Source organism: Sarcophilus harrisii, chromosome 1, assembly GCF_902635505.1.
Source record: "Sarcophilus harrisii chromosome 1, mSarHar1.11, whole genome shotgun sequence".
Lineage (NCBI taxonomy): Eukaryota > Metazoa > Chordata > Mammalia > Dasyuromorphia > Dasyuridae > Sarcophilus > Sarcophilus harrisii.
Window position 1 is genome coordinate 563,299,883 of NC_045426.1, and position 1,153,433 is coordinate 564,453,315.

Below are 1,153,433 nucleotides of genomic sequence, written 5' to 3' on the forward strand. Positions count from 1 at the left end.
AGGACAGTAGAATAAGAATGGACCAATACCATCTTATCATCAGAAAAACATCTCAAAATTGTTTCAGTGAGTCTACATGGAAGACATCACATACAAAATATTATTTTCATGAGGTTGGTTATAAGAACCAAGCTAAAAAGGACTAAAATCAGTCCAATGGCACATGAAACTGTGCCAATATCACTAGAGACTGATTTGTAAATGCCAAAATGGGCTATTTTCAATATGTGATTGCCACCCATTAGGTGTGCTATGTAGCAGACATTAATCACCATTTCAGCAAATTTCAGCACAAAGGCTTCATGTGTTTTCTGACTCTTGTGTTGATATTGGAGTTCTAGTTAAGATACTCTAAGAGATTAAGTGCTCCCCTTAGTGTCAGCAATTTAAAAAGCATAGAGCTATTTCCTCTTTCCCAAATATGAGAGGATGCAACTGCCAAAATAAATACAAAGAAACATAGTCAGGTACAAATACTTGGACATGGCTGAGACAGGCCCTTAATAGATGTATTAAGTGCAGGCAGGCTTTGGCTGAATTATGGAGGAAAATATCAAACGAGGCCCAACATACACTCATAATCTGTGGCTTAGAGAAAAGGCTAATTACAATTTAATTTGTAGGAATTTTGTAACAGATGTCTATGAAATTAGGATTGTAAACCCCATTCAGTAGGACAGCCATTTACATTCTGCTCCGGAAGGCAAAATGATTTCTAGATGCTAACACAGTTTCCTTGTTTTTGGTTTCAAATGTCTGTTTTCCCATTTTGATTGTGGTAGGGATATACCAGTTGGTATGTCAGGTAAATTTCCATAGACTTCATTTCTCCAAGATGAAGGGGCTTGTCATTATATACCTCATGACTGTTTCTATAACTGTAGATTTCACAGTTTCTTCTATATACACTTGATGATAGTTTTGTTCATGTTCCCCCCAAAAATCAAAAAACATTATATTGTGGCATACTGAGTTTAAAATCACGAAGATGTAGGTACAAAATCCCTCTTCTAAGGCTCACTAAGTGGGTAATCTTGGACTAGTTATTTCACCTTTACATGCCCTAGAATTTATTTACTAATTCACCTACAGTTGCTTCTGTCCTAGTGGAGGGGATTGATACATACAGAGAAATCACAGATTCCCCTTATATTCCAAAATAATTTATTTTTAAGTCATAATCTAATATCAGCTGATTGATTAAAATAACAGACATTGACCTTTTCTCAAATGTTCTGTTCCAGCATGTAGTTCTTCCTCTCCACCCTCCCCTTTTAGTCTCTCACCTTTCTCTTCTTTGAAGCTGAATAAGGTCTCTTTAACCATGAGTAATTTTGCATTTTTTAATTTTATGATTTCTAGAATATGTTTGAAAATCACTTTTTACTGAAAGAACAATTAAAGGGCCTAAAGTGTTGTTTTTGACTTGGGATGGGTCTATTTCTCTATCTGAAGAGAATAAGATAAATATCCCTATCAGAGAAGGACTTTCATTTTTTGCGGTTATGTGTCACTTTACACTGGTGAAGAGACAAATGTGATCTTTGGGGATGGGAGTCAGGCTATTTGAAATAAAAAAAAGCTGGGACACTTTTATTTAAATTTATTTTGAACCCAGAGGTTCCAAGTCAAAAATGAAATGGAAAGACTATTTTTATGTGGTTTTAAAGGCAAATAATATCGCAAAAATTACTTTTGCTTCTTAATCCCCAGCACCACTAAGTTCTCCAAACTTTCATGAAAGTCTTTCTCAGATCACTGGTTTACATGTTTTAGTCTCTTTGATCTTTGTCCCCATCTTTCACCATAATGTAATTGGAGTGTGTGTGGATATACCTCTAAGCCTGGGCTCCAAACTTAACTCACTGCCAAATGCATGCCTCAAAATTTGTTTTGTAAATTACATTTTAAGCCCTAAAGTATGTAAAGAAAGCACCTGGAAATGAGCTGGTTTCAGCAGCTTAAAAAAGATCCTTCAAATGGACTTTATTCCTGAGCTGAGATTTTATATAGCAATTTTTATCTTAGAAAATATTTATTCTAATAATCCAGATCACCAAGGAAATGCTTATTAAATCAATTTATCAAATATTTTCTTGTGATCCACAGAAACCTTAGTGAACAGGAGCCCAGCTAGCTGAGACTCTCAATTAACCTGATTTTTTTTTCTGTCAGTCAGTCAATAAATATTTATTAAGTACCTACTATGTATGAAACACTGCTAAGCACTGGTGATAAGAAAAAAAGTAAAATACAGTCTCTGCCTCTTACAGTCAGTTGACATTCTATTTTTAGGAAGAAGATATGATCAGAAGAAAATTAGTTGGGGATTTGGTAAGACTAATGATGATGAGGAAGATGGCAGCAATGCTAGCAATACTGATCGGGACTTTTTGAAGTCAGTCTCCATTCAGCCGAATCCCTACCATCCTCTACATCCATGTCAATAGAAGCTAGCAGAATATCCCAGCATGAGCATAGTATAATGGTGACTTGCATACAATACTTGCTTAATAAGTTTTCTGAATGTTTTGAATTTACAATATTATGAACAGATTTAGGTTCAACATAGAATAATAACCAATCCAAAATCAAACCCTGGATGTGTGTTTTCCCACTCTACAACAATGAGGAGCATTGATTTTGGAAGGACAGAACACCTGAATTCAAATGTCAGTTATCCTACTTCTTTACCTATCTTAGACAATTTATTTCATACCTCTGAGCCTCAGTTTCCTCATCTAAAGATGGGACTTGGCCAGATGATCTGCATGGTTCCTTCCAGTTTCAATTCCTCTGGCCCATGATTCAGATATTCAAAAAGATTTTCAATATAAAAGACTGAAACAAAATAGAATCTCTTCTGTAATTTAGTAGATCAGTAAATTCCTTTAACCACAATGCCCCATTCCCTCAACATTCCAGATGGTTTTGTTGTAGAGTAAATGATGCTCTATATTTGGATTAGTTCAATCACATGTCTGTTTCCTGTTTTGTGTTCACTTGAAATTAGGGGAAAGAAAAAGCAAACAGTATATTAACAAGTTCTCTTTTTTTTCTCAAAAGATTGTAAATCCATAATGAAGGAAGGAAAGATAGCTCCGTCTAAACCTCATTTTCATTTCTCCCAGACAAGATCTCTTCTTTCAATTTCAGTTGTGTCTGGGGATTTTCTTGGCAAGGATATTGGAATGGTTTGCCATTTCCTTTATTAGATGATTTTACAGATGAGGAAACTGAGGTAAACAAGGTAAAGTAACTAATATAAAGTGACACAGCCAGTAAGGGTCTAAGGTCAGATTTGAACTCACCATATGTAAGTCTTTCTGATTCAAGTTGGGTGCTCTATCCATTGCCATCTAGCTATCCCTATTTCTTTCTGCTAAGCCAGCAATAAAGAAAGGTAGTTCTCTTGGGAGGCAGTTTAATCAAAAACCCATTCTCAAATCATCATCAGCCCTCCTTATATAGTCAAATGAATGGCAGTATTTATGGACTTCTTCCAAATTTGGGGAGAGAATGAAGTACTTATGCTCCTCACTTTAAACAAATCCATGTATTATCTCATTTGGTTTTCAACAGTTATCCTGTAAAGAAGGAATTAATATCATTCCCATTTTCAAATGAAGAAATTGAGACAAATAGAAGTGACTTACACAGGGTCACACAGCTTTTAAGTGTCTGGACTCTAGAACCAGTACTCTATATCAAAGCTTCTTAAACTGTGGGAGTTGCAAAAAATTTGATAACAGTAAAAAGTATCAAATATTCCACCAAGATTTTATTCTTTATATAAAAATAGATAAACATATCTTTTCCATTAGTATGCAAATTTACTTTCATCTTTAATAAATGATAAAATTATGTGTATCAAAGAATTATTTTAAAGTAAATTTCTTTATGATTTGTTATCAGCAAATGTTTCATTTACATACCTATTTTACATACCTATATATCCAGGGTCCTGTAAAAATTTCTTGACTGAAAAAGGGTCACAATCCATATGACCTGCTCTATATCCACTATGCCATAAAGTTCCCCTAATTTGCAGATGAATCCGTGCAATTCAATGCAATACAGTTCAACAAAAACTTATTAAATGCAAACTATGGATAAAGTATCCTGCTATGTGTTTTATTTACAAAGATGAAAGACCAAAAGTGTTCAGCCCTAGAGTTGCTTACAAGCTGTAGTGAGACTCTGGCCTCCTTTTCCAAAGAAAGGCTAGCTCTGTATCTTTCTCAGAGAGTTAAGGTACCCTGAGAGTTTGGGGATATCTCCTCTGCAATATTATTGGCTCCAACCCCCCCCCCAATCCAGTATGATTTCCAAACTGTTAGACATCAGTGATTAGTGCCTCACATTCACACCAATTAGTTTACATAAAAAAAAATATTTATTTTGAAGGATAGTTAGCAAGAACAGAAGTTATAAACATTTCCCCAAAAAACCTGCATATATATCCTTCTCAGTATTTATTTGATTTCTGAGGAGATAAGTTCAAACATAAAGGAAATTTTACCTAGTTATTACCTCACTAAGTACACCTTCAAATTTAGCTTAGGTGCTGTGGAGATAGAATCAATGTGGCTTTGCAGATGATCAGATAAGGAAGAAGGCTGCACAGGAGAAGAGAACTGCAAATGATATTAAAATTTTGAGCCTACAGTTCCAATGATAATATGATGAAGAGAGCCAACTACATCTAGAGAGAAGACTGTGGGAACTGAGTATGGATCACAATAGTATTTTCACTCTTTTTGTTGTTGGTTGCTTGCATTTTGTTTTCTTTCTTATTTTTTTTCCTTTTTAATTTCACTTTTCTTGTGCAGCAAAATTATTTTTTTTTTTTTTATTTAATAGCCTTTAATTTACAGGATATATACATGGGTAACTTTACAGCATTAACAATTGCCAAACCTCTTGTTCCAATTTTCACCTCTTACCCCACCTCCCTAAATGGTAGGATGACTCAGTGATGTTAAATATATTAAATATAACTTAGATACACAATAAGTATACATGACCAAAACATTATTTCAGCAAAATTATTATATAAATAGGTAAAAATATATTTGATTTAACGTATATATTTTTTATTTATTTATTTTATTATTATAGCTTTTTATTTACAAGATATATGCATGGGTAATTTTTCAGCACTGACAATTGCAAAACTTTTTGTTCCAATGTTTCCCCTCCTTCCTCCCACACCTTCCCCAAGATGGCAGGTTGACCAAATGATTGGATTTAACATATAGTTTAACATGTTTAACATATATTGGATTACTTGCCTTTCCAGGAAGGTGGGGGAGGGGAACATTTGGAACATAAAGTTTTGTAAAGCTCACTGTTGAAAAATTATCCATTTTTGAAAATAAAAAGCTTTAATTTTAAAAAAATACAAAAAAAAATTTTGAGCCTAGGGGCCTGGAAGAATGGTAGTACCTTCAACCAAAATAGGAAAGCTGGGAGAAGGGGAAGGTTTTGGAGCAGAAGACAATTAATTTTGGACATGTTGAGGGAGTTACTGGAGGTATTTGGGATGTATTCAAAGAGAGTGGGTGACATTATCAAAAGAAATAAGAGGAAAAAAGAGAACTGAAGATTCCTTTACTTAGGAGTCCGGAGGTAAAGAAGACTTAGAAGGTGCCATTGATCAGTTGGGGAAAAACTAAAGAAAGCAATTTCACAGAGACCAAAGAGAAATCAGTAAGAAAGGTGGTGGGCAAAATGATATAAAATTTTGCACAAATATCAAGGGGAAAAAAGTCAGAAAGAGGACATTTGATTTGGCAAGTAAAAGATAGAATAAAAGAAAGAGAATAGTTTCATGAAGGCAGTATATATTTAAGGGAGTAGGAAATGGTTGTAAAGGAAGTGACAAATATAGATGGTTTTATAGAAGTTTGCACTGGAATGGAGAAATATAGATTGATACTTTAAGGAGGCAGAGTTGAGAAGGATTGGGGGGGGGGGCTTATTTTGTTTTTAATATAGTGGGGACATGATCGTGTGTGTGTGTGTGTGTGTGTGTGTGTATGAGAGAGAGAGAGAGACAGAAAGAGAGAGAGAGAGAGAGAGAGAAATTGAAAGAGCAAAAATAAAGGCGAAATTATTTGATATAGCAAGGTTCCAGAGAAGATTGAAGGTAGAAGATTTAGTTTGTTAGAGAGAAAAAGTTCTCCATTGTCTGATATTGGAAGGAAGGAGATGAGGATCTGTGAAAATTCAGAGAAGTTTTAAGGAATCAAAAGGGAAAATGAAGGAGCTCATGTAGCATGACTTCAATATGAATAGGAGGCAAAATAATCCCATGAGAAGGGACTATGGGAATAGGAGGCTTGTGGAAAGATTGGATTGTTTAGAATCACTACTATAGAGAATATAATAGATATTCGATCTGTTGAATGAAAGGCTTCTAGTATGGCCATGGAGTGCAGTTTTGGAATCAGGAAGAGTGATATACTCCATCAGGTTCATGACTAAAGAGTAAAAGAATGATGACTCTTTTAGCAAAAAAGGACTTCAGGAGAATGAGAAAAGTGATATAAAGAAAAAAGGGTCCCCTAAAACCAAAGGAATAAAAAGGAACAATCTCAATCTAAATGGTGGAGGAGCTCTCTGAAAAGCATTTCTATTTGGAAAGAGATATATGCCTGCGATGGGAGATAGGAACTTCATTATGGGTTTATTCTTTTTTTTTTTTTTAATTATAGCTTTTTATATATAAAACATATGTATGGGTAATTTTTCAACATTGATCCTTGCAAAAACTTCTGTTTCAACTTTTTCCCTTCTTCCCTCCACCCCCTCTCCTAGATGGCAGATAATCCCATACATGTTAAACATGTTAAAGTATATTTTAAATACAATATATGTATACATATTTATACAGTTGTCTTGTTGCACAAGAAAGATCGGATTTAGAAAGAAGATAAAAATAACCTGAGAAGAAAAAAACAAAAATGCAAGCAAACAATAACAGAAAGAGTGGAAATGTTATGTTGTAGTCCATACTCATTTCCCAGTGTTCTTTCTCTGGGTGTAGCTGGTTCTATTCATTACAGATCAATTGGAACTGATTTGGATCCTTTCATTGTTGAAGAGAGCCACAGCCATTAGAATTAATCATCATGTAATATTGTTGTTGAAGTGTATAATGATCTCCTGATTTTGCTCATTTCACTTAGCATCAGTTCGTGTATGTCTCTCTAAGTCTCTCTGTGTTCATCCTGCTGGTCATTTCTTACAGAATAATAATATTCCATAACATTCATATACCACAATTTATTCAGCTATTCTCCAATTTGTGGGCATCCCTTAAATTTTCAGTTTCTAGCCACTACAAAAAGGGCTGTCACAAACATTTTTGCATCTATGGGTCCCTTTCCCTTCTTTAAGATCTCTTTGGGATATAAGCCCATAGTAGCACTGCTGAATCAAAGGGTATGCACAGTTTGATAACTTTTTGAATATAGTTCCAAATTGCTCTCCAGAATGGTTGGATCCCTTCACAGCTCCACCAACAATGCATCAGTGTCTCAGTTTTCCCACATCCCCTCCAACATTCATCATTATTTTTTCCTGTCATCTTAGCCAATCTGACAGGTATGTAGTGGTACTTCAGAGTTGTCTTAATTTGCATTTCTCTGATCAACAATGATTTGGAACACCTTTTCATATGACTAGAAATAGTTTCAATTTCTTCATTCAAAAATTGTCTGTTCATATCCTTTAACCATTTATCAATCGGAGAATGACTTAATTTCTTAAAAATTAGAGTCAATTCTTTATATATTTTGGAGATAAGGCCTTTATCAAAACCTTTAGATGTAAAAAATGTTTTCCCAGTTTATTGCTTTCCTTCTAATTCTGTCCTCATTAGTTTTATTTGTACAAAAACTTTTTAACTTAATATAATCGAAATTTTCTATTTTGTGATCAATAATGATCTCTAGTTCTTCTTTGGTCACAAATTCCTTCTTCCTCCACAGGTCTGAGAGGTAAATGATCCTATGTTCTTCTAATTTATTTATAATCTCATTCTTCATACCTAAATCATGAACCCATTTTGATCTTATCTTGGTGTACGGTGTTAAACATGGGTCAATGCCTAGTTTCTGTCAGACTAATTTCCAATTTTCCCAGCAATTTTTGTCAAATAATGAATTCTTATCCCAAAGGCTGGGGTCTTTGGGTTTGTCAAACACTAGATTTCTATAGTTATTGATTATTTTGTCCTGTGAACCTAACCTATTCCACTGATCAACTAGTCTATTTCTTAGCCAATACCAAATGGTTTTGGTGACCATTGCTTTATAATATAGTTTTAGATCAGGTATATCTAGGCCACCTTCACTTGATTTTTTTTTCCATTAGTTCCCTTGAAATTCTTAACCTTTTGTTCTTCCAGATGAATTTTGTTGTTATTTTTTCTAGGTCATTAAAATAGTTTCTTGGGATTCTGATTGGTATAGCACTAAATAAATAAATTAGTTTAGGGAGTATTGTCATCTTTATTAAATTTGCTCAACCTATCCAGGAGCACTTAATATTTTTCCAATTGTTTAGATCTGACATTATTTGTGTGGAAACTGTTTTGTAGTTTTGCTTATATAGTTCCTGACTTTCCCTTGACAGATAGATTCCCAAATATTTTATACTATTGACAGTTATTTTAAGTGGAATTTCTCTATGTATCTCTTGCTGTTGGATTTTGTTAGTGATGTATAAAAATGCTGCTGATTTATGTGGATTTATTTTGTATCCTGCAACTTTGCTAAAGTTGTGGGTTATTTCTAATAGCTTTTTTAGTAGAATGGCTGGGGTTCTCTAAGTATACCATCATATCATCTGCAAAGAGAGATAATTTTGGTTTCCTCATTATCTACTCTAATTCCTTTCATTTTTTTTTTCATCTCTTATTGTATCATGGGTTTATTCTAAGGTGAAATGGTGCATCAACTTCTCTGAGTCTCCATGAAAAACATCATGGCCCAGGAAAAGTGTTATGTGAACTCCTTGGAGTAATGGACAACCAAAAGTTTGGGGAGACAAACCTAGAGATGAAATAGCAAGGAAGGAGAATTACTATTTAAAAGGTAAGGTATAGAATTGAATCACGCAATTTAAGCTATGGGTTATTTTTGTCATAAAGCACTGCTTCAACTCACATTACATTTCTCAGGAATTGACTCCAATTGGGAAAGAGCAAAAACAGTTATAGTATACAAATGTGATATATACATTTGTATATGATGAAATACTATTGTTTTATGAAAAACAACAAAGGGATCATTTCAGAGAAGACTTGTACAAACTGATGCACAGTAAACAGAAATAGTAAAACAATATAATTGCAACTATTGTATAGATGAGCAACTTTGAAAGACTTGGGAATTCTAATCAGTGTAATGTCCACCCATGATTCCAAAAAACTAATGATGCTACCCATCTTCTGATAGAAATATGAAAGGCTTGGGATGCAGGAGACATATTCTTTTGAATAGGACCAATGCAGAAATTTATTTCACTTGAATATGTGTGTTTGTAACAGTTTTATTTTTCTTTTATTCTCAATTGGAGTGAAAGAGGAAGAAGACAAATTTTTGATTGAAAAAATAAGATATAACTTAAAAGATTGCTTAAAAATAAAGTTTGTGATGGTCAAAACAAACAAAAATGGAAAACAAATAAATCTCTAGTTTTGCTATGTGATACATGTGACTTTAGGCAATTTATCTCCTTGAATTTTCTGGGCCAATTTTATATAGTTATATTTTAAATTATTATTTATGTAATGTAACATATTATACATGTTATATATTATTTATATTATATTATATTTATAATATGAGGGGGAGCTAAGGAGAAGTAGAAAGAATGCCAGGCCTGAAGTCGGGAAAATTCATCTTCCTGAGTTCAAATCTGACCTCAGATACTTATTAGCTATGTGACTCTGGGCAAGTCATTTAATACTGTTGTTCTCTATCTGATAAATGAGAAGGAAATGGCAAACCACTCCATTACCTTTGTAACAAAAACACAAAACAAAACAGAAGGCAACTGGGGTCACAAAGAGCTGGACATGACTAAAAAATGATGGTGAACAACAAAATTTGAGAGAATTGGATTCAATGACTTCTAAAGTTCCTTCTAGTTCTAAATCTATCATAATTCCCCTTTAATTCCACAAAGCTCCCTTGACTGCTTCTGTCATACCTGGAGCATATAGCCATACAGTCTTGACTCTTTCTAATGTGGAAACAGGAAACAGGAAACATCTATATCTGTAACAAGTGATGGGGAGAAGTCTTTGTTCCTTCTGGGTGCCCTATGTTTTGCTTCTCTTAATAAGAGCTTCTCCTCCCCCTTTTTCAGTCATCTCTAGAGTTAGAGAAATGAAACCCATAGGTCACTTCTGATTACTTATAAGTACATCCAAATGCACTTATAAAAATCATGTATCCCACTAGTGTGGGAATAAACAGCGTCCAGGAGCTATAAACAAATGGTTTTCATTAAGAAAGAAGCCTCACATAATAAACAGGGAACCAACATTTCAGTGATCCAGGAAGCTCCCTAAGTCTATCAGTTGCAAATCAGATGCTGATCTGCATTAGGGAAGGGAGTTTCCTATAGTAAAATCAGAAGTCAATTCCAAAAAAAGGAAGAGGAAAATGAGAAAAGGAAGGAGAAAAAAGGAAGAGGAGGAGAAATGGAGGAGACATGGAAAAGAAGGAGGACAAATGGAGGAGAGGAGAAGAAAAAAAGGAGGAGGAGGAGAAAGAGAATGAAGAAAAGTAGGAAACAATTTCTATTAGTTCAAATATCAGCCACAATTTGCTTTCCTAGTTTAATCATGAAAAAGAAATGAGATATAGGAGATATGGTAGCAAGATAATATAATCAAGAAAAAAAAATTTTAAGTTGAGGGAGAGAGACACAGTTATATTCAATACTCTAGACAACTTTCTAAGATCAACTTGTATTGTGAAAATTTTCTTACTTTATAGGAAATGCTGTTAATGTTAATGAAATCACAAGTCCAGTTTTCATGCTATAGTTTATATCCTTATATGTATACATCTTCTTTCCCTCTGATAAAAATGTAAGGTCTTTCAGGGTAAAGACTATTTCTTTTTTTTTTTTTTTTTTTTTTTTGGTCTTTGCATCTCTAGGGCCTAAGCATAGTGCTTGGTATTATAGCCTAGATTTAAAAATTTGTTGATTAATTGACTACAATTATGTTACAAATTAGAATGTATGTAAAATGTAAAATGATGTCTAATGTTCCTGTAAAAATATGTAAAATGTAATGTAAAAATATGTAAAATATTTTTTATATGTAAAATAAAAGATCCAGTCACACACACACACACACACACACACACACACACACACATATACACACACAAAATCCCCAACAATCTGAGAGCAGCCTGATTTTTCCAGTCTAATAGGAATCCATTAAATATCAGACAATATGCTAGATCCTAGGGATATGAATACAAAGAATGAAATTATCCCAGTTCTCAAAAAGTTAATATTTTGTCAAGTGTACACACACACACACATTTATTAAGTATTTACATACATATATAATCACATATTCTATTACATATATGTGAGATATATACACATATATATATATATATTTCCTTTCATAGAGATTTCACATTAGATTAGTTTGTGCCTTGAGAAATTAAACTGCTGTAACAGTGACCTGGCTATAGAGGAAAAGAGGCTGATTTAGAGCGGAAACAAGGCAGCTGTGGTATGAGCTTCTGCTTATAAGTGAGGGAGAGTAAAACTTGATGGGCTTTCATAGATGCAGTTTCTGTGAATTCATGGACACTATGTATTTAGGCAATGAGTACTGAGGGCAAAGAAAAGCTTAGAGGCAGTTGGCATTTACTGACAGGTTTCAGATGAAAGGTTTGTTTTATCATATAGTTTGTGAGGAATCTTAGTTGAACTGTTCTTTTAAAAACTCTAAGAATGGGCTAACATCTGGTGGCCTCCTTCTACAATGGTGTCATCTTCACTTACATCTGTGGAAAAAAAATAAAGAGGCGGGGATTCAATAGAATAATGGGTCTCTAGAGGACATGGTTTCTTTGAGTAGCCCTCAGAGCCTTTCATCTCCTCCTATATTCATCCATTGAGTGCCCATTCAGTTTTACCATCGCTCCAATAAGAACAGAGCTTGTTTCTATCTTTGTGGTCAGACTCCTGGACTCAGCCTTGCTTTGAGTCACTATTATAGCAATCTAATCTTTCAAGACTAACCAAAGCTTGTAAGAGTTTTAGACTTCTTCCCAAACTTCCTACCACAGTTACATCTATATTGCCTCTGCCTTCCATTGTCTCAGTTCTGGCCCCATTCCCAGAGTAATTCTTGACATCAAGAGCTAGGTCTTCAGTCTCCCAGGCAGAGTCTTCTGAATCACACAGAGAAGGGACTGGAGTAGGCTCACAGCAGACTACATGTAACTATGACTTCCTTTCAAATAACTCATCCAAGACCCCAAATAACCTAAGCCTTCCCAAGCTGTAGCTTTTTAGAAATTCACACCTCTCTAGACAATAAAGGAAATTATGAGTGAAAGGAGGCTTCTGGGAAACCTTTAATTTCCATCAAAATTTATGGCAATTCAAAAAGAACTCTTCTGAGTTACCCCAATGAAATTTTCATAGACATTTCCAAGGCTGATCTTATCAGAAGGCTTTGTCAGCATAAATCCTCCTGGATTTATATGCTGAACTCAAAGGGGATAACCACATGATCTGAAAAAAGAAGCTGGACTTTAGCCCCCTTTTTTGGTAAGCAGATTGATATCCAATATCCTTTAGATCCTTGTTTTCCAGCTTAAACTGTATATTCCCTGAGTCCCCTACTGAATAAATAAATTCAATTAGAGGTGGGGGTGGGAGATGTTGGGTTATGTTGGCTTAGCTATGTGTAATTCTATCCAGCTTTGTCTCAAACTCAGAGCAGTTGTTCTTGTTGGGTAATAATGGTCTGATTCTCACATTAAACTTATGAGTTTGATAAAAGGCCAAAAAGGGCAGCTTTGAGAGAATTGAAAATGACCTGTTTTCTTGAGCAAATGCCCAGCAGGACCAATCATTTCTCCATGAGATAGAAAAAGGCCTTACAATACAATTTCTATTTTTGTGCTTTCCCCAAGGAATAAGTCTTTCTTTTATGTGTACTTTGATGTAAGAATAACAAGACATTTACATATCATTTGTACTTTCATAATGAGAAGTTTATAGGGAATATCAACTTAGTTCTTCCCATGCTTTTGGAATCCTTGGAAACAAAGTCTAAACTAGCGTAACATAGATCAGGCAGTTTACATACATAGAGGATGTCCAGGTCACCTTCCCCTTCTACTTTTACCTACTTTGGTGGGCCAGGGTCTCTATGACTGTCTGGGCCCAGAGTTTATGAAAGAACCACCATTCCACACATTACATAAACTTTTGTGTTGCAATTTTAGACCAGAAGATAAATCTCCAAAGATCAATGCATAATATATCTTATTCTCCTGAGAAATGTTTAAGTAAAAGGGACCTAGACAGAATTTTCTTGAAAAGCTAAACAGACATCTTTAATGAGAAGTAGAAATCTGAGTTCTCTCTCATCCTTTTTAATGAATTCAGAAGAAAGGATGTGGAGAGGATCAGAAATTGCCACTAGGAAGAAAGTGTTCCTTCATTTGCAAGCATGGTAGAATGGAAGCAATATGATAGAATGAAAAGAGTTCTGGATCTGTATTTGTAATTCTGAGTTCAAATACTCCTTCAGATAAGTAGTGTGTCATCCTTGACAATTTATTTAACTTCAGTCTTAGTTTTTTTCCATTGTAAAATGGGGATAATATTACCATGTATCTCATGGAGTTCTGGTGAATATCAAATGAAATAGTGTCAAGAAAGCACTTTCATCCAAGATGGTGGAGAGAAACCAGGAAGTTGTCTGAGCTCTCCTCAGTTTCCCTCAAAAATGACCTTAAATCAAGCCTCTCAAAGAATTCTGAAGTAACAGCACTACAAAAAGATGGAATAAAACATTTTTCTAACCCAAGAAAACTTTAGAAATATTTCAAGAAAGATCTCTCACTTGGCTAAAAGGAGAGCATAGCTTAATGCAGGCAATCTCTGAGCAAGCCAGAAGGAAGCTCATAGACACAGCACAAATAAGCAACTGAGACTCCACAGTCCTGGCTCAACAGGTCAATGGCACAGTGGGCCAACTCTGAGGTCTCAAGCAACCTCAGAAGTCAGGAACAACAGGTACCCTAAGCTGGACCACTCTAGAGCAATGGGAAAACTGCCAACAATTTCCTGATACAGAAAAACTAGTGACCAGACCCCATGCAAGAAACTTGGAACAATGCCCTCTGTATCCCAGGGGCAATGTTCACTTTTTTAAAATGAGCAAAACTATTCACCTTTTGATCTAATTTGTCTTGCATAATATGATGAATATGGAAATATGTTTAGAAGAATTGCATATATTTTACCTATATCGTATTGCTTGCTGTTTATGGGAGAAGGTGGAAGGGAAGGAGGGAGAAAAATTTGCAATAAGGTTTTGTAAAAGTGAATGTTGAAAATTATCTTTGCATATATTTGAAAAAAAATAAAAAGCCATTAAAAAAAAGAAAGAAAAAATGAGCAAAAAGCAAAAAAAGAGCCTTGACCATAGAGAGTTGCTATGGTTACAGGGAAGATCAAAACACAAACTCAGAAGAGGACAACAATACCAAAATGCCTACATATGAAGCCTCAAAAGGGAATATGAATTGGTCTCAGATCCAGAGAGTACTCTGGAAGAGCTCAAAAAGGATTTCAAAATATCAGGTAAAAGAAATAGAAGAAAAATTGTGAAAAGAAATGAGAGTTATGCAAGATAATTATGAAAAAAAAAAGAGTCAACAACTTGGTAAAGGAAATATAAAAAAATGAACAAAACAAAACAAAAAACTTCTTAAAAAATAGAATTGACCAAATGTAGAAAAAAATCCATTGAAGACAAAAACTCCTTTAAAAGTAAGATTGGCTAAAGGGAGAAGGAAATAAAAACACTAACTGAAGAAAATAATTCCTCAAAAACTTGAATTGGGCAAATAAAAGTTAACAACTCTATGAGACATCAAGAATCAGTCAAACAAATTAGAATGAAAACAATAGAAGAAAATGTAAAATACTGCATCAGAAAAATTTGACCTGGAAAATAGATCCAGGAGCGATAATCAGAAACAAAACATTGATTAGAAGGAACAATGTGAAAGGAGAAAGAATGAGAGAAAAAAAAGTTAAAATGCAGAGGAAATGGGATGGAAGGAAACACAAATTAATAATCATAATTGTAAATGTGAGTGGGATGTACCCGCCCATAAAATGGAAGCAGATAGCAGAGTGAATTAAAAACAAGAATCCTACAAAATGTTTTCAAAAAACACATTTGAAACAGAGACACTGAAAATAAGTCATGCTTTAACTGACGTAAAAGGGGAAAAAATCAGATAGCAATCCTGATCTTAGAAAAAGCAAAAGCAAAAATACATCTAATTAAAAGGGACAAGGAAGGAAACTAATCTTGCTAAAAATAAAAAAGTTACTATAAACAATAAAGTAATATCAATATTAAACATAAATTCACCAAGTAGTATATCATTTAAATTTTTAGAAAAGAAATTAAGTGAATTACAGGAAGAAATAGGTAGCAAAACTTCTTGCTCCCCCTCTCAGAACTAGATAAATCTAACCACAACATAAATAAGAAAGAAGTTAAGGAGGTGATAAGAATTTTAGAAAAAGACCTCTGGAGAAAATTGAATGGAGATAGAAAGTAATTTATCTTTTTCTTAGCAGTAGATGGCATTTGCATACACATAAAATGGCCACATGTTAAGGCATAAAAAGCTCACAATCAAATGCAGAAAGGTGGAAAACATTAAGTGCATTTTTTCAGATTTTCATGCAATAAAAATTATATATAATAAATGGCTATGAAAAAAATAGATTAAAATTAACTAGAAACTAAATAACCTAATCCTAAAGAATTAGTAGGTTAAATAACAAATCATAGAAATAATCAACAATTTCATCAAAAAGAATGACAATAATGAAATAACATACCAAAATTTATGGGATTCAGCCAAAGCATTAATTAATGTCCCAATTAAGGGAGATTTTATATCTCTAAATGCTTATAGGAATAAAATAGAGCAAGAGCAGATGAATGAATTGGACATGCAACTAAAAAAACTAGAAAAAGAGCACATTTAAAATTCTGAAAATCAAAGGAGAGATTAATAAAATTGAAAGTAAAAAAACTATTGAACTAAATAAATAAAACAAAGAGCTGATTTTATGGGAAAGGGGAAAGGACAATAAAACAAACCTTTGATTAATTTGATTATTTTTTTAAAAAAAGAAAACCAAATTGCCAGTATCAAAAATGAAAAGGGTAAATTCACTGCCAATCAAGAATTTAAATTAAGAATTAGGAACTATTTGACACTCATAAATATGTCAATAAATCTCATAATCCAAGTGATATGAATGAATATTTACATAAATATAAATTGCTCATGTTAACAGAAGAGGAAATAAAACTCTCTAAAAAAATCTCCAGAGTCAAATGAATTTACAAGTGAATTTTACCAAACATTTAAAGAACAATTAATTCCAATATTACATAAGCTATTTGGAAAAACAAAGGAGTCCTACTAAATTATTTTTATGACACAAATATGGTGCCAATACCTAAACCAGAAAGGACTAAAACAGAGAAAAAAAATTATAGACCAGTTTCCCTAATGAATATCAATGCAAAATTTAAAAATAAAATATCATCAAAGAAATTATAACAATTTATCAAGAGAATAATACACCATGACCAGGTAGGATTTATAACAGGCATATAGGGCTGCTTTAATATTAGGAAAACTATCAGCATAATTAATCATATTAATGACAAAACAACAAGAATCATGATTATCTCAATAGATGCAGAAAAAGCTTTTGACAAAATTACAGCACCCATTCCTATTAAAAACACTAAAGAACATATGAATAAATGGAGTTTTCTTTAAAATGATAAGTAGTATCTTTCCGAAAGCAAGTATTATATGTAAAAGGGATAAGCTAGAATTCCCAATAAAATCAGGAGTGAAATAAGAATGCCTATTATCAATGCTAGAAATGTTAGTTTTAGCAATAAAAGAAGAAAAAGAAATTGAAGGAATTAGAAAGCAATGAGGAAACAAAACAATCACTCTTTGCAGATGATGTGATGAAAGATTTAGAGAATCCTAGAGAAACATCTACAAAATTACTTAAAACAACTAGCAGCTTTAACAAAGTTTCAGGATATAAATTAATCCACATAAATCATCAGAATGTTTATATATTGCCAATAAAGTTCAGCAATGAGATAGAGAAATTTTACTTAAAATAATTGTAGACAATATAAAAATAAAAATAAAGAAAATTGAGAGTCTATTTGCCAAAACAAACCTAGAAACTATACGAGCACAATTATGAGATACTTTTCACATAAATTAAGTCAGATCTAGATGACTGGAAAAATATCAATTGATCATGAGTAGGCCAAGCTAATATAATAAAAATGACAATTATACTTAAATTAATTTACTTATTCAGTGCCATGCCAATAAAATTACCAACAATTGTTTTATAGAACTAGAAAAAATAATGACAAAGTGTGATGACTGCGTATTTTAAAATCAGCCTGAGTCAGGAATTCAGGTTAAGGGAAAATCTTCGATCTTTATTCTCTGTGGAGGGGAAGGGAGATTAGCAATGTGAGCAGCCCGCGACAGGAAACCAGCCAGCAGTCTCTCTCCGCCTCTCTTCCTGCCCCTCTGCCTCCACCCACCAAAATCGTCCCTATGTCATTTCCTATACAACACATCAGTACTTGCACAAAGACTGGGCAGGGGCCATTCTTTCTCCAAGCATATATATATATATATTAATAGAGTATGGTCCAATTACTATTTAGCCTCACGTGCTTGGGACCTCAGTGCATCAACACACACACACACACACACACACACACACACACGGGGGGGGGATTGGGAGTGGGAAGAAAATTTAAAACTAAAAACTTACAAAAATCTTTACATATAATTGGGAAAAAATAAAATACTACCTAGTGAAAAATTAAAAAGGGAAAAGGAGCCACATGTACAAAAATATTTATAGCAGCTCTTTTTGTTGAAGCAAAGAATTGGAAATTGAAGGAATACACATCAATTGAGGAATGGTTGAACAAGTTGTGGTATATGAATGTAATGGCATTCTTTTGTGCTATAAGAATGATGAGCTGGCAAATTTCAGAAAAAACTTGGAAAGATTTATTAACTGATTACTGATTACTGAACCAACAGAACATTGTACACAGCAATACAATGATTCAAAACAATTTCAAAAGACTCATTGCTGAAAATGCTATTCACATCTGGAAACAGAACTATGAAGTTTGAGGCTTATTATTTTCACTTTTTTATCGTTTTTTGTTTTTAGTGGTTTTTCCCTTTAGTTCTATCTCTTCTTTCATAACACAACAAATATGGAAATATGTTGACAAGATTGCACATTTATAGCTTATATCAGATTCTTTGCTATCTTGGGGAGGAAGGAAAGCGAGGAGGAAGGGAGGAAAAAAATTGGAACTCAAAATCCTTAAAAAAGGAATGTTGAAAACTAACTTTACATGTAATTGAAAAAAATAAAATAGTACTTATGAAAAAAAAATACTTTCCAAACCTTAGAAGACTAAATAAAATATGAGCTATTATTCCACCTCACATTTAGACTGAATTATACTGTTAGACGAAAATCTACTTGATTGTATGCTGGGTTTTTTAAATCTAGTCTCAAACGTTTCCATGTGAAATGTATGTCTAAGTGAAAAGTCCAGAAGTATTATCTGTCAGGATCCAAGACTACTCCTATCTTTTTATTCTTCTCTTTTTACTATTAGGAGACACCCTGTTTTCCAGAGCTCAGGCCCAGGAAACAAGCTATGTCCTGAGTTTAACATAACAATTCTTTGCACTCACCCTGCTGCAACTAAATCACAGAACTGAAGGTCCTTGAGCTCTAGCACCTAGAAGCTCAGAAACAAAGTCCTACTATGAATGGACTTTTTGTCACTAAGAAACTTTGCTATTGCTATTGCTGTTGCCTCTATTGCTACACTCACTGTTTGAATTTTTATCTAGTACAAATGTATAAATCAAGGTTTAGCCCCACTGCCTCAGGTCTCCTATTAGAAGAGGCCCCAACACATGTGTCTAATTTTCCTCCCCCAAAAGAATAAAGTTTTTTGTTTATAAACTGTGTGAGCTCTTGGGTATTTTGGGAGTTAACAGCAAATGCAAAACCTCTGTGACTCCTTTGGTCATTTGTTACCAGAGTTGACATATCTTTTTAAAAAATAAAATAGAAACCATTGAAGCAGTTGAGCTTAAAAAAAAAAAAAAGGCCCAAATTGAAATTGATTTGGTGCCCTCCCATTGGTGACCATAAATCCTCTCAAAGGATTTATAAAACCATATTGAAAGGGCTAGTGCTTTTCCTGATATGTTTAGGTCCTGGGGCCAAAGGGAATGTTGGGGGTTGGGGGAGGAGAGGGAGGCTGGGAACTGGAGACAAAAGTAATGCTCTTTAGAATAAAATGGAATTAGATCTGTTTTTCCATTGGTATAAGAACATCTGAGAAAGAAGCACCACTATCAGTGCCGAAACTAGCCCTTGTTCTGTAATTTGTATTCTTAGAGAGTCCCCTGGGACATTGAGAAGTGACTTATTCAGGATCACAGAATCACCAGGAGACAGAGGCTACACATGAACTAATATATCTTTCTTCCTAACTCTAGGGTCGTCTCCATCCACTAGATCAAAAATGCTTACCCTAGGTTCTGTGAACTTATGTTTGCAATAAATGATAGATAGATAGATCAACAGAAAAATAAATTATTGACAGAAAGAATGCATATTCCAATGCATTTTTTTCTCATTTACAAAACATCATTCTAAGAAGGGATCCATAGATATCACCAGAATGCCAAAAGGATCCCCAAAACACAAAGAGCATGAGAACTCATCCACTAAAAGATGCTGCCTCTCAATAATGATAACAGTTCACATTTACATAGAGGTTTTCTTTTTGCTTTCCTCACAACAACCTATAGGTTAAATTTGAGCCAGGAAAGAGCTGTAGCCTTGTAGAAGATAGTGTGGGAAAAAGGAAACGTTTGAAAATGGCAAAGCAAGGTGGTTCAATGCATAAGTTTTGGGCCTGGAGTCAGGAAAACTCATATTCCTGAGTTTAAATCTGATCTCAGACATTTTACTAGCTATGTGACCCTGGGCAAGGTACTTTACTCTGTTTGCCTTGGTTTCCTCATCTGTAAAATGAACAGGAGAAGAAAATGGCAACTCATTCCAGTATCTTTGCCAAGAAAACTCTAAATGGGGTCAGGAAGAGTTGAACATGACTGAAAAACAATTGAACAATTAAACAAGGTGAATAGATAAAGGGATTTCATTTGGAAGAGACTTCCAAAATTGAAAATGATGTAGTTATTGAGCTCTCAATTGAGCCTTTAAAAGGTAGGCAGAGAGAAACTATATAGCTCACAGATCTATAAAATACCTCTGGGAGGTAGATTGTGCAAGTATTATTCCCATTTTATAGATAAATGAAATACTGCAATGTTAAATGATCTGCCCTGTCTGTGCTAGGATTAGGATCAGGATTAAGATTAGGATGGGATTAGGACTTCCCCCTTTGGAAAATCTAGGATTCTTTCCACCCCCTCTCTTAAAAATATAAATCTCACGAGGATAGGCACTGAATCATTTTTCTCTTCAAATGCTTAATTGGCATATAATAAATACTTACTAAATGCTTGTTGACTGACTGATTCCTGTTTCAGCCCAGTTATTGTTTATGTTTTTTTCAACAAATGAACAATAAACTTCATGAAAAACTGGATGAGACAGACATGTCAATGAGGCAACTTCTGAGAAGTGCCAGATTTATCTGTTCCTGAATATTTCAGTGTCCAGGCTAAAGAGAATCCTCCCCCAAAAGAAGTAGAACTGGACTCTTGCCTAACTTCAGGCGCCATGGACCATGAGCCTAGATGATACTCAGAGTCATGGCTATTCTCTTGTCCCAACTGGGATTCTATTCCCAGCATCTTATTGCTTCTGTGGTAAAAACAGAAACTAGATCTCAGATTCTGTCCAAGTGAAACTCTGATTAAGAGGGAAACCAGTAATTGATGATGCAAGAGTCATGATTAATAGTGGTCAAAATAGACAGCCACTAATACAATACCCATGGAGGCACAATGAAATACATCTTGAAAAAGTAATTTTGCCTAAATGTATGTGTTTAATGTTCCCAAATTCCACTCTTAAAAAATACATGTGAGCATTTTAAAAATTCTGGCCTCAAAAAACACCAAATAGAATGAATATTTTCTACATAATAGAATTGAGAAAGAGGATTTTACATGAAACTACAGAACTCTGTTGCCTACAGCTTGCTTTTCTTTTTAACTAAAAATATAAATAGTATCTGTCTCTTTAAAAAAAAAGTAATTGATAACATTAACAAAACAAAAAGCAATTGAAATATTTTAAGTATATAATAAACTCAACAATTGGTAGAGCAATTAGGTGGAAAAGTAGGGTAGAGTGCTGGATCTGGAGTCAGGAAGACTCATTTTCTTGAGTCCTCACATACTTACTAGCTATGTGGCCCTGGAAAAATTATTTAATCCTATATACCTCAGTTTTTTCATTTGTAAATGAGTTAGAGAAGGAAATGGCAAACCACTCTGATATCTTTGCCAAGAAAATGCAATCACAAAGAGATGGATACAACTGAACTGGACAACAAAATTCAAGAAATAGCTTACTTCTTTCTGACCTTCTATTCTTTTTATTAAAAAAAAAAAAAAAAAGCCCTCATTTATTCTCTTTTCTTTCTTTCATATCTTTTTTTTTTTTTTGCTATCCTATCTCTATCTCCCATCATTTTTCCATTCACTTACCACTTGAGAGAAAAAAAGAAAAGAAAAATAATTTCCTCAGATATCTTGTAACAAATATGCATAATCAAGCAAAACAAATTCTCCATATTAGCTGTGTCTGAAAATGTGCATCGTATTTTACATCTTGAGTCTATCACTTTCATCAATATATAGGAAAATTTGGAATTATGGTGAGTCATAACTGGTCAATGAATTTTCCTTTTTTGTCATCTTTGCCGGTCTGGTAGGCATGAGTTACAACTTCAGAGGGGACAATAAACCCTAACAATGGAGATGACATGGAGTAGTAAATATAAGGGCCAACCTTGGATTCAGGAAGACCAGGACTCAAGTTCTCCCTGACTCATACTAATTATGTGAACATAAACAAAAAACTTAACCTCTCAGTTTCCATAGATTAGCCAAGATTTCATAGTACAATCAGGCAGATAGGTGAACTAGTAGATAGTGCTGGATTTGAAATCAGAAAGACTCATCTTCTAATAACAAATGTTGGAGGAGATGTGGGAAAACTGAGACACTGATACATTGTTGGTGGAGTTGCGAACAAATCCAACCATTCTGGAGAGCAATCTGGAACTATGCTCAAAAAGTTATCAAACTGTGCATACCCTTTGATCCAGATTTCTACCAGACTTATATCCCAAAGAGATCTTAAAGGAGTGAAAGGGTCCCACATGTGCAAGAATGTTTGTGGCAGCCCTTTTTGTAGTGGCAAGAAACTGGAAACTGAATGGATGCTCATCAACTGGAGAATGGCTGAATAAATCATGGCATATTAATGTTATAGAATATTATTGTTCTATGAGAAATGACCAGCAGGATAATTTCAGAGAGGCCTGGAGAGACTTACATGAACTGATGCTTAGTGAAATGAGCAGAACCAGGAGATCATTATACATGGCAACAACAAGACTATATGACAATCAATTCTGATGGACGTGGCTCTCTTCAACAATGACATGATTCAAATCAGTTCCACTTGTGCAGTGACAAAGAGAGCCATCTACACCCAGAGAGAGAACATAGGAACAGAGTGTGGAACACAACATAGCATTCTTACTCTCTCTGTTGTTATTTGCTTGCAGTTTGTTTTCTTTCACAGTTTTTTTTTTCCTTCCTTCTTGATCTGATTTTTCTTGTACAGCAAGATAACTGTATAAATATGTATACATATATTGAATTTAACATATATTTTAACATACTTAATGTATTGGACTACTTGCCATCTAGGGGAAGGGGGAGGGGAGAAGTTAGGGGAAAATTTGGAACAGAAGGTTTTGCAAGGGTCAATGTTGAAAAATTACCCATGCATATGTTTTGTTAAAATAAAATAAAAAAAAAAAAAGAAAGACTTCTTCAAATCTGGCCTCAGACACAAGTCACTTCACCCTGTTTACTTCAGTTTACTCATCTGTAAAATGAGCTGAAGAAGGAAATGGAAAACCACTCCAATGTCTGTGTCAAGAAAACCCCAAAAGGATCATAAAGAATTGGACACAATTGAAAAATGACTGAACCAGCAACAGTAAAATCAAATAAATATTAGGTAGGAGTTCTTCACTCTGATAAAATCATAGACATGAACTATAAAAAAATAAAATAAAAAGCCAAGTCACATACCTCACAGGGAGGCTCAAATCTCCAATTAATAAGGCACAGAGAGCATACTTTTCAAATATTATATAGAACATATAAATGCTTTCTCCTGGCTATATCTTTTTCCCCCATCTATGAGCTTTGCACTTACTTTGCTGATCAAATCCTGATCCTGATCAAGTCTGCTTGCACTTCTAGCTCTGGTTCCCAGAGTTTAATTATATCATCCCCTCAGGATTTTAAGGGTCTACAGTGATTATAGGATTCTACTGATGGCTTGGGCTTCCATTCTAGTGTATTTAAATCACCCAAAATCAGGTACTGTTTTCCCATTATCACTGATACCAGTAATAGTGAAACTCGCATATCAATTTAACCAGTTGACATGACCTCAATATTGATAACCAATTAATACCAATTAGATTATTTTATGTGAAAAATTTTTACTATGACAAACATCATACAATTTTTATGATCTTGGTCTTTCCTTCTTAACTTTGTACAAGCCAAAAAAGAAACATTTGCAACTTTTACAATCTTGAAGCAGACTCCAGGAATACCATCAACAGCATGACCTTTTCAACCAAATCCGTCAACCAAAACTTCATCATTTTCCTCAATAAAATTCAAGCAGCCATCATTGGGAACAAAGGCAGTGAATTTTTTTTTTAATCTTTATTTTTTTGTTATTCTTAATTAGCTGGACTCATAACATCCTGATGGCAGAACTGGGCTGCTTGGCTTCCACACCAACTTTTTTTAAGACAATCCTTTTGCCCCTCCAAATGGGTTGGCCTTCAAGGCAGTGCCCAAATGATCTTTCTTGTATTCTTTGTCATGCTACTTCTTATTTCTTCTGTGGTTGCAGAGCTTTCTAGCTGTATGAAAACCACAGCACTTATTACCCATGCTGCCACCGATTCCAAGTTCAGAGAGAGAACAAATTAGATTTTTAAAGGGATATTTATTGAAAAGATATGGTAAGAAACAAAACACAAAAAGTCCCCTTAAACCATACTTTCCACTCTACATTTTGATCTTTAGGGAGACTTAATGTAGTAGTTATATTCTTCTCACCACTGAGTTACTGTCTAGATCTGGTATAGCTAGTGAACTCCTTTATTTGCTTTCCAATGCTAACTAGGTTGGGTCAAACATTTAGCTTCTAAGGGCTTGCTCATCTTTAGGGATCCCTCTATTGGAACGGCCTATGAGCACAAGGCCTCTTAGGCAAGACTGTGCCCGACCATGTGCTCACAGTCAAAAGACCAAGATACTCTGATGGAAAACAGGAAGGATGGAGACAGGAAACAATCACAGAATATCTGTGCAGACTCTAACTAGGGGATATCATCTTGCAAATCCAGAAACAGACTCACCAAACCCCCTATATGGATTGAGACCAGGAAGGCAGAATGTTCTGCACATGATCTTAAGACTGGGTTCTTCTCCTTGGTCACATCAATGAGAAGAATTGTCACCTAGAAAACTCACATGGAGGGATATACACACAGGAAAAACATATGGCCATTGTGAACCTATGGAGCGATAGTTCATATCCACATATGCTACGTGTGTGAAGAAGTGAGTAACTCATGCACCCCAAACTGTAGAGCTTCAATGGCTTTCTTCCAGTTATGTCATCACTGTTCCCATTAGCTCTACTCCCTGCTGGTCTCAGTCTCCATAGCATATTATTCTACCAGATGCTGCTTGGCTGGACACTGCTTACCTACTGGCCTCCAGTTTCTGTCTCAGCTAAAATCCTGGTCTACGTCTTCCTCAAAAAAAAAAAAAAAATGAATGTTATCGTGCTCTATTCTTTTAATGCCCATAAGCTTTATACCAGCTCTTTTAGAAAACTGGAAACCTAGCCAAGGAGCTAGCAAACTGCTGTCCACCACTACCTCTCCTTCCCTCAAGGTTTTGGTTCAGAAGTTTCTCATCTTCCCAGCAGAAGATTCTTAACTACAGGTACCTGAGTCCTTTGGAACAAAGAACAGGTTTCTCCAAGCTACCTAATATCTTAAGGCTTAGTCATTCCTTTGGATTCCTCTCCCTACTCCAAGAACTTAGATCTCCCAATCAAGACTTTACTATACTTCTATAAATGTTCCCTTTTTCAGTATCTGAAAGGTAGCCTATAAAATGGACAATGCTTTTTTCCCAATAACTACCAGGCAGTTCTAAGGTTGGGGGTTCCTTGATTTTTAAACTTCAAATCTCTTCTGTTCTCTCACATTGACCAATGGATTGGGGACAGGGTATATGGAAAGATAAAGTAAGCCCAGGAATATAAGGACAAGGTGTCTTCTACCAATCGCACAGTATTCCTGGCCTTTCCATCTGCAGATATAATTAATCCAACACTCAAAGCACCAATGATGACCCTTACATCTGGATGTGAAAAGATGAAGAAATTGAATTAGGTCCAGAGAGTTTAAAGTAGCCTGATAAAGTGGAAAGAGCACTTGATCTGAGAGTCAGAAAAATGTTTCTATTCCAGCTCTCTCTCTCTCTCTCTCTCTCTCTCTCTCTCTCTCTCTCTCTCTCTCTCTTTCTCCTATGTATGTGAACTTAAATAAATCACTTCGTTTTTGTGATCTTCAATTTTCTCAACTGCAAAATGGGGATAATAATATTCACTCTACCTTCCTTGAAAGAATATCATTGGTATTTAATAAGATCATATAAAGTGTTTTGTAACTGAAAAGTTTCTTACAACTGTATTTTATTATTGATTGATTCATCCAAGCTTTATTAATGAAAGAAGAGATTCCTTGATGCCATGGCAAGCAGTATATTTCAATCAAATGAATGATGAATTTGTAGTCAGTAGATCTGTGTTCAAATCCTAGTTCTGCTACTAACTATTTATGTGACTTTGAAAAACTGACTTCATCTCTCTGGGGCTGTCCCTTGATGGGTGAAATATGAGGGCTGAGCTACTTAGTCTCTAAGTCTCTTCCAGTTCTCTTGCTATTCAGTTGTGTCCAACATTTTGTGACCCAACTTGGGGTTTTCTTGGCAAAGCTATTGGGGTGATCTGCTATTTCCTTCTCCAGCTCATTTTACAGATGAAGTAAATAAGAGAAATAGAACTAAATGGCTTGTGCAAGGACACATAGCTAGTAAGTGTCTGAGGCCAGATTTGAACTCAAGAAATATGAGTTTCTCTGACTTCAGGTCCAGCACTCTATCCACTTTGCCACCTACCAGTTCTAGCTCCAGATGCATGAAATATTCCGTATTTGGGTCTTATCCCATTTCTTTTCTTCACACTGACTCCCTTTGTAGCTTTATACAAGTCAGTCCACTCCAATGCCTCAGTTTCACCATCCATACAATAGCTATACCAATAATTTGCTTCCTATGACTGGTAAGAAAGTGACAATCCCTACAGCTCCAATGATTAACAATAGGTCAAACAAATTGTAGCACTGAAGTCACACATGCAATTTAAATTAGTTTTCTGTTGTACCATAGTGGGTTCAAAAATAAAACCAGACCATTCCGTCAGGATGCTGCTAGGGGAAAGCAGAGCCCCATAAGAACTTTTCTAACCACCAGTATAAATTACTCTCCGGTGGGCCTGATTTAAACAGTTGTGTTGTTCCACTGGGCACAATTCCTGCCTGCTAGAAGCATGAGCAAACAAGCATTCAGTGTTCCATTAATGAACTCATATTTTACTGGGGTTCTGCAAATCCTTGGCATTAATGAGATTAATACCATACTAAGGGGAGAAGGGAGGGTGGTGCTGTGACTTTTCACCTCTGGAGAATCTGGATTCAAATCCCAGGCCCCCAATCCCTAAATTAAAGGTGGCCCTTCACAACTCAAAATGAAGTTGGCAGCCTTACTCTAGGCCTGGCTTGTATAGAGCAGGAAAACCACGGGCAAGTCGGTACAGTTGGCCTGGCCTGCTGGAAGAGACCCAAGACCCAGATTGCAGGGGGTGTTATAGATTAGGCATGAGGCACTTTGGCAGGAACTTGGTTAAGAATCTTTCACTGGAACCGAACCTCAAACCAGGACTTGCAATTTCCCTCTCCAATAGAACTTATTCTTCCCCACATTTGTTTTTCTATTTTACCTTTAAAAAAATTTTTTTTAAACTATGAATGTCCACTTCTGAGTACCTGCATACTCATTCTGCTGTGTTCCAGTTATGAATCAATATCCCTCCCTACAAAGCAATGGTCTTCCCCCTTTCACTTTGCCTAGCTTGTTAAGGAGAAAGAAGCCTGTTATTTAATCACTGTGGTACAGGAGCAAGAACACTAAGTTTGGAGTAAGTAGAGTGCATTCAGAATCTTGCTTTTTTCTTTGCTACCTGTGTAAACTTAGTTGAGTCACCTTATGTCTAGTGCTCGTTTTCACTATCTGTAAAGTGAAAGAGCTGGGGTGGTACCTTCCAGTTCTAGAGTGATTATTCTAGGAGCCACTGACCATTTTTCCATTTCAAGTCTCTTCTTCCTCTGGACAAAGAGGTATTCTCACCATGAGGCCTTTGGGAACTTAACTGAGATCTGTTTCAGCATTTAGATTATAACCTCAGTGCCAGTCACCATCACTTGTTACTTTCAGAGAGAGGAGTTTTCAAATGTGAGACCCTTTTGTCTCCTAGAATCTAAGTCACTTCCAAATATGCTAACTCCATCCTGCTAGGAAATTGGAACTCATTGTGACTTCTTGGGCTCACAACTAAGATGGCAGCAGAAACTTGTCTCTCTATTGTACAGGGAGAGAACTTCTCAAATAGATAAATCAGCATGGCCAAATTCTCTTGCTAGATTATTATGCTGAGTTTTTGAGCAAGGTTTGGGGAACTTTGGTGGTAGGACATAGGTATCTATGGTTCCCTACTTACAAACTCTTTCTGGAAAATATAAAAGTTTTAATTCATCTGCCTGGCATTCAAGGTCCTCCAAAGTCACCTTACCTTTTTCAATCTCATCATATATTATACTTCTCCAGCTTCTGGTAAAGCTGATTAGAGGTAGGTGACTCAGTAGATAGAGCATTGGAACTGAAATTAAGACGAGTTTAAATCTAGCTTCTCTGAAGCTGGACAAGACTTCCATCTGCCTCAGTTTCTTCAACTGTAAAATAGCACCTACCTCCCAGGGTTATTGTAAAGATCAAATGAGATGATATCTGTAAAGCAATTAGCACAGTAGCTGGCACAAAGTTTGTGTGTAATACCTGTTTTTTTTTTTTTCTTCTTTTCTTCTGCTAGGCTGGACAACTGTTCTGATCTCACTCCTCCCAAACATTCACCATTTCCTATATTGAATGCACTCCTCCCTCTTTGTCTTTTAACCTCATATTCGTCCTTTAAAATTCATTCAAATTGTCTCTTCCAAGAAGATTCTTAGAATCTCTCAACTGTAAATTATCTTCTCCACTCATGTCCAATACAGGGCTCTGATTTGCACCAGTCTACTGTACTTATTATATAACATTGTACATTATAGCTGTCTATGGCGATGACATCCTTAATTAGTTATTTAAGGGCAGGGACCACCATGTTTTCTATAAAGTAATCTCTCTCAATGCCTAATTCAAACTCTGCATATTGTAGGTGATTAATGTTTGTTGAGTTTTGTTTGCTATATATAAATGATACTTTATTCTCTATTTGGAAGATTAAATTTGATTCAAGGTCAAAGTTCTCACATTTGGACTCAAGGCCCAAAATAAAATCCTTGGATTATCTGCCATTTGGGGTGCTTGCCCAACAGGAAGTCAAGCCAAAGTCAAACCACGACTACAATTTGGCCACACTTAGACCCTGATGAAGAAAAATTTGGGAATAACAATATGAGCCAAACCACCAGACTTGCTTCCTTCCACTCCAGCCTCTACAGTCATCATCACTGAGGAGAGAAATCATTGAGAAGAAAGGTAACCTTACTCAAATGCAAGAGTAACAAATTCTAGTGGCAACACTTGCTCTCACTACCCCCAAGCCTGTCTCTATCCCAGTTTTCACAATCTTTGTCCAGAAAAGCAACTTCTGTAGAGCATGGGCCAGATACTCTCATTAACCACAGGCAGAACAGGAAAGCCAGCCTAACTGAAAAAGAGAGGCACCTGGAGGGAGAAACAGGAGGCAGCATGTGACAGGGAAAGAAGGAAGAGAAGGAGGAAGAGGAGGAGGAGGAAGAGGGGAAGAGGAGGAGGAAGAGGGAGAAGAGGAAAGGAGAAAGGAGAGGGGAGAGGAAGGGGAGAAGGAGGAGGAGGAGGAGAAGAGGAAAAGAGGAGAGAAACAGGAGGAGATAAAAGAAGAGGAGGAAGAGGTGGAAGAAGAAAAGGGGGAGGGGAGGAGCAGGAGGAGGAATAAGAGGAGGAGGAAGAGGAGATGGAGGAGGAATAACATTTATATAGCACTTACAATATGCCAGGCACTGTGCTAAATACTTTAAAAATGTTTTATCTCATTTGATCTTTGCTATAGTCCTGGGAGATAGATGGTATTACTATCCCCATTTTACAGACAAGGAAACTGAAACAAATGGGTTCAATTACTTGCCCAGGGTCATACATCTAGTGTCTAAGGCTGAATTTGAAAGTTCTTCCTGGCTCCAGGTCCATCACTTTGTGCATTGTATCACCACCTTGACTACCATTTCCCCTCAGGCCCTGAAGGAGGCAACCTAGGTCCCTAAACTCAAGAGCCTTGGAAATAGCAATGCTTGCAGCGCAACAATCCAGGAAGCAGCCCCTGTGGAGATGCAAGCTAGCCGCTACTCCTGTGGGTGCTCCAGCCACAGCTATTAAAGACGCAGAAAAAATTTTTTTTTGCCTTGGCACAGTCAGTTGTTTCAAAATCAGAAAGTGATGTAATTTTATCCATGGAAAGAACATTAGAAGAGATTTTTAACATCTGCTTTGCTGCTGTACCCGAAAAACCAGCAGGCTTTTCCATTTAACTTGCAGCTAAAACCTTCCATGTATGTCCACCCCAATACAATGTGAGCTTTTTGAGAGTAAAGACTTTTATTTTGCCTTTTGTACCAATATAACCCAATAAACATTTATTATGTATCTACTCTGTGTATACTATGCTAAATGCTAGGAATACAATTTTTTTAAAATAGTCCCTGCCTTCAAGTTTACAATCTGTGAGGGGAGACAATACACAAAAGGGGGCAGCAAAGAGAGAATAGTGACTACAGGATACCACAGTGGGGATTGGGGGATATTATGGAAACCTGTTACAGAGTTACATGAGGCACCAAATTTCATGGAGGGAAAAAAACCAAGAAAAGCAACAGTTGCAGAGTAGAGTTAGTCCAAAAAGTCCAGTTTCTGCCCTCTCTAAAGGAAAGCTTTGGGAGGAGTTTTGTATTCTATCCTCTAGCCCTTTAATCAGATGAGAGAGGAGTCTGGAGTGATATCAGTCAAGTCTTGAATTAACAGCATGGTGGTGAGTTTGGAAGTGATGACTTTATCCTAGGAAGGGCATCTTATATTCCAGTGCTCTATACGTAGTAAGCCCCTAATAAATGCTTTGTTCATTCATTCAATAGAATAGATAATTGAGAGCTAATTATATTTCACTTAACTGTCAGGCACATTGAAAGAGATTTTTAAATATTAGCCAATTAGCCAAAACCTCTGTGTTTCTGTTCCCCTATTCAAACCACCTAATAAAATAGGTCAGTGAAGGGGCATAGTTAATAGAGAGCCAGGCCTAGAGTCAGGAAGATTTATCTTGCTGAGTTCAAATCAGGACATTTACTAGCTATAGAGTATATACTACATAGAAAGATAGCTATAGAGAGATATATAGATATATTCATCTATGGATATATGTGTATATATGTATACATTTATATACTAATTTAAGTCAACTAACCCATCTGCCTCAGTTTCTTCATCTGCAAAATGAAGTGAAGAATGAAATAGCAAACTATTCCAGTATTTTTTGCCAAGAAAACCTCAAAAGGAACTGAACAACAACACTCAGCTCACAAAAGGTATTAATCAAATCTTGAATATTGTTTGAGAAATGTCCACAGACTCAGAATCTCATAGTAAAGGGTAGTTAGATGGAACAGTTGATAGAACATTTATTAAGCACCTACTATATGCCAGGCACTATACTAAGGACTGGGGATACAAAAATAAGTCAAAAAAAGCTCCTTCTCTTTGAACACAAGTACAGGATTTTATATTAGATCCTGGAGATTATAGGGAGCCAGTGATGTTTATGGAGGAAGGAGTTGACATAGCCCTGTGCTTTAGGAAAATCACTTTGACAGTAAAATGGAGGATGAAGTGGAGTGGAGATTTGCTTGTAGCAGGTAAAACCAGCAGGTTATTACAATAATACAGGCATGAGGAGATGAGGGCCTGAATCAAGGTGGTAGCAGTATCAGAGAAGTGGAGTATATGCAAGCAATGCTATAAAGATGAAATCAATAGGTCTCGGCAACCAATTAGATATTATGAGATAGTAAAGTGCAGAAAATACAGTTAGGTCATCGGGCTGGTGGTGGTACCTTTTATAACAGGGAAGTTTGGAAGAGGGAGAGTTCTGGGCAAAATATAAGTTCATTTGGGACATGTTGACTTTAAGATGTCTAATAGACATCTAACGTATGAGAGTTGAGGTCGATAGATAGGTTAGGAAAAGAGAGGTAGATTTGAGAACCATCATCATAGAGAAGATAACTAAAACCATAAGAGCTGATGAAATCACCAAGTAAAATAGTATAAAGGGAGAAGAGAAGAGGATTCAGGACAGAGTCCTGTGGAATACCTATTATTAGATGATTATCCAACAAAGGAATCTGGGGGACAGTCAGATAGATGGGAGGAGAACCAGTAGAAAGTAATATCCCAAAAACCTAGAGAGAAGAGAATATCAAGAGGAAGAAGGTGATCTACAATGCTAAAGGTTATAGAGAAGTCAAGAAGAATGGGGAATGAGAAAAGGCCATTATATTTGAAAATAAAAAGGTTATTAATAATTTTGTAAAGAGGAATGATGAGGTAGGAAGCCAGATTGTAGAGAATGAATTAAGAAGAGAGAGGGGAGAAAGTAGAAGTACCTTTTTTTTTCCCTGAGGCAATTGGGGTTAAGTGACTTGCCCAGGGTCACATAGCTAGGAAGTGTTAAGTGTCTGAGATATGATTTGAACTCAGGTCCTCCTGACTTCAGGGGTAGTGCTCTAACCAGTGCATCACCTACCTGCCCCAAAAGTAGAAGTACCTAATACAGATATCTTCTCAAGAATGAAGAAAGAAGGAGAGATATGGCATGATAGTTATGAGGAATGGATGGATTAAGTGAGGGATTTTGGAGGATGGGGACACAAAGGCATGTTTGCAAACAATAAAGAGGCAGCCAGTAAACAGAGAGGTTTAAGATATGTGAGAGAATAGAATGATAGAGAAGGCACTTTTTTGGAGAAGATTGTACATGTGTGTCTTTTTTCCCTTTTTATGATCTCTTTGGGATACAAACCTAGTAGTGAGATTGCTAGAACAAAGGTTATGCACAGTTTGATAGTCCTTTGGGCATAGTTCCAAATAAAATAATTACATCAGTTCACAACTTCACCAACAATTATAGTCCCAGTTTTCCCTCCAATATTTACCATTACCTTTTCCTGTCATTTTAGCAAATCTGAGAGGTGTATAGTAGCATCTCAGAGTTGTCTTAATTTGCATTTCTTTGATCAATAGTGATTTAAAGCATTTTTCATATGACTAGAAATGGTTTAAATTTCAACTAAAACTTGTCTGTTCATATCCTTTGACTATTTATCAATTGGAGAATGACTTGCATTCTTATAAATTTTTATAAAGTCTTATAAATTCTTTATTTTAGAAATAAGGCCTTTATCAGAACTCTTGGATGTAAAAAAAAAAAAAAAAATTCCCCATTTTCAGCTTCCCTTCTAATCTTGGTTGCATTGGTTTTGGTACAAAACCTTTTTAATTTAATAAAATCAGAAATATTCATTTTGCATTTCATAATGTTCTCTAATGTTCTAATGTTCATAATGTTCTTTGGCCATAAATTCCTTCCTTCGCCCAATTTGCTTATAGTATCATCCTTTATGTCTAAATCATGAACTCATTTTGACCTTATCTTGGTATGAGGTGTTGGGTGTTGGTCCATGCCTAATTTCTATCATACTATTTTCTGATTCCCCAGCAATTTTTATCAAATAGTGAGTTCTTATCCTATGAGCTGGAGTCTTTGGATTTATCAAACACTATATTTACTATTGTGTCTTGTGAACCTAACCTATTCCACTCATCAACTAATCTACTTTCTTGGAGAAGATTGGATTAAATAGGACCACTTATGAATGTAGAGGGGTTAGCCTTGGCAAGGAGAAGGCCACCTCTCTGTGTGAGACAGGGGTAAAGGAAGAGATAGTGGAAGAAAGAGTACATGATATGAGGTGAAGAAGAAAGTAGAAAATACTCTTGAAGAATATCCTCGATTTTTCGATAAAATATGAGTCAAGGTTATGAAATGAGAGGAAGGGGAGGCACTGAAGGAAGAGAGAGAAGAAATAAGCATTCATTAAGTGTCTACAATGTACCAGGATCTGTGCTAAGGGATTTACAGTATCATTTCATTTGTTCTTTACAATAGTTCTGATGTAGGTACTATTGTTTCATTCCCATTTTACAGTTGGTAAAACTGAGATTAAGGAACTTGTTGAAAGTCATGCAGCTAATCAGTGTCTACAGTTAGATTTGAACTCAGGTTTTCTTGACTCTGGGTCTACTGCTCCAGTGAGCCACCTAGCTGCTTCTAGAGTTTTGAGGAAAGATGAAAGGGGTTAGAAAAGCTGGTGTGGTAAGTAGAATAGTGAGTTAAAGAGTTGTTGAAGTATTGCCTTGTAGCAGTGAGAGCCCAGATGAGGTTCTTAAATTTAAATCTGCAGTGTATCTAGTCAGCTTAGTTTCATGATTTTCTCTAGTTTCATTCATCAGCACATAAATTCAAATAAGGATATCAGATGTTGGGGATGGTGATCTAAGGCTCAAGCTTAGCAGGAAATAATTAGGGACATGATTACAAGAGAAGGCACTCAAAAGACAAAGACAGTGTCGAACTGAACTGGTTTACCAAGGAGTCAAGATGGCAAAAAGAAGAAAGGGTGGTGAGTTCAAGGGATATGGCTTGGGAGAGAATTGAGGAATTGAGAAATTGGAAATCTTAATGTGGAGAAGAATTGGGTTTGGTATTAAAAGACAGAGGAAGAAGTGGAAAGCCAATAAATTGTGATCACAGAGAATTTCAGAGTTCTTGAATATGGAAATAGTATATTTGTGGGTGATAGCAAGATCAAAGGTATGATCATCTTGGAATGTAGTTGCAATGGGATGAAGGATGAGTTAAGATGAAGGTAGGGTGTTTGAGAAAATATCAGAATGTATGCTAAAGTACCCTACTACTTGGGAAAGAGAAAAAAAGATTATGAGCTAGGTAGTAAACTTACTGAGGGAAAGAGGGAAACATCTGGGAGATCTATAGACATTTACCAGAACTCTGGGTAGTAGATATGGATTAATGAACCTCAAAGGAGGAAAGCCTTAATGAATAGAAGTGGCAATAGGGATCTTGGAGTATTCCAACACCCGCATCTTGACCAATCATTCAGGGGGAAATCAATAAAAAATAGTACTAGAAAGGATAGCTAGGGAGGCAAGAAGGAAGCAGAGTCCAGAAAGTCAGAAATTGATAGAAGTGGGAAAAAAAGAAAATGTTAAAGTAAAAGCAAGTCTGTTTATGGATGAGATACTCAGAGTGCCCAAGTGAAAGGAATAGATAGTTTTAGGGTAGGACTTTAGTGGAAAGGGTTGAGAGAAAGTGAATAAGGAATCTGGCAGTAGGGTACAAAAATGCATTTGGGTGATGACTTTTGGGGTTAAAAATCATTGGGTTGGGTAAGGCATCACTGAGGAAAGTTTTTTAATCATTAAAGTAAAATTTAAAAAGTTTTCATTGTTAATAGTGTTTTGATCTCAGAGTGAAAACCTTTCAAAGCTTTGAGCAGTTCAGAGGAAAAACTTGGAATCTAAGGGATGGTGCCATGTTCCTTCTCCCAATTTAGGAGATCAGGCTGGAAAATCTGATGGAATGTCACCTTCCCCCCTAACTTCAGTGGTGAGGGACAGGTATGGTATAATGACATTTTTCCTCTTCCTACAAGAGGCTAGAGGCTAGGCAAGAGAATATCAAGAAAGGCACCCTCTTATCCTTTTCCTGAGGTAGACTCGAGACTAAGTAGGAAAATTGTGAAGTCAGGAAGAAAATACATGGTAGAATACCCTAGTCTTCTTTTCCAAGTAAGAATGGAGATGTGGTAACTCTTAACAGAATTGGTGAAATGGAAGCCATTGGATTTGCATTCAGGAAGATCTGAGTTCATGCCTTGCTTCAGATAGTAATTAAATTCATGAGTCCCTAGACAAGTCCCATAGCTTCATTTTCTTCACCTATAAAATGAGGAGTTTTAAGAGCAGTTAATGGTCTCTAAGGTCCCTTTCAGCTAAAATACTAGATTCAATGAAAGAACCTTAGATGTTATCGAATCAAACCTGAGCAAGTTTATTATTTATTATCTACAGCATCCTTATCAATCTTTGTTGGTATTTTAAGATGGGGAGAGAAAGGAAGATTAAAAGGGAAGAGGGCCCAGAAGGCAATTATATATTTACTCAATGGTTTAATTTTCCACATTTCCCAAAGAGAGCTAGGAGTGTAGGGCCTTTGCCCACCAACTCTACTCCACAACTCCTGGGCAAAAAACTCCACCTAAATATCTGAAATAATGGGGAATTTGGTCAAGCCTCTTCCTGGGGCTACTAGATGGTGCAGTGGTTAAAGTGCTGCACATGGAGTAAGGATGACATCTTCCTGAGTTCAGATCTGGCCTCAGACATTTAACTAGTTATGACTCTGGGAAAGTCTCTTAATCCACTTCCCTATCTGTAAAAATGAGCTGGAGAAGGATCTAAGGATCTAAAACACTCCAGTTTCTTTGCCAAGAAAATCTCAAACGAGGACACAAAGAATCAAACACAACTGAAGAACAAAATCCCTCCCTGCACACTATATTCCTATCCCTAAAAGGACAGAAAATTCCCTTTGTGGTAGCAACAATCATCTTGGTCTTGTTTTTCCCTGAAAAGCAAAGAAGCATCCCTGCAACTTGATTGAACCAGGGAACTAAGTCTCAAACATTTGACTCAATTCCCAAGTCATCGAAGACATAAAAGGACCAAAATGGAGGAGCTATTTAGATTAGATTAAGTGGCACAGCTATCTCTCCCAGTATAACCTAAAAAATAGGTGAAATGGCAATTAAATGGTAGGGGAGGAGGAGAAGGAGAGACACTCTGTTTATCTGAAAAACTGCTGGATTCTTTCCATAATAGCTATTTTAATTAAATATCTACATGATCCATGAGTATCTCATTTCATTGTAGGTCTCAGTTAGGACCACTATGAATCAAGTCTAGCCCACAACACCTCACCCACAGTGTTAACTCTGAATCTTAACTAGAGTTCCTCTAGGAAGGAACAGGAGGTAGAAAGTTAGCCTGGCTGGTACTTTTGTTTCTCTACAGCACTGCCTTAAGTTGATTTTTTTTTAATCTTAAATTTTTTGGACCTGGACCCATGAAATGTATGGTTAGCAAGCCTAACTTCATCAGAAAGACCCATATTCACACCCTACTTCCAACATAACTAGTAGCTTGATGGCTATAGGTGAGTTACTCAATGCTCCAAACAACCTTCTAAGACCCATGGCAGACTGGGAGCTGATCTGCCTTGGGAGAGGATCTTTCTCCAATAAAAGTTCCTTATATCAATTAAATCATAGATAATTCATTCTTTGTAAAATAATAATATTAGCTACATCTCACAAAAATCATGTGTCTTATAAGCATATCCCAAAGGTAAATAATGTACTCAATGATAAATAATAGATAACATGGGGGCAGGTAGGTGACTCAGTGCATATAGCACCATACCTGGAGTCAGGAGGACCTGGATTCAAATACAGCCTCAGATATTTAATGTGTGTTCCAAGACAAGTTGCTTCACCCTGATTGCCTCCCTCCCCCCCAAAAAATAGTAATAGATAACAAAAATCTCATAGAAAGTCACAGAGTCATATAAATCATAAATAGTTAAACCTCTTCTTCCCTGGGTCCTAAAATCTAGCTTCATCATTCAATTAAACATGTTGGTAATTGGTACAATTGTGAAAGAAGTTTCCTTCTGATTTGATAAAAATGTCTTGGTTTAATACATTTGCCCAAGTGCTTAGATTCTGTGGTAATAAACAAAATGGAAACACAACTAACTTAGTGATCTGACAAGAGCTGAGTTTAGTAGTAGCTAGGTATTTTTTCAATAAGAGTTTAATAAATAGGGCATTGCCAAAGTTTCCATATCCAACTGAGATATAGTTTCATTTTTAATTTGTTCAGAAAATCTTTTGATTCTTTTTCATCTTCAGTATTCATTCAGGTATGTGCAACTAGGCAACACATCATACTGGATAGAATGCCAGACCTAGAGTCAGGGGGACTCATCTTCCATAATTCAAATATAGCCTTAGATATATACTGTAGTGACTCTGGGCAAGTCACTTAACACTGTTTGCCTCCGTTTTTTATGAGTAAAATGAACTAGAGAAGGAAATGGCAAACCACTCTAGTCTCTCTGCCAAAACAAAACAAAACAAAACAAAACCCAAGTGGGATCATAAAGAGTCATAAAGCTGAATAACAACAACAACAGAAGGTTATACTAGAAAATGATTAGTTCCATACATACAAAGTTTTTCTTCAAAGCTATCATGTTGTTCATGTCAAATACTAACACAGTAGGAGACTCAACAACATTCATTCAGACATCAAGACAAAACGTCATGGGTGATCTCCCTTTACCAAGTCATCCAGCCTAGCCTCAAAAGTCAAGGAGGAAAAATTGTGTTTGAGTGCTGCTCCTGACAGATACTCGTGTGTGTGACCTTGGCCATGTTACTTAAGTCTCTTTACCCTCAGGAAATTCTCTATGACTCTCATGACAGACAAATTAGAGATCTTGGATCTGTGAAGGGAATTTCCACCCTGATGAAATAAGTGGTTTGTGATAAAAGAAAAAAAAAAAAAAAAAAGAACAGGTACAATCTAACAATGTCATTATTTATGTGCACTGAAGCAAGTTTTTAACCTCCAGTGCCCCAGATATAATATACTCTATGATAATAAGTTGCTGAACTGTTGTTGACCTGAATTAGTGTAGGGAATTTCCTATACCAAAGGAAATCACAGGTGGGAACCAAAACCATAATGACAATAATAATTAATCATTATCTCATTATGATGGTCTTTTAATTTGTAGGGAGTATTGTGATTGTGGGAAAAGGACAAATATAGCTAGCTCCCTCAATTCTATCTGGAAATTTTCAGTCTTACCCCCCCAGATAGATCCATATGACATCCAGGGACAGGTTTGAAAATAATTTCTTCACTCCAGCTCCGTCTTTTTTGCATTTTTCTAAATGGACTCTACAGGAATAACTTGGAAAGAAAACTAAGTGGTATCCCCAGTGCAATAACAGGAATCACGTGATGTTTTAAATAATATCCCAAATAACAGCAGCAAAAAGAATTCAAAAAATTAGATTTCAAAATGCCTGAGGACTTCTTTAGCTAGCTCATTCAAGTACTCTGCTTAGAGTTCTCATCACAAAAGAGCTAAATGTGATACCTAAGACTAGATAAAAGCACTGGCAGACCCTTCTCTCTATGGGGTAAGAGACTGCAGAGAAGCCAAAACAAGCAGCAGGTGCAATACCCTTAGAGAGGAAGATTAATAAAAATGAAGACATCCAATGGAAAGGAGCTAAGGAAAGCACCCTACAACATAATAGAGAGAAAAGAAAAGCAAATCCCAGCTCAGTGGAAAAAACAATTGACTCAGTGATGTGTAGCATTGGTGGGATGAGTTATATCTGTCATATCTGTCCCATGTGTTCCCTATGGTGATTCTCAAAATATAATCTAGGGTGCCCCTGAGGATTCTGGAACAAGATCAAAACTCTTTTCAGTACTAGATCATTTATATTTTCAGTATGGTAAGTATTAATAGCTATAACCCACATAAACAAAACTCATTGGAGGGGGGAATCCTCAAGAATTAAAGGGTACTGAGATCAAAAAGTTTGAGAAACACTGTCCCACATATGTGCTTCTCCATGCATATTCCCTGGTTACATATGTTCCTGTGTGTATACTCTGTGTATTCTCTCTTAATGGTTAAGTGGTTATCTACAGGAGAGTATAATTTTAATTATAAGATTGATTTTCTTGTCATTTGTCTTACCGTGGTGGCTCCATAGATAGAATTCTGGGTCTACAAGCAAGAAGACCTGAGTTAAAATCCAACCTCAGATATTTATTAGCTGTGTGACCTTGGGTATGTATGTCATTTAACTTTTGTTTGTCTAAGTTCCCTCATCTATAAAATAGGTATAATAACAATACCTACCTCCCATGGGTGTTGTAAGGCTCAAATGAGATAAAAATTGTAAAGTACTTAGCACAGTGTCTGGCATGTACTAAGTATTATATAAATATTAACTTTTATTATTATTATTATCATTAACAAATGTCTTTTGTTCTAAATTAACATTGTTGCCATTATTCAGTTGTTTGAGTCATGTCTGACTCTGAGATTTTCTTGGCAAAGATACTGGAGTAATTTGCCGTTTCCTTCTCCACGAAATTGAGGCAGAATTAAATGGCTTGTCCAAGGCCACACACCTAGTGTCTGAGGCCAGATTTGAAGTCAGTAAAATCAGTTTTCTGACTCTAGACCCAATACTCTATCCATAACTCTACCTAGCTGTCCTATTAATATACCCTCTGACTAACTGGTCACACTGTGAACTTGACTCATCTCAACAATGTAGTGATTCAAGGCAATTCCAATGGACTTGTGACAGAAAGTGTCATCTGCATCCAGAGAAAGAAATATGGAGAATGTGGATCAAAGCATAGTATTTTCACTTTGTTGTTGATGTTGCTGTTTGTTTGCTTGGGTTTTTTCCCCTTTTGATCTGTTTTTTTCTTGGAGAAGAAGGAAGGGTAGTAAGAGGGAGAAAATTTTGGAACATAAATTTTGCAAAGGTGAACGTTGAAAACTATCTTTGCATATACTTGGGGAAATAAAATATCATAAATAAATAAAAAGAAACACACTAATAGGGAAATATAAACCATGGTTCCAGGTATGCCCCAAACTTCTTGATAATGCTTAAAGGGGCATACCTGAAAGAGACCTTCAGGGATATAAATAATACTAAGTTGAATCCTATAAATTTTTCCTTATAGAACATTTGGAATGACACTCTTAAAATTTTAGTTAAATAATTAAAAGTCCAGATTCAAAATGTATAATTGTTACATGCTCCTAACATGGGAAATACTACTCAACCACACTGATGTAAATGAACAAGTTTGTCTTTTATGGAAATAAACAGAGGATAAAGAATTGAATTGAAATTATGAGAAGGGTGGTAGCCTAGAAAGCCTGGAGATGCGAATTCTCTTTGATTGTCACTGATTTGTTACTGATTTATGACACTAGCCAAGTCATGCAATCTTTTGTACCTTACTTTGTCCAACTGTAAAATGGAGATTAAAAATCCCTTCTCTCACCTAGCTACCAATGAAGATCATCAGAAAAAATAAGAAAATAGAGTTGACAGTACTCTGAGTTTTCAGGTAGAAAAGTGCTTAATTATTAATAGTTAATGGGCAGCTAGGTGACACAGTGAATAGAGCAAGGGTATGCAGTTAGGAAGACTTGTTTTCCTTAGTCCAAATCTGGTCTCATTTATTTGTTCTGTGACCCTGCTTAAGTAGCTTAATCTTGTTTGCCTCAGTTTTCTCATCTGTAAAATGAGCTGGAAAAAGAAATGGCAGAATACTCTAGTAAATCTTTGCTGGGAAAATCCAAAATAGGGTCACAAAAGTCAGACATGACTGAAAAATGACTAAGCAACAATAACAATAATAATAGAATGATCCTAGTTACTGCCATTGCACAAGGAAATACAAATGTTTCTTATAGTCAAAAGATTAAAGTCTCTCTATACAAAAAGATATTTCTGGAAAATTTTGAATCAGAATCTCAGTACAAGGAAGATCTGGATTTGAATCTCATCCCCATCACTATCTATGTGATCTTAGGGAAGACCTCTCCTAACCTCCATTTCTCACCTAAAAAATCAGAGTGTTGGACTGCACAGTCTTTGAGGTCCATTTTAGCTCTCAATCTATATGATCCTCTCTGGTCTCGGCTCTTCATCTGTAAAATTAAGAGTATGGAGAAGTCCCATTCAGCTTTGGGTATTGAACCATGTGATCTATGATTCAGAAGACAATTAACTGAAAAAATAGATTCCCCTCATCCTCCAAAATGGAGTTTTTGTACTCTTTGAGGGCATGGAGAAATTCTTCTATATTAGTATTTTGTATATGGCAGGAAAATTAATACATTTCTGATATTAGATAATCTCCCAAACTAGGGGGAAAAAAATCTCATCTTGATACTAACAGTTATAAGAATTCTCTAAATGGCTGCTAGAAGATAAGCAACAGGGGAAAATAATTTTACAGAAAGAGTTTTACAGGCTACTGAGAGAATTTACTTCCAGGAGAAATGCAATAATCTCATTGACGACTCCAAGTGTCTGGCAGTCAATTTATTTCAATATTTATTAAGCATCTAATATGTGCAAGGCATCCTCCTTAGCACTGAGGACACAGGAATAAAAATAAACAGTGATTTGTGCCCTCGAGGAGTTTACCTGCTAGTGAGGAATCCAAACAAATAGATAGAGTGAATATAAAATGGAAAACTGAAAATAGAAGTAAATAGGATACCAGAAAAGGCTTCCAGGCGAAGGGAACATCTGATTCACCTTGCAGGAAGCTAAGGATTGAGAACAGTGGAGTTGAGAAAGAACCTCCAGGTTCCCCCAAGGCCTGGGGGAAAGTCTGAACAGAGGCGGAGATGGAATGCCAAACTGAGTTCTGAGAAGAGCCAAGTGCGTCAGTTGTTGTTATTGCTATTATTCAATAGATCAGTGATAACTCATAGGCAAAAATTGATCCACCTACAAATTCACAGATAAGCCCTACCCAAATGAAGAAAAACTTCATTCAGTGTTTAACTGACATTTAACTTTGAAAACACTACCTTTGAATCAATCAAAGTATTAAAATGAATAAAAAGAATAATATAGAGATTGAAAGCAACTAATTATATTGATAGATGTTTTAATTTGGAGGTTTCCAACTTATTAGAAGTGTTCTAAATTAAATATTCTTTAAACACTGAACTATTTTTTCTCATTGAATTTGAGAAAGTCATATCTGCACATTTGGAAATAATTCGATTTCTGTAATCATTTACTAGCTTTGTAGCCCTGGCCATCTCAAAAAATTGTTCAGTCTCAGTTTCCCCATCTGTAAAAAAAAAAAAAAAAAAAAAGACAATGAAAACAGTTACTTGAGATAATGTGGGTACTTTACAAACTATATAAATATGATCTGTGATTATTATTAACATATATATGTTAAAATTAGTATATTGGAATGTATCTGCTTGCTGTGCTTAGCAAGTATGTATATGCTTGCTAAACCATATGCAATGCAACATTCCCAGTATTCCGTGTGAGTTGATTTCAGTAACATACATATACAAACAGCCTCCAGAGTCTTACCTAAGAGCTTGCTGATATGCTGATAGTGCCCTCAGAATTAAGTAATAATTAGAAGTGCCCTCAGAAGTTATTTTGTCCAATATGAATGAGAATCCTTTCTAATATCCTTAAAAAATAACTTGTACTTGAGGGCCCTTTTGATCTGAGTTTCTGTGATTTTTAAATCTACTTCCCTTCTTAGCTTTGCATCTTCCACTCCTTGCTCCCAGCTTTGTGCCCTGGGACCAGAAGGTAGAACAAACCTCCCTCAATCTCCATAAATCAGATTTTGACATATAAGGACAGTCATCTTATTCTCCCTTTCCCCAGTCTTCTCTCCAGAATGCCAACTAAGTTTCTCTGTTTCATTTCTTGTAATAAGATCTAATGTAAGACTGCACATGTCTCTGACCAGTTAAGATCTTTCAAAATACAGTGACACTTAAGATGGTTCTGAATGCTTCTTTTACTATAATATACCGAACTTAAAGCGGATCAGCCTATTTCCCATAGGTACCTATGCGTATCTACAAAGGATCAGTTTTCCCCTATGGAATAATTACATGATTAAAAGTGTCTCGCTGCTTATTTTCTAAAGTTCACTGAAATATGTTTATTTATTTCCTTTTTTAACTTGCTACCGATTAACTTAAAAGGCACTGACTGGATTGCCTCCCCCAATTCCTGCTCTCCTCTCTGCATGTGGTGATGGTTTAGGCAATGGAAGTCTGATTAAATCTTCACAAAACAATTATTCTATTCTCCCAATATGTACTGCAAAAATCATTGGAAGTCACTGAAAAAAAAAATTGCTGGAAATTTGGCCCTGAAAGGCTACCCTGGACAGACCATCGTGTCTGCGCCCCTACTTAGAACTTTGAGGCTAACCACAATAGTAGCAACAGTGAAGAAAAAACACAATGTAAACACAGAAAATCTCAAAATAAAATCGGCTAAACTCTCCCCCCCCCCAACATTTTAATCTCATCCCCCTTTGTATGAATGCATTTAGTGCATGCATAATCTGGTTCTAAATTTAAGATCCTTTCCCTGAAAATGCGTATCAGGACAAAGAATACTTGGCCCTAATGGGCCTTATACATAGACTGCTGCAGCAAAGCCGAATTCCAGATCTTTATTTAACAAGCATAGTTCTATTTAACAAGCATAGACCCATCTATCTAGAGGCCGAGGGGCTCAAGAAAACCACCAGCCCTATGTCTATCCAGATCAAAAACTCCCGTCGCAGGGAAATGAATCGTGAGACCGAGGCTACAAATGGGAAGATTCACAATGCTGCATTTGCGGGAGAGCTTTCCCTCTGGATCCTGCCGTGTTGATGGATTGTGGCAGTGATATATCGGCATGTCCAAGCCCGAAATTAAGGGCGCCTCAGGGGAGGATATCAACTGACCTGTAAACTGGAACATGTGGTTTTCTTTACAAGGCTTTCACCCCACCCTGCCCCACCCCCATCTGCAAGCTCCCCACTTAACAGAAAGCGTCCTTGGTGCACAATACAAGAGGGACGCACGGGGTGGGCTAATCCTACCACTTTCCTAAACCCTGAGTTTGTTTTTCACGTCCTCAGCGAGAATTGTAATTGAGCATCGCCTTTGGTAATACTTGAGAGCTTAAAGTTTTTTGTTTTTTTTTTTCCCTTCCTTTCCAGACTTCTTCATGCAGCCAGACTCCCAAAGGATGTTTTCACAGTCCGGGGGGAGGGGAGAAGAGAGGGAAGAGAAAAAGAAGGAGAAAAGACACAATAACTCGAACCTTACGAGAAAATTTGCAATCTCCCAATAATGATGAAAACACCAAAGTGCACAGTTCTGATTATGCCTGACAGGTTTGTCAGTAATATCAAGCTGGTATTAAAACCGAGCTAGATTTTTAGGAGATAGGAGAAAGGATATTCCTTTTTATTAACAACAGAAGTTTGGTTTTGTTTTCCTTCCTAAGAATTCACACTTATTATCAGCCGGAAAGAACCGAGGATGTATTGTGCTCTCACATTTTGTCTTTAAAATGCCAGATCTTACTTTAAGACTAAAAACCGGTTAACTCTGTGACAGCAGAGGGCGATGTTGCTACACTTACATTAGGGATGCGAAGCCACAAGGGGGTGATGGGGGAGGGAGGAGCTGAAGGTCTGCACTCCCGGCAAAGTGTCGATTACGGCCCTCGCAGAGGACTCTTCTGCCACTAGATAGACCCCGTCAATCTGAGGCACTTTTATCCTTGGCTCCCACTGCATAGCAATAATCACCGCAAGTCCTCGGGGCAGGAAACGGGGTTAGATGACCTATTCCAAGAGGGCCTGGGGAGTTTCCTTCTGCCAGGCCACAGGGTGGGACACAGCAGGGGAAATGACCACTTCTGCCTTATCAAATTTTAAAGCTGTTTTTTGAATAGATAAAAAAAAAAGGGTGGGGGGAAGAGAATGGGAAAGGCTTAGAGAAGCTGGGGCTCATTATTCATTTGGAGGTCTGAGTGCACACACCGGGACGTTAGACTTCGGAGACTGAAGGGGTACAGAGCGGGGCCCACATCTCAAAACACCACCCTCAAGCTCTGATGCATTCTTTGGCTCGGGAAAGCTTTTGGATCTGGAATCCCCTATTAAAATGCAAATCTCCCTGAAGATAACACCTCCAGTCCTTATCAGCTAATGCTGTAGTTATCAGCCCACGTCCCAGTAAGGATTAGCAGGAATGGGGAAACCGGACAATCTACACTGGGAGGGTGAGAGTGGGAAGGAAGAGAAGGGGGAGGAGGGAGGAGGGAGCAGAAGTAAAGGGGAATACTTAAAGGGAAAACGCAGGGGAGACAAAACCAAACATTTTCTCAAGATGGGTAGAGGTAAGGGGTTTGCCCTGTTTTCAAAAGCCAAATAATCCACATTGGCTATTTGAGCTACATGAAGTGGAATCACAAAATCCTCAGACTTCTGAGCCTAAAGAATGTAGTCTACTTATGGAATAATTGTGTGGTGAGAAATGATGAGCTCAATGATTTTAGAAAAACATGGAAAAACTTTCATGAAGTGAAATGAGTAGAACCAAGACAACACCAGGTACAATAACAACATACTGTTTTAAGAACAACTTTGAGTGAATAAAATTATTTTGACCATCATCAATACCTAAATTAATCATAAAGGACATAAGAACAAGGACACTATCTGCATCCAGGGAAAGAAGTGATAAATAGAAGAACATATAGAATAATTTTACACATATATATTCCTAGTTGTATCTAATGATAACCATTTCTAGGATAGTGTGGGAGGGGATAAGAAAAAAAAAAGGAAAAAAGAAATTTACATAATTTTATTGTATTTGAAAGGAATAGCAAATTGTGCTTAGTAGATTTGCAGTTTCATGTACAATCATCTTTTTTATTGTACTGTTAAGAAAATGCTTGTTTTATTCCATAAAAAATGAATTAATGTAAATAAAGAAAAAAAAAAAAAAAAAGAATACAGCTTGTGTCATTTCTCAAATGAGAACACAGATCCATACAGATACTATAATTTCCCAGAGTCACATGGTTAAAAGTAAGAAGACAGGATTCAAACTTAGGTTTCCAGCACAAATGGACTCTCCAAAATATTCACAAACTCTGGGTCAGACACCAAGTGACTTTTAAGTCACATCTCTAGGTCACCACTTCAGGAAATGATGGGCAATCTGTCTGCTGTGTGGGGGCAGGGAGGTGATGAAGGCCCTTCTCTTCTATGGAAACTTTTACTACTTCCCTGTGACAAATCTACTCTGCAGCTGCAGCTAATACTGTTCCAGTAACTTTCATTGGAGGCCAACCATACATTCCCAATGTGTCCCTATCACATCCTTTTGGGGTTATGCCATGGGCGCTGTAGCCCTGAGGGACAAAGCTCACAGTAAATAAGAGTTCTTGTCTAAAGTGTCCACCATTATCCTACTGTAGCAAACTGTGAAGAAAATGGATAGGATACCACTGTGCCTCTAAATTCTATGGAATGGGGAGAATCAGGACCAGTATACTGTCTGACCCAGAGCTAACACATTTTTTAAAAATGTAAATAATCTGTACTTTCTCAGGAAGGAAGGAAGGAAGGAAGGAGGAAAGAAAGAAAGAAAGAAAGAAAGAAAGAAAGAAAGAAAGAAAGAAAGAAAGAAAGAAAGAAAGAAAGAAAGAAAGAAAGAAAGAAAGAAAGAAAGGGAAGGAAGGAAGGAAGGAAGGAAGGAAGGAAGGAAGGAAGGAAGGAAGGAAGAAAGAAAGAAAGAAAGAAAGAGAGAGAGAGAGAGAAAGAGAGAGGGGGAGAGAGGGAGAGAGGGAGGGAGGAAGGAAGGAAGGAAGGAAGGAAGGAAGGAAGGAAGGAAGGAAGGAAGGAAGGAAAGGAAAGAAAGGAAGGAAGGAAAAGAAAGGAAGGAAGGAAAAGAAAGGAAAGGAAGGAAGGAAGGAAAGAAGGAAGGAAGGAAGGAAGGAAGGAAGGAAGGAAGGAAGGAAGGAAGGAAGGAAGAAAGGGAGGGAGGAAAAAAGGAAGGGAGGAAGGAAGAGAGGGAGGGAGGAAAGAAAGAGCTCAGCCTTTGCTTTAAAAGCTTCCAAGAAGGGAAAACCTTTTGAGGTGCCCTAATCCAGCTTTTGACATTTTTAGTTTTTGTAAATTTTTCCTGAAATCAAACTTAAATTGGTTTCTTTACAACTTTCAACTTCCACCTAAAGATTCTGGTTCTGTCATTTGGAACCCAACAAATCATTTTAATCTCTATTCTATATATAGCCTCACAAATATTTCAAAAGAACTATCAGGTCTTTTGTAGTCTTCTCTTCTCCAGGATAAACATGCCCAGTTCTCATCACCTATAAGCATTTCTTCGTCATTTAATTTTATAGGAATTGTTTTTGTGTGCTTCTCAAACTCACATTTGTACTATTTTAAATTTTTTTTTTATTTTTAATTTTTTTTTATTTAATAGCCTTTTATTTACAGGTTATATGTATGGGTAACTTTACAGCATTAACAATTGCCAAACCTCTTGTTCCAGTTTTTCACCTCTTACCCCCCACCCCCTCCCCCAGATGGCAGGATGACCAGTAGATGTTAAATATATTAAAATATAAATTAGATACACAATAAGTATACATGATCAAACTGTTATTTTGCTGTACAAAAAGAATCAGACGCTGAAATATTGTACAATTAGCTTGTGAAGTAAATAAAAAATGCAGGTGGGCAAAAATATAGGGATTGGGAATTCAATGGAGTGGTTTTTAGTCATCTCCCAGAGTTTTTTCTCTGGGAGTAGCTGGTTCAGTTCATTACTGCTCCATTGGAAATGATTTGGTTGATCCCATTGCTGAGGATGGCCAGGTCTTATCAGAACTGGTCATCATATAGTATTGTTGTTGAAGTATATAATGATCTCCTGGTCCTGCTCGTTTCATTCAGCATCAGTTCGTGTAAGTCTCTCCAGGCCTTTCTGAAATCATCCTGTTAGTCATTTCTTACAGAACAATAATATTCCATAATATTCATATGCCACAATTTATTCAGCCATTCTCCAACTGATGGGCATCCCCTCAGTTTCCAGTTTCTAGCCACTACAAAGAGGGCTGCCATAGACATTCGTGCACATACAGGTCCCTTTCTCTTCTTTATGATCTTTTTGGGATATAAGCCCAGTAGTAACACTGCTGGATCAAAGGGTATGCACAGTTTGATAACTTTTTGAGCATAGTTCCAAATTGCTCTCCAGAATGGTTGGATTCATTCACAACTCCACCAACAATGCATCAGTGTCTCAGTTTTCCCGCATCCCCTCCAACAATCATCATTATTTTTTCCTGTCATCTTAGCCAATCTGACAGGTGTATTTTTGTACTATTTTTTAATCTGTGTATATTTCCATAGGTATCCACTACAGATTGCTAATTTCTTGAATGCAAGAACCTAGTCCATTTCAATCTTTGTATGTTATCCTGGACTAACACAGTTCAGCACTCATAGCAGCTTCTTAATAAATATCTGTCAAATAAAGAATCAAATCAATAAATTTCTAGTTGATCATTATAGCATTTTAAGATAGTAAGATAGTTGGGGAGATGTCTTTAAGTAGTCTTAGAAGATCTGATATGTTTAAAAAATGAGTGTTAAAAATAAATAAATGAAAGAAAGAAGAGAAATAAATCCAATGTCATGTACCTATTGATAGCTTTTACTGTTACTGAGTAAAGGGATGTCTTTTCAAAAACTGTTTCTGTTAATTTTTTAACCTTTTTTATCATAGGTTTTGAGAATATCAATCTTCTTCCTCTTTTTTAAAAAAGAAATGTCATAGGCTTGTGAACCCCAGTTAATTATGCTGAAAGGTATTGTAAAAGTATACATTAAAACTGGTGTTCCATAGGTGTTATTTGCTTTAGATGTGTTCTTTCTATTAAGTTTCACTAATTTGGGGAGGCTATTCAGTCTTGTAATATGCCTCAGCTTTCTCCTTGAATGACTTATGATCAGCAAGTCTTGCCAGAAGAGAACCAAAGTATTTGTAACCACATCTTTTGTCCATTGGTTCAGTTTGACCTCTGAATTCAAGCTCATTGGTCTCTATTCTTTCTGGACATAGTTTAAGAATATTGTACTTGCCAAATGACATTTTCACATCATTGGAGAAAAATTCCATGAGTTGTTTAATGTGCTTTTTACTGGAATCATTTAACTTGATATCATCCATGTTTCAAGTGAAAAATGCAATTCTTTGATATAACTCTATTTTTTTAAACTTGGAAACAATATTCATTTCTGTTTAAGAGTGATGATACTGAATTTATGACTATAATTTATGTAAACTGTTTCCCTGGCAAATGCATATTTTAAACAGTTATTGAGCCCACTATGCTAGTGGAATATTTTGAATAGATGTTTCATATATCTGCAGTAAATGACAAAGATATGATTATGGTAAGGATATTTGATAATTGATAAGGGTGCCTGAAACATAGTATGTACTTAATAAATGCTCATTTATTGATTGGTGTAAATGTGTTTTTGGTGGTTTGTTTAATAATGACTGACTAGACAATGAGTTGTCTTTTTCCTTTGGGGGATTTTGTTCTCTTCTTTGGGAACTCTTTTTGTTCTGTAACTAATATATTGTTTTCTTGTAAATGATTACAAATTTTTTGAGTGAAACAAGTGAGGCATATTATATATAAAGAACAAGAAAACACACATGATCTATATTTAGAGGAGTCATCAACATTCTCACTTTTTGATAATAAATAATGATGTTCTGTTGTTAAAATGTTGAGAAAGATAGAATCAAATTTGATGTTATGACATTAAGAAAGATAGAATCAAATTTGCATCAGAGAAGAAGCTGGGAATTTTTTTTTTTTGCTAGTAATTTATGTGCCACTTAAGTATTTGAGTTAACATTTATGGATCCTATCTGTATTCTGTTTTCCAATTTTGAAGAAAAGCTTCAGTAACCTCCCTTGGTGTGACTGTTATATAGCTTATTATATTAAAGTTGTGCATTTTCTGAGAAGAAAAAGAAGAAGAAGAAGAAAGGAGAAGAAGAAAGAAGCAGCAGCAGCAGCAGCAGCAGCAGCAGCAGCAGCAGCAGCAGCAGCAGAAGAAGAAGAAGAAGAAGAAGAAGAAGAAGAAGAAGAAGAAGAAGAAGAAGAAGAAGAAGAAGAAGAAGAAAAGAAAAAAGAAGAAAAAGAAGTCTAAAGTGATGTACATGTTTTCTCTGATCATATTTTGACTACAAAATTTAACAGTTTTCTTGTTAATCCATATGACTCTTATGTACCAATGTTATTTTACTTCTATGACCATCTTTAATGATCATATGGCTCACTTCTTTCACTGTGATTTTTTTGCTCTTTTCTAATCAAGTAATATTTACTATAATTGGGATCATTCAGATAGAAAGGACTATAATTCCCTTGGGGACAGGACCAGAGTAGACTAAGTTGATGGAAGTTCCCAGGAGATGTGCACCTAGGCAAAGGAAATTTTATCATGGAAAGAAATAGACATTTTATCCAAGATTATCAGAGGAAGGGGTTTGAGCACTGTGGACTAATATTATAGCAGTATTGATGTGTTTCAAGCTGCCAAGTACAGAGGGACAAACTGGAGAATTGGTTTGCTGACTAGTGATGAAGTGCTAGCTATCTGCACTGGGTTCCTGCTCCAGAACCTGGAGAATTTCAGAACCCAAGAATTTTATTCCACATGAAGGAGCAAGTATCATCCAATATTGGAGCAAATCATCTCCCACCATGACTTCTTAAAAGCAACAAAGAAGTGCTGCAGGAATCAATCTTTATAACTTTTAGAAAGTCTCTCTGAAGAACTTTAATATTGATTATGACACAGGGGAGATGCTAAGCTCAGCATGATATGTCCAAATCAAAAATATCTCAGTAGCACAAAGGACATGTGAGCTAGATACCTACAGACATCTCTATCCCAAATGTTTTTACAGATCACTTATACCCAGTCTGTGGTAGAACCTTTCAAACTGATCAGCCATAGTCCAACACAATGTACCTTGACCCCAACACTGTATTGTCATTGTCATTTTTTATTATGAAAATTCATATTCCTTATTCTGGTTTCCTACTGTCTATGATTGAGTTTCAATGATTTTGGAGGTTCTCAATTTATATGTAATTGAGACTCAAGCAAATTAACTTTTTCTTATCATCCATATTATCTCTACATTGAATCCAGTAATCTTCAGAGAATTCAGAATGAGTGGAAAACAGATGTCATTCTATGAACCAGTGACTGAATTATCTAATAATATCAGTCTGAAAAACTATTGAATTTATTATTAAAACTACATAGGAAAAAGCTACAGCTTCTTCCAGGTCAACCTATTCTTTATCCTACTGATAAAATCAGAGTAATCTTAATTTTTCACTCTAAAATTATTTCCTTGTTCAATAAACTTCCCCTAACTATTTAGTGAAGTACAACATTTTTAGCCTAATATTATGGATGGAAAAAAAGAACTTCAACAATCTGGTTTCACACTGTCTTTCTGAGCTCACTTCATACTACTGTCTTATAGTTGATGTTCCATCTAAAGCGGAGCACACATTAACTTCCATTTAATTTCTGTCCTGTCTTCTTCTTTTCTTCATTTCTTCTTTTCTGTCATCTTAATTTCTTCATGTCTTTGCTCATGTTATATATACCCACACCTGAAATGGACTCTTTCCATTGTTCTATCCCTACCTGTTAAATTCTTTTCTGCCTTTAAAAATGAACTCAGCTCCCACTTCCTCCATGAAACTTGCCTTACCTGATTTCCTAGCTGGAACTAATTTCCCTCTTCAGATCTCTTCTACTACTTTGTATGTCTCTCCTGTTTGCTTTTGTTTTCTAATTCATATCAATTATATGTGTTTATTCGTTGTCTCCCCTTAACGAGTACTGGATTTGAGGTCCTGAGTTTAAATTTGATCCCTGACACTTAGAAGTTATATATATAAGCAATTAAGTCATTTGTATTATCTTCTGTAAAATGCATTATAATAATGTTTGCACTATCTAGTTCACAAATTTGGCATGAGAAAAAAAAAACTTCAATAACTTCAGACTACTGTATAAATGGATGTTATCCTCATTGTTATATTATTAATAATGAGAAATTATAAATTCTTTGAGGACAGTGTCTGTATAGTTTTTCATTTTCTGTACCCTCAGGACCTAACATAATACCAGATGCATGGGGAGTATTTGACAAATGCTTGTCGGATTGATCTAAATTATTTTTAATACAAATATTTAGGCTCCTAGATTTTGCCCAAATTTACCAAGAGACAAATTAGAATTAAGGCCATTCTATTAGCAACTTCTAAAAAACTGCTAAATAGAAATTTCTAAAAAACTGCTGAATTGGAGCTTTACCCTTGATGGAAGGCGACATCCTGGACTTTCTTTTTTTAATATCTTCTCCATTTGTAAAAACTCTGAGCATACAAGCTTCATGCTAAGGCACATGAAAGCTGCTTTCTGATGAGGCAGGAGGGGGCTTTTTAATACTTTATAAATGTTTTCCATTATCCGAAAGGGATTGCTTTGTCAGCTCTGCTTAGAATGATCCCTCTTCAGCAATCTCCTGGTCTGTACCACTCCTCATGGCACAAATATGACAGAGTACATTTATAGGCTCAGGTCTGGGCCTTTGCCGGGAAGCAGAGATTGCCAATTGTACTGCATCATACTTAATTAAGTAGTAGTTTTATGAGGTGGACGGCAATACACTAGGGGCTGACACAAGGCTGGGAGATTTATTGAGCTCTAACTGCAAACAGACAGTCCAGCAGTGTGTGTGCACACACACACAAATGGCATTACAAGAAAGTTAAAGATGTGAGAGTGTTCTGTAAAAGCAAAGCTGAGTAGCCAAGCCCTAATCCAGCAGAGTTGAAGGAGGTTCCCTACATTTCACTCTAACAGGTCAACTTAGAGCTCTGGATGGACAACTTCTGCATGGCATAAAGGAATGGTCGATAGCAGCAGAGAGAAGGTATAGAATATGCCCTGCCTCTCTTAGGAGTGAGGAAGGCAGAAACTATTAAGCATTTAGAAAACTCTTAAATTGTTGAAACTTTGAATGGATTCCATCAAGTCTTTGCTTTCACTAAGATAATAGAATATATTATATTCATCCTATGGTACAGATTCTTATTAAACCTTTGAAGTGCAATATTATCAGCTTTGCTGTCTCCTGTCATTCAATTAACTCTCAGTTATTCAGGTGTTCTTTGACTCTGATATTTAATAACTGTGTGACCATAGGTATATCAATTTATATCTTTGAGGCTATTTGTCATATAAAATTGGGATAATAGTAACTTGACTACCTATCTACCTCAAAGGGCTATTGAGTTTTGTAAATAAAGTGCTTTGTAAAATTCATGAAATCACATGGAAACATAGTTACTATTATTATTATTATTATTATAAAAAATCATCTTTTCATTCAAGGGAGTTAGTTCTGAAGCAAGTCACTATCATCATCATTATTTACTGTAGAAGTCATATACATGATTAATTCAGAAAACTTCTCAATCAAAAAGCTATCCATTTTTGTGTTAAGATACATTTTTATATGCTATTTTAATTTTATAATATCTGACTGTGGAAAATTTGCAATACTTCAGAAAAAAATAATAAAACAAGTTGTGAAGACATAACTTATGAAGAACTGGAAAGCTGTCCAATTTCCCCATCCTGTTTCCCTGCTCAGCCTCTTCCCCCAGAGAAAAGACAAGATATCTATGTACAAGGATTAAAAATTTTCATGTCCCCTTGCCTTTCATGTTTGAAAGTTGAATCCTTTTTGTGTTACTGTTCACTAGGGCTTTAAGTCTTTGGTATAACATATGTAATTCAACTGGTTACAAAATTAATTTTCAAAATTTAAACAATTTTCTGATATCAAAAATATACAAATCTTTAAATATTTGAGTCTCTTATCCTACTCTCTTCTACCCTCATACATACTGTGTCCAAGTAGAATCTTACTCTACCTACCCCTTGTTCTAGCTTTGGTCTCCTACAACTTTATATACTGTGACAAGACAGTTCCCTTTAGATTCATTCAAAGTCTGATCAGAGTTGTGCTCTCTTTCACTACTTCATATATCCCTGGATGGATAGAAGACAACAAATAGAAAAAAGGACTTGGGTTTATTTTTTTGGAAGTCTTTTTCTGGTGTATAAGTCAGGGTACAAGAAAAGAATGAAGCTCCCATTGCTAACCTAGCACGTAACAGGTACTTACTTCCATTTACTGCCAAACAAATAGATGGTGCAGTGTACAGAATGTTGGTTCTGGAATCTAATCTGACTTCAGACATTTCCTAGCTGAACTCCAGCAAGTCACTTAACTCTGCCTCAGTTCCTTATTTGTAAAGTGAGCTGGAGAAGGAAATGGCAAGCCACTTCAGTATCTTTACCAAGAAAACCCAAAGAATCAGACACAACTTAACAGCCACTTATTGGCAATAAGAGATAGATGACACTACTTAGAAGATAATTATGTAAAGACAGATCTTGTGCTATTTGAAGATAACCAATAAGTAATAAATATCTGTTAATTGGTTGACATTGATACTTCCTTCCTTCCCTTTCAGCTCCTGTTATCTTCTGTGGACAAATCAACAAATGAGATAAGAATGAAAACAGAACTTACTGCAATTACCCTACATTCTTCAGATGATAAAGAATGGAGTATGTCATTGATTGGCTCTCACTTCTAATCTAAAAGTCCTTTCATTGAAACAACCAATATTATTCTATTTGGAGGTGTGTGTTGTTGGTGTTGGTATTGTTTTAAGTTGCCAAATGGCTGGAAACAAAATATGTTTCATGATATCAGTTCATCCACTGTCTATTTATTTTCCTTTCAGCTGGAGAGTTAAGTCCTGGATAGAGTAGGGAAAAGTATTAAAGGATGAGCATTCAATTTTCAATTGAATTCAATTCAATTTTCTTCTTTTATCGTCCCCATCTCATGTGGTAATGACATCATCATCAACTTCCAACCTATCCTGTGAACTGATTCTCTCATTGAAGCCCCTCCTACCTCCGGGGCATTCTGATTACTCTGTACAGATAGGTATGTCAGATCAATGTTGTGGTATTTAAAGATAATTTTTATTTATCATAGCTTACCATACCCTTCAGTAGAAGATAAAATGTGAAGACTTTTTTTATCTTGTTTCTGCTTTATGCTAATGATTTTTGGTTTCCTCCCTTGACACATTTCAGCCTAGAAAGCCAAGGACCTGAAGTTCAGTTGGCCCATAAAACAAAAATTGCCCAGAGAACATCATTTTCACAGAGCCTTTATCTGATGATGCACTTTGTTTGGGTGGAGTTGGGGGAGGGAGGAGTTGAAGAAAAAAAAAAAAAGAAGAAATAAGCTCTAAACTACACAAATGTACAACTAGCTGTCTGAGATCTCAAGTGCTTTCTTAACCAATTCAAGATCTTTCTATTGCTCCATATGTAGCTGACACTAAATCTGCTTTAGTCATTCACACAAATGATTGATCTGTGGAGATTAAGGTTCATTAGTAAATAGCTGTTAAAAAAAAAACAACTTATTAGGGGCAAAAGAAAATGTCATTTTATGGCCATGTGTTTAAAAAGTATTCCTCTATGGGAGATCTATGGTGACAGGATTCTAGGAACACTAATCTTCTCTTTATCTTCCTCTTCAAGCCATATCTGAGTCTTCAAATAGAAACTGGGCCAGTGGGCACAGCTTGTAGTCAGAAGATTCCTATAAAGGGGTTATTTTAGCTCTCCAAAAGAGAGTTAGAGACATCCCTGGGAACTTACTAGAAGCTTGGGTTTTGAAAAAGAGGATATAGACAAATCTTGGTTATTGATGGAATTAGTATGACACAGGCAGGCTCCAAACATGATGGCAATGGCTATTAAAGCACAATGGCTGCTAAAAGAACATAGTCCAGAGAGCCAAACTACAGGGAAAGACTGTTTTGTTTACCAGTATTGTTTACCAACTGCCTAATGAGCATATTTTTGGGAAATGGATAGAGACAGAAAGAAATAGTTTGTAAGTAAAAGAAGAATTTCCAGAGGCCCAGAGTCATAGTAGTCACTAGAAAAGATAAAGAATATGACCATAAGGCCAATCTTCAAATAAGGTTGAGGTTAGGGTTGAGTACATGTCTTGGGTGGAATTCTTTTATATAACATTAATTCTGACTCAAAACTTGAAGGTTCATTTAAATAACTGCTTCACAGGCAGAGGTACAAGTGAATATAGCTTTCTTCAGTTTTCCACAAAGACTAGAGCTCACTGACTCCCCACTTCCTATGGTCCAGATAAAAGCAACTCCAGGGAAAGTTCTGTGGGGGTCTGAGAGCTCCCAGTCCAATAAGGAGGTTGGTGTTTATGAACAATCTCACTCCCAAGGATTCACTCTTTGTTTCAAGTGAATGAGAAGGATAAGGAATTCAAGTAGTCTAGCCTGTATCAAGGCATCCTGAACTCCAACAGTGCCCTATAAACCTTATGAGCTGTGTCTCAAAGCCAATCTGTGGCCACTCTTATCTTAGGATGAGAATTCTATGCTCTATAAAGCTGTTCATTTAATAATAGTTCTTATTCTACACAGTGTCTATAGCTATATAAATAGAAATAATAACCATTACAAAACAATTAAAACTGAATATTGCAAAATTATGAAGAATAAGCTTGTCCTGAAGGCAGAGATATGAAAAGATATTCTCCCCTTACCCTTTCCAGAAGTGTAAAACATTGTATATAACATCAGATTTTTTTTTGATATGTTGATTAGCTGATGGATTTTTTTTTTATCTTTTCTTCCACCTTTTTCCTTAAAAAAAAAAAAAAAAAAAAAAAAAAAAAAAAAAAAAAAAAAAAAAACCTTCATTATAAAGGAGGTTTCTTTGGGAGCAAAGAGAGGAAATAATACAGGAAGAAATCTAGAAAATGATAAAAAAAAAAACAAGTAAAATATATCAATAAAATCTATTTGATTAAAAAAAGTAGCTTACATTTATATAGTGTGATACAGTTTTGCATGCACCCTAACCACCTTATTTACCCCTAACTCCAGTTTTGCCTTCTCCCACTCTGTAGGTGGAGAGACAGTATTACTGTTGAGATTGATACAAAGTCCCAAGCTTACCATGATTATTTTCTCTCCACTTCTTATCTGGCCCCTACTTTAACTGCTTTGTTGTGTATATTGAGTAATGAACACTGAGAGTACCTAGATTTTTTCTTAAAAGTCTTTTTCTGGTGGTTTAGTCAATGTGCAAGCAAAGTTCTCTTTATCATTATCAGTTACTAAATTAGGACATAATAAATATTTACTACTATATAATGCATTATACCTCTCAAACAACTGTTAAAAAAGAGGGTAAGCATCGTGATACAAAAGGGGTACATAAGTTTAAAAAGGGGAAAGAGGGTTGGGGGAGGCAAGAATAAGTAAAGCATAATCTGGGGTTATTAGGATGGTAGGAAATACAGATTTAGTAGTTCTAACCGTAAATGTGAATGGGATGAACTCCCCCATAAAGAGGAGGCAGATAGCAGACTGGATCAAAAGTCAGAACCCTACAATATGTTGTTTACAAGAAACACATTTAAAGCAGGGAGATACATATAGAGTAAAGGTAAAAGGCTGGAGCAAAATCTATTATGCTTCAGGTGAAGTCAAAAAAGCAGGGGTAGCCATCCTTATCTCAGATCAAGCAAAAGTAAAAATTGATCTAATTAAAAGAGATAAGGAAGGAAACTACATCCTGCTAAAGGGTAGCATAAACAACGAAGCAATATCAATATTAAACATATATGCACCAAGTGGTATGGCACTCAACTTCCTAAAGGAGAAGTTAAGAGAGTTGCAAGAAGAAATAGACAACAAAACTGTAATAGTAGGAGATCTCAACCTTGCACTCTCAGAATTAGACAAATCAAACCACAAAACAAATAAGAAAGAAATTAAAGAAGTAAATAGAATATTAGAAAAATTAGGTATGTTGGATCTTTGGAGAAAATTGAATGGAGATAGAAGGGAATATACTTTCTTCTCAGCAGTTCATGGAACCTATTCAAAAATTGACCATATATTAGGACATAAAGACCTCAAAATTAAATGCAAGAAAGCAGAAATAGTAAATGCTTTCTTTTCAGATCATGATGCAATAAAAACTACATTCAACAAAAAGTTAGGGGGAAATAGACCAAAAAGTAATTGGAAACTAAACAATCTCATCTTAAAGAATGATTGGGTGAAGCAGCAAATTATAGATACAATTAATAATTTCACTCAAGATAATGACAATGATGAGACATCATACCAAAATTTGTGGGATGCAGCCAAAGCGGTAATAAGAGGGAATTTTATATCCTTAGAGGCTTACTTGAATAAAACAGAGAAAGAAAAGATTAATGAATTGGGCTTGCAACTAAAAAAACTAAAAAAAGACCAAATTAAAAACCCCCAATCAAATACTAAATTGGAAATTCTAAAATTAAAAGGAGAAATTAAAAATATTGAAAGTAAAAAAACTATTGAACTAATTAATAAAACTAAGAGTTGGTTCTATGAAAAAGCCAATAAAATAGATAAGCCTTTGGTAAATCTGATTAGAAAAAGGAGGGAGGAAAATGAAATTAGTAGTCTTAAAAATGAAAAGGGAGAACTTTCCACCAATGAAGAGGAAATTAGAGAAATAATAAGGAGTTATTTTGCTCAACTTTATGCCAATAAATTTGATAACCTAAGTGAAATGGATGACTACCTCCAAAAATATAGACTTCCCAGACTAACAGAGGAGGAAGTAAATTGCTTGAATAGTCCCATTTCAGAAAAAGAAATAGAACAGGCAATTAAACAACTCCCTAAGAAAAAATCCCCAGGACCAGATGGATTTACATGTGAATTTTACCAAACATTTAAAGAACAATTGGCCCCAATGCTATATAAATTATTTGATAAAATAGGGAATGAAGGAGTCCTACCAAATTCCTTCTATGACACAGACATGGTACTGATACCTAAACCAGGTAGGCTGAAAACAGAGAAAGAAAATTATAGACCAATCTCCCTAATGAATATTGATGCTAAAATCTTAAATAAGATATTAGCAAAAAGACTACAGAAAATCATCTCCAAGATAATACACTATGATCAAGTAGGATTTATACCAGGAATGCAGGGCTGGTTCAATATTAGGAAAACTATCAATATAATTGGCCATGTTAATAACCAAATTAACAAAAACCATATGATCATCTCAATAGATGCAGAAAAAGCATTTGATAAAATCCAACATCCATTCCTATTAAAAACACTTGAGAGTATAGGAATAAATGGACTTTTCCTTAAAATAATCAGCAGCATCTATTTAAAACCATCAGTAAGCATCATATGTAATGGAGACAAACTGCAACCATTCCCAATAAGATCTGGAGTGAAACAAGGTTGCCCACTATCACCGTTACTATTTAATATTGTATTAGAAACGCTAGCTATAGCAATAAGAGCTGAGAAAGAGATTAAAGGAATAAGAATAGGCAATGAGGAAGCCAAATTATCACTCTTTGCCGATGACATGATGGTATACTTAGAGAACCCCAGAGATTCTGCTAAAAAGTTATTAGAAATAATCCACAACTTTAGCAAAGTTGCTGGTTATAAAATAAACCCACATAAGTCATCAGCATTCTTATATATCACTAACAAAATCCAACAGTCAGAGTTACAAAGAGAAATTCCATTTAAAGTAACTACTGATAATATAAAATATTTAGGAATCTATCTGCCAAGGGAAAATCAGAAACTTTATGAGCAAAATTACAGACCACTTTTCACACAAATTAAGTCTGATCTAACCAATTGGAAAAATATTAAATGCTCTTGGATAGGGCGAGCAAATATAATAAAGATGACAATATTACCTAAACTAATCTATTTATTTAGCGCTATACCAATCAGACTCCCAAAAAACTATTTTAATGACCTAGAAAAAATAACAACAAAGTTCATATGGAAAAACAAAAGGTCAAGAATTTCAAGGGAATTAATGAAAAAAAAATCAAATGATGGTGGCTTAGCTGTACCAGATCTAAAATTATATTATAGAGCAGCAGTTACCAAAACTATTTGGTATTGGCTAAGGAATAGATTAGTTGATCAGTGGAATAGATTAGGTTCAAGGGATAAAACAGTCAACAAATATAGCAACCTAGTCTTTGACAAACCCAAAGATCCCAGCTTTTGGGATAAGAACTTACTGTTTGATAAAAATTGCTGGGAAAATTGGAAACTAATATGGCAGAAACTAGGCATTGATCCATACTTAACGCCGTACACCAAGATAAGGTCAAAATGGGTTCATGACCTAGGCATAAAGAATGAAATTATTAATAAATTAGAGGAACATAGGATAGTTTACCTCTCAGACCTGTGGAAGGGGAAGGTCTTTATGACCAAAGCAGAACTAGAGATCATTACTGATCACAAAATAGAAAATTTCGATTATACCAAACTGAAAAGTTTTTGTACAAACAAAACTAATGCAGACAAGATTAGAAGGGAAGCAATAAACTGGGAAAATATTTTTACAGTCAAAGGTTCTGATAAAGGCCTCATTTCCAAAATATATAGAGAATTAACTCTAATTTATAAAAAATCAAGCCATTCTCCAATTGAAAAATGGTCAAAGGATATGAACAGACAATTCTCAGATGAAGAAATTGAAACTATCTCTAGTCATATGAAAAGATGCTCCAAGTCATTATTAATCAGAGAAATGCAAATTAAGACAACTCTAAGATACCACTACACACCTGTCAGATTGGCTAAGATGACAGGAAAAAATAATGATGATTGTTGGAGGGGATGCGGGAAAACTGGGACATTGATGCATTGTTGGTGGAGTTGTGAACGAATCCAACCATTTTGGAGAGTAGTTTGGAACTATGCTCAAAAAGTTATCAAACTGTGCATACCCTTTGATCCAGCAGTGTTACTACTGGGATTATATCCCAAAGAGATTATAAAGAAGGGAAAGGGACCTGTATGTGCACGAATTTTTGTGGCAGCCCTTTCTGTAGTGGCTAGAAACTGGAAACTGAATGGATGTCCATCATTTGGACAATGGCTGAATAAATTGTGGTATATGAAAATTATGGAATATTACTGTTCTGTAAGAAATGACCAACAGGATGATTTCAGAAAGGCCTGGAGAGACTTACACGAACTGATGCTGAGTGAAATGAGCAGGACCAGGAGATCATTATATACTTCAACAACAATACTAGATGATGACCAGTTCTGATGGATCAGGCCATCCTCAGCAACGAGATCAACCAAATCATTTCTAATGGAGCAGTAATGAACTGAACTAGCTATACCCAGAAAAAGAACTCTGGGAGATGACTAAAAACCATTACATTGAATTCCCAATCCCTATATTTATGCACACCTGCATTTTTGATTTCCTTCACAAGCTAATTGTACAATAATTCAGAGTCTGATTCTTTTTGTACAGCAAAATAATGTTTTGGTCATGTATACTTATTGTGTATCTAAGTTATATTTTAATATATTTAACATCTACTGGTCATCCTGCCATCTAGGGGAGGGGGTGGGGGGGTAAGAGGTGAAAAATTGGAACAAGAGGTTTGGCAATTGTTAATGCTGTAAAGTTACCCATGCATATATCCTGTAAATAAAAGGCTATTAAATAAAAAAAAAAAAACACTTTTCTCACTACATCCCTATAATATGAATGATATCTCATTCATTCATTCAATAAGCAGATAAATCTTATATTATGTGCTAGAGAAACAATACAAAAAATTAAGATGTCTGCTCTCAAGGTGTTTATATTATACTGGGAAGAAACAACATGAAAATAGATAAGCAAATTCAAAACATAAACAAAGTATATACATGTGCTTAAGTGCCTATGTATGAGATCATAGGATATAAAGCTGGAAGAGACCTTAGAGAACCTCTAGCTAAATCCTCAAAGTATATAGAGGAGAAGCCAATCAGTTGCTCAAAGCTACCGAGTTAGGAAGTAAGAGTCAGGATTTGAATCAAGATTCACTAATTCTCAACACAATCCTCTTTCCACTACATTATTCTGCTGTGATATGATAAATCCAATTCACAAGGATTGTGACATCATTGGTCTTCTTCAAAAATGGCCAACAACAACCATCACAAATCCCCCCTCCCCCCCTTTTTTTTTTTACCATGACAATATTAACTTAAAACTTTGACTTAGTGGGTAGATGTAGCAATGCTGGTTATTAGTTGCTAGAATGTGTCAACTTCTTGGCCATACTCCCTTCCATTCTTCCCTCTTCCTTTACCTTTCAGACCAACCTGGGAGAGGTTCTTCAGTTTCTGCCATCAAGATGGGGAAAAGGGCACCTAGATTCTATCAGTACACAGCCCACCTCAGAAAAGAATAACCTTTTATCTCCTTCAATTCAAATTTTCGTATTTTTCTTGTGACTCCACTATAACATAAGTCCTGCCTCTGAATCTTCTATGGAGAAAACTGGACCTGGGGTCTGAAAAGATTTTAATTCAAATTCTGATTCAAATATATATACTAGTGATGTGCTCAAAGATTTTAGGCACTTAATAAATGCTTGTTTCTTTCCTCCCTTCCCCCCACCCTCTCTCATTTCTTTTTTTCCTTTCCTATTCTCCTTTCCTTCCTTCCTTTTGAATTTTCTAACTGGCAACCAGTTCACTCCCTCTTCTCAGAACCTTGGATCCAAGTTGGCCCCTGGTAATTGATTAATTATAGTTTTCCTGTTACCCTTCAGCCCCTCCTCCCACCTCTCTCTCCCTGAAACATACCTGAAGTTTTATTCCTAATTACTGGTATATGTCAGTCCTTGTTTTTTCCTCTTCCCTTAGGTCACCTCCCTCTTGGCTGAGGGCATTTCATTGCACAAGAGAGCATCTCCTCTGGAGGACTGTGTGTGTGTGAAGATGATTAACAGTAAATTCCAAATCTATTTCAAAAAGAAGTAAGTTCCAGCCCAAACTGCAACATGGTCTTCATGATTTGTTGCTCATTTAGCATGGTCATCTGTTTACAACCTAAAAGAACTGGAGGGCTCATTAGGGAAAGAAAAAGAAATATTGATTCATTTCCCCACTGGGTCTTTTCTCTTCTTCCCCTACCCACTCTATACTCAGCAAACTGCCAGTTTTCCTATAGAAGCTTTCCTTTAGAGAAGTTAACCCCATGCATAATACCAACTTTCAGGCTTCCCAACTTTGTTTCCTGAGAAGCATGGCCACTCAGAAGCAGAATAAACCACATAGTTCCTAGGTAATAGCTTTCTTTTTCTTTCTTACTTTTTTCTTTCTTCCTTCCCTCCCTCCCTCCCTCCTTTCTTTTTCTTTCTTCCTTTCTTTCTCTTTCTTTCTTCTTTCCTTACTTCCTTTCTTCCTTTCCTCCCTCCCTCTTTTCTTCCTTTTCTCTTACTTTCTTTCTTTCTTTCTTCTTTCCTTCCCTCCCTCCCTCTCTCTTTTCTTTCTTCCTTCCTTTCTCTCTCTCTTTTTCTTTCCTTCTTTCTTCCTTCCTTTCTTTTTTCTTTCCTTTCTTTCTTTCCTTCTTTCCTCCTTTCTTTTTCTTCTTTCCTTCCTTCCTTCTTTCTTTCTCTTTCTTTCTTTCCTTCCTTCCTTTCCTCCTTCCTTCCTTCCTTCCTTCATTCCTTCTTTCTTTCTTTTTTCTTTTTTTCTTTCTTTCTTACCTTTCTTTCTTCCTTTCCTCCCTCTTTCCCTCCCTCCCTCCCTTCTTTCTTTTTTTCTTTTTCTTTCTATTTCTTTCTTTTTGGAGAGCAAAACCACAGCAATAGTGGAGGGCAGAATAAAAGATCCAGACCTTGCCACCACCACCACAACCCTCCAACTATTACAATTCAAATTCAGTAGTAAAGGAATTTATTTGTTCAACCATTCTCAAAACATATGCTTACTTTCCAAGTAATTATGTATAAGGAGAAAGGAATCTCTGTAGGACCATATGGTAGAGAGACTCTTCACAATGGCAACCTCGAGCTCAATATCTTTCCAAAAAGGGATTATTAATTTCCCTGAATTCCTCAAGAACTATACAGTTTTTGTGGAGTGAAATAAAGGTTATCCCATATCCCATATCCCTTGAGGGTATGTGCAGAAACTGGGAAGTCATTTACTCACATTTGGGAAAACTTAGACATGAGACATGCTTAAGCTTTATTCTGGAGATTTCCCCAGGATAAACTCTGGGGTCAAGGCACAATGAGCAAAGAGAAAGAGGATATGACCCTTTGGATAGCTGCTCTCAACATAAGAACTATACTGTGTGAGCCCAGAGCTTTGGGAATGAAAGGAAAGAGTTGTGTGTCCGGGTAGGTTAAATTTGAAAAAAAAAAATATTAATGAGCAACTATTTGAAATGCTCATGTATTGAACTTTAAAAAAAATTTTAAACCAAACAATTAAGTCCCTACTATGTGCCAGGCACTATACTAAGTAAGCTCTTGACAAATATCGTTTCATTTGATCCTGGCAACAACATTAGGAGGTAGGTGCTCATTTTACACTTGAGGAAACTGAGGTAGACAGTAGGTAAATGAATCCAATATATGGCGCCTCTGTGTATTGAATGCCTAACAGATGGGCAATTAATGCTGGAAAATCAATTATTGCATATTAGAACATCCTTCATTCCCCAGGAAGAGAAATCTTATAACCAAGATTCCATACTAACTTTCATCCTAAATAAGACTATGAATGCTTAACAATTCCATGGCCAAGAAAAAATTGTCATAAGATCCAGCCCTGCTGCAAAAGTTCAGAAACAGGGTTCCCCCCTGAAATGAGAAGCAGGAATTCCCAAGACCAGCCACAGCCTCCCAGCTGGCCATCAATCATCAGCCTCAACCTTCCCCTGGATTGCTTGCATGCTCCCATCAGGTACAGTAGCAGGTAGGTTTTCCCAGCTTTGGGATTGGGGGTGGGGGAAGTTAGGAGATGACAGAGAAGCCTTAGTTCCCAGCCCCAAAGAATTCCTTTGTTAATTGATAACAGATCTCAGTCCTCTTTGGTTGGGGGATCCAGCAGAACAGGAAAAGGAAGAATATTCTTTAAACTTTATCTCTTGCTTTGCTTTGGCTTCAGCGATGATACGCTTATTATCTCAGATTCTCCTCAGTGCTTTCCTTTCTCACCAGGATCCCATAGCCTTTGAGGTAATAAATTGGTCCATTCCAACATCTTACCAAAAAACCTTGAGAATCCCTCTCTTTAGAAAGGCCAGGGGACTTATATCTACCATACTTTATGGAATATGAGAGACCGAACCCAGCATATTTGACCCTTAACGGATTCCTCTGTACATCTGGATGATAAACCCAGAGAGTCTTTTCTTTTATTGTCATTAGGAAGACCTCCTGGTTTCCTGAAAGGGCTTATTTATGGCAGGCTAGGCTGTGTCTAGTAGAGCCAGATCCTTCTTGTCTCCACTGTTGTGTAGAGTTGCCACCCACCACATTAAATAACCTACTAACTCCATGGTTCTGTTTGAGAGGCATTTCTTTTTCCAATTACTTTCTCATTTTCTCCTCACTGAAGTGTTTTGAGTGGAAAAATGTCAATTTATCCTTCCAGGATGAAGGAGGTCCTTTGTTCAGGTTGACCACCCTCATGCCTAAAATGCTCTCACCTTGATTTCTTGGATCCCTCTGCTGTCTTCAACGTTCTGTTCATGTACCACTTCCTACAAGAAGTCTTTCCTGATTCCCTCAGTTGCTATTCCCATTCTTTTATTTTAGATTTCTTAAGATCATAGATTTAGAATTAGATAGGACCTTAGAGATCTTTAAGTCCAATCTCCTCATTTTACAGATAAAGACACAAGTATTGAGATACTTGTCTAGAATCACACAGCTAGCAAGTACCCAAATTGGGATATATGAGTCCATGTCTTCCTAATTCCAAGTCCAGTGATCTATGTACTCCACTATATTGCCTCTCATTTATGTTACATATTCTTTACGATTCCCTTATTTGTGTATATATTAATGCAGTCCAATAGAATGCAAATTCTTTCAGGATAGTAACTTTCAAAATTCTCAGCACCTAACACCTGATACTTAATAAACTAATTAAATGAAATTGAATTCTAACTCTTCAATAGCTTACATGTATGTATGCTTTCTTCCAATAAGGACAGATAGGTAGCACGTGGACAGAGCGCTGGGTCTGGAGTCAGCAAGACTTGAGTTTAACTCTGGCCTCAGACACTTACTAGCTATGTGATACTGGGCAAGTGAATTAAACTTGTTTGCTTCCATTTTCTAATCTGCAAAATGAATTTGAGATGGAAATGGCAAACCACTCTAGTGTCCTTTCCAAGAAAATCCCATTTGGGTTCATGAAGAATTAGATACGACTGAACAATAACAACAACTTTCTTTTCTCCCCTTTTTATTATTTTCTTTTTTTCTGGTTATATATGTACATTAATTTTTAAAAATACACATTTCCTCGTGAATCACACTGAAAGAGAAAAATCAGAGCAAAAGGGAAAAACCATGAGAGAAAAAAAACAAACAGAAGAAACTGGTGGGAAAAAGAGAACATAGCATGTGTTGATTTACATTCAATCTCTATAGTTCTCTTTCTGGATGCAGATGGTGTTTTCTATCTAAAGTTTATTGAAATTGCCTTGGGTCATTGAAGCACTGAGAAGAACCAAATCTTTCATAGTTGATCATTGCATAATCTTTTTTTTAAATTTTTTTTCTGGTTATACATGCATATTAACTTTTTAAATACACATTTCTTTATGAATCATGTTGGAAGAAGAAAATCAGAACAAAAAAGAAAAACCACAACAGAAGAGAGAAAAAAAAAAATAGGAAAAAACCAAACAATCAAGTGAACATGTTGATTTACATTCAGTCTCCACAATTCTCTTTTTGAATGTAGATGGTGTTTTCTATCCAAAGTTTATTGGAATTTTCTTGGATCATTGAATCACTGAGAAGAACAACATCTTTCATAGTCTATCATTGCATAGTCTTGAACATCTTGCATAGTTAATGTGTTCCTGGTTCTATTTGTTTTACTCATCATCAGCATCAGTACTAGACTTTTCTAAAATCAGCTTGTTCATCATTTTTTATAGAACAAAAATATTCTATTACTTTCATATACCATAACTTATTCAGCTATTCTCTAAGAGTATCTACTCATTTTCCAGTTCTTTGCCACCCCAAAAAGAGCTGCTATAAACATTTTTTGCACGTGTGGGTCCTTTCCCCTACTTTATAATTTCCTTGGGATATAGTCCCAATAGTAATACTGCTGGATCAAAGGGTATTCACAGTTTTATAGCCCTTTGGACATAGTTCAAAATTGTTCTCCAGAATGGTTAGATCATTTCACAATTCCACCAACAATGCATTAGTATCCCAGTTTTCCCACATCTCTTCCAACATTTATCATTATCTTTTCTTGCCATCTTAGCTAATCTTAGAGGTGTGAGGTGGTACCTCACAGTTAACAACAACTTCCTATTTATTGACAATCTGGCTACCCCCTTCTGAACTTTATTTTGAGGATTTAGCCCATTAAGGTCCCTTTTTTTTTTTTTTTACAATCATAGCATTTTAGAGTCAGAATTATTAGAGATTATCTAGTTTAACCTTTATAATTTATAGAGAAGAAAAAAGCCCCAGAGAAATGAAGTGCCTTGTGCAAAGCCACATAGACTGAAAAAAATACTGAACAACATCAGTTAACTGTAAGTTATTGATTTTCTACTGAATGATACAGACAAATACTACACAAGTTTAGAAGTAAACAAGATTCCTGGGAATTAGAATATTCAGGGGTGGTTTGTTTCTAGGAGACAGGACTTAAACCAGACCAAGGCTTGTCTATTTTTACTCTATGATCCATCCACTTCTTTCTACTCACATGGACACCAGCCTTGTTCAGGTACTCCTTACCTCTGGCACAGGCTCTTGCTTTTGTTATTGTTTAAGGTTGCTGCTTCTCTTGGTGGAGGTAAGGTTTTCAACAGGTGTTGCTTTTGAGGGCAACTATTTTAGGCATGGGTAATGGTATGCATAGGCTTGAAAAAAATAAAGGATGAGAAAGAAGATATTCATTAAGCAATCCAAAAACAAATAAATATCTGAGTAAGTACTCCGTATTAGCAGCTATATTTTACAAAATAGAACCATTATGGACCCTGCCCTCAAAATGTTAATAGTGTAGTTGGGGGAAAGTCATAGTAGAAGATTCAGGCAAATAACTCATGTCCTTCAAATCATGTCCTTGACTTTACTACTTTTCCTTTGTGTTGTTGTTCCGACTTTGTTTTTCTTAGCATCTGGGTATTTCCACTGATTTTTGAACTATCTTTTAGGGATACCTGATATAATACATCCCCCACACACATTTTAGTGTAGGTGCAATAGACTAGAAATCTGGGAATATAGTAAAGGGTGTGATTCCTATCTCCCAAGTTTCTTTTTCCTGTCAATCTTAAAATATAAGTGTAACAAAGTGCAACAATGGCTCAATGGTCCTTTCTTTTCATTGGTGGAAATTGATTACTCAATACCCTGTGCCTGTGAAGGGCAGGTAGAATTGGTCAGGCTAGAGAGAAGAAAAATCTATTGTTTTGGAACTTCGAGATCTTACAGAGAAGACACAAAGTTTAAACTTTTCTTCAAGTTCCTAAAGGGAGAGGAAGACTCTTAGAAAAGGCTGACAAATACAGGAGCTGACAATTTCTGTCATGTGTCAATCTCTAGCTTATAATATCAGAAACTTTGGGGAATTTACCTTTCAGTGGGATCTGAGATTCTCTAAATTGAGTTGAATTATCACAACCCTGAATTATCAACTTAATTTATTTAATTTATATGCAAATGCCAGGCTAAAAAAATTAAAAGCCAGAATTAAGGTTTCTGGAAAGAAAAATCAATAATATCAGATATACAACTAATACCACTTTGATGACAGAAAGTGAAGAATTAAGAAGCTTCTTCATGAGGATGAAAGAGGAATATGCAAAAGCTAGCCTGAAGCTTAACATCAAAAAAGCTAAGATCTTAGCAACTGGTCTCATCACTTCCTGGTGAATAGAGGGAGAAATAATGAAAGCAGTGTCAGATTTTATATTTTGGGGCTTAAAGATCACTGCAAACAGCAATTGCAACCATGCAATTAAAAGATGCTTGCTCCTTGGAAGGAAAGCTATGACAAATCTGAACATCATATTCAAAAAACAGAGACATTACCTTGTCAATAAAGGTCTGTGTAGTCAAAGTTATGGTTTTTCCAGTAGCAATGCATGACTGTGAGAGTTCAACTATAAAAATTGAGCACTGCAAAACTGATGCTTTCCAGTTGTGGTGCTGGAGATGACTTTTGAGAGTCCCTTGAGTAGGAAAGAGACCAAATCAGTCAATACTTAAATAAATTAATTCAGACTATTCACTGGAAGGTCAAATAGTGAACCTAAAACTTAAGTACTTTGGTTACATAATGAGAAGATGGGACTCATTAGAAAAGAAAAGATCCTGATCTGGGGAAAGATTGAAAGCAAAAGGAAAGGGGGATGGCAGAGGATGAGATGGATAGATAATATCATCGAAATAATGAATATGAACTTGGACAGACTTTGAAAGATAGTGGAGGATAGAAGGACTTGATCCATGGATCACAAAGAGTAGGACATGACTAAATGGGTGAACAACAATAACTTATTTCATGTTTTATTTTTATTTTAGACAATTAGTAATAATTAACATTTTTATTTACTTCAATAAAATTGTATTTTTTCAATATTATACTCACTAAAAAATATACTGCAGTGTATTTCTGATCTCCTTATTGTGGGATGAGGAGATGTGGGAATTCAATCCACTAATTGAATAAGTATGTTATAACTCCTACCAAACTTTTTCATTCTGATTAACCTTGTCCATGAATTTTCTACTGGGATTCTGTTCAACATATTGGGTGATCTCTTGACATAGCATTGGCCTTAATGGAGCACATGGACTGGCCATTCCTCATTCTCAATATATTTCTAGTTATCCTTTTCCTTATAAATATTTTGTTCATCACTTCTACTCTGCAATGTGTCATTAGTAATACACTGTAGCCTTCTCACACCCATTTCCGTCTCTTCATTGCCTTTTAGCTGATCTGTAACTGTTGGAGACTGTGGTTTTCCATGCTCTGTAACTATATAACATCACTAAAAGAATATTAGTGTTAAAAAGAGGGGTCTTTGTTTCAGGGAGAAGCTTGGAGTTATTAAAAGACCTATATGATTGTCCAAATAAAATCCAGCTTTTTTCTTTTTATTTATTCATTTCTGAACCAAATTAATTGTCCAAGTCTGTCCAAGATATATGTACTGATGGACCAATTCTGTCCATCCAATTCTTTTGAGTGATTATGTGTCTTATTCAGGGGATTTTACAAAATTCATGGTCTTGGTACACAAAATTATATTTCTATGGAAAAATATAATTGAGTAGGAAAAGATGCTACTCTTTCTCTGTTAACTACCCTAGAGGAACCCTGCCCAATGACCCTAAAAAGAATTCTCTAAAATTCTACAATTTTATGATTCACCTACTGTCAGTGTATTCCAATTGCAGGCATAGAGCCTAAAAAGAAATACATATAACCTTTTGAGGGCTGGTGCTAAAAACTCCAAAATGAGAAATGATGAGGAATATTGCACCTACTTTTAGAGATCTTTTTGCAGGTAAATTATGGTTTCTCTTGGGAGCCTGTTCCAATAGTATGCCTTTATTCCATTTACAAATAATTGTGGCCTAATGATCCTTCCACTACTTACTAAAGAAGGAACCTTATACAGGCAGTAATGTTTTAAAGGATCAGCTTAAGGTCAGGCATATTAGAAAATATTTTTCTAACATACTGAATCTTACCTTATGAAAACCAAGGGAAAAAATAAAAACTATACTTGATTATAAATCTCAGAAAAGAATGTAAAAATCCCTAACCTCAGTAGTTCTTTCCTTTCACCCGTACAGGGCCCAAAGTCTCCTTCCTGAGTGAATAAATTGAAAGAGAAACCACAAAATAATCTATTTCTGTGCTAACCTAAGGGCAAAAACACAGTCAAGACCAGTTCAGGAAGCCATGAACTTGAGCTCAGTAAAGGGCTGTTTGTCATGCTAGCACCACAAGAGGGAGCCAGGATAAAGCAATTATTCTTCATCAAGTTGGGGGCACTAGTTGGAAGTAAAGAAATATCCCCTTCAAACAAGTTTGAAAGCAAATTAAGCAATGATTAATTTTCCATTTTTTAGCTTTCCTTTTTTTCCATTTTAGGAAAATCGCAACCATAAGTAAAACGTTCAGATTTTCTAAACCTTCCTTTTGTTCTTTCTGCCCTCGAAGGATAGCCCATCATCCTTGCTGCAATCCATACCAGGCAACTCCAGAGGTTCCATGGAGTCCCATTGCTTCTCTTGTCTGTTGTTTTTTCCCCTGGATTCTTCACAAGTAAACTTATGCTGGGAACTATGTGAGCAGTCATTCAAAAAACCAAATAGATGGCAAAATGGGAAAGTTGTAGTAGTATCTGTTTCCTGAATGAAATCTCACAGAACTTTTCTTTTTCTTAATCTTGACACACAATAAATGTTCTTTGTATGGAAGAACATCAAGGGACCTATGAAAATTTTTTTCTCTTCTTAAATTATTGTTCAAAATAGCTTTGGGAAGAAACCTGGAAAAATAATTACTACAGAATAAATATGGAAATGAGAAAGAGAGGGGAAATAGCTTGAAAAGTGAGACATGAAGAGAAAAATTGCATTAAAACAACAACAACAAAAAAAGCCAATAAGTAAATTAATGACAGCAACAACAATACAATTAGCATTTCACAGGAATATTTTACCACTTAGAAAATATCTTCCACACAATTCAGTGAGTGACAATGGTGTTATTCCCATTTTATAGATGAGTAAACTGAGGCCATATGAGGCTAACTCTTTTGTTCAAGGTCACACAGGTAGTAAGCAAAAGGGCCAAGAGTCAAGTCCACATCCCTGAATGCAAATCCAGTGTTCTTATCCCACACTGCCTAGCAACTTTATTACTTCCATTTAGTTTTTTGGATTTAAAAGCACTGACTACCAAAGGCCTGCAGTTATACACTAGACAAGAAAAACCAGAGGTATGATTATGCACATTTATTCCTCTTATTCCTCGGATGCTCCTGAGCCTGAGCTAGAAAGGACTCTTTCCTTTCTATATCCTACAGAGTAGGATGACAAATCCTACTCTGTGGCATATTAATGAGAATATGACTTTAAGGTGGTTTGCTTTGTATTAGGAGTGAACAAGAGTCTATCCATCTACCTACCCATCCATCTATCTACCTAGCTATCTACCTATCTCCCTACCCAACTATCTATCTACCTACCTATCTCTCTCTCTATCTATCCATCTATCTATCTATCTATCTGTCTATCTACCTGCCTATCTTTGTGGTTATTCAGTCATTTTTCCATTGTGACTCTTTATGACCTCATTTTGGGACATTTTCTTGGTGGAGATATTGGAGTGGTTTGCCATTTCCTTATCCAGCTCATTTTACAGGTGAGGAAACTAAGGCAAATAAGGTTAAGTGACTTGTACAGGGTCACACAGCTAGGGTTTGAGACTGGATTTGAACTCAGATTTTCTTGACTCTAAGTTCAGTGCTCTATCTACTAGACCACCTTATCCTACAGGCTATATAAGTGTCTGAAATCACTATCAGAGTTGGCAGATCTTATTTTTACTACCAAAAAAAAAAAAACTAGAAATTTGTATCAAAATCCTAGCCCTGGTCTGAATCCCTCTGGACAACCCTCTGGACCTCAGTTTCCTTATCTATTAAATGAAGAGATTGGTCTAGATGGCCTCTGGCATAGAGTAAAGGAACCCTGTACCTGGAGTCAAGAAGACGAGTTCAAATCCAGCTTCAGACATGAGCTGTGTGACCTGCTTGCCTCAGTTTCTTCATCTGTAATATGGAGATACTTCTAGCACCCACCTCCCAGGGTAGCTATGAGGATAAAACATGATTGTAAAGCTCTTGGCACAGTATCTGGCACATAGTAAGCATGATGTAAATGAACTATCATGATTACATCTATGGTCCTATCAAATGCTGACCTGGTGGCCTTCCTGCCTCCACTCTGACCCAGAGGATCCAGCATCAAGTTTTCTTTCTCCATTCCAGGACTGGACAGAGCAAGACAAAGCTGAGCCTGCTATTGGTACTGTACTGCACTTAATTAAGTAGTAGTTTTATGAGGTGGATGGCAATCCCCCCGGGGCTGATGGGAGACCACTGGATTTATGAAGCTTTTACTCCAGATTGACAGACAAGCCTTCCTGCTCCTCTCCTGAGCCACATGCACCTGGGTCTTTCCCAGGGCTATGTTCCTACCTGGCCATCCCCATTTTCCAAAGCTCTGCGGTACAAGACAGGACCAAGCAACAGAAGATTAACAGTTGAGGCAGGAAGAAGGAGAGGGCATGTAAGAGCACCAGAAAAATCAGTCTTAAGCTCACTACTTTGGTGAGAAACCCCAGGGTCCTAATTTGTCATGTCATTTTATTCATTGTGAAATGAACCCGGCCCCTTTACCCCCACCCCCACCCCTAAGCCAGGATCTCAAAATCAAAAGTCATTCTGCTTTAAAGCTCCAATGACCAAGGAGTTGTTGGAAATTTAGCTTAGCCCTGTTTCTAAAATAACAATGGCAGTGTTCATTCTCTTAGGGGATCACAAAGGTAATTAATTTTCTCAGAAACTGCCTGCCATGGCCCTACTCAGAACCAATCCAAGCAGCCATTCCAGCAGTAGGCTGGAATTTGTATATTCCCTTTGACTATCTGGACTGAGCATTTCCCATTCAACATGTATTTATTAAGCAATTAATAGGTGTCAGTCACTGTGCTAAGTGATGGGGATACAGAGGTAGAAATGAAACAATCCCTGCCCTCAAGGGGCTTGTGTTCTGTTGGAGGTGGGGAGGAACAATATATGTGCAGGAAAGGGTAAATAAATGCAAAATATATGCAAGGTAATTTGGGGCCAAGGGAAGGGCACTAAAAACTGGAGGCATCAGGAAAGCCTTCTCCTAAAAGGTAGCCCCTAATTTGAGGTAGAGTTGAGACAAGAGTATATTATAGAGTGGGGGAGAGAAGGGAGTGACAATCTATGCAAAGGCCTGCCAGATGTAATGTCTAAGCAATGGAAATACAGCAAGTTGGCCAGTTTAGCTGATAGTTTGGCCAGAAGTGCTGATATGATACATGATGTATATTAATACACATATATGTAATTTACATTATAAATACATGATACACATATTGGAACTATATATATATCTATATCTCAATCTTTATATTAGACACAAATTAAGGTGTAAATATAATAAGCCTACACATTATTCGTAGAAGCAAATCATATATGTATACATACATAAATACGTATATAAGCATGCCCACTCCTGTGGACATTTGTCTCTTTACACATTCGGTTTGAGAACGGGACTGGCTCTCTCCTTACTTGGGGGATGGAAAAACGATCACATTTATTATCTGCACTTGTGCAGTATTTAAAATACAGCTTTGAATCTGTGCAGATTTTTTAACATTATTGGACCACTCGGGTTTTTAAAACCTGACTGACTCTCAGCCAGATTGCATCTGTTTGCATTGAAAGGGACCATTCTTTCACCCCTTCCCCACACACCCCTCCTTCAAGTGAAACTGGAGCTTTTCCCTTCCTGTAACTCTGGGCCTGCCAAGCCTTTCGGAGGTGCCTGAGCTCTTGGCTCCGAGGCCAAGCCCTGGGGCTATGGAGGGACCACGTGATGCTGGAGCAGCCACAGGACCCGGGTCCCAAGGTGGGAAACCGTTTGTCAACAGCTCCAATATTTACGACCATAAGGTTGGGCTGGTTTCACAGTGTAAAGCTATTGTTCAGACTACTAAACGTTTCAAGGAGTTACTTGTTTCTCTCCCTAAAGACTTCTCTTTTGCTCTTAGAGAAAAGTTTTTTTGTTTTTTTTTTTCCTCCAGGAAGTAACCAGTCTGATAGCCATTTTGATTGGGAGATCAGGGAAGAGTGACTTGAATTTTTTTCCCCTAAAAACCATTTCTCCCCCATCTCTCTGTCTTTCTCTCTGTCTCTCTGTCTCTCCCTCTCTCCCTTCCTCCCTTTCTCCTTCTCTCTCTCTCTCTCTCTCTCTCTCTCTCTCTCTCTCTCTCTCTCTCTCTCTCCGTCTTTCTTTCTCTCCCTTTATTTACCCCTCTTTCCCTCCCTCTCTTTCTCTCCGTCCCTCCCTTTCTCCCTTTCTTCCTTTTCCTTCCTTCCCTCTCTCCCTTCTTCCCTTTCTTCTTCCCTCTCCCTTTCTCCCTCTCCCTCTCTGTGTCTCTGTCTCTGTCTCTCTCTTTTTCTCTTTCTTTTAAGGGAAGGAGCACTCAGAGGACCTGAGTTCAAATTCTGACTCTACCATTTGGATATATAGGTATCCACAGAGGTATATTTGGACAAATCAGTGTGTAAATTGAAATCTTCTGATCTGCCAAATGAGGGGTTAGAACATCTATGAACCCTAACCTTCATCCCCATTTCTAACTATGATGCTATATTCTGAACTAGACTTGTCTCCTTAATGAATTTCTACTTCTTCTCTTTCTGCACTTCTATGTTGTTGAACATCATATACTGTGTGTGTTTTTTCTTTAATCTAAGCTTACCTATAGTCAATCTTCTTAAAGCTGCTGCTTTAAGCAAAATACATCTAATCTTTCTGTGATCCTGAGCCTATAAATGATAAATTTGAGATCCTAATTGCTTGCCTGATAGATTTTCTTTCTGGTAAATATAAAGATCCGGGCACCTAGGAGGCACGGTAAATAGAGAGCCCAGCCAGAGGAGGATCCAAGTTCAAATATGACCTCAGATACTTATTAGCTGTGTGATCCTGGGCAAGTCACTTTCCCTGTTTTGCTTGTTTCCTCATCTGTAAAATGAGCTAAAGAAAGAAATGGCAAACCATTCCAGTGCCTCTGCCAAGAAAAAAATGGGGGGTCACAAAGAGTTGGACATGCCTGAAAAATAATAACAGCCAATCCTTATAAACAATCTGATTACCCTCCTAGATTTGAGGATCTAGCACAGGAGAGTCCCTTTTTACAATTATAGGATTTTAACTTTAGAAAGGGCTTTAGAGATTATCTAATCTAACTTTTACAATTTATGGATAATAAAAATTAGCCTCAGAGAAATGAAGTGCTTTGGCCAAGGCCACACTGAGAGGAAATGGTAGAATAGGGATTCAAACAGAAATCTAGTACTTTTAACAAAATACTATACCATGCTGCCATAATGCTAGAAGCAAAGTTAAAACCCAACTTTTTTGTTGTTGTTTAGAAGTTTGAGTGGTGTCTGGCTCTTTGTGACCCTAGTAGAATTTTCTTGGCAAAGATATTGGAGCAGTTTGCCATTTCCTTCTCCAGATCATTTTACAAATAAGGAAACTAAGGCATACAGGGTTAAAGGACACATAGGTTCACACAACTAGTAAGTCTTTGAGGCCATATTTGAATTCAGTTCTTCCTGACTCCAGGTCCAGCACTCTCTCCATTGCACTACCTAACTGCCCTGTAAACCCAATTTTTAGGTTAAGCCTATTATATAACTATCTGTCTATCTGTCTATATTTATGCATATTTACATGCAATTAGATGATATAATAAAACAATAAATTTGAAATCAAGACGATCCGAGTTTAAACTGTGCCTTAGATTTTTACTGTGTGACCCTGAGCAAATCCATTAACCTCTTAAGGACTCAGTTTCCTCATCTATAAAATGAGAGAATTGGATTTAATAATCTCCCATTTTCCTTGTAGCACTAAATCAATGACCTCAGATCCTTTTATCAATGTAATTGCTTTTGCAGGAACAAAATTTGACCGTGAGCACATCTAAAATTCTAAGAGTGTTGGATAGAATATGGTGCCTAAGATCTTGGTCTGGAGACAACACTGATGACTTCCCAGTATCCCAGGTAGTTCAGGACCTGGCCAGTTAGCACTGTTTCCTGGATTCCCACTATTATCCCCTTCTTCTGATACCTGGATTCTTTGTTCCAGATGACTAAAGATGCAACTGTTTCCTTTGCATTATTATTTCTCCCCTCACTCTCTGAAAACAACACCCTGTCCTCTTTGATGTATTCAAAGAAGACTAAATACAAAGTATCACAGAAAAAGCCACAACAGGTCAGAAAAGAGATTTACAAACTATAGTTCTCATTGTGGACTGCTTTTTTTTTTTTTTTTTTTTTTTTTTTTTTTTGAGATTCCCTCCTACCTACCTTCCAATCTTCTAAATCTTTTCCTTAATCCCTTCTCCTTAATCCATTATTATTATTATTATTATTTGCTATAGATTTGCCTGGCAAGGTTTTCTTGAATTGGCTTTTTCCCACTTCCCAATTTGTCAATAAAGATTTCAGACTTTTGACTGGCAACCTATAACCTGCCATCTTTTCCATTTGGTCATCCATGGATATTTCACTTGAGAAAAATAGTAGTTGACCTGTGGATATCTTTACTTCCTCTCTTATCTCTTTTCTTTTTCTTATCTGAAACTCAAAGCTCTCTTCTCTTTCAAATCTCAGGTCTCAGGCCTCTGCTTCCCATCCCATCTAGCGGTTTGCCATCTGCTTAGATACCAACTGATTCTGTACTAGCATCTTCTGAGCCAGACCTCCAGAAATCAAGCTCCTGATCCTTGAGATAGTTAATTCAATCAGTTTTTGGAATTCCTGCCCTAGGGCTGAGCTGCCCTGATGGATGAGTGAGTGATAACTCATCCAACCACTCCAGCCATCCTCAGATCAGACATAATCAGCTCTCCACATGAGCTATCTTACCATTTCATCTTCTTCCTCCATCCCCTTACTGTGCTCTGGGCACAGTAATCAACCTTGGATCAATGTGCTGTCCTGTGGTTTTACTCTCTAGCCCTTCTCTGCTGTATTTGACACTGCTGACTACTCTCTCTACTGATATTCTCTCTCCTCTACTGAAATATTACTCTTTTCTGATTCTCCTGTTACTTATTTTAACTATTTCATCTATATCTCCTCTCCTTAGGATTCTGTCCTAGGCCCTTTTGTTCTTGCCCTTTTTTGTATTATTTTGTATTCTCAATCTGATGAAGTTTTTGGAGCCCTTCTCAGAATATTTTTAAATGTATAAAATAAAATACACAGAATTACAAAGGAAATTGGAAGAGAGTTATCAAAATATTTAAAAGCATTTTCATGGACCTCAGATTAAGAATTCTAACACTCTTTTTCTCTTCCCCTTCATCAGCTCCCAGCTCTGTATGGGTATCTCTGTCTCACATTTTCCTCTCCCTCCTTTCTTCCCTCTGTCTCTGTCTTTCACATTCTCTCTCCCTTCCTTCCTCCCTCCCTCCCTCTCTGTCTCTATATCTGTGTACCTGTGTGTGTTTCTGTCTCTCTCTTTCCCAAAAACCTCACTAACTTTCATGAGTTTAACTATCATTTCTATAAAGATAACTTAGATCTCTATAACCAGTTGCACCTTTTCCCCTGAGCCAACCACTGTCCACCAACACTGTCTTGAATTCAACGTGTTGAAAATTGCTTATTTTCCCCTTAAACTCTCCCACCTTCCTAACTTCTTAATTATGTTAAAGGCACTACCATCCTTCTGGTCTCAGATTCATCCTGATCCTCGGCATCCAATCAGTTGCCAAATCTTATCTCTCACATCTGACCCCCTTCTCTTCACTCACACAGCTACCATCACCTCTCGCCTAGGTTATTGCAACAGCCTCTTAATTGGTCTCACTGCTTCGAGTTTCTCAGCACTGTAGTTCATCCCTCAAGTTGCTGCCAAAGTAATTTTCCTTAAGTGCCGATGTGACCATGTGATTCTCCTATTCACCCAATTCTAGTGGCTCCCTATTGCCTTTAGAATAAAGGATAAGTTCTGTTTAGTTTTTAAAGCCTTCACAAGTAGACCCCAATTTATCTTCTCAGACTTTTTGGAGATTATTGCCCCCATCTTATACTCTACAATTCAGTCCAAATGACCTTCTCTCTCTGCTTCAGAGTGACCCTTCAGCTCCCAACTCTATTCCTTTGCTGTGTCTGATCTTTTGTGCCTTTATAGACTTCTTTTTAGCTATAGTCCTATCTCCTATATGAAGCCTTTCCTGATTTCCACAAATGCTGGTGCCCTCCCTCTTGTATTTAACTATTGTTTATAAACATGTATATGTATAAATAGATATAGATATGTATTTATTGTTCCCCCCCCATTAGAATTTGAGTTCTTTACCAAGTAGGAATTTTTTTCATCCTTTGTATTTATAATCCAATACCTAACAACAATATCTGGTAAACAATAGGCAGTTAATAAATGCTTGTTAAATGATTGAATTGTTGATCATTGTGATACTCCAGACCAAATTCCCCCTCCCCATGTGTATTATCTGCTATATTGGAATAGAGGTCCTGAAGGGCCTAGTTCACTTTTGTATTTGCATTCATAGTATTTAATACAATGCCAAGCACTTAACTAGCTTTTTTTCCCTTTCTATTTTTTCTGTTACCACTTATTTGTTGGCATCTATCATCTGGTCCTCAAGAAGCTGGTCTCTTTCCTTTTGCTTTGTTTTCTCTATTCTGGTTGGTCTTGCTGAAACAAATTCTATTAGTCACATATTCCTTAACTGGCTTAGACATTGACAATGAAATAACTTTTTCAGTTCTACCCTCTGTATGCTCAAAGACTAATATTTCAGGGTTCTAAATCTATTTCTCATATTATGGTACTTTCTAAGCTAAACTTCTTTTTCATTTAGAACTTCCTCTAACTCCTCATTTATTAATTACTCAGAGAAAACAGATGCACCATAGATCTAATGACTCTACCACATACTTCCTGGTCCTCAGCTATTCGGTCTAATAACTTTCTTATCTTAGGATGATGTTAGTGCACATCTTCTCTCTTTTTCACATGGAAAAGATCCTATAGATTATGTATTTTAATTACAATTACAAAAAAGAATGCATGTAACCCCCAAAAAATCATATTCTCATTTTCTTTCTGTCTCTAACTCCCAGTTTGTTAGGGTTATCAAACAAAATGATTTTTTTTTATTTTAGGATGATCAATCAGTGTACATCTTCTCTCTTTTCACATGGAAGAGATACTATAGACCATGTATTTTAATTATAATTACAAAAAAGAACGTGTGTAACCAAAAAAAAAAATCAACATATTCTTCCTCTTCTTTCTCTCTCTCACTCACTTCCAGTTAGTTAGGGTTATCAAACTATGAATGCTCTTACTAGCCTGTAGGCTCCATCAAGACAGAGTAATATGTTTTTAAAACACACATACACACAATCACACACTTATCAGTATGTGTGTATGTGTATATATATGTATAATATATAAAAATAAGTACATATAATAGTATATATACACATACCATTTATGTACATACATATATACATACATGATATATATTTATATTCTATATATATTTCCCCTATCAGCACAAATGTCTGCACACAGTAGGTACTTAATAAATGTTCATTGAACTGAATGTTCGCAGGAAGTTGTAGTAGCTTTTAGATACTATTCGATTCCATTAATTGTCCATATGGTTAGAGTTTTCTGTTTTACCCTTCTATAAATTCTGCCCTTTGGTCTTAGTAAGAAAAAAAAAAACAAAAAACACTACTTTTCACCTTGTTTTAAAGCCTGACCCTCTAATGACTGAATAATAAAATTCATTGGAAAAACCAATATACAACCAGGAAATTGTCACAAGGCATTTTCCTCCTCTGATTCAGCTCATATGTGTTTCCTTCATATTGTTCAAAACTACCTGTAACTACCTTCCCTTTTTGTCCACAAGTACTCACACTCTGGTGGAGTCTAGTTGCATATGCTCCCATCCTGATGCCTTTTTTTTAAGCTGTTAAATAGGTGGGTACTAGATCTGAAATTTATGGCATTTAACATTCCACTGCTTCTCCCATGCACATAAATAACTGACAAATTAGCACACCCAAGCTGGAGTCCTGGTTTTTAGAAGAATCAGCCTCCTTCCCCTCAAAACATAGCATGTGTGAGCCATAAGGCTCTGCTCAGACCCATATTTCCTGCATCTGCTTTTATTACACAGTTATAGACCATGGTCCCCGAAGACATCTCAAATCAGTTCTATGGTGTGTTGTTATGGGAATAGCAATCACAGGAGAAAGTCCTGGGACCACACTTCTGACTTGGAGAGCTCCAACTTTCAACACAGGGGAAAACTAACCTGTATGAAGCCCACTAATTTCCTTAAAAATAAACCAACCAATGCAACACAAATAGTGCCAAATAATTTTCTTTCTTCCTTTCTTTCTTTCTGAAAGGACCTGTGATTTCATCAGCGGTAGGAGCTCCCCTGTGGGGGAGCACCTTTTGCTAATGCCGACTGGCAGCTGTTCTGTAATTTAAGAATCTTAGAAAACTGCCTGGGGCACTGAGAAGTTACATAAGAATGAAAAAAAAAAAATCTAGTATTTCTATAGTGCTTAAAGGTTTGCAAAGGTCTTTGCAAATATTATCTCATTTTTTCCTCACCACAACCCTGGGAGGTAGGTGCCATAAAATATTCATTTTATAGATGAGGAGACTGGGATAGACAATAGTTGAGTGACTTGCCCAGGATTGTTAGGAAGATAAAATGAGTTAATATTTGCAAAGCACTTTATAAACCTTAAAACACTATGTTCTACCAGTTCTGGAGTCAGGAGGACCTGAATTCAAATCTGACCAAACGCTTAACACTAACTGTGTGACCCTGGGTAGCCACTTAATCTTAGTTGCCCTTACACAAAAAACAAAAATGAAAACAAAAACCAAACACCATAGAAAAGTTGTTGTTGTTGATGCTGTTACTTTGAAGTCAGGTCAGGATTCTATCCTCCGAAATGGCTTGCTCAGGATCACACATCTAACGTGTCAAAGGCAAGACCTGAAATCACATTTTCTTGATTCTGAATATAGTTTTCTCCCTATCTACTATACTAAATTGCCAAATAAATAGCCCTGTTAAACTAGCTATATAATAGCTTGCCTGAAATAGGAATGAATTCATTAACATAGCTATCTTCTGAGTGTTAAATGTACCATTTAGAAAAAGTGCTGTGGTCCCAAAATTTTTGTAAGTTAATGTCATTATGGGTCTCAAAAGCACACTATAGGAAGACTGCTGGTCGGTTTTATATTGAATTAAAGCAATGAAAACAAAACTAAGGGGAGGTATAGGATGGGATCTCTGCATGACTCAATAGATTATCACCAAGAATCAAAGGAAAACAACAAGGTACATTGAAATACGTTACTTCAGTTTCTTTGTGACTCTATTTGGCAAAGATACTGGAGTTGTTTGCCATCTCTCTAATTTTAGATTTTACAGATGAGGAAATGGACACAAACAGGATTAAGTGTCTCACTTGGCACCATACAGCTAGGAAGTATCTGAGGTAGATTTGAATTCAGTACACGAGTCTTGCTGATTTCAAGCCTACTGATCTATTCACTTCACCACCTAGCTGCCCCAATCAACTTGGTAGCAGTAAAAGTAAAGAAATCCACTGAGAATTGATAAGAAAGGAATGTGGCAACTTCAAGATGCCACTGTACCCTGATTTTCCACCCTTGTCTACTTTGCTGTTCCCCTGATCCTTCCCTGACTAATCTCAGACACTTAGGACATTTGTCAAGAGCCTTCTAATCCTTCCTCTCAAAAGGTCAGTCACATTGCTTTTGGATCAAATAGAAAAGGTCCTTCAAAATCAAATGGTTTTGATTTTGGTTTTAAATGATGTGTTAGTCAGGACCTGAATTTTAAGAAGCTCTATTTTTTTTTTTTTTACCAAAGTGTGCTTATTTTTAAAATGTATTTATTAATTTTCAACATTAATTTTTATAATATTTTGATTTCTATTTTTTCTCCTTCCCTCTCTGCCTCCCTCCCCAAGATGCCAAATCTAAAAAAGGTTATACATATACAATCTTATTAAACATTTTTCTACATTAGTCATATTGTGAAAGAAGAATCAAAACAAAAGGAAAAAAAAATCACAAGAAAGAAAAGCAAAAAAGTAAAAATAATATGCTTCTATCTGCATTCAGACTCCATAGTTCTTTCTCTGGATGTGGATAGCATTTTCCATCATGAACCTTTTTGAATTTTCTTAGATGATTGTATTGCTGAGAAGAACAAAGCCTATCAAAGTCGATCATTCACACAATATTGCTGTTATTGTGTGCAATGTTGTCCTGGGAACCACTATTTCTTAAAAAAAAAAAAAAAAAAAAAAGGCAGCCATATCCACCTTAAAAAACCAACCACATCATTTATTTAATATTATTTAATAATTTTATCTAGCATTATTTAATTTATATCCATATTATTTAATTTTTAATTATTATCCATTTAATTTTATATTTGATTCTATATCCATATAATCCATTTAACAATTAATTATATTAATATTACTTAAAATTATACAAACAACATGACCATAGTTACTCATGCAGGAGGGCTGCTACAAGATGATGACTGTATTCAAAAGGTTGGCTTTATCTAGACCATAATAGCCCGATCACAAGACGGTTTACATATCTTAAGTGCTATGTATTTGTATACTCTAAGTTGGCTAAAATGGGGTGGGAGTGGGAGTCTTGGGTTTTTTTTTTTACAAATGGACCAACCTAGGGTAAGTAGGGAGACACTAATGTGAAGAAAAATTCCTTTGGTGTCAAGGGCTGCACTTGAGATATTCCTCAGTTACTATAATTGTTTCTAAATTCAAATCTCTCCTCTCCCCCCTTCCCATCCTCAAGAAGCCCTAACTCAAGGCTTCTTAAACTTTTTCCACCTGCAACCCCTTTCCACCGGAGAAATTTTTACAGGATCATGTGTAAATAGGTATAGAAAATGTACATACAAATCAAACATTTACTGATAATAAATCATAATTTCACGACCCCCATATTCAGTTACTCCACCACATATAGATAGTCACAATTCACAATTTAAGAAAAGCTGAATCCACAGCGATTGTTAACAATAAGTTTTAGATGTAACAGAATGAATCCTGGAACTTTCTGAGACTCAATTTCTTTTTCTATAAAATGGGAATAATAAAATTTGCACTGTCTGCTGAAAAGGAGATTGATAAAAGAAAAATGCTTTGTTAACCTTAAAGAGCCATGTTATTATTGTTTGTTCTTCTTATTCCACTATTTTCTATTCTTTCAAAAGACTGAAGTTCTAAATTGTTCTCCAGACCAGTCATTTGTGACCCAGTAAAAGCTTCAGGCTGCCCTCCAATCTTCCCTTTTTCCTCTCCATATTTCTCTAGCCCTTTCTCGGCCAAAGATTCTTTTGCTCTAAACAACCTTCCTTTCTCATCAGGAGGCGCTTCCCAAGTTTCTCCACTATGCCCCAGAAAGCTCTTTGGCCTGGAAGATTACCTCAATTCTGGAATTCATCCCTCTGCCTTTGGAACCCTTCTCTCTGATTGGATGGCTTCCTCCCCGAATGTCCTTTTAAGGAGAGCGCTCAGACCATCCATGTCTTCATTTCTCACCAGACTGCACTCCAAATTTCTCCCTTTGCCCTCTCCCTCACCTTCCTCATACTCCATCCCATTCCAGCCTCCTTTTATATGTTGTCCTTCCTCATTAGACTGTAATCTTCTTAAGGGCAGGAATGCTTTTCTTTTTGCTTGTTTTATATTCTCAAGTTTAGCTTGGGACATAATAAGTATTTAATAAATCCATGTTAACTGATTGACCTAGGTAAATTATACTGAGTCAATCAAAAGGGGGAGAGGGGAAGAAGGGGAGCCTAATTCAATGTGTTTTAAACTTTAAAGAATGACATTATTGAATTTTAAAAGTCTGTGAAAGCCTAGATGGAGACTTGGGAAAGTCCAGAATGTCCGAATAGAAATATTCAGTGACCCTGATAAGAATTCTCATATCTGGAGACGCCAACCTCAGAGGACGCTCTAGTTCCATATCACAGAACTAAAGAACTAGAAGAGTTCCTCCTATTTTCCTACAAAGCCACATGCTCTGCTGTCCCTAGGCCAATCAGTGGGCCAAGAAATTTTTTCTTAGGTGTGATATATAGAGTCCCAAGCAGCCCATCTAACGTCTCCACTCCCTGGCTGCTGTCAAGCGAAGCCAGAAAGAATGTCAGAGTTAAGAGCTTGGCCTGGTCAATAGAGAAAGCAGGTTTGCTTTTGTTTCAGTCATTCCCCAATGCTGAAACCATCTGGGCTCCAAAGAGAAATGCAGGTTTGAAGTTCTTCCAGTCATTTCAATAAAGCACTGTTTCCTCCTTACAGCACATGCACTTGCACAAATACAGCAAGGATCTCCTGATGCGCTTCAACCTAATACGTGGCCACAGCTGCCACAAAGGGAAAAGTAATATTGTCTCTGTTCTTAAGATCTTTTAGTAAGAAGCAGGAGCTAAAAAACTGATATGTCTGAGTTCTATTCCGTGCTGTCTTTATTGCTATATGACCCAGGGAAAACTCACTTAACTTCTCTGTGTCTGGATTTACACAACATCAAAACACTCCAGTGTTCCAAATATAAGTTACGTCTACACAATGACAAACAGTGGGATTCTTGCAATATATGGGTGGTTTTTGGCATCCTATGGTCACAACTTCTCTCTCATGTCCCTTAAGAAATGAACTATAAATGTAGCCATTATGAAATGAATGAAATGGGATTTTCCTACCTTCCAGCCATTCACCGTTCCTATAATTAGTGGGCTAGGGCATTCCACTGGGAATTGGAATGTATTTGCTCTTTCATCACATCAACTATTTCCTGCCAATATTTAGCAAAGCAAACCTTCCCAAAGGGGCCTTCATGAGAGCAGGGTTAGAAATGCCATATATAATGACCATAATTAGTATGTGGATTTGGGGATCTAAGAAAGATGGACTAAGAGCATAGATGGTTGGCTTTTCAGCTCATGTCATATCAGGAGTCGGTTTTTCTACTCCCTTCTGGGTCATATTTTACCCTACTCTTCTCATTTAAAGACCATGTACCCAGTTTTCCCGATTTGGGGTTTAACTGATCATTAAAGAGAAGACTGGCTGCCTAAGTTTTCCAAATGAGACAACATCATATATCAGATGCAGTATGATCCATTTTCTGAATTAGGAAACTGAGAGTTAAATGGATTTAACTTTGTCAAGGTCATGTGTCTATGAAGCAGCAAAGCTACAACTCAAACTCAGGGCATAGGACCAGAGATTCATGGATTTAGAATGGAAAGGAACTTAAAGGTCATCCAATGCAAACCCTTCCTTTGACATACTCCTAAATCCAAATTGCCTCCAGGATGAAATATGAACTCCTCAGCTTGGCATGTAAAGCCTTTCACAGTCTGGCTCCTGCCTACCTTTGTAGACTTATTTCACATTGCTCTCTGTCACGTACTTTCTGTCTGAGCCAAGCTGGACTGCTTGTAATTTCCCAAACTCAGCATTTTGCCCTCTGTCTCTGTGCCTCAGAACAAGCTGTCTGTCATCCCTAGAATGCACTCCCACTTTCTCTACCTCTCCTTAGAATCTTCATAAAAGGGCGGGAGACTTATTGAATCAATTGACCCATCCCATTTAAATCTAATCCAAATCCAACAAATATTTATTAATTGCCAACTACATGCCAGGTACTATTCTAACCTTTGTGGATGCATAAAAGAGTTATTTTAAAAGGATAAAGAGACTGACTGCCCTCAAGGAAGTCACAATCTAATTTTTGCTGTTATTAAGTTGTTGTTTCAGTCATATTGACTCTCCATGACCCTATCTGGAGTTTTCTAGGGTGGTTTGCCATTTCCTTCACCAATTCATTTTTCGCAGATGAAGAAAGTTAAGTGACTTATGCAGAGTCACATAGGTAGTAAATAATTGAAGATGGATTTGAACTCAGGGAAATGAGTCTTCTTGACTCCACCTGGAACATTATCTCCTTCACTTAGCTGCTCCATCTCTGAGGGGAGACAAAGGGAGGAAAAAAAGGGGGAAGGGACATGGGGGAATTTTATTCCATTGAATTGAAACCAGACAGAGTAGCAGGTACAAAGTGAAATGAGCAGAGTTCAGTTTCTACCTTCTATAAAGGAAGGTATTGGGAGGAACCTGATCTCTAGATCAAGGCTCTCTAGATCTCTTATCAGAGTGGAAAGGAGGCTAAGGAAGGTAGCATAAGGCTTGAACTAACAACATGATGGTAAGTTTAGAAATGATGAACCTATCTTGGGAGGAGCATCTTATTCTGTGGAGTTGTAACCTGGCAGAGCACCAAATACAAAGTGGAACAAAGTGGCTAACAAGATGCTATAATTCTAGTACTTTTATCAGGTGAGAATACCCATAATGAATCAATCAAGCACATGCAGGAAACTAAATAAGGAAATCTTTAATCAATTTGGAAGGAAGAGCCCTTAATGAAATTACATGATGCTATACTTCCAATGAAGTAATTGGAATTAATTGCAGAGATTTCATCATGCCCTATGGATCTTGAATTAAAGGCCAGTTTAGAATCTGACATTTGAATAACAGGCTAGACCATTGGTGGAAACAGTTCCAATTAAGCTTCCAAAGGGAAATCATTTGAGTTCAGAGAAGGAGGAGAGGAGAGGAAGAGAGTCAATATTTCCTTCTCTCGTCCCCTTAAGCAGAGGATGACTTTGTGAAATTCAAAAGGCAGGAAATTGTGGACATCCCCTGGGCATTGCAGCAGTGAATTGCAGCAAGAATAATTGGTGGCAATGTCTGCATGGGGAACTGAGGACAAATTAGACACACTCAGGGAAAGGCCTTCAGGAGTCTATAAGAAACCCAATAGAAAGTTATACCATGCCTAAGGGGGACCTCATAAAGACCCCACTACAGAGAGAAGAGGACAGCCAGTGATTAGGAGCATGAGTAGCCACTTTGCCATACAAGTTTTCTAAGCTTAAACTTACTTCCCCTTGGCTCCATATGCACTTGTAGGACAGTGAGACATTTCCTTTGAGCACTGTAAATACCAAATGGAGTTTAGAGGGCTCCTGTCAAGAGCAAGATTTCACTTTTTCCTTTTTCTGTCTGTATCAGTATCATTCATTGATGCTTTGATATTATCTAATACTGCTTATTTTTTAATAAAAAAATAACCTGCAAGAAATATTCCAAAACACAAGATGACTAATGTTTTTTAGGGTGATAACATGATTTTTTTTCTAGTTATATTTTTCAAAAAAAAAAAATTAACTCATCCCACAAAAAGGGAAATTTAAAAAATAATATTCTAGCAATCCTTTCATCCTAGTATTGGGTCCTTTTCCAAAAGTTTTAAAGTCACTCATGGCAATTAGCAGGAAAAAAATCATGAAAGCCTTCATTTTCCCCCTTTACCAAAAAATAGTATTATAGTATTGAATTAGATAATGGAAGTAGTAATATTAGTGTGGATTTTATCTATCTTTAGTATTTTCATAAAAATACTTGATTGTACACAATCATTCCACTCAGACTGATCTATCAATTGAGCAGTCTAGAATCTGGTTGATTAGGGATAGCAGTGGCTGCTGGTACCACAGGCACTTCCATTGCTAGAGATAGCCTTAGCAAGAGGCATTCAAACTCACAAATGTTATCCTGTATAAGAATTTCATTGATTATAATAAGTGGATCATATAATTGTAGCATATTTTAGTTTACAAATGCCTTCTCTGCAACAACCCTATGAGACAAGCAATCCAAATGTTATTATTTTCCTATTGCAGATGAGAAAATTTAGTTCATGAAGTGACATATATGTTTAGTCACATAGTTTATAGTTTAGTGTCAGAGATAGGATATGAAGCCAAGACTTCCAGGTTTCTAATCTTAACATTACCTTGGATTCCTCATTTTCCCTCAACACAAATCTAATCAGCTGCCAAATTTTGCCTTTTCTACCTTCCCATCACCTTTCAGAATGAATCCCTTCCATCTATTTACATAATTAACACCATAGATTGACAGTGAGGTGGGGTAATTGATAGGATACTGGAATTGGAATCAGAAGGATTCTTCTTTATGAGTTTGAATTCAGACATTTAATAACTCTGTAATCTGGGGCAAGTCACTTAACTTTTGCTGCCTCAGCTCCTCATATATGAAAGGAGTTCAAGAAGGAAATGGAAAATCACTCTTGTATCTCTTTCAAGAAAACCTAAAATGGGGAGCACTGAGTTATTTGAGAAAGGGAACTATCAGCCTAAATCAAGAGTTCATCAGCTCTTATTTAGCTCATTGCAATTGTTATCCCTGTCTCAAATCTCTCACTACTTCAGTCTATCCAACATACTGCTGCTAAATTAGTTTTCCTTCAGGACAGAATTTATCATGTTACTCCCTTTTTTCAACCAACTCTGATGGCTTCCTATTGTCTCTACAATCAATTATTAACTTCTTGGTTTAGCTTTTAAAGCCCTTCACAAGCTGGCCTTAACCTATCTTTCCAGATTTATTGGATTTGTCTCCCTTCTAACATTCTCCATTTCATCCACATTGACCTTCTCTCTGTTCCTCACCCTATCTTCCATCTCAGTGCCCTTAAAATGACCCTATTTCCATGTCTGCAATACATCCCTTCTTTATCTCTGCTTCAAAGTCCCTCTTTCTTACTCAACTCAAGCATCATCTTCTGAATGAAACTTTTTCTGATCTCTCCTGCTTCCCAAACTACCTTGTATTCAACTACTTTAAATAGATTTGTGTTTTTGTCCTATTTTTGTATTTGTCCTATATAGATTTTTATTATCTCCACCATTAGAATGTAAGCTCTTAATGAGGAGGGCAGTATTTCCTTCTTTCTTATATTCTGATGCTTAAAACAGTATCTGATACAGTGCCTGGCACATAGGAGAGACTTAAGTATTTGTTGATTGATCAGTTCCTGATGTGAATCTAATACTCTATACTGTACTGCCTTACTGACAATCTTTATATTTCAACTTCAAACTCAGGATTTTATGGAAATTTTTAAAAAAAATGTATGTCTTCCCCACCAAATACTTAAGATGGTTTGATCTACTTGATATATAGTCAGGAAGAGAGACTACAGATGGATGAATACTGAATCAGGAGCTGATGGACCTGAGTTCAAACCCTGATTCTGTTATTTTACAAGCTGTGTGATGCTGGGGAAGTCACTTTGGTTCTTTGGTCCTCAATTGACTCATTTGTCAAATGAAGGGGTTTAATGAAAATGATTTTTAAGTTCCCTCAGAACTTTAAACTTGGGATTCACAAAAATATCCCTACTACATTTTAACTTAAGAGTTCTTGTGAAAAAATAAATTTTTAAAAATTAAATTAAATATTAAAAAAGAGTTTCTTATGCTATGGACCTCTTTATCATCAGGTAAAACCTGTGTCCCTTCTCAGAATAATGCTTTTAAATAAATCAAATAACAGATTTAGAACTATAAAGGAAATCAATTCTATTAATTAAAATAAGTTTACAGATCCTTGGCTAAAAATTTCTGTATCTAGATATAGCCTAATAGACTCTTTGCACATGGGTCTTGCTGAAAGCTACCTCAATTTCATGGCACACTTTGGCAGCATTCACTCAAAACCATAGGACACACGCTTTTATTGATATTCCTTTTTCTCAGATCAAGCAGAGGATACATTAATTCAAAGCAAAAGATACCTAATTAAGCAGCATAAGAAAATATTAATAAGAAAAATCTCCTATACACACAATTTACATGAAGAAAACATATGTGTTCAAGGAACATGCATATAAATGGCACATGCATGAGGAATCTATATGGTCTAGGTATCATAGGTAGACAAGTATTCTCATATCACATACATTCCTAGGGTGATCCACACTGCCAAACAGAAACCCTTCTGCAACCATTTTTTCTATCTCCAATATTGCTGCTGACTTTTCCCTACTGAGAAACCATTGTTATAACTGGCTCTTTGATAATGTCATTGTTGTACTATATTTCTGGACTGCACTTCTGGGCTGTTCTCTCCACTGGTCAGGGGGCAATTCTTCATGGCTGAGATGTTCTCTGCAAATCTTCTATTGAACTCTGATGCCAAAATGCCACTCTTATGTTACTGTTGTTTTCCTCATTCCTATAAAGGATGGGGTTTTCTTCGTTCTTATCACATAGCCCCAGCTTTATCCCAGCTTGTGGTTTAAACCCCAAAGCTACAGCCACATAGTCATCAGAATTCTATCTTAGATCAAAACTGCCTTTTGAACTCTATCCATTAAGACACTATTGGAATGCCTTATTTTCCTAGAGTGAGAGAATTTTTTTCAATTCCTTTCTTCACCCATGTTGCATGTAAATCACAATCCAAGCTACTACAGTTAGCAATATTAGAAGAAATAATTAGCAATTTTGTCCCCTCGTTCCCATTATAATGCCATAAAAACCCATTGAATCATTATTAAATCACTCATTTATTACATGTATACATTGTTCACATAATTTCCCCAACATTGTTTTCATTCATACCAATTTTTCTCAAAACTACTGAACTATACCAGTGAAATTGTTTGGTTTCTTAATAATGTGATATTGAGCACAACATGTCCGCATATCTATCTAAACATGGACAAGGAACTGTGTCTTATTTGATAAACTCAGCATTTATACAACTAATCCAGTATTATGTATGCTATGAGTATTTCACTCCTTCACTGAATATTTACTGAGCACTGACTGTTGCTCAGCACCATTAGAAGTACTAGAGAGGATGCAAAGAATTGAGAAATGTCATCCATGGTCTCAAGAAGCTTACAATCATGTTGTTTCAAGGAACATTTGTTAGCAATGATTAGAATGCCAATGAGAAATTCTCCATACTTCCCCAGTATTTTATACTCAATAGTTGCCATTGACTATACAAACAAAAGATTACTTGAGTGAATTCCTTGCTCTCTGTTGCAGAAGACTAGCCAACTTCCCAATAAGCCCCTGCCCTCCCTACCTCCAGCCGTCTCAAATGGAGCATAATCTATTACCTGACTACCAAATGCAAACTTCCACTTTATCTAGGGACTCTTTCTCCATCCTCATTCTCCAAGAACTTTAGCCTGTGGACCTTCATACTCCCTATAGAACAGGATTTATGTTTTCCTTACCACAGTCCCGATGTAGTCATATAGCAAGAGCTATCCCTGATCTTTGCTTCTTACAATATCCATTTCCCATGGAAAGCTCATTCCCACTTACTTATGTGGGGCCCTTTTCTGGATAGGGCTTCTCACCCCAAGGTTGCCATGTCATTCAGTTATGATATTTTTCCCAGGTTCCATTCTATTCTTCTCCATCTGTCAGGAATTGAGTTTCCAGTAAGAGGAAGTTTCTTTTTGATTCAGTAAATTGATGTAAGAAGATTTAACAGCCTCAGGAGCAAAACTATTTTGATTAGAATATTTCTGCTCAGATTCCTTTTCCAGCTGTCTGACCCTCAATTCAAATCTCCTTATTTAATTCTCTTCATTTGCAAAACCAAAAGAAAGCATAACCCTTCTCAGAGACATAAGGTTTCCTCTTACAAACATGCTGTTTTACTACCATGTAAGGCCTACAGTGGGGAGAAAAGCATTCTCTTCTTCTTTGTAAGCTTCAAAGAAGTCCTTTACCTAAAATCTTAAATTAAACTGAAAATGTACTATCTCACTTAATTGGTTTTTGCCTTTATTGTCATTAAAATTTTTATTTCTTTTCTTTTTTAAAAAATAAATTAATTAGAACCATAAAATTTGAGAACTGTGAAAGGGAATTTCCAAATCATATCTTTTTATTTTATAAATTATATAATTTTATATATATATATTTGGTCCTTTGGTCCTATATAATTATATAATATAATCAATCTATTTTATAGATGACAAATTTTGAGGACAGAAAGGATGCCACCTGACATACAGGCTAGTGAATGAAAGTCAAGAATAGAAGCCAAGTCTTTTGGTCTCAGACCAGCCCGCAGTGACTTTCAGTTCGGTCCTGGCAAAGATGGTAGAAGATGGAAAAGTTAAATGTTGGTAGGGCTATTGGAAAAGAGACACCCAGACATAACTAGGGTAGCTATGGCTACTACCACAACTTGATTCAGAAGTTTAGGAAACAACAGAGAATTACTCAAGACAAGTTACAAAACCGTTCCTACACTCTTACCCAAGCATTCTTCTATTGATGTTATAAAGCAAGAGAGTTGATAATGTGAAAAAAAATTACTTGTACAAAAATTTACACTATTGCATAATCTAGATCAGCATAATCTTAGAAACAAACTTTACCCAGTGATCAGGGAATGACACAACACATTGTGGTACAAGATTGTGTTCTGGAATTTTATTGGGCTATAAGAAAAATATAAAGAATTTAAAGAAATGTGGAGATAATGGTATAAAGAATAAAAAAATGAGAACCAAAAAAATTACACACACACACACACACACACACACACACACACACAGTTGTGCTCAGCATAACATTACTAAAGCTAAACAAAATCTTATGTATATATGTATATGTCCATGTCTATATATTAATACATAGATGGTATATAATGACTACTATTATGTGAATGAAGACAATTTTAAGTAGTAGCAAACCTATCAACTCATTTAAAGTAGAGCACATACTATTCTTTTCTTTCAACAAATTACAAATTATTAATGGGTGTGGTCTCGCTATCATTCAGTCATTCTTTTAACCTGCCTTGCTTAAGGTTTTCATGTATTATTATGATTCTATTATGGGAGATTTAACTTGAGTCTGTTGGGGACTACATAATGGATCAAAAAAATTTATTCATCATAGATTTAGAGTTATATGGAAACTCCAAGTACATCTAGCCTAAATATTTCCATTTAAAAATAAAAAATAAAAAACAGACAAAGCAAATTTAAATGATGTTAAGATCATATAGGCAACAAGCATCAGAGGTAGATTTGAATAATAATTTTCATTTGACTACAGAGTCTATCACTATATCATGCTGTCTTTAATAATCAATCAATTTTTTTTAAAAAGTTTTTTAAAGGAATGGGTAATGCTGGCAGGGTAAACAAAGCTTTTTTCCCCCTCTCCTGAAATTCTTGGCTGATGTAGGAGTAATAGTCAATCAGTTAGTTGATCTAAAAACATTTATTGAATCATATTATCTATACTCCTCCATTTCTGTTGCTCTGACACATGCCAACTCTATCTCCCACTTCTGCCCTCTAGGTCAAGATAAGAAAGGGCTTTTACATAAATCTATGCTGTAGATAAAAGGAACCCAATATCCAAACTAAAATAGAAAATAGACTTTTCTGAATCTTAGATAACTTTATCTTGTTTTAATCTCAGTTTCCTTATTTTGTAAAAATCTTATCAGGAAGACAATGATAAAACTAGGAGTAACTACCATGTCTTTTTGATAGTAACTTACGCCCTCTACCAGGCTACTGCATATAGGGAATATAAGACCCATAGGTTATTTTGCCAATCCATGTTACATATCTTGTGGATCTCACTGAGTTCCTTCTTCTCTTGGCCCAAACTCAGCAATGCTTAGTCATTGTTCACCAGATCTCTCCTTACAGATTCTTTTCCACCAGTCTCCCCTCTTCCAATCTATCCACAAGAATGACTTTTCTCAAGCAATGATTCAGTTATCTTGTTCCCCTTCTCAGAACTCAGAAAGCCTCAGGATTGTCTTTCATGGTCAAAACTCCTAAATGGGAAATACAAAGACTTTTGCTCTCACCTCATCCTCACCCTCCACTGGTCATTATCCCTTTGGCCTTTATCCCTTTACCATTTTGGGGAATGAGTAGCTGTGAAGGTGTAATTTCATTGTTATAGGAAAATTCAGTTTAGGCAATTTACAGCCTTAAAGAGTAGTGTGAGACCACTGGGAGGTTAAGTAATTTGCCCAGGATCATTCAGCTAATTTGTGTCAGAGGCAGAACCTTTACCTAGCCCCTTCCATCCAATATGCCAAAGCTTTCTTTCTCTCAATCCATTACAAGAATTGTAACATCATCCATTAAAACCATGAAAATTTACTTACTATCCCTTCATAACTTCTTTTTTTTTTTTTTTTTTTTTACCTCTAAGTCACCACACAAAGCTCCTGGAATGGCTTCCCCATTCCCTTCTGCCAAACCACATCCTTCCCTTCTTTCTAAATCTAGTTCAAGGCTTATATGAAGCCATTTTCAAACTGGCTCTAAAAGACCCATTTTAGACCACCACCACCATCTCCCCCCCACTCCTTCCCCTTTATCCCATAGACTCCCACACACATTTTAAAAATCTGATTTGGAACAGAACCCATGACTGTCAGCAGATGCTCCACTGGGACTCTAAGAACATCAATCCATTTCATAGCTGGAGGCAGAGTGCTTTCTCTGGGAAACATTTTTCACATAAAGCAGAAAGTGTTTTGTCCTCACCAAGGCAGATAAATTACAGGTTGAAGTTGGGGGTAGGGATTAAGATGAAGTATGTTAACTCTCATTCCTCTAACCTTCCTCATCTGCTGCCTCCCTCCCTACCCTATTTCATTGGACCACAAGAGTAGTTGACAGTGACTATGGCCACTGACAGTAGTAGCCAATTAGAGGGCCTTGCCCTCCATAGCAATCTGGTACTTTTGATTCCTTAGGAAGCTGAGCTTGAACAGCTACCTACCTCATTCTTCTGTCCTAAATCAGAAGTGTTCAAATCTCAGACTTAAAACTTAAAAAAATACTTTGAAATAATAATTTCACAGAATTGCTGTATAACAGAATTTGAGAGTTGGAAGGGACTTTATACACCATCTAGATCCCATACTCCAAAAGAATGCCTCTTATAATCTCGCCAAGAAGTGATCACCTAGTCTTTCCTTAAAGACATCCAATGAGAGGGAACCACCTGTTATAGAAGGTCATTCCATTTTTGGACAACTCTAATTGCTAGGAAGTTTTCTCTTTTCTTTAACATCAAGCCTAAATTTTCTTCTTTTCAACTTCCATCTATTGCTCCTGATACAGGTCTTTGAGACCAAACAGAGCACCCATTCTACAAGAGACTCCCTCAGTCACTTGAAAGCAGATGCCTTGTCTCCTGAGTCTACTCTTCAGAAAAAATGTGCCAAATTCTTTCAATGGTTGGTCCTTATATAGGGCCTGGAACAGTGTAAGAGCTCAATAAACCTTTGATAACTGACTGGTTGAGAGGACTCAACTACACACTATCATCATGGTGGCCCTTCTCTGCACCTTCTACTGTTTATCAACTTCCTTTTTAAACTGTGGTGCTTAGAACAAAACACAGTAATCTAAATGAAATCTGATGAGGGCAAAGTACTATGGGAGTATCACCAGGAAGCTATCTCCTTTTTATGGCAACACAAAATCATATTCTCTTTTTGGCAAATATATCACACTTGTGTGTGATGCAAATTCCCTATTGCATATGCAATTAACTAAAAAAAAAAAAAAACCTGACTTTTTTCAGAAAAAGTATTGTCAGTAGGGTCAAAAAAAATTAATATACACAATGACTACAACAATGTAAATGGAAAATTAAAAACACATACACAGGACACACACATACACACACACACACACACACATACACACGAAAGTTGTAAAATTACAAAGAACAAGCATGATTCCATGGCATCTAGAAGTGATTTGCCCAGAAGGATATAGCCCGTCTAGGAGCTGCAATGTTCACTAGTTGAGAAAGTTTAAGGTATATTTGAAGGAGTAAGAGACACACATAAGTACAGACATGTCAGACAAACATAGGTTCAGAAAAGCAGTCATTCAAGGGACAAAGAAGTTTTGGAGGAAAAAAATAGGCTTGCAATTGAGAGTTCTACTGTGGAGAGTGATTCTGGGAACCTTGTAGAGTAGCTTGTAGAGACATTACATATAAAGAAAACTGCATAAAAAAACCTTAGAGTGATAGAAAAGACTTCCAGACCCTGAAGCATCCGGAATTGTGAATTTTTTTTGCCACATGTTTATTTTACTTGTGTTCCTCATTATCATTTTAATTTGAATCTACTCTTTTCATGAACTTTTTGATGACTTTAGAAAGAATAGGATTATGAGAGGAGTTTTGTAGATATTGCTTTCATTATGCCATCTTAGTAAATGCCTTTGCTAAAAATTAATTGTGTTTACTGACTGATTGTTAATAGTAAACACAATAGTAAACACAGAGTACCATACAACAAGGTACCCAGGGGATCAACTTGAAAATCTACAAATACTATCATGGAGAAGAAGTCCCAAATAATCCTTTGGTATGTACATCGCAGAAGAGGAAATAAAGAGCACATTATGGTCCTTATAGTTATCAAAGATTCTGGGACATATAAAGGCAAGGACATGAGCCCTTTTCATAATTACTAAAGAACAGGCTCTGGGCCCCAAACTAAGTCAATCTCTAGTAAATTATCTGGTTAGAAAGACACACTAACTGCCTCAAATGTTATATTTATAAATGTATATCCATTTTTTCAATTTCACTATTTTTTTCCAGCCTGCAAAGAAAAAAAGACATTTACTACTTTATAGAAGCATTAACTTGGAGGTTAGAAATCATTATGGGACACCACCTCCCTGAAGTCATAGTTCTATTTGAGAACAAAGGACAAACAACAACAGCAATCATTTTGAATAAGATACACCCTTACTGGAATATTCTATGCATTAATCACACACTACAAAGTTTTGATTATAACTATGAAATTGAATTTATTTCAAAAGACCCTTATGAAGCATCTAGCATGTACAGGGCACCATGTTAAATAATGGTGGTAGATCTCTAAGTCACTTTTTTATTTCCAATATTGTTCATTTGTTAAATGACACGCAGGAAGAAAAACCATTTATTTATTATTTTCAAGATGCCATATATGGTGCTACATATTTTATATATATTATCTTTTTTGATCATCACAAAACTCCTGGGAGGTAAGTACAATTATAATCCCCATTTTACAGCTGAGGAAACTGAGCTTTAAGTGACATGCTTAGATGTAGGGCATATAGATAGTAAATGCCTAAAGCTGGACTTGAACAATTGCTCTTAGTCTCATTACCTCCTTTCCTCATAGAGATCATCTTTGGATATTACTGGGTCTTTCCAATAACATATTTCTTCCTATGCTGTCTGTTATTCTCTATAATAGTCTGTTTAACAGATATATGAAGGAAGTTTGTTGTTGTTGTTTTTACTTGTTTTTCATTTTCATTTTGCATATCTCTTGCTTAACAAATCTTTGCACAAATACATATTTTCCCCAGCCCCATTATGGGTATTCCATTCCTGGCCTATAGCATATTTTTTCTGCAGCTTAGCCTATAGAGCCAAATTTCCAAAACCGAGATACCTAGCACCTTTCAGCCCTATGACAGAGTTCAGCACTCTCCTTCCCTTCTCCCCTAACTTCTATTATCAAATTTTAAATCAACACCCCACCTGCACCATGCATATCAACATCTGGATCATTTCAATCACCCTGGATATGTCCAATGTTGCCATTTATCCAAAAGTTCAAGAAAGGGCTAGATTGAGAATTGGGCCTTAAAGTCAAATGTGTGCCAGCTTCAATATTAGGCATTTTTGGTTGCCCCCGTCTCCTAACAAATGAAAAAATCGAGGTCCTTAACATGTAAAAGTGGCTTTCTCAAAGTTTCATTGAACTATAAAACTCACAGTCCCTGGATTCCCAGGTTGTTGTTAAGCCACGCCACCTCACTGCCTAATGTAGCACACACCCTATAATCCCATGGGTAATTTTTAAAAGTCTGAGTCTGGTTTTTTTGTAAACATGAGAAACTGACAGTTCTTCCAGAGTTTACCTCAGGAAGCAACAGAAGAGAGAGAGGAAGGAAGGAAAGAAAGAAAGAAAGAAAGAAAGAAAGAAAGAAAGAAAGAAAGAAAGAAAGAAAGAAAGAAAGAAAGAAAGAAAGAAAGAAAGAAAGAAATACCAAGAACATTCTTAGAGGAAATGTTATTTTTATCTGAGAAACAGAAAATATGTATGCACAATGATTTTGTTCCAGAAGGAAACAAATACAGATTCTAAAGGACTGTTTAAAATCCCACTTTGCAAGAGAATCTTATTTTGGGGAGTCAGGATCTGTTCTTCCCAAGTGGTAGATAATTCCTTGGATCTCTGTGCTCTATACAAAAATGGCTGCAAATTCACCCTTCACCAGTTCAAATCAACTCAAGTTATTAAGTGCTTACTTTGAGTTTTGCTAATTTAAATCCCTGCCCTCAAGGGGCTAACATTATATCCAACAACTTGTCTACATAGTTGCCCTTCTCTGATTCTTCTGTTCTTACTCTTAGCATCCTATTCCTACCTATTTAGCTCATTTTGAGTCATTCATTCTATCTGTTCCTATAGATTTGGTGTTCCAATTCTCTCCCCACTCCCCATTGAAGTGTTTGGCATCAGGACACACCAGCCTTGACTGGTTGATAGATATTACATTCTCATTCCCACTAAACCCTGTTAAGGGTCCAACTTTGACTGCTCTGAAAGGATCCAGATTCTGCTGATTAGTCTCCATCTGCTCTCATTTTAATGAAGTGATATTCTTTGTTTTTGTGATGTCTCATAGCAAAAAGTGGTAATCTTTAAAAGAATTGATAATTATCCAAAAAACAATTCAAATGTTCTATTTCTAAACAATTCTTTAGACTTCTAGGATTTAGCCAATGGAGAAAACAGTAAAAGTGTCAATAATAAAATTCTCTTTCCTGGACATCTCCCAGCACTTATTATGGGATTTTGTACAAGGTAGGTGTTGAAGCAACAAACATTTATTAAACACCTTACATACCAGATAATGGGCTAAATGCTAGAAATTTTAAAAACCCACACACAAAGGAAAGAGTTTAAATGTACTAAAGTGTCAAATCATATCATATATTATCAAATATAATCAATATATTGATATGGTTTGCTTCTTCTACACATATTTATTAAAAAGGAGGGCTTCTACTTGGGGGAGGGAAAGTTGTAGATGGATTATTAAATAGTGATAGACATAGTGAAAATAATCATTACTAAAACATTTTTAAATGCAAAAAAAAAGGAAAATGAGAATAGATAGATATTAAAAGTAAAACAAATAAACTGGATTAGACCGGGGTATAAATGCCAATAGAAATGGATTTCAATGGACTGCATATTAATTTAGAAAACCTCAAACTAACATTATAAATGCTGTATTGTATTTTGTCAAACATTTCCCATTCACATTTTAATCTGGTTCAGGTGCACATGGAAAGTTGAGCTGCTAGGATTTTGATATTTCTGGACTAGATGATCTTCAAGATTCTGGGTAGTTCAAATACCCTGAGTATGATTCTGAAATATGTGATCCTAAGTCAGAGAATGATCCATATAATCTAAAAGTCCATTTCTGCCAGGAAATACAGGAATTCCATATGGAAAGGCTTAATTGTGCTCCAACTCTCCCTTAATAATATGTATGGATCTTACATTCATTAATATAACAAAACTTTTTTTAAAAAATCTTTTCATGTTTTAAACTTGTGCCACTTCTTGAAGGGTGGGAAGAGGGAGGTTTTAAATTCCATAATTATCCATTGCACTGTTATGTCCATATCTTCATCCTAAAACAATTTACTTCTCTCAGGTTTCATGGGATATACCTTCCTATAACATCCTGGAATTCAATGAGCAAACCCATCTTCATTTTATCAATATGCCAATTTTATAATTATTTTCCCTTCACTACATAGGTTGTCAGTCATTTTTTCAGTCATGTCAGATTCTGTGACCCTATCTGAGATTTTCTTGGCAATGGTACTAGAGTGGTTTGCCACTTCCTTCTCTAGCTTATTTTTACAGATGAGAAACTGAGGCAAACAGAGTTAAGTGACTTGCCCAGGATAACATAGCCAGTGTCTGAGGCTAGATTTGAATTAAGGAAGATGAGTTTTCCTGGAATCAGGAAGATTCCACACCCAACACTCCATCCAGTGTGCCACTTAGATCATAGGTAAGTTATTATGAGGAACAAAAGAAATCATGCAAGGAAAAGCATTTTAAAAAGTGAACTGCCATACAAATACAAGTGTTAAAAAAAAACACTTCTTCTAGCAAATCCAGGGCCACTGACTTTGGGTTTCAGCAGACATATGATAAGAAGTGGCAGCTATGAATAAATGAATGAACTTTTTTTTAAAAAATGGAATCTTTCACATAAACTTAAAAAAACAAGAATTTCTCAGAGAAATTAAGTAATACATAAACATTTGTTTAGCTAATATGTAGCAGGGTTAGAACCCCCTCTTTCAACTTCAATGCCAGCCCTCTATGAGATTAGCCCAACTCCCTGGATCTTCTCTTTCTTCATTATATACCTCTCGAGGTTATAGTAGCCAGGCTTGCATATGTTATTTTTATACAATATTAAGAAAAGTTTTTTTTTTGTTTACTTCCATTATTCTTCTCAGTAATGCAAAGTATAGGCACTGCCTTTTGGGTACAACAAAACATTAAAATAAAATTGTTTTTAGGAAGCATTCTATAAGTATTCTTGCATCCTTTTCCTATGTTGTAACTAAGACTTTGCAAGTCATTGTATCATAAATATCAGAGCTTCTTAAACTTTTTCCACTCATCACCCCTTTTTGCCCAAGAAATTTTACCTGACCTCTGATGTATAGGTATGTAAAATAGGTATACAAATCAAACATTTACTGATAATAAATCATAATTTCACAACTGTCACATTCAGTTACATGACCCCATATGGGGTCACAAACCACAGTTTAAGAATTTTTAATATATATATTTTGATATATACATATATATAGTATATATGTAGAAGGAGAGAGAGGGATACATTTACCTATAACTATTACTTTCTCCCACTGAAGTACCTCTCACCTATCCAAACTGAAACCCATTCACAATAACATAAGACTCTTAGCCAGTCTCTTCTAATGTCTTAGAATGTCACTATGCAGAAGAAGTAGCCCGAGATAGCCTGAAATAGTGGAAAGGACTCTAGGCCGTAAATCAGGAGACCTAAAATCTACTCTTAATTTTTCACTGTTGTTTAGCCTCCCCGGGCCTCAGATTTTTCATCTACAAAATGATGTTTATATTAAATGTTTTCTAAAGTCCCTTCCAATTCTGACATGATTACATCAGACTATAAAAATCAGAGGTTACTCAAAGGGATCAATAACAGAAACAAAGGTCTTATAGATACCAAAATGTTTGTAGCATCAGTGTTTGTAAGGAAAAGATTTGAAAACAAAATATGCTGTCACAAGCATTTTGGTATCTATAGTGCTTTCTATGGGACAGGGACTGTTAAGCACTGGAATAAAGAAAAAAGGTCAAGACTCACATGTGCAAAAATGATTGTAGCAGCCCTTTTTGGAGTAGCAAGGAACTGGAAACTGAGTGGATGCCCATCAATTGGAGAGTGGCTGAATAAGTTATGGTATATGAATATTATAGAATATTGTTATTCTATAAGAAATGATCAGCAGAATATGCCTGGAGAGAACTACATGAACTGATACTAAGTGAAATGAGCAGAACCAGGAGATCATTGTACACGGCAACAAGAAATGTGATGATCATTTCTGATGAGCTTGGCTCTTTTCAACAATGAAGTGATTCAGGCCAATTCTAATAGACGTGTGATGGAGAAAGTCATCTGCATCCAGAAAGAGGGGTGTAGGGTCTGAGTGTGGATCGCAACATAATATTTTCACCTTTTTGTTGTTGTTTTCTTGCTTTTTTATTTCTCTCTTTTTTTCTTTTTGATCTGATTTTTCTTGTGCAGCATGATAAATGTAGAAATATGTATAGAAGAATTCCATATGTCTGATATATATTGGATTACTTGCTGTCTAGGGAAAGGGGAGGTGGGAAGGGAGAAAAGAAATTGTGAATACAAGGTTTTGCAAGAGTGAATATTGAAAACTATTTTTGCATATATTTTGAAAATAAAAAATAATTATTTGAAAAAATAAAAAGGTCAAAAAAGAGTTTATCAAAAAAATCCCATTCTAATGATGGAGATAGCATGTAAATAAATAACTAGGTACATACAATTTACGTGCAACATAGATGGAAGGTAGATGAGCTGGAAAAGGTTCCTGCAGAAGGTGGGATTTGAGCCAAATCTTGAATGAAGCAAGAAAGGCTAAGAGGAGAGGAGGGATGGTGTACAGCCAATGCAATGGCATGAAGACGAGGGGTGGAGGTTTGAGGACTGTCCAAAAAAACCCAAAGGCAGATGTATAGAATGGAATATTCTTGTACAGTAAGAAATAATATATGAGAGGAATTCAGAGAAACGTGAAAATATGTATGAAATAGTGCAGAGAGAAATAAGTGGAACCAAGAAAATCACTAAAAGAGGTAAATCACTGAGTAATTGAAAACCACTAATGGTCCTAGAGAACAGTTAATGAAACAGATCTCGCGTCCCTTAACAGAGAGCATATCATGTACCTTCAGTCTTATTCTATCAGTTATTTTTGTTTAAGTGTTTTGTTACAATGGTCAGGTATATTTCTAGGGCTAGGAAGTGGCAGTATGATTTAAAAGCAAAAAAAATAAATAAAGATTATTCAAGGTAAAAAAAAAAAAAAAAAAAAAAAAACTACCCTCAGAGAGTAAACTTGTTGATTTTCAGTCACTTCAGTCATCTCCAACTCTTTGTGACTCCTTTTTGGAGATTTTCTTGGCAAAGGGAGTAGTTTGTCATTTCCTTCTCCAACTCATTTTATAGATGAGGAACTGAAGCAAATAGAGTTAAGTGACTTGCCCAGGACCACCTACTATCTGGGGCCCAATTTGATCCCAGGAAAAGACTTCCTGATTCCAAGCCAGGTGCTTTATCCACTGCACTACTTAGTTACCCCATTAGACTAAATGATCTCAAATGTAAAACTATAACTTGGATAAAAGTTTTTCTTCAGGATACAGACTCTAAATGATGTCAAATTTAAAAAGTTCATATCAAAAATCAATACCTTGGAAAAGTAACTATGGATCCTATGTATATATGACTAACAATGGAAAGACAAGACCTCCAACACAACCTCCCCATATAGGTGTGACTGACCATGGTAATTCCCCCACACCCTGTGTGTGAACACTACTGATACAACTGGTTCAACTGATGCAGTGAATCTAATTTGCCCAACAAGGATGGCATGCCTTCTGCAGGTCCCCACTGCCCTTCTACCAGACTTGGGAAATAAAAGCCAGGGCTTTTCTCAGAAACTAGTGTAGTTCCAATACCATTAATACTTCCTACATAAATCAAGAAAATGGCAAAAGGAGTCCAAAGTTGCAGAGGAAATGGGATTGTCTGCTTTCCAAATCTTTAAATTTCTGTGCTAAGATGTTATCACCACATGGACATGGGGGTGTAGCATTTAGTGCTACCATTGAAGGGAAATCTTAAGCTCAAGACTTTGGTCACTAATAGCTGTAACTAGTCAACCCCTGGCCTGGACCCGTACTTCTGTGCTAAGTTAAAAAGTAGCTTAGACCAGGTAGGATGGAGACAGACAAGATAGTGTAAGACATGACCTCCAGTCTCACTTGCCACAGGGTAATATGGAGGAAGCATCCAATACCCATCTCCTAATGTCCTTTTCTTCGTATGGTCAGATTTCCCCTCCAGAGTGGGAAGGCACTAGAACTAGGTAAGAAAGTCTAAGAGCCATGTGTCTATCTCACATTACAGAAACTATATCTGATCCATCAACAACTGAATCCTTTATGTCACACCCTCTCTGTACAAATTTTAGGGACAAAACCTTGGGATTGTGTGTTCAAGCACCTAGAGTTAATGATATTGCAGTAATCTTACAATCCCATAATCTTCAGACATTGGCAGAATGTCCTGGCTTTTACGCTTTCCTGTTTGGATCTAGGTCTCACCTTTCATAGCTTTAGGAAGAGGCAATGACTTCCCAGAAGTTGGGGTGGAGGAAAGAAGCAGGTAGGTAAAAGATGGTGTTGGTCCTTTCCCAAAGAAACACTTATAATCCCAATCATGGATGATCTAACTAGCACCTAGTTAACAAGAATAATTAGTTTTGAAATGAAGGTTCCCTCCCAACCCCATTTTGCTCTCTTTTGAAGTCTTCCAACAATATCTGTTTCCATCCCATAGAGTAGTAAGTCCTCCTCATCTCCCTCTTCAACTGAGGGCATTCCTAGTAATGGTCCCTTTCAGATCTGTAGCCCTTGAGCTTACAGCATGCTGAACTGGAAGGCATAGAACCAGGGTTCAAATCTATTTTTTGCCCCTTAGCCTCATTTTCCTAGTTTATAAATGAAGGGGTTAAACTACATGGCTTCTAAATCAGCAAGAGATTTATGATCCTAGGCTTTGAACAAGTTCTCCAGCACCTAACACTGTGTCTGGCACAAAAAATATTTTATTGATTAATTAATTAAAATCCCTTCTCTCTGGATCTCAGTTTCCTCATCTATAAATTAAGAACATGAATAATATGACTCCTCCAGCTTAAAATTTTGTGGTTATAAGTTCAAGCCTGGTGAGCTCAGCACTAGTCCTACCACCAAACCAAAGAGTGGGAAATATTATTAGTCATCATTTAAGGAAATTAGAGTGGATTCCTTCCAGGTAAAAGAAACCACTCCAGACTCTTTCACTGACAGAAAAAAAAGTTGATGCTGTGGAGAGGATCATTGATTTAGAAGAAATCATTGATTTAGTAGAAATCTCAGAGGGAAGAGTATAGTTGTAAATGTTTAACAACTGCCCCTCAAAAAAAGGTACACACAAAACATTTGTTTAATCTGCATTTTAAATATTTTTCTATCTATTTTTAAAAATCTATACAACCACAAAACAATAAGCCAACCTCTGATTTATAGCATTTGCTAATTTCTGAGATGTAAATGCTCACACTGAAAATTTAACAATCTCTCACAAGTTGGTATAAGCTGGCCCCAGCATATTCCGACTTAGAGGCCAGTTACTCCAACCTCCTCACATTTACAGATGAAGAAATTGAGACCTAAAGAACTGAAATGATTTATTCAAGGTCACATGTTGAAGAAGAAGGATTTGAATTTAGATCCCTTGATTTCAAACCCAAGACTCTTTCCAAATTATAGCAGAATGAATGGAAAACCCTCTTGCCAATTCAATGAGACCAGTTAAAACCTACAGTTTTACTACTGTTACTTGCAGTAACAGCAAGATGAGGTGATGATCAATTATAGTAGACTTGGCTCTTCTCAGAATACATTGATCCAAGACAGTTCCCATAAACTTGAAATAGAACAATGTCAAACACATCCAGAGAGAGAGCTATGAGAACTAAATGTCAATTGAAGCATAGTATTTTCATCTTTTATGTTTTGTTTTGTTTTTTGTTTGATTTTTCTTTCTCACTTCTTTCATATTCTGATTTTTCTTTCACAAAATTACTAATATGGAAATATGTTTAAAATGATTGTACATATAAAACCTATATCCAATTGATTTCTTAGAGAGGGAAGAAGTAAGAAAGGGAGGGAGAAAAAAAAATTGGAACTCAAAATCTTAAAAAAAATGAATATTGTAAACTATCTTCAAATGTAATTGAAAAAATAAAATATTATTAAATTCAAAAATGAAATAAAATTGGGGCAATAAAGCATGCATTTCTTAGTCTACAAGCTAAGAAAATCCCCCTGAAATCTGAATTTTAGGATGCATTTCAATATTCTAAGCAAAAGAGCTTTTAAATCCACCCCCATCTGTGTTCATCAGACTGACCTGATAAGATGTGATTCCTTGGAATGCTGCCTTTCAGGCAAACTTATGAACAAAATACATAGAAGGACTTATACTTTGATACTTAAGAGTGACTTCCACAGGAAAGAACACTCCTAATTCTTAGTACTTATAAGTCCCTGATATCTGTTATAATGTTCTTGAGATTACCCTTCCATTATATGCTCCTGCTGAATGATTACTTCTGACTTCCATTATTTGTAAAATACCTAGTAGACCAAAGAGCTACCTGCTCCTGACCCAACACAGGCCACCACTCCATCTGGGTTGTGGGATCATTGGACTATCATGTGGTTCTCAGTTTTCCATGCTTATCCCTTCCTCCAGAGAATGACTGCTTCATATGAGTGTATAGCCATCATGGAAGATATTTGTGATGTGGAAAGTTATTCTCTGGAAACTCAACTGAGATCATTCTCTCCCTTTAGACCTATGAAACATGGTTAATTATTGCATGGCCAAGAGGACAGCAACTGACTCACCAGGACTTCAAGAATCACAAAATGTTAGCACTGGAAGGTTAGAACCTCTGAACACACTAGTCAAACCTCTTCATTTTCCAAATGATAAAACAGAAGAACAGAGATGGAAAGGAAGGTCATAAATTTAAACATCAAAAGAACCTCAGAAGCGATCTAATCTAACACCTTCATTTTAATAAATGAGGAAACAGAATCAGAGAACAAATCATGCTCCAAAGGTGACACAGGAAGTAATTAGCATTGCTAGTATTTGAACCCAGGTCCCCTTACTCTATTCTGCCCTTCTTTCTATTACTGTAACTTGTTCAAAGTCATACAGCCAGATAGTGGCAGAGCCAAGATTAGTTAAATTCCCAGTAGTCAGGCACCAAGTCTGATGCGCTAAGGCAAAAACACACAATCCAAGATCAGTGTGTTCAATTTAGCATTTTTCACTCATTCCAAGTAGGGTCAGCCTACGAAAAGAGCTAGGGATACTTAAAAAGTCCTAAATGAGAAAAAGCAAATTTAAAAAAAAAAAAAAAAAAAAAAAAAAAAAAAAAAAAAAAAAAAAAAAGGTGGGGAGGAGCTTTGAGATCCAAATGCTTATAAAATCGAGTTTTACTGCCCAAAAGAAATAGAGACAGCAGGCTCAAAAATCTGACCTAAGTTTTTGAATCGTGGCCTTGAAAGTTTAAGGAATGCCATGTCAGAAAGGACAAAGAGAATGTTGGGAGACCATTTGTAGCCAGATGTCTCTGAAAACAAAGCAACGGTGAATCCCAAGAGCAAACCCATAAACAAATACAGAAAGGTTTTTTTCTGCCACAGAGGACCCCTACTTCCTCTCACCTACAAGATACACAAGTTGCAATACTAATTCAGAACTCACAAGGGTGGGGTCAGCAAGCAGGCACAATTTGGCTCTTAGAAGCCATGATGTTTCCTTTTGGATTTCTACTCACTTATTAAGTATCATGAAAACATGACTTTTAAAAGTTCAAAAATGGGTTACAGAAATTGCATGGAAAAGACAAGGCAGACAAGGGAAGGCGGTGAGGGACTGGACAGGGAGTGAGGAAAAGGGCATGACATCTAGAATCTGCCAGCGGAAAACTACCATTCTGTTTGCTGAATTTTTTCTCTGTACTCTTAATCATCCAAGTATAACTGATAATTGATAACTATCATCTTGCCAAGAAAAATAATACCCAACGTCCAAAATTCCACTATTGCAAAAATCTATTCTTCAACAACTTGCAAATCTCTCTTCTATGGTAACCACTTCATACCAAATAAATCCTGCTGCTTGTCCCAGCCATGGTTCTTTCCATTGCTGGTGGAGGCTTTGAACAGACTATAAATTCATGGATGTCAGATTTAGACCTCAGTCCTCTGCAAACAGACCATGCTGGCTATGTTGAAAACAAACCTAGCAGTCAGATAAAGAGAGTAATTAGGCGCAAATCTTATTATTTTGGAAAATGGGTTTGGGTTAAGTGTCAATTGATTTATCATGTATGTGCTACTGTTGACTATTTTGTTGTTGTTTTAGAAGGCAATTGGGGATAGGTAGTGGGGACAAGGAGAGGCAGTGTTTGTTTTTTACATCATTCCTTGGTTATATGGTGATATGAAAAAAATACATTTGACTGATTCTGGGCCTGGCACATAGATCTAAAGTAGACCAAGGATATGAACAGACAGTTTTTAGAAGAACTAATTAAAACCATTACTAGTTGAAAAAATGCTCTAAATCACTATTGACAAGAGAAATGCAGGTTAAGACAACTCTGAGGAACCACTACACACTTCTCAGGTTGGTTAAGATGACAGGAAAAAGATAATGATGAAGGTTGGAGAGGATGTGGGAAAACTGGGACATTAATACATTATTGGTAGAGTTGTGAAGTGATCCAATCATTCTGGAGAGCGATTTGGAACTATGTTCAAATGGTTTCAAATTGTGCATACTCTTTGATCTAGCAGTGTCTCTGTTAGGTCTTTATCCTAAAGAGATCATAAAGGAAGGAAAGGGACTCACATGTGCCAAAAATGTCTGTGGCAGTTTTTTGTAGTGGCAAAGAACTGGAAACTGAGTGAATGCCCATCAGTTGGGGAATGACTGAATAAGTTATAGTATATTAATATAATGGAATATTATTGTTCTATAAGAAACAATCAGCAGGATGATTTCAGAAAGACCTGGAGAGACTTACATGAAGTGATGCTAAGTAAAGTGAGTAGAACCAAGAGAACACTGTATACAACACAATTATGCAATGATCAATTCTGATGGACCTGGCTCTTTTCAACAATGAGGTGATTCAGACCAGTTCCAATGAATTTGTGATACAAAGAGCCATCTGCACCCGGAGAGAGGACTATGGGGACCGACTGTGGATCACAATATAGTATTTTCACCTTTTTATTATTGTTTTTTGCATTTTGTTTTCTTTCTCATTTTTTTTCTTTTTTGATCTGATTTTTCTTGTGTAACATGAAAACTGGAAATATGTTTAGAAGAATTGTACATGTTTAACATATCTTGGATTACTTGCCATCTAAGGGAGGTGGAGTGGGAAGAAAAGGAGAAAAAAATTGGAACCCAAGATTTTGCAAGGGTGAATGTTGAAAATTATATATGCATATGTTTTGAAAATAAAAAGGCTTTAATTAAAAAGAAAAAATATGTATGCATGTATTTCGAAACTAAAAAGCCAAAAATAAATAAAGTAGAAGCAGCTCAGAGGCTATGTTACTCCAACTCCATCACTTTACAGATACAAAAAACAGAAGCCCAGTAGGTCCAGTCACTTGCCCAAAGATAAGTATTGAGGATCAAGGGCAAAGTTTTACCCTGGTCCTATGAATGAAGAGACATAGAACTAGACTAAAGGGAGGGGTGCCAGAGTGGAAGTAAATGTTCTCCAAAGCCCAGTCCTGCTCTGAATTTCTATAATTCTAACAATTCAATTTGTAATTGACACAAAGGCAAAATCATAGGATGGAGAAAAAATTCAGAAAAAGATGAAGGGAAAGAAATGAATTGGAGAAGTTGATAAGAGAGACAGAACACATTTGCCATGCTCACAAATAGCCCTCACCCAAAGGAAGCCCTCCTCAGCAGCTGGGAGATTAGGCCTAGATATCTTCTTTCCAGAGACTTCTGACTGAGCAAGTTCAGGATCCTTTGAGGACAACATGAGGTTGGCCTAGAATCCATGATCTTCCCAGGCCTTCAAGGGATCCCTCTCTAGACATAAGTCCCAACCCCACATCACCACATAAAAGGCACTCCATCAAAGGAGACAGCCCACATCAATATCAATTATTACATGTCCAATGGCAAATATAAAATAACAATTTTATTGTTTTTGGGTAGATAATGTCTGGAAAGCAGTGATTCCAGGAAAGGCCTAGGTGTGTCAGTGGCTAGCAAATGTATGATGTAATAGGATTACCAAAAAAAAAAAATCTTCATGATACATTGGGCACATACAAAGACAAAACATGGTGTAGTTGAGAGGTAACAAGGACTTCTTTATACTATAGAACCCAACCCTTGGTTCAGCCCCTTAGGAAGACCGCAGACAGTTTGGAGCACCCCAAGTTCAGAGAAGCATTGAGAAATTGGAAGACATCCAGAAAAAAGAGCACAAAGCTGAGTTACAAGCTGGGAAGGATTGAGTAATGAGGGAAGGTTAGGCATATTAAACACTGAGAATGTGTGTGTGTGTGTGTGTGTGTGTGTGTGTGTGTGTGTGTAAGTTATAAATCAACCAGGAAAGAACCATCTCAAAATAACTAGACCTCAATAGTGAAGATTTCCACATTCCCAAGCTGCCCAGACCAATGCTGTGGAACACATTCAGACTTTCAATCAAATCTCCAAGAATAAGCTTTCTTTGAGTGGGAGCTATTTGTGGGCATGGCAAATGTGTTCTCTCTTGTAATCAATCTCTCTGGTTCATTTTTTTCCCTTTATTTTTTTTTTAATTTTCTCTCGATCCTATAACTTTGTATCAACTATAAATTGAATTGTTAGAATTATGGAAATCCAAAGCAGATCAGGGCTTTGGAGAATATCTACTTCTTCCCTAGCACCCCTTCCTATTAATATAGTTCTATTACCATTCATTCAGAGCATCAGAGTTAAACTTTGCTCTTGACACTTAATACTTAAATTTATAATAAACTTAGGATCATTGGCTTCAAAATGATCATTGGAACTTAGCTTGTAGGGACAGTGACTACTGAATTATATAGGTTGGTATTTTCAAAAGCAACTAAGAGAGATGCAGTTTCACCTAGAGAGATGAGAACTTTAAGCAGCCATAGCACTGGGAGGAATGGTGAAGGTAAGACACACCTTAGGATGATCTCATCTCTCTACTTGGAAGCAAGCACACGTGCAGCAAGTAAATGTCTCCTTTAAGCCAGGCATTGTGTTAAGTGATGAGTCAAACAAAAGCCAGAACAATTTCTTCCTTCAAGGAGCTCACAATCGAACAATGATGACATCATACAACTACATATGAATAAGATATATACAAGATATATACAGGATAAGTTGGAGATAATTTCATCAGGCTGGCACTTAGGTTAAGGAGGGCTGGGAAGGACTTCTTTTAAAAGGTGGGGTGTAGTTTGAAAAAAGCTAGAGAAGCCAGACTGCACAGGAGAGAGAATGAATGGGGGGATATGACATGCTTTAGAAAAATCAATTTCACGTGAAGAGGATAAACTGGAGTAAAGAAAGGCAAAAGGCAAGGACATCAACCAACAAGCTATTACAGTATTTCATGTGTGAGGTGATGAGAGCTAGTATCAGGATGGTGGCAGGGTCAGAAGAGAGAAAGGGGCATGAATGAGAAATACAGAAGTGAAGATAATAGGAGTCTGTAATTGATAGGTGCTAAGAAGTGAGAGAAAGGAACCCAAGATGTCCTTTAGGTTTCAAGGGTGACTGGAAGAATGGCTGTGCTTTTGGCACCATGGGAAGATCAGGAAGAGAAGAAATATTGAGGCAAAGTTTTTTGAAGAGAAGTTTAGGGCTGGGAAAGTAAAACTTAGAATCATCTGCATCAAGATGATCATTGAATTCATTGGGGCTGAAGACAGCACCAGATCAAATAATATGAGGGAAGAAGAGAAAGAAGGTCCTGGACAGATCTTTGGGGGATACCCACAGTTAGTGAGCACAACTTAGATAATGATCCAATGAATATTATTGTTCTATAAGAAATAATCAGCAGAATGATTTCAGAAAATTCTGGAGAGACTTACATGAACTGATGCTAAATAAAACGAATAGAACCAGAAGAACCTTGTACATGGCAACAGCAAGATTAAATGATAATGGGCGTGGCTCTCTTCAACAATGAGATGATTCAGGCCAGTTTCAATGGTTTTGTGATAAAGCCATCTACAACTAGAGAAAGGATTGTGGGAACTGAGGGTGGATCACAAAATAGCATTTTCGCTCTTTTTGTTCTTGTTTGCTTGCATTTTGTTTTCTTTCTCATTTTTTTCCATTTTGACCTGATTTTTCTTGGGCAGCATAACATTTATGATATGTATAGATAATATGTATATTATATATGTATATATCTATACATAATATGTATATTATGATATGTATAGAAGAATTGCATGTGTTTATATTAGATTACTTGCTGTCAAGGGGAAGGAGTAGAGGAGAAGGAAGAGAAAAAATTTGGAGTACAAGGTTTTGCAAGGGTGAATGTTGACAATTATCCATGCATATGTTTTGAAAATGAAAAGCTTTAATAAAGAAAAAAAAAAAAGATGTGGTGGTTAAGAAATCATTAGTAATTTGGAGAGAACAGTTTCGGTGGAATGACAGTGTCAAAAGCCGCCACTCACCCTGGTATCAGATTCTTTAATGATTTACCTCTCAAAATTGAGGTGTATCTGACAAACTCATCCACAAGTAGCTTACCTGATGAAGTGAATGTTCTGCAGATGAACTGAAGGTTAACACCATAATATTTAGAGTTGAAAACTTTCTGATATAGTAGACCATTTTTCTACCTTAGGAAGTATAGAGAATGTCTATATTTGAATGGTGATATTTGAAAACCACTTTAAAGCTTCAAATCCATCAACTGGGAATGGTGTGGATACAGAAAGTATGGGAAACTTGGGTGGGTACAAACAATGCATGCTCTAGAACCTAGTTTTTGCAACAAATCTCTGAGAGTTTTACTTCCCCTCCAGTTACTGTAGCTGCTCTTACTCTATCTAAGTTATCCTACTGGTTACCCTAAAATTAATTTATATTGCCTTGTACTATACTGTATTATAGTATATTATATTGCAATTTAGTGTAATACATTATATGTTGTATTTTAGGATGCTGTGGTGTAGCATATTATATTGTAGTATAGTGTATCTTATTGTAATTTAATATATTATAGTGTTGTAAAATCAGAGTAGCTAGATGGTATAGTGGATAGAGCACTGGGCTTTGAATCAGAAAGATATGTTAATGAGTTCAAATCTGGCCTCCAGTACTAGTTATGTATAACCCTGGGCAAATCACTTTACTCTGTCTCAGTTTCTTTAACTATAAAATGAACTGTAGAAAAATGGCAAATCACTCCAGTATCTTTGCCAAGAAAACCCCAAATATAGTCACATAGAATTTGAAATGACTCAACAACAAAGTTTATTATAACATATTGTATTTTAATAGTATTTTATTTTTCCAAATCACATGCAAATATAGTTTTCAATATTCACCTTTTCAAAACCTTGTGTTCCAAATTTTTCTCCTTCTCTCCCTGCCTTCTACCTTCCTAAAACAGTAAGCAATCTGATATAGATTAAACATGTGCAATTATTTGAAACATATTTCCGTATTTATCATACTGCACAAGAAAAATCAGATCAAAAGGCAAAAAAAAAAGAAAAAAAAAAACAAGCAAACAAGAAAAACAAAAAGGCGAAAATGCTATGCTTTGATCCACATTCAGTCTCCATATCTCTCCTTGGCTGTGGATGGCACTTTCCATTACAAATCTGTTAAAAATTAGCATAATGTATTATAACATATTGTTTTATACTGGAATATAGTATAATATGATATTACATTATATTATATTGCAGTATATTATAGTGTATTATTTTATATTGCAATGTATTTTATTGTAGAGTAATATAATATAGTATAATGTGATATGCTGTTTATTGTATTGTATTGTAGTACAGTATAATATATTGTATTGCATTTTAGGATATTGTAGCATATTGTATTTAGTCTATTGTAGTGTCATATATCTTATCATATTGTACTGTTGTATAATTCTTTGTAGCACAATATTTTGTAGTGTAGCATATTGCTCTTTACTGTGTTGTATTATATTGTAGTAAAGTGCATTATCACATATTATATATAATATACTGTTTTGAGGTATAGTATATCTCATAATGTAACATAGTATAGTCTATGATAGTATGCTATATTGTTGTATAGTGTAGTATAGTATAGTTTACAATAGCATGTTGTATCATAATATAGTATTTCATATTGTAGTATAATATAGTTTATTGTAGCATGTTATATTGTAGTGTGGTATATTGTTTTATATTGTGCTGTGATATAATGTAACATAATGTATTGTGCTATATCATAGTATATTGTAGTATACTGTGTTGTGTTGTGTTGGATTGGATTGGATTGGACTGGATTGTCTCCACAGCCTACCTCTCTTATTTCTCACCAGTGCCTTCATTTTTCTTTCTTCCCACTGACCTTGGTCTTTGGAGTTGATAGGACTCTGCTTTTGTCACTTTTCAGATAGTTTGAAGATCATTTGCAGCCTCTTCCTAAGCTTCATAAAACTTCAGTTTTCCTCAGAAGCACCACCTCTCCCTGACTTTCATCCTGAATAAATTATGTGAAAGTAAATATATGCAGTTAGGCCTGGTCAATATGCTGGTTAATTTTGCTCAATTTTATTTCTTTTTTTAAAAGAGAGTCCAATTGGGAGGAATGTATTAGGAAATAATAGTAATGTTTTGTTTTATTTTGGTTTTAAAAGGTCTGTAAAACATTTTTTAAAAATAAAAATGGCCAGTTACTCAGGGGTTACCAGGAAATAACGAAATGAAATGTATGATTCCTCTAAAGGAACTCAATATTTATGAAACATTGTGCTAAACACTAAGGACACAAGTTTAACAGGTATTTCACACATCTGGAATCACAAGCCATACTCAGTTTCAATGGGGGAGAGAGAGGACTTGACAAACAGAACTTCAGCTCCATCCAGGGTCTCATCTACTGAGGAGGAATCACAAATAGCAGAATATATACTGAGCAGAATAATGAAATAAATAACAGGAGAAATCATACATTAGGGTTATTCTCAGTCACCATACACAAATAAGTACAATCTCCCACAGAATTCCTTGCTGGTGGGAAAGAGAACAAATCTCTAGGAAAAACTAATACCCTGAGTGAGAAAGGATTTTGGCTTTAATGCTATCTGCATTATATCATTGTTGGGAAAAATCTTTCTGACCTGATTTCTCATTGCTCTGCCTCTGTATAATGAGGTGTATCTCACTGCTATTGTCAGTTCTCTATATCTTGCTGTATTTTTCGCTCTTGAAACAGCTATGTCCAAAACAGAATCGAGAGAAAAAGATCCTCTAGGTACAAAAATTTTATTATTATTATTTATTATTATTTTTATTATTTATTTTATTATTCTTCAGGCCCCATTTGGGATTTCGTTGACAAAGATACTGAGTGATTTGCCATTTCCTTTTCCAGCTCATTTTACAGAGAAGGAAACTGAGGCAAACAGGGTGAAGTGATTTGCCTAGGATCACACAGCTAGTAAGCGTTTGAGGTTGAACTTCAACTTGGTTCTCCTTAATTCCAAACCTAGCACTCCATCCACTGCCCACAAAAATACTTGTAGTCACTCTTTTGTGGTAGCAAAAAAACAAAAACAAAAACAAAAACAAAAACAAAAAAACAACCAAAAACTGGAAACTAATGGGATGTCCAACAATTGAGAATGGTGGGACAAATTACGGTTTATGAATATGATGATGTACCATTGTGCTGAAAGAAAAGAGAAACAGATGATTTTTAAAAGACATGGAAAGACATAAGTGAACTGAACAATAACATCTATGTTATGAAAACTAACAATTTGGGGAATTTTTACAAAATGATAAAGAACAGATTTGAGCAGAGCCAAGAGAACAATCCACACAATGACAACAGCATTGTAAAATGCAAACAACTTTAAAAGCTGCATGACCTATGATCAATAAAATGACCATTCATGATTCCAGAGGACCAATAAAACTTGCTATTCATTACGCATCAACAACAAAATAAATTCCTTCAATGGCTAGAATATAGTCTATAGTCTATAACCTGTGGATCCCATTATCTCTGGATCATTGTAAACATAAGATTTAAACATGGAGTCTTTTAATGGTAATTGACCTATGTTGACTTGCTTGCCTGCCACAATTCCACTTCAAAACTGGGAAATGGAAATTTTAAAATTAATTCAGGTCTAGATATTCAATTGTTTCTTCTGCTAAAGGCATGAAATATCACTGAAATAGTAGGCAGTTGAACCCAGGCAGAAATAAAAAATTAAGGCGATGTGAACAATATCAATATACATTCCTGAATTAAAACAACATCCTTCCATTTTCTTCCAGAATGGTTTGGGAAATGGATTCTTCCCAAAGGTTTGAGGCTTAAATAAGGATGAATTCCTCCATACATACAAGGCAGTGGAAAGGGGAGGGAAGGTAAAAGAGGAGAGAAATTCAAGATGGACAGCTTAGCATTGCTACTTGAAACTTGTCTCTGCCAGTCTCTATTGCCTTCTATTCTTCACTCATCTGGCTGCTCCCAGTATTCAGGGGTGCCCCTAGCTTGGCTTGCTTTGGGCAGTGTCACTCCCTTCCAGTTATGGTTCTTTTCATATTGCTAATCTGGGTCTTCTCTCTCCTTTATGTGGTTATAACTCAAGTAATTTTTGGGGGGTAGACAAAGTCTAATTCATCATACCTGGGCAGGCGGCAAATTCTGTTAAGTCATGCCAAAGGGAGTAAGATGATCATTCTCCAAAAGCTTTGAGATCTTGCCCAACCTTAGCAAAATGTGACACTCTCCTTTGCAAACCACATCACACACTGAGTTGTCTTTGCTTCCACTTTTCTTCAGTGACCTTCCCCCACAATGATACATGTTACCCAATTGACTGATCTTAGTAAGGGTGAAATATGGTTTTCCTAAGCCCCACAATCTGTGCCAGTTCAGTTTCCCAGAGAGCTCATCTCCCCTAGGTCTGCTAAATGGCACATACGAAGGGATAATATTCTGTTCATGGACAGAAAGAATATGGTCTAATTGGTCAGCTCTATCTTTTTATCATTTTCCCTCGGAGATGCTTTCTCTATTCACTAGTTTAAAAAAAAAAACCCTCTGCTTTGGCCAGCTTTGTCTTTTCATTGTGATGGATTGAATTGTTTTGGGGATGATCCCTTAGTGTATAGAAAATGTCTATACTCCTTGGTGATTGTTTATCTTATACAGGATGGAGCCTTTTCATACATATAAGTCAGAAATATTTCCAAACAGATGTATACACATATTTATTTTGCTGACTCACTGAAGAGAGTGAGAAATGTAGGTTGGAGTGGAAGAAATTCACAGAATTTTCCTCAAGTGGAAATTTGACTGGAGTCAAAGGACATGGTTCAAGTCCCACCATTAGTGGGACTACTTGTATGACCTTGAGTAAACCACTTATCAACTATTGTCATTTATTCCTTCATCTGTAAAAGGGATTGGACTAGATGTCCTCTGAATGATAAAATGGAAAAAAAAAAATCTGAGTATTTCCTTCCACTATACTTAGAAGCATATTGGTGAGATGCACATTTGTATTGAACGGGAAGAGGAATTCTGAACATTGAGTGAAAAGGGAATACAAAGCACACTTATTAGATGTACATAAAACACATGCTGCTAGCATGGAAAGAGCCTTGGATTCAGAGTTAGGAGGCTTGGATTCAAATTCTGGTTCTGACACTTACTGACACTGATACTGGGCCAGTCTTTTAATCCCTCCAACCTTTGATTTCCTCACCTGTAAAAAGGGCTTTAATAATGTTTCACTGACTCCCTCTTAAACCTATTATTAAACCTTGAATTACTATATAAGTCATCAAAATTATAATTTTCCTTCTATCAATTTAAAGATGCATGTGAGATATAAGAAATTGTTGTCAAAAACTATTTTTAATAAACTTTTTTTTACTTGAATGCTTAGCTAAAATCATCAAAGCCAAACAATTGAATTTACATATTAATTCAATTTAACAAATATTTATGGAACATTGACAATGTATGGATAAGGTTTTCTTTGTGATTACCTTAGAAATATGAGAGAAAACTAAAAAAAATATGCATTTTAATGCATATGCTATATTAATGTTAATTAGCTGTAAGTTAGAAGGACTTCTCATGTAAATTTAGCTGGTATTAACCATAACAGTGACAAATACACAGAAATAACTCCACATGTACTAAATATATTTAATCTAAGCTTCTTGGCTGAATTGACAAGGGTTGGGGCAGGTAAAGATGTTACCATAGGTCCAATTGATGTTCTCAGGCAAATCCTCACTCTCAGGTAAAAGTTAGTGAGGACAGGAAGAAATATTGCCAGTAAAAAAAAAAAAAAAATCCTAAGGGGGCCTATGTTTAAGGATGCCCAATAATAAATCCCCTTTTTCAGATCCTTGCCTACTCATACATCAAGGCCTTCTCTTTCTTATGTCTAGGGTTGTTAATTAACTTTAGATTATTAACATCTCTCTGGTTAAAAGCATCTTCTTTTTTTTTTCTAAACATGAACTGGCATCTCAATGTATGTCCAATATGATTCTAACTTGAGAAGGGAGGTTCTATCTTTTTTACCTCTCTTAGGACCTCAAGTTAAGCAGTAAGTCCCTTTGCTTCTGTGTAAGCCCAAATATCTACCTAAGTAATTAACAAGTATTTAATGACAACCTCAAGGTTTTTTATATATAAAAGGGGGGAATGAAATGATAGCAATGAACAGAGAGAGAACAAAGGACAGGAATAAAGTTTGTAGGATATTTGCAGAAACTTTAAAAAAAAATAACCCTTTCCCTTGTCAAGGGAAGAAGATCATACAACTCATAGGAATGGTTTCCTTTCTCACTTGAGAGGCTAGGCAGGAAAGAATTGTCTCAGGGGGAATATTGGGTTACATCAATACTCATTATTCTTATTCTCATTAGTGTCTCGGCCCCAACCCAGTTCAGTATCATCTGATCTATGGTAACAGAGCAATGGTATCAGTAGTGGCAGAGCTCAGTCTCTCAGAAGACGGGTAAAACTAAGAATCCAAATACCTGAACATTTAGTATCTGATCAGCCCACACCTGGTTACATGGATCCAATATGGAGGACCAACTCCATGACCTCTCCAATTCTGCATTTCAAACTTCAATTGAAACTCAAACTCTTTCTTGGCTTCTCTCTCTTAGAAATTCTTACAAAACACTCTCTGATTACCAACTGATGGGTTCAGGGAGTGTTTGTTTGTTTGAGTATCTCTCATTTTCATGCCAGCACAAGTGTTCAAACACACTGAAGTCATTCATCTTGCATTCTATAACTAAATCAATGCAATTCAGCCAACCAAATGCCTACTGTGTGCAGAAATTATACTAAGTGCTGGGAGAAATATAAAGTTTAAATAAAAAACAGTCTTCTTGGGATGAATTCAGAGTAGGAGAAGTAAAAGCAGGAGAACAATGCTTATAATCATATTAAGGAAAAAGCTCTAAAAGAAAAAAAAAAAGACAAATACTGAGTAATTGTAATGACTAATTCTAGTCCTAGAGAGAAGATGAATAGTACCTTCCTCGTGTCAGTTTAATGTTTACCCACAAAAATGAACACACAATATACTTTTACATTTAATATGCATTACTAAAAATATGCATTTTTCCATCACTTTCTTAAGTCTAGAAAATTGTTTTGTTGATTTGTAACATTTGCTGATTTCTGGAGTGTAAATGCTTACACTGAAAAGGTAACCCTTAGATTTTGAACAAACAATACTATGCAAATTGACTCTAACCCAATGCTTTTTAAGACAAATTCTAACCTCAAGGAACCTACATTCTAGTCAGGGCATTTTACACACACACACACACACACACACACACACACACACATATACACACACACACACATAACTATAATACAAAATAATACATGCCAAGTACATAAAAGATCAGCAAAATTAATATCTTCCATAAGATCCAAGGGATAAACAGTTGGGAGAAGGGGATGGGAAGGAATGAAGGAAAGTTTCCTGGAGGAGGTAGAATTTTAATGTGATACTATAAAGAATCAATAGGCATTCAACAAATAGTGAAGGGTAGGAAAGAAAAACCTAAAGGCAAGAAATCATAGGGCATATGTGGTGATAACAGATAGCTCAATCTGGGAGAAGCATGAAAAGTGACTGGTAAGGAAATCCTAGTGGAACACAAAGAAATTTCAATTTTATTCAATAGGACATTAATGAAGCATTGACAGCATTTGAGTATAACATTGTCAGATTTATGTATAAGAAAGGTAAGAATTGTAGGAATATGAAGGATAGACTGATGAAAGGGTAGATGGGAGAGGATGGAGGAAAGATGGCCTTTTAGGAAATGGATACAATTATCTAGGTGAGTGATTGAGAGAATATGTACTATGTCAGTGGCAAAGGAAGTGTTCTTGTTTGTCCTTCACTTTCAAAGAGGAAGAACCAATAATATCACAAGGTGATGTCCTGACTTGTGCATGAATTAAAAGCAGAACAAAAGTCAAGACAATGATGTCCAGGACACAGTGGATGCCCTTGGTGTCCTAGCTCTAAAGGTTCCAGAGTTCTGCTTCAGCCGCCTTCATGGCTGTTGGAACAAATAGTTCCATCCACCCACTATACCAGGGAAAATTTTCACATGCTTGGGGTAGACACCCCCTAATTCACTGATGGGTTTGAGCCTTGTGGGTAACCCTCAACCTGGTTTAGCCTGTCTGCTGAGATGATTTTACTGGGGTGTGGCCGATGTGCCTGCTACAGCTTCTTGGAATCACAGACCAGTGTTGGGTGAAGATGGACACAAAAGGGGGATAAACAGCCCTGAAAAATGCTCAGGCAGCCCCTATCCTAGAGGGGCTGGTCTTCCTTGAACATGCCATATGTCCCTCAAAAATAAATAGAGAGGAAGGGACAGAAGAGAGATATTGCAGAGTTTGAATTAATAGGCTTTGACATCTAGTTGGGTATAATGAGATCATAAATTTATAATCAGAAAAGATCTCAGTGATAAGGCCAAATCCCCTCATTTTACAGATAAGGAAAATAAACCCCAGAGATGTTAAGTGATTTGACTGAGAAGTAAGTAACAGCTGGGATATGAATCTAATCCCTCTAACTCCAAATCTAAGACTAGCTCAGAGATTAGATTTAGTGTGGGTTAAATCTAAGACAAATTCTTTCCATTATACCATAGGTATAGAAAAAGATTTAAAAATAAAACTAATCTTTTGAACAGGAGAGCCTGTTTATTGTTGCTGGAAGAAATAATAAAGAACAATTTTTGGACAAAAAGATACTAAGGTTTATATGGTTTGTACTAAATTTGAGTTGCCAATGGTCCAATCAGTTGACAATATTCTGGAAGTAGTGGTTGTAAAAGACTTTAGATGGTTTTGAAATTTAAGAAAGAGTTCATTTGAAGATACGGACTTGGAAGTTCATCAGCAAAGAAAGGACTGTTGAACTGAATTGACAAAATTGAGTAAATTGATTCAATTGTCAAGGCAGAGAATATAGACAGAGAAAAGAAAAAAAGGGAAAAGACAGAATTTTGAGGAATACTCTGTAAAGAATTGAGAAGAAGAGCTAACATTAAAGCCAAAGAAGAAATAATTAGAGAGGTTTGGAAGAGAAGTGAGAAAGTAAGATCTGAAGCCAAGGTAGAAGTGAAAGAGAGAGTTCTGGCATCAGATAGCATCAAATGATTACAGGAGGTCAAAAAAGATGAAGACTCTTTTGGGAAGAAATAACAGCAACCTTTGAACTTAGTTGAATTAGAAACCTTGAGAAGCAGTCCTAGTTGCATGGTGGGAATGAAAACCAGATTACAAATGGTCGTGGAGAAAAGCCAAATAGTGAAGAACTTGAGCCTCGAAGGGGGCCAATCAATGATATGACTCAGTCAGAGGATCTTGATTTATGTCCTGACTATGAGACTTACAAGGCACCAATTAATTAAATCTCTCGGCTTCAGTTTCTTTTCCTATAAAATTAAGAGATTGGACTAAATGTCCTCTGAAATTCCTTGCCACACTGAATCTATGATCTATGACCCATGATCCTTAACTAATTGAGACTAATAACTTTTTTGATTGGGTAGGTATGGTCCAGATCTGTGAATTTCATCTGGGTAGAAAACTCTTTATGATGAAACCATCTTACCAGTTTGACTCAGTAACTATTCTGCAACTTACTGTCTTAGAGAGTTTTTTGGGTCACTGAAAAGTTAAGTGACTTGTCCAGGATCAGTCAGACAGACACACAGTCTGTCAAGGGAAGGACTTGAATATGTCTTCCTGTCACTGAAACCAATTGTCTAACCACTACCCCATGCTACCTCTCCCCAACATTTTTAACATTAATTCACTTCCTTTTTAAATTTTTTTTTATTTAATTAGCAAGGCAATTGGGGTTCAACATATAGTAAGTGTTAAATATCTGAAGCTGTGTATCCCAAAGAGATCATAAAAAAGGTTAAAGGACCCACGTATGCAAAAATGTTTGTGGCAGCCCTTTTTGTACTGGCAAAGAACTGGAAACTGAATGGATGCTCATCAACTGGAGGGAGAATGGCTGAACAAGTTATGGTATATGAATGTTATGGAATATTCTTGTTCTGTAAGAAATGACCATCAGGATGATTTCAGAGAGGCCTGGAGAGACTTACATGAACAGATGCTAAGTGAAGTGAGTAGAACCGAGAGAACATTGTACACAACAATAATATTATGCAATGATCAATTCTGATGGATAGGGCTCATTTTACAAATGAGGAACTGAGACAAACAGGATTAAGGGACTTGCCCATGGTCAAGAGTTAGTAAATGTCTGAAGCCAGATTTGAACTCAGGAAAATGAATCTTCCTGGTTTTATGGTCTACTGTGCCACCTAGTTGCCCAATAATAATTATAGCTGTCATTTATTTAGCACTTTGTGTGCCAGGATTTTACAATTTATAATTATCTCCTTCCATCCTCACAACAATCCCAAGAGCTAAGAGCTATTTTATCCCCATTTTATAGATGAGCAGACTAAGGCAAACAGAAGTTAAGTGCATTGCCAGGATCATACAATGTATAAGTTTCTGAGACTGGATTTGAACTCAGATTTCTCTGAATCCAGGCCTGTGATGACAAAGCACAAAGCACTTTCTTCACAACAGCCCTATGAGATAAGTAGCATAGATATTATCTTTCTTATTTCACAAATTAACAGAGTGAGGTTCTGCAATGCTATGGAGTCACACAACTAGAAAAAATGTCCAAGTTTTGAACCTACATTTTCCTCATTCCAAATAAGTCCAGTATTCTTTCCACCACGGCATAGTATATAGACTAGAAGTCTAGACTTCTAGATTCAAAGCTTAATATTTGCTTTAAATGAATATAGGTAGCGTATCTAAATAATTCTAGTCTAAAAGGAATTTATCTTTTCTTCCATAATTGGAGGTGGGGTGCGGGTCAGATTCTGAAATATCCAGATAATTTCCTCAACTCTCCACGTAATTTTGCTTGGTAGGTCTTGGCTCAGATATTATCAAGTGCCTCTGGGTTCTAGCTGGCTTAGTAGACTTATGAAATTACCTTTCCTCTCCATATTCATAAACAAACATGCAGGTGAGAAAACTAGGGTTGGCTGTTATTCAATAAGGGTGGGGATGAGCATTGCTCCACATGGGCTAATCCAAAAAAACACACACACACACACACACACACACACACACGCACACACACACATCCACACCCTTCCAAGCCACCCAGATGTCAGAAGGCCACACAGGCTGGCTCTATCACATCTGTTAGAGGATTGATTGAGAGGAAAATATGCTCTTTTTTGGTCACTCAACACCATTTATCAAAGACCCCCCTCTGCAGAGGGCCTCAAAGCTGACAATAAAACCCACCATGCTGATTAAAAGTCTAGTTTCATGGTAAGAGAGTTCAATAGTTTCCTAGGGTATGGCTGTCTATCTAAGTTACCTTTCTGATCGAAAAGCCAGAGCCTGGACTGGATGAAGGAGGGGATCGTTGTAGAGAGAAAGATGGTGGCAGACAATTTCACATCCATCCACTCCCATGAATGTTTTCATACTGTTGCGATCTAAATAGGATGGGTCTTTAAGACAATCTTAAATAGGAAAGGAGACCGCAAACGGGAAACACAAAGAAGCCTGGGATAAGTGGGTAGGATTTAATATAAACTCTTTCTGGCATTTGGAGCTCTTCACAACATGGTCCCTTCCTTCCTTACTGATCTTCTCGCACATTACTTCCTTCCATACACTCTCTGATCCAGCCATTCCAGACTACTTGGTGGTCCTCACATATAACAACCCCCTAACTCACCAACAGCTACTGTCATTACCCTCAAACTGATTTAGCTCATCTGCCAAAAGAGTTTATCAAGGTATGGCCACTGCCCTTACCACAGTGTCTTGAAGCTATAAGTGAGAGAGTTGGGTGAATCAGGAGGAAACCAAAGGTAAATTAGCAGCCCTGAAAAAGGCTTAGCAAGTCTTCCCTTCGTAGAACTCTTTGCTGAACATCCCTCTCCTAAAGCTGGCTTATATCAACTTTGCAAGGATCTTGTAAGTTCCTTGAGGGCAAGTACTGTTCACATTTATTTTTGTATCTTCAGCACCTCCCACAGTACTTGACACACAGATGTTATTATTGTGGATTGGTTGAAAATATGGGGCTTTTCCTTAGTGACCAGAAGGTTTATGTGCTGATTGTGTGTGTAAATTAGCCTCAAGCATTTTTAGAGGACTAGATTCCTTCTAGTCCATAGGTTCTTCCCTGAGTTCGTTTTAAGCAGATCATTCAATATTTGTACTTAATGATTAAAAATGAACCAGCTGGAACATACCCCATGTGACACAGAGGAACAAAGGACTAATCCAAAGAACCCAATTTTTATTAAAATATTAGAGAAATTCAACTGTTGCTGTTTGTTCAAGTTTATTTTTCATTTCCGGTTGCCCCTTCGTGAGTGCCCCAGTGGAGCCATAGCTCACATTCCTAACACAGGCTCCCTAGTCATAAACAGACCTTCATCTACGAAGATAAAGGCAGGCCTGCTCACCAGCCTAGAAAAGACTGGTTAGCAAGGAAGAGTTGGCTGGCTTGCCTTTCATTTTTATATGTGAACAAACTGAAAATGCCATTTTAAAGTCAGGAATTATATTGTATAGAACCATGATCTGGTCTTAGTTTCTATCACTCACTTTAAACTTTATAGGGATTTAGGAATGAATTTGTATAAGAGATTATGTTAACTGGCATCGTAATAAAGTGCTGAACCTGGAATTAAGAAAACCTTATTTCCACTGTTACTTAATCTCAGCCTCAGTTTCCTCATCTGTAAAAAAGAGGATAATTATAGAACTTCCCTTTTTGTAATAATCATATGAAACAACACATGTAAAGTATTTTGCAAACCTCAAAACACTATGTAAAGGTTAGCTATTAAGATTCATTATTTAGTATATTTTGGATTACTAGAGAAGTGAACTTTAAAAATCCAGTAAACATATTTTTTTCTTCTAGGGGGACTTATAATTCAAGGAAAAGCCTAACAGCTCCAATCCCAACCTTCCAGAAAAATGTACCTTTGGGCTGATGTGGCAAAACACCAGAGAAGAAAAGTTTTAGACCCAAGAGAGAATTTAGCACAAAGTTATTAGCAAGTGAATAAAGAGCTTTCTAAATGAGACTTCATATTCACTATAACTAAACTGTTTGTTCCTGTTAGCACTAGGAAGGGGCTGATTCTACAGTCTTCAGTCCGGCAGCATTTCCAACAAATTGAGAACTCGGATTACTTGACCTGAAGACCTGAGTTTCACATGAATGTGTATAAATAGAAATATTATAGAACCTTTACATACATACAATATATAGATAGGTATATTCAACTACAAATACATCCTCGTGATCCATAGATCTCTCCTACTTATTTAAGTTTTTATGACAGTAATTAACCAAGATCATTTAAAATGCACAGGAACTGCTTTTAATCTATGACCGACAATCTCATATTTCATAATACAGTTGGAAGAATGTTGCATCTGGATGAGGATTTGAAATCAAGCAGCATTTTTTTAAGAATCTTTATAGGATATCAAGTACTGTGCTAAACACTTAATGCAAAGAAAGTTGAAAATATGGTCCCTGCCCTCAAAGAGCTTTCAAGGTAACAGTTTTAAATACAGTCTCTACCATTTTGTAACCTTGGAGAAGTAATTTAACAGCATCTAATCTTAATTTCCCTATCTATGAGCCACTCAAAACATTTTCATTCAAAAGAAAAAAAACCAGCATATTTAAAGAACCTACTATGTGGCAAACATTATGCAGTGTCAAATACTTCGCATCTACAAGAATCAAAGCAAGAATATATTTCTATTTTGGATCATTTAGTTAAACTGTTCAGTTCGTTGCAGTTTTCCAAATTGTTACTATGGAATTTATAGGGTCTACTAAAAACCCAGGTTAGGAGAGGGCCTTCCCTTCCATTAGACTACAAAGATTCTTGTCACTTCTTTCTTTCTTTCTTTTACTGTCTTTATATTTTATTTTTTTATTATAGCTTTATATTTAGAAGACATATGCATGGGTAATTTTTCAGCATTGACCCTTGCAAAACCCTCTTTTTCAACTTTTTCCCTCCTTCCCCCCACCCCCTCCCCTAGATGGCAGGCAGACCCATACATGTTAAATATGTTAAAGTATATGTTAAATACAATATATGTATACATATCCATACAGTTATTTTGCTGCACAAGAAAAATCGGACTTAGAAATAAGATAAAAATAACCTGAGAAGAAAATTAAAAATGCAAGAGGACAAAAACAGAGGGATTAGAAATGCTATGTTATGGTTCATATTAATTTCCGATAGTCCTTTCACTGGGTATAGCTGCTTCTCTTCATTGTTGAACAAATCTCATTGTTAAAGAGAACCATGTCATCAGAATTGATCATCATAAAGTATTGTTGTTTGTCACTTATTTCTTAAAGTTACTGGCATTTGCAGGGAATCATGGGAAAGAACATTTGTCTTAGAGCTTATTTCACTCTCAAAGCCAAAATAAAACTTCCAAAGCCTCCAGGGTCTCCATTGCCAGCAAAGAAGATTTTAAGGGCCATTGTTCAAAGGTGATGTGGGATTTCCAACTCCCATAGATGTTAGTACACTAATTGTATGTGCAGAGATTACCAAGCCTATTTACACATGGAAAATGACTAAAGGCACTGAAGTAGTTATACAGATACTCAGTTCTTTTTCCTCTCTACCTGTCCTCTTCCCTCCAATCAATTCATTTGGTTGTAAAAGTGAGTATGAGTAAAGCATCCTGAAGCTTTCTTAAAGTCCTCTACCTCTGTTTATTTGGGTAGCCATCACCTAAGTTAGAAATACAAAAGGAGGCATAAAGAGCAGAAGTATGTCAACACTAGAGCAATTATGGGACTGGTATCAGTTCCATGTGGGTGTTTAATATAATTCAAAAAGAGTAATAGTCTGGAGAAGAGCCAACTGAACAACTCGTATTTGGTAACTGAGATTGAGATAATTATTAATGGCTTATAACATTAAAAAAAAAATCAAAGAGAAGTTACCAAGACTCTTTCTCTTTATTTCTGGCAACATGGCCTCATTAGGGAAACCCTAATAAATTCATCCAGAGTCAGAGGTCTGTCCATCTGCTTTTGTTCCCAAAGAGTGAGGGAACATTCAGTCAATTTTGCATAATCCCAAGAAGGCAGGAGGACACAACTCCATGTCTTTTGGAAGGCTGGAGATGTTTCTTTCCCTTTGGTAGGCACAACCAGCTGCTTCCAATTCTGAGTGGCAACAGAACCTGCTGTCTCTGGGCAGGTGGCAAGAGTCCTGAATTTCTGGAAGGATTTGCAAATACTGCACTAGATTCATTCCCTATAGAGGTATGGCTTCAATAATTCACTCTTGAAAGGTTCACTAACTCCTTCAGTACACAACAATATAATTTAGAGCTCTGAAAAAGGTCATTTACTACAAATAATTTTTTTTCAATACAGCAAAAACACCTCCCCAAATGGAGTAATTTACTCTCTTCCAACACACAGTGACAATACCTTTATAATCAATGCTTCAACACAGATGAAAGTCTGTTTTTTTAGGAGACCCTTAAATTCTGCTATTCTTGACTTTGGTATGTGGGGTTCAGAGAGGGGCAAGTTATACCAGAAATATGGGGGTTGTGTGATTGATACATTTTCTGGTAGGTGTGGAAAGAAAAGGCCAAAGAAAGATGTCAACAAATGTCAAGAGGTGAGAAAGTTAAAATAGCTATTTTCAGAGCTTTCTATGGTATGTGGACTTGTTAACTCAATGTTAACATAGTTCAAGGGAGTTTTAAAATTTTCTAGCTTATATCCTTTGCCTTGAAAAAGGGAGAAAAATCAGAAGAACCTTTAAGGACAACTAACCAGTCTTATTTTCCATGTAAGGAAACTGACCCAGTAAGATAAAGTAGCCCAAAAAAGCTCTCCTAGGAAGTGGCAAAGCCAGCATCTAAATCCAAGTCTTCTGTTTCCAAGGACAGTGTTTTTCATATTATCTCTAAGTCCTGATTGGTATGAATAATTAATTTCATGAAGTGGTCAAGTTTCTTAATATTTCTAAGTTATTAGAAATCACTATGTATATTCACATTGTGATAGAACCAATGACCACATTTTATATAATTATAACAATATATAGTATATTTGAACACATGCCACCAATTCATAAGATTCATTATTTCCACTAATTCAGACTTTGTTGTGCAACATAATAGTTAACTATTAGTCTGTAGCAATTGGAAGATTAAAAACATAAATCACACTTTTCTGAATAATGAATTATGTTTAGCTAGACACAAATAAGGTATTTTCTGAAGTAAACTACTTATTGATTGAACAGAACAATCTCAAAAAAAAAAAAAAAAAAATAACAAACTGCCAGTAAGGTTGATTCTATGCATAAGATGCTGAAACATGTGGATTGAACAATTCAGCAAATCATCCAGGTATTTCTTCCATAGATTTTTCTGAACTATGCAAACTGAAAGTTGGTCCCTTGGTTGGTTCTTGATGCCTTATGTGTCACCAGAGCATCTCATTTTTTAAAAATTTATTTTCTAGCTTTAAATTCTTTAGGCCAAATCTTTAGTAACTGTTCTTAAAATCTTCTACAACCAACAAGGCAAACTAAGTCTCTCTCTGAAATCTGCCCGCCCAATCAGTCATTAGTAACTTTCCTTTAAATAATGTGGGAGCAACTTCTTTAATGAGGACTGAGATAACACAGTATTTGCTCTTGTCTTCCAAATTCTGACACCCACCATCTGCATTGCCTGGCCTTACACAGAAGTTCCATTGACTTCAAAGAGAGATTCCTACAGGAAGGCAAGAATAAAACACATGGAAAAACTCCACCATCAACTTCTGCCATCTTAGAATGAGACATAGTGCCTGAGTTTTATTTCAGTTTTCAAAAATTTTAAACATTTAAAACACATGCTTCTGCCTCCTCCGTCCATGATACAAAAATAGCTCGAGGGATTTTGTTCAGATTTTTCAAAAAAGTTCACTTTAAGACAAAATCCAAAAATAAAAACTTCATCCTGAAATGTACAATGTGTGAGGCTGATTTGGGGCATTGTAGTAAGGGGTTATTTAAGAAGAACATGAAGCAGAAAATATACCTCCTGAGCATTTGTCACCACAAATGTTTTACACATACACACACACACACACACACACACACACACTCTTCAGGGTACCAGTGCATATTATACGTTGTGATAATTTTACAGCCAGGAAGATATGTTCAGGAACTAAAATAGTACATTTTTCCTTTGAACTGACAAAAAGAACCTTGGGCAATTTTGAAAGCTGTGCTGGGTGCTTGTTAGAAGTGAGTGATTCACAAAATTTTCTGTAAGACTTGTACAAACACAGTGTGCATGAGATTGCAAAGGATCTGAAACACAGACCCAAACCCTGAGCTCCTGGTCTGAAGCGGTGAGCCTCCTTGTACAGCTGTCTCAGAGTCCTCTGGAATCTCCAATATGACTGCTCCCACATGGATGCAGACATGCTATGGACCCCAAGCTTCCAGTTACCAGCACTGTCTGAATATGTGGTATTGCTATCAGTGCTTGTGCCAAAAAAACAAAGAATCCTTACCTTTCTGAAGCGAGAGAAAGAGAGAGAGAGAGAACTCAAAGCAGTTGGATTCCAGAGCTTCTTGGTGACCCCTGGTTATTGCAAAGGATCTGAGGTTGAGGTAGGTACCTACAAGGAATTCCTGTACATCCCAACTACTTCTATCCATGCTTACTTACAAAGAAGGGGGAGTTGGAGAGGGAGAGGAGGAAGGATTCCTTCTCAGAAAGAAGAGTACAAAGTAGTCAGTAAGCCTTTCCTTTTAGGAAAGAAAAAAGAAGAGGGGACATTGAGGGATTTTCTTTGGGGATTTGGAGCATTAACAAAAGCAGATTCCTGGGTTCTAGTTGCATAGGAAAAAAAAATCTTTTCCTGCTTTTATGATTTGTTTTCATTACTTCCTTACTTGAATTCTCAAGTAAGGGTCACTGCCATAGATAGCTAAGATGTATGTGTATGTCATCTAAACCTGTATGTTTCTTGATATAAAATAAGTAAATCTATAGAAGTACATGTATAATAAAGGAATATTGCTTTATTTTTTAAATCCTTTAAGAAAGAGAGACAGCCAGACAAAGGCACCAAAAAAAAATAGACTGTCTGGCCAAGAAAGAAATTGCTGGCAAGAATAGATGAACCTAGCTATTAGCTTTCCTGCAGCTGCTTAACCTACGTCCAGTGCAAGGAGATCCCACTGCTGCCCTGAAGTGTGAGCTCCCTGGGCTTCTCCAGAGGAAGATTTTGGCCTAACTGGACTTGGGCTTTCCCCTTTGGGTTTAGAGGTCATCAAGACAAAAAAAAAAAAAAAAAAAAAAGGAAAAGGAAAAGGTATTAAGAAATTATCTTCATTAAAAATAAAAAAAAAAATTTTTTTAATGGCCTACACCAAAAAAAAAAAAAAAAAAAAAGTATGCTCCGTATAAACTTCAAGTATATTTTTTTTCATTTCCCAAAGAGAAAGGTAAAGATCTGGTCAGGCACTTGTTTGCAACAAATCTATAAATGTTTTTTAAATAGAAAAGAGACCCTTGTTTTCTTTCCTACTCAAGGAAGTACTCTTTCTCTCCTCCCCAAACAAATGGGAAATTCTGTAGAAGTGTACCCAGTGGTAGATACTCAGAGCAGACAGGCTGAGCTCTAGGCAGCCCACAGCTGAGAGGAACAATGAACTTTATGTTCCTCTAGTACAAATCACACACTTTCCCGTTGCTAATAAAGACTTTTTATATAACTGCAGTCAGGCAGGAACTCCAGAGGGTGTGGCACTTGTGAGATAATCACATCCCCAGGGTGGCAGATGAATTTGGCTATGGGTACATAATCTTTCCACAATACGGGGGAAATATCTCAAGATAACGTAGCCACTCCTGTCAGGCCTAATCAATCCAGCCTTGTCACTTAGAAAGTCTCACTTGCTGTCACCTCAGCTGCTCCTTTCCTATCAAAAGTTCAGCTCTGAGCCTGTGCCAATCATATTTTTTCCAAATATCCACCTAACATTTGTCTAAGGGTGGAATTGTCAAACATGAGAGTAAAAAAGTCTTCCCTATGACCAACCACAAGGTCAGACAAAGCTCGACCTTGCAAATGGGCAGAGAAGAACTTTGGGTTTCTGTTAGATATCTGACAAAAAACAAGTCCCAAGACACATATTTCATTTGGGGGGGAGTTTGACTTGGTCATGTGAGGAGGGAAGCTTCATGGGGCACTATTAAGTGACTTGTCCAGAATATATAATGATAATAAAAACAATAAGAACAATAACCACCACAATAATAATTGCATTTGTATAGCATTTTAAAGCTTTAAAAAGCATTCTACATGGATCCTTCAATGATTCTGTTATATGGGAGCTCTTGTTATTCTCTTTTTTCAAATAAGGAAATTGAGAGGGAGGTGTCATTTGGCTTGACAAGTATTTGAAAAGCAACTGATAGATAATACAGTAGATAGAGCTTGAAGTTAAGAAGACCTGAATTCAAATATGACCTCTGTCATTTATTAGCTGTGTGATCCTGGGCAAGTCACTCAATCCTGTTTGCCTCAGTTTCCTCATCTATAAAATAAACTAGAGAAGGAAATGGCAAACCACCCCAGTATCTTTGCCAAAAAAACCTCAAATGGGGTCATGAAGACTCAGACATGACTGAACAACAACCCCCCTCCCCAGCCCTCAATCCTTTCAAAGTGAGAATCAAAAGATATAACATACATTATGTTTATATAGCACTATGTAAGTGTGAGTCATTATCGTCATCCAACTTATTTCTGTGAAAATACCTTTTAACATCTTTAAAGTTAGCCTTGTTCAAATGGCTTTCTTTTGTTTCCTCCAATCTCCAGACACCCCCTACCATAACTTCACTTTAATTCAGAAAATCAATACTTTGATTTATCAAGTTGAAATCCATCACTCCCCATCCGTACCAATCCCTCTACCCCACATCTTTCTATTATTCACCATGGCAGCATGACATGGTTCTACCAAGGTATCAGGAAATCTGCTTCATCTCTGCTTCTAGTCTTAATTACTCTCAACTCTGCTTCTAACCATATGATCTTGAGCAAGTCATTCTGGGCCTTTTAGCCTCAGTTTCTTCATCTGTCAATAAGTACTCAATGAACCCTCAAGTTCCTTTCTACCCTAAAATTCTATAATTTTTTTGTGAGGAAGACATAAGTCCTTAGAGCAAGTTTACATAATTGTTCATATGAGTACCCAAGAAACACTGGAAAGGAGAAGAAATCGGGCAATCATGAATTTAGAGATAAAAGGAACCTGAGAGGCCATTTTGTCTAATTATCTTATTTTACTGAGTATGAAACTGAGGACCAAAGAGGGAGAATGCTATACTAGGATGACATAGTTATCAGGGAACAGACAGCATTTGAACCCAGGTCTTCTGAGTCCAGACCCATGTGCCATACTGCCTCTGCATCTATAACTTTTTTATCCAGTAAGGATGCAGATGGGCTATGAAGTGAGTTTATTTCCATATTACAAATCATGATTGCATATTCTTGTCCAAGGTGTTAAGTTGATGTGGACTGCCCATCAGTGTCTAGCTGTAAAACCACTGGGGGCACATCTGCTGTGGATGCTCCCACAAGAGTTCTCAGTTTGCAAAGATTTAAGTCAAATGAACTTATATCATCCACAAGGCAAAACAATTCAGCCAGATTACTGGAAGTCGGCTTTTAAAGACTTTCTTTTCCAGGGAATTCATTCACTGGGAGACGTAAGTAGAGTTTCCTGATTTTGTCCACTAGATGGGGGCACAGCTCCATCTCAGTCTGCAGATAGACAAGTGGAGTGAGAGAAACAAAAAGACAGTGAGGGGGGAGGGAAGAAGGGGGAGAGAGACAGACAGACAGAGAGAGACAGAGAGAGATAGAGAGAGAGACAGAGACAGAGAGACAGAAACACAGAGACAAAGAGAGAAGGAAGGGAGGGAGAGAGGATAAGACAGGAAAGAAAAGAAAGAGAAACAAACTCAGAGACACATCCACAGGGGCAGAGAGACAGAAGATACACAGAGGAGCCAGAGAGACAAAGATTCTAAGAGACTGAGACATAGGAACAGATAGAAACAGAAAGACAGAAGACACAGAGAGACAGACAAAATCAGTGATAGAAAAAACAAGGGGGACAGACAGCAGACAGACATAGAGACAGAGAGACAGATTCAGTTATAGAGAAACGGGGGAGGAGGGCAAAAAAGAAACAGACAGAGACAGAGAGACAGAGACAATGATAGAGAAATCGAAGGGAAAAGAGAAAAAAAGGACAAAAAAAAACAGAGACAGAGACAGAGAGACAGAGAGACACAGAGGGAGACAGAGACAGAGACAGAGAGACAGAGAGAGACAGAGAGAGTTTTTTTTTGTTTGACCAGGAACTAGAGGCATAAAGAAATACTAGTCCACTTTTCCAAACTGGAGGCTCAATTCCATTGAATTCAGTATATCACGGGAAACATACAGCATCAATTTCTATGAAAATGAAACAATGGACTTATCACCACTAATGATCAAATCTGGAAGCTGCCTGTTACTTGGATTCTAGTGGATGCTAGAAGGAAATACAGATGATCTCATTTAGCATGCCCCTCAAATAAGCAGTTACAAATCATTAATTATTTTAATTTGTGATTTTTCCTATACATTCTTAGTAATCATTTACCAAAATAGGAAAGGATGACAGTGGTGGAAATCTCAAAAAATGTTTTCTTGGCTGTTTTTACATATAACAAACGTATTGATTCTTTCTACCATCTCTTATCTTGGAAGGGTTATTCTGTTCCAAGTTTGACATGCTGTAAGGACTCTGTATGGGCTATTCCTCTCTCCTGGTAACCACACACATAATTGGACTCCAAGAGCCAGTTTGCCAAAAGGCAAGCCCTGATGAAAATCACTCTTTTTAGTACAGCCAGAGCCATTTGCCCTAGAGGTGTGCTCTCAAGTACGGAAACACACACACACACACACACACACACACACACACACACACACTGGAAAAACCAGATGAACAACCCACAAACATGATCATCCTTCTTCCTTCCCAACCCCCCTGCTTTCCCCTTCTGTGGCCTCTCTGATCTTCCCTGCCCCCTCTACAGCCCCAGTGGGCCCTAGCCATTCCCCCTGGTTATTTTCCTCTTATCCTAACAAGATTCAAACATAGGAGGCAAGCCATTCAAGCCCAAGCAAAGAGACCCAGGAAATAAATTCCATATAAGGTGTAAATCCAGGCCAATTACTTAGGAGTTATCTCCATTTCATGAATCAGCATATGACATATAAACTATTTATCATAAAATAAAAGATACCATCAACAAAAAAGTCGATAAAGGGTTTTGAATGAATTTCTGTGTTTTAAATGGATTTAAATTATCAGAGATATTGGTTCTTTATTTTCAATGGGATTTAAGTTTTCTTGCTTACCTTTTGCTCCACCCAAGTAACCCCAGGCCACTTAAAATCCTTACTTTTTCTGAATCAAATATTCATTCCTTCTCCTTTTTCCTTTCAACACTAATAAGAGGCAACTTGCCCACTTCACTCTTGCTCATTTGGGGAATTTCCCATCAAGGATCTTTATCTTAAAGGCCTGTTCTGGGTGTTCTGATTGGTTGCAACTGATGAACCTAGTATTTCTTTTTAAAGCTCAAAGTTTTTTATTTTTAAGATCCTACTTAGACCAGGTTATAAATAAGCACTTTCCCTCACATTTCTACACTTTTGTTAATACCAATTAATATAGAAATGTTTAAATACATATATAAACACATATATGTATGTATTTATCGTGTGCTTTGATGCTTAGGGGGTAACTTTTCTTCCTGAACTTCATTACTCTCCATCTAACACTGTAATTAATACTATCTATCTCTCCAGCATGGATGAATGACTTATACAAAAACCACGATAAAAAAATAAGACAGAGCAGGTGCAATGCCAATAAATGTTTTTGTTGGCTCCTCCAATCTGATTCTGCCTATAGACTTGATCCAATCCCTTTGCTCTCAGTCACACCCTACCTTCCACTACCACCCACCATTCTTTCCTGAGCCAAATGAACACACAACTCCCATCAATGCCTGTGAGGGTAGAATTTTGCAATTATAGTTTAATAAAATTCACTTCATTAAACTTTAAAGTTCTAGCAAACTTTTGTAGACTATTTTATAATCATCATTTTTAATTTCCTGTATTTGTATAGGTTCTTTCCATTCTGAGTGTTCTCTGTTGTTGCACCAAAAGATATTATAGAATCAGTTTCAAGTAGACAGGCGGCAAATATATAACTATCCCTCTTAGAGAAGAAGAAATAGGGCATAGATGGACATCTGGTCCTAGACTTCTAGTGTAAGTTACTAGTGTAGCTAAGAGTTGATCACATGTCATCCTTATGTTACAGTCACCCTTTAGCTAATAAGGAGAGTCATTTCTCTAACATGTGCTTCAGTTTTTCCTAAGATAAATTAAGTAGGAGACAGTTTCACATCCCTGTCAAATCTTTCCTGGAGGGGCTAACCATTGATTAATTCCATTGAAATAATTTGAAAACGTTTAACCCTCCCTCTTCCCCAAGGCATTTTCCCTGGACTTCATCGTGTGTATCATTTTTGAGATGAAAAAAAAATGAATTTTTGTGGTGTACACTGAACATAGGCAAAGTTTAGATTAAGTAGCCATGCAACTAATTTTCTGTAGAAATGGAAAACAACCATGGAGAACACCCACACTCAATACAGAAAGAGATCAAGGTTAGAAAAAATATTGACACAAGACCTTTTAAAACAAATAGTTGTAACCCCACTAAATGGAATGACCAAAACGATTATGGCTGAAGGAAGCATCAAAGCAGATAGTACCAACTAATATTGACTATCACTTGTCACAATCTTTTTCTCCTCTTACCATCCATCTTGCCAGCTTCTATTCTTCTCCTCCCTCTGCTACTAAATGGATCCTATTTTTAAGAATGAAAGATGGGAAGCGGGTCAGACAAAGGGCCACATGAAGAAAATACCCCAGAAGGCCAGGAAAAGGTTACATTGAAAAACCTTCAGATCCCTTTCCCAAAAGGTTTCTTCCTGTTTTCTCTCACGTTTTCACTGCCACTAACCCCAACAAACCTTGAACACAATGGGATTTGTATCCATACCTTACAGTCAGATAAACTCTCCATTTATTAATTCAACTGAGGCCAGTTCAAAGTTTAAAAGCCTCATTGTGATTGTTATTTTACAATCAGATCAGTAATTTCATTGATATAAGGAATTCTCATAGAAGAAACATCTTCAACCAATACCTGTAGCCTTGAAAAGTTAAGTGACTTACCTGGGGTCACACAGTTAGTAGTATATGTCAGCCACAGAACTTGAAACTAGGTTTTTCTAACTGAAGTTGGCTCTCTAGCCATTATATCCCGACTGTATCATTCTCTGTCTTTCAAAATCTTTCTAGGAAATCAAAAGTTAAAAATAAATAAATAAATAAATAAACTTCAGGTATAAAGTTGCCAATTTTATAGAGACAAAAGCGAGTCTAACCTGGTCTGATTCTATCACAGATCATCAATTTAGAGCTAGAAAAGATCTATAATGCACACACACACAGAGAATTTTACTCTGAAGGTTTTTCCCCCCCTTGGGCTTGTAGTTTGATATAGCAGAAAGAATATATAACTTGGAATTAGATAATGAGTCCAAGCTTATTTGGTTCTAATACTCAATAACTAATCACTTGGACAAATCATTTAACTTTCCTAAACCTCATCTGTAAAATGAGGATCACTTCTAACCTCAGGGACTTGTAGTAAGAAAAGCACTTTGTAAACCATAAAGCACTATATGAATAGAAACTAGTTTATGCCCAGATCCATAACCTGAAATGTATTAACTAGTCATGGTTAAGACCCATTCTTTTCATAAGGCCTGATTAATTTCTTTGTCTCTTATCCTAATTAGTTCCTAGGCCTACCCTGGCCACATGGATCTTTATGGCTATCCACTCTCAAACCCCTAGACCTTCCCTATAGGTAGTTCTCTTCTCCAGTGTTTGATTCCCTTGATGTCATTTCATATCCCCTTGACACAATGTCTACAAAATACTTAACTGGCTTCCAGTTTTCCATTTGTTGGCAGGATCTGAATAATAGCTACATTCCATGATCAATAAACACTTATTTCCCACTTTTCAATTTCATTTACTTTCCTGTGACCTCACATTGATTATTCATGTGTGTTCCCAAGAAAGGGGCTCACTCTTCAGATCTTACCTTAGAAATGGACAATATTTCAACATTTTAAGCGCCTTGTGTATACTTTTTTTTTAACTGAGAAGTATAGACGGCTTCCACCCACAATAAGAGAAGGATTGTTTTAACACAGGTTGATTATAGGCTATTGCTTCCCCCATTCTACAGTGGCAATTGGACAAGTTTATTTTGTAAACAGATGATTTCGTTCCTCTACTGAGGATTATATTTCACACATCCATTGTTTGTGCTTTGGCTGCTGTATGTAGTAAGAAGGCCCAGTGAAGTTGACTAAACATTTGTATAATCTTACTTACAAATACTCCTTTCTGCCAGATGTAAATATTTGCTGTGTGTGTGTGTGTGTGTTTTCTGCATGGCAGCACAGTAAATAGACCTCTTTCCCCTCAGATTCTCTTCTTTTACAAGGTTCTGTTTTACATGTGGTAATCATACAACGTGATGACTGTAGGATTTTCAGAACAGTCAATTTCAAGAAAGAAAAGCATTCCTTTAACAAAGCTTTGTCAGGCCACGTGCCCCATATTTTAGTTCAGAGAATTACTGTACAGCTATTTGATTACAAATCCCTACTGGGAAGGGATTGCTAAGGATAAGTTGCTTCCTACTTAGAAACTAAAAAATAGTATGACTGTCAAGGCTGAGCTCAGTCATCTCTTATTTTTAATAATATATAAATTTAGTTCTTCCAGGTTTCACAATTCATAGGAATTTGAACTGAAATGGACTTTAAAGACCATCTAATATTAACTCCTTCATTTTACAGTTAAGGAAACTGAGACACAGAAATATAAATACTCTCTGACCATATTGGTGAAGACAAATTTAAACTCAGGTTTTCTGACTGCAAAAAATTATTCTTTTCACTGTATGTTATGAAGCAAAATTGTTGGACATATCCAAAAACTGGGATGGCTCTAGGGGAAAAGGTCAATTAGGGAAAGTTAACTCTAGCTCTCCATACATACGTCCCAACTTTTTTTTTTTTTTTTTTTTTTTTTTTGCCCTTTCTCAATAAATAATTTGGTCCATAAGTATATATTAAGTAATTATTATATACTGGTACTGGGATAGATAGTGAGAATACAATGACTGAAATGAAAGTCCCTGCCTCAAGGAGATTGCATCCTATCAGGATGGAAGCTATCATATTGCAGTGTCCTCTCCCTCTACCAGTCCCTCCTCAAAGAGGAGGAGGGGGTTATTCAGAGCTTTCCTGCTGCTACATAATAAAATCTGTTCATATTAGTAATTTTACATAATACCCTTTCCTAGAGATTTTTGCACTTGAAAAAAGGAACTTGGGAGCAAATAATGATCACTGTCAGTTGAAATTTAGTTATCATCACCAATCAGCAAGGATGAATATGGTACATTTAGTTTGGACAGTTTGGGGCGGGGGGGGGGGGGGGGGGTGTAGAATAGGTTTAAAGTCTTTAATGTACCTTTGAAATCACATTATCTACTCTGGAACAAAGTAGACAGGTGGAATGACAGAGTCAGGTTCCCCAAAGATAGTCTAGAATGACAGGGCAAATTTAATAATATGAACTTTAATGGTCCTGTGTTATAATTTTTAAAAATCCATTTTTGTAAGTTATAGGAATGGGTGAGGAATAGCTAGACTACTGTTCCTATGAAAAAGAACCAATGGATTTAATGGACTGAAATCTTCAAGTGATTCATCAGTAGGGTATGGTTCCCTCCCTACCCCCAAAGCTAAAAAGGACCTTGGGCTGCATAAATAGATAACAAGATATCAAGAACAAAGGAGAGCATTGTCTTACCCTTCTCTGCCCTGGCCAGACCACATCTGTGTTCATTTCTAAGTACCATATTTTAGAAAGGACAGTGAAAACCTGAAGTTTTTCCAAAGGAGGATCAACAGTATGGTTAGAGATCTAGAGATCATGCCATACAATGAACATCTCAACGAAATGGGGCTGTTTAATTTGAAAAAGTGAAGACTTAAAAAGAATATGACCATATTCAAGTATTAGAAAGCCATGAAAGGGGGATGACACTTGTTTTGCTTGAGTCAAAGACAGAACTGAGAAGAGATTGAATAAATCTCTTCAGAATGATAAGAAGGAAAAACTAAACATTTGGAACTTCCCACAAGTTGAACAGGTTTCCATGGTAGATGCTGTGTTATCTATCACTAGACATCTTCAGGTGGAATCTGGAAGACCACTTGTCAGGCATATTGTGTTGGAGATTTCATATTTAAGTATGCCCTTGAAGATCCCTTTCTATTCTAATTATTTATTGATTCTGTTGGAGTAGACATATCCAGTTCTCCTTTTTGGCTTGCTTGCTCCCATTTAAGCTTCTTTTTTCATTATACTTTCTAAGGAAAAAGTGGTATTGAACCCATTGTGCTGTTTTCTCATTGTATCAGGCTTTATCTTTAGCGGGAATGTCTCTTCTTGATATCAAAACATATGTAAATAATACAAAATAATCAAACTAGGAGTGGAAATAAGTTGATCCAAGCTAATCCAAATGTGCCAGATATTATAATATATGGTTTAATCTCCAGTTACAACTATTCCTAAAAAATTCAAAGAGTACAAGATATGCATATGTCATTTTATTTTTTTATATAAATGCAGGCATTCTAGTATTTGTTTGTCTGGTGAATAAAACTAAAAGTCATGTTACTAGCTAGCTAGCCCATCTAGGGATATCAGAGAAATTTGTTTTTAAAGGGACACTGCCAATAATTTGAATCCAACACAACCTATCTTTAATATTAATATAATCTGCTAGAGAAAGTTCTCTGAGTTTTAAAAATCTACTTGGAAAATTTCTGGTTGAGTGAGAGAAAAATTAAAATTTAAAATTCAGTTTTTATGACATCAAAAGCAAACTGTCAACACCATATGTTGACTGAACTCCATACAATTAGTAAGGATATATAAATATCAACAGGAAAGTTGGTGTACAGACTAAAGAAAAAAAGAAACTGGTTATTTTGATACAGTAAAAAATATATATATAATTGGAAGGAGAGAGAGAATCTAGATTTGCCAATACTGAGGAGGCATGAAATTGAATAGAAAAGAAATTTAATTTTTTTTCATTCAAAAGACACAAGATTGATAGAAAAGAAATTTGATTTTTCAAACTTCAGCTTCTTTAAAGGAGGAAATGTTATTTTTAATGTATTAACATTGACTTTTAAAGTATTCTGATGGATCAAATCAATCTTGCAGGAATGAGTCTGAGTTTGTTCCAGAAAAAACAGTATTCATCTCTGACAGTGATGTTTACTAGAAAACTAACCTACTTCCACAGACTGTAGACAATGTGACTGATACTAAACAAAATATATGTGTGTGTTTGCCTTGATGTTAGCTGGGAGGAGCCCCATTTGTTTTCCTATTATGTAAAAATCTACAGGTCTCTTGCCAAAACACTTTCCCAGTGACACGTCTGTCTGCCTTTGGGCTCCTTCTTCACTAAAACAACTACACCTAACAAATAATCTTTGATAGCAAATATTCATCAAGGCAAACAAAGAAAACACCTTAGATGCATCTTTTAAGATGGCATCAGGACTAAGTTTATAAAATTATATCACATAAGGAAATCAGTTCAGTGCTCCTCCTAGTAGCAAAGTTCCCAGAAAACCGACATTTCTAGCTACCTACTCCTTTCTAAAAGAAAGGATTTTTTTTCATATACTCAGTTAACTGTCCTCTCTGAAGCAGTTCAGTATGTATATATATACACACATATATCCACATATGTAAATATATACATATATGTGGACACATGTATATTTAGAATAAGTTGAATATTTTATAAGAGAAGGAATCTATAAAGGCCAAATCTTATTATATATAAGTACATACCCTTACAAAACAGATACTACTTCTGAAGATATTGACTCCTCATAAAAATGCAATTTAACCCACTCTAATCCTTGGAATAATTCATGGTAGCGGTACCTCAGTCTTGAAGTTACAATTAAAAGGGGAGGACATAGGCTGGGGGGGCTGATGAGGAAAGTCTTTGACCATTTCAATGGGAATAGTTGCTTCCAGAATAATGGTGGGGGAAAGTTAGCAAGGTAGGAGAAAGAGCTGATCCTGGGTGATAGACCACTGTGAATGCAAAAATGGTTAGTGAAATCGTTTCCTTTTCCCATCTGTTCAGGAAGGACGTCAGAAAAGTAGACTAAACACCAGCCTGGGTTTCAGAATTACATGGGGTTGTATGTCTGTCTGTGTGTGCGAATGAACGCAACTTTACAGTAGCAGCGGTTAACACTTGAAAGGGCCTTCCTCCACATGTTCCGCAGTGCTGTGATGAAAGATAAAGGGTCAGGGGAAAGGGAAGCAGCAGAGAGCTGGCTTTATAGGTCAAATGAGCTATTCATAAAGAGAAGCACAATGGTTGTGTAGACTCAGAAAAGTCCCAGGCTGTAAGCCAGAGGAGGTTCTGGGCAAATAGTTGAGGCTCAATGTTTAGGGGCTATACCCTGCTAGCATCCCCATCTAGCTTTCCTAGTAGCTCTCTAGAGGAGGTCATGAGGAATTCCCAGTAGGGAAAAAAAGTCCCTTAACACATTCTAATCACTGATAATCCTTCCATCTTGCCCTGCCCCTTCTTCTTTCTCCCAAGAACAAGGATTAGAACCATTGCCAATTTTTCCACTCCTTCCTTCTCCTTGTCTACTACTCTCTTTATTCCTTTTTTCCCTCTCCTCCTCTCTCCTTTCTTTTTCCTTGGAAGTACACAGGATTTGACCATTTACTAGCTGTGTGAATCTTACACAGGTCACTTTTCTTTTCTAGACCTCAGTTTCTTTATCTGTAAAATTAGACTTTTAAACAGAGTCTTTCCCACCTTTCTCTCTAAGATCTTATGAGCCTTCTCTTTCCCTCTCCCTCTTTTCTTCTTTTCTCCATTTCAAGGAAAAATTCCAAGTGTGCCTGCAGGCCCTGAAGAAGGGTGGGGGAAGCCCTACTCTTACCCTAGTCCAAAAGGTTTAGTATACGATGGCCCATGAAGCCCCCACCCTTGACAGGAAATCCAGTGACTGGAGAGGTAAAAGCCTCCAGATGACAATTTCCTTTTCTTTCCCAGTAGACAGAACTGTCTGAATCCTGTATAACCCCTATGCTCAAGACAGAGGCTAAGGCTGGCCTTATGCGAATTGTTTCTTCCTTATTCTATGTACCTCTTTATTCCAGATCTGAGAAAGAAATAATATAAGAAATGGGTTGAGGAAAAGGGGTCCTCATGACCTCTTGAGAACACAGTCCATAGAATTCCTTAGACCTGAGTACATTTAATCCAATCCTCTTACTTTATAAGGAAATTGAGACCCAGAGAATTTACGTGACTTGAAAGAGATCATACAATGAAGTGGCAGAACAGGGATTACATGGAACCTTTGACACTCAATTCTAAATCCAGAGTACAATACAAACCTTTAGGTTTGGTGCCTTAAAAGTCACTAGGCACACAAGAATTTCCAAGATTATGGGGAATCCCAACCTTTTGCTGAACCCATATTACTCCAAATACCATTCCTGCTGGAGCGCTATGCTCATGCATCACACACAATCCTAGAATCACATTGTGATTTCAGAGAGTTCACTGAAACAAATCAACAACCCTTTTAACTCTCCCTGTTACAAGGTCCTCAAGAATAGACTTTCTTTTTGCCTTTCTTTGTACCCTCCCAGCATTTAGCACAGTGCCTTTAACACTTTATACCAGTGGTTCTCAAACTTTTGTTTTCAGTATCTTTATCCTATTAAAAATTATTGAGGCTCTCTCCACAGCGTTTTTGTTTATCTGGGTTATATTTATAGACATTTACCATATTGGAAATAAAAACTATTTTTGAATTTGTATACTCTCTAAAAGGGTTTCAGAGATCCCCAGGATTCTCTAAACCAGTGGTTCTCAAACCTTTGTTCTCAGTATCTTGATATTGTTAACAAAAACTATCGAGAATCTGTTCAAAGAGTTTTTGTTCACATGAGTTATATTTATAGCTATTTACTGTATTAGAAATAAAAAATAATTTTGAATTTGTAGACCCTCTGAAAGGGTTTCAGAGACCCCAACAATTCTTTGGACTACACTTTGAGGACCACTACTCTAGACCATACTTTGAGAACCATTGCTTTATATTTTAAGCTTTATACTTATTGACTGACTTCCACTCTACTCATTCCCTAGGAAACAGACTAGAATTGAACATAGAAGGTTTTCAAAAATCCTATCTTGCTTCTAACAATCTAAATGATATGAAGTAAGTCAATTGATATTTCTGGTCTTAGATGTAAAATTAAGGCTTGATTAAAACAATTTATAACGTTTCTTTGAATCCTAAAACTCTCTGAGTGTCTAAAAACTCCTTAGTTCTATCCATTAGTTCTATCAAGACCTATACTGCTGAGTAACAGGTTTGCTTCTACTACCCTGTCTTTGGAATCTTCTTCATCTCAAGTTTAATGAATAGTACTAAGACTAAAGATTCCACTGCTACTTTTCTCCTCACTACAAATTCACCTTTGTAGTGCAGTCCTGTCCTAGGTGGATTTTGACCTCTTTCTTCAAAAGAGGAGAATATGAGGTAGCAAAACATGAAGGAAAGGAAGCAGAAAGATGTTGGAAGCTTATAGGGTATTTCTGTTGCTTGAGGGCAATGTGAAAAGAGTTACCCTTTGAATTATGAAGGTGTCCTATGCAATTATTCCCCTAATGCTAAAAAGTTTCATCCTTTTTTTTTTTTCCACACACAAAAAAGAAGAAAAACATTTCTAGTATATTAGACTTAAATCTCATCTTTCAGTGCTAGGAACAATTTCTGTCTTCCATCTTTAAACTAACAGGAAAGAGCAAGTATGGATTGGATAATTTTATAGTGATATAACCTAGATAGATACTCCCAATGTCCCTTTACAGCCTGGAGAGTTTTCTTTAGGGAAATTAAATAAGTGAAACTTCTGGGAAAGGGAGTCTGAAATAGCCTTCAAGAACAACTATTTTCAAACATGAATATTCCTGAGGGTCTACTAGAGATGCTGTACACAGCATGGGCTGCTTTTGTGACTTCATATATGTAGAAAATGCAATTTCCTAAGAACACAGCATGTTTTCATGGGTGTATATACTGTCTCTTCCTCACATACATGAAGAAAGGCTTGTAGGTATGCAGAAAACTTGGCAAGTATGAATGTCTTTAATTCTATTATTATTTATACACTCAAGAGACATGTTTTATCTAGATAAGGATTCTCTAGTGCTTTTCAGAACTGTTAGAATGTATTTCTATGTGTGAACATGGCTCAATGTGGCATAATATAATATATAACACATATGATAATGTGTGTTGAAAATTAAGGTAATTTAGTAAATAAACTTATGGTTTATTAGTCCTCTATTTGGAGCTTTGGGAATAAAGATGCGCCATGATGCTTTAAAATAAGCAAAAAATATTTTGTAATCCCATCTGGGCCCTGGATTTGTTTTGCAGCATAAAGACCTCAGTGACCTTAATTGTAAGTACTGTTTCTTGGTTAAAATGTGCTCTTAATTCTTTTCTGAATCCTGATCAACTTTGGGCCTCAAACAATCCTGGAGCTCTGAGTAGTGTGGAGTATTAGTTACATGCTGCCAAACAAGTGCTTCCTTTCCTAGCTTAAAAATTTGCTCCTACTTACTTTTGTTGAGTGCCTCTTGCTCTAGTTTATTTTCTGGGGAAAGGAGGGAGGCCCCCAGTTGGCCTTCCCACTGCCATAAGTAAATAGTTTATCTTTTCTCATATCTTCTCTTCCAAACTAAATAGTGTTAATCCAAATGCATACCTCCGTATGTGCCAGTGTCTAGCTTTTTGTATGTGTCTATGATGTATGTAAATATTGACAGGAGTCTCTTGGTGTGTAAATATGTAGGTGTGCAGAAGTCTGTGTTTGCATATATGGGACTCTGAAGGTGTGTAATTGTGTGGGGGTGTGAGACCGCCACTAGAAACACTAATCATTGCCACTCATTAGACTCGTTTTGTAGAATTTCTACAGTTTGGGTGTAATTAAGAGGAAAGAGTGGTTCAGAAACAGAAGTAAAATTTCCTGAAAACCAGCACTCCGCATCTGTAACTTTTATTGGCAGACCTGGCAGCCAATAAATGCATTCCCTGGCATCTTCCAGAATGGCAGTTCTTTTGATGAAGTTGCTTTGCTCTTAAGGTACAGATCCAGTGACGGGGCGGGGATGAAACCGCCCCGAACCCACTATCCTTTCGGGCCGAATGGAAGAGGGATGGAAAGCTGGGACAGGGTAGCGTTGTGCTCCCCAAGACGGCTCTACTCCCCAGTCAGCTTCTGCCTACGAAACAGGGCAGTTCTTGCTTTGTGACTACCGAGACCCAGTCTGCATCCCTATTCTTGGGGAAGAAAGCAGGGGAAGGTGGGATTTGTAGGTGTCGAGGACGAGGGGTAGGAGGTGGGAGCTCCTTTGGGATCATTCGCAGCCCAAAAAATCCTTGGAAGAGACCTTAGAAATCTCTGGGAAGGCAGGATGCTCTAGGAAGGCAGTAGTGGAGCACTCTGTCCAGGAGGGGGAGCTCGAAGCACACGGAGAGCTGGCTGCTGAGGCTCTGGAAATACCCACGGCTCGGAAAAGAACAGCGCGGGAGGCCCCGGTAAATCCTCCGGGCCTGCGCTCCCCCACCCAGTCCACCAAACCCTAGCTTTGACCCCAAGAAGAGCCTTTTAGGTCATGTGGGGAGAGGAGAACGCTCTTCTCCGCCTCGCTTCTGTCTCCTCGAGGACGGGTGTGAAGAGAGCGAGGGGCCCCCGGGATGCTCCCGCTGGCTCCGGGAGACGCGCATCTTCCAGCCGGGGCACGAGGCGGATTCCGAGAATCCCTGCCACTAACGATGGAAAGGGATAGGAGAATCAGGTTCTCCACGGAATAAGAGGAGAGGGGCAAGGTCGTCCCGGGGGCAGACATCGATCTTCACCGACTCTCCTTCTCCAAGGGCTTCTGTGAGCCCCGAGAAGCGGCCCTGCACAGCTCCTGGCACAGAGTAGATGCTTAATGAACACTCGGTGACCGACTGCCCCGTGCCATTGGGGGATAAGGAAGGAAGCTCTCCTCACTTCCAGAGAATCTGTTCCATTCTTATCTCAGCCTCTAGTAGGAAAGAGAAGGGAGGATGTAGCCAGGTTAAGAAATAGTATTCGTGGAAAAACAAGCTTAATGTCCCGCCATGGCCCTGAGGTACAAGGGATGTTTCTTAACTTAGAAATTAGGCTCAAAGGAGAATTCCTTCACCTCCAGCGGTGGCTTTCTTTTGCAAAGGACGCAGGGGGATGTGCAGTGAAGAGATGAGCAATAATCACCAAGAACTAAATCCGAGTTTGGTTACCGGACCAAAGACTTGTCCCGAGAGTTCTGGGACTACATGTAGGTTGGATATAATGCCTCTTTAAACACCAACTGTTTTTGGACTTAACGGCTAGGAACCAGATTCGTTCTAACGTCAAGAAGACACATCCAAATAGCCCTCTGAACAGCCCCCCCCTTACTACTATTCTCATTACCACCACCTTCCTTTCACAACTACACCTCCCTCTTCCCAGTATCCCTAGGTCTTTGGAATGATGTGATGGAGATACCTCCGTATTTGATATTGACCCTCTCTGGCCTTCACTTTTTCTAACACTGGGTCTGGTTAGAGGCAAAATAATGAGAGGGAAAAGAGGTCAGTCGCATAAAATGGATAGAGAACAATTTCCAAGAGAAGGAAATATAGAGTCCTAATCAATCAGATTCTTTCCCTTCTTCCTTTTAGTTGTCTTAAAGCATTAAAAAAAAAAAAAAAAAAAAAAAAGCCAATTTCTGGTTTCCATACCTTCCGCCTTCATTTGTTGCCAAATGTAAAGGTTAGGGGAAAAAAAAAAAAGATTCAGTTCAGTTATTTCCAGAGACCACTCCTCACCTCCCTTTGAGTCCGGCTCTTTCGAGCTTCTCCCAATAATTCGCAGGAATCAGGTACCCGTCCTGGAAAGGTCGGGGTATGGAGGAGGATTAAGGAGTAAAGGATCGGGCTTCGAGATCCAGAACGCAGCCAGCAGGTGAGATGGCAGAAACCCCAGTGATAGCAACGTAAAATCGGGAGAGGAGGGAGAGAGGGAGGAAGGAAAAGTCCCACATTCCCCGTGACTATTTGTTGGCCCTCTCCTTTGCAAGGAATTAGTGGAACCCTAACATCTTGGGAATTGAGAGGATGAAATTAAATCATTTTTTCTAATGGATAGTTAAGCGGGAAGTTATCCGATTAATTCGAAGATGTAGACAGCCATTCCGGTTCTTTCATTACCTGAACAAACAAACAAAGCTTTCCCTCCTAGTTCACAAAGAATTTGAGGGGGGAAGGGGGAGGACTTAAATTATTTAGATAATAGGGTCAAATTTTCAGCGCTATGTGCAAACAGACTCAATTCGGAAAGCTACCCCATTAATAGATGAGAAAGAAGTCAATCCAATTTAATTTACAGAACTGTTACTGTCTTACAACCTTTCCCATTTACAAGCTCAGCACAAATGCCTTTTTCCAAATCATGAAAAATATGAAACTATCTGTTAAACTGATGATTAAATAACGAAAGGAATCACGGGGAGGGACCAAAATAAAATAGTTAAGTGGGAGGACAGCTTTCCCTACCCTTTAGGTTCTTGTATTTAAATGTAAAAATTAATGAAAAACTGACATTAATAATCCCGATAATTAAAGCCCAAAAATCACTTTTGTAATTCAACAATCTATTTATTTTCAAGCTGACAGTGGTCATTTAAATTTTACCCGGATAATTATCTTAATTCTTTATTTTGTTTCTCTACTTTTCCTTGCTTGTGCAAATGCGCTTTCACAGACATCATGCCATTTTTATGTGATATCACCAACCCAAGGTCACAATGCATTAAAAAAGAAAAGCTCGTTTCCATTCTCTCTTAAACTTGCTTTTCTTGTTTCTCCGACTACAATTGAACCCGTGCACAACTTTTGAATGCCCCCTGCAAAAGCTCCAGACAGTGAGATTTTCGAAGAGGACAGGCAGCAGAACCTACCCCTTTGGCAAAAACTGACAGATCTAAGAAATAACGAGTGCTTGGACTGCTCTTTGAGAACCGGAGGGAGATGGATGAAAAGCTACAGGTGGAAGAAGGAGAAGGTGGGGGTGGGATGGAAGGGAAAATCGAGGAATTAAAAGGAGAGTTTGGACTGCTTGGATGTTGGAAGAATGGGAAGAGTTATAAATTCTACATCTCTGAGAAAGAAGAAAAATCTATTGTACATTGAGTGAAACCCTCAGGTAGGATTTAATCAATTCAGTAGTTGTTGCACTCTGCAAATCCTCTAACTCCATTCCTAACTTCCTGACCTTGACTTTAGAGAGACCTCCTTCTTCCCTCTCCCTCCTATTCGCAAGATATCATGCTGATATCACAGCATGAGTTTTCAAACCTGATAATTTCCTAGAATGCAATTTCCATGTGCTTTTCTGTGTAATTCTTGTTGTATTCCATAAGCTTTATTCCCAAGCTAAGGGGGGATTCTTCAGAAGGCCTTGTTTTTTAAAATGGGCGTGATCTCACCATCTCACCAAGTCCTCTTCTGCTCCCTGCTTCTTTCTAGATCTGATACTTGTTTTGGCTTCTCTTCTACTTGCCTGAAGGGGAGAAAGGGAGGGGAATAGGACATTTCATTTCTGTGCAAGACAGAGTTGCAGCCTATTGAGCAAAGATCCTTGATGTAGATCTGGAAGGAACCTTGGGGACCAAACCCTCTCATTTTACAAATGAGGAAATTGAGGCCCATGGAGGTTCCAGAGAAAGTTCAGAAATAGCCTGGTAACTTATGTTTGGGCTTAAAAGATTTTCCTCACATCTGTGAAGTATCAGAAAAGAAGCTGAAATGTTGTTTCCTGCAAGGCGATTTTTGCCAGTCCAGAACAATGTGTTCAATGGGGGTGGGGGTAATGTTAAGAAATGAGTCTGAGCAGCTCAGTAAGGCAGTATACCATACAGAATACCATTAAAACTAGCTTTTCACTCTGGGAATATTGCCTCTGACTCAATATTCATAATAGATAATAAATAAATATAAATAAATCAATGAACAAGCAAAAAGTCTGAAATACAATCAAGTCATTTTACTGGCACATGTTTCTGAATAAGCATATAAAACACAAATACAAATTACTTTTCCTGGAGGGGATCCAGAGCTAAACCAGTGGAAAGTTGATCTTGGTAAAAGTCGTTTCTCTATCCCCACTCCCCTTCTCTTTCCTCCCCTCCCCAAAAATCTAACCTTGTTTGGATGCCAGTTAATTTCACAATGGCAACTTTTATACCTGAACTAGAGAAACAAGAATGACTCTCCTTTGAGATATACAGTCTAGATCACATGCATTATGAACTGTCAATTTAGGGAACAAGGAGGAATGGCGAAGGAGGAAAGGGGAGACAGAGAGAGAGAGAGAGACAGAGAGACACAGAGATAGAGACACAAAGAGACAGACAGAGAAACACAGAGAGAGACAGACACAAAAAGATAGAGATAGAGGCAGAGAACAATACTGTATTGCAAAATCAAGGGACCTCTCTGCGTTTCCCCCATTAACAAAAACAAAAGAATCTCTATCAGGGCACTGTACTTAATGCCGCTTGCACTGGATGCAGTTTAAAGCTATACTCCACCAAAGGTAGGAGTTCAATGGACATTTACTTGGTTGTCAGAAAAACTGAAAGAAGAGATATGCAAATAAAAAGCAATGTAAAAAATAATAGAATTAAATGAGCACATGGAGTAGGACAGCTATGAGATTTGAACACAAAATAGCCTAAGAATACGGATATCTTAGCTCAGCAAAACTTTTAATTCCTGAGAACCAGGAGATATTAAGTCCATTAATTTTGACTCCATTATTTCTCCCAACTTATCTATAAAATGTCCATCAAGAGACTACAAGTCCCAGGGAACATCAAGTGAGACAATAGTTTTTCAACACTTTGATTCCCAAGCTAGGAATACTTAAAAAAAAAAAAAAATCTCCTCCCCTCCCCAATTCTTGGAGTATTTTTTTTTTTTTGTTATCGGGGATTATTAAATATTTTCATCTGAAATGGGATGAATTTTTTTGTCCTTTAAAATATATGTTAAACAACAAGCCATCTTCCTCTTTCTTCTTCCTTGAATAACCAAGAATACATACATTCAGTTTGCCCACTGAAGCTTTAGCAAAGATTTCAGTACCGAGTGAGAAAGTGAGAGAGTAGTAAAGCCAAAAGGCTCTACCAACACATCTGGTGTCAAAGCTGGTCAGAAATTCAGAGATGGAAAGAAGTGAAGTGTGAAATGCATCACACACTTTTCCTTCACAAGTTCTCAAATTTTGTCACTATCCCTTAGTAAAGCAAAACAAAAGGTATTGTTTAATTTCCACAGACATTTGTGTTGTTGAAATTCAAAATCATATGGTGAGCTTAGCTTTGCAGATTCTTTTTCCTTCTCCTCCTTACTCCTCCTTTTTCTTCCTCCTCCTCCTCTTCTTCTTCTCCTTCCCTTTCTTCCTCATTTATCTGTTTCACTCTTGCTCAAACGTTCTCATTCCTTTTAGCTTTCTTTCCTTGATATTTTTTCTTTCCGTGTTTAAAAGATAATGTATGTTGCCCCAAATACCAAAATCCAAGTAGCTTTCCCAGTGTGACTTCACCATACTTACAAATTTTTCCAAAAGGAAAAAATACTTCACAACTTATTCTGGTCCTGTATCATCTAGTTATTTAATCACTGTGGAAGTATTGTTCTAAATATTCCACTAAAAGAAACTATTGTTTCTGAAACTCCAGCAGGGCAGGCACGTGTGGAAATGAAAATTGTTCAGAAGAACCGTTAAATACTTTTGGACATATTTATTTGCTTGTCATCACACCTGCTAATACCACCGAGACATCATTTGAAGAAAAATGTTCCCTTTGGGGGAAAGGGAAAGAGATAGAAATAGATGAGCTTGGAATGACTGGATAAAGATGAGAGAGAGTTAAGCAAGCCAGTAAAACTTACCTGAACAAGCAAGTTAAAGGCTAATACAAAGAAAACAGTATTATTGTATTTATAAACAGCTCAGCTACCTGACACAATCTGACAGACTAACAAAGGAAAGCCATAGTAGCTGATTCGTAAAGGTGGGGGGCGGGGGCGGAGAAGGAAGACTTGTCAAAAGCTTTGTGAAAAAGGACGAATGGAATCCCTTTAAGAAACTTTTGGTTATGCAGCAGCTTTCCCAGTTCAACATACCTTTTACGCCCTTCCCATTTTATTTACCCCTTTAATACTGACCAGAGTGAAGAGCTGAGGGGTGGAGGGATTAAAAGATGGAGGGAGTAATAACTCTTTCCTTTCCGTTGAGGACACGGATTTATCTACGATTGTGTCCTTTGCTTTCAAGTAGCTTGTTACCAAGTTCAGGATAATTTGAAGCCGTGTGAGTGTAGTATATAGATATCTATTGAACGTACAAAGTAGAACGTGGGAGGAGAGGAAGGAAGGGAGAATGGACTGAGAGTGTGCATGTGTAAACTGAAAATCCATTTACGTGTAAACAGGTATGAGAATCACAGTACATGTGTAGGGGACAGGAAGGGATGCATTTAAAGATACATGAGCATTGCAAGACAGAAGATATGAGTACAAATAAAACAATGGAAAGGAAGTTTCCATTGAGGATGTTTGAAAAAGTAGACTGGGGAAAATATTTGCGTGGGGACAGAAAGGGGCCCTGCGTGAAATGCACAATTGAATACTGTGGATAAGTAAGGATGGGCATGTGTTTATAGGGATATGTGCGTGACTTTGTAGGGCAGAACAGAGACTAAAGAAATATATATCTGGAAAGGAAGCGTAAAAAGTTAGTGTGTTGTTTTTGCCTATGAATATGTGGCATGGATGTATGTGCACAGGACTAGGATTGTGAGGGGAAGAAAGTAAGTGGATGAGTGTGTGTGGTCAGTCTCAGCGCAGTAATTCTTGCTCCCGCTAACACCGCCTCTGAATATTGTGTGTATGTATGTGTGTGTGTGCGCGCGCGCGCGTGCTAACTCCTCTTGCCCCCTCCCTTCTCATTCAGAGGCGGTTCTTACCTTCCATTGGTTGGCCGGTCCAGGGCTGGGCGGAGCTCCTCTGCACAGGGGGAAAAAAGTAAGTGCGTAAAAAAGTCCTTGCCTGGGTGACGGATGCTCAAAAGTTCAGAAGTTTTCCCAATGCTTCCTTAAGCGGCCCGCGCGCGCGCTCGAGAGAAGGAGAGAGAGAGAGAGAAAGAGAAAGAGAGGGAGAGAAAGAGGGAGAGGGAGAAGAGACCGGGGGAAAAAAGTTGACGCTGGGACATCGAGAAGGTGGATTTTTCTCTCCTCCCCCTCCCCCAGCGCCAAGCCATCCCCTTGGTTATTTTTCCTCCCTTGCAGGCCACTTGTTGCAGATTCCCGTGAAAGGCGCTGGGAGTGTGACAGACGCTTTGGCGAGAAGTGGTGCTTTCCTTTTTCTACTTCTGTTTTTTTTTTTTTTAATTTTTTTTTTCCATTTGCCCTGGGAAGCTGCTTCACGAGTTTGTCCTGGGCCGTTTTCTTCTTCCTTGTCTGGACTCGCTCTTTTTTCATCACCACCCCCTGCACCGTCCCCTCGTCTCCTGTGTCCCCGCCACGCCTGCCTCGTCCCAGGCGAAGAAGAGAAGAGGCTCTACTCAAGGAGAAGGGTGTTTGTGGCCGAAGGAGGCGAAAGGGGGCGGGTGGGCCTGGGGTAGTGTGGTGCCGAAAAGATTGGAGAGGAGAGTGCCAAAGGGAAGGAGTGAGTCCAAGAGTGAAGGACTGAGACACACGGGTCGAGTGAAAGCACTCGAGCCCAAGGACTTGGACTTGGCGGCTCCGCTCGGCTCAGCTCGATTCGGCTCGGCCGGAGGGCCGGAGGAAGGGTGGGGGGGAGGCGGGCGAAGGGGGGGCGGGGGGCGAACGGCGAGCGAAGCAGCACCGGGCTGAGGCCATGCAGGCGCGCTACTCCGTGTCCAGCCCCAACTCCCTGGGAGTGGTGCCTTATCTCGGCGGGGAGCAGAGCTACTACCGGGCGGCCGCGGCCGCTGCCGGGGGCGGCTACACAGCCATGCCGGCCCCCATGAGTATGTATTCCCATCCGGCCCACGAGCAGTATCCCGGCAGCATGGCCCGCGCCTATGGGCCTTACACCCCGCAGCCTCAACCCAAGGACATGGTGAAACCCCCTTACAGCTATATCGCTCTCATTACCATGGCCATACAGAACGCCCCAGACAAAAAGATTACTCTGAACGGCATCTATCAGTTCATTATGGACCGCTTCCCTTTCTACCGGGACAATAAGCAGGGCTGGCAGAACAGCATCCGGCACAACCTCTCGCTCAACGAGTGCTTCGTCAAGGTGCCCCGGGACGACAAGAAACCCGGCAAAGGCAGCTACTGGACCCTCGACCCGGACTCTTACAACATGTTCGAGAACGGCAGTTTTCTTCGGCGGCGGCGGCGCTTTAAGAAGAAAGATGCGGTCAAAGACAAGGAGGAGAAGGACCGTCTACACCTCAAGGAGCAATCCCAGCAGCAATCCCACCACCAGCCCCCTCCCCGGCAGCAGCAGCAGCAGCAGCAACAACAACAACAGCAGCAATCAGAGCAAGCCGAAAGCGGCTCGGCAGGGGGCTCGGGCAGTGGAAGTTCACAGCAGCAGCAGCAGCAGCCGGTGAGAATTCAGGATATTAAGACAGAGAATGGTACGTGCTCCTCACCACCTCAGCCACTATCTCCAGCCGCGGCTGCTCTCGGTGGCAACAGCAGTGCTGCGGTCCCTAAAATCGAGAGCCCCGATAGTAGCAGCAGCAGCCTGTCCAGCGGCAGCAGCCCCCACGGCAGTATCCCTTCGAACAGGTCCCTGAGCTTAGACGCGGGAGAGCACACACCGCAGCCGCAGTCGCAGCCGCCGCATACGCAGCAGCAGCAACATAGCCAAGGCTTCAGCGTGGACAACATCATGACCTCGTTGCGGGGCTCGCCGCAGGGCTCGTCCTCGGAGCTTAGTTCCAGTCTTCTGGCCTCCTCCGCTGCCACTTCATCTAGGACGGGCATTCCTCCCTCCCTCTCACTCAGCGGCTTCTCCCCAGGACAGAGTTCCATCTACAGCTCCCCATGCAGCCAAAGCACCAACGCCAGCAGCGCTAGCGGCGGAGGTGGCGGCAGTGCTGGCGGAGGAGGCGGCGGAGGCGGCGGCGGCGGTGGTGGTACTGGGGGAGCCGGGACCTACCACTGCAACATGCAAGCCATGAGCCTGTACGCTGCTGGAGAAAGGGCAGGTCACTTACAAGGCGGGCCCGGGAGCACGGGCAACTCAGCAGTGGACGATCCCTTGCCCGATTATTCTCTGCCCCCTGTCACCAGTAGCAGCACGTCTTCCCTGAGTCACGCCGGCCAGGAGCCGAGCCATCACCCGGCAGCCCACCAAGGGCGCCTGACCTCTTGGTACCTGAATCAGGCGGCCGGAGACCTGGGCCACTTGGCCAGTGCGGCCGCGGCAGCCGCAGCAGCGGGATATCCCGCACAACAGCAGAACTTCCACTCTGTGAGGGAGATGTTTGAGTCGCAGAGGATTGGCTTGAACAACTCTCCGGTGAATGGGAATAGCAGCTGTCAAATGGCCTTTCCTTCCAGCCAGTCGCTCTACCGCACGTCAGGGGCTTTTGTCTATGACTGCAGCAAGTTTTGACCAAAACAAAGCAGCAAAACAGCCCCCTCCCCCGAAAAAAATTCAGATCCAAAACCGAAACCAAAAAAATTAAAATCCCCAATTAAAAAACCTAAACTTTTAAACTTCACTTACAAGCCAGCAGAATGTCTCCCAAAATAAAGCCTACCAAAAAAAGCACAAAGAAAACTGTATTTTCTTAATTAATTTGAGAGCCATTTTGCTCTCCCTAAGTAAACCAAACTGTAAAGTATTTTGTACAGAGACAGCAAAATCTTGGTTTGTTAAAGGACAGTGTTACTCCAGATAACACGTAAGTTTCTTCTTGCTTTTCAGAGATCGTTTTCCTTCCCCTTTAACGTCTTTCCTTCAACCCTCAACCTCCATCCTTAAGATATTATTTTATCCTATGTTTAAAGGGAGGGGAGGGAATTCCCATATACTGCAGTTGCTTTCTCCTCGTCCCCCCATGGACTTGTTTTAAAATGTAAATTGCAATATAGTAATTTATTTTTAATGTGTAGTGGGATGTTGTGGACCAAACGCCAGAAAGTGTTTCCAAAAACTGACGTTAAATTGCCTGAAACTTTGAATTGTTTTTTTTTTTTCATTATAAAAGGGAAACTGTATTAATCTTATTCTATCAATCATTTTTTTCTTTTTGTTGAACATATTCTGAAGGTATTGCATTGTTTGTTTATTAATAAATTTACCATTCAATTTGAATGAGACTTTAGAGTCTGGATATTTTAATACATCTTTAATTAGTTTAAGGAAAAGAGATTTAATGGTAGAAGGCTCGAATTTCCTAACTCTCTGAGAAGAAAAAAAATTCCAGTGTCAAACCTCAAATCCAAAAAAGTGCCCAATCTCCTGCAATATGTTCCGTGCAGTAAATTTGCTTTATGACTAGGAAAAAGAAATACTTTCCTGAGCAGATATAACCTGGCAAATAAACAAACATGTTTTCTCAGTGATGAAGTAACACAATCTGGAAATATTAAGTACATGAAGGAGCAACAATATTGCCGTATGTATTGGTATATGTCTAGAGAGGAAAGGTATCTGTAGAGACTTCCAGTCATATTGAAGTGAATACATGACTCATTTTGTCTAGAATATACAATGGTAATGTATATTACATATCCTTGTGGGAAGAAAGTGCTCAATAGTTCTTTTTTTTTCTATGAAATCTAGTCCTAAATGAGGAAATTTATATATGGGGAAGGGGGAGGGAGAGGGAGAGGGGAAAAAAGAGGGAGGGAAGGAAGAAAGGAGAGAGAGAGACCTAGATTTGCAGTCCTTCGTGCCTTAACATAGATGAATTTTTTAAAATTCCTACTATTTTATTGAAAAGGAATAATTAATCTTTTATGGGAAACTGTTTTAGAAGATCTGTTTGAAGAACAGTTAATTATTGTTAAAACATGAAAAAACAACAGAATTTATAAATGTGTAGATTAAGGACTAAGGCAAAAAAAAAAAAAAAGCCACCCCTTTGGGGAAGATGGTTTCTTCTCCTAGTAATTGTTCTTGCTAATTTACTGGGAGATCCTAGGGGCAATCTTAACTGTACCTCCTCCTTTGTAAATAACCTAGGAAATGTAATAAATTCATTATCTTAGAATGATCCACCCTGTCAATCAGACTTTGGGGAGATGTCTATTTGATTACAGATATTTAGGGCCTTTAAGTTTGCTTTCAAGATAATACAGTTTCCTATCTGCCGCTCTTATCTTAAGGCAACACTTAGCAGTAATTGCTGTTGTTTGTTGTCAACATTTGATCATTGTTAAAGGTTTGCTGCAAATAAATACAAACTAATTTCAGTCAAAACCGTATTTTGTGGCTTCTGATTCAGTCCTGTCACCTTTGCTTCCCTCCCCCATACCCTCAAGGTAATCCAATAGTCCAGGAAAACAGCAGAGTTTATGCTGAAGTTTCTCCTTTAGGTCAAACCTATTTAGATCTATATTATTGGGTCATGCATTTTTCTCCATTGCCTCGGACTATTTTCTGAAATTAATTTAGTTTACTGGAAATGTCAATGCTGTCTAGTGGGGAGAAAATAAAAACAAAATCGGTCATGTTTCTTGTAAACATTTCTGTAGCATTTCTGGCCCACTGGGCAGCTCCTTTAGACTTAGTGGGGGAACAGATGCTTATGTGACTAAAAGGCCGTTTTGTTCACAGTGTTTTCTTACCTGTGCCTGGTTCGAGGTTGTTTTTAGTTAAGGCCGGCAAAGAAAGGCAAGCAGGTGTCGGACTCCATCCAGGTTGACTGTTCATTCAGATATTTCTACAATCAAATACTCACTTCAGAAGAAACTACAGTGTTTAACTTATCCAATGCACACAGCCCCCAAAATCCAGTTCTTGAGTTTAGGGCGGGGAATAGTGGGTAGTTCCTTTACTTTTATGCAGTTTCTGTTTTTAAGATAACAGTTGAGAGTTAGAAGCAATTGGGATGTCTACCCAATTTGTAGGTTCTGGCATCTTTTCAAAGTCAGACGTCCAAAGTTTGGGGACGCTTTCTTTCCGAGCTTCTTCTTTTGCCTGATAATGCCTTTCCTTTAATTAGCTTTAATTATACATTACTGCGGAGGTGACTTCGTCTTAATTGTTTGTATTTTTTCTTTTTCCTTCCTCTATCCTCTAGCTTCACCTTCCTCGACTTTTGCCCCTCTCCCTTTACCGGGTTCCCAGAGTTGTCTCCAGCGGGTTCTGGGAGCGAGTTGCTTGGGGAGAAAATAAATAGAATCAAAGAGGACCTTTGTTAACTCTGATGGTTTAATCACCGGGTGGATTTGTGAATGCCAGAGGCCGAGAGGAGGAGAGAAGGGGAGGTAGGCGGAGAAGGGGTGTGTGTCTGAGACATATGTCGAAAGTGTGTGAGTGTGTGTGTGTGTGTGTGTGTGTGTGAGAGAGAGAGAGAGAGAGGAGGGGGGGGGTGTTGCCGCGAGCGAGATTTGAACTGCTGTATTATAATTATTCTTTCTACCTAAGCTGCTTGAGCTTTAGCCCCTGTCTGTTGTCCAGGTCTAAAAGCAAACACCCTGCCGCCTGTCTCTTTTTTTCCACCCCCTTTTCCTATATCCTCTCTGTCCTTTTTCCTCTTTCCCTTCTCATTCCCTCTTTCCCTCCTCACCCTGATCCAGAGTATTATTATTAACTATTTATTCATCACTCGCCGCCTTTTGTTTTGAAGACACACGTGTATTTAGGAACACATCTCGGGGTGGAAAGGTCAGAGAAATTTCATTATTCACGTGTGACAGAATTGGACTTTACTTTGTTGGGGGAGGGGGAAAGGGAAGCCGCTGCAATGCTAGTAATAGTAATGGGGATCAGCCAACCAAGTAGAGAGTTTAAGAACCAAAATAAAAGTCACCACTATTAGGTTGCTTGCATTTTCAAGCGTTACTTTATGCTGGGAGTTTTCGGGATAGACTAGTGCAATCGCGGCCGCAGCCTCGGAATGAGGGATCACTTTTCCTGAAGCCGTCCAAAGCTGAGGAGATTTTGCGGCCGGCCTTCCTCTAGGAGACAGTGCAAGCTAGTGCAGCTCAGAAAAGGCATGTCGCGTCCTGCATTAGGGCCAGCACTGCTTTCTGGATTCCCTCGGGCTGAATCCCGTACATGTGGGAGTAGAATCCTAATATATCTGCCCTCTGCCCCGCAGTTTTCGTGGCGTCCGCTTGCGTTTTAATTTAGTTCAGATGCTATCGGTGCTGGTAGGATGCTTATTTTATTTTTTTTAAACCTAATTCAAAGAGGGAAGAGATCCTTCGCAAAGTGAGAGTAGTTTGACCGTGCTAGAGATAGACTAACAGATTTTAAGTGAGTGCCTTTAAGGAATTAAGCCTATCACCTCAGCATGGCCACATTAAATATACATATGTATGTGCGCGCGAACGCACACATATGTAATATGTCTGGGAATGCCTTGGTTCCGTTGTAGGTCCGATTTCTTACTTCAAGTTTAAAATACCATGAGGATGAGGCTATGATTGGTTTTGGGCTTTGGAGACCTTAGAAATTTTCTGAGTGTGTACACTTTGAAAGGAGCTACTGAATTTGGCCGTCTTCCTTTTCAACTGAACCAAGGATTTGATGGGAGACCGGGGATAGGGGTGGTGGGAGGGGAGGAGGAGGAAGGTGAGGAGATGTTACTACAGCTCCAAGAGAGAAAGTCTTCGGCCTCTTCACTCAGTTTGCAACTGCTTCTTGGGGGAAAGGGAAGGGTGTCTGAATGAAAAAAGTTAATTGGTCGATCCATTTCTGAATTATCAACCTAACCCAAAGAGAAGTTGCGCAGAGCTGGCGGAAAAAATAACTCTTCTATAAGAAATTTGAGATTTCAGACTAGTATCAGAAAAGACTCCATAAGGACCTAGCTCCTTCCTCTTTAAGTTTAAAGGAAACAAGAGTAGGGAAGAAGTATTTGAACTCATTGGGTTGCAAGAATCTAGGAAATTGTCCCTGGATCTAAAATCTGATGGTTCTTTTTTTTACACCCGGTCAGCGAACTGTATTTCACTAATTATTGCTGCTTACTTCATTTCGAATTTTTTAAGTAAAGAACTTTAAGATTACACATAGGCTGACACGTTCAGTATAGCTTTATCTACACAAGATGGCTCTATCACAATTTAAAAGCAAAATGTCTTAGGTTCCTGAATTAAAAGTCAGAAGTCCTGCATAGACCTGTATTTAAAACCCCTTGTCTTTTCGTGATTCTATTTCTCACTAGCCGTGAATTTATCTTTACTCCCTAATCCCTTCACCAATTTAAGAAAAATCCAACAGAAAATTTCTTCATTTTAAATGAATATTAGGGAAACATGCTTATTGCTTTGATCATTTTTGAAATTCTGGTTTGTATCTTTTTAGCAATGAGAGTTAGATGTCTTTAAATTAGGCTGCATGAGGTGAAATAAGGTTATTGGAAATTATGAGTATTTGAAGGTACGGAAAGTGTTGGAATTAGATATACTGCAGGAAGTTTTTAATGTATTTAAAAGTGTATGTAGCAAGAAATATATTTTTAAACACGTTGAGAACTAATAAGGTGGCTTATATAGTTGGTTATATATATATATATATATATATATATATATATATATATATAATAAGTTGGTTGTAATCCTAGGTTACATAGTATTTTTTTTTAGCACTTTGCCCGACTCTTTAATTAAGAGATGCACCATTCCACAATTATTTATCAACATGTATAGCTTAATTAATAATTGAACTTTTAGGAGAACTAATTCTCTATTTTTCTGAAGTAATCAGATTTGAGTTATTGTTTTCTTGAGCACTTTTAAATGAAGAATACCAAGACCCCTGTTAGAGATTAATTGGAAAGGGGGAGACATTTCTTTTTATTTTAAAGGAATAAAATCCTTTTTTAAAATTTTATTGGCGGTGTTCTCTAAAGAACACTCGAATCCTGAATTATTCATGCGATGGAGGGGGAAAGTGGGAAGCAAATCAGGCAGTTAGAAATATCCCCAGAATTCTCCTTCTTTCTTATGTTGATAAAGTGACTTTAAGGAAAAGTCTGGGTGACGATTTTCTCCCCTGACATCTGTTGAGCACCCCCCTCACACACACACACACACACACACATAAACACGCAATGTTGGGACGTGCTGTGATCTGAGATAGAAAAAGGTTAGGGGGAAATGATGGGGGATCCCCAAAATCTTGAACCTCAGAGTGGAAAACTTTTCATTCTGCCCAATGCCATTTGTGTGCACTTATTATCAGGAAGGAACAATTTTCCTCTCTCCTGCTTTTCCTTCTCTCAGTTTAATTATGATCTGGTTTATGAAGCCATTCATTCGTTTCTTTCCAGAGTCATAAACAAAACGTCGCGTTAGAGTTGAGATTGATGGTGTCCAAGTAATAAAAGCAAGCCAGGTCAGGAAGGAATAAAATTCAATCAGAGCTCTGCTGAATCATTTTTCAAGAGAACAGAAAGACATAGAAGGAGACAAGAGGGTCAAGAAAAGATGTCACAATCTTTAGCACACTATTTGGCAGCCTGGAAAGTGAAGTGGGGGTGGGTGTAAGAAGAAGGAAATAATGGGGAGGGGAGTAGGATGGAGGAGGGGAAGGAGACAAGGAGCTAATGAGATTTTTTTTTAATCAAATGAAGTCTAATTTAATGAGACAATAGCCAAATCAGCAGGGGGGGCGGGGAGGGAGGGAACATCCAAAATTTGGCCGTAAGGCCGCAGACATAAACTTTAAAAATCCCTGTTCTCTGATAGCTCTCATTTCGATTATAACTAGGAGATAGTTTAGCCACAAAGAGTTTTTATTAATTGCGTTTTCACTCAAACCTATGTAAACAAAAAACCTGAGCCCTTAGGACAAATATCCACATAATCTTCCTATGATGAGACTAGCTTTTTTCTTTGCACAGCACTAACAAAAAAAGAACTTCTGAAAAACGAATTGTTCTCTTTTTCCTGCTCCCTCTATTCCTTCTTTTGGTTCTAATTCTTTTCCCTTTGGTGTTTTTGTCTCTTCCTCCCTTAATTTGTTCTCGTTTGCTTCATCTCTTTCCGTCCCCCCCAATTTCTTTTTCCTTCCCCATCTTCCAAGTCCAAACAGACTCTGAAGTTAAAATGTCCTAGCTTGATCTCGACTCCCCTAAATCGGCAATTTGCTGCTGCCCCAGAGAAGATCTTGTTTTACAGATATTGTTTTTCTGCTAGGGTTAAAATTTTCGGAACGGTTCCTGGGATTAGGTTTGGGAGAGGAGAATAGGAAGACTGAAGTTTGGACTTCAATCTATTCCCTTCTCTTCTCCCCGAGGGAATCCCAGTTTTTGCTTTAGGAGAGACTTAGAGAATTCTATTCAGTCCAGGCTTAGTATATCCCCCCCCTCACCCCCCCTCCCTCCCCCGTACAGACTGAGGTCAGTTCGTCTCTCTAGGACCGGTGAGGGAAATGGAGCCACGCATAATAAAGAAAAGCATTCCAATTCCAGCAGTTGGCTAGAAGAAGGGCTTCGGAAGGACTACGTTAGGCAACGTGATTAGTACTGGAAAATTGAAGAAAATGTACCATATCTGCCTCATTGGAAGCTCTTAGAAAGGTGTATAGGAACATAAGGCTCAGCTTAGCTTTGCTGTACTACTTTCCAAGCTTACTCTGGCTCCGAGAGAACCCTCTGTTTTACATTATTTTTGTTTGTTTTGTTTACTTGATTTTTTCCCTGACTGATTTTAAATTTGCAGCATATTGAGCATATTATACTAGATTCAGTAGGAACTGGAGTTTCCATGTCTTTCTATCTCAGCGACCCTGCGTGAGTGACTGACTGACTTCAGGAAGTAGAATATGGGCATTCAGGCACAACAATGGGGGGAAGAGGGGTTAATGTGCGAGAGAGACGCCGAAAGGGACGTTTTGACTTTAAAAAACTCTGCAAATTCTTTCAGTGCCCGGTAAATGCCTTCTAATGAGAGAGATCCATAATTTATTTTAGCGTTCGAGTGTACCAGTTTTGGTGAGAAACGTGCTCTGATATACTCAGAGGGTCTCGAGGGAGGGGAATGTTAGAATGACCCTTTCCCCCCTCCTACCCTCACTCCCCCTACTGCAAAGGCATGATCTAGGTTCCAGGCCCGGAACCGACCTACGGAGGTTCCCTTTGGGAATTCTATTGGTCAGGGTCCTTAAAGCTTCTTGGCATTAAATTGTGTCACCTTGATGCCAGGGTGAAACTCCCATAGCCAAGAGCTCAGCGCTTTCTCTTCCCATTTCTTTAAGGGTAGTCCAATACTTCCAACTCTTAGGTCACTCGAAAAGAAAGACTAAATCTTTTCCACCCTTTTCTATTCACTGTTCTCAGAGCAGTACTCTTAGTTATCCTTTCGAGGCCCTTCGGAGCTCTTGCAGCACTACTGCTGAAGATGCCCATCCATCCAGAGCAAAGATCAGTCCCAGGTCTTCTCTTCGATGGTAATTGGCCGTCAGTTTTGCCCCCTAAGTAAACACAGCTTGGAGCGACTTGGGTGGGCAGGAGAGAACAATTTGTGAGTTAGGGAAGCAAGCTCGAGGGCCAGCGGCTAGAGACATACCTGGTGGAGACTTTCACCTGACCTTTCACAGTTAGGGGACTGCGGGATGAAGAAGGGGTGTGTGTGTGTGTGTGTGTGTGTGTGTGTGTGTGTGTGTGTGTGTGTGTGTGTGTGTGTGTAGGGGGAGACATAGGTCTTTGGGGCAAGGATAAAGGGGAGGAATAAGATGGAAACGAAGCAAAGAGGACCGAAATCTTAGTGTTGAGGACAGAGGATAATATATGACTTTCGGTGTAATTTAGCTTTATACAGATTTTGGCCAAAATAATAAAACGACAGAAGTCTCCTTCCACTCCTCCCTCTCACCACCCCTTACTGTCTCTGGGGAAAAAGCAGGAAAACCAACACATTTAGAGTCATTAACTCTTAAGACAGACGAATTTCCTCCGACATAAAAGCAGGCCGTGGCCCTGCTCGTGATGTGCACAGGGCATATTAACATTGTAAATGTGCAAGCTGGATGCGAGACTCAAATTTAAGAAGCCATCAGATGTTTATAAGTTTGGCGGGGGAAAAAGGTTTTTTAAAAAATTAATAGAACAAAGCAATAATCCAGGCAACTAGGTAAGGTCAAATTTATTATTAAAGGCGAGATGTGGTATGGAGGATTTTTTTTTTAAGTTTGTGTTCTAAAGCGATTGAAGATACATACTAGGAGTTAGATTATTTATTGTGGTTATGAATTTAGTGGAAGTTGCAAAGAATAAAGACGCTTTACCTTACACCTGACGATTACTGGGCAGTGGACAAGCAGGCTCTTGGGGGGCGGGAGGCGGTGCCACAGGATCAAGAATCAAGGTCTCAGGATCTTCAAGTCGAACTAAATGCACAGTCCCTAAGGTTAATGACCAGGTTACCTCAGTCTAGCCGGAACGTGAGGGATAGGACAGCAGTCCTTGGAGAGGGGGAGGGGCACTGCTTGAAGGTTCTCGATGATTATTTTTTTCTGCCACTATGCATGAAGGACACACACGGCCACTGCAGTCCCACCAGCCTGAAGTTTTCGCCTAGGCAGGGAATGCGGGGCTTGCAGTCTGGTGCCGAGATCTGCAGAGTCCACGCCAGTGCCTGCGTGCCGCGGGCCTCCTGGGGCAGGGGAGGCACAGAAACACCGCCACTGCGGACAGCAAAGTTTTTCACGCTTTAACTCAGAGGAACGCCTGCAGCCTGGCATTCCCAGAAAGAATGGCGAAAGGACGAAACTTCTGGATCACCTTATCTCCACCTCTAAATTAGAGAAAGGCTGAATGGAAGAGTATTTACGAATATGTGGATGGGGAATGGTAGAAAAAGATCCCGACGAAAACCAAAATCAAGTATTGCTTTCTCTTCCGCCAGAGACTGCCCTGCCTCCCCCAGTTTTCCTGATCTTCCCCAGTGCAGGCTTTCCAGGGATGGATGGATGGATGGGCTGGGTCCGACGGATGCTGCTGTTCTAGGCTTCGGGAACGTCCACTTTAGCTCTGGGCACCTCCTCTCTCGGGCCCATCTCATCCTGAGTTACTTTTGAGCATTTTAGGGATCGATTTGAGAAAGATCTGTCTAATTCGCTCAGCGACTCAAGAGATAAAATATCCCAAAGGACTTGACCCGTTGGCCATACCTTCCCTCCCTCTCTCTGGCCACCTCCCCTCCCCTTCCCCCAACAATCTGGGAGTCTAATCCAAAGGGCTCGTCTGTTTCCATTCTGGGTTAGGCTCTCCTTTAACATCCAACAAAAGTTTTAGGAGGCGATAGTGGGGAGAGAGTATGGGATAGTGGTGAGAAGAAAGGAGATAATCTCTCTAGTCCTTATCTTCGAGATCTTAACTCACTACCCTCCTCCCTCCCCGGTTTATCAATCGATCCGACTCAGTCGGTCATGGCCCCGGACTTCAGAATCGTTTCTAATCACTTATTAGTTTCAGTGCGGGACGCATATCACGTATCCTCCTACGGGGTTGGGAGGGAGTGGTGAGGGCTGGGGAAAAGCCGTCGGGGTCGGGGGGGGGGGGGGGGGGGATGGGGAGCATTTCCGTGGATGTGGTCGTCAGAAATTTGGGTTTAAATTTCATTAAGCATCAGTTCCTTAGGCCATCCTTCTGGATTCTGCGTAGCGGTGAGAGTGAGGGGTGGCGGAGAGATAATTCAGGCTCATCTTTAGAAATAAGAAAGGTGAGTTTGTAAGCAACTGCCACCTGCTCTCTCCCCATCACCCAGATGGGCATTGCATGCAAGCTGCAAGCATGTTAAGCAATGCACCTATATAGTCACACATAAACCTTAGCGGGAAATATGGTCGGGGATGCACTTTTGGGCATACTGCATTTTAGAGTTAGAAGTTACTTCAGAGATCACTTGGGCCAATCTCCACATTTTACAGATTTATTGATTTCCAGTAAAGTTAAATGGCTTGCCCAAGGTCACTCAGCTACTAGCTGAAGGTCATAAAGTCACACACAATGGTAGGGCTGTGCATAGAGATCGCTGCAAGACGTTTCAAGACACCAGAAGGGTCAGTGTGCATGTATTGATATGTAGAGTATACCTATATAGTGACTACATATTTACACTGATAGAGAAAGTCTGCAGTTAGGATATTTACCATTTGGAAGGTCTGATTAGAGGAAAAATAGAGAACCTATATAACAGGATAGGAGACCAGATAGAACTTCTGGAGTAGGTTGGTCAAGTTCTTTTCCCTCTGAGAGATTTTCCCCTCCCCAGAGACTTGTCACAATTCCTTTCCAAGGCAGAAAGGTTGGCCCAAAGGACCCACAAAAGAGGGAGCCATCTTGTACTCCGTAGATCCAATTGGCCCAAATAGGATCTCTTTTGGGAACAGGGAAGAGAAAGAGGAGTGTGTTACTGGGGAGCAGGAAGCGGTCAGGCATTCCTCTGCTGCCCCTCTTCAAGGCCACTGGAGCTGTAAGCTGGGGAGGCGGCACAAGGCGCCGCCAGGAAGAGGCCAGCAGAGTTTTAATCCAAGGCTGTTACTGTTTCAGGATTTGAGTCCCTCGGCACAGGCTCTCTTGTACTGACAAGCTAAAAGAAAGGGGAAAAGGAGGGGGAAGGTATGGGAAAAGTTGAAATGGCCTGAAGATATAGCCACTAGTAATAATTCTCAGTGTTAGACATTCAAAACTTTTGCAAAGTACAACTCCTACATGACTTCTGAATGGGAAATTCTGGTCTGGGCCTAGAAAAAAAGAAAAAGATAAAGTTCATTATACTGGCTCTCAGGATAGGATTGGTGGTGATAAAAAAAAAATAGCAATATACAGATATGTGACTATGTGCATACTTGTATGCCAGGGTTCCCCCTCCACCAACCCCTTCCTCTTATGCACAGGATTGGGAGGGAGAATGTTGGAGAGAAGGTGGTGCTCTCCACCTTCTTTGACACACAAAACTGGCTTGTTAAGAAAGGTTCAGGAAGAAGGGAGTGGGATGATCTGTTGTAACACCTTTCTCCACCTCCCTTTTTAAAATGTCTTTCTAATATTGTATTTTCTAGTAGTGCCAGGACCAGGTAGAGTCTGAAGCTCATTTAGGTTGGAGAAGGGGAATTATTAGTGGAAAAACTTATGTCTAGTCCTTCCTAAAGATGTGATCTAATTTAAAGATTACTCAAGGCACCAAAGGATGTGGGAATGCAGTCCATTCTCTTTCCCTTTCATTTTATTCTTAATTTAGCTTCAGGAGCAGCAGTATGACTCTCCCCCACCCCCATTTTGCTTTGCTCTCCTCCTAGTCCTATCTAAAAATCCTAGGACCTCATTGTGTAACAGCAGCTTCCTGCCAGTTTTGATACCCCCAAAGAAATCGAGTTTTCAGTCCTTACCTCTTATTTATTTGCTATAGAAACAATCTTGGGACTGTAATAGTTGAGGGAAAGTTGGAGTAAAGGCTAAGGAGTTCAATTGCTTTAGCTAACTTAGTCCTGAAAAATGTTTTGTTTTTAAATCATCACATCAGTTTCCATTAAAAAAAATTCCAAAATACCAATATTTAAAACCTTTGAAATGGGGGCAGAAAGTCATATTTATTTGAACATGCACCCAAAATATGAAAACATGAATACTCATGCACAAACACAAATGCAAATAAATATATGAAAAATTTTACACACATAAGTAAAATTCTTTTGTTAAAATAAGTATGAACTTTCCATTCAGAATAGTTACTTATGTGCACTAAACAATTCTTTTCTTCTATGCTTGATATGAAGGAATATGGTCTACTTTGTGAGGAAAAATAATGTGACAAGTTGAAGAAAATATATTAAGTGTGAACTTCCATTAATGGAGACTGAATTGTCTAAGTAGGAATAAGCAGTTGAAACTTATAAATAAAAATAAAGCATCTTAGTGTAATTTCTCAGGACAAGAAAACTTGTCAACAGTATATTTAAGGACAGATGACTACTAACTTTCCAAGTATTTTATGGTGCCTATGCCACCAATAACTGAAGGTATACAACAACTCAAGTCACTAAAGGTTACTAACTCAGAACTGATGCTGTCTTGTGCCTTGGCAGTTCGTGTTTAAAGAAAATAAAAGTACAGCTTTGTTCAAAACAATCTTTGCATAGGTTTAAGAAGCTTTCCTTTTTGTAAGAGATGAATTTCATTATGGTCTGTTTTTCCAAAATACTTTGCTATTTTGCTTAGAGCTCCCAATTAGACTATACATACATACATAAATACACATATAATACATGAAAAAATATATATATATAATATACACACATCTATTAGATATATCATGTGTATATGTATGTGTATGTACACATACACTTTTTTTTTGGCCACCAAATAGCTGCAAAGAGTTTATTATTATGATGATAGGCTTATCATTCTTATGACCATTGGGTCATAATTATTTAAAAGCAAAGTCCCTTTAAGTACCTGGGTCCTTATACTTCTTGGAACTGAAAAATGATCCCAGCAATCACAGAATCCAGGAGCCTCATCATCATGGGTTGGTCAAAGGGAAGGCAAGACTGAAAGATCCCAAAGGAAAAAGATGCTCCTAGCCCATTCTATTTCCTTCTTGGCCTCTAAGAGTTGAAAAGTCAGTTAACACTGTGCTCATCACCTTCATAGTCTATAATAAAAATTGAGGAATACAAGCTATTTTAAAGGGTTTTCCAAGAAAAAGGTTTGATAACTCCCCAAGTTGATTTCTCTCTTAATTTAGCATTAAAGAAATCTCCTACTAGTAGTTTTCTTGTGGAGGTTATCCAAATTAATTTTGCTCTTAGACAAAAAAAAAAATAGAAATATGGAAGATCTTTTTTATAAATCCTCGCCTCTCCCTCTGCCCCCACCCTGGGAGGCTATAAAACCAAAACAGCCCCATAGGACCACCAGGATTGAGACCAAAGGAAAGCACAGAAGGTCGTATCCGAAAATACTTTTCTGATATCCATCTTGTGTAAACTATTTTTTCCCTTCAAAAACTGATGTTATAGTCCATTTTAAGAACTATAATTTAAAATTATGGCTTTGCTACTGTTGCATTAAGAATTTGCTTTGTATTTCATCTCTTCTTCGATGAGGAAGCTTATTATGGCTTTGGGATTGTTCTAAAAAGCCACAATATATTGCCTCTATTCTACACCCCCACTTGGGATTAAATAGGGCCACTGGAAAGCCAGGCAATTTCTTATTCATGTGTGTAGAAGACAGAAAGTATGCATATCGATGGTGACAGAGGATAGGTAAAGAGAGAAAACTATGGGGCATTAAAATAAAATGGGAACTTGCATCCCTGTGTGGGATAATAATATAATAGTAATACATATCGATTGATGTATATATTGTGTCAAAAATGAGAGGAGAGAGAAGGGGGTTGAAAATGTGAGTAAAAGAGGAGGGGGAGAGAGGGAGAGAAGAGAGGGAAAGAGAAGAGAGGAGAAAGAGAGAGAGAGAGAGACAGAGAGAGACAGAGACAGAGAGAGAAGAGAGAGAGGGAGAAAGAGAGAAAAAGAGAGAGACAGAGACAGAGAGACAGAGTGAGACAGAGAGAGGGAGAGAGGAGAGAGGAGAGAGAGAGAGAGGGAGAGAGAGAGGCAGAGAGGGGGGGCAGGAAGAAAGTTAGGGGGGAGGGACAGAGAAAGAATGGGACATATACAGAGACACACTGAGAGAATAAGAGGCACACAGAGAGGGTTCTCTAAGGTCTGTCCTGTAGCACCAGTCTTCAAGAAACCATCTGTTTCTAATTAGCAACCATCGAGCTTCTGCACAGGATGGAGAGAAGCGCAGTGTTCCCCAGCCTTGCTTCTGAAAGCCCAGTTCTGCACAGCTCGGCCCCAGTTCTGCTCCATCTAACCCTGAAACCACCTCATTGCAAAGCACACACTTTTTCCATTGCACCTCTGGAGACTGCCTGCTGCCTTTCACGAAGGCACACAAAGAACCCTCTTTCTCCAGCAGCCTGGTTACTCACGGACTGTTAAAAGCTCAGTTCAGTCACTCTCCCCACCCACTTCCATTACCACCCCTCCCTCTACGTATCATAAAGTTGCCCCTGAATATATTCAGAAATAGTTTTGTCTCATACACAAATGCTTATATTAAAATACTTTAATTTACTTTAAAGTTTAATATTATTTTATTGGATGGATGTTGAGAGTTTTTAGTTTTTGGTCTTTGTTTTTCATAAAGTAATTGATGTATCATAGTTCTAGAAATACAAGATATTACTTTTGTACCTATATATACTTAAGATATACATACCTGTTTTGTAGAAGTATACATGAGTAGGCATCCATCCATTTTACACGAATGTGTTTGTTTCATATACATATACTTCAATAATTCATTGACTTCTACATTGATATATGATTCTGATGATAATATTTTAATATTTCCATGTTTTCCTGTGTACATATATGTGTATATGTACTGTAGGCATGCATGTCACATCCACTGTACATAACATATCTAAAACCCAGAAAGCTACATAAACAGTGCATACTGTCTATGAACTTAAACAATGAAACTAGGAGCCAGTGTAATAAACTATGATTTCAGGCAATGTCCAGATCTTGTCATTGAGACTGATAAACTAGACTTACACCCCCCCTCCCTTTTTTTATTTGAAGGAGGAAAGACTACAATGATGAGAAAAAGGATGAAAATAATAAGTGGGTAAAAAATCCTAGACCAAAGGGAAATGTATCGCCTTCACGACCTCTGGATAACCTGGGTACTTTGGCACAAAATGTTCCAACAACATTTACTTACCTTTAAGCTTTTCTTTTTCTTTCTCCCTCTCCCTCCCCTTCAAATTTTTCTTTTCCTAACCATCTTTTTGAGATGGTTCAAACTCTCTTATGAGATCTAATTATAGTAAGCAGAAACAGGATGGAATGTGAATGGTTCACTTCTGCAGGAACTAGGTTCTTACTGTGGCTGGATAGAGGAGCTTATTGTCACTAGGGAAAAAAAAATCCATAGAAGCTCTGCCTTTCGTTTGAAGCTTTCCCTGGCTTTCCAACGGCTCAGGACTCAGTTAGCCAGGTCAGGAAATGCCTTTTTGTACTTTTTGAGTTATAGTAACAAATGACTGATATTAAAAGAGTTAGGAGTAGAAGGAGTCTATCCAAGGGAAGAGCTTAAAGGATGAAGAACTGGGGAAAGTGTGACTCTATACAAATTAAGAATATGAAATTGAAGAGATAATGGTAGGGGGATTCAGATGAAGAAAACAAAATGGAGGGCTGTGTGAATAGGATTCGGTTTTGTTGATTTTCACTCTGGAGTTGGAGAAAACAATGATACTCTCTTGATCCTGGTTTGTAGAAAGACCAATTTAATAAGAAAAAAGACAATTTAAAGGCCCCACAATTTCTGTTGTCTTACAACATAATTTTACATAAAATGAATTGTGATTAAAACCATCTTATAGATTACATAAAATCCTTCAGATGAAGTAAATGAAATAATGTGAAACCAAGCATTGGAGTGGTCACAGTTTTGATTTTATAGTCTTTCTGGGAGTGAAAGATTCTTCTTTTTCCAGACAATCATGGCATCGGAGTATTGGGGGAAAAAATCAGTGTTGGATGTGAATAAATCTTCCTTTCCTCCACCACATCAATTGCCAGTCCCCCCCTTCTGCAGTCAGGTGCCCTCCACCCGATTGATTACAAGGGGAAAATGAACCCTCCAGAAGATTAGCTAGGGTGACCATATCTCTTCAGGAGATCAGCTGCCCGGATGGGTACCAGAAGTCAGCTTAGGCATTGGGGTTGTGCTTCATGAGAGCCACATCAGCCTCCACCATCTCTTTCACCAGTTCCTGCAGGTGGAAAAGAAAAAGGCGATGTGCTTACCTTCTGTTTCAACACTTCCGCCCATCCCAATCCCTGACATCAGCTGGACTGTCCCTACAATATGTGTTTCAGCTTTGTCCCAAGTCCCTTCTCTTAGGTAGGCCCTTTCCTTATTTCACCAATGTTTATCCTCCCCGAACCCTGACTTCTTGGGGATTATTCGATAGTGTCTGGAAGAGACTTGGAGAAACATTTCCTTTACCAGGACTAGGTGGAAATAATACTATTTGCAAAAAATATTGCTACAATGTATAGGAGGAAGGAATCGGCAGCTACAAGGCCAGGGCTTCAGGAAGAAAAAAACAGAGGAAAATGCTTTCCTTATTGAAAGGAACACAGAAAAAGCTAGCTCATCTTGTGTCTTGTTGATGAGCTCCCCGAAACTGACAGTCTCAGATTAAGGCTGAGGCATTTTATAGTCGCGTCCCTCTTTTCTTTCGAAAAGATCATTTTGAATTCTCTACCGTTGTTTGCATACGCTGCAAAACTTAACGAAGACACAGGCTACTACTACTATGCCTTTAATGCTCAGAAAATGAGCCCTCACCTCTCAAAATATCACCAACCGCCTAAAAATCATACCTAAGTCAATTTTATATGCTGATTTTGTCTCCCGTCTCCTCCCCAGTCTTTGCCTTTTCTCTCTCTCCCCCTCCCTCCCCTCAGCTCGATGAAAAAGATCATTTCATTACAAAACAGAAACTTACATCAAAAGCGACCCGGGGCTTCCAGTTTAGTTTTTGTTTTGCTTTGGTACAGTCTCCTTGCAGAAAATCCTGTGCAAAAAGAAATGGGAAAGAGAAACTTCTGGGTTCGGGTGCTGTGCATCTGTCCTTGCTGCAGTGCGCGGTGCAGGCTACTGCCCGCCTGGCTTCTAATCTAAAGCATCTTGGTCCTTCCCCTCCCCCACCCCCAGACTCCCCGCTCGCCCTCCCAGTAGTCCCTACAATTTGCTGGCTAACGAGCCTCTGAGATCTCCAGCCTGGCCCCCTAACAGGTTGCAGTTTAGGGGGAGAGAGAGGGAGGAGGAAAAGTGAAGTTTCCGCAAGATGACAGACATCCAGCCTGCCACTGCTTTTCCAAACTCCTCTCTGTCCAAACGTCCACACATCTCTGGGCTGCAACAGAATTTTTTCATGGCGCTGTCTACAAGCGCAGACCCAGTTCAGCTTCCCTTTTTCCTCCTCTTCCCCCCTCCATTTTTTGTTCCTGTGGTGCAATTTCAGTTGAGACTCTTGGATCTATAAATCATCTGGAAGTTGCATTTAAGAATACACTGCACAGGCCATTTAAAAACCATAAAAAGCAATCAATCCCCTCGCTCTCCCTCCCCCAACCTCTTTTCCACTCTCCCTTGCCTCTCCTCCCCGATGCCCCCATCAACTCCTATTGACGCTTTAATGGTGATTTTTTTTTTTGTACATTAAGTTGTCATGGACGCTACTGTGAGAACTGTTTCAAATTATTGAACCTTTCTAGCAAAATAGAAATAAATCAACAATTCTTCCCCTTGGTCCCCCGCCCCCCTCTCACACCACCTCTCTCTCTATATATATATGTGTACATGTATATGTACATATATATGTATATATATATATATATATATAATCAGAAGCGAGCACGTCCTGAGCATGAGCTTGGTGAGCATTTGCAGTCTCGTGTCCTGCTGGCAGTGACAAAACTTAAGCTTTTGACGCGAGAATGTTTTTATTTTTAACTAAAGTCAACATCCATGCAAGTGGGACAAGTAATTCGAGATGCACTGCCATGTGTCTAAATGAGCGTTTAATTAGGCTAGCTGGGGTCAGGGATGGGAAGCCCGAGTTATCTTTGCTCACTGTATCTCTCTAAAGCGTCACAGAACAAACAAACAAGACACCAAACTCGCACTAACTTCAGTCTTTACTGAATTAACATTTATTTTGAACTATTGATGGGTTCAGGTTTCAAAATCATTTCGTCTCAATTCTCTTACATTTTTACAGCCGTAAATTACAATTCCGTATGCGCAGCGTGGAAAAGATACTTTTACGTAAAAAAGGAAAGGCTACTTTCTTAGTTGTGGTAAACTCACTCGATTAACTTGTACTTTGTTTCTTTCTCTTCTGCCCTTGTTCAACAGCAGTCCGGTCCCTGAAAGCCAAGTCGATGGGATTTTTCTAAAGGTGCATTAGCAACACTTTTCAGATACTATCTTCTCCTCGGTTCGCTCCTTCCCAGCCTATATGTTCCTCATGATGCAGGAAAGTGATAACGATCAAGTGTGCTTCTGGGCAGTAAGGGGCCAGGCAATGAGCAGATTCAAGCCGAGCCACAAAGATTACTGGACAGTTCCTTATTAAAGTGTGTGAGTGTATGTGGGGGAAGTTTAAGTGTGAAAAGAAAAAAGCATAAACATATAAAGTCCGCCAGAGGACACACACACACACACACACACACACACACACACATACACAGGAGAGCTATTCTGAAGGTTTCACGATATTAAATGCAACGCTTTCATTTAATTGGTGGACATAATTAAATAGCTCTATTCTGGAATAAACTAAAATTTAAAAAAAGAAAAATTAACCTTAAATTTCAACTGTTCTACCACTTCCTTGAAAACAAGATTGCAGTTTTCTAAAACTAGACTGTAATTGAGATAATCATCTGAAATCTAGTCTTGGATCTCTGAGGCAACTAAATTTAGCTTATCAGTAGAGCCAATGTACCTATCCACTTTAGGTAAAATAGACTTTCTGACTGTAAGGAAATGCAAAAACAGCTGGATTTTTATAAATACTCAAGAAAAGCCAATACAAACATGCTTTAAGCTCTTAATGCTTTAAAGGTATTTAGAAACTTGAAATAATTATTTCAAGTGAAAATGACAAATAACTAAGTCCTAATGTATTGCCAAACAATTTTTATCTTCTGCTTATTTCCATAAAACTTGGCATGTATAGGGTATGTGATATAAATCAAAATTGCCCTCTGTAATGTTTTGTAATGCATAGTGAGCATAATTTTTACATCTAAGTTTGTAATACATGCTGTTTTTTGAGTTCCACTTCTATATCATTTAGAAACTGTCTTGCAACTTTTAGATAAAGTAATCTTGATTTAAAAAATAAGCTATTACTAGACTTATCATTCTCAATAGCTTGTTAAATGGTTTATCTGCCAGGTTTTTTACTTATCAACTCAATACCCATTAAATTGTACAGATTTATTCCATTATTAAAACCCTTTTACCCCCCAAGTGCAAGTACTAATAAAACAGCTAGAGAACTGCCCTAGAGGTATAATCTAGCAAACTGAATAATGGATACTGTATCCTTAGGAAAAGTTGACACTATTGGGAGAAAATGCTAACATAATAAAATAATTTTTAAAAGGAAAAAGACAAACAAAATACTTTTCAGCGCTACCTCCTCTAAAATAAGTTCATTTCTCAGCAGTTAATTTGAAGTAAGTTGCACAATAAAATATAGATGATGTTATGTTTTTTTTTTCCCCAGAGGGTGCTGTGACATTTAGAATCATGGTTGAGGGGCAGAGGGGAATCATTCCTTTCCCCCAATTCCAGGGGAGTTGCATGGATTGAAGAAACATGGTTATTGTTTAATCACATAACACTTGCTGTAAATCAACCAACATTGCATACATATAATTCATGGTTTTGAATTTATAGTTAGCAAAAACCTGAAACCAGATTGGCTTCAAATGATCTCAGTGGCCTCAGACAAGGGAGATTTGTATTGTAACTTTGTTTCCTGTATTTTTCTACAAGTAGCTCAAAATATAAAAACAACCAGGGAACTACAATTAAGGAGAAAGAAAAATGGTTTTGAAAAGCCTAGAAACAGACATTGCTAGCATATGCTGCAAAAGTATTTCATTGAAACCAGAGGTGCACCCATTTAAATTTCCAAATTTAGTTTTGAGCTAACTCCTTACCAGTCTAGAGGCTTATTGCTACTTGCTGCCAAAGCTCTACTGTTTTGAAGCATCATTAGACTGAATTTATGAAGGAAGAAGATGAAGTCCCATTAAACTAAGACTGTAGTTTTTTAAGTCAGTTGCTACTGAACTAAAGTACAAAACAACCAGTATTCTTGTTATTGACGATTTTTTCAGGCTAAGATTAGGTGTATCTCAGGGTCTTTTTAAAACTTAATCTTCCCTAACGGCTTCTTCCTTGTTCTTAGTCCATTATTTATAGGAACGAATAGCTCATATTTTAGTTTTCATAATTCTAGTTAGTCAAAAACCTAGTTTAGGAGGGAAGAATTATAAGAAAGGGAAGAGGTTAAATCTCTTTACTATTTAATGTGACTCAAAGGAAATTAGAAAAAAAGATTTTTCAAGTAACAAATATCAATATGCAAATAAAACATATTATATAGATGATATTTTAAAATGCAGGTTTTCTCAGATACATTACAGTTCTGCCCATGAGCAGAAGTTGAGGGAGTGATGAAGGCAATAGCCTACATGCCTGCTTATATTTTGTACTACTTGAAAACCTTTTGACATTATAAAATTTCACCTAGTGATGTGATCTTCCCTTGAAGACAAGGGGAAGGGATGAGTTTATCTGATATATAACTGATCACTATTATATGTTAAAAGCAGATTTTTGATTAATAGTAGCACATGCCTAGACTGTTAAAAGAAATTATCCTCCATGGGTTTCATTTTATAGTGCAGACACATACACATTCATGAATTAGGACAAAAGGAGTTCTTATGCTAGGTGACCTGGAACTTGAAAAAAGATGATTATAAACCTCTGAGGAAAAAAAAAAGCCTTTTAAAGGTAAACACTATGCTTCTAAAACTCTGGTTCTAGATGTCATCATTTCTTTCATTTCTACTCATTAGAAAAATGATATGATTTCAATGGGTAATTTATTATTGTCCAATTCAATTAGGCTTAATTGAGCATTTTATGGTAACAAAACAGCATGAAGAAAAAGGGAATGAAAATTAAACACCCAAATGCTTTAAACCAATATTTCTCTATCATAGATAACTACATCAGTCAGCATCATAGCCACATACTAGTAGTTCCATTCATCAGTAGTAGTCAGAGTAGCAAATTTGACAACAATTTTTTTTTATGCTGTTCTGCTTTATGTTACTGTAATAATAAACTGATAAAGAGCCAGAACAAGTCCTGGAAAAGTCATTAAGTGAGTTACTGAATCTGGAGTAGTTAACCTGAAATCCTAAAAAGGGATGACTATATCATGCTTTTTATCTTCTATCCTTACATATTTCCTGTCTCTCAAATATCTTTGACACCTTTTAATTTACATCAAGATAACCACAAAATAAATCTTTGAGTTACATTAGTGATCACCATCCTAACCTTCCTCCTCCTTTCGACAATTTCATTTTTATTCAACTCTAATAACCAAATCCATTTGATAGTTTTCCCTCCACTCTTCTTAGACTCTTTTGGGGGAAAACATCTTTCATTAAATGTATGGACTCACAGAGTGTGAATGAATTGCCTAAAGCTTCATTCTGCCTGTCTGCACTAGTCCCAGGTTGTTTTGTTATTAATATTGAATTAGTTGTTGGATATTACATTTTGTCAATAGGCCCAATTCTGAGGCTTGTAGAGAATGTCTAGGGCAAAGGGAAATTACTTAAAAGATTTTTTATTACATTTTTTGTTAAATTTATTTACTCCAGTACTATCAATAAGGATATAAAGAAAGATTCCATGTAATTAAAAAACATTTACTGAGTGTATGTAAGTGCAAGATAACTACTTGAGCCAATACAAAGTAAGGAAAATCAAGAGCTAGGAAAACATCATGTTAAATATGTTTAGGAATTTCAGAAAGGGAGCCATACAGAGCCCTCAGTTTTCATTTTTCCTTCCACTGTTCTTAGAAAAGCAAAGTGGTGGAATAATTCAGGTACCAAGGGAATGAAAGAATGCCAATGAATTTGGTTCTTGATCTAAATTTGTATTAATGCAGTGTGGGCAGGAAAGTTTTATTCTTGGGTCAGGACTCCATTTTATAAAGACAGAGCAAAAAAAAAAAAAAAAAAAAGGGGGAAAAAAAACTTTAATCAGTCAGCCAAGACTAGATATTTGTAAATCAACTCTTATGTTAAAAAAAAAAAAAAAAATCAGACCTGTAGTTTATTTGAGAAAATTTGCATTTATCTTGTCTGTGAAAAGTTAACTCCTGTATCCTCTGGATTTTTATTATTCAATTTAGTCTTTCCCCAAAGAAGAGATGAAACTCACAGCAACAACTGTGTTAAATATAATGGTGTTAAAAACAGTAATGGATATTTTCCCCACTCACTCCCCCTAGATTGCTTTATATTAGCACAAACTGAGCAGATAAACGCAGGCTTCTTTTTTAATGACAAAGGGTGATAAGAGACAAGAAGAAAACAGCATACTGTCTGGTCTACCCAGGAAGTGGGGAATCAGTGGTATTGTCCATCAGCTGGGGCTAACAGAATGTTGCCAGTTCTCAAACAATACTTCAGCTCAACTTAGGGAAAATGAGTCAGTCATCACTGATTCTGACAAGTACACTGATACTAGAGATAAAATGGCAAATGGAGCAAAATGGAGGGAGTGAGTTCCTGAATTTTGTCTGATCTTTAAAAAAGTCATTTTGATAGAAGAAGCAATGTACAAGTTAACACAGGGACACATCACATTCTGTATATTCGTTGGGTGAATATGCTGGAACAGTTACATATATTGCTACCATTATTAACATTTGAACAAAAGTCAAACTTAGGGAAAGGCACAGCAAATTAACTTAATTTTACTAGACATGGATCTGATTTCTAAGTCCCTTGATTCTCAGTAGTTTCCCTTCCACAGAATTAAGAAGAATGAATATATATTAAAGTTGGTGGCTATCTTTTAAAACTATGTAATCTCTTAGCTATTCTTCTGAATCAGTCAATAAATATTCCCAAATGCATCAAATGTTATTTAAAACTAGCAGCTATTAGGAAACAAGAATAATGGGACAAGAATCTTCTTTTTAAAAATGAAAATCTTTAATTTTTATGGCACTATAGACACTAAAGAGAGAGTTAAGCTTTGATGTTTGATCCTCTTTATAAACTGAAAGAATTTTTTTTCATTTACTTTATATGTAACTGTTACTAGGTAAAGCATAAATCCTCTCTTTAAAAGAATATTTCCAATAACTTTATGTGTATCTGTTAAGTAAAACATGTCTTCTTTTTAAAAAAAAATATTTCCTTTGTTATGAGACAGTATACATTTATTTGTGCATGGTATTTCTTGTATAGAAACCTCTCTTTTTATATTATATCAAGGATGATCAACATAAAAGGAAAAAAAAAACCTGATTAGGCAGAGGATTAAAAATTCACAAGGATTGACAGTTATCCAGAAAACCTAATTAAAAAAAAAATTTAAAGGTAGCTTAGAAAGCTTGTCAATATTCAGGTAGTCACTGGGAGATGCGTAGATAATTTGATTCATTCACATCCCATGGCTACGTTTGCCATTTAGCACACAAATGCACCCACTGACTCTGTGATACATTGCACATAAAGGATGCTGTTTCTCTGCTCATACATGATTCAGTGGTTAAGATTTCAAATTCTGCTTTTCCCCAGTAGCCATTAGAATTGATTCTGAGGGGATAGAGGCAGGGTGTTCTCAGTGGAGGGTCTTTCGCTCTGGAACTCATTCCCTGGCAGGTCTGTACAGCCAGAGTTAGTTGACCTTTGGAGTCTCTCCTGTTTATCCAGGCTTTGGCCTGAGGGGGGTTTGCTAAGGAAAGAATTTCCCAGACATGGTATGCAGTAGCTTTTTGGGGAATGTCTAGTCTTAGGTAGTTTTTTTTTTTCAGAAAGAAAGAAAGAAGGAAGGAAAGAAACAAAGAGAGAAAAAGAGAAAGAAAGAAAGAAAGAAAGAAAGAAAGAAAGAAAGAAAGAAAGAAAGAAAGAAAGAAAGAAAGAAAAAAAGAAAGAGGAAGAAAAAGAAAAAGAGAAAGAAGGAAAACCACACAAATGATTGCAAAAATTTCATGATGTCATTTTACTTTACCAAGCCTTTGGAGCAAAAGGACAATGTTAAACACAAAGGATCCACACCCACATGTCCCAGTTGTAAAGATTTACTATAGATCTTTCATGATCACTTTCTGATCAGATTGATCCCAAATCCTCAAAACAGCATCTTAAAAAAAATACACATAAAAGTGAGACTAATTGTCAATAAGTAGAATTCTCCCAACTCTAATAACTTAACTGCTCATCATTTTTACCATCCTTTATCAAGGGATGTGACTCAGAATGGGAATCTATGGGGGCAATTTCATGAAAGGGAGATAAACACTGTTTGTAATCTTAACATTCCTGTCTTCAAAGCCTGGGCCATCTTCATAGGAAATTAATGGTTGCTGTTAATAACTGGACCTAGTGTATAATGAACTATCTGTGGCAGTAGGAGGTGACAATAACCCTGCGGAATGGAGATAAAACAACTTGAAAAGAACAATTAAAGATCAGCTGGGACATAATTGGGCCACAGCATTCCTGAGCTTTGGAAGCACACAGTCTTTTCTCTTGCTACTTGGTATCTTCACCCTAAAAACACTTAACAAGCATTAGCTAATTAAACCTCCAGACAATCACATCCAAAATGCAACTCAAGAGGTTTTGCATCTGTTCCAGGTGCCACCTTTTCCTTAAGATAAAAGTACAGTACAAAGTATCTTTGTAAGTAAAATCCAAACCACTTTAATTCTGCCTTATCTTTAGATTACAGAGACAAAATCACCACTCCTGATCCCTGGGAAACTGTGCTCATGCCACTACTGATCTTTAATTGTAGTGAATTTAATTTTTCTTAAATTTGTTTCCTGTTAGGCTTTTTAAGAATTAATTCCATTTAATAGAAATGACTATCTTTCTGGTCGTCTAAGCTAGAAAAGCCATTTATTTCATTTAGAAACAAATACCATTCCTTTTTAAATAATTTTTAGATTAATTGTCCTTTATGTCTTTCCTCAGTTCCCTCTCCTTTCCCCCACTTTTTGGCAGCACAATAGATCATTCCACATCAAAAAAGCTCATCATTAATGAAATAAACACAACACACACACTCACCCTGAACCCAGAGGCACACACACATATAATGGGATCCCTTTCAAATAGTTACACATCTACAGACTTATTACCTACTTGGCTTCAACTAAGAAAGTCTTGATTTGCTGTCCATGCATGCCAATTCAGGACATCTGGCTGATATATAGAAAGCAAGCCCATTTCCTCATTGGGGGAGAATGGTAAAATAGATAGAATGCTGCACTGAAGTCCGGGTGTGGACAGGATAGATTCTAGACCTGGTTTTCATGATCACCCAGATACTTACTTGTTCTCTTTACCACTCTGGGCCTCATCTGTCAAATGAGGTTGAACTAGGTAGCCTCTAAAGTTCCCTTCTATAGCTATAATCCTATGATTCCATGAATATGAAAGGAAGCCTGGCAGTTTGCCTTCTCAGTCCACCTCAGTTCAAATCACAAGAGGGTTAAAAATCAAACATATCATGTCCACTTTCTTCACTGAATATGGTCCACATTTATCCTTCAGGTTGAATGAAGGAGAAAGAAGTCCAAGAAGTGGCCTTTCACATGGCATCATAAAAAAACTAATTTATCGCCCGCCACCACACATCTAGAAAATCATAACATCCTTTCAGGAAGACCATGTGGAAAAGAATCAGATTTACTTTTATGAAAGCTTTAGTGGGGGATCCAAGTCTCCCACTCTGAACAGTAACCCTTTGCAGGTGCTTTTAAAGAGATAGCATTTGTTGAAAAGGACCAGTGTTCAAAGGCTCAAGGTTGCCCATGTGTGAAGTTGAATTTAATTTCCTCTAATAAACATCTCCCCCTTATACAGAATAAAAAATGTTATTTTTTGATTTTTTTTGAATGACAAAAACAAAACAAAACAAAAAACCGCCAAAACAAACCAAACCCCAAAACAGTGCTGCTAAAAAAAAATCCTCACCCATATATACACGCCATCAAACAAAGGGTAAAGTTCATTTAGTTAAGTTTATTTCAGTTTATCATACATTTCTTAAGTATGAATGGAACACTGTATTTGGAGTCAGAAGACTTGGGTTCTATATAAATAAGCTTGGACAAGTTACTTCTCTGGGCCTGAATTTTTCATCTTTAAAAAGATGAGATTGGATAAAAGGCCCTTACTGCCCCACTTCTAACATTTCATGATTCTTCTGATATTTTCAATGGTCTATACTTACAGGACCCTTCCATCTAGGCCTTGGGGAACCTACATGGACCTTCTGTCTCATCAATATTTATATCACTCAATTTGGAAGCTACACCAGCAATTATGTTTTGGATATGATTTGGGATTCAGAGAGGTATTGAAAGTCTTGTTGCTAATCTTAAACTTGACGTTTTGCTGCAAAGCATGAAGGTGACTGGAATGACTCAGGATAGTGTCTACCAGATTAAAGAAAGTGAATTCTTTTAAGATCAAGTAAATGAGCATTGTCTACAATGTTCTAGGAAATGTGCCAAATGCTGGGGATGCAAAAGAAGGCAAGAAATAATCTCTGTGTATAAGGAGTCCCAGTCTAATAGGAAAGACAACCATGTACAAATAAGATATATAAAGATAATTTAGGAAAACAATAGAAGGAAGCAAGTACCATTACAGGAAGTCTAAAAGGGCTTCTTGTAGATTATGAAAATTTAGCTGGGATTTGAAGGAAGTTAAAAGATGGAGATGAGAAGGAAGTCAATTCCAGGCATGGGGACAACCAGTGAAAATGCAGAGTTGGAAGATGAAGTATCTTGTCTGAGAAATAGTAAGAAGGCTATGTTATTAGAGCACGAAGTCTATGGAAGAGAATAAGGTGAAAGAAAGCTGGAAGGGACCAGGTTATAAAAAGATTTTTAAAAACCAGAGGATTTTATATTTGAACCTGAAGATAATAGGGAGCTACTGGAATTTAATGAATAGGAGGAGATTATATAGTTAGGCTTGCATTTTTGGAAACTTTTTTTGGTAGCTGCATGGAGGATGGATTGGAATGGGGAAAGATTTGAAGCAGAGAGAGCAATAAAAAGACTATTGAAATAGGACAAGTATGAATTGATGAAGACCTGCATGAGGATGGTGGCAGTGTTGGAGTAGAGAAGGGAGAATATATACAAGATATTACAAAACTAGAATAGCCACGACTTGGTAACTGATTAGGGATAGGGGAGTATGGGAATGAGGAATTGTGAACGCCATCACAACCAACTGTGAACCTAGTGAGCTTGGGTGATTATAAGGATGATGGCACCCTTGACAGCAACAGAAAAGTTAGGAAGAGACGAGAGCTTGGAAGGGAGGAGAAATTTTTTGACATAGCTAATTTGAGAGGTCAAACAATTGATTAGAGATATGAAACTAAAAATTGGGGTGAAGTTTGGGTTGAATAAGTAGATATAGAAACCTAAGCACACAGATGTTCATTGAATGTTTGAGAGCTAATAAGATCATTAAAGGAAATAGTTTATAGAGAGAAGAGGGACCAGGACAAAGTTTGTGGGTATGACCTGGACAAAGATCTAGCAAAGGAGACTGAGAAGAAATGGTCAGAAAGTTGTATGAGAACCAAAAGAGAAGAGGGTCATGAAACCCTGGAGAGGAGAAAATCCAGAAGATGGTGATCAGCAGCGACCAAAATAGCAAGGTCAGGGAGGTGTGAGAACTGAGAAAAGACCGGTGGCTTTAACAACTGACAGATCACTGGTAAATTTGGAGAGAGTAGTTTTAACTGAACATGAGGTCAAAAGCCTGCCTACAGAGAGTTCAGAAGAGAGTTAGAAGAAAGGAAATAGAGCCACTATTGTGGACAATCTATTGAAAAAGTTTAACCACACAAGGGAGGAAGATAAGGGATCTAGTGGGGATGGTCAGGTCAAGGGAAGGTTTTTTTTTCATGATGAAGATGGCATGAGTATATATAGGCAGTAAAGAAGCATTTAGGAGACAAGAAAAGATTTAAGATTAGAGAGAGAGTAGGGATGATAGAAGGGACATTCTGCTGAAGAATATGGGATAGAATGGGATCACCAGGTAGTATTTGCCCCTAGCTTTTCTCCTTTTTAGTTCAGTTTTTATAGGATCCCTGTGATTCTTTTTTGTGTATAGTTTTATAGATTATAAACATGTCTCAGCTGACCCTCCCCCCCAAAATATGGTAAAAATTATTTTTCATGACTGTTTTTCTTCTCCTGTGTTCCAAGTGTGAAGATGAAATTAAGTCATATGTAAAGAGCTTTGCAAATCTTAAAGCCTAGGTAAATGTTTGTTATTATTATTATTACCACCTGAAAAGGGAGCTGGGTCATTTCTTTAACGATTCATTTGTAAATGCCAGATTTATTTTAAAAAATTAAATCCAGCCGTAAATGCCATTCCTACTTAAGCTTCAGACTATTTGTTCTTTTTCAACATTCTGGTAAGTAAGTGACTGGCTTGAGTATTGCCACCTCTTGCCTTACTAAGTAGGGAAGGGCATAAATGAAGAACTTGAAACAAGCCTATAAGGATATGGAAGGGTTAAAAGAAGGAACAGTTGTACTTCATTTCCTTGAACTTTTAAAAAGTATTTTGCTGTGTGGGAATAATTGATCAGCAGTGAACAAGGTGAGTAACAAATAACAAAATAGAGAACAAAATCAATTTACATTGTAACAAAAAGGAAGAGACTTGTTTTTGATGTGAGAAGTTATTCCTGAGCCAGATTTATATGTATTTAACTACAAATGAGATCAGAATCAGTAACAAGAACAATAATGAGAAAAAGATAAATTGTATAATCAAACTAACTTAAACCCAAACTATTTAAACTAGTAATTAAACTTAAAAATGGTAAATGGATAACAGAAGAGACATCAACACTAATTATCTTAATTTTATCCAGAAGTGAAACCAATTTAAATTGCCACAGCAAGAACAAAACAACCAGAAAGCTCCATAGTCAGCTAACACCTGATTTACTTGGGAAATTGATGGCAGTCAAAAGTAATAGAAAGTTAGACTTTTTATTATTAAAAGTAATAGAAAGTCTTTTGTAAAATCATAGTAAGAAAGGAAATGGACTGTTATGAATAGCATTATCACATAAAACATAAAGAAGCAGTTCTAGAGGGGAAAACCAAAATGAAGAAATCTTAGTAAGTTTTGTCAGTAAAAAAGTAATCATCTGTATGACCCTGTGCATATCATTTAGGCCTGAAAGCCTCCTCTTCCAAACAACAACAAAAGAAGAAATCATGACATCACACAAGTATTAAAATGAAAGGATTAAAGATAAAATAAAAAGGAACAAGATATACAAATGTAATTAAAACAAACTTTTCCCATCAAGAAAAGCAGAAGTATTATAGCACTTGGACCCTAACATCACTGTCTGTGTTAAACTTATAAAAAAGAGAACAAGAAAAAAAGACATCCAGTGATCCAAGACAATTCCAAAGGACTCAGGATGGAAAACACTATTTACATCCAGATAAAAAATTGATAAAGTCTGAATGAAGGTCAAAATATACTATTTACATTTTCTCTAACTTTTTTGTGTGCTTTTTTTCCCTTTTGGTTTATTTGGTTTGTTTCTTCTTTTGCAACATGACTAATATAGAAATATGTTTTAAATGACTACATTATTATAACCTATTTAAAATTCTTTCCTTTTTAGGGAGAGAAGAGTAGCAAGGGAGAAAGGAAATCTGGAACAAAAAAAAAAACCTGAATGTTAGAAATCATCTCTGTAATTATAAAAAATAAAATGCTATTTAAAAAACAAAGAACACCTCTGAATTTAAAAAGAAAAAAAAAATAAGAAAAGCAGTCCAAGTCCATGTATAGACATTGTATTGGAGGTAACATAATTTTAAGGATGTTGAGGGTCAAAAATACAAAGAATCTGAAAGAGGGGGAAGATCCAACTTTATTAATATTAATAAAAAGAAAGAATTTATATAAATGTTCATATATTCCTGATTATATGCCCCATTTATAACATTTCTCCATTTGTGATTAAGCAGCATTTACCAAATGAGTCTGCCAGTTTACTTACTGATAATTGGGCTTCCCTCAAAATATGACTCTCAGTTTTCAGGATTCCCAAGACTGATCCTTAGTATATTTCTTTGCTGATGTTGGGACAGAAGTAGGCTGAAGCCTTCAGGGTTGGTATGGGACATGCAAATATTAACTTAGGTGAATGTCAACTCTTTCTTTGTAGGTATTCTACTTACTTAAATGTATATGAATTATGATTTTAAAAAATATAGTTGGCTGTATGATCCTGGGCAAGTCACTTAATCCCAACTATCTCAGCATATATATATATATATATATATATATATATATATATATATATATATGAATATCAAATTATGAAGAATTAAAAGAAATGACCCAATAATTACACTTGCTATTGTTACAGTTCTTTAAGATTTACAAAGTATCTTATCTAATTCCATTTTATTCTGACAACCCATTAGATATATTATTATTATTCCTACTGTTAGAGAGTGGGATACTGAGACTCAAAAATTTAAAATCACTTATTTAGGGTCTCCTAGTGATAGCATATATAAGATGGGGATTTAAACCCAGGTTTTCTTTTAACTTCTGGGCAAATGCTATATCTATTACCTCCATTCAACTAGTAGTTCCAGAGGCATTTAATGACAATGGGACATATAAACTGGTAAAGAAAAATTTGATAAAGTTCTAGACCTTTCCTTCCACTTTCTCATAAGAAGTATTAAGTATAGGTTACTTAAGTACTATAAGTGGGGGAAAAAAAGGGATGGGGGATAGAATCCAGGATTCAAGGAGAGAAATAAGATTTGTTAGAAAATATACACATTCTGTCTTTCCATATGAGTATAGAAAAACACATTTTAGACAGGTTGCTTCTACAGCACAAAGCATTTAGATTTGAAATCTGTAGGAGGATCCATGGCATTCTGCAAAAAGCCCTGTATTTTGGATCAGAAAACCTGGTTTTAAGTTCTTAAACTAGTTTCATCTTTGGACTTATTTTCCTCATTTGTAAATTGAGGGAGTTGCACTATATGATCTAACATTCTATGAGTTTATATAGGCTTAGGATAAGAGGCTGAGAATGTATACTCTGCAATGAACATAGAGACAGTTCAACACTATAGCTTGCAAAAATGAGTGGAATGGCCCTATATTCAGGAAGAAGAGCTTCTATGGAGGGCTGTTATTTATAGAAATCAATACATAGGATATGTGCATGGCAAATCACCTACTCAAGAGGAAACAGATCTTTCATAATACCTATCTATTTGAATGTCAACCTACAAAGTTCTGCTAATGAAGTTCTCTGTCTGTCCAATAGGTTTTAGGTGAGATGCTTCCAGGAACTGCTGTTTTCTAGGTCAGTATAAGCTAAAGACTTTATACCCAAAGTGTGCTACTCTGGTAGGCTTCCAAAGAATCTTTGATTTCTATAGAACAATCTGTTCTATATTTATTTAAATCATTAAATATTAAATCATTTATTAAAAAAAAATGCAGATCCCAGAGCCAAAAACAAGACTGTCTTATGCATTACAAATTGCCAGGGTGTGCAAGGAGAGAGGAGTAGCAAAAACCAAAGGCAATTTCTAAGGTAAGTAAACCTCAAAAAAGAATTAACAAACTAAATCTACATGTTGAAATAGAAGACACAGCAATTTATATATGTCCCTCTGGCTATATGCATTCTGTCTCTGCTGAAGCTGTCAAGTATGGCACATGATAGCCATGTTGTCTAAGACTGACAGTACTATAGTAAATCTAGAGGGACTCCCTCCCAGGGTTGTTGTGTGGATCAAATGAGAGAATATTTGTAAAGCATTCAGTACAGTGCCTGGCACACAGTAGATGCTACATAAATCATCATCACCTTCTTCTTTCTTCTTTGCCTTTTCTTCTTCTTCTTTTCTTCTTCCTTCATCATCATCATTATTGTAACTTGAGAAAAATTAATCAGCACATATCTTATGCCAAGCACTATGCTAAGTGTTGGGGAAAACAAAGACAAAAGTGAAACCATTGAGAAATTGAAAGTCCAGCAAAGGAAATCAACTGTACACACACAAAGAGATTTGGGAGGGAGAAGCCGAGGAGGGGAATCAAAACAAGCTTCAAGTAGAAGGAGCTGAGTTTTTAAGCAAGCTAAGAATTTTGTGAGGTGGAGATGAGGAGGGAGTGAAGAGGAGAGGAGGAAAAAAAAGATAGCCACAGCACACGCTTTCAGGCAAGAGTTGAAGATCTGTGAATGTGATTGAAGGCCAATTGATTGAACCAGAATGTGCCTAAGAGGGATTAATGAACATTTAATAAGGCTGGAAAGAGATATAGGATTAGGCTTTGGAGGCTTAAAAAGCCAAATAGAGGAGTTTGTAAGAAACAGTGATTTAACTAAGCAGTGGCAACTAGGGAACAAAAAGAGAACTTTGTTCATGAACACCTCTGTCTCTAAGAGCCAGGAGAATAACAGTGCCACTGGCCCTGCCTCAAGTTAAGCCCCTCCAACATCATTTAAGTTGCAAACCCTGTGGCAATTGCATAACCAAGAATTGAGTCCTCCTAGCTCCCTAGCAGCCAGAACCAAAGATTCTTGTAATCAAAGTCTCAAATGATTCATTGTCAGAAATGAAGATGGCTTTAGGACATATTGCCATTTGTCTTGCTACTGCATCCTAAGATCCACTGGAACTGAATTCTCTTCTGCTGGGAGGTGAGCTCCTCAGGCAACTGGCAGTATAGCAGACAGAATGTTGAGCCTGGAGCCAGGAAGATCTGAGTTCAAGCTTTACCTCAGGTATTTATTAGTTGTGTGACTCTGGACAAATTACTTAATCTCTGGGGCCTTAGTTTTCTCATCTGTAAAAGGGAGAATAATTATAGTATTTATTTCCCAGGGTTATGGTGAAGAGCAAATGAGATGACATGTCAAGCATGTTGTGAACTATAACATGTTATATGTGGTTCACATAATATATGAACCATAATATATAGCTTCAGTTATTTCCTCCCTGCCCTCATTTCATTCAGATATAGTACAGTCATTCAATTATAGATTAATGAATGTTCAAGAAGATGGCTGATCAGACTATTATCACCCTAGCAAAAATTTGACAAGAATAAAATATATAAAATGTAGATCCATGACCCAACTGACTTTTGGATAACTGTTCCTTCCTTTGCACTCTTCCTTGCCCTTTAGTACTTTAGTGTTGCTAATTGCTTTATATAATTTCTTTATTTCTTTTTCTTTTTTCCTTTTGGAGATAATTGGGGTTAAGTAATTTGGCCAGGGTCACACAGCTAATGTCTGAGGCCAGATTTGAACTTGGGTTCTCTTGGTTGCAGGACCACTCTATTCTACTCATTGTACCATCTAGCTGTCCCTAATCTTCCTTCTTCATGCATAGTTTTTATCATGTTATTGTAATGTTAAATTTTTTTCTGTTGCTTTCTATTGCCTACTGAATAAAGTTCAAACTTTTAAAAAATGAGGACTTTACAAATTTGCTGCCAATCTACCTATACTGCTCTCATACTATTCCGCTCCACATACTTTACACTCCAACCAAATTGAACTTGTCTTTCGTGAACCTATCCTGTATTTTTTCACCTCTGCAATTAACTCCCTTTGCAATTCAGATTGTCAATATCCCATGGATGCTTTCACAGTCATATCAGATGAAGCTTTTTTAGGATTCTGTGAGCTGGAAACATTCTTTCCTTGGAATGATCATTACATTTTATACCTCTTTTATGTACTTATTTATATACTTCAGTGAGTGCATGCTCTCTTCAATATGGGTATACTCTGTTGTAGAGCAATCCATCAATCTTATTCTTATCCTCTGTAATTTTTATCCTCACCATTCCACAAATCCTTTACCGAAATTCTACTTAAAGTGCTGAAATTCTTCTTCTATGTCTCTTAACATTTCACAAGAACCAGTGCAACATACAGCCTCTGCATTTATTCTCCCCCTTTCTTATTTCATAACCAATCAATATTCTTTGTTGATCACACATTTTTTGATGTCATTTCTGCTCAAGTCATTATTAGCATATGTGGTACTTTGTGTATGCTACCATGCTTCTCTCTATTGTCCTATGAATTATCTAGAATTTGATTCTTTGGAGATGGTGGTTTTCTGTGATTTGTAGCCATGTACCATCATCAAGAGATCCAATAGTATTTCAAAAATGGTTTTATGTGCCAATGAGATATTTGGAACTACTGAAAGTACTGTAAAGTTTCCCACATACAATCTGATCTGCTTCTTTTTGTCTCCCTTCTTTAATACCAGGCTCAGCATATTGTCCATCTGCCATTGCAGTCTAAAATAGACTTTCCATTCTATTTGCATGTCGTAATCTGAGAAGATAGGCATTCTTTATACATTTTGTATTTTCTATGTGAATGGTTAGGCTAATTTCTTTTAAGACCTCTTCAGGAACATCCATAACCAATGGTTATGGATGTTCCTGAAGAGGTCTTATAGTACTCTGTAAATTGATATGATTAGCAGAATGTCATCTGCAAATAGAAATAGTGGATTTACTTTTAATTTAATTTAATTTTTTTTTTTTTTTTGGTAAAGAACATCTTTTATATCCTCTTGATGATTACACATCTCCCTGTTATGTTTTACTTGATATTAATGGTCAGAATGTTGTTATGTATGATTATATATATCTATTAAGGAATCTTTCATGATCTTAACATGTATATAGGAGACATTTTACTAGAGGAGATTCTACAAGGCTGCCTTTTACCCTGAGTCAAATGCTTTAGAAAATAATCAACAAAGAGGTCCTTGTATTCTCTATGCTTTTAGTTGATTCCTGTTTAGTTGATTCTCTTATTTCTCTTCATACCTTTTATGTATAATCTTAATATTCCTTTTCATATTTCCACTGATATTCACAAAGTACAAAGTACAAAAAGGTCCTTAATAAATTTTTGTTGTTTCTAGCACTCATTTGACATTCAGATGCTATCTTGAATTATTTAACATTTTATGCCTTTAAAATAGCTAGTATTTATATAGCTCTTTAAAGTCTGCCGAAGAATTTTATAAACATTAACTTTCTTTAGCCTAACAAAATCTTGGGAACTGGAAATATTATTATTCCCATTTTATGGATGAAGAAACTGAGAATGGCAGGTTAAGTACCACATAGCTTCAGCAAGGATCTGAGGCCACATTTGAACTGACTCCAGATTTAATCCTCTCTTCATTGTGTCACCTAATTGCAATCTTTTAAATGCTAATGGTCTCTAACTATATAATAAGGCCTTTGAGGATAGAGACAGCATTTTCCTTGTATTTCTACAGCACAGTAATCAGTCAGACATTAAGAATAAAGATACCTTTTGTGAACTTTGGGAGTACCTTGTACATCCAACTAAATTATTCTGATTTTGAGGTGATGAGGGTTACCTGTTTACCTTTTTTCCTTCTATTTAACTTGGATTTCCTTATTTGTCCTGGGCTGGAAGTGGGGTGAAAATAAAAACATAATTAACAGATTATATAGTACTATAGAGCAACCATCCTAGGACCACTATCATCACCATTGCCATATATCATTTTAAGATTTAAAAACGATTTCACGTACAGTATCTTATTTGATCTTTTCAATAATTCTGTGGACCAGAGTCCTATTACTGTACCCACTTTACAGATGAGAAAACTGAATTTCAGAGAGATTAAGGAACTTATCCTGGAATATAGTCATCGGTGTGTAGAGTTGGCAGTGTTATAGAAAAGAAAGAAGAGCTAGAAATTCAGAAGTATCTTGAAATGGTGGCAGCGAAGAGGAGTAATTACATCTAAATTGCAGTTTTGTGTCTCCCTATTTTGCCCAAGCTAGAAGTGTGGCAGTCACTCATAAATCCCATGTCATTGGTAATTATTAGCAAAAAATCTTAGATCTGATTTGTTTCCAAACTGAGCCAGTTCACTCCACCTTAAGCAGCCTAGTGTCACCCCATTCCAGGAGGCTCACTATATTCATTCTTGATTTACTTGCAGATGAATTATTGGTTTCAGCCCTTCTAAAACTCAGAACTCTAGAGCTCAGGCAATCTACCATGATACTCTTGCCTAGTTGAAGAAATAACAGGTGTGTTTCACCTGATGACATTAGCTAAAGTGGTTCATGAGCCAGGATGATTCAGGAGGAGCAGAATTCCAAAATCTGGGAAGTTTAGTAAGGAATTTGATTTGATGAAAGAGTCCTGTAGTTGAATTCCTAGAAAACTGACTTTAGGTTAAAGGCCTAATAACTAAGGTTTGAGCCTTGGCAATATTTACTTTAGGCAATAAATATATGATGCATTGATTGCTGCTTATGTACTCTGAAACTTTAGGCTGGTTAGTATAATCTGGATCAGAGAGCTTGTATAGACAATGGTTATTGGGGCCATCTGTTCTGAGATCTGAACTAATTTGGAAAGCTGAAAGGTGAGGGAAATTGATTTAGAAATCTCTTTGATGGTTATGATGCATCCTGGGGGATCTAGATCAAATGTAGTTTCTTCAAGATATTCTGAGACTAAATTGGGAGCCCCAGGTAAGCCCTGGAATATCAAACTTTCCTAGACTGGGAACTAGTAAAAGAATGGAATCTCTAGGCCCTACTCTGGGCCTATGAAACAACTTTAGTAATTCTGGTTGTGTCAGCAGAGATAAATGGATAGAAATATGTTCTGCCAATGAATGGCATGCAGAAACTGCCTAGGGGAAGTTCGTTCTTTAAGGAGAAGGAATTTATCTTCTTCAAGTCAAAGAAGGGAAATAACTTGCTGGACTTTGGGGGCAGTACAAAGTGCAGCAAGTACTCAACTGAGACTGTGCCTGTGGCAAAACCTGAACTACCACTTTGATCTTTATCAAGTGACTCAACTGTTTCTTGCACCACCTTCTCTATGACTGGATCACTGGGAAAGGGTGGGGTATCAAAGGTGTTATAGAAATTAGAGACAGAAAAGATATATTAGGTCATTTAGTCTTGGGACTAGATGCTAGGACTAGGATTAGTTTCTTAAGGGAGCTTCATGGTTTTAGAAGTTACTTGGGGATCCAATTCAATGGAAAGGTTTTGAGACTTCCTTGGCTGCCTTTTCTAAGGGCTATACAAAACTAGCGGCCTAGTTCATATCCAAGGAATCTGGGATGATTCTAAATAATGAATTTGGAACCAGAGTGGGACCCAGAGATTCCATTAAAAACTTTTAGTGGTTCCCAATCCACGGAGATTTTATATTCTAAAGGTTAGGATCTAAAGATTCTTCTATTGTCTTAGGACATCTGAAAAAATTCCATTTGATCTAGATTTGCCTAGGAGTGCAATGGGAACCTTCTAGAGAGTCCTCTCGACTATTTCCCTGCCCCAGATTTCTTCAAACTTTTCAAATCTTCTTATGGAGGTCCCTGAGGAGATTGGCAACTTTTTGTAAAAATCTTCAGTTCTGAAATTATGTCCAGCTAGTCTAATATTTCAAGGTATACAAGCAATCAATATATAAATGATTTATTGCCTATGGTGAAAGTTGCCAAGGCTACAGCCCTGTGCTTTAGATTTCATTGATTTGAAGGCTGCAACTTCCTGGGCACCAGCTGGTATCCTTTGATCTAGACTAGAGGGAGGTGACAGGAGAGGATGATTTCTTACAATGTCTTTTGACTCTTTTTATCCCCCCAGTAATGTTATATAAATGTTAACTAATATCGATAATTTAGTTCATCAATTTAATTCAGTGATCACAATCTTTTATCATCTTTGGAAGTCATGAAATACTTCACCAATCTTTTGGGGAAACTTTTCCTTCATTTGCTTGCGAAGTATAAAATTTCTGTGCTTCAGAACATACACCCTTTCTCATATTTTCTTTCTATAGCTTCCTTTCACCATCAGAAAGAAGTCCCTTCTCTATGACAATCACATTCTTCAGATGTTTGATTACACATATACTCTTCTAAAATGGTGTCTTTCTTTATGAACTAATTTCTTCAAATCCTTTAATGGTAATTTTGGTTCTTTTGTGAACTCTCATTTTTTTTTTATCATCTTTTTGGCAGTATGGAGAATATAAAGATCTGCAACTTATTCTTGGTGTGTTTTCAAAGTCTTACACTATAATCTATTATTTTATTGATTCTCATTCAAACTTCTCAATAATTTTTTGGTCCTGAAATTATTTGACTTGTGCATTTCATGGAGGTAAAAGGCAGTAGCCACATCATGAAGAATCAAACAGCCATAAAATGTTAGATAAATCTAAATGGGAACTTAGAAATCATGTGGTCCAAATCTTATTTTGTAGATAAAACAATTAAGGGCCAGAAAGGTAGGCCCTACATTCCGGAGCTCTTGACTCCCAAATTAATTCTCTTTCCCCCCAAATAATAATATTCTATGAAGAAAAATTTATTATTGCTTAAGTAGGGAGTGACTAATTTCTTATTATGTGAACTTTTAGGATATTTTCTTTCATGGTTTATACTAGCCTGGCTTTGGCTTTTAGACTATAGAATTAGACTGAAAAATAACCAAAGCTTTGCCATTCACTTTGTAACATTTGTTTTCTTTTCATTTCATTTATTTTTTAAATCACAAGGCTATCTTTTCTCTCCTTCCCATCCCCTTATTAAAAAAAAAAAGCAACAACCCTATATAAAGCCAAATTTTCACACTGCCCATATTCAGAAATATATATCTTATTCTGCATCTTGAAAATTGTCTGTTCATGTCCTTGCCATTTATTAGCTGTGGAATAGCTCTGCTTATATATTCACAGTGTAATATTTTCCACACATGAATTTTGCTTTCATTATCATTTGAACATTTTTATGAAAAATGTAGGCAGCACATTTTAAAAACCCTATTTTATAGATGAAGAAAACAGGGCAATTTAAAATTAAATTACTTATCTGAGTAAATCAGTGAATCAGTGGCAGGTCAGGATTTAAACTCAGGTCTCTTCTAATCCTCTAGCGACACACTAGTCAGAGAGTATAGAAGTCCATATACCAGAATTATTTCCATGCTTCTGCTATTACATATTTCCTCTGTGTTTTCGAGAAAAAATTTTTTAAAAGCCTTCTCAGTGTTTCTGGCTTATATTTTTCCCTTCCTTTCCTCTGAAATGGAAACTATAGCTACCTGGAAAGTCTTCAGAGATCTTTGCATGTGCAGCAACTTAGAGCAAACAGATGGGTGCTTGCCATTGGTTAGAATTGAAGGAGGAAAGGACAAGTTAGCAGTTTTTCAATTCTTGCCCAACTACCTTTCTCCTGATTTCCTCCTTGTCTTTGCTTCTCTCCAAATTGCATGAGTTGGGACTGAATTGGCAATGAGGATAAATGTCTGATGTTCCAAATGATGTTCTACAGTGGCTCAGTGAGTCAAGGTGCAATATGTACCTGGCTCTCTTGCCTTTTGACAATATGAAACCCTACAGGGAAAGATTATTTTGAATAAGAAAATCAACCTTTCAGTCACTTCACAAATCTTTTCAAATTCTGGCTTAATCTTCTTCCCACTGACCCAAGGATATCTTTATACATGCATCTTGGTAAATCCCACTCCTCATTTGCAAAACCAGTCTTTCCATCTGTATTCTTGATTCCTACTTCTTGTCTCCTGTGAGGCCTGGTCTCTGAGTGATAACATCAATTTTCCTCCTCTTCAAAAAAACCCCTCACTTTTATAGAGTACTTTAAGATTTTACAAAGTGCTTTCTTCACAAATATTCCAAGCAACTATTATTATTTCCATGTCACAATGAAGGAACTGAAGCCTGCCTCAAAACATGAAGGGATTTACCCCATGGTCTGTTTTGACTCTGTGAGCAGAGTTTTTTCTTTGTGTCTCATGGTCTCTCTTGTCTCTCTAACCTCTCCTTAACATACCTGGGATGAAGGTGTTGAAATAATTCTTTCTGAATTCTCTAAATATTCTAGAGAGAAAATGTATGAGGAAAGGACGGGCAAGAATTCCATAATTATGACAACCAGTCCAATTTGTCATCCCTGTTCCTAACCTCTTTTCAGGATACTCTCTTCAGAAAAAATAATTTCTTTCTCTCAAATTGATGATATTCATGGTATAGTTACTCAGATGGACAAATATTAAGATAATTTGGATAACCTATGAAGAGAAAATTAAAGCAGAGCTATTTTGCCCAATTTTATGCCAATAAATCTGATAACCTAAGTGAAATGGACAAATACTTACAAAAATGTAGATTGCTCAGATTAACAGAGGAGGAAATATATTGCTTAAATAGTCCCATTTTAGAAAAAGAAATTGAATAAGCTATTAATGAACTCCCTAAGAAAAAATCTCTAGGGCCAGATGAATTCTACCAAACATTTAAAGAACTAATTCTAATACTGTACAAACTATTTGGAAAAATAGAGGATGAAGGAGTCCTATCAAATTCCTTTTATGAAACAGACATGGTAATGATATCTAAACCAAGAAGGGTCAAAACAGAAAAAGAAAATTATAGACCAGTTTGATACATGAATCAATTATATTGATACAGTGAATATTGCTAATGAATATTGATGCAAAAGTCTCAAAATATTAGCAAAGATACTTTGGGTAGAACTATGTATTTTATGTGTCAGAACATTTAATCAAATGCTCCCACCTGAGGTGGGGGGAACAGAGTCTTTCTGCTATTTTCCATTGTTCTAGGTGGCTACTTATGTGAAATTGCTATATTTGGTAAGGCAATATATTCTGATAGGCCATTTTTATATTATAATTAAGGCATAAGAGACAAATTAGTGGAGGGTAGATAGAAAACTATCCTGAAGATGATAGGTTATAATACCATCTCTGACAATCTGAGTAAGTCAGCCATTCTCTAAAACTCTAAAATAATAGAGAAGGTGCTAACATTGGTTAAGAGAATTTTTCTTTTTACTTAAGAATCCTCCGTACCACTGAAATCATAAGTCTTATTCAAGTTTGCTATATGGCTAGATTAATTTCATGATTGGTTCTATAATGCTCCTATCACCAATGTGAAACAGAAAAACCGCATGGGAAGTAGAAGGTTAATCATGAAGGCAGGAAAACCTGACTAGGTTCAAGTCTCATCTCTGATACATATTAGCTGTGGAATCCTGGAAAAATCACTTCTTAATTTAGGTAGCTGTAAGTTTCAGAAAAATTGCTGACCTGACTTGGTAGAAGGATTTTCCTCATCTAGGAGATTCCTACATCAGTGAAATCACAAATTCATTCCCTCTCCACCCCATGCCCATAACCCATGGAAACAAAGCATACTACAATCAACTGTTCTGTTAACCCCCTATTCTGAGATTTGTTCTAATTTCTGCATTAAAACTTTAAAACAGTTTCCAAGTATATAATATTTTCCCTCCAAACCAGGAAAGCCTATATAGGCCTCTTCCCCCTTTTTTGCATGCCTTGTAAAAGTAAATCATCATTTTACATGCAGAGAACTATTAGAACTGTTTCATAACACTTACCTAAAATTTAATCTACAAACAAAACCACAAGTCAACTGTTACACCCAAATCTATCAGCACTGCATACACTGGCAATCTTAAATTAAGTCATTTGGTAAAATAAGTACATTTTATTACTTAACTGGATATAATAATAGTGTAGTTATCCCTGGCTTCCTGCCTTGGTGTTTATAATTTTTTTGCTAGCCACTGAAGAAGCCTTGCTGATGAGTGACTTAGAAAAATAAATTGGCTTCCCCTTGGATGTTTCCTTTATGTTTTATTATTCTAAGTTTTCAGAGATAATGGTTGTAAAGCCAACTACTGTACAATATCATACACAAGAAGAACAGTTTTAGATGCCTGAGTCTCTCTAAAGCAAAACTTTCTGGTTAATGTGCATTTGAAAGAACCTACCTGCAATTATTATAAGTAATAAAATGTTTTCACAGTAATGTTCATAAGACAGTTTACTGGCAATGCCCAAATCAATCATACCCTAGTAAGGCAAATAAATCTCATTAGGAACATATTATCTCTTGCAGTTTAGTATGAGGTATTAAAGAATGACTTAGAGATTGAGAAGAGATTTGTGTGACTGTTTTAAAAGGCAATTATCATTAATTCCATTTAACAAAAAGGAAATTAAAGGAGAGGCCAACCCAAAATGGTCAGTGACAAAGTTTCTATACTTCAAAAGCTAGGTACAAGTTCTAAAAAATCCTGATGTCTTATTTTTTAACAACAGCCTTACAAATAACATTTTCAAGGAACAAAACTCTCCCTTTGTTATTCCTCTTTGTAATATGAAAGTATGTTATGCAAGATTGAAATATAATAGTTCAAAATGTTCTTGCCCTACTTACTAAATCCCTTCTGCATCCAGGCCAAAGGTCATTAAGTAGGCTGCTTTCCAGTTTGGTTCCAGACAAATGGCAATTTCTCACAGGTAACTCTAAAAATTTTTTTTCTTTCCTGGAAGAATATTTTAATTAGCTTTCTAATGATAAACATCATGTCTATACTTTAATAATATTCCCAGATTTCATGATCATAACTGTTCTAAGAGACATCAATTATAAGTGGTCAAGTTTTTTTAGGTATCTGAATTGTTTCTGATTCCACATAATTTTCTAAAGTAATATTATTCAGAACAATAATTTTTCTTTTTTAAAGAATGGCATCTCTTCAGATGTTTCTGTAGTTAAGGACTCATTATCTTGTTTTCTAAAAAAAAAAGTTAAGAGTATGAATAAATAATCATCAGATTGTATCACTCACAAATTAGATGATCTTGATCAAGTGACTTAAGCTTTTGGGGTTTCAAGTTTTTCTCTGGAGAAATGAGGGAGTCTAGATAGCTTTAGCTTAATTTTTTTTTTAACCATACTTTCCCTTTATTTATTTATTTAACTGACTCTGGGCTCAAGGACTTCAGTATTATCACAGAAAGTTTTAATTTAAATAAGGCAGGAATCTGTAAATCTGGCAAAGGTCATGAGTATTAATTTTTATTATAATTTTAACATTTCATCTGAAGTATTCCAGAAAAACCAGTAAAATAAAAATTGATAATTATTACTCAATTTATTTCTTTAACACCTAGAAGAAGCTTCTTTTGATGTAGTGAGATCTTTTCAAAAATGTCCCAATAAGAGGGGTTATTAGAACAAGATACACCTAAAATCCAAACATAAAAAAACTCATAGCCCATGGGAACCTAATGGAACTAGAATTTCCAAACCAATAGTTTCCTATAAACTTTTAATTCCTTTAAAATCAATCAAACAAAAAGTATGTATTAACTATCTACCTTCTGCCTGACAAGTGGATAGCGCTTAACAATAGCTTACATTCACACAATATTTTACACTTTGTGAAGTGCTTTGCTTTTAACCAGCGAGGTAGGCAGTAGAATGAGTATTATTTTCATTTTATGGCAGATAATAATTTAAGTGTCTTGTGCAAGGAAGTGCTTTGCTTTTAACCAGAGAGGTAGGCAGTAGAATGAGTATTATTCTCATTTTATGGCAGATAATAATTTAAGTGTCTTGTGCAAGGACATATAATGATGAAAGAGGACTCAAACTCAATTTTCTGATTTGAAATATAGTCCTATGCCATGTTGCAAGCAGCAAGAAAGGGGAAGGGGGGAACCTCTGAACTGTATTCAAATTAATATAGTATTCAAATTAAATTTTTTAAAAATGTCCACCCATTAAGATTGAAAAAACAGATAGATGAAGGGAAAAAAAAAGACTCTGTCAGCACCACTGCTTCCATTATTAGTCTAACTGAAAGAACCTCATGGAACCTGGAAGAATGTATACAGAAGTATCATCCTGGGGACTAGAGATCTTATTCAGATCTCTAAGAAGAAGCTTAGCATTAAAATGGATTACTTATCTAAATAATTATAGGCATCCTGTGTTTCACTAACATATCACACGCATACATATACAGTCACATGCTAGAAGCCCAGAAATAATCAAGCACTGAACCACTTTTCAGTTCTGTAGCCCTTGTGCCTGCTCTAGTACAAAGGTAGGAATCGACACTGTGGACATTTCCGTGGTTCATTCTCACCACTCCTTTATCTGTCACATAGGTTACAAAAACATTTTTCAACCAACAAAGCAGGATGGAGTCAAAGGGGATGATTTGGAGTTCCTCCCAAACTCACACTAGATTTCTGCTTCCCTTTTCTACAGGTAACTTTTCCTCTACATGTATACTTGCAAGTTGTTTCAGGTTAAAAAGAAGAGAGGAAAGAGGAGAAAAAGAATTATATCTGAAATACTAAGGATAAAGGTAGTGATTTCAATTTCTATGAGCCACTATTGTTGGCTCCTGAGTCATTGTGAAGCCTATTTATCTGACCTGTTTAATAAAAAAAAGGTATGAGCTCCCAAGAGAAAAAAAAAAAGAAAGAAAGAAAAAGAAAACATTTTGAAGGCACTAAGTTTGTGGTAAGAACTAGAAAAGAAGTAATTACTTTTTCTCAAGAGATCTGGAGGTATTCATCCAGTTCTCAGTAGAGTTTTAAGTATTCTGATTTTTTCTGCTTCATATCAATATTTATCTCTTATTTCAACTCAAGGACAGATTTGGACCTCCATCTATCCATCTGACCTACAAGAACTGTTTTTTGGTCACTTTCTTTCTACTTATACAGTTGTACTTGCAGTTAATATCAGAAGACTCTAGGGTTTTTTTTTTTGTTTTGTTTTGTTTTGTTTTTTGTATTTCTAAGATAAGAAATAGGTACGCCATTTAAAAGTACAATATAAACAATTGTCTTAAAATATGATTAGAAAAACACATGAGATTTTTATCAATATAACATATGTTTGATTGAAGCATAATATATTACTTATACTTAAAATGCCTGTTGTTCCATATTCCATTCTGCTCTATCTTGTAGATTCCTGTTCAAGTTACTATATTTATTGTTAGATATCAACTATTCCCTCCCTTTAAACCTTTCATTATTTAGCTTCTTTTTACAAAATTTCTAAATCATTCCTGTTCCTTAAGTTTCTTACTTTTGTCCCTTTGCTAATTCCATTTCCCTCCTCTCTCTGCTTATTGAAATTCTACCCATCATTTAACGTTTCATATTCCAGCTGGAGGTGATCTTGCCCTTTTCTGAATTCCTGTCATTCTTATTGTTTGTATCACATATTATTTTATATTGTAGCTATCTATGCAATCGGTCAGTGGATCAATTACTTGATAGACTTTTTAAAGATAAGTACCTTGCTTTATACTTCATATTTTTTTTACTATTCACTCAACATTCACCTATAATAGGTCTTTGGTTTTTTCTTCTTTGGAATAAGAGCTAAAGAACAAGGCATTTATTGGATGAATGAATGAATGATGTTTTCCTTTCTTGAATTCTTAGTGTGAGTAACCTTTTTTATAATTAAATATGCTCCAATCAATACTTGATAGAAATATATTATTTAAACCTATTGTCTCTTTTATACAAGTTCTTTAGAGTTAGGAACCTTGTCTTTTATCTCATGTATCTTCATATTATATAACATCCAATAAACAAGTAACTTGAATTGAATCTCTTGAATCTCACTATTTAGACAGGTTAACTGAAACAAAAAGGCGGGGGGAGAGAAAGAAAAATAAATGTTTTTAAGGTTTCATGGCTTTCTTTTCATTTTTCTATGGTCCTGAAAATATTACTAATATAAACCTCCACATATTTGGTTTTTCTTGTAGATTTGTGCCTTAACCAAAAACTGTGTTAGAGCCTATATTAGAGCCTATATAGCCAGAGTACAATGAATCTACATGTCTATATAAACTCAGAAACAAGTAATTACTTCCAAAATGAATCCAGATTTATCTATTTTTAGATAGCCTATGAAGAATCTTCTCAGTTAGAATAGATTTTTCATGTTATTTTTTCCCCCTTGAGCCACTCTTACTGTTTCAGACATTCTCGATCATAACTTGTATGTGGTAAAACAATATGCAAACGAAAGGTAAACTGAAATTCACAATAGTAGTAGCGAATATGAATTTAAGACAAATATTTAAAGGAAAGAAATATGTAAATCTTAAAGTTGATTGTAGAAAATAAGTTTAATCATCACCCCATTATCATCTTCTTCATTACACAATATATTTGCAAAAGGCTTGCAGACTTCCAAAGGAGCTCTTTCAAAGGAAACCATTGTTATATTTTTCCTACCTTACAAGTGGTGAAACCAAAGTATTTCAGTCTCTTAAAATATAAGCAGAATTATAGAACAGATTTAACAAGAGAATTTTCTTTGTCCATTGAAAAATGTTACTTTTTAGCCATTCATATTAACTGAAGTCAATTTTATAAGCCATATTTAAAATGTGAATCTGAGAGAAAAAAAATGTTTGTTTTTGTTGATTAAGAGATCCTGTTGTTTTACAACTTGGCCTAATTCCTATTGATATGAAGAGCTTGATCCCAAAGGCTTCTGAATCATAATAGTTCTGGGTTGTGGCACTGTGGTAATGTGAACTAGTCCTTCAAATGCTGCTTTTTTGAAGGGAAAGACATTCACCTGGAGGTAGCTCATAAAAAGAGATGTTAATCATAGATCCAGAGCAATGATCCTCCAGTGACATGGGACACCTGAGAGTATTTGTTTTACCATATAAGTGGCATTAATTTCTGGAAGCTTAATTTCAACAACCAATTCATGGATGGTCTGACAAGGGGCCACTTGAACCAGTATCTTTGATGACAGCAGATGCCTGAGGAAAATGCATTCACCAAAAATATGCCTTCATGGACATGCTGGGGACTACATTTCATGGATGATTTTCCACATATGAAACTACTCAAAAGATATGGAAGGGAGGATGTGAAGTGTGTATAGGCAAATAAATTGGCAAGTCTGAATATCAGAATGGAAAGAGAAGCAGGTCTGCAGATAGCTTCTATTTGTTCTAGTCCTGTAAAAAGTACTTATATACTTAGGCAGGTGCTGAAATGAGAGATGCTGAGCTTGGGAAAGACTAATCTAGCCCTGATATGACAGCTACATTTCTCATTGTGGATCATAAAAATCAGATGATTCACTAAGATAGCTACTATATGGCAACACATGTCACAATAAAAATGTCAGTTTTCTGTATTATTTTACAACATTGGCTAAGTTAGGAATGCTTTCAAGCATGATACCAATATTCTCCATTGCTAAAAAAAAAAAAAAAAAAAAAAATCCAAACCTAGGCATTTATTAACTGGGATTCACAGTTATTTCTCTATCCAAGTTTGTTAGTCAACACCAGATTTTCTAAATCAAGTATTCCTTTAGGAGCAACAACTACTTTAATGCCATGAAACATTTCTATCACTGTTGACAGCAAAGATCAAGAACACTATAGTAATTTTTTTCTTTTTCCCCCAGTTATTAATGTCTAATCTTTTTTCTTCTCTCCCTTTCCCTTCCCCCCAACTTTTCTCTCTTTCTTTACCCTGATCTTTATGTTGAATTCAATTTTACTAACTTGATGCTTCAGTCATTAAAAATTCTCATAGTTTAAAAGTCGAAGAATAATGAAGAGAATTTGGATGAATGAATGTAAGAGGTGAAACCGAAATGGTACTATTACACGAATTTAATAAAGATTGCCCCATCAAATAAAAGTCATGGATTGTGCTTTCCTAACACAAGTCATAGCACAGAATTGCTACAGAAATGGGGGAGGTTGAGTATTTAAAATGTCTAAATATCTGCTAGAAGTCAGTTTTCTCAAACAAACAAACAAACAAACCCAAACTTAACAACAGCAGCCAAAAAACAGAAAACCATGGCATCAGATAAATTATTGACTTGTATTTCTGACAATATTATCTTGGTTGGGAGAGAAGGGAGAGAAGTAAATAGAACTTAGATTTTGAATTTAATTCTAACATACAAAAACTGGTAGTTGATGTGGAAATTATGGAACTTTGGAAGAAATTGTCTATGTTATCTGGGAATTTATAAAAGTCAATATGCCGAGCACAGATTCAGTTACTCTACACTTTAAGAAAAATGTATATTAAAAAGTTCAAATGGAAAAAGGATTTCCTATTGATAAATTATGCAGAGTACACTGGATTCCAGAACATTATGGGCTTTCTCAATGAGATAAAGAATCATTTAACACATAATGATATTGGGGCAGCTAGGTGGCACAGTGAATAGAGCATCAGTCTTGAAGTCAGGAGGACCTGAGTTCAAATCTGATCTCAGACACTTGACACTTTCTAGCTGTGGGACCTTGGGCAAGTCACTTAAACCCCAATTGCCTCAGAAATAAAGAGGGGAAAAAAAGACATAATGATTTAATCATCCAAGTAAGAAAAACAAACTGGATGATGAATATATATTGTTCAAATTAAGAAATGCAGTTGGACAAGCAACATATTGAGTTAATTCATCAATGTGTCTATTGTGAACAACAAACTGTGTATAAAACTGAATAGGAGGAAGAGACAAGACTATGATATTTCTTAAATTAAATGTTTTCGCTGATTCTAAACTGTGTACTTCCACAAAAGCCCACATCCATATACTCTCTATGATGCCAAGTAGTTGTGAATTTCAGAAGAGTCACCACAATCTCAGAAAATAACAATTTCAACTAACCCAAAAGATAATGGAAAGATGAATGGAGGATGTAAATGGTTTCAGCGTATTCCTAACAATGATTGCATTCAAGAAATGATTATGTAACAAGAGAGAACATTTGTATAAACAGCAATATTGTTTAATGATTAAGCTATTCTGAAATATATGAATAGTCACATCAATTATAAAAGACTTAAGAAGGAAAATGCTATTCAAAGAACTGATATATATATATATGTATGTATATATATATATATATATATGCATAGATATCTGTGTAAACTGTTGGCCTCTTCTAGTGTGGGGTTGGGAAGGAGGGAAACAGTGTAGAATTCAAATGTAACCAAAAATAAAATGTTAAAAAAAATAGATTATGTACTATCAACTATGTAAAATTGGTTAAATCCAAGAAAAACCATCACTATAAGAAATCATGTTAACAATAGTTATAATAACATGATTATATCAATAGGTTAGAAAAAGGGTTTTGGAAAAATTTGGCACTTATTTCTATTAAAAATTTAGAAATCATTTGAATAAATGAATCTTTCCTTATTGTAGTAAGTAATATCCATCTAAATCAAAGAGTAAACATTATATCCAATGGAGAAAAAGTAGAGGCCTTTCCAGTAGGACCAGGGGTAAAGGAAGATGAAATGCTAAGTGAGCAGAATTAGAAGAACAATTTATAGAGTGACAACATTATCTAGAAAATAAATTTGACAGACTTTAAAACTGATTAATGCAACCATAAATTATAAGTCCAGAAGACTGAAGATTAAATAGCCACTCACTACCAGTCATAGAGGTGGTGAACTTAATGTCTATTGCTACCACTAATATTTAACATAGTCCTAGAAATGCTAATTGTAACAAGACAAAAAGGAAACAAGAATAAGCATAGGCAAAAAGAAAACAAAATTATCACTTTTGTAGATCATATGATAATTTACTTAGAAAACTAAAAAGTAAGCTAAAATTAAGTGAAACAATACATTAAGAAAAATTGATAAATTAATTCATCTATATCATCAGCACTCATGTGAATTCTTGTTGAGGAACTCATTCTACGTTAAGAATATTCAGTGGAATAAACTAGAAAGAGAAGTTCTATATAAAAGTATAGAAACTATAAAATATTTGGTAGGATATCTGTCAAAACCATTTGAATTCAGATATAAAACACTATTTGCAGAAATAAAGACAGAACCAAATAGTCGGAGAACCATTTATTTGGTCACGAGTAGGGTCTAGTCATTATAATGAAAGTGACAGTATCTAAATTAGCTTATTTATTCAGTGAAGTGCCAATCAAACAACAGAATATCTTATAGAGCTAAAAAAGAAATTTATATGAAGAAACAAAAGACTAAGAATCTTAAGAGTAATAATAAAAAATGGGAAGGGGGTCTATTAGTACTCTACTATAAAGTATTCATCATTAAAATGATTTAGTACTGGTTAAAAGTAGGGAAGTTGATCAGAAGGAAAGTCTAGGTACATAATATATAAAGCAAACACAGTAGCATGATCTTTGATTAAACCTCAAAGTCCCAAATATTGGGAGATGGACTCAGTATTTAACAAAAACCACAGGGAAAAGTGGATAGCTGTTGGCAAAAATCAGATTTGGATAGTACTTTGCATAAAATAACATGATTTGACATAAAAAGTTATATCATGAACAAATTGGAGGAAAAAGGTAGAAATTACCTTTCATTTCGGACAAGGAAAGAATGAATGACTAAAGAAGATCATGTACAAGAGACAGCTTGGATGACACAAAATCAAAGTCTTGGCATGAACAAATCTATTAGTTAGATTTAGAAAGGAAATAGGTAATTGGAGGAAAAAGTCTTTGTAGCATGTTTCTTTACAAAAGGTCTCATATCCAAGCTTTATAAGGAATTGATTTGAATTTATGAAACTGAGTCATTCTCCAATAGATAAATAGTCAAAAGCTAGGAATAATTTTCAAAGTAAGAAAATGAAGCTATCAACAACCACATAAAATGCTGTAAATTACTAGTAATTAGAGAAATGGAAATTCAATAAACTTTGAAGGTCTACTTTGTACACATATGACTGGCAAAGGTGACAAAAAGAGACTATAACAAAGGATGAGGAAGCTGTGAGAAAATGGATAAACTAGTGTGCTGTTTGTGGAACTATGATTTGGTCCAGCTATTCTGGAGAACAATTTGGAATTATACTCCCCCAAGTAACTAAACAGTGCATACTCTTTGATCCAATTCTACTGCTACAAGGTCTATGTACCATAGAGATCAAATAAAAAAGAAAATTATCTATCCATACAAAAATACTTATGGCAGCTCTTTTTGTAGTAGCTAAATGGGAAACTAAGGCAGCTCTTTTTGTAGTAGCTAAAATAGGAAACTAAGGGACTTTGCTCCGATTAGGGAATGGTTAAATAAATTATGGTATATGAATGTAATAAAATATCATTTTGTTATATGAAATGGATAATTTCAAAGAAAAGACCTCCATATACAAATGAAATGCCAAATCAACATTATCCAGAAAACAAATTTGACAGACTTTAAAACTCTGATTAATGCAACCATAAACTATAAGTCCAGAAGATTAAAGATTAAACAGCCACTCACCGTCAGTCATAGAGGTGGTGAATTTAACAAGCAGAGAAAGAAATAAATTTTGGACGTGGCTAATATGGGTATTTGTTTTGTGGAATTAAGAATTTATGTTTATGATAAGAGTTTTGTTTTGTTTTGTTTTATTTTCTTCATACTATTCAGTGGAGAGAGAGGGAACATGGGAAAGGTAGATTATAATTAAGATAAATAATGAGATTAAGATAAATAAATAACAATTGAAAATTATGAATTCCAGAAGTAGGGTGGAGTTTGCTTGAGTAGTGAGAAGGGGACTGATGTCATAGATGTTATGGAGCTATGATTGACAAGGATTGGCAACTGATAAAATAGAGAGGGTTGTGGAAAACAGTGACTTCAAGGGTGTCTGGGTGATTCTTAATATCTCTTCTAGCTTTCTTCCTAACATTCTTTGATGATTCTTTGATTCCATAAGTCCAAGAAATAGCCTGAAAGCTCCCTGGTTTGGATATATGGGTCCCTAGTTGGTCTAGGCTTTGGAGACTGGACTAAGAAGGGAGAGCCAACGTGAAAATCTAATCTTCCCTGATAGCAGATTAAAATTTATTCATCTTCATGCAAAGTCATAGAGTCATAGATTTTTCCTTTTAAAATTTAATAGAGCACAGAGGTTGGTAAAGAATTCAATCCAATTCAGTACAATGTAATAAGCACTTATTATACATCCATCCCTACTTCTCCTTTCAGTGGAGCCAAAAGAAATGAAAAGACTGACTTTGTCTTCAAGGACCTCACAATTTAGGTGGAGAGACAGAGAGTGTACTCTAAGGTCTCTTCCAGCTCTAAATCCATGATCTTACAATCCTGTGAATATGAATGAGTTGGAGAACTATTTATTTTGTTGTTTAGCCGTTTTAGTCAAGTCTGAGTATGATTCCATTTGGGATTTTCTTAGTGGAGATAATAGAATAGTTTTTCATTTCCTTCTCATTTTTAGAGATGAGAAAACTGAGGCAAGTTGGGTTAAGTGCCTAGGGTAAGTATCTTATTTGAATAAGGTCTTCCTCACTTCAGACCTGGCACTCTAAATACTTTGCCACCTAGTAAAATTAATTATGGTATAGTGCAAAAAGTCCTGAACTTGGGGATCAGAAAACCTCAGCTATGCCACATAAAATGTGTGTGCCCTTAATGAGTTCTCTAATCTTTTAACTTCTGAGGATCTCAAGTTCTTATACAAATCAAATAAAGGAATTCAACTAGAGAATTTTAAAAAGATCCTTCCATCTCTGCCACTGTATTTTTTAGTCTATTCCAAGGTAATAGATATAGTCTTGTATAGCAGAAACATAAGTGTGGAGGGATTCAGTCTAGACAATCTGGGCAAAGGTACACATTTTGGAGATGAGACAAAATGTATAGGGACAATCTGGTAAGTCAGACAAAGCTTAAACAAGGTAGCAAGCTCACCAGCCTATATACAATCACCCTTGTGTTAGAGCCTATGAGAAGCAAAGGGATGGAGGATAAGGGAGGAGTATAGTCTGTGCTCTTAAAGACTCTTGTTTTAGACACATGACTTAAGATATCTGACATAATGCAAGAATGTTTGTGGCAGCCCTCTTTGTAGTGGCCAGAAACTGGAAACTGAGAGGATGCCCATCAATTGGAGAATGGCTGAATAAATTGTGGTATATGAATATTATGGAATATTATTGTTCTGTAAGAAATGACCAGCAGGATGATTTCAGAAAGGCCTGGAGAGACTTATATGAACTGATGCTGAGTGAAATGAGCAGGACCAGGAGATCATTATATACTTCAACAACACTATTATATGATGATCAATTCTGATGAACGTGGCCATCTCCAGCAATGAGATGAACCAAATCAGTTCCAATAAAGCAGTAATGAATTGGACCAGCTACACCCAGTGAAAGAACTCTGGGAGATGACTATGAACCACTACATAGAATTCCCAGTCCCTATATTTTTGTCCGCCTGCATTTTTTATTTCCTTCACAGGCTAATAGTACACTATTTCAAAGTTCAATTCTTTTTGTACAGCAAAATAACTGTTAGGACATGTATACTTATATTGTATTTAATTTATACTTTAACATATTTAGCACGTATTGGTCAACCTGCCATTTGGGGGAGGGGATGGGGGGAAGGAGGGGAAAAATTGGAACAAAAGGTTTGGCAATGTCAATATTGAAAAATTACCCATGCATATAACTTGTAAATAAAAAGCTATTAAAAATAAAATAAAATAAAAGTAAAAAAAAGATATCTGACATAATCAGAGAATAATGCAAGAGACTATGTGTGATCTGATGGAGTCTATGTGTAGCATATGTTAGAATTAGTAGCTAGGTAGTATTTATTGTATTAGCATATTCTCCAGAGTATATTCTATGTGTAATACTCTATTCAACAATATGAACACATAACCATGTATATGTATATTCACATATGCTACAAGTATATGTGTAATATTCATGGGTATCAAAAATACTGTGTATTATTTTTGATAGCTGTAGTATGTACTATATATATTTTATTTTAATGAGTAAACATTTAAAATCTTCTTTTGAAAACTTTAAATATGTGAGATAGAACTAAATTGTTACAAGGTATTTTAATATTTTAAATGTATATTGTAGTGTTCTTCTTGGTTCAGTTTTCTTGGGGTCTCTGGGAACAGCCTTCGTTTCAGCTCAGTGATCACCACAAGGGTAGCCAGGTGTTAAAGTCCAAATCCTTTATTATCTCTTTGCCTGGGCCCTAGGCTAGCTTTCTTGAGGTCCTCCTGAATGTATCTTAGTTTTTGTGGGGGAGGCAGGAGGACCACCACCACTTCTCTGTCTTCCCTAGTTCTGTCTCTCCCTGAATTTGTCCAAGCTTATATGCTCTCTTATGATAGGTGTGAATCTTATAGAACTATATTAAGTATTAAGTACATGTATTGAACTTGACCATTGTCTTTATCAATTCCACTGACTTAAGACTTTGTAAGAATCCTTTGTTTCAAGTTCAGAGTTCATCACAGTATCTATACTATGTGTAAAATTTATATAGTACATATATAGCATACATTATGTATTGTACTTGAATAGCCTATGTACTATAAATGTATGGCGTGAACATAATATATTCTTTTTTTTTTTTTGCTGAAGCAGTTGGGGTTAAGTGACTTGCCTCCAGGGTCACACAGCTTGGAAGTGTTAAATTTCTGAGACCAACTGCCCCCGAACACAATATATTCTTAAAGTAACATGTGTGTAGTATGTTCATATGTACATTGTATAAATATTTAATGTACATATACTATTATACTTAGTATTTATGTAGTATTTGCTGTATTAATACATATGAACATATTAAATGTATAGTACCACCCCATTATATAGTAGTATATACTAAAATCATATATTACCTTTATATAACATATATATATATATTATGTGCATATGTTATGCATATGGGGAAAATACTTCAGAAATCTTTAATGTAATTTCTTTTTAGAAATCATGCCACAGCTTGAAACAAACTTCATTCAAAAAAGCATTAATAGTTATAAGAACTCAACTTTTTTATTATTATGACTAAACCAAAAGCATTACTTTTGAGAGGAGAATAGATGATCTATTTGGTCATAATTTGTACATAGATAAGAAGTTTTCGTGAAAAAAAGTTTCTTTTACAAAAAATTTTTTAAAATAGGTAGAAGTCTGAAAAGGGCAAATTTGGTTCAGTAGAGGAAATAACTTTCCAATAATTAAAGCTATACAAAAAAAGTGCTCATTTTCCATTCCATATGGCATGAAAGAAATCTGTACTGCTTTTAAATTTCTGGAGCCTGAGCACAATTCTTCACTGAATGGTTGGTTTGAGAGCTAGCGAGGTTCATAGTTCACAAATGTTTGATTTCTAACTTCCCCTTCAATGATAAGGCTATCAAATAGAAGACATATGAGTATGATCCTTTATATCCTACCTATTCATCCACCCAGACCATATTATGATCTACTCAGCTGCTTCTACTGCCTTACTTCTTCCCAGATCTGGATTATTTACACTGGATGGCTAATATTCATATGCTGGGAAAAGTAATTATTCACCTTTGGAAGTCTAGCCTTATGGCAGAGGCATTCTTGATTGGTAACTGAGTGCAAACTTCTCTAGCTGGTTCCAGACCAGATGAGCCCACACTTCACAATTCACCTAGACTTCCACCTGTCCGTCTTGCTTTCTGCCTAGTAAACTACAATTCTGTCCCTCCCTCCCCTCCTCCTTCTACTTCTTGCTCTTGGCATAGAAATTAGAACTCAAATTCCATGAGGAAGGGACTGTGTCACCACTTATATCCTCAGCATTTATCACAATACCTCTTACAAAGTAAAGTTTTAATAAGTGCTTTTTTCATTCATTCATTCACATATTCATTCATTCATACATTTATTCATTTATTCTTTAGAGATTTTGCAGAAACGATTTTAAAACTGAGTGAAAACTGGACTACATAGTCTCTTAAGATCTCTTACAATAACAAGATTTATGATTCTGTAGACATATCTTTTGTGTTAGTGTGAACAATCTGGAAGTCATACTCTGGAAGTGTCTTTTGACTGGCCTTTGCCCAGTGGTACAGGCATTTTAGCTACACTATGCTCTTGGAGCTCATGGTATTTTGCAGTTTCCATCATGAGTCAGTCAATTGGTATAGTAACTACAGATACTTAATCAATGACTTATATACTTACACATTCAGAGATAGAAAGATATGGATACATACAGAAACCTATTAATCCCAAACACTTATAATGTATCTATTTAATTAATTTGGCAATGGATATTATTGTAAAGAAAAAAAAAGAAGTGTTCATATGACTAGTTCTCATTTTCTTTTCTTTTCTTTTCCTGAGGCAATTGGGCTTGTCATGTGACTTGCTCAGGCTCAGACATCTAGGAAGTATTAAGTATTTGAGAACAGATTTGAACTCAGATCCTCCTGACTTCAGAACTGGTGCTCTATTCACTGTACTTGAATGGATGACTACAGATGGGAGTTGTGAGGGAGAGAGTGGGTTAATAGTTCAGTGGTAGGAAAAATATATATAAATAAGAAGGCAGTGACTGAAATGCTATAGCTGAAATCAGAAAGATTTGGGTTTAGATTCTGCCTCTGAAGAGCAAGCCCCTTCATCTTTCTGAGCCTGAGTTTTCTCATCAATAAAATGAGGGAGTAGGACTAGCTAGCCTCTAAGTGTACCTTCCAGCTTTTAATCTATGATCCTGTTCTCTAACCTCCCTGGGTGATACTAGTTCCCAAAGATCTATTACTTGTGTAATACTTAACTATGAGTCTGTATTTTCTAGCCTACAGGATTTTACAACACTGGTCAGTGATTTGAAAAATTTCATGTTTGGAAACTGAAGTTAGTAAAAATATGATTTTTACCAAATCATTTAAAATGTTAAAATCAGCACCTGTTCTCCTGAGTTAGCATATGTTAACTTAGAAGGGGAGATTTCATTTAAATTATAGCCATGATGTATCACTGCTTAAAACACTGGAGAGTATACATAAAACTCACAACCGAGTAGGCTTCACTACATACCACAGACATATCTCACATTGAACCTTCCTCGCCCAAAGTGCCTGCCTATGTAATCTTGTGGAAGCAGGTATTTAAATAACACACTTAAATTACTTGTTTGCTGTTTTATGCGTACAGTTCAAACTTCCTGGCTCAGGCTTGCCTGGGGAGCTACTACTAATCATTTCTGATGAAATCACGAGCCATGTAAAAGGTTGAGATGATGCCAGAGTTCCAAATCTGAGTTGCAAGGAAACATGAAATAGGCATTCTAAATATAGTTACTGGGCACTAAATCCCACACAACTGGATAGGTTCTTTAAAAAATTTTCTTTTGTTTTGATAACACTTTTACTTTCAAGTAGACTTCTCTTTTGCCTCCCCAGAGAATTATCTTTCAAAGAAGGTGGCAGTAGGGAAGAGACAGAGACAGACATAGAAACAGAGAGTAGAGAGGGAGAGAAGCAGAGAGTAATTCAGAAATAAACACACATCAACTGGATCCAAAAAAATACACAATATTAAGTGCTCAAGATGTTAAATAATCCAATATTTAGGCAGTAGGATTACTTACAGTGATCTCACCTAATGTTATGGTGAAGATTCCAAAGAATTTGCTAAAACTTGTACTTCTGGTTTCTCCCTTGCAATAATATTAAAACAAAGAGCAAACAACAACAACAAAAAAAAAAGACAAATAAGATAAGAGAAGGGCACCTGAGTTTTCCGAATGTCTCTCTTTGACTAAATTGGGTATATTAATATTGCTCTTGAATGGGATTTCTTAATCTTTTTTTTGGTACTATGAACAATCCAGGTGGTCTGATTAAAGCCATGGACTCCTCAGAATAATGTTTTTTAATGCATAAAATATTTAGGATTATTGAAATAGTTTTTATTGGAATAGTTATCATCATATTTAAAATAATTTCATGGAACCTAGGTTTAGAACTCTGAGTCTAGAGGCCTGACTTAAGAAAGCTTGTAAATCATATTTCCATTCTATTGAAAGAAAGGAATATATGAAGGAAATGACAGAATATTTAGGGTATGTAAATTGGTAGGAACTAGTAGTGGAAATCACACTCAAAGTTGCAGTGGTATATAAATAGAGGTCAGTACAAATTGTTATCTAAGAAGTCAAATATTATGATATAATTTATTTGTTTCACATTCTAGGTCAATGGAACAAGTAGGAAATATAAAATCAGGCTTGTGAAAGTCCTTTTTTTCTCTAATACTAGTGAAAAATGGTGTGCTGGTTTTAAGGGCTTAGACCCTAGGTACAACCTATATATTTGGTTTGTGAGCTGCAAAGAAGTAGAATAAGTTGTGAAGATTACAAAGATAGTAAGAGACAGCATTATGCAGTAGGCAAAGTGTGGGACTCTAAAGGCAATAGACTTGGATATGAATCCTAATTCAGGCACTTAATTAGCTATGTGATCATGTTAACCTCTCAGGGCCTTAGTTTCCTCATTTGTTAAAGGGAGATAATTCTGATATTAACTGTTTCCCCAAGTTACTATGAGCAAAGTGTTTTGTAAATGTTAAGCACTATAGAAATAAAAATTATTCTTATGGATGTCACAAGAAAACAAGTATCAATGAATATCATTAATGACAAACTTAAATGTCCTCAGTCTAAACTCATGTTTGGCTAAAAATCATAATTTATCATTACTTCTTTTGTTTAGCAATGAGGAGATATGACATATTCTCTAGACTGTTAAATATTATTGGATTACTTATGGAGTACAATTAGGGAGTATTGTACAATAAAAATATTTTTTACATCATACTTTATTGTACTCTGTTTATTAATACAGAGAAAGTCATAAATTCAGTGGGATCTAATATATGTTAATCGGGGTTGCAAAAATAAAAACATCAATCCTTCTTCAAAGGACTACTAGATAGATAATAATGCCAGATAAGAGTAAGTAATATTTCTATATGACTCCTATTTCATGATTTAAAAATATGTTGCCATGGAAATAAACAGAATTATGAATGTAGTTCTCAAATATTTGTAAATGAAGATATTATATATAAGTATATGAGTCATAAAACAAAGGAAGGCATTAGCCATAATAGTATGGGTAACTTTTGCTGGCATGACTTTTGACTTACAAGTAATTATTTGAAAAGAGCAGTAGCTTTGAAGTTAGAAAACTCCAGAGTCCAAATTGCAGTACTTGGTAAAGTTTGGATTAAGTCACTTTCTTATATTTATTTCCTTCATCTGTTTCAAAAAAAAAAAAAAAAAAAAAGGAGTTTGCTGGGGAGCAGATGAAGTAGACATTCTCTAAGGTCCCTTCCACTTCCAAATCTTGTGATCCGATTCCATTTTCCCAAGTATAATCATATTATTTTGCTACAACAGGTAACAATTTCATTTTTATGTCAGATTCAACCAAGAAGCCATGGCAATGCTGTGGCAATCTGTGTGCCTCTTTGATTTCTGATTAGGGCAGTAACGACTTAAAAGCCTTTTAAGAAGTTACAACTGAGAAGGTAGGGTGAGGCTGAAAGAATCCAGATGCTGCACTGGGATAGTCTAAGAAACGGCTGAAAGATAGGGATTTAGGGAACAATTGATTCTTTTCTGTACAGCAAATTGAATATGCATGTAAATCAGAGGTGGTTATAACATATGGCCCCCATTTTCTCCCATCTTGACCCTGAGATCAGGTCCGAGGAGACCAGAATTCTCTCAAAGCAGCTTGCAACTCCTATTTGAACTGACCTATGTTGAAAAGAAAGGCAGTTATATCATAATCTTTTTGAGGAAAAATATAGGCCCATTCCTTAGAGTTCCTGACAAGTAGTCACACTGTCCCTAGTGGGGCTCTAAAGCAGGGGTTGTTAACTCCCTTTCTTGGCAGACACCCCTTAGCCTGTCCTTTGAAGTCTGTGCATCCCTTCTCAGGGTCATATTTTTAAATGCATAAGACAAATAAGATAAATAAATACATTTAAAAAGAATAGAAGTCTTCCCAGAACTTAGGTTAAGAAGCCCTAAAATTTGGATACAGGACACTCTGACCTTTTGGGTTTTGGTTTTTTTTTTTCCTTTTTCTAAACATAAGTTAGTTGAGACCAAAGTCTGAGAGGTAGCCATGGCATATGCAACTGAACCAGTGAAGCAGGTGCAATCAAGCAAGCTTGGGGGAGCCTCAAGTCTGATTCACAGCAACCCAACACTTGGGCACCTAGAGATCTGCAAATCAGTTTGCAAACTTAAATTAAGTAAGTACACTACACCCTTGTAATCTTCTTAAATGTTATTATCTTTGTTTTACATATAAGGAAGTAGGCAGTTAAGTGGCTTGATGAAGGCCATTCAAGAAGCCAGGAGTGGGGTTGGGAAATTAGAAGCACCTGGTCAGGCAGACATTTGTGCCCAGTGGGCTAAAGGATGTGCGCAATTGGCTCAGCAGTCCAGGAGAGAGGAGGAGGCTTAGGCAACTGGCACTCTTTGCTACCCTGAAGGAGAGAAGCTACTGAGTCAGAGGCACCTCATTTGCCAGGGACTTGCTGACAGGAAGCCAGAGGGGCTTTCGCTGTAGCTGTGAGACACATTCCACAGAGATGATGATGCTTCCTCTTCTGTCCCAATGGGTGACGACTCTGTGATCTCTTTTGATGGGCTATTTAGTCTTAGTAAAATGGCAGCTTTTCTGCTATTTGCATGCCTAACATTACTCAGGAAAAGATCCAAAGGTATCTTCTTTCTTAAAATTCCACATCAAGTTTAATGTTCTCTCCTGATACCTAAAGTTAAGGCTGTGAGGAGGAAGGCACTGGTCTTTGAATTTGTGGCCAGTCAGCATCCTGTCTTAAATGGTCAGTTGCTTTGGTCCAATCCAATTGGTAAAAATGAGAAATATGGAAAAAACCAAATGAGAAAATAAAAAATGGAGGGGAAGAGAGAGAAGTTTTTTGTAAGGGAGATGCCATCTTAGGGCCTCTTGGTAAAAAGCCCAAAGTTATTAACATATTTAACATGTATGGGGCTGCCTCCCATCTAGGGAAGGTGGGGGGGGGGGGGAATTGTAACAGAAGGTTTTGCAAGGGTCAATGCTGAAAAATTACCCATGCATATAACTTGTAAATAAAAGCTATATATATATATATAAAAGCCCAAAGTTAGGAGAAGGAAGAAATCATTGAGAAGTCTAGGCCATATGAAGACATGAAGGAATGGCTGAAAAAGAGGTGAATGCCATAGGAAGATAAAGGGAATGAAGGAAATTAAAGAGATTAGGCCCCCAAAGGAGTACAGGTTAAGACACTTTCAAAATTTTAAATGAAGGGTAGCATAAGAATTTTGGGGAGAAGCAATAATATTTTGAGGGAAAATTGTCAAATGGAAGAAACAGAGATTTTGAGTGATTATAACAACAGAAAGAGTAGTGGCAAGGTGAGCCAGATAATGAAACTTTTCTTGAAGTAGAATGGATAAATAGAATGGAAGAACCAAGTGATATAAGAAAAGTGGAGGAAAGTGAGAGGAAGAGGTTTAGAGGCCAGGAGAGACTTGGTAAGTCAACAGGTGGAGAAAGCCAAAGAAATTTTGATATTTTTCACAGAATATATTTGCAATATTTTGGAAATTTTTTACTTTTGCAGGCCTAATTCTGACCCTTTAATCTTCATGTCCTGCTCCCACATGTATCCTCTGGGGCCAAGCCAAAGGCAAGTTTAATCTTCCTTCCATCTGACAACTCATATCCCATTCCACTCTAAGTCTTCTCTTTTCTAGGCTAAGCATTTCCAATTTCTTCACCTGATTATCACCTGGCTTAATCTTTGGTGTCTCACTTATTTTCCTTTGACTGTCCTTCAATTTATTAATAGTCTTCCTGGTATGTGGTATCCAGAACTAATCACAATAGTCAAATGTAGTTTGACCAGTGGGACTGTCTTCTCTCTTGTTATAGTCATTGTGCCTTTCTTAATGAAGCCTAAGCCATTTGTAGCTTTTGTATGACATGTTACATTGAAACAACAAAGTTCATATGGAAAAACAAAAGGTCAAGAATTTCAAGGGAATTAATGAAAAAAAATCAAATGAAGGTGGCCTAGTTGTACCAGATCTAAAATTATATTATAAAGCAGCAGTTACCAAAACTATTTGGTATTGGCTAAGAAATAGGCTAGATCAGTGGAATAGGTTAAGTTCAAAGGACAAAACAGCCCATAACTTTAATAATCTAGTGTTTGACAAACCCAAAGACCCCAGTTTTTGGGATAAGAACTCACTATTTGACAAAAATTGCTGGGAAAATTGGAAATTAGTATGGCAGAAATTAGGCATTGACCCACACTTAACACCGTACACCAAGATAAGGTCAAAATGGGTTCATGACCTAGGCATGAAGAATGAGATTATAAATAAATTAGAAGAGCATAGGATACTTTACCTCTCAGACCTGTGGAAGAGGAAGGAATTTATGACCAAAGAAGAACTAGAGATCACTATTGACTACAAAATAGAACATTTTTATTATATCAAATTGAAAAGTTTTTGTACAAACAAAACTAATGCAGACAATATTAGAAAGGAAGCAATATACTGGGAAAACATTTTTACAGTCAAAGTTCTGATAAAGGCCTCATTTCCAAAATATATAGAGAATTGATTCTAATTTATAAGAAATCAAGCCATTCTCCAATTGACAAATGGTCAAAGAATATGAACAGACAATTCTCAGATGAAGAAATTAAAACTATTTCTAGCCATAGGAAAAGATGCTCCAAGTCATTATTAATCAGAGAAATGCAAATTAAGACAACTCTGAGATACCACTACACACCTGTCAGACTGGCTAGAATGACAGGGAAAGATAATGCAGAATGTTGGAGGGGATGCGGGAAAACTGGGACACTGATACATTGTTGGTGGAAGTGTGAATACATCCAGCCATTCTGGAGAGCAATTTGGAACTATGCTCAAAAAGTTATCAAACTGTGCATACCCTTTGATCTAGCAGTGTTTCTACTGGGCTTATATCCCAAAGAGATACTAAAGAAGAGAAAGGGACCTTTTTGTGCCAAAATGTTTGTGGCAGCCCTGTTTGTAGTGGCCAGAAACTGGAAAATGAATGGATGCCCGTCAGTTGGAGAATGGTTGGGTAAATTGTGGTATATGAATGTTATGGAATATTATTGTTCTGTAAGAAATGACCAGCAGGATGAATACAGAGAGGCTTAGAGAGACTTACATGAACTGATGCTAAGTGAAATGAACAGAACCAGGAGATCATTATATATCTCAACAACGATACTGTATGAGGATGTATTCTAATAGAAGTGGATTTTTTTTGACAAAGAGAAGATCTAACTCAGTTTCAATTGATCAAAGATGGACAGAAGCAGCTACACCCAAAGAAAGAACACTGGGAAATGAATGTAAACTGTTTGCATTTTTGTTTTTCTTCCCAGGTTATTTTTACCTTCTGAATCCAATTCTTCCTGTGCAACAAGAGAACTGTTCGGTTCTGCACACATATATTGTATCTAGGATATACTGTAACCTATTTCACATGTATAGGACTGCTTGCCATCTGGGAGAGGGGGTGGAGGAGGGAGGGTAAAAGTCAGAACAGAAGTGAGGGCAAGGGATAATATTGTAAAAAATTACCCAGGCATGGGTTCTGTCAATAAAAAGTTATAATTATGAAAAAAAAGACTATAAAATAAAAATAAAAAAGACATGTTACATTGATTCATGCTAAGCTTATTATACTCTACAAAATCTCCCCCAGAGTTCTTTCACTCAAACTTTTGTAGAGTTGTGTGTTCTCCTAATCATATTTGTAAAGCTGATGTTTTGAGCACAAATACAGCACTTTTAAAACTATTAAATTTCTTCAAATTAAATTCAGATTATTAATATAGCTTATCAAGACTTTCTCTGTCACATGTTAGCTATTCTTTCAAGTTTTATACAACTTGTTAAATATTTCTTTTATCATCTAGAGAAAAATCATTTAACAGATGTGACCAAGAAGAAATTACCATGGCATTAACTCCTCCATTCTGACTCTGACTTTCGAAATCATAGAATTAGATCTGAAAGGGACTACAGAAGCCATCTAGCATAGCATCTTCATCATATTGAAAATCTTCTCTGTTAGTGAAATCTTTCAAAAAATAGTTTTTAGTATCACATTGAAATGTGATAAAGCCTCTTCTTACTATCTAGAAAGGGGAAAAAATGAGGAAGTCTTTTCTCTAAAAATTAATTTGCTTATTTGCTCGAAAGATTGTCATTAACATAGATCCTCAATAAGACATTCCTATTAGAAAGGTTCTTAGACTGGAGAGACTTTGCCAATGAATCTCATACTAATGTTAAACATAATGACTGTCCTTTGAGTCTGAACCTTCAATGTGTACCAAATCAAACTATGCCTCATTTCCCTCAAGTATAAAATAGGGATAATAATAGCACCTACATCTCAGGGTTGTTGTGAAGAAAAATGATATAATATTTATAAGGCACTTTACAAACCTGAAAGTGTTATTATGATTGTTAATATTATTAAATCCTAGTAGGAAAGCTAAGTTAGCTTGATAGTCTCTTTTATTTTATCCTATGTATTAAAACAACGACAAATTTCCATGGGAGTAATTTTAACTGAAGTCAGCACCTGAAAAGGTAAATTACTTAAAATGTCATAGATGATTGGTCATCTCAAAAAATTCAAGTCAATGTTCCTTTAAACAAAGAAGTTTGAAGATAATTATAAGTCTGATAATCTTTTAATGATTTCTTTAATGAAATCTTTCTAAAAGTAGTTTATAGGTATCACATAGATATGTGATAAAGCCTCTTAGTATCCAGAAAGGGAGAAAAATGAGGAAGTCTTTTTCTCTAAAAATTAACTTGAACATTCACTTGGGAGATTGTCATTAACATAGATTCCCAATAAGGCATCCCTATTAGAAGGGTTCTTAGACTGGAGAAACTTTGTCAATGAACCTCACTCAGAGACTCACTTTAATTTGGGTAGTAGTAAAATGATCAAGATGATAAAGCTCCTTCTTGGAACAGAGTAGTGTAGAGAGAATGGAAGAGCCAGGTGCTATGAGAAAAGATCTGGAGGAAAGTGAGAGAAAGGATAGGGATTAGAGGCCATAAGAGACTTGGTATGTCAAATAGGTAGAATTATCTTCATATCTTTATCAAATTATTCTATTGATCTCATATTAACTCTTCACTCAAAATTCTATGATTTTCTATTATAAAGTTCTGCTCCAACTACTAGCACGAAGTTTTTGGATTATCTGTGGATTTTATTTATTCAAGTTATTCCTATCTTATTCCCATTCCCCATTAGCATGGGTGATCAAGAATGAGTTTTTCTCACTTGCATTCCACATATTCAGTCATACCTACATAATTTAAAAGAGTATTTATTCCATTATTTTGTCTAATGGAGTATTTTTCTTGGGGTCAGTCACAGATTTAAAAAAAGAAAAGTTATTCTTAAGAGGATTCTGACTCTAGTCCATTTGACTCACTGATTGGACATAAACTAAGCACAAACCATCAGATGTTATTTGAGTATACTCAGTGACTCCTCACAAATGATGGCTAGCTTAATACATCATGATGTCAAAAATCTAAAGATGGAATCTTCAAGGTTATCTATTCCAGCCCCTTCAATTTATAATTGTAAAAACTGAGGCTCAGAGAATTTAAGTGACATTTAGGTAGTGATTGACAGAATTAGGATTTGAACCCAGGTCCTTTGTCTCCATATCTAGCATTCTTTCCAAAGTACCATATTATAATCAATGCTCATCATTTGTGGTAAAATTCCATAACTCTTAGGGGAAACACAGGGTTAGGTTTCTGAGAATTTCTGGTCACATTTATTTTGACACTTTCTGGAGCAGCCTCACATACAAATTGGTGTATCTCTTCTTTCTTTTTCAGGATGTTTTGTATTGTTGATTCATTAACATTGAACTGATATCCAGTATATAACTCATGCCTGAACAAAGTTTGTCTAACACCTATATTTTCTCCAAATGGCACATCACAGTCTTGTACGTAGGAACATTACACAGCACTTCAGCATTATACTTGGGGGCCATTTTAAACAACTTTAAAAGCAAAAAAATATAGGAGGGAAAAGCCATCACATTAAATAGAGTGTTTATAGTATAAGAGCTGAGTTGAGAAGGCAGAGTCATCTTGTGCAATCTTGGCTGGGAATGAATCTATCAGGTAAACTCAAATTTTTCACCTTCTGCACATATTCACAAATGATTGCAAAAGTGCTGAAAATACTGATTTGGGGGTTACAAATAAATTTTAGAGAATAGACAAATTCACAAATACAGAATATGCAAAGAAGATTGTACCACCCTTATAAGTAATATAATTTATCAGACAGTACTAAATTGTTGGAGGCTGATGTAAATTGGTTCTAGTCTGCTGTAGTACCCAGGTAGACACATCATCACCAATCCAGTCACTCCACTGGACTTCTCCATTTTCTCCATAAACGCATCTTCCTGCAAGATCAAATCAGCTCTGAAACACACCTTCTCAATACTTCTTGCTCCTGAAACATCTCTCTCCTTCGGATTGGAAGAGGTAGATGGTAGATATTACAGAGCTCTTCCCTGATTCTCTAAGAAGAGGGCTCAGGGCAGATAGATACTTTCTCATTTTCCAAAAGAGTGCAGGAATTCATCATGCCCCAAGGTGGGTACCCAGTAAGATTTTCTTCTTCTTTTTACATGTTATCTTGCCTATTAGTAAGTTGCTTGAGGCAAAGCCTGACTTTTGGCTTCTTATCCTCCTTAGCACAGTGCCTGGCTTATTAGGTGCTTGATATTTGTTTGTTAAGTAGTGTTGGCTTAACAAACAATTAGAAGAAAAATATTAATGTGTAATACTTTTACATAATGATTAATTAGAATATCCCATCTAATATCCTGCATTAAGAATACAGATTTCTTTATATCCTGGCCTCCAGATTACTAAATAGTAAAATGTCTCAAGAATGAGATTAAAATAGTTCTAATCATAGTAGTGATAAACTTCAATTTACTGGAAAGTGTCTAAAATAGTCCAATAAGTGCAGATGTTTAATTATGATGGTTATAATAAATTGAATTGTTTTAATAGGTCCAGGGATAATTTTTATTTGTATATTACACACATTATACATGTATGTATTATGTATACATATATATGGTTTGATTCCCATATTTCTATATCTTAAAACATCACTCTTATAAAAAGTATGATTCGTTGAATTGGCAATTGGTAGTTTGCTTTATCTTTGATAGCATATTCAAAGATAGTTTATGTTTTTAAAGGCATGATATAGATTAGTGGTATGACCACATACTGACTTAGAAAACCACAAATTAACATTATCTCTATTGTACTGTATTTTATCTGTTTTGCTAAATACTTCCTAATTATATTTTAATCTGGTTCAGGGCTTTTTCTGCTCTATTGGGGATAAGTCCAGAGTTTGGTATCTCTGCTATAAACAGTCATAATTACTTCCATGTACAAAGGGGAAGAAATTGGGTTTATCTAGGAAAATGATAAATCTTAAAAGTAAATTAATGTAGTTACACATACTTTTAAATTTTGAAAAAGAAAATAACAAGGATCTAAAATCTTAGTGCTTCTACCTCGGTAATATTTCTTGAATCTGTCCCCTTTGTTCCACTTACATGACTACTGTCTTAGTTTAGGTTCCCATCATCTCTCTTATGGAGTGTTGCAATAGTCTTCTTGTCTCTAGTCTCTCTCCAATCCAATCTGTTCTTCACTTAGTTACTAAAGAGATTTTCCCAAAGTGCAGGTCAGGTTATATTATTCCCTACTCAATAAATGCCAGTGGCTCCATATCCTTTAGGATCAAATACAAGCTCTTCCTTCTTTTCAGAACTCTTCAGATCTTGGCCTACAGGTGCCTCTTCAGCTTCACCCTCAGGCACTATTGGGTCCAGCTAAATTGACAATATTTATTCTTCTTCATATCCAGTATTCTACCTCTCATCTCTGTTTGTCCTCCATGCTTGAATGTACTCCCTGACTCTGGAATCTCTAAGTTTCTTCAGAGCCCAGCTCAGTTTCCATCTTTCTCATGAAACCATTCCTGATTTTTCTGGCTTCTAGTATTCCCTTCCCCATCCCCACTAGTCAAATTGCCTTCTATTTAGTTCGTATACTATTGTCTCTCCTGAGAGACTGTAAGCTCCTTTAGGACAGGAACCATTTCATTTTTGTCTTGCTATTCCTGGGACCTGGCACTGTGCTAGAAAATAGTAGGTACTTCATAAATGCTTATTGATTGACTGATCTCACCTTAGATTCAACTTATATATTTTTCTGGCCTATTATTATGTTGAGGAAAAAGTCTCATGGTGAGAATATTTGTCTTGGAGTGTGAAATCCTGGATTTATTTATTTGGTTTGAAATAATTGTGAGCTGCTGGTGACCATAGACAAGTTACAACAAGTTCTTTGGGTCTAAGTATCCTTATGCATAAAATGGGAAGAGCATCAAAAATGAAAATTTGGTTAGGATTTATAATAATAATAGTGATGATGGCTACCATTTGTAAAAAAGGTTTAAGGTTTTTATTTGAATTTTATAAAAATCTTTGAAGTAAATATTATTATTACCCCCATTTTACAAATGAGGAAAATTAAAAGGTTCCATGGTCATCAAGAGTGAGTAAAGGAGGAGAGATCTGACCTCAGTTCAAGTCTCTATTAACTCCCATTCTAGTGCTCATTTCAGCGCATCAGGCTGTCTTCTACAAGCCTAAGAGGGATTTTCTTTTTGTTTTCCTTCTCTCTCTCTCTCTCTCTCTCTCTGGAGGTAAGAATCATGGCCTGTTTTCTTTTACCTTTTGTTCTATTGGCTTCTTGAAAGCAGATATTATGCTTCCCTCCCCTATTATTATACCCCTAGCATTGAATGTGGCAAATGTTTAATATGTGTCTGATGAGTTTAATTTCTTCATGACATTTTAGCCTTGCTTAGCTCTAGGTATTACATGAAAATTGGTCCTTCAATGGTTAGGGGGATATAGACATAAACATAGATATAGGTAGCAAAACTTTTGGGGCATCAGAAAAAAGAAAGGCAATGGTGCAATGAAAGATCATGTATATATACATATATATATTTTTTTAATTTTCAGAAAAATACTAATATCTTATATGTGTAGAACAGCTAGGTGATACAGTAAAGAAAGTACCCAAACCTAGAGTCAGGAAGTTTCATCTTTCTGAGTTATCATCTTTCTGAGTGGCCTCAGTCACTTACTAGTTATGTGACCCCGGACAAGCCATTTATTTCTACTTGCCTCAGTTTCCTCATCTGTAAAATGAACTAGAGAAGGAAATGGCAAACCACTCAATTATCTTTACCAAGAAAAAGCAAATAGCGTTATAAAAAAATCAGACATGACTGAAAAATGACTGACTAGTATGATATGTGTACTCCTGGATAAACAGAATGTTCATAAACACAATCATATCCTAAAACATTGGGCCAATTTTTTTTTTGTAATTCTGCATTTTTGTATATTAAGACAAAAGTAAGATATTCCTGTATTCATTAACAAATAGGTGATCAATAACTGCTGGCAGAATTTAATTTTATTTCATTTCATGTTCTAGAACCTTTGGGATAGATTTTTTCTTTGTCATGATAAAAATACTTCATTCTTACTACAATTAAGTATCTTTATTTAATGAGCTAGGTTATTTACAGCTTTCCAGGAACGTAAATGGTGCTGTCCCTTATTATACTAGTACTTCAGGTCTAAAATACACTTTGATATAAAAGGAAGAAAAATATCTGTCATTGTCTGCCTGTCTGACTAATTGTTTTCCACAATTTTCAAAATCATATATATACAATAAATCATAATTATTACTGATAGGTCTTCAAATCCTAATATGATGACATATTTAAATATTTAACTATATAGTATTATATCACTATCATTAGCCCCAAATTTATTGAGGTTCCACAGTGGACAGGGCATTATGGGATTGCAAAATATTGTTTAGATTGGTTCCCTAACCTTAAGAAATTGTGTAACATTCATTTCCAGCAATATTTGTTGTAATTTATAACACTTTTTATATTTTTTGGTCCTCAAAGTTCCCAGTGTCCTTGTATCCCCAGGATTAAGTATACCAAATGGAATGATGCTGCAGATCAGGATCTTACTTTTCAATTATTTTTCTTTGACAACAGTGAACTCAGCCTGAGCTCTGTGCCATTTATTCTCTTCATGCATTTCTTCTGCATTCCGTTTAGATGTCTGTTGTTCTTCATGTCACCCGACAGACTAGTTGGCAAGTACTTATGGAGCAGCCAGTGGATGAAGGGCCCTACTGTGGGAGACCACTGACTGCCTTCAGAGGGACTTACTTGAAGAAGAGGCTCAGCTAGACAAGTGACACCAGAGACAATCCTTGAGTGAGGAAAACCTTGGCCTAAACTTGGCTTTGCCTACACCGTGCCCTTGCCACTGAACTGCCTTCTCCAACTCAACAAGGCCATCTGTTGAAGGGTTTATGGGAGCAAGGCTCTTCCACAAACAGCTTGATAACAGACCAAGATTGATCAAAGTCTAACCATTCTGCCTTATCTATCTAGAATCATAATTCAGGAATGAAGTCGCCCCTAGGTTGGCTCCTCCCCACCATTAAATTCCATTCAATCACAGCACACAAAATGCAGTCCATGCTTAGGCAGCCAGATGTTATCATTACAGGCCTTTCCTTATAAACTGATGCTGAAACCTGAGTGGTTGATGAGACTAGCTAAGCAGTTGTACCTTTGACCTGATTGCATTAAACTTGCCCTATCAATTTAAGCTTAGTATAAACACCATTTCCCAGAGTCCCTCATGGCTTCAGTGGTGAGAAGAAGCTGACTAAGCCTAAACATTTTTTAACAGCAATCTTGTCTTACAACACCAAGGGGATTTGCTATGTATCTGGGGCTTTATAAAACCATATGAACATGTTGAAAGAATTAAAGTCCTTTAAAAACGAAAAATTGATGGTGACAGTCCTTTTTGAAAACCAGTTTGTGTAATGACAGCACAAGATGAGTTGGAAAGTAATCTCAAGCAGCTTCTTATAGGTATTTTTTAAAGTGACAAATTTTCATTAGATTCAATAGTTTTTCTCTTCCCAAATGTTTGTTCTAAGACTGTCATCTCAATAAAAAATGGAAAATATGTCCTATATTTCAATGACTTGGACTTTTTAGAAGAACTTCAATATCTTCACCTTTCCAGCTAAGTTTTCTTTTCAAATGAAAATTTGGATCTTCTCTGCTTCTCTTTTTCTTGGACAGTACCATTGTAATTCTTTGCATATTAGCCAGTAGGTGCCATCTTAACAAAGAAATCCCAGCAGCATGCTACATGAAATTACATCAGTATGTTGTTTGTTTACTCATTGTATTTCAAGGGAAAAGCTCAGAGAGATCATAAAGTATAGAAATACTACTCAGAAGATGGTACATGGAGAGAATACTCAGTTTAGGGATGTGAGGTGGTGTTTTTGTTTTTTCTCCTAATGGCAAAATCTGCTTTCTGATAATTGATCATTTCAAAAAAGGTGGATAGGGATGGGTTAAATGGTCCTTTTCTAGAAAGATAAAAAAAAAAAAAAATAGCTGCTCAAATCATTACTTGCACTATGGAGAACAAATGACTTCTGTCATCTCCCCAAACCTAAGTTATCATTCAGTGGCTAGGTGATTCTTTGAACAAATATGCGAAAAAAGATGAAGGTTTAATGGTTGTTGTTTTTTTTAATCCTAAAATATCAGTCTAAAGTGCTCACTGTTAAGGAAAAACAAAGTGAAAAAGGTAGTTTAGAAGTTAGGTTTCTGGGTGCATTCCCTCAGTTATTCCTAGTAGTTCTGCCATCTAATTTTGTTAAATCCATACTTGAGGGCCTATGAAGGAAAATGATGCCATTTGGAAACAACAGATTAATTTAGTACAACAGATTAAATTGGTATGATCTAGATTTATTAAGGAATCCAAAATTCATAAACGAAAATGCATATACTTACTGAATCAAATTAATATCTGGTACTTTATGTTAGTGAATGAAGGAAGACTGCTCTGAAACCTTGAAAACTAAAATTGAAGTCTATAGCAATACTATCTTTTTCTTTTCTAAAGATATTGGGTAATGAAGGCAGAACAGATTTTTTTTTTTTTTAATTTTATGAGATGGCAGAAAGAGTTCCCAAAGAGGAGTCAAGAGCATGGTCCACAATCCTTGATTTGCTACCAACTGGGTGAACTTCATATCATCTGAACAACTACAAAATAAGATGGCTGGATAGATCTTCCAGTTCTATCAATCTTTGAATATAAAGAATATCTATAAAGGGAAAAATGAAAGAGGTAAGAAAGATTCTGAAAGCCAGATTAACTTTGTACTTCCTAGGAACTTTATTACACAAGATAAGAATCTTGACCACTGCTATTTAATTTATAAGGAATCAGGTAAAGATCCCATAGGAAACTCATTTATATTATATAGCTTTACCTTCTCTTTCACTCTACCAAATGTTCTTAAGCTGGGGTCCATGAATTTATTTAAAAGCATTCTAATAGAATTGATTTCCTTGGATCTTAAAAATTTAAGAACATATATATTGCAGGCTTCACCAGATTGTAAAAAGGATCAAGGATACTAAAAAAAAAAAAAAAAAAAAAAAAAGAGTTAAAGATCTCTGTTCTAAACCAAGTACTCAAGGAAAAAAGGATAAAGCTGAGACTGATAAAATGTTGTTACATGGAATCTGAACTCTAACCCTGATGCTTCAGCCCTCTGATATTATAGGAAGACAGATCATGAGGTCAGAAATATAAAAATTATTTAATGCCTGACAGGAAGAGCAGGAGTCCAGAAAAGTAGTTATCATTCAGTACCCCTTTTAATCTGAGTTTGCTGTTTTCAGAAATATTAAATGGGCAAACATGTAGCCTGGCTTGGAAGAGCAAATCAAATATAAATCATGATTACACCAAAATGGAAAGAGAATTTCTATCCTTGATCCCATTGTTCTTTAAATTAGCCCCATCTCTTCAATCTATAGTGTTTATTTTTTTCTCTTTCTTTCTTATCTATGGTTTCTTTTTATTTGCCTAAGTACTTACCTCGAAGTTCTGTCAGGAAAACAGCAATTTTCCAATACTTAATTATGGTTAATAAGAACATCATGATTTATTTAATTAGAAGAGAATACTTTGGGAGAAATTGAAACTAATTAACCAAGCTTAATTTAAAATAAATAGTGTTAGAAATTTGGCCATTTGTTTTTATGGGAAGTCATCCATCCTAACACTGCCAAGTCTGGCAGGTCATGCTGGTGCTGATACGGAAAGAATTCTGGATTTGAAGTCAGAAGTCTTGGGTTCAAAACTGACTTTGTGTAAGATCTTGGTGAAGCCTTTTTTTTGTTTTTGTTTTTGTTTTGTGACCCAGTTTCCTCATTTATAAAATAAGGAGATGGCACTAGAAGACCTTTAAATCCCTTTTAGTTCTAAATCTACAATCCTATTGCTTCCTGGACTTTTTTTTTTCTTAGCTTTGAACTATGTTTAATGTATTTAATTAGAAACAACAGCATTTATATAGTATTTTAAAGTTTGCAAAGTACTTTACATATACTACCATGTTTAAACCTTAAAACAGTTCCCTGAAGGAAGTGCTAATATTATTCTTTTTTTTTTTTTTAAACAGAGAAGAGAACCAAGGCAGACAGAGATGAAGTTGACTTACCTAAAGGACACACAGCTAAGAAGTGTCTAAGGTAGGATTTGAACCCCAAATCCAATGCTCTCTCCCCTGTGCCACAGTTGCTGCCTGCACAGCTGGCACCTTTATGCTGGGATGAGAGAGAAGGCATCCAACTTTTATATCCAACTACAGTGTTTTTGTTATAAATCAGTGACATTAAGCAGCTTTCTTATATAGCTAAGAAATCATCTTGGGTAGATGGTGGCTCAGTAATAAGGAGATGATAATCTTGCCAGTATATTTTGTTCTTAAGTTTTCATTCTGCATTCCACTCTTCCAAAAGCTGGAGTCATCTGCAGGTCAAACTATGGCCCGAGGTGGCACCTAAACTACTTAAGGAAAAAAAAGCTTCTTCTGAATACATGAAAACTCTCGCTGTGAGGCTGAATGTCTAAGAGCCACACCTCCTGTTTGCTGCTCATCTCACCCTCCTTTCTCTAGAGGATTTTTGCAGTTTGACAGTCACCACACAGCTGCAGGGCTTTCGGAAATTCTAGACAAGGCAGCTCATTTCCATGTAGCGTTCACCTCCCAACAAATGCTAAAGGCTTTCAGGACTTCATTCTACTGACCCAGTGGAAAAAAAAAAAAACAAAAAAAAACTGAAGGCCCCTTCCCGGCAAACCACAGTGACAGAGTCAACTGAGGCCCCCCAGAACAATATAACCACTCTAAAGCGTCAATCAACAGACCTGAACTTATCCTTCTAAAAGCAACCTATGACCTAAAAAGACTTCAGGCTGTTTGAGCTTGGTGGCAGGTTTATCGCTTTCATTTATGAATGCATAGACAAGTTCATGTAAGTCTGTGTTTAAAGCAAATAACTAATTCTAAACTCCTACTCAAAAGAAGAGAGACATAGAACAGAATTCATACGAAGTTGCTTTCTTGTGCCACAATGAAAATCTGAGGTGAAATCAGTCATGATGATTAGAAAATGATCATCTTGCTATCAAAATTAGTCCCTTAAATTGGTGGGAAAAGTCTAAAGATGCAAGTATTTTCCAAGTTTACATCTTCCCCTATCTCCTGCTTATGTACGCATAGTGTAATGTAATTTGTCAATATATCTGTGATAACTCTAAGAAATGTATCTGATACCTCAGAGAATGAAAAGTGGAGTAACAGAAATGAGTTTACTAAAGTAAGTAGACGCCAAGAATTTTTGTATGTTTCCAAATAATTGTGCAGCTAGGTCACACAATGCATGGAGCCCCAGGTCTGAAATCGGGAACACGAGTTCAGATCAGGCCTCAGATTTACTACTAAGGAAACTCTAAATAGGTCCACAAAGAGTTGGACATGACTGAATAACAATAGAACAAATGTAAAAAAAAAATAGACATAGTGTTATAATCATAATGCCACATAGAAATAAGGAAGGATAGGTAATTTTGTTAGTATAAAGAATTACAAAGTTGGAAACTCCTTCTACCACTGCAGATTGCAACCTGCCATAACTTAGTAGCTAACTCTTGAAGAGTTGTCTGAGACACACACAAGTTGTATGACCTGCTCGGGATCACACAAGTAGTATAGAGAAGTGAGATTTGAATCCAGATCTTTTTGATCTCTAGCCTAGCCCTATGTCCACAATGCTAACTCTGCATGCTTTTCTTGTGATATAGCACTATCTTCTGTTTTAGGGCAGCCTGGAGGAGAATGCCAGCTGGTTCCATGAGGCTGGATGATTTAGAACATGGGTAGGTAAGCCCAAAGTGGGGGGGAAAGAGAGAGACAGAGAGACACACAGAGAGAGACAGAGAGACAAAGAGAGAGAGAGACAGAGACAGAGACAGAGAGAGACAGAGACAGAGACAAAGAGACAAGAGAGAGAGAAACAGAGAGAGACAGAGAGAGAGACAGAGAGACAAAGAGAGAGAGACAGACAGACAGACAGACAGAGAGACAGAGAGATAAAGAGAGAGAGAGAGACAGACAGGGAGAGAGACAGAGAGAGAGAGAGAGACAGAGAGAGAGACAGAGACAGAGAGACATAGAGAGAGACAGAGAGACAGAGAGAAAGAGAGACAGGGAGAGACAGAGAGAGGTTTGATGAAAGAGTAAGCAAGTAACTGCCAGATAGGTAGGAGAAAGTCAGAAGAGGGTGAGCAATAAGTGGAAAAGTAGGTGGGTGGTCAGCAAAATGACTACAGAATACTTGTGTATACATTATATGTATACACATATATGTGTATAAGCATAGTTTTATACACATATGTATATAAACATATGCTCAATTCTCACAGTAAGTTTCTCTGAGATTTTCAGTTTTATATCTGACTGCAGCTATTTGAGTTTTTCAGGATGATATAGAAGAATCTAAAAATGTCCTGAGTTCTCCAAAGTCATGTTTAGGGCAATAGTTTGCTTGTGGGACTTAAGTCACTGAATTTTAAGACTAGTTAGAAAAAAATTCCCAGTGACAAGTGACTGAAAGAAGTTTCACGTGGGCAGTATAATGAATGGACATATTACAACATCAGTGTACAGAACTTCTTTCCAGGTAGGAAAAAAGCCAAAGACAGAGCACCACGCATTATCTGGTATCTCATCAGTTGACAAACTAGAGATAAAGATTTCTGAAACTGATTTCAATAGTTTCCCTGTTGTGCCTCACTTTATATCATTCTGCCTCTTCCTTAGGAAATTACCTTGGACTTCAGCCCACTACTGCTAGTAAGAATCCTCAGCCCTTCCCACTACTGAGAACCTCATTCTTTTGTGTTCTTGTTTTATCTGCTCAGATCAGGAATGACAACTTATCACTCTTCTGTGATCCATTACTAGTCTCATGTCAACATTTTAGTGGGGATTCCAAGTGCACTAGCCAATTTCTAATTCTATATTTTGAAACAGTGCATAAGACAGCCCAGGAGATCAGCTTATGGCAGCTGGCAGTGGGGTCCATCCCTTTCCCCACTATCATACTGTACTTCTGGCTAAAATAAATGAGGTTTAGGATTTCAGAGAGCTACTCCAATTTCAGTCCATAAACCTTAAAACCACACTCCATTTCTCCCCCTCACATCTCATGTTGTTCAATCTGTTCAACTTCTGGAGATTGATGACCTTACAAGTTCACGGGCTGATTAGTTTCCAGAAATTATGGGGGCTGACGAGTAAGCAATATGGCCTTCCCCTCCTCTCCACACCCAGTTTTGCCATCATGAGGATGTTAACTTCCCAAGTGCTCCCTTTCCCGAACCATTTTCCCCACAGGTGTTTATTTTCATCTTGTGATTAGCCAGAAGCAAAAAAAAAAAAAAGTCTGGGACTTTCATTAGGCCAAACTATTTAAAGCTGGTAATGGTGCTGGTAAGGAAAGGAGATAGAGAGAAGACTGGGGTGAGGGAGGGAGGTTTTTACACAAGAAGGTCTGGTATTGAGCTAAACGAAATTCTACTTGGAAGATTAAAATTCATTTCATCATTTGCTTTCCCTACTGACACATTTACAGATTCTCCTGAGAAGAAATTTTCTTAGGGCAATTTATTAAAAGTACTTTTCACCATCACCATCAAAAAACCCTTTAACTCATTCCCATTACCACAAACATAGGTGTAAGCAATGAAAAATACAGTTCAACCATCTGAGTAGTAGTGGACTTCATTTTGTAATTAAAGTGCACAATCATCACCATGCATCCAGCTGTTTGGAGCATAATACTAGCCAGAGTAACAACATATTGTCTTGAGGAATGCCATAAAAACAACAACAACAACAACAACAACAACAAAATTCCATTTCAGAACATAATTCTAATTTCTAAAGTAACACACAAAAACCAGGTAAAAGATGAAGATTCTACATGCATTGTCACTCCTATGTCAAGGCAGTGGTTAGCAGAAACTTCTGAGCTGAAGTCCAAGATCCAGTGATGTTTCAAAGGAGAAGCAACCTTTTTGAAGGTCTATTTTTGGCTCTGGCTCAAAACTTATGCAAAAAACCCTGCACCCTTCTTGCTGGGGCATATGGATTGTTCTAGTCAGTGGGAGTGGGTGGGAAAGCTGTTTTAAAAATATAAATAGAGACAAGGATAATAACTATATTTATTTACAGGTGACAATGGCATTAAATAATTGAGGTCAGATGACGCAATGGTTGAACGACTAAACCTTTATAGTGACTTTCATGTTTGTCTGTCTGAATGTCGGTTCAGGAAAACATGCCACTAATTAAAATAGAAATTTCATTCAAATCTATTTGCTGATTCCTTTCTTTCTGGCAATCACAGTGCCTATGCATTTTGTGATCCATTAAATGCATATCCAGGAATGAATGTATGGTAAAAGTTTTTTCATCTATGTGGGGGTAGAGCACTTGCTGGTTTTAGATACAGAAGTAAAGATTTTTCTGAGTAAAAAAAAATTCCTGTTTGTCTTCTTTTTAGCAAAAGGCCTCTTGGGGAAGTTACTTGCTTTTTAAAGTGTTAGTTTCCCTAACTATATAGAAGAAGAAGGTTGGGCCTAGATGATGTCCAGGGTCTTTTCCATTTCTCAATCCTATGATCTCTCTGTGACGCATGCTACATTCATGCATGATATTACTAACCTTGGCCCACTGCAAGTTGCTACATTTCGGTGTGCAACATATTTTGATCATGTAGAGAAAATGTTTTATTGGAGCCAAATGAGATCTTGAGATCTCCTGACAGCAAAGCGCAGGAGCTTCAAAGGGATTCCAGCTCAACTAGAATCGTCATTACAAAACAGATTTTAGTTCTATTGTTAGCCAGACCACAATGGAGGTAGAGACTGCCAAGATAAATGCTCTTGAAATCTCCTCCATATATTACCTTTGAACAATTAATTGGCCTTATGGAAAAAAAAAAAAAAAGAAAACAGAATGAAAGATTGACAATGGAATACATTGTTCTTTGATGTCAGAGTGAACAAATCACAGTCACATTGTGCAAATATCTGCCAAATTGACAATTAATTCAAACCAGCCTTTAATTTGACACTTTATCCTGAGTGTCATAAGAACCAGCATATGTTCAAGCTGTAGATTATCCACTCTGACTAAATAAAGAGGAAGAAATTCAACTGCCTGAGAAAACAGCCAATCTTAACTTAGACTCAGAGCTCACCAACTGGGATGAAGTATTTCTTCATTGCTGTGCAAGATCTCATCATAGGGGTCTAACTGATGGTGAAATTCAGCAACCTGATGTTCTTCCAGGATCACCGAAATCAATCACCCAGATGTGAATATTGACAGACAGATTGGTGTCTAAGTTGGGGGTAGCGTGCTCTACAATGGTTAAATCCAGAACTGGGAGCTGGCATTGTTTTCATGTTGATGTATTATCCATCACAAAAATCAATTCAGTTAAAAAAAAAACATTTCTAAGAGTTCACCATGTGACAGGTACTGTCTTAGATGCTCAGACAGAAATGAAACAGTTTCTGCCCTCAAAGAGGTTTTGTTCTACTAGGATGGGAGGAAGGAAACGAATATGTATACACCCAAGTAATTTCAGGAGAGAGAGGGAGAGCACTGACAATGTAAAAGATCAGGAGAGGTTTCAAGTCAGAGGGGGCCAAGAGGTATAAGGGAAGAAGGGGTCCTGGAAACGCATGGGACGGCTTGTGTAAAGGCCCAGGGAACAGCGAGGCGGGCAGGTGGCTGGAGCTAGGAAGGAATATGTGAAAAGGATTAATATGGAAAACATCTGGAAAGGTAAGTAGAAGCCAGATTGTGGTAGGCTTTAAATGTCAGGCTGAGGAGTTAATATTTTATATTAGAAGCAGAAGGGAGCCACTAAATTTTTGAGTTGGTGAATGTACATTTTGAGTAAAAATAATAGATCTTGCTCTTTGGACTATCTCACACTTGCCCCTAAAAGATACTGTTCACGTTATGCCACAGAGGTCACACTTCTAGTTAGAGTTCCAATGTCACCCCTAAGCTACTGTGGAGTCTTAGGAAAATTTCTCTGTGCCTTCTGAGTGAAACCAGTTATGAGCTTCACTCCATTGGGATGTCATGTGAGAAAGTATAAGGTGACGTTGAGAAAGTGCTTTGAGATCTTCAGACAACGGGGGCTTTTTAAAGGCAAAGCACTAACAGCATGATTTGCTAAAAGTCGGTTTTTTAGGTAGGTTTGGTGGCTTGTGGATAGAGCCCCTGGAATCAGGAAGAACTGAATTTGACTTCAACCTCAGAGACTCAGTAGCTGTGTCAGATCTTGGGCAAGTCACTTAACCCTGTTTGTCTCAGTTTCCTTATCTGTCAAATGAGCTGAAGAAGGAAATGGCAAAACCCCAAATGGGTCATGTAGAACCAGACATGACTGAACCACCATCATTATATATACTATACTATATATATATATATATAATAATAATAAACAATTTATTAAAAAAAAAAAAAAAGTGAAGTTAAGCAATGATTGGCATTCCAAGTCTGGAGTTGAGAATACCAGAGTTCAAAAGTAACTTCACATCCTTAGTTACTAACTATGTGATCTTGGGCAAGTCATTTATCATTAATCTCTGCCTGCCTCAATTTCCTGTAAAGTGGGGATGATAATAATAAGCTCCTTCCTCCCAGGATTGTTGTGAAAATAAAACAAGAGAAAAATTATAAGCCACTGCCTGATACTTTGTAAATGCTATATAAATGGTGGTGGTGGTGGCAGTAGTAGTAGTAATAGTAGTAGTAACAATAGTAGTAGTGGTAGTAGTACTAGTAACAATAGTAGTAGTAGTAGCACTAATAGTAGCAACAGTATTAATAATAGTAATAGCAATAATTAGTAGTAATAGTGGTAATAGTAGTAATATAATAATAATAGCACTAATAATAGTAGTATTACTAATAGTAGTAGTAGTAGTAATAATAGTAGAGTAGTAGCAGCATTAGTAATAGTAGTAGTATTACTAACGGTAGTAGTAATAGTAGTAGTAGTAGTAGTAATAGTGGTGGTAGTAGTAGTAGTACTAACAGTAGTATTAACAATAGTAGAGTAAAATTGGAACAAGAGGTTTGGCAATTGTTAATGCTGTAAAGTTACCCATGTATATATCCTGTAAATAAAAGGCTATTAAATAAAAAAAATTAAAAAAAAAAAAACAATAGTAGAGTAATAGCAGCATTAATAATAGTAGTAGTATTACTAATGGTAGTAGTAATAGTGGTAGTAGTAGTAGTAATAGCATTAATAGTAGTAGCATTACTAACAGTAGCAGTACTAAATAGTAGTACTAGTACTATTATTAGTATTACTACTACTAGTAGTACTAATTAGTACTAACTACTAACAGTAGCAGTACTGATAGTAGTAGTATTACTAACAGTAGTAGTAATAGTGGTAGTAGTAGTAATAGTGGTAATAATAGTAGTAGTAGGATTAATGGTAGTATTATTAACAGTAGCAGCACTAATAATAATTGTAGTAACAATAGTAGAGTAGTAGCAGCACTAATAATAGTAGTATTACTAATAGTAGTAGTAATAGTGATAGTAGTAACAATAGTAGTAGTAGCACTAACGATAGTAACTAATAGTAGTAGTAGTTCTTGTGGTTATCCAGGAAGACGCATCTTTTTGAGTTCAAATCTGGCCTCAGACATTAACTATGTGACCCTAAACAAGTCACTTTACCCGTTTGCCTCAGTTCCTTATTCGGAAATGAGACGGAGAAGGAAATGACAAACTACTCCAGTATCTTTGCCAAGAACACCCCAAATGAGGTCGCAAAGGGTCAGACATGAGTGAAATGACTGAACAACAACAAACCATGACTCAAAGCTGACTGAGATATCATGATTTCTTGCCTCTCCCCAGTAATTTATTTTGGGACAGAGGAGCTGGAGTGATGTTTCCGAATGGGCCAGATATCATTTAACCCTTGCTCTGTCCTCTCTGACAAGCCCCATTTTCTGGTGCCCAGGGGATAAGGCGGCTGAAGAAAACCTGGGCGGGGGGCAGCATTTGATGGAGTGTCCCGGTGGTGTTGGCAAAGCGAGAGGCATGAAGCCACCCATCTGCCTTCTGGCAGCGTCCTGCTGCCCAAGCGTGCTGTTACTAGTTTCAGTGTGACAAAAGCTTTCACTCGGCTGACATGCATGACATCACGCCGCAGCCCCATCACACTGGGGGATAAGCCATTTAACAATTTCTATTCCGCTGCTCTGTCATGCACAGTCCTCCAAAGTGACTGAAAGAAGAACTAACTTGTCTTGTTTTGCTCACAACCAGAACTTGAGGGATATAATAAATGGTTTTCCACTAAAAAACAAAGACTAAAAAGCAAAACAAAACAAAAATACAACAGTGTGAGCCAATTGAAAAAAGGAGCTTTAGAAGAGTTGGCAGCCTGTCACTGAACGAGGAATAGACCTAAATGGAAAATGGGGCTCCCCCACCCCAAGAAGTCAGTGTGGGGAGGAAGAACGGGATTGCTCTGCTCGGGCCTTCTTTGCTATCTGACTTTCTTGTTTAAGTTTAAAAAGTAAAAATGTGTAACTTTCCAAAGAGGCCAAATGGTTTCTGATTTTGGCAGAACTCATTTGAAGAAAACAACTGGATGGATCCTCCATCCCTAAAACTTTATGAGTTTTTGGGTTTTCCTCAGATATAAAATACACATGAAAGGATGATTATAATGGCATTTCTGGGTTATTGTTATGCAACCTAAGCACTTATTATGGGCTAGATCTCTGAACTTCTGTTTTCAAAACCTTAAATTATATTCTCTGGATTTGGTCAAAAAGCTTGCCTGCTGTCAGTTCCTAAATGGGTACAATTATGATATAAGCATATATATATATATATATATATATATATATATATATATATATATATATTTGTGTGTGTGAAAAGGTTGATGGGGAAGTAGTTCCTTTATTTGCTACTATTATCAATGACAAAAAAAAAAATGTAAAAATCCAGGCAGGGAATAAATGTTATCAAAATTCAAACTGATTCCACCCCCTCCTTTCTCTCCATTCCTTTCCCTCCCTTTTTCCCTTGCCTTACTTTTCCCAACACACACACACACACACACACACACACACACACACACACCTCCTAATTGATAGTCAGTGTGTGAGTGAGTCACTCTTGGACAAGTTCACAGACAAAAGCCTCTGGATTGCTTGTCACTGACTCAGGTTTCTGCTGCTGCCTTATCTTAGGTACCTTATCCAATCAGGCCGACAGAGAAGCAGAAGGGAAAGAAAAGGAATGGGGCCCATGTTTGGAAACAACCATTTGCAAATTTGATTGTTTCCTTCTACTGAAGGATGATTTCCTATAGAGCAATTTAAAAGGTTTTAGGAGGTAAGATTCAACTATTTTGGGAAATAAGTTCTTGGCCTCTAAGATCTCAGAAAGCAGGAATCTTTCAGAGAAATGACCTGAGGACTAGGACACAAAATCTTTAGTTCCAGTATGATCTCTTAAAGAATTTTTACTTTATATATGTATTTTTGGTAGCTCATATTTGTAAGCATATTACATTGATCCAAAAAGAGATCCAAATTGATTTATAAAATGGACTTAGAATTATCTTTTTATGTCTGTGTTGATTGTTTTTGCTTTCAGAGAGATTTCACTTTAAGCAGGCAGTATATTCTTAAGAGAGGCTTATATTCAGATCAATATGGTATAATACTTCATATTATTGTTACTATTCTGGAAGGAAGGTAGTGTAGAGATTATTATACCCATTTTACTTAAAGGGTAAGAAACTTGGAGCTCTGAGAATTTGAGTGCCTTGCTTATGTTCACACAACTTAGTAAGTGGCTGAGCCAGCAATTGTATCAAAATTTCCTGATTCCAAAATTCCTACTGTAATACATTCATGTTTGTTTTGGGAGGAAATGTAAATGTATCCAAAAGAATTGATATTACTTCATTCACTGCTATTTCCTTTCTTTTTTTTTTTTTTTTTAGCTAATAAAAAAGAAAATATTTGAAAAGAGAAGATAAGAAAAATCACAGACTTCCAATTTATATTTACATGTGGAGAGATGCAATACTCATGCAGGTCTACCATACAGTGCATATGTTCTGATTTTGGTTCAGAAAATATTTTCACTGAAGGAGGGCAGTAGGCTGTTGGGCTAGTTTTCATTATAAAGAATAGATGAGGAGCCATAAAGTATAACTGAAAATGGAGAGAACAGGGATGTAAAAAGGTTTAGGATTGAAGAACTCATTGTACATTTCTCAAATCCTATGTCCTATCACTATGGGAGTTTCTATGACAAATCATGGTAACTCCCTCCTTTGAGCTATAAATTTGCATCTATACACGACTACTCACTTGAGGTACCATTGAAGCCACATGGGAAAAGAACTCCTGACCTTTGGCTACAGGGTTTCATTTCTCATAAAGTACTTTGACATGAGGAAATGTATGGAAACTTCCCTTTTTCTACTATTTACCTACCTCAAGGAAAGATAGTGAAACTTAATTAATGTTTGTCAAGCACCTTTACACACTTGGATAAAAAATGATACAGGAGTGCCAAGTATTATTATATTCTGTTTCAACTATCATAATAGAATAGTTCTTTGTTTTTTAAGTGACATTAGTTATAAAATAAAGAAATATATAAAGTGTAATTAAAAGCTACTTTACTCTATATATCTTCTCTGTTTTTACGCTGACAGTTCACTAATGCTAAAGCTTCTAGTGCTAGGCTGATGGGCTTTTAAGTTCTGAGATGAATAAGAAAGAAAGCCAATGACAGAATAATTTGGTGCTCTCAGCTTCTATCATAAAGTACAACTAGTGAGTACTGAATGGAGAATTGTTAGAAAGGGCAGGGACAGAAAAGTTCAAAAGGAGGAGGAAGAAGAGAGTGGAACTTGAAAAGGAACAGAAAATACACTAATGTGGAGCTCTTAAACTTCAGATGAAAAAATTTTTGGCAGCTCAATTAATAACATTTCTTGGACAAGTACAGATCTACTTTAATCTGAATGTAACTGGTACCCATTTAATTTATTTTGAATCAGTTTTTTTTAAGTCTTGCATTATATATTGTTTTCCTATCATAAAAAATATCATCTTTTTATTTAATCATTCTGTGGACTTCATTCAATAATTATTTATTAAGTACCTGTTATGATTGTTCAATTGTGTCAAACTCTTTACAACCCTTGGTATTTACTTGGTAGAGATACTGAGGTTGTTTGCCTTCTCTAGCTCATTTTACAATTGAGGAAATGGAGGTAAACAGGATAAAATGATTTGCCCACAGTCACACAGCTAGTAAATATCTGAATTCAGATTTGAATTCAGGAAGATGAGTTTTCCTGACTCCAGACCCAGCACTCACTATTTTCACTGTGCCACCTATGTGCCCCTTATTAAGCATCTACTATCTGCCAGGGGAATGGAGAAAAAAACAAAATAGTCCCTGCTGTTACTGGGGAAACCAACATGTATATATAAGTCAATACAAACTATATTCAAAATAAAAAAAAAAATTTGGGGGGGGAGGAAATTAACAACAGGAAAATTAGGAAAGATGAAACCTGGGAATATCTTCCCGGTCCTATGCAAAGACACAAAAACAGAAGATGGGACAGCAAATAAATCTGGCTAAAATATTACATAAAGGGGGAGTATTATAGAATAAGCCTGGGCTCAAATCCAATTGTTGAGTATTCAAATGCCACAAGAGATTGCATGCTATCCTAGAGGCAATGGGGAATCTCTGGAACCTTGGGAGCAAGAGAGTGACATGGGAATATTTGTGTCTTAGGAGAATCAAGTAGACAGCTATTTGAAGGATGAGAGGACAGGGGAGCAAAGAGACCAGAGACAGGAAACCAGTTGGGAAGCTACTGCAATGGCACGGGGGACCTGATGAGAGACTGTAGTAGATGGTTGAGGTTTAAGTGAAGAAAAGGGGGTGGCAGAGTCAGTAAGACTTGTCATCTGAGTAGACTTAAGAGTTAAGAAAGGATGAGGAATCAAGGGTGACTTGAATTAGGTGACAATGAACTAATTAATAACCTTACTTTCTATCTCCCATTCAAGGGTAACTAGTCATAAAGCAAGAGGTGAATAGTCATTTTGTGACCCATATTTGGAGAGTGTTTTTCTTACTCCAGCTTTTTAACAGTGATAATAGCAGGGTAGGAACTAATTAGTGGCAACTCTTTTAGGCAAGAGGAGCACAGATCTAAGAGTAGGATTTAAGTTATTCCCTTGTGCCATGTGGAATTTTTCCCAACTAGTTTTTAATGGATGAAAATTCCCTAAAAAGGTTGCTGCTTTTTTCCCCTCTTCTTCTTCTTTTTTTTTTTTTTTAAGCTCAATACTGTCTAGAGTGTTCAGTTAGTGTTATGACTTGTCTGATTCCCACAGAAAGAGGAATCTTGCCAAATATTTGTAAATTTGTCCTTAAGAATGTAATCAGGGAAACCACACCCAGATGCAAGTGTATGGCTGCTGCATAGTTAAGATAATCTACTTTTACCTTAAACATCTCATCAACAGGCAAAACTTGGACTGGTTGAGAGAGCCAATGAATGGTTAAAGTAGATGATCAGGGGAAAATGAACAAATAATAATTAATCTGTGATGTCCTGAAAAAGATTTTCTTCTTAACTATTGACTGACATGTATCTTTGAATCCCTATTACATGTTCCAAATCATTTCCACCTTTTGCATTTATGAATAAGCTCTGAATTTTTGATGTTTTAAACTACATAAATGAAGAGCTTTTCTAAGTTTGTCCAATAATGCCAACTGTGTGGAAATCCTTTCCTTGCTTCTCAGTCAAGTATGTGAAGATACTTTCTATATGGATGTGTGTGGGCAGTGTGTGTGTGTGTGTATGTGTGTGTGTGTGTATGTGTGTGTGTGTGTGTGTGTGTGTGTGTGTGTGAGTGAGAGAGAGAGAGAGAGAGAGAGAGAGAGAGAGAAAATTTGTGTGTGGGGGAAGGGAAGTTATTTTAATTTGGGTAATTCTTAAGAATTGGTCCTTTTCCTGTAGTGTGGCTGTAATTGTAAACTTTTTTTTTTTTAATTAAAAAGAGTTTAAAACAAAGATTTTAAAACTTTTTTGTGTGTGCCATTAAACTCTTTGGGAGTCTACTGCTATGGATCCCTTCTCAGAACAATACATAAATACATAAAATAAAACATGTAGGATTATATGAAATACATAAATACATATTTTAATACATAAATTTTTTAGGGGGGAGGAAACTAAAAACAGGAGAATTAAGAAAGATGAAACCTGTGAATATCTTCCTGGTCCTATGCAAAGACACAAAGACAGAAGATGGGACAGCAAATAAATCTGGCTAAAATATTTTTTATTTTAAATACATAAAATAAAACATGTAGGATTTACAAAGGAAACTAATTTAAATATATATATTTTAAAGTTGACAGATCCCAGGTTAAGAACCCCTGGTTTAAAGAGTCATTATGTCAATAACAGAAAGAACTATGCAAATTAAATGTGCCTGTCCTCACTACATATATCATTCATAAACAAGGTATGACTGAATGAATTTTACAGAATTATGTGTCTAGAATGGACCTTAGTGATCACTTAGTTCACTCTTCATTTAAAAAATGAGGGTCAGAGGGGTGAAGGGATTAAACTATTAACTGGTTTTGTGATCTTGGGCAAATCAGTTCACTCCCTCAACTGCTGTTTACCCATCTAAAAGATTTCCAAGGCCCCTTTCAGTTCCATTATTCTTTGTACAAATATCGTTGAAATAAGGAAAGCTTAAATTTAGATTTCATTATGAATCAGGCAATGGGTAACAGCAGCGCCATCTATTGAAAATTTCCCAAACTTCATTTTGTAAAGTATAAATAATTACTATAAAAATAAATAATTACTGTAATAAAGAAAAAACTTAGAATTGCAGTATCATTAGATGCAAAGGAGACATTAGAAATGACCTAATTCAATCACTTCATTTATAAATAAGGAAAATGAGAGATGTGAAGGGTCAAAGTCTGATGAGTATGGACTAGGTTGGATTAGAATGGAGAGGGTATCTGTGAAATGAGATAGGATGGCGGGAGAAATAGAATGGGACCTAAAGATCTTTTTTGGACATTTTAATGGCTTCAAAGAGGGAAATAACTGAATGGTTTGCTCTACAGTCCCAATGCACTAGGTGTTTTCTATCAATCTATGGATGAAATGGAACCCCATGCTCTAGGATATTCAAGATAGCCCACCAGTTTGTAGGTTACTGTTTTATCACTTTTTCTTGCAATTAGCATTTTCCCTGCTGTACTAACCATCCCAGTGGTTCTATCATCTTGTTAATCCCCAATATAAGTATTTCCTCCCCCTTCATGTTCATTGCCCATGTTTATAGCTCTCTTTCTTTCTCATACCACAACATCTTTGTCATTTGTTTTTAAAATATATAATAAATTCCATGTTATTTTCAAAACTGCCTTGCTAGTCTGAGTTTCTCTCTAGTTTACTCTATATATCCCTTTTTCTTTTGCATTACTATTGCTTCTCTGCTATCTCCCAAACCCAAAATACAAATAGAGAAAAAAAGAACAAACAAGAATATATTACCATAATGAGTCTATGTTCAAAAATGTTTGCATCTATCTACATCTTGAGTTTATTACCTCTTTGTTAGAAGGTAAGCAGCAGGAATCATTGTAGATCTCTGAAGGTATTTTAATCATTGTTCCGATTAGAGATCTTATATCTCAAAGCATTATTGATATTTACCACCTTGTCATTGTATAAAGGTTCTCTTGATTCTTCTCATTTCACTATATTGCTATTTCCTAGGATTCTCTGAAATTCCCTCTGAGCTCTGGAGGTTATAACAATAAAATCTGACAGAGTTCAGCGATGGACTGTCTGAGTTATCTGTCATCCAACAACCAGCCCTCTCATTTTAGAAAGAGTCATCCACAGGAAGATGGCCATCAAATGAGGATTTTTTTCTTTTAGTTTTTTTCTTTATTTTTTTTTTTTTGTCCAAAACCACTTATAAAAATTGTCTACTGATGCAGAGTGGCTACAATCTGAATCAATGGAGAGGGTACTAGCAATGATGAAATAATGGATCTTCTGATGTATAGAAGTAAAATACTGGGCTACAGATGATCAAGAATATGTATTATGAATACATATGTGAATATTCAGAGAAGGGATGCTAGAAAGTATATGTGCAACACTCTCATTTTATAGGTGAGGAAACCGAAGTTGAGAAAAGTTAAAATATTTGCCCACATTCTCATAACTAGCCAGTCACAGAGTTTAGGTGAAGAGACCAGGTGTTCTGATCCTTGTGACACAAATGTTCTTTCTAGCACATTTTCCTGGTTCTTGTAAACCATTTGTAAACCAAAGAACACTTTCCTATGAAAGACTCCTAAACAGATTCTCTGTATGTTGATTTTGTAAAGATAAAACTTTCTTCTCAATTTGATAGCATTTAAGTTAGCAGTTCTATTAGATAAAAGAGAAAAAGTTGGCATTTTGGATCAAAATGAATTGGTATGTTCTTTTACAACTTAAAAGAGTCACAAGGATTGTGCCTCTGGTGTATAATTTGCTGGTGAGGTGGTATGGTGAACTGAAAAGAACATGCATTTGGAGTCAGAAGACCTGGCTTCAAACATCCAGTTATTTTACTGTTGATATCTGGTAAGTCATGTCATCTCGCTAGTTGTCAGTTTCCTCATTTGTGAAAAGAAGGAATTATCTCCAATTGGGGGTTCCTAACCTGAGTCCTGTGAACCTGTTTTTATTTTTTTTTAATAGTTTGGTGAGCTATATTTCAAAATAACTGGTTTCTTAGCTAAGTGGCACAGTGGAAAGAGTGCTATACTTGGAGATGGGAAGGCCTGAGTTCAAATTTAACAAGACAATTACTAGCTACCTGACCCTGGGAAAGTCACTTAACTTATATTTATCTCAGTTTTCTCACCTGTAAAAAGAGGATAGTAATAGCACTTGCCTTACAAAGATTGTTGTGAGAATCAGCAAAGTGGCCAGCGCATAGTAGGTACTGTATAAATGGATATTCCCCTCCCTCTACACCCCTTTTGCAATCATCTATATTTTATTTTATTCATTTAAAAGAATGACCCTGAGAAGGGGTCCATAGGTCCCCAGACTGCCAAAGGGGTCCATGACACCAAACAGGGTATTTAACTTTAGATGAAAGATAATATACTTTCTGGCTTGAGGGAAAGGAGAGTGTATTCCTTTTATGCCTATTCTCTTACTTTGTCCTGAGATTTCCAACATCACTCTTTCTTTACAAGCAAGGAAAGAAGAGAAAGTCCTATAAAATTAGTTAAATGTAGGCATTTAATTTTGCAATGAATGCAATAAATGCTTTAAAGCCTTTCACTGATAAATTAACTTTTTAGTCTAAGAATGAACTGCGACATGACTATTACCTAACAATGTAACAATACAGGTACTATACTCCTGAGTCACAGCTAATGTGGAACTGAGATTACAATAGGCAAAAAAAAAAAAAAAAAAAAAAATTACACCCCAATCTTTTAATCAGATATGCCCATTATCATCTGACATTTTACATGACTATAATGCTGAAGTATGTGTGTGTATATTCATGCACACGTTGCCAAACCCAAATTAAATTTGCAACTTGTGACTTTCTTATCTCTTACTGCCTCACAAATCATCTTGTCTTTTTTTTTTTAATTTCACCTCCAAGATCCTGAATTCTGAAATATTTCTCTTTGATCACAATATCCTAGTTTTTACCTTGTTTAACCCTTATTCACTGTGAGTCTTTCATTTCCTGCCTTGCTCTTTATTCTACTCCATCACCAGGAAAATTGGACTTTCTATCTAATTTTGACCTTGCAAGTTTTCCATTTCAACTATGTTCTCAATGGTACCCAAGAATCTCATAACTCTTTCATTTCCTCCCATATTCCCCCTCACTAGTTTACCACCATAGGAAAATGTTTCCTTACTTTTTTTTTTTAAAGTTCTATTAAATATTCACTTCAAACTTCTCCATGTATAAATCCAACCACTTCTTTCTTGATGATACAGGAAGAGATATCTCTATTGTATTCCTCCCATTCTTTCATACCTTATCTAGGACTCTCTGGTATTTTAAAAAATTTTTTCCTTTCCAATAGTACTTTTCCTTCTACCCTAAAAAAACCTGAAAATACAACAAAAATACTCTAAAGTGTTCTTTATCCTAAAGTCTCAAAAGAGTTGTCCATATGCATTGGTCCCACTTATTTTCTTTGCATTCACAGGATATAGATCTAGAAAGAACCATCTAGTGTATTGTCCTTATTTTACAGATGAAGTAACTAAGAACTAGAGAGATTCAGTAATGTGCTAATAAGAAGTAGAGGGCAATATTCTAAATCAAAGCTTCTTAAACTATGACTTACAACCTCATATGAGATCATGTAACTGAATGTGAAGGTGACAAAATTATGATTTATTATTAATAAATGTTTGATTTGTATACCTATTTTACACACCTATATACTCATAGTTGCATTAAAAATTTTGGGATGAAAAGATATTGTGAATGGAAAAGGTTTAAGAAGTCCTGCCCTAAATCAGCTTTTCTTAAAGAGTGTGTGTGTGTGTGTGTGTGTGTGTGTATTTGTTGTGTATGTATGTGTATGCATGATGAATCTGATGACAATCTGATGAAGATGGTAGAACCCTTGTTAAAAACATGTTTTTAAATGCATAAAATAAAATACAGAGGATTACAAAGGAAACTATAAGTTAGTAAAAATTAAAATGTAATCCAAGTTCATAGCCTTCTGGAAATCTTTCTGTAAACTCTAGATTAAGAACCCCAGCTTTCACTTGCCATCAAGCTTCCTATTCAGTTCTTTACAATGTGGCTTTCATCTTCATCACTTTATTGAAATATCTTTCTCAAGTCTTCTTCCAATTGTCAGATCCAGTGCATGTCTATGTTCCTCATTCTCAAATGAACTCTTTTTAACACCTGACACTGTGGGTCACCTTTTTCTTGAAATCTTCTCTTTCCTTTATTGCTCTAAGAACATCTCTCTTGGCAAAGTAGTAGCTTAATAAATGCTTGTTGATTTGATTCTTCTACCTCTCTGATCTTGAAACTGTCTTATCTTTCTGTACCCTTTCTTCCCTCCTTCCTTTCTTCCCTCTATCCTTCTTTTCTTCCCTCCACCCTCCCTCTTTCATTTCCTCTTTTCTTTCTCTCCCTTCCTTTCTTCTCTTTTGCTCTCTTTTTTCTTTCTTTCTTGCTTTTTCTTACTCTTTCTTTCTTGCTTGCAGCTATTAACTTCCATACTTAGGCTTTCTGTGTGAGTATCTTTTTCATTCAATCAATTGATTAGGATCTTACTAGGTGTAATAAGCACTGAAGATTAAAAAAACAAAACAAAACAAAAAACAACAAAAAACAAAACAGTCCCTGCTCTCAAGGACCTTACATTCTAATACAGGAAAAAAACCTACATCAGTAGTAACATAAACAGTCAGTCAGCCAACTAATATTTATTATATGTTTGCTAAATGCCAGCTGCTGTGGTACATGAAGATACATTTAGAGGATATGGCAGGTAACCTTAGAAGGAAAGGTACTAAGAGTGGGGAGGATTGGGAGGGCGATTGTTGGAATTCTTGCAGGTGCTGTTGGAGCTCAGACTTGAAGGAAGCAGGAATTCTAAGAGATGGAAATGAGGAGGAAGGGCAGTATAGGCTTGGGGCACGGTTTGTTCAAAAGCACAGAGACATAGATTATTATATGTGAAGAATAACAAGTAGGCCAGTATAGCTGGATCACAGGGGAGTAATATTTAAGAAAACAGGAAAGATAGGAAAGGGCCAGATTGGGAAGGGCTTTTAATGCCCAAATTAGGAGTTTATAGTTGAGACTACTGGCAATATGAATACATTATAATTATCAGTGTGTGTGTATGTGTGTGTGGAGGTATAATGACACATGGTCAGACGTATGCTTTAGGAAAATCATATTGGCTGTTGTATGAAGGATGAATTGGAGAGGAACTTGAGGTGGGAAAACCAATTAGAAAGCTATAATCTGACTCACTTGGGTCCGACAAAGCTCCATGTCCTTTCCAAAATTTTGTTCTACAGAACAAATATCTATATCATGTAATATGAATAGGGTTTTCCAGGAAGGAGTATGCAATACAGAGTGTGAGGCAGTATGGAGCAGAGACAGGTCTTTGGTCTCAATGAGCTTATTGTGAAGATAAAAAATGCACATGGCAAAACCCCACTAAAACCAAAACTGGTCCATTAGGGCAGCAAAAATTAAGAGGAAGTCAAGTGGCTCTTGAGAAGGGAGAGCCTGGATACTATGTCAAAGGAGGCACTGCAGAGGAGGTGATATATTTAAGAGGAGTTTTGACAGACACAAAGGCTCTTATAAGCTCAGGGGTGTGGGAAGAGAATTCCAAGTGAGCATAACAATAGGAGAAAAGGTGCAGCATAACAAAGGGTCACCCATATTTTGGGGGGGGGGGGGAGATTTAGGATAGACTAATTTGGTTGAAGTGGAACCTTCCTAGAGGAGAGTAACCCTAAATAAGAGTGGAAGGATAGTTTGGAGCCAATTTAGGCTAGGTTTAGGATTTTGGATTTTACGCAGTGGCCATGGGAAGGCATAGAAATTTTTTCAATTAGGGAGTGACATGATTCAAAGTGGCTTTTTAAGAAGATAAGTTCAATTTAAATGAGAAGATGAAGAGAACAGGAACCAGGAGGGCAGTGAGTTGCCTACCACCTGGCATATTTGTTTTTAAAAGGAAATATCTATCTATCTATCTATCTATCTATCTAATTATCTATGTATCATTATATTTGATCAATAGCTATGCTCACTCTGCATCTCTTCTTAGAGAGAACTGATTCATCAGGCACACACAGATTGTTTCTTTTTAGTTTTTCCATAGAGTATAAAAGCTATAACCAAAGAAACAAGCAAAGAGATTAAATCCTCATTTCACAACTTTTAAAAACAAGCAGTTTTTAGGCCCAATGGCTCAAATCTTGTCCCGGGGGCTCTAATTTGCCAATGACTGGGCCCTGAGGCAGGGCCAAATTTTGCTCTCCAGGTCTCCCATCCCAATTTTTGGTGTATTTGCCAGAGCACCTGGCCTTATTCTGAATTCCCTGTGGTCTAAGAGATGTCTGAACAAGAGTAATTTAGATGGTGGAAATCAAGCACAGTGAATTTTTAATAGGAGCTCACCATAAAGAGCTGAATTCTAGTTCTTTCCCAGTAAATAGGTTGAAAGTTTCTAAGAAATACTCCTTGTATTGCACATATTTAATTTATATCAACTTGCTTGCTCTCTTGGGGAAGGAGAAGGGAAGGAAAGGAGTGAGAAAAATTTGGAGCACAAAATTTTACAAAACTGAATATTGCTCCATACTAAGAGAAGGAACTGACTGTGTATGAATACAGATTGAAGCATCTCTCTTTCTCTCTCTCTTTTTTAAACTTAATTTTTCATGAGAGTCTTTATTTTCATTAGGGTGAGAGATCTGTTTGTTTTGAACTTGATTTTTATGGAAATATTTTGCATAACTTCAGGAGGGGTTTCTTAATTGTGGGTGGGGATAAGGGAGAGAATCTAGAACTCAAAAAATTTTTTTTAAAAAAGTAAAAAATTTTGTGTGTTTTGAATGTAACTGAGGAAAAATATTAATAAAATAAAACAGAAAAAAATTAAAACAACAACAACAAAAAAGGAAAGTTGTTCTATTCCCTCATTTCAGCATGACAGAAAGTTGATCCCAGGTTCTCAAAGCTCAAAGTAAAGTATAAATTCTAAATAGTTCTAACAATCTTTACAGGCTTAAAGTTCAGTTTCCTTGGTAGGGTGTGTCTACAGTCTAGTAAGGACAAAACTTAGTATGATGAAAATAATTGCCAGCATGTTGAAGCATCTTTTAAAAAAACAAAAAACATAGCAACATATAAATAAAAAAAAGAAAATCAAATAAAAAAGAATCTCATTTTTAAAAAAGTGAATCTTTATATGCATTGGGGAAAAATAAAATACTATTGAAAATTTTTAAAAATCCTCCCAGTAAACTGAAATATCATTTTGTGAATGAGGCATAACTTTAGAAAAAAATATAAGGAATATTCACTATATGTGGCAATATAATGATGTAAATTTGATAATTTTTAAGTTAGAAAAAAATCTGTTAATGTGTATTTTATTTCAGGAAATCAATTTTTGAGCAAATTGAAGATTTTTGAATATATGGCTACTAAATGGGACCTTTACAAATAAAAGCTGCTTCCCCTTTTACATTCAGACTTATAATCATTTGTGAGAATCTACAATTATCTTCTCTTCCCAGACTCTTAAGTTTCTCGAGTTCAAGGACTTTATTTGATTATCTTTCTATCCCATTCTACCCCACTGAGTGTCTAGTAAAGTACATTATCCATCTGAGCAAATACTTAGGTATAGCTGATTCTGTCCATAGAGAGACTGAATTAAGGACTCCTTGTAAAACATCCTAGGATTAAATGTAGACATTTTGTTCCATGAAAAAAACAATCAAAGAAACAAACTCATACAAACTCATATGTCTTAAGAAATTAAGGAAATTAGGTAATAATAAGGAACCGTGATTCAACAAACAAAAAGAACAGATATGTGAGTAAGATTCTGAGATAAAACAGAAGGGATGGCTATTTCTGCTTATATGCCAAGGGATAAATCCAAAGACATCTCTCTATGGATCTTAGCAATAACTATTCAGTAATATTTTGTAGAAGAAACTGGGAAAATCTATGCTATTGAAAGACTTGACTTTTGGATGAAGAGAGAGCTAGCAAAATCTTCCAAATAAATGAATCTGGTTGTCTTTTAAAAAATTCCTCTTAGTATCTTCCCTCCCTAAAAAGCCTCAACAACAATAAACCTTACTTTTTATTTATCTTTACATACTAATATATGAACATTTGTTTCCCTTAAGAGAATGTAAGCTCCATGAAGTCAGGCACTAGTCATTTTTATCTTTGTATCCCTAGCATCCAGTACAGAAGTTGACACATAGGAAGCATTTAATAAATGCTTGTTGGATGACTGGTAAACTAATCATTTAACTTTAGAAAAGTAAAATGAAATGGAAATTCCCTGCAGGGGCTAATCCTTATGTATTTATGCAAATTACAGATAGTATTACGATTAACATTTATATATCTTTAGGTTTACAAAGTACTTTCCACTGGATTACTTCATAAACGTGAAGAAGTTGCTGTATACCTGCCTCAGCAAGGTAAGATTTTCACTATAAACTGCCAGATAAGATAGAATGCATTAGAAAGAAGCATTTGAGCTGCCTTTCCTTACAAATATACAGACACTGACACAGCTGGCTATGACCATTAAGAGACTGAATTTGGAAACACTTGCTGGCACAAACTGGGAAAGCACAAGCAACAGATGTGTGCTTTTCCCCATAAGGACACTGTGCTGTGGGACCTTGCTATGTCACTCTGCAGTCTGCCACCTCCTCCTCTCCGTTCCCATGTGACATTTTCCTGGCTGTTATTCAATGGTCAGAACCCAGCAACTCAGTCTTGAGAACAGACAGTGTCCAGGAGAAACCCGGGATTCTATAAGCAATCTGAGCCTAAAATAATAATAAAAATCCTCAATTTTTTTTTTTTTGAGGGATGGAGGAAGGATGACTTTGAGTTTGGTGAGAAAAACAAGTCTAGTTGCTCCTGAGAGAGTGACTTTTAACCCATGTTTATCAGTTTAAAAGATTAAGATGGGAGAGACATACATACAAACATAGGAAGAAGTAGACACAAAATAGTGGAGAGGAAGAATATTGTATTATATTTCAAAATGTACATATAGATTTGATGATATTCATGCTTCTACAGTTTTTAATGTTTTAAAACTGTATTACCAGCACCAACTAAAAATAAAGACAATTAAGCAAAAGAAATTAATTTGAACAAAGCTCATTGTGAATTTTAATATATGGAAGTTTATTGCTAAGGAAATGGAGGATAGTTAAATAGTTAGTTTCTACAATGCAGATGAATGAATTTTATTTAAATACAGATAAGACGTTTAAATCCAGACAATATAAGACTCCAGTCCTACTCGGATCCATCTATTCATGCTGCTGAATGTTCTGATGATCTTACTCCTTATTGTAACTTAAAGGTGACATGAGTCCTAGGAAGCTCTTTCAGTGGAAGCATAAGCTTTAGTAGGTCCTCCCAATCTGGAAAGTCTTCAAGCCTGGTGATAGCTAGGAACAGCAGTAACAGCAACTTGCATTTATAGAACATTAAGAATAGCAAAGCTCTGTACTTAAGCCATCTCATTTGCTCCACACAACAAACCTGGGAAGCAGGTATTATTATCACCCTCATTTTATAAATGAGGAAACTGATGATGAGGGCCTCTATTTTCTCAGGGTCCAACAGATAATAAATGGCTGAAGTAGAATTTGAATTAACTCCAAGTCCAGCACTGTATCACTTCCCTGGGCTATATGTCTTTTATCTTAAGTGTTGGATTAGTTAAGGTTCTTGTTTGTTTTGTAAATTCTAAATGTGAATAACACTAAATAAAACATGTACTTTCACAGATACAAAAGAACTGAAAAAAAAAAAGGGGGGGGGGGCTGTATATTAAACTGTGAATCCCTAATGCATCCAATTTGTTCGAATCTGTTCAATTTAGAAAAGTCTTTCATTAGGTTGATCCAGGTGATGCATTTTTTCTACTATGGCAACTCTCAAAGGTGATTTATGAAATGAGAACAGAATGACATGGAGTGATAGACCTATGAAGTAGTGAAGTGTATGCCATTATCATCATCTTAACTGTAAAAGATGATCCAGGAGATATTCCGATAGATCCCTCAATATTTCAGCTGGCTAGTTAACACTTTAAAAATGGGAAACTGGGCTATTCAGCAAGACTATATCTATAAATCATTCCTTTGAGACCCAGGTTAAATAGAGAATAAATTTAGTAAAAATAAGATCCCATATCTGTATAGCATTTTATAAAAGTATTTTCACATGCAGTATTTAATTCAATCTTTACAACAATTCTGTGAGGCAGGGTAGGTTCTATTATCTCTAGTTTACAAAAGAGCATACTGAGATTAAAGGGACTTGGCCAAAACATATAGTCATGGATCTACGATTGGTTATACCTTTGGGATCAGATTCCAGATCTCATTACTACCCAATCTAGTAATATGTTCTCTGCATTGATTTTCTAACAGCAGAAAAAAAAGAACGGGGCTTCTTAAAACCTTTTCCACTTGTGACCCCTTTTTTGCCCAAGAAATTTTTACATGATTCCAAGTATAGAGATATATAAAATAGGTATTCAAAACAATACATATATATAATAATATATATATATATATATATAATAAATCATAGTTTTATGACCCCCACATCAAATTATGCAAATCCATATAAGGTCACAAGTCACAGTTTAAGAAGCACATTGAACCATGAGTCAAGATTTAGTAGCTGGCTTGCTGCATGTCTCCATGCCATAAGCATACCATATCTATGATGAGAATAATTCCTACCTACATCTCATGAGGTTTAATTACTATTTGTGAAGGCTTTTCATATCCTTTGATGAGAAATGCTACTTAAGTTCTATGTACCATTAGATATACTATCTTATTTCAGAGGGTACCTGTTCAAGGCTTTTTTACTTTCTTTTCTTTTAAAAGAAGACCTGTATTAAGTGGGTCATTTATATAACTACTCTTAATAAGAAGAAAAACACTCAGAGCAAGCATCTTTTACTACATTTGTCTGATATTATAGATGACTGAAATCATTAACAGAATCCAAATGTTGAGTAGAACTCAAACAAAATAAAATCACTGATTTCTCACAATTTCATTTTTAACATTCATCCTGTATATAATTTGTACATATTTATTTGCTTTTTGATTCTGCCTTTAGATTGTAAGCTCCTTAAGGATAGTGACTGTCATTTGCCGCTTTTTATATCCCTAGTGCTTAGCAGTGCCTGACACATAAAAAGTGCTTAATAAATGTTTACTGAATAGTTGACAAACAAATACTGCAAAACTGACTGCTTGAGACCCCTACCACATGTTAGAAGCTATGTTACATAATGAGTAGCCTTAAAGCAGAGTAAATTTCTGAGAGAAAGCTAATGCAGCATTGAGTTGATAAAGCACAGAATTTGGAGTCACAAAGGCCTGGAGTTTAAATCCTGCTTCAGATACTTTCTTAGTGATCAATAGCAAGTCATATGATCTTCAGTTTCTTTATCTTTAAAGAATTACCTACTAAGATAAAGACAGATTGCTAATTTTTTTGATGGAAGTTTTTACCATGATGAAATTATAATTTTTCAATACAAATATCTGAGGGAAAAGTTTTTTTGCATATGACAATTTACTTCTATTTTTATTAGTCAAAGAGAGCATACCTTTTTTAGGGTAAATAATTTACTACTAATAATTTACCATAATAACTTACTAATAATAACAAATATAAAGAACCTCCAAAAATGAACATATTGACAAGACAAGCATCTTTTGAAATAAGTCATACATATTACCTCATTTATGGCCATTTGTGAATGTTATTTATGTATGTGTTCTGAAAAGAAAGGGGAGACAAAGAAATATTCGTCCCACACCCTGCAGAGCAGAATCTAGTTTCCTATCCTCAGCTGGTGCTCAGGAGTCTGACTCCAGTAATAACAGTCTCTTGCTGAGATTAAAGCTCTGGCAAACATAGTTTATCTTGGTTAATGTATACTTCAGCTTTGTGTATATATACACATATACATACACACAGTATTTATATATAATATACATATGAAATATTACTGGAGATGAGGCTTGCAATGGGTGGGTAAAACTTATTGGAATTTGGGTTTCAACAAATGCAAACTTTGGCTTTTCAGAACCTTCCCCTCTGCCCATTTGCGGTAAGATCATGTTCATATATCTACAAGGATGCCCTGCCCATCTTTCCAAACAAATCAGGGGGCCTTTTCTCTATGATTTAGACTAAATTCAATTCTTTGGTGGCAACCCCTTTTATCCCTGAAAGTTTTACTTTTATGTACACAACAAGTGTGTACATACACAACAAATCTTCTCTATAATAAATTCCAGGAGCTCAAGGGATTTTTCAAGTGAAATAGACAGAAACAGGCTCTTCTAAGGATAAAGGGGATTGAATAAACTTTTATTTCAGGTCAATAGAAAGTAAGTTACAATAGGGAAGATAGCATCTCATTTTTGTTTTTGAATTCCTATAGTAAGTGCTTAAAACATGTTTGATGAATTGAATTGAATTTGAAATTGTAAACAATACTTCCTATCTCTTCTTATTCCACCCTTACCCTTGGTGCCCCCACTTTAAGATACCCAGTTAGTAGAGAGACAAGGAGAGGGTGAAAGAGGGGAATGGCTGCGTGCTGATGAGGCTATGTTGGCAGAATTTGTTATATGAATTGCATCCTTGGTATGGGTCCATTGGTATTCAGTCAGTATTGTAATTGCAGTACTTAACTGCATTAAGTTATCCAAGGACATATTTCCTCAGGAGGAAGCAGATAAATAATTTCTTACATTTCAGAATTATCTACTTTTTCTTTTCTTTTTTTTTTTTTGCCAGATGGAATTGGGTTTCAAACATGAAAACTGCCGACTGTATTTTGATTAGTCTAATGCTTGGAAAAATGCACACACATTTAAAATAATACTGCAATTCACCAGTCATGGAAAAGTCATATGATCAGTCTTCAGCCTCAAATAAAGTTAAATTGGCACCTTCAGATTAGGTCCTTAAAAACTTGATCCCAATTGTTCCATAGGTGTCTATACATTCCAACCAAAGTTTCTAGATCTATTAACCTTTAAAGAACAGTAACCAAAAAAAAAAAGTTGCTATCATAAATGCTGTCGAAAAACAAAGCAAAGAAATATTCATGGAATAAGGAATCAGTCAAAGAAGAGATCAAAGAGAGAAATGGATCAGGAGAAAAGGAAGGTATATCATGGGTAGGCAAGTCAATTTAAGGATTGAGGGTTTGAGAATGAAAAGAAAAGAAAAAACAACTAAAAATGGTGGGAGTGAGGGAGAGAAAGGGTGGAGAAGCCAACTTAGAGTGGAATGACAGGAAGCAGGGCACTGGAAGGCAAAGAAGGAGGTCCTAGAAAGGGCAGAATTTCAGGAGATATGGATATTGGAAAGGGCACAGGGAGGAAATGCTAGAGTGAGGTAGGTCATAAAGGAAAGATCTGCTTTACATAAACAAGTCCAACAAAAGAAAATTGTGGGATATGTAGTAAGACAATATATTATTAGACAGGCTCCCTTATTTTCTCTGCATATCCAGTATATATGTAGATATCCTTATATACAGACTGCCCACTTATTAAAAGACAAGAACCTTTTATTTATAAAGGAAACACCTACACATGGACATGTAAGCTCTTTTAGTAGAAAGCAACTATCTAATTTGCAAACTTCTCATGCAATATTGAATAGCAATAGCAATATTGAAAAAAATATTTCTGAGTATAGAAATAAAGGAAGGAAGTTTTTCCTTTTAGAAAAAAAAATCTTCATGCTCCTGCTTTTATTTGTTCATGGTAAATAAATTTGTGGTTTATAATAAAATAAATGGTCATTTTTTGTTCCCAAATTATTATTTATGGAAACTATCAGTTTTCATTTTGACCTTTATTACTTTGGCTGGCAGCAAAAAAAATCAACAAACCCTTAACTTGTCATATATTCACAAATGTTTTCTTTTTTGAAAACAGAAATTACTAGAAAACCACGCTATCTTCAGACCACCTGGATTTCTCTCATATAAAATGGAAATGCTAATGGAAATCCCTCAAATTCTACTATATTCAGAGGACATTTACCTTGGTGACCAATTAAAATGTTACTCTATCTTCTGCAAACAATCATTAGTGTCGTTTTAAAATCAAAGAATCTTTAAAGTTAAGAGGGATCTTAGAAATCATCTGGTCCAATTCCATCTTCTTGTCAAAGAGAAACCAGAAGCCCAGAACTTCTAAGTGCTTTTCCCAAGGACATAGAGCTTGTTGATTCCAGGGCATCACGTTGATTATTAAGATCTCTGGTCTTTTGTTAGCTAACAGCTCTTCAGGTGCCCAGTCAGTCAGAACAAGGTCAGAGGCTGTGCAGAAAGGACTCTGGATCATATTTAAAATTCCCATGAGAGTCTGAGATGAGATAAATTATAAAGTGTTTGTGTTTCAAGGACAGGATTTTGAGGAGGAGGCCAGTCTCTTTGGGCAGCACCATATCTTTCTGTGGCCTTGAAGATGATAAATATCCATTATGATAAGCTCCTTAAAAAAAAAGAAATCCATCCATTCACTTGCCCGGCATAGCCTCCTTCTCCCATGAGTGGCATTCTTAGCAGTTCAATTGCAAACTGAAAACGCCCCTTAAGCAGCAGCTCCTTGTTTTCTCACACTCAAATACACACGTCTTGCACTCAATCTATTATAGCCTCACTCCTTGAAATCTGAGACTGACTGTACTTAAAGAGATAATTGGCTAAGAGCAGCAGGAGCTAAGGACAGTGGGAAGTTATCCTTTTCATAAATGAGAATAATAATAGTCACAGAACTTAGAAATCAGCTCCAACTGCTTTTCAGGGGAGCCCTAGGTAAAGGGCTTGGCAAAGTGGGCAAGGGAGGGAGGGAGTAAAAAAAAAAAGCTTTGGCTAAGGCAAACCTAGGTCATCACCTCTGTGATGACCATGAATTAATTACCTCTCTGTTTTTATTATCTTGACCTATATTTGCTAATTCCCTCCTCTGGGTCTGAATTTCCTCATCTTTAAAATAAGAGAGTAACACAAAGTGATTTCTAAGGTCTGTTCCAGCTCCTAATATTAGCCTGTGTTCAAAAGAAGTTAGCTAAGCAGCACAGTGGAAAGAATATTAGAGTTGGAGTCTTGCAAAATAAGGGTTCAAATCCTGACTTTGCCATATAACTAGCATGTAAACCCAGGTAAGACATTTAAAACTTTTTTTTTTTTAGCCTAAGTTCCTATATTGAAATGGGAGTAATAATTATTTGTACTCTTTTATCTCACAGGTAGCTGTTGTGAAAAAAACATTTTGAATTTTTTTTTTTGAGGCAGTTTTGATGAGGCAATTTGGTCACGCAGCTAGGAAGTGTTAAATGTCTGAGGACAAATTTGAACTCGGGTCCTCCTGACTTCAGGGCTGGTGCTCTATCCATTGTGCCACCTAGCTGCCCTTGAAAAATCTTAAAGAATTATTGATGTCAGCACTAATAAAGCTGGACAAATCAGAGAAGATAATGATAATTTTAAAATATTAAAGCAATCTAAGGCTTCAGTAAGAAAATAACTCCATTTAATTTCTTTCTACTCTTTTATCATTAGCTAAATTCACGGTCACAAATTTTTTATAAAGTATAATTATTAATGTTAGGCTTTTCTTGACCCTCTTCCATTTCTGTAAAACTACAAATAAATTCTTTAAAAGATCCTGTTTCTATTTATTGATTATGGATGAAACGATAGCCATAGACCCATGTTTAGAGTACAATATATTACAAAGAAAAGAGAAATATTTCTTCCAAAATGTCTAAAAGCTGATTCATAGTTCAACACTTCGCCTCTCACAGGCAGACATGATGTTATAAAATGTCAGATGTCCAAAATTTCTGAGATGGGGGTGTGAGAGATTCTTTAAAAATGATGCATCTGCTCCCTTGGGCATTGTCAAACACTGAACTGGACTGGAATGCTCCCTTCAAAACTAGACTGAGTCAAAAGGGAGGCAATTTTCATGAAAACTCTACAATGCAACTTTGCCAAAAGAGACTATTTTCTCAGAAAGAAAATGACATGTGTAGTTTGCTTTCCTAAAAACAAGCAGTGGTTTAGGTTTTTTTTTTTTTTTTTAAGGTACAAAATAATTGATTTGAGCTCTTTTAATGAAACTATTATAGGGTCATAGAATTGAAGGGGTTGTAGAATAATCTAGACCAATATCCTTATTATGCAGAAATGAAAAAGGAGACCCATAGAAGTCACAAATTAGTGGCAGATCTGGGACAAGATACCAGGTCTTCTGACTTTTTGTTCAGTACACTCCAAAGGTGTAATTTTATGGTACTAGGGTGCTTTGTCAGGAAGGGGAGCTTCATAGCAGCTTTTGCTAAATGAAAATAATAATTAAAAATACTATATGACATAGTGAAAGGGGATTGGGACTGGATCTATGACTTCACTAATATACAGTACTTACAGGTAAATGAAATGTTCTCTACTAATGCAGGTTTGTATATTCTTTGTAACTTACAGTCTTAGAGAGTTGCCTAGAGCATTGTAAGGTTAAGTAACCTGCCTGTGGTAAAGATTTGTAATTCCTGACAAAATTCCAATCAAAATGCAATTTTGGGGGGTGTGGTTTGAAGTCATGAATATTTCAATCAAAATTCACCAATTTATCCACTACAGAATACTGCCTTTAATTAAGAAGCTAATAAAGAACAACAAAAATCCTTTGAATTCTAAGATTTCCTAATTATAATCATTTTCCAACAAAATATATCTTTATAAAATGCAATTTGTAAAGGCAGTGTCATTACTTTTTGAACTGAGAAGGGGTGTTAAGAAGAGTAAAATCTAGATTTCTGTGTATCTTTTCCCTAAAGGAGAGGCAATGAAAAATATAATAAAGTGTGTGTGTGTGTGTGTGTGTGTGTGTGTGGAAATGGATATAACTAGGGAGAGAGAACAATGCTTGTGCATTTTCAAAAGATACTTTAGGTATTAATAATAATTCAGTTCACTGCTGAGTGAAATGAGCAGGACCAGGAGATCATTATATACTTTAACAACAATACTATACGATGATCAATTCTGATGGACATGGCCATCTCCAACAATGAGATGAACCAAATCATTTCCATTTGTTCAATAATGAATAGAACCAGCTACACCCAGCGAATGAATTCTGGGAAATGAGTGTGAACCTCTACATAGCATTTCCAATCCCTCTGTTTTTGTCTGCCTGCATTTTTTATTTCCTTCACAGGTTAATTGTACATTATTTCAAAGTCCGATTCTTCTTGTGCTATATATATATATATATTGTATTTAACATATACTTTAACATATTTAACATGTATTGGTCAACCTGCCATGTAGGGGAGGAGGTGGGTGAAAGGAGGGGAAAAATTGGAACAAAAGGTTTTGCAATTGTCAATGCTGAAAAATTACCCATGCATACATTTTGTAAATAAAAAACAATAATAATAATAATAATAATAATAATAATAATAATTCAGTTTAATAAGAATATCTTAAGTTCATATTTTGTGTTTGTCCTGTGTATGGTATTGGGGATATTAAGGTGAAAAGCAATGTGGCCTCTGCTCCCCAAGTGCTTATAATGTAGACAGAGCACAAATCATGTACACAAATAAGGATGATATAATAATAGATGGTGATAAAGGCAAAGGAAGGATATAAACAAAATGCTTTTCAAAAATGAGCAAGGAGAGATTCTATTTATTTATACCTTGGGGAGAGCAAGGAAAATATTCTGAAGGAGGTAGAATCTGGGGTAAGCCTTGACAGAACATCCTCATCAATCACAGTAGGATTAGCTTTAGGCAAAAGTGCTGGAGGGAGAGGTTTAAGTGTTTCTGTAAGTGGGTTTTTGCTAGTTTCCAGGAAGATGACTTTAGGAGTAAGCATTTGAGTTCTAAAGAACTCTAGGTTGTCAATAACTACACCTATAGCTCTTCTGTGATTTTGATCTGGAGAAATAAATACCTTCTTAATTAAAGACAACTTAGTCTCTATGATAACTTAGAACCAAAGTCAGAGAGTATCAATGATACTGACTTTTGACTGTTAATTTTTCTATTTCAGATTACTATACAATGACAATTTTCTAATGTGGCTGTATTACATGTAGCTCATGCATGTAGACAAATTGAAGCATTAAATAATATGTATGCATTATTTCATTGACTGCCAGCAATATTTTTTTTTTGTTAAGGAAATTGAAACCTGTCTTAATTGGAAAGCAACTAATTGATACATAATAGATGGTTTCAGTAATATTTTATCTATAAGATAAGAATCTGAATCTGTACTGCAAGACTAAAACACATAAGTGGATCCAAAGATCTCAAAGGTAAGAAAGATTCTCAAGGTAAGCACTGATTACCTGAATTCACTTTTCTTATCTTTAGTTTTATCTTCTAAAGGATAAGGCAAAACTATGTAGACATGTCCCATCATACCGAAATGAAACCCATAACATATATTTTATGTACTTATTATACTAATTTGAAAAAAACTGCTTTAATCTTTTGCTCATGCATGTCAAAATACTAGTTCTATTAAAACATAGCATTACACAATAATATAATATTTTCCTCCACAAATTGTCAAAAGGTCAAACAAAATGTTTTTCTCAAGATTTTCTTTTCCATATTCTCTGGTTTGATAAAGAAGAATAATGATAAAGAAGACTATTTAAAGTTATGAAATTATTCTCCTTCATTCTCTTTGTCTTTTTCCTTTGGCCTTAGATTCTTACAATTATGAAGTTATCAAAAAAAAACTATCAATATAATAATCCCGTTATTCTTAAAAAGTTATGCTTACTTTTTGCTTTGTAAACTTAAAAAAATATTTTGACACGTTATTTCAATATTCAAAATGACTGGTTTTCTTTGGAACCTCATATATTTTATTTTATGCATTTAAAAACATTGCTCTGAGAAATGACATCTATAGATAATACTAACTTGCCAAAGGAATTCATTAAACACCAAATGATTGAAAAACCCTACTTTATGTGATAGCTGAATGAAATCTTTATAAATCAATCAATCAAAAAGTATTTATTGATCCTGGCACATAGAGATTGGGGGGGGGGAAGTGTTATTGAGCAGGAGATACACGTGTCAAAAAGAATGTTTTAGAAAGATAATCTGTCAATAGTATGGAGGAAGACTGGTCAAAGAAAAGATTTTAGGCCAGGAAGACCATCTCAGAAGCTAATGTAGGAATATTTGGTTCAGTTCTACAGACAACTATTAAATCCTTCCAACATAGAAGACACTGTGCTAGGTTCTTATGATATAAAGAAAGAAAGAAAGGAAGAAAGGAAGGAAGGAAGGAAGGAAGGAAGGAAGGAAGGAAGGAAGGAAGGAAGGAAGGAAGGAAGAAAGAAAGAAAGAAAGAAAGAAAGAAAGAAAGAAAGAAAGAAAGAAAGAAAGAAAGTCGAAAAATAGACCTTGCTTTAAAAAAAGGAAAAAAAACTTATACTTTACTGAGGTGAAATGAGGATGATCTAGACCACAGTGCTGGCACTGGGAATGTATAGTAAGAGAGGACTGGAAGAGATGTTTACAAAGAAGAAATAATGGGGCTTGGTAATAGAAAGAATATAGATAATGAAAAAAGGAGGTTTGACTTAAAGGTTTCTAGATGAAAACACTGAGGGACCTAGTAGAACCATCCACTGAAGAAGCTGGGAAGGAAAGGGAGACCTTTTAGAGAAGAGGATGATAAATAAGGTGCCAATTTCAAATATACTAGGTACTTTGAAATTCAAGGGAAAACCTGGGGAAAATATATACTGTTTTTGGTAAAAAGAATTGTTAAAATTTAAATATAAATTAAATTAATTAATTAATTAAAATAAAAATTAAAAAGTTAATATAATATAATAAAAAAGTAAATAAAGTTAAAAATAAAAAAAATTGTTAAAAACAACTTGGGCTCCCTTTAGGAAGGCTCAAGCCCACAATAATTGCTACAAGTAGGCAAGAATGAGTTGATCCCACAAAGGAAATCCTGTTCTTTCAGCCTTGTAAGGATTTTGTGTTATTTCTTCCTGGTTCCTATTCCCTAGTTCATAAATTCCCAAACTGTTTTCCTATTGATTGGGAGAAGGTAGTCCAGTATTTACAGTTGTTGGTCTATGCCTAAAAGAGTTGCTGTTGCGCAATTATTTCAGACCCTTTGTGACCCTATTTGGGGTTTTCTTGGCAATGATATTGGATAGTTTGCTATTACCTTCTCCAGTTCCTTCTCCAGAATAACAGAGAAGCAGCTTAATAGTTCAATGGATCTCCCAAAGATTGTTTTAAAAAGCAGAAAGAGACAAATATCACCAAGTGAGAGTGTGAAGTCATTAAAATGACATCTCAGCTGTGTTCACCATGAGCTATGCCCCTGTCATAACCTAGGCAGGTATAATTTCAGACAGTGCCTTCAAATTCAAGCGTTGAGATTGAAAAAAGATGCTAGATGTTTTCCTTCTGAAAATACTCCAAATTCTATTGCCAGGGAGTGCAGCCATAGTGAACTGGAAGGGCAGTTGTGTAACTTTTGAAAGTAAGGTTATGGAAAGAGTAGCTCCTACATGAAAAGCTACTCCTTCCATAAAATCCCCAAGTGAATTCACTTGTTCTTGACCTGTCCCCCAACACTCTTACTGCAGATGGCATCTTACATTCCTTATAATCAAACTTGAATCTCCCCTCTCTCCCTCATTCCCCATAAACACTTAATCTTGTCAATCCTACTTATAACATCTCTTGTTTGCACCTATTCTCCAGCCTCTCCTCTAGGTTCAATCTGTCTTCTAGACTTTATCATTGTAATAGCTTTCTAATTGGTCTCCTTCTTTTTATTCCACCTTCCACATAGTGACTAAATTGGTGATTCTAAAACAAAGATTCTGTCCACCCACTAATGGTCTTTCCTATGACTTCTCTGACAAAGTACAAATTCCTCCGTCTGACATTTAAAAACTTCCCAAATCTGACTCTTACTTCCCTTTCCATCTTTATTGATATTCTTCTTCATATACTCTTTATATAATTGTCAAATTTGTCTATCAGCTACATAATAGAAGAAAACGATAGAGATTGCCAGGCACAACATCCCATCTCCTAGCTCTGGGCCTTGGCACAAGCAGCAACTCCTGTCTTGGCTGGATTCCCTTATTACTTTCACATGGTAGAAACACTGGATTGTAAACTACCACCTCCAACCCTTTCTGAACACCAATTTTGAACACTTTCTTGCTTTTGTAATTATTTTGCATTTGCTTAATTTTATACATGCCAACAGAAGTAGCATGAATTAGTAGATTGGGAGTAGAGTCAGAAAAACTTGAGTCTAAATTCTGCCTCTAGTATATCCTGCATTGACAGAGGGGATTTCCTCCCTAGGAATTGTTAATACCAATGTTAATACCAAAGGGAAGTCCAAGCCTCCCTTTCTCTCCCAAATAAATACATATGATATCTCCCCAGTAGGATATAAAGCTTTGTTTCTATCACCATATCCTTAGTGTCTAGCACACAGTAGGTGCTTAATAAATTGAATTTGAACTCATACTTTTGAAAAGATGTCGAGGAATGAATCATCAGACTCATGAGACTTTGTCTCATTACCATGAGCTCTTTGTTCCCTAATTTAGACTCCATTGACTAGCAATTTCTTCTACTTCTACCTTTGCATTAGAGAAGACAAGAAGTTATTATATCTAGGAGTTACATGCTTTATATTCTTGCTGAGGGAAATACATTTCCAGAATACAGAGTTGGAATCTAGAATGTATTTTCCCAAAGAATGTAATAGATGGCATACTTATAGGATTGTAGATGAGGAGCTGGAAAAGAGCCTCAAATATTATTTTATAGATGAGTAAAGTGAGGCTCATGGAGATTAAATGGCTTATTGAGGTCACACAATTTGAAAGAGACATAGTCAGGTCTTCTGCCTCCAAATATAGAATCCTTTCTCCTGCATTTTTACTAAGTATAATCAAAATAGTCTTATTACTATACATTTTAGGTAAGTTATATATTAAATACACACACACACACACACACACACACACACTCATATATATATTAACCATATCAATGGTGGTTAAGTTTCATGGAGAGTTCCACAAAACACACACACACACACACACACACACAACCACCATTGATAACATTTTTTTTTTCCATATAGGAAAATGTGTTCTAAAGTAAAAGCAACCAACTTCACAAATTAATTTTTAGAAAATAACTAATTTATTGACCAGCAGGATGATTTCAGAAAGGCCTGGAGAGACTTACAAGCGCTGAGTGAATGGTGCAGGACCAGGAGATCATTTTATACTTCAATAACAATACTATATGATGATCAATTCTTATGGACATGGCCGTCTTCAACAATGAGATGAATCAAATCAGTGCCAATTGTTCAGTAATGAAAAGAATCAGCTACACCCAGAGAGAGGACTATGGAAAATGAGTGTGGATTACAACATGGCATTTCCACTCTTTCTGTTACTGCTTTCTTGCATTTTTTTTTTCCTCAGGTTTTTTTAACCTTCTTTTTAGATCTGATCTTTCTTGAGCAGCAAGATAACTGTATAAATATGCATCTATATATTGTATTTAACCATATACTTTGACATATTTAACAGGTATTGGTCTACCTGTCATCTAGAGGAGGGGGTAGGGGGAAGGAGAGGAGAATTTGGAACAGAAGGTTTTGCAAGGGTCAATGTTGAAAAACTATCCATGCATATGTTTTGTAAATAAAAAGCTATAATAAAAAAAGATAAAGAAAAATAATTAATTTGTCAATTAGGAAATGCCTATATGATTATTTCTACTGAAATCTAGAATAAATTGTCTTTGGAACTGTTTGAGAAGTAAAAATTATTAGGAGTTTCAACTGGAATAATCTGCCCAGTCAAATCCTCATGAGGGCTAGAAGCCCATAAAAATCTGACCATTTGTCTGCCATAAAAAAAAAAAGTGTGTGAAACAAAACTTGGAAGTTTTATATATCTGTGCTCAAAGGCAGGAAACACCTAGAAAGCTGTAACTTTATAGACAGCCAGAACTTGAGCTCAAGAAGACAGCATTCCCCACAAGCAGTGAAGCATGATTGGAGGAGGTAAACAAATGATGAAGGGTGAGAGAAAGGGATTAGAGGAGTGGGCATAATGATGGAATATGCCTCTGGGAAAGCTTTTAATACAGTAACACAGTGAAGGCTTAAATGCAGATCAAACACTGTGGTTTTGAATCCGAACTGCTTGATGATAAATAAGTGACTAGGTGATGAGGGTAAAGTATGATATTATTGAGTGATGCATTCTATGTCTGAGAAAGATGGCTAGTAGAAAAGTAAATTACATCCTCAAGCAAGGGTACTTAACCTGGGGTCTGTGAACTTGGGTTTGAAAAAAAAAAAGTTCTGATAACTGTATTTCAATCCTTTGTAATCTTGTGCACTTTATGCAATTTAAAAACAGGATTCTGAGAAGGGATCCCTGACTGGGACAGGCTGCCAAAGGGGATCATGAAAGAAACCCAAATCAAATAGAAAAAGGGTGAGATCTGCTAATCTAAAGGGAGATCTAGATAAATTAGATCTAATTTATCTAAAATAAATCTGTTTATTTTAGGAACAGAAAAGATGAATAAATAATGAGGCTTCTTGGGAAGATTATATAGGGTTAACAATTCTCCCCATGCTTAGGCCTCCTGGGAACTCTTAGAGAGTTTCTCCCACCCAAATAAGCCTTAGTCCATGATAAGGCATTCAGGGAACTATAAGAGAAAACAAAATAGTGTAAGGAAGACTTCAGGCTTTGACAATAAAACTGTTAAAATCAGAAGAGCATATATTACTTACAGCTATGACATGGTCTCAAATTGTCCATCATATCTCTGTATGGGAATTTTAAAGCATTAAGTCCAACACTGTTCCCCCATTTTTTTTTTTTTTTTAATAAAAATGTGCACAAGTGACTGACTGAAAGGATTAATGTTGTTGTCATTTGTTGGAGTGATAGATACTCTAAGCTGGGCTGTGACCTTTGCCACCTCTAGACTATCCCTTTAAAGGCATGACACTTGGGCATGAACCATGGAGGGAGACAGCATGGTTGTCTAGACGCCACTGAGTGCATGAGAACTTCCACAGCCTTTCATTTTACAGGTAGACATGACAGGTTTATGTCCTGTGTCCCATCAGTCAGTCTTTGCCTGATAGGTTTACAGTTTCAGGCCATTAAATAGGGACCAACATACCCTATTTCAGAGGGGAAAAAAAAAAAAAGAAAAGAATAATCTGGAGGGAGAAGGTGGGGGGAACCCTTACAGGAATAAACTATCTTTTAGCTGAGCACCTGACCTGAACTGGAGTCAAAACAGGTGTTTCATAGAAAGGAGAGAAAGACACACTCATTTTTCTTCCCTCTTTTGCTTCTAACTTGAGAAATCAAGCCTTTAGAGTTTTACAAGAGCAGTATAATGACCTAATGGTAAACAATAGACTGGAAACCACTTTGGCCAGTAACCTGTATGACTTTGGTCAAAGTGTCCAACTTTTTTTCTGTGTTCCAATTTCCTCAATTCTAAGAGATGCCTATCAGCTTTTCATAGGTGCAGGAAGTGGTGGCAAAACTTTTTTGAAGGGAAAGTGGCATAGAAATTGTGAAAATCTTTGCCAGTAAAATCTATACCACTGAAATGGAAATAAAATGCCTATTTATAAAGAAAGACACTTTGCTTCCTTTTCTGTCTTTCACCAGGTCCAAAGTTCATATTCTCTCTCTGTCTTTATTGATCACTAGTCACTGAACTAAAAATGACAAGGTTTCTTCTCCCACTTCATTCTACAAAAAAAAGTCTTTTTTACATGAGGTGAATAGGAGGCCCAGTGGGCTCTAAATACTGGACTTGGAGACAGAAAAAACTGAGTTAAAATCTTGCTTCAGATACTTAACGGTGTGATCCTTTACAAATCACTTAACCTCTCAGACTTGGTTCCCTCATCTGGAAAATGAGGATAACAATAGCATCTATTTTACCAGGTTGCTGTGAGGGTCAAATGAGATAACAATGTAAAGTACTCTAAAAACCTTAAAAGTGTTACATAAATGCTCTTGTTACTAATATCATTTTTCTTTTTTCTCTTTCTATCTTTACTATTGTTATTTTTTTCAGTCACTCAATGTATTAATGTTACATGTGGGCTTAGTGAAATGGATGTTTATATCAATGGCTTGTATGGTAAAGTATTAAGGTCTAAGTATCTATAAGAGAAAAAATCCACTGGAATTAAATTCTGTCCAGAATTTTGAGTTAGGGTTTATGGCTATTGTTGATATGTCCAGATTTTAGATTCTGAGGAGAAGGAAAAAGTGATCTGATAGGGAATTATCTCTTCCTTGAGAAGATAGGATCTACTGGGTATATACAAATATAGCTAGTAAAGACATTTAAGTAATGAATAGTAAATTGGTTCTCAGATTAGAAATGATAGTTTTATATGCAAACTTTGGCTTAACCACAGGAGTATTTCTGGAAACAATATATTTTTTAAAAATCTACACAAAATCCTCCAATCCTAAAAGCCTAGCTGAAGTAAACTACTTTGGGGTTTGAACAATTTTTAATTGCTTTTATATTATCTAAATCCCTGAAGTCAGTGACTACATTACAGCTGGAGGCTTCCCAAGACTCACTGCTTGTCAACACCCTTCCCACTGAAATAAAGCTGTTTACCTCTCCTGGTGTGATGTCAAGTATCTTTGTAAGTGCTCTACTTTACGCCCTAGGAAAGAGAAACACTTTCTACATAGTTGGGTTTTTCTTGCTTACAATCTTTGTGACCTTATTGAAAATAGATTCAATAACATCTTTTTTCTTGTGAAATTTAATCACATGAATATCATGTCTATGTGATAACAGTAACAAAATAGCTGAACAGTAAATATCATTCAGTGAAAAAATAAAGCAATCACCATGGTTATTTGGTGTCACTATGATAAAACAACTGGTTGAGATTTGCATTTTTCCCATTTTCAATCAATTTATATAGGCACAGACTGGGAAAAAAAAAAAATCACCTAGCTTGTGTTATGGGATACACGCAAATGTGTACTCCTAAACTCAATGGATCTTCATGGCTGAATTCAGAGCAGTATCATGACTACTAGCATTACAATTCGGCTTCAATCAGTAAGTAATTTTTAAAGTTTCCAACTTCAGTTTGAAGATCACATGAAAGTTCTGGGGACTACCATCCTCAATTAAACCTAACAAAGACTTATTAATCTCTATGATAAGCAAGGCACTAGGGATACAATGGTGTGTGAGGTCCTCAATGGGTAAATACCTAGTGGATGCCACTCTGTAGGGGGAAGAGAAGAGCCTAGGATACTTCTATGGGCAATCTCCCAACAACATTCCTGAGAGATTACTGTTAAGGAAGAGACTCAGAATTGAGCTAGCCAGGTACATCTCACCAGGAATAGCATAAGGTCTTGGGCTTTCCCAAGGTGACCTTCATCTTGATTGTGTTATGGGTAGCTTTTGTGGGAGGCCCTGACTTGGGTAATCTGACCCAGACAGGTGCACTTCTTGCTAGGGAGGGGCAGTTCATCCCCTAGAGAGGCTGACTTGTGCTCAAGATGTGCAATGACTATTATCACCAAGAGACAGGAAGACAGGAAATGGGGGCCTGTGGGAGAGAGGTGAGCTGAAACTTCTGTCACCTAGGCTAGGTGAGGGCATGAATTAGTCACATATGTGGCTATAGTATGCTTCTTTGCATTTTGCCACCCTGGGGTAAAATCCTTTGTGGAACTGTCCTACTTTTTATTCTGGTTTTAGGTACTGACAGAGTATCAAAGTGAATATTCTCATCAGACATCTAGAGAATGAAGCATGAAAATTCTCCATGTGCTCCAACAATCACTTTGGGAAGCAAAGGCAAAGCTTACATGCAAAGGCAAAGCTTTTTTCAAACTCCCTGTTTTCTGGAATATGTAGGATTGACTATATCATTCCTTAAGTTCCCACAGGCAGAAATCTGAGTTATTTTGAGTGAACGGCAGAAAATAAATGTCTCATTTAAGGGTCCTCACCCTGGAGTCCATACACTTTTTTTTTTAAATTTGATAACTGAATTTCATTATGATTGACTTCTCTAATTCAATGTATTTTACTTTATTTATTTAAAAACATTATGCAGGTGTCCATCAGCTTCACCAGATTATCAAAGGTGACCTTAAAACACAAAATAATTAAGAATTCTTTCTCTAAATCCTGCAAGTCTGGCCACCAAAAAATGTCACAAAGACTGGAAAGTGACTAGATCTCTTAAACTTTTGAATTGAACTTTAACTTGTGGGTATTGGTAAGTACTTGATTGGACTTCATCCCTCCTATGGCTTTTAATTCATTCAGGAGCAGTGTAGGGCACTTTGATTATGAAAAGACACTCATGTGACAAGTACATTCAATTAGATATCTAGGGACAAAAAGAACTAGAGATGCACTGAGAAATATGGCAGCAATCCAATGAAAGTCAGGATCATTATATAATGCAAAAGGGAAAGGGGAACTTTTATTATGGGTTATGGGTTTAATTGATTTAGAAGATTTTGAATATGAAGCTCATGTAACCATTAGGCAACATGAGCTTCATATACAAAATCTTCTAAATTTGGTGGTTTTGCCAAGTGCTATTGCCAAGTAGTCTGAAAATCCTTTAATTATGTAGGCTTCAGTCAGAGATGAGATGAATCAATGGGTTATCACAGGCAAATCTACTTTGTCACATTTTGCATTAAGCAAAAGGATTCTATACCCCTGTAGTAGGAAACTGTAGATTTTAGTTTCCTGTGTTTATCTTGTCCAGCAGTTCTTAATCTTTTTTATTTATTTGTTTCATGAATCCTACCAGCAAATTTTTAAAAAAGTATGAACGCTTCAGAAAAAAAAGTTTTGAAATAATTGAGGGAACTGCTAAATTCCAGTGAGATGTTGTAAAAATTAAGATGCATTTATTTTTCCTATTCAAATTTACATTCCACAAGAAATTTATCTATGGATCCCTTTGGGAGTCTTGTGGATCTCACATTAAAAATCCCTGATCTAGTCTTTTCCATATATACTCACTCAGTAAAGATCCAGTTAAGGCCTTGTAATTTCTGCTTTGGTTATTACTGTAATTGTCCTGAAGCTAATAATGCATTTTGTCCACTATAATGTAGTTTAGTATATTATATTATATTATATTATATTATATTATATTATAGTAGAGTAGAGTATAATAATTCATCGAGTATATAACACAAACCTAGTCAAATCCTTCATTGAGACCTTACTAATATTTGACATATTTCCTTGGTTTATAATTCCAGGCCATAACCAAATTTCAAATACCCACTAATACATGGAAATGGAATCCAGGATCAAGGGAGAATAGGGTTAGATATTAAGAGATTTGGGGATTTGCAGCACAACCCTGAAGAAAATCTTATCACTTCAGTCTGAGGGCCTACTTGTTTTGTGAGTTTTTTTTTGATAATAATCACAATACTCTGCATTACTGTACCTTTCATCACAACATCTCGGTGCTTCCCAAACATTAATTAGTCTTCCCACCACTTCTGTCAAGCAGGTATTATCATTTGGCAGATAGGGAAACTGAGGCAATAGATTTTTAAAAAAAAATTTTATTGAAGGCTCTAGCTTCTTTGGCATTAGTGTCTATTACTATCTACAGTCATACATAGTTATAATATCCGGGCTAGCTTTCTTAAGGCTCTCTGGAAAGACCTTGGTCTCAGCAGGATAGTCATCGCAAGGATGGACAGGAATAGAGTCTAAAGTCTTTACGGTCTCTTCACAGTCTGTCTTTCTCAAAATCTGTGTCTGTCACAGAATGACCCAGCCTTGATCTTAGTGGAGGAGTGCAGGAGGCCAGAGAGCCACCAGGAGGATGGTCAAAGATGGAATGTCTCATTTTCCTTCCTCTCAGCCCTTATATACCATATTACAATTACATCAGTACAGCATATTGAATATGTGTGAACTACAGAACCATTATATCACTATGCGAAGTACCAAGTATATGTATACTAAAGAACCATTATCTCATCAATCACACTGAGTTAACACCCTAGAGTAAGTATTCTTGTTTCAAGTATACTTCTCCAGAGTTCCAGTCCTCTACATATAGTGATAGATTTCAGTTGAGTTCATCCATAGGGAAATGATACACTTAACTTAAAATCTATTTAGAAAGACTGAAGAAGCAACAAAGTCCACTAATATACATGAAACAATTTTCATGAGGATAGATTAAATAAAGGATAATGACCAACTTTTATATAGTTTAAAACAAGTACCTACTTTTACTATAATGCCTTTTTAGGCCTTTCCATGAAGACCAAATAGTTTTAAATGTGTCAAAGGCATGTGATGCTTGAGAAAAGACTGAAATTGGAGGAATAATTTCACTCTAAACTAGGGAGGAATTAAGTGGCACAGTGGCAAGAGCACTCTAGGCAAGAGCACTTTAGTCAGGAAGATCAGAGTTCAAATCCTGCCTCAAACAATTATGAGCTGGGCAAGAGACTACACTTTGCTTAACCTCATGTTCCCTCATCTAAAAACTAACGATGTTGAACTTGAAAGGTCTATAAAGTCCCTTCGAGTTCTAATTCTGTGACCCTAGGTAATCATCATGAAATGTTTAAAAAAGAAAAATGAGAGGCTATTTCATTGAATCATCAAATTAGAGATGGAAAAAGCCTCCCTCCCATTTGAAATGAAAACATTCAATGAGGTGGAACCCACTTCCCCTGGAGATAGCCCATTCCACTTTGGGTTATTTCTAACTACTGGGTGTCTAGTAAATAACAGGTAGATGCTTTTTTGGCTTGTCTTCAGTGGGCATCTGTAGCAGAAGAGTCTAAATCTGTAGGAGGGTGGAAGAAGAGCTAACATTTTCTCTACAAGAGCATAAATGATTCCAAGCACCATACTCTAGTCTAACTTCTAACCACAAGCAAAGAGCAGACTGAGGGAAGAAGAGATGAAACAATAAATCAGCTACTCAGACACTCAAAGAACAAATAATAAATTTCTGTTTTCTACCAGACTATAGCAGGACAAACCAATGCCTGGTCCATAAACACTTGATATAAAAAATTGGCTAGATTGTCTTCCACTTATGAAAACCATTTCACCCAGTCACCTTTCTTCCTTGAGATGCAACCTCTTTGGCAAAGGAGAAGATGACCTATTTTTTCACTCATGTGTTCTGGGACTTGTTCAGTTTATCTTTTTACCTCCTTACCTCCTGAGTCAGTTTGTGGTTGCCCAGGCACTAGTGATATATGAGTGCAGTATATAACCACCTGTCACTCCTGGGGCAGTAACCACCCACCCATCAACTCCAAGGATCCAATACTGTTTCTTGTTTGTTTAATGTCTCCTCCCTTGTTGACTACCCTGGCTTCCCACTCCTCCTCCCTCATCCAGCTGAAAGCTCAGACAATACATTGGCATTAATATTCATTTCATGGTTCATCTCATGGTTTCATGGGATGAGTAGGAGGTGCTGAATCATGAAGACAATATTTAGTTTCATCAGTGAAAAGCTTCAGACCAATGAATTTCCCTACCAGATGGGTACACAAAAACCTGACAACTATTTGAAAAGTGGAGTTATGCTAAAGAACATGAAAATGATATAGCTTTCATTATAGAAGTTCTGAGGAATTAAAGTGGGCTAAGTGTTCACAAGATTAAGTGGAAAGAGGTATGAATCTGGAGACATTGGGGTTGGAACTTGCTAGTGCCTGTGTTATCATGGTAAAGTCATTTTACTCTCTCATCTGTAAAATGGGGCAGCATTCACTTCAAAGGATTATTCTAATGATTAGATGAGATCATCAGCAAAGTGCTCCACAAAAGCCATTTATTATTGACTAAGGACACTGGTTGTGTGCTGTTTCTGGAATAAAGAAGATTCATTCAACCTGGCCTTAGACACTTAGTAGCTATGAAATCCTAGGAAAGTTACTCAAGCCTGTTTGCCTTAGTTTTCACATCTGTAAAATGACCTGGACAGGAAACTGGCAAACTACTTCAGTATCTCTGCCAAGAAAACCCCAAAAGGGGTCTTGAAGAGTTGGACACAACTAAAACAAGTTATTGATTAGCATTCTTTGTTTCTTCCCTTTGTTTTCCAGTTCAGGTAATGGGTGGACCTCTTGGTACACTGCCTATTCGTTTTTTCACATGAATACTATAAAATGATGCACTTTAGCAAAAGAAATTTGTTTGGTGAAGTCGATAATGTCTCCCCTGGAACTCTAGAACACTCTGGGAAATTCACCAATAGCATTGTACTTGGCCTTTATTACCCAAATACCAAGGCAAAGGGGAAGTTCAGCAAGATTTACCAGTAAGAGGTTACACCCTTGTCCATATCAGTTTGACATGCTGCAAACTGTTACGGAACATCATATACCCACAGTATATAAATCTTTGATGTACAATGAGGAAAAAAAGAAAGAAATTTCTAGGACTACACAGGAAGAGAATATATATATATATATATTATTATTATTATTATTATGATTAGGTGTCTGATGGACTTTTTTTTCTATGTCTGTAAAAAGAATTTGAAAGTCTTTGAAACAGTAATTAATTTTTCTCCCCCTTTTTGGTTTATAGTTGAGAATATATGAGACTGATAGAGTCAAACATATCACTAACTTACTTTTCTGCTATTATTATTATTATTATTATTATTATTTTACAAAGGTAAGATCTCCCCTAACCTTTCCCTCATCTCACTCTCCCTCTTCCTTCACCTTATGTCTTCCCACACAGAGGATGATTAACAAAAAATTATTAATTTAACAATAAAATGGAGAGAGGCAAGCCAATATGAAACTATTTCTTCACTCATAGCTTAGAACTAGAAAATCCCCCTTCCTGGTAGCAGCACTTTTTCCCTCAGGCTGAAATACCCTAGAAGGTTTTAATAATGGAAGGGAATGTGGCCTCTAGGTCACTTAAACAAGTTCAGGCTTCTTTAAATAAATATTGCAAGACAAAGGCAAATAAATCAACACCTGATGAGATAGAAAACCCTATGGATTGTCAGAAGATTGCAGAATTACAGCAGGATATTCCCAAATGGTTCAAGAGAGAAATGGGAATCATGAAAGCAGAATTTTATGATCTAAACAGTTAGAAATTATTGGTCAAATAGAAAAACTTTAATCCACAGAGGAAAATCTCCACAAAGACACAGAAGAGAGAATGGCTGATTAGGAATGGGAATACACAGAAGTGAAGGATTATCTTGTCTACTGGTTTATCTGCTTGTGCTCAAATTCCTTAGCTGAGTTTTTTTTCATCCTGAAAACTATGATCATTTGTCCTTTTCCTTATATTCCTCTATCTGCTTTTTTTTTTTCTGACTCAGTATCATCAAGGGAGTTTGCTTTTGACAGGCCTCAGTCTCTGCTGCAAATGACTTCTGAGGGAATAGAACGGTTAGGCTCAGCTTGACACCACAATCCTTTCCTTCAAATCTGGTGGGACTTCCCTGACCTAGTTCCTTCTGTTCCTTATTTTTCTGGCTGAGTAATATTGCAGTGCAGTACATTACCACACCCCTACTTTAGGCTGGGCAAACTTCTGGCTTTCCAGGCTCTAAAGGTGGAGGTGGAAGGGGTGAAGGTGGCAGAGTTGAGTTCTGGTGCAAGACCAGAACTGTGGGTCAACTTATATAGCCATGCCAGATGTGGTGGTGCTGCATTAGGGACTGCCTTTTTCTGCTATTGGTTCATTGAGTAATTCAGCTTGTTAGGATTCTTAGTATCTTAAGTTGTAGTGACAGGTAAAGTCACGTTGTGTCTTGCACATAATTCCTTTTTTAAAGAGGTTAGGGAGGATATGAGGACCAGAGGTGTTCAGTCTTCCATCTTGTTGGTCAAGTGATCTAAAATCTGATATATAATTTTTAAAAAAATAATTATAACTTTTTATTGACAGAACCCATGCCTGAGTAATTTTTTTACAACATTATCCCTTGCACTCACTTCTGTTCCTATTTTTCCCCTCTCTCCCTCCACCCCCTCCCCCAGATGGCAAGCAGTCCTATATATGTTAAATAGGTTACAGTAGATCTTAGATACAATATATGTGTGCAGAATCGAACAGTTCTCTTGTTGCACAGGGAGAATTGGATTCAGAAGGTAGAAATAACCTGGGAAGAAAAACAAAAATGCAAAAAGTTTACATTCATTTCCCAGTGTTCTTTCTTTGGGTGTAGCTGCTTCTGTCCATCATTGATCAACTGGAACTGAATTGGATCTTCTCTTTGTTGAAGAAATCCACTTCCATCAGAATACATCCTTATACAGTATCATTGTTGAAGTATATAATGATCTCCTGGTTCTGCTCATTTCACTTAGCATCAGTTCATGTAAGTCTCTCCAAGCCTCTCTGTATTCATCCTGCTGGTCATTTCTTACAGAACAATAATATTCCATAACATTCATATACCATAATTTATTCAGCCATTCTCCAATTGATGGGCATCCATTCATTTTCCAGCTTCTGGCCACTACAAACAGGGCTGCCACAAACATTTTGGCACATACAGGTCCCTTTCCCTTCTTTAGTATCTCTTTGGGGTATAAGCTCAGTAGTAGCACTGCTGGATCAAAGGGTATGCACAGTTTGATAACTTTTTGGACATAATTCCAGATTGCTGTCCAGAATGGTTGGATTCGTTCACAACTCCACCAACAATGCATCAATGTCCCAGTTTTCCCACATCCCCTCCAACAATCATCATTATTTTTTCCTGTCATCTTAGCCAATCTGACAGGTGTGTAGTGGTATCTCAGAGTTGTCTTAATTTGCATTTCTCTGATCAACAGTGATTTGGAACACTTTCATATGAGTGGTAATAGTTTCAATTTCATCATCTGAAAATTGCCTGTTCATATCCTTTGACCATTTACAACTGGAGAATGGCTTGATTTCTTATAAATTAGAGTCAATTCTCTATATATTTTGGAAATGAGGCCTGATATATCATTTTAATGAGTTTTGTGCACAATTTCAAATTACTTTCCTAAATGATCTGACCAATTTATAGATCTTACAAACAGTGAATAAATATGCTTGTTTTCCCACAGTTTCTCTGACAACTGTCATTTTTCTCTATCAGTGTTATGGGAGTAAGATAGAACCGCAGAGTTGCTTTAATTTGGATGTATTTTACTTATTAGTAAATTTGGATCATTTTTTCAATACATTCACTTTTTAAAACACAAAATACTCCTAAATTGGGGACTAACCTCGAAATGTCAGAGTTTGTAACTTAATAATATTATAATCATTTGAATATTTGTTTTAGTGGTTAGATGTTAGCCACCAAAAAATGAAAGGTGGGCCAACTTTATCATGAAGAAAGGCATTTCTCTCTATACTGTTTTTTAATCTCCAAAGCTGCTGTGAACTGTGCAAGAACTTGTCTCAAGCATAAAACATGTTTAACTATAGTCACTGAACAGGTGAAGAACACTTAAAGCTGAAGTAGTTGAGGATCAGATAGCAGATTTAGAAAGACAGCTTGGTGATCCCAGAAAGATCAATGAATACAATGAGTTCACAGATGACATATGACTGGTTTTAAAACTTTGCAATGACAGCAAAAGAACAAGGAAGATTTGTTTTAAAAGGGGTCAGGTATTTAAATGGCCAGATCTATATGCTGGATTCTCAGCAAAATAGAAAATAGGATAAACAGAGGATAAGAAATTAGGCAACTGGGAAAAAGATTGTGTGATAATTATTTCAATTTAATTTAATTTAATTTAATTTCTTATTTCTCTTCAGTCTGGATCCCAATCCAGTCAAACAAATTAGCTTCCTATTTTCTGCTAATGACAAGCTAATTCCTACATTTATACTTAAGTACAACCATTTCCACTGTCCCCTGTCTACTAAATTCTCTCTCTATTTCTTTCTACCCTCACTGCAACTTGGCTTCTTACTTAATCATTCATGGCCAAACTGCCAACATCCCCAAAGTTACCATTAACCTTTTAAATGCCAAATCTATCGGCCTGTTCTCACTGCTTGTCTGTCTGGACCTCTGCAGGTTTTGTCACTGCTGATCACCTTTTCCTCTTGGATATTCTCTTCTCTCAAAGTTTTGGTCCCAAGGCCCCCAACTAGTGCTCTTCCTATGTAGCTGACAGTTCTATTTCAGTCTTCTTTCATGGATCTTCCTTCATGTCACAATCATTAATCAAAGCTCTACCCTCTCATATTGCTCTACTTTGTTTCTTAGAAACCTCATCAGCTTCCATAAGTTCAGTAATCTCCATGCAGATGATTCCCAAAATCTTCTGAAGTGCCATTCTGCATCACTAATTGCCCTTTGGGCATTTCAAACCGGACTGTAGGCATTTTAAATTCAGCATTTCTAAAAGAGAACCTTTTATCCTCCCACCTAAACCTTTTCCTCTTTCTAACTGTCCTATTACTGTTTAGGGAACTAGCATCTTCCTTCAGAGCTGAAACATTGGTTTCATCCTTACACTCTTCGCTAGTATTCATGTATTTGATCTATTGCCGTCTTGTCATTCTACCTTTACAACACATTTCATCTTCTACTCTTACTCTCACCACTTGAGTTCAGATCTTTCCCTACTTTAATCCATTCTCTCCTCACCTGCAAAAAATTATTTTTCTGAAAGCTTAAGTTTGATCCTGTTAACTTCCTACTTTAAAAAAAATCCCCATGGTTCCCTCTTATCTCCAGGATCAAATATAAAGTCTTCATTTCATCAACTTTTTATGACCTGGCCCCTTCCTACTCTTTTAATATATCTCACATTTTGCTTGCTTCCACAAGTTCTACAATAACGCTACACCAAACTTTCTTTTTTGACATTCCTTATATATGATACTTCATCTCCAGACAATATGCCTTTTCCCTGATAGCTCTCCATGCTTGAGAGACTCTTCTTCCTTACCTCTATGTCTTTTTTTACTTTTCCTGGCTTCCTTCAAGTCTCAGCTCCAATCTTACCTTTGGGGGAAGGCCTTATCTGGTACTACTGCCTCTGCTCTAAGATTACCTTTCATTTATATGGTATATATCTTGTGTGTATATAGAACTTTACATTGCATGTTGTCTACTCCATTACTATGTGAGGACTTTAGGCTTTCTTTGTCTGCCTAACACTGAGTACAATTCCTGAAATGTAGTAAGTATTTTATAGTAGTAAAATAACTAATAAAGTAGTAAAAAAAAAAAAAAGTACACAATAACATACTACATTCTTTTAAATGGCTATTCCCCTAATGACCTAAAGCTAAAACTAAAAGGCAGGAAAGCAGCAAATTTCAGAAAATCTTAAACAAAAGGCAAAAAGACTTTGGCTTCTCATTAGCAGGATGTGACTTACAAGGAGCCACTGAATATTTCTGAGTAGAGAAGTGACATGATCATATTTGTGTATAAGAAGTATTAACATAACAGTAGTATGGAGTAAAGGTGAAGGACAAAATGGAAGTAGAAACATTTGTTAGGATATACTGCATTAGTCTTATCCAGCAAGTCCAATCTTGAGATAATAGTAATGAGAAGAGATGAGGGAATAGAAGTGAGAAATATTATAGAGGTAGAATGGAAGGATTTAGTAATTAAATCAATATGGGATGTTATGAACCTGGGTTAAAAAAATCAAACACAAGTACAGGATCAGAGAGATGAGGCTAAAAAATAAGTTCATGTGAAAAAATTTAGGAATTATAGTGGATTATAAACTCAATGTAAATAAACAATGTGATATATCATTTTGGTAGTCAGTCAATGAACAAGCATTTATGAAATGCTTACTATGTGCCAAGAACTGTGTTGAGTGCTGGGCATACAGAGAAAGGCAAAACATATAGCTTTTGCTCTCTAAGCATTTACAGAAATGCTATGCAACAAAATGTTCATACAAGATGAATGCCACATAAACGAAAGGTTATCTTAGACTAATAGCAGTGGGATGCTAGGGACAGAATGTACTTGAGTTTCAGGTGTGTGGAAGCATTTATTAAAGAGAAGGCACTGACAGTGGGATTTGGAATAGGCATAAAATCAGGAGTGAGTCTTGAAGGAATTCAGAGATTCCAGGAGGCAGAAAATTCCTGGTGTGGAAGACAACCTGTAATAGGGCAAAGAGTGGAAAGATGGATTGTAATGTTCAAGGAACAGCAACTAGCTCAGTGAAACAATAAGGAGGTCAGAAAGGTTGGAAGGGTCTTGGCAGTAAAGCGTTTTAAAATACAAAGAGAAGATGTTATATTTGATCTTGGGGATAACAGGGAGCCATTGGATAAATAAAAGGGTGACATGGTCAGACTTATATTTTAGGAAAATCATTTTGAATGTTACTTTGTTCTTCCTTCTTCAATTCCTTCCCCAGGCTCCCAATATACTTCAGTGGCTTCTTTTCATCTCTGGGATCCAATATAAAATGCTGTTTGGCATTCAAAGATTTTCTTAATTTAGCACCTCCCTTTGTTATCATTCCCCCATCCCCTTTCCTACTTTTCTAGTCTTCTTACATCTCATTCCCCACCAAGTAATCTTGAATCCAGTAAAACTGGCCTCCTGGCTATTGCATGAACAAGATGTTCCATTTCTTGGCTCCAACAATCCTTTCCAACTATCCCCACACCTGGAATATTCCCCCTCTTCCACTCTAACTACTGACCTCTTTGGCTGCCTTTAAATCCCAACTAAAATCCCACTTTCTACAGAAAGTTTCCCCTCTCTTAATTATCTGCCAATTAATTTGTATATAGTTTGCTTGTATATATTTGCACATCATCTCTCCTCATTAGATTGTTGAGCTCCTTCAGGGCAAACAATCTTTTGCCTCTTTTTGTATCCTCAGTGCTTAGCAAAGTGCCTCAAACATAGTTGGCAACTTTAAAAATGTTTATTGATTGAATTGATTTTAGGTTGCATTAATAGAAAAATGGTTTCCACAAAGAAAGAAAAGAGATCATAGTCCCACCAATACTCTTCTCTATCCACAGCAGAACTGGAATATTGTGCTTGGTTCCCAACACCGTATTAGAAAAGATTTTGATAAGCAGGATGATGTCCAGAATAAGACAACCAGAATGGTGAGGGAATTCTAACAAAACCATTCCATCCAAAAATCATTTGAAAGAACCAAGGATGTTTAGACTTCAGAAAAGATGTAGGGGACTTACTGTAGCCTTCAAATATCTGAAGGGATGCCATATGGAAGAATGAGTGAATTTGTTCTGCTTGGCTCCTAAGGCCAAAATGAAAACCAACTGATGTTATAGAATGGTACATTCCAAGTCTATATAAGGAAAAACTTCAAATTATTAGAGGTGTACCAAAGAGGAATGTATTGCCTTGGAAGGGGAATGAGTGTCCCATTTCTGGAGGTCTTTAAGTATTTCAAGGTCCCATCATAACTTGCCACAAATATTGAAGAAGAAATTTATGGTACGGATGTTAGGTGACCTCTGGCACATTTTAATGCCTTTCAATGATTTTATTATTTAGTCACCATATCTTGAGTCTGAATTCTGTCTCAGCTGCTTAGTAGCTGTGTCATCTGAACACTCTCAGCCTTAATTTCCTTATCTATAAAATGGAGATAATACTATACCTACCTCATAGGATTTGTTATGAGATCAAACAAGGAAATATATGCACTATGCTTTTATTTCCTTCATACCCATTGGTTCTAAGGCTGAGGAAGGAAACATTCTTCTGAGACGTAGACAGCGGCAGTCAATGAGTCATTATTGCTTTTCTCCATTGCCCTTGTGTCCCTATTTCTTCCCTAACATAACAAGAAAGGAAGCTGTGGAGCCAAAAATAAAATGAAAGAGAAGGACCCATCTGGAGATGACTCTATCAGGGGGCCCAGTCTAGATGTAAACGAGCAAGTTTCAGGGAGTATAATGATAATCTCAATGATTAATGATGATGACAGTAATAAAAAAAAAATATATATATAGCAATAGGTACTTTATATTTATGTGTCTCTTTCATCTATAAAAATCCAAAATGCTTTGCAAACTGAACACAGGCACACCAATTAACTACAGAGACTTCTCTTTCCTCCTGTACTAACACCTAGCCTACTGCAGAAAGAGCTGGGGCCATATGATTGCCCATCAACACTCTAAAGTTTGGCCTCAGAAGTGAAAATGACTTCTGCAGTCAATGAATCTATGGGGAAAACTGAAGGCAGGATATAATTACCTCAGTTACAGGATACCTTAATTTGATCCTGGGCCCTCTGGGCAGAAGTGCTAAGAAACTTAGAGTAGAATCTAGGTACTGTTAACCTACTTTTTCCAAGTGGACTTGTGGCTGAACAAATGTATGTGATGGTGACAAGAGAAAATAGGGAAAAAAACAAAAACCAAAAGCAAACCCATTCACTATTGTTCTACTGACACAACTGTTTTTTCCTTTATACAATGGTCTGTTCTGGCCAAGTTGGGTGTAAATAAAATATTATTTAAAGAGTTCACCGTTTAAAAGAATCTTATGTTGAAATAAATGGTTTGTAAAAATGAAGAGTCTTTAAGCGATCAGACATTCTTCAATGTATTAATGGTTTAGATTTTTTAAAGACCAGATTTTCTTAAAGCAATACCTATATTACTCAGAAAATTATGGACATCATGACACTGTGTAAATGGCAGACCACTGCAGTTTGTAAGATTAGTTTTGAAATTATTTCCAGTAAAAGTTTCTAGTTGTCTCTAAGTACCAGTTCCCTGTTGGGCAAACATTGTCATTAATTGTTTAAGAGACAGGCCAGGGAAGTTGATTATGGAAGGAAGACAATCTACCATGACAATACAGATTGGTGTTATTTCTGCCGATGGTGACAATATGGTCACCTTGAATAAGTTTCAGGACTTAGACTGCTAGTGAAATAATGAAGAAAGAAATCTGTGTGGGGAATGGTTGGGGGAAGGGTGTTAGGATAAGTCTAAAAAGGCTCTAATGTAAATAAATATATACCGACTAACCCTTTGTAGTTTTAAGTTTCAATGAGTCCACTGATGGTAAGTGAACTATATGCTAGGCCAATCTAATTTGGCATGGAGTGATTAGCATTTAGGAGATTTTAAGCAGGATACTCGTAGGATTTATTACATATAAAATCATCAAGAGCAGAAAAAAATATGGAATTTTGAACTTAGATTGTTTTAGAAAGATATATTTGGACTTTTCCTGTTCTAGAAATAAAATAGTTGAAATTGTTTGGGGAAAAAAAAAGACCAAGGGATTTACAAATTCCAGAACAGAGACTTTATTGGATAGAGACATAAAGTAAGTAGGAGAAAGGTAATAATATCATTGATGGATGAGCCTCCCCAAAGCCATGTGATACTTTGGATGACCTGCACTAGCAAGGGTTTAAAAAAAAAAAAAACTGAATTCAGTTTTTATTTAAAACTGAACTTTCTTAGAACTTACATTCTAAGGAAGACATTTTCAGATAGTATAACATTTCCAGCACAATGAAGAGCTCTATAAACAGCTCAGGAGATAAGGGAAGACTATGAGGAAGTCAATGTGGTATTTTTTAGTGAAGGCTATTTACAAAAACAGTAATTATATATACAGAGATGCAAATTTTATGAGGTATTTCCCTTTAGTGTAAATAAATTGCCATTCACATGAACAATTGTACATGTGGTATTTAAACCTTTAAATGATGACCTTCAAGGAAAAACACAAAAAAATTCATGGAAAGAAAGGTAAAGTAACCTCCCTTCTTCATAAAGGTTTTGGAGTCTACAATACCATCATTCCATCCTGGATCTAATCAGAAGAAAAGACTCTTCAATGAAAAATATGAGGAAGTTGGGGGAGCTGGTTCTAGTACATGATTACTATTTCATTAGAGATGAAATAATCTTGAGGAGAACAGCACCAGAGGAAACAACACAAATGCATTTGACTTTAGGAGGAATGTGATATGCCCCTGGAGGTTTTGATGGTGATCCTAAGAAGTATGGGAAACATACAGTGAAATATTTAAGAAACACTTGAAGAGATTGAAACTTAAAGCTCTCCTGGTTAAATCCACATTGGGAAAAGGGCAAGACAGGCCAATGTGGTTAAGAAGGGATGTAAAGATTAGTGTGAGGAGTCTAAGTAGGGGGCTTAAAAGTATATAAACAATGCTTCAAAAATATAAACTATTTATAAAAAATGACCCAGGAGAAGTTAAGAGGATAATGACAAAAAAGGATGAATTATGATTATGTTAGAAACAACATTCCAAAACAGTGAAGTTCATAGGCACTGCACATATTGTAGTTCTAGAATTACAGCCTTTGAGAGCTAGATGGGATCTTAAGAATCATCTGATTGAGCCCCTTCATTTTATAAATGAGAATAACATAAAGAAGATGCATTTTATTTCTTGGTTTTCTCCTCCTTCTGTCTCTATCGTTCATCCCTGTCTCCACCAGTCAAAGAAGAAAACAAATATTGGAAGGGTAAGATTAGAGAATTGGGGGCTAGAGATTTCAGGAAAGCAACAGATTAGCTGGCTTCTGTCTAATAGAGCTGGAAAAGATGAAGAGATACTGAGCAAAGGATCTTATTTCCCACAAAAGGAAGGGAAGTGTGAGACACCAATGGGAATAATTGTAGGAGGAATAAAAGCAGTCACGTCTAGGAGGGGAAAAAGTACCAACACAATGAACACATAGGATATGTAAGCTTTCTCTTCACTAAAATACAAAGATGGAAATGAGGGAAGTCCTAACTGATATTTATATAAGTACTCTGATGACAGATCAAATTCCTGAAGTCTGGAAAGTGTTAAATACCATTATTCTAAGAAGGGATATGAGATAGAGCAAGCAATTACAGGCCAGTTAACTTAACATCATTTATAGAAAAATATTAGAAACAGTTTTGCAGGGGAACAACTCGACAAGTCTATGGTAATTTGATTAGAAACAGGCAACATGTTTTTATTGGAGGAAGGTGTTGTTTTAAATAACATGTTGGATTCCTGTGAAGTTATTACTTCCATGGGGTTAGGTTCTAGACCACTATCCCTTCTAATATCTATAGAGGATTAGGTACACCAAATGTAAGATAGCTAAGCAACTAAAGAACAGTAAAGCTGAAAACAGAATAAATAATAAATAACAATGAAATTAGAAGAATGTAATGTTGGAATGTAAATGGCATCAAGTAGAAAATAGCGTTAAAATCAGCTTTTGGAGTTATCATGTAGACACTTAACTTTAAAAAAATTTTTTGAAAGGATTATAAGATTCAGATTTGTTTGTTAATGATTTCTGAAAGTGCTAGATAGAAACAAAGGCCTACTGCATATCGGTTACTCAATTAATGTAAGGCTTTGAAGAGGATTAAAATGGATGGTGTCCTGAGATTACAGAAGCTGGATTGAATTCTGTTTTTTATTATTTACTACTTCATTATATTAGGAAGGTCACTTAATTTTTCTGGGTCTTAATTTCCTCATGTATATACCAAGGGAGGCTGGACTAAATGGCTTCCAAGGTCTTTTTCAGATCCTATGTGATGTCCAGAAATGTAGTATGTTAGGAGAAGCACTGCATACGGCATAGAATTTTAGAGCTGAAAGGGACCTTGGAAATATGATCCCTCATTTTATATATAAGATAGGCAGAAATAAAACAACCATTTCAGTCTCCCATTCCTTCTGCTAAATCAAAAAAGTCTATATATAGAAATATATAATAGTATTTTATAAAGACAGTGATAAGTCATTTAATATACTTTGAGGTTTACAGCTTTTAGATTACATAAATGCCATGTTTTTTCATACCACTGATAACAGCTACATAGGTCAATAGATAAAGAGTTTTAGATCTGGAGTCAGGAAGACTTGGATGCAAATCCCGCCTCAGACAGTCATGATGTATGACACTGAGCAAGTCACTTAACCTCTTGCTTTCCATTTCCTCATTTGCAAAATGGGAATAACTCCCTCGGTTTCTGAAGCTACAATGAGATAATTTTTTTTTTGGGGGGGGGGGTTGTTTTTGCTGAGGCAGTTGGAGTTGACTGACTTGCCCAGGGTCACACAGCCAGGAGGTGTTAAGTATCTGAGTTCAAATTTGAACTCAGGTCCTCCTGACTTCAGGGCTGGTGCTCTATCCAGTGTGCCACCTAGCTGCCCCTATGAGAATCTTTGTGAAGTGATTTGAAAGACTTTTAAGTGCTATATAAAAGATACTTGTAATAAAATAAACAAAACTAAAAATGTAAAATAAATGAACATAAATAAATGTTAGGTAGAAAGCTTGATTTGTTTTTGTTTTCCACTTGCATCTAATGTGTATGATTCCCATACTGACCCTAATCTTTAGGGAATATGGGAGACCTCCCTCTTCCAAACTAAAGAGTACAGATTGGTGACTGAAGACCCTAGTGAGTCCTTCCATCTCACTCCGCCCCAGTTACATTACAGAAACAATACTATTTCACAGAGAGTAGTAGATTTCAACTATAATATGGATGCAAATTTACCAGATCTTATATAGGCACATATATACTGACTTGAAGTTCTAAGAAACATAGAATGCTAAACAAAATGTTGATGACAGCATTATCAGAAGTTGAAGTCCTACATGAACTGATCTTCTAAGTGAAACGAGCAGAACCAGGAGATCATTGCACACGGCAACAACAAGATTATATGAAGATCAAACCTGATGGACGTGGCTCTTTTCAACAGTTGAGATCAGTTCCAATAATCTTGTGATGAGGAGAGCCATCTATCCCGAGAGAGATAAAACTGTGGGAAGTGAGTGTGGATCACAACTGCATTTTTACTCTTTTTGTTGTTGTTTGCCTGCATTGTGTTTTCTTTCTTTCTTTTTTTCCTTTTTGATCTGATTTTTCTTGTGCGGCACAATAATTGTATAAATGTTTACAGATATTGGATTTGATAATATTTCTAGGATTAAGAGTGCCTTAATTTTAGTGACAAACGTTAAATTTAGTGACAAACTTCACATGGATGTCACTATTTTTTATTTCAGGACAAACAGATTAAACTTGTTGAGTTATAAAACTTTCAATGATATGTATGTAATAAAGAAGCAAAGACACAGAAATTATTGTAAAACTAGCTATCAGTGAAATGGTACAGTAGATAGAATGTGGACTCTGGAGTCAGGAGGATGTGAGTTCAAAGATGGCCTCAGATACTAGCTATTTAACCCTGAGCAAGTCACTTCACCCTAAGTGCTTACACACACACACACACACACACACACACACACACACACACATACACACACACACACGTGAGCACAGGCTAGAATTAAAATGGCACTTTAAGGTTTGCAAATGCTTTACCAATATTATTCCATTTTATCTTCACAATGATCATGGAGGTAAATGCTATGATTGTTTCCATTTTACAGCTAAGGAAACTGAGAAAGGATGATTAAGTGACATGCCAGGGTCACATGATCAGTAAGTTTCTGAGGCCAGATTTGTAGTCTTCTTGACGCCAGGTCCAGCACTCTGTCCACTGCTTCATCTGGGACATCTCTATACAAGTGGCATTTAGTATTGCACTCTAATAAGCAAAACTGGGTGGGGAGAGATGAATGCAAAAAAGGAATTCCTGCTATGTGATATTGCTACTAGTTTAAAAAAGTTTAATATTAATTCATTACCGTATAAATAAATGCTCTTTATTAAGAGTTCCAGAGAAAGAGCCTGGCATAATGCATAGTGAGGCAGTTTGGTATCCGAAAGATTTGGTTCATGTTTTCTTTCTGCCGCAAACTGCCTATGAGATTTTCAGTGGCCCAGGCCCAGGCCCCCACTAAATTGCATTGTTAGAGGTAGTTTCCTCTGGGAATTCCCTTCACCAGTGAAATCAAATGTTATGTCTAAAATTTTTTTCAACTGATTCTCTAAACTCAACTTAAATATTCCAGCTCACTTATGATCTCCATAAACCCTTTCCTTCTTAAACTTCAACCGTGCCCCCTCCCGGACTTTGCTAGCATCTCTATTATGTGTGACTTGCACATTATTTTTGTATTAAAATTATTTGTGTATATTGTAGATCCCCTCACTTGACTGTCAACTTTATGAACACAGGAACTCTGCAGTGCTAGCTCAAATTGTTGTGTAACTTCACCAGATCCTAGCACATAGTAGGGGCCTATTTTCTGAAATGATAATTTGCATAAAACTCATTCTCTTTTTAAACATAGGTTTGCTTTTAGAGTGGCAAAATGGGGTAATGGAAAGAACGACGGATCTAGATTTGGATTCAAATTCCACCTCAGATATTTATTAGCTATGGAATCTTTGGCAAATCACTTGCAAAATTAGGACAAATTATTTGTACTATGAAACCTTGCAGGGTTTATAAAAAGCACTTTCTGTTCTCTGAGACCAAAACCCCAGAACTTTCCCCCTTAAATTCTCCTTTTGGTTCTGGTCTATCAGTCATTTATTTATAAGTATTTCACATTAGAGAGAGTTGGCTACTTGGTCTGGGCTGCATGCCTAAGCACTTTACCATCGAGAGAGGTTCTGGAGTGTGCCTCTGATTCTAGAATATTTCAGGGTGCTAGAGAGTTACCAGCTCTAGGGAACTCTAGGGAAAATGAAAAAAAAAAAAAAAACCAAACTCTTGGAAATTGCTGGGAGGGAGGAAAAAAGATGTAGAAACCTGTGAAGCCCAACTTAACAGTGAAAAAGAAGAGAAATGTGCTTTGTAGACATGGAAGGATTAAATGATACCTTTCTTTGGGTTCTAATACACTCTAGATAAGCTTTACTGCTTTTTCTGGGTTTAGCTGAAAATGATCTCTGTATCTTGTGAGGCTAAACATATCATTATTATTACTGTACATACATAAGTGAGAGCTTACTTACAATGCTGTTTCAGTTTTGTCACCTTTCAACAGGAAGGATATTATCACCCTGGAAACAATACAGCATAAGACTGTCAGGCTGATTCCAAGTTTTCAGAAAACTGGTTATTCTGAGGGAGGTGTGAGGTGGTTAAAAATTTACTCACACTACAGAAAAGTAATCTGCCCTGTTGAACACTAAATTTAAGTTGAGTGAGTTAAATGACTGTGTTCACGCTGCTGAGGGAGAGGCTTAACATGAAAAGAGTATCAAAATCAGAAATTAAACAGTCAAAGGTAAGACAGGGGGAAAATGTTTCAGCTAAAGAACAACAAACATCTGGAGCAGAATACAATTGTTGAGTTCAAACAGCATAAATGTAATTAGGTTTGTGAAACAGGTATGACGATGCCATATGAATGAACAAAAGGAATTGAGGGAGGATATGGTGGCCAGGCAGGAAAAAGGGGTCGATATGGACTTCAAGAACATAGACTCATTGGGCCAAGTGTCCTTTTCCTGTCCAGAGACCTCTTTTGTTTTGTGTTCTTATCAATCCCACACCTTGCCTAAGTAAGAATGACAGACAATCCATTCTTAATGACTTCCTAGCTTTTGAAACTATTTTGGTGTTGCCACGTTCAAATAATTTTAAGGAGTGGCCTTTCTGTTGGTTTATGTGATTTCTGCTTATTTCATTTAGAGAGGTTATTCATTTTGGGTGGTTGGTCACCCCTTAAATTGAAACGTATTATTTACACAGAGAGGAAAGTATATGTGCACATGTGTGGTGTTCATGTGTGTGCGTGTGTGCATGCTTGTTGTTTTTTTGTGATCCCCAGGACAACTACGCCCTTGTGGCACCTTGTTCTAATCAGGAAGAGAATGCCAGGGAGACTCAATTGCTCTTTAGACAGTTGACGCTGTGTCAGCAGCAGTATGGCTGGTATCTTCCTCCCCAGGAGACAGAGCACATCCTTTTCTTGGCACACCCACTCTCCAAATGCACAGTGAACAATTGTTAGCTGTTTGTCAAAGACCTGGACAACTCCCCATACCAGTAAAATGCATTGACACTACACCCCTACAAATTAAGTGCCGGGCATTTCCTTTCCTTTCTTTTCTCCAGTCTATACAGACATGTTAAATATGTTTACCCTTTTGCTAGAAACAGAACATTATGAAGTGTGTTTAAGAATTAGTTAGATTTCCTTTCAGTTCACCTCAAAGGGAGATTCCCCTTCCATGTTGGATATTGCTGAGATGGAAATCTGGCCCAGAAAGACATGTCAACATAACGCATAATCCAAAATCCAAATAAAAACATTTTCAAATTGGTAGGATTCTTATAGTTTAGTATGCCTTTTGATAAATAACCTATAAATCTGAACTCATTTATCCCTCAAATCTACTACTCCATATCATATCCAAGTATTTCTAATATATTTTGCATTTACCAATTCTCACCACTGCATGTCTCAAAAGGTTTCAAAGCAGTTGCAGAATGAAATGATAATACTCAAGTTTGATTGAGTTTAGGATAGTAGAACCCTATTTTCAAACAATTAGTAGACCTCTCAAACTCAGCATAGCTTTTATGTATGGTTATGATTCTAATGCCTTACAAACATGTGCAGTATGCTCTAATCTTCCATTCCAACCCAACATGATGCATTCTGCGGAGAGATTATCTCATCTCTAATTGACTCCATTCTGTTCCGATATGAGAAATGCCAGCAGAGGAGTGTTAGCCAGGGAGCTGAATGGAGAGCTTTTGAAGGCTGGCAGCAGGAGTTCACTTAGACCATTTTCACAGACAGCTAGCCAAATGCAGCAATTTGTTGGCTGAGTGATTAGATTACTTGGCTGCAAGAGATCTTTCTTACCACTTCAGTTGGCCGGTAATACTTGAGATCTACAGTCACGTGGATCTTGCCAGTCTCCTTACACCGACCCACTTCATTCTCATTCTTTCCTTCCCACCTGTAAAGAAGATAAACTCTTAATCAGCTTCTAATTGCTTCAGTGCTCTGATCTCAGCTGCATTTGGCCAGGCTTTCAGCCACTTCAAAATAATTGTGCCCTTCTACCTCCCACCCGCCTCAGTGCAAAGATTCATTAGGCAGAGAAACAAATGCAGCAATTTGACCAGACTATATCAACAATGATTTCTGATACCTTTCTGAATTTTTTTTTTTGGGGGGAGAAGGTGGTAGCTCTTCCTTTTCATAGAAATTTTTTTTAAAGGAAACATGAAGCATTTGAGATTTACAAGTCAGATGGATAAGATTAACAGTCACTTTTTCTGATAGTTCAAATGCTTCACTTTTCTTTAGAGAGTTTATTCATTAGGAGAAAGTCACCCCTCAAATTGAAATTTTAAAATACATTTTGTCCATTTTATAGAAATTCTTTAAAACTTTCAATTAATTGTTTCCATCTGGAACAGCCCTTACTGGTTGATTATCCAATCAATGTTTTCTGTTTCAATTTATATATTAATTCCATTTAGCTTTTTTTTCCTTTCATAAATCAGTCATGTTTTATAGTTTGTTATTATTGAAAAAATCAGATCTTATTTGTTTTGGATGCACACTGAATACTTGAAAAGTCCACAAGTTCTTAAATGTAAGGAACTCTTTGAATGAGACCTTTCTCCATCAATGAAAATCAAAATCCATCACTCAGTAGATAAGACCTAAGGAGTTTTCTGAGACCCAGAAAGATAAAGTAATTTATTTGCTCAGTATCACATAACTAATAAGTATCAAAAGAAGAAAATGAATCTAGGTCTTTCCAACTAGAATCTAGTACTATAACCATTATGTATTTTCCATAAAGTGAAAAATCTAGTGAAGATTTGTTTGTTGTCTTCTACTTTGGAATTTGCATTACTTATCATCCAAATGATAGTCTAACTCTCAAATTATATCTAGAACTGGGGAAAGCATACCTGATATATAATCATGAAGACCTGTATTTTTACTTATTTCCTTTATGATTCTATATGAGCTCAGTTTCCTCATTTGTAAAATGAAGTTTGGACTACAACTTTCAACTTTGAATCCTGAAAATAATAACCAGTATTTCACTATCTATTCACATAAGCTAGCTTTCTCTGCCTCACTAATAGTTAAAGTTATTTTCTGATACCATGAATACATGACTAAAAAAAAAAAATCTGACTTATTTAGAAGAGGTGGTATTAATACTGTTTTAGTGCAGGTCTTCATTATTTTTCCAATATTCCTTTGATTTGGTTCTATTATTTTGATTTTAATTTTAATTCCCTACCATTTATACTGTACAAGGGAATAAATAATGACTCTGATTTTCACTGCCCTCTCTTAACACAGACAAAAGGAAATCATACAGATAAACCTTAAGTCCAGCTACTAGCTAAAACTGTGGGTTATGACTTTTGCTTCCTTGTCTTTTAGAAATTAATCCATTGATTTACTCTTGACCTTAGACTTTTACAATTCTATACTTGAAGATGCTTCATATCAAATAATCTTGTATTTCATATATGAAAAATTAAATCATTTGGCAAAAAACAATTAGAAAGGAAACCCAAAGAATTTAGGTTTCACTTCAGTTCTGATGTTTAATTTATTATTTTTTCTCCTATTAAAAAAAATTTATAAAATAAAACAAACATTTCCATAACATGGTAATTTAAAAAAAAAAAAAGATGATTGCACAAGGAACTACAAATTTACTATGCACAACTTGATCTTCTTTTTACATATACAAAAAAATTATCACGTACATTTTTTTCCCCCAGATACTTATTTTTAAGGCTGAGTTTGCTTTAATACCTTGAGAAGAAAACAGGACAATTATATACACATCATAAATGTGTATATGAGAGTCAAAGTGAGGGTCAAATAAAGCAATCAGAACATTAAATAAATTACCTGACTGAGGTTAAATGATTCATAGGTGCCCTAAGAATAGGCCTAAAATGTGGATCATGATTCTAGTCTAGTGTTCTCATCAGAAGAGGTAGTATGTTTTAGAGGATAGAACAGTTAGAACTCAAGGAATCTATTCTTGGCTGGAATACTGATTCATTATGTGATTATCCCTATCTTTTGTCATCTTTGCCAATTTACTACATTATGAGGTAAAACTGCAGATTTGTTTTGATTTGTATTTCTCTTATTATTAATTATTTGGAATGATTAAAGATATATATATATATATATATATATATATATATATATCAAAGGTTTTAAACTTTTCTCTGTGTGTATCAGGAACTGTTTGCTGCCTTCATTTTATAATAGAAGGAAATACTGAATTTCAACTAGAGGTTAGTCAAAATGAAGACATTTTTTTTTCCCATCCCAGTTCATGAACCCCCTGAAAACTGCCTATGGATCCAAAAAAGTCCATGGACCTCAAGTTAAGAACCTTTGTTTTATATGGCTATTAAGAGTTTTCCATTCTACTTTTGAAAAGTTTTGTTTATAGCCTTTAGCCTTAAAGGCTAAAGAATGGATCCTGGTCCAATATGTTTTTATGTTAGTTTCCTATATTTCTTGAAATGAGATATTTGATACAAAGGTTTTTCCCTAATGGGTAGATTCTTTTTCTTAGTTACATTGTTTTAGTTTGAGTTTTTTCAATTTCATCTAATCAAAATTGTCTGTTTTATCCTTTGGGAGCCCTTATTTGGCTAAGAAATTTCCCCTAGGACTTCCTGCTAAGATGAATGCCTGACTATAAGAAGGACCTCTACCTTACAGCTCCCATATGCCAAATATAGTAAAACCTTGAATAATAGGATTGAAATTAATGATTAAGAGGCAATAGAAAAAAAAAAATGAAATAAAAGTTCTTAAGGAAAGAACAAGAAGGATAATAAGCAGCTTAGAAGAGAAAATGGTAAAACTTACCAAGAAACGGAATTTCTGAAAACTATAATAGACCACACAAAATCAAAGCAAGAAATATTAGAACAAAATTGAAAAAAATTGAAAAAAAAAAGTAGTATAACTGGTGTAAAAAACAGCTGAACTGGAAAAGAGATCAAAGAGAGATAATTTTCAAAAAATCATTGGGTTCTCTAAAAAATTATGGACCCCCTTTCCCAAAAAAAAGGGCTGGAATTTTATTTCAAAAAATAATAAATGAGTCTATTAGCTCTATTAGAACCAGAGGGCAAAACCAGGAGAGAAAGAATCCATTGATCACCTTCTAAAAGGAACCTGAAAAGGAAAGTCCTAGGAATATTTTAGTTAAAACCCAAAGCTCCCACATATTAGGGAAAAAAAAATACTGGCAGCCTCCAGATAGAAACAGTTAAAGTATTAAGGAATTAATGTGGATAACACAAAACCTAGCAGCTTCTATTAGAAGAGGACATCTTAGAATACAATAACATGAAAGGCAAAAGATATAGATTTGTATATAATAACTTAACCAGTCAAAACTCTATTATAACCCTATAGGGGGAAAAATTAGACCTTTAATGGAAAATAAATTTTTCAGGCATTTCTGATAAAAAAAAAAAAATCATTGCTGAGTAGGAACTTTGAAGCGTAAACAGAAGAGGTCAGAGAAATCTAGAAAAGTAAATTCATTTGAATAAATGGAAATATGTGCCTATATGATGACACAGTGCTAACATTCCTAGAGAAGAAGAAACAAATGTCTTTTCAGAACATCAGTGTTTTCCAAAGACACTGAATGATCTAGGTAAGGAAAAAGAGAGATCTTGGGTGGAGATAGAGATGTGTACTGGTTCTTTTCTGAGAGTTCTAAGAGGAGAAATCGAAGCATAAAAGGATGATTGTACCAATGTGAAAAAAGGAAGGAAGTTGAAATATTTCTAATATTTCTTCATACAATTTGGGCAAATATGGAGGAAAAGGAGCAGGGAACGGAACTCAGAAGAACTTCATTCTTATCTAAAATGGGAAAAGGAGAGTTAAATACACACATGCACATTTACACACAGTTTGTTATAGATAAATCAAACTCAACTGGAAATATCTAAAATGCTTGAGAATGACATCTATGATCATTACCTCTACTTCCACTGCTCTCCCACTCTTTTCTTTCCTCTGGTTTCCTAATCCCTCATTCAACTAACTGCAGCTGTTTTATCCAAAGTTACCAATGATCTCATAATGGCTAAATCTAACGACCTTTCCTTCATCCTTATCCTTGTCCTTTTTGAGTTCTCTCAGCTTTTGGCAGCATCAGCCAGCTTCTTCTCCTTGATATTCTTTCCTCCTTGATTTTGGGAGGCTGTTCTCTCCTGCTTGCCTTTCTACCTATCTAACCCATAAGTCTCAATCTCCTCTCCTGGATCTTTATCAAACTCATTCCTATTCAAAGTCATTTTGAATAAACCCTACAACTCTGATTGGCACTTTTCTCTTCTTCCTCTATAGTATTTCACTTGATCTGGTCAGTTCCCATGAATTCAATTAACATCTCTATGTCAATGATTCTTGGATCTATGTATTGAGTCCTGACCTCTCTCCTGACTTCCAGTCTTGCTTCTCCAACTTCCTATTCAATATCTCTAACTAGATATCCCTCACACATCTTAAACTCCACAAATCCTAAACCAAACCCATTCTTTCCCTTCAGATCTTCCTCTCTTCCTAACTTCCTATTACTGTTGAAGATATCATATTCCCAATTATCCAGATTAAAAGCCTAGGGGTCGTCCTTGACTCCTGAACTGATAATTAATTTGCTAAACAATGAAATGGCAGAGGCACACTTAGTCCCTTGGGAAAGACTACAATGGCAGAGAGAAACGAAATTGCAATCACACTTGAATAAGGTATTGAGAATATGGGGGACAAACAGAACCGAAAGTAGAGAGACAAGTGGTGAAAGGGGATGATAACGGGGATGGAGTGATAAAGGTAGGCAGGCAGTGTGAGAAAGAGGATACAGAAAACCATAGTTGGGAGCCCTTAGAAGCATGGTTCTGATGGGAGAGGGAAGAGGGCTGGGGCAGGGGCTTGAGTTTGAAGTCTCATTTCATAGCTTTTTAAAAATTATTATTATTATTATTTTTATTAAGGAATAAACCAAATCTTGATCTGTGCCACCTTGGGGTTAGTTCATCAGCATATACAAATTATCTCTAAGTTGTTGGTAAAATTTTAAAGTTAGCATATCCACATCATTTCAGAGTTATAAATTATTTGGTATTTGGTTAGTCTCACCGTGGATATCTGGAACTTATCTGAGACATATATTATAGGATCAAAAAATCCCCTGAGAGAAAATCTTAGATAAATTCTTCAGATTGGACACATATTACTAAGAGGTAATTTGGGGTTAATATATGATACAATTTGTAAATTATGCTCCTTTGATTTTTATGAGTTTGTACCTGACTTCAGATTTTCTCTTTTCAAACTTACTTCCTGTTTTTGACACTTGATATTGGCAACTTAGTAGTGACTAGAAGGGGGACAAAAACAAGATACAATTTAACACATGCCTCACTCTTTCTTATTTTCCACATCTAATTTGTGATCAAATTCTGCCAATTCTATCTTTGTAACACTTTATATATCCTTTCTTTTGTCTATTGTAGCTGCAATCCCTCTGGAGTAGATTTACTTTTAAGAATCTTTCCAGCTCTATAGCTAGACTCGGTGATCTTCGACAGATTTCAAAACGTACTATGCAAAGTACCAATTAAGAAATTATCTGGTACTTCATTATTGGAACAGAGAACCCAGAAATAAAGCCCAGCACATATCAGACTGTTTGCTACATCAAAGATTTTTTTTAATTGGGAAAAGGAATCAATATTCAATAATTTTTTTAAACTGAATATTGATTCCTTTCTGCATTTCAATATGGCAGGATAGATTTTAAAATGAGTTCATTCCTCCTACTATATGTTTCAACAAATTCTGATTGGAACAATTATTTAAACATGTTCAAATTAGAAGGAAAAGGAATATTACATGCTTATTTCAATTGTGGAGAGAAGAAAAGTTATCAAATAGAAAAAATTATTTGAGATGAAATAGATGAATTTTTTACACAAAAATGTATTTAAAATTAAAAAAAGAAATTTATGGAGAAAAATATTTATGGTTAAAAAAATCTGATAATATTCTGACATTAAGAATTTGTAAAATACAATTAAGAAGTCAGAAGAATAAAAAAAGTTCCCCAAAAGATAATGGTCAAAGGATCAGAACAAAATAAGTTTTGAAAAAAAGAAACAAAAATTACTAATAATCACTTGAAAAAAACATGATAGCATATAGCATTTCAGGTATAATTAGAAAGCTGATGTGAATGCTCAGAGAAGGGGCATGAAATACTGAGTTTGAGAATAACTAGTATTTGAGTTTGGTGGAAGGTAGAATGTGTGAAGTACTATCTTGTGAAATGAAGTTGGCTGCAAATGCAAGATGAGGTAAATTGTGAAAGGCCTTGAATGCTAGGCTAAGAAATATATATTTTATCCTAGAAGCAATAGGGAGTCATTGTTGTTTTGAGGCAGAGCACTCATATGTTATGCTTGTCACAATCACAAATTCATTTATTGTTCTTCCCTATTTTGGACAGATGTTAAACTTTGGCATAGTTTTGGCTGATGTACACAAATGTACATATAACAGAAGATCATAGGGTTGGAGCTAGAGAGGAGATCATGTAGTTAACTGTCTCATTTTACAGATGAAAAATCTAAGGTTCAGAGAAATTAAATGAATTAAACACAGTAATGTTTTCATAACTGAAAAGAAGTCATGCACTAATTTAATGTCCTTCAATTTAGTTCAATATTTATTACGTTCTCTCTATACAAGGCCTTGTGCTGAGTTGGAAGATAATGATGAGAAAAAAAATGATAGTTTTCACTCTTGAGAATCTTACATTCTAGTAAAAGGAATGAGAGAAGTACAGAAATAATAATTATATCAGCTAGAAAACAATTAAGGGCATGGGAGAGGCCAAATGGAACAGTCTCAAAGACTCAAGGGATAATTTCTTGCTGAGGAATCAGAGAAGGCTTCATGGAGGATGTAACCTGTTTTTGTTTTTTTGTTTTTGAAGAAAAAGGTTTATTAGGCAGATGGACTTTAGGCAGAATGAGATTTATAAATTCCCATAAAGACTTCCCAAGTTTATTTTTGAATCAGTGTCAGTCTAAATATTTATAATTAATAAAGCTTGAAAAAGTAAAGAAAATATTCTGTCTCTTCCATCAGTTAGTTGTATCTATTTTGAAAGTATTCCATGGGGAAATTAAAATACATATACATGCACATGTTTATCCTTTCCAGCTCCAGAAGCATGATTGTTTGATTATTCAATATTGGACATTTTAGCAAGGTCAGATTAGCAGCTTCCCCCATTTGCATTGTTTTTTGTGGCATTATTCTGCTAAATTTATTCAAAAGATGGCTTCTAAATGGTGAAAGCTACTGAAAGGATAACAGGTATATTGCTCAAAGGATTTGTCTATTCTAGGAAGTAATAGTAATAATAATAACCATTTTAAACATAGTATTGTAAAGCTTGGAAAGTCATATACATTACATGTAACATACATATATACATACATACATATATGCACATTTGTAAATTTGATCCTCACAATAATTCTGTGCGTGTTACTATTATTTCTATCTATGAGAAAACTGAAATTCAGAATAATTAAGCAATCTTTGTCTAGGGTCACACAACTAGGATTTGAATCTAGCTTTTTTTTTTTTTTTTTGCCTGCAAGGATTGTAATCTATCTACTACTTGTTTTTATTGTTCAGTTATTTTCAGTCATGACTAACTCTTTGTAACCTCATGAGTGATTTTCTTGGCAAAGATGACAGAAAGGTTTGCTATTTCCTTCTCCTAGCTCATTTAAATGATGAGAAAACTGAGGCAAACAGGGTTAAATGACTTTCCCAAGGTCACACAGCCAGCAAATATCTGAGGTCAGATTTGAACTCAGGAAGATGATTCTTCCTGACTTAACTCCAAGCCTAAATGCCACCTAGCTGCCCCTACCCACTATGAAAGTACCTAATTAACCTCAACAACATTATCATGCTGAGTATGAAACTATATAGGTAAAAGAAAAAAAAATTGATCAGAGCTGGCCAAATTAACTTTCTTTTCTACAACAGTTTTGATTGAGGCTGGTGAGCAAAGTTTGGGCCAAGGGCCAAAACCCTTCAATTACAACAATACTTGAAACACTTGTATTAACAAGCAAAAGTTTAAAAGCTAACTTGTCCTAACAAGTAACATTATGACTTGAAGCTGTGCTTCAATATTAATGAAATGGAGGTGGCTTGAACTGGGAATATAAGATTCAGCTAATTAACAGGAAATGAAACCCACTAATCTGGAGTCCAAACCCATTGGGCAGGTCTTTGATGCGATTTTATACATTGGTGTAACTCAATAGGAATTAAATAATAATATAAAAACATTAAAAATTATAGTGTTAAGTATGATATTAAATAAGTTAGGAGTCCCATTAAGTAGATAGTAGAATAACAGTTAAGAAAAAAGAAAATTAAACTTCTTTTTTGGTTCTACCTTAATAAGACATCAGCTTAAAATTTTTCTTTAAGCCTTTTAATTAAGACTTGGATATATAGGAATATGGCAGCTGCCAATAACCTTCCAATGGAAATGTTAGCTATAGCACAGTGTATTACTTAGAAAGAGCCTTATTTATGAATGTTCCTATACTCCCACTAAGTTAGCTTCAATCCCTGACACCAATAATGCCAATAGATTATATACTCCTTCTTCAACTACTCTTGTCTTCAACCCAAGAACTGCAGTTCCCTTTGCTTTGACATCAAGAACTTGGAACTGGATCCTGGGCAGAAATCTGACAGAATCCTACTTAGCCACAGGATTTTAACCCATGTTTTCCTTAGTTTACTTTTGGTATACTGTAAATAGGATTTCATGGGTTGTCTGGGTGCTCACTAGCATGAATTCTAAATTGAAAAACAAAATCAATTTGTCCCTTCCCTTTGGAACCCAAGTCATTCGTAAGTTGGGAACATTCTATAATACATCATTACGTTGCATCTGTTCCCTCAGGAAGCTGTTACCACAAGAAATGCAGTTCAAGAAAAGTCAGAAAATGATGTTCTTGAAGTTATGCTATATGTAATAAATCCATACTTTTTTTCCTCACAGGTCTTTAAAAATGACATTGAAATGATCTTTGCCATATCACCAAGGATATTGCTTTTAACTGAGTTATCAGGAGCAAAGAATTTAGGTATCTCTACTTTGATAATATAACACAAAATCATATACACTAAAAATTAAATCGATTTCACAGATGTTCATTTAGAAAGCAGTACTTAGGAATAGTTACCACCTTTTCTCCTCAAGCTTTCTACATTGCCCATGATGATTTTGTCAAACCCTAACCAAAGTAATTTTAGCACCATCAGTGGTAGGTGATATAATATTCCCAAATTTATAAAGAAAGAGAACCTGAGAGAGGTTAAACAATTTACTCAAAGCCACAAAGGGACCTAGTATCAGAGCCAGGATTGCAAGGTAGGAATTCTTGGCTCCTAGTCCTGTGTTCAGACAACACCTCTATTTCACATGGCTGGAATGAGCAGAATGGGTGTGGTTTCCTACTAAAAGGATACCGCCATCTTCATTAAGATCACACAAAAATTACTTATTATAAGGAATTGCTAGTGAGTCATTATTTCTTTGACTCTCTCCTATTTCTCATTATCTCTGGAGTATGGACAATTGAAAAGAGAGACTCTCCCTTTCAAGTTATTTTTTTCGCCCTGATACATTCTATCTATGAAATGCTGATGGGTATGATTAGCTTAATGGAGAAAATTCTTGTGTGTGGTGGTGTCTAATCCAAAAGTGTTGAACAGGTCAGTTAAAAAACAAAGATCATGTCAAAAAATAGCAAAAGAATACTGAAATTTAGGTTTGTGAAAAGATTCTTTGTATTTATATGTGTATTCACCTGGGGTTGTGGAATGCTCTCTATTGAGATGCCTTCTAATCCTCTTCATTTGGGGGCTTTTTCAATTTAGCTGGATGACAACTATTTTAAAATATATAGAAACTTTTTAATCTAAAATTTCTGAACTCCCTTAGTTCATAGATTTTTACAGAAATTTAAAATTAAAGTGCATATGTGTGAGAGGCCATAGTAGATAAAAGAAAGTGGTGAGGGAGTTGGTAGTTTGAGAAAATATAAACCTTCCAGTTTCTGTCCCCATACTTTATCAACTGACTGTCTTCTACCCTGACAACCTCATGCCCTAATACTCCCAACCTCTGTTGTAATCCAGTTAATATGCTTGTCACCGTCCTCACCCACATACATTTTGCTCATTCCTGCCTCTATTTCTTTTCTCATCCCTTTCCGCCCACCTAGAATGTTGTCCTTCCTTGATGCCCCAGACCTTCAACTTATACCCACTATACATTTTTTCCTCTAAAATCTAGTTCAAAAGCTACTTTCTCCAGGAATAATTTCCCATTTCGATTGAAAATATATCCCCTTTCTTCCCAATAGAAAAACCCACCTCATTCTTCATTCGGTCAGAGCAAATGCTTTCTATTTGAACCATAATATTATACACATATCAGAATATTACTTTCTTACTGCTCTCTTATTGTTTCATTTTTGGGCATGAATTTGTGATTTAATTAATATAGGAAAATTCCTGGGGAAGCAGTTTCCTTCACAAAGACAGGTAGGCAGCTGGTCTACAAGTTAAAGTCTTAGAAAGATGCCTGGAACACTGCAAGGTTATGGGACTTGTCCACAGTCACTGCTGCTAAAATGAGTTAAAAGTGAGGCTTAAAACCCAGGGCTTCCTTCCTCTAAGCTGCTTTTTCATCTTCAGAAATACACATACACATAAACACACATACATGTACACACATACATATTTACCTCCAATTTGATTTTAACTCTCTCTTTCAAGAAATTATTTTTGATTTCTAATATGCCTCTAAAGTTTAGTATACCACACACAGGATTGCAGTAACTTATTTGACTCTCCATCCCCTTTAAAGAAAATTGAGAGAACATTTAAAGGAAAATTTTTTGAAGGCTTAATCAGTTCACAATAATAAGCAGAAGTTGTAAATAGCATACTCTGTCTTAATATAAGGAAGAAAGATCGTCAGTTCCAAAATGGAATCACAGGTAGTGGGTTTCCCATCTTTAGAACTGTCCAGAGGTTGGATGACCATTTATAGAAGTCACAAACATTGATCATACTTTAAATTGCCCTCAGTTGTCAGGCTCTTTCCAAATATTGCATTACATTCCAAGATTTGGACTATAGAATTCTCACTGGATATGGTTTATAATCAAATGCATTGTATCCTACTGTTATTGAAATGAAGTGAGATTTGAATAAGAAATAAAATTTAATTTAATTCAGCTCAAATCAATAAACATGTGAAGCATCACATCTATTAAGAGAAGTGGCTGGGTGGCTCAGAAGGTAGAACGTGGATTCAGGAAACCACGAATTCAAATAGGACTTCAGATACTCACTAGCTGTGTGACCCTGACGAAGTCATTTTACTCCACTGGAGAAAGAAATGGAAAATGACTCCTGTATTTTTGCCAAGAAAACCCCACATGGGAGCCAGATATAAATAAATAACTGAACAACAACAAATTAAAAGTTGTTCCAGGTCTTGGTGAAACAAAAACAAGAAACAACATGATACTCCGCTTTCAAAAAACTTTACAATAATGTGTGTGTGTGTGTGTGTGTGTGTGTGTGTGTGTGGATGATGAGTTGATAAAACATCTACATAGGTAACAATACATATTCAAAGTGATCATGTGCACTGATTCTTATGGTGAACTCATTAAACCCTCAAAAAATTTTCCTTTAAATTTTCTTTCACTTTTCCAAAAAAGGGATGGAGAGTAAACACTAACAAGTAAGTAACTTGCAGCACTGTGTGCAGCACACAAAACTTTGGAGCAATAAAAAAATCAAATAAATGGATGGAAAAAATATTTTTAGTTCACTATCATAAGGGTTGGGACCTTAGAAAGAATCAGATTAAACTCTCTGATTTTATAGATAACTGGGCATTGACAGGTCAAGTGATTGACTCAAGGTCACTCAGAGGTCAAACAGCACAAGAATATGAACCAGTTTTCGTCATCATCACTCCTCTCTTCTTTTTGTTTTTAGATAATAGATTTTTACTCACTGACTCTCTTCCCCTTCATCTCCCTGGAAGCCATTCTTTGTAACAATGGTATTGGGACTCAAATAGAAACAAATCCCTGAAGTCAGCATGAATTAACATCTATTTTAATTGTATTCTTTTTTTTTTTTTGTTTTTTTTTATTATTTTATTTACTTTGCTGAATTTCTCAATTATATTTTAGTCCAGTTGGTGCAACATGATTTTATTGGCTGTTGAGTTTGATACACCTGAAATATAATTAATAATTTAAAATAAAGAAAAAGAACACACTACAAAACTGATTGATATTTTGAAACAGACATTAAAAACAATGTTCTTAAGCCATGGACCCTATAATTCTGCAGAGGAGTAGAAAGAGGAATCTCTTAAACATTTTAAACATAAATTGTTTCTGATTTTGCATCACATAGATTTGATTGCTTTGTTTGTTATTCTTTCCACTTACACTGTTATAGTCCTTGTGTTTATTCCATTTTGCATTGTTCATAAATCTTTCCATGTTTCTCTGTATTTGTTATGTTGGTCGTTTTCTACTGTCCATTAATATTCTATTATATTCATATACTACAATTTGTTTAGCTATAAAAATCTTGGTGTATGCGGAGTCTTTCTTTTTTTTAATCAATGACTCCTTGGAATTATATAGCTAGTAATTGAATCTTTGGCTGCTTTAATCACTTTATTTGTATAATTCCTCCACTAAAAGAATATCAGTGTTCCTACCTCTATAAGATGATTTCTCCTATGATAATTCTTCCCATCTTTTGTCATTTGGGGCAATTTGAAGGGTGTAAGGTGAAGTATCAAAATTGTTTTAATTTTTTTCTTTTATTATTGGTGATTTAGAATATGACTGTTATTATTTTGTATTTTTTGATAACTGCTCATATCCTTAGATCAGTTGTTTATTGAATGACTTTTGGTATTATCTTTTTCTGTTATCTTAAATCTTGGATATAAAGCATATATTTCCTTATCTCAGAAATTTAATATTAAGATTGCTTCCATTTTTCATTTTTTCAGTTTTCTCATTGCTTCCAGTAAATTTCTTCCATTTTCATCCTAAATCCATTTCAGATTCTATCTATTATAAGGTCACCATCTCCCATTATAGAACATAATTCACAAACATGCTATTCAGTGGGATATCTTTCCTTCATCAGTTCAAAATTTCCCCCTTCCTTTGTTTCAGTCTTTGTCTTTGCCACTTCTACTCTCCTGTAGCTCTTATTTCTTGGAGACTTCAGGAGCTATTTTCTCTCTTTTATTTAGCCATAGACTAGATTTGGACATAGTATATCTTCCCTTCTGTCTTCTGTTTCCCTTTCCCCTCTTTTATATATCCTCTCATTCTGAAATATGGTTCCGAAAAGTACATTGATTTGCCAGAACAAATGAGGATATAGTATTTAGTTCTTGGAATTTCAAGTCTATTCCTCCACTATCACTTCCTTTATTTCTTTAAGTTTTGCTACCATCTTTATCTCTTGCTATTTTCTTTAAACTCAATAAATGACCTATTCTTTCTTATTTTTTTCCCTTTAACAATCTCTAGAGGTGGGTAAGTTTATTTCATTACTTAATTTTTTCTTGGTACTTTATTTACCTACCTTTAGTGTTTCTGTTTTTTGGAGTGTTTGCAAGTAGAATAACAAGTTCACATTTGTATTTCTCCCCTATAGCAAAGCTTCAAAAGACTCTTTTTTTATTCAACACTTATCTTTTTTTAATTGATGACTGGTCTCAGATTTGTAGGATCCTTTCATTTTGATTGCATTTTTTGAATATCCAAATGTTATTCCACTCCCTTCTATGGTCTTTGGTGGGTGCCAAATAGTCTTGTCTTAATTGAATTTCCTTCATTTTTGAATGTCTTTTTCCTCCCCCAGTTGCTTCCAGAATTTGTTATCTATCATTGGAACTGTACAATTTATGCACTAAATATCTTGGAGTTTGAAGCATATTTTTTTCCTTTGGTGGTAATAAGTAGATTCTGTTGATGGGTGTCCTTTCCCCTACTCCTTCTCCCCCCACCCCCCATTCAAAATTTCTGGGCAGTTTAGTTGCATTATTTCTTTCCTTGTGGTGTACATGCTTCCTGACTTGTCACATTTTTCTTAGAGGTATATGATCCTTAATTTTTTTTTTTACTATACATATATTCTATGAGATAAATGGATTCTGCTTACTCAGAGAAGATATCTTTCAATGTTATTACTTTTTGCTTCTCTCCTTCTAGATTGTTACCTAGATTCAAGTCTTTATATTCTGTTAATTATTTATGTTTTGTAAGACATAAATTCTGCCATTTATTTCCTTCTAATTTTTCTCATGAGTTAGACTTCTCTCTTAAATCATTATGGAATACCCAGCTGTGGTTTAATGTTCTCTTGGCAATTCATAGGTTGTACCATTTGATATTAGTTCAATTTGCTTTGTCTTGCAATATATATTTCAATAGGTTGTAATGTCTTGTATATCTTGGTACTCATTTTGTCTTTAAATTTTTGCATCTTCTTTACTGAATTATTTACTTGTGTTCCAGGTTTTTAATTTAATTTTCTTTTTGAAATATTTTGTTTTTAGCTCTGTTGTTCACTTTCTTATTTTTTATAAATGGTGGGTTCCTCACAGGTCTAAATTAAAAGGCAGTCTCAACTTCCTCCTACGCTGGAAGTTTGTTTTTCACTGGTCTTGGTTCTTTTCCAAAAAGATTCTTGGTGGAGATAGGACTGGTCCCAGCTGAATTCCCGTTTTCTTTACTTTTGAAGTAGTACAGTCATACACTTTAGTTCCCTGCCCTAGATCACCTTTTTTCTTTAGTGCTATGGAGAGACTGAATTTGCATTTGTTCCTTTTTGCAAATTTAGGGGGTGGGCCAGCTAGGTGGTGCAGTGGATAGAGCACCAGCTCTGAAGCCAGGAGGAACTGAGTTCAAATATGATCTCAGACACTTAACACTACCTAGCTGTGTGACCCTGGGCAAGTCACTTAACCCCAATTGCCTCAGTAAAACAAAACAAATTTAGGGGGTATTAGAATCAGTGTTCTGGGCAGAGTTTCTATTAATCTGTCATTCCTCCTCCTACTCACAGTGCTGAGACCTAATGTTCTTTGATAGTTGCAACAGAACATTGGAGGATGGGTGAAAGTGGGGTATACTAGCAGAAATTCTACAGCAAGAAGGAAATCTCTCAGTAGGTCAGAAAGGACAAAAGTATGGGTATATTTATGAATCTTGCCAGAGCCAGAGGATATTGGGTAAGGGGTGCAGAATAGCATTTTCCATGGCTAATCAAAGCTGTTACCTTGTTGGCCTTTTTGCTTTTTGTCCTATAGATTCTGCAGAAATTGTTACAGCTCTTTGGAATTTTAATGATAGTCAACGGGGACTGAAGAAAATATTTAATACTTCATCTTGTAGATTATGTGGCCCAGAAGTTGTACTTCGCTCCTTTGAAATAATTTCAAATCATTTCTTTAGTAATAAGTGCCAAACTTTTGCCAGAAATGAAAATCAAAATCATTGGTTTGCAGAATCTACTCACTTTCTTTTTCCTCATGATATATTTGCCTATTTTTGCTACACCTTATTTCTTCTCTACAATTTTTCAAATATAACAAATTGCTCAGCAATAACAGTTGTTAGTTATTTCAGCATACTGGCATGTAGTTATTTCAGGCTGGAGATGAGTTTAATGAAAATAGCTAAGAATTATTAAAAAAAATCCTTTCTTATTTGGGGTTTGGGCAACCCATTAACTACTTTTGTACCACTGATTTTCATTCAATGGTCATTCTCCTTGGCAGAAAAAATAAGATTTGACTACTCCTTCCTTCTCTCCTTCACTCATCATCTCCACTCAATCTATCTGGCCTTGCAGAAGTTTTACCCTTTATTGGATCTTCCTTTTGCCATAGTCTCAGTTAATGACTGTATCAATCAGCACAAGTTTATTGAACTATAATGGTCCTAAGGTTATTCTTAAAGGATCATGCCACTCTTGTTTCTTCCTTCTTATCTCTTCTCACTTTCATTTTCTGTGTTTGTCTTTTTCTAGAAGTGATTCATCATTCTCTCAATTGATATTTACTTTTCTGTGTCCAGAAGTTCCAGGCAATTTTCTTGTAATATTTCTTTGAATTGTTGTTATTCTGGGAGAATAATGCTCAGATTGTCTCTAAATATGTTGTCTTCAAGATCAATATAGTTTGTTTGAATTAAGAGAATGCTTTTTTTTTTAAAGCGTTATTGATTTTTACTTTTCTTTTTCTAGATTGTCCTTTACTTCTGTGGATTCCTAATCAGTTATTCTCTATTTTGCAGAATCAAGTTTTCTATTCTGCTAATTATTTCTGCTGTGCAGATCAAAACTTCTGCTCTCAAAATTCTCATTTCTCTTTTAAACCACTTAGAAACAGTGTGTTATTGTTCCATGTTCTTCTCAAATTCAAAGACAGGGTAGTCTGTCTCATCAAGTGTTGAGTCATTTTCCTTTTCCTTTGGTAATATTTATTCATAGAGGCTTAAATTAGTTTACCAGGTCTGTAGGCCACATTTCCTTTTGCTGTTAATACTTTCTTTGTTGATTTATTTGCTTATGTTCAAGGTCTTTGAATTTTCTTCTTTCTGAGATCTTTGGTAATTTCAGTCACTTTCCCCCAATTTTATCCTTTAAATTATTTTTTGACTCAGTCTTCTTTGATGGTGAGTTCCTTCAGGGTTGGATCTCAAAGTATTTTAGCATCATCCCAATCTAAGTGTTTGCTTCAAGTGACTCTTCTGGTGATAAAACTGGCCCTAGCTGAATGCTGAACTCTTTTTCTCAGGTTTAGTGGAGTGCTGATTACCCCTTCCACCTGTGTTCTTTCCTGCTTTCTCTCTTCCTCAGTTCCCTGTCCTAGAAGTTTAAAGTACTTTTGCACTGGTGCTATAGCCAGGCTTGATTTCTGTTATTTGTAGCTCCCCGCTGGGAGTAGAAGAGATGATTTACATTGTCTTTGCATATGTTTAGAAGACCTTGCATATGTCATTTAAAGATCTAAATTAGTTATTGTGCGGTGACAATTCCAAAAGACTCATGATGGAAAATAAAATATTATCCACCTCAACAGAAAAAACTGATGGATCCTGAATGTAGATTGAACAATATTATTTTCACTTATCATTATTTTTTTCATGGTTTCTTCCTTTTGCAAACTGTAATTATTTTCCAAACTCTTTTTCTTTCACAACTTGACTAGTATGGAAATAAGTTTTACATGATTACACATATACAATCATCTTAGAGAGGGTAGAAGAAAATTTTGAACTCAAAAAAAACTGAATGTTAAAAATTGTCTTTACATGTATTTGGAAAAAATAAAACACTATTAAAAGAAAGATCTAAGTCAATGAATTTTTTGTTTCTTCACATCAGTCTTTTGAACTGATCCCACAGAAATACCAGAGAAAAAGAAATGACTTCAAATTAGTCTGCTTAAATGCCAACGTAGAAAATTTACTTTTCAGTTAATAGGATTTTTTATATTCAGCTTACCCTCTAGAATATGTTATTTCTATTATCAAATAAAATATAGAGCAACAAAATGCAGCCTTTTCACAGACTCAAAAAGTCTATTTCATTCTTTACTAGAGAGTAGTCTGTAAGATACCTAGGTACCTAATGGTTGTAGGTTATTCTTGAAACCCTATTCTCATTTAATAAGATAAATGACAGAGAATTAGTCAAGTGTTTGCCTGTTTGTTTTATTCTACTATCATTTAAGTTATAGCAGAGAAGTGTTTCCCTCTCATAATACTTCATTAATAATAATAATAATAAGCAGAAGGAAAAATCTTCCCCCCCCTCAATGTAACAGAAGAAAATATTTGTGGTTCAGAGGCTTTCCTGTCAGTGAAAGGGCTGAATTAGAAATGACTTCACTCATTTAATTAATTTCACAGTGGCACAGGAAGTAATGACTCTCCATTTGTCCTCTTAGTAGATCCCTACTTCACCCCTTCTAAACAAAAAATTTTTACACTATTTTATAATAAATTTCAAAAAAGTTAAAATAGTTAAAAAGGATTTGAGACTGGATAGTTAGGCTCCTTGAATAAAAATGTGATTTATCAGTTCTCCACCATTTTCTCTGCATACAGAGGCATCAGAAGGATCTCATCAGAGAAATTCTCTTCAGATTATATTCCATAATGAATATTTTTCATGATGATGTCGAAGATGAGCAAATATTTCTATTTGCTTTATATTAGTGGTTATAAGGTCACTCTAAACAATTATCTCATTTGTTATATCATTCAAGGAATTTTTGTATAATTCTGATGTAGATATAGGAAACATCTTGTTGGAAAAAAATCATTATAGTGCACGAATTTATTAAATCCTATCCCTATGTTGGGCATTATGCCTGGTGTGAATCCACAAAAAGGTATAAATAGTCTCTTCCCTCAAGAAGCTCACATTATAAAAGGGGAGACAAACAATAATGATGATAATAATAATAAATTAGCATTTATCTAGCACCTATTACATGCTAAGCATTTTATAGATGGTGATGATGATTGCTTTCTTTCTCCAAGAGGACTAAAAATGACATCACTACATTAGAGTTGGGCTACAGTATGTACGATCAGACCAACATGCGTTTGGAATGCTCTGCCATAGGCTGGGCACAATTAATCCCTACAAAAATTTAGGGTCACTTCTCTAACACTGTACATCTCATGTTTCCTTTGGGCTAATTCAATTCTACTTTGCTCATAGACCACAGCACTTTCTCTGATGAGGGCACACTATGCTGGGCAGTCCTGTGCCAGTGTCTCCCATATCATACAAACAATTCTAAAGTTCTTAAAGAGAGACTTTGAGAGTGTCCTTGTATCACTTTTTTCTGACTATCATGTGAGCGGTTGCCCTGTGTGAGTTCTTCATAAAAGAGATACTGGGTTAAGCATTTTACAAATGTTATCTCATTCAATGACTATGAAGACCCTGTGAGATAGGTTCTGTTATGTTCCCCATTTTACAGCTGAGGAAACAGAAATTAAGTGACTTGTTAAGCTGGATTTGACCTCAGGAAAATAAGTCTTCAAGATTCCAGACCCCAGTGTTCTATCCAACAAGCTATCTAGCTGCACGTGATAAGAGAACTAAGTATGAATAAGATACAAAAGTCTTAAGTGAAGTTTTCTGTTATTAAAAGCTGAAAAGTGTACTAAGACTTCATTTTATTTTATTTTATTTTATTTGGAGAGCAGATGAAGATAAGCTTAGAAAGAAAGGCATTAGCAGTCAGTGGGGGTGGGGTGGGGTGAAAGAAGCCTCCTGAAGAAGATGGAATTTAAACAAATCTTGAAGTAAGAGAAAATAAGAAGCAGAAACATCCTCCAGACATGGGGAACAATTAATGTGAAAGTCAAGAACATAAGAAATAGTGTAACCAGATGAAAAATAAGGAACAGCCAATGGTAAGCAGGTCAGGGGGGCAGGATTATAGATGTGTAGGGAGAGGGAGCAGGTGTGAAAAAAGACTGGAGGATGGAAGGGGTTAGTTTGTGAAGAGTTTTAAACATCAAAATAGAAGGCTTTATGCTTAATTCTGGAAGTAATAGGAAATTTTAAAAAATTAAATAGTAAACAAACAATAAGCATAATGGGATTTTGTCTTCACCATCTTTCCATTCAGTGGTGGGAGGGAAACATGGCCTACTCTGGAATATTGTTTATAAAAGTCTGTTTGTTTCTTTATAATACCCTCTTCTAATATGACTTGAATATATACATAGACAGAAATTTTATAAGAATATTTATATGAGAAAATAGGCATACAAATCAGTAGTTGTTCTGTTGATCTTCCTTTCTTGGTAGTTATTAAAATGTCAGGTTTCTTTTTTAACCTTTATCTTTCTTTCTGAGGGACAATACCTCAAGAATTATAAAACTGTTATATCCGGCATGATTTATTTCAGCTGCTTTTTCCTTTTCCCCTTTTTTGGGTTTTATTTAAGCTTTCAAAAAGAGATATGTAATGGAGATGTTAAAAATTGATTGTCTATGGATAACTTAGATTGCTTGCTGTCTTGAGGAGAAGAGAGGTAAGGAAAGAAGGGAGGGAGAAAAAAAGTTAAAACAAACATCTTACAAAAATAAATGTTGAAAACCATCTTATAATCAGAAAAATAATATACCATTAAAATACAATATTTAAAAAGGAATATATACTGAGATGGTATAGTAAGAAGACAGTATAAAAATGTCACATCCTGCAGGTACATGGTCTATCTAGAAAAAAGTAGGCTCCAACTAGGAGAGCACATGAGACAAAGGGTTAACTCAAATATCTTGATTGGATGAAAACTCTTCTCTTTTCATGGATTCTTTTTTAAATGACTGTGGCTCTTTTCCTGGGTCTTGGGGGTAGGGGCCCTTGTAGAGTTCTGAAGTTATACTTCTTTCTGGCTAACTGCATTATTTGTCTTTCTGATAGATGTATCAGGTCTCTCCACATACCCTCTTCCTCACCCCATATAAAACTGAACTTATTTGTTAGTGTGAGAATTATTCTTCCAATTGTATAGTTGAAGAAACTGAAATTTGGACATCTTAAGCAACTTGCCCAACTTGCCCAAGGTGGGGTTGAAATACAATTTCCTTCTCTTTTATGAAAACTTGCTCCTTTAACATCCTCTCCTTGGTTTTCAAATATCCTTATGCACTGCCTTTGTCCCAATTGTTAAAAAAAAATAATGTCCTAGAGTTCCCTTTTTCTTTTAATACTATCTGACTCTTAGTTTCAACTGTGAAAAGGCAATCATAATAGCACTATTCTTATCTGTGTCTTATATGTATATTTGTATAGACACATACCTACATGTATATATACACATGCATATTTACCTGCTTTTTTCTGATTTTTGCTCTTTTCAATGTTTTTGTATCTCCTCTCTTATTTTCATGATTATAACCAAATACAATACCTTTATTTACCTTGAGTCATAAAAGTTTCTGTAGTTTTTATTTGCCTATCTTCTCTTTGCTTGGATGCCACTGCTTGCTTAAGTGTTTCACTGAGATTGCTTTAAACTGGTCTTGCTCTTCTTTGCTTTGCCTCTTTTATTATGTAATATGGCTCATAATCTTCAACAGTCCTCTGTGAGATTTTTACCAAAAAATGTATCTCTTAACGTTGCCCTTGATTGCCAGAGCTCTCCATGTAGCAATTAATTAAGAAAAGTTTTTTTTTTACAACAGTATTTTTAGACTCTTTTGCTCTCCTTATTATGATAACTGATCTATATATTAACTTTCACATAAAATGATTGTAATTGGTTATCTTAACTACCTCATCTAGTAAAGTGGCTAGAGTGCCAGGTCTAAAGTCAAGAAAATCTGTGTTCTTAGACATGCAATAGCTACATAATCCTAGGCAAGTCATTTAATATCTATCTGACTCAATTTCCTCAAATGCAAAATGGGGATAATTATAATATCTATCTTCATAGGATTGTTGTGAGGATCAAATGAGAAATTTGTGAAGTGCTCAGCAAAAGTCTGAAATGTGGTAGGTGCTTAATAAATATTTATAACTTTTCTCCTTATTAACTTAAAGAAAAGTACCTATCAGGAGAAGCAGGCCCAGACTGAGTTAGTCTTATTTCATCTCTGAGAAATAGTTTCTTTATTCATAGAGTGGCCTTTGTTTTCCTGTCACTTTCTGGATTTTATATTGTTTTGTCCTCTAATTCAATATATCTTATTAGTGAACAAATGGTGATGGCAAAACTATACACAAATGGCAAATATGGTTTTATCCTAAATATGTGAGTTTTAAATTGATATGATAAATCTGATTTTATAAATAAATTTTGTGAGTCTAGGTGATATGGAGATTAAAAATTAAAATGTAACCTATTCTGAAAGGCAACACTTACCTGACATGTTAAACTATATTAATTTTAAGTATTAATCAGTTTCCATCTACTAAAAGCATGTTTTAATCCTGTTGACTGTTTTCATTCCATTTCCTGTTATATAGTTCATAAGCAAGGATGAAGGGCATAGGCACAAAAATTGTGAAATAACTTAAACTGACTCATGAAGAGGCTGTAATCAACTTAAATACAACTGGAACCTTGATATAGTACTGATCTACCTCAATGAGATGTGACCACTAAGAAAAGACTAGTCTAACAATCCAGACAGTAAAAAACCAAATAGATGAAGAATGACTATGATCCACATTACAAAATGCAAATGGACATATTATCTTGCCCAGGCACTTCAGATGAGCAATAAGATGGGCTTAGAACTGAACAGGGGTCGGAAAGCAGGTTTGATTCTATTGGGAAAGCTGTAGTAGTTTCATCAGTTCCAAGCTAGTGTCTAACAAATACCCATCTTCTTAATACCAATATTTTTCTAGTGCTGCAAAAACAGACCATTACAATGAATTCATTACACAATCAAACCCATGAGTTGCTCACAAGGCAATGGACCAATGCATGATACATGTAACAGACTACAGGTTGCATGAGTTATCAGTGACAGCTTGTGATCAAGAAGTATCATGAAAGATGTCATCAGTAACATGCTTGACTAGGAGAAAATGCATGGGCCAAACATGAGATCAGAAAAAGGAATAAGAGATGCACTGATATTGTCAAAATATTAACAAAAACTACAAAACAAAAACCTAGAGAAAGGTCATGAGCATTTTGGATGGGTCCTCCAAGGAAGAATGTGGATGAGACTTACACAGGATGAGAAGGCATGAGAGGCTGTATAATGCACCAATGAAAATACTACCCATGTTTATCAAATCAAAGATCCATGAGAGTATCAAAGCATAACTTGAAAAGGATACCTGAAGTTCTATGCAAACAAATTCCCTAAACTTGAATGGTCTCTAAAGTAACTTAAGTTAAAACATTCTCTACATTACCTCCCCTCTAACCCCACCAATTTTCAAATGTTGTTCAAACCATAATGTGTTCTTTGTTCATTTCTGCACAGTTTTGTTGAGATATTGTTCCCAAGTAAAACTTATCGGCCCTCATGAAAGTTCACCAGCTGCAACCCAGTGATTTTGATGGCCTAAGGAATAGCCTTGGCATAGCATCATGGAGGAGCCTGTGGCTTTTCTCTCCTTCTTCCAGCTGAGATTGGTATGTTGATGCAGAGGGCCCAAAGAAGATACAGAAGGAGGGAAATTGAAAAAATAATAAACAATAAAATATAAATTACACAAAGCATTCACAAAGCCATCATGATTTTATTATCTGGCCTTGAGAAGGAATTTTGTATTTTCTGTCAAACTATGCAGAATATGCATTGTAAACATTCTGCACCCCCAGCTCAATATTTTCTTTCATGACTCAGAAATAGAAGAGCTATGTAATGGGAATGTCGATGACAGGGGTTCTTAACTCTGATGGCACGAATCAGGATTATAGTGCCTACCACAGGAAAGATTCTTGTTAAGCAAATGAAGAAAGTCTTTATTTTAACTCAATGTATCACTATTTCTCATCTTTCTATTTCTTTCTTTCAGCATAATTTTTGAAGCAACTGGCTGATTCTTCCCATTTTTAAATACTTGATGGTTTTCATAAGAGACATCACAATGTGGATAAATAGAGGGCTAGACCTATCAGACAAGAAGAGATAGGTTCTCTGATTTATACTGGCTTAAGTGATGAAGAGCAAGTCAATTAATTCTTCAGTGCCTTAAGGGAACTCTTTAAGACTCAAATATACATATCTTGTTGCCATTGAATTGGTGGAGGAATTTTCTATACCTGGAGTTCATTACATTGAGGAAATCATAAGTCTGGACCAGAAAAAGCTACCAACATGTACTTTTATATCTTTCCTTCTGTTATATTAATGTAAAAAGATAAATTTTCAAAAAGGGGTTCAGTAATTTTAAACTAATTTCAATGAAATTTGTTATATGGATAAATTTAGGTAGATTTCACTAATTAAATAAGAATGACTAGTTTTTTTCAGTCTCCTACACTGGGCTGGAATAACCAATATTATGTGCCCAAAGGAAGTTTAAAGGTGAGAAAAGGGTATTTTTTTTTTTAAGAAAATGCTTCTTACTAGAACATTTTATATAGAATGCTAAATTAATTTTAAAAGAGGTGTTTAATTCCTGGGCTATAGAGAAGCAAAATGACAAGTGAAATGAAAACTAAATAGCATCAAGGATAAAAGTGACTTGCCAAATTTCATGAGGATTAATTTTAAGGCTACCCTCTACCTTTGTGAAAGCATTTCCCTCCTGTGATGAGGGATTCTGCCAAATATTTTTAATGCTCCAATTAAAACCTGACCTCAAACTTCATGAAAGGCTCTCATATTCTTCTCAGAGCTTCACAGGCAGGGGCAAAAACATCCTGGCTGCAAAGGCTCAATCTTAGTGATTTGCCATCTTTGGATTCTGAAGTTCACTGTGACGGGGCCAAGTCTGTGTTTAACATTGAACATGCCTGTCTTTCTATGCTAGGTAAATCTAGCACAGAGGAAATCTGTACACAAACACAAATGACTGACAAATGGACAGAAAACTGCTCCCAATCCAGGCAGACTTACACAATAGTTTTCCCAATGTAAAGAAATGATTTCTCCACAAATTCACGGACACTGTGGACTTCACCAGTAGCAATGACAAAGTCTTCTGGCTCGTCGGTCTGCAACATTAGCCACATAGCCTAAAGAAAGAAAAATAAACCCAGGCTGAGCATTTCATCAAGTGGCTTCTATCTAATATGATATGGTATTACTGCATTGCTAATGTATAGATAACTAGGCATGGTTTCAAACAACAAGGAAAATGTGCCTGGCTTCTATACAGTGTGATAACTGGTTTCATATAGGGCTCTGAGGAGAATTACTTCAATTATATCATACTGAAGAAAGAGCAGTTGAAAGACTTATCTAATTTTCCTTTTATTTCATAGCTAGAAGACAGGGAAAAAATAATTTGGAAATAAAAGGGATAGTCTTTAAAAGAAGAAATTACTTTTAGCAGCAAAATGATTACTTTAAAATTCCAGGAAGCTAACATTGAAGGATTCTGTAACACAAAATCAGAAATGTATAATAAACTGTGGTACTGAGATTTTTAAAAAATGAAATTACCTAATATTCACAGAAAAAAATAAAAGTCATATATTGTACAATTAAATATTTTCATAAGATAACATTCAGGTGCTCTTCCTGCATAGACATATAGACATATATCTAAAATTAAAGGTAATATTCCACAACACACAAAAAAGTTCTCTATCTTTTCCCTTCAAATAGAAATGAAGTAAAAAACCCAAATATATTAAGTAGATATTATGAGACAAAATAGTAGCAAAAGTCAGAGCCAGTTTCAAACTGACATGCTTAACTAAAATGGTAATTTCTGTAGCATATAGATTTATAATCTTTCTAGTATCAGACCATCCTATTGACTCTAGTGGTTTTTATATTTGTATTGTATTGAGAAATAAGTTTTTCTGTTTCTTTGAATGAGGCTCTATTTCTCTGAATTTGTGAATTGTAGTGCATTTGCAATTACGAACTGTTAAAAAGTAAAGAGAGGAAAGTAGAATTTTTTTTTTCAGGTTACACATGTACAATCATTTTTTAAATCATATGAGTCATGTTGAGAGAAATCAGAACAAAAGGGAAGACCACACACACACACACACACACACAGACACAGAAATAAGGTAACAATAGTATACTGAAATCTGAATTCACTCTCCATAGTTCTCTCTCTAGATTGGGATGGCATTTGTCAACCAAATTTTATTGAAATTGCCTTAAATCAATGAATTTCTGAGAAGAGCCAAATCTATCATATCTGATCATTACTAATCTTGCTGTTGCTGTGTACGATGTTTTCTTGGTTTTGCTTGCTTCACTCATCATCACTTCATGTAAATTTTTCCAGATGTAAAGTCGAATTTTCAATGATTAATAATTATATGAAACAAGAGACCCATATTCATACCATCACCATCCAACAACAAACATTTTGAAAAACCTCAACAATCCAACTTTTTTTTTCACACAGTAAAAAAGACAAAACAAAACAACCCCCCCCCCCCCATAACAAAAAAAGAATCCTAAAGAAAAAGAATGTTAATAGGTATTTAGTTGCTAGTGAATATTCTCCAAATCAGTTTATCAAAACCTTTGAGAAAGATCAGTTTTCTCTTTGGACATGCCACCTGAACATTTTGATTCCTTTTAATCCAAAGTGACTATGTCAGGTTCAAAGAAATAAAACCAACCATATTCTCACAGAAGTATTGTATCTGAATATCTTCTGTAACATTTTGGTTTTGTATCTTTCACTTGCGGACAATTTTAGAAAACCATGGAAGACAGGTCACTGGGCCGTATTACATATGACCCTGACATTATCTTCAACTTAATATTTTAGCTATATAATGAGAAGTTGGGACTTAAAGGACCCTGATGTTGGGAAAGATTGAAGGCAAAAGAAAAAGGGGTGGTAGAGGATGACATGGATGGATAGATAGATAGATAGATGATAGATGGAAACAATGAACATGAACTTGGTTTTGTTTTAGGTGAGGCAATTGGGGTTAAGTGACTTCCCAGGGTCACACAACTATTAAGTATTAAATATCTGAGAGACTGGATTTGAACTCAAGTCCTCTTGATTCCAGGGCCAGTGCTCTATCCACTGTATCATCTACTTGCTTTATGAACATGAAGTTGGACAGGAATTTGATAGGTAGTAGAGGATAGGAGGATGTGATGTGCTATATATAGTACACAGGGTCATGAAAAGTGGGACAAGACTGAATGACTGAACACTAACAACAACAATGCAGGAGTACCACCTGGGAAAAAAGTGCTCTCCTTATTCTAAAACTACCATATAAACTTTGAACTATATTTCTTGCTGTAAAAATTGGTAATACTTTCACATTTGAACAGGTCTAACTATCTCTTCTCATCCAATATATTTTGATCAAACAGAATACTTGGAAGGTGGGAGGCTGGGATGGAGGAAGGGTTCAAATTGTTTGTGTGGAAAAATGTGAAGATAGCTGGTTATGCTGGGCCAGCCTCTCTCTAATCAGTTGGCTTTACCTGACTACCAACCCCCATATCCCACAACCCAAATCCTAGATTAGTACTCTGATATTTACAATATTTAATTCACTAAAGACTTTCAAAGATAGTAATAAAATAGTAAATTACAGTTTGGAACAAAGTTTATATTGACATGTTTCTTTAGCATCAAATGAACTAGGACAAACAATAATTAAAAAGCTACTATTCTTCAACTTGCAATTATTACAATTAGAAGAAATTGACATAAAGCTTTATGGACCACTTGGTTTGTTCTTTTTTTCCCCAAATACTTCATAATGTTAAAATGATATGAAATGAAATAGCAAAAGAAATCACATAGTTACATGAAAGAAAACAAAAGTCTAATTAAAAAAGGAAGAAACAACATTATTCCTGTAAATAATGTTTGTTACTAATTTTTCAATTAGATAAAATCAATCCAGCAGTTACAGATGGTTTTAAATACCAAGCACACACGTTCCACTGATACTGCTTTTGTCAGACAGACAGAAATGTATCTTTGTAGAAGGTTCTCACTTTCACTACAGTAAGTGCCAAGAATCTTTATTTTTCCATCAGACTATTTGAGGCCTTTGACCTATCAATTTCTAGGCATTTCCTTTAAAGTTCATATTGTACCAGACTTCAGGCTGGGAATGAGAAAGAGAGGGGGGATACACAACTCCAGATTTATTTGTCATTACCAAATGGTTTGCTGGTTTTCACAGAGGGGAAAAACTTTGTTTAAATTTCCACTGAGTATAATTAATGGTTATTGACTAGTAAATGAAGAACAGGTGACATTCTGAATTAGAAGATAAACGATCTTGTGTTCTAGTGTGATAATGGGTTAGTAATTTGCTACAAAGTTGAGGCCTAGTGCATCCCATCATAATGCTAGATCATGTCCAGGACACAAAAGCCTCTGTGTGAGAGGTATTCATCCATTCACCTCTGTATACAGCTGCACAAGTTGCTTTGGTCCATTTGTTCTCTGATGGACGGCACAATTGAGGCAAAAGTTCACCAATTCTCATCTTCCTGTTCACATGCTGAACCACATGACCCATGACATAGCCTGGGCCACAATCTGTGATAAAATCACTGCTTTTCTCTGGCTTTTGGATATCAGAACTATTTTGTGGTCATTTGTTGTAGAAATCTCCCTCCCACATAGCCCCACCCCCAAAAAATGAGAAAGAAAAAGATGGGGTCCAAACTCCCTCTAGTTCTAATATTTATATAACCTATATATAACCCATTTAGAGATTTATGCACATAATAATTCAGTTACTTTAGCCACCTACTTATTTTCATTCTTGATTTTGATTATAAGATCAAGTCAAAAAAACACTTATATCAACCACTAAGGAGAAAAAAGTCCTTGAGAAATGCAATAGACTTCAGGTTTTTCAAAATAATATAATATCCTTTAATAACAAATGTATAAAACAACTTTTAAATCAAACCACCCCTTAAGGCTCACAATATTGACATTCCCTTGGGATTCCATGCACTTTAGATTTGAATACTAATAGACAGAAAAATATTTACTGAATGAAAAATGATTGAGTTCAAATATATAAAACACATGTTTGTTCGACAAACTTAAATTATGATGGTTAATAGACTACTTTCACTTTTTTATTGCTGATAATGAAAAGTAATTTTCCCATAATGAATAGTTAATTTTCCAAATGAAGAATACAGGTAGTGAGCAGAATGGATAGATATGGAACAATTTTCACTTAAGGTAATGTTCTTTCATAGTAACTCTTCACTGGTGAAGGAGAACACCTGAATCATATCGCCACAGCCAACTAACTGCTGCCAATTCTGTGCATGCCTTTTGGATTGTGGGGTGTGTTTGCCTCCAAATTCTCAGGTCTACAATTGCTTCCACTTCTCCATTAACCTCCAGTTCAGCATCCAAGCCAGAAATACTTATTAACTGAGCTGTCATCCATGAATAACAAGATTTGTTAATCAAGGTTATGTTTAACTATGTTTGATTCCCGTTTTTTAAGCTTGGTGCTTTTGTGTTGTATAATTCTGAGAATAGTCAATGCAGAAGCTATTCTATTTTCCAGTTTAGTGAGGAAGTTTCCAAAATAATGTAAATCTAATTGATCTATGGTTGGTTTGACTTAACACATTATCTTGCATGAAGACAAGAAGAGACATCGAGTCTGTGATTTCAATAGCATAGGGAGCTCCTTGAAAGGAACTCGCTCTGCTAACACAGGCCAACATCTTTGCAACTAAAGGTCTTGGGATGAGGTTTTTTTAACCTATTCTGTGTCATCAATCACTTTGGAAGTCTGATGAACCCAAAAGAATCCATTGTCAGAGAAATGTTTATAAATATAAATATCTATGTAAAATACATAGAGTTATATAAGAAGCCAATTATATTGAAATACAGATATAATTTTTTCCCATCCAAATTCATATATCCTCCTGATCGCTAGTTAAGAAACTATCTTGGAGACTTGCTTCATGCATTGAGAGGTCAAGCATCTTACCCAGGGCTACATAACTTATTGACCTTAGAGCCCTGTTCATCCTGGCTCAAAGACCAGCTTTCTATCCACCATACCATGATACTTCATACAGTAATTACTACATAAATGTCTGATTACTTGAATCTAGGGTGAATTACACACATCCTGTCTCCCTCTCTCATTCACATAAGCTTTAATACACTAAGACTTTTGGGATACCCTGTATATTTATATTTGTTTGTTCAGTCATTTCAATCATGTCTGACGCTTTGTGACCCCACTTGGGGTTTCTTAGTAAAGATACTGGAATGGTTTGCCATTTCCTTCTCCAGCTCCTTTTGCAGATGAGGAAACTGAGAAACAGGGATAAGTGACTTGCCCAGGGTCACATAGCTAATAAGTGTCTGAGGGCTGAGTTGAACTCAGATCTTCCTGACTCCTGGCCGGGCACTCTAACCACTGTACCATCTAGCAGCTCATATATTCATACAAAGACATATACAGATAATGTTAACCTTTTCTCTACTCGCAACAGGTTTAACTTTTAAGGGTTGTTTTTTCTTTGTGAGATGTTAGAAGCTTATGTTTTTTTTATAAAATGACACCTTCTTAGAACAGTTATATTTAGGATTGTAGTGATTCCATGGCCTTTTGTTTTAGGTATTCGGTGACCTTTCAAGATGGTTTGAAATCACTGGGAAGTAGTCACTTTTTCAGATCCCATTCACCACCATGGCGTCACTTCAAATAGGTCCCTATCATGTGCAAGGCATGGTTTCAAAGAGTAATGAGCAGAAAAAGTACCTGCCAGAAAGCAAAAGAAAGAACCCTGTGGACCCAGTAGGCTAAAATAAAAGAATTTTTTTTTGGGGGGGGGGTGCTATTTCTAGTAATCCCAACTAGAGACTGACCGTGAACAATATGACAGGATGAACACTTGGCAAGTCTTAGACTAGAAAACAAGTAGCAAACCTAAGAGGCCCATCCATGCTCCAAAGAAGGTGGAGTGCCATATTGTTCTGAATTTTACCCCATATTGCCTAATAACCATCCTTGGCTAGTAAATGAATTCCTCCTAACTCTGTTTTTCCAAACCATTCAAAAGGACATTCCCATTAGAAAGGGAGTTGAAATGGAGAACTTTAAAAAAGTCATTCAGGGACAGCTCTGCCAATAAAACAGTTGTTACAGTTCCAACATTCCAGATTTCAATAAAAAGGAAGGTGCTAAAATTCAGAAAGATGAGTAGCCTTTGGTAACTTTGGGAGGGGATGATAGTAGGTTCAATATCCAATAAATACATAAATTATGTTATTCTGTACTTTGTCATTCTGCAGAAGTTGTCCTTAAAATTATCAAAAATATTAAATAGTCTGAATTAGTTCTTACTAACAACATATTTCCTTGGTAAAAGGTATTTATATTCAGGAAGCAAATTAATGAACTTAAGTCATGAGAGGATGGACTAGTCAAATACTAAGAGAAAAGGATAACTGATGAGAAAAGGAACTGGTGTATGTTCCAATGGTATTTTCAAGATACCAGGAGAAAGCAAGAAAAGCTCCCAGCAAGTCAGATGAACCCTCATTGACAAACCTATGGGAGAACAAAGATATGAACAATGTGGCCTGAGAAGGGTTGCAACATGCATTTTTGGAGATAATGTGAGATCACGGATAGTACTAATTTGAGTAAAATATGATAATTTGAAGAACATGACTAGTTCATGATAAAGTTGACTAGAAAAGACACTATTTAGACACTATTTAATAGCATCATTGCAGACAACTCTCCTGAGGAAAGTGACATCAGAGAAGAGGGATGTTTTATAGTTGAATTTCGCATAAAACTTGTACTTTTTTCATTTGAATCTACCTATTATCATGAGTTATCTTTTTTAATTATAACAACCAGGAGAAACAAGTATTGAGATGAACTAAACTTAGAAACAGATATATAAATAGCTGTGTTAAAAGCTATTAAACCAAGATTAAAAAAAAATGCATATCCAATAACATTACTAATATTTTAGAATAAAAAGATTTTTTGAACACTTAAAGGATATTATTTTTTTAATATCTAAAAATCCTACTTTTCTTTGAGTATAGTACCTGTAATATATAACTTATGAATATACATATATTGATATAGTATGCTGAAAAAATTTTAATGGGAGTACATGATCAAAAAAGCTTGTAAATAACCACTCTAGGTGGTAATGAACTCTGAAAATATCTAAGACTTGATATTTTCAAAGATATTTCATAATGAACACTCTATAATCAATTAGTATGTAGTATACTAATGATTATATTCATTATAAAGCTCACAGGAGAGTACTCTACTAACCAAAAGTTTTTTTTATGCCACAATGGATAAACAGAGATGATAAAAGAGTTTCTGGTGTTGTGTGCAATGCAATGAAATTTTTACTATCTGCTTTCTGGGAGCCAATGAAGCATGGTATAATCAATTAGCTTGGGAATAACAATACTAACTACCAGTGTGACTCTGGACAAGTCACTTAACTCTTTCTCAGTTTCCTTATATGAAAAGTGAGCTGGAGAAGAAAATGACAAACCACTCCAATATCTTTATGAATAAAATCTCAAATGGGATCACTAAGAGTCAGACAATCAACAAAATAATAAATTAAATGATTTGTTGCAGTTGGCCATTTCTGAGGTGTAAATGGTCACACTGAAAATTTAAGTCAGTTTTCAGAAGCCCACTCGAACTGAATCCAGTATTCCCCTGGACTTTTCTTACTGGGTTTTAGCTAAAACTTCTCATATGTGCCTGTCTTCCTCATATGATAGGAGGTTCTTGAGAGCATGGACTGTCTCTTCTATTTGAATTTTCAGAATTTAGCAAAGTGCTTTGCATATAACCCTTACTAAATCCTTGTTTACTTCATTTGTGATTGAAGACATCATTCAAATACAAGTTTCCAGTAAAATAATAGTAAAGGAATTTTTAAAAAACAGAATTCTACCCTTAAGTCTTATATATTCTGTCATTATTTGTCCTTTGTCCTAAGACATTGTGTCATACACATTTCTCCTGGCAAGATTTCTGCAGATATTTTAAAGATTCCAAACAACAGAAACAGGAAAGGAAAAAAAAAACATCCTACAATCAGTCCTCCCTCACTAAAATAATATTTGAGAAGAGCAAACTAATACTAACATACTAAATTACTGAAGATTGTGAAAGAAGAAACAACAGCACATATTAATTTTAATAAACAACAAAGACTTCATTTCCTTTTCACTAAACACTGTTATTTTATAATATTATCTGAATGACTAACTGATGCTTTATCTATATAATAATTGACATTTCTATAGCAATTTTACATTCATTACTTAATGATATATATATAATACATGATATATAAATATAAAGAGAGTTGTAAGGAACTCTCATTTTCCATTCCTTTACTCCCTATTCCAGCCAGAGAACAATTTAATATCTGTTAACTCCAGATTTGGCAAGTTTGGGGATTAGGGTCTGATCTTAGAAGCATATGAAAATTCCTAGATTGATGCAAAGATAATTAAGAACTTTCTCATTTTTTTCCTCAATTGTATTTAATTTTTTTTCCAGTAACACGTTTAGTTTTCAACATTCATTTTTGTAAGATTTTGAATTTCAAATTTTTTCTTCCTCCTTTCCTTCTCCCCTCCTTAAGACAACAAGCAATCTGATATAGGCTATACATGTACAATTATTTCAAACATATTTTCATATTCATCATATTGTAAAAGAAAAATCATAATAAAAGGGGAAAACTACAATAAAAACAAAATGATGAAAATAGTATGCTTCGATCTGCATTCAGTCTCCATACGTCTCTGTGAATGCAGATGGCATTTTCCATCCCAAGTCTATTGGAATTGTCTTGTGTTATTTTATTGTTAAGAGCTATATCTATTATAGTTGATTATTTCATAATCTTGCTGTTTCTGTGTGCAATATTCTCCTGATTCTTGGCATCAGTTCATAAAACTATTTTCAAGCTTTTCTGAAATCAGCTTATTCATAATTTCTTATAGAACAATAATATTACATTACATTCATGTACCATAACTTATTTAGTTACTCCCCAATTGATGGGCATTCATTCATTTTCTAAATCCTTGCTACCACAAAAAGAATTGCTACAAATAGTTTTGCACATGCGGGTCCTTTTCCCTTTTCACAACATTTTAGGCTCTTAGGTAATATAGAAATCTTGGCTGATGACCTTGTGCCCACTTTTACAAGCATCACTGATCAGCTGGTTATATCTGGACCAGATGACCACCTTCATGGCAGCATCTTTGAGCACTAAATTATGCTTTTATATACTCAGAAATATTTTCCAGTGCTATCTATTGGGAAAATGTGATTATAGACATAATAAGAACCAATGAATGGGTTCTAGTCAGTTGGTCAATAAAGTCAGGAATTATGGGAATATGTATGTGTGTGTATATGAGTGGGTTTCTTGGTGAGTAAGATTCTATTGTAGGCATCTGATGTGTTACATATCCTACTGAGGCTCATACTGAGGTCCATAGAGTCTTTTAGCCAGATTGGCAGGCTGTGATGAACTGAGGTTCACAAAATTCTGAGTAAGAACTATCCCAAGTCCCCATCTTTCAAGAGACAGGAATGTAACCAGGGAAGCTTAGTCCAGATTAATACTATTAATCTTCTTACTTGTTGTTGGTGTCCTGTAATTGTTGCCCAAATTCTTTGTCAAGACTCTGACCACTGGTAACCAGTCTCTTTTATAGGTTTATGAAACCTTGAGACTTATCCTGTATTCCTGATTATGTCTGGATTGCTTTCCAAGATTCTGGAATTTCTGCTTTTGTTGACCTTTGAAACCTGCCTCTGAATTGTGATCTCAGCCATCCCTGTTGGACTTTAACATAGCTCTTTTGCCATCCATGCCTTGGCACGATAAGCTATAACATAGCCCAACTATGTATCCATCTTAACTTTCTTAATGAACATAATAGATTTTTTAATGATTTGCTCAACTGTGGCCATTTCTTTTAGTCTTGGAGATAATTGGGTATATTTCCTCTAAGGAAATTCCATGAAGGTCTCCCTGATTTCCATGAAAAACAGCACTGTTTTGTGCTCATTTGTCAAATCCTACATAAAACATAGGTAATAGAGTATTGAATTGCAATTTAGAGAACCAAAGAAATAACAGATAGATAGTGAAGAGTGAAGTGGAAACTGAGGAAGAGATTTGTAAGGTGAAAGAATTAGTAAATGTATTTGAATGACGAAATACTGAATGATAATGCATTAACATTTTAAATAGGGCAGGTAAGGAGTAGTATATTGCTACTATATAGCATATAAATGAGGATTTAGGTAGCAATTTCTATTTAAATCTATTTAAAATTTTAAAATGTTTTCTCTTAAGTTTCTGAAGCACCCAGACAATTCTTGATTTAGAATTTAGACAACTTTAAAGATGGGGAAACTGAAGTAAAGAATTTATATAGCTCATTCAGTAAAAGTTTATGAAACAGAATTCAACTTCCCTAATTTAACTATAGGATACAGAATATCTTACATTCATCTATGAAACACTATCCATTTTAGATTATAAACTGTGAAGGAGTGGGTTAGGTCTGTTATGTGCTGGTACAGCACTCGGTATTATATACTGAGAGAGCTTATTAAATTATTTTAGAAGATGATACTATATGCCCCAAAGGCAAGGAAATGTATATATAACATGTATGCACAAATATAAAAGAATGAATAAACATAAGAATATTTGGTAAGGGAGGGAGTCATTACAAAATTGAATACCACCTATCGCATGATAGATAAAATAGGAACTGATTATTTCTATGTAATTATGAAATAACTATAATTATCTTTAGTGACAATAATACTTAAGTAACACAGCATCTGTTGCTTCATCTTGTAGCTTTGAAATAAAGTTGTTTAAAACCTCTTTAACAACGTGCTGTGAAAATTTCACCCTCTCACACCAACCCCAGCAAACCAAATGGCTTAAGGAATTGGGATGTGGAAACTTTCACTCTCATACAACTTAAATCTTGTCTCTACCACCCTGCCTCTCCCCTACCCCCCACCACCTAAACTATCTGCCAGAAGCTTGACTGCCTGCAGTTTTAACTCTTCACTTCTCCCAGGTGTTCTTAATTACCTGTTCACACCTATAGGGTCTAGACCAGTGGTGTCAAACTCAAACAAAAAAGAATCTCCACTACCACTTACTGACTCAGACAATCACAAATTAATACTCTCTATATTATAGTACATTTAATTTATTTTATTAAACATTTCCCAATTACATTTTAATTTGGTTGGAGCTTGGGACTTTTTCAGGGCCATGATGGCCAATAGACCTCAAGTGTAACAATTCTGGCCTAGAGAAACAAGGTTAAGATTTATTAGTACCTCAAACAAAGCCTGGCTAGAGGAGGGAAACTGGTATCAAAGTTATGTTGGAGCCCAAACACTTGTTTGAATTCTTGAATCTCTTTAAACCTTTTCTCTTTGTCTAGGTTCCTTTGTCTGCAGTTTCCTTGGATCTTGAAACTTGGGACTCCTCTGACCTTAAAGACACTGTGATCCTTAAACCTTTACCTGATTACCCTAGTTCTGACCAATAACCAGTCACCATTCTAAACTTCACATCTGGTTATGGATTTCCCTGAACACTCTTTTTGCCTGGCCTACCTCAAAAAGCCTACCATAACTTACATGTACAAAAATGTTTGTGGCAGCCCTTTTTAGGGCATACATATAGTTGACATCATCACTCTACAACCTTTCCTCCTTTGAAGACTGCTCCATATGTCACCCAAAGTCATCTATCAGTTGCTAAGTCATTCTTATTAGCAAAGCAGTCAGAAGGGTAGGAGAAAAAACCTGGAGTGAAGAGCATTATGAAAATCTATAGGGGAGAGAGCAACCAGGAAAAGAACATAATCAATTTCTCACTATAAAAGAAACCAAAAATTGCAACTGAAAGGTAGATTCTCTTTGGAGGCAAATAAAGGAGCCAGCAGAGCTGGTTTTATCATTCATCCAAAAAGAATAAGAAATATTTCATAGATCATATTATAGGGCTCCTGATGAATAGTTGCAAAAAGCCTACCACGTAAACCAGTGGCTCTCAAACTTTAGTTTTCAGTATCTTTATCCTATTAAAAATTATTGAGGATCTCTCCAAAGCGTTTTTGTTTATCTGGGTTATATTTATAGACATTTACCATATTGGAAATAAAAATTATTTTTGAATTTGTAAACCCTGTAAAAGGGTTTCAGAGATCCCCAGCATTCTCTAGACCATACTTTGAGAACCACTGACCATGAAGACAATTACAGCTTACAAATCAAAATTTTTTGAAGATGAGGGGGTAGAGAAATCCTACAAAGAATTTAATAAGATGCAAATTGAATTAACGAATACTTAATGACTTTAATGTAAAAGGTAATAGGACAGAATCATTAAAAATATGCTGGAAAATACAGCTCACGATTAAGAAATACAAGCCAAAGATTTATGGACTACAATGAAACCTCATTCCTCTATATTATGGATACTTAAGAATGACAATTTAGAGGGTATGGGTTTGGTGAGTCCCAAGTAACTAGAAAAAGTAAATTTACTATATTTTTTTACTAATGGGAAATGAGTGGTGATTGATTTAGAGTAATTTCTGATTCCAATATCTACATATAATCAAATAACAGACATGTCAGAGCAGACAAAAATCAGTAGGAATAGTGAATTGGTGAATTGTACAAGATAGATTTGCAGTTTCATGTGCAATCATCTTTTTTTGTTTTTTATTATGCTGTTATGGAAAGGCTTGTTTTATTCTATAAATCAAAAATTTTAAAAAATCCAGATCTCATCAGAAGAAAGAATCAAAATAAGAGAAGATGACATGAAACTGAAGCTATACCCACATGACATCTAAATTATTTATTAATTCTCATAAATAGGAAACAAATTAAAATATCAATGAAGCCTATCACCACAGGTCATGATATCTGAGTGATATAAGTTTATTGTTACTATGAGGCCAATAGCTTAGAAACCAGAAATATTTGATTTCTTTGCTAAGAAAAGAAATATGTGAGTAAAAGGCAATAGTAATTTAGAACATAAACATATATCATTTCATAATACCAGATGAAAAGGTGGCAGTAAAAATTTTATGTGAAACTCAGTTAAGCCATATCATTTCAGAAATAATGAAGGATGAGATGAAAGATGTCAAATAGAAAAACAAATGGTAAGAATCTGTCAAGATTTCTGTAATAAACTTTTCTTTATCATTAACAATGAAGCTACCTCATTTTGAATAACACTATATTATTCTCCAAAGTGCTAAATGAAAAAATAAAATGGCATAAAAAAAAATGGGAAGAGTAGCTTGTATCAGATTGAGTATAAACAGAAAAAGGTCACTGAGGAAGGTACACAATTTTGATGGCATGAAGGATCAATTTTTAAGGTAGCTGAAAGATAGGAGATTATCAAATGCTTATTAAAAAAACTAAACAGACAAAGATCACTATTTTCAGTCTTTGTAAAATTGTGTCCAACACTTTCACTTTGTGATCCCATTTGGGATTTTCTTGATTAAAAAAAAATCAAAAAACAGAAACACAACAACAACAACAAACCTAGAATGGTTTGCCATTTACTTTTCCAGATGAGGAAACTGAGGTAAACAGGTTAAGTAATTTGTCCGGGATCACACATCTAGCAAATGTCTTAGACCAGATTTGAACTCGGGTGTCTTCTTTATTCAGAGCCCAGGTGCTCTATCCACTGTATCAGCTAGCTGCCTAAATGTCATTCATTATTACTATTAATAAAAGGTGACTTAGAAAATATTAGAAACTCTAAATGTGTTACATCATTATGAGATCATTATATCGTTGTAAGAATGTGCATACACATAACATAAACTGCTTTGACAAACACATGAGAAAGGGAAAGGAAAGTTTTCATAAATGATATTCATCTATATGGGACCATGTCATCGCATTCACACAACTGACCTCAAATTGCAGAGAATACAAGATCCCACTGTGTTTATTACATATTGACTGGACTAATACTAGTTACTGCTCATGGAAGATGTTCAGTAAAATTCAAATAGAAGAGGAATGGAATGATGTGATGTTTCAAGTGCACCCTGTTTGCAGATGGCACTGGGCTAATTTCATGGAATCTCTAAATGGCACATCCAATTCTCAAAAGAAGACATTAGTTATACTTGAAAAATTGAGTGGATAATCATTGATCTGATTATGATATGCAATTGGATAGATAATCCATAGAATCTATTAATTCATATAATTTAGACAGATAACGCCAATGGAACACAAAAGGGTCCAAAACAGAACAGAAGGAAAATAGATACATTGCATTCTGGAAATTGTGCAATGTTTTCTAAGGAACCCTAAAACAGAAACCCAAATTTTTATCACTTATATTCTTCTTGTAATGCTATCTAACTTCAAGTCATGGAATACTACAGATTCCAAGGAATCAAAGTTGCAGGACATCTCAAGGGCAAGATGAACACATAATGGATATAAGGAGGCTATAGAATATGAACAATGAAGAATGCAAACAAGAAGTGGCATAAAAGAGATCAATGAGATATAGAACCACAAAAGGATGAGGTTATATAACAAAAGTGAGGAATAACCAATGCACAACGTAGGACATTAGTTCTCATGCTAAGTCAAAAGACCTATAAAAAGTTTCCTGTTGTAGTGGACCTCATATGGAACATTTATAGTAAGATGGGGCTCTATTACACTGTACCCTAAGAAATGGATGGGATGTAATCTTTATTATTGAAAGGAATATTAAAGAAGTGTTATTAGTATTATAGCTACATGTAAAGTGGTCTTAATAAATCCACCATTTATAACATTGCTTCTCTCTGGGAAAATGCATTTCAAGTTCCAAAAAATGAACTTACGGATAAATCTTTGGAACAAAACTGTTCATACATTGGGAACAGGCTGTATAATATTTTCCTACTTGTCTAATGACCTTCACCCCACCCACCAACAAAAACATACACAGACATGTACCTCAGTAACAGTGCTAGATCATCACTTTGCTTCTGGTAGTCTTTCTTTGAAATGGATTCGGAAGGATACTTGGGCCATCTTTGGAAATGGAAATTTATTTACATCTTAGGAGTGGCTCATTCAAAAGGTTTAAGATCTTTTAAAATAAGATTTGTTCCAATAGCTACACTAACCAAATCAGGATTTCAATGAAAAGTCTCTTTCCAACTCTATACTTTAAATGTTCAGTGAAGTTTAAGAAAACCAAATTTAGCTCCTCCTCTTTTATGGTTATATAGAATCAGTCTGAGCATCAAGTAAGTTTATAACTCAGTGAGATTATTTTTTTTCTTTCTGCTTTGGGTGAAATTTCATTGTAAAGTTTCTCTTTTCATAATCATTCCCTAGAGAATAAATTTGCAACAATCCTGCCTGGGGTAGATAGGAAGATCAGTTTCAATTAACAAAAAAATCTTTTCTCATTGTAATGCACTGCTCCTTATCTAAGGATAGAGAGAAAATAACTTCCATTCTAAATAGTGCTCAAGACAAAGTTCGGTCCAACCAATCAACAAACCAAAACCAATTTCTTCAGATTTTAAGATTTGCAAGGGTTCTGAAAACCTTAATTTCTTCAAATGGCTACATTCTATAGGACAAAGAGTTAAAAATAAGTAAAATGATGAAGGCAAATACTTTTTCCCTGATTCTCTGTAGCTATGGATGAAATCAAATCCCATGGACTTAACACCAAAAGAAAAAGCTAGTTTAAAATAAATTAGATATTTTTGAAATAATTTAAAGGTCTTAATGCATTGAAAACTTCTAAACTGTCCTAGAAAACAAAAGATGCTCTTGAAAAAGGGTGCAATTCAAATAACCAATAGCAGAAGAATAAAAATTAAAGTATAAAAACTTAGTAAGTTTCAACTGTCTAACATTTCTCAATAAGAGTTGATTTTACATTAAATTTTTTCTCTCAATTTAAAAAAATATAAGCAGCATAAACTAGGTAGACTTTAAAGGTCAAGTTCCGAAGAACAACCTTCCTTGTTAACAAACACAAAATTTTTCACATTCATTTCACGTGAATGAACAATGTCCTTATTGTTCTACCAACACTAATTTAGTGTTGTCTTTTTTTCGCGTGTCAATGAGTGTCAAAATATTGTTCTTTTAATACATGAAAGTATTTGCATAGAACTTCATTACTGATCTTTAGATGTTAGCCAGAGGCAAAATAAAACAGTGGAGCTTTGGTTGGGAAATCTCACTAGCAAAGAAAAGTAAGAGGCTTAAACATAGTCTGCTTTTCTGCCAACTTTTTTTCCCCTTCAAGTACACAATGGTTTATTTACTCAGCAAGTGGCGAAATTAAAAGTAATGCCTGAGACAATAAAACTATATTTCATTTAGGAGATACAAGAAAAAGGGATGGATAACTGATTTCATTTTGTTAACATAAAACCAAAAAATATTCAAAGAGGAAAATAAAAAACGAGAAGAGGAAGTTTTGACATCTTGACAAGAATTAAGCAAATCAAAAGAGAAAAGCCATGACTGAGACTGGGAGAACTGGGAATTCATTCATCAATGAAGTGAGAAAGACAGAGATAATTCCTATTAAGTTATGCCTTTTTTCATCAAGCAGACAAATACGCAACCTCTTTGAATTGTTTGCCTTTACCTTAACTAGCAATAAGCCTAAAGCAAACACCCAGATTTTTCACAGTCTTCATAGAATTTTCTAAGACCAGGCATTTGACCCAGTTCTCAATCTTTTTTTCCCCTCCTCAGAATTAATTCTTTTGCTATTTTGGTACATGAAAAGATTACATAGCTCTTCACAAAAGTAGCAGAGTCTCCAGCTGATGTGATTACTCACTATGAAACTAAAGGGTTGTACCCAAGGCTGCCGTCAGGAAAGAGCAGTCCCAGAGATGAGTGCCAGCAAAGGACTAGTAAAGGCCATGCTCTCACCACAAGAAACCAGACCAGACTTTCAAGTCAAGTGTTGGCTTGTAGACATACAAGTTAATCAGCAATGAAATAATCATCACAATGTACTTATTGATCACACAGTGCTTATGATGCAATTTTTGGCTTGGAGAAAGATTCAAGTTTCATTCTTTCTGATTATCTTTTCACAGACAGAGAATATGTACAATGGTATTCACAAAAAGAAAGATGTGAGTTTTACTTGTGATTTTAATCTTAAGGGGGAATCTCTGAAGTTTTCTGGGATGTTGAAAAATTAAGGGAGTTGATGCCTTGGTCATTTTAAGAGAGCCATTAATGCTTTCCATAGAATAAAATTATGAGTGATTTCATTTCAGTACATGTTTTAAAAGTATACAAACTTAAGAAACCAAGCCTGACCAAAAAAATTAAAATGATACAAAAATATGCTTTAATAGCACTCATAAATGCTTTCCTTTTTTTTTTTTTTTTTTTGTGACATTATGGCTGATTTTGATATTTTTGTTTTTTAAATTAGACTTTCTAATGATCTCATGGTCAAAGAAGTGACCAGTAAACTAAGTTAAAATTCATTTCTTCCATTACTATTTTGCAATGGAAATGGGACTCCCTTGTAACTCTTTCTACCAATAAAAGTTAGCACCTTCTCTTCAATTTGCAGGCTTGGGAGGACTGCCCAGAGCCCACAGCTAGGAACTTTCCTAGAGTCATACAGACAGAATGTGTGAGGCTGGATTTGAATCCATGTTTTCCTGCCCTCAAAGACCAGTTCTCTATCCACTAAATCATGATGCCAAGGAAATAGATTTTATACTTGAAGTTTTCATTAAAATGAATTATCCATGCACATGACATGTTCTAATCTATGATTAATCTTTGTTTCCTGTTTCCAAATAAACTCTCTCTAGTCCTTCTGTGGAAAATAAAAAGTGGGGATAGATTGAGATGTTTTGCCAGTAACCAAGGGAAAATATTCTATTAAGCTACTGGATAGGTGTGAATGATTCAGGAAATTGAGTATGGACAAGGAATCCTTCCACCTCTGAGTTCTTATTCTGAAACTAAGATTTTTATCTAACATTTCTCATATGAGGCAGAAACTCAAAAACAAGCTGCTACTATGAATTAAAGACAACTTTCCAGTGATTGACTGCTCACCTTTAGGGTGATAAATTAACCCTCTCAGGACACAAGGATACCATTTAGAAAATTAAGTGTTCTAGTGCACTCAAATAACAACCTCTATTATCAAAGGGTTAATTCATGGCCAAAAGATAAGCAGTTTATTTCTAATGCTCTTAATTTGCTCTTGGCCCAGGTCATAGGAGTACAGAATTTAGAAGTGGAAAGGATGGAAAAGACCATCTAGGCTAACATTGGAGGGGGAAACTGAGGTCCAAAGAGGTTAACTTGCCCAAAGTCAACTGCAAAGCTGAGATAGGAATGTGGGTCCTTGGCCTATTACTTTCTGTCCAGTATTACTTCTACAACAACTGATTTCATGTCTACTGATGGCAAAATCATGTCATTTAGAATAGCTACATGTGATAGCTACATGATCATTCTTTTTCTTTTAGATATCTTGCTTGATACATTTGCAGTTGACTGTTATGAAAACAGGCATTTTTGAGTGTTTGAGTTTTTTAAAAGAGTGAAAACACAGAACAGGGGAACCTTTTAATTATCCTGGTGACAGAGACCTTAATATAATTTATAAAACATTAAAACATTAGGTGTGAGCCTCTCATTGTATAATATACAATATAACATTGTATGTTATTGGCAATGCATATTACTTTACCCCATGTTTTTTTTCACAAAATCATTAGAGAGGGAGTCTCTTTGGAAATGGGAAAAGGGGCTTCCGTTTATGGAATTCTGAGGATCTTCAAGGCTCCAAAGTAGAGATGAAGAAAAGCAAAACTGCTGACATATCTTTCCAGAATGGACAGTGCTCCCTACCATTGGCATACTGGTTTGTAGATAATTTGGAAGAAAACCTGCCATTTGTTGAATTTATCATATACATTTCTGTAGTACCTACTTATTCTCAGGAGACTTGTCATTCAAATACTACTTGACACTCTATACTGCTCAACCCAAGATACTTTTTGGGATTATAGGACAAAAACACTATGGCATTACTTTCTCCTATAAAACTTTCACAGCATTATTAATCTTGACCTACAATTTTTGAGTGTAGAACGAAGTATGGAGGGTAATAACCCAAACACATACATACATAGACACAGATATACAACTGAGCTAGTTTCCCAGCAATAAAGTCAGTACTGTTATTTCAGTTCTACCTTTTCTATAATCATCTGGTTCTTCTTTACATGGCTGGAAGCACAATCAATTTACAGCTAGAAGTGTGGGTAGAAGATTGTATAAAAATATACTTACTCAAAACAAAAAATAAATATGCATGAGATTAGAGCAAAGAGAACAGTTAATAGAAATTTAAAAGTTAAGGTAGCTATGAGGATTTTTTTTTCCTATTTCTCTAATGATATAAAGACATTGCACATGCACAAAACATGCAATGGTGAGAAAAAAAGAACATATATGAAAAAAAAAGTTCCTGGGGCATTGCCCCAGTTCATTAGACACAACAGGTGCCAGTTTCAATCTGTCATTATTTTCATAATAAAAAACTAATGCTTTGAGGACTTTAAAAATAGTTGTTGAAAGATGCATTAGATTGAAACACGTTTCAATATTTCTAGATTTTAGCCAATAGTTCCAGTAAATATGTCAGTAAAACTATTAAATAAAATTAGAAGTATATGTGTTATATACCCATAGCTCCCATCTCTGTAATAACAAATATTTAAGTATTAATTTCACCTATATTTTTTCAAAGATTAAGAAAAAGGACTGTCAAAAAAAAAAAAAAACTTGAACTATGATAGGTATTTATCTGAGAAGAGTTTTAGTTTCTTTGTTCTATAAGCAGACCTTGGTAGTCACAAAATTACTTAGGTTTCTTGATAGAGTGATTAGTGAACACACATCTACTATATGAAGAATAATAACTTAAGTAGAATAGGAACTGAGGTGTGAACACTAATATTAAATAGTAATCTTAAAAGATTTTTAACAGATCAATAGTGGTTATTCTTTCTTTTAAAAGCTGAAATTTAGATTATGTTGGAAGCCTAATAATGATAATGAGAGTACCATCCCTTGATTCAGCATCATTTTTCTCATCAGCTTATAAAGGTTGAGTTCAACTGTTTTGAAACTTTATTGTTTTGTTTGGCACAAAATATTTCCCCTCCACCCCACTCTCTTCATAGTATTAGTGATAGTGTTGAGAAAAAGGTAATATGAAAAGGTAACCCATTTACAGCTGATCAAGGAAACTTTGATCTAAAAAATTACTCATTATATAACATAAACCAGTGGTTTAGCCAAGGGAGAACCCAGATCTGATGGTAAGTATCAGGACTTCCCCAAATACAGCAGTTTATGGCAAATGAAGATTTGTGACAGGTGAAGGATATTTACAGCATTTCTTTTTAGAGTTAATTTTACCACTTTCTTTTACAGATAGAGAAACTGAGACCCAGTAGGATTGACTTTCAGAATGGTCACACAGTGACAGATTGCGGAACAGAAGCCAGATTTCCTGATTCCTTTGCCAGTTTTCCAACTAATCTACCCTGTCTAAATGAAATAGTTGAAGCTTAGTTTTGATAAGCGGTTCCATGAAAACACATCCTATGCCAAATTTTCTCCAGTACCCAAGTCACTCCCTAGTAAAAGTCAGCTATGTGCTCTATGTAATTTTAACTCTTTCAGATCATTAGAGAACTATTTAGAAAAAGGCAATGTCTAGAAAAGGCCTACATATGGGATGATATTATGAACACAGAGTAAGGCCTTATTTAAGGCAAGCACCACCACCCTTCCCCCATCATTTTCCTTTATTTGCATTATTTAGGGACTCCTCAGTCCATGTGAGTTCCAAGGAAATGCTCAGAAAGATTCTTCCATCACAATTTAAACTTCTGGGCTTTCCTTATTACTCCCTAAAATCAGTTTCATCCTGGAAATCCTTAATCAAAGTCACATTTTAAAAGGTTTTAGCAAGCAAAGCAGATGAAAGAAAATACTGCATATATATAAATAAAAGTATTATCAATAATAATTTTACAAAGATTGTTATTAACCTACACAATTTTAATATTATTAGTATATTCATTTAAATATGTTGAAGTGTGTAAAACAATATTTCATTTGAGTTTCATAGTAAAGTGAGCCTGTGAGCTGGATAATATATTATTATATTCTATAGAGATGAAAAGCCTGTGGTTCAGAGAAGTTTTTGAGCTGTCCTAATTAATGACAGTGAAGAAATATGAGTTTAGGACTTTCGGATTTCAAGTGTAAAACTAAATATGTCAGCATATGATCATTTGCTTTTTAGGAAGATACTTTTATAAAATGATTCATTACAGGGTTTCTTCAAATATAGAAATCAGCATCTCCTACTGCACTGAAGTGTTTGATTCTATCACTGATTTTCTAATATAGAAAAGTTGAAAATATTTATCAGAAATAAAGATAAAACTATTTACCAACTCTAATATAGTTAATTGGAAAATGGGATTTGACTTATGGAAATTCATATCTGATTTAATCTATGTATGACTTTTTCAGAGGCTAGCTGTTAAAAAAATGAAGCAAGATTCAAGTTGTATTTTACAAGTCTGAAGAAAATTTCACTGTTTTGATAGAATAAGAAGGGAAATAAGAACTTTCCCCTAACCCATTTTTCTGAGACTGTGAGAAATAAATTTAAGAAGCTACCAAGAATCCTTATGAAGAATCCTTAGAATTAAGTATTTGTGCTTATTAACAAGAAAAGGGATATGAACACAAGCATGAAATGTATCTTTTTGGATTTGTTCACTGTTTTCTTAATTTTTTGGAAATTATTCAGATGCAAACTCTAACACATAGAGTAAAATATGACTAAAAAAAAAAGACATTGAGAAAGTTAGGAGACATATAAATGCAAAGATAAAAGCATCTTTTGTAAAACTGTTATGATAAATGCATTGTAATTTGCCTTGATACAGATGAAATTTGAAAAGTGAAATTTACTCAGAAAATCACTAGGAAGATCATTACTTGGGAAATGATTCACGTTTTTACAACTGTTTTTGTCTTTTAAACTGAAGACCACCAAGAAAAATCGGGCATTTCAATACCACAGTCTTTTCTCAGACAAATATAAAGATGGAAAATGTTTGAGCCAGACCTCCCTTGAATTCCCCTTCTTCTAGCTGCCACCTCTTCTCAGTCCCCAGATTGACCTCTGAGTCAAGCCAGATGGGACTGGAGGAGAGATAGATGTCAAGGAAGTGCTGAAAAGGTGACTTGAATCTCTGGCAGCTAGTCTGGAGCTAGTTTCTATGCAAAATCTCTGGGGGCCACTGCTTTGCAATTTCTCAGGAATGTTTAATTCTCCTCATCCCTTCACTGAATCTTTCTCTGGAGGGGTCAAGGAGGCCTGTGACATCCCCGCAGGGCACTGCCTAACTAAATTAGCATGAGATAACTTTGGACTCTCTTCCAAACAAGAAAATACAAGAGAGAGAATTTCATTAAAAGCAGAAGACTAGGTGATCCAAGTTAATCCCAGCTCTAAGCTGCAGTAGAAATGCTCCATGTTTATATTTTGACTCTACTTGTTACAGAGTTCACTGACTATAACGATGGCTATGTTAAGTGTACAACTTGACCTCGTTTGACCAAATCTTAGTTTCATAATAAAGTCAAAAAGTGGGTTTGGTAATTTTAAAGTAGACATTCAGTTTGTTTAAGTGGTTACAGTAATAAGAAGCAAAATCCAGAAACCAAAAATAAACATTTTAATACTTTACTCTTTAAATGAACTTTGAAAATCAGGAAACAGGAAGCTTTAACAGGTAATATGAGTCATTAACCATACATAGTCATACACACAAGTATGTCTAATATAAATTTTGTAGGGAATATATTGTCATAGAAATATACTCGCTAACTTATCTTCAAATAGAATAATTACATGATGTAAGTTATTGTAAATGCTTATATCAAAAATTTAATGAATAATATGTGTATTTATGGATATGTATGCATATGTATGTATGGATATGTCTAAAAAACATGAAAATATTTAAATGTGTATTCTCCATACAAGTGAAAGATTATAAAAAATTTATAGCAAACATATTTTGGTGTTTCTGTGTTACAATTCACAAACGATATTACTGAATGAAGATAATTGGCAATCTGGTGTGACTGCACTCTGCTTGGATGTTTCAAATGACTTTGTTTATCTGTGTAAAAATTTTATTCTAATTGTAAAATTGAAACTTTATTAACATTGCACTCATGTTTCACTCATTCACACATGGACATTATCCAAGGCTGGTATGCATATATGTATGTATGTGTACTTTTATAAGAGCAAAAAGGGCTGAAATAAATCGTGCTGAAAAATTATCTTGAAATAAAAACCAAATGAGAAACCCAGGATGAACTAGAGGTTTTACTTTATTTATTGTATTGGCGGATACTATTGATTAAAAACTTGAAGTAACCCGTGGATTTTGAGTTTATGAAAATTAAATCATGTGGGTGTCTATAAAATTCCTTGGATTTTCTGTGTTATTCTTCAACTATCCCAATTTTAGTCAGTAGTTAACTGCCTATCAAGAGGGAATTAAGAAACTGCTAATATGCAAGGATATATGCTAAAAATGGTATTTCAATGTACTCCTAGAGAAAAATGATATACCTAGTGAGAAGGACATGACAGATACTAGCAGTACAGTGAGTCATTACAGTTGAATCCAGATATTTCTGTCTATATTTTCTTGCATTTGAAACAAATGGCTGGCATTTGCAAGATGGCTGGCTGAAAGTGAGGGCAATCTGTGGCCATGGATCAGGCTGGAGTTAACTAGTCCATATGGGGATTGAACCTATGACCTTGCCCTCATTAGAACCATGCTCTAATTGAGTTAACTGGTCCAGACACACATGCATTGAAACATACGTCATTAGTTTCCCTGTGCTAATAAAACTTAAACTGCCAAAGAGAAAGTGAACTTTATGTTAAAATATAAGAAAGGGAATTAGTAGTGCTTTATATCTACTCTATAAGTAGTCTGAAACCAGAAGAAATCTTTAAGCAAGTAATTTCAAACAAGTGATTGGCAATATTGTGGTTCAACCACTCACCCAGCTTTGTTATGAGGCTCTTAACCCATCAGAATATTTTCCTTTTTTCTGTACTGATAGTCAAAATCTTCATGAAAGTATGAACTACGTTAACAAAATGTATAACAGCTTAAATAATTAAGCAGGCAAATCTAACTTATTAAAGCATTTCATCTTTTTTATAAGTTCTGAGAAAAAGAAAACATTTTCCAATATGTTATTGATATCTACTAAATTATTTGGGAGGAAAGGAAGGACTTTTCTATTTTTCACTCATTAATTAATTCAAAAGGCATATATATGCATGCTTTGCCACTATTCTCATACAGGGAAATACAAAGATTCATGTGATCAGGCCCCTGTTTTCATGCAGCTTACAATCTAGATATGTTATATATAAAACAAAGTAAAATAAACTGGTCAATTTTTTTTTTTTTTTTAAAGATTGATGCTATTTCATTGAGAAGGCTGTAAAAGAATGTAAAAGAGTCAGAGGTATAAACTCAAGGTTTCATTCTTGTTTGGGAGGTACCAATATTCAAACTATCAAGGATCTGTACAAATTCTGTACAAAAAGTTGATGGAATTCAATTCAGTTAACATTTATAAATAGCATACATGCAAGGAAATGCTCCAATGTGATAATAGCTAAATGGGAGAATTATCCATAAGTTGTATGGACTCTGAAGGATAACTAAAGTAGCTGAGCATTCAGTTTAGTTTATAATCACAATATGTTAGATTCTACAAGAAATGAAGAAAAAACTTTTAAAGATTTATGGAAACTCTTGTATGGATTGGTTGTAAAAATGAACAATTCTAGATTTAAGAACTCTTAATACTGAAATGATCAATGAAGATTCAAGAGGACTGATAAAGGACACTACTCACCTTATGACAGAAAGAGAGGATTTAATATGTAGAAAAAGAAATATACTTTTAATTAAGTGCCTATGTGACACACAGTTTTTTTTTTAATGCTTACTCACAAACATCAGCTTTCTCCTCTCTCTCTGTCTCTCTGTCTCTGTCTCTCTCTCCCCCTTTTCCAAGGAAGAGGAAAGAAAATAAATGTCTTATAATTGTGGATTAGTTTTCCTGTATTACTTTTTTCTTTCTTTCTTGTTACAAAGTACAGTTTGCTGGGCAAGGAATATATTTTTAAAATGAGAAAGATATAAAAACAGAAGATAACAATTTTTTCCCCCTTTTCCTTTGTAATCTCTCATTCTAAAATGAACATGCAATAGGAACTTCTTACATTTTTATTTGACAAAGTGTTTTCAAGTCTATTAAAAATTATGATCTCATGAAAAGGTCTTAAGTGGTAGAACAAGAATTGCTATTATTATTTTTTTGCTGAGGCAATTGGGGTTAAGTGACTTGCCCAGGATCACACAGCTAGGAAGTGTGACGTGTCTGAGACCAGATTTGAACTCAGGTCCTCCCAACTTCAGGGCTGGTGGGTGATCTATCCACTGGGCCATCTAGCTGCCCCCCAAATTATTATTTTTAATGTAATTTTTTATTTTTAATAATAGCTTTTAGTTTTCAAAATACACACAAAAAGTATTCTACATTCACCCTTGCAAAACCTTGTATTCCAAATTTTTCTCCCTTTACCCCCCCCTCCTCTAGACAGCAAGTAAACTAATATAGGTTAAACATGTGTAATTCTTCCAAACATATTTCCACATTTATCATGCTGCAAAAGAAAAATCAAATCAAAAAGGGGAAAAAAAATGAGAAAGAAAAAAAAGGAAGCAAACAAAAAGGGTGAAAATACTATGTTGTGATCTACATTCAATTCTGATAGTCCACTCTCTGGGTGTAGATGGCTCTCTCCACACAAGACCATTGGAACTGGCCTAAATCACCTCATTGTTGAAAAGAGCCACATCAATCAGAATTGATCATCATATAATCTTGATGTATACAACGTTTTCTTGGTTCTACTCACTTCATTTAGCATCAATTCATGTAACTCTCTCTAGGCCTTTCTGAAATCATCCTGCTATCTGTTTCTTATAGAACAATATAAGGAATTATTATTTCCATTGTAAATATGAAGAAACTAAGTCTCAGAGAAACTGTTACTTGTTCAAGGTTACACATTTGAGGAGACTGAGGATCACTGCATATAAGAATGAGTTGTTGAAAGTGAGGATAGAAATAAAAATATAGCGATTTTCAGCTTTTGGCCTAATTCTTATAATGTCAATAGTACTCTGTACATGTAAATCCAATTCAAATATGTGATATTTTATTTTACAATAAATATTTCAATGCATGCAACTACTAGGTGAAAAGTATTGTGCAAGACCCTAAGGATACAAGATGAAAACAAGTCTTCCTGTTTAAGAAGTTTATATTCCATTATTAGAATCACAGTATTCCAATGCTCGGAAGATCTCAGCGTTAACACAGTCCCACAGTCTTTTCACTGATTCACATGAACTCCTTTTACAACATCTTCAAAAAGTGGTCATTTGGCCTCTGTTTGAATGCCTCTATTCACATGGAATCAATTCTTTCAAGAAGTAGCCCACTCTGGAAATAGGGGAGTCCAGTGGTCAAGAGTGATGATTAAATTGTGATTTAGTGTTATTACTCTACCTTTCAGATACATATGGACTGAATCACACTTATCATATTAGCAAAGATCTTGAATATGGAAAATGACAATTGGAGGGCTGTGGAGAGACATTGTGCTACTGTCTTGCCACCTATCTAACTGCTCCATCAGAAGTCTCTTTTGCTGGATCGATTCTGGCCCCCTCTTCTCTTCTGCTATACTACCTCAATTGGCAATCTCATCAGCTCTCTGTGAATTTTCATCTTGATGCCAATGATTCTCAAATCTACCTTTCTTGCCCCAAACACTCTGACCTCCAATCTTGCATTTCCAAATAAATTCCTTTTAGACAATTCCAACTGGATGTCCAGTAGACATCTTAAATATAATATATGTCTAAAACAGAACTCATCTTTTCCCCTAAGCTTCACCACCCTACTACCTTTACTATTACTGTAAAAGGCAAAACAGTATCTTCCAATCCTTCAGGATTACAACTAGGAATCACTCCAGAATCCTCACCATCTCTCACTCCCTTCCTTCCTCTCCCAGATGTTGTTGCTAAAGCCTGTTGATTTCACTTTTCCAATATCTCTCCAATATGACTCCTTCTCTGACACAGTCACTACTCTAGTGCAGGCCCTCATCCCTTCAGGCCTAAATTTTTACAATAACCCCTTGATGGATCTGCCAGCCTCAATAATCCTTCTTTCATTCGGTTCACTAAAGTGATTTTCCTTTGAGTTCCTATCTTATCACCTCCCTAGTCAATAAGCTTCCATGGCTTTTTGCCTCCAGGCGCAAACAGAAAATACCCTGATATTCAAAGCCCTTTATAACTCAGCTGCCTCCTACCTACCCTATCTGCTTAGACTTCACTCCTGGCCAAATATTTTTTCAAGTAATGATGGCCTCCAGGCTGCTCAACAAAAAAGACATTCCATCTTATGGCTCTGGGCATTTTCTCTTGATCTACAAGATTGCAAATTCAATATAAGACAGTAGTATAAAGTGGCCATCAAATTGAGCTACAAGAATATAAGAATATAAGCAATATCACCTCCTAAAAAGGTGATAGTCTCACTTTAACCCATCCTGTTAAGGAAAGATTCTTACATTTCAAGAAGGATGAAGAACAAAAGTGAAGCCTTCTATTGACCATAAAAACACTTGGTTTAATTCAATCCAAAAAGCAGTGATTAAGCACTTACTATGCACTATGAGTGCTGGGGAGACAAAAACAAAAAGAAAATTTAAAAATATAAGGACAACAGTCTTCATAACTGGGTTTACTTTGAAAACTAGAATTATAGTGATTTTTGAAAATGGAAAATTGTTGTTAGTCCATGCTATCTTTGCACAATCTCCAGGAACTTGTGTATACTGTTGGCTTATGTCATAGAAAACTAAATAGATGGATAAATGGCTTGAAGAAAATAATTTAAATTTTGAAGCTTTTATTTTTTTCTTTTTCTGGACAGTCTATGGAAGCATGACTTTTTTTTTTTTTTTATTGTGTAGCACTTATCTGTAAAGTATGGAAAAAATTTTTGATGTCAAAATACTCCTTGAATCTTTTATCAGGAAAAAAAGAGGCAAATACTATTTTTTTTTTTTAAAAAGGAGTGTTTTTTTGGGGGGAGGGAATGGAGGGACAGCTAGGTGGTGCAGTGGATAGAGCATCAGCCTTGAAGTCAGGAGGACCTGAGTTCAAATGTGACTTCAGATACTTAATACTTCCTAGCTGTATGATCCTAGGCAAGTCACTTAACCCTAATTGCCTCAGGGGGAAAAAGAATGTTGGGATAATTAGTGTGGGTGAAAAACTCTTCATTTGAATAACATGGGCAACTTTCTAAGACTTATTAAGAATCTGGACCTACCTCTTCTGAAACCATTTTTAGAAACTTCAATTTTTAAATTATCTAAAACTCTAATGGAAAGAAAAATTGGAAGTTGGAGTACAAGTTCAAAGAAAATGCACACCTTTTTCAGGGAGGATATTGTCCCCTCCTGGATGTTTAATTGATTAGTCAGTAGACCAAAATTTAAAGGAGTAAACTATTATTGGAAGGTCTACATGCTAGGTGAACTGAGAGGGTATTTGAAAATATAATGGGACTATGGGGAAGAATTTTAGGTGGAAATAGCTGCTAAGATGTGATAGCAGAGTGGATAAAGGCTGAAAATGTGAATAGGCTTGATATTTTTTGTTTTCTTTTAGCTGTATCACAAGTGGCAACTTGTCAGAACTATCTAGTTTCTTAAAAGCAATGATCAAAAACACTAACTTTGGGTTAATGTTTAATTTTTTAAATGTTTAACCTGGGATCAAGAGGAAGAAAGTAAGGTAAAAAGATCACATACAGAAGCAGTTGGTCTTCACTAAAACAATTAACTGGCTGGGTCAAACACCAAAAAAAAAAAAGCATTCACTGTCCTGTGAACAATAATTTCTGAACACAATTGCAAACATTAAACTTAAGCTACAAACCTGAAGTATACATCAAAGGCAAATGATTCTCTCATCACAGAAAGATTGTTACCTCAATGAGTATTTTTTTAATAAAGAGTTAAACATGAAGGACAATAAAATAAAGCATTAGCTATATGACTTCTAGGAGAGTCATCAGAACAATTAGAAAACTTCAGAGATCTTCTCATCTCTGTGCTTTAATAAGACTATAAAATTTAGAAGTGGCAATATGATGATTTACATATATTAAGTAAGATTCTTTTTTGTTGTCATGCTGTTCATTAAAAGGAAAGAAAAAGAAAAGGTAGCTTAGTCAATGACTAAAACCCATTGAGGAGAAAGGTCTAAAACACCCTACTCTCTTTTAACAAAATTGTTCCATCATAACTTATCATAGTCATACATTCAGAAGTAGATGATACTGTAGAGGTTGAATTCAATCACTGTTATTTTTAAAAATGAAGAAATTGAGTCACAGACAGATTAAGTGACATGTCTCATTTAGCACAACTTCCAACTACTGGTTATTAATTAATAACTACAGTAAATGTTTTCTCAAAGCTACCTTAGGATACAACTCAATGTCTGAGAGTACCCCAATTTAAAAAGGGAAGAAAAGTTTTAAATTTTGGTAAACACATCCATTCATTCATTTATATATATTCTAACTCATCATAACATAGAAGTGACCTTGGATTCTCAAATAGTACTCTAGAAGATACAAACTGTAACAAATTCTGCAATGCTAGAAAATCTTAAAATGTAATGCTAGAAATGATCTCTATCTGCTCCTTGAGGAAAGTTCACTTATAAGAGTCCTATATCCCAAGAAAAGAGTACAACACCATAAAATGAAATATGTTACTACTGATGTGGTAATCCTATACAAATCAACAGTCTATATCTATATATGAACTATTACCTTATTAAAGATCAGTCATTACCAAATTAAAAAGGGTAAAAATGAACAGAAGATGATATAATGTTCAATTGAAACAACTATAAATACCTAGCTGTTTAAATAACCTGTTGACAATGAAAAATAGAACAGACATTGACAGGGACTATCACCATTCAATAAAATGCTACAACAAGGAAACTGAAATTGGCTAGAAACAACCTCAGCCAATAAACACATGACCTTGTTAAGAAGAAATATGGCAGCTGAGGATAAGGCTGGTTTAAGATACAACTGTCTTGCCAAGGATAATGGTGGAAGATTATGAATAGAGTTGCTCAAGAAAACAAGAAGCAATAGAGAGGAAAAACAAGCTTAAAGAAAATTTGCTGAAACACCCAAATAAGCAAATTCATTTGTAGAGTAGAGGAGATTTAAAAGTGAAATATTACCAAGAATAATGGTGGAAGATTATGAATACAGAAAGTTTGGTGAGAAGACCCAAATGAGCAAATTCATTTTGAGGAAATTTATAGGGGAAAACTTGAAGAGACCTTTGAAGATTTTTGTAACAAATTCTTTCTAGTATCAATGATAATAGAATCACAACATGAGGATTCTATCATCACAATTCATGATCTATTGCCTATGAGAGTGGAAATAGCACTGAAGAAAACTAGGAAAAGTGGTTAGATTAGACCAAGTACACACTGGGGAATTCTGTGTTAAAGGCAACACAATTTTGAGGCTGTTTCCTAAAGGTATTTGGAAGCAAAGGAGAATACCAGAGGCTTGGGAGAAGGAGGATATCACAGAGTTTATATATATTATATAACAGAGTTTACTATATTTAGTACCCAAAAAAGACAACTAAGAGAATACTGTATGCTATCTGTAAAAAATTTTATGAGAATAATTTGTACATTCATTGAGGACTCCCTTGATAAAGGTATGAGATAGGAATAGGATAAGTCGATTTTCACAAATGATATCTTTCTATTCACAGAAGTAACAGAAAAGTACAAGATACAAGATCTCATTGCATTTATTGTGCTGATTATTTTTTAAAATTTGATTCATCAAGACACAATGCCTACTTCATAGGAGTCATGGATTACCACCATCTCCAAAGTCTATCAAAGGCTTTCTGAACACAAGTGCAAACATTAAACTTAAATTACAAAACCTGAAGTATATATCAAAGGCATTTAATCAACTAAAGTTGAGGGCACACAAAGGGCAGTGAAGAGATAAAGGTAGCCTAAGTAGTACTTCACAATGTTATAAGAGATGTGCTTGGCTGGCAAATAAATAAATAAAAATGGGCCAATTACATGATAAGACTGAGAGGTAACCAATGGACAGCTTCATGCTCCATTGGCATTAGAATTGTCAGGACACTTCAAAAAGGTCTCTATCATATTATAAGGAGGATTTATGGGAGGACAAGGACAAGAATTAAATGAGAAAGGAATGCATGGAGGATATACAATTTTCATTGTTTAAGGGCATATGCAAATTAATGAGATCACAGATCCATAAAAATAAAATATGGACGTATACCTTCCCTTCATTTTATCATGTATTCATTCATGCCCATTATATGTTGGGCACTAGACCAGTACCAAGGAAGATTTATAAGACATGGTCCTTCAGGGGGTAATGGCACATATTGGTAAATATAATAAATAAAATATAAAAAATACATTATTCAGGTGTCCAAAAAGTAGTATGTGAGATTCAAGAGAGAAAAGGTTGGGAGGAGATATAAAAAAGAAGTCATAGAAAAGGCATAACTTGAGTTGGATTTTGTAAATAATGGGTAAAAATTTAATAAATCAAATAATCTGAGTTTGAAAGATCATCCACCTCAGGACTATCTGGTATGGCCTGCCTTTATCAGAGAAGCTGCTGTGCTCTATGAGCAAAGCAGAATTAAATTAGCTCAGAAGAAATGTGAGACGTGTAAAATTAGAGAAGCTACTCCAAATATTCAGAGGCTATTTGTGTCTGACCTGTGGCAGAGCATTCTGAGCTCATATTGATCTGATCAGCCACAGGAGGACACACTAACTTGACTCTAATGTTGTGATGTCATTTTTTGGTCTTTTTCGAGAATGAAGGACAACAACCAGATTACCAACATAAATATATAAACGCTTCTACAACATATCTTAGAAGGGGTCTTAAACTTTCATTGGAAGACTGCTAGTGATAAGGAACCCTTTTCTTGTTATGTGGCCAAAGCATTTTAGCTTCAGCTTTAGTATTTGATCTTCCATTAAATAATCTGAATTACTTTCTTTAAGTATTGCCAGATTTGACTTCCTTGCTTTTCAAAGGACTCATAAAATAAGTCTTCTCCAGCACTGCAATATAGAAGTGTTGATTCTTCAGCGTTCAGCTTCATAGTACAACTCTCAGTCATACATACCTGTATGCTACTTTTTTAGCAAGGTGATATCTCTGCTTTTTAGTATGCTGTTCAGATTTACTACAGTTTACCATCCACAGAGCAAACATCTTGTCATTTCATAGCTGCAATCATTATCTACAGTGATTTTTGAGCCCAAGAATATCAAATATGACACTGCTTCCATTTCTTCCTCCTCAATTTGTTAGGAAGTGATGGGATCAGTTGCAAGGTCTTAGCTTTTTTGATATTAAGCTTCAAATTATACTCTCCTCTTTCACCCTCATTAAAAGGCTTCTTAATTCTTCTTTACTTTCTAAAATCTAACTGGTATTGTTTGCATACCTAAGATTATTGATCTTTCTCCTGGCAAACTTAATTCATTTTTGATTCATCTAGTCTGGCATTCTGCACAATGCACACTGCATATTGAGTTAAATAAATGAAGTGACAATAGACAGTCTTGTCATACTTTTCCAATCTTAATCAGTTTTCCTATGTTTGATTTTAACTGTTGCTTCTTGGCCTGTATACAGGTTCATCAGAAAACAAGTTAGATTATCTAATACTCTCATCTCTTTGAGAACTTAACACATTTTGTCATAATCCACAAAGGTTTTAGTGTAGTCAATGAAGGAGAAGTAGTTTTTTTTTTTTTTTTTTTTTTTTAAAGAACTCCTTTGCTTTCTCCATAATCCAACAAATGTTGGCAATTTGGTCCCTAGTTCCAATGCCTTTTTGAAAATCAGTCTGGTCTTGTAATTCTCAGTTTACATACTGTAGAAGCCTGGCTGACAGAATCTTAAACATAACCTTGCTGAAGTGCAAAACGGTACAATGGTATTTTGAATCCCAATAATATTCCATCACAATGATATAAAACAATTTGTTCAGCCATTTCCCAATTTATGGGTATCACCTCAATTTCCAATTCTTTCCCACAAGAAAAAAAAGTTGCTCTAAATTTTTTTTGTAAACATATGTCCTTTTTTCTTTTCTTTGATCTCTTTGGAATACAGACCTAGTAGTGGTATTACTAGGTCAAAGGGTATGTACAGTTTTATAGTCTTTTGAGCACAATTTGAAATTGTTCTCCAAAATAGCTTAACTACTTCACAATTCCACCAACAATGCATTAGTATATTTTTTTTTTCACATTTCCTCCGGCAATTATCCTTTACCTTTTCTGTCATGTTAGTCAATTTAATAGGTGTGGGGTGGTATCTTAGAATTATTTTAATTTGTTCTTCTCTAATTAATTGTGAATTAGACCATTTTTGCATTGTAATTGTTGATAATTTGATTTCTTATTTTGAAAACTGCTTGTTTATATCCTGAGTCAATTTTCTTCTTTAAAATAACACCAAGAATTGAACAAAATATTCCAGATGTGGTCTAACCAAGCAGAAAACAAGGAGAATATCATCTCACTAATTTTAAGCACTATGGTTCCATTAATATAATTTAGTTATTCTTGGCTTCCAATTCATATTGACTCATGTTAAATCTTCAAAAGAAGTTTCTGTAAAGCCACATCCCCTTAATTCATTACTTATGAAGCTGGATTCTTAATATATTATAGAATTTGCTAGGCATAGCATGTGCAATGACTAAAGCCTTAAAATTCCATCTTTTATACTTTTTCAAAAATAAAGACATTCTCATACCTGTAGTATCTGTCCTTTCTCTATTATTTTTCAAAGAATTGCCCTTCCTGACAGGATTTTAGGTGGAGGCTTGTTGATGCCTAAGTTAAGAAAATTACTAAAGACAGATAGATGCTTTTGTAACATTTTCACATTTTTCTTTGCTCTCAACTTTTTCTTCTAATCTTTAGTATTGTGGAGTAAAAGTAAGGATGCTGGAGTTAGGAGAGACATGAATTCTATCATATAAACTTATAAACTGTGTTATTTTTATTTGACTCTCTACAAAATCTAGTCTCCTCAAAGTAAAATTATATGCAGAACTATAACTAATTTTCTTCTCCTTTATCAAGAACTCTAGGATGGAGTGATCATTTATTTCCAAGACTGCCATCATTTCTACTTAAGCAAACTCTCCTCTATCTTAGAATGCCAATGGTAACAATAATCCCTTTCATTATTGGCTCCATTTTCTGAAATGTGGAATGATCACTAAGGTATTTCGTAAGGTATATAAGGTATATCAGAATTTATCATCTGCTAGGCTTTTGGAAGACAAAGAGGTCTGAAGATGTCTGGATAACTGAAGTTCTCCACCACCATTAAACCATGCTCTCAACATTTAAAAATTCCCTGTGTCCTTCTTATGGTTCTGTGGTTTGTATAATACTCCCACTATAGTATCACTGTTTCTCCTTCCTTTGATCTTCACCCAATTGTTCTCCCTGCCATGTTTTCCCTTCTAGTTCAGAAATTTTTTTACACTTTTTAAATATATAGTATTATTTATCACCTATTTTATTTACTGTACTTCCTGTAAAAGGGCAATAGCCCTTCCATAGCTCCTGGGTCAATTGATGGATTATATGTCTTTTCTGACAACTATTTTAGCCCACAGCTTCTTAAACTTTTTCCACTTATGATCCCTTTTCATTGGAGAAATTTTTAGATGACATCAGGTATTTAGGTATATAAAATAGGTATACAAGTCACACATTTACTAATGATAAATCATAATTTTGTGACCTACCACATTCAGTTACATGACCCCTATATGGGTTATGGCCAGCAATTTAAGAAGTTTTGCTCTAGCCAAGTTTGGAGAAATTCATCAGCAGACTGCTACAGAGTAATGAATTTTTCCTCTGTTGCAAATCTACTTCCTAAACCACAAACTATATAACATGTTTGCTATATAAAATGTACCTTTCCATTGCCATAATGCAATCATGACATGTTCTTAACCCACTAAACTTCAGTGAAAACTATAAAGGTGAATTTGCCTCTTTTTATTAAGAACTCATATTTACTATTCATACTTTGCACATTTATTTGTAAATACTTAAGTTCATAGATACTAGCTCTCTCCTTAATCCCAGAGGACAGGACAAATAGCACTAGGTAGAAGATGGAAATAGAAATTTGGGTTTTGAAGTCAAGAGAAACTTATTAAGTTTATCAATGAATAGAGTTATCCAAAAGTAGTTTCATCTCACTGGAGATCTTCAAAGTAAGGCTGAATATGTACCTGCTGGATACATTAGAGAAGGTCTTAATGTTCAGGAGAACATTGAAGACAGTCTCTGAGATCCTTTTCAATTATAGGATTTTATTATCATCTCTTATGAATTACTAATAATTTCTATGGTATATAACTTAATAGATGAAGTGACTTTTTTTTTGCTATCCATCTTAAGTTTAAAGGCTTCTTAATTAAATTTGCAATAAAGGAAAATATATTTTTACTAGGTACAACTATATTCTTAGCCAAGAGCTCATTATTCCTGTAGCTTAAGTTATGGTCTAGAAATCCAAATCCCATTCTCCAAAACCATCTTCTTAGCTAATTGTTTATTCCATAACTACTCCTTTGTCTTCTGAAACTTCTCCTCTTCACCTGTGGAAAAAATATGATCTCTTTCTCTAAGGACTTAAGAAATTAGCCTAAGTCTTCAAAATCTCTATTTGTATTTTATATATTCCTTACCCTGGCATCATTTTTACTCATCTACATCAAATAAGCAGGTAGTAATTATATTTAAGTTTCAAATAGGTCTTTCAGGGTTGCAACAGTCCAGGCAGGTGACTTACTACAAAGAAGAGAGAAATTTGAAAGAATACAAGAAGATTTTAATTATAGGAGACTCAGATGACTAAGCAGTTTAGGCTATTTCAAGTAGAACTTAAAACTGTACATTTCCCAGTATAAACTGTACTAATAATCTCAGACATATTTTCAAAGACAGTAAATAACATTTATATAGAGCGTTAAAAGTTTCAGAGCACTTTATGTAAATTATCTTGAGCTTTTCAGCAACATTGTAAAATATATACTTTACTAGAATTATTATCAGCTCCATTTTACAGATAAGACAATGGAGGCTGTCAGAGACTGAATATCAACCCAGGTCTTGATGATCAAAGTTCAACACTTTGTATATTATTTGTATATTAAAGAAGGTAGCCTGAGGTAGTGGATAGAGGGCTGTTTTTGGAATCAGGAAGACTCCAGTTTAAATCACGTCTTAGATAGGTGCTAGCTATATAACCTCGTGGAAGTCATTTAATCGTCCTAATACTTGTCAGTAAAATGAGGGGATTGAACTCAGTGGCCTCTAGGTTTCTCTCCAGCTCTAAACCTATGACTAATCTCTCTATCTTCCTTATTCTTCTGTTCTGAAAAATGTGGTAAAGCTATAATGAGGCTAGAATATTCATTATTCCAGTCATCAGTGGAGGAGATATGCAAAAGTCTACATCCTAAAAGACAGGAAAGAAGGAATTTATTACAAAAATAAGTATCTTTTGTAAAAAAAAATCTTTCCAGAAAGGGGAAAAAAATCAGTATTTAAAGTTTAAATCTTTATTCCTGGGTCAAATGTTTAAATTATTATACATATTGTACATACTTATAAAGATCTAAAAACTATGTCTATGTCTTATAAAACTATATTTGTTAAATTACAGCTTCAAAACTAGATATGAGACCAGTATCAGAAATGGACAGGTTAATCATTTATACAAAAGTAATTAATAGATATCTTTAATGATGATGACACACATAATTAATGTTATTTACTATCTTAGAACACATAAGATGGATATTAGTACAGTTTTTAACTAAGAAACACTCTACTTGAAAGCAGTGGAAACTTCTAAACTAAAATGCTTATTTTCAAATAGCACCGAGTTAGAAAAGATATAAGCAAGAAGAAAAGGACTCAATGCTTTCCACCTCTCTTTTTCTTAATTGTTAATGTAGATACAAAATTAAACAAAGTAACTTATCTAGTTTAAAAAGATCCACTAATTTGGTAATTCACTTGTGGCTTTATCACTCATAGGTTACAGGGCTAAACTCCCCTTCTTGTGGAAACAACATTCTTGTTTTATAGCATCTATCATCTAATCTTTCTGCATTTATAAAAGACACAGAAAATAATGAGTTGATATGAGATATGGACTATATCCCACGTTAAAGAAAGGCAGGGCCTCAGATGAATTATGAGAGCTATTCCTTCACAGCTGCACATAGTTTAAAACAAAACATTATGCAATCTCTCACTAGGCTATTAAAGTAGATTATGAGTCCATCAGCATCTCCAAATAATGTCTGGGTACATATGTGTAGACATATCCATACATAGAAACATACACCAACACTTGATATCCATTTTTCTCTTCAAATATCTGAAAGAGATATGTGCAAATGACTCCTCACATTAAAAATATATCAGTGGTAAGCAATGAAATTGAAAAAATAATCCACCTGGAGAAATATTTTAATTAATGTTTAAAAAAAAATCCAATCTACCAAAACCTTCCTTGATTTTTATAAATTAGCTTTAACAACAAAATCAAAGGACTTCAGAAAATCCATAGGCAGATGAAAAAACTGAGGCAGGCCCAGAGAAGTGGGCTTCAATGAGCTTACAATTCCAGACAGAACCAGCATGTTGGCTAAGAAAGAATTTCTTTAGAATTTGAGAATCGATGACTCTTTCTTGGTAGTGCGTTTGTGGTTGTTTTCTTCATAAGCAGACTGTTTTCTTCCCTAAGTCAAATGTGTTAGATATGGCCCCTTGCCAAAAACCAGCAAGATCTAGTTACACTCCATTGAATCCAAAAGCGATTGGTCTCCTAAACATACAAGAGTAAGATTATTCAGAAACAGCTTTATTCTCAAGGAGAGGGCTGAATTCTCATAGAGTATATTCTCATAGGCAGAAGTTTACAGTAATCATCATTAATTCTTTGGATCTTATTTCCTGCTATCTTCCTGCATATCTTTATCCCCCAGTTATTCTGAGAAAGTCATTGTATCTGTCTTCTGTGACTCAGTGTTCTCCAAATGCTCCATAGGGATAACAAAGTTGTCCTTATACCTGTCAGTTTAAAATTTGAGACAATTGAAGGACCATGCAGACGTCAATTATTTGTAAAAGATGTATCTCCTTATCCTGTGTTTCCTGTGGTTCCAATACAAGACATGCCTGTGAGCCTAGAAATCTCTGTAGCATTCAGAGACCACAGGAGAATCTGACTTCAGGGAGGTATGAGAAGGAAACTCTTTGGCAGCAACTCCCTTCATTATTTAGGGAGGAAATGAAAATTAACACCTTTCTTCTCTGGAAATTTTGATAGAAACTGGATAAGAAATAACTTAACTATGTTCTTTAAAAATGTATTGGTATTGTCTGTTTTTTTAAATAGTCATTTCCTAATACATCCCAATATATTCCTAATATACTTATAACAAAGAAAAATAGTTAAGAAAAAACAAAACAGCAATGACATCTGACAACATAAATTCTGTGTATAGTTCTTCATCTCTCATAAAAAGGATTAAAGTGTGCTTTATTATCTACTCTTTGGGGTTAAAATTGGGTCATTATAATTATTCTGGATTTGGTTGTTTTTGGTGTTATTTTTATTTATATTATTAAGGTAATCATTTATACATTTCTCCTCAATTTATTTTATGCTTTATTCCTAAAAATCACCCATATCCATATTATTCTCCAAAACAATGGGAAAATGATATCCTTCTTTTTCAGGGGGAGGTCAAAAGAAGGTAGCTTGGTGGTATGCTAAATAGACAGTTAGATGTAAAATCTATTAAATCTAAGTTCAAATTCAGACTCAGGCATTTACTAATTTTATACCCTGAGTTATAGTCACTTAACTACTGTTTATGTCAGTTACCTTAACTGTAAAATTGGGATAATGAAACTTTCCATCCTAGAGTTGATGTCAAGATAAAATGAGATATATTAACACACACACACACACACACACACACAAACACCACAGGGTCAGGTGCACATTAGGTGCTATGTAAATGATTATTTCCATCTTCCTAGCTATTATTATTATTATTCTCAGTTCTCTGCTTATCATATTAGGAATATGTACTCTTTACTGCACCTTAGACTGGTCTATACAATGACAACATCTGGAAAAGACATTAACTGTCTGGCAAGTTTCTTGTTTTGGGGAAAGTGGTCCTGAGAGGCAATGCATCAGTTAAGCTATACATGAGCAATTATGGATAATTTTGAGTCGACTACCTATTCTTTCAATTAGAAAAAAATCCGTTAGCTGGTTTTTTTTTTTTTTTTTTTTTTTTTTTTAACACATTCACATGAAGACAGTTGAACACCACTATATAGCTTCCTTTGATTGACAAATCTTGGAACAGTTGTTGCTTTTTAAAAATAGCATACTAATGACATTTTATAAAATAATATTGGATTCCCATTTAAATCTAAGGTATATTTATCACCACAAAGATGTGTCCCAAGATGCATTTGAAGAAATCTACAGGCACATACCTGTGTGTATGTATGTGTATATGTTTGTATATATATGCATACATATACACATACACACACATATCTGGAACTATACTTCAAAATCACAGAATCACAGAGTTGGAAGAGTCCTTAAAGACCATTCAATCTAACCTTTGTATAACTAAAATTTGCCTTTTTTTTTTATTTTTTTTGCTTTATAATCTTTAACAATGAAAGTTGTTATTTGTCCTTCATTCTTGAAGAAGACCATGCTGTCAAGAAAATGATGCTCTGACATGCAAAGTGAATTGGATTTAAGTGAGAGTGGGCTGTGTAAAGTCACCAGCCTCACCTCCTTTGGAGCTCTTTTGTTTCAAGTGGCAAGTGGATCAGGATAATTAAATGGTAAACACAAGGAGAATCCAAATAATAAAGGACAAGATACTCCCCACAATCATACTGATGTTGAGAGATATCACACAAAGATAAAATGAAGCAAAACATATGGAAACCTAGGACAACTCCTAAATTGATGAAGCACCAAAATAAGAACTTTGTTTTAAGCGAGATCAATAGATTCTATGTGTTGGAGATTTTTTATTAGGTGGTGCTGAAAAATCAATTATTTTTTCTCTAACTCCTGTTCTCTATCAGTCTCTATTACCTCCAGTTGCACCTTTCTCCCTCAAAGTGAGTCATTTCTACATTTTACAATTATTAGAATTGTGTGTGTATGTGTGTTTTAAATATATTCTCTCTCAGAAATAAAATGATTTTGCTTTGCTTTAGTTCTCTTTGTCCTCACTATGTGCTCCAACTATGATAACTATGATAACAAGGCTCTAGGGACTCTATGCCTTAAGCAAATATTATTTGTTTTTTAAAAGTTGTCCATCTGAAATGCACCTCTTCAACAAGAGATGTTAACGTCACATCAGTTTTCATCCATTGCCTGTCCTCCAGGATAGGGATGACGTTCTCATTTCTAGTAAAGGAGCAATTTTGTAAAAACCTTGCCTCTGATTTAGCCACACAGGCAATGGAAGAAAATCTGAATTATAAGCATGGAGAAGCCATGAGAGAAACTGGAACTTAATTAGAATTTCTTTGGATGAAATTCATTTACAGAATACTTTCTTCTTCTGGAGTTGGAGGAGGCATAGGCAGGGTGCATAACATGCTTTCCTTGCTATAAAACACAAACTGTTCTCTTCAGACTGCTCACTATGCATAATGAACCAGGGAATTAAAAGCTTTAAACCTGTTAAAGAAGCAATATTAAGTTTGGTATAAATATAGCTGAAATAATCCAGACAGTTTTATGACCTTACACCCCCAAATAAAGGTGAAATGCTAAATTCCTTCCCTAGAAATAGTGGTAAACACAGCTAACAGATGGAAGAGCTGAATGGAAATTTCAATAAAGAGGGCCACAAAGAAGCATTTGTAAGCACAGGGGTGCTCTCCTTAAAAAAAAAAAAAAAAGGCTAAAAAATGGAACTTTGTTTTATTTTGATAGAGTGCCAAAACAGTGCTGCATTCCTTAAAGAGTAGAATAAAGGATCGAGTTAGACTAGCCTTCTCAACACCTCAGCAAAAGCCCCCTTGGGTCTCATTTTGCTGGGATGACTATTTATATGACAGGTAAGGGAATAATTTTGTTGGATTCAGTTACACTAGGGCCTCTATGACCTCTAGGTCAAAAGAGCAAATGCAAAAGTGACAATGTGGATAATTGCCTGTTTAGGATAATGGAATACTGATTGAAGTCAATTATTATAACACCTGAAAGATAAATGAGCTGATGTTAAAGGTTTAGCAGAGATAGCAAACAAGGAAAATCACAGGCATTGAATAGCAATAAACAAGAGACTGGACAGATGGCAGAATTCTAGACTATAGAGTATGTTTCCTCACCTAAGCTTACCAAAGCAAAAAGCGTTCCAAGATCTAATATGTTAGCATAAAACATGCCATGAATACAGAAAGTCAGCTCAGTGCCCCAAACTGCGGGATTAAAGTAACATTAGTTAATGTGGTCCCTCTATTAATTTCCACTATAACCTCTGAATGCCCAGACTTGTCCCAGATCCATTATTTTTGTCTGTCACTGGAGAGAACTTTCCCTTCCTGCCAGCCAGGAAAAAACCCGCTGCTGACGTTTGCATCTCAGACCTCAAACACATTGACAACACCATAGCAAGCATGATCAGGGCCTACATCAGCTCCACAATCACACGTTGAATTCTCTGATTTTTCAGCAAAAAAGGCTGGAAAATGTTTTTCCAACCCCAACACCCTGCTGCCCTCTTGGTTCAGGTTTCTATTTGCTATGTCCAGGCTCTTCAAAGAGTTTTGTTCTGTCATCTCCAGGGGGAGCTGGCTTGGCCTCCCAAGCTGTGCCCTGGAAAAGCCCTTCCAAGAATGGGGGTCATTGGGAAAAATCCAGGAGAAAAAGTCAACTGATCTACTGTGTTTACAAATTAGGCTGGAGATAGGTCAAAAAAAAATCCACATTCCTTTCCATGGTGTGTGTGTGTGGGTGTGTGTATCTTTATGTGTGTGTGTATGTTGGGTGAAAAACTTTCTTTTTCTTAGTTCCTCTTATGATATGAACACAATGTGAAGAAACACTGGGAAGATTTCTGTTCACTACAACAACACATTTTAATAATAATCCCTTGAGAATCCATGAAAATAGTTCCAGAGTTTCTTTAGAATCTACAGTGAAAAACAATCTCCAAATACAATTCCAATGCAAAACTTAAAACCAAGTAAAAAGAACAAAAGCCTTCGACTAGGGTAAGGGTTCTTAACTTGGGGTTCATGGACTTTTATACATCTGGGTAGATATAGATAGAGAACAAGATTTCAATATATTTGGTTTCCTCTGAAATCATATACTTTGCTTAATGCATTGAAAAATATTCAGGGTGAGGAAGGTGGTGGTAGTGGTGTTGTTCCATGACACACACATGAAAGGTTAAGAACCTGGAATAAAGAAATGAACTATTCCCTAATGATGTCAATAGTAAGTTGAACTCTGATCTATGAAAGACTAGAGTCTAGAAAATAGAATTATCAGGCTAGTTTCAATGGTCTTGTGATAAAAAGAGCCATCTGAATCCAGAGAGAGGACTGTGGGGACTGAGTGTGGATCACAATATAGCATTTTCACACTTTTTGTCATTGTTTACTTGCATTTTGTTTTGTTTCTCATTTTTTTCTTTTTGATCTGATTTTTCTTGTGCAACATAATTGAGGAAATATGTATAGAAGAACTGCACATGTTAACATATATTGGATTACTTGCCATCTAGGGGAGGGGGTAGGGAAGAAAGGAGGGAGAAAAAAATGAGTCCAAGATTTTGCAAGGGTGAAAATTAACTATGCATATGTATTAAAAATAAAAAGCTTTAATAAGAATAATAAGAAAAAAGAAAATGGACCTATAAAGGGAATCTTTTTTGATGAATGTTAGAAGTATCTAGGTTGCAAAATTAAAATATAATGGAAAAGATGCTTTAAGAAATATTTTCTTCTTCTTGATGTCCATATGTATGTAAGGAGGGATAAAGTTTTCTTCAGAGCAGCTTCAAAGACTTTTCCCTAAGCAGTATCTCTGGTGATCTTCGAATCCCTTTTATACTCAAGCTTTTTGGAGACTGAAGAAAGTTTGATCCAGAAAGGAAAATGAAATCAGGAAGAACAGGATTAGAAATGATTGAGAATTGGTTTACTTATAAGCTCTACTTAAACCATCTTCACTGAAGAATTCCAATAGATCTCCCTCACCATTTGATGTTACAGATCTAGTCCATGTGGTCTGAGAGAAGGGAGAATAAGTAGTAGGCCCTGGGCGAGGAACAATGGACATAAAGGAAAAGGGCTGATGAGAAGAATTATGGAACACAGTAAAGCTACACATTTATCTATATACCTACTGCTGCCCAGACTCTCTAGCCTAGGCTTTTGATTCATTTTGTCCCAGAAAGTCTGTTCCAATGCTCAATACTTTGCTTCTCATTTTCCCAATATGAGTTCTGACTCTGCCTTAGCAACTTTCCTGAACTTCAGATATCTCATCTACTTGGACCTCTAATACTAAATCTTCCTTATTTTCATTTTCCTCTCTGGATTTGACCTCTGGATCCCCTGTCTTACAGGACATTCCTTAGTCCCCTTCTGCCTAATCACAGGACTGGATTTTATTTGTCTACCTTGGCACTGGTCAGATCTTGGAGTGACATCACCTGACCTAAGGTAAAAAAATCAATTCCTCAAATACAGCAACAGTTTGGACACATGAATTTTAACCACTATATTTCTGGATTGGCGGGGGGTGGGGGTAGAGGGGGGAAGAACAATGTCCTACTGTGAATATATTCTGAAGTGAACCCTGCTGGTTATAACTTCCTTTACTTTCTCCTTAATACCCAAAGGTGACTCACCAGGTTTAGCTATTCTTAATAGCAATGGAGCCTTTATAAAGCTTTATATTTGGGTAGGAATGTTAATTTAGGATCAGCATAATACTTTTAAACCCACAGTTTTTTAGCAGCAAGTTGATTTTCAAAGAATCCCAGCTGTCTTGAAATGTTGATGAGCGGGCAGCTTGAACGGGCAAACTTCAAACATCAATTCCCTGTTCCTACATTCAAGCTGCCAATTTCAACAGGGCTTCACAGGCAACAGGCTGTTGTGCTTGGATCAAAAATATCTAAGAATCTTGAGGCAAGTTTGAAATACAGCTGATTTTATTACAAGTAAATATAATTCCAACAGCATTCTATTGAAACTACACAGGGGAAGAGAATTTAGTTTAACTCTATCTGGAACCAAAGATGTTCTGTTTTTTACCTCTTCATTCTAACCTAACCCTTAATAGATTTTCAGCAAGATAGAAGAGGAACTGAGATAGGGTCCTAGATCTGTGATGTCATTGATAAATGAAATTCCTGGGGGAGGGGGAAGGAAGGGGGAACAAAACAAAACAAACAACAACAACAACAAATCCAACCTAAATCCTCTCTCTACCATTGCAAGTCAGAACCTTCTTTGAAACTTTTAATCTTAAAGAGCTACCTGGGAAAGGATTCAAGAAAGATAGTAGGGTAGGTTGGTAAATTTCAAGCTCTCTGCATTCTCCCACAAATAGAATAAATTTGCACTTGAGAGCTAACATAGACTAGTGAAAAATCAAAATCTGGGGCAGAATAGGGGTCCTCCAGGTATAACCCAATAACGCATGTGAAGTGCAAACAGCTCTGCAGAAACACCAACTGAGGAGCCCTAAGGAGAACTGGGTGTGACTGGAGCCTTAACAGTAACCAGAGACTTTCACCTCCTAGACAGTTTATCAAGTTGGGGTTTGAGTCTGGGAAGCAGTGAACATCAGCTGATGGGACACCAGACCCAGCTATGCTGCAGAGCCATGGCCCAGGTTGAGAAAGAATCAGCACCTGGAGAGTGCAGAAGCAGTGGGACAGGTATGTTGTTCCCTGTGGGCACTGGCAGAAGGGTGAAGCTCTTGGATTGGGGTTCCTGATCAGACTGGAGCACTGAAGTGAAGCCAGAGGCACCATCTCCCCCCCCCCACTTTAAGATTAGAGGTATTTACACTAATACCCCTTATTTTATGAACCAGCAAAGAAGAAAGAACCCCATCATAGAAACCTACTCTGGGAACAGAGAAGACTGGGATTCATCCTCATAAGAGGACACTAAAGTTAAAAAAAAGTTTCTACCCTAAAGAGTATTGAGAAATGGCTCCCTCCCCAGAAAGAACTTATAGAACTCAAAAAAAAAAATTAAAAATCAAATGAGAGATAATGAGGAAAAACTAAAAACAAAACAAAACAAAAACATTCAAGAAAAACAAGAGGATTATAGAAAAAAAAGTTAACCAACTAGAAAAGATGGTACAGAGTCTCAAAGATGAAAGTAAGTCTTTAAAAATTAGAATTGGGTAAGGGGAAGTCAATGAAGCTATGAGAGACCAAGAAATAACAGATTATAATTATAAAGAATGGGAAAATAGAACAGAATGTAAAAGATCTTATAAGAAAAATGACAGATCTGGGGAGATCAAGAAGAGAAAATATAAGAATAATTGGACTGCCTGAAAGTTGTGATCCAAAAAAAAAAAGAATCTTGATATAATAATGCAGGAAATAATCCAAGAAAATTATCATGGATAACATAGGAGAAAGTAGAAATAGAAAAAAAAAAAAAATCCATCAATCGCCACCTCAAAGAGATCCTCTGTGGATACACAGAAATATTATTGCCAAATTTTGAAACTCTCAGATCAAAGAAAAAATTTTACAAGAAACAAAAAAAAAATTCAAATATGCTGGAGCCACAATTAGAATTGTACAGGATTTATCAGCAGCCACAATAAAAGATAGCAGATCTTAGAAACCATATCTATAGACAATCAAAAGAATTAGGCCTGTGGCCAAAAATATCACATTTAGCAAAATTATCCATAATATTGAATAAAAAAAATGGGCATTTAATGAACTTGCAGATTTTTAGGATTTTCTATCAATCAAACCTGAACTTAACAGAAAATTTAACATATAAGAGCCAATATCAAAGATCAATTTCAAGGAACTCAACATGGACAAATTTTTTTTTTTTTTAATATGGGAAATGTACACCAGATGTTTTAAGATTAATATCAACAATAGGTTAAGTCAAAAGAAAGATCTGCAAAGTTAAGATAAAAATAGTAATTATACAGATGAGGTGCAGAGAAAGAATAGACACAGAGGCTGCAGAAAGGAGAGGAAGGCTCATAGTTTTGAAAACCTACTCACATTGGGAATGGATTTCATAGGCAACTCTACATATATACTATAAAGGGTATAGCATCCTCCAAAATCTATAAAGAAATAAGAGGGAAGGAATGGATAGATAGAAAAGGAAAGGGTATGGGAAGAAGACAAGGGAAAGTTCCATAGGTAGGAGGGGTTAAGTAATAGTAAAGCAAGTTAAAAAAGCAGAATTAAAACAAAAGTCAGCAGGGATAGGAAAGATGTGTATGTACATATTCATACATATGTATGTACATATGTATACAAAATATATTTTTTCTTAACTATAGCTTGCTTGGGGGTGGGGGGACATAAAAGGGGGAAAAAGAATAAAGTAAATAAGGTATACAGCAGAAAACAAAAGAACAGTTTATAGGAAAGTAAAGAAAAAATGGACACTCTTGATCTGGTAATTTATTATATATTTCAAATCTCCCTGATGTTCCACTGGGCACATGACAATGTTCTCTTTTGTTTTGTTTTATATTAATTTTCTATTTTTCTTATTGTTTTTTTTTTTTTTAAATTTAAAAAGAAGAAGCGAGGGTTGGCCATAGCAAAGCTTCTTAAACAAAAATGAATGTAGAGATTGCAAAATTATGATTTATTATCAGTAAATATTTTATTCATATATCTACCTCTCTGGGATTATGTAACAATTTCTCAGGAGAAAAGAGATCTGAATGGAAAAAAGTTTAAGAAGTCCGCGCTTACAGCACAAAGGTTAAGTGATTTATCAGGTGATACAGCTAGTATATATCTGAAGTAGCACTTCCAGTTCTGCGATGAGCTCTCAGTCCAATAAGCCATAGATACTTCTCTTCCAGAATGATAATAAGGATAATAAAATTAACAATAATAAACAATAAATAAACACTATCAATATATAAATATGTAAATATATGTAAATAAATAAAAATAACAAACATTAAAAAAAAAAAACCAAGAAGATATATCTTTGAAAGAGTAAGTTGGACCACATTAGGTTTAGAAAGCTATCCAAATAAAAACTTATACATCTTTAATATAAGATGTGTATGTACCTATATAAAGTATATATGCTAGTTTTTGAAAGACAGCTTGGAAGATTTGGATTGACATGATCTGAAGTCTGGGCCGTCTCTGGGAAGAGAACATATAGCATGAAAACTGGGAAGGAAGTTCAAGCAAGCTCCAAGAAGACCTGAAAGTAGGTATTCTTTCCTCTTGTCTCTTAGAGGTGCATTAGGCAAGAAAAATATTTATATGTTCCCTCAGACAGTACTGATCTAGGGGTACAATTTTAGGTTCAGAATATATTACCTCCGTAGTTGCTAGGACTGAAAGGAGAATGATAGTCCCCAGCTTACTCCAGCTTGGCTCATTCTGACTAAATTATTTTTATATAAAAGACCATGACATATTGAATGGCTGATAAACACATTTGTCTAAATGACAGAAAAACATAATCTTTCTATAGGATAAAAAGATAAGCTTTCAGTCTAAAATGAGAAAGAATAGAATCTCAACTAAGGAGGAATTCTCTTTGCAAGTCTCTAGGAAGACAAGCTAGAAATCCAGGACATATTGAAGAGCTGAGTTGTCTTCCAATCTATCCCTTCCAAAGCTTTTTTCTCTCTCTCTTGGAGTCAATTCAGAACAATACTTAGAACCATGGTATTGGTCTTAAAGAATGTCTTTGTTCACAAAAGTCTATGTAACCAACTCTAACCCTCCTATGGATCTATTCAGAATCAGGTCAGGATTCTTTCTACTAGTTAGGAGTCACCCACATACCAGTAACACACAAAAAATTCTAGACTTGAATGAAAGTTCCATTACATTAACAAAATACAGGGCACACTATCTAAAGGGACTACTGAAACATATACTTTGTCAATAAAAAGGAAGACAAGGATCAAAGGATCATAGAACTATATGGAATCTTGAGCGCCATCTTGTTTAATTCCCTTAGTTACAAGAAAGGAAACTAGAAGTTAAATGACTAACATGTTTTTAGACTGCATGATAAATTAAAAATTAATAGAAATGTTTCCTGAAAAAAAATTTAGGCACTACATCAGAGTTTCAGTAAAGATTTAGAAAAGATATACCCAACTCATCTTGTTGACTATGACTTATATTGATGTATCACTGGATGGAACCTCTGAAATAAATAAGACATAAAGAAGAGAATCAAAAGGTTCTCCATGAACAACATCTATATGAACGTTTTAACCAAAATATGTTAAAATAATCAGCAAAGAAATGACTTATTTAAGTAAATCTGTTGCCAGATAAAGAATTCATAATACAAAAAAGTTCATGCATAAGAAGCCCAGAAATATTGATTAAGGGAGATTTTTCAAGAATGTAAGAGAAACTGTTAATGCCTTTGCTAAATACCTAGAAAAGTATGAACGAGCAACCAAAAATTAAATACCAAAGGCTTGATATTCTTGATGACAAATTTTCAGACAAATCTCAAAACATCATTGAGAGTTCAACAAACATTTGATTAAATGTAGGATTTTAACTAATCTTAAAAGTATAAATGTGAAAATTTTAATTTTTCAAAAACCATTTTAGGGAATCTATTCATTGGAAACTTATCTCTGAAAGAAAAAAAGAATAAAAAATGACTGAATTTTCAGATCTGTGTTCCTTTTTCTTTTCTTTTTTTTTCTTTTTTTTTTTTAAGAAAAGATTTTAAGATGGACTATACCTTCACCTATCACTCATCGTTTTCATTAAATATAAACATAATTGGATTCTTTTGCCTTCCCCCCAATCATTCAAATAAAATTATAAGACAAGTCAGTGCCATGAAATAACAGTATAGAAAAATGAATGAATGAATGAAAAAAAGCATTTGTTATAATATTTCAAGCACTGTGCTAGATACTAGGTATAAAACAACAACAACAACCAAAAAAACCCCAACAGATAGATCTTGCTTTCAGCCCACACTGTAAGGAAGAGCCAGAAAATTCAATAGCTAAACAAATGAAAAGACCTATAAATGTTAAGGGGGTAGTTGGAATGGATAGATGCCTATAATTTGGATCAATAATGAGGTCACTGATGAAAAGAGGGGGCCAAAATACTGAATTTCCTTCCTCTCTAATCTCAACTTTTTCATTCTAACACTATCCTTTACTTGCCTTCCCCTCCAAGCTCAATACCAATAGTTAGTCTTGTGTTCTGGTTTCCAGTTCTTTGCCTTCTAGTAACTTTGCCACTTATCTCTTATCAAACCTCAATCCTGGATTACTCTCACCTCTGCTCCAATTCAAGGGTTGCTAAATGCAGCTGGAAGTGTAATAACTATGCATGTTGTTCAATCACAGCTAGGCTGTCATTGTAGTAAGGCAGACCTTTTATTAGGCACTAATTGATCCCTGATCTGTTCCCACAAAAGATTTTCCAAATTTTCTCTTCCCTTTTCAATCCTTTCAAATTTTCCCTTTGTAATCTTTGCTTCCTGGTTGAGGATGTTATTACTCAACAAATTGAAGCCATTCTAAGTAACTTTATCTTCTATTCTCTTCATCTCACTCACAGATATCATCTCTTATTCTCTCCTTTCTCCAACTCACTAACAAAGTTATTTATTTGGCATTTTTATCCCATCTGCTACATTTTTCAGAAGAATATTTAACCTCTATTAATTTCTTCATTACTACCTTCAAATACTCCCAAGTCTCCCCCATCTTTAAAAAAACTTTCTCTACCATACTTTCAAGCTATTGTCCTCCCTAATCCTCCTTTTTTAAATCAAACAACCCACTAACTCCACTTTTTGAATTTGGCTTCTATTTTCATCACTAAAATGAAACCACTCTCTCCAAATTTAAATAATAATTTCTTAAATGCCAAATCCCTTAGTCATTTCTGAGTCCTCATGCTTCTCAATCTCTCCTTTGAATTTAACTACATGGAATCACTCTCTCTTCCTGGATACTTTTGCTCATGGCTCTTTTCTTATCTGTCTGATTCTTTAGTCTCTTGCTGAATCATCATTCATAAGACATTCTGCAGCTGTGGGTATTCACACAAGATTCTGTCATAGGCCATCTTCTACTTCTCCCTCTAACTCTTGGTAAACTCTTCGCTGTCTTGGGTTTAACTCTATGCAATGAACCAAGACCTGTATATGAAGTTGCAGGCCTTCCTTGTAGCCTCACTCCTGCATCATAAACAACCTATGTGACATTTCTAACTGGATTTCCCTGAGACATCTTAAACTCAACACTCCACAAACTGAATTCATTTTTTCCCCCAAAATCTTTCTCATCCTTTCATTTAGAATTTTCTGTCAATATGCCACTATCTTTTCAGTCTTGGTTCATAACTTTTGTATTATCCTCAATTCCTCAACTGCTTTCCCTTCACATTTTGAGTCAGTTGCCAATATTGCTAATTTTCCTGTACAAACATCTTTTCTCTCTGATCCCCTTTCTCTATTTTTAAGTTGCCACTTTAATTTAGGCCTTCCTCAACTTTGCCTAGTGTATTGCAATACCTTCCAGTTTCCTTGCTTTCATTTTTATCATTCCAGTTCATCCAACAAACTGCTACCATAGTAATGTTCTTTAAAGTCAGATGTGACCCTCCTATGAGGGTCACCTGTGGTTTTTTTTATTGCCTCTAGAACAAAACAGAAACTTATTTTCAGCTTTTCAAGTCCTGGCTCTAATCTATCTCGTCTCAGGACTAGTCTATTTACACTCACACTTTCTGTGATGTAGGAAAACTGGTCTTTCTGTTCCTTATAAGACATCCCATTTCTTGTCTTTATGCCTTTGCAACAGCTGTCCCACGTGATGGGAATGCACTCCTTCATTATCCCTACTGCAAAGATTCTACTTTTTTTGAAGATGTATAAAGGGGGAAATAGGGAGAGGGAGAGGGAGGAAGAGAGTGAGAAAGAGAGAGAGAGAGAGAGAGAGAGAGAAAGAGAGAGAGAGAGAGAGAGAGAGAGAGAGAAGGAAGGAGGGAAAAGTAGGTAGTCTCAGAATTATCTCCATTTTGCAGTTCTATAAACTAAAGCTTAGACAACTCAGGGTCACACAGCTAAGCACAAATCTAAGAGCCAAGATATAAACTGAGATCTTTTTTGTATCTTTTCCATCTTAGCATAGTTCCTAATATCTCATATCAAACTCTTTGAGGCAGAAATCTGTTTGGCTTTTAAAGCCCTTCACACCCAAACTTTCTTACCATTCCAATCTTACACTTTACACACCTCCACATTTTCTAAAATCCAAGGACACTAGTTTTGCTGTTTCTCCCACACAATACTCTACCTTATGATTCAGTGCCTTTTTTATTTGGTCTCCTCCTTGTATCTGGAATGCTCTCCCACCACACTTCTGCCTCCTGGCTTCTCGGGCTTCCTTCAAGACTCATCCTAAATCCTTTCCTTGTCCCCATCATTTCTAGTGTCTTTTTTTTTTCTGGAAATTACCTCCCATTCACATTGTGTATAATACACACACACACACGTGCAAGTTGTTTTTGTTATTACAGTAGGAGCTCCTTAAGGGCAGATTCCTCTACATTGACCCTGCTTAACTCTAAGCCTTTCAGTTTTTTCATCTGTAAAATGGGAACAATGACCAAACCCCCCCCCCCAAAAAAAAACCCACCTCTCTTCTAGTTTCACATTTTCTTATTCAATGATTGAATTAGGCTGAGAAAACCAGAACCATTGAGTGAAGGCAGAAATGTTTGAAGGGCAGAGAAAAAGCTTCAGCATTTTACTTAAGGGACTAGGAACAGAAAAAAAAAAAACTTAATTAGGTACTAGGTAACTCTCTTATTGCAAATTGTATTTATATACCAAATGATCAAATAAAAATCTTTTACTTTACTAATGTGGATAACTGCAGGTTTTCTGCTTTTTGATCATAATATTTCTTAGATTTTATCTCCACAAGAATTTCTTAGTTTATATCTCCACAAGAATCACTTTTTAGATAACATTATTTTAGGAAATTTTAGACCATGAAACAGTCCAGATGTGCCCAATGATCCACCATAATTAAAATACTCTCCCACAGATACACACATACACACACATACACACACACACACACACACACACACACACAATCACCCTTGGAAGAACTGTCTTGACATTTTAAAATTAACTTATTTTTCCTGGCACCATTTGGTTGGCAAAGTGAAAGTTTTCACTTTTACAAGAAAATTAAAGAAAAAGTATCTGATTCTCTTTTCCAGTAATTCATTTACAGCAAAGTCTAGGCAGTGGGTGGGCACTGAGTACATTATTTTACATTCCATAGAAAGTATGTCAACCAATTTACTCCACTGTGGGAGATTCCTTACTGTATAGGACATAATAGAAAGAGGACTGGGCTTCTAGTCAGAAAATTAAGATTTCCAACTTTACCATTTATTAGCTGCATGACTTTGGGCAAGTCAACTTAATTCCTCAGAGCCAAGAGGAAGTGAATGGAAAGGAAGGGAATAAGCATTTAAACAGTTACTCCTACAATGTGTTGGGTACTATGCTAAGCACTATACAAATATCTCATATGATTCTCTATGAAGTAGATTTTATTAGTTTCTTTATTTTACAGTTGAGGAAACTGAAGCAGCAAGCAAATAAGTGACTTGCCTGTGGTCACTGAATAAGAATGAAGTTGGTTTTGAACTCAGGTCTTCCTGATTCCAAACCCAAGAAAGATAGGATTGCTGTTCCCAAGCTTATCAATTGAATTTAATATGCACTTATTAAGCATTTTTGTTAGGCACAAAATACTCCCATAATTCCAAGAGGAAGGTTCTCTGTCAACAGTAAAGTACCATGCAAATGGAAGTTACAATTGCATAAATAATAATAGCCAAATATAACAATAGCGTTATAGGTCACAGAAATTTTGACTTAGATCTGGAAGGGACTTTGCAGAATAACTAGTCATCACTCTTCATTGAAAAAGTTGAGATCCAAATACATCAAGAGATTTGTCTAAGAACATATGCATAATTACTTAATTCATTATCAAAACTCTTTATTAACAGCAACTAATGAATGTTCAAAATGACCCATGAGTTTGATAAGTAGCTATAGTTCCAGGGGGAGACGATCTTTTATTTTCCCAGTATCACAAGATATCATGAAACAGTCACTCAGTAAACATTTATTAAGCACTTACTATGTGCCAAGAACTGTTTGGAGAAGAAAATGGCAAATCACTCCAGAATCCTTGCCAAGAAAACTCCATAGACAGTGGTGGTTTGCTATGGTCCATGGAGTCACAAAAAAAAATTGGACCAGATTGAACAATAACAATGTGATAGCCACTGTCCTAAACCCTATAGATACAAAAAGAGACAAATGATTGCCCCTGAGCTCAAGGAGCTCACAGGTTAATAGATAGAGAACTGGCCTTAAGGCCACAAGGAGCTAGAAGAATCCCTTGCTCTGAGATAATACTGATTTCTGTGACCCTAACTTGCTATAAGCAACTCTCTAAGACTGTAACTTTCAGAGTACATGCCTACCTGAACTAGTAGAGGGAGTTTCCTTTCCTGGGAGTTCTCTATACCATTAAAAAAGCAGGTCAAGTCTCTTTCCTTAGGAAATAAGACTTGTCAGAAGTCTGAAGGCATATCGAACCATTCCACAGTGTAAGGAACTCTAGATGAAGCACTTTGGCTAGTGCAGGATGATCTTTTATGCATCACAGATACTTAAAGAGCTGTCTAGGGTGCTGAGAAATTGATGGGTCCCTCAATCAGTATGTGAATTTAGGTTGTCTTGGTTATGAGGCTGACTCTCCATTAAACCACATGGCCTCATAGTTTTGTAAAGAGGGGAACAAAAATGTGGAGTTAAGATCCAATTGGGGTATAGAAGTCCTTAAATAAGATTCATCTTATGATAAGTGACCTAACAAGTCATCTAGGTCAAACTGGCTTCTATAGTTGGGTAATTCTGGGCACAGGAATAAGGAATATCTTATAGTTATCTAATGGAGGAAAAATTTCAAAATAGAAGCATGTCAATTAACCTGACTTCTACATTACTATTACTATTTTTACTACCCCTTTTCACCAATCCCCCCTACCCAACAAATATAGAGATTCTTCCCAAAATGCAGGAAGCATGGCACTGTGTCTGCAGCAAATACTATTCTACAAAGTTATTTGGTATTTCAAATTTGTGTGAATCAAAATAAAAAATGTTCTGTATTCAATAAAAATAAAATTAAAAAAAAAACTAAAGGACATATTTACTTCATGTTTTCTGGGTGAGTCTTCATCTCCTTTGGCTAACTTGCCATTTTATTGATGGCAAAGCCTTTAAATAATCCTATAGGAGCAATAAATATAATAATAAAACTACTTTCAGGTCAGAAAATATCAAGAAAAAGATCAGAAAAATGAGAGACATAAAATAAAGTATAAAAGACTGCCTAGGTTTGGAAAAATTCAGGTACTGTACTTCCAAGTATATTACAGCAGGAGGTGGCTAGCTACTGCTGTTTTATATAATGAGTCTCCACATAAAATCCAGCTGCTAACCATGTGATAAGTCTATCACTGAAAACAAGAAAGCCCATTTTCTATCACCATACTGCTTCAGTAACCATTAATGGCAATTTCACTTACAACTAAAGGGAAAAAAACAAGACCTCAAGGAAGAGTTTCTTTGGGTCCAAGTTTTACTCTGAACTTAAAATTACAAGACAAAAAACTCTGCTAGATTTGACTTTTGCTAAATAACAACCTGATTGCTACCTAAAATTCTCTAGAACGAAATAAAAATGAAGATGAAATATGTCAAATCTTAATCTATTTTTTATCTTACTACAAATAGAATGCAAGGACATTTTCTTCACCAAAATATGAGTTAAGATCTGAGCATAACACTGACAAATTTAGTGAAATTAAAAAGAAATAAAAAATTTAAAAAAAATTATAGATCGTTGTAATAACTCTTCCCCCATGTTTTAGGAAGTATGGGGCATTATATTTAAAAGATGAGTACATATAAAATGAAATGCAGACTTTTGCAAGAAATACAGACTCAATTCATTATGCAGTTAATTAAATGCAGAATCACAGAGCTGAAGAGAGATTCAAATGATCCAGCTCCTACGCAGGTCAATGCCTAAGCCAACTTTAGACGGCCTACCTATTTTTATAGCTATCTAGGGACAAAAATTCCATAGTCTCATTTGGTAACTTATTCAGTGTTTGATCATTCTCTCATTAAAGATATTATATTTTCCTAACTGAACCTTGTCATTACAATTTAAGTTCACTCCTATTTGTTATGTGGTTGGCTGCAGAAGTATAAGTAGGGATTTTTGCATAAGGAACAGAAGTCAAGAATGCCGTTCTTGGTTCATTGGTTCATACTGAGTGTTGGGAGCCACGGATCTTGGGACAATAGTGCAAGTGGTTAAAAGACTCATGATCATGTTTCCAAGTTTCCAAGTCAAGTTAACAACTTATTAAGCATCCAATCCAAATAAATATAAAACACTATTTTATATGCTAAGGATAAAAAATTAAATGAAAAATATTCTCTGCTTTCAAAAAAATTTACATTGTTAGGAATACAATATCTAAACAGATTGTTAAGACAAATAATTTGATGAGAGAGCACTAATAATGTCTAGGGAATAAGAAAAGGCTTCTAGTAGAAGCCAGCACATAAGCTCAATCTTTATTTTTATTTTTTTTTAAATAACTTTTTATTGAAAGAACCCATGCCAGGATAATTTTTTACATTATCCCTTGTACTCACTTCTCATCCGATTTTTTCCCTCCCTCCCTCCACCCCCTACCCAAGATGGCAAGCAGTTTTATACATGTTAAATAGGTTACAGTATATCTTAGATACAATATATGTGTGCAGAACCGAACAGTCCTCTTGTTGAACAGGGAGATTTGGATTTAGAAGGTATAAATAACCCGGGAAGAAAAACAAAAATTCAAACAGTTTACATTTAATTCCCAGTGTTCTTTCTTTGGGTGTAGCTGCTTCTGTCCATCCTTGATCAATTGAAACTGAGTTAGATCTTCTCTTTGTCAAAGAAATCCACTTCCCTCAGAATACATCCTCATACAGTATCGTTGTTGACGTATATAATGATCTCCTGCTTCTGCTCATTTCACTTAGCATCAGTTCATGTAAGTCTTGCCAATCCTCTCTGTATTCATCCTGTTGATCATTTCTTACAGAACAATAATATCCCATAACATTCATATACCACAATTTACGCAACCATTCTCCAATTAATGGGCATCCATTCATTTTCCAGCTTCTAGCCACTACAAACAGGGCTGCCACAAACATTTTGGCACATACAGGTCCCTTTCCCTTCTTTAGTATCTCTTTGGGGTATAAGATGAGCTCAATCTTTAAAACAGTTAGGGATTTGAAAAGGCAAAGGATTTGTGGATGATGATTCTGCCACCTATCTTCTTGTTGATTATCACCCTATCCTTTGTCATCTGTAAATTTAATACTTTGTAATAACTAAATAAACTTAATAATAATAAATCTAATGGTTAAAAATGTTAAACTGCAAAGGGAAAAGAAGAGATTTTTAGGGATACTCCACTGGAAATTGCTTTCCAAGCTAATATTGAACCATTACTGATTATTCTTTTTAAATTTAATATAAATATATAAACATATATATGTACATATATATTTATTATAGCTTTTTTATAGGTAGTCCCATACATGTTAAATATGTTAAAATATATGCTAAATAGAATATATGTATACATATTTATACACTTATCTTGTTGCACAAGAAAGATTGGATTTAGAAAGAAGGGAAAAATAATCTGAGAATAAAAAACAAAAATGCAAGCAAACAAAAACAGAAAGAGTGGAAATGTTATGTTGTGGTCCATACTCATTTCCCAGTGTTCTTTCTCTGGATGTAGCTGGTTCTGTTCATTACAGATCAATTGGAACTGATTTGGATCCTCTCATTGTTGAAAAGAGCCATGTCCATCAGAATTGATCATCATATAGTATTGTTGTTGACGTGTATAATGATCTGGTTCTGCTCATTTCACTTAACATCAGTTCATATATGTCCCTCCAAGCCTTTCGGTATTCATCCTGTTGGTCATTTCTTATAGAAAAATAATATTCCATAACATTCATATACCACAATTTATTCAGCCATTCTCCAATTGATGGGCATCCATTCAATTTCCAGTTTCTAGACACTACAAAAAGGGTTTCCACAAACATATTTGCACATGGGGTCCTTTCCCTCCTTTAAGCTCTCTTTGGGATATAAGCCCAGTAGAAACACAGCTGGATCAAAGAGTATGCACAGTTTGATAACTTTTGGGGCATAATTCCAAATTGCTCTCCAGAATGGCTGGATCCATTTACAACTCTATCAACAATGCATCAGTGTCCCAGTTTTCCCACATCCCTTCCAACATTCATCATTATCTTTTCCTGTCATCTTAGCCAATCTGAGAGGTGGGTAGTGATATCTCAGAGTTGCATTAATGACTATTCTTTATCAGAAATAGTATGAATAATATAAAAAAAAAGACACAGCAATGAAAAAGGGGTTGACTTGATTGTATATTTAGTAAAAGGAAAGAAATGGACAGGTTGAAGTTTCCAGTGATACCTATTTATGTTAGAAGACTCAATGAATGTTGGTGGAGTTGTGAACGAATCCAACCATTTTGGAGAGTAGTTTGGAACTATGCTCAAAAAGTTATCAAACTGTGCATACCCTTTGATCCAGCAGTGTTACTACTACTGGGCTTATATCCCAAAGAGATTATAAAGAAGGGAAAGGGACCTGTATGTGCAAGAATGTTTGTGGCAGCTCTTTTTGTAGTGGCTAGAAACTGGAAACTGAGTGGATGCCCACCAGTTGGAGAATGGTTGAATAAATTGTGGTATATGAATATTACGGAAAATTATTGTTCTGTAAGAAATGACCAACAGGATGATTTCAGAAAGGCATGGAGAGACTTACACGAACTGATGCTGAGTGAAATGAGCAGGACCAGGAGATCATTATATACTTTTCTGACAATACTATATGATGACCAGTTCTGATGGACCTGGCCATCCTCAGCAATGAGATCAACCAAATCATTTCCAATGGAGCAGTAATGAACTAAACCAGCTACGCCCAGAGAAAGAACTCTGGGAGATAACTAAAAACCATTGCATTGAATTCCCAATCCCTATATTTATGCCCACCTGCATTTTTGATTTCCTTCACAAGCTAATTGTACAATATTTCAGAGTCTGATTCTTTTTGTACAGCAAAATAACGGTTTGGTCATAAAAAAAAAAAAAAAAAGAGAATGTACAAACAGAACTTGTAACTTAAAAGAAAACCCAAAACAATGGCTTTTTTTTTTTTTTAGAAAAAGGAAACAATTTCCCATTTCCCCTTTGTTTTATGTATAAAACTGTTTTCAAAGAAGAATGAAATATATTTAAAAAATTCAGGAAGCTTTGCATAAAAAAAAAAAAAGAAGACTCAATGAAAGATCTCTAGTATGCTGGATTGACCCATCATGGAATATTTATACAAAGATAAAGGCAAGAATTTTTCTTTCCCTTACATTTCTTAATTTAAATTAAAAAACACAAACTTTGCAGCAAATGTAGAGTCAAGTAAAAATGAATTTCTATATCTACTCAACAATAATTTCCATGGATAAGGTATGAATGGGCCTTAATTTATTCCTACATGTCCATATTGAAGCATTATACAGGACAATTGTCATACACTTCTTTACATATTGTGAAATTAAGGAAATTGTTTAAAGAAAAATTACATAGATTATAAAGTTCCCAGAGAGTTCCCATGACTCACTGTTTATGGGAAGTTTCAAATACTATTTTATATAAATCATCTGTATTAAACAATTAGATTGTCTTGGATTAGCCACTATATTTGGTTAGTCAGCATTTTCTTTTGGCTTTTTTATGAACAACAAAAAAACAATTATGAGTTCAAGAGTTGAATGTATAAAGTGCGGTAAGAAAAGATAAAATCACCAACTTGTTTGACTTGTACTGTAGTGAAAATTTCAGGCTTTGACAATACCTGTCATTGCTAGAAGAAGAAATTTAAAAAAAGGAATGTCTGACTGTACCTTGAACTATAGCCAAAACCTGAACCTCTAATATACTCTACCTTTCTTTCTAAGTTAAAACATAACAAATAAATATTTTATGCCTGTTTCATCTGAGTATAATAGAACATATAAACAGCTGAAAAGGAAGAATCCTATTCATATGTGAACTTGTAAAGATTATTGAAATCATTTGATATTCATTACTTAAGGTATTAAAAAACTACCATGGTTTGGAGCAGATTTTCTATATGTCAATACAGTGATTTTTTAAAAAAGTAGTTACCATGAATCAGATACTTCTTGTTGACTCATATTAATCTGAAGATTTTAAATTTTTAGCTGGATTTCTAAGTGATATTAAAAACCAATGATTTTCATATTTATTGGATAGAAAATAATTTTTCATATTATTAAATATATTTTAAGATGACCTAAAATTATTGTGAAGCTATGAAAAAGGCTAACTAAATTACTTCCAAAGTATAATGAAAAACAAGCTTTATAAAAAATATGATTATCATTAGAAACAATTGCACTGCAATTAGCAATTATTATCAAATTCTCTCTTATATGTAATAGTAGTAGTAATGATAATTATAATAACTATTATTATTGTAGCACTTAACAGTTTATTGAGCAGTTTTACATTCATTAAATGCTTCTCTACAATAGCCCTGTGAAATAGATAGTGTAAATTTTTTTCAACTCTATTTTACAGATGAGGAAACTGAGGCTCAAGGCCTCAAGGAAAAGTAATTTGTGTAAGATTATTACACTAGTAATTGGGAAAATCCATGGTTTGAACTCTTTCTTCTTGGAACTCTGCATTCCAAGTGGAGTGCCCTGTCATTTTACCTTACCATCTGTAAAAATACATAACATCTGTGTGAACACATTAAGTTTCTAAACTCACACCAAAATATAATATGTAGATATTAAAAACTCATTTCTTGTTATCGACTAATATACCTTAACATGTCTAGAAGAGATTAGGTTGTCAACATAAATCGAATAAACAATGTTTTTTGGTTTTTTTTAATAACTGTTACAATAAGAATTTAGTTTTTATGCCCAATGGGCTATAAGAACTGTGCATATCTTTTGATCCAGCAATACTGGTCTATATCTCAAGGATATCTAAAAAAGGGGAAAGGACCTATTTACACAAAAATATTTATAGCAGCTCTTTTTGTGGTGACTAAGAATTGGAAATCAAAGAGATACCCATTAATTTGGGAATAGCTAAACAAGCTGTGATATATAATTGTAGGAATAATATTGTGCTACAAGAAATGACAAGTAGGATGATTTGAGCAAAACATGGAAAGACTTACATGAACAGATGCATTATGAAGTGAACCAAACCAGGAGACATACAGTATTACAGAATATACAGAATACTGTATCATAACAGCAATTTTGTTCAATGAAGAACTTACTTGAGAGAGGCTTAGCTATTTTAAGTAATACAGTGAACCAAGACAATCCCAAAGGACTAGTGATGAAGCATACTGTTCACCTCCAGAGAAAGAACTAACATTGATTGAAACATGCTATTTTTATTTTCTTTCATTTTTTCCCTTTTATCTAGTCTTTTTATATAAAATGACCAATAGAAAATGTTTTATATAATTGCACATGTGTAAACTATGTCTGATTACTTATTATCCCAGGGAGGAAATAACAGAATTTGGAACTTGAAACTGAAATAAAAATATTTAAAAATTGGAAAACAGGGGCAGCTAGGTGGCACAGTGGATAGAGCACCAGCCCTGAAGTCGGGAGGACTTGATCTCAGACACTAAACACTTCGTAGCTGTGTGATCCTGGGCAAGTCGCTTAACTCCAATTGCCTCAGCAAAAAAAAAATAAATAAATAAAAATAAAAAAAAAGGAAAATAACAAAATATTCTGATAAATGTAAAAAGAATTTATTTTTTCATTTATCCTTTCCTTGAGACCAAATATGAGACTATTAACCTGATAATACAATTTAGCTTATTTTGCCAACAATGTTCTCTGTAAATGGCATATTTTAAAAATGATTTTAATTTTGTTTTTAAGTATACAAAAGAAGTAACCTTTAAAAAATCTTGACATAGGCAAATGTAACTGGCTATAGATAATATACCGTTTGGTGATTCATTTTGCTGCTCCTCAAAGAGTGAAAATTATTTTGTAATCCTGATGAATACTGAAAAGACAACTGTCAGATCTTTCAAACTGTCCTAGGAGGTATTCTGGCAACTGCTAATATAACCTACTAATGTACCTTGGTCTTGTCATTAGCTTCCCAGCTATACGCTGAGGACTTCCTTAACTTCCATCTGAACTCTCTATGTATTGTCTTTCTGAGTGAAGAATGTGAGCTCCCTGAGAATAATGTTTACCTCAATTTTCTATTTGTATCTTCAGCAATTACGGTGGTGGTTGGCTCATAATCAACACTTACTAAATGTTAATTTATTTTCCTATTAAAGTTAAATTTTGATTTGTGACTACTGTTTAAATCATACCAACTTTTGCTCTTTAGCTTTTAAAAATATTTCACTTGCTTTTAGTTCACAGTATTCATTTTTTAATCATTTGCCCTCTTCAGGTCCATTACATCAATACTAATACAATTTATAATTTCACAAACAACATTCAACAATTTTTCAACCAATCAACAGCTATTTATTAAATGCTTATTATATGCCAGGAACTATATTAAGTTCTGAGGACATGAAGGGTAAAAATAATCCTTGGAAACAAAGAACTTATATTTTAATTGAGGGGATAACATGTATTTACATACATAGGAACATATATTACACACACACACATATGAAATGGAAGATATCCTAAAAACTATATTTAAATGGCTTTCTTATTCCGATCATGACCTAAATCCTAAAATGTTTTTTAGCTTCAGATAGGATCAGTAGTTGACTGAGAAGATCAAATTTATTTCAAAGGACCTTCAAGAGACTGGGATGCTCCTAATAGTCTCACTATTTTCTCAGAGTAGACTGACTCTATAATAGAGACTTGGAACAGATCTAAATTTCTAAATATGCTAAGAATTGATTTGTGCTCAAAGACAAGAATTCTGAGCTTCTTGAAGATGTCCTAGTCCCATTCTGAATTTGAGAATTAATCTAAGGCATAATAGAGGCTCTAAAACCATCCCAGGTGCAGACTGGGGGTTCCCACTATGTAGTCATACTGGATAGCAAGCTACAAGGGCAGCTAATCTTCTCACTTTAAAAAATGCCAAGGGAAGTTAAAAACCCCCAGGGGGATAATTACTGTCTCTCTCTTTCCCTTCCAGGTCTATGATTTTATGATCACCTGGTGTCCTGGGGCCCTGTCTTTTATTTTGTGTTTCAGAGTGCAAACATTTTCTCTGCCAAAAAGTCCTAAAGCTTCTCCAAAATGCATAAGATTAAAAAACAGAGGTGTTTGGCAGGTCAGGACTAAGAGTATGAGTCTATACACTGCTCAATATGCTGCCTGGATCCAGCAGGACTAGGAGATCCCAAGAAGAAGAAGAAAAGGAGATCATAGAAAAGAGAATTATGCTAATGTGGGTGATTGCTTGATTTTAATAGGATTGGAGAAAGTTATTTCCAAAGAGTAGGATAACAAACAACTGATTGTTCTATACGAACATGTCATAACAAGGAAAAAAAAAGGATGGTAATTTACATACTTATGAGATGCTAATCCAAGCTTTGTGGAACTAGTTTATAACCTAGTCGCCCAGAATCCCGCAACTATTTTTTAGTGCTCTCTCTCTTCATGATTGACCAAGATAAACTTACTATGGTCTTTACTAGTTACTGAATGTAGAAAGTAGAGTGGGGTGTAATGTTTCACAAGTGCGTGTGTGTGGATGTGCATTTTCTAAACATCTGTCAGTTTACAATGCTTCTCAGGACTAGTTAACTGAAGCCTCACAATCAGAAAAGTCATACTATCTGCAAAGCAGCTGGAAAAACAGAATAAGATGTGTGGCATCATCAAGAACCACAGGGAAAGGAAACTGAGGTCATTTTATAGATACCTGGGTATTTGGTGGTTGAAACCTCTGTGGTCTGGAATCTATGATGAAGGACCAAACTAGAGGTCATATCTGGCATTAAGGAGCTACAGAAAAGTCACTAGTCTAAAGAGAGTGATTTAGCTTTTTTTGCTTCAGTCTGAGTTCATAAATGGATAGGGCTAATAAAACAGATTTAACCCAAAGGGATGATGAACTTATAATGTTACTGCTTCTTTTTCAGATCAGATAAACTATTAAGTGAAGGAAGATTAATTTGCAGATTGATAAAAACTTTTAAGAACTTTTTCTCAAAAAGACCATTGTTATTGAAAATTTGGAATATTAGTTGTTATTCTTTCCAAATGGACACATTTGGGAAAGGGATGAAAAAGTATTTATTTATTTATTTATTTGTTTTTTGGGGGAAGATAATAGCTTTTTTACTTTCAAAATGCATTCAAAGATAATTTTTAATACTCGTTCTTGCCAAATTTTGAGTTCCAAAGTTTTCTCCCTTCCTTTCCCTGATCTGGTCTCTTTTCTAGATAGCAAGTAATCCAATATAGATTAAAAATGTGCAAGTCTTCTAAACATATTTCCACATTTATCAAGCTGCAAGAAAAATCAGATTAAAAATGGAAAAAATGAGAAAGAAAAAGCAAGCAAGCAAATAACAACAAGAAAATGAAACTACTATGTTATGATCCAAATTCAGTCTCCCCTCCCCTCCCCCAGGCCTCCTTCTGGATGCAGATGGATCTCTCCATTTCACAAATCCATTGGAATTAGTCTGAATGATCACACTGTTGAAAAGAATAACATCCATCAGAGTTGATTATCATGATTGAGACCAGTTCCAATGATCTTGTGATGAAGATAGACATCTACACACAGAGAGAGGATTGTGGGAACTAAGTATGGATCACAACATAGTATTCTCACTCTTTTTGTTGTTGCTTGCTTACATTTTGTTTTCTTACTTATTTTCTTTCCTTTTTGATCTGATTTTTCTTATGCAGCAATATAATTGTATAAATATGTTTACATATATTGGATTTAACATATATTTTAACATGTATAACATATATTGGATTGCTTGCCACCTAAGGGAGGGGATGGGAAGGAGGAGAAAATTTGGTACACAAGGCTATGCAAGGGTCAGTGTTGAAAAATTAGCCATCCATATGTTTTGAAAATAAAGATTTAATTTAAAAATTGAAAAAGAATCATCACATAATCTTATTGTTGCTATGTACAATGTTCTCCTGGTTCTGCTCATTTTACTTAGCATTAGTTCATTTAAGTCTCTTCAGGACTTCCTGAAATAATCCTACTAATCATTAGAACAACAATATTCCATTACATTCATATACCATAACTTATTCAGCCATCCCCCAACTATGGGTGTCTTCTAAGTTTCCAGTTCCTTGACACTATAAAAAGGGCTGTTACAAACATTTTTGCACATGTGGGTTCTTTTTTATGATCTCTTTGGGATATAGGCCCAGTAGAGACACTACTATATTAAAGGGTATGCACAGCCCTTTGAGCATAGTTCCAAATGGTTCTCCAGAGTGATCCAGAATTAGAACAATTCACAACTTCACTAACAATGTATTAGTGTCCCAGTTTTCTCATATCCCTCCTACATTTATCATTATTTTTTTCTATCATCTTAGTCAATCTAAGAGGTATGCAGTGGTACCTCAGAGTTGTTGAAAATATATTTATTAAACATATATGGGTATGTGCACACATGTATGTGGGTATATGAACACATGTATGTGTGTCTGCGTTTTAAAAATTTTTTTATTTCAGTGAATATTGCAGTGAATAACCAGCCAGGCTGGGGTTAGGGGACTTGCTCAGGGTCTTGCAGCAAGTATCAGAGACAGGATTTCAACCTAGGTCATTCGAATTCCAAAGCAAACTGTTCACTATAATGTATAGTTTGTAGTATCCATCCACCATCAAAAATTATGAGGCATAATATTTTAGGCATTTATTTTATTTTTTATGAAAAATGTTATTCAAATTTTAAATCCACAGGGCACCAGAATTAATCAACTATCACTGCTGCTTTTCTTGTTTAAATGAAATTCATATCACAAATGATGTAGCTTCTAAATATCAACCTCATTTCTACCACTTCTGTTCTTCTAATATGAACATTTTGACTTTTATTTCCTTCCACCTTTAGAAAGAAAAAGGGAATCACTGTAAGGTTTCATTAACATTTTCTCTCATCACAGAACAACTGCAAGTTGGAGAAATTTTCTAAAAATCTTTTACCAAATAAATGAAGCAGTAAGATTCAGCTAATATGAACTACTCAATCAATTATGAGATTAAACTAAAAAATGAAAAAGTCAGCCATATAAAATAACTCGGTGGTAGAATGTAAACTGTGGTTTAATGAATGCTAATAAATAGATGTCCTTATTTTTAAAGCAGTTCACTCACATCAAGTTTTAAAGTTTTATTACAAACACTAAATTTAAATAGTACTTTGATTTAAAGATAGTACAAGAAACCATCTGCAATTCAACTCTAAAGAATTGCCTGGGTGAGCAGTAATAATTTAACACATGATCTGTATTTAAGGGGATCATATATCTAACAAGCTAATGGGACCAGTGGCCAAGACTGGTGGTAGTCTTAGTATAATGATGATGATAACAATAATAATGGTAATGATGATGCCATAGGTAACATTTATATAGCATTTACTATGTACCAAACACTGTGCTAAGAACTTTGTTATTATTATTTCATTTGATCCTCACGACAGTGGTGGGAGGTTAAGTGCCCAGCATATACAACTAGGAAGTATATGAAACTCAATTTGATCTCAGATCTTCCTGACTCCAGACTTGTCACTATCCACTATACCATCTTCCTTCCTGTTCTGTCAGTTTCCAAATTTAGTAGGGTGTCTGTAAGGACAGCTATACTCATTATCTTTAACCAATCATGGTTTCAATGAGAAGCTTTAGACTTTCTTTGTCTATGTCCCCTTGAATATATCCCCATGAGAAAGAAGAAAGAAAGAAAGAAAGAAAGAAAGAAAGAAAGAAAGAAAGAAAGAAAGAAAGAAAGAAAGGAAGGAAGGAAGGAAGGAAGGAAGGAAGGAAGGAAGGAAGGAAGGAAGGAAGGAAGGAAGGAAGGAAGGAAGGAAGGAATTGCTATGGGCTCTCTAAAATGTTCTCTGACATTCTGATTCAGAAGAGGGTAGTTGCAGCATTCTATATGAATGGTTACTTTTAGTTTCCCTACTTTGCTGGAGAGAACATTTTGTTAAAGTTATGATTCCCCAGCTATAATTATAGATAAAATATTAGACTCCAATGAAGAGAAGTGATTTTCCAAAGATCAGATAGCAAGTTAATTTTTTGGGTACATTGTGCTGCTTAAATTTTGCTTAAATTTTAATTATTTCATTTCCCCACTTGATAAAATATTTTATTTCCTCCCTTTCCAATAATTAAATAACTTTCTAGAACCAATTAGCTAGGTTTCCCTTCCAATTAATGACTTTATTTTAGTAGCAAGAAAACTTCAACAAAGTAAGAAGTTTACAATACTCTTAATATCATGTAGATCTCTTCCTTTTATTTTCTTCCAAAACAAAACTATCCCTCAAGTTTTTAAATACACTTATTCTCAAAATTACACAAAAATAAAGATCACAGAGCTATTTTTCTTCCAAAAACAATTGTCTATGTAATGGCTTAAAAATTAGGAAGAAAGAAGTTTTGGGGAAGCCAAATAAATCAAGCCTGAAAGATTCAAACTCTCCCCCCAAATTGTCAGAAACTGGAGGTCAATGAAGTAAAAAAGGAATTAAAGGGTATTTTGGTCTTGTACTTCATCACCAAGAAGGAAAAAGGGAGTTTTGGGAAGTGTGAAGAGACTGGGGTCTCTTAGCATCTTAGGATGCATTAAGAAGGGTGGAATTTGGGAAGTGATAAGAATCTTTGTATGAATCTGACCAGACTATATCAAGAGTATTATATAGTGGAAAGAATTCTGGATTTGGAAATGGTAAACTTAGGTTTAAATCCTATCTTGGATACTTACAAGGTCTGTATTCATGGGTAGCTGAGAGAACTTATCAAAATCTTAGTTTTCTCATCTATAAAATGATAATAATTATTGTACTATATGTCTCAAAAGGAGAAGCTATGAGCCAAGTTCTTGCAAGACTTGAAGTGTAATATGTGTTATTGCCAAATATTTTAAAGATCCATGACTTCACTGAAGTGAATGCTTCCTCTAGTGATAAAGACCACTGCTCATTCATGCCTATATATTTAGTGGGATTCTTGCTATGTCCTCCAATACATTTGTCACAGTTGAAGGTCTGTCATGTTTTCTGAGAGTAAGAATAAAATATATTATTACTATTATTATTATTTTATTAATCACCATCTTCATTATTATTATTTGGCAAGATGAAATATGTATTAGGAGGATGAGTCAGTAGGTGAGAGATTACACATCATGCCATATGTGGACTGACTAAAGGAACTGGGAATGTTAAAACTAGAGAAGAAAAGACCTAGGGGAAGAACAAGATAGTTGCCTTATAGTATCTAAATGGCTCTTGTATGGAAGAGGGATTTGGTATGTTATTATGCCCACTTAGGACCATTTCTCTAGATGTAAACTGAAAAGAGGCAAATGATACTGGTTAACTATCTGAAAATAAGATGGACTGATTCTGGAGAAAGTCTCACTAGACATTTTAAAGCTGACATTGAAGATGCAGGTTTTGAGTAAGACATGGCAGTAATATTATGAATTTATACATTAAACTAGTAGATTGCACTCAAATCCAACACTGATGTTCTGTAATTTTAGATTATAAAATTTTCATTTACACCACAGTATATAATTTACATTAAACAGTTCTGTCATATTTTAGAATTAAAAGGGTGAGTACCCAAATCATAGGTACCTGCCAAAAATAAATATTCTCATTTTCCCCACTCTTAAAAACAAAAAGCTCTGCCATTTCATGAAACCACCTCATTCTATATCTTCTCTATATTGCAACCAAACTCCTTGAAGAAGCTGTTTTTTTGATTAATTTCTTTTACTTTATCTCCACTCACTTCAAATCCTTTGCAATTTGGCTTCTAACTTCATGACTCAACTGAAATAGTTCTCTCCAAAGTTCCTAATGGTCTTAAATGATCAAAAATCTATTTTCATTTTCTAATTCTTCACCTTTGATCTTTGAAACATTTGACACTGTTAACCACTATCTTCTGCATAATTTTTCTGGGTTTTTGTGACACTGTTCTCTAAAGTCTTCATTTAACAATCTGTCTGATCACTCTTTCTCTTCTTCTTTTTTAAATAGCTTTTTAATTACAAGTTATATGTATGTGTAATTTTACAGTATTGACAATTGCAAAACCTTTTGTTCCAATTTTTCCCCTCCTTCCCTCACCCCTCCCCCAGATGGCAGGATGACCAGTAGATGTTAAATATATTAAAGTATAAATTAGGTACACAATAAGCATATATGACCAAACCGTTATTTTGCTGTACAAAAAGAATTGGACTTTGAAATATTGTACAATTAGCCTGTGAGGGAAATCCAAAATGCAGGCAGGCAAAAATATAAGGATTGGGAATTCAACGTAATGGTTCTTAGTCATCTCCCAGAGTTCTTTCGCTGGGTATAGCTGGTTCAGTTCATTACTGCTCCATTGAAACTGATTTGGTTCATCTCATTGCTGAAGATGGCCAGCTCCATCAGAATTGATCATCATATAGTATTGTTGTTGAGGTATATAATGATCTCCTGGTCCTGCTCATTTCACTCAGCATCAGTTCGTGTAAGTCTCTCCAGGTCTTTCTGAATGATCACTCTTTCTCAAGCTACTTTGCCAGACCAGACTCAAATCATGTCCTCTAATAGTACATTTATCTTAAGGATTTAATCTGGGTTGATTTTTCTGCTTATCTCTACTTTCTCACTTGCCAATCATAGCAGATCATAGGGATTTAATTTTCCTCTCAATGCAGATGAATCCCAGATCTATATATCCAGTCTTAATTTCTTAATCAAGCTTCAGACCTTCATCAACAAATATATAGTAGATATTTGGAACTGGATATATCCCACAGCTACTTTGAACTCAACCTTCCCCAAAGAAAATTTATTATCTTTTACTTTCAAGTTTATTTCTCTCTCACACTTCTCAATTTCTCTGAAGAGCATCATTATCCCTCCATTGCCCAAGTTTGCAACATTGGTATCATTCTCTACCATACAATCTGTCTTCCAGTTGACAAATTTTACTTTTACCTCCACAAAAATATTTTGCATCTACCCTTTTCTCTCTAAATACAAAATCACCACCCTTTTCAGGCATTTATCACTTCTTCCCATCTCCCTGCCCTCCTTCAATCCATTTCCCACATAGCTGGTAAAATGGTTTTTCTAAAATGCAAATTTGACCCTGTCGGACCTTTCCCCCACTGGATAAACTTCAATAGTTCTCTGTTGATGCTAGAATTAAAGATAGTTCCTCTATTTGGCTTTGAAAGCTCATCTCAACTTGCTCCCATCTTATTTTTCTAGCCTTATTAAATAGTATTCTCCTTTAGTTATTTTTTATTCCTACATTCCTTGCTATTCCTCATATGTGACCCTCTGTCTCCTTTTGCTGTGTGCCTTTGTACTGGACTTGTTCCAAGCCTGGAATCTTTATCCCTCAGAATCCTTGGTTTCTCTCACTATGCAGCTCAGATACCTCTTTTACATGGGGCCGCTTCTGATCTGAGCTGGTAGTGGTCTTGCTCTCCAGTTCACCTTAATCCTAAATCAAGAAGAGTTTTTAAGACCAAACAGAAAAAAAGTATATTTGATCTCAGATATGAACACATTTCATAGTTCAGGCAATGCTATAGTCATTACACACTGAATCTATTCCCATCTTGTCTTTGTTTAGAATTTTTTTTTTTTCTTAAGCATGAGACAAGTGCATGCATGCACATTCACACACACTCATGACCCTGGAAAATGTAAAAAGAAAAAAAATTATAGCATCAAACTCTTGGATTACTTTTCAGTTACCTATATTATTGCTTATCTTTTTAATGTCCAAGGTCATTGACAAATTAAGGAAGCATCGCCGGATTATTTTTCATTTCCTCCTCTGGAAGGCAAGCACAAAACTCGTCCAACCACTGGCTTGTGCCAATCCTATATGTGTGGGTAGCTTTGGAATCATATACAAACTTCTCTTATGGAAAGAAAGCTCCTTTGGAATCTGTTGAAAGACCTCTGTCTAAGTATGATCAGAACTTTAAAGTCTTCCAGTTAGCAATCCACTGAATTGCTGCTCTTGCTGGCTTACCCCAGATTTGGGAGTTTTCCAAATGAATGTCCCCTAAATGTCAAACATGACCAAATACTACAAAGCTCTGTTTTGCCAGTGCCTTCCTTGCAATCAGATCAGATTTTTTGGTTTTGGCACTTCATCCTACTACAGACTCGGAGACAGTTTTGTTGACACCTACACTGGCAGCTCGAGCTGCAGGCTATGACACATCAGTGGCAACACAAGTCTGTGCTTTGTGTTTTGTGTGTGTTTGTGTTTGTGTTTGTGTGTGTGTGTGTGTGTGTGTGTGTATGTCTGTCTATTTCTAAATACTCTTCATACAACTGGGAGGCTTTGGAACCAATTTGCACAGGACAAAGCAGGAAAGTGAAGATGAAAAAAGTTAAGGATCCTCAATTTCATTTGCTGAATATATGGGACTTAGGAACACTTTGTTTTGACACTTTTCTGTTTTTCATGTCTTTGTCTAGTGCTTCACTGACAGATATTTTTTAGTATAAATCTTTATAGTCAAATACTTATATTTAGGAAATATTATCCAGAGAATTTCCTACAGGATGGAGGGAACTAGTGAAGGGGAAGATGAGAAGAAAAAGAAAAGGGGTGAAGGAGTAAGAGAGGCAGAGGCAGAGACAGGAACAAGGATAAAGAGACAAAGACAGGGTAGAATTTTATTTTATTATTATTTTTTTTTTTTTTACTATTTGTCATACCTCCTCCCCCTCCCCCTGAAATGATCAGATAAAAAATAGATTCCCTTTAAAATGTCTTTTATCATAGATTTAATCCCTGATTATAAGGGGGAATGACGCTGACATGTTGGATACAATTTCATGTTTTCAAAAGAAGAATGGTATGCTTTCAAAAGAAGAAGGCATTGTAAATTTTACCTTTGACTTTTCAAAAGCTCATTGTGACACTCCCAGATAGTGACATTTTGTTTATGTTACTGGGCAAAGAATTTATTCCTTTTTTTTTTTTTTTAAACCATTTTGAAATTATGGTTTCTCCTTGTAGGATTTTTTTTAGTTGAAGATAATTTTTGTGTTTGAAGGAACTTTTCTAGTCAGCCTTTTATCTTTTTTTTCCAGAATATAAAATTTCCCCCAGTACTACTTATTTAGATTAAATTTCCATAAGTTCTGATTATTTTCAGGGAAGCTTATGCTCCCAGTAAAGGCCCTCACAAATAAATCCTAAGACAGGAATAAAAGATTTTTTCCCCCAACACATAGAATATTTGATTGCCTCTTTCTCTCTCTCTCTCTTTCTCTCTCTTTACATTTAATAATATTAATACAGCAGGGCCTAAAAGAGGTTGAAGAAAAAAATGGAGTTATGATAGAAACTCCTGTGATCATTCCTTATAGTGTTTAATCAGGGTATGAGAGTTCTTTGAACAGAATACAAGCTCAATAAATACTAGCTGATTTGAACATAATTCTGCTAATAAATTGCAAACATTTATGTGATATATACTTTAAGTACGATTTCAAAGCATAAAATCCCTTATCATACATTATCCATTTACTATTTTGAATATTCAATGTCAACTTACACTCTGACTCTTTACTCATACCCTTTCATAAGGAGCATACAACTTGTGTTATTTACTGAGGCCTGCAGGAATGTATTCCCTCCTAAGAGGCTAAGAAACTAAGTTCTTCAAGCCCTATTTCCTCTCTAACCTAAGGAGAAAAGTACACAATGTCTACATTGCATAACCATATACATTCCAATCACTCTATTCTCTGTCTCCATTAGTACCTAATGTAGTAAGTACTGTGAAGATGTTTTTCTCCTCATGACCTGGGATTTGATCAGTTTAGGGAACTCCCTGAAGTGGAAAACTCCCTCAACTGATACAGCTTAGCAATTCATCTATAACATGCAGTTGAAGACAGATGTATCATGCCAGAGTGCATGCCTCCCAGGACTGCCAAATGCAACTAGAATTAAAATAAAATTGGGAGATACTTAACAAAAGAAATAAAAATACAACAAAACCCAAATAATGTTACATTTTAAAATTTAAATCAGCAAGGTTTTTTCGCATTTCTGTCTAGAAAACTAGTCTAAAGCAACATCTTCCATTTGTACCAGCACAAGGTAATTTTTATTTCCTGCTGCTACTGAGGTATGGAAAATCTCAAGAGGAGCAATCCTCCTTTTGACTTCAGGCCTTCCTTCTCCTGCTCCTTCTTACTCCTGCTCTGCAGGTTCAACTTCCCTTAACAACTGTGCCCTTTTCTTGCCTGATCTTCAGCCTCTGGAAGAAAGAGGCGTAGTGAAGCAGAGCCTTTCCGGTAACCTTGTGCCTCCTGCCTCATACCATACTTGCCTCCAGCTTGATCTACAGAAGTGGTGCTCTCCCCTCAGTGATGAACATTCTCACCAATGGTCATGCCCTTCACATCTTAGTGACTCTGGGCTCCTGCTAGTCATTATACAAACCCCAGTCCTCAATCCCCATAACCTATTTCTTCATTCCCATTCCCATGAACTTTCCCACCCCAAAGTTTCTTTTTTTTTTTTTTTTTTTTTTTTTTAATTTAATAGCCTTTAATTTACAGGATATATACATGGGTAACTTTACAGCATTAACAATTGCCAAACCTCTTGTTCCAATTTTTCACCTCTTACCCACCCCCCACCCCCTCCCCTAAATGGCAGGATGACCAGTAGATGTTAAATATATTAAAATATAACTTAGATACACAATAAGTATACATGACCAAAACATTATTTTGCTGTACAAAAAGAATCAGACTCCGAATTATTGTACAATTAGCTTGTGAAGGAAATCAAAGATGCAGGTGTGCATAAATATAGGGATTGGGAATTCAATGTAATGGTTTTTAGTCATCTCCTAGAGTTCTTTTTCTGGGTATAGTTAGTTCAGTTCATTACTGCTCCATTAGAACCAAACATCACACAGACCTTCCACTATGCGCTGTGGAATGCCAGTTTCATAGGCAACAAACTTAGTTTTGTCCTAAATATTTTCCTTTTCTAGTCCATCCATCTACTAGCTATATTTATTGACACCTGGTTCCTACTGATAACAGAGCTTTTCTGCTACCTTTTCCAGTACTAGATGGAATTATTCTCCTTAACTCATTGGCTGAAAGATAGTAGAGGAAGGATGAAGTGGGGATTGGGCTTGCTCCCCATTGCCACTTCCAAGTTCTCTCCTTATCGCCATCACTTTCTTCCTTTGAGATTCATGCTATTCATATGGATCATCCAATCAAAATCCTGATAGCTATTGTCTCCAGAACTCTAAGTACCCCTCCTTTTTTCTTCAATAAGCTAGGTTACTCTCAATTTAGTTCATCTCCTCTGTGGAGACAGTTTATTGGGATGTGGACCTGTACATACTTCAGCTTCTTGGAGCCACAAGTGAGAGTTGGATTGGTGGACACAAAAGGTAGATGAGCAGCCCTGAAAATGGAAAAGATTAAAAAGCCCTTATACCAGAGATGCTAGTTCTCCCTAAAGACCCTATCTATCCCCAGCGCTTCATAATCATTTATTGATTGATAGCCAGCACAAAGCTGGTGTACAAAAGAAGTAGAACTTGAACCTTGTTCTTTCTCACTCCAAGATGAAATCTCTAGCCATCTAGTTATCTTTTGCTTTGGGCACAATAAGTAGATAATAAATGTTTGTTGAAGTTGTTGATTATTTCTGTCATGATGGCATCCTTGTAATGATATAACCTACCAAAATCCAAAGAAATTAATTAAATAAATTACAATTAAATTTAATAAATGTTTATTGACTACTGTATATATATGACAGTATTAGGCAATGGAGATATGAACATGAAACCATCTCTTATTCTATCTTCAAAGAGATTATAACAGATTTAGAGCTGGAAGAAATGTCGGGTCATCTAGTCCAACTTTTTAATTTTATAGTTGAAAGTGGTTGAGTATAGTATCAAAATACAAATTTCACAATAACTACACACAGAGAAGTTCATCCAGAGGACTAAGAGAAACCTAAAGAGGGAGAGATCGATTTTAGCTTTCACTTCTACAAATAGTTTTTTTTGTTATAAGACACTGAAAAATTCCTGTGTCTCTAAAAGATTATGAAATGCCAAATTACTGACAAATCACTGTCTCCAAGAGGTTATGAAATTCTAAATTACTAGCTAAAACCTTTAAGGTGCTAAGACTTATGGGAGAAGGAGCTTGCCAGGAACACTAATCTTTTGATGTTATCACCAAGGGAAAGGTTAGGGTTAAGGAGGAAGTAAAGCTAAGCAGTAAGCCACCATTGTTTCACTTACTATCTTTGGAAAAATGATGTATTCTAGTGCTCAGAGTGATAACTCCTAAATTTTATCCTGTGACAGTATAGTCCTTGCTATGTTAACTCTGCAAAATATGTATGGGGCTTGATTCCAAATCTAGAATCTTTCATTGGAATCTCACTTTCATAGCTAAGAGTAAAAAATATCTTATTATACAGATTTGAGACACTTTCATATAAATATAAATAAATATATTTAGATTTATATTTACAGATATATAAATTTGTATGGGACAAGATTTCATATTGAGATAGGAGAGATCAATTCTAGATTTCACTTTTACAAAAACATGGGTAAACAGGATGATTTCAGAAAGTCCTGGAGAGACTTACATGAACTGATGCTGAGTAAAATGAGCAAGACCAGAAGATCATTATATATTTCAACAACAATACAATATGATAATCAATTCTGGTGGACCTGGTCCACTTCAACAATGAGATGAACCAAATCAGTTCCAATAGAGCAGTAATGAACTGAACCAGCTACATCCAGGGAAAGAACTCTGGGAGATGAGTATGAACCACTACATAGAATTCCCAATCTCTTTATTTTCGTCCGCCTGCATTTTTTATTTCCTTCACAGGCTAATTGTACAATATTTCAAAGTCCGATTCTTTTTGTACAGCAAAATAACCGTTTGGACATGTATACATATATTATATTTAACTTATACTTTAACATATTTAACATGTATTGGTCAAACTGCCATCTGGGGGAAGGGATGAGAGGAAGGAGGAAAAAAGTTGGAACAAAAAGATTTGCAACTGTCAATGCTGAAAAATTACCTATGCGTATATTTGTAAATAAAAAGCTATTAAAAAAAAAACCAAAAATATGGGTAGTAGTTTTATGTTATAAGACATATACACATACGGAGAAAGTTATGCTGTAAGTTGTACTAACTATAGTTAATATTATGCTGTAAATTATGCTAAGTATATATAATTATATAGCATAGCTAATTACATATAAAATTTGTGTATGAATATGTGTGTATGTATCTATGTAAACATGTATACACACATATTATTAAGTCTCTCATCTGCAAGGATTTAAAAATGAATGTCTTATGCTTCTCAGTATATCCCTTTTGGATGACTTTATCCAAATTCTTCTCTAAGAACCAACCTCTGGAAGTGATCTAGTGGAGAAATGATCAGTGATTTTTTTTATTGTAATGTGTCTCTGATTCCTACACTTTGATTAGAAGGTGGCTGCTGCAGTAAAAGGTTTATAGTTGTATAAAGCTGTTTAGCTGGAATGGAAGCAACCCACATCATTTTCCATGCAAACTACACTCACATGATGCTATTCATTTCTCCACCTCCACTCATTTTTGAGTGAGGCAGGGCAAATGAAGCAGATACTTGCATAAGAATTTTCCCATGTGTTTAATTCAAGGAGCTCCTCCGATAAGCAAACCTGTTAAAATGATGCCTGGATTTGGTGGGCATCCTTGTGTAGGCCCTTTAGCAAACTAGCAAATTGTTCCTCATGCATACAGAATATCACACTAAAAAGCAAATATTTTCTTCCCTTTAAAAAATCCTGGGCATTTGCAAAATCAATAATTTATCTGGTTTTCTAAAAGAAAGAAAAACTTGCCCTCTTTCCAGATTATTGAATTATGTAATTCATTCAAGTCCATTTTAAAGAAAACATCTCACATAATAAATAGATGCAAAAGGCAGTGAAGTGAATTCTAACTCTCCTGTTCCAAATAGGTACAGCCTCTTAATATCTTTCATTTATTGCCATTCTAATAACTAGAATTGAATTTCAAAAAATAAATCACCTTAGGATAACTATACATACACACACACAATTATAAATACATATCACTATAGTTCACATTTGTCCAAGCAACCACCTATTTTATTACATGAGGAAATTTGGAAAAAAAAAAAAAAAAAGGTCAATGAATCACAGGACCTGATTTGAAGGCCTTCGAAGTTCAACCTCCCACCTCTGCCTCCTTTTAAGATATGAATCCTTTCTAACTTGTCCATGCCACGTGGTTGGCCAGCCCGTGCTAGCACACCATTAGTATTGGGCAACTCATTACATTATGAGATAGCACATTCCATCTTTGACAGCTCTAATTAGGCAATTCTAAGCTTTATGGTTACCATATAGCAATACTTAAAGAACTTCCTAGAATAAGTTGAGCAGTCCTACAAAACATACATAATTATTTTCTTAATGCACATACCCATTCAAATATGCGCACACACACACACACACACACACGCACACATATAGAGTACTTATGTAAAGTTATGGTAAATTTTTGTGACCACAAAAAATGAGAGATGAGGGGAAAAAAAATTCCTCAATCCAGAAATTACTCTCTCTCCAAATTCAAGGGTATATATAGTTATATAGTTTTGTGTGTATGTGTGTGTATATACACACATATATGTGTGTTTAATAAGCATAACTTAAACTAATATGCAGGAAGTATGTCTTAAAATGCTTTTGCTTTAGGTCTCAAACATTTTCCTTTCAAACTATAAAACAGCTGAAATCATGTATCCTCAGCCCAACATTATTTCATGCCTAATTTATGGAAAGAGAATATCAAAGGACTCTGAAAAGGGGATGGGGGGTAGGGAGCAGGGAGAGGCGGATAGTGTAACATTAACACAGGAACCTGCTACTCCATCGTTTGGCAGGGAAGAGAGGGGCCTGTACAATTTCTACCCCACAGTGCAACACCGTGAGATTCCAGCAAAAACATGTGTTATGAGAGGAGGAGGGGGAGGTTCAACTGAATGAACTTACTGTTACCTTTTTTTTCTAACATAAGTCTTCTTTCTCCTGATACTGTCTGAATTTGAAACATCTAATTTAATCCATTGAAGGGCCCAGTCTTCCTTTTATTTCCTGTCTGTACTGAAGCAGTCGCCTGTTTCAATTATGACTTTCTCCAGCTCCTACATTTTCCGTGCTCCAGCTGGCTCACAGTGCACTTCCTTGGAAGTTAAAATGCACTAACTGTGCTGATCGGAGACTGATAGCTGGAGAGCCACAATATTTAATAGCTGAGCTGATAAGAAGGTTAAAAAAAACACACCCATTTTTGAGCCTTAACAAAAGGATATTATGTAGCTGTATGTTCAATTAAGAGCAAGTTAAATTTTTTTTCCATTATGTGGAACTACATGTAGCCAGCATACAATATTTCATAGTGTTATGGCAAATTTAATCTGGGTATGTGTATGCATATGCATGGAAAGATAGAAAGGCACAGACAGACAGAATGAGAAAAAGAGAGAAAGAGAGAGAGAGAGAGAGAGAGTTTTGTGTGTGTGTGTGTGTGGGGAAATGTTCCCTTTTTGCTTTTCAGTTCATTACTACTGATTTGGGACAAGCTCAGTGTAATTATTTGAAGAACAGAACTGTCGCATTCTTGCAAAATCCTGCCTTGCTAAAAATAAGCTGTTTTGTAGTTGAAAAGAAAAAAAAAAGTCTCTGGATTGTAAACACTAGTCAATGTATTTCTTTTCTGCTTTATGAAAACCACAAATCTTTTTTTTCTTTTTCCTTTCCCCTTACTCATAGCATAGTTTAATTACAGCTTAATCTTTCTCAGTAAGCACCCCTTGAGACTTTATTGTCCAAGCACTGTATTATCAAGGCTACAGCTACAATTTATGGCAAAAAGGTAGGGGCTCCCTTCAGGAAGGCCAAAAAGTACAAGAAAGAAAGGTCACTTTATTATTAACTCACATTGCAAATTTTTAGTAGGCCCTGGAGATGGCAGTTCAATAATTAGAGAAACACCAGAGAGGTGTTGATCAACACTTACCCTGTTTAACTCCACTGGGTCAGTACACATGAATGAAAACTTTTACGCTAACAAGGTTGTTTAGGCCTATCATTGATGAAAGTATTCAGTTACACTGGGAAATGAGGTGGGAGAAAGTTGGAAAAGAAATTGAAGGGAAGCAAAAGCTAACAACACTTGATACGCAGGAAATATACAGTAAAGAGAGTTTGTTATGATTCATAGGAATGAAAAAGGAACAGCTCATGAAATTATTTTTGCTGCTTCAAACTCACAGGAGTTTCTTTCTCATTTTTTGTATAATTTTTTAAAAAAATACCCCCTAGCAGAAATGAGGAGATTCTGAACAATGGAAGATTTTGGCAAAATTAAGGCTTAAAACCAAGAATAACGATCAGAAAAAAAATTTCTAAATATAGTAGTGGAATTTTATCCATTACTTTATTGTATAACTTGAATAATTCAATCCTAGTTGATTGAACCCAAGTAATACACGGGCTTGAAACTTGCCCTCGGATACTTAATTAGCAGTATGAACCTGCGAAAGTTATTGAGCTACTCTGGGCCTCAGTTCTCTGTAAAATGAGGAGAATGGATTGGCTGACTTCAAGATCCTTTCTAATTCTATGACCCTATGAATCCTTAGGAAATCCTTTCTAATTCTATAATCCGATGAATCATTAGGAAATCCTTTCTGATTCTATGAACCTATGAATCCTTAGGAAATAAGCAAAAATTCTAAACAGTTGAGAATTTGCCTTTTAAATATGTAGGTTTTTTTTTTTTTCTTTAATGGAAATGGTTTTAAACTACATCATAAACCTCATTGCTTTTTTAAAAAGGTTACACTGCTTTGGATAATATGACAGAAGAATTCTGCTTACTAGTGTATTGTATATAATGAATACTTTCCTTGAAAAACTGCAACAATATTGGTTGATTCTCATTCTCCTAATCTGGAAAATTGATAGTCTTTTTGTGCTCCTAATAATGGATGATGATACCTTGCCATCTCAACCCCCCCAGCACTGGATATTGGAAGTCCCCTGTGTTTTCATGAGTTCCAACAGGAAGCCAAGTATCTATGAAAGCATTACTTTTCCATTCCATTACATATCCTATTTCCCCAACCTTGACTGTGTAACTATTCTACATTTTATGTCTTACTAGAAGTCTTTTCTCTTTACAGTTGTGATGTGAAAAACATCTTAAATATGTGTCCTGAGAGAGGAAATAAAGTTACAAGTACCCTGAAGTATCATGGAATTTCCCTGTTAGAAGGGACCTCAGAAGAATCCTCTACACAAATAGAATGAAGGGGGCATCCAGTCTTTATTTAAACTCTTGCAATGTACCCTTTGATCCAGCAGTGTTACTAATGGGCTTATATCCCAAAGAGATTATAAAGAAGGGAAAGGGACCTGTATGTGCAAGAATGTTTGTGGCAGCCCTTTTTGTAGTGGCTAGAAACTGGAAACTGAATGGATGCCCATCAGTTGGAGAATGGCTGAATAAATTGTGGTATATGAATATTATGGAATATTACTGTTCTGTAAGAAATGACCAACAGGATGATTTCAGAAAGGCCTGGAGAGACTTACACGAACTGATGCTGAGTGAAATGAGCAGGACCAGGAGATCATTATATACTTCAACAACAATATTATATGATGACCAGTTCTGATGGACCTGGCCATCCTCAGCAACGAGATCAACCAAATCATTTCCAATGGAGCAGTAATGAACTGAACCAGCTATGCACAGAGAAAGAACTCTGGGAGATGACTAAGAACCATTACATTGAATTCCCAATCCCTATATTTATGCCCACCTGCATTTTTGATTTCCTTCACAAGCTAATTGTACAATATTTCAAAGTCTGACTCTTTTTGTACAGAAAAATAACGTTTTGGTCATGTATACTTATTGTGTATCTAATTTATATTTTAATGTATTTAACATCTACAGGTCATCCTGCCATCTAGGGGAGGGGATGGGGGGGCAAGAGGTGAAAAATTGTAACAAGAGGTTTGGCAATAACAATTGCCAAATTTACAACAAATGCTGTAAAGTTACCCATGCATATAACCTGTAAATAAAAGGCTATTAAATAATAAAAAAATAAATAAATAAATAAACTCTTGCAATGAGGGTGAATCTATTGACTGCCCAGGCAGCTTGTGAGAAGTACCTTCTTTGTTTTATCACCACTTATATACTGCTGTAACAACTGATCCAACAGAATGGGTATGTGTTATTGCCCTATTAGCAGTAATGTGTTCCTTTGAAGAAGTCAAGTTATCTGGCACATTGATGGCTAAACTGGCCAAGCACAAATTTAAAGAACCATTTTCAGAGCAATTTGTAACTAAATTAAATATGAATCGGTTACATTATACTATGTCCCACTATGCTCTTTGACATGTGATTGTAATCAGAATGGATACTTCCTCCAATGAGGCACACTCTAACCCCTCTATATTTTAACACTATTTGAAATAAATGCACAATAAATGTCAAGTGTCTACTAATGGGATATGCAGGAAAAAACCCAGTACTTAAAGTCATTAGAAAGCATTTGTGAGACATTTAAGTTTTAAAGAATTCTGGCTTTATGCCTTTAAGGGACAACAGAAATAATGCTCACTTGGTCAAGGATTTGTTTGTGTTATGTAGGCCAAATTAGAGTCAATGATCCTAATGGTTCTGAATGATTCTAAACATTAGTCCAAACCTAGGCACAGCTGTTCTTTTTGCATGCATTTCTGCTTATGGTTCCTAACATACAGTGGTCTAAGTTCTTTATAGTTATAAAGCCTACAAATATGAGATCTAATTGGAAATAAAAGATGCCGCTCTATCAAATATCTGAAGCAGAAAATTCTCTCTGACCCTAATTAATTTACCTCTTCTATCTTCACTACAGTAATTTGTGTCTTCTAGGGCAGAACAAAGAGCAAGGCCTTGAAGACACAGAGGCAGATTTAGCCTTAACATTAAAAATAGCTTCTTTGTAATTAGAACTATCAAAAAGTGCCACAAGAGTGGGTACAGCTTCAGAGATATGCTGAGGAAGGTATTTGGGATTGGGTACATGTTGGAATGAATAAACTCTGACATCTGTCTCAACTTGGAGAGTTTTTGATTCTGCAGATCTCTTTAAACTTTCCTAATTTTCCTACCATACTTTCGTTGAATGGGGGTACATGGAGTGACTCTTGGTTCTTAAAGACTTAGTGAGTAGAGCAAAAGATCTAGAAACTCCTAACTTTGGTGGCTTGATAATAAATTGTATCCTTGTTGTCTGAAGTTTGAAGAAACTCATCACCAGGAGGTTAGCTGCTGGCCATTAGGACAATGATTTTTTGGGAGGCTATTCTTGAAGACAGCATTCAAAGGCATGGAAGGTTGTACTGTGAGTTAGAAGAGCATCCATAAGGATAGTAAATTATTACCAGTAGGAAGAAGTTCAATGAATAATTTCACATAATGACAAGTAATCAAGGTAGAGGGTTTTAATTAATGAAATAAATGGATATCTTACAAAATAAAACCATAAGTATGATCATAATTCATAAATGTCAATTTTTTAAATGCAACTTCTTTTCAGTCCAGATATATGTATGTGTATATATATATGTGTGTATATATGTATATATATATATATATATATATTATAAATATTTGATGCACCATTAAAAGAGAGTTTCTTATTTATTAAGATTAACAAAATATTTCATGCCTGAACTTTTTTGGGAAGGAAAATAAACTATTTTTAATTTAGTTCATTCCACTGGTATTTTTTCACTTATTTTCTCCATTTCTAATAAGGGAGAACAACTATAAATAGTAACAATATAATAAGTAATAATAACTAACATTTATATTGTCTTTACTATTAATCAGATATTATGTTAAGTGTTTCACAATTATTGTCTCATATTGATCATTACAACAACCTTGGGTCAGTGGATAGATAGAGCACTGGACCTGGAGTCTGGAAGAGTTCAAATCTGGCCTTAAACACTTATTAGCAGTGTGACTCTGTTTGTCGCAGTTTCCTCATCTGTAAAATGAGCTGAAGAAGGAAATGCCAAACCATTTTAGTATATTTGCCAAGGAAACCCCAAATGGGATCAAGAAAAATTGGACATAACTGAAATGAAAAACAAAATCCCTATCTAGAGTTGGAAGTTTGATTACCAGTGAAACATCCAATCTCAATGCTAATAAGTAAAGAAGTTTAATCTGCTCTGTTTTTCTGAACTGGGTAGGTTTGCCCCTCTTTAGGCAATCTGGTGAACTTCCACCATGGGTTCTCAACTTCTCAGTACTGGACTTAGTGTGGATATCTCATTGTTTAGACCTAAATATAGTTAGACTTTCCCAATTCAGGATCCATCAACTTCTGCTCTAATGGTAGCAAAGATTAAAAGAGTATGTCACCATGACCAGTGATTAATATTACTTTAAAAATTTTTGTCCTGGAACAATTATTTGTCATTGTCTTGCCTATTATAATGGAAAGTTTATTTTTATATCAATATTATCCATAGATACATCTGCTATGTCCTTCAAAGTCTGGATTTACTAAGTGTCATTTTTTTAATAAAGTATGAATTTAAGCCTCCTCAAAATAAATTTATTTTTTTCTACTTTTCTACTATTCAGAGTAGTTAGTTTTTTAAACTATAAATGGTTGGTAACAACCCATTCAAGATCATAAAGGCAATTGAATAAATATTACCATGAAGTAAGTGTAAAATATTAGTATCCAGACATCCAAAGATGTATGTAGCTACTATGAAATGTCCACAGCTGTATAGACCTGAAACCCATGTGGTGCCACAGGTTTAACAGGACCCATTACCAATAAGAATTTTATTTGCTTAATAAATTACATTCAAAAGCACAATAGCCCAGGCTTTTAGTTGTAAAATTGCCAAATATTGTCAATGAGCACTTTCTGGTTATAAATAGCAAAATAATGTATTACTCATTAGATTTTTTGATTCCCAGTGCAATTCTTTCTAACCATTACTCAGAAATGTTTAAAAAAAAAAAGTACTACTACTACATGACATTTTATAGAGGTTATAAATTGCTCAAAGGAGATGACATGGGATAGATTTGTAGTCAGAATGAAGGGACCTAGCCAAGTCAAATGTGCAAATTAAAGAACTAGGGACAAAACATAAGGCTAGTGAAAGAATACCAAAATCATAAAGGTTGACAGATAAGGATTAAGTACTAAAAAAGGGAGAAGAAGCACTGTACTGATGGAAAAATTAATAGGAACATTCTATTGATGTTCAGTGTAATGAGTGGTATACTAAAATAACCAAAAGATCTTATTCACTTAAAGTATCTCTAATAGTAAAAATTCAGATGAAATGCAATTCATGTTTGCCATCTAAATTTAGTAAATTTCAAAGATCAAAGTCAGTAGAACTGACTACTCATTAAAAAAATATAAAATTTAAAATAAAATGATGTGATTTAAAATATTTTCTTGACTTCATTGGCAAATTCATATATGGTATGACTGATTATTTTGATAGTAAAGCCAATAAAGTTGAAAATAATTGAAAGGATATTTTCTTTCTATACGGAGAATTTTCTTAAGGGAGAGATCCATCAGTTTAGATCATTATCACTTGAGAAAGAAAAGTGAGCTACATGTTGTAGTTCTTATTAAGGATATGTGTAAGTGGTATCAATGTTGTATTATTAGATCTTTCTTTTCTCAGATGTTTTACTTTTCTTTGTCCTCTTTTTATTTATCATATCTCCATTGATAAGTTACTCCAACTTTCTATTCTATTTAATATTAATGTCCTTAAGAACACACTCAGTGCATTGTCTACTCTAACATCTCTGTTGTACAGCAAAGTATTTTACACAAATAGCAGGTACATTATATGTGTGTGTGTGTGTATGTGTGTGTGTTGTTCAAAGGATTTTATAAATGGTAGTCATGAAATAAAGCATTTATGAAGTACCGCCTATGTGTCAGGAATTGAAAATACAAAAACAAACCAAAACAAAACAAAAACAAAACAAAACAAACAAACAAAAAAAACTGAACAAACCCTTAAAGGTGAATATTAAATATAGCAAATGGAATCTACTATCTAATAAATTGGGTGACCTTAAGACTTCTCTGATTTCCTTTAACTCCTAACTTAAATCCTATATTTTACAGGAGGCCTTCCCAATCCCTCTTAATTCTAGTGCCTTCTTTCTTAATTATTCCTTATTTATCCTGCATGTGGTTTGTGTATATTTGTTGTTGTTGTTTCCTTCTCTGCCCCTCAACACCAGTGGATTTTGAGCTCCTCAAGGGCAAGATTTCTTTTGCTTAATTTGCTATCATCAATGCCTTCACACTCAATGTGAATCAGTGGTAAATGTTTATTGTCTAATTGCATTAATGTTTATTGTTTAATTACATTAATGTTTAATCTATTGATTAAACTGTTTGTACCTCAGATTTCCTCATCTGTAAGATAATTGGGTTAGAATCTGTGCTTCCATGACCTCTTAAGTGGTTTATTTTTTAATAACTTTAGTTGTTAGTACATTTTTTCCTTAAGTCAAGTATACATTTGCTTTTCTGCAACTTATCCTCAGTACTCTTGAGTTTTGCTCTCTGGAATAAAGAAGAACATACCTTATTCCTCTTATTCATGATAGCCCTTCAAACACTTGAGGACTAATATTATTTCTCCACATATTTTATATTTTATAAGCTACATATTTAATTATTTATTGAATTCATGTCTGAATTCAGACCTGACTTTTCTAGACTTTCTCTACAATGCTTATTACTTTGGAAATTCATTTTATCCCAGAATTTCATACATTAGAGGTACATTCTATCTCTGGATTCTCTCTTTTAAATTGGCTAGTTTATTTCATAACTCCCATTTTAAGAAAGTGCTCTGGGTCAGCTATATTTTTATTACTCAAGGATTTTTTTTGTATTTCCATAGTTTAGTATAGTCTCTAATGCTTGTTGATTTGACTTATTAAGTGATCACAATCCTCCTTCATGAACTGAGCTCAAATTCCATCTTTTGCAAAAAACCTTACTATATTTCCCTCTCCACAGGCATCCTTAGGTACAATCTCTTAGTCTCATATCACTTTCCATTTTCATTAAACATATCTTGTATCTGTATAGTTATTTATGTTTTCTCTCTGCTTTAGAATGTAAGTTCCTTGAGGCAAGGACTATGTTCTTGACACATTGTGAGCATTTATTTATTACTAATTCCATTCAAATCAAGATTTTTCAAAAGAATATTTCTTATGCCATAATTTAGTATTTTGTTTAATTAACAAGATACAAAATTGGAATTTTTCTGAAGTGTCTTCTTTCCTAACTAGACACACTCAGTACATGTAAAAATATTTTCTGTGTTTATTCTTAATCCAGATAATATATCTGAATTCTTGCAGGGAATACTTTATATCAACAATGATGATGGACAATAATAACAACAAGCCTTTATGTAGTACTTTGACATTTACCAAATGTCTTACACAAATTATCTCATTTGATTTTCAAAATAATTCTGAGAATGCTATTAGTATCCCCATTTTGTAGATGAGGGAACAGAAACAGAGAGAGGTTAAGCGACTTGTCTAGGATTACACAGCAAGTGTCTGAAGCAGGATTTGAACTCAGGTTTTCCTAACTCCAGGTTCAGCATTCTATATATCATTGACTTTTATAAATAACTACTCCCGTTCTTTCTGAAGCTATGTAACAGTTTATGCCAGGTGATAGTAATGAATACTAATTTAATTATGTCCAGGATAAGATAGGTATGGAAAGATAAGATAAGGGGCCCTTACAAAGTCTCTACAGACTAGTCACAGAATGTGCTACACTGATAACCTGCAAGGCTACAGAAAAATTTTTGTATAAACAAAACTAGCTCCAATTAAATAGAAAATAGTTGTGGGGGGTAAAAAGTCTCTAAAAAAGATATCATTTCAAGATATATAACGAACTGGTTCAAATCTACAAGAATAAGAGCCATTCCCCAATTGATAAATGGTCAAACCATATGAACACGTAGTTTTCAAGAGAAGAAATCCAACCTATCAACAACGAAATGCAAAAATATTCCAAATCACTACTAATTAGAGAAAAGCAAATTAAGATAACTCTGAGGTTCCATTTCATACTTATCAGATAAACAAAGTGGTCAAGAAAGTAAAGTGGCAAATTTTGGATGGGCTGTGAAAAAGCAAGTCCATTCATGATTGTTGGTGAAGCTGTGAATTGGTCTGACCATTCTGGAAAGCTATATGGAAGTGTCCCCAAAACTGTGTATGCCATTTGACCCAGTGATAATGCTATTAGGTTTAAATTGCAAAGAGATAAAAAAAAAAAGGAAGAGTACTTATGTGTACAAAAATACAACTGTAAAATACTTACAGCAGCAAAGAAATGGGAAAAAGGAAGATGTCATCAGTTAAGAAATGGCTGAACAAATTAAGCAACAATAATATAATAGAATACTATTGTGCTATAAAAAATGAAGGGTGAGTTTTCAGAAAAACTTGGGAAGATACATCTGAATTGATAAAGAGTGAAGAATGCAGAATCAGGAGAACAATTTTTACAAACAATGATATTTTACAACAACTTTGAAAACCTTAAAGATGCTCATCAGTGCAATGACCAACTATCATTCTTGTTATCCACTAGAGTGATGATAAGGTCAATTATAAAATAACATGTATATTTATGATCACAGTTCATGTAGGAATTTGTTTTGTTTGACTACACATATTTGATACAAGATTTTATTATTTCTTATTTTTAATGATCTAAGGTAAGTGGGAAGGAGAGAAAATGCTCATCATTTGAAACTAAAAATCTTTAAAATTACAAAATAATGAATAAAGTCAGGGCAAAAGAGACAAAGGCTAGGCTATTCCATTTTTTCCCCCTAACTCAAACTAGTGTGATGTCTGACCACAGATCATGAGAATTAAATTCTGAAAAAGGATGAGGATAAGGGGAAGAAAATACATCTGGGATAGATGGTATTTCAAATATAAAATTAAAGACCCAGCCAGTTTTAATGTTGCAATCAGACTAAACAAAACTAAACTAAAACTTTAAAGATACTAAGGTGTCTTTAAAGAGATATAGTGGCAAGCCTTAATGCAACTATATAGGTCTGGAAGACATAATTCCTACCTGTCCAAGAAATGACTGTGTAAATTAGAGATAGGTAAGTGCATCAAAGACAGTTAACTTACTATACTTAGTAGGACAGGCTGACATTACAAAGTGTATCACAAAGTGAATAAAAGTAGAACGCGGGAAACTTGCGTCAAGTCAAATTTTAAAAAACAAAAATATTTGTTAAGTGCTTACTGTGTGCCAGGTATATGTGCATATTTTGTTATTCCTAGGAAGAGGAAATATTGGGTCTCACAAAGAAAGATATGACCCTCAAAGCTAGAAAAGAAGAACTTACTCTCCAGAGCTTGGCAGGAAGCGTTAGAAAGCTCACGTGTTGACCAGATGCTCTAAATAAGTATTATCAGCTTCAAGCAAGTGGTAGGGCACTGCTATTTAGCTAGGGACTGGATGAAATGACTAATGGGGTCTCATCTAACTCTGAGGGTTTGTAATTCTCTAAACTATGAAGTTAAAATGTTTATGAGGCTGAATTAGTCTGACAAGTTACTTAACTGATTTATTGTTCTCAAACTGGGGGTTTTTAGATTCTATGAGTGCTAACAACTACTGTTTTTATAAATTTACATGATATTTTGCTGAATAACTGAATTTTATTTTAAAAATATTGAGGATTTTAATTTTTAGGTTAAACAATTAATTTAAATATATATCAAGGGGGAATAAAAATCTCACAGTTCCCTATGTAGTGGGTTCTAAGATTCCTTTTACAAAATAAGGACTGTTAGCACTGAAAAAAATTGTTACCGTTGCTCAACAAATTTTGGTATCAATGATGACAATAAATTCTACCATATAAGCTTTATTCCATACTCTTAATTCTATTCAACCAAACAAAATTCACTTGATAGTACTTCAAACACTTGAAGGTGGCTCTCCCATCACCTTAAGTCTTTTAATTGCTAAACAACCCCTGGTGTTTTCACCCATTTTCATGTGACATGCTTCTGAATATCCTACTATTCTAGTCCTCTTTACTCCACAGCAACATTCTCTGATCCATCCAGTTGTCAGTGTTTTTTCTCTCTTCAAATGATCTTGTATTTGCTTAAATTCCTCAGCAGAACTTAAGTTCTTTTTTTAAATTATAGCTTTTTATTACAAGATATATAAGCATTGGGTAATTTTTCAGCATTGACAATTGCAAAACCTTTGGTTCCAATTTTTCCCCTCCTCCTCCCCACTCCTCCCCCCAGATGGCAGGTTGACCAATACATGTTAAAGATGTTAAAGTATAAGTTAAATAGAATATATGTATACATGTCCAAACAGTTATTCTGCTGTATAAAAAGAGTCAGACTTTGAAGTAGCATACTATTAGCCTGTGAAGGAAATAAAAAATGCAGGTGGACAAAAATAAAGGGATTGGGAATTCTATGTAGTGGTTCACAGTCATCTCCCAGAGTTCTTTCCCTGGGTGTAGCTGGTTCAGTTCATTACTGCTCTATTGGAACTGATTTGATTCATCTCATTGCTGAAGATGGCCAGGTCCATCAGAATTGATCATCATATAGTATTGTTGTGGAAACATATCATGATCTCCTGGTCCTGCTCATTTCACTCAGCATGAGTTTGTGTATGTCTCTCCAGGCCTTTATGAAATCACCCTGCTGGTCATTTATTACAGGACAATAATATTCCATAATATTCATAAAGGACAATTTATTCAGCCATTCTCCAATTGATGGGCATCCACTCAGTTTCCAGTTTCTGGCCACTACAAAGAGGGCTGCCACAAATATTATTGCACATACAGGTCCCTTTCCCTTCTTTAGTATCTCTTTGGGATATAAGCCCAGTAGAAACACTGCTAGATCAAAGGGTATGCACAGTTTGATAACTTTTTGAGCATAGTTCCAAAGTGTTCTCCAGAATAGCTGGATGTATTCACAATTCCACCAACAATGTATCAGTGTCCCAGTTTTCCCACATCCTCTCCAACATTCTGCATTATCTTTCCCTGTCATTCTAACCAATCTGATAGGTGTGTAGTGGTATCTCAGAGTTGTCTTACTTTGCATTTCTCTGATTAATAATGACTTGGAGCATCTTTTCATATGGCTAGAAATAGTTTCAATTTCTTCATCTGAGAATTGTTTGTTCATATCCTTTGACCATTTGTCAATTGGAGAATGGCTTGATTTCTTATAAATTAAGAGTCAATTCTCTATATATTTTGGAAATGAGGCCTTTATCCGAACCTTTGACTGTAAAAATGTTTTCCCAGTTTATTGCTTCCCTTCTAATCTTGTCTGCATTAGTTTTGTTTGTACAAAAACTTTTCAATTTGATATAATCAAAATTTTCTATTTTGTGATCAATAATGATCTCTAGTTCTTCTTTGGTCATAAATTCCTTCCTCTTCCACAGGTCTGAGAGGTAAACTGTCCTATGCTCTTCCAATTTATTTATAATCTCATTCTTTATGCCTAGGTCATGAACCCATTTTAACCTTATCTTGGTGTACAGTGTTAAGTGTGGGTCAATGCCTAATATCTGCTATACTACTTTCCAATTTACCCAGCAATTTTTGTCAAACAGTGAGTTCTTATCCCAAAAGTTGGGGTCTTTGGGTTTGTCAAACACTAGATTATTAAAGTTATTGACAGTTTTGTCCTTTGAATCTAACCTATTCCACTGATCAACTAGGCTATTTCTTAGCCAACACCAAATGGTTTTGGTAACCATTACTTTATAATATAAATTTAGATTTGTTACAACTAGGCCACCTTTACTTGATTTTTTTTTTTTCATTAATTCCCTTGAAATTCTTGACCTTTTGTTTTTCCATATGAATTTTGTTATTATTTTTTCTAGGTCATTAAAATAGTTTTTTGGGAGGCTGATTGGTATAGCACTAAATAAATAGTTTAGGTAATATTGTCATCTTTATGATATTTGCTCACCCTATCCAAGAGCATTTAATATTTCTCCAATTGGTTAAATCTGACTTTATTTGTGTGGAAAGTGTTTTGTAGTTTTGATCATATAGTTTCTGATTTTCCCTTGGCAGGTAGATTCCTAAATATTTTATACTATCGGTAGTTACTTTAAATGGAATTTCTCTTCATAACTCTAACTGTTGGATTTTGTTAGTGATATATAAGAATGCTGATGACTTATGTGGGTTTATTTTGTATACTGCAACTTTGCTAAAGGTATGGATTATTTCAAATAGCTTTTTAGTAGAATCTCTGAGGTTCTCTAAGTATACCATCATATCATCAGCAAAGAGTGATAATTTGGTTTCCTCATTTCCTACTTTAATTCCTTTAATCTCTTCCTCAACTCTTCTTGCCAAAGCTAGCATTTCTAATACAATATTGAATAATAATGGTGATAGTGGGCATCCTTGTTTCACTCCTGATCTTATTGGGAATGGTTGCAGTTTATCCCCATTACATATGATGCTTACTGATAGTTTTAAATAAATGCTACTGATTATTTTAAGGAGACTCTCAAGTGTTTTTAATAGGAATGGATGTTGGATTTTATTAAATGCTTTTTCTGCATCTATTGAGATGATCATATGGTTTTTGTTAATTTGGTTATTAATATGGTCAGTTATACTAATAGTTTTCCTAATATTAAACCAACCTAGTATATTAATATTCCTAATATTAAACCAATCCTAGTATAAATCCTACTTGATCATAGTGTATTATCCTGGGGATGATTTTCTATAGTCTTTTTACTAATATCTTATTTAAGATTTTAGCATCAATATTCATTAAAGAGAATGATCTATAATTTTCTTTCTCTGTTTTCAACCTACCTGGTTTAGGTATTAGTACCATGTCTGTGTCATAAAAGGAATTTGGTAGGATTCCTTCATTCCCTATTTTTTCAAATAATTTATATAGCACTGGGGATAATTGTTCTTTAAATGTTTGGTAGAACTCACATGTAAATCCATCTGATCCTGGGGATTTTTTCTTAGGGAGTTGATTACTAGCTTCTTCTATTTCTTTTTCTGAAATGCGACTATTTAAGCAATTTACTTCCTCCTCTGCTAATCTGGGAAGTCTATATTTTTGGAGGTAGTCATCCATTTCACTTAGATTATCAAATTTATTGGCATAAAGTTGGGCAAAGTAACTCCTTATTATTGCCCTAATTTCCTCTTCATTGGTGGAAAGTTCTCCCTTTTCATTTTTAAGACTAACAATTTGATTTTCCTCTTTCCTTTTTCTAATCAGATTTACCAGAGGTTTATCTATTTTATTGGGTTTTTTTTTTTCATAAAACCAACTCTTAGTTTTATTTATTAATTCAATAGTTTTTTTTTACTTTCAATATTATTAATTTCTCCTTTTAATTTTAGAATTTCAAGTTTAGTATTTGATTGGGGAGGTTTAATTTGATCTTTTTCTAGCTTTTTAAGTTGCAAGCTCACTTTATTCATGTTCTCTTTCTCTATTTTATTCAGGTAAGCCTCTAAAGATATAAAATTTCTCCTTATTACTGCTTTGGCTGCATCCCACAAATTTTGGTATGATGTCTCATCTTTGTCAGTATCTTGAGTGAAATTATTAATTGTGTCTATAATTTGCTATTTCATACAATCATTCTTTAAGATGAGATTATTTACTTTCCAATGACTTTTTGGTCTATTTACCCCTAACTTTTTGTTGAATGTACTATTTATTGCATTGTATTCTAAAAAGAAAGCATTTATTATTTCTGCCTTCCTGCATTTTATTTTGAGGTCTTTATGACCTAACATATGGTCGATTTTTGTATAGGTTCCATGAACTGCTGAGAAGAAAATATACTCCTTTCTGTCACCATTCAATTTTCTCCAAAGATCTATCATACCTAATTTTTCTAATATTATATTTACCTCTTTAATTTCTTTCTTATTTGTTTTGTGGTTTTGATTTATCTAATTGTGAGAGTGCAAGGTTGAGATCTCCCACTATTATAGTTTTACTGTCTATTTCTTCTTGCAATTCTCTTAACTTCTCCTTTAGGAAGTTAGATACTATGCCACTTGGTGCATATATGTTTAGTATTGATATTGCTTCATTGTCTATACTACCCTTTAGCAAGATATAGTTTCCTTCCTTATATCTTTTACTTAGATCAATTTTTGCTTTTGCTTGATCTGAGATAAGGATGGCTACCCCTGCTTTTTTTACTTCATCTGAAGCACAACAGGTTCGGCTCCAGCCTTTTACTTTTATTCTGTATGTATCTCCCTGCTTTAAATGTGTTTCCTGTAAACAACATATTGGAGGGTTCTGACTTTTGATCCAGTCGGCTATCCACCTCCACTTTATGGGAGAGTTCATCCTATTCACATTTATAATTACAATTACTAATTCTGTATTTCCTGCCATCTTATTATCCCCAGATTATGCTTTTTTTTTCCTTTGCCCTCCTTACCCCCTTTCGCAGTATTAAACTTATAGGCCCCATTTATGTCACGCAGTTCTCCCTTTTTAGGATCCCTCTCTCCCCCCTTTGAATCCCTTCCCCTTTCTTGTACTCTTCCCTTATTACTCTTTTCTTTTTCCCTTTTTGTCTCCCACTTTTCAATGAGGTGAGAAAAGATTCTCTGTAAAACAAATATGTCAATTATTTTCTCTTTGAGCCAACTCTGATGATGAGAGTACAATTCACACATTGTTCCTCCCCATCTCTAAATTTCCTCAGATATGATAGGTTTCCTTTGCCTCTTTGTGGGATGTAGTTTCCCTCTTTTTATCTCCCCTTTTCCCTTTTTCTGACACTATCCCCTTTCCATTTCTACTTCCCTTTTTTTCTGTTATATTGGTAAAATCAAATTATACATATAGTCTTTATGTATATCCCCAATAGAAATACTGTTCTCAATTTCTCACAAAAAATACTGTTTTTTGTGCTTCTCTTGAGTCCTATGGTTGGAAATCAAATTTTTTGTTTAGATATGTTTTTTTTTTTCCTCCTTAGAAACAAATGGAATTCATCTGTTTCATCAAATGTCCATCTTCTACCATGGAGGAAATTGCTCAGCTTAGCTGGGTAGCTTATTCTTGGTGCATTCCAAGTTCTTTTGCCTTTCAAAATATCAGAATATCAGATTCTAGGCCCTCGATCCTTTAATGTGGAGGCAGCCAGATCTTGAGTTATTCTTATTGTGGCACCTCGGTATTTGAATTGTTTTTTTTCTGGTTGCTTATAACTGTTTTCCTTAGTCTGATAGTTCTGAAATTTGGCCACAATATTCCTTGGAGTTTTTATTTTAGGGTTTTTTTCAGAAGGTGTTCGATGAATTCTTTCAATGCGTATTTTACCTTCTGATTCTATTTGATCTGATGATTTCCTGTAAAACAATATCTAGGCTCTTTTTTTTCATCATAATTTTCGGGAAGTCCAATAATCCTCATTTTATCTCTCCTAGATCTATTTTCAAGGTCTGTTGGTTTTCCAAGTAGATATTTAATGTTTTTTTTTCTTTTTGGTTTTGTTTGACTGATCCTTGATGTCTCAATGAATCATTCATTTCTATTTGTTCAGTTCTGGTTTTTAATACGTTATTTTCTTCATTAGATTTTTTTAAACTTCTTTTTGTATATGTCCAATTGAGTTTTTAAATGAATTGATTTGCTCTATGGAATTTTTTTCCATTTCACTAACTTTTTTTTTTTTTTTTAGTGAGTTATTTTCTTTTTCCAATTCACAAATCCTACTTTCTTGGGAGTTATTTATCTTTTGCAATTCACAAATCCTGCTTTCTTGGGAGTTTTTTATATTTTCCAAATCACAAATTCTACTTTCCTGGGAATTCTTTACCTTTTCCAATTCAAAATTCTGTTTCCCTGAACTTCCTGGGAGTTCTTTACTTTTTCCAATTCACATTTCAGGAAGTTGTTACTCTCTTGCATAGCTTCTCTTTCCTTTCCCCATTTTTCTTCTACCTCTTTTCAAAGATTTTTAATAGTCTCTTATAGGAGAGATTTATGTGATGGGGGCCAGGTTACATCCCTCTTTAGTAGTCTCCTCAAGGTTGAAAATCTGCTCTCTTTCTTTATAGAAGCTATTCATCCTCCTTTTGATTTTTTTTTACTCATTTTTTTAAAGCCTGTAGGATCTGCCTTCAGGGCAAGGAGGTTACCAGCGTCCTCTGCAGAACAGGGTTAGGTCTGTGGACAGTAGCTGTCCTACAAATGGGCTGCAAAGAGCAGTGAGGTACAGGAGTGCTCTGGGTAAAAGTTCCCCACTGGAAGTGATTCAGGCCTGGGGGGGTCCAAGCTGTGGAAATGCCCACTGAAGAACCCCCTGTGCGGATTAGCGACTGCCCTGGAACTAGAAGCTGAACAGTGAAAAGTGTCACTAACTCAAGCCAAAACCCGCTGTGGGGCTGTGGGTATTAGCAGTTGGAATAGCCCTGCACAGACTGGAAATGTCTCTGTCCAGGGAAGCACAGTCATGCTGCGGAAGTTCTATTTAACTTGAGCTGATGTATTAGAGAAAGGATTCCCCACCAACTCTTTAAGGATGACCCTAGATTCTACTGGGAGATCAGACTCATGAATGTAATTATGATCTGAGATAATGATTTCCCAGAGCTTAATAAAGGCTCCGTGTTTTCTCTTTAACACCAATGTTATTGCTATCCCCTATTCCACCTTAGTCACTGAGGACAGTGAGTTAAAAAAAATAAAACAATTACTTCAAGCATTTGCCCCCATCAAGTTCATCTCCAAATGTGTTGTAGCTAATACATGAATTATTGATACTCTTTCTTGATTGCTTTACTAACTTACTCTCAGGAGGTTTCCAAGTTGGTTGTTGCCTTTTGAATGCATATTCAATTCTAAATATTGGCTTAGCAGCCAGGTCAAAGGCTCCTATCTTTCACATGGTAAGCAGAATAGGCAAAATTATGTACATTTACTCTAAACATATTTAAGATTTGTGTCAGGAGAGAGTACTGTTTATGCTCATGAAGAAGAGCACACTCATTAGCTAGCCCCTATATCCTCATTATACTGATTTTTAATTTTCAGAAATATCGACTACTACAGCTCCATACAATTAGAAAATTCTTACTCTCCAGGTTCAGAATAGCAGAACTTTAAGGTGTGTGTGTGTGTGTGTATATATATATATATATATATAGTTTTATATATATATATTCATTCTAAGACTAATTCTTTTTTTTTATTATAGCTTTTTATTTACAAGATATATATGCATGGGTAATTTTTTAGCATTGACAATTGCAAAACCCTTTGTTCCAATTTTTCCCTTCCTTCCTCCACCCCTTCCCCTAGATGGCAGGTAGACCAATACATGTTAAATATGTTAAAGTATATGTTAAATACAATATATGTATACATGTCCATACAGTTATTTTGCTGCACAAGAAGAATCGAACTTTGAAATAGTGTATAATTAGCCTGTGAAGTAAATCAAAAATTCAGGTGGACAAAAATAGAGGGATTGGGAATTCTATGTAGAGGTTCATAGTCATCTTCCCAGAGTTCTTTTGCTGGGTGTAGCTGGTTCTATTCATTATTGAACAAATGGAACTGATTTGGTTCATCTCATTGTTGAAGAGAGCCACGTCCATCAGAATTGATCATCATATAGTATTGTTGCTGAAATATATAATGATCTCCTGGTCTTACTCATTTCACTCAGCATCATTTCATGTAAGTCTCTGAAGGCCTTTCTGAAATCTTGCTACTGGTCATTTCTTAACAAAATAACATTCATATACCACAATTTATTCAGCCATTCTCCAATTGATGGGCATCTGACCCATCCTGTTTCCAGGATGACCACTACAAAGAGGGTTGCCACAAATATTCTTGCACATACAGGTCCCTTTCCCTTCTTTAGGGTCTCTTTGGGATATAATCCCAGTAATAACACTGCTGGATCAAAGAGTATGCACAGTTTCTAAGACTAATTCTAATCATTATTCTTCTCAAGTGATTTGGGGACTAAAAAAAAATTCTTTCCCTCCCTTTGATTTAAAGACATAGAATTATCTTAATAATTATTATCCACATCATTTCCACCTATTAGCATCATTCCTCTGACTACAGAAAAGGAGTCTTCCTTATTCATTTAGAAATTTTACTAGATTGTACTATAATACTATATTCTGAAATAAGAAAATTGGCCCTGAAATCATATTGATATTTCATGGTCAGGCAGTTAAGGCAAATTATAACCAGTTTTTTTCTCTTTGCTTTTTGTTTTTATTGTATTTCAGTAACTACAAATATGGTGAGAAGAAAAATAAGGATTCATTCATCAGATAATTAAAAGCCACTTCAAAATGTCTTGTTTCAGTTAAAAAAAACTGTTACTTGTTACTTGAGTATTATGGTAAATTGAGAATTAGGATCTAAGCTAATCCTCCCAATTTCATTCTTACAATTTGTAGAAATGACCAGGCTAGGTGACACAGGGAAACATGCCATTCTAGAAAAATGAGACTAAAATCTAAAGTAGCATAGTTTCCATGATCAATTTTATTTTCTTTAAGAAGTAAATATTTTGTGAACAAGAGAGGGGAAAAAAGCAGTCAAATCTTATAGAATATTCAAATACATGTACCCAAGATATGAAAGGTACCTAGGGGAAAAAAAATTAAACCCAGCTGTATTTAGCATACAGAAAGACCACCCAAGTTGGATTCTTTAGGTTGAGAGAAGAAAAGAGCAATATAAAATGTGTGTTAGAAATTACAAGACTATCAAATAATATAAAAAGGAAATTTAACATCTGTTAAATGTCAATGAAGAACAGAGAAACAAAAGGTTGGTACTATTTAAAGCATTACTACTCACAAATCTGGAAGAAATGTATAGGTTTTTACATGAGCATGATAATGTAGGCATTTGATTACTGAGTTCTGAAGTTATATAAACATAAAATAAAATTTAAAAAACCTTAGGGTTCAATGGTTAACTTAATTCCACAAAACCATGAGATAAAAAGTGCGTTTCTATTAATTGCAATTTATTCACAAAGGACAATGTTACTTTATAGCAATTAGACATTAAAATCTCTAGAATGGAACTAATTATGCAATTAATGTTTAGTAGGCATAGAATTTACAATTTGAGTGGTTTTCATGGCTATAATATGGAACTTTTTATATTTCCTGACATTGGGATATTTAGATTCTAACTATAACAGTAGTATAATAGTTTTGTATTCAATTACTTGCTTTCATAGTTTAATCACAGAACTCTACAAGTCAATATTTAAAATTATAACTCAAAAACAGGAAGAGTGAAATTATAATGCTGGAGAAACCAAAATCATGTAGCTAAGTTCTTCATGCCTTGAATTTATTTATATTGGTGAAATAAGACCCCTTTATATATACCTTGAGTATCTCTCTCCTTCTCTCTCATATACTTCTCCCATAGGAAAAATATGTGTTTAAGTACTATGCTGAAATGGTTAATGTATAAAAATTAATTACGAAACTTTATGTTTTTGCTAGCATTACTGATAGACACAACTCACTTAATTATAGTTAATTATACAAATTAAATCTTTGGTGGAATTATTATGATTTTAACTGAAAATATGAACAATAGTATAATTAAATGCTCAGTACCTTAAAATACTTATTTTAAGAATAAAAAAGGTTTTGTAGAAGGATTGCATTGCCTCTCCTTTTTTTTTGCCCAAATTATCAACCATCACCAAACCTCATTTATAATTTGTCATAATGATATGTAATGAATATTTGCATATCAAAGATTAATAAATATATATGATTTACTTGAAATACACTATGGTATATGGGTTCATATGTACCTCTAAAGAGAAGTGAGAAGGGTGGAGGTTGGTTAAATGGCAAATTTTTGTTTGTCACTTATGAAATCTATTATGGCTATGTCAAGGTCAGTGTTATTGATGGAATGAATAAGTGGTCATCTATAGGGTGTTATTTGCCAGATTCTAAAATGGTAGCCTTGAGATCAAACTTTCTGAAATTCTACTACTAGAGATTAATTCACATTCATTAAGTAGTGCTTTCTTTCAAAATGTAGTCTTAGGAGGGGTAAGAGAGCAACTGTTATTAATCATTTATAGCTTAGTCTGAATTAGTTAACAAAATAATTTTCCTCAAAGAACACTGATAATTAGAACCAGGGAACTTTATAAATGAAAATTTTGATTGTTTAATAAAGGTGAAAGAGAAAGGATTTGAAAATATCTAACATTTGGATTTTCAAGGACTGGGACACTGTAGACCTAGGTTAGCATTTAGCATATTTGCTTCCAAAAGTAGAAACATTTAGAAAATGGATAATTAAACATTAGTAATAGGTATAAAACAAACAAACAAACAAAAATATCAAAAACTCAGACCTCCATTAAAAGTTCCATTTCAATGTTTCATCATTGCATGCAAGTGGTTCTCATTCTTTGAGTCTATGCCAGTAGAGCAAAATATGGTAGGGCCTAATAAGCTGGATAACAGGCCCAGTTGTATAGGGTGCCTGTCAACTGAGAATCAACTTAGCAAAGTTTGAAAAGGCTCATTGCCAAAAGTTTGGCCACCAGGCAGTGAACTAATTTTTGCCACATAGGCAAACAGTCTGGTAAAGTATGAAGGGGTTACTCACATCAGGTACAATTATAAAAGAATTGCAGAAGTGAGGAAGGAAGTATATATAAGAATAGCAGCACCATCTTAATTCAAGCTGATGCATACATACTCAAAGACTGATTTTTTTTCTAGCCTTCATATATGCAAATTATACAACTCATAGATTACAATCAAGAACATGTTCTTCAGGATTTAATACAAATGGAATGGAATTTACTTGGAGCTCAGTGAGGCTAAAAAACAGACTCGTCATAAGTGTGTAATGTCTCGAATCAAAATAGACTTCCTTAATGATTTGTTTTCTCCGATTTCACCACAAAATGTAATATAGCCAACAAAAGAACTATTCCACCCTGCCCTCCTCATTGCAGCATAATAACATGTTATTCAACAATCATGTACGGAAGGCTGTACACAAGATTGCCAAGGATCTTAAAATGAACTTCTAAGTCAAAAGTTTGTGAAATAATCTTTTTACCCCCAAGTTTCAATTCAGGCTTTGAATAAAGACTTACAGGGTCATACAATTTCACGTTGCTTAAATGTCATGCTTACAAAAGTAATAAAGGTTTATTATGATATAACCATGAAAAGTATTAACTGTAAAAACACCTAAAAGAGAAAACAGAAGCCCATTTTGGGGTATTTGTGCTCTGTTTAAATTCTTTTCTGCTCATCTGATAGTAGAAGGTTAAGATAAAATCTAGATGACTAGTATCTTTGGTCCTGCAGATATTGTTGTGGTATCACCACAGCCAAGATAAGAGTCAAAACTTAGACATGAAACTACTTTCAATCTGTGACTAGCTCTGCATAATTATGCAAATAAGTATTTACATCCATTTATTTATGGAAGACCATATATGGGGAATATTAGAATGAGGCAAAATGTTCATCTGCATTCTGGAAAGAATCATAAGAAATTAAAGAAAATAAAACTGTTAGATTGTAAGACGTTTAGAAGGAAAGGAAGTCCAGACCACTCACCAAACTAATAGCTATTGTTTTAAAAAGTAGGAAGGAAACCACTAAAAGCATAAAAAGTTAATTAGACAAGTATTTGTCAAATACTTACTATGTGCACACTAGAGATACACTCTAATCCTCCAAATCCTCAAGGAGGTTACTTTCTAATGGAAAAAGACATCACATAAAAGAAGGGTGAGGTATGGAAAAAGTATGGGTTTAGCTGTAGACAGAAGAGTCGCGATAGTTTATCATGAAGAGTCAAAAGCAGGGATGAGAGAGAGGAATGATAGTTGGTCTTGATTCCATTCCAATACAGAAGCCCCAGTTGGAACTTACCAATGGGAGAAGAGAACCAGATGATGAAGAAATGGAGAAACTTTGAAAAAAGGCTTTTTGGTATATTGAGTTAAAATAGACATCTGGTAGTGATATTATATAATATCAAAACCTTTAGTAAGAGCTCATTCTTTTATTGTCTCTATGGGGTCAATAAGAAAAAAAAAAAAAGAAGTAAAAAAAGGTAGTCTGGGGGCAGCTAGGTGGAGTGGTGGATAGAGCACTAACCCTGAGGTCAGGAGGACCTGAGTTCAAATCTAATCTCAGACACTTAACAAGTCCTAGCTGTGTGATCAGTCATGCAAGTCTCTTAATCCCAATTGCCTCAGGGAGAAAAAAAAAGGTAGTCTGGTATAGTGCAAATGGCATTAGACTTGGTGTCAAAAGGTCCATATTCAGTTTTTAGCTTTGCAATTGACTAACTTTGCAGATGGGTAAATATAATAAGCCGTTTAGCCTCGAAGTTGTTTTCTTAAAATATACGAGATGATTGCCTAGATGCTTTAAATTCTCTTTTAGCTCTAAATTTATAATCACAAAATGCAATTTTCTGGTTCTAAAATGGCCTATGGTATATGTATACTCATCTATACTTAATAAATTTCTATTCTGAGAAGTAACATGCAGAAGCAGAATGCTTATTTTCATAATTTAAATTCCTTTACTTGATCCTGTAATTTCTAAAACTATTGGGCTATACTCACATCCCTTTCCCAGATACATTTCTAGATAAAACAAAACAAAACAAAAATACCTTCAAATTATCTTTAACTCTACTTTCTCACTTACAACTTACATCTCAACTCCTTAAAATCTGGTTTCTAACCCATTCAGACCTGAAACTGCTCTAAAGTCTATAATTTTCTCTATATTTGTCTATATAAATATCCAATGACATTTTCTTAGACCTCATCATTTCTGACCACTCTGCAAGAATTCATCATTGACCATCTCCTACTCTTGTACATTTTCTCTTTCTTGAAGTTTGATGATAATAACTCTCTTTGAGTTCTCTTTCTATTTTTTTGACCATCCCTTCTTAGTCTCTTTGTTCAATTACCCTCCATATTTTACCACTGATAAACTAAGATTTCCCACAGTACTGTTCTGGGTTCTCTTCTCTTCTCTCTCTACACACTCTCAATTAGTGATCTCATCAACTATCAGGGATTCAGCTATCATCATTATGTAGATGATTCCCATCTTTATCTTCTTTTCCTGAATTCTAGTCCTGTATCAGTAACTTCCTATTGAACATTTTGAACTAGATGTCTCATATGTAAATCAGAACTTCCATACTTTCATTTCATTTCTTTTCCTCCTCCTCCTTCTTATTCTTTTTATCAAAGATACTGTTATCCTTCTGGTTACACAGGTTCACAACCTCAATGTGATTCTCACATTTTATTTTCCATTATCTCACAATCCAATTGGTTGTCATATATTATTGTCTCTATCTCCATAGCATTTCTCAAATCCATTTCCTTTATTCTGTGACTGCAGTCATAAAATTAAAAGACATCTGCTCCTGTGACAAATCTGGACAGCATACTAAAAATCAGAGATATCACCTTGCCTCAGTCAAACAGAGATTGCTAATGACTTCTGTTTAAAAAGGTCAAAATCAATCTACCACTGCCTCCAGACTTCTCTCAAGGCATCATGATCTACATCTTGCCACTGGAACAGGGAGGCTGGTGATGTTGCATAGGCCTCCCTCACTTAAATCCAATTGCATGTCATGTCATAGTCCCCTTTGAGAATAAAAGACAATCAACAGCATAAAGAATTTTTTTTAATAACAATATCAATATAATTAGTTTCCTTTGAATAATGTTTTATTTTATGCCATCAAAAACATTAATCTGAGGAGTCCATAGCTTTTATCAGACTGTCAGAATAGTCCCTGACACATAAAAAAAGAGAAAGAATCCTTGCTCTACTAGAATATAAGCTACCAGAGGGCAGGAACTATTTTTTTTTCCTTTATATACCCACATAAATATAAATAACAGATCTTAAAAAAAAAGTTCAACAAATGAATTTATGTGGAATACAAATAATTTTACACTGTGTATAATAATTGTATGCAGTGATATGGGAATAAAAAAGTGTTACATTCTTTCACTCATTAGATTATTAAGTTCACTGTGAATAAGGATGTTTTTGTGGGACCAACAAATACAGTAGGATATGTCTAAAATCCTAAACAGTCATGAATTATAATTTTCCTTTGAACCATATTAAAAGACAAATGGAATATAGGTTACTATTTATTAATTTATCACTACTTTATCTGGTAGGTCATAGAATCAACTTCACATTTAATCTATAGTATACAATTTAAAAATACATTAAATAATGGTGAAAGTTTATCAAGTTATTTACATTTTTTAAAGTAATACCTTTTTTGGGGGGGAGAAAGAATATAAACTCTATGTATTTATATATATTCCTATATTTGTATTCCCAAAATAATTGACACAAACTATCCACCTAAAAACATCTATGTAAACTAAATGCATTTTGAGTATGGAAAATGAGCCCTGTCTCAAAATTCTGAAACTTTTATGTTCCATTCCATGTTCTAGAGTAGTGTGTGTGTGTGTGTGTGTGTGTATGTATGTGTGTGTGTGAGAGAGAGAGAACTCTGTGATCCTTAATTTCTATATTTGTGAAATGCCAGCTCAATGTATCACAGAAAAAAAATGGAAAGACAGTGCAGTTACTATAACAAATATTTAAGGGGTAAAAAAATACTAGTAAAACATGAGATCCTATATGTGCATATATACACAATTTATATATAATATAAATATAAATCATATATCACACACACACACACACACACACACACACACTATTAGAACAAATACAGCATTCAGGGTTCCAAAAAGTTTTTCTCACATTAATCCCATGGAGCAGGTAGTTTAACTATTATTTTTCTCTTTTTATAGAAAAGGTAACTGTTGTGCAGATAAAATCAATTGTACATATTCAGATAGTCACTAATTGGCAGAGCAAGAATTCAAGTCTAGGTCTCTCCTGAATCCAAAACTAGTATTCTTCTACTTTAACATATTCCTTTATATGTATGTATATGCAAATACCCATCTGTGTATAAATACATATAACCAAGTGAATATGAGCCTCTCCTAAAGTACCAAGAAAGCATATTCATGAAGTAGTAATTACTGTAACAGAAGGGAATAGGAAACATAGTTTTTCATCACTCCTGGTACATGATAATTTATTTCTTGCCTCTTGGCAAAAGAGGGAAAATTTTTCTTGCATTTCAGAAGGCTCTAGGAACTTCAGAAAAGAATTTATGTTAAACATTCATAAGCTTTAAAAAAACAAATAAAACACTGTCCTAATGAGGAAGTTCTATTCTGATTATATATACTACTAAGGGACCACCACTGGTATTCATTCATTTGAGTGGCCAAACCTATACAATAAATTCAGAGATTTGGTACATCCTAAGATTGGGAATGTGGACTTCGAGATGAGAGGGAATAGAGAGAAAGTTATATTTGGGGGCATTAAAAAAAGTTTCTATAAACTATAGGAGACTCATTGAGAAAGTAAAAGAGGTAATTGTTCACATTCCAAATGTTTTGATATATAAACTGTGTAACCATCATGCATGAATAGAGCAGCTGCTAACAATTTATGTTTTTAAAAAGAGATAAAAATCATGCCGCATGCCAAATGATGTTTCTCTAATGAATGATACTTTCAAACTCTGAACAAAACATAGTTGTAAAATAGTGCCAAAAAAAAAAAAAAAAAACCCAACTCATGAGTGCTAACAGTTTGAATTTGAAAGAAGATTCAGTTTTATGCCCAATTATGGGGGGCAGGGGAGAAGGAGCCAAAAAACCCTTTTTCCCTCTTTCAGTCTCTAACTGTAGTGGTATTCTCAGAGATTCCTGAAGGAAAAAAAAAAAGCCAATTCTGCATGCACATCTGTTTCCAGTGTGATGCTGGTATGCAAACTATTGTCTATTGGAAGTGTGTTGTGGTAATGTTTGCCAGGGTTAAAGGCTGGGTCAATTTGATCAAGAAGCTAAAATTAGCTTCTGTGTGTTTTCCTGAAAAGAAAAAAAAAATACTGTAAAGCTCTTTGTTTTCTTTCAAGTTCTGTTCTCAAATTTCTGTTTCTAAGTGTGTAAACTACCATGAAACAGACGCCTGTGAAAACTGACTTCTTGTTCTAAGTTCCTCATGACGAAATAGTGCAAAAAAGGCCGTTAAGTCCAATAGGATGGAGGGTTTGTGGAAAAATAAAAACTTTGGAGCCAATTCACATTATTTCCCCATGTTTGGAGTACTACCCAACATTATAATTCTTGAAGTCATTTGCTAAGAAATCCTAAAAATATACAGGTAAGTTGGACAGAATTTGGATGCACAAAAACTCCCAAATGTACAAAAAAATCCTAATCACTTAGAAAAATTCAGAGATAACTTATTGGGCTCCATATTCTTACAATTCCTCCAAAAACCTAAAAATGAGAAATGGCATTGTAAATCTTATTATAAACATTATATAAACCACATAAAAATAATATTGCAAATCTACTGATCAAAGAAGAAAACAGAAATTGTTTTGTCAAAATTTAGAGAAATTAGTTTAACCTCATTATGTTTATGTGAAAAAGCTGAATATTAGGAGAATTTGTACAACAGTATTTCCTTCTTTCTATACTTCCTCTTAAATCTTAATTTTTAATAAATTACTTTTTATTATTTATAAAACATTTACCAAATTAATAAAGTATGAGGTGTTACATGTTCTCAACATTTTTTCCCATCTCACACATATTTCAGGTCAGAAAGTATAGGAGGAAAATTTCAGTTTTTTTTTTCCCATGTCAATCCTTTATTTGGAATTTGCGAACAAATCCTCTGTTTTCAAACCAATCATATTTTCTAAACTGAGTGTGTCAACATGTTATCTGGGGTTTTCACAGTTACTTAAGTAAAGCTGTCAACAAAAAAACATGTCTGAAAAAAATATAACATGTACTGTCCTTCAAAATTCACAAACTCCTGTTAGAACATGTCAATAAAAAGTCAGATTTCACAAATGTGTAGTTAGTTTTTTTTTCTAAGAGGTAATATCTAGAGGTATATTCTAACTCCTTCATTTTACAAATGGGGAAACCAAGACAAGAGAAATCAGATCTAGGGACCTTGTGGTGACCCACATCTTGAATGTGACCGCTACTAGCACTGGCTTTGACTGCCAATATTCCCTTTGGTATTATAAACCTTATTTACATTAGTTGTGGAGAAGGCAAGCCTGAATTTTTACACTAAGGAAGCAATGAATGATCAATGAAGCATTTTTAAGTAGCATTACTGCTGGACGTGAATTAAGGAATTAATGGCAAACATTTATCTAACTCAGTGTGAAGCAATTACAATGAAAAGAACTCCAGAACTCCAACCAGACTTATTTCAACAAGTTATTGCCAACAATAAATGGGCAGTATAGTTGAGAGCTCTGGACCTGAGTCAGGTAAAACAGACTCCAATTTGGCTCCAAGTTGTGTGACTTTGTACAACTCTTACCTATTATTTGCCTCTGTTTCTTCATCTGTAAAATGGAGTGCCTACCTCTCAGGATCAAATAAGATTATAATCATAAAGCACTTTGCAAACCTTAAGATGATATAAAAATTATTAGCTAATAGCTATGTAAGCATATTGTTTTTATGCAAATGATTGAATCAGAAAGAATGAGAGAGGTTCAAAACTTAAATTATACAGATAGCTCATGCTCACTTACATCAAGAATATTTACTTCAAGAAAAGATCTGGAAGACTCTAGAAAATATAGCACTCTAATAACATTACTAAAATGTAAATGATGATATTTTTTAAAAACTGGAAATAATGAGTTACTGATGTAAGATAAACTAAGAATCTGAATATAGTCAGATAAATGGTTTCATTTTTACTAAAGCAAAATAATACAAAACTATAAAAGATAAAAATTAGAAAAAATTTATAGTTAAAAGAACTCTAATCATTAATAAACAAGTTATTGATAAAAAAGGAATATGGAGGGAAAAAACCTCAACAATAACAAATATAATTTCACATAAAAGGTTAATCAATGCATATCAGTCATCATAACAAGAATACCAAAATATCCTAAAATGCTCTTTAGTCAGCTAAAACTACTTCTTTACCAAATAGAGAAATAAGGCAGTCAAGAACAAGAATGATTTGAAATATAAAATCATTTGTAAAAACTTATGGGAATGGATGGTGGAAGATTATAGCAATGTCACATCAGAAAAAGAGATGCAATGAAGGTTAAAATCAGTGTTAAAAAACTTCTCAAAATATCCAACTAAGCAGAGGCATCCCAATGCTATTTAAGGATGAAACTGCATGGAGGGCAAAACTTTTTTTTTAAATTTAAAAGGATGCAAAAGAGACCTAAAGATTTTTATAACAAAATCTTTTTACCATCTACCGGAAGTACTATTTAACAATGAACAAACAAGATATATACAGGCTAAATGGAGATAATCAACAGAAGGAAGGTACTAGAATTAAGGGAACAATGTAAAAATTTTCCTGTAGAAGATGGGACTTCTGTGGGGATCTGAAAGAAGCTAGGGAAGCCAGAAGACAGAGAGAGGGAGGCAGAAAATTCTAGGAAAGGACAGCTAATGAAAACATTCTGAGTTGGGAGATGAGGTGTCTTGTTTGAGGATCAGCAAGAAGACCAGTATTATAGAATTATAGAATAGGAGGGTGTGGCTTAAGGTGTAAGAAGTCTAGAAGATAGATTATAAAGGTCTTTTGAATACCAGAGGATTTTATATTGGATCCTGGAGTGAAAGGACAAATAAAACTAGAGTATATTGAGTGGGGGAGGTGACATGGTCAGATCTGTGCCTTAGGAAGATGATGTTAACAGAAGAGTAGAAGATGGACTGCAGTGGACAGACTTGAAACAGGGAGACCAACAAATAGATTCTTGGAATAGTCTAGGTGTGAGGTGATAAGGTCCTGCACCAGGGTGGTAGCAATGTCATAGAAGAGAAGGGGATGTATTTAAGAGATGTTGCAAAGGCAAAGACAGGAAAAACAGTAGGATTAGGCCAAGTGTGTGAGAAGATTCTTTGTGCTGGAAGCAATGCTGTATTCAAAAGATGTTTGAAGGAGAAGAGCAAAAATAAATCTTAGCTTTGGTTGATGAGGAGCAGGGAAGGATAACAAAAACCAACAGTATGCCTGCCTGATATTTAACTAACATGAAATTCTTATGAATACAAAAACATTGAGATCAGCGTTTATGGAAGATTTAGAAGGAAACATCAAGTAGTCATTAATCATATCCCATAGTTGGTCACATGTTTGCTGAAACACAACTGAAAGGAAGATATAAAGGAAATAAGACAGCAGTATTTTTAATATTTGAATACTATAAAAAGATTCTGATTCGGTAAAAATGACTGTCTTTAAGGTTTCCTTCCAATGAAGTTTTTCCCATGTATGCATCAAAATTATAGAACATTCATGGAAAGATAAAGCAGAAAAAAGTTTCATGACTCTGATTGGAAATAGTGGATGAAATAATGATTCTTAAGTTTTCTCTTCATTTGTTTCATTTTTCCTCTATTTCTCAATATTTTGAATTTTAAAAAATAATTATTGTTATCTCCTTGAGACTGTAATTTCTATTTGGTCCATTATGATGGCCAAGATTTTGCACCTATTCTATTAAGCTACTGGTTCCCCTTTTCAAGTTTTTTTTTTCCATATCTCTATTTATTTAATAATACCTTTTAAAAATCATTACATCATTTCTTTAAGGGATTCTAATTGTACATTTCAGAGAATTGTTTTATTTTTTTTCCTTTGAGGTTTTGATTGCAGGTGTTCTTATATTAATTTCTTTTGAGTTTTGATCTTGGTCCTTCCAAGAAGGATAAATTTTTTTTTTTTTTGCTTCTTTTTGTTTATAATATTTTAAGAAATTATTAAACAAAAATTTTCAGACATATTAGAACAAGACAGCATTGTGAAAATAGAAGCTATCAGTCAACTCTTGAAAGAAATATCCAAATCCCAGAAACCCCTAAACTCTTAGGAATATCAGTGTCCAAATTCAGAGGTTTCAAATAAAAGAAAAAAAAACAAGGAAACCAACAAGAAAGAAAGAATTTAAACATCAAGGAACAACAGGATCACACAAGATTGAACAAATATCATGTAAGGAAGTGAGCACATATAATAAAGATAAACCAAGAATGATTTATTCAATAAAAGTGAATGAAATGCTAAAAAGAAAAAAAAATAACCTTTAATGAAATTGAAGACTTCCAAACATTTTTGAAGAATAAAGTTTAAAAGCAACTTTGAAATACAAATATGGAAATCTAGGAAAATATGTTCAAACAGAATATCATCATAACAAAATAACAATAAAAAAGTTACATTTAAAATTACTACCAAACTTATATGAATACACACACACATATATATGAACTATATAAATATAACTATGAACTATATAAATATAACTATGAACTATATAAATATAACTATGAACTATATAAATATAACTACTCATAGAAATACAGATCTCAATAATTGGAAAAAACATTAATTTCTCATGGATATATTATTCAATATGATAAAAATGACAATACTACCTAAATTTGTTCACTTATTTAATGTTTTATCAGTGAAAGCATCAACCAGTCATTTTATAGAACCAGAAAAAATTATAATAAAATGCATAAAGGAAAATCAAGCAAAAATATTCTCAGAAAAAATAATGGAATAACGAAAACTGGTTTCAGTTTTGAAATTACACATATGAAACAGCAATTTTTCAAACAATTTGATACTGGTTAAAAATAGAGACTGAGGGGCATATAGGTGGTACAGTGGATAGAGCATCAGCCCTAAAGTCCGGAGAACCTGAGTTCAAATATGACCTCAGACACTTAACACTTCCTGGCTGTGTGACCATGAGCAAGTCACTTAATCCCTTGAAAAAATATGAAGTGGACCACACATGAAAGGAAATATATCTACTGTCTTAATATTTGTTAAACACAAAGATCCCAACTAATGGGATAAGGAATCACTATTTGACAAAATTGCTGAGTAAAACAATATGCAAGATTTAAGATGTAGATCAATACCCTACATTTTATCCAAAATAAGCTACATACAAAATACATAATCTAAATAAAAAAGGTTTCATTGCAAACAAATTAAGGCAACATAAAAAATTATAGATCAGATCTATATGGATCAAAAAAAAAAGTTCATTAAAAAAAAAAGACAAATCATAGAAGATAAAGTAGATAACGTTGATGACCTAACATTAAAAAACAAAATAAAACATTTTTGCACATCAAATACAAGAAAGCTAATATTTAAATGGAAATTATTAATTGTTAAATCTTTGCTGGAAGTTTCTCAGGTAATGGTATCATTTCCAAGATAAATAAGGCACCGATTCAAATTTATAACACTAAGCCATTCCTCAATTGATTTAGGTATATAAAATGAAAAGATATGAACTAAGAGAGCTATTATGAAAAGAAACCCAGATTATCTATAGCTAAATGAAAATGTTTCAAAGAACTAATACTTAGAGGAATGCAAATTGAAACAAATCTGAGATCCTATTTCACATGTATCAGATTGGTAAGCAACAGAAAAAAAGAAAAATAAAAAAACTGAAGATCTTTCAGAAAAGTCACATTGATGCATTGTTGATGGATTTAATAAATACAAACAATTGGGGTACGCAATTTGGAATTATAACAGTTCTTTCTGCAGTGGAATTTGAAGTTCATTTGAAAAAATGGCTGATTAAATGGAATCTTTATATACTATAAGAAATAGGAAGTAAATTATTTCAAAGACTCATGGGAAGACTTGTATGAACTGATATTAACTAAACTAAGAAAAACCACAAGAAAAATCTATATTGTAACATAAATATTATAAAAATGAATAAGGAAAGAACTGAGCAAAATAAGAACAATCTGTAAAATGACAATTTGAAAATTATAAGAACTATAATCAATGAAATGACCAGTCATGATCCAAGACGATTGAAAATAAAACATACCATTCACCCCCCCTACAGAGAGATGGTGATGGATTTTAGATGCAGAATGAATGTGTGTGTGTGTGTGTGTGTGTGTGTGTGTGTATGTGTGTGTAAAGAGCCAAAAGAAACAGATTTATGTTCATTAAAAAAAATATTGAGATTAGGGGGCTATAGATATGGAATATTAATACATTTTCAAATAAGATTGCTATAGTTAGTTTTGTTTAGAATATTCAAAACTGGGGTGATACTTTAATTCTTTCTTTTGCTTACTTCAGAAATAAATCCTATAGGATTTAACTAGATGTTCTTGAACATGTATATGCCATTCCTATAGTTAAACATATCTGGCTATACTCTACGGCCACTGTTTTCGGTGTTTAAAGAGAACTGTCAGAAATGCTATGTAGCTAAAATCCAACAATTACCATGTCTGGAGGCAAGTCTAATATGAGTTTTGTCTAAATATACTGGAGTCTTACTCTGAAGTCATCCTTGAAGTCTATAAGGTGAAAACACATTTAAGTGAGTGCTATCTCAGTTACTAAACTATAGGTAAGGACCAGGATGGATAGGTCTTATGAAGTATATTTTAAGCTAGCAGGATTCCATTATATTGTAAAGGATAGGGAAAAGTCTAAACTGAGGGGTTTTTTAAATTTAATATTATGATAAGAATGCATGAGATGCAAACTGAAGGAGCATAGTGCTACCTTTGACAAATTAAGTACTGTTGGAAATAGAAATAGTTGGATCTGTGTGTTTGTGTAAGGGATGAAAGAAATGTCTACCTTAATGTGTGCAAAAGACAGATGCTTTTAAAAAAAATTATTATAGCTTTTTATTTACAAGATATATGCATTGGTAATTTTTCAGCATTAACAGTTGCAAATCTTTTTGTTCCAATTTTTTCTCTCCTTCACCCCAACCCCTTCCCCAACCTTTAGATGGCATGTTGACTAATACATGTTAAATATGTTAAAGTATAAGTTAAATACAATATATTTATACATGTCCAAACAGTTATTTTGCTGTACAAAAAGTCGGACTTTGAAATATTGTACAATTAACCTGTGAAGGAAATAAAAAATGCAGGCAGACAAAAATAGAGGGATTGGGAATACTATGTAGTGGTTAATAGTCATCTCCCAGAGTTCTTTCACTGGGTGTAGCTGGTTCAATTCATTACTGCTCTATTGGAACTGATTAGATTCAAGTCATTGTTGAAGATGGCCCCATCCATCAGAATTGATCATCATATAGAATTATTGTTGATGTATATAATGATCTCCTGGTCCTACTCATTTCACTCAGCATCAGTTCATGTACGTCTCTCCAGGCCTTTCTGAAATCATCCTGCTCGTCATTTCTTACTGAACAATAATATTCCATAATATTCACATACCACAATTTATTTAACCATTCTCCAATTGATGGGCATCCACTCAGTTTGCAGTTTCTGGCCACTACAAAGAGACCTGCCACAAACATTCTTGCACATTCAGGTCCCTTTTCCTTCTTTAAGATCTCTTTGGGATATAAGCCCAGTAGTAACACTGCTGGGTCAAAGGGTATGCACAGTTTGATAGCTTTTTGAGCATAGTTCCAAATTGCTCTCCAGAATGGCTGTATGTATTCACAATTCCACCAACAATGTATCAGTGTCCCAATTTTCCCACATCCCCTCCAACTTTCTGCATTATCTTTCCCTAAGACAGATACTTTTCTATGAAAAATGGTTAAAATCAAAGGCTCTAACTTTAATGGCTGGCCATGAATATGCAGAGCGTGAAGATTCCTTTAAAATAGGAATAAAAATAGCACATACTTTACAAATTTGCTGTGAATATCAAGACAGATAATGTATGTAAAGAATTTTGCAAACCAGGAGACACTATGTAAATGTTATCATCTCTTGCTGCTGCTGCTCCTCCTCTTCTGTTCACTTTCCCTAATCTAATCCCACTGGCACTTTTATCCTGTATACACCTATGGAAATAGCCAATCTGCAAATCATTAGTAAGCTCTTACTACATGCTATTTGAAATCATTAGTAAGCTCTTACTACAAGCTATTTGATTAGAAGGTAGAGATTCAAAGACCAAAATGAAATAATCCTTTCTTTTAAAAAGGCACATAAAACAGGGACCACAATTAAAATTTTAATGTATTTTGTGAGACAACAAATGTTTCCTATGAAGGTTGCTATTAGGACTTGCAAAGGTTTTTCTGTATATCTTCTGTGGTATGCCAAGAATCATACAGATTATTAAAAATCCTCTATTTCCATTATCTTATGTAGTATGTATTCTATTTTTATGACTATCACATTTAGACAGGCATATTTAATTAACTCTTCTGCACAGTATTAGGGTCACTATAAATACTCAATATATACTTAATAATAACTAAATTTATTAAGGACATATATGTGTCATACATTATGATAAGTGCTGGAGATGCAAAGAAAGGTTAAAAAAAAAAAAAAAGCCAAACAAAACATTCCTAGTTTTCAAGAAGAGAGTTCTCATAGTTCTGGGAAGAAAATATACAAACATGTTAAAACAAGATTAGACAGATAGATAGATAGACAGATATGTATATATGTAGACATATTCATTTATACATACATACATTTAACACATATCCGTATATCCATATAGAATAAGGTGGAGGTAACCAACCACAAGAGGAAAGACACTGACACTAAGGAGAATTCAAAAGTTTCTTTATAGATGGTGGAATTTTAGATGGGACATGAAGGAATCCTGGAAACATAGGAGAGGGAAATGAGGAGAGATCACAGTATCTGCCAGGTATAAAAATCAGACAGTAAATATATTCTGGCAACTGCCAAAAAGATTGTCTTTGAATTCTTTTTTTTTTTTTTTAAGAGGTAAGAGGACATTTGGAATATATACAGATCAGATAACATTGATCCAAATGACATATATACTATAGCATAAATGGAATTGATTAATGCATTTAGCAAACCAAAGGGAATAGAAAGGTAGGAATGCAACTTCATTTCTATAAAATATTTTGGTCAGGGTTGGACAATTAACTCAAATGACCTTGAGTATAAGCATGGTTCTTTAGTTCTTTATAAAATATTGGTTCTTTTAATAATGTTTCTTCAACATCTTATTTTATAACACAGAGAGAGGATGACAAAATGATGGAATAAATTTAGGTATTGCTATATTTCACCAAAAGATAATGTTGCCTTTTGGTTTCTTAGAGACTTCACTGGGTAGTGCTCTCTAAAATAAAAAACTAAAAATCCCAAGTTGTTTGCCATTAAACTGATCATTTTAAATTATTTTTAATTTTCCTTCAGAGGCTTGAGCTTTTCATATATATAGATTAATAATTTTACCACTAAGTCAAGTGAACCATGCTGACACCTTGGTTCTTTTAGCTAAGTTTATTTTGAGAATTGGAAATCTCTATGGAATTCTAGAATAAGTACCTTCTAATGGTACAATATTTCATAATTTTGCCTCTAACTGCATGGATTAGAAAGATACTTAAGCCACAATAATGCCTCAGTTTTTTCATCTGTAATATGATGATGATAATAGCACTGACCTTCCAATGTTGTTATGAGAAAAAATGATTTAATATATGTAATATCTTTCTAACGTTAATGTATTTAAATCCTGGCTATTATTTGTATATTATAGTCTGTGATATCCTAAAGAAGTCACTGTCTTTTTGCCTTTCTTTGTAAATGTTTTATTCTTTAAGAATACTTGGTTACTACGAGATCCACATTATGTTTATAGGTAATATTTTTTAAAGCATGCCTTCATTGATTAAGAAGTTCTTGTTCATCATGAATACCATGGACAGAGTTCTGGACCTGGAGTCAGTATCAGTGAACCAAAATTCAAATATTGCTTCTGTGACTTGTGACATGTGACTTTGGATACATTACTTTACTTTCCTGGATTTCAGTGGATTCATCGGCTAAAAAAGAGGCATAGATTAGATGGTCTCTTAGATCCCTTCACACTAAGAATCTATGATCTTCTATGAAAAGTTATCTGTAGCTTTATACATCTGTAGCTTAAATCTATGCCTTTAAGCTCATCTAATAAGTGGAAGTTTACATGGAATGAGAAACTTTGGACATGCTGCTTTCAGTAGAAAATATTATTTATTTAGGTGTCTAAGCAACAGCTAATCTGAGAAATCCATTATTTATATCAACAAGGGATTTGTTGACTGTGGGTTGATAGCCACTTTTGAAGTCATTAAGAGGTGACTCAGAGAATATATTAGCAGTCAAGAAGACTTCAAATTCAGGCTCAGACATTTGCTGTATTAATTGCTATTAAGTAATTACCTAAGCAAATCAATCTCAGGTCCCTCATGTGTAAAATGGGGATACTGATAATAATGATATATTATATACTTTTTTTCTTGGCAGTTCCTTGAACAGTGAGAAGACCAATTCAGTAAATATTTAAAGAAATTAATTCCAATTTGCCCACTGGAAGGACAAAGAGTAGACTTAAAGCTTAAATATTTGGCCACATGAAAAGAAAACAGAACTTACTGTAATTTATGCTGGGAAATACTGAAGACAAAAGAAGGGAAAAGTAGCAGACAAGATGGACAGATAGTGTCATGCAGGCAATGAACATGAGCTTGGACAGACTTTGGGAGATAGTGGAGGACAGAAAGGACTGGTATGCTTAGAAATCCATAAAGCAATCTGCATAATAATATACAATAATACATATACTACATAATGTAACATACATAATAATAATGACAACAACAATACAGCAACTAGATAACTTTGTTGCATTGGCACTGTGCACTGGTGCTTTACAAGTATTCTCTCATTTTATCCTTGCATAAACCCTGGGGATTAACTGTTATAATGATATATATTTTATAGTTGAGGAAAATGAGGCAGGCATTAGTTAAGTGACTTGCCCAGGGTCACATGGTTAGTGTCTAAGGCCACATTGGAACTCAGGTCTTTCTGACTTCAAGCTCAGGGCGTTATCCACTATGCCACTTAGCTGCCTAAGCTACATCCCAGGATTGTTATGAAGATTAAATGATACTATATTTATAAAATTCTTTAAAACGTTTAAAGTGCCATGTAAATTTTATTTATTATTATTATTAACAACAGAGTAATTAAAAGGCAACCTTGTATTTTCAACAAGTATGAGAAAAAGAATATAGACATAAATTCTCTTTTATAGTCAAAACCATTTCTTAGCCCCTTTCTCTAATCTGTAAGGAAAACCAGAAACAATAAATAAGACACTAATTTGAACCTGGGATGAAGATGCATTACACTAACACTGAATAGATTCACGGAGTCATTTGAAGAGAAACAAGAGAGAGAACTGGTCTTGTACCCAGTTCCAATGGTGCCTCTGATCCTGGGGAAATGATTTAACTTCTCAATGCTCTAAGCAACATTCTAACTTTTAAGTTGCAGAGATAGTTCTTAACTTTATTGGCAGGGAGAATTTTCCCATCTGGATATTCCCTATACAGAACAAATTGCAAGTCAAGACTCTATCCCTATCCTGTCTGAAAAAATGGTTTACATTATTTTCCCAAGAGTGTTGAAAAAACACTGAAATAAATCTGCAAATCTTCTTGGAAGAAATACTATATTATAAAGTTAAATAGGAAACAAATTCTTATATTAGAAAAAGAAATAGAAAATTCTTAATTCAACTCTGACATTCTGAGTTATTTCTCTGTTGGTCCATTTCAGAAAAATTAAAGCTTTTCAACCAAATCTAGAAGGCAATTTACCAAAATAATTTAATCTTGCTAGCATTTTTCTAAATAATCACTTTGACAGGAATGGAAAGCAAGAAATTCTCTGAAAATAGGGCAAATGATTTGTTTCATTTTGCCAATTGAGAAACAACTTGAATGTTTCAAAAATAGAGTTATGGAAGACAGAAATTCAAGCACAGTCATCAGTAAATGGTTTCCTGGGTTGGATAGAAAATTATTAGTATCATTTTAGGCTTTTAGTGGGTACACAAGGTACTTCTCAATCATTTTCATTTTCATAGGCCTCATTTGACTATATGGCATTCAGTGGTACGCATATTCTAAGTGTAAGGCATCATTAAGGGTCTCTGTGATAAGTTTTGTATGATGTTGTGGCCACTAGCTAAAGGCAAAAGGGAGTAAACACTATGTGTCCTTGAAAGGTATTAATCCCAAAGACAGCTTTTAGGGGAATATGATTCTATAACATGTACATAGACACTGAAGAATAGCATATCACTCAAAAGATAATCAAGAGAACACCTTTCACAATTTAGCTTTCTGAGGATCTGCCTGTATCTGAACAAAGGCTTTTCCACCCTTAGGTTTTCAGTGATGGCTTGAAAGCTCTGTGCACACCTGTAGGGATTATTTATTTGAAGACTCGGAGTCCATTTACAGGATATTTACTGAGCAAGTAGGATAGTAAAATGAAATTGTTTCATAATTTGGAAAACTGTAAATTGAAGAAAATCTTTACTATGCATAATGTAATCTTTTTTGAGTCTTAGAATTAAATGAGCTTACTTTTTCTAATTCTTCTCTGGCAAGTTATAGATCCCTAATTTTATCTTGGTATATGCATGTTTGTATGTGTAAACAGAATGAAGAAATTATCTTCCTAATTTTACAAGTTCATAAATATTAAAAAAGGTTTGAGGTTAGGAGTGGAGACAGGGGGTCTGAAGAAATTTGTTTTTCTTACACAAAAGGGTATTTGATTCCACTGAGAGTCATCCAAAGGTGACCAGTTAACATAAGCAGTACAAGATATTATTAAAAAAGAGAGGACAGTGGAAGAGGCCAGGTAAAGCTGAGATTCATAACATAGTGGTCTCAAAAAAAAATTTTTCTGTCATTAAATTGTCTATATAATTAGTAAAAACAACAACAACAACAACAACAACAACAACAACAAACAAACAAATAAATGGGAAATTGAGGTCTTAACATTTGGGAAAATACAGATGCTAAAGCCCTCTCAGGCAGAAATTAACTTTTTTTCTTGGAATTAAATCGTGTCTGCAATATGTCTGACAAACCTCAGAGAAAACTTCCATAGTGCAAGTATGACATGTAAAATGAACCTTATCATGCTTTGGCCCTTAAGGCTGCAATCCAAATCACACATTTATCCAGCAAAGTGTTCAGGCCACACAAGGAAGGAAGTCTTCAGCTACTGAAGATCATTAGTGGTGAGTGAAACCACTGTCAGTTTTTTGGGATTGGTCTCGTAGAACTCATACAAAGGACGGAAAATTGTTGGCGCCACTGGACTTCTGCCCAGCTCACCCCTACAGCTGAATATATGAAAAGCTGTGCCTCTAAAATGAACATGCAACAAGGAGAGAAAGGGTGGTAAGAACCCTCAAGTACATTAATCAGCAGGGGAACAGGCTACATGTCATCTCATATTGAGCTTCATGGCAAAGGCCAGAAGTTCACTCCCTGAGAAGGAGAGGCATCAGAATAACATTAGAAGCATCAAGTATCCTCCCTTCCTAGTGTATGGAAAGCTCATCTAAGAGGTGTCAGGATAAAACATGAGGACTACATTTGTATTCAGACACAAGAAGGAGTGATTCACTATATCATGGCACAATAAGGGAAAGAGGAGGGTGCAATAAAAACTTTATAAGGTGAGATCTAAATCCTGAATGCAACACAAAATAGCAAAAACCTCTTTTTTGCCTTTTCTTCCTTTTCCTTCTCCTCCCCTTCCTGAGAGAGTATGGCAAGACTGTAATTAAACCGTAAATTACTTAACACAAGGAGACATATGTTTAGATTAATGACAAATCTTTATGTAGGAAAAAAATCCACACCCCACACATACTTTGGATGACCTGTTTTCTCTCAGCAAAGTTCTAAAACCCAAACCAAGAAAACAATGGTATATATAATATATATTATATATTATATATATAATGATCTATATGACAATGTTGCCCATTAGCCAAAGTTATTTAAAAGTTATATATATCCCAACTATAATTCTTGAAATGTCTCAATGGGAAATATGTTGCTATTTTTTAAAAAAAAGGCAATGTGTACATTCTATTAATACTTACCAGAATGTCATCAGTTTTGCTCATTTGAAAATTAAAAATGTCTTTATACACATAATAGATTTAACATAAGTTTATTTCAAATGAAATTTACAGGACATTCTAATAAAACTTTTATTAAGGATATTCTTTTAGAATCAACTGGTGGAAATCTAGCAAAGGAAAAATAATAATAAAGCTTTAAAAAATGTTATGTTTTCAATTACACTGATCAATGGGATTTTTTTCCCAATTAGGATCAAATTGAAAGCTATTCTTCTTCATTCTCTCATTATTATTCTTTAAAGCAAATATTCCACTTAAAATTTTCTCAGTAGTGAAAAGAATAACTAAGCTATTTTAAGACACATTTCCATTTGGCAGGACAGACATGGACCAACAATGTTGCATTTCCCTGAGCAATTGCTCTGAAGGTCCCAAGGGCTATGGGAGGTTACCTAATGTCAGGGGCACCATGATAGATCTTCTGTCAGTCTGTTCCAGTTGGGATCCATCTTTTTTAGTACATGACAACTATGTGGAGAGTACTCAGATTACTATTCTCCCTCACTGGTTTAAAAACAAACAACTTTTATACACTCCTTTGTAAGATGAAATTAAAAATAACTTTGTTTTTGGTAATATTTCTCAGCACAGTAACTGTCTTTATCCAACATAAATGTGTAATTCACAAGACAGTTCTGTTTTTTAATGGAGGGTAGGTAAAATAGTAATATCACACAAAACTATTCAATAAGCAATCTTTCAAATAGTCCAACATAAATCATTTTAGGAAGAGTATTCATAGACTTTTAAATTCTTGTTTCATTCAGTTTCATGGCCCCCTGTGAGAAAATTAAGTCGTGTGCATTTGATTCTTGGCACAGACAATTATTTGATTCCAAAAGGAAGCTTTATAGTGTAACTCATACTTAGAGTGAAGCCTGAAAGACAATCAGGCACAGTGCTCATGCCCATAGCTTCTTATCTCCATATTTTATTAGATTTCTAATTGGCAGTTGACCTCTTCTACACCAAATACATTCTAACTATATACAAGAAAAAGCTGTCTGGACAAAATAATGTTAGTTATTATAAAGAAGCTATATTTTTGCAAAAAAAAAAAAAGGTAATTATGTCTTGCTTTCCCCTTTTCACATTCAAATAAGATTTGAGCACACTTTAAAAATTTATAATTACTTTCTTAGTGATATTTATGAGACACTTTGACACCATGTATCAGAAATCAAAAGAAAAGTTTAGATGGTACCACAATTATTTATTAGGATATCTTTTAATCTGTCAAATAATGATAATTCCATAAGAATCAGCTAGTAGTCAAACTGGGAAGGAAGAAGCTAATTATAGTATTTGAAAGAAAATAATCAAAAAGTTAAAATGGGAATCTAAGAATTCCAAAAAACACTAAGTTTGGCCAGAGAACCCTTATTCGCTCTCCACCCCACCTGCCCTAATTGTCTGGCAGAATTTATAGTATACTTCAAACCAATTTATTCTACCTATTAAAAGACAGTGAGGATAGGATGGTAAAAAACTATTTCAGACTTCAACTTGGCTTCAAGAATAAAATGCAACTTTATTATCCCCTGAATTTGATGGAAATGTAATTCTTAGTTAATCTGACAAGACTAGTTCTTTGTGAGAGGAAGAGTACACACAATATTCTCAATGGCAGACATTACAATTCTAAATCAATAATAATAATAATAAAGGAAAATTTGAACTAAGTACATAAAGTTTTTAGCTCTTGTTTAGAGGATGTCAGGGCAGTAAAGTAAAAGGAGTACTCAAATGGAAAAGGTAAGACCTGGTCTTAGTTAATCCATTAATTAGCTGTACAAGTCATTTTCACATCTTTGCAGCTCAAATAAGGGAACTTGACTCTATAATCTTTGATTCTTTCTTGTTCTAAATTGAATGATCAAAGCATCTTGGAGGTATCATGCCTATTCAACTTGCTTAGCTCAGCATGAAATGTTTCTGATGATGACAGAATTTGAAGTTGGTGGATGTGACCTAAGTAATTTATTTGTATTCTGAAAAGAAGTAAGATATCAATTTAATTGCTTAATTAGTTAATAAAAGAAAACAAAGGCTTTTATACATTAATTGATAAATTAAGTGATACAATCAATGAAGCACTGGACCTGGAGCTGAGAAAATAAATCCTCAGACATGTACCAGCTGTGTGGCCCTATGTGCTGCCTTCCTCAATTTCTTTGATTGTAAAATAGGGAAATTGTATTTCAGAGCCTTGTTGTGAAGATCAAATAATATTTGTAAAACACTTAGCAACGTGTTTGACACATAAGAGGCACTCAAAAGATTAAGCTGATAGAGCTTAAGTGACTTGCCTAGGGACACACAGTTAATAAGTGTATGAGGCAGAATTTGCATTTGGGTATTTCCTGGCCCAAGTTCTGTGCTGTGTGGTTCACCATCTAGTTACCTGTTCATTTGTCCAGTGACTGTTGGCCTGAGTTCTTGCAATTTGTAAACCTTTGAAGTATATTCTAATCCAAGGCCTCTGAGTCCAGAGTCAATGGTCTTTCCATTATCATAATGTTTTCACTTTAAATGTTTTTGTTGCTGGCTAGAGATGATGGCAAATATTCAAAAGTTTTGACGAATCTGTAAGGCATTTAGAGAATTCCAGCTAATTCTACCTCCTCCCTCAAATTAATAATTAAATGTTTTTAAAATGTCAAGGAAAATGCAAAGAATCTTTACTTCTAACTCCAACAGAAAAATCAAATGGAAAGAAGGCTCATAATCTTTCTGTATGTAGAAAAATGCTCTCTTATTGCTATGAAGCTACCTCTAAAAGGGAGGAGAAAGAGTGGGTGAGGGTGGTCATTAAACTGGTTGTATAAACTCTTGTTTTTTCACTGATTTTGTAGATTTTTACCTTTTCCCCCTATAAATTTCTATTGGCTATACTTGTAAACCACTCATTCCCACTGCAGCTAAACTTTCATTCAGAATAAAAGACACCTGAATTACATAAATCTCTAACACAAAGTAACATTTTCTGTGCAGAGTAAAATCCTTCATGACAAAGGTAATGAAGAAGAATAGCTTAAACAAAGTGCTTTAATGAGCTCCAGCTGCTGCTCCAACTCACTTGCTGATAAGACTGCTAATCTTACAATAGAGACAGTTTGAGAAAAGGTTAAAATTCAAATACAGGAAGTAAAACTCTTTATATTTCATTGGTTCAATTTCTTTTCAGCTTGCAATAGTTTTCTTACAAAATTTAATTTTCAAGAGTTTCAGCTATATCACTACAACCTTTAAAAAGGAAAATAATATTAAATTGAATATAAAAGAGCAGAAATATTGTTCTTTGAGGGAAGGGCCCACTGACCTGTTTACGACTGCTCATTCCGCCCCCCACACCCAAATCACCAAAAACTTTGGATGATAAAGTAACTTTGAGATGACACTAAAATGAGAATTTATATAATGCAGACATGTCTTATAGAAATTTTCTCTAGGAAGTTTAGGAATATCATAGCAATACTTCTATAGGAACTTTCTGAATACATTTCATCTTTGGATGTCAGCATATTTTAAGAGTACTAATTATTTTTTCCATTATAGATTACATCTATGTCTTTAGCTCAAAAGAAATAAGGGAAGGAATGCTTAATAACTAAATTCATATTAACGATTAAGGTTTAAAACATTCAATTAAATAGTTTCATTATTACCCATTTCAGGGATATCTCATTTTCACTTTTCAAAATGTAAAAGAAAAGCTTAAACAGATAACTTGGTAAAGGATTAAATTTTGCCAAAGTCACCCTGGCAGGTACTAAAATATAACTGATGTTTATGACTCTGCCCTTTCCTCAAAGGAATACCAGTAATTTCTCATTAACATAATAGGAAGTTCCACTAAAGTTATAAAAACATACTCCTTGAAGAAAGAAAACCCCCAAAGGAACTTCTTAGTATAAACTGGTTAAATTTTACTCAAGAAACTGTCTTTAATACAATGGGATCTTCTCTCAGACTCCTTAGTTTTTACTTGCCTACATGTCTTTTTAAAGAATTGCTCAAATTGCTGATCATCATAGCAGAGTTCAAATATTAATGCCTCCTTTCTTGATGTGAATGTAATGTCATTAACCTTTCCTTAGGGGATTATGGGAAATTCTCCCAGGGAAATTTTGACATCCTCAGTGGGAGAAATAAACATGATTGCCTTAAAGAAATAATCTGTACATCTGAAAGGTGAAGATGCTATTAGATTTAATCACGCAGAAGCCAAAGAGTTAAAAACAAGGAACTATATTCTTGCATGCTGATGAAACCTTCCTGTTGGGAGTTCCTTTCAGACTGAGTGGGAAAGGAACAGTATTAATAGCTATTGCTAAGCTGCACTTTCCCACAGGTCTGGACAGGATCTCAAGATCAGCATTTGCCTCTCAGAAAGGAAGACCTGCATCTAGCAGACACTGGAAACTCTGGGCCTCACAGGGAGGAAATGGAGGACCTGGGAGACAAAACTCAAGCTGTCCCTCACATTTCAACTGCCCACAGAGGGCTCCGAAAGGTCTGACAAAGAACCCCCACCCCTCCCTTCTTTTTTTAAGGGCAAAAGGCATATTGAGGTCAGTGGCAGGTACCTGTCTCGATTTTTACGCTGCTCATACAAAACCTCCCACAAGTTGAACCCAAAGGAATGTTCCATCCTGGCAGGAAGTCTCCAGATACAGGAAAAGCTAATAAAAAAAGGGGAGGAGGTTTTTACCCACCCCTCTAACTTCAGCTCCTACTTGCCCCTCCATCTCACCTTACAAATCTGTAAATGAACTCATTAGAGACCATAATGCATTTTTTTCTCTAACTACAAAAATAAGTTTCAAATCTGAGGCCACTAATCCACTTGGTCTGATATGTCCGTGCGTTTTGGGAAGTCTATCGGGATACAAACACATTTGCTAACAGAATGTGCAATGATTCAAAATCTCCATACTAGCATTGTTGAAAATATTTTCTGACAATTTCACTGACTTTCACAATTATCCAAAGCAAATATAATAGCATCAAGGAGTCTAACCAGTGTAAGTTTAGGAATTAGTAATAGCATTGTTTCCTTAAGCTGCCTTGATTATTTTTTCTACTGAAAGTTATCTTTGTGAAATCTCGGGGTTAGTCAATGTTACTTCAGATAGAACATGGCTATGGAATTCAAATACCAAGAATAAAACAAATATTTCAGTAATTGATCTATAAAATTTCTTGATTCTCTTAGTGCAAACATGAATACAAGGAGAAACAGAACATTATTTTTTTTCTGCCTATTTTCTCTTAGAAAAGGGGACTGGGATGATGGTAATGATGTGAAAATCCCCAGCTACTTTTCTTGATTTCTCTTTCAAAGCAGCATTCCAAATGTGATTTACTTAATAGATCCCCATAAATCAGCTAATGCAACAATAATCTCCTGATCTGCATGTAAACATGGATATTAAAGATATTATAATAACTGTGCTTGCTTAATGCTATATGATAGAGCTTATCATCAGGCACATAGCTTTCATCCAAGGTAAGAAGTTTACAACTATATATATATATTTATCCACTACTAGGTGTATGTATTTAGTACCTCTATTTTTATTTGAAAAGAAATAACCCAGGCTTTATTAGATTAAATATCCTAAAGAAATGTAATTAAAACATACTTAATTCATTGTTGTTGGGGTTTGTTTGTTGTTTTTATTGTTGTGAATTTTATTGTTGTGAATATATATACATATATATTCATCATAGCAGAGTTCAAATATTAATGCCTCCTTTCTTGATGTGAATGTAATGTCATTAACCTTTCCTTAGGGGATTATGGGAAATTCTCCAAGGGAAATTTTGACATCCCCAGTGGGAGAAATAAACATGATTGCCTTAAAGAAATAATCTGTACATCTGAAAGGTGAAGATGCTATTAGATTTAATCACGCAGAAGCCAAAGAGTTAAAAACAAGGAACTATATTCTTGCATGCTGATGAAACCTTCCTGTTGGGAGTTCCTTTCAGACTGAGTGGGAATTAAGATTCTTAAGAGAATGAAGCTAAGATATAATAAATCTAGAAAAAGGGACCACAATATCATTCTACTACAACTCACCTTATTAAAACTCTCAAAACACACCAATAACACCACCTTTTAGAGTGTAGGAGATCAGTAAAAGTTTATTGAAAAAAAATACTGATATTAATATTGTGGTCATAATAATAAACTTCCCTAAAGTAGTCAAGTTGTCAAGGAAACTAAAAGAAGTTTATGCAAGTAGAAAGAAGAATTTGGCTGAGAGAAATATATATATATATATATATATATATATATATATATATATATTCACAACAATAAAATTTTGAGCAAGGAAAAGCATTATTATGTATATAATTTAATTTGCTATGGAAAATCTAATTAACCTCATTTCACACTGGCCCATAATATTAGTGAGCATTAATTGTAAAGAAATATTTAGTCCACAAAAGAACCTCCAAAAAACAAACAAACCCCAACAACAACGAATTAAGTATGTTTTAATTCCATTTCTTTAGGATATTTAATCTAATAAAGCCTGGGTTATTTCTTTTCAAATAAAAATAGAGGTACTAAATACGTACACCTAGTAGTGATAACACATTGATTCATGAGATGTAGATTTGTTTAGTATTGTGTTCTTTGAAAGTTAAGTAATCATTCCACCTATGACCATTACATTAAAAACTGTAAACTACCTACAATTACTAGCATGATCCCTAACCTCTGAAAGGTGGTAATCCAGTATTGGTTGTTAGCTGTCAAATTTATTTCCCTTTGGTGAAATATAACCTGGATTTAATTACCAGTCATTCTTGATACTTTATGGAGCAGTGCTCATGCACTGTGGCTTTGACATTTAACCCCTGACCCTTAAATATTTACCAGCTTTTAAACTGGTTGTGTATAATTATCCCTTCAAGTATATCTTAGATCTATCATCTTGACCATTCCAACCAATTCCAAGTCAGATATACCATTTTAAGTTGTGATGTAATTTTCACTGAAATGTAAAATAGAACCATGCTGCCCCACAATGGGCTACATCAAACAGAGTTTAAAATGATTTACATATGCTTTAAGCTACCTGAAGTAGGGTGGGTGATTTATTTGTGCCTTACCAATAAGGTATTATGAAAATAAAAGTACTGCTCAGCAATTAGGCCTTGGGACAGGTTAGGTGTTAGTTCCTCTGTTGGTTCTGTTAACTGACTAAATATGATAACTTGAGTCTGCAACATGAGGCAACTCTGATGAAGCTGATTTCAGGAAAAACAAACAAACAAATGAAAAAAACTTAGTGCTCAATTAATAGTTATTGGAATATTCCGAGTTTTTATTTTTTTAAATAATTCTGAGATTACTAGAGACCTCAATTAACAAATTGTTAATGAGAAAAGCATTATTATTGCTAATATTAAAGAAATGGGTTTGAATGAAGAGAGGAAAAGTCTTTCCTAGAGAATTAAGATTCTTAAGAGAATGAAGGTAAGATATAATAAATCTAGAAAAAGGGACCACAATATCATTCTACTACAACTCACCTTATTAAAACTCTCAAAACACACCAATAACACCACCTTTTAGAGTGTAGGAGATCAGTAAAAGTTTATTGAAAAAAAATACTGATATTAATATTGTGGTCATAATAATAAACTTCCCTAAAGTAGTCTAGTTGTCAAGGAAACTAAAAGAAGTTTATGCCTGTAGAAAGAAGAATTTGGCTGAGAGAAAGTACAGCCAGAAAAATGGAGGAATGTACCACTGAGAACCCCTCTTCCTGATCAGAGGGAATGAGAAAGACAAGAACAAGAGAAGTATTTGCTGCTGGTGGGGAGCCCATATGCTGAGTATAAATTAGGGCCAGATGCTTGTTTCTGGCTACTATAAGAAACCGAAGTCTAGGTCAGCTGTATTTCCAAGTAGAACACTATGCGGAGACATTCAGCTTTGAAGCCCAGCTGATCTAGATGCTGGTTTTCTGAAAGGAGCCAAAACCGGCATGTGAATCAGCTGGACTTAAAAAAAAAAAAAAAAAAAAAATCCGTATGAGAGTAATAATGTGTGGTCTTGAATAGTGTAATCTCAATAAATGACTTTCAGGTTGGGCGAATGCTTCAACTTCATTTTGGCACTTAGCCGATCTGGCAGCTAGTTATTATTTTATTCAATACTAAAAGCACACTATTGCATAATTAGCCTCTATTGAATGTAACTCACATTAAAGGCAAATAAAGCAAACCTCATAATTTATAAGCCAAATTTATTTCATGTTCCCCTAAATCAATGCATAGGTGAAACAGCTTATAATTTAGGTATCAGTGATTTAAATTAATTATATATTTTATCTTTTCCTACACAATTTTCAAGTTTTATTAATGTTTTAAAGTTATGCACAACTCATAAAGTCAACAATAACAACAAGAAAAAACAAAAATAAGCAGACAATGCAAAGAGATTTAGGGAGCACACAGTATATGGAATATTACAGGAAATAGTATCTCATCCTTTTATTTTCAGCCAATATTACATCCTGAAATGTTCTTTTCATACTACTAATCTTTGCTTTGGTTACCTCTAAATGTGAAATCTTTTTTGTAGAGGAATTTAACTAAGCATATTCACTCATTTGTAGTTATATAAAGCTGGAAAATAACACATTTCACTAAGTTAAATTACATTCCCCAGCCCCATATTTTACCATGATTATTCTATATCACTGCTCATTGGCCATCCTGCCTCCATCCATTTACCTCTCCCATTCACCCTTCACACTGCTACCTTTCTAATCTTTCTAATGCACAGGTCTAAGTACATCTATAATTTTTTTCATTACATCTTTTTACTTTCAAATCATATGCATGGATAATTTTTCAACATTGATCCTTGCAAAACCTTGTGTTCCAAATTTTCTTCCCCTTCCTTCTACCCCCTCCCATAACATCTATCATTTTTGCATTCAAAATCCTCCATTGACTATGAGAAAATTATTAAAATGAAAATTATGTTTAGATACTTGGAAATACATTTCGTAGACAAATTTAGGCAGATGCTTAGTTCTATAGAATAAAGTTCCATAGTCTAGTATTTAAGGCACTTGGCAATGTGGCTCCAATATAATTTTTTAACACTATTTTATATTATTCCTTTTCACATTCTTTAATATTCTACCAGATCACTGACCTTATTCTTGCTTTGTCAAGCCTTTGCATCATTGTGCATAATACACATAATTTGGAATGAATCATGGCTCTATGTTTCCTTTTACTTTTCCTCATGGTTTAGTTTGGAATTACCAGTGTCCATGAAGTTTTTCTTAACCTCTCCAGATAGAAGCAATTCTTCCTTGCTCATTTCTCTCATAGACTCTGAATTCTACGCTATGGTATAGTTCTCAGTGTCCAAATTGTATCTCCCTTAAAGGTTGTAAACTCAAGGAGAATTATAATAATAATGCCAGCTGACATCTATATAGCTCCTTAAAGTTTGCAAAAGCAGGAGGGACTATGCCATTTCAATATGCACTTAAGCTAATAGTACCTTGCAATAGGCAACTTAATAATTTTTTTAAAAAATTATGTGGGTCTAAGTGTGTGGAAAATAGGTAGGACCTAGAAACAAAATTTTTGACAAACATTAGTATCTTGAATGATTAACAATAAAAAAACATATTTATATATACTGAAAATAATTTTTCATCAAATTATGTGAGAATTTTAATCTAAGAAAGCAGACAACAGTCACAATTCTATACTTCTATAGAAATTATATATGTGTATGTATATATATATATATATATATATATATATATATATAAATATAAATAAATATATTCTATAGTAAAACATTCTACTTCAGTTTTACCACACACAGCAGAATATTCCATTCCCTTCTTAATAAACACATATAGAAAACAGATTATTGAGCTAAGGTCTAGGAACCTATTTCTTTTAAATATTTTAATAAATTAACTTAATAATAATCAACTAAATATTTAATAAATATATTTTGATTCAATTGGTTTCTTTTGAAATTCAATGCATTATATTTTATACTCTTATAGACATTATTTTGGGAAGCAGAATGCACCTGTGTGTGAATATTTTTTTGCCTGAAAAATGACAAATTTTTCATTTATTTCATTTATTTCAGTGCTATCTCTTTGTGACCCTATTTGGGGTTTTCTTGGCAAAGACACTGGAGTGAATTTCTTCTTCGATTCATTTTACAGATGAGTAACTGAGACAAACAAGGGTTAAATGACTTGTTCAAAGTCACTCAGCTAGTAAAAATTTGAAACTAGATTTGAACTCATGAAGCTGAGTCTTTCAGATTCTAAGCCCAGGGCTCCATCTATTGTGTCATCTAGCAGCCCTGTATGGGCATTTTTTTATCTAAAAAATTTGAGTTTTAAAAGTGTATCGGATAGTCTATATTTTAATACAATTGCTTGTGTAACTTTTGACACAGACATAGACACAGATAAACACACACATACACAAAACAATCAAATCATAAAACTAATTAAATAAAGGAATGGAACCAAGGAAAGAAAATTGAAAGGAAAAAGGAAAACCAATTAGAGGGATAGCAGCTTCACCAGAGGAACCATTTTTTTTTAAATAGCCTTTTATTTACAGGTTATATGTATGGGTAACTTTACAGCATTAACAATTGCCAAACCTCTTGTTCCAATTTTTCACCTCTTACCCCCCACCCCCTCCCCCAGATGGCAGGATGATGAGTAGATGTTAAATATATTAAAATATAAATTAGATACACAATAAGTATACATGACCAAACCGTTATTTTGCTGTACAAAAAGAATCAGACTCTGAAATATTGTACAATTAGCTTGTGAAGGAAATCAAAAATGCAGGTGTGCATAAATATAGGGATTGGGAATTCAATGTAATGGTTTTTAGTCATCACCCAGAGTTCTTTCTCTGTGCGTAGCTGGTTCAGTTCATTACTGCTCCATTGGAGATGATTTGGTTGATCTCCTTGCAGAGCAACTATCTTTGCCTTTAGTTACACTTTTTCCTTTGCGATTTGAAATAAAATTTGTAACAAGAAATCCTATGCCCACAGCAAACAGTTGAAAACAAAATTTAATCAATCAGTACATTAATATGCTCCATGTTTTAAAAAAAAAAAGCCAATCATATGATTTTAGACACATAAATGAACTAGTCCAATTTCTCCATTTTACAGATGTGGAAAACAAAGCCTGAGAGCCAGTAAATAAACATTTATAAAATACCTATTATGTTAACTTTAGGGGATACAAAGTAAGGTAAAAGACAGTCTCTGCTGTTAAGGAGTTCACAATCTATTGAGGGAGACAACATGAAAACAACTATAGACAAATAAGCTATGTATAGAATAAACTAGAAATAATCAAAAGATGAAAGACACACTTACGAAAGGCTTCCTACAGAAGGTGGGATATCAGTAGGAACTTAAGGAGGCCTGGGAAATCAGTAGGTTTGGAATTGAAAAGGCATGGGGACACCTAGAGAGAATGCTCAGAGCAGAGAAGTGGAAGGGCTTGTTCCAAGAACAGCAAGAGAGTCAGAATCAGTGTTGTGAAAGTGAGTATTTTGAGGAGTATGAAGGCAGAAGAAAGGAAAGGAGGTAAGGGGGAGAAAATTTTGAAGAACTTTGAATGCCAAAGGTTTTGATGTTTAATCTTGGAGGTTATAGGGAGTCACTGGAGTTTCCTGAGTAAGGGGGTGACCTGATTGGATCTGTGCTTTAGAAAAATCACTTTAGTAACTGGATCAACTGGAATGGGGAGAGAGACCAACCAGTAAGCTATTGCTAAAGTATGGAGAGGTGGTGATAAAGTCCTGAACAAGGGTGGTAGCAGTATCAGGAGACAAGGCAGCACATGTAAGAAATGATACAAAAGTAAAACTGACAGAGCTGAGCAAAGGATTGAATATGGGAGAAGAGGGTTGACAAAGTATAAGCAATCAAGACTTGCTTAGAGGCACAGAAACAGGACCATTACCTTAGGATCTAAGTTCTTGAGCTGAAATGACCATAGTCAAAATTTTTAAATAAACGAGGAACGTGGAATGATTAAGTAGCCTACCCAAAGTCACACAGAGGTAGTTATGATTGAGGTTTAGATCCTCTAATCTAGAACCAGTGCTCTTTCCATGATGCCTTTTTTGTTACAACAAACTTTTCGCATCTGTTTTCTAAGTTATGGCATATTAAGCGTACACCCTTCTGACACATTTTTCCATTTAAACTCTTAAGGCTGAAATTCATATTTGTACACACACATAATACACACATATAAAATTCAGTAACAAATAATAAAAAAAATAACATACAACCATGTAATGCATTTTTAAAACTTCCTTGTAAGGAACATAACTTGTATGCCTTTGTCTTCTAAATGATTTATATTGAACTTCTTAGTATAATGGAAAGGACACTAGCCTTGGTGGTAAGAGAAATGGATTTTGATCCAGTTCACTCACTTAACCTCTTTTTTTTTTCTTAGTTTCTCTATTTGTAAAGTGAAGGAAGTGGAATATATGATTTGGAAGGTACTTTTTGGCTTTAAATCTATGATCTTAGGATGCCACTCAGTACTGAAGTGGCCTTGGCCATGATTTCCTCTTTTGGGTACTCCATTTCTCCAAACAGAATGAAGGAAGTGGGAATAGAAGAGGTTCCCTTGAACTATAGAACCCTCTGATTTACAATATTTTCTTCTAAATTTATGGAATGATATCAGAAAACTAAATACCAACATTGAATTGTATTCACTCAGCAGATTTATTTCAAAAATATCTTTAAAAATCATTAATTTTTTTGACTTAAGTATATAAACTCTTTTGTCAGTAGGTGATTTTTTCCACATGCACATTTCTACTTAATTAAAAGAGATAACAGAGAATTTCTTTTGCAGTCTTGATGATAACATTTCAGACTGACTGCTGTCATCACAAAATTAAAGTTTTCTTTCAATGAAAAGGAAGTCTGGCCTCTAGGAAAACTTAAAATTATATAATTCCACAAAGATAATTCAAAATTATGTATTCATATCATACTTTGGGATCATTAAAAATACATTCATAGTTAATGTTTAGACAGAAAAAGTGGAAATGTTTGAAAAACTACAATATGAGTACTATTCATGTGGCATTTTACACATCAGTCAAATAGCAGTTTGGCAGTATCCCTACCCAACACTTTTATGAATACTATTTTCTGGCTACATTGGAGGAAGTGACTTGCACAGGGTCCTAGACTAAGTCAGGCAGAAAATATTAATTAGATCCAAGTATTATTTTATTCTCATTATCATGTTTCTTCTTTTAAGAGGAAGTTGGTGGGCTGATGCAGAAATCTGGTTTTCATGACTACACATTCTACTTTTAAAACATTTTATTTTCTTTGTTTTCTCATAGGTTAGGGGAGTTTATTTCCTATTATTTCTTCAACATATAATCAATCCTCAATTTTTGTGAGGTATTGTTCTTAGTGTGAAAGAAAAAAATTCAGAATGTTGCTACATTAAACTTATGAGAAATGGGGGATTAGGTTCCTGTAACCTCCTGAAATTGTAACTTTCTTTAGAGATTGCTGAAATCATACTTTTCCACATTCAATTTTAAAAAACCAAACATTAATTGTGATAATACGTGCTTTTCTAATACTGTAATCATGAAATAATCCACAAAATACAGGAGAGAAGGGCAGAGAGGTGGGGATGCCAGAAGAACCCTGAGGTAAAGAAGGGGAAGGGGCAATCTGTTCTCTCCCTTTCAGTTTCTGGTTGAACCGTTTCCTTATGAAAATCACATGCCTTAGGATGAGTTTCCTGCCCCCAGTTTGAGCTCAGAACTCCCACCCTGGCCTGTTTAGCCTGTTCTGCTTGGGCTGATAGAGGTACAGGTAGCCCATTGCTGGGCTGGATTTTAGGGAGCCCAGTGGCAATGCCTAGCAGGGGAGGCAGGAGATTGACTCAGATCTGAGCTGCCCAAATGAGGGGATGCCAAGGTGAAAGTATACATGAGGTTACTAATAGACTCACAAGTGCACAGAGCACTGGGCTTGGAGTTTGGAACACTCATCAAATCTGGCCTCAGACATGTGCTAGCTGTGTGACTTTGGGCAAGTAACTTAACCTTGTTTGCCTCATCTGTACAATGAGCTGGAGAAGGAAATAGCAAATCACTTCATGTCTTTTTCAAGAAAATCCCAAAAATGGGTCATGAAAAATAGTATACAACTGAAATGAATGAACAACAAAAATAAAATCATGGAGATGACTGAAGTCATGAAAATTAGACCCACAAATATTGAAGACAGACTATACATCAAAAGATATGGATTATGATTGAATCAATGTTGGATAGAAAACCTTGTTAAAATATATATATATATTCCTTTAGAAATCTGCATATGATTAGCTGCATATAATTACCCAATTTTGTCAAATTGGGATCCTAATTTCAAAGTGAATATGCTATTAAGCATATTAGTATTTCTGGTTCAATGGGCACTAAAATTTCAGTGTTTCAATTTCAGTAATTTATTAGAATGATGTGCAACTTTCCAATCTTTTACATTTGTTTTGAGTGGTTTATTCATCCTATTTATTAGGGGACATTAGGTTATATATACTGTGATTTTTTCTTACAATGAACATAATCTCCCCAGACACTGTCTCTTGGCTCCAAGAATTTCACTGGCTATTCCCCCATGTATGGAACACTTTTCCTCCTTATCTCTGCTTTCTAACCTCCTTCAATTCCTACCTTCTGCAGAAAGCCTTCTCTAGTCCTCCTTTATCTTCCCTAGAAGAATTCTCTCTCTTATGTATATGTGCTCCCTTGCACTGCCTCCTGGCCCCCACAGTTGTTTGAATATTTTCCGTCTCCTTAGACTGTGAGTTCTTTGATAAACAAGAATGTTTTTTGCCTTTCTTTGTATCCCCAGTGCTTAGCACAATGCCTGTGCTTAATAAAATGCTAGTTAACTGACATGCTAGTTAAAGCTATCTTCTACAGGTAGAGGCTGGATGGATCTCTTTGAATTTAGCTGGGCTGTTCTGTGACAACAGAAGTAGTCCACTGTCAAGACCATTCTTATTGTTTAGTCATATTAGTAATGTCCAACTGTTCATGACCCCCCCTTTTAGGGGTTCTAAGAGTGGTTTGTTATTTCCTTCTCAAGTGTCAAAATCATACTTGAAGCTTTTCCACCTCAGTTGGACCTGCTAATCTCTTATGGCTTAGTTTTCAAGTTTTACGTCATGCATGATAAGGTAGAGAAAATAAGGTGATTTCATGCAAAGAGTATCATGTTTGGAGTGGAGTGACATCTTAGAGTTTGACAGTAACACAGAACCTAAGGTTACATAGAAGAAATTAGACAGTTCAGTAATACATGAAGCAATGGGCTTTTTATTGGCTAATATAAGGGAAAGCTGAGGGCATAAAATTAAATAGTTTAGGAAGGATAGGGATATAAAAGAAGGGAGACAGAAACAATAAAGAAAACTTACACCTAGAGTAGAGACCAGGACTCTGTGTGGGCTGCTCTTTAGACCAAAGAGGAAGAACAGAAGTCAGCAGCAGTCCTTTGAAGAAAGCTCCCTCTGTCTAGTTTTCCTCCTTGGGAAATGATGGCACATAACATTTAATGCTATACCTAGGCAGCTGATTGAGTCAGTTAACATAAAATGGAAATAATCATACTTTTATTACATTCAAAGGAGAATAGAAATGTAGAACTTATTACAGCTAGTGCTTCCAAATGCTAATGACTGAGTCTTGAAAAACATGAAGGATGCGCCACACTGTAGGATAGTCCTTTTTTTTAAAAAATAGGAAGCAATGCCAGGATGTATTAATTTTTCTTAACTATCCTGTGACCAGAAAAGCACTTTGTCTTGTTAAGGACCAATCATCTGTTCTCCAAGAATTTACTAACAACCTGGACATTGTTCTTATAATGACAGTATAATTTTGTAATTGAAAAAACAAATTTTGGAATGACTGATAGCTCTCTAATCCTATCTTGAAGTTGATTTCCTCAATTATATCTTTTTTATTTGATAAAGCAATTGGGCTTAAGAGACTTGACCAGGCTCTCACAGCTGGTAAGTATCAAATGTCTGAGGCCAATTTTGAACTCAGGTCCTCCTGCCCCCAGTGCTAGCGCTCTATCCACTTTGTCACTTAACTGCACCCCCTCTCCAGTTATATCTTCTACATCCCATCTGGTTCTATTGAGAGAATAACTCATTTCTATCTTGGTAATCAATGGCTTCAGTTGAAGCTCTATCGTGCGCTACAAAACAGAAATACAGTCAGTATTATTGTGCCACAATTTTGTAATCTGCTTTTGATAGCTAACAAAGAACTTTTCAATGCCTTGTCTTTGGAGTACGAAGGGCTCAAAAGAAGTTAGTGAGTGTATTTTGTAAAATTGGAGGTTCATTTTTCAAAATGAGGAAGTTGGATCTTAAGAGGCTTTTGTACCACTAGACATTCATTGTATGTAAAATACCATTTGTTAAGATTTCCATGTAAATGATCTGTATATATCCTAATGCAGGATTTCATAAACATCCTCCTCCTCTCCTTGTGCATTTTCTTCTTAATCCTTTACACACACACACACACACACACACACACACACACACCAGATGTTTTCATAAATACCACCATATAAAGGCAAGTGCTGGCAGCTTATGGATGCCCACATTTCTGAAAAGTATCTTCCCAGGGCTGAACTGATACCAGATATAAATACATTCTAAGACTGTGTTAAAAACAACTCTTTGAGTACAATTTTGAATGCTAGACTTCCAAGATCTGTTTATTAAGAACTTACTATTATATATAGATCTGACATGCTTAACTATTATTATAATGCTTTTTGGACCTGAACATAGTAAAGTTTTATCCAGGACTTTAAATAATGCTTCTATCTCTATCAGTTTTCAATTAATTTACAATGAGGGCTTGTTTATCAAAACTGGAAATAGTCCAAGCCCTCAGTGTATTTGATGAGCATTACAGTAACCCTGAATGCACCTGTTAATTTTGCCTCTGGGTAAACAGTTGAAAACTCCTCAGCTATTTCCTCAAGTTGGGTGGAAACAAAGAAACATGAGATTAAAAAAAAATGTCTAGATTAGGGAATTGGAGATGCATTAATTTAAAAAGGGAACAGGGTCAAACTAGGGGCTAGGAGGCTAATAAGCACAGAGCACACAGCAGAAAAGCTCCCAGCAGGGTAAGAGTTCACTTAATTTATCCAAGCGATCTATTCCAGACGTAGTAAATGATACATTATTGGATCCAGACCTGCAACTGCTTACTAAGACCAACCTCACTTAAGTGTCATTACCCTCCCCTTTAGAAATATTGCTATTCCCCAAACCTGTTCACAGTGAGGGCTTTGCTCAGCTGGCCATCCACTAACTTTTGTTCTTTATGATGCTCCCTCTAATTCCCCCCTCTCTGCTGTGGGAATTAGGCATACCAACCACCATGCTAACCGCAGAACACCCAAGTTGATCCGACTCTATGAGATTTTTAGTACTTTATTACACAGAAAACCAATCCCATGGATAACAGACTATAAACAACAGCAAATGCTATATCAAGCAAGCTGTAAGAGGTTAAGGACTTTGAGGGATTTACTTGAAGAGTTGAGGAAGGGGATGTTCAATCAATCAAATTCCCATTCTTAGGAATTAGACAAACTTAAAAGAATAATGAAAATTTAAGACAGTATATGAAAGACATTTAAAAAGCTTTAAGCTTGTAGTGTATGTTTTCTTCATAAAAATAAAGGGAAAGACTGGATAATTTATTTCAATTAATTTTGTCTTGTAACTAAATATTAATATAGTCAATGTAAGAATGTATATTTATGGCAATAACAAAATAATGTGGATGTTTGATGGTACTAAATATATAAATGTACCATACTGTTTAGCAAAGAATACATACATTACTACATACTTGTATAAAGAAAGAGTTACATTGGAAGCAATATTTAAGTTGGAGACTTCAGACTCGCAATAATTTTCTTTCTCATGAGGAGGTAAAAGACACAAAGTACAGATTTCTATGTTCTAACACCAGGAAAAAAAAAAAAAAACAAACCAGCCTAGACCACATACTTAGAGCACACCATTTTATAAGGGATATATGTATGCAGCTCTGTAAATACTAGCTCATTAATTAGGAAGTGATAACCTATAATATAAATGGTAGTTCATCTTTTCTCTGTCTTGCTTCTAGCCACTAAAACATGATATAAAAGAAACCCATTTGGAGGTCAAAGAACATTTTATTCTTTTAAATCTGAAGTGTTGGTATTCATTCAAAATGGGGAATTTTTTCCACTATTAGTAACTTTAGGGGGACTTTTTTACTCAGAACAATTCATTCTTTATCTGTGGAAGTCAGTAGGCTCAATTAAGAATATGAAAATGATCAACCACTCAACAAAAGTCCCTGACACATGTGCATACATTCATGTTCTATCATCACACATGTTGTTTATCTACTGTCTATATTCTTTTATCTACAACAGATGAGAAAGTGGAAGTAGAATTTCACTGACACTAAATCATTCACAGCTTCTAACAAGGAACATGAACACTAAATGAGGACTATGTCTTTGAAATCACACATAACATATTTCTGTATTGTCTCAACAGCTACTCTGAAATGCCTACTTTCATTCAAAGATTCATAGATTGTTAAAGCTAGAAGGGTCCTTTGAATACCACTAGGTTCATCCTCCTAATTCAAAAGATGAGGAAATTAAGGCCCAGAAAAGTAAGTTGACTGACCCATAGTCACATAGCCAATGAATGAGTGACAGAATTGGATTTTAAATCTCCTTTTCCTCACCTCCTTTAATAGTCCAATGTCTTTTAAATAATACCTTGAGACATTGATATATTGTTGATGGAGTTGTGAATGGATCTAACCATTCTGGAGAGCATTTTGGAACTATGCTCAAAAAGTTATCAAACTGTGCATATCCTTTGACCCAGCAGTGTTACTACTGGGCTTATACCCCAAAGAGATACTAAAGAAGGGAAAGGGACCTGTATGTACAAGAATGTTTGTGGCAGCCCTCTTTGAAGTGGCTGGAAGCCAGTGGAAACTGGAAACAGAGTGGATGCCCATCCATTGGAGAATGGCTGAATAAATTGGGGTGTATGAATATTATGGAATGTTATTGTTCTGTAAGAAATGACCAGCAGGATGATTTCAGAAAGGCCTGGAGAGACTTACATGAACTGGTGCTAAGTGAAATGAGCAGAACCAGGAGATCTTATACACTTCAACAACAATACTATATGGTGATCAATTCTGATGGATGTGGCTCTCTTCAACAATGAGATGATTCAAACCAATTCCAATTGTTCAGTGATGAAGAGAGCCATCCACACCCAGAAAGAGGACTGTGGCAACCGAGTGTAGACCACAACGTAGTATTCTCATTCTCCCTGTTGTTATTTGCTTGCATTTTGTTTTCTTTCTCAGTTTTTCTTTTTTTCCCTTCTTTATTTTATTTCTCTTGGGCAGCAAGATAACTGTATAATTATGTATACATATATTGTATACTTTAACATATTTAACATGTATGGGACTACCTGCCATCTAGGAGAAGGGGTGGGAGGAAGGAGGGGGAATTTGGGAACAAAATGTTTTGCAAGGGTCAATGTGAAAAATTACCCATGCATATGTTTTGTAAATAAAAAGCTTTAATAAAGTAAAAATAAATAAATAAATAAATGATGCCTTGTAATCACTATGATTTTGGAGCCATTTTGAATGTGAAGGTTTTGCATATAAGTAAGAAATATATTATTTAAAGAATCCCAATTGGAAGGAATTGCTGGGTTATCAAGATTTTGGAATAATTTTCATTGACACAGTAAATCTAAAGAGACAAAGTCATAAAGTTCTGCTTGTATGGGAAGGGAATATGGACGATGACCCAGCAAACAGAGACTAACAAGCAACAAGAAGACAGGTAGGAGAACAGGAGAGGCAGTGTTGAAGAAGGGAGGAAGGAGTAAACTGCCCAGAGAAGAGAGTAGTCAGTAGCATCAAAAGATGCAGGAAGGTCAAGTTGTATGAACACTATGAAAAGACTAAGCAAAAAAAACCATGTTTATGAAAAATTTGGACACTGTATAAATCAGGTGCCTATTGGCCACAAGATACTCCTTAGCCAAGAGCAACCTTTGTATCACCTGATAAGACAAATGGAGACATTCGGGGCTTCATTTGTTTCAAGCCACTTACAGTCAGTCACCATGGTTAGACATAGAACTCAAAATGCCTTCTAAGGATTATTTCTGGTTTTGTAGAAAAGCTGGCAAGATGTAAAATAGTACAGGAACTGTAAGACTGAAATTCACATTCTAGGTTCATAGTCACTCTCTCAATCTCAATTTCCTTATTTACAAAATACAGATGATAATACTTCTATTAACTGTCTCAGAGTTATTACACAGATCAAATGAGTTAACAAAGCCCTATGCAATTTAAAGTATTATTATTATCAAGTAATCCAAGTACTTTCATTAATTCAGATTCATGTAGAGAACATGATTAAATTGTTGAATATTACATTTATAATTAGGTAACCATTTTGGCATTTTGTGATTAAAGATAGTACAACACACATCACTAACAATCAATGCTGTCAATTTGATGTAGCCACATGGAATAAACCATGTAAATTCTACATGGATCAAAACTAAGATCATTCTTTTTAAATAATCCCTTGAGTTGAGTGAGTCATGCATGTATGGTGTATTTTTAATTTAAAATTATTTCTCCCCCTCTGATATCAGTGCCAAGTCCTTCCTCCCTTTAATCCATCAGCACTATTCAGAGGTAGACAATATGACCACTGTTTCCAAAGCCAAGGACACAGTAAAAAGAACGATGCCTGTTGTAGAACTGAGGCTAAGTCAGTATTTCCATTAGAAATATCCTCTTTCAAGGGTTAATATTACAGTTGTAAGATTTCACAGCCAACTGAAATTTGGCACCAAACTCCAATTTGATTTCATAAAAATGGAAAATAAGTAATCTGCTTAAATTAATATGCTCTATGTGATTCAATATCCTATAATAGTATTTCACATGAACAATATAGTAGGGATGAAGAAAAAGGTGTATATATGGGACTAATTACCTTTTTATATCTTGTATACCCCACCGCCAACCCAAGGGTTGAAGGCTAGAAAGGTCTATAGCTTTCCCATTTTTAATCTGAGCTTGGATTAAAAACAAACACTCCTCCACGCTACTCCCTGCTACTCCCCACCCTCTGGGGGGGAAAAAAACCCTCAGCCTCTTTTTTTGCATTGTTCCTCATGCTTTGCTTGACAATGCTTTTCTTTCTTCCTGATTCCTGTTCTTTGAGATTGGGGCAAAACTCTTTCAAAAATCTGTTCAAAGTATTTTCCAAGTACTACACAGGGAGAGGTAAGAAACAAATGTGCTAGGAGGCCAAGCCAGATGCCTGGCCATGGTACATGCATAATACTTCTGGTATGGTAGAAGATAATACTTCTATGTCAATTGATTCTCACAAAAACCTTGACAAGTAGATGTTATTATTATCCCCACTGTACAGTTAGGGAAATCGAGGCAAAGAATAGTTTAAAAAAAAACATGCCCAAGGTAACACAGCTAGTAAGTGTCTGGGACTCAATTTGAATTCAGATCTTCCTGACTCATGGCCCAAGATTCTAATTACCCACTGCCACATCTAGCAGATATGTATTAAATAAATACCTGACAGGTTGAAGCATTGTGCTAAAAGCACTATGTGTATACATAAAAAGAAAAGGAAATGTGTTCCTTCAATCAGTATTTAAATCTAGTAGGACATGGAAGATCTTATATTTCTGTGTATGTGTGTGTGTATATATGTATGTATACATATACGGATACTAATACATACACACAAATCACTACAGATAGCTAGATAGCACAGTGGATACAGCTTGGAAACTGGAGTCAGGAAGATTTCAGTTCAAAACAGCTTCAGATATTTAATAACTGTGTTACCTTGGGCATTTAACTTCTCTCTGACTCAGTTTCCTCAACTGTAAAAAGGTGAGAACAATAACATCTACCTGCAGAGTTGCTGTGAAGATCAAATGAGATAATTATTGTACAGCACTTAGCACAGTGCCTGGCACATAATAGGGGTTATATAAGTGGTAGTTCTTCTCAGTAGTAGTGTAGTAGTACTGTACTACTAGCGATAATAGTAGTAGTATCAGGTAATAGAAGTGAAATTTCCTTTCTAAAATCCACATTTCTCTAGCCAATATTATCTGTATCATTCACTTGGCACTTAAGAATGAATTCATGCTTGAATGCATGAATGAGTGAATGAAAAAGCATTTCTTAAGCACTTACTATTTTAAGCATTTCACCAAGTATATAGGATATGTACTCAAGAAAATGGAATAGAGATAGAACACACACACACACACACACACACACATACACACACACACACACACGTATATTATTAGAACTGGAGTTGCTGTGCAGATGAACCAGTTCTAGCAAAGGATATGGACTCAGTAGAGTGAACTAGTTCTGGGTAAAAGAATGTGAAATCTCTTTCTATATTGAGTACTATACTACCTGCTATTAGGGGATCCCAGACTTTCTTTCATCCTTTCATTAATCAATATCACTTTCTTGTATTTTCTTGAGACATCATTTTGGGTTGCCAAAATGTGGCACTGATATAGGCCTCAGAAGTCTCCAAATGGTCAAGAGTAAATTCATGCTTCCAATTTACATTAAAATAGTCTATGACTATATCAGTGACTGGCTCAGTTCATGATAGAACTGTCTCAACTTTAATTAAGATAATTTTGGCAGTGAACTACCAGTACAAGAGCTGGACCTCACCTGGACAAAATGAAGCAGAAGAAAGTTGTTTAATTTGAACACAGATGTCATTCATTGTGTGGGTAGCTCCCTCAGTTGCAACAAGAATTGCTCCTCTTAATTTCCATAATATTCTTGGAATTTACTACTTATTTACTTCCTTCCTGCTATTCTATTACAAGTTTGAGGAGGATCACCAATTTGGATATGTAATTGAGAAGATATACTAAAAAACACACTTTAAGTAATTCATGGAGGAAGTATTATTTCCTAGAATAAGTGGTTTACATCATCCATAGCCTGATTCCCCTCCTTTCCCCATAGCTTGATTTTTAAATAAAATAAAATAAAAATTAAGCCAAGTCACTCAGGTATATTAAATAATAAGTTAATAATGCATTTCAAGGTCTAGCTCAAGAGAGTGCAAAGGATGTTTTGGGGGACAAAGACAGAGAAAGAATTCAACATATTCTCTTAATATTCTTGTTTTCAAATGTATTCGTATTACCACCAAAAGTTATAAAACATTAGGGTAAGGTTCAATTTCCTAAAAAGTTTTCGTAATTATTTCTTTAAGAAACCATAGAAAGAAAACAATAGGCATGACTGATTTATAATTAATAATATTCAATCTTTACATTTCAAGTAAGCACTTACTTAGGTTCTTATTCACCCCAAGTTTGAAAACTAGATCTGTGAAGATGGAAGACATTATCATTCAGAATCTCAATTTCCTCATCTGCAAAATGGGGGTTATAATCCTTGGTCTACTTCCCTTTCTGGGACTGTTGTGAGAAAAACATGGATAAAATGTTTTATGTGAATCAATAAGCATTTATTTAAATGTCTTCTATATCCAGGCACAGAAAGTGATGGAAATAGAAAAAACAAAACCAGAACAGTCTTTATCTTCAAGGAGCTTATTAATATGAAAAACTTTGTGCCCTGATCCTAATTAATATTTCTGTCAGAAATCCCATGTTGTTGAATATTAGGTGACATGGAAGCAAAGTGAAGCCCATTTCCCTTCCATAAAACTTCACCAGAGAAAATAAGAAAATGTACTAGAGACCAAGTTCCGATGGAGAGATGCAGAAAAAATCAATAGAGTACTTTTTCTAGCTGAGATGAGCATAGGGAGACAGCAAAATGTGGGAACTAGACCAGGGCAAAACCATGCCCATGTGGAATACTCTAGCACCTAGAGAGAGGCTGTGTACCAGGGTAAGAAGTAGTCAGTACCACTGCAATGAGGACAGTTGCCAACTAGCACAGGACCCCTGAGAACATATGGTAACACAACACCCAGTACTCTAAGAAAGCAGCTACAGGACCAGCCCAGACCTTCCCTCCAGAAGTGCCTCATAAGAGAGGCCTAACAACAAATCTGAAGTCAACAGACAGGCTTAAAGAATTAATAATAAAGAAATCAACAAAATGAGCTACTGTGATGGCAGGAATGTTGAAGATATAACTTTAAAAGAAGACATTAACTCCAAAACATCTATAAGTATTGTTGTAGAAAAAAATAAAGTCACAAAAATTTGGTTACACATTCTACTAGAATTTCTGGAAGTGAGGAAGTAAAGTTTTTGAAGAGTTAAAAATATTTTTTACACAAAAAAATGAGAGCCCTTGAGGAGGAAATTGGAAAAGAAATGAGAGTTATGGAAGAAGACTTGGAAAGGGAATTAACAGCTTGGCAGAAGAGATACAAACTCTTGCTCAAGTTACAAATTCTCTGAAAATTAGATTGGACCAAATAGAAGCCAATATCTCCTTGACACAATAAGAAATAATAAAACACAGTCAAAGGACCAGAAAAAATGGGGAAAAAATTAAGATATCTCATAGCAGAACCAATTCACCTGGATAATGGAGGGAGGGAAAATGTGTCTGAATGATATAACAGACAGTGTCTGAATGACATAACTAGAAAAAAAAAGCCTAGGTATCATATATCAATTAATCTTTAAAGGAAATTGCCCAGAAATCTCAGCATCAGAAGGCAAAAATGGAAGTAGAAAGAACAGACCAATCACATCTTGAAGGATACCCCCAAAATGATATATTATATCATTTTACTATAATTATTATGATCCTAAATCCAGAGTTTATCGTCAAAAACCAAAATACTTCAAAAGCTAGAAAGAAAAAAACTCAAGTAGTAAAGAGCCACTGTCAGTATTGCACATAATTTACCAGTTAACATTATAAAAGAGAAAAGAATTAGAATATGACATTCTAGAAGACAAAGGACATACATATGGACTTACAAGAATAAACTACCCAGCAAAAATGAATATAATGCTGCAAAGAAAGAAAATGAATCTTTAATAAAATAAAGAACTTTCAACCATTTCTGATAAACACACCAGAACTGAAGATACTTCAAGATTGAAAAATAGGAGTTAATATTTCTAGTCACATGAAAAGGTGCTCCAAATCACTATTGATCAGAGAAATGCAAATTAAGACAACTCTGAGATACCACTACACACCTGTCAGATTGGCTAAGATGACAGGAAAACATAACGACAAATGTTGGGGGATGTGGGAAAACTGGGAGACTGATACATTGTTGGTGGAACTGTGAATAGATCCAACCATTCTGGAGAGCAATTTGGAACTATGCTCAAAAAGTTATCAAACTGTGCATACCCGTTGATCCAGCAGTGTTTCTCCTGGGATTATTTCCCAAAGAGATCTTAAAGGAGGAAAAGGGACCCACATGTGCAAAAATATTTGTGGCAGCCCTTTTTGTAGTGGCAAGAAACTGGAAACTGAATGGATGCCCATAAGTTGGAGAATGGCTGAATAAATTATGGTATATGAATGCTATGGAATATTATTGTTCTGTAAGAATGATTAGCAGGATGATTTCAGAGAGGTCTGGAGAGACTTGCATGAGCTGAAGCTGAGTGAAATGAGCAGAACCAGGAGATCATTATATATGGCAGGAACAAGATTATATGACAATCAATTCTGATGGATGTGGCTCTCTTCAACAATGAGATGATTCAAACCAGTTCCAATTGTTCAGTGATGAAGAGAGCCACCTATACCCAGAGAGAGAACCTTGGGAACTGATTGTAAAACACAACATAGCATTCTCATTGTCTCTGTTGTTGTTTGCTTGCATTTTGTTTTCTTTCTCAGTTTTTCTTTTCCTCCTCGATCTGAATTTTTTGTGTGCAGCAAGATAATTGTATAAATATTTATACATATATTGGATTTAACATTTTTTAACATGTATTGGACTACCTGGCAGCTAGGGGAAGGGGTCGAGGAAAGGAGGGAAAAATTTGGAAAAGAATGTTTTTCAAGAGTCAATGTTGGAAAAATTACATATGCATATGCTTTGTAAATAAAAAAAAGAAAGAAATTTTAAAAAAGAAAAAAGGAGTTAAGAGAAACATAAAATGATAAACGTGAATGAACAATAATAATTGATTACTGACAAAAAATTGCAAAAGTAAAGAAAGATTAAGTCAGGGTTTTTAAAAATATACTTTTAAAAATATTTATTTTGATTACTGTATTTCAATAATCGTTTTACTTTATATTCCTCTGCATTTAAAAATATTATTTTGAGAAGCCTATAGACTTTACTAGATTTCCTCAAAAGTCCTTAATAGGTTAATAATTCCAAGAAGAGATGATCTCTAAAGTCTCTTCCAGATATAACATCTTATGTCACATCTCAAATAATAGAGTTCAATGAAGTTATACTGGATTACACTATGTAACACATTATTTTATTGTTTTTATATTCTTTGGGTCATATATAGCTACAGTAAAGTGTATGGAGTATTCAGGGAGGACATACATCACTAGTGTAATAAGCCTTTTTCAGGACTGTTCATCCACCTTTTATGTGCATCTGTCACTCACACTTACTTGTGACTCCAAGAAGTTATAGCATATTCAGTACTCCCATCTTAGTTAATCATCTTGGCAGACCACTAAACCAGGTAACCAAATGGCTTCAAACCTTTTGGGGAGTTAGAGGGATATCTACATCAAGCATGTGAAGACTTAAACAGCAGAATGGACAGATTAGAATATTTTGTTCCAAAGGCTGTGAAGGAGGCTAAAATAGGCATTATATAGATCTTAGATCTTAGAGACACTAAGGTCATCCACGGCATCCTGGGTCACTATCACTTGTCATGACTTTTGAATTGCCTTTGGACTTCAATGACTCAGGAAGAGAAAGTATGATTATAATTTTGCCCAGCTCTGCCTCACTGAAATCCAATTCACATACAAGTAAATTGTGAAGTCATTGGTTCCCTTTGAAACGAAGGACAAACAACAACAGCTAGAGTTAAGCTAAATAATGGGGAAAATGGCATTTTTTACATTGGCCTTAGGAAATGTGGAATTTTAATTTTTACTTAAAAATACATAAGAACATGAAACCATTAACATTAGAATACTAGTTGTCACTATTATCAAGAATCCCACTTTCTAGGCATTTCATACATATTTCATACCAAAGTAAGATCAAAATGGATTAATGATTTAGACATAAAGGGTGATACTATAAGCAAAGTAGGAGAGAAGAGAGAGTTTGCCTCTTTGGAGAAAGAAGGAATTTATGATCAAAGAAGAATTAAAAACCATTATGAAATGCAAAATGGATAGTTTTGATTTTGTTTAAAAGTTTTTGCACAAACAAATTTAAGTCAGCCAATTTAGAAGGGAAGCAGAAAACTAGGAAATAATTTTTATAGCCAGTGTTTCTGATAAAGACCTCATTTCTAAAATATATAGAGAAATGAGTCAAATTTATGAGAAGTGATTCCCCAATTGATAAACGGTCAAATATGAAGAAGCAGATTTTAGATGAAAAAATTAGTCATTTATAGTCATATGAAAAAATTATTATTTATTAGAGAAATGCAAATTAAAACCTCTGAGATACCACTACACACCTGTCAGATTTGCTAAGGTGACAGGAAAATATAATGATAAAATTTGGAGGGGATGTGGGAAAACTGGAACACTAATGCATTGTTGGTAGAGTTGTAAAATGATCGAGTCATTCTGGAGAACAATTGGAACTATGCCCAAAGGGCTATCAAACTGCACATAACCTTTGATCCAGGAGTGCCTCTACTGGATCTTATCCCAAAGAGATCATAAAAGTGGGAAAAGGATCCATATGTGCAAAAATGTTAGTAGCAACTCTTTTTCTCGTGGCAAGAAATTGGAAATTTAGGGGATGCTCAACAATTGGGGAATGGCTAAATAATTTATGGTATATGAATGTAATAGAATACCATTGTTTTATAAGAAAAGATGAGCACACTGATTTCAGAAAAGCCTGGGAAGATTTACATGACATGATGCTGAGTGATACAAGCAGAATCAAGAAAACATTGTACACAACAATGGCAAGATTGTGATGATCAATTATAATGGACATAGCTCTTCTAAGCAATTCAGTGATCTAAGGCAATTCCAAAAGACTTGGGATGGAAAATGTGATCCACATCCAGAGAAAAACTATGGAAACTGGATGTAGATCAAACCATAGGTACTATTTTCCACCTATTGTTGTTTCTTTATGGACTTTTCCAAAGTGATTCAAATGAAAATGTTAAAAATTGATTGTCCATGCATAACCTGTGTCAGTATGCTTTTTTTAAATTTAATTTAATTTTTTTTCAGTATGCTTGTTATCACTAATGGGAGATAAGAGAGGAATAGAGAAAAAAATTGAAATTCAAAATCTTACAAAAATGAATGTTGAAAACCCATCTTTGCTTGTAATCAGAAAAGTATACCATTAAATTATTTTTTTTTAAATTTCAGTTTCTTGCTTTCTAGCAACCTGTACCAAAGAGATCACCTGTAAAAATTATCTAGTATATTTTCCTAGACTTATACAAAAATAAAACAGAACACTGCCACATCAACCATATACCGTTTCTTGTACTATAAATATCTTTGTCACATAATAATAATAATAATAATGATGATGATAGTCTATATTATATAGTGCTTATTATGTGCCAGGTGCTCTGCTAAGTACTTTATTATCAAATTTGAACCTCACAACAACTCTGAGAAAGTAGGTACTATTATTATCCTTATTTTTACAGATGAAGGAAAGAAAGATTAAATGACTTGCCCAGGTTCACATAGCTAGTAAATGGCTAAGGATAGATTTAAACTAAACTACTTCATTGCTTCATACAGAGTCAAGCTATATAATTCAGATTTAGGACCTTTATACCCAGTTGGACTGAGAGCTTATCTCAGCACATTGAATAATGAAAATATGGGAAAAGACCAAAAAAGGACATAAAGCAATGTAAGCTATTAAAGCATAATAAAACCTACAGAAAAGTACTTAGTTACCCCTCATTTCTTACAAAGTAAGCTCATATTTAAGTTCAGATGGACTAGGTTAACAATCACTATTTTAAATGTTAAAATGCCCAAGGGAAGTTATAAACTCACCAAATATGCTGTTAAACTTATTTTATATTTTGTGCAGCTGTATGGCTTTATACCAGTGACCAAACTGGCTCAGCAGAGTAAGTTTTGTTAAAAAAAAAAAAAAAAATATATATATATATATATGTAAAAATTAAATAACAATGCTTTGCTTCTCATTGGAATTCCATTCAATTTTTTGTTCGTATGTCAAACTAGTATTTGGTCTTCATTTTACTCCTTCCCCAAAACTTTCTTCCCTGTTTTTATTTTCTTTGGTAGAAGTCCATAATATAGGGTGACCAGAATGAAAACAGGGTAAAGAAACAGATAAAAGGGGAATAAAAAGGATTTAAATGATTCTTCCTGACACAATGTCAATACATTTCAAACTTCTATAACTTACATCTTACTGATATTGAACATTTCTACACTGGTGGCATTTTTATGATTGTGTTCGACCTCTCTGGACCTGCTAATCTTCAAGAATATCATTTAATCACAATTAGTGTAGAAATCCACTAATCAGGTGATTTATGAGTACAAACTTTCTCATAGGCTGCATAAGAGGGAAAATATTTCAACTTCATTTAAAAATTTGATTTGAATTGTATCTCATTATTGATTTGGATTGCCAATTTACAGCAATGAGTTAAGAAAAAAGTCTATGATATCTCAAAGTATTTATTTTTTTCAATGAACTCAGGGTATACCATGCCCAGAACCCAGGGTCCCAGGTATTGGTATAGGTTTTATGATCTCTACAAAGAACACCATGTAAAATGGAATCTAAGTTTATGTTACAGCTCATTGGAAGTGATTAATTGACCAACATACTTTTCCATGATCCATTCTGATGTCTAGACCCAGTACAAGGGAATCAACTAGAAATACTGATGTAGCATTAGAAGACAGAATACCTTACAAACTTTTTCAGGGTTGTTTCAGTTCAATTGACAGAAATAGTTTCTCCATAAGGCTCTGTTTGAGAAAAGGTCATTTAAAAGCTAATTATAGTAATCTGTTTCAGGTAGGAGATAAATAAAGAAAAGCAACAGGAGACCCAACTGAAATGTCACAATATTATCTTGATGAGAAGCAAAAATAAATAAACAAATAAACAATTAAATGAGAGAGAGAAAAATAATATATAAATCAGCACTGCATTGGCTGTAATGGCCAGTCAACAGAATAATAAAATCTGGATATCCAAATAATTTAGATTTTCAAAAAGTTTATAAGGATCAATTAATTTGTTGTTTACCATTTTCCAATATGAGGATGAAACTTTGCTTGCTCTCACCCCCAAAATGCAAATAACTATGGAGTTTGGGGCAAATATGTCAATATGGATATCAAAACACTACAGTTTCTGGGGAAGGAATCAGGAAATTTAATTTCTACTTCATGCTATACTATTAACTTGGTGTTTGACTTTAAGCAAACCAAGGAATCTCTCTGGGTGTGCCTCAGTTTGCTAACATTCAAACTAAAATTTTACATGATAATTATTAAGATTCCTTCCAACTGGAATGTCTATGATTAAATCTCTAAATCAGGCAATTTGCTGAAAGCCATAGAATGAACTTTATTTAAATGCTTAAAAGTACATCTTCACTTTAAGAAAATATCATTTAAATGTTCTACATATTAAGAGGATACAAGAATATTTTCTCTTTAATGAAGAAGTTATATATGTATATTATGTGTACCATATAATGCCATGGTACATCAGACTTACAATAGGTCTAATTATTAATTTTTGGCAATCTATAAATTATAATGGATAATTACATTCTCTTTTAGCTAATAAATAATGGCTCATAATTTCAATGATTTTTCTATTACAAAAGTTTAATGAAAGGAACTGTAATATAATCTGCTTTTGAAATAGATATGGATTAGAAGACACAGATCTGTTATCTAATTTGCTGAAAGCCACATGGGAACCAACCAATGAGCTAAAGACGACGCTAATGTGAAGATTGTTATTTATCTTATGTTCAGATCTTTAAGTCAGTCGCAGGAGTATTTGTTATTAAACTACATTTACCACTTGCCAATAATACATATTTCTATTTAGAAAGCTTTTCCTGTATCCCTCACGAGATATGACCAAATATTTAAAACCTTCTCCATTTAAGGACATAGCTTCTTTCGGCAGGAAAAAAAAAAATTCCCTTTCTAGCTCTCAGCTGAGAAATAGGTGATTTTAAAGAACAAAATAAGATGTTCATCTTTATACTCATGGCCTACTCTTCTCTTTGAAGTCAGGTGATTAGAATAGGAACACTGATGGGGGTAGGTGATAAACAACAACAGAGTAACATCAGAAATCCTCACTTCATCTATAATTTTTCCCTACAAAGGAAAAGAATTTTTTGGACTAGAAATGTCTGACTAAAAATGGCCAACAATGAACTGATATGAAAAATAATTATCACGATGTAGCAAGAAAAAGCAAAGTTGCCCTTGATGTGTTCATGCCTCCAGAGTCAAATGAATGATATTTTAAGGTACTGACAGAATTGGTAAATAGATGTTTACCAGAGACCTTACTTATCAGAGGTCTTTGAGAGATCATGGAGAACATAAGAGGTGCCACAGGACTTGAGAAGAAAATTCCCAATTTAAAAAAAAAAAAGGAGGAAAAAAAAAAAGCAAAATGAGTCTGCTACTTATAAGTCAGTGACTTTGATATTGACTCTTTACAAAATTATAGAATGTATTGAAAGGATAGCTAGGGAACATCTAGACCAGTAAGTGGTGATCATGGTCAATGACACTCCATCAAGAACATATCACTTCATTTCCTTTGGGGACAAGATTAAGAAGGTAGTAAATTGAATAATGCAATATGTATAACTAGATTTTAGCATAGTATTTGACAATATTTTATATTTATATTCATATTTAATTTATATTTTTATTGAGAGAAACAAGAAGTAAGTATATCAAGAAAAGAGGAGACCTGAATTGGATAGGTAAGTAGTTTCAGACCTCGAACAATGGTTAGACTTTAAAAATAGTCATTCATGACTAAGAATAATCTGAAAGTTAATAAGGTCTTCAAAAATCATCCAAAGTCACCCGACTATAGTTATCTTACAAAAATAAAGTAGTAAGACTAAAAATAAGACACAAGGTTACTACAACATATGAACCAGAGTCACAATTCCCCTTGAGGATCTTAATTATTTATCTAAAAGTAATGTCTTCAGTTGGCTGTCTGAAAGAGATAAGAATTCTCTAGTATCACAGAAAAAATGAAAGAGGAATACTTTGAGAGGCAAAAAAGGACAATTTGACTGGGGTTCCCATCTAAATACCTACAAACAAGGCTAAATAACCATATAGATCAGGCTAGGCAATTTGTTATGATTTTAAACCACTAGGCAAAATTATTAGGTCATTATTTCTTCCTCTACCCAGATAAAAAACTTTTTTTAAAGCACATAGTATTGGGTTACTCTTTAGGCCATGGAGTAAAAGTACAATTGCCTTTCTGTAGTGTGATTCTGTTTAGCATACTAATGGAATGGTAAGAGTCTTCTACTGCTTCTACTCTACCGTTCTCATGGTGGGGAGAGGGAATGTAAATCTCTGATTATGAAAGACTTATGAGGGCTAGTGAAGGGCAACATACTCTCTCTATTCCTTTGGGTCACAAGAAAGCCTGGCATCCCAGTGGTACAGACCAAAACTGACATTTCAAAAAATTAAACTCAAAATTAACGCAAAACCAATTTTTACTAATTTTCCTGCCTGAATTCATCCTGAAAGATAAGATTATAGGAAAGAGTTTAGGAAGCAATGCTTGCATAGCCAATATACAAAATCTGAAATAACAAAAGAACGTCAGAGAAAACTTATTTTTAATGCTCTACCTTAAGCTAAGTTTTAGCTATACTTCAAACTTTGGGTCATTTAAGTTGGATTTACAGAAAACTAATTTAAAGAAGAAAAGAAATGATAAGAGAGCAGATTATATTATTTCTAATTCTTCATATCCCAGACTAATAAAAATCATGTTTTATTTGATGATTTAAGTTCATTTGCTTATTTTAGAGGTTGTGGGTGATCCATGAGTACTGCAATAGAAATAAAAATTATTTTGTTAAATATTTTGAAGTAAAACAATAGTTTTCTCTTCATATAAATATTCCCCAGTGAAGGAGAGACAGCAGAAAAATAAAGACATGATAATTTCTTTTGATACTTTTTTTGGATTCCAATGTCTTTTTATTCCACTCATACTAATACAGACTATATTATCAATATGAGCCATCTCTGAATCAAATACTAGCATATTAAAAATAAGAGAATAACAAGATTAAATGGAATTACTTTTGAAACTAAGCAAAATAAGGTTAATAGAATTTAGGTTCTAGAACTAGAACTATCTTCTAAGATGATTCCACATTCCACAATTTCCAGATATTTATAATTTGCTATATACTATGAATCGAATCTCTGATAAAGAATCTGTCAGGATGGTTGCACTAGATTGAAAGCATGTTAGAGTGACACTGTCAGATTAATATCTAAATAAATGACATTTTATTCATGTAACATTTATTGGAATAGAAAGTACGGTTGTTATTTTTAATTTTTTTTGTTTTGCCCTTAGTAGCATTAATATCATGCATATAGAAATATAAAATCTGTATTAGTATGAAGCATGAAAGAAGTAAAGGAAAAGTATTTAAAATTAGGGAAGTTTAAGATGTCAAACAGCAAGAGTAATAATTATTTAGAAAAAAACATAAGGACTGTAAATATTATCATACAAATTTCCTAGAAATCATGCTTTGGTTTGTACCTTTAAAAAGAGGAAGAAAAAAGAAAAGGTCCTGATTTTAGACAAGGAATCTTCAGCTTCTTTTGGTTATCTACTATCCTTGATAACCTTCATTACCCTTATAACTTTAAGTAAAGTACTGTTGACTTGGGGAATGGATTGAGGATATCAACTAGTCATTTTGGGGAGAGGGTGTCAAAATGATTAATTGAATCTTAGTTTATTTTAACTTTTCCTCCAAGGCAACTTGTCATAAGAAAAACAGTGAAAATTCTGGGAGGTTAAAAACAAAACTTTTTGTTCTTTATTGTAAAGTGTGTATTTTCATATATATATATATACACACACACACACGTCTATGTCTATGTATGTATGCATATATGTATATAACATTGATATTAACTTTCACAATTTTAGGAACTTTTTCTCAACTTCACATTTCTATTTTAATACTTATTTTATATTTGGCATGTGTTATTGTAATTGTATTCTGCTGGATTTCTTATATATGTATACAAATTCAAGATAAAAAATTTGGATGTGAAACAGAAGGTATACATTCGACTGCATTCATTTTATATCTGAATAATGAATATTTGCTATTATGATGTTAGTTATACAAAATTTCTTTTCTATATATTACATATAAAATATCATAGCAATATATCAATTATATAACATTATATTATATTTAAATATTATTCATAGGAAAACATGCTATATTTCACAGCATATAGAAGAATTTCAAAAAGAAATAAAGGATGCAAAATGGAAATTATATATCTATAGTGAAATTATATATCACTACTGGCTATTTTTTATTTCTTACTGTCTTAGTAAAATGTCCCAAAATATAGAATAGCATTTTAAGGTATTACAAAGGAATAGGGAAAAAATAAAAAATCAAGGAGTAGAATATTTGGCTAATTTATCACCCATTAATACAACACATGACAATCCTACATAACTGAGTTTTTATTATTATTATTACTTTGAATAAATGAGTAATTCAATGATTCTAGTTCTCTCCTAAAGATTCCTTGTAATCTTATAAATCAAGCTTTTAACTATGAGCCATTTTATCACGATTCTTTACTCTGAAAAAAATACAATAAGAACACTTTTTTTTTTTTGCCATTAGCAAGATGTATATGGTTAAAAAAAAAGTGACAGTTTGATCTTCTGCAAATGACTTTTTTGTTATCAATTTTGTAATCAATGTTTACTAATAAAACTCAAACTCCTTAATCCCCATGAACACTAATTCATATCTATTCACATTTAACATTACCTTACATCACCCATCTTTTCATCTAAAATAAATAAAGAAGATTGTGTCCCGGGTATTCTATTATAATCTTCTGTCTTTTAGTCAATCTGATTATGAAAATACTCTTAATTAGTAAAAAAAAAATGGTAATTTTCTAGCTCATAGCTTTGAATTATCAGTGATTTATTATCACATTTTATTTTTTTTAAATGCAGCCACTGTTTTCATACAAATTGAAAACCATGGACATTTTCTAATATATTGTCATTTATAACAAAATTCAAAGGAAAAAATGAAAAATTCAGTGTTATCTTAGAAAGTTTTGTCTGTAGTTTTCCCATACTGTCACTTAAAGATAAAACAATGTTTCATTTTTTAAAGTAGAGATTTGAGAACCTTGATTCTATTTCTTGCTATTTATAAGTAAGACAAACACTGGGATAAATGCACACGAACATGAGGCAATTCAATAGCATACTTAAAAAAAAAAGACTATTGTGTGTTTTCTTGAAAAAATTTGAAAAGCAAGTTAGGGGAAAAAAATTAAACAATAGGCCAGCAGGGATATATCAATAAAGTAGTACCCAGGTACTCAATTAACTTACATTTTTAAAAATGGAAAGAAATATATCAAATCTATTTCTAATGTAGAACTTATATTCTTGTATTAGTAAATACAGAACTTCTGTGTAGAAATGCATAGTGACAAACAAAATTTTGTTCCCTAAAGCTAGCAAACATTCACTGAGGCAAACAGCCAGATGACTTCCATTTAATTTCTTTAATTCATTAACAAAAATTAATTCACAAAGTGAATTAATAAAAAAAAATGGTAGGACAGATATGCTGGTGATGAACTCTTTATAAAAAAAAAATATAAAAAAGTGAACCACAACCTTTTTAGCACCACTTTGAATAATTCAAACCAGTCATATTCCTGAGCCCACAGCTATCAGCCTAACAAATTGGAAATGATCCCTTCACAGCATCAGCAGAGAGAACAAGCTTGTCAAACACCAAGTGTAGAACCTCTTCTTCCCTTCTTTTGTAAGATTGTTCCCATTTAGACTAGTAATAGACTAGTAACACAGAAAGTATATATACTAATTCCTGTTTTTCTTTCCTATGCATTGCTTCTAAAATGCAAAAGAGGAACTATATTTAAAGCCATATTTCAGAAGCACATTTATATTCTGGCATCTGTGCTCATTTGTTCCACTTTAATATTTCTTTCTTTTGGTTTTTAAAATATCGCCCTTTTTAATTAATTAAAAAACAACAACAGAACTCTTGATTTATATACTTAACAAATAGCATTTGGCAAATATCTCCACTGAATTAAGTGAAACAAATTATTGTATTTTTTTTAACTTTTCTTTTTTTCTCTCACTAATATTTGTACTGTTTCATGTCTTCTCTTGATTGTTTTCCAAGTTGGCAGTTTTAGAATAGAGAATGAAGCAAAAAGCAGACTGCAAATACATCGTGGAATAGTGAATACTCAATAGACAATCAAAGTGTAATTGTTTATTCTAGCATAAAATAATGATGAAAAATACTTTCTGTTCCATTATTTTTTTACCATGGCAAAAGTCAGTATTGGGTAAAAACTAGGTGAAAATCTATGACAAACTAAGTAAGAGTTCTATAGTTCATCAGGGAAGAAAAGGAGATTAAATGACATTAAAAAATATCCAAGTCTTCATTTGATTATCTTTAATCTAATTATAAAAAGTCACTACTCAGTTCCCTACAAAACAAGGAGACCTTAGAAGGTGTATGTAGAAAAAACAGAGGTTAGAGAAGCAAAAATAGTGCTGAATTAAAGCACTTGAAGGCCAAGGGCTTTGAACCTGGGTTCCACCAGTCATTCCAACCAAGTGAGCCAGAGTGACAGAAGTTTGGGCTCTTGTTAACAGAGCCCTCATTGTTTTCAAAGGCAGTTAGAAAAATGCTGCTTTATATCTCCTCACACCACAGGGCCAATGCATAAAGCTCAAGAGAAGGAGGCTGAGAGCGCACAATTCACTAAACACACACACACACACACACACACAGAGTCATACATACATGCACACACATGCTTACATACACATACACACACACACTCACAAAAACACATTTTTCGGCTACAAACTATCCTTAATTCAAAGATTGGCTCACAAACTGTGGTAAAGGATGTTATGTTGGTGCATAATTTATAACTGGAAATTTCTGATTCATGTGGGATTTGGGACATTTTTGCCCATTGCCCATTACCCCCTCCTTTTCCACCTTAAGCACAGCAAGGTGAATGGCATCAAGCAGTAGAGCCAACACATCCAGTGAATGGGTAGATAAACACTGCATTTTTGAGAGTGTAGTTATTCCACACCTGTTTAAAATGTTTATATAGTAATTAAAGATTAATGCTTATTCCAGACCAGATAAATATTATACAGCGCATGTATATATGAATGTATCTGCATACTGCAGGGAACAAAGGTTTTACTGTATCAGAGTACTTAGTGAAACTTCTATGTTTTAAAAAGGCTTGGGCTTCATGACATTTATGTTACAGAGGGAAAGGAGGCTTAAAAATTGTTAAGTGGCAGGGGCTACCTACGGCCATATAGAGCACATGTAGTGCCTGATGAACGTGAGCCAGTTCTGCTAAGAATCGTAATTTGGTTTTATGTTTATTGAAAAGGCCTCAGTTTACTACTTACTGGAAGTCAATTGAACAGGCCATGCTGAATTTATTAATTATACAATTTACTATTAAATCTTGCTGAGGCCATAAAAAAAAAAAAACTAACCAATGTTTCAAGGATACTTTCTCATGGCAAAATCAATGAAGAAGGAATAAATCTATGTTCGGCTAAGAATCCAATGGACTCTCACCATTACCATTGCTTGGTACCAAACTAAATTCATTATGTTCATTAAGTGTACTGCATAAGTTTAATATTCATCTTACCAGAAGCAGTAGTACTGAGATCATACTTGCTTTTTCTGAAAGGGGATTTCTCAATTAAAAAACAAAATCAAAACTTTTTCTTTAGTCACTGTTAAAAGGTAGCTATAAGTATGGGGGTGACAAAATCAACTTAATTTAATAATACCTGCATGCTATGTTTACTTATTGATCCACTTTTCTCTGAAATATCTTTGGGATCTTCCACAATTTGATGCTAAGATACCCTGCTAGCCTTATTTTACATAATTCTCTGTTGTGCATGCTACCTTTCAAACAAATGTCACCAGCTTATGTTCTCTGATGGAATCTTATATTTCTTTCTCTTCTCCACCTACTGAAATCTTTCCTTTCCTAATAAAGGTTCATTTCAAACTCCACTTTTTCATAAAGACGTTTCCTAATTCAATCAAACTTCACCACAGAATAGCATATGATTATTTGACAGGATCAGAGGCTGTAGAGCTTTTAGAAAGGACCTTAAAGACTATTTAGTCCCAAACCCTCATTTTCTGCATTAAACAACAAGAACAACTAAGGTCTAGAGACATTTAGGTGATGTGACCCAGGTCATATTGGGTAGAGACCAAGAATTCAATAACCTTATTTTTTTTTTTTTGTTTTCTGAGGCTAGGAATTTGAGATAGAAGGCACATGTATCCGTTTGCTCAATTAATTCTACTTTAAAAGTATATTATAATATGCCATAAGCAGTAAGTCACAGATTCAAAAAGAAGTCTTTAAGCCATGATTATAAAATTTATTGGCAAATATATGTAATAATATCAGAATTCATTTGTTTGAATATTAATTTAATAATAATATAGACTACCACTAGTAGCACATTGATCATAGATTTGCTGCCTCCCAATTAAAGCAGTAGGAGTAAAACTTCACTGAAATATCACAGGAATAAATCTCACACTATCCCCAAAGTAGTTTTATGCAGTAGATCAAATGGCAAATAAATAATACTGACAGGGCTAACTTCAAGAATTCAAAAAAAATCAGTTAATTTTGTCTAAATAATGATTGTCTGAACCTGATTCATTTTGTGCTAAGACTGTGATTTAGTGACTAAAAACAATGTAGCTTTTTCACAGAAAAAGTCACTAATGGAATTGTAAAGTTAATTGACAGTGCACTGCTTAAGAAAATCCACATGCATATATAACTAGGAAACTTGCCCAGGAAATTTATAGCAGTAGCTAGTACTTCTCCAAGGTGCAGGGGTGCTCATTTGGAGCCCAGACCAATTAATATTTCTTGTGTAAATGAATACATTATTTTATATTGGGTGATTGTTAGTAATTATTTTCGCAAGGTTCTATGTATTCTTTTTCTCTCGATTACACTTTCTCTTAAAAGCAAGAACCATTTTGTAGGCTCTTTATTCTACATTCAGCAGGTGTTCAGTGGATGCTTGCTATCTTACTGTAAGTGGCTTCTTGACTAGCAAAATAAATGAATATCATTCCACTTTAATACAGAGCATTTGAGGAAAATGTTTCAAAATTGAAGAATTAATATGCTTATAGAACTCATGAAGTTGTGTGTGTGTGTGTGTGTGTGTGTGTGTAAACTTGTGATTTTATTGATGTGAGGGAGAATCAAGAAACTTTACCTGCAAAAGCAGATCAGTGACTTTTCTGAAACTTATGGTCTGAGTAAAAGCAGGACACTGGGTTATCTCATTTGCTTGGGCTCACAAAGCTAATAACTGATAGAATCTGTGACTGAACCAAAGCAGGTCTTCCTGACCCCAGCACTAGGTCTCTGCCCGCTATGCTATATACTCTCTTCAAGAATTGTTTCAAAGTCAAAGACATTGTATTTTTTTAAATTACTGAGTCTCTAAGCTAGTGTTGAATTAGGTTTTTCTGCCAACCTAAGGCAAATGGAATATGTCTTTCAACACTGGAATATGCTTATCAAGAGTTAAGTCTGTACGGTGAGAGAAGTGCTGAGTTAGAAGTTAGGAAAGACCTGGCCTGAAATCCTGTCCCTATCACTAAGAGATGGGTGACCAAGTGGCACTTTCCCAAGCCTCAATTTTGTTTTTCATAAATTGTGCTATTGTGAGGATCAAGTGGAGATAACCTTGAATCATAGTGCCACAGAGGAAGGGATAGGAGGAATCTAAGAAATCACTGGGTCCAGCCCCTTCATTATACAGATAAGAATGCTGCATCCCCAACAGGTTAAGTGCCTGACAAAGGTCACACATCTATTAAGTGTTAAAGGCAGGATTTCAGTCAGTCAGTCTCTGTTAATTAACAAGCATTCATTAAGTGCTAAACCTGCACGCAGGCTCTTTAGTATGCAATGGCTTATTTAGAAAGGCAAAAAGAGTGCTGACCCTCAAAGGATCTTGAATTCTAATGAGGGTAGAGAGGGAACAATATATAAATAATTCTGTGTAGGCAAGAGATCTGGAGGGAGGGGGGAAAGGTAATTTCAAAGTGGAAAGCATTAGCAACTGGCTGGGCTGACAAGAAGAGAACTCCTGTCCATAGTGAAATTTGAACCGAGTCTTGAAAGAAACCAGAGGTATGGAATGGGGAGCGAGGGTCCCAAAATCAGCATAGAGGAACTAAGTACGACACAAGATAGACTTCAGAATTTGGCTTATAAGTCTTTGCTTCCACCCAAATGATTGTTATTATTTTTGAGAACTTATTCATAAAAAGACAAAGGTATCTTTGCTAGGTATTAGAGATGGAAAAAAAGCAAAATCAATGAGATTTAAAGTCTTCTCCCTTTCAGGAGTGAACTTTCTACTGGGATACTATAAGGACACAATTAAACACATACTATTCATAGGATTAAGAGTTATAAGGGACCCCAGAGACCATTATATTGTGAACTTCTTTATGAAAATTATGTATAACTTTATGCAAATAAGCAAACTGAATCTTAGGAAATTCAACGGACTTGCCCAGAAGTATCAGAAGGGAAGTTTGAGCTCAGGTCCTCTGCTTCTGGGGCCAGAGCTCATTTCAGTCCGTTGTTCCAAGATTAACAGGGGAGGTCATTCTGAAACTGACTTTTGGAGAAGTGTTTGTGAGAGGTGGAGGTGGAAATAAGAGAGAAGTTTATTTTATGGAACATGTATAAATACCCCAAAGAAAGGGATGATAGAATCACAGATCAATCATAGGTTAGAAGCATTTTCTTAGGCCAACGAGTCTAGCTCCCTCATTTTATAGGTGGAGAAACTAAGATCACTGAGGGTTAAATGTGTTATAATTACACAGGTAATGACTGTTATAGTCAGGGTGGAGTCTCTCCTGTTACAATTCAGCTTTCATTACTTTTCAATATAATTCTCCACAATAATTATATAAAATATTTTTTTCTCAAGCCCTCAAACTCATTCCTCCTCCCAAATTTAGAGCTTTCTTCAATGAGTTTAAAGACATCTTTCTCTACTCCATTCAAAACTTCTTTGAATCTTTATGGCAAAAACTTTTATCTCTGTCTGTGTGTCCCAGAGCCTGCCACAGCGCCTATAGCATAACAGGTGCTAAATAAATGTTTTTTGATAATTGATTGATTCTCAAGATATTAATCCATTCTCTTTTACCACCTCAGAGAATAGGTTCTACTACTCCTTGCCAAAATTAATCACTTTAGTTAGGATCTTGAATCTCAGATTTCTTTACGCTTCCAGGATTCTGCTCCAGCCATCAATTTCTTACCCTTTTAGAAATAGGTGAGACCTAGCTTCAAATTTCCCCTTTGACTGCTAATGACTGTGTGATTCTAAGCAATCATAACCTGAGCTTCAGTTTGTACACCTGAAAAATGGAGATAATAATACCACTATATGAGAAGATTGTTTAGAGGATCAATAAAATTTGCAATGTCTATCACAGCAGGATAATATGTTAACAAGCAATGTTTAAGTGCTTCTTATGTGCCAGACAATATGCTAAGCCTTAGAGATGGAAAAGAAAAAAAGAATAGGGAAAAAAGTTCATTTCAAGAGCTCATGCATTATAAAATGTCAACTATTACCATTTCTTTATTTATTAGCTTGGCTAAAATGATCAAGTCTTGTTATTCCTCTTAAAAAAGAAATCCCAACAACATTCTTTCAATCCCTCCTTTTGTCATTCACAATTTATAAGCTCAAGGATTCATGATTAAGTGATCACTGGTCCCAGGACATACCTAGCTATAAATTTTTTTCTATAGATTTTTTAAATGCATCTGAAATTTCTCGACTTCATCATTTTTAAACATTAATGCTTTCAATTATGTTGATAACCATTTTACCAATACAGTCATTTACCAGTTAATAGGTACATCCTTAGAATCTAGTTGTCATTACAAAAAGCACTGTTATAAATATTTTTATACCTTTTCCTGTTTCTTAAATCCCTTTAAGGGGCACAGATCTATAATTTTCATTCTTTTAACACTTTGCAATCTAGCTTCCATCTTGACCATTCAAGACAAAAGTCACCAATGATATCCTCATCATGCTTTTGCAGTCCTCTGTATCTTTGACTTGACCATGGCCTAATCTTATTATTGAACTTCTTCTATATACCCTGGGCTTCTGAGACATTGCATTCTCCTAGCTCTACAACTAATACCTTTATCTTATTCTTTGGTGTAGCTCTTTTCTCACTAGTGAATGTATATGGCAGCAGATACCTGGCATTCATAATCACAGAATATAATAATGAGAAAGAATCTCAGAGGTCATCTAGTCTAAACTGTACTTGAGTGTAAATTCCTCATGACATCCTGAACAAGAAATAATTCAGTTGTCAGTGAAAAGTTACTCAGTACTTGGAAACGGTTCATTCTATTGGTGGACAACTTTTAGCTATTGGCTTTGTTTTGTTTTGTTTTTCCTATTATGTTGAAGTGAAATTTAGATCTTTGCCACTTTTATCCACTGGTCCTGGTTCTATCCTCTTAGATTAAATACAGATATATCTTCATTCTATCTCTTAGAATATGTGAAATGTTCCTCCATAGAAGGAGCAATATAAAATTATAGTGTCTTCCCTCTGTTATTTCCTAGTTGCTTTGTATATATTTGTTTTCATGCTGTCTTCCTCATTTGATTATAAGCTCCTTAAAGGAGGGGACTATCTTTTGTCTTAACACAGTACCTGGTACACAGAGTAGGCACTTAGTAAAAGACTGACTTATACTTATTCCCTTCATTCTTTTAATTTTCTTCATGTGACAGAGTCCTTCTCTTTACTATCTTTATTGCCTTGGTTTCAACAATCTTGAGTTCCAGCTTTCATACTTCAGCCTAGATTTCCTCATCTATATAATTGAAAGAATAAAACTTTTATTATCTACCTGGTTGGTTCTGCTAAAAAGAAAAGAGACAACCAACCCCTTCACAAGGCACAAGGGAATATCAATCAAGCTATGCTCCTTTCACCTTTCAGGGATCAAGACTATATGTCTCATTTCTCACAGATATACTCTAAGTTCATATAGATACAATGATTCTAAATAACAGCAAAACACAATGAATTGTTCCACTTGCTTTGATCACCTTTATGAATCCTTGCTATAAGATACAGAGAATCAAATCTACCATATGCTATATTTACATGTTACATTTCATTAGCAGGAATAAACAACTGTGTGTAAATTTAATTGTTTGAAAAAATCATTAAGTATACTCTTTTACTAGGGTAATTACTCCCATAATACTCTACAACTTACAGAATGTTTAAAACAGTGGCATAACACACAAAAGAACTCAATAAAATCAATCTCTACTGATGAGAAAGATAAGTAAATACTAGCTTTTGTCTAGATTACAGAGGGAAGAAAGGGCTAATTTTGTTCTATTAAGCTAATGAGTGACTACAAAGGCCAAAATGAAGGCAAACACATTTCTTGCCAAGTATTAAGTCTCTTCCATTCCCCAAGTTACATTTAGTTGACCTTGCCCACTGTTCCTATACCTGAGGAGCCACCACAGGTTCAATGGAATAATTTTTTTAAAAGAAGGGAATGTATTCCTCTTCTTCAAAACTTTCTCCCTCACAAACTCCTTCCCTTTCCCTCTCCTCCCACTACACTAATTTAAGTCATCGTTTAATTACTTCAGACATCCAAATTGTAGGTAAAATAATCCTGAGGGTTCAATAAAAAAGGGGGAAAAAAGGAAGAAGTTGAAAAATGCTCCAGCTGGGAGTTGTTTGTGACTTCTTGGCTTCACTGTTTTAGACTTTCTGGCATTTTTATTGCCTGTTGTCCCAGTGATAATGGGCAAGCACAGATATATATTAAAACCAAAATAAATAAATTCAAAGAGAGAAAAAGAATAGGTCACAGAAACATTAATTTTTAAATAACACTAACAAAGAAAGAAGCATTTAAATTCTTTTTAATTTGGGATTTGAGTAAGTATGATTTCATGTTGCTATTATCCTATTTGAGGCCCTGTGGGAACCTAGCCAAAGAAATGGTGACAAATGGTATTTTATTAAGTGAAATGCTAATTAGAGTTACACTGAAAAGAAATTTGTTTATAAATAGGATGCTCTTCTATTCTACAAGCCATATAGTCTTAGTTTGTTGTAGAAGTAACATTTTTACTTAGCAAATTGTGAGTTTTCCTATTTTTTGCAAAACTAGTATATTTTTAAAACACAAAAAATTTATTCCATTCTGAATCAAGTGAGTTGATTTCTACTTTTAAATGTAGATATAGATATAATAAATGGTGATCCCAGGTTTCTCCTGGATCCAGATAATGAACATTGCTAACCAAAACTTCCAAGGAAAAAATCTTTATGTTTCAAAGTTATGTTTGCCTGAGAGTCAGCATGGTACATTGGATAGTACTGGAGGTTCTGGAGTCAGAGGATCTGGGTTCATAAACTGTTTCTGAGATTTCTTCCTTGTGTGGTTAAGTATAAGACACAACATCAATGGGCCTCAGTTTCCTCTTACATTAAATCAGAAAACTGAAGTGTCTTCAACTATAAAATAAAGAGGTTAACCTAGATGATATCTGAGATCACTTTCAGCTCTCAATCTAGGATCCAATAATCTTAAATCATTTACAACTGTAAATAGCTTACTAAGTAAGTATATGACTTCCTGGGATTTTTGAGGGAAAATCAGAGTAAAATGAAGTTGCTTTCTAGACCATTTTCTGAAATATAAAGTTGCTAATATTTTTTGTGAGCATTTCTAAAGTATTTTAAAAATATTTTTAATGACTACTTTGGTTTTTTATTAACTAACTGATAGGCCAGACTAAGGTTGCCCAGTGTGTTCACCATTTGTTAGTTTTATAAAATGGATCCTAAATATGTCAAATTGATGCTCTCTACTGGTCTACACAGGGAGCAGAACCAAGAGAGGCTGATGGTATCACATGATCACAGCAGCATTTTCAATTTCTAAATCAACATCTAAAACTGGCAAATTAAGACTTGCCCCAACTCAAATAGCAAATAATCCCTATCCCATCTATTCTGATTTAACCATTGTGGCAAAAAATGTTAACCTGCAAGCATTTTTTTACACTAATGGACCAGTATTACTCCTTGACTGATTAATGGCTAAAACTTATCGTGTTTGGTCATAGATATAAATGTGGTATGTGTACTTATTCACAGGTCAGGAGGATGATGTCTTTTATGGAAAATGAAAACCCACTTTTTCATGTAAGTGGACTTTTTTTCTTAACCTGTTATAATGTTGCTATTTTTACAAGGATCTGACAATACTGTGGACAAAATGAGCCTGTGTTTGTTGGCTATATGTGATGGCATCCAAAAGGGGCACTATATATCACCAAAACAGCTCACACAAACTGGCTAGTCACATTATTTATTACTAGCCACACATGTGACAAATTATTTAACTCAGTGACTCCTAATAAGTCAAAGAGAAAGCAATTAGCTAACTCAGTATGAGGGCTGTTTGTGGCAATTTATAGATGCTCTCAAGCTGTCACAGCACTTCAAAGCCCCATTAGGGGGAAACCTTTTAATGACTCACTTGAGATGACAAGTATTACACAGCACATATGGCAGCGATGAATTTGGCAGCTTATTCTATTACACTCAGCATTCCCTCAACCTCCTCCCCTACAGCTGTTTACATGTTTTTAGTGTATACGTTCTCCATAAGCTGCAAACCACCATGAAATGCAGTATCCCGAATAGCAATGAGCAGAATTCTAGTCTTGTGTCAGAGACAAGTTCTGGGAACTGCTGAAATCACAGGACATTTATGGGTTTTCATGTGTTGTTTCATAGGAGAGGAGAAATAGGAAGACAGACTGACAGTGACTTGCCCCATAGCTCTAGGCAAGTCTCTTTGTCTCAGTTTCTTCATCAGTAAAGTACAGGATAATAAAAACCTACCTCACAGGAGTGTTGTGAGAATTAATTAGCTAAGTGTTAGTAAAATGCTTTGAAGATGAAAAGGGTTATCTATGAGTGGTAAGAATTATTATTATCTATTGCAACTTACTGTTATTAACTGAGTAAGTCCAAGGATGCTTTGCATTTTGTCCTCCTCCCACCACTTTTAATTAAGAAAATTTTCTCTGGAGTTGCAACCATATCCTTAATTCCAACATCACCCTGACCACACCCCAGGAGCATTTAAAAAGCACAATAAAATGCTCTGTGAGGGAATAGAACTATGAGTAGTAAGTAGCCTGTTCCAGGGGCAGCATTTCATTGTAATTTTACACATAGGGTTTAGAAAGTAAGAAATGCCTGGCAATTCTGTGCAATTTCACATATCTAAAATATTCTACCTCTCCCCACTCCCCCATTTTCTTCCCCTCCTCCCAAATATTTTTGAGAGAGATGTTGGCATTAAGGAGAAACTGTTGAAGAAGGGAAGGTTTGCAAATGATGATTTGTGATGATTACTAAAAGCCTCTTTTCTTAGGGAGCAGGGGACTCAAACTAAATCCAGGAATTACAAAATAGTGCAATATTCTTATTTAATGAGCCAGAAAGATATCAGATATTTCATATATGGTTTCAAGAAGGTGGTAAGTGGAGACAAGATTAATCAGCAGAAACTGTTGACTACATGAATACTCAGAATCCTGCTTTATGTCCACGTGACCATGCTACACTGAGAAAAGGCAAGTATCAGCCTTCTCCAAGGCACAGACAACCACGAGAACTCATTAAAGCATCTTACACCATATGTACACTGCATTAAACTGAAACAATCAATGGCTTGTGTTTCAGCATTCCACAATAGCCACACCATAACTGCAGCTGGCTAGAGGCAGATATACCTGCATGAAGGAGGGTTGACCACCATCTTTAATAGATGAAGGATTTCATCTAGACAATTCATGATATGTAACCAATGTCACTGGTGAAATAGTTTTTCTTTCTTGATTGCTAAGTAGACATCCTGATCTTTGTTTTGTTTTTGCAAATGTCATATAAAGGGAACAATTATTGTGAGGAAATGTGGAGTTTGTTATTTTTGGTTATGAAGAAAAACTTGAGTAGAAGAATTGTAATGCAATGGCAGGCTTCACTGAAAGAACAAGTTTTTATATCTTTTTATATAATTTTTAATTATAATATATATAAGATATAAGTTTTTATATCTTTTTATATAATGCTGATCCCTTTTCTCAAACCAGTTAATTTAAAAGAAATGCAAAAAACAAAACAAAACAAAAACCAAACTATTAAAACTTTGCAAGTGACTCTTTCTAAAGAAATATAAACATTTCAATCTTAAGAATACTTTTAGTTATCTTTTCAGTTAAAAATTAAATCCCAAACAAATTGTCCTTGGCTTCAAAGCCTTCAAACCATAAGGTTCCATAGATAAGTAGATTAGAAGCCTAAAAAAACTTAAACTCAATTATCCTAAAATTATCATATTAAATTAAGACCATCCTAATACTTTCTTGGACAGAACACATAGATTGCATCTTTGTACTTTTGCTTCACTTTTCTTAGTCGTCAAATTGTATGTTACTGAATTTTTTGTCAAGGCAAAAACAGAACAAAACAGCTATTTCTTATCAAATAAAGAAGAAATCCATACTGGAAGCAACAAAAATTTTATAGATATTTAGGACTTAATTTTTAAGATATATCAAAATAGACAAAGATTTCAAGAGAATACAAAAACTGATTTATGTTTTTATAAAAAAAAAAAAAAAAAAGACTGAGAAGACACAATTACTTGCCATGCATTTACTTTTTGATCTCTAGAAAAATCTTTATGAGATTGGTCTAACTATGTAACAAGTGTATCTTTGATGAAAACTTGAGAAGGGAATAGACTTTCAGAGATCATTTTTTAAAACATATTTAAAGAATATTCATATATGTAGAGACAGAGAGAAAAAGAAAAAAAGGGAGAAGGAATAAGCATTATATAGTTATTAGTATGTGCCTAATACTATGTTAAGTACCTACTAAGTATTTGTTCATTTAATTTCATAACAGCAATCCTTTGAAGTAGGTAGTATAATGATCCCCAATTTACATTTGAGGAAAATTAATTTCTTTAGGAAGAATTTGAATTCAGATCTTCCTGACTCCAAGTCCAGCACTATTCACTTCCTTATGTCTCATGTTAAAGGCTTACTTAAAAAAAAAAAAAAGATTTGAATCCAGATCTTCCTAACAAAGCCAATTTTCTGTTCACAATACCATGCTTCTTTATTCATAAGGTAGAAGAAAAGAAAGGTTACTTCCTTTTCTCTTAGGCAAAATGGATGAAAGAGAAAAGGAAAGCAGAAAGTATAAAAGAAAATGTTAAGTGAATGAGTTATGGTTTATAAATGTCTTGAACATAAAGATCTGACATAGCAGTATATTAGACTGCCACATTTGTGGCAAGTTTGTTACAGAAGACAGACACTGTCTGGTTATCTTTCTCTATGTTACCTAATGTCTTACTTGTGAATTTTACTTAACACTACATTAAGACAAATTGAACTTGGAGGCAACATTGATGTAACAGAAAGAAATAAGGATTTTAATCCTTAAAATGTATGTAAGGCACATACATATAATTAAGGAACCTGGTTCTATTCTATTTATCTGCATGACCTCTGGTACTGTATTTTCTCACCTCTAAACTCTAGACATTAAAGTTTTGAATTTCTATTATTCTAACAGATTCTATTTCTAGCTCTAAATGGAGCAAAAATGTGTCCTCTCCACCTGTAGAATGGAGAAGAGATTTCTTTTCTATATTATTCCTCAAGGTGGCCAAAGATAAATCAGATAGAGAAGATTTTTCTACATGATGAAAATCAAAATGTAGAAAAGCATGAAATATAGTGGTCAATAGTCATGCCAAAAGACCTCCTGACTCTCTTGCTTTTTAGCCATATAGTCAACGAGGCTTCATATTAGGTGATACCCAAGTGTAGCACCATGATCTCTGTCACAGGTGAGAATGTGCTTTCTCTCACTTACTACTCCCTATTGAATGACAGATTTCTTCTCCCCCCTCTCGTGGGGAAATTTGGCTTCATTATTTTTTCTTAGATTTTACAACCATAGCTACGCACTCACCCAAAAACATTAATACATGTCTCAGGCAGTTAATTACCAGATGTTCTATTGTTTTGAGAATACTTGATCAGCACAACTTAATAAACAATTAATAGGACTAAAAAAAGTTGATAAATGCTGAATATCCATTCTGTTATTTTAAGGTTTTCCATTATAATTCTTAAACTCTTGTATACTTTATACAGGTTATTCGGAGAGAAAAACAATGAAAAAGGCTTATTCTGGAAAAACCCTATTCATCGTCACACACATCCAAAGGGAAAATGGGGAGAAATAGTTAAACCAAAAAAAAGAAATTAAGAGACACAGGAAGAGACAGCTTGGTAAATCATTCATTTATTCTATTTTTTTTACCCCACCTCATACTATTGCTAGACAAATCTTTATAAAATATCTTGTGATGTTATATTTCATAGGTGATGAAGATTCTGTTGCCTTTTTTGGGGGGAAGAGGGGATTCACTAAGAAACCTGCCAAGAAGTCTCTCCTAATGTTCAAGATAAATTTCCATAGGATTTTTTTTTCAAAGACATTTACTTGTATTTCCCATTTTTAAGATATTTAAATTTATTATTTGTGGAGTGTTACAATCTTTCCCTATTATTCTAACAGACCTCTTTCTCATTTCTTAAAACATTATACAAATTAACTACATGGAGTAATCTCTCTAAAATAATTTCCTAATATAGGCAACACTGTTTTTGAGCTCATTATTGTACTTTACAAGATATAGTATTTTTGTTCTCAGTTGTAGTGTAAAAATTCATGGATGACACTGGAAACAGTATGTTGGAATCTTGAGGGAAATCTTTACAGTATGTAGACTAGTTCTTAAAGGAGAGGTAGGGCTTTGATAAAAGGAAAGAACGTATAATAAGCAGCATAATACAGAAAAAATATTATATTTGGGCAATAGTAAGATTTAGGTTTGTTCTGACACTACCTCTATGGTCTTGGGTTAAGCATTTCCTCATTAGCAAAACATGACAGAGGTGAACTAGAAGATTTTTAACTTCCCTTCCATTTTTAATGGAATCCCTTCATATGCTACAAAGCCCAAACATTACTATAACAATATTGTTTAAGATTATTTGTAACATGAAAAGAATTGACTCAATGCCAAATGGAAACTATATCTGTGCAAAGGTGATGTTAATACTGTGCAATTTATATTTTGAAGTATTAACAAATATTGTTTAATTGAGCAAATATCCTTAGAAGTACATCATGAGATCACTGATTACAAGGTTAGGATATTGAACACTGTCTATTCTTGGTCTCCACATTTGAAGATGCAAGACATGAGCAAAAAATAACAAATCATTTTTATATATGAAAAGGTATAGCTCATTCATTTATTCATCAAATATTTATTGAACACTTTAACCTATAAGAGAAAACTAAAATGGTTGGATTTTTTATCTTTGGGTGGAAAGATGCTTCACTGATGATTCTGAAATCTTCTTTAAGTATAGAAAATAAAATGATTTTACAATTAAACAGTGGAAGTTCCCATATTGACCATTATACCAGGCCATGATCTTATATTCAAGAATCAAGAGCTTGTTTTATTTTTTTCAAAATGTATTTGTTTAAAATGACTCCCTGCAGTATTTCTATCACTGTCTCAATTTGTTGATAATTATACAGTGGCCTTCTCTTCATCCTCACCCTTCTTGACCTCTTTTCAATTGTAGACAGTTCTGATCTCCTTGTTCTCTTGGTATTCTCTTTTCTCTAGGTTTCTGGGACATATCTCTTTTCTTGGATCTCCTCCTATCTATCAGATCACTCCTTTTCAGTCTCCTTTCCTTATCCTCATCCAGGTCATACTCATTAACTGGGGATGTTCCACAGGGCTCGGTCTTGGTCCCTCTCTTTCTTTTTATCTTTTATTCTATTTTACTTCGTGATCTCATGAGCTTTAATGGATTAAATTACTGTTTCTATGCTGATGTTTCTCAAGATGACCTATCCTGTTGATTTTATTTTGGAAACATTTCTTCTTCCCTTCTGATATAGCCATCAACTTGCTACAGATCCTCTTCACTTCTCATCTGTATGATCATAATAGCTTACTGGTTGGTCTGCTTGCCACAGGTCTCTCTTCACTCTAGTCTACCCTATATTCAGCTACCAAAATGTTTTTTCTAAAGCACAAATCTGACCATGTCATCTATATACTCAATAAACTCCAATAGCTCTCTACAGTCTCCAGGATAAAAATACAAAATCCATTCATCATCCAAAGCCCTTCATAATATAGTCTATCCTTCACTTTTCCATTCTTCTTACACCTTATGTCTTTCTCTACTCCCATGCACTCTTCTCTACAATGATAAGATAGTCAGTCTCCAGGATCTGGCATTTTCTCTGGCTGTCTCCCACATGTGGTATGTTCCCTTTACTTACCTCTATCTCCTGCCTTCTTTCAAGTTCCAACTAAACTAATATTTCATAACACTAATGCTCTCCTTTTGTTAATGATTTTCTACTTATATATAACTTGTTTGTGTGTGTTGGGAGCTTCTTGAGGAACTGACTTTTGGCCTTTCTTTGTATCATCAACATGTAATATAGTGCCTGGAAATGGATTAATGCTTATTGACTGATAGCCATCCTTTATGTCCAACTGAAGTCCAGACAAAATGCTCTTTTCCCTATGAAATACTTCCTTGATTGCCCCAGCTCTAATTGAAGTAATTTCTCCATCATGGACTCTATCACAGTATTTTGTAGGTACTATACTCTTAATTTATATGATAATTAATTACATATGTTCATTTGCTTTAATAATTTTAAGTTCTTGAGGAATGTCATTCATTTCTGTATAAGAAGTTGAATAAAATTATAAAATTGTTTACTTAGGGGGGTATTTTTTAAAATAAAAAAATACCTTAGTTTTGCAGTACAAGGATTTGTTTAGAGATATGGTAGAATTTCTTGACTATACTCAGTCAATAAATATAAAATAAAATTATAGGAGTGAAGAAACAATAAAATTGAGGAAATATACTTAAAATAGTTCAAATAATGTATTTCATTGGCAAATGATCATCACCTATTGCTATTTGTGTCAGTGAGTCTATGGGGCAAATAGGATTATCAGAAGACAAATTATTTTAGATGACCAAAAGTATCTGCTTGGCTCTGAGATATATAATCATATTGAGAAAAGAGTCATTATTTAATTTACGACTTTAAAAAATAACGATTTAAGAAAACAAATCAACAGAAAATTAATGACAAAAGTAGACTAAGCGAGGCTTTAAGATTCTGATAGACTAGCATCGATTCCCTTTATTTGAAATTTATACCAATGTGACAGTGATAAGTGAATTCTGGTATACAATACACACCAGCTCTGGTTTCTCATGTGCTTTATCACTATGTTAATGTATGTTGAATGTTTTATTATATAAAAATGTGTGCATTTTTTAATCAATCAAAGAAAGCCTAGTGATTTGATAAGTAAAATGCTGCCTTTACAATCTGGGGTTCAATTTTTGCATGCTGAATTAAATATTTACTAGTTTTTTTAGCTTAAAGATCTCAAAATATATTAGAGGCAACATATTTCATCCTTCAGAACAGAGTGCGGAGAAAATTCCTCCACTCTATTCTCAGGTGACATATAATAATCAGATGAATTATAAAAGTTAGAGACAGGGAGAGAGAGAGAGAGATTAAAACAGACATGTTTTATGTGTCTCAAAAATCTGATGACAACCTACCAACATTATTTTCCCCTGATACTCCTCCTCCCTATGAATGCTAAAACTACATCAGAAGTGTGGAAGCACATATCATCTTTCAGTCCTGATAGAATGATAACTACATAACTGAGTGAAGAGAAGGCACAGATCCCATAAAAAGATGCTGACTCTCTGATTGTTCACTTGCCTGACACAAGCCATGGGAAGCATACCTAGCCCACCCCCCTTCACTTTCATTCCCTGGTACAACTTTAAACCTTTTACTCCTGGAATAATTTCCTTGATCCATTGCCTCTATAAACTTTTGGTTCTCCTTTCTAAGATTTTCAGTTATTTACTTGTATCTCACTACTTTATTCTACAGGCTCTGCTTGTGAATTTTTGAGAGGTTTCCTGGTGCAGTGAAGAAAGACTGAACTAAGAGTCTGGAAAGCTGGGCCTAAATCTAGCTCTCACCTTCACAAACTGTGTTACTCTGGGCAAATCACTTAACTTCTGAGACTTATGTTAACTGATCTAGTGGGAAGAATAATACTGGAATACTAGTTATAACTTGCTTCACAAGACTGTGGTAAGGAAATAATTTTGAATACTTAAAATGCTACACAAATATAACATTGGGACTGATAAAATCTAATTTATATAAAACATGTAAATGAAAAATTTTAATTTATTATACTAGATGGTAATGCTAATGGATTTTTTACAAACAGTTACTGTCTAGGTCAAATTCTAGTTGCAATAAAAATAAACTATATTTAAATAATTATAATGTAATGGGGACAACATTAACTCTGAAATCAAGGAATCTGAGTGTACATGCCATTTCAAACAATTGGCCATAGGCAACAATAGCAATATTAAAAATTAATAATTAATTTATATATTATGGATTATATTTATAATTATAAAAATGTATATAATCTATTATAAAATTAATTATTAAAAATAAAAAATGATTAACAGTAATAATAATAAGTACTAAGTACTAGTAATAATAATAAAAATAATAATGACTTTCGCCCTCATCTATAAAATGGAGATAGTAATAAAAAGCACCTCTCAGATTGTTCTGAGACTAAATTTTTGTTGTTGTTGCTGTATTACACTTTCCAAACCTTAAAGTGCCATATTATAGAATTTAAAGTGGGATGGGTTGGGTGTTAGGAAGACTAGCCCCTCTAGTGGGATAGCTTGCTGAGCCCTTTTTAGGCCTGCTCATTCACTTTTGGTGTCCATGTGATTCACTCAGCTCTTCACCTGTGGCTCTAAGAAGCTACAGAATGCTCAGTGGCCATACCCTGGTAAATCATGTCAGCAGACAGATTAAATCAGGTTGAGCTTAACCAATAGGCCTCAAACATTGGTAAATTAGGGGGATGTCTTCCCTAAGTATATAAAGACCTCTCCTGGTGAAATGGGCAGATGAGAAACATTTGTTCCAATGGCTATGAAGGTGCCTGAGACAGATGCTATAAAACTCTTTGAGCTTGGTCAGACATAGAAAATGCCAAGGTTCCAGTGCATCCAAGGTCATCATCAGTGTTCCTGACTTGCCACTGGATTTCAATAACACGGGAAGAGTGAGTAAGGTTGATTACTTTGTGCAACTGCTTCCCTTGAATTCAATTTATGAGCCTTGTCTAGATATCACCTGGGGTTTCATTAGTCCTCTTCAAAATGGAAAGACAAACAACAACAATGTAGACATCACATAGGCAGCTAGATGGTGTGGTGAGTAGAGCAATGGATCTGGTGCCAGGAAGAGCAGAATTCAAATATGGCCTTGAACACTTTTAGGCTACATGATCTTGAGCAAGTCACTTCACCTTTTTTACCTTAATTTCTTCATCTGTACAATTGGGATGTAATAGGACTTCCTCCCAAGGTTATTTTAAAGATCAAATGATATAATGTTGGTGAGGCACTTAGCACAGTCCTGGCATGTAGCAGGTGATTATAAATGCTAGTTATTGTGATTATTAACAATGATAATAAATAATATTTATATATTTATAATATAAATAGTATATATGTATATATTAATATTTAAGAAATTACAAAGTGTTTTATAGGTTATCTCATTTGACCTTATGAGATAGGTGATATTCTCTAACTCATAAATGACTTAATAAGCAAGTCACAACTTCCCGGACCTCAGTTGCTTCATTTGGAAAATGAGACAGTCATTTCAATAGCCTTTGAAAGATCCTTCAGTGCTAGATCGATGGTCCTATGATTTTGTACTTAGTATGTCATTAAACAAATTGTTACTATAATTGAGATATGATTAGAGGTATAGCATCATCCTCAGATTCAATAATGGAAGAGAACTTGTCCTATCTTTCCATCCTGTCCTACCTCATCCTCATCTCAACCAAGTTCTAAGGCTCATGTTTAGAGAAAAGATTTAGATAATTATACATAGCATAATGATGTTCTCTACTACTAAATATTATATAAAGATCAAAGCATCTATAACTGAAAAAAGTTACAAGGGAGATCAATTTAATATAGAACATAAATGAACATATTCAGCAAAAACCAAATTTCTACATCCTTTTGGAATTAAATGATGTAGTTTTAGACATGGACAGCCTACAAACAAGGACTGTGGTCAGTTATTTCTTCACCAAAGTGGCATTTTTGCCAACAAGACTTTTGGCAGCCTTTAAGAGCTAAAAGTAGCACAATTTACCAAATATGGTGGGGAATTTGAAAACATTGAAGATATTAGCATTTGTTCCTAAGTCTAACATAACGCAGTGCACAGGCTTGCCATGAGAGGCTGGAACTATTAAGTGATAACTTAAGCAGTGGAATGCAAATAATCCATTGGTTCATATTAATGTCATGTCCATTTGTTAACGTTCCAAGTTCTCTGATGGCCCTGGGGGTACCTCACTCTACTTCTCAGGGGCAAAAATCTATGGATAGTATATCACAAAATGTTAAATTATGAGAATGCGTCAGTGATGATTTACTCATTAAAAAGTACATTAAATTATACTGCCTAGAGTTATTTGACCTCAAAGCAGATTGCTCCCAAATTGCTTAAATAGAAGTTGGTCATTTACCTACTGGCAACTGTCCAAAATTCATCTATTTAAGCTACAAAGTTCTATTATTTATCTATAAACACCATAATCAATGTTAACTTTTGAAATGCTGGTTTAACTACAAAGAAAGCCATTTTGAAACAAATGAAAAATTAGTGTAAAACTCTGATAAAATAGTATTTATGTAATACAACACCTACTTCCCTGAGAAGTTAAAAGGATGCTTTAAATATTTTATGGATTAAAAGGGGAACAAACCCTAGTTATTGAAGAAAAGGGTCAAAAGAGCTCAAGGCACTTGACTCACATTGGGCTTCTGAGTTCTGGAAAATAGTAAAACTTTGTAATTTATTTGAATACCCTTTATGAAAATTAATTTACTACCAAGATATCTCCATGTTGCCTAGATAATTGTAATTATTTCTCATTTTTAAGCCAAAGAAGAAAAGATATCTTGAGACAATTGGACTCTCCCCCTCACCCTCTGGCTCTGCTTGTTTATCTTGCTCATATATCAAATTAATGTATCTCAAAAATCCAAGTAAAGAAGTAACATGTTGAATCTGAACTTTTATTCCATTAGCCTTTACCAAGGAAATGTAAGGAAATAGTATCAACATATTTAATCTGAACCTGGCCAAATACGATGAGTTGAGCGGGGTGGGGTTGTGGGGAGGAGAGACAATGGCCAATAAAGTTACTATACTATACCATATTTATTTAATTTTATTTTTAATAAGCAGTGGCAGGAAAAAATGAAAAGGCAATATTTTTAGTCTTCTTTGGTCTAGAAGGGCCCCCAAGTGTCAGAGTGCAAATAAAGTCCACCTCATCAGTCTATGGACTGCCAGTTTTCCCTCATATATTTTCCTTACTATCCACCTCCCTTATGTCTCCTGCCAGTCCCTATGAAGCACTCCTCCCTATGCCTGGAGAATGAAACCCACAGACACCACTAATACAATACCACTTCATCAACCTGCCAACTATTGGGAAAGCTCACAGATGTTTAATCAGCAGACTCCTTCCCAAAATCCCATTCCTGTTCTCTTAATCAACACTCTCTACTTCTATCCTTCACTTCCCAGGCTTAAGGTCACTTCTGAAACTATTGGAATGCACGCACCAACTGGGCAGTCAATTAAGAGTCAGGTGAAAAACAATATGATACTTAGATTTCTAAATGCCAGTGAAGGCAGGGCATGGGCATAGTTCAGTTTTTTATACAAAGACAAACCAACTATCAAAAAACACATTTTTAATCATTGTATCATCTGAAAAAAGTAAATTTAAAAGTTTAATAATGTCAACAATTAACACTAAAAATGTTTTCTTAAAAATATATTGCTATTGTACTTACCACCTATAGTTTGATAGATTCAATTTCCATAAACACCTTTAGGATCCTCTAAATTTTTCTTTTTCAGCTTTGTGATTCTGTTATCATTTTATTTTAACATATTTGTGAGAATGAATGGAAATAAGGAAATGAGAGTGAAAAAAAAATGGCATATCTCCCGCATGAATTAGATGGTTCCATCATAGATTACAGACAGAAAGGCAAACACGATCCAAAGAATGTGTTACTGTGAAAACATACTTTTAAAAGGAATTATTAAAAACCTAGTTCTTTTGTCTAAGAAATGATTTTTTTAAACATAGACTCTTTGATTCTCATTGATAATTATAAGAAAGAATGGTTTGATTAAGAAAATTAAAATCATAATTTCTTCTAAAGATCTCAACATTGGGTTTTATTGTAAAGTGGGTTTGTTTGTTTCCAATCAAGAGTTTTTGATATTAAAGTAGTCCCTTTTCTTTATCCACTTCAGGTTAATTAATCACAAATATGTTTAATACAAAAGAAAAACAGTATTTATTTAACTATAGGTATCAACATCATCAACAGAAAACATAAAAAAAAAAAGGTTCATGAAGTGATAATAACACCTGATTATTATACTGAAAAATTAGATTTGGCTGTCACACTAGACTATATAGACTTCATTGGAATTGCTTAAATCAGGCTTTAATTTGAATAAATAACTATTTGACCAATATTCTGTTCTATTTAGTCTAGCTTATTAACCAGTGTAATATGTGTGTGTGTGTATATATATATATATATCCACATACACTATTTATATACATGCATTGTATGCCTGTATGTCATATATTATATTATAAAATTTTTGTTTCCTTTTTTTTTTTTTAACTTTTATCTTTTTTTTTCCTCCCTGAGGTAATTGGGATTAAGTTTGTTGGAATCCTTACAAAGTGTTAAGTCATTAGAATTGATAGAGACAATGATTATTAATTTAGCATGGTTCAGTATGATTGATCTGATCCTACAAGATGGTGTAGGCCAGAACTTGAAACAAAGTACTAAGTGGAATTGAGGAGACAATGTTTAAATCTAGTTTAGAATTGATTTAATCCTACAACAAATAATGGTTTCCCAGTGATATAATGATTGGTGTGTACTCAGTGTACAGCACATAAGCACGAAGTTCTCAGGGCCAAAGAGCACTCTGGGAGATTGAGAGCCAGGAGTGAGTGGAGGCTTCAGCTGAGAAGATTCAGAGAGAGCTGGAGGCAGAAGCTGGCAGACAAGCTGCAAGAGCTCTTGGAACCAAGGAGTAAGATAGGCCTCTAAGAAAGCTACCCAGGGCCCAAGAGATAAAACTTGGAAGGAGAAAATAAATGTTCGGATTTTAACAGCTGGCTGTATTTGAAGTGTTTATTACTCTGAATTGAAACAAAGGCTGCCTCCAGAGAACCTCCCTCAAGAAACCTGCTCTCAGAGAGAATCATTATATTATAAAAAAGAAGACCACAAAGTGACTTGCCCAGGATCACACAGCTAGGAAGTGTTAAGTGTCTGAGGCCAGATTTAAGCCAGCTCCTCCCGACTTCAGGGCTGGTGCTCTGTCCATTGCACTAACTAGCTGCCAATTTTTATTTTTTTAGCTCTTTGGCAAAAAACATGGTGTAAGAGAAAGACTGGTGAATTGGAAGTCGAGTGACCCAATTTTAAATCCAATCGCAAACATGTCTCTTGAGTTCCACTCTCCTCACCTACAACACTGTGAGAACAACCATAGTATATGAGAAGCTCATCATCCAAGGACAACTAGAAGAGAGAAAACACTACTTAAAATGAACCCACAAAATATAGTCCAATATTTCAAAGCAAAATGTGATTTTTAAAAAGTTTAATTAGAACTTTTTTTCTTAAAAAATAAAATTTAAAATTATGGAAGTTAATATTATCTTACATTTAACAAAATTTAGGATATAATTATATCTGTACTAATTCTTTGAACAAAAAATGCATCAAATATTTATTAGAGGAAGATAATTATTCTGAAAAATATGATAAAAGCATATTGTAACCTTCACCTTATGGTTGACTTTCATAATAATGTTCTTGCTGCAAAAATGTTATAATGCTTTATCAATTTTAACTTTTTAAAGTCTCAGATATTAAAATTATTCTCGTTTGAAGAACCTAATCAGCAAGACACTAATAAAGATAACAAAGATGAGACAGGGAACGTATATGAACATGCTATACAAGTTCCTTAGCCTGATACTGAAAAGCTTCTACAATCTGGCTCTAAACTAGCTTTCAAGGCTTATTTCATGCTTATCCTTTCTGCACCATACATTCATGTCGACTGGACAGCTAACTGTTCCTCAAACATCAAATTCCTTATACTTCTATTCATGGCACATGCACATAGACATACACACACACACACACACACACACACACACACATATCAATGCATTCATACAGGTTACTCTTCCTGGAGTTCACTCCTCTTACTCCTCTCACAAATCTTTATCCTCTTTTACAACTCAGCTTAGTAGTCACCTACTAGATAAGGACTCTTGATGAGTTCAAGTCACCTCATAAAGGTGAATGACATCTTTATGGATTCCATATTCTAATCAAACTAATTGATTTGCTGTTTCTTGCTATAATAAACAATCTCATATTGACACACTCTTGCAATGACTCTTTATTCCCCATGTCTACAATGTATTTCCTTTTCCAAGACTCTATGACTTCCCCCTCCCATAAGGAGCTCATCCTGACCCTCCCTTCCCTTTTTATGTTCTGCTGTCATGTCAGGCCATTGCCTCTTTGCAATCACTTTGCATTTAGTTGGCATATATTTTGTTTCCTCCTCAATAGAATGCTATGTCTCTGAAAGCAGCAACTATTTGTTCTGCATCCTCAGCCCCTAGAAAAGTTTCTGACCTGTAGTAGACACTTAAATTCTTGTTGAATGAATTAATGAATCTCTGAATTTTTATGTTGCCACTATTAACCTAGAAACTTCCTAGATATCATTTCACCTCTCTTTGCCTCAGTTTCTTTATTTGTAAATGGGGATAAAGATAGTATTTACCTCTTAGGATTGTTGTGAGATTAAATAAGAATTGCAAAATGCTTAGCATTGTGATTGGTATAAAGAAAGTGCTATATAAATGTTAGTTATCATCATCATTTTTTTAAAAGTAAAGCGAAATGAATTACTAAAATATGGCATTGATCAAATATCTGTCAGGAAGCAGGTAGTATGTTTCATCATGAGTCATCTAGACTTCTATTTAGTTATCATGTTTCATAATTTTTAAGTCTTTCAAATGTATTTAAAGTACAAGAGTAAATTTAACATGTAACATTTTTTTACACTCTATATCAGTCCACTCTGGCTACTATTGGAATGAAGATAACTGATATTTTAAGGAGTATTATATTTTGTAGCTATTAGGACATAGTGAAATAATTCACACACAAAATTATTAATTATCATAAACCTCATTTTTTTATCATACAATCCACTGTAATACTGAGAAAATAGTAGAAAGGTGAGTAGCATCAATTAAAATGTTCACTTCCATTTTAGCAGACACTATCTTTTTTCTTACAGTGGATTTACATAGATGCTCGGAGAGAAAAGTTAAGATAGCATGTATACATTTTACAGGAATAATTTCCTTGAAGACATTCATTCAGATCTTACAGAAAAGCTACAATATGTACCTATGTATTATATAGGGTTATTTTTCCCTCTAGATATTGAGATCAGACTTAGAAATTTAGAGGCTACCAACCTGCTTTTCTATGACATATCTGTCACAAGAAACCATGACAAATTATGCTGCATTTTCCTTTTAAAACACAATAATAAACCCATGCTTAATCAACCCTTTGATTAGCTACACATGCCATAAAAATAAGACTTGGATTTAAAGTCAGGCTTTTCAGTTCAGCAAAGCAATTTCAGGTTCAATGGTGTTAGAGAAAGAGAAGTGTTACTATTTTTTACCCTCAACCAGATAAATATGAACATTTGATGCCTTGGCCTACTTTGATTAGACATGCATTCTCACTACACAGCTGCAAACTTTTTCCCTTCCTACTCCTGCTCTCAGATAAAACTGGGCTATTTTGCCTCAGTACTAAACTCAATCCTGGGACTTTGCTGCCAGTTCACCTCCAGCTGCCTGTACAGAGTTTCACACTAAACCCCTTGTTTATATCAGTGCTCCAATTAAACCCAAGCCAAGAAGAGAAGTCCCTAAGAGGGTGGCAAAAGTGCAAGGTTAAGTATTGATTCTCAACTTCTGCTCCCTTCTTCTCCCCACAACCTTTTCCTTTACATGTACACATACCTTAAAAAAAAAAAAAAAAAAAGATATTTGCATCTATTCCATCTCTCTCTCTCTCTCTCTCTCTCTCTCTCTCTCTCTCTCTCTCTCTCTCTCTCTCTCTCTCTCTCTCTCTCTCTCTCTCTCTCTCTCTCTCAATTTTCTCTATCCTCTCTTTATTTTTGGTTGCCATTTTGGAACTTTTTTACAAATTGAATCCTGTTTTCCAAATTGGCCAGTGAAAAGTTTTTGCCATGCTGAAATCATTTCCAGGGCTAAATTGGGAAACCTGAGGCAGCTGGGCAATCTGACAGCTGGCTGCACTGGGTCTTGCAATAAAAGGCAGTGTGAATAAGGTATATTGAAGCTAAATTGGATTCGTGTGAAGGGACGTTTATTTAGAAGGGGGATGTGGAGGTGGGGGGGGTGGAGAGGAATTAATGAACATGAGAAATTAAATTAGCTCAACCAAGCCTTAAAAAAAATATACTGAGAAATATTTGACCTGCCATGAACCTTTTTAACAAATCAGGGACCTTTGGGCTGGGACCATATAAGATCAGTTTCATGCCCCACCAAAGGTAATGGTTTCAGAGCCTCAGTTCCTTCAAGATAATCAAGCTATGGCATGAAAGTAGGTTAGGAAAACCTAGTTTCTTTTGACTGCATTCAGATGGACCAAGCACTTAAAGGGAAAACCGATATGAACTAAAAGAGAAAAGGTCACTCCTACAGATGAAAACATTTAATTAACTAATAACAGACTACCTGACATGAAAATAAACATGCCTTTTCATCTTTATTACCAAAATTTTCTTTACTGAGAAGAAATTAAAGTTCATCATGTTTGGGAAAGATTATTGATTAATTTATAAACCTAATTTTTTCAACCAACTGAAATATTTTACTCATACTTCTAATCTGATCTTCCTGGAGCTTTAATGTCATGAGCAGGGGAGTGATTATGACTTTGAAATCAGGAGGTCTGCTCAGAAGGAAGAAGGAGGCTATATCTTCCAAGGGCTCCCTCAGTTCCGTTGTATCCTAGGAATCTACTGTCTGTGGCACCTGCTTGTGCATAGTTTTGTATTCCTTTAATACCACAAATAATTAAACTATTTTTATATTAGATAGCATATTGAAAAAGCAAATCTTTCTTCTTTTACTCCCCAAGAAGTACAATGTTAACAGTTGACCTGAATGAGCATAAGAACATGAGTACTTCAAAAGTGTCTCTCCCCAGAATTGCACCATCCTTTACTTTTGACCATCAGACAGGACTTGGGACTAGAAATGTGCCCTTATGAGTACTGCCCTTAGTCTCATAACACATCTCTCTCTACATCATTTGATTGATAATCAAATCAAGATTACCACTGCTACTGTACTAATGTATATATCAAGGATGGTTTGGGATTTGACTCTGAATTCTGTGAAAGGGGAAAGAAGGAACAAACATTTATAATGCTATGTACTAGAAATTGTGCTAAGTGCTTTACAAAGATTGTACTCCTTTGATCCTTATAACACTATGAAGTAGGCACTATCGTGAGCTCCATTTTACAGTTGAGGAAAAGAAGTATTCAGAAAAAGAGCACTTTTATCTAATATGACTAAAAGATCCTTTTACAAAGGATCTTTTACAGAGAAGGTAGTATTTAAACCTAGATATTTTAAATGACTTGCCCAAGGTCACACAGCCAAGAAGCATCTGAGCCTAGTTTTGAATTCTGGTCTTTCTGACTCCAAGCTTGATGCATCACCTATAGACTATAATTGAGTCATAGCATCATTTACTGGGTATGATTTTTATCTATCTATATATTTATGTCAGTCCTATTCTTCCCTATATTCATATTCTACTCTTCTCTTCCTTTGTCCTGATCAACCTCCTGTTCTATTGTTTAGAAATTCCTTTTTATATCAAATTTCTTCCCTCTAAATTAATTCATTTTGTATTTAATGTTCTATGTACATGGTATTTTCTCCCAATGGAATATAAGCTCATTGAGGGCAGAGGCCATTGCATTTTTGGTTTGTATCCTCAGTGCCTAGCATAATACCTTAGCAGGAATTATGTAGATGTTAAATAAATGCTTGATGAATTCAGTAAAGACAGGAATGCAGTTATAAACAGAACCTAGTTGTTCCAATTCCCAGTAAATTTTGTATTCACTGTTTCTCAGTGTCTTGGAAATTATATAAAAGAAATCTGGGAGGCAGAAGGGATGGCAAGTCAACAGCATTTATTAAGCTCCTTTTTATGATATAGTTCCTTAACAAACTACTTCTAGTCTTAAAACCCTACAAATACAATTGTGGCATCTTCACAGTCTATTTTAGCAAGAAAAAATGATTTTTTCAAAAAGAAAGTAGCATGTCTCCCATTTTGTTAATGAGGAACTGAAGAAAATAGGAGTTGACTTGCCCAGGATCACATAGCTACTAAGCATCTGAGGCTGGATTTGAGCTCAGATTTTTCTGATTCCAGGCCCATGTACCACTACACAGTATTTGCAAAACTTAAAGTATTATATAAATGTTATTTATCACCATAATCATATTTTTTGTTTTTATTATTATCATTATATATTAAGGTAAGGATGTTGTTCCTCATAGAAGGAACTAAGACTTTTTTAAAAAAAATAATAACCAATATATATTTTATCTAATTTAATCTTCCCAATAACCATGTGATACAAGTAGTATACAAGTAAGCAAAGCCAGGATTCATATTCAGGTCTCCTAATTTCAAGTTTCATTTTTCTTTCCTCTGTACCATGCTATCACTGAATATGTTTTAACCTATCTGGAATACTATTTACCAATGGTAATAAAAAGCCAAATGTGTTTGAGGAAGGTTCTCAGGTCTCAGTCGAAAAGTTCAGAAGCTGTTTTGTTGCAAATCATACACAAACTCCACTCCTGGCTTTAAAATTTACCAAACAAGAAGGCAATATTAGGACTTCTGGGGATCACCACTCAGAACATAGAGGCCCAGAAAAATCAAAGTGTGTAGTATGGGAAATGCCTAAAATAATGGGCAATATCCACTGTGGATGATCTTTTCCTGGTTATTTGAGGAATGGATGCATATAAAAATTTCTAAACAGAAAACCATTCAACTAGATGTCAGGCTTTAAAATGGATTGGGAAGAAAGAGAATAATCCTGAATGACAGATCACAACTAAAACTGATTCTGTACTAGAATATGCTTAGAATTTAAAATTTAAACATATTTAGTAAGTACAAAATACCTAAAGTCATTGTGAAAATATATACTATAAATGTAAACAATAAAAATATATACTAATAATATATTAATCTTAAAAATGTAAACAGGATCAGATTTTTCATTAATGTATGCTCTGAGAAAATATGAAAATGTTTTTGCTTTTCTTTGTATATATAATCTTTCATCTACTATTAAGCAATTTTTACTTAAAAAAAAACTCCATACATTATTATACGTCAAAGCCCCCTCCTAATCATTCAATAAACTTTCAAAAGCCAAACATCAAACTGAAATAAGTATTGTAATTTAACATAGATATTCTTTGGCCCTAAATAAAAATGTTCTCAAGTGTTGGTACATTTGAATGGATTTGTAATTAATTGATTTTAACAATGTCAAAAGTTGACTTCGTTTAGGTTACGTTTTTGAAAAAAGAAATTTAATGAAGAAATTATTTTTGCTTTAGAATTTATACAATATCATTACACACATATCCATATAATACATTTAAGTTTAAGAACTGCCAGGTAATTACTTCTAGAATCATCATTTATATTGAGTTTAAGATTTTTCAAGCAGAATCAAAGCACTTACCATTCTTGTAAGATATAGCACTTTGTTAAAAATGATTTGTTTTTACTTAATTTAAATGTAATAGAAATAACTTCTACTTATAAAATGGAAAATAAAATATTCAAATACATATATGGAGTTTGTGAAAAGCTTTTAACTTACTTTCAGAAATCCTACCTGAATGTATTGATCTATTGATCATTTTGAATGTGCCTGTGTTATTAAGAAATTTGTTTTCCTTAAAAAAGGGGGCATATAATTGTGAACTCCCAACTTTTAGTAGCTTTGCTTATCCCAAATAATTTAGGTAATAAAAATTTATATTTCTGCAAAACTGAACATTTAAAGTAAAATTCACTCTCAAAACTAAATAAAAACATGATTTTGACATATATTTCCAGTTATGCACCTTTGATTAATTCATGTCTTTGGTGCCTGAAACATTTACCTTTTTAGAGAAAAATAAATGAAATCTATAAAGAAACTGGAACAAATATTTTCAAAAATATAATTTTAGATATTTTAAGTGATTCAATTTGATAATGTAACTAGTTAGCACAAAACTTAAAGAAAGACATATAATTAAATCTGCATCTGAGAGATTGGACTGAAAGTTATAAGAAAGCAACATTAAACCATTAACAATAATACCAGGCTGTACAAATCAAAGCAATAAAGATTCAGAATCATAACTCACTTCCAACTCAGGCTGAAACCCAGAACACAAAAGGAATATAAAAATAAGTTGATGATTTATTTTAGGAATGTTCGCCCCCCACGTACCCCTAAAAGTAAAATTATTCATTATTGATACTGCATAAGTGCAATATATGGTGTTGGTGAAAAGTTCTGATTGATTACAGATTAATTGATTCTAGCAACAGTCATTTCAGAAAATTAATTACTTAATTATTAAAAATGGACTTCCTTTGTTAGCTATCACATTATTTTGTGATTAAGCTTGGAAAACAATTCCTTGACAATACCAATTTCTTCATTTCTTAGCTAAGTGTTTAACTTTAGTGAAATTATATATGCAGAAAAAATTAAATACAAAGGATTGATTCCTCAGAGCTGCTGCTATGATGGAAAAGAAGCATATAGAGAAAGGTACTAACCTCTACTGGAGAAGGATATCAATCTCTATTACTTCCACTGGCCTTCAAATGGGTACCTGTTCTCTTCCTTACATAAATCCATTTCAGGATATAGTCAAAAAAAGCAAAAGGTACAGGTAAAGCTAAGCAACAATGGATGATAACTTAAAATAATATTTAGAATATATAAGAAAATAGCATGAAGAAAACCATGGATTTATGAACCACCAGAAGGACAACCCTGGAAGGACAACAAACTTAAGTAGAGAATACAGAGTAGTATGGTATATTAAGGTTTCTTTACAATTTCCTCAAGCATCTTTCTTCTTTGTTTAGGGAAAACTCTTTTATTCATACTGAGATCAGAACATTTTACATAATTGCATCTTCCCTTTTTTTCCCTTCTTCTCCCACATTGAGCCCTTTGATACTTTGGTCTTAAAATATATAACTTACTCTTTAAAATGATGTTAGTTTTCTTTTCTACTTTTACTAAGTCAAAATTTTTAAGAAATATAACTTACTGACATATATACTAGCTGGTAAGAAGAAAATAAAAAGGAGAAATGAATTGTTATTTTAGTGATTACTTAATGATGGGGTACAAATGCAGTTATATGACATATGAAATGGCATGGCTGATAAGAAGAGTTCTTCTTGGTGCATAAAAACATCATATAAACCTTGCTATAAACTCATCAAACCAGCCAACCACACTATCTACTGGTGATTCATGTAGAGGTAATAGATACTATGAGAGGTAGTATACACGTAGAGATAGAAACCAGAAAGAATGTAGAGATACTATTAAGATCTGCACAGAAAATATAAAGACATGAAGGCACAGGTGGTATTTTCATTTCTCTTTCTAATATAAGTTTGGAACTTTAGAACTGAAAAAATATATAAGAATAAAATAGTTATGTGAATGATATCTAAAGTCCGACAGATAATACCTTAAAAGAACAGAATGATGGAACATTGGTATCATCTCTTTATTCTGGGATAAAATTATCTGATTAACCAATTAGAACTCTTATAAAATTATATACTTAGATATAAGAGAGAAAAGGAAATATGACAGGAGGAAATACCCATTAATTTACAAAAGGAAAGAAATTCAATTCAGTAAGAATTGATAATTCTGTCCTCAAATAGCCACATGCCATTATGCAAAAAATAGGCAATAATCAAGGTGAAATAAAGGTTTTTCTGCAATCACAGGATGCACATCTAGAATACTATGTGGAAGGCCATATCTTATTTTTAAAATTGTTAAAAAGAGCTACTAAATATACATAAAGAAGTACATACATCTTGAAACTTTTAACCAAAGTATGGAGCATCAAAATCATGGCAGAGAGATTGAAAGTCAGATAAAAGGAAAAAGGAAAAGTACTATAAAATTTTAGAAATAAATTATGGATCCCTGGTTATTATATATAGATTTCTCTTTCCTGCCAATGACTATATAAAAGTGATAAAAGAGGAAGGTTAAGGTTGTGATGAAGAGCCTCACATCATCTAGGAAATGATACATTTTAAAAATCTGTCTTTCTGTTGTCAATTTCAGTTCTTCTAAGCAAATAAAAGAAATTGTTTTTCTGATTCTGATTCTGACCAATGAGAAGAAAATGATTGGTGACATGAAGCCTTTGGAAAAGTGGTTATGTCATTCATAAAAACTAAGAAAAATGTTGGCTACAGTAAGTCATGAACTAAGAAACAGACACTCTAAAAAGGAAAATTGTTAACTATAAACATCTCAGAAAATATTGAGGTGTCATTAATACAGTTTTAGGTTATCTCAATGAGGACAGACGAGGAAGTTTCTAGAATGATATGTCTTAAACAGGGAACTTTCTGATAATCTAAGATTTTAAAAAGACATACATAAAAGGCAGAAAAAAGAGCATTTAAGCAAAGAATTGATAAGACTCTATAAGACCAGTGTTGGGAAGAAAAAAAGACCAGTGTTGGGGCAGAAAAAACAAGAAATGATGAGAACAAAAAAGGCTCTTATTAGGTTTTTTTAAAATAAGAAAAAGCCCAAGAAATTTTAGGCCTACCATTTGTGGTAGATGAGATAATGTCATCATAAAATGGAGAACAAGAGGAAATACTCAACTGTTCTTTTGTATGTCTTTTCTCTGTCAAGAAGAATGATCCTCCATGCATACATATATTGTATTTAACATATACTTTAACATATTTAACATGTATTGGTCAACCTGCCGTCTGGGGGAAGAGTTGGGGGGAAGGAGGGGAAAAGTTGGAACAAAAGGTTTGGCAATTGTCAATGCTATGAATATATCTTGTAAATAAAAAGCTAAAATAAACCCTCCCTCCCCCCCCCCCCAAAAAGAAGAATGATCCTCAGAATGGAATAAGACTGATTAATTGAGAATTTTTGCTCAAAACTTACTGAGTGAACTTTAAGAGTTGCTTAAATTAACTCTGATCTTGTCTTTGAAAAATTCCATACCATAGTACTGAATATACTTGCAACTATGATCATTAAAGCATTATCAGCTATGCTAATGGAGCAACTGTAGTAAATGAATGACAGGGGTATGGGAATGCTGAAAACAGACAAATGTCACAGCCCTTTAGGAAAGAAAAAAGAAGGTACATTCTATAATCTATAAATCTATAACAAAAGAAAACACTATGAGATAATGAGAAATGGTTTAAGAGGACAAAAAAAACTGTGGGTACTTTGGACAAAAGACCTAAGGATGTGTAAGAAATGGCAAAATGCCTTGAAATATGTGAAGGACTACCATGAGGTAAAGATATTATATATATTCTGTGGCACCAGGGTACAGAATTAGCACCAAATGTGTAAAAGCTTTAGGAAGAAAGATTTGCACTTGATAAAAGGGGAAAACGCCATAATGATAATTATACTATCATTTTAATGTATATAAAAAAACTTTCTTTACATCAATCCTATATGGTTATTAATGCAAGGATTATTTTTTCCTTACTTTAAGGAAACTGAAGCCTAAAGGATCAATAATTTGCCTAAGGTTATACCACTAACAAATAGTAAAGCCAAGATTCAACTCATGTTTTCTGGGACCAAACCCATGTCTTTTCTGGCACACTATTCTATAATTAGAAATATTTTTTAAAATGTTAAATGCTAGATGTCTTATTCAGAAATGAAGTGCATTTCTTTCTCTCAAGATATGAAATAATAGAAGCTGACTGAACCTTGTCTGTTAAAATCTATAGTATCTTAAATTATCCAAGTTTAAATGCTACTTTCTCTGTGAAAAAAATCTTTGAGCCCCATTACATAAAAGTGTTCCAGGACACAGGATTCTACTTTGTATTTCTGTGCTCTAGGTCCATGCTGTGACCTTCTGATGATTTTTGACATGTAACTTTCTTAAAACTAGGGAATCTATTTTTCCATCACCAGCTCAACAGCTAACATAAAATATGGGCTTATTAAATATTTGTAAAATGGAATTTTATACAAAATTCAATTTTGAAATTAGGAATTTTTGCTATTCTTTTTCATCATTTTTGCAACAGGAGAAACTGCTGTAATATTTTATGAAAAGAATGAATACATAAAGGATTTGTGGTAAGAAAATGCCTTTAATGTTTTAAGTATGAATCAATGAAAAAATGTATGCTAAACAGATAAAACTTTAATTTAAAAATATTTCTCTATTTGATTGATAAGATTATGTTCCTCTCTTAGAGTATGTTCTCTTTAATAAAAACTTGGATTGTCATTTGCCTTTCTCCATATCCCCAGTATTTAGCACATGCTTAATAAATGATTGTGGACTAGACTGACTTGACTAATATAGTGAGACGTTAGAAGCATATTCTTGTTCTGGTGATGAAATATGGTTAACCAAAAGAAAAAGTGGAGAGGGCAAAAGGGGTAAAAAAAAAAAAAAATTGTAGATTAGATACTTGTTCTTTATTGAGACTTTAGATATTAAATTGTATTTAAGTTATATCTGTACATGTGAAGTAAATAACCCTTATTCAGGTTGAATGGGTTGATAATAATGGATTGTGAAGAGAAACATCACATTTTGTTTTTATTTTCTTTACCATGGATTATTATCTCACATAGAGTGAGAAGGTTAGAACAAAAAAGCTCAAAAGGGTAATTAAATTTCAAGGTGAGATGATGGCAAGAAATTATTTGGCTGCCTCAATGATCTTAAGTCACTACAGCTAAACAAATGATATACTCTACTACTAAAAGAATTAGTTGTGAATATAGAATGGATACCAGTGACCTTTTGAAAAATGTGGAGAGTGATAGAGATGACAAAGGAATGGAAATGTGCAAATGTTATTCATTTGAGGAAAAAAATAGATGAGTGTTCAGTTACATAGCTGCCAGTGAATGGCGCATTGCACAATGGAGTCAGTTTTGTTTTTCAACAAGCTACAAGTCGCTTCTTAGCAGTTTTATAGATCCTTAGAGCAGAGTAATGTCTCAGCTCTGATATTTTAATAACTCAGTGATCATGGGCAAACTTGGCTTCCTCAACTATAAAATGGAAATTATAATATGATATGGTACACTGGTTAAAGTGCTGAACTTTTAAGGCAAGAAATTCTAAATTCAAATTCTTAAACACTATGTAATTATAGGCAAATAACTTAATTTCTCTGAGCTTCAATATTATTAACTGTCAAATGAGGGAATTGGATCAGATTAGTTCTTAAGGTCCCTTCCAGTCCTAAATCTACGATCTTACAGACTTTAAGAGATCATGAGGTAAAGTATTTTATAATCGTTAAGCATTATATAAATATGCACTGAGATAAAAGTGAATGATCTAAGTTCAGGTTGTACAAAGTTCTGACAAAGTCAGTTTTCTTACTCAACATACATTATAATAAGTTTGATTTAGATATAACATTTTGTATTGGTTTATAGACACAACTGTTCCATTCTCCTAGACTGAAAAGAACCAAATTTACTTTGTGCCAAAGAATCTCTTTCTAATTCTCCTTCTTGACAGGGGAGTCATAGTGAACTTAGGACAGGGCTTCCTGCAGGATAGAGCAGGATCAAGGAGAGGAGTGGAGGTGACCTCTTCAGGGTTCCAACAAGGATATGAAAGACCACCCAAGTAGAGGTGCACAGAGAAACCCACAGCTATGAAAGGGAAAAAGTTCCCAAGAATTACAGTAGATAATTGTTAAAGCTTAATAACTTGACATCTTGGCTTTTCCTTTTTTCATTTAAAAAAAATTCCAAAAGGCTATTTCGCATGAGAACAAAATCTACAGTACTATCTTTAAAATATTATCTTAAAACATTTTATATCTGAGCATGTACATAATACAGACATACACATATAGAACTAAGCTTTTGGTATTGAAAATTTTGAGGCAAACCTTCAAATAACATAACCATGACAGATAGTTTGGCACTCTGAAAAAGCCAGTGGAGTAGGATTCAGGAGATTCTAGGTGGATCAATAGTTAGTCCTGAGATTTTTTTATTTGTGAAGTAAGAGAGTTGAGTCAGTTGATTTCTAACATTTTATGATTCTAGAATATGGGCCTAAAATGTAAAACCATATAACTGAGATATTTTATGCAACTTATTTATTAGGTTAGACTAACTCTCTTAACTGGAGAATAAAGTTATATGTTAATCCCTTTCTAGGTCATTCAATACACATTTAACTAGCTATGCTTGTGTCTTCAGCAACATCTAAAAATAGAGGTGACGCAAAGCCCTGGCAGTAAAACCAGTACCAGTTATCTCAAAGCCAACCATTGTTTTATGAGGTGACTTGAGTCTCAAGTGATGCAAGATTTCTTGAATTCCGTTCTTCTACAGCTCTCTTCCCCAGAGGGTAAGCACACCTGGGAATTACTCTCCATTGCTCAATATGCCAGGCTCCAGCTCCGTATTAATTAAGGAAAATTTCCTACATCAATTCTAGAATGTAATTTCAGAATCTTGACTACAGAAGGCTCTCAAAGTCTGGCTTCTTTGTTTATAGTGATGAGCCAAACACATAGGAAATAAGGCACTGTTTTAGGGTAGCAAACACTTGAGGGTAGGGTTATTTCACAATGACTCTTTAATCAATGAAATTTTCCTAGGTGTACTGAGGTATTTTGAAGGAAGTTGTATTAAGACTTCCAGGCCATTTGAGTACCATTTGTTTGCATCCAAATGGAGATGGCTCGTGCAGTTAACAAGAAATTTTTAATGCATTCCTAGGGGGTAGAAGTGGGAGAATTTGGCTCTTATTCTTCTATATGCTAAACCCCAAGCTTAGATAAGCTTGTTAAATCTTTAATGACCCTTTGGACATTCATGGCACCCTAGTGGCCCAAAGAAAATTAATGCACTTTCCAGATACCCAAATGAGATATTCTTTCAGGTCCAGGGGACAAGGGAGAGTGTAGACAGAAAATCCACTGTTACAAAAACATACCGAAATGTGAAGTGGCTTGTCTATGTGCTGATTAGAAGAAGGGTATTTTCTAATATATTTATATAATCTTAATGGAACTGCAGAGTAGAAAAGAAAAACTCGTTTAGATCTCTGTGATTTGATTTGCTGTGATTTAAGGGACTAAGTGACAGTGACTACTATGGTGGATTTGGAGTCAATAAGATCTGAGTTTGAATCAAGTCTCTAGTTGAGTGACTCTAGACAAATCATTAGTCTTCCAATTTCAGTTTCCTCATTTGAAACATGTATATAATAATTGCGGCCTCACTGTGAGGTTATTGTAAGGATAAAATAAGAAAATATATTTAAAGTGCTTTGAAAAATTAAAGCACTATAAAAATGCTAGCTATTATTAGCTGTTATTATTTACCAAATGCTACCTGGTTTAGGCCTTTGTGATGAAAAATTTTATAGAATTATGTATGCAAGGATAGTATGAAATAAGTGATAAGAAATGTTAATTTTCCTGAATTTCTTAACAATTAATCATAGATTTTAACTTTAGGATGACAATATTATACAATTCTACTTCCATTACAAGGCATTAAAATGAAGACTAAAAAAATGAAATAATACAGATCAAAGTTATTTGATGATAAAAAATAAGAGGAGTATCAGTACTTCAAAAGAATTTAACAGCAGAACATTAAATATTTGGGCAAATGTAGAATTTAAATATTCTGGGTTACTGACTTTAGTGAACAAATTAACTTATACAAGGGAACAGAAACTCAGCTCAAGATTCACCTCCTTCATGAGGCCTCTTTTAATTCACTCTGCTCTTGTCCCCACCCCCACCTTGAATATAATATCGCAAGGAAGGAGAGAAGAAAGGAAGAAGAGGAGGGAGGTTGGGAGGGGAAGAGAGAGAGAAAGAAGGAAGAAGGGAGAGATGAAAAGATAAGCGAGGAAGAGAGGAAAGGAGAGACAGAGACAGAGGAAGAGAAGAGAGAAGAGAGACACAGAGACAGAGATAAACAGAATGAGAGACAGAGAGATGGCAGAGTTCTAAGTATCAAGTGTACAAACACCCCTATTTTAACAGATAACAAATGAAGGAAATATTCAGGACTTTAAATGATCAACTACAAAAAATTTATCATATATATATATATATATATATAATATATATATGATATACATACAAAAATATATATATACATACACACACACACACACACACACACACACATACACACACACCAATGATTAAATTGTACTGGATGCTCTCTTATTTTAGGAGTTTATTGAAATTTTTTTTATGAAGTAGTCTATTGGAGTCCATTTTCAGTCATATGTAACTCCATTTAAGTTTTTTGTGGCAAAGATGCTAAGTGGTTTCTTTCTCTAGCTCATTTTACAAATGAGGAACTAAGGCAAATGAGGTTAAGTGACTTGCCCAGTATCATACAACTAGTACATACAAGTCTAAAGCCTAATTTGAATCTATGAGTTTTCCTGATTCCAAGACCAGTACTCTATCCACTATGCCATCTAGATGAAATTTGTCATGCTTATTACATAAATCTGCTGGAAAAATTACAAACTATTCTTGACTGAAGAAGGCTCATTTTTGCTTAATCATGAATATCAACAAGAATGTCATGTGAATTATTGGTGATAATAAGAAGAAACTTATAATTGTCATAAACTTTTTGAAATATGGAATATTTCAATACACAGAAAGCACAGTTGTGAGCAAGATTTGTTGATCTAGTATATCATAGGAATTTATTGTTGCTTTTTAATGTACACATCTTACAGAAGTAATTTTTTTCAAAAAATTTTTTCAAACTTTACAAAGCACTATGTTCATATAGGATTACATATACTAAGCAAAAAGTCACTTTAATATTAATTTGAATTATTTGGGGTTCTTGCCAAATTATACTTAATTTTAATTTTGTATATAATATTTCTTATGAACTCTGAAAGTGTCACATCATCCAAACCCCTCCATAAAAAACCCAAAGTTTATTTTTATAGATTAAGCTTAACTATGAAATTCATTTCTTTTCAAACTTGTGTCAAAAGAAACTTATCAGGGTACTTTCAGAATAAATTAGAAATCAAAAGGAGAAAACTTAGACTACAAACTGTCACAATTTAATTTATATGAACATGAATGTCTTAAAATCATTTCATCCAGACTATTGTAATCTAGAAAATTTTAAATCAATGGAAGTCAAGTTAACACTTGATTGGGCAATTTTAACACTTTTTTTTTTTTTTCATTTTCTTTTACTCTTTAGATTGATTTACAACAATTTGAACTATAATGTTTGATTTCTGTTCAAATATTGCAAATATATATCTATATACTTAATAACTACATAAAGATATATTATTATTTTATCCTGAATGGATAAATACAATGAATGCCTGTCTTATTTTCTACCAAACTAGATATAAAAAATTACCCAAACTAGTTATGATTCCTTCTCTCCCTTCCCCCAAACCTCTACTCCCAAGCCCTAGATGCTTTTCTGCCCTTTCTTCCTCCTCCTCCATGTTCTTGGGTGGGCAGAAACATAGAGAGCCTCAGCCACCAGGCAGCTTGCTACTCTCCTGAAGCACATCTGGGCTTTATATCAGGCCTTTAATTAATCCTCAGTGAAAGCCAAGCTATGACATTTTGACTGGGCAGGCTCCAGTTTTGGACAGGTCTTGATTTATTGCGACTGAGTCTCAACCAACTTTGATTTATTTCAGCTTTGGGAAGGAGGGCAAGCACTGAACAGAAAAGCCCTGTTGAATGCATAACACGTGATGTAAAGAAAGGACCTCCAGATTTCTATGGTCTAGATGACAAACAGTCCAGAAAGCCTTTAATGGAAGTAGTTAAATAACTTTACAGTTTGAACCTAAAATAGTATAAAGCAAAATAAAATTCAAATTGATCTAGGGGAAAAAAAAGTATTTGAAATATTTGGCTTACAGCATCTATAAAAACAAACAAACAAAATACTCCACTCTTATCTCTAAGAAAACAACAAATCCCTAGTCATTCATCAAGATTAATAACAGTTCACATTTGTATTCAGTCAGTTACCATAGAGAAGGCTGATGTTCTTCTGACAGTTGTCTTCCAGGGCAAAAGATGTTTATCTATTGTCTGCCAACTAACTATAAGTGGATATCCTTACAAAGCGTCTTCCTTTTTAGCAATGCCACAAATTATTTGATTGATTGATTTATTATAGAAGAATTTCACAAGTCTAATCACTGTACTCCTTTTCATATTCCAGAAGAAATTAACAGAATTCAAAACTATTTGATTAAACAAAGTTAAAAGGACAAAACAAAGCTAATTAGCTTATATTATAGATTAGTTCCTCTAATAGAAGGGATACAATTCTTATATGGAGATGGTAGCTTATTTCTCTAAATAAAACCACTTTAGAACTCCAAATCTGGGTACCTAAGTGCTATTATTATTCCCATTTTACATAAATGGAAAGTGAGGCTGAGAGAGTTGCCCAGGGTCATATAAATGATAAATGTTTGAAATAGGATTTTAACTTAGGTTTTCCTGAGGCCACTTTTAGGACTTTATCAACTGCTCCATCTAACTGCTCCCAGGAACCTCTGTCAAGGCTATCAAATTTCATATATGGGAATACATATGGGAAATATATATTGGATGAAATTAATATATGTATATACACATGCATGGAGGCAGGTGTCTGTCCTCAAGCATTAGCAGGTACTGTACCCTGAGCAAAACAGTTAATCAACCTGCATAAAACTAGAAAAGGAAATGGCAAACATGTCAGTGTCTTGCTAAGAAAAGTCCATAGACACTTGGTCCATGGTATCATGAAGCATCAGACAAGACTGAATAACAACTACACACGGACACATGTGCGCACCCACCTTTGCCTGTATGTATGTATATGTGTGCACATACACATGTATAACTTTTTAGAAGATGGCAAAATCTGAAACTGTGATGAAAACATTTGCTCCTGAGGGATCTAGGGCTGAGAACAGAAAAGCAGCAGCATCTGAAGCTTGGGCGAGTTTCTGTAGGCTAAAGAGGGAAGTGAGTAAAGCAGAAAGATAAATGGGTCTGAGAAGATAGAAGGGGAGTTCTAGATTGGAAAAAAGGAAGAAAGGGGATGGTAGAGAGTGCAAAAAGGGTGGGGGAAGGCAATCAGGGAAAAACAAAGAAAATATTCCTCTATGCTTATCTAGTTGTATATGTAGATATGGAAGTGGTTCTGAAGAGCTGGATGTTTCTGTATTTTACATGGATGTTCAATATTTTATGTTCCATATTTAATGGATGTTTCCAAAACCACCTACAAGAGGCGGTTCAAGTCACTGCAAAGGAGGTTAACAAAGCTTTTTTTCATCTTTGAGTCCTGATTTGGGACTGTGTCTCTTTTCATCAGCTAAAGATGCCCAATACCCCCAGAATGAGTGAAAGCCAATCAACTAGGAGTAGAAAATCAACTAGAATTTTTGATACAGTCCATTTCACAAATGACATTCTATCTGATAGACACATAAACAGGACAAGAACCAAAACCATCTGGGAAAGTTCCAAAGAAACATTACGGAACCTGAGGGGAAGTGGAAGAAATGAAAAATGAGTATTATTTTGCCTGTTTCTTAAAAGATAAGAAATATAATTTTCAGCTTCTTTCTCAAGCCTTACAGATAGTGCAGATTTTTAAAAATTAAAATTCTATAGAAACAAAAATGATCCTCAGCTGACAAGGGAGAAAGGTATGGGAAGAAAAAAATGAGAAATATAACTCTGTGACTTTACATTTTAATTTATAATCATACTTGAAGCAAAAAATATATTTGTTGAATTAGGGGATACATAAGAAACAAATGGATAAAGTTAAATATTATTATTCATGAGAAAAACTGTGAAAATATTATTTTTGAAAGCTTAAGGTACCAGGAAAATTTTGGAAGTTGATAATAACCTAGATTTTTCAAATACTAATTTCTGCAAAGTTAATTATTTGTTGTTCATATATTAAGAGATACAACTTTTTACTTACTTGACCAAGTTCTTTGCAGTGTTTAACTTCTGTTTTAATAATACAAGTATGTATTTACTAGAGAAATGCAAATTAAAACAACTCGAGTTACTATCTCATACTTATATAAGAAAAAGAGAAAATGTTGGATGTTGAAGGGAATGTGGGAAAACTAGAATAGTAATGCACTGTTAGTGGAGTTGTGAACTGATCCAGTCATTCAGAAGAGCAATCTGGAACTATACTCAAAGGGTTATGAAAACTGAGCATATCTTTCAATCCAGAAATACCACTGTTAGATATATATCCCGAAGACATCCAAAAACAGATTTGGAAAAAAGAATCTATCTTTACAAAGATATTCATTGCAACTCTTGTTGTGGTTGCTAAGAATTAGAAATCAAAGGGATCTCTATCATTCAGGAATGCCTAAATAAGCTATGATATGATTATAATGGAATATTTTTATATAATAAGAAACGACAAGTATGATTTTAGGGAAAACCTGGAAAGACTTACATGAATTGATGCACACTGAACTGAATAGAATCAAGAGAACATTGTACATAGTAAGAGCAATACTGTTCCATAAAAAATTATGAATGACTTACTTATTGTTAGCAATGCAACGATTGAAGACAACCCCAAAGGATTAATGTTGAAGCATACTATTCACCTACAAAGAAAGCACTAAAGTTGGATATTGATTTTCATTTTTTTCCTTTTATTCCAGTCCACTTGTACAAAATGACTGATAGGGAAATGTTTTACATAATTGTACATTTACAACCAATATCTGATTGCTTAACCTCTGTGGTGTGGGGGAGGGAATGAAGGAAAAAAGGGAGGGACAGAATTTGGAATTCAAAACTTTAAATAAGAATGATTTTTTTTTTAAGTGGAAAATAATAATACAAGCATGACTTTGACAAACTGGAGTTTTAAAAAAATTATCCTTGAGTCAAGAGATCTAGATTCAACTCCTGGTTTTAACAAGCACTAGCTATATAATCATGGGTAAGTTTCTCAATCTTCTTGAATCTCAGTTTTCCCATCTATAAAAGAGGGCTGACACATACTATTTCAGAGTCATTTTGAGGAAAGTGTTGAATAAAACAAAGTTTTAAAAATGTGAAGAATAATTATAATTGTCTCTAATATCACTAATATCTCAAATATTAAAATGCAATATTTTTCAAAATGCCTTTGCAATGTAGGTACTTAACTGTTGTACTAAAAGGTCTGAAATTTTTTTTTTACAAATAAATGCATATATTCATCAATATACTATATGTATGTATGTACATATTTCCATTTCCTAAGTAGAATTTGGTAATTTTAGCAAGTTTTTAAGCAAAGAAAGGGAAATGGAACAAATCAACTAAGAAGAGATATTTAGTATAAAAGATAGTGGTAGGGAATCTAATCAAAATACCATAGAATCTCTAGTGTCTTCTATCTAATTTCATATTCCACAGGTGGAAGGGTATACCAGCATTATCATGATCTTTATATCCAACTAACAATAGCAACCAACAGCTACTAACTACCAACCGCAATGAACAGTGAGGAGTAGGTGACCCAAAATGGGACTATTCCCATATTAACATAATCACAAATTAAATTAAATTGGTGGGAGTGACTTTTTTACTTACTTTACATTACACAGCCTTTCCCCAGAAGATCAAAATGAAGCATTTATACGTCTCAGGCAATGTTTTAAAGTTATACAATCACTATGTTATTTACCATCCATTGGAGGCTTAAAGCTTTAGCTTTAGCAACTTAACATATTTCTATGTGTCACTGACAATAAAATTTCTGGTATTAAATAAAAAAACAATATTAAAAAGCAGCCTTTGTTGATCCCCTTTTGTCTACCTCCTACCTTGCTTTCAACTGAGTTAGGAGTAATTAACTTTGGGCCTGTAACTGTTGTTTTTTAAAATACATTTTGATATTGGTTTTCTCCATAATTCTAATTATTTCATTTTATGCATTTAAAAACATTATTCTGAAAAGGAGTCCCTAGGCTTCACAAACTTTTAAAGAAATTCATGATACAAAAAACCTTTAAGAACCTCAGCTCTACCTGATAAATGTAGAAATATGTTTAGAAGAGTTGCACATGTTTAACCTAATATTGGATTACTTGCTGTCTAGCAAGTATTTTGTAAGGCTGAATGTTGAAGACTATCTTTGCATATATTTTGAAAATAAAAAATTATTATTAAAAAAAAAAAAAAAAAACCAAGAACCTCTGCTTTATATCCTATCTTTGCTCATTATGCACTTCTTTACCATTAGCTTTGTGCTGGATCCTACTGTAAAGAGACCAGCATGGACCACTGATTTCCCCAATAAGTTGGGAAATTTTACTTCTTTGCAAAGATATAAGACTATAATAATGTCCTGGGTTTCTATCATGGAGAATGTGATCAATGGTAACCACGAAAGAAAGAAAAGTGGAATGAATAATTGTGTATTTGTGAACATATAGACAAAATATGTTGTCTTATTACCAAACTGGTTCATGCTTATTTCTCATTCCCATAATTAGATAACAGGATTCTACAGACTGTGGATCATGTCTTACAAGAATTTTAAATATTCCACAGTAGCATTTCTTGAATGCACAACTATACCAGTTCAAATACACTCATGTGTATTACCACAGCTGGCTACATGATCTGATGAATAGCTATATTGAACTGTACATAGTGATGAGCATTTTTGTAAACTGAAAAATATAAGCAAATTATTTTGTCCATGAATTTTCTGAGCAGAAATTTCATCAGAATGCAAAAAACAAGAGAAAAAAGCAAGACCATACTGTATAAGCAGCTGCTTCCCAAATAATATTTGTTGGATATTTTTTATTTGAGATTCAAAAAACTTTATTCTAACTCTGGATCACTATAATGATAAATAAGACAAGAAAAATATGTTGTTTCAGTTAATTAAGTAATGTAAGCCTTGCTCGGAATACTGTAGGACTGAATACAGTGCTCAATTAAAGTGATTAAAAGCATTTATTTATTTCTAATACAAATACCCATTAATTTCACACAAAAAGAAAAGTTTAAGGGCTTGTCCAATATTAGAGAGGAAGACAGTGATAGAATTGGTATGAACACTTGAATTTCTTTACTTTTAATTCAGAATATCTGTAAAATTATCATAAACTTGTAAAAATTGGAAATTTCAAGTTAATGAAACTATTCAACAAAAACTTGCTATTCATTATGTGCATTATATGAGTAGGTAAATCACTCAATGTTTTAGTCTGTTTCCTTAATTGTAAAATGGGAATAATATTAGTATTGACCTTACAGGGTTAATGTGTCAAATGAGATTAAATGTACAAAGTGCTATGCAAATCTTATAGCATTATAATATTCAAGTTATTATTAGTCATATAATTTTGGCTTTTTAATAAGAACCTGACTTTATGGAATATTCTTACTTTCTTTACTCCATCAACAGAACTATTGAAAACTGACCAAGACAGCAATCAATTGTACTCTAGTGCAATATATTAGCTATAACTTCCTCTTCCTCTTTTTTCGTCCCTTCTACCAACATTACCTTGCAGGATCATAGAAATGGACTCTAGATTTAGAGTTGGGAGGATCATCAGGGGCCTTCTGATCCAGTCCTCTAACTTTATAGAGGAGGAAAATGAGGCGTAGAGAGAAGTGTTTTGTTCCAAGTGATACAACTATAGTATATAGCAATGAAGAGGGTACCCTGAAACTCTAAAAATCCTTGAAGGAGAAAATCTCCTTCAACCCTGCCTCAGTGAGAGACCTCTCCAGGGAATCAGATAAAGTGGTTTATCTAGGTAGCCAACCCTATTCAAATGAAGATCTTCTATTCAATTCTACTCAAGCTGTACCCAGCCCTATCAAGAGCAACCGCCAGTTTGTAGACAAGGCTTATAAAAGAGCCAAACTAAAGCCCTCCCTTTGCAGAGGTTCCAATCATGCCAACTATGCCATTTTTGCTATGCCAAGGACCTCTGCCCACTGGATAATATTCTTTTCCAGTGATAGAAGGGAGCCCCCAAAACTCCCTATCCTTGCGCCGAATCCCAAGGGGGTGCAGGGGAGCAAAACCTCTCATTTGGTTCCCTGAACCCCAAACCTGCCAATAGACCTTATCATTTAACTCCCTGACCACCAGAAACCCTAATCTCATTTTGGTTCCCTAAATCTAGACCTTATCAGCATCAGTTCTTCTGGGATACTAAATATTCAGAGAAATTATACACATATGAAACCCAACAATTATGGTCTTCTGCAAAATGACTTTTGTTTTTCTAGAAATTAGTTAATCTGAGAGATATGGGGATAATTTATAATCCCCTTTCTTAATGCTATATATAACAACATCAACAATAACAATAATGAAGAAATGTTCATTGTTAGAGAAGGAGCCTAAGGATCAGAAGACCAGAATTTCAATTCCTAGCTTTGCCTTTGATTCACTACGTACCCTAAGGCAAATCACTTAGTCCAGTGGAGGCATAGCTTCTCCACGTTTGTAAAGGGGATAATAATACTGTCTTGCTTGGCAGAATGCTTTGAGATCCTTAGATGAAAGGTACTAGGTAATGCAAAGTATTACATGGGACCCGCCTGAAATCTTAGGCAACAAAGTCTGTCTATTCCTTTGAGGCATTAGTCACTCCATTAAAGTTACAAATGTTTATTTTACTTTTATTACAACCATTAGGAATAAAACTGAGCACAACGTGAGCCTTGAAGGCTTTCCATTTAAGCAAAGTCATTTGAATTTTTGTAACTAGTGGAGCTTGGGTATATTCATTAACATAAACAAAAAATCATAATTGCCATCATTTAATGTAGTCTTATGTAAAGTTTCAGAATTTAAGTTAGAAAGGGAAATAAAATCTTGAGAATTCTTTCTAGAGTGCTATACCTTTTGTTATTGTGAAAAGACTGCTGATAATACTTTTATTTACCAGAACAGAGAAAAATGATTTGGAAAAATATAGTATGATATTTAGAAAAAACTTTTTTTAAAAAATGAAAATACAATTTAAAAAAATTCTCAATCTAAGCTCCAAAAATTACTGGAGATGTCAAGATATATAAGCAAGCTTCAAAGATCAATCCTTGGCAATAATTATAATGGGAATGTAGTTGTCAATTAATGTAAAATGAGCTGGAGAAGGAAATGAAAAACCATTCCAGTATCTTTTCCAAGAAAACCCCAAAATGGTATCACAAAGAAACAGATACAAATGAAATAATTGAACAGTAACAGAAGTCAAAAAAAATAAAATCTGGATTTTCATGACTTCTTCACCTGGTCCATTAGGTCTCTCTCCAGTAAGTTAGAATCTGATCACTGATCATTTGAAATCTTTGAATCGCACTGTATGATCAGCCTACCCGGTTCTCTGATAATAAAATTTTTAAAATGAGAACTTCTGTAGACAGGTCATGGTATGAAACATGCTTCAGCCTAAGTACATACACCATCATTCTCTCCTTTTCTTTGGAATAACTGGTTCTTGAGAGATGGTATTGTTCCATAATTCAGTGGTGACATTGAGTCAGGGGAACTGAGTTTAAACACTGCCTTAGACATCTCCTGTGTGATCATGGGCACATTCAAATGTTCAAATGCTTCATCTTATCCTAGATTCCTAAAAACTGTATCAAAAGTCCTGACCATATCGTGTCTACTTTTGAAAGACATTTGTAGTTATGGACATTATGTAGTTATAGAATGTCATCAACAGGAGCTTGTCACATATGATTAGCTCTCTGGCCATGACAATCCATGAACAAAGAAAAATTTAAAAGAGGCCTAAGTCTTCTGAGATAAGCTTCTTCATTTCCAAAAGAAGGTGGAAGCTGGAGAACAGGGACACAGCATACTGAGAGTCAAGTTTTTTAATATAATTTATAAACATAAATATGCCTGTCAATAATCTAAATATGAGGTCCTTGTGGACATGCTGTTAGAGAAACTGAATCACATCAACCGTGAAACTCTCATAAATGAAACCGTAAGACAAATAGAAATTTAAATGGAAAGATTAATCATAATTTCTCCTTGGAAAAGCAAAAGAAGGAGTTGACAAAGTTGGTTTTGCCAGTGAGCTAAGCATAAAAATAATTTCATAGAATACTTGGCCATTTCATTAAAATGAATATGACAAACATTTGCAAAAAGACCAATGCAACTTCTTACCAATATCTGTTGCAGGAGATAAGAATTTCACATAGAAATGGATAAGACCCTACAAATTAAATCAACATATTTTCTGATAGCTAGAGGCTTCAATGTAAAATTGGCCACATATAATAAGGAAGAAAAAATATATTGGAAAACATGACATAAACAAAGAATGAGAAAGGCAAATATCTTATGGAATACATACAAACTTCAAACTACTTTTTAAAAAATTCCTTCTGGAAGAATCATAGGATCATAGATAAAGAAGGGACTAATTTCATTCTACAGACAAGCAAACTGAAGCAGAGAGGTTAAGTAAACTTCTCTAGATGCATGTGATAAAGTTCAGTTCTAGGGGTTGAATTCTGGTCCTATATGAATCCAAGTTTAACACTTTTTTCACTGTATCCCTTTGTCTCTAAGAAAAGAGACAAGCATGATAATGCCAAATAATAATGCAAAAGAAAAATGTAATTGATTATATTTTAATAGTTGAGAAATTACTTGTTATTGATATGGGAGTCATTCAACATCTGTTGACTAGGTATAGGCAAACCATCTACTTTTTAGAACAAAGATAAAAATAATCATTATCAACTATGAAGAAACAATATAAATGAGAAAAAGATTTGGCATAAAGCTGAAGTATTTATTGCCCACCTGAACTTAGTAAAACAAAATGTTCATGAAAAACAATGGAAAAAATATGAAACAACAAAAATCCACTAAACATTTGCTAAGTAGGAGGTTTTAATCATTTTTTGTGTCATGGACCCCTTTGGAAGTATGACAAAGCCCTAGACCTTTTCTTAGAATAGCATTTGTTCTCTAAGATACCACTACACACCTGTCAGATTGACTAAGATGACAGGAAAAAATAATGATAATTGTTGGAGGGGATGTGGGAAAACTGGGACATTGATGCATTGTTGGTGGAGTTGTGAACGAATCCAACCATTTTGGAGAGTAGTTTGGAACTATGCTCAAAAAGTTATCAAACTGTGCATACCCTTTGATCCAGCAGTGTTACTACTGGGCTTATATCCCAAAGAGATTATAAAGAAGGGAAAGGGACCTGTATGTGCACAAATGTTTGTGGCAACCCTTTTTGTAGTGGCTAGAAACTGGAAACTGAATGGATGCCCATCAGTTGGAGAATGGCTGAATAAATTGTGGTATATGAATATTATGGAATATTACTGTTCTGTAAGAAATGACCAACAGGATGATTTCAGAAAAGCCTGGAGAGACTTGCACGAACTGATGCTGAGTGAAATGAGCAGGACCAGGAGATCATTATATACTTCAACAACAATACTATATGATGACCAGTTCTGATGGACCAGGCCATCCTCAGCAACGAGATCAACCAAATCATTTCCAATGGAGCAGTAATGAACTGAACCAGCTACGCCCAGAGAAAGGAGATGACTAAAAACCATTAGATTGAATTCCCAATCCCTATATTTATGCCCACCTGCATTTTTGATTTCCTTCACAAGCTAATTGTACAATATTTCAGAGTCTGATTCTTTTTGTACAACAAAATAACGTTTTGGTCATGTATACTTATTGTGTATCTAATTTATATTTTAATGTATTTAACATCTACTGGCCATCCTGCCATCTGGGGGAGGGGGTGTGGGGGTAAGAGGTGAAAAATTGGAATAAGAGGTTTGGCAATTGTTAATGCTGTAAAGTTACCCATGCATATAACCTGTAAATAAAAGGCTATTAAAAAAAAAAAAAAAAAAGAACAGCATTTGTTGCCTATATTCATGATTGATGGAAATGTTAAATTTCTGTTAGAATTAGTGAAAAGTTCAACGGTCCTTTGAAATCTACTATGGACATTTTGTGATTCCCAGATTACGAACAAATGTTTTATGAAGTTTTAACTGACATAAATGAATCAACACTATGAGTAGACCAAAACAGACTAGAAATCATCTCAACCAGCAAATATTTGACCTACTAGCCAATTAGAAAGATATAGCAAGCAAAGGCAATAGTGATTTAAACTATAAATGCAATTGTAAAATCTTGTGGAGGAGGATGGCAGAAGATTATGAGCAATATCACCTCATAAAACAGTGAGAAGCAGTAGAGCAGAGTGAAAAGGTTTACAGAAGCTTGCCAAGAGATTCAGATTATCCTGAGGACATTTAAGAATTAATCTGGAAAGAAAACAACAAATAGATTAAAACTGAGAAAACATTTGTAAAGACTTCAATATTAACCTCTTTTCTCCACCAATGACAGCAACCTTCTAACTCAATCCTTATAGACCCTGACATAGTAGATGATAGAGTATAAATGGTATTAAAGTGGGAAAAGCAACTTGATTAGATCATGTACATTGAGAGATCTGTCTTGGGGGCAATATATTCCTGAGGGTATTTAAGGGTTCGTTGTACTGATATCAGAGAAAGGAAAATCCAATACTTAGGGAAAAAAACACACACACACAGACAATCTTAATACCTCTCTCCCCTGAGGGCAATTAAGCGAAAACCACTGATCTATATGCCTCCAATCCATCATGATATAAATCTTCAGGGGAATAATACTGACAATTATGTTTAATGAAAATACAAAATAGAGATAGACATATGGTCATATATAATGCTATATAGCAGGATAGACCTTTATAGTCATGTTAACGGAAAGGTGTAGATTATAATATCCCACTACTTATTATTTTCAACTATAAAAATGTATTTGATTTCATAAAGTAGTGTTAAAGATTCCCTTCTAACAAACTATCTCCTATGCAAATGCACAATTTTCAAGATCTCTTGACATATTTCATAACAGAAATGATTTCGTTCAAAAGCTCTTAATATCAAAAGAGGAGTAAGAAACATCTGTATACCAAAGGTGCTTGTCATTGTCATAGCATATGACAACTTAAAGGAGGATTTCCCACAGGTGGAAAGGATCTCTAATTACTTTTTTTCAAAAAATGGCATCATGCTGATTGCATCTCAGAAGACTGAAGAATCTCCTAAATGAGATCCATAATCACTAAGTAGAATTTGTCTGTTTACTTGGGAAAAACAAAAACAAAAACAAAAAAACAAGTGAATAAGGAATGGTTCTTATTCAGAACATGATATGTAGTCAGTACCCATGTTTTGGCCAGATATTGCAAATGGACAATGAACTAAGGTCAAAACAGACTAGAATGAAGAGAACAGACTATAGACAATACAATGGAAAATGTGTTATGCTGGACATCAGAGAAATTTAGTTCCATCCTGACTCTCCTCTTTCCTGCCAGTGTGAGCTTGAGGACAGCACTAAATCTCTGTGCAATCTCAGTTTTACATCTGTAAAATAAATATCAGAAGATACCTTGTGATTCTAAATCAACTATTCTATGATCCTAGATTTCCTTTGATGAATTGTGAAATTCCTTTTAATAACTAGAAGCTTCTCCCTGTAACAAGGGCTTATCTTATCAATATTCTCCCCTCTCTACATATGAAAAACAAGGCCTTTATTAAAAACACAATGTAAAAAGTTTCCCATCTTTCTATTTTCCTTCTATTCTTGGTTCCATTGATTTTATTGGTTACATGATAAGTCAGGAAATGCTACTTAATTTTCCTAAGAATTGAGTTAAGACTTAACAGAGAAATGATAGATGCAAGAAGGTAAGAATGCTACCAAACAAGAAGTGCCCAGATGAAGAGAAATAAAGGGTGTCATCAGAGAAATTATGTCTGGAAGAAAAAAAAAGATAGCAGATGTATATAGCATTAGCAAGGAGATAATCAATGGACAACCCTCATCCTCTGCTTTAGTTACATTATTTCAAGAAATGTAAAAGAAGGTCCCTGGATTGCTGAGTTTATACCTTGTGGGCTTTTTTTATAAAAGATGAACACTGACTAAGGACAAAAATGAATTTGCATTTTGCAATTGTGTGAAATTTACAATGATGTGAAATTTGCTCATTTGATTGCCAAAAATAATCAATGTGGGGTTCAATCTGATCCTGTACTGATAATGCTATTTGTAGTTTTAAAAGAATTAGTGGTAACTACAGCAAAGAGTATTTTCAATAGTCAAGAACATATGATATTTATTGACAATAAATTTATTGAGAAGAATGGATTAGGATGACACTCCATATATCGAAGCAAAGTTGAATCAAGTTTGAATTACAACAATAAGTGGCAAAAAAACAAGAAAACATTCTGGGGAAAGCAACTGGGTATTTGGAATTTATGACAGAGTATAGTGTATTTTATTATTATTGATAAATTGTTGGCTATACATCATTTATATTAGTAAATTTTATAATGAGCCTAAGTATATAAATGTAAATTCACACTTCCTTCCTTTCCCCCCACAAGGAAACAGGTTGCTAAACATTTCCTAGCATACTAATAAATCTAAGAATTATCAAGTAAGTCAATTTGGCTAGAACAAAAGATACACAAGGAGAAATAATGAGAAATGACTTTACAAAGATAGATTGGAATGATATTGTAAAGAAATTAAAGCACCAGACATCACTGTATTTTATCCTAGAGCAAAGAGGGGGCCACTAGAGCTTTTAAAATGAAGAGACAAAATAAAACATGGTTTAGGAATATCAATTAGGCAGATCTGACCTTGTATTACTAAGCTCCTTTCAAGGATCAGTTTAAGTGCTACTTCCAACAAAGGATCTTTTCTTATTCTTCCAATTTTTAGTGCTTGTTCCCATTCACTTTAATAATTGGAATTTACTTATATGAGTATATGTTATTTCCTACTAGTAGAACACAAGTTCCTCGAGGACAGGGGTCCTTTCTTTTCCTTTGTGAACTTTGTAATTACAAATTACAAATTGAACTGAACTTTGTAAAGAATGGATTAGAGCAGGAACAGAGAAAAGACAGGGAAAGCAATTATGAGGCTGTTGAAATAGTTTGAGCAAAGGAGTCTAAACTGAGTCTTGTCAGATAAGCAGAGAGGAAATAAAAAGTGTGAGTGTGTGTTTATATATGTATATATGTAAACATATGTATACAGAGAGATAGTCCTTATAAAGATTTTATCAAGATTAGAAAGTAGACAGATCTATGGTTAATGTTCTGATTACCTTTTAAAAATAAAATTATATATTCTATAATTCCCTTCCCCCTATCTTTCAGTATATTCAATTCTGTTTCGGAAACTTAAAAAATAATCTTTCAATGTTTTCAAAAAAACTTTTTTTCTCTGCAGCCTTGCTCTGGCACCCTGCCTTATTATGGCAAAAGGGCTTGATGAAACTATGAACTGTGGTTCCCCAAAGTTACCAAAGCTATAAGAGTTAATGCTAAGAATTCAGACAACTGATCTACTAGAAAAGGAAATGACAAACCACAGAATTTTTGCCAAAAGAAGCCAATGAACAGTATTAAAATGACAAAAGATGTGACACTGGAACATAAGCCCTTTGGATAAGAACTGGGAAAGAGTAGAGGACAATTACAAGTAATTCCAGTGCTAATAAAAGAGCTGAGCCAAAGATGAAAGGAAGATCAGCTGCAGAGGAGTCTGGTAATGAAAGGAAAGTTCAAAACTTTATAGAGCAATATTAATGAAGAGAAATCTGGAATGTTAAGATCTATGAACAAAAGGAAGCTAAACGTGATGAAGTAGGAGGTGAAAAGATTTTACATCTTGGATGTCAATGTACTTAAAAAGGTGGAAATGGCTGTATTTAATTCAGGTGACCATTACATATACTGCTAAGGGCAAGAATCTCTCAGAAGAAATGAAGTAACCTTAATAAACAATAAAAGGGTAAGGAAAAAACAAAACCATGCAGGCAAGATTAGAAGGGAAGCAATAATCTGGATTTTTTTTTTTTTTACATTCAAGTGTTCTAATAAAGGCCTCATTTCTAAATTATACAGCAAATTGATTCAAATTTACAAGAATTCAAGCTATTTTCCATATGATAAATGGTCAAAGGATATGAACAGACAATATTCAGATGAAGAAACCGAAATCATTTTTAGTCATATGAAAATGTTTTAAATCATTATTGATCAGAGAAATACAAATTAAGCCAACTCTGAGGTACCACTATATACCTCTCAAATTGGCTAAGATGACAGGAAAAGATAATAATGAACGTTGGAGAGGATATGGGAAAACTGGAACACTACATTGTTGGTGGAGTTGTGAACTGATCCAACCATTATGGAGAGCAAATTGGAACTGTGCTCAAAAAGTTATCAAACTGTGCATATCCTTTGATCCAGCAGTGTTACTACTGGAACTTATATCCCAAAGACATCTTAAAGGAGGGAAAGGGACCCACATGTGCAAAAATGTTTGTAGCAGCCCTCTTTGTAGTGGCTAGAAACTGAAAACTGAGTGGATACCCATCATTTGGAGAATAGCTGAATAAATTGTGGTTTATGAATGTATTGGAATATTATTGTTCTGTAAGAAATGACCAGCAGGACGAATACAGAGAGGCCTGAAGAGATTTACATGAACTGATGCTAAGTGAAATGAGCAGAACCAGAACATCATTGTACACAGCATCAGCAATCTTATATGATGATCAATTCTGATGGACGTGACTCTTTCCAACAATGAGAGGACTAATGCCAGTTCCAATGGTCTTGTGATGAAGAGAGCTATCTACACCCATAGAGAAGATCGTGGGAACTGAATATGGAACACAACATAGTATTTGTACTCTTTTTGTTGTTGTTTGCTTGCATTTTGTTTTCTTTCTCTTTTTTTTTCTTTTTAATCTGATTTTTCTTCTGTGGTATGATAATTATGGAAATATATATAGAAGAATTGCATATGTTTAAAATATATTGGATTATCTGCCACTAGGGGTGGGAGGAAGAGAGGGACAAAATTTGGAACCAAAGCTTTTGCATGAGTGACTGTTGAAAATTATCCATGTATATATTTTGAAAATAAAAAGCTTTAATAAAAAATATAAATAAAAAAGGAGTGAGAAAAGCATTAAAAAAGGGTACAAGCACAAAAATAACAACGGTATCTCTGAATTGAAGGCAAATGATAAAACAAGTCAATGTTTCAACTGAATAGGACAAGGTCGATTAGTTTTATGAAAACCCACAACATTTCCCAGAAATAAGACTAATAAAAGATATTCATCACAGGTTATTAGAATACTAAATTAGAGACCCAAAAGATAAATCAGATAATAGGTAAGTTGGCCTTGTTGTGCAAAATGAAACAGGGTAGAGACTAATAGTTTTGTTAATATAACTTGTTCATCACAGCAAACACTCTTCTTCAACAGCTTCTACACACAAGGACATCACCAGATGGTTAATATAGAATTTAGATTTATTATATACTTTGTAGCCAAAAGTGGAGATGCTCTATAAAGTCATTTAAAACAAGACTTGGAGCTGTCTGTGGCTTAGATATGAGCTTTTTATTGCAAAATTCAGGTTTAAATTGAAGAAACCAGAGAAAATCATCATACTCTATAGGCAATGAGCTAAATAATATCCTTTAGAAATATGAAGTATATACCCCAAAGAGATACTAAAGAAGGGAAAGGGACCCATATGTGCAAAAATGTTTGTGGCAGCCCTGTTTGTAGTGGCTAGAAACTGGAAAATGAAAGGATGCTCATCAACTGGAGAATGGTTGGGTAAATTGTGGTATATGAATGTTATGGAATATTATTGTTCTGTAAGAAATGACCAGCAGGATGAATACAGAGAGGCTTGGAGAGAATTACATGAACTGATGCTAAGTGAAATGAGCAGAACCAGTAGATCATTATATACTTCAACTATATGAGGATGTATTCTGATGGAAGTGGATTTCTTCAACAAAGAGAAGATCTAACTAAGCTCCAATTGATCAATGATGGACGGAAGCATTACACCCAAAGAAAGAACACTGGGAAATGAATGTAAACTGTTTGCATTTTTGTTTTTCTTCCTGGGTTATTTTTACGTTCTGAATCCAATTCTCCCTGTGCAACAAGAAAGTTGTTTGGTTCTGCACACATATATTGTATCTAGGATATACTGTGACCTATTTAACATTTATAGAACTGCTTGCCATCTTGGGGGGGAGGGGAAAAATCGGAACAGAAGTGAGTGCAAGGGATAATGTAAAAATTACCCAGGCATGGGCTCTGTCAATAAAAAGTTATAATTATGAGGGGAAAAAAAGAAATATGAAGTAGAAGTGATTAATAGATTTAACGTATTTGATCTGGTAGACTGAATGCCTAAAAATCTATGGACAGAGGTTCATACTGTATAAGAAGCCATAACAAAATACACACCAAAGAAAAAGAAGAGCAAGAAAGCAAAATGTCTGTCAGATTAGGCTGTACAAATAGCTGAGGAAATGAAGAAAAGAGAAAAGGAAAGGAAAAAGTGAAAACTTTTGAATGCATGAATAATTGCAGAATTCCATAGAAGAGCAAGAAATGCTCTTTTCTTAAATAAGTAATGTAAAAAAATAGAAGAAAATAAAATGGAAAGGACATGAGATTTCTTCAAGATAACATATCAAATGAGTATTTCATACAAAAATTGGCATGCTAAAATTTTAAAAAATTGTAGGGACTTAATAGAAGTGGAAAAGATTAAGAGGAGATAGCAAAACTATGCAGAAGAACCAAATAAAAAAGATCTTAATATCACTGATAACCACAATAGTATAGTTACTGATTTAGAACCAGATTTTCTAGAAAATTAAGTTGTGAGCCTTAGGAAACATTGCTAACAATAAAGTTAGTGGAAGTGATGATGGAATTCCAGATGAGCTATGTAAAATCATAAAAGAAGATGTTATTAAAGTGTTGTACTCAACAGTCCAGAAAATTCGAAAAACTTAATAGTGGCCACTGGGATGGAAAACATCATTTTATGTCCCAATTCTAAAGAAGATAAAGTAAACTCTGTACTCATTGCAGATGCCAGCAAGGTTATGCCCAATATTCTAAAAGCTAAGCTTCAGCAGTATGTGAACTGAGAATTATCAGAAGAATAAGCTAATATTCAGAGTCAGAGGAACTAGATTCCAAAGTATCAATATTCACTGGATTATAAAGAAAGGAAAGAAGTTTCAGAAAAACATCTAGTTCTGCTTCAGTGACTTCACTAAAGTTTTTAACTGTGTGGCTCACAATTAAATATACTCAAGTACTCAATAGATGGAAGTACCAAAACACATTATTTGTCTCCCAAGGAATCCATATGGAGACCAAGAGGCAACAGTTACAAGAGAACATGGAACAACTGATTGTTGTAAGATTAGAAAAGGAGAAGGACAAAACTGTATACTATCATTTCATTTATTTGACTAATATGCAGGGTATATCATGTGAAATAAAGGAGATGAAAATTTGTTAACCAAGGCACTTCCTTGTAGATCTTTATCATGTGATTGTTTCATGTTGATTACACTTTGGTAGGAAACAGTTTCAGTCCATTTCAATTTCTCTTCCTTTATCTATTTTCCTTCTTTTTTTCATTTTAATAATTTCTTTGCATAGAAAGGCTAGAAATTGCAATGGCACACCACGTTTTCTTTTTCATTTTTTATCTATCTGTTTTTCTATTTTGGTGTTGATTAGACTTACACTAATGAGCTGATGATCTGACTATACCCATTAATTCAGAGATAACAAATGACATTTAGGTATAATTGTGTATTAGCATAATTTTGAAAATTTGAAAATAATTTTATTTCCACTGACATTAGATTCTCATAACCACACTACAAGGAAGAAACTATAGATATCATTAATCTCATTTTATAGGTGAAGAAACTGAGGCTCGGAGAGCTATAGTGAATTCCTGGCAACCAGACAATTAAGTGTCAGAGGCAGAATACAAATCCAGGTTTTCCTTATATCAAGTCTAGCAATAATTTTATGTTTGTTTCATATTTTCTTGACATCATTAAATTTGTCTGTTATACTGTCATTACTTTTTTCTTAAAAAAAAAAAAAAAATGTTTCTTTTTTCATGTTTTCAAATTGCCTATATACTTTTGGCCTCTTTCATTTCTTAAACCTGAATCATATTTCCCAAATTATTTTTTTGTCATCTTCCTCTATGTCCACTTTTGCATCAGTGAGTGGCAATTAAACTATCTATCAATTCCTATTACTTACCTTTATAACAAGACAGTGATTTTCTAAAAATTTAACTTAAACATAAAAAGGAAAATTATACTTTTTTTAACTGAAACTTCCTTATGTCTTCTGAATTCATTTATGGTAATAGTACTAATATTTAACTTTTTCAATAGAAAACCAACTTGTTGATTATTAGATAAAATTTCACATTTGAAATTTCAGCACTTAATGTCAAAACTTTCTTTAAAAGACATGATCCCTTTACCTCTATCACTAGAGGACTCAAAGGCAGACAGTTGCCATGGCAAAAAAGAATTCATCTAATAATCAGCCAATAGTGATAAGCTTTCATATTTGGCTGGGAGTACAGGTACCCCCTGTCTAAACTATTAACTAAATATTCCAGTTTGATGGAACCTATGAGCACCAAAGACATAGACCTGACTAGCACTCCAGAAACCATCTAGTTTCATATATTCATTTATAAATGAGGCAAATGAAGCTCAGGGAATGTTAAAACAGGTTGTAAATATCAGAAATGAGATTTGAAACTAGATCTTCTAAATAAAAATGCAATATTCTTCCATTGCACTTTGAATCTCACTTTTTGTTTTTGTTTGTGCTGAGGCAAATTGGGATTAATGGACTTGCCCAGGGTCACACAGCTAGGACATGTTCAGTGTCTAAGACCAAATTTGAACTTGGGTCTTCCTGACTTCAGGGCTGATGTTCTTATCCACGGTGTCACTTAGCTACCCTTGAAATCCCACTTTTTAAAAAAATATGTTTTACTGATCTTTTTTACATTGCTTAGATTTCTCCCTAAATTATTCCCCCCTTCCTCCTAGAATACATGTAATCCCTTGTTTTTAAACTATAAAAAAAAAAAAAACAGAAAATGAAAAAGAAAAATATCAGCAAAAACAGTACATTGTTCCATATGTAATGTTTTATACCTGCGAACCCCACCCTCACTTTCTATCCACAGAGGGACAGGAAGTGCTTTCTCATTCTTCCATGGAGTCAAGCTTAAAGAATCCTATTTCAATCCCATACCATGAGAAGAAACAGAATGTCTAAGAATGCCATAAAAGATATTTTATCCTAACATCAAAATTGCAACAGAAAATCTTTAGGCCCGCAGGGGTCCTCAAACTAAGGTCCGTAGGCCAGACACAGCAGCTGAGGATGATTATCCCCCTCACCCAGGGCTATGAAGTTTCTTTATTTAAAGGCCCACAAAACAAAGTTTTTGTTTTTACTATAGTCCGGCCCTCCAACAGTCTGAGGGACAGTGAACTGCCCCCCTATTTAAAAAGTTTGAGGACCCCTGCTAGGGTGTTATTCCCTGCCATGGAAGTACTTATGTTTAGGATTCCCTTTAAAATAGGTATTGAGATGCTAGACTATGTATTTATAAGAGAAAAATCATAGAATATCTTTAACATTCATTGTTTTAATGCTGGAGGACATAATTATCAATTTTTTAAAAATACCCATTTTACTGTGTTCACTTAAAATTTATTAATTGTGGAAATATATTCTTTGAAAAAAACAAACAAACCTTTAAACATATTTTTTAAACGTTAAAAAAAAAATTTCAAAGGACACACATTTTAAGCTATTTAATAATCCAAGAAAGTATATCTTGGAAGCATGTATTTTTTAATCATAAAGCCTTACAATATAGGATCTTAGAATTCTCCTAGGCAAATTTTCTCATCTTACAGATATAAAAATAGATATTCTTAGAGGATAAATTATTGGCTCAGATCATACAGCAATTGGAGAGACAGCAATGGAAAGTAGAATATGCACTACGCTTCAAATCAAAAGGATTAAGTTCAGGTTGGAGGATAACAAGAATTTACATAGCACAGGTATTAATAAAAACAAGGATAATAGCATTTATTAAATATCAATGTGCCATGCACTGTGCCAAGCATTTTATAAATATTATTTCATTTGATCCTTACAACAACCCTGTAAGGTAAATGTTTTTATTTTTACACATTTTTACAGTTGAAGACACTGAGACAAACAGAGATTAAGGCAAAGTCACCCAGGTGGTAAGTGTCTAAGGCTGAATTTGAATTCAGGGCTTACAGAGACCAGACCTAGTACTCTAGCAAATGTGTCACCACTTCCCAGAGTAAGATAAAAGTTGCAGATTATGTCTTCTTTTGGAATTTTCCATATAGGAGAAATAATTCCATATAGGGCTATATCTTGAGAAGAAAAGTTATATGCTGACCATCCATATTCATAAACAAATATATGTGACAGATATTTTTCTGTGGCTGGACTGAGATTTTAACCTTGTCAAGAGAAATTAAACTGCAGCATTTATTTGTAGAGCATTTGCATCAGCATTTTATTAATAAGAAAATTCACTGGAAAATTTATGCTCTGTGTGGGAGAGATGGAATTTGATTAACTTGAAATGAATACATAAAGAACACACGACTTTTTTCTATTTTATTAAAATCCCTGTGTAACACTTCTTAATAGAGTAGAATTCTACATAAGGTGGGTCTCTCTTGAATCCTTTCCAAACAACTGAATTACAAAAAGACTCCTTTATAATAAGGTGGTCTTAGCCATAAAGTTTTCCCATGGCCAGGATTCTGAGGCCAGGCTCCTAGTGAGGCTCTAGTTTATTTCCACTGTACAGAAAGCAGGAATCTGCACTATACATTTGATGTGGGGAATGGATAAGACAATATAGCAGTAAAGTTTCTGAAAGCAGAATACTCTTCGTACATATTTATCCTAGTAACTAGATCTGCAGGAACTGTCCTTGGAGACAGCTTAACGTCTTCCAAGGAAGGCCAGTCTGAAAGTTCAGCTGCTCTATCTTTGGGCCATTAATGCTGATTGTCAGGTCAGGCTACATCCCCAAACACCTACATCTGAAAAGTAACTATTTTTAAACAAAAAGTGGCATATTAAATGTACCCCCATGGATTTACAGTTCCCCCATCCCAAAATAAATTTTGAAACACAAGATAGTTAGAAATGGCCACATTGCTGACAACTCTTTTCTCCAATGATGCATTAAATAGAAAAAGATACGACAGAACAAGGCCTTTACACTTTCTACTATGTTTCCCTTCTCTGTGTCAGTCCAGGGGGGGAAAGTGGTAAGTCTGTCAAAAGAATGGACAGAAATCCTTGGAGAACTAAAAACAACAATCTATTGTTTCTGAGCATGACATACCCTCCAAGTATTGCTAGCCCATTTTTAAGTGGAAAAAAAAAAAATAGAGTTGAGGATGTTGCCACCCATATATAATAATGGCATTAACTATTCTGACTTGCAATGTAAATTGAGCCATTATAGGATTTAAATGGTCCTCATTAAGTTTTATTAGTCTCAATTTTCCCTCCTTTTTTCCTCTAAAAAAAGACAGAGGAGGGAGGAAGGGAGTGGGTGGGTTGGCAATAATCAAAATAAATTGCTTGCCCTCTCTAGCTGTGGGGGTGGGGAGGGACATAATAGGTAAAAAGGCAGGAGACAATCTGGAACTCAAAAAAAAACAAAAACAAAAACAAAAAAAAACCTTGAAAATGTGTCAGACCAAATTCTGATAGGAAAAGACTAAAAAAAAAAGTCACAATGTGTCATTTTTTTTTCCCAGCCCAGGGCATCTTAAGATGACAGGGAGGTCTGTTGACATTGAAATGAAGGCCTATCAAGAGCACAATGTGTTGGACAGCCCCAGCAGCAATTGTAGGACCTGAAACGTTCCAGCACTGGGGAAAGGAAAGGGAACCAAGATAATGCTCTATCTTGGCCAAGAACTGAGGCAGTACCCTGAAGAAGCTCTAGAAGTAGGACCAAGTACCATCTAGTAGCTCTATCATTTATTACGCAGTTCTAAGTCACAGATCCAAGACAGAGAGCCCTAAGGCCAAGTTCAGGGCTCTAACTAAATATTGCTCAGAAAATACAATACAAGAAGTTAGCAGAATCTCAGAGACAAACACTAAGATAAAGTCCAAAATCAAGGAGCAGGCTAGACAAATGAGCAAACAAAGAAACAAAGAAAAAAGAACCTGGCCATAAACAATTAATAAAATAAGAGGGATGGGGAAGACAATTACAGAAGATGATGATATGTAAGTAAGTAGAAGCAAAACCTCAAAGAAAAATACAGAATGAAATACGCTCAATGAAGTATTCCTAGAAGTGTTAAATCAAAAGCTCAAGAAAGAGATTAAAAATATTTTTTAAAAAATTTAAATTTTAAAAAACATTCTAAAATAAGAAATAAGAGGAAATATGTTTGCATGACTATATATGTATAACCTATATCAAATTTCTTACCATCCTAGGGAGAAGTTGAAGGAAGAAGAGAGAAAATTTGGAATTCAATTTTTTTTTTTAAATTAATGTTATAAAAAATCTCCCCCTTGATAATATCAGGTATCTGCTTCATTTTTCATTTAGGAAATGTTTACCTGTGCAAAAGAAATAGAAATTAGGTAATATTTGGAATTTACCATTAAAGCATATAATTTATATTCTTTAGTAATTAGCTTGCTTCATAGAACATTTTTCCTTTTTTTTTTTATTTCTATGTAATATCTAAGGTGAAAATATATTGCCAGTTGAATTCTTTAATATCTGGATAATATTCACTATGTTTTGAACCTGATTGTTTTAGAGTAATATTTTTTTTTTGAAATTTGAGAATAAAAGTACTGCCTTATAAGAAAAAAAAAATTAAAATTCGCTTTTACACATAACTGGGAAGATGAAAATACTTAAACTTTCTTAAAAAAAAATAAGAACAATAGAAGAAAATTGGAAAAGACAGGGAAAGAAATGAGATTTATTCATGAAAGTGTTATGCTACAGTTCTCTTTTATTGTTCTCACTCACTTTCCTTAATTGTTCTGCTTCAGTTTATAACTGTCTGCTCAGTCCTGCAAAACCTCCCTTCACTCTTTATCAGAATACTTGATAAGGGTCCTCGAACTTTTTAAATAGGGGGGCCAGTTCATTGTCCCTTACACTATTAGAGGGCCAGACTATAATAAAAACAAAAACTTTGTTTTGTGGGCCTTTAAATAAAGAAACTGCATAGCCCTGGGTAAGGGGGATAAACGTCCTCAGCTGCTGCATCTGGCCCGTGGGCCACAGTTTGAGGACCCCAATACTTCTCCCCCATCCCAAGCTATCAGAATGTCAGATACTGTCTATTAAGATGCCTCTTCCCATGTCTGAGGTACCTCCCCTGATTAAGTCATCTCATCACCAGTGCCTTCCCCACCCTGTCAGAGTCCCATATTCCTGCTCTCAGCACCCTAACTCAGCCCCTGCCTCAGTCTACCCTGAGTCTGATCCATGTGTATATAGGTCATTGAGAACTCTCATTGTTTGCTGGATTCTTGGAGATGATAGTGTCATTCAGTCCTGAGACCAAACCATGGATTCATTTGGTCCCAATAAATCTCCCCCTTTAAATAAATTATTAAATACTCTCTAATCTCTATCTTGCCTCAGTTTCTTTAACACTACATTTTGGAGGCTTCCCACCAAGATGTTAGATAATGAGCAGGATTAGAGAATGGAGACATTTGGGTCTCTGTCTTGGGCCTCAGGGGAGCTGGGGCTGTTCCTCTGGGATTTTTTTTTTTTCCAGAGCCTGCTTTTTTGGAAAAGAGCAATTTCTAGCCACAACTGTGCCTGAAGTCCAACAGTGGACATTCTATTTCGGCTATGGGAGAGTAAGTCTGGATGTCTTAAGACCTGTTCTGTTCAATCTGCGCTAGCATCTGGATTCTCAGAATAATGAAATGCTGACGGGCATTAAATTCTGAGAGTAGAGTTCTCTAGACACAGGGGGCACTATCTGGTATCTAAGACACACCTGGTTCTGTGTGTCAGTTGGCACAATTCTGGGCAGTGCAGAGTATAAATCTGGGTGTCTTTTTTAAAGACACCATCTGGCAAAAAAACAAAACACAACAAAAAAAAAACTCCATTTGGATTCTGGGAGGAAAGACTTTGGAGCTGACAACTTCCCTCAGGGCTATTTTAAGATTTCCAGATAGTCCCTGGTCTGAGCATTAAAAGTTTTGACTGCACAGTCTATGTCTGTGTGTTCTGTGTGACTTGTTTGTCAGTCCTGGTTGGTTGGGAGTTCTGCTAAATTAAGAAATTTGGTTATTTCAATGTTGCAACTGTACTTAGTATAAAATTTGCTTGTGATAATTTATAAGTATTTTAAAACTGGTGATCAGATTTTCCCTCAAAGTAGTTTAAATTCAGCCGTGGCTTGGATTGAGCTAGCCTAGATAAGGCCTCTGGAGAACAAAAGGAGTTTATGCTAAGTGCTTTGAACTCTGGCTGGAGAAACATCTGATTAGGAATTTTAGGATGATTCTAAATTTATGGGAAGTAATTTTACTGTTGCCTTTGCATGCCAGATTTGTTCTGAGCATTCTTTTGGCCAGTTTTAAATTGTGGGAAATAATTTTACTGTTGCCTATGCAGGCTAGATTTAGTTATCTTTGAATGTAAGATCTTGTTGGAGTGAAGTTTGGTTAACTTACCTGACAGGGGTCACGTGCCTCTAATTAGGTAAAGAAAGGTCTGACTTTTCTATAAGCTCCAACTTTGGCCAAAATTGGAATTTAGGAAAAGTCCTTGGGAATAATAGCCACATGGAATCCTCTCCCCTACACCTCCCACTCCCACTGCTTTCTGCTACTTTAAAGATTGGGTGGGGTAGGGATATTTTGTTTAAAGTCACCCTCACTGCTCTCTGCTACTTCAGCTATAGAGTGCCTAGTTAGCCTGGGGTGCAGTTTAGCTCAACTTCCCTCCCTGCTGCCTCTTGGGAGGGGAAGGGCAGCCACATGGAATTCCCCTCCCCCACTAAGTGTGTTCCAGCCTTTTTCTGCAGAGACTTGGGTTTGGCAAAAGATTTCAGGAGAGAGGTCAGCTTTTAAGTTATTTGACTTATCTATAATTTGGTAGGGCTGTTTCTAAAGGTTTAAAGGATATTTTAAAAAATCTTTCAGATTCTTATATGTGGAATTGGGGATTCTGTATAAGTTTAATTGATTGTATCCTGAGGTTATGTCCATCATTTAAAGGACTTCTGAAAGTAATAGTTTTTCCTTGTCCTTTTGAAAATGTTTGTCTTAAATATGAAAGATAACTTGTGAACTTACTGAAACAAATTTATTACAATATGAGGTTATGGTATTTCTAAAAGTTTAACAGTTTTAAGAACCTCTTGATTCTTTTATGTGGTATTTGGATATTCTGTATAGGATATTCTATTTAAGTTTTAATTGATTGTATTAGGTCATCCTGAGGTCATTTAAAGAGCCTCTGAAAATAATATTTTTAGTCCTTTTGAAAATGTTTCCGTTATGGACAATATATAATTTGGAATATATATCTATGTAATGAGTATTTTAAAAAGCAAAATGATTTGTATGTACAATGTTCACTCATGGGAACATCTACTTAGACATGAAAGAAGTGAACTTACTGAGACAAATTCTTACTGTCATAAATATAAGGTTATAGTAAATATCTGTTTAGGAGTTATCTGAAACTTCAGTTAATAGAACTTGTTATTGGAAATAAAATTCCTTGGGCTTATAGTTAATGCTATTTGGGAGTTTTAAAGCTCCACTCTCTGACAGATAGTGGGACAATTAACTGGAGTAAAAATGAATTAAAGCTATTTTATCCTGTTTTGCTGAAAGTTAAGTTTTAACTGCTTATGTTATAGTTTTGTCCCTGCATTTTTTCCTGTAACTAATTTCTATAATCGGAGCAGTGATCAATAAGAAACTGTTACTGCAATTCAATTATGTCATACCTTGCTATTTCCATTCTGGTTATATGTAATCATTATATCCTAAATAGTTGGGCCAATAAGTATTTAGTCTGATCATCTATCTGTTACTGGATATTGTGTCTGGATAAACTAATGAAAGGACAAAAGCCTAACTGCCATTTTATCTATTGAGAAGCTGCTGGCCAATTCATACTGGCCTCTTCACATTTTGTATTAGGCTGTTCTAACCTTTATTCATTAGATTTGTGTTTTTGTTCTAGATTTTGATCAATTTACAGGTATTGACTTGTTTCTGAAATATGGATCAGTCCATCTGAAGCTTTGGTAGAAGGCAGCATGGCTGTGCCCATCCCCTCTCTAGACTGAGCATCTGGGACCATCCTCAGCATGAAGCAATTTTTGAGAGACCACTATTCCTGATGTAATATAGGGGAGTAGGAAAGTGGCTGAATTATTGTTAAAATTTTAACTGTATTATTGTGTTTAAGATAAGTATAATAGAATAGAATGGAGGGAAATGTGCAGTAAACAATGCTAACTGAGAATTTCAATGGGATGAAATCACCCTAAAAAACAGAAGAGGATATCTTTTAGAAATCAGAAATCACCAAAATATTTACAAGAAACACACTTGAAATAGGATGATATAAACAGAATTAAAAAAAGAATCTATTTAAAAGCAGAATCCTTTCAGCTGTAGCTGAAGTGAAAAGGCCAGAAGTAGTAATCATAATTTCAGACAAAAAAAGTATAATAGATTTAATTAAAAGAGATAAACTTGTAAACTATATTTTAGTAAAAGTTAACTTGGACAGTGAATCAATATCTGTACTGAATAAATCACATATTAAATACATTCATAAAGGAAAGTTAAATGAATTAAAGAATTATAGACAAAAAAATAGAGAGAGAATATTGAATAGGAATAGAAAAGAATATATTGTTTTATTATCTGTGAATTACAGTGTCAAAAATCTCACAAATGCAAGAAAAACAAATATTTATTGAAAAATTTTATGACCATAATGTAATAAAAATTACATTCTATAAAGGAAATTTGAAGCATAGACTAAAAATATCTGGAAGCAAAATAATTTAATCCTAAAGAACAAGTAGATGAAAAAAATAATTATGTAAACAATCAACAATTTCATGAAAAATAATGATAATGAGACTATATATTCCTGGAATACAGTCAAAGCAATATTTAGGAGGGAAATTATATCTCCCTTCTTTGTGATTTCAGTGCTTGCTCTTTCACTATTTCTGTTAATTTTTTTTTCTCAATAGTACTTTATTTTTTCAAATACATGTAAAGATAATTTTCAACATTTATTTTTATAAAACTCTGTGTTGCGAATTTTACTCCTCCTTTCCTATCCTCTCCCTTCCCAACAAAGCAAGCAATCTGATATAAGTTAAATATGTGTTATCCTTTGAAACATGGAAATTATGACTTCAAAAACTTACATCAATAAGAAAGGGGGAAAAAGTCAGATCAATAAAATGAGCATGCAAATAAAAATATTAGAAAATCAACAAAAAAAAATTAAACACAAAAATAAAAATAGAAAAAATCAAAGGAGAGATTAGCAAAACTTTAAAATTAAAAAAAAAAATTGAACTAATCAATACTACTAGAATCTATGCTGGAAATACAATACAAAGAAAAGTCCCTTCCCTAAAGAAGTTTACATTCTAATGAGAGAGGAAAGATGCAAATAGCTAGTGGGACCAGCAAAGGCTTTCTATAAAAAGTAGCCTATGTCCAAAGTCTTGAACAAAGCAGGGAAATACAAGAATCAGAAATAAAGAAGAGATCATTCCAGTCACTGGTAATAGCAAATACAAAAGCATGGAGACTGGAGAAGGATTTCTTGATTTAGTTACAGGAAGCAGGGCAATGTAGTCAGATTATAGAATACTTGGAAGGAAGCCAAGTATGAGAAAACCAGAAAGGCAGAAAATGCTTAGGTTTTAAAAAGCTTTAAATGACCAATGTAGGAGGAGTTTATATTTGATCCTATATGTAACAGGGAGCTATAAGAATTCACTGGGCAACGGGCTGAAGTAGTTGTATCTATATTTTATTTTTATTTTTTTATTATTATATTGGGTAATTTTTCAACATTGTCCCTTGCAATCACTTCTGTTCCAACTTTTTCCTTCCTTCCCTCCACCCCATCCCCTAGATGTCAGGCAGTCTCATACATGTTAAACATGTTAAAGTATATCTTAAATACAATATATGTGTGCAGATCCATATAATTCTCCTGTTGCACAAGAAAAAATCATATTCAGAAAGATAAAAATAACCTGGAAAGAAAAACAAAAATGTAAGTAGTCCACATTCATTTCCCAGTGTTATTTTTCTGGGTATAGCTGGTTCTGTCCATTATTGATCAATTGGAACTGAACTGGATCTTTTCATTGTTGAAGATATCCAGTTCCATCAGAATATACCCTCATACAGTATTGTTGTTGAAGTGTATAATAATCTCCCAGTTCTGCTCATTTCACTTAGCATCAAATAGTTCATGTAAGTTTCTCCAGACCTCTCTGTATTCATCCTGCTGGTCATTTCTTACAGAACAATAATATTCCATAACATTCACATACCACAATTTACCCAACCATTCTCCAATTGATGGGCATCCCTTCAATTTCCAGTTTCTAGCCACAATAAAAAGAGCTGCCACATGTGTATCTTGCACATACAGATCCCTTTCCTTTCTTTAAGATCTCTTTGGGGTATAAGCCCAGTAGTAACACTGCTGGATCAAAGGGTCTGCACAGTTTGATAACTTTTTGGACATAATTCCAGATTGCTCTCCAGAATGGTTGGATTTATTCACAACTCCACAAACAATGCATCAGTGTCCCAGTTTTCCTACATCCCCTCCAACATTCATCATTATCTTTTCCTGTCATCTTAGCCAATCTGAGAGGTAAGTAGTGGTATCTCAGAGTTTGTCTTAATGTGCATTTCTCTGTAGTTTCAGTTTCATCATCTGAAAATTGTTTGTTTCCTTTGACCATTTATCAATTGGAGAATGGCTTGATTTATTATAAATTAGAGTCAATTCTCTATATATTTTGGAAATGAGGCCTTTATCAGAACCTTTAACTGTAAAAATGTTTTCCCACTTTATTGCTTCCCTTCTGATTTTGTTTGCATTAGTTTTGTTTGTACAAAAGCTTTTTAACTTGATATAATCAAAAATTTCTATTTTATTGCACCTATATTTTAGAAAAATCACTGGCACAGCTCAGTAAAGAGTAGTTTAGAGTAGAGGGTGACTTGAGGCAAGAACAATAAGAATATTCCAATGCAGCCAGGCAATATGTGATTAGGGCCTAAATTAGTGTGATGCAGCCAGGCAATATGTGATTAGAGCCTAAACTAGTATGATCATTTTTCACAAAAGGAACAAAGGGGAAATATCATAAATGTAGGAATATTAAGATTTGACAACAGTTTGGACACATAGGGTAAATGAGATATTGAATATGACATCAAAATTTTAGGGTTCAGAATTTAGGATGATGGCAATACCCTCCAGAGTGGAAGGGAAATCAGAAGAGGGGAGAGTTGGGGGTAAAAAAATTAGAAGTTTTCTTTGGGCATATTTCATTCCCCTTTTTCTTCTGCTTATCATTCCCTTCTATGCCTTGGTGACTTCTGACTCTGAAACTTTACTCAGTTATCTTGGACCTTTTTAGCCTGGGTATTCTTCTGATTTCATGGCTCCTTAGTTTCTGTTGAATTTCTTTTAGACCTCTATTTGAAGGATTGGAGGTAGGCTTCATTCCCTTCCAGTTTTCCTTGTTGTTTCTCTTCTTGTGCAATTCACCATCATGTCCTGTTCAAGTACATGACACCTTTCCACCCATGCCCCTTTCTATGCTGTTTCCCCTTATAAAACCATAAGCTCATGAAGTCAAGTAATAGTGTTACATTCACTTGTATCTGTATCCCTAGTGCTTTGCCCACTGTCAGGTGCACAGTAAGAACTTATATATCTCTTGTCATGTTGTATTTGAGATGCCTAATGGACATAAAAGTTTAAGCTATCCAAAAAGCAATTGGTTATTTAGATTTCATGAAGCTTGGGAGGGATATGAGGGAACCTAGGACCTAAGAACCTCATCTGCACAGAGATTATAATTGGTTCCAGAGAAACTTTTAGATCATTCAGTGAGATTGTATGAGGTCAAAAGAGAAGGGGACAGAGGATAGAGCCTTCAGGGATGCCCATGATTAGAGGATATAATATGAATGAAGGTGATACAAAAGAAACAAATGATTGAAGGAAAACCAAGAGATAGTAGTGTCATGAAAATGTAAGAAGAAAAGAATATCCAGAAATTGGTCATTAATGTCAAATGCTTCAGAGAAATGTCAAGAAGTATAAGGATTAAGAAAAGGATACTAGAATTGGTAATTAAAAGATCATTGGTAATTCTGGAGAAGACAAATTTGATGGTCCTCAAATGAAGGTTTTATGAAGAATCTTACATGACTGAAAAATGAATGAACAACGTGTGCCAAACATTGTGTTGGTGATGGGAAAAAAGTACAAAGAATAAAAGAATCTCTATTCACAAGAACTTTACAAGATGAGAGAAGATGGAGTTGAGAGAATATGAAAAGACTTAGATTGCTCAAGGAGAGGACCATCTCTTCATCTAAGACAAAAGTGATATATAGAGTAAAGATATTTAAATAGTATGAGATAAGGAGGAGATAAAAAGAAGAAGCTCTCAGGAAATGTCCTCTTTTCCACTAATGTATGATAAGAAGATCATTAGCTGAGAAGGGGAAGGGCAGAGAGTTTGTGAGAAGCTTGAGGAGAAATGAAAAAGTATGTAATAGCCATTGGGGAAGAGTAGGATCTTGAAGTGATTACTGAAGAACAGAATGTCATCCATGCTGCAGGAAGAACAGGATTTGAGAGATACAAGGCATAGAGAAAGATGAAATGATAAAAGATTATAAGCAAAAGAAACACTGGGGGATACAATCCAGTCCTATCAATGTGTGTTTAAGGATGGAAGATAGTTAGAAATTAGGATATTTAATGAGAAAATGCCAAGACTTCAAAATATTGGTTAAAATATTTATTTCAACTGCTTTTTTGTGATGATTCCTCCCTGTGGAGGCAACTCTTTAGATTAATGAACATAGGTGACAAGTTATTTAATGTGATCAAAGATAACAGAATTCCTTCCACAAATTTGATTAACTTCTTTAAAATGAAATCGGAGTATGAGCACTCTTTAAAAAAGCAAACTTTTTTGAATATGGTTTTATGAAAGCTAAAACCTGATAACCATAAATTGATCAGCTTTCTGTTACCTTAGCATTATTTTGCCTTAACTTAGTTATCTATGTTTTTGGAACATTTAGAGATTTCTTTTAAAGAAATCCAATTTTAAAAAAAAAGACGATAGCTCCATTTAGAGGAAAAACAAAATAAGGATATAGTATCAAAATATAGCAGCAAATATGTATTTCTTTTATTTTTTGGAAACTTAAGACTTGAAAAAAGCCTGTAGTATAACCTTTCCATCACTCCAGTTAAATACAAAGACCACCAGTATAACAAGACGACTTAGAAAACCATAGGGGTGGCCCTGATCATAATACACATAGCGTTATTGAGGTACAGGAAACTAAATCAGATGGTTCTGCTGAGAGAAATATTTTTTATCTTTATAAAACCAAAAAAAAAAAAAATTCCAAACCTTAATAGATGAAACATAAAAATGCAGATATAGCAAATCAGAAAGCTAAAAGAATATTTCATAAATAGTACAAACTTGTGTTTGTATTATATTTCTATTTACATTCGAAACCATGGGTATAAGAAAATAAAAAAAGAAAGAAAGCTAGCATAATTAGTGTTATTTTCTAAGGGAATAAAAACAGAAAAAAGGGGAAAAAACATAATATCAACACTTATAGGCATTAATATCAGATAATTTATATTATACAAAGCATCTATATATCATTAAATTCTTTCCTTCTGTGCATTTTTCAAATACAATTTATTTCTAAAATAAGTCTACACTTTGTCTTCTTTACTTCAATTCAATGCAGTTATTACCAATCAATCATTTAAAGGCTAGTTTGGCTTTTGTCTTCTCAACAGCCCAAGTAGGCAGCTTTGTTGTCAAATTCCCCTTACACAATTCATCCTAAACTGTCATCAGATTCCAAAATCATAATTAGATCAACTTTATCATAGGCTTGAAAAGGAAATGTCAATTCTATACTCCCCATTTCGTAATTTCCCCATTAAAATACCCCTCCTTAGCCATCCCCTTCCTATATGTGTATCCTCTGCCGATTAGAAAGCAAGCTTCTTAAAATCAGACTCTTTGCTTTTGAATCAGTATCCTTAAGAATATAATTCATAAATTCCATGCTTCTTTTCCTTCCCTTCTACTCTTTCTTTTTTTCCTTTCATTCTTTACTCCTGATCAGTTTTCCTACTCATTATGCCATGTTACTGCTCCTCCTCAACCTATTCTGACATCCCTATGACATTTAATTCATTCATACTCCACTGACCAACCAAGGCATCACCCCTTTCCTAATCTTGACCTTATAAGCAATCATTGTACACCAAAACCCCTGACTCCTTTGCCATATCATTGCTTATTCCTTGTCAACCTAAATGATTTATTATTAGCCCCTTTGTTTCTACTCACATGTTCTGAATGTTGTTTTAAAAGTTGCACAATCATGCTAAGTGAGTTCCACTAAAAACTTATTGCTATCTAAATCTCAACTAGGGACAGCTAAGTGACACAGTAGATACAATGCCATTTCAGGAATCCAAAAGATCTGAGTTCTAATCTGGCCTTAGACATTTATTAACTGTGTGACCCTTCACAAGCCACTTATTCCTGTTTGTCTCACATTCCTCATCTGTAAAATGAATTGTAAAAAGAAATGGCAAATGAGTCAAACAATACCAATCAACATTAAAAAAAAAAAAAAACAAAAAAAAAAAACCAAATTCTCCACTGGGCCTTTACTGTTGCATGAACATCCTTTTCTTCACCGCTAATTGTCTTTACCACAATCTCCATCACAGTAGCTTTTTCATACTTATTTTCTCTCCCTCTTCCTAACTTCACTCTTTCAGTCAAGGGTATTACCATTCTTTCAGCTAACCAAGTTCAACCTCCCAGTCACTCAACTCTGAATTCTTTCTTACTCCTAATATACAATCACTTAGCAAATCTTACCAGTTTTCTCTCCATAACAACTCTCTTTAGTATTACCTAAATACTTACAAGATTACAATCCTAATTTAGAATCTCATCATTTCAAATGTGAACTATTGAAACTTCCTCCTCTCTGCCTGCCATACTTTTCTTTCCTTTCAAAATCATGCTCCATACTGTCATACTTTCTGCTCACAAAGGACCAATCTGTCTTTCTGTCTGTCTGTCTATTTATCTATCTGTCTGTCTGTCTTTAAATTGTATATGTATATGTGTGTATAAATCTACTCTTTATGAATTCTACAATCCAGTTAAATTATTCTATTGTTTTTCTTCACACATAATACTACCTTCAATCTGTATACTTCTGCTCCAGCTATAAACCATGTTTAGAATGTACTTCTTTCTCTCCTCAGTTTCTTAGATTGTCTAGCTTCCTCCTAAGTTCAAGTACCGTTTTTTATTCTCTTAGCTGTTAATGCCTCCCCTACTCTTCCACATTTGCCTACTGAATTTATCTTAAATATATTTAAATATTTAAAGAATATTTCTAAAAATTTCTTGTATTACTGTGTGTTATAATAAAAATATTTAATAAAAATAAAAATATTGAGGTACAGGAAACTAAATCAGATGGTTCTGCTGAGAGAAATATTTTTTATCTTTATAAACCAAAAAAAAAATTCCAAACCTTAATAGATCAAACATAAAAATGCAGATATAGCAAATCAGAAAGCTAAATTTCATAAATAGTACAAACTTCTGTTTGTATTATATTTCTATTTACATTCGAAACCATGGGTATAAGAAAATAAAAAAAAGAAAGAAAGCTAGCGTAATTAGTGTTATTTTCTAAGGGCAATATAATAAATATAATAATATTTATTGGATTTTTTTAATTAAGTCTTTAATTTCAGTTCTGTTTGGTGTTCAGTTTCACTTTCTACTATATTAATTCTATTGCTAGTTGCTTTTATGTATTATTTGAGATTTTCTATTATTACATATGTATTACCTTTACATCATATACAAGATTATAATCCTATAATTGAGGATTATATAATAATATAATAAAATATAAGATCCTTGAGGGCAACAACTACTCCATTTTTTGGTGTGTTCCCAAGTACCTAGCACAATATGTACGTAGAAAGCATCAAATAATTGCTTATTGATAGGTAAATTGATTGAATAGGGGTTTTTAATCCCATTTAAACATCAGAAGACTGAAGATGACCATTATGTATTAATATTTATTGCTTTTTTTTAAAATGAAAAATCTTGCTTGTATTTGAGTTTCCTTTAGATCTGTTCTAGGAGGCAATGTGGTATAACCTACATTGACTCTGGGATCAAAGGAGTTGGATTCAAACCATATCTCTGAAGCTTATTATTTCTATAACTTTGTGTGAGGTACTTAATTTCCCTATTTCTCAGTTTTCTCCTTTTTAAATTGAGGGGGTTGGACTAGATGTCTTCTGAAGTCCCTTTAATTTTAATTCTGTGATCTTATAATCTATCCCTTTTCAACAAGAATCAGATTTTATGGTAGAATTTAATTGTACATGCTTAAATCTTATGCTTCTTTTAGAAACAGAGAAGCAAAAAACGTAGCTAAATATGCTAAGCTTCCCTTCCCACCATCTTCCAAAAGGAAAGTATTCCTTTAAATCTTTTCATGGTATTATAATTTTAAAGCAGTTAGCCTTCTTTCCTTTTCAATAATTCATATGGAAATAACATCATGCCAACTACACAGTAAGCCCTCAATGACTCAAGATGTCCTAAACAACTTCTTTATCTAAAGTTACATTCAAATGCTTCAAGTCCTCCTACTGAAAGAATTTACGAAAAGACTTCTCTGACCACAGACAATTGTGTTTAGGGTAAGGATCCCACTGAAGTACTTAACTACACATGGGTCATAGTGTTGAAGCCCACTAGAATTCTAACATCCCATGGTACACTAGACCATGGATAATTAAGCAAGCAGGTAACTCATTAGCAATCATTTTAATAGCTGACTCATTTGGCTTCCCTCTGCAATGATGCTTTGACTTTAAAAGGGCTTTAGGAGATAACTAAGTACAATAGGACAGTCAGCTTCCCTTGACTAAAGACAAAGGAATTTAAGCTGCCTGAGCCAGTTCCTTAAATTTGCTATCTTAGGTTTTTGGAAGATAAGAATCAAATGAAATCTATCCATATTAAGCTTGTATTTTATTATTACTATTTACCTTCTGAGTATGTCTGTTAACTGAAAATATTCTTCCTAGACAATAGGGATAGGACTTTGGCAATCTGACTAAAAGTTTCTCTAAAAAGATTTTGTCTGTTACTCAAATTATAATTCATTTAAATGGAGTTAAAAAAAAGAACTATTTTTTTTTATAAGCACTTAGTCTCACAGGAGAGAGTAAGTACTAAGTTATGAAATTTTATGGTAGATGAATAGGAAGTGGAATATTTAATCTGAAGAAAAGAGGACTCCAAAGTAAGGGGAGAGGAAACAATAGATATTTTCAAGGATCTGAAGGGCTGTCAGCCAGAAGAGCAATTAGACTTGTTCTACTTTGTTCTGTTTGCTCCCAAAGGCAAGAACTAGGAGCAATAGGTGGGGGTGGAAAAGAGGCAAATTCACTTTATGTCAGGAAAAATTTTCTCACAACTGGGGTCATCCAAACATGAAATATATTGCCTTGAAAGGCCTTGAAAGGCCCTCCTTTGAGGTGGTGTTCAAATAAAGGCTATATGAAAACTCATTAAGCTAGCTGTACTGTGGATTAATTTTTAGGTCCAGGGTGAACTAATAGGCCACTGAGGTCCCTTTCAATCCTGAAAATCTTAATTTTTAAGAATTAATACTTGGAATACAATCATAAGGCCAAATAAAATAAGACTGTCAAATCAGTCAAATATAAAAACTGGAACTAGAATTAAAACATATTTTTAAAAAAAGAAATAATGGAAAAAGTGCAATACAGAAGATATAATAGAAAACTTCAAAGAAAAAAAAAGCAAGAAAAGCAATCACTAACAGAATTAATGATGGAAAGGTAAGCAATATGTAAGCAATGATGTAAAGGTAATACATATGTAATAATAGAAAATCTCAAATAATACATAAAAGCAACTGGCAATAGAATTAATATAGTAGAAAGTGAAACTGAACACCAAACAGAACAACTGAAATTAAAGACTTAATAAAAAAAAATCCAAGTATCCAAAGAATAATTAAATTTTGGGGACATAGGAAGTAGTTTATAATCATTAGGAAGATTGCTCTGACTTCTTGAAAGAGTTTAAACAAACTCATAACTGCCATTTATACAAACGTTTCAGGAAGGAAATGGTCGAACTTGGTGAAAATTTTATCTTCCAGAATTCAAATGTAATCTTGAATGAAAGATAAATACTATTATATAGAGCAAGGTTAGAAGAAATATGATCAAGATGAGCAAATTAACCATTAAGAAATATGATGTTTCTAAAGAGCTTCAGATTATACAAACCCCATACTCTTTATGTGGAAATTATGCTTCTCCTTTTCAGTCAAAATATATGATATAGGTTATAAATTTCATTCTGCGAGTCAAAAGATGGAGTGGGTATTGGAAGAATAGGTATCTAAAATGAACATGTAGACCATATGTTGAAGGAAGAAATGAAGTTACAATAAAGAAAGCTATGTAATAATCCCCAAATTTGCTATTGCTTCTCTGTGAAATTTATTTGTATATATTCCTTAATGATGGAAAGGTAAGCTGACTATAATTTGATGTAAAAGTTAATTAAATTTCTTTCAAGGGAAAAAGGAGAGAACAAAAAAAAAGCAATATCTCTAAGTTATTCAGCTCTTTTGTTCTAGGGTAACAAAGCTATACTTTAAAAAAAATCAAATAAATAAATAACGAAAACATCTTACTAGTCATAAAAAGTATGTGCTTCAGAGTGCCTTATATAAAGGCAATAAATATATGGCTACAAATGTGTAACATCCTCTAAAGTTTTAACAAGTTAACTACAAGCACACAAACTCTCATACAGTGCATACTTTAAAAATCCAACCATATGGAAAAATAATTATAACTTTGGGCAAAGGCATTCAAATTCATAGATTTCATTCCACTTAAGAATTCAACATGCAATAATAGGAGTAGGTAGAAGATTAATAGTGATGCTTTAATTTCAAGGTGTTCATACAATGTGAAGTCAAACTACTGAAAGAAAAAAGTAACTAAATATTTTACCTGGCTTTGGGGGATTGCTGGAAGAGTTGTTTTAAATATTAATGTCATCTATCTTTTTTTAGGAACTTTAATAATTATTTTAAAATGAGGCTTAAATCTATAGTTCACAGACCAGGTTTTCAAAGGCTTTCTCAAGGATGCTTATAAGTTAGTGTGTATTTGCAAGATTGCACATGCAAACTAATCTGACTAGTGGAAGCCACAATTGACCTTTTTGTTCCCAAAGAGTTAGGAATAATTAGGTACAGCTATGATTGGCCAATTTGGGGCACAATTAGTTTGCATAGATACTATTAGCACATGCCATTAGAGCCACAATTTCCTGGACCACAATACTAGTTACAATAAAATTTTATCATCTCCAAAGTCTAGAAGAGGTTTTAAACATAAATAGGTGCAAGCTGGTGAAGCAAATAGTGACATATGTTAAAGTTACCTAACTGCTAAGTAAACTGTCAAGAGCATTATTAATGCAAAGTATCTGTTCCAAACAAAAGGGTCCAATCCATCAAACTTTTCTACTGAAAGTATCCCCACACCCTAGTCCTTCAATTACTGCAGCTAGATGATAAAGTAATCAGTACAGCAGATCACCACATCAATCAGGAGAGATGGGATCTGATTTCAAGATCAAATTGGCTTTAAAAAGCCATTAATTATCCCAGCTTAAGACAGCTGATGTGAAAGGTGAAGAAACACAGAAGATAAAAATGTAAATGTTACAGAATCCATGGACAGGATTAAACTTTCCTTTTTTTTTTCCTATGCTGAGAAAAAATGCACTTTGCAAAGAGCTGAAACTTTTAAGGCCTGGGAAAAAGTAACAAATAACAGATCAAAACTGTAGAAGAAAGGTCATTTACATTGAGAATAAATAGGAATTGATAGCAAAACTTACCTTTTTAATAGAACGATTTGCCTTCTGGAAAAGATTTTTATTTTAATCAGAAGAAGAAATAAATTAACCTTTGTTTGTCTTATCCAAAAGGGGATAGAAAGACCTCAAGCTGATACTATCAGAGAGCAGTCAAACCATTTGAAGAGTGTCTGGGCCAATGGTCTGTGAGAATAAAATATTTAATTGTAGTACATGATTTCTCTCAATAAAGGCAGCTCTTTGCAAAAGGTGCTTTTAAAAAATGAATATGGTAAAAACAGGACATGGAGGAAAAGAGGCAATTTTGATTTTGACTTGTCCCTTTAAATGTTCTGAATAAGTCTGCATGAAATCTTGTGTGTAGGGATAAAAAAAAAAAAGGAAGAGACTATCAGAACTTGAATGCTCAACCTTTTGTAGTAAAAATACTCAGTATAACCATATAAATGACACAGGGTATATAAAATCTGACTGATTAATGCTAAAGGATACAAGTGAAATCCCCAACAAATTGTTAGAAAAACATACTATTAAATTGCAGTCATGTACATTTCTCTTTTTCAGTAAAATCTTCATCAGAATTAAGGAAAGTCAAGTGCATACAAGAGTATAGAAATTGAGTCCTTATACCATGAAATTGTCTTTTGATAGAAAAAAATCAGTAATTTGTGATTTTTTTTTCCTTTGAAGCAGATATTTACATTTCCACTCAACTTCCTTTAGATTCCTATCCTATGCCAGTGTTACACATTATAAAAATAATGCCAAAAGATGCAGATATGAAGGTGATTTTTCTCAGGATTTGATTTTTAGGATTCCCAGCAATCTACTACTTCTCTGTAATAGTCATATGATGGTCTGAAATAGTCTGATGACACCAAACACCAATGGGAGTGACTGAAGGGTGGAGTAGAAACTTCCACCTTAATGGGCTTAATTAGTATCAATTAGGGCTTTAATGGCATTTCCACAAAGTTACACAACACATCTCCATGGGCACCATACAGTTTGAACATGCAACCCCTTTGTCTACTGAACAAATATATATTTACTTGCCAGTAAATGCTTCATAAAGTCTGAAATGTTTTTCTAGCTTTGGTACCCCATATTCAATCTTAGGTGATTTATGCATTTAATGCTTATCTCTAAGCAAAACATATTAAAATTTGTGCCTCTTTAAAAAAAATAATTATCTAAGGATGAAAACACCATATATGTCTTGTAGAAATTCAGTTTATAAATGTTCTCACTGTATCCTAATGATCTGAAATTCTTTGGAAAGGCAGATCCCATTATGCTACTCCACAAATCACAAAGAACTGGCCCAAAAGCAAGTTTGCTGTTCTTTCACTTTTTTCTTAGATTCTTTTGAATAGTATAATGGCATCTCCTCAAACATTTTACAATACAAATCTGAAATACAACACAGGGAAAAGTAAAGGAGGAAAAGTGATAGAAAGAGGAGGGGGAAAAAAATCCCATCTATGGCAATATAGGGGTAGTGTGTCTTATTAAAAGATAGCAAATTTGTCTTTATCTTGGTTTTAAAAATTAGAAAATGATAAAAAGTGTTTTTTCTCCTAATAATGGAGGATATGCATATTTCCCCCCTTGGTTTGAAATCCTTGAGGTTCTATTTCTGAAATTATTTGAATCTCTCATGAGCAGTTCAAAAATCATTGCCCCTTTCATCAATAGGCAGGAGAAATTTAATTCACTTAATATTCTTAGGGTATTTTAAAATAATGCTCATATAATATATCTGTACATTTAATTCAATTTGGGAGAGGGGTCAGATGTACAAGATGTGATATTGTGTTCAGTAAAAAATTATTCAAACCAACTCATGTAAAAATCTAATCTGGAAATATACATATACACATACCACAGAACTTTAATAAACTGAGAAAACATATGTGAATAGTCTTGCAAAGAATAGTAATGCCATCATTAAGTGACTACTCCCTAATGACAAAATGGAAAAGATATCATCATCATCATCATCATCAATTTTATAGGATGCTTCTCTGGGAAATCTTTCCAGGTATTTATAGTGTATACTTTTGTGGTACATAGGCAATGGGAATACTTATGAGAGAGACAATTATGATACTAATGCTTCTAGGGCAATGAGAAAGCTACTCACATAATTCTACAGTATGGCTTTCATTTTATGGCATTAATAATAGATTTAGTTGTCTTTTCCTTTATATTTTAAGATTGTTTTTACTGACCCACCACAGAAAGTAAAGCTGCTCTTCTCTAAGTATGAGAGGATATTTGTTGCAAAGAATAAACAGGCTTTCTTTAGAAGTGATTACTCAAAGTTTTATTGGTATTTCTCTTTTCCCGTTTTGTTCTTGTTTTTGGAGTGTGTGTGTGTGTGTGTGAATAAGAACTGGGATTGCTAAGGGCAACTAACTCATCACTATTAGACTGACAGATAAGGCACAAGTGCTTAGGTTAACAAGTTTTAAAGCTCTCCATTACATGGATAAAATACTAACTACCTCTTCAGCAAAATGGGTCTCTCAGAGACTAGAATCTTTGATTCTCTTCATTTTTACAGCCCATGAAATCTGAGGACAGTGAAAACAGGAAGATATTTCCATATTAATAGAAAATGGAAAGATCTGAAGCATCATTTCTACAGTTAGATCATCCTTTCCAAGATTATTTTCCATGTACTGTGTATTTACATATGTGTTGGTTTACAAATGTTGTGTCTCCCATTAAAATGTAAGCTCCTTGAAGGTAAGAATTGCTTTTTGCTTTATAATCTTCCAGGTAGCATAATACCTGGAACAGATAAACTTTAATAAATGTTTACTGATTCCAGGACATAGCAGACATAGTACAAAGTAGACATAGAACATAGTAGGACATAGTAGAAAGAAGAATAGTGGAGCTCATTCTGTGACAACTGACATAGTTGTACTTGTATATTCCATATCCAGGATATCACACATATTATCCATCTGATAAGTGTAACCACATTAAAATAAAATTGGGAAATATTAATAAAAGAAATAAAAATACAACAGAATATAGATACTATTAATATACATTTTTCTAAACCAACATGTAACTCACAAAGATGCTTATATATGGTTTACTGACCCTGATTTCTGTTAGTCTGATACCATCATTTCATATCTCTTTCTGTTTGTTGTTCATTTTCCTAGAGGTTGACTATTCAGCATAACCTACTTGATTTTTGATATTTATCTTAGCTAATGTTCAGTACTTACAGCTATTCAGTTGTTTTTCAGTTATGTCTGATTCTTTATTAACATCATTTTGGGTTTTGCTTGCAACTGATTTGACATTTCCTTGCCCATCTCATTTTACAGATAAGGAAACTGAGGCAAACAGGATTAACTGATTTGTTCAGTATCACATAGCTAATCATATCTGAAACCAGATTTATACTCAGGAAGAATAATCTTTCTGACTTCAGAATCAGTTATCTATTTTATCACTTAGCAGTCACTTATTCCTTACTACTAATATGTCTTTTCATCAGTACTTTCCAGAAATCTAAAAATTTCCCAGACCACAGATTTTAAAATAGTGCTTCTCTAAAGGCAAATGCCTGCCCTAATTTTGTCAAATGTTTAAAATGTATGGGAAAAACGCATTTCCTAGTCAACAAGTGACTAAAAATTGGGACTCTATGCCTTTCTGATCTGTTAACATGCAGCTCTGGCTACCTAGCTCTGTCTTTTATAGAAGAGGATGTAGAGTTTCTTCCTAGTAATGGAAGTCCAAGGAAGATGAACTTCTAGGCACATGTCCTCAGTCTTCTTTTTTTTAATTACAGCTTTTTATTTATCAAAATATATGCAAGGATAGTTTTCAACTTTCCCCTTGTGCAAAACTTTGTGTTTCATATTTTTCTCCTTCCCTCCCCTATTCAGGAAGTAATCCAATATTGTTTAAACATGTGAAATTCTTCTAAAGCCGCTTGCACATTTATCATGCTGCATAAGAAAAATCAGATCAAAAAGGGAAAAAAAATGAGATAAAAGAAAACAAGAAAGCAAAGAACAACAACAAAAAAAAAGTGAAAATACTTCTGTAGGTTTAATTCACTTTGGGGGAGGGATCAGATGTACAAGATACAATATTGTGTTCAGTGAAAAATTATTCAAGTCAACTCACATAAAAATCTAATCTGAAAATGTTTATACATACACACATGTCAAATAGCTGGATTTAAACATAATCAATAATAATCTTAATGGTATCAGAGGAAATGAAAAAATAGGAAGATATGTGTTCATATCTCTGCAATTTTGTTTTACCAGATATTACTAAGCAAGTACTATAATGTTAGATAGGCAACTTGGCTTCTTGAATACCAATAAAAATATAATGTACAAATACTGAAGTGATTATTTAGAAAGAAAATTCTTTCTCAAGTAAAATGATTCAAAATGGGTTTATGCTACAATAGGACATAGCAACTATTGATTTTTTTTTCTTATCAAGTATAAATATTATTTGAAAAACAACATCTAATGAAATTCCATTTCCAGCAATTTACATAAGGGTAAAAAAAGGAGGAGAGAAGTTTAATAACAATTTGAAAGTGTAAACTACACATGTTGATACACCTGAATCAGCAACAGGAAATGACTTTGCTATTTAAATTTGTCTCAAAATATTTACAGGACAGGGCAGATCTTAATCATTAAACTTCACTTTTTTTCTTCCCTGATGAGTTTGATGAGTTGTTATTATACCCTCTTTGCAGATGGGTAAGTTAAGATTTGGCAATATGCCCAAGGCTTAGAAATAAAACAGAACTGGGAATATCTACACTACAATCAAACCACACACACACACACACACACACACACACACACACACAAAGTTTCTAAATTTCATCATGGAAAATTATGAACAGGTATATATGAAACTGTGGCTTAAGATATTATTAACAAGATAATTTTGCATATGTGTAAACTTGAGGGATTAGTATAAATTAAAAGCACATATGCAAATAAAAAATTCTATTATTTACTGAGGCTGTGCTTGAAGATTTTTATTTTTCTAATGGTGTTAAGGATATGTTGGAACATGTGTTTAAAACATAGCAACTCTTTCTCATCATTATCCCTAAAGCAGCTGCTGATTGTCACTTTGGCAACATTCATTTTTGGTCATGCAGCTCTAAGAAACTATGTTTTAACAAATTTAGAAATGTCAAGAATAACTGATTTTTTTTTTTTTTTACTACATAAAGATGTCTGACTTGTAATGATACATCTCCAAAGGTTAAAGACTTGAGACCAGATCTCTGTGAGAATAACTGCTTATAAGGCACAGTGAAACAACTGCAGGGCTCATCTTCTCCACTATTAAGATCTGAATTTGAATCACTGCTCCTTAATTTAATCACTGAGAAAGTCACTTTCAAACATTTTGAGTTTCCTCTCCAAAAAATAAGGATCATAAAATTTGTCCTACCTACTCACAGAACTGTGGCCAGGCATAAGAAAGAAGATGGATGTAAAGTGTTCTATGAAAGTGGTTTGTTTTGGACATCATCCACATGTGTAATTATTGGGATACCAGCTGAGTCCCAAACACTTTAGAAGTTAAGTGTTTTATAGAACAAATCAGGCCTATAATTCCAAGGAAAATGATTTGATACTTGGACATGTGTCATTCTAAGTAAAATCTAAAAACTTCATGTTTTTAATAAAACACTAGAGTCCCTTACTTTTGTACAGATGATCTGAAAATGGGGGCTATAAGTATTTTCACCACTAGGTTTGTCATATAAAGACGCTGTACCAAAGAATCATGAAAAATGCCCACTCTAGAGAAGTGAATTTTAACTAGCTTGCAATTTTTGAAGACTTTGTGCTAAATATTTGGGAAAACATTTGTGCTGGAATCTTTAGGCTGGGATCCGATCTCCACCCACCAGCAGCACTGGCCTGATTGCATAATTAGTGCAAGTGGCTCTACTGGGGCAAAATCATGTAGCAGCAGTCAGTGACAGGAAAATATTAATGATTCTAGACTCGTCCTTTTCTTTGCTCTGATATCTCTCACATCCTACTAAATGCCCTTTAACTTTGGCTAAAACTATAGAAATGGGAATAAGAAGACACTTTCACAATGTATAAGAGGAAGCAGAAATGACTATATTCCCCCCCCCCCCCCCCACGCACATACAATTTTGTTTTGTTCTGATAATATTTTCTGTGGCAGCCAGGTGGTACAGTGAATAGAATGCAAGCCTTGCAGTCAGGAGAGCCTTTGTTCAAAACTAGCCTCAGATCACACTACTTGTGTGATCTTGGGAAAGGCACTTAACCCTGTTTGCCTCAGTTTCCTCATCTTTAATATGAACTAGAGAAGAAATTGGCAAACCATTGCAATATCTTTGCCAAAAAAAACCCCAAATGGGGTCATGAAGAGTCAACATGGCTAATTGACTAAATTGACTAAATAACAACAGAGATAGTATACTCATAAACAAAAATGACATTTTTTCAAAACAATATCTAAATTTCCTAAAAAAATGAAAATTCTGGGAAATATGTTCTCTATAATTACTAAGAAAAACAACTGAAAACTTAATTCAAATTTATAGCTATGACTTAACTCTTTTCCAAAATTTTAATATACTCTGGTACCAGCTTATTACAAAAAAACATTTCTCTAAATAAAAATAACAGAAAAAATAGCTTCTGACTACAAATAAAGAGAAAACTGTTTCTGTTTCAATCACATCAGTGAACAAGGAAGTCATAGCTAGTTTCCTAGAGAGGAATTCTTAAAGACAGAAATAGTCCAATAAGCACAGGAAATCTATGAGCACCTAAATATGAGGACAGTAATCTCTAAGGGAGCATACAAAATTACAAACATATATTCATATTTAGCCACATAAATGTAGTACATATTAAAAAGTAAGAAATCAAGAAATAAAATTGCAATTACTTATTTGAAGAAACTTCCACACACTGACATATACTTGGGGTTGATTACAGATTCAAATGATAACAATCCAAAGTTGCTTTGAAAGTAGATGCAAAAATTAAATACAAAACATCACATTTAAAAAAAAATAGAAATAAAAGCAAAATCAGACTCATAGGATGATGTCCTAAAAGACAAAACATATAGTTTAACTATTAACATTGAATACTTTCACAAAAATAAAATGAATAAAGACATAGCAAAAAGAAAAACTGTATAGATCTTTATATCAAATATTGCTCCTGAGTCTATCATCCAAGATACATTAGTAAATTGATACAAATGTTTCAAGATAATTACAAGCTAGAAAAGATCACAATGAAACATATGACAAATTACTAATAATAAGAAAAATGCAAATTCAAACAAGACTGAGATTTCACTTTGTAATGTACAAATGAACAAAAATGGCATAAACAAAACAAAACAAAATCAGAAATAGTGTGAAGAAAGCTTTGAGGAGTAGGATCACTAGCACATGATTGGTGCACTTGTAAATAAACCCAACACTTCTGGAAGTGAACTTGAATTTTTTTCTACCCCCTTATATCACCATAGTATTTCAAGCATCCCTTCCCTTGCACAAGAGCTTTTTAGAAAGGGGGGAAAAAAAGTCAGCATAACTGATGGATACATTGGAAAAAGTCTGAAAAATACAAAGTATAATAATTGGACCAACAACCTCCACAGAGGGGAAGGTTGGATATGTTTTTTCAAATCTCTTTATTTGTATTCCACTTGATCTTTGTAACTTTAATATATGTATACTTTTGATATTTTCGTGTGGAGCTGTTCTTAATAGTTATTATGTATATTGTTTTATTAGCTGTTTTTATTTCACTTTGATATTGATGCTTGATATTGCTATTGATCATATTGATCTCTCCAAACGTCTCTATATTTGTCTCATACATAATTTTTTCTTTGAGGTAAGGGAGAAGCAATTGGAGTTGTGACTTGCTAAAAGTCACAAAGCTAATAAGTATCTAAGACCAAATTTGAACTCAGATTTTCCTGACTTCAGGGACAGTGCCCTATCAACTGCCCGACATATATCATTTCTTACAGCACAACAATATTCTATTATATTCATGTCTGAGGCCAAATTTTTTTGGTATTTTATTTTATTTTTATTGCTAGTATTTTCAGAACTTTATCAAATAATGGTGGTCATCCTTGCTTTATTCCTATATTTGCTGGAAAGGATTCTAGTGCATATAATGCTTGCTTTTGATTTTAGACAGATACTTTTTATAATATATTTTTAAAAGAATTCCTCTTCACCTTTATTTTGTAAGAATTTTAAACAAAAATGCATGGGTTTTCTAACCATGGTTTAAATCCTACTTGATCATAATGAAGGGTTTCTTGGATAAATTTCTATCATCTAATTGATAGGCTTTCCTTTAAAATTTTTGAGTTATTATTAATTAATGACACTGATCTATAGTTTTCATGTTTTATCTCTTCCTGGTTCAGGTAGTAGGACTGTATTTGTCTCAAAAAGAATTTTAAACAATGTTTTCTTTCTCAAATGTTGAGAATAATTTGTTTAGAATCACTCAAGGAAATTATTTGAACTGTTTTAAATAATATCTTTGTTAGGTCATATGTTAGCTAAATGTTACTATTATATGTTTCTAAAGATTTCTAAAGAGTTATGGCTAAAATAAAAAAAATAGAATAGAATTAAGTAAATCTATATTGGCAAAAATTTACAAGATACCATCAGTAGATTAAACTGGGTCATTAAAAACAAAGCATTCAAAATATCAAGAAGACAAAAACATTGAGGAAAAAAAAAAAGGCAAGTAGCCAATAGCCTACCTCCACATAGTCCTTGGCATGGCCCCAATCTCTCTTGGCATCCAGATTCCCCAAACTGAAGCTCTCCAATTGTCCAAGGTGAATCTTAGCTACAGATCGGCTAATTTTTCGAGTTACAAAATTTGCCCCTGAAAAAGAAAAAAGATATTATCATTGATGTCCCACTGACTGATGAAACATTTAAAATCACAGCTCTTGGGCATCTCTTTCCTTCTTCAGCATATCTTCTTCTTTGCTTACCTAATCTTTGCTTAAAATAATAAAAACCTCAAATCACTAAAGTTCATTTGGGTAAAGGAAGAAGCTGGAACTTAGACCTACTTTCACAACAAATATCCTTCTTGGTGGAACTTCTTAGCATTCCTCATTTGCTCCTCAATATGCTGGCTAGGCATAAGGCCAAGGAAAAGCTATTGGAATGTCATTTTTTCTGAACACAAAATGCAGAAGGGTTATATAAAGGAAAACACCAGAATGGAAGACAGACAGCTAAGACCACCCTTGGCTATTTTCATGTATGTGTTTTTTAAAGGAACATATTTAACTTTCATATTTTCCAAGTAAGAAAATTCATTGGCCTGTCTGGGTGTGTGAGCAGGAGGTACAAAGGAAAATAATTTCATTCATGGGTGTAACACTAATTGTTAGAAGTGAATAAAGAGCTGAAATGAATCAGGAAAATTTTTTCTCTACATTTAAGTTAGTAAAATAAAAACATTAAAACCTCATATTCTTATGCCAGTAAGCAGCTTTCCAGTTTCACAATGACTCCAAATTAAATATCCCTCAGAGAACATTTATGGCAATATCACCTTCCTACTTAAATGAAGTACTGTGTGAAAGAATGAGATATAAAATTTACATATATGTTTTGAAAAGATCAGATGAAAGGTATCATAAATAAATATAATTGTACTTGTCATTAGTTTTCTCTGGTCTTAAGATAAATAAATCATAGAATCAGATATTTGCTTAGTCTTCTGCATTCAAGCTTTGCTATTCCACAGCATAACTTTATAGGAAATCGAAAATTTATTACCATATTATGTTTTTATAACTATAATTAAAATGTAATATCATAGCTTATGGTATTAACAAGAGGACTAAAATAATGACTAAGAAAAGGTTTTGATATGAAGATTCTGATAAAGAAATAAGGGTAATTTTTCTAAAGATGTATCTTAAATTATGGCAAGTTCAAATATATATCTGACTCATTTATTATACAAGGCCATAATGCTTATTTCAGTATTAATATACTTTTACCAGATATGATGGGAATACTCTAACCACTATCACTGCATAGAAATAAAATTATGTAATCTTCCTTGGGTCATAAATAAAATTTCATTTCATGAACAAATATTTCAAAAGTAAAAGACTCACCATAATAGAACTACAGGATCTATTATGATAGATAATGTAGATAATATGATATTATTATTATCTAATAACTAAAAGGCAGTTAACTTCATCTAGTCCTAATATGGCTTTCCAACGGGACTATTAAGGATAAAATGTTAAAGAGAAATAGTTTCAACTTTGCAGAGACATATCACATTAAAGAGAAACTAATACCCAGTGAATGGATCTGATCTCAGTCCAAGACTTCTATGCATTGACTGACTGTGTATACTTTGCCATTAAAAAGGTAATGAATGGCAAAAATGTTATCTAGAACTACCACTAGTATTGATTCATGTTACAAAAGTCTTCTGCAGTTTTTGTGTCAAATTTTCCTGCATTAATATCTTCCAACAATCTTTCAAAACAGATATGATGGGCAGCAAGTGTAACTGTTAGATTGTTTTTGGAGTAAGTCTAATTGTCAGAATATTTTTCCAGATAGCAAGTCTAAATATGCCTCTTTTTAGCTCTGGTTCTGACAAGGACTGGAGTGGGAAAAATAATCCCTTTAAGATAATAAATTGTAGATAAAGTGCTGACCTGAGTTGATTCAGTAAAGCTCCTTAATTTGGGGGCACATAAAGTTTATTTTTTAGTTAATGCTTTAAAAACCATCTTTTATTATAATTGGTTTTCATTATTGTGCTAAGCATTTTATTCACTTAGAACATTCTGAGAAAGGATACATAGGTTTTACTAGAATGTCAAAGGGGTCCATAATACCCCCTCTCCCCCACAAACACACACAAAGATTAAGAATTCTTAGTATAAAGTTTATGTGTCAGTAGCCTTCTATACCAATGAAATTACAGGTCTAATCTCTATTTGGATTCTTGTATGGTTTTAGGTTAAATCTGAATTCTTTTTTTTTTCCCCTGAGGCAACTGGGGTTAAGTGACTTGCCCGGGTCACATAACTAGGAAGTATTAAGTGTCTGAGTTCAAATTTGAACTCAGGTCCTCCTGACTTCAGGGCTGGTGCTCTATCCACTGCACTACCTAGCTGCCCCTTAAGTCTAAATTCTTAAGAGAAAAAAGGACATTTTAAAAAATATTAAGGAGAGACCTCTAGGATTCAAGATGGCAGAGTCAACAGTGAGTTGCTGTACCTCTCCCAAATTTAACTCAGGGCAACCAAAAAAGTACCCCTCGACAGTTTCTAGAACAGCACAATCAGCAAAAAGATAGGATGAAACAATCTTTTAGCAGAGAAAACTTGGAAGATTAGCAGGAGGAGTCTGTCTCCTTTGGGTATAGAAGGGGCACAGTCCATGACTGGAGATCCCAGCAAGTCTTCAGCAAGTTCCACCTCAGCAAATCAGTAGGAGAAACTAAACTCCAGGGTGGTGGAGCAGGCAAATGTCAACACCAGGTCCTTATAGAGGCCTTAGCATAGCTAGGGGAGCCAGGAGATTCTAGCTCTGGGGACTACCACAGGCTTCGGTGTAACCTTAGGTAAAGAGTATCCTCCAGTGGCCAGACCACAGTATGCTTCAGTGAGGCCCAAGAGAAACACAGAAACATGCCCACTGTACCTCAGGACATGCCAGACACACACATTAGGACTCCACCCCAGCACCAAGTAAACTGCCAGACCCCTATGGTCTCCAGGAGCTCCAGTCACTCCCTACTGCACACCTTACTGCAGCATCAGACACAGCAGTCTCCTGTGAGCCTCAGAGCAACATCAGTGTAGCATTAGGTGAACAGTCGCGGCCTACACCCACTGGCTAAAGATGCCTGAGACGATGCCCATTCTGCCCCAGGAGAAGAGTTCAAATTTAAAAGAAAGGTAGAAGGGGAAAAAAAGATTGGAAAACAACAACAAAAAGAACCTAACCACAGAGACTTATTCATGGTGACAGGGAAGATAAAGACACAAACTCAGAAGAGAACAACAATGTCAAAAGACTTATGGACAAAATCCCAAAATTAAAGCATGCAGCATGGAGCAGAACTCTTCAAGAGGAAAAAGTCTGGGGAGAGGCTTAAAGTTACAGTTTAAAAGGTATAAAGGGGCCTTTTCACACCTTCTGGCTCACCCTCTCCCTTAGTTGTTGTCCCAGTTCTTCCTCTGAAAAGGTTCTAGGGGACTAGTCAAATTGAAGTCCTTGTTTCCTTCATATGTGATGAGAAGCAGGATGGGGTCATTAGATAGCATGAATGAGCCACAATCCTTCCATTGTGAATTAGTGAATGTATTGTAAGTAGGGAAGCAGTATTAGTTGACAGGAAAACAGGAGAGCTTTGTAATTGTTTAAATTCTCCATACACCTTGCTCTAAACCTCAACCCAGAAGGTGCCTGAGTGGAAGTAAGTTAACAAAGGCATAGCAGAAGGATGAGGAAAGGAGGGAATTTTGTGATTCATTTTCATTTGTTTTTTTTTTTTTTTTCTTTTCATTAATTCCCTTGATATTCTTTGCCTTTTGTTTGTGTAGGTGAATTTTGTTATTATCTTTTTATCATTTTAAATCACAAATTCTCAGAGATCATTTCCACTCATAGTTCCATCGTTTGCCCCAAGAAACCTGACCTTCCATGTTATTAACAATCAGATCCAGAACTGAATACAAATACAAAGGAATGGGAACTAGCAATACCATATCTTGAATTATATTATAAAATAGTAATCATCAAAAGTATATAGTACTATCTATAGAGAAGACTTGGTACACAAATCATGATAGTCAATGACTGTAATGTTCTTGTTTGGTTTTCTGGAGGTCTTGGGAGCAGCCTTCTTTTAAGTAGAGTAATCACCACAAGAATAGCCAGGTGTTAAAGTCCAAAACCTTTATTATCTCCTTCACAATCTAGTTTTCTTGCCTGGGGCCCAGGCTAGCTTTCTTAAGAGAGCCTTCCAGAGTCTGGGTTTCAGTGGAGAAGCTATGTCAAACAGGCCTGCCACCATGGTGGTATGAAATGGAGTGAATGAATCTGGCTCTGAGTTCCTTCCAAGTCTGTGTCTGGCCCTTCTGAGTCTCTCCGAGCCCTTCTGAGTCTGTCTCTGGCTCTCAGTCCAAGGGCTTGACTTCAGCCTCCAGCCATCATCAAGGTGCATGATGGAATGAATCTGTCTCTCCTTGGCTTCCAGAGCTTGAGCTCCCATCTCCAATCCCAGTTTATATGCTCTACACTGAGTATAAATTAATCATTATATCACTACGAAACCATTATTTGTTGTAAGATTAAATCAATCATACTGAATTTAGAGAACTATTAATCACCATGCTAAACTAGATGACCATTGTCTCATCAATTCCACTGAATTAGCACTTTGCAAAAATCCACTAATCAATTCCACTGAATTAGCATATGTAAAAATCCTTGTTTCAAGTTCAGAGTTCTGGCCCATAACAAATGACCATAATAATCTAGTATTTGCAAATCCAAAGACCCAGCTTTTGGGATAAAAACTCACTATTTGTTAAAAACTACTCAAAAAAAAAAGGAAAATAATAGTGCACAAACTAGATATAGACCAACATCTCACACTATATACCAAGATTAAATCAAAATCTGTGCATGACATAGACAAAAGGCAGTTTTCAGATGAAATCAAAGCTACCTATAGGTATATGAAAAAGTATACTAAATTACTTTTGATTAGAAAAATGTAAATTAAAATAACTTTGAGAATATCTCCTCACACCTATCAGATTGGTTAACATGACAATAAAGGGAAGTGATAAATGCTGAAGAGGATGAGGGAAAACTGGGACATTAATGCCTTGTGATGGAGTTGTAAACTCATCAACCATTATGGAGAACAATTTAGAACTATACCCAGAGGGCAACCAAACTATACAATACTCTAATACTACTATTAGGTCTCTATCCCAAAGAGATTACATTGAGTGATGATTAACTATGAATGATTCAGATCTCAGAAACACAGTGATCCAAAACAAATACAAAGGACTCATAAAGGAAAATGTTATCCACATCCAGATAAAGAATTAATGGACTCTGAATTCAGATCAAAGCATTTTTTTTCACTTACTTTATTCAAATTTTTGAGTTTTCTTTTTCCCCCTTTGATCTTTTTCTTTCATAACCGTGAAATATGTTTTACATGATAGCACAAATACAAGCTATAACAAACTGCCTACTGTCTTTGGAAGAGGGCAGGGGAGAGAAGAAGGGAAAACATTTTGGAATTCAAAATCTTTTTTTTCAATAGTATTTTATTTTTTTCAAATACATGTAAAGGTAGTTTCCAACATTCATTTTTTGCCTGATTTTGTATTCCAAATTTTTTCTTTGACTACTTTATCCACCCCATTTTAAAGACAGCAAACAATCTGATACAGGTTAAATATGCACAGTACTTTTAAACTTCCATATGTGTTATGTTCTGCAAGAAAAATCAGACCAAAAGAGAAATAACCATGAGAAAGAAAAGGAAAAAAAAAAAAAAAAAAGTGAAAACAATTGCTTTAATCCACATTCAGTCTCCATAGTTCTTTCTGTGGATAAGGATAGCATTTTCCATCCCAAGTCTATTGAAATTGCTTTGAATTACTGCATTTTTGACAAAACCCAAATCCATCACAGTTGATGGATAATACACAGTAGATGAGAATCTTGTTGCTATATACAAGGTTCTCTTGGTTCTGCTCCCTTCACTCAGCATCAGTTCATGTAAGTCTTTGCAGTCTTTTCTGAAATCAGCCTGCTTAATCATTTCTTATAGAACAATAATATTCTATTATATTCATACACACCATAACTTATTCAGCCATTCTTCAACAAAAGAGTATTTCCTCAATTAACAGTTCCTTGCCATGAGAAAAGAGATGTTACAAACTTTTTTTTTTTTTTTTGGTACATGTGAGTCCTTCCTTTTTCATGATCTCTTTGGCATACAAACTCAGTAGCTTCACAGATGACTCAAAGTCTTTGCACAGTTTTATTAGCTCTTTGGACATAGTCCAAATATTGTTTGTCATAATATTATAAAAATGAATACTACAAATTTCCTTGCCATGTATCTGGAGAAAAATACTATTTAAATTTTTTTTTCAATATTCTTCTCAAAATAACTATATGCCTATGAACCATAGAGTACCAAAATCATTGTAGAATAAAAATTTAAGACTACCTTCTACAAGAAATTTTTTTCAAAGAAAAAAAAAGTTTAGTAAAACTAACCAATCCATTAAAAAAATCTGGTTACATGCAGTGATCTACTCCTATATATCTTCTCATATACCTTTGCAATCAGGGTAGATCACTATAATTTTGCAGTATCCAATTTTCTATTATGTTTTTGTTCTTTCCATTTTTTACTCTCTATAATCGTTCCATTTTTCTCAGTGATATCAATCAATAATCATAATTTCTTGCCACTCTGTAATCTATTGGATTCATGCACTGTAACTTCTTTAGCCAGTCAGCAACTGAGGATAGCTATTTCTGTATAGATTTGTATTACTGGGGTACATAGGAGGACTAACAGTAGAATTATTGATCCAGAGAGTAGCTTGCTTTAGTTACTTTCTTTTAATAATTCTAATCTCTTTCAGAATGCTTAAAATAATTCACAGTTCAATAAAGCATTTCTGCAACTTTTTTTTTTTTACAACTACTCCAACATAATTTTCGTCTTTTGTAATCTTTGGCAATATTCTTGATATGAGGTGAAATCACATTTATTTTGATTTGTGCATTTCTTATTGTCAGTGTCATATAAAAAGTATCATTGTATTCTGGTTAATAGTTTGCAACTTTTGTGAACTTTCTTAAAGAACATGAAACTATACATAAGAATCTCTATAAGCCACATAATGATTTGGAAAACCACATGTGAACATTGTCTATGTTCTATTGTATGTTGTTAAATTTCTCCATTAGATTTTAATATGTTCCAGTCTTATTTTGAGAGCAGAATGTTGAGTGTTTATTTTCTAATGTTTTATGGTATGGTACATATTAATGTACATTTGAATTTATTATGGAATATATTATAAGATGTTGCTCTAGACATAATTTATGAGATTATTTTAGTAATGTCAAATACAGATTTTTTCCTTAATTTTTAGTTTTAAGTTTATTGTATAATCTATTACTGAACTGAATTATTTCAGATTCTTACTTTCTAGTCTCTTTGGTCCTCTGAATGAATTTTGGTGACTATTGTGCTACCTGAATAAAGTCATCCTTTGGGAATTTGGCAAAGTATTAAATCTGTAGTATTGCCAAAGACATAAGTTTTGAATATTCCTGCAGTTATTTAATTTAAGTTGTTCTTTATTTTTTAGAGACTACATTGCAATATCTATAGAGTACACTTTGATAGACTGACCCCCAGATATTTATACATTTTGTACTAAAGTGGGTTTGCCTTCTTTTTTTTTTTTTTTTGCCACTTTTTTTTTTGTTCTTATAGAGAAATTATGTTCTTTTTTGTTGATTAGTTTTGTAGTCTGCAACAATACTGAAGCTTCTCTCTCAATTGCTTTTATTGTTATTCTCCCAGATTCTCTAAGAAAACAATTGTGTCACAAATAGGAATAATTAGTGTGATATTGGGAAATAAAAGTTCCCTTTGTGGAAACAATATACCAGGAAAAATAGAAAATCTTTAAAAATTATATTCCTAGGCTTTTCTTTTAAAACAGAATATATTTGTATATAACAAATCAAACACTAGTTTATCATGAATATGGTTTGGTAAGATGTGTCTCCAATAATGACCCTTTTAAAAGACAAATATTAATATCTAAATTGAATTAATGAAGCATGCCCAGATGAGAATATAAGCAATTGATATTACTTCATTGCTTCTAGAAGACAAAACAGATATTTATTTAGTACTTTTAGAAGTAGAATTGTTATTTGCATTTCACTGGCTACTCGGGGCTAGACTCATTGAAATGATAGTCTCGTCTAGCCCTCGGATCAACATGGATGCATTGGTCCCAGTATTTCTCTCCATTTAATAAATTATTGAATTGGTCTCTAATTTCTGTCTTGCTCAGTTTCTTTTGACATTACATTTGGAGGCCCCTCTGCGAGATAATTAGAAAATGAGCAGGATTAGAGATTAGCCTTTCGGGTCTCTGCCTTGGGCAGGGTGGCTGTGAATCTGAATTCTTGGCCTGGAGAGGTCAGGCCCTCCTAGATTTCTTTCCAGAGCCTCCAGGAAAGAGAGCAGTTTCCAGCCACAATAGCCTAATGGTAGACAACCCCATTTCGGCCACAGGAGAGTAAGTTTGTCTGGGTACCTTTTGGGGTACTATCTGGTTATGTCTTAAGACTTGTTTTGTTTGTTTGGTTTGGTTGATTAGTGAATAACCGGACTAACCGGACATGGTTGCATGGTTGTATGGTTGTCACTTTTGGGGTGCCCTTTTCTTGGGGTACCGGTTGGTTTGGCTGATTAGTGAATAACCGGATGCAGTTGTCACTTGGGGTGCCCTTTTTGGGGGTGCCATTTGCTTGGTTGATGAGTGGCCTACTGGACGCGGGGGTCGCTACTGGAGTGTGAAATACGGAATCCTGGACAAGGTAAGACTTTTTCTTTCCTTATCTTGTGGTGGACACTGCAGGCATCAAGACTGCAGTCGTTGTTTGGAGTTCTTGGGAGCTCTGGCACAATTCTTTAGGAATTGCTGTGGCTCTATCTCTAAAAAGAGATACGAAGGAGGCTGCAAAGATTTGGAAAACTAAGTTTTTACTTGTCTGCAATCTAGACACTCCACCTCCTCAAAACTCTTTTCCTGGAGCAGATGCTTTGCTTGAGGAAACTTTCTGTCCAACCCTTTTCCAGAGACAAAGGCCCGTCCTTTGCATCTCAATGCATTTCTAAGAGAGGTCCTCCCACTTCTTCCATGGAGTGGGAAGTATATACATTTGAAAATGGGACTCAGTTTCCTTGCTTGGGTCATCCTGGGTTAGTTAGAGTAATGCCGGCCCCTCCCATTTTTGCATGCTCAGGGGGCTATCTACAAAGACTGGGGGTTTTAAAAACACCATTTGGTTTGGTTTTAATGTTAGTGTCCTACTGAATGTTGTAATTGTGCAGTTTAAGTGTGATCAGTGTTCTGTATATCTTGTATGTTATTAGTCTAATTGTGCTCTGTGTTCTATGTGATTTTTGTGAAACTGTGATTTGTTTGTCTGTTTCGGTAACTTAAGAGCTCTGTTAAATTTAAGAACAATGATCAAATTTGGGAATTGGTTATTTCAATACTGAACTCCAGCTGGTGAAAACATTTGATTAGGAATTTAAAGATGATTCTAAATTTGGGAAATGAATTGGTTTTCCTTAAATATAAGATCTTAAAAGAACAATAGCTTGTTAAAGAAGTTCTGTTAACTTGCCTAAAAGCGGTCATGTGCCTCTAATTTTACCTAAAGTATGTAACAAGGACTTTTCTGAAAGCTTCATCCCTGGCCAAGCTGGGCTTAGGAGAAGTCCATTGGGAATAATGGCCACATGGGGCCAGAAGGAGAGAAACTATGTTGTTTTATTATTTGAAATGAGATAGAAATGGATTATATGTTTTAAATCCAGCTCTGCTGGACATGTAGGTTTTATGGGATTCCCCCACCCACCCACTGATTTCTGCTACTTTAAATGTTGGGTGGGGTAGGGATCTTTTGTAAAGATTTAAACTAGCACCCCCACTGATGCTACTTCAGCTATAGGAGCCATTTAGTTAGCCTGGAGTGAAATTTAGTTCGACTTTGCTCCCCACCCTTCCAATCTGGTCATCGGTAATCATTATATCCTAAATACTTGAGCAAATACGTATTTGGTCTGGTCATCTATTGGTTACTAGATATTGTGTCTGGATATTCAAGTTTTTTTGTTATTTTTTAAAGGTTTTTAACTAATGAGAGGCCACATCTTGTAGCAGTCCTTGTGGACCAGTCTTTCTATCTCAGACTGTTCTAACTTTTCTTTGTTAGATTTGTTTTTATTTCTAGATTTGGTCAAATTGCAGATATATTGACTTGCTTCTGGGACCTAGAACAAACTTTTGTCAGCTCACCACACTACAGACCCATCACCCTCTCGGACTGAGCATTGTCCCTGTTCAACATGAAGAAGCCATTGACAGCCATCGCCCACTTTTCCTGATGTAATTTGGACTGATGAGGGGGAGTGGGAAAGTGGTCGACTTGTTAGAATTTTCACTATATTACTATGCTGTGTTTAAGACTTGGGATGGAAATTGTTAAACTTGTGTAACTATTGCTGTTATGTTTGAGGGACTTTTAGTCTGTTATGTATATGCATACGTGTATGATTTATATGTGGGATGGTCATTTGATAATTCCTTTCCAAAAAAAAAAAAAAAAAAGGGAGGAGAAGAAATAGGAAATTGGGAAAACTGGTACCTTGCTAGTTCAGATTTAATTGGAAGTTGGGAAAACTGGTATCTTGCTAGTTCAGATTTAATTGGAAGTCCTTTACTCCTTGCTTAAATTTACTAGACTATGATTCACTGGTTGTGCTTTAACTTGGAAATCCTTTATTCTGTTGGAATTACCCTGGTAGACTCAGTTTGGGGGATTATTTTTTAGAAACAACCAGAAATTGGATACATTTGTATCCAGTCTTGGAACTGGCAGTCTTTCTGAGCTGTTTCTCCACTCCTGTTACCCCAGATCCTTAATTAGTAGTTCAGCGTACTTAAAAGGACCTTGTTGATATCAAGGCCTCTAAAAGTTTGGGGTTTGCCTCCCTTGGTCTAACTGCATAATCTTCTCAGAAATCTGTATTCTAGTGGCAGCCCTGTTTGTTCCTCTGGGTAGGACAGGTGGAGCCGCTCCAAGCCTCACCCTCCTCCCCTGGAGCCAGCCCTCTGAATGGTCAGCACAACTGCCTTGAGCCTGCTGCTCTCTGTAAGCAGAGGCCGAGTCATGCACAAATGACCACACCACAGCTGTCCATATGCTCCCCAATTGCAGAGGATCTGACAATTGATGGTCAGAAATAATTGAAATAAGGAACTTTGTGTATTGCTGATTAATTCTGGGATTATCAGGGAGAGACTTGACCTTGCCATAAGTCCTTGCATTGGTCTAGCTTTATTTTGATTTTTACTTACTTCACATAGGGTTGTTCAAATTATAGTGCTAAGGCCTTCTAGAAGAAGGTAATTCAAAGATTTGAATAGTTCCAAGAGAAAAAGGGGAGAATGTTATGCCAAAGTTCCCTTTTAATGGGGTGACCAGTTCCTCCAATTGTCCTATTTAGTAATTCTGCCTTAGGTTATAACCGTCCCTTCTTAATGGTTAAGATAAAGGTTTTATAGACATTCCTTAATGTCATTAGAATATCAGTAACCTCTCTCTATTAGGTTATCCCCACCTAGGTCCCTCCATTATGTCATTGTTCTTGTTATTCCATAAAAGGCTCACTGCCCCGATACTCGGGGCTAAACTCTTTGAGATGATAGTCTCGTCTAGCCCTGGGATAAACATGGATGCATTGGTCCCAGTATTTCTCTCCATTTAATAAATTATTGAATTGGTCTCTAATCTCTGTCTTGCTCAGTATCTTTGGCATTACAATATATAGTCAATTTTTCTATAGGTTCCATGAACTGCTGGGAAAAAAGGACACTTCTTTCTGTCTCCATTCAATTTTCTCCAAATATCTATCATACCTAACTTTTCTAAAGGTCTATTTATGTCCTTAACTTCTTTCTTATTTATTTTCTGGTTCGATTTATCTAGTTTTTAGAGTGTGAGGTTGAGATTCTCCCACTAGTATAGTTTTGCTGTCTGTTTCTTCTTGCAACTCTCTTAACTTCTCCTCTAGGAATCTGACTACTATAACAGTTGGTGCAAGTGTTTAGTATTGATATTATTTCATTATCTGTGGTACTCTAGCAACATATCATTTCCTTCCTTACTTTTTTAAATTATATCTATTTTTGCTTTTGCTTGATCTGAGATCAGAATTGTACCCCTGCTTTTTTTACTTCACCTGAAGCATAATAGATTCTGCTCCAACTTTTTACCTTTACTCTGCTTTAAATGTGTTTCTTATAAACAAAAGTTGTAGGATTCTGGCTTTTAATCCGGCCTTCTATCCTGCTTCTGTTTTATGGGAGAGTTCATCTCATTCACATTCACAGTTAAAATGACTAATTCTGTATTTCTCACAATCTTATTTACCCCAAATTATGCTTTTTTTCTTTCCTTTCCCCCTTTCCCTCCTCCCCAATATTTTGCTGCTGACTACAATCTCCCTCAAACAACACCCCCCCTTACAATCGCTCTCCCCTTTTAATACCTTTACCCTATTACTTCTGTTTTCCCTTCTATTAGCTTTCCCTTTTCCTTTTCCCTTCCTACTTCCCTATAAGGTGAGACAAGTTTCTCTGTGAAAGAAATTAAAACCGTTTCTATTCATATGAAAAGGTGCTCTAAATAAATCACTTTGATCAGAGAAATGCAAATTAAGATACCTCTGAGATACTACTACATACTTCTCAAATTTAACATATATTTTTACCATGTTAAAAATAAATAAACATAAAAGTAAAACATAATCAAAATACTTCTTCACAAATTAGAACTCATATTAACTTACTTAGCTAAATGGGAAAAAAAATCAATATTTCATTCCTCACTGGAGTACATTATGCTGGAGTATCAAATTATCTGTCTTTGACATTAAAAAACATTCTTAGTTTCTTCAAAAATTTTAAATGATTTGGTTTCTAGCTTTTCTTTGTCCTGGATATCTACTTATAGATTCCTCTTAATTTGTAGTTAGAAGGAATGGACCCATTGTAATAATGGACATGGGTTCAGTTTGCAACTAGCAAAGGGTTAAGGAGGGCAAAGAGCATTTTTTAATAACTTCATAATCATTAGAACTTACTGTAGTAATTTTAATTTAGTTTTTTAAAAAATTTTATACTATGAAAACCGTTTGGCTTTTTTTTTTTTTTTTTTTTTTGGTAGGAAAATAGAATCATATAATTGGAGTTAGACAGGATTGGGTAATATTGACTAATTCAGATGAGGAAATTTAGCCCCGGAGGGTTCCAGTGATTTGCCTGAAGTTATATAAGAGGTTAGGAGAAGAGCTAGGGGAAACTAGTTCTCTGACTCCAAATAAAGCGTTCCTTCCACAGCACCAAGTAGTAATATAGAACTTTGAATTGCCTGCAGAGTCATCCTGTTTTTTGTGATGCTTCCCCTTTAAGTCAGGCTACATTTCCTGTAGGCTCAGAAAAGACAAGAAGATCACCTACTGTTTTGAGATCACTCCACCACTTAAACACAATGAGGTGAATTAAGGTCAGAATTAAAGCCAACTTCTTAATTTCCTGGCTTTGTCAGTCTGCTAGCCACATTTTAATATTTCCATTCCTCTGAAAAGTGGTCACTATTGTTAGGCCTCAATTTTATTTTGTCACAAACATTTTATAAAATATCACAAAAGAATGTTTTAAGTTAAAAATCTCCTAAAACATGATATAAAAACGAAGAAAATTGAAGAAAATGTGATACTCTAAAATATTATTAATAAAATTTCACCAAAAAAAAAAAAAAAAAAGGCATTATTCCCTGCCCTCATTATATAAAAGGTAAAGACTATTTTTTTTCCTCTCTGTATTCCAGGCATTATTGGTACACAATTCCTGGTACATAATAAACACTTAATAAGTGCCCAATGACTTAATTTAGAAGCATGCTTTTTTAAATGAACTAATGAGAAGTGGATGTAATAACAGCAGATTGTGTTTGTTTTAATCTACATCAGAACTTATTTCTTTGGAAATATTTTCAAAAATAGTAACTGGGGACTGCTGATGATGATTATTTCTAGCACATATATAATTCTTTAGAGCAAGTGAAATGTTTCATTAAAATAACAGAAATGACGGAAGAAACAATGCAGGGGCATATGTCATGTCCTAGAATTAATAATCATTATTTTTATCTCATTTCCCAATGACAGAGATGAATTTTCATATTATTTTTCCATGCAGACCCCAAATTAATTATGGCTAAAGTGGTCATAAGTCACTTTGAGCACAAGAGCAATTTTCTCAACAGAATTATATGCATGAAATTAATGTTTAATCAGTTCTACAATTTGTAATTTTTCTGAAATATCCTCTAGAATTGAAAGCCTCTTCATATGCAGAATGAGTGATACTTCTTTGGAAAGTAAAAATTGTAAAAATCATTCCAATGCATACTGAACCCCACATGAACCTAAACCTCGGCCCTGATTTTTCCCCCCACGATCCTGCCATCTGCTGCTCCAAAGCACGTGGTAATTTTAGGCATCCCCACTGAGAACTGACTGGGCCACAGCTCTGTTGAGACAGGGTGTAGAAAGAAAAGACATTGAGAATGTCATGGCTGACTGACCAGACTCCTGAGATCAGAGAGATTATGCCTCATTTGCTCACCAAGTCCTGCCAAAAGCAACACTATTTAACTGCAGGTACTCAAAACCCACCAGGCATGTTTAAAGAAATTTCAGGCTTAAAAGAAGACCATTCATAATATGCATTTGTTTGGGAAAACTACCACCTTTTGGCAAGTATTCATAAATAAGTCTTTAAAGGGAAAAGCAAAAAAGGATTCTGCTGTTTGTACCAACTACTGGGTACATTTTTCTGCCAATAGTTATTATACTCATAAATAGTTGAAGTGAAATAAAAGAAAAAATGTAGAAAAATTTTACAGCAAATAATAATCAAAAAAGATAACTACAAATTTTATAAACTGAAAGTAAAAAGTAAAATCCATCAATTTTTAATAGCTATATTCACGGTAAATTTCTAACCAAACTTTCATATTTTAAAGAATTTATAAAAATTGTTAAAGGTTTGATAATAGAATTTTTATAATTAAAATGGAGATTTCCCCTTTTTTCTCACAAGTTTTGTCTATAATTTTAATAAATATTTGGTAGCACCATCAAGAATGAATTATTGTATTTATTTCCCTCATAGCCCTTTTAAAAATTATCCTTCTTCTTTTTTGTCATCTTTACCAACAGGTTATATTTGAGATAGAAACCTAGAGTTCCTTTAATGTATCTTTCTCTAATTAGTAATGATTTTAAGAATTTTTTGATATGACTATTAATAGCTCGGATTTCATCCTTTAAAAATTTCCCACTCATAATGTATTGGGTAATAGCTCCTGTTTTTATATATTTAAAACAGTCCTGATATAGCTAACAAATCCTTTTCAGAGTAACCTGATACAGAATTTTTCACCCATTGACTTCCTTCTAATTTTAAATGTGATCATTTTTTTTGATAAGGTAATTGGAGGTAAGTGACTTACCTGGGGTCACACAGCTAGGAAGTGTTAAGTGTTTGAGGTTGTATTTGAACTCGGGTGTTCCATTGTGCATTCTAGCTGCCCTATTCCCTTCTAAATATAACTACATTGTATTTGTGAAAACTTGTTTTTAAGTAAGTTTTTATTGATGTATTTGTTTTATTAATTCCCATAATTCCTCCCATCTCTTGTTCCCCTGCCAAAGAGCCATGACTTATAACAAATATTTAATGCCAAAAAAACAGAAAAAACATAATAAGGAAAATAATTTGAATAACCAAATAATACATCAAAAAAATCTGAAAATATATGCAATGTACTACACTCATAGATATAACACCTCAACATAATGAAAAGACCAGACTCACTGAAAAAAGTCTGATGTTGAAGAAATTTGAAGACAGAAAAAGGAGATGATGGGAACAGAGGAAGAGTATCATAGAAACAATGAACATGAACTTGGATAGATTCTAAGATAGTAGAGGAATAGAAAAACCTAGTGTGATAAGGTCTAGGAGGTTTCAAAGAGATGGATTGGACTGAATGACTAAACAACAACAACAAAAGTTTGGGGCGTTTTTTCCCATCTCTTGATATGTTTATTTATAATTTTTGATTTTGTGTATGTGTGTTTGTTTTTTCCATTTACATTAAAGTCATTTTATATATATATATATATATATATATATATATATACACATACATATATATATTATCAATTCATGGAGATGAACATTTTCTTTTTATTACCAAAATTATTATTTCTTATAGAATAACAATATTTTATTATTCTCATATGCCAAACTTTATTTAGCCATTCCCCAACTGAATAAAGATTGGTGAAAAATCAAGAAGACTTTGGGCAGAACAGGGGTCCTCCTGGTACAACCCAAGATCTGAAGAAAGATCCCAGGCCAGGATTAAACCCTATGAAATGAAAACACCTCTAGACTAGTTCCACAGAAACAGCAAGTGGGGAGCCCTGGGGCTAGCTTGGTTTGCCTGAAGCATCAATGCAGGAACCACAGAACACAGAAATCTTCACCTCCCTCAGATTGTGGAGAGTTGGGGTCTGAGTCCGGGAAGACTGAGGGAAATTTAGCTGATTAGGAAGGCCAGCTCCAGCTGTGTGGTGAGGAACAAGGTCCCAGAACAGGAACCAGCACACCTATGATGAGTGTAAAGTCAGCGAGGCAGCATCTCTGCTGGCTGCAGGCACTGGCTGGAAGGTAGAGCTCTTGGTTTGGGATTCCAGGTCACAGAGGAAAGCCCAAGTGAAGCTAAAGGCACCATTACCCCCATCCCACAATTAGCGGTGCTTAAACTTACTATGGGATCAAGGAAGACCAGGTTCATCTTCAGAGAAAGGCACTGAAGTAAAAAGAGCTTTTTCTACCTCAAAGAATAATGTGAAATGGCTCCCTGCCCAAAGAGAAATTATAGAAAAACTAGTGTTACAACCATAGCCCTACCTGATAGAACCATAAACTCAATCCCCCAGGAAAACTGGGTTTGAGAATTTAAAATGACCCAGCAATCCCAAACCAGGTTGCAACTTTGTCTCCTTCTCTCTTGCATAACATTAGTAGCAGAAATCTCATGCAAGAGTTCTGTCTCCCTGCCCCTGTCTTTTATGTATTCCCTTAACAAACAGTTGCAAATATGTCAGATAAGGAAGCAAGTAAACTTGTTTGCTGGTTTCTTTAGACCCTATAAAAAGCCTTATCTCCTTTTGTTCAGGGTCACACGATTTGGATACTGATCCTGTGTGACCAAAGTCGACTTTAATAAATTCTCCAATTGAAAATTAGTATTTCTCAACTCATCTCTATATCTTGGCATAACAGTAGAAGAGGAGATATAGAATCTCAAAGATGAAAATAACTCTTTGAAAATTAGAATAGGGCAAGGGGAAGCAAGAGAGACCAAGAAATAATAAAACAGATTCTAAAAAAATGAAAAAATAGAACAGAATGTGAAACATCTTATAAGAAAAATGACAGATCTGGAAAATGGATCAAGAAGAGAAAATTTAAGAACAAATTGAACTATCTGAATGTTATGACCAAAAAAAGAATCTTAACACAATAATGCTAGAAATAATCCAAGAAAATTGTCCTGGAGTGATAGAACATGAGAGGGGAATAGAAATACAGAAAAATTCACTGATTGCCACTTCAAATAGATCCTTTGTGGAAAATACAAAACAATGGAAAACCAAATTTCAAAACTCTCAGGTCAAAAAGAAAATTTTGCAAGAAACAAGGAAAAAAAAACAAACAATTGAAATATGCTGGAGTGACAATTAGAATTGTACAAGACTTATCAGCAGTCACAATAAAAGGCTGCAGGTCCTGGAATCATAGCTTCCTACAATCAAAAGAACTAGTACTTCAGCCAAAAATATCATATCCGTCAAAATTATCTATAATATTGAAAGAGAAAAAATGGACATTCAATGAACTTGCAGATTTTCAGGACTTTCTATCATCCAAACCAGAACTTAATAGAAAATTTACCATATAAGAGCTAATAATAAAAATCAGTTTCAAGGAACTCAACAAATTATTTATGGTTTTTTTTTTTTTTTTAAACATGTGAAATGTTAAATGTTAAATCATATGTTTAAGACTGACATCAACAATAGGATAGCTAAAAAGAAAGATTGGGACAGAGTTAAGATAAAAATAGTAATTATGGTATACAAATGAGGTACAGAGGAAGAAGAAGAGACATAGAGACATTAGCAGGAGGAGGGCTCCTCCTGGATGTTTGGGGGAAGTGGTTTTCTTATATTGTAGTTCATGAATTCCTAATGCTATGCTTGCTCAATGGGTGTCAAGTGATGACAACTGGCCAGCCAGAGTTAATTAGATTTTGGAAACAAATAATTTGTTACAGTGGAAAAGGTGGTTAGGGGAGAGGAGGAGAAAGATACTCCCCCAATTTTTTTTTTTTAATTTAATAGTCTTTTATTTACAAGATATATGCATGGGTAACTTTACAGCATTAACAATTGCCAAACCTCTTGTTCCAATTTTTCACCTTACTCCCCCACCCCCTCCCCTAGATGGCAGGATGACCAGTAGATGTTAAATATATTAAAATATAAATTAGATACACAATAAGTATACATGACCAAAACGTTATTTTGCTGTACAAAAAGAATCAGACTCTCCCCAAATTTTTTGACAAAAATATTCAGTCAGTTGATTAGGCAGTAGCATTTATTAAGTACTTATCATAAGCCAGTTACTGTATTCAGGACTGGAAATGCAAATACAAGTAAAAAGATATTCACTTCCTCTGAGGAGATCATGATATTAATAGGAAAAGACAACACATTAAGGAAGTTGAAAAGGGAGGGAGGGAAGAACTATCCAGTCCCAGAGCATATAGGAGTCTAGATTGTAGCCTACAGAGAAAAGAATGATTGGCTTGGCAACCCTCTTAAATGTAAATGCTAGGAGAAGTTGTGTAATGGGGATTGGAAGTGAATCTGAAAAAACAAAATATTTCTGAGATCTGACTTCCAGGACTAAATTTTCTAGGGAATGATGGAACAATCTAGATTGAAGTCTAGTGAGAAATGAAATACATACCTAGTACAAGGAAAAGTGGGCTCAAGTCTAGAAGGGCACATGTGGCAAGAGGACAACTCACATCTCCAAGAAGGACTTTTTAAAGAAATCCTCAGAATGCTCCCATTAGGTGAAATGCAGCTGTTAATTTAGCTCTTTATAGAGCCCTATTCTGCCTTTCCCCTTCTTGTCCAGTCTGTCCTTATTTTCCAGTGTAGATATTGTCATCAGTCTCTACCTTTTAAAAGTACTACTAAAATGCCAAGGAAAATCTAAAGTTCATAAAGCTCCCCTTTTCCTAGGGGTGGGATATGGAGAAAAGAGAAAAAATTAAAACTGTGTTCAATGTAATGACCAATATTGATTCCAGCCAGAATATTTAAGATGCAGCATGTTACCCATCTCCTGAAAAAGTAATGACAGATTTAAGATATAGGAAAAGATCTATTTTTAAATTTACCTAAGGTAGGAATTTTTAGGCCTGACAATTCCTATGTTACAAAATTTGTTGTTTTTTCCCCCCTTTTTCAATGGGAGAGGCTAGGAGAGAATTGAGGAATAGAATAACAGTTTCCCCCCTTCAAAGAAAAAATAAAGAAAAGTCATTAAAGCATTTTTTTCAATATATTGAATGCCAAAATGATACACAAAATATACAAGATAGATACAAAAGTTACATACTGAATTTATTAAATAATTAAAGGGTCAAAGAAGCTATATATAACACAAATTTTACATATTCATGTATAGACTTTTTCTGCCCTACTTTGTAGATAGAAATGCTAATTTTATTTGGCATTTACAAAACTCAGAATAAAAAATGAAATATATAAATAAGAAAATAAACATTTGAAATTATAAAACCAAAGGAGCTACCTTCTTAAAACTGGTATTATGTTTTTTAAACTGAATTTAATGAACCATTTATCCTAATTTCTGGGAAATTAATACTCTGTGGCACTGCATTTAATCAAATACAATATATAAAGCTATTAGATTTTTGAGCTGCACTAAGACTTTTGGAACTCTATGTCTAATAAAAACATACACATACACACATATGTAACAGTGAAATCCAAAAGAATATTGAAACATGAATGCATCCAATGCAAAAAAAAATCATTATAAATTATCCCTTATTACACATAACAATGGGTGGTCTAAATTTAAGCTTGGGAAAATGAAGTAAGGTATTAGTATGTTTCTATTTGACAACATTTGCAGTGAAGACGCTTAGAATAAAGACTCTTCTTTATTCTTTTTTGACTCATATAGAGGTGGTAGATACACTGGAGTTGCCTCCCATGGGCTCTCAGTCTTGAAAGCTAATAATTAAATTTTCAGTTATGAGCACTTATACCTTGGCAATCAGCAAATGTTACAAATCAAGGCTTGATTTATTATTTTGTTGATTGGATAGACTTTAGAAAATGATGGAGAAAATGTTAATAATGGGGATAAAACTTAAAAATGTGTCCAAAGCACTTCCTTCTTACCCCCTGGAAGGCTAGTCATTAAACATTTACCAGCATACCCTTAGTCAACCCATAGTAACAGTGAAGAAACCAAGTAGGGAAATCTTATGTGATTTGTTATAAGAAGAGATTTTAAAAAATGTTTTTGTCACAGGGCCACAGAAATGAATGGAAGGTCCTACAAGCAGCTCACGTGGCATGAATGGAAGGTCCTACAAGCAGCTCACATGGCATAAATTCCTCTGTTGTTCTCGGGTCTGTAAACTTTTTTTTTTTAATATCAAATTGCCCTGTTATCTGACACAAAATGGGGACATGAGTAATATTCTTTAGACGAGGCAATTCAATTTCCTACCACTATAGGCTCTTGGCTCACATGACAATTTTTCTGTTATTCTCCCTTCTTTCCTGCCAAAGTAAAGTAAACATATGGATACCCAGAAAGCAGATGAGCACCAGTCCTTTTTAAATGCTATTTTTTCACCCAAGGAAAATCAATAGCAGCGCTTCTCTTATTGCTTTTTCTAATACTTCATTTGTTCTTTAAACTGTTTATAAAACACTTTTAGAAAGGTCAAGCTCAGAGGGCAATCATAATCAGAGATTTAGGATAACTTCTAAATACTATGGCCCTGTGAGTAAACAGTGTACCAACTGCTGATATAGATTACACGTGTTTAGTTGGAAAAGCATGAGTTGGGAAGAGGCTCTATGATTTTACTTTCCATGTACTTTGAGTCCTTTAAGAAAAAAAAAAGGCTTCAACTTTCTGAGATTCATTATCTACTTTAGTTTCTCAACTTAAGACTTAAGATCCTTCTGACCTCATTCAGACTAATGAACACACAAGGAGTGTACATTTGACCAGAACAGCTGCAAAGTTTCTTCATGTCAAAATAGTGATGGAAAGTGCATTCATACCATAAAGGAAAGTAAGAAAAGTTAAAAGAGCCATAGAAAAATAGTTTGCTCAATGGGTGGATATCTCTATGCAAGAGTTATCAAAGGATATGGACAAGTCATATAGAACATAAAGACTTAGGTTGTGAGTCAACACAGTTGAAGGCTGTCTCTACATCCATGAGATCACTACTGTATTTATATAATGTGGAGAAATTTATGCACAATACTTTGAGAAATATGAGAAAATAAGCATCAGTTCATCAGTTACAGATTTAGTGTGGGAAAGGGAGAGCAGAGAAGACATCTTGGAGCATGTGGTATCTGAGTTGGCCACCCCTGAAGGGAAAGAAATATTTAAACAAGCACAAATGGAGAGAGCATACTTGACATGTGAGAAAAAGTTTTAAAAAAAATATGGAGAATGTAGTCAGAAAAGAGAAAAATGAGAATAAGGTATGATTTATCTACAACTAACATATATGAAAGGTGTAGTAGTGGTAGTAGGAGTAGTAGTCTGGTAGTTAATACCTGACATTCATATAGTATTTTTAGTTTTGCAATGCACTTCACATACATTATTTTATTTGAGGCTCATAATAGTTCTGTAAAATACTTACTAAATGAGTGAACAAGTATAAAGCCCTGGAATTAAAAGGAGAAAAAATAAGCCTTGATCTTAAGGAGCTCATATTCTAATGGGGGAGGCAATATGTGAAATGTGTCAAATGTAAATCACAAGGAAATTCCCAATAGTCCTTAGGGTACAGTTGCAAAGCAGATATAAATATATATTTTTCAGGGTCATTTTGATTGATAAAACAACATCACTTGAATCATTTGCTGGTGCCAGTGACTTTGGTGATTTTAACTTTGTTTTTTGGTGCTCCATTAGCTGTGGTTACTATACTAGAGGAAGTTAAAAGTCATAATTCCATAAAGGGTGCTCCCCCAGCTCACAGAGGTAAGGGATGAACTAGATTCAAAGCCTATGTTCTGATAGTGGAATATGGAGGCATATATATGCTGATTTTCCTTTCTTGACCTTTTGGGTGCAAGTTGCTGTGATGGTTCTACTGGGATTAAGTGCTAGTGATTCAACCCACTTAAGCAAATGCCATCTTTAGTGTCCTCAACACCATAACAGGTTAATGCAACTTTTCAGCTAGGTTTGCTTACCTTTCCCATTGAAGACAGTTGGTCAGCAATTCGTGGTAGTGGGAGTATGGCTAGCGATGGAGGGCAGGATGAAAAGGAAAATAAAGCTCAGAGAATAAGTGACTTGCTCATAGTCAATAAATAATGGGGGAGATGAAATATGAACCCAGTTTATTCTGAGTTCAAATTTAGTACCTATACTACTTAATATACTATCTTCATGTATGGCATAAAGATGAAAAAGGAGCCTGGGATTTATAGAAGCCTTATAATTTTATTATTTTAAAACTTACATATAGATCACAAAGAGAGGGACCAGCTTCTACTTCAGATTAGATATGTGACACTGGACAAACCATGATCAGGTCACTGAAACTGGCAGCAGCTGTAGGGACCCTAACATTGCATCCATCTTGAGCAGCATAGCAAGGAGAAAGAACTAAGAGTCAATAGTACCACAGCCTGAGAGACAGGAAGCAGACTGGGCAGGCACATAAGATGCCAGAGCAAGAGTTACATTATGAGCAAAGAAGGAAGTAATTGAGTAGGGAAAAGGCAACCTTGCTCTTCAATTTGGTTCTGAAATCTACTCATGTGTCTAAGATTTCACCTAAAAGTTATCGCATTTTAGGGGTGGATGAGTTGTGTTAGAACTGGATTTATGGAAAGGACATGATGGAAAGAAGTAGCACTAAAAGAAAAGAAATGATATAACTACTTCTTTGTTAAAGAAGCTATGTATGCATGATACCAGCATTTTCTTTGTCCTGAAAATGTATTTGAATAAATTTGTTCTATATTCCATAACCTCTTTCTTTAAAGAGTGCAAAGAAAGTAAATACCTCTGGGGGAATTATATATGGAGTGGAAACAAAGAAAATCAGAAGTTGCCAGGACTGATTCCTAGATTGGAACTGAGCAATTATTTGAATTTTTATTGAGAGGCCCCTGAAGACTGAACCTGGTCCATATGAGGTCAGAACTATGAGTCTGAGCCATGGATTACACAAGAATATTTGTTTAAATTCATCTAAGAAAGAAACAAGGAAGGGACTTTTATTTTAAACTTTTACTTTAAATATTTTACATACTGCACTGAAAAAAATTTACATGAAAATGACTTTACATTAACTCAAACAAAAACAGTCATATACCAAAAGCAAACCAGCAGAAAATACTTACATATTTGAGGTAAGAAATATGAATAGTTCTCTCAGGTGTTAGTTGGTCATCTTAATCAGTGCTAATATTTTGAATATTATTCATTAGGTAGAAGCATTTTGAAATTTAAAAGTAAAGAATAAGTGGATGAAATGCATGTTATTTTATCTCTGAATTTTATAAAATGGATCAGGAAGGAATAAATAAAATATGCATAATAATAATAATGTATACTATAAAATGTAATCCCTAGAGAACTGAATTCCATTTGGAGTATGGATGAATGACAAAAACTGGAAAGTATCCAGTGAAAAAATAAAAAATGATTTTTAAAAACTGAAGGATTGATTTACATGGGAAGAGTAAAGGAGTGACATGCAGTATAAAGGGTTGAAACTCTTGAGTTCATGCATTGAGGTTTGGACAAGCAAGCACTTAAGGCTAATTACTAATTGGACAATACTCTATTAACATTTGCTTGGAAAATGGCCCGGCCCACCATTCTGTGCAGGCTTTATCTGTTGGTGTATCCAGAGATGAGGAGGAGGGATAAGAGGGTGGAGTAGGACAAGCAAGGTGACTCCAGGCGGTAGAAGAAAGAGGAGATTCCTGTATCTATGAGCTCTCCTCTCCCTTAGATAAAGAATAAAAATCAAGGACTTTTGCTTATCCTGACTCAGGCTGATTTTAAAGTATCCAGGGTGCTAACTCTGTCATCACAATGCAGAACTTGTAGAAGTGATGACTAAAAGAGACAATACATAATAACATTTTATAAATATTTGGGATATGAAACAAAAAGGAAAGGAGCTCTAGGAAAGCTCAAAATGGATAAATAGTAATAATTAAAATGATAATGTAAATAAGGAAGTGAAATTTCAGCCTGGACATACATAAACACACAAAAAATTACCCTTCTCAGTCAAATAAAGTAGAGAATGTAGTACAATTTTATATATGGAAGTAGGTAGAAGTAGAGATTTGGGGCAGAGGGTAATCGATGAACCATATCTACTGTATAAATTTTAAAGATATCTAGAAAGACTTTCAGAGAAACTACTATATCCCTAGAAGCCTGTTGGAATCATGGCTGTTATCAATTTCTCCAAAAAGAGCAAAAAAACAGAAGGATCAAGTCACAATAATTAGTGAATACACACACAAACACACACACACACACACACACACACACACACACAGGATCCAAAAACAAAGAACAAGGAGATAAAAGATATGTGTTTAGATAGCAGTATGTTTAAAAAAGGATTTTCATGGGCTCATCAGTGAATTTCCTCTCTTTGGAGGATTTCAGGTAGAAGCTAGAGATCATTTATTGAGTAAATTTTAACTGGGCATCTTTAAGTTGAACTAGATGGCTACTCAAGTCCTCTCCAAATCTCAAATTCTGATTTTGTAACTGCAAGTAACAGAAATGGTTGATCTACATATATTTGGAGGGAGAGGGCAAAGTCTTCAAAATGTGAATTTTTTTGCACAAACCTAAGTATTGGCACCCCCCAAAAAGAGGGAGAAAAATATGTCTGTTGGTTCCCTTTGTCTGTCTTCAATGTGTAGAACCCATTCCCTCTTCTGATCCAACTCCTGACTTTCCTGGCTTTCTTGTCCCAGCTAAAGTTCCATGTTCTACAGGAAGGTTTTTCAAACCCTATTAATTCTAATAGCTTCTGCCTGCTAATTATCTCTTATTTATCTTGTACACACCTAGCTTTGTAAATTTTTGTTTATATACTGTCTCTCCCTAGACTGTGTAAGCTCCTGAAGGGCAGAGACTGTTTTTTGATTCTTTTTGTACTCCTAGTGCTTAGTATAGTGCTGGGTACATAGTAAGAGGTTAATAAATATCTACTAATTGATAATTAGTTAAGCTAGAAAATGTCAGAGATGGGATCTTAACTCAGGTCTTTTTGTTCTCTATGGCTGCTATACCAAGCTGCCTTTCAGATTAAAAGGGCAATTCATAAAAACAAAAAAATATAGAAAAATATTTTGAATTCAATTAAACTACATGGAAGACTGACTTTGGAAGGGGAGAGAGACTTCATTTGTCTACTTATTGTAGCTACTGTCAGTAAATCATAAACTTTATCAAAAAATTTTCATATGCAAGCAATAACATCAAGAATAACTGGGCCAGACTGTTTTGTGTTCTCCCAGAGAATGTGTCAATGGTAAGTGAACCCTGTCTACAAATTTAATTATAAACTCAATGATGTCATTCTAGATTCAAAACCAGAAGGAGTGCTTCAATCCTCATGGATTTAAAAAAAAGCACCCAACATTGCCATACAAATAGAAAGTCATTGTGTAAGACCTGTAATGTTTTACTCAACTCCAACATGACTTCATCCTATGGTTTCACAATGTGTATCTAGTTTTTCTTTCTAGTGGAGTTCAGGTCTACAATGCTCATCAAAAAAGCATAAATAAAGCAATGATCTGTTAGTTACTGGTTTACTACTTTCCTGACACTCCTCTGTAAAAGCTCACCAGACTGAGAGATGGTAACTATTTAGTAATAATGGCATGGTCATTAAGTTGAAAAGGAAAAAATAGCACTTGCCTACTACAGGAAAATAAAAACAATCTTCTAGTTCAAATACCCAACTTTCTATGACAAATACAATGTCCTTCGAAGGCATTAAATAATTATTGTTTCATTTAAAGGGAAATTTCATAAGCTACTTATCCATGCACTCTGAAATCTGCTGTAATTCTAATGATAGATGATCCTGAATTCTTGTTTCTGGTTAAAAGCAATGTTCTTATGTAGGTTTCACATTTGTTTCTTCAAAGATTGTTGTTCTTACAAATAAAAGTGAGCAAGAATGAGGTGCTTGTGTGCATATGTACATGTGTGCATATGTGTGCATGTACTTAGTGGTTTTCCACTAGCAACATATGAGTGTTGGACAATAAGGAAAGCCAAACACCACAAAACTGATGCTTCCCAATTGTGATACTGGAGAAAACTTTTAAGAGTCCCTTAGACAATAAAGAGATTGAATCTGTTAATACCTCAAGAAATTAATTCAGGCAATTCACTGGAAAGTCAAAAGAAGCTTAAATATTGTGGTCACAAAATGAGAAGACAGAACTCACTGGAAAAGATCATGATGTTAGGAAAGATTAGAGGAAAAATGAAAAGGGCATAGGAAAAGATGATAGATGATAGATAGGTGGATAGATAATATCATGATAGCAACAAGCATGAGCTTAGACAGAATTTGAGATAGTACAGGACAGAAGAGCCTGGTGTGCTATGATCCATGGAGTCACAGAGTCAGACCTGACTGAATAACTGAACAACCACAGTTTAAAAGATTGAGGAGTTATTATTCCACTTTGCTCAACTTATGGCATTTAATTCATGTTGGAAATTTTGAGCTCATCCGAGAATCAGAACCAGATTTATAGAGATAACTTGGAAATGCTTCTTTCTAGGGTACTTTCAATTATATTTGACATGAAATTGAGGGCACAACTCTCAGGTTACTGTAGATTTCACACCTGACTTCAAATGTTGTCTCTTGTCAATCACCTTTGAAATTCAATTCTATGCATTAAAGTGAGGTCATGGTATGTTAAGTGACATGCAAAATAAGAGGTGATTTTATCATTAAATGTAAGATGGCAATATTGTATTTTCTGGCAAGGACAAATATAAATGAAATGATTCTCCAAAGTTTATAATAATGATCACCTTCCTGATAACAGCAATAAACAGATATCAATAAAAAAAATTAAAAATAGAAACACCAAGTGTTATTTCAAAATAGTGTTCTAACAGAACAATTTTTAATAACATTTTTAATAAAAGTAGATTGACTTTTTACTCAATAATTTTTAAGTAATGATAAAAATCCTTGGCTACTGACAAATCCAAATCTAAAAACAAGGTCATGAACTTTAAAATGTTGTTTTGGCTAAGAGCTGTACATACTATGTTGAAACTGATAAATATGATTCTTATGTAGCCCATGTGTAGGAAAATATCTATATCCTTTTAAAATGTCTCAGTATCTAAAAACTGGTTATAGACTATTTGTAGTAGTATGAAACTGTTCCATTTTGGGCATATTTTAAGAATTTGAACTCCTGAGTTACCATAATATGATTTGAGGAAAAATGTATATAGTGTATAATCTACTTTTATTGGTCATATTCCCAATCTCTTCTTTATATTCAAAATGATCTGAAATTGTTAATTTCCTAAAATATGTACATTTCCTTATTTATTTAAAAATGAACATTATACACCTTAGAGGGTTACTTTGGTGTAATTAATGAGTATTTTTCTTAATAAATGGATAAGCTGCATATTTAAAAGAAAACAATTTTAAAATTAAATTTATATACTTCTTCATTTGACTGTAAAAGACAAACTATGCATGTAGTACAATAAATTATAACTGATAATTTCCTCTAACAGAATTGGTTACAACTGCATTTGGGGGCAATGAGATTCCTAAAATTTCCCAAAACTAGGATTGAATTGGAATGTATTGCTCTCATGGGGAAAGAACTCAACAGTCTTAATTTAAATAGAAATAAAGATAAGAGTTCTCCACCTCTACTCAGAGATCCAATTAGCCTCATTTCCATTCAATCCCTTTCTCAATTCTTACTATTTCAGTCAAATTGGCCTACTATGTGTTCCTCATATAGACATTTCAATTCCATGCCTCTGGACAGACTATTCCTGATATGTATAATATACTTTCTCCTTACCTCCATCATAGAAAATCCCCTATTATCACTATTTCCCTAATCTCTTATTAATGAATCTTTGGTGCTACCTTAAACTCTTAGTTTTCCTTCATTTCTCAGGTCTAATCACTTGGTAAGTGCTATTGAATATATTGTACCTCTGCAGGATCAATTTATTCCTACAGCAAAGAAACTAATGAAGGTCCTTTTTAATGTTCATATGAACAAATACAATAGTATCCTATCAGGTTTTTCTACTGCAATTCTATTCCCCACACAATCCATTCATCATACCACAGCCACTCTCTGTTGCAGAAATATATACAATATTTATAGATCACCAGAACAATTCTCTTGTCCTATATAAATGCTCAAACTATTACATGTGGCTCCCCCAGCCACTCATGTTGTGTGCCAAAATACTCATTTTTTTCTGAACTCCTCAGCAGTGTAAGGCTGCCAAGTCTGAACAAACAGCAATTAGCAGGCACTTTCCAAAGCCTAATTGCTCCAATGCAAGCAATAGTCTCAATGAGTAGGTATCTTTGAGAAGCTTTCATGGGAAAAATTCCAAGTCCTCTTACTTCCTCCCTTTCCTTCTTCTGCTGTCTGTTTGTTTTATAAATGCCTTAAACATTTTATTCACTTTTTTAAAAATAAAAATGTGTCAATAACCTAATGTTAATATTTAAATAGCAATATTCTAACTTATTGAAATCACTTTGGGGAATTGAGATTTTATTAATAAGCTTTTTAATATACAAAAATATTGCATAGTGGTTTCTAATAACTTCTTGTCATCCTTTCTTATTACCCTGATTAAATTATTAGTCACATGGACTGGTACCCTATGGTTTGTCCTTGTATGGGGTCTAAATTCTGCTACAGTTATTTGGTCTTATGAATATAGGGGATTTTTAACTGAAAAAACTCACCTTCACAATTCTACCTCTAAGAATCCCTGGCTTCCTTTAAGTCTTGATTCAAATACTACCTCTTTTAAAACAAAAGGCCTTCTTTGGTCCCAATTTATAATAAAACTCAGTTCTGTATCAATTTTCAACTACTAAGTCAAAGGGTTTTACAGACATTAGATGCAATTGAAGAAATAGAAAGCTATAAATAACAAAAAGGATGTAAGGTGGGGAAATGTAGAAGGCAGGAACTCTGAAAAGGTATACTTAAGACTCAATATGATTGATGTAATCTTACAAGATATTAACTCAGTGGAATTGATGAGATAATGGTTCCCTAGTGATATAATGATTGGCTTATACTCAGTATGATGAATCGATGTACTTTTAATAGAGTATTTAAGAGGTCAGACTCAGACTGAAGCCAGAGACTGCTGATTGGCTCACTGACTGACTGGAAGAGATGAGAGACTGTAGGGTGGCTGACTGACTGAGACTGCTGGCACAGACTGGGAGACTGAAAGGAAAATAAAGAGTTTGGACTTTATTCCTAACTATTCCCATGGTGATTATTCTGCTGAGACCAAGGCCCAGTTCGGAGGACTTCAAAAAGCTAGCCTGGATATCACGGGGAAAATATCCTATTCTAGATTACTTTCTCAAATTTTGGATTACTTCAAAACTACAGCTCACATGAATTAATAAATATGAACCATGGTCCTTATGCAAACAAAAAAGTTAATGTGAAACTAAGAGTATGAAGGAGCATTTCCTTATAGGAAGGGTTATAGTTCAAATAGGAGAGTGGATTTTTCCCCATATTAACAGAATCAAACTCTTTCCCATTTTGTCCCATATATGTACAACTAAAATAGGTTCATATCTTTTTATGCATTCAGTTCAGAGGTAATTTGAAGGACTTTTTTTTTGTTTAATGGATAAGTACTGAATTTAAACATGAGGGCTATGTTCAAATCTCAACTCTTGTTATTTATTACCTAAAGCACTCTGGGTAAGACCTCTTTTTCCTCAAAAGTAAAATGAAGCCACTGAACTAGATGAATTCTGAGGTCCACTTTAACTCTAAATTTCTCTTATTGTGCCTAAGTCACTTGATGTCCACGGCTTCTTCAACTACAAAATGAGCAGGTTATATTAGATGAATTCTAATGTTGCCTGCAAATGTGACATATGAAGTTCTCTTTATTACTACTTTTTGTTGATGAGTGGTTTCCAGCATTATATACTGTTTGCCAAAAAATGTTGTTTATTTGAGCAGGCTATTAAGTATGCACTAAATTACTAAAAAAACAAACAAACAAAACCAAATTTAATGATAAATTTAACATATACAGAAATATATTTACACATATAATACATATAAGTCAGAAGAAATATCACTAAAATATTACAGATATAATATTGAAACAATATATGAACAGAACAAAAAATGGTTAAGTAATGAATAATAATCAGACCCATTGTATCCAGTATAGTTTACATGAAATAAGAATTCTAGAGAAAAACAGGATCCCCAAGATACTAATTTCTCTCTATAAGTACATGTTGCAGGGTAGGTGTGTCAGATGCCATAAACTTTATATCCATAACATGCAAGAAAGAGAAATTCAGCTAAGCAGGAAAGGGCTTAATATCAAACTTGGAAAAACTGAAAAAGAAAGGCCAGAACTAATCAGAGGAAACTTCAAGCCAGAACTTTAACAGTAAAAGAAAAGGAAGGAGGGAAGGGAGGGAAGGAGGGAGGGAGGAAAGAGGGGAGGAAGGGAAGGAGGGGAGGGAGGGAGGAAAGAGGGGAGGAAGGGAAGGAGGGTAGGGAGGGAGGAAAGAGGGGAGGAAGGGATGAGGGAGGGAGGGAGGGAGGAGAGAAAGAGGGGGGGAGGAGGGAAGGGAAGGAAGGAGGGAGGGAAGGGAAGAAGGGAGGAAGGGAAGGGAAGGAGGGGGGAAGGGAAGGAGGAAGAGAGGGAAGGGAGGGGAGGGAGGGAGGAAGGAAGGGGAGGGAGGGAGGAAAGGAGAGAAGAGGAATAAAGGGAAGAAGGGAGGGAAGAGGGAGGGAGGAGGGAAGGAAAAAAAGGGGGAAGGAGAGAAGGAAGGAACGAGGAAGGGAAGGAGGGAAGGAAGGAAGGAGGAAAGGATTGGGAGAATGGAAGAAATAACACTGTCACCGTGGAACATGATTTGTTACTCAGACTAAAGGTATCAAAGGGATGAAGCCAATTACAGATGATTCACTGCAATAAATGAAAGCCTATGGTACAGATCTACTTTTCCAACTTCCAACCTTGTCTGTCTTTTCTGAAAGTGGCAGTCAATAAACTGCCTAGAGCTTGACCTAATAATCTAGTAAAGAAGCTGATTCAAGTAAAATTTTTAAAAATATTCTAGTGAAGGGACAAAAAGTGCTGAGTTGTGGAAATATTCATGCCTCTCTTTCTGAAGCCATTGTCATTGAAGTGAGAGAGTGAAAAGGTTGCCATCAATGAAAATTGGCAGAACATGTAGATTCAAACTGGCAGCAGTTTATTGCAGAGTGCCCTTTCACACAGTGCACTCATGACTTCCCAGCTTTTCTTCAAGAATGTGACACCCTGGGAAGCCATTCCTTAGCTATATAAAATCTAAACTAACTCCACCCTCGCCTACAGACATTAAGACTCAAAAATATAGTGCTTAAAGTTCTGAGTGTTGCATGCTCAATCTTAGTAAGATCTTTAAAAGTCCGGGAATACTAGTTAGTTTCGATTTTTACAGCACCATAATCAGCTTGTTAGAAGGAATAATGATAGTAGATTTTAAATTTATGAATGAGGAGCAAGAGGGAAACAGAAGAAGTAAATGGAGAAGAGATAAATAAGAACTAAAATATAGATTATTTTTATATTTGAATTTGCACACTTGTTTAATCTTAATAGTATGTTTTTTTAAAAAGCAAAAGGCCAAAATTTGTTTTTTGAAATAATTTCTAAAAATTAAGGCATACTAGATATTGCATACTTGACATATTCTTTCTCATGGTAATTTCAAAATAATATGTTAAACATTTTAGCAACAACATTTGGAAATAATGCTTTATAGAGGATCTTACCATAAGTCTTTCTTTAAACCCAACTCAAATAATTCCACACAATAACTGGTGTAAAAAATTATCTGTCTTCCACTTGAAATACTTATTAATGCTTTATATTAATTCAATCCAATTCAACGAGCAAGTATCCATTGCATTTACTATGTGTAAGGCACTGTGAGAGACCCAGAGGTGCAAAAGACAGAAATAAAACACTCTAGGGAGAGATACGTAAATGAATGAATGAATGAATGAAGGCTGAGAACCTTCAGAATTAGAGGGATGGATATAAGAGTGGGCTTTCCATAGAAGATGGCAGGAACTGAGCCTTGGAAAGTTAGAGTTCTTAAGAGGCAGACGAAAAGAAAGTACATTCTAGATGTAAGGGGCAATTTGTGCAAAGGCTTGAGGACAGAAGATGGAATGCAGAGTTCAGGGAATAGCAAACAAGCAAATACTGCTGGAAGAGAGTGTGAAAGAGAGATCTGTAAAATAAGCCTGGAAAGGTATTCTGAAGGCATCAAATGCCAAGGTGACAGATTTGCTCTTTATCCTGAAGTAAAGAGAGAGCCCCTAAAGATTTTTAAATGGGGGAATACATGGGTCAAAACCCCATTTTGTAAGATTGTTTTGATAGGGGTGTGGAAGACTGTTTGGAAAGTAGCAAGACTGGAAGTTAGATCTTTTAGTAGGTTATGACAATATATGAGCTAAGGGTGATGAGGACCCTAAACTAGGGTGATGGTTATGTTAGTGGGAAGTAAAGAGAAGACATAAGAATGGTGATAAAGGTAGAATTAACAAAATTTGAAAAATGTTTAGATTACTAAGAAAAAAATTATTTTTTTGTTAAATATGACATAGAACTTCCTTGAGTCCTCTTTAGAAGAAAGAAAAAAGCATATTGGGGAAAGAATCCTATCATGACTAAAGTTAAAAACCTAGGTTCATGAAATGGTAAAATAATAAAAAAAAAGACGAAAGTTAGGAAAGGGGCTTTGGGGAACCTGGGGAGAGGTAATAACTACTATTTTTTTTTTTTTAAATACTGTTTGACATGTCTAAAGGACATCCATATGGACTTAAATAGCTGTCAATTGGTGACACGGGAGAAAAATTAGGGATGGATATAATGGGAGTAAACTACATAGCAATGATAACTAAGTCTAGAGAAATCAATGAAATTGCTCATGGGGAGTTCTGAGAAAAGACAAGAAGCACTGCTAGGTCTGTATCCCAAAGATATTTAAAAAAGAAAATGAAGAGAATGCATAAAAATATTTATAATTGGCTAAGAATTAGAAAGTAAGGAGATGCCCATCAACAGGGGAATGGCTGAACAAGATGTGATATATGATTGTAATGGAAGATTAAAAAGAGAAATGATGAGAAAGCTAGTTTTAGAAAAAAATCTAGAAAGACCTACATGAACTGATATAAAACGAAGTAAGCATGATCATAAGAATGTTGTACACAGTAACAGCAACATTGTACCATGAAGAAATGCAAATGGCTTAGCTGTTCTCAGTAGTACAGTGATCCAAGGCAAAACCAAAGGACTCATGATGAAAAATGCTCTCCCCCCAGAGAAAGAACTGATGTTGTCTGAATCCAGATCAAAACATGCTACTTTCTCTTTCTGTCTGTCCTTCTTTCATTCTTCCTTTATTTGTTCGAGTCATCTTGTATAAAATGACTAATATGGAAAAGTTTTACATGACTGTATACATATAATACATATCATATTGCTCACTCATCTCAGGAAGGGGGTAAGAGTAGGAAGGGAGGGATAAAATTTGGAACTCAAGACTATAAATAAAAATGTTAAAATTGTTTTTACATGTTATTGGAGGAAAAAAAAAAAATATATATATATATATATAAAAGGGAAAAGACAGTAGTGTCTAGCACTGAGCCAGAGAGAATCACTCAAAGGTATGGGGTGATACATGGATAATGAACCAGTCAAAAAGACTCAGAGATTAAGAGGAGAAATAGAGATGGATTAATGTTACACTAGCCAAGGGATAAGAGAACATTCAAAAGAAAGGGATAGTTGATATTGTCTCTGGGGGTATCAAAAAGTAAGAAGACTGAGAAAAGGCTATTCAATTTGGTCACCTAGAGGCAGCTATATGGCACAATAAATAAAGTACCAAAGCTAGAGTCAGAAGAGCTGAGTTCAAATCTTCCCTCAGACACCAACTAGCTGTGTGACTTGGGCAAATAACTTAACCTCTGCCTTAGTTTTCTCTTATATAAAATGGGGATAATAATCATACCTCCTTTGCAGGGAAATAACTGTAAAGTGCTTAGCACAGTGCCTGGCATGTAGAAAGTGCTGTATAAATTTACATTAAAAAATAGTATTTGAAAGCAAGGTTTTTCAGCTTGGGAAAAGTGGAGGGATGTGGGAAAAAAAGCATCAGAAATCAGACTGTAAGAGAATGATACATGAGGGATAGAAATTGAAGTTGAGACATAACTTTTTCTAAAAGTTTGGATATGAAGAACTAAGACATAAGATGATAGCTTGAGGAGATGGCAAGGTCATAAAGGGCTTTTCTTTCCTTTTTTAAATGATGAGGGTGGCAAATATATTTATAAATATCAGAGAAAGATCCAGTAGATGAGGAAATGCTATAGAATGAGGGATGTAATGAAATTGAAAGGGAAAACTTTCAGAGAATAGGGATTAATCAAAAGTATACGTAGAGGACTTGACTGCAAGGGACTACATATTTATCACAAATTGAAACAGAGGAGAGGATAGGGATGATGTAAAGTTGTGGAAGTATAAAAAAAGGGGAGGACAAAAAGTTAACAACATTATATTTCTAATTAAATGATAATTCTTGTCATTCAGTGACTCCTTTTGGGGTTTTCTTAGCTAAGAAACTGGGCTCCCAGATTTGCCATTTCCTTCTACAGATCATTTTATAGATTATCAAACTGAGGCAAATAGGTTAAGTGACTTACCCAGGGTCACATGGCTAGTAAGTGCTTGAGGCCAGAATTGAACTCAAAAAGATGAGTCTTCTCTATACAACACACTCGATCCAATAACTAACATTTGTAAAGCACTATTAAACATCTGTAAAGCACATTTTACAAATATTATGTCATTTTATCCTCAGAACAATACTGAGAGATAGATGCTATTATTCCAATTTTAGAGATGCTATAATTCCAGTTTTAGAGATATGTAAATTAAGTGAGATAAAAGTTAAGGAACGTGCACAGGAACACATAGCTAAGAAATGTCTAATGCTGGATTTGAACCCAGATAAGCCTGACCTCAGGTATAGCACTCTAAACACTGAAGATCAAATGAGAAAATATTTGTCAAGCATCTGGTATAATACTTGGTATATAACAGGTATCATATAAATGCTTATTCCTCTTTCCTTTCTTCATTATAAGACCTATATGCCTTTGGAGTTAAGTAGTAGGGAGAAAGGGGTTGTATATAGGAAGTTTTAGCAGGGGAAAAATAAAGATGAGCTATTTAAAATTCTTGGACACTCATAATAATAAAATTATTTTTATTTGTGAAATTAATTATAGGAAACAAGGGTACTCAAAGAACTGACATTGAACATGTGCTTTTTCCATATTTCTATGGATATGTTTCATTTGTAACAAAATTAAACACTTTTTTTCTTCTTCTTGTTCTAGAACATTTAACTACCATTTAATAATTGACTTGGAGGAAATACTACCACTACAGGATCTTCATTTTATAAGTAAATGGAGAAGCTGTAGCACCAAATTGTTAATTAACTTCCCTAAAGTCATAAAGTGAATGAATGACAGAATACAGAGAACAAACCCTGACTACTCACCTACTATTTTATTCACTAGATTGTCATTTCTAGCCTTTGATCTTGTGTGACCCAATAATGACTTGAATTATCTGAAAGGACATTATGGAATTCTCAAAAAAAAAAAACCCCTTTTTATTAGTTAATTTTAAAAAATTCTAAGTATCATTTGGGGCAGTTAAAGGATAAAGAAATATAAGAAAATCACTTTTCATTATGATATGCTTCACTATGGTAAAAATATTGGAAATTATTCAGACTGTACTGTCATTGGCAAGGCATGCAAATAAAGAGTACCAGTTGAGTTACCATACCAAAAAAAGTAAGCCTTCCTATAAAAACAATCAACAAACATGTATGCATCTCTGTTGATATTATCATCTAGAAAGAGAAAATAGGAGAACTTCTTTAGCATAAAATGTTTGTTAAAGTTATTTTTCTGGGGAATTGAAATTCTTAGTCACTTTTAACCTAAAGCTCTAACCTCGATCTTTGCTTCTACCCAGGCTATTGGAAATCTTTCCACAATATGTTTAATCTACTAAGACAGAATATCACATATTTTCAAACGAAACCATCACATTGATTATTTTTGGTTGCTTTTTGGTGCCACAAAGGGACATAGAGATGAATCTGAGACAACTTAGATGGAAGAAAAAGGGGATCAATAATTTTTTTTCAAATTTAGTTTACTTTTTCTGACTTGGGAAACAGAATAAAGGAGATATAGTTGACTCTTTTCTAGATTGCCAAGGCTCTTATATTATTAGGGTTTTATCATTCAGAGCAACAATAATTAATGTATTATATCAGTAGGCATAAAAGGAATAGAAGACTGGACTGAATGTATGAGAATGGACTGAATGTATATTGAATGAATACTGATTCTAGGACATACTCATTATTTGTTTTGGTTTCCCCTATTAATCCTCAACAGTAGCTTGAAAAATTTCAAAGATAGATTGTTTTACCATTGGATCATAAGATTATAGATTTGGATGCCAATTTTCTTATTTTTATAGATGAGGAAACTGAGTCCTGAAAGGATAAGTATTTTGTCCATTCTTTACATGACTAATAGGTATCTGAACCTAAGCCTTCCTGACCACAAGTCCTGTAGTCTATTCACTAAAATACACTACCATGGTTAATAATATCTCACATTAGAGTGCTTTATACTTTGCAAAACACTTCCACAAACACTTGCCCATTAGATTCTATTCACAGATCATTGAAGTAGACATGAGTTGTTACTATCAAATCATTTTACAAATAAAGGATATAAGACACAAAAATTGACAACAGCAACCTCCCAAGTGTTTTCCTCACAATAATGCTATAAGAAAGGTCATGAATGTCTCTATTTTGAGACTTGAGAGTCAGGCTGAATGGATTGCTGAAATTTGTATAACAATTCAAGAAGAAGCAGATAGAATTTAGGTATCCTGACTCTTAGTCCAATGTTCTTTTCACAATGCATAATACTTTCCTTCCTTATCTATGGTTTTTTTTTAAGTTCTTAAAAACAAAGTTAGCTTCTTCCATTGCCACACGGAGTTGCTATCTATTTTATACATGGACATAGGAGGTATAAAACATTCACAAGGGACACTTGTAAAGCCCCACCGATATACATCTTGGACTTAGCTAGTCCACAGGAAATAATGAAAATGCTTTTCCAGATCTTGGCTGTGCAAATGTATGTAATGGAGCAGGCCTGGGAGAGGTCAACCAGCCAACAGAAGTCTACTGAGAGCTGTGATTAGTAGATTACCCTTGGAATATTTATGCACAGAAATGAATGAGGAGCCTGGGAATGGGAAAAGTTATTAGGCTCCAGGCCTGACTGTCTACATCATTATATTAAAAAAAATTCTAGGCAGAACTATCCACATTTTTTTAAAGTTACAACTTATCTCATAGAACAATATGCACTAATGCAAAAATAGTCTTTGCCAATTAATTTGTATTAAAAACTAGTTTATGTCACAAAACCTATTCCAGACTTATATTATTGCCAGAAAGAAAGAAAATCTTGTAATGTTGTTAAGCCTCATTAATTTGCACTTTCACTAATTTAGCATTTGTGTTCATTCAATCTGGCCTATGCTAAACTTTACCTTTGCAGCATCTAAGAAATAGAGGGTCTACTAATTGAGTTACTAATGTAAAAAAGACTGACAGACCATGCTTAACTTACTTAAAAGAACAAACTTTTTAAAAGTACAACAGTAAATTGTGGTATGCAAAAGTATTTAGTTAATTACAAATTAATCATATCTATTCATCAAAGAATGTATAGCTAGAACTCTTTTTAGAAATTCTATCTTAACAGATAAATTTAAGTTATTTTGAGTAGTTAAAATTTAAAAGAAAGATTCTATGTATGGTAACCTATGATTTAGACTTTTTCCAAATTCAGAGTGACTTGCTTCCAAAATAATTTTTGAAGAATTTTTTGGTGGTACTCTCATCAAAACTAATATGCTAATAAGATTGAAGCATTGAAGAAAATTTAAATGCTTTGACAGTATTGGTATATTGATTTTAATGAAAGTTTATTTTTCATTTTTCAAGATAAAAGAAAAATTAGAGGAATATGTCTATATAAAAGGAAAAATAAAACTATCACTATAGTGTATGGTCAAAGCCATAGCATTGGCTTTATTGAATTTCTTAAAAATAATAATAATAATAATCAGGAGAATTATTTAATTATTTGGAAGACTATCTTAAAGAGTTTTTCCTTCAGTAACATAAATGAGTCTTTAAACTTTAAGTCTTTATGAGCTACATATCTTTCCAATACTGAATAGTGTGAACTTATTGAACATTCATCACACAGTCATTAAGCAACAAACACACGGCACTAGCCTGGGCTCTAGGTTCATTCTCCTGAAAGAACTAGTAATCATAAGACCTGCTCAAGCTGTGTGACTGGTTCAGATGGTGCCAGTTTCCTGATGTACCATGGAGTGAGATCACAATAAGATGAAAAATATATTTAGGAGTACAGAAGCTGAAAGTAAGAGACAGGCTTTATAGGGCCTGCTTGAAATCTCAGAGTAGAGTCTGATGGTATCAAAATTCATTTTAAAACAATTCAAATTCAAGGTAAGGCAATAGCAAAGAGAACAGTAAAGAAGTTGTTCCTACTGCTACTCTGCAGCCTAGAAAAAGAATCTATATTTTTAACACTAATGATGGGAAAAGTTATTAGTCTCCAGACCTGACTGTCTACATCATTATATTAAAAAAAATTCTAGGCAGAAGTATTTACATTTTTTTAAAGTTACAACTTATCTCATGGAACAAATATGCCATAGGGAATATGGGAATTCCTTAAAAGAACTTAAAATTATGAAACATCACAATCTCTGAAAAATCAAAATGGCAGCTATTTTTCCAAAGGATACTACAGAGATAAATGGGGTAAAAAAAAACATATTCCAAAGCAGACCCTATACAATAAGAAGTGGTATAAAAATCATCCTCCAAAATATGTATAACTAGCAAAGAAGGGGGACTAGTCATGTAGCCAGAACAAAGTATAACAAGGAGGTATTCCAAGAAGACCCAGTAAAAGACTTCCAGCATGTTAGGTAAACAATCTACAAAGATTTTATAGTAAGACTTGACTGAGAAAGATAAAATGACACAATTTAAATATGTATAGTGGGAGGAAATACAACTATATTGTTGAATGCCTAAAGTACTGCTATAAGGAAATAGAGACAATTCTGTTACTTTTCCTCTATGCATAATATACTGAGTAAGTTGTAAACATTTTTGATTGATGGAAAAGTTGCAGAAATTTGAAAAAGGTTCAAAGTAAAATTTTTCAATGAATTTTTGTGGTTAACATGGTATAGAGTTAGGTTGACAAAGTGGAAGAGATCTAAGGTAATCTCTTAGATAATAAATTGCAGAGCAGGTGATGATATACTTTGGAAGATAGAATTTTACCAAGTGCCCTAGACCAGTGAAGTGACAGTTACATTCTAAAATATGACAAAACATGTATATTTATTGTGTATCTAATTTATATTTTAATATATTTAACGTCTACTGGTCATCTTGCCATCTGGGGGAGGGGGTAGGGGAAAGAGGGGAAAAATTGGAACAGGAGGTTTGGCAATTGTCAATGCTGTAAAGTTACCTATACATATAACCTGTAAATAAACGGCTATTAAATAAAAAAATTAAAAAAAAATAAATAAGCATAATGAAACTCCAAAATAAAATAAAATAAAATATGACAAAAAAATCATATATAAATCATATATATAAAAAGAAATTCCATTAGCAAGTTGATATAATAAGGCATTTCAAGTATCAATTTTTGCTCTTTATGTTCTTCTCTTAGGAGGTCAAGGAGATAAATAGTTTTTCTGTCTTTGTCATGGATGAATGGAATGTATTTTCTATTACAAATGAATTCCAGGAATGGATTTAAGAAATAATCTCTAATGAATAAAACTGGATTGGTATTTCTTCATTTATCCACTTCAAATAGGCAAAAGGATTAGAATATTACTATTCTTTTACCATGTTAATACAAGTCCTCCCTCCCATCCCATTTTTTTTTTAAACCCAAGACTCTGTGCACTCAAGCCAAAGAACTACTACTAACCTCTTCTGGGACTTTCATGATTGAAAAGAATACCATTTACAGCAAACAGGTTATAGGCCTCACGGAAGTTCACCACAATCCAGTAAGCATAGAGTTTTGCTGCTCCTGTTAGAAGAATTTATTTAAAATTATATGAAGCTTTAAAAAAAAAAAAAAGTCAATTTCCAACAGTTTTCAGGACAAGACTAATACATAATTATTGAAAGGCATAAAAATCAAAAGAAACCCAGAACATGAAAGAGTAGGCAATTGAAAAGTATCAATTAAACTTTTGTCCTATTGTGAACATTTCTATTGGGAAATATCTAACTTTTTTTTTCTTACACTAGGATATACTTCTTTTCATGTACAAGAAACAAAAACAAAATATGTGAAATATATAGCTTTGATTTTTCCTAGTTAAAAAACAAAAACAGTGGTGCTAAAATAGTAAAAATGTAGCATTTTAACACTGATTGATTTGAAATTATCACTAGGAACTTCTATAAATGCTGCCTTAAGAATATTCCAGAATTAGCATAGGTTCTGAAGATAGAAACTCTTAGGGTGCTATGACTGAGGAAACAAAAAACATGAAATCTTATCACTTCAACATGATCTCACAACTTTTCAATAAAAAGAATCGTGTTGAATCTAATTTTCCTTTTAAACTGTTCTGTATGGAAGAGCTGAATGAACAAGGTTCTGTGAAGTGAGGTGGTAATTTCCATCCCTGAGGCGATGGCAGCAAATACTTTTATTTAGCAATTTATAAAGGTATGCCTCTCAACAAGTCTAGTCACTTTTAGTCTATCTTAATGTTAATCTCACGCCCAAATGACTTCAGCCCTGAGACATGTATAGAATTAAACCATAAACACACACATACACACACCCTAAAACAGACATGTACATATACACATATGTATACAAACACACATTCTCACCATATGGTGACCTAGGATAAAAAGGGGTAGTCTCCTTTTGTGGTATTTCTTGTACTTTTCCATAAAGTTCACTGGTTGAGGCTTGGTAGAACTTCACAGAATTGATAAGGCCACAAGTCTTAATTGCATCTAGAAGCCTTAGAGTGCCAACACCATCAACATCAGCAGTGTATTCAGCAAGGTCAAAAGAAATCTAGAAATGGAAAACAGAAAAAGATAAAAAAATAAATTTATATATCCAAGATGTCACATGATTGTCACATATTCAACTGCAATTTCCCTACAAATTTCTGTATTTATGCTTGTGAAATGAAGTTATTTTCAAATCCAAATATCAGATTATCATGAGCTTCTATACTTCAAATGAAAAGCTACTAATTCATATAGCTGAGAAATAACATGAAAGATATATAGTAATTCTCCTCATATAGTGTATTCAAAATATCACATTTATATCCTAGTCATAATCTTCGTGAAAATACTATATTTCTGAAAGTAAGTGAGAACAGTTACTAAAATTTATAGCTATTTTGATTGAGGCTTTTATAATTTCATATTATGTTAATGATGAATGTTGGAGGGCATGTGGGAAAACTGGGACACTGATGCATTGTTGGTGGAGTTGTAAACAAATCCAGCCATTCTGGAGAGCAATCTGGAATTATGCCCAAAAAATTATCAAACTGTGCATACCCTTTGATCCAGCAGTGCTACTACTGGGCTTATGAGAGCTTAAAGAAGGGAAAGGGACCAGTATATGCCAAAATGTTTGTGGCAGCCCTTTTCGTAGTGGCTAGAAACTGGAAAATGAATGGATGTCCATCAACTGGAGAATGGTTGAGTAAATTGTGGTATATGAATGTTATGGAATATTATTGTTCTGTAAGACATGACCAGCAGAATGAATACAGAGAGGATTGGAGAGACTTACATGAACTGATGCTAAGTGAAATGAGCAGAACCATTGAGAAGCCTTAGAGTGCCAACACCTCTTCAACAACGATACTTATGAGGATGTATTCTGATGGAAGTGGATTTCTTTGACAAAGAGAAGATCTAACTCAGCTTCAATTGATCAATGATGGACAGAAGCAGCTACACTCAAAGAAAGAACACTGGGAAACGAATGTAAACTGTTTGCATTTTTGTTTTTCTTCCCAGGTAATTTTTACTTTCTGAATCCAATTCTCCCTGAGCAACAAGAGAACTATTTGGTTCTGCACACATATATTGAATCTAGGATATACTGTAACCTATTTAACATGTATAGGACTGCTTGCCATCTGGGGGAGGGGGTGGAGGGAGAGAGGGGAAAAATCAGAACAGAAGTGAGTGCAAGGGATAATGTTGTAAAAAATTACCCAGGCATGGGTTCTGTCAATAAAAAGCTATTTTAAAAAAATTTCATATTATGCTTCTTATTATTAAGATACATCAAATTAGACATATTTTACAAGGGATTAAATGCCCTCTGAAGAGGAAAGTATTGAGGAGGAATTCTCTCTCTTACCTCATCTCAAAGCAAAATGCTTTTCCACTGAAAAAATGATGAGAAAATTATGTCATCTTGCTAAGAAAAAAACTATAGCTTTTTAATTTTTAAAATGTTTATTGTTTAAAGACTTTGCTCCTACAGGTCCATTTCTCATTGAACAAATCATTGAAATTCACTAAGTGCAAATGAAATCAATTTGCACAAGCTTGAAAAAGGAGAAAATTAAATGTTCTCCATCCCAAGCAAATAGTAAGGTTATAGTGGCTATGCTACAAAATTCAGTCCTTAGTATATTCCTAGGCCAAAGAGGGCCAACCACAATGCAATGCACACTTTCCCCAGTGCCTTATGAATGACCTCAATCTTCACCTGGAAAAATCACTCTCTGGAGGGTATGAGGTAATTCTGCCTTCATGTTTGCCCAACACTGAGTGTTTCTTGAGGAGAAACTTATAGTTTTGTATATGCATGTGGTGTTTTGGTAATATGGTCTATTGTTCACTAGGGACTCTGTTCAGACTATTTCTTCAGGTCTGAAGGTTAAGTCAAATGGCAGCTATGAAAGAAAAAAGGAGGTGGGAGAGGAGAAAGGATCACACTTCATGACTTGGACAGTCAGTGTGTCATACTGGTCACTTAAGGTATAAATTAACTTAAGCAATAAGGCACTCTGGGAAGAGACTGGGAACAGCTTGAGTTCTGTGGGTCCAGCCCCCATTACCACCATCATGGTGATCATCATCTTCCCTGAGACTGGCTGGATTCTGGAATTCAACAGCCTGCGGAATAGCCCAGCTCAAGCTCAGTTCTTTTTGCTATCATCTAGGAAAGCAACTCCTGCAGAGAAGGAGCCAATCATCTACACCAAATGTCAAACAACGATATGGCAAGAAGGCCAGACTAGTTAAAATAACAAGGCATAGTGATGGTGAGATAAGGATGACATATTCCAGGCAAGTTAAATCACCACCAGCACCTCTCCTCAGACCCATGGAGACATGAAGCAGGGCTTTGGACCCAAAGTCCTGAGAGTGGCAGTATCCTGAGACCATTGGTGCTGCTTCCAACCCTTTTCTCACTGCCATCGTCAAGGAAGCAACACTTGTGGAGATGCTTCCTGGCAACTGCCTCTGAAACTGCATCAACAATTACTAAAGACCAAGAAAACAAAGTTCTTGTCCCCAAGTAGTCTTTGGCACAGTCAAAAGCTTCAATATGAGAAACTTATGATCTGAACAGTAGAAATAATAGGAACAAGCATAAGAACATTATTACCATCTGCTTTGCCATTGCACCTTTTCCCTTTTTTCCTATGTGTTTTCTATATGAAATCTTTTCTATGTGTTGTTTTCCCAGTTAAATGTGAGCTCCTCCAAGCAGGAATTGTTTTATTTTTTGTTTTGCTGACACTTAGGACACTGCTTTGCATTTAAATACAATATTTATTCATTCCATTCACAGACTGGAGTTGAAGTCAGAAAGATTTCAATTTACATTTTAATTCCAAAGCTGGCTATGTGATCATATCAAACCACAATCTCGCTGTTTCCCGTTTCCCCATCTCCAAAATGAGGGTAATAAGGTGAAGAACTTACCTCATGCAAAGTATGTAACATGCTTCTTACATTTTAAAGAGCAATATAAATCCTAGTATCTAGCATAGCAACCAACACACAGTATGTATTATATATACACTGACTTGATATCATTATTATTATTATTCATCCTAAAGCATCCCAAGATAACAATACAGAATTCTGAGATAATGCCTAACACACAGTAAATGCTTACTAAATGTGTGTTGACTGACCGACATTTCATTCCATGAAGAACATCCATTCTTAAGAATAAGAAAATACCAAATGGGCTGCTTTTTTGATATATCCTTAAAAAAAAAAAACAAAAAAAAAAACTCAACTATCAGGAAGAAAATCTTTTCAGGACTTTTTGCTAGATCAACTAAGTTGGAATGATTCAAGGAAAGTTGCATCTGAATAAAGTTATTATCCTAGTTGCTATCTCATTTATCTACTACCTACATATATATCAGTTTCTTCCCAGCACAAAGTGAGCCAAACTTTACAAATTCATTTTCATCAAGTCAAATTGTGCTTTTTTTCCCTTCCATTATAATGACAGGAAATAGAGTAGCACCACTTTTTCCACCACTTTTGGACTTCTCTGGAACTCTTAAATGGGTGCCTTCCTTCCCCAGGAAATTCATCACTGGGAAATCTTATTATGTTGCAAAACTGAATCTACCTGGCACTCATATCTCATCACTATTGTCTGTCCCTCTGATTGGAACTCTATGACTGCAGGGCAGCCTGTGGTGTCCAGGGCCTCTACTTAAAAAGGGGGTTCACACAATTTTACTTCCTATATTCCACTGCTAAGCAAATTTGCTAACTTTTTGGTGTTCAATTGTGTACAATTCTTTTGCAACCTCCATTTGAGGTTTTCTTGGCAAAACTACTATAGTGGATTGCCATTTCCTTTTCCAGTTCATTTTTACAGAAAAGAAAACTGAGGGACACAGTAATTAGCCCAGGATCACATACATCTAATATCTGAGGCTGGATTTGAACTCAAGAATGAATTTTCCTGATTTCAAGCTCAGTGCACTATACACTGTGCAGCCAAGCTGCCCTAAGAATAACTTGCAAAATAAGTCCTCTAAACCCCATACTGTATGTTAGATGATTTACAATTAATTCAAATAAAAAGTTTTATGGGTACATAGGAGTATTAAATTAGCCCCATATCTCTTTTGAGATGCCTATAGACACATCATAATTTAGTCAATAAACCAGATTTAAAATGGATAGTTGTATTTGATAGTCAGAGATTCAGTTAAACTGGAAAATATATGCCCAGTGATAATAAAGAGATGTATTTTTTTTTAAGTAAGAATGATAAAACCATATCATCCAAAAGTTTTTGCTTTTGCTTTCAATATTGATATAAGCTATGTCAGAGCACGGTGAGTGATTTCCCAGCACCTTCCTTAAACACTGTTCAATACTATGGAGAATTTTATAAAAGTTTCAACCTTAATGGATGAAATAGTGAAGTATCAAAAACATCCTAAGGTAGGATCATCCATAAAGCCATGTTAGTGCAAACCACAAGTTTTCCATGGAAAAAATTTAATTTAGGGAATGATCTCAAAAACTTTTTTTTTCCCCTGAGGCAATTGGGGCTAAGCTGACTTGCCCAGGGTCAGTCACACAGCCAGGAAGTGTTAAGTATCTGAGGCCAAATTTGAACTCAAGTCCTCCTGGCTTCAGGGCTGGTGCTCTATCTACTATACCAACTAGCTGCTCCTCAAAGACAATTTTTAAGTTAACATATGATTATGTAGTTATGGGCTAGAAGTGATGAAAAATGGCAGAGAAAGCAAATTTAAGTGTTTTGATAAAAGAAGTAATATAGCCTTTCTAGATAATATTAATGGTAAAAGAAACTATAGTCTTTGAGGAATTAAAGAAGAGAATCAGTCAGAAGGTAAAGGAAGAGGAGAGTGTATGACTAGCATACAACACAATAAAGTAATTCAGAGAACTTGAGGAAGAGCATAATCAAAGAACCACATAATTAAAAAAAAAAAAAGATGAGCTGATCAAGTGGCAAAAGAAAAAGAATTGCATATAATTTGATAATTAAATGTTTTTCCTCACAATAATATATTCCTCTCATGGAAACTTCAGATAGCATAGTCAACAAGAATTTATTAAGAATTTCCTATGTTCTAGGTATTGTGCTTAGAAAAGCAAATGAAAAGAAAGACTAATTCTTTCCTCAGAGTTCCCAAAAATGGAAAATGAAAGGAGTGGGGAATGTAGAGGTGCAAATGAGGGACATGACAATGACAGAAGGCCAGCTTCATGTGCAGGTCTTAACCAGTGATTTCATAGATCCTGTGAACTCCTCATATAGGGAAACTCCCTCTATCAATATAAGCCAAAAATTTGCAGTGGTAGAGTTTAGAGCTCTGCCCAAGAAGCTGAGAAATAAAATTACTTGCTCAGTCATAAAGCTAATATAAGTCAAAGGAAGGACTGATACCCAAGGCTTTCTACTCTTAAGGCCCACTTTCTATCTCTTATGAACTGCTATTCTCATTTTGTATAGCAGGAAAATGAGAATCAGAAATGTAAATTGACTTACCCATAATCATAGAGCAAATATGTGTATTATGTAAAAGTCCAGTTCCAATAAACTGTGTCACAGTTGTATAACATCCTACAGGATTCAAAGAACCCTCATATCCATTACCTCATTTGAATTTACTTTATTTTTGCACTTAAAATACTCAGCATACTGGTAGAATAGAAAAAGAACAAGCCTAAGAGACAGAAGATTGTTTCAAGTACTAGCTCTGACAGCATCGCTAAAGTCTCAGTTTCCCCAGCTGTAATGTTTTTGTTTCAATTTTCTTGGAGGTCTCTGGGAGCAGTCTTCATTTTAGTTCAGTAACCACCACGAAAACAGCCAGATGTTAAAGTCCAGATTCTTTATTATCTCCTTCCTGGAGCTGGGCAGCTTTCTGGAGAAGTGCAGGAGTCCAGGCCAGCCACCAGGAAGATCGAATATCGAGTTGAATTTCTCCCCTTGGTTCTGTTCCAAAGAGTTCCTGTCTCCAGTCCTTTGTCTTTTCTGCTTCTGCCTCTAGCTCTCAGTCCCTGTTTATATGCTCCAGACTGAGTATAAATCAATCATTATATCAGTAGGAAACCATTATTTGTTGTAGGATTAAATCAATACTAAACTAGATTTAACCATTTTCTCCTCAATTCCACTTAGTACCTTGTTTTAAGTTCTGGCCTATAACACTCAACTGTAAAATTACTTCCTATACTTGCACAAACTGTTTCACTGGATTCCTATGAAGATGTGCTCTGTAAATTTAAAATCATCCGAAGTGAGAGCTCTTTTTGATTGTATAACCATTGAGAATGCTGATCCCTAGGAATTCTTTATTCTGATGAGGAAATAAGAGATTCTTAGCATAATCTTTATGGGGAAGGCACATAAAACATACATTATTAGTTTTAAGAATGAGTCCCCTCAGATCCACTAAAATTAATTACTTATTCAAGGGCATGAAACAAAGTTAATGGCATTGCTAGACCCATATCAAGTCTTTTTTTGTGTGGACATGTTACAAAATATAATGTTAGAACTATCTTTTAAAATTTTTTTTTTCTTTAATACCTTGCCCTTTGCTGGTAACTATCACCATAATTTACTATCTCAATAACCACATTAGCAAAAACCATGATCATCTCAATAGATGCAGAAAAAGTATTTGATAAAATCCAACACCCATTCCTATTAAAAACAGTAGAGAATATAGGAATGAATGGACTCTTACTTAAAATAGTAGCATCTATCTAACACCATCAGTAAGCATCATATATAATGGGAATAAACTGGACCCATTCCCAATAAGATCAGGAGTGAAACAAGGTTGCCCGTTATCACCATTATTGTTCAATACTGTATGAGAAATGCTAGCTTTGGCAATAAGAGATGAAAAAAGAGATTAAAAGAATTCGTGTGGGTAATGAGGAAACCAAATTATCACTCTTTGCAGATGATATGACAGTATACTTCGAGAACCTCAGAGAATCTACTAAAAAGCTATTAAAAATAATCCAAAACTTTAGCAAAGTTGCAGTATACAAATCGAACCCCTGTAAATCAACAGCATGTTTATACATCATTACCAAAATCCAGCAGTGAGAGATATGAAAAGAAATTCCATTTAAAATAACTATCAATAGTATAAAATATTTGGGAATCTATCAGCCAAGGGAAAGTCAAAAACACTTTCCACACAAATAAATTCAGATTTAAACAATTGGAAAAATAATAAGTGTTCTTGGATAGGTCGAGCAAATATAATAAAGATGACAATACTACCTAAACTAATCTATTTATACAGTGCTATACCAATCAGACTCTCGAGAAACTATTTTACTGACCTAGAAAAAAGAACAAAAGGTCAAGAATTTTAAAGGAATTAATGAAAAAAAAAAAAGCAAATAAGGGTGGCCTAACTGTACCCAATCTAAAACTATATTATAAAGCACCAGTGATTAAAATCATTTGATACTGGCTAAGAAATAGACTAGCTGATCAGTGGAATAGATTAGGTTCACAGGACAAAATAGTTAATAACTATTGCAATCTAATATTTGACAAAGCCAAAGAACCCAGCTTTTGGGATAAGAATTCATGAACTAGTATGGCAGAAACTAGGCATTGACCCACACTTAACACCATATACCAAGATAAGGTCAAAATAGGTTCATGATCTAGAAATAAAGAATGAGATTATAAATGAGATATATAAATGAGATTATAAATAAATTAGAAGAACATAGGATAGTTTATCTGTGGAGGAGGACGGAATTTGTGACCAAAGAAGAACTAGAGATCATTACTGATCACAAAATAGATAATTTTGATTATATTAAGTTAAAAAGATTTTGTACAAACAAAACTAATAACAGACAAGATTAGAAGGGAACAATAAACTGGGAAACTTTACATTCAAAGGTTTTGATAAAGGCCTCATTTCCAAAATATATAGAGAATTGACTCAAATGTATAAGAAATCAAGCCATTCTCCAATTGATAAATGGTCAAAAGATATGAAAAATTTTCAGATGAAGAAAGTGAAACTATTTCTAGTCATATGAAAAGGTGTTCCAAATCATTGTTGATCAGAGAAATGCAAATTAAGACAACTCTGAGGTACCACTATATACCTCTCAAATTGGCTATGATGACAGGAAAAGATAACGAATGGTGGAGAGGATGTGGGAAAACTGGAACACTACATTGATGGTGGAATTGTGAACTGATCCAACCATTTTGGAGAGCAATTTGGAACTATGCTCAAAAAGTTATCAAACTGTGCATACCCTTTGATCTAGCAGTGTTATTATTGGGCTTATATTCCAAAAAAAACAATGTTTTAAGAGCATAGAGTTGAATCTTGACTTTTTTTTCCTTTCAAATAATATTAATTGTTATCTCTTAATTTTATACTATCTTAATTTCAAAATATATTCCTTTCTCATTTCCAATTTGGAAAGTTTTCCTTTGTGACAAATAAAGAGGGGGGAAAAGGGAAAGGCAAACTTGGTCATTGCCATTACATAGACTTAATCTACATTTTATCTGATAATGTGCTACTTTATTACAAAGACACATCTTAAATAAAACAAACTATTGTATTTTTTTATTATTATTAATTCTTAACAATTAGATAGACTTTGTTTTGCCAATTAATTTCTTTATAATAAACTGGCAAAGAGTGATGGTGATATATGTATAATTATTTCTTTTTGACAGAGGAAAAAAAAGGAGTAAAAAAGTGAGATGACTTGATTAGTCCAATGCTGATTCAACCAAAAGCCTAAAGGTCTAAATCAGTAGCTTTGAGGTGAGTGGTTACAATGACACTGTTCAATAAAATTGCCTGAAATGTGAGATTCAATCAATTGAGGTTAAAAGAAGCCCAAATGGAAGTAAATAAATAGAAAGTCAAATAAATCTATAAATTAACAGATGGATAGGTAACTAGATGAATAATTAGATGCATAAGTACATAAATAAACAATCCTGGCATCTACATTTTTACTTCTCTGGAAAAGGCAATAGTCAGATGCTTTTGTATACAGTTCCAAAATGACCTTATCACACAATTCAGAACAGAATTAACCCTGAATATGGAACTAGTTCACTTTTTATAAGGACAGGGATTCAGTCAAAAATTTCTTAGTAAAAGTAAAAATATTCAGAGAAAAGAGATATTTTTGTGGCAAAGGGAACAAAAATGAAAAGCGTAAAAGACCAAAAACACTTCCACTCCACTACAACAAAGAAGAAGGTATTATTTATGGTAAAGGAGAAAAAGGAACCCAGAGGATAACAGCATGAATGAATCACAACAGCCAAGACCACACAGACAGATCTATTTACAGGTTCATGAGTTTTTTTAATCTTCCAGTTAGAGTTATTAATCAAAAATAGTTGCACATTTTTGTGACTTTATATTTCAATTTTTCCCCCTTCTGAGTGAGCAGAAGCTCCCCACAACCCAAATGCCTGGCTTTCTTTCTCACTTGCCAGCTGGGACAACATGCAAATTTAATTTAATGTGCTTAGTTAAAGAAGGGAATAATGAAGCAGGTACAGATGAAGAAGAGTTAGAATACAGCTGGAACATGAATACAGCTGACAGACAATGGCTCCCTTAAGTGAATTTATTGTCCTAAAATGTTTTCCCTTTTGTGTTGTTTTTTTTTTTTTCCTTTAAGGTTCCAAAATTTCTTAATAAAAAATAGTCATTCCACATATTATAACTGTGCTTTTGATACAGAAGGGTATATTATTTCAATAAAGCCTGGACATAAGAAGAAATTACAAAGAACAAACAGTTCACAATTTCAGGAATTTTGGATATATATAAATAAACTCTTACTTTACAAAAGATAATTCTGCTCAACTGCAAACTTATTCGATTTACACATATTCCTAATTACAGTCACATGTTCTAAAGACATCCCTACCTTACAAATCATAGGAAAACATTAGGGGGAGGCAAAAAGGTAGAAATGTAAGACAAAAAAAAAAAAAAGAAGAAAGAACAATTTTTGGAGTTTTCTGTGAAGGCTTCCCCCAATGAGGCTCTTGTATTTGAAGATTTCATCTCTTATTTACAATATTATTCCTTCCTTACAATGTCAAGATAATCAGTCTACAGACTAGAAGTGACCATGAAATGCCATATCTCTTTGCAAATCCATATAACTCAACTCAGAAGAAAGAGTAGGGGTTCAAATGACTTCCAACATTCTTTCAGATCTGCCTCATCCAGTCACCAACTCATATTTTCTTAATATTTTTTTTATAGAACCATCACGACTTTTCGCTTCCTTTGGAATCCTCCAAAAGTTTGTTTGGTCCTGTGGTCTAAAGCCTTTCTACCTCCTTTAGTTAAGGCTGGATATCACTCATAATAAATTCTACAAAGATAAAACTGTCTTTTTTTATTTTTGTAGGAACTTTCATTGGCCTCCAATCATTCTATTTAATACATGATATTCTCTTATCCATTTTAGAGGTGTTTACTTAGCTAGTAAGTAAATGTAGAGGGATCTATCTCCATGGGACAAGAGGCTAAAAACTTATGGAAGCAGTAATACACCAAAAGAATGTAAGGTTTCTGTAGTAAAACTAAAGGTATGCAGAAATAACAAGCAAACTTAAGGACTAAAATTTATAAAAAGGAATACTTGAAGATATTTCATTTTTTTCAAATGAATTTTTAAAACTTCTTATTCTTATCTCTACCATTCTTCTGACATTAATGTTAAGTGTTCATCAAACATTTGGAATCACAAGAAACTAGGAAAACCAATAATTTAGGTAGAATCACAATCTAAACAGTTTAACAACTATCAGCTCTCAGTGACTAAGCAAAAAAAAAAGATGGAAAATACACTGGAATTCTACAATAGAAGAAGCATGACTAATCTAAAAGAGTGAAGAAATTATCAAGTTTTGGAATGCATTTTATGATTCATCTCTTTCCTAAATGGCTTTCCTAATTACATTCTGCTTAAGCAGATAATAAAAATGAAAACATTGACGGCTGGGAGTTTATGGTCTAAGAGTGTGTTAGGTGATATAATAAAGTCAGATCAAGACTAACATTTGTTGAAAATAATCTGGAGGTAATTGGCTTCTTGGTTGTGAGGAAGCCTATAAACTGCTTGTCTGGTATGTGGTTGGTTGGTTTGCTTTACTTTTTGAGAGTAATTAGTTTGGGTCTCCACAAAAGCAATATTGCAAAGCTTCATCATGGCAGAGTTTCAAGAAGTTGCTTTGGTTTCACATAGTTATTCAAGATCTGTCAAATTGAGGTGGCAGATGAGTCTTAACTATATCTATTGTCTGATGACCCACTTAGCCATATTCAGAGACTCATTAATATAGTAAGCTGTAAGTGAAGAATTCTTTGGCCAGAGGAAATTATGAAAGAAACAATTCTATTTGACTGAATCTCTCTGGTCTTCAGTACTTTCTGAAAGATAAGAATAACTCTAAAATGCATAACATTCTTGGAAACCCTTGTCCCTGGTGTCCCTCCTAATTCTATTTGGAAAGGGGGGCTGGTATTTGAGCTTCTTGATCCTCCATTTAATGTACCTAACATAGCCACTGATTCCTATGTGACTATACTTGTCTGGACTTCATCATGCAGTGGTGGATGCTGGACATCCTTCTTTATTGTTCAGCTTCTTTTAAATTGTGAGCTCTTTAAAGGCAAGAACACTCTTTTGACTTTATTTGTATCTCCAGTGCTTAATAACAAGGCACTTAATAAATGTTTATAGATTGACTAACAAATAAAATGGCTCAATATCTCATGTTAGCTCACTTCTACTTCCATAATCATACTGGTAAAAATAAAAAGAGAAGGGTTTTTTTTTTGGGGGGGCACCAATGATCATTAAATTAATTGTTGATACTGTGAATATAAACTTTTCTTCAACGACCAACAAACTAATAAACTACTGGGAGAACTGAACCATATTTCACTATATATGAAATCAGAGGACAAGAGGAACTTTTAGTTAAAAATGGAAAAGCAGCCCACAAGAAGTGAGTTCAAAGTCTTAACATCCCTGTGAGTCAGAACACAATGGGAAAAAAAAAAAAATTCACAGATAGTCTTTATTTTATTCAACAAATGTTTATTGAGTGCTTTGCTTGCCAGGCACTAGGCTAGGTACAGCAAGTCAACAAGAGAGTTTTTGCCTTCAGGGAATGTGTATTCCAATGGGAAAAGGAAAAAGGACTGAAAAGCACCCTAAATTTGAATCCACCTGTCTTGCAGCATTTATATTTGCCTTGCTGCACTTATGATAAAAGTAACTGAAAAGACTACTCTGACTATAATACATGTAGCATCCCAAACTCTTCTGTGAGGGTTTGCTGAGTCCCTTTCAGAGATACTCATATACTTTTGTTGTCCACCTGTCACTGAATCCTCACCTGTGGCTTCCAGAAGCTCTACAGCTTCTACCATGGCTCTATATGCTACCATGCACAGCAGCCATACCCCAGTAAAATCACACATGCAGATGAGCTAAATGAGGCTAAAGGTAGCCAAAAGGCCTCAAAATCACTGGCTGTTAAAGGACTGTCTACCCCAAGCATGTGAAAACTTTTCCTGAAGGAATGGGTGGATGAGAATAATTGGTTCCAATAGCTATGAAGACAGATGATTCCGGTGCTGTACAATGGCTAGAGCTTGGTCAGACATCAAAGGCACCAAGGTGACCCATGATATCCTGCACCATTGCCAGTCATCTTGAGCTCTGTTTGTCACTTGATTTCAATAACTGAGGAAGATAGGAAGGCTGACCACTTTGCTCATCTTTGTTTTGCTTAAATCCAAGTCACCCTCATGATATCATTGGTCCTCTTTAAAAATGAAGGACAAAACAAAATTTCAGGCATAGTCCGAAAAAATAAAGCCATTTTAGGAAGAAGATTATTCAAAATAAATACAATAGGCTTTGGGAAAGATGCCGAACAGGCAAGAAAACATGCTTTGGAATTTAAAAATAAAAGGCACAACATTTGACAGACTATTTAGAAGACATGTGGCTCAATGACAAGCACTGAACATCATCAACAAAGATAAAATAAACTTCATTCTACTGGACAGGAAACTACTGGTTAGTAATATTGGAGTAGTTTCAAAAGTATGTCCATGAACCATCAAATCACTATAGTATATCAACACTAATCTATGAATTCTTTTCTTTTTCTGGGGAGGAAGGGAGATTAGGAAGGGGAAGAAAGCACTTATTTAGTACCTACTATATATGGTAAGTACTGTGCTTTATAAAATACTTTATAAAGCTTATAAAGGTAGATGTTATTGTTATCTTCATTTAGCACTTAAAGAAACTTGAAGCACATACTGGATAACTGACTAGATTGCTCGTAGACACATCGGTAGGAAATGTCTGAGGAAGAAATCAAACTCACTTCTTCCTGACTTCAGACCCAACATTATCTACAGTGCCTCTGAGGTGCTTAGAGATTAAATATGGAAAATTATAAGCTCAGGAACATAATTTTATATTTCTCTATCTCAAATACACACACATATCCATCATGTATGTATATACACATAGATACATATATACATACATGATGGATATATGTATGTGTGTGTATGTTCGGCACACATACAACACAAAAGAGTCATCATGAGAGAAGGAGATATGTTTTCCTGAAGATATTTTTTTGGTGATAGAAAACATTTAAGTTAAGTTAAAAGTTACTTGGGTAAGGAGGTGGAAAAATAAGACTCTCCTAGAGATCTATTTAAATTATTGGTTTTATTCTAGGCTAAAGGGAAAGCGCTATCTTAAGGAGATATCTAAATATTTAAAGAACTATATTAAATTCTTTAGAGATTCTACATAGTAGTTATTAAATACATAGCTTTTCTCAGTTAAAACACACTTAATTGGTCAGTGATAATTAGCAGGGAAAATGATGACTGTGAGTTTTTTTCTTATTCACTTAAATCAACCAATTAATAAACATTTTAACATCTGCCATGTGCTTGGCATTGTGCTAAGTGTTAAGGATACATAAAAAAAGACAAAAAAACATAATAATTTATTCTCTTGAAAAATTCATACTTATAATGTAGAATAATTTTCAGAGTAATAGTACACCTGATATATAAACACTAAGTTTAAGGTCATTGAGCAGTACCTAACAAATCATTTGGGATAAGAAGAAAAAAAATCATTCCAAATGCTAATGTCTTTTAATTAAACAAGATCTGTGGAATTATTGACCAAAAAATTTGGTAAGGAAGAAAAAAAATTATGTTCTACTTTCAAATTTCTTAGAATAAAATTGCTGTGCAGTACAAAAATCAGATTGTACAGGAAAGATAAGGTTTAAGGTTATACGGGATACGTCTTATTTTCTTTTGAATAATAGTTGTGATGACACTACTGCAACATAGGTGGATACCTATTTCCTTGAGGTCTAGAAACTGGTGTGGGAAAAAAGTTAGGCAAGAGAAGGGTGACTTAGTTACAATAATCGGAGACTGATGACCACACCTATTGCATTTTAGCCAAATGGAAGATGAAATATTCAATAATTAAGCCAAAGAAGAAACTGTAATCCCTAAAGGAAGAAAATCTCCCAAATCAAGTTGAAATTAAGTAAGGAGACAGAATCCAATTGAACAGGGATGACACAAAATAATTTGAAATAATTTAGATCATGGAGGCAGGAAAATGAAAAACTGGTATAAGAACAAAGTGAACCTCCCAGGTAAGTAAAATAAAAATTGTGGGGGGAAGAGGGAGGAGAAAAAATAAGGTGGGGCAACAAGAGTGATATAATTACACAAAAATTTGCACAAAACGGAAGAATCCTTGATTTATCTGATCTGATTAAATGTGCCTCCAACACAGCAACTGCTTTTGGCTACCCTAACTTCCCAATTCTATTCTCTGCTCTTTGGTGAAAAAAAGAATAAATAAATCTAAAAACTGAGACCTGGGAAGGGGGAAAGGTTACAGGAGGGTCATGGGGTTTGGAACTTGCTTTGCAGAAGAGCAAGTTAGAATTTGCAAGAGGCAGCAAATACAGGGTCTCAGTCTTGTCTGGAACAATCAGTAAAGTCTCTATATTAAAGACAGAATCAAGACCTCAGTTTGTCCCTACCTGAATGCAAGATGCACAAAGTTCAGCGTTGTCTGCAAACCAATCTATTGGCACACTTATGACAGTTTGAAAAAATGTGCTGTCTAGCAAACTACTGAGTGCCAGTAATTTTCAAGTTTAAACATCTCCCTCACTCAAAAGAACTTCATTTTCCTTTTAAATTTATTACAAGGAGACAAGGTTTTGTATTCAATGTAAAATGTAAAGGTCCTTTTCTGTGTTTAGAAATTTTATGAGAAATGGACTACTCTGGTGGTTCTGTGAAACAAAATGAGATGTTGATACCTGTTCAGTTTCCAGTGGTTATTTTTCCTTTCAAAATTAACTAATCACTGAAGTACAAGTATAATTCAGATAGGTATAATTTGAATAGGTTCTTGATACATGACTACTGATTGTTAGATCACTTTGTCAGGGTCCTAATTTCTCATTCCAACCATGTTATGCAGCAGTTTTGTCATCAGCATATAGAATAGAAAGAGAACAGACTAGGATTCCATGTTAAGTCTGACAAATGACTTACAATTCACCTCTGGGAAATATCTTCACTGCTTTCTGCATGAATTTCCTCAGTTATACTCATTCTTTCAATATCCCCAAAAAGTGATACACACACACAGACACACACACACCCCACTCATACAATACTTCCCCTTATCCCATTAAATAACAAAAAAATTGTTATAAATTCAGGGGGATCAACAGACATACACACAGGAAACTCTTCATTAATACTTTACCCTTAATCCTCCAAATGTGGATAGTTTTGTTTTATTTTGTTTTTAATCAAAAACATCAAGACATGAAATAAAAGTATAAGGAAGATCAGGAAGGAATGACAATACAAGAACATGAGATCTTCAATGGTTATAAATATTTGTCACAAAAATATAAGCTTCCTGTTGGTTTTATTTATCTATCTACTTGTTATTAATTTGATAGAACCTGGGAATTGTCAAAACTATTAGATACAAGCAATTTATATATTAGAATAATGGTCAGCCCACTATTCAAAGACTGTGTTTTCAGGAAAACATTGCATACAGTAAGAGCAATATTGTAAGGATCATCAACTGTGAAAAATTACCTCTGAACAATAATATAATGGTCCAAGACAATTCCAAAATACTTAAGATGAAAAATGCTATATTCAGAGAAGTACTGAAATCTAAATAAAGAATGAAGTATAATTTTTTCAATTATTTTTAGTTTTATTTTGTTTGTGTTTTCTTTTGCAACATGGTTAAGATGGAAATGTTTTGCATGACTTAATACGTATAACTGACAAACTGTTTGAATTCTTAAAGGGGGGAAGGGTATGAGGGACAAAGAGAACTTGAAACTCAAAATTTTTAAAAATAAGTTTTAAAAATGTGTAATTGGGAATATTAAGAAAATAAATGAAAATAATTTAAAAAACAAAGACTGTTTCACTTTAAACTATGTAAGAGTCAAACAGGACTAAAAATAGAACAAATTTGGAGAAAGTAATGTATTTTTCAACAAATCCATTTTAAGTGGATATCTATGCCTGACTTGTTATTTCACATTGTAAAAGCATAAATAGATCACTGAAAAGACAAAAAAAAAAAAAGTTCTATTTGAAATACTCAATGATAGATAACAGCATAATACTTTTTTTACATAGTGAAATTGAGCTGTGTAAGACACTCAAAATAATTTTCAAAATTACAAGGAAAAGAAATTGTCTTGAAAAGTCACCAGAGGGCATTATTAAAAAGATGTAAAAAGGCAGCTAATTAATTGTCTTTATTTGTGTAAGCATGAACAAAATGGGAGGAGGAAGGAATCACTTCAAATATTTCTTTAAATTAAAAAAAAAATAATTTCTACTGATTTTCACATACTTAAAACATTAATTGTTTAAACCTACCTGAAGTTCAAAGAAGCCTACTTTATATAAATATAGCTCCCATTCTCAGGTGGAACATAGTTCTTCCACAATCACTTCCTCTTATTCATAAATTGAATAATCAGCGGTTTTTAAAACAAAAGGGAAACTTCATTAGATACTTTCTAAGCAGAATACTACAGATAATTTGAATAGTGAATACACATATGCAGGTGCACACATATAACCACTAAGCTGCAAGTGACATCTTTTAAGCACATGAATATAGAAGAAAAACAGAATCATACAACATAACTGATAGAAACTTTCAAGATAATTTTGTCCAAATCTTCTTCATTTTGCAAGTAAAGACACAAAAGGATACAAAATGAGTGATTTATTTAAGTCCAGAGGCAGACACAGAGGCTGGAATAGAACCCCAGTCTCATGACTTCTAGGCTAGTGCTCTTTCAACTACATAGTGCTAGGAAGGCTAAATGAAACAGTAGATATAAAACTGGGTTTGGACTCAGGAGGACCTTATGTCAAAAGATCAATGATATTTTGAAAAAAGCCTCTATTTAATATAAATGGAAAGAAGGCTTTATATATATATATATATATATATATATATATATATATATGAAGAATGACTTCAAAGAAAATATTATGATGGTGAGAAGAGCAGAAATAGAACTCAAAGTCAATAACTATCCCTTTAAGAAGAAATGAAATACCAATCTCAAATATTTCCATTTATCTGATGACAGCCCTTCCAAATGTGTTGCTGCTTGAACTGGCATGCTTAGAAGCTTCAAAAACTTGTAGAGTTAAATGAATCTGGTTTTTGCCTATTTATAAGTTGGACATAGGTCAGCTCTGAAGTATAACTTAGTTATATTTTTAAGAACTTTTAAATCTTTTCACATAATTTGTTAATCTGGTTTTCAACTGAAAGTGGTAGGAAATCCCAGAAGGAGGCCTATCAACATTCAGCTCAAAATAAAAATGATTCCTTTTCTATTCGTGTTTTTTCTTAAATTTTCTCTTTGGGGTTATACATTATTATACCTGTTAACCATAAGTGTTTATATATTATGAAATGTTTTTGAGCCATCTTAACATTTAGAAATAAATAATTAATTTTGTCAAGGCAAAAATAACTGTTTCAGAATCTTAAGCTTGGCATGTATAGGCTTGAATAAAGAACTGTGCATTGAGAATGCTCTGGAGTGTATTTCTAAGACATTTGGTTCAGAAATTATTATGCTTTAGCTTTATAAGTATTTAAGCACATACTGAAACAAAATGCTCAAAATCTTTACACATGAGTTGTTCTATGTCATCAGGGAAAGGGGTGATTAGGAGCTGGCAATATTTCAGACTTGGAGATCTTTTCAGGAAGTAAAGGAAGCTGACCTTTGTAGTCACTGTGAGTACTGCTCACTGTTCTGCCTTTTTCTGACAACAGTAATCCTCTATAAATTTTCATATTGCTACAAGTGGTACAGCTTATAGAACTTTTACCTTAATGGAAGGATAAATTAAAGTAGATGCATTTAATATAATAAAAGGATTATGAAAAGATGCCTAACCTAGTGACTTAGGACAAGTAGTTAGGGAGCATGGCTAGTTGGTTTCACATCTAATTTGGTGTCTCAAATTTTAAAAGAGGGATCATAATGTATTCTTACCTTATTGATACAAATTGAAACTTAATTAACAATTTAAAAAATTTTTTGGGATTCATAAGTATAATGCATCATATAAAGCAAATAAAGCACATGATAAAATATATGTTAAAAGTTTTACTTTTTCAGGAATCAAACACAAAATTTTTTTAAACAATTAATGAAATGTAATCTGGTCCATAAACAAGGTAGTCTCTATGCACATTTGCAAAAGATCAGACTTCAAGGGAAGGCAACTTTCTATTCTATCACCATCAAACTATCTCTTTTACGCATTACTTTAGTGTCTCCTTACTTGTCTCTCATTCCACTCTAGCTTTCAAATCCAATGATACCACCTGGGTCATCTTCTCAGAAACCTCCAATAGCTTCCTACTGCCTGATAGCTAAAGTCTAAATCCTTCTACTTACACCCCGCTATTTTATTGTTAGAACTATAGGTACTGATAAATTGCAAATGTAGGTTGGGAAGATGTAACAAGGTGGTGAGTTGTACATTCAGCAGGAAGAGGCTATGGTCATATTAAAGCATAAGGTAAAGCACATGCTTACCAACAGGTAAAACTCAGCATTCAATAAGCATATACCATGTGGGAGGCATTGTATTCAGGGCTGCTAAAGCAGAGATGGAGCTCATAGAATAATAGAATTTCAAAGTTGGAGATCAAAGTTCAAAGTTGGAGTCAACTGGTAGAATCCTACATGGCTCAGAATGCAGAGAAACAACGTTTAGTAAGAGCCATACAATAAATGGTGGGATTGTTGTGGAAAGCAAAAATTACTGGAAGTCAAAAAATACTTCTGATATTGGATCTCTCTGGGGCGAAATGATTTCATTTTCAATTTTCATTAAAATGAAGGAGTTAGAATAGATTTGCTTGATTTATCCATTTATTGAACAGTAGGTATAAACCACATGAAATATGTTAAGTGATAAGGTGGAAAGATCATATATGATCAGTATTTGCAAGGCACTTACAATATAATGGGAGAGCACTAAAAAGACAAAAATAATAATCTAAATATTTTGAAAGCAAAGTTTCTTAAACTTCTTTTATATTGATCACAGAGCTAAACAAAATGTCATCACAAGGTAAGCAGTACACAAATACTTGACAAATTGAATTTAAAATAGTTAGCTTTTCTACATCATTGAGTTTAGGGCCAAAGGGATCTCCTATCAGAAAAATTTGTAAAAAAGAAAAAAAAAATTGGTCCTCCCTTTGTACCAGAATTATAATGGTATCAAAAGATAAAAGATGTTGATATTAGTACTTTCTAGCTATATGAATTTGGGCAAGTAACTCCTTTAACCAATATCTGCCTCAATTTCCTCAAATGTAAAATGGGGATGATACTAGCTCCTACCTCACTGAGTTGTTATGTGTATCAAATGAAATATTTGTAGAGTTAAGTACTATAAAGAGCTAAGTAGTGAAATAGAGTAATAACTGATACATACATACATACATATATATATATGTATATATATATATATATATATACACACACACACATATATATATATATATATATATATATATATATCTCCCTTACTTTTTGTTGTTTTGTTGCTTTTCAGTCACATCTGACTCATCATGATACCTTTTAGGATTTTCTTAGCAAAAGAATTGGAGTGGTTTGTCATTTCCTTCTCTAGCTCATTTAATTGAGGCAAATAGGGTTAAGTCCCAGGTCAAATAGTCACCAACTATCTGAGGCTACACTTGAACTCAGGTCTTCTTGACTTCAGACTAGCATTTTGTCTACTTCACCACACAAGATACTCCAGCAACACTTATTTCCTTTCCTCTATGTCCACAGAATCATATATAGAATCCCACCAATACTCTACAGCTTTTAAACATCTGCTTAATAAATGTGATATCCAAGAAAGGAAATAGTTATAGTCACTTCTCTCCCTTACTGCTAATCACTCCAGTAAATCAGTTAGTTTATTTATTAAGCACCCATTCTGTGCCAAGCATTGTGCTTTTAAGCTCTAGGTTACAAAAAGGGTCAAAAGATAGTCCCTGCCCTCAAAAATCTCAGTCTAATGGAGGGAGATAACAAATATTCACAAAGCTGTATTAAATCAACAGATCCACCTGGTGGCCAGTGGAGTAAACTATCTGAACTCTACCAAATTTTTTCTACCCATCTATGTCGGTACAGTGTATTGCTTGGCATCCTGATTTCCTCAGTCCATTATTGCTAACAATACAGGTAATTCCATCTCTTTACCATATAGATTAGATAGATAGATATAATCTCCTCTGGAAATTTTTCTTTCTATTTCTTAACACATGTGAAAATCTACAAATTGGAAGTTAGGAGGCTGACAAGCAATACTGTAAATCGGTATGTTGTACCCAAAACACAGTTAACTGCCATTTACTAAAAAAGAGGAAACAGTGAATATGCTTTAAATTTCTAAAATTCCCATAACCTAGGTAGATAAATATGGCATTAACTATATACCAGGCACTGTGCTATGTGTTGAGAATATAAATATAAGCACATAAGATGGTCCTGGATATCAAGTAGTTTATATTATAATGAGGGAAGATGGAAAGACTGTGGGGATAATACATGTGCATATGCAGCAGCAGCATGTAGAAATGGCCAGACAGTGCAGTAGGCAGATGTTTACTTATAAGAACTTGGGTTTCCAGAATTCCAGTAGGGGAAAAGGAAGTAGAGAGAAGGATACTGCCGAGCTGTGCCGAGGTGACTAGTGGGAGCGGAGGGGGGGTGGCGCGTAATATGGAAACCTAGTTCTCAACAGATGAAAGGAGAAACTAACTATCAGAGCCTGGCATCTCAGAAGTAAAGCAAAGTTTCTTGAGGAGGCAAGAGGAAAATAAATGACAGCCAAAGTACAGGAAGCGGGGTGTAGAGGTGTAGTTATAAATAATACATTCTTATCAGATTTTCAAGTCCCTCCAGAAAGAAAATAGCTAATAAATTAGACGGGAAAACTGGGGTATAAAATTATATTAATAGTCTATACAAATATCCAATGTAATCCATAACAGAAGATGTAAAATTACTTCAACTGGCATGAAATGCTGAGAACAAATCTACAAGATTAAAATTAACTTTGAAAAATCAACTAAATAATTACATAATCACCTAATAGAGGATATATAGCTTAATAGCAAATCACATTAAGAAGACCAATATTGTTTATGCAGGGAGGGTGCACAGCACTAATTGTATGTAAACTCAATATGAGTCAACATTATGATGTAACTATTACAAAGGTGATGATGAAATCTTAGATGCTTTAACAGAAGTCTACTTACCAATTAAAAAGAAGTAATATAAGACAAAAACTAAAATAGTGTGTTAACTTTTTGCACAGCACATTTTTAGAGAGGATTTGGTATACGAAAACATAGACAAAGGAAGACAACAATAATGATGTGGACATCTAAAAATCATTTGAAGACATGGTACATGACTGTATTTTGTAGGAACTCAATAAACATTTGTAGAATGGATAAATGAATATGAGAAGTTGAATATAAATATAGTTATCACCCTGGAAAAGAGAAGACAATTATATAAAGGACTCCTGTGTGGGAAAGAAAAGAGAATTAGAACCAAATGATAAAAGTAATAGGGAGGCAAATCTTATCTCAATAAAAAGAGGAACTTGCTAGGAGCTGATAAATATCTTAAGGTAAACATAAGGTAAATGCTTTGTTAAGTCAACAAGCAATTTCTACTGCTGTTGCTGTCATTAGTAGTCTACTAGCATTTATAGAGTGCTAGCAGTGATTTGCAGAGTGCAAAGTGATTTACAAATATCTTATTGGATTATAACGACAATTTTGAAAGGTAGATTCTTTTATTATCTTCATTTTACATTTCAGCTAATTGAAGCAGATGGAAGTAAAAAATAACTTGCCCAGGATTAATAGGTGTTAGAGGATAGATTTGAAATCAGGGCTTTCTGATTCCAGATTGTATGCTCTATCCGCTGTAGCACCTTGCTACCTCTATATGCCAGGCACTGTGCTGAGCCCTGGTGATGCAAAGAAAAGCAAAAAGTATTTCCTTTCTCACAATTTAATGGGAGAGATAACATAAAACAACTATGGCCAAAAATATGAGCAGAAAGAAGGCACTAAAATTAAGGGGAATTGAGAAAGGCCTCTAAGACTTTAGTTGAAATTTGAAGGCAGTCAAAGAAGTCAAACTTTGAAAATAAGGAAGAGTTCCAGGCAAGGAGGACACTGGTAAAAATGTTCAGTCAGGAGATGGAATATCTTATGGGAAGAATATTTCGGAGGTGTGCAGTATCCCTGGTGTGCAGAATACATGGTGGGGGAGTAAGGTATAAAGAAGACTAGAAAGGTAAAATGAGTTATTAAAGAGCTCTGAATGCCAAAGATAAGATATGAGAATGAGATAGTAAGGATGTGAGCAAGAGGAAGATTTGGGGACAAAGATAATGAGCTGAATTTTCAACTTGTTGAGTTTTAGAGGGCTATGGAACATCCAACTTTGGATTTACAATAGGGAGTTGGAGAAGCAAGATTGAAGACTGAGGTTAGGGTTGGAGAAGTATATCTTATAATAGCACTGACATGTTAATCTCATATAAAACAGTGGTGAAATAGAAGTTGATGGGGCAGCTAGTTGGCCAGATTAAAGTTCTGGGCCTAGAAATAAGAAGACAAATTCAAATCAAACTTCTGACACTAGAATTATGTGACTCTGGTCAAGTTACTTAAACTTTGTTTGCTTCGGTTTCCTCATTTGTAAAAGGGATATAATAACAGCACCAGCCTCCCAAGATTTCTTGGTAAGGATCTAATGAGTTAATAATTGTAAAGAACTTAGCATAGTATCTAAAACATAAAGTCATATCAATGTTAGTGATAATGATAATGGATATTTTGTAGGAAGGCTTCTTGAATTAGAATGGATGTTAGACCACAAATCCTGTAAGAGCTCTTTTAATTAAAAAAAAATTCCTTCTGTTATACTTTCTATTATTTAATCATAGATATTAAAACAACAATTTTCATTTGCCCCAATCACAGCAAATACATACAACATCCTAGCTATACTAAGAGTTAAGTAGAAGTTTACAATCCAACCTGAAAAATCTAACCAACACTTAAGAGTTTCTCTGGGAAAATGTGTTCCAAGTTCTAAAAACTAACTTACAAATGAACTTTTGGAACACAATACATTTTTAAGTTGGGGACTGTCTGTACATTGTTGGCAGGGTCCCACTACAGCCAGAAGTCCATGACTCACCTTTTGCCCTCTAATTTTGATGTTAGTGAAAGGAAAGAGTTTTTGGCAACTACTGCATCAGCAGATGCCAGAAGGGGGAAATATAAGGGAGATTTGTACAGACAACTAGATCACTGTTCCATTGTGGTGCCCACTCTGATCTGCCATGGACTTCAAATCCTCTCTAGATCTTATGTATGTATACAATATTTAACCATATCTAGTAGTGGAATTAGCTATATACTTGGCATTTCTACACTCTCACATTACAAGCAGCATTCAGAAATATGATGAGCTAACCCTGTAAGTGACAATAGCAATTTCCTAAGTAGCCTAAGTCCAGACAATTAGCACCAGTACATTTTAGCTTTTAAAGTAGAATGATATAGGATAAAAGAATTTATATTTTCTATTTAGGGATGATAAAGGACTGACTTCCACTTGTTTTATTTTTGTTCTATTTATGCCAATTCTCTCAAAAATACTGTCCTTCTATATTAATGAAAGATATGATAGATATTTGGCATGAGATAATGATTCAAGATAAGCGTTTTAAAAAAAAAAAGTTCAGTTTTTCCTCTATAGTATTCCATTGTAGTGACACAATCACGGGAAAGGATTGATGTGTCTCCTTGTCATTGGCTCTTAGCCATCATACCCCTATTCTTTTGGTTCTGACTCCAAAATATTAACAAATTACACTTTTGAAAAAATACTTGTCCAATTCTAAGCGGTTAAATTTAGAGTATGTCTTCCAATTCAGTCTCCAGACACTCATTCTTATTGACCAAAAAAAAAAAAAAAAAAAAAAAGAGAGAGGGAGGAAAAAAGAAAGCAAGAGAACAAGGGAAACTGATTTTTTTTTTAATCCAGAAAAAGAATGATCACACAGTGATGTCTGGAATTTAAATGGATTTCTTTTCCAAAAAGCAAAAGTACTAACTGCCATTTTCCTGGATTCCCACAGCAGCAAAAAATTGTGACCAGAAGAATTACTGCTTTATGAAACATCACATACCTCTTCTGACCCATGCTGTACCACACACCATGTATACTTATATTTGTCATGGTAACTATTAATTCTCAACTTGGAAAAAAAAAAACACATTAGTATCTAAAGGAAACTAAAATGGTAACCTTTGACATTCTTGACTATAGCAACTGTTTTGTTGTAGTGATGTAGGGGGAAGCTTGCAAGGAAGAATTTGAGCTTGTTTAATAAGCACATGGTAGGGTCACTTACAAAATATAATGTTTGCTGTCACTGCTGTTTTTATTTGTCCTATACTTCTAGACAGTTAAGAGGGAAAAAAAAACACCTTTTTTTTTTGTTGTTGTTGTTGTTGTTTTGTTTTGTTTCATTGTGCTTACGTAGTTACTTGGATTGATCCCAGGAATCTATTTTGAAAATTAAAAGTAAAATCTGAGAGTTATGGCCACTGATCATTTAAAGATTGAACCACAGAGCAAAAGAAGGTTTTAAGGATCAGATAATTAATGATATGCCATACTTGCATCATCAGTGTAATCTGGGACTACCAAGAAAAGAAGATATGAGGTCAATGGAGAGAAGGAAAAATTGTTATTATTTGTTTACTTTTGCACTTCTACCAAGAATTTGAAATGTCTTGAAATGTATGCATCATCCTTTGATAGGTACATTTCAACTTCTTCCCATTCTTCTGTGACCCCTTTAGATAATTATCATATCATACCCAGACTCTTGCAACAGTTTTCCAATCAGTCCCTCTGCCTCCTCAATCTCCAATTACCATTTAATCATTAATGGTTACAACAGAAAGAATATATTTTAAAATATTGTTTTGAGAACATTGTTTCTCTACCCCCAAAGATAAAAATGGTGTCTATTAACTACACAATGAAATCCCAATTCTTCATCATGTAATTCAAAATAATCTATAATCTGGCTCCTAATATAACGAATTATATCAATTATACTTTAGGATTGGGTATCAAAGATGTAGAGCTATAAAAATGGCCACCAAGCTAAATCTTCCTGTCCTACAGATAAGGAAACTGAGGTACAAAGAGATTAAATGATGTGCACATCTATTTAGTACATGAAGAAGGATTTGAATCCAAATTTATTAAATCCAAGTCTAATGCCCAGTCCAGTATATCACATAACCTCCTTGGGGGTTTAACTGAAAAATGATAATGAAAGAGCATGTGCTAAATATATTGATGAGTAGAGATTGTGAAATGGGAGAGTACTAAAATATAGGTGCTACTCAAAAACTCAAGAGGGATAAAGACTACGTAAAAATGTGTTCAAAGTTGTGAATGAAAGGGAAGAAAACCAAGAAGAGTCCATAATGATCAATGTGGAGGTAAAATGAACCCCTTGAAATTTAGATTTTAAAATAAAAAATTCAAAAAGCCAAAGTACCAAACAAGGATGAATGTGGTCATGGATCCCAGAATTCCAAGAGTTGTTCAGAATGAATAAAAGACTGTAAAAGATGCAGACTAAGATAGATCAGAAATCATGCCATATATGGAATCACTGAATGGTAGACAGAATGATAGGTCCAATTCTCATCTTAGAGATAGGGACAATCAGTCAAGAGAAATGAACTAGCTTATCCAAAGGAAGTAAATGAAAGTTGAAAAATTCAAATCCAGGTCTTTTCACCTGGATATATCTACTATGCTATGCTGCTTTCTAGGTGAAAAAAAAAAACTGAAATATTTTAGCCTGGAGAAAATGTAAAGGGGAAGCAAGTGCTATATCCCAGTATGTAACAAGTATCACATGAAAACAATGGTGACTAAAGTTTTAGTGTTAATAAATAATAGCTGTTTATTTAATGACATTTTTGTCAACATACCTTTGATAAGTTAGATTAGCAATGGTTACCTTTTCTTAGAGTTGTAAGAGTCTACTCTAGAAGCATACTCAGTATTTGCATCTAATACAGACATATGACCAAGTACATTCAAGTCAGTGCTCAGAAATTATCCCCATAAGATGAGTTTACATTTAGAGACTTAAGAAGAAGTGACAATATGTATACTCACAGGTAAATTTAACAGAACAGAGTGAATTTATTGACATAAAAAATTCTCAAATGAGGAAACTCCCTCTACCAAAACCGGTGACATCTTTTTTTCTATCTTCTAGTGTTAGAGAATTGCTGGTTACACTGACAGGTAAAATGATTTGTACAGTATCACAAACTACTAGATAGAGAATTCTGGTGCTCCTGGCCGTAAGGCCAGTCTTCTATCCACTCTGGCATGCTGCCTCATGGTAAATACAAAGTAATTTCCAGAGGAAAGGAAACTAGCACCTCTTCTCCACCAGGAAAGGCCTCAAATAAGGTGGTTGAAGAAGTTTCCATTCTTCTTAAGCATTTCCTCACAGATCTCACACATGAGATGACTGACTGCTTACTCAAAGAATATGCAATAATAAAACTATCACAGATGCTGATATCTCAGCATCTTTCTTCCAGGGTGTTCAAAGTACTTCTAAGATTTTTATCTTATAAATACCTACTATATTCCTCTAAGGTAGGGAGGGGGTATATATTATTATTTTAATTTTGCAAATGGGAAAACCAAGAATGAAGTAACCAAGTAACATGGCGAGTCAGCAGAATACTAGTATTCCAACTCCAACAAAGATACTCTACACATTAAATCAGAAAGAGCCACACGATTCACACATGGCTGGGACACATAGCATCAGCTTTACTAATGAGAAGAAACTGTTAGGAAAGCTCCAATTTTCGAGAGACAATACAAATATCTGGCTTGGAGTCACCTTCTGAAGACTTTTAAATCCAAAAGCTTCTTCCACAAACAATTTCCATATATATAGGAAGGCATTTAGGACACATTATCCTGAAAAACTGTAAGACAGTACCCCTGACTAGAGTGAGAGCAGGCAATTTGAATGGGGGCAGTTAATAACATTGAGTTGCCAAAAATTAGGATTTGTGTTCCTAAGATACATTTGCAGAAGGAGTTGATCCAATCTTGATATTCTGGCAATTTTCCAATTCACAAAATTATATGTTAATACATAGGACATCGCCTATATTTTTATTTACACTACTGAACTTTATCTACCTAGGATATGGCTATAAATAATAAATTTGAGATGTCGAGTCATACCAAAGTGGGGAGAGAAAGAAACAAGTATTTACCACCTGCCTGTGCCAGACACAATTCTGGGTACTTTACAAATATGATTTCATTGAATGAAACACTAAACTTAGAGTTGGAAAGTCCTGGTTTACAATTCTAGCTTTACTTCTTTTTCCCCTTATTAACTAGGTGATCTCAGGAAAGCCTATCAACTTTTCTGAATTTCAATTTCTTCATCTAAAAACAGGATGATGATATTGGCCATAGTTGCCTCAAACAGCTATTATAAGGATCAAATAAGATAACATGTATGAAAACATTTTTGAAAAGAGGTCCATAAAAATGTGCAGTTATAAACATGCTTTGGTTTCTTCTATCCTTATTCATGAACTTATCCTACTTCTACTTCTTTCACAAATGAATTTTTACTTATTCTTTAAAATTAAACTGGAATTCCAATTCTTCCATGAAGCCTTCCCCAAAACTCCCTTAAGTGCTAAGCTTTCCTCTTACATAGTTGTATTTACATCTCTCTCATGTTTGTTTTATTTGTATGCCCATCATTTGGCAGTGTCTGATGCATATGTTTTGTCTACCAATATAACTCATTTATTATGTAATGATGTATATTACAATTATTTATGGGATATCATATGCCTCACTACACTATAAACCCCTTGGGGGCAAAAAGCATGTTTCATTCATCTTGTATCCTCTCCTCCCCACATAGCTGCATTCCCCAAATATCTTGGTAATAGCCAATATTTATATTGTATTTTCTATGTGCCAGGCATCCTACTAAGTTTATTTTTTAAATTTATGATACTTTTTATTTTTCCAAATACATGCAAACAATAGTTTTCAACATTCATCTTTGCAAAACCTTGTTTTCCAAAATTTTTTCCTTCCCTCTCTCACCCTCCCCTAGATAGCAAGAAATCCAATATAGGGTTAAACATGTCTTATTCTTCTAAGCATACTTCCATATTCATCATGTTGCATAAGAAAAATCAGATCTAAAGGGAAAAATATATGAGAGAAAAAAAAAACAAGCAAATAAGCAATAAGAATCAATAAAAAGGCGAATAAAGGTCAAAGCATAGTATTAATCAACATTTAGTTTCCATAATTTTCTCTGAATACAAATGGCATTTTTAATCAAAAATCTATTGGAATTGCCTTGAATCACCTCATTGTTGAAAAGAGACAAGTCCATCACAAGTTGATCCTCACATAATTTTGTTATTGTATGCAAAGTTTTCTTGGTTCTGTTTACTTCACTTAGCATCAGTTCATTTCTTTTCAGCCTTTTCTGAAATGAAGCCTGCTCATCATTTCTTATAGAACAACAATATTCCTTTACATTCATATGCTATAACTTATTCAGCCATTCTCTAATTGATGAGCATCCACTCAGTTTCCAGTTCCTTACCCCTACAAAAGGGCTGCTACAAACATTTGTGCACATAGGGGTCCTTTTCGCTCTTCCACAGTTTCCTTGATATACTACAAGCCCAGTAGAAACACTGCTGGACCAAAGGGTTTGCAGTTTTAAAGCCCTTTGAGCATAGTTTCAAATTGTTCTACAAAATGGCTGGATCGTTTCACAACTCCACCAACAATATATTTGTGTCCCAGTTTTCCCACATTCCCTCCAACATTTATCATTATCTTTTCCTATCATCTTAGCCAATCTTAGAGACTCCTGAGTGCTTTATGATATTTATCTCATTTGATCTTCACAGAAGCCTTGGGAAGCAAGTGCTATTATTATGCCCATTTTATAGATAAGGTAACTGAAGCAAACAGAGGTTAAGTGAGCTGCCCAAGATCTCAAAGCCACTAACTATCTAGGGTAGGATTTGAACTCGGGTCTTCCTGAATTTAGGCCTAGAGCTCTGTTGACTGTGCCATGTAGTTGCCTCCCAAAGCTAAGCCTCAGACAAAAAAATTCTCAAAAAAAAAAAAAAAAATATTGGATGAATTGAGATCAATTTGTGTCGTCCACCTCTACTTTTAAAACTACCTGGGTGTCAAGGCAGTAGTGGTGGAGGAGTTTGGGAAAGGACACAAATTGAATGAGATATGTGTAAATGTGCATGCATATTTTATCAATGTAAATTTCATGTATTGTTTTGTAACATATCATTGCAGAAATCAAGATTAGTTCACCAACTATGCCTATGATTTTTTCAAATGCTAACTGAGAGAGTTAGGAACATTATTTTGCGTATTATGCCTATGCAAAATCCATCACACACATCTAATGAAATCAATTCATCTTAATTTGAGTCTTTTAATTAATTTAAAAAAAAAAATGAACTGAGTATTCACTAAGATTTCAAGAGTTCTTTGGAAAACACAGTAGGAACATTGTGAGCTTTACCAAGTAATTTACACAATTTGTTCCAGCATTTTAAATGATAAAGAGGAGCTGGAAAAAAAAAACACAACAATCTGTCATTATACAATTTTCTATCTTATTTTTTCCTCCTTTCTAGGAGAAAAAACAAAGTTGAAGCAGTTGAGAAAGGAGGAAAGGTACAGGGAAGATTTTCAATTAGCATAGCTCATAACTTGGCAGATATAATCAGGAAAAAAAAAAAAGACCTGAAAGCATAGAGAATGACTTGTAAAAAGATTTGATAGGGTGGAGTAATTGTGTGAAAATCTTTTCTATGGAACACTACAAGGTATGAAATGCACCGAAGTGTCTGAAATCCCTTAGAGGGAGAACTGTCTCTTAAAACCACACCTTCCTAAGCTATCTTTTTTTGTTATTTTCTGGAAAATACAAAGCGTATTCTTGACTAAAAGAACAATTTGAGACTAAGAGCTTATGACATTAAACTCTTGGTTCAAATATGATGCACTGAGTGATTGTTATTTTGTTTTGTTTTGTTTAATTTAACAACTGAATTCTTCACAATTCTGAGCATGTGTACCCATTTAGAATGAGATCATTTTCTCAGTTCTTTCTAGTAAGCTATTCAATTTAGCAATCAAGACGAGTTCTACCCTGAAATATAGTGAAGTGATTAAAGGGTAAGTTCCCAGTTCTTTTTAAATTTAATATTTCCTTTACCCACAGCAAGTCATTCTTCTGACATTCAAGAATGTCATGAAGTCTGAAAATCTATCTCCCCACCCCGTTCCCAGATTTACTTAGTTTTCCCAGAAAAGAGCAACAAGAGCCCGATTTTGTAATTTCTTGGCTTTTGAAATTTAAAGCCATCTGTATTCTTTTTTTAAATGTCGCTGCTCTTCAAAGTTGAATGAATAATATTATAAAGTGTTACATTAGGAAAAAAAAATGCTGACTAAATAATGTTAACATTCTCACATTTCCCAGATGTTAATCCAGCTGCTGTTCAGTCTCCCCAATGGTTATATTCTTAATTCTAAGGACTCTGATTGCACAAGCCTCTCAGAGGCTCAGTGTAATTGCATGACTGGGGGAATACATGCATACTTACATACATATATGCATATATATTTATATAGATGAAAGCTACATTGAAATGTGTATATATACATATACATACATATATACACACATTTCAATATAGCTTTCGTCTTTGAATCAATATAGAAAATAAAATATCAATATAGAATGGATAATACAATCATTGTCTAATCTATATAGATTCATTTAAAGTAAAGGTACTGTGTCATGGCCTAATTTTATCCCATTTAAAAACATCACAGAACAAATGTATGATTGATTATATTTGGTTTATATAGAAAGACTTATTTAGGAAGCAATCACAGAATTATAGTGGATGGAGAAGGAACCTTAGGAATCCTCTACCTTTAATCACTCTACAGACAAGAAGCACTGTGAAATCTTAGAAAGGGTATGGAATTTTTCATCAGAAAATATTGAGTTTCATTACCAGTTCCAACACATATCAGCTGTCTGACTAGGATGAAGTCATATAAATTTACACACTTGTAAAATGGTAAGATATTATTGGCTTCATAGAGTCTTAAGGAAATGACTGCGAAAAGTGTAAACTGGAATATAAATAGGAATTATTACATAACTTAACATATATTTAAGTACCTACAATGAGCAAAGTCCTAGGTTAGGTATTGGGGAAAAAAATGACAAAAATAAAAACTGCCCCTGCTCTCAAGAAGCTTATGCTCCATGACAATTTAATTTTTTCCAAATTAACATTTTCAATGTTTCAATAACTTTACAAGTTTGAATTTTAAATTAACTTATATGTATATGGGCATATAAAGTATACAAAGAATTATTAAATATTATGATTTGATAATGAATATTCAGTGCCATAGTTTTAGCTCACTGGTTCAATTCTGTTGACTTGGGGATCAATCCATGAATAACTGATATAAAATAACATGGATAGGAATATTACATAAAGTTACAATGAAGGACAACATCGAGGCGATAAGACATAGTTATTGACTGCAGAGAAATAGCAGCTTCAAGAAAACTAATGCATACGGAAACTATGGCAAAGAAAAGTTTAGAATCATGTCAGCAGTTATGTGGCAAGGTCCTGTATTTGTAGCTTGGAACATCAACCTTCTAACTCCGAGTTTAATATTCTTTCTATTATGCCATGCTGTCACTTATTAAAAAAAAAATCCCCCAAATATATAACCATCCCTTCCTAATCTACTTTGTATTTACTCATTTCTTGCAGAACTCAGAAAAGAAAAACCTTAATATGATAAATATAATAATACTTTATTATATCATTTTAATCATTAAATAATTTAATGAAGATTAAATAATTATGGAATAACGTTAATACAATAAATATAATAATATAATAAAGTATATGCTTTATACTGATTTAGGACAAGAATTATTTCTTTTTGTTTGTTTATATACCCAGTATTTAACACTGGCCCTTGTAAAAAAGCATAGCATTAATCAAATTACATTAATTGCCTAATTAATAAATATTTAATGAATTCTTGTACAAAGGCTGTTCTTCTCTAAATTATTTCTAATATTACTTCATGCATTCCATTTAGAATCAGATAGTCTAATGATAATAATAATAATTTAAATAACATTTACTAAAATTACATTTATAGTGCCAGGCACTATATGCTAAGTGATTTACAACTGTTATCTCTTTTGCTGCTCACAAGAAGCCTAAGAGATAGATGCTATTACCATCCCCATTTTACACATGAAAAAACTGAGGCAAACAGGGTTCAGTGATTTGCCCAGAGTCATAAAGTTTGTGTCAGAGTCAGATTTTCCTGAATGCAGGTCTAGCCCTCTACTGCTCTACCTAGATGCCCTTTTGTACACAGACAAAACATATTAATATTTATCTAGTGAATTTGGGATTGTGAAGATAAACAATCGAGTTGGCAGAGGGCAGAAGAAACCCTTTTTTTCCAACAGATATAATTATTTTGTCTTAATTATCTCCCATTTACCTTTGATTCTGGAGATCACAAATCTTATTTTACTTTGCTTTAATCATAGCTGATTTGAAATCATCTCTAATGAAGAAATGGGCAACTGTATAGGAATTATACACATACAGACAGTACAAAAGTATTCAAGTATTTCATTATATTCAAGTAGCAGAGATTGAAGATATAATTGTTTTTTAATCGATGAAAGGCCAACAAAGCATTTTTTAACACAGTATCATACTGTATCTCCATGATAAAGCTGGGAGGCAGGTACTATATAAGTAATAATATATCCTTTTTAGAGGTGAGGCTTAGAAATGATCTGTCCTGAGTTGCACATTTACCCTGTGCTGGAGGTGAAATCTGAATTTAGGTATCTCCTGCCTGGACTACCATGTTATGTCAACTACAATATAGCAGACCAGCAATGAACTATATATTAAAACCAAAGTAATTAACACTTTAATAATTAAATCAACCTCAGTAATAAGTTCAGTTTCATGTAGAAAAGGTTTACAAATTTTAATGTAATATAAACTTGAGTCAACCTTTTGAGAAAAAAAGCTAAAATACAATATTCAGAATATAAAATTAATTTGTATTTTATCAAGTAATATATTGTAGAAAGACATAACCAAGCGAAGTCTGTCCTGAGAAGGCCAAAAGATATGCCTTGGAACTATGCTATAGAAGAATTTTTTGATGAAATTGAGAGTATTTAAATTAGAGGAGATTTGGGATAAGGTGGAACAACAAAGCTATCTTCAAGGATTTGAAAGTATCATTTTTGTAGTAGTAGGTCCTGCATATAAACAATGAATCTGCATAAGCAATTTAAGTTGTTAAAAATTTTAAAAATTTTCAAAAGTACGAGGTCATCATGAGAATTAGCAAGTTTTCTATCTCTCCCTATATCTGAAAATTATCTACAAGCACATGATCCAGGAATAATATAGGATTGTAGAATTCAGCTTTTATTCAGGAGGAATAAAGATTATGCAAATTTTTAAAAATCCAATCAGCAAAATTTTGTTTTATAATAAATGGTCAATCTTTTTTTTTTTATAAAACATTTATATGATGACAATTGTTACATTGTAGTCTATTTGCATTTTTTTATACTTTGAAGTACTCAAACTCAGCAAGAATCAGATCCCTGATAGATACATATTCACTTAGAAAACCACACATTAACATTATCAATGTTGTATTGAATTTTGTTTTATTTTGTTCAATATTTTGCAATATATTTTAATCTGGTCCCCACAGTAGCATGAATTTGATGCCTCAGCTCTAAAATATCCAGTGAAATATTGTTTAGGTTCTAAGTTGTAAACTTCACATTGCTAGGTATGACAAAAAAGTAATAAGTGATTTAATAAACCTGTGGTTTGTGGATTCATTCTCATTAATTTAAACAGGCTTTACTTACTTTAGAGAAAAATCACTTCATGGAACTATGATCTTAAGGAATTCTTGACATCATAAAATCATGAATCCCTATAAAAGAACTGCAGTTCAGTTTAGAAAACCTAAGGGTACTTTGCCTTCATCTATCTATTCCCACAAAAATGCCTGAACTCTCCCTCCATTTCTGATAGCCAATGGCAAATAGCTAATATCTTAGAATCAATAATTTGACAGGTTCAAAATACAGTTTAAACTTGTTTTTAAAAAATCCATTGTGATTCAGACTGTTTGAAAGTAGATAGTTCATTAACATTACAATTTGTAAATCTATATGTCAATTTGCAAATTTTTTCTGAATAATTTTTCTAGGTAACAAGACATCCCAAGTATCAGAAATAAAGTCTGTTATAACAATGTTTACAAGAGATTTCAACATGTGGAGTCAGATTCTCCCAAGTCCAGGCTTACTTGCTGGATATGTTGCAGTAATTCTTCTGAGCTTCTAAGGGGTTAATACAATGAAGGGGGAAAAAAATCAAAATATCACTACATTTTGTTGAATCAGAGAAAATAATTACATTTCAAAAAAAAAAAACTACTTGGAATTTTAGTGGTCCTCACAAAAGCAGAATTCTTTGTTGAAAAGCAGAATTCAGTATGAATCCACTGGGCAAGATAACTACTGAAGCATAACATAAGTCAGAAATTAAGTTATAAAAAACTACATATTTTCAGTGCTTAGTACAGTGGTTTGTACATGGTAAGTATTCAACAAAACTTTGTTAAATTAAATATTTTAGGGGAGGGGAAAAAAGATAATTGTTGATATCTAAAGACTGACACAATTTGATGGCTTGATATTTATGGTCATGCAGTTTTTGCCAGTATAAATATTAACCTTTGAGAATGCACAGAATTTAGACAATTTAGAGCCAAAGGCTAGAGCCTTTAGAACATGCTCTTCCAGATGAAGAGTGGTTTTAGGAGAAAATATTCAGGAGAAAAACCCATTTAATACTTGGCTTTACAATTTCTATAAAAAAGGAAAATAAAAACTACTGAACAAACCAATGCATCCCTAAAGACTGCCACTGTAAAATGCTGCAGTATCAATGATATATAATTAAATTAATTCTATTGCTAGTTGTAAAAATCAGCAAGCTTCAAATTGTCAGTATTGGGAAAGACTCTAAATTAAAATTCCTTATACAGAATAATAGATTCTCCACATCACAAAGGAATTTTCATTATTCTTATAGAAAAATTTATTTTCCAATAACTACATATTAAATTCTTATCACTCAAAATCAGTTTCAAACTATTGATCCACAAGACAATTAAATAACTCAAACTAAACTGCATTCAAAGTACATTTTAAAAGCCCTTTATTGAAAGAGGACTCATATAAACACACACACAGAAGGGCTCATCAATGATCAATGTTCAAAAGAAGTTACTGTTAATAAACTATTAACTAAATAAAAGTAGAAGCAAAGCACTTCAATAGTGATAAATTAACTGGAGAATGAATTAAACTAGAGAATATTCAGCTGTCACTGTACCAGATACTGAAACACATCATCCATCCCTTCTAATATCCTCAATACAGTGACCTTAAGTTAACTCTTTTGAGGGATTAGGTGCAACATTTTAATATCAGCACTGCCTAGCTATCTTTTTTTTTTTTTTAAATCTACTTTCCTCTATAAATCTGAAAAATCTAACAAAATCAGAAGTGAATATATTCAAACAGAAGCTACTCTTTGCTAAATTCTAAAATGTTTTTATATGAGAATTTCTTTTCACATTAAACAAAATTTTAGAATAATTTTTGTCTTTCTTCTGCCCACCCAGTGAAACATTAGTTTTTGAGGCTTCCCAATATTTCTCAGATCATCTGAATTAATCTTTTGCCCCTGCTTAACTGTCTTTTAAAATATTCTCCTATAATAATTTCTTTCTTTCTCCCTCTTCACCTATATATTATCTTATCATCTCATTCTAAAGGTTCTCATGTAAACCATGGTTGACACAGGATACCTGACTTATTTATGAGACAACTTGTCTAAACATATCAACGTAATCTCTGTAAATTCTGATCTATGAGCAGAGAAGGAGAAATGATGAAAAATCTTTAATGAAATTAGGGAGCAAGTACAAATAACCCCCATTCCTCACTGGCTTTAGACATATGACCATGATTGGCTAGAAGCAAAACATTAAAAAGATAGTTAAGGCTGGATATGGAGATAACTGAAGCCAAAGTGGAGGAGATAATTTAAATTGAGAGATGAGACAAAGGAGAAAGATCTAGGTTACATAAGAATTAAAATTTAACCAAATCATTATGCACAATAATAGCAGTATTATAATGATGATCAACTATGAAAGACTTGGTTGTTCTAATTAATTCAATGATCCAAGAAAATTTCAAGGGATTCATAGTGAAAAATGCTATCTATCCCCCAGAGAGAGAACTCTGAATTCAAACTGAAGTATAATTTTTCACTTTGTCTTTCTTGCCTTTTTTTAAAAAATTATTTCACATGTGTAATTGATATCTTATGAGTATCTCCTTAATAAATAGGGAGGAGCAGAAAGGAGGAAGAGAATTTAGAATTCAAAATTATTAAAAGAATATAAAAATAACTAAGTAATACATTTATTTTTTAAAAAACTAAATATAATGTGAGAGCAGAAGAAATAAAAGGACAAAAAGTAGAAAGAGTAAAATTTGAAGGTTCACTGTACTTGAAGTAGGACTATATCTTGGAAACAGACTTTTACATTTTGTATATAGTAAAATAACATTAGCTTGTGGTTGAAATTAGATGGAGAAAAATATATTGAAATTAAGATAGTTAAATTATATTGTTTAACTTTCAAAGCAATCATATAGCAGTTATCAACATGTATAATGAAACCTTCAAGGCAAAGGATAATTAAAAAGGAAATCCATGAACGAATTTAGGGAGGGATGGAAATAAGGAAAGAAAAATATGATGGTATAAAGGGGTAGTAGAAAACTCAAGAGAAAAAATGATTAAAGAATAGTGATAGAGGAATAGTCTAGAAGCAGTAGTTCTCAACAATATGTATGTATGGTCACCCTTATTCTTGTCTCCAATAAGTAGGAGTGAATTTTAAGAGTAGCTACCATTACAAAGGGTTGCAAGGAACATGTCCTTGGAAGGAGGCCAGTTGTAGGTACAGAATTTAAATAACAGCATGGTAAAAATAACAAGAAAAAAAACTGAAAAATAAAATCTAAAAAGGATTTAGGTGAAAAACTCAACATTCATTAGTGATCACTCTTCAAGTTTTGATTGATAAAACACTATATTTTAGTATTTTATTAGTAAAATAATTAATCAAACTTTTAAATCATGACAACTCTCTGAAGAGATTTCAGCACCAGCACTAGGAGTAGCATGCTCAGTTTATTTACAATTGACTTGTGCTTTGGCATTGCATTTACAATTCTCTCCAGTGTCACCTAGGTCACTTATTTAGAAGTAAACTGACTTGTTCAGTTACTTAGTATATGTCAGAATAGAACCTGAAACTTGGTGTACCTGGCTTTGACTGTCAACTGTTGGTACAGTCAACTAACCACTACATTACCATATCACACACATATCTTTCTGTGCATATGTATGTATGCACATATATAGAGAGAGCATTTATATGTATATGGATATATGGATATACATGTATTCGTGTACGTACAAGATGTCTCAAAAGTTTTTTTTAAATTATAACCTTTTTTTTTTCAAAACATGCATGTATAATTTTTCAACATTAACCCTTAGGTAGCCTCGTGTTTCAGATTTTCCCCTCCTTTTCCCCACCTCCTCCCCTAGATGACAAGCAATCCAATATATGTTATACATGTTAAAATATGTTAAATCTAAATGTGTAAACATATTTATACAATTCTCTTGTTGCACAAGAAAGATCAGATCAAAAAGGAAAGAAAATGAGTAAGAAAACAAAATGCAAGCAAAAGTGTGTCTCAAAAGTTTTAATGAAATTTTAAGCTTCAGTTTTAATCAAAAGTTTAATGATGCACTAAAATTTTTGGAACACAGAATGTATGTAAACATACATACTCACATATACAATATACATCCATGTATTCATACATACAAAAATAGACATCTTTACACATAGTCATAATCACAGACTTTGGCATAGAAAAATGAACCTTAAGAGTGCTTCTGAGAAGGCAACAACCTGCAATAATAAAAAGAGTTTTCTCACTTAGGCAGTACCCTGTAGCAATGAGACCCAAAGTTCAGCTTCTACCCCTATCAATTCTACGCCTATCTATCTACACATACATAGTATGTGGGAAGTGACTGTGGGTGAGAGTGATTATGCTACATAATCTATCATGCTTACTGTACCTGGAGAAGTGACTCGTGTATTTTATATGTGTAAGTGTATGTATGTATGTATATGTGTGCATATATATATATATTTTTTTTGTACATAAAACATTACATTTATATTTAGGAAAGAAGTAGTAATATATGACTGTGATATAATACTGTCTTGCTATAAGAAATGATGAGCTTGATGATCTTAGAAAAACATGAATAAAATTTGTATGAAATAATGAACAGAACCAAAAGAACATTGTATACAGTAACAGCATGAAATAATGAATAGAACCAAAAGAACATTGTATATGGTAACAGCAATATTGTTTTAAGAAAAATTTTGAACAAATAAATCTATTACAAATACCCAAATTAATTACAAGGGACAAATGAAGACATGATCTACATTTGAGAAACTGATAAAAAGAAGTATGTATACAATGGTTATATAGACATACATACATACAGCATACATATATATCTAGTGGCAGCTATGGGGAAGTGGGAGAAAAGGGAAGAAAAAAGGCTACCTGATAATTTTATTATATATTTAAAAGGAATAGCAAGTTGTTTATAATACTTAGTTTTCTGTACAGAAAGAAAGAAAAGAAAGAGAGAGGGAAGGAAGGAAGGAAGGAAGGAAGGAAGGAAGGAAGGAAGGAAGGAAAGAGAGAGAGAGAGAGAGAGAGAGAGAGAGAAGAAACAAAGAAAGTAAGCTTAAAATAATGAAACTAATGTTTCTGGCTACTGTCAAATAGCACCACTAAGACTTCTAGTTTAAGATACTGTTTTCTTTACATACCAGGAAATGAATTAGCAAAAAAACATGTATCCTTTATCTTTTCTTAGGAGCAATTTATCTGTCCAAAGACTTAGAATTATGTGTTTGGTTAATAAAAAAAAGTTATTTCATTTTCATGCTTCGTTCTGCAACAAAATATTTCAAATGTAAAATAAAATGAACATTGTGCCGCCTTTTAATGAGTATGTAAAGACAGCTACATATTATAATATAAAGATATAAAAATTCAGAATAAAACTTGACTTGAGTGTGTTTATCTTATGTACTTTCATGGAGATTAATTCTTCACAATGAGATTGTTGTGATTGTGATTGTTTAACAATGACAATTTTTTTTAGAAAATTAAGCATTTTAGACGAATTCCTAGGAATGTCTTAATAAAATTTTACATTTTTCTTTGTTCCTACTGTTGCCATCTTCCTGAGACTGTGTAGTCCTTTTGGAGTAACCTAGGAAAAATTATTACATTCATTACCATCAATTTTAAGTTGGTTCAAGTCCACAAACAAAAAAGTCACAAGTGTGACTAGTCATTTCTATATTATAGAGAAGTGGAAAACTGATCTCCTCACAGCTTTTTGAAATTCCTGTTAATTTATTCACGGCTCAGGGGGAACAGTGAAGAGAGTTAGATTCAGAGTCAAGAAATTCTGCTGTTGAGTCATACTAATTGAATGACTTTAGCCAACTCACTGAACCTCTCAGTGATGGTCTAACTCAAAATTATAGAACAAGGACTCATCAGCAAACATAGAGGAAAGCTCTCTCAAAGAAGTTTCCTTACACAAATAAAATCACAGGTAAAAAACAAAACCAAACTCCCAAAACACTTAGTTATTACCTCCTAGATTAGTTGTTAGGGACCTACAAACAACTTTCCTAAACTATCCAGACAGCTACTTTCTACTCAGTAATTTTCCTTTAAATCTTCACTCTTTAAATTTTTTTTAATATCTCTGATTACATTGCAATAACCAGCAGTGACAGTTTGAGAAACTATTGTTTTTGTCTTATTTGTTAACTATATTGTATGAATTCAAGAGGTTTTTAATTGGTGTTTACTAACAGATATAATGATTATTAATATATTTCTTTTTATATTATATTACCTTCATTGAATAATAAATCAGAATATGTGAACCATAAAAATGAGGCTAACAATGTTACTCTAATTTATTTTATTCAAATGGTTTTAACAGGGGGGGAAAACATGTAAATGTTAGATTATCATACAACTAAGTAGGAATTAAAGCTCTATTTTCATGTGGGAAAGTACAACTTTAAAAAGCTTTATTTATATGTTATAACACTTCATGTACTATCTTGTACTATCTTGTCCCTCATTTTCTTAAAAAAAAAAAAAAAAGATTCTCTATATGGAAAAGTCCCTATATGTTCAAAAACTGGTTGTGATCTGAACAAGCAACTGCCATTAGAATTTTTTATCCCTTCGCTATCCAACTGTTTCTTCTCTAATCCAATAACTGAACTTGACCCTGTTCCCCTGTCAGAACTACGAAGCCTGAATGGTGCCATCAGAAAAATTAAGGTCAGCTGGAGTTCATATTTGACAACCAGGAGGAAGCCAATAATTAGGTCTTTGAGAATTTGCCATTAATTAAGCCAGTTTTATTCATTCAATGAGTAAATATTATAGGCCTACTGTGTACAATTCAAGCACTCTGCTAAGTGTTAGGCAATACTGAGACAAAAATAAAATCAATCTGCCTTGAAGAAGCTTATAATCTAATGGGGAAAATATCACATACTCACCATTTTATGAATGGTTGGAGAAGCAGCAGCAGCAAGAAATGTAAACTAATCCTTCAAGGAGCATGGTGAAAAAGAAGAGAGATGACAGTAATTTCAAGTGGCAGGACTGATAAAGGTTTTTAGGATATCATAAAAGTAAAAGATTGAAGATGCAAAGAGAAAGCGAATGTTTGATAGAACAACATCACAAGAGAAGCAGGAAAAGATAACATGAATTTCCAATCAATTCTGCTTTTTTTTTTTTTAATAAAACTCTCTTTGTCTCTGTCTCCCTTCTTCCTTCCCTCTTTCTCTCTGTCTCTTTCTCTCTCCCCATTTCCTCCCCTTGAAATACAAAGAATGCCAAGTGAGATGCTACTTTTTATCTTTAAATTCATCAGCACAGAAAATTGTCACCGAAAAACTTACTCTCCCAATGCAAATGAAGAATTTTGCATCAATTGTGGGCAACTATCTGGAAGATGAAACTTGAATTCAGATCTTTGTGACTACCAGCACAACTCTTTATAAACTATACTACCTCATGTTACTAGTTTAGTTGTTGAGTCATGTTTGACTCTCCGTAACTCCATTTGGGGTTTTCTTGGCAAGGAAACTGAAAAAGTTTTCTATTTTTTTCTCCATCTCAGTTTACAGATAAGGAAAGTAAGGCAAACAGGATTAAGTGACTTGCTTAAGGTTACAAAGTAATAAGTGTCTGAGGCCCAATTTGAACTCATTAAGCCCACTTTGCCACCTAGTTGCCCCTCATATCACTAATACGATATTTTAAACATTTGCAAGACCCTGCCCAAGAGCAGTATAAAACCGAGGGCAGAGGGGGAGAAAGTAGGTAGAAGCACCTTTCTTCAGCACCCCCCATCTTTTCTTTAAAGTTTTCTGAAGGCATAACATCAAAACATCTCTAGTCACCAATCTTAATATCTTATTCTCATACTTTTTCTTTACCAAGCACTTTCTTCCAAATACCTGACACAAGAAAATCCAGGAACTCGAAAGACTGACCTTATCCAGTCAGACTATTTCCATAATGAGGTTATCTACTCAATCACCATGTTCCTCTTACCCCAATAAACTTAAGAAAAGAATGTTCTTTAGACCACCATAAGTCATTCTAATTTTAATTGTAATTCAGAACAAGAATTAAATCACACACTCAGGTATGCTTAATGTGAGATAGTAGAACTATACTTACACTTGGGCAAGTGTTGGATTTGAATCCTATTGCGAATATTTAATATCTGTCATTTAAAGTCACTGAGCATCTATTTCCTCATTTGTGAACTGGAGATAATAATCTATTACAACATTGCTTCAGATGCTTTCCTCCTTCCAAACCTTATTGTCCTCTCTGATCTCCAGTTCCTCCACCTTTCAAAATCATTGCTACTTTTTTCTCTAATAGCAATCCTTTATTTAGCCATTCAGCTCTCCATTATCTTGTACTCTTGAATCTTTTGTTGACTAAATGTTTCACAAAGTTATCAGTATTATTATTACTCCTTTGTTCAGTCACCAATCATGCCTTGCCAAACCCCTAAACTGGATTATTCTGAACAGTTAGAAGTCACACATATATACTAATTGAGTCTACTACTAATTTAGGTAATCTAATCTCAACTGAGTCCTCACTATAGTTAGGAAATGCTTTTTTCCCTCCTTCTCTAATAGAGTTGTACATTTTCCATGATGACTGTTCTAAATCTCTGTCTCTTCATAAAACCCCCACAGTCCTCAGTATTTGCTCCCATTTTATCAGCTGAGAAAAATAAGGGTCAAAAATTAGTAGGAAATTTGTTAATGTGAATCTCTCTACATGTACTCAATTCCATCCCATGCCATCCCAACTTCTCCAGCAGATTATTCCCATTATTATACCTTCTTTCTTACCTTTATAGGATCACAGAATTTGGAAGCAAACATGAATGATTTTCAGGTCAACCTTACAATGTTACTTATAAATAAACCAAAGCCTAGATGGGTGATTTGTTTAAGATGCCACAATAAGTAGCAAAGTGGTAATTTCAGTTTTTACCTCTATCTCTAAATCTTCTTGCAATTGTTCCTTCTTCCTTTTTTCTTTCTTTTTTTCTCTCTCTTACTTTCCATTATCCCTCTCTACTTATTGATCTGGTTCTTTTCTTGTTACCTACATATCTAAGATTCTCACTATTAAAGAACTTCCACTCGATATTATAAATCCTACCCACTCTATTCCTATATGTATCCATGGTTTCTCAGCCAAATTCTTCAGAAAAGCTTCCTTTATTCTTCTCTCACTCTCCTAAAACCTCTGAAATCTAGCTCCTGAATTTTTCATTCAAGTGAAACTACATTCTCTAAAATCAATCATGTATTAAATGTTTAGTATATGCCAGGTACAGTGATAAGCCTACAGGGCTTAAAGAGGACAAAAACAATCTGCTCTTTTAAGGAACTTATCTAAAGGAGTAAAAAACAAACATAAGAAATATACATAGACTGTACGGAAGATAATCTGAAAGGGGAGACACTAGTACTTGGGAATACAGCAAAAAGCCTCATTCTAAAGGTGGTACTTAAGGTGAATATTGACGGGAGCCAGGGATCCAAGAAGCAGAGGTGATGAGAAAAAAGTCATGGAGGACAGCCAATGAAGGACAACTAGTTCAATTGCAAGAATGGGGGCTGAATTAATATATTAGCCATGATAGAAACTGGAAACTGAGTGGATGCCCATCAATTGGAGAATGGCTAAATAAATTGTGGTATATGAATATTATGGAATATTATTGTTCTGTAAGAAATGACCAACAGGATGATTTCAGAAAGACTTGGAGAGACTTACACGAACTGATGCTGAGTGAAACAAGCAGGGCCAAGAGATCATTATATACTTCAACAACAATACTATATGATGACCAATTCTGATGGACCTGGCCATCCTCAGCAATGAGATCAACCAAATCATTTCCAATGGAGCAGTAATGAACTGAACCAGCTACGCCCAGCGAAAGAACTCTGGGAGATGACTAAAAACCATTACATTAAATTTCCAATCCCTATATTTTTGCCCACCTGCATTTTGGATTTCCTTCACAGGCTAATTGTACAATATTTCAGAGTCCGATTCTTTTTGTACAGCAAAATAACGTTTTGATCATGTATACTTATTGTGTATCTAATTTATATTTTAATATATTTAACATCTGCTGGTCATCCTGCCATCTGGGGGAGGGAGTGGGGGGGAAGGAGGGGAAAAATTGGAACAAGAGGTTTGGCAATTGTCAATGCTGTAAAGTTACCCACATATAACCTGTAAATAAACTATTTTTTTTTTAGGCTATTAAATAAAAAAAAGAAAAAAATATATATATATATATTAGCCATGAGAGAGGAAAGAGGAGATATTCATGAAAAAAATTATAAAAGTAAAATAATGGCAAGAATTGGCAATTAATTGCATATGTGGGATGAGTGAAACCAAGGTTGTAAACCTGGGTCTTCTGAAGAATAGAAGAGCCCTTAACAGCAATAGATTAGTTTAGTAAAGGGTAGGCTTTGGAGGGAAAAAGAATGAATTTTGTTTCGAATATGCTGAATTTGAAATTTGTATTGGACATCTAAAATGTTTAGTTGGCAGCTGGTGATAGAGGACTTGGGGAAGCTAGGTTCACAGTGGTTAGGTTAAAGCATCAGATCTGAAATGGACATCCTGAATTCAAATCTGGCCTCAGATATTTTCTAGTTGTGTGACCCTGGGCAAGTCATTTAACCCTTTTTGTCTCTGTTTCCTCATGTGTAAAATGAGCTAGAGAAGAAAATGGCCAACTGCTTCTGTACCTTTGCCAAGACCCCAAATATGATCATGAAGAGTGGGATTCATTCTGTTCAGTCTTGTTTGACTTTTTGTGACTTCCCAGTCCTCCCAGCACCACCATCTCCATCTCTACTGACTCTATATCGGTTTTCTATTTTATATATTCTTCCCTATAAATGTATTGGCTCATCTACTAGATTATAACTCCTTAAAGGCAGATTTTGCTTTACTCTTTGTATCCTTAAGACTTGGCACATGATAAGTACTCAATAAATGTTGAGATTACCCATAATATTTACTAGACAGGATTGTTCTAAGCATCAAATGAATTAATTTATGTATGTTAAGGATAATAACAATAGTGGTAAGAGTAGGAATTAAGTTCAATAGCACTATGGTGCAAGATTCCAAATCAATATACATTTCACACAAATTAAAGTGCTAAAGGGAGAAATTAGAAAATGTGTTTAGTCTCATCTCATTAAATCTAATTACATATGCTTAGGGAATGACAAGAAAATTAACTTATGGCAGTCATTTTTTAAAAGATATTTTGGCTATCAACTGTATAGCTATCTAAAAGAAAAAAGTTTAAAAAAATAATTATTTTAAGTCTTCTAATAAATTATGGAACAAAGATTGACATTGCTTCCCATATCAAACCCCTTTTAAATAGCATTAGTTCCAGCACTACCATATACAGTTATTAAAGCAGGAACTTTAATCTTTCAGTTCTCTAAATTGGAAATTATCATCAATTTAGGTGCTACTGCTTTAAGTTTATTAAATAAAAGTAAACAAGAGACATCAATTATTGAAACATGCTTCAAGAGACAACAAATGAGCTAAACAACCGAATTAACAATATCTTAAAATTATAAGAGAATTATGATACTAAATAAATGTTGTATAGATTGTAAATACACACAACCATCTTTCCTCTACATACTGAATTAAAAACTTCTTTTTTTTAAAAAGTCCCATTTGAGAGAGAATACGTGCTTATCTACTCAAAGTCTGGGAAAGCGGACAACAAATGCAGAGGGTTTTTGTCATTTTTTTCCCTCTACATTTTCTTTAGCCACTGTACCCCCAACTGAGCAGAGCCTGAAGCTTCCTCCTTCTCCCAGCTGTTCCCTCTGCATTTGGCTTTAATCAGGTGCAGAGCAGGAACTCAACATCCTGTTGCCTTGCTCTGATTAGGAGGAGTCAAATTCTACAAATTGGCAGGTTTCTGCTTTTAGTGATCCTTATTTGATGAATCATTTGCTTTTAAGTATTTGAAAAGGGCCATTAGTGAAGCAGCAGCCCAGCTTGTTGCTATTTTCCGGTCTATTTATAACCAGCCACTCCAAGGAGCCAAATGCTGATCCTCTTCACCTACTGAACCTAAATCGTAGCAGTACGATTGAAAAGAATGAAGCAGAGTGACTAGTGTATGGAAAGAAAAACAACAGCTGACCAACGGCAAACAGGCTAAATATAGCTCATTTCACAAAATTAAAATATTAAATTAGCTGTCTCAGAGACCTCCCAAGTTGTCAATGATCTGAGGAAAAATGTCCACATGCCTCCATACACAAAGTAAAAATGAATGAGCTCTACGGGCCATTTGCTGCTAATCATGAGACAAAGTCCAACCTTAAATCAAGATCACTTTCCCCAAAAGATCAAAGGTTCACTTAGTCACATAAATAAGGGGCTTAAAAATCTGGGGCTCTTTTTTTTTTTTTTTCAAAGAGAGAAGTGGTCAAAAGTATGAACAGTTCTGAAAACTACTGAAATTTATTAATCAAAGGAAAGTCCTAAATCATTAAATGATAGGGAAATGAATATCAAAAAGAACTTTAATCTTTTATCCAAAACTCAGCATATTGCTAATAATAAATAGTCATTACTAAAATACTTGTAGGAGATGAGCACACTAATATATTATTGATGGAATTGTGAACTGGTACAACATTCTGGAAAACAATTTGGAATTATGCAAATAAACTAAAGTGCCTACCTACCCTTTGACCCAGAAGTTTAACTATGTGACCCAAGGAAGTCAGTGAAAAAAAATTCATTTAATCAATAAATATTTATTAAGAACCTAATAGGCACACATGCACAAAGTATTTATGGCAGCACTTTTTATATTAGCAAAGAGCTGGAAATCATTGACTAGGGAATGACTTGAACCAATTGTGGTAGATTAACATAACAAAATATACTGTGCCACAAGAAATGATGAAAAAGATGAATATAGAGAAGTATGAACTGATGCAAAGAGAAATAAGCAGGGCCAAGAAAAAAATATATACTTATCGATTGCAACAATGTAAATGGAAAAAATAACCACAAGGCAACTGAAACTGAATGTCAGGAAAACATAAAGAACAAGCTTGGCCTCAAAACATATGTTAAGACAACTACCCTGCTCCTTTGCTGAGATTGGAAGACAATAGGGAGAGATATACTGATGTGAAACAGCACATGTAATGTCAGATTTTTGCAAAATAATCTTTTTTTTTTTTTTAAACTTTGTTCTAAGGAATGTAACTCTCGAAAGGGAGAGGAACATTGGAGAAAATTCAAATGATGTAAAACTGAAATACAGCAATACACTCTATTATTATTATTTTTAAAATCAAGGTTCAAATGGGAGGATGAAGAACAAATACCTTAAACTGGAGAAACTCCTTTTCTAGGTTTATAGTTATCTTCAACTTTCACCCACAAGGATATATGAAGGAAGGGGAAGAAGGAGTAGGGAGAGAAGGGGAGGGAGAGAGGAAATTGTTGGATATTTGAAGAATAATGATTAGTGCAAATAGCTCTACCTTCAAGTGATTGTGTATCCCAAATCTGATATCGAATTAAGGAAAACAATTGGTTTCTGTGTACCACATACCAGGAAATGGTACAGGAATCTACTTAAACCCTTTTCACCTGAATTTTTCTATAATCCTTATATTACAGGTACCACCTTCACCTTATTCTTATGAATCCAAGTAGCATAGGTATGAGGCCAGAAATTCCCCTCACAATCACTTAGGGATCCAGGGTATGAAGTAAATTAATTTCTTTAGGAAGAATCTATTGCCTTATCACCATTAAATTGATAATTCAACAGCAAATGACCTTTTGTTTAATCCGAAGAACATGATTAGATGCTAAACTGGATGAAAGCATGTGTGAATTGATAAATGTTCCCTATAAATTCGTTTTGGGTCTTTCTATTACTTAGCTTTCTTAGGTGTGATGATGTACATATAAGGGTATGTAGAAACAATGGAGAATGGTTGCTAGGTTTAGAAAAATATATAGTCAAAAAGCAAAGGAATGGATTTTTAAAAAGAAATTTAAATGCAAGTATAAAAAAGTCCCTTAGATGATCTCTCTCTCTGTATGTGTATATGTGTGTCATACACATACATCCATGAACCAGAATATGAAAGACAAACTTTAAATGAGAATGGGCAGTTATAGAAAACTCCTATAAGAATATGACTTAGAACTTTGTGTCTGCCAGCTATTATTATATATATACTTATCTGATCACTACTAAGTTCATGAACTCCAATGATAAATCTTTTTTTATCACTAGTATAGGTGTCCCCCCCCCATCACTGACCATAATACTTACGTATCTTCTTATACTATGAGATTATTGTTTGTTTTCCTAGATAAGAACTGGATATCTGAAGTCACTGGAGCTAGGTGAAATCTCCAGTTCCTCTACTTCTTACTTGTATGAACTTGGGAATCTCTGCTCTTCAGGTCTCCTTTCTTCTAATTTCTCAAGGATACCAAAGTATCACTAGAAACTGCTCATTCTTCTTATATGACCAACCCACAGAAATTCTAGGATCAAATGATATAATGTATTAACAGCACTTTGCAAACTTTAAACCACTATGTAAATGCTGTCATGTGTGTGTGTGTGTGTGTGTGTGTGTGTTATTGCATTTCTGGCACAGAAGTTATATTGGAAATGTGAGGGTTTTATCAATAATATATTAGATGCCAAGAAATTATTTTGTTTTCAGAGTCTTCCCACTGCTGTTATTATCATTCAGTCATGTCCACCTCTTTGTGACCCCAATTGGTGTTTTCTTGGCAAAGATACTGGAATGGTTTGATGTTTCCTTCTCAAGCTCATTTTACAGATGAGGAAACTGAAGCAAAAGAGATTATGTGACTTACACAGAGTCACATATGTATCAAGTGCTGAGGCCAAATTTGAACTCTGATCTTCCTGACTCCAGACCTGGTACTCTATCCACTGCCTCACCTAGCCAGGCCTTCACAAAGCTTAGGACAGTAAACTAAAAAAAAAAAAAAAAAAGTCTCAATATTAAACAAGTAAAATGAATACTTTTTTTTTTTAATCAAAGAGAACTGGGAAAAACACTTACTCATAAATAAAAGTAACAACTATGTAGTTGAACAAAATATGTAACAAAACACCTATATAAAGAATTATATAACAAACTATAAAATGAAATAGTCAAAGTTTTTATCAAATTGACTTACAGGAGAAAAGGGGTATTCTTAAGCTAAAAAAAAGTCATTTTGAGCTACTTTCTTTTTTTTATAACTGGGTATTAAGAACACCCCTTCAAAAGAAAAGAAAGATTATACATTATAGTCAAATAATTTGGAAGTTAGATAAACCAAATTCAAATTATGTTAAAGAACCAGCTTACATAAAGGGAAATCTACTCTAAGAGTATTTCCAATTTAAAGTAATTTTCCTACCAACCTAAAAATCTACTTATACTTAGGAAAACCAAAAGTATTTAGGCATTAGATCGTGGGTAAAATCTAAATTCAAGTGATCAAATATGTGGTGAAATCAACTTTTCTTTAAAAAAGACCAAATAGTTTTTTATATGGCAATTTTGTTACATAATGGAAAATAATAATCTTTGCTCCATTTTTAAATGCATATACATTGTCAATGTCATTAAAAAACAAACATACCACTAAATAGCAAACTTTATTGAGGATCATTAAAGTTAAGTGATGACATTTAAAGTATGCTCTTTTAAATCCAGAATGCTGATTGCTATAAAAAAGTTGTTTGGAGGCCATGTCATAAAAACAAAACAAAACAAAAAAAACCCCACTCATTCCTATAATTCAATTTAATTCAATTTTTCAACCTATATTACCAGGCTAGAAGTATCAATAGATATAAAAATTGAAAAAAATAACATGATCCTTTTCCTCATGAAGCTTTTAATCCAATAAGGGGAATACATGTGTACATGTCATTATTACATATGTTAGGAGGTAATCGTGACAATAGAGATGTATAAAGAATTTAAAAAAAAGGATAGGATCATTCAGAGGCATCTCAGAGGTTATTAATCCAATTCCCTCATTTTACTTTAGAGATGAAGAACTGAAAAAAAGCAACATGATTTGTCCTGGATTACACAACCACTAAGTGTCTGAGACAAAATTTTAATCCAGGTCTTCCTAACTTCAAGTTTGGTTACTTTATCCACTATAATATTCAGAATCCCAGAGGAAGGAAAGACCAGTGTCAATAAGGGAAAACCAGGCTTCACAGGATAGAGATAGGAACTAGGGCCTGAAAGAAGAGGAGAATTTCAAAAGAATGTGTCTAAATGACTGATGAAACAGCAGTACCACCCACGGAAATAGGGAACTGTGCTTTTTTCATGGATGGTAGAGATGGGAAGAAAAATGATAACTGAGCTTTTTACATAATGAGTTTAGACATATACACAGTACATTGAAAAGATAGAAGGAATGGAAGATAAAATCTAAGAGTGAAATATGATTTTACTAATAAAGAAGTTAAGATAGTATGTGCAAATTATTCTTTCTAGAAGTTGAGGAATGAATAGGAGACAAGAAAGGATGATAGCTTAAGGTATTATCAGTATTGGTGAATGGGTTTGTAGAAATGGGAAGTCCTGAATACTTATGAAGAGAGAGAAACCAGTAGAGATAGAAATTGATGATGAGAAAAGGTTGGAAACAAGAATCAGAGGCAACATAAGGTAGTACTAAGAATCCTGATTGTAGAGTCAAGAGACCTAAAGTTGAGGCTTTGACCATAGTCCATTGAGTTCATGTCTGCCACTTTTTAGCTGTATGAACTTGAACAATCGATATTTGGACTTATTAGATTCTAATTTACCCTGTAATATTGAGCAAGTTATATTTATTCATAAATAGATAAAGAAGCTGACAGTATTTTCCTAAATCAGTTGAAAATGCAAATAATACTGTAATTTCCTGAAGAAAAAAAAAAAATCCTTCCTTTTGTTCAAAACAACAAAAACAAAAGAACCATCATCTATCTTTGTTTTTCTATTTCTCCTTCATTGCTGGATGAGCCTTCTTAATGCACATAATTTAGCATTATTTTATTCAATAAATGTGTTCCTATAAAGTTCTATGAAAAATGATTTTTCATGTAAGATCATTTGGTGAATTCTTTTGAAAAGTACTTTTTTTTCTAAAACAACTATCTCTAATCTAACCTTTTTTCTGTGCTCTAGATTAACTCACTAAAATAAACAATTAAGTATATATGGACTCACAGCTAATTAGATGATTTTAAATATGTTTAATGTAACAACACAAATAAGCTCTTAAGGACAAAACTTAAGTAATATTGAACTGCTTAATTTCAATGAAAGCTTTTTTATTTTAAGGAAAAATACAACCTCATATTTAAGACACCTGTAAAATGTGTTTTTATTACTTTATTCACCAGGTTACAAAGAACAATTTAAATATCACATATTAGTTTTTTGTTTGTTTGTTTGTTAAAGGTAAGCCTTGAGTCCTAACTTAGCAGATTATTATTGACTAAAGGTGGGGTTGGCAAACTTCTCAAAACAGACTAACTACACCATAATTCTGTAGTGGTCAATTGAGAGTGTTTCTAAGAATACCTACATGTATGAGGGAAAATATACACATTAAGTCATAGATAATTAACCTGATCAGTATTATACATCTCCTCTATTCCTAGTCATACTTAAGGGTCACCGATTTCACCACTTATAATGACAGAAAGTTTGATACACAATCAGATTATATCTATATTTATTCATTCATTCATTTGTCTCAAGAAGGTAAAATGGGTGAGTCATTTTAAAAAATTAATTATGGTTCTACACTTCAGTTTGGTGCAACTTAAGATTGTTTATGAATCGATCAGCTGTTCAATCCCTTCTGCCGCTTCTATTTCCTTACTGGTAAAATTAGAGAGTTGGATTAAATTTCAAGGCCTTTCTAGACCTAAGTCTATGATTCTATGATCTCCACCTTCAATGGGTTCCCACTGCTTTTGCTGAAGGAACTGGTTTAGGGGAATAAGGAAAGGGGGCCCTCTTCATTCTATACATAATTTTATACTTTAGAAAATATTTTCTTCATAGTAGTTCTTTAGATGGGATGGTATATTGTTCCCATTTCACATAAAAGGAAAGTGAGTCTCAAAAAAGTTGAGGGCTAGTAAATTTCAGAGAATGAAGTCAGACTAAGGATTTCTGATCCAAGTATGGTGTTATTTACCATTGCACAAGTCTATTCTGCCTCTCAACTTGGCCAAGAGAAACTAACATAATGGAAGTTCAAATCAAACTAGTCAAATACCAGCCATTTGGCATCCTGGGTGGTTATTACTACCACAGTATATGGAAAGGCTTGTAAAATCCTTCTCAAGGAACAAGAGGTGGTTCTAAAACAGGAAATGATCCATCCCACTGGCAAATAATATCTGTTTTCCACTTCTCTTGAGATTCCTTCTATAAAGAGTAAAAAATATTTCAGCCCAAAGAAGCCATTTTGGAGGGCACATAGATCTTTATTAGACAAAATGTGAACTCATTTTTACTTTTCATTTTAAGGTACAGGTAAGGAACAAATAAATGCGCCTAGACAATATTGGGCCATAAATTTCTGATCCCTTGACTACAGTAAAATTCAAATAAAAAATTGGCATTATTGAATAAGAAACTAGGATACCTGAACTACTCTTGTTCATTGAAATAACTACTGACATTCTTTCTTCCACTAATTAGTGATCAAAATGCTCCAGAACTGGAATGCACTCACCAAGAATGGAAATAACTCTTTTCCTATTTATAAAAGCATTTCCAAGAATGATAAAAATAAAGCACTAACCAAGCTTTTCAATGTACTAATTAGCCCTACTTGAGGAGCAAGGATCTTGGATCAAAAACATAGTACTTTCAATTACTTATATTTTGATAACTCAAAAAATTATTTAGAATTGAAAAGACATAACTCACAGATCTGATTTCCAGGCCAAGGTGTTCTCTGGTAATATGAAATATATTTTTAATGCAGAAGTCAGTTTAGAAAAGGTAATCTCCAAAAATGCAGAAATGGATGTGGCCTTATTTTGCACTAACCAGAAAATGTTTACATATATATAAAAAGGCCTCTCTGTAAATAGAATGATTCCCCGGATTTTATTATATTTAAGCTGCCAATCATCTACAACTTTAAAAATTGTATGTTTTAAATTCATCAGAGCTTAAAGGGTACTTTATTTTTGTTTAACTAAATAAGACAACTATTTAAGTTCTCCATCAGTTAAATTATTTTAAAGCAATTTGTAAGTCTTCTTGAATCAATTCACATCAGTCAGAGTCTGATAAGTCTCATCTGTCCATCAAAAACATAAGGCTCAAAAGATAAAGGAAGGTCAAAGGGCCACCACCTGGTTTGTCTTAAGGACCTCCTGGTGTGCTTGGCCAAGTGGCTCTCCATTTATTATACTAGTTTGCAAGACTTTCCTATCCCATCACTTCAAACTCAAAAGGTGTCAAATTTTTTTCTCCAAGCACCCACTCTCACTACTGATTCACTGGGCTCTATTTTACTCTTTGTTCTTTTACAGATCAGTCTCACTATCCTTCTTCCAGCCCTAATGCAAACATCTTCAGAACCCATTATAGTATTAATAACATGGAAGACAAGGATTTTAAGGATTTAAATGCAATTGTCCCAAAGAGTAGTTTTGGAGTTTACACACTGCAAAATAAAGAACAAGGCAAATGGAAATATATTAATCAAAACAATATTAAAGGCTATCAAACTGTTATGTACTATGGGGAAAAAAATGTTAATTTTTACTCTTTCTCAACTTTTCCATTTTTATCACCAATACATACAGAAATCATTTGTATCACACTAGAAGGAACTCTTATAAAGGCACTTTGCTTGTGGTGGTGGTTGTGGCTGTTGCTTTCAATACAGATGAATTTTTCAGTAACTTTTAAAGAAATACTCACCATATACATTGTTACATACACAATATGCACTGTTACAATCAGTATGCTTCACTGCCTATCGGTAAACTCTATCTCTCAATTGCTATTATTTGTTACTGATTTTTAAAAACTCTCATGGTACAAAATGAGTCAAATTCAGGAGAATGTTCTTAAACAAATATTTAAGGCAAAAAGGTAGGCATTTATTTACAACTGAGCTAAAAAGTAAAAAAGTATGAAATAAAGTTTCTAAAGAATACAGTCAGTCATACTTTGTCATCTTTGTAGTAGCTTTTCCCCCTCTAAATTAAAACAGGGATCAGTCAAATAAACTGTAATGTTCTATTTTACAAATGAAGTTTTGACAAAGTAAATTATTTAATAGTTTATCTAAAGCTCACTATAATGACATATATCCTATAAAAATAAACTCAATTTAACCTAGAAAACATTATTAGTGTATACAGAACCTATTGCAAGAAAATGAAGACCACACAGGTATGGGGTTTCACCTTTACTGTCCATTCCCCTCCCCGCTCAACTACTGATTCAGGACTTCAAAAGCATGCCTTAGCTGCTTCTTATCCTTGAACTTCTCTCAGCTCTCAGGGCCATCTCTCATTTACCAGTTCCTCTTCCAACCTCCATTTTGTGAAGGGACCTAAGTCAATTAGCCTTCATTTTGTTCTTGACTGCTCTTGACTTTCTTGACTTCGAAAACATCCCCTAACTCTAGAAGGGCATTTTTATTCCTTTAGTTTTTAAGCTCCTTTGTTTATTGTTTTCTTTCATTTAAATGGAAGCTCCCTGAGAACAGAGACTATTTTCCTTTGCTTTAGGCTCTCAGTACTAGTATTACTTAATGTCCTTCCTTCATTCTTTCTTCCTTCCCTCCCTTTTTCTTCTTTCCTTATTTGAAATGTAAGTGTGAAAAGATGATACGGCAGATTGATATATACTTTTAAAAATATGTTATATTATGTTATTTAATATGCATTGGACTACCTGCCATCAAGGGGAAGGGGTGGGGGAGGAAGAAGGGAAAAATTTGGAACAGAAAGTTTTGCAAGAGTCAATGCTGAAAATTTACTCATGCATGTTTTGTAGATAAAAAGCTTTAATAAAAATATGTTATATGATAATGTGATTTATATCTTAAAATTCAGAAAATAACTGCCATTCCTAATCAATCATATACTTGAGAGAGGTTGGTAATAATGTATTTTCCAGTTTGCTTTGCAAACAGAGCTTTAAAGTGAAAAGTATAGAGGGTTGGGAAGGGGGAAGGACATGTAGATGATAGATAGATAGATGGATGGATATTATCTATCTATCCATGAAACATAGCATTAGTTTTTGGGAGGGGTGGTGGACAATGCAAAAATAAATAAATAAATGACTGGCTAACCCAAAAGTTCACAGGTGACAAAGTGCAAGAAAGGAGTCAATAGTAAAGCCTTTGGCCTCAAACATCAATTTTAAACAACAAAGAAGATGAATTAGAAATCCTAACAGAAGTAAGAAAAAATGAAAATGTAAACATCTATCACTGAGAATTATTAAGATGAGACCAATGAAAAGTATATAGTTTCAAATAGTGATGCTTTATTAAAAAAAAAAAAAACAACAACAGGATAAATACCTTTACTTATAGAGTGAAAGAGAGCATAGTACATTAAAAGAATATGGCAGGAAATCCAGGAACTAGAGGGAAGAAGCATAGTAAAGAACATTTGGGCAAAGATCAGTGGAGAGAGAAACAAAGTAATCTTATTCACCAGAGTATAGATAGTATCCACCTAGATAAAAAGAAGAAAGAGAAGAGTTCAGAAAAGATTACATCTCAGTCTTTCTCTTTTTAATCTGTCTCTACCCTTCCTCCTCCATCCGTCTCTATCAAAAAAGCAGAGCATGTAATTCCTTCTTGACTGGATTTAATGATAATTTTGATCTTCAAAAATTGAAGAATCACAAAGGAGTTATCTTCTGAATCTGATTCTAATTAGAGGGTAAGAACAGTTTCTGTAAATAGGAGAAATGAAAGAAAGAAATTGTGGAAAGATTTGATTACTATGTCTTAGAATTTGTGACAGAGGAGAGCAAAACTAGGCATACCCCTAATTTTAGAAGCGCAGATTTCTAAAGAGTTTAGAGTAAAGCTAGGATTCTAAGAAGCAAAATTTTATAAGGGAATTTAAGCCAAGAGTGGTGGAAAATAAGAATGAGAGGCAATGGGGACAAAATGAATGAAGAAAAAAATAGGAATTATCTGAAAAGATCAAAGTAGAAACACATAGAAGTCATTAATTTTGATTTTAAAAATATATAAGTAAATAAGATGGAAGACAAATAACACAATAAACACAAAAGTGTAGCCCAGTTTTAATAGAATCAACAAAGTTAAAGCTCAGAATAAACTAAGCTTGGCAAAGAAAGTTAAAAACAGCAAACAAACAAAAGTGGCTGTAATTGCCCCTTCTCAGTTATATCAGGGAAAAGAGGATCAAAGAATGGAGAGGACTACTATTTTGGAGGGAAGGGGTTAGCAGTTAGGACAATGATAATAGAAAGGGGGTATCGCTGCCTTTATTACTTTGCATCAATTTTCTCTGCCAAGAAAAATAACTTTTAGACTGGAAAAGACAAAAATAGGAATTGATACCCAATAAAAAGGAAGAAAGGAGAAGAAAGGATCTAGCTCATCTTGATTAATTTAAATCACCAGGTTCAGATAAACTACATCTTTAGGCACTGAAAGAACTGACTGATTCACTGAATCAGTGTTAGTGATCTCTGAGATCATGGAAACTGTATGAGTAGGACAAATGTCATCGCAATCTGCAAACAAGGGAACAGAATAAGAATCTGCAAACTATCAGCCAGTCAGTTTGACTTTGATCTTTGAGAATATTCTAGAATTTGCTAATCGTGATCATCTAAGAAAGAAAGTGTGGATTATTATTACTTTTTTTTCATTCAGTTATTAAACTGTTAGATCAATAAGATGCTGTAGGATGTTAACAAAGTATTCAACAACATTACTCATATTATTCTGGTAGATACTGGATAACCATTAAATCTATCCTGCTTGGAAGGAAATCTCTAGCAGAGTGATCAGGACTGGCAAAATTGTTCAATACTTTTATTAATGACTTTGACAAAGACATAGAGAACATTAATGAAACTACAGGTGACAGAAAGCTATGTAAAAGAACTGACACCTTTCATATTCAGAATCTCAAAAGATTCCATAAGATACATCATGAAGCTAAATCTAATAAAATGAAATTTTAATAGGGATAAATATAAAGAATTATTGGGTTTAAAAAATTAATGTAAGTAAAAACAAGTATAGTAACAACATGACAGCCGCATGTCTGAAAAAGATCTGGAATTTAAATACATTGCAAGTTACATATGTCAATCAAAAAAAATTAAGTGTTTATTCTGTATCCGACACTATGCTAAGATATAAGAATACAAAAAAGGGCAAAAACAGTCCACCAAGGAACTTATATTCTAATGGCAGACAAAAGGTATAAAAAAGTAATTACATAAAAGATGCATGCAGATTTTTTATACATATATATTATATGTATATATATATATTCCCATATATATACAGAAGACACAGTTAAAAAGAATGAGGATTGAAAAAAGGCAACTTTATTTTTAGCAAATTAATTTGCCAATAGTAGGCTCATTTAAAGATTAGTGTCAGAAGCTAGAGAGCCAGATGTTGAGGAGTAGGAGGGGAAGAGGTAGATTCTATGAACATTCACAGCTTTTTCTCCTAGTTTATACAAAACTGTTATAAAAATAATCAACTTATATCCAGGATATTACGTGGATATACCACTTGAAGTGGGTATTAAAAGGGAACAGGTAAGCATTCACAGGAAATATTCCACAATGGAACTACATTTTTATAATCACATAACTGACTTAAAGGTACAGAGAATACATAATACTTCTATACTTATTGGGTTTTGGCTACTAAAAAAAATATTTGATACAGAACACAATTGTTACTTAAAGGATCTCTACAAAAACATATGTCTATGTACTTATCAAAAGCATATAAGATCCCACAAAGATAAAATTAATTATGACAATTCTGAGAGCAATAATAGCAGATGTAATGTAAGACATGGAGATGTACATTTATCTAAGAAATCGAAACTGTTATGCAGCAGGTCCTAGGATTTCCTGTACAACACAAGATTCTTAATCTGGGGTCAATGACCTTGTTGTTGCTATTGTTTAAATAAGTATATTTAAATAAGACTGGTTTCCTTTGTAATCTTATGTACCTCATTTTATACATTTAAAAATGTTATTCCATAATGAGTCCATAGGCTTCATTAGACTTCCAACGGGTCCCTAAAACCAAAAAAAGAGCAAGAACAACTATTATAGATGGTGAGGTGCTTTGTGATGAATATATTATGTTAATTGAATTAAGCCCCACAACAGTGAAGTGTATCCTCTATGCTACATTGTCTGTATTCATTTAGAAATTGGCCTTTCAACACAGGGGGAATAAATGGATGAAAAATGTCCAATATCCAGACAATGAGAAGATTTTGGGGTGAGGAGAGGTGGCAAAGCAGAGAGGCAACCTATTCCATTAGGGAAAAAAAAATGCAATTTGGATAACAGAAACAGAAAAAGGAGAGTAAAGGGGTATCAAGAATAGAACAGGAGGAAAACAGAGGGGACTGCCTTATAGAAGTGGTGTAGTTCTTTGCAATGAGCACAAGCACTTTCCTCCCCCCCTGCCCCCCAGAAAGAAAGGCCCATCTTTTCAAAATTATATTCTTCCAATGTATAAATATAGTTTAGGTTCTGGGATTTATTATCGCAATCTCCATTTAGTATGGCAGGCTAGATCTCCCCCCAAATGTTTAGTTTCTTCTGCCCTTTCAGGGTTCTAGTGGGAACCCTGAAAGATTTGGAAGTACAGGATAGGTGAGATGACCACCTATCATTGTGTATCCCCTATTGATGATCAATGGCTATCAATTAGCTAGTCAGACCTAATTAGGTTTTACTCAAAAATATTTACCTAGGTTGAATTAATAATACTCAGTACAAAATTTTTTCCCTTAAGTCTTATCAATGACACACTTTGGTACTCATAGATGTTAGGAGAAAGTGAATGAAAGTGAACAACTTCCTTGTTGAAGTCCTTTTTCCTACTCCATGGGGTGCTCAGAAAGTTCCTCTTAGGCATATGGTATAGTTTTTCTCCCTGGCTCCCTGTGACAGACTCATTAGTTTGACTTTTCCTCAATATGATTAGTTTGTCCTCAGTTCCTGCTATAAACACTGATGGTCATTGGTGTTCCAATGAAAAGAATAAAATCTTCTTTTCTATGAAGATAAGTGGGGAGGAGAGAGCTTGCCTCAGCCCACAGCACTGTCTATCAGAGGCTCCTTCTCAGGGACTTTGATGAAGTTGTTTTCAACTCTAGGCTTGCATGACAGTTCATAATAGTTAGCACTTGAATGTTGCATTCCAAACTGGCCATTCTATCTCTGCCCCACAGGACATAGCCTCCTCAACTAATCTCAACTACCTATTGTGTAACATCATTTCATGTCATCTAATTGTTTTCTTTCTTTCCAAACTGATTTAGAAATTTCTCCACATAGTTTAATGGTTTTAATTAATGTAGTGACAACAATAGCATTCTGACACCTGATAAACATATTATGGTATATCATCTTGTTAATAACTTTAAGTAGGGGTGAGATTACCAATCGATTGATTAAACTGACTACACACATATGCACACACACACACACACACACACACACACCCCACAATTAGACATGGTTGGTAGTTATAGAATACAATGCTCTTTAAAGAACTAAAATTAAGTACCACCCAAAGACCAGGGAGAGAAGCACATTGTGAATATGAGTAGGCTATCACACATAAATGAGAAAAGATAGAAAGGAAAGCATATGACAATTATAAAACTATATAGAGATTGGGGGACAGTTTAGAGACTCGATAGCCTAGCAAGTAAGAAAAACTAAAATAAAAACACCAACAAACTTTCACAAAAGATGTTCTAATTTTTTTAAAAAGTAAAAAAAAATCAGATTTTACAGTTTGCATATGATCACAAATACATTCATGTGACCTCTTTGGGCTTCAATTTTCTCACAGATAAATGGAGAAAATAATACTCTTATTTCATTGGGTTAGAAGAAAAGGACTATATATAATTTGTAAAGGGCTATTAAAAACATGAGCTGAGATTATTGTAACATTAATAGATACATAGCTCATCCCTTTTTTTTAACTACTCACATTTGTCTGTAAAGAGATTACTTTGTATCAAAGTTAAGATTGTGTTTAATTAATTCTGGAAAATGGAATAAGATTACTTTGCATGTGATATGCATAACAAGTCAAATAATAGCAAAGAAACATTGTCAAGAAAATAGCCCAACTGAGTTTAAAAAAAAAAAATTCTGATCACAAAAAAGGTACATTATGTTTATAGCTATTAAACATTTTATCTTCAGCAATTATCTGATTTAGCAAAATATCAACGGACTTTCATTTATGCTTTATAATAGGAAAAAGTTACATGTTTCCAAATTTAATTAACAAAAACAAAAATTCCTAGGATACCCCATGTAACTTTGCGGAACTCAGAGGGGACTAAACAATGCTTCTTAGTAGCACAGGACAAAAGGTCATTTGGAAGGGATGTGCCTTTAAGAGTTTACAAAGGCTTGGTCTTCTCTCCTGTAATAAAAGAGGAAACATATCTCAGTAAAGGAAGGATGCCCACTTTAAATAAGGAAATGAGTTTGCAGGATGTACACATGCTGCTTTCTATTAATGATAAGCAAAGTCTACAGAAAAAGTACTAGATGGCTTCAGCTTTCATGTAGAATACCTGCAGAGAATGTTTAACATAAACAAACGCAAGTGCTCTATGCACTCACCATTTTATTAAAGTGATTTATGTCTTCATAATAGAGGCTAGGAAATACAACTATATTCCAGTTAAGAGCTATAATTACTAACATAATGACTGCATTCCAGGATCGACACTAATGTTTTGGGGAGAGAAGCATACTACAGAAGTTTATGAGTATAATTGTAAAAGATAGATGGTTTCAGCTGTGTGCTTTTTAACCAGAGGGGATAGAAAGGTGGGGAATTTATTACCCTTATTATAGCCTTTTCTGTGTGTTTAAAAACATCAAATCATCTTGCTAAAGACTGATTCACTTCAACACAGAAGCTTACATTTAGGATTCCCTTCCATTGTTATTTTGGCTTTGATTTTGGCAGCCGTCCTCTGTTGGCTTCTTTTATGGCACAAGATATTAACAGGAGGATTTTCTTTTTAACTACTTTTTAAAAAATACAATTTAAGTCAATTACTTAGGCAATGATTATCCAATTTGTCATCTAACCCCACCCTTTTTTTCTTCCCACCCACCTAATGACAATATTTGGGCCTATTTGCTGTTTCTGAGCACAAGTTATAGTGCTGGAGCCGAATTAGAGTTGTTAGTTGGCAAAAAGTTTAAACAGTAAGAAAGGGGAAGTAAATAGCTAAGGTGAGCTTTGGAGATTACTGTGTAAAGAATTTCAATCATCCATGCCAATACCATGAATAATTGAGATACAACTGCATAATGAAGGACAGATGCATTCTTTAGTATTTACTTCATTCTGTGGCATGTAAAATTCCATTTGAAAAAGCAGTGCCAAAATTCTGGACCTGATTATTATTATTATTAATGATAATAACAATAGTGATGATGATGTTGACTCACACTTATTTAGGACTTTAGCACTTTCCTCACAATAGCAGTGTACAGTACACTAGCATTACAAACATTAGAATCCTTATTTTATGGATGATGCCAGTGAGTTGACTCTGCTAATACATAGGAAGCCAGGACCTGAACTTGAACTGACTCAGTATGTTAGATGAACACCAGACTACCTCCAATATTTGAAACAATAACCATATAACTATTAATAGCTTTAGGGGTATGATAACTGTTTGCCCAAAGAATACTACAGCAATGCAGACCTATACATGGAAAGGAACATGTGGAGATAATATGATCATGTCTTACAAACAATATTTTGTAGGATTCTTTTAATCCACTCTGCTATTCACTTCGCTTTATGGGAGAGTTCATCCCATTCACATTCACAGTTAAAATTACCGTATTTCCTGCCATTCTATTTTTTTCTCCAGTTATACTTTTCTATCTCCTTTCTCCCTTTCCCTACTCACCAGTGTTTTGCTTCTGACCACCACTTAATTTTTTTCAACCCCTCCTCTCTTTCTTATCCCTTTCCCCTTTTACTTCTGCCCTCCCTTCTATTAGTCTCCCCCTTTCCTCTCCTCTTTCCCCTCCTACTTCCCTAAAGGATTGAGAAAAGTTTATTTACCAAACAAATACATATGATATTCCCTCTCTGAACCAAATCTGATGAGATTAAGGTTCAAACAATACTCATCCTTCTCCCTTCTTTACCTCAACTTGTAATAGGCATTTTTGTCTCTTCATGTGATATAATTCACCCCATTTTATCTCTCCTTCTTTCTTCTTTCAGTACAATCTCTTTTGCACCCCAGTTTCTTATTTATATCATTATATTAAAGTCAACTTACACCTACAGCCTCTAAGTATAGCCTTAACAAAGACACAGTTCTCAAGAGTTACATATATCATCTTCCCATGTAAGGATATAAACGTTTTCCTTTTTTTTTTTTTTTAACCTTCTTATGCTTCTCTTGAGTTCTGTATTTGAAGATCCAATTTTCTCTTCGGCTCTGGTCTTTTCATCCAAAATAATTGAGAATCCCCTATTTCATTGAATGTCAATCTTTTCCCTGAAAGACAATGCTTAGTTTTGCTATGTAGTTGATTCTTGGCTACAACCCAAGCTTCTTTACCCCTGGAATATCATATTCCAGAATGCCTCAATCCTTTAAAATGAAAGCTTATAGGTCCTGGGTAATCCTGATTTTGGCTCTTCAATATTTGAATTGTTTCTTTCTGGCTGCTTGGAGTATTTTATTCCTTGATCTGATAATTCTGGAATTTAGCTTCAGTATTCCTTGAAGTTTTCATTTTGAGGTCTTTTTCAGGGGTTGATCAGTGGATTCTTTCAATGGCTATTTTATCCTCTGATTCTAGGCTAGCAGAGCAGCTTGCCTTGATTTTTTTTTTTTTTAAGATGTTGTCCAGGCTCTGTTTCTCATTGTGGTTATCAGGTAGTCGAATAATTCTTAGATTGTCTCCCCTAGATTTATTTTCCAAGTCAGTTGTTTTTCCAACAAGGTACTTTACATTTTCTTCTTCTATCTTTTTTTCATTTTTTTTTTTTTTTTTTGGTTTTGCTTGATTCTTGATGTCTCATTGAGTCATTCACTTCCATTTGTACAATTCTAACTTTTAATGAATTATTTCCTTCAGTTAGCTTTTTTACCTTCTTTTGCATTTAGCCAATTGTACTTTTTTGTTCATTGGATGTTTTTTCCCCATTTCACCAATTGTATTTTTTAAGGAGTTGTTCTCTTGTTTCTATTTTACCAATTGTATTTTTCAAGATTTTTCTTTTTATATTTTGGCAAATTTATTTTTAAGAAGTTGTTTTCTTCAGCATATTTTTTTTTTCCATTTCAGCAAATGTATTTTTAAGGAGTTATTTTCTTCAATCAATTTCTGTGCTTCCTTTTCTAAACTTTTCTACAAAGCTCTCATTTCTTTTCTCATTTTTCTTCTAAATCTCTTTTAAGATTAATTTTGAATTCTTAAAAGACAGCCTTTTGAATAGGAAATAGGAGATCCCCTTTTGAGCCTTCATCTGGAGGCATTATGCTTTTAATATCCTCATGGTTTGGACTTTGTTCTTCCCTGTATCCATAATAGCTATTTAAGGTTAGAACTCTTTTGCTTTTTTGCTCATTTTTAAAGATTGAGGTCTGTTCCTAGTGCACAGGGAAGACTGTCCCAGGCTTCCTCTACAAGGCAACAGAGGTTTCACACTACGCTGGAGTCAGGAGATGTAGGCTTTTCCCTGCACTGGTAAACCTGGCAAAGTTGTACCTCTTATGCTGAGATTCATGATTTACTATTTGCCTTTTATAGTTAAGTTAAAGGTCTCATAGCTGGTCCACTGATCCACTGGCCTTTGGAACCAGGACAGAATAGCCAATGCTGCTGCATTTTGGCCAAGAACCTCCCACTATTTTCCCTATGCAGGGGCCTCTACACCCTGAGCCTCCCTGTGCCACCATATGCTGAGCCATGTCCCCTCCCAGCCTAATTGAGGTAGACCTTGTTTGAAGTCCTTACAAGATATCTTTGCTGGAAATTTACTACACTCCAAATATTTGTGGGTTCTGTCACTCCAAAATCCATTCAAAGGCCTGATCTAGTGTTGATTGTGAGGGAAAGGAAGCATGGAAGAACTTAGGCAAAGTTAGGTCCACTCTCTGCCATCTTGGTTACATCCCTCCCCATGAACATTTCTATGGATCACTGAAGGGCAAGGATAACATCATTCTTTCATTTTCAAGAATGAAACTGGGCATATCTATGAGTTGCAGAGAAGTAAATGTAGGCTAAAGATAGTGCTTATTTCTCCTCAAAATCTTGACCAAACTCCTAGAAAAATGTCACTTATATTTGATGCTTCAATTTTCTTTCCTCTTGCTTACTTTCTCAAGTTCTTGAATGTGGTTTCCAGTATTCAAATGACAGCACTCCCAAAATTATTAATAATCTTTAAATGCCAAACTAAATTGGACTTATCTTGATCTTAATTCTTCTTGAAATCTCTAAAAACACTACTGCCCCTTTCTCTCTGGGTTTTTGTGACTTTTTTTTTTCCCTTTTGGTTTAGCCAACGAGATTCCATACTTCAGAGTCAATCTCAACTCTTCATTCTAGTATCATATTTCTAATCAGTTAAGTCATTCAAATTTTAACTCTGCAACATCTCATTCTGTCCCCTGCTCTCCATTCACATGACCACTACTTAAGTCTAAGCTATTTTAATTCCTTAGCTGAATTACTGCAAAGGCCTAATTGGTCTCCCTACCTTAATCAAACACCCCCCCCCCCGAGATTGAAATTAGAAACAAAAATTTGAGAATATTTTCCTACAGGCAAAAATTGAAGCTATGATCATGAAAGAGAGTTCCAGAAGAAAATATTGAAATGAGGACTGGAAAAACAAAGAAAAGAAACAATTAAGTATAATATCTTAAAAGCCAAGGAAAAGAAACATCACAATAGGTTGTCAAGAGCCAGAGAGATGTTGCCAAGGATGAGGAAAAATAAATGATTATTAGATTTACTGATAAAGAGATATAGAAACCCATGATTTAATACTAAATGGATAATTGGTGTCCATGAAGAGACCACTTTCCACAGAGTAAGAAAGATGGCAAAAAAATGAAAAGAATTGACAGTAGATTGCAAGTATGACAGTTCATTCTAGAACGCTGACAGCAGTAAGGAAAGAGAGGAATAAAAAAGAATTTATTGTCTTAGGCCTACAGAAAAAATACATGAAAGTTAGATCCACATAGCTCAGATCCTATTGCTTTATTGCACAAAATATTTCATTGCAAATTCTATAAATAGAAAAGCAGAAAATAGGAATGATAAGAAAATAAGATCAAAGACTTGACTTGAATCTATATTTTTCAGTTTTTTCATCTTTTGCTCCATAATGAATAACTTTGCTATTTAACAAATCAGGAGAGTGTATACACACACACACACACACACACACACACACACACACACACACATTTTATGGCTAGACAAAGTTAGGGTTGTGATTAATGAAAGGGATAGAGCAAATGAAGGAGCAGCATAGAAAGGAAAATGGTTGGGAATTTTGTTCCAGGACTTCTCAACAAAACATTTAACAGCATACGATTTAACATAATTTAACGATTACATATTCAGGGTTCCCAGAGAAAAGACATTCCATTCCCAATGCTGTGGTTAGCTTGCACTGCATTGAATGCTGCATATAACTGGAACCAATGTCATGGTAGGTTTTATGGCTTTGTTATTTTTAAAATTCAGGCTTATAACTGATTCACAGTTGTGCACCTTCTGAAATGGGCCCCAAAATATTTTTATAATATAATATGACCGTTAAAAGGAGATAATAATTTACATTTTTGAACATGTAATCGCTGAACTTATATAGTGGTGGATATGTCAATATTTCCATTATAAATCCTTATGTTAAGTGTTATATAACAGCTACAAAATTAAAGGGTAATAGGAAAAGTCATATATAGACATGAACAGATTTAAAATATTTATGTCTACATATACATTTTCTTATTGAAAAATTTAATTCCTATGTTATATGATATGAAGTTAAAAAGAAAAAATTAATAAGCTACAATTCTCATTTGGTACTTGAATGACACCCAAACAACTTTTATTGTTTTATTTAAAAGTATATGAGTATCTGGGAGGAATAGCAAGGAAAGGTTATAAAATTTTAAATGTCAAAAAAAAAAAATTCCACTTAGACATGCAACTTTCTATTCATTAAAAATGTCTTCTCAACTAAAATTTCCTAGGAATCTACAACAAGCAGACTTTCCACAGCAGCAGAATTCTATGATCAACCACAATAAATCCCAAGAGCTTTTACTGTCCTTACTGGGTCAATAGCATGTGAACTGTGAAGGATTTGCAAGAGAGAGCTTAATGGTTCCCCAGAAGTCATTACTTTCTGGTGATATATATATATATACATATACACATATATATATAGATATAGATATATAGATATAGATATATAGATATATATTTTTAAATCACTTGTCAAAATATATTTTGGTTCAAAGGACTTTGAAGATTGTAAACAAACCAAACTATTATTAGACAAGGATAGCAAAACCCTGAAGCAGAGTATCTCACTACTGCATGGTCAGATGTCTACTACAACATGGATAAAAGACAGATGACCAAAGATTTATAATGGGTCACATCCATTTAACAAATTTCATTGGGTTGCAAGCCACAAGGGTCTTCTCTGAAGGGAGCATAGGAGCGTGGAAAGGAAGACAAGATGTACATCTTTTTACTATATGCCTAGCTTCCTCTTTTGTTATCCCAAATTGTAAATGTAAAGCTTGAGTAGCCTGATATTTAAAATGAGATTCTTGGGCTATCTGAAATAAAGTAGTATTGGCTAACATGGTTAGAAGGATAGCTGCCTTTGAATTTCCATCAATAGGACCTGGAAGTCTACTATGTGAGTGGACATGCAAGATATAAATCTTACCTGGATGCTTTTTCACTTGCTCTTGAAGTTCCTTAAAGAGCTGATACATATTAGAAGCTGCAAATTTTATTTGGGCTGCAGCAATTCTTTGTACCACACCTACTGAATAAGCTGAATCAGATATTATATTTTTATCTCCTGGATAATAAGTAAGAGGTAGCATGATTATATACAATTCATTCTGCTGAATGGACTGAAAAGGAGTTCTGACTACTCTCTTTATAGTTAAATCATGAGAGTATACAGCACAAATGTTATGTTTAAATGCATCTGTAAAGATAGTTGGTCCTTTAAGAGGAACTTTAGAAACCTTTTCTTCAAAAATCCATTGTCAATTATATAATAGTTAGGTTCTCTTTAATGGGATCCCATGTGTAAAATTTGGAGCTGTGGCCAACAAAATTTGCCACTCTGAGATGGTTTCACAACATTAATTTGTGGATTGGTATAAAAGGTGTATATCTTGTCAGGTCTTATCCCAGATAATTATACTGCTCGCTTAATGGCCTTTAATAAAATCCTACCCACAAGCACTGGGTAAGGAGCAAGGCTTTGTTCTAGTTGTACTGGGAGGTTCACCCATTCTATCACACTGTCTCCTTGCTGAAGGACTGCTGTGGGTGCCTCTTTTGTAGCAAAAACTGATATTTCCAAGGGTTTTTAAGTTTTTGAGTAACTCATACAATCACATTAGATAAAGCCAGTTCAACTTCTCTCAAAGCCTCTTGAGCTTCTTTTGTAAGCTGGCGTGGTGAGTCTAAAGCAGTATCTCTCATTAAAATGTCATATAAAGGTTGTAACCGATAGGTAGTCAAGCCTAACACTGTATGCATTCATTGGATATCTCCTATTAATTTTTGAAAGTCATTTAAGGTATTCAACTTCTCTGTTCTTAAAGAAAGTTTCTGTATTATAAGCCCCTTAGGATATACTTCATATCCTAAATATTGAAAAAAAGCATGTCTTTGAATTTTTTCTGGAGGTATATGCAATTTGTAGTTCCTTAGTGTTTCTATGGTCTTTTGTAGACATGCTTCTAACATTTGTTCCTCAGGTGCACATCCCAATATATCATCCATGTAATGTAATAACATAACTTTTGGAAATGCTTTTCTTACTGGAATAAGAGCAGCAGCAACTTACATTTGGCACATAGTAGGGCTATTTTTCATTCCCTATATCAAAACTGTCCATTCATACCTTTTATAGGGTTCAGCTAAGTTAATGCTGGGCACTAAAAAGGCAAATCTTTTCATATCCTCCTTATCTAGAGGGATAAAATAGAAACAATCCTTAATGTCTATAACTCAAAGAAGCCATTCTCTAGGCAACTGAGTAGGAGATGGAAGTCCAGGCTGAAGAGTTCCCATAGTTTCCATCTGTTCATTTACCTTTCTTAAATCAATCAACATTCTCCATTTTCCAGATTTCTTTCTGGAACAAATACTGGGGAATTCCAAGGACTTAGAGAAGGTTGTAAGTGCCCTTGATCAAGTTGCTCTTGCACTATATCTACTAAAGCCTGAATTTTATCACTTGTTAAGGGCCACTATTCTACCCATACTGGTACCAGTTTTCCACTAAATAGGAACAGGTAAAAATATAAGCAGGCCTTCAACAGCAGCCCTGACTAAAAAGCCAAAATACTCAATTGTAATTCTAACTTCTGTAAAATATCTCTTCCCCAGAGGTTGATGAGGATTTTTTCAACTATAAAAGGAGTAAAAACTCCTGTTTCACTTTCAAATGTCTATTTCATAGGGGCAGCACTAATTTCAGCTGCTATTGATCCTCCTACACCAGACATATAGGTGTCTGCCTTACTCTTTGGCCAGTGGCTGGGCCAGTTGGCACCTCTAATGACTGTACAATCTGCACCTGTGTCTACCAATCCTTCTAATGGTATGCCATTTATATAGATAGTGAGCATAAGTCAGTAACTATAACAGCTACAGTCGAGAATATTCCTGGATTCTGCTGCTTCGAGTCAGAAGATGGGCAACTATCACCAGATTGCCTATTAGGATTCTGTATCAGTAAACCTGATGCTATTACTTCTCCTGGGTGATAAGTCACACATTGGCTACCTGTATTAGAGACTGGGATATTATCTACACATTCCCCAGTTTCCCACATCAGTGTATGGATGAACACTGTTTTGTAAGCATTCTCAGGAAGTGAAATGATCAAGCCTACTGTGCTTGGAGGCAAGAGATCTACAGGCCGGACAGGGACAGGTTTTACCTCTCCAGGGGATATCTCAGTAATCCCTGCTGCATACAACTCTGTTTTCCCTATTTGCAATCCCTTTTTCCCATCTGATTGCTTCTTGGTTGATAGATCATGTAATCCCTTTCTTCCATCAGATTGTTTTTTGGCTGATTGATCATTTCTTAATATTGAATTTCTAAAGACTCTCTGGATATAGCCTCGGCTGCCATCATGCCCTACCTGAGGCCCTGGAGCTGGGCCCTGCCTCTCATTTCCCAGGGTAAATCTACATTCTGTGGCCCAATGGAAGCCGTTATTGCATTTTGGACAAAGGGTTTTGGGTTTTGTTCTCCCACCCTGTCCTCTCACTCTATCTCTATGCCAACACTGAGCTTTCAGATGCCCTACATTACCACATTGAAAGTACTGATGATTCTCTCTAGAAGTCCCTTGCCAAGAGGGATCCTGCATCATAGCCTGGATATAAAAGGCATTTGTGCCCACTGTGGCACAGCATCTCATGATCTCCTCTAAAGGAGCATCTTTGTGTAGTCCCCATATAATTCTTCTACAAACCTCATTAGCATTTTCTCTAGCAAGATGTTTGATCATTATTTCTGTTGCAGCATTTTCTCCAATCATTCGTATAACAGCTGTCTGCAGATGTCCCACAAAATCAGCAAAGGGTTCATTTGGACCTTGCTCTACTTTTGTGAAGGTTTCCTCTCTATCTTGTTTTCCTGGGAGGGTGCCCCATGCTTTGATAGCAGCAGCAGCAATTTGTTCATATGCTATCAAATGGTAATTAATCTGTGGTATAGCATCTGCATACTGACCTTTACCTGCTAGTTGGTCAGAAGTGATTAGTATATTAACTCCAGTTTGCCTATTTCTTTGGTCTTGTATCCTACATAGTTCACTATACTCTGAAAGCCACAACAAGTTTTGTCCAGGTTCTAAACATGCCCTTGCTATAGATTTCCAATCACTAAGGGTTAAAATTTCATAAGCCGAATTCTCTAATATCATCTTAACATAAGATGATGTAGCCCCTTAAAAAGTGTAACTCTTTTTCAGATCTTTGATTTTTTTCCAGCTCAAAAAGAATGTATCTTTTCCTTTGATGGCCTGAAGAGTCAAACTCTTAAATGACAGGGAATGCTTCCATTAAATCAGATATATTCTGTCCTTTTTTAGCTTTAACTAGTGCCTTTTGTAATAGTCATAGGTTGCTTCATAGGTGGTGCTGATTGTGTCACTGCCCCTCTTTCTCCCTCCACCCATGAAGGGTTAATTGAAGGGAGTAGATCAGGGGATGAGTAATGCCCTAATGGCTCCTGCTGTGAAGCACCATACTCCTTAATTTCATCGGAATTGTACTTAACTCCTTTCTTGTCTAATTCTTCATGTTTTCACCTAGTTTGTCAGTATCTTCCCCCTCCTTTCTTTCTTCTTATTCTAATACTTATATCATTTCCTAAACCCAATTGTATTAAGTTATATGTATAGAATGTTTCTTTAGAAATTGAATCAGGACCATTATCATTGTAATATTCACATAATTGCTCTCCTACTAATTTCCACTCACTGGATCTAATTCTTTTTCCTTAGAGAACCAAGGAGATGAGTACTGTAATGTTCCTAAAAGTCCAATGATCTGCTTCTAAGTTGGTTTTTTGTTAGTTTAACTATGTTTTTCGACATATTTTCATTGAGGTGGAAAAGGCTCCTTTCTAAACATTTCTCCTATTTCATCTGAAATACTAGTTTAACCCTTCCAAAGTTTCCTTCTTGTCTATTTTTATATTCACCCTAATTTCTGGGTCACAGAGACTTTTTCACTGAACTCAGGATCGTTTCAGTCTGGACTTCTGAGTGTAAATCCTTAGTCCCACTTTCAGATGCCAAAATGTAATGTTCTGCTTGGTTTTCTGGAGGTCTCCTGAGCAGCCTTCTTTTCAGTAAAGTAATCACCACAAGAATAGCCAGGTGTTAAAGTCCAAATTCTTTATTGTCTCCTTGCCTGAGGCCTGGGCTAGCTTGGTGGAGGAAATGCAGGAGGACAGGCCAGCCACCAGGATGATGTGAGATGGAGTGAATCTCTCTGACTGAGTTTGTCCCATCTTATAAGCTCTAATCCAGGGATCCTCAAACTATGGCCTGAGGGTCAGATGCGGCAGCTGAAGACATTTATGACCCTCACCCAGGGCTATGAAGTTTCTTTATTTAAAGGCCCACAAAACAAAGTTTTTGTTTTTACTATAGTCTGGCCCTCCAACAGTCTGAGGGACAGTGAACTGGCCCCCTATTAAAAGTTTGAGGACCCCTGCATCTAATCTAATTACTTTATCATAGGTGTGAATCTTGTGGAACTATATTAAGTACTAAGTACATGTACTGAACTAGAGAACTATTAATCACCATGCTAAACTAGATAACAATTGTCTTATCAATTCCACTGAGTTAGCATCTTGTAAGAATCCCTGTTTCAAGTACAGAGTTCTGGCCCCTAACAGAAAAGCATAAATAAAATTTCTGATTAAGCAAAGAGAAAATCACTCAGTGTAAGAAAAACACTATATTGTGACCAAAATGCTAGAAAGCATTACGAAGAAACAAAAAATTGTTTCCTTACTCTATAATTCAAGAAAAGATTTTCATTCTAGAAAAATGAATAAGCAACAGATCTATAATTTATAGCAACACAAATATATTCATATTTCCATTTGTAGAATTCTTCAGGTTATGTGTCAGTTCGTACATCTTGGAATGTAACTACTGACAGTGTAAATTCACTGTGGTTGTTGAGAACTCAGGGGTCTAAACCAAGATCTAGTTCCCCAGAATTTGGAGAACATGCACCAATACTTCCCTTCATTTTCACAGAAACCTAGCAGGTAGAGGGCCCAAACTAATGGTAGCTCTTCATAACCATGGCTGGAAAATTTGTCCTTTATGCTCCCCTACATTAATGATTCAGAATCTCCATTTCCCAGGGCAAATCCTCCATCCTTTCATATGCAATTGTTTCCTGTTCCCTCCTCCAAATTCAGCTTCAAACTATCAAATCCCAGTCTCTGACCTCTTCAAAATTCCTTTTCCACTGCATTCCCTGAAACCCTTACTTGATCATTAACAAACTTATTTTGCATCTTTTTTAACTCACAGAAAGCAGGATCTATCTGGAAAACACTGTCACTGGTTGCGATTTGTGATTTCCAGAGTTGGTTGTTCTTTCTTTCCTATTGCCCAACAAAATAGATCAGGACAAGAAACCATCATTTTATTGATGTCCCCTCTTCTTGGAGATCCTCTTTCTGTCACCAATGATTAACAACTTCTTTGACATTCATACCACACATCTATATCATTCTGTTCAGATCATTATTACCATAATCTGTGAGCCTCCATTCAATCTTCCCCCTGTGTTAAGGAGTTCATCACCTGGATCATAGTTGCTCTTTTCATCCTCACTTATGCCCTTATATTTGGTAGTTGAAATATATGCATTTCTATCACCTCCATCATCATGACTATGCAATTCATAAACTCCCTTAATTTCTACAATGTTCATGTAATCATTGAAGCAAATGTTGTATTACTTTTATCAAACTACAATTGTAAAAGTGGACCTCTTTAAAATATAAAAAAGAATGCATCTTTGGAATATGACAAAGATGGTAAATAGTATCCAAATTATCTACACTTTCAATTGCCCTTTAACTTGTTTCTTCACATCAACAACTGACCTCATAAATTTTGAAGAGAAGAAATAGTGTATTTAAAGGTTCTTTTATGGAACTAGACTTGATAATGATATTTATCAAAGAGCTAAATCATTCTGTATATGATCGATTTGTTACTATTTATTTTTATGCAATTATTGAGAAATTGTTTCCATCAAGCATAGGAAATGGACCAGAGTTCTCATTTAGAAACTAAACCATAGGCCAACTCTGTCATATTTTTTTAATACATTAATAGAGATTACAGAGTTGAATTACTAAAGAAACATTGACTTTAATCATGAACTCTTGTCTTTAAGACATTCCTACTCAACAGAGAACACAATCAGTTCTATAGACTATTCTGATTCAGGTTATACATGCAGTAGAAAATCAATAAACCATCAAGTATTAAGTACTTTCTCTATGCCAGACGCTATGTTAGGGGCTAGAAATATAAATATACAGTATGACAAAATCCAGTATAATTTCTCACAAAAGTTAAGGAACTTCTTTTTTAGAACTTTTCATACTTCCTACTTTATCTAATTTTTTATAATTTTTTTTTTTAACTTTTAGTTGGTCTCATTGATATTGTGATTTCCCCTATCACTCTGTCCTATATGCTATAGGTAGTCAGGAAAATATTAAGTTCACAAGACCCAAATCTTCATGTGTCAGTCTTAAGTATTAAGCCAATTTGTTTGGGTGATGAGAGTCTTTTAGATCTTTTATTTAATGTCACACACCCCAAAAGCATACAGTCTCTATATTACTAAGGTTTAATTTAATATAGTAGTGGTGAGCTTATGAAAACCAAATCAAACTTTAACTTCTACATTAATAAAGGAGTCTTAATTAAGGGCTGGAAGTCGTTAAGCTAAAAATATGATATATCTAATATGTCTGGATAAAGATATAAAAAAATCACTACAAGATAATATTGAGACTGTCTTTCATAAATATTTAGTTTCTAGAAAACATTGATTTAAAAATTAATTATTTAAGGCCGAATCAAGATGGGAGATAGTAGACAGGATATTGCCTGAGCTCTCCCCAGATTCTTTCAGAGTCAACACAGATCAAGCTTCTTTTTTGGAGTAACAAAACTCACAAACAATTGGAGTGTAATAATTTTCTACCTTAAGATATTTTGGAAAGACTTCAGGAAAAGTCTGCCTCAATTGGGAAGTGGGGAATGCAGTCTAGTGTAGGTACAAGGAAGGGAGGCCCAATATTGAGAATATAGAAGCTAAAATACAGCAGCATTAGCTACTCAGAATGCCTGTGTATCAGCAGGCCAGCTGTGACATCTCCAACACAACTACATAATCAAACTGTGAGTCTCCAAACTTCAACCTAACAGGTGAGACTTGATTAGGCCCACTTAGCATAGTGGGAAAGCTTGCAGCACACCACCCTAGCACAGTCAATGAGTGCCCCTGTTCCTTGCAAAACAAACTTGGAATAACTTCCCTTGCACTCTAAGAGCAGAACTCAATTTTTAAAATGAGCAAAAAAAGCAAAAAGAGCTGTGACCATAGAAAACTACTATGGATACAGGGGAGATCAAAACACAGTCCCAAAAGAGGACAGCAAAGACAAAAAAAAATTAATTGTTCTATATAAAAAAGTATTTTTTAAAGTATCTGATCATTTTCTATCAAGATGGTATGTCTGCTCCTATTGTTTTCTAGTAATCTAAACTGTGCCACATTGTTTTTCATATTTTTCGAAGGCAACTTCAAGGACTTTCTCGCTAGCATTTTAGTTGATAATTTCAAAGTCATTCCACTATATGAATACACAAAAGCATAAAGGCTCTGCTATAAAACCATATATGTCTCATCCAATAGAATTATATTTAATGAACATTCCTTAATTGATCATAAAGCATATATTCAAATATGTAGTGTTTAACAGTGTTCTTCCTCATCATTTGTATAAATGTTATACAATATATTAATGGTATTCCACTATCCTGTATGTATCCTATGATATAATATCAAAGCAGTATATATTTGTAGACTGTCTATGAAAGTTAATTAATCTTCTTTGAATTGAGCTCTATTAATGTTTTTGACATTAAAATAAACTGGAAAAATGCATATAGAAGATATCTGGCTATGCAAGAGAACAGAAGAAAAAGGAAGGAAAGATGAATAGATAAGAATATAAGTAATAAATATTGGCTTATAATAATCAACACTGGATCCTCCATCTCCTCTGTATTCCTGTTCTAGGAAATTTTACCTTTAATTTGAACTTTGAACCTAAAAAGTAAAACAGGGAGGGGAACATTTATTGGGTCAAAACCAAAACAAAACAACCCTTGTAAAAGCCCAATACTGTGTTTAGCAGTTTTCATTGAAGATTTAAAAAAAAAAAAAAAAAAAAAGCTTTAAGTCCAAACAACTCCCTCAGCACAATGATGTTTTTGTCAGGAGCTCGAGATTGGCTGGGCAATGTATAGTGTACATATTGAAAAACAGCTGTTTGCTGACAGACTGCTAGCTGGGAAGTTAGAGCTGAGTGAAGTGGTTAACCCACATCCCTTTCCACAGATAAAGTGCTTTGATAAGCAAACTATACTGGTGAAAACTCCTAAGCTAGCCAGGCTGCAGTGACCCTCAGGAATCAATGTATGGCTTGTCTGAAAAGCTGGAGTCTCATGCTTAGTGCTTGTTCATTTTCCCAAACTCCACTTTGTTTGGTCTGCTTCAATTCTCTTTCTGCTTGCAGTAAACCCTATTCTTTGATATGTTCAAGCAATATCCTGAGCATATGGAAAATGGAAATCTAAAAACCTGCAAAAAAATACCCCTCCTCTTAGACCATTTATAAAAATAAAAAAGCACTTTTCTCTATCCAAAATATAACCATTAAAAAAAAGTTTCCACTAAAATATGCATGTCTGGCTCAACCACAACCTAGTAACACATGGGCAAAAAATTGTATGCAATTTTTTATTAACAAAAAGTAATTTAAAAGAAAAAAAAGATTCTTTCTGATTAATTTTGAATCTCTCCTAAACACTTTTGGACCTGAACTTCTTAATTAAATACAGCTGGTATACAAACATTATTCTTAAGTGTTAAAAAATGTCACCATGAAAATGTATACCCAAGTCATATTTTTAGACATGAGACATAATTTGAATCCTATTAATGTAGTTGTCCAGGTCAGAATGATTACTATGTCATTTAAATAAAAGAACAAATTGTATCTATTCAATAACTTTCTCTAATAAGAGACAAGAGTGAAAAAGAGTAGGGGCACCATATTTTAGTGAAAACAAGGCTGACCACAGAGTTAGAATATCAAATTCTTAGAAAACATCATGGGCTTATTCTACCACTTAAATAAAAAAGGGACCAAAAAAATGTCAGCAACTATTGACCCATATGCCTACTTTCCGTCTCTATACCATCTACTGGAATAATCTACATGTCTTGATAGCGTCCTCAATCAAAGTTTAAGAAGACCATTGGCAGACTTTTGGGAGGAAAAAAACCAACAACTCTGCATCAAATTATATCTTGACACAACTGAACAAAAATATGCAGAGAGTGTGCTGTGTTTACTGTTTGAAGATTATTAAAATTTTTTTATTTGATTGCAGAATATCACTTTAAAGGATCCTCTTTAGCAAGATGTCTCACAGGGATATTTTAAAATCTTGCAAATTTATTTGAGAAGTGGAACCATGGAGATGATTTTGTCCCATGATCTTCCGATTATTAATATGATTTTCTGAATACTAATACTAATATGAAATAAATAGGCAAAGGTTCACTAATAGGATTATTGTCACTGTGGATGTTCAGAGTAGAAACAAAACAGAAAAAGGATTTCTTAAAAATATTCAAGTCCTTCAGACATTGCTATTTAGGGGATATGTTGATTTCATCAAGACTTAAAGTGTTACAAAGACCTTTAAATGTGATCCATAATCCCCCATGAGTTTGGCCTGATTATGTACACAGGAAAAATCAAGTGGATAAAAGACATCTATTTCCCAGGTTATAATATGCATTTGGATATTTTGCAAATAAAGAGTTGCTCTCAAGTATAATTATATTTGAGACAGACACCATAGCTGCATAAAAAACTGGAATCAAAATTTAATAGAAGACAGACAGCAGATTAGATTCACTTTGGGTAATTGTGCAGTGCTTTTAAGGACTCTTAGCTTCTCCCTGAAACAAAAATCCTTTAACATTTATATTCTTCTTGTGATAGTGCATAGCTGCCACTCATGAAACATTACAACTTAAAAAGTAAGGTAATGGAGTCCCTAAAAGGCAATGGAAAGTACATGATGAACATGAGTAGGGTGAAGCATATTAAACAGAAGTATCAACAGATAAATCTGTTAACTGGGAAAGAAAATAGGCTGGTCATGTAGTAAGAGAATTAGTTAACTGAGAGAGAGAACTCACAAGCTTGCATAGCATCAAGAGATCTAAAGGACACTTTCCCAGTGCATAAATTTATGAAGGATATGGATGGTTCCATTTAAAAGAATAATCATGCAATGTGAAAATAAACCAAAGTTTCCATGATACCTTGAAACTATTCTTCTGCATTATTGGTCCACAAATTTTTTTTCATTCTTTTTTAAGGGTCAAAATACATTATAACACATAGTAGTAATTTAGTTAAATTTTTAAGGGTCAAAATACATTGTAACATATAGCAGTAATTTAGTTATGAAGTAATGAAAACTTTTTTGTTATTGACAAAAATTTTTTCAATACATTAAGTGCCCCCAATTGATAAATGGTCAAAGGATATGAAAAGACAGTTTCATTAAAGTCATTTCTAACCATATTAAAAAAATACTCTAAATCACTATTGATTAGAAAAATGTAAATTAAAACAATTCTGAAGTACCACCTCATACCTCTCAGACTGGCTAAGATGAGAGGAAAAAATAATAATTAATGTTGGATGGAATATGGTAAAACTAGAACACTAATGTATTGTTAGTCGAGTTGTGAAATGATCCAACCATTCTAGAGAGCAATTTGGAACTATGTTCAAAGAACTTCAAAATTGTGCAGACCCTTTAATACAGCAGTGCCACTACTATAAGGAAATGATAAAGAAGGGAAAAGGACCACATGTGCAATAATATATGTAGCAGCTCTTTTTGTGGTGGCAAAGAATTGGAAAATAAGTAGATGCCAATCAAATGAGGGATAGCTAAATGAGTAATGGTATATGAAAGTAATGGAATATTATTGTTCTATAAAAAATGAACAAACTGATTTTAGAAAACTTACAGAACTGATGCTGAGTGAATCAAGCAGAACCAGGAATACATGGACACAGTAACAGCAAGATTGTGGGATGATGAACTATAAAAGACTTGGTTCTTTTCAGCAGTTCAGTAATTCAAGGAAATTTCAATAAACTTTAGGTAGAAAACATTATTTGAATCCAGAGAGAGAACCATGGAAATGGAATGTAAATCAACACAGGCTATTTTCACTAATTTTCTCTCATGGTTTTTCCTCTTTTGTTCAGTTTTATTCACAGCTGAATACTATAACCAATGGAAGCTAATCAGTTTGTTAATATATCACAATTCTGTAATTCCATGTAATTCTAAAGGAATATTTTATTCAAATTTTAGGATACAAGAAACATCATGGATAAATATAAAATAGGATCATCTTTTCTAAATGAGTAAAATCGAATACTTCAGTTTTACATGTTATAACTTTCACTGATTACCCTCTGCCCTGGAATCACCACACTTTATATATAAGGGATTTTTATCCCTTTAGTTGCCTTCAGCAAGAACAAGTAATTTAATACCACTAAAACTGTTCCCTCACATATATAAGGTATATTTCATTGAAACAAATGACCTTTATTGTATGTCCAAATCTGAAAACTGTTTTATAAATCTTCATATTATATATTACCAAATGCAATTAAGTTATATAATTTATTTGGTTTAAATGAGAACACTTAAAAAAGAATGTTTTCGTGTAGCATATACAATGTACACTCACTATAAAGTTATATATACATTGTGTATGTGTGTATACCTCTATGAGCGTCTATGGAAAAAAGTACATAAAATTGGCAAAGAGTAGTGGCAAGTTAGCAAGTTATCATCCAGGAAATATATGGTCAGAATATGGTTTGACTGATCAAAAAGAAAGGATAAAGCATCAATAGTTCTAATGCTGTACTGTTCCACACAAAATGCTAGGGATTTCTAGAAAAATGTCTAGGTATTCAAGGGAAACTCTATGAAAAATATATGAGAAGATCCCAAACAGCAGTCACACATGGTAAGGAGGTGTGGAAAGGTGGTAAATTTTACAATTGGAGGGAGTGTCCATTTAAAGTGTGCATATATATTTTATAACAGATAATACACACAGATAAAACTATATTATGATTTTCAATAAACACACACTTAAAAATAATTGAAGGGAAAAGAAAAAAAACAATTTCAAAAGTTTCAAGTGTTTGTGGTATTTTTTTAAAAGACATGAGAGAAAGCTAAGTTACATCATTTATATAGTCCCTTCTAAGGTTCTTCATAATAGTGGAAGATGGGTTGATAAACATCCAATGATGGGATACAATAGATAAGAGCATTAGACATGGAGTCAAGGAAGAAGATCTGAATTCAAATGCCACTTCAGATACTTACTAGTTTTGTAAACTTGGACAAGTCACTTAACCTGTTTGCCTTAATATCTCATTTGTAAACTGGGAACAATAATAGCACCTATCTTCAAGAGTTGTTATAAGTGTAATAATTGTAATGAGATAATAATTTTAAAGCACTTATCACAGTACTTTAGAACTGTGAATAAAAGCAATATTAATAGTTATCATTACTATTACATATGTGCATACATATATGGTAAATGTATACCTAAACACTTTTATCCAACAGTGTGTATTTATCTCCCTTAACTTATTTACTCAATGCCAATGGGATATGTATAAAGAAATATACTGCATGTTTAGCAGATACTCCTTTGTAAAACTGAAAGCTTATCTCTTTCAAGTATCTAGATACTTTGTAAAATCAAATGCAATTTGATATTACAACAAAATTAGGTTTTCAAAAAAGATAACATTTTAAAAGAATTATATCTCCAGAAATAGTTTATACTTGTTTAAAAAAAATAACTTTAAAATAAAAAAATAACCAGATCTTTTGATTTTCTGGCTTAAAATCATTAAGTTGATATAAATGGTTTTAAATGGTTTTATTTTCAGAGGAGGGACATAGCTGAGAATGGAAAAGGATAGCTGTCTTAGAAACTTGAACACAAATGGTTCATACAAGGAATACTATAATAATTAACTGCTGACGGTAATGATGGTAATGATTTTATAAAATTACCTAGAAAATGGCAGGAAATAAGGCCAGATCTGGAGATACTATCCAGAAATCAACAAAAGATAAAGACCAATTCTGGAAATTAGAGAGCTAATAGAACCTGTGAATCAAACTAAATTATTGAACGTTATTATCCCTTCACTGAGTGGAAACAGACATTACACTGATGGTCAAAGGTGGATAAATTGATATTAAAACCACTTGTTAATCGAACTAAGTGCTAATGGCCTTCTGAGAAAAAAGAGAAGTTTCTAAAAATGCTTTTGTCAGATAAGGAGAGCAGGTTTGAAATAAGATGTGAATGAAAATATATTGAGCAAAGTAAATAGAAATGGACATAAATCAGATTTTAAAAAATCAGTAGAAATCATTTATTATTATTTATTATTTAAACTTTCTTTATGAAAGTAACTAAAATATCACTCAAAGCATGCATGTAAGTAACCAATTCTGCACAAAAGAAATATCTCTTGAGACTATTCTAAGGTGCTAATATATCTGCAATGTTTCTACACGCCTACGGTTTAGGTCTGTGTTACTACAGTGAAGTCATTTTCATTTATGTGCTCATAAAAGCCATGAATCCTTAACAAAATAAACATCACAAATGTCACAATATTCACTTGTTTGTTACTTACCTTTACTTTTACAACTTCTAATTAAAGAATACGTCCTAGAGGGATATTTAAATAACCAGATCTTTTGATTTTCTGGCTTAAAATCAATGAGTTGATACAAATGGTTTAAATGGTTTATTTTCAGAGGTTAAGAAATGTTTAATGGGTACAATATGCCTACTGCTCATTCTCAGACCACTCAACTTTTGAAGTACTATGTCATACCAAAAAAGGATATTGAATGTTCAAAATCCAAGAAAATCCATTTCAACCCATTCTTTAGCTTACTGATATAATATATGCTGAAACAAACACAAAGGTATCCATGAAAAGGGTATTACTATCTGTCATCAAACCACACAAAAGAGAAGTGTGATCAGAATTAATACGGACCACTACTCTAAAAGAGCCATGGTTACCATGTGTTGCCAACAAAAAATATCAGCAGATATTGAAATAGCAGATTTCTGGGTCAAGGAAAAAACCAAAAGGATAACAGCAGTTAAATTTTCACAGAAAGCACTGCCAGGATGCCATTAAATAATAAGAAAAGAGTGACATTCTCTGTCACTTAAAGCTGTCAAAACAAGAGCAAAGCAGTCAGCTGATGCCAAAATCCATCAGCTAAAATAAAATGATGACCTTTTCCCTTTCAGAAAGCAAAAATTTCTGTGCTGTTTTCTCTATTTTTAATGATTTTCCTTTTCCTCTATGAAATCATAGACCTAAATCATAGACCTTACTGGAAGGGTAGAAGTGAAAAGGCATCTCTTGCAAATTTAGAGAAAGTACAAGAGTCAAGCACGAGGATTCCAGAGGAGAGCTAAGTCATTTGGCATAAACATGAAATATAAAACAAACCAAAAAGAAGACAAAAGGAAGATGGTATGTAACTTATGAGGACAGAAGTTCTCTCTCCAAAGTGACAGTAGCAAAGATAGACTGACAGTTATTCAGAATATGTAAAATTATCTAATTGTGACAAAGAACATGTGTCCAGGTATATATAAAACAAACAAACTACCAACCCTAAGGACAGCTGTGAATGTTGGGCTCATCCATTAAAAAAAAAAAAAAAAAGCTCTTTTCTTCAAATAATGATGATAACAGTGGTTTTTATTTAAACATGAAGTATATTTGAAATCATACTTTCTACCAAACTTGCATGTTTTCTTTTTCTTATGAATTACAACCAATATTACTTCTCTCCAATTACAATAAAATACATCTTAAATGGAAATTCATTATTATCTTAAATGGATATCTTATTATGTATGAATTCTTCAAAAATGCTTTTGTCAGATAAGGAGAACAAGTTTGAAAGAAGACCCAATGCTAAAACTGATTCATTTTTAGGCCCTCTAAATAAATCATTCAACACAAAGAAGAAATAGAATATGGAATATAGCAAATTATTAAATAACCAAAATACTGAGATAATTAGGAAAACAAGTTTTTGAACAGCCAATTATTTTCTAAATCCTTCTCCTCCTCTTCCTCATTCAGTTGGAAAAAATTATTCTTTATAAGGTGAGCCAATTATTTGAATCGAGAAAATTGCAATACTACCTTTTTAAAAATTCATTCTACTATAATAAAATTAGCTATTATTTATATATTTTTTAAGTTTTGCAAAGCACTTTACATATTTTAACTCATTTGATCTCTTATTTAGGCTGTGGGACAGGTGCTATTATTATCTTCATTTTTACAAATGAGGAAACTGAGGCAAAAAAAGAAAACTAAGCAATTTGCCAAAAGTCACACAGTTAAAGAATGTTTAACAATTTCTCAATATAGGATTCAGATTTGGGTCTTCCTAATTTTAAGGCCACCTAAATACTTGGAAAAATTTACTGAGTAAAATTTAAAAAGCCATTTTACTTAGACTTCAAAAGAACCTGATTTCATTATAGCAGTAGGCTAGAGAGCCATATATTTCACAGCAAGATTTATGTCAATCAAAATAAATTATGGTGTGACTATTTTGCCCAAAGCATGAACCAAACCATTTGGTATATATATATATATATATATATATATATATATATATATATATACACATGTATATAAAATATAAGCAAAATAATTTTCTAAAATACCAGTTTGCACTTGATTTCTAGGAAATCCCCAGTAAAATACTACTCTATAATTTTCTACTTTTGTATTGCTAAAATAATATTCCTTAATTATAGATTAATGGCTGTCACTATAAAGGTGTAATTTAATTCAACAATTAATTTTAAGCATGTATTATGTGAAAGTCATTCATTTCATCCCCAAATTACAAAGATGATAAAAGATCCCTACCCCTATAAATTAGTAGAGGATTTAACATATAAACATCTAACACCAATTAGAAAATAAGGGGCAAGAACTGAAGGAAATATTTTTAACAGGTTTTGGGAGAATGCTAGGTTTCAGGATTACTGGAGATGGAACACACTAAATTGGTAGTAGAAAAAAAGAGAATGATTTCAAAATGCAGATATTGGGATGGAAGGTTAGAATTGGCAGAGAGCTCTTTAAAAAAGACAGACATTGTAGAGAAAGGATAAGGTGAAAAAGGAGAAGAAAAAAAAAGAAGTTAGCAGTCCAATCTGGTTGGAATTTAGCATGACAGAAAGAGAAGGAATATAAGGCTAGAACAATATGTTAGAATTGTTATGTAAAATCCTTGAATGACAAGCTAATGGTAAAGTCTAGAAATATGTTAGTAGAAGAAGAATAATATGAATCAGGACATTAGGAAAAATCACATAGGCAATAATATAAAGAATGAACTGGAGCAAAGAAAGAGGAATTATGTTACTCTTTAAAAATGCAGTATGCAAAAGATTTATTAAACAGAAACATGAAATAATTATTCATATTTTTATATATTTTATAAAAGGTTTCACTCTAATTTTGAAAGAACATGTCTATTATATAAAAATACATTTGAATTAATTTTTTAATGAGAAAATCAAATCATCAGAAAATATAAAATTATATTTTGTAATGGTTTAGAAAAGGAAAGATATTACCACAGATAATAATGATAACAACTTAACATATAACTTTGTAAAGAGTATATTAATTAATCTATACCATATAATATAAAAAATAGAAAATGCACAATGTAGAACCCAACAATAAAAGAAATGCTGAATATTGTCTAATCATAATGACTAATTATAATGAGAATTTGTACATCCCGAAATGATTATAATGTCAACACAAAAGGAATAAAGTCTTTTTAAAAAGTGTATTAAACAATATCAGCATCAATCAAATTAGTACACAGCCCCTTCCAAAGAAACTTATTGCACCCAGTCCAAGCCTCCACGGCTCATTGTTTAGGTTTTAATGGCTTAGAAGATAATGTAAATAACAACCATTTTCTATTCTGTCAAGAAACAATGAGGGCATCCTCCTCTCAGATTGATATTTCTGTGACTGAAGTAAATTAAGCCATCTTTTTTTTTTTCAATTCTTGCCCAGCCCTTAGTCATTGAATGGGTGTTGCCTCAGACAAACTGAGATCTGGGAAATGGCCTTGATTTAGAAAGACCAAAGTCATCCATTGCATCCTAAGCCCGTTAACTTTTGCCTTGCCACTAAAGTTTGATAACTCTAGAAGAGAGAAGCTGAAGACTTTATACAATTCTGCCTCACTTAAATCCAAATCATATTCCTGTCAAAGTATCACTCTTGTGATGTCACTGATCTTCAGAAACAAAAAATGAACAACAATCTCAAATGGGAGAACATTTCTTTGGAGGCATAACTTCACATGCATATATGTCTTTAATTAAATCAAAAGTGAACAGTGCTCTTAATTTTCTCAAAATTTGTATCTTGAAATTAGACATGTAGCTGTCCCCAGAATAGCCAAGTTATGCTTTTAGTCTTTTTTGTCATATAAAAGCATCTTCTAATTCTTTTATCTCTACTATTTAAGTCCCCCTTTTAAATATTTACTTTTCTTTTTGTACATATTCAGTTTTTCTGAATGGAAATATAGAATTATATATCAAAACCAACTCCAGCCAGGAGTTTAGAGAAGCAAAATGGTATACTGCATTCAAGTACGAATTCCAACTCTACTATTTGCTAGTGGAACCTTCAGCAAAACATTTCATCCTTCTAGGTCTTAGGGCCCTCATCAGTAAAATGAGGGATTGTACTAGAAGGTTAATATGAACATACAGATCAAAATCCTATGATTTTATGACTTCTAGAGGTTTTATGTTTTCTCAGAAGCATTCAGGTTTTTGTTAGTAAGTCATTAAATGTCAATACTTCTTTTCACATATAGTTAAAAAGAACACCAATAAGGTATATGTTTCCACCTAGAAAAGAATGAAAGTTGTCTTTCTTCCTTTTATTGAATGAAACTTGAAGAAAAGGAAAGAATCTGTTTAACATCTAAGTTAGGCCTTTTTTAAAAACAAATTCAAATATAGGAGATGATGGAAAACCTTACTATAGGCTTTTTAGACATTACTTTGTTATATTTGAAATGTCAAAGTATAAAGAAAAAAAAATCAGAAGCATCTTGAATATGTTTACAAAGCTCAAATCCTCATCCAGACTGGAACCCTCATGTAACTGAAATTAGATATAATCCATAAACAAACATATACATAATATGTACATATACACACATATCTTCTGGCAATAGTCTTTAAATAAGTCTTGCTAACTTAGAGATTAATACTAAAACTCAGTTTTGAAAAAAACCTTTACAGTATCTTCAAATTGCAGATAAAAACATTCTATCCAATAGTTCTCCCACATCTTAAAATATGAAGGACCAGTATTAGAAAATAAAATATACCACAAACCTTTAATGTAAAAAAGAGAGAAGCTGTAGCTAGGAAAATTTCTTCCCCAGACAAAAACAATTAGGAAGTGATGAGAGTCAAAAAACAAAAACAAACCAAAAAAAAAAAAAAAAAATAGTAAGCAGAGGCAGTTGTATCAGAAAAATAAATTGGGCAAAACTAACGATATCTTCCAGAGGGATCTCAAAATCCCATAAAATCAAAGTCACATAAAAGTTAGGGAGAAGGGGAGGCAAAGTACTCACTCATAACTGTGGAAGCAGAGGCAAATGGCAATGTGGCCAAGTTAAGAGGCATGAGACAAAATATAGTTATTTTAGTCACCATGTGGAGTACTCACCTCAGGAAGTACATTTCTCTCTGAATATTCTAGGACAAAGTTCTCTTTACTTGTTCTACCTACGGCTCTAGTTTGCTAAATCGCATTAGGAAAGAACTTTAGCATTATAAAATAATTTATAATTCTTTTAAATCGCAAATTACACAAGACCTTTTAAAATATTTGATTTTCTTTTTTTTATGTTTTAGCTTTTTTTTAAATTTTTAATAGCTTTTTATTTACAAGTTATAAGCATGGTTAATTTTACAGCATTGACATTTGCCAACCTTTTGTTCCAATTTTTCCCCTCCTTCCCTCCACTCCCGCCCCTAGATGGCAGGATGATCAATACATGTTAAATATATTAAAGTATAAATTAAATACAAAATAAGTATACATGTCCAAACCGTTATTTTGCTGTACTAAAAGAATCGGACTCCGAAATATTGTACAATTAGCCTGTGAAGGAAATCAAAAAATGCAGGCAGGCAAAAATATAGGGATTGGGAATTCAATGTAATGGTTCTTAGTCATCTCCCAGAGTTCTTTCGCTGGGTGTAGCTGGTTCAGTTCATTACTGCTCCATTGGGACTGATTTGGTTCATCTCATTGCTGAAGATGACCAGGTCCATCAGAATTGATCATCATATAGCATTGTTGTCGAAGTATATAATGATCTCCTCTTGGTCCTGCTTATTTCACTCAGTATCAGTTCATGTAAGTCTCTGAAGGCCTTTCTGAAATCATCCTGTTGGTCATTTCTTACAAAACAATAATATTCCATAATATTCATATACCATAATTTATTCAGCCATTCTCCAATTGATGGGCATCCACTCAGTTTCCAGTTTCTGGCCACTACAAAGAAGGCTGCCACAAACATTCGTGCACATACAGGTCCCTTTCCCTTCTTTAAAATCTCTTTGGGATATAAGCCCAGTAGTAACACTACTGGATCAAAGAGTATGCACAATTTGATAACTTTTTGACCATAATTCCAAATTGCTCTCCAGAATGGTTGGCTGTATTCACAATTCCACCAACAATGTATTAGTATCCCAAACATATTTGATTTTCAAAAAAAAAAAAATCCACATACTATTATATGAAGAAAACTTTACCTGTGTTGCATTAAAATCTGATATAAATCTATCAAGCCCCAACTGTGTTTAAAGTAGTTTTTTTTTTAATTCAATGAAAAAAAGAAACAAAATTAATTACCTTCCATCCTAAATATTTTCAAACAAGTAAGAAACCTCTTCCATCAAGAGGGATTTCTTATTGGATTTCACTGGTGTTTATTAAGTACCAGTTCTATACAAAGACTTAGGATTACAAAGATTAGGATACAAAGACTAAAAAGTGACAACCTTTTTAAGGACTAGTTCTTCTACATGGTAAATTCTTCCATTTGACTTTCTTTAAAGTTAAAATATGAGTCCTTTAAGAAAGAGAAAACCATTTACAAGCTTTTCCTAATATCACTGGCTGATCTTCTGAACACCATTAGACAAATCACTAATTAATGTTGTAAAGTCCAACTTAAGATTTGTGTCATGTGTCCATTTCTTGGATCACTACAGTAGCCATGTCCTTCTAATATATTTCTTTTTTTTTTTTTAAACAATCCTTCAGGTTTATAAAAATTACAAAAATATATACTCAATTCCCAACATTTACTTCAAAGATTAAAATTTCTTAGAAATTGTATACAAAGTAATAAGTTTTTTGTTCAAAATAGTAATAAAAAGGAACATTAACTCCTTTTTAGGATTAGCCTACCAGTCAGTAGTCTAATTCCCCATTAAACTTCTCCTATAGGAATTTAGCCTACCTTATGTAGTTGAGGGTTCATTAGGTATTTGCAATGGTTTAATGGAAACTTACTCCTTAAAGACATCTTTTCTCTAGTTAATTGTGTGTTCTGTCCTAGTTAATTGTGAACTTAATTATTTTTCTCTTGTTAATTGATAAAATTCTTTTTCTTGATAAAAAAAAAAAATCGCAAAGAGAACCATGAATACACTATACATAGTAATTGCAATATTGTATGAACAATTGTGAAAGACTTAGGCATTGTTAATGTAATCACTACAATGATCCAAGGCAATTCTGATGGAATTGTGAGGCTAAATGCTATCTATCTCTAAAGAATTCATGGAGTCTGAAGGCAGAACAAAATATACTTAAAACACACACACACACACACACACCCCTTAATTTTTCTTAGAATTTTTTGTCTGTTTTCTTTCACAAAACAAGGAATACAGAAATATGCCTATAGGACTACATGTGTATAATGTATAATAAAATGTTACCTTTTTAAATGAGGTAGAAGAGCATCTGGAAAGGAAAAGACTTTGAAACTCAAATTTTTTTTTAACTAATGGTAAAAATTGCTTTTACGTGTAATCAGAAAAAATATAAAACTTTTCACACTTATATGAAGGAAATGGTAAAGAGAAGATAAATGACTTTCCACAAAGCAGGGTTAACGACAGAATTTGTATTTTAAACCAGACATCTTGTGTTCTAATTCAGTGTTACTTCTATTATTAGCATGCAATAATAACATGAAAATAATTGAATCGTTATTTTCTATTTTCCTATTATAAAATATAACCAATTATAGAAGACTAGATAATTGTGTTTTGGGAGAAGACAGATATTTTGTCACATTTTGAAGAAAAAGAATGTATGCTGGTTTTAAACCATTTTGCAGATTACAAAACTGAGGATCAGGAAGTTAAATGACTTGTCAAGAGTTAATAGAGCTAACATGTCGTAAATTTGGGACTAGGCTGCAAGTTTTCTTGCTGCAGCACTATTATTCACAAGAGCTGGAAAAAAATTTGTATGGTTTTCTACAATTATGGCAAGAAACCTACTATTGTGATTGCAAAAAATTTTTTCTAAAATTATTGTTTTAAGATGAAACCTATGATTATCTTCATTCAAAAATGAAAGGAAATTTGAAAGCATTTCATTTACAAATCAGATTAATCTAAGCAATTTCAAAAAGATTAAGCAATAAAGCAGTTGACATTTATTAAGTGCTTACTATATGCCAGGAATTGTGCTAAATGCCAAGAATAAAAACAGAAGCAAAGAGAAAGACATTAAGTTCAGTTCACACAGAGAAAAAACAACTCTCTGCACTTGGCAAACAGAAGTTTCACAGGACTTATGGCATATCAAACTAGAATCTAGAACATAATGCTGCTTTTATTTAAGTGTGTGTCTTTCACAAGGAGTGTTTTGTAGGTATTAAACTTAAGAAGCCCATTTCTCAGCTTTGCAATTTATAACAATTGCCTAATTGTCACTTAGTGTGCTGTGCATTGTATGGTTGATTTTACGTAACAATCTTTTCACATGCTATCATGTTTGAATATAACAACAGTGATATTTGCACTGTACAAATTCTTACCTTAAGGATGACAAGTTTATGTTCCCTTTGTTCCTGAACTCTCAAGACCTTTTTCTACCTCCCCCCATACACTCCCTTCCCACTCTCCTATCGGAGCAACTTCATAAGAAAGTGAGAAACATCTCTTGTAATTAACATTTCCCTTGCTAAGCCAACTGTTGATGGTGCAGAAAAGAAGCCTTGATTTATTTTAGCACAAGTGCTTTTAATATTTGCCAGCCAATTTAACTAATTGAGGTTTAACAATATTATTCAGGCACTGATTATAAAATATGTATTACACAACTGAACTATATTTCTCTCCTCCCATTTTAGGAGCCTACTTAGTGTCAGAACTAGAGATGAGGCAAACCTAGAGAGAGAAGATGAAAATGAAATTCTTACATCTATTTACTTAGTAATTTGATTAATAAAATCTGCTATGATGCAATAGATTAACTAAAATTAGGTTTTAATTTTTATATGTTCAGTTGTTTCAATTGTGTCTTTCTCTTCATAACCCCATTTGGGATTTTTCAAAGCAAAGATAATAGAGTACTTAGTCATTTCCTTTCCCAATTTAGGAAACTAAAGCAAACAGTGTGAAGTGCCTTGCCCATAGTTACATAGCTATTAAGTATCTGAACCCAATTCAAACTCAGGAAGATCAATCTGCCTGACATCAGGCACAGCATTCTATCCACTGTACCATCTCCCTGTCCCAGGGTTTTATAATGCCAGTATATTTTAAATATGGTCACAATTCTGACCTTACTATTTCCCTTTCTCCTTTGTCCCAATGTCTTAGATAATAGAGATGACTATACTATTAAAATTTTGAAATATTAATACATATTTTCAGTTAACTAGATCTTATTCTCTACTGGGAGGTTAGTCTCTATAGCAGTATAGTCAACTATATCTGATTATAGAATGGTTTTAGTAGATTGCCTTCAAGTAAGGAGGGGAAATAGTTCCAAGGGCAAACTAGAAGGAATAAATAGGAAAAGTAAGTAAATGTTAAATGAACAAAAATTCTGAAAGGTTAAAAAGACTTAAAAATAAGTCCATTAAGTTTATACCTGAAACTATCACACATTTCCTACAATTATGAAAAGCTGGCCTGCAGCTTTACCACAGGCCATATTACCACTTTTTGCTCTACATGAGCAATAGAACACTTTGTCAGGAAGAACTTTATGCAGAAAATGATACCTGTTCTTCACCTTAAAGTAACAGAGAGGGGTTCTGAGATGGGGAGGGAATACATTCCAGACAGTGGGGTCAAAGCCAGTATAAAGATATGAAGATAGGAGATGGAGTGTCCTTTCTAAAAAAGTCCAGTTTGGCTAAACTACAGTTGAACAAACTACGCTTTGGCTGAAGAAAAAGGAGTAATATGTCCATTGAGGTTAAAAAAAGTTGGGGCCAAGTCATAGAAAACTTTAAAAGCTAAAGAAAGAAGTTTTTATTTCATCCTACAGGCAACAGGAGATCACTGGAATGGAATGAGTAGAGCAGGAAAGTAGGCAGATGATCTGCAGACACTGGGGAGAGAAATGCAAAATGAAATAACTTCTATACTCTTATATTTTAATAGGATAAATTAAGTACATATACAAGAATATGCAGAAAAAATAAAAAGAGTATCAAAGCAAATACTTAAATAAAAAAGCAGTTAGTGAGAGGGGGAAACTAGGTGGCGCTATAGTAAATAGATTGCTGGGCTTAAGAGTCAAGAAAACTCATCTTCCTGAATTCAAAACTAACCTCTGATACTGTGTATCCCAGTTTGCCTCAGCTACCTCACCTGTAAAATGAGCTGCAGAAGGAGATGGCAAACTTCTCCAATATCATTGCCAAAAAATAAACAAACAAACAAACAAAACAACAAACAAATAGGATCATAAAGATCAGATTCACCTGAAAAATGACTAAAGAATGATAGTGATATCCCAGTAGTTAGTAAAGGGGTTCAGGAAAAACTGCTTTTAGAAGTTTGTACTAAACAAAACCAATATATCCAAGATTAGAATGGAAGCAAAAATCTGGGAAACAAATTGTACAGCCAGCATTTGAAAGCCTCATTTCTAAAATATATGCAGAACGTAGTCAAATTTATAAGAATACAAGTCATTTCCTAACTGATATATGGTCAAAGGATATGAATACACAATTTTTAGATGAAGAAATTAAAGTCATCTCTAGTCATATGAAAAAATGCACTATTACTATTAAGTAAGCGAAATACAAATTAAAACAACTCTGAGGTCCTACCTCTTGGATTGGCTAAGATTATAGGAGAAGATAATGATAAATGTTGGAGGGGATGTGGGAAAACTGGGACATCAATTCATTGTTGATGGAGTTGTGAACTATTTTAGAGATTCTGGAGAGCAATCTGGAACTATGCCCAAAGGGCTATAAAAGTTTATATTCTTTGATCCAGCAATGCCACTACTGGGTCTGTATAAAAGACAGAAAAGGACCCACATGTGCAAAAATGTATGTGGTGGTAAAGAATTGGAAAATAAGTAGATAACCTCCAATTAGGGAATGGTTGAATAAGTTATGGTATACATCATATATATATATATATATATATATATATATATATATATATACTCATATACCATAATTGTAATGGAATATTATTGTTCTATAAGAACTGATGAGCAGGCTGATTTTACGAAAGCCTGGAAAAACTTACATAAACTGATTCTGAGTGAAGCAAGACAAATCATGAAAACACTATACATAGCAAAGATAAGACTGTAATAATCAACTCTAAGGGATTTAGCTCTTCTTAGCAATTCAGTGATTCAAGGCAATTCCAATAAACTTTGAATGGAAAATCGTAACTGTATCCAGAGAGAGAACTATGGAAAAAGTGTTTTCAAAGCATACTATTTTCACCTTTTTTCTTTTTTCTTTCTTTCTTATGGTTTTCCCCTTTTGTTCTGATTTTTCTTTCCCAACATGACTCATATGGAAATGTGATTTAAAAAAAAAAAAAAAAAAAAAGAATGTAACATATATCAGGTTACTTGCTAATGTGAGGAGATGGAGAAGGTAAAGGAAGGAGGGAAAAAAATTTTTTTGAACTCAAAATGTTACAAAAATGTAAGTTATACTACAAAATAAAATTTAAAAAATAAAATCTATAAAGGATAATAGAAGAAGAAGAAGAAGAAGAAGAAGAAGGAGGAGGAGGAGGAGGAGGAGGAGGAGGAGGAGGAGGAGGAGGAGGAGGAGGAGGAGGAGGAGGAGGAGGAGGAGGAAGAGGAACAGGAAAAATAGGAGGAGGAGGAGGAGGAGAAAGAGGAGGAGGAGATGGTACTTCAGTTACTTCCTGAAGAAAGAGGTAAAGGTTTGATTTTCAATATTTAATGAAGGAAAAGGTTAGGATGGAAGTATGTAGGATGGTTTGTATAGAAGCAGGAAGGTAGGAAATACCTATCATGAGATAGGATGTAGCAAATATCTGTTTGTTTATGATAGAGAGGTCTGGATATATTTGAAGATAAATAGTAAAGAATAAGAAATAAGATAATAAAGATTTTGAAAATGAGAGAGAAGATGTAGATCAATGAGCTTGCAATTTTTTTAGAAAAGAGAAAAAATACAGTGGTTGTCCATGGCAAAAACATGAACCAATTTAATTATCAAAAAACTGGGGTAAAAATAGAAATTGGGGAATGATATCAAAGAATTTAGATTCTTAGAGAAGGAAGAAAAATGAGCCTATCGTAAATATATTTCCCAGAAGCCTTTGGTTTACTCTGTAACATAGAAAAAGTGATAAGAATTCTATTTGTTCTTGATTACTTCACATTTTTAACATTCACAAAAAGATTCAAAGAAAAGCAGAGATAGCTGTAATGATGCCTAGTGCAACAGATTAAGAAAATGTCTATGCAATTTTTAATTTTATTACATTTAATGCACAGATAAGTAACATTGCTTTCTATAAGGTTGGAATGAGTTGAACTACCATTATGGTTGATCCATAAATGTCAAGCCCATGCTTTTTCTGCAAGTCACAGACTATCATATTTTAAAATGATATCATGTCATAAAGTCCAGCAAGTATAAAAAGCAGCATTCAATTATAAAACCATGGATTTTCAATTCCAAAGAATAGCAAATCCACAATGTTCATTAAGCTCAAAGCAAGGGAGCAATCTGACTTTTATAGACTCACTACTGCTATAATAATAAATCATAATGTCAGAATTAGAAGAGACCTTAGTAATAATCTATTCCAACCTCCTAATTTTATGGATAAGGAAAATGAGACGCAGAGAGATGAAATGATTCATGCAAAATCATTAAGGTAGCAAAGAATGGAGCCAAATTTCAAATTGAGGTTTTCTGACTTTGAATTCAAAGTCCTTGTATTCTAGCTATCTGTAATTTTTTAAAAAAAGTATTCTATTCTAAAGCATTTGAGTAAAATTATATCAGTAAAACATAAAAAGTAAAGAATATTTATATTTTTAAGGCTAAATGACCACCTTAAATTTATTATATTAGTAAAAATATTCACCAAATCAAGAGGAATTTGTTAATTTTTTAAATCTCAAATTCTTCTTTGAAATGCTCCATAATTAATATTTTATATTACAAACTAAGCATTAAAATGCATAAATGTATATTAAACCACAGATTCTGCAGAATTCTGCAGAAAAAAACTGTTCAGAAACCATTAGAAGGTTAATTAAATGCTAAGTATAATTTCTGGAAGAATTCATGAGTAATTCAAGAAAAACTTTATGTCCTTTACAAAACTCACTCTTGCAGAAGTTCTAAGCTTAGTATAGAAGGTTAATGCTACAATGGCTGTCAGAAACATGCAAGTCAAAACACAATCCAAGAAGAACAAAGCACCCATACAGCCCAAATTTCACCAGCACTAAGTAATATCCCACCTGTCATTATGTCAAACAGCTTGGCACATTTCCATAACAAGACAAAAGTCACTTTTGTTGTGTGTCAAATGTACTCAGAATACAAGAGGGAAAAAAGGAAAGCTGTTGAAAGAGTTAAGAGTATTCTGAGGGGTTAAAAAAGGAGGGCAATAAATAACATTTGTTATTATTCACTCTATGCTCCAGTGGTCAAAAATAGACTCTGAGCCAGCAGATGTTACAAATATAGTTACATGCACAGGTGATAGACAAATATAGTTAGGTAATGTATAAATATAGCTATAAAGATGAATAATAGATAATAGACAACATGGGAAAAAAAGTCTTCCTCTCTCCCCCCGCCCCCAAAAAAAGTTGTACTCCATGAAATAGTTTTCAAAATAAAGTACGATAGCCTGGATCCAATACTTTCCAGCCCAAGAAATAAACTCCATTATACATTATGTTTTTGTTTTTTTAATGACAAAGGGTATATATAAAAACCAAATAAATTTAAGAAACTACTTAAATACTCCAAGAGGAGGGTTTTTCCCCTCCTTCATATGGAATAAAGTTAAGTTTTCACAACACATAAACCCATGTAAGATGTTAAAATTGTTCAAAAATCAAAATTTCTCTGGAAATGGCTAAATGATATATTTTTTTTTGATGGAAAATAAATCAAAGCTTAACAGAAACATAAATAATTGTTTCCATATTCAAAAGTAAAATGGTTCTTTTCTGAATATCTTCCATTGCTCTTATCAATGGGAACTCAGAAAGATAAGGATTTAGGAAGATTTCAATCATTCTTATCTATTTCCTCTCAACCAGCAAAATCACCTATTCTTTTATCCCTTCTAAATCTCCACCCCAAAAAAGAAAGCATCAACAATCTTGTTTTCCTTCATAGTTTTCTGGTGGGGGCAACAGTTAGGTTCCAAATTCTAGCTCCAGGCAAGCAAAATAGTTTTCAATCCTACCTCTTAAATTTAAATCACCTTTCCCAAATAATGGGATAATGAGGGTGCCTAAAAGCTGGAGTCATTAAATATTCTCATCTTTGCCTTTGAATTCTTTAGCTCTTTCAAATTTCAGTTCAAAATTATACCATATACAGGTAGAATTTTTTTTCCTAAAACTTCATAACTTCCCCAGATACTATTAGCTTTCCTCCCATTTATTTGTTATATGTTTTATATCACCTTTTTTCATATTTATCTACCTCATTAGATCCTAAGTTTCTTAAGGACAGCCAGTTTATTTATTTATTAATTGTATTTGTGTCTGCATGTTTAGCACAATGAATGGCACAAAATAAGGATTTATTAAATATTTTTTGATTGACTGATCTCCACTCCATGAGGTTGGCTAAGCTATATGCCAATTATTCTTAGTAAGGGTATCTTAGTTCTATAATTACGGTTCAGTATACTTCCCTAAGTATTTTCTATGTGAAAAATTTATCAATTATCCTAGTTATCTAAATAAGTAACCAGAGATTATTTGATATGAAAGGAGGAAATATATTTAATCTTGAACTGAAGATTAAAGTATAGAAGACAGAATTGGAGAAAAGCATAAAAAGGTAATTTAGTGAAAAGTACTAGAAGACGACTTAGATTCAAATTCCATCTCTAGGACCTACTTCATAAAGTTGTAATATAACTAGATAATGTCTAAAAAAACTCTTTGTAAAGTATAAATAACATTAAATAATAAAAATAAAATGGGTTAAAGTAAAGACCTTTACTAGAAGTTGAATATTAACTTTATCAATTCATGCTCCAAAAACAGAGTCAACAGGAAAAGAAACAAAACATTAAAAGTTAATCAAAATGGTGGCTGTCTGGTATATTGGTATTCTTAAAGATGTTGATATAGTTGTCCTTCTGGCTACAGCAGAAATCTTTTGATATTTTTTGTTAGAGAGAGATTTTGACAACTGGGTAGCTTGAAGTAGGACAAAATTGGATTTCATGCCATTAAGATAACTAATTCAGAAGCAATCTTTACATTAATATTTTGTCTAGGTTTCCATTCCTCCTTAAAGCCCAAACTATTGTCTTGACTAGTAGGCACCAGAAAACTATTAGCTATTGTTTGAAAAAAATAATTAGCACAATAATAGCACTGAAGAAAAAATACAATATCTCAAACATTTGACACATTAAATGTGACTAGAGGAATGTCTTGAAGACTTTTTTTTTTGTAACATTTGATCAAATTCATCCAATTATTAATTCATTTAAAAATATCTAGTCAGTGATGAGTCACAGTGAACACTTAATTATAAGAAGGAAATGACATGTTTAATGAAAACTTAAAACGTGCCTGGTTGGGGATTCACCAAGTTGATCATTAAGGAGGAAACTATGAAAGGTAAGTGATTTGCCCAAGATCAGTTTTTAAGTGGCAGAACCAACTAATTTTCAGATCTTACTACTACCCAATTAGCTTTTATCTTATAAATAAGAAATCTCATTTGTGAAATGAGGGGCTTCTACAGTTTATTCCAGAGTGGAATTTGTGATTCAATGATCCTGCAAAACTGAGAACCAAAAGAGACATGCCCAAGATTATGTAGTTAGTAATTATAATTAGGAACCAAGATCCTACCTCTGTGCACTTTGGCCCATGGATTCTACACTCATGAAAATACCTCTTTCCCCCACATCTGGCTATTAAAAGTCCATTAAGGCAGAGGAGATCAAGAATTCCATCTGATTCATCTTTGTATTTGCCAGAACACATAGGACAAGGCCTACAGTGGGACAATGAACTAAATATTAGACAATGACCACAGGAGACCTGGATTCTACGTTGGCCCTAAAAATGAACTCCTTATACTTTCATGGAAAAGTAAGGGTGCCATTTAACCTCTTTGAACCTCAGGTTCCCAATCTTGCAATCACTCAGAGTATATATTTTACAAATATAGTATGTGTATATTTGTGTGTGTGTGTGTGTGTGTATGTGTGTGTGTGTTAATACAAAGTAGTTTTGGGAGAAGGAGGGACCAGAGCAGATAAAGGAAAAAGGAAAGGCTTCATGAAGACTCCTAAAAGAAATGCGGAGGGTCAGAAGGGAGTACATTCTAAACAATGGGAATTGCCAGTGCAAAGAAAAAAGACAAAGAGACTGGAGATGAAACATCATGTATATGGAAGATAGCCCAGTATGGCGGAAACAGAGTGCGAAAAGAAGAATAAAGTATAGGAAGACTAGAAAGGCAGGAAAGAGTCAGGATACATAAAGCATGAAATGATAGACAAAGAACTTCATATTGGAACTTCAATGTAACAAGCGTCACTGGCATCTCTTCCTTTCTATTAAATGCTGGTGATCCCTGTTACAGAAAGGAAAGAGTGAAAGGACAGGATCAAAATAGACCTGAATTTCAGGGAAGTTGCTTTAGTTGTCTGCACTTGCAGAAGAAGGATTGAAAAGGGAACAAACTTGAGGTTGGGAGAACAAAAGGAGGTGGCTGAAGTAGTCTTAAAAAGATGATGAAATAAAAGTCCTGGCTGTGTGAATGAAAAGGAGATTTATGCAAGGGACATTGTGAAGATAGACACTGAGATTGTTTGGAAGGATGATGATTTGGCAGTAAAAGGAAAATCTGATTAAAAAAGAAAAGGAAAAAAGTAAGTTTGGAGGTGTTAGGAGGTAGCAAGATGAAAGAGTTGTATTTTGAACATGTTGAATTTCAGATGAATGGTGATATGGTGGAAGAATAGATAGCTTGCTAAATAGATAGATAGCTGGATGAGGGGGGAAAGGAGAGAGAGAGAATGACAGAGACTGAGACAGAGAGAAAGTAGGTAGGTAGAAGGATAGGTAGGTAGGTAGATAAGTAAGTAGGCAGATGACAGACAGACAGACATCTCCAGACTGTTGCTCTAGCAACAGGCAGGTGAATGATGACAATATAGTATTCTAAAATTTGGCAATTTATATGCATTCTTTCATTTGAGCCTCACAAGAATCCTGTAAAGTAAGACTTCAAGTATTATTACCAAAATTTCATAGATAACAAAACTGAGGCTTAGACAGGAGAAATGCTAATAAATGTTAGAGGTGGGATATTCCTTTTGATTCCAAGTCTAATCCTCAATTACATTCTACTACCTCTTAGTACCAGATGAGGCAGTCAATTTCATTTTTGGTAGGTAATATATTGTCCTCTGTTTAAAATACTAGGCAATATTATGCCTATCTACCTCAAAAGCCATTAAATAGCTCAAGAAGGAAGTCCTTTAAGGTATTTCATTGCAAAGAATACCAACACTTATGAAGTAACAAAATCATGAAATATTGAAAAATGTGAGTGGGGATTAGGGGAGGAAGGAAAGGGAATAAAGGAAGAAGCATTTAGATAGCTTCTATCTATGTACCTGGCATTGAGTTAAGTGCTTTACACATGTTTTATCATTTGATAACAAGCCTGCAAGGTAAGTTATTTTTCATCTTACAATTGTAGAAACTGAAGCAAGCAGAGGTTAAAATCACCTGTCCAGGATCACACAGCTTTTGTCTAAAGCACGACTTGAACTCAAATATTTCTAAGTCCAGGTTTCAATGCTTTATCAACTGCAAACATAGGAGTCTCACTGGAGAAGGTCTTTGTCCATAATTTTATTGCTATATGGAACTCCTCAGTAAAGAAACTCCTGCCACCATTCATTGCAGGTAGACATTCTTTCTATAACATCTGGTCTTATAATATTTGCCTTAATAAGGGATTAAGCATTTTCGGCCTGTCACACAGCCAGAATGTCAAAAGCAGAACTTAAATTAGAAAGAATCTTCCTAGTTTTAGGCCAGCTCTCTATTCAATTTAGGAATGTTACTTATACTAAATATATTAAACAAGAGAAAGCAAAATGTAATGGACACAGCACAGAACCTGGCCACAAGAAACCTAGGATTAAATCCCATATACAAGATTTATTAGCTGTTTGTCCTGTGGCAAATTACTTTACAATTGAGTGTCAGTATTCTTATTTATAAAAGGGGGAAACAAGTCTCAGACGTTACAAAGCTCTTTTAGAGAAAAGGTTCTGTAAAAATTAAAGCATTATTAAATTAGTTATTATTGTTGTTACCATTAGACTTATCAAGGTAGGGAGTAATGTTATACACTTTAGAAATATATAAATCTAAAACATATAAAAGATATGGAGGCTATCCAATATAGCCAATCAACAATCTGCTGTTTTGAGCATTCTGTGAAATGCTGGATAGTGAAATGAGCTCTGGAATCACAGTGCCTAGGGTTCAGGTTCTGCCTCTCATTTACCAACCGTGGAAGTCTGCACAAGTCACTAACTTCCTGGGGTCTCGATTCCCTCATCTAAAAATGAAGAGATTGAATTAGTTCCCTTCTAGCTTTAGGTCTATGTCCCTAAATTTATGACATTGGTAATTTATTTCATCCAATACACCTTCCTTTCTCTTCACAACTGTGGAATAAAGAAAAATTATTTGTAATTTTTTTGCAAATCATTATAAAGCAAAATGTATGCAACTTAAAAGATAGGAAAAGAAGACTAATTAGAATATTACAGAGTAATAAGAAACTATACAAGTCATTTAGTTCAATACCTATACAAGTCTCTAATGCCCACATCTGTAGCTTCTTGTTGAGTGACTTTCGAGGCTCTGCTTAAACATTTCCAGTGAGAGCACTCTCTACTAATGCCCATTCTAATTCAGGGCAGCTGGAATCGCTGGAGTACTTTCCTTAAATTGAGTGGAAATCTCCTTCCTTATAATTTCCACACATTGGTCTTAGTTCTATTTTCCTGGAACAAGCACCACAAATTTAATCCCTTCTTCTGCATGATATCCCTGCAAATAAAACGACGAGGTTCCAATAACTCATCTGCTCACAAGACTTACACACTTTCCAATGATGAATTTTTTTATAGAATCTCTAAATCCTTTGAGCAACATAAAGTTGATAAACGTTTGTAAAATGAGTGAATACATAAGAAAACAAATATTTTATTCAAAAGATACATAAACAAATATAATACAATATTTGCAAGATATGTGAGTAAAAGTACAAGTTTAGTAAAGACCATGGGATTTGGAGAACTGATTTTGAATCCCAACTGTGCTACGTTGGGACTTTAAACATTATAAAAGTTGGCAAGATTTTTTCAGAACCTCACTTTGCTTATCTATGATATGAACAGATTTGACAGAGATGATTTTTGCAGTTCCTAACAGATATATATAGCATTATTCTGGGTGTATAAACGCAGTCAAATAAAGAGACATAACATTTCAGTTCTGTCTGGATGAGTATATTCTTGGCACAGATATTGGAATCATTGGCATTTCCTTCTCCAGCTCATTTTACAGAAGAGGAAACTGAGGCACAATGAATTAAGTGAACTACACAAGGTCACCCAACTAGTAAGTACCTGAAACCACAATACTTTGTTTCAAACATCATTGGAAAAAGCTTCATCTTCAAGAAATACCCAGAAATGACAGAAATATATACTTCAAGAAGCTATTCTCAAATAGATAAATGATCAAAAAAGATGAACAAAGTTTTTAAAAGAACTTCAAATTGTAAATATGATCCAAATCACCAATAACAAATGGAATGCAAATTCTGAGGTTTCAATTCACATCATTGAAAATGATAATGATGACAAAAAAAAATGGAAACAGCCAGAGTTAGAAGGGATGTGAGAAGGCAGACACACTGAATGATACCTGTGGGTAGATCTGTGAATTGGTTTGAGCATATCCTTTGACTTCATCATCTCAATACTGAGCAAATAAATTCAAAAAGGTCAAAGAAAGAAATAAAGGTCTAATATATTTTAAAATATTTACAGTGGCCCATTTTGTGATAGGGCATGGGATGGAGAAAACTGCAAACAAAATAGGCGCTCATGTATAGGAAATGACTGAATAAAGCCAGGACTATAAGTGTAACAGAATATTATTATGTAGTAAGAAATGACAAATATGAAGAATTCAGGAAATGATGGGGGTATAAATAATGGAAAGTAAAATAAACAAAACAAAATACACAATGGCCAAAGATGTAAATTACTACAATAATATAAAATTAGGTGGGAGGTTCCTTAAAACCAGATAAATTTGGGTAACTGGAAAATTCATGAAGGCTATAGAAGATATGTAATAAAATACACCTCCCTCTTCTCAGAAAATGAGTGGGAGATTACTAACATGAAATGTTGTACACATGTGAGAACATCACAATAGTGAGTGTTTTTGCTTAACAGTTCTTTCTTGCTATAAAAAAAGTTCAATTTCAAGGCAGCAGAGACAGAGGGATTTCCAGAAATGAGTGTTACATAAAAATAGAAGATATCACTTAAACTTATTTTAAAATGAAAAAAAAAAAAAAAAAAAAAAAAAACAAAAGCAAAAGTAAAAAACAAATATGCACATATAGACTTGGGAGGCCATATGGCAAGTAAGAGTCACACAGAAACTAAAAGATGGTGAGCTGTATAGCAGTCATTTCCTATAACTTTTGGGAAGACACTGAACAGATTATAAGGCACACCTGAGTACTATTATCTTCAGATGTAAAATGAGAATGATACTGCACCATATCATAGAGGAATGAAGGACAAAAGAGTGATGTTAAAGCTCTTTGCAAATTAATAAGTACTAATTAATAAGGAAAACAAGAATTCTGAATCACAGGATCTGTATGAACTATAAGAAGTGCATTTTTTCATTTATCTTTCTTTTGAAGGCATATATTTTGGTCATCTCACTTTTCCTTCCAACAATAGAAAATTCATGCCACAAAACAAAGATCTTAATTACAAATTTATTATAAAATTCATCCCTCATCTCATTTCCTTCCCATCACATTTCCCAAAAAAGCCCAGTTCCTAATTTTTTTTTTAAATCACTAAGAATTCCCTGTGTTTTAGCAGCTATTACATATGTCACATTTGAAAGAGAAAAAAAAAGCAAGCTACAGAACTCCAGGGTACGTCTAAAAATAATTCTACAGGCACTTAAATAAATAGTGAAATATTATTACTCTATTATAAATTGTACTTCTTAGTTTTCCCAAAGACTATACAACTATATATATTAATTTATACATACATGTATATGTGTTTACACACATATATATTGTTACATGTGTATGTGTGTATATAGATACAGATATATATATATATATATATATATATATATATATATATATATCTACCTATACACACGTGGATATAGATACCTGTCATATATGTACATGTAGATTATAAAAAAACTGAGAATTCTGTCTATTGTTATAGGTTGTTTTGTTTTTAAGGGACCACTTTTAGCAATTTAAAATTTAAGGCAAGACTGTGGGAGTTATTCAAAATCAATCTTCTTTCAATTTCATACAAGCAGCAGGTCCTTCACACTGCAAGGAACAAAATCATTAAATGCCAAGAGCAACAGGCATAATTCTTTCAAGGTCATTTCATCAGGCTTCAGTAAAGGCAAACACAATGTAAGTTTCTGAAAAAGCAAAATTTTAACTGTTATTCATCATCCCCTAAATTGAACCCTTTCTTTCCATCCCAAATACAGCTTCGATACTTTATAATGTCTAAAACTAGTAAAATCAGTAGCACACATGTGATTCGCTAGGTTTCTAAACTGGATAAGGATGTGACCTATTGCTACCTCAGGTTCATATATTCTGTATTATTCTATTGCTATCCCTTTTTATATATACTTTCTTACCTCATGAGACTTGATGACCCCTTCCTTGAAATATCAAATAACGGTTTTATTTTCAGCATTGGAATGTTTAGCTTAGGTAGTCAATAGAGAGAGAAAATTAATAAAACAGCCACCTGCAGCAAGCAATTCATGTTAATTTATGTACATGCTACTTGTGTGTTAAATGCACAAGAGCACCTGAGGAAAAGCTCTGGGTTTTTTGAGAGACCTCGTTTCCAAACATATCCAATTACTCTGGTCACTGTGGTATCCTGGCTGGGCAAAGCATCACAGCTCCAAAGCATGGTAGGAGTTTACTCAGTAGAGACATGTGGAAGGAATAGGCTCAGTACACAGAAAAGGCATTCTTTTACAAATCTACATTTTTAACAGGTGTTTTTAAATGGTACTCCCATTAGGTTCTATTCAAGTTAATATGGTAAGCTTTAGTAAACTAATAATACCTAGAAGTAATTAAAGTAGAAGATTGAAGCCACACATCCCCTCTAAATTCTTACATTCACCTGTTCTAAAAATTTTACTTCTGAGGTTAAACATTTCCATTTTTAATATATTTAGATGATCTATTTAGTATTTATTTTTTACTTCCAGAAAAGAAAATATTTTGGTTGTTATTAAAATTTCTAATTAATAGAAACTTTTAATAAATTAACCTTTATCTTTAGAAAATTCAAGGAATGGAATGCACAAGAAATATATGAGATGAGAAGGCATGAATATGTAACAATCTGTCTCAGTAGAGGGAATAAGACCACAGAACAACCAAAATATCAAAGAAATTTATTAGAAGCATCTCATTGTTAGGGGAATAAATATTGTGTGTGTGTGTGTGTGTGTGTAGAGAGAGAGAGAAAGAAAGAGAGAGAGAGAGAGAGCGCTATAGATATACATAAAGTAGATCTACATTTATATATGTGTGCATACATGTACATACAGACACATAATTTTTGATGTGTCAAAGAAGGAATAGTAACAAGAGTATGAGAAAAAGGACTTAAGTTCAGAAAGCTGTATCCTCATAATGCTCTATTGTTTAGTTTTGGAATAGCTAAGTGGTCAAGTAGATAGAGCACTGGGCCTAGAGTCAGAAAGATCTGAGTATACACTTGGCCTCAGACACTAATTGTATGACTCTGGGCAAGTCACCTGACCTCTATTTTCCTTAGTTTCCACATCTAATAAAATGGGGATAATACCACCTTCCTTCCAGGGTTGTAGTGAGAATCAAATGAAATAATAAGTAAAGCAACCAACACAATGCCTATCACAAGCACAATGCCTGATTCATAGTAAGCACTATATAGATGCCAGCTAGTAGTACTATTAGCAGCAATTGGTAGTACTGGTGGTAGTAGTACAAGCGGAGAGGTGAATAAAAATAAAACATTGATCTAGGAGCCAGAAAGCTCTGACTCTCAGTCTTTCCTGTGACCAACTAAATGGCCTTGAGAAAGTTATTTATTGGGACTTCAGTTTCCTAATTTGTAAAGCAAAGCAAGGGATATATTTGAATTTTCCAACCACTGGTTGGGGGCTGTGGTAGGTATGGAAGGATGGACCAGTGATATCATTGCTTTGATAAATGGAAATTTCCTTTATAGCTATGGATAATTAATTAATCGGCAACTTATATTATTTTAAAAAAATTTTAGGTACACTGAAAGAGGTTAAGGAATTTGTCTATAATCTCACAGACAGTAAATACCAGACAAAAAACTTTAACTTGAGTCTTCCTGTCTCCAAGCCTGATCATCCATTCATATTGTCATACTGTCTATAAATGTAAAGCATTTTTGAAGTTTTAATTTCTTCCTTCTTCTCACTAGTATCCTCCTAGCTGACTCCCTCTAAACCCTTCCATTTTCCAACTTGCAAAGACCCCTTTCCCCTTACCCCTTATACAATTAGTCACTAATCTGAAGTTCAGAAACAGTACAGCCTACATAAAAATTTACATGGGGGGAGGGTGGTGGTAAATTACAGCTACCTCTAAATTATCTCCTAATTTTCTTCTATTTCTAGGATTTTGTGAATCCATTTATTAATAATCAGTGCAAATTCCTGAGCTTTTTCAGCAATACAATGATCCAAAATAAGTACAAAGGACTTATGAAAGAGAATTCTATTTTTAAGTAGCATTTTTTTTTTACTCTCCATTTCATTATTTACTTTTACTTCTTTACATTCCTCATTTAAGAAAACTTATTTATCTATTGTTTTCTAGAATTCTGGATTCATTTCTGTATATCCTTTCCTTTCCTTTTACTTGGTTTTTTAAATAGCATTTTACTTTTCAAAATACACAGAAAGATAGTTTTCAACATTCATCCTTGAAAACTTCGTGTTCCAAATTTTTTCCTTCCCTTCTCATCTCCCGTCTGCTCTAGACAGCAAGTAGTCCAATTCTTCTAAACATATTTCCACGTTTATCATGCTGCACAAGAAAAATCAGACTAAAAGGGGTGAAATGGGAAAGAAAAAGACAAACAAGCAAACATCAACAACAAAGGTGAAAATACTATGCTACGATTCATATTTAGTCCCCATAGTCCTCTCTCTGAATATAGGTGGGTCTCTCCATCACAAGACTACTGGAATTACATTGAAACACCCCAAAGTTGAAAAGAATCAAGTCCATCAGAGTTGAACATCTCATAATCTTGCTATTTTATTGTACAATGTTCTCCTGGTTCTACTCAGTTAGCATCAGTTCATGTAAGTCCCTCCAGGACTTTCTGAAATCATCCTGCTGATTGTTCTTTATAGAATAATAATATTCCATAGTATTCATATACCATAACTTATTCAGCCATTCTCCAACTGATAGGCATCCACTCAGTTTCCAGTTCCATGTCACTGCAAAAAGGGCTGCCACAAACATTTTTGCACATACAGGTCCCTTACCCTTCTTTAAGATCTCTTTGTGATATAAGTCCAATAGAAACGTTCTGGATCAAAAGGTATGCACAATTTGATAGCCCTTGGGGCATAGTTTCATATTGCTCTCCAGAATGGTTGGATCAGTTCACAACTCCTCCAACAATGCATTACGGTCCCAGTTTTCCCACATCTCCTCCAACATTTATCCTTATCTTTTCCTGTCATCTTAGCCAATCTGAGAGGTTTTAAGTAGAACCTCAGAGTTATCTTAATTTGCATTTCTCTAATCAATAGTGATTTAGAGCATTAAAATTTTTCTTTAAAAAATGAATAAGGTGGGGGGAACAGCCAAGAAGGCAGAGAGGACAAATGCTTCTTTCTGAGCTCTTCCACTACCCTCAAACTAAATAAGAAATTCAGCCTCTAAAATAGTGTTAGGATGACAGAATTCACAAATATTGGGAATGTAGCAAATTACCAGCAGAAGATAATTTTGAAGATCGCCAGAAAAAGTCTATTTTCATTAGGCGCGGGAGGTGGCTAGGTGCAGATGTGGAGGCCAGTGCATGCTGAGGAGCCTGGGGGCAGGATGCAGTCTCCTAGGGCATAGAATCTACAGGGAGGACTCTACCAGTGTGGGGTACTCTGCCCTGCTTGCAAGCCAGTAGATCAACAGAGAAGTTATAAAACATCCAGCACAAACACAAAAGGTAAAGAATGAACCCCCAAAATGCATATGATTATCATCCCGAATTTCCCGCCACTTAGCAAACAGCCATATTGACTGTTGTCCTATTTAATTCCATTTTAGATATGAGCAGGAGCTTTCCCAAACTGTGATTTCTAAGCCTAGAATCCTTATGAAGAATGATATTTAATTCTTAAGTTTGCCAATTTTTGGTATTACATTTCTGCCTTTTCTTCTTTCCTTTCTGTAGAATTTGTAAGTATTTTCTTAATGGGAATAGGAGAATCTCACAGGATCTGGCCACACACACCCAATGCTAGGAGTGACTCACCACACTCCCAGCATAGCCACTGACCCCAATGCAGCTGCTGTCATTTCTGGGTCTATAGAGGAAGCTTGGAACCTCCTTGCCCAAAAAAGCAAATCCCAATTTTTTCTTAAAAATAAGTAAAAAAAAGCAAAGTGAGCTCTAACTATAGACAACTTCTATGATGAAAGAGAACAGATTTCAAACCCTGAGGAGACTAAAAGCAGATTGTTTCTAAATGAAGCTGAAAAGAGGGATGTAACCTGGTCCCCACCATACAAGGCTGTTGTAGATGAAATTTAAAAAGATCTTAAAAGACAGCTACAAGAAGAATAGGGAAAGGAAATGAAAACTCTTCAAGAGAATTTGGAAAAGGCATATAATTCATTAAAAGAAAGATATGATAAAGTGGGAAAAGAAAACAATTCCTTTAAATGTGAAATGGAAAAGGTAAAGAATTCCCAGGAAAAAAGAATTTGTGAACTGGAAAAAGAAAATAACTCCTTAAAAAAAAATAGTGAAATGGAAAAAAACTTTATAGAACAAAACAACTCATTTAAAAACTCAATTGGACAATTACAAAAAGAAACAAAAAAAGTACATGAAGAAAATAATTCATTAAAAACCACAATGTAACAAATGGAAATGAATATCTCAATGAAAGATCAAGAATGAGTCAAGGAAAACCAAAAAAAATGAAAAATTAGGGAAAAAATGTTAAATACCTACTTGGGAAAACAACAGACCTGGAAAATAGATCTAGGAGAGATAATCTAAGGATTGTGGGACTCCCTGAAAATCGTGATTACAAAAAAAAGAGCCTAGGCACTATTTTTCAGGAAATCATCAAAGAGAACTGCCCAAATGTCACAGAATCAGAAGGCAAAATAGCCATTCAAAAAATTCATCAAATACCTCCTTAAAGAGATCCCAAAATTGAAACTCCAAGGAATATTGTAGCTAATTTTCAGAACTTATGACCAAGTTAAAATTTTACAAACAGCCAGAAAAAAACAATTCAAATACCGAGGAGCCACAATAAGTATTATCCATGATCTAGCAATGTCCACATTAAAGTACTGAAGGGCCTAGAATCTTATATTCCAAAAGGCAAAGGAACTTGGAATGAAGCCAAGAATAAACTACCCAGCTAAACTGAGCAAGGAAGAAAATGGGCATTCAATGAAACAGGTGAATTTCACTTGTTTCTGATGAAAAAACCAGAGCTAAACAAAAAATATGACCTCCAAATATAGGCCTCAAGCGAAGCATAAAAAGGTAAAAAGAACTCTTGACAATTATATTTCTGTTACGGGTATACATAGAGATGTATAATTTGATTTTACTGTTATAATATAAAAAAAGGAACTGGAGATGGAAAGGAGATTGTAACAGAAAAAGGGAAAAGTGGAGATAAAATGAAGGAAATTACATCTCATGAAGAGGCAAAGAAAATCTATTATATCTGAGGGAAAGAAGAGAGGGGAATGAACATAATGTGCATCTTATTCTCTTCAGATTTGACTCAAAGAGAAAATATAAGACATATTTGGTTTGCAGAGAAATTTCTCTCATCTTATTGAAAGGGGGGAGGGGACAGGCAAAAAGGGAAGGGGTAGGCTAAATAGAAGGGAATACAGAAATAGTAGGAAAAAGATTTAAGAAAGGGGGAAGAAATATAAGAATTCTAAAGAGGGAGAGCTGCGTCAGGCAAGAGCTGCCCATAAATTTAAATTTTAGTGGGGAGAGGGAGGTAAGAGGGAAAGGAAAGAGAAAAGTATAATCTGGGGATAATAAGATGGCAGGAAATACAGAATTAGTAGTTTAAACCTTAAATGTGAATGGGGTGAACTTTCAATAAAGCGGAGGCAAATAGAAGACTGGATTAAAAGCGAGAATCATACAATATGTTGTTTAAAGGAAACACATTTAAAGCAGGGTGATTATATACAGAGTAAAGGTAAAATGTGGGAGCAGAATCTATTATGCTTTAGGCAAAGTCAAAAAAGCAGGAGTAGCCATCTTGATCTCAGATCAAGCAAAAGCAAAATTTAATCTAATTAAAAGAGATAAGGAAGGAAACTATATCTTGCCAAAACGTACCATAAATAATGAAGCAATATCAATACTAAACATATATGTACCAAGTGGTATAGCATCTAAATTCCTAAAGGAGAAGTTAAGAAAGCTGCAAGAAGAAATAGACAACAAAACCATAATAGTGGGAGATCTCAACCTTGCATTCTCAGAACTATATAAATCAAACCACAAAATAAATAAGAAGTTAAAGAGGTAATAGAATACTAGAAAAGTTACGTATGATAGATCTTTGGAGAAAACTGAATGGAGACAGAAAGGAGTACATTTTCTTCTCGGCAGTTTATGAAACCTATACAAAAAATGACCATATATTAGGACATAAAATCCTCAAAATGAAAGGGAGAAAGGCAGAAATGCATCTTTTTCAGATAACAATGCAATAAAAACTACATTCATTAAAAAACCAAAGGAAAATAGATCAAAAGGTAATTAGAATTTAAATAATTTCATCCTAAAGAATGAATGTGTAAAACAGCAAATCATAGACACAAATAATTTTACCCAAGAGAATGACAATAATGAGGCAACATACCAAATTTGTGGGATGCAATCAAAGTGGTAATAAGGGGAAATTTTATATCTCTAAAGACTTACTTTCATAAAATAGAGAAAGAAAAGACCAATGAATTAGGCTTGCAACTAAAAAAGCTTTAAAAAAAAAAAAAAAAAAAAAGAGCAAATTAAAAACCCCCAACCAAAACTATGGACAGAGTCAGCTACAGCCAGAGAAGGAATACTTAGATCTAAACGAGTGGAAAAATATCAAGTGTTCTTGGATATATATATAATATAAAATATAAATATTATAAATTTTTTATTTTTATCATTATTATTATTTATAATTATATAATATAATATAATAAAGATGACAATACTAGCTAAACATCTATTCATTTACTTCTATACCAATCAAACTCCCAAGAAATTATTTTACTGTCCTAGAAAAAATAACAACATAATCCATCTGGAAGAATAAATTTCAAGGGAATTAATGAAAAAAAAAAAATCAAATAAAGGTGGCCTAGCAGTACCAGACCTAAAACTGTATTATAAAGGAGCAGTCATCAAAAACATTGGTACTGTCTAAGAAATAGACTTGTTGATCAGTGGAACATGTTAGGCTCACAGACAAAATAATAACTATAGCAATCTAGTGTTTGACAAACCCAAAGACCCCATCTTTTGGGATAAGAATTTACTATTTGACAAAAACTGTTGGGAAAATTGTAAACTAGTATGGTAGAAACTAGGCATTGACCCATAGTGAACATCATACATCAAAGTAAGAGCAAAATGGATTCATGATCTAGACATAAAGAATGAGATTATGAATAAAGAAGAACAAAGGATAGTTTAGCTCTCAGATTTATGGAGGAGGAAGGAATTTGTGACCAAGAAGAACTAAAACTCATTATTGATCACAAAATAGAAAATTCTGATTATATTAAGTTAAAAAGTTTTTGTACAAACAAAACTAATGCAGACAAGATTAGAAGAGAAGCAATAAACTGGAAAACATTTTTACAGTCAAAGGTTCTGATGAAGGCCTCATTTCTAAAATATATAGAGAATAGACTCAAATTTATAAGAAATCAAGCTATTCTCCAATTAATAAATGGTCAAAGGATATAAATAGACAATTTTCAGATGAAGAAATTGGAACTATTTCTAATCATATGAAAAGGTACTCCAAATCATTATTGATCAAAGAAATGCAAATTAAGACAACTTTGAGAAACCACTATACATCTCTTAATTTGGCTAAGATGACAGGAAAAGATAATGATGAATGTTGGAGGGGATGTAGGAAAACGGGGACACTGATACATTGTAAATAAAAAGCTATAATTTTAAAAAATGAATAACTTATTCAGCAAAACTGAATACAATCCTACAAGGAGGGGGAGGAGTAGGGATTGGAAATTTATCAAATAAATGACTTTCAAGCATTCTCAGTAAAAATTAAAAGACATGAGATGAGTAGAAGCTATGAAGTGCAAATTCAGGAGGCAAAAAATAAAAATACAAAAAGAGAAATAGATATATGAACAATCTGAAGTAATCATAAAAATCCTAAAATTTCTAATTCTAACAGGTAAAGAAGAAGTATTCTTACAAGAATATTAATATCATCAAAGATCACTGAGAGAGCAGAGTAACAAAAGAGAACCTGGGGCAATTGTGTTTAGTTCTGATGTTGCTAGAAGAAAGGAAAATGAAGAGAAAAGGAATGTACTATGGAAGAAAGGGAGAAGAAAAATGGGGGAATTTATCACATCATATAATCAAGATATGGAAATAAAAGACAATACAAGCCAGGAGAAATGGGGAAAGGGCAATAAAGTGTTGAGTACCATTTATACTTCATTTTCAAATTTAACAACATAAAAAAAGCATAGAAAAAACAAACATATATATAAATGTTTAGGTGTAGGTATATATTCAATACAATTATGAAATCAAAGTCAACTGGTAAAAGACAAGAAAGACAATACAAGAGAAGAGGAAATTCAAAGAATGACAATTCATCACAAACAAGACTGAATTATGAAAAAGTGTTTTAAAGCAAAGAAAAGATAAGACTCAGTGACTATGATCTATTTAAGTGGAGAAAACATCAAATATAGATTTCTCCCTTGTATCATTTTCTCTGTAAAGATAAAGGCAGGAGAGAAAGTACAGTATAAATGACCAGGATGGAGAAAAAAGTACTCAATTAATGATCAAATATGTGAATGTGAATTGGGATAAATGTACCCCCCAAATGGGGAAAAGCCTGTACAAGAGATTAGAAAATAGGACCCAATAATGAAGTCCCCTTTCTACCTTCTTCCATCTGCCTTCTCTTCCATAGTTGTATTGAATATATGCCTACACCTAACTAATTATAAGTGTATTTGTTTATTCTATCAGTTAAAATAAAGAACTATGACAAAATCTCTATACTTTAATTGAACTACTAACTGAATTCAGAAAAGCAGAGGTAGTTACTAGTATCTCAATCAATCAAAGCAAAAGAAAAAAAAAAAAAAGTGAGATAAACCAAGAAATTATATTATACTGAAAGGTAATAAGGAATTAATATTAACATAGAACACAATGCAAAGAATGTTATACTTTCTAAGTATTTAAAGGAAAAACTGTATTTGTTACAGAAAGAATAAAGTTAAAATAGTAAGGGTCATCCATGTTACACAATCAGAATTAGAAAATTAAATGACCAGTCCTCCCCCCCGAATAGCACTTTAGAAAAGTTAGATATGATACATGTCTTTATTGAATAGTAATAGAATATAGTACACATATTTCTTAACACTGAATGGAATCCTAATAAAATCCTCACAAAGGAATCAAGGAAAACAGAAATAAGCACATTCTTTACTGACCACAACTGAATAAAAAATACATTCAATAGGACTGTAGAAGAAAGGACCAAAAGTTAGTAAAAAAACAAAAACCTTAATCCTAAAGAATTAGTAAGTCAAAAAACAAAGTTCAATGAATAATTTCATCAAAAGAAATTACAAAAATGAGAAGATATATGAAAATTTATCAGATGTAACCAGAAGAAAATATATCTCTCTAAATCATTTCATTAACAAAAGGAAAATCAAATCAGTGATTTGGAAAGCACCCAAGAAATTAATTAGAAGACCACCAAATTAAACATCAAAATAGAAATTCTGAAAATCTAATATATTAACAAAATTAAAAGAAAAGCACACTAATTTAACTAATAAACTAGGCAGTATTTTTTTAAACTAATATCTAATCTGGTTTCAAAAAAAAGAAGAAAATCAAACAATAACAACAATGAAGAAGGAAAATTCATAATATAGAAAAAACAAAGGAATTTATTAAAATTATTCTGCCAAACTATATGGCAATATCACCATATAAGAAGAGAACAAAAATTAAAATGTCCATGTTAACAAATCAAAAAACAAAGAATTTAAATGACTCACTCTCAGAAAAAGTAACTATTCAAATCATAAGGAATGAGTGGAAATCATAGTGATGAATAAACAAATAAATTTTATTAAATATGCCAAAAAAATTTTTTAAATCTTTAGTCTTCTCAACTATAAAATGGGGTTAATAGATAGTATTCAACTTGCAGGATTATAATGAAGATCAAATGGGATAATATCTGTAAAGCCAAGTCCCTGGCACATTGGAGGCATTATGTAAATGCCTTCCCCTTCTATTGTATATATTATCAGATAGGTAGTAAAAGATTTTGATTAAATACTATTCTTTGTCACCATGGCAGAATAAATATGAAAGGTATAGAAATATTTTAAGAAATAATTATGATCCAAAACCAGAAAACTCAATTCAAAAGAAAGAGAAAGAAGAAATTATTTCTGTAGGAATTATGGTACATCTAGTAGTAGAGCCAAATAGAATAATAGGACCATAGATTCAAAACCAGAAAAGACTTCAGAGGAATCTAAAAATCTAAACTTTTGCTAAGTGATCCTAGATAAATCATTTAACTTTTCCCAACTACAGTTTTCTCATCTCCAAAATGTTTTTTAAACTAGATAATGATAACAGCTAACATGCGTTTCAGGTGTAAAATTTTATGATTCTCTGGTTCTGTCAGATTATAAAATCAAATATAAAAATAAAAAGCTCTTAAATATTTAAGAATTAGATAACATATTATATTCTTTCAAACAGAAATGGCATTACACAATGGAAACCATATGTGTCTTATGACAGTTTGGCTAATTCTGTTTTGAAAGGTTGACTTAAATACCTTCTAGACCGTTAGGAGTTGAAGGTCATGGTACATGTCTTTGGAAAGCTAATTTTCTCTTGATTTTTATAACAAGATCTCGGATTTCACATGTGATTTCAAAATTATATTGAGTATTCTAAATATATCAACAAATCTATCAGTAAGCAATTTTAAAATTATTGTATGTTTATTATTTGCTATTGATTGCTTACAGATATAGTCAAATAAAGGCAAATTTTTACCAAAATTACCCCAAATGATATGAGAGGAAAGCATGCTAATGCTCCCAAATAAGCAAAAATTTTTTAAAAAAATACTTCAACATGGAAATCGTCTAATAAGGTATGACCCAATACAATTAGGCTAAAAATTAAGATATGAATCAAACAAGAAAATGTTAACAAATCAACTCAAGGATATTAACTTTCACTAGATATGAAATCAAAATATAGTTAATAGATAGAAAGTATTTGCTATTCTGATAGAAATTACGACTCATGATTTTAAAAATATATATTTTATAATCATCTATTCAAAACATGAACTTTTGGCATATGTACATAATGTAAGGCATATTACTGAATCTGGGGTATATGTAAACGAGCATCATGAAGCAGTATGGTTTAGAGTCTTTGTTTTCTTTTGGTTGAGTCTTATACATGATAATAAGAAAGGGAACAAGAGGTGGATTGTAAACATCTTGACCCATACAGAACATAGGTTTGAGAAGAAGAGTGTTTGTTTTAGTGGCAGACAGAGAGGCAATTTTCTAATCTTTAAAATAGCTCCCAGACCATAGATTAGGCAATTACCCTTCATTTCATAGTAAGCAGCTAAAATAAAATGATCCAAATAAAAGTCTTGGGTTCAGCTTTCCAGAAGATGGGATGGGTCTATTCAGTATTGACTAATCAGACACTGAACAGATAAATCATATCAGTTAAATTCTACAAACTCTTTCTCACTTTTCAGAATCTACCAGGCAATTATGCATGACAAAGCAAACTAACACAATTTGGCAGCCAGTGTAATATAGCAATTAAATAGGTATGGATAAAAAATAAGGTCACAAAGTTATTCATGAACACTGCAAATGAATCCCAAAAAAGGCACCTTGTTCCATCTGACACAGTATTAATTTAGAAAACCAGTTCTTCTTTCTAAGAATTATCAAGTATCTGTGAATGTGCACAAGAACTTAAAGATAGAATTCTCTTGTTTAAGAGGTCCATTATGATGATACCTAACCTTCTTTTCCTATTCCTTTTTATCCTCAATAATGTAACATTCAGCTTCATTTTCTCTAGCCTTTCTTTCCTAAAAGATTCTTAGCTACAAAGCATGGCATTTCAATTAACTGTATTGTTTCACCATGTCTGGATTGTTCTGATTACGTCTGATTAATTCTGTTAATCCTAAAGCACAATCTTTTTTTATATTACTTCCTAGAATTCTTGCTCTGATATATAACTATTTCAGATACTCAGCACAATTATGTACACAATAATGACAAATATGTCATTATTTTTAGTTTCAATATTTTTTTCCAATTCTGAAATCTTATTTACAGACTTACAAAAAGCAGTAAGCTTTATCACCCATACCTTCATATCAAAGTATCAAGTGAATAATTTCTTTAATATTGACTTCCTACTTTTACTAGCTATCATCAACAATCATCTCATCTTTTCATGAGCTGCTCTATCCTATCCTCTGGCCTTTTAAAGCCTTAGGAACATCTTCAATTAATTAGGATCTATTAAGTACTGCCTCTGTTATCAAATAATAGGAAAGACACAGAGAATATAAATACAATGAATAAGACGATTTCTATCTGTAAGGAGCTTACATTCTAATATGTAAACAAGTATATCAATAAGCATAAGCTGGGAAATATAAAGAGAATAAATGCAAATAAAGACATAATAATTTAAAGAAAGGTAGTTTGAGAGGGAGGTCATTAGCAGTTGGGGAGTCAAAGGGATAGCTTGAATTTAATACTGAAGGAAGGGTGTATGTTCCAGATTGAGGAATGCTCAATGAAAAGGCTTGTAGATGAGAAAGGCAGCGCTATGTGTGAGAAGGCTAGTTTGGCTGGAATGCAGAGTGTAGGAGGGAAATGGTGTCCAATGAAACTGGAAAGACAGGTTGGAACTAGGCTACATAGGGCTTTACAAGACAGACAAAGAAGTTTATAGCATAGAGTCAAGGGGGGAGCCACCAGAGTTAGTCAAGTACAGTCATATGGTCAGATCTGGTCTCAAGAAAAAAATTACCTTGGTGGTAGTGTAGAATAGACATGTCAAAATCTGGCCTGCAAAACTTCCCGAATATAAGGAAACAGATTAAAATGTAATTAGGAAAAGCTTAACAAAATAAAGTATAATACAGCTGAGATAATGTTAATTTGTGATTTTCTAAAGCAATATGATATCCACAGGGATCACTTTCTGTTTGAATTTGACACCACTGGCTTAGTGGACAAACTGGAAGGGGAAAAGAATTGAGGCAGATAGATTAACTAGAAGGCTACTGTAATAATAAAGGGAAAATCCTGAATTAAAGTAGTAGCTGTTTTAGTGGAGAGAAGAGATGATACAAAAGATGCTGTGGAGGTATAAATATATTGGATATGCCAGGGAGAGAGAGGGATGAATAGAATACTGAGACTACAAACCTGAACTACTGGAAGAATAGTGTTGTTTCTGACAACATAAAGTAGTCTGTAAGAGAGGAGGTTTTAGGGCAAAAAATACTTAAGTTTTGTTTTGGTCATGTTCAGGATACCATGTATCTAAACATCTAATTTGAAAAATCTGATAAGCTACTGATAGGACCAGAATTGAAGGGGAAAATTGGGAATAGATATACAGAACTGTGAATCATAAGCATGAAGATCATTAAAATTTCAAAAGCTGATGGAGAGAGAAAGGGCAAATAGAACAAAATCTGGGAAAATACCCACAGTTAACAAATATAACCTTTTTCAATCTACCTGTCACTCTGTCTGTTTCTCTCTCTCTCTTTGTCTTTGTCTGTCTCTGTCTTTCCCTTTCTCCTATCCACTCTCCATCTGTTTCTCTGCTCAGTTTCAGCTCCACTCCTTTTTCCACCTTTCTTTTGTGTGTTGTCTTCCCACATTATCATTAAAGTTCCTTGAAGACAGAAATTATTTTTCTTTTTTTAATTGTATTCCCAGAATACCCGATGCTTCCTTTTAATAAATGTTTGATATATATATATATATATATATATATATATATATATATATATATATATATATATATCAAAATAAAGATGCTTAATAAATGTTTATTGGATCATTTTTTAAAAAGGATAATCCAGGAATGGAAACAAAGAAAGAGTAGTTTGTCAGAAGAATAACTGGGAAAATGTAGTATTCAAAAGTACTGTTAGGAGATAGTATTCAATTAGAAGGTGGTAGTTAGTGTCCCATATAATACAGAGATCAAGAAAGGTAAAGACTGAAAAAAGACCAAGAGAATTGGCATTAGTGGGTCACTGGTAACTTGCAATTTCCTAAAGACAATAAAAGGGGATGGGATCAAAGGCTCATGTGGAGGGACTAGTCTTGGCAAAGAAAAGGAGTATTTATTTTGAATAGATGTTGTGAGAATAAAATGGGATAATATTTGTAAAAAGTGCTTAGAATAGTAGCTGGAACATAGTAGGCACTATGCAAATGCTTATTTCTCTCCCTTATTCCTATCTCATTGTCAGAGACTGGGTTTGGAAAAATGAAAAAGAAATGGGGAATGATGTCGGGGAGTAGAAAAATGAAAAGAAGCTAAAAAGTGGGAGGTCATGTCAAAAGCCCTCAATTTTCTCAGTCAAATGGCAAGGTAATCAGCTGAGGGAGAGGGGGGAAATAAAAGACAGATCTTTTCATATTCAATTTCTTGTCACAGAAATGAAAAAGAAAGATGCTGGTAGGTGTTATTTTGCCTGCTCATATAACTTAAGTTTGATTTCCCTTCTGAGCAGTTCATTGGCAGCAAATACTACAATGAAAAGATGATAGAATACATTTCCAGGTTCTTTGTGGTCCCAAAGATGAAAGAAAGGCTTTGATGGGGTCTATGTGAACTGACTACCATCATTTTCCTTTTAACATGCTTTTATTGCCATGTGTTTGTTGCTGTCTGGAGCAAGAAAAATGCACTGAAATATCTACATGCTACATAAACTCATGAGTTTCCATAAGAGAAATCACTCAGAAAAACCACAATATTTCTCCAAATAAAATATTAGTATAAAAAAACTTGTTGAAACATTAAGGCAAAGTACTGAAAAATTATTGCTACAAATATAATTTACAAGGTTCAGAGTGCCTCAGCTTCCTAAAGACTTTTCCATTGAAATTAAAGGCATGTATTCAATATGTTCATCATCCAAACTGATACCACCAACTAGTATGAATAGTCCTCAAGGATTTGGGGAACTTCTAACAGGATGGATTAAAATTACAAGAGCAAAGAAATACATGACAAACTTCAAATACAACTTAGTTTAGTAGGCCAAGAATTAGCACTTGTAGTTTTATTTAAAGAGCCACAATATGTCTCTTTATGGACAAAAGGGGGAAAAATTCTACTTCTCTTTTCTAATATTCCTTTATAGTTGCAATTTCTTCCAGGTCCAAGTTGGATCTTACAACAGTATTTGGGTATAAGAAGTGTTAATTATTTGGAAATGAATATTGTGAAAATTTAAATACAAACCCATCAACTCATATACTTACAGAATATTTATGATATTCAATACATTGTGCTAGTTGCTCTGTGAAATAAAGTGATAAATTATACATGGTCCTCAAGGAAGTCAGTCTTGGAGAGTGAGACAACTGCTGCCTACATTAAAAGTTTTATGGAGGTCATGGAAAATAAATCCAGCATTTTTTATGGTAGATATAGATGGTATAATCGAGTAAAAAATATATTGACATCACCATTGAGAGTGGGATGTTTTAGAGAGGAATCAGGTAAAAACTGTAAAGGTTAGCATCTTACCTGAGGACAAGAGTACAGGCTTCACTAGATAATTTGGTACTGAATTTAATATGAAACTAATGTATTACTATGTCCATAGAAATGATGGATGTGAAAAATAGAAACAAAAAAATTAATTGACACAAAATGAAATAACCAGAATCAGGAAAATAATAAATGTTCAACATTGTAAGCAGAAAATATCAAAAAGAATATTGTTTAACTAAAAGTACCAAATATGAAAAGTGAGTAAAAATGTATTTACTCTTCTTGACAAAGCTGAGTTAACACTGCATATATTCTCAAAATAAAACTGATATTTTGGTTGACTTTGCATTTTTATTCTGTCCTGCAAGAGATGGTTCTTAGGTATGGGAGGAGGACTTATTTGAAAAAAAAAAAAAGTAACATAAAAACAAAATATTTAAATAATATTAAATAAATTATGAAATGCTTTTTAAAGTATTTTAAGAGTTTTTATTAAATGCTTTTGTGGCAGGCACTGTACTAAGCATTAGAGATACAAAAAGAAGCATAAAAGAGTCCCTGACCTCAGAGAGTTCACAATCTGGGAAGGGGGGAGAGGAGGGAACGGAGCGAAGGAGGAGGAAATAAATACGTAAAAATCAGCCAGAGAGAGGAAAAATATGAGAGAATTGGCTGAGTATCAGAATTTATGAGAATTAAAAATTGCTTCCTGTAGAGAAGATAGGATTAGAAGATAAAATATTAGCTCACCAGGAGAAACTATTTGTAGCAATATAGATCAGCTTTCTTCAGCAACTTATGCTCTCAGAGAGCTACCTGGCCAAGATATAGGGGTCAAACAAATCCATCTGTGTCAGAGACAAGTCACAAAAAGAAATCATGTGAACTTTAACACCAATTCTTTGTCTGCTAAACTTTTGTTTTTATTTTTCTGTAACCTTTAGAAAATCCTTGTGGACATAATGCATGGTCTAGGTGACAATACATTTAGGTCATTTTGAAAATGGCTGAAAAAAGAAATCCAGAGAGAGGATTAAAAGAAAGTCTCCAGTGAAGTGCTTTAAGGTTTGGTGATTCAACATTTTTTATAGTAAAAGGAATAAAAACATGGATACTATATTTAAGAAATTTGTAAGAAACATAAAGCTTAGAAAGTTAATCAACCTCACAATTATATGATAAGGGAGATGTAATTAGTATAAAGTTCACATGAAAAGAATGGGGATGAGGGGTGGGAATTAAACTTGAAGGATTATAAGTAGTAGTTTATCTTTCTTTTTTCTAATTCTGTTTTTTTTTCTTTTTTTTGAATTTAGTACAATAAATAAATATTTTAAAAGAAGTAGTAGTATATAGTGATGGAGATGAGATGGCAGAACAGAGGCAGTAACCATTCTAAATTCTCTCAGCATTCCCCTCCAGCCAATTTTAAAATAACACATCAAATTGAATTTTGGTGCTGCTAAGCCAACAAAAGATTGGGATGAGACATTTTTTCCAGGACAAGAGATATTTCCAAGAGAGGTCAGTAGTACTAGGGTGATGGCCAGACCAGAATGCATGCAGCAACAACATCAGCAGTGGGCTTTGTAGGCAGTTGCAACAGTGGTACCAAATGTAATGCGAGCAGCAGTTTCTGGAGCTCTCGGCCCAAATATGGTAAGGTGTCAGAAAATTAATCAGAAAGAGATTTATAGGAGATCCTATGCTGTCATGGGTTGCAGGCCATGGTACTATTTGGCAACTTCAATTCTCATACACGGTTCTGCATCACAGTTCTATGGCAGAAAGAAGTAGTAATGGGTAATTAAAAGGGAATAGGGTCCCTGCTTACAATTCCAGGCTGAGAGGAATGCCAGAGCACAGACCAAGAGAGGTCTAACCACAGTTCTATCTGCATTCCACCATCTTAGAAAACTGAAAACTTACTGACCTCCAGAATTAGCTCTAGAAATAGTCCACCACTACCACTATCACCATTATTACCTCCCAAGTGAGCAGAACTAAAATTCAAGCTCAAGAAATAGGTAACAAAATGAGCAGGCAACAACAAAATGCCTTGACCATAAAAAACTATAATGGCTATGAGAGAAGATTAAAACCCCAAACCAGAAGACAACAATGCAAAAAACAGCTATATCAAAGCCTCAAAGAAAAATGAATACTGAAATAAGTACAATAAAAATTCCTTGAAGAGTAAAAGAAATAAAAATAGTAGAAGAAAACTTGAATAAAGAAATGAGAGTGATACAAGAGAATTATGAAACAACAATTAATAGTTTGTAAAAGAAGCACAGAAAATAACACCTTAAAAATCAGAATTGGTCAAATAGTAAAAGAGGCATAAAAATTTACTAAAGAAATGAACTCCTTAAAAAAGCAGAAGTGACCAAACAGGAAAAAAGGAACAGAAATTCACTGAAGAAAAGAACTCTAAAAAACAGAATTGGCCAAATGGGGGAAATGGCACAAAAGCTCAGTGAAGTAAATAATTCTTTAAAAGTCAGAATTGAACAAGTGGAAGCTAGTGACTCCATGAAACATCAAGAAACAATAAAACAAAGTTAAAAGGATGAAAAAAGGACAAAATACAAATTATCTCATTAGAAAAAATAAATTTAAAAAATAGATCAAGGAAATAAAGGAGAGATAATTTAAGAATTATTTTCATATCTGAAGTCATGATCAACAAGGGGTGCCTAGATATCATACTTCAAAAAATTATCAAGTAAAACAGCCAATACTTTAGATCCAAAGAGTAAAATAGAAACTGAAAGAATCCACTGATCACCTCATGAAAGAGATCACCAAATGAAAATTCTCAGAATTACAGCCAAATTCCAGAACTCTGAAGCTGAGAACAATATATGGCAAATAGCCAAAAATTTATTCAAACATTATGAAGTCATAATCAGGATTACATAAAATTTAGCAGCTCCATATTAAAGTAGTGGAAAACTTGGACTATTGATATTCCAGAGGGCAAATCAGGATTACAAAAAAAAAAAAAAACCTACAAGCAAAACTAGTATAATCCTTCAGTCTAAAAATGGATATTTAACAAAATAGAAGACTTTCAAACATTCCTGAAGAAAAGACCAGAGCTAAATTGAAAATAAGACATCAAAACAAAAAATTCAAGAGAAACATAAAAAGGAAAGCAAGAAAGAGATGCCATAAAAGACTTTAAAATGTTATTCATATTCCTAAATGGAAAAAGGATACATGTAACTCCTAAGAATTTGATGATTACTAGGGCAATTAGAAGGATTATACATAGAGAACACAGTTATAAATCAATCATGCTGGGATAATCTAAAAATAAATAAATAAATAAATAAAGGGGTGAAAAAGAGGGAGAAGAAGTAAGGAAAAAGAATGGAGAAAATAATCCCATAATAGAGGCAAGTGAATAAAAGCTTTTACAGTAAAAGGGAAAAATGAGTGTGGGGTGGGAAACAATTGAATCTCACTCTCATATGAATTGGTTCAAAGAGGGATGAATTAGTACACATACTTTGTTTGGTACATGAATATATCTTACCAAATATGTAAGTAGAAAAGGAAAGCTTTGTTCTAAAAAATGGATTTTTAACTAAGATTTACAGGGACAGAATTAAGTTCTGAGAAGCAGGACCACAGAGTAGGCATTTTTTGCATTACACAGAGGACAGCAATAGCCAGTAGTAATGTATGCCTCCCTTGAAAATTCTGAATGCTTACCCATTTGTGCATTCCTATCTCCTAATCGTGAGGGCAAGGACTAGGTGGGGAGGGGTTATGGAGAATTTCTTCATACTAGGAAAATACAGTCATAGAACAAAAAGGTAAAAGTAAAAAAGAGAATCAATGAATGACACTGAATCTAGATTTTGGCACACAAACAGTAATATCAAGAAGTCCAATGAAGGAATTGGTCTAATGTTTTCAGTCTGCTAGCAATGGTTAAAGATTTTGTATAAGAATTTCCTCCTATTAGCAAACCTAAGTATTTAGAAAATAAAGATTTTCAATTATTTGTTTTATAGCTAAAGACAAGCAAATAGAATACCTTGCTTTTCAAACTAAATTATTTAATTAGGCTAGTTACTAAAGAACATATACACAAAACTTCTTATGATGCAAACAATCCTATATACTAACAAGAGCCATAAATCTCCAAAGTGAGATTTTACCAGAAACAACAAACATAGGTCTAAATGACACATTAAAAATATAAGGAAACCTCTGTTAGAAAAGTGTTCCTATGGTGTTCAATCACAAGACAGAAAAAAAAAAGTCTCAAAGTAAAATTTATATAACTATAATATCATAGGTTTTTTTTTTCCAAAAGGTTCATCAATTTATACCAATAATTAAAGTTAACTTGCATTTTCAAATGTTATCATACTATATTTTTAAGAGTATGACAGTTTTAATAATACTATCAAAAGAAGGAACATGTATTTAAAGAAATCAAAGCAGGATTTAGTTGAAGGTTGAAGCTCTCTCATCACTTATTAGCTTAAAATATAAGCCTGAAAGAACTAAATGGAAAATTATATTCATTACATTCATTATGATTTAGCTGCCATAGTAAATATTTAGAAATTCCGAGCTTTAGAAAAAAGGCACACTTTAACATACATATCAGCACTGATCCCTTAAAGTGTATGTGGCCTCACTCCACAGGGAGTTTTATCTCATTTCATTTCCATTTGGCATTCCACCTGTGCGTCATCAATGAAATTGCTTCCTGGTTTATGGTAGAGAAGACTCCAAACTGTTGACATTGCTTGTTTTTAAAGTTTGTTGATAAAAAAATCCATTGTGGTTAAGGATATTGTCAAGATATGTATATATGTGTCTATGTGTGTACTGTTTATCTATGTATATATACATACATGTAGTACACATGTGCTATATCCAGATATGTGTGCACACACCTATACATATATAGCATGTTGTCAAGGCATCGGACATATATGTGTGCATACACATACACATATAGCTACATGCAACCCATCAAAAGAAGATTGAAAACATCATTAGCTGCAAAATATATCCATTATTATACATATTAACAGTTACTAAGTTCCATAGATGAAAAATACATTAGAGCATATTCAGTAAGGAATAAGTTCGTTTCTGTATTTCTCACTGTTAACATTTCTAACAGGTCTTCTCCAATTTGATCTTTGAATTTCATGATGTGAGATGGTTACAAGAGGTTAAGGCACAACACAATAAGGCCCTCAATAAGTATCAGACTTCAAAGCCTCAATTTGAGAAACCAATTACAAAACTTAAAAAACAAAATGAAACCTGGAAAGAGGATTAGAAAGAATAAGAGAACATCAGTACTTCTGGGTCTTTTCATTTCAATAAAATCTTTGAAAGGCAGTTTGGCATCATGGATAATAAAAGACCTGAATTGAATGTTGCCCCTGACACATACTATTTATCATCACTGGTGAGTCTTTGCATGTTCTAGGTAACATTTTAAGGCTAGAAGCTTAAAGGTTAGGCTGTTATGCTTTATCTTTCTTTAATGACAATGAAATCACAGGTTCCAGTCTCTATCTCAATGCTCATATTAATTTTATGAGAATGATCTGCCTATTTCTATGATATCTGAAGAAAATATGAAATAGGAAGAGGGAAGAATTCTTAGACAATTTTCTACAGCAGATCATATCCTTACAGTAACAGGAATAATTGGAAATTTAAAAGAATGCAAGGTTTCACTGTGTTTATGACTATCAAAAATCATCTGACTCAGTAGAGTAAGATTAAGTTTTAAAGTCTTTCTTCCAACAAAGAATTTCCCATTAATTGTAAAGGTGATCCAATATTTTTCAATAAATTTGGTCATACAAACCCAAAGATCCCAGTTTGGGAGATAAAAACTCACTATTTGACAAAAATTGCTGGGAAAATTGGAAATTAATATGGCAGAAACTAGGCATTGACCCATACTTAACACCATACACCAAGATAAGGTCAAAATGGGTTCATGACCTAGGCATAAAGAATAAGATTTACAAATAAATTGGAAGAGCATAGGACAGTTTACCTCTCAGAGCTGTGGAAGAGGAAGAAATTTATGACCAAAGAAGAACTAGAGATCATTATTGATCACAAAATAGAAAATTTTGATTATATCAAATTGAAAAGTTTTTGTACAAACAAAACTAATGCAGACAAGATTAGAAAGGAAGCAATAAACTAGGAAAACATTTTCACAGTCAAAGGTTCGGATAAAGGTCTCATTTCCAAAATATATAGAGAATTGATTCTAATTTATAAGAAATCAACCATTCTCCAATTGATAAATGGGCAAAGGATATGAACAGACAATTCTCAGATGAAGAAATTGAAACTATTTCTAGCCATATGAAAAGATGCTCCAAGTCATTATTAATCAGAGAAATGCAAATTAAGACAACTCTGAATACCACTACACACCTGTCAGATTGGCTAGAATGACAGGGAAAGATAATGCGGAATGTTGGAAGGGATGTGGGAAAACTGGGACGCTAATACATTGTTGGTGGAATTGTGAATACATCCAGTCATTCTGGAGAGCAATTTGGGGCAATGCTCAAAAAGTTATCAAACTATGCATACCCTTTGATCCAGCAGTGTTTCTACTGGGCTTATACCCCAAAGAGACACTAAAGAAGACACTAAAGAGACCTGTATGTGCCAAAATGTTTGGGGCAGCCCTGTCTGTAGTGGCTGGAAACTGGAAAATGAATGGATGCCCATCAATTGGAGAATGGCTGAATAAATTGTGGTATATGAATGTTATGGAATATTATTGTTCTGTAGACCAGCAGGATGAATACAGACAGGCTTGGAGAGATTTACATGAACTGATGCTAAATGAAATGAGCAGAACCAGGATATCATTATACACTTCAACAACGATACTGTATGAGGATGTATTCTGATGGAAGTGGATTTCTTCAACAAAGAGAAGATCTAACTAAGCTGCAATTGATCAATGATGGATAGAAGCAGCTACACCCAAAGAAAGATTACTGGGAAATGAATGGAAACTGTTTGCATTTTTGTTTTTCTTCCCGGGTTATTTTTACCTTCTGAATCCAATTCTTCCTGTGCAACAAGAGAACTGTTCAGTTCTGCACACATATATTGTATCTAGGATATACTGTAACATATTTGACATGTATAGGACTGCTTGCCATCTGGGGGAGGGGGTGGAGGGAGGGAGGGGAAAAGTTGGAACAGAAGTGAGTGCAAGGGATAATGTTGTAAAAAATTACCCAGGCATGGGTTCTGTTGATAAAAAGTTATAATTATGAAAATAAATAAATAAATTTGGTCATAAAGATAACTCCATTCTGCAATACTTGGGTGATGAATATCAAACAAGATCTAGAATACAGAGACATGCTGCCCAAAAATGTTCATCACAACTTTGTCCAATACAAAGTGTCCAACACAACTTTAGATATGGAAGGAATTGGACTGTCAGGTCCTCCAAATAGTACTATTCATTGATGATTTTGTTCTTCAATTCAATTTAATTTAGCAACATTCATTATGCATCTTCAATTCTAAGCACTTGGTATTAAAAAAAAAAAGAGAGACAAGGCCAACAATTCCTGCTTAGTAATGCCTAGGCTTAGCTACAAAACTAAAAATCAAGTAGAAATTGCCTATCCCGATCAGGAGTAAGAGAACAAAATTTGACCAAAACACAAGCCCTGAATTTATAAACTGAAGATGAAAACATGAGTTAACAAGGGGGGGAAAGCAACACTTAACAGAATAAAGAAATATCTGTGATTGAGAGTGAGTCCCCAAATAGTAAGTTCAAAAAAACAAAAACTAACTCCACAAGAATTTCTAATAGAGCCTAAAAGAAAAGGATGTCCTTCCCGGCCATAAGACCTCTCTGAAAGATATGAAAAAGAGCTATAAAATGAAATAAGAGGAAAAAAAATCACTAGAATTAATACCTTGGAATGTATGGTAGTAAACTCATCAAGAAACAAACTCCCTGAAAATCAGAATGGGTCACTAAAAAATGACTACATAGTCAAAAAGAAATATTAAAACAAAATCAAAAGGATGGAAAAAAAAAAGTGTGACATAAACATATATATGACCTAAAAATAAAGCAAGGACTGATAATTTGATAATTTAAGAATTAATGGACTATCTGAAAATTATGACTAAATAAAAAGGCTTAGAAACCTCTCTTATATTCTGCTGTCCACATGACAATTTTTTTCCTATTTTGTATTTAAGTTTTAAACAAGTAAATACATTTTTAAAAAAAGTTAATTGACTGTTATAAGGTCACACAGGTAGTATGAGAAGCAGGATTCAAACAAGTTCTCTAATTCCAAATTCAATTCCTTCTATTGTGCCATATTATCTCTAGCAAAAAGGAGACAGAATTGTATTGAAAAATTATATATATTTCCAAGATTCCCACTGCTGCTACTGGACAAAACAAAACAAAAAACAAAAATGTAAAAATATCTTTCTAATATGAACATTAGTCAAGTGAAGCTGTTTGGCTGCCACTTTTAGAATACCAGACTCCAAAGAATGAAAATTTGTGAGTCAAAGAACAATACAAACATGCATGTGATATATAAGATGACTATACCATATTGCCATATTACCAATGATGAGACATCGAGTAAATGTTTGATCAGAAAAAGGAAAGGGCCAAACCAATACTAAAAGAAAAGGATTTGAAAGAGATGCGAGTGGTGTATTAGAACCCATAAAACAAAACAGAAATCCTAGGGGAAGTTCTCCATGTTGTATAGATCCACTAATTTGAAAAAAAAAAAAATCATAGGAGAACATGGACAAGTGATAAACAGGACCAAAAAAGAATAGAGACTGCAATATGCAATAGTAAAAGGAATACTCACATGGATGAGATCACAGATTCTTTGGATGTCTAAAGAAATCAGGAGCAACAAATAAGGTTTTTTAAAAAAGGAAACTATTATAGATTAAGTTCTGGAACACACAGGAAGAAAGGGCTTAGAATGCATCTTTGATAAACAGATGAACAGAAGATAAAACTACAATTTTACTCTAATCTTTTTTGTCTTAGATAAATAATGTTACTTTAGCAATAATAATAAGTTTCTTTAGCTATCTGATTCAACAACCATTTACAGAACATCACTAAGGCATCAGGTATCACTTTAGACATTAAGATTCAAAAACACAAAAAATAAGATATTCCTTACCTTCAGTGAACTTAAAATTTTGTTGGAGAGATATAAAAATAGATACATTAGAAAACATTAATTAAATTTACTAAATCCTATTTACTAAATTCCTAAGTGTCTAGATCTTTTCTAATGAGCTTTTTATTCATTTGGAATACCATAAAGTGGTAAACTTTCAATACCACAATCTAATTTAGTGTAAACTTTCAAAACTATAATCTTATTTAGTGTAATTTCCTAAATCCTTTTTTTCCAAAAAGACTTTCATAGATAATATTAAAGTATCTTTGTTTTTATAAAGTTTTACCTATCAATTTGCATAATAAAAAACTGACAAAGTTGGAGCACTTGGTAAACTTACAAGAAAGTACTGAGTGAATGAACAGAACATTAAACTGTAGCTCACATGATATGTGAGTAAATAAATAAAAGGAAGCTTGAGAGAGATAAATGATATATATAGTATTGAAAATGAAATGGAATTTTGGCTGACCCAAATTTATCTCAGGTAACATAATTACAAAGGAAAAAGTCTTTATGGTGACAGATGTGAGATTATGTGGTTTTAAAGTATGAACAATGTTTATACACCTCTATTTTTTGAATCCTGCTTTGAAAATATTCATTGAGATATATAAGAAAACTATGAAAGCTTCAGGACTTTGATCAGTCCATCTCAGGCTGTAGTTCATCAAGGAGGAGGGAATTCATCAACTTTTGAGGCAGCCCAATGCATTTCTGTACAACTCTGTTTGGAAAAGTTTTCTATTATCAATTCCAAATTTGCTTCTTTGCAACTTCCATCCATTGTTCCTAGTTCAGCCCCTCCTTCATATAATAGTCATTGAAATACTTTAAAATAGCTATCATAGTCCCAACTGATTTGATCTGCTGGTTAAATATCCTCAGTTTATTCTTTTTTTTTTGTCATGGATTCAGTCTTTCAGCAACTGCATTGTCCTCCTGTAGATATTCTTTATTTTGTCAACATTCTTCTTAAACTGTAGTGCCCAGAAATGAACACAATATTCAAGTTGAAGTATGAGGAAAGCAGAGTATAGCAGGATCACATTCCTGGGACCTATGCTTTTCTAATTGCGACCAAAGATTGACTGCAATATCACACAGCTGATTCATATTGAGTTTACCGTCTGCTAAAATCTCAGATCTTATTTCATTACTTCAACCTAACTATATACATCCTTCCTCATGTACTTATAAAATTGATATCTTCTACCCAACTGTAAAACTTTGTCCTAAACTTTTTTTCCTAACTGTAAAACTAAAAATTTGTTCCAAACAAATTTCATAGTAATATAAATTTCATATTAACTTGAATTTCTAGTACATCAAGATACTTTTGGACAATGACATTGTCATCCATTCTTTCAATTAACACCCTCCACTATATCCCTAGTTTATAAATACAGTTTTAAAGCAAAGTACAGATTCCAGAAAAGAGGTAATAAAGACGGTGGCCAGAGTGCAGGCAGTATGGTAAATTCTAGATTCTGCATATAATGAATACTTAATTATTTATTGAATGAATCCTACATACCCACTTGCTAATGTGTCTATGTCTCTCCTCCCATTTTAAGCTATGTTCCTTGAAAAAGTAGTTTCCACTTAGTGCCTATGATTCTTCTGCTTTCACTGGATTGTTAACCCTGTGAATTCCAACCTCATCATTCAAATGAAACTTTCTCCAAATTTACCCATGATTCCTTAATTGCCAAATCTAATAGGCCTTTTCAGCGCTCATTCTTGAACCTCTCCCTGAAGCATCTAACACTGTGGACCACCTTCTTCTCCTGAATACTTTCTCTTCTCTATATTTTCTTGATTCAGATTTCTTCATTCTCCTGCCTAGATGTTCAACCTCAGTTTCTCCTGCTTTATCTTTATCCATACCATGCTCACTAACTGTGTGTATTCCCATAGCTATGTTCTTGGTTTGCTTATCTTTTATCTTTATACTTTCTTGCTTGGTGATCTTTTCAGTTGCTATGGGTTACTTATCATCTTTATATAGATGATTTTCAGATTGATACACTTAGCCCTATTTTCTCTCCTAAGAACTAGGCCCACCTCACTAAATGTCTATTAGATATTTCAAACACAATATTCCAAAATGAAGCTTATTACTTTTTTTTCCTAAACTTTCTCCATTACTATTAAGACCATTACCATCCTTCTAGTCCAATGGCTTCATAACTTCAGTGTCATTATAGATTCCTCTTGCTCATCTCCCATCTCCTGCAAACTGCAAAATTAGTATGTGAACTTTGTTATTTCCTTCTCTACAACATCTCTTGTAGACTTCTTCTTATTCAGATACTCACCACACTGGTTCAGACCCTCATCATTTCTTCACTTGGGCTATAGCAATAGCCTTTTAAATAGGACTACCTAGCTCAATTGTTTTTCCATTCCAGCTTATTTTCCACATACTTGACAAAGTGATTTTCTTCTCCCAAAGAAGCTTAAATGGTGTGGGATAGGGGGAGAGTATAAAGATTAAGGTTCCTTTCAGAAAATGAACTGGGTTAAGAAGGGAGGAGCTCAGCTAGGTGGATTGGCTTTTTCCAAAGCAGAAAGTCCCAACTTGTTGCTTTGTGGAATTGGTTAGGGAGAGATGGTTGGGGATTTAGACTGGAGATGTACTCCTTATGGGAAAAATTCATCTGATACTCAATGTTTTTGTCACTCATTGTACCTTCTGGAACCAATTAATGATACACACATTGTGCATGTGTGTGTATGCATATATATAGGTATAGATATACACACACACACATATACATACATATATTTATGTTACATATGTATGTATGTATTATATGTATGTGTAAATATGTGCTTATATACACATATACCTATATACACATACATGCATGCATATATAAATATATACATATATAAATACATACCCACATCTTTCCAGGTCCCTTAACTTAATACTCCCACAATGAACACCATTGTCTAGACACATTGGCTTACATGCTGTTCTTCATACATGATTCTCCTTTAGGTTGGCTCTGCTCAAGCTTGGAATAATGGTCTACCTCCTAAATCTGATTCTTAAATTCCCTGGATTCTCTTAGGTCTCAGGTCAAGGTACTACTTAAGGCCCTTTTGCTTGGTCCCTAGTTGTATGTCCATTCCCTTCTAAACCTACCTTTCATATTTTCCATACACACACACACACACACACACACACACCACTTGAATGTAAGCTTGAAGACAGGGCAAAGGTTATTTTTTTTAAATCCTTAGCATTTAGCACAGCTCTTAGCACATGTAAATTGCTTAATAAATAATTTTTGATTGGATGACTTATTGAGTGAATGAATTAAATAAGGTGAATTTGATGACAAATAAACATGTGACAGGTGAATTTTAGAAAATAATGCAATAATTGATGACAAGACTAAATATATTATCCATATTACCAAGAATATTTACAGAGGTATGTGGCTATATGCATGCATGTGTGTATATATCTAAAATTGTGTGTGTGTGTGTGTGTGTGTGTGTGTGTGTGTGTATATATATATATATATATATATATATACATATATATGTTTCATAAAAAAGCAATCAAATTTTCACATTAAGATACTTAACCTTTTCCTCCAAAATCTGCATATGACTTAGAAAAACTAGTATCACATGGGACTATTAATAGTCACATTAATATGCAAATATTAATTAATATTGTTAATACTAAATAGGAACTAATATTTATCTATAGACTAAAATCTTTTATATTTAAATGCACAGAAAAGAGTACTACAAATGAATGAAATAACAAACTAGGATTGTCATTTTTATGAAGTGATAAATCCCATATGTTAATGATTTATCAACCAAAAGTACTGTGAGGCTTAGCAATTAATTTTCCCTTCATACTTCACTAATTCTGTATTATCAATGTGGTCATTCCTTTTATTAATGCAACTAAAATTCATCCATGTCTTCATATCCTATGTGATTCATATCCATGCCTTCCCATCAGTAAAAATACATCTTATATATACTAAATATCTTCATTTTATTTTTTCATGTTTGGAGACCAGATGTCATTCAGTCTATTAATCGTCTCTCTGTTCATAACAATCCCACATTTTCAGTCAAAAACATTCTCAAATATCTGTTTTAAACCATTTCAAGTCATCATGTAAATAATGAAGCCTATTTGGACTTTCCATTGTCTTTTGATTACTAATCATTTTAATACTTCCAAGATTGTGATGTTCACTAATGTATAATCATATAGCATAACAGGAAGTTTGCTGGCAATTAGGGAATATAGTCTTTTGATGAAGTAATTTGGAATCAAAGAAAGAAATGTACAAATTCCTAAATGAAATCTGGCTTAAAATCCTTCTTTGGAATTCTGAATCCTGCTCACTATTCATGCATATCAGTACATGTCCCAAGTATACATACTGATGTATTCAATAACTTGACTATGCAGTTGTATTTCAGAATCAGAACAATCTATGACTTTGATCAGCTTTTTTTTTTTTTTCATTATGAATGATTATTGTAATTTTTTTCACATTTCTATGGATTTCACTGAATAATCTTTGTATTGTTTTGGGCCTCACTGAAATTTTTCTTATACACAGACATTTTCTTAACAAGAGAAATTTTACTCTTAAAAAGCATTTGGAAAGATTACAACAAAATAATTATAAGAATAAATTTTAAACAAATTCCTAGAAGTCACCCTGGATGTCTCCTGATCTATATACAATGTGTTGCCAAGGATTATTGATTTCACCTTCACAATATATGTGCTCTCTTCTCTCTGACACTGTTGCCACTCATTCTAATTCAGGCCCTCATCAACTCAATCAAGATTATAGCAATAACCTGCTGTTGAGACAGCCTGCCTTAGGTCTCTCCCAGTCATTAAGTAATTTTATTAAAACACAGATCTTACCATGTCAAGTCCTGCAACCATTACAACAAAATCCAGTAACTCTCTCTTGCCTCTAGGATCACATATAAAATACACTGTTGGCATTAAAAATTCTTCATAATCAAGCCCTCTCCTACCTTTCTAGTCTTCTTATATTTTGCTCCCCAATACATAACTCTTTGATCCAATGATATTATCTTCCCGGCTGCTCCACAAATGAGACACCACATTTCTAACTTCTAGACATTCTCTCTGTTCCACATATCTAGAATGTCCTCCCTCTTCTGCTCCAACTGCAGAACTCCCTAGCTTCCTTTAAGTCCTAGCTAAAATCTCATCTTCTATGGGAAATCTTTCCCAACACTTTAATTCTAGTGACTTCCCTCTGTTAACTATTTCCTATTTGTCCTATATGTAGTTTATCTGTATATATGAGTTTGTTGTCTCTCCCAGGTCAAAGAATGTTTTGTCTCTTTGTATCTCCAGTATTTAGCACAATATCTGCCAAATAGTAGTCATTTAATAAATGTTTAATGATGAATTCTATAATATAAACATGGGGGTAGGGAGTATATATTTATATTTATATATGTTTATGTATGTACACAGACATATTTTGCTAGCTTGAGAACATTTAAAAAATTAGCCTGCCAATGAGGAAGTTCCCAATCCAAACAGAATGATAACAACCTTACAGCATAGTTATCTTGCTTTTACAAAGCTCAATTACTGCACATGTAGCACATAACATGAAAAGCCAAAATCTACATTTTTCTGGCAGATCTTCAAAACTCCAAGAAAGGAACCATCAATTCTGTTGTAAATGTTTCTATATACTCAACTAGAGAATATTTTACATGGTGAATATAAGCCTTATAATGAATACCTACATAATAAAAGGAAAGGCTTAATTTAATGAATTCACAAAAGGCAGATGTGTAAATAAGTAGACAAGATGGAACAATTTAATAGATCTCCTTTTGATACTATGCTATAAAAGCAGCAGGAAGAAATATGTTTTGAAAAAGGAAAAGGAAAAAAATCATATAAACTTAAGAAAATATTTTTTTAAAATAAGGCTTATAAAATCATCTAGAAGTCCTAGATAAGCTGTTACAGATCACTGAATTTTTGGTATCTGTATATTTTATTTTTAAAATTGTATTATTATTACAGCTAGTTGTATCCACTAACCCCTCCTGGGATAAAATTATAGTCTATTTTTTAAGAGCAGTTTGAAGATTAGGAGGTAGGAACAGATGGTTCTAGTCAAAGTCCTTTAAATCAGTTCCAAAGTATAACATTTTCACATATTCCCAATACTTACTGTTCATTCAGTAACAATGAATGATAAAGAAGGTGAATATGCTAGGGAAGAGGAAAGAACTATTGAAATCAATTAGGATAAAAGAGAAAGAAATGTTTTATTCTGGCTTTCTAAATTTCTCAAAGAGTTTGGATGTTTCATTAATATTTAAAGTAGTTTAGTCTACTATAAAGCACCAGGCCTGGAATCAAGAAGACTTGAGTTCAAATCTCGCCTCAGACACTTCCTTACTAAGCTATGCAATCCTGAACAAGCCCCTTAATGCTGTTTGCCTCAGGTTCCTCATTTGTAAAATGAGCTGGAGGAAGAAATAGCAAAAAAAAATCTCTGCCAAGAAAACCTCAAATGGTATCATAATGAGTGGAACATAACTGAAAGCAATTGGACAAAAATCACTAGTGTAACAACTCTTCAATTTGATGTCTATACAGCTTTGAAGAAATTCATCTATGTCATAAAAAAACCAAGTCAGGGCTCAGATACAGAATGAACACTGGTCAGAACACATGGAATCTAGTAACAGATTGACTACTAAAAAGCTATATGACCTTAAGTCATTATTCTCTGAATTTCCATTTACTCACTTGTAACAAACAGTGACTCAACTAAGATAGAGTTCCCTTCAGATCTAAGGTTTTATTAGTTATCATTGTAACAAGAATTTATCAGCATAATTGAAATTTTATTCTAACAAGTTTTCAAAACAATAAATTTGGAATAATTGAGTCATGTTGAACTACTTAATTACAAATATTTTGAAAATTCAGTAAGACATCTGTCAAATTTTACTGACAATATATATATAACTAAGAGAAAACACCCTGTTTAGTAGAAACCATAGATTGAAAATATTCTTCTAAAAGCAATTTTCAAAGTTTTGTACATGAGCATGAATTTTTGCTATACTGAATTATATATAAACCAGATACTTTAACATCAAGAGCCATACTGTAATTCAAATAAAAACTAGCTCCAAAAGATAAAGAATCATCTGAAAGTTAAACCAGTAAATTCATCATGAGTTAATACTGCTGTGACAATAGCTTACACTTTGCAAGTAAACATAACAAAGGCTTTCAATCAAAAATACTTCCAGAAAGGGTAAATTTTCACTTCTCCAAAATTCCATTTTTATCTAGATACTGAATTTTGACTTCCAAATATAGTAATACACTTTTAGAAAAGTAATGAGTATAGACTTTTTAAATAAAAAATCCAGTGCTATACAAGTAATACCTGCAACACATTATCTTGATAATCTGCTATATGATTTAAGGCAAATTAAATTCCTCCAAAATGTTAAAGATCATTCCACAGAACCTTATTCCATGGAAACTGGTAAATGGATGTATTAAAAAGAAAAGTCATATACAAAAGTAATCAAACATTATCTTCTTAAACATAATTTGCATATCTAAGAAATCAAAAGTAATACATAAAAACGATTTTTCTAATGCGTTAGAAAGGATTACTACAAATTCCATACTAATTTTTCCCCAAACTTTAAGAAGTAAAACCATAACTATTCAATTAAAATACAGATTTTAATTATCCTCTTTAAGTAATTACATTTACTAGTTCCTTTATTATTATTGTCTTGCCCTATTATGTTATTCATCTGTGTATATAGAAAAGCAACATAGGCTATTTAAGAAATAATTCATTTTATACAGGTATTACCATTTTGTAACAAACATGATCATATAATTTAACATTGGTTAATGCACCTTGGTTGTTAAAAGTACAAATCCTTTTGTATATTAGGAAAAAAATAACACGGAGAATTTTCATCTTCACTAGTTGACAGAAAGAATAATGTAGATTAGTTAAATCTTTGTATCCCCAGGTTCTCACAATATGGTGCTAAATTTTGAAAAGGCATACACATATTCCATGTCTAGGAATTCAAAGTATTACTTGAAGAAACTGCTACCTACTAGAATGGATCATTGGGTCTTTTACAAAAGGCAGGTTTTTAGGGTATTCACATAGGGTATTTTCATATCATAATGAAATTTTATTATCCTTAGATTACTTTAAAATGTATTCTTACAAAACTTGGTAGAGATCATTGGCATAGATCAGCATATAAACCAAGTTAGGACAGGAAATGAGATTTGAGAAGATTATCTAGTCCAAACTCTTTCATTCCTTCAATTTTAAAGGTGAGGAAACTGAGCTGGGGTAGGGGTGTTAATTAACTTCTCTGGATTTTTCCCCATTATTCTACATACTACCAGAAGTGTCATATTTGCAGGTTTGATTTAATCAGCATAAAGAAAAGAATCTCCTGTGGTAATACTTACATGAAATTTGTAGGCTCAATATTTTGACCACAAATGCAGGTCAATGAATTTTAAGCTACAAAGTTATAATTAAAGTTACAAATTAGGTTAAAGAAATGGATATATGACTCTTAATACTCTTACTCTTCTTCGGTAAAATAGTATGACCAGTTTCTAATTAATTAATGCCCAATTTGTTAGATTCAAATACTATGGGAATTTTAAATAGCAATAACCTAAGAATTCTTCCCCAATACTTGAAATAGTATAAACATAGTTTTCACCTTTGCAGTGATGATTCTCATAGGATAAATCGATATAAATTAAAACAATGGCACAGGACACATTCATAAGCCACTATTTAAAAAAGACTAGCTGAAAAAAAATGCGATAGAATTTCATACATGGGTGTACATAACATATGTCCTCAGTCTGAAAGGCAGAGATAGATGAAATATTATATACAAAATGTAAATCAAACTAAGAAAATATGTGCCAAAAAAAAAAAAAAGAAAGAAAGAAAGAAAAGAAATTATATCACAAATGGCATTAGGTCACCAAAGTAATACTAAACAACTAACGCAAACCATACATATGCATGAAACCCTACAGAAAATGTCATGTTCCTGTTATGTCTTTCATTAAGATTCTGACAGGGAAAATGAAAGTTTATTAAAAGCAAAAGATAAGCATTTGTATGCCTCATGTTCTGATTTTTCTTTTTTTACTCCCTGCACATTTTAAATGTAATTCCTACTGACAGACCTGATTTAATTAAAAACAGAAACTAATTTTTAATTGATATTTATCACTTTCCTTGAGAAGGCTAACTGCACATTCTTTTAGTTACATTCATATCAGTTCTAAGGGTCTTTTTTTACCTGAGGCTATAAAGATGTTTTTAATATACTACTGACACTGTTCAAAAGCTAGATTTGATTAAGAAGTTTTGACCATAATAGCCCTTTTTAAATGTTTCTGATAGGTGGAGCATTTTAAGAAGTCATTTTTGTATTGCTTTGCAATTAAAATTTACTGCACAACTAACTGGACAACTAGACTATATATGTGAGCAATTAAAATACATCTTTTTTTTTTGTTTTAAGTATTACTAAATAATGACAGAAAACATTCAAAGAAGGAATAAATTATTCCAGATTGTTAAAATTTCCAAAGAGATCTAAATAAAGGTTTATAAGGAAAATGGGGGGGGGGGGGGGGGGGGGGGAAAGAAGGGGAAATGAAGGTAACAATTCATACTTATAGCTTCCAGAATTTTTTTTAGAGTTTTTGTATAGTCTATCTTTTATTCTTCTGTTGCACCAATAAGAAATAATATCATGTGAGATGCTCAGATTCATACTTTGAATCATAAGAGTACAGCAATATGGGAGGATGCTAAATATAAGGATGTTCACACATATAAAAATATCTCTTATGCAAGGACAAGTAGCATATCCCAAAATAGAGAAAAAGTAGCCACTTAAGGAAGAAAGATACTGGAAATACTTGATAATGGTAAAACTGTATTTAACACAGATGCAATATATGAAAAGGCAATATTCCAAGAAACATAGACTTCAGGCATAATTACAAAGACATTAATTTTTTAAAAGAACAAGTGCCTGGCCATAAATTGACTTTAGGAAACTTACTGGAAAACCTCTGTGGGAATCAAAGACATAATATCTCCAAATGGGAATGAATGATAGATATTTTCCCAAAGATTATAATAATTTTTCAAATTAACAGAAATGTTAGAAGCTATTGTTTATATATATAATACATCACATCCAACATTTTAAATTCCACATGCACAAACATTTTTATCTTTTACCTTTAAATACATTAAACATACTAATGAGCCATGATGGACATGATGAAGACTAAGAAATATTCACTTAATGTGATTCTAAAATAATGTTATACTAATATATGATGGGTTGGCCTTTGTAAAATAATTGCCAAAAAAAACTACTATAATTGTAGAAAATAAAATGCTTGAAACAACTATAACTTAAATAAACAACTGAAAACTGATTCCAGAAAGACATTTTCAAATGTGTAGAATTTTAGAAATTTTAATGTTGTTCTTTAAAATCTTGAGTTCATTTCAATAGATATATAAAATTGGGACAATTTCCCCTTAGTGTGCTATTAGTTTAAAATTAGTTAAAAAATCAGCAGCTAGATTTTATAATAAAAGTATATTTTTCTCCTAAATTAACTATTAAAATGTCAAAGTCAAATTATGAATTTTCTGTTACACACAAAAAAGTTACCACTACTATATACAGGTACAGCTAGCAATTTTAAAATACTATAGTGGCTGAATAATTCTTATATGGCATATGAAAAAAGAATTTTATCCAGTTTGTGAAGCTTAAAGTGATACCAATATGGAAACATTCAATGAACTAGAAATAAGTTTTATCTCTCTTTATATAAACTCTAGAACTCACTTGCATTTGTCTACAACTAGTGAGCTTTTCAGAATATGATTATGTGACATTCACTTGAAAATCTACTAGAGAAAGCAATATTGTTATCCTGTCTTAAATTTCACAAAAATTGTGTTTAAAGACAAAAAATTACACACTCTGCAAAACACTGTTCAATTGATTTTTTTTTTTTTTTACGGAAAAAAAAAAATAAGCAAAATGTCCACTGGGGGGGAAAAATGTTTCTAGGAGGAAAAAAGGATGCTTGAAAGAAAAATTCTGCAAGAAGTCACTCAATTTTTAAAGGAAGAAAGACAAATCATTTTCGAAACTGTTAGTGTGTTAGTCTAAATCCTTTTGATAATTATAAGATATAACTGTAGATCTTCAACTAATTCTAGCAAATATAGCTGTTCATTGATTAGAAATATTGTAACAACAATCAGTTTCATTTTTAAAATTTGGGCTTTGAAAACACAGTCCAAAATGGATGTTATTTTTTTCTTGAAAAAATTCAATATGACATGTGAAATTTACTCTGAAAGACCATACTGTCAAAATAATTACATGCCTAGAAATTAAATTTTTTTCAACTCAGAGTGCATACAACAATTTGTGTTAACAAGAATGGAGTAATCTGGTACTATGGATAACAGGCAACATAATTGTTTTTTAAAGTATTCAAACCAAACATTGTAAATAAACATCATTCTACCTGCATACATATCTTTAAAAAATAGTCCCAAAGAACCAGTCAAGAGTATGTATTTCACACCTTTGTTTTTAAATTCTAGTGAAGCCTATTATAATGCACAGAAAATCATTCCGGAAACCACCTTTCTCCTCTCAGAAAACTCATTCCCTCTCTTTTTAACAGCTAGAAAGTGAATTATAAAAACTGGTCTAAAATGAAGTATCAAGTAAGCCTTTATTAAGCACAAGAAATAAATTATACTAAGTGTTATTTTTTGAACCCAGCAGTGAGGGAAGGGGTTGTTAAGATATCAAATTTACTAAGAAAAATAATTATGTGAGAAATAAGTTGCTGTCACAACAGAGACTTGCCAGATATTGCCTTTAAGTAAGTTGTTATACACACCTTTGGAGGCAATTTGTGATGCAGAAATTCATTTATGGAATTGAACCATATGAGGTAGAACAGAAAAATAAATAATGAGGCAAGTTTTTCAAGAACTGCATCATTCAAAAAGTGATACAATTTCTTACTATACTTTGAACTAGGATATTGATCTGTTTAAGTCATTGCAGACATATTAAAAAACTTCATTTAGAGATTCTTGTCCATATCACTGGTTTTAATAAATACCTTCCTGTCAGGGATTTCAATGCTTTGATTGAAAGAACTCCAAATAGTTATTGGTGATTTAAAAGAATCCAGAGGAAAGTCCTCATTGACACACTCCTATTAAGCATAATTGTTATCTTGCTGACTACCATCTTTAATAGTCATTGTGTCAGTATTTAGGAATCTTAATTGAAATGCAAAATAGCTTTTGTTAATTATAGACTCAACTAAAAAAATTTACTTGTGCTAGTACCCATTTAATAGTAAATTATGCTTGGAGACTGGAATATAATAGGCTGCAGTTCTATTTTCTAAAATGCTGACATTTGAGCAAATGTTCCCATGGAATGTTTGCCTGATTCGTGGACTGACATTTCCTCCCTATAACTTGCTTAACTAAAAAGTAGACATGCTGGCCAAGTTCTACAGTACCCCTAGGCAGCAGTTCATTACTTTCGGTTGCAACTTATGAATACTTTCTCTTTTTCTTTTCTTTTTCCCTCCCATCCTGACCCCCTCTTTGTCCCTTTATTCTAACATGCATATTATCTTAGCTGACTTTAATCATGTTTCATGAGGAGATGACATACCTTAAAAGATTAAGTTTTCACACCTGGGACTTTTGCAGAAATTCAGAATTTTATAGCATCCCATAACCTTCTTCATCTTCCCATGGTCTTTCATTATCAATAGGAGCTCTCTTATTTTACGTTAAACTAAAGATACACAAAGATAGTTGATAGAAGTCAGCGTATCTATCGCTCATCCTTCCTAACAGTTAGTTACTAGATCGTCTGCAACACTCTGCTGCCATCTATATGTATAATAGAGATACAGCACTATCTGTGCACTAATACCACCTTATTTCTTATTCTAACAAATTTTGTCTGTATCTTCAGGATAGATTATTAAAAGAGAGACACCGAAAGAGAGACAGACATTCAGATAGATACAGAGAGACAGACAGAGACATAGACAGAGACAGAGAAAGATGAAGAGAAGAAGAGAAGAGAAGAGAAGAGAAGAGAAGAGAAGAGAAGAGAAGAGAAGAGAAGAGAAGAGAAGAGAAGAGAAGAGAAGAAAGAAAGGGAGAAAAGCATTAAGAAATCATTTGCTTCTCTACAAAGTACCAAAAGCCATTTGGCAATGGGTTTTGGCAATCCATTGCTTTATCTGAGGAGAAAGAAAGAAAGAAAGGAGAGGGAGAGGGAGAGGGAGAGGGAGAGGGAGAGGGAGAGGGAGAGGGAGGAAGGGAGAGGGAGAGGGAGGGAGGGAGGGAGAGAGAGAGAGAGAGAGGGAGAGAGAGAGAGAGAGAGAGAGAGAAAGAGAGAAAGAAAGAAAGAACGAAAGAAAGAAAGAAAGAAAGAAAGAAAGAAAGAAAGAAAGAAAGAAAGAAAGAAAGAAAGAAAGAAACTAAAACCACAAGTAGATTAGAAAAATCCTTGAACACGGGTTATTTAAAAAGAAATCACTGAATCTAATGCAACAAGGGATTAATAATTCTTGTCCACAGATGTTGTCACCATAATTGTATGCTTTAACTACCAAATTTTAGCTAAAAAGGATTTCTAGGAGTTTTAAGACAAAAACATAAATCTATGATTAAGCAGAAAATAACTGTGATTTTTCAAGTTTTGTGTAAGGGCATAAAGAATTTATGTTACATGCATTGATAAAAAAACTTATCTTAATATTTCACTTTGCTGAGGTTTATTTCATCAACAGAGATTGACAATGGTTAAAAATATAAATTAATACTTAATAATTGAATATTATAATAATTATATATTGAAGAAGCCCTTTATTCCTTATACCAAGGATTAAAATTATTTCAATCCAATGGTAAACTAACCTTTGCCAAATATAATGTCTTATGTTTCTTTCCTGAGGGGAAAAAAAGTCATGGGAACACTACAGTATTTTCTAAATAATGCCTTTAATATTCACCATGCTGCCTCCAACCAGTCTTTATATAAAAGCCAGATACTGAAAAAAAAAAAAAAAAAGGCCCAGCATGTGATGCAGAAGGAAAAAAAAAAGCTCTGTATTATGCTATTTAACAGTTAACTGCCTAGTAAAGATTTAGATTTAGCATTTATACCCCTAATGATAGACATGTACATAAAATTAAAGATCTTAAAACTTCCACAAGATTTTGTGCTTTAACAATTTTATATAATTAGAACTTTTTATTATGAAAAAAAAACTGACATCTATAAATGAGAACAGAAAAAAAAAATCTCTCTGGAAAAACTTTTCTCAGGCACTCCAAGTAAAATTAAAAGAAATTAAAATCTTCCATCCTTTCTCCACATTTCACACTTTGCTGAGAGCATACCTGCCATCAACACATCTATTTTAATCTTTAAAAACATTTTCTTTTAATCATCAGTCCTACAAAAATAAATAAGTTCAACAACTCACTTAAAATGTCAAAACTTCTTTAGATAATACTTTGAATAAGCCACTTTAATGGCTAATTCAATATATGAATAAAAGAGAAGACCATCATAGAATCATGTAGAAAACAACCAAGGAGTCAACTGACTATATATATTTCAATATCTCTAGCTATCTATTTATCTACCTGCCTACCTATTTACCTATCTATATATGTACCTACACACACACACATATATACTCACACACACACACACACACACACAAGATCATCAATAAATAAGATTCACTTCATACAATGAGGACAAAGACAGCAGAATCTAATTGTGAACTAAAGTAGCTTTATTGAAATTGAAGATTTCCTTTTATCTAGATGTCCAATGATATATACATTGCTTTTTAATGCCATAAATTAGAAATAATTTATAAACATTTAAAGAATAAAATTGAAGGGAGGATGAATTGATCTTACATACCAGTTAAAAAGTAAAAATGCAAATAAAAGAAACTAGAAACATTCCCACTAAATTATTTTAAATATGTTTCTTATTGGAATTGCAACAAATTAATTAATAACAAAAGTTTTTTAAAATAAAAAACACCGCATTCTTATTAAGCAGAAATAGAATATATTTGCTTATTTTGTTATTTTACTCTTGATAGACATATTTGTCTGATTTTAAGAAAGCTAAATATAATCCATGTTCACAAAAATAAAAAGAAAATATAAGATGTTTTATAAGTGAGATCTGTTGATTCACTTAGAGTATGATCTGAATATTTGTAAGTTGATTAATATACAATATTTGACATAAATTAGGGTATCCTTGTACTGTATAAGGGATATAATTTCTACAGTAATTTAATCAAGTAATTATCTCCTGTACTTTAGTTAAGATACAATAAACCTAAAAATGCTTTTCTATGAATCAATAAAAATTCCAGACCTTCTACCAAAATCTTTCAAATACTCATAATTGATTTCCTTGCTATCTAGCATATACATTTATTTCCACATCCAATTAACATATACATGTGCATTTATTTTATCATTACATTAATCTGTTTAATTCATATAAAACAATTATGTAAAGTAATTATGTTGAGTTAACTAAGATAATATTTGGGTTTTGGTTAAGTTGAGTCTAGACAACAGAGTCACTGTTATAAATGGACTGGTTGTGCTAAATACAACAAACATATCTTTGTGTGGTCTGCTAATTATAAGTAAAATTCCAAATGTTATTAGCTGTTATCAAAATTACAACCCCACCTCGACCTAATAAAACAAAACAATCTGTTTGAACAGGTAGAGTGGAGCTTTCATGAAGTGTTCTCGTGGACATAAATTCTTAAGGAACTATAAAGGAGTTCTTAAGTGGTTTTGGATTTGAATTAGATTGCTCAGATCCATAAAAGGTTTTTAAAATAGGACTTATGCCAGATGACATATTATGATCTACCTATCAAAATTCATGAATATTAATTCAGACTGAAAAAAATTAAGTTTTTCTCTAAGGGCCACCTGGGCATATTAATAAAAAAGAAATAAAGATTTACTTTTAAAAATTCGATAAAAGTGAAGAAAGCCTAAGCTGATTAATATAATTGAGCTTGGCTACCAAAAAAAATGTGATAACAGTCATCACTCACACTAATTTACATCAGAATATATGGCTTTCAGAAAAATCCCACCCCTCAAAAGTTTCCTAAAGAATACAACAGAAGCCATCTCAAGTAACTAAAGTAATGACTTTGACTATCTATGAAGATTAAAATTCATCACACATTTGTTCCACTTCTTAATTAAAACTGCCTATCAGCTTAGTAAAAATAGTTTTAAAATTACATGTCACAAATACATAAACAACTAAATTTGTATTAAATGCATAAAACATTAACTTAATTGCATGTAAAGAAATCTTTTTTGCCTAACTTTTATAGCTGTTTTATTTCAATCACTACATCTCCTTGAAACTGCTTCTAAATGTTTGTATAATCCTACTCATCTACTGTTCTTTGCTAAACAAAATGATTTCCTATAAACTATACCTTAATAGTCTAACAAGCTTACAATGCTTTTGGTATTTTTACATATTACATCACAAATAAAATTAATTCCAAATTTGGTTGAGGAAAAATGTAAGAATGTGATATTTAAATTGCAAAATATGGCATCCCTCAAATGCTGTGTTTTGTAATTAAAGAATGCAATAAAGAAAAGTTGCATTTATACTATTCATATTAGAAAGTCTATAAATACTATAAAATTCTATAAAACAATACATTCACAAGAATAGTAATGACATCCCTCTCTGCAATTTTCTTAAGAACACAGCCAAGTAAAAAGAAAGATCATGTATACCAGGAAGTAACTACCATTTCTTTGCTTGTATAAGCAGCAAGTTCCAAGATTCCAAGAGTTGTTTTTAAGGCAACCTACTTATTTGGATGCAATATTGATATTGTCAAAATAAAGAACAGTCAGTATTTTCAACTATCACAACCAACTTTGGTCTTCCTTCATGCCAGTTTTCTACGAGGGACACTGGTAGAATTCCCTTACACAAAAATTATTTAATCAGTGGAATGAAAATAAATTCATACAAGGTACAACATGGAACAAAACACCTTTTCACTCACAAGAATTCAAATGTCAAACCATGGTCAGAGTAGGGTGGAGAAGGACTAGAGGAGATGAGCTTCACATCTTCAATTTTTGGGACCTTCTCTTCAGAAGTCTGCAGCCTCCATCAAAACAAGTTGAGAAAGATGTGAGGTCCTGTTACATCAGAATGGGTATCATTTTTTTAAGGCATTCAACAAGAAAAAAGACAAGTATGGAATATTCCTTGTTCATTCTGGTAATTCTTAAAAGGTGTATCAAATCCTTTCTGAGCAGCAGTGAAGGATAGAGTAGTAAAGCTCTTGTAATGGACTACATTTTGATGCACTTTTAAAAGAAACAATACATTATGCACTCACAATGTTCAGCAGCCAATAAGAAATGATTTATGGTGCATATTTTGGAACTCTATTTCCTTATTTTGGCAGAGTAAGAACTGCATCAATCAAGGAGTCAGGAAACATTGGGTTCTACAATTTGTAGAACATTGGGAAAGGCCGTTGACTTCACTGATCCATCGTTTTAAGGTGCTGAACTAGATTCATCCATTCCCTTCCAGTTCTAAAATGACAAGATATTATTCAACAAATAACCAGGAACCTCAAGTATTAATTCATAGAATCTCAGAGCTGGAAGGTACCTCAGAGTCAACCAGCTCAACTAATCGCCATAAATCTTCCTTTTCGTCCCCCTGCCTCAACCCAGTGTATTTCTCCTCCCTTTTCTCAAGATCATTAAAACATAGTATAACCATTCCTAAGCCTCATCTAATTATATTACCTTTAATGGACTACTATGAGAGCAGAGTTAGAAGGAAATACATACATATCACCTCTTCCTATTTGAAAGTATGCAGGTTTCTCTTTATTTAGTCCTTTATCATTGTTTACTGATATTTACCTTTTTATGTTGCTCCTAACTCCTGTGTTTGAACCATGAAGTTTCTCTACAGCTATGGTGTTTTCATCAGGAATTCTTGGAAGTCTTCTATTTCATTAAAAATCCATTTTTCTCCCTGTAACATAGTGCTCAGCTTTGCTGGGTAAATTATTCTTGGCTCTAAGTCCACATCCATTGCCTTCTGGAAGATCTCTGCTCCCTTTAAAGTGGTAACTGCTAAATTACGTGTGATCTTGACTGTGGCTCCTCAGTATATGAATTCTTTCTATCTGCTTGCAATAATTGTATTTTTACCTGAAAGCTCTGAATTTTGGCTATAATGTTTCTGGGAATTTTTATTTTGCAGTTTCTTTTTGGAGGTGTCACATTCTTTCTACTTCTACTATGCCCTCTGATTCTGAGCAATTTGGAAAGATTTTGATTAAAATTTCTTAATATAAGATGCCTAGGCTCCTTTTTGGTGATATTTCAATTTTTTTCTACCTTTTTTTTCAATATTTTGACTTTTTTAAAAAATATTTCTCATTACCCCATGATATCATTGGTTTTTATTTGGTCATTTCTAGTTTTCAAGAAGTTTGCTGCCCAAAGAGATTTTTTTAAAAAGGAAAATTACCTATACACATACACACACACACACACACACACACACACACACACACACACACATTCATAGAAGCTCTCTTCTCAGGGCAAAAAAAAAAAAAAATTAGAAATCAAAAGAATGTCCATCAATTGGGGAATGGCTCAATAAAGTGTGATATGTGTATGCGATGGAACATTATTGTTCTATAGGAAATGATGAATAGGATGGAAGAGAAGAGGAGAGGGGAGAGGAGGAGAAGGGAGGGGAGGGGAGGGGAGGGAAGAAAAGAAAAAAGAAAAGAAAAAAGAAAAGAAAAGGAAAGAAAGCTGGAAAGTCTTCCATAAACTCAAGCAAAGTAAAATGCATTATGTACAAAGTAATAGGAATGTTCTGCTCTGATCAGCAGAAAAATTCTCAGCAGTGCAATGATCCATGATTATTCTGAAGGAGTTATGATGTAAAATCCTATCCATACTCAAAGAAAAAACTGATTGTATCTAAATATAGATTGAAGCATTCTCTCTTTCTCTATCTGTATCTTTTTTAAAACTTAATTTTTCTTGAGGATTTCTGTTTTCATTAGAGTGGGAGATCTATGTTTTCTTTTACAACTTTACTTTTATAGAAATGTTTTGCAGAACTTCACATAATGTTTTCTTAATTGTTGGGTGGGGATAAGGGAGAGAAACTAGAACTCAAAAATTTTAAAAACAAACGTGTAAAGGGCTGAAACTCTTGAGTTGATGCACTGAGGTCAGGACAGCTGAGCACTTGAGGCTAACTACCGATTGAACAACACTCTATGTGCATATGCTTGGAAAATGGCCTTTCCCACTATCCTGTGCTGGCTTGATGATTGGTGTAATACAGAGGAATGTAGGAGGGACTAGGGAGTGGAGTAAGACTAGCCAGGATCACTTTGGTGGTAGACAAGGAAGAAGGAGGTTTCAGAGATCCTGCTTCCATCCCCTTCACTTATACCCCTAAAGACTAAGAATAAAGACTAAGGATTTTTGCTTATCCTGACTCTGGCTGATTCTACAGTATCCAGGGTGCTAGTGCAGTCGCTACACAAATGTAAAAATAAAAATTTTGTTTTAAATGTAACTGAGAGGGAACACTAAATAAGTGAGTCAGTAAATGAAGGAATGAATCAACAAACAAATAACAAAGAATTTTTTAGAAGATATTTGCTGTTTGGGCAAGGTTTTGAACATGCTGTGCCAACCTCCCAATTTTTTTTCCAATTCTTTCTTCCAGAGCTCTTACATCTTTTCGAAACATTTTTCTTCAAACTTATTCCATTTATAAAAATATTCTATTTTCTATATGCATATTTCTATGGAGAAGAGCTTATTCTTCCTTATTTCACAGTGTTCTTATAACTGATTTGTCATGTCCTAAAAAAAAAATCTGCCTCTATGGGATTAAGCAGATGCAAGTGTTAAAAACAACACTTTATATATAATAGAGTTGATGTCAATAATACTGGAAAGCAAATCAATAGGGAATGAATCATAAATGTAGAGATAGATAGGAATTTGGGAGCCATCTAGTTCCAAGATCTTCATTTTTCATTCGAGGAAACTAAGACCCAGGAAGAGTAGATGGCTTGCTTGGTGACTCTGAAGCAGTAAGCATAAGAAGGGAGATTTTAACTAATGTCCACTGACTCAAGAGGTAGCCTTCCTTCAACTCTACCGTGGTCTTCCCCTAGAGAATTGCATCTGGTTCTAGCTATACCAAGAGAAGCTGTTTGTAGAAGGTGGGGTAATATGAAAAAAAACTGTTAGAAGCTAAAAGACTGAGATCAATTTCTAGTTCTTTCAAGCTAACAAGTGTAAATTAACAAGCTGCCAAGCTTTCAGGACAAAATTATGGCTGGTGAGAAATGTGTGAAAAGGCAGGGATTCAAGGTAGAAAGTCAGAAATAACTTATTTTTCTAACTAAAGATTCTGTATTATCTTCAATCAGCTTTCTCCAATTTCTCAATAGAGACAGGTAAGCTCTAAGTTCCAAGGGCTTTGTGAATAATAAAGTCAAAAGAGAGAGAGAGAGAGAGAGAGAGAGAGAGACAGAGACAGAGACAGAGACAGAGACAGAGATAGACAGACACTATAGTTTTAAGTGGGGTAAGTACTACTTGGTATTTTAAACATTTTACATTTAGCAAGTCTTAAACTAAGCACTAGGAATATCAAAAGACAAATTAAAAATGCAAGTACAGAGAAGGAAATAAAAAATCCTGAGATATATACTCCAACTTAATTTACAGATCAGAAACTGAAGCAAACATGGGTAAGTGACTTGCCTAGGGGCACAGAGCTACAAAGTGTCTGAAGCCAGAGTCAGACTCACAAAGATGAGTCTTCCTGACTTCAGGTCTGGCATTCTATCCACTGAGCAACTTAGCTCTATATATTCTTTAAACTGGAGTTATATTTTTTAAAAAGTGAGTTAACTGTCATTTGGCAATTATTATAATTAAGGACATGTAAAAGTTCTATTGCCATGTCTCAGCACTGCATAGAAGTCACTTTTTTGGTTTTGTTTTTAAACTATGGAAGTAACATACAAACTCTGGCAGACTCTAGCAAACTGGAATGGCTTTAAAGACAGTTATTAGTGGAAGATACTCTGATGTCTGAGGACAGCCTACCTAAGTTTAGTTAATTTTTAATACTGTTTAATACCAGAAGAATTTTTTTTTTTTAATTCATAGTGATACATCAAGATCTGTCAGTGAGATGAGTACATCTTAACTGGAAGTTAAGAGAAGAATGAAAGGAGAAACAATAATTGTAGATTTTTTTTTTTAAATTTGACTCAGAAAAGGAAGAGAGAGAAAGGATGGTGATTAGTGGAAAAGAAGGAAATTGATGACGGTTTTTTTGAAGATAGGGAGACTTGGGCATGTTTGTAGGCAAGAAGGAAGGAATCAATTGGGAGAAAATGAAGATTAGGTTAAGGAGTATAATAAAGAGTACAATTTGCTAAGGAAGAGAAGGGAATGGAATCAAAGTTGCATGTTTAGGGATTGACTTTGGTGAAGAGAAGGACAGTCTCTTTAACAGAAACTGGAATAAAGGAGAAAATGTTAGACTTAAAACCAGGTCTCCAATTCCAATTCCAGCATTCTTTGCATTATACCAAGAGGCCTCCCAAAATAATAACCTTTATTAATACTTTCCTAATATTAATGTCATATATGAATAATGAAATTATTATTGCACATGTTATATGCATGAAGAAATTTAGGTCCCCAAATTTAGAGTCACATGACAAACATCTTTAATTCTAAATCCCACCTATATTCCACTAAATTTTATTGTTTATTCGTAAAGATATAAATCTCCTAATTAAAGGGTCTTTCAAATGAGTAAAGATTCTATTTCTCGAAGTTGTTATGATTGTGACCCTACCTTAAAATGAGATTAGGGGAGAAGGTCTCATGGGGAGGATTCTATGCAATGAATTCTAATACAATGAATGATACATGACTAACAGAGAATCTATGTTAGAACTCACAAAACGTCCAAAATCATAATGGAATAATTAGGGGAGCAAAGAATTCAAAGCTCAAATAAATACTAAATACTCCTACAACAGCAGCACAGAAAAGATTCCTGAGTTTTCTCCAATCAAAAAAGGCACTAGATAATTTGTTCCAATTTTGATGATGACACCAGGCTAGTTTACTGTTTTTAATAACCAGTGCATTTCAATCACCTCTCACTTTCTCCCACATAAGATCCAATCAGCCTTTCAATGACCTATTTCATGAGTCATATTCTTATGAATCAGAGAAACGTCTTCAGTCAGTATTTCCCAGACTGCTGTGGGTTTGTTCCAAGAACCAATTTCATCTTCATTGGTTTCCTACAGGAAACCAGAGCAACTTCCTATTATTTTATTTTCCTTACTTTCAGCATAGCCCACATAAAATTAACTGGAAGTGAGAGTGATAGAAGACTTTATTCTGCATAAAGAGAAGCCAAAATAAACAGTATTCAATAAGAGTCTAGACGTCACTGATTCAAGTGGACCAAACTTCAGAATGTGCTAAGATTAGAACTTTGTTTTCCAGGCATGCTGAAAAAAGAATAATTTGTTTGGATCAACCTTATTGCAAACATTACACTCTGCTGCTGGAGAGGATTTCTGTTTAGTTCTCAAAACTTGGTATCAACTAATATAATCATTCCTATTAAGAGGATATCTATCCTAGCCTCCTAACATATTTATAGAGAAATAAGTAAATTAATAGGAAATGAAGAAGGAACTGAGCATACTGAGAACAGACATGGCTTAATGACCAATTAAAAATCTCTGGAACAATAGAAGATCATTTTTATCTCCATCATCTAGAGTAGACATTTGATAAATTCTTGTTGACTATTATGTCAGTATCCTAGTTCCCTTTTCCCACTGACACACCACATGCTGTAATATATAGTGATCTATTTGGCATCAAGATTTAGGTTCAAACTAGTCTCCAACATTCATTGGTTAGCTGAAGGTGGAAAAACACTATAATCCTCTGTTACCTGACAGACCTCCCTCACATGATTGTTGTGAAGCTCAAATTATATGATGTTGTGTATATATATATATATATACTGACTTATATGATTATATATATATATATATATATATATATATATATATACACATACATACACATTTACTTATAGCACTTCTCCAAGTTTCAGAGAAGGTCTACATTAATAGAGAGTTTCCTCATTTGTAATTCACCATACTGACAAAAATTGGAGCTCTAATCTCCCATTTATTTGTAAAAATTAAAAGAATTTGAATAATGTCATGTTTTACTGTTATTTCCCATCCTTTGACCCAGTAGCCAAAGTTCCCCTTTCCCATTGTAGCCACAGGGAAATAATTGAAGACAAACAAAAGATCACTGACAAGATTTGAAAATATCAAATGTTCCAAAGGCACAAAGTCAGGTGATGAAGTTGGCCTTTTAACTCCCAGTCTTAGTCTCCAATAAGCAAAACAACTTTTCTGAACTAGCTAGTTTCCATATATTCTTAATGAAATAGCATAGCATGATATCCTCAAAAGCAAAGATGTATAATATGGAAAATTTCTTTGTCCTCATTCCTGTCAGGTATAGGCTTTAAAATGTGTGCTTGTTAAAGGAAAACTTGCTACTTGATTCCAATTTCAAACTTAATTTAAAACCTCCTCAACACTCCCACTCATTAATCCAACACAGAACCCCTCTAGGGCCAAACAGAACAAGTCTGATACTTCTTTTACATGACAACCCTTCAAATATTTGAAGATCACTGTCATGTTCCTCCAAAAGCTGTAGGCTAAAAAACACTAATTACCTAAAACCATCCTAATGTGACACAATTCTGAAATACTTAATCATACTGGTAACCCTTCTTTGACCATGCTCCTAAATGTCCCTCTCCTTAAATGTGGTTTCCAGAACTGAATATGAAATATGAAATGATGGTAACAAGAGTAAAATGAGCTCAGTATCCCAATTCATTTATATATTTATATATACCAAATAATGAGAAGGACATTGAACTTCAGGCTCCTCTGTACTACTATTTCCTAATTGTATAACCTTGAAAAAATCACTTAGCTTGTCTATTTCTCTACTACATACATATAAAACTAAGATGATAATATCTTCAAATTTGCAAGTTATTATAAAGAACTACATAAACGTGAGCCATGATTACTACACTCTATTACATTAATATTGACAATAGTATCAAATTAGCCAATGAGTTTTGCTTGATCCCAGAAAGCAGAACAAAAACACTAGATGGATGTCACAAAGGAATAGAATTTCATAGGAAGCACAGTGCCTGGCACACAGTAAACATTTACTAAATATTTATTAATTGACTGATTTGACCTTTATCAGAGGAAAAAATTTCTAGAAATTGTTGTCAGCCATCCAAGAGTAGAATGGGTTCCTAGGGTAAGGAATGGGTTCTTCTTCAGTGAAAGATTTTGAGCAAAGACATAGATTTTAATTATTTTGGAAAAAAGTTAAATAGAACAAAAAATCTCATACAGTCAACTTTTGATTGCCCGTTATATTATCAGCATTATAGTCTACTGAAGCAAAAATTAATGTCCTAAACAATACAGACCTCCTAAAATGTCATGTAATTGTGATCCTACATTACTGAGAACTATGACAACGGAACGAATGCAAGCTCTGGCAGGTCCTATCAGTCTATAATGGCCTTAAGTAGGTGAAGGACTATTCATCTTTCATCAAAGAACCAGTCTAGTTTAATTCAGAGAAACTAATTCACCTTTTCTAGTCTCAGAAGCTATCCAACAATTACTAAGTTATACAATGATTGATATCTATGTTATTGAAAGAAGGATCCACATCTGATAAAATCTCAAGTTCTTGAAGGACTGATATCAGTACAAATTCAAAAATTTTCTCTTATAAGTTATAGATTCTAACAAAATAAGTTATAATACTCTTTGTTATCATGGTATCTTATTTAGTTTTAATCAACTGGGTAATACCTGAGCTCTAGAAGATAAATAAAGAAATAAAAATCCTTAAGTTACTTCACCTACTCCAGGAAAAGTATGAATCAAAAACACAACTATTTCAAGGAATGCATGCAATTCTTCTAAGGTAGATAATTGATATGAGAGGTTATTCTCTTCAATATACAGTAAGAAATAAAGAGCAATCTGGAACACATATAATCAGTATGGGGAAACTGGACAACTCATCTATTTTCACAATACTTAACATTTGCAGTATACTGAATACCTAATATAAGTACTTTTAAATATAAGGACAAAAATCCTATTTGATAGTGACCTATAATATTTGAATATCAACCATTTTGATAAACATCATCAGTACTATTCTTCATTTACACACAAAAGTTGAAACTTAAGTAAATTCTTACTTATATAGCTTACATGTTTCTTCCATTATGTTAGAATATGATAATCTCCAAGGAAATTACTAAAATCTTATTCGAATATAATATTTAGCTGTTAAAAAGTGATATACATTTTTAAAAAATTTACTTAGTATTCAGTTAATCTGAATGTTACAAAAAAAAAAGTCAAAGAGAGAAGGCAGAAACTATGTGGTTCAAGGATTAGGTAAAGACTGAGGGAAGCCAATGTCTCAATTCCAAAAATTCCCTGAAATCAAGCTGAGACAACAGTTTTAACTTTTTGTAATACAGGTCACTGCAAGTGACATCTATGAGTTAATAAATGATAAAAAGCATCATTTGTTAGTTAGCTCATAAAAAAGTATTAAATAATAGATTTTATTCTTTGGGTAAAATAGCAGATATGACAGTTAACTTTAATGAAAATATCTGGATAGCTTTTTTGAAAATTAAAATAAATTTGAGTCTTCAAGTGAGGAAGAAGAAAAAAAATTTTTTTACCGTGACTAATAAAGAATATAGCAAAGAAAACATAATAAATACCTAAATGTATAATAATCACAATTGAAATAAAAAGGAAACTTACTATTACACAAATTTATAAATTTCTGAAAACTAAAATATTTAACAGTTCACTAAAATAAATATCATCATATCACAAAGTTCAATAACAAACAACTAACTATTTCTCATAATGTGCACTTCGGAAAAAAAATTTAAAAGACTAATTTAGCTGTCTCTTCAGTCAACTGCTCCTTTATAGCAAAGATAATAGGAAAACAATGCAAGAGGGTTTAAGTTTTGCACTGTTAAAAATGGGATCTGTCAACTGACCTCCTCCAAACAATTTCATATACCTTCCCATTATGATTGATTTTTAGCATCTGATGAAGATCAAAAAGTCATATAGACAGGAGTGTTTAGAGAGTTAAAATACAAACAGAAAAACAAAATTCTACAAATACATATTTTTCCCTAGATGATTTTTGTTTAAACAGAGACAAGAAGGATGTGCTTTTCACTGAGGCTAACTCTCACAACAGAAACTCCCTCCACTGATGCAGATTGCCATATCATATGTAATTTAAAATCTGATGGAGAAATACAGGGCCCAAAAAGTTACTCTCATGATAAACACACATATGTTTCAGAGGCAGAACTTGAATCCCAATCCTTCTTGCCTCTAAGGCTGGGTTTCTATTTTCTATGTCACACTGGCTCTTATGCCCTTGCCTTGGGAAACAGATAAAGAAATCAAATCAGAAGATGGGCACCGTCTATCTTTCTATGAGAATAGTCTTTTCCTTTAATTGCCTTTTTTAATTCTGAGGAGTTATTTTAAAAGGATGAAGAGGAAATAGGTGCTAATAAGGCATCATATATATGTATGTGTCAATGTTGTTCACAGTTCAATTTTTAGTCTGAATGGGAAACAGACAGTGCAGTTCAAGGGAAAAATCACTCTCCCAGACTAAAGTGAGTAGCAAAATGTCTTTATCAATTTGTATGTATATGCTACCATTCTGAAAAAAAAAAATTAATCTAATGTTTTATGGAATTATTTTAGACCAATGATTATTCAGAAGAATCATTTCACCACTACATTTCTCACAATTTGCCATATGGATCCATATGATGTTATTTCTTTTTTTTTCCTTTAACAACAGAAACATAGATGATAGATAAATTATATCCTGTCTAGGGAAGATGATAATTATAAACCAGCAACTAATTATGACAAGTTTGCAAAATAAGTATAGTTTTCCCAATTAAAATATATTTCCATATATATATGTACATTAGAAGAGCCATCAATAATCTTAAACAACTTCTAGGACTGGAATTGAATCTCTTATTTTACTTACTCCAATAGTAAGCAATATACTACTAAGGCAATAACCGGGACTGAGAAAATTCCTAGAGCTTTGTGGATAACATTCTCAGGATCCCTGGGATTAATATACCAAGTTTTTGAAAAGTAAATGTGTAAGATATAGAGAGATTACTGGAAAATTTGAGAAAAAGGGCAGGAATTCAACAATAGTTTGTTGAAGCTTGAGGGCAGAAAAAGATGAAATAATTTTCACCAGGAAGGAATAACAGTGAGCACAACAGAGCAAAACTCAGCTTTTCTCAGTCAATATTATTCTTTCAACTAACACTTTAAATGCCTATTAAAAAGAAAACATATTAAGAAAGTCTATGGGTTGAGATTTCATTTTCCAGGATGTTTCCAAAGTATTTTATCTTCAATATAATTTAAAATGACAGAAAATAACAAAAGATCAAAGCTTGGGGCTTACTGTAGAAATGTAATATGAAATAATGCTATTTTAGAATTGGTAGTAACATTTTCTTATACTGTTGAATAAGAAACCACATGTTTAAAAAGAAAATTATTTTAAACAATAATTCCACATTAGTATCACAATTTTCTAATATTTAAAGGCCTTCAATAATTACAAGAAACAACATGAGTGCTCGTTCTGGGAGTGGCTTTCATTCTAGAACTTGCAGTTGCTTTCTATGTCTTTCTACTTTCTACTGTATTTCTACTTGATTAAAATGTAAAAAACTTCTTACTTTGACATGGCTCTGGGCTCCTAAGTTGTAGACTTCTGTAGGTTTCACTTCATTAATTATCTTCACAAGGCAGGTACTGTCCGTGAGATCACCATAATGTAATTTCATATCTTTAGGGTTCAAGAACATACCATTAGGGAAAAAAAAAGGAAATAAGAGAGATTAAGAAAAACTAAAACAGATAAGCATATTTAGAAAGTTTAGAGCCTCCTATGAAATAAGGAAATTTATTTTCATGGGCTCATTAGCAGTAAAATTTAATTGGTACTTTAAAATAACTTACACAGAGGATGTCAAAAGACCCTTTTAAAACTATTATTTTATCACATGCAATTAGTTCAATAAACATTTAGTAAGTTCATATTATATTCAAGGAACTATAATTAAATTAAATAGATGTTTATTAACCTATTATTATGTGCAAGGCAATGAGCCAGATGATATATATAATTCATAACTCACACGTTTCCATTAAAAATTCTAAGAAATATGCTATGTGAAAGCTGAATATTATGGAGGGGGAAAAAAATCCCTATTAAATGTCTATGCCTTTAAATAAGAAAAAAATCACAGCAAGAAAATTGGTCAGGAAAATACTTTTGTACTTGTTCCTAGTTTTTGTTTGGAGGCTCTCAAACTGCTATGAGTATCACTGTTATTATATTATTCTCTATTCCTCCCAAATTCAAAAGAAATAGTTTATAGTCCCTGTTTAGTAAAAGATCTAATTCCAAAAATGACAATCAAAAAGTATTCTACTAAAGGTTCTTCAGGCTACTTAAATGATATACTAGATACATTTAACAATATTTATAAAGGCCTAACTGGTATGAGATAAAATAAAACAGCAGAAAAATGGCTGGAATTGGAATATAGCTCTGCTATATTACAGCTTTGTAGAAGTAGGTGAATCACTTAACTTCACTGGGCCTTAATCTCCTCAATCTCTAAGGTTTCTGTTAACTCTCAATTTATGATTCTATAATTTAAAACATTAATGCATTTACTAATAACTTTTATATTATTTTCAAAACATCTTGTTATTTTCTTGTGCAAGTCAAGAAGTAGCCTAAAAGTCTCCAAGAAGGAAGAAGGAGCAAAAGGATGTTAAATGATTTACCCAAAGTCACAGAGCTAAGGAGTTAGGTTTCATTTATACTTAAGTCTTTAACTCTAAATCCAGCACTCTAGATATTGTGCCAAGAGGAAGATTTCTAAAGCTGGGAATTTCCCCATTGAAAATTTATGAAATACATATGATTAAAAAATACAGAGGGGTTGCAATCTGCTTCTGTGGAGGGACTGAATGCCAATGTAATCACTGATTTATCAGATAACCAGTAAAGCACATAACTCTGAACTACGTCCAGATTCAGAAATAATGATCTTATTCACTTTGCACAAGAATCAGAAACATTTTCAAGGTGAATATTTGACATTTTAAATAAAGTACAATATTTTATGAGTCTTCTATGAGGACTGGGCCTGTAGCTGGAGGAGATAACTAATTTGGATAAAATATAGCCTATGACTTAGGAGACTTAAGTACAGTTAAGTACAGAGACTATATACCAACATAGATAGCTATAGTAGACATGATGTGAGAAACAGAGTAGTGAAATACAAAACAAAATGTTATGTAAGATCTAAAGGTTACAGTCCTCACACATCAGAAAAATCAGGGTAGTCTTCACAAAGAGATAATGCACTTTGAAGCACAGGTTTAAATATTTGGCTATGTCCTCTTCAAGAAAGTCTGACTGCTCTACCTAATGTTGAGATGCTTACAAAGCTAAGGGCATATGGAAATGTGCCCTTATTTACTATGAATGATATCCCTCTTACATTAGGATACTTAATTTTTTAAAATGTATTTTAGTTGATATACTTGCTGATCATATGCTCTTGACTTCATGAATGAATTTAAACTTTTTAAACTAAACATAATAACTTAAGTTTAAAATAAAAGAACAAAAATAATGGGGGAAGGGGGAGGGAGAGAAATAAATGATGCCAATATTTCAAGGATGCAGATGATTTCAACAATGTGGGTATACTCCCAACTGTATACAAACCTTTTATGTTTTAGAAGATGGTTTCTGGTAACTGTGACCAAAAGAGTTTGACTTGGAGACCACCTCTGTGATCATGAACCCTGCAAATTTACTGATAAATTCCTGAGACCATTGAGGTCTATATTCAAAGCCTTTGCAGCTTAGTAGGATCCCAAAGAGCTTATTTTTCATGGGGATAACATTTGAGAAGTCAGAATCACCTCCACATCATGGTGCCACACTGGAGTCAGACTTCAGTAAAGACAAAAAATTAGCATTCTCTATTATTTGTATAAAAGAGACCTCACAGTTTAAAGTGCATAGGTCATCAGATAATCATTATGATACAGTTTTCCACATCAGAGTACATTGTCCTACTTGGGTAGCAAAGCCCCTTCTACCCCAAAAAAGTTCTATTACTTTTAGGAATCCAATCTCAGTTTTATCCTAGGGGGATGTTCTAGCAACTTAAAAGCAGGAAATGTTCTCTTCCTAAGGCATGCAAATAATGAGCAATACAGACAAGTAGTTCAAATATAAATGAGATTTGACAGGAGTGAAAAATGGGTTTTAGATGCTAAATTATTTTTGTCATCCTTTCTAGGTATCCTTGAAAAGAAAATATACATTAGAAAAAAAATCTTACTTCCTTCAATATGAGCCTGAGGGTTCTTATACAGATGTTCAATCCTCCCTGTGTTGAAGGAGCTTGATCGACGTACAATTCCATGGACCTATGTTGTTGTGGTTTTTATAGAAAAGAAAGAAAGTAAATTATATAAAAGAAAAGTATAATATAATGGCATAATATAAAACAGAATAGGACACATCTTTTAAATAAATAAAAAGGTTGACCTTTTTTGAACAAATAATTGGAAATAGTAGCAATGGCTAATTTTCTTTTGGCTGTTCTTCCAGATCTCTCTTCTTAACCTTAAAAAACATACACATACAAACCTCACAGGTAATTGGTTAATTATGTGGTTTCAGAATGAAAGCTTAACTCTAGCTACCACAGGCTAGGATTTTCCAAACACACACACACACACACACACACACACACAGAGAGAGAGAGAGAGAGAGAGAGAGAATATTGCTGACAGGCCTATCTCTGTATTCTGAAACTGAAGACAGACTACATATAGCAGTATCAGTGAGAAAAAACCATCCGCCTATTTAATACATAACAAATCTTCCTTTGGCTCCTAATGCTAACATCCTTTTCCCTACTGCCTTAGACACTGTTTTCTCTGAGAGAGAATATTTCTGGACTTTTAAAGTATGATCAGAGTGTCAGTGTATTTACCAACTAAAATTTGATGTTTTTCATAATAACTTTTCTTTTTCTCCTCTGTAAATTGAAAGATGGCATAAAAGCTTTATGTGATAGAAAAAAGGAAAGGGGTGGATCAGTTATCAAAAATGAGACACACCAGATGCAAGCAGGAAAGAAAAGATTGCTGACATCACAGAATCCAAGTAAGCAGAAGCTTCAGGCAGAATCCTATTCTCTAGAATATATGAGTGAAAAGAGGGCATTTAAAATTTCAACCTTGAATAAACTACAATAATAAAAACAGTTAAAACAAGAATATGTACCAGTGTGATGGTAAAGAAAAGGGGAAATGCTTAAGATCTGATTCTGCTTCCTCCTTAAGCAAAGATTATTCTTTTTGTATTGCCAGTGTTAATGTCAAATTGTCACAAGCTGGATAAATGCCAAGCCTAGAATGGCAGCTTTAATTTCAATATCTGATTTACTTTTAAAGTCTTCCATAAAATATCTAGTAGATTCTTTTTTAAAAAACCATCTTATGACCAGTTCTGATGGACCTGGCTATCCTCAGCAACGAGATCAACCAAATCATTTCCAGTGGAGCAGTAATGAACTGAACCAGCCTACGCCCAGAGAAAGAACTCTGGGAGATGACTAAAAACCATTACATTGAATTCCCAATCCCTATGTTTATGCCCACCTGCATTTTTTATTTCCTTCACAAGCTAATTGTACAATATTTCTGAGCCTGATTCTTTTTGTACAGCAAAATAACGTTTTGGTCATGTATACTTATTGTGTAGCTAATTTATATTTTAATGTATTTAACATCTACTAGTCATCCTGCCATTTAGGGGCAGGGGTGGGGGGTAAGAGGTGAAAAATTGGAACAAGAGGTTTGGCAATTGTTAATGCTGTAAAGTTACCCATGCATATAACCTGTAAATTAAAGGCTATCAAATTAAATAAATAAATAAATAAATAAAAAAAAAACCATCTTAAAGCCTCTTTTTCCAAGCCTACTATTTCTCCCCCCCCCTTTTTTTTTTTGCTGAGGCACTTGGGGTTAAGTGACTTGCCCAAGGTCACACAGCTAGGAAGTGTTATGTGTCTGAGACCAGACTGAACTCACATCCTCCTGACTTCAGGGCTGGTGCTCTTTATCCACTGAACCATCTAGTTACCCCTCCCCATTTTTCAAAACTAGATTAATCTTATATAAAAGTTTGAGACCTCTGTCATTAGAGAAATTGAACAAAAATAATTCTGAATACAAATATTGGTGTCATTTTTATATGTAACACATATTGTACAAAATTTTATATTAACTTAAAACTTTTCAAATCTAAATGTTGTGATGCTAACAGCACTATTTTTCCTTGAAACATTTTAATTTTGCTAATTATAGCTAAATATTCTGTTTGACAATTTAGCCAAAACACTTTTAAAGTATTTTTTTTAAAGGATTAATACCAAAAAAGCTCATTAAATATGATACTTATATGGGGCACAGCTCATTACTCTGAGTTTTCACAACAGAAACATTGAAAACTAAGAAACATTATATAGAATATAGAAAAGGAGAACAGCAAAGGATGAGATGGACAGACAGTTTCATGGAAACAATGAACATGAACTTTGACAGGCTTCAAGTTATAGTGTAAGACAGAAGAGCTTGGCATGCTATGGTCTCTGGGGTCATAAAGAATTGAACATAGCTGAACAACTACAAACCAAATACAACTGTACAGCTTTAAATCACATCTTTTAGAAATATGTACATGGAAAGAAAAAGATCATTAAGTCCTTTGCTTTTATTTTTCCCAAATTTACAAAATATAAACTTATAAACAATTATAATTAATTCACAAGTTAGGGATTTTTAAAAAAAATTCCAAGTACACATATTAAAGTTTTAATCATAAGTTTTCCTCCTCTTGAATTAAGGATTCTCATCACTTAAAGAGAAAATTTCTTTGTCTGGAAAATAAGAAATCAAAAGACTAAAGACAGGTCACCAAACTTTTTGCAATGAAAAGCAATACTAAGATACTACAAACTGTCATATCACATTTTTGACCTTAATCAATAAGATCAAATATTACTATCTCAAAAAGATAAAACATGTGATATGTTTACATATCAATTCTGATACAAGTCAGAGGCGGGTCTTACAAAACATTTATCCATGACATAGATATTATCATAAGCTAAATTTGCAACAGGACTAACCACAGCTGAGGCTTTCTGTGATAGAGGTGAAACAACTGTGTATAAATTTGATAATCTGGTTAAGAATGTAGGATTAGTGAACTTCACTTCTTCTTTATTTCTTTGATAAAGATGGGATTTCTGAATGTTAATGTTTTTAAAGGATTTGGGCTTTGGTTGGGTTTTCTTTTGGAAGGAACAGAGTTGGGGAGAAGGGGTGGAAACTCATACAATAAGTTTTTCCTTTATAACTGAAGGCAATATTTTAAATGATTTGGTCAAAGCATTAAAAAATATAATCATTCAACATCCACAAACTCAAGTAAAATCAATGATCTATTTTAAAATAGATCAGAGTATATGTTTGATGATAAATAAATTTTATGTCATATTCAATTAAGTGGATTAAAAGAAAAATTTCTTAAAGGACTCAATATCAGAGAAAAGTCTATTTGAATTGAACCCCTACAGTCATATTAGACAATAGTTCAAAAAAAAAAAAAAAAAAAAAAGCTTTAATAGTTAATAAAAGAAAAAACTATTTTAATTTAAACTCAAATTCCTGAAAGCACAGATTTCTCTTTGAGGCATATTTTCTTTGATGGATCCCAAAAGCCATACATATCACTTGAGAAGTGTAGAAAAATTCAATAAAAGGGTAAATTAGCAATTCAATTATTGATTTCTGCAAACAAACAGTATGGTAGTCCAAAGGGGATCCTGCCATTTGCTTGAAACACCAGAATATTTGACACAAGGAACAGCCATCCCAAAAAAGGTGAGTCAAATATATGCAACTGACAGGACCTCAATCTAATCAATTTGGGACTTCCTAAATTATCTATTCAGGAAATGGGTTTGCTTTCTAATTTCACTTGCATTCCAATTCATTACAGCACTTCTAAAATCTCCTCCTCTTCCTCCTCCTTAAATTTGCATTTATTTACTTATTTATTTTGAAGGTTTTAATGTTCAAAAGATATATGTGGATAACTTTTCAACATTAATCCTTGCAAAACCTTGTGTTCCAATTTTGCCCCCATCCTCTCCCCTAGATGGCAAGTAATCTAATATATGCTAAAAAGGGTAAAATATATGTTAAATCCAATATATGCATACTTATTTATACAATTATCTTGCTGCACAAGAAAAAAATTAAACCAAAAAGAAATTAAAATGCAAGCAAACAACAACAAAAAGAGTGAAAATGCTATGTTGTGATCCACACTAAGTTTCCACAGTCCTTTCTCTGGGTACAGATGGCTCTTTTCATTACAAGATCATTGGAACTAGCCTGAATCATTTTATTGTTGAAAAGAGCCATGTCCATCAGAATTGATCATCATGCCTTGTTGTTGGCATGTGCAGTGATCTCCTGGTTCTGCTCATTTCACTTAGCATCAGTTCATATAAGTCTCTCCAGACTTATCCCGCTGACCATTTCTTATAGAACAGTAATATTCCATAGCATTCATATACCATAATTTATTCAGCCATTCTCCAACTGATGTGCGTGCACTCAGTTTCCAGTTTCTTGACACTATGAAAAGAGCTTCCACGAACATTTTTGCACAGGTGGGTCCCTTTCCCTCTTTTAAGATCTCTAGTAAAAACACTGCTGGATCAAAGGAGATGTATGTTTTGATAGCCCTTTGGACATAGTTACAAATTGACATCCAGAATGGTTGGATCAGTTCACAACTCCACCAATAATGTATCAGTGTCCCAGATTTCCCTCATCCCTTCCAACATTTATCATTATCTTTTCCTGTAATCTTAGTCGATCTGAGATGTATGTAGTTGTACCTCAGAGTTATTTTAATTTGCATTTCTCTGATCAATAGTGATTTAGAGCACCTTTTCATGTGACTAGAAATAGTTTTAATTTCTTCATCTGAAAATTGTCTGCTCATATCCTTTGACTATTTATCAGGTGAAGAATGGCTTGAATTCTTATACATTTGAGTCAATTCTCTATATATTTTAGAATTGAGATCTTTATCAGAACCTTTGAATATAAAAAATGTTTTTCTAGTTTATTGCTTCCCTTCTAATCTTGTCTGTATTAGTGTTACATGAACAAAATCTTTAAACTTAATGTAATCAAAATATTTATTTTTTGTTCAATAATGATTTCCAGTTCTTTGGCCACAAACTCCTTCCTTCTCTACAGATCTGAGAAATAAACTATACTTTGTTCTTTTAATTTGCTTATCATATCACTCTTTATGGCTACATCATGAACCCATTTTGACTCTGTCTTAGTATAGAGTGTTATATATGGGTCAATGTCTAGTTTCTGTCATACTAGTTTCCAATTTTCCCAGCAGTTTTTATCAAATAGTGAATTTTTATCCAAAAAGCTGGGGTTTGTGGGTTTGTCAAACACTAGATTACTATAGTTGCTGACTATTTTGTCCTGTGAACTATTCCACTGATGAACTATTCTATTTCTTAGTCAGTACCAAATGGTTTTGATGACTGCTGCTTTATAATATAGTGTTAGATCTGGCACAGCTAGGCCACATTCATTTGCATTTTTTCCATTAATTGTCTTGAAATTATTGACATTTTTTTCTTCCAGATGAACTTTGTTATTATTTTTTCTAGATCCATAAAATAATTTCTTGGGAGTTTGATTGGTAAGACACTGAATAAGTAGATTAATTTAGATAGTAGTGTCATTTTTGTTACATTAGCTTGACCTACCCATGAGCATTTGATATTTTTCCAACTGATTAGATCAGACTTTATTTGTGTGGAAAGTGTTTTGTAGTTGTGTTCATATAGTTCCTGACTTTGCCTTGGCATGTAGATTCCCAAATATTTTATATTATCATCGGTTATTTTTTAAATGCTGATGATTTATGAGGATACAAAATAAATCCACATAAATCTTCAGCATTTTAAAAATAACTGATGATAATGAATAGTCTTCTTGAAAGACAACCATGACATAGATTCAAGTTTTACTCTATTACTTATAATTTTGAAAACCAATTTGTAATTTTTCAAGTCATGTTTTATATGCATTTTACTAGTTTCCAGATGGAGTAGAATCTTTTCAAGGGTAAAAACTATTTCACAAAAATGGTGACCTCAGAGTTGAAAGTAACCCTAAACCATAGGTCATGAAAAGATGTCTACAAGAATACCTCCAAAACAATCCTGAAAAGAAGATCTTCAGCCTCCTCTGGAGGACATTCAGAAATTGGAGAAACCATGATTTTCCCAAGAGCCTGTTTCCACTTTAGGAAAATTTTCATTTTAAGGAAGATTTTTTTCTTACATCCAACCAAAATTTGGTTATCTTGGAGTACCCACTACTCTAAGTTTTACTCTCTGTGCCCAAACAAAAAAAGAAAATCAAAAACTTGAACTATATGAAAGGAGTTATCATGACCCTCCCATCCCCAAAGTCTTCCTTTCTCAAGAAAAATTATTCTCAATTCTTCAACGAATCTTAGAATAGTATATGTGAGTCTCTACTCCATAACAATATAATGCATGTAAAGTGCTTTGCAATCTTAAAGTAATATACACACATTTAGAATGGATATATCTATGTACTGCTACAATTCACATTAGGGCCTCCCAAAAAGGGTTCAGAAAGTAATAAGAGGAGGTGGGTTGGAACTTCAGCAGGCAACCTGTCTAACCAGCTGCTCTCTAAGTTCTGAGGAGATGTTAGATTAAATCAGAAAGCAAATTACCCAGAGAACTTGAGCCTTTTACCTTGGGAAAAAAAAAAAAAAACTGACTAAAGATCTTAAAGATCTTCCCCCCACTACCTCCCCTAGATGGCAAGTAATATGTTAAACAAGTTAAAATATATGTTAAATACAATATATGTATACATATTTATACAATTATCTTGCTGCATAAGAAAAATCAGATCAAAAAGGGAAAAAATGAGAAATAAAATGCAAGCAAAGAACAATAAAAAGTGAAAATGAGTAGCTATGTTCTAAGGCTGAGTATTAAATTTGGTAAAACTAAAATTGAAGATAGAATTAGAAACAAGGAATAGAAGGTATTGATTGACAAAGAAATTCAGTAAAAGGAAAAAGTCCCTGACAACTAAAACCAAATGAAATTGTAATGTGCTGTCTCTGGCAGTAACTCCTCCTAACTTAAGGTATGAAAGCAGAGGCATGATGATGACCATTTGCTGGGCATGCTGTAAAGAGATGTATATTTCCAATTCAAGAAACTTTTATTGACCATTTATGTGCAATATACTAGCAATACAAATATTGAGCAGGTGTTGCTTTTCAGAAGGAATCCATGGTTGTGGGTGGGAGAGAAGGAGGGATCAGAGGAACTGTGAAGACAATTAATGAGGGGGAATGTGAATCAACAAGATAGACAGTATTATCAAGAGACATGGAAAAGAAATAATATATTTCTACATAGACTGCCATGATTTGTAGCATGTAAAAGGTTTTGGGGTTTTAAAAAAAATCTCTTTGGTTTTTAATACATTTTAAATTTAACAAATTTAATTTGGTACATTTAGGAAATGTATCTGCAACTAAAATGTTTCTAATAGATATACAATCCAACATTTTTCAACGCAAACATTTACAGAGTATCAAAATACATGAGCCATCCTATACGTTTCCACATTTATACAGAATAACAATCTGGGGTGTTATTAACATAAAAGGAACTCTTACAATTAATTATCCATGCATAACAATATTAAAACAAATGCAACATGACAAACTGCTGATATCAAATAGGTAAATAAAACTTATTTTGTAAGCACTGAAATTGTAAAATTAAGAACACAGAATACAATATGTTAATTAAGAACAAAGAATACAACAAATACAACAAAACACTTCTCAGGATTGCCATAAAAATAAGAGGCTCAAATAAATAGAAGCAGCAACTTCTAGGTTTAAAATTTTCATATTAGTCTAATACAGATTAGGCAGGGTTTTATTGCTTTATGCAAATTCCGAATTAAAAGTGACTTCATTGTGAGTGTTTTTTAAGTGATGTATTACATCATAAATTATCCCTTAATTCTTTTCAGCTTTGACTTGCATAGGTTTGCTGCTTTATCTGAGACTGTGGGAAGTGTGCAGAGCAGTTAAAACCCCAGGAGCAGAGGGAAGCCACCAGTGGACACCAGAAGATAAATAGCACAATGAGCTGGCATGATTACAGGCCATTCTTTAATAGAGCTTTGATTTGTTATCAGAGTTCCAGTGGAAAACACGCACACTGGAGGACAGCAGCAGAGGAAGCAAGAGACTGCTGGGTCCAATGATTCCATCAGCTATGCTTGCTCATTTAGTCACTCACCTCATAACCCTTTTCCAGAAGGAATTCAGCCAAATACGAACCATCCTGGGAAGAGAAAAGAAATAGGAAAATGTTAGATATATAATGGTAAGCATGGCCATTTGCAAAAGACCAAACACTTCAAGAAAAGCATTTTTTAACTATAACAGTTGATGAAATTAAAATGAGAGCCATCTTCCTCTTTTTAATTAGGAGAAAACTAATTCCTCTGTCTTTTAAATTAATGATTTAGACAGGTCATACACAATGACTATCATATATAAAAATGATGGATACTCCAGTAACATTAATGCTCAGCAATTGTTTATGAAAATCTAAAAAAAATAACTATGACAGATAGGAAGATGTCAGTCAAAATAGTAATTTTTAAAATTCCTTTTGTAATATCTTAAGATATTTTCAAGGACTATAATCAACAATGAACATTTATTAAGCACTCAGTGTGTAGAACCATAGGATCCTAACTGTAGAGGAAGAGGAACCCATTTAGTTCCTTGTACGAGGTCATATCCATGTCAGGAAGCTCTGAGTTCTGATCCAAAGAAGTTGTTGTTCCTACCACTGTACTACATTGATACCAGTGGTAGAAATGCCACATTCTTATCCTGTTCCACTAGGAAGGATGCCATCTGAACACTGATGAGTATATTATAAGGATAGAGGCAAAGTTGAATAAGGCAAAGGATACACACTCTGGGAAATTTTAAGAAGGAAAAGAACCTTTGGAAGGGAAAGAGGCTTAATAGACATGGTAGCACAGAAAGTGAGTCTTGAAGGAAGAAGATTCAGGAATGCAGAGATAAGATGAGAACTTATTCCAGGTAAAAAGAAATGTAAGACGTAGGGGGCAGTAAATCAAATTCAAGGATAACAGAGCAATCTGGCTAAAGCATAGAGTACACGAAAGGGAGTAATATGACAAAACTGAAAAGGTACATTAGGGACAGATGGTTTTTGAACTTTAAGGAGTCTATATTTTGCCCAACAAGTCAGTAGTTCCCAACTTAAGGACCTCATTCCCAAAGGATACAATTGCACTAACTACATCTCCCTAATTAAAAAAGCATTCACTCTGTGCAAAGAACTGAAGATACTTTAAAAAAAAAAAAAAAAGCAAGTACTTCCTGTTCACAAGAGGCTTAATAGAAGATGATTAAGTAAATACACACTCTTTAGACTGAATAAATGTTTCACACATATACTTATTACTGTATTTCAAATACAGGGAGATGAAAGAGAAAATGAAATACAAATTCATTTGAAGGCATTACTAAATTCATAGTAGCTATTTATCATTATATCTCAAATTATACCAAAAACATTGCTATCATGTTGGAGTTAGAATATTTCTTAAATATTGTAAAGGAATCATCAAACTCAAAAAAGTCTGGGGACCATTTCCTTAGATAATAGGGGGTCATTTCAGTTTTCTGAGCAGGATAGTAAAATTAGTAGGCTTATGTAATAAAAAAAAAAAGATAATTTCGGGCATTGAGGGGATTGGGGATTATTTATATATTTTTTCAATCAGCAAATACCTATCTTTTCTCCCTTAATCCTCAAATAAGAACAAACAAAACAAAACAAAACAAAATCCTTGTTATAAACAACTACAATCAAATAACAAATTTCTGCCTCGATCGTACCATCAAAAAAAAAAAAAAAAATGTGTGTGTGTGTGTGTGTATCTAAACATCTCCCCATACACATATACACATAAATGCATACACACACACACACACACACACACATATACATACATATATACATACTCCTTCACCTCTCTGGCAGAAAATAAGTATTGTATATTCATCATTAGTCCTCTTCAATTGTTAAGTGTTACACTGACCATCACACTCAGAATTCAGAAAGATCATTTTGGAAACAATGTAAAGGACATATGAGGAAAAGGAAAGAATAGAGACAAAGTGTCTTGTTTGGCAACTGTTACAATACACCAAATAAGTGAAGGGAAAATGAAATATGCAATTAACAAACAGGCTGGGTTAGAGAAAGGAAAACCTAGGAAGAGAGATACTAATTTAGAGGCTATTATAATAGGCCAGATAAGAGGTAAAAATAGTAAAGTTTCTTTAAAAATCCACACAAAATATATGTTCCAAAGTTGTAAAATTAAGCAAACAGAAAAAAAAGATGTTAAAAGTCAGGAAATCATTGTTCTAAACAATGACTTCAATACTATTAAAAAATTACATACCTTCCTTCGAAAATAATATTTCTCAATCAAAAATAATCTGACATTTTTCAATCCCTAATATTTTTTTCAGCATTTAGTAGTTTCCTTTCCTTCGAACCACTCCCAATTTTTATAAAACCACAGAGGTGAGAAACCCTAACTATCCAAAACCTTAAAATATAAATTTGAATTTTGTTTAAAACCAAGAAAGAAACAGAAGGGATAGTACCATTTTCTTTAGATTCTTCAGCCACAGTTTTGAGCCTCAAAAGTTCTGACAAAATATTCTAGAGAACGAATGTATATCAGTCATTTTGTTTAAAACTGGAATCTGAGATGTAGGAGCTTTGAAAATGACAAGGATAGCAGAAGAGGGTTTATTACATCAATGCAGGAATCCTACATAAATCCAGGCAGAATAACAAGCACATTATATGAGGGACACATTTTGTGGTTCTTTTAAAACTCTACCAGATTTTCTTCTGATTCTGTGACATAAATATTCTGGTTTATAGACTTTTGTGGAAAAAGAGTTTTCCTCCCACTCATAGGATATATTCACTATCACATGTTTTTTATATGCCCAGAGTGCAGCAGAAATCAAATTATGATACTGACTGATTTAGACCATGACAAGCCAAGTCTGCCCATGCTACCAACGGAAATGTTAAAACAATCAATCATTCCATAAATCTAAGAATAAGAAAAAGTTTCTGTAGAGAAGCGTTTATAATTTTTAAAACATATGGTAGAAAAATCTTGGAAAGAAGATCTTTTTCTTTTTTAAAGCAAGTAATCTTGTAATTTACACATTTTATAATTCTCTTGGATTGAAAAAAGTAAAAATGCTCTGTTTTACCATAATTTCATAATCTGTTTAAAAAAAAAAAGCAGAGGTGAAAGTGCTAATGCTTCAGAGAGAGAAAAAGAAAAGGGGGAAGGGGAGAAGCTGTGATTATTTAGAGAGTTGATGTGAAACAGACGTGACCAGGATTGAACCCTGTCAATAAGGTCTTGTTCTTCTCACCCAGCCCGTTTCTCAAACTTTCCAACCACACTGGAACATTCTGAACCAGCAGTGGCATTCACTTCCTCGGTACTTCCTTTCCAGGTCTATCAAGTGATAGGGGCACAAGCTTCACAATGAGTGGGAAACAGGCAGTAAGTGGGAATGCTACTGATTTCTGGCTCTAACACAGCACAACTGATTGACTGTCTGGTAATCATCGTATACAATACAGATTGATGTGACCCAGCACAGAGATAAAGTATCATGGCAAGTCAAAAGTTTTGCAAAACAAGTGTTGTTGTTTTTTCCTGCTTTTTTCAGAGTAGCAGCTGTCAGTGAATACTGTCAGCTGACCAGTGATTAAAATGTCATGAAAGTTTAGAGGCTATAATCAGCATTAAACTTTGGCATTATTATGCTTAGTGAGACTCAGAGACTTTATCACACTTCTCCCTCCTCTTGAGCCAAAAAGTCAGAAATCCCCAAATACAAGAAATTGCAAAAACACACAGGCTTACTTTTCATATACATCTACTTGCTCCGATTTCTTTATACGGTATCTTAAATTACTGCTCATTTTTATAGCATGATATAATCACCCTACAGTTGCATATTTAACTCATAAACTTTAGAACTCTTTTTGCCCCATCTGCTCCACCATATATACATAGATATAACTTAGATATGAAGAGAAATATAATGTGTAAAGGTCCCATGTTTTCCATACCTTATAAGCCCTATATTTTGCAAAGCTAGTAGCTGGTTATTTGGGAAAAGATGCTTAGAAAGTGATAAAGCCCTAAAAAAAAAACCCTGTAAATCTGATGAACTCCATTACTCCTTTTGGCTTCTAAGCCAAAAAACTCAAGATGATAGTTCTTTCAAATATTTGAAAGACAACTATGAAGGTCCATCTGTTTTCTCAGGGATAAGGATTACCATTTCTTTCAATTCACCTGACATGGTTGGCAGTCCACCACCCCATCCTGTCTGACCTCATCTTGATCTTCAATGTTCTAAAATTTGGTGCCCAGTCTCAATCAATAAGCAAACATTTATTAAGCACCTAACATATATCTCATATACTGTATTAGGATATAAACGCAAAGAATGAAAAATTTCAAAGTAAAATTCACTTAGCATATATAATTAAATACTATATATGATGATATCTTACATCATATATAATAAAATGTATTATTATTATTATTATACGTGTCAATCTACTAAAATGGCATGATAATTTTTCAGATTCCATAAAATTATAATTTTGAATAATTTTAAATATTTTTAGAATCAATAACATCATTTGGTTCCACATTTGGAACAAAACTACAGTTGTTGTAAGGACCCATCATGCCTAGGCTTTAAAGAAAGCACTTTTGCCCACTAACTATAGTTAAATGCCCAAAGTCATTGTGGTACAAATAATTATTACTTGCTAATGCCATTTTAGACTCAGAACTTTTTCCTCTAAGTTCCCTAAAAGATGATACAAAGAAAAAAAAAAAGCCAAAGGAAAAAAAAAAACTACTGTTTTAACTCTGAAACACTCACAATGGATCTAATTAAATCACTTTTCAGCACTTTTTGTATCACTTCTACATTCAAAACAGTCCCTTGCTGCTTTGTCTTATACATATGACTCACACAGAAAAAGAGAATGCAGCAACAAGAACATGCTAGTCCATCTGCCCACTTGCCAGCTTATCTGCTAGATGGAACTTCATTCTGTTTTTTAGCAGCATCAAGAACAAAGTCTCCTTGAACACAAACCATGTGGTTGAACACAAACCTCAAAGACTTCAGTTTCACAAGTCAGTCCTTCAGAATTTCAAGTGATCAACAAAGCTAAGGGCCTCCGTAGGAATTAGGACATCTAAATTGTCTTTCATTGTAGCACCAATAATTTTTTCAGTGCATGACTGGTACTTTTTTTGTCCTTTTTTTAGTGTCATGTTCCTCTGGGAGTCTTATGAAGCCTTCTCAGAATGATGCTATTAACTGTATGAAATAAATTGCATACAATTTACAAAGGAAAACATTTGTGTTGAAATGAAAATGTAATTTCTACCCATACAAATACATAGATAACCTGAAACTTATCTGTGGATTCTTTGTGGGTTTGTGGATGCAGGGTAAAGAGCTTTTGTGTCTCCTTTTGTGCCTGTGGCCAATTTTGCTTTTTAAAACATTTTTCTCCTCATTAGCTTCTTGTATTTTCTTTTGTACCATTCTCAATTCTCTTCCTATTTTCCCCTCTATTTCTCTCATTTGTTATTTAAATACGAGTTTAGAGTTTTTCCCAGCTGAAACCAATTTTTTTTTGGAGGCTTTGGATTAAAAACTTTAACTTTGTTATCTTCTTCTAAATATGTTTTGATCTTCCTAGAAGCCACCAATACTGTCACTGATTCAGAAGTACCTATACTTGTTCTTGTTTTGCCTATGTTGGGCTGGAACTGGGATTGGAGCTGAGACCAGAGCTAGGCCAGGGGTGTGCTGGCTCAGCCTGCACTAGCATTGTGCTTTAGACTTTTTGTGTCACAGACCTTTCTTGATGACCTTCTAAATTGTTTTTGGCTGGAAAATGCTCTACTCTATCTCTTGAGGCATTCTTTCACTCTACAATTTGTTTAGAATTGTTATTTAAAGGAATTTGGAGCTGTTTGGGGGAGAGCAAGGTGACTTCCTGCCTCACTCTGCCATCTTGGCTCCACCTTTGTAAAGATGTCTTTGGATACAGATCATCAGAACGTTTGAGTTTCCTCCTAAAATAAACCTTGATTTAAAGAGCATGAGAAAATTGGTATTAAAGAAGCAGACCTAGCAAACTGGGGCACATAGATGACTCATGGATAAAGCAAATTTGGAATATCTGAGTTCAAATCAGATCTCAGACATTACTAGCTTTGTGACCCTAGACACATTATTTAACTTCTGCTTCAGTGACCTCATCTATGAATAGAAATAATTACAGCACCTACCTCTCACAGTTATTATGAGGATTAAATGAGATAATTTTAGAGTACTTACCTCAATGCTTGGCACATAATAGGTGCTTGGTAAATGCTAGATGTTATTATTAATGTTTGCTATTAAATTGTATACTCAGTCTGAGTAGGCACTGGATTGTACCACCAACTTCTAGCAGAGGGACAATAATGACAAGTCCTAATAAATGCTACATCTCATTAACACTATTATGAGGTTCCAATGAATCTGCACAAAGAAAACATAGTGGAAAGAGGGAAGAGAAGTACAATCAAACCCACTCAAACAGGACATCTGAGAATAGTTTTTAAAAGTATAAGCATATCACAATCAAATCAAAAGTAACTGACAACCATTCAGGTCCTCAACTCTAATAAATATCAGATTAGACAAGGAGTTTTAATTTAAGATGTTCTTTAAAATATATAATTGATAACTGTAATTCAGTACAGTGTAATCAATTTCTTTTTTGATCATTTTATTTTATGCATTTAAAAACATTATTCTAAAAATGGTCCACAAGTTTCACCCAACTAGATATCCAGGACACTAAAAATGCTAAGAAACCTTGGATTAAACTAAAATTCCTTCCAACTCTGAGTTGTAATAATTTTAAGGACCAACAAAAGTTGTCATTCTAGTCATGGAACTGCTTTTCTATGTGGCCTATGGAATCAATTTCACCTTTCATTGAAGAGACAATATGAATTCAGAGGAAATAAGAGCTGTTTTCAAGTACATGAAGAGCTGCCAAAGGTTGACCTTGGAGGGCAGAATCTAGAGTTGCAGGTGAAAACTGCCAAGAGAGTGATTTAGGTTAGTCCTAAGGAAAAACTTCCTAAAAAATAGAGCTAATCAAAGGTAAAATGAACTGCCCTGGAGGCAGTGTCTCTCTCAGAAAATGTTGAGAAGGGATGAATATCACCTTCTGTGAAGATCAGATTCTACACCAAATCAGGAGAGTATCACTCTCCTGAGCTCTTCGTGGAAAATGCTGATTAGCCACTTGCTGGGAAAATGTAGATGGTAAGTATTCTTTTTTAGGCACTAGCTGGGTTAGATGAGCTCTGAAGTTCCTCCCAAATCAGATTCTTTGTGATATAAAATGATTTCACACAGTACTAGGTTTTTAGTTGTTTCACAATTTTCTTAAATTGTGATGGAATACTATGGCAAAAAGATCAACCTAATTCTTCCTCTCTGAATACAAAAAACTCTAGAAGGAAGAGATTAAGTCAAATATCCCCCCCCCCCCAAACAAAATAAGCTAATATGGACTCCCAGCCATTCTTCTTGGAGAAATAAAGACATTGCTAGATTGTAAGTTACTTTTATTACTAAGAGACTTGCATCTATTCAGCATAGTTGTAAAATGAAAGTATCTACCTCAAAAAATGAAGAAAGTATTTATGAAGTACTTATGCAGAAAGATGATATTAGCAAATAATAATTAATGGGAATAATGTACTATAAAAGCCTGTTTTAAGAATTCATAATAAGTTATAAAACTTAATTTCAAATGCTGTTCACAGTTAAGATGGTATGCTTCTGAATTAACATGTCGTGCAGTTGCTCACAAAGATCATTTATTTCACTTATTTCACCTATCCATTTGCTCTGCAGTGACAACTTGAATCAGGTGATCTGCTGAAATGCTCAAATTTATCAAAGATGACAGCAGTTCTCTTGCCAAAAATAATAGCATCCAGTTAACTCATGAGTTGCTAATAGTTGATAAACTGTCAAAGTGGTGACAGCAGAAGTTTATGATGAGGCCATCTTACACAGTGTCAACCCTGCCTTAAAGGACAGGGCTCACGATAATCATAGTAGTGAATTACTCCTGTGTCCCTCCAGTTATAATAAAATATCAAGGAGGAGAATTGACATGAGTAGAAACAAGCTTCTCAGCTGATCCCTGCTAACAGGATAAAGCTGAGGCTGCTAAGTTACTTGACTTTAAGAATTCTAAGGTATAATAAAACTAAAGTTGATTGAGCATCTGTACCAAAAAAGGAACTAATATGGTGTGCCTCTAATATCAGGGAGCCTAAAGGGAGGTGAAAACAAAGCAAGTTTCCATTCAAATCAGCATGGATTAAGTATAGTTTCAAAGTGGGAGAGATAAGGAAGATAAGGGGGGGGGGGGGAGGAGAAGAAGGAGAGAGAAGAAAGAGGAATCAGGAGAAAAAGGTGAAGAGAAGGAAAAAGAGAAAGAAAAGGAGAGAGAAAAAGAGAAAAGAAGAATGAGAACAAGAAGCAGCAGAAGCAGTAGACAGTAGCAAGCCCTGCGTATTTGTGGCTTAAATATGGACTGGAATTTGAGTGTGTGGAAAATGGAGAGTTAATGTTTCATGTGAGTGACAGTGTGGGAGCTACAGCAATCTTTATGTCTCAATGGTTCATTGTTTCAATACAATTCCTTGTTTCAGGTTCTCAGGTGAATCCTCAGAAGATTCGGGTTAGGCCTGTGGGTGAAGCTCCATTAGAGATCATCAGTATCAATGAAAGGCTGGGAAGGAACTGGGAAGACAGGCTCGCTGGCCTGAGTTGAGAACCAGTGGCTCTTAATTTGGGGATAGTGAGGGAAGAGTTTATTGTGGCAAACTTTTGGCAAATGTAACTGTTCTGAGACCTCCATAGTGTCCAAATGGGAAAAAAAGAATACTGGAGGTGGTGCAAACAGAAATAAAGCCAGGATAATTGGGGGTCAAGGGGTGAGGAGGGCAGCAGGAGAAAATGTTGAGAAGGGATAAATGTCACCTTCTGTGAAAAGATCAAATTCTATAACAACTCAATTAGTATTACCAAATAACCCAGTTTTTAGAAAGATACACAGGCTTTGGAGTCAAAGGAACTAAAATCAATTCCTGTTTCTTTCATTTATTACCTGTGTGAGCTTGAGCCAGTCATTTAACTTTTGTAGGCCAGTTTTTTCTTATTTAAACCAAACAGTTTGGACTAGATTATCTCTAAGGTTCTTTCCAGCCCTAATTCTACAAAACACAATTTCTTATATTATTTTGATAACCATTATGTTTACTTATGATTCATTCTGTATTAGCATTAATTTTGAGGATATCTTTCAGTCATAGCTTAGTTTCAAAGAATTCACATATGCTTTATAAGGAAATGAGTAACTCAGATGATGATGAACTTTTTTTTTTTTTAGTAATAAGCTTTCCGCAAAAGAGGTAGGCTTTATCTAAAAAAAAAAAAAGCAGGAATTGTCCATTTGGAAAACTGTTTAATGTTTTTATTCAGATCTTTACTCCATCTTAAAAGTCATCTCTTATACCCCCCCCAAAAAAAATCATTTTCAAAATATTTTAAAATTCTAGGTAGTTTCAATTCTCTTATTCCAACTGAATTTGTCCATTGTCAAATTGGCCATGGTAGTTTTTTACTCCTGACCTGATTAAAATTTCATTAAAAGGGAAATTTTACTACATGAAGGTCTTTGTTCAAGGTGAAATAGCACAAGCCAACTATCTTCATTTCAGTATAGCGGCACAGACAGTTTCTAGAGTTTAGACAGAAGGTTCCCAGGAATTGGAGGGGTGGAGTGGGGAGAGGAGGGAGAGGGAGGAAGGAGTATCCTTTATATGTACCATCTCCAAGAAAGTTTTTCTGATCTCCTATGTTTGGAAGTGACTGCTGTCAAAAACAAGGACTGTTTCCTTTTACCTCTCTTATGTCTTTTGTATTTAATATATAATAGTTTATACCATAATCATTTAGGTATATGGTCAGCATCTTAGTGGGAATGTCTTATCTTTGTATCTCCCTCACAACCAAGAAACATTAAATAGATAACAATTTCTGTTGATTTGAATGTTGATGGGGGAAGCAAAGGTACTGGGGATCTTCTAAAATGAAAGCAAAATCATTTATATGTTGAATGAGAGTAAGGTAGCCTAAGAAAGGGAAAGCATATTCAAAGTAAGATCACTATGGATAATAGTGATAATAATAATGATAAATGATTCAACTAAAATCGATTCAATAATATGTATAAAAACTTTCCCTAGATCATGGGTGGTATAGGACATAAAATAAAAATAATAATGCATGATACTCAAAGTATCCTCCAGCAAAAAATAAATCATTTTTGTAAGTTTTCATTTTCTTCAAGATTGGCCTTTCTAATAGAATTTCTATCTAATCCTTGTAGTCTTCATTTTTATAAGTTCCTTTAGGTTTATGATTTTAAAGTTTAATTTTTTTTTTTCCTTTTCTCTTTCCTTCTAAAAATAGCCATCCATTTCAAGTGAGACAGTGAGCAACTTGAGGACAGAAACTATTTTTTGCCTTTCTTTTTATTCCCAGGGCTTAGTAAGCACAGTACCAGACATAGTAGGCACTTAAATCAAAGCTTTTGGACTTGTGAACCTAAATGGACTTAAATATAAATGGCAATGTCTCATTTAGTCTGTTGGTTGTAGAAAAAGTAAAAGGTTTGGTTTTTTTTTTCTTTTAAGTGTTTTTGCCATGACTGAAAAAGCCCTTTTATTTCTTCTTGTGCTGTTCTCCACAAACTGATGTTATTATTTTCAATATGATCAGTAAATATAAAATGGATAAAGTCTTGATAAAAATATCTGTCGCTCTGAATTACTCATAATAGTAAATTTCATTGTTGGCTAAAGCAGTATTATTACCATGGGCTAAGAAATATTCTGCTTGTTCAAATAATATTTCTGAAAACTGACCTAAATTATAGATCAATATCATTAATCGAATTCTGAGTATATAACATATTACAATAAACACTGTGGAGCAAGGATTCTGTGTGTGTGTGTGTGTGCTTGTGTGTGATTGCTCTATTATTTGAAAAAAATCTCCAAATTTCATTTCACAGAATACTGCAACCAATAGACTTTATAGCATAAGCAAGTTCACACATGGCCAGGAGTATATTAAGCAGGTGATTTATATAGGTAATAAAATTCTTGCCATCAAAAACACAAGTTCTAAGAATGAAACACAAATACGTAAAATAGAAGAGGGTTTTTTTGAATAATGGTAAAAATACTGATATCACCTCTTTTTTTCTCTTCCATCCTAAATACATACATGATACCCTTTGCTATTTTAAATTGCTGTTTTGATCAGGAAAATGAATGTGATAAAATGCTCAGATACTGTAGTTTCAAAAATTGGATTTCTGGCCCAACATTCCACCCCCCCCCTTCACCTGGAGAGAGGCATTTAACCACTTCTAGACTCAATTTCATAATCTACAAAATGGAGATAATAATATTTGTGCAACTTATCTTCCACAGGTTGCTGAGGGGGTGAAAATGAAACAACCTATAAAATGTTACAAACAAAAAAACAAATCAAACCAAACCAAAACAAAACCCCTATGTAAATATCAATGGTGGTAATTATTATTTTCAACAGTTATCATTTTGTATTTAAAAAAATAAAATGTGAGATTCAAATGAAAACACACTGTAAGAACAGTCTGAAGGTTAAAAGACATTTGGGGTTTTTTTGATGGGGAAAAGGGAAGAATCATAGAAACAAATGCCAAAGCAATCTGTTCGTGTTGGTATGAGGTATACTTTTCACATTTATATGAGCAATATACCAGTTGAAATTTTTTATTACTTTATTTACAGGAGTTTTTTTTTTTTTAAGTCATGCAGGATTATAAATATACAGATAAAGATTTATACAAATTTTCAAGGAAATCACTAGTCAATTACCAGTGAATTTCATGCTAAACAATGTCTTGACAGTAAATCATGATCCTCTTGTAAAAATATAATTTATTTGCACATTTTTTGGCAATGAGAATTCCTTGTTCTCCTCATTTCTCACATTCTTCAATACTGATGGAATAATACATTGTATTACTGTAGTTGTAGTTCCTTTTACAAAGTACTTCTCAAATAGTGCTAATCACTGAGATAATTTATAAAGGAAATTTAATGTTGTGGGTACTTGAACTAGAACAGAACTTCATATGGGGCCAGTCAACAAAGTGATGTTTTGATGAAAAACTTAAAATTTGAAAGAAAAAAAAAAGTTATAAGACAGAATTATGAAATTTAAGTATTTGTTTGACTTCTTAAAGTTTGCCAGGTCTGCCAGGTCTGCATTTCTTTCCTTAATTTGTATTCTGGCCAAGGCAGACTCAGAAAACAAATGTCCTTTTGTTTATAGCTCTGAAAGGTCACAAGAACAACAAAAGGAGACACAAATAAATGAATATGTCTTTCTATAAAACTTTCCCCATCTTATTTCAAGTTCATTCAGCAGGTAAGCTGTTTCCTAATGTCAATGCTAGCCACTAATACAAATTTAACTCTTTACAAATGGCCACACTCTTTTTTGATCAATTTTTTTTCAATGAAATGTTTCAGCAGAATTCAGTGTAGGTGCTTAGAGTAAAAATGCCATTTTACTGCTCCTTACTTTCCCCCCCCACACACACACATGATGTTTTAATGTCATCAATGAAAAGAGCTCCTGATGAGGAACTAATTCTTATGAGGATCAGCAGTTCCATGACAACTAATTCTTGGGGACACTTAAATTAAGCCAGTACCTGTTAGAGGTAGGACTAAAGAGTATAAACTCTTTCATTGAGCACTCAAATGTCTTCAAGGGCTAGGCTTTCCAGGACTCACCTTATTTTTGTCATATTATCTCATGCTACATCCCTTTTAGAAACCCAGACAAATCATACTTCTCTCCTCCAAAGATACCCTACATTTTTCTACCTTTCTGCCTTCACTCAATCATTCCTTATACTTATTATACTCCTCCTACATCTCTACTGAATGAAATCCTAACTGACTTTCAAGGAGTAGATCAAAGAGCAGCTTTCTCTGATTTTTTAATTCCTCTGGTCAAAATGTTTTCTCCCTCTCTTTTTTCCTCTATCTTATTATAGAATACCTATCAGGTATTTGCCTATTCTATTTTTTTTTCTGTAATTATTTCTGTCAAAAACAAGGACTCAGAAGGCAGAAACTCTCTTATCCAATATTATTATCTAATAAAATATGGATTATAAGCAGATAGGTATGTAAAAGTAAAGAACAAGAGAAGGAATGCAATGTTTTACTTTTTGTATGTGTACTAAAAATACTCTATGAAACATTAAAAAGTTTAACCAAGATGGAAAGAAGAGTGAACAAGATATGCTGGAAGTTACTTCTAATGGAACCATATCTCACTGGTTTCCAGAACTGACAAGTTGTATAATGTTAAAGACATATTAACTTTTATTTCAAAGCCTGTAACATAAATTTGGGCCTTCCAGTTTAGGGTTAATATTATTCTTTTGGTGAGTACTCACATGCTAATGACAAACAATGAGCACTTGTATTTTCTTATAAGCGTAAAGTAAATTATAGGAATGAACAAAGGCTTCATTATCTCAATTTTGCAGCACACCTATTACAAACCAGTTTTTATTTTAAAATCTAATTCCCAGGCCTTAAGGGAAATGAAAGAATAGGTTCATGATCACACACCAAAAAGACTATTTTGTCAAACATAACACCTTCTGGCTATAAACAGAAGTCAGGAATGAGAACTAGGTAGGGTGGAAGAACTTGGTAAGGTCACCAAAAGTTTGAGAAAGACTGAAAGAAGGAATTTCTCACACGGTAAAAAAAAGCCTATCAATACAAACTGTAACTAGCAGTTGTCTATACCTGGTGTGATCTCAGTAAATAGAAATGTTATTTTACATCTATCAGCAAGTCAGCCACTGCACAAAATATCATTTGTTAAATGAATTTTCATAAGCATAGTTTCCTTTTAGCAACAAGGCTTTGTAAGATATTAAAATATAAATAGCACTTAAGCCTTAATAGTTATTTATACCTTATTTATCATATTCTTTCAGAAGAGACGGCTTTACAGAGATAATATTAAAGAAATGAAAAGTTACAGACAGGGGAGGATGATAACACCAAAAACAAATTTCACCTGTTTTGCAGGAAGAGAGAATTTCTTTTATTTCCTGGGAGCCAATTGTGATTAGAGATAACAAGAAAAAATTTTTTCTTCAAAGGTATCTAAAACCTTATAAATAACCAACAATAATCTATTTGCTAATTATTATTGCTGTTCATTCATTCAGGTATATCTGATTCCTCATGACCCCATGAACCACAACATACCATTGCTGTCATGGGATTTTCCTGGCAAAGAAACTGGAGTGATTTTCCATTTCCTTCTCCTGTGGATTATAACCAACAGAAGTTAAGTGACTTGCCCAGGGTCTACAGCTAATAAGTGTCTAAGGCTGAATTTTGGACTCCAAGCATTATCGAATCAACCATTTAGCTGCCTCTTAAACTACGATTACATTTTGATAAAAACATTTTCCACAATACAATAAAAAGACAATTGTACATAAAAATGCAAATCTACTATGCCCAATTGTTATTGCTTTCAAACATATAGTAACATTATAATTTTTTTTCTTTTTCTTTTCCCTCCTTACTGAAGCTACCTTTAGACACAAATAAGTTTATATATATATATATATATATATATATGTATATGTATATACATATATATAAACTTATATGTATATATATAATTATTCTATGCATATTTATATTTATCAGTTTTTTCTCTGGATGCAGATATAGTTTTTATATTAATTTGGGTATTTATAATAGACAAAATAACTTATTCACTTAAAGTTGTTCTTAAAACAACATTGTTGTTATTGTATCTTGTTTCTAACTCTCTCTCTCTCTCTCTGACAAGACAATTGGGGTTAAGTGACTTGCCCAGGGTAACTAAGTTTGTTAAGTGTCTGAGACATGATTTAACTCCAGGGACAATGTTCTGTGCACTATACTATCTAATTGCTCTCAATACTCTTGTATTATGTCCAAAGAGTATAGTATGTTTTTGATTGAATCAAAGCTACAATTAAAATCAAAAGGTATTACATTCTTCTTCTCTTACATTCAAAGAAATCACATTTTCCCAGCAAAAAATGAATGGAGAAATAGAATATAGAACTATTTATTGGTTCCCTACCATAAACATATGTAAGATCTCTTTCAGGTCAATTTCTGGAACTCCTCTCATAAAAATGTAATTTTTAAAGTTACTTTTATTACAGAAAGTGGATAGTTATAAGAAAGTATATGTAGATGTGAAATTCAAGTGAGAAATTACTCTCACTCTCTAAACACCAAAGATATTTCAATTTATGCTACCATTTAACAACATTTTCTCTTGTAAATTAGATAAACATAAATAAAACCCATATTTTCTGATCTTTTCATCAAAATATACAACAAAATCAAAACATACAACATATCAAGTATGGCATACTGTAGAATCCTCTACATATATTCTCTGAAATATAGGATTCTTATAGTCACATATTATTCACTTCCCCTTCATCCTATATAGTTCCTTGTATTATTAAAAAATACCAGAGCATTCCAGAACCTATGTACTATGTATATTCCCTAAAGACTGAAGAAAGTTGAGACAAGAATTTTCCCCCAATATGATAAAACTGTAGAAAAGTTATAGTCCTGGGAGAATTTATATTGGTTTCAGGCATTTCTAATTTAGAAGGGTCAGAAGATAGCATTAATTCAAAACAGACTATATATTAAGGCAACAACTGTTTTCCAGCAATTCTGTCTTTGAACTAATACATTTATCTCCCACCAGCCTGTTCATCCACAGGGAGTGAGAGACAGTATAAGAGACAACATAGGGTGTGCTTTTAATTGACAACCAGTAAAATGTCTTTTGTATGAACAGTATTCTCCAAGGGGAGAAAAAAAAAAAAAAAAACAGAAACAAATGCTTCAAATAATTGCATTTTATGAAATATTTTGTCAAGAGAAATTTATTGCACATAAGTATCAACAATTTAGTCAAATTGTTAGTCAAAAATAATGATGGAAGATGAACCGTAAATTTTGTGCAATACCTCTTAGATGCTAATAGAAATACAAGAAAACAACTCAAACCTGCTACTCTTGGAGATATAGAAATATACAGTTGGGGAGATGAAAACAAATGAATCATTTTTATAAAATACAAGTACAAATTAATATCTATTTCTTCCTTTTTCTCTTGATACCATGTTTGCATTTATACACTAAGATTGTTTCTAGGTCCTCTGCTTTCCTCCCACAACAATTATCTCTCTTGGGATAACAATTCTTTATCATAGATTCTACTATCTTTACTCTGAGGTTTACTCCCATATTTTATATTTTATTCTTACCAGTAATATTTTTTAACAGGTCATGGTACTGATCTCCTGATGACACTTAATATAAACAATTCTAAAAGAGCTTTCATATTCACTTCTGCTCCCATAGATCTCCTTTCACTTCTAAGAGTATCACCTATCTTTATAACAAACTAAAAATGTAATCATTCTCTTCAAATCACCTTGGTTTCTCTCATTCATTCAACAAGCCAAATCAATTATTCATAAAAAATCAAGCTGACTGTTCCTAACTATTATGTCCATAATCTATCAAATGAGTTGGATATGATACAGCTTACCTAAGGAATTTTTCCACTCTCAATCCTGTGACCCTTCTTCAAATACTCAACAATTCACAGTTAATTTATACCAAGCACACTTGCTCATCTTCCTGCCTAGTCACTCCCTGTTCCATCCATCTTGCACAAATCTGAAAAATAATTTCATCTTCTTCAAAAATCTATACGTGTTGTTTATAATAAATTCAAATTCTTCAGTCTAGTCTTCTTCCTTCATCAACTATCATATCTTGTCCTTCCAATTCATCTCCAAAATTATGTCTGCATATTGTATTGTTATAGTCCTGTTTCTTTGTCTTTAGCATTTTTCTTCTTTGATGACTTGGCACAGTATAGTGGAAAGAACACTGGATTAGAAGTCAGAAGACATGGGTTCTAGAAAAAAAACTGTCAATAATTAGCTATGTGAATATGATTAAATCCTTTCATCCTGTGAATTAAGTCATCATCAATGACATTCATACAACAATATCCAAATGGAAAAGGTGACCAAAAATAGCCATCTTTTAACAATGATAACCAATAGACAATGTTCCTCTGATATGCAGGTAATGTTAGGAGAAGTAGAAGAGAGCCTCCCTTGTATAAAGTGGTTTGATGGTTTTATGGGACTTTTGCAGCAGGGTATAAATGAAAGTTTAACAGAATGAGAATTCATGCATGTGATAAAATCTGACTTTAAAAAGAAAATTACCACATTAATGATGATGCATCTTGGATGTATCAGTATATTGATGTATTTTTCAGGTGATATGCTATATGATACAAACCATGGAATACCTCAAATTTCAAAGAATTAATGTTGTTGGTGACCTAAAAAAGTGATTAAGAGGCATTGCAAGATAATCCACTCAGAAGGGAACAGTGTGAGCAAAAGCACAAGGGAAGCAATAAATATGACGTAAAATGGAAATTCTAAAGGAAGTGTGGAGCCATATTGTAAAGAGTCTGTAAAGCCAAAGTAAGGATCTACACAATTAATTTCTGTAGGTAATTGTAATGGGCTGAGGTTTGAGTTGATGCACTGAGGTCTCAAATATGTGAGGCTAAATAGTAATTGGACTATACCCTATTAACATACATTATTGGATAAAGAATGGCCCCCGCCCACTCTCTGTGCAAGTCCTGATGTGTTGTATAGGAAATGACGATTTTGGGGGGTGGAGGCAGAGAGAGACAGGAAGAGAAGCTGGGAGAGATTGAGCCTGGGTTCCATACTCCCAGCTGCTAGTCCTGTGGCTTCTTTCTGGTCTAGCTAGCTTCTTGACTCAGCTGCACACATTGCTATTGCCGATTCCCTTCCACCTCTGATCTTTCTTCACTGAGAATAAAGACTGATGATTTTCCCCTAACCTGAATTCCTGACTCCAGCTGATTTTAAAATATGCGGTCTTCACAGGTAATAAGGAGTCATTGTCATTGAAGAAGGTATTACTTTTTTTTAAAGCAACTTAGTGAACTAAAACTCTATATAATTAATGTCTGTAGATAATAAGGAGCCATTGAAGAAAATATTTTTGTTTTTGTTTTTGTTTTTAAAGCAAAGTAATGAAAAGCATGCAAAGAGATATTTTAGAAAAAATAATTTAGTAATGGTAAGGAGGAAGAACTGAAGTGAAGCTACGGAGAAACAGGAATACCAATATTTTAGCTCTTTAATTGTTCTTTTTTCCTGATTCTCCAATTATAAGTTCCCTCTTTCCTAACTGTAGTTTCCAAAGTATAATATTCTTCATATTCTCAAATTCTTAAGCATTTCTATTATTTCATCAATATAGGTATTCCTTCAAATGATGTAAGATTACAATGTAGACATGAAAACCCATTCTTTGTGACTTTTATCAATATCTTCCAGTAAAATAATCACATGAATGTTCCAGTACAATATGCTAAGGGCTCTCCTCCCTTTTTCTTCACATTGCAGGAATGCTAATTGTTCACAAAGTCTCTCCAGTAGTTCTCTCTTCCTCATAACCACATAACCTCTCTGCTATGTAACCAGTTAAGCTTCATTTTTAACTCATACTTTTCTCCAATGAAATCTTTATTCAATTATTTATTTATAAGTACTGATTTTGTAATGTGATGCAATCTACTCACATGTACCATATTGATTTTCATCATTTTCTGGGTGAAATTATATAGTATAATGGATTAAGCTCCAGACTCATAGTGAAGAAGACCTCGATGTAAATTATGCTTCTAATACTTAAGACAAGGTTCAATTTCCCCTTCTGTAAAATGCGTATAAGAATAGCACCTAACTGAAAGAGTTGCTGTGAGATCCATATAAGGTAAGCCGTATAAAGCAAATTTGCAAACCTTAGAGTACTATCTAAAAGTAGGTGTTTTTGTTTTCCTCTATTTCATTGAAAAACTATGTCTTTCAATCTAAAAAGCCCTTAGGAAAATACTGATATTAAAGGAAAATGCTTTCTTTTAAATTACTTCTTAATGATTTGTTAATTCAATTTAAATGAGTACATAAATACGAAATAGAAGGGGAAAACACATATAGAGTTGCTCATGAAATGCCTCCTACAGGTAAATTTTAAGCCCTAATTTTAAGAGGTACATATGGGCAGAAAAAAGAAGAGCAAAACTTTCTTGTGGAGAGAATGGCATGAGCAACGGCAAAAAGGCAGGAATGAGTAAGTCACATGAGAGAAATGGCAAACAGATTAGCTTGGCTGTAGCAAAGGGACCATATGGGGAAGAAAAATAGGAAGTCTTACTCAACTTTATTTCCCTTATTAAATCCTTAAGTATAAATGCCCATTATCTTCTGTGATTGAAGAGTAAAAGAATTTTTTTTCAAACAAAAGTCAAGTAGGAATTATCAGAAAGCCCAAAATTACTGGGTTTGATGACATATAGAATAAATTGCTAGTTGGCCAAAATTTGAAAGTGAGGCTTTCAAACACATTAAGATGATGAATAAAATGATAATTATTTAAACCACCGATACATCAAGCTCTGCCAAGATTAGAAAACTAATGCCAAAATTAGAAAACATATGAACCCAAATCGAGATTCCCTAATTTCAGTGGTACATGACATTGGTTACTATTCCAGAAGATACCAGACCCAAAAATTTTCCAGTTCCTGAGTCCAAAATTACAACAGTATTTTGATAAAGCTCCAAAATGGAAAAGTAAAAGACTCAGACTTTAGACTGTTATGTATAACTTTAAGTCACTAGAATATATTAACTCTATTTTGGAAGGCAAAACTGTCCAGTAATTAAGACAAAGGACTAAAAAGGAAATCTTAATTCCATTCCCAGTATACCACTTACTTTGTGACTGAAAAAATCATTGGTTATCTTTTAGCTTCTCCATTTAGAAAATAAGAATTTGCAATTCTTACAGAAGTTTTTCTTAATGAGATATTTGCAAAGCAGACTGTTCTATTCAACTATATATTTTCTTTAAGAAGCATAAGGGAATTTTTATATTTATCTGTTACAAGCTGTTACAAGATCACAGGGTGGTAAGTTTAGAATTATTATTATTATTATTATTATTATTATCATCAGTACAAAAACCAGACAACATAAGAACTTAGAAATTAAAGTATATTTTCCTTTATGAAATACAATGTATGCATAGATTTAAGACAGGGAAGTTCAACCAATGCATATATACATATGTCAGATACAATACTTCTTGGACTTTTAATAGTTGTATTGGATTTATTGGAGACTTCCGGCCAAGATGGCAGAGAGGACACACACATCTACTTAATCTCCATCTCTGCTCTCAGAATTTATTTCATGACAATCCTCAGATTAGTGTTTTTAACTGAAAAAAAAAACCCCACAAATAATAACCAACAGAAGACATCTTTGAAATTCACCAGAAAAAGATCTGTTTTTGCTCGCGCCACCCTCGTGGGTGGAGACAGTTAGATCGGCGCAGGCTGAGGGCAGACAGTGGCAGCCAGAGCACAGCAGTCAGCTCACACTGAGCAGACTGGGGTGGGGTGTTATCTCAGCTGCCTCTGCAGGGAGAGCTTTACCACAGTATCTTATACTTTGCCCTGGCAGCAAGCCAGCAGATAAGCAGAAGAGCTAAAAACACAGGGGGTGAAGAATACAACCCTGAACAGCTAGGGTCTCTCGGGACCTGGCCACTCCCCCACAGTGTCTCAGCATGCTCTCAGAGTCTCAGAGTACAGACGCAGCACAGACATTGCTGTCCTGATAGTGCCTCGCTGCTGTTCCCCCCCCCCCCTTCCTCCCCACAGTCTGTATAGGAAGCTCACTGATACCATCCAACCCCCTCTCCCCAAAAAAAGTAGACAGCATTTGTTTTTCTGCTAGTTTGTCTTCTTTGATTCTTCTCTAACAAAATGAGCAAAAAATTTAAACGGACCCTAACCATTGATAGCTTTTATATAGATAGAGAGCAGACTTTAAACCCTGAGGACACTAAAAAGAGACTGTCTCCAGATGAATCCCTAAAAGAGAATATAATCTGAGCCTCAACACACAAGACTGTCATAGAAGAAATTAAAAAGATTTTCACAAGAGAGAAGAAAAATGGGGAAAGGAAAGGGAAACTTGGCAAGAATCTGGAAAAGTCATTCCACTCATTTAAAGATAGAGTGGATAAAGAAATCAAATCCTTGAAAAACAGAATTAATGAACTGGAAAAAGAAAATATCTCTCTAAAAGATAAAATTGGTGAAATGGAAAAAAATTCCATAGAACAAAACAACTCACTTTAAAACTCAATTGGACAATTAGAAAAAGATATTAAAAAAAAGTGAGTGAAGAAAATACTTTATTGAAAATCAGAATCGAACAAATGGAATTGAATGACTCAAGGAGACGCCAAGAATCAGTCAAGGAAAACCAAACAAATGAAACAATAGAAAAAAATGTCAAATACCTTCTTAGGAAAACAACAGACCTGGAAAATAGATCTAGGAGAGAGAATCTGAGAATTATTGGACTCCACAAAAAAATATGATGAAAAAAAGAGCCTGGACACTATTTTCCAGGAAATTATCAAAAAAGAACTGCCCAGAAGGAATAGAAAGAGAGGGTAAAATAGAAATTGAAGGAATTCATCGGTCACCTACTGAAAGGCACCCTAAAATCAAAACACCAAGAAATATAGTGGCCAAATTCCAGAACTATCAGACGAAGGACAAAATACTGCAAGCTACTAGAAAAAATCAGTTCAAATATAGAGGAGCCACAATAAGGATTACTCAGAATCTAGCAACAAACACATTAAAGGATCGAAGGGCCTGGAATATGATATTCCAAAAGGCTAAGGAACTTAGTATGCAGCCAAAAATAACTTACCCAGCTATGAGCATCTTTTTCCAGGGAAGAAGACTGATGTTCAATGAAATAAGTTAATTTCATCTATTTTTGATGAAAAAACTGAAACTAAACAAAAAGCTTGATCTACAAACATAGAACTCAATAGAAACCTAAAAAGGTAAAAAGAAATCTTGGGAACTATATTTCTATTATAAAGCTATATAAAGAATACATGTATACCTCGTTCTAGAAACTAGAGGTGGAAAGGAAATTGTACCAGAAAAAGGATAAAGTGGGGGTACTACATCTCATGAAGAGGCAAAGGAAATCTATTATATCTGAGAGAAAGAATGGAGGGGGATGAACATAGTGTGAATCTTACTGCCATCAGAATTGGCTTAAAGAGAAAAAATATTAGACATATTCGATTTATGGTGAAACTTCTCCCACCTCATTGAAAAGTGGGAGGGGAAAAGTGAAACGGGAAGAAGGAAGGGAATGCAGAAATTGTGAGGAAAAGGAGTAAGTTTAGGGGGAGGAACTAAAAGGAGTAAGTTTAGGAGGAGGAACTCTAAGGTGTGGGAAGGGATACTAAAAAGAGAGGGCTGTGAGAAGCAAGTGGTGCTCACAAGTTTAATACTGGGGAGAGGGGTAAGAGAGAAGGAAAGGAGAAAAGCATAAACAAGGGTTAACAAGATGGCAAGTAATACAGAATTAGTAATTTAACCATAAATGTGAATGGGTAAACTCCCCCATAAAGAAGAAGCAGTTAGCAGACTGGATTAAAAGCCAGAATCCTACAATATGTTGTTTACAGGAAACACACCTAAAGCAGGGTGATACATACAGAGTAAAGGTAAAAGCAGCAGAATCTACTATGCTTCAGGTGAAGTCAAAAAAACAGGGATAGCCATTCCTATCTCAGGTCAAGCAAAAACAAAAATTAATCTAATTAAAAGAGATAAGGAAGGAAACTATATCTTCCTAAAGGGTAGCATAAATAATGAAGCAAAATCAATATTAAATATATATACACCAAGTGGTATAGCATTTAAATTCTTAAAAGAGAAATCAAGAGAGCTACAAGAAGAAATAGACAGCAAAACTATAATAGTGGGAGATCTCAACCTTGCACTCTCAGAATTAGATAAATCAAACCACAAAATAAATAAGAAAGAAGTCAAAGAGATAAATAGAATATTAGAAAAGTTAGATATGATAGATCTTTGGAGAAAACTAAATGGAGACAGAAAGGAGGATACTTTCTTCTCAGCAGTTCATGGAACCTATACAAAAATTGACCATATATTAGGACATAAAAACCTCAAACTCAAATGCAGTAAGGCAGAAATAGTAAATGTATCCTTTTTCAGACCACGATGCAATAAAAATTACATTCAATAAAACCCCAGGGGAAAATAGACCAAAAAGTAATTGGAAACTAAATAGTCTCATACTAAAGAATGATTGGGTGAAACAGCAAATCATAGACATAATTAATAACTTCACCCAAGAAAATGACAATAATGAGATGTCATCAAAATGTGTGGGATGCAGCCAAAGCGGTAATAAAGGGAAATTTCATATCTCTAAAGGCCTACTTGCATAAAATAAAAAAAGAGGTCAATGAATTGGGCTTGCAACTAAAAATGCTAGAAAAGGAATAAATTAACCCCCCCCCCCAAGTCAAACACTAAATTTGAAATTCTAAAAATAAAAGGAGAGATCAATAAAATTGAAAGTAAAAAAACTATTGAATTAATTAATAAAACTAAGAGTTGGTTCTATAAAAAACCAACAAAATAGATAAAACCTTAGTAAATCTGATTAAAAAAGGAAAGAGGAAAATCAAATTGTTAGTCTTAAAAAATGAAAAGGGAGAACTTGCCACTAATGAAGAGGAAATCAGAGCAATAATTAGGAGTTACTTTGCCCAACTTTATGCCAATAAATTCGATAACTTAAATGAAATGGAAGAATACCTTCAAAAATATAGGTTGCCCAGATTAACAGAGGAAGAAGTAAATAGACTAAACAATCCCATTTTTGAAAAAGAAATAGAACAGCTCTTTAGAATAAAATAGCTCTTTTTATGCTCTTTTAGAGCTGTGAACTCAAAGGTTGACTCTTCCTCCAAGAGTAGGATTATGGGAAGTATGAATTCGTGAATCTCATACTGAATACTGCCTTGTGAATCTCCCAAAAGTGTGAACTAATGAGTGTGAGCTAATGTGTGAACTCTCAAAGGTGCAAACCCAAGCACACAAGCATTGCTTCCATCAATTCCAGTGAGTTATCACCTTGTATCAGATTCTGGCTCATAACACAAGCTATTAACCAACTCCCTAAGAAAAAATCCCCAGGACCAGATGGATGTACATGTGAATTCTACCAAACATTTAAAAAACAATTAACTCCAATGCTATATAAACTATTTGACAAAAAGGGATTGAAGGAGTCCTACCAAATTCCTTTTATAATACAGACATGATATTGATACCTAAACCAAGTAGGATGAAAACAGAGAAAGAAAATTATAGCCCAATCTCCCTAATGAATATTGATGCAAAAAATCTTAAATAAAATATTAGCAAAAAGATTACAAAAAAATCATCCCCAGGATAACATACCATGACCAAGTAGATTTATACCAGGAATGCAGGGCTGGTTCAATATTAGGAAAACTATTAGCACAATTGACTATATCAATAAACAAATTAACAAAAACTATATGATCATCTCAATAGATGCAGAAAAAGCATTTGACAAAATCCAACATCTATTCCTAATAAAAACATTTGAGACGATAAGAATAAATGGATTTTTCCTTAAAATAGTCAGGAGCATATATTTCAAATCATCAGTAAGCATCATATGTAATGGGGGAAAACTGGAACCTTTCCCAGTAATATCAGGAGTGATACAAGGTTGCTCACTACCACCATAATCATTCAACATTGTATTAGAAACGCTAGCCTCAAGAATAAGAGTCAAGAAAGAGATTAAAAGAATTAGATTAGGTAATGAGGAAACCAAACTATCACTCTTTGCAGATGATATGATGGATACTTAGAGAATTCCAGAGATTCTACTAAAAAGCTACTAGAAATAATTCATAACTTTAGCAAAGTTGCAGGATACAAAATAAATCCACATAAATCCTCAGCATTTTTTATACATCACCAACAAAATCCAACAGCAAGAGATACAAAGAGAAATTCCATTCAAAATAACTGTTGATAGCATAAAATATTTGGAAATCTATCTACCAAAGGAAAGTCAGGAATTATATAAGGAAAATTACAAAACACTTTCCACATAAAGTCATATTTAAATAATTGGAAAAATATTAAGTGCTCTTGGATAGGCTGAGCGAATATAATAAAAATAACAATACTCCCTAAACGAATCTGTTTATTTAGTGCTATACCAATCAGACTCCCAGGAAACTATTTTAATGATCTAGAAAAAATAACAATAAAATTCATATGGAAGAACAAAAGATCGAGAATTTCAAGGGAATTAATGAAAAAAAAAAAAAATCAAATGAAAGTTGCCTAGCTGTACCTGATTTAAAACTATATTATAAAGCAGCAGTCACCAAAACCATTTGGTATTGGCTAAGAAATAGATGACTTGATCACTGGAATAGGTTAGGTTCACAAGACAAAATAGTCAATATCTATAGCAATCTTGTGTTTGACAAACCCAAAGATCCCAAATTTTGGGATAAGAATTCATTATTTGACAAAAACTGCTGGGAAAACTAGAAATTAATATGGCAGAAATTAGGCATGGACCCACACTTAACACCATATACCAAGATAAGTTCAAAATTGGCACATGAGTTAGGCAGAAAGAATAAGATTATAAAAAAATTAGAGGAACATAGGATAGTTTACCTCTCAGACTTGTGGAGGAGGAAGGAATTTGTGACCAAAGAAGAACTAGAAATCATTACTGATCACAAAATAGAAAATTTTGATTACATCAAATTAAAAAGCCTTTGTACAAACAAAACTAATGCAAACAAAATTAGAAGGGAAGCAACAAACTGGGAAAACATTTTTACAGTTAAAGGTTCTGATAAAGGCCTCATTTCTAAAATATATAGAGAATTAACTCTATAAGAAATCAAGCCATTCTCCAATTGATAAATGGTCAAAGGATATGAACAATTTTCAGATGATGAAATTGAAACTTTTTCTACTCATATGAAAAGGTGTTACAAACCATTATTGATCAGAAAAAAGCAAATTAAGACAACTCTGCAATACCACTACACAACTGTCAGATTGGTTAAGATGACAGGAAAAAATAATGATGAATGTTGGAGGGGATGCAGGAAAACTGGGACACTGATAAATTGTTGGTGGAGATGTGAACGAATCCAACCATGCTGGAGAGCAATCTGGAATAATGCCCATGAAGTTATCAAAGTGTGCATACCCTTTGATCCAGCAGTGCTACTACAGGGCTTATATCCCAAAGAAATGCTAAAGTAGGGAAAGGGACCTGTATGTGCCAAAATGTTTGTGGCAGCCTTTTTTGTACAGGCTAGAAACTGGAAAATGAATGGATGCCCATCAATTGGAGAATGGTTTGGTAAAATTGTGGTATGTTAATCTTATGGAATATTATTGTTTTGTAAGAAATGACAAGCAGAATGAATAGAGAGAGGCTTGGAGAGACTTACATGAACTGATGATAAGCGAAATGAAGAGAACCAGGAGATCATTATATATTTCAACAACGATACTACATGAGAATGTATTCTGATGGAAGTGGATATCTTCGAGAAAGAGAAGATCTAACTCAGTTCCAATTAATCAATGATGTACAGAAGCAGCTACACCCAGAGAAGGAACACTGGGAAATGAGTGTAAACTGTTTGTATTTTTGTTTTTCTTCCCAGGTTATTTTTACTTTCTGAATCCAATTCTTCCTGTGCAACAAGAGAACTGTTCGGTTCTGCACACATATATTGTATCTAGGATATACTATAACATATTTAACATGTATAGGGCTGCTTGCCATCTAGGGGAGGAGGTAGAGGGAGGGAAGGGAAAAGTCAGAACAGAAGTGCGTGCAAGGGATAATGTAAAAAATTACCCAGGCATATGTTCAGTCAATAAAAAGTTATAATAAAAAAAAATGTTGTATTGTTCTTCTACAGAAAAGTCAAAATATAAATTTTCCAGGATTTGGGCCATTCTTCAAGATGTAAAGAGAGAAATTGTAGAATCAATATTCTAAAGTTGGAAAAATTAATAAATTGCTAAGGATTTAAATAGATTGAGAATTATTCCATCTAGCTGAGATTAGGAAAACCAAGCTGAATGACTATTTTAATTTCTTTACGAAGACAGTAGGCCCTCTTGCTAATAAATCCTGGACTGTCTGAATATTGAAAAAGTGACAAATATTCTTACTAGAAACTGTAACAGTTTGGCTTTTCTCCTCCACAAAACCTCATGGAACAGGCAGATGTAACATTCACTCATAAAAGGATTATATGGTCAGGTATCACAGTAGAACTTCCTTCTAGGTAATCTGGATTTGGATCTATTAAAATGAAGGTGAACTGTTCAGAGTCAACCAGCTGTCTCAACAGAAGCAATAATGGAGTTTAAAATATTCCCAAGCCAGGCTTCCTGAATCCAGTCTACTTTGTGCTCTCACATGGATCATCTGCAATAGAAGTACTATTTAAGAAGTCCATTTACAAAGAAGCCTTTAAAAAGTGTCAAAACAAATTACTTTGAGGAGTTTTTCACAAACATGTCTCCAACTTTAACTTTTTTTCCCCCTATTTGCTGTTCCACAGAACCCAAAGATGGCTATATTTAACTGACTTTACAAGCTGTGGGGAGATTGAGTACATAAGGTAGATCTTAATTTTAATAGTATTTTGCTTTAAATCTTAAGCATTTTTTTAAAATTTTATTTTTACTGAAAGCTATTTACAAATTCCTGGTATTCCAAAACAATATAAGGAAATCTCAATCTTCATTTGTTTTTCAGAATTTTGAAATGTAATTTTGAATAGGTCAAATGAAAAAGTGACAAAGACAAATACAATACATTATCCTGGTATTTTTATTTAAGAATTATAAATCTTTGGTTATCTCTACTAAGGTAAAAATGTTATTTATTCCAATGAGTATATAAGAAATATCTGTCAACATGGACACTGATATCATGACTCTTGAGTGTATTTTTTCTTTTTTGAAGCAATTGAAGATAAGTGACTTGCCAAGGGTCACATAGACAGTAAATGTCTGAAGCCAGATTTGTACTCCAAAATCAGAGCTGTATCCACTATGCTACCTAGCTGCTACTCTTTGATATATTTTTTAACAAGGTTTACATGACCTTTAAAAAAGTAATTCAATGTTGAGTTATTTCCACTTTCGTTAAGCAATGATGTGAAGATTCTGCTTATGAATTGCTAAATGTTCTCACAATGTAATTGAGTCAATTAGTTAACAAGAATTTACCTACTGCTTACTATGAGTGAGACAATTTGCTACGTATTGTGTTTTAAACTTAGTTAAGGCTTTCTTAAAGGAAAAAAATTGGGGAACCTGAAATATAAGAAAAGGTAGGGCAAAATGCCTAAAGTGTCCAAAGTAAAGGGGATATAGAGAAAAGTTCAATGTAATTTTTTGATCCAATTCATTTAATATAAATGCAATCAAACTCATTCATAGCTTCTCCATTTTAAAGTATTTTTTTTTCTGATAATCACTAATCCTTTTTTATAATCTCTGGGGTAAAATCTAAATAAAATAAAATTTTAATTTTGCCTTGTGACAGGAGTTGCACCTGTCATTGGCACAAATAACTCAGAGATGAAGGAATTATTTCAACTTTTAGTGATCAGCATCTTCTCTGAAAATTATTATTACATCTAAAGTTTGGAAATTGGATCTAGTCTTTGCTAATCTGTGCATACTATACATTCAGGTAAAGTAAAGTACTATTCAGAACAAAAAAGGAAATTATTTATTTATAAGATTTATAACTGCTGTATTACATTTGAAAGTAATTCAAATGTGTATTTATAAAAATGCATAGTTCTCTGATTCAGAGGATATTCATATGGCCTTAATCCAGATATTCAAAATCAATAACTGAATCTGTAACTTAGTTCTTCCTTGTTTAGATTATGCTATAAATTATAAAAGTATTCCAAATCAAAGTAGCATTGAATATGAAAAGCTTATTCAAATATAGCATTTTAAAAAATTATTTAATATGAAAATTAAACCAAAGTTTTTACCTGATTAATCTATAAAGTACTTAAAAGGAGAAACTGATTATTGATATTGTTAGGCTTTAAAAAAAAATCAACTTCTTATCATTTTCTTCTGAAACACCTTTAGGAAATAACTGGATTTAATGAAAATTATAGACAGATTTTTTTCTTTTCTTTCTTTTTTTGGTCATACATGTACCATGGCTATGAAATATAGTTTCCAGTTTGTTACCAAACAGATCTATCTATTTGGCAATGTTTTTCTGAGGCCATTATACCAGATTTTTTTTTTTAACTGAGTAAAGAAAAATAGTATCTTCATAGATGTTATCCTTCCATCTTTAATAACATGTACTTCTATTTCATTAAATAACTTAATATCTCACAGTATTAGAATGATTTTTATTTTTATTTTTTATTTATTTTTTGTTGTTTTGATTGCTACTGATAATTATATGAAAACCAAAAGCAAAAAACAAGAAGGAGTTCTAGCAGGTCAGCCTATCAGGCAATAAAACTCAGATTGAAGCCCTACAGATGACAAATATTAGCAGAGAAATCTCTTAAGATAGAGAATTAGAAGTTGTTTAACCATTAGTGAAGGAAATTTTAATTCCAAGAGTTCACTAAACAAGCAGATGAGAGAGCAATTTCAGATCTACTACCATCTTCTCTACTCTCAAAAACAAAGCAGACAAAAGTAAAATATTTAAAAGAATCTTATACTGAAAATTAAATTAAGGTCTCAAGAGGTTGTTTGATAGATCTAGAATATTAATGTTTAGCAAAAAAAAAAAAATGGTGAAAAAATAGGCACACCACAAGCATGCTACAATTCTTTCCCAAATAAAATTTACTAAGAACTGTTTCTACTTCAACAGAGACTTGTTTCCAAAGAATCACTGTTGGTAATGCCCATAATTTACTCTCTAGATATAGCTAGTCATGTGTTACAGTGGACAGAGTGCTTGCTGCATTTGGTCTTAGTGAATCTAGATTCTAATCCTGGATTTATCACCCTGTCTAGTACCATGGCTAACTGAATGAACTTCTCTTCAAATACTGACATTCTGCCTACTCTCCCTACCAGAGATTCTGAACTGCTCATTGAGGAAACACAACTCTATATCCTATCCTCCATTTGCTGCTTCCTAAACACTTCAATTCTATCCTTGCAAGGTCTCACTTCAGCTCTGTGGGTTCTTTCAGTTGTGCTCTCTGAAATTCCAATTCCACAATTAACAAATTTGATCTGCCATTTTTATATTTGTAACATCTCTCCCATACACCCCTTCTTTCCTCTTACACTGACATCAATTTGGTCCAGACCCTCATCACCTCAAGGGAAGTGACTAGCCCAAAATCACATAGCTTTTAAGGGGTAGAGAGACTGTCAGACTCAAATGCAGAAGAATTTCCATGACTGGAGAACTTGTTCTGTGGGAATACACATAGTCTGGGCACAGGGGATGTGGAGATGACGGCCCAGAACCTGGGAAAGGACAATGCTGCAGGAATTCAACCCCATCTCTTCCTATAGGGAAGGGCTCTTCTCCATCCCCTTGTCTCAATGCTCCATGAAAAATCTAGTCACCCCAAGTACGATTTATAAGCATTACATGCTAGCCTATTCTACTTATCTATCTTGCCAGTCTCCAGGCTAAACGTCCTCTTTGCTCTGGGCTCCAATTAATGTATGGCAAAGGGCTTTCCATATGGAGTTTGTTACAATCCTCTAATGAGCACAACCATCCACTCTGCTCCCCTTTACAGAGACTTCAATGGGCTGAGAAGAACACCATCCATTCTCTGTCTCTCACAGGGATCCCAGAGCTCCTGAGTCCTCTCATTAGAATTAAGTCTGGGTTTCCCTTAAAGATTAATCCCAATTTATCTTTTGTATACCTTGCTTGTACAAGGTTGTTTTTATGTTGTATGCCCATTAGAATGAGTTTCTTGAGAGTAAGACTATCTGTTATACATAATAAATAGTTAATATTTATCAACTGATCTCTTCCTTTCTCATTTCTTCATTCTACTGGACCAGAGACATGGCTCACTCTTTCCAGTAATGAATATACTTTCTCTTATATTCCCTGAATCCATAGTCTTGGTGAGGAAATTAGAATATTCGTGGCTCTCCAAATCACCAAATTCTTCCTCTTCCAACTTCCCTTAGAAATCTTTCTTCCTAACAAAAGATTAAGAATTTCAAAGGAATTAATGAAGACAAAAGCAAATGAAGGTGGCCTAGCTGTACCAGATCTAAAACTATATTATAAAGCTGCAGCCCTCAAAACCATTTGGTGTAATGGGCTAAGGTTTGAGCTGATGCACTGAGGTCCCAAGTACAGGCTAAATAGTAATTGGGCTATACTCTATTAATATACATGATTGGATAAAGAATGGTCCCTGCCCACTCTCCGTGCAAGTCCTGATGTGTTGTATAGGAAATGACGATTTTGGTGGGTGGAGGCAGAGAGGGAGACAGGAAGAGAAGCTGGGAGAGATTGGGCCTGGGTTCGAGACTCCGAGCTGCTGGTTGTGTGGCTGCTGGTCGAGCTAGCTTCTTGACTCAGCTGCACACATTGCTATCGCCGATTCTCTTCCACCTCCGATCCTTCTTCGGTGAAAATAAAGACTGACGATTTTCCCCTAACCTGAATTCCTGACTCCTGCTGATTTAAAAATACACGATCTTCACAATTTGGTACTGGCTAAGAAATAGAGAAGCTGATCAGTGGAATAGTTAGATTCACACAACAAAATAGTCAATGACTATAATAATCTAACATTAGACAAACCCAAAGGCCCCACCTTTTGGGATAAGAATTCACTATTTGATAAAAACTGATGGGAAAATTGGAAACTAGGCTAGGCATAGACCCATACCTAACACCATACACCAAGATAAGGTTGAAATGGGTTCATGATTTAGACGTAAAGAATGATACAATAAACAAATTAGAATAACATAAGATAGTTTACCTCTCAGATTTGTGGAGGAGGAAAGAATGTGTAACCAAAGAAGAACTAGAGATCATTATTGATCATAAAATAGATAATTTTGATTATATTAACAACTTAAATTTAAACTTAAAACTTAAGTTTGTACAAACAAAACTAATGCAGACAAGATTAGAAGGGAAGCAATAAACTAGGAAAACATTTTTACATCCAAAGGATCTGATAAAGGCCTCATTTCTAAAATATATAGAGAATTGACTCAAATTTATAAGAAACCAAGCCATTCTCCAATTAATAAATGGTCAAAGGATATAAACAGACAATTTTCAGATGATGAAATTGAAACTATTTATAGCCACATGAAAAGGTGTTCCAAATCAGTATTGATCAGAGAAATGCAAATTAAGACAACTCAGAGATACCAATACACATCTGTCAAATTGGCTAAGATGACAGGAAAAGATAATCAAGAATGTTGGAGGGGATGTGGAAAAACTAGGACACTGATACATTGTTAGTGGAACTATGAACGGATCCAACCATTCTGGAAAACAATTTAGAACTATGCTCCAAAAGTTATCAAACTGTACATACTCTTTGATATAGCAGTGTTTCTACTGAGATTATATCCCAAAGAGATTTTAAAGGAGTGAAAGGGACCCACATGTGCAAAAAATGTTTGTGGCAGTAATCTTTGTAGTGGCAAGAAACCGAAAAATGAGCCCAACACTGGGCCCATCAATTGGAGAATGGTTGAATAAATTATGGTATATGAATGCTATGAAATACCACTGTTCTGTAAGAAACAACCAGCAGGATGATTTCAGAGAGGTCTGGAGAGACTTACATGAAATGGTAAGTGAAATGAGCAGAACCAGGAGATCATTATACATGGCAACAACAAGACTATATGATGATCAATTCTGATGGATGAGGTTCTCTTCAACAATGAGAAGATTCAAACCAGTTCCACTTGTTCAGGGATGAAGAGAGCCATCTACACCCAGAGAGAGAACCATGGGAACAGAGTATGGAATACAAAATAGTATTCTCATTCTCTCTGTTGTTATTTGCTTGCATTTTTTCCTTATCAGTTTTTCTTTTTTCTTCCTTCTTGATCTGATTTTTCTTGTGCAACAAGATAACTATATAAATGTGTATACATACTTTGGATCTAACATGTATTGGATTTAACATATTTAACATGTATTGGTCTGCCTGCCAATTAGGGGAGGGAATGAGGGGAAGGGGGAAAATTTGGAACAAAAAGTTATGCAAGGATCAATGTTGGAAAAATTACCCATGCCTATGCTTTGTAAATAAAAAATAATAATAATAAAGTACAAACAATAAAAAAGAAGAAGAAATCTTTCTTCCTCTTAGTTTCATATTATTTCAAATTTATCACCCAATTCAGATCCTGGTGACTGTTATCTATCAATCAAGTACATTCTTATTCCTTCCTTGATGAGTTCTGTACCTGATGATCCTTGTCTCTCCCAATCTCCAGCCTTCATACTAAGAGATTTCATCATACATATTGATATTCCATCAAATAACTCTAATTTCCTAGTTCCTCAAACTCTCCAATTCCTATGACCTAGTCTTCTACCTCAGATGCACACAAAGATAGATAGCCATACCTTGGATCTTACCATCAAACACAAGAGTTCATAAACTCTGAAGTTCCTTTATCTAATGATAGTCTTACTAATCAATCTTTCCTTATGTATTACAACCATTAATTCTGTTCTTCATCCCCACCCACTGTGACCTATATTTCCTCCACATCTAAATTCTTTCCAAGATTATTACCCCATACACTGAATACAATCTTCTTTTCTCTAACTTAATGTTATTAATGGACTCAACTACATAATATCCTCAACTCTTGAATCTCCTGCTCCCTTGTCCTGTCACTAATGAGGCCTTATCAAAGTGAAATCCTGGATTATTCCCAGCATTTGCCTCCTTTGCTTCTATTCATGAATTGATAATAGGACGAGGGAACAAATAGGTGGCACAATGGACTGAATGTGGGACCTGGAGTGAGGAAGTCTCCTGAGTTTAAATTGGACCTCAAACATTTACTAGCTATATGATCTTGGGCAAGTCACTTAACACTGCCTCAGTCTCTTCATCTGAAAGATGAGCTGGCAAAGGAAATGGCAACCACTCTAGTATCTCTGCTAAGAAGACTCTGAATGGAATGAGTTATACATGATTAAAAATGAATAAACATCCAAAATTTCCAAAGAGGCTTAGAGTCTGAGGAGTGCTGGAACTTACTCTCATCAGATATGAGTTAAAGAGAGAAAAGAGAAAAGAGAGAGAGAGAGAGAGAGAGAGAGAGAGAGAGAGAGAGAGAGAGAGAAAGAGAGAGAGAGAAAGAGAGAGTGTGTAAGTTAAAAGAAATAAGAGGATTAGGGGACAGGATAGAGTAAGAGAATAAGGGAAGGATTTTTAGAGGGGTATGTAGGTTAAGGAATAAGAAGGTAAAGTAGTATTGAGTAGAAGGAAAACAAAGGAGTGAGGAGAGATAGAGTAAATAGGGGGAAAGATAGTGAGGAAAACTTGGAAGGCAAATACACAAGTAATGTAGCTTAGAATGTGAATGGGACATAAAATGGAAATGGATAACAAATTAAAATTTTCAATTAACTATATTTTATATTTTTTCAGAAAAAAATTATAAAATTGAGAGATGCACACAAAGATAAAAGGCAGGAATAGAATTTGTTATGTTAAAAAAAAAAAAAAGAGGGATAGTAATCATGATCTCAGGCAAAGCTAAAATTAAACTAGATTTGATCAAAGTGAAAAGTGAAAAGTGAAAATGCACTGTCAGCAATATTATTAAATATTGCTTTAGACCATCTAAAATATCGATAGTATAAAATAACTATCTTAATAGTATAAGAGACCTGAGTGCATAACCTGTATAATACCTGCCAAAAAAGACACATGAACTATATGGACATAAGCATTAAAACACTTTTTATATAAATAAACTCAGATGTAAATAATTGAAGTAATATTTATTGTTCATGGGTAGGTAAAGTCAATGTAATTTTTAAAATTACAATTTCAAATAATCTATTTACTCAATGTCATCCCAATCAAACTACTAAACATTGTTTTACTGATTTAGAAAAAATAATAAATCACCTAGGCACCCAGATTTGCAAACTAGAAATTATTCTTCATTCCCATTCATCCATCATATCCAATCATTTGTCAAAATCTTGTTAATTCTACCTCAACTTGTATTGGGTTCATTCCTTCCTCTATATACCATAGCCACAGTAGAGGAAACCCTCATTATTTTTCCCCTGAACTATTGCAATCTGTAACCAATCTCTCCTCTCTATAATCCATCCTCCATACAGTTGCCAAATTGATGTTCTCCAAGTATAATTCTGACCAAATCATTTAACAGCTCAAAAAGTTTCAGAGAGTTCCTAGGTCCTCTGAGATAAAATATAACTTCTACATTTGGCAAAGCTCTTGGCAATCTGGCTCCATCCTATCTTTCCAGAATGATTACACATTACAGCTGTGCCTTCCACATTGTGGAGGAAAGGGAGGAGGAGAAGTATGGGTATAGTGTCCCTGCAATGTGGAAAATTCATGTAAAATTTTTTGATCTTCCCTTTTGAACCAAAAAAAAAGTCTGAATTTTTTTCTTCTTTTATTTTATGGGGTGTTTTACAGTACCTTACTGTCAAATTTGGGTTGACATAATACAACACTATACATATATTTTATGGATTTAAGTTTTTCTTTGTCATCTTCTTATCTAAGCATCATATGTGGCTTTTGCAAAATTCCTTCAAAATTCTCTTTTAATTTTTTATGCCAATTCATGCTATATTAAAGCTGCAATAAGGAAAGTCACAATGTGGAAAGAATAACTGTACTGCTTTTTCCACATGCTACAGTCCAGTCAAACTGACCTCTTTACTGCTTCCCATACATAATATTTGATCTCCCACCTACATGGCTGTTGTCCTTTATTCTTGTAGAGGACCAAAATGATATATACACTTGACACATGTACTTCTCTTCTAAGGAGATCTTACACAAGACAAGTGTTTACAAGGTGGTAAAAAAAATGATCCAAGGACACTTTCAATGTTTCTCTAGAATTGACTGCATAACATAGGAGACACTGGCACAGGACCTCCCAGCATGGCGTGCCTTCATCAGAGATGATGCTGCTCTCTATAAGCAAAGCAGAATTGAATTAGCACAGAAGAAATGCAACATATTCCAAGTTAAGAGAATCCACCCCAAATGGTCATAGGGACTATTTGTGCCCTACTTGTAGTGGAGCATTCCAAGTTCATATTGGTCTGATCAGCCACACTTGTACACACTATAACATTATAACTTGACACCTACATACTTTTACACAGGCTAATACTCCCATGACTGGAATGTTCTTCCTTTTAAACCTTTTCCCTTGGAATCCTGGCCCTATTCAAAATTAGTTAGAATGCTACTTCCTTAAGGAAACTTTTCCTAATTCCTCCAGTTATTGAAACCACCTCTCTATCCCTCCCATCCCTCCCTACCCCCTGCTTTTGTATATATCTCATATTTACTCATTGTTAACATGTCACATGCTCCAAGGAAAATGCAACTTTTTTTGACAGTAGGAACTTTTATAACTGTGTTTCCACTATCTACCACAATGACCAGCATATAGGAGGTATTAAGACAATATTTATTCATTGATTTATCTATAGTGTATAGAATACATACCGGAAAAGATATTAAAGGATATCTATAATGCTACCTATCAATTAAAGTATAATTACATGTGTGATTAAGGCAAAAGCAGGATCTTTTCATATTTAACAATCAGATTATTGCTGCACTGGAGAACCTCTGGACAGAACCAGACCTTTGATCAAGTTTACATGGTAAATGTCAATGGCAGTAAAAATGTTTTGTTATTTTGGAAGAGCTATACTTACCAGGGGATTATCACAGAGCAGAGGTTTCTAACTTGGAGCTTATCTTAATTATATATATATATATATATATATATATCGCTATGTATGTATGTATGTATGTATGTATATTTACATGTACCTACACATACAGTTACATATATACATAAAATATGTATATTATAAATATTTGTATAGATGTCAATTCCAAGTATATTTCAATGTAATAAGTTTTCCTTGTTAATCCTTTGTGTTCAATTTTATGAATTTAAAAATATTATGATAAGAGAATGCTCTTAGGTTTTAGCAGGCTGCCAAAGAAGTCTTTGACTCAAAAAAAGGTTAAAAATCTCTACCCTAAAGTGAAGATAAGCTAAAAATTACTTCAAATATTTTCTAATTCTTTCACTTTTTTCCCCCAAAACCCCTCACACCTTATATTATACTCTTATATTTCTAATCAAATGTTATTTTTGTAATGTGTATTCTTCCAACTCCCTCCCCCCCCCAAAAAAAGAGGTTATTGGGATTATGGGCTTAACATTAGAATTAATCTTTGTGGTAAAATATCATTAAACTCATTCATTAAATGTGTATTTATTAAGCACCTACTAGGTACAAGGTATAGTGCTGGATGCTGGGAATATGAAAATAAAAAACAAAAATCCACATTCCCAAGAAGCATATATTTTACTAAGGAAGACAATATTTAAATAGGTAAATAAATAACAATCTAATTTGCAGAGGGTAAGAGCACAAATCACAGTAGGCAATCAAGCAAGGGTTTCAGGACTATAGGAGGCAGCACAGCCTGCAACTGTCTTCTTGAGAAATCATGCTTTTTCTAATCTCCTCCAGCATGTGGTACATGAACAATAACAGAGTCAATGAATGTCGTCTCCTACATGAGATTATATGTGTGCTCTGATATAAGGCATATGCTGTAGGTCACAAGGATATGCAGTCTTATCAACTAAATTCATTTCAAGTATGCTTTGCTGTTTTCATCTCATTACTCTTTAATTAAGGTTTTTTTTTCAATTACAAAGCATTATTTTTCCTCTCTCATCTAACTATGCCTTGAGGAAAAAAATTAAAACAAAAACAACAATCTTAAAACAAGTTATCACAGTCAAGCAAATCAATTCTCATATTTTCTATGTTGAAAAATGTGTATCTCATTCTGAATACAGTCCGTCATCTCCCTGTCAGAAATTGGAAAATATTCTTAATCAGAGGTCTTCTGGACTCATGATTGATGATTTAAAAGGACAAGAAAACTAAAGTAGTATGAGAGACGTAAGAAAGGAAGAAACTCATTGCTTATTGAGCAATTAACACAGAAACCAAAAGTCTGGCTGTTTGGCCAGACTCCAAGGGCTCAGTTCCAGAGTTCTATATAATTAAAACTTGTGATTCAAGTGGCCTAAAGCTGCAGACTCCTTCTAGGATTCCCTCAGGTTTTGAGAAGGAGCTATACACAATTACTGCAGAGATATAACATAAATGTTATCTGAAAAACCTTCTGATTGAAAACAGAATTACATATACTGATTCTTGAACTCAAGGTTCCTCTCCTGCCTCAAATAAACTTTCGAGAATTACTGTATCCCACCTCTAGGTTTGGAAGTACTCTGTTCTCCAAGTAAAGAGACTTATTAACCTGTTTAAATTAACTTATTAACCTCTCTTCCTCCCCTTGCTCCCCACCTTCCCATTAAGTTCCATAAAAACAAGAATTCTTTTTTGTTTGTCTTTGTATTTGGCTCCTGGCACATAACAGGAATTAAATAAACACCTCCTGGATTCAAAAATTGTCTTATTTTTTTAATTTTAAAATGATCTACTATATCAACCCATTTAAATTTGGCTGAGAGTATGTCTGTGCATGTATACATATTCACGCATATATACATATACATACATAATATATATACAAATATATACAGTTGTCTGAGGGGAAAAAATAGAAAGCACTATATTCACATTGTTCTTCAATTAATTCAGTACTGTGGAAGCAATTTAATGTTTGTGGGATAATGAATTAATGGAATAGATATATCAATTCTCTCCTCAACTTGAGAAATACAAAGTTAAACTTTTCTGACAAATTGAATTTTTAAAATAATCTGAAGAATTTTTAAAAAGTGATTTGGAAATTCTAGAAATAAATTACATACAATAAGATATAATATGCTTTCTTTTGAAAGAACAGTACATTATAATATCTATTTAGACTATAAGAAACCCATACAAACATAAATAAAAATTTGTTCATTACAACATTTCGAATTTGTCAGACATAAGTCATTTCAAACTCTTCTAACATCTTAAATTAGGTTTTCATTTTGAATGATTTAGGGAGGACAGTATCCCTAACAAGTCACTGCTTCATTTTTAAAAGTGAAATAGATGACAATGTGTCTGCTTTCTTTAAATCATTTTACTTGACATTACTATCTCATTCAAGACTTTGAACTCATGACAAACTCTGGAAACATGGCCTAAAAAACAAATGCTTCACCCCTACCTCAATGTTATATGTCAAAAATGTGATGTACAAAAGATAAGGGCAAAGAGAGCTTGAATCTTTGTTTAAACACCTTTAAAAAGAAACTCAATTCCTATACTGATGATTTCTTAACATGAATAAAGGAATTTTATTTCTCTGAAATTACATTTTAAACTTTTCATTAAGAAAAAGAACATTCGAAAGAGATGAACAGTAATTTCTCCAAAATTATCTTAAAATTCCTCTATGCAGAAATATAAGGCAGGCTATAATAAAAGAGGTGTTATTCTCTTCGAAGCATTCTTTCATAATTCAAAAATAATTGCAAAGACCATAAATATACTTTTTTAAAAACTAGAATTATGATTTCATATTAAGTACGTGCTTTCTTATTCCATAGTCAAATAAGGCATTAAATGTTTGAAAAACAAGTGTGTTTAAAATTTTCTTTTCCATTTCCTTAAAGATTTTGTATTTTAAAATTTCCATTTAGATTACTGTGATATTGCGCAAAAAAAAAAAAAACCTACCACATACTTTCAGTACCCTCATACAATGAAAGAACAATGAAAATGCACTCAGTGCTCTTATGAGAAAACCAAAAACTCTATCCATGTCTTTCTACAAAATTTTTTACATTTACATTTATTTTTTACATTTAGGGTTTACATTTACATGGATGAAATATTAAAATAGTATAATTTAATAATATCACAACTCAGTTGAATATTTATTTATTAGGTGTCTACTGAGTACAGAGCATTGTGTTAGTAAGCAAAAGAAATACAGACTTGATAGAACTTGTCAAATAAGGAGGAAGAAAATAAGTGAAACATACAAATTAGTTCCTATTTTTGTTTTTATTCTTGAAGCTTATAAACTTACTTTCACACTTGTTGTTGTGAAGTTACTTTTTTATTAATGCTAAGTTATCTGAAAAATCAGCCTTTCCACTAAAAAAAAGTCAGAGTTAAGATAGCAAGATTATTTTATGATTGCCCACAAATACCAGTTAATTCCATTTTAAGTAAGATTTGTTCAAATCAAGACACATTAAAAGTCTTTATCTTTCTGACCATGGCTGAAATGAAGAGTCAATTATAATGTGTATAATATTTCTATTTGTATATTGTAATGATGAACTGGAATGGAGATTGATTAATATCTCTTAGCTAATGCCTTTGGGGAGTTTTCTGAACCACAAACCTTGTATTCATTTTATGCATATCAGGATTTTACACATAGAAAGAAAGAGAGACAAATGCTCACTTCTTTCAGTCTGAACCCAAAGGCCTGTTTCTAACCAAGTAACCTAAGTATGAAGGACCACTTTTCCTATGATAAATCCCAAAAGCCACCTGTTACCTCCCTCCCAACCAGAGACATCAACACTCAACTAGCCATGTGAGTTAATTCCTTTGGCTGCCAAAAGGAAGTCTACAGACAGAAAAAGAGAGACACATGCCAAGTAAATTAGGCCTTTGGTAATTTGGAAACCACAAGCCACTGGGCTCTTGCATCAGTCAAAGATGAATGAGAACACTTGCAAAAGTAGTTCACCACTAGGACATTTTGTGAAAAAGAATCATCAGGGAGAACAGGAATTTTTAAATTCTTCTATTACCCAATACTATTATGTGCTTTAGTCTAATATAATGCTGGTTGGCACTATTTAACTGTGGCTCCTACATTGTCAAAGGTAAGAGGAGAAGCAGAACAAATAAAAGGTCTATTTTAGATTTCTTAGTGTATCTAGGGGAGACATCTCTGTTTGGAAACTGGCATTAAAACCTGCTTGCCTTGATTCACATCTGATTTATTATTGTCTCTAAGATAGTAACTATAGCAAATACAAACCACAGCCCCCAATACCACATCAATGTCTTCTTTACTCATGAAAGCGCTATTCTTTCATGTTCAATTCCCACAATAGCCTTCTCTTCACTCTTCTACTGCCAATGTTCTCTTCACAATACTATTAACCAAATAAAAACACAAAAGTCTATATTTTAAATTTATATCTATAAACCTGGGTGGGGTAATTTTAATTGATATAAAGGAACTACTCTATGAATAACAACCACACACAGGTCAAAAACAAAAGTAATCATTTTTATGGTGGTTTTTTTCTTTTTCTTTATCCTAACTTAATCTTTGTTTACCCCAGTTTCCTCAACTGTAAAATAATAATAATAGCACCTACCTCTCAGAGTTGATGTGAGGGCGAAATGAGATAACATATGTAAAGCATTTAATATAGTGCCTAGCAGCACATCATAGGCACAATATTAATGAAAGTTTTTATTATTATGTTTCATCTAATTTTTTGCTGTTGTTTTTCATGGAGAAAAATCTCACAATATCCCCTCAGCTTTAATCATTTAACATATGAATGGCAAACTCAGATAAAACATTCTCCTTAGGTCACTAAAATGTAAGATATAAATAGAATCAAAGAATTCTAGATTTGTAGAATTATATTACAAAAAAAGAAGTAAGTTACATTACACCTCTTGTTCCTATACTAATTATCATCGAAACAATTAGCCTCCTTATCCAACCATTAGCATTAGCAGTAGACTAACAGCCAACATCACTGCCAGCCACCTATTAATTCACCTGATTGGCTCCGCCACTCTAGCACTGATATTTATTACTATCGTATTATCCTCAATTACACTCATCATCCTTTTCCTTCTTACCATTTTAGAACTGGCCATAGTTATGATCCAGGCCTACGTCCTGGATCATACAAAAAAAGAAGCAAATGGATTTGCCCAAGGCCATACAGTTAGTGGCAGGGTCAGGACTTGAATCCAAGTTCTATTTCAGTGCTATTCCTAATACAAAAAAGAAATACTAACATGAGGGCCTTTTATATCCAACAAGGAAGACATTTGTCATAATCAGAAAGGGAGGGGAAATCAGCAAGAGCCATCAAAATATGCTTTTAAAAGAAATTGCTTAGCTTAGGAGTTTCATAGCAGAATAGAAAGGGTCACAAAACTGGACATTCATATGTTATTTTCTCTTAGAATACCCTGATAATCTTTTCGTTAGTTGTTCTGGAAGAAGACTATGACATCAGGGAGGTGATGCCATGAAATGCAAGTGAGTTGGATTTAAGTGCTTTGCAAAAGAACGAACTATGCAAGGTCACCTGCCTCACTTTCCCCTCCAGAGCCATCTGGGTCCAGAGGCAAGATGGCTGGAGATGGCCCTGGATGCAATGGGAGACTTTGGTCTTTTTAAGTTAATGTCTTTTTAACAAGTTCCAGTTTGACCCTGGCAATGTCTAATCAGTGTTTAAGGCTAAGTAAGACAGAAGAACTTCTTTTATGTAGTTTACAAACAAATGAACCTAGGAGGTTAAGACCCCCAGGATTTCTGGCCAAAATAGAAACAACTGTGATTTACATTTACTAGGAGTTGATCTGGGACCAAAGACCAAAGGGGGCTTGCCACAGGACTAAGAAGATGAGGCTGGTACCTTTGCATAGTTCTCCCTCATTTACATTCAATTCACTAGCCAGTCACCAGACCACCTCACTGATATCATAGTTCTCTTCAAGAACAAAGGACGAACAGCAACCTCAGTAGGAGCAGTCCCACTGGGAACCCAAGTGGAACTCAGATCCTTTCTTTTTGTTTTCTTTTCTTTCTTCTTTCCTTTGCCTTTCCTTTGTCCACATATGATATCATACCCTTACCTTGAGATATTCTGCCCAAAGGAATATATATTTTGATTTCTGAAACCTCACAAGATATCTTGGGGTTTCCAGGCTAGATTTTTCTGTTAAAGTTCATGCCTAAACCCAAATCACCCAAATAGTCTAGGACTCTAGAGACGAGTAAAAAGTTGAAAATTTGGCCATAAAAGACAAAATCTCCAAGTCACTATTGAATATATCAGTATATAAGGATATTCATAGTCAAAAACATACAAATCTGAGACTAAGTGATTTGTATGGGCTACACAATCCTGTAGTAATGATGAGGGAAAGATTCCAATCTTTGATTCCCAACCCCCTCCCTCCCCCCAGTTAATGTAAATTACCCTTTGACTCACAAATCCTGGTCCCTTTGAATTCCAATAGAAGATCAGGACCTGTCCCAGCCCCACCCGGATCTGAGCCAACTTTGGGACTACACCCAAAAGCCCCTTATAAAAGGACCACACTGGAAATCCCTCTTTGCAGAGATTCCAAACATGCCAGCCATGTGAGGACCCTCTGTCCACTGGACCCTCTGTCCGGTGTCCTCCTTATCTCTACCTTCACCTATCTCCTACTTCTTAACTCAGTAATAAACCTCTTTTATCAATCTAGCTCTCCGGGCCAATAAATGCTTTTATTGGGAATTTGCGCCGCTACTAGCCCTCATTTACCACCGTAACCTTGGGCCGAATCCAAGGGGGTTGCAGGGGAGCTTTCTTTGATTCCCTGTACCCCAAACCTGCCACTAGACCTTAACTAAACCCTAATTTCATTTAGGTACCCCAAATCTAGACCTCAACATTTGATCTACATCTCAACAGTAATGCAGGCACATTCTGATTTATATTCACTAGCACTTGGGTCAGGGAAAGCTTTTAGGTAAGTTCACCTCTTCACTTTAGAAGTGAATTGTTCAGAGCAGTAATGAATTGAACCAGCTACACCCAGTGAAAGAACTCTGGGAAATAAGTATGAACCACTACTTAGAATTTCCAATCTCTATTTTTGTCTGCCTACATTCTTGATTTCCTTCCCAGCTTAATTGTACATTATTTCAAAGTCCGATTCTTTTTGTACAGCAAAATAACTGTATAGACATGTATACATATATTGTATTTAACTTATACTTCAACATATTTAACATGTATTGGTCAACCTGCCACCTGGGGGAGGGGGTGGGAGAAAGGAGGGAAAAGTTGGAACAAAAGGATTTGTAACTGTCAATGCTGAAAAATTACCCATGCATATATCTTGTAAATAAAAAGCTATAATAATAAAAAATAAAAAAAAAATAAAATAAAAGAAGTGAATTGTTCTATGTTATACTATTGTACTATACTATGAAAAGGTCAAGTAACCAGGGAAACATTCTAGAGACTTTGCTTCTGTGTTCTGATATCTCTTTCTCTTCCTTCTCCCTATCTATTGTGTAGTTTAGCTGCCAACCTTCTGGGACAAGCAGCCAATAGTCTAATATCTGCTCTCCTAGATGTCTATATGGTCATGTAAGTGTTATGATGCTCTTGGGACAGGATTCTGAGAACAACCTGTTTGGCATTTAAAGTCCTTCACAATCTGACCTCTTCGGACCTTCTAGGCTTCTTACATTTTACTATCTTTCACTTCCTGGATGACCCAGCACCACAGGACTTTGTGCTGCTCCTCCCAATTGACACATTGTAATGACAGAGAAACTGAGCAAGATAGAAATTAGAGAGTATTTAATAATTTATTAAATGGAGAGATTTACTGGGACCAAATGGATCCATGGTTTGGTCCCAGGGCTGAATGAGATTTACATCTCCAAGAATCCAGCAAACAATGAGACTTCTCAATGACATATATACACGTGGCTCAGGCGCAGGGGGTAGACTGAGGCAGGGGTAGAGTCAGGATGCTGAGAGCAGGACTTTGACAGGGTGGGGTGAGCCTGTGGAGAGGGAGATGACATAATCAGGGGGAGGCACCCCAGACATGGGGAGAGGCATCTTGATAAGATAGTATCTGATATTCCAGTATCTTGGGATGGGGAGAGGCATTCTGATATTCTAAAACATAAGATCTTTTATCCTTATCAAGTATTCTGATAAAGAAGGAGGAGAGGTTTTGCAGAACTGAGAAGCAGATAAACCGAGACAGGACTGAGTCAGGATAATTAGGGAAACTGAGTCAGGACAATAAAGAAAAACTGTAGCATAACATCATGTCCTGGAATTCTCCCCATCCCTCACTTCTACTTCCTGGCTTCTCTGGCTTCCTTCAAGACCTAGTTCAAATGCCACCTTTTACTATACATTCCCTACCCTCCCTTCCTCCCTCTGTGATTTCCTTCCATTTATATTTCACACCCATACACACACACACATAAACACTCTCTCCCCTCCCCTCCTTTCTCTCTCTCTCTCTCTCTCTCTCTCTCTCTCTCTCTCTCTCTCATTCTCTCTCTCTCCCTCACATTTGTTTTTTGTTATTTTTGTTGGGAGTGGGGTTTGTTTTGTTTGTTTGTTTGTTATATATTATCTCCCCATTTCAATGGGAGCTCTTTGAAAACAGGAACAAAGTTTTTGCCTTTCTTTGTAACTCCTGCATTTAGTACATAGCCTGGCACATTGTAAGAGTTTAATACTTATTGACTAAGTGTATTAAGTAAAAGATCTGAGTGTTGATTCTGCAAATTGTACCTTGAAGCAGACGATATTAACTGAGCTTAGTACCCAAAGGAATGCTTAATGGGAGGAATAAGGACATGATGGTACTTCACTAAGCCAGCTAGCTCAGTCAGTAGAACATGAGGCTCAATCTCAGGATGGTGGATTTGAGCACATCTCTTTAGGACAGAGGAAAGAATGCTAGCTTTAGAGTCAGACACACTTTTCTCCTTCAGTTCAAATCTGGCCTTGGACATTTAGTAGCTGTGGGACCCTGGGCAAGTCACTTAACCCTGTTTACTTCAGTTCTTTATTTATAAAAAGAGAAAGAAATGGCAAAGCAGTCTAGTATCTTTGCCAAGAAAACCCCAAATAGTTATTAAGAATTGTACATGACTAAAACAACTTAACAATATCATTTCCCCAATAGAAAGGTTTTTAGGTCCACTCTGGGATAGATCTGTGGCCCTTAACACACTAAATTTTCTACTCAGGGACACATTCCTAGCCCCTTATCTCTAAGGTCATCTTCCTCCTAAATGATGCTCTTTCATGCCTAGTCTCAGCAGTATAGAAATTCCATTAAATATATACCTTACAGAATAAAAATCTATTATTAATTCAGATTGTCTAATAACACAAAAACACTCATTCATTATACAGTTAGCTAAATGGAAGACCCCTTTCTGTTGAGGGGAAGAATAGAATGTCATGACTATAACCACTGAATAGCTAAGGCCTAAAAAAGGTATACATGAGCAGAGCACCAACCCCAAATGATAATTCTTGAAATGAATTTTGAGCATGGAAGCACCTCATATTTGAAAAATTAATTTCAAATAAAAAAAATGAAAACTAAAATCTCGCTGAGAAAAGCAATCTATGTCCCCACACTGAAACTCTGCTAGACTCCTACCTACATCCAAAATCTAGACTAGAATTGACTTGTTGATAACTGAGATAATAGAAAGTCATGATTCTAAAAATGATCTCTTTATAACTTTCCATGAAGTACAAGGGTTAAATATTTGTTTCAAAGGACTTTCCTATTGTGCAAAAGAATCACTATAGAGATCTGAGATATCAACAATGACAGTCATTAAGCAGAGTAATTGCATCAATAAATCTGAAAGATTTGACAAAAATAAATCACAAAAGAAGATAACTCATTCAAAAAAAACAAAATTCAATAAAAAGGTTTTTTATATACTATAGTAATGTGTCCACTAGGATAAATATCCTGCCTTAAGTAAATATCTTAACAATTAAAAACTAACTGGCTACATATGATGAGGTAAAGTCTTTTACATGCAAAACATCTTGAATCTAAGTGTGTCTCAAAAACCTTCTCCCTAATCATTCCCTTCCTGAAAGATAATCACATAATTTTAAAAGAGAATGTATAGTGTGTATGTGTGCATGTAAGAGGTCTCAGAAATCAACAAGTTCCTAAAATCATAATTTTGGCCTTTAAGGGACTTAGTAGTCCAGTCTAGTACCCTCATTTTATAAATGATAAGATATATTTAACTCCCTAACTATGGGTGTACTCCAAGGGTCTGTCCTGGGCCTGCTTCTATTGCATTTCTATAATCATTCTGCCTTTGTACCCCATAGACTCTAGTCTCTACAGAGATATTTAACACCCTAGTTTCTTTTTTTAATTCCAAAATAGAGTTCTCAATGTAGTGTAAGATCACATTTAATTTGTTCTGAGATCATTAAAGCACATAATATGTACTAGGCACTGTGATAAATAAGTATGCTTAAAGCCATAAAAATCTCTAAACCATGTGAAACCAGGTACCAATAATGTCTTAATTGCAAAGTTTTTAGGTCTTTTTTTCAGTCTTCATCTTTCACTTGTTTTGTAGTATCTGCCACTGTATGTGCCACTACTATCTTCTCCTCATGGATACTGTCACTTCCCTGAGGTTTTATGACTTTTTTTCTTAGTCCTCTTCCTGACTGGCCAGTTCTCATCACCATCCATGTTATGCTCCCTAACAATAGGTGTTCCTCTAACCCAGGCTCTCTTTTCTCTCTATACTCTCTCCCCTGGTAATCTCATTAGCTCTCTGCAGATGATTCCTAAATCTAAATATCCAAGCCTAAACACTCTTTCTCAACAAATAACTATTGGATGGGCATGAAGCTTAAGATGTCCACAACCAAAGATTAGGTTTCCCTTATTCCCACTCCTTCTTTGAATATCCTTTAAGTCACCCAGTCTCAAATCTCTTCCCCCTCTAATCCATCTATCACACAATTGTCAAAGTGCTATTCTTAAACACAGACCTGACCAGATCATACAGACACTCAAAATTTTCAGTGGCTCCCTAATAATTATAGAAAAAGCATTTCCAATTTTTAAAAGTGTTCCATACTTAGATCTAATACTAAAGTTAAATAAACTTTGCATGGAAGCAAAAGGAGCCTTTTAATCAATCATGTTTCATTTATTGCATTTGTTATTCAGTGTCTAGAAAATAGCAGACAATAAATAAATGCTTATTGATGGACTGACTGACAATTGTCCATATATATTAGTTGCCAAGATTCTGGAGCAGGGATCACCATAAGGACTGGTGGCTCCCTTCAAAGAATAACAAAACCTTCATTGACTGAAGCTAAAATAGTCCAAATAATTGACCTAATCAGTATTTGAGGTACTGCTAATAAATATTAAGTAACTACGATAATGTTTTTGTAAATTAGAGAAAAAGCATTCTCTAGAGAGAATATTTGTTTATACTACCACTTAATTTGATTCCAGAAGCATATCAAAAATGCTTCTGGTATGCTTTTGAAGTTGAGGAAATCCGTTGTATTCTTTAAATAGTAGTCACTAAAAACCTATTACTTTATTTTTTTAACAATACCTTTTTATTTTCAAAATATATACAAAGATAGTTTTCAATATTTACACCTGAAAAACATTGTGTTCCAAATTTTTTTCTCCATCCCTTCCCTTCAACATCTCCCCTAAACAGCAAGTAATCCAATATATGTTAAACATGTACAATTTCCATATATTTCCACAATTATCATGCTGCACAAGAAAAATCAGATTAAAAGGGTTAATTAAAAGGGTTGTATTCCACACTCAGTCCCCACAGTTCTCTCTAGGTGAAAATGGCTCTCTTCATCTCACAAGCCTATTGGAACTGGCCTAAATCACTTCATTGTGGAAAAAAGCCACATCCATCAGAATTGATCATCACATAATTTTGTTGTTGCTATGTACAATGTACACTCTCTAGAGTAGGTTCTACTCACTCCACTTAGCATCAGTTCTTGTAAGTCTATCCAGACCTTTCTGAAATTCTCCTACTGATTGTTTCTTATACAACAATAATATTCCATAACATTCATATACCATAATTTATTCAGTCATTCTCCAGTGAAAGGCATCCACTCTCTAGCTCCTTGCCACTACAAAAAGAGCTGCTACATTTTTACACACGTGGGTCTTTTTCCCCTTTTTTATGATCTCTTTGGGATACAGGCCCAGTAGAGACACTGCTGGATCAAAGGATATGCATAGTTGATATGCCTTTTGGGCACAGTTTGGCCACAGTCTTCAGACAATGTGTCAGTGTTCCAGTTTTCCTGTTATGGGCAAGAACTCTGAAACAAGTATTCTTACAAGTTGTTAAGTCAGTAGAATTGATGAGATGATGATTATCTAGTTTAGTATGGTGCTTAATAGTTCTCTAAATTCAATATGATTGATTTAATCTCACAACAAATAATGGTTTCCTAATGATATAATGATTGGTTTATACTCAATGTAGAGCATATAAGCTGGGAACCTTAGCCAGATTCAGAGCAAGGGAAGACAAGCAGACAGGAGGCCAGAACTCAAGCTCTTAGAGCCAAGCAGAGACAGATTCATTTCCATCATCAGCCTTGTGATGGCTGGCCTGTCCTCCTGCATTTTCTCCACGAGAAAGCTAGCTGAGCACCAGGCAAAGGAGACAATAAAGACTTTTGGACTTTAACACCTGGCTATTCTCGTGGTGATTACTCTACTGAAAAGAAGGCTGCTCAGAGACCTCCAGAAAAACCAACAGAGAACATTACACATCCCCTCCAACATTTATCATTATCTTTTCCCATTATCTTAGCCAATCTGAGAGGTTTGTAGTGGTATCTCAGAGTTATCTTAATTTGCATTTCTCTGCTCCATAGTGACTTACAGCATTTTTTCATGACTAGAAAAAGTTTCAATTTATTCATCTGAAAATTGTCTACTTAAACCCTTTGACCATTCATCAACTGGAGACTGAAGTCATTCTTAAAAGTATTCTTAAAAATTTGAGTCAATTCTCTATATATTTTAGAAATGAGACCTTTATCAAAATCCTTGGATGTAAAAAATTTTTTTCCTTATTTTCTGCTTCCCTTCTAATCTTGTCTGAATTGGTTTTGTTTGTACAAAAACTTATTAACTTAATATAATTTGTTAGGGGCAATGAAGCACTGTTCTCTCTTTGAGATGTGCCCCAGAGTCTATACCCCATGTCAGCTGGTAGGGCAGGCCCATAAGGTAAAAAGGAGTTTGGCCTCTGAGGCAGGAGTTTGGGTCTGGCAAGAATTAAAGGAACTAATAGGTTTCCTGAGATAGCGAGGGGCATCCTCTTGCTATCCTCTTGCTAGATAGATCTCCTTCTGGGATGCAACACACTAACTCCAGAAGCCTCCCTTCTAGGGCTCTGCCTGTGCAGTTCTGAGTGGGCTCGGCAGGGCAATCCTGGAGGAGAGGCAGCCTAAATAGACAGCCTTGAGCAGAACTTGCTCTCTGGCCAACAGTGCTCCTGTGCTCTTGCTTCCGGCTACTGAGAGGATGACTGAATAAAGACAAAATGGTTGGACTTCCTGGTTAGTCTATCTCTGAGTGTTCCGGGTTGGTGCCTGAAGACTGATAAATTGGCCTAGTCGCAGGCCACCGACAGGATGGGAAGTTAAGAGTAGCCTTAAGGAAAGCTACAATAATCCATTATCCAATAATATTCATTTTGCATTTCATAATGTACTCTAGTTATTCTTTAGTCATAAATTCCTTCTCCAAAAGCTTACTTTAAAAGAAAGAAAACTATGTTAAAGTCAACCAAATAAGTAATCTGTCTAGAAATCTAAAGTTTTATTTAGCCAAGACAGACATCAAAACTATTAAGTTAATCTACTTCTAAATATCTCAGAAATTGGGGCAGCTAGGTGGCACAGTGTAGAGGACCTGAGTTCAAATGTGGTCTCAGATACTTAAAGCTACCTAGCTGTGTGATCCTGGACAAGTCACTTAACCCCAATTGCCTCAGCAAAAAAAGAAAAGAAAAAAAAATGAATATCTCAGAAATTTTTGGAGAAAAAAGTTAACATACTATATTTGTGATTTCATATCTCCCTCCTCAAAAAAAGAAAATATATACATAAATAAGAGCTCATATGTTCAATTGACTTCGGGACACTAAAATTAACAAATTAGATATTAAATATAATGAAGGCTAAAGATGAATTCAAAATGTTGGTTATGCTATTGGTACTTTAAATTCAACATGCTCCGAAGATGAATTCATTATCCTCACTCCCAAGCATACTTCCTACAAAATTCCCTTATTTCTGAAGCAGGCACTAGTCACTTAAGCTCAAATTTTAATAACCAACTTTGACTCTTTCCTCTCTCTCACCGACATGGATATATGTATTTAAATCCCATCAGTTCTACCTCCATAAAAACCATAAAATCTCTTCACCCCATCCCTCCTCTCTACCAACACCACTCTAGTTCAGGTCCTCATTAACTCTATATTTTCTATATTATCACAATATATAGTCTCCTAAATCCTGACTTCCATCTCTCCCCTCTACCATCTTTCAACTAGAAGTCAAAGCCAGGAACAATTCAGACCATGTCACAATTCTACTCAAATAGCTACAAGCGGCTCTACTACCTACATGGTAAAATATAGATGCCTCACCCAGGCAATTTAATACCTTCTCCCATTGAGCTCTAACCTTATTTCATACAACTCCTATTCATCTACTCTATGTTCCAGCCAAATGAAGCTATGATTAATTCTCCAATATCACCCTGCCATCTGGCTTCCATGCATGCGTGCCAGTGGTCCCTCTATTCTGGGAATGTACTTCTTCCTAATTCCTATTATTAAAATCCTTTTCTTCCTTCAAGGTTCAACTTAGGGGCCAAGAAACCTTCTTTGATCCCCATAGCTGTGTTCCCTCCCTCCTTAAATTTTCCTAGAGCATGTTGTTTCTTGCTCCTATCACATAACTTTGTATTACACTTATTTGTGTCCACGTCATATCTCCTGAAACAGATCAGTGATAGCTGCTAAAAGCAGGAGGTGAAACTTACTAAAAACCAGTAATGATACAGACCATGGAAAGCAAATTCCAACTGCTTATTGACAAAAGAGCTAAGGACATACTGCTTAAGGATTGGAGCTGGGCCATTTTTTATCTTTGTATCTCTGGCCACTAGCACAGTTTAGGGACCCAATAAATGGGTGGTGAAGTTCATTGAATTAACTTGCTTATAGAAAAAGAGAGCTACAAATCAGGACATTAATTCAAGAGTATAAGTAAATAAATTGGGGTCCATTGCCAACTTTCTAGAAAAATCTGAAAATCATTTACTTTTATCCTTCTCTGTACATAGGATGAATTTAATACTAATTATCTACATCACAGACAGGTTAACAAATACTCTTAAAGTACTTTGAGGGACATGATGGTGTAACTAAAGCTATTATTACTATAACAATAATGAAGCAAAAGTCTTATCAATGTAATCAGCTATTTAGGAAACACTAAAAGCACAGGCAACAGTAGGAAACTGATACAGTCAAGATGAGACAATCAAGAAAGAGTCCATATATAGCTAAATCTTCTGGAAAAACTTAAGTACAGAAAAATTAATGATCAATGTTGGAATTACACATTGCCACTGAGACTAACTTGTTTTCTCTTTACTTTCATAAAAAAATTTGCCAGCATCTGAATTTTTTTCAAGTCCCATGACACCTCTAGCAGAACAGTGTCTTCAAACATAAAGCTGGGAAACTGAATGAGGGGGAATTTAATCATGTATTCAGTCAGCAACACTTGATTCCAAGTTGTTCCTTGGAGAGTCCTGGACTAGTTTAGAATGTGATATCTGATGGGATAACAGCAAAAGCCTACAGGCTGGATATAGATTGTCTCATTGTAAGAAATTCTTATTACTATTTCCATGGATTTTTTTCTCCTTCCTGTTTCTATAAATTCTTGACTCATACTACAAATATTTAAAATAAAAACACTACTTAGATAAAAGACTATTAGCTGCCTGATACTCTAGAAAAAGAAAAAAGATCAAATTAATTATTTGTTAACTCAAGAATTCTGGGAAAACATATTTTAAACAGAAGAAGTTCCTGAAAATTAACTATAAATCTTTAAGGTTAAATTCATAATCTCAAAAATTATTAAATTATTTTTGTTGTTTAAAAAGGAATACTCAGCAATCAGTTCTTAAGATTCAACACAGTTCAATTAAATAAAAATGCATTTATATCCACCAATGATGACTGAAGAATTTTACTTAGCTTTAGAGATAAAAGGATAAAAAAAAAAAAAAAAAAAAAAAAAAGGAAGATATCAAGAAGCTTATAATCTCCTCGGGATGGGGACAGGAGGAGGAGAGAGTTAAGTATACTACAAGGCACAGTGTGGTAGGAGCAAAGAAGACCATTAGAACAAGTACTAATAGAAAATTTAAGAAAAAGAATTCTTTTTTAGCTGAGAGAATCAGAAAAGGTTATATAATAGGGATAACACCTGAGAAGAATTTTAACATATAAAGAAGAGAAAAGTATTCTTTGTTTGGGATTTATGTGAATGAACCAACATAAGAATTTCTGAAGTCAAAAACTATCAACACTGAAATAATTATAAGGAATAGACAGGCTTCAGGGATCTCAGGAATTATGGCTTCTCTATTTCTCTTTATTTTTTAAAGTTCTGATGAAAAGCAAGGAAGGAAATAGTTGAAAGGGAAGAAATTTTTGCTGTTTTTAATTTGGGAAACCTTTCATAAGATACAATTAACTAGCACTTTTGTAGAAACAAACAGTGATCTTTAAGACAATATCAGAGTCCACTCATTTCTATCCATCAGAAATAACATAATCTCAAACTTTATCATTTTACATAACATTTTTCTATTAGGAAGGAAGGAAAAAATGTCAGACATAAAAAATACTCAAATAATTTTAAATGTACTTGGTATAAAGTATATACTTAGATGCTGTGTGTTATTATATCATCTATGCCAGAAAAGATGCAAAATGTACTTGAGAGTCTTAGGGCAAAAGGAGGGAAGGGAAAGGTGTGAGTGAATAAAGCATTCTGTAAATCTTATAGAATCATATAAAATATAAAACTATTTTATTATTATTAAAATAAAATGTTATGCAACATAAACATGCATGAAAGGTCAATATCAAGCTTTTTCCTACAAGGAAAAAGAGGGACCAGTGTTATTATGGGAAATGAAGAGGCAAAAAGTACAGAAAATCATGCTTAGGGACACAACTTTAATAATTTTGCTCCTGGTGAACTTCTTTATCTTTAGTTGGCCTCAATTTTCTCATCTGCAAAAGAGGGTGTTAAACTGAACAATCTATAAAGACCCTTTGTAGCCTAAAATATTAAGATCCTATGGAGGGGACAAATGGAATCTTTACACAGGGACAATTTTGTAGTGAGAATTCTTTAAGCAAAGTATACTGGCAGTGTAAAATTTAGATGTCATGTTTTCTTCATTTTTAATATGATTAACAAAAGACCTTTATTTCCAAGGCACATGTTAATCAGGACATCAATCATTGACTTTCTCTATGTTAAAAGTTTTCTTCCGGTCTGGCTGTTGTGTTCATCCTCACAATCCCTTATTTGGAAAATCAATGTTCTAATTTTTCTTCTCTCTTTCAGCTCATAAATAAAAAAGAAATTAAGAGACTAGGCCTATTTAAATTCCATACTCTACTTTTGAAAGAAATAATAGGAGATGGGAGGAAATAATTTGTTTATACATGATTTAAAAGTAGAAGGAACTGCCTTCCAAGATAGGGAGATGAGTCTCACTCCCCTTTCCTTAGATTTCTTCAAGCAGATACAGAACAACCACTTGTTGAGCTATAGAAGTGCAGATTTATAGGTAAGATATCTCTGGACACTGGAGTGATTTCTCAAAGGAAAAGGCTTTACTGTCATATAAAGCAGGACAGAACCAAGAAGTATCAGGGGACTAGTTGGTTTAAGGGGGTATACCCCTTCAAGATGGGTATTTTATAGGGAAAAGGTAGAGGTAGGAGTATACATGTTTACTCTTTGCTCAATAGTTACACCTTCTCAAGGGAAATGTTTACTTCTTAACCATTGGCCAAATTTTTGAGAAAAACAAGGAATAGAAATATGTAGTGGGACTCAAGCATCCTGGCATCCTGTGGACTAAGACCCAAGCTCCTTGCACCTGGATGTGGTTAACCATGGCTTGTTTACCACAACTCAAGCCCCCTACACTTGTCATGGTGGGCAACAATAACTTGTTTTTCTTCCCCACTCCTAAGTACAGAAGCATTGTTGGGGCACATTCCAGTAAAGAAGATTCTTTTTTCAGGCATGGGTTAAGACTAAAAAAAGAGGTTTAAAGCAGCCTATGGCATGCAGCTCATAAAACTTACAAGTTAGCCCAAACCAAATTAGAACATAACTGTGAAATATTTAATAAAATAAATGAAAATACAACAACACAAAAATAACATATTTTAAGACTTCATCAATATGTGACTTTCATGAATTCTTAGTATAGATTAGTGGCCACAGTTTTTATTTGAATTTAACATCATGAACTAGATAATGGACATGGTTTCTTTCCAGCTCAGAAATTCTGTGTTGTTCTGATCACTTCCTGCAAGAATATACCCATCCAGGGGCAGATAGGTGGCGCGGTAGATAGAGCATCAGCCCTGAAGTCAGGAAGACCTGAGTTCAAATGTGACCTCAGACACTTAACACTACCTAGCTGTATGACCCTGGGCAAGTCATTTAACCTCAATTACCTCAGCAAATATATATATATATATATATATATATATATATATATATATATATATATATATATATATATATCCCTTTGGTCCCCTAATTTTCCTTCTTGTTGCTACCCTGAAAGTTATCTAACTACAATAAAATGGCACAATAATCTGATGTCTTAAATCCCTAAATCTCCTTAAAATATCAATCAATGAGAATAAATTATAAAGGTGGCAAGTGGATAGAGTGCTGGATCTGAAATCAGGAATATCTGAACTCAAAGTTGACCTCAAGACACTTACTAGCTGTGTGACCCTGGGTAAGGCACTTCACCCTGTTTGCCCAAGTTTCCTCATCTGTAAAATGAGCTGGAGGAGGAAATGGCAATTAATTCCAGTATCTTTGCCAAGAAAACCTCAAATGGGGTCATGAAGAGTCAGACACAACTGGAACAAATGAACAATAAATGATCCTTGAACAACCCAATTAATATTTAAGTCTCAATTTTCCATCTGTAAATAGGGATGATAACAATCACTATTCCAGAAGGCTTTAGAATCAAGGAAGGTAAAGTATGTCAAAGAAGTTTTAAAAATTAAAATATTCTATATAAATTCAAAATATTATTAAAGAAGCTCTTTCATTTAAACAAAAGTCTTCTTCCACATAATAGCTTCAAAGCACTTTAAAAAAAATTTAAGATATTATCAGATTGAAACTACAGAAATGTTTTCAAATGTTAGAAATATTATTAAAATAATTTAACAATGTACAAAGTAATTTATCTGTTTTTAAAATGACATCTAAAGTATTTTTCAAATCTTCAAATAGAAAGCATAGCTTACCATAAGAGTACAATTTTAAAACCTGCTTTATTAAGATTTAATACTTAATAAGCATGCACAAACACACACACACACAAATGCACAAGAAGTAACATTTCTAGTGAAAAGAGCATCCAGTAGAGTCAGAAAACTTGGGCTCCAGGCTGAGGGAAGCTTGTCTTAGTTCCAGTACTTATCAAAATGTGGCTTTGGAAAGCATACAAGCTCCGTACCTATCTAGAAAATGGAGGTAATTATTATTACTGTGTTAATAACTCATAGTATCAGAGATCAGATAACCTCAGAAGGTCCTCCCCCCACATCTAGTCCTATTAAATGCTACTTTACAGTTTAGCAACTCTGAAGATGTAATACTTTTGTTTCTCCTCAACTTCTATCTCCAAGATTAGAGAAATGTTAAGAAGATAAACTTTTATCATCCAAGTGGAAATATTTTTACTTCTTAAGAAACCATATATTGATGCAAAGTATAAAATAAATTCATATGTACAACAGAATTGATGGCCCCTAGTATTAAGCAGACTTGTCTAGATCGGAGCTACTGAGTTTGGCAGAATTAAATCACATATGGTGCTATTAAACCCAAGAGAAGGTTATTTTCCAGGGAGTTGAACTGTTGTAGTCTTGCTGAAGATAAAATTCCATGTCAGGAATTTCAAGCAAGTGAGATGTCTTACTGAATATAATACAGATATTATGAAGCTTCTATTCCCTCTGGAATTAATGAAGACAGAAAAAAAAAAGATAAGGATATTACTGTACTAATGTTTGGCTCACAAGATGAAAATGTCATTGACATTTTATTTAATGGTGAGTCACTGCATTCCCCAGTTCCAAACCAACGGAGCTTTCCTATTACAGTAATAGTTTAAAAATCTTATGAGAAAATGCCACTTCTTTTAAAAGATGACTAGTCTGAAAAGAAATAAATTTTTTTTAAAAAAAATCATTTGATACATAACAGCAATATTCTTACAAAGTAATGTAAAAATTTGGCTCAATAAAATGTGTCAGAAGGAAGAAGTATGGAATAGTGGAAAGCACACTGGACTTTAAAATGATAGGCTTGGGTTTTCATTCTGGTTGTCACTCATTCTCCTGTATCACCTTGGACAAATCACAATCTTGCTAAATTATGGATTCATACCTGAAAAATGGAAGGAGTTGAAGAAAGGAGGAGAAGGGTAGTAAATGATCTCTAAGCTCTTTAATAATTTTAATATTTTATGTTTTTTTGAATCAAACCAATTCCATCTCTGTACAAGGCTCCCATTTGTATATGCAGTCCTTATGGGTAAACAGATCTATGATATTTCTGTCCTAGGGTGATTAGCACAGTCACAGGAGCAAAGGGTAATTCCCAATTGGAAGAAAGGTGGTGGAAATCAAGAAAATGGGGACAGGGCATAGGTAGTGCCTCTTTTTCAGAGGATAGAGTACCAGCCCTGAAGTTAGGAGGACTTGAATTCAAATTTGACCTCAGACACTTAACACTTCCTAGCTGTGTGGGCAAGTTACTTTACTTCAATTGCCTCAGCAAAAAAAAAAAAAAAAAAAAAAAAAAAAGAGGAGAGGAAGGAAGAGGAAGAGAAGGGGGGGGAGGGGGAGGAGAAGAAAATGGGGACAATATAAATATAAGTAAACTACAGACTAAGCTCTGTGGGCACCACTGTTTTTGTTTTGTTATTTGTACAGTGTAATAAAATCAACAAAACTGAAATAAATAGAGAAAAATAAGGAAAAGAGCCTTTTGAAACTGTACCTCCAACTTCCCTTTGCAGCCTTAGTAAATATACCTCAAGGCAGCTAGTTAGAACACTGAAAGAGTACCTGGCTTGGCATCAGGAAAACTCAAGTCCCTCTGGGATCAAATCTGATCTCAGATGCTTACTAATTGGGTGACAATGCGTGTCACTTAACTATTTGCCTTCGTTTCCTCACTATTAAATGAATTGGAAAGGTAATAAAAAATAAACAACCCAAATGTGGTAAAGAAGAGTTGGACACCATTGAATGACCTGCCTTCCTACTGTTTCTCATATCTAAACACTCAAGCTCCTATCTCTGCATCTTTGCAATATCAGTGCCCTATGCCAAAATACACTTTCCTTTTAACTCTACTTTTTAGAATCTCTAATTTCCTTCAAGTCCCAGCTCAAAAGGTACCATTTGAATGAAACCTTTTCTGAATCTCTCAGCTGCTAATTTAGCTGTTTTGCATATACATATATATATATATATATATATATATATAGTAGCATGCAAATTTCTTGAGACAAAGTAAAATTATCAATAATGATACAATGATACAATAAACATTGTTTTACAACCTCAAAAATCTTCTAATATACATATTATACAACATATATACATATCAATATACAACATATCATTGTTTCAGTCACTTTATATGAAATGGCTTTGAATTCCCAATATTCTAAAACATATGCATGCCTTCATGAAACTGCAGTTTTATCACATTCAATATACTTTTAAGGAATAGCTCGTTTTTCTAATCCATAGGTCTTCCTTGCCTGATGCTTTTTTAAAGAACAAAAGCTTTTCATGATTTTAAAAAGCAAAAGAAATGTTTAAAATTCACTATCAGGGAATAGCTAAGTTATGACATATTAATATAATGAAATATTATTGTTCTATAAGAAACATTCAGCAGACTGATTTCAGAAAAGCCTGGAAAGACTCACAAGAATTGATGCTGAATATGAGCAGAAGCAAGAGAATATTGTACATAACAATAAAATTATATGATGATCAACAGTGATAGTATTGGCTTTTCTCAACAGTGAGGTGATTCAAGGCAGTTCCAATAGGCTTGTAATGCAAAGTGCCATCTATATCCAGAGAAAGAATTATGGAGACTGAATGTGGATCAAAGTATTTTCACCCTTTCCTGTTATTACTATTGTTTCTTTGTTTGTTTTGTTTTCTTTCTTGTGTTTTATTTCCCTTTTAATCTGATTTTTCTTGTGCAGCATGACAAATATGGAAATATGTTTAGAAGAATTATACAAGTTTAACCTATATCAAATTGCTTACAGTCTTGGGGAGGGAAGGAAGGTGGGAGAGAGGGGAAAAATTAGGAACACAAGATTTTACAAAGGTGACTATATTTGAAAAAATAAAATACTATTAAAAATAATTTTTAAAATTGTGTTTTAGAATGAAAGAAACAAAGAAAAGAAATGATGAGCAGTTTGATTTCAGAAAAGCCTAGAAAAACTTACATGAACTAATGATGAACCAGGAGAATATTGTACACAATAACAGTAAAATCATGAGATGATCAACTATGACAGAAGAGCAGCAATACAGTAACCCAAGATAATTCCAATAGATTTGGGATTGAAAATGCTATCTGTATCCAGAAAGAGAACTATAAAGACTGAATACAGATTGAAACACACCTTTGATTTTGTTTGCTTTTTCTTTCCATTGGTTTTTCCCTTTTGTTTTCATTTTTCTTTCACAACATGACTAATATGGAAATATGTTTAAAAGGATTTTACATGTATAAACTGTATCTGATAGCTTTATGTCTTGAGAAGAGAGGAGATGAGGGAGAAAAAAAAATTGAAACAAAATCTTACAAAAACAAATGTTGAAAACTGCCTGCACATGTAATTGAAAAAAAATAAAATACTAGAGAAAAAATAAAATAAAATAAAATTCATTATCCCATTCCCTCATAAAAACCAAACATTAACAATCTAAGTCTAGTTGCTAAAGAAAACTATAGTTCATCATTTACAATCCAAGTGTTTACTCTCCCTACCTATTGCTTCCTATTGTAAAAACAGATCATAATAGAATTGCAAGGATCGTCTAGTTAGTAATTGAGGAGAAATTCCTCTCCATCAGCTCCCCAAGTAGTTTTCCTGCTTCTGCTTTAATAATAAAGAATTCACCTATGGTATGCTATAAAGAACACCTTGGGATCCAATCTAGCACTGAACCTTACTATTTGCTGGATTGTCAGCAAGTCATTTAACTTTTCTAGCCTTGTTTCCCCACAGATAAAATGGGGAAAATAATACCTACAATATCTGCCTACCAAATCTGTCATGAGGAAGGCCCTTCACAAAGTTTTCAGGTTGTTGGTCAGGCAATTCAGAAGAATCAGAATTCTGATTCTTTGTGACTTCAAGTCAAGGTTTTTTTTTTTAGCAAAGATTCTAAAGTGATGAGGAAACTGAGGCAAACTTGCCCAGAGTCACACTGCGAGTGTCTGAGGTCAGTTTTGAAGTCAGGAAGATAAGTTTTCCAGATTCCAGACTCAGAATACTATTCACTGAAACACCTAGCTGCCCTCACTAACTTTAAAGTTTTATAAAACCTTACAGTTACATAAAATGACATTTTTTAAAAAGCTCTTCTGTAAAAAAAAAAAAAAAAAAAAAAAAAAAGGCAGCATGATAGAGTAGTAGGAATGCTAGATATGGTATCAGAAGAACTGAATTCAAATTCCAACTTTACTTTTTATTACCTATATGACCCATGCTTAAGTCACTTAACCTCATAAAGAAGGTTAAATGAGATGATTTTTGAGATCCCTTCCAGATAGCAATCTATGTTACTAAACAATATGTGGGTTATTGTTGTGTTTATTGTTATTATTATTATTATTATTACCTCCCAAAGCAGCCTGTACTACTTTTGCACAGCTTTAATTGTAAGGAAGTTGTTCCTTATATTAAGCTGAAATCTGCTGCACTGCAACTTCCACCCATTGTTTCTAGCTCTCCCCTCTCAGGCCAAGGAAAACAAGTCCACTCCCTTTTCCACTCAAAAAATCTTCAACTACAGAAGAAAGCTATCATGTTCCCCTGTCCCCAAGTCTCCTCTTATTTAGCTTCGATAACTCTAGTTGTTTCAACTTTTCCTCAAAGAGTGTGGCTTTTAGGTCCCTCACCATTCTGATGTGTCTCTTCTGTATATAATATAGCTTATTCTAGCAATGTCTTATCTCAAATTAAACACATGATTCATCAAGTGAGAGTCCAAAGGAGTATAACCATCCTCATATTGTACAAAGTGGTTCATTTTATACCATATAAAATGAACTTATTTGGTATAAAATGCATCATTGTGTACAATATGAAGATGGTTATAGTCTTCTGAAACCCCAGAGACTTTTTCCACTGCAACTGTCACAATATTCTTCATAATGAAAACACATTTAATTTCATTGACATGCTAGACTACTTTTTTGAATAGACCTATGATTTCATTGGTATAGGAAACTCACAGATCAACAAGCAATTATTAAGCACCCATCTGCCAGCCTCAGTACTAAGCACTGGGGATGCAAAGACGGTCACAAGGACATGGCCTGCTCTCAAGGAAGTCACAGTCTGAAGAAGGAGACATTTAAACAAATACATTCTTGCCAGCTTTATACAGGACAAATTTGAAATAATCCACAGAGGGAAAGCACCAGCATTAAACAGAGCAAAAAAAGATTCTTGAAGAAAGTGGGATTTAAGCACACACAACCAGAAGACAGAGATGAGAAGGAAGAGATTTCTGGACATGGGAGATAGTTAATGAAAATACATGGAATGAGGAGTGAAGAGATGAAATATCTTGTGTAAAGGATCCCCAATGAGGCTGTTGTCAACGGATAGCAGACCATGAGGAGTATCATAAGGTAGAAGAAGGCTAGAATGATGGCAAAAAGCAATCAGGTTATAAAAGGCTATTTGATCCTGGAGGTGGATCAAATAGTGGATAGAGCACAGGTGATGAAGTCAGGAACACCTGAGTTCAAACCCAGCCTCAGACACTTAATACCTCCTAGCTGTGTGACCCTAGGAAAGTCTCTTAACCCCAATTGCAGAAGAAGAAAGAACAAGAAAGAACAAGAAGAAGAAAGAAGGAAGAAGGAAGAAGAAAGAAATGGAGCAGGACAAAACTTGTTTGTTGAATAAAAGAATGACAAGATCAGACATGTACTTTAAGAAGATTAATTTGACAACTGAGTAGACAATGGGCTGGAGTGGGGAGAGACTTGAAGCAAAATCAGACAAAAAGTTATGGTAATAGTCCAGGTAAGAGGACTGCATCAGGGCAATAAGAATGTGAGAGGACAGGAGGGAGAGTATATGAGAAATATTGCAAAGGTAGAATCAACAAAACATGGCAAATGACTGGATATGAGGGCAAAGAGAATTTGGAGAGATGAGAGATATTTCCAATCCACTCCTTTGCATAGGTGGAAGGACCGCCTCTATGTGATTCTGCATATATTTTTAGATTGTTTTCAGTGTATTGTCTAACTATTCTGATACTCTTTTCCTCTTCTTATTTTTTAAAAAAATATGGCTATATGGAATGGTGGATTCTGAAGAAAATTGTGGTTCATAATAAACACACCTGAGAGAGAGAGAGGGAGAGAGTAAGTGGGGGCGAAGGGGGAAGAGGGAGAGAAAGAGAGAGGAAAGGGGAGAGGGAGAGAGAGAAGGAAGAAAGCCAAGAAAAAGTTACAATGAGTCATATTCCCAACCCAGGGGGTATATAAATAGACACAGAGAGGTCTGCAGATAGTAGAGATGAAGCTTGTACAGGAATATGCCATAAGAAGCATTACAGCATCCAGAAACTGAAAAAGAGCTAAGATTGGGCATCAGAAAGGAATCAATAGGAGAAGAAAGAGAATCCCCGGGGGATTCTTGAACTAGCACAGGGTGAAGGAACAGGTTCTATCTGGCAGCTCTTCACTTCACAACCCAGATCCATATTGAGTGAAATCAGGGATTTGGACATAGAGGTAATGGAGAAAAGTGGTGGCTAAAAAATAATATATTCATATGCTTTTCATCTGCAACTCCCCAGATCTTTAGTTTAAAAAATATGTGTGTCTGTGTGTATAAACAGACAGACATAGCCATCTATAGCCTATATTCTCAGTATTCCACTAGAATGGCAAGATAGCTAAATAGGACTTCAGTGATTGCCTGGTCCAAATTGTATCCGACTTCTACGACATCTACAATAAGAACTCGCCCATTTCCTGCTTCAAAACTTTAAGTGAGGCAGAATACAGTATCTATCATGGCATTTCAATTAATTTTTAGATAGTTCTAATTAATAGGAAAATAGCAATATAGGAAGAATTGTATAAGCCAGCTACCTATGATAGATATATAAATACCACACTGTTAAAACAGATAAAAAAGAAAAAAGAAATTCGATGACATATAGTGAATAGTAAAATTTTACTAGCACATTATCTTTTCTAATTGCTGTGTTTGTATTAGTTTGGTAAGAATCTCATGCTATCATACCATGATTTTCCAAGCATTGTAACTGTCCCTTCAAAATGGCTAATGTGCCATATAAGAGGGCCTAATAAATATATTAAGGTTGAATCCCAAAGTAAGGCCAAGGGCACTGATTGTAGATTTCTATTAAAGACTTGAAGTGGTTGAACAGACACGAGTTTATCCAGGAATCTTTAACAAGCCCCTACTGTTACTCTAACAGAAGCAGGCAATGTGTTACTTCATCTACCTTGTAATAAATCAAACATGTTAGATGAACTTGCAAAAGCTAGGAAACAATCTAGATATTTGGTGTCCTTTCCAGTTGCCTGCAAGCATTTGCACTGAAGCATACTGAGGGCCATTGTTTAAGCTGGTTTAAAAAAAAAAAAAGGAAAAGAAAAAACTCTATTGTCAGGCAAGCATTAAAAAAAACATATAATCTACAGTTTCATGTCTCAAAATCTGCATAATCAAAGAATGGAAATCATTACTTAGGATGGTATTAATATTCAACGTCTTGTCATTTTAAATCAAATGTGCACCTTAAGGATTAGAATTTCATCCCATTTCCTACTTTATTTCATATATATACACTTACATAATAAACATATTAATTTTACTTAAAAAACCAGTCAATAATTGCCAATTCTTGAAAGAGAAAAATCTAAGCAACTGCCATATAAAATCCTACAATTTAAAAATCTAGATTTAAAGAAAAATACATACCAGATTAAAGTATCAAAATACAGTAATACTATGCTTTACACAAAGTTATTTTTGATATACAAGATCATTTGTTTTTTATGATAACCCTAGTGTATAGTTGTTTGAATGATGTCTATTAATTAGACTATAAGCTACTTGAGAATAGGAACTCTCTTTTACTTTTCTTTGTATCCCTAGCACATAGAAAGTAATCAATCAATCAGTAAAAGATTTTTTGACTGTTTCATCTCATATCCTACAAACTTGCAAATAAAAGATGGGAATAGTCAATGTTTTAGAAAAGATAGATAAGACTAATGAATTGTTCATGAAAATGTAAACTGAATCATTTTGAAAGTCAATTCAGAATTATATAAATGCAGTGATCAAAATTTCTATATCCTTTGACCTAGAAATTTTACTGCTATTTAAATACAAGGAACTCAATGACAAAAGAAATGTTCCACATACATAAAATATTTAAAGCAGCATTTTTTGTAGCAGTAAAGAACTGGGAATACTGTAGATACTCATCCATTGGGGAATGATTAAACAAAACAATATGACTGGGATGTAAGAAATTATTAATACAGAAAAACATGGAAAGATTTACATGAGCTGATACAAATTAAAGAACCAGAAAGCAATGGAAATAGAACAGCAATTCAACTGAACTAAAAATTATAATGCCCAAACCTGATTCCAAAGAAAAGATTTACGAAAATACCTCCTACCTTCCTTCACAGAAATTGGGGGAAGGAGAAATAGAAGTGGTATATATAGAATGAATGGTCAGACTTTTTCATACATTGTCTGATTTTACTGATTCTTTTTTCTTTCTTTTTTTTTTTTTGGTAGGGAATGGCTCTCTTGGGTAGAAGCAAAAAGAATTACTTACAAAATCTAATTTAGGTGATAAAGGAAAAAAAAAGAGATCAATAAAAATATATTTTAAAAGAAAAATAACACTATGAAAAATTATGTGCAACGCAAAATATGGGGGAAATCCAGATATTGTTGAACATAAAAGTAGATGAATATCTTGAGTTGGACTTTTGACGAAAATAAAAAAAAAAAAAATCTAACGTGATTAAAAATCTTTGATGAGACAGAACAAAAAAAAAAAAAGTAAACCCAAGCTTTGATTTCCTGCTTTTAATCTTCTTTGATAACTATAACCATATTGATATATAATGTTTTGCCCTCTTACTTAAGTACTTCTCATCAGTGCTGCTAAGTCCTCTTGAGATACAATGAAAAATCATACCAGAATTATATTTACTTGATCAGGGTCCATTGTCTTTTATGCCTTTGCTTTTTATATACTTGTTTCAGCTGAAGTTAAAAAAAAAAAAAAAGACAGGGATAGCAATCATAACCTCAATCAAAATAAAAAATAACCTCAATCAAAATAAAAATAGGCTTATTTAAAAGATAATCAGGGAAACATGCAGAGACAATGAAATAATATCAAAAAAATTATTATGTTTCTCTGATAAAGTTTCTCAAATATGTACTGATAATAGAATTGAGTCAAATTTATAAAAATAAGAGTCATTTCTTAAATGATAAGTGACCAAAAGATATGAACAGGTAGTTTTTTGAAGAAAAAAAATCAAAATTATCTATAGTCCTATGAAAAATGTTATGTCCCTGTTGATTAGAGAAGTGCACATTAAAACAAATCTGAGATATCATATCTATCAGAAATGACAAATGTTGGAAGGGAAGGGAAAAATGGGTACACTAATGAATTGTTGTTGTAGTACTAAATTGGTCCAACCATTCTGGAGAACAATTTGGAACTCTGCTTAACGGGCAACAAAATGTACATACTCTTTGAAGTAATAATACCATATCTGTATCACAGGTCTTTATCCCAAAGAGATAAAAAAAAAAAGTTAAGGAGCTATATGGACAAAAATATTTATATATACTCTTTTTGTGATGGCAAAGAATTGGAAAATGAGGAGCTGCTCATCAATTGGGGAATGGCTAAATCATTGAGCTTATCATTTCACAGAAGTAGCACAGTAGTATTCTATCACAACCATACATCACTACAAATTATGGCATAAGATTGTGAGGGAGTACTATTGTGCTCCAACAAATGACCAGGAGAATGGTTTCAGAAAAACATCAAGATCTATATTAACTGATGCAAAATGAAGTGAGAAGAACTGGGAGATCATTGTGTACAGTGATAGCAATGTTGTAATGATGATCAATCATGAAAGACTTGACTAGTCTGATTAATAAAATAATCCAAGATGATTTCAAAGGACTCATGTTGAAAAAATACAAATTGAAATATAATTTTCTCTATTTTTTAGGGTTTTGGTTTTTTTTTTTGCAAATATGTCTTGCATGATTTCACATGTATAATTGATATCTTATTATTTACCTTCTTAATAGGGAGATAGGGATGGAATTTGGTACTCAAAATTTAAAGGAAAAAAATCTAAAATAACAAAATAAAATGCCAAAATTTTTAAATTAAATTTTAAAAAAGTTTCTGGGGAAGGAAATACCATATAAATATAAGTTATTTTACCTCAGGTTATAATATTATAGAATGCTAAAGCTAGACTGAACCTTCGAAATAAAAAATAAATAAATATGGGAAAGATTGCTAGCTCTGAACTCAGAGGTCATAGGTTCAAATCCCACCTCTGGTTCTGCCTATGGGACCTTGGACAAGTCATGAGAGCTTCTCTGGCATCAATTTCCTCCTTTGCAAAAGTAGAAGTTTAGATAAAATGGTTTCTGAGCTTCTTTCCAGTTCTAGATCTATGACTTTATGATCCTATGCTAAGTCCAACCCTCTCAGAAGAAAAAAGAACTAGAAATGGAGTTAGCAACCAGATCATGGTCTCAAAATTAAAAAGCATGACTGATTTTCACCATGTGAGAAACTCTGGAAAATGACAAGTTCACAAAGTAAAACAAACAATCATTTGAGAAATACAATGCATAAACTATAAAATCAGCTTAGAATGAAATAAGATAAACAAGAAGATTTACAAAAATGTGTTTCATGATATTGCTGTGATAGGCAATTCAGCATTATTCATGGGCCTACAGTGGGGCTTTAATACAGGTAATCTATATATTTAGCTTTGCAAATTTATTTAACTTACACTGGAACAGAAACTTTTTATTAGGAAATCATAATATAGATATTTGTTCTAAATAATCTTCTAGGCAGAGTGTAAAAATCTAATTTAGGAAACTTGAAATCTTTTCACCTTTTCTCTTACATTGCTCTGCTCAACTCCAAAGGGATAAGACAATGTTCTCTACCTACTTTATGATAACACAAAGTCCCTCTCTAAAACAGTTTAACCTTCTGCTATCATTGTTGGAATTTAATGACATTCTTCATTAATTTGAGGAAATATAACATATTAAATAAAGAGCTGGCCTTGGAGCTAGAAAGTCACATCTTTCTGTCTCTGTCTCCCTCTTTCACTCACACACACACACACACACACACACACACAAACACGTACACAGAGACTGGTTATATGACCATGGACAGTTCACCAAGTTGCAAAGAAAGTTCTAACTTGAATTGATAAAGGGAATTTCTCATCTAGGCATTACTCAGGCCATTAAAATCATATCTTTTGCCTCTATCCAAGTCCCTCCTCCCATTCAGGAAGTTCACTGGAGTAGGGTAATAATTGTTCTGATTTTTACTTGATGAGCTAGAGTTTAATTTTTTAAAAAAATTATCTAAGTAGAGTAGTTAACAGTTGGAAAGCAAAGCAGTCCCTTCTCAAATCACTACACACACACATACACACACACACATATACACATGTGTGTGTATACTTTCTTTTAAATTTTATTTTAAACTTAAATACAAAATTTAAAAAAGCCACATACATAGCCCAATAAAAGGAAAAATTCAAAATAGAAAGCACTAAATTTCCATTTCAAGAAAGTCTATAAGGTAAATACCATTATGGGCCAGAACTCTGAACTTGAAACAAGGAGCTAAGTCAGTGGAATTGATGAGACAATGGTTATCTAGTTTAGCATGGTTCAGTATGATTGGTTTAATCTTACAATAAATAATGGTTTCCTAAGGATGTAATGATTGGTTTATACTCAGTGTAGAGCATATAAGCTAGGAGCTTCAGCCAGGATTCAATCTGGACAGATTCAGAGGGCAGAGAAGACAAGTGGGAGCTCAAGCTCTTGGAACCAAGGAGACAGAGAGGCCTCTAAGAAAGCTAACTGGGTCCCAGGAAAGGAGACAAGACTTTGAAAGAGATAATAAAGGATTTGGACTTTAACTCCTGGCTACTCGTGTGGTGATTACTGAACTGAAATAAAGGCTGTCTCCAGAGACCCAAGGAAACCAAACCAGAGAACATTACAAAATACTGCACATTGTATTCAGACCTGTCCACCTTTTCTTTGCTTCCTAGTAGTTTTATTTTTTGGTTTGTTTTATGCCTTTTACTTTATTTTTTGCCTTTTTCCCCTGCCTCTACAAGAAGGCTAAAATTAAGCACATAAATATATGTATTTATGTACATATGTACATATGTAAATATATACATATGTACATATAGACAGCTATAATCATATACACATATATATATATTCATACAGATATATGAAATACAACACTGCTTATTTCTACTTCTCTGTTTCTTTAAAGGTAGAGAGCATCTTCCTTTTTTAAGTCCAAGACTTTCCATATTTTTTTCAATTCCACTAGATCATTATTTCCCACACCACAGCAATATTCCAGCCTTCTTCTATCCAGTTATTTTAGTCTAAAACTGTTGTGCCATAGTTCTCTTTTATTGTCCTGACTCAGTTTCCCTAATTGTCCTGCCTCAGTTACCCTGAATTGTTCTGCCTCAGTTTATAATTGTTCTGCTCAACCATCCCTCCCTCTTAATCATGATGATCCAGATAAGGAGAAAGACCTTCTATCTTAGGCATCATCAGAATGTTGGGTGCCTTTCCCCATTCCATAATCCCAATTATCAGATATCCCCCATGCCTCCCCTCACCCTGTCAGAACTGGATTGTTAGTCCTGTGTTCCAGCTCTCAGTACCCTGACTCCGCACCTGTATCTGAGCCACCTGTATATATGTCATTGAGAACTCAGATTGTTTGCTGGCTTCTTGGAGATGATAGTCTCATTCAGCCCTGGGACCAAACTATGGATCCATTTGGTCCCAATAAATCTCTCCCTTTTAAATTATTAAATACTCTCTAATCTCTATCTTGCCTCAGTTTCCCTATTATGATTACTACCCCTGCCTTTATTTACATAATACATTCTACTCCTAATCTTTATTTTATGCTTGTGTGTTTATCTCTCATTATAATATTTCTTGAAAGCAACATATAGCCGTATTCAAATTTTCAATCTCTTATCTGTTTCCATTTACATATGAATTCATCTAATTCACATCCTAAATTATAATTACTTGTTTATTTTCCTCCTTTCAATTTTTCACCATTCTTGCCTTGCTCTGATTTAGTTTTCTACAGTTCACCATCCCTCCTGACTCTCTGTTATACTTCTATTGATGAGGTTAGTGCAGTGCAGAGAGTTGAGGTGTGGGGAATCCCCTTCTGGTCCATGCAGGTCCTTCCTGAAAGAATTCACAAACCCAAAATATTAAGTGAGAAAAAGGGAAGTTTATTGTTACTGCATTAGTCAGTTTTGCTACAAGACTTATTTCCTCAGTGGCAAGGTCCTAGGCAGAGAAATAACAAAAGGTTTTTTGCTGAGAAGAGGACCTCTTCACAGCGGGCAGGAGTCCTGGCAGCTATGCCAAAAAAGCAAAGTACCCTACTTTGCACATTCTGCAAAGAATGAGTGAACAGAAACCTATTTTATGAGCAGATCTTGGTGGGGGGAAAGGGAGGATGGGAGCAGTTTGAACTGATTATCAGACCAGGATCTCTCAAATGAATGAAAATAGTTTCCTGAATGAGGATTCAACTCCCCAAAAGATCACTGGGAGTTGATTTGCCCTTCAATGATAATGCTTATCTCACTCTGGGAGAATGTGCCTTCTTTCTAGACTTTCTGGAACCTGGGAGATCCTGATCTCTCTTCTTTTACAGAGCAAAAGGGAAAAAATTTCAGAGTGATAATTTTACAGATTAAAGGGAACACAGTTTCACACCCCATCTTCAAGAATTCCTTCCTTATTCTCTCCCCCAACTCTATCACCTTACCCTCTTGTTTTTATCTGAATTTAGATTTTTATATCCTTTCAAACATAAAAGAGGGAACAATATCCCTTTCCCATTAATCTACATACTCTTTTATACCTCCCTTATCCTATTTCTCACCTTATTTCTTTATAAATTTAGAAGACTTTTATTCCCTTCTAAATGTATATATTCTTTGGCTATTTAACCTTGATCTCATGTGACTAAGTTTCCTCTAAAAATTCCTCCCTTATTCTCTCACCCCTTAACCCTCTTACTTCTTTATGAATTTAGAAGAATTTTATACCCTTCTAGATATATATGTATTGTTCCTTCTTTAGCCAATTCCCAATGAAGGTAGGGTTCCAAAACTACTAGCCCTCTTTCCCTATCCAATTCCTCTGTTTCAGTTCTTCCTTTTGCACCTCATTTGTATGAGATAATTATACTTATTACCTTTTCTATAGTTTTACTTTTTAGATTCAAATCATACTCAGCTCTACCCCAATCCTTCTTTCCAATGATCCAATTACTAATGACAATCTTAGATATATCATTGAGTCCCTTAGACTTTGATGTTTACCTTATATTTCTCTTGGACCTTGTATGTCAAATTTTCTACTAAGTTCAGATCTTTTCACAATAAAAGCCTGAAGGTTTGGCAATTTATTGAATGTCCTCTTTTTTTTTTTTTTCATTCAGGACTTAACTTTGCTGGGTATGGTATTTTCAGCTGCAACCCCAGTTTTTTGACCTTGATATATAGTGTTCCAGGATCTGCAGTCTATTAATGTATGTGCTGTCAAGCCTTGTGTAATTCTAACTGTAACTCTGTCATATTTGACTTTTTATTTTCTTGGGAGTTTCACAGTTTGATTTTGATAAACATAGAAAATCTCTCCTCCTAGGATATCACTCACCACTTTTCCCTCTTGTTCAGGACAATTTTCTTTAATTATTTCTTGTATTGTTTAATCAAGATTTTTTTTTTGATCATAGCTTTCAAGTAGTCCAATTATTCTTATGATTTCTGATTGTTTTTCTTATGAAATGTTTTATATTCTCTTCTATCTTTTCATTCTTTATATTTTGTTTTATTATTTCTTGGTCTCTAAAATATTTATTAGAAAATATTATCTTTGGGTAAAATTGTTTCACTGTAGTTCCTGTTACCTTATATTTAATTCAAAAAGCTATGCTTTTTTATGAGTGATTCCTCAGTTGATGCTGACACAATAATGGGCCATCACCCATTCTATTCCATTCTAAAAGGATATTAATGTTAATGAAGAGAAGAAATCTTTTCAATCCATTTCAATAGTAAATTTTTAGGCAACTATTCTAAAATATTAATCCCAAATATCATCTAAACATTTTGATTTTCCTTGTTCAAGATTCATATAAATGTTACCTCAAATCATGGTGGGAAGAGAAATATGTACCAGGACATGAGACAGGATAAGTGGATAGGTCAAGGTTGTGGGAAGAACTATGTCAGGTCAATTCTGATATTTCTCTTCAGGCTAAAAATGCCTGAATATAATACTAAATTAAATTATCAGAAATATCTGAAACATCTGTGCCTAAAATACAAAGTACAGTATTAATACCTTGTCTTTGAAAATAATTTGTAGATTTTTTTATTACTGTTGATAATGGACTTCTCTTTTGAAAAATGCATAACTTATTCACAATGTTTAAAGGGGTATCCAAGTGGGAAATGGCTCTTACTCTCATAAATTTGGAAATGAAAGCTTTTTAAGGAAGATTTGCTTCAAACATCATTTTCCCAATTACCTATATCTCTCCTAATTTAACCAAATTGTATTACATGTGCAAAATTTAAAAAAAAAACACATTTTATCAAAACTTTACACTTTATCTTCTCTCTGTGCCTTGTTTGATCAAGAATTCTTCCCCTATCTAGGATCTAATTTCTTCCTTTCTTTTGTCTAATTATTTATGAGATAACTTTTAAAAATAAAAAAACCTCACAAAACTATAGCTTGAAATTTTAGACCGAACAAACAAAATAAAAACTAGTAAACAGTTCATTCCAAAGTACAACACATAAAAGGTTAGGGGAGATGGGGTTATTTTAATTATGTTCTCTAATAGTAAGCAAAATGGAGCCATATGTGAAATCATGCTCGCTAATTTGGTATTCTTATAATGGAAAAGAATTTCTATGCAAAGTTGCATTTTCAAATTTGTAAATTATGAAAATCATATTTATGAAGCAAAGAGCTAGGAAAATATAGCATATTCAAAGCATAACTTTCAAACATGTGTGACTCAGGCAAAAAGGTAGGGTAGGGAGAGTAGGACAGAGCTCGCAGATTATTTTTGACCTTACTACAGAAAGGAGAGCATCTATATTCAGTAAAAATGTTTTTGAATTAGTATTTTAAATATTATGTAGAGAAACTATTAAAATTGAAACTCTAATTGAAATTGAAAATGTAAAACAATGTGAATTGTCAGTAGTTTTTGTAGATATTACACCATATAAATTATTTTTTCATTGTTTTAGAAAAGTGGGATATGTGAAATACCATGAAATGCAAGAGAAAAGGCATATATAACGATGTAGTATTTAATATTCTTGAGCCACCTGGTGGAATCTTTGCTTTACTGCACTGATAAACACCTGTTAGGCACAAGGCCCCAAACATACCAGTCTATATTGAAGTTTTTGCTCTCGAGGTGCCAAGACCAAAAAGAATTTACACTTACCAGAATTTAGCAATACTGTGGTCATAAGGTCCAACTCCACTCAAAAGTACTTAGAAAACCACTGTTGCTAAGTATGGAATGCACTACTGAAAATCTATCATAGTAAGTCTCTATAATTGTTTTTTATGTTATTTTTTCAAAAGTGTTTGAGTTCTACACTAAGCACTGGATCCAAAACAAATTCAAAGAAACTGGAGATCACACAACATGCTTGCCTGTGGTTTCTTTACCCCATTCCTAGCTCTGGGCAGCTTAGAACAGAACAAATTTAACTTCTCTGAGGACACTGTCATAACTGTCAACAAGGGATAACAGGCTTTCAATTCCATCAGTTTAAAAACTAGAGGTTAAAAAGTGAGGTACGCTCTGTCAACAGGAACAAGGTGTTTAATTGCAATCTTTATTCATCTATGTTTGGCTTCAAATTCTTCATACTTAAAACATTCAAAATTACCCAGAAAAATATTGTGTCTTAAACTTTTTTTTAATATAATACTGACTACTACCTTAGAAAATAATAATATCCAAATGTTAATATCCTGATACTAAAAGTTTTTCACTAAATAAAAAGAATGTAAGCATGTATGTGTAAATCTCATTTCTAAAATAAGCCAGTGGTTATAAAGATGAGCTGGTGCAATCAGGTAAATTGCCCAGCAGCAGTTATACAACTTAATAGAACTCCCTCACTCTAATGTTCTTTAATTTCTTCAATGAAAAGCTAATAAAAATCAACACTAAAGCAAAGTTATTAGCAAACTTGCACATATATTATAATTACAATTCCATAACGATTATTTTCTTAGATGGATCACTAAACATGAATGCCAAGGCTTTTTCAAACAGTCCACATTACTGATTCATCCTTGTGATTCAAAAGCTGTGCAAGACATCAAATGGAAAAACTGAGTGAAATTAAATCATCCAAAGGATGGCTTTTTTTACTGTACAAATAAGGATCTAATCTGAGCAAAAATTGTTTAAAGATGATTTCTGGGTATAGAAATTTACCTTTTATTTTCCTATAATAGAAATTACTTTATGTAACCAAAATAATTTTTGAAGTTTTTCTACTCACTTGGATAGAAATCAGAAGGTGCTATCCCTCCCCAACTGTTCCACTGTCTCACTGTGTGGTCTTGAAAAAAGTTCTTTAACTTCTCTATGTCTGTGGCCAGCTCTATTAAATGAATGAATTCTACAATAAAATAGATCTGTCTGGTTCTGCATGGCTTGTCTTCATGGCAAGGCCATATGGCTAAAGCCCTAAAACACCAGTGTTGTTGTCCTTATGTTGTTAAGATGGCCCATGGGGCAAATAAGGAAGACTGTCTGTTTTACAGTCACACATTCGAGTTACTGTGGTTCATGAGCCCTGCTTCAGTGTCATCTTCTTCAAAATAAAAATCTGCCATTCATACCCCCTGAAATGTTAACCAACAAAACAAGATGGCCTGAACCTCCTAACATTCCCAGGCTACCAGGTCAAAGTAGCAGCATGAGGCAGCTCAAAACAAAGGAACAAATTTGATTTTATTTATGGCTTGCAGCCAGAGTAAAATGACGATGAATAATGATCTCCATGAACAAGCAACAGAAGAAAAAATAGCTCCTGCTCTTACCCACAGCACATTGTGTCTAGACATCAGATTGTAAGCATATTCATTCATTCCTTTAACTATCACTTATTAAAGGCACATACTGAAGACATGAGAGAGTTCATGTGGAGAGTAACAAGGAATGTAGAAGGGATGGACCTGGCACTAAAAGAAATAACCAATAAGAAGATAGTTCAATAGAACAGGTGAGAACTTAAACAGCTTGAGTGGCTACTTAAGTGAAAACCCCTCCTTCCTCACTTTTCTGTTTCTATCAAGAGTGCCAGCAGTCTTTAACTTATAGGTCTACAACCTCAGTTATACTTAATTTTTTACCCTACTTCACCCCCTATTACCAATCTGTTGCTAACTTTTGTATATTCTATCTTCACACTATTTCTCATATGTATCCCCCTTCTCATTACCAAAGCCATAAACACTAGTGCAGGTACTCACAATATCTCACTTACACAATTACAGAAGTCTCATCCCTTGCCAATCCCTACCCCACATAACTGTCAAACTGATATTGTGAAAGGATGAGTTTGACCATGTCATTCCCTTACTGAAGAATTGTTAGTAGCACCCTCTTGCCTACAACAGTATGCATTACAACCTCCTTTGTTTGACATTTCATGCTCTTCACAAACTTGACTCCAACCTACCTTTCCAAATGTATTATAAACCACTTCTGTTCACATACCCAACATTCCAGCCAAGCTAATCTATTTGCTGCTGTTCCCTGTATGGTACATAATATTCTATTTGAAACTTCCATGACTTTGCATAGGCTGTACCCTGGAATAAAGCAGTCACTTTACTCTGGCATTTAAGACTCTTCCAATTCTTTCTCACAACTCCCCTTAAAAAAAAATTCGCTCCAGGCATACTTGGATATTCCAAGTTCCTTGAATATCACACTATGATAGCAGAAAAATCACTAAACTTAGGAGTCAGAGTCCTTGGTCCTAATCCCAGCTCTCAGTTACTAAGTAAACTTGGACAAGTTATTTCACTTATCTCTCTGGATCAGTTATTCCCTGGAAAAAGCAGGGGGTGGAATAAAAGATCTCTAAGATCTCTTTCAATTCTAAAAGACTATGATTCTATATGAGGTTCACCAGTGAAATTTCTAATTTTATCTAGGAGTAATCAGCTATATAGGAAATATATTTGTCTAGACATACACTTTTAAAATGAACAGCATTTTTGAGTTTCTATTAAGGAATATATAGGCCACAGATTCTTTTATCAAATAGCCTGGAAAATACATAGTATTTTTATTCATAAAGCTGAATCTATAAATATTAACCAACTATTTTTTCCTCCTCTTTAAGAGATTTTTAAATGTAATGACCTGTTTCATATAAAATGTTTCATAATCCAATATAGTACATTTTCTTGCCATTCATAGCTACATAAATATTTATTCTGTCTAATTTACTATGTGCTGTTAATATTCTTATAATGTATTAACTAGAGTGTCATGCTGATTTCATAAATGATAATTTTCTAAAACTCAACTGATGGAAAGTTATAGTGCTATGAAAAACACAGAGGATTAAGCATCAGTCTAAAATTTCTCCACTACTCTATGATAACAGTCCAATATATTAACCCACTAGTCCCAAATGTAGGGATTTCCCGAGGAGAATATGCTAATGCAGGTTACCTTAGCACATAAATTTGTGAAATCCTGACTTTCAGTGTCAAAGGGTTAAAAAAAAAAACATAGTATTTTTTTAAAATAGGAAGACCAAGAAAAAAAAATGTAACCCTTTTATATGACATCATTCTCCTGAAAAAGACATAGGAATAGTTTTTAAAACCTAAAGTACAATTTAAGAGATCTAATTCAACCTTCTCTTTTTAGAACTGATGAAACAAGTCCAGAGTAACCAAAAGCTATAACTTTTAAATTTAAACATTTAAAATCATCTCATTCTATTATTTAAAAATGATTAGTCCTTAATCCCCCTCCTTGAATCTCATAAAGTCACTCAACTATTTTCTTTATATTTTAATATATACATATTAACCTATACTAGACTGTATGCTCTTTGGGGTAAGATATTTGCTGTTTTCCAGTTTTATATTTCCAGTGAAATAATCCAGTGGGTTTTTCCACTCCTGTTAGGATGGTCACACAAAGGAAGGAATATGGGGGGAAGGGGAGAAAAAGGCGGAGAATATTAAAAAAAAAATTGTTCCAAAGAGAAGGCTGAATTGTCAGTAGCAGGAATAAAAATTTGGGGACACTTCCCTCCCTATCCCAGCAAATACTTCACAAAGGGTTTCTTATATATTATTGCAGAAAGAAAGAAAGAAAGAAAGAAAGAAAGAAAGAAAGAAAGAAAGAAAGAAAGAAAGAAAGAAAGAAAGAAAGAAAGAAAGAAAGAAAGAAAGAAAGAAAGAAGAAAGAAAGAAAGAGAAAGAAAGAGAAATCTATCTTCAGTAAAGGATGAAATAATGTCAAAGGGCATTATAGCTCAGCAGCTTCTAAAGAAATTCCTTGTATCACAGGAATACAGGAATTAAGATCATGGAATAAATATTTATATAGCCATGAATAATAAGAAAATTTACTATATTGGATTTACAAAACAAATGTAAATGTCTCCAAAGGAGAAAAAAAAAATGCTTGCTTACAGTATTCAAAGAAGATAAACTCTAAAATTCCTTCAGGCACTAAGCTGTAATTCCTATGTATCTAAATGTAATAAAATTGATAATACAGGGTTGTTTCCCTTACTTTAAAGTATTCTGCCTATAAGGGCAACAAATGCAATACAAGGTATAATCCCAAATTTGTGGATTTTTGTAAATACTTTGGAACCTGAAGCCCTCAAAATCAATGTAAATAAATAAGTCATTTGTACATACAATCTACCCTAGGAAATGATTTGTAAATGCAGTATAAATGAAAATCTAAGTGGCCCCCACACATCAATCTCCTCAACTCAGAGAAACAACAATCTAAAATATAACTAAGGTAAAATAAGTTTTTCAGTCAAAATTTTGAAAGCTTCACATTAAAGAGATCAGTCTCTAAAATTCAAAGAGACTAGGGTGTATCCCAGGATCTCCTAGAAAAGAATGAATGGAATGTAACTGATTCTAAGAGAAGCTGAAAACCAACTAACATTAATTATAACAGGTCCAAAGTAATATTCTGAGAGGGCAGTAAATACATAGATTCTACAAATGGGAGTATCAAAAACTTAATAATTTACTAATACCTGCAATACTCTCCAAAGAAAAAATGCTGATTCCAATGATCATTCCAAATCCCTAATTTTCCTATTAATTAATTAGCTATGGGAGTACAAATAAATCACTTCCTTTCTCAATCTCATTTTCTTACTCTATAATGGATTGAATTCCATGGCTTCTTAAGTCTTTTTAAATCTGTACATTCATTCTACGATTTTTTTGGTAATAGTTCTCCAAACAGAAAAATACATAATAACTAAGAGGCCCCCAATGTTTAAAATACCTTATTCTTAGCAAGAATAATTACTAAAAACGAGAAGCTATAGTTTATGTCTCCTTTCCCTTTCACAGACAAATTATTAGAAAAAATCCTTGCCTCTACTTCCTTTCTTCCTTCTCCTCCCTATAGATGGGCTGCTGACTCTATTTCTTGAATGAAACCACCCTCACCAAGATAAAACAGGATCTCTAAATTCCAAAGTATTGCTTTGCTGCCAGATCTGCTTTACCTGCCCTACAACCTGCCTTACCCACCTTGGGATGACATTGTCCTGAGGACTGCTCCTTGCTGAATCCCTAACTGGATTCACTATTTAAGTCAGAACCACTTCACTCTCAGTTCAGCTCTTTTGATTGGTCCACATACCTATCACCTGCATTTTCTCTTTCTCCTTTTATTCTTGTCACTCCAACATTTCCAGCTCTCTTTTGAGAGCTGGTACTATCTTGGTTTTTTGTATCTGTATATTTATGTATTTTTACATCTTCAATACAGGACAGTGCCTGGTATACAATAAATACTTTAAAAAAAATTTTTTTTAATTTACCTAACTTGACAAACAAAATACCTTTTCCCAATAATTATCTTCTCAACCTTTCTGCAGCTTTTAGTACTTTGTGAGGTTATTCTCTCCACTTCCATTCACTCTTGTTTGCTAGATCTTCATCCATGTCCTTTCCAGTGTCCTCATTATTTCCCTATCTATACCCTCTCTCTTGATAATATAAGTATTCCCATGGATTCATTTATTGATCTCTTTGTACATGACTCAGTTCTATATAACCAACTCTCAAATCTCTGAGCTCCTTTCTGCATCAATTGCCTTATGTACATCTCCAACAAGATATCAGATTTAACATATGCCCAAAACAAAACTCTTTATTTTCCTGTTCCTTAGTCTTTAGAAAATAAATCTCCTTGAGAACAAGGAGTAGCTTTCACGATTAAGTACTTTGGGGACCCGATTAAAAGTTAATAGATGATTTGCAAGGATCATTACCTCTTCCTCCCTTTGTCTCAAAGACCCACTGTTACTGACTCCTCACCTTTAGACCCAAATAGGGCATCTTCCCTATTTTTTTATCCCAAGGGTAAAAATTCTTACTTATAGCTCTGGCTCTTTGCCTTTTCATATTATCTTCTTTTTACTTATATATCTATACATATTGTATCCTACACATCCACTCTAAGTAAAATGCAGATTTCTTGAAGGAAGAGGCCAGTTCTTTTTTTCTGTCTTTGTAGCAAACAAATATGTAAATGTTTGTTTTATCAAAATGAACTTGTTTTTGCCTAGCATAATGTCTTAGAAATAGTATGGGTTTAATAAACGTCTAATGAATAATAAAATAGTTAAGTATCAATTATTTAGAATTTTAAACTATCCTTTTACAAGACAAAATCTCCTTTTCCAACATTTTCACAGCATTTCCAAGAAAAAACATCAAAATTTCCAGGAACCTTTTAAGAAGTAATTTCATTAAAACTGTAAGTAAAATGAGCATATCTGTACTAGGGCACTAAAGATATATTTTTTTAAGCTGTACTTTAAATTGTGGATGCACAGTGATGGCCTAAAAGTATTACTTAAAATCAGAACTATTTTAGAAGGTTCAAGATATAAGTAGGTCACTTGATAATCAAATCCAGACTAGTAAACTTTAGGGAAAGGTTAAGACTGAACACAGGTCCCAAATCTGTAGCCAAAGGGTATATTAAGAACATTTATATTCTACTTTAACTTTATTTGAAAAATTATTCCACCTTTACTGACTATAACTTAAGAAACACAGTGGTATAATGTCAATAACATTACATTTAATGAGATTCAGATACTAATTATATCATTATCCATATGATGTTGGCCTAGTCACTATGCAGAAATTCAGAATTTACCTGCAATACTTAAAAAAAAAAAAAAAAAAAAAGGCTAAGTGAAGATGAAAAGAATTTCAGCATAGGAAGAGATATTGCTCAAATTTTTAGAAGTAACTTTTTGCAATTTTTACTAAGGATACAACAAAAGATAAAGGGCCTGAACTGAATGAGATATTTCATTTGCTCATGAAAAAAATGCTTCTATTTTAAGATTTCATAGGTTTCCTATGACCAAAGAATATGCCATCTAGTACTAATCTCTTTATATAGTGACAATAGTCCATGGGCATTATTTCATGTCCAAGAAGGTTTATCACAGGAACTAAGAAGATCACATCAGATTATGTTTTCATCTTTCCTAAGCACAGGTCTTAGGAACACCACTATAGTAAAATTTCTGAATAATCCTAATTGTGTCTGGTCAGACAGCACAGCCTAGTGAACCAAATGACCTTTTTATCACTGTCTCTGGCTAGATTTTATAATAAAACACAGACTGAGAATTAGAAATTCATCATTAAGGCAGAATCACTAGAAAGGTCTTCAAGTGTATGTAGTAATAGAACTCTCCTACCTATATGTTATCAGCATATTTTTGCTACTAATGAACAACTGTGAAGTGAGAGATTTCAGAAATAGAAATAAAAATTTCAGAAATAGAAAATTCTGGCAGATCAGGAAAAGGATTCCTAGTGCTACCTGTTTCACTAGTATAAAACATGAAAAAAATTCAAGAGCCTAATATTTAGAAGAAAGAAAAACACTACTGATTTGTAAATATTCTTTAAGTATTAACACATTTGGACTATGAGAAATAATATGATCTCCTCCAAACATGAATAACAGATTATATATATATATATATATATATAATATTATATTTTTACTTTATATATTAAGTAAAAAGAGCTATAGAATAGATATAAGTACACATAAGATGGAAAGAAAAATATAATAAAAACAAATTAGAAATGAATTCTATTTTTTAATAGTATTATTAGAGAGGGAGTATTGGGAATTAGAAGATGACAAAAATTTTGAGGGAGGAAAGACAGCTAGCTCCATTATGCAGAAAAGGTTCTTCTCAACCACAGAAAGCCCCCTAAACTACACAAAGGCCCACCCACAGAGGTTGCAGTATAAATATCTTTATACTTTATGGTCTGTCCCCATTTCTAAGAGAGCAATTCCAATATATAAACTTAAAAGACTGCAGGTGTTTAGAATTTGAAGAAGACATTCTATAAGACCTGTACCCCAGAATGAAACAAAATCCAAAGCCCTCAACTTCTAACTGCCAATCTTAAGACCATGTGAAGGTATGTGAGTCAAAGGAAGTTTAAAAAAAAAAAATACTTCTAGCTGGTAGTGACCACCATAGCCTTTTCAGAAGGTATATTTTAAAACCTCTGTGAACATTAAAGGGGGGAGGGGAGGAGTGAGGTGGGGAGAGAGAAAAGACTAAAATTGCCCTGTTCAATTATACAATAATTATATTAGTAACATTAAGAAAGTATGGGATTTCTCTTATTCTACATCACTGTTGCTAAATTTTTTCTCATGGACTAAAATGAGCATTGCCATTTTATTAGATAAAAATAAAACACAGAAAAAAAAAAATTCAACCTCGAAAGAAAACAAAATAACGCCTCAATGTGATCAACCTAAAATACATTTTTCTTTAGTATTTCAGTTAATTATAATCAATCACTTTCTCCTAATTACCTACAGAAAATGTTTTTAAGAACTTGGAGAAAAAAAAAAGAAACCCATTAAAAAAGTCTTTACATATAAAACAAAAATTGCTGTCTAAAATGTCAAAACAGTATTCATGCATGGCTTACAGTAGACCTACTGTACTATGTCTAGAGAAACTTGGCATTTTGTCTAGGAGTAAGTCAATAACAGGAACTCAATCATAAATGCCCTGGTTTCCGGCTAATACAGAGCTCTCAGCTGCTCAGTCTAACAAGGCAAGAGCATAGAAGTTTAAATAACAGCTGGCAGCAAAGTCTCACAGGGAAAAGCAGTATGTTTGAAAATCATAGGATTGTTTTTTTACAATTTGCTTTTTCTACATATTCTTTCAAGTTTTATCACCATTTTTCATTTCAACATTGACCCCATGCCCTTATAGCAACACAAAAGAACACTCTGGAATCAATACCTTTAATCCTTCTTAATAGTTGTCCCATAGTCAGCTGAGAAGTCTGGCTGTATATGCATCAGTCTTTTACTCTGTTAAATGGAAAAGCCTCAAAAATGAGGGAAAGTAATTTATTTTGGCATCCTGAGCAACAGGCTTCCCATGAATATACATTGCCATAAAGTTAACAAGTATAAGCCATTCCAGTCACATTAAGGAAAGTTCTTAGAAGTCTTGAAAATAAAAACATGGTATGGTGCATGTGATAAAATTGGGCACTCCCTAAAACAAAAGATTCCCTTCACTAGGTCTCTTTGTTGTTGTCAAGACATCACCATCCAAAAATACAATTTATGCCTTCAGAGATATACTGTCAACACACTCCCTCTTCAAATGATTGCTTTTCAGTCTCACATGAAGTATTTTGGATCTTAGGATAGCATACAAGTCTAGGGAACAAAAACTATGTACCTGAATTAAACAAAGTCTCCATTGACTTGACATAGGTTTAAAGTATTAAACAGTCCCTTCCAAGAGCTCTCTGTTGACTCAACCCATTTTCAGTCCACAGACCACTTTCTATAAAAAAATGTCTACCTTACTGTAACACTTTACAATTTAAAAACACTTCTCAGCCGAGCATGGTAGTATACTCCTATAATTCCTGCTACTGGGAGGCTCAAGCTGGTAGATCTTTCAAGCTAGGAAGTTCTGAGTTGCACTGAGATAAGCACATCAAGTATGAACAACAAATTTGATTTTAAAATAGTGAGCACCTTATTACTGGGGCAGGGGAGAAGGAGAGATCCAGGGTTGCCTGGGGAAAGGCAAACTAGCTCAGGCCAGAAATAATGCAAATCAAAAGTTCTCACAATGATCAGAGTAGCTTGGGCCTTTAGATAGTCCCTGTACCTCCAGTATGGGCAAGATAGGGAGACTCAATCTTTTTTTTTTTTTTTTTTTTTTTTGAAAGAAAAAGAAAATATTTCACACAGTTGGTGTTACTCTTGCTTCCCCCTTCAGTATATTAACAATTCACAGTTATCAATTCATATAAAAGTGCTTTCCTCAAAACACATTATTCTCATTTAACATATGAGGAAACAAATTCAGAGGTGAAATAACACCTAATGTCATAAATCTAATAAATGTCATGTACATATTAGAACTTAGCTCTCCAGACTCTAAATCCTAAACTGTTTCCCCTCCACCACTAGCTCTAGAGGCAGGACACCCTGCTACTTACTAGGTAATATGGGCAAATAACTTAAACTTCTCTGAGTATCACTTTATTATGGGAATGATGACAAATGTCATTACCCACAATTCCTAACTTTCCTTGTTTCCTTCAAAACTTGACTGAAACCTTACTATTTTTAACTAGTGTCTACCCTATCCCTCTGTTACTGCCTAACTCCTGAAATTATCTTCAGTCTCCCATACTATCTCCCATACTAAAATGTAGAACAGGAAATATTTTTATGTTTGTGTTTTTCTTCATATACTTAATACCTAGTACAGTGCCTGATACAGAATAAGCACTTAATAACTGCTGAATGCATTAGAATATTAATTCATTGATTAATTCATTGACAGGAACTATATTTTTGCCTTTCTTTGTATTCCCAAAGCTTAGCGTAGTTCATAGCATATAATAAAAGCTTAATAAATGCTTGTTGACCATTTAAGAAGATTTTTGAGCAAATTATTGTATGAATTATAATGTACTTCATATGACTATTGTTATTAATAAACTCCACTTCTAACCCCTATAGCTGTTTTAGGATGACATCATAAATAATGTGTTAAAGTTTTCCTATCTGGGTCCTGGATCTACCCACTTTGGCTTTTTGCAAACTGGTATCCTGTTAGCTTTCAACTTCACTAACTTTAAGAAGTTCCCTTGCACTTGCACACAGAAGAAGCTACCAGGCTTTCTCCTATTTAAGTAGGACCATTTAGCATAACTATGCTTTATGAGCTTTTTATACTCATCTTACCCTTTTCCTATCCTCACTTTCCAAGCTTTCTGGTGCACTTGTCATTTGCCCTAGATCTTTACTCTAGCTTTTTACCCTGAACCCACAAGTTTAAAAGTCGTCATTGATCCTCACTGTCTTCCTCACACTTCACATTGCTCCATCAGATATCAAAAAGCAGCAGTTAAGAGTTGAAGCAATCTTTTCACAATATAATAATAAGGTAAATTAGATTTTTATTTATTGAATATATATCTTCTAGAACCAGAATTTGTAAAGATAATCCATTTTACTGGTATTTCCTCGTAATTTCAAAGCAAGGATGATTACAGTGATAACACTAAGATATACACTGAACACCACAGATTGGTATTTTTAAAAGGTTTTTATTTGAAAAAAAAATTCAGAAACTATATTATCAAGAGTTTTTTGGGGGAAAAAAAATAATCTCTAACATATTTGTCCAAACTACATGTTCACAATGCTTATTAGAAGTATAAAATGTTTCCTACAAATAAAATCACTAAACTCTCTACATCATTTAATAAACAGGATTTAGTTTCATTTCTCTTTTCTTAGAAACATCTTATTCTCTAATCATTTAAGAATCCATAAGTGACTTATCAACAAACATTTTCAGAGTCATCAGAAATGAGCAAAATTAAACATCTGACCAAAATGTTTGAACCAAATGTTGAGGAACACATGGCAAGAGCTTTCCACATGCCATTGTTTACCTATTTTATGAGGCTGTTATGGTCTTCTAAAGAACTTTCAGGCAAGTTTAATGCTGATAAATTTTCACATCAATGAGCTAAGTGTATTATTGTGAATGGCTGTTTATACTTGGGGGGAAATGTGAAAATTTAAGGATATTAGTCAGGTAATTGAGCTAATGTTTACTTATATTTTATGTTTTACTCTCTTTGGTATATATTCAATTTCAGGATCATAGGGTGACCTCCCCCCCTTTTCAGTCAATATAAATGTAACCCTTTCTCTGCCTGGAGAAGGGAAATAGAAAATATTATTCAGTCTGGAGTCCGTATTTTCAATGCATGCTTCTTCAGAAATTAGTGAGTTCACATAAGGACATTCCTTCTTCTTAGAATCTCTTAAATTACTTGTACTTAAACTTGCTTGTTTTTTGCAAGTCACCTGGAACTGAATGCTTGGGACAGCAGAGATGTGGAAACAGAAGAGAAATAAATGGTACCAGCAGAATGGCAGATACTCTTTCAAGTGATGACCAAAAAAAACAATGAATTTTGAAAAAAATAAAATAAAAAACTCGTTCATCCATTAGAAAAAATATTTTAAAATAAAGCAATTTGCACACAGGGTATCAACCATAAAATAAAGTCTCACTGAATGATTTGAATATTCATGTGATATTTATTGAAAGAAGATTTTGATTGCAAGAATGGGTACTCCTAAATTTCCCTGTAACTATTATAAAGGTTAAGTAGATTACCATAGTATATGAACAATGAATAACTGTAAAGACATTAACAGAGTCTATTATAACCAAAATAAATTAATTTGACACATTAATGATATGCATAATTATTACATATTTAGCAATTACATACATACATAATAAGCAGTTCCCATATTAGATTACCTTTTCTTTTTAAAGGTGAAGTCCTTCCTATTTGACTTCTCTTTCAATGAGAAACTTGAAAGAGTGCTTGCTTGTGAGTCAGGTTATTATTATTATTTGTCCTTTGTTCTCAAAAAAGGACCATATCAGGGAGGTAATGGCATGACAAGTAAGTAAGGGAGGGCTATGCAGGTCTGCCTCTATCACTACCTATAAAAACCTGTGCAAGGCACTTTTCCTCATCCATAAAATAAAAGAACTGGACTAAATTACCTCAAAAGTTCTTTCCAGCTCTAAATTTATCATCAATTTTCTTGAGTTAAGGAGAATTACATAAATCCTTTGGTTTAAAAAAAAAAAAAAAAAACTAGGAATATCTTCATAAAGTAGAACTATTTGAGAAGTTAGAAAGTCTGACCTATTTTTATGTTTGCTCAGCCAGCATTTGAAAGCCTTTATTTCCCTTCCCAGACTATAAAGAGTTGGTACATATTAAAAAATAATGCACTGAACTTACATCTACTTCTTAGAATAGTACAGCTGTGTCATTTACTAAAACAGTATATACATACACACTTATATACAAACTTTAATTCGTAATTCCATAAGATCCTAAACAGAAGATTTGTATACCTCAAGGGTTATGTCTCCACTATATCAACCATCAGTTTTACTTCAAAACCTGCAGGGAAAAGGAACAGCAGCTGGTGACAATGGTATTTAGATTTTTTTCCTTGGGGGAAGACATCAAAGAGACCTTAGAAGACTGTCTCTCTCTCCTGGTAGCCAAAGAAATTATGGAGTTAAAACTAATTCTTCCCATAAGAGACATCATTGCAACTTGAACTTTTCTTATTCAAGTCAGCAAGCATCTATGGAATAGGGCAGGCAATGCAGAACCCAACCTCTGATAAAGACATGGGCCCAAGCACAACCCTATGAGAACAACTAAAGCAATGCAAATACTGTTTGCCCTTTAATTCAGGTACATTAATTAAAATTCTGGGCTTCTCCTAAAATGAAATAAATATTTCATTTGAGATCTTATAAGTGTCCTCAAAATAACACTTGATAGCTCTCTATAACATCAGCTTTGGACCAGTAAGTAAAAAAAGGCTTATGCCCTTCATACAAAAGGATTAATGTATTCACTCATCTTAGTAGTTTCTGAGGTTCACATCATTTTTTTTTCTGCTTGATTTCCATAGCAAAACAATATTGGTTTTTCTTCCATTAATAACTTTTATCAGAAAATTTATTTTCAACAAATATTTCCTCAATAGTCCTATTAAGACTTCTAGGATAGTAAAGGTAATCATGAACCCATAACATGAGGATAAAGAAAGATTAAGTTATTTGCCTTAATGATATAACATTGATTTTAAATTCAAAACACTTTCCACTGCAACAACATGCCTTTATGAGAACTGTATATATTTCTTATTTAGCCTTAATCAGTGAATGGGTATTGTCTCAGTCAAACTGAGACCCATTAAAGAACTTAACTGTAAAAGGCCAATATCTCCCACCGGATTTACCATTCACTTGTGTATCATAGCATCTTCCCTGATGTCATGGTCCTCTTTGAGAACAAAGAACAAATAACAACCTCTGTGAGTAGTAGTAAAAGCTGTCCCATTGGGGACCCAACTGGAAGTGGCCAATTGGGCAACGCAGTTCATTTCTCTTTTCTTTTCTTCTCTTCTTTCTTTCTCTTCCAGGGAATCAAACCCTTATTTGCAGGTGCTCTGCACAAAAGAATTTAAATTTTGATCTCTGAAACCTCGCAAGATATCTTGGGATTATTGATTATAGATTTTTTTCTTCTTAAGGATCATGCCTTAAATCTAAATTACTTGAATCTCATTGAACAGACATCAAAAGGTCTCAGATCAAAATCCACTTGGTCACTGTCTGGGTCCTGATAGGTTCAGTGTAAAAGTAAATAGCAAAAGTGAAATGAGAAGAACCAGATCATTATACACTTCAACAACGATACTGTATGAGGATCTATTCTGATGGAAGTGGATTTCTTCAACAAAGAGAAGATCTAACTCAATTTCAATTGATCAATGATGGACAGAAGCAGCTAAACCCAAAGAAAGAACACTGGGAAATGAATGTAAACTGTTTGCATTTTTGTTTTTCTTCCCGGGTTATTTTTACCTTTTGAATCCAATTCTCCCTGTGCAACAAGAAAACTGTTCGGTTCTGCACACATATATTGTATCTAGGATATACTGTAACCTATTTAACATGTATAAGATTGCTTGCCATCTGGGGGAGGGGGTGGAGAGAAGGAGGGGAAAAGTCGGAACAGAAGTAAATGCAAGGGATAATGTTGTAAAAAATTACCTAGGCATGGGTTCTGTCAATAAAAAGTTATAATTAAAAAAAAAAAAAGTAAATAGCAATTGTTTCTGTTTTAGCTAGACTGAGGGTCTTTTCCTCCCAGAATGGTTTGGTTTTGTTTTGTTTTCTTTGATTTTATTTTTTTACTAGGCATAAGAGGCCATTCAAACAACACTGTTTCCCAAGAAAAAAGGAAAGTCTATATTCTGATCCATATGTGATAATAGAAAATTGTCTACATTAACACAGGATTCACTTAAAATTTTCCCTTAGTCTTCTAAAATAAAAGTTTGGGCATGGCTCATTATTTGTGGAAATAGGAAAATCTAAATCACATATTTGGAAAATCACAGCCAGTCAAATTGGCTTATTCTTAAAATTGGCATAGAAACTAGATAGGGCAGTGGAGAAAGTGGTGGATTTGGGTAAGGAAGATTTGAGTATGAATCCTACTTTGGAAACTTCTTAGTTGTCTGATCCTTGTCTTAACTTGTTTTCTCATTTATAAAATGGTGCTAAATAGAACCTATCTCATAATTATCAAAAGGATCAAGTAACCAATATGTGAAAAGTGTTTAGCAAAACCCAAATTGATTAATGTTATCCATTATTGTCATCATTGTCATCACCATGATCACAAACTTCCCCCCTCACATCACATAAATCCTTGCTAAGCTCTGTGCCTGTAATGCACTTCCTACTCAGTCAGTTAGTCAATATACTTTAATTAAGTGCTTGTCATGTGCCAAGTGCTGGGCTAAATGTTAGGGATGCAAAAAGAGACAAAACAACTGTTTCTGCCCTCTAACCTCTGCTTCTCAGAATCCTTAGATTCCCTCCAGATTAAACTCAGATGACATCTCCTACACCTACCAAAAGCCTTTTAATCATCCTCTCTATCTGTTAAGCCTTTTTTTCCTGCTCAAATTATATAGAGAAGTATTCCTTCTCTACATCCCCTAGAAGCTTATAAGTTCCTTGAAGGCAAGAATTAACTTTAAATTTTTCTCATATCTAGGGTAACTATCAAAGAGTCTTTCACATGGTAGCCAAATAATAAATCTTTGTCCATTTGAACTGCATTGAAATTGGAGAATTTAATACTAAAAGTATATAATTAATTTTGAACTAGTGTCTTAAAATAAAAGTCATGTTTTTATGAATTGAGTATTAATGGCAAAATTATAATAACTTTATCATAACAGTTAATTTTTATAGGGTGTTTTAAAAGTTTGTAAAGAGCTTTTTTATATGTTATCTCATATATCATCTTTATAACAACATTATTGGGTACATGTTATTATCCCTATTTTATAGATGAAGAAACTGAGGCTCAGAGATTCTGAGTGGCTTACTTAGTCACATAACTGATAAGTGTCTGATATATGATTCAAACTGAGAGCCAGTGTTCATGAAAGCTCTGATAATATTAGAAAATTCATAGTGTGAAATATGTATTTGTTCTAGGACAAGAAAATGAAATATTGATAACAGAAAGGGTAATTGTTATAGCACAGATAACTAACTTTTTAGATACCTAAAGTATAAGCAATAATTGTTATATAAAAAAGGAAAAAACAATAACCTTCAGCCATCTGAACTTAAATAGATCTATAACATTTAAGAAAGGATTTTTATACTCTGAAAGTAAATCAAAAAAGATAGATGACTTATGTACAGGCAGTCCCATTTCAAAGGTGATATGTGGAAATGTGGAAGCCCTCCTTTGGAGATCCCAAAATTAAGGGAAAGCCTGGAATTTATTTATGATACTTGAACTGTTCATTTCCCATCTCACCAAATTAGGTTCCTCTATTGCTAAACTAACTTCTTTCTTTTCCTCTAGGTGGCGCAGTTTACTATACCACAGCTCAATTCTGCCACCTCAGCATTTTATACAAAAGACAAAGCAAGTGTCAACATCTTTTTTTTTCCTTTTACCAGAAAAAAAAAATAAAGCTCTAAAAGATAAACATCAAGTTTCTCTTCTTATCTTTCCTATGACTAAATATGATATAAATGCTTGAGTCTTAAGACACTTGTTTTCTTAATCAAACATGTCTCCAGATATCTGAAAACGGATTTATGTGACCAAACTAGAAAGTGTTAACTATTTGCATGGGAAAATGTCTTTTACATGACCTGAGGAGTAAGCAAGAAGGTGGAGTAATGAATACAGAAGTGGCCTGAAAGGCTGGAAGACCTGAGGCCCAGGTCTTCAGCGGCAAAAACTTAATCTCTCAGTGTTTTAAGTCCTAAGCAACTCTCTAAGACTAAATTGCAGGGTAGTTTCCTTTATGAATTAAGCCAAAGACCTAATCTCTGCTTCACATTTTATTTAATATGAAAAATACTTTATAAAGGACAATTAAGTATTATAAAGATATTTCAAAAATCCCTAACACTAATTGTTCAGTTTCTTGAATTTAAAAAGGCATCTGTTATTTTGTGTTTATTTCAATCATGACACACAAAATCAAAGAACCGAGGAGCATCTTCTTTATTACAAACTTAAGTCTGACATTGTTATCAATAGCATTTATAAAAACACTTTCTTTTAAATGAAACATAAGTGCCTAGCTAGTATTGGCCCCTGGCCCCAAGTCTCCCCACTCCAAATTAGGGCCCCCCACCTCTAAATAGATAGCTAGACAGACAGACAGACATACACACACACACACATATGTGTGTATGTACATATGCATATTTGTATCTTTCCTAAGCAAATATAACCATTTCACTATGATAAATTCCAAAGATTCCTAATTATCTCCAGAAACTCATAAGCCACTTATATATACTATTTAAATTTCTTTTATATTTCCAGTTTTACTACACAGTAATATCCTTACACACAAATCAGAGTCAAGATAGACTGATCTCACTGCTCCTCAGCTCCCATTTCTACCTATGCCTTAGCATTGGCCTCTTTTTATATTATGCTTTCCTCCCCTCCACAAATTAGCATCTCTAATTTTCTTCATACTCAACTCCGCCATCAGAATAAGTATTTTCCTTACACCCCCAGCTACTAGTGCCTTACTTCCATGATGTGACCTTATACCTATGTGGTTTGTATTTTGTCTTCCACTTCTCAAAGGCTGGTATTGTGTCATTTTCCTCTCTGAATCCCTAGTACTTAGCACACTGCCTGGCATACAGTGGGTACTTAATAAAATTTGCGGATTGAGTGAAAAATTAAAACGTTCTTCCCTGCCCTAAAACAAATATTGTACTGGCCATAGGCTTAGTGCTACAAGAGCCCTTAAAGGAAACCTAGTTCAACCCCCACATTTTAAAGATGAGGAAATGGAGATACAAAATGATTAAGGGACTTAGTTACAATATCACTGACCTAGTTACATGGCTTCTCCTGAGGTCCATAGCCAGTGCCTTTTTCCCAACAGAGACTCACACTGAACGAGCCTAGAGGTCACTTGAGGGCCACACCATTTTCAGATGAATTGCAATCTAATAATTACACTAATAAGAGTAATAATAATTAACATTTACATAGTACTTTACATATATTATCTCACTGCTTCCCCACAACAACTCTGTGGGATAGGTGCTATTTTTATATCCATTCTAAAGAAACCAAGGGAAATAGTATTTCAATGACCCTTAATCGTATAGTTAATAAGTATCTGAGTAGGAATTTGAACTCAGGTCTTCCTAAGTCCAAATCCAATACTCTGTTATTGTGCCCCCTAGAAGTTAGCCATATCATTTCCATCCAGTACTTCGGAACTTTTTTTTTCATGCAAATATATGGATTTCATATCTATCATGATTGAATTTCACCTGATTAGATGTGACCCACATTTATCCAATGTGTTAGCTATCTCTCCTAGCTAGGTATCATCTGCACATATAAACATTATGTATGTATGCAGTGTCATTGATGAAAGTCTTACAAAGCACAGGGCCAAGCACCAAAGCTAAGAACATTCTATCTATCTACCCTTCCCCCCTACAGATGACATCAAATCACTGAGGACTACTCATGAGAACATAGGTCATAGACAAAGAGTTCACAGAGATCATCTTAACATAATTTTCATTGTGTTAAGTAATGACTCATGTGTTAAGTAACTTGCTCAAGGTCAAACAGGTATTAAATGGCAAAAGCAAGCAAGATCCAGCCCCTAAACCAGTTCTGAATATACCTGATGGTATAATTATGTTCATTTGGCACCTGTCTCCATCCTACACCTCAACGAAACCCAGGTGAGGATGATGCTAATCCAGCATGGTCTGATTGGATGAAGCAAAATCACAATTTCCTGAATTAATTGACTCTTTGAGGAAATTGCTTGTTTGCCATAATAGAAGCAGAGTATTTCAGGCCAGTTTTATGACTCAAACAAGTATTTTAGGAGCACTTTTTTATGTACTTAATATTGCTGTATTTGGGAAGTTGCTCAGATCATTCTGTGATTCTGTACCCTGGCTATCTAACTTTAGTAACCTCCTACTGATATTACTTCACTAGAAGAAATGGAAAAGTACTATCTCCAAAGATCTAGAATGGATTCAGTGACCAACTGGATGGTTTAAGGGAGTTTTAAGTAAGTTTCAGTTTATTATCAATGATTTTTATGCAAGGAGTAGGGGGAAGGAAAATTGTTTAAGATATATATATCTGACGATTAAAAGTGTTAGGTTAGGCAGGTAAGGAAATTAAAAGTTAACAGATGGACAAGTGGAAGATATGCTCATATACACAAAATAATAAAAATAAATAAATAAAAGGTCTCCAGTGCACTGCGGAGATGCATTGGGAAGATTTATGGAAGGATAAAAGACAAAAATCATACTAGATGAGAAGATAAAAATGTAAAAATGTCACTAGAAAATATCACTGACAAAAACACAACTTTATCTTATGTAGTAGATCATAAGAGAATCCAACTCTAACATGTGAATAGGTATATGAGGATAAAACCATAACTATAATGGTTAGAAAAACAACTCAAAATATAAACTCTCCTAATGTTGGCTCTACAGTAATATTTTCTTTTAGGAAGTATAACATATTTTAACCATCAAAGAGTGATTTAGGTACTTTAGAACTCTCCCAGGTGGATAGTTTTTTATATAGAATATTCATCATACAACTTTACTCTTCAATGACTTTTATATGCAGGTAGAATGAAACCACTTTATAAAACAATTTTGATTTGAAACTTCACTTAATAACAAGGAATTATAGCTACTGAAAACAAAGCCCACATTTCTGCTTTCTGATGCCAAAATTAGCTGAAATGTCAGTTTCCTGAACAACATGTCAATTTTAAAATGTCTTCTAGCCAATTTTTAATTTGGCTTTCCTATGGTTCTTTTTTTTTTGCCTTTTATTTTCTATACCAAATAAGCTGATGGGTGGTTTCACAAGGTCTTGTGAGGGCCAGGTATCTTTCATTTTGTTTGAAAGAGATTTATTTATGCTAAGAAGTGCTTATCAAATAAACAGTCACATCTCTTCCAATCAGCATGCAGACAAGTGGTGACATTCAGTACCTCCTGGATTATATTCAAGGCAGGGGACACAAGTATTTTTTAATTTAATATTCATGATGCTATCTAGGAAAAGGGTCAGCTACATTACATCTTCAGAAAATGGGCATCAGTAAAAAAAAGAAACTTAAATTTTTTCCTAAAGGATTTAAAGTTCTCATTAAGAACTTCTTCCAGGAGTGAAAAAAGACAACAAAAACCAGGCTTCAAATGTTATACCAAGCAAAGAAGAGTTGACAATTAAACACTCATCTAAGAAGTATCATGCAGGTACACCCCAATAAAAGGAAACTATCCCCTTTCCCTGCTTAAACACCTAAAAAACTTTCAAAAATTGGTAATAATTTAACCCATCCCTTTTAAATTACAGATAATTCAATTAAACAACAGCAGGATCACGATATGAGGAATTTTAATATTAAAATACCTAGTTGTTTTTAATTTACAAAGCCTGTGTTACATTTCACTGTAATTCAATTGATTATAAAGCCAACTAGAAGTGATGTTACCTGATGTGATAAAGAAAAGTAATACTACCACAGACGTAGATTATTTTTTTTGCATGTGGCACATCTGGATTGAATTATAAAATAGCAATATCTCAACTTACTTTTTAAGTGACTCTAATGTTATTTTCTGTTTTGGAAAGTCAGATTTCAAGAATGTTGCTCTCAACTATTTAATTAGGTGAGCATATAAACATGTTAATGATTTGAAATTCCACCTACAAGGAGTTAAAACACAGCTTTATGCTGCATGTCACTTCAACTCTACTATTCAAAAGAGTTATCTGGCATTTGATAAAGAAACTAAGTTTTAGAAGCAGAAACATGTTGATGTTAAAGACAACAATAAAAGTTTAGCCATTCCCTAACAACCTAAAAACTGATTTTTAATTGTTTACAAATTTTGCTAACAATTGAATTTGTGTACAAATTAAACCAGAAAAAAAAAAACAAAACATAAAAATAATTATCTGTATATAGTCTGAAGTGTCTGAAGAAAACAGTTTGGTTGTTTTTGATATTAAAACAACAAAAAACTTTTTACTTAGCATTTCTGCCTGTCAGGTAAATTGCGAATTAACTTCCCCTTTAACTTAAGAAAATTAAGTATGCATTGTACCACACAACTGGGATGAAATTCTGAACAGCACTAAATTCAGGAAATTCAGTTAACCACCCCAGAGCAACTTCATTTCTCTGCTTCCTTGCACATGTGCATTACAATAGAGACTTTCATTACTTAATTCAAGATTATATTGTGACCTTTCAGGCAACCAACACAACATGATACACTATATAACAACTGGCATTTTTCTGTACAGCTGTTCCAGTAAAAATAACTTCAAACATTAAAGCTAAAGGAAATATCATTGTACGGCTAAATTACAGCTTCTTGCCGCTTTATATATATGAACATGTCATTCTGAATTAATTTGTGCTCCCTGAATCTATTTCCTCCTCACTGTGTGACTTCAGAATATGAGCATCAGGGAGGTCAGAACTGCTCTCCAACCAGGCATACCATTCTCCCACTATGTTAGAAGAGAGCTAAGGAAAATACAAGCTTTTCTTTCTAATCTGTATTTAAAATATATATTTAGGCTTTTTAAACTGATGCACAGTCTCCAGGACAACAAAGGAGTTAGTTAATCCACCCCACTGTACTCTGCCCTCATCAAGTCCCATCTGGAGTAGAATGTTCCAATATAAGCACCATATTTTAGGAAGCCAATTGAAAAACTAGAATAGGCCCGGAAAAAAAAAAAAGTGACAAGGACAGTAAAAGGGTTAAAGAAAGAGGATCAGCTGAAGAAACAAGGGATTGTTAGCCTGCAGAAAAGATTAAGGAAAAAATATGTCTTCTTCAACCTTTTAAAAGAGTACTATATGGAAAATAATAATAGTAATAGTAATAATAAACTAGCATTAACAGAATTTTATGATTCGAAAAGTGCTTTACAAATATCATTTCATTTTATGCTTACAACAATCCTGAGAGGCAGGTGCTTCTATCATCCTCATTTTACAGATAAAGAAATTGAGGCAGACAGTGTTTATTTGGCTTGCTCAAAAGGCAGCATATATAAAAAGAGTCTGAGGCTAAATTTGATCATCTGGTCTTCCCAGTCCAATGCTCTATCCAATGTACCCCATGACTGCTTCTATACCCTAATATAAAATCTAAACGATCCACTTGAACTCAGAAGGCAAAAGAGAAAGCAAGGAACAGATGTTCCAGAAAAGGGAATTTTGGCTCCAAATGACAAAAACTTTCCAAGAATTAATAACCCCAAATGGAATTGGCTATCAAAAAGCTATGACTTCTTAGTCAATCAATATGGGTCCTTCAAAAGGGAACCTTGTAGAAGATGTTCATATTTAGGTATAGGTGAGATCTGATGACTTCTATAGTACCATCTAATTCATATTACAAATGTATTGGAATAAAAGCTCACTACTCTTAAGGAAGATTGCATATTGGAGAAAATAGTATCTTCAGACCAATGGGAGTTAGATGCTGAGTTTAGTAGCAGGATCGGGGTTCAGGGAACCAAATGAAGAGGTTTGGCTCCTCTAAATCCCTTAGGATTTCACGCAAGGTAGGGATTTGTGGGAATCTCCTTCTGGTTGTGCAGAGGTCCTTCCTAACCTGAAAAACTAGACTGATAAAAAGAAGTTTATTATTGGCATTGGGAAGTCAGCCTTTGCTATGCATGAATAGAAAGACTGAATTCCTCAGTGGCAAGGTTCTGGCAGAAAAGTAAAGTTTCTAGTAGAGAGATTCTGACAGAGAGGTATAAAGTCTCATTAGGGAAATAGATGAGGATAAAGAGAGGGTAACACTGAAAGAGAATATTATTTCAGTGGGAGAGGTTTCCTTGGCACAGCATGGCATGGCATGTTAGGTCCTCTGCTAGGACTGAGCCCCAAGTTGGCTCATTTTATGGCTATAAGCTGAGGTTTGCTCTTGATGGGGGATGCTCGGCTTGAGCTGGAATTTGAATAGAATTGAATGAGTAGTATCTCTAGGCTTGAGCTTTAATTCAACGAGAAGCTTAATCAGTAGTGTTATCAATGGGGGTGGTACCCCTCTCAGGAAAACAAACTGAAGCTGTTAGGATGCTTCCCTTGGGCAGGGTCCCCTACAGAGGCAGGATTCAAGAAGACACTCTCCTTGAAGGAGTTGAGCCTCGAGTGCTCTACTTCATGCCTCATTCCCAAAGTCAGAGAGAGAGAAAGAGAGTTTTGGGGCTCCCCTTATCAAGACTACTATGTTTTCATTTATCGGTCACCCAATCTTACAAATAAACTTTTTGAAAGAGCCTGATTTTTGTCTTTAAATATCTAGGACACACCAAAGGCTCTTAAGATTTGTAGGTGCTTAATAAGTATTTGTTGAATTGAATTAAATTGACATGTAGAGAACACGTTTTGGGTTAAGAAGTTGGGAAAATGAGGATATATAAGCAGATAGTAAAAAAAAAAAAATGTAAAAAATGAGAAAACTTTAGAGTAAGTACAAGAAAAAGAAGTCCTAGTGAACTGAAAACTCTTTATATCAAGAAAGTAATGGTATAATCTTCAAAGCAAGCATATTATTGGGATATACAGGTATGCCTCAATTTAAAAGATCCTTTTATTTTATAATATAATAATAATTATAATAATTTTTCTTCTATGCAACCACTACTAAAATTTGCACAATCAACAATTACTAAGTGCCTAGTAGATACCAGGTACTAAGCTAGGCACTAGAGATTCAAGGACAAAAAATAAAAGAATCCCTACTCCCCAGAAGCTTAAAGGACAAAAAATAAAACAATCCCTACTCCCCAGAAGCTTACATTTTAAAACAATAAGGAAAGAAAGAAAGGGGAGGGGGAGGAAGAAAAGGAGAGAGTGAGGAAGAAAGGGAGGGAAGAAGGAGACAAGGAAGGGAAGGAAGAAGAAAGGGGAAAAAGGGAGGGAAGAGGGAAAAAAGAAGGGAAGAAAAAAGGGAAGGAGGGAAGAAAAGAGAGAAGAAGAAGAGGGAGGAAAAATAAGGAACATCAAGTAAATAAATAAATGGAAATATTAAAAGTAATTCAATATAAGACATTTGGGAGGAAGAAGGGAACCAGAAGGCCATTAGCAGTTGGGGAAATTGTAATGCCAAAGGTCACTTTTAATGGGGTGACCAGTTCCTCCATTTGTCCTATTTCATAATTCTGCCTTAAGGTCATGACTGTCCCCTCTTAATGGTTGAGATAAAGATGTTATAGACATTCCTTAATGTCATTAGAATATCAGTAACCTCCATCTATGAGGCTATCCCCACCTAGGTCTCTGCATTATGTCATTGTTCTTGTTATTCCATAAAAGGCTTGCTATCCCAATACTTGGGGCTAGACTCTTTGAGATGATACTCTCGTCTAGTCCTGGGATCTATTGGTCCCAGTATTTCTCTCCATTTAATAAACTATTGAATTGGTCTCTAATCTCTGTCTTGCTCAGTTTCTTTTGGCATTACAAAATGAGGAAAAATTTCATGCAGAAAGTGGTGTTTGAGTTGCATCTGAAAAGACAAGACTCTTATGAGATGAAATTCATTCCAACCATAGAAGACAGGACAATGCAATGACAAGGCAGAGATGATAGTGTCAGTAGGCTGGATGGTGTTGTGCCACAGTTGTCTTTTATTATCCTGACTCAGTTTCCCTAAATTGTCCTGCCTCCGTTTCCCTAATTGTTCTGCTCAATTCTGCAAAACCATCCCTCCCTCTTAATCATCAGAATATTTGATAAGGATAAAAAATCTTCTATTTTTGAATATCAGAATGCCTCTCCCCATCCGAAGCTATAAGAATATTAGATACTATCTTATCAAAATGCCTCTCCCCATCTCTGGGGTACCTCCCTCCATTATGTCATCTCCATCTCCTGTGGCTCACCCCACCCTGTCAGAGTCCCATTCCCGCTCTTAGCACTCTGACTCTTCCCCTGCCTCGCTCTACCCCCTGTATGTGAGCCACATGTATATATGTCATTGAGAACTCAAATTGCTTTACTAGATCCTTGGAAAGGATAGTCTCATTCAGCCCTGGGACCAAACCATGGATCCATTTGGTTCCAGTAAATCTCTCCCATTCAAATAAAATATTAAATATTCTCTAATCTCTATCTTGCCTCAGTTTCTCTGGCATTACAATGGAAGGTCAGTTTGGCTGGACACAGTGTAGAAAGGAGAATAATTTCCAATGAGGTCAGGTTGTGAAGGGCTTTAAAGCTAAAAAGGAGTTTATAATTTATCTTAGAGGTAATCGAAAGCTACTGGAGGTGAGGAAGAGAATCACAAAGTCAGATTGGTACTTACAGAAAATGACTTCACCAACATTGTTTAAAACAGATTAGAGAAGGAAGAGCCCCAAGGTAATAATTAAATTGCCAGAGAGAAAGTACAGGAGAAAAAGAAAAGAAATTCCAGTACAAAACTATGAGGACGACCTAGGGTTAAGGGTGATGTTAATATAGAGAGCAAAGAAAACTATGAAGATGAACCAGGAAAGAAACATGTCACAAAAACCAAGAGAAGAGTCTACAAGAAGAGAGGATGTTCAGTAGTATTGAAGGAGGTTGTGGTCCCTTTAAGAAACTGATTTGTGATCCTTTCAGACTGATTTGTGATTCAGAATCCTCCCAGCCCCTCCTGGCTGATGCATTATCAGTTCAGGAAGCCTGCACTTTTGATTCACAAATCCTGGTCAAAAGCACCCCTTTGAATTCCAAGAGGAGATCTGGGCTTGTCTCAGGGGGTGGGGTGTCCCAGCCACCGGATCTGAGCCAACTTGGGCTTTCACAGCCCCCATTGGATCTGAGTCAACTTGGGATTCCACCCACAAGCCCCCTTTAGCTAAATCTCTCATTATAAAAAGAGTCAAACTAAAATGCTCTCTTGGCAGAAGTTCCAAACATCCCAGCCCTACGCTTGGCATGCCAAGGGTCTCTGCCCACTGGAATACTGTTTCCAGTGCCATCTTCTCTTTATCCTCAGCTATTTCCTTAACTAGACTTTAACCTTATTTCCAATCCCTATAATAAACCTCTTTTATCAATTTAGGTTTTCGGGTCTATAAGTTCCTTTATAGAGAACTGCTTGCGCTGCTAGAAGGGGGTTCCCCAAAACTCCTTACCCTTGCGCCAAATCCCAAGGGATGCAGGGGAGCCAAACCAACCCTGTACCCCGAACCTGCCACTAGACCTCATTTAACTCCCTGACCACCAGAAACCCTAATTTCATTTGGGTACCCCAAATCTAAACCTCATCACTATTAAATATAGCAGATAAATCAAGAAGAAAGGGAACGGAGAAAAGACCATTGGTAACTTTGGAAAGAAGTTTTAGTTGAGTGAGGTCACCAGTCAAGATAGAAAGGGCTAAGCAGTGAGTGGCTTTTTCAAAGTATTTATATAAGGGAAAAGAGACAGAGGATTGAAGCTTGAGGGTCCAATTGTAGAATTCAGTAAAGATTTTTTTAAGGATGAAGGAGGGGACTTGGCACGTTTGAAGGTAATAGGAAAGAAACCAGTTGATAGAGAGAGGATAAAGATGAAAGAGTGGAAGGATGATTAATCTGCTGAAGTGTTATGCCACAGTTCTCTTTTATTGTCCTGACTCAGTTTCCCTAATTGTTGTGCCTTAGTTTATAACTGTTCTGCTCAGTCCTGCAAAACCACCCCTCCCTTTTAATCAAAATATTTGATAAGGATAAAAGATCTTATGTTTTAGAATATCATAATGCCTCTGCCCATCCCAAACTATCAAAATATCAAAGTACTGTCTTATCAAGATGCCTCTCCCCATCTCCAGGGTTCCTTCCCCCATTATGTCATCCCATCTCCATCTCCAGTGGCTCACCCCATTCTGGTGGAGTCCTGTTCCCGCTCTCAGCACCCTGACTCTGCTCCTGCCTCAGTCTACCCCCTGAGTCTGAGCCACGTGTCATTGAGAACTCACATTGTTTGCTGGATTGGAGACAATAGTCTCATTCAGCCCTGGGACCAAACCATGGATCCATTTGGTCCCAGTAAATTTCTCCTTTTTAAATAAATTATTAAATTGTTCTCTAATCTCTATCTTGCTTTACTTTCTCCACCATTACAGAAGTAGATGGGTAGAAGGTAGAAGAACTACCTCTTTGTCAAAGTCTAAAGGAAAGGAGAAGATAGTGGGAGTTGAAGTCAAGGAGTTGGGAGATGAAAGAAAAGGAAATATCAAATGCCCTCAGATTTTGTTTCTTTTTTTCAATACAGAGGAAAAGGTCCTGAGTACAGTGTTTAGTACTTTTATAAAATTTTTCTGTACTCTATTTCATTATATCCTCAGAAGTATTTATGATGAATATGCATTTTCATAGTTCAGGTAGTGTTCAACTAACAAAAGGGCTGTGTTTTAAAACGTAAGTTGTGAGACTAACAACATATTTCCCACAGACAAAATAAGTGATGGTTAGGTTCCCAAGATAACCCACAAAAGCTCATTTGAGCCAAAATGCAGTTAAAGTATAGCACTAGTGGTAATAGAGTAATTTAGAACCTAACCACTATTTATAACATTGTTTGTATAGGAAAATGCATGACTAGTTTCAATTCAGAACACCCATCTCTCCCAAGCAGCTTCAGCAATGGTGGGGAACTAGGAAGAAATGGAAGGAGCATTTTTTGCAGGAACTGCCACATAGTAGGCACTTAATTAAATGCATATTAATTGTTTGGAAAGGCACTTGCACATTGAAGCATAAATGGGAGCTAAAAGAGCCCTAGATATATACAGCTGTAGGAAGGAAGGGGGAGGCAAATTCCTAGCCTGAGGGCAGTAATCTATAAGTGAAGGGCTTTCCAAAGTCATGAGTTGAAACATCAGGAAATATCTATATACTCATTGGTAATAATTTTCCAACCACAAAATAAAGCAGAAATTTCCCCAGATATTCAAATAACTAGATATTGGTACTTAGTGAATCTTATTATTATTCTCTTTATTCATATCCTATTTATCCCTCTTTTTCACAATGCCTGGCCTTCCTAAGACATCTTTTCTCATTCTTTTACATTCTTAAAGTAGTCTGTATTTGTATTGTCCCAAACAGTCTTTACCCCCAACATTTTGATCTTCCATCTCCTTAATTTTTAACAAAATTCTCAAACTTTTCTTTCCTTTTTCTTTTTTTTCTAGCCATAGTTAACCTATTGTTCCTTTTCCATAATTCTGGTCAAATGGCTTAATATGTTTTACTATCCAGATCTAATTTGTGTTTAACATTTAATCATAGGTTTAAAAATCTTTCCCGCAAAAGATAATATATATACTGGAAGTTTTTATTAACATTGTCAGATCAAAGAGAAGCTTCTAACCATTTTTTTATCATGAACATTTTTTGGTAGTCTGAAGAAGTCTGAGTCCTCTTCTCAGAATAAGGTTTGTAAATGCAGAAAACAAAATAGAAGTACAAAGGCAATTACTTTATTGAAATACAGTTACCATGTAATGCCGGAGAAACTGAGGCAGGTTAGAGATTAGAGAATATTTAATAATTTATTAAATAGAGAGATTTACTGGAACCAAATGGATCCATGGTTTGGTCCCAGGGCTTATTGACACTATTGTCTCCAAGAATACAGCAAACAATGAGAGTTCTCAATGACATATATTGTGGCTCAGACTCAGGGGGTAGAGTGAGGTGGGGGTGGAGTCAGGGTGCTGAGAGCGGGAACAGGACTCTAGACAGGGTGGGGTGAGCCACTGAAGAGATGACATATGAAACAGTAATCTGCTATTCTGATAGCTTGGGATGGAGAGAGGCATTATTATATTCTAAAATATAAGATCTTTTATCCTTATCAAATATTCTGATACAGAGGTTTTGCAGGACTGAGCTTTGAGAAGCAGGAAAACTGAGTTAGGACTGGGTCAGGATAATTATAGAAATTGAGAACTGTGTGGCATAACAACCAAAATTATTTTTTTTTTAAGTTCATGGACTTCAGGTTAAGAATCCCTTTTCTAGGTTAATGTTAATAATTAAGTAGAAGAGTGGAAAGAACATTAAATTTGTCAGAAGATATGAGTCCCACTCCTAGCTCTGTCACATACTTGCTTTGTAACCTTGAAAAAATGATATAACTTCTTTAGGCCTAAATTTTCTCATCTGTAAAATGAAGCTCTACCTCAAAAAGCAATATATGACAATCAAAAGAGATAATGCATTGCAAAGTACCTTATAGCAAGAAAACATTTTTTTCTGGATTTCTAGATGATGTAACTGGATTTCACTGTAAAGATTTGAAGTTTTTTTTCCAAAAATTCTCCCCAAACGGCCATCAAGCATTTCAAAGATACACATAGAAATCCATATTCTAATATAGGCTTCATATTTAGATATATAAGAACTGCATAGGCAGATGGCTAGAAAGTAGTACAGTGTAAAGGGCCGATACTCTGAATAGGTTCACTCGAATCAGACAACTGAGCACTTAAGGCTAATTACCTACTGGACAATGGCTCTATTAGCATATGTTTGGAATTGCTCTTCTCTCAGTTAATGCTGGCTCAATGTTTGGGGTTAAGAGAATTGTAGGTAAGGATTAGGGGGTGGAGTGAGAGAGGCAAAGAACTTCACTTAGCCTCAGGATGAGGAGGAGAAAAGTATGGAGATCCTGGACTCTAGAATGAAGGAGGGACCCTTGGTAAAACTCCTGGCAATTTTGTCCATCTCCTTCACTTCTTCCCCTAAAGACCAAGGACTTTTGCTTATCCTGACCAGCTGATCCTGAGGCCTCCAGGGAGCTCTCTTGGATTTTACTGTACAGGTATGAAAATGATTATGTATGAAACTGATTATATTTATGAATTATGAAAAATAGCTAAATTTTGTTTATATATTTATTGGCCTACTACAAAATTATTGAGCATGCATAACTATTACTTGAAATTATATGCTTAAATTAACCTAACTTGCATTTTAAATAATTTTCTGCAGTTTTATAAAATCTCATTATCTCCAGAATGTCATCAATCTTAAATTTATATAATGACAATGCAGGAAAAAACAAGCTTTTAAGCCATTTAGCTGCCTGTAAGTGTGTGTATATATATGTGTGTGTCTGTGTGTGTGTCTATGTGTTTTAATTTTCCTGGCAGCATATCCTACCAATACATTCTACTTGCTATCTAGTTCACTCACTTGGAAACACACCAAGCCTAAAGGAAACAAAGTCATGTAATAATTATAGGGGGGCAAAGAAGAAATGAAATAAATTCTAGACTTTTTTAAGATGGAGAAAATGTTTACAAATCTAAAATACAAAGAAGAATGAAAAAACTCAAAGCAAGAAAAAAACAATCCATACATATTACCTCCCAACCACAGAATGCTAGAAGACATGGCATAGAACCAGCAATTAACTAGTTCACCATAATTATTTCATCTTTCAAGTAATCCTAATGAAGAATGTGCCCATAACTTCTGTTTAAGACCTACAGCTATCAAATAAATCATCTGGCTTAAAAAAAAAAAAAAAAAAAAAAAAAAAAAGCTGCAAGCAATCATAAGGCATGATTGGAACCTCATTAGGCACATCCAATATGACACAGTAATTTCATTGGTTAGGAGATCAGATATCTCCCTCCTTCCCTGCCCCCTGAGATGCTACTTTACAACCTTTTCATCCTAAATGCAACCACAAGATTTACTTTGGCCTTTTTTTTTTTTGGTCATTATCTATTGATTACCAATTAACTATGTACAAGTCATTTTAAGTGTTGGGGAAACAACTTTGAAAAAAAGTTATTGCCTTCAGGAAGCTTACAATCTAGTGTGAAATAAGTGGTACATACAAGAAATGTTAAAAAGAAGGAACTGATTACTATAGCTGGAGAATATTAAGGAAGACTATATATAGATGGCATCATTGTATTTAAACTTTGAAGGATAGTTAGAACTTAAATAAATGGGGGGGAAAAGGGGAGGAAGATGTGGGCAAAAATTTCACTGGCAAGAAAATGTGTTTAGGCTGTTTTCTACACTGTTAGAAGTATGCATCAATGAGATTACAATTTTTAATGAACTATATATTCACAAGTTTATTCACAAACATGCATACAACTCTTAAGTCCCTCAGATCCTCCTTCCTATTAGGATTTTAAAGTTTCCATTTTCTCTTCCTCCTGATATGTGGATAGAAGCAACGCCAATGTTTTGAAAGGTGTTTTTTTGTTTTGTTTTGTTTTTTATGTTTTAATTGTGCTGTTAGCAAATTATCCATATAATTGTAATGCCCCAGCTCAAATGTGAGGGGAATGGAATCATGTTCTCTTTAAAATGAAGGTCTTCTTTCAAGTCTTTTAAAATGTCAATATCTACATAGTATTTGGGCTGATCCTATATTTCCTATTTTTCAAAGATTTTTGGACCCATGAAAGTTATCAATGGCAGTATACTGCAATCAATTAATGCCCACAAAGCCTATATCCATTGTTTCTTGGATCCTTATTCTAAAGCTATAAAGTGTCACCAGAAGAATACCAGTGTGTATGTTCTTTGATTGATCCAGGTTCTTAATGATGTGAGTACATCCAGTAATACAGATAGCACCTATTCATATTCTCTGTTGCCTTTGTCCTAATTTTCCATAGGGGTGGGTGCCTTTCTCTAAAACTCTTTGCACCACCTGGATAACCAGTGGAACGCGCCAAGTGTTTAATTAATTATTCTTTACTCTCACCACAAGACCAGCCAACCTTTTTTTCTAGTCATACTCCAATAACATTGTGTAAGACATGCTTACAGAAGGTATTCAAATTTCTCTAAAAGAACCAATGCAAAAGTTCAGATCTCAAAAGCAAACAAAGAAAAAGTTGGAACCGATTTACAATAATTTCAACCAGTGGATTATGTAGCAGATAGAGACTAAATCTAAAAGAATAAGTACTATTTTCATACTTAGAAGACTATGAATTAGATTAAAAGTATATGGTACTTATTATGGCTATTTTATTTTCTTTTGTTTTAAAATAAGAATGAGGAGCCCTTGTCCCTAGGGTAGCATCCAGGCTTTAATCTGTTTCATCTAGCCAATGGCAGATAAACTTTAAGGTGGCACTGTTCAGGCCACAAACATGCAGCTCAGAGAAGGATTCATTTCCTTGGTTATCAATGTCAAAGCATAAAAGGCCTGGTGGTTGGCTAGAATTCAAGAGTCCAATGTGCATCAGGAACTAATGACAGCCATGAGGGTGTGCCTGACCATTAGCAGGAGCAGAACAAGCTAATAAGAATCAACAGAGGAATACAGGCAAATGGTCTCAAAGCAACTGGATGTCATAAAACCTGAAAGATGTACCTGAAAGCAGAAAAGCAAGATACAGGAACAAGAACACTCATAAATTCAAGGCAAGCATATCAAGAGCCAAAATAATCTGGGTATTAGTAAGGTAAACTAGAAAAAACAAAAAAACAAAAACCCTGATATCTGAAATTTCTTGTCCCTTCCCCTAAACTCCATCATACTGTGAGAGAGAAGCCAGCAGCAATACTCAAGATCCTTCAAGAGCAAAGAATCAAGGTGAGTGAAGTGGGAAAGAATAAGCAACAGACACTGAAAAGGCAGATTGTGACAATGATCTATTAGTTCTTCCTTTAAAAAGAGGAGGCCACCAGTAAGCTATCAACATTACTCAAGTAAGCATGATAGTGCTACAAGAATAACTAATTTGTATTACAAGAATAACTAATTTATCTCCAACTAATACTCCATTATCCAATGGATAGTCATCATAGACTTCATTATCCAATAAGCCCTTTTGCTTTCTACTTCTCTCCTATATATGACATTTAGGAGTTATGTGACCAAGGACAAATCACTTTTCTGGGTCTCAATTACTTTTGCAAAAGGAAGAGTATTAGATGTCTTCTAAAATCCCTTCCAAGTCTAACGCTAAGATTCTATGCTCATTCTGTGACTTCACTTCATTCTTTTATTTTTTTCTTCCTTACTCTCTCTCTAATTTCCCACTGTTTTCGATTCTTCTGTTATCTCTTACCTCATCATCTTGATCTTATTCTTAATGCCCTCTTTGTTCTCTTCATCATTTACCCCTTTTTATTTTTGCTTCCAAAGAAAAAAAATCTTTCTCTTACTTTCAACCTGGCTTTTTCTACATGATACTGAATTTAAATTTAGGGATTATGTCTTGCTGTATGTACACTTTTCTTATTTCAAAAATCAATAACCATTCTGAAAAGCAAATTGGACCTCTGCTTAAAAAATTACTAAGTGTACATAAACTTTAACCAAATAATACCACTAACCTAATGTCCCAAATAATGGTATGCAATATAAAGAAATATTAAAAGTAAAATAAGAAAATGATATCAAAGTCAAACAGAAACAAGAAGCCTCTAAACCTTACATAAAAATAGCTGTGGGCCACATGTTGACTTTAAAAACCACATACTAATATTAGTCATGTTCTATCAAATTTTTATTTATTTTGTTAGCTATTTCCCAGTTCTATTTTAGTCTGGTTCAGTCTACACTCAGCAATGTTGCAGATGTTTGATGCCTCTGCAGTAAGAAATGACAAAATAGTTTCAGAGAAAGCTAGGAAAACCTATACAAACTGATACAGAGAAATGATCAGACTTTGAAAAGACTTGGAAACTCAATGACCAACTGAGAACTGATGCTAAAGAATACTAATCACCTCTTGTCAGAAGTGATGGATTCAAAATGCTGAGTGAGACATTTTTAAATATGGTCAATTTAAGTATAGTCAAGATGTGAGAATTTCTTCATTCATTTTTTTTTTTAACAAAGACTTATTTGGTTTTTTCCCCAATGGGGTAAGGATGAAAGTTCTAAGGAAATACAGAGTAGGAAAAAAAAAAAAATGCATAAAAGAACAAAAAGGAACGTCAGAAAAACAAATAATCAGGACATCTTGGAAAACAAGGTTAATTTATTACAGCTAAAAAGAAAAACAAGCTTTCTCTAGATAGATAGCTAGAGATAGAGACTGAATTGCAATTTCATTACAAATTTTTTCTGTTCTGCTATATACAGAAATGCTTCTTTATTTGATGTTTATCAAGTCAGGAGTCAAGTCTATACTGGGTTCTACAGTGATCCCAGCATTCAAAGCCCAAAGAGCAAGGAGGAACCTTCAGGACATATTCAAAAACAAGAACTCATCTACTAATGAAGTTCTGTTTGAATGTGAACTTGGAACCAATTTCATGTAGAAATTGTATGCAATTTGAAGCCACTCTCCCTAGAGACCAAAAATGGCATAGGGAAGAAGAGTGTACTCCCTCAAATGTTGGAAGAAAATGCCTCTAATTTGTTTTTTTTAAGTAACTATCATTTTGTAAAAGCTAATTCACATTAATTTGTTAAACAGAACTGGAATGCTGCTTATTGGCACATGACAATGGGGTAAACAGACCCAGAATGGGAGTTTGAACCAAGAGTGTTAAAAAGATTGCCCAGTCCCTCAAAGGTATTAAAATCCTAAGGAGAAAATGTAGCTGGCTTTGGTCCTAAAATAGAGAGATATTCCTTACAGAAAAATTAAATTAGCAAAGCTGGGGAGATTAAGGGAGAATTATTTCCAGGAGGAGGAAGAGGAGTAGGGTCTAATCTAAAAGAGGAGAGACTAATGGATTTTGAGGTGGAATTTGATGGGTAAATTATCAACAAATAATGATAGGGAAAAGCAAAACAACAATTCCAACAATTTGATTGGAAAAAGGCTCCGGGGTGGGAGAGTAGTCCTGGTTCCAATACAACTTTCTATCATAGTGACATTCCCTAAAATGAAGCCTAGAACTTTCTATTCTAGAAATGCCTCTGGAACAGTTGTTATAAACTGAGAATCAAGTAAATGTAACATTTTCTTCTTTCCAATATATAGTCCAGGCCTATTTAGATGTAATACCATGAGATACATGGACAAAAAGAGAACAGTTCTTTGTTCCAAAATCAGATAAACTAAATTACTAATACAGAACAAGGATAATTGGTAATGTCTCTTTCTCAGAAACTTCTTTTAAGGAGAGAAGAAAAGACAACTATTTACTTGTTTAGCTCTTGTTGGGTTATAAATAGCTTATGTCAAAGTGACTAGCAAAGCAGGATTAAATCATTATGCCTTTTTTCTTGCTAAAATATAAGACTAAGTCCCCAAAGGACACCAAAGAATACAACACGGAGCTGACTCAACCTGACAAGATATATTAAGAACCCAGAATGGTAATATTCTGGCAAATGGTAAAGAAAATATTTCCCAGGATTATTTCAGCACCTCTCTCTCTTTATGTTTTTGGCTTTTTTTTCTCTTTCAGATTATCACTCAATCAACAACAACTGCTTATTAGTACTAGTACTTCTTAAGAGCACAGATTTATGGTAGGAAGGAACATCAAAAGCTATCCAGATTAACCTTTCAATTTACAGATACGGAATTTGAATAGGTTACATAGGGAGTAAATGGGAGGATCTGAACTCAAGTTTTTCTGAATACAAATCCACTTTACCTCAGTGCTCACCTGGAGTGACCAGTACTGGACAATTATAAACTGGACAATTATAAAGGTACTTCTCTAGAAAGGGCAACCATTATATCTAATGAAATCGGGAAAGAAGCTACTTCTCAAGTTTTGTAACTGACCTGTTCTATAATTCTCAACAATAGCAATTGCTATAACTCAGTAACCATAATCTCTAATTTGTTAATCAACTATTTAGAAGTTTTCCATGGAAATAAGGAAATGGTGGCTACCTTCCCAAGATAACCCATAATGGCACACTTATAGCTAATAACATAATTAAAAACTCATAAACATTGCTTCTATAGGAAGATGGGTTCACAAGTCCAACCTTCACCACCATCAGTACATCTTCTCCAACCCTAATACTAGCTGCAAAGGTTTCTATGATGACTATTCATGTGGAAGACTGAAGTAGAGGAAAATACTGCAGTATATAGAGACTACTGGGACTAAAAGGGATGGGAGGGACTGGGTTCTCCTATAGCTCTAGCAGAGAGTCTGAAGGAATCCTACCTAAGTATAAACTATGGGGAGTGGGGAGCAAACAGGATGGAAGTGGCTATTTCTGGCATCATGATGATACTAATGCTTTGGGGAGAGGAAGGAGGTAAGATGTTCTGGAAAGGGAAAAGAATAAAGAAACAAGAGAAATTGTGGGAAGTAATTATCTCCATTAAAAAGACCTATGGTTGTAGAGTAAATAGTTGGCACTATTCAAGGGTTCAGAAGTTAATTGTTCAGAAATAGGGCTTTATCTGGATCATGGAGTGACAAATAGGAATAGTTATGCTGCTGTCCTAGGAAAAGACTGCATCAACAAGCTTGGATTCCAAAACCAATGCCCTGTGCTCTTCTATTAACATAACTACAATAGATTTCCCCCTAGAAAACATCACTAAATATCCTAGATCACAAGTTTATTATGAATATGATGCAAAATATCCAGAATAATTTTATAAAATACCATAAAACATAACACCCACTACTCATTACACATCTCTCTTTTTGTTCCATTGATAACTTTTAAAAGAGATGCCTAATTTTGATGAAGTATAATTTTAAAACAAAATGTAAGTTGATGTTTTCATATAAACATATTTTGTCGTTTTTAATGGATTTCAGTGAAAGCTGGTAGACGAGTAGTGGTTATAAGATGCAATTGCACAGAGACAATTCTATCACAGAACTACCAGTTCAGTTGATTGTCTAAGCATTGGCTATCTGAGTCAAAGAAACTAGGCACCAGGTTGTTAGCATCTAACCTAAACTCATACCCATAGGGCATTTTTGTCAGAGAGTCAGGAAGCAGATGATCTGTTCTCCATGACTTCCAGTTCTCAAGTTTTACCACACCATAAAACAATGAAACAAATTTCAAAAGCCTGGGAAAGAAAAGTTTTCAAGTCATGGAGATAAAATAATACATTATTGTTGTCCTACTTTGTTCTATATAGAAAGAAACTAAGTTGTAACCAATTCAAAATTTAATTACAAAAAGAGACATTATTGAAGAGCCTCTAATTAGGTTAGACCCTTGAGAGTTAATCTTTCTTCCTTCCACAATCAAAAATACTGATTCTGGTGTCAGAAGACCTAGATTCAAATCTTACCCCTAAAACTTAGGAACTATGTGACCTTGAGCATGAGCTCCTCAATTTCCTCATCTGAAATGAAGAATTGGGATTGGATGACCACTGAAGTCCCTTCAAATCTCAGTCCATAATCCCATGGTTCTGCCATCTTATCCTTAGCCAATTTAATTTCTGAATGAGAATAATACTATTTTTTCACTACAACTTTTCTTCTTTTCTTATAACCGGAGCACTTTCCTGGTAGCCTGGGCTATTCGACATACAACCAACAGTGAGTGTTCTGAGGAATGTTTTATCTCCCATTAAGCATGGTACTTTTTCCTCTCCTTTCCTTCCTTGTCTCACCTGACTTCTGCCATTATAACCAATGCAAAATTAAAATACGTTTGTCCTGATGCTTCCTGAAATATCCATTTTTTTAAAAAAGAGAAAAGTAATATTCATAAAAGTTAAGTTCAGATACCTAAATTTAAGCACCAAGAAATGATTCCTTTTCTGTGGGTTCATAACCAATCAGTCCTCCACTAACCAAAAGCAGTCTATGAAGGACATATCCTATATTTCCAGTAGGAGTTCCCAAGCATGCAAATGGCCTAGCAAAGATAAAAGAACTTATGTTAAAACATTCATCTTTAGCAGCTACATCCAAAAAAAGAACACTGGGGAATGAATGTAAACTGCTTGCATTTTTGTTTTTCTTCCCAGGTTATTTTTACCTTCTGAATTCAGTTCTTCCTGTGCAACAAGAGAACTGTTCGGTTCTGCACACATATATTGTATAGAGGATACACTGTGACATATTTAACTTGTATAGGACTGCTTGCCATCTGGGAGAGGGGGTGAAGGGAGGGAGGGGAAAAGTCAGAACAGAAGTGAGTGCAAAGGATAATGTTGTAAAAAAAAATTACCCAGGAATGGGCTCTGTCAATAAAAAGTTATTAAAAAAAAATTTTTTTTTTCTTTCAAGATTTAAAGCATTCTTCTTTCAAGGCTGTCAAGCCTGTACACATCCATCCACAATGTAAACCTCTGATCACACTTAAGAAGACTCAAATGTAGATATTCAAACCCATCTTGAAAATTAAAAGACATGATTTAATGAGAAGAAAATGTTTAAGGTAGAATGACCAGGTATCAGTTACTCCCTACACATTAAAAAAAAAAAGGGTGAGATTAAAAAACAAACCCAAACCCAAGGCTGCTACACCAGTAAGATCTGATGATGTGTCAAAAACAATAGATGTGTCTCACTTCTATATTTGTTCTTTTCAAAGGACACTCATCAAGGTTGAAAAGCTAAATGCTCTTTGCAAAACCTTTCATTAATTATATCACCTCATACTTCATCTACAACCTTCCTGTCCTCCACTCCTAAAAAGCAACAAGTTGCTTTTCTTTCTTTTCTTCTTTTCACACTAATAAAGTTCAGTTCTACAATATCAACTTCACACCTGCAAAGAAAGGAATGAAAGAAGAAAAGAATGGTGCCCAAATTACTACCAAGCTCAATGAAACATCACTTCAGTTTCAAACCTTACAAATGACAAAGTTATAATACCTATGAACGAAAATAAATATCTTTTGAGAATTTCTTTTTTAGAAGCAGCAGAACTGAATGCTTCTGTAAAACCAAAAGGCTAAAGAAACCTCCAGCAATCAATATACTTTTACCTAATTCTTGCTGGGGTATTGGTATAAGATCACAACTGGCAATGTCTGTGTAAATAGAGATCCAAAATATGTAAATAGGGATCCATGATTTCAAGAAACTTGCAACCTACTAGGAGAAAGAAGACAAATGAAACACTTGTGAATAATACAAAAGATCTCCACAGATAATCTGCCCTCTCTAAGCTTCCCAATACCACTTCCTAAACCACAAACTAGTACTCTCTCTTTGCCTTTCATTATTTGAAGCCTACATAATCTCTTCCTGTCTGCTCCAAGGCATTCTTACTGTCATTTGCTATTCCACCACCATACCCCAAACTCTGAAGAACTCTGGAATTGACTGCATGGCATGGGGGGCATTGGCATAGGACTGCCACGCATAGATAGCGTGTCCTTGTAATGTTTTCTCCAAAATGTAATGTTCTCTGTTTCGGTTTTCTTGGGGTCTCTGGAGGCAGCCTTCGTTTCAGTTCCATAATCACCACAAGTGCAGCCAGATGTTAAAGTCCAAATCCTTTATTGTCTCCTTCAAAGTCTTATCTCCTTCACTTGGGACTCGGGAGTCTTGGTTTCAGTGGATAAGTGAAGGAGGAGAGCCTGCCACCAAGGCAGTGTGAGATGGGATGAATCTGTTCAAGGGTTTGTGCTCCAGCCTTCAGCCTCCAGCCTTCTGTCCGCTTGTCTCTGAATCTCCCTGGCTGAGGCTTCTTGCTTATATGCCCCACACTGAGTACAAACTGATCATTATGTCACTAGGAAACCATTATTTGTTGTAGGATTAAATCAATGCTAAACTAGATTTAACCATTATCTCCTCAATTCCACTTGGTACCTTGTTTCAAGTTTTGGCCCATAGCATCTCCTTGTAGGATTAAATTAATCTTACTGAACCATGATAAATTAAATAACTATTGTCTCTCTCAATTCCACTGACTTAGTACCTTGTAAGAATCCTTTGTTTAAAGTTCAGAGTTCTGGCCCATAACATGTCCTCATCAAAAAAAGATGTTGTGCTCTATAAACAAAGCAGAAGTGGAGTAGCTCAAAAGAAACACAAGATGCATAAATTTAGGGACTCCCCCCGCCCAATATTCACATGGACTATTTGTGCTCAACCTGTGGTAGAGGCTTCCCAGCTCATGATGGTCAGCCATAGTGAAATTTGACTCTAACACAATGATGTCACTTTTGGTCCTCTTCACAGAACAAAAGACAACAATCCACCTCAAATTCCCATTACGTCCCACTTCCATTTTCCTAACTTCAATTCCTGGCTCCAATCCTTTCTCACCATTCTTTTTCCCACCATAATCCCATCTAAGCCTAGACACTATGGTCAAATGACTCCCAAGCTCATATTAACTCCCTAGAATCTCTCATGTGTCACCATTTTTTAGGTACTCAGCTTCCCAAATTATTCCTCTCTTCCCCTTCTCTGACCCCTCACATCCAACAGGCTCTGCGTTTTCAAGTCTTACAAATCTTGTCAGCTGCACCAGCATGACCTATTTCCTTTCAGTTACCCTGTCTTCATTCACACAACCACCATCATACTTCAGACCCTCATGACTTCACTTCTGAATTACTGCAACATCCTCCTAGTTGGCTTGTCTCATCTATCCTCCATAGAGCTACCAAGTTGATACTCTTAAAAAAGCAAAGACCTGTTTATGTCACTTTCCATCTCAGGAAGCACTAGTTCATACCTCATATACTCATCTCTTTGGCTTTTATGGAAAACTTTTATAGCATTATGGATAGATTTGAGCCAATCTCTGTAAGGCTGTGAAACCAGACCTGTTACCTAGAGATCAAAATTCAAATACAAATACTGATACAGAAAAGTGAAGAGTTTTTTCTGATTATTCAGGGACCTTAACTGCAAACTGCTTCCATGCTGGCCTATCGATGACTGTTTCTTTGTTTCTGTTTGAATCATACATGATGTGTAATTTATAGACACTCGGGGGAAGTGGGCCATTGATTTTTCAGTTCTCCTCCCTGCTAAAAGATTTAATAAACTTTTTTCTAAATTGTTTCAGCCCTGGCTTTTGTTCCCAACCTAACACTTTTAAAGCAATCTGGTTTCAGCTTACCTTTCCTAGCTTAATGCTATTACCACCCTTCACACACTCTGATCTCATCAATTGGCCTAGGAGATATTCCTCATTTATGACATCCTACCTTGAATCTCTATGTCTTTGCACAAGCAGCAGTACCTAGAATACATGCTCTTCTCTCTGCCAACTCCCCCAAATCAACCAATCAACAAGCATTTATTATTAACAACTTACCATATTCTAGAGACTATGTTCAGAAGAGAAATTGTCAAAAAGGCTTGCACTTAAGAAGTTCCAGAGATTCTAGGAAACTTTCTTGCACATTGCTTTTATCTCATGTGCTACCCTTTATCTCTTAATGTACTGATATTACTGCTTTTACTTGGAGATTATTGAATGTTTTTATGAAAGAAATTGAATATTTTAACACCCAGGTTTTATGATTCATTGTATCAGATATGAAACAATAGGCAGAAACGTGAAGGATGATAAGTTAGCCTCATTGAAACCAAGCAGAGTAAATCATACGGTTTATGAAGGAGAGTGATGGGCAATAATAATCCTGGGAAGGTCAGCTAAAGTCAGTTGTGAAGAGCTTTCAATGTCAAAGAAGCTTATATTGGTCCTAATCACAACAGGGAGCCTCTGGAGCTTCTTGAGGAGGAGGGTTGAGGGGGGTAGAAGGATGACATATATTGACCTGTGGTTTAGTAATATCATTTTAACAATCTGGCAAAATGCAGATCAAAAAAGAAAAAGATTCAAGGCAGGAACGTCAATTAAAAAGTTATTTTAATTGTCCCGGCAAGATATAAAGGTCCATAGAAGGACTTATATGAAATAATGCTAAGTGAAGTGAGCAGAATCAGGAGAATACTGTACATGGTAACAAGATTATATGATGATTATGACAGACTTAGCTCTTCTCAGTGATGCGGTGATCCAAAATAATTCCAATAGACTTGGGATGAAAAATGCTATTCACACCCAGAGAGACAACTGTATAGATTGAATGTGAATCACAGTATACTAACTTTCACTTTTTGTTTGTTTGTTTGCTTTTTCTTTTTAATTTTTTTTTTCTGTTTTGGTCTGATTTTTCTTGCACAATATGACATATATGGAAATATATTTAAAAGGATTATACAGGTATAACCTATATCAGATTGCTTGCCATCTTAGTAAAGCAGAAAGGGAGGGAGAAAAAAATTGAAATACAAAATCTTACAAAAATGAATGTTGAAAACTATCTTTACATGTATTTGTAAAAAAAGAAATACTGTTGAGAAAAATAAAAGATATAAAGACCCAAACTAGTGTGATTATGATATATATGAATAGAGTTGGAGGAGGTGATAGAGAAATAGAATCAGGAAGACTTAGCAAATTATTAGACATGAAGAATGATAAGTTAGAATGAATAGTTCAAAATGACCAGGGGTACAAACATGAATAACTGGAAGGAACATGATACCCTTAAGAAAAATAAGGAAATTAGAGAGAGAAGTGATCAGGGAGAAATGCATTGCTTTGGACAACATAATTTAAAGAAGGCCTAAGAAACATCCAACCAGTTAGAAATGTGCTTGAGACAGTCAGCAGCATAGCACAAGAAAAAGATCACTGACTATAGAATCATCAGATCACATGGGTAGCAATCAGAAGCAAGGGTCTGAAATATAGTGATGGTTGTGTGAATTAGGGCATTCCTAATGCTACTATCTGTGTGAGGAAGTCACTTAAGCTTCTTAGAGCTTAATTTCCTCATTTGTAAAATTAAGGAGTTAAACTAAATAATCTGCAAAACTCCTTCCAGATCTATGATCCTATTATCCTATGATGCAGAACTGAAACTTCAAAGTGAAAGTAGAAATGAACATTAAGATTTGAGATTCATCTTCATAGAGAAGATATTTGAGTCCTTGGGAGATAACAAGATCCCTAGTTTCCAAAGCTCAGTTTGGATGTTACCTCCCTTCAGGGACTTTAGCCTGTACTTTCCTGTTATTAGTGCTTTCCTTCCCAAAAAATACTTAGTATTTAAATTTTCTGTGTATATGTTTATACACTCACCCCAATAAAATGTAAGCTCTTTTAGAGAAAAAATGGTTTTACTTTTGTCTTTCTGTCCCCAGATCCTAGCACAGTGCCTGGCACGATAAGTGACTGATAAATATATGTTGAATGAATTAGCATTTGCCCATTCTTCCTAGGCCATTGTTCAGCCTTGTCTGGTTGAATAACATCTATCACATCCTAACATACAGAGTGCTGCTTGAGAATTAAAGGTGACCTGGCCCACAACAAAATCAACCTGTTGAAATTCAGCTAATTACTTACTGCAATTTCCCAAATATGGACAACAAAGTTATTCCAAACCATCACCATATTTTAACTCCTACTACTAACCTCCTTTCTTCTCTCATCCCATTGTACACAACATTCTTTTAACAAGTACATCAAAAGTCCATATCAGAATCAGAAGACGTGAGAATTGGAAGGAACTTTAATGGACACTGGTCCAACCAATTCAAGAAAGGAATCCCTATTATAACATACGCAAGAACTTTGAAGAACTTCCAGAAGGAATAATCCACCACTTTGGAAGCAACTCATTACAATTTTGGACAGCTCTAATTTTTAGGAAGTTTTCTTCACATAAACCTAAAATCGCTTTATCACAACTTCTATCCATTGTTCCTGGTTCTGCCCTCTAAAGGCCAATCCAAACAAATCTAATCTCTCAACATTTTTTAAATATCTGAAATAAGATAAGCTATAGCTCCAAAATCTTCTATAGGCTAAGCATCCCTAGTTTCTTCAATCAACTGTCATGACAAAAACTCAAGACCCTTCATCATCCTGAATGCTTTGTTCTAGACACACTCTAGCTTATAAATGTGATTAAACTGTGGTGTGTCTGGAACTGAGAATAATACTACAGATGAGATCTGACAGAGTAAATATAATAGACTATCACCTCCCTGTCCCCCAAAGCTATGGATTTCTTAATGGTCCTGAGTTTCTTATTGTTTTTCAAATGCAGCACTCTATATTTTCAACTTCATTCTTTGTACTGGATACAATTTGTTTGAAATGGAGGATATAAAATTGATGCAAAAATATATCCTATTAAAATCATCTCCATTATTTTTATTGTTCTGTAAGAAACAAATCAGGGTGATTTCAGAAAGGCCTGGAGAGCTTTCCTTGAACTAACCTAACCATTGCGTGAAGTGAGTAAAACCCAGAGAATTATGTGATAATCAACTGTGATGGACTTGGGATCTTTTCAACAATGAGGTGATTCTGGCCAATTCCAATAGTCTTGTGATGGAGAGAAGCATCTCCAAACAGAAAGAGGACTATGGAGACTGAATATGGATCACAGCATAGATTGTTGTTGTTGCTTTTTTTCTTTCTCCTTTTTTTTCCTTTTTAATCTGATTTTTCTTGTGCAGCATGATAAATGTAGAAATATGTTTAGAAGAATTACACATGTTTAACCTATATTTGATTACTTGATGTCTAGGGAAGGAGGGAGAGGAAGGAGGGAAAAAAATTTGGAACACAAAGGTTTTGCAAGAGTGAATGTTAAAAACTATCTTGTGTTTTGAAAATAAAAAAGCTATTATTAAAAAAATATATTCATCTCTAGTGAAAAGAAAAAACCATAGGTTTCTAACAGGGCCAAGAACCTTGTTGCATAAAACAAACCTTCAGTAATTGAGGTTGCTGAAGAGAAGAAAGCTGCTTTGGTAGATAAAGATGGTGAGCTTTCCTCTGACATTGCCCCACAGCAGCAGGCCAGACTGAGACAAAGCCAGAGGCATAAAGGATATTCTTACTCACAGTAAGCCTCCTTGTAAGAGTTAGCGGTGATTGTACCTCACTCATCCCTGCTCCCACAATACCTGAATGCCACTGCTCAACTGGCTTGGCATGACAGAATATCATTGCAATTAAGAAAATGTAGCACACAATACTGATCAACATAAGACTCCAAATGTGGTACAATCTGTCAGATTACTGTGGTACTCTCTCTTAGTCCTCTTCCTACTGGACATTATACATCTTAATGTACAAGATTCCATTAGCTTCTTGGGACTGCTATATCACAAGACCCTATGTCTACTAAGCTCTCTAAAAGATTTTCCCTCATGAAGTTTTCTAAAGATAGTTTTTAGAACTCGGCTATAAGAGATTACATTTATTGATGAATATTGATTTCAGAAAAACCTGCACAGACTTACATAATAAAGTGATGCTGAGAAAAGTGAGCAGAAGGAAAATACATTAACACAGTAACAAGCTAGATTATGTGATGATCAGCTATGATAGTCTTAGCTCTTCTCAGCAATACAATGATCTTTGACAATTCTAAAAGACTCGGGATAAAAAATGCCATCCACATCCAGAGAGAATTATGGAACCTGAGTGTGGATCAAAGCATACTATTTTCATCTTCTTTTGCTTGCTTTCTTTTTTCTCATATTTTTTTCCTTTTGTTCTGATTTTTCTTTCACAATAGGTCAATATGGAAATGTTTAAAATGATTGTACATGTATAATTTATATTACATTGCTTGATGTTGGGAGGAAGGTAAGAGAGGGAAGGGTGAAAAATTTGAAACTCGAAATATTATAAAAATGAATGTTGAAAACTATATATGTAATTGGAAAAATAAAATATTAATTTTTAAAAAATTTTACATTTAGTGGAAATATATTTAGAAGAATTGCACATGTTTAATTTATATTGGATTATTCATTGTTTGGGGGAGGAAGGAAGGGAAAGAGGAGAAAATTTTGGAACATTTATAAGGGTAAATGCTGAAAACTATCTGCATGTGTTTTGAAAATAAAGTTATTAAAAAAAATTTAACATTTATCTCTATGAAATTTTAACCTATTAGGTCAAGCCCACAATCAATTGTGTTATAATTCTTTTAGATATTGATATTGTCACCGTGCATACCAGTCATCAATCCCAACGTAGTATCCTCTGCATATTAAAAAGCATGCCAATTATGCCTTCATAAAGATAACAATTGTGAATGGTACTTAAGGAAAGATCCTTGGGGACAACTCTAGAAAATTTTCCTCCAAGTTAACATTGACCAAACTCATAAAAATTCATAAAAGCCAATGAACAAATTCTAAATCCTAATGTCATCTAATTTACGGTTCTCAAACTTTTTGGTCTCAGGAGCTTTTATATTCTTAAAAATATCTGGAGAGCCCAATGAGTTTTTGTTTGTGTGGATTATATTCAGGGACAGGCTGGATACAATCAGCTTAAACTAAAGAGCTGATTGTGAAATTTTCAGAATACACATTTATCCTTTGGAAATTGGCAAATGGTACAAATCTCTGTAAAGCTTTTTAATTGTTTTGTTGGTTGTATAACCTTAAGAAAATGATAGAAAAAAATGTTAACGATGCAGGTTAAACTTAAAAGTGTGCTATCAGTACAATGAACCAAAAAGACATTTACTGGAAACTTCTAGCTATATCTATCACTACATATTATATTAAAACTTATTTGAGAAGAACATCTAGATTTCCTATTTGCTTCTATGTTTAATCTGCTCCAATACATTGTTTTGAAGTATATGTAAAAGATCTGGCATTTTGTGTGTGTGTGTGTGTATAATATATCACATATATGTAGCTGGAAAAGGGAAAAGTTTTTTAAAAGGTCAATAATGTTTTTGTATTATTATAAAAATAGCTTTGTGCTCAAAGACCCACTGAAGAGTTCTTAGAGAACTTCAGGTATCTAAAAACCACACTTGTAGAATCACTGATACAGTTTATGTTCTCCATCTTTCCACAAGTACAACATGAGGGACTCAGAAAAATATTTGTTTGAAATGTTATTTTGTATGTATGGCCACCCTTTAATCTACCAGTTCAGTAATCTGGCCAAAAAATACTGATCACAAATATTCTTGATAATCCAATCTGGCTTTTAGCACTTTCTTTTCAAAATACTCACATACTACTTCTTTAATCATATGTTGTAGATTTCTCCTGGAATTTAATTCCAGCTTAATATTGTACAATTTGATAACTCCACCTTCTTTCTTTCTTGCTTTCTTTGAAAAATCAGGATAATAATTACCAATCATAGAATGCTAGGTTTAGAACGGGAAGAAATCTTAAAGAGACTATCTAACCCAACCTTCTCATTTTATAGATAATAAAACCCAAAGCTTTCCATGGTTGGCTAGCTACAACTGACAGATGTGAAGAGCAAATAATGCCTGAAGTTAAAAAAAAAAAAAAAAAAAAGATAAACTAGACTCTTAAAACTATATGTAAGCCAGAAAGCTGGAAATTACTAGCAGAATTTTAGAACATATTAATAAGGCAATGGTTCCTTCAAGGAACCTCTCCAATTCTTGACCATTTTTCAAAGATCACTAATAAAAAGCTCAGCATTCACATCTTCCATTTCTTCCATAACCCTGAATGTAGTCCATCTGATTTAGATACTCCAAGGTTTTCTCTTATTTTCTCAGTCAGAGGTTTCAAATCCCTATTAATCATTTTGTTCCATTTTTCCCTGCCCAAAAATCATTCTACTTGGAAGAGGAAGAAGAAGAAAGAGAAGAAAGAGGAGAGAAGAGGAGGAAGATGAAGAAGGAGAAAGAAGAAGAGAAAGAGAAAGGAGGAGGAAGTGGAAGAGAAAGGGGAAGAGGAAGAAGGAGGTTTTTGTAACACTGATGTCTTCTGGTTCTCCTCCAGTTTGCCTCAACATTCTAATAGTCTCCTCAATTTTCCTTGAGGTAATGTCCACTAAACATATGCATCACAAGTAGTCTTTTCTCCTCCTTCTATTTGGTCTCCCTAGGTATTGTCAATTCCCCAGGGTTAAATTATTATAGTTATGCAGATGAGTCCCAGATCTATTTATTCAGCCTTAACTTCTCTCCTGACTTCTCATACTACAGCCCATGTCAAACTGGATATTCCAGAAGCAAACCCGTTTCAAACAAAACTCAATGTTTCTCACTCCTAAACCTTCCTTTTTTCCCCAACTTTTCTACTACCCTTAGGTAAATCAGCCCCTTTCCAATAGCAAGGTTCACAACCTCAGTGTCATCCTCAGCTCCTCACTCACACTCACCCATCCACAATCCAATATGTAACCAAGTCCTGTCATGCCTTGGTGAAGGCTGTCATCACCTACCCATGGACTAACAAACAGCCTTGTGTTTAGTCTTCCTATGTCAAAATTCTCCCCACTGCATTCTGTCCATCATTCTGGTTTTGACAACCAACAACCTTTCTAAACTACAGATCTAACTTTGTCATCCTCCTGCTTAGTCAATTCTAGTGATTCTTTATTACCTCCAGGATCAAATATAAAATCCTCAGTTTGAGTTTTAAAGTCCTTCACTACCCAGTCCCTTTGTACCTATCTAGTTTTCTTATACTTCATTGACTTTCTTACTATTCTTTCCAGATGACCCTCCATCTCCCAATGCTATACCTTCTCATTGTCTGTCTTCCATTTATGAAAGGCTCTCCTTCCTTCCCTCTACCTCCTGGCTTCCTTCAAGAATCAGATCCAATCCCACCTTTTTCAAGAAGCCTATCCTAGTCACCTATTGTTAGCACCCTCCTTCTGAAATTACCTTCCATTTATACTGTACATATCTTTTTTGTACATAGTTATGTATATGTTGTCTTCCCCATTAAATGTGATCTTTTTGTTAGAGACCATGTTTTTATCTTTCTTTATATCCTCAATGCTTGACACAGTGCCTAGCAAATAGTTATTGCTTAATAAATGCTAGGTGACTGACTAATAGCCCTATCCAACTACAATTAGCTGTCCAGTTTCTATTAATCTTCTCATCTCCAACAAAGATAAGCCCTTTTGCTACTCTTTCCATAACCTGACTCAATATGTTGAGACAAAACAAATCATCCAATTCCTGGTCATGAGGCTCTCTAAATTAAACTAGGCTAGTACTTCAAAGATGGGCATACTATCTATCCTGTGACTCAGTACAGAAGCTTCTCCAGTTATATAGAAACAACTAGAGCATAGCCCTCAGAAATCTTCCATGTCACAAAATAGCATCAGGGTAGAACTTTAGCTTAGGTAAACTATGTGAAGTTTGCAATAGTGGGTAGAGAGCTGTCTAGATACCAGGAAGAGCCAGTTCAGATCCTGTCTGTGGCACACACTTGTTGTATGACTTAACCTCTCAATACCCTAAGCAACATTGTTAAGATTTCAAAACTGTAACACCTTCCCAAAGGAGGAAGTCCCCTTACCATTATACCTGGCATTTAGGGAATGCTTAATAAATGCTTGTTGATTGCTTCTAAACTCAAAAATGGATCACTGTCCTGGAATCCAAGCAATTGCCCAACAATTCTAATACCAGATTATGGGAAACTAAGGTTAGGAATTTAGGATCAAAGCATTAATTTTCTAAGTGACATTAATTATCAACTAATTTCCTACTCAGAAATCATACTAATTTCATACAAAGTACTCATGAATAGCAATATCCAACAACAAACACTACAATCTAATTCTGTAATTTATCAATTAAATCCCAAAGAACTGCATACTTACAGATTTGTGTCTAATGGTAGACATCTCAAAGTAGACATGATGTTTTTGTTGTATATTTGAAAGGAATATCAAGTTGTACAAGATGGATCTACAATGTCATGTTCAATCTTGTTTTTCTGTTAACTCTGTTGTGGAATTGATTATTTTATTTCTTAAGTTCATAAATAATTTTTTTTCAAAAGGTATGATTTAGTCAATGAGTACCAATCTAGATTGTAACCCTTCCACACCTTGGAAAACAGGATTTTGTGACTTTACTCTTTATTTGCTGAGATTACATAAGACAATTCTAGTGGCCAATCTTCTGGTAATGATCCTTCCTATACTTAATTAGGCTAATTGTCACTTGGCAATCCCATCATGAAGGTCTGTACTCAGATCCTTTTCATCTTGGTAAGAGATAACAAAGCACAAAAGCAGCTATCATAGTCTTTAAGAACCTAGGATCACACTTCATATTGATCAAGATGACAAGAAAAAATAATGACAAATGTTGGAAGGGATGTGGGAAAACTGGGACACTAATGCATTGTGGATGGAGTTGTGAAATGAAACAATTTGGAACTATGCTCAAAGGGCTATAGAACTGCCCATACCCTTTGATCCAGCAGTATTACTACTGGGTCTGTATCCCAAAAAGTTCATAAAAGAATGAAAAGTACCCACATGTGCATGTTTGTAGTCTTTTTATAATTAGCAAGGTACTGGAAATTGAGGGAATGCCCATCAATTGGGGACTGATTGATTGAATAAGTTATGGTACATGAATATTAGGGAATATTATTGTTCTATAAGAAATGATGAGCAGGAGGGTTTTAGGAAAGCCTAGAAAGATTTACATGAACTGATGTTGAGTAAAGTAAGCACAACTAGGAGAACATAGTATACAGTAAGAGAAGAATGATGTGATTATCAGTTGTGATGAACTTGGCTCTACTCAACAATGCAGTGATTCCAGATTCAAGACAATTCCCATAATGCCATCTGGATCCAGAGAGAGAGAGAACTGTGGAGATTGAACATGGATTCAGTAAGCAAAGTATTTTTACCTTTTTTTATTAATTTTTTCCCAAATGATAAATAAGTTTTTATTTTTATTTTTCCAATTCATTTTTGTAAGACCTTGTATTCCAAATTTTTCTCTCTTCCACGCCTTCCCTCCCCCCAAAAGAGCAAGCAATCTACTATAGGTTAAACATAATGCAATCCTTTTAAACATATTTCCATATTTGTCATATTGTACAAAAAAAAATCAAACCAAAAGTGGAAAAACCACAAGAAAGAAAAAGCAAACAAACAAAAAAAAGGTGAAAATGTTCCTTTTTGATCTGATCTTTCTTGTACAATACTGAAGGCATGGAAGATTTTAGTGGAAATAAATAGGTATGTTTCAAGATATCACTCTCCTACTCAGAAATCTTTAATATAAACTGTAATATAATATATTATTATATAATATAATATAAAACACTGTAATATAAAACACAAAAACTTACATTTAGTACCTTTTATTTTCTGTTTCCATCCTATCTATCCTAAGAATGTTCCAAAATTCTCCCACATATAAGTGCTTTATCCCATCAATATTGTACTCACTCAGTGTCCCTTAAAAATGCTCCATTTCTATCTTGCCCATCATCAAACGTCACCTCCTCCATGAACCATACCCTATATATCCCTGATTGCAGTGATATTTCTATCTCTTCTGAACTCTTTTGATACTTAGTTTTGTCCTGCTCTTTAGGGAACTTAAAATACGTTATATGATAGTAATTTTTTTTACATGTACATATGTCCCCAACTAGCTTGTAAATTCACAGATTGCTAGGTGTATATATTGATGAGGTTCTAGATCACTAGGCAGAGTTAGTAAACAATGCTAACATACTAAAGAAAGCTGAAGTACTAAGATTACTCCCTGAGCAAAGGAGGAAGGGCACTGATGAGGATCAGCTCAACGGTACAGTTGCACCCCCTGTGGAGGTCTTATGTAAACCTACCTTACTGTATCTAATCAGAAAGCTAAGTTATGATGTCAAACCCCCCAAGGTAAAATTTCCCCAATAAATATGTCCATATCTAGGCCATCTTTGCTGAATCCTTTTTGGGTTAGCCAGACAGACCTTCTGCCTTTTGGTGTCTTTCTCCTCATGCCCTCCCTCCCTCAACCCTCAAGATGTCTTTTTCCTTGTTATAACTAATTCTTTTAGGGTCCTAAACTCCTCTAAGAATTTAACCCGTCAGTCAATGGCATACTCCCACCTCATAGTGTATTCCCTTTCTCCGGGTTAATTTTGAGTTCCATTGGGAAACATGTCTTTTCCATTGTTAATTACTAAAACTCTTTCCTTGTTAACTCTATGCTCTCTCAAATCTTTTTAGTTACCACTTGTGGTGTCTATTTTACCTCTTCATTTTGTCTGTAACCTCTTCTCATAAATAAAAATACAATTTGACAAAGAGAAAGGTCATTGTGAATTTATCATATGACCAAACCCCAACATTGACTTCAATGTCATCATTTGATGTCTACCTCAAATCTCATCAAGATCCCTTGGGTCTCTTAGTATTCTCCACAGCACCATGTACAATTCCTGGCATATAAATAGGAAGCATGTTCATTCATTCAAGAAGATTTTATTAAGTATCAACTATTAAGGCACTATGTTAGACTCGGGAGATATAAAGAAAAAAGTGAAATAGTTCTACAACATCAGTCTATACACATTTATTAGGGAGGAGAAGGTGAGGCTGGGATTTTGCACAGCCCTCCCTCACTTCAATCCAAATCACTTGAATGTCATGGCATCAACTCACTGGTGTCAGGGTTGTCTTCCAGAACAAAGGACAAACATCAACCCCTGTACACTGCCTCAGTGAGCACTGAGCAACACAATGTTGTTTTCTCTCTTTCTTCTTTTCTTCCTTTTTTCTTTCTCTCTTCCCTCTTTCTTTTTTTTTTTTTTTCTTCCTTTCTTTTCTTTACTTTATCTTCTTATGGGTGCTCTGCCCAAAGGAATATAAATTTTGATCGTGGAAACCTCACATTACATCTGGGGTTAACTAGTTTGATTTTCACTCTAGCTAACATAGACCAACAAAAGGTCCTAGGCAAAGCCCACTTAGTCTCAGTTGGGCCCAGACAAATCCCGAGTGAATGCAAATAGCACATGTTTCTCTTTTGGCCAGAAACCCTGAAGGTCTTTCCCTCCCAGATTGATTTTTCTTTTTTAACTGGGTAGAAAAGGTCATTTTTTGCCTCATTTATTTCTTACTTAGCCTTACTTATAGAATGGGTGGTTCCCTCAGTCAAATTGAAACCAGTTAAAGATCTTAATTTAAAAAGACCAAGGTCTCCCACTTCATCTAGGGCTATTTCCAGGCACTGTGATCTATATCTATATCTAGTCCTGGCCCTAGGTGATTCAGGAGGAGAAAGCAAGAATAGTGATCTTGCATAGCCTTCCCTCACTTAAATAGAATTCAACTGCATGTCATGCATCACCTCCCTGATGTCAGGGTCATCTTCCAAGCATAAGGATAAACAACAAGCATTTATCAGGATTCTACTATGGGTTAGCACTAGCAATATAAAAAAAGGAAGACGGTCCCCAGTCCTTGAAAAACTCACAGTCTCATGGCAAGCAAAACAAGTAAGTACAAACAAGCTATGTATGGGATAAATAGGAGATTATCAACAGAAGAAAGATAATAGAATTAAAAGGAATTAGGAAAGCTTTCCTGTAGAAAGTGGAAATTTGAAGATAGACAGGAGTCTTCAATGAACTTATGTTCTATAGAGGTAGGACTGGATACAATATAATCTGAAGGACAGAGTACTAATGACTGGGGAGATCAGGAAAGATGAGAGGGACACTAGACCTGAGCCTAGAGGAAAAATAATAGTTTCTAATTGGTAGAGATAAGAAGAAAGACCTATATATAATGCTTAAAAACTGAAGATGAAATGCTAAGTTTTGGAACAATCCAAGAGACCAATTTAGATTAAAGGAAAAATCAAAAAGGATATTAATATAAAATAAATGTGGAAAGGCAAGCTGGAAGGAACCAAGTGAAAACCTTGAAATATTTTATCCTAGCACCAACAGAGACGAAGAGCTCATTAAAATTTCTTGAGGAGGGGAGTAATGTGATCAAACATGTTTTAGGAAGATTATTTTGCATGCCAAGTTGCATGAAAAGTGAAGCTATAAATGGAGAAATGGGATACAGTGAGACTAATGAAATTATTTCAATAAACCAGGCAAAAGGTGATAAGGGGCTGAACCAAGGTGGTAGTCCTGCAAGTATAAAGGAGAGAGATTCAATGAACATTACAGACATAAAATTTATAAGGTTTAGCAATTAATTTAATATTGGGAGTGGGGAAAGAATGAAGAGCAAAGGGTGACTCTAAGGTGGTGAACTTGGGTAAGTATGATAGTGATAATGTCAGATACCTTCAACAGAAAGAGGGAAGTTTGGAAAAGGCATAGTGAATGAAGTAAACTGTGAAAGCTGTCTCACAAGAAGGAGATGGTTCTAAAAATTGAGTGAAAGTAGACTGTGAAGAAATGATCAGCGGGATGATTTCAGAAAGGCCTGGAGAGACTTGCATGAACTGATATTGAGTGAAATGAGCAGGACCAGGAGATCATTATATACTTCAACAACAATTCTGTATGATGATCAATTCTGATGGATGTGGCCCTCTTCAACAATGTGATGAATCAAATCAGTTCCAATAGAGCAGTAATGAATTGAACCAGGTACGCCCAGCGAAAGAACTCTGGAAGATGACTATGAACCATTACATAGAATTCCTAATCCCTATATTTTTGCCCACTTTCATTTTTTATTTCCTTCACAGATTAATTGTACATTATTTCAAAGTCCGATTCTTTTTGTACAGCAATATACTGTATGGACATGTATACATATTTTTTTTTTTAACATACTTTAATATATTTTACATGTATTGGTCAACCTGCCATCTGGGGGAGGGAAGAGGGGGAAGGGAAAAATTGGAACAAAAAGTTTTGCAATTATCTGTGCTGAAAAATTAAAGCATATATCTTGTAAATAAAAAGCTATAATAAATTTTTTTTTTTTTTTTAAAGAAAGAAAGTAGACTGTTCCAAGGCCAGATATCTTTCTCCAGAAATCACAGGGCTTACAAGGAGTGGGATCTTTTCTTTGTGAGACTAAGTTGGGGTCACTTTGGCAAAGAAACTCCCATATAAAGTAATTTGGTAATCCTAAAGATGTGGTTGGGTTGAAAGTTTTTCCTCATTTATGCCTTAGGATGTAAGGTCATTTGTCCTGGCTAATCAGGGCAAAGATCCAGCCTATAGGGAGTATTAGCCCAGGCCCCTCTATAATTCTTGTCTATTAATTGGGCCTTGCCTCTCCTTGCCTAATTGCTTGTGGGGAGAGAGACACCCTTTCTCTCATAATAAAATTCCTTTCTGCTTTTGCCTTGAGAAATTTTTTTGATTTATTTGAACCGGTGGTCTTGTCCCACACAATAGGTAAATATTCCATTCCAAACATATTAAATTTATGATGCTTTGGGGACATTCCCAAATTTCAAAAGGTATATCTGATGCTCGGAAGAGACATTACAGATGAATAAATTATTACAGTGATTTTGATGAACCTCAACAAGCAAACATTTGCTATGAACCTATTATTTATGGAGCCCTGCATATAATCAACGACAACTAGATGTAGTCTCTGACCAATAGCAGCTTATAATTTAATTCAGTGGTCTATCTCCAAAGATACACAATTGATAAACAAATACATAGCCAGCAATTGAACATACACAAATGCTAAGGGAGTGATTAACAGGTAAATTATGGCCTGATTTTATTAGTCAGAGGATACTTTATAGAAGAAGTAAATAGAAGCTAGGTTTAAAGAAGAAATGTTCAATTTAAAGAGAAAAAAGAAAGCATTCTATGTATTAAAAATATGGCTGGCAAAAAGAATAACAAAGAATGGGGAGGAGGCACTTAAGGAAAAACACAAGGTAAATTAGGGAATTAAGGAAACAAAGAAAAAGAAGCATTAGGAGAAGAGAGAGTTGCATTTAAAAAAAAAAAAAGGCAGGTCCAGTTTCTGATGTCAATTATGGTTTTGATTGTTGAGAAGAAAGACTAAAGGATAGGTTTAAAACTAGAAGAATAAAAATGTTTTCTTTGTGGAGAGGATTTGAGCCCAGATTTGTGATTTCTTTATGCATTGAGAACTTCAAATAAAGAAACTTGTTCTACCAATGCAGATCTCATAGCAGACTAGGCACTGGGCTTAGAATCAGGAAGACATGAGTGCAGTCCTCTCCTCTGAAATGAAATTGTGTTGGAGTTTTGGACAAGTTACAACCTCTCTGTGCTTCAGTTTCCTGTCTAGAAAATGAAGGGGTGGGACTCAATGATCTCCAAAATCACCTCAAGATCTAAATCTATGAGCCTATGATTTGCATTTTATAGTCTTCCCCAGATACTGGAGAAATTCAATTGATGAAGTCTGGTTTGGTGGGTGAATTGGGAAGAGACAAAGGGAAGAACTGATAAAAATTATTCCCAGAGGCACGTAGAAAGAAGACTTAGATAATCAGTTTAGTTCCATGGTACCACCTCCGGAGGTAATCTAGTCAGAAATCAAAGTTAAATCAAGTCTCTGAGGCTAAATTACTTATGATCCAGCCCAGGGCCACTGCCCTCCTTTGTGTCAGCCAGCCACTAGCGCTCCAGAAACAGTGGTATCTTGCTCTTTACCCCTCCCCCATGCCTCATGGTATCTCCCCTAATTCCACCATGCTTCTCAACCCCACTTTTCCTCCTTTAGGATACTAAGCCCCTTTCAGGATTTGGCCTGCCAGCTAGAGACAAGCCCAATCCCATGGGATGCTCCCTTTCTACTAAGTCATCTTGAGTTCCACTGAGGAATTTATCTTTCATATACTTTCCCACTCTATTCCATATCCACCATTCCTGGTCTCTATATATCCCTTAGTTTTGTCTGTAACCTCTTCCCTAAATAAACCTGCCATTTGCTAAAGAGAATGACCATTATGAATTCTTCACTTGAACCCAAATTTTGGTGTTTCTTCTAAAGCACATTATCTGAACCTGAATAATATTTGAATCTCCAACAGCCATATCACAATGACTTGTCCAGGGTTACATAGCTAATTGATGACAAAGGAAGACTTGAGCCCTGGTCTTCCTTACTCTCTACCCACTATACCATACTATTTCTCAATGGATACGTTGTCATGGACTAGTGCTCTACCTATAAAAATAGGGAGGAAAGAAAGCACCATAACATAATGAGTTACCATGATAAAGTAGAAAGCATACTGAACTGTTAGTCAAAATATCTGTATTCTAGTCCTTTTTGCCAGCAGGTAGGTTGTGTTCTTAAACAGTTCACAACCTTTCTGGGCTACAGTTTTATCAGATCATAGATTTAGATCTGGAAAGAATTTAGGAATCATTTAAACCTTATCTTAGGATTTAGGATTATTTTAGGAGAATCTTAGGATTAGGAAAAAATCTTAGGGATCATTTTGTCCATTGCACAGTGAATAGAATGCTGGTTGGACCTGGAGTCCAGAAGATTAAAATTCAAAAATCAAGTCTCAGACACCAGTTATTGACCCTAAGCAAGTCAGTTAACCTGTCTAAATCAGTTTCTTCATCTATAAAATAAAAATAATTTCAACTTCCCAGGACTATAAGGATCAAATGATATACTTGGAAAACACTTTGCAAACCTTAAGATACTATATAAATGCTAAATAATTAAGATGATGGTAGATATAACATCTGAAGTTCAGAGAAAAGATTAAGCTAGTTACCTGAAATCTAAGACATAGTGAAAGAATTTGAATTCACAACCTCTGAAGCACAGAGAAGTTGTGACTTGTCCAAAACTCCACAACTATTTCATTTCAGAGGAGAGGACTGCACTCATGTCTTCTCAATTCTAAGCCCAGTGCCTGGTTTGCTATGAGATCTGCATTGGTAGAACAAGTTTCTTCATTTGAAGTTCTCGATGCATAAAGGAATTGAATTCCTTCTAATCACAACTCCAGTTCATACATGCCTCATCTGTAAACTGAAGGTATAAGCTAGAGATTCTCCAAGAACCTTTTCAGGTTTAATCAGAAAAGCAGAACAGAACCAGAAGAGAGAGACAATAAAGCACTTGTACTTACAAGAGATTTGAGATAAAATACTGGGAAAGAAGCTAAAACAACAATCTAGCAACTCTTAGTAAAGAATTTATGAAATTATTCAGTATACATGGCAAATCTCCTAGAACAGGACACTATCTTAACACAACTGCTAAAAACAGTGGTTCCTAATCTTTTCTAGTACATGGGCCCCTTTTTAAACAAGCAAAAATTGTTGAGTCCCCACCTGATAGTCATACTATTAATACCCATAAATTAAGAAAATAATAACAAAAAGCAAGTATGAATGCAGCAATGCTTTAAAATTAATTTCTATTTTATTCATCATAATAGCATCTACTTACATTTGGGAAGAAGTTATACATATATGTGTAAGAATAAGTGGGATTTATTTGCTTTAAGATTAACAAAATACTTTACAAACATCATCTTTTTTTTTTATTATAATAACTTTTTATTGACAGAACCCATGCCAGGGTAATTTTTTTACAACATTATCCCTTGCACTCACTTCTGTTCCGATTTTTCCCTCCCACCCTCTACCCCTCCTCTAGATGACAAGCAGTCCTATATATATGTTGAATATGTTGTAGTATATCCTAGATACAATATACATGTGTAGAACCGAACAGTTCTCTTGTTGCTCAGGGAGAATTGGATTCAGAAGGTAAAAATAACCCGGGAAGAAAAACAAAAATGCAAACAGTTTACATTCATTTCCCAGTGTTTTTTTCTTTGGATATAGCTGCTTCTGTCCATCACTGATCAACTGAAACTGAATTAGGTCTCTTTGTCAAAGAAATCCACTTCCATCAGAGTACATCTTTATACAGTATCAATGTTGATGTATATAATGATCTCTTGGTTCTGCTCATTTCACTTAGCATCAGTTCATGTAAGTCTCTCCAAGCCTCTCTGTATTCATCCTGCTGGTCATTTCTTACAGAACAATAATATTCCATAACATTCATATACCACAATTTACCCAACTATTCTCCAATTGATGGGCATCCACTCAGTTTCCAGCTTCTGGCCACTACAAACAGAGCTGCTACAAACATTTTGGCACATACAGGTCCCTTTCCCTTCTTTAGTATCTCCTTGGGGTATAAGCCCAGTAGTAGCACTGCTGGTTCAAAGGTTATGCACAGTTTGATAACTTTTTGGGCATAATTCCAGATTGCTCTCCAGAATGGTTGGATTCATTCACAGCTCCACCAACAATGCATCAATGTCCCAGTTTTCCCGCATCCCCTCCAACAATCATCATAATTTTTTCCTGTCATCTTAGCCAATCTGACAGGTGTGTAGTGGTATCTCAGAGTTGTCTTAATTTGCATTTCTCTGATCATTAGTGATTTGGAGCACTCTTTCATATGAGTGGTAATAGTTTCAATTTCACCATCTGAAAATTGTCTGTTCATATCCTTTGACCATTTGTCAATTGGAGAATGGCTTGGTTTCTTATAAATTAGAGTCAGTTCTCTATATATTTTGGAAATGAGGCCTTTATCAGAAACTTTAACTGTGAAGAAAACAGCATCTCATTTGAAAGTGAGGTTTGATTTCTCCAAGAGCATACAATCATGATAGGATCTGAACCAGTTCTCTGGCACACAATTGCTCATGGATAGGCCAAGCTAATACAATAAAAATGACAATTTTACCTAAATTAATCTACTTATTCAATGCCATACCAATCAAACAGCCAAGATATTAATTTATAGAGCTACAAAAAATAATAATAAAATTCATCTGGAAGGACAAAAGGTCAAAAATTTCAATGGAATTAATGAAAAAATGCAAATGAAGGTGGCCTAGCTGTACCAGACCTAAAACTATATTATAAAGCATCAATCATCAAAATTGTTTGGTACTGGATAAGAAATAGAAAAGTTGATCAGTGAATAAGTTAGGTTCACAAGACACAAAAGTCAATGATTATAAACCCAAAAATTCCAGCTGCTGGGATAGAAACTCACTATTTGACAAAAATTTCTGGGAAAGGGGCAGCTAGATGGCACAGTGGTAAGAACACCAGCCCTGAAGTTGGGAGGACCCGAGTTCAAATCTGGCCTCAGACATTTAATACTTCCTAGCTGGGTGACCCTGGGCAATTCACTTAACCCCAATTGCCTCAGGAAAAAAAAAATTGCAAGGAAAATTGAAAAATAGTATGGCAGAAAGTAATCATTGAGCAACACCTAACACACTATACCAAGATAAAATTGAAATGGATTCATGATTTAGACATAAAGTAATACTATGAGCAAATTAGAAGAACAAGGGGATAGTCTACCTCTCAGATCTGTGGAGAAGGAAAGAATTTATGGCCAAAGAGAATATTCTCTACATATGTAGAGAACATTATGAAATGCAAAAATGAATAATTTTGATTGAATTACGTTTAAAAGTTTTTGTATAAACAAAACCAATGCAGCCAAAATTAGAAGAGAAAAATTTTACTTCCAAGGGTTCTAATAAAGCCTTCATTTCTAAAACATACAGAGAATTGATTCAGATTTATAAGAATACAAACCATTCTTCAACTGATAATCAAAGAATACGAACAGACAATTTTCAGATGAAGTAATTAAAGCCATTTCTAGTCATGTGAAAAAATGCTCTAAATCAGTATTGATTAGAGAAATGCAAATTAAGACAACTCACAGTACCTCTCAAATTGACTTAAGATGACAGGAAAAGAAAATAATAAATGTTAAAAGAGATGTGGGAAAACTGAGCCACATTGCTGGAGCTATGAACTGATCACCATTGTAGAGAACAACTTGGTGTTGGAATCTTTACAAAGTGTTAAGTCATTAGAGTTGATAGAGACAATAATTATCTAATTTAGCATGGCTCAGTATGATTGATCTAGTCCTAGAGGAGATGTTATGGGCCAGAACTTGAAACAAGGTACTAAGTACAACTGATAGAAACAATGCTTGTGTTCACACCTTTAGAGAGCTCATATAAGCAAGAAGTATTTAAGTAATTACTCATTGGAGTTCACATGTTTGGGAGATTTCAGGGTTTAGTATGAGATATCCTAATTCACATCTCCCTTGAAGCTCTCAGGGCCAGAGAGCACTCTGGGAGAAACCCATCATCCCACTCTCTCAGAAGAGATCGTATATAAGAAACAGACAGAGACTCTCTCAGGGATTTGAGCTGAAAACATTGTGAGGGGAGCATCAAGTCAATTCAGGAGAAGCCCTCTCTAGGAGGCGCAACCAGATTCACTTCATCTCACCCAGCTATGGTGGCTGGGCTCCTGCACTTCCTCCACTGAGACCCATGCTGGTCTGAAAGGCTCTCCAGAAAGCTGCCCAGCCCCAGGCAAGGAGATGCTGGCGGGAGACTGAAGAAAGCAGAGGCAGAAGCAAAGGACAAAGCTGCAAGAGCTCTTGGAACCAAGCAGAGAGATAGGCCACCAAGACAACTAACCGGGCTATATTGGAGACAATAAAAGATCTGAACTTTTAGCACCTGGCTGCATTTAGGTGATTATTTACTTATAACTGAAACTAAGGCTGCCTCCAGAAAATCTCCCCAAGAAACCTGCTTCCAGAGAGAACCATTATATTATTATTATAAAGAAAAAAAACACCACAATTTGGAACTATTTCCAAAGGGTTATCAAACTGTGCATACCCTTTGATCCAGCAGTGTTTCTATTGGGTCTATAGTCCGATCTTAAAGGAGGGAAAGGGACCCACATATGCAAAAATGTTTGTAACAGCTTTTTGTAGTGGCAAAGAACTCCTGAAGATGCCCATCAATTGAGGAATGGTTGAATAAATTATGGTATATGAATGTAATAGATTATTGTTCTATAAGAAATGATGAGCAGGCTGATTTCAGAAAAACCTGAAAAGACTTATATGAACTGATGGTAAGTCAAGTGAGTAGAACCAAAGGATTATTGTATAGAGCAACAAGATTATGTAATGATCATCTGTGATGGACTTGACTCTTTTCAACAATGAGGTAATTCAGATCAATTCCAATGGACTTATTATGGAGAGAACCCTCTGCATCCAGAGAGGATTATGGGGGATGAACATGAATCACAACATAGTATTTTCCACCTTTTTTATTGCTGTTTTTTTTTTTTTTCTCATTTTTTTTCCCTTTTTGATCTGATTTTTCTTATGCAACATGTTAAATGTGGAAATATGTTCAAAAGAATTGCACATGGTTAACCTATTTTGATTACTTGCTATCTAGGGGAGGGGGGAGGGAGAGAGAAAAATTTGGAACACAAGGTTTTGTAAGGATGAATGCTGAAAACTATCTTTGCATGTATTTTTAAAATAAAAAGCTATTGTTATATTTTTAAAATTACCTCTCAAAAGGAAATAAGTGTTGATGCATTTTGAGATACTTTAAAATAGTTCCACAGCTCAAGGAATACTTAGCTTTTGGGTTGGGAACTACCAAAATAGAGAATATTTAGAAAGAATCAAGAAAAGCAATCAACAAGTATCTATTTAGCACTTAAAATTTTTCTGCCCACTAGCTTACAATCAAATAGAGGAGACCAAAAAAAAAAAAAAATTGGTAAAGATAAAAAAACATACTGAAGTTCTAAATTCCATGACACAAAATAAGGTCTAAAGTTATCAGAGAGGACAGACGTCCTAAATACTTCATGGAGAAGAAAGGCTCTATCCTGGAAGAAAGGAAAGGCTTCTTTGAATACGAACAAAGGCTTCTAGAGAAGCAGGAGCTTTGGGGAAACACTGAGAAGATCCTCCTGACTAAAGCAGACAATACTTGTTGTAAACATGAGAAACAAAATTTATGTTTATGGAAAATTGGAAACATGAGATAGACATATGTTATGGAAGACCTTTGAAACTAAGGAAATGGTGCCACAATAGTTTTTAACATAGGGATAAATAAAATGAAAGGCAGCCAAGAACACTGGCTTTGAGGTCAAAGGACTTGGTTCAAACTTCAGTAGAAATATAACCTCTAAACTAGTGAATTAACCTCTTTGGGGTCTAGTTTGGGACTTCCAGACTTCAAAGTCATGCATCAACTGAAATATGGACCAGGATTTCCCTCAGCACCTGGGACTTACTGCCCTGAAGCAACACGTCAAGTCTTCTAGGCCTGGACTATCCCTCTGAAAGGCCCCCCTCTCCCATTTATGGAGTCTCCATTTCATGAAAGAGTCCAAATAAGCCTTCATTCTCTTCCTCTGCCCCTACTCCAAGTTCCCTTTTATATGTTGTTTTACCTCAATGGAATGTAAGCTGCTGGAGAACAGTCTTGAACAGTCTGTCTTCTATGTTTTTATTTGTATTGCCAATGCTTAGCACAGTATTTGGCAAATAATGATTAATAAATACATTTCCTTTGTCTATAAAATGAAGCATGGAAATAGAGATCTCTAAAATTCCTTCCAACTTTGACTACGATTCTAGTATTTGACCTTTGAAGAAATCACTTTCTGAGCCTCAGTTTCATCACTTACAGTGCATGATGGAATAACCTCTAAGTTTCTTAGAATCCTATGATTCTATTAATTAGTCTGGTTAGCAGTAAACATGATAAACTGAAAGAAAGTTATCCTCCTACCACACAGAAGCTGGCAAAGGATTATTTTCACAGCTGTAAATAGGGTTCTATTTCTAACCCTATCCTATTCAGCTTAATAGTGCCTTTTAAATTTTAACATCTCAACTAATTCCCTGACTAGTAATCACTACTAATTTTAAGTGGTATCTTAAAAGGCTTCATTTGGGTTGCAGTTCAAATCTACAACTGAAAAACTGTAACCAAAAAAAAAAATTAATCTGGAGGTAAATCAAAAGAAAAAAAGACAGGTTGTGTAATAGGCCTTTAACTGTTCACCTTATTTCCTTTATTTCAAGTTCAGTTTTCTGATTCTCAGTTTAAATTTCTTATCACTATGATTTCTGATCAGCTATACTTAACTAGAAGTAAAATCAGTAAAATCAGGCATATTGTCTAAAATTTTGGGCAAGCTTGAATATTTAAAGTGTGAGAATAAAACCTAAGAATTATATAGCCAAAACTATATGGAGTTCATCTAGTGCAGATAAGGAAAATGAGACTCACGGACTTGAAGTATTTTGCTTATTCTATGGTTATGCCAATAGTTACATATGGTAGGTTAAACAGCTAGTTAAATGAAAGGGGTAGGATCTCATTCTTGAGTTTTCTGATTTTCAATCTAGTGGTCTTTTCACTATACCACATTGCTTTCTATGAGTTAGTCTTAAGTCTCAATACATATTCTAATAATAATAATAATAATTTATGTAGCATTTATCATGCCAAGGGTTTTCCTCACAACATAACTATTATCATTCCTATTTTACAAAAAAGCAAACTGAGGCAGGTAGAGGTTAAAGTGGCTTGTCTAGGATCATATATATAACTGGTGTCTGAGGCCACATTTGAACACGTCCCTTACTTACTTCATGCCTGCACGTTTGTTATCCTGCTGTATCTATTTTTCTTTGTTGAATGATGGGACTTTTGTTGAGTATAATGCAGCTGTCCAGGAACACATAACAAGAAACCTATACATTTTTATTGGAGAAGAAAAATGAACAAGCTTTTTTAAAAAAACAGGTAATATGGTGCTAAATTATATCTGATAAGACATCAAACAAGTTTGGGAGGTGAATGTCAACAGGCTAATGCCACATTGCAAAGAAGGAATCTTATTACAGCTTTTCCTGGATAGGCCACAAGTCAGTTGTCTCAGCCTCAACCTTCAGGACCGTCCCGTGAATGAATAAATCTTCATTTAGTTACTTTAGATCTTCCTGAGATAAGATTCTCTCCTCGCTTTTATACTGGCCAGTGAAATCCACTTCAAAATTGACTGTAATACGTCTAAGAAATTCCCTTTTTAAAAACACCATTTTAACCTGACTTGCTCTGCAAACCCTGCTTTCGGGGTTCTTTCACCTTTCAGGAGACCCAGCCAGGGAAATAAGAAGGAAGTTTTTGCCCGCAGTAAGCACTTCGCATGCCAAGTGTCAAAAAAAAAAAAAAAAAAAAAAAAAAAAAAAAAAAGGCCCGCTGGCGCTAAGGATCCTGAATCCGGCTGCTGCATCCTTACCTAAGCACCCCCAGCCACCTGTTCTCTCCCGGAGAACTGCGGAGAAGCGCGCCGAAGGTGAAGGAGGCTCGCGGCAGGTACCAAGATGTGAGGACTGGTCCTCGTGCGCACGCACCAGGAAATCGGCCAGAGGACACACATCCCCAAACAGTCGCGCGCAGGGGAGGGAGACGAGCAGCCCGACAAGCAGACGGTCCTATCCCAGTGCAGGTAACACCGCTATCCGATCGCACCTCTAGGCGCTGACACCTTTCTGGGAGCGCCTGGGAAGCCGGCGCAGGGGCGGACGAGGCATCCATGTGCGGCGATCTCCCCGCGCTTGGGTCCCTCTCTCCCTCTCGCACTCGCCGGCGCTCCCAGCCCCCCCTCCCCTCCCCCCCCAGTACCCCTCGCGAGCCCTCTCACCTGGCCGGTGATGCCGGTGATGAGAGCCACCTTCCTGGACTTGTCCATCTCGCTATCCCCGTCGCCCCGGTCGCTCGGGCAACGTCCCCGGGCTTGTGCCATGTTTCTCGAGGGTTGGAGAGGAGTGCGACCACGGGAGGGGGGGAAGGCGGGGGGGTAGTGGAGACAGAACGTGTGTCTGAGGAGGGGGAGGAGAGGGCTTAGGGCGCCCGCGCCGCCAAGATCACAGAGCCCGGCCCACAGCCAGACACTGACAGGGGAGGGAGGGGAAAGGGGGTGTCTAGAGGGGAGGGGACGGAGCGGCGGGCTCGGCCGGCCCTTGCGTCATTTGCGTCACCCACCGACGTCCGTCGAAGCCCCGCCCATTTCCCCCCTACTCGAGACTGTAGAAAGCCTTGGAAGAGGGAAGCGCGTAGTGGGCGGAGCTACCCTGCATCCTTCAGCCGCCACAGCTGTGGAGGCGGGGACAAAGGGAGACCCTGCCCTGCCTGCGCCTGGCTCCGCCTCGTCCCGCTATGAAGTTGCGCATGCGCCTGGGGACGAAAGGGAATGAGGAAAAGGAAGAGAATACCAGAAAGAGAGAGAGAGCGCGAGCTGCTGCGGAGAGTCGGGGACGCCTCTGGAACCTAGAGTGGTGGCGGGGTGGGGGGGGGGGGGCCTCAGAAGGATACACCGGAAGCGCCGATCTCCGTTCTGTCACACCCACTTTGGGGAGCGGCGAGCCTCCAAGGAACCGGAGCGCAGGCCCCAAGTGAGCCTCCTTTTGGCGTCCTTTTTTTAAACCCTCCTTTGCTGTTCTAAGGGGTCGAACATGAATGATTTGTCATTTTAATGGCCAAGCTTTAGCCGCACTGGGAGATTCAGTGACTCGCCCTGGGTTACACAGGGAGTCAGAGTCTGAGAGGGTGTTTAAACTTCCCGAGGCCGGGTCTAGCCCTCCACGCTCTGGCCACCATCCACCTCCAACTCCCCATATACATTTTGGTGCAAGGAGTAACAGCGTGGATTTCTTTCTTTTTTTTTTTTTTTTTTTTTTTTTAATAGCCTTTTATTTACAGGTTATATGCATGGGTAACTTTACAGCGTTAACAATTGCCAAACCTCTTGTTCCAATTTTTCTTTTTTTTTTTTTATGTACAATCTTTGTTTATTAAAATTTTTTTAAGAACAAAAAAGTGTTAGGAAAAAAAAAAGATGGCACTATTAAAATGCTGCATTCAATATGCCAACAAATTTGGGAAACTCAATAGTGGTCGCTAGATCAGAAAAGATCAATTTATGCTCAAGCCATAGATGCTTAAGCAATGCCAAAGAATGTTTAAATTAGCAAACCATTGTCCTTATTTCACACACCAGCAAGGTTATGCTTAAGATTCTGCAATCTAGGCTTTAGCGATATATGATTTTTTTTTTTTTAATAGCCTTTTATTTACAGGTTATATGCATGGGTAACTTTACAGCGTTAACAATTGCCAAACCTCTTGTTCCAATTTTTCTTTTTTTTTTTTTTTATGTACAATCTTTGTTTATTAAAATTTTTTTAAGAACAAAAAACAGTGTTAGGAAAAAAAAAAGATGGCACTATTAAAATGCTGCATTCAATATGCCAACAAATTTGGGAAACTCAATAGTGGTCGCTAGATCAGAAAAGATCAATTTATGCTCAAGCCATAGATGCTTAAGCAATGCCAAAGAATGTTTAAATTAGCAAACCATTGTCCTTATTTCACACACCAGCAAGGTTATGCTTAAGATTCTGCAATCTAGGCTTTAGCGATATATGATTTTTTTTTTTTTTAATAGCCTTTTATTTACAGGTTATATGCATGGGTAACTTTACAGCGTTAACAATTGCCAAACCTCTTGTTCCAATTTTTCACCTCTTACCCCCCCACCCCCTCCCCTAGATGGCAGGATGACCAGTAGATGTTAAGTACATTAAAATATAAATTAGATACACAATAAGTATACATGACCAAACCGTTATTTTAACAGCGTGGATTTCACATTGCAGGTCCCCTTTCTGCTCACCGCCGTGCTTGTTCCTTGAGCAAGCCACAGCGACACTGTTGGACTCATTTTCTTCCGCTGTAAAACCGAGACTGGACTAGACCTCCGAAATTCTTCCCACCCAGCTTCAGGAGTTTTGAGAATTCCAAGGGACCTGGAGGAAACTGGGAATGGCCTTTCTATAGTTTCTTTTTGAAAAAGATCTATGTGTCAAAGGCAGGAGTGACAATAATGAAGGTTCACAAATAATCCCTGTAATGTTGTAAAAAATTTACCCTGGTATGGGTTCTGTCAATAAAAAGTTATAAAAAAAATAAAAAAAACAAATAATCCCTGAAAATTTGTCTTGGAAGCATCTATTTTTCTTTCCCTATAACTTGAAAATGAAAAAATGTCTGGGTTCATGAGTTGTTTGGTGACCCACATGTGGCTGGCTTTTTAATGCTTTACCATTGTTCTTGGTCATTTTAATTTCATACATGTAGACCAAAGCTCTAAGTGACTTAAATTAAAAGGATATACATTAGAAAGAATAAAGGTATATGCCAGGGAGGGAAAGTAGTTGGGAGATTGAAAAGGCCTTTTGGACTACATTCATTTTAAAGCTAAGGTATCTGAAGATCTGAAAAGCTGAATGGCTAACTGAGCCAAGACAGATAATGAAAATGGAAAATATGGGATTGGATTCATCTTTTCAGGTTCCAATTGGAGTTCATTTTTCTTTTCACTCTATCATGCTACCACCATTGAAAATGATTTCACAATTAATCAATAAGATTGCATTAAGCATTATCAACCACTATTATCTGTGCTAGAAATGCAAAGACAAAAACGAAACAGTACTTGTCCACAAGGTACTTATTTTCTAACAAGAAAACATGTACCAACACATTATCTACTCATATATGCAAAAAAAAGATATAAGGTAATGTGGGTAGAGGAGACAAAGAGGTAGTTCAGTGTGGGGAGCCGGCACTAATCTACAGCCACATAAGGCCAACCTTGAATAGGTTGAATCTCCTAATCACATTATACCAAAGACTTCCTGAATAGGAATCTCCTAATCACATCCTAACTTTGAATAGGCAGATATCTAGGCATCCCCTAATCACATCATAGAGCTTCCTGCCACCAGAAACATCTGAGCAGTTCATCCTTGGGCGGGATACCAACCCTTTGTCATGGACCCCCACCCTGTACTGTGTTTGTACAACCCTGCCTTCTTTTCTACTGCTATATATATCTGTACTATTGCACCCATTAAAATGAGGCTTGATCAGAATGATTTGACTTGCCTCCATTTTGCGCGTCCCCTCTCTCTTTCCCTTATCTCTTTTCTTCCAGGGTCCACACACTCTGCCTTGCGGGCCGAGGAAGTTCAGTGGGCCTGGAGTCAGGAAGACCTGAGTTCAAGTCTAGTCTCAAACACTTAAAATCCCCATGAAGTTAAGAAATCATTTAACTTTTGTTTGCCTTAATTCACTGAAGCATGAAATGGGAAAATCACTCCAGTATATTTCCCAAGAAAACTCCAAAGGAAGATGAGTTGACAGAACTGAAGAAGAAATTTACAAGGCTCTGTGCTAGGCCTTTTTTTAAAACTAATATTATCTCGCACAACCCTGTAAAATAGGTACTATTATCTTCATTTTATGGCTGGAGAAACTAAGACAATCAGGGATTAAGTGACTTGTCCAAAGTTATATAGCTAATAACTGACTGAATTTGAACTCAAATGTTCTTGCTCTAAGCCCAACACCATCCATCCACTATGCCACTAATGCTCACTGCCTCCCCCAGTTACAAACCTGGATAACTGAGCCAAGACAGATAATGAAAATGGAAAATATGGGATTGGATTAGTAATGCCCTTTATAGAAATTGGTATGTTTGGAATAAGGGTGAATTTAAGAGGAATGAAGATTAATTCTGTGTTGGTTTTGTAATGCTGTGTAAGATACTTAAATAGAAATGTCCAACAAGCAGTCTGGAGCTAAAAGAGTCCAGGGTTGAATATCTGCATCTGGGAGTCATCTGCAGAGAGATGATAATTAAACCAATATGAGCCAATGTGGCCACCAAGTGAAAGAGAAGAGGGTCCTGGACAGAAACTTCATTTGGAACATACCAACAGTTAATGAGTATGATAATAAGTGATGATGTATTGAAGGAGGTTCAGTCAGACAAGTAGAGGAAGAACCAAGGGCCAGTGTTATGAAAACTCAGAGAATAGATAGTGTCTGGCTAGTAAGGGTAGTCAATATGTCAAGGGCTTCAAGAGAGATCAAAAAGGGTCAAGTTGGAGAAGGGGAAGAGGCATCAATATTGGCAATTAAGATATCAATGATAATTTTGGAGAGAGCATTTTCAGCAAAGAGCTAAAGTAAGAAATCAGCTTGCAAAGGAAAGAAGTAGAAGAATAAGATGAGGCAACAAGTGTATGCAACTCCTCACCCCACCCCAGGATTGTGAATGAGAAAGAGAGAAGAGATATAAAATGATATCTCCCAATTTTTTGGATTCATGAAGTTGCCTTCCAGACTGGAAATGTCCTTATCAGGATTGCCATTAAGTTTGCTCAAGGCCAAACACAAAGCCAAAAAGAAAGCCAAGGGCCAGAGATGAGATTCAGGCCTTTCTAGGCAGTCTATATGCCAGATGTCAGATATGAGCAATATGACCACAAAAGTTATCAGGATGTAGGAGAGGAAATAGAAATCTCTCCATGAAAAGTGTCTGGAAAATGCTCATGTCCTCAGTGGAAAAAAGAAAAAGAGCTCTAATAGAGAGAGAGCATACCACAAATAACCCTTGAAGTTCAGTGACTCTCTAGCTTATTCCCATTATATCAGTAAAATATAAGACAAGATCCTCATCTGAAAGATCCATTAATTCAGAAGGAAAAAACAATGGGAAGTTTAAGAGGGAAAATAATAGGTTTGGCTAAGCGTTTATATACAAATCACTAGCCAGAAACTGGGAAGATTTCCCTAATTTCAGTGCTAAGTTATGCTTCAGGATTGCTTTCTACACCATCACCATCACACCCACCACCCCACCCTCACAACATTTCTTCCTTCCCTTCTTATGCTATAGGAAGCTGAGCACTGACCAGTATGATGGAAGATATTTTATAGAACAATAGACAAAATTCCATTTAAGAATTAGAATCTAGACCTACATGGAAAGATCCATTATCTCTACAGTAATCATATTTTTGATGAAAAAAAAAAAAGAGATACCTTTGATACCACTATGCTAAATGATGCCCTATTTAAAGATTTTTTTATCCTCATTGGAGGTCAATGAAGAAGTTGTTTGGAGGCAAGTAAAGTTCCATAATGTACATCCCAAACTCTGGAGTAACCAGTCAGTGAGTGACCTCTGAAGATTTTTAGCAGATACCTGTATCTTCTATCATCGATTGCTATTTATTAAAATGAAAAGAAAATTCATTAACGTTAATATGAGTTTTTAAAATTAAAACTTTTTATTTTCAAAACATATGCATGAATAATTTTTCAACATTAATACATTTCAACATTAACCCTTGCAAGACCTTGTGTTTCTTCCCTCCACTCTCTTCCTAAGATGGCAAGTAATCCAATATATGTTAAACATGGTCAAAATATATGTTAAATCCAATATATATACAAATTTATACAATTATTTTTTTCCTCAGGAATTTTTCATATTTATTTTCCTTGATTTCTTTGGAATATTTTTTTCCTTTTCATTATTTTTTTTTATTAAAGCTTTTTATTTTCAAAACATACACATGGATAATTTTTCAACATTGCCCTTACCAAACCTTGTGTTCACAATTTTTCCTTCCTTCCCCCCACCTTCTTCCCTAGATGGCAAGTAATCCAAAATATGTTAAACATGTTAAATATATGCTAATCCAATATATGCACATATATTTATAAAATCATCTTGCTGCACAAGAAAAATCTGATCAAAAAGGAAAAAAGTGAGAAAGAAAACAAAATTCAAACAAACAACAACAAAAAGAGTGAGAATGCTATGTTGTGAACCACACTCAGTTCCCCAGTCTTCTCTCTGGGTGTAGATGGCTCTCTTTATCCCAAGATCATTGGAACTGGCCTGAAAAGTTTCATTGTTGAAAAGAGCCACATCCATTAGATTTAATCATCGCATAATCTTGTTCCTGTATACAACAATCTCCTGGTTCTGTTCATTTCACTTAGCATCAGTTCATGTAAGTCTCTCCAAGCCTCTCTGAAATCATCCTGCTGATTGTTTCTTATAGAATAATAATATTCCATAACATTCATATACCATAACTTATTCAGCCATTCTCCAACTGATGGGTATCCACTCAGTTTCCAGTTTCTTGCCAGTACAAAAAGGGCTGACACAAAACATTTTTGTACACATGGGTCCCTTTCCTTCCTTTAAGATCTCTTTGGGATATAAGTCCAGTAGAAATATTACTGGATCAAAGGGAATGCACATTTTGATAGCCCTTTGGGCATAGTTCCAAATTGCTCTCTAGCAACTCCACCAACAATGTATTAGTGTCCCAATTTTCCCACATCCCCTGCAACATTCATCATTATCTTTTCTTGTTACCTTAGCCAATCTGAGAGATGTGTATCTCAAAGTTGTCTTAATTTGCATTTCTCTGATCAATAGTGATTTAGAACACTTTTTCATATGCTAGAAATGGTTTTAATTTCTTCATTTGAAAATTGTCTGTTCAATATGTGTTTTTTACATAATGCTTTTTAAGACTTACAAAATGCTTTCTTCAAAATGACCCTGTTAGATAGTTAGTATAAGTGTAACCATGGCTATCCTTTCTGGAGAACATGCCTGGAATTAATCTCATTCCAATGAAATGTACCCTCCTGTTTTCTGGTGAGCCCCACAATAACAGACACATGAAACTTGAGGCTTCTAGTTACTTCCCTTGTGCCCTATTTCCCTGCACAACTTCATAATGGAATTAGAATGAGTTACATTGAAGATAACTAGGCATTGAATAGGAAATGTTGCTTATTCAGTAGATTTTAAAACTTATTCTTCCTCTCTTCCCATCTGTCAAGCTTGTTAGCCCTCTAAACTCTCTCTTGGGTCTCCAATGGATAGGGGTGAGAAGTAGATGGCATTGTTGGGGGTAGAAATGGCAGTGTGAGCTCATGATTCTTCCACCCCTAGAAGTGATGAGAGCCTAAATGTGACAATTAGTACAAAGGCTTATCTAGTGGACCTCAAATCTCTCTCTGCCTCTGTTGCTTTGTGTTTTCTTCCCTGAGCACAAATGATCAAACAGTAATCAAGAGACAGGTGCTTATAGTCTTGAAGGCAAAGAGTTTAAGTGGATGAGAGCTCCTGGAAGAAGCTGAAAGGCCATAATGTAAAATAAAGATGCCAGTTCTTGGGCAGAACTGATCAATTGGAAAATCAAAGATTCAAAAGTCAAGCAATGACTCCTTTCTCCTTCCCTCCTTTTCACCTCCTCAATTCTCTCTTTTTCATTTTCAACACCACCTCAGTCCCCTCACTTCCTCCAAAGCAATAAATCCTGGGAGCTAGCATCATTCACATTACAAACAAGAACCTGCTTCCAGCAGAGCTCTTCCTTCCTTTTCTCTCTGTACTTGCTCCCCACTTAACCCCAGTCCAGCAACATACTTTACCTTGGCCTGTCTAGGCACTTTGGGGTGCTTGAGTAATCCAGACATTTATGTCAGCTCAGCAGAAGGACCTGGGCTCCCTAGTTCCAATATCTCTTGTCTCCATCAGATGAGAATTTCTGATTCTTGCCTTTCTACTCCCATAGGGTCATAATGAGCTGCACACAGAGAACTAGGTGCTAATTCTCTGCTCCAAAGGCAGTTTGGTCAGGTCTGCAAAGTACTGTTTCTTTTTAACATGATATTAAAGAAGTGGTGATAGTCTCCTTGGTAGTACAGTACACAGAGCTTAGAGCCTGCATTCAACCTCCTGAACTCAAATCTGACCATAGACACTTACTAGCTATGTGATCCTTACATGATTTACTTAACCCTATTTGTCTCAATTTCCTCATTTTTAAATGAAGGAAATGGTAAATCACTTCAGTATTTTTACCAAGAAAATCTCAAAAAGAGTTATGAAGAGATAGACATGGCTGAAATGGATGAACAACACAGCAAAGGAAGGATAAGTTGGATGGGTAGGGTAGAATATGTATAGTTTATTTAGGAAAAGAGAATGTTATTATTTTTATTGTTATTTTTATCATTTTCAATTTAAATCTGAAAAAGTACCTGGAAACTGTCTGTCTTCCTGATGCTGCAAGGACTTGTTTCTGTGCTTTCTTTGGAACTGGTGAATAATTAGAAGAGAATCTGATGGGATTCTAGCTTCTAGCTTCTAAAAGAAATGACAGGATACCAGCAAAATGATGTTTCCTGGAGGGCACAGGTCTTATTTCCTTGAAGTCACCATTGAGGGAAGTGGCTCTCTAAGACACTAGCCACTGATCTTGGGGAAAAGAAACTAGTGGTGTCTTAAATATATCCATTTCCTCATCAGACAGGCTACATTACTTAAATCCCAAGGAAAGCCTCAAGCACTTGAATGGTATGGAACTTGTGAGTATGCTACATGCATACAGAATTTAGCCTTTTTCTGAGTTTTACATCTTGTCCCCTTTATCTCATTTGTTCCTCTTGGAGAGAGTCACCTCCCACGGAGAGAGAATGAACAGCAAGTCTTTTGGCATATTCTGGTACTTTGGCCCCTGTGCTAGGGCCTTTTCCCTTTCTCTGTCTTCATGGAGTTGAAGGAGTCCTAAGGAGGTATTTGACAACCTGAGCTCTGGACACAGTCTGGGAGTCCTAGAGATAACTTCAGTTTCCTTAGTTAATGATGGCAGCAAATGCTCTTTCCCTGAACATTAGTGTTTGGCTCATATATTCAGGACTTGGTGCTGGAATCAGTGACACTAAAATATCAGCCTATTCTTTTGATTCTTTTTAATTATTTCCACTGAATTTAATGAGGTTTTATTAAGGAAGATTTTAACTAGACTGAAAAGGTATTATTCTTTGCCTACTTTCCTTCCCCTTTGCTCTCAGAGCAAAGTAAATGTTTGCATAGATTTTTTTTTTAAAGGAGGAGAAGCATTCACTTGGGTGCCCAGCAGGAAGTGACATTTGAAACAATTCAAAAGAGTTGACCATCACCAAGAAGATGAGCCAAAGCTATGTTTTGGCTTGCCAAAGCACATGGATCTTAAGTAAGCTGTTCAGAGAGGGCAGAGTTGAGGTAAAAGTAAAGTATCTATTCTGCATTTGAACAGAAAGGTTCATGATTTAAAGTTTTATGTCAACCTTCCAAGAGACAGTTGTTTTTTCAGTTATACTCAACTCTTCATGAGCCCGTTTAGTGTTTTCTTGGCTAAGGTACTGGAATACTTTGCCACTTCCTTCTCTATTTTATAGATAACAAACTAAAGCAAACATAATTAAATTACTTAGCCAGGATCACCCAGCTAATAAGTGTCTGATTTAAACTCGTTCACCTTTATGACTCCAAGGCCAGCATTCTGTCCATTGAATTTTTTAGCTTCCCTAGATACTATATGGCAATATAAGAATTATAAATTTTTGGAAGTACACTTAAGTTTCTGAAGATTTCTTTGGTGGTAGACAAATAGATATCTTATAATTGATCTATGTTGTACATTGAGTAACTTTCTAGAAAGGACCTTTGGGGGAAACACTAAATATGAACCAAATTAAAACTTTTAAGATATTTTTCCTGGGATTCTGGCATGTGGATATCTTACAAGCCAGAGAGTGCAAGCCTTTAATAGAGCCAGATCTCTCCAGGATTGAACCGCAGCCCACTTTATAGTGCTATGTAAATATAAGTAATTATTATGATTATATAGGCAAAAACTAAACTAAAAATAGAGTCAAGTTTGGAAGTATTCACAGAGTAAATTGTTATTATTATTATTACTGTTACATTGGAATTTATATTTTATCATAGGGTCATAGATCCAGCTTAGGAAAGGGTTTCAGAAGCAGTTTAGTATAAATTTCTCATTTTATAGATGTAGAAACTAAAGCCCAGGAGACTTAGGTAACAAAGGGAGTAAATGGAAAGTGTGCAATCTGAGACTGTTCTGAATGCAAATTTAGTATTCTTTTCACTTTAACATACCACTTTATTTCAAATGGTCAATATTTGTTAATTAAGTATTTTATAGTTTTGCTTATCAATATAAATATTTTAATTTGCTAATTAAAGTATTTTTAAAAATTTTCTGTAACAGGCAATATATTATGAAATGAAGACAAGAATTATCTCCTACCTGTATGTGTAAGAATGTTTGTGGCAGCCCTCTTTGTAGTGGCCAGAAATTGGAAACAGAGTGGATGCCCATCAACTGTAGAATGGCTGAATATATTGTGGTATATGAATGTTATGGAATATTATTGTTCTGTAAGAAATGACCAACAGGAGGATTTCAGAAAGGCCTGGAGAGACTTACATGAACTGATGCTGAGTGAAATGAGCAGGACCAGGAGATCATTGTATACTTATACAACAATACTATAGGATGATCAATTCTGACGGACATGGCCCTTTTCGGCAATGACTTCCAATAGAACAGTGATGAATTGAACCAGCTACACCCAGTGAAAGAACTCTGAGAGATGACTATGAACCACTACATAGAATTCCCAATCCCTCTATTTTTGTCTACCTGCATTTCTGATTTCCTTCACAGGTTAATTGTACACTATTTCAAAGTCTGATTCTTCTTGTGCAGCAAAATAACTGTATGGACATGTATACATATATTGTATTTAACTTATGCTTTAGCATGTTTAACATGTATTGGTCATCCTGCCATCTGGGGGAGGGGGTAGGGGGAAGGAGGGGAAAAGTTGGAACAAAGGGTTTTGCAATTGTCAGTGCTGGAAAAAGTTACCCATGCATATATCTTGTAAATAAAAAGCTATTATAAAAAAATAAAAATAAAATTAAAAAAAAGAATTATCTCCCTATCTTTGCAATTGACCGGTTTGGTAACTTTCAATAATGTCATTTGCTGTAGCTTTGTCCTCATGATCTCCAGTTTGTTAATCAACTGTTTGGAAGTTCATCTTCTTAAAGAAATAAAGCTATAAACAGCGGCTATGTTCCCAAGCTAGCTAACAAAGGCATACTTTACTCATAAGGTAATTATGCTCATAAGGTAATTTTACCAAAAGTACATATCTTTCATTCTTAACATCCGATACAAGGGCTCCTTTGATGACAACTCATATGGAAATCTGAGTTATGAGGAAATATTTTTGGGACTAGAAGAAATGGGAGAGATTGGGATCTCCCAGAGTCTAGGAAGAGAAAGAGGCATCTAAAAGAGAGTCTGGGGTCTCCTGCCTGGGGAAGGGATCATGTGGCACCAGTGTGACAGTAAATTACTGAAGGTTAGTTGTTATGGCTGGAAAAATAAAGAAGAGGAATTGTAGGATCCACGTAAAATGACAGTTTCCTCAAGGAGATTTAAGAGTATAAGGCAGTCACAGCTATTTGTATCTTCTACTGGTTCATAAGTCAGTTATTTAGAAATAGAAGTTGGCCTGGACTGATCTGAAAAGTAGAAATAGTCATTTTATTGCCCTAGGGAATGGGGCAAAGCCTGGAAAACATCAGACTATGTCTATAAATTTTAAGATACAAACGCGAATTCCAAAACAAGCCCTATATGCTCTTCTACTAACAGAATGTTAGCAGACTTCTTCAGATAATGCATCATGAAAGGAACTAGATTATGAGATTGTTAGGGAAGGTAGAAAAAAAATTTACATTGTCACCTAGATTTAGAACTTTAAGGGGCTTCAGAATTCACATTTTACACATAGGAAAACTAAGATTCCAAGACTTGCCCAGGTTCATACAAATAATGAATGAGCCTTAGATAAGACTTGAATTAAGGCCCTTTTACTTTAGATCTATTGCTCTTTGCATTACAACAAAGTACCCCCATTCCTAGGCCTGAATGGCATCTAAAATCCATTTTCCCTTTCTTCTCTGCAGTATTCCCTTCCCTCCCCTCCTGACTCTAAATCTCAATTGCAGCAAATGAACTAAAAGCTGAAATTTAACATTTTTGATTTATCACATTTAAACTCTGGGCCCTCTCAAAATTCTCACCTGCAATGGAAGATCAGATGCTTTGATGGTAGCCAGTTATGTATCCACTCAGACTAGAGGTAGCCTTGGGGGTTTGGTTCATGATCTTTTTGAACTATATAGTTTACAAGCTTTTGTTAGTGTGCTTTCTTCCATGATTGTAAATTCATATGAATTAGCAACTTAATTGATTTTTAGAAAGGGTTATTTAGATGGTATAAAAAGAATGGGTAGTATAAAACATTGTTTGCAAAAGTTTAACACTCTTCCTTAAGTACATACAAAGACTATAGGAAAATGGGCCCAAGCTTGAAGAAGCCATAGACTAAGAAGTAACTCATAGTTCTTGGCACTCCCTTTGCTAGAGTTCTCATCATGTTCCTTTACGTATAGTAGAACTTTTTGTCTGGGCTCTGAGTAGAACTTTGAGTCTGTTTTCATCATTTATCCAATCTTTCCTTAACTCCTTTTATAGATACAGGCACTAGCTGATTCAAGTATACTGCTAGGATGCTCAAACTGAAATGGAGGTGTCCTCTTTCCTATCATTCTTAGGTTAAATTGGAATAATTCTTCAAGGATTGCTTTTCATTAAAAGCTTCCTGATTTTATACAGACCCCAGAGAGCATTAGAATGACTCTCAATGTACATAAACATTTTTCCTATTGATAAAGGATCTTTTTGTTCTTAATCTAAAGCCTATTATTGATTAATTAATCAACTAAGACTGGTTATCAACTGGTAGCAGGTCATCATCTAGTTTAAAGTAGGTGGGGGAAGATGATTTGATTGCTTTACTCAATCACATCTTCTACCCTCACATGATGTTTGCAAAGATCCTCATAAGTCTGGGAAGAAGTACCAGGGGCTATCTTATCCCCTTTTTTATATATAAAGAAACTGAGTCTTAGAAGTAATGGTGGTGGCACTGGTACTTGAACCCCATTTTTAGTTTCTCATTTTTAATCTTTATAATAACTCTGTGAGAGGTATCGTTGTCACATTTTGCAGATGAAAAGATAGTGTTTCAGAGCATATAAGAGGTTGATGGATATAGATTTATTCAGAGTCCAAGTTTATTGACTTTAAATCTACTTCGTATTGTCTTATATTTAATGTGCAGTCATAGTCAATGTTCTAGTTCTTCTGATTTTTGTTTGCTTTAAATTAGTACAAGTGTCTTCCCAAATTTACTTATATTACCCATTTTTGGAATTTTAATGGTGCGACAATATTCCACTACACTGATAGATTATAGTTGGGTTTTTTTTAGTCATTTCCTAATCATTGAATAGTTTCCAGTTTTTGCTGCTATTATGGATAAAATCAGTCTGAATATTTCTTTTAATATTTCTCTAAGATATAATATTAACAGTAGAATTACTAGACCAAAGGGTATAAATAGTTTTGAAACTGTTATTGTCTTTTGTTAGATTATTTTCCTAAGTAAAAATCTATAGGGGCAGCTAGATGGCACAGTGGATAGAGAGCACCAACCCTGAAGTCAGGAGGACCTGAGTTTAAATATTCAAATTTGACCTCAAACACTTAACACTTTCCAGCTGTGTGATCCTGGGCAAGTCACTTAACCCCAATTACCTCAGCAAAAAAAAAAAAAAAAAAAAAGTGAAATCTATAAATTTATGTCACAATGAAATACCTATTTCTTTACAGTCTGTGAATACTGAAGTTTTGAATTTTTAACAACTTTTGCCATTTTCTTAGTTCTAAGTAACCTCTGATAAAATCCTATTCTTTTGTGGCAACACAGTGTGGTGGTGACCCTGAATCCTTAAAAACTATACCCTCAGAGCAGAGCAAGCTAAAAATTCAATTTAGCTTCTACCATGCTTTGTTAGATTATTATTCCTTTCTTCTATTTCTATCAATGAACAAAATGATGCAGCAACTCTAGTCAGGTTTCCTCTATCTTATGTTATCAAATCTTTTAAGTATCTCTAAAACTTGTCTTTTGTTAAATTTGTCATTTTGGGGGCATTTAAAAGGAATCTATTTAGAGGGCATGGGTATAAGGGTTTTTTTTTTGTTGTTGGGATGATGTCAAGAATGAAAGGGTGAGGGGTGCCCTAGAACAAGGAAGAAGAGAGAGAAAGAATGGGAAAATCTTATAGAAAAGAGGCAGTTTTTATACTAAAGGGGGAAATAGTGGCAGTTAATAGTGGTGGATGGGGGTAGTACAAAATTATTATTTTTATTTATTTATAAGTAAATAGGTACTATCATACCTGTGCAAGGGATAATTACCAAAGTATTAATCATGCAATAGAGCTAATTAAGAGTGATTTTTACCCACAAGTTTATATTTTTCAAAATTTGTCATCTGATAAACCTCAGTAATCTAAGCTGTCATTTATAGTTTGCCCAAGTTATTGGGGCTCATAGATTCAAATTAAAATTGCATGTTCCAAGTAAACAGGGAACTATTCCACTTACTATCTCTTAAGGATAACTAAAAAGCAGGTCTCATTTTCCAGAATATTCAATCTTAATACTTCAATGATCCGATTTTGCAAGAATAGATACTCTGCATTAACACAAATTTTATTCTATTTTATTCAGTGACATTCCAGATTTGCTATAACAAAAAGATTCATTACCTTCTAAACAACTTTGTAATAAGTTTCTCCAAAGTTACTCAAGTTGATCATTTGAAATCAAATACACACACACACACACACACACAAACACACGGCTGCTGGTGGTACAATAGATAAAGAATTGGGTGTCAAGTCAGGAATTCCTGGGTTAAACCTGGCCTCAAAAATATAGTTACGTGACATTGGCAAGTCATTTAACCTCTGTTTACTTCAGCTTCCTCCTCTGTAAAAGAAGGGTAGTAATAGCTTTAACCTCCCAGGACTGTTGTAGAGATCAAACAAGATATTTGTTAAGCAGTTAGCCCAGTGCCTGCTACATAATAGGCACTACGTAAATGCTCTTTCTCCATTCTTCCCTTCTCATTAGTAACCATCAGAGCTTGTATTCTACTGTCATTGCCTTTAAGAACCCAGGGTTATCTTCACACAAAAAAGCATCAGAATATAAACGTTAGTGGAGGAAATGTAATATAATATGATATACTATGATATAACTATAGTGTTATGTAATATAACATATAACATAATGTAATATATGTAACATAAAATATATTCAAATGCTCTTTTTCTTTTTCTCTTTCTGTACATCTATGGCTCAATATATTTAGAAATTACATAGCAATTTACAGCTCTCCATTGGTAAAAGAAAGTTCCCTGTAAAAAATGAAATCAAAGATAGATAATGTATGTAGGTATACATATTGTATACACGTGTATATACATGCATATACATATATTTCATATCTTTATATAGATATATATATCACATGTATATGTATGTATGTATATGCATGTGTGTATGTGTGTGTTTGCACAAAGGAAGATGTAAAACTATGATTCTGTTCTTACAAGAAACTCCAAGTAAGAAAACACCTTTTACCAATCAATGTAGATTGATAAACTGTTATATAATTTATAGTTTTAGGTACTCTATGATATTAAATAATTTGTTCAAGATCATACAACCAGCATACATTAGAAGTAGAACTTGAAACTGGGTCTTTTTAACGCTGGAGAAGCTCTTTCACTAGACACATATACACCCACCCACCCACACAAACAATCTCTGGAATTCAGATGTCTTTCCCTTGTTATTAAAATGTAAGTTACCATATGAAATTTGAATTTATTTTATGTCATACTTGATGGTTCCTTATAGCTAAGAAATCATCATATCATTGACTAAAGAGACATTTATGAATTGGGAATCAGGTCATTCATGAAAATCTAATAGCCAGTCTGTTATGAAAAGTTTTGATTTATTCACTAGGGATGAATTATTTGAAATCTGCAGATCTTTCTTTAAGTGTGTTATACTATAGTAATGTTCCTTAAAATACTCTTCCTGGATTTCTAGTCCCATTGGTTATGACAGGAAGCAGTAACTTGGCATTAAACTTTTTTTAAAAAAAAATTTATGCTGTTTTTATTATTACTATTTTAAAAGATTTATAGAGTGCCACTTAAACCTGAAATCCTAAAGATTCTCCTTATAAAGAGAGACTTAGGACTAACTAAGCTTTTCCCTGGAAAGAGAAAATTGGAGCAACAAGCTTAGCAAATGTGTACATAAAGGTTCCATATCCAAGGGTTCACTTTTTCATCAATCATATTTTATTTCAGTGGTGCCACTGAAAATTCACATAAAATATGATGTAGTCTTAACCTTGATCTATATAGATTTACTCTTTAAGGATCTTATTCTTTAAAGGCTCAGTGTTTGTATTTTCCTTCTTGAAAATACACACACACACACACACACACACACACACACACACACGGAATAAGACTGAGAAGGTTCCTTCAGGAATCCTGGGGATACAAACATTGGAAGAAATTTAAAATTTCCTGGGAGAAAATTTGTCATTTTCCATCCTCAAATCACCTCATTTAATACCTCAGGATGTTTTTGGTTGCATACTGGCAAATGTTGCTGGAAAAAAAAAAAAAAAAAGTTAAATTAGACTTTATAGCTGCCAGAAGAATGTTAACTGCAAGGTGGAAATGTGAGAAACCTCCCACTTTGCAAGAAGGGGCTGGCAGATCAGGTCTCTCAGCTTCACCGTAAAAAATCTGCTATGATTTTAAACAGAAACCACAGAGGTTTGTTAAAGTCTATGGTGAGTTCCTAGGAACTCCTTGACCAACTAGGAAAGATTATTTTCTAGTTATTTTAGCTCAAATATCAGTTCACATTTTGCTTGCAAAATAGCCACTGTGTAAGAAGACATCTGTAAATAGTTTTGAATATTAAAGAATAAAAGATATTTATTTTTCCATTCTCATAGGACTTGTGTTATCTATATACCATGAAAGGATTTTTTAAAAAATCTTACAGATAAACTTTGAAATAAGATAGCAATAAGGATAGATTGTGTTTAAAAAGTTATCACAGAAAATACAATGTTTGGGAGTATAGAGATAGAATGCGGGCAAAGAAAGCTTTGCAGGTTTGGGAAACTATGGAATTTGGGTATTCTTGCAGAAATTTTGAATTATTCCTTTTCTGGATGATTGTTTACAGTAATATTCATATGTGGTTTTGTTTTATCCTTTCTCTTGAGGAATGGTAATGGTGGGGACTTTTTAGTGGTCTTATAGGAATGTGTAGGTCAAGAATAAAAAGCCTATTAGATAGTTGTTGGTGTAGTTTTGTATACTCAATGGCTAGGTTTGATTAAGGCTCTGAGTTGGGTAGATCACAAACTCAGCTTAGAGTGGAGCAGACAAGGAAGGCATTCTGGGTATATGAAGTGGCAGCCTAGGTTTTAATTCTGGTCCAGAGTATTAGACTGGGATGTGGAATCAGCCTGAGGATTTCAGTTAAGATTCAGGGAGGATAGTAAGCTTTGAAGCTATTCAGTTCACACTGGGTAGATTTCTTTCACTCACATTTTATTCCTTGTACTTCCATTGTAATGTTTTGGAATTTTATACTCTTTCTCTTGTGAATTATGCAGAAATGAATTTAAACTTGTTTTGCTTGGCCTCAGAGGGCAATACTAGGTCCAGTGGACAGAAGTTATAGAGAGGCAGATTTTTGGCTAAACATAAGGAAAAACTTCCTAATAATGAAAGCTGTCCAACTTTGGAAATGGCTGCTTCGTTACTGGAGGTCTTTGAGGAGAGGCTGGAAGACCATGTTAGGAATGTCATAATATTTTCGACTCAATGACCCTTGGGTTCTTTTCCAACTCTGAGATTCTGCGATTCATATGTATATCCAGTAGTCTAGCTGTAGCTAGTAAAATGGAGATTTAGAAATTAATATAGCCAATATAGAGTGCCAAGTTAGTGAATTTGGGCCCCAACATGAATTTCTTGGAAAAAGAAATTCCCAGTCTGGCTTCAATTAGTTTTATATATTAAAATATAATCCTTAACATTGTAACACCAAGTAAAAGAAAGAAGATATACCAATTTATTTGATCAGAATAGAGGGATAAAAGAATTGTGCATTAATCTAGAAGAAGACAGGACAAGACAACTGCAAATACTCAGATTACAAAGATTTCCTAGGTATTTCTTTATAGATTCTCCAGTAAATCTGAAACATTCCAAGGACAGTGGGAAGAACTGAAATTTGAAAGTAATCACTTTTCAAAGTTCAAGCATCCATGTATTCTTTAGGTAGATTGTAGACAGATGAGAAGTGGTAAGATGAGAGATGGTATGACATAGAGGGGGCAAAAAATAGTGAGGAGGATGAAGAGGCTTGGGGTGACTTTTACTGTATGACCAGACAATGGCCAGTTTATGATTTTTGAACAAATCACTTTTATTACTTCAGAGACTCAGCTTTCTGACTATAAGATTATGGCATATTACCAGATATCTAATGATTCCTCCCATTCCAAAATTTTATGACTTTTATGATGACATTCCAATTCCTACACTTAATGGATATGTTAATTATATGTAATTTTGTGGCAAAAGTTTTCATTTTTCTGTTTCTGGTTAGTTTTGCTTGCTGGCAATTGGTTTTGATGAAAAGGGAATTTTTTGAAGTAGAGTTCTAGGATAAAATTAAGTAAAGATGAAATTTTGATTGGAGCAACAAAGTGACACAGTGGAAAGAGAGTAGATCTTGAGTCAGGACGATTCATCTTCCTAAGTTCAAATCTGGCCCCACACATTTATATGTGACCCTGGGTATGTCATTTAATTCTGTTTGCCTCAGTTTCTTCATCTGTAAAATGAACTGAGAAAGGTAATGGAAAACCACTTCAGTATCTTAGCTAAGAATGTGGTCACAAAAAGTTGGACATGATTGAACACGGAATTTTAATCAATCAACATTAATTTTCTCCTATGTATTAGATACTGTGCTAAGCACTGAGGGTACAAAGACAAAAATAAAACAATACCTGATTTCAAGAAGCTTTATGTTAACATATATTCATACATATATATGTGAAGAATATATACAAAACTAATATTAATGAGTTTCAGAAGGGAAAGGTCTAAGCTGCTGGGAAGATCTAGAAAATGATAATTCAATATTTGCCATTAATGAAATAGCATTTAATTTTCAGATTCCCTAGAGAGTGTTTGGTTTGTCTCAGTCATTATACAAGTAATTTCTATATCTATCATGAAGTATACATTGGTTTCTTGGATTATTCAATTCAACTTGTTCAGTAGATATTTATTAATCCAAGTATTGCTAGACACTTGGGATAAAAAGATGAAATAATAAGATGCAGATCTTTTCTACAACTAAAAGGGTTAAGTCGCTTACAACTTTGCCAAACTAAATTTATACTTAGAAATTAAGACCATGTCTAAGGTCTCATAAAGACAGAGTTGAGCCATTTGATTCTTATGAACAGACATAGCAAATGTAGAAAAGAAATGCCAATTTGTGCATGCATGTGTGTATGTGTGTATGTGTGTTTGCCCTTCATGATAACAAATGCTAAAACCTGAAATAATCTTTTAAAAAATTATTTGATTAAATGACAGAAGAAAGCAAGTTAGAAAGAAAGGGAGGTATTCTCTCCTCAGGTTGCATTATATAGATTTGACAAAGTCATTCATATATATCACAGACAAATCATATGAAAGAAACCCCAAAGATAAGCTTGGGTGGACACCCAAGTGTCCTATGTGTGGTAATCTAAAACAAGAATGTTTTGGGTATATTTGGATCTAAGGGAAGCCAAAATTTCTTATAGTCAACTTGATCATTCCTAGTCAGGCAACATTCTGCATACAAACCACTTAGAATCACATAAAGATAGATTTAAACAGTATAATAATTAATGTTCTCCAAATAATATGATAAAGCATTCTTTCTACAGTGTATGTTTGTGCATATGCATGGAAGAATAGAATAATTGACCAAAATAACCTTTACTAACTATTTCTTCTCATTGATTGTGATGAGGGGAGCCCCAAAACTCTTTCTCTTTCTCTTTCTCTGACTTGGGGGGGTATGCTAAGCTCTCCCCTGAAAGACTTTTCCCAGGGAATCAAGATAAAGTACTTTCATTCTGTTATCTGGGCTGGTCGAGTACAGGACCACTCCTACTTAGTGGGAGTTGGAGATTCCAACTTTATGGAGTTGGGAGATTAGTCCAGGGACATACATTCAATTCTAAGATTTTCTTTTTTGATTCCAGCTCAAACTGCTCCCAGCTCCCACCAAGAGCTGCCCCCAGCTTCTAGCCAAGGTTTCAATTATAAAAAGAGGCAACTTGGGGCTTACTTCTTGTAGAAGGCCTAAAGTAGCTTACTCAGCTGCAACCCTCTGCCCACTGAAATGCTATTCTCTTTCAGCATTACTCCCTTTAATCTTTTTATTTCACTAACAAGACCTTATGCACTTTCTCTGCTAAGATAGGATTTTTCTGCTAAAAACTTTATATCCCTTTGTAGGGACCTTGCCCCCAAGGAATTCAGTCAGTAAAAGCTGAATTCCCAATGCCAATAGTAAATTTCTTTTTGCCAGTCTAGCTTTTCGGGTTTGTAAATTCCTTTACAAAGGACCTCTGCACTGACAAAGGGGTTCCCACAGCTCTCTTCCCTGTGCTGAATCCTAGGGGAATCGAGGGGACCCTGTGCCGAATCTCATCATTTGGGGACACAACCCCAAACCTCTTCAATTGGTTCCCTGATCCGGAATCAAGGAGAGCTGAACCTCTTCAATTGTACCATTTTTAAGGTTTTCCTGGAGTAGTAGTAAGAAGCAAGGTCAGGGAAAAGAAAAAAGCCTTAAATCTCTTCTCCAGTTTTGGCCAACATGATTGTTGAGAGGCAGCTGGATGGTGGATAGAGCACCACTCTTGGAGTCAGGTGGTCCCGAGTTCAAATATCATCTCAGAAACTTAATACTTATTAGTTGTTTGACTCTGGGCAAATTACTTAACCCCAACTGCCTCTCAAAAAAACCAAAACCCAAAATGATGGTTGAGGAACCAAGGTTCAGAAATATGATGTAGAGGTAACTAAGAGCTAGAGGAGAGTGCCGATAAGAAGTCTCATGGCTTCCCTGTTGATGCAAACTGATGAAAGAAAAGATTAGGATAAGAGAAGAAATGGACTTTTAGCACTACTGTAACTAGGAATTATTTCACTTGGAACAAAAACTTTTTGGGATTGGGTAGAGGAATTAGTGGTACAAAGGACGATGTTGGGGACAGGCAATAGTCACTCAGGAGACCTTCTGATGCAGAGTCAAAGAATCATGACAGTGTTTTCTAATCTTTTCTAGATATAAAAGTGCTGGCTTTGATAAGCAACCCTCTGCTCTACCTCTTCCCCCTCCCTTACTTTATTAACCTTTTCTGGTCACAGGCCAGACCTCCTTCTGGGAAGGAGTCCTGTTCTTCTTGCCTCCTGACTTGCTTGATGAGAAAAATCCTTCTTTCCCTGACTTCTCAAAACACATTGCTTTAATCCTAACTCAAACTTGGCAGCATAGACCTTCTCCTCCTGCCCTCTCCTAGATAGATTGATGACCCCATTTCCCTGGAAACTCTCATTCCTTTTTGCTTTTGAAAAGTTTCTCTATTCTGATGGTTTATTGTAATTCAGCCAGTAACTTTTAGGCTAGTTCTGCTTTTATTTGTGAACTTGGCTTCTTTACCCTAGTGCCCTGGAATGGACTCTGGGCTACTTCCTTCTCTTTCTTGGAAGCCATGTGATCCAAGATCTACCATCTCATTAATGTGGATTGTACTTCCAATGAGAAAAATCACAAGTTCACTCCTGTTCATCCTATGTAAAACAGCTTCCATGTTCTATAGCAAAACCTCCCAAGAAAATTCAGCTCACATAGACTCTTGGGATCACTTGTTAAGGTGTGGGCTATTAACCCTCTTTCTCACTATGCGATAAGCCTTTTCCCCTCAGTCAAAAATATATCTGTTGTGTCCTTAAAGTTGCTATTTTTGAACAATTCTTTGTTAATAAATTACAACTAGTTCACACCTATTATTGTTCTTTGGGTACTTCAAGTTTTGAGAGTTCTGTAAGTCAGAGGCATTAACATTACTGGAAGAATACTGTTATTAAAAAATATGGGGGCAAAGTGAGAATTTGTTTTACTTAATTATGTACATTTATTATTGGGCTTTGTATTTCTTTTTCTCCAGGGATGGAGTGGTGGGTAGAAGGAGAGATAGAGGTAGGAAAAGAAGAGAAAAGAAAGAGAAAGAAAAAAGAAAGGAAAAAGAAGAAAGGAAAGGAGGGAGGGAGGAAAAAAAAGAAAAGTAGAAAAATAAAAAGAATAAAATAGGGTGATTGAGACATCTTTTAAAATTTTTATAATTTATTTTAATAATTTTATTTTTCCAAATATATGCAAAGATTGTTTTCAACATTCACTTTTGCAAAACCTTATATTCAATTTTTTCTCTCCTACCCTCTCTTTCTCCCTCTCCTCACCCTGTGGCAGCTACCAATCCACTATAGATTAAATATGTGCAATTCTTCTAAACATATTTTCATATTTTTCATGTGTGCAAGAACTATTAGCTCAAAAGGGGGAAAAACACAAGAAAGAAAAAAACAACAACCAAGCAAACAAAACAAAAAAACAAAAAACAAAAAAAAAAGGTGAAAATACTATGCTTTGATTCACATTCAGTCTCCATTAAAAAAAAAAAAAAAAAGGTGAAAATACTATGCTTTGATTCACATTCAGTCTCTATAGTTCTCTCTCTGGATGTGGATGGCTTTTTCCATCACAAGACCATTGGGATTGCCTTGAATCACTTGAATCAATCATTGAAAAGAGCCAAGTCCATCACAATTGATCAACAGTATAATGTAATTGTGCTGTGTACAAAGTTCTTTTAATTCTACTCACTTCACTTAGCATCTGTTCATGTAAGTCTCTCCAGACTTTTCTGAAATCAACCTGCTCATTATTTCTTATAGAACAATAATATTCCCTAACATTTATATACCATAACTCATTCAGCCATTCTTTAACTGATGGGCATCCACTCAGTTTCTAGTTCCCTGCCACTACAAAAAGGGCTGCTACAAACATTTTTGTACATGTAGGTTCTTTTTCTTTTTTTATGATCTTTTTAGGATACAGACCCATAAGAGACACTGCTGGATCAAGGGGTATGCACAGTTTGATAGCCTTTTGGGCATTGTTCCACATTGCTCTCTAGAATGGTTGAATTATTTCACAACTCTACCAGCAATGTATTAGTGTCCCAGTTTTTCCACATCCCCTCCAACATTTATCTTTTCCTGTCATCTTAGCCAGTCTGAGAGATGTGAAATGGTACCTCTGAAATGCAAATTAAGACAACTCTGAGATACCACTACACACCTGTCAGATTGGCTAGAATGACAGGGAAAGATAATGCAGAATGTTGGAGGGGATGTGGGAAAACAGGGACACTAATACATTGTTGGTGGAATTGTGAATACATCCAACCATTCTGGAGAGCAATTTGGAACTATGCCCAAAAAGTTATCAAACTGTGCATACCCTTTGATCCAGCAGTGTTACTACTGGGCTTATACCCCAAAGAGATACTAAAAAAGGGAAAGGGACCTATATGTGCCAAAATGTTTGTGGCAGTCCTCTTTGTAGTGGCCAGAAAATGGAAACTGAGTGGATGCCCATCAGTTGGAGAATGGCTGAATAACATCCTACAATTTTTGAATAACATCCCAAGCAGAATGGGTATTTGAGAGCAATTCATTCTCTGAAGGTGGCTAACCCAGATGCTGTAGAGTGCTTAGAATTTAGTCAAATCTCAAAGATGCTGAGATCATCTGCTGAATTCTAGACCACTGCCAGTCATCTTGACATATCTTGTCATTAAACTTCAGTAATTCCATAAAAGACAGTGAGACTGATAGCTTTGTGCAACTCTGCCTTACTTAAATCCGATTCATACATGAGTCAAGTTATATCCCCATGATGTTACTGGTCCTCTGAAAATGAAGGACAAATGACCAAAATGTGACAAAGGGAACTTCTAGTGATTGGCTGGCTGAGGAGCAAGCGGGCTTGCCCCTTTTAGAAAGTAAGGTAGACTTGAGACTTTGAGGTTTACTCTTCACCTTTTCTCTTGGCAGTGCATCAAAAGGGAAATATATTTGTCTTCCCCCTCTCCCATTAGTTAGGATATCTTGAATTAAAGCATGTAAACAGAAGAGACAGAGCTTGGCATGTGGACCTAAGATGCTGCTGCTTGAGAAATGACAAGTTTCCATAGACAAGATTCTGAAGAAGCAGAAAAGAGGAAGTTTCCCACTGGTCTTATTGTTAAAGTTCTGATATTTTGTTAAATATCATATCTTTCAGGCCATTGATTTCAGCTAAATGAGAAACTGGCAGAACTTTGGCCAATTAAGAAAACAAGGTACAGTGGAAAGAGTGCTAGATCTGGTGTCAGGAAGACCTGAGTTAAAAAATCTGCTCTCAGATTTACCAGCTATGGGACTCTAGATAAATCATTTAGTTTTACCACAAAATGGAGGTAATAGCACCTGCCTCCCAGGTTTGTGGTGAGAATCAAATTAGATGCTATTGTAAAAATGCCTAACTCAGATCCTAGTACCTAATACATACCCCATAAATTTTTGATTCTTTCAACAAGCAGATAATATGAGTCCTGAAGAAAGTAAGTTCAGTAAGCCCAGCAGAATTGTAAGATCAGTTAAAACTTTGCCTGATTAAAAGTAGCTCAACACTATCATAAGAAGATATCAGTGATCCTGACTATTCAGAAGTGATGTTATTTTCCACTTATTTTCTAAATGTCTGAAAACTTTAGTGAAATAGAATACCTCAAATCTGAGATAACTTTCCTTTAAAAAATTCTGACTAGTCAATTTGGGGGTATCTTTGAGAATCTACCTACTGGTAATCTAGGCTCTCTATCTTGCATACCCCAGAATTATTATAGGGATTTGGTTGGATCATACTGGCTATTTATATCAGTATTGATGACTTATTAAATTGCTCAAGTTAAAATAATTTCACGCTGAATTTTTTCTAATTTTTACTCTTTCTTTAACCTGTATATTAATTTTGATCTTTGTTACAACAATTCAGTATTTCCTATCCAGAAACAGTTTATATAACTGGAAGAACTGATAAAGATGAAGTAACTCCCATAATAAAATTATCAAGAATTTATTAGGTGCATATTATATGCCAAGCACTATGGTGGGCAGAGAGCATACTAATATAAAATAGAGGCAGTCCCTGCCCTCAAAGAATTTACATTCTACATCAGTCAGGAAAGGAAGTATTAGTTTAGGTAATCAAAGGAACTGTGAATGAAGTTAAAGAGCAATAGTCTCTTCTGCAATAGCATCCTTAGTATTGATCTGATCACAAGTCAGGAACAAGTGTGAGATGGAAAATCGGAGGTTTGGAGAATGATAGACAGTACTGGCAATACCTAGTCCCTCCTTTTTCTTTTGTGAAGTTCAAAAAAGCCTCTGATCTCTCCTTTCTTATTCTTGAAGCATAATTTCCAACATAATTCTCAGCATCTCTTAAATCCATCTTTTCAGTGAAATCACTGAACACTTGTATACATTGATTTAATTTTAAGGATCTTATCAAATTCTTCATGGAATTTACTTCCTCTTCCTCTGCAACTGAAGATAGTAGTATCTCAATACTTCTTTTCATAGTGGTCCTTTTGTAAAGTGCTAATCATTAACATGGCAGCACAAAAATGACCTAATATCCTATGAAATGATGTAGTATGAAGGCATGACACAATATACTCTATTGTGTCCTTTATTTAATTATCCTTTATTTGATTCTTCCATTTAGGGGAAGTTTTCTTTTTCCTGTTGATTTCATTTCTAATAAGAGTGTTAAGGTTTACATAATTCTTTTCTTCCAAATAAATATCAACTTGATCACTGGACTCATATCTCACATTTAATGTAACAATATCTATGTTAATATTTACAATTGTCTAAAAACTGTATGGTTTTTAGCAGCCTCCACACTCCTTCTAATCATTCTACCATAGGGATAGAGGAAGTTGAAAGGAAATACACAAGACTAAAGATTGTTTTGTGTTTTTGTTTCCTGGTGTTCCATGAGTAAAGTATTCATCACCAATACTCAGTATATTTGAGGCAAATCTCTTCACACCTTGGCTGATCCTCAGCCAGAAAACAGATATAGTCTGATATAGTAGCTCTACCTGAGGGGTTTTCAGGAAGATAGATCAGTGTGTTTCACTGATTTGGTCAGTGAAGAACCTGGGATCAAGGTTTACTAAGAAAATCTTAGTGAAGAGAACAAAACATATTTTAAAATAATCTCTGGTAATCTCATGAGGTTTATTCTTGGAATGCATAATTTAGATAAGGATCTCACTTACGAATTCATCATATTAATAGAAAAGATAGTTTGAAGTTATATAATCATTACAATAGATGATGAGAAAATAGTGACTAAAATTCAATATCTCTTCTTTAATAAAACTCAAATAGCAAAAGACAAGGAGAATTTCTTTCTTAAAATGAGAAGGAAACTATTTAAACCAAAGAATTTATCTATAAATGAAATTTATTGGTGAATTTCCCTAATTTCATTGATGAGCTATAGGGCAAAGACTCTTTTTCAGAAATGGTTTCTGAAGGCCATTTCTCAATGCAGAACGAGCGTGTGCCTATTGGCTTTTTTGAAAGGAAAAAGCTCTTGATTAGGTATCAGGGACCCCAAGATGCTCTGGATGTCCAGGAGTCTTAGAAGGACAGAATCTTGTCAGGAGCCTTTCTAAAATTTCACTAAACTTTTTTCAACATTCCCTTTCCTTCTTCAGAGGATAGGCAGGAGTTCATTAAAATGGATTTGTGTTTTGGGAAGGAAGGATATGGGCAAAAGAAGGAGGAAACTGTAGATGTACATAGTCTCCTTCCCCCAAGGAACTGTTTGTGACAGAATTTTCTGAACATATAGGTATATACACTGGAGACTTAGTAATGAACTTTCCCAGGCCACGTAGTTGAGGCATTGATATGCAGTCTTAGGAGCTGCCTGAAGTAACATACCAAAGTTACGAGTTAGACAATTGTATTTTCTAAGCAGTGTGCCTCTCAGGAAAGAAAGTAAAGATCAGTTTCATAAAACTTGCAGTGAGGGAGCAATAAGACCTAATTCTGGGATTTGTGGGAGTCATTATTATCACTTCATCCTCTTTTTCTACTTCCATCATAATTCATTATTCAGATAATACAGTTCTGATTTGAAAGACTTTATCCATCCATGATCAGAACTGTTGATCTGTTGATTCTCTTTTTTTTAGGTTTTTGGGACACCATCACTCTTTCCCGGTTCTCTTCTGCCCTATCTTTGCCCCTCTTTTCCTATTGGTGAGTTCTTCCTGGCATTTCTTTTTTGAAGACAAAGCCAGACTGACCTTGCTCCATTCCCCTTTCACCTCTTCTTTTAATTCTCAGAACTTCAACACCATGACCTTTACAGGTACCTGCTCTGTTCCTCTTCTATTTCTAGCCATTTCTGATTAGGAATGTAAACAGCTTGTGTGCTTTTATTTTTCTTGCATTAGTATCCCAAGTATTTAGCACAATGATATAGTGAGCATTTACATGCCTATAATCTACTGTGTATACATCTCCAGTTTTGTGTCAATTGAAAATTTGATGAACATTTAGCTGCCCTGAAATTACTGAGATTGCTTGTTGTCTACGCCTGTTTGCCTTGGAGGGTGAGGTGGGAGGGCACCCTCATTTGGATTGTGAGCAAGGCTTTATTGATTTTGAGCAATCTTCCCAATTTCCTGATTTGAGGAGAGTTTGTTCAATTTCCTTTGATTGGCATTTACCACCTTCCTGCCAAAAGACTGCTGAAGGCAGTTGATTAGAGTACAGAATTGCAAAATGCAATTACCAGGCACCCTGAGACTCTTCCTCCTCCACCTATCCACTCCTAGACTTCAAGTTTGTAGAAGCTTTTAGAAACCTCTTCTGGGCTTTTTATTTCTTTGCTATTCTTGGGTCTACTGAAATTCTTTGAGTCAACATTGGTCATTTCTCTCCACATATTTTATCAACTCCTATTGACTCTATTAAAAAAATTTTTCCCAAAGTTATTTTGAACTTAAATTTTAAAAAGAGCATTTCAGGCACACAGCTCAACATAAAGAGAGGATTCAGTATAAAATCATGAATTTCCATTTCAGACTATTTACTCTTCTTGGAAAAATCTATGTAATAAATATTACCCTTATTTTCAAAGCTACCCTGTTTTTCTGTGTTCCTTCTCAGTTTTCTTTTATGCTTAGCTGTGGAGTTTTTTTCTTCCTTCCACACCCTGCCCTCATAAAGATTACAATTAAATGTGGTTGTGTATATGTATGTATGAATATGTCTATATCTATGTATGTGTATTATGTGTGTGTGTAACTCATATTATACATACTTCTATTTATTGTTCTTTCTCTGGAAGTGGATAGCATCTTCCTTCATAGGTCCTTTGTAGTTGGTGTGAATACTTCTGATATGCAAGGTGTATTAGTCATTCAAACTTATTCTTAGGATAAGATTTCTGTTACTATTACTATGATACTGCTCACTTCACTTTTCATTATTTAATATGATTCAATTTTTTAAAAATATCTCACATCTGTCCCCTCCTTTACACTTCCAGTGTTACCTGGTTACCTTAGGTTTGTATTATCTAGTCCAATAGTCCAAACTATTGCAACAGGTTCCTAATTTCTGGTCTTTCCTCCTTTCTTTGCCCATTAAGAAGACAAGAAAAAACCTGTCATAGTTATGTATAGTTATGTAAAACAAATTTCCCCATTATACATGTTCCAAAATAAAAAAAAAAAGGAAAAGGAAAAAAAAACTTCAATCTGTACTCTAAATCTATCAGTTATCTAATAGAGGTGGATACCACATTATGTCATGAGTCTTTTGGGTTTGTGTTGTGTCATTGTGTTGGTCAAAATTAGTAATCAATCAGTCAATCAATCAATTTCAAAATTGATTATTGTTAGTATATTGCTGTTACTAAATAAATTCTTCTTCTTTTGTTCACTTGACTTTGCATCAGTTTTTAGAAGTCTTCCAAAGTTTTTCTCAAGCCATACCCTTTCATCATTTCTCATGCTAATAGTAATATTCCATCAAATTTATATATCAAAAGTTGTTCAACCATTATCCAATTCATAGGTACCCTTAATTTTCCAATTATTTGTCAGCACTAAAAGAGCTGTCGTAGTCAAATGGAAACTATTTTGATATCACATACTTCCAATCCTTAGATCATCATGATTAAAAATTGGCTCCCTAAAGTTTACATATGATCAGGGAATATTTGCATGTACTTGAAGGACTAAAACCAGACAGAGAATGTTTTTGCATTATGCTTTAAGGACTGACACTCATAAACCTGTCTGTTCAGCTTTGCTAAATATACTTTGTTCCCTACCCTTGCCTTTTTTTTTTTTTTAACTCCTTACAGAAAAGCTGACTTGAAAAAAAATGAAAAAAAAAGTTTAGTTTTGATAGAAACAAAAAATTTTCTGAAATAGAAATGAGGTGCCCTAGGAGATGATTTGTTAATCATCATAAGAAGACAATTTCAAGGAGAGGCTAGATAATCATTTGTTGAGAATTTAGAAGTATTATTCTTTATGCATGAGTTTCATTATACTCTGTGATTCTGGGAAACAGGTAGCTGAAAATATACTCCCTTGGTTCTCTGAATTCATAACAGTAGCAATAAATAGGAACGGAATAAGCATAGGAACAGCAGCTCCAAACAGTAACTTGTGAAGGGTGATAGAATGTATAGTAATAAGAAAGGAAGGGGAATTCTTGGGTGGTTGTTTGTATATACAGGAAGGATGTTAGCCCTATGTAAGAGATTTCTTCAAAGGAGACATAGAAGAAGTTGTGAAGGATGCAGCTTTTGCTGATTAGGCAACATCAATTTATCACAATCCTTAGCCTAAGGGAGAAATAAAGCTGAAACACTCCCTCCTGGAGCTTTTCCCAGAGGAAAGGCTTTCTGGCAGGGATCAAAGAGACACACACAAAAAAGAAAAATATTTGGGTAATCTCCAGGCTACTGCTATGCTGCTATTTTACTACCTTCTTTCTCTTCATAAAAATTCATTTTACTCTTTAAAAAAATTATTTATTTTAAACATTCTTTTCTTTTTAAATTTTGAGTTCCAATTTCTTTCCCTCCCTTGCATGCCTCTCCCACCTACTGAGAAGGCATGCAATATGACATCAGTTAAACATGTGAAATCAGGCAAAACATTTTCTTGTTAGCCGTATATTTTTTTTAAATATAAGGAAAGTTAGAAAATTATACTTCAGTTTTTTCTTTTTGGAGGTGGATAGCATTTTTTCATCTTGAGTCCTTTGGAACTGTTTTGAATTAATGTGTTGATCAGAGTGGCCAAGTCTTTCACAGTTGATGATCATTAAAACATTGCTTTTACGTGCACAGTGATCTGGTTCTTCTCAGTTTACTTTGCTTCAGTTCATATAAGTTTTCCCAGGTTTTTCTTAAACCATTCCCTTCATCATTTCTTAGAGCACAATCATACGCAATAACTTTTTTTAGCCATTCCCCAATTGATAACTATCCCCTTGTTTTCCAGTTCTTTGCCACCACACACACAAAAAAGCTGCTGTATTTTTATACATATAGATTCTTTTCCTTTTTCTTTGATTTTTTGAAATGCAGATCTAGTAGTGATATTGCTGCATCAAAGGGTATACACAGTTTTATAACCCTTTGGGCATGACTTCAAATTCTTCTAGTTCAGTACTAAACCAATGATTCATTAGTGATTATATTTTTTTCCTCATCCCTTATAGGATTTGTCATTTTTGATAGGTGTGAGATAATATTTCAGAGTTGTTTTGATTTGCATTTCTCTAATCAATAGAATTGTATAGAACTCATCAGCAGCCACAATAAAAGACCATAGGTCCTAGAATCACATGTACCAACAATCAAAAAAACTAGGCGTGTGGTCAAAAATATCATATGCAGCAAAATTATCTATAATATTTAATGGAAAAAATGGATATCTGATGAATTTGCAGATTACCAGGGTTAGGAAATAAGGGATAAAACTACCCTACAACAAGTATCAGGAGTAGAATTTACTAGGAAAAAAATAGGCTGGTAATCATTGATTTTAGACAAAATCAAACTTAAAGATTCAATCAAGAGTAAAATCTACATTATATGGCAATCATATTATTGTTTTAGATGCATGTTTACATATGAGTATATGTGTGTATATAGGTCTATGCATATGTGTAATATATAGGCATATGTATACATGTGTGGGTCTGTAGATAGGTGTGAATATGTGTGTGTGAGTGTATATATATATATATATATATATATATATATACACACACATATGCTTAATTGTAGTCTGCTTAGGGGAAGTCACGGGATGAAAGGGGAATAAAGAATAAAGTAAAAAGTACTCAGTAGAGAACAAAAGAACAAAGGAGCAAAGATGGACACATATATATGCTTTCTTGAAATGGAAATTTATTGTTATATATTTTGAATCCTTCCTGATGTTCTGCTGGGCACATGACAATGTTTTATTTATTTTCCTTTTCTGTATTTGTTATTTTGCATTTAGTTCAATAATTTTTTTTTAAAAAAGAACAAAGATATGAAATAAAACTATGAATGAAATGAAAAAAAAGTTCTCAGAACTGCTCACTTTCACCATTTTATGCAAGTGTTTTTATGCCTTTCTAATGTCATTGAGTTCAATGATTCCACTTGAAATTTCTTTCAAGTGGTGAATGATAGGTTTTTTTCTATTTTTATTTTACTCTCTTGTTTTAAAAAAAAATAATTCCATCATAAAAATTTACCACAACTTGTACAGCTACTCCTCACTTGAAGAGGATCCCTGCAATTTCTAATTCTTTACCACTACAAGGAAAGATGCTATAAACATCCCATTCACATTCAAGGTTATTACTTTTTGTGAATTTCTCTCCATCTTATTTTTACTATTTGCTTTTCTTATTCTCTTTTTTATTGTATCCTTGGTACCTTATCTTCTCTACCTACTCACTCTTTAAAGAGTCCCCCCACTCTTCCAATCCTATTCCACACATTCTTCCAAATGTCTTCCTCACCTTCCCAAACCCCTACCTTCAGACCTCTCTAAAAATCTCTCCCCTCCTTGTTCTTGTTTCCTTATTTCAACATGTCCAGAAGACTTCTACACCCTTCCAGATGTACACATTGTTTAACTCTTCAATCCCAATGAGAGTAAGGTTCCAACATTACCAACTCTCCATCCCAACCTGCTTTCTCTACATTAATTTCTTTCATGTCCCATTTTATAATGTAATTGCTCCTTTTTTACCTTTTTTTTTTTTTACCCAATTTTGTTTTTTAGATAATCCTATAATACACAACTCAGTCCCAATATTTCTTTCAAACTATCTTAGCAATGATGACAGTTTTAGGAATACTTATAACATTTTCATATATATAATATGTAAACAGTTTAACTTCTAATAGTGACTTAAAATTAATCTTTGACAGTTTCCTTATATTTCTTCTGGATTGTTTATATCAAATTTTCCATTGTGTTTTGGTCTTTTTGTTACAAATACCTGAAAGTATTTGATTTCATCAAATATTCATTATTTTTCATTCAGTATCATACTTAACTTTGTGGGTAAGTTATTCTTGGATGTAACCCCAGTTCTTTTGCTCTTCAAAATGTAATGTTTCAAAATTTAGTCTTTTAGAGTAGAAGGTCTTGGGAAATTCTGAGTGTATTTCCACAGCATTTAAATTTTTCATTGTTGTTGTTTGCAATATTTTCCTCTTACCCTGGGAGTTTTGAAACTTCACTATGATGTTCCTTTTGGAATTTCTTTCAAGTGGTGAATGGTAGATTTTTTTTTCTATTTCTATTATACTCTCTTGTTCTAGAACTCCAGGGTAGTTTTCCCTAATAATTTCTTGTAATACTGTATACAGATCATTTTTTTTATCATGATCCAATAATTCTTTATTGCCTTTTTTCAATCTGTTCTCTAGATTGGTTGTTTTTCTAGTCTTATTTCAGATTCTCTTTTATTTTTTTCTAGTTTTATCATTTCTTAGTGTCTATATTGTCATTCTATTCCTCTTACCCAATTCTAGTTATCAAGGAGTTATTTCCTTAAGATTTTGTGTCTCTTTTTCCAATTAGCTTTCTTTTCATAATTTTCTTGGATTGCTTTTATTTTTTACACTATATTTTCCTTGATCTCTCTTATTTGATTTTTGTGTTTCTTTTCCAGTTCTTTCAAGAACTTTTTTTGAGCTTGTGACCATTTGATGCTACTTTTTGGTGTAGGAGTGGCTTTTTTTTAAACCTTACTATCTTCCTCTGAATATGAACTCATGTCTTCATTTACATTAAAGTAGTTACCTAAGAATTCTTTTTTCTTTGCTTTCTTATTTTTAAAATTTTGTTTTATTACATTTTCAGTAGTTGATATTATCAGGTTTTAATCCTAAATTGTGGATAATGTTGTCTTAAGCCTCAGGTCCTCCTTGGCTCAACTTTAAGGACTCTTTTTCTCTTTTAAGTCAATGTTAGGGCCCCCAGATGCACTGTTCTGAAAACATTTTTGCTTCCTGAAGTACCAATATTGCACTCCTTAGGTGCCCATAGCACAGGATCACTTCCAAATAGCATTGCTAGACCTGGTCGCCAGAAACCAGGGAGGGGGGGAGGGAGTGTTTTCATTCTTTCTCCACTCAGCTGTTTGTTGTGAGGTAAAATCTTGTAGCGTGAAAGTTCCTGAGGTTGTTAGGTAAAATATTGTGAGGTGAAATTTCTTGAAGTTTATTTTTCTTCCTGACAGAGCTGCCAGGTTATTTGTTGTCAGGACCAGTTGTTTGTTGATTCAGTAAAATCAGTCTGGAGGTGTCTATATTTTACTCAGACCAAACCTTAGCCCCGGGAGGAACCATCTTTTCTGAGGCCCTCTCAAGACATTTTAGGATAATAATTGCTTTACTCCTTTTTTTTTTGCTCCTCTACATTTATTTCATGCCAATTTTCTGTCTGTTTCTGGGGGAAATCTGGAGAGCCTAAGAAATTTCTGATTTACTCAAACATTTTCCTAAAATGCTCATTTTTTTCTTTTTGTGATCATTCCAAGTTGACTCATACCTACCCCTTCTATCTATGTAAACTTCATTTAACTACTGTAATTATGTAAAGTTCTTAGGAGTTACATGGATCTTTTTTCCGTGTGAGAATTTTAAATAGTTTAACTTTATTAAGTTCCTTATGATTACTCTTTCATGTTTACCTTTTAAGCTTCTCTTGAGTCTTATGTTTGTCAAATCTTCTATTCAGCTCTGGTCTTTTCATCATGAATGCTTCAGTTTCTATTTCATTGAATAGCCATTTTTTTCCCCTTGCAGGATTATACTCAGCTTTGGCTAGGTAGGTTATTCTTGGCTGAAAATCCAGCTCTTTAACTCTTTGGAATATAATCCACAACTTTTAGCCTTTTAATAAAGAAGCTATTAAATCTTGTGTGATGCTGACTGTGGCTCCTTAGTATTTAAATGGTTTCTTTCTAGTTGCTTGTAATCGTTTCTACTTAATCCAGGAGTTTTAAAACTTAACTATAATGTACATGTGAATTGGAGTCTCTTTCAGGGGATAATCAGTGTATTTTTTCAAGGTCTGTTTCAGTCTTTAGTTCTAAAATTTCAGGGCAAGTTCCTTTAATAATTTATTGAAATATAGAGTTCAGACTTTTTTTTTTTGATCATGAGTTTCAGGTAGTCCAACAATTCTCATGTTATCTTTCCTCATTCTTTTTTCCAGGTCAGTTGTTTTTCTAATGAGATATTTCTTGTTCTCTTCTATTTTTTTCAATTCTGGAGTTCTGAAAATTTAGGTGCTTTCAAGGTAGTGTGATTTTAGGAGAAGTGTGGTGACTGCTTTTCTGGTTTGTCTTCTGTTCTTTACTCAGGAAAAGTTCCTGCATTTCTGCAGCCCCAAGTACTAGTGCAGTGGTTCTCAAAGTGTGGTGCAGTGAATCCTGGAGGGTCTCTGAAATCCTTTCAGAGGGTCTACAAATTCAAAATTAGTTTTTTTTCTATTTATGATAAATATCTATTATGTAACCCATATAAACAAAAACTTTTTGGACATATTCTCAATAGTCAATACCTTAAAGATACTGAGAAAAAGAGTTTTGAGAACCACTGTTAGTGCTTCTCTTGGGTCTAGGTCTAGGACCCCTTTTCCCTTGTGATTGATTACTAGACCTCCTCTCTACTCTGAAACTGTGACTTAGAACTGTGTATAAGCAATTGAGTTGCCAATCACCACCAACAGCATTTATTATAGATATTTCCTCTCTCTGATCAGTTTTCCAACCTCTTACCTTCACTGGACTGTATGCTCTGGAAGCTGATGCTGCTGCGATGGTTATGGTTGCTGTTGCTGCATCCAACTTTAAGTGTTCCAGAGAGGTGTCCACTTCAATGTGACAGAGTTTTCCTAGTGACTTCCTAAATTGTTTTAACCCAGAAAAAAATCTTATTCTGCTCTTTTGCTGACTCTGCTACTTCAAAATTTGATTTGAGACATTTAAAAAAGTTATTTGGAGGGGAATGTTGCTAATTCAGCAGTTTGCTGTCTTTAATTCATCATGTTCTGCCTCTTACTATACTCCTCAATGAGTCCTTTAACAAGTATTTAGTAAAGTATTGCTATATCGCAGGCATTTTGCTAATCATTGAGGATATAAAGAAAAGCAAAAATAGTTTCTGTTCTCAAGGAGCTTACATTATTATGAAACAAAGTAAATAACAAGGTGCATACAAGATGTAAAGAGAGCCAATAGATGATAATCTGAGAGGGCAGGTATTGGCAGGGAGAGGACTGGGACAAATCTATTGCAAAAGGCAGTATTTGATTTTATTCTCGAATGAAGTCTAAGAGGTAGAAGAGGATAATTAAGAGTTAGAAACAAGGGAGTAGAACATTTTAGGCCTAGTGGACACCAAGTGTAGGCTATTATAACTAATGTTCATTAATGGACTAAACAGAAACCCAATTGACCAAGGAGCTAATTGTCCTTTTCAGCCATTAGCATTTCAGTTCTTAGTTTGTGTGTGTATGCATATATGCAGATACACATGTATATATATATAACTATAAATAAATACACATAAGTGTTTAGAGTTCTAGGCCTCAAGACAGGAATACTTGAATTTCAAATCCAGCTTCAGGAACTTTGTGTGATCCTAGGCAAGTCACTTAACTCTATTTGCCTCAATTTCTTCATCTGTAAAATGAGCTAGAGAAGGAAATGATAAACTACTTCAGCATCATTGCCAAGAAAAACTCAAATGGGGTCACAAAGAGTTTGAAATGACTGAATTAGAACATAAGTATATGTAGATATATATGTATATGTGTGTGATTAGAATAATGCTTTCATTGGTGTGAGGGCTTTCTCAGTGAGGAACTTTCTCTACTATTGTGGACTGACAACTTTTTTTTATAATTCTTAGCCTTAGAAAGTTGCTTAACCCTTAAAAGTTGATAAGATCATCACTTGCAAACACGAAGAGAATAAAAAGAAAATGGCTTAGGAAGCAGTTTTAGAGCACACCAACAGTTAGAGAATGTGTTCTGAATCATGATCTGGCAAAGGAAATTGAGAAGTAGATTCAGTTGAGAATAATTAGATTTAAGTCATGTCTTAGCACACAATTGCTGTGTGATAATGGGCAAATAACAAACTCTCAGTGTTCTGGTCAGTTCTCTGAGATTATTTTATAGCTAAATTACTCATTTACATTCATTGGAGGGAATTTCTATATTAGCAATTCTCTACACTTAAGAAATCTGGACTGAACCAAATATTGTTGTGTCTCTGCATGTATGTATTTATATTTGTACCACTGTATTTATCCATTAACCTATTTATCTATAGATCTATCATCTACTTCTTTTTCTTCTTGTTCATCCTTTGTTCTTGAAGAGAATGAATGATATGTGATGTCTTGACTTGCTTGTGAATTTATTTGATTTAAGTGAGTCAGAGCTGCACAAAGTCATTAGTATCATTCTTTCCTCTAGAACTATTGTATATCAGTGTTTAGACAAAAGTCAAGATGACTAGTAATAGCCTGGAGTGCAGTAAGTGACCTTAGCCTTTCTAAATCCAGGTCTTTCCCAGGTCTCAGTTTATCTAAGGCAATACCCAATGTATATAATATAAATGCACACACGAATGCACAATATGTCTTTGGGAATCACTTTAAAAGTAGCCGTGTGTATACAGCCATGAATAAGACATTGTTAGGTAAAAAATATTCAGACAAATGTAAGATCTAGAAACTTCCATCTGGACAGAGAAACTGTTCCCCTGGACAGGCAAGGGATGCCTAGGGAACCTGGTAAAGTGGGGGGGGGGAGAAAAAAAGATGAAGAATAGAGGGAGAAACAGCAAGAACACACAAAAAGGAGGAACAAAAGAAGAGAAAGAATAGAGAATAGTAAGGGAAATTGTACACAAGCAGGGAGACTTTCAGGATTACAGGTTCATAGTTTTAGAAGGGATGTCCTGAGTCATCTGGTAGAAGCTATCCATTTTAGAGATGAGACCCAGAGTCACACACGTATTAAGTAGTTGAGTCAGGATTTAAACTCAGGACTTCTTGTCTCCAAATCTAGAACTCATGATTTATATATTTGTCCATTTCATATATATCTGGAGGTGGTACTATAAATGTGAGTATAAACACTAAAGTTGGAAGTGCTTCATAGAGTTGTGTCAAAACACATCTAAGACATAGTCAATATATCAATAAGACTTTTTACTACTATGGCACACACCCATCTCACTCCCATCCCCTCCCACACTCACACAAACATATTTAAATCCAGTAACCTGTCTCTATCATATTTTTAAACTCTTTGCAAACTAGAAATATCTGAACTGAGAAATTAAATTTTAATTTTAAAAAGCTAAATTAAAACTCCAACTAATATGGTTTTTAACTCTTCTGTTTAGACTCTGACCTGGTACCTTTGTTCTGGGGATTAGCCAAACAGGATACCTTTTCACTTTGATCAGTCATCTGGGCCAGAGCAACCTTGTCTGAATTCTTTTCAGGCTGTTCTACTTCACCAGAGCCTGAACACTGCAAGGAGGAAAGGAATGAACTGAACAGATTCTGGATAGAAGATAATGATTTCTTAAGTGGAATATGGATATTTATTTCAGTCTGGCCATGTCAGAAATCCATCAGAAGATTTGTATATATTCCAATTCTTCCCTTCTCTCATTAGCAAAGACCTGCCTTAAAAAGATTTGAATGAGTATGGAAAATAAAAAATTATTAGTCAGTAATTTAAAAAATAAACCCTATAGTTACTAAATGTTTAGCAATGGATATTACATTTCATTTGTTTTTTGTTTTGGCATGATTGTGTTAATATTTTGCTGCATCTAAGTTGTGTATGTTTTTAATGGAGATATACCAGGAGAGTTCCCTCTCATTTGCTCCTCCTCACCTCATATCCTTTGGACATTATCCACTATTATTCTCTTCATCCCTCTGGTCCCTGATGAAGAAGAGGTTTACAAGGTGACCCTTTGATATCTTTAATGTCATTGCCTCCCTTATCATCCCCATTCTCTCTCATCTTCATTTTCTTCTTATCTACCTTTCCCCACTACCTATAAACAAACCTGCCCAATTCTCCCTTATATAAATTCTCATTTATTTCTACATTTTACACTGGCTTTCATTTTGTATCTCTAACTTTCTCAAAAAAAAATCCTGAAAATACTATGTGCACTCCATTTTCACTCTTCTCATCCTTTTCTCAGTCTTCTGTATTTTGACATCTTATCATTCAATTGGAACTGTTCTCTGAATCATGAAATTGAAGGTATTTTTTCAAAAGAATAGGCATTTTAAATCCCATGCATACTTCTTTCCACTCACACAGGCTACACATAATTATAAAATATTCATCTCCTTATAAGCAATCCAGTAATGAGTTTCCCCAATAGCTAGAAAGTGCTTATCCTATAGACATGCTGTATAATGCCAAAGTCATATGCAAAGCCTTTCCAGCTTGATAGAATTGACCATTGGCCAATTCTGATAACTTCATTGTTATCCATGCAATGAAACATCTGTATTGGGAGACAACTTACTGGAAGAAATTGACAGAATGGGGACAGAATGGTGGAAGGAAAACTGTCAAATATTGCCATGAATTGAAGTTCCTCCCTAACGAAACAGATACATCTTAACTCCTGTTTGATATAGTTGGAAGGCAATAATAAGAATAATCATGATAGGTGACATTTACATAGCACTTTGACAGTGTAGACACTTTTTTCAGAAGTACCAGCAGGCTGAACTCTTTCTAAAGACATTTGTTCCAGATGTAGTGAAAATACAGGCACACAAATAGCAGTTCAGTGGTAAATGGAGTGGGAGCATGGCAAGCTCTTTGCCTGTACATGAAATTATATTTTTTGGAAGGGCCAGGAACAATTTAAACCATATTCTATGCTTTTTGAAACTGGTTCCTTCATGTATCTGAATCCTGGTTTGCACAAGATTTAAAATGTCCATTTTTTTGAGAAAAGACCATCAATTTCATGATATAGAGTTTATTGACAGCTTTAGAGAGAGCAATTTCAATTGAATGATGAAGTCAGATGCCAGACTACCGAAGGCTGAGATAAAGGTGAGAGGAATGGAAATGGATTGTGGATAGTTTGTTCAGAGAAAGGATCTATAGTTTTCACATGAGCACCAAAAGACCCATGGAACTAAAAAGATTGAGAATCTCTGTCACAAAGCTATCAGCCAAACTTGGGGATGATCTCTGCTGTTCTCTGTTTTATTTTTAGCAGGCATTTCTTGTGAGCAGTCTGTCTGAGGAGTGCAGCAAACTCTCAACCCAGTGACCCCAGCTTCAGCACAAACCACCAGTAAGCCTTGACCACATTGCTGACCATTAGTGAAGAGCTTATTCTAAGGATGGCTGACAGGAAGACTTTGTTCCTGGGGCTTACCAGCAGAGAAACTCTTTTTCTATAGCAATTCAACGGCAGTCTCACCTTTGGAACAGGCCAGCAGCTAAATCCCACACTCAGAGCAAGCCAGTGGGGAGGCCCTACTCCCCCATACAAGCCAAAAGGGGAATCTACCCTCCAGAGAAAGCAAACAGCTAAGTCCTGAAGCCCAGTGAAAGCCAGAAGTAAGTCAGAGAGCCCCAGCACAAAAAAAGATTGAGATAATGTGGGACCAACTCTCACATGAAAACACCAAGTCACAAAAAAGACAGAAAAAAATGAGCAAAAAACAAAAAGAGATTGACTATAGAAAGTTATTATGGTGATAAGAAGCTCAAGATATAAACTCATAATAGGATAATCATTTCAAAATAATTACATGTGAAATCTCAAAGAAAAATGTAACTTGGCCTCAGGCCCCAAAAGAATTTCTGAAAGGTTTAAAAAAACAAATTAGAAAAATAGAAAAAAAATTAGGGAAAGAAAAGAGAATAATGCAAGAGAATCATGAAAAAAGAGCCAATAACATAGAAATAGATACACAAAAATTTACTGTGGAAAACAACTCCCTAAAAATAGAATTAGTCAAATAGAGAAAAAAAATATAGGCTGACTGAAGAAAATTATTCCTTAAAAATTCTAACTGAACATTTTTTGAGACATCAAAATACAATAAAATGAAATAAAAAATGTAAAAAATAATAGAAGAAATGTAAAATTTCTCTAACCTACAAAATAGATCCAGGAGGCATAATGTAAGAATCATTGATTACCTGAAATCCACAATGAAAAATAATAATAAATTTTTAAAAGCCTAGGAAACATCTTTTAGGAAATTATGAAAGAAAACTGCTTTCTTTTATTAGAACCAAAGGGCAAAATAGAAATTGAAAGAATACACCAATCACTGCTTGAAAGAGATCCCAAAATGAAAAATTCCCAAATTCCAGAGCTCACAGATCAAGGAGAAAGTATTGAAAACAGTCAAAAACAAACACTTCAAATATTGTGCAGTTGCAGTTAGAATTACACAGGATTCAGTACCTTATACATTAAAGAACCAAAAGGCTTAGAATATGATATACTTAAGGCAAAGGAGTTAGGAGTATAACCAAGAATCACCAACCCAACAAAATCAATGTAGTCTTTCAGGGGGAAAATGGACTTTTCAAATTGAATAGTTTTTGAAATTTTTCCCCAATCACATGTGAAATAATTTTTAATATTTTTTAAAACTTTGAGTTCCAGATTCTCTCTCTTCCTTCCTTCTCATCCCCTTCCCATAGAAAAGCCATACTAAACATTTCCACAAAAGTCACATTGTGAGAGAAATCAGATGTCCCACCAAAGCAAAAAGAAAAATACCCTAAAGAAAAAGAAAGTTAAAAAAAACCCAAAAATGTTTTAATCTACATTCAAACACAATTGGTTTTTTTTTTCTCTGTGTGGATGGCATTTTTCCTCTAAGTAAGTCCTTCAGAGTTGTATTGGATTATTGACTAGAACAGCAAAGTAGTTCCTGCTTACAATACAGCTGTTCCTTTGTAAATAACGGATTTCATTTTACATGAGCTCATGGAAGTCTTTTCAGGTTTTTATGAGAGCACCCTGCTCATCATTTCTTATAGTACAATAGTATTTCATCATAATCACACACAGATTGTGCAGCCATTCCCCAATTAATGGGGTTTATCTCAGTTTCCAATTCTTTGCCCTGAGAAAAGAGCTGTTATAAAATATTTTTGTACATATAAGCCCTCTTCCTTTTTTTTTTTTTTTTTTTAATCTCTTTTGGAATACATCCTAGTAGTGGCATTGTTAAATCAAAGAGTATGCATAGTTTTATAGCCCTTTGGGCATAGTTCCAAATTGCTCTACAGAGTGATTAAATCAGTTTACAAATTCCACCAAAAATACATTAATGTCTCATTTTCCCCACATTCCCTCCAACATATATCATTTTCCTTTTCTGCCTATTAGCCAATCTAATAGGTATGAGATAGCACCTCAGAATTGTTTTTATTTGCATTTTTCCAATCATTAGTGAATTAGAATATTTTTCATATGACTATAAGTAGTTACTTCATCCAAAAATTGTTCATATCTTTTTCATCACACCTTTTTCATTTATTAATTGGGGAATGACTCTTATTTTTTATAAATTTGACTCAGTTCCCTATATGTTTGAGAAATGAGACCTTTATCAGAAAAACTTGCTTCAAAATTCTTTTGAAAATTATTATTGCTAACTGTACTATTCCCAATTTATTCTATTCTCTCTCCTTCCATCTTGTCCCTCCTCAAAAGTGTTTTGCTGTTGACTAGACTCTCTTCCCCATTATGCCTCATCTTTTATCACCTTCCCTTCTCATATCCCATCCCCCTCCTACTTTTCTGCAGGGTAAGATATATTTCTGTACCCAGTTGAATGTGTATATTATTCCCTCTTTGAGCCACTTCTGATGAGAGTACAGTTCAGTTACTCATTCTTTTCTCCCTCTTTCCCTTTCCATTGTAAAAGCTTTTTCTCGTCTCTTCTATGGCAAATAATTTACACTATTCTACCATTCCCTTTCCTTCTCTCCCAATACATTCCACACTTACTCCTTAATTGTCTTTCTTTGTTGTTGTTGTTTTTTTAGATATTATCCCTTCATGTTCAACTGATACCTCTGCTGTCTATCTATAAATATCATCCTTCTCCATAAAAGTGTAAACTGATTAACTTTATTAAGTCCCTTAAGATTTCCCTTTTCTTATTACCCTCTTGTGTTTTTCCTGAGTCCTGTATTTGAAAGCTACATTTTCTCTTCAACTCTGGTCTTTTTATCATGAATACTTGAAAGTCCTCTATTTCATTGAATACCCTCCCCAAATACCAAAATTAATGAAATAGAGGACTTTTAAGCATTTCTAATTAAAAGACCAGAGGAGAATAAAAAATTTGACTTCCAAATACAAGTTTCAAGGGAAATATAAAAAAAAAAAAATAAACAAGAAACAAGAAAGAGAAAACATGATAAACTTAACAAGGTTTAATTATTTATATTTCTATATGATAAGGTATTATTTGTTACTTTTAACCACTTTATTAAAAGCAATTAGAAGGAGTATATGTAGACAAAAGATATGGATATAAGATCACTTTGATGGGATAATACCTCAAAAAACAATATAAATAGGTGAGAAAGTAACCTGCATTGGAAGAGGAAGGAGGAAGGAGATTGAAGGGGGGTAGGGATAAATTATCCTACATAAAAAGTCATGAAAAATGTGTTATAATGGAGTAGAGGTTGTGGATGAGGTGGAGTGGCAGACAAAGCTTAAACCTTACTTACATCAAAATTGTCTCAAAGAGAAAATAAAATACACACTCATTTGGATGTAGAAATTTATCTTACCCTATAAGGAAATAAAAAGAAAAAAGTATAATAGAAAAAGATAGGGGGACTGATAAAAGGGAGACTATATTGGGGAAGGCAGTGATCAGAAGTAAAACACTTGTGAGGAGGGTGTGTGGGGGGAATAAGAGAGTAAGGGATAAACATGTGAAAAGAGCATGGAGGAAAATACAAAGTATGTTATTTTTCATTTTATTTCATTTTCTTCTTTTATTCAAGTCTTCTTGTACAAAATAACTAATAGAGAAATGTTTTACATGATTGCACATGTATAACATATAGATATAGGTTATATCTATGTTGTTTACCATTCCAGAAAGAGGGGAGGACAGGGAGGAATAGAATCTGGAATTCAAATAACATTAAATTTTTTTTAAAGTATTTATCCCCATGGAGTTGGAATTTAACTGACCCTGTATACACACCATAGATTCCTTTCTTTCCCACAGATCTGAGAGGCAAACTATCCTTTATTCTTCTACTTTATTTATTTACTTATTGTATCACTCTTTATGTCTAAATCTTGAATCCATTTTAATCTTATCTTGGTATATAGGATGTTAAGAGTTGATCATTCCTTCATTTCTGCCATACTGTTTTTCCTTTTCCCAGCAATTTTTGTTAGATAGTGAGTTCTTATCCCAAAAGTTGGGGTCTTTGGGTTTATCAAATACTAGATTACTACAGTCATTGCCTGTAGTCTTGTGAACCTAACCTGTTCCATTGATTGACTACCCTATTTCTTACTAGTATTAAATGTCTTTGATCATTGCTGCTTTATAATGTAGTTTTAGGTCTGGTACAGCTAGGCCCCCTTCATTTGCATTTTTCATTAATTCCCTTGAAATTACTGAGCTTTTGTTCTTCCAGATGAACTTTCTTATTATTTTTTCTTAGCTCTGAAAGTAATTTCTTGGCAATTTAATTGATATGGTACTGAAAATGGAATAATTTAGGTAGAATTGTCATTTTTTATTATATTAGCTTGGCCTATCCAAGAATACTTGATATTCTTTCAATTGTTTAGATCTGAACTTTGTGTGGAAAATGTTTTGTAATTGTGTTCATATAGTTGTCTTGGCATGTAGGATCCCAAATATTTTATATTATCTACAGTTATTTTAAATCTACCCAAAGTTTCTAGTTTATTTTCCAATACATGGTAAGCATGATATCTTTCCTACTTTCCATAATATAACAATAATAATCATAGCTAGCATTTATATAGTACTCAATATTTCTGATTAGATATGCTAAGCACTTTACAAATATTATTGCATTTAATCCTCACAACAATTTTGGGAGATAGGTGCTATTTGTAGAGGGCCACAGACAACAGGGGAACTCTGGATGAGGTATAAGACCCTTCAGCTCAGAGGGAACCTGCTGACAACATCTGGTTCAGCTCTCATCTCTTCTTGGGGGCATCTCAACTTCTTGTGACAATCTGAGTTTTACTTGAAGCAGATACTTGTAGCAAAGAAGCATCAACATAATAATAGCAAGATGCTTATGTGGTCCTGCAGGCTCAGCATCCTTTAGTTAGCACATGCTTAGTATAGTTAGCACACGCACAGTTTGTGCTGTAGTGATGTAATTGTATTAAGGTATTTTAAGACTGAGAGAACTTAAATAAATGGACTCCATGCTTGACCATCCATGTGGGTTCCTGCCTCTTCACTCCTCTCCCAAGATCAAGGACTCTGGCTGATATCTAGATCCTCCAGAGAGCTAGTCTGGGCAATACACTATTATTATCTTTATTATACATTTGGAGAAAGTGAGGTAGATAGACACTTGATCAATGTTATAGAGCTACTAACTGTCTGAGGCCTTCCTGATTCCAAGCTCAGCATTCTACCCATTGTACTTAAATATTATTTTTTTTCACTAGTTTGTCCTTGAGTATATTTCTAGTAATTGTCTCAGCATATCCAAGTAAGAAAATTCTTCTAGATCCCAATTTTCAGAGGAAGGATGGATTGTATAACCTCCATACAAGCTTTATGGCTTTGGGGAGGCTATTAGTGAGGCTTCCTCACTAATTCAATGGTCTACAATATATATATTTAATTCATGAATTAAAAATGTTTAAATAAAGTGGTACCTCACCCCCATATTTTCCCTAGATTAGCAGAATACATGGTAGCTGAGGCTCAACAAATATTTCCGTTTAAACCATGGTAAAGTAATATTACTGAAGTCAGAGTAGCTTTAAATAAAATCCAGTCTTGCTTAAATACATAACTATACCAAGAGACTGCCAACAAAACCAAAGAAGCAATTATCAAAAAGGCTAGGGAAGTAGGCAAACCAACAATTCAATAGACATATAACTTCTTAATTTCTAGGCTGCCCTCCTTCAAAGTCCTGGCATATCACCTTTGGCCAGTTTTGGAATTCTCTACTTCCTTCTTGTTGGAACAAAAGAATTTTGGATTCTTTTTGAGTAATGCCTCTCATTAATCAAACTCAATAAACACATTCATATTTTCATTAAGTTTTAAAACTTCTATCATCTACAAAACATCATCCTGCCCAAAATACTGAGTCAACACTTATGATTTTTTGACCTCTTTAATTAAGGTACTATAAAGTCCCAACAGCTGTTTTGAATGGATTTTGCCACACACAACACATACACACAACACACACACACACACACACACACACACACACACACACATTTCTATCCCCCATTGGCAGTATTCAACATTACAAGATTCAAGGTGGTAGTGAAAAGGAGGGCCTGGGAAAAAACCAAAGCATCCAAAATAAGTGAATTGGTTTTTATGGCTCATTGCTTGTTCAACTTCAGAAATCCAAATGTTTCTAGCAAGAAGATCTAATCAGACTGGTTGGGCTTTTTTTTTTTTTTTTTTTTTTTTTTTTTTGAACCTTCAAATACAGTTTTTAGTAAATCCTTGAAAGAATATGTTTGACAAACTGCTTCAACAGAACAGAATTTTTTTCCCCAAATGTTTTGGTTCCGAAAGGGCTTACTTAGTTTATATTCTGGAAAACTCTTGCTCAATATTGCATTAACATTCACCCGCCTGAAAATTCTTTCAAATCATGGGGGAGTGATTACTCAAGCATGAACTATGGACCATTGTGGGAGAAAAGAAAGGGTTTCATATACTAATCTAGATGGCAAGTGTTGGTTGTTCTCTTGTCTAGGTGATGTTTCCAGGTAGCATAAGGAGAAAGGAGAGAAGGTGGGGGTATTTATTTTTTTTGTTTGTTTGTTTTTTTTCTGCTGGAAGTTCCCCAATCACAGCTTGAGAGCCTTGGATAGAGTTACCATGCAATACTCCTGCCAATTTGAATAAGAAGTGATCCATTTGTATTTTATTACTTTTTGGCTTTGGTTGGAGGTATGAAAAGCCACCTGCAGGCTCAGTGAGGGTAGAGGTAAAGGGAACAAATGCTTGTTGAAGAAAATAATATCTGTCACTCTCTGTTCACTGCCTCTTCTTCCAAATTCCTATGCCCTTCAACAAGGTTCTTTTGCTTTCCTCTTCTCCTTTACTTTCCCTATTTTACCTGGAGCAAGTCAAGAATCAGGTAGCTAAGAGTGCATTGGTTCAAAAAGTACTGCCCCTGAGAGAATACTTTTGGTGATGCAAAGATTAAGCAGACTGAGAGATAAGTAGTTCATTAGAAATGGTTCATTGAAGTGGTTTATGGACTACGAACAGAAAGAAGAACAACACTGTAGGTATCACTCATTGTACTATAGCAACATTTATATATATTTAATTTTTCCTATAATAAGTATTTACTACCCCTTCCCTAATTGAAGAGATAAAAAGAAAAACAATTAAACCAAATTTGAATAGCCAAGCAAAATAAATTCTCATTTGCTCATAGCTAGATATTTAAGTATAACTTTTCATCATTAGTTCATTCAGTTCTCTGTCAGGAAGTGGATAAAATGCATCATTTCTGGTTCTCTGGAGTCATGGTTGGTTAGTGAATTGATAACAGTTTTCAAGGCTTTCAAAATTGCCAAAGCATCCTTTCCTTCAGTAATGCCTCAATGGCCTGAATTTTTCAGGGTTCCTAAAAGCCAAACTTTCATTAAATAATAATTTAAGCACAATGGGAAACTAAGCATCATGTTTATTCTTAGAGCTTTTTTGGAGAAAAAATATCTTTATATTCCCTCTTTCCTTTCATGCTTATCTGATAGGAAGAATCATCCCTTCTTGTTGCTAAGGATAATTTCACCATTTTATTTCTATTCTTTGCCACCACCCCGAGATTGGTGCTATATTGATTAACCCTTTCTTTTGTGCACTTTTAAATTCTCTCTTTTATTTGTACCTTTGCAAACATTCTACAATCTTCTTCAGTCCTTTATTCCATTTCAAGATGCTTTCATCTCTTTCTTTCTCTTCATTGATAATCTTTGAGTCCTTTCTATTTGAAGTCTCTACTTTCCTATCATTCACTAATTTCTCAATTATTACAATCTGGCTTTCATTCCCATTAGTCTCCTTGAACTATTTTAAAACATGTAGGTTCTTGGTGACTTCTTACTGATACATCCAAAGATCTTTTTTCAATCCTTATCTTCTTCATGATCCCTATAGAATTTTAACTTGTTACCTCTTGCATCTTGCTGCTTTCCCGTATGTTAGTTTTGGAGATTTTATTTTACCTTTCTGATAACTTTCTCTATTCTTTTGTTGGCTCCTTTTCTTACTCTCCCTAAATGTAGTTATTTACACAAACCAGAGTTCTTGACTTTAAAATTTCTGTTAATGCCAATTTATTTCTCAGTCACTCAGGCTATAAACCTGAGGAGAAAAATCCTTCTTCTTGGTCTCTAGATTTCAATCTGTAGTTGTGTCTTCTAAATTTTACCTTTTCAATGGCATTCATATCCATTTTCTTCTTTCCATTCCCATGACTACTACCCTAATTCATTCCTCAGACTACTATCCTTAATACCTTTTGTCTAAATTATTGAAAGTATTTTTTTTCAAATTTCAATAATATTTTATTAAAGGCAAACTAATATGCAGTTTAGTTTGTGTATTTTTTAGTTTTGATATTTTTTTGTGAGCCCAGTGGAACATCAGGGAAGGTTCAAAATATATAACAATAAATAGTTCAAGAAAGTATATATATTAGTAGAAGAAATTATATTCATGAATGTCCATCTTTTCTTTACTTCCCTGTAAATTATTCTTTTGTTCTCTGCTGTGCACTTTTTTTTCTTTACTCTATTCTTTTTTCCCCTCTTTCATCCCCTTGCACTCTCAAGCAGGCTATAGTTAAGAAAGAATATATTTATATATACATATGTAGATATATACATATACATACATACACACATATCTCCATACATAAACACGCACATATCTTTCCTATCCCTGCTTATTCTGGTTTAATTTTGCCACTAACTTGCCTTGCTATTATTATTTAACTTCTTCCCACCCATAGATCACTCCCTTGTTTTCTTCCCTCATCCTTTGCTTCCCTGTCCGCCCATTCCTCCCCCCTTATTTCTTTATATTTTTTTTGGAGGGTGCTATATACTCTTCATAGTATGTATGTAGTGTTGGTTATTTTAATCCATTCCCAATGTGAGCAGAATTATGAGTCTTCCTCCCTCTTCTACTTCCTCTGTGTCTGTTCTTCCTCTGTACCTCATTTGTATGACATAATTACTATTTAACTCTGCTCCAATCTTTCTTTTGAGTTGTTCTATTGTTGATGTCAATCTTAAACATATACTATAAATTTCTTATGTAAAAAAACCAAACAATTTACAAATGTTGAATTCCTTGAAATTGATCTTTGATATAGGCTTTTACGTATTAAATTTTCTATTAAGTTTGGGTTTGATTTATAAAACTCCTGAAAATCTGCAGTTTCATTGAATGTCCATTTTTTTCTCATTCAATATTATAATTTTGCTGGATATGATATTTTGGAAGTTGCCAAAAATTTTGTCTATAGATATGGTTTCAGGACCAGAGGTCTTTTATTGTGGTTGCTGATAAGTCCTGTACAATTCTAATAGTAGCTCTAGCATATTTGAATTTTTTTCCCTTCTGGTTTCTTGCAAAATGTTTCTTTGATCTGAGGATTTTGAAATTTGGCAATAATATTCCTATGTGTTTTCCACAAAGGATCTATTTGAGGAGGTGATCAGTGGATTTTTTTTTTTATTTCTATTTTCCCCTCATGTTCTATCACTCCAGGACAATTTTCTTGGATCATTTCTTGGATTATTATGTTAGGGTCTTTATTTTGGTCCCAACTTTCAGGCAGTCCAATTCTTATATTTTCTCTTCTTGATCTGTTCTTTAGATCTGTCATTTTTCTTATAAGATGTTTCACATTCTGTTCTATTTTTCATTCTTTATAATCTTTAAATCTTTATAATGTATAATATAAATATAATTCTTTATAATTTGCTTTTTTTCTTGGGTCTCTCATAGCTTTACTCACTTTCCTGTGCCTTATTCTAATTTTCAAAGTTATTTTCATCTTTGAAGCTCTATATCTCCTTTTCTAGTTGGTTAATTTTTTTTCATCATCTTCTTGTTTTTCTTGAATGTTTTTATTTTATTTAGTTTTTCCTCAATATTTCTCATTTGACTTCTCTCTCTGCGCAGGGAGCCATTTCATGTTACTCTTTGCGGTGGAAGCTTTTTTTTAGTTCCTCTGAAGATAAACCCTGGTCTTTCCTGTTCCCACAGTATGTTTCTATGGTGGGGTTTTCTTCTTTGCCTGCTCATTTTTTTAAAAAAAACGAAGTATTATGTAAGCACCTCTAATCCTGGGGTGGGGGAGAATTGGTGTCTCTGGCTTCATTCAACTCTCCCCTCTAATCAGGAATCCCAAACTAAAAGCTACACCTTTCAGCAAATGCCCACAGTCAGCAGTGTTCCTGCCCCACTGCCTCTGCACTCAAGGGTGATGGTTCCTTTTCACCCAGGGCCAAGTCTCGGCAGCATAGCTGGGCCTGGCATTCCTAATCAGCTGAGGTTTACTCTCTTTCCAGATTCAGACCCCTTTGGGTAACAGTTTGAGAGGTGAAAGTTTCTGTGGTTCCTGCTGAGGCTCACCCTAGGGCTCCCCACTTGGTGTTTTTATGGAGCTAATACAAAGGTGTTTACACTTCACATGGGTTAATCCTGGCCTGGGGTTTTTCTTTAGATCTTTTCTGCTTATATCAGATTCTACCCAAAGTCTTCTTGATTTTTCATGATTCTATGTTCATCCTGAAGTACAAATTTCTTCTATTTGTGAGGGAGATTGGAAGAGCTTGAAATTTACCAACATATTCTGTCATCTTCCCAGAATCCTCCTTTTTTTTCCCAATTATTAAAGAATAAACCTAGTCATTCTACAAAGCTTTGAACTTCCAAAGAAGTTTTGAAGAAGAACCAAGTGCTGTCTTTTCTTTACAAGAGAAATGGGAAGATTTTCAAATATCTGATACACATTTTAAAGTAGTCTTTAAAAATTCTCTATATATACATTATGAAATTAGTATTATGGCCTTAAGTTCTGTTAGACAGCTAACAGACCAGGGTCCTCCCTGGGTTCCATTTTTATGGCACCTTCATCAAACTTAGAATCAAGTCTGCATGGGGATTTTCTGCTAATTGAGCTATCTATAATCACACAAACAGTATCATCGTTCAGGTGGAATCCATCCCTTTCCATAGCTTCAACCATAGTTTCATCATGTCTTGACTTTTTCATGAAATGAGTGATGAATATATTACTTGTGTTCTTTTTATTTATTGAGACTAGGATAGTCTGTGTGGGACCCAGGCTTAGTTTATTGCCATTGTGTTCCCTAGGAGCTAATGGGAACAAGTGATATAGTTCCATTGATGAGGCACAGGAAAGTACTCTTACATAAAGATCTTGAATACCTCGAAGTGAGCATACCAACACATTTTGAAATCTGGTCTCTTCTTATATATAGAATTCTCAAAAATAATCTGTTTTAGTCTAGCTTTGGAAGAAATAGCAACATTCTCATTAGTAGGTAGAGTCTGTGACCAGGAAGTACTTGAACATATGGTGCTAGCTGTACCACAATCAGGACCAATAGTATAACTTACTAAACAATCAGTGGTAGCAGCCATCCTGGAATTCTTGAAAGATCATTTTGTATTTCTATTTCCATGCTGTAACAAATACTTAAAAAAATTTTCTATTATTACTGATGATACCTTTTGGGGATTTTTATATCACATTCCCTCCGCCCCCCCCCCCCCCTTAAAAATATAAATGTCCTGGTTATAGGAAAATAAATAAAATAATGCACTATTGGTGGAACTGTGAACTACTTTAGTCATTCTGGAAAGCAATTTGAAAATATGTCTCCAAAACTATTAACTATGTATACAAAAATCCTACTACTAAGACTATACCCCAAAGATATCAAAGAAAGAAGGAAAGGACCTTTGTGTACAAAAATATTTATAGTAGCTCTTCTTTTGTGGTGGCAAAGAATTGGAAACTGAGGGGATACCCATCAATTGGGAATTACTGGACAGTCATGTTATATGAAAGTGATAGAATACCATTTTTGCTATAAGAAATGATGAAGGTGATGGTTTCAGGAAAATCTGAGGTTTGCATTAATTGATACAGAGCAAAGTGAGCAGGACCAGGACAACAATTTATACAATAGTAGCAACATTGGAATCAACTTTGAAAACTTAGTAACTGATCAAAATAATGATTCACCATATTTCCAGAAGACACATGTATGAAATACTTTATCCACTTCCAAATAGAGAACTGATAGACTTACACTGCAGATAGGAGCATATTTTATTCTCTTTATTTTTCATAGTTTGTTTTTTTTTTGATATGCAAGAATTTGTTTTGCACAACTATGCAAATTTGTAATGTGCTTTTTTTTTTCTTGCCTTCTCAATGGGTAGAAGAGGAGAGAAGAAGGGAGAAGAAAATCCAGAACTAAAAATAAAATTAAAGTTATAACTGGGAAAAAAGAAAACCAATAAAATAAACTTCTCTTGTTGGACATGTAATCCTTGCTGCCAGAGAGACTGGAACTGATGGATTATTTGAGCTTGGGAGTTTGAGCTGCAATGTGCTAAGTCAAATGGTTGATATACTAAATCTAACATCAATATGAGTGGCAAAGAATTAACTTTAGAACAACTCAATCATTATTCCTCCCCTCTATATGGTGTAGGAATAGTAGATTCCTCCATTTGTTGGTGCCACATAAAGGGTGATAGGAATAGTAGTGTCAATTCAAATAATAAAATATAAAAATACATTAATCCATTTGCTCCTGGAGTTGATGGTAACTTCTCATGCACTTTTCTCCTTTGATGACCTCTTGTTAAATATAGAAAATTTAAAAAGGAAGAAGTTATTAAAAATCTCTTGGCACTGTTCTTGCATTTATTAAATTGAAAGAAGAACAAGAGAGACAGCATAAAATAGTGGTTAGAGAGCTGGCCTTGAATCCAAAAAGACCTGGGGTCAAGTGCCACCATTAACACATACTAACTGTGTGACTTGAGCAAGTCACATAACATTTCAATCCTTCATAACAGAGCTTCTTAAACTTTTTTCACTCATGACCCCTTTTTCCTGAGAAATTTTTATGTGAACCTGGACATATAGGTATCTAAAATAGGTATACAAATCAAACATATACTGATAATAAATCATGAAGAAATGTATTTGAACAATTCTTTGGTATAGACCTAATTTTACCATTTATTAAAGATGAAAGCACATTGGAATATTAATGAAATGGATGTGCTTATTTATTTTTATAGAAAGAATTAAATTGTGACAGAATATGTGATACTTTTTATAGTTGCTGATTTTTTCTTGATCCCCACATTCATTTATTGACCCCATATGGAGTTGCAGCCCACAATTTAAGCAGCTTTGCTCTACAAGATTATAAAGTGGCAGAAAGGATGCTGCTCTGCACTGGTAGGATGAGATTTCTCACTCTGCAGTTCAGTGTACCAATGAAATCTCAGATATAGTTCCCATCCTTTAAGGAGACATAAGGTAGAGAAAGAAAAAAGAAATAAATGAAAGAAAGAAGGAAGGAAGGAAGGAAAGAAAAAGGGAAGGAAGGAAGGAAGGAAGGAAAGAAGGAAGGAAGGAAGGCAGAAAAGAAGGAAGGAAGGAAAGAAGGAAGGAAGGAAAGAAGGAAGGAAGGAAGGAAGGAAAGAAGGAAGGAAGGAAGGAAGGAAGGAAGAAAGGAAGGAAGGAAAGAAGGAAGGAAGGAAAAAATAAACAAAGAAGAAATAGCATACTGTTCTTTTTCTGGGGTTGGGTGAAGGTGAATATCAAGTGATTTCACTAGTATGTTAAATTCCCAGTACAGAATCTATTTCTTTTCATGCAGCTTCACAACTATGTGCAATCTTGAATGTTGTTGAGTAATTTAAGATAGAAGTTAAGTGACTTACCTACACTTACTTATTGATATACTATCAGAAGTAGAACTTGAATCCAGTTCTTTTGGACTTCAGGTCTGCCTCCTGATACACTATGTTACTCTGATTCTCATTTAAGTCTTACTTAGTTACTTTTCCTCATTAAATGAACCTGATAGTAAAGTTTCTACTATTATGGCTTTATGATTTATAATATACTCTAACTTCTCTAGAGCAAAGCTTCTTAAACTGTACAGATATTATTTCCATTTTACAGTTGCGGAAAAAAGGTAAAGAAAGTTAGCTATGTTTTTCAACAGCTAATTCTTTATTGTCTGTCTCAAGGAATTCAATGGAGATTGGGGTCTTTTTACTTTTCCCTTCAGAATTAGGAATATTTTGGATTATTGCCAGTGGATCTAAAGAGGTGGTGATCAGGCCAGCAATATATGGATATATATCCCTGAATGTGTTTCTGACCGTATTTCAAAGCAAAGACCTCCAAGATGATTTGGAGCTATGTTGTGTTTTGTAGGATCATTTGTCATAAGTGAGACAGCTAGGTGGTATAGTGGATAGAGTGCTGGGTGTGGAGTCAGGAGACCTGTATTCAAATTCATCTTCAGACATTTATAAGCTGTGTGATTTTGGACAAATCATTTAATTTCTCTCAACCTCTTTATCTATAAAAATGGGAATAATAACAACATCTATCTCCTCTGGTTATTTTGTGTGGATCAAATAATATCTTATATTAACACAGTGCTTAGTATAGTGCCTGGCACATGATAGGTACTCAACAAATGTTTCCTTCTCCCTGACTATGAAGCACTAGTGATTGTAGAGACAGGAAGGAAACTGTTTTTGTTTGTTGTTGTTGCTTTTTAACTTCAGGGTTTTAAAAAAATTATGCTTTTCTTCTAATCAATAAAAATGCATCTTTTCTCCTTTCTCCCCTCCAATTGAGAATAAAAGAGAAACAAAGCCTACAAATGTACATAATCAAGAAAACAAAGTTCTACATTGGTCATGTCCAAAACAAAATTCCATCTCCATTTTGAGTCCTTTTCTATAATAAGAGATTTAGATGAAAGAGTAGCATGTTTCATCATTAGTCTTTTGGAATCATGGTTGGTAATTATTACTGATGAAAGTCCCTAATTTCTTCAAACTTGTTTGTCTTTAATATATTGTTGCCATATAAATTGTTCTTTTCATTCTACTCTATCAATTTATGCAAGTCTTCCTAGATTTATATGAAATGATCTCTTTATAATTTCTTATGGCACAATATTATTCCATTCATTTATATGCCATAAATTGTTCAGCCAAATTAATGGTTACCTTCTCAGATTTTTATTCTTTGTAACTACAAAAAAGATTGATAAATATTTTGCTTTTCACTGCTGACTCCTATCACTCATGCTGGAATGCTTCTAGTATACATTTCTAGGTATAGATCCCTCTGCAGTCCAGACTAGATTGATGACTAAAACTGGATAGTGGATAACAAAGCTTCCAGATGGCATCACTTCCCATTAGGATATATTGTTATAAATCTAGGATTTTTTTTTCCCAATGCACAAACTTTTCTGGCTACTGAAATATTGCTTGATGGCTCCTGGACAGACCCACTTTCCAATGTCCATAAATCCATTGTTTCTTTATGCTGACCTGGACTGGAAAAATGTTATGAATTTTTCTGGATTTCTCCATCAAGATTCCATCTATGCAATTTTTAGATTTCTACGGAGGAGTTTGGAGTAGAGACAGGACTTCACTGTACTGCTTCCTACTATTCTACCATTTTGGTTCTGCTTCTTGGCTCTTCTTAATTAGCTATTATGGACTTTAAGTCAGATTTCATCTCAGAGGATAAATTATTCCCTAAAATCTTCACTGAAAATATGACCAAGCTTTTCATTGTGCTTCTTTATAGTGATATCAGAAGGAGAGTTGAAGAGCAAAACATATGTACTTCAAAAGGGCTCTAATTTAGATTAAAATTTGAACCCAGAACCTGGACTCGCATTCATCTGTTGATAAATACTACTTGTATTATCTTAACCAAGTCAAATAGCCTGCTTGAATTTCTATTTTCTTGTTTGTAAAGTAAAAAGATTGGATTAAATGGCTTCTAAGAGCCATTCTAATTCTGGATCTATAATCCTATGATGATGCTGTTAACATCTGAAGAACATAGGTTTAGCTAGCATTTTTTTTTTTAAGTTAGAAGTTTATGACAGTTTTTTAAACTTAAAAAATCAAGTTATTTCTGTAGTTTTATTTTTCATATAGAGAGATTTGGAAGAGAACAGGTTGTGATGTCTTGCAGAATTCATGAGTCAGAAAGAATTGTCAGAATTCTCTAGCCAGCACAGCTAGGCTTGCCCTTTGAACCCTGCTTAGAACAGTTAACAGCTTTTAACTGTTAAATTATGAACTGCCTTATTCTCTGATATCTCCCCTTTTCTTTCAGTCCAACTCTTAGTTAGCTTATGTTCAGAAACCCAATTTAAATTTTCATGTCTTATCATACCTCCTAGGTGAGGGATATCTCTGAAGAGGAGACATACTACAGCGACACATTCAGAAATTTTTATCCAGGATTTCTATTTTTGTACTGCCTGGATTCCTTGGATTTTTTTTTTTCCTGAATAGGTCAGACTTTTAAAGTAACTATTATATTGCTAATATGTCAAGACTTCAATGAAGTATTATTACCTTTACCTATGGTGATTGAAGTTAATTAACAAGGAGAAAAAAATTTTTTTTTAAAATCTCTAACACTTATGTGCCTCAATGCACTTGGAGTTACTCAAGAGACTTAAAGGAGTGCATTATTACCTACAAGATAAAAGATGTTGAAAGGATCCTGAGTGATGCTTTTTGATATTTTCAAAAATAATTTCAAAAATAATGAAGTGTTTACTAAACAATATGAAGAGTCAGACAAAAGCTTGTCTGTTTTCTGTAAATTACTGGGATGAGTAAAATACCTGATGAGATAAAAATTGGGAAGAATACCTAGAAACTGGTTACAAACCCCTAACCATAGAAGAGGAGAAAGAAAGAAAACTTGAGACCTGCAACACAAAGGTTTGTCTGAAGATGTGGTATGAAACAGGACTGGGGATGTCCCTACTTCAGAGGATGGAGGGGAGGCTGGATACAATTGGGGTACAATTTCATTATTCCAACTTATAAAGGTTCTCAGATTATCAAACATGCCATCCTGAAGAGGAATTTGAATACTGGATAGAATATGGCCACAAAAGAGTACAATAGTGGCAGGCAAGTGATACAGGCAAGCAGAGAAGAAAGTGTTAAGGGATACTAATTAGCTGAAGAACATGGTTTGAAATTACAAAACCTTGATGTTACTGTGCTGGACTATTAAGTGTTATCAAAACAATTTGGCAGTATAGAAACTCCACAGCAAGTCTATATCCAGTTCTTTACCACCTTTCAGCAGAAAGGGGAGATTGAGTTCATGATAATGTATAGATAGACTATTAAAGAGATTAATAGTCAAATTAGGCAGCAAAACTCAAAGAAGAAGATGCCATCAGATTATTTTAAGTCCAGTACTGCCAGATAAAGGGGATTCCACATGCTCATAACTGAACTGGAGAGAAGGAAGAAAACAATTGGATATGGGAAAACTTAGAAAGTTAAACTATTTGAGGAAAACTTTTTTGCAAATGAAGCTTTTCCCCAAAGTGTTGCGGAAAAAAAATGTCTTCTTAAACACAGCTTGTAGGAGCAAAGGTGGAAAAATAGCATTAATGTCCCACCTTTAAGATGGAAGTATTTGTTGGTCAATCTGCTGGCAAATCAAATCTTGAATGGAACCACTTCTTACAGAAAGATAGAGAATGGAGGAATCAAACATCTCCATAGATCATGAAGAAGCAGAGTTGTATTCTGTTACAATTGTGAGCTAGATGGATATGTGAATTCAGGATATAATAAAAAGGCAAATAGAGAACTGGTAGGGCAGAAGTTGAGATTCCATGGAATGGGACTTCTTAAAACTTTTTTCCACCTTTGACACTTTTTTGGTTGTAAGAAATTTTTATGTAACCCTGGGTGGAGAGGTATATATAATAGATATACAGATCAAACAAATACTGATAATAAATCATAATTTCTTGACCCCCACATTTTTACAAGACCCCCTATAGGGTCACTACCCACAGTTTTAAAAAATTGGGCTATAGACCACCTTCCGGAAGCAAAGATGGGGCTATAGGGAGGGGGTACCTCTGACTCAGAAGACTCTAAAACTGAATCCTTTACCAATTTACCAATCATATCCATGTCTCTCTCATCAGAGACTGTGCCAATAGTTTTTTTTTTTTTTTTTTGTGATAATTCTTCCCTCAGTCATTTCTTGAATCACTAGTGGTGGCACAGTCTCATGATACAAGATGAAGAGAAGTCATAAAATTTGAGGCTTGGGTATGATCCTCTGGGATTCAAATTTCATTCCCATTTGGGCCCTTTTCTGATGAGAGACTGGCAGAAGTTGGAGCCCTGATAGAGTACCATTATATTGTAACAGACTTTATACCAGGAAGCAGTTGTTGGTACCTGGGGCATTTGACTCTCCTACTATAAAAATTTATATGTTGACATTGGATCCTTGAGCCAAGAGAAAACAGATTAGATTCTGCTAGCCCAAGATGGCTGCACCTATTTATAAGAATGCTGAAACTTGGGCTTTATGTTTTTCTAAGTGTTAAAACAACTCATGTCGCGTATTCAGAGAATATATAATGTGAGTTGCCTTTGGAGCTTGTGCTTATAAACTTATCTCTGGAGAGATAAAACATACAAAAATACATGTATCATATTGGATTTGTCAATTTTATGCAATGAACTTTATTTCATTGATACGTGCTTTGATGTATAATGTGCAGTTTGGATCAGACTATTGCTACAAACACATTGCCATGTGTTACATGGGATACGTGTTTTGGTTTAAATATTTGCACTGTTAAATGTGCTTCTGATGATGTATTGTTTATTAGCAGTGCTTTTGTTCCTAATACAATTAAAATGGGACTATATATGGCATAGTTATACTGAGCACATGTAAATATGTTGCTATTTCTGATGTTTACATTTATGTTAATGATGCATGTTATAAATGTCCCCATGAAATTTGCAGGAATAAAATTTTTTGTTTTTGTTTTTTACTGAGAAGAAAAATGTAAAGACCTGCAAGATACCAGGTTGTGTAATTTTACTAAAGTAGGGAAAGTGGGACAAAGGTCAACCGCCTTTCAGTCAATGTCTACCCAACACAGCTTTGAAAACGCAAAACAAAAATAAAAACAAACGAAAGGAATTCTGGGGTTAGGCTAAAAGTTTTCATTAGCAAAGTGTCTTTCACTCTCTTTTCCATTTGAGGAAGCAGAGCTCTGGGGAGATTTACTGCAATCAAGAGTATCATAACACCTGGGGACAAAAATGGACTATAAATTGACAACTGAACTGATAAATATATATGACAAAGTAGTTCAGAGAAAATTTCAGAAGAAGAGAAATAAAAAGAGTTCCAAAGCAAGAAGTTATTCCAGTCTAAGTCAAAGGTTTCTAATCCAGGGTTCATGAATAGATTTCAGGAAATCTGTGAACTAGGATGGAGAAAAAAAAATTACATTTTTATTTCAATAGAATTTGTGTCTTTTGTAATTTATTTTATTTCATAAATTATTTTGAGGTGGGGTCCATGGGTTTGTCAGACTGTCAAAGAGATCAATGACATTCCAAAAAACAAAAGAAAAGAAAACAAAAACCTTAATCTTTGATCTAGACTTCTGTACCTTCTGGTGCAGTCTGGTTGATGAAGAGTTTCTAAGTCAAGACTGAGAGCTAATGTAAGCTTCGCAGACAATGGCTGAGAATGCTGATGTACTAATCCAAGAACCTCTAATGAATAAAGGACAAAATTGGCTCTGGGGACTACACCTTAGATAAGGCATAGGAGGCTGAGAAAGTAAGCTGAAGGAATGGGTATAAATAAGCTCCTTTTGCAGGAGGAGAAGCTTGTTTCATTTTTAGTGAATAGTGGAGATGGGGGAAAGAGCTGGTTGAGAAACTAGTTGGCTGCAAAGAGATGATGCCTCCCAGAGAGCAGGGGGAGATCCTGCACAGGAGGCAGCTGCAATGCAAAGGTGGGGAGTTGCAGAGAGCAATGCTTGACAGGAAGCAGTGAAGACACATATGCAGGGAATAGAGAGCACCTGTGAGGGATAAGAGGGCTTGGTAGCTTTAGCTTTTTTGATGCCAGAAGTGGGAATTGTCCTTACATCTGTGTGCTCTTGTCATGTGTATTCCCTGCATATGTATCTCTGTCTTTATACACCTGCCCTGGCTTATATAAACACATATTTTATACATAATTTTTAGGAGGGTTCACTCTTTTACTGTGTATTTTGTTGTATAAGAAGACATTTTATTTGCTATTTAATTAAAATTACTTTGTTATGAAGTGAATATGTTCTACAGATGACTGGTAAAAATAAAAAAAAAACACAAATTGGGTTTGGACTATGGTTTGGAAAGGTGTCAGACCACAAAATACATAGAACTTGGGGTGGGTAGCTATAGGAAGTCTAGAATGATGTCCTATACCAAGCTGCAAATGCTACCTATTTATCCTTAAAAGTTTCTAAGTACTGTTTTGTTTTCCCACCATTCATTCTTTACATGGAGCATTATGATTATTCTCAAGATGACCAAATTCTCTAAATAGCATTTTGTTCTCCTACTGATGGTAATGCACAAGAGGAAGCAAGCAGTGTCAAATTCCACTCTATATCCAGCAATTTTTTTTTTTTTTTTTCAGTTAACTCTTCAATCTTGAATTTATAGGGCTAGGTCCTACCCTTTCTGGAGACTTTACAGAATTACCTGGAGAAATATGTGGAGGTTTCCTGATAAATTTGAAGTCTTTATAAGACTGAAATTAATAAGTCATCTAGTACTGAAGTCAGACATCTAGAAAAGAATGTTCTCAGCTAAGTTACAAAATGAGCCATAATTCTAAAGCTTAGCTAAAAAAGAATAAGAAAAATGTAACATGAATGCCATTGACCATTACCTTTGTTTATGAATTTGTAACTGATCTTTTCTGATTGTAAAGCATAAAATCAGGGACTACAGTTAATCTTTAGGTAATGAACATACACTTATGAACAAATAAAATAGAACTATTATGCACACAAACTTAAGCAAAGTTTGTCCTCATACATGATTAATATGACAAATGATCAAATGAATTTTCTAAGCAAGAATATTTTCAAATTATTTTCCAATCCTAAATACATTTTTAAAAACCCACAAATGTGCTACTCTTATTGTCGTCTTCTGTTTATTGGAACCCCTCATTCACTCTGGAAAGTCTGATACTAAGTAAGGTAAATAGCATTTCACTATGAAGCAGATAAATGGCATCTTCATGGGATTAGCTAAAACTCAAACTCCCATCTATTGAATGGTGGAAAACATCCAGAATCAAATATGTTAAAGACAATAGTCTTTAACAACAAAGTTCACAGGAGTATTTGGTATGAAAAGTAATAGCTCTGAAATTTTCAAAACATAAGATGAGCTGATTTTTATTTTTTGAGATTACCCTTTTAAGCATTGAAAAGGCTGCTAAATTGTGTCTAATTGGGCATGCAGTCAACATTGCCACCTACTGGCTCAGATGAAGAAACCTATATGGATCAAGTTTGCGATCTTGGGGGAAGTCATTGCAAATACTGGAGGAAACAGAAATGAGGTCATCCCAACTTGATAAATTTCAATGAATCATTTGTTGTTGCTGTTGTTGTTGAAATTATACTTTTTAAAAATTTCTGTGCATGGTTTTTGTTTCAACAAAATATCTATTTTTAGTTACAGGAAAAACAGCTATGTTGAAAAATGTTTTCCAAATATAGCTAAATTACTTTTACTTTGCAGTCTAATTTTCAAAATTCCAGAGCATGACTGTTTTGGTCATTCCTCCTCCCACTTCTTTCCTTTCTGCCCCTTCTGTACCTCTTGTCCTCTCCCATACTACCCTCTATCCCTCCATCCCTTCCTTCCACCTCCTTCGCTCCTTTCTTTCCTCCCTCCCTCTTTTGTCCTTCCCTCCCTCCTTCCTCCCCCCTCTTTCCTTCCCCTTACTTCCGCCCCTCTTTTCCTTCCTTCCTTCCTTCCTTCCTTCCTTCCTTCCTTCCTTCCTTCCTTCCTTCCTTTCTATTTCCTTTCTCTTTTCTCTATTTTCTGTGTCTGTTTCAATGTCTCCCTCTTTTCCCTTTTCTTACCCTGTCACCTTTTGACCATTTATCAGTTGATTACCATCCTTTCTGGAAGTAAATCCACAGAAAAGGAGAGTAAAATTCAATTTAATCAGTCTTGATCTTTTGGGATAAAACTTTATCACTTTTCACTCTTCACTTTTCAGTCTCTATCACATTTGGCCAAATATTCCTCTTCCTCTGTTAACAATGATGATTGAACGTAGAAGCATAAAACTTGAGAACTGGGATATTTCATTTAAAAAAATTATAAACATCCACTTCCCTGGCAAACACTTATGGACCAAACATTTGTTTTTGGTCAGTTAGGATAGCCAAATATTTCTGCAAATATTTCCCCAGGACTTCTGCCACTCATATCACATCTTAAAGCTTTCCTTTTGCACAGAACTCCTATTGGTCCTTCAAGAGCTGCCTGAGGGAAACCTTTAGGAAAAAAAAAAAAACCCAATTATTTAGTTAATATGGTCCAAATACTTTCAGAAATGAATGATAGGGAGAAATCTCCCTGATACTTTGCACTAGCTAAAACACATTTGAAGCTATTTTCTTGTATCAGCAGTGCTTTTACTGGTTTAATGTAGAGGCCAGGGAAAGTGGTCTGTGTTCAGAAAACCAGCACCATATGAATTAGATCATTAATTGTGAAACATGAGAGGTTATAAATGGCCTTTAATTAGGCAAGACTCCAGATATACAGTCAGGGTGGAAAGAAATGAGACTGATATAATTATTAAAAGCTATTTCATTTTAAAAATTTAGGTGGCAAAATAGTTATGTTGACTTGCTAGCTATAGATCACTTTGGGCATGTCTGCATGAGGCCACAAAATCAAAAATGAGGCCACATTAAAAAAAAATTGTTTTCCTTTCTGTATAGTAACCAAATATTTGCTCAGTGTCCAGCTGTCTTGGACTCTGAGCAAGGTGAAGGATTCCCAGGGACCTGTGCAGAGATGCTTAAATTACATTCTTGCTGCAGCAGTGGTAGTTTACAAGGGCTGCAGTAATTACCTCAAGCAACTCTTCAATCAAGGAATAATCATGGAAGCTTCAGCCAGACCAGAAAATATAGCCAATTGGATTGTTGGCTTGAAATGTTTTGTGAAACAGTTGGGTTTTTATATAGGGATTAGATGCCAATTCTCTCTGTGGCCTTGGTAAAACCGAATACTTTCCTCAGTTTCCTTATTTGTAAAACGAGGGGACTAGCCTCCAAGTTTTCTTCTAGTTTGAGATTTAAGATTCTGTAACTCTATATAACTATTTGTTATATAACTATTTGTATGGTTTTTACTTGATCTCAGTTTCATAAATTTTGCAAATTTTGACTATAAACTGTAGTTCTTTTCATCTCTAATTTCTATGGTAATGATGATGGTAATTGTCATTGTGAATCAACACTTAATAATTACCTATTAAAGTACAAGACACTGACCACTAAAACAGCTTTCAAAACACTTTTTAAAAAGCTATTGATTTTCAAATGTAGTTTTTGGTCCTTTAAATATAATATAGTAAACATTAAGTATCTACTTTATTCCAGGCACCTTGCTAAATGTTAGGGATTAAAACTGGAAAAGAATTTTTGCCTCAAAGGGGGTTGCAATTAATGCCATTTATCTGTTCAAAGTAGGAAACATATTTGAAAATTTGTAGTTGCATATGAAGTGCATAAAATTTAAAAACCAAGTCAACATGGTCAAATCAATCAAGTATTAAGCCCAATAAAATGGAGGTATGTAGGTAAAGCTTTATGTATGTCATGGATACCTTTGGATGATCAGGAAAAGCTTAATGATCTCTCAGCATAAAATAATTTCTCAATAATTGAAGAAATGCTAAATGCAAGAAGCTTATGGAAAACAGTGTATAATTTGTTTTTGGCCATAAATTTGCAACTCTCCTGGAATCTATTTATAGGATAAACCTAAGAACCCCTTTTTCCAAATATATGCAAAGATATTTTTTAATATTCATCTTTGCAAAACCTTATGTTCCAAAATTTTCTCCCTTTCCACCCTCCACCCCAAGACAGCAAGCAATCCAGTATAAGTTAAACATATGCAATTCTTTTAAACCTATTTCCATATTTGTCATGCTGTGCAAGAAAAATCAGATCAAATCATAAAGGAGGGAAAGGGACCCACATGCATAAAAATGTTTATGGCAACTCCTCCCCCCCCTTTTTTTTTTTGCTGAGGCAATTGGGGTTAAGTGACTTGCTCAGAGTCACACAGCTAGAAAGTAGTAAGTGCTTGAGAATAGATTTGCATTCAGGTCCTCCTAATTTCAGGACTGATGCTCTATCTACTGCACTACCTAGTTGTCCCTGGCAGCCCTTTTTGTAATGGCAAGAAACTGGAAACAAAATGGATGCCCATCAGTTGGGGAATGGCTGAATAAGTTATGGTATATGAATGTTATGGAACATTATTGTTCTATAAGAAATGATCAGCAGAATGATTTTTGAGAGGTCTGGAGAGATTTATGTGAACTAGTGCTAAGTGAAGTGAGTAGAACCAGGAGATCATTATACATGGCAACAGCAAGATTATATGATGATCAATTCTGACAAATGTGGCTCTTTACAACAAAGAGATGATTCAGGCCAGTTTGAATGGTCTTGTAAAGAGAGCCATTTGTACCCAGAGAGAGAACTGTGGGGACCCAGTATGGATCAATCACAACATAGTATCTTGACTCATTTTGTTGTTGTTTGCTGGCCTTTTGTTTTTTTTTTTTCTCATTTTTTCCCCTTTGATTTGATTTTTCTTGTGCAACACGATAATTGTGGAAATATATATATATATATATATACATATATATAATTGGAGAAGTTTAATATATATTGGATTGCTTGCCATCTAGGGAAGGGTGTGGGGAAAGGGAGTGAAAATTTGGAGCAAAAGGTTTTGCAGGGTGAATGATGAAAATTATATATTCATATGTTTTGAAAATTAAAAGTTTTAATAAGCTTTGTCACATTGTTGAAAAGAGCCAAATCCACCACAAATTGATCATTACATAATCTTGTTGTTGCTTTGTCAATGTTCTCTTGGTTCTGCTCATTTCAGCTAGGATTAGTTCATTAAGTCTTTCCAGGCTTTTCTGAAATCAGCCTGCTCATCATCAAAAATTGTTCTTTTTTAAAATATTTTCCCTAATTATATGTAAAAAACATTTTTTTATGTGATTAGAATAATGAGTGCCACTTTGAAACATTCTGTATAAAAGCTAAACTGAGTTATAGGCCTTTACATGTGATATTATAGAAAAAGAAAGAATAAAGATAGATCACAAAAGGTTCTTTTATTTTTTTTCTTTTCTGTGAAATGTTCTTATGAACTGTTACAATATTTCATTGATGAAATTGGTTTTTAATCCCTTTTCTCCCTTTTCTTCTCCTCTTTCCTCTTTTTCTCCCCTCCTTTTCCTTTCTCTGTCTTCTTTCCTTCTCTTTTCTTCCCCCTGCCTTTGTCTCTTTTTATATCAGCTCATAGGAATTCTCCTAGGTTTTACTGAAATAATCCCCATAATTATTTCTTATAGTGCAATAATATTCTCATTCACGTACCATAACTTGTCCAGCCATTCCCTAACCGATAAGACATCCCTTTAATTTTAGATTCTTTGCCACTCCAAAAAAAATTGCAAGAATACTTTTGTACATATATATATATAGATCATTTTCCTTTTTCTTTGATCTCTTTGGAATATAAATCTAGTAGTTATATGGCTGGATTAAAGTATATGCTTAGTTTTATAGCTTTTGGGGCATACTTTCAAACTGTTTTTCAGAATGTTTGGTTAGTTCAAAGATCCAATAGTCAATTAGTATATCTTTTCCCATAAACCCTTCAACATTTGCCATTACCTTTTCTGCCATTTTAGCTAATCTAATGGGCATGTGATAGTACCTTGGAATAGTTTTACTTTACATTTCTCTAATTATTAATGATTTAAAACATTTTTCCATATAATCATTGATAGTTTTGATTTCTTACTACGAAAACTAACTATTCAAATGTCTAGACCATTTATTCATTAGGGAAATAGCTCTTATTATATATTTGACTCATTTCCCTATATATTTTAGGAACGAGACCTTTCTCAGAAAACTTGGCCACAAATTCTATTGCACCCACCTAGTTTCCTACTTTTCCTCTTAATTTTAATTGCATTGACTTTGTGTAAAACCTTTTTTAATTTATGTAATCAAAATCAATTATTTTTACCTCCCATAAAACTTTTCTCTCTCTCTTATTTGGTAATAAATTCTTTCCAAATCCATAGATATGAGAGGTAATTTCTTCCATGTTCCCCAGACTTGCTTATGATATTACCCTTTATGTTTAAATCATGTAACCATTTTGATCTTAACTTGTTGGTCTATGGTTAGTTTCTGCCAGACTACTTTCTAATTTTCCCAGTACCTTTTGTTAAATACTGAGTTCTTGTCCCAGTTGCTGGGATCATTGAGTTAAAATAAATAAAATGGATTTATCAAACATTAGGTTATTGTGCAATTTGCTTCGGCATATTACATGTCTAATAACTTCCACTGATCAACCACTCTATTTCTTATCTGGTCTCAAACTGTTTAGATGATTATAGCTTTATAATACACTTTGAGATCTCATAATACGAGGCCCCCTTCTTCACCGTTTTTTTTATTGATTCCCTTCATATTCTTGATCTTTTGTTCCTCCAGAGGAATTGTTAATGATTTTTTTCTAGTTTATAAAGTAATTCTTTAGTAGTTTGATTGGCATGGCTCTGAATAAGTAAACTAATTTAAATAGCACTGCCATTTTTATTATGTTGATTCTATTATATTGGTTCATGAGAAATTAATATTTCTCCAATTGTTCAGAATTGCCTTGATTTGTATAGAGTGCTTTGTAATTGTATGCTTGTGTGTTTATTGACAGGGAGGACTTCCAAGTTTTTTATACCATTTGTATCTATTTTAAATAGAATTTCCTTTTTTTTAAATTTTTGGTCTCTTCCTACTGGGTTTTGTTGGTAACATAAAGAAATATTGATGATTTTGGTGGCTTTATCTTATATCCTGCAACTTTTCTGATGCTGTTAATTGTTTTGACTACTTTTTTTTTTTTTAGTTAACTCCCTAGGGTTTTTCAAATCATCTGAAAAAAGTGATAGATTTCTTTTCATCAACTATGTTTTTTTCTGCAGTTTCTTTTTCTTGTCTTACTGTTATGGCTAGCATTTTTAATAATATTTTAAAAAAATTAGATGTAAAGACAATTTTCAACATTCATTTTTGAAAGATTTTGAGTTCCAAATGTATTTTTCTTCCTCTATCCCTTCCCTCCCATCTCCCCAAGATGGCAAGCAATATGATATAGATTATACACATGCAGTAATGTAAACTATTCTCCACATTAGTCATGCTGTGACAGAATAATAGAACAAAAGAAAACCAGGGGAAAAAACACAAAAAAATGAAAATAGTGTGTGTACATCTGCATTCAAACTTCACCAGTTCTTTGTCTGGATATGGATAGCATTTTCTAACATGAGTCTTTTGGAATTGTCTTGTATCATTGTCTTTCTGAGAAGAGTTAAGTCAGTCATAGTTGATCATTGCACAATTTTATTCATTGTATCTGATGTCCCCTCAGTTCTGCTCACTTTACTCAGCATCAGCTGATATAACTGTCCAGGTTTTTCTGAAATATGCCAGTATAGTTAGCATTTCTATTATAACATTGAATATTAAGGATGATAAAAGACATCTTTCCTTTATTCCTGATTTTATTAGAAAGGCTTTTATTCATCCTCATTACAAATAAGACTTCTTTTTGGTTTTGTTGGGTATTATTTATAATTTTTAAGAAAAGCCACATTTTAAATAAATGTATTGTAATTTGTCCAAAACCTTTTCTGTATCGAAATATTTAATCATATTATTTTTGTTGTATTTTGGTTATTGGAATGACCAGTTATGCTTATGATTTTCCTACTACTGCACAAGTCTTGCATTCCTAGTATGTAGAGGGCCATAACTCTGAAAAGGTGTACTTGAATCCAGGACTTATAGTTAAGCACCTACTCAGTGTGAGATAATGGTTCTCTAAACATATACTTAATGTGATAAGGTGATGCAATGGCTCTCCTAACAGCTGGGGCATGCTCAGTGTGCTGTAGTGATGTAATCCTACTGAGATATTTAAGGGAATCTCAGACACAGAAGACTCTTTCAGCCACAGACACAGGGAAGGCTTCAGGCTCCAGACTCTAGATTCCCGACTCCATCTTTGACCAGCGTCATGGTGGCCCTCCTGCCTCCTTCATTTCTCCACCTAAAGACCAAGGCCTGTCCAGAGATCTCCCAGAAAGCTGCCCAGACATTACACTGGTATAAATCCAACCTGTATGATTTTTGTAATATATTGTTGTAATATCCTGGCTAGCATTTTATTTAAATTTTGCATCAATATTCATGAGGAAAATTGGACTTCAGTTTTTTTCCCTCTGTTTTTGTTTTCAAAACTATATTTGTGTGATAGAAGGAATATGGCAGGATTCCGTCTGTTTTTTTCCTCTCAAACAATTTACATAGTGCTGGAGGTGCTCTTTTAAGTGTTTGGTAGAATTCATTTGTAAATCCATCTGGTACTGTTATTTTTTTTTTTTTCCCATTAGGGTACTCATTTTTGGCTTTTTCAATTTCTTTTTTTAAAGAAAGGATTATTTAAGTATTCTATTGTGTGTTAATCAAAGATTTGTAAATCTATATCCATTTCATTTATTTTGTCACTTTTATGGGTGTAAAGTTGGACACTATCTTTTATCATTTTCATTTTTTTGATACTAGTAATTTGGTTTTGTCTTTTTGTCTTTTCAAATTTGGTAGTGTTAATCTGTTTTCATTTTTATTTTTTTGTTTATAAAATCAGTTCCTAGTTTTATTTATTAGGTCAATGCAGTTTTTCAATTTAATTAATCTTTTCTTTGATTTTTAGGATTTCTATTTAAAAGATTAATTGAGGATTTAAATTTGATATTTTTCTAGCTTTTTAAAATTTGCATGACAATTTATTGATCTGTTCTTTCTTTTGTTGAAGTAGATAAAATTTCCTTATGTACTGCTTTGTCTGCATCCCATAAATTTTGGTAAGCTGCCTCGTCATTTTTAAATTTTTACTAAGATTATTGAATATTTCTATGATTTATTCTTTAATCCACTCATTCTTTAGGATTAGATTATTTAGTTTTTAATTAATTTTCAATCTATGCTTCAAAAGTATTTTATTGAATGTAATATTCATTAAATTGTTATCTAAAAATTGGATATTTAGTACTTTTGCCTATCGGTATTTGTTTGTGAAGTTTTTTTAAATACCCTATTGTATGGTAAATTTTTGTCAAGGTGCCATGCACAGCAGAGAGATAGAAATGTTCCTTTCTATTTTGATTCAATAGTCTCTAGAAATCTGTTACATCTAGCTTTTCTAAAATTCTATTAATTTCTTTAGCTTCTTTCTAATTTTATGTTTCGATTTATCTAAGTCTAAGGGGTAAGATGAAGTCTCTTTCCTGCTAGTATGGTTTTGCTATCTAGATTCTCTCTTAACTCATTTAACTTTTTCTTCTAGAATTTGGATGCTATATCATTTGGTGCATGTATGTTTTTTTTTTTTTTATTAAAGCTTTTTATTTACAAAACACATGCATGGGTAATTTTTCAACACTGACCCTTGTAAAACCTTGTGTTCCAAATTTTCCCCTCCTTCTTCCCATCCCCTCCCCCAGATGGCAGGTAATCCAATACATGTTAAATATGTTAAAATATGTGTTAAATCCAATATGTGTATACATATTTATACAATTATCTTGCTGCACAAGAAAAATCGGCTCAAGAAAGAAAAAAAACTAAGAAAGAAAACAAAATGTAAGTAAACAACAATAGAAAGAATAAAAAGATGCATGTATCTTCAATATTGAATAAATTCATTTTCTATCATATCTTAAAACTGAAGTACAATAGATTTTTATTATTTTTATTAATTATATTTTTAAATTATATTTTCTATCACTTATATTATGCCAAATAATATAAACTATATATGCAATATGTTTATTAAATGTAACATTTATTAAGCTAAATTATATTAAATATTCTACATATTTAAAGTTTAAATATATTAAATATTTTTTATGTTTTAACTCTGTGTCTGTTTGTTTCCTATGCTTCTTATAAACAACATATGGCTAAATTCTGTTTTCTAAGCCCTTCTGTTATCTACTTTTGTTTTATGGGTGAGTTCAACCTATTAATATTCAATTATCATTGTTAACTGTATATTTCCCTCAATCCTTTCCCCTTTTATTTATTTTTCTTTTGTTTTTTATCCTTTCTCTTCCGTAAAAGGTTCTGCTTCTGAAACAATAGTTTCTCCTTACCACACTCTTTTCCCTCTTTTTGCCCTTTTTCCTCCTAACTCCCTATTGGGTAAGATGAATTTCTATCTGTGTGTGTGTGTATGTAATATATATAGTCTTTCTTCCTTAAACCAGTAAAGATGAAAGTGAGGATTACAGCATTTTCTGCATTTCCCTCATCCATTTCTCCTCACACTAAAAAAATCTCTTCCTTATATGCCTCTTGCATGCGTAATTTTTCAACATTGACCCTTGTAAAACCTTCTGTTCCAAAATTTCCCCTCCTTTCCCCAACCCCTCCCATAGAAGGCAGGTAGTCCAAGACATGTTGAATATATTAAAATGTATGTTAAATCCAATATATACAAATTTATGGTTATCTTGCTGCACAAGAAAAATCAGATCTAGAAAGAAAAAAACCTGAGAAGGAAAACAAAAATGCAAGCAAACAATAACAGAAAGAGTGAAAATGCTGTGTTATGGTCCACACTCAATTTCCACAGTCCTCTTTCTGGATAGATATGGTTCTTTTCATTACTGAACAATTGGCACTGGTTTGAATCATCTCATTATTGAAGAGAGCCATGTCCATCAGAATTTATCGTTGTATAATTTTGTGGTTGAAGTATATAATGATCTCCTCGTTCTACTCATTTCACTCAGCATCAGTTCATGTAACTCTCTCCAGGCCTTTCTGAAATCATCCTACTGGTCATTTCTTACAGAACAATAATATTTCATAGCATTCATACACCACAACTTATTCAGCCATTCTCCAATTGATGGGCATCCATTCAGTTTCCAGTTTCTAGCCATTACAAAGAGGGCTGCCACAAACATTCTTGCACATACAGGTGCCTTTCCTTCTTTTAAGATCTCTTTGGGGTATAAGCCCAGTAGAAGCACTACTAGGTGAAAGGGTATGCACAATTTGATAAATTTTTGAGCATAGTTCCAAATTGCTCTCCAGAATGACTGGATTTGTTCACAGCTCCACCAACAATGTATTAGTGTCCCAGTATATTGGAGTCCCAGTTTTCCCACATCCCCTCCAACATTCATCATTATCTTTTCCTGTCATTTTAGCCACTCTCAGAGGTATAGTAGTATATATGCCTCTTTTATGAAGACAAATTCCCCATTTTTCTTCTTTCTTATCTCTTCTTCCATTGCATTACTCTTTTTTTTAATCTTTCTACTCTTTTTTTAAGATCATCCCCACATAACAGACTCATACCTATGTCCTCTGTCTAGGAAGATTACTTCAAAGTGCCCTAATGATGATATAAAATCTTCATAGGAATTACATATATTATTTTCCCATATACAATTGTAAATATTTAATGTTAATAAATCATTATGATTTCTCACTAATGCATGCCTTTTGGTGATGCTTTTGAGTCCTGTGCCTGAAAGTAAAATTTGTACTCAGCTCTGCTGTTTTCCTCAGGAATATTTGGAAGTCCTCTATTTCTTTAAATGTCTATCCCCTCTCTTTCTTTACTCCAGCAAGAAAATATTCACTTATGCTGGATAAGTTATTCTTGGTTGTAATTCTAGCTCCTTTGCTTTCCAGAATATCATATTCCAAGTCCTCTGTTTCTTTATAGTTAAATCTTGGATGATCCTGACTGTGATTTCACATTGAAGCATTTCTTTCTGACTACTTTCTGTACTTTGGTCATCATTTTCTTGGAAGTTTTAATTTTTGGATTTCTTTCAGAAGGTTTTTGGGGAAGTTTGGCAATTGTAATCTTTTCCTCTGCTATCTTGACTCCTGTCATTTATTTTCCTAATTTCTTTTTTGAATAATTTTTTACTTAAAAAAAATCTCTTTCTTTAGCTCTTCTAGAAATTCTTGTTGGGCTTGTCTCTGATCTGCATCTTTCTTTGAGGCTTTACTTGTAGACTGTCAAATCTCTCTCTTTTTTAAAGCTGCCTTATCCTGGAAAAATGACTGTGATGTTTCACTTGCTTTTTCTGCCTAGAATTTGATTTGGCTTTTTTTTTCCTTTAATGTTTATTATATTGGAAGAACTTGGCTTCATTTCATCATCTTGACTCCCATCTACCCTCCCCTATAATTCATTCTTCCTTAGACAGTCTAATGCTTTGTGATCTCAGGAGCAGCTTATTTATTGGTTCTGATCACCTTTAACCTTGTAGTAACTCAGAGCTCTAGAATTCAAGCAATCCATCATGTTAGCTTCCCCAGATTAAGGGATTACAGGTATATGCTGCCACAATTGCTTGGTTTTTTATCTTAATATTTCAAACGTCCATAGAATTTCTTTAGAAGTTTCTTCTTTAACAAGCTTTATGTCAATAAAAATTGTTTTATGAACTCTGCAAATAAATTTAAGTGATTGTAACATTTTAAAGCTCCACAAATAAACACAGACTTCTCATTTTTGTTCTGGATCATTGGAATAACTCACCATAAACATTTTCTTCCTTGAGACCCTAGATCTTCCAAACTCCTGGCATGGTGCCATCCATCTAGTTCATCAGGAAATATTTACTGATTGAAACTAGTCATTACTTCTTAAATACCAATATTCTGCTGGTGATGTTATTTAGCCTTGAGTTATGGAACACAATAATTAGTCAAAAATAGCAAGCAACTCAAAGGACAATGGGAAAAAATTGATGATGGGTTTAAGCAGGCTGTCCTGTCTGGCCAGCAATAGTTTCTATGAGATGTGGAATGAAAGGTATCATAGAGGACATACATGACCAAAAATGAAGATGGATCAGTTGTGAGAACTTAAGTGATGTGGTGAGAGATAACACACAGTCGGAGTATTGAAGATATAACCACAAATAGAACAATTAATCTAACATCCTTTTAAATTGCAGTTCTTAACCTATTTGGTGTCATAGGGACTCCTTTGGCAGGTTGGTAAAACCTTTGGATCTTTCTCAGAATTATGTTTGTTTGTTTGCTTGTTTTTTACCTACATTCATGATTGAAAGAAATGCTAAATTCAATTGGAAGTTAGATGTAATTTTTTTCATATCCAAGTTATCAGATTCCTTGAAATCCATCCATAGATCCCAGATTAAGAATCTGCTTTATATTTAAAAAGAGCATGAAGAAAGTCTCTAATGAATTTTGGGGATGGTGGTGCAGTAAACAGTAGGACTGGTCATTTGGGTTTTAGTTTAACAGTTACTGTGTGATTGTAGGAAAGGCCCATATTGTCTCCAAGTCTTGGTTTCTTCATCTGTAAAATGAAAATAATATTATTTGTTCTCTCTACCTTATAACACTATTATGGGGAAAGTGCTTTATAAACTTCAGCATTACCACACTTGGACCATAGGAGGTGGTTAGTGTTTTTTGATTGATGGTTTGATTATTATTATTGGAGAGAATGGATTTATGCTAAGACTTGGAAGAGCCTGTACAGGATATGAAGGAGTGGAGGGAATACCTACACTGAGGGATCATTCTAAGAGGCAGTAGGTGGACATGGCTGAAAAGAACTCCTTCAGTTCCAGATTATTTGCAAGAGAGATTTACTCTTGGATTTGCAGGTGCAATGTCTTTTTTTGAGAGCTTGTCACTCTTTAAGTTCTGATTCTAGCTGGGAGAATTGTAGTTTCCCTTAAGCATTTCCTTGGAAAGAATTGCCATGTTCCTGATGGCTACATAATAAACTGTCTGTTCTGACTGTCTGCCTATCTGTTGATATTGGGTTTTTTATTTTTATTTTTTTTTGGTCAGGCTATGGCTATGCCATATAATGCTGGTACATTTCAGGAGATCCTTAAAGTCTTTTGAAAATCTGCACACATATTTCCAATGATATAGCATTTGGAGAGTAAAACATTTTTGCATAGTTATATCCTTTGTCTAATTACTTATTCAGTTTTTATAGCTACCACTGTATCAGCTTGTACCTGAAAGCCAAAAAACCACTCAATATCATATTATATTTCACTTGAATTTCCCCTTTACATTTAGGAAGACATTAATCATGTGCTCTCTAAGCATGGCTAAAAAATTCCCCTCTCCTTCCTCCCTCCAAACTCCAGTTTGATTTCTTGAAATATAGCTCTGAAAAGACAGACTTTTTAAAAAGCCCATTGTATTTTAAATGGAGCTATTTGATGACTCCTTTAAATCTAAATTACTATACCTTTCATTAAATGGCCAATAATAGCTCCAACCTAAGCATCTGTGAGTTATTGTTTGGGTTTTGACAGAATGAGTATAAATAGCAATTGTTTTCTGTTCTGGTAAAAAAAAATACTCTGAGGGTCATTTTCCTCCCAAATTGATATCTTTGTGCTGGTAAATTAGGCCATCTTATTTGCCTTTAGTTGTTGAATGCACAAGGCCTCAGAAAAATTGAGACCTGAAAAGGCCTTAATTTAGAAGGGTTAATGTCATCCACTGCTTGCTGGACCATCACCAGTTATCTTAACTGGATGTCTCTGACTGTGGAGGAGAGAGGGAAGCTGACAACTTGGAGTAGCTCTGCCTCACATAAATCTAATTCATAAGCAGGGCAAGACATTACTGGGTTTTTTTTGAGAATGATGGACAAACAATAAGAGTCCAGTGACTATTCCAATTCTAGAATACCCAAGTTCATTTGCAGCAGAGAATAATCTGCAGGCACTTTCAAGTGTTTTTCCTACTGTTAGAGATCAGGAATCAGATATTTTGTTTAATTAGACTTAATATGGTCACATTTATAGTATATAATCAAAGGAAAAGAAATAAAAAGATGCACAAAATGTTTAATTCCAGGATCCTTAGACATAAAGTAATCAATAAATACTTGCTATTAATGAATTATCTTGAAATATGCTATTTCTTGCAATAATTTTGTACTTAATACAAAGAATAAAGACATAATTCACCATTAAAGTTGGAGAGTGAGAATTCGTTAATTATTAAATATTTATATACTTAACATAAATAAAGCCAAGTGTTAGGTACCGAGGGAGATGAAAAAGACAAGTAAGCTATGATTCTTGCTAAGGTAAAGTTTATAATTGGTTGGGAAGATAGCATATACATATAAATAACTTGAATTTAAAAAAAGAATATGCTAAATTCAGAAAAGAACTAAGACCATGTTGTTTTTGAGAGTTCATAGATGGGAAATGATAGCAGCCTCAATGAAGATTTCTGTATGCCCCTTAACCTTGTTTTCTGGACTGGCTATAGAATTTGGCAGATTCTAACTGAATAGAACCTTTAGCTATAGTAAATGTTAGTCATTGGAACGGAGAAGCGTGAAATTGTTTAGTCTTGAATCTAACAAGGTCGTCCATCAGTATATAATAAACAAACACAGACAGGCTATTTCTAGACAGGCTCTGTCAAGTTTTATGGTTGATTGTGTCTAGGAGGGCTCATTCATCAAATAGTCCAAGGTGCAAAAGGATTTAATGAACTTCTAAATATCTTTTCCTGATTCTTGGAGGTGAAATGTCTTCTGAGGTCAGCCATATTAAGCAGGTTCATGTGTATTGGGACCAATCATACATCAGTTTGACTGATAAACCCAGTGGAATAGAGACTGTAGAATATTCTTTATGCATAGAATATATATATACACACATATACATATATAAATGTAAACACAAATATGTGCGTATTTTCAAATATTTTATATTTATATAGATAGGAACGATTGTATGCACACATACTTGTTTATAAAGTTTCAGAAGAGGCATTATTCCAATTTGTTAAGTTAATGTAAGTCATTTATTATTATTGACATAATATGTATGTATTAAACTCAGCTCCTGTGAGTTTTAGTGCCATATTTATACTTTTCTATGTCCTCCAACTTTCAGCCTTGCTCTCTCCTAGCCTTTTAATTAATTACTCCTTATAATGTTGGGAGTATACAAAATTGTGAGAGTGAGTGAGATTTATTTTCAAAATTATCCAGAGTTGTAACTAGGGTGGACTGATTAGATTATGACCTAAATATAAAAATATTTATGGCAATTCTTTTTTGGGGGTGGGGAGGAATAGCCCAAAATTGGAAATTAAGGGATATAGCTGTTAGGTTAAGCTAGGCAAATTATAGGACATGAATTAATGTATATTACTGGGTCATAAGAAATAACAAAATAGAATGTTTATGACAAGAAACTAGGAAGTCCTATATAACTAAAAAAGAGCAATTAGGTGGTTCAACCGATAGATGGAATGAGGAAGACTAATCTTTATAAGTTTAAATCCTACCTCAGATACTTATTGGCTGTTTGCTCCTGGGCAAGTCACTTAATCCAGTTTGCCTCAGTTTTCTCATCTGTAAAATGATTTGGAAAAGGAAATACAAACCACACCAACCTCAAATGGGGTCTCAGAGAGTCAAACATGACTGAAATGACTGTACAATAACAACATATGAACTGATGCACAGTGAAGTGAGTAGAACTGGGAGAACAATTTATATAAGGACAACATTTTAGAGAAAAACTACTTCAAAAGACTTCAGAACTCTGATTAATAGAGTGATAAACTTAGAGTACAGAAGACTGAAAATTAATCATGTCACCCACTTTCCACCAGGAATGGACCTAAAAGCTAAATTAGATAGACATTTTTGTTTCATGGTTAATATGGGAATTTTTGTCTGTACTATGTATATTTGTTATGAGGGTTTTCTTCAATTTTTGTTGTTGTTGTTTATTTGAGGAGGGTAGTAGGAGGGAGAGATAATAAATGTTTATAAATAGAAATACATTAATTAAAAAAGAAAATTAACTACTTTCTAACTAGAGAAGATAATTATGTCCATCTTTTGTTGGCATGGACAACTACCGCACCGGATCTGGAGTCAAAAAGACTCATCTTCACAAGTTCAAATCTGACTTCATGCACTTACTAACTGGGCAAATCATTTAACTCTATTTACTTCAATTTTCTCGTTTATAAAATAAGCTGGAGAAGGAAATGGCAAATCATTTTGGTATCTTTGTTAAGAAAACTCCAAATGTGATCACAAAGAATTACAGTGAAAAAATTAACTTAACTACTCTTTTTGGCATGGAATAATTTTCTTTTTAAAGTGTAATGGGATTGGTCAATAGGGACTTAATTTTTAGTGTATTCAAAGTCTGATCTACCTGCTGCCAATAAGTATGGATGTTTGTTTCCAGAAATACATGATCATGCATAATGGAGGGAGGCCCTGTCTATAATTTGAAGACTTCATAGGTATTTTGTGACTATTTTTCTGTCCAATTGCTGCTTGCTGAAGGAAAAAAAATTATTTGGCTACTGAGTTGGAACTAAGGATGCAAATAAAAGACTCTAGTTGAGGAGCTTGCTTTTTTCTATTTTGTTGATACAGTGAGGGATACAGGCTGTAATCCTTTGAGTGGGGATGGTAGATACTGCCTCTAGTTGCCACACCTCCTCACTTGGAGTGCCATGAAGCCATGAGTATATGACATTACTGATTCTTTTTTTCATTACTGATTTTTTTTTAACTCTGCAGTATTTCATTTTTCTTGTTCTTCAGACTATAGGAGACAGGAAGGAATAGGCTGTGATCTTATGAGTTTTAAAAGATCATGAGTTAACAGAGATGCAGGAATCAGAATTTATAGTAGAGTTTTCTTGAATCTAATCTTGATAAAGAACCAGATTTAAGATTTTACTGGTTCATCTAAGAGAAACAACCTGAATTGAGCCTACTAATGAGACACTGTCATACAAGCAAAGGAATGACTTATATATACTAGGCCATACCATAAGAAATGTCTTATGCCAACTATTTTAAGGTTGTTAAGTTAGTTTATTAAATTTACTTTCTTCAGGAACTGAGGTAAAAAGAGAAAGTAAGCCCAGTTCAAAGGACCATTTCTACACTTAATTTGGATTATATCTTTAAAAAAAATCAAATATTCCTTTGGAAAAACTAATTCATGTTAACTGATTGTTATAAATTGTTAATTGGTTATTATTGACTATAAAATCATTGGGGATGATTTTAAGGAGATATCAAATGGTCAGAATGATATTGGGGCATTAATCACTGATTACATAATACAAGGGAGATAATACTAATAATCAGATGGGGGCCTGAACCAATAGAATCAGAAAAATCACTACCATCCTTTGAAAACCCCCAGAACTCTAAAGAGAGATGAAGCAGTAACTGATTTCGGGGGCCCAACCCAATAGTCTGAGTTTGAATTTAGAAAGTGAATCCACAATATGTTCTATGTCATAAAAGTTTTTTAAATGGAAAAGTACTCACAGAAAAACATACTGTTTAGCTATTGAAAGTTCATTATTCCTTTTGTTGCTGCTGTTGCTTGATAACCTTTAAAGTTAATTAATATTCTTTTAAATTGTTTGAAAGTATCTTAGATTATATTGAGTGTTTAACATTATGTTTTGGGAAAAAGAAATCCATAAATTAAGAAAAATATGTACCAATAAGACAAGTTCTAATTGCTAAGTGTCCTAATATGGGTGTTATGTGCACATGCACATATGCATGTACACACATATACATACATTTATATATATATATACATTTATACATGTACTCCATCTTGGTCACTTGATTCTTTTCCCAGAATGAAATAATGTTAATTATTTAGCAGCATTCTGGCAAGATGAGAGGAAGATTTGTCTAATCACCCAGCATGTGTTACAAACTGCATTTGATTTTATGGCTTTCCAAAAAGCTGTCCAAAAAAGTGTATTCCTCCCCTCCCCTTTCAACACAGGAATCTCAGCCATCTCTGTGTGTATTTTCCCTCCCCCAAATGATCTAGGTTAGGAAGCATAGGTAATACCAAGAGACCTCTCATTCTTCAGGGGAGGGCCTTGAGTATATCACTGGCCAAATCTAGTTGAATTTCCTGTCTTGTTCTATCACTATGGCTCTTTTTATATTTTTTTTCTTAAAAGAAGTTATGATATCAGAACTAAAGATGCCTTCGCATGCTACATAAACCTGCCAATCTTTTATCTATTATGTTTCAAATGCAATTTGCACACACATTTTATAAAGCTTGACAAATACCTAATAAATGTTAAGAACTCATACAATTTGTCAGAAAGATTTGGGACTACAATTTAAACCAATGAAAGAGATTGTAGTTGATTTTTACAATGGAATTGCTAACGTTAACATTCATTTAATGATGCTTATTCACAATGAATGGTGAAAATATAAATAGAAACCTTCCAATGGCACTGTGGCATTAAAGAAGCTTAACTTAAATCATTCTTTCATTTAGCACTTGAACATAATGTATATTAAAAAAGAGTCTATAAAGCCATAATTCTGACTGTAGGTTAGGGTTGAGGCTTTAGAAATGCAGGCTAAATTTGAAGTCATAATACATAGAATCAATTGTGCTGTGACCTTGCACAGTATCTTAATATATAGGGATTAAGAAATTGTTTCTTTCAAACACTCCTGATTAATAAGGTACACTAGATTATGTGATATTTTAGTGAGCTATTCAGAAAAAAATAGCATCTTTTTATAAATATTAGGAATGATTCTAAATATATTTTGCATTTCATTTTTTTAAAATAACTTTTTATTGATAGAACCTATGCCAGGGTAATTTTTTACATTATTCCTTGCACTCACTTCTGTTCCGATTTTTCCCCTCCCTCCCGTCACCCCCTCCCCCAGATGGCAAACAGTCCTATACATGTTGAATAGATTACAGTAGATCTTGGATACAATATATGTGTACAGAACTGAACAGTTCTCTTGTTGCTCAGGGAGAATTGGATTTAGAAGGTATAAATAACCCGGGAAGAAGAACAAAAATGCAAGCAGTTTACATTCATTTCCTACTGTTATTTCTTTGGGTGTAGCTGCTTCTGTCCATCCTTGATCAATTGAAACTAAGTTAGATCTTCTCTTTGTCGAAGAAATCCACTTCCATCAGAATACATCCTCATACAGTATCATTGTTGAGGTATATGATCTCCTGGTTCTGCTCATTTCACTCAGCATCAGTTCATTAAGTCTCACCAATCCTCTCTGTATTCATCCTGCTGGTCGTTTCTTACAGAACAATAATATTCCATAACATTCATATACCACAATTTACTCAACCATTCGCCAATTGATGGGCATCCACTCAGTTTCCAATTTCTGGTCACTACAAAGAGGGCTGCCACAAACATTTTGGCACATACAGGCCCCTTTCCCTTCTTTAGTATCTTTTTGGGATATAAGCCCAGTAGAAACACTGCTGGATCAAAGGGTATGCACAGTTTGATAACTTTTTGAGCATAGTTCCAAATTGCTCTCCAGAATGGTTGGATGTGTTCACAATTCCACTAACAATGTATCAGTGTCCCTATTTTCTCCCATCCCTTCCAACATTCTGTGTTATCTTTCCCTGTCATTCTAGTGCATTTCATTTTAAAGAGCATTTTCTAACTCACAATATAGCCATAGTCTAAATAAAGTAATAAATAACCTTGGCTTCACAACTAGCTCTATTATGCCTAAAAAATATCAAAGTAAAAGTAATTTTAAATGGCAGCATTCTAAAATAGAGGAGTAATCTATTTCAGTGTTTGTGACAGCAAATAGTATAGTTTGCAAAGCATTGGACCTAGAGTCAGAAAAATCTGAATTCAAATATGATCTCATATATTTACTAGTCATGTGGCCATGGGCAAATCATTTAACCTGTTGGCCTCAGTTTTGTCCACCTTCCTTCAAGGGTTATGGTGAACATCAAATGAGATAATATTTGTAAAACTCTTATCACAATGCCTGGTGCATTGTAGAAGCTATTTGAATGTATAATATACATTTGAATATAAATATGTATATAAATATATATTTGAATATAGAAGTTATAAGAAGAATACTTATTCTCATCCTTTTGCTCTTCATATGTCAGGGTTATGGTGGTGTTTATAGTGGCACTACATAACTTTCAGATATTTTTAGGAAAACTAGAACTGATCATCATTCACTTTTGCAGCTTTGTAACAGAGAGCCAGGACAGAAATGCATTGATTTAAAAAGTTCATCATAATACTTTTTCATTGCAGAGTCAAGGAAATATTATCAGAGAAGTTGTTTTATACACTATATATATATATATATATATATATATATATATATATACACTATGCTTTTTCTACATTCTCCAACCTGCAACAACCATTACTAGGCTATGGAGTACCTCTGTTCTGCATACAAGGACAAGCCTGGAGTTAATTCTGGGCCTACCTAAACATTCAATAGACCTAGTCCTGTGTTCTTCATGTATTCTGTTTAATTTGTGTGTATGTATGTGTATATCTAGTTAAGAGGATCTAGGTTTGAACTAAAATCCCCATACCCTTCAAAAATTTGATCAGCATCCTCAGTGTCACCCTTTTTCAGAGATAGAACAACTGCCTTGGATATGTATGGATGAAGAGAGCAGAAAAATATAATCATGTGTTATCTTCAGCATACTATGCCATTAAGCTAAAGGGAAGGAATTTGATATTTCTGCCATGTAACTAATTACAAAATTATTTAGTTTTGTTGCTGTCCTTCCTGGGGGCTCTTCAGATTCCTGGATCCAATCTAGGCTAGGAACAAATTAACTTACTACTGAAGTCCCTACTTGTGAAGGCAACAATTCAAGTGTTACATTATAGCCATTTCAGTATTCAGGGATATGGGTTAAATATATCCAGTAGTCTATTTTTACCAGCTTCCCAGTATACTCCCTAGTATTCAACTATCTAGTCATTTGCCAGAAAGTTCAGTTAGACAGTAAATATTAACCAATCTTGGTGGTCCTTATTTTGAGACTACTCTTAGATTAATGATTAAAGCTGATATGATGCTGACAGGAGAATGGGTATCAAGTGTCCATCTCTGGAGTGGTTGGCAGAGTTGGAAGGTATGGTTCCATTTCTTTGGCACAATTTAACTATGAAGATTTCCAGGTCTATTTTAGATTGAATAACTGAACATCTTCTGGGATCCTATTAGGATAAACAGTGGCACTGAAGCTTGGCTGTCATGGACAAAAATTGTCTGCTTCTCTGAGTCTGGTTTAGTTAAAAAGAACTCAATTTGGCATGAAGTTCAGCTCCTGAGAATCTGTGGCGTTGTGGTGTTTGTGTTGGTCCCTGGAGGAATAGAAGGGAAGGTTGTGGCAATAAGCAAACTGATACCAAGCATGTAATGAAATCGTTCTGTGGGAAGGTGGGTGTGCATATATGTAGGTGTATGCTTGTACACACATACATGTGCTTGTCAGAATAAGCAGATTTTAATTTTCTCTGTAGAAATGCCATGGAGGTTATGTGGCCATGAAGGTTATGTGTTTACTCAGTTCTGCTATATTTATTGAAATAACTGGTTGAAGCATTAGAATCTGAGGAAACTTTGGCTAAAGTCATGAAAATAAAACCAAAAGGGCTCCAGTGGGGGCCAGATGTTTGCTTTCTCCTCTCATCACACTGCCATGCTGTTTTTGTAACCACATGAACACTCCATTTGAGCAAATTTCCTACTTAAAGCACGTGTGTGGATTGTGTAACTACAGAGTTTCCATACTGTTGTCAGGCTTGCTTGCATTTGGAGATGGGCTTGGGTGATATTCATGTTTGGATGAATTTTGGTTCTTCCTCAAGAAAGAACGTTCATTTCATTCTGGCACTCCCAGGCTCATGGATATTCATTGGATATGTTAAAAGTATTATTGTTTTAGTGTAGGATGATAGACAATTATCAGACTAAAAATGGCAATATTCCATCAATTTTTCCTTTCTTAAACTTTGTTAGGCTATAGATAGTATAAACAATTTTTATGTGCAGCAAAACACTTCATTAGAAAAATGTGTAAGTTCTAAATGTAGTAAAAACTTGTTAATGCAATGTTAAATGAAGCCTACTACATAAAGGATATTAAAGATGACCAATTTTAAATAACTTTTCATGTAGGTTATTCAACTTGTGATGATTAAGTGCGAATAAGAAAGCAACATTTTTTTGTTTATTTCCCTTTAAAAATTAGTATTTGGATGAGCAAGCTTATAATGTCCAGTCTAGCTTTTTGGAGGGCCTTCGTACAGGCCTTGGTCTCAGGATAGACACAATGAGAATGGTCAGGTATAGAGTCTAGAGTCTTTATTCTGGCCTAGTCTTGATCTTAGTGCAGGAGCATGAGAGCTGGTCAAAGATAGAATGTGTATCTTCTAGTCCTTCTTAGCCCTTATATACCTTATTGTAATTACATCATTACAAAATACTAATTATGTGTGAACTAGAGAACTATTATATCATCATGCTAAGTACTAAGTATATGTAAGCTAGATCATCATCAATTCCACTGAGTTAACACCTTGTTTCAAGTATACTTCTCCAGAGTTCTGGCCCTCTACACAAGCTGATTTCAGAAAAGCCTGGAAAGGCCTATGTTAACAGATGCTGAGTGAAGTGAGGAGAACCAAAACATTGCTCACAGTAACAATAAGATTATGTGATGATCAACTGTGATGGATCTGACTCTTCTAAACAATGCATTGATCAAGACAATTTAAATAGACTTGGGATGGAAAATGGCAATCACATGTAGAGAGAAAACTATGGAAGCTCTATTTGGATCAAAGGATAGTATTTTTACCTTTTTGTATATTTGCTTGTTTATTTTCTCTCTTGTGTTTTTTTTTTTCTCCTTTTGGTCTGATTTTTCTTGCACAACATGACAAATATGGAAATATATTTAAAAAATAGCACATATTTAACCTGTATAAGATTGCTTGCTGTCTTGGCGAAGAGGGAAGTGAAGGAGAGAGGGAAAAAAGTTTGAAACACAAAGTTTTGCAAAAATTTGAATGTTGAAAAGTATCTTTACATGTACTTTGAAAAATAAAATACTATTGAGAAAAAAGTAGTATTTGATTTTTTGTAATTACCTGTAAAGATGATTTTTAACATTCAGTTTTTAAAATGTTGAGTTCCAAATTATCTCCTTCTTACCTCTCCATAAGATGGTAAGCAATTTGATATAAGTTATGTATGTGCAATCATGAAATGCACATTTCCACATAAATCATGTTGTGAAAGAAGAAACAGGCTAAAAGAAAAAAACCTTGAAAAAATAAAGTATGCTTTTATCTGCATTCAGACTCTGCAATTCTTTCTCTGGATATTTATAGCATTTTTTCATCATGGAGCCTTTGGAATTGTTTTGGATCATGGTATTACTGAGAAGAGTAAGACATCCATAGTTGATCATTGTGCAATGTTCCTGATACTGTGTACAATGTTCTCCTGGTTCTGCTCACTTCACTTTGCATTAATTCACATAAGCTCTCCAGGTTTTTCTGAAATCTGCTTCCTGATCATTTCTTATAGCACAATAGTATTCCATTACATTCACATCATAACTTATATAGCCATTCCCCAATTGATGGGTATCATCTCAATTTACAATTCTTTGCTACTTCAAAAAGAGCTGTTACAAATATTTTTGTACACATAGGATTCTTTTCCCCTTTATGTTTCCTTTTTAAAAAGCAAATTTAAATTATATAAAGGGCTTAGTTCTTCTAAGTTCTTCTTGGTCATCAAAGAAAACCATCAATAATGATTTGTTATTTTCTACGTGTAAGAGGACATGTATGGATTTTTTTTTAATTTTTCAAGTAAAAGAAATTATGTTTAAAGTCAGGAGACCTAAGTTCTCATCTCTGCTCTGCTCCTTCTTTACTCTATGATATTAGTCAAATCACTCCATCTTTTTGGGTCTCAGTTTCCTCACCTATTAAACGAGAGGATTAGATTAGATGATCTCCAAAATCTCTGTGAGAACATGGAAGGATATAAAACCTAACTGAAAAAAGCATCTCTGGAAGCACTATGTCAGAACCTTTCTTGATTCTGGCAAACCTGAGTAATATACCAAAAAATGATACCAGTAGGAAGCAAGAGCAGAATTGGTAAATATTTCAGAGATCAAAAGCCAAGCTAAAGATTGAGAGGCTAAACGCAGAATCTGCTTTGATTATGAAAATAATGAAAATTCTGATTCAAAATGTTCTATAATGATCATAATGATTTTGATTTTTCTCAAATAAAGAAACAGACTTAGTATAATGGATTTGAAGTCAGAAGACCTGAATTCAAATCCCAGGTTTTGCTTCTACTTCCTATCTATGGGACTTAGGTCAAACAGTTAACCTTCCTGATTTTCAGCTTCTTTATCTGTTAAAATGAGAAACTTAACGTCCATTTCATCTCAAAAATTCTATGCAGATCATATAGTATGTCTTCACAATTCTTATTTCCCTTTTAAATTATTCAGGAACATCCTGCTATACTTCCAGTCTCTTTTGAGAATCTTTGAATTCCTCAGCCTCATTGAGTGTTGATTCATTTTTCCTTGTCTTGAAATATTTATTCATGGATGCCTGAACTCTTTAAGCTAATCAGCAGGACATATTCTCTTCTGCTATTAATATTTTTCTGTTGGTTTGTCCTTAATGTTAAAACTCAATGACAGAGTTTTCTTCCTTCTGAGATCTTTGGGAATTTCATACTTTCCTCCTTATTTTCCAGTGTTGCCTACTTTCTGACTCTTTCCCTTTTGATGGAGGTTTCCCTAGACTATAGACTTTAAATCTATTTTAACTTCCTCTCATGCTGAGTAATTTGCATTTTATTGTTGGCCTTAGTATCTACATCAAAGGAGGGATATCTGGAGGGATAATACTGTGTTCCCAACTGGATTCTCAACTCTTCCCTTGGAATTAAGTGGAGTGTTTCACAGCAACACACACCTATCCTGCTCCAGTTTTCTCTGTTCCTGTAATTAGGCTAAGTTCTTTTAAAACAAAGAGTTCTGTCATACTTTTGTCCATCCAGAGCAAATTTCTGCCCTTTGATTTTCCTCAGTTCTGGGTAGAGGGAGAGGTAGAGTTGTGTTCTCTTGCAAATCTGTAGGTTGGCTTGTAAATAAATCCCTGCAGGTAATGAGAGGAAGACTGTTGAGTGAGTGAGTTAGAGGTTAGGAATTAGCCTTCTCTGTTGTTATTTCATTGCATATTGTCTTTAAGGAAACAAGTAGCTTGGGTGTGATGGTTTGCTAAGCCATATTCAGGATTGCTTATCTGTTTTTGATGTCTACCTGACACTTAATTCTCACCTATGGCTCCAAGAAGCTATACTAATGGCCATATTCTGGTAATTTGTCTTGGCAGATGGGCTAAATCAGGTTGAGAGTAACTGACAGACCTCAAACCTGTTAATGAGTTAGGATAGTATCTATCTCAAGAATGGGAAGGCTTCCCCTCAGCAGAATTGGTGGATAAGAACCATTTGTTCCAACAGTAATAAAGGTGGCTGAAACAAGCATGTGGAACTCTTAGAGCTTGGTCAGACAATGAAGACACAAAGGTCATCCACTACATCCTGGGACATTTTATCTTGACTTTTGTCTTGCCATTGGACTTCAATTTTGTTGGAAGAGAGAATGAGGCTAAGGACTTTGTACAACTGTGCCTCACTTAAATCCAATTCACCCATGAGTCAAGACATTACCCCATGATGTCATTGATATTCTAAGAAAGTAAAGGACGAACAATCATAGCAACAGCAATAATGACAACAGTCTCATTAGGGTTCTTGATGTCCTAAATTGTGTAGAGACATGAAATAGATTTATCTCTTGTACACAATTCTTATTTTGGAGAGGTTTGAAAAATTGTGAAGTTGGAAGAAAAATATCTTTCCCCCCATCTTTATTTGACCCAGAAGTCAGCTTTAAAATCCCAAATATAACAAAGGAGAGTTAAATAGATAAGAGATACTTGATCTATGCAGCCTGTGATCAGGCTGACATACCTGGAGGCAAAGAGTGAGGATGTCTCATATATATACTAATTTAGGGCAGCAATAGCAAATAAGAGTTCATAAAAGATGTCATATATAATTTTATTAGGAATAATCTGTGTAGATTAGTTAGTGTGGCTTAATAGACAGAGTTTAAACTTTGGAGTCAAGGAGACTTAGTTTTAAATCCTCAGCTTCCTGAAAGATTTCTTCATTTAGAAAGTCTTTTTTCCCTACAAACTATTCCCTTTTGGAACAAATATAAAATTTTATGTTTGGTTTTTATGGTCCTTCTCAGCCCAGCCTCTCCCTACTTTTCCAGTCTTTTTTTTTTTTTTTTTTTTACTTAAGAGAGGATAGTAAAGATATAGAGTGTGTCAGTGGAAGATAGAAGAGAAATGGAAGAGTACCTGCATGGAGTAGAAGAATCAAGGAGAAACTTCCTTAAAGTTAGAAAAACATTAATTTGTTTTTTATGTAGATGAAGATGAAGAGATTAAAGTAACATGTAAAAGGGGATTACTGCAAGATTTCTAGGAGAAGAGGAGTATGATTGAGGATGACAGTAGAGGAAGAGATGATCTTTGGCAATGACCTCTTCTTTTGAGCAAGAAAAGAAGGAGGAAATGAGTAAATAGGTGATGTGGTTGAGAAATTTTGAGGAACTGCAGGAGCTGGCTTTGGATGACCTGTCAGGGAATTCCTCAATCTGGACATCCTAAAATCCTCCTCGAGAGTAATTCCTCCCATCCTGGTTTCTTTGACTGGAGGTCAATAAATCTAGAGGCGAGACTCTAGAGACCTTACCTCACTTTGCCTCATACACCACTCCCCTTCTCTCTTTCCTGCCCCCATCTTCTTTCTTCTTTTTTTTTCTGCTGCATATATTTTCCTCTTTTTTTTTTTTCCTGACGCAATTGGGGTTAAGTGACTTGCCCAGGATCACAGTTAGGAATTGTTAAGTGTCTGAGATCAGGTTTGAAATCAGGTCCTCCTGATTTCAGGACTGGGGCTGTATCCTCTGCGCCACCTAACTGCCCCCATCCTTATTTCATTACAGGTCACTTATCAATAGGTTTCCCTAGTTCAAGTTGGCACACTTAGCTTTTATTTGGGTGTACATGCTTTGCAAACATAGTTGAACCAGGAGATTTTTCTACTTTCCTTATTATCTATATCCATACCCATGAATAATCACACATGAATAGTGAATATAAATGGAGTTGTATCTTAAACAACAAAACATTTACTATGTGTAAGAACAGAAAAAAGGGAACATTTCAGATTGGCTTTTTTGATGAGTATATCCTTAACTGAAATCTGGTTAACTGGACTACCCTATTTTTAAAACAATAGAGGTCACACCTTCCTCCCCATTAAATTTATGTAAGTAATAAGAATTTAAATTTAATTTATGTAATAAGAATCTAAATTTAATTTATGTAAGAATAGAAATTTAAATTTAAATTTGATTTATGTAATAAGAATTTAAATTTAAATTAAATTAATTTAATTTAGATGACTTGTATATGTAGAGCTTGGTGATTGGCAAGACTCTTTAAATATATTAGCACCTTTGATCCTTTCACTAGTTCTCATGAGGTAACACAAGTCTTTATACCTTCAATTATTACAATTGAGGAAAGGAACTCAGAGAATTAAAAGGATCTATTTATCAGTGCACAGCTAAAAAGTGACTCAGGTCAAGTCTTCTAACTTCCAATCCAGTGCTCTTTTCATGACAACCCATCATCTCTGGAGGCAGTCAGAAATGACAGCTGAAAGTTTATTTAAGAATTCATTTCCAGGGGATCTCATGACTGCAAAAGCACTGGGATGCTTCAGAGCATCTGCAGAGTTCCATAGTTCTTTCAGTGACCATGAAGCTGATTTAGTGCAGCCCCAAGGAGAAGCGGGATGGAGGGAAGACTGAGCCTGCGTTCAGGGTCAAACCGATTAAGTCACAGGTTAGTGTCCTCTCTCTTAGGACTTTTATCTGAATAACAGCTGTCCATGAAGCACATGGTGCTTCTTGACATGAGTGTCATGTTATTCTCATTAAGCAGAGCAACGTATAACATTTATGTAAAGGTACGGGTGTGTGGGAAAATTCAACACATTTCACAGGGGAATGAATATACAAAGCCAGCTTTGAACCTGCAAGCCTAGCCTAGCCAACAAGCCACAGGTGAGAAAGTGTTAGTGAGAAGGGTGATGACAGTTCCCTAACCATTAATTCATTTATCCTCAGATACACTCAGGCAATTGTTTTGTATTTCCGGTGCCTGATGTTCTTTTTTTTTTTTTTTTTTTTTTTCCTACCTTCATTGGTGAGCTTCAGTAATGTCAGCCAGCGAACATCTCCTTGCCTCCTCTCTCCACCCTCCTTCTCCCCCCCCCCCCATCTTAACTGTCTCTTTCTAATGCATTCTGTCTATTTACTCCTCTGCCTTCCTTCAGCTTTGCTTTACTTCTCTGTCTCTCTCCAAAATAATTCCTATCATAAAAGAGGGATGCAAAATGAAAACACCTGTAGAACCAACAGCCACTAATATAGCAAACAGGAAAGAAGTACCTGATTCGGCAACATTTGGGCTATTTACTTTTTCATTTCTTGCCAAATTACATGGGAAAGAGGAAAATAGAGAAAGATATTTTCTTTTTGTGCTGTCTTAGAAATGGAGTTTAAATCCTGACAGGTCCTCTTACTAGTGGTGGCAGAAACATAGGCTCACCTGGGATGTGTCCACTCAATATGTGTCTATGATTTTTTGTCTTTGTTTTCCAGTAAAAATAAAACCTGGATGGGGGAAAAATCAAATGTCTTTGGGAGAATGTGGCCAATGATAGCCTAGAAATTAGAAGTGATGACAAGATGTAAGGCTGGAATGAACAAAAATAGATATATTAATCATGGAAATTTTTAAGAGGTCAGATAATGTCTCTTAGAATATTTTATTGATACCTTTTCCCTTTTCATATACCATTTTCACATCCTAATGAATCTCCCTCCTTCCTACCCTGTATTCTCTTGGAACAAAAAATATGGTTAAGAAAAATAAATCAACACATTTGAAATACCTAAAAATCTTTGCCATATTCTGCACCTTGGCTCCCTGCCAAAATAGAGTTTCACCATCAGTTGTTTGAAGTTACAAGTAGTCATTTCATTAATTAGAGTTATAAAGTCTTTCAGTGTTATTTTCCTTTATTTTGCTGTGATCCCTAAATTATTTTCTAGGTTCTGCTCACTTTACTCTGCATCATTTTAAACAAATCTTCCCAAGGTTCTCTATTCTAGTTGATATTTCTTAGTAACATTCCATTCCATTCATATGCTTTCCTTGGTTATGTCCATTCCCCAAATGTTGGGGATTTACTTCTAGTTCTGTGCTACTCTAAAATTTCTTTCTTTCTTTTTTTTTTTCTAAAATTTCTTTTACAACCATTTTTTTTTTTTTTTTTGTTATGTGGAGCCCTCTGTCAATGATTTTATTGATTCAGCAAATTTCTTTCACTTTCTTTCATACTTTCAATTCTTTGTAATTTAAGAATAATTTAAATTAAGAAAAATTTAAAATAATTAAGAAAAATTTAAAATATTTCCCCCAAAATTTTAAAGGGCTCAACATTAATTATTGGAACGAATATTAAATTTTGAGTCAGAAGAGATCTGGATTCATATATCTGTCCCTTGCTAGATAGCTATGAACTTACCTGAATATCAATTTCCTCATCTGTGAAATGGAGTTCACAATACCTAAAGTACTTACTTAATAGTGCCTTTATGAAGCTCCCATGAATTAATTTGTATAAAGTAATGAATAAATATTAAAGTGCTCTTTACATGTCAGTTATCATTGTTATTGATAATAATTATTTCATCTTATTTTGAAGCTTTCCTTGAAAAATATAAATTGTGGGAGGTGGTGGTGGTGAAAAAAATATTCAAGGTTTTCTAAATGTGCTAGATAAACAGGTCAGCATGTTTAGAAGGCAAGATTTCCCTTTTGGAACAGTCATTACACACAGAACTTGCAAAGGAAGGTCTTCCTCTCAGTACCCACTTGTCTTCTGTTCACTGCAGTGATGAGGAAAAACCAACAATCTCAACGATATGCTAATAAACAAGTAATTGAGATTCCCCTCCACTGGCCCCTCCACTGGAGTGCCCATGAATGGGTAGTATATTTAAAGAATTACTATAGTCATTATATTTTATGAGCATGAGTCACTTTTCTGTTTTTACAGAAGCACTTCACTCTGCCCATCTCTTTGAGTACATTTCCATTTGGTGTGGTTTGGCTGCTTAGTGCAATGTGGCAGCTGGTTAGTTGAAAATATTTCACAAAAAGTCAGATTCCTTCGGGCCTGGCATACCTGGCATATAACCACATATATGGTTACAATTGCAAACATCTGTCCACCCACCCATGTAACAGTTAAGAGAGGTCATTTTAAAAAAATTAAAAATAGTATGTCCTAGGAGAATGACAGTTCCCTTGTTTATTCATAAAAGTTTGCCATTAGGAAGAGCCTCTGGGAATATATACCCCAATCACTTTCTTAAAGAGTTCCTTCAGTTATCCCTATGTATAGGCAGAGAAGTAAACAGCCACCTACGAGGTATTGGGAAGGTCTTCTTCCTTGTTTCATCAATTGACAAATATTAAGTGTATAGTAGATACTAGGCATTGTGATATTTCCTACTGCTCACTAGGTGTTAGAACATGTTCTATTTTCTCTAAAATTATACTGTTTGAAAGTTATTCCTTTATGTGACTTCTAGGGGCGATCCTGTTTGAAAATACAAACTCTATGGGTATGGGGGAGAATCAACACACTGTCACTAGTTTCATGAATTAGTTCATGAAAATGTTCTCCTCTTTTAGAGGAGGAAACCTGGAACAACATTATGAGAATGTTGACTTATAATGAAAAGAGCTCTGGACTTAGGGTCATAAGGCGTGGTAGGTGTCCTGGCTCTGATATTCACTCAGTGAATGACTATGAGCAAATGACTTCCCCTTTAGGAGTTTCTTCATCTTCAGTTTTTTCATCTCTAAAATAAGTGTATTAGACTAGGTTATTTCTAATGGCCATTGTGACATTCTCTGATTCTATTAAGACATTCATTCCTCTAAAAAAATCTTTATTGAAAGCCTACTACAGACTACTTTTTGTGGATATTTGAAAATGAATAAGAATTGTCTCTGCTCTTGAACAGGCCATAATATAGTAGAAGTAGGGCATTGGATTTGTGGAGAGAGGAAGGTAGCAAGATGACAGAGAAAGGGGAGGTAAGGGCATTTCAACCTGATTTCACTGGCTTCATGGTGCTTTTTCACTAAATTTTTAAAATAATATATAACAATGCAAAAATTAACACATGGTAAAGAAACAAAGGATATTAAGTCTGAGTTATTTTATATTTAAATATTTTTGACTTTTAATTTTTTTAAAAACTCAAGAGAGTACATCCTAATCTTCATAAACATGTAAAAATAAGTAATTGTGACCCAATTAAATAGAATTAATTTGCAATATCCAAGAAAAAACTGATTTGCAAATCACTTCTAGTTATTGACAAGCTATATTGAAAAGCTGGTGATGACGATGATGTGGTAGTGACAATAAATGCTTTGTTCTCATATGATTATTCCTTCTAATAAATATAAAGTACTTTTATATTTTGTCTCATTCCCATAATGCTTTAGAATTTGAAGTTGGTCAGGGATAAGGGAGTGGCTCCTCTTTGACTAGTAAGTTATCATAAAGCTATCTGTAATATGAGCTACTTAAGAGAGAACCTGCACTTTGTTAAAAGGAGTGTTGGAAAATCAACTTATACAAGTATTTATTTTGTGGTGTGACTTATAGCTTTTCCTACTACATTTGGCTAGTGCCAAAAAACTGTTTTTTGTCATATGTTATACACATAAATACTATATAATGGGAACAAGGTGTCAGCTGGAGGCATGTTGACGATGTCTGCTTTACTCCTACTTCTTGAGGTATGATGTTGTACTTTTACTAAGGCTTATTTATTTGATGAGGTCCTTCATCTCCTGATGAGTATGGCCAACCTCGGACTAATTTTATGCCTATATATAAATATATATGTGTGTGTGTCTCTGTAGATAAATGTACATCTACATGTATGTATTTGTATATGTTTTAAAAACTATATTTATATATGCACACCCACTCATATATGTGTGTGTGTTAACAAAGTTTCATCCACGCAATGTGTGTGTATATGTGTGTGTGTGTGTATGTGTGTGCGTTTAAAGATTTCACTTTCAGGGAAATCATTACATTTTAATAGGAAGACAAAACACATATAGACTTTTCTCTTTATTAAGTATTTATTTAATTTAAAAAATTATTTATAATAAATAAATTGTATTAATTTACTGTTCTATTAATTGATTAAATTAATGACTTTTTTTTAATTAAAGGAGGCAAAAATATCCTGGGATCATCTTGATAAACTGTTCCTCAGGGATCTTGGTTACAAAACTGAAGCACCTTTTCTCTTTCAGGGAAATCATTATGTTTTAATAAGATGATAAAAAAAAATGAGTGATTTAGCCTCTGGCATGATGTTCTAACATAGAGGTGTGTCTCTCTGTACAGAAAAAAAATGTACTTCTCTTTTCAGTTGCCTCTGCTTAGGGCTCAGAGGTGGAGTTTCAACACTGCAATAATAAATGTTTAAAGAGAAAATGTTACTGCATTTCCCACCCTCCTAGGTAACACAGAAAAACCCAGAAATCCAGAAGCAAACAAAACTCTCCAGTTTGGCTGCCACTGCTTACCTAAATCACAGGCACTAAGACTGATTTTCCTTAAAGACCAAGGATTATCTGTTTCCAGAAATGAGTAAGGGAGTGGTTTTTTATTATTTTTAATTCTTTTTAAAAAATGCTTCCATATCATCATCTTCTTTTAGTTAAAGATTAATTTGAGAGCAAAAGGAAAATCAAAACATGCTTGGGGGTAGAAAGTGTGGAAAAGTAAATAGAGAATGGGCCTCAGACTCAAGAGTCCTGCCTTTGACACATACTTATTGTGTGATCCTGGGTCAGTCATTTAGCCCCTTATTCCTCCAGGCAACTCTCTAAGGCTGTAAGTCGAAGAGAAGGTGTCTATTTGTATTAATAGAAGAAGTTCCTCAATAGGAATTTTTACATGAAATTTCAAGTCCATTTCTAAGAAAGGAAAAGCACAACATTTGAAATAAGTATAAAGTTAAACAGTACTTTCTTTTAGAAGGGAATCAGGAACAAATAGTCCACAAGACAAATTCTCAATATGGATTATAGAAGCAGTATGGTTTAACAGAAAGGATCTGGACTGGAGGTTAGGGATTTACATCCTAATTCTGATCCTTATTGCCTTGTGGGAGCTCTCTCCAGGTTTTGGTTTCATTATGTGTAAAATGAGAAGGTTGGAACAAATGGTCTCTAATGTGTCTTTATCTAGTTTTAAACATCACCTATAGAGTGCCTATCTTCAGATCCTAGAGAAAACAAAAATTCCTTATAAATATTCTATTAATATGTTGAAATATAACTGTATGCATTCTATAATATATATGCTTTTTGTATTTTTTCATAAAATGTCTATGATAGGCAGATTCTTATTTTCTTGGTTCCCTCTGATGATGATGCCTAAAAACACATCCAGATTTCATTTAACCTATTTAACCTGTCCATCTTTTAGTTTCCCAATACAGCTACTTCTGAAAACAAGTATTGTAAAACCCAGCCAGTATTTCATTTTAACAACACATGATTGACATCTAGTGTTGAAAAGGGGTAACTGTAAGACTTTCTTGAATCAAACAATACTTTAGGTAAATAACATTCCATTTTCTGTTTATTCTGTTAACTATTCCTAATAAGTATGCTGTATAAATCTTTGGTTAAAAGGCTTAAGCCAAGAATAAAATTCTGGAGAGTTCATTAGAGACTTCTTTCCAGGTTGACAATAAACCATTGACAACTCCCTTTTAGATATGGTCATTGAACCATTTCAATCCCATTTGTTATTACCTAACAAACACTTTTTCAACCTGTCCTCTAGTATACGACAAATGACTTTGTCAAATGCCTTACTTAAGGCCAGATAGCCTGTGATCATGATATTCCTTTGACGTATCAAAATATATAAAAAAATGAAGTTAGAGTGACCTTTTCTTGATAAAGTTGTAATATTCTGTATTTTAGGCAGGAATTGAAGTCAAACCAACCTGCAGTTTAAAGAATATGTCTTCTTTGTTTTGAAATTGGAACACTGGTTCATTTTACTGGAAACCATTTTTATGGATGTTATGTGACAGCTAGAGAATTTCTATATAGGAAATATTTGAATTAAAGAGTTCTCACTACATAAAGCCTTTTAACTTATATTTATGTATATAAGTAAGAAATTGGACATCTGAAAGGCTGTGTAAAGTAGCAGCTTTCTTATATATATTGCAAATAAATTTGCAAAACTAACTACAAGTTAAGTCAATTCTGTCTTTGTCCCACTCACCAATTACAATGTCTAAAGCTCCTACAACAGATTTAGAAGCATAGACAAGTGATATCACCTTTTCTCCTCATTACTTAAAATTCCATAAAGTTGGCATTTCTCAAATTATTCAGAATTTTAAAAAAATCAGCGATTGCTTCAACAATTTCTTTTAAAAATCACTTGATATGCTTAACTTTTCAGGTCATCAGTGAACTCATTGAGAGAATCTAGGTGCTTTACTAAGATCTTTTTACCTATTTGGGGCTTGGAATTCCGTTGTTAACCATGGGGATTTAAGGAGTCACACAGAGGGATTGGACTTGGTATATCATGAGACACAATGTGGTTATTATTTGGAATCAGAAAACCTATGTTTAAACCTGACTTTAACCTTACTAGTTGTATGATCATGGACAAATTCCTTAGCCTCCCAATTGCCTCATTTTGAACTTCAGTTTATTCAGTCACATGAGGATGATAAAAGCTGGAAGTGATGGCTCATTGGTTTGGCTTTGCATTAAACACTGAATAACCTTCCTTTATCAGGAAGTCTTTCTGGTTACCAAATTTTAGCAGATAGGAGTCAAGTAACTAACTGAAGGCCCAAAAGAGCTGAAAGGAACCATTGGGAATGCTGGCAACAAAAAGGCTAGCAAAGATACATTATCCATCAGAGAGCAGTGGACATTGTAGCGTGTTAGATGTGAATTGTTTTGGCAATAACTGTTCCTGGACACATAGGTTCCCTACTTATGTGCTTTTAATATTTGTGCTGGGCCACATATTTAAACAACATGCAAGTTACCTTACCATATTTTTTCTGCATGAGTTCCCTCATCAATGGTGATTTAGTAATCTGTATGAAAGTATACTTTATGTGGACTTGGAGGATTTTCCTTTTTTTTTTTTTTTTGCTAGATTTATCTTTTCTTTCAAATTGATCTGCCCTCTGATTGTTGGCAAAAATGAACATGTTATGAGAGCTCACGAGCTGTGGTTTTGAATAGGTGCTGGTATATGAGGTTTTATAAACTGAGGGCTCTTTTTGGTATCTCAAGTGCTATAGCTGGCAAAAAAAAGAGAGCCCTACAGGATTAACTGCTATGTTCTCATCAGCTCAGTTTCCAATTATTTCCTTGGTCACTTCCCCAGATGTATTGTGCCTAAAATACATGTACTTTGGGATTATTTTTGTGAACTCAAATTATTTACTATTTTTCTCCCTTCTTGTATTGTGGCAGGGTTAGCCAATAATATCATTTCAGCCAGTAAGAGAACTGGACAATTTACAATGAAGGCAGAGGTACATTTAAGATGAGCAAACCAAATGGTTTTAATTTAAGCTCTATGTCTAGTAGGATATGTTCTTTAAAAAAAAGGAACTAAAGAAGGTAAAACCTCAGAATTTGGATACCTACAATGATAAACTTGTGGTTAAAATACGATTATTGTCTTTGACTTTGTAAATGATCATGAAGATGAGATTTTGACAAGATGATTTGGAGTGTGGGGTGAAATAAATAAAATTGTTCAACTTCTCTCTGGATAGAAGGAAAAAAAAATGTTGCTCCCAGTTTTGTGGGGGGGAAAAAAGGTCCCAGACAATAATAACATTTCAAAAGTGTATATAAATCCTAAACAAAGGACATTTTTCAATTTAATTGTTTGGAAGTTTTCAGCAAGTCTCAAATTGCTCTAGGAAGGTTTTTTTTCCAAATTGAAACAAAAGTTCAATTTAAGTTTATGAAATGAAGGATTCTTTGCTTAATCTTTGTGATTTTCCAAAGCAGGTCAACAGTGTCTAATCCTTGCTGCTAAGAAGAGTGACCTAATTGACTGAGAAAAATAGGCAGAACCTAATCATTACTGAGGAAATTGTGTCTGCAATAATCAATCTTCAATTTTGACAGCAAATTCTTGTATAAGGCTACAGGCTCTTTGCCAGCTCTTCTACCCTATATTTTACCTTTAGAATGGAACTAAAAATTCTCTGAAGGAGTAAATTGCATTGAAATTAACCAGGCAGAAAAAATTCTGCAACTACAATCTAATCAGTGTGCAGAATATCACTTTATGCTAAAATTTGAAGTTTAAAAGGTTCCAACTTACATAAATTAAGAAAGAAGTGAAGTATTGAATATCATAATGTAAATAAAAACACTCTTGGGTTATATCTCTTTAGAAATGTCTTATTTCAGGGCTATTTCAAGTGCCAGAAAAATGAAGATCATTTGAATGGGCCAGGACCTGAACCAGGAATGGGCAGACAAAGGAGAAGCAAACAAAACCAGTAACTTCAGCCCTTGGGTCAGGACTCTAACTTGAACCCAAGTCATTTCTCCCAAATCCTCACTTTCAGATAAGGAAAGAGAAACATTTAACACAGTTTCTCAATTGGTCTTTGGAATGCAAGTCCTATGTGGTTTTCACAATAAGTCCCCATTGGCTATCCAGAGTTGTTTGGGGAATGGACAATTGAAACTTTTCTATAGGTTTCTCTCTCCTCCACCATATACCATTTCCAGAAACTCTAGGATGCATAACATGAATGATACCAATTAGCAGTGTGAATGACAGCTGTGCTATGAAACAGAGTCTTTGCTTACTCATGGAGATAATGAATATGGAACTTGGAAAAGATGATTGAGGGCAAATAACATGATACATGATACATTTTTCCTGATGTAGACAGAGCATGAATAATATAAATAGAAGAGTGGAAAATAACTCAAGTATTTTTCAGATGTGAATTTTCTACATTTTGAAAATTTGGTTAGAGTGAGTTTTTTAGATCTGGATTGTCAATATACAACGTAAATATTTCAACCAAATACCTAATTCATACCCTAAGTTTGAGAGTTCATGTGAAACTTCTGTACAAATTGTTATCATTGAGATTTTATGGAAGAAAATTCCTTTCATTCTGTGAGATTTATTTGACATGAAAAGGAAAAAGTTGGTATTTATGAAAATTAGTCTTTTTTTCTGCTTATTTGTATCTTTTGGTTTTATATCATCATTATTTCCCAATATGCTTGCTATGTTGATATCCGAGGAACTGAATTTCTTTAGGCCAAAGAGTTCACCAGTGCTTTCTTGGCTGTTCATGCTTTTAGCTAAATCACTTATTTGGACAATTTTTGTGGTAGGCTTTTTTTTTGGTGGAATCCAATCTACATTCACAGAATCAGAGGTCAGAGTTGAAAGGGACTTCAGAGTCCTTTAGGGCCAATCCACATATGAATAGCGACAATAACAAGAGGCCCCTTCACAATAACCTATTGATAATCTGTACTGAATGTTTATTTTTATAAAATACTGACTCTATGTAGTATATGAGGAGTATAAATACATATACATATATACACACACATATATATTGGTCACTGAAAGAGGAAGGACAAATACATTTGTATAAGGAAAATGGAAAAAAAATCATTTTGAGCGGAAACAATCTCTTGGATCAAATGTTGAGAAGAGACACAGACTGAGAATCAGATAGAGAATTGCCTCTACAAGAATATACTTAGAGGATTCATTTGAAAGCAAAGGTAACAATGGTTGCCAGGTATTATGACTCATCAACTCATTTGCACATAATAATTTTTAGAGTTTTAAAAGTTAGAATGAACAAAATTGGAAATTAAATAATGGGAGATTATGTGATTGTGGGTTTCATATCTGATAAGTAGGTAGATTTACTGAATTTTATCTCATAAGGTAAGTCACTGGCCAAGAACTTCTGATTTCAGGCATTAGAAGGCATAAGGAGCCAGAGAAGAAAATACAATGGGAGACAAAATAAATAGGAGCATAGAAATCATAACAATACAAGAAGGCATTGAAGCTTCCAATTGAGTTAACTGACTCTTCAGATGCTTTGCTGAGCATTTTCTTATTAGAACAAAGACATAACTTTATTGATTGGTTATAGAGAGACTGAAGCAGCTGTTGAAAGCTCATTGGAAGAGAGGTAAATTCTAACTTGTAATGATCTATCAGAGATTATTGTTCCTGAGAGCCACTTAAAATCTGGGAGCGAGGAAAACTCTCAGAAATCCCTGTGTTGTCCTTTATTGCCTTCTCTGGTTTGAAAGGGAGAAAAATGGTCTTTGCATTGTTTGATTTTTCAGTAACTCTTAAATGCCCCTTCTCTTTTCTGGCACCACTATCATTTTCATCACCTCACACCTGAACCATTGCAAAAACCTGCTAATGGATCTGCCTGCCTCCAATCTTTCCCCACTTCACTTCATCCTCCATTCAATTACAAAGTGATTTTCCTAAAACACAAATCTGATCATATCATACCCCAATCCCCCTCAATAAATTGCCTCCAGGATCAAATACAAAATCTTCTGCATGGTTATTCAAAGACCTTCATCACTTTGCTCCCTCCTACTTTCTTATCTTACCCTTCCCAATGTGCTCTTCATTCTAGTGACTTCTCTTGTCTGTCCCCGGGTCTGGAGTGTTCTTTTCCTCCACTACTCCTGCTGGCCATAACTTCCTAGTTATAGTTATAGAATACTTCCTGGCTTCCTATAACTAACTAAAATCTCATCTTTTACAGAAAGACCTTTCTTAATTCCTTGTCTAGTGCTTTTCCTGGTTAATTATTTCCTATTTATCCTGGATATATATTGCTTTGTATATATTTATTTCATATTGTTTTCTTCATTAAATTGTAAGCTATTTGAGGGCAGGGATTGTTTTTTGACTCCTTCCATTACTGCATTTAGCCATTGGACCAGTTCCAAATCCACCTAATTGTACTATCATCTAACCAACTTAAATCCAGAATTGTAGAAGGAAATGGCCAATCACTGAAGTATCTTTGCCAAGAAAATCCCAAATGGGGAGAAGTCAGACACAATTAAAAAATGAATCATTCAAATATCATCGATAGCGACTCAGCAATAATATTATCAGTTGTCCTGACCTTAGGTTATAATACATCTAGGTCTTGAACTGATAGGAGGTAGTAGATCCTTTTTTGCTATCTCCTGATCTGGATAACAACTTTTTGTTCTTTTCAATACAAAATCCTTCTTGGCAGAGAAAGTAAAAGCAAAAAAATAAAACTAGCACCTCTTCTCTTTGTTGTCTATTATTACACTTCCTCCATTCTCCAAATATCTCTTTGTTAATCCTTCTCTCCATCCCCACTCTAATAGTTTTTTTAAAAATCATTTTTGTTATCTTTAGCTTTGTCAGTCTCAGTTCATTCTCAGCTTTAGCCTTCCTGATAATAGTTTTATAAGACACTGTAATCTTTTTGTATTCATCCTCAACTACCTGTGCTTGTATCCATATTCTGTACAATCTTTGAACATTCCAAATTTATCTACAAGTTCCCTATGCATCTACATTGGTGTCTTTAGATTACTACTCTTTTTCTTCATCTAGATTGTTTCTTTTTGTGTCTTCAGAATTTTATTCTTGAGAGCTTCCCCTTCCTTCTTGGGAATTTCACCTGTGGAATGGGATTGGAAATGGGACTCTACTTATCATTTTTCTGATTCCATTATATATGTTTTATCAAAACATAGAGTACATGTCAGTCTGCCTTCTCTAACTTTCTCTATCACAAATTCTAAGATGGAGTTATCACTTTCTCTCTGAACTGACATAACTTTTACTCTAGCAACCAATAACTCCTTGTGGTAATTATCAGATCAAAGAGAGTTCTGTAAATTTATTCCTTCACATTTTGAAGGATGACATTTATCATTAAGGCAATAAAAAAAATAACTGATCTGATTTTGGCAGAGAGAGAATATCAGTAGATGTCTTCAAAATTGAAGTTTCCTATTATTCCTACATTATCACTCAAGCCAGGCCTGTGTTGTCTCTTATCCATCCTTGAACTATTTTAGAAGAGATTTTCCGCATAAATGACATATATGTAAAAAAATATATACATACATATATATAAAATATACACACATACGTAAACATATATATACATACATATAAACATGTATATAAATATACAGTATAAAGGACTTCTCAAGCTTGAGTTATATTAGCTATAATTATAAAGAACAATCAATCTTGATTCCTTAGTTTACTTTTTGCTCTGGCTCAGATTAATTTCCATGCTAATTTAGGCCAGAGAGAACTTTGGGAAAAAAATCTAACCATAAGATAGTTATTTGTAAGAGAGTTTGGATCTACTTCTAGAGAGGGGTAGAAGAGAAAAGATTTCATTTTATTCTCTGGGTGCCCTGTATGGCTTTTGTTAGTTAGGTGTGGTGAATGTGAAGAAAGAGATATGTCAGCTTTTATGAAAGAGAGGTTTGAGGAGCTTACTGTTGCAGACTGGAACTAAAGTTCTATAGAGAAAAACCTAAAGAGATGAATCTAAAAGCAAGAAGCTTTACCCAGAGCCATCTGGGATCTGAACAGAAATCTCTAATTGTTGCCAATTGAGTAGTGCCCAATTGATTGAGACTACATGCACCTTGGAGCCAAGGTGGTAGAGAAAAGGCAGGGTCTCACCTGAGCTCTCCCCCAAATCCCTCCATATAACTTTAAATAATGATACATAACGAATTCTGGAGCCACAGAACTTATAAAAGAACAGGGTGAAACAATTTTCCAGCCCAACAACTTAAAGAGTGGCAGAAAAAGTCTGGAGTAAGAGTGGAGCCAGTCCAGTGTACCCCCACCCCAGAAAATCATCATAGGCCTTAGGGGTAACTGAATCAGTGACCACAGACCTTTCAACACAGAGATACTATAGGAAATCAGAAAACTACTTAGAAGAATATTAAAGGCCCATTTTGCTAGCACCAGGGGCACCATTGATCCTGTTGCATTGCCATATTTGGATCTGGGCCTCAGTCTTCTGTTTTTCTGGCAGGATCTTGGTATCATGGATAGAATTCTGGACTTAAAGTTCATAAGGCCTGAACTAATGGTTGCAGTGAGAATAGAAAGGAAGACAGTTTTGAGAGAAAATGTGGAGGTATAAACAGGATTTGACAACTAATTATAGGGGTTGAGGGAAAGAAAACTGCCAAGTCTGTTCTTAATAGATATGTACTATATGGAATATCAGACATTTTTAAGTAGCCTCTGACTGTGACTTCATTTATCCAAAAAGATCTTCTAAAATCATTTGTGAAAAACAATTCTATTATTTATAGCCCATGTCTATTCATGCAAAGCATAGATGTTAAAATAAAGATATCTCCTTTACCCCAATTATCTCTGTAATTGGGAAATCCTTTATTTATTTTAAGGTATCTAGGTAGTCTCTAATTATATTGTGTATAGACAAAAAAGGCTTGGAAAGGTGACATATGCTAATGGGATCTAAGGCTGTGTCCACATTACACAAAATGAAGAGCTAAAAAAATATTCAGTAAAGCCTGCCCATCTGATAGTTCAGACCTTCCTCAAAGTGGATTGGCTATATAGTTGACCAAATTAAATAGACAATTACCAATTTTCCTGCTTCCTTTGTGCCATGTAGATACAGCCTTTGACCATGTTGACATATGTATTCTATTTGTATGCATGTCTAAGCTCATGTCTTCATGCACAAAGTGAACTAGAGTGAATGAGACACAGTCTAATTCAATTATGTATGCATCCTCTGCTGGCGTTCCTCCAGTGAAGTGTTTCTATTTCTTTGCAATTTTAGCCAAAGACATTGTAAACTCCCAGGAAAAAGAGTTTTTTTTTTTTTTTAAGGACTGACAGGTCAGTCTTATAACAGCCTCTTTTTAAAAGGTTGCAATATGAATAGAAGCTGCAGTTGCACATAATTAATGCTCCATTAAGCTATTTAGAACAATCAGAGAACACTGACTTCTCATATGGTTGTGATATGCTAATTACAAGTATATTCTTAACACAGTTAAAAATCTTATCAAATGTGTCATGACTCATGTTTAAAGTAGCATTTGGAAAATGGTGCCCTTAGGGTAGAGGCTGTCTGATTTGTTTACAGTTTTACTATTGGGTACAGAACCTATAAAATGCATTTTTAAAACCCACCACATATGGCTATGAAACCACATGTATTTCTTGTGATAAATAATAGATTTTATGTATTTTATAGGTTTGACAATTGACAGCAATAACTGTAAACAACTGATGTAACCTCTATTAGTTAGAGAAAGGGGTAGTAAAATGTTGCCCAGGGGACTGGAAAGTAACTTTAAATGATGATATCCAGCTTTGGGAATTATTTCACAATTAAGGTAACTTCTATCAAGAGGGCAATAATTTCCAGCTGTTGCTTGAAATAGTTACTATATATTCTATGGATTTTAAAAAAGTCAATAATGGAAGTAAATTTATTTGATTTGTTCTAGTTTATTTCTGAATTTAGCATCAGGTTTTTATGAACTGATTTTTTTAAAGGAGTAGAGCAGACAATAAATGCTATTTAATGAAAAAGAACAGGGAATTTAAAACTATATTATTACATTCTAAATATAAATAAACATATTGAAAGAATTAGATTTTTTAAATAATTAAAACAACAAATTATATAGGAAGCATCAAAATTATGTGGTAGAGTGGAAAGAATAATGAACTTGTAGTAAAATCATTTTTGATTTTAGACTAATCACTTCTCTGGGGCTCATTTTCTTCATCTGAAAATAATTGGATAACTTTTACAGTCTCTTCCAGTTCTAAATCTAAGATCTCATAAATACAAATAATCCAAAGAGTAAAATAAACATATAGAGTAGTCAATAAAATTCAGCATGTTACCAACAATGTCCTATGGGAAAAATAGCTCATTATAAAAGGCATATTATGACGAAACAAGCTCAGTCAAGAATTGTAAATCAGAGACAATAGATAGATGACACTAAGTGGTACAGTGATTATCCCAATCTGGTTAAAGAACCAGAGGAAGCTCTCTATCAGGTTTGGTAAATCTTTTATGGAAAACACATGGAAAGACAAAGATAAAAATCACATAGTATGAGAAGACATGGACTGTGCTTTGCAAGGATATAAGGAGTATTCTTCCACATGAAACAATGATTTTATCAAAATCTTATTTGTAATTAATACTTGTACTACTTCATTTTGTTTTACAAAAATCTTATCTTTTGGTCAATTAATAAATATTAATTTTCTTTCCTCCCTCATTAGAAAAATAGAATTAATTGCTTTAATAAATATGTTGAGAAAAAAATTCCTGTATTAACCATATTCAAAAATATATGTCTCTTTCTACATCTTGAGTGAAGTGATAGGACGTGGGAATTCTTTACCATCAGTTCTCTGGAATAACAATTAATGATTGTATTGATAAGAGTTTTTAAGTTTTTAGAGTTGTTTGTCTTTACATCTTGTTGTAACAGTATAAATTGTTCTTTTGATTATGCTCACTTCATTCTGAATTAGTTCATACAGGTCTTTCCAGTTTTTCTCTGAAACTGTTCACTTTGTCATTTCCTATGGCATAGTATGGCCAGATTAGTGGTGCGATGTATGGAATATTGGGGCTTGAAGTCAGGAAGATGAGTTCAAATTCAGTCTCAGACATTTCCTAACTGTGTAACCCTGGGCAAGTCACTTAACCCTGTTGCTTCAGTTTCCCCATCTATAAAATGAGCTGGAGAAAAACAACTATAGTATTCCATAGAATCCATATATAATATTTTGTCACTTTGTTTACAATATCATACCTGTCTCATTAATGACTATTTATTGAAAAAAATACTATATTGTAAGATTTTTAAAAAGTAAAATACCTTTCAACATGCAAACTGGATTAAAGAATTATTTAAGTTGGCTTTTCACATCAAAATAGACTTTTGCCTCAAAAATTCAGAAAACAAAGTCAGAGCAATTTTAGTTTGATTTTTCTGTAAAATTTCATTAATCTTTTTTATTTTTATTATTTTTTGTATGTGGTAGAAACAACTAATCTCAATGAAAAAAAAAATAGAATAACAATGCCACTGAATACATACGAAGCATAGAAGTTCAAGAACATTTCTGACCCAGCAGATACAAGAAAGATGCTAGAAGTTTCACTGAATGAGAACAACCATCTGGGGTCTACATTCTCAAGAGCATGAAGAAATAGTCTCAGATGGCAAAAGAAGTACTGCGCAATGATTTTTTAAAAATTAAAGCAGATCATTTCTCTCTGTCTAATTTTGGCCTACTGATGGAATTATACCTAACCTGAGGCAATAAAGCACTATTAATTTTACAGCTCTGACTCATAGAACTGTCATTGAAATGAAGAAAAATAAAAATGTACAAATTAAGAGTGGCATTCACTGAATTCAAATGCAAAATATTTCTATTCTTTAACTCTAGATATTTAAACTAGTGTTACCTAAACATTTTCACAGATAACTTTACTACTGGAAACTTCTTTCTTTCTTCCTTTTTCTCTTCTTCTGTTCTGCTTTCTTTGATTCTTTCCTTCTCCTTTTCTTCCTCCTTGTCTCCTTTTCTCTCTCTTCCTTCTTCCTGTTGTCCCCTTCCCTCTCCCCACAATTCTCTCTTTTTCTTTCTTTGCTTTCCTGTAGGTAGGTCAATATGGTCAACATTACTAATGTTCCACTGAAACCAAATTTATATTCTGACCAATCTGGGATATGAAGAAAATAAAAAGTTTTTTTTTTGTTTTTTTTTTTTGGCCTTTCAAATTTTGGAAGTCTTAACAGGGAGAAGAAAAAAACACACCTCATTTTTAAAAAGCACACATCAAATTACCTTAATTTTTTTTTCATTTCTTTCAGCTTTGAGGAATTGAAGATTAAAGAAATGGGATACGCATTTAAGAATTTATTTTCCACAGGCGTGCCTTATATGACAGACTGTGTCCCTGGAACACCTTGGCCTCTGCTGTTGGAGCTAAGGGTGTGGTGACTATTTCCTGGCACAAGGAAAGATTTCAAGAAAGCATTGGCTCTTTCTGGGCTCAGACAGGTTCCTGACCCCTGCCTGCTCACAAGTGACAGAGTATCTGTGTGTGTGTGTGTGTGTGTGTGTGTGTGTGTGTGTGTGTGCAAGGGCACGTAAGTCCTGTGAGGGCTTGAGGGGAAAAGTACTTACAATATTTTTATTGTGCGACTGTCCTTAAAATATAAACGAATACATTGCCTGAGGGTCCATGCATTTGAATTATAGAGTGTCTTGAATTTTGGCATCTGGTTTGATGATCATCATTTTAAAAATATAGCCTTTCATGGGCCTGTGACCCCAAATGCTAGGGTACAACAAATACTGGTAACTCACAACTCTTCTAAGCAGCTATAGTAATATACCATGTAGGAAGAAAAAAAAAGATTAAAATGACATACTTGGGACAATTTAAAGTAATTTAATCTACAGATGGAAGCTGAATGTCAGTTATATTTATCAGCCACATGTTAACATAGGATTGTAGAATTATAAATGGAGGGAAGATTGGAAAGCTAGTCCAACTTCATTTTAAACATGAGGAAACTGAGGCTTATAGATAACTAAAGTTACAGAGGTTGTCATAATCACAATAATAAATCTAGAGTTGGAAACTACCTTACAGGTTATTTAATTGACCCTCATTTTACACATATGGGCCAGAGGGGTAATGTGATTTACCTAAGGTCATGCAAATAATAAATGGGAGAACTAAGTCCCAAAGATATATCCTCTGATTTCCGGTCCAGCATTCTTTGCACTATATCTTCAGGCTTCACCCCCTTCACACTCTGTTGCTTCATTTAACCCTGTCCTATAAATCTAAGTTTTATGTCCAAATCTTAAAACTCCATCTTCTCTAACAAGGATCTTTGGATTAAGTCAGTGAGTGATGTTTTCACAACCTTATTTGATTTTAAAATGTAACTGACCCTATCCTCCATTATCTTGGTCTTTGCCATTGTTTGTGTACAATGCAAAAAATACCAATCTATTTATTTCTTCTTCAGTAAGAATCATTTTATTGATGGTTTCACCTGTTAAGTTGTTTGTTGTCTTTCATTCTCAAGAGAGCCAAAGTGACTTCACTATGTTGAAATCAAGGTACAGTGTATCTGAATGTGGCTAGTCAGACCAACATGAGCTCAGAAGGCTCTATCACAGGTAGGGCACAAAGAGCCCATATGAACATTTGGTGTGGAGATGCCTCTAAACTTGAGTTCTTTCTGAAATTGTCTTTGTGGCCAATCTATTCGAGTTGCACTCTCTACAGTAGAGTTTGAATGTTTGGCAGTTTAGCTTGGGAAAAGACATGAGTGTCTGGTCCCTTATCTTGCCAGGTGAATTTCAGAATCCTAAGACAATTTAAATGAAAGAGATTCAGTTTTCTGGCATGGCTTTGGTATACTGTCCAGGTTTCATAGCCATACAATGAAGTCAGCACAATAGCTTTATAGACCTTCAGATTGTTAGGCAGTCTAATAGCTCCTATACTTTTCTTTGGAGCCTCCCAAACACTGAGCTAGCTCTAGCTAGCTCATCCATCTCCTGATCTATGTGGATATCCCTGGAAAATATATTGCCTGAGTAAGGAAATTCATTCTGTTTATCTATCTATAGCTATATAGGTATATAGCTACATCCTGGCTTCTTAAACTATGGGCCACAATCTCATACAGGATTTTGTAATTGAATGTAGGGGTTATGGAATTATATTTATCAATAAATGTTTGATTTGTATGTCTATTTTATGTATCTATATATTTGGGTTATATGAAAATTTTTCTGGTGAAAAGGGGTTTTGAGTAGAAAGTTTAAGATGCCTTGGTTTATATGAGATGGGGGCTGGTAGAGGGTAGATTTTGCTAACTACCACCACTTATGAGGTATCATCAGGGAATGAAGTATAAGTGCCTTTTTTTATTGATGATAATTTCCAGATGCATCCTTCTTGACTTAATTTTTTTTAAATTGAGCCTGGAAATAGGTAAGGAGAATAAAATTAGAGGGGGCCTTCAGTAAAATGAATGTTAGGGGCAAGCAAGTATATATGAGAGAACATTTTAGGAAGCAACTCTGCATCGAAATTTTGACTAGATTGCTTATTGTCAATGTCCTGAGATGTAAAATTGAAGTATCTTGTGTTTACTGGTTAACCTTTGCCCCATACTCTTTCCCTCAGCCAAGATGATTCATGGGTATCATTCACATGTCCACATCTTCTGGAATAATACTCTTTTCCTAGGAATGAGGTTGTAGCTTTCTCCAACCATGACTTCCTACCACGGGGACATCCTTTCCAAACCTGTGCTTTTCCACAGAATTTTCTTCTGGGTATATTCTGACATTGTGCAACTAACTCCCAGACTCACTCTCAATCTAGGGTTTGGAACTGGAACTTTTTTGCAATGCTAGATAAATGTCTCCAAAGGAGTCTTCCAGATCCAGGAAAAGCATTTCTTACCTCTCTTTCAAAAACTGCTCCAAAATGCTCTTGAAAAGGATAAAACCAAAGCCTTCTTTAAAATATATCCTTTCCTGCCCCCCTCTCCACAAAGTTTTACAGGAAAGGAATAATATAATCCAGCTCCTCCCAGAGGTAGCTAAGTGGCACAGGAGATAAAGTACTGGGCCTGCAGTCTGGAACACTCACTGAACTAGTTATATAACACTGGCAAGTCACTTTTTCTCAGGTTCTTCAAATGTAAAATGGGCATCATAATAGAACCTAGCTCCCAGACTTGTTATTGGAATCAAATGAGATAATAACTGTAAGGCATTTAGCATATTTCCTGGCACATAGTAAGTGCTATGTACTATTTTTGTTGATTACTCCTATCCCACTCTGCAGTAAGAGTCAGAAGTCAAAAGACATTTTGCAGGACATATAATTTTTACAATATATGACCTGAAGAGATGGAAACATAGCTTTTTAAAAAACTCTGTATATTATATTACACTAACATATGTGATCTAAGTGAGGTCATATTCATACCTTTTTGGTCATGATCAAATATGGCTCCTTCAGTTTCATTTTGGAGAAAAGTAAGTAAGTGTGACTATTCTCTATGAGGATCTGTTTTTTAATTATCATTGGGCCATATTTTTGAGATTATGGCATGCAAAAATTTTTAGTTTAGAGGTTTTTGTGAAAGAAAATTATTAACTTTGTGTGTTTTTCCATTGTCATTTAAAAATCAAACTGGGTTGATCTTGGATGAAATTGTGAAGCAGATAAATTTGTTTACTTGAGTTACATTTTTTTTAAGAGGACTTTAAGAGTGAAATCTCTAAATCTCTAAATTCATTCTAAAAGAGTGAATTTCTAATGGTGAAATTTAAGTGGAGATTAGACTATTTCAATCATGCCTTTCAATAGCAATGACATAGAATTTTCCCTGATTTTGACTGAGATATATAATAGCAGTGGTGCAGTCAAAACTGAGCTATCTGGAGAGAAAGGGAATTCACAATAGTCAAGTCTCAGTTTATGTAGGACTAAAAATAAGAGATGGAGATCATATGGAATATAAAAGTCAGTTACCAGATTAGTCAGCACAAAATATAAGCAAATGGGTATCTAAGGCAGGAGACATTGGGTACTTAAGGATAGGTCAGTAAAGAAATCCAAAACGCAAACAGGAAGCATAGTCTAATGATTATAAGAGGAAGAGGTCCCAGATGAAAGTGAACTTCTAACTTCTCATCAAAGGAATAGATAGAAGACCTAAACTGTGCAATGAAAAGGGTAGGTGGGGGAGTGGCGCTGGCAGAAACAGGAATGTGATGAGATGAATTATCAAGTAGCTTATTTATTTATCAAGGGGCTATACTTCTCAATCAATATATTTTTTAAAAAAATGGAATAAAACAAGCATTTCTGTAGCAGAGCACAATAAAAATGATTGTATATTAAACAGCAAATCTGCTATGCACAATTTGCTATTCCTTTCAAATATACAACAAATTTATCATTAGACTTCTTTTTATTTTTTTTCTCTTCCTCCCCCTTTCCCCACCATAGAGTTGGCTATTATTAGATACAAATATGTGTGTGTATCTAGCTATACATATATGTAAAATTATTCTATATATGTTTCTATTTATCAGTTCTTTCTCTGGAAGCAGATAGTTACAGTTAATTTGGGCGTTTATAATAGATGAAATAACATTTGTTTTAAGTCATTCTTAAAACAATATTGTTGTTACTAAATACAATGTATTCTTAGTTCTGCTTATTTCACTCTTTATTTCATTTTATTTCACTCATGCAAGTATTTTCATGTTTTTCTAAAAATACTGAGCTCATTTCTTACCGCACAGTAATATTACATTACAATCATATACCACAACTTGTTCAACCATTCCCTAATTGATGGGCATCCCTTCAATTTCCAGTGTTTTGGGTATACTATGGCTTAAGGTGACCTGGTAAAAAAGGAGGAATACTGAGCATGAAGAGAAGTATTTAATGGTCTATAAGGCTAAGATGTTCAAAGATTCTATTTGAAATGTTTCTGGGATGAGGCTTCCATAATTTGATTCCCTCAATTGAAATTCACCCTTTGTTTTCCTAGATGGTTAACCTACACTTGTCAGACATGGGCACTGCAGAAAGCAGTGTGTGAATAGTGATAGTTGAGGGGAAATATGACTAATGTCTTCCCAATTAATCCAAGTAGGTGATTGTGCACTCATGCCTATGTATAAGGTTGGTTGCATCAAGGAAAATCAGTGGTGGAAATTCATGTAGTTAAAACTATATCATTTTATGCATATGGTTGTATCACTTCTGGGCAAAAAGGAAAGAGAAGAAATGGAAGCAATATCAGATTTTGTATTTTGGGCTCAAAGATCACTGAAGATGGTAACTACAGCCGTGAAATTAAAAGAGATTTGTTCTTTGAAAAGAAAACTGTGGCAAATCTGTACAACATACATAAAAGTAGAAACATTGTCTTGCAAACAATGGTCTGTATAGTCAGAACTATTTTTCTAGTGGCAACTGTGATTATGAAAAAAGCTGAGCAGTACAAAATCAATGCTTTTGAATTGTGGTGCTAGAGAAGACTTTTGAGAGTCCCTTGGACAGCAAGGAGATCAAATCAGTAAATATTTAAATTAATTCAGGCTGTTCAGTGGAAAGTCAAATACTGAAGCTGAAGCTTAAATATTTTGGCCATTTAATGAAAAAAATGGAACTCATTGGAAAAGATCCTGATACTGGAAAAGATTGAAGGCAAAAGAAAAAGGGGATGGCAGAGGATGAGATGGATAGATAGTGTCATGGAAACAATGAACATGAACTTGGACAGACTTTAAGAGAGAATGAAGAATAGAAGGACCTGGAATGCTATGATTCATAGGGTCATGAAGAGTTGGACATTACTAAATGACTGAACAACAACAAATAAAGGGAGTATAAATAAAAGAACAAGACATATGGCATTTAATAAGACTAGTTTGTTTTTATACAAGTTTATGTATTTTCAATGAATATCTTTATAGCATAGCTATAGCATAGATATGCATGGATAGGAATTATTTTTTTACTAATTTTGAGAAATATGAATATGAAAAGGACATTTACCAAAAGTAGCAGAAAGACAAGGAAAAAAAGCTCAAATAGACCCATTTTGGCACCGTACCTAGTTAGTCCAAATGATTTGAGCTTTAGATATTGAAAGGACTTAATGGCCTGGTGATTCCCTAATTAAGGCCTACCACTGTAGGAAGGCTTCATGAATGTGACTATTTTTGCCAAGGCCACTTATATCCTATATCCCAACTTTCCCTTCAAGTGCCTCTTCCACTGATAATTCTCTTATGGCTCAATTCATGAATGATCTCTTTTATGAAACCTTCCAAATACACCCAGTTAATGTTCTTTTTCTTTTATTTACTTCTTTTTGAATGTTTTAGTCTTCAGTAGAATTTGGCCTCCTTGTAGCAGAAACTATTTTGTTTGTATTGTTAGCACTTAGGTCAGTGCCTTGTACATAGTGGGAATACAATAAATATGCAGAATTTAATTCTTTAAAAATAATTTGATTCTTTTGGGGAGCAGAGCTTGAAAAGAGAGAATTCAGGTTATTATATTGTAATGATTGTTGATGTAAATCATTCGGTTGTTTTGGGGTAAAATAAAAATAGTTCTAAATTTAAATCTTTCTCTCTTTTTTTGAACATTCTATTGATTTTATACTAGGCAGAATAATTTACATCTGTGAGCTATGGCAATTTTCACTGACTCAATTAGACTACTGCTTCCTTTATCATTTTTTTATGTGTAAAATGGGGACACATTGGAGAAGAAAATGTCAAGCCACTCCAGTATCTTTGTCATGTAGAGCTGACTATGACTGAATGATTAAATAATAATAGCAGTATGTCAGGAATTATCTAAGAACTGGGGATATACAAGTAAAGAACACTCACTGTCCTCAAAGAGATTACAATCTGATGTGGGAGATAATATATAAAAATATATGCAAAATAAACCATATACAGGATAAAGAGGAAATAATTAATTGAAGGAAGTTATCAGAACTAAGATGAGTTGGTAATTGGGACTTAAGGAAGCCAGGGAAGAAAGTTGGTGAAATTGAGAAGGGAGAGTGTTGCAGGCATGGGTGACAGAGAAAACACCAGGAATTGAGAAATGCAATGTGTTGTTTGAGGAACAACTAGTAGGCTATTCTTACTAGATCAAAGAATGTTATGGAGTAGTTGGTTGGTTGGTTGCTGTACTTCATTCTCAAAAAGAACCAAAACAACATCACCATATTAGAATCGAATTACAGTGTGTCCAATGTGATTGATCAGACCAATATGAACTTGGAATAATCTGAAAGAAGTTGGATACAAATAGCCCATATGAACATTTGAGGTACCTTTTAAATTTTGCATATTTTGTGTTTTCTTTGGCCTAATTCAATTTTGCTTTGCTCATAGAGCATAGCACCTTCTCAGGTGAAGGGATGCCATGTCCTGTGCTAGTGTCTCATGTGTCATACAATTGATTCAAAAATTCTTGAGATGCCTTGTGAATGTCCTTGTGTTGCTTTTTCTGACCACCTTGTGAACTCTTGTTCTCCATAAAATAGTTTCTTTTGGACACCTTTAGTGCCTCCCTTATCTATTTAACTCTCATCTGTGGCTCCAAAAAGCTGTGTCATGCACAGCGATCACGCCATGGTAAACCATTTTGGCAGATGAGCTAAACTAAGTTGAGAGTAACCAAAGGATCTCAAACTCTACAGTGAATTAGAGGGGTGTCTACTTCAGGCATGTAAAGACTTTCCTTGGTGAAATGGGCAAATGGGAACAATTTATTCAAATAGCCATGAAGGTAGGTAAAGCAGGTGTTGTGGAGAGCTTAGATATTGGTTAGACATCAAAGAAACCAGGGTCATCCACTGCATCTCAAGTAATTACCAGTCCTTATGACTCTGTCCTGACACTGGACAATGATGGTTTTAGTAGGGGGAGGAAGGCTGATGACTTGAAACTACCTCAAAAATCAAAAGACATCACTAACCACCAATTTCACCATTTCTATCTGTCTCAAAAGCCCTGTGGCAACAGGCGAGGGACGAAGTAGCAGGTGCAGATACACTGGGAGCTTTAGTCACAACCCTACACATAGATGGACCAAGCCATAGGGTTGTCTTCTCACTGGAAACCTCAGTGGGATCCAGCAGTCCCTGGGTGTCTGAGCACTGTTTTAAGGATTGCACTGTTCACCTCCATGTTTGAGGAAGGGGCTAGAAAAAGTGCCCTAAAAATTGTGTGCCTACCCAATCCTGGCCTGATTACTGGGGCAGGTGGGGATCCCACTCTGCAGTTGAGACACTAAAAAGTTGATTCCTCTCACCATTGGTACATGGAATGTGAATACACTTTTAGACAACACAAAAGCTAGTAGACCTCAAAGAAGAACAGCTCTTGGTGTGAGACAACTCAATAGGTATTGGATCCAAATAGTTAGGGAGTAAGTGGTATGAAGAATGGACAGGGTGATGAAAGGCTTTAAATGATTTTTTTTACTCTATCCAGCCTTTCAACCAGTTATAATTCTAAAAGATTACTTAGTATATATAGGTCTAGGAGTACAGATAGGAGAAAAAAAATCATGGCACTCAGGTGATGGCATAGGATAGAGTGCTGGCCTTGGAATCTGGCCAAACTAGCTGTGTGATCCTGGGCAAGTTGTTTAAACTTAAATTTGCTTCAGTTTCCTTAGGTATAAAAAAGGGATAATAACGTATCTCTCAAAGTTGTTATGAGAACCAAATAAATAAATTTATTTTTTTAAATGTGCTTAAAACAGTATAGCACAGAATAAATATTATTTAATGATTATCTTTTACTTTAATACTTCTCTAACAATCACTTCCCTAGCGCCCTTTGGGAGTGAAGAAAACTGATGAAAAATCGCTAATTTTTTTTTAATTGAGTTGCAAATTTTCTTGTTTCAGTCCCTCCTTTATCCACTGAGAAGCAATATAATATCAGTTATACTTGGGAAATAATGCAAAACATATTTCCATATTAGCCATGTTGCAAAAAAAAAAAAAAGGCAAGAAAAAGTGATAAAATTAAACTTCAATCTGCATTCAGAATTTTCTCTCTCTAGAGATAGATAATCCTTTCCAATTGAATTGCAATTCTTTATCAGAAATGAGACCTTTCTTTTATAAAAGAGAGAAGCTAGGAAGCTATCTTTGTTGATGTCTGCTTCCCTTCAGTCCCATAAATTGTTCTGAACCTGTGGCAAATCTTCAGCTAGTTAACTGAGGAGGACCACTTAGAGAAAGAGTCTTAAAAATTTCCAGCATAGTCTATTTCCAACTGTCCAAAACTCTCAGTAATATGCAAAGAATATCTTTCAGTAAATCTCATTCATATATGTAAATTTTGTATTTAGGCTTTCTTTTCTTCTTTTTTTTAATGTGGCTCCTAATTTATCACCAGATTATAAAAAGTAGGTCACTTAGAGGCATTTGCTCCTAAACAAGTGACTTGCCTCAATTAGTTTGTGTTAAGGCAGGACTTATACCCAAGTCTTCCTGATTATTCCTCCATTTACTATCCCCCATTAATTCCCTATTGCTTTTACTTCTTGGAAAGGAAATGTTGACCGACCTTCTATGTATTGACTATGTTTCCATTGGTCATACTGCCTCCCTTGTCTCTGCCCCTCTCATTTTTCTCCTTTTGTTTGTGTGTCTCTGCAGAATAGAGCAAACTGCTCAACAGTCTTCTCTCTCCACACTCTAAGTTCATAGACTTCCCATGAATTTCAATAAACTAGATGTGGCTTCTTTTTAATACCCATGGGTGGCTGTATCCTGGAAAGCTTTTAAAGGTACCTAGCTTTGCCAGCAAACGAAAGCAAGAAAACCTGAGCCATAGGAGACAGGACAAAGGGGGCAAAGTCACGGGTTTGGCAGCAAAGAGAAAGAAATGGTGTGTGACCAGGGTTGGAGCTGACTGCTTTGGCTTTGGATGAGAGTACTCTCTCTCTCCAAGGACTTTAATTGGCTGATAGAGTGATTGCTTTGGCCAAGGGGCCAATTAATGCCCACTATTTTGGGGTTGGTTTTCCAGTCCCAGTTGGATGTGTTTTCTGGCAAGAAGATGCTCACTGTAAATGTAATTCACTTCCTCTGCTCCACACCCACTCTATAATTTCGGCTATCACTCTTAACTGGATAACTCCAGTCAAGACTCACTGAGCAGATGGAGATTTAGGATTTTCAGATTTGAAAAGAAAACTGAAATGAGTTGTGAGATTCTTGTAGCCACCCATGGGCCTTTTTCATCCCTACTCCCCAAAAAGAAAGACCCAAATTCAGAGGTAAAATTGAAGGAATGATATAGTGGGAAATAAATACCAAAAAACTCATGCAATATGATAGTAGTTATACCAGAAATTGATAAAAAATAAGGGACTGATTGAATCAATAGTAGCCTGTAATCATCTATGAATCCACTGACATTACCATTCAGCTAAAAATTAAGAGTTCTCATTAGTTCTTGGACCTACATATGGCTTAAGCATTATGTAAATGGAAAATTTTGAATTATTTTTGCCAAATAAAAAGAAATAAAAACCCAAGCAATATGATGCTTTGAAATCTTTGAAGTCAATGAAGGAACCCCTTCTGTTTTCCCTTCCTTCTCTCATCAATTTGGTGGTCTTTTTTTTGGTGAAAAATTAATTTTTTTGGAAAAATTTTAATGTTTTTTCAATTACACATAAAAGCAACTTTTAATATTCATTTAAAAAATATTAAGTTCCAATTTTTCTCTCTCCTATTTTCCTTTTCCCCCACAAGCAATTGAGAAGGCAAGCAATTTGCCTATAAATAGATTATATGTGTGCAGTCATGCAAAACATATTTTCATATTAGTTTCAATGAAAAATTTAGAGGAGGATTCCATTACAATGGATATATCATTGAACCTCCCTAGTGATTAGAAACCAGCCACGCAATGTATCTCAGCTATAATCTTTTATTCTGGTACTTTATACATTCTAATAACAGATAGCATTGTTTCATCATTTCTTCTGACTTCCACTTTGTGGACAGTTGATAAAAGCATACAATTAAATAATAATGTTTAAACCTTGTTTGTATGTAGTTGTTTCCATTATTTATACCTCATTAGGAGTATAAGCTCCTTGAGGGCAGGGAATGTCTTGCCTTTGTATTCTCAGAACAGGTTCCCATAGCAGAGAGCAACTTGACAGAGTAAACAATTATTGAGTGACTGGCATGTATGGATTTAATTCTTTCCTCTGGCCCCCTATTTCCCATTTATAACTTCAACAAATAAGCAATTAAATTGTCTAGTTAAGGCTTCACTAACCCCAAGTTGCCTTACATTGCACACAAACAAGTGTTCCTCCTTGTGCAGATCTATATCTTCTTTCCCCCTTTTCTCTTGTTGACCAGATGGAATGAGGTCTGTTTATCAAAACATCTTATTCTTTTTGTTTACTTTGACCTGATTTTGAAAGCTAGCAATTCACCCCAGGCTGCTGAAGAGAGCACTAAAACAGATGTTGATGGGACAGGGGTTTCTGAAAGATATTCTTATTTTCTCAATCCAGAAAGATCCTTGATGCATGGAGTAGGAGTACCTGGCACTGAGCCATGTTCCTGTATTGCAGCAAGTTTGCTCACTCATGTAATTGACCTAATGTTCCCCATCTTTGTCCAGACTAGTAGCTAGGATTCTATCTGCCTGCTAATCATTTCTTTGTGTGCATTGGAACACAACTTCTGATTGTGTTCGAGTGTGGGTAATGCAGTAGCGGAAACCAGGAGCTACCTACCCTTCACTAGACACACTGCATAGAACTGGAGTTTGTCAAACTGCTTAAGCCAGGATGGTGTCATTTTGTTTTTGAAAAGGCAACTCATCAGAGACTCATTATGCTTTTTTTTTTTCTTGCTGTCTTGAAATATCAGTTCATTCAGACATTGTGAGCAGGGAATTCTGTTAGAGCCATTATGTAACCTGCCAGTGTGCTCATGGCAAACACTCCCTAATTCAAGATTATTGTCAGTCACAGGCCACCATCTTTACATCCTGCTTGGTACGATTGAATAACTGCAAAAGATGGCTACTGGGGTTGATTTTTCACTTCTGCCATTCCTTGGCTCTGTCTACATAGTAATTCACAAACCAGAATTAACTGTTTTTGGAGGGGCCAAATGCTTTCTGTTAGGGAGGAAACATCTTGATGGTCACTGAGAATGAAAGGAAGATAAGAATACAGAGGGATTGTTTTTCATCTGTGAGTCATTAGGGGGTCACAAAATGACCAAAAGACAAGAAAAGAAACAGAGATGTGAGGACTCAAGCTCTCTTTACTTATTAATTGATTACATAAGTAAGTTATTCCCATTAAAGATAGTGCTTTCTGGTTCCTTATTTGAGTCCCAACTTCCAAGGAGGTGTTGAACCTTATACAGACGAGAAAATGTTATACAAATGAGCCTTTTACAGATGCAGAAATTGCTAGGTCAAACTTTGATTACTGGTAAACTTATTTGGAAAACATTGAGTAAAAAAAAATATGTGAACATTAGTAAGCAAAATATGTTGTAAAACTTCTACTTGCAGTCTCTCAGTCAATACCAATAAGTCTCAGGTTTTATGCATGCTCATTGCTGGGAATAAAAAGAAAGGCAAAAAAAAGACCGAGCTCTCAAGGAACTCACAATCACAAGGCTATTGCAGTATTCTGGGCACAAGGAAATGGGAACCTGCAATCAGAGTGTTGACAATGTCAGAGGAGAAAAGGGGATGAGTACAAGAGATGTTTTCTCAGAGCCCTTTAGCATTTTATTATTTTCTTCTTTTGTAACTTTGCTGGTCTGTGATGTGGAAATTCAGAATTGTTTTAATGTCCATTTCCCTAATTATGACTGAATTATAGCATTTTTAAAATTTAGTTATCAGTAGCTTAGATTTCTTCTCTTGAAAACTGCCTATTCATGTCCTTTGATTATTTATTAATTGGAGAATGGCTTTTACTCTTACAAATTTGAATCAATTCCATATATAAAAACTAAAACTTTATAAGAGAAACTTACTACAAAGATTCTCTTCCCCTCCAATTTTCTCATTTTCTTTTAACTTAAACTGCATTTGCTTAATTTGTGCAAAACTTTTAAAATTTTATGTAATTAAAATTGTCCATTTTCCCTCCTGTGAATCTCTCATTTCTTATTTCGTCAGAAACTCTTGTCCATTCACAAATCTGACACATGATTTTTTTCCCTTATCCTTCCACTTTGTTTATTATGTTATTTTAAAAATTTAAGTCAGGGCAGCTAGGTGGTATAGTGGATAGAGTGCTGGGTCTGGAGTTAGGAAGACTTGTCTTCCGAGTTCAAATCGAACCTCTTACACTTACTTTATGACCCTGGACAAATCACTTAACCCTATTTGCCTTAGCTACAATTTCTATAAAATAAATTGGAAGCTCATTTACAGATGCCATTTTGGCAAACCATTCTAATATCTTTACTAAGAAAATCCCAAATGAGTTCATGAAGTTGAATATGACTGAAATAACTAAACAAACAAAAAGTCTAACTCAGTACCCATTTAGAGGTTATCTTAATGTGTGATTTGTGATGTTAGTCTGTGTCTAATTTCTGCCAAATTGTCTTTTTTTTTAATTAAATAACTTTTTATTGACAGAACCCATGCCAGGGTAATTTTTTACAACATCATCCCTTGCACTCACTTCTGTTCCGATTTTTCCCCTCCCTCCCTCCACCCTCTCCTTAAAGATGGCAAGCAGTCCTATACATGTTAAATAGATTACAGTAGATCTTGGATACAATATATGTGTGCAGAACCGAACAGTTTTCTTGTTGCTCAGGGAGAATTGGATTTAGAAGGTATAAATAACCTGGGAAGAAGACCAAAAATGCAAGCAGTTTACATTCATTTCCTAGTGTTCTTTCTTTGGGTGTAGCTGCTTCTGTCCATCCTTGATCAATTGAAACTAAGTTAGATCTTATCTTTGTCGAAGAAATCCACTTCCATCAGAATACATCCTCATACAGTATTGCTGTTGAGGTATATAATGATTTCCTGGTTCTGCTCATTTTGCTCAGCATCAGTTCATGTAAGTCTCGTCAGTCCTCTCTGTATTCGTCCTGCTGGTCATTTCTTACAGAACAATAATATTCCATAACATTCATATACCACAATTTACTCAACCATTCTCCAATTGATGGGCATCCATTCATTTTTCAGCTTCTGGCCACTACAAACAGGGCTGCCACAAACATTTTCTGCCAAATTGTCTTTTAGTTTTCCCTTTTTTTTTTTTTTTTGTTGTTGTTGTTGAACAGGTGAATTCTTGCCCTCATAACTGAGATCTTTGTGTTTATCAGGGACTAGGCTATGGTGCTTTCTTGTTTCTGTATAATATGTACCTAATCTATTTCATGGATCAATCTCATTGTTTCTTTTTTAATTAAATTTTTAAAAAATTTTGTGGAATAAAACAAGCATTTCCATAACATAAAAAGATGATTTGGACATGAAAATGTAAATTTACTATGTACAACTTGCTATTCTTTTTAAATACATAACATTTATCATATAAATTTTCTTCTCTCTTCCTTTTTTATTTCCTCCTTCCCATCAATGGCTACTATTAGACACAAATACATACATATATATATATATGTATGTAAAATTATTCTTTAAACACTTATATTTATCAGTTATCTGGCTGCAGATAGCATCTTTCTTTGTGCTCTTTTTAGTTAGAGTATTTATGATAAAATAAGAGTCACTCAAAGTCATTCTTAAAACAATATTATTGCGGCTATATACAATGTTCTCTTGTTTCTGCTCATTTTGTTGTTCGTTATTTCTTGCAAGCCTTTCCATGTTTTTCTAAGATCATTGATCTTATCATTTCTTATAGTACAGCAGCATTCCATCACAATCATATATCACACCTTGTTCAGTCATTCCCCAACTGATGGACATCCCTGTAATTTTTAATTCTTTGTTATCAAAAGGAGAGCTGCTATAAACATTTTTGAACATAGAGGCTCTTTTTTTCCCTTAAGCATTTATGGAAATATATCTAATTACTTTACACCTGATCTTATTGGAAATGTTTTTAGTTTATTGACATTATAGATAATATCAACTTTTGGTTTTAGCTAGACACTACTTATTACATTAAGGAAAGATCTTTTACTTCTAAACTTTTTTTTTAAACAAGAATAGCTTTGATTCTTGTCATAAGCTTTTTCCTCCTATGTCTTTTGATAAAATCATATGATTTCTTTCTATTCTTACTATTAATAAGTGAACTATTCTTACTATTAGTAAGTGAATTAGTAAGTGAAGTGTTTATAATTTTCCTAATTTTAAAATAGCCCTGAAGTTAATTAGACTTGTCTTTGTGACAAATTGTTGTAGTCTCCTTGCTAATATTTTAATTTAAAAATTTATATTCAATACTCATTTAAGAAATTAGTGCACAGTTTTCTTTTTTCTATTGTTTATTTTCTCTGGTTTATGTACCAAGATGATTTTTATATCATAGAAGGAATTTGAAAACCCATTGAACTAATAAATAAAATTAGGAACCGATTTTATAGGGGAAAATAACAATAAATCAACTATTAGTTAATTTAACTTAAAAAAACAAAGAAAAACCAAAGTATCAATATTAAAAAAAGAAAAAAAGATGAATTAAAGCAATCATTAGGAGTTATTTTGCTCAATTATATGCCAGTAAAAGTGACAATCTAAGTGAAATGGATGAATTTTTGTAAATATATAAATTGGCCAGATTAATAAAAGAAGAAATGGGATACTTACATAACCATTTCTTAGAAAAAGAGATTGAACAAGCTATCAATGAGATCTCTAAGAAAAAAATATATAAAGAACAAAAGATTAAGAATGTCAAGAGAATTAGTGAAAAGAAATGTGTGAAGAAAGGTGATCTAGTAGTTCCAAACTTCAAACTATATTACAAAACAATAGTAATCAAAATAATCTGATATTAGTTAAGAAGTAGAATGGAGATGAGAGGAATAGATTAGATACACAATAGTAAATGATCATAATAAATTAATTTTTGATAAACCCAGATTCAAGCTTTGGAGATAATTTGAAGATAAACTCATTATTTGACAAAAATTGCTGGGAATACTGAAAAGTAGTTTGGCAGAAATTAAGCATAGACCAACAACTCACATTGTATATCTATATAAGGTTAAAATGGATAAATGATTTAGACATAGAGAGTAATGTCATAGGTAAGTTACAGGAACACTGGAAAATGTATCTATGGATAAGGGAAGAAAGGGAGTTACCAGAAGTACTAAAGGTAATTTTGTTTATATGAAATTAAAAAGATTTTGCATAAATAAAACTATAGCAGCCAAAACTAAAAGGAAAATGGAAAATTGGGGGGAAATTTGCAGCAAGTATCTCTGATAAAGGTCTCATTACTCAAATACAAGGGAAAACTAAGCAAGTATAAAAAAATATAATAAAAATGACAATTCTACCTTAATTAATTTACTTATTCAGTTCTATATCAATCCAACCGCAAATGAATTATTTTATAGAGCTTTTTGTTTTTAATTGGATTAATGTCTTCTTTGATTTTCAGGATTTCTATTTTGATGTTTATCTGGGGATTTTAAATATTTTTTTCCCCTCTTAGTTGCATGCTCAATTAATTAGCTTACTATTTTCTCTCTTTTATTGATGTATACTTTTAAAGATATAAAATTTTCTCTAAGTACAATTTTGGCTGCATCCCACAAATTTTAGGTGTTGTCTTGTTGGCATTCTCTTTAATGAAATTACTGATTGTTTTATGATTTCTACTTTCACCTACTCATTCTTTAGGGTTAGATTATTTATTTTTCAATTAATGTTTAATCTCTATTTCCATGTTCCTTTAGTTAATGTAATTTTTACAATCTGTTATGAAAAGGATGCATTTAATATTACATCTTTTGTACATTTGATTGTAAGGTATTATATGTTTTATATTGTGAGGTTTTTGCTAATTCATTTTTATATGGTCAATTTTGTGAAGTGCCAAGTACAGCTAAGAAAAAAAATGTATTCTTTTCTCTTCCCATTCTTTTTTTCCCTTCCCCACTAGTATAATTTTGTCTTTTTTATTCTGTAATTCTTTAATTTTCCTTTAGAGATTTGGATACTATGGCATTTGGTGTATATATATTCAGTATTGATATTACATCATTGTCTACAATTCCTTTTGGTAAGATGTAGTTTCTCTATTTCTTGTAATTAGATCTATTCTTGTTTTTGCTTTCTTTGAGATAATGATTGCTGCCTCTGCCTTTTTTTTTTTTTTTTTTTTTTTACTTCAGCTGAAACATAATGGATTTGACTCCAATATCTTATTTTAACTCTGTGTATGTTTCTCTCAAGTGTGCTTTTTGTAAGCAACATATATTTGGATTCTGTTTTCTAATTCATTCTGCAATCTATTTCCTTTTAGGGACATGTTCAAATCATTTTCACTCACTGTTATAATTACTAACTATACATTTCTCTCTGTTCTATTTTCTTCTATTTATCCTTCTCTCTCTTTTTATCCTATTCCTTCTTTAAAGTCTATTCTACTTCTGATCACTGCCTTCATTTATTTGCTCTCCCTTTTATCATTTCCTCTTTTATTATTCTCATCCCCTCCTTCTTCCCTATTGGGTATGAAAGATTTCTATAATCAGATGAGTATGTATATATACATATCTATATATGTCTGTCTGTCTGTCTATCTATCTATCTATATTCTCTTTTAGAACAAATTTAGATGTGAATGAAGTTCAAGCATTGCTTTATTTCCCCACCATTTCTTCTTTCACTATATAAGCTCTTCCTTGCACACCTCATTTTGTTTTTTTTTTAACTTTTTATTTTCAAAATATAAGCATAGATAGTTTTTTTTAAACATTCGCCCTTGCAAAACCTTGTTCCAATTTTTTTTCTTCCTCCTTCCCATCCCCTCCCTAGATAACAAGCAATCTAATATATGTTAAACATGTTTAATTCTTCTATACATATTTCCACAATTATCATGCTGCATAAGAAAAATCAAATCAAAAAGAGAAAAAAAATGAGAATAAAAGCAAGCAAACAGCAACAAAAGGGAAAATGCTATGTTGTGATTCATATCTACTTCCCACAGTTATTTCTCTGGGTGCAGATGGCTCTCTATATCAGAAGTCCATTGAAACTAGCCTGCATCACCTCAATCTTGAAAAAAACTACATACATCAGAATTAATCATTATATAATTTTGTTGTTACTGTGCTCAATGTTCTCTTGGTTCTACTCACTTCATTTAGCATCAGTCCATGTAAGTGTCTCCAAGCCTTTCTGAAATCATTCTGCTGATCATTTCTTATAGAACAATAATATTCTATTACATCCGCATACCATAACTTATCCAGCCATTCTTCAACTGATGGGCATCCACTAAGTTTCCAGTTCCTTGCCCCTACAAAAAGAGCTGCTACAAACATGTTTGCACATGTGGGTTCTTTTTCCTTTTTTATGATCTCTTTGGGATACAGGCCCAGTAGAGAATCTGGATCAAAGGGTATGTATGGTTTGGCAGCCGTTGGACATAATTCCATATTGCTCTACAAAATCGTTGGATCAGTTCACAGCTCCACCAACAATGTTTTAGTATCCCAGTTTTCCCACAATTCTTCCAACATTTATCTTTATCTTTTCCTGTCATTTTAGCCAATAGGAAAGGTATGTAGTGGTACCTCAGAATTGTCTTAATTTGCATTTCTCTAATCAATAGTGATTTAGACCATTTTTTCATATAACTAGAAATGGTTTCAATTTCTTCATCTGAAAACTGTTTGTTCATATGTTTTGACCATTTATCAGTTAGAGAATGGCTTGTATTCTTATAAATTTAAGTATTTTCTCTATATAGTTTAGTTTTTTATAAGCTTTTTTTTATTATAGCTTTTTATATATAAAACATATGCATGGGTAATTTTTCAACACTGACCCTTGCAAAAACTTCTGTTTCAACTTTTCCCCTCCTTCCCTAGATGGCAGGTAGTCCCATACATGTTAAATATGTTAAAGTATATGTTAAATACAATATATATATATATATATATATATATATATATATATATATACATATTTATGTAGTTATCTTGTTGCACAAGAAAGATCAGATTTAGAAAGAAGGGAAAGATAACCTGAGAAGAAAAAACAAAAATGCAAGCAAACAATAATAGAAAGAGTGGAAATGTTATGTTGTGGTCCATACTCATTTCCCAGTGTTCTTTCTCTGGGTGTAGCTGGTTCTGTTCATTACAGATCAATTGGAACTGATTTGGATCTTCTCATTGTTGAAGAGAGCCACGTCCATCAGGACTGATCATCATATAGTATTGTTGTTGAAGTATTTAATGATCTTCTGGTACTGCTTGTTTCACTCAGCATCAGTTCATGTATGTCCCTCCAAGCCTCTCTGTATTCATCCTGCTGGTCATTTCTTATAGAACAATAATATTCCATGACATTGATATACCACAATTTATTCAGCCATTCTCCAATTGGGGGGCATCTCTTCAATTTCCAGTTTCTTGCCACTATGAAAAGGACTGCTACAAACATTTTTGTATATACAGGTTCCTTTCCCTTTTGTAACATCTCTTTGAGATATAAGTCCAGTAGTAACACTCCTGGATCAAAGGGTATTCATAGTTTGTTAACTTTTTGAGCATAGTTCCAAATTGCTCTCCAGAATGGTTGGTCACAACTCCACCAACAATGCATCAGTGTGCCATTTTTCCTACATCCCCTCCAACATTCTTCATTATCTTTTCCTGTCATTTTAGCCAATCTGACAGGTGTGTAGTGATATCACAGAGTTGTCTTAATTTGCATTTCTCTGATCAACAATGATTTGGAACACCTTTTCATATGACTAGAAATAGTTTCAATTTCTTCATCTGAAAATTGTCTGACCATTTATCAATTGGAGAATGGCTTGATTTCTTATAAATTAGAGTCAATTCTCTATATATTTTGGAGATGAGGCTTTTATCAGAACCTTTATAAGCTTTTTTTTTTTAAGTTCCAGAGGAACATAGTCATTCAGTTTTAGCACTTTTTTTGTCTTTTTTGTTGTTGAGGCAATTGAGGTTAAGTGACTTGCTAGGGTCACACAGCTAGAAAGTATTAAGTGTCTGAAGCCAGATTTGAACTCAGGTCCTCCTGACTTCAGGGTTGGTGCTTTTTTCACTGTGCCACCTAACTGCCCCTCTATATAGTTTAGAAATGAGGCCTTTATCAAAATTCTTGTATGTAAATTTTTTTCTGAGTTTTCTGCTTCCCTTTTAATCTTGGTTTAGTTTATACAAAAACTTTTTAACTTAATAGAATAAAAAATTATAAATTTTGCATTCCATAATGTACTCTAGTTCTCCTTTGACCATAAATTCCTTCTTTTTTCATAGATCTGAGAGATAAACTATCCTTTGTTTTTCTAATTTGCTTATAATATCACTATTTATATCAAAATCATGAAGCCATTTCGACCTTATCTTGGTATAAGGTGTAGTTTCATGTGGATCAGACCCAAGTTTCTGCCATACTAATTTCCAATTTTCCCAGAATTTTTGTCAAATTGTGAGTTCTTATTCCAGGACTAGGGTCTTTGAGTTTATCAAACAGTATCTTACTATAGTTATTGACTACTTTCAATTTGTGAGATAATTTTCCCTATTCTTCTTCTTTCCTTTTTTTCCAGGACATTCATTTTTCTTGCCAATCCATTTTTATATTATTCTAACATAATTAATTCATTCCCATACCCTTTTTTCTAGTCACATCTTACTAACTAAAGTTCTTAGAAAATATCATCTTCCCAACTAAAAATATAAACAGACCATTGAGATCATAAGAAAGACCCCCCAATCCAGGGTTTAATTGATATGACATATAAACACAAACCTCAAGTGGGAGCCCTGGGGCCAGCTGGGTTCCAAGGTAGGCTTAGTAACAACCACAGGAACTTTCACTTATGGGGCTGCTGGTTTGTCAATGATCTGACAGGAAGACTGAGGAAACCTGATAAGGAATGCCAGGCTTAGCTATGTTGTAAAGATGTGGCTCTGTGTGAGAAGGAACCAGAAACCTAGTGAATACAGAAACAATGGGGTAAGGAAGTTGTTGGCTGTGGGTAGAAGAGTGGAGTTTTTGGTCTGGGGTTCCAGGTCCAAGGGGAGAGCTGAAGTGAAGTCAGAGGCACCATCCTCTCCTCCCTCCCCCAGGATTAGAGGTGCTTACATTAATAGTTCTTTTTCTCTCTCTTTTTAAAGAACAGGCAAAGGAAAAAGAATCCAACTATAGAAACTTATTATGTGAATAAGGTAAGAACTGCATTTATCTTTAGAGGACAGTGAAGTAAAAAAAAAGTCTCTTCTACTCCAAAGAGAAACATTAAATGGCTACCTGGCCAGAAAGAATTTATAAAAGAACTAAAAAAAATTGTTGAAATTAGAGATTTTTACAAAAAAAAAAAACCCTAAAAACAACTATCCAAGAAAAACAAGATTATCAAGTGAGGGGGAAGTTAACCAACTAGAAAACGAGATGCAGAATCTTAAAGACAAAATTAATTCTTTGGAAATTAAAACTGGGCAAGGGGAAGCAGTGAAGTTTTAAAAGCCCAAGAAATAACAAAACAATAGAAAAAATGAAAAATTAGAGAATGTGAAACATCTTATAATAAAAACAACAGATTTGGAGAACAGATCAAGAAAAGAAAACACAAGAATAATTGGAGTACCTGAAAACTGAGACAAAAAGAAAGAACCTTGATACAACAATATAAGAAATAATCAAAGAAAATTGTCTCGGAGTGATTGAACACAAGGGGAAAATAGAAAGAGAAGAAAATCTATCAATCACCATCTCAAAGAGATCCTCCAAGAAAAAAGTACATGGGAATATCATTGCTAAAGTTTGAAACCACCAAATCAAAGATAAAAATCTATAAGAAACAAATAAAAAACAATTCAAATATTCTGGAGCCATAATTAGAATTGTACAGGATTTATTAGTAGCTACAATAAAAGACTACAAGTCCTGGAATAATACATATATATTGACAATCAAAATACCTAGGCCTTTGGCTCAAAACATCATATCCAACAAAATTAACTGTACTATTGAAGTGAAAAAAAAAAAGACATTCAACAAACTCATTGATTTTCAGGACTTTATCTCAACCAAAACTAAAATAGAAATTTAACATATAAAAGCTAATATCAAAGATTAATTTTATACATGTCATGAAAAGTATAGCACCCTCCAAAATCTATAAAGAAATAAGGCTAGGGAATAAGATAAGGTGGGGTATAGAAGGATGTATAGATTTATGGCATGGGATAAGTTATATAGTTTAATGGGAAAAGGATAAAGAGAAAGCGAAAAGGTGACTGGATAAGATAATAGTGGGATAAAGTATGTAGATTAATGAGAATGGAAAAAAAAATTAAAAATAGATTTTTTTCTTGATGATCAAAGTATTTTCTTTTTGACTTTGGATCTCTTGAATTTGGAGTTTTCATTTTGGGATCTCTTTCAGGTGATTGATAGATAATTTCGGTTTCTATTTTATCCACTTTTCCTAGGCTATCAGGTCAGTTTTCCTTGATAATTTCTTGAAATATGATATTTAGGCTCTTTGTTTGATTGGGCTTTCTTAAATTATCTCTCCTGAATCTATTTTCCAGGTCAGTTGTTTTCCAATAAGGTATTTCGCATTTTCTTCTATTTTTTCATTCTTTAGATTTTATTTTATTGTCTGTTAAGGTCTTATGTAGTCATTAACTTCCATTTGCTGAATTATAATTATTATCTTCAGTGACCTTTTATATCTTTTTCTATGTTCTTTTCATCAGTGAATTTTTGAACTTCTTTTCCCATTAGGTTAATTTTTAAGATGTTATTTATTCAGTATTTTTTGGGTCTCTTTTATCAAGCTCATTTTTGTTTTATCATAATTTTCTTCTTTTGCTTTCATTTCTTTACTTAATTTTTCCTCTGCTGCTTTTGTTTGATTTTAAAAATAAATTTTTAGCTCTCCTAAAAATTCTTATTGACCTTTTGTCTAGTTCTTTTTTTTTCTGAGAGATTTTGACTTCATTTTCTTTTGAGTTTGTGTCTTGATCTTTTCTGTTATCAGAGTAGTTTTTTTTTTAATGGTTCAGTTCTCTTTGCTGTTTGCTCATTTTCCCCACAGTATTTTTTGATTTGGCTTTATGTTAATGTTGGGCTCTGTACCCCATATGGCGGTGGAAGAGTTTTCTCAAACTTTAGACATTTTTGCACTGCTGTTTTCAGAGCTAGTTGTGGGGATTTGGATGTTTTTGATGGTTTCAAGATGATATGATTTGGATATAGGTGTGATCATTGCTCTTTTTGGTCTGGTCTTTACTCAGGAAGGGTACTGAATGTCTTAGGATTACACTTAATACTACTTCTTAGGGTCCCTTTACTCTTGGAATTGGAAACAATATTGTCCTTCAGGGATCTTGATCCTTGTGTTACTACCCCTCAGGGTTTCTACAACCTCTTAACTGAAAGTGCTCCTCTCTGTCCTTGAACTATAACTCCAAAGTAGGTTTAGGCAATGAAGTTGGCAAATATCAATTGGTTTTACATCTAATTCTAGTATAGGATATCCTATAATCTCTTTCTGACTAGTTGCCAGATCCTCTTACTATCTTTGTCTTGAAAGTTCCTGAAGTTGCTATTGTTGATGTCACCACCATCTAGTCCTATCAATAGTGTTTTATCCATGTATATTCTGGATCAGCCCTCTTGCTCATGTCCCAAATATCTTTTTCTGACTTTCTGTGTTTTCTTGGGCTGGAAGGCTGTCTCAATTTGAATTTTTGTTGGTTCCACCATTCCAGAATTTGATTTAAGGTATTATTTTAAAGTTGTTTGAAAGGGAATGTTGAGAGAGCTCAGTTGAGTACTTTTCTGCTCTGTTATCTTGGCTCTGCTCCCAGAAGTCCCATAGCATTTTTAGCTTTGTAAACAGAATGATTGTATACTGGATAGAATGTTGACTTTGGATTCAAGAATACCTGGGTTCAAGTCCAGCTTCAGACACATATTGATTCCCACTGCCATGCCCCTCTATCCTTCAGGCCCCCTTAGTCCTTCACGCAACTCCCCTATAACGCATACAAGAATTGTTTATTTGCATTGAGAGAGAGAGTTTTCACAATGGAAATTTTCCACACCAATGAAATAAAATATCTGTTTTTTTAAAAAAAAAAGTTAAAGTTTTTGCAAATTACTTTTCATAGATTTTCTCATTTGATCCTTATAACAACTTTCTTGGAAACTATACAGGCATTAAATCATTATTGTCCCTATTTCACAAATTTTGAAACTAAGTTTAAAGGGAGTTAGTTATTATCAAAAGTATTAGAGGACATCAGCATTGGAAGGAAACTCAGAGGCCATGTGTTCCAGTCCATAACTAGAAAGGAATCTCTGCAATTAGATGGGCTCATCCAATTAATCTTTGAAGACCTTCCATGAGTGAAAATACCATTTTCATAACATCACAAGACAATTCCTGTTAGAATCCTTATTATATTATATTATATATATAATTATTTATACAAAATTATATTATACAAAAGAAGAGAAACTACAAATTCCTACAATTTTTGCACAAGTCTGAGTTTCAGGAAGTTTTTCCTGATATGAAGCCCAAATTTGTTTGTTTTTTTCTCCAACTTTTACTGTTTTGTTTCTAATTCTGTGCTCTGGGGTCAAGTAGAACAAGTCAAATCTTTCTTTTACATGATAAATTTTGAATCTTGACAAACAACCATCACTCTGTCCTGAGACCTCTCTTTAACAGGCTAAATATCTCTAGTTCCTTCACATTATCTTCATTTGGCATGATAATCCCTTTACGATTTTGGTTATATTTCTTGATGTTCTCCAGCTTATCAATGTAATACCTGGGGGAAAAATTGCCACAATATTTCTTATTGTTGTTATTTTTCTTACAAATGTTTGTCACATTCCTTTTATTTCAGTTGTATGCTGATAAAATGGTGATAAATCATTGTTGAAAGGAAAATGTTTGTTGAATGATTAATTGATTGAGCAATACTGCCTGCTGTTTAAATAGGTTTGAATCCATTTGTTCATTTACCTCACTTCTCTAATCTTTTCCTATAAGAACAACATGAGAGCTTTTGTCAAATGAGTTAATAAAATCTATGTCAACTCTATAGCATTTCTCTGAATCAAAGGTCTGGAATTCCTGTTAAAAAAGGAAATTAGGCTACTCATGATACTTTGCTTCTGAATAACTTCTTTCTTTTCTATTCCTTTACTATCTCTTTTATAAATTACTGCACTGTTTCTGTCTTTCATGCAGAGATAAGAGATAAGAAGCCTTTTTGTAATTGCTTTTTACCCTTCTACTTAACTCAGTTCTATCCCCTTTTCTAAGACTCTCCTTTTACCAATGTACCCATTCAGTTTGCCACATCTAGTTGTATCAGAGATAAAATTTGAATTCAGGGCTCTACTAACTCCACGTTTGAGATTCTATGTACTAAATATCACTGCCTTAAATTGGGCTAGATGCACATACTTTACTCTCTCTCCTAGTTTTATTATAAGACTGGCATTAAGCAATAGAAGATTTTAAGGGAAATGCACAGAAATACAACAGGAAATGGAAGGCATATAAATCTGTAACATGGTTTTACTTTCCTTGCAAACTTAACAGAATGTATCAATGAGAAGATAATTTGAGTTTCTTTGACCAGCATTCTTTTCTTACTCATTTTCTAATAAAGTTTGTTAAGTAGGTCAGACAAGTTTGGCAACAATCTACACATCAACATCAAAACATTTGTTAAGATGATGTAAGACAATTCCCCACCATATTTTTTTTTTTTTTTTTTTTGCTACAACCTGAATATAAGCTACTTCTTCAACAATAAGATGTAAATTCTTCCACAGGGCCTATTCTCCTTTCTAGCCTGTGGAGCTCACATTTTCCTCTTCTGCCCACTAGAGATGTTTGCTACATTATTTTCCCTATTTAAGAAAAATTGTATTTCAAATTCATTAAAGTTTCTCATGTCCTTTTCTATTAAATACCACAGAATTCAGTTATATGAATGAATGAAAAAATATTTATTCAATACTTACTATTTTCAAAACATTGTGCTAAAATGCTGAGAATGTAAATAGAAAAGAATGAGTCATTTTCCCTTGCAGTTTATGTTCTAATAGGAAGAGATTACACAGAAGAGGTTTAGCTGCCAATCTACTTGAAAAAAAGCCAGTGGGTCTTAGGGCATAGAGGCAAAGCAGATGCTGTTAATGTATCTTCTTTAATGTCATTCCATATTTTAAAATCCATTTTAGTGCTCATACTCATCCATTTTAAGAAAAAAATTTTTATGACATTCTTCATTTTCAACTCACCAATCTCTGAGTCTATTTATTTGCATATTTCTATAAACCTATCATCAGTTAGAGTGAATAAAGGGTTTAGACAAGATGATTTGAAAGCTCCAATATACTTTAAAATTTTATGATCCCATTATTTAGGCATTGGATGGGTTCAATATAAAATTCAAATCATAATTTCTTTTACAATGGATGAAATTGCTATATAGGTGTGAATTTAGTGCTTGGTCTGCCATTATAAAACCTCATTTTTCTTTCATGTTTATCTTTTTACATACACACATATTTTGTGGTAGAGATGATTAAAGGTCATGTATTATTATTCAATTATTCATACATTAATTATGTCTGTAGGTCATTGATGAGTAGTGGGCAGAATTTCTGAATTCTGATGACTCTCAACTAGACACATAAGCCTGTAGATGAATTTCCTGAAAGACTGCAGACCCAAAGACCTTGAATCTGGACAGGTTGTAAGATAAGGCCTTGTCATACATGCTCATGCTATTCCTGATTTTGTTTTTTTCAATCCTTATTAAGCTTCCCTCTCAGGGAAGTCAATGGGATTTGCCCATAGGATATCTCTATGCCTAGGAAATAACATGTAAAATTGGTCATAAATATAACTAGAGTCTAAGTATCACTTATTGACTGACTTAATGAATTTTAAATTGCTGCATTTAGTTCTACACATTCCTCCTGTTACTCAGCCAACTCAGCACTCCTCCTCCTCCTCCTCTTCTTCTTCCTTTTCATTTCAAGCAGGTCTCTTCTACAAACCACCTCATCTCTATTATCTTTAGATGAACTATCCTGATAGTTTCTCCCATATTTCTGTCTTCATACAGTTCAATCCCAGTTTTCCCCTGATCTTTCTCCCTCCCTCATGGCAACTTCTCTAATAGCCCTTGCACGGTGCTTTTTGGATACCTATTATATCAAAAGCAAATAACTGTTTCATCTTCAACTTACTATGCTAAGATCTTTTAAAAAATATTTTATTTCCCTCTTAATTACTCATAAAAACAATTTTTAACATTAAAAAAAATTATATTCCAAATTCTATCTCTCTCTCCTCTGCTTCTTCTCTCTCTGCAATGTAAGCAATCTGATATAGGCAGTACATGGTCAATCATGTAAAATGTTTCCATGTTTGTCATTTTGTGCAAGAAAGCAAACCAAAAAAAGAAAGAAGGAAAGAGAGAAAGTAATGAAGGAAAAAGAAAGAAAAAATAAGGAAAGAAAAATGTAAAGAAGGATAGAAGGAAGGAAGAAGAAAAGAAAAAGATAGGAAGGAAGGGAAAGTGAAAAGAAGGAAGAATGGAAAGAAGAGAAAATTAGTATGCTAGAGTCTGTATTCAGACAATATCAGGTGTTAATAGGCTATTTGCCTATTAAGGCAAATAGCATTTTTTCATCATAAGTACTTTTGTATTATCTAGCATCACTGCATTGCTGAGAATATGTAAATCTTTCACATTTGAACTTCTTACAATGTTGCTGTTACTGTGCACAATGTTCTGCTAGTTCTGCTCACTGCATTTTGCATGGTTCATATATTTTTCCAGGTTTCTCTGAGAACATCCTGCTAGTCATTTCTTGTATCTGGTAACATCTTTTTACTTTCCCTCCTTAAGGAAAATTCGGCTCTCCAGGTGTGGTAGTACTACTCTTACAAATCTCTACAATGATGATAGCAAGGAAGCAAATTTCTTTAGTACTTACAAAGTTTGCAAAATACTTAACCTGACAACAATCCTTTTGAAGTAAGTGGTATAAGTATTCTCCCAATTTTATAGACAAGGAAATTAGAAATCCCACAAGTTAGTCCTATATTTTTTGCATATCCCACATCTTACAACGCCTTTGTCAAAAGGATACCAGAGTTTATCTAGAATAGGTGACTATCTGCCCTGCAGTTGGCCATTTTTCCTACTTCAGGATAATCTTCTTAAGCTGGACCACTTCAATGTTCCCTCCCTAGGGAGACTTAATCCATTCAGTTTTGTGAATCATACTGGAATCATATTGGGAAGCTTTTCAGATTGAAGGTCATCTATCAGTATACTCATTGATTAATCCTTGTGAGGTTCAGTTAGCTTTAATTTGTTCATTGATAATAGAATAAAGAAAAATGGATGAAGGCAGAAAATCAGAGGGCATGAATATTGACTAAATGGATGCCAATCCCAATCCTCTATTTCTAGTCAGCTTCTGATCTTTATACACTGAGAACATACTTCATCTGATATTTTCATTCACCAGGATTTCAGGGTCTGCAATAATAAAACCAATTTTATCTTTACTTTCAGAAAGGCATGATAATCTACTATTTTACAGTTCAACTCAGAAGCCTTTGAATTACTTAGACCAATATTCCCTTCCCTGAGAGTTGTGTTGTATCACCTAGCAAAATATAAGCTCTTCATAGTTGTATCACCTAGCATAATGTAAGCTGAGTGCAGGAATAATCTCAAATCTATAGCTCAAGCACCTACTGTAGTACTTGCATAGTAGGTATTTGATAAATACTTGTTCATTATTTGATAAATACTTGTTTATTGATTTGTCCTTCTTAAACAAAACTTCACTTTTCCAGACTTTTCTTTTATGGCTACTTAGTTCTGCTGGGGCTTTGTCTCCTAACACTTCAGCCTTCACTTTTGCCTATGCCTCTTGTCTAAGGTTTTGGCCATAATGGGCTAGGATATTGTTCCAGGATCTCATGTTCAAGGGTCCACCTTTTTAAGTATCATTTTGGGATCAAAGTGGTCTTGTTGTAGTCCATCCTACTCATTGCTACCAGATTAACTGTCCTAAAACATAGTTCTAATTATGTAACTTGTCCACTCAAAAACCTTGAATGATTCCACATTTCCTAGAAAATAAGATCCCTGATCCTTCCATGATTTGGTCCTAATATACTTTTTTCTTTATGCACCCTAGACTATAGTCAAACTAAACTATTTACCATTTCTCGGACATGCTTTTTGGTTTCCTCCCTTCTCTTCTTTATTTTGTTCTATTATAAATAAACAAAGTGAAGCTTATTTATCCACCCAGGGATTAAATCAATGACCAGGGCCATAATAGAGTATTCTATATTAAAGTAGGGTACAGTATTAAGGTCAATATACAAGAGTGGTCTTTGCAAGGATCAGTCAGCAAAAAAAGGAATGATAGTGTGACCACCTGGTGGAGCTAAAATTATTTGAACATCATGTTATCATGTCTTTTCTGTTATCATGAGATCTCAAGGGTCACTCCTTTTTTAAAAAAAATTATTATAGCTTTTTATTTACAAGATATATGCATGGGTAATTTTTCAGCATTGACAATTGCAAAACCTTTTGTTCCAATTTTTCCCCTCCTTCCCCCCACCCTACTCCCTCAGATGGCAGGTTGACCAATACACAGTAAATATGTTAAAGCATGTTAAATACAATATATGCATACATGTCCATACAGTTATTTGCTGTACAAAAAGAATCGGACTTTGAAACAGTGTACAATTAACCTGTGAAGGAAATCAAAAATGCAGGTGGACAAAAATAGAGGGATTGGGAATTCTATGTGGTGGTTCATAGTCATTTCCCAGAGTTCTTTCTCTGGGTGTAGCTGGTTCAATTCATTACTGCTCTATTGGAATTGATTTGGTTCATCTCATTGTTGAAGAGGGCCACGTCCATCAGAATTGATCATCATATAGTATTGTTGTTGAAGTATATAATGATCTCCTGGTTCTTCTCATTTCACTCAGCATCAGTTCATATAAGTCTCTACAGGCCTTTTGGTCACTCCTCTTTATGTTATACAACATAGAGGTAAGGCCCCGTCTTTCATAGAAAACAAGATTGATTCCATATCAGATACTGAAAATCTGGACAAAGGAGATTGCAGTATAGCTCTGGTTTTCTACTGAACTTATTAATGAAATATGGGTCTATGCCCTTGATTTTGTTGCTCTCGTATGGTAAAAGAAACTAGTCCCTGCATGTGAGGTAGAATGAGTCAGTATGAGTCTTGAGGGAAAAGTGAGTGGGCAGTGACTGGGGAGTAGGTGGAGTGAGTATGAAAAATAGTTGAATAGAGAGAAAGGGAGGAAGTAAGTTGAGATGAGAAGAAGTGTTTAGAAGAGTCTTGAGAAAAGTAGAATGGATTCACTCATACTTCCAGTCCCAATAAGTGAGTGATGAGTGAATGCCCAAAAGGACTGTATCATGCTTTATGTCCTAGTTCTCCTTCCGCATGTAGAAACATCCCTTATATCTTTACAGAAAATTTTTGTAGTCTTCATTTCAGGAAATCAGTGACTTTGTTTCAGGAGAGAGGAAGCAAGACAAGGAAACTTAAAGCATAAGTATGAAGGACAGTAATGTGATTATTCATGAAATGGTCTTAGACACCAGACAAACTTTAAAAGAGATTAATTGTCTTTCTATCCCTCCCTTATGTGTCTTTCCTGTTCCTTCCATGAATTCCCACTTACTTCCCAAGTTCTTGGTGATATTATAATACTAGATTCCAAATTCCTACATTAAAAGCTCCTTAAAGGCACAGGTCATATCTTATGATTCCCATAGTACCTACCACCATTCATTGTGCATAAGTAAATTAAATTTAATAAATGAATTTTTTTTCTTTTCCTGACTGCCTTATCATTCCTTAGTTTCCTTTATAGGGTTATCATGTATATTCTGCCCCTAAAAATGGGTCTCTCTCAAAAGGCTATTACAGATACTCTTTTTTTCTTTATACCATCTCCTTTAAAGAGACTCCCATAGGCTCAACTATCATCTCTATATAGAAAATTCTGAGAGCTATATTATCCCTGCTTTTCTCATCTTATATCCATCCTCAAATCATTCCCTCTTCCAACTGTCCTTGTTTTTTGGAGGGCACTTCACTACCTGAATCCCTTATTTTTAAACAGGCTGTCCTGAATACCTAGAATGTATCTTTTCATCTCTGCCTTTTAGAATCCTCAGTTTCTTTCAAATCTCAACTCAGCTGTGACTTCCAATGGGAAAACTTTTGTTATCTTTATCCTAATTGTTGATATTCTTTCCCTTCATGTATTGTATTTATTTACCTAATATTGCTTTACCCTTGTAGAAGATAAACTTCTTGAAGGCAGTTTTTACTATGTGCTTATATCCTAGCCCCTACTATATTGCCTTGGTATATGTTAGGGTATGACCCAATTCTGTTTTCTGTCTCAAAGATTGAATTAATTCTAAATTACACTCATATCTGAGACAGGAATGTTGTCTTTTTTAACTAGAACCCTTAGGATGCCAGTCAGTTCTCAAAGCTCTCTATTACACATTCGTAAGCTATGAGTCTGGAATTGAGTCAAAAATTGTGGTAAGAACAATATCTTCCACATGGACCAGTCTAATTTTTTCCTTAAAAGGTATTGAAACTGTCCTTGAGACTTAACTGGCTCAGGACACTAAGGTCTGGACTATTGATGGATCTTCCTGGTGGCTTTAATACAAAGGCCAGCCCACAAGGAGGTCAGAATTTCTCTTTTCCTTCAGGTTTCTGGCATGAGACCAGCAGGACAAGCATCAGAAGCAAGAAAGCAGCATCTAACTGAATGAAATCATCAACCCTGCCGAATATTCTTTCCATGCTATAGCTTTGGTGAATTGTCAGAGCTGTTAGACCTCTTTTGAACATCTCATTCCATTGTAAACCAAACCTAAAGCCGAATCTACAATAAAAACTTTTCAGTGGTCATTAAAGGTGATATTCAGTCAACTTGTTCAATAATTACTGAATCAAGAATTAGTTGATTTTACAGCTATGGGTCTTTGCATTTTAAAATTGAATTAATTTTTTTAATTAATAAGATTTTATAACCTCACTCCCCTTTACCCTCTTCCCCAAATCAGCAACAATAAACAACAACAAAAGAAAATTAAAACCTTCATAACAAATATACATAGTCAAATAAAGAAAATTCCTGCATTGGTCCTCTCCCCAAAAAATGTTGCATTCTATAATCTGAGTATATTAGTTCTCTGTCAAAAGGTGGATGGCAAGCTTCAATGTTTTTATGAATTATGTTTTGTTATTGCATTGATAGAGTTTTTAAGTCTTTTTTTTGTTGGTTTTTGCTACAATGTATTTTCCTGGAGCTTCTTGCTTCATTTTATAACAGTTCATACAAATCTGATCAGTTTTCTCTCTGAAAATGTACATTTCATCATTTCTTGTGATAGTATCATTTTATATTCATATACAATCATTTGTTTAGCTTCTCTCAAAATGATGGGCACTTCTTTATTCCACTTTTTTTTCTCTTTTAAAAAATATTGTTACAAATAATTTTGTGTATGAGGTCTGATCCATTGCAGTATAGTTCTAGTAATAGTATCATTGGATTAAAAGTAAGAGTCAAAGAGTATAATCAATTTAGTAACATTAGAAGCATAATTCTAGAATTTTTTTTCCCTAGAATGGCTAGACCAATTCATAGATTCATACATGCAGTACATTAAGGTGCCTATTTTTCAATAGTCTCTACAATTTTCATTTTCCTTGTTGTCATCTTTTCCTATATGATTGTTATGTGGTAGGATCCCAGAGTTGTTAAAATTTGCATTTCTCTAATTATTAATGACTTCAAACATTTCTCCCCCTCATGACTGTTAATAGTTTGGATTTGGAAAATTGCCTGTTGTATCTTTTGACCAGTTAGTGATTAAAAAATAGTGCTTGTTTTCTAAATTTGAACTTATTGCTTATATATTCTGAATGTGAGAACTTTATCAGAGAAATGATTTTCCCTGGAATATTATAGCCCTCTTTTTTTGAATCTTCAGCCATTGTGCTGTTCTTCTTATTAATCATGTTTTTTTTTCATCTTGTTCAATGGAGTTCAGAGAGAAATTGTCCTAGTACAAATCATTTTGTTGTTCAGTTGTATTCAACTCTTTGTTACCCTGTGGCCCAAATCATCTATGGGATTTTTCTTGGCAAAGATATTGAAGTGGTTTGCCATTTCATTCTCCGGTGGATTAAGGCAAAGACTTGCGCACAGCTAGTGAGTGTTTGAGCCCAAATTTGCCCAGACTCATACCTTCCTGGCTTCATGCCCAGTGCTCTCTCCACCGAATCACCTAGAATTTAGAGAAATCATTACCTTGTTATTATTATTATTTATATTTGATATAAATAATATAACTAAATAATAAATGGCGTGAACCATTGTAAAGGAGGATTAAAAAACCGGGTTTTTATAATTGAATAAAAAATCTCGGGACATATAAGCTCCTTATTACATACACATTTTTTTTTTTTTTTTACAATATGACTAATGTGGGAAAATGTTTAACATGTATATACGTGCATAAACAATATTAAATTGCTTGCTGTCTTGGGGAGGAAGGATAGATGAAGAGAGAAAAAAATTTGGAACTAAAACTCTTATGAAAATAAAAATTGAAATTGTCTTTACAAGTTATTGGAAAAATAAAATGCTATTTACTTAAAAAAGAAAAGAAAAGAAAGAAAGAGGTCCCTTGGAGGAATTGTGGCTAGTAGCTCTGGAGAGAAGGATAGTAAAGTATTTAAAAATCACTTTAAAATATAGATCTTCTATCACTGACATATTCCTTTTCCTCACTTACTGGAAAGATACCTCAGTTTATCACAGGTCTATACTATGGAAAGAACTAAAAACTCCAGAGAAGAAAAGGAGTTAAATTATTTTGTAAAATTGTGGAATATCAATTAATCACTGAATATTTGTTAAGCATTAGAGTTTGTCAATCAATGTATTAATTATTAATGCCAGGGGCCATATCAAATAAAGGTATTTTAAAAAATGATTTTGTACCTGCCCTCAAAAAAACATATATTCTGTTGAGAAAGACAATATATAGATCAATGAGGTGTTCAAAAATCTTAGTGAAGTTTTAAGCTTTAACAGATTTTTAATTTTTTTCTTTTCTTTTTCATTATTTATTGTAGTAAGTTTATTTCTTTTTAATAGAACATTGCTTTATGAATCATGGTGGGAGATAAAAATCAGAGCAAAAGAGAAAAACCATGGGAGAGATAAAAAAAAAACAGAAAAAAGAAGTGAACATAGCACATGTTGATTTGAATTCAGTCTCCTTAGCTCTTTTTCTGGATGCAGATGGCATTTTCTGTCCAAAGTCTATTGGGATTGTTTTGGATCACTGAACTACTGAGAAGAACCAAGCCTTTCATACTTGATGATTACATCTTTTTGCTGTTATTGTGTACAATGTATTCCTGATTCTGTTTGTTTCACTCAGCATCAGTTCATGTAAATTTTTCCAGGCCTTTATTTAATCAGCTTCTTTATCATTTTTTATTGAACAGTATTATTCTATTACCTTCATGTACTACAGATTGTTCAGCCATTCCCCCAATTGAGGGGCATCCACTTCTTTTCCATTTCTTTGCTAGCACAAAAAGAGCTGCTACAAACATTTTTGTAGATGTGGGTCCTTTTCCCTCCTTTATGATTTCTTTGGGATACAGACCTAGGAATGGCACTGCTGGGTCAAAGAGTATGCTCAGTTTTATAGCCCTTTGGGCATAGTTGCAGATTGCTCTTCAGAATGGTTGGATCATTTCAAAACTCTACCAACACTGTATTAGTGTCCCAGTTTTCCCACATCCCCTCTAACATTTATCATTTTCTTTTCCTGTCATTTTAGGCAATCTGAGAAGTGTGAGATGGTACCTCAGAGTTGTTTTAATTTACATTTCTCTGATCAATAGTGATTTAGAGCATTTTTTCATATAACTATAAATGGCTTTAATTTTATCATTTGAAAATTGTCTGTTCATATCCTTTGACCATTTATCAATTGGGAAATGATTTGTATTCTTATAAATTTGACACAGTTCTATATATATTTTAAAAATGAGACCTTAATCAGAAATACTGGCTGTAAAGATTTTTTCCCAGCTTTGTACTTCCCTTTTAATCTTGTTTCTATTGGTTTTTTTGTGCAAAAGCTTTTTGTAATCAAAGTTGTCCATTTTGCCTTTCATAATGTTCTCTAGTTCTCTTTGGTCATAAATTCCTCCCTTCTCCAAATTTCTGATAGGTAAATTACCCCTTGTTCTTTTAACTAGTTTATGGTATCATCCTTTATGCCCAAATCATATATTTTGACCTTATTTTGATATGGGATGTAAGATGTAAGTCTATGCTGAGTTTTTGACATATTATTTTCCAGTTTTTCCAGTAATTTTTGTCAAACAGTGAATTCTTATTCCAGAAGCTGGAATTTGGGGGTTTATCAAACACTAGATTGCTTATAGGTTTTGATTATTGTGTCATGTGTATCTAATCTATTCCACTGATCCGCCACTCTATTTCTTAGCCAGTACCAAATGGTTTTCATTACTTGTACTTTATAATATAATTTTATGTTTGGTACTGCTAAGCCACCATCCTTTGTAATTTTTTTCATTAATTCCCTTGATATTTTTGACCTTTTGTTCTTCCAGGTGAATTTTATTATTATTTTTTTCTAGTTCTAGTTCAGTTTGATTAGCATGGCACTGAACAATGATCAATGATAGGCAAAATTGTCATTTTTATTTATTAGCTCGGCCTAGCCACGAACAATTGATATGTTTCCAATTATTTAGGTCTGATTTTATTTGTGGTTGTGTTCATATAGTTCTTGAATTTGTCTAAGCTTTAATAACTTAAAATATTTGTTTTTAATAGCTTAAAACTGCATTAAGACTTTTGGGACACCCAGTATAAAAATATGCAAATGCTATTTAAAATATAGCTATTTTAATACAGCCTGAAGAATTTTCATTTTCATTCATTTTCTTTTATTTGAATCTTCTTATACAAAATGATTAATATAGAAAGGTTTGACATTATTGCACACGTATAACATGTATCTGCTTACTATCTGAAATGAGGGAGAGAGGGAAGGAAGGATAGAAATTGGAACTCAAAACTCAACTTCCCCCCAATGCTAAAAATGGTTTAAACATGTAGTTGGAGAAAATAAAATAAAATATCTATATCTACATATCTATCTATATCTACAGAAAAAAAAATTGTTGTTTTGTTTTGCTTTCCCGCAGAGAGTAATAGCAACTGGGGGTGATCAGAAAAATCTGATGGAAGAGATGGTGCTTGAGCTGAGAGAAGTTAAGATTCAGAGATGAGGAGAAAGTACATTTCAATACTGAGAACAAATGCATAAAGTCTGGGGTTTGAATGTTGTATGTGAGGGGCAGCAAGAAAGTTAGTTTAGCTGAACTAAGAGTTGAGAAGAAGAGAAATGTGTAATAAAATGGTAAATGTAGGGTGAAGCCAAGTTCTGAGGGAGGACTTTTACATGACAAATGGAGGAATTTGGGTTTTATCCTAGAAGTTAAAATCCTAGCTTTTTTTTTTTTTTTTCTTAAACTTTTTTTTGGGGTTAATCTTTTATGTAAGTCCATTATCTTATCCATTAGTGAGCCATTGAATTTACATAATAGTTTCTGGAAACTGTCAGGCAGAGGTGGAAACTAATAACTCATAGCTGGTTACTAAAGATGACAAATCAATGGCAATTCTCTGGTTCTCTTTTCTTCCTTCTCTCTGCCTTTCCTCTTTCCCCCCCTCCCATTCCGCATCAGTTCCCTTCCTTCATCCCTCCCCACTCTCACTTTCTTTTTTGGACACAGAAGATTTATGGCCTTTCAGTACTTACAGATGATGTTTTCATAGTCGCTAATGAGGTCCCAGCAGTTTTTAACAATAACAGGACATTACTGTTCCCAAGATATATGATGTGTTTTCCCTCATCTTTCTACTTTTTGGTGAAAAGTTTCGAAGTGTGTTAGTCCCCAATTCCCTTCCCTCTACTATGATAGATGGTCCAGTCACGACACAAGAGTGAGCCCTTTGCTGTAATTTTTAAACTGGCCATTGGAAGAGACCCCAAGACTCAGCCCACACACCTTCCCAGCACTTTTTTAGAGACGTCCCTAAACGCAATAAATGGCTTGCACTTCTACCTGGGGGGGCTTCTTGGCTCTGAGTTAGCATGTGTTGGTAGAACGACCATTACGTTGGCAACGTGACCTAGATGCCACATTAGGGATTTTCAGGGCTGATGCTCCCGCTTATCCTGCGAATCAGCCCCCAGTCCCGGCCCCTGGCCCAGTGACACACGCGGCTTTGAACAAGCGCCCACTTCCTTTCTTTGCTTGTCTGGAACGATCAGACCAACTCCAGCCGCTTTGGTGTCACTGATGACTGAGGAGAGATATTTTAAAAAGAAAACGATTTTGCAATGAAAAACAACCACCTCAGCGTTGCATGACTTAATCCAGGGCACTCCCTGCACTTATTCTTCTGCGGTGGCAGCGGCGGGAGCCAGCTCGGGAGGTATTTTTCTCTTTAAAGGTCAGGCAGATTAAATTTAAGCAACAAAGAAAGGAACCTGGCGGTGTCCTATGATTTAACACATGGGGATTTCAATAAAAGAAGACATTTGTCTTTGGGTAAGCAAAAGCTGTGGGAGATGTTTTCCAGCCAAACCGGGATTTTTAGTGGGGGGACTCCTCAGAGGTATTGATATTAGCTTTATTGTTGGGCTGTTCTTTTCTATTTCGGCTCTGAGTTCTCTGTCTGGGATGCAGGACTTAAGCCTTGGTCTGAAATTAACATGTAAACGGATGTCTCAAAGGTCCAGCAATGACCCAGCCTGAAAAACCATTCTGGGAAATGGACTGAATCATATGTTCCAGGCACAGAAAATCTTGCCTTGAGAAACAGGCAGTCAGCAAAGTGTTTGAAGCAAGTGCCCTCCTATTTTCTTTCTAACAATGACATCCTTTAAAAACAAAAACAACAAAAACTCATTAAAATTTTAAGCAGTCATTCTTTCATCTATCATTTCCTTTTTGAGAGTACTACAATATTTAGAATTTGATCATCATTAATAAGTTTCTTTTTGGAGGCTATTCTGATTTTTAAGAGCTATGCATTTCCCAATCCCAGTGAAGTAGAAACCACTAGCCACTTCTTTCAGTCTGAGATAACCTTCATTTTCCATCCTCTGTTCTCTGGGCAACTAGTGTTATACTTCACATACAAAAACAGAAAATGAGTTCCTGTAAAAGGACAGAAATTCTAATAATAATAGTATATATAATACATTTAATTACAGAGTGCCTACAATCATTAACTCCTTTTATTCTTATAAAAACCCTGAAAGATAAGTGCTATTATTACTCTCATTTTATTTAGGCAGATAGTCATTAAATGATTTTTCCAGGGTTACATAGCTTATAAATGTATGAGATTGCATTTGTATTCAGGTCTTCTTAATTAAGGGACAGCTAGTTTGTGTAGGGAATAGAGCTTCAGTTCCTGAGACAGGAGGACCCTGGACAAGTCACTTAACCTTGATTGCCTCCCCCAAAAAAGTAAATAAAAGATCCTAATTTAAAGTCCTCCCCACAAAAAATATAATGGAGTTGATGCCCTCTTTCACAAAGAAAGGAAAGAAAGAAGGAAGGAAAGAAGGAAGAAAAGAAATCATAACTCTTCACAATATTAATCAAACTAACTCTATTTCTGTTCATTATTAGGAAGGCAGGACAATAGTGTTAACAGAAAGGAAAAACTAAAATCACTTCAGTTCTAAGACTTAGGTTATGGATTCTTTGCTCTCACAAATTCTTTCATTTTTTCCTCATCTTGAACAGGCAATTCATCTAAAAAGTACCAAATAAGACATTTATAAATACTTCAAATGCTGGAAACAGGAAGATGAATAAAAATATTGTAGCTATTCACAGACAGTATGCTGTCATTCCTATTCTTTTTCATCCCCCCTTCCCCCAGTTAAACACATACTATTTCAGTTTGGAAAGAGGCCCTACCTCATGGGGGAAAAAATGCACTAGCCGCCTGACTTCCAAAAAAATGGAGGGAGCTAAGAAAATAGGTAACAAATTGATTTAGTACTTGGAATACTGGACTTGGAGTCAGGAAGATCTGGGTTTTGCCTCAGACATGTAGATACTTTTTAGCTGTGAGATCCTAGACAAGCCAATTAACCTTTTCCAGCCTCAGTTTCCTTTTCTGTAAAGAAGAGATAATGATAACTATAGCACAAATCTCACAAGGTTATTGTGAGAATCAAATGAGATAATGTTTATAAACCTTATAAATTTTTTAAACCTTAAATCACTATGAAAATGTTAATTATGATTTGAACTTGTATTGACTATGTTTGTGAGAGGAGAAAACTGGTTCAGGTACTGGCTATGTTTATGCCAATAACTTTGTCAACTTTGGCAAGTCACATAATTTCCTGGTCTCAGTTTCCTTATCTTTTTTAAATGGTGATACTAACAATCCCACTATTTCTCAGGGTTGTTGTGAAGATTAAATGAGACTGTTCACATTTAGATTACATATATTTATTTAGGAATTATATATGAGTCATGATTCTGAGCACTAGGTTATGAAAAAAATTTTTTTAAAGAAATTACATAGTCCTTGACCTCAAGGAGCTTACATTTTACAGCGGAGGAAAAGGCTTATATATATATATATATATATATATATATATATATATATATGTGTGTGTGTGTGCGTGCGTGTGTGTGTGTGTGTTGTGTGTGTGTGTGCGTGCGTGTGTGTGTGTGTGTATGCATATGTGTGTATATATATATACATACAAACACATATAAGTGTATACATACACATACACATGTTGTATATATATACACATATACATACATACATACATATATATATGTAGAGAAAGAGAGAGAGAGAGAGAGAGAGAGAGAGAGAGAGAGAGAGAAAACACTTTCAGCTCAGAAATCAGGCTTCATAGGTGAGTCTTGAAAGAAGATTCTTATGGGTAGAAATCAAAATGGAGAGTGTTCCAATCAGTTTATCAGTCAATAAACATTTATTAAGCATTAACTAAGTGCCAGGTATTATACTAAGTGCTAAGGATATAAAGAAAGGAAAAAAGATACTCTCTGCTCTTGAAGAACATTGAGTGGAGAAGACAACATGCAAGCAATTATATATAAACAAGCTATAGACAGGATAAATAGGAAATAATCAGTAGACAGAAGACACTGAAATTAAGAAGGATTGGGAAAGATTTCTGGTAGAAAGTGAGATTTTAGTTGTTATTTGAAAGAAACCAGGAGGTGGAGTAGGGAAAACACTTCAGGCAGGTGAAAAGAGAAAATGCCTGGAGATGAGAGATGAAATATTTTGTTCAAGCAACAGTTGGAAGATCAGTGTTGCTGGATTAAAGAGTACAGGTCAGGGAGTAAGAAATACTTATATGTTATAAGGGGCTTTGAATGATAAAGTGTATTGTATTTGATCCTGGATGTAATAGGGAACCATTGGAGTTTATTGAACATGAAGATAACATGGACTCTTTAGGAAAATCACTTTGCTGAGTGGAAGATGGACTAGAGTGGAGAGAGACTTATGGTAAGTAGAATAACCAGGAGGCATTTATAATAATCCAGGGGTGAAGTGACAAGGGCCTAAACCAGTGTGTCAAAGGAAGAAAGGGAGCATATATGGGAACTGTTGAAAAAAATGAAATTTATAGACCTTAGAAACAAGTTGAATATGAAGGTAAGAGTATGAGGAATCATAGACAATTCCTAGGTTATGATCCTGGTAGATTGGGAGGATGGTGTTGCCCTCCATGGCAATTGAGAATTTTGAAAGGTTAAAGGGTTTTTGGGGAAGATAATGAATTTTATTTTGAACACATTGAGTTTAAGATGTCTACTGGACATTTCAGGAATAAAAATAGTACAGGGATGGAAGATGGCATGTAGTTTTCTTGGAACATAAAGAAGTTGAAGGGTAATAATATCATATAAGGCGGGAAAATGTAGGTTGGAACATGATTGTGGGAAGCTTTAAATGTTAGGGTAGGAGTAGCTTCAAGGGCAAGGGGGAAGCGCTGGAAGTTTTTGGATGGGAAAGTAGCACTGAGAGGCCTGTGCTTCAATAAGATTATTTTTTCATTTTTGAGCCTGTAGCCATTAAATGGTTATTGGTGATCGTTAAGAGCAATTTCCTTGAGGCAAATAATTTAGAAACCAGATTTCAAAGAGCTGAAGAATGGAGAATAGAAGGTGAAGTAAATATAGACTTCCCTTTGTAAAAATGGCACCAAACACACAAAGGATTAGCCTTGACAAAAATTACCCCTTCAGTTTCTCAGACTGAAGCTTCAGTGACTGGAAATGTGTATAGGTTTGAAGGGGCAGAGAAGGAGAAATGAAGGACCTCACAACAAATGTCTTTGGTATGGGGAACAGTGCCTTCCTGGACTGATTCAGCATGGAGTCAAGACTATGGGATGATTCCCTCATGTCTAATCTCTTCTTATCTTTTAAAAAAATTCTTATCCTAATTATCTTTCTTGGATGGTAGTGCAATGGAGAGAGTGGCAGGCCTGGAGTCAGAAAGACATCTTCCTGAGTTCAAATCAAACTCTTTCCCCCCCTCAGTTTCTTCATCTATGAAATGAGTCAGACAAGGAAACAGCAAACCACTCCCATGTCTTTGCCAAGAAAACCTCAAATGGGGTCACAAAGAGTTGGAAAATGACTCAACAAAACCAACTACATTTCTTGTTGTGTATACGGTATCCAGTTCTCTACCATGCTTAAAAAATCTTCACTTGATTACACAAGATGTCATATTATACCTTTTCACCCTGGAAAGGTCATCTACATTTGCATTTTTCTCACCTTCTATTCACTTTTTTAGCTACTTGCAGACTAGCTTCTGACTCCAACAATGCATTGAAAGTGCTGCCTCCCACTTTTCTAATGATCTCTTTAATTGCTAAATCTAATGACTTTTACCCGTTTTCATCCTTCTTAATTTCTCTGCAATTTATGACATGATGGAACACTTCTTTCTCCTGGATATTCTTTGTTTCCTTAGCCCCTAATTTACTTGATTTTCTTTTGATTCACATCCTACATGTTAGATTATTCCCTCTCATTCTCTTTTGCAGTATCACCATCCTGCTTTCACTAGTTGAACTATTCTCTAAGGTTCTTTTCTTGGTTTTATACTTTTTCTCATGGTGATCTCATCAGCTCCCATTGTAATGAGCTGTGATGTGACAGTGACTCCCACATTTATGAATTCGGTCTTAAATTTTCAAACTCTATTATTATAATATAACTTGCCTACTAGATATTTCCATCTAGGTTTCCTGTATTTACCTCAAACTCAAAATGTACAAATTAGAACTCATTATATCATACCTTCCTCCTCTTGCAACAAACTGTATTCTTTCTCCAGTTTCTACTAAGATTACTCCCATCCTCCTAGTCAACAACATTAAAAATCTGGTAGTTGGTCCATTTTTAGTTTTACTTCTCTCTCAATCTTTATATCTTGTCAGTGGCCACGGCTAGACAATTCTGCTTCCATAAACTCTCATTTCCATGATTTCTCTACCAGTAAAATTTTCCACCGTATTCATCCCCCAATCACTTCTTTCCTTTACTATTGTACTTCCTATTTGGTTTCTTTGTTTCAGTTTTTTTGTTCTCCAATCCTTCTTCTACATAGTTGCCAAATATGTATTGCTGAAACACAGATCTGACCATATCACTTTCTTACTCAACTATCTTGACTGATTCCCCATTACCTATAAGAAAGAATATAAAACATTTTGCCTAAGACTTAAACTCTTCACCTTTCCCGTTTTATTTCATATTACTTTTCTTCATGAACTCCATATTCTAGTAAAACTTTTAATAGCTCTTCTCTGGATATGATATTCATCTCTTGCTTCCATGCATAAAATAATGGAGATATGAATTGGACCCAGAATAAAAAATTTTTTTTAAAGTTATGTCTTTATTTCAATGAGATGACCCCAAGCTTGGAGTCATTAACACCAATATACTCCTTGTGATGTTTTATGGTAACAAGTCATGGAACACTAGTGTTTAAAAAGTTGAAGTTGTAAATCAATCAAAGGGCAATGAACAGATGTGCCAGGAATGATCAGACTGCAACCATTCCTCTTACAAATGAGGAATTACTTAGGAAAATAGCTATAAATAATGTCATTAAAATTATAAGATTTAAAAGAAAGTGAGCTGGTCCCATTGTGAGAGCAAGGAAGAGAAAGCATGTTTACTCTGGCTGTATCAGTATGCCAAGGGAACATAAGGATGACCCTGAGCATGTTGAAGGGACCTAATTAGGTAGAATTATAGGAGAATGTGGTAAAAACTCAAAGAGGTTGGGGTAAGCATGGATGAGTCGTGATAATAATAATTTAGTGACAATGCATAATCTATATAATGCTTACTATGTGCCAAACACTGTGCTAAGGGTATTACACATATATCATTTGATCATGATCTGTAGGAATGTTCATAGTGAAGTAATCCCAGATCCATTGGGTTATTGAGGACAGTGATGATTATTAAATGACCTGGATAAAAATTGCACACTTGGTTTGCAGATAATGCTGAGAAAAGCGCTATAAACTTCAAGGGAATATAATAAGAGATGTTCTTCAAGGCACTTATCTTGGTCCAATTGTTTCACACTTTTTTTTTTATATGTATGGATGAAATTGAAGATTGATAGATATCAGCAAGCAAAGGTGAGAGAGATGGTTTCCAGGGAAGAGGAGATCATATTTTGGAGACTTTCTATAGAATTCTAGAATTGTTCATTTGAAGTTAAACACACACACACACACATACACACACACAGCAGAATTCACCAGGACAACAAGAACCAACCAAGAGATTGAATTGGAGAGATAGGAGTAAGTATTGGGATGAGGGTTAAAAAGGGGAATTTCATTTTTGTTCTTCAAGGACACTTACTGGATTCCTTGCTTCTCCATGCTCAATTACAGAATTTTAGAGCTGGAAAAACAGCTAAAGCCAATACCAGAACCTGGGATTCTTGCTTTCCTGCCCAGAGCATACTCCCTTGTTCTGATGACTGCATGGTTTGGCCCACACTTACCTCTCACCCTGTATCACTGTGCCTTTTCTGGAAAATTAGATAATATGCAAGAATAGCACACAGATCATTTATTAGTATGTAATTAGATAGGGAATAGTGTCTATCATTCTGCTTCATTCACTTTGTAATTTCTCCTCATGGTCTCCTCTCTTTTCCTCACCTCCTTTTCCCAAACTACCTCTTGTTCATCTCCTTCTGAGAGATTAAAAACTAAGACATCAGGTACTGTTAAGGCCAGATATATTCTGAAGGACATGCCATAGTTTCCCTCACAAAGAATTTTCCACAAATCTGTCCTTTTCACTATCAAAAGCAAAAGTACAAATTTATATAAGATAATTAAAAAGAGTAGTTATTTGACTTTCAATCCCTTGTTACTTCTGGCCTTGAGAAATTAAAGGCCCTAGCCATTTTAAAACAGGTATGATTAATTTAACTTTTTATCATCAAAGAACTTAACTTAGAACTTTGGTTTTTTTCCCTCATAAACATTGCACTCACATCAATCAAACATCTTTGAGACTTCTTCAGCCAAAGATTTTATGAGATCTGGAATTTCTTGAATTCAATGTTGCAATAACTACTTTTGCTATTGTTACTTGTTACTTTTCATTTGTGCTTGAGACATTTCAATTTGTTATTTAGTTATATATTTTAAAAACGATTCTGGTATATGCAAAAATTCCCTACAACAGTAGGGAATACAGTAATCTTTTTTGTATTGTAAACTGGAATGAGTTGGGCACCATCACAAAACATCTTGGATATTGTTCAGAACTAAGAGCTGAAAAGATGAGTAAAGGGATGGAGGGCAAAACCTTTGAGAAAAGATTGAAGAAAGTAGAAGTAAAAGGAAAAAAGAAAACAGAAGACACTAGAAAAAAGGAGAAGCAGATTGTATGGGGAAGAGGAAGGGAGGGGAAGTGAAGAAAGTAAAGAAGGAGGGGATGGGACTGGAGAGAAAATGTTGGGGAAAGCCTAATTCTCCTTTTCTATTAAAAAAAGAAAGCCTCAAAACAAGAGAAAATGAGCCTGAAGCTGGAATGTAAATTAGATATAAGGAAAATTTACTGCCAATATTCTAATAATTAATGGCTTTATTATCTTTCCCAAACCCTCTTAATTGCAGTATTATTTATTTCCTATTTATCCTGTATATAACTTGTTTGCATCTTGTTTCCCCCATTAGATTATAAGCTCCTTATAAGGTAGGCATTACTTTGCTTTTTTATTTGTGTATCCCCAGTTTTTTGCAACCTGCCTGGCCTATAATAAATATTTAATAAATGTTTTTGATTAATTGATTGATCTCACTAAAGAGTAATTCTTTCTACTGACACACATCACAGCCCATTTATGCTTGTCCATTCTATAAAACTCTTATCTGTGGTTACTTCTAAATTTACTACTGGAGATTTACCCAATATTTTAGAGGACTTTCCTGATTTCTTGTCTTCCCAGGAATATTTTCTCACTCTATTGTTATGGGCCAGAACTCTCTACTTAAAACAAGGATTCTTACAAGGTGCTAATTCAGTGGAATTGATAAATACAATGGTTATCTAGTTTAGCATGGTGATTAACTAGAGACTATTATTAGTTCTCTATTATCTTTATATATTATTATTCTCTCTATATTAGTACTTAATATAGTTCTATAAGATTCACCCTTACAATGATGTAATTAAAATAGAGCATATAAAGCTGGGACAAACCCAGCCAGAGTCAGAGACTCAGAGAAGACAAGAGAACTGGAGGCAGGAGCTCAAGCGCTCAGAGCCCAGGAGAGCCAGATTCATTTACTTCATCTCACACCACTGTGGTGGCTGGCCTCCTGCACTTCCCCCATTGAGACCAAGGTCAGTCTGATAGGCTCTCCAGAAAGCTGGCCTGGCCTCCAGGCAAGGAAACTAGATTGTGAAGGAGATAATAAAGGATTTGGACTTTAACACCTGGCTATTCTCGTGATGATTACTCTACTGAAACCAAGGCTGTGCCAAGACCTCCAGAAAACCAACAAGAATACTACACTCTTATGAGCAGTTCCCGTCTTTTTCACTCATATATTTTTGATGATACTTTTATATTACTGCCACTTAATTTATTATTCATAATATGAAATAGCCTGTTTATGATCATCATGCATCTATTCATTGTCTTTAAAGGATTTTCAACTTAAATCTTTCAAAGACAATAGTGTTTTATGAATTGTAGTCATATCCTGGTTTGGTGGATAGAGCACTAACTTTAGAGGATCTGGGTTCAAATCCCAACTGAATTATCATGAATATGCCACTTAACTTTATTGGGCTTCTGTTTCCATAAAATTGAAGGCATTGGATTGGATGGTTCCTGAACTGACTTCTAGCTCTACATTTATATTTTATGGCCATCAATAGAAGAATTCTGGTGTTAAGAAGATAAACCTTTGTTTTAGGGATAAGTTTGGGATCATTAAATGAACTTTGTTATTTCTCAACAGTTATCTATTCTGCTTTCTTCTTTTTACTTCATTCTGTACCCAACTCTTACTCATTTGTAGTCTTTGTGCAAGATAGATAAAATGACTGATAAATACTATAGCTTGTCCTTCTATATGAATATCATATTTTGGATGATAGGCATTATTTTTTTCTGGGTGGTTAGTTAAACCAACTCTTCTGAGTGATTATGGGTTCTCATTTGTGAGAATCTTTGATGTTTTGAGGTTTGATACATTAATGTCATCTACAAATAGGAACATCTGGAGAATGTTACCATTAAAGAAGGAATCTCTCTTTGACTGATACTCTGTACTGTTCCAGTTTTATGTTGTGTTTCATCTTTAGATCAGAAAGTCTCAAAGTTATACCTGTTAATAGATCTTTCAAAAATCATATACAATTTTATCATGTGCATAGAAGATCTACATAGAGAAGAATTGTGAAGACAATTTTTTCCCCACTGAATCAAATGCTTTTTATAGTCAGCAAACATTGCATGACATAATCTTATATTCTATGCATTTTTCAGTCACTTGTGTGAAGGTAATGATGTGGACTTGATTGCAGAAGGCTGCCTGATCCTTTCTAATACATTGATCAAGAATGCTTCAAATGTGTTTGTATATTATTCCTATAATATTTTATATAGTTGGGAAAGTAGACATTTGGATTGATAGAGTTTGGTGTTCTATCAGTTGCCAATTTATGGCAATAATATTTAAAACAATTTATTTTGACTTCTAGATAGTACTGCTTTTTCAGTTTCTTAGAGAGTTAATCCTTCGGTGAGCTCAAAATTATTTTGCTCCTAGCATAGATCTCTTGATATATTTGATTTAATCCAACCACATTTTCCACCTTTGTTTTTTTCCCCCAGTGGCTCCACTGCCTCTGTACCACATTAGAGAATATGAATCAAAATATGATGATTCTATTGTTTTGATAGGATAGAAATTTTATTATAAAAATCTGAGTGGATCTTTTCCATCTTTTATCAAGTATTTGCTAATTTAGGGAGTTGTTTCTTTTGATGTTCCTATTATGAAAACTGATTTTCATTAGTTAAACTTTTATTTAAAATGTTATAACAAGTATCCTTATCTTTTCATTGATTAATTTCAAACATTTTGCTATTAACTACTTGTTAAAAAAGGTTAAGCTGGAGTTGTTTTAGTTGTGCATCTTTTTGTCACCTGCATCATTATTTTATTTTTCAATCTATTAATTTTTCTTTTGTTTGAACAACTCAGTGCTCTTACTGTACACAGACAGTTGGTTCAGGAATGATTCTTATATGAGTATTTAATAATTTACTGTCTGTTAAAATAAAGTCTATTGTATTCTGAGATGCTATTTGATATTCACCATGCTCAATGTGTTCTGATTCTCCAGGAGTTCCTTGTGCTTAAATGTGAGACTTCTGTGTAATCAATCAATCAGCACCTTTGCCAAGAAAATTCTAAATGTGATCACAAAGACATTACTGAAACAACTGAAGAACAAAAATAAAAACAACAAATGTGTATATAGACATACATACATATCTATGCATATATATATTCATTTTTGTGGATAAATTGATACACAGAGATAGATGTAGAGATATAAATAAAATTACAAATATGGTATATGTGTGTATCCATTTATCTATCTATCTATCTATCTATCTTATCTACAAAAGGAATCTAAGAAAAATTGTGATAGTGAATTGGTGCCTGAGAATATCAAGAAAATCTTCATGACTCTTGAAGAAAACAGATTCCCAAAGGTGATAAGGAGGGCATTCCAGGTACAGGGCATAGGCAATGCAAAGTTGTGGAGGCAAGATGGAGAGTATGTGTGTGGAACAGCTAGTTGGCCAGTTTGGCTGAATTACAGAATGTATAAGAGAGAGTAAAATGTGAGAAAACTGAAAAGTTTAAAAAAAGGTTCTGTTTCTGAAGAGGTTTATTGCCCAAAGAGAGGAGTTTATATTTGATTGTAAATTTAAAAGAAAACATGAAGGGAATTTTTTTTATAGAGAGGTAAATTGCTCCAACATGAATTTTAAGAGAGTCATGCAGGGCTTGGTATAGTGGATAGAGCACCAGCTCTGAAGTCAAGAGGACCTGAGTTCAAATCTGATCTCAGACACTTGATACTTCCTAGCTGTGTGACCCTGGGCAAGTCACTTAACCCCTGTTGCCTCAGCCAAAGTGGGGGAAAAAAGAAAGTCATGTGGAAGACATGACTAGGCACAAGAGATATAGAGTACTGGCTCTAGAGTCAGGAGGATCTGAGTCCAAATCTGACCTTAAACACTTGACAAGTGACCTTGAACAAGTCACTTAATCACCATTGCTTCCACTTTCCTCAGCCCCTACAAAAAACTCCAAACAAGAAACAACAATACAACAGCAATGGAATGGAAGATGGATTAGAGTGGGAAATGAAAGATGGATTAGTGTGGGGAGAGAGGCCTAAGGCAGGATATCAAATAGGAGGCTATTGCAATTGTGCAGTGGGACTTCATAAGGACCAGAACTAGGGTAGTGGCTATATGAATAGTGAGGAACAAGGATATATAAGAGATGTTGCAGAAATAGAAGCAATATAATTTGGCAAGTGATTGAATATGTGGGATGAGTGAGATGACAATCCTTAGTGGGTTTTAAAGGTTTTAAAGCTGATGCAAGAAGAAATAGACAACAAAACTATACTAGTGGGGGATCTCAACCTTCCTCTCTCAGACCTAGATAAATCTAACTGCAAAATAAATAGGAAAAAAGTTAAGGCAGTAAACAGAATTTTAGAAAAGTTAGGTATGATAGATCTTTGGAGAAAATTGATTGGAGACAGAAAGGAGTATATTTTTTTTTTCTCAGCAATTCATGGAACCTATACAAAAATTGACCATGTATTAGGACATTAAAAACCTCAAAATCAAATGCAGAAAGGCAAAAATAGTAAATGCATTTTTTTCAGATCATGATGCAATAAAAATCATATGCAATAAAAGGCCAGGGGAAAATAGACCAGAAATTAATTGGTCACTAAATAATCTAATCTTAAAGAATGAATGGGTGAAACAACAAATCATAGACACAATCAACAACTGCATCCCAGTGAATGATAATAATGAGACAACATACAAGAATTTGTGGGATGAAGCCAAAGTGGTAATAAGGGGAAATTTTATAGCACTAGAATGAGTTAGGCTTACAACAAAAAAACCTAGAAAAACAACAAATTAAAAACCCTCAATTAAATACCAAATTTGAAATTCTGAAAATAAAAGGGGAGATTAATAAAACTGAAAGTAAGAAAACTAATGAATTAATAAATAAAACTAAGAGTTAGTTTTATGAAAAAAAAAAACCTAGACAAACCTTTAGTTAATTTGATTAAAAAAAGGAAAAAAGAAAATCAAATTGTTAGTCTCAAAAATGAAAAGGGAGAACTTTCTACCAATGAAGAGAAAATTAGTGCAATAATTAAGAGTTATGTTGCCCAACTATTTGTCAATAAATTTGATAATCTAAGTGAAATGGAGGAATATCTACAAAAATATAATTTGCCCAGGTTAATAGAAAAAGAAATAAATTATTTAAATAGTCTCATTTTACAAAAAGGTTTTAAAGCTGAATGATTGTTAAGATAGTAATATCTTTAACAGTAAAAGAGAAGTTCAGAAGAGATGTAAATTTGTTTGAAAAGATGAGTTCTGTTCAATTCATATTGAATTTGACACATTTCCAGATGCCATATAGTTCAAAATTTCTAATAAGCAGTTGGTGATGTGGGGTGGGAACTCAGAGGAGAGACTAGTCTTGTATATATAGAACTGAGTCTTTAGGGTAGAGAAGATCTAACCCTTAGAACTGATGAAGTCAAGTTAAAGGGTGTTGGCAGAAAAGATAAAAAATCCAAAGGTCTCTTCTACAGAGAGTGAGCATGACATGGATGATGAATGAGTGAAGCAGACTGAGAAAATAAAATCTGAATAAGAGAAGAAGCTGGAAAGAACAATGTCATGAAAACCCAGAGCATAGGGCATACAGAAGAAATAATCATAACAGACACTGGAGAGATGTCAAGAAGGATAAAATGTGAGAAAAGATCATTAGATTTGGTGATTGATAACTCTGGAGAGAGCAGTTTTGATTAATTAAAGAAGCTAGTTAACAGAAGGTTTGAAAGAGATTGAGAAGAAAGAAAGTGGTAGTACTCAATATAGATGGCTTCATCAAGCAGTTGAGATGAATAATAATAATTGTTACTAACAAATAGCACCTTGAAATTCAGAAAGCACTTTCAACATACTTTTTTTGATCCTCATAATTATCTTTTGAAATAGGTGCTACTGTTATTACATATTTTATAGATAAGGGAACTGTGGCTAAGATATTTGAGGGATTTGCCCAGGGTAGCATAATTTATAGGTAACTGAGGTAAAGTCTGAATTTAAGACTTCCTGATCAACACTTTATTCATTATTGCACCTAGAGATGTAGAGTGAAAGATAGTAGAAATAGTGGGATCTAGGGATCCCTTTATTTATTTCTTTAAAGATGAGAGAGTTTGAGGCATTTTCATAAATGACAGGGAAGGAAACAGTAGGTAAGGAAATACTGAAATTTGGAAAAATGAAGGGATGATAATGAACATTATTTCCTAGAGAAGACAGAAAAAAAAAAAAATGGAATCAGGGGTTTATGTAAATGGATCGACCTTTTTGAGAAGTACTTCTCTTCATCAGAGATTGTACAAAGGGATTTGTTCTCCTGTTTCTTAGAAGAGTAGCTCCTGGGAGGTGGTGTCAAGTACTGTGAGATGAGGAAGAGAGAACATTCATCAAGGGAACTCAATTCTTTTGGTAATGTATATATAAGGTGAGGACCTCAGCTGAGATAGTGCAAAGAGGGAGTGCTATTGTAGGTTTGATGAGAGAAGAGAAGGTTTGAAACAGATATTGTAAAAATTTAATTAGAAAGGAGTAAAAGAATTGACTTTTTGCAATGAGGATTCTTTGGCATATTCATTCTTTATTCTCAAATCACATTTGCCCAGTAATATTCACCATCCTTGACCATGCTCTCATTTGGACTGAAATCATTACTAGTAAAATGTTGATTTAATTTCGATGGTGTTATTTTAGTTCTTTAGAGAATTTCTTTACCTCTTCAACTTTTGCAGCAAGTGTTGACACATAAGCTATAATTATTTTCATTGTGGCCCTTTTGCAAATATTTATTATGAATGTTGTAAAGACCTAATGTCCCATGAAATGATGCTTACTGTAATTTTTGGGAACCTGGATAGTACTGTTGATAGAGGGCTGAGTCTTGAATCAGGAAGACCTAAATTCATATCAAGTCTCAGACACTGTGTGACCCTCAATAAGTCATTTAACCACTGTCTGCCTCAGTTTCCTCATGTGTTGAAAATGAACAATACTTGCACCTACTTCCCTATTGTGAAGATCAAATGTTCTGATATTTGTAATGTGCCTGATACATGATTGCTGCTTAATAAATGTTTGTTTTTCCCCCTTTCATATACTAATCCAGTAAGAACCTGCAAGCCATTCTTGCATTTATTGAAAATTTCTTTTTCTTCCAATTTATTTTTTTAACAAGTGTGCTAATTTAATTAATACAATTAAATATAATTGTTACAATTTTCTTCAGTAGACTACCCATTATTGATCAGTGGACAAAAATATCACTTTTAGAATACCAGCAACTATTAAATAGAATCCTCAAAGAGAGTATGTAATTTTCTTCTTTAGATATCTAAAAGTAATGGAGATTGGAATGGAATGATTTAATTTGATGAAGCTTAAAACTATAGGATTGGATTGAATTTTGAATCCCCCAGGAAACTTACTGAAATATCTTATAATTTAATCCTCAAAATGTACAAATAAAGAAACTGAAGATCTTTATCTGTTTTCTTCTTTTCTATTTATTTTTCTACTTTATTTAGGTTTCTCTTAAAGGTTTTATGATCCAACCCCTTAATAATAATAATAACAACAACAACAGCATATATTGGTTAAAAGAAATTTCATTTGATGGCTCATTACATATAATATTAGCTAAAATGCTAAAAACTTGGAAATAAAAAAATGATTCTTAGAACCAACATATGCTATAGTAAGCATTCTAAAATTAACTTTTTAAAAAAATGCATTATATTAGATCTTTCTATGATTAGTTTGTGATAGTATATCATGAAATTTCAAACACACTAAAATATCTCTTCAGGATAAATTTTATTTAAGCATAGTGGATAAAGCTCTGGGCCTGGTATCAGAAAGAGTTGAGTTCAAATCCAGTTTTAGACATATACTATATTACTCTGGCCAAGACACTTAACTTCTCTCTATCAGTTTCTTCAAAAGTAAAATGGGGATAATGGTAGCACCTATCTCCTAGGATTATCTTGAAGATCAAGTGTGTTTACAGTACCTGGCACAAAGTGGGTGCTTAATAAATTTTTGTTTCCTTCCTTCTTTGAAATATTTTTACCCAAAAGACAATTTTAAAAAAATGATCAATATGTTAAATTTAAAAAAAATTCTAGACCAGATCTAACCTAGGGTTATTCTGCTATTTCAGATCCAGAGTTAAAATGTAAAGTATTTGTGGACCATAAAAGTCAATAAAGACAACTTTACAGGTAAGAGAGTAAAAGAGCAAATTTTAAAAGGATGCTAAACAGTCACTACTGGGAACCAGCATGCTGGGTCAAGAAAGCATTTTCCAGGGGTCAACAGGAGCGCAGATAAAACTTCAGATACCAAATTCCTTGGTCTTGGGCCTTTTGTGTGTCAAGTGACAAGGATTTGGCAACCTAAACTACATAAAAGATTTTTTCACTCTTACCATGAACAATAAAGTGTATCTGAAATAACACGTTTTATATGACGAAATCGTAGTGTTTTGTTGTGATGTCATCTCAATTGTTTCCTATTCTTCATGATCTCATTAGGGGTTTTCTTGAATAAGATGCTAGAGTGGTTTGATATTTCCTTCTATATCTTGATGAGAAACTGAGGCAAACAAGGTGAAGTGATTTGCCAAGGTCACATAGCTAGGAAGTATCTGAGGCCAGATCTAATTCAGGAAGATAAGTCTGACTTCAGGCCTGGCACTCTATCCACTATACCTTTAGCTGCCCTAAGTCTTATGTGGTGATATTCCTTAACTTTAGGAAAACCATACACAACACAAACATGTACCTAGTTTTCAAAGTCCTTTTGTTAAGATTTCAGGATTGACATGATACAAGTTTTCAGATACTGTGCCCACATTCTAGGGGAGGACAAATATAAATCCTGCTCCATATGCAGACCTTTAAATATTTGAAGACAGTTATTGTGCCTTCTCAGGACCCAAATTCTTCCTGTCTTCAGTTTAAACATCCCTACTTTCTACAACTGATTCTCTTGAGATATGATATTGTTACCCCCTTCCAGTATGCTCCTCTTGATATCAATATCATTATTAAAATGTAGTTCCCAGAGCTGAACTCAATTCTAAAACTCTAATATGAATAAAGCAGAGTACAGTGGGAATATTGCCTACCATTTTCTGAACAGAATGTCTTATTGTAGTCTAAGGTCATGTTAGGTTTTTTTGGAGGGATGAAGAGATTGTAGGGGCAACTATATCCCACTGTCAACTTATATTGAACTTGCCGTTAAAAAACAAACAAACAAAAATGCATAAACTTTAACCTAACCATGATTTTCCTGTTCCATATAGTGAATAAAAAAAAAAACCTGAATATAGGATTTTATTTTTTCTTATTTAAAAATCAATCATTAGTTTTGGTCAAACATTATAGTTCATTGAGATTTTGGATAAGATTATATCATCTTATAGTGCTTTTTTAGTGAATTTAGTGAATGTGAGCTTGGACCAAGTTGCAAATTTGATAAGTATACTATCTATGCCTTTATCCATGTCAGTAGGGGGAAAAAGTTAAACAGTATGGAATCAAAGGAACTCCACTAAATATCTGCCTCTGTGTTCAACCTGCTCTGAATTCACTTAGCTGAATGATTGTCTGCTTCTCTCCATCTTGTTCCTTGAAAGATTGTAAGCTTTGCTAAAAAATCTAGGCTACTTTTCCTAATCTAACATGCTAGTAACCCTTTCAAAAAAAGGAAATGGAATTATTCTTATATAATCTAGCCTACTTATTTCATAGGATTATTTTGAAGAAACAGTTTATAAATTTTAAAGTGCTATATAAAGTGAAACCATCAACACTGTCATCATCATCATCATTAATTATTATTGAAGTCATCATGTCTCTTTGTGACCATTGCTTTTTCTAGATATTCAATAACTATCCCTTTAAAAATATGGTCTAACATTTTTTCCCAGGAAACGAAGTCAAATTCATGGGTGTATAGTTTACATATCACATCTCTTCCTGTTTTTAAAATTTGAAAAAAATATTGACCATATTCAATTTTGCTACTTCTGTCTTGCAGGATTTTTCCAACATCACTAAGATTTTGAAAGTCCTATAAAATGAGGATTTGTAGAGATGGAATATATAATGTATATAGTACTCATATATATTTTTACCTTTGGGACAGGGCTGTCTCTTTCTTTTGAGTCACAGGCAGATACACTGGAAACATTCACTGGACCCTTTAAGAAGAATTTTACCTTGACTTTTTACCATCTCTGGAGAATTTTTGGAGATCTCTTTATATTAATTCTCATAATCCGGCCTAGTTGGCTGAAGAGAAAGACAGGGAATAGGAAGTTAAATGGGACAGAGAAAAAAGCAGTTCCTCCAGTTGCCACCTACCTGTTAAATGTTGACCCAGTAGGAGGAACATGGCCAAGAAATAGGAAGATGGAGGAAATTAGCAAGATGGATACAGTTGGAACAGATCAGCAATGCAAAGAATAGCCATCTTGGAGAATACAAGTAAAATCCAATTCCTGTGATTTCCAGAAGAGGCTTTTTGAGTGGAGAAGTAGCAAGGCCTGGATGAAAATGCGCTAAATTTTTAAAAGTTCAGAGATAGCTTCATTCTGGGTTTGAAAGAGCTGGAAAGTTTCAGATATTTAGGTCCAGAATTGTGAAAGAATTGTAATTCTCCTGGCACCACCTACAGGAGAAAAGATACAACTGCCAGAGAGTATAGCCAAAAAACTAGTCATGGAGAGTCAACAAGCATTTATTGAGTGTGTAATGTCTGCCAGATATACTGTGCTAAGTGCTGGACACACACACACGCAAACAGTAGAGTCATCTGGAGACAGAGCTGAGCAGTAGAGTTTCTAAAGAGTGCCAAGATATATCATTATACCTGCTGGGAATGGATTACAGTGGAAGCAGAAGGATGAAGGATCAATGGGAGGCGCTTCAAATGATTGAGGAATTAAAGTTGATATCAGGGAAGGTAGTAACTGCTAGGAAGTAGTCACCAGGAGGAGAGGACCTGCCAGAAACTGCAAGGCTTGGTGTGGAGGAGCAACCACTAAGACCCTCTCCTGTGAGGGCAGGGATGGTCATTAAGGGTACCACTAGTGATGTGGACAGTCCCTGGGAGAAGGTTGCCCCATCAAACATGAGGACTGCTTAATTCTTTAGTGATATTTTCCCTCTTGCTGGGTATCTCACCCAGAGAAATATCATAAGTACTAGGTTTCCAGAGAAGGCACTTAACTCTGTTTGCCTCAGTTTCCCCATCTGTAAAAAGAAATGGCAAAATATTCCAAAAAAATATTCCAGTATTCTTTGCCAAGAAAACCCCAAATAGAATCAGGAAGGGTAGGGTGTGACTGAAATCACTGAATAATAACAATACTATCATCTAAGGATAGGTGGAAGTCCACTAAGAAGGGAGGGGGAGGGAGAGAAACTTATCTTCTTTGGACTTGGGTGGTGTTTTTTGTGCCCTTTGCTGCAAAAAATAAACTGGAATGTTTGTAGAGAATATTTGGGGGCCCTGTTGGGGGATTGCCATCCAGGCAGCATGCAGAAGCTGGAGCTAAGAAGACCTGAATTCAAATCCAACCTTAGACACTTATTATCTATGTGTCCTGGTGGTATCATTTAACCTTTCTTTGGCTTTAGGTTTCTCAATTATAAAATGATGATAAAAATAGCCCCTGCCTCTCAGAGCTATTGTGAGGACCAAACTGAGATATTATTTAAAAAGTGCTTACTTGGATAGTACCTTGAACACAGTAGTTGCTTTATGCTTGTTCTCTTTCTGTTTCCTATCGATATCCCCAAGTTCTTCTTACATTGAAGAAAAAAAAATGAACCTAATTAGTGAGATTCAACAAGCTAATTTACCCCCCTTCCACTTCTTGGCACTGGGGGTGAGGTGGTAGGAATCACTGACATTTCTTCATCTGGGTGAGGGCAATTCTGAGAAGTTTAGCTATCTCAAGATATTTCTGGGCTTTTTATGTAGATAAATTTCAATTTACCTATATAGTTTGTGTGTGTGTGTGTGTGTGTGTGTGTGTGTGTGTGTGTATGTGTGTGAATAAAAATTGGGAAACATGAGGATACTGGGCCCTGAATACCTTGAGGAAAATATAGAATTTCCTGATCAGGGTGGAATTTAGTGAAGTCTGGGGACTAGGAAGAGATTAGGAAATGAAATGAGGGATGCAGAGGAGAGGGAGAAGGAGGAAGGGAGGATAGAGTGGGAAGGAAAGAGGAAAGGAGGGAGGGAGAGAAAAAAGGGAGATAGGAAAGAGGAGAAAGGGAGAAGGAAGGGGGAAAGGGAAAGAGGAAGAGGGAGGGATGGAAGAGGAAGGAAAGGGGGAAAGAAGGAGGAAGAAGAGAGAAAAGGGAGAAAGGGAAGGAGGGAGAAGGAGAAAAGGGGAAAAAAGAAGAGGAAGGAAGGAGAAAGGGGAGGGGAAAGGGGGAAAGAGAAGGATTTCAATAAGGAGATAGAACTGTTGTGGTAAGTTGTCTGGGAAAAGTTTTATTCTTTTCATCTTAACATCTTTATTCTTCATTTTTTTCTCATTCTCCTTTCTCCACCATTATTTTTCTTGCCCTCCTAGTTTAAAAATAACCATCCTGGAATTATACCATTCCTGGTATAAAATGTACTAAATTAAAGGGATATTTAACCTCATAAAAATGGGATGTCAGAGGAGGTCAAAGTGGAAGAAGAGCCAAAAGAACAAACATGAAGCACGGGAACAGAGAAAAAGGGAAAGTAAAGAAGTTGAAAAAAAGGGGCAGGGGAAGGGAGGAAGCCACAGGTGTGGGTGTGTCTGGGGGAGGCAGTAAAATATTTGTTGATACTACAACATATAATTCTACAAAAATGTTGAAAAACTTTTACAGAAATGACTTTATCCGAGCAGGGCACTAGAAGGGAAGGGTGAGAATAGGGGCAGGAAAAGAAATAGATCAACTTGCTGTTTATGGCAAAACATACCAGAAAAAAAGAATATCAGGTAGAATAATAATAGCTAGCATTTAGATAGTGCTCTAAGCTTTGCAAAGCATTTTGTAAATATTATTTCATTTGATTTTCATCACAGTTCTGGGAGGTTGGTGACCTTCATTTTGCAGTTGAGTAAACTGAGATTAGGTGGGGTTAAGTAACTTGCTTAGCATCACACAGCTAGTAAGTGCCTCTGTTCTTCCTATCTCTAGGTCCAGAGCTTTATTCATGACATCATCTAGCTCCCTCTAATAAAAAATAACAAATCTTCTGAAAGAAGGAAGGAAAGAAATAGGAATTGATGGAACTCATCAAAAGTGCTATAATCCTATACTGACAAGTTTGACACCTCATTGTGTCCTCATTTATTTCTAGCTAGAGTTTCAAATTTATGTTGATTGTCCTTCCCCTTGCTATTTACAATCTGTTCTTATTTTAGATGAAAAAAAAAATTATGACAATATAAGGGCAAAGAAAGAAGTAAGGCAGACTGAGTACTAATATATCCATTTGTCATGGGAAAAAAATTTATGGTTTACTGTTATGGTATTACCAGTATTCTATAATTGTAGCATCCCAGTCTCGGACCATTCTGTCATTCCCAGGCCAGAACCAACCTGCTCCCTAGTTCTCAAGACTATTTTTAGCCCATAAGTCAGTCAGGTTCCAGAGATTTCCTTCTCTGCTTCATTTTTTACTGTTTCCAAGTCTGGTAAGCTTTCCTGCTGAGATCCCTGGGGCAGGCTATTAAAGGATAAGAGGAGAGGCTGAGAGAAGGGTGTGCTTGGACAGACTTGAGGGTGACCCAAAAATACCATGCTCATTTCTAATTACTCCCAGTCATCTGGCTCATTTCTAGTACCTCCAAATAAGATTGACCTGATGGCAGAGATAAAGGAGTCAAGGTGTCTATTATAATGGAGGTAATGTGGTTTGAAAGAGATTGGGAAGGTCTTGGTTCTACTTGCAATGGTTTTTTGAGCAACTCAGTCTTCCTTGTGATACCTTAGTCTCATTTGTAAAACAAAGCTTTTAGACAAGTGTTTGAAGGTTGTTAGATAACTAATGTGACCATGAATAATGTCTTGTTAAATCTGAGCTTATTAATGGTGTACTCATGAAGGAAATTTCAATCAGAGTGAAATTAAGAATGGGAATCCTATGAATAGTCTTGTATCATCATGTAGCTTCAACTTTCTCTCTTTCCTCTTTTTTTTTCTCTCTCTGACTCAGTTTCCTCATCTATAAAATGATGGGCTAGACACGATGACCTCTAAGATGTCATCCAGTTGTAAATTTATGAACTTATTATCTTCACATAGGAAAGATCTCTACTCTCCTTTCTCCCACCCTCTCCCTTCACTCTTGCCAAGTCCATTTCAAGGACAAATTGGTGTTGAAAAAAGGCAGTAGAAAAGGAGAATGTATCACTTTTTTCCTCAATAATATTTTATTTTTCCAAATACATGTGAAGATGATTTTCAACATTCATTTCTGTAAGATTTTGTGTTCCAAATTTTTTCTCCATCCCTCCTTTACCTCCCTCTCCCCAAGACTGCAAGCAATCCAATATAGAGTAAACATTTATAATTCTTCTCAACATATTCCATATTCGTCACACTGTCCAAGAAAAATCAGACCAAAAAGGGGAAACAAAACAAGCAAGAAAAACAAACAAAAAAATCACCCCCCCCCCAAAAAAAATGGTGAAAATATTAAGCTTTGATCCACACTTGTTGTGTCACAGTTCTCTTTAATTGTTCTGCCCAAGTTTACCTAATTGTTCTTCCTTGGTTTCCTTAAATTGGTTCTGCCTCAATTTTCCTAATTGTCCTGCCTCAGTTTCCTTAATTGTTCTGCCTCAATCCCCTTAGTTGCAAACCCTCCTTTTGGTTCACTAAGACTGGTATAATTCAGAGGTTATAAATTGTCAATGTGTAACCTCAAAAAGGGGAAGTCCAGACTTTCTAGCTTTTGCTAGACACTTTTTTAATTCCCAGTTTGTTAGAATTTATGGTTCTAATCCCCAACCTGTCAGAACCGGATTAATGGTTCCTGCCTGGAGATTTCTGCTCACCAGAATTTGGACTCCCCCCCCCCCACACCTCACCCCCCCCACCCCCACCCCCACCCCGCCCCGCCTTTGTTTTGCTACTGTGTATAAATATGACACAGAGAACTCACATTCTCTGCCGGATGCTGGATTCTTGGAGATCATAGTCTCATTCAGCCCTGGGACCAAACCATGGATCCATTTGGTCCCAGTAAATCTCTCCTTTTCAAATAAAATATTAAAAAAACTCTGTAATCTCTATCTTGCCTCAGTTTCTCTGGCATTACAACTCAGGCTCCATAATTTTCTCTCTGGATGTGGTTCTTTTCATTACAAGTCTATTGGAATTGCCTTGAATCATTTCATTGTTGAAGAGTCAACTCTATCACAATTGATCATCACAATCTAGTTGTTGCTTTGTACAATATTCTTCTGGTTCTGCTCATTTGGCTGAGAATCAGTTCATTTAAGTCTTTCCACGCTTTTTTGAAATTAGCCTAATTGTCATTTTTTATAGAGGAATAATAGAGAATTTATAATTTTCAATACTTCTTGGCATGGAACTGCCCCCTGGATTCTCAAAGTCAATGAAAGCAAAGTACAAATGTTGGCAAGTTCTTCCAAGTCTAAATATGGGTGTGATGAAGGCTGGAATATAGATTGTCGGAGAGCCAGCTTAGATAAGTTTGCAGAGACTATCAACTGGATTTGTTGAAAAATGATGAATTTTCCAGCCAAAGCAACTGCCAAAGAGGGAGAGATTTGATCTGTTTCAAGAGCGGGAGTTCCCACAATGATATCACAAATCCTTAAAGTCAGAAATCATTTGAGTAGGGCTCTTCCTCTCAGGCCACAGCAAGGTCAAGGATATTTTGTTTTTTTCTGTGATCACATCATTAGGTGGTGGGAATATGACTTTTAGAGGCAGACCTAATGACAAATAAAGTCCCTTTAAAGTCTTCTAATCTTAAACTTTATATAACGTCCTGTAAATGTTTTTGATGCCGGCTATGAATTAAACCAAGAGTAAAGCCAAAGGTCTGAGTGTACTTCATTCAAAGGAATAAAATATGCCAAAAAAAAGTTTAATTTATTTTAATGAAAAATTTAAAACTTGAAATTTTTAGTGGCAAATGAGCATTGTCTTTGAAGTTGTTGCTCTTTGGGGGAGGGGTGAAACTGTGCCTAGATGATGATGTGGTTACTACATGACATTTGTATCCCAAACAGATGAAGTTTTAAGGATTCTTCAATTCATACTAAGTCTTAGCCCAATTTTTTAAGGTAGCAGTTAATAATAATAATTTGCCCTTTTGGTCACATATATTGTTATCATTCAAGGCTTTGTATTATTTTTTTTTTTTTTAGTTATGTAATTCATGAATGCTTTGTATAAAGTACCATTGGATATATTGGGAAGATACATCATTGAACAATGTTTGGAAGGGTCACTGGTATTCTCTTATCTTTTGGTGATAGTATGACATTCAAAAAGTTTGAGAGACATAGTTTCTGGGCAAGTGACTATTTATTAATAATATTAGAAAATTATTGATAAAAGGCTCAGTGACACTCTTAACTGCTAAAGACCCCTCATGGAACCTATTCAGTGCTTACATACCCTTGGAAGGTTTACTATTCCTGAGAATGGCAACTGATTTTGGTTTAAAAGTAATGAGGGAGAATGAATATTATAATGAGAGATGAAAATATTCTAATGAGGGACTAGGAGACATAACTTGACTATATCATTTATTTTTGAATCATCCCAATCTTATGCAGTTTAGACAAAGGATTTATATCTCCCACAGTTGCCTGAGTTTAATTCCTTATAAGGTTGAGAAGGGGTAGCAATACTTAGGTTGGGAAGAATGTTAATCCTATTGTCATCAGTCCTGTCCTTCAGAGATTGAGCTTTGAAATCAAGCCTTTAGAAAAGGGAGGAAAATTTTGGATCTTTTCAAATCATTGATTATCAATAATCATTTCTCTCATTAGCTATTTGATGTTTTTAGTTAAGAAAGGTAGGGTTAGGCTTATGTATAAAGGAAATGGTGAAGTGCGTCTTTACTGATAAATCATGCACGATTTTGAAGTGTTTGAAACAATCATTATGGATCTCATCTGATCGCTACTCTGAACATAACTGTTGTTGTTGGGTAGCTGGGTGGCACAGTGGACAAAGTACTAGACCTGGAGTTAGGAAGAACTGTTCCTGACTATTTGACAGTTCAAATTTGGTCTTAGATACTTACTAATTTTGTGACCCTAGGCAAATCACTTATAACCCTATTTGTCTCAGTTTCCTCATCTGTGAAATGAGCTAGAGAAGGAAATGGCGGGATTCTAGTATCTTTTCCAAGAAAACCCCAAATGGGATCACGAAGAGTTAGACACAACTTAGCAACAACATAAATCTTCTGTTTTTTGTTGGATGCAAATTGCATTTTTTTTGGTATTGGACTTTTTTTGGGGGGAGGGTTCTCTCATTTCTCTAATTTCAGATCAATTATATGTTGTGTCTCCTATGTAATGTAAGATCCACAAGGGCAAAGGCTGTTTCATTTTTCTTTGTGGTTGTCAATGGTTGTCCTTTGTTCTGGAAGAGGACCAAAATGATATCACTATGTTAGAGTCAAGTTAGGGTATCAGACTGTGACTGATCAGACCCATATAAGCTTAGAATGCTCTGACACAGGTCGGACACAAATAGTCCCTATGAACATTTGGGGTGGCTTCTCTAACCTACGCATCTCATGTTTCTTCTTTGCTAATTCAATCCTGCTTTGCTCATAGAGCATAGCACCTTCTCTGATGAGGGCACACCATGCTGGGCAGTCCTGTGCCAGTATCTTTCATATCATTCAATCAATTCCGAAATTCTTGAGAGTGTTTTTTTGTATCACTTTTTCTGACCACCTTGTGTGCTTGCCCTGTGTGAGTTCTCCATAAAAATGGTCTTTTTTGGCAACTGTACATTTAGGATTTAAACAATGTGGTGAGCCAAATGGAATTGCACTCTCTGCAGTAGAGCTTGAATGCTTGGAAGTTTATTTCTTTTTTTTTTTTTTCTTCTTTTTTTTTTTTTTTTATTTATTTAATAGCCTTTTATTTACAGGATATATACATGGGTAACTTTACAGCATTAACAATTGCCAAACCTCTTGTTCCAATTTTTCACCTCTTACCCCCCCACCCCCTCCCCTAGATGGCAGGATGACCAGTAGATGTTAAATATATTAAAATATAAATTAGATACACAATAAGTATACATGACCAAAACATTATTTTGCTGTACAAAAAGAATCAGACTCTGAAATATTGTACAATTAGCTTGTGAAGGAAATCAAAAATGCAGGTGTGCATAAATATAGGGATTGGGAATTCAATGTAATGGTTTTTAGTCATCTCCCAGAGTTCTTTTTCTGGGCATAGCTAGTTCAGGTCATTACTGCTCCATTAGAAATGATTTGGTTGATCTCGTTGCTGAGGATGGCCTGGTCCATCAGAACTGGTCATCATATAGTATTGTTGTTGAAGTATATAATGATCTCCTGGTCCTGCTCATTTCACTCAGCATCAGTTCGTGTAAGTCTCTCCAGGCCTTTCTGAAATTATCCTGTTGGTTATTTCTTACAGAACAGTAATATTCCATAATATTCATATACCACAATTTATTCAGCCATTCTCCAACTGATGGACATCCATTCAGTTTGGAAGTTTATTTCAAGAAAAGATCTCAGAGTCTGGTATCTTATCCTGCCAGATGATCTTTAGAATCTTCCTAAGACAATTCAAATAGAAGCAAGCTAGTTTCCTGGCATAGCACTGGTATATTGTCCAGGTTTCACAGGCATACAACAATGAGGTGAGCACAATGGCTCTGTAGACCTTCAGTTAGTTAATCAGTCTAAAATCTCACCTCTCCCACACTTTCCAAGCTAGATCAAGCAATGCATGTGTCAATCTCCTTATCCACATATACTGCCTAGTGTATGTCATATGCTATAGTCACAAATTTACTGATAAGTCTTTTTCTGAGGACTGCCTCAGTTTCCTCAGTCCTAAAAGGTACATTATGCTCGTTGTGATAAATTACTCAGTATTGACCCCATGTAGTCATTGTGGCTAGAGTAGTTGTCATAAGCAAGTCCCTTCCCTAAGGATGAGTGCTTGTTAATTATCAGGCACATGGTCTACCAGAAGTGGTGATTGTAGTAACCAACAGTGGTGGGTCCCCCTGACCAGCCCAGGGGAAGATTAGGGAAAAAAAAAGAAATAGAACAGGGAGCTGTGACAGTGATCATTTCCACTGAACTCCCCCAGTTTGGTAGGACCTAGCTCCTGGGTAAAATGTCTTGTTTTCTGTCCTGCACTCATGCACACGCATACACACACACACACACACACACACACACACTCACACACACCAGAGCTGGCAACTCTTGACACAAGAGAAGGAACCAGGCCCTTCCTGAGCATCCCCACTGAACACTGATCCCATAGACCTCTGCCCCAGAGGTGAAAACAACACTTTATTTCTTTGTTCCTTAGAGTTTTCCTTTGGGGCTGTTTTCCTCTCATATTTTATTAACATGTGAGACCACTAGGTAAATGAGCTGGTGAGGCAGGCTTTGTGCCTAACCTGTGACTGAACAAGAGGTATTGGGTGTTAAAAGTGAGATAGATTAGTTTGTTCCCTCCAGGTCAGATTCAGAGGTAAGAGGCCTATCCTTCCTTTGTATTTGCTTTTTTACATTTGTTCTTATCAGTGCCTGCCAGAGACAGAATTGTAGAGGTTTTTAGTTCCCTGAACCAGAAGGTTTTACCTAAATTATTTATCTAATCACTTTGTATTGATATTTTAAACTGCATAAACAAGAAGTTTTTTGTTTTCCCTGGGTGGGGAGGCTGGGAAATGGGAAAAGGGTGATAAAACAACAATAAACCCATTTGACTTTAAGTTAGGAAACACATGGATTAGGCTATGTGTATGCTTCTCACAAATCAGATATAATATTTAATCATAGTTCCAATCATCTTTTCCCCAAAATGGCTTTTTTTTTTTTTTTTTTAATTCAGAACCAGCTTAAGGTAAGCCTCTGATGAGGATCTGACAGAGAATTACTTGAACGTCAATACTTTCTATGCAGGACACACCAGAAATGAGAGGCTAATTTCTCATGCTTTCTTAGCCTTCTAATATTTTCTTCTAGCCAGCAACAGTGGGACCAAATACATAGGAGTAATAACAAAAATATTCTGATGGGTGAAACTTCTTTTCTTTTGTGATTTCTGTGGGATAAGCAGTAAAGCTCTGGGCCCGCCCAGTTGTTTCCCCTGCTAACAATTATCAGATTGAAAATCTGGGTCTAAGCCATTTAAAATGTCATTGTGCTATCCTAGAACTCATTTATGGACTTTTCCCTGAGATGAACACACATCTCTTGTTTTGTACTTTCTAAAACCTGATCTTTTCCATGATTATCTGTTATTCTAGTCATTTTTCAGTGTTGATTTTGAATTCTATGAAGATGGGATTCCTATCTGGTGTATGATTGGTTGCCTCCTTGCCCATTGCCAAACCCAGATAATATAAAACAATTTACTCAGAAAATTGTCCAGAAGTGTTTGTGGTTGAAACCCAAAGAAAAATATGTAAATGTCTTTAGATTTATCACTCTATAAGCTAAACAACTTAAAAGTTTGGCTTATAGGATATTTTTTTTTAATGTAATAGGACTTTGAAGCATGCCTAGTTTGCCTCCTTCCAATGTGTTTGAGATACAGCATCAAATAATGGGATTGACATTCAGGTATCAAATAATGAGATTTAGGAGCCCAATTGGCTCAAATATTAATGAATTCATAATGTCTATTATCTTTAGTAAAAGGTAAACTTATTTAGAAGAAGTAACATAGAATTCAAAATCAACACTGAATATATTGATTTTGGGGTTAAAGAGTTTTGCACTCTTTGTTAGTGATAAAAACACATTAAAATTATGGTTTTTATTGTCTACCCCTGCTATGGCCTATCTGGATCTGAGATGATGAGACATAATACATTAACTTATTTTTCTAAGGTTTCACAGGGTAGATGCTGTGGAGATGGGATATCTGACTGAAATTCAGGGTTCACTATCACATATATGAAGGAGATTGAGGAAATTAGATCTTTCCTGGACAATTTTTACAATTTGGGGACTGGGATTTAAGAGTCTGATTTTGTCCAAATTTCTAAGTCCCAGGAGGAAGATTCCGAGAATGAAGAAAAGAAAGCCTATCTTAAACTCTTCAATTTTTGTTTTTTATCTTTTAAGCTGCTTCCTTCCCTTCTATAGTTACCTTTTATCTATTCTGTATGTTCCTATTTACATACATATTATCTCAACCATTAAAATATAAGCTTTCTAAGGACAGGAAGTATTTTTGCACATAGCACAGTGCCTAGCATATAGTTAAATACTTAATTACACTACACATAGTTAAGCATACGCCTTTTAATTTAACACAAATTACTCTGGCCCCCTTACTTAAATGTCTCCTATATTACTTTTTATCGATTCCCTAACATTCTTTAGAACACTTAAGGGGTATTGGGGCACATTTAGGTTTTCTGTTACTGATGCCAGTCCCCCACCAATGGCAATCAGTTCCCTGCACCCCAGTCCCACTAGACACTAACAGTTGTATTAGTTTTTATAAAGAAATATTTTATAAAGAAACATTTCCTTCAAAGGTATACAATTATCCCTTCTACATCATATGATTTGAAAAAATTGCATTAAATGTTTTGGCATTCCCTTCATACCAGAGAAGTTTGAATATTTTCTTTTTTATTTTGGGGAGTCTTTATAGAACCTTATTGTAAAATTTGGGTTAAGTAGTTGGTCACAGGGTCTCTGTCAGCTGCTAGCCTTTTCATGTCACCTTCTATAAAACTCTCCAAAATTTCAGATTTATTTTCTTATGCCAACTCATGCTATATCAAAAATTCAACGGGAAAGTCAAAATGTGAAAGAGATAACTGTAAACACTCCCCACCAGAATAACCTAACGCTTTACCACTAAACTCTAAAGTATCTAGGAGATAAAATAGTTGAACCTGGAGTAAGGAACCTGAGTTCAAATAAAGCCTCAGAAGCTTACTATCTTTCTGACCAACCTTGTGCAACTGAGCTGGCCTTAGTTTCCTCAACTACAAAATGGGACAAAAATACCTATCTCATAGGATTGTTGTGAGGATCGAATGAGAGAGTAATTATAAAGTACTTAGTACAGTGTCTGGCATGTATTAAAACCCATATAAATGCTTATTCCCTTCCCCTTTATGCTACCTCAGCCTCTAGGAACTCAACTCTTGTCTTTGAATTGACTATCCCCCATATTTATAATATTGTCCTTCCTGGTTTCCATCAAGACTCAGTTTATATCCCACCTTCAGTAACAGACCTTTTCCAGTTTCCCCAGCAGGTAGAGCCTTCCTTTTGAAATTACCTTCCATTTATACTGCAGAGATCTTGCATGTAGCCAGTTATTTATGTTGTCTCACCCATTAGAATATAAAGCTCCATATTGATCCACATTTAAACAAATTTTATTTTCAGTGTTGAACACTATTCCTGACACCTATCAAGCACTTAAAATGCTTGTTGAACTCCTGATAGAGAGAAGATAGACCCAAGAGATAGAATGAGAAATACTTTTTTTGACATGATCAATGTAGGAATTTGTTTTATTTGATTATGTGTATTTACTATGTGGGCTCTCTTTATCTTCTTCTTTTTTTCATTTCTTTTTAAAATTCCCATAATGGGAATGAGAGAAAATAAATGTTTAATTGAAAAATAAAATAAAATAAAAAGCTTGTTAATTGATTGATACTTCTTTCTCAAGTTAGGATTTGCTCAGTAAGTACTTGAAGGCATACTTTTCAAAAATATTAACACTGTGTTTCTTAGTAAGGAATAGCTCTGGACTATGTATGATGCATACCATTTACTTTTTGTTCCCTAGTTATTTTCCTAATTCTCAGAAGTGATTATGTTGCATTTTCCCTTCAGATTCTTCAGTGTTAGCACTATACATCTTCCCTCCCTGGCCCTCCTTTCTAATTTGTACCTCAGACTTCTTAAACTTGACCCTTAAGACCTTCTACAGATTGCATCTGTTCTCTTTTTCCTGCCTTTTCTCACACTACTGTCTCAATATGTTCTCTACTATAAACAAATTGGACTCCTATTCCTACCTTGAACCATGATTTTCTTATCTTTGCCCATAATGTTCCCTAAGCCTTTCTTTCTAAATAACCTCACACTATAATAGTAGCTAATGAACCATTGGTAGGGGAATAGGGAAAAAAAGAAAAGCACAGGAATATGAAAGTAGGGATAATATTTAAAATAAACTTTTATTTGACCCTCACCAGTTACTTTTTACCTGTCATGTCCTCTGGGCATGTTTAATACAATAATGTGTGTGTGTGTGTGTGTGTGTGTGTGTGGCCAAACTGGCCTATACAGAAAAAGAAGGTGCCTTTGCTATTAAGTAGGCAGATTGCCAGGGACAATGCAAGAATTTTTTGGTAACTTCCATGGTGGATTTCCCCAACATTGACAGTTTCATAAATAATAAGGAAAAATATCCAGGGTCTTGTGGAAATGGAGTCAATGTAGCAGAAAACAAAGAAATGATAATGGGCAGTGGAAGGAAGGGGGGGAATTGGACTGGAAGTAAGGAAACCTGATTTTATCACTCACTGGCTGTGTGGCTTTGGACAGATCACTAAATATGCCTTAAATTTTTGATAAAATGAAGGGATTGACTTTGATAGTTAAAGTCTCTTCCAGCTCAAAGTTCTGTGGTCTGATAGGATTTCTAATGTCTTTTCTAGTTTTGAATTTTACCTTTCTTTAAAGTTCACGTCAACTGTCACTTCCTATTAGAACATAAGCTTCTTGTGAATAGGGATTGTTTCATTTATTGTAATTTCCAGTGCCTAGTACAATGCATGGCACAAAGAAGTCACTTAACATTAAATGTTTGTTGATTCATTCCTTATAGATTTGGTTGTTATCACCTCCTCCTCTTCTTTCTCCAAATGTGTCTTATATTTATAATGTATCTATTTTTCCATTTACTTTATGTTTGCATATTATTTTATTATTTTCCTAGGTAGAATTTAAGCTTCTTGAAGGCAAGGGCTATTTTGCTTTTGTCTTTATATTTTTAGTGCCTAGTACAGTGCCTACCACTTAATAGATGCATAATAAATGCTTGTTGATTGATGGAAGGAAAAATAACCTATGAGAGGAAACATTAATCCTGTATTGTGGGATACTTTTGATAGAAATAACCATAAACTATTTTAGATACCAAGTAATTTATTACTAATATGTTTCCGGTAGTGGGGGTGGAGGGTGTTGGTTTCTCTCTCTCCTACTGATTCAACTTGTGCTGTTACCTAGAATCAAAATCAACCTAATGCAAAGTTGCTGAAAGCTTTATGTGGTCTTAGCACATACCACACCTAAACTCAGTGGGACACTGTTTCCTTGTTCTAAGAGACATACAGAAAGTTCCAAATAATAGCTCAGTTGTCCAATGTATATTTAATGGATTAGCAAAGTTAACAAATGATATCTTATTTCTGGCTCCTTCTGCTGTAATGTAATACTTTCAAAGGCATATAAGTTGTTCCCACTTTGTGACCTTCCTTCTTTCATGGAATGAACATATTTGCTTCCCTTGACATAGCCTTTTCTTGCCCCACAGAATAAAACAAAACATCTGGAGATTCTGCGGGGTTCCTTTCAAGCAGATTACATGCTCTGTTCTGATTTTACTTTTTGGTGAGATGAATTTTGACAACTTAAAATCAGAAAAATGGTGTTATTGCAACATGCAAGGCAGTGAACATATCCAAATAAAATTTGTCTACTTTCCTCCTTTCTTCTCTTCTCCTTAGTTTCTTCTTTTTTTCCTATTTAATTCATTTTCTGCCTTTTATTTTTTCTTCCTCTCCCCCCTCTTCCTTCATTTCATCCCTTTCTCCCTCTCACTTCCTTCCTCCCTTCCTTCCTCCCCTTCCTCCCTCTGTCCTTCCCTCTTTCCCTTCCTTCTCATCTCCTTCTCTCTTTCCCTTCCTCCTCACCTTCTTCCCTTCTTTCTTCTCTTCCTTCCTTCCTTTTTCCTTCTTTCCTTCCTTCCTTTTTCTTTTTTCCTTCCTTCCTTCCTTCCTTCCTTCCTTCCTTCCTTCCTTCCTTCCTTCCTTCTTTCCTTTTTCATCCCTCTGCTTCTTTCCCTTTCTTTCCTTCCTTCCTTCTCTTCTTTTCATTCTTTGGATTTCACTGAATTTTAGGGATGGAGGAAAGGGAGGGATATTTGAAACAAATTATGACTCTATATGATCATAGAATAATTCTTTACTCTTTTGAATTCCTTATTCTATCTCATCTTGATTTTGTCCTTGATAAGAACATTAGTTACATTGGCAGTTTGTACTGTGAGGGCACTTGTTCAGTGTATATTATATCAAAGACACCAATTTATCACATTTAGGTCACCAAGAAGCCTCTGAAGTATTATAATGTATAATTTGAAGACCTTTTAAAGTCACTGTTGCCTCAGTGTCTTCTGTAATTATCCATTTTTTAAAGAACAGTGTTATCCATATTTGAATATTCAAGTGAAGTTGTGATTTCATTAACTTGGATTAATTTGTCTTTCTATGTGATTTTTGTCCATGTTGTCCCATAAATTTGCCACTGGGAATCTAGCCAACTTATCAGGGCCTTCCACATTTTTTCCTGAGACTGAGAGAATACCAATGCACTCAAGTGCACCCAAGTATTTCATTTACGATCTTTTGTATTTTTATATGACCATACTATCTTCATTTCTGTCAAAAATTTCCTGATGACATCTATTAATCCTATTCTTCAAAGTTTTTTATTTGCTATATGTTGCAATTTGCTCAAATTTTCCATGCAAATCTCCATTGATATCTGTGTGATACTCATATTCAATTCTTCAGAATTGATAGGCACTGTTATATTCAATGTCTCACAGTCATATAACACCACCACTAGAATATTAATTTTGGAGAGGGAATAAACATTTATATAATGCTTAGTATGTGTCAGGTACTATGCCAAGTGTGTCTTATAAATATTATCTCATCTGATCTTCACAGTGACTCCAAGATGTAAAAGCTATTATCACCCTCATTTTATAATTGAGAAAACAGGCAAATGGAGACTGCTTGACCAGAGTGAGTTAATAATTGTTTAAGGCTGGATTTGAACTCAGGTTTTCATGACTCCAGGTCTAGCTTCTATCCACTGTGCTACCTTCCTGCTTTAAAATAGGGTTTTTGTGCCTGGGAAAAGTTTGGGGTTTTAAAAACAAAACAACAAACAAATATCTTCACAATTTCCTCAGAGGCAAATCAGTATGTTTTCCACCTTCTGTTAAATTCTTAACTTAAATCATGCCATCTATCACATATTTATTTTCTCTGTAAGAAGAAATTGCTTTCTTTAATCTACTAAAGAAGCTTCTAATCAATTAGTTTGATTAGATAATGATAAGAAATTGAGATCCTGGTGATTTTGCCTTTATGTTGTCATCACTACCATCATCTCTCCCACCTCCACCACCATCACCATAATATCATTGTTACTTCATATCATTATTCTTGCAGAGGCAATCATGGTATATTGAATAGAAAACTGCCCTTGCAATCAGGAAAACCTGGACTCAAGTCCACACTGACAATATAACTCTGAGCAAGCTACTTGAACCCTTACTGCATCAGACATCCCTCTAAGACTATAAGTCATTGACACTTTGCTGACCTGCATTGGCAAAACAGATTTCCTCATCTGTGAATTTCTTATATTAATAAAATCATAGACCTAGATTCTTATCTAGATCTTATCCCTAGTAATAGTCTTGATTCCATCTCCTCTGACTTCCTTTTGGTCTTTGTTCCTTTTTATTTATTTATGTTACTCCTAATCTTCATTCCTTTATCTCATAGACTATAAGCTGGAAGGGAACTTGGTGATCATTTAATTCAACTACTTAAGAAGAAAGTGAAACATAAGGTTAAGTGACTTGCCCAGAGTCCCAAATGTTGGAGGTGGAATTTGAAGTTTGACTTCAAATCCAGAGTTTTAGTTACCATCCTGACATAGTTATTTTCTTCTTCCTTTAATAGCTAACTTCTTAGGGGAAAAGCTGTCTACATCGATTGCGTTCTCTCATGCTTCTACTTACCTCTCAATTCCTTTCAATCTATCTTCATACCCCTCTCCCCCAAACTGAATTTGCTCTTTTCTAGAATGTTGTAAGCATTCTCTTTTCCACAGGAATCACACCACAGATGTCAAGAAGTGGTTATTAAGTGCTTTTATGTGATAGGCACTATACTTAATGCAGGTGATAAGAATAGAAGTAAAAGGGAAGAGTACCTGCTTTCAAGGAGCTTCCATTCTAATGGGAGAAGACAATACATAAAAGGAAACTGAAAAGTAGTGAGTGGGATATAGTGGTAAAATCTGGAGAATCAAGGGTAGCCCAAGAACCTCTCCATTCTGAAGATCCCCATAGGCCTGAAATTCATAACTCTTAAGTATCTAATGTCCTTGATGCTCCTTTCCTCTGACTGCTATGTGAAGAATTCCTCTCAGAATCTCCATTTAAGGGACAAATCCAAGTCAGTCCATCTCTTCCTTTTTCAACAGACTATACTCCTTTAGATTTCTCCATCATACTTTCCTGTCCTCCCCATTACTACTAAGTTAGTCTTTTTCTTCTTCTTCTTCCTCTTCTTTTCTTTCTCCTCCTCCTCATCTTGCTTCTCTGTCCTTCTTCTCTTCTTCATCCTTCTTTTCCTTTTCCTTCCTTCTTCTTGTTCTTGTTTTTCTTCTTCTTCTTCCTCTTCTTTTCTCTCTTTTCTTCCAATTTCCCTTTATGTTATCTTTCCCATTTAAATGTTCTGGAGGGCAAGACTTGTCTTTCTTTCTTTTTCTTGTCTGTATTTCTTGTGCTTAGCACAGTGTCTGGCACATAATAAGCACTTAATAAATTCTTATTGACTGACTGGCCTGGATCATTTCTTAAAATGAAGACTCTGGGAAAAACTCATTAGTGATTCTTTAATACCTTGGGATGCTCTATCCAGTGATTTCCAAATATGGAGATCAAAGAATGTTACAAAGGGACTGTAATGATGATGATGATGATTTGATGTTGATAGGACTTCAAGGTTTGCAAAACATTTTATACACAAAAACATCTTTGATCCTCACCACAGCCCTGAGAGGTTAGTACTGCTATCCCCGTTTTAAGTTCAGTTGCCCCATTTTATGGATTAGAAAACAAAGTCTGAAAGATTTAAATAACTTATCCAAGATTTATAGAGGCAGTAAGAAGAAGCTGGCTTTCAGTCCTAGTCTTTTAACTCTGTCTGATCCAGTATTCTTTCTCTACATTGAGGCTGAAGTTGAGGAGCAATGACCCTCTGTGAGCACTTTGGCAGATGCTGCAGCAGGTGGAATGTGAAATGTTTATCCAGTTCATATTTCTATACACTAAGAAAAATAAGAATCTGGACTCCAGGATGTTATTGAGCTCTTCTCTTCTTCAACCTCAGTGCACTTCTTTAAAGTCTACCTTTAAATCTTGGATGAAGCTGTTTTCCGCTGGACCTCTTGGTGCTGGGGCAGTGCACTGTGCCACCAGCTGAGAAAACAAACTTGAGAAAGAGAGAGTGTGCTTGTGTTAACGAGCCCTAGGCAAAAAAACCTCCTCTCCCTCCCCTTGCTGCTCTCACCTCCCCATTCCCCAGGGCCTCTGCAGCAGTGTGCTTTGGTGGTAGAGGCTGTTAGGTAAGGTATGGAGGACTGGTCGCCCTGGAATAGCATGTAAAAGAAAAAGATTTACAATGTTCTAGTTCTGGCTTTTATTTAATGAAAACCAGAGGTATAAAATGAGGCAGCAAATAACACTATAACAGGAAATAAAAGAGGAGAGGAAAAAAAGGCCCCACTTTGAACATAGAGTGCACATTTGCTGCACACATATACACACACATTTCACCATTTTTATTAGCCACACTTAAATAAAGGTAACATGAAGGCAGGATGCATAAAATTGGGTGGGCAAGACTGCCTGCAGCATAGGGTCACTGCCTTTAGACCTCATTTTTAAACATTAAGGCTTCAACAAATGCTAAATGTGGCTGGTCAAGAGTTTTATGTCTTTAGCTTTAAAATCCTTGTTTATTTTAAGAGAAACATGATCCAAATATTTCTGATTCATTTGCACTTAGCTTTTCTCTATCTTAGCTAGTAAGAGCTGTCTGATGCCAGAGGAGTCTTTTAGAATTCCCCTCCCCCATACTGCCAGAGTTGGAACTAAACCTGAAATTCCAAGTCCAAATCCCTGGTTTCTGATCGGCTACTCCATTTGGCACAGGGTGATTATCCCTCTCACTCTTTCCAACTTTTATGAACTGATGTGAAGTGAAGTAAAGAGAACCAGGAGAACAACATAAGCACATAGAAAAAGAATAAAATGAATTATAGAGGTCACCCAAGCTAACCTCCTCATTTTACAGTTTAGGATTCTGAGGCTCAGAGAGGGTAAATGCATTGACCAAGACTATATATGTAGTAAGTAGCTGAACCAGAATTCAAAATTAGTTCCCTACGACTCCAAGTTTTACAACTCTTTCTAATGAACCACACTGTCCAACTCAACAATAATATAAATTAAAAAAAAAAAAAAACACTAAAAGGCCTCAGAATTCAGATCAATTGCTCTGATAAGTCTTGGACTGAGGGAATAGAAAATGCGGGACACCTCTAGACTCAGTTGAGAGGTGGGGGCCCATGGGAGGAGGATATGTGATATATGGTTGTTCTGTAGTTTTGTTTTTGCTGTGATATAAAGTCATTTTGTAGTTTGGTTTTACTTAAGTATATTTCTTTATGCTAAAGGGATGCTCAGTGAAGACAGGGATATATTTTAGGAAATAACTAAAGTGTAAAAAAACAGAAAACATTATAAAAATAAATTTTGGAAAAGAGAGAAATTCCCAGCCTCTGAGCTATCATTTAGTAGGCAACCTCCTGTCTGATAGAGTTGTCTATTGAAACATTGAACCTGATTTTTGGAGTCATAGGTGAAATGCCATTCCCATTCTTGGACCATGATTCACTGATTGAATTCAAATGGTAGGGGAAAAGTTCTTGTTCCAAAGTCAAGCATATCCTCCAAAGAAGGGAATAGATGTTTCATTAAATATTTATCACTTTGGGGAAAAGAAACTATTTCTTTCCTCTGGGAATTATCCCCAAAGAAATAAAAGCTAATTTTAGAGGTGAATATTCCAGTTTACATCTTATGGAAGGAAGCAAAATAAATTTAAAATTTAAAAATATGGACCAAGACTAATACATATACATACACATACATATATATACATACACATAATCAATACATATATGTGTGTTTGCATATATATGACATGTATATATTACATATATACATTACATACACACATATTGTGTGTGTGTATTTAGTTAGCCTTTTTCATTATGATTCTGCATGATTCCTGTCATTGTGTTTCTTCAAAATAAAGTAGAGGTAATGGGATATTATCTTCACTTCAAAAATAAGAAGAAAGCAACTGAAATGTTGAGAAGGATCCCTTAGGACAGATAAGTTTCTGGAACTGGATCCTTGAAATATTCTTGAGGTTCACAAACTTGGCTATTCTTTTTCTCTTCAGGGATTTTACCTTTTTTTCCTTTCCCAAAACTTTTTTTCATTTTGGTTAATGATCAGTCTGTCCCAGTGGATTTTTATTTTTTCTTCTTCAAATGCCTTTTCCTCATTTCTTTCCATATGTGTTTTTCTCTTCTTCTCTAATTTCCAAATCTAATTTCTTTCCTTCAGAGTCCAAAATTTTTCCTTCTCTAAATAGGATCCTGTCTTGATTACTCTATTGTCAGGTAGCAGAATCCCTGAACTCCTTGATAAAGTATCTTATCACCATCAAGAAGCAGGTGTTGATTGTACATTGTGCATTGAACCATTTTCTCCTTTATTTTTCTCTCTCTTTATTACTTCTTATTCTCACATCTTTTCTGCTCTCTGTAGTAATACCCATGTCCAGTTGAGACAATGTTGCACAGGAGTAGAGTGCTTGATTTGCAATAAAAAAGAAATACTAACTATGTGATTGTAGCAAATCATCTAATATATTTAAGCATCAATTTTCTCATCCATAAATTGGAGAAGATAATTTTTACAGTATTAATCTTGTCGCTGAGAGGCTGCGATGAGATACTGTTTTGAATCAATTTGAAAATCTTAAAGGAATAAGGCATAGGAATGTGAATAGTGATTTCTTTGGCATAAGGAACTCCTCTGGTGAAGAAAATTCTTCTGGTAAAGGTGATCTAGACCTTCTTTGCCACTTACAGTCGAAAAGAGTTTCTGAGAGCAATGCAAGATTAAATGTTTTGTACAAAGTCACACAAACTGTATGTATTAGTAGGAGGACTTGAACTTAGGTCTTATAACTTTCATGGATAGCTTTCAAAGCACCACTGTCTCTCTGAAAATACTATATAAGAGTCATATAGTTTTTTTTCCCCCTGAGGCAATTGGAGGGGGAGGGGGGCTATGACTCACCCAGGGTCACACAGCTAGGAAGTGTTAAATGTCTGAGGTCAGATTTAAACTCTGGTTTTCCTGACTTCAGGCTAGTGCTCTATCCACGGCACCATCTAGCTACCCCTCAGATACTATTGTTTATCAAATATATACATCTCATTTTACTTCTAGAAATTCTGTAAGACTATATTCAATAATAGATCTCTGGTGAGAAATGTGTAAGAAACTTTAAAAATTATTTAATCATATCAATTACATTTCACTCCTTTCCTCTTTATATTCACTTTTCTTCAGGGTTTTTTTTTTTTCCTTTGTGATTCATCTGTTTGTTTTTTCCTACTTTACTCTGGAATCAATTCTACATCTTTCTTCATCTTTCTCAACTTTTTTCTGAGAGATTTTCTTTCTCTCTCTTTTCCTTTTCTCTTTGTGTATCTCTTTATATTCTCCTTTTTATTCCCTAATTATTAACGGTTTCAAGTGACACTTGAATTCTTTGTCTACAAGACTTATCTCTATCCCCTACCACGGAGGATGATTTCTTGATTTTCTTTACTATGTGTGTAGAGGGCTGGTACTCTGAAAAGGTGTACTTGAATCCAGAACACAGAGTACTTAAGGCTAAGTACCTACTCAATGTGAGATAATGGTTCTATAAACATATGCTTAGATGATATGGTGATGTGATGGCTTTCCTCATGATTGGCACCTGCTGAATGTGGTATGGTGAGGTAATCTTAGGGAAGGATTGTGGGGCTGAGGGAGAGAGTCAGAGTCTCTCTGCCACAGCATGCTCAGCAGGGAAGACTTTAGGCTCCAGACTCCAGAGTCCAGGATCCATTTTCTTTTATTTTTTTATTATAGCTTTTATATACAAAACATATGCATGGGTAATTTTTCAACAATGACCCTTGCAAAAACTTCTATTTCAACTTTTCCCTTCCTTCCCCCCACCATCTCCCCTAGATGGCAGTTAGTCCCATACATGTTAAATACAATATATCTATACATATTTATACAGTTATCTTGTTGCACAAGAAAGATCAGACTTAGAAAGAAGGGAAAAATAACCTGAGAAGAAAAAACAAAAATGCAAGCAAACAATAACAGAAAGAGTGGAAATGTTATGTTGTGGTCCATACTCATTTTCCAATATTCTTTCTCTGGGTGTAGCTGGTTCTGTTCATTATAGATCATTTGGAACTGATTTGGATCCTCTCATTGTTGAAGAGAGCCACATCCATCAGAATTGATCATTATTATTACTTATTATATTACTTAATTATATAATATATTATTACTTTACATATATTTAATTTAATTAATTTAATAAATATATTTAATTATAGTAAAAATTATAGTAATTATTATTACTATATGTATTGTTGTTGAAGTGTACAATGATGTCCTGGTTCTGCTCATTTCACTTAGCATCAGTTCATATATGTCTCTCCAAGACTCTCTGTATTCATCCTGCTGGTCATTTCTTATAGCACAATAATATTCTATAACATTCATTTGCCACAATTTATTCAGCCATTCTCCAATTGGTGGGCATCCATTCAATTTCCATCTTTGACATGGAAGCTTGTCTGCCTCCTTTACTTCTCCTCCTGAAAACCAAGGGCTTTGAATGATCCTGACTTTGACTGATCCTGAGGCCCTCCAGAGAGCTAGCCCTGATATTACAATGTGGTCCAAAATTTTCCTTACATAACACTGGTTGGACAGATAGAATTCAGGATGAGCCTGTGAAGTACATTCAAAGAAGTAACCAATTTGGAACTAGGAAACTTGATTTGAATCTCAGCTTTGTTAGTTATTCCCCATAAATCTTGCATGAGTTATTCAACTTCTCTGAGTCCTAATTTCCTTATCTATAAAGTGACAAGGTTGGGCTAGATAGTCTGTAAAGTTTTTTCTAAGTCTAAATCTTTGATCCTATAATTGTTACTCTCCTCTGTTTCTTCTTTCATTGGCAATTACAGTGTCATGCTTCATTAAGACATGAAGTTGATATGATCTTAAACATACATTTTCCAGAATTTTCAATGGACTAAATAATTGTTTTTTTAATGGTACCTTATGTTTCATGTGCCTCTCTTACAGTTATATTTGAAGAATAAAAGAGTTGGCAACTAGGCTAACTTCTTTAATGGAATCTAAAAATGCCAGGAGGGGGCTTAAGGAGATAGCACATATCAAACTAGAGGGACAGCCTATGGGAAAACAAAGAGATGGGAGATAAATTGCAGATTTCAGATCAAAAGCTAAATTTAGCTAGATTGTAGTTTGTGAATGAAAGTAATGCTAAGTAAGTCTGGAAAGGTAAACTGGAACCAGATTGTGGAGGATTTCAAAGACCAAGTTGAGGAGTTTATATTTTATTATAGAGGGATTAGGAATCTCCTAAATTTTGAGTGGGGAAGTGACATAATTAAATATGCTTCAGGAAGATTAGCTGTATGGAAGATGGATTGGAGAGATGAAATACTGGACACACGGAGACTAACTATGAAGTGATTGCAGTAGTTCAGGCAAGATACAATATAAGCCTACACTGATCAAGGCTGTCTAGCCTACTTTTGGACAGCTTTAATTTTTAGAAAGTTTGTTCCTGTGATCAAGCTTTATTTTTCACCACATTCACCATTACTATTGGCTCTTCTTATTGGGACCAAATAGAATAAATCTAATCCTTTCTTCTTATGACAGCTATATGATAATTCAGATGCCTAATGACAGCTATCATATTGCCTGAGTCTTCTTTCTAAGCTAAACTTGCCTAATTCCTTTAAATTATTGTCGTATGACAAGAGGTTGAAGTTGGCAAGCCATAGGGCAGAGGAAGAATCAGTTGTCTAAGGATCCAGTCCTTAGTGGTATCATAATGATAAAGAGTGATATCAGTTTGTTTTTTTCTTTAATGCCAAGAAAACTGTGGTTGAGCTTGAAGATTGGATTAGGCTGCTGGTTGGTCAATATTTGGTGAAGAATAACCAGAGGTTTGATTGAATTGAAATTCAGTACTAGTTCTTTTAGCTAATGCCAAGATTGTAGTGGATGATGCCCCATCATTGAATACTCTCCTACACTAGGTTTGTGTATACTGTGCTTCTGATTAGCCTTGTTTTCTACTAGTAGTTTACAGATTAATCTTACTCCTGGATAAGGGCCAGGGGGCAATAAGATTGTTGGGTCAAATGGAAATGTAGACTACAGGATGGAAGCTCCTTACAAGTCTTAAGATTCTATAATCCTTTTGATTATCTGTATTTTTTTTAATAAAAGCTTTTTATTTTTTACAATACATGCTAAAATAGTTTTCAACATTTATCAAAACCTTATGTTCCAAATTTTTCTCCCTCCCTTCCCTCTTCCCTTCTCTCCTAGATAGCAAGTAATCCAATATATGTTAAACAAGTTCAATTCTTCTACATATATTTCCACATTTGTCATGTTGTACAAGAAAAATCAGATTAAAAGGTGGGAAAAAAACAAGAAAGAAAAAAAAAAGCAAGCAAACAAAGACCAACAACAAACGTGAAAATACTATGCTTTGATCCACATTCATTGACTATCTGTATTTTAATAGGCCAAATAAAGCTGTTTATTAGAAAAGGAATATCTACTGTATCAGCTTCACAGTCATCCTTGAGTTCCAGTATTCCCAAACTCTGGAATATAAAATAATCCAATTTTTGAGTTTTTTTTCTTCCCTCATCTTCCATTCATAATCATCAATAATTCCACATTCACATTATTTCTTTAACTCTAATTACTCCTCTTTCTTCTCCCCCTTCCTCTCCCCCCCCCCCCCCCCCCCCCCCCGTTTTTTCATTTCCATCTTTTCCTGTAACTATTGCTATAGATAGTGGCCAAAATTTTTATTTTTATCAAGTAAAGCAAGTAAAAAAATATCGGAGAGAATTTCTTCCTTTTTGTTGATTGGTAAATACAGGCATTTCTGTTGGAGAAGGACCTTCCCCTTTTGTACCTTTGTGGCATAGGTTGTAGTACTGGCTTTGAGAACTATGGCTCTATCTTGAGCAAATGAGGCAAATAACTATGTACTTCAAATTTTCTTTGTCCTCTAAGTTTCTCTATTTTTGATTTTTGCTGAGGCAATTGGGGTTAAGTGATTTGCCCAGGGTCACACAGTGTCTTCTAAGTTTCATAAAGACAGGCAATGTGTCTTTTTTTTTAATGAAAACTTTTTATTTTTCAAAATACATGCAAAATATAGTTTTCAACATTCACCTTTACAAAACGTTGTGTTTCTAAATTTTTCTCCCTTTCTCTCCCTCTATCCCCTCCCCTACATAGCAAGTAATCAAATATAGGTTAAACACATGCAATTCTTCTCATTTTATTTCCACATTTGACATGTTGTACAAGAAAATTTAGATCAAAAGGGGGAAAAAAAAAAACTTGAGAAAGGAAAAAAAAAGTAAACTACCACCACAACAAAAAAGTGAAAATATTATGCTTTGAGACACAATTAGTCTCCATAGTCCTCTCTCTGGATGCAGATAGCCATTTCCATCACAAAGTCTATTAGTTTATTGGTATGCTTTGAATAATTTTTCAATGTGTCTTATTTAAACTTTGATAGTGCCTGTTGGAATTTCCAGAGGAATACTGATGCTGAAAAAGAATTCCTACCGATCTAGCAGAAATCCATCTTTATTGATAGCCCTAAAGGTAGTACTACTACTACTACTTTTGAATTTTTCCCACATGCTAGAAGCACACAGTAAGTAGCCTGGATTTGAAGGTGGTATTAGGGTTATGAATATTTAATAAATACTTTTTAAATGGAATTTAATTTCCTCTAAATATCCTTGTCTTCTCTTCTGTTAATTGTATCACTTTCTGTTTCTGAAGGCCTCCTTTTAAGTCCTGGCATGGCAGAGACCTGGAACATTGCTGCTTATTAGTTGCTTTTGCTACACAAGAATGTGTAGAGGGCTGAAACTATTGGGTTGATGCACTGAGGTCGGGACTGCTGAGCACTTGAGGCTAACTTCTGATTGGACAGTTCTCTATGGGCATATGCTTGGAAAATGGTCCTTTCCACTATCCATACTGGCTCAATGAGTGGTGTATAGAAGATTGTAGGAGGGACTAGAGGATGGAGTAAGACAAGTGAGGGACACACTCTTGGCGGTAGACAAGGGAGAAAAGTAAGGAGAAGGAGGAAGAGAAGGGAGAAGGCTGTCGCAGAGATTCTGCTTCCATCCTGTTCAATCCTGCATAAGGGGACCGAGAATAAAGATTGAGGACCTTTGCTTATTCTGAGTCCGGCTGATTCTGGGGTGTCCTGGGTGCTAGTGCGGTCATAACAAGAATGGACATTAGAGTCACTTGAGATTTAAAACTCATCTAGCCTACTTCCTCATTTTACAGATGAACAAAATGAAATTCAGAGAGATTCCATCATTTAGGAGAGAGAGAGAGAGAGAGAGAGAGAGAGAGAGAGAGAGATGGAGGGAGGGATGGAGAGAGGGAAGGAGGGAGGGAGAAAGAAAGAAAGAAAGAAAAAAAGAAAGAAAGAAAGAAAGAAAGAAAGAAAGAAAGAAGAAAGAAAGAGAGAGTGAGAGAAAGAAAGAAAGAGAGAAAGAAAGAAAGAAAGAAAGAAAGAAAGAAAGAAAGAAAGAAAGAAAGAAAGAAAGAAAGAAAGAAAGAAAGGAAGGAGGGAGGGAATGAAGGAAGGGAGGGAGGAGGGAGGACCATTTATTAGATAAGTACCTACTGTGTACCAGGCACTATACTAAAGAAAAATTCAGAATTCAAACGAAGGTATGTGACTCCAAATCCAGTCTTCTTTTATTCCATCATCCTGCCTTTGGCCCCATTTATACCACTCTCCAAGTCTGTCACCTCTGTACTCCACCTGCCTAAAACAGGATGCTGTATATGGTGACAGCTCCCTATGCCAGTCAGTAAAAGTGCAATTAAGTAGGCAATTTAGGTTGGGATGGTTTTCTTTCCATCTCCTGGATACCTAGAGACCACAGACACTCTCACTTATGATCCATGGATCTTATTTGGGAAAAGCAATTTTACTTATTCATAAGATTTTAGAAGATGTTTATGTGAAAGAAAAAAAAACAAATTGTGAACTTGGCACCGCTGTAAATTCTTATTTGCACACAGCTGTTTTACCTGTTCAGATGATTTTAGTGAGGAAAAGTTTGCCTCTCATGGAGTGAAAACCTCCTAGAATGCTGCCAGCATTATGGAAATAAATGGTGTGTGAGTGCAAAGCTGCTTTTTAGTGAATCGTGTCTTTGCCAAAGCTGCAAATGCTTCCACTACATCCTGATCATTAACATGGACTAAAGTAAATGGTGTCTAAGGCTAAAAAGAGGTTGGCAGAAAAACAAACCCAGGACACAGGTACAAAAAGGAACCGCAATTTGGAACCAAAATTTTTCACTTAAAAGCACTGAAATACTTAATTAAGCTCAATTCAATCAGAAGCCTAACACTGTACAAAGAATCTTTATCCTTGTATCTAAAGGTTCTTTATTTTCTAAACAGAAAGTTTTCTTTTAATTCTCTGGCAAATATTGCTTTAAGATGGATCTTGTTAGCATGCTGACATAAGGCCAGATTGGGACTCTTGGTATACTTGTCTCAGTCCCATTCAGAAGAATGGAAATTTCAAATATACATAAGCTTAGAAAATGGGCCATAGTTCTTCATTACTGACATATGATAGCACACATTTGTCTTTCTGCCTACATTACTTTTTTCAGATCTAAAGCGATATTTCCAGGGCACCCAGGCCATGTGATCTATGTCTGATTTGTCATTTCCATAAGCAAGGACTCTATCAGTGATTGAGGAAATTTAAATGGTGCATATAGCCAGCTCCAAACCCCATGATCTTATGGCTTTCGTGATATATAAATATAGAGATGAGTGCTTTTGATGAATGTTTTATGTGGACCAGAACAAGATTGAGTTTAAAGTTAGATCACAGTTATTGAAAATTTGTATTGTTCATATTTGTTGGAATATTATAATTGTTTTGAGGATTTTATTATATAAAAATGTACTACATTTTATCAAAAAATCTTTATCAAGTCAGTGTCTATGGTTTCTGCTTAGTACTACTTAATGAGGGTATATGGTTCAGTGGCCAGAAGAGTCCAGAGAAGCAAAATATTTAAATATTTTACTATAATGCATCTTCAAAGTAAAATAAACAGAATCAGAAGAGCATTGTATATAGTAGCATCATATTGTATGATGATCTACAGTGGATGACTTAGTTATTCTCAGCAATATAATGACCCAAGACAGTACTTCCATCTCCAGAGAAAGAAAGAGTGGAGCCTGAATGCATCTTGAAGACACTTTTTCTTTACTTTATTTTTCTTAGGTTTTTTTGTCTGTGTTTTCTTTCACAGCATGACTTGCATGTATAACCTGTATCAAATTGCTTATCTTCTCATTGGGGGGGGTGAAGGGAGGGAGGAGAATTTGCAACTCAAAATTTGATAAAAAAGAATGTTAAAATTGTTTTTCATGTAATTGGATAAAAAAATAAAAATTAGATCATAAAGAAGTTATAATGCATCTGGTCCCCAGAATTAAAGGAGTCTTCAAGGGAGTATATCCTTGAAGATGCAAAGGGAAGTGTAGTTTGTATCCATCAAAAAGATCATAGAATCCTTGCCAAGGAAGTCCTCCACAACCAGTTTTCCTCATGACTACTTAAGTTGCAGGCATTCCTGATCATTTTCTGGATTCCTAATTACTGGCTTATAGCTTTGAGTCTTTTGTTGTCCATTTTACCTATATTTCTTTTCTCTTGTCCCTCCCTTTTTTTTTTTTTAAATCAGATCTATATTCTGGTTTCCATTCCTGTTTCTTCAGTGCTTCCCAACTTTCTCTTCATTAGTGGATCTCTTGTCACCAGCTCAACCTATACTGATGTCCATTTGTATTTTTATTCTCACTCCAGGATTCCTTGTCTTAGCTGCCTCCTTCTTATTATAACTGATTAAATAATTACTTGTTTAATTAGTTAATTTAATTAACAATTAGATAATAAAACTCTGAACTGAAAAAATTGACAAAAAATCTCCTTGCAAAGATTTTCTTAGGGAGAATCTTATTCTTCAAGAATCATGTCATAGTTCTTAGATATAAAATATTTTATTACTTATAACTGTAAACCACCTCAGATTTTTTATACTAAAGTGCCATGACATATTTGTTTCTACTAATTCTCAAAATATGTATTCCAAAATATATTAAAATTGTAATTTTGGAAGTATCAATATGTATCTCAGAGAATTTTATCATATCAATGAGATGTGTTAGAGAAGCTCTTTTTTGTTCATTTGACTTCATTTTTTTTCCCTTTGGCCTGGACCTATGATTTTATTTCTGTTTATGTTTTCACATGTAGGGATTTTTAAGCATGGAAGTTACTTTTACTATAGTAGACTAAAGAATCAGTTTCAGTTGGGTCTTTGTCCTAGGGCACTGATAAATTAAGTGACTTGTCCATAATTACACAACTGGTGTTGATCAGAGGCAAGTCTTCCCAGCTAAAAGGTCTGCCCCCTTGTCCACTGTGCTATGCTGCCTTTCACGATTTTTCATCAATTCACTTTAAAACAAAAACATATTTTTTTCAGTTTATTTACTTTTTTGTTTAAATTTTTTTTGTTACATGTACACTCATTTTTTTACATATTTCAATATGAGTCATGGTGAAAGAGAAAATCAGAACAAAAAGGAAAAATCTCAAGAAAAACAAACAAACAAAAAAAAAAGGTAAAAACAGTATTCTTTGATCTGCATTTAGTTTCCATAGTTCTCTTTCTGGATGCCGATGACATTTTCCATTCAAAGTTTATTGGAATTGCCTTGGATCACTAAATTTCTGAGAAGAGCTAAGTCTGTCATAGTTGATCATCACATAATAACAAGACCATTTTTCTAAAGATGTAAGTCTGACCATATCATTTCTCCATTCAACAAGCTCTAGTAGCTCACTATTACCTCTTAAATAAAATATAAACTCTGGCATTTAAAGCTCTTTACAACCTGGCCTTTTTTATTTTTCCAGTATTCTTACATGTTATTCCCTTCCAGACACATTTTGGTCAGCAAAAATGGCCTATTTGCTATTCCTCACACTCAATGCTCCATTGTGCCTTTGTGCTGGCTATCCCCCAAGCTTTTACTGTTCACCTCTGCCTCTTAGAATACTTGGATTCCTTCAAGATTCAGTTCAAATGTCACTCTCTAAAGATCTTTTTTTTTTTGGTTTTAACTGTTAGTGCTTTAATCTTTAAAATTACCTGATATCTATTCTGCATCCATCTTGTATTATATATCTATATCTATAAAGAGGTGTGGGGTATGTGTGTGTGTGTGTGTGGGGGAGACAGAGAACGAGGGAGAGAGGAAGGGATGGGGGGAGAAAGAGGAAGAGAGGGAAAGAGAGAGAGAAAAAATAGAAAGAGAGAGAGAGAGAGAGAGAGAGAGAGAGAGCGAGAGAGAGCCTTGATAGTTCACTTATTCTCATTTCTGTCTCCTGGATTCCCTGTCAATAAGGAGTCTATCTCAACACATTTTAATGCTAGTGCTTTCCCTTTGTTGATTATTTCTAGTTGATCTTATAGATAGTTTGTTTGCACATAATTGTTTTCTTTTTGTCTCCCCCATTAGACTATTAGCTCTTTGAGAATAGGTACTCTTTTCTACCTGTCTTTGCATCCTCAATGCTAAGCACAGTGCCTGGCACATGATAGGCACTTAAAAATGTTTATTGGCATATTGATTGCTTAATGTTTGTGGAATATTACTTAGTAATGAAAAGTAAGAATTTGATATTTACATTAAGATTAGGCTTCTCACAGAGAGGGTCTTGATGGTGGGAAAAAAAAACTATTGAGGTAAAAATGCAAACCAGAGCTGTGTCAAAAAGAATGCATAACTATGTCTGCATTGTTAACTTATTGCTGAACAGATTGAATTGGCTATAGAGAAATTAGATTTCTTTCTCTACCTTTATAGACTGATGGGAAGTAAAATAAAAAAAGTTATTTTTTCTCTTTACTCTCTATTACTATCAATCGATGACAAAAAGGAGTAGAGGATATTTTTTTTGTTCCCTACTAGCACCTCCTTTTGAGAAGAAAAGGAAGGAGAAGATGATGATGAAGAAGAAGAGGAAGAAGAAGGAAAAGGAGGAGGGAGATAACAACAACTATGAGGAGGAAGAGGAGAAAAAAGAAGAGAAGTCAGACGGTCCTTCTCTGTATTGCTTGTTATTGCTTTGAGGTGGAGAAATACATGAGGAAGAATCCTGTCAAATTTGAATAAATTTTAGCTGCTTTTTCCTGATAGAGCATAACATTACTTCAGTTAGGGCATCAGCTAATCTTGAAATTTGTAGTGTTGGAAACATTAATTGTTGAGGAACAAATCAAATTGAATAAGAGAAGTATCTGAGTATTCTTGTGTCAGAAGTGGAGTGTTAGAAAAGCAGTTTACTATTATTAATCTAATGCTGTACCAATAAGCTCTTAGTCTAGCACAGCATAGATCATCTCAGCTTCACAGTGACAGGATTTTCTTACATAGAATCTGTAAACAAAAACTTTTATGGGCAATTGCTGAAATAGAATGAGAATATCAAAGTCTAACATATTTGAGTTGTCATTATTATTTGACTATTGATTATTATTACTCTAGCTATATATATTCAACATTGTTGTTCCTAACTAACCTATATATGTGTGTTCATTTTCACCATAGACACCATGTACATTGATGGGAGAATGTGATCCAAGTTTCTGAATGTAAATTTACATAATTATTACAAAAATTACATAAATATATGCAAATTACATAATGTTTATTCTTCCTTTCCAGTAATGTTTTGGTTAAGGCAAATCTAATGTTAGTGACTGATTTAAAAAAAATAGTATTTGTTCTAATTATATGTAAAGATTGTTTTCAACATTCATTTTTGTAAGATTTTGAGTTCCAGACTTTCTTCTCCCTTTCTTGTCATATCTCTACCCTCCCAAAGATGGCAAGCAATCTGATATAGGTTAAACATGTTCAATCATTTAAAACATTTTTCCATATTAGTCATTTTGTGAAAGAAAAATAAGAACAAAAGGGGAAAAAGTGGCTGATTTTTAAATGCAAAATACACCAATGGGGGCTCATGAGCTATAGTGTTTTTTTTTGTTTTGTTTTCTAGTTTTTACAAAGAAATATTTACCTCAAAATGTATACTCACAAATATACAAACTAATGCCTTAAGATGTGGGAGGCATAATTTTTCTTTTCTCTTGTTTCTCCACCCCCTGACCCCAACTTTAGTCTCCAGAGAGGAGAAACAGTTTAGGCTCATAGATTAGCTTTTATTCTGTAGAACAACGTTTCTTAAACTTCTTAAACTATTGGTCCACAAGTGGAAAAAAGAATTTGTGGCCCCTTTTCTCGCAAAAAGTTTTTATGTGACTCCAGATGTATAATTTTATAATATAGGAATATGAATCAAACATTTACTGGTGATTATAATGAAATTTACTTTAAAACAATTATACCAAACAATTGTTATATATATAATTTTACCATTTATTAAAGATGAAAACAATTTTTTGTACTAAGGAGATGGATGTACTTGTTTATTTTGACATGAATTAAATATTGGTGGAATATTTGGTACTGTAGGACATAGAACATTCAGAAACTTTTTACTGTTGCCAAATTTTCTGTGACCCTCACATTTAGTTATGGTATCTCACATGCGTCGAAACTTTGCTGTAGAGAACATTCCCAGTTCCAAATTCAAAAGCTCCCTTGGGTTTATCTTTGCTCTGGGGAAATCCTGACTTGCCAACATAGAAAGAAAGGAAAATAGGGAGAGATAAGGCATGAGCTCCCCTGAAGGGAAATGGGGATGAAGAGTAAAGGAGGTACTACATAAATTTTATGAACTATTATTGACCCCATCAGAATGAAAGCTCCTTGACGTCGGGGACTTTTTTCAATTATCCCAGGGCCCATATATGGTATATATATATATATATATATATATATATATATATATATATATAATTTGCTGAGATTAACATACACAGTTAAATGGATGCATTTGTATTTTGTTCTATATATGTAAGTATAATGTGTACTTGTATGCTTCAGTGTGATATGGAAGTGTCCTTGACTTCTTGAAGAATATGCCAGTGGAGCATGAGCTCTGGCATATTTTGTCACATTGAGAAAACTTTTGGTTTTGTCACTAACTTATTTTTTTATTTTTGGCCATGATGACGCATGAAAACTATTTACTAAGGCATAGAAGAACTGGTCGAAGGGAAGGGAAAACACCTGACTTGATGAAATCTTAGATTTTTGGAAATATTTGTGCTTATGTACAGATTCACATATATTAAGTACATATTTGAGAGCAGTAGGGTATAGTGGATAAAGAGCCAACATTAGAGGTGGAAGAGCTTGGGTTCATAGTGGTCACACATTCTTGTTATGTGGCCTGTGGCAAGTCATTTTACCTCTTTGGTGCCCCCAAGCAACTCTCTGGGATTATTAGTCACAGAATAATTATGTGTTGTAATTGGTGGATGGAGCCACTCCCTACACTAATAAAAACTTAGGGTGGGACAAAAACATTGAGCCTATTAATATATTAAATTTCTTTGAATTTTCTAATCACACACATAATGTCACAAAACATATTTAGATAGAGAGGCAGAATTAGCCTTGAAATGAACACTTGCCTTGGATGGCTTGGATTCTCTCTCCCTCCCCCAAAAGACAATCATTTATCCAAATGTATTTATCTCAAGGGCAACTAAGTGGCACAGTGGATGAAGTGCTGGGCTTGAAGTCAGGAAGACATCTCCCTGAGGTCAAATCTGGCTTTAGACATTTACTAGATATATAATCTTGGAGAAGTCACTTTACCCCATTTACCTCAGTTTCCTCATCTATAAAATGATCAGGAAAAGGAAATGGCCAACCATTCCAGAATCTTTGCCAAGAAAATCCCAAAGAGGGTCACAAAGGGTTGGACATGATTGGAAAAAAACTGAACAACAATCTATCCTTCCTGCTACTTTTACTGTTGGCAGACTGGCAATTTATTCTAAGTTTATAGGCTTAGAGAATTGTCTGGGACTCTGATAAGTTATGTATATTCTATGTAGAATTAATTATAAATCAAAGGCTATTTTAACAACTTTCATGCAAGAAAAAGATCTGCAAACTCCAGTCAATAGCAAACTTGCTTAAGTAATATGACATAAGATAAATCATTATGATAGGATTTGATCAGTGAACAGTTGAAAAGTCATCTTTTTTTCCTCTATTCCTGTTTTAGCATAAGCTCATGTTAAAGTGCCCACTTAATCTTTGTACCTTTCTAGACAAATCTTTTGCTACTTAGTAAGAGTTAATAAGAGTCTTCCCTTGAAAGTTTGCAGAGATGACTATCCTTTTTATATATTATGCCAATATCCAAATTCAGTCCTTCCTGTTTTCCAAAAAGAATTGTTTGAAGAGACCCAAAGAAAACAAAAATCTCTGTCTAAAACAAAACATAACTTGTACATTGGAAATGGGCACTTTTCTAGGAAAGTGAAAATGATTGTCTTACTCATTTTGGAGAGGAATGATCCTTAGCTGACCTAACTGAAATTTTCAAAATTGTGATTTAGTTTCACAAAAAGGCCAGATTATAAAAAGATCTTGACAAAAATGAGTATCCTGGACTGAGAGAAACAAGTTGAAACAAAAAAATAGACAAATGTAGAGTCTTATACTTCAGTTCCAAAAAAACAATTTAACAAATACAAGATGGGGGAAAGTGTGGCTAAATAGCAATTAGTCTGAAAAGAGCTCTATGACTTCTGGTGGATTGTCAGTCTGATAAATCAACAATCTGATATGCCAATTTAAGTTGTTTTGAGAGAGAAAGATATAGTGTTATATCTGGTCAGAACACATCTGGAGTGTTCTGTCCAGTTTTAAATATGAAAATTATCCTAATGTGATTAAAAGTCACATTTTTAGATAGCTAATACTTTCAGATCCAAACTATCTACCAACTATGTATTATCATGTTGATGTGCAAATGAGTTGGATTTAAGTGAGGGAGGGCTGTGCAAGGTCACCTGCCTCACTTTCTCCTCCAGAGATGTCTGGAGTGGTCAAATATAGATCAAGATGACTGGAGATGGCCCTGGATGCGGTGGGAGACCTTGGATTTTTTAAGCTTCACGAGGTCTCAGTTTGATTAAGACCAAACCTATTCAGTAATTAAGGCTAGATAGCAATTGAGGCAAAGAATCTCCTCTTTTACAGTAATTGTCTAAGAGGCAGAGGGAATTACAGCATGAACATAACATATGGGGAACAGTCTATACAAAAGTGTTGGCATAAGGGTAATGCTATTTATTCAAAGGACATTAAAAAGGCTAGTGTAGTAGAAATAGAATTTAAGTGGAAGAAATAGGGGATAATTTAGAAAGTTTGACTACAGATAGATAATGAAGGACTCAATATAATCAAAGTGAGGAGGTTTTGTTTCATCCTAGAAGAAATGGGAGTGATTGAAGATTCTTGAGCAGTTCAAAAAGTTATAAAACTCTGTATACCCTTTGATCCAGAGTGTTACTACTGGGCTTATATCCCAAAGATTTAAAGAAGGGAAAGAGACCTGTATGTGCCAAAATGTGGCGGCCCTGTTTGTAGTGGCCAGAAACTGGAAACTGAGTGGATGCCCATCAATTGGAGAATGGCTGAATAAATTGCGGTATATGAATATTATGGAATATTATTGTTCGGTAAGAAATGACCAACAGGAGGATTTCAGAAAAGCCTGGAGAGACTTACACGAACTGATGCTGAGTGAAACGAGCAGGGCTAAGAGATCATTATATACTTCAACAACAATACTATATGAGGATCAATTCTGATGGACATGGCCCTCTTCAACAATGAGATGAACCAAATTAGTTCCAATGGAGCAGTAATGAACCGAACCAGTTACACACAGTGAAAGAACTCTGGGAGATGACTAAGAACCTTTACATAGAATTCCCAATCCCTATATTTTTGTCTGCTTGCATTTTTGATTTCCTTCACAGGCTAATTGTACACTATTTCAGAGTCCAATTCTTTTTGTACAGCAAAACAACAGTTTGGACATGTATACTTATTTTGTATTTAATTTATACTTTAATATATTTAACATGTATTGATCATTCTGCCATCTAGGGGAAGGGGTAGAGGGAAGGAGGGGAAAAATTGGAACAAAAGGTTTAGCAATTGTCAGTGCTGTAAATTTACCCATGCATATATCTTGTATATAAAAAGCTATTTAAAAAAAAAGATTCTTGAGCAGTGGAGTGACTTGCAGTTCTGTGCTTTAGGAAGATTACTTTGACATCAGCATGAATGTTAGAAGAGAGACTTGCATTTGGGAGGACAATAGAGATTGGGATGTCCAGGTAGGACTTCTTTTTTTTTTTCTTTTTTTTTCCATCCCTAGCATTTAGCACAGTGCTTGGCAATAGTAGATACTTAATAAATGCTTATTGACTGGCTGATTAGGGAGAAAATTATATATGACAAAGATATTGTTTGGCACAATGCAACAAGAGGATAAAAGCAAGTATGAAATTGGAATTAAAGTTAACTTGGGTGGTTGGTAGGGATGGGGTGAAGCCTGGCACAATTATTAAGTGAAATAAATGAAAATGATATTCAGCTGTCACAGCTCAGTTTAAAAATGCATTATTCAATTCTTTTCTACCAGATTCACACACTATGGAACCCTGTGAGGGAATATAGTCCACAAGTCTAGAATGATTGTGGCCAGATGTTAATCCTGCTGTTCACTACTCTTTACTAAAGTTACATTATCCTTGTTCAGTTGCACAGTGGAATGTAAGGAAACCCTTAATGTACAGTAGTCAAAATCCTAAGATTGGGAAACTCATGTTCATCTTGTCATTATTTCCACCCTACTCTAAGTCATTCATCAATGAGGGGGCAGGGCTACATGTTCTCAGAGGTCCCTTCCTTTCATTTCTAAATTCTATGATTCTAATCCAAATGTCATATACCCAGAGTGCTCTATGTTCCCACACTCCAGAATGTAAAAACCTCCCTCAGCTTGTGCACCATATGATCTCAATACCTCTTCACATTTTTCTTTCTGCCAGCAGGCTCTTATATTGAACTCCTGCTTCGAGCTACAGGGGAAGCCATAAAATCAAAGAGCTTGATTTTTTCCTATTCTCCAGCAGTTTGCCATATAATTGAAGAAACAAGTCTGGATTTGGATCCTGATTTGGATCTGTTTATTCTCTCTGAGTAGGAGTATCTTAGAGGAGGTCATTTATCCCCTTAGTGACATTTTTTTCCCTTGTCTATAAAATGGGATAACAATGTCATCTCAGAGGGTTGTCATGAGCAAAATGTCTTCCAAAACTTGCAGGGTTATTTAAATGAAGATGATGATTATGTTGTTGTTGATGATGAAGCATCTAGGAATAATTACAATGCAACATATGAACATTTCTAAAGTATAAAATAACTTATCTTTTTAAGTAATGCAATTTAGTTGTCTTTTCAATAAAGCATAATTTAAAATTGCAAGAGGTCCAAACTTCACATCGTGCTCTCTCTGCCCTCTAGACCAATTTGATCCAGGACTCTGCCAGACTCTCCTGGATTTCTCTGCTAAGTGGTAAACTTTCACCATTTCTAGCCTTATCCAAACTTCTATATTACTGCTCCAGTTGCATCTTCATAACTTACAGCCTATCTTCCATATCCTCTCCCCATCCAATTTCCTACCTCTACCTTTGGGAGCTATAATCATATAGGTGCTGTTATTCCTGGAAAAAGTACAGGTCTACCAATTGTCCATTGACTTTATTCATCATCTCTGTGACTGCCCTGAGCAAAACACTTCTTATTGCCTGTCACTCCCTTATATGTATTAATCTTCTCCTATTAGAATGTAAATTCTTTGAGGGACAGGAATGTTTTGCCCTTTCTATTTGCAATGCCAGTGTTTAGCACAGTACCTGGCACATAGTAAGTGCTTAATGATCAGTTATTAATAAGCATTTATTAAGTACCTATTTTATGCTAGACACTGTGCTAAATACAGGGGATACAAAAAAAAGATAGAAAAGGCACTCCATGTCTTCAGGGATCTCACTGTTTAATGGATAAATAATAAATGCTTTTTTGTTCATTCACGAAGAAACTGAGCCCACAGGGAAAGCGACTTACTTAAGGTCATAAAGAGAGGAAGAAGCAGAGCTGTGATTCAAAACTGTGTCTTCTTTCTGCAATCCCTATCATTATCCCCCTGTACTATTTTGTACCATACTGCCTTCATGGAGGAGGTGGAAATGGGAGACTAAAATAAATAATCCAATGTGCTATGATTTGAGGGCAAAGGAAAAGGACATTTCTAAGTTTTATGGTATTTATAAGCACATTAAATGCAATAGCACCCTCCACTGTTCATTACAGGTAAAAAAGAGAAAAAACCCCACAACAACCAAGTTTGCTCTGTTAAGGTTGTTGGACAGGATGACAAAGTCCAGCTAAAGGAGATCATTCTAATTACAGCAGATTACTTTGTTGTTTGAAGCTCAAGCATTAATGTATCAGAACATAAGTAAGTGTCTGGAAGGGGGCCATTTATTTGAAAAATAGCAAGAATGACATAAAATGTCAGCTGGCTGTGGAGTGTAATTAAGAACGAAAGCTTAATTTGTCTAAAGTGAGTATTTTATTATGATGTCATTCTCCCAAAATGTAAAACCCGTTACAATGATTATTTCCTCTCTTTCTATTGCCATTGGAAAGATCTTGATAGACAAAGGAAAATGAAAATCAGATGCAAATCCTTGGAGGATTTGCTTTAAGGATCAAAAGATGGAGCAAGTTTTGTTTGCTTTTGTGATTTAGGGTTTTCTTGTAGTTGAAGGACAGAATCTGGCACCTTAATGTCCAGCTTCTGTGTATTAGGGAGCAGCAACTACCCACCTCAGAGAAACATCTTTTGAGCTGAGCAATCTTCTTCAAGAGGTGATTCAACACTATATAACCCTTATATTGACTTTGTATTCATGCAAAGGGATTCTAAGACACTTTCAAGCTAAGCAGAATTTTACCTCTATAACAGAGATCTGAGTATATTAAATGTTTCTTGTTGACATTTGTAAATTGTGGAGAAAAGTAGCTAGCTTTTACATTGTACTTTAATATTTGTGTTAAGACTTTATATATCTTTTCTCATTTGAACCTCACAGCCTTGTTATGAGATGGCTGATTTTGTTATTTTCATTTTACAGATGAGAAACTGAGGATGAGAGAGTAAGTGACTTGCCCAGGATGACACTATTAATAAGTATCTGAGGTCAAATTTGAACTTTGGTTTTCTTGATTGCAGATCTAATGCCCTATGTACTCCTTCTTTAATATATATATGTATACACATATTACATACATAAATATGCATGCACATATGTATGTGTGTATATATACATATATATATGTATATATCCTGCTTCACAGTTTGAGAGGGGGACATTTAAAAACTTAAAAATGCCAGAGAAGTGTGAATTTTTTTTTAAGAGAAATGATGCATGAAAATAAATTAATATGATAGTGATGATGATAATGAAAGTTATATGGGCAAAATTCTCTGAGTTGCTTGAACACCCCGAGGAAATTTCTTGTCAGTGGATCTTTCTTTAAAAAATATAATATCAAATTTAAGACAAGTTGAAAAAGTGACGCTCTTAGGTTCTTTTGAGACTATTTAAGGATAAAGCAAGCTGTCTTTTAAAAACAAAAATTTTAACCTATATATATTTTTCAACATTTATTCACCCCATCCCTAATATACAAGAATAAAAATAGTTAAGCAACATGAACTAACATATCAAAAGTGTCTGAAGTTTTGAGTGCCACACTCATAGTCCCCCACCTCTGAAAAGAAGTAGAGAGGGATGCTGTTTCCTATCTCTTCTATGGGGCCAAATTTAATTGTTTTAATTTTGCAGTAGTTCTTTGTTGTTGTTCTTTCCATTACCTTGGTCTAGATTACTTAACAAGATGCAAAGACTTTTTATATAGGCCCAGGAATACACTATGTTTGTTGTGAAGATTAGCAAAGTCTGGAGAGGCAAATCACCAGAAAGTTGGACACCAGTTGATAACTTTTACTGGTCAAGGAAATTTCAGAGGGTCTAATGTGCTAATAACTGTTAAGCACTTAATACAGTTCCCAGCATATAAGTGCTATATAAGTATGAGTAGCTAGCTAAGATTCTTTCTAGCTCCAAAATTCTGTGCTTCTATGACTCATCCAGTGTTAAAGTAGGGACTCCTAGTCTACATGTTCACCCCTCCATCCCCTTTATTATATTCAGTAAGAGCCTGTGCTAATCCTTCTTACTCTGTGACTATAACTAAAACTGGTGTTTATATGTCGATGGATCAGCCTAATTTGGAAAGCAGAAAATTCATGTAGAAGTATTTGATGAGGGTGGTAAGAAAAATGACATTGCATTAATATTCAAAAAGGAAGATTAAAAAGAATTTTCTTAGAAATCATCTCCCTCTTCTTAAACCCGCAAAGTACTAACTCTCTATAGCCTATAAAAACCAAAAAGTTGTCAAGAAGCTATTGGGCTATCTCTTCAGCTTTCTTCTTAAGTTTATATCAATTCTTCTCATTGAGACAAAGAGTAAAGTTTCCAATATACTTGAAATGTGAATTTATCAAATAAAATCTTTCAGTCCAAGGAAAAATTCAATTGTTTTTTATCATGGGACTGGAACCTAAGATAACTAACTGGCTTCTAGTCTTGGCACTATTATTAGCTATCTGTGTGATTTTGAACAAATTATCTTCTCTAACTCTGTCTGAGCCTCAGTTTGTTTTTCTATAGATGAACTGAGAAAACTCATCTGTAGCTGACAGAAAGATAGACTAAATGGTCTCTAAGGTCCCTAAAAATTCTAAAATAGCTATACTATGACTTCCAGTTTTTTCCAAACTTGCCTTTGGGCTTAGCTTGCTAATTTACACCAAACTTTAAGAACTGATATCTTCTCTAATAGATTAAAAAAATTTCATTTGGTTGGTTAAATTTTGTTTAAAGACAGACTCCAGACATCTTTTTATCTGTATATTCTTACTTAAAAACTATTTTGGAACCTAAATGTAATCAATTGAGAAATAATTAGCTATGCTAAGCCCTGTATATATCATAGCTATAAAAAGTGAGCTAAAAAAGTTTGACTGTTCATGAATCAAATGAATCATTATCAACTTTGTATCTATTAGAAAAAATGTAATTAGATCAAATGAACTGGTTGGTTCATGTTTTCTTAAATAAATAAACAGAAAACAGCTTTAAGGTTTTAAAATTAATTTATTTATTTACAATGCATATACATGGGTAATTTTTTCAACATTGACCCTTGCAAAACCTTTTGTTCCAAATTTTCCCCTCCTTCCTCCCCATCCCCTCCCCTAGTTGGCAGGTAGTCCAATACATGTTAAATATATTGAAATACATGTTAAATCCAATATATGTATACGTATCTATACAGTTATCTTGCTGCACAAGAAAAATCAGATCAAGAAGGAAGGAAAAGAAAAACTGAGAAAGAAAACAAAATGCAAGCAAATAACAACAGAGAGAATGAGAACGCTATATTGTGTTCCACACTATTTCCATGGTTCTCTCTCTGAGTGTATATGGCTCTCTTCATCACTGAACAGGTGGAACTGAAAACAGCTTTAAATTTACTGAATATGTAAAAAAAGACATAAATGGCAACACAATAATAGTGGCAGATCTTAGTGTTCCTGTCTCAGAACTGGACAAATCTAATAGAAAAATAAACAAAAATAAATATATAGAATTGGAAAATTTAAGAGGTTTGGAGATAATTTATAGCAATTTCTGAACAATACTAAGAATATACTAATTTATTAGCATCAAATATACCTTTTAAAAGTCTCAGTCTGCATTGAGTCCATCACTTCTCTATCAAGAGGTGAGTGGGGCACCATGTTTCATCATGAGCCCTTGAAACTGTGGATGATCATTTGTATTGATCAGTCTGCTTACTTTTTTATATCAATAATGTAGATGGTTTACAATGTCCTACTACTAAAGCATACATCCTTCTCTTGATCAACTTGTGCACTCTCCAAGCTGGGTAATTATGAACAAGTGACTGTACTTCTTTGAGTATTGGTTTCCTTCATTTTTTATAAATATATATATATTATATATATATATGATTATTTGAACTACTCACCTATCAAATTTTTTTTGAGATTTTTTAAAAATAGAAACTTAAAGCATGGAGAGATTTTGCCCCTGCCTTTTGATACTCAATTCCTATTTCCATGACTAGTAAAAGTCACTTAAACAAGTTGAATCTCAGTCTTCTCACCTTTAAACTGAGAGTACTGACATGATTGTCCTCTGAGAAAGGTTTTTTGGGGTACTTATCTCATAGGAGTGTTATCTGCAAAATAACCTTGACAGTTATTTGGAGCCATGGAGAAGGTAAGTAATTGCCCTGGATACATTGACAGTCCACAGTATTTCAGTTTTTCATTTTAGTTTGTTTGACTGATTCTTAGTGTCTCATAGTCATTAACCTCCGTTTCTCCATTCTAGTTTGTAATGTGTGATTTTCTCCAATTATCTCTTGTAGCTCTTTTTCCATTTTATTAATTCTACTTTTAAAAGTGTTGTTTTCTTCAATGGATTTGTTTTTTGCATTTGGCCAATTGTGTTTTTAAAGGTATTGTTTTCTTCACTCAATTTTTCCCCCTTCCTTTTGCAAGCTGCTGACTCTCTTCTGCATACCTCTCATTTCTTTTCTCATTTTTTTCTGCTTCTCTTATTTGCCTTTTAAAATCCTTTATAAGCACTTCCAAGAAGTCTCTTTGGGCTTGAGAGCAATTCATATCACTCTTTGAGATTTCCTCTGCGGACATTTTTGTTTTTATCTGAGTTGGTGTTTTGGTCTTCCCTGTCCTATAGTAGCTTTTTATGGTTTTCTGTTTCTTGCTCTCATTTTTTTCCTTTTCTTTTTGTATTTCTTCTTTTGTGCCTTTTATGGTTGGAACTTTGCTCCTGGGGTAAAGGAGGCTGACAAAGATCAAGCACAAGGGTTGAGGGTTTCCTATGTGACCAATTTCTTTAAGTTTCATTGAACAGTTCATATTTTATTGAGATTCTTGACAAAAGTCACTGAGAAATCTAATAGAGACAGGATAGTAGTTAAGACCTAACTCATATTCATTTACTAAAAAAGAAAACAATAAAGTTCAGTTGATCACATTTTTTGACATCATGGAGCACATGCACTGGAGCACATGCACTGGAGCAAAGCAAAGGCTGAAATAAACTATTTGAATATATATATATATATGTATATTTAAATCAAGGACTGAATAATAAATAATCAGAACTGGTTAAGAATAATCATTCATGCATATAGCACTCTATAGCCCATCAAATATTTTTCCATGAATTCAGTTTAATAAGCACTGATAAAGCACTTATTGTGTTTCGCTGTTCTACCTGATGAAGACCCAAAAGTAAACATAAAACAGTCTTTTCCGATGTGAAATTTTTTTCACAGAGAAAGAAAAATAAAAACATAGAACAGATAAATAAAAACAAAATATATAAAAAAATAGAATGATCTTCTTTTATAAGCTCCTTAAGGTCAGAGACTTGTAATGGGCTGAAGCTCTTGAAGTTCATGTTGCACTGAGGTCCCAAGCACTTGAGGCTGATTAGCAATTGGACAATACTCTATTAATATATGCTTGGAGAAAGAATGGCCCCACTCATTCTCTGTGCAAGTTTGATGTGTTGTATAGGAGATGACATAGAGATGATTTGGTGGGTGGAGTGAGAGAAGCAAAGGCATTGCTGGCCGGATTCGTGTTGCGATTGCTTTCACTTCCAATCGCCATTCCCCTTCACCTCCGCAAAGAATAAAGATCAAGGATTTTCCCTTATTCTGACTCCAGCTGATTTTAATATACTCTGGGTGTTAAACGTGGTCATCACAGAGACTGTCTTTTGCTTCTTTTTGCATCTCAGCATTTAATATAATGTCTGGTACAGAGTAGGTGCTTAATAAATCTTTATTGAAATGTTCTGTAATTTATAATCTTAGATAGTTATCTGAGGCACAGAAGATAACTTCTATTAAGCAATGTGCTTAGGGTCACACACATTATTTGTTGGAGACTTGAAGCCAGATCTTCTTGACTGCATAGTCAACTCTTTATTTATTAATTCCTTAGCATCCAACACTAGTTCTTTAGCTGTCTCCCCAATGGGACCATAGAATTACAGATTATAGCTGGAAGGGACTTCAGGAGTCATTAGGTACAATTATTTCATTTTACAACTGAGGAAACTTAAGTCATAAGGGGTTAAATGTCTCAAATGACAGTCATACAGATATATCACAGCCTCTAGAAAATTTTCAGTGCCAGTATACTGCATGCATACTTTTCCATATCATTTAGTATTATACAATAACGATGTATATCACACAGTAACAATGATGAAAGCCATAATTAGATATTTGGGCAAGTGATGCAAAATACCAAATATTTAAGTCATATGCTATTGAGTAATTGAGAAGACACTATAGATAACCACTGCACAGTGGTAGATAGACAGAGTGTGAAACACTGTGAAGTTGATACACTGAGGGATGGGAGAAAAGAAAGAAGAAAAGAAATATGGGAGCACCAGGGCGGAGTTGGGGAAGAAGCTCATTTGAAGTGTTATCTCTAGGGGGAGTAAGGTTTCATCTGATATTGTCTAGTTACCTAAGTGATTCAGTGGATAGAAGTGTGAGCTAAGAGTCAAGAAGACCCAACTTCAAATCCAGCCACAGGCACTTAAGTGGCTATGTGATCCTGGATACATCCTTTAATTTTGGTCTCCTTATAGATAAAATGGCCATACTAATAACACCCACCTCCCAAGGTTGTCATAGGGATCAAATGAGCTAATTATTACAAAGTATTTAGCACAATGCCTGGTACATAGTAAGTGCTATAAAAGTACTAGCAATTATTATTTATCCATCATTTATCTATCTCTCCATTTGTTTGTTTATTTTTTGCTATTGTAATTATTGTCAATGACCTTTACATTTCAGCACCCTGGGACAAAACTTTGAATGGCCCACCTTACTTATGGTTTTGATGTTATACAGACACTTCTTCTAGTAATGTGCCAACAAAGGAGACTCCAAAACAACTTTTATAAAGAAATTGCCTTATTTTGAACAATTGAGATTACAGGAATACATGAAAATATCTATGAATCTGTTTATTTGTTTATTTTTTATTGATGTGATTATCCAACCATAGAGGGTAGAATGTATGTATGCATTTTCCCCTGCAAAGCATCTTCATTTGCGTTTTCTCAGCAAAGCAGCCTGGATGCTTTTGTGAAGGAGAAAAGGAGATGCAAACGTGCCTGGACACATAATGAGATATTTTCAATTTGGCTTCTCCAAGAGGCCCTTCCCTTCCTGAGTATATCACCCTGTGGAATATAAAATTCCTCATGGTGAATTAATCATTTCCCTAATACATAGCTACTTTTCAAAGTAAAAAATTCCAACTCTCACCTCACTTCTGGGCAAAGTCCTAAATCCTTCTTAGTAGCATCTGCTTCCCAAATCACATGTGTCAGGCAGCCCACATTTCCTTAGTGCAATCATGAGGAAATGCTTCTTTTTGGACCTTCAGATTTTTGCTCTTTAGTGTGCCAATGATAGCTGGGAGATATTGCCAGTATTTTGATTAAGGCAGGGTGTGGGAACCTAGTCTTGCAATAAAATGACAGGAACTTCCAAGTAGGGTCATAGAAAAAAGGACTATTCACTTTTCCCACCCATGTAGCCGATCTGAAATTTGGTTCTCCAAAGAGCCAAGGAAAGCTAATCTGCCTCAAATGCAGTGTCAAGAATCTTTAATCTCTTGAAGATTATCTTTAATTAATGTTCTAATAATGGACAACAATGATAATACTGTGTGTCTTCCACAGTCAGCATTTCCTTACTGAAAGAGGATGAAGCATTTCCTTGGAACTGTGTTGTGGAAGACTTAATAAATGCTTTTGGATGCGTGTAATACCACAGAGACAGCATAATATTTTGGAAAGAACTTTGACTTTGGAGGGAATGCACATGTGTTCAAGTACTAGATTGCTAAATTTCTGATGTTGGATAAAATCACTTAAAACTCTGTGTACCTCAGTTTCCTCATCTAATGGACTTCTAAAATCCTTTCCAATTCCAAGTGTGTGATGCTGAAAACTTAAATGTGTATGGTGTTATGTCCTTTTCAATGGATACATACATTATCTTGTTTGATTCTTGGACCAACTTTGTAGGCAAAGACAAATATTATGGTCTCCATTTGGAAACCAAATCTGAAAGAAGTCCAAGGTTATGCAGCTAGCAAATGGCAAGGACTGAGACCAGGACTTCTGACTTCAAGCCCCATAATCTTTTCCATTATAATATGGTCTTATCTTCAGTGGAGACAGAAGAATTTAGGTATAGATGATGGAGATAACAATTTTAAGGAAGAGAGGCTGGAAGCCTGGCATATGCTAGGTACATAGATAAGAACACAGTTGCAGACCTAAGATATAATTTTTTAAAAACCATTCAAAGAAAAGACAAAACAAGAAAATAAAAATTTACACCAATATTTATTAAATATTCTATAATTATCACTGTCAACTAATATTTATTATGGTTGTTTTCTCTTTTACTAGAGGCACCAAATGATATGCAAATACCCTAGTTGTTCTTCTTTGCTTATTAATGAATCTTCTTTCCAGACAAAGTGTTGTATTCCCTAATCAATGTTGTGCTTTCTGGCCTTATACTTCCCTTCCTCAATGTCTTTTATGCTAGTTCTCCTAACCTGCAATTCTCATTCTCTACTTCTCCATTTATACCAGTTGCCTTTTTTTTTTTTTTGAAAGTATAGCTTCCTTCCTTATTAAAGTCTTCCTTAACCTCCAGAGTTTGAAAAGATCTCTTCCTTTCCTGAATATCAATGGCAATTCTCTCCTAGGCAACTCATTTAGTAATTACTCAGGTCAGTTCAAATCCCAGAGAGAAAAAAGTGCTTGGTCCAACAAAACACAAGTTAGTGGAAGAAATGAAAAGTCAATTCTCTTAACTCCCAATCCAGGAGATTTATCTGTCCAAACAGATTTGAACCGCTGGCTTTGTCTTATACTTCTTTGTGTCCCTCAGAGTACCTAACACAGTGTCTTTTATAAATTGCTTAGATTTTATTTGATTTGCCATAGTGCATGAAAATAGATGATTTGCTGAGTTATTCTTTCCAGGTATCCAGGTATATGAATCTGGGTTAGAGAGATGGATGTAGGGACAACAGATTTAGGCAAATCCATAGCCCCTCTAAACTTGAAGAGGACACTTAACTTTATCTTCCCAAGCTCAAAAAGGAAAATTTTTTGAAGGGTGGATGGACAGTGAGGAAGTAGAGGTCCTAAGTATGGACAACCTTTTCAAGAAATTTAGTAGTACAAAAAAAGTTCAGTGCTAATCTGAAAAATGATAGGATATCTAGATTGTAGTTGGATAGGGATAAGGGGTCAAGGGAAAGACTGAGAAGCCCTCAGTATGTTAATACATGTTTGTGGACAAATGGGAGAGAGAAGGATTGAAGGTACAAGTAAGAGAAGGGATAGCTGATGCCAAAAGATTCTGTAGGGATGAAGACAGCAGATGAGGATGATGAATAAATGAAAGAAGAAAATATTTTGTAAACCTTAAAGTGCTATACAAACATGGATTATTGTTACTAATATCAACAAATCCTTATTGATTCCTTTCTAAATGCAAAGTAAGATAGATTTGTTAAATTCAGAGTTGATATAAGGAAAATTAGTAAGTTTTCTGATTGCAATGATATGTGATGTGGTTAGCCCCAAGCGCTGATAAACCACAGTAGAAGTATAAATTCCTTTGTCCAGGAGAATAAACTTCAAACTATAGCAAGGACTCTGAATATGATGTAAAAAACTGGGAAAAAAGGGCTTTAGTAGCATAAAATATGGTACTCTTATTTTGAATGTTGTATCACATGTGGACATTAAGATTCCAAACCTAATGGTTTTTTGCTTCCATAAAACTATTTGATTCATAGTTATTCAGGTGATTGCTTCTATAGTAAGAGAAAAAGAAAGGATGCCAAGCTTGAGAAACCAGGTACTCTACATTCTCCAAAGAGTTATTTGGAATGTTGTTATTCCATCAGGACATGTCCTATCTTTACCAATAGGAGAAATGTGGCCTCATTTCTTTTTTACACACATAGAAGGTTGCAGTTCAATATTACATAAAGGTTTATTCAGAAGCAAAGCCCTAACAGCTCTAGATTTTTTTTTCTTCATAGAAATTAATAAGCCTATAAACCATGATTTGGAAACATTTCTTGGAAATACTAAAACGAAACTCAAAACCATTTCAAATGCAATTTAAGGGAAGAAAAGAATCCTAAAATCCACCTTCATAATTGATAATTCAATCCATGCACATTTCTCTCCTATGAACCTGAAAGAAATAGATTTGAGGTAAAACTTTGATGTATCTGTGAGAAATGTCTTTTCTATTGGGTTGTTTCTTCAACTATCCATAATCCTTAATGCAAAGAATCTAGAAATGGTGTAAACCCATTCTTATTCTTCCTTTAAATTTAATGTATTCCTTATTTTCAGTACAGAAATTCTAGAAAAAATTTATTTTTTATTTGCTCAACCATTCAGTGTTCTTGGTTTCATGGGAACTTGTCTATTAGCATGCATTTCTTAGTCAGATTATACAAATAGGCAATAACCTGGGCCCAGAATGGAACAAAAGAAGGAAAGCAGCCTAGATTATCTTTGGGAAGTTGCAAAACTCCTTTAATGACCCCAAGATTTTAATGGAAATAAATTCCCATAATTTTAATATTAACATTCTATCAGTGTTGCTATATGACAGTAATATATGAAATACCAAATGTTTAAAATTTTTTAAATCAATATCACATACAAGACAATGAAGGGCCTCATAATGGGTATGAGAAAGTTACAACATATAAGTAATTAGGAACTTTGAAGAAAAACAAGAATAAGAAGTAATATTAAGGAATTATATAATAGAAGGAAAAGATGGTCAGTCCATATCATGAAAGAAGAAATTTATAATGAACAACTTGAGTGTTCCTCTAGTATTCTGATATTAGAAAAAAGTTAAGTTCTTTAAAATGTGGAACAACCCTTCTGTGATGAACTTTTGGGAGAACATGAATAAGAGTTGTATGGAATGAGCAGACGTAGATGGATTATAATCTATATTATTGGACAAAACTCTCAAATGAATCAGATTACAGATTCATTTGATTATATGAGTTCTTGGTTTGCTCCATATAAAGACTAGAAGACTAGAAATAAAGACTATTTCTAAAAGAAAGCAGATCATTCAATCAATTAATATTTATTGAATCCAGAGGACAAAAAAGCAATTAAATATGATCAGTCTCTAAAGAAACTTATATTCTAGACAAAGATAAGACACACAATTGATAACACAAAGAAGCATATGGTAATGACAATCTGTGCTAATGCACAAATAATCAGTGCTGTAGGAATTCAGAGGAAAATGAGTTGATACATGAACAAAGGTAGTTAGGGAAGATTCTGCTATGGGCCTTGGAGGATAAGCAAGAACAGGATATTTGAATTGTTAATTGTTTAATTGAATGCGGAAGTATTTGGTCTGGTTAATCATGAAAAAGAAAAATGGAAAATACCATTTATTTGCATTTAAGTGGTGATGGTTAGCAAAAGATAAGGGAAGGAATTTATAATAATTTCACTATAAGTTGTTTGTGTAAAGTTGTCTCAGTCAGAGCAGTCCACAGCAGTACAATGTTCTTTTCTCCAAGATTTTGGAAACAGGTTGCTAATTTGTATAGATTGACTTCAACTATTTATATGAATTTTATAATTGCATCCTCTCTGATTAAGTCATTTTAGGGCATAAGTACAAAGGAATAGTAAGTAGTTAATTGAAATACACAACCAGTATAAAAATCAGTAAGATCATTTAAAAGATCTGTCTTACATAATAAGCAAACCAAGCCTGAAAGATTATATTATCTTGGCCAAAGGCATGGTTACAGCAGTAGAGCAGGGGAATTCAATCTAATATAACTCTCGATCTATGTTGCAATTATGAGGGCCCACTGAATCTATTTTAATTTTGACATAGAGTGGTTAGCTTAAGTACAAATGTTTGATAATAATAGTACATATGGTGTGGTTGGGAATATTAGCCTAGTTCGCTATCTCAGACTCTAACATACATCATACTGTGGTGACAAAGAATATCTTAGCCTAAACTGTTCAATCACAGCCGACTTCCATTAAAACATTGCATGGATCAACTCAGAAAAGCTTTATCAGTATCTGATATAGTGTCCAGATGTTCTGCTTTTGTCATTTCCTAATGAACTTTCTTGGTGTTTTTGTCACTTAACATTTGTGCGTTTTGCTCAAGGGTTATAGCTTGTAATATCCACTATCTGATGCCGATTCTTCAAAGAAGGCCCCCTCCTCACCACTGAATATTGAGTCCCAGTTGGAAAGGCTTCAAATTGGATCAGCCTGGGAGAAACCACAGGCCAGCCTGGAAGCAATATTCTTGTACTCACACCAGTACACAGAGTAAGAAAGAATTCTTAGGATTCTTTTACTGATTTGACAACACTGAAGTAGTATAGACAGAGTGTGGCTTCCATGTTCTCCAGGATTTAATTTTTTCACAAAGTCTGTTCTTAGAAGCAAGAATGGAATAGAAACTTAATTCATTTGCATCTATCTCTCACAGAGTACATGTTTCTTAGTGAAAGGTCCCTTGCCATAGTATGAATTACATTTGTCTCTCATTATTGGGTAGTTCTTTCAAAAAATCCACTGATTATTCTATCCTCCATGATTAATAGGAGACAGTAATGAAGAAGATTTCATAGCTAAAATTTTGAGTAAGTTGCTAAAATGTGTAGAGAGAATAAGAAGTAAAGCCAGGAAAAGAACTCAGATCAAGGAGCTGAGAATCAGGTATCTTAATAAAGGAATCATTTATTCTTTACCATTTCTTGGTGTCTACCACATTCAAATCACTGACTGTACTAAGTGTTGGAGGAATTCCAACAATAATCATTTAAACAAGATTTCCTTTCTCATGGATCTAACAGAAAAGGATCTAGTTTGCAGATGGTATCAAAGTATTCATATTTCAATGGGCAAAGAAGGACTGAAATCCTTTTCTCATTATAACAGATAGGAGACACTGTGACTAGCTGGTACTTTGCCTTTCCACTGTACTTTTAACATGTCAGAGATATTATCCAATGTCTAAGGGGAACTCTGGGATATCTAATTACTTTGTATTTGTATTTATTTATTAATACTATATGTACCTAATACTACCTGTGCGATTCATTATATTTATCTTGGTACTTGTTCTTCCCCTCACCCATCCATTATAACTTAAGCTCTTTGTAAGTAGGGATTGCTGCATTCATTGCATTTGTATCCCTAGCACCATGCCCAGTGTCTGACACATAGTTAAGTGTTTAATACATACTTGTTAATGGATTAATATCTACCCTAGTACTAAGGGCCTTTTTTTGGAGATTCTATGGTATTAGATGTGACTAGCTTTTGGACCCTGCTATTTGTGGGTGCTGTCCCAGTACATTAATATAGGATTTAATAAGTGAATCATTTCTTCAGATCCCTACTTGCTTTCATCCTTCCATCTTACTTTAAGAAACTTCTTTTTTTTTTGTTCTTTTGTCTTCTCCAGTTATTTACCTCTCCTCCTTTATCTCTCAGAAAGCACTGTTGAACTAGTGCTTAAACAGGAAAGTTACATCTAATTTCATGTACTTTTAGAGCTATGGCAGAGGTCATTTCATCCAGGCCTTTGGTTATTGTTTGTCCTTGGTCCTTGAAGAGGACCCAGGATATCATGAAAGTGATTCCTTTACTTGTAAATGAATTGAAATTAAGTGAAGAAAAGCTGCACAAAGTCATCAGTCTTATTCTGTCCTCTAGTCTTTGGAGTCCAGTGGCAAGACATAAGTCAAGATGACTGGTAATGATCTACATCCAGCCTTTTTATTTTATAATTGAAGGAATTGAGGTTCATTGAGATTAAGAGATTCTCTCTAGTTAATACAGCCAATTAGTTACAGAGTTGGATCTAGAATCTGTTTCCTGATTCCCAGTTCTATGTTTTTTATATTTATCTTTTGCCAGAGCCCTATGCATTGTCCTCCAACAGAATTCCATTCAATTTATCACTGTAATGGATTGTCTGATTGTTCTAGCTAGAAGAGAGGAGCCTACAGTTTAATGGAAGTAACAAACAGATGAAAACGGGATCAAGCAATCTATACTCAACTGCAGAGTGTCAGACGTGGGTTGAATGAGGTGTTGTGATTCCAATTGTATTTAATAGTTACTGGGGAAAAGTTTCTTGGAGGGAGGACTTGATCTGGGACCTTGAAAATGAAAGGGATGTGGTTTGGCATATGGGGAGAATAGAAACGTTCTATGCAAGAGTGGCTGTCAATTAGTCACACTCTATCAAAAGTCCTGGTTCCAATCCTGGCTTATCTTTAACACCCTGTCTGAGTTTAGTACAAACAATAGAAAGGGAAAGAAAACTTTTGGTTTGGAAATATTTAGCTCCCAATTTAAATAGACAAGGGTGGCCTAGTTAGTCATCAATAAGGCAGGCCAATCCAATTCAATTAGAAAAAAATTTTTCTTAAGTACTTGGAGCCAAGCACTGGAGCAAGTAAAAGATAACCTCAAAGAGCTTAGTATCTAGTAAGGTATATTAGACATATATACAAATAAACAAGGTACTAAGAGACAAAAAGGAGAAATCACTCCCAAGTAGCTAGAAAGACTGAGAATTAAACTTCATTCTCCTACTATAATTCTGCAAGCTCTAACTTTGTCTGCTCTCTCTTTCTTCTCAGTAAAAAGTTCTTTTGCTACTACTTTCCTGGAGTTGAAAATTGAAAGTCAGATTTTAAAATCTTCATGCTGAACATTTTTAACTCTCTTTCTTGAAATTCATGAATATTATGAAAAGAGGCCCTCTGAACTTCAGTTTCTAAATAGAGTTGAAGATTGTAAACTTTTAAGGATGAGAGTAGAAAGCAGAAAAAAGGATGGAATGGCCTAATTAACAGGTGGATTTTTTATTATCATTTTTAATACCTTTTTTCTTTTGCATCATCTTTGTTTCTCAATCCTTCCCCCCACCCCATCAGAGAGTCATTCCCTATTATGAATAAAAGAGAAAGGGGGAGGAATCAAGTTTGAAAAATTAACCACTATAACTCAAATGCAATATTATAAGGTATGTCCATAATTCTTTACCTCTACAAAGAAGGGAGGGAGATACTTTCTCAGATCTCTTTTTCTGAAGTAAAACTTGGTCATCATAATTTACCCAGCATTCAGTTTTGAATTTTGTCGTGGCTGTCCTTTCCATTTACATTGTTTTAGGGCAAGCTCTTCATTAAGCCACAAAGTATTTTTAACTACACAAAGAATTTGTAGAGAGAACTCCAACACCCAGAGGCAAATTGGACTGGAGGTTCCTTCTTACTGTAACTTTGAATGTAATGCAGAATAGAAACTATGATTCTGAGTTAGTTCTAAAAACACTAGCATCCCAAATAATTCACAATTTGAATGCTAGAATCTGAAAGAATAAATTATGAAACTAGAATACCAAACTTAAAAATTATTTTGTTCTCCAAGCTGTCTTTTTCAATTCATTTCACATGTAGGCATAAGGAGGGGAGCTAACAATCTATTCAGGAAAAGACAGGGAGGGTGGGGGTGATGGAACCTCTCTCTTGATTTGCTCCATTTTCCCTGCCTTTTCCTTTTGGATTTCTAGGGGACAGGAAAGGGATATATAATCAGCTGAATCTCTGTACCTGTGGGCAGGGTTTGAGACTTTGTCTCTACTTTTCTCAACGCATCAGTAGTGGGATGCATAAATATATGATAAGATTAATCAAAAATCTTAATAAAATAGAGCCTATGAATGCAATCTGGCTAGAAAAAAATACATGATTTTTGAAAGCCCAGCTGCTTCCTCACCCCAAGAAACTATCAAGTACTTTGTCTCAAGGTGAAGCTTTGCTCTATAGGGATTTGACTTTTTAACTTATTATTCTTTATGTTTTTAAGCATTTTTATATACAGTTTATTTAGCAAAGGCTTTTTGCCAAGAAGTTTCCATTCACTCCATTGCCATTTGATGCCATGCTTGCTGTAGGGTTTATTCCTTCCATTTTTTTCTCCATTTCTCTAAAAAATACAGTTAATTGATGCTGAATTAGGCCACAAAAGCCTATTATTGGACGTGATGGAATACAGGAGGATTTATGAGCCGGATTTTTCTTCTTCAAGAGTTACAAACTAACCCCAAATTATAGTAAGAATTCTTAAGGTTCAATAATTAAAAGCAAAAGTTAGTCCCTATGGAAAGAAAGAGCAAGGTCTGGAAGATATCTCTCAAATTGAAACAGACTGTGTAACTCCCAAATATTATGGATACAAATTAGCTACATTTGATCACTGGCTCTTGTTTATCCTAATTGTGTTCATTTCTGTGGCTTTCTCCTCCATTTTGTTTAGAGCACACTTGGTTAGCAGTACTGGACTTGAGATCCGGTTGCAGTGGCACAGTAATAAGGTTTCAGATTACATTTGAGAAGAAAAAAAAGGGATGCCTTTTGTCATGAGATATGTGGTTTCCTTCAGAGAACATTGACAGAAATCTTATAACTTTGGACAAAAAAAAAAAACCCAACAAATTATGTTATGGAAAATATGTTACTTGCTTTTTAGGGATAGAGAGGAACCTCAGAATGATTTCTTTTGGATTGTAAAGCATCCAGGAATTAGGGTCTTATCTAAAACTTATGCAAACTTTCCAGACCACTCTAGTTGAGAAATTGGGTAGGAAATCTCCTGAGAAGTCACTTTCCCACAAGATTCCTGAAACTTCTTGGTTCTGAATGGGTGAGAAATATGGCAAGAATGTATCATATCCCCAAGTCTCTTTTGTCCTTTTTGTCTAGTTGTGGGTGAAAGGGGGAAACAGAAGGGTGCTAAAACATGAACAAACAACTATCCCCAAAGGGAATCACTTTTGAGTTTTAAGTCTGTGTTGGTCTGTATTGTGGGGGACCATTTAAGTTCAGCTCTTCTTTTCTCCAAATTCTCTTGCCTGTTCCCAGAACTTCTGCCTGCAATGAATGTGGCACGTATTATTACAGTGGACATTTTGGCAAGCTTTCCCCTCTGGAGACCTGGACTCAAATTTTGGCTTAGGTCAGAAGGTAAAATGAGGTTGGTGGTCTTGACCTAGTCTCTTGTGGGCATCTGTCCACCTCTCTCTCTCTCTCTCTTTCTCTCTCTCTCTCTCTCTCTCTGTCTCTCTGTTTCTCTCTGTGTGTGTCTCTCTGTGTGTGTCTCTCTGTCTCTCACACTACACACACACACACACACACACACACACACACACACACACACAGAGCATAGCCCACACTGTTATTGTATACTATTGGCAGACTTTTCCCAAGAAAGCCCTGATCCCGAAATGGAAGAGCTGTGGGTCACAGCTTTCATTTGCAATAGCAGAACTGCATGTGGGAGACTGGCCATGTCTCTGCCTTCTGAAGGGTTGACTTTGGCCAACTGTTCATCCTTTATTCATCAAGAGCTCTGCATTTCAGCTTCTCCATCTCACCTTGCCCACCCTCTAAAAGCTTGGCAAGAGGGCTCTGGGACAAGAGTTTTCTATATAGAATCACACCCTCCCAGCCCAAGTAGCATGGAAACTAAATAATGTATACAGTATCAAGTATGTGTTTGGTTGATGAATGTATGTGGTATGTGTGTTGGGGCATTGGGGGGGGGGGCATTGCTAATGCGTAGGTGAAGAGCTGCTGCTCTGTTGCAGGCTGAGAATTCCTACACTATTCTATTGCTGCGACAAATCAGATTTACTCCCAAGTGGTCATTTCCCAGGGAAACACATTTCATTTCCTTGTCCATTATGCAAATGATAAAGTAAACACAATCCTTAATGTGTCTAGCCCCAAAGGCCAACAGTGGCAGCCTGAGTGCCCCAGACACAGTTCCTGTTATGGCCCAGGCTGTGCGACTGGTTTGTTAGCTTTTGAATTCCAGAACTGAGAGAGCTGGGTTTTATTCTGCTGGCCTCGCCTGAGGTGAGGCCCAGATACTTTCACTCTAGGACTTCTTCCATTTATGGGATGCTTTTAATTCCATCTGATTTCCTATCATTGGAGGCATTGGGGGCCAAGGTTTGGGGGTGGTGGTGGAAGGGTCTTTGATGGAAAGTCATTAGTTTTTCAAGGCAAGATTCCAAAACTGTAGAATCAAGGAATAGATTTTCTGCTCATCTAGTTTAGCTCCATCTCAAAGGCTCCTCTTACTGGGCCATGAGGCAAATCCTGTGGAGTCTAATAATATTTATATTGTTGTCTATTCCAAGAGAGGGAAGGGGTTGGCTTGGCGGGGGTAAAGGAATAACTAGTTAAGAAAATTTCCACTCAAAATGTTGGCTCTCCCATGAGAGGGGGGCAGAGAGAAATGCAGGCTTGAAAGTTTGCACAAGTTTTTAATCTCTTCATGTGGGCAATTTGTTTAAAATTCTCCTAACTTAATATTATGTGGCTTCAAAATGGGACTTCTTTTAAATGATGACCATATACCTACTCTTATATTTCCAACTTTAAAGAATATAATTTATAATGTCAGAGACTCCCTGCTGGATTTCTCATAGTGATTTGTTTATCACTGCATTTTGGGTCATTCAAGGTAAATTCAGTTTAAGCAGATACACAAAAAGCTTCTGAGATAAAACTTGAAATTTTTTGTGGACCTGTCATTTTATTATATCTATAATGTAGAAGTGAATTAGTATAAACTAAGAAGAAGGAAACAAAGATACTAATAATAAACTGACCCCCCAAACGGGACCTATTTGCTATAGAATTTAAGGTTAAAAAAATTCTAGAATCTTATAAAGATCTTCAAACATCATCCAATCCAATCTATACCTAATAATTTACAGAGTCAGCTAACTCAAGTTCCCTCATGTAACCCAGAATACAATGAATTGATCACATTTTAAAAATAAATCTTAAGAGAAAACTTCCATAATCAATACCTAATAATCAACTCTGCATATCATAATGTCAATTAATAATTAGTAATTATTTGAATTGCCACTAATTTTGATTGTATTTTTATCTAAAACCTGATATTTCATCTTGGAATGAGAATAATTTTGAGTTCTATACTAATAGAATGAGGAGTACCATGTAATGGATAGATAGAGTCCCAGATCTGGATTTACAAAGAGAGAAGTTCACATTTCACCTTTGATATTTAGTAGTAATATAATTATATACAAGTAATTTTATCTTTTTAAGTTGTGCTCAAGTAACTTTGTAAAGAAAAAATGTCAAATGCACGCCTTTCAAAACCCCCAAGAGATGAGCATTCAGATTAAAATATAATTGGGAAATATTTAATAAAATAAATAAAAATACAATAAAACATATAATATCTATATGTGGCCTAAAGTGATCCTTATGTACAGTTTAATGGCCTACATTTCTTTTTTTAAAGGTTTCTTGCCCAATCATTTATTTTTAAATATTGCTGACAGGTAGTTCTTTCATAGGTGCATGTGTGCATGTGCAGACATACACCCACGCCAATATGCATACACATAGACACAATTTTAATTGTCAAAATGTCATTCTTACAATTAGAAAAAAAGATATAAAACGTGGGGGAAAAACCCCAAATAGTTGGATATACACACTTTAAAAATCCTATCTTCTACAATTAATAACCTTTCAATTCAGCAATGAATAGATGCTACATTGCCATTTAAACTTAGGTCTAATAGATGCACATTTAAATCTATTACACAGAAGCAGAAATCATTCTCTTCATCCACATAAACAGAAACATACAAATCAAAAGAATTAAAGGCAAAAAGAAGCTTGTAAAACATATCACAATTTCATTTTATATGAATGGCCTATGTTTCTATTTGAGTTTGACATCAGTTCTGTAAAACATAGACAATTTGTGATCAACCTTGGTGGAAGGAAAATAACTTTAGGGTTGGTAAGGGCCTCAGCAAACTGTTACAATCAACAAAATCATTATCTTTCATTGTATGATCTTTGTTAGAAAGTGTGGGCCTGATGATGGAATTTACATCTGTCCTCCAAGGATCAACCTTGGATGTTTGAATAAACAGCCTAACCAAGTTTGGATAAATTCATTGAGAGAAGATTGATTACCAAGCGGTGAGGGATTAGGAAGAATTAAGAACTATGTTGGTGAAGAAGGCACCTACATCAATGAAAATATTAATCATCCAAAACATCAAAGTATATTGGACCTTGTAGAAACTCATGTTTGAATCATATATGTTGATCAGGATTCTTGGAATTCATTCTTTACCCGATGTATATCAATTGGTAAATCCAAGACTTTCCAGTTCTCTTTGGGTTTTGTTAAATAGACTTTACACATGAGAGCAATAGTTATTATGCTTATAGCTGTGTTATATAAGTTATATAATACTTAGTTATGTGACTCCAGAATCACACTTGCAGTTTCCATTAACACAAAGAGCCACATGATCACTCAATGCTCAAGAATATGATATATAAATTAGTTCAATATAGTGTGCTACTATGAAGATAATTCATAAAAAGACCAATTTATAGATTATAAGCTTCAATATGAGCACCACAGGTCAAGGGTCTTTTATATTTAGGTATTTCACATTGCTTTAATTTAGAACCATTTTTTCCTATTCCTATAGGGAAAGAAGCAATGGCTGGTCAGCTGGCTTCATGCAAACTTTTTACTTCCTTGAGGTTCTTCTTCTTCTTCTTCTTCTTCTTCTTCTTCTTTTAAAGTAACTCTCACACATTTAACTACCGTCTTAAACATTGATCTTAATATAATTCCTCTTGGCTACATTCCTCTACATACAGAGAAAATTATGTGTCAAGTTATATCTTTAAGAACTGTTACAATGCTTAGAAGAAAAACTCTAGATAATTTTCATTGATCCAAACTAACTTCATAGTGAAGGGGAAGGGAAATTGTTCCCTTTACTGAAACTGTTCCGTTTAAAATTATCATTCTGAAATTGTGTCCCCTTTTTGATCTGAGAGATCAGGATCTTCCAGGCTCCAAGGAGAAAGGGCCTATCCTCTTACAAGGAGAGAAGCAACACTATTCAAGGGGAAATCAGCTCCCATTGATCTTTTTGAAATCTTAAATTCTCATTCAATTGAGAAATCCTGGTCTGATCAGTTCAGGCTGTCCCAGTCCCCCATAAAGAGCTACCCATATAATAGGTTTCCTTAAACTCATTCCTTAGAGAAGGTCCAAAGCAGCTTGCTAGGACCCTGATCACTGAAAAGGTATTCTCTTCTCAGTGCCAATCTCCATTTCCCTAATAGGACTTTGCCACTAAAGAAGTCAGTCTCTTATCAGAACTGGCTTCCTCTCCAACAATAAACTTTCATTTTTGCCAATTAATAATTCAGATTTCATGAATTCTTTCATGAAGAAACCTATGTGCTGACCATAAAAGGATTTTAACAACTGCTACTAACCTCATCAATAGTATATGGTTTTTAGAGAGTTTTGTTTTTCTTATTCCTACCTAATACTTGATTTTCCCAGTTCTCTTATCTCTTATCTCTTGGCACCAGATACTAAGTCAAAGGTCTATGGAAGGAATATTGGTCTGTTAGGTCAGGGACTGTCTTTTGTCTCTTTTTTATCTCCAGAATCAGAACACTATCTGGCAATTGTAGACTATTTAATAGATGTTTATTGAATTGAATTGAATTTTGATTGTGATTAGTAACCAGTTACTCTGAGAAGCAGTTTGTTTTATTTGGTAGTTCTAACTATTAACTTAAAATGAGATTTGGGTATGATGATAATTTCAATAGCGGGACAACATGGTGTGGTAGATAAGAGAGTTGAAATTAGGAAGATCCAGGTTCAAATTCCATCTCAAACACATTCTCGTTGGTGAACATGGACATATCACTTTAACTCTTTGAATCTTAGTTTACACATATATCAATTGTATTATCTTAGCAGAGAATTGTGAGGCTCAAATGAAATAATAAATGGGAAGCAAACTTTAAGACGTTACAAGTAATTGAAAAACTGCTCTGTATACATGTAAACGATTGCTTAGATTTTGTTTTCTTTTTTTAATTGCTCAGATTTTTATACTGTCTTATGACTACAAAGTGTTTTTTTGAATATTATTTCATTTAATCTTAGCAATCCTATGAGGTAGATAGTGACAATGTTATTTATCTTATTTTACCAATAAGGAAGCAGAGATATATAGGAATTTTCTCAAGGCCACATAGTAGTTTTAAATACCTGAGGTGAAATTCTAATCCACATCATCAGCTAACTATACCAGGGCAAAGAATTAAATGATTTTTTTTTTTTTTTGGTTTAAATTCATTTAAGGTTCCTGGAAGGTCTGATCATATTTCCTTGGCTCATCGATTCCAAGCTAGATATGCATTCTTCTTCAACTGAAAATATGTTGCTTTATATTTCTTTTATATATTTAACTATATTCTAAATTTATATTATATTTACCTGTTAATTTCACATAGTAGATTTTAATAAATGTTCACTGAGCCAATAGATGGATGGATGGAGAGATGGATAAATGTCCCCTAATATAGAGTTTTTAGGAGCTAATTTGTTTTTTAGACAGATGAAGCAATGTTTTCTCTGAAGTAAGATATATCTAATCTAAAATTTAGCAGTCAGTCAGATCCTTAAGAGGAACTCTCAGAATTAAACTATTTATCCAATAAAATATGCAGGTACAGGTTGAAAGGAAGAATAAAGTCAGTATCAAAAGTTGTTGTTTTTTGTTTTGTTTTGTTTTTCTGCTGTTAAGAATTAGCATGGAGAAAAATGAGTGTCCTGGGAAAATGCAGAGGAGAGACTTATGATAAGGGAGAGAGGCCAAAGGAAGTAAAATAGGGAGAAAAATATAATGGGACTTTTGTCAAGAAGAGGCAAATATATCTAATTCCTAAGATCTCTGGAATAATAAATTGTCCAGCATCTGACAGAAACAGACTTGTGACTGGAATAGAGTGACTTTTTCATTCATTGAATGAAGGTCTCACAAGTGGTTAATCCAGGGTATTCAGATGCCACCCATATTACTTTATCTTCTGGATGAATCTTGCTAAACTAGGCTGACCAAATGATGGGTCCTGGTCCAGGTTTGTGTGTATGTGTGTTTTTTAATTGAAATGCTGAGGTTTTGTTGGATTTGGAATTGGAAGAGATTTTAGAGCTGATCCAGATCAACATTTAACCTCGTAGGTACTCAGTTTTCTACTCTGTAAAATGAGGGAGTTGGCCTCTGAGATCTGTTAGAGCTCCAGGGATAGGATCCTGAAAGTCAAATGAGCAAACATTTTAGTAACCACTAAACCAGCAGAAGCTTTACAGGTTTATGGAGTCCTATTTAAGAGTACTGAAGGAAATCACAAAGCTTTCCTTCTTTCTTGCCCTAAGCTCTATAAATTTTGGAATTCAAGGAAACCAGACATATTCTCCAAGTCAGGATCAATTTATCAATCAACAACACATTTATTAAGCACCAACTATGTGTCAGATACTGTGTGCTAAGTGTTGGGAAGAGAAAGACCAAGTTGAAATCATTTTGCCATTAAGGAGCTTATATTCTAACTTAATTGGAGAGAACTCTCTATTGTAAGAAAAACTGCGATTCCATTGAGATCAAGATATGTTGTGATTGTGGTAAATTAACAAGTCATACAAAGTTTTAAATAGCTGATGAGTCTGTATTTAATTAGTGATGTGACCAAGGGGACAAGTAAAGAAGCCAAAAGATTGAAACAACTCTTTGAGCAGTTGCTAAATCTCTTTCCTAGACATCTGCTGAACACAGCTATGGTAAAGTCTAAAGCCTATAATATAAGGTAGAGGTTATGGGATTACTGAATTTAAGGAACCAAAAGTAAGAATTGTTCTATCCAGATGGCCTGCATCTGAGGATTCTTATATGAAGTCTAGACTAGATTGGAAGGTTGAACGTTTGTTTTGAGAACATTAAATCTTGGTTATTTTAATCTAGATCATTATTGCATAGTGGTTGAAATGTCCTAAAGCACATTAGAGGTATTCATTCATTCATTCATGAAAGAAATACTCAGTGAGTGTGTAGTTTGTGACCAGCACTATGCTAGGTATTGGGGAGAGACTTTGGGGGGGAAAAACATTGTGCCCCTGACTGTGATAATTGTAAACCTTATATTGTTTGATGTTATAGTGATAGGAGTTCAATGTGGAATCATTTAAGATAAGTGGTTCTAATGCCTATAAAGCACATGGGCAAAAACAGACATAGTTTGTACTTTCCCACTATTCTGAGCTAGTTAACTTTGTTTTAGGCAGGTAACACTTGTAGATTTTGATCGAATGGAACTTTTAACTAGATACATTCTCCTTCTCTGCCTTAGATAGTTAACTTAGATCCTATCCCAATTTGTGAAAACTAACCCTACCTGAGCTTCACCCAAGCCTGATATGGTTAAATGACCCTAAGAACTTCCCCACTGCATCTGGATCTGATTAGGAATGCCCCCTCTCACATCTGGCATCTATTACTTGCTCTCAGCCAAGCCCATTCTTAGGGTATACAATTTCACCACCTGAACCCCAACTTTGAGCTTGTTTCTTCCCTGACATGATTCCTTTACCCTTGTCCTGGAGGATGCTTCATAGGGACAAATTTCTCTCTGTTTATATTGCCTAGCATGTGTATGTATGCTTTTGTTTGCTTGCTTATTGGGTCACATAATAATAAAGCTCTTGTTTACATCAGCTTCCCAAATGCCCAACTGATTTTTTGCTTTTACCTAGTAGTGATGTTGAGGGGTGAGGATATCCTAACAGTGATAGGGGTTCCTAGGCTAGTGCCACAGATTTTGCAAAAGAATTCGCAGTCCCAGTCTACAATTTTTGGCAAAATGGCTTTATTTTCACTGAGAAACTCTTTCTCTCAGAGGAGTTTCTCTCCTTTCTCTCAGAGGGTCACTTCCTGATTAGGAAGATTAGGAAGTTTGGGATACAGTCTTGAATTTCATTTAGCCTTCCATGGATTGGAGCTAGGGAGCCATTAAGGGCTAATTTCCAAATCAATAAGGGCGGTGATTGTTTCCCAGACCAAAGTGATTCCCAGATCAATTGGAGGTGGGAGTTTCCCATAGGAATCAGGTAGTTTTCCCAGAACCTGGATGGATTGAGATTTAGGCCCACCTCTCCAAAAATTCTGAGGGACACAGTTCTATTGCATCAGTGAGACCATACAAAACGCTGACCCTCAAGTTATTTACAATCTAGTTAAAAAGACAAGGTAGTCATATATGTTTAAAAAAAAAAAAAACTTCATAAAGCAATAGTACAAGAGAATATCATGAAACAAGCTATGATTAGGTTGTCCAGTGATAGGTGCAAAGTGGTAGTTTAGAGGTGGGAGATCACTCTAATGGGCTTCAGGAAAGACTACAAGAAGGAGATGGGAATTCATGGTGAAGAGAGGACTCCGAAACTCTAAAAATCCTTTTACTCTCACGTATTTCCTAACCAGACTTTATGTCTCTCTGTCAGGATTTCTAACCTTACTTCTAATCCCCATAATAAACCTCTTTTATCAATCTAGGTTTTTGGGTCTGTAAATTCTTTTACAGAGAACCTCTGCACCGCGAGAAGGGAGTTCCCCAAAACTCCCTATCCTTGTGCCAATCCCAAGGGAGTGCAGGGGAGCCAAACCTCTCCATTTGGTTCCCTGAACCCCAAACTTGCCAACTGCAGGTTGGCCTTATCATTTAACTCCCTGACCACCATAAACCCTAATCTCATTTTGGTTCCTTAAATTTAAACCTTATCAATGGGGATTGTGAATTTATAACTAAAAGGAAACATAAACATTAGCTAATCCATCCCAGTCATTTTTTTAAAGTGAGGAAGAGTCATTTTGAATCCTGGCAGCTAGTGACTTACCCAAGATCACATAGGTGTATAGGAGAACTGAAAATTTGAACACAGATCCTTTATGCTATTTCCACTGCACCATGTTCCCTCTTTCAAAGGCAGCATGGCATAAGCAATCTGTTTCTGTAGCCAGGAATACCTGGGTTCAAGTCCTGTCTCTGACAGCCTGGCTATATGACTTTTGGCAGTTAGTTAATCTCTTAATTTTTTAGGTATCTCTCTAAACAGAAAAGATGCTGCTAAAAAGAATTTTCTCACCGCAGAGTTCCTCATCCTAATGAAATCACAGGTCTAGTACTAGTCCTATCCAAATTTTATTCAACATTGTTGTACCTTGAAGGAGTAGAATAGATGAAGAAGAGGACTGTAAACTGCAAAAATATAATTCTTTACTTTTGGTCACCTTTGTCATTAAGTAGAACCTTTTAAATAAAGCCTACACTGCAGTTTTCTATTCTTCTCTTTGCACTTGTCAAGGAACAATGTTTATCGATTCCACCTCCTCATCCTGCAGACCTGCTTGTTAACTTCTCCCTTGTTACCTTCTTCCTGTCCAAAGTTGCATTTCTCCTTCCTTTTTATTAAAATGGGGGAAGGATTTTGTAATCAAAACTTCCTTCCCTATAGTTTAAAAATCTGATTATTGTATTTAGGAAGAATGGATATGGAAATTGAAAGCTAAAGGTCATCAAAATGTCATCCTTCCTTCCCTCCACCCTCACAGTCATTAAATGACAAAACTTGGGAACAATTATTCTAAAATCATTGTAGCTATTGGGGTTCTCAATTGTTATGGGAATCAAGAATGCTTTTGAATATATGAAATTATCAGGAAATGAGCATCCTTTATTCTATAGATAGAATCTTATTGTAATTCGATTAAGTTTGACTATAATCAATCTGGAAATTTTATTGGGAATGTTATAGTTCAGAGATGTCAAACAATGCTCTAGGAATAGGGCCAGAATCATATTAAAATGTAATTGGGAAATTTTTAACAAAATAAATAAAGCTACAGTATAAAATTTGCATTTTTCTAATTTGGTCTATAGTCCATAGGGATCTGTTTGCATTGCATTTGAGTTTGACACCATTGCCATAGACAACGTGGAAATAACTAATAGAAAGCTATTTACTTCAAAGTGTAGAGGGCCACAGATAGTGGAGGAACTCTGGGTGAGGTATAAGACCCTTCAGCCCAGAGGGAACCTGCTGACAATGTTTGGTTCGGCTCCCTATCTCCCCTAAGGGTTCTCAGCCTTCCTAAGAAGTTGTGGGCAATGATAATCTGTGTTGTAATTAAAGCAGAGTGATACCAAGTGGAAGAGTCATCTACATATAGTAGCAAGTTGTTTATATGGTCTAGCATGTATAGTATATTAGCACATGTGCAGTGTTGCTTTGGTTATATAAGGGTTATATATATAGAGAGAGTATATAAGGGAGAGAGAATTTGGAATAAACAGACTCCATGTTTTGACCATCCATGTGAGTCTCACCTCATCACTCCTCCACTAAAACCAAGGACTTGGGCTGGTCCCGAGATCTTCCAGAGAGCTAGTCCAGATGGCACCCCAGTGTGGGGATTCTAGAAAGCATAGTACACTTTGGCACCCCAGCTTGGGAGCTCTAGAAAGCACATTACATTAGGTTAAAGGTTAAAACATTTTTTTCCCATCAATACCTCAACTTTAGGATTAAACACATATATAAGGGCAACATATACTTGGATATGACAGTAGGAATGAATATATAATTCAGTGATTTTCTTCCTTCCTTTTCTAGTGGCTTCTTGAAGCATCTTGGAACTTCAAGTCCATTTGCATTGAATGGAATAAGTTACCAGGGTCAGGTCTTGAGATGGAAAGAAAAATGGAAGGGGATTTAGATATTTATAGTCTCAAAAAAGATTCACAGTGGGGTGCTGAGCATATGAAAAATACAGTGACTGTCTTGATGTGAAAAAGATGAATACAAGTCAGATCCAAAATGAAAAAATAAGAAAGAAAACAAAATGCAAGAAAACAACAACAAAAAGAGTGAAAATACTATGTTGTAATCCACATTCAGTCCCCACAATTCTCTCGAGGTGGAGATGGCTCTCTTCATCACAAGACCATTGGAACTGGCCTAAATCACTTCATTGTTGAAAACATGTCCATCAGAACTGATCATCATATAATCTTGCTATATTTGTGTTCAGAGTTCTCCTGGTTCTACTCACTTCATGTAGCATCAGTTTATGTAAGTCCCTCCAGACCTCTCTGAAATCATCCTGCTGATCGTTTCTTATAGAACAATAATATTCTAACATTCACATACCACAACTTATTTGGCTATTCTCCAATTGATGAACATCCACTTAGTTTCCAGTTTCTTGTCACTACAAAAAGGGTTGCCACAAACATTTTTGCACATGTGGGTCCTTTTCCCTCCTTTATGATCTCTTTGGGATACAGGCCCAGTAGAGACACTGCTGGCCAAAGGGTAGGAACAGTTTGATAGTCCTTTGGGCAGAGTTCCAAATTGCTTTCCAGAATGGTTGAATCACTTCATAACTCCAAAAGCAATATAACAAATATTTTGAGGGATTTGCTTAGGGAAGAGATATGAACCCTTTCCCACTACCATATAAGCCTGTTAGATATTGTATTCATTCACTCATGAATGGCTAAGAATGTCTATTGCTTGACTGTCCTTGATTATTTGTGTTATTATTTTGTGCAAATTAACCATTTTGTTTTTAGTTTCTGCCTGCCATTTTGGCACGGGGTAGGGATTTATGTCATATATCTTCTCCAATGAACTAAGTGTAGCATATATGTATCATGAATATAAAACCTAGTGGAAAGAAAGCAACTTTTTTGATCATAGACTACTAAGAGATGAGATCTCAGAGATAACAATAAATTATTAGATCAGAGAAATGAAATGTCATTGGCTGAGCTAGAACTATCATCCAAATCTGGATTCCAGGCTTATATTGTTTCCCTGGAGAGGCTATTTTCAGAATATTTCTTTACATATTGTACATATGTACATATACAATCTCTCCATATGTAGTATATAGACCATGCTATATATTTAGAATATATGTATATGTATGGATATATGTATGGATTTATATATGTTGTATATATATTGTATGCTCTAGGTTAAAAAAAAATCCTAGCATCCCAATGATAGCAAGAGGATTGTTAATTTCTTTTCTTTCCATTTGTCCTAGCTTTTTAGAGTAGAATATCCATGGGACAAAACTTATAGAGTTAAAAAAAAACCCAAAAAACCCAAAAAACTTTGAACACATTAAGCTTTAATAGCCTCAGGAGTTTAGGAATATTTAGAGGGCAACAGATGATGTCATTGACAATGAAGATGAGGTGACAATGGCGCAAACAGACCAAATTTCTTATTTCTGTTGTTCTCTGAAAATGATGAATTCTCTGAGGAAGAAAAAAACAACATAGAATGCCTTTTCAGGGGGTAAAAATGAAAGAAAACAAACTTAGTCAAGTGGGAGAAAGAAGTGAGATTATCTAGGAAGTCCTGCTCTGCGTTTTAGTATCTTATTGTTTCATTTAAAGTTTTTAGTTTTTTATTCTGTCTTAAAATATTTACTTTTCTGCTATTTGTTAAGTTTATACAATGAACATCTTGCTTGTCCCTTTTGTAATTTTGAAGAAATGATTTTAATCTTCCATTTTAATGATTGTCTACTTATTTTTCTTGCTAGTTAGACTGACTTTTGCAGGTTATGTTATTTTGGGATGTCAGTTGATCTTTTTTGCCCTTCTGAATAACATATTCCATTTCCTCCTTTAATTTCTTATAACTACAATGTAATCCTGCTTTGTTCTCCTTGTAACTTTAAGGAAATTTTTGCTTGTTGCACTGCATTTTATGAAATAATGGCACATCTTCGTTTTGTCCAACCATCATTACTTATCTAAAGATAGAGAAAGCAGACTATTAAGAATGTCAAGAACAAAAAAATGGTTAGTCATTAGGACAAGACATCTTAGCTGAGATAATAAAACTTGGCATGTTTTATTACAGAAAAGACATGTGTTAAAAGGAACTTAAATGAGATCATTAGAATTAAGGTAGGGAAAAAATGTACAGTTCCTTGCCCCCTACTCTCCACCCCTTTAAAAAACGTTTGCTTGTCATCTGAAAATAAATGGAGGGAGAAGGAGTCAGAATGTAGTCTGAGGCCAGACCATCAAACTGTCACAACATATCTCTGAGTTAATTGTGTCTACTATGCTTTCTCAACTCTAGATTTCATTTGGTCCACTAATAATATTTAAGGGACATATTAACTGCAAATGAAGTGATGGTGGTGACACAGAGAACAATGAACTTTCACGTCTTGAGGACTTAACTAGCTTTCTGCTGGTGTTTGCTTCTATATAGAATTACATAATTGGCTAGTGAATGAATAATGCTTTGAATATTCTAATGGTCTGATCTAACTTCCTAACAGTTTTTCATTTTCTGAAAATGAGACTCATCCAAAACCTTACAAACTGCATAAATATCCTGTCAAGTTATTACAGCATTCCAGTTGTCATCTGGCTTGTAATGATTAGTTTTTGCCTTCTTGTTTAGTGATGGCTCAAACATAAAAATAAGGCTTCTCTTGATCCCCTGTGTCAGCATAGGCATTAAAGGTCATAAACTATCCTCTCCCAAATCTGTAAGTTTCTACTGCTTCAGAGTATTAGCTAATACAAACCTGTTTCACTGACCCATGTAATCACTATACAGACATTTTATGGTTGGTTTCCCCATTCCAGATGAAAATGATTATGAACTACAAGGGCTCTTTTTATATGACCTATTAATAGTCTTTTTTTTTTTTTTTTGGCTTAGTAGGGGGAGACAGGGAAGGATAGGGAGGAGTGGGGAAGAGGTGGGCAATAAATGCTGAGCTTCCAGGGCTGAATGCCTAACAGTGGCTGGCGTCAGAAGTCGCTGTGATACACATTCCAGTCCCACCACCCTTCACCCCCCTCAACCAGGGGTCCATGGTAACTAAATTGATGGTCGTCTCTCTGGCTGCCATCTCCCACACTGCTCTTGTGCTGCCCTGTTTTCATTGTAAAAGAATGCAGGACATTCAAGAAAATCCAAGCCCCATCCTTGAAGTCTGGGCTTCATGGGAACGTTTCACACCATCGTGATTGCTAACTGTTAACTTTCATACCTTGAACTGTTTGTCTTGGCAGCTCCTCCTGTTTTGCTAGCCGGACAGAAACAGGCAAAGGCAGTCTCCCCTTCGCACATGAGAATCGTTACATCTATCATGAGTTTGCCAGCACGAACACTGAGCTGATGACTCTCTGAAGGGCCAAATGTCCTCCATTAACCCCACCCCCCAAGTCTGATCTTTGAGGTGAATGTCAAAAAGAGGATTTTCTCTAAATCTCTTGAACCAACTTGGAAAACCAAGATATTTGGGATAATCAAGGGGAGTTTGAGTTACAGTATTAGAATGTGTGGGTGGGTTAAGAGCAAATGATGACTGGATCTGAAGAGATAGCTCAGCAGCATTGCCCTGGTATTTGCTCTTTTGGTCATCTCTCATGTGCAAGAGAACCTTGCATATTGTTCACAGCATGAAAAATACCTGTGTGGGAGGATGTGTGTTTTTCCATTTGTACATCTGGTGTGCCACTAAGACACTAAGTCAAGAGGTCAGAAGCATAAGCCCTAGCAGGCCATTTTTCATCGTTTAAGATCTGGCAGTTCATCAAAATTGGCTCAATGCCATTCAACACTAGAGGGAAGTGGAGACTGAACACAGGAGTCTCCTTGCCCTTGGGGATAAAATTGATACCAGACTTTAGGGTTTGAATGATGGGACACAGTAAGAATATAGATGAACTGTTAGAACTTTGGACAGGGAGTCGACAGATATATTAGTGAAGCATCAGACAGGATTCACCCAAATGTTGCCTTATTTGAGAAAAGGAGAGACATTTTAAATATTTTTGAGCTAAGGTTGACCATTACATTTCAGTGACATAGAAAATCGGAATATAGCCTGGGTGTTCTATTAAAATTAACATTTCTGATTTTGACTTTGTCATTGAGGATAGAATGTGAATTGAACACTATACAATAATATCCATGGATAAAGAATCATCTCATCCAAGAGGCATCATTGGTAGCATGATGGAGCCAAGAAGATGGGTTCTAATCCCATTTGATTCTGGGCAATCATTTACCTTCTCTACACCTCATCTGGAAAATGAGGGGGAATGGACCCTATGACCTTTGGAACTCAAGGTTTAATCCTTTGAGATTGAATTTTGTTCTACTGAGTAAAATAGTTAAGAGTAGAGGGAGAGAGATAAGCATGTTAGAGTAGTAGATTTAGGAAGTCTTGGAATTATAATCTTAATATCAGCATTGCTTATAACTTTTTCAATTGAATTAATAACTTTGGTAAAAGGTCTTTGATTGGAAATCTGTAGGAATTTTAGGATCATGGTTTAGAGCAGGCAGGAATATTGGAGGTCATCTAGTTAATCCCTTCATTTTATAAACAAGGAAATCAAAACTGAGAGAGTTGAAGTAGTTTTCTCAGTGTCACACAGGTAGGTAAGTGTTAGAGGTAGGATATCAACCCAAGTTCCCTGACTTCAATATTTCCACTATAACAAGGTGCCTCAAAAGAAAGTCAAATTAACAATATATAAAACCCTGTACAGTGGTGCTTGAGAAAGAATAGGACATGATCCATTCTTTTTCTTCAATGATTGTCTTTCACAATCCAGCCTCAACTTGACTTTCCAACTTTATTACTCTTTTTCTAGCACCAGAATCCAGCCAAACAGCCTTTCTCTCTGTTCTTCACAATGGTACACAATCTCATTTCTTTGTGTAGCTGAGTTATACAGTATATACATTACTGGGTCTGGAGTCAAGGAGACTTCACTTCTAACCTGGCCTCAAACTTCTTGGCTATGTGATCCTGGACTAATCACTAAACTAACTCTGCCTTACTTCCCTGAATTGTAAACTTGGGATAATAATTGTATATACCTCATTGGGTTGTTGTGAAAATCAAATGAGATAACATCTGTAAAGCACCTAGCACATAGTAGGCACATTAAAAGTGATTATTCCCCCTTCCCTTCCCTCTAGTTTCCATGGTTACCTCCATGTCTGTAATGTTCTCCCTATTCATCTTTGTCTCACAGAAGCATTTTCATCAAAACTAAATTCAAATATTACCTGCCACACAGAGCCTTTTCTGACATCTCAGCTGCTAGTTCCATATCTCTCTACTTTTAATATATTTTGTATTTGTTCTGTATCTATTCATTCTGTGTATACTTATATGTGAACATTGCCTTCCCCAAAATAATGGGCATCAGGGAATGTTTTACTCTTTGTCATATATACACATGTGTGTACATATATAATATATACACATAAATGTATATGTGTGTGCATATAACATGCATGTGTGTATATACACATATATACATATGCATATAGATTTATACACATACACATATATTTTAAGTCCATGGTTTTGCTTATGATATCTTCTTTGCATCTCACAAACGGATTTGTAAGATGCAAAGAAAATATCATAAAGAATACTATAGAGACAAAAAAGTGCCCCACAAAGGCACTAGGTATCACATTTTTGAAGGGATATTGATAAACTAAAGAGGGATTAGTATTGAGTAACCAGAATAAGATGGGTCTAAGTTGAGTTGAGGATCATTTTGAAGGAATTAAGGACATTACAAACTGTCATGAAGAAGAGACATTAGACACTCTTTTCTTGATCCCATAATAGTGAGCTAGGAGAGCTATATGGAAGCTGCCTCTGCAATGGAAGTTCAAGCTACACTTAAGGAAAAATAATTTTTACAATAAGTATTATAGAATCTCAGACTGGGAAAGGACTATAGAGGCCATTTGGAGGTGATCTTTTAGTCAAAAAAGAATCTATTCTAATGTTATTCAGAAGAGAAATAGGCTGTTTCATGAGATGGTAGGCTTCCTTTCACTTGGGATCTTCAAATGACATGTAGATAGGATTCCTACTTATCCTTGAGCTGGTCTAGATAATCTCTAAGGACCCTTCCACAGATTCTGAGTCTGAATGTTAAGCTACTAATTTACTAATTACTAATTTAGATAGTAATGGATAGCTATTAAAGGATTCTGAGTATAGATCATAAGAATTATGTAAATATTTAAGGTTTTAATTATTAAATTCTGTGAATCATAGAATAATATTAGGGATATTATTTTTGTTAGATAACTATTGTCAGAGATGATGATGATAATAATAACTGACATTTACATAGAATTTGAGGATTTAGATAGTTTTCTTTATAACACCTCTATGAGTTTTTCAGCTCCAACATGATTAACCCCTTTTCTTGTTTTACTCCATCCTTTTGGGTAATCTTACACTCTAAAATTTATTTAGAGTCATTATTAAAGGAATTTGGAACAGTTTGAAGGAAGGGTTTGGCAAGTGCCTTTACTTCTGCCCTCCTGTCATCTTGGCTCACCCTTGCCCCCTTTTCTTTGTAGATGAAGAAACTGAGGCTCAGTGAATTTAGGTAACTTGTTACTCAGCTATTCTTTCAGATCCAGTGTTCTTTGGGAGATGAGATTCACAAATGACTTTAACAGAAGGTAGAGTTAAAATGAAACAAAATATTATAGAGATTCATAAGAGGTAGAAACAATAACAAAAGCTTACATTTATACAGTGCTTTAAGGCTTATAAAATTTGTTTTTTACAATCTTTATCTCATTTTATCTCCAAACAACCCTGTGAGGTGAATACTAATTTTCTCAATTCTGAAGATGAGAAAATTAATCTAAGGAAGAATGAAGTGATAACTATAGCCACACAGCTAATAAGTATCTAAGGGGGAGAAGTGTATTGAATTCAAGTCGTCCTGATTCTACATCCACTGCTCTATCCACTATGCCACATCCATGTAGTTACCTCATAGGCATCAGGTTCTTCCCATTTGGGAGACTCAGGAAAAGCTGAAACAAGTCCTTCCAATAAATTGGGAATGGCTTTTTCCTCAATTCAGGCAAGACAATTGGGTATGCTTTCCTATCATCAAGGCAAAACACAAACTTTTTTTGGGTTAAATTATTTTGTCTTTTCTCAAGTTAGGCAAGCAGTGTTTCCCTCCCACTTCTCCTCTAAGCCACCACTTTCAAATGATAGACTTTAATTGGTGCATCACTCTGTTTTCTATAAAGAGGAAAACTTTACAACTGTGGCAGTATGATAATTAGCAACAAGAAAAATGGGCTGTTCCCTTTGCTTCCTCATCTGAATTTATAGGAGCCTGGAGTGCTCTGTTCACCCTAGTATTTTACTAGTGTTACTTGGTGATATTTAATAGCTCCAATTTAAAGTTTTACAAAGACAGTCATGCCTTTATTTATATTTTAGCCCCAATAGCCAAAAACAATGTTTTAAATACTGTTGAGGGTAGCATGTGTGTGTGTGCATGCATGCTGAAAGAAAAAAAAAATTGACAATGAATCAGGAAATTGGTAATTTCTATGCTATCCCAACAACACACCATCTTTTAATGACACCACTTGAGAAGTAAGAGATTAGGTGGCACAACTTTAAACAATGTGAGGGTGGCCTGAGCTGGAAGGATAAGAAAGTTTTATATCACAGCCAGGTCTGGCTCTAGGCACTGGAAGCCCTGAATGAGATGCAGTTTCTTTGAACATTTTGGGATACTGTCTCACTTCATCAAAAAGAATTAAAAAGTTGTCCAATCTATTCACTCAACAACCCATCTTGGCAATGAGTAACCTTTGTAGTAGTTCTCATCTAGTTCCTCTGTGGTGTTGACCGGGTCAGCCTTTGATTCCTTCTCACCCTCTTGTCTGTCCCATTTGGCTTACTCATTTTGATTGTCTTGGCTCAAAATGTTTTTCAAAGTGTGCTTCTGTCATCCCTTTAGCTCTAATTTCTTAGATCCTCTTTGTCTTTCCTGTACTCAGAAAGAATTCTCAGCAATAACATTAGTGAACTGGTAAATATCTTCAGAGACAATATTAACCAATAGGTCTGCATGGCCCACACTGACAGCTTATGATAAATCCTACTCACTCTGAACTTAGCTGCCTTCTGTTCTCATTTCAACTGTCAGATCTTTCCTCTTTCTTTCCCCTGGCTGGGCCCCAATTTGAGATAATGGTGAGAGCATAAAGTCTGCCTTTGATCCATCTCTTTTTAAAAATAGTATTTTATTTTTCTATATACATGCAATGATAGTTTTCAACATTCATCTTTGCAAAACATGTTCCAATTCTTTCCCCTGCTTCCCTGCACCTACCTCTCCAAGACAGCAAGAAATCTGATCTAAGTTAAACATGTGCAATTCTTCTAAACATATTTCCGTATTTGCCATGCTGAGCAAGAAAATTCATATCAAAAAGAAAAAAAACACAAGAAAGAAAAAGAGCAAACAAAAAAAATAACAAAAAAGTGAAAATAGTATGTTTTGATCCACATTTAGCCTCCATGGTTCTCTGCCTGAATGCATCACAAATCTGTTGGAATTGTCTTAAATCACCTCACTATTGAAGAGTCAAGCCCATCCCAGTTGATTATCATAAAATCTTGTTGTTACAGTATATAATGTTTTCTTGTAAACCTTCTCTTCATTTCTTGGGAAGCCATTGCCTTCATGATGTCCCTTGTCCTTAGGAATTGCCATTGTGGTGAGGCCATCAGTACACAGGTTACCTATGCCCTATGGCCAGGATTGTTTTCTTTCAGTCACTCCCATATGGTGTCTAAGCACTCCTCATCGCTTCATAGGAGTAATGTTACTCATAGTACAAATGTGGCTTTTTTTGAGTCATGAAGACAATGTTCCTCCAATTAATGTTACCCCTAGAATGAGAGTTACTCATTCTAGATAAATCAAGGGTCACCTGGTTTTTAGATACCTGTCATTTGAGTGACCTAACTCAATGTGAGGGAAAAAAATTTTTACCTTGGAAGGTGATTATAGATGCTGCATTTTATGCTATATGTATCTGCTGTGTTTTGATTAGTAGTATTAAAAAAACTTTCTACTCTAAGTTGTTTGCTTTATTGTGATACAATAAATTAATACTAATGGATAGATCTTAGAGGAGGGAATTTCCCATGACATGGGAACCCTATCAGTGTAGATTGCTTTGAAGATGAGCCCCAAGCTAAGTCTCAGGGAATAATAGAAAAAAGAAAGAATCCTGATAAATTCCTAAAGAACACCAGTTTTATATATGTTTATAACTTGTGACCCTGACAAAGTTGAAGAATTTCAGTAGAGTTCAGGAAAAACTCACTTTCTATAAAATCCATTCCTGATAAATTCAATTTAATTCAATTCAGGAATCATTTCTTATGTGCCTATTATAGACTAGGTACTAGGAGTACAGACTTGAGTCTTCCTGCCCTTGAGGAGATTATAGTCTATTGATGGAAATACAGCATACACATAATAACATCTGACATATATAGAGTACCATAAAGTTTGCAAAGTGCTTTGTTATCATCATTCCTTAATCTTCACAATCAGTCTGTGAGCTAAGTATTTTAAGTATGACTATCTTCAATTTACAGATTAGAAAACTGAAGCTAAGAGATATTAAATTTCTCTGTGTTCTATCTAATAACTTTCATAGGTCAATTTGAACACAGTTTTCTTCTGACTCTAGGTTCATCACTCTTACTATTATTGCTACTCTTCACTACTCATTGCTGCTCTTCAATATATAGTACAAGAAAAGATGTATACTGTGTAATCTGTATTAGATTGTTTGCAGTGTTGGTGAAGAAGGGAGAAAAATTTGGATATTATAAGTGAATATTAGAAATTATCTTTATGTATTAAGTGTAGGTGGTGACAAATGATGTAAAGAGAAGATATCAAATACCAAGGCAAAATACCGTAGGAAAATTTTCAGAAGAGGAAAAATGACCTTTAGTTGAAGGGAAATGAAATGTTCCTAATCAACATCAGATTTGAAAAGGACCTCAGAGCCTCATACCTTGGTCCCTACTTCACCCAGAATCTCATCTACAACATTATCAAGAAGTGTCATGAAGTCTCTGCTTTTAGTGAGGGAGAATTAATTATCTCCCAAAGCAGTCCATGTCATTTTTGGATAATTCTAATTGTGATTTCCTTATATCATATCTAAATTAGTTTTTTGTCAACTTCTAATTCTGCCTTCTGGTATCAAAAAGAACAATGATTCTACAATATTCCTTTAATTTGAAGAGAGCTATCATGTGCCCTCTTTTTCTTCAGGCTCAATTTGATCATTCTCTTAAATTAAGATAGAGTTCAAGCTTAAATATTTCCTGCATGAAGCCTTCCCCAATTCTTTCTAACCAGATGACAGCTAAGTGCTTTCTGCCTATATCACTTCCTATCTTAGATTCCAATTTTCTATTAGCTACTACTGTTCTGCATTTAATGGCTTAATAAATCATTTCCTTTGGCAGAGAAAGCAGATGGAAAATAAGAGGTCAACCATTCTGTCATCTCTCTGTAATCCTGAATCAGAATCTAACAATGCATCAGAGTCTCCGTGGACATAAAGACACGTTCCATTAGCCATTATGAAACTGGAGATATGAAAAAAATTTTTTTTTGTTTGGCAAGGAATTTGGGAAAAGAAGGGAGAAATTGGGTCAGGAATGAAGAGTCATGATTTCCTCCATCTTGATTTCACATGAACTTTGGAGAGTTTGGAGTTCATGTTTTCCCCACAAAGATTCTGACAGTTGTAGAAATAGTGGATGGGGTCCTTACTGCACAGGGAACTGGTGGAAGAGTGAACAATGATTGGATGAAATAAAAAAAATTCTTTCCTTGCCTCAGAGTTAGTTGGCAAGGATGTTATCTTTCTACTAGAAATC

The 1,153,433-nt window shown here is 34.6% G+C and overlaps 2 protein-coding genes, 2 long non-coding RNA genes and 1 pseudogene across 4 annotated transcripts; 3 read left to right on the forward strand and 2 right to left on the reverse strand.

The window, feature by feature from the left end:
* Positions 1–23,884: 23,884 nt before the first annotated feature.
* LOC100917305 lies at positions 23,885–24,990 on the reverse strand (annotated as a pseudogene).
* A 123,739-nt stretch (positions 24,991–148,729) lies between these two features.
* On the forward strand, positions 148,730–150,957 carry LOC116420655. The gene is made up of 2 exons (XR_004231041.1): positions 148,730–150,103; positions 150,902–150,957. It is a non-coding gene; the product is annotated as an uncharacterized LOC116420655 (long non-coding RNA).
* Positions 150,958–155,217: 4,260 nt separating this feature from the next.
* On the forward strand, positions 155,218–159,274 carry FOXC1 (forkhead box C1). Its single transcript, XM_023496377.2, has one exon. The coding sequence runs from the start codon at positions 156,064–156,066 to the stop codon at positions 157,804–157,806; it is 1,743 nt and encodes a 580-aa protein (XP_023352145.2). The 5' UTR covers positions 155,218–156,063; the 3' UTR covers positions 157,807–159,274.
* Positions 159,275–173,666: 14,392 nt separating this feature from the next.
* Positions 173,667–913,488, reverse strand: GMDS (GDP-mannose 4,6-dehydratase). The gene is made up of 11 exons (XM_031946945.1): positions 913,146–913,488; positions 773,406–773,450; positions 765,249–765,336; positions 762,549–762,658; positions 604,753–604,945; positions 603,827–603,931; positions 562,680–562,807; positions 318,642–318,760; positions 293,721–293,817; positions 174,918–174,986; positions 173,667–174,176 (listed from the first exon to the last, which is right to left on the reverse strand). Exons 1-11 carry the CDS (start codon positions 913,245–913,247, stop codon positions 174,114–174,116), a joined length of 1,119 nt encoding a protein of 372 aa, XP_031802805.1. The 5' UTR covers positions 913,248–913,488; the 3' UTR covers positions 173,667–174,113.
* On the forward strand, positions 547,115–549,505 carry LOC116420656. Its single transcript, XR_004231042.1, has 2 exons — positions 547,115–547,150; positions 549,338–549,505. It is a non-coding gene; the product is annotated as an uncharacterized LOC116420656 (long non-coding RNA).
* Positions 913,489–1,153,433: the final 239,945 nt, after the last annotated feature.

Coding starts and splice junctions, on each gene's coding strand:
- FOXC1 (XM_023496377.2), top strand. CDS start 156,064: ATGCAGGCGCGCTACTCCGTGTCCAGCCCCAACTCCCTGGGAGTGGTG.
- GMDS (XM_031946945.1), bottom strand. CDS start 913,247: ATGGCACAAGCCCGGGGACGTTGCCCGAGCGACCGGGGCGACGGGGAT. Junction 765,337..773,405: donor TTCTGGAAAAGGGTTATGAG/GTGAGTGACTAA, acceptor ACAACAACATAG/GTCCATGGAATTGTACGTCG. Junction 562,808..603,826: donor TCATGAAAGTCCCAGAAGAG/GTTAGTAGTAGT, acceptor TTTCTTTTTCAG/GGGCAAATTTTGTAACTCGA.